The sequence below is a fragment of the Ambystoma mexicanum genome, chromosome 6p (assembly GCF_040938575.1).
Source record: "Ambystoma mexicanum isolate Mex_15411 chromosome 6p, UKY_AmexF1_1, whole genome shotgun sequence".
NCBI lineage: Eukaryota > Metazoa > Chordata > Amphibia > Caudata > Ambystomatidae > Ambystoma > Ambystoma mexicanum.
This window is the reverse complement of record NC_090935.1, coordinates 229,547,968-230,596,780: the sequence shown is the minus strand read 5'-3', so window position 1 is coordinate 230,596,780 and position 1,048,813 is coordinate 229,547,968. Positions and strand designations below refer to the sequence as shown.

The window sequence follows — 1,048,813 nt, the reverse complement described above, 5'->3', positions numbered from 1 at the left end:
CACTCAAACTTGCCTTTTAAAATGAATTGTGCCATTTGTATGTTCGCATATCTAACTACATTTTCACACAAACACTACTCGCTTGAACAGTTCAGAAACCATAGCAACAAAAGCTTACAATGATTTGTGTATTTCTGAAGCAATTAAACAAAGTCGCCATTTTCAAAATAATATTTTTAACATTTCCTTTCTTCGAAGTTCAATTGGGACCTACGCTCCTTCAGAATTCTGCCTCGTCTGAACGCCGCCCCCCTCCTCCAAACCCTGCCCCCGCACTAGCCATTGTGGAATCCCACTCCACATTTCTTCCATTTCCACCACTTCCTCTACCTACTTCACAGTGCTCACCTTTTATGCAAATCGTGCTCTGAAATACTCCCCCATGTTCGCATTCATATGTTCAATGTCTGTGGTTTGTGTTTATAATTACGTTTCATCCAATTATCAGTTATACAATAACTTGCTGGCTGCACTACCACTTTTCTGCTTTTATTAGTTGTTTTATTTATTTATTATTTATTTATTTGTATTGTTTTGCATAGCACTTTACACTTCTCCCCATCCCCCATGCACTTTCACCCTTTTCCTCTCTCATGCACTCCCACATTATCAATATCACTGGGCCTAGTAAGATTGTTGTTTAGTTCTCCCCTATTCCCCTCCCTTCGCTCGTGCACTCTAAAACACTTCTGTATGAGGGCAATACAAATAAAATATCAATATCATTTGTTATATTCCATTACAAAACTTTTATTGTCTTATCTCGACAGATATCTTCTACCATACTGCATATGCCACAGTTTCCAGCTACCATCTGACGGATTGTTTAATCTGCATTGGAAAATAATCATCCACAGAATTTTCTCCATCTCCATGATATGGGACAACCAACATGGGCCAATCTGTCCTTTTGCTGTACTAGTAACAAGAAGCAACCTGTCAGCCTTCCAAATGTAGCAACGTGCAGAATCAAAAACATTCTGCTTCAAATCGCAAAGAAAATTACTTCTTCTCCCACAAAAACCACCATGTGCGTCATCCCAATCCTTGACTGCTGCAACATGAAGACACATAAGAAATATGTGATATTCCTTAGCTGTAACTTCCATGGGAAAAAAATATTGTTAATTTCGTGGACTTAATAATGTCTTGCAAACGTTCTTTGTTAAATAAAAGCACTTGTTACATTGAAAACGGTTACTTCTTCCTTACAAAATTCTATATGTAAATACCATTTTTAGCAAGAAAGAAAACGTACCCTGTGTATGACGATATCTGTGTTTATATTCCTGGTTCTGCGTTAAGTAACGCTTTGGCATAAATGATAACGAGGCACGTTTGAGTACGATGACCACAAAGGTAATAAAAACAGGTAGAGCAGATCATTGGGACTATGTATATCACCTTCAGGAGCGGCCCATCTCTATTATTACCTCAAAGGAATTTTAATTTAGGGCAATACATCAACTGTTAACATTAGCATGACATCACTGCACCCAATATGTTGTTTTCCCATGTATGAAAGTGAGTAAAAGTAAGGTAAGATGCATAGAAAAACTTTTATAATTGATCACAGTATGCTTAACAGGAGATGCCCGAACGATCAGAACAATAACATTTTTGAACGCACTTCCCCGTTTGTTTCACACAAAATGTTCCACCGTGGTGTACTTCACAATCTTATAAAAACAACACAGAGATCACGCTCAACCCTTAAAAAATAACCGCAGAAAACAAATCCAGGAAGCTCTCATTGACAGTGTAATGCTCCTCAAAAGGGAATTGTTTATATTAATTTTAACCAGAATAAAACCACTAACAAAATTAAGCAGCAGACTACAAAAAGTAGTTTGAAACATGCCAATGTCAACAAGGATACCTTGCAAACTTCTCTGCAGATGACTTCATTCACACAACCAACACAGGACCATATTTCAATAAAAACGCATACACACAAGAGCATAAAAACCCAATTGCCATACATAACAGTGGTCGAGGATATTACATTTATAGACATCACCAATATGTCTCAAGAAACCCTCATTCAAAGAAATATGCCAAACAAACTTACGATATGCTATCCAATGCACCCAACCAATCCGTCCACTCTACAAATGCCCCTGCACCTCAATGTATAATATATGAAAAAAATACCAGTTCCACTTCAATGGTATTGTCCTACTGTGTTCCAAAAAGTGTACACTGCCTATACAGTATGTATAATCACTATACACATATTATTGCAATACTTCTTTCCAATAGCCAAATTCCATTGCTGCACACATATTATTACAATAATACAATAATACTACGGCCATACACCCAAGAGTCTAGGGACTGGCCACAACCACCAGAGCATCATACCGCCATGCACCCATGAATCTAACCAGTGGCCACAATCCATACACATAACCCAGGCACCTGGATACATTATTGCTGGTATGGCTATATGACACTGCAGTAGTTGTGCCACTGCCTAGATTCTTCTGTGCAGAGCATATCTGTAACCTAAGCAAACATCTTCATATCACCTACATTCCACTCACCTACCCTTATGAAGCCTCCCTGCAATCACCAGACAATCCGCCCAGTAGTCCTGTGTGCGGACTACCGCTGTTTCCGCCAACTGCTGTGCCCCACACGGTCTTCTTCCAACTAAGCAAATACATCATATCTACCATCTTTCACTCCCCCACACTTCCTACCCCTACTTCAAACACCAAATGCACCAAAACATGTTTCCCAGCCCTTTCCCCCACTGCGCTATCCGAGGATATATGCAAATACAACATGGTGGCATTTTGGGACAATTTGACACATATCACGCTTTCCTCCAGCCAATCAGTGGGCACGTCGTCTGTCCGCGAACATCAAGCGGTCCTACGGGCCAATTAGAGTCCTGTTCGCAGAGCGAACAGGGAAGTGGGTCCGCGAACCCGAGCCAGATATCACACATTTTTTGGCACCTACGTTTTGCCTGTTTTAAAAGAAACTACTGGACACATTTCCAACAAATTTACGAAGGAATCCTTTCAGGATAAAGCCACGCTCCTGGTGCACATTTAGTGAAAATCCGTCCAGCGGTTTGGGCTGTAGCCGTGAGCAACATTTGTTTCCATTATGTCTATGGAAAAACAAATATTTTTGGGACCCCCCCTGTAACTTTGCCCCCCCTTGACGAAACCTCACCAAACTTGCCAGAAAAATTCAGAGCGGGAGTGATGAATCCATGCGGAAAAGCACAGATCACCTGTCAGGCACCGGCTCTGGTGATACCAGCAGGAGTAGGCTAAGCAGTGCAACAAGGGGTTGAGGATTCATGTCAACCAGGGTGAATGGATTGACAGTATGTGTGACCAATCACAGCCGAAGTTCAAGTGTTGACTATTTTCTTTTTTCTCTCTGTCATTGCTAGGAGACAGGGGAAGGAGAGCTGGAAAGTGACAGTTATGAATGGGCGTATTGAAAAGCCCAGCTGAGGCGGAACACAAACAAGATAATTTTTCTTTTGTTTTGAAGTTGAATGAAGTGAAGCGCCGTTGCGCTTTCTTATCGTTTATGGTGGCGGACTTGAAGCTAGCCGACTTCAGCAGTGAGTGAGAGAAATCGGAGTTGGTGATCGGAGCGGAGCGTAGAGGAGCTGTCATCCCGGGGAGAACGAGGGCAGTCGGCCCGACTTTGAAGAAGAAATCACCACCCCTATGATGGTAAGGCGGTAGCTGAAGAGGCTACTTAGATTCTTGATTCCGGGGATCGCACAGTGGGGAAGCCACAACGTGAAGCTGACTCAGAGTCGCCGGGTCGGAGGAGCCAGCTGAGGAGGGGGCGGAAAAACCCGAGAGCCACGGAAAGGAGGTGGAGAAAGAGGGTTCCGACGACGACATCGCATAACAGTAAACAGCTGTTTAGAGGGACGAAAAGGCTTTCATACGGAAGGGAGGCAGGAGGGGAGAACTGTACGACGGCAAGAAGCACTGAACGTTGTGGGCTCTCTCAGGCTGGGTAGAGTTTTACTCTCAAGAGACTTGTTTATTTTCACTGAACACTGACATTTGTAAAAGGGTCGTGTGAAACGTATAAGAGAGTGAAAGTATGTGCACTGAAGCTGCGGGGCAAAAGTGAATGAAAGCCTGAGAAGGGGAATGTAAAGACAAATCAGACACAGCCAAGTGCAGAAGTGATTTAAGACGGCAATAAGAAAGTATTGATACTGTGAGTGGGAATTTGTGCGCCATATAAAAGAAACAACAGAGCCAAAAACCAAAAACGCTGAGGGAAAAGAGCTGAGAATACACAAAGACAATAAAGAGAGGAAGTCCGAAAAGAGACAGACTCAGAGGAGTCCAAATAGGAAGTCCTAAGATAGTTTGGACTGTGATAAAAAGAACTTTAGCGTTAAGGAGAGGAACACCTGAAAGACTTACCTGAAGAACCTCACCAAATCGCCTGAAGTTACTTCTTGTCAAGGCGGCCAAGAGAATTCAAGACGTATCCTTTACCTATAAAAAAAAAGAAAGTTAAAGTTAATAAAAGTGGTTTTACCTGAAACAGAATACCCTACTTACAGTCTCAGAGTAATCTTTTCATAAGACAGAGAACACAGGTTTACAAATTTGGTGTCAGAAGTGGGATCGTAAAACGCCATGGAAGAACTGATCAAAACACTGAGTGAGGGACAGCAACTTCTCCAGCAAGCTTTGCAACTACAGAATCAGCAAGCGCAAGCAGATAGAGAGGCGTTCCAGCAGGCCATACAAGTACAACAAGCCCAATTATTGGAGGCTACTGCAGTACGTAGACATGCTCAGGTACCCGCTTCAGTACTTCAAAAATATACCACTGGAGAAGATACCGCTCATTTTTTTGTCAATTTCGAACGAGTGGCAAGGAATGCTCAATGGCCTAATGAAAGCTGGTGCCATTATATTGCACCACTCATGACAGGCGAGATGCAGAATGCATATCAGGCGGCCAATCCAACGGGGGAGACGACTTATATGGACATGAAGAGAGTGGTCCTGGAGCGTTTGGGACACGATGAGGAGGCCTATAGGCTAAAATTCGGTGAGATCAGTTACAACCGGAAGAGACACCCCGACAACTCTTTTATAGGGTGAACGAGTTGGGAGGTAAATGGTTGCAAACAACGAATACCACCGTTAAAGAAATGAATGAGAAGATTGTAATGGAACAATTCATTGTGGCCCTACCTATCCCTATGCAGCGCTGGGTCCGTCAACATCATCGGCCCAGTCTTGTGGAGGCCGTTAACATCGCCTCCGCTTATCAAAAGGCCGGTCAGGGGCGCTCAATGGTATACTTGTCGAACACCAAACCAAGTACCAACTTCAATGGCCCTCCTGCCAAGAACCTAGGAGCTGCAAGATGGCCTAACTCTATGCTCAGGAAAACAGATTGGGAACCTACTAGAGTAAGACCCGGCAGTGAAGGTCCCGCAGGAATGCGAACACCAAGTGTGATACCTAAAGGAATACAGTGCTTCGAGTGTGGAGAATGGGGGCATTTGGCCAGAATGTGCCCTAAAAGAACCAAGTCAGAGCCAATGGACGTGGGGAACATGGAGGTTCACAAGGAAGGAGAACCGTCTGAAACCGCAGGAGTGACAAAGTCGCCCTATGCCTACACCTGTGAGACGGAGGTCGATGGGAAACCAACGAGAGCCATGTTAGACACCGGTAGCCTACAAACCGTAGTAAGTACTGAATTAGTAGGAGATGTGAAGTTTACTAACAAAACGATCCCTATACGCTCTGTCCACAGGGATGTAAAATCTTACCCTACCAAGGAAATAAATTTAAAGGTGGCTGGGGAACAAATGGAGATCAGGGCCGCTGTGATGCCGGTATTGCCAGAGCCACTCCTGATTGGGTCAGATGTGCCGAACTTTGCCAGAATAGTGAAGAAAGTTGAGGGGAGTTGGTTGCAAGACGCTCCTTTTGCTCACCATGAGATTCCTGTATCCCCAACTAAAGAAAAGAAAACCAAAGCCACAATAAGAAAGTTGAAGAAAGACTGGGAGGAAAAGAATGTCTGTCCAATAGTGGTCGACTGGAAAATGGATGAGGGTGGCGATAGTTTTCGCATGGCCCAGGACCTGGACCCGTTATTAGCAAATGCTAGGGCAAGTGTGCAAGATGACATATCAGGAAAAGGTCCCTTTTTCTTCAAAGAAAAGGGATGGTACTATCGGTACAACGAGGATGAGAATGGAACTATCACTAAACAATTATTGATCCCCAGAAAATACTACCAAACAGTCATGGAAGTGGCACATATGTAGTTGGGCGAAGGGCATTTGGGAACAGAGAAAACCATACGTAAAATTCTAGGGAGGTTTTACTGGCCCGGGATATATGCACAGGTAGCTCGATTTTGCCAGACTTGCCCAGAATGTCAGAAGAAAAATCGAGCCAATGTAAAAAAGGCGCCACTTCAATCCATGCCAATCGTGTTGGAACCCTTTAGTAGAATTGGGTTGGATATTGTTGGCCCTTTAGAACCATCCTCCAGAGGACATAAATACATCTTAGTGGTCGTTGACTACACCACTAGGTATCCCAAGGTTTTCCCTCTCAGAGCAACCAGCGCTCCAAGCAATTGCGACGTATTGATACCCTTTTTCAGTCGAGTAGGTATACCAAAAGAATTCATCACTGACCGTGGGACCAATTTTATGTCAGCAGTCATGGAACAAGTTTGTGGGATATTAAAGATAAAACATCTGAAAACGGCTGTGTACCACCCCCAAACTGATGGTCTTGTGGAGAGATACAATCAGACAATCAAACAGATGTTGCGCAAATCTATGGAACCTGGAGAAAGAAGTTGGGACCGGATTTTACCATGGATATTACTCACACTACGCAACACACCCCAGTCCTCCACCGGATTTTCTCCATTCTAATTGATGTTTGGGAGACCCGTGAGAACGCTGCTCGACATTTTAAAAGAAAGTTGGGAAGAGAATCCAGGTCAGGAGATCTCTTTAACAGAGTATGCCTTCCAGCTTAAAGAGAGGGTGGAGTTCTTACAGAAAATTGCACGAGAACATTTAGTGAAGAATCAAATCAAGCAAGAATATTATTACAATCGGATCTCTCAGTTGAGAACCTTCCAGAAAGGAGATAAGGTGTTGGTACTATTACCAACTTTTGAAAACAAAATGTTGGCTACCTGGAGAGGACCATATGTAATCGAAGAAGTCCTGGGGCCTTTGACATATAGAGTAAGACAAAACGATTGAAGATATCCAACTCAAATGTATCATGTGAACCTGCTTAAGAAATGGTCCGAGCCAGCGACGGCTATAGCAATGATAAATACTAAGGAAATACCTATGGAGCAGTTCCCACAATTAAAAGGAAACCTGGGATTGGAGGCATTGAATATAAATGAAAGTTTGTCAGAGAAACAGAAGATGGAACTCTTAGAGCTTAACAAGAAATATGCAGAAACCTTCTCCAGTTTACCAGGAAGGACGAAGTTGGCCTTCCATCGCATTGAGACTCATCCTGGAGAGGTAGTCAGGCTCCGACCTTACAGAATTCCGGAGGCAAAGCTAGATTCAATCAATAAAGAGTTCCAAGAGATGTTGGAATTAGGGGTCATAGAGCCCTCCAGGAGTGAGTGGTCGTCACCCATCGTTTTAGTCCCTAAAGCAGATGGATCTACTCGATTTTGTCTAGACTTCAGGAAGTTGAATCAGATCTCAAAATTCAACGCCTATCCTATGCCTAGGATTGAGGATTTACTGGATAAACTCGGAAAGGCCAAATTTTTAACGACCATAGATTTAACAAAAGGATATTGGCAAATACCGCTTCATCCTAATGATAAAGAAAAGACCGCTTTTGCCACTCCCTTGGGTTTATTTCAATTTACGGTCTTGCCTTTTGGGTTACATGGAGCCCCTGCAACGTTCTTAAGACTGATGAACTCAATCATAAGGGGGCACGAAGCTTATGTTGGAGCATATCTGGATGATATTATCATCTTTAGCCAAACCTGGAATGATCACCTTGTTCATCTGGAAACAGTTCTGCGACTGTTACGAAGTTCAGGACTTCATGTGAATCCTAAGAAGTCCTTTATGGATAATTTTCATACAAAGTATTTGGGCTATTTTGTTGGGCAAGGCATCATAAAACCCCAAGAGGAAAAATTAGTGGCTATAAAAGACCTACAATTTTCCGAGAGTCCTAGGCAAGTGAGAGCCTTCCTAGGGTTTATAGGCTACTACAGGAGGTTCATATCCCATTTTCCCACGTTGGCAACACCTCTGACCAATCTTTTGAAGACCTCAGCGCCGCCAGGAAAAGAATGGCGGACATCGGAAACGGAGAGAGCTTTTAGCAACCTGAAGGAGGCTCTTTCCGAGAAGGCAATTCTTCACTGTCCAGATTTCACAGCACCATTTTATCTACATACGGATGCATCGGGTACCGGCCTTGGGGCAGTGCTCTACCAAAACCAAGGGGAGGCGGAAAGACCGGTGGTGTTTATAAGTAGGAAGTTACTTCCCCACGAGATGCATTACGCCACAATAGAAAAGGAATGCCTGGCAGTAAAATGGGCTATAGAGGCACTACGATATTATCTGTTGGGGCCGAGAATTCACTTTGGTGACTGACCATGTTCCACTGGTGTGGTTATCTCGTAATAAGGACACGAATCCCAGAGTGCTTAGGTGGTTTCTTGCCCTTCAACCTTTCACCTTCAAAACGGTACACCTACCCGGAAAACTATTGGCACAGGCTGACTTTCTATCCCGTAACACCACCCTTCCCAAGCGTAAGGGTATAGAAGAGGGGGTGTGTGATGAATCCATTCGGAATGGCACAGATCACCTGTCAGGCACCGGCTCTGGTGATACCAGCAGGAGTAGGCTAAGCAGTGCAACAAGGGGTTAAGGATTCATGTCAACCAGGGTGAATGGATTGACAGTATGTGTGACTGTGAGGATGTGAGGGTGGACACCGGAGAGCGGGACGCCCGGCCAGTGGAGCCCGCTGTACCGCGGGCGTGTGCGGCGCTGAGGGCGGGCGCCGGGGAGGCGTCCCTGTTAAAGGGAGAGCCTTGTCGGCATCCCGCGACAGTGCCGGCGTTGCAGCCGCAGCACCGCGTGTGCCCACAGCCGCAGCCAGGGGTCTATGGGGAGGTGGCGAAATTCTGTAAGGAATGCAAAATCTGCCAGTTGACGAGTGGGGAAAAGCCAGCCAAGGCGCCTCTTCAGCGGATGCCCTTGATCACCATACACTTTCAAAGGATAGGTATAGATCTGGTAGGCCCGCTCGAGCCAGTCAGTCGTGGATATCGATACCTGCTGGTCATTGTGGATTATGCCACCCAGTACCCCGAGGCCTTCCCCCTAAAGGGGACGTCGGCTAAACAGATATGTGACCAACTCATCCCCTATTTCGCACGGGTAGGCCTACCCACCGAAATCCTCACCGATCAGGGTACACACTTCATGTCGGCTGTCATGCGACAAGTCTGTGAAAGACTACAGATCAGACGGCTGCGTACCTCAGTCTACCAACCCTAAACGGATGGGTTGGTGGAGAGGTACAACCAAACGATAAAGAAAATGATGAAGAGGGTAACAGGCCTGGAGGGGAAGGACTGGGATAGAGTCATACCCCTGATCCTAATGGTATTAAGGGACACCCCCCAGTCCTCGACAGGATTCTCCCCGTTCGAGCTGCTGTTTGGAAGACAGCCCAGAACAATCCTAGATCTGGTCAAGGAGGAATGGGAAAACACTAAGGAAACGTCCCTCACCGAGTACGCTGAGGACCTTAAGAAACATCTGTCTACTTTGAGGGGACTAGCAGAATCCCATCTAAGTATAGCCCAAGACCGGCAGGAGAAGACATACAAAAAGGGCTGTCGCCTAAGAAAGCTAGAACCAGGGGATAAGGTACTGGTGTTACTACCCACCAGTACGAACAAAATGTTGGCTCGGTAGATGGTCCTTATGTGGTGAAGGACGTGGTGGGACCAGTGAATTACCGGATATACCAACCTGACCGAAGCCCATCACATAAGGTCTACCATATAAACCTGCTGAAGAAATGGACCGAGCCTGCCCCGGTCGATATTCTGGCCACCCAGGATACGGGGGTGTTCCACGCAACCAGCCAATTGGATGCAGTGCAGTGGGGTGAAACACTCACTGAACACATGAAAAACGAGATCCTGGAGACGCTCAAACCCCACCGCAACACCTTCTCCCATTTACCTGGAAGGACCAGCCTAATGGAGCATCGTATCGAAACCCTAAACGGACACATAGTCCGGCTGAGACCCGACAGGATCCCAGAGGCCTGAAGGTTGATCATTAAGAAGGTGATCGAAGAAATGATTAGGTTGGATATTATTGAACCATCAACCAGTGCGTGGTGTTCTCCAATCGTACTCGTACCCAAGCCAGACGGGGCTGTACGATTTTGTATGGACTTTAGGCAACTCAACATGATATACCACTACGAAGCCTATCCCATGGCCAGGATGGATGAACTGCTGGAAAGGCTGGGTGCTGCCCGTTACCTCAGTACCTTGGACCTCACCAAGGGATACTGGCGGATCCCACTATGGGAATCTGACAAAGAAAAAACGGCATTTGCTACACCCCAGGGGCTCTTTCAGTATAAAGTACTGCCATTCGGGTTGCATGGGGCTCCGGCCACCTTTCAGAGGGTGATGGACGTCCTCCTACAGCCCCACGACCAGTACGCTGCAGCCTACCTGGACGACATCGTGATATACAGCGCATCATGGAATGACCACCTAACCCATCTACGCGAGGTGGTCGGCACCCTGACCCAGGCCGGACTCCAAATCAACCCAGCGAAATCGGTCCTAGGGACCCAGGAAACCAAGTACCTCGGACATATAGTCGGTGGCGGCGTGATTCGGCCACAGGTGTCCAAAATCGAGGCTATTCAGGGGATCCCAGTACCAACTAACAGAAAACAAATTAGGGCCTTCTTGGGGTTTATAGGGTACTATAGGCGCTTTATTCCCGGTTTTTCTTCCCTGACTGCGCCACTGACCGAGGCGTTGAAAATCGGGAGTTCCGCGGACCTGTCAACCAATCACACAGCCATACTGGCCGTCGAGGGGCTGAAGCGCAGTATATCATCCCACCCGGTGTTGGTATGCCCGGACTTCCGGAAGCATTTCTTCCTGCAGACGGATGCCTCTGGCATGGGGTTGGGGGCGGTCCTGACGCAGGAGGTAGACGGGTTCCTACGACCAATCTGTTTTGTGAGCCGGAAGCTCCTTCCACATGAGTTAGCGTATTCCACTATCGAAAAGGAATGTCTCGCCATTAAATGGGCGGTGGACTCTTTGCGATACTACCTACTGGGGAGGAAGTTTACGTTATATACCGACCATGCACCGCTGCAGTGGTTGGTGAGACACAAGGACACCAACCAACGAGTTCTGCGATGGTTCCTGTCCCTCCAGCCCTTCGACTTCGTTACCTTACATAGACCTGCCAGCTTTCAGCTGGTGGCGGATTACTTGTCCAGGAGTTCGATCCGGCCCGACCGGCCTGGATCTGTGGTGGGGGTATGTGAGGATGTGAGGGTGGACGCCGGAGAGCGGGACGCCCGGCCAGAGGAGCCCGCTGTACTGCGGGCGTGTGCGGCGCTGAGGGCGGGCGCTGGGGAGGCGTCCCTGTTAAAGGGAGAGCCTTGTCGGTGTCCCGCGACAGTGCCGGCGTTGCAGCCGCAGCGCCGCGTGTGCCCACAGCCGCAGCGCCGCGTGTGCCCACGAGGACCCGGGCCACTAGCGCTGCGGCTGGGAGAACCGCGAACACGGCGTACCTCGGCGGCCTCGGGCGGCGAGCGGCGGTGAGGCTCGGGAATTAGAGAGCCCGGCTCGTGCCGACCGCTCGGCGTCGGAGGTGCGCCAGACAGCTGGTCAGGAACCAGACAGGGGGGACAAAACAGAACCCCCTCCTTACCTCAAGCAGGGCAGACCCCTAGCAGCAGCATGGGGCCTCGAGCAGGACGGGCCTCCGGGAAGTATACCTCAAGGGAGACACCATGTTGGGGGGGCGGGGCCGATGGAGAGGGCGTGGCTGACAACAGGGAGGGGGAGCCGGAACCAGGCAGCCAGGGTAAAGGAGGAGGAGGAGAGGGGGCAGCTCTATTCATAGAGGGTGGGTGCCTAGAGTCCCCACCAATCGGAAAGGGGGGAGGGAAGTTGTCCCTGATTGGCCCTTTTTCCCTCCAAGCACCAGGTATAAAAGGGACTGGCCTAATGGCATTTTTGTTGCTTTTTGCAGGGAGAAGGAGAGGAGAGTGAGAGCAACTGGTGGGCCTATCCGGGTCTGTGAGAGTAGGAGACACTTCAAGGGAAGAGGAACTCCTGGGGCCTTTTACTCACAGTGAAGTAACTGTGGGGTCAACCTGGAGTCCAACTACCGTGGTTAAGACATTACATTTAACCAGTGTGTAATAAAGGTCTACAAAAACTCCACATCGGTTACTGTCCTGATTTCTACAGTGACCAATCACAGCCGAAGTTCAAGTGTTGACTATTTTCTTTTTTCTCTCTGTCGTTGCTAGGAGACAGGGGAAGGAGAGCTGGAAAGTGACAGTTATGAATGGGCGTATTGAAAAGCCCAGCTGAGGAGGAACACAAACAAGATTATTTTTCTTTTGTTTTGAAGTTGAATGAAGCGAAGCGCCGTTGCGCTTTCTTATCGTTTATGGTGGCGGACTTGAAGCTAGCCGACTTCAGCTGTGAGTGAGAGAAATCGGAGTCGGTGATCGGAGCGGAGCGTAGAGGAGCTGTCATCCCGGGGAGAACGAGGGCAGTCGGCTCCGACTTTGAAGAAGAAATCACCACCCCTATGAAGGTATGGCGGTAGCTGAAGAGGCTACTTAGATTCTTGATTACGGGGATCACACGGCGGGGAAGCCACAACGTGAAGCTGACTCGGAGTCACCGGGTCGGAGGAGCCAGCTGAGTAGGGGGCGGAGAAACCCGAGAGCCACGGAAAGGAGGCGGAGAAAGAGGGTTCCGACGACGACATCGAATAACAGTAAACAGCTGTTTAGAGGGACGAAAAGGCTTTCATACGGAAGGGAGGCAGGAGGGGAGAACTGTATGACGGCAAGAAGCACTGAACGTGGTGGGCTCTCTCAGGCTGGGTGGAGTTTTACTCTCAAGAGACTTGTATATTTTCACTGAGCACTGACATTTGTAAAAGGGTCGTGTGAAACCCATAAGAGAGTGAAAGTATGTGCACTGAAGCTGCGGGGCAAAAGTGAATGAAAGCCTGAGAAGGGGAATGTAAAGACAAATCAGACACAGCCAAGTGCAGAAGTGATTTAAGACGGCGATAAGAAAGTATTGATACTGTGAGTGGGAATTTGTGCGCCATATAAAAGAAACAACAGAGCCAAAAACCAAAAACACTGAGGGAAAAGAGCTGAGAATACACAAAGACAGTAAAGAGAGGAAGTCCGAAAAGAGACAGACCCAGAGGAGTCCACATAGGAAGTCCTAAGATAGTTTGGACTGTGATAAAAAGAACTTTAGCGTTAAGGAGAGGAACACCTGAAAGACTTACCTGAAGAACCTCACCAAATCGCCTGAAGTTACTTCTTGTCAAGGCGGCCAAGAGAATTCAAGACGTATCCTTTACCTATAAAAAAAAGAAAGTTAAAGTTAATAAAAGTGGTTTTACCTAAAACAGAATACCCTACTTACAGTCTCAGAGTAATCTTTTCATAAGACAGAGAACACAGGTTTACAGCGGGCCATATACTTCTTTTGCAAAGTTTGGTAAAGATTCATCTAGGGGGAGCGAAGTTATAAACCGCCCAAAAAGTGCTCTTCCTATGAGATGAGCAACTTAACCATAACTACACGGCCGCTACCGCAGGCCGTGTAATATATATACATGTTAGTGCTGGCAACACCGTAGCACTGTAATGTACACCTTCTAAATCTGGGAGTACCTCGTTTCTGGTGATGTTGATGCACAGTGTGCGTATGTGCTGGACCCTACTGCTTCTTGAGGGTTCTTCTGGGTCAGGACAGCCCCCAGGCCATGACGGCTGGTGTCTACTAACAACTGTGTGGGTTTTGACAGATAAAGGTACACTTTTGTCGTGATGGTGGCTAGTGCATTTTGGTTGCATGAAAGGCTTATTGCTTTGGAGGACTTATTGACCATGGTTTGGTGACTCTCATTGAAATTAGCAGTGGGTCAGCGCAGATGGCAAGATCCTGTTTCAACCTGCTGCAATAATTTACCCTTCCAAGGAAACGGCTTGCCTCAGATTGAGTTTGCAGAAGGGCAACAGATTTAATGCCTGCTACTTTGTGCGGGCCCGCTGAGATGCTTTGACGGCTAAGGACATAACCAAAGAACTCCAGTTATTGTTTATCAAATTTACACTTCTACCAGCTCAGATTGAGTCCATGCATCAGCAGGTGCTAAGCACTTGAAGAAACCTTGAGTGGTGTTCTGAGATTGAATTTGCAAAGATAAGGATGTCATTGCTGACATTTATGACCCAGAGGTTCCCAGCCTGGAACCCACAGATAGTGTTCTGAAAGACCACTGCCCTTGAAACTCTGGAGCTGAACTTTTTCTGTCAGTGTAAGCCGTAGATGATGAAAAGGCAGTGATTTAATGAGAGTCTTGGTGCAAGGGAATCTGGTGAAGTGTTTGCCATTTTGAATATAGGCAATGAGGTTTCTGATTGTTGGTGTTGAATGGCTTTACTGTTTAAATGCTTTGTTGGGCAGGCTCATATTAAAGCAGACTGTGACCTCAGTAGTGGGGTGGAATACCTTTTTCTCTGATGTTAAATTTCACAGCCGCTCGTCCATTTTCATACCCACTGAACCCCTATAAATGTTTTTGTACCCCAATAGTTGTTATATAAAATGTATTGACCCCCAAAATTGTTGATTCAAATTTGATAAGAGCCCCAATATGGGCTATAAATAGATGATATATTGAACCGCTATGAATTTAATGGACCCCCCAAAATTTTATTTGAACCCCAACATTTTTAATATACATTGTATATAAATTTTATATAAATGGTATATACAATTTTATATAAAGTGGACATGGCTATACATAGATCTAGTTCTGGGGCAGTTCTAAGGTATGATACTGTTGGGTGCGGGTCTTATAACGTGTATATAAAGCTGCTATTGAAGGCCCTGAAAACATTTGCGCTCTTACGACTTCCAAGGGGCTATCCCACATGGCGTCGGGAAAACTGCAATTATGGACCGCTAGAGTTACGATGAGGGGAAAACAACCCCCGGAAGTTCCGGAGATTCCAGTAATAGTTATACACCTTAATGTCTTATGAGTCTTGATTCAACGGAGGACTCCCAGGATTTGATGGTGGACCATGAAGCGTGAGCTCTGCGAGAATATGGCTACACTATCTATCAGCAATGAACCGCCGATCCTCGTCACTGTCACTGGGCGTTCTGTTGGAGATTTCATTCAAAACATTAAGGAGGAAACAGCAGCAGCCACGGCTAATTTGGAAATGGCTACCTGTGGTGATAATGTGGTTCTGGAGAAACCTCTGAGTGCAGATCCCGAGCGATCGTGTACAGACTAGGTGGAGTCTGAAGACAGCGGATACGAGTCCATGGTCAGGAGGATACAGTTAAGATAACGGAGAGTGACACCAAACCCCGGGGGGTTTGTTAAAATCATGGGCTCATGTGGACTGGATATTTTCAGCCAGTGGGTATATTTTTAAAGCAAGCATTTGTATTTTGTAGGGGTGTGAACACTATACCGGCATTAAAACGATGCTTTGTGTCTACAGACTCTAACTGACAAAATGAATGGCAGTGGGGAGAGCCAAGCTCTAATAGAGACTATCAATATTTATTGTGTTTGCTGTTCAAACCAAATTGAAAACACATGGATCGCAATAATAACATGTGTAAGAAATGCATTTTGCTAATGGACACCAAAATTGTTAAAGACGATGCAGACACATCAGCTCGGAACTTGGTCGATGTCCTAACCATTCAGGGGTTCACAGCAATAGTGGAATAAACGTGCTTAAAACAGCACTTTTACAGATGGTACTCCGGGCATAAAATTGATGATCCCCAACAGGATGCTCATGAATGTTTGGATATATCTTACACAGATAATTTGCTACGTAAAATAGGTCACATGTTGAGCCCTAAACGTCCGGTTGATATGATGTGCTTAATACCGCCGTTAACACGGCTTGCGAAAGGGGCTGAACGATGTATGTCTAAAACATTGTAGGCTATACAATTGGCGGATAAACCTCTCTTGAAAATTAAGCAGTTTAGACAGGGGTGTCCGATGTGTGTTAGAAGTATCATTGAAAAACGGTTCACAAGTGGGGGGATAAAGTATATATGCGGCAGAGCAACGTGCATGGTGCCCCGTAAACTGACTTGTGAAGATTGAGAATGTACATAATGGGGCTCATTATGAGTCAGCTGGTCCGGAAAGAACGGTGGTAGTAAATCCGCCACCACCGTTCTTTCCGGACTGGCTGATTTCGAGTCCTGCGGGCGGGCCTCTGTGCCACCCTACATTCACTTAGCTGGAACCACTCCAAAAGTAGACTCACCAAATGGTTATCGCTCTGCGTTACCCTGTAAGTCAGATTACAGAAATTGGCTCTGTGTTCATACCATACTGTTCCAAAACTATGCCACCCAACATGCAGGTTAATTGGTATCCAACAACAACTTAAACTCACCAAATGTTTTTTTTTCTTCAATTTATCCTGTAGGTCAAATGGCAGAGGTTATCTCTACATTTATTTTCATACTATTCCAAACAGCCATAGTCATTATGAGATGTTCCCAAACATGCGCTCCTGTGTACTTACAATAAGTAGATTGGAGCGTTCCTTTGAAGTAAGTATTAAATGATATGGATAATGCTAAAGCCAGCTGTCCCCCTTGTTGGAGTCTTGTAAAATGTTATCACAAATGCTAGTCATCTGTAAGTCCCTTATATAATATTAATCACACCTAGTGTATTGTCTCAAAACATAAAATGCACATACTCACAAAGATTTGGTGAGCTCTCCTGTATGGAGTCACTTCATGGGTGCTCCGCGTGCTTGCCTCACGCGGGAGCTCCAAGATTTGTTGTAATTACATTTTTGCGGATGCCGCGCACAGGCTTGATGACGTCATCATGTTTTTCAATGCATGGCCTACTGGGAGATGTAGTTCAATTATTATTATTATTTGTTTTTATTTCTTTTATTTATTTATTTATTTATTTCCTCCCTATTGTGTCATCAAAAAATATAATGAAAATCCATTCATATATGTATATCACAGTACCTATTCAAATATTGTTGATGAAAGTTATATAGAATGTGCCCAAAGTAAGTACTTGTAAGTGCTCCATTAAATTCTACAGGCAGTTTGAAATAAATGTTGCTTGGTTCTATGCGAAACCGTGCTCCCCTAAAGATGAGAGACTTTATCTCCGGGTGCACCTGTTGCATCCAAATGGTTAACATCAATTGGTAGGCCACCGAAGAAAAGTCCTCAGCACTACACGTTATTTGGCAAGGATAAGTGTCATTCCCTTTAGTAGTGTGCCGGTGGAAAGTTATCACACAGCCAGAATAGCGCCCAATTGAGTGACAGACCAGCCTGTTCGAGTGCCAGAAAGTTTTATAATGTAAAGTACAGTAAGTTACCCCTTCCCAATAATAGTGACCTGCTAGTTGGCCAGTACAGTAACAGTACGGAAGTCTGTTCCATTATTTATAGATTTTGTCAATTCGTAAGCATCCCATTTGATGGTAAAATGTCACAAGTGACGAATATTAAACATATAAGACCCCTGTACCCCAAAACCTGTGTGAAGTGAGCATCCATTAAAATGCCTATGCGTTTAAAGGTCTCATTGCATGAGCATGTACCCTCTTATGTCATCATAGCCATAATAGCAACTGGTAAATGTTTGCGCTCTTTGTTGAGCCCCTCTGTTGTGCAACTGAAACGACATATACATTTCGTTTCCATTTTGCGAAGTTTCAATGTCAAATCAACCCCTCGTTTGCCACATCTGGCTTTCATCAGCCCAATAAATCTAATATTCTGTTTATTGCCCATTTGATGCTCAGTTTGCCAATGTTCTGCTAGAGGTAGCCTAGAGTCATTCTACTGGCCCTCCAATGTCAGGTGGCTGGCCTGGTCCATCCCCATGTCATTATCTAGAACAATGTTGCAGTGTGAGGGTCTTACCATTGGTTCTTACCTGTTTCTACCCACCCCTAGGATACTAAACTGTGATTGGCTAGAGCTGATATCCACAGGCCTGGGATCCACAAAGGTTCTCTTCTCTTGGTGTACCTTTTCAAGGTAACAAAATCACTATGTGTCTGCATTGTAACTTGTGTGTACCACCTTAGACTATGAGAGTGCGTGTTCATCTCGTGAAACACTTGTCTCACATTGTAGCATCTTTGTTACGAGCGTCTGTTTGGTAGCGTGAGATTGGCTCCCTTTCTCAGGGCTGGTTGTTGTCCATTGTCTGTGCCGGCTGGGTAACGTGTTCTGAGATCATGATTTGGAGCTGTGCAGCTCTGAATTATGAATAATTATTCACATTTGCTGCAGCTGGGGCTACTGTCTTTCAGGGAATGGAATGTCATCCGTATCTGGTGGCCTTGGCAGCGGGTCTGGTTTCACACATTCTGCTCTCTGTACAGCCTGAATTCAGCTCTGCTCGGTTCTTGCTGAGAGGCTTGCGGCCTGCTGTAATTTTCCTAAAGCACAATGCAGCTTTAACAATGTTCGTGCTATTCTATATTCTCCATAGGTTAGTCACGCTTGGTTCTGTCAGGTCCCATAGGTGTCCCTGCAGTTCCATAAGGTTATTCCCATGTAAGCATCTGCAAGCTTTGTTCAGAATCTCTTGCTTCTTGCAGTTTCTGTGTTGCGACGTCGAGCTAATGACAAAATAATAAATGCAAGGACAGCATGCATATGTATCTGTCCTCTTAACTATAGAACAACACACTTGTGTTCTTTGTGTATTCAAGTGCATGTTTGTGTCCTGAAGTGCGGATGGCACGTGTGCTTCAATTCTAACGCTGCTAAGTCGTGGTGTCTCTATCGACGTCAGCAACATGGTTTCTTGGTGCTTTGATTGATACTGTCAATTGAGGTGTCTTTTGTTGTAGCCTGGGGCTCCTTGTCCACTCTTGGGTAGATTTGTACCACCCCTGGCCTGTAGGGCCGGCTGAGGGGGTATCTAGCAACATAGTTGTCCACCATAGGAGCACTGGGAATTGGTCCGAAATAATATGGGTGATCGCGGTATCTTCTGGCCTTCTTCTGCATCATGTATCTTGTAGGAGGGGGAAGGAGGGGTAAGCTTCCTCATTCCTCTTCTGTCCCCCCTCTGGTCGACCTATTGACCACATCCTTATATGACAGGCCTTTTGTTCTTGGCTGCCATATCTTCGTTATACCTCAAAGGTGTCCATAATAGTTTGTGTGGTCGTCGAATGATCAGTGCATGTAGCAGCACACTCCTTCGGTTACAACAAACCCATTTCCCTTCATAAAACTTTGGGTCATGAAGATTGTCCAGCTTCAGGGATCCTGCTGGAAATAGTTAACACTGCGCAATCTTCGCTCTGAGCTTGTCTCATTCTGCAACAACCTTGTCCTTTGTCCCTCCTATGTTCACATCCATTAGGATCTGCATTGCGATAGCTTCTTCTGCTGTTTATTTGTATCTTGCCATGCAGAGCTTGATCCCACACACTGATGCTGCTCCCAGCACGAGGGATCCTGCTATCACCTTCAGTCCCTCTGACAGCCATGATGGCATCCAGGACCATATATACGCTAGCCAGCTCTTGTCCTTCCCTGTTCCTTGTGCTTCATCTTCCATTTTGGCATGCATCTGTGCCAGCTGTGCTACTGCATCTGAGAGAGTTCCGTAATCTTCATCGTTACCAGATATCAATGTGCGACAGGAACACCTTATCTTTGTGCAAACTCCTCCTTCCATAGCTGTATGGAGATCCAGAACATACCTATTCTGGTGCTCCAGCAAACTGATTGCTTGGAGCGTTAAACCTATTTACTGTAGAGTTAATCGTTACCATCAGCTCCCAACGAGTGATCTGTAACCACTTGGCATTTGTGTATGTCTGTATCCCTGGTATTATTGATGCAAAGAACATCTGTGTCCTACTGAACAATCAGTGTTCTGCTGGAATCGCATCCAGTGCCATATCTGCTGCCTCAGAGAAGTAATTCCCAACCCCTCTTCGCTCTGCTCAGTCCTCCCCAGTTCTCTGTCTTCTCTGTTGGTGTCACATCGACCGATCTCTTCCTTCTTTTATTGTTGTCTATGTTCGGGAATTCATCGAGCTTTACATCTTTCTTGGGTACGACCAATGAGGGCATATTAATGTGTACCAATGAGCCAACTCCTCCCCATTTGGGTGGCAGCCTCTCATATGCTTTCGACCCACATGTCCAGTAATGATCCTTCAGTACTGCCATTCCTGCCCTCATAGCTGTGAGTTGTTCAACTGTCTTGCACCCAAGGTTCTCGCCAATTTCAACCTCTCCACTGTTCTTGTAGCACAGGGCTGGTGTCTTCAGGGGGATTATTGGCAATGGTACAGCCTCGTTCGCCACTCTTGTCAGTAACTTTGCGCTCATGTCCCACTCCTTCAGGCACTTGTCATTTTCCTCCTGCAGCTTGTTCACTGACGATTAGGCTAGTGTCAGTGCCTTGCTTCCCACCACTCTTTCTTGCCATCCATTGTTAGTGTACACTCGTCCATGAACAAATATCTGTGGTCTTTCCCGGCATGCAGACTCTCCTCCTATCTCCTTCACTCTTGTCCAGGGAAATGTCAGTTCCTTCAATGTGGTAGTCTTTGTTTCTCCCTTCTCAGGTCCATCAGGTATGTACGGTATGGCTTCATCTAGCTGCTAGTAATTGTTCATCATGTCCAATGACTTTATGTATTTATCTTCATATGGGAATGTTCCTTTGGACATCCATCTCAGTGTTGCTGTCTTCCCTTGGAATCTTCCTTGAGTTTGCACCATTGCTTTTGCTGCGGGTATTTCTGTTGCTATGAACGTTCTAGAGGCACTCATGGGATAGGGGATTAAAAAGCAGACACAACAGCTCTCCCCAGTGGTTTCCTTACCTACTTTGGTCATATGTTTGTACCACATGTTATTAGATACTCGAGCTGTGTCAGTGAGATACATGTCTACTCCCTTCATGTCTGTGTCAACACTGCACTTACCTCTCCTTACCTTATAAGCAGTGCCTTCTCGTCCACCTGACATGGTTGTCCCACCTGCTTGGGTTGGGGGAATGTTAGTAGAGGGTATAGCGGTAGCAGTAACAATATATGATTGCCAGAATATAAATCCCATCAAGCCACTGGGAATTAACAGACATGACGATAATGTTCTTTATTGTTCCTTTCATATCCACTTATGCTGCTTGATCCTTGCAGCCTGGTGATACAGTAGCCCGCCTGAAATGCGCAGAAAAGGTGTTAGTATTTGTCAGTACCCTCAAGCCCTGCGAACCAAATAATCACCAATTACAAAGGCAAATACCTCCCCCAAGACCTTCCTTACTTGGGGGTCTCTTAATGCAGCCAACACTGGGAGTTCACCATGTTGAAGTTGTGGGTATGTTTAGGCCAAGTACTCTACAAAAACAAGATAATATACTGCAAGGGATCGTGCTCTAAATCGTCTGGGTCTTATCACGTAATGGACAAATTGATCAGAGAAAGTTTCTGGGTGATGGGTGGAAAGTAACATCAGTGAAACGAACAATACAATCCCCGCAACATTCACGAAGGCCCTGCATGTGCGGAAAGGGAAAATAACAAACGGACAGTGTATCTTTAGTCAATTTGAACAAGTATTCTAGTTGCTACTTCTGCTGCTTGGGATCGTCTGACCATGGGATGTCCGGGTCTCCCTAATTGGGTAAGATATGCACACACTTGTAGTTCATCTAGGTCCCGAACGTTGGCCCTGTCGGTCACAGAGACTCTGTTGCCAGGTGAGGCCACTGTTTTGTAGGGCTTGACATCTTGTAGGTGATTCCATACAGATTTACTTACTAGCTTAACAGCGCAGTCTGCCACTGCCTCCACCACATGGGGTCAGTGAACCTAGGTGCATTCCAGCGCCTGACAAAATTCTGCAGGAGGACAATATCTCCCACTTTCACAGAATGTTTCAGTTTACAGTCTTGTGGTGCATCGTCAATCTCTTTGCCGTCTTCTGGGACCCACTGGATTCGCTGTATCTGGCAAGAGATACAAGAAGCGCTAGCCACCAAAGAAGTAATGTAATCATACATCTCGTGTCCTAGCACAACTGCACTTTTCGCACAGTATTTCAGTGCTCTTGTGGGAGGAGCCAGGGGACGAAGCATGTGCCGTCCTGTCCTCACGTTATGGGGCGCTAAATGGTGGTCGGACCCTGGTTTATTGCGCAATTCTAACAAGGCAAGGGGTAAACAGTGCAACCAATTTTTCTTGGGCGCTTTGCTGAGTTTTTGCTATGCACTTCTTTAGGAATCCATTCAGGCATTCACACATCCCATTTGCTTGCAGGTGGTACACACAGTATGCTTAATGCCTAGCAGGGTTGTGATGTGTTGGAACAGCTCATTGGCAAAGTGAGGGCAAAGTGAGGGCCGTTGTCAGACCGCAGGACCGCACACATGCCCCATCTTGGGAAAACATCTCTGGGCAAAAATGTGGCTACCCTAAGGGCATCAGCATGCGAACAGGGACTGGCCTCAATCCACCTGGAGAATGGACAAACAACCACTACCATGTAGCGGTATCCTTGGCAAACTAGGATCAAATCCACATAGTCCACGTGGAGGTGCAGAAAAGGGCCTAAAGGCTTTGGTATAGCTCCTCTCACAACTGTCAAAGTATGCCCTGCTGTAAACTGTTGGCATGTCAAGCAGATACTGACAAAATCAGCTACTTGTTCATTCACATTTTGGCAAAACCATGATTCTCCAATGCATGTAGCAATGACCTCCTTACCTGTGTGTGTTGGATAGTGCAATTGTGCTAATGCTGTCTTCAACAATGCTAGTGGCATGACCACTTTCCCAGTGTTGTTCTGTCACCATAAGGCATCTGTCGGAGACATGGAGCACCCTCTCCTTACCCATAGCTCCTTCTCCTCCTGGGGCGCAGCTCCATAATCTGTGTCTCTGGTAGTTGGTAGTACATTGTAACCTTCCTTCATCACCATGCTCCTCACTCCTTCCTGAACCTTTTGTCTCTCTTTCAGTTCCCACAATTGCCCAAAGTATGCAGCGCATTTTGCCTCATGATCTGCTGCTTCATTCCCTCTTTAGATAGGGTCTTCCCCTTTTTTGTGGGCTTGGCACTACACTAGTGCTACCGTTTATGGATATGCAATCACCTCACTCAATCTGTCCAATAATAGTGTATGCTGTACTGGGGTCCCGTCTGCTCTCCTGAACCCTCTCCTGAGCCATCGCGCCAGTCATGAGTGTACTGTTGACATCACGTTGGCGGAATCAGAATAAATTGTCACCTCTTTCTCTACACTGTTTTCTACTGCAAATATGAGATCCACTAGTTCTGCTGCTTGTGCTGATTAATGGGATGGTAGCCACGCACTTGCAACCACCTCACTTGTCCCGTACTCCTTCACTCTTACCACTGCAGTCCCAGGATGTCCTAATCCCACAAGTTTGATCAATTGTCGATGAACTGTCAATGTACAGCATATCTCCCCACTCAAGTGCGTCTTCCTCCACTTTGCGTGTCTCACTGAGCATCTCTATGTTTTTGTGCAGTTGTGTGCATAGTCAACATATGCCATGAATGTTGCTGGGTTTACAGTCTTGCATCTTACTATCTTCAATTTTACATTCTATAGTATCACCTCATATCCTGATGCTCTCTATGTGGTCAGTGTGCTCTTTGGTTTGTGTAGTATCGCAAAGAGGGCGTGCTCCACATACATAGTGGCGGTGCACTCCATTGTTATTGCTGATGACTTCTCCACTGCTAAAGCTGCAGTTGCCAAACATTGCTCGCACAGATAATGTCTTCTCATCACTGGGTCAAGTTGTCTACTGTGGTAAGCAATTGGCTTATGGCCCATGCTTGTCTTCTGTGCACCTTAATGACCCTGAAGGATAATTTTTTACACCGGGACATCTGGTACAGTCACCGCAAAAGTAGTCAGTCTTTGGGCCATTTCATATACAACATGCACAAGAGTGCGTAGTTAAAATAATATAAGAATGCATAGACACTTGAACTAACAAATTTGTAATGCTTATATTTATTTTTATTCTATGTCACAAAACTTTAAGTATTGCATATGTTTGCAACACCAGTATTCATGTTTTTGATAACTTTGAATGTTCTAAGCACAATTATTTGTGAAATTTAGCACTATATCTGTTGTTTGGTCAAATTTGTATTATGTTTATTAGTGAATTGTCCATAATTGAAGAATTAAACATTTTCTTTTACAACACTAAGAAGTGGGTGTTCTGTAACAGAACCATGCACCACTGACTCTTTAAATCTTGGAGCTATGGTGGTAATTTGTTCCTTACATACTTCAATTGAATGCAACAGGGATACACTCATTTTGTTTAATTATGGCCCATGCTTGTCTTCTGTGTCAGAACCACCTTCATCACAACACAGTCAGTGTGCGAGAATAAGAAGAATTCATTTTTGTAGTCTGGGGTCCCTAACAATGGGGCAGTGCTTATGGCTTCCTTCAGTTCTTCAAAGGCCTCGGTCATGTCTGTGGTCCATGTCAACATCTTGGTTCCCCTCTGTGCCTCTTTCAGGGCATACAGTAGAGGCCTGGTGCATGTGCTGTAGTCAAATACCCATGCTCTGCAGTAATTACACAACCCCAAAAACTGTTGCATCTCCCTCACTGTTGTGGGCTGGGGTGTCTTGCGTATTGTCTCTGCTCTTCGTGGGGCAATCTGTCGGCCGTCCTTGGATATTCCCTGTCCAATGTACAGCATCTCCTTCTGGCAAAACTGTAATTTGGCCTTGTCCACTTTGTACCCTTTGTCAGCTAGTACTGTCAGCATGTGCACTGAGTCCCTTCTGCACTGATCTTCTGTCTCACTGCAAATCAAATTGTCATCTACATACTGTAAAACTGCACTCTCTGTCTGTATGTTGCTTCAATCCATCTGTATCACTCTGTTAAAGATATATGGTGACTCACAGTACCCTTGTCGCAAACAAGCATGTTTCCACTTCTGGTTTTGGTAAATAAAGCTGGCCAGGTCTTGTAAATCTGGGTGTAGTGGCACTGAGAAGAATGTGTTCTTCAAATCAATGACCATGAAACAGGCAGCTTCCGCTGGAATCCTGCACAAAATTGTCACTGGGTTTGCTGCTAGAGGATACTCTGCCTCTACAATATGGTTAAGAGGTCTTAAATCCTGAATAAAATACCATGATCCCCCATTTGCCTTGTGCACAGGTTACACTGCTGTGTTACAAGGGGATTCTGATGGTACCAAAATGCCTCTGTCAATCTGTTATGAATCGCCGCCGCGTTCCCCATCTCCAAACATCTCCAGTTTGGCAATGCTGGAGACTGGCTTTTCCGCTGCCCGTGTTTCGGGTAGTCATATGACATGGCGATTACGTGCATTACGTGTAAGGTAACGCCTCCTCATTTAAATACGATTGCCAAAGGTTCAACGCTGCTTCTAAATAGCGTTTGTCATTTCATTACTTTGATCCAGATTTCTTCCACTTTTTGAACTCGGAACGTTTCTCAACCTGTCTATCGGATTACCCTTGTATATCAAGTTGGACCGTGGCTAGCCGTCCCGTCAGCTTGCCGCACTTGCACGGCTCCTCGGCAGTAGTCCCGGCTGCTTGCCGAGGCCCCACGCTGTCTTTGTTCTTTCAAGCCAGCCATCCTGCCAGCACGCCGCACCTTGCAGCAGCTTCCTCAGCAGCGATTCTGCCTACCTGCTGAGCCCCCACGCTGCCTTTGTTCTTTCAAGCCAGCCATCCTGCCAGCGTGCCGCACCTTGCAGCGGCTTCCTCCGCAGCAATTCCGCCTACCTGCTGAGCCCCCACGCTGCCTTCGTTCTTTCAAGCCAGCCATCCTGCCAGCGCGCAGCACCGTGCAGCGGCTTCCTCAGCAGCGATTCCGCCTACCTGCTGAGCCCCCACACTGCCTTTGTTCCTTAAGGTAAGCCTGCCTGCCTACCCGCCTCTCCGGCTGTCAAGTCTCTGTGCTGCTCAAGTCTCTGTGCTGCTCAACAAACTCATACCGAAGCCCGTTATAGACGGATTCGAACATTCCTGTGTTTGGAAGTTACCAGAACTACCCGGGGAACTATCGTGTGAACAACTGTGTTTGGAACACTTTTCACCAGCAACTGTGCACTTTCTGAACGCTCTCCTGTAGTGCACCATCCCGGACCTAGGTTGCGACCCTCGTTCCGTTCGGGCTAAACTTCCCATACTAACCTTCCTGTTTGTTATTTTTTCCTACCGTTGATTAGTACATTCCTTCCTGAAAACACCTATTGGGTAAGCCTGGGGTCATTGGTGTTTGTTTTCCTGGGAATCAATAGGTTATCATTCTTACCTATCCTTTCTTTGTTTCCAGTATTCTTGGTCCCAGTCTAACCACCCGTAGTTGCCATAGAGCCCTATCAAACCCTTCCTTCAGGTACTGTTGTTTGGTCTGATCTTGAATTAATGAGTGATGTCCAACGTCAGTGATGTATAATTGTGCTTTTGTTTATTTCTTACAGCCTGGGTTTGGCGGTGTGAATTTCCCCGCTCTTTTGGGTAATTGATTCCTCTGACTGTTTTTGTTATGCAGCAAAGGGGTATCTTGCCTTAAAGAGGTCCTCGAGTTGAGGAGGTCTGGTTCTGGATCGTACCATTGTACACTCCAGCTTAGAATGAATAGTTACCGGAGCTGCTCCCTCTTCGGTTTATCCCAAGGTTGAGCAACGCCCGACCAGTCCAGCAACTGGTGAGTAACACAATCAGGGATGTAATGGCTCATAAATGCCCTCATCTGCCTCCTTGGTTAGGTGGTATTGTTTTACTCTTGGTAAAATCGCTCCTGGTTTCAGTTTAATCTTCACCTCTCCTATGCTCTTTCTGCATCCCACGTCATAAGGACTTGTGGTCCATAAACAGCTGGGTACTTTGGCCATGTCCTTCTCCCGGAATGAGGGTGGTACCTCCAGCGCCATTGGCATTTTCTGTGGCACCTCGCTGTAGTGTATTTGTAACCAGTAGGTTACACTCATTTCAAACACCATCTCAAATTCCTGTCTTTCTTCTTTGAATAGTTCCTCATCTGTCACTGTGGTCAGTCTGCTTCCTTCTGCAACTGCAATTATTGCTCTCCATGCCCTCCCTGTGTCATCCAACCTGTGTACTGCAATCCAATGCTCTCTTACCAACATGCCAACACTTTTTCTACTTCTATGGACACTATTGTTCCTTCTGGCTCATCCAGTGGTGTTTCTGGCCTGAATAGGTATTTGTTTAGAACTCGCCACACCTTAGCTGCAATGCCTGGCATCCATGCAATGGCAATGTCACCCATATTGAAACATCTCTGGTTCCCCTGGCACCCCCCTCTGTACCGTACGTCAACAATATGCTTGAACAATCTGCCTTACATTTAACATGTGTATGCCTGGTGTTGAGCACACTATGCCCATAACTGTGAATGAGTGGTCATGTTCAGTCTGCTCATGATGTCTCCTCCCAATAACTTTACATGTGTCTGTCGAGAGTAAAGTAGAGGTAGTGTTAAGTCGTGATCTCCTATAGATAGTGAGAGGTGTCACTTTGCGAGCCCCAGAAAATCCTTGAGTGTTCATGGCATTGCCTGACAACGTAAATGTTCCTTCCCTAATGCATGAACTGGTCACCCCAGTGTCAAAAAGAATGGGAAACATTGTGTCACCTATCGCCACCCCCATGCGAGGTTCCTCCCTGGGGTTGGGTGTGGTTGACAGGATGGGACACATCAAGTGCGTCTGTGGGCTGTCATATTGAGGGTACACAGATAACCCATTTGCTGTAAAGGGGTTGTTCCCCACCATGTTAACTCCTCCCAGTCGTCGGATGCGTACTGTTGCCACTGTATCCTGTATCTATGGTAGTTGTTGTGTGCTCCCTCTAATCTGTGGTGCTTGTAAATACTGTGGTAGTAGTGCTGTCATCTGTGGTACCTGCATCTGTGCTGGTGGTGCTTGTGATTGTGCTTGTGGCATCTGGTGATATTCACCCTGTATCTGCCCTTGTGGCTGTTGGTCCTGTGCATAATAATCTTCTTGCCCCCCTTGATATGGCATCGGGCCCTGCTCTCACCAATTCTGTTGCATCTCTCTAAATCAACATACCCTTGAGATGTGCCCTAGCTGCCTGCATGTCCAGCACTGTGGTGGCTCCCTCTCTTGTCCCTGAAAACCCGCCGAAAAGTCTCCTTGGTTCAGCTGCATCTGTTGTCCATACCCCCAAAATATTCCCGGAAACCCCCCTTGTTTGTGATGCATCTGTGGCCCAAAGCCACACCCCCTTTGTAGGCCTCCCCTTCCTCGGAACCCCTGCTGTGGGCTGCCCATCCCATGTATCCTCCCCCCCATGGGCGGTGCAAACTGTTGCGGCTGCAGATGCTGCAGTTGCTGCTGCGTGTGTGGGCTGGGGCTGGTTATAACTGCCCCTTCCATTACATACTTTGATAGCTTTTTCTATACTCATTTCGCTTCATCTGCCTTTCTGTCTTCTGCCTTTTGCTTTACCTTCTCCTGCCATAGTCAATAATGATGCACTATCATAAGCTATATCTCTGGCCATCCTTTCGCTTCCATCCCTACCAATTGCTTCAAACTATTCTGAACTGGCTCTGGTTGTCCCTGCACTAATATATGATAACATATTGCTCTTGTTTTGTCCCAAGCCTCTTGAGTTTTGAGGCGCCAAAACTCTTGAATCTCCTGAATGTACTGCACAGGATCTTTGTCCTCTCTCATCTTCTGTGACGTAATCGCCTCAATGTCTGATGTGTCTGGGTATTGTGTCCTTAATACTTGCCAAACTGCTGCCCTGCAGTTTGCAAATGGCACCCCGTTGTGTGCTGTTGTAACGCTCACCTGATTCCCGTAGAGGCACCGGTCTTGACTGGGCGTATACCGTATCTGCAAAGGTGATGTGTAACACACGGCTGGCTCTTTGGGCTGGACCTCTGTGCACTGTATGTCTGACTTGAAGGGTAAGATGTCTGCAGATAGAAAATATGGGATTAAGGAACTGGGTTCTTGAATGTCTCTCTCTTCTTCCCTTTCTCTTCTCCTGTAGAACCCCAAAGGTTAACGCTCTCACCTTAGGTAAGTGAACGCCGTGCTCTCCATCTGCCTCGGGGCAGGGTGCTGTAACCAGTTCCTTCACTGGATAAGGGGAGCAGGCCTCTTGACTTCAGAGGACTGCTGTCCGTCGTTTACTGCACGAACGGTAAGTTTCGAGTAATTCTAATGTCTTTAAAGTCTTTAGTAATGATGTTTCTTGTTTTGCAGGGTTCCGGCGATGGCGGATGACGGGCTGAAGTGGGTTGAAGATGGAGCCCGTGTGATGAATAGAAGCGCCTGGAAGCACGTAAGTAAGCGCTTGTTGCCTGCTTCACAATGCGCTCTAAGTGTCTTTTTATTTTGCAGGTACAAGTTCGGAGCGGCTGCAGGGTGCCGGAATACCCACTGGGTTAGATGTGGAAAGGAGTAATGGCACGTGAGTATTAAAGTTCCCCAATGTCTTTAAACGCACCTTGTTTTGTCTTTCAGATGCGGGATGCAGCGCCGAAGGCCTCCGGAGCGTGCGAAGAGTTGGTAAGCTTTTGTCTTTCAGATGCCGGAATGCAGTGTGAAGACCTCCGGAGCGCACGAAGAGTAGGTAAGCCTTTGTCTTTCAGATGCCGGAATGCAGAGCGAGGCGTTGGTGACAGCCGATGGACCAGGTAAGTGAAGAGCTGTCACTGAAGACCGTAATGCTAACCTGTTCTTTCTTGTCTTTATAGGTGTTGCTGAAGACTGGATTCAGGATGGTAAGCCTTTTTCCTTAGGCCCAGGATCAGATGCAGAAGACACGATGAACGTTCTGCTGCAGAGGATGCAGAATAACGCAAAGCAAGATTCATCCATCGGGTGTGGTTTAAATAGCCTCCTGTAGTGCTTAGGTGTCTCCTTCCACAGCCACGCCTAGGTAAGAAAAGAGTTCCTGCTTTCCAGAAGAGTTCCAGTGTTCTGAATCTAGGGAGTGGCTCCTGCCCCACCCAACAGGAAAAGTAGTTCCAAACAGAAGAGGATCAGAGGCTCAACTGGCAGGCAAGTAAGCAGCATGGTCTGCTGCAGGTAAGTCCACCCAAGCATTATGAGCCCGGCACTTCCAGCGCTGGGACTGGGCATATTTATGAGCCTGGTGCCACTGGCGCCAGGACTGGGTCCAAAAGGTCCCAATTGGGACTGGTTGGCACTCGGAACCTGGGTTATGGATCTGCTTCCAAGGGAGTTGGGAAAACCCTGACCTTTTGGAAGCAGAGATCATTACAGCTGTGTTCTGTGTCGCCACCCCTGGGAACCCTGTCCTTTTCCATACACCATCAGATGTGTCTCCTAATATCGATACTAATATTCTTTTTACGTCACCCACTGCTAACCTGTGGCAAGCGATCATTTTCTCCATCTCATAAATACATTTCCCAGGTCCTGCGCTGAACTATGGTAACCTACACTTCACATTTTCCTTGTCTGTGTGCTTTCATGGCACCTACTGGGCTCTCACCACTCCTCTCTCTAAGAGGCATCTCGGAGTATGCCATCACCTGTTCATGTGTCCTTCTCGTCAGTCTGATTTGTCGAGGCCCTCTCTTGTTCTCAATGTCTGTGCATGCATCTACTGTTTCTAATATAGGCACCCTCCTGTTATCGTCAAAAGCTCTAGACAATCTTCCTCTTGATCAAACTATGGCTATCTCCCTCTCCTTCCTCCTGGAGGATCCCTTAGTATATTAACATATGTGTTGTGTGTGGTGCAAAGGTCGTTCGTCTGTCTTAAGTAACTTTGGGTCTCACCCTAAGTTACTAGGGGAATCCAGACGTGGACCCCTTGCTCACTATTCTTAGAGAGGCACAGATCCACCCTACTGATGAGGTCCAACCAGACCGAAACACGTGTCTGTGGTTTCTGTTGGTACTCTTGTTCAGAAGAGAATTGCCTAGCATTTCGGTGCTGGACTGCCCCAGGGCCGGACAAAGACTGATATGTTTGGGATATTTCTTCTCTGTGAAAGATAGTGAGCTAAAGACTCTGGGTAAGTCTCTCGTAACCAGGACTAATGTCTGGCAGAGGGACTCCCAGGACCCCCCTTGTTAATTTGCATATTTAAGTAACTTTGGGTCTCACCCTAAGTTACTAGGGGAATCCAGACGTGGACCCCTTGCTCACTATTCTTAGAGAGGCACAGATCCACCCTACTGATGAGGTCCAACCAGACCGAAACACGTGTCTGGGGTTTCTGTTGGTACTCTTGTTCAGAGGAGAATTGCCTAGCATTTCGGTGCTGGACTGCCCCAGGGCAGGACAAAGACTGATATGTTTGGGATATTTCTTCTCTGTGAAAGATAGTGAGCTAAAGACTCTGGGTAAGTCTCTCGTAACCAGGACTAATGTCTGGCAGAGGGACTCCCAGGACCCCCCTTGTTAATTTGCGTTCGTCTGCTGAGCCTGATCCCATGAATAGGCTCCGCCTTCTCCTTGTCTGTGGGTCCTGGATTCCCATGACGCCCACTTGTCTGTCCCCGTGGACTGTGATCCGCCTTGCTCCCCCCTCTCGTCCCGCTGTATTTGTCGTCATTGTTGAATCCTGTGTTCATGTTGCTACAGAAATCATCGGCAATACGTAGTCTCCTCTATGTCGTCCGTGTTCGGTTTCATGCTAAGATCGATGTCTATTAAATCATACTTGCTACCTCCTGCCCAGGCCCCTAGGCCTGCTCCTCCTCCCTCAGTTACGCTGCTGCGTCATGAGTTTGTGCTATCGGGCTCAGCTCGTCTGTCCTCCTCGCATCTATTCTTTTCCCTATCCAGCACTGCCTGTGTCCTCACTGCCCTTAGAGCTTGCTCGTCCTCTTCCCTGCACGCTCGTTCCCTTGCCATTCTGTCCAACTGCAATTTCCTCTGTTCCCTCTCTGTTAACTCATGTTTTTCTTGCTCTGCTATCTCTCGCCGTCTCTCTGCCTTCTCCTTTTTCTCCCTCATCTCCCTTTCTTCCCATTCCCTTTCTAAGAGTTCCCTCTCTTCCTCCTGTCTTCGTTCCCTATCTTCCCGTTCCAGTTTCTCCTCTCTCCTTCTCTCTCTGTCTTTGCGCTCTAATCTAATCTAATCTAATCTAATCTAATCTAATCTAATCTAATCTAAGCAAAACCCGTTTTGGCCTATTTGAGTATCCAGTGATGCCTTTCGGTCTCTGAAATGCCCCGGCCACTTTTCAGGCGTTTATGAATGACGTGTTTCATGACATCCAAGACCGTTTCGTTGTAGTTTACCTCAACGACATACTCATTTACTCTGCTTCAATGACAGAGCATGTTCAACACGTTTCAATTGTCCTACAGAGACTAAGAGAAACTCACCTATATGCCAAGGCCGAAAAGTGTGTCTTTCACTCCTCGGAGGTGGAGTTCTTGGGCTTTAATATCACCAACCAAGGCATCAAGATGAGCCAGTCCAAGGTCAAAGCGGTCTTAGAATGGCCTATCCCGAAGACAGTCAAAGAACTGCAATAATTTCTTGGCTTCACCAATTTTTATCGGCGTTTTATTCATTCATTCTCGGCTATTTCAGCTCCACTTTCAACCTTGACCAGTTCAAAGGTCCGTTATACCTGGAACGATGATTCTCAGTCAGACTTTGATACCCTGAAGGAGGCCTTCACCTCGGCTCCTCTGTTACAACATCCTAATCAGGACATATCTTTCTTTGTTGAAGCAGATGCCTCAGGGTATGCCATAGGCGCCATACTCTCACAACCCTGTTCGCTAACAGGGGAAATGCATCTGGTTGCTTTCTTTTCCAGAAAACTAACGGCTTATGAAAGGAATTATCCAATCACGGAACGAGAACTGCTCGCCATTAAAGAAGCCTTCATGGAATGGCGGCACCATCTCTTGGGTGCCAGACATGTGGTTAATGTCTATTCAGACCACAGGAGTTTACTGGCATTTAAGACCATGAAGTGTCTCACCGTCCGACAAGCTCGTTGGCACTTGTTTTTCTCGCAATTCCAGTTCATCATCACTTATCGACCAGCACGCCTGCACGTTCCTGCGGATGCCTTGTCAAGACAGTGGGCCGATGATAAAACTATTCCCAAAAATCCGGTGACTGTATTGGGGGGAAAAGGTAATATGCGGGTGCACTGTCCAACCCTCTCTACGTTCCATCATTGAGGATTGGGTGATTTCCAAACTATCCGAAAAAACGTTGCTTAACTTAGACATTCAAGGGGGTCTTCCATTCATTCAAGGACGCGTTTACATACCTCCTGGCCCGACCCGGGTTCACACCTTGCGCTGGGCTCATGACTCTGTAGTGGCAGCACATCCTGGTCATCAAAAAACGGTAGAGTCCCTCCGCCGGTGGGCTTGGTGGTCATCAATGTCCAGAGACGTCATGGATTACATTTCTACCTGCGCCATTTGTGTTCAGTGCAAAAAAAATCTAGAACCAAACCCATGGGTCTTCTACAGCCATTACCGGTACCATTCAAACCATGGCAAATGATATCTATGGATTTCGTGGCGGAACTTCCAACCGTTAAAGGAATGAACATTATCCTAGTAGTAATTGACTACTTTACCAAGTATGCAGTCTTCATCCCTTGTGCTAGTCTACTTAATGCCCCTACTCTGGCTGAGTTGGTGTGTTTGCACATATTTCAACATTTTGGTTTGCCTTCTATTATTGTATGTGACAGGGGGACGCAGTTCACCTCGCGATTTTGGAGGGCTCTTACTTCTTCTCTCCTTATAGATGACCGGTACTCCTGGGCCTTCCATCCTCAAACGGATGGGCAAACAGAACGCCTCAATGCTACTATGGAGCAATATCTGAGGTATCTTTGTCTCCAGTTTCAGTTCTCTTGGCTGTCAGCCTTACCTCTGGCTCAGTTTGCACACAACAATTCACTACATACCGCTACAGGGGTGTCTCCTTTCTTTGCTCTGTATGGTTTCCATCCACGTTCCTTACCCTTGGACCCTTCATTACCCATGGACAACCCTGCGGCTTTGACGAGCATTAGAGATATGGATCAGCTACATCGAGATGTCCGGTTGCACTTGCTACGATCCCAGGTTAGTGCTAAAAAGTGCGCTGATGCACACCAAAACCCCGCCCCGGTCTATACCCCGGGCATGAAGGTGTGGTTGTCAATTCGAAACTTGAAGATTCCAGGAAAGAAATCTCTCTTGCCTAAATATGTTGGCCCATATGAAATCTCGGTGTCATCAACCCTGTGGCGGTACGGTTGCCCCTTCCATCCGCATGGCGGATCCATCCGGTGTTTCATGTGGCATTGGTTAAACCCTGCCTCCTGGCTACTTGTCTTTCTCGCCGCCCGGCGCCCGTTCTGGTTGACGGGCAAGAAGAATTCGAGGTTTCTGCCATTCTTGATGTCAAGGCATCCAGAGGTTCCCTTTACTATTTGGTGGATTGGAAGGGATATGGTCCGGAGGACCGCACATGGGAACCCTTGTCTAATATACACTCACCTGCTTTGTTACGCGCCTTCCATGCTGCCAGGGGGTTGCCGTGGCCTTTGCGGGTGGATACTGTTATGAATCGCCGCCACGTTCCGGGTCTCCAAGCATCTCCAGTTTGGCAACGCTGGAGGTTACCATGGAGACATGACTTTTCCCCTGCCCGTGTTTCGGGTAGTCACATGACATGACGATTACGTGCATTACGCGTAAGATAACGCCTCCTCCTTTAAATATGATTGCCAAAGGTTTAACGCTGCTTCTAATTAGCGTTTGTCATACCATTACTTTGATCCAGATTTCTTCCACTTTTTGAACTCGGAACGTTTCTCGACCTGTCAATCGGATTACCCTTGGATATCAAGTTGGACCGTGGCTAGCCGTCCCGTCGGCTTGCCGCACTTGCAGCGGCTCCTCGGCAGTAGTCCCGGCTGCTTGCCGAGCCCCCACGCTGCCTTTGTTCTTTCAAGTCAGCCATCCTGCCAGCGCGCCGCACCTTGCAGCGGCTTCCTCAGCAGCGATTCCACCTACCTGCTGAGCCCCCACGCTGCCTTCGTTCCTTAAGGTAAGCCTGCCTGCCTACCCGCCTCTCCGGCTGTCAAGTCTCTGTGCTGCTCAAGTCTCTGTGCTGCTCAACAAACTCATACCGAAGCCCGTTATAGACGGATTTGAACACTCATGTGTTTGGAAGTTACCAGAACTACCAGGGGAACTATCGTGTGAACAACTGTGTTTGGAACACTTTTCACCAGCAACTGTGCACTTTCTGAACGCTCTCCTGTAGTGCACCATCCTGGACCTAGGTTGCGACCCTCGTTCCGTTCGGGCTAGTCTTCCCATACTAACCTTCCTGTTTGTTATTTTTTCCTACCGTTAATTAGTACATTCCTTCATGAAAACACCTATTTGGTAAGCCTGGGGTCATTGGTGTTTGTTTTCCTGGGAATCAATAGGTTATCATTCTTACCTATCCTTTCTTTGTTTCCAGTATTCTTGGTCCCAGTCTAACCACCCGTAGTTGCCATAGAGCCCTATCAAACCCTTCCTTCAGGTACTGTTGTTTGGTCTGATCTTGAATTAATGCAGTGATGTCCAACGTCAGTGACGTATAATTGTGATTTTGTTTATTTCTTAAAGCCTGGGTTTGGCGGTGTGGATTTCCCCGCTCTTTTGGGTAATTGATTCCTCTGACTGTTTTTGTTATGCAGCAAAGGGGTATGTTGCCTTAAAGAGGTCCTCGAGTTGAGGTCTGGTTTTGGATCGTACCATTGTACACTCCAGCTTAGACTGAATAATTACCGGAGCTGCTCCCTCTTCGGTTTATCCCAAGGTTGAGCAACGCCCGACCAGTCCAGCAACTGGTGAGTAACACAATCAGGGATGTAATGGCTCATAAATGCCCTCATCTGCCTCCTTGGTTAGGTGGTATTGTTTTACTCTTGGTAAAATCGCTCCTGGTTTCAGTTTAATCTTCACCTCTCCTATGCTCTTTCTGCATCCCACGTCATAAGGACTTGTGGTCCATAAACAGCTGGGTACTTTGGCCATGTCCTTCTCCCGGAATGAGGGTGCTACCTCCAGCGCCATTGGCATTTTCTGTGGCACCTCGCTGTAGTGTATTTGTAACCAGTAGGTTACACTCATTTCGAACACCATCTCAAATTCCTGTCTTTCTTCTTTGAATAGTTCCTCATCTGTCACTGTGGTCGGCCTGCACCCTTCTGCAACTGCAATTATTTCTCTCCATGCCCTCCCTGTGTCATCCAACCTGTGTACTGCAATCCAATGCTCTCTTACCAACATGCCAACACTTTTTCTATTTCTATGGACACTATTGTTCCTTCTGGCTCATCCAGTGGTGTTTCTGGCCTGAATAGGTATTTGTTTAGAAATCGCCACACCTTAGCTGCAATGCCTGGCATCCATGCAATGGCAATGTCACCCATATTGAAACATCTCTGGTTCCACTGGCACCCCCCCTCTGTACCGTACGTCCACAATATGCTTGGACAATCTGCCTTACATTTAACATGTGTATGCCTGGTGATGAGCACACTAGGCCCATAACTGTGAATGAGTGGTCATGTTCAGTCTGCTCATGATGTCTCCTCCCAATAAGTTTACATGTGTCTGTCGAGAGTAAAGTAGAGGTAGTGATAAGTCGTGATCTCCTATAGATAGTGAGAGGAATCACTTTGCGAGCCCCAGAAAATCCTTGAGTGTTCATGGCATTGCCTGACAACGTAAATGTTCCTTCCCTAATGCATGAACTGGTCAACCCAGTGTCAAAAAGAATGGGAAACATTGTGTCACCTATCGCCACCCCCATGCGAGGTTCCTCCCTGGGGTTGGGTGTGGTCGACAGGATGGGACACATCAAGTGCGTCTGTGGGCTGTCATATTGAGGATACAAAGATAACCCATTTGCTGTAAAGGGGTTGTTCCCCACCATGTTAACTCCTCCCAGTCGTCGGATGGGTACTGTTGCCACTGTATCCTGTATCTATGGTAGTTGTTGTGTGCTCCCTCTAATCTGTGGTGCTTGTAAATACTGTGGTAGTAGTGCTGTCATCTGTGGTACCTGCATCTGTGCTGGTGGTGCTTGTGATTGTGCTTGTGGCATCTGGTGATATTCACCCTGTATCTGCCCTTGTGGCTGTTGGTCCTGTGCATAATAATCTTCTTGTCCCCCTTGATATGGCATCGGGCCCTGCTCTCACCAATGCTGTTGCATCTCTCTAAATCAACATACCCTTGAGATGTGCCCTAGGTGCCTGCATGTCCAGCACTGTGGTGGCTCCCTCTCTTGTCCCTGAAAACCCGCCGAAAAGTCTCCTTGGTTCAGCTGCATCTGTTGTCCATACCCCCAAAATATTCCCGGAAACCCCCCTTGTTTGTGATGCATCTGTGGCCCAAAGCCACACCTCCTTTGTAGGCCTCCCCTTCCTCGGAACCCCTGCTGTGGGCTGCCCATCTCATGTATCCTCCCCCCCATGGGCGGTGCAAACTGTTGCGGCTGCAGATGCTGCAGTTGCTGCTGCGTGCGTGGGCTGGGGCTGGTTAAAACTGCCCCTTCCATTGCATACTTTGATAGCTTTTTCTGTACTCATTTCGCTTCATCTGCCTTTCTGTCTTCCGCCTTTTGCTTTACCTTCTCCTGCCATAGTCAATAATGATGAGTTACGCTGCTGCGTCATGAGTTTGTGCTATCTGGCTCAGCTCGTCTGTCCTCCTCGCATCTATTCTTTTCCCTATCCAGCACTGCCTGTGTCCTCACTGCCCTTAGAGCTTGCTCGTCCTCTTCCCTGCACGCTCGTTCCCTTGCCATTCTGTCCAACTGCAACTTCCTCTGTTCCCTCTCTGCTAACTCATGTTTTTCTTGCTCTGCTATCTCTCGCCGTCTCTCTGCCTTCTCCAGCTCCCGCTCCTTTTTCTCCCTCATCTCCCTTTCTTCCCGTTCCCTTTCTAAGTGTTCCCTCTCTTCTTCCTGTCTCCGTTCCTTATCTTCCTGTTCCAGTTTCTCCTCTGTCCTTCTCTCTCTGTCTTTGCGCTCTAATCTCACCTCCCTGTCAATCTCTCTTCTATCCTTCTTGACCATTAGTTCTGCCCAGTCTGTCATGTCGCTGTCCCTTTTCAGGCCTTCTGTCCCTTGTGGCTGTTGGTCCTGTGCATAATAATCTTCTTGTCCCCCTTGATATGGCATCGGGCCTTGTTCTCCCCAATTCTGTTGCATCTCTCTAAATCAACATACCCTTGAGATGTGCCCTAGCTGCATGCATGTCCAGCACTGTGGTGGCTCCCTCTCTTGTCCCTGAAAACCCGCCGAAAAGTCTCCTTGGTTCAGCTGCATCTGTTGTCCATACCCCCAAAATATTCCCGGAAACCCCCCTTGTTTGTGATGCATCTGTGGCCCAAAGCCACACCCCCTTTGTAGGCCTCCCCTTCCTCGGAACCCCTGCTGTGGGCTGCCCATCCCATGTATCCTCCCCCCCATGGGCGGTGCAAACTGTTGCGGCTGCAGATGCTGCAGTTGCTGCTGCGTGTGGTGGCTGGGGCTGGTTATAGCTGCCCCTTCCACTGCATACTTTGATAGCTTTTTCTGTACTCATTTCGCTTCATCTGCCTTCCTGTCTTCCGCCTTTTGCTTTACCTTCTCCTGCCATAGTCAATAATGATGCACTATCATAAGCTATATCTCTGGCCATCCTTTCGCTTCCATCCCTACCAATTGCTTCAAACTCTTCTGAACTGGCTCTGGTTGTCCCTGCACTAATATATGATAACATATTTCTCTTGTTTTGTCCCAAGCCTCTTGAGTTTTGAGGCGCCAAAACTCTTGAATCTCCTGAATGTACTGCACAGGATCTTCGTCCTCGCTCATCTTCTGTGACGTAATCGCCTCAATGTCTAATGTGTCTGGGTATTGTGTCCTTAATACTTGCCAAACTGCTGCCCTGCAGTTTGCAAATGGCACCCCGTTGTGTGCTGTGTTCTGTGTCGCCACCCCTGGGAACCCTGTCCTTTTCCATACACCATCAGCTGTGTCTCCTAATATCGATACTAACAGTCTTTTTACGTCACCCACTGCTAACCTGTGGCAAGCGATCATTTTCTCCATCTCATAAATACATTTCCCAGGTCCTGCGCTGAGCTATGGTAACCTACACTTCACATTTTCCTTGTCTGTGTGCTTTCATGGCACCTACTGGGGTCTCACCACTCCTCTCTCTAAGAGGCATCTCGGAGTATGCCATCACCTGTTCATGTGTCCTTCTCGTCAGTCTGATTTGTCAAGGCCCTCTCTTGTTCTCAATGTCTGTGCATGCATCTACTGTTTCTAATATAGGCACCCTCCTGTTATCATCAAAAGCTCTAGACAATCTTCCTCTTGATCAAGCTATGGCTATCTCCCTCTCCTTCCTCCTGGAGGATCCCTTAGTCTATTAACATATGTGTTGTGTGTGGTGCAAAGGTCGTTCGTCTGTCTTAAGTAACTTTGGGTCTCACCCTAAGTTACTAGGGGAATCCAGACGTGGACCCCTTGCTCACTATTCTTAGAGAGGCACAGATCCACCCTACTGATGAGGTCCAACCAGACCGAAACACGTGTCTGGGGTTTCTGTTGGTACTCTTGTTCAGAGGAGAATTCCCTAGCATTTCGGGGCTGGACTGCCCCAGGGCAGGACAAAGACTGATATGTTTGGGATATTTCTTCTCTGTGAAAGATAGTGAGCTAAAGACTCTGGGTAAGTCTCTCGTAACCAGGACTAATGTCTGGCAGAGGGACTCCCAGGACCCCCCTTGTTAATTTGCGTTCGTCTGCTGAGCCTGATCCCATGAATAGGCTCCTCCTTCTACTTGTCTGTGGGTCCTGGATTCCCATGACGCCCACTTGTCTGTCCCCGTGGACTGTGATCCGCCTTGCTCCCCTCTCTCGTCCCGCTGTATTTGTCGTCATTGTTGAATCCTGTGTTCATGTTGCTACAGAAATCATCGGCAATACGTAGTCTCCTCTATGTCGTCCGTGTTCGGTTTCATGCTAAGATCGATGTCTATTAAATCATACTTGCTACCTCCTGCCCAGGCCCATAGGCCTGCTCCACCTCCCTCAGTTATGCTGCTGCGTCATGAGTTTGTGCTATCGGGCTCAGCTCGTCTGTCCTCCTCGCATCTATTCTTTTCCCTATCCAGCACTGCCTGTGTCCTCACTGCCCTTAGAGCTTGCTCGTCCTCTTCCCTGCACGCTTGTTCCCCTGCCATTCTGTCCAACTGCAACTTCCTCTGTTCCCTCTCTGCTAACTCATGTTTTTCTTGCTCTGCTATCTCTCGCCGTCTCTTTGCCTTCTCCAGCTCCCGCTCCTTTTTCTCCCTCATCTCCCTTTCTTCCCGTTCCCTTTCTAAGTGTTCCCTCTCTTCTTCCTGTCTCCATTCCTTATCTTCCCGTTCCAGTTTCTCCTCTGTCCTTCTCTCTCTGTCTTTGCGCTCTAATCTCACCTCCCTGTCAATCTCTCTTCTATCCTTCTTGACCATTAGTTCTGCCCAGTCTGTCGTGTCGCTGTCCCTTTTCAGGCCTTCTGTCCCTTGTGGCTGTTGGTCCTGTGCATAATAATCTTCTTGTCCCCCTTGATATGGCATCGGGCCCTGCTCTCCCCAATTCTGTTGCATCTCTCTAAATCAACATACCCTTGAGATGTGCCCTAGCTGCATGCATGTCCAGCACTGTGGTGGCTCCCTCTCTTGTCCCTGAAAACCCGCCGAAAAGTCTCCTTGGTTCAGCTGCCTCTGTTGTCCATACCCCCAAAATATTCCCGGAAACCCCCCTTGTTTGTGATGCATCTGTGGCCCAAAGCCACACCCCCTTTGTAGGCCTCCCCTTCCTCGGAACCCCTGCTGTGGGCTGCACATCCCATGTATCCTCCCCCCCATGGGCGGTGCAAACTGTTGCGGCTGCAGATGCTGCAGTTGCTGCTGCGTTTGGTGGCTGGGGCTGGTTATAGCTGCCCCTTCCATTGCATACTTTGATAGCTTTTTCTGTACTCATTTCGCTTCATCTGCCTTCCTGTCTTCCGCCTTTTGCTTTACCTTCTCCTGCCATAGTCAATAATGATGCACTATCATAAGCTTTATCTCTGGCCATCCTTTCGCTTCCATCCCTACCAATTGCTTCAAACTCTTCTGAACTGGCTCTGGTTGTCCCTGCACTAATATATGATAACATATTGCTCTTGTTTTGTCCCAAGCCTCTTGAGTTTAGAGGCGCCAAAACTCTTGAATCTCCTGAATGTACTGCACAGGATCTTCGTCCTCTCTCATCTTCTGTGACATAATCGCCTCAATGTCTGATGTGTCTGGGTATTGTTTCCTTAATACTTGCCATACTGCTGCCCTGCAGTTTGCAAATGGCACCCCGCTGTGTGCTGTGTTCTGTGTCGCCACCCCTGGGAACCCTGTCCTTTTCCATATGTCATCAGCTGTGTCTCCTAATATCGATACTAACAGTCTTTTTACGTCACCCACTGCTAACCTGTGGCAAGCGATCATTTTCTCCATCTCATAAATACATTTCCCAGGTCATGCGCTGAACTATGGTAACCTACACTTTACATTTTCCTTGTCTGTGTGCTTTCATGGCACCTACTGGGGTCTCACCACTCCTCTCTCTAAGAGGCATCTCGGAGTATGCCATCACCTGTTCATGTGTCCTTCTCGTCAGTCTGATTTATCGAGGCCCTCTCTTGTTCTCAATGTCTGTGCATGCATCTACTGTTTCTAATATAGGCACCCTCCTGTTATCGTCAAAAGCTCTAGACAATCTTCCTCTTGATCAAGCTATGGCTATCTCCCTCTCCTTCCTCCTGGAGGATCCCTTAGTCTATTAACATATGTGTTGTGTGTGGTGCAAAGGTCGTTCGTCTGTCTTAAGTAACTTTGGGTCTCACCCTAAGTTACTAGGGGAATCCAGACGTGGACCCCTTGCTCACTATTCTTAGAGAGGCACAGATCCACCCTACTGATGAGGTCCAACCAGACCGAAACACGTGTCTGGGGTTTCTGTTGGTACTCTTGTTCAGAAGAGAATTGCCTAGCATTTCGGTGCTGGACTGCCCCAGGGCAGGACAAAGACTGATATGTTTGGGATATTTCTTCTCTGTGAAAGATAGTGAGCTAAAGACTCTGGGTAAGTCTCTCGTAACCAGGACTAATGTCTGGCAGAGGGACTCCCAGGACCCCCCTTGTTACTTTGCGTTCATCTGCTGAGCCTGATCCCATGAATAGGCTCCTCCTTCTCCTTGTCTGTGGGTCCTAGATTCCCATGACGCCCACTTGTCTGTCCCCGTGGACTGTGATCCGCCTTGCTCCACCCTCTCGTCCCGCTGTATTTGTTGTCATTGTTGAATCCTGTGTTCATGTTGCTACAGAAATCATCAGCAATACGTAGTCTCCTCGATGTCGTCCATGTTCGGTTTCATGCTAAGATCGATGTCTATTAAATCATACTTGCTACCTCCTGCCCAGGCCCCTAGGCCTGCTCCTCCTCCCTCAGTTACGCTGCTGCGTCATGAGTTTGTGCTATCTGGCTCAGCTCGTCTGTCCTCCTCGCATCTATTCTTTTCCCTATCCAGCACTGCATGTGTCCTCACTGCCCTTAGAGCTTGCTCATCCTCTTCACTGCACGCTTGTTCCCTTGCCATTCTGTCCAACTGCAACTTCCTCTGTTCCCTCTCTGCTAACTCATGTTTTCTTGCTCTGCTATCTCTCGCCGTCTCCTGCTCCTTTTTCTCCCTCATCTCCCTTTTTTCCCGTTCCCTTTCTAATTGTTCCCTCTCTTCCTCCTGTCTCCGTTCCCTATCTTCCCGTTCCAGTTTCTCCTCTCTCCTTCTCTCTCTGTCTTTGCGCTCTAATCTCACCTCCCTGTCAATCTCTCTTCTATCCTCCTTGACCATTAGTTCTGCCCAGTCTGTTGTGTCGCTGTCCCTTTCAGGCCTTCTATCACCTCGGTTGGCCCTTCTGCCTCTCCATTTGTCTTCTTTTGGAGCTTCAAAAGTACTTGAGTTGCTATCCATTAGTTCACGCTTATGCCCTCAAGCTCCTCTTTTACGTGCTTTTACTGCTCACTATTTGCCCCTGAATCACCAGCCGGTTGCCCTGCGCCTTTTGGCTTCTCCTACTTTGTATATGTTGGTGGCTTATATGTCGGATTTAAGTACCCTTCTGCTTCTCTAAATTCCCTCATGGGATACATTCCCTGCTACTCGTCTGTATCATCAGATACTACACTCGGAGGGGCAGAGGGGGTGCAGAGAGATGGGTGCCTTGGTCCTTCACGTCATGCTGGCTTAGGATCCACTGACGCCTTGAGGCATCCCCCTCTCCTTCCTGAAACATGCACCACAACTCGAATATGGCCATGGGTTCGGTCTATTTCTTCCCCTTATAGGTACCTTGTATGTGTGTCAGTAGTGATTGCAGCATGTCTTCGGAGAAACTCCCACAAGGTGGCCATGGTTTGGTTAATTTTCCCTCAGTACTTTTGGACCATTCTATGCTATATTTACAGATTGTTCCCTTGTAAGGTGGAAGCGCCTTACACAAGTGCTGAAGGGGCATATCCCTCCCACATTTACCTTGGTACATCTCATTACATTTTACCTGACATCCAGTCGAGGGTTTTGATAATCTGCTGTTTATGGATAAAAAGTCACAATGCAATGATAATACTTTTCAGCTTCCACAAGCCACTCTGGCTCCACAACTTTTCAGGCGTGTTCCGCGCACTGCCCCGCGTTTACAACCACTGACTCCTCAGGCACACCCACAATCTTGTACATGCGCCTTCCGCGCACCGCCGCTCGTTCACCTCGTCTACCAATCTCAAGTTTCCAATACTAGCTCCTCACCGTTTTAAGATCTCTGTGTCCTATGTGCAAACCTAAAGGTGATGTCACCAAGCTACCAGAACGTCCCAGGAAAATCAAATATCACACTGTAATAGCCCATTACTCCCAACCCACACAAAATCCCCACAGCTGTCTTCCTGCACACAGACAGAGTATACCAGTATTCTCTTGTGATCGAACTGCACCCTCTGCCTCGCCTAACGTGTCAAATGCCTCACTCCAGGAGCCTTACCCAGTCAACTCACCTTCTGCAATCTAGGCCAGCTCCCTTGCTAACCCTCACAGGGATACCGTCATCTATGGCCCGAGCTAAAATGCCCAACCCACACGAATACCTTATTTACATAACTTTTGTCATCCAAGCCCATAAGTCAATAGTCTAGATTATTCACCAGAACCTTTTACCTCTAAGACCGAATGTGCCCTAAACATAAAAAAGGGACTTCTACCTCTGTTCCCATCCCTACTCAAAATAATACTACTGAACAATACTTGACAATACACAATGATACTAAACAATACTCCACAATACTGGGCTGCCCTCCCTCACACCCACAGTTGCCATTAGACTGGGTCATTTTTTAGCTCGCCTCCCCATCCTGGTCTGCCTGGACAACTCGCTGACTTCGGGCAGGAGATTTCCAAGGGGCTCCTGACGACCTGTAAACGGGAGTACTTTTTCTTGTCTTCTCGAAATATGTGAGGGTCCTGCCGCCTCTCCGGTTCGGTGGTGGAGGAGTCGACCTGGTGCCAGGCTGGCACAGACAACCATCCTCTGCTACCAACTTGGTGGAACAAACTCCCAGGTATGCCAGAGGGCCACTAGGAGTTTGCGGATCCTAGGAAGGCCCAACACCCTCCACAGGACAAACTGAGGACTCAGTCAACGGCAAGTTCAAACTTCGGTTTATTACAAATAAAACCAACAAGGATCAGCACCAGGATAGAAGAAACCCATGGACATCTCAGCTTCTGCTGGCTCGCTGGCCAATTCTGTACCCCAATTGCGTCAGAGTGATGTCACAACCTGGGCCGTACTCCAGAAAACCTACCCCCCTCTGGGATTGGTCATCAGGAGCCTAATAGCCTATATGATTGCCTATATGTGTTATTCTACTGGCTCTCCCATGGCAGGTGGCTGGCCTGGTCCATCCACAAGTCATTAGCTATTACAGTGTTGCAGTGTGAGGGTCTAAACATTGGTTCTTACCTGTTGCTACCCACCCCTAGGATACTAAACTGTGATTGGCTAGAGCTGACAACCCCAGGCCTGGGATCCGCAAAGGTTCTCAGCTCTTGGTGTACCGTGTCAAGGTAACAAAAATGACTATGTGTCTGCATTGTAACTTGTGTGTACAACCTTAGATTATGAGAGTGCTCGTTCATCTCGTGAAACACTTGTCTCACATTGAAGCATCTTTGTTGCGAGCGTCTGTCTGGTAGCATGAGATCGGCTCCCTTTCTCAGCGCTGGTTGCTGTCAATTGTCTTTCCCTTGGCCGGGTCACGTGTTCCGAGACCATGATTTGGAGCTGTGCAGCTCTGAATTATGAAGAATCATTCGCAATTACTGCAGCTGGGGCTACTGTCATTCAGGGAATGGAATGTCATCTGTATCTGGTGGCCTTGGCAGCGGGTCAGGTCTCACACGTTCTGCTCTCTGTCCAGGCAGAATTCAGCTCTGCTCGGTTCTTGCTGAGAGGCTTGTGGCCTGCTGTAATTCTCCTAAAGCACAATGCAGCTTTTACAATGTTCGTTCTATTCTATATTCTCCATAGGTTAGTCACGTCGGTTCTGTAAGGTCCCATAGGTGTTCCTGCAGTTCCGTAAGGTTATTTGCATGTAAGCATCTGCAAACTTTGTTCAGAATCTCTTGCTTGTTGCGGTTTCTGCATTGCTACATCCATCTAATGGCAAAATAATAAAAGCAATGACAGCTTTTATATGTATCTGTCCTCTAACTATAGAACGGCACACTTGTGTTCTTCGTGCATTCGAGTGCATGTTTGTATCCCGAAGTGCGAATGGCACGTGTGCTTCATGTGCTTCATGTCTAACGCTGCTTAGACGTGGTGTCACTATTGATGTCAACATCATGGCTTCTTGGAGCTTTAATCGTTAGTGTCAATTGAGGTGTCTTTAGTTGCAGCCTGGTGCTCCTCGTCCATTCTGGGGTAGATTTGTACCGCCCCTATCCTGTAGGGCTGGCTGAGGGGGTATCTCTCAATATACTTGTCCACCATAGGAGAACTGGGAATTGGTCAGAAATAGTATGGGCGAAAGCAGTATCTCCTGGCCTTCTTCTGCGTCATGTATCTAATACGAGGTGGAGGAGGGGGAGAAGGGGGTAAACTTCCGCATCCCTCTTCAAGACTACGAATTTGGCAATTTCAGCCTCTTATTTACTGCTATTTGATTTAATTATATTGAGTGTCATTGCTCTTCTTGTCCGTTTTTCATGTTTCGCTGCTACAACCCTATCAGCAAAAGAGTCCCTCACATTCAAATCTTCCTCGCCCACCACTGGTAGTTGTGGAATCAGAAGAAGAATACGAAGTCTCACAAATCATTGATTGCAGGTGGCGAAGGAATATATTGTATTACTTGTTAGAAAGGAATGGATATGATCCCGAAGACAGTACCTGGGAACCCTCTTCGTTTATACATGCACCAAATCTCCTTAGAGATTACCATCTGCACAAACCCCACAAACCAGGCCCTGAGAAAAGGTCTAGAGGGGGACCTACTGTTAGAAACTCACCGGTGTAGCGGCATACCCACTCATCTGTGGGATCGGCTCTGGAGACTGTGACTCCTCACCTCCCGAAAGGAGGGTGCCAGCAGCGGACCCGCTCCCCATGACACGGGAGACTCCCCCAGCCCGTGACTCCTTATCACCCATAAAGTGGCGCCAGTAACAGATTCGCTGCCCACAGTAAAGGAGACTCCTGCAAGTTGGGAAACTTCCCAGACCTTGGTGCCTGTACCCATGATGGCAGACAGGGCCGGGATGCAAGCACAAGGGATGCAAGTCCAATCATACCTAGAAGTGGGTATGAGTATGAAGGAAGCCCTCACTACCCTCTTGCATCCGATCAACTGACCAGGTGCTAGTATCCAGTGATGACATTTCTGAAATCAAGTAAGTTTATTTAGATAAGGGAAAGCCAGACAGACCTTCTGTAAAGGTTCCTTAGAGAGTATCCTTGTTTCCACTGTCCAGTTCACCTGTAATACCAAGACTCTTCAAAGCTAGGTACACACTACTTTTTGTAAGTAGAATACCTTGGGGTTATCCGACCAATGGGAGAGTGGGAGAGGCTAGCTGAAATGCACCACATATATACCTGTTTTTGTTATTTTATATCCTGATCAGATGCTACTGTTAGACAGAATCCTGTGCAGTTCCCTTGGGGAACACTGCAAGAAGATTAAGACTACAGGAGTAAGCAGTAAACCCAATTGGTAGCAGTCTGCACCACCCAGATTTACCTGGTAGCTGTGGCTGAGCAGTCAGACTTCTCTCAAGATGTGTAGGGCAGTATACAGAGGATACACAATAGGGCTAATAACACAGTAGAGCAAGCAAACACTGACCAGAGCTTGGTATCAAAAGTGTATAATTATTTATTTAAAACACACTTTAGGAAATACACTAAACACTATAAATCAAAGCAAGTTCAAACACAGTCAGATAAAGTATACACACCTCCCTTAATAATTATTAGACAAGTCTAAGTCAAAACACCACTATTTGTGAAAACAGATGTGAGCGCGTAACTTAGATGGCACTCCAATAATTAAGTTAAAGGGAGAGAAAAAGGCAGGTCATAAAAATAAAACAGTTCCCAACACTTTTATAAGACCACAGCAAGTTAGTGAAGGCAGAGTCTACTGTAGAGCCAAGGTTCATAGGCCAGGCCCACTTTAAATGGATCAAGGCGAAATGTGCCCAAGATCACACAGTTTAAAAAGCACTCAAGTCTTTTCAGAAATGTTCAAAGGAGGTTGGTTTGACGCGAAATGGTAAAGTTAGAAGGTCTGGGGGCCAACCCAGTTGGAAAGCCAAGGAATTAAGGGTCACCTTTAGCAATCCGCAGAAAGGGAGGCCAGGTGGAACACAGTACCTTAAAGAGTGAGGAAGCTCCAGCGGTGGCAGTTGTTCCTGGCAGCAGGTGCAGTTCATGGTTTCGACCAGGGGAACAGAAGATCTCGTCGAGGAGGAAACTTGGAGTTTTTGCACTGCCCAGGGAAGAGACCAGCCACGTAGTTCGTTCGGTTAAAAAGGTGCATTCCTTTTATTCGCGGTCACAGTGGTGAAGCTTGGCTATCCGGCCGCCGGGGGGCTTTGCACTGGCGATTCGACCAAGAGACGTCCTGGAAGGTGAAGGGCGAACTGGTTGTCCCCACCAGCTCAAAGGGAGAAGACGCTTTCAGCAGAAGATCTTCTCTTGTCATCGGGAAAGTGGTGAGGTCGTTGCAGCAGGGCTCCACCGGTGGTGTCGTCATTGCAGATGGCTCAGCTTCTCCCCTCTTCGGATTTCTTAGGTCCTGTGGCAACTTCTGAAGTTCCAGTCCCCAAAGCCCTGCTTTTATGCAGAAAAACCCCCATTCAACAGCCTCGCTATCACTCATACATGCTAAGTGGTGAGCCGGGCGGCTCACCACTGGGCCAATCAGAACAGAGTGCGACTTGGGTTGCTAAGGCAATGCAGTCCAGGGTGCCAATTCCCCCACCCACACATCCTGTGGAACCCAGACAGAGTGGCACCAGTTGGAGGGCTTCTGAGGAGAAGCTCGCCAAAAAGTGGAACAAAGGGCCCGACCTTGGTTGGAGTTACAGAGACGGACACAAACACCATTTTAGAAAAGAGTTCTGGCAAAAAGACCCAACCAGTGATTTTATATTAAATAAATAAACCAGCGGTATCTTTAACATTGCACCAAAAAGTGGTGCGTTTAAAATCAATGGGAAAATCCCATAGGAAATATTCCGGTGGAATATTTTGCGTGGTAACCACTGCCACCAGCCAGAAACTCGACAAGGGGGGACTGGACAGTGCCCCCTTGGAAACAGACCCAGGGGCAATTGAATTAACCCCTTCCAGTACTTCCACAATATCACGGTTTGTACTAGTTCTGTTCACAATTTTGGACTAGTAAAGCCAATGGTGACTTTACATGCCCTGGGAGAAAGTAGTCAGTCCCAGGGTATGGAGTCTATGTTTGGGGGTCACTATGACACCCCTGTGTTACTGCACTGAGGGTGCTGTGTAACACATACACTAAAACAGATGATACCCTATGGAGTAACAAGACCCCATAGCCCATAAGCACACAATAAGTCAAAGGCATACCTCAAATCATGCCTAAGAGTGGGAGGAAAAGAGTCTCACTCTTAGCAGGAGAAAAAAAACAAACCCCATAAATCCAGCAAAGCTACTAGGGGACTCAGTAGGTTTGGGAAATTAGCCTTATAAGAGAATTCTCCCTAACAGCTACTGACCCAGAACACCTGAAATCACTAGACCCATTACGTAGTTGTGGACCGTACGAGAGAGGGAGATTCTGATTCTACTCATTAAGAGTTTCAAATACTCTGTCTCCGGTTTGGTTTATAACATTTGCCCCTGCTGTGGAGGACCCAATCTTGCCAGGACTACCCGGTACTGACAATTATGTAAAGTTGCAGGAGCTTACTGTGTTATGTGATAAGAAGAGAGCCTACATCCAACCCCGCGACTCGGCCAAACTTTTCAGAATCTGCAAGGAGCTGGTCAATCCTGCTACAGTCTCTACCTCTCCTGTTCCCTCCTCTTCCTCTACCTTTTCAGGCCCCTATCCGGCCGTTTTGCCTCTTCCTTTCTCCTCCTTCCCCCTGTTCACCCCTGACGATGTTGCTCGACAAGTCTGATTCATGAAAGTCTTGTCAAAGAAGGTGCTCCCCTGCTCCTCCAGAACCATCAAGGACCACATCGACATCGACACCCTTGCTCCAGCCTTGGCTGATTTCTGCAATCACTCTTTTGCCACTAGAAACCTCCCCTCCCCGTTAAGCACTCCCTTGTGCACCCCCTTCTTAAGAAGCCTTCTGCCGATCCTTCTTTTCCGGCAAACTCTTGCCCGATTTCCATCACTCCTTTCCTGGCCAAACTCCTGTAAAGGCAGGCCATCTCCCAGCTTAATCTACATACTGAATCTATTGGTAGTCTCCATGACCACCAGTCTGGCTTCAGAGCTGCTGCTGGTCCCTCTACCTGGACAGTGCCCCTGCTGGGCAATGCAGTCCCTGATGGCCACCCTATGTTAGCCGGGCAACTCAGCACCTATATGTCTGTGCCCCTGCTGGGCAACTCTGGCGCCGTCTGTGGTGATGGCCTGGGTGACCTCAGGCCATTGAAGCACCCGTGTGATCACGGGGCACAGGGTGCTCCCTGTCACTGGATGTCGGCTGGGTGCTCCCAACAGTGGTTTGCCTGGCCTGTGTGACCGCAAAATTTGTGGTGGTGTGGAAGAAACGGCCCCCTGGTGTCACCCCGGGCACGGCAGCAGTGTGTGTTGTCTGGCTCTGGGACAGGAGAGGTGAGTGCCGGGACCCCTGAGGGAAGTTGGGCCCCAGCATTGAATGCCCCGTGCTCCTATCATCGGCACTCGTGGGGAAGAAGCTGAGGGAGAGCTTGCTGCTGCATACTTGCCAACCCTACAGATTTAGGCAGTAGGCTGCTGCTTTTTAAGCAGTCCTACCGCCTACAGATTTGAGTGACTGATCCAACTGGTTTTTACAGGGGCAGGTAATTTATGTGACTCTAAGGCAGGCTGCTTGAGACCGGCCCAGGACAAAGCATGCAGCACATTAGTCTGTCTGTGCGTGAGCGGGTACGTGATTACTTTGAGTGATGGGCTCAGACCAATCCAATGACCTGACAGCTACATGACTTTGCCCTGCACTCTGGCCGGGAAAGGCCTTAAGTGAACCACCACTGAAGGCAAGTGGCAGAGCATACCACCATCACACAGCATCTGCATATCAGACTGAGGAGGGAATCAGTCTCCATGTTGTTCAGTTATTATTCATGCACTGCAGGAATACATATGTATTGCCCAGGCTGCTGCTACAGAGCAGTAGCAAATGTTGCCTACCAGCTCTGTTTGATTACCTTCTGTGAAGTTAGGTAATTGAATTCAGTGTTAAAGGAATGGTTCGGTCAGAAATATTATTGTCCCTATGGTTCGGCCATGTGTTTTTAACCATAAGTCGATCGATCGTACAAAAATTTCCTATGCACCTTACCAGAGTTTTTGTCTTTTGAACACAAGCGAAATCAGGCAGAAGGGTGCGGCCATCTTGTGATAATCTTATCACTTGCCGCATCGCCCTGGGTGACCTGCCTTTGCAGCACTAAATCATATCCTCCGCCCCTGAGCCTGACATCACCAAATCATTGATATTCTCCGCCTCTCTCTGTGACGTTATTGGGCAGTGTAGCCAAACGCACCCACTCATCACCTACGCGACTTGATGCATAACCCGGAAAACAACACACATCGTCTCACAGCACAGCGCGTCACTATTAGAAATATGAAACTGTACTTTAAAAGGAAACAGCAAGACTGTACAATTGGTAAAGTACATTTACTTCACATTAAATGTTTCGATAACATTCGGTGTCTGACATATTCAATCAAAATAGAACTTTTTTTCTTTGCTCTCGATCTGCAAATCCGCAAATGTTTATCGTGAGTCACGCACTGTTCCTTTTTGGTACACAGGGTGTTCGTTTTGGATAAATGAAGCACTTTGGTCGCACAGTGAATTGCAAGGCTGGTGCATCAACTTGGCACTAGACCACCGTAAAGGTTGTTATGTTGCTCCTAATCGCTGGTACAGCGTAAGGGCATATTGGCCCTTGTTGATCGTCCCAAAGAATAGTCAAATAAATCCAGTGATTGACATTTAGCCGCAGCTGGCGTTTGAAGAATCCATCGGTTGGGGTCTGGAATAGATGACAATCGCAGAATGGCACGATGTACCTGTTTGCAAAACATAAAAATAGAAATGTGTCTCAGTAGCCGAACTTTATTACAATTATTAATTTTCTTTATTAGCACAGAGGTGACACAATGTGAACCGAGAGAATACAACGTGGAATATCAAAGTACCGCTATTTGCTTCCGAGAATAGTGCAATGGAGTATGTTGAGCTCTAAACGTAATGTGTAAACTGAGGCAACAAGTCGAGGTGCACAAACAATGTAATGATTTATTAGCGTAGAACCAGGGGGAAACCAGCGGTGGTCTACATGCGTGTCGATGCTGGACTGCCCATGTGCCCGGTAGATAGCCCAGCACATAAAGGTTGTACTAGCACTTCATTGCAAAATGCCACACAGAACAAACAAGTGCAATGTAACCCAGCAATAACGGTCAGGTATTCATATTTCGACTAGTTCTAGTATAAAATCGTCTAAAGAGAAACTTACATTATATTCTGCATTTCCATTCTCTTGGTGTAATGCAGACTCCTCAGTTCGTGTCAATGGTTTTTCATAAACTGAACTTACATGTAACTAGGTCCAGTTTCAGAATGGACAACCTTATCATATCATACGTTATTACACCCCTCCTTCAATTCAATCCCTTTCGGAATGGTCCCTGTCTCTCAAGGTCAAAAAACAATAGAACCTTATACTGTGTGCGCGCGGGATGTTGGATGAAATATGCGACGCGTGGGCCTCCCAGCTCCCAAGCAAAAATTCAAAGCTGGTGACCTTCACTCACAATGAACATAAATTCTTACTTTGCAACATCCGGTGTCAACGCATCCATGAGAACATGAATTTTGAAGCACAGGCCCCTGAGGGTTCGTAGCGCTTTATAATGCCAAATTATTATTATTATTATTATTGATATCTTTGTCTAGTTCGTTGGTCAATAGTGTTGATGCTTCAGTCTCTGTCATTTCAACATCTGTTACTTGACCATGGATAGGAGAAAATATCAATGTCGACTGTTTTTTGGGGGGCATTTTTTGGGCGGGTGTCGATTGTGTCAAGTGCTCTGCGAGTAATGTAAAACTATCTTCTATACATTCAGTTTCATCTTCATCTGGCGGAGCAGTCGCATTGTAGCAATTGTCCAAAAACACTTTGCTGGATTCGCCGGTCACATTAAATTCATTTTCTGGCCACTGGACAAAGGCATCTCGAGTGTGAGCACGCCGCGCCTCAATTAATAGTTCCCACATACTTCCCTCTCACTGAATCCACACATTTCAGCATCTTTATAATCTCCATCAAGCTGCTGTCGAATACTATGTATTTGGCCTCTTTTATTAGACTGTCATCCTGCATCACTGTTGTTTCGGACTGAACTGTTGTGGACATATCAGCCAAACTGGACATACCAAACTGGACAGCCGGTCAAGTGGCACAGCGAGTAGAGCGCTCTCTTTGACACCCGTGCAGAAGGCCAAACTCGGCCTTTCATCCATCCGAGGTCGATAAATGAACACCACACACCATGGGTAATAATAAGCAGTGCTCAGATACCTGAGGGTTCGTAGCGCTTTATAAATGCCAAATTCTTATTATTATTTTTATTATTCTCATTATTATTGATATCTTTGTCTAGTTCGTTGGTCAATAGTGTTGATGCTATAGTCCCTGTCATTTCAACATCTGTTACTTGACCATGGATAGGAGAAAATATCAATGTCGACTGTTTTTTGGGGGGCATTTTTGTCGATTGTGTCAAGTGCTCTGCGAGTAATGTAAAACTATCTTCTATACATTCAGTTTCATCTTCATCTGGCGGAGCAGTGGCATTGTAGCAATTGTCCAAAAATACTTTGCTGGATTCGCCGGTCACATTAAATTCATTTTCTGGCCATTGGACAAAGGCATCTCGAGTGCGAACATGCCGCGCCTCAATTAATAGTTCCTCCATGGTGAAAACAGTTTGTCAAGCAGCATCTCTCATTTGTATCGCTGTCTGCATAGTCCGTACTCCATTGGGCAACTACAGGACAGATAGGAAAAGGGATGTTCAGTGTAAACCCAACATACAGTGTCGTACAATTTACATTAAAAAAAAGCATATAATGAAGGCCTCAGCACAAAAGAATTGCTAAAAATATAAACTGTTTATAACTAACCTTATTTTTCTTTCTTTTCTTTGAAACCTTCTTTACTCTAGCATCACCATCAGCAAGCTGGTGCACCGGCTCAGATCCACGTGCCTCCCGATCCAATGTACGGGTCTTGTATACATCCCTAGAAAAGAGTATCCATTTAAAATAAGTAATTTGCATTACACATAAAATTAGACCGACTTTCTTTCATTTGTAAGTGGTTTCAACCCAGCACTCCACCTAAGTCAATGCCTAGTATGGGATGGCCAATGGAAACCCTTATTTATATATTTTTATGTCAAAAGTTCTTTTATTTCTGGATGATGTACCCTTATATAATGCCCCTCTCTTTGAATCCCCCCGGTCTCACTGAACCAAGAAGGAGGTTGTTTTGCAAACTTAAAAGATTTATTTGAAGAATTTAACAATATGTATTTCACACTTTCATGAATATGAATAATATTTAAATATCACACTATTATGAATATGAACAATGTTCAGCAATGGGTAGTATTACAATATCAACAATCTCTTTAATCAATTAGGAGTAGGAATAAGAAGAAGAATGTAGCAGAGAATAACTTTGTATGGGTTCACGAAATTGCAATGATAGGAAAGAATGCAACACAGAAATAAAACTTGATATGAATTCAGTCAAAGACAAGGTGATCACTCTTTCTCCCTGTTATTTCTTACTCCCCCAATATGGAATATGAAGAGATGGAAGGAGGGCACACAGGTTTCAGGAATAACAATCGACAATTGCAGTTTCAATCCCGATTCCCCCCCCAGCAAGCTTAGAGAGAACAGGATGATTTTAAACAGTTCAAATGCTTTTGAATGTAATATGAAGTGATGGGAAAAATGCTAAAAATGATTTTAATTCGCTAAACAGGATTCACAACTAGTGAGAGTTGCTTTGGATTGGGTCAGGTAAACACTAGCAATGATTGTAGAATGATTATCAGATGGAAAACGAAATTCAGAAGTTGAAAGCAAGAAATAGCTGTTTTTACATGTGGTGAAATTGAGCCAATGCGAAATAGCGGCAAACTTCTCAGCGCACAAAAAAAAAAACACGAGTACAGCAATTTAAATATCTTTCCTAGCATGTACGGTTCAGAAGTTACAGAGGTTTTAGTCAAGGTCAATTTTTCTCAAAAGAGTCAAGATTTCAAAATGAAAGATGCGCTGTTGAAGATTTGAAACAAAGATTTCTTAACACTAGAGAGTCTATGGAGCCGCACACTACATGGATAGCACAGCCACCTATCCAGAGGCGCCTCCGGATGTTTTCTATCTGCCTGAGACGATTGCCTTTCTCCAGAAAGGCAATTCCCCACTGAGGCTGCAAACATGGGAGGAGTGCTGCAGCAGTGTCCTCCACCTTGAGGGCATCCATGGGATCGGGGATGCTGAGGCAGGAGTGATCCTGCAGATGCTGGTAAGTGCGCAAATATGAATGCCATATGAGTACATGTTGAGGCCAGGAGTGGCCCAAAGGACCCATTAACAACCCCCCCAGCCAGTGCATGAGTGGGCCAAAGGACCCATTAACAACCCCCCCAGCCAGTGTATGAGTGGGCCAAAGGATCCATTAACAACCCCCCAAGCCAGTACATGAGTGGGCCAAAGGACCCATTAACCCCCACTTCCAGCCAGTGCATGAGCGGGCCAAAGGACCCATTAACAACCCCCCCAGCCAGTGCATGAGTGGCCCAAAGGACCCAATCATGATCCAGATGATGATCCACATCACTACAATACATGTCCGTCGACAAGCACTTGCATATAAATGCTACTGTTAACTGATCAACCTGTCTGATGCATGTGATGCACCCATCAGGCACCACCACACAACTAATTGCATGCCCTCTGTGTCCCCACAGCCATATCAAGTGACAGTGACACCGCACAACAGCCCAGGCAATCAGCTCCTGCACGTGTGCAAGCCAGCAACCATGTCCAGGAGGATGCTGCCAGCAGTTCTGCATCTCTGCCCCCAGTAGCATCTGCTACACATGTGCCGGCCACCATCACCAACATCTCCCCATCTCTACGCTACCTGATGCAACACAGGTGCCACGGGCACCCATCATGCCTATACATCCCACCACAGAAAGTATCTGCACTGCAGAGGAGGCAGCATGTAGCAACAACAGTGCCCCGGCACTGCAGTCTGATACAGGGCCACAGGGGGGGTGCCCACCCTGGATGACTTGGCATCGTTCCATGAGCTGGAGTTCAGACCCACATCACTCCACAGTCCGATGAGGTCACCTACCCCCTCAATGGCTGAGCTCAATTCCCACATGCAGCGGATGGAGGAGCAGCAGGCTACCCTCACCCAGCTGGTGGAAAGGCAGCTTGAGTAATCCAGGCTGCAGAGGGAGTGCTACAGCACATCTGTACGTCGCCTCTCAAGGTCCAGTGGACGCTTCGCCAGCACAAAAGTGACCCTGGCACGCCATGTGCGGGAGAGCAATGACAACACTTTGAGGATTGTTGAGTCCATGTGAGTCCATGTTGATTGGCCAACAGGCACATCTTGCACATTTGCCACCAATCCCAGCTTCAGTGCCATCCACTACTACCACCCCATCCAGCTCCACCTCTGCCAGTCCATGGAGGCGCTCGAGTTGGCTAACAGGGCCCTCGGGCAAGGATGCACAAGCGCCGAAGCGCACACGGAAATGATGGCATGTGTGTCAGGCACTGCAGGACACATGGGGACTAGAAGGGTGTGAGGGGGTGGGAACGTTTGGGTGTTGGGGAAGGTCCATTAGGGGGTTTGTGTATTGGGGCCTGGTTGGGGGTGGGAACGTTTGGGTGGTGGGGGAGGTCCATTAGGGGGTTTGTGTATTGGGGCGGCCTGGTTGGGGGTGGGAATGTTTGGGTGGTGGGGGAGGTCCATTAGGGGGTTTGTGTATTGGGGCCTGGTTGGGGTGGGTACGTTTGGGTGGTGGGCGGTCACGGGTGTACAGCTTCCCTAACCATTGCACCTCCTTCCCTGTTGTAATGTCATGAATATATCATCATTTGAAAAAACACATTCATGAGTGGACATCCATCATTTAATTTGCAGTACAACAATTTATTTACTGGCATCACCATATCCATGCAATGCTGTGAAAGTGCAGTCTCTCAAAAGTAAATGCGAATCAGTACATCCCGTGCTCGTTGGTCATCTAGTGGACCCCCAGGAGGAGGTTGAGCCATCCCATCCCCAACCCCATCACCATCCCCGTCTCCATCTTCATCTCCATCTCCATCTCCATCCCCATCTTCATCCTCTGTGTCTGGGGGCATCGGAATGTTCCTGCGCAGGCACAGATTGTGCAGCATGGCACAAACAAGCGTAATTTTACCCGTCTTCACTGGGCTGTACAGCAGTGATCCGCCAGATCTGCTCAAACGGCGGAACCGGGTCTTCAGTAGTCCAAATGTCCTCTCAAGCATGCCACGTGTGCAGACGTGTGCCCTGTTGTACGCCTCTTCATGCCTGTTCCTTGGCCTCCGTACAGGCGTCATCAGCCATGGCGTGAGTGCATATCCAGCATCACCTACATGGGATGTAGATGTGGGGGACATGTCAGTGTTTGTTGTATCATGTCTTCATCAGATGCAGTGCAATCTTGTGTCATTGTTCATTCATGCAAATGTGGCATGCAGTGGTTGGACTGGTGGGTGATTTCCATCCTTTGGTCATTGTAGTGGACGGTGGCAACTGGGCATTGACCAACACATTGGTGTGCATGTGTACTTTGCCCTGCGGGTGACATTGGCTGGTAAGTATGGTGTTGTGCAGTGATGTGCACACATGGCAGAGTCAATCAGTCGACTGTGATGATGTAGTCGATGCAGGATGTCTCATGTGCAGGCATCATGTGCATTGGGAGGGCAGTGCTGCATATTGTGTGTGGGGGTAAACATTGGCTCCAGGTGTATGTGCCAGCAGCAGTATAGGCTGTGTGTGTCATGTGGCAGGGTGGGTATGGGCACACTGTGGCAACCTGTCATGTGTTGCTTTGTGATATTTGGGTTGTGTTGTCTATTCAGTTAATGGGCCGGGGGTGATGCATGTGCAGTCGCAGCAGCCCACTCACATTGCTCATTGCCCTGGACACACACACACACCACTTCCACAGGGCCAGTGCATTGGCAGCTGTACTCACCCAATAGCCATGTGCTTTGTCCAGCATAGCGTACCGTGGCAATGTGGAATTCCGCAGTACCATTGAGTCATGTGTTGAGCCCGGGAAACGTGCACAGCAATGTGTTATCAGTTGTGTGGCATCACATACCATCTGTACATTCAGTGAGTGGTACTGTTTTCTATTGCGGAACACCATCTCTATTGCACGTGGTACTATCAGCTCGATGTGGGTGCAGTCGACTGCACCTATGCAATTTGGCATGCCTGCAATGGCATGGAAGGCCAACTTGGTGGCAATGACCTGGGGAAGGGTACGGGGTAGGGCAATCTGTTCAAACACATGGCGCAACAGGGCATCCAGTGCCTTTACCAGGATTTTAGAGAAACAGGGTTGTGATAGGCCGTGCAGCTCACCAACTGTGTGTTGATAGGTACCAGTGCCAAGAAAATGCAGTACAGAAACAACCTTCAGGAGGGGGAGGGTGGCGGTGGCGGTATCTATGTGGCTGCTGATGTCGTCCTCTATCATGGTGGTGATGTACAGGATTGTTGGACGGTCCAGCCGGTATAATGTGTGGATCTGTCCTGGGGTAAGGTTCCAGGGTGAGGCCCTGATGCGTGGTATTGCAGGCTGCCTGCATGGTGGTGCCGGCTGGACAATGGGGTTTGCCATGGGTACAGGGTTAGCTGGTTGCCGCCTGCGCCTCCTACGCCTCCTCCTCTGCACCATTACTGCCATCATGTGCAGTGCTGCCTGTTGGTTGAGTAGGCCCAGTCCCAATGCTACTAGAGCTGCTGCCTGCATGGTTCTGTTTTGAGTTGGCCTGGGTGTGTCCCTTTTGTAGGCTCCCAGTGGCCTGCTGGGTCCAGCTGGTCTGATTTGGTACACCTGTGCCCTGATTCAGGTCTCCAGGCACTGTTTAACGTCATGTTCGCGGTGGCGGCGGTACCGCCACCGTGGTCACGGTTTTAGCGTCATTTTTGTGGTGGTGTTTCCATGTCCGTGCTACTTGTGATGCTCGCTGTGTTTAGTATGGCCAGTAACGGAGGGTTTCCGTGCAGGCGAAGTTTACGGGTGCTTGCACTCCGCAGTGGTGGTTTATGGTGGTGCTATTTCCGGGTCTGCAGGTCATGATTTGGCGGTCGCAGAAACGGTGCCGGTATGGTTATACCGGCAGCGTTAAGTCCGGACCGGTGTACTTGTAATGAGGCCCATGGATGATGAATCTTGTTGCTTCATATTCGGTGGATAGTCATGGAGTTGTAAAGGGAAAGTATTATTTGATTTAGAAATGCCAACATTAAAAACTGGCATGTAAGAAGACTGAATACGAGAAAATTATGCTTATGTAAATGTATAATATAGCACAGTTATCTGTGCCCATAAATCAATTTTCTATGAAGGTTCTAAAAACAAGGACTGATGTTTAGCAAAATGGTCATTATTTAAAAAGCTATTCAATCATATAAATATCGAAAGTATTATAAGTGACATTTACACCTAAAATACAGGCCTGAAGCTAAATCCGGAAGCGTGACTCACCTGTGGCGGCATGTGAACGAATAAAGTCGGAATACGTTTGGGAGCAATTTTTGAGTTGTTCTCAGTTGATTCTTCTTTTTGTACAAGGATGTGTCATACCTATTCAGGGTTACGTGCAGGCTGCAGATGCGGTATCGATCACCCCTCTTGTCCTCCAAGACTTTTGTAACTCTACTTTCAAGCTCTTCCGGTGGATATCCGCAATATCTGACCCATTTTCTTATTCGATCAACAGTTTTAGGGAATACATGCATTGTAATGCCTTCAGATTTGTCATGGGTCTTCAAAGGGCAACCGAAAATAGAACATGCAGGCATTGTTGTAAATTCGGCAAAATAAAGGTCAACATTACTCGAAATTTATTTTGCACAAAAATGTGAGAAAGAAGGAATTAGACCATACATTGTTCAATGCACACTTTCTTTTGGGCACCACAGCAAAACCAGTGCAGCGTGGGCGGCTGTATTATAGGATAACTTTTACAAACAATTAATTGATGTGTTGAAAATCAGAACATGTTACTCGTCCCTTGAATGTACTATCGTGCATGAAAAGGAAACATGCTTATGTTATAGACACGGTCTGCGATGGATGCAATTCGATGCCAATTGACACTGATAAAAATTGATATATCGATAACATAACAAATGAAACTCAAGTCAATAGCAATGAGACAAATGAACATAGCACTACTGAGTATGTTACTTCGAAATAGATAGAAATTTACAAATGAAGGAGATATGATTAGGATACATGCCCTTACCATGACCAACAAACAGATTCAGCAAGCAGAGTAGTTAGTGGCAGGAGAACAGGGAGATGTTCACAGGTAGCACACTGACGAGTTCACTCGAAACGGTCACAGAAGTTCACAGATAACACGACGAAGAGCAGATTAGCATCGGTCACCGGGCTTCTCAAGTAGCACGTTCACGAGTTGACTTGCAGTGCTCAAAGATGTTCTCATGATAAATATCAAGTGGTTTATAAAGAATTACAAAAAGGGGTGTGTTTGTGAATGAATGACGTGTATATGTCGTGGTATTATGTGGATTGCAGGGGCGCGGCCTGCTTCAAGGGGAGCCTGCCTGGAGACACAGGGTCTGAGGAGGCCTTGTGAACAATGACCCCTGCGCGAAAGATAGCTTTCAAGTGTACATGGTCTTTGGCACCTTGGCCGTTCGTGCCCCTGACTGGTGCGAACTGCCTTTGATAGTGGAGGGGGGATGGATGGGCCTGGGGCGTGCAGACAAGGCACCGGAACACTGCTGAACGGAGACACAGCAGGGGCGCGGCCTGCTTGAAGGGGAGCCTGCCTGGAGACACAGGGTCTGAGGAGGCCTTGTGAACAATGACCCCTGCCCGAAAGATAGCTTTGAAGTGTACATGGTGTTTGGCACATTGGCCGTTTGCACCCCTGACAGCACCCCTTGGCAGCACACATCCACTGGTGCGAACTGCCTTTGATAGTGGAGGGGGGATGGATGGGCCTGGGGAGTGCAGACAAGGCACCAGAACACTGCTGAATGGAAACACACTTGATTCACTTCAAAACGGAAACAACCATTGATAAAAAATATGTTGTGTTTTATTTTGTTTTTTATTTTGATGGCACAAAACTACTACACATTGTAAAGTTCTGGTTGCAGCACAGCGAGAGAAAACCCCTGTACTGACCACTGTCACTGGGGAAAGTTTCTCTAATGGCACCAACGACACTGGCGGTATTACTCATCGAACGCGGTGTCCAAGCCTCCCATGAAGCCACCATGTAAACGAACGATAGGCCACCAGCCTGTACCACCTGTGAAAAAGAAAGATAGAAACTGTTTTAAATGACCAACATAAGTGTATTAAAGCTTAGTTGTCAATGACAATTCTTGTATCCAATGGCATTTTTGCCAGGACAAATGCTAACTAGACACTGCACAATACTTACTGAACAACATTTATGCGGCTATTACTAGAGAATTGCAAGACTAAACTGATATGACAATGATATATTGAAGTTACGAGAATATAGGCGACAACCATGAAATAGTAGTGGCCTATCTGACATCACAACCAGAGTATACGTACTTGTTACTTGGATTACGAGGGCAAACTGTTGTGTGAAGTTTGTGCATAAGCACCATCAAAATCCTCAACACGGACCGTGTGAGGCAGGCTGCCCTGAAGTCTGGCAGCTCGGTAACACATTGCGGCCGTGGTTAGCCTTGCGATATGTAGGACAAGCATCCAGAGTTTTCTCGGCAGCAGCAGTTCTCCTCCTCGGTTGGCATTAGCACGCACAGATTGCAGGTACACCCGGTAGAAACACCGTCCATGCGACTAGGCCCAGGCTCTTCATCTGTTGAATCGTCCTCCCAACTGTCGTCCGAAGCTCCATTGTTTCCGCATCTTTCTCGTTCCAGTAATTCCTCCTCGGAATACTCGGGCTCATACTGGTAGGGCATTATTGTTGCCATTGTGTGGTAAACAAACGGAAATAATTTATAGCGATGGTACTTGTATCTGTTCACACGGGCTACAAGCAATGAAGGTAGCTGACCAGAGCACAGAAACGAGTCACAGAATACTCAAAGAAATACAGTGAGAGGAATGGAATAGAAAATCTGCTGTTGTGTGTTGTCAAATGGTCTGTTTATACTTATTGAGGAAAGAGGTATCCTGCCATTTCCATGGCGACACGTCATTAGCTGAGGCACAGAAAATGTTGACACGAGACGTGCTTTGGCGTTGTGAAATGGGCGGTACGCATCTAGTGTTGTCAGGCTCAAGGGCGGGGTATATGATTTAGTGCCACAAAGGTAGGCCACCCAGGGCGATGCTGCAAGTGATAAGATTATCACAAGATGGCCGCGCCCTGCTGCCTGATTTTGCTTGTGTTCAAGAGACGAAAACTCTGGTAAGGTGCATAGGAAATTTTTGTACGATCGATCGACTTATGGTTCAAAACACATGGCCGAACCATAGGGACAATATTTCTGACCGAACCATTCCTTTAACTTAGTATTCAGAATCATACATTTTAAACATTTGAACATCGTTCCATGTTTTTCTGTATGATGGCTTGTGTATTTTAGAATGCTCCAGTGGTGCCAACAATGTATGTTTTGTATTTTCCTGTGATGGAATTGTTATGCGAAGTATTATTTTTGAAACTTGAATGTTGGCAAGTATGCTACTGCAACGCTGCACCCGCTCCACATTACTATGTTTGCCTCCCGCCCGTGGTGGGAAGGGGGAGAGAAGAAGTATTGCGGCTCTCTGCGCACTTCCACGTGTACCTGGTGCGCAGGCGGTGAAGTTTCATAAGTTCCAGGTTGGAGCATGTAATAAAATGTGCAGGGCCCTCCATAATGAGGTTCCCAGGCCTGTCAGCAGGGATTAATGAATAGGCCGCAGGAAGATGTAGCGCCACGCGCCAGCGCAAGGGAAAGGAATGGGCCCATTCAACAACCCAGGCCCATCAGCGGTGATTTGACCGCATTCCATGCTGGAGGCACAAAAACAAAAGAAAATGCGGCACCCCAATGTGATTCCCGGGTCAAACCGGCGAGGTAGATGAAGATGCTTCGTGGCAGGAGAGGCTGTGGAAAGATGAAAAGTGAAAGCGTGTGGCCGCCCACATTTTTCTAGTATGTGCAAACAAATGTAAAGAAAGGGAAGGAATGTGGCCGCCCACACTTTTCTGCAGAAAAGGGCCAGACAATTCAAGGAAGTCCACGCCTCAACGTGCCATGCAGGCACTACAACTGTGCTCCAGGGCTTAGTGGCAGTGACGTTTGGAAAACACAATAGGAGAAGGTTAGGCAAAAAGGAATAAAAGAGGGTTACAGCTCTTAAGAGTGCTTGTGCGCCCTCCTATGACAATGGTACCTCACCTGGAAGGGGGTGTGAAATGAGTGATCTGTCACCCAGCCACCGAGGACCAGGCCGATGTGGCCCCTGAGGCCCCCAGGTGCGGCATTGTTGCCCCGAACTGTGGACTGAACTGTCCTGAACCAATACCATTGTATGTTGGGCTGGTCTCCTGCAGCCGGCAAGTGCTCAAAATGGACTCAATAGCCATCCATAGAAATGCTGGGAGCCTGCAGACCCTGAACATGCTTAAAGGGGCCCCAGCTAAAATGTGGTTGTTAAGATGGATTTCTGAACTCGGACCTGGAGGGGCAGAGGTTCAGAAGGCCAGCCTAGTTTCTTGGAACAGGGTAACCTCTGGACAAGCCAGACCAATCAGGGTAGCGATGTCAGCGGTCAAGACTAAGGGCCTGATCACGACTTTGGTGGTAACGCCGGCGGTATTACTGCCGGCGGTATTAGCCCTACCGCCGAACTCCCCGGCGCTAATAGCGCCGGATCACGAGTTTGGCAGTAATGTAATTCCCCAATCCCCATTGAGCCCATCTGGGAATGCCCCATTCCCCATTGGGCTCAATGGGGAAATTTCGCGCTCTTACCGCCGGCGGATTTCCCGCCGGCGGTAATAGCACAAATTTTCAGCGGATTTCCCCCCAGCTCAGAGCTCGGGCGAAATCCGCCGAAGTCCTGATTTGGCAGACCCTTAAATCTGGTGGTAATAGCGCTACCGCCGGATATAAGGGTTACCGCCAAAGTCGTGATCAGGCCCTAAGTCTCAAGAGGGGTGAGGGTGACTGAAAGCCCGCAATGAGCACACAAAGCAAGGACACTTACAAATTACTCCAGACAGGTGTTATATTAAAAATATAGACACATTTATTACAAGGCCTTTGTAACATCGACCATAGCAAAGAATCACAATAATACTAAAGTAAACCAACACATCACAGCCAATACAATATATATATATAAGACCGAGGGGTCTAAGGAGTTAGGAGCACATAATATGTAAACCACCTAGATGGGGAGGAAAACAGGCAGTGCAAGTAATCATTAGACCCAGTTCGACATCCGAAATACACCTAACTAGGAGGAAGTCCGAGCCCTACGAAGAGAGGAGCCTTATGCTCAAGAGTACCTGCACGTGCTGGTGCCAATGGACAAAAGAGGGCCTCTTCAAGGATATCAGGCAGTTCAGGAAGGTGAATGAAGCGATACAGAACAAGTCCCCACTACTCAAGCAAGGCCTCCACTTCTGGGCTGAGGCAGGGTGAGAGTGCGGGATAGAGTTGCCATTTCGCAACAGCGGTAGAAAAAAAACGGGCTCCTGCGCGAGGGGCCACCGGTTGGGGTATGGACTGGGGTATGGCTACTCACCGGTCCCCGACGCAGGCAGACCCAGACTTCTCCAGTTCAGTTCACGTTGCTGGCAGGTCCAGCTGCGATGATCAGGATGTCTCGACACCGTGTAGATTCTACGTAGCAGGATGCAGGGTAGAGGGTGTCCCAAATGCAGCGGACGTGCACAGGTTGTTACCACATGGCAACATGGCCACCGCGTTTACTCCGGGCGCATTCGTCTCACTTCAGACCTGGGAATGCCAAGTGTACAAAATTCGGTGTGAGGGTGCCGTGGATGCAGAGCAAGCAGTAGACCACGTTTCGAGGGCTTCCCCGAAACGGCGGCGGTGACAGAGCAAAGCGTCCTGCGTAAGCTGGTCAGCCCACTGTTTGGCCCAGGGACACTTCCGAAGAGGCTTACTTGCAGGGTTTGATGAAGGTGCCGGGAATAGTTGATCCGACTATTCCAATGGGTCGAAGCGCCTTCGCAGACCTTCTAGGACGATCAGATGCAGAGGGGTCTCGCAGGACGACAGCAGTTCAGGGTGCCAAACCTTCAGCAGGTCACCAGCGGTTCCTCAACTCAGCTTCTTCTTGCAGGATACTTGGCTCCTTATCCCTTGTTCAGTGTGAACTCAGGAGATCAACATGGTAGTGGTGTTTTCAGCCTCCTCTTATCCAAAGTTCCCTTTGCGCCAAAACGGAGAGGATCCAGTGGGAGATCTGCTCACAAACACTCACACCATACGTGGACCTATCACGGACCACGGTGGTCCCAGGCATTCAGGACACTCCAGACTCTCTGGCACCCAGGATGTGTATTGGGAACAGACATCCCAGCCCACATCCTGGAGGCACACCCAAGGCATGCAGAAGCCTACGAAAGCTTTGGGGTTTCGCAGGAAAGTGCATGACCAAATAAGGACTGCCCCGGGTCGGCTTGACCTGGGGGAAGGTGAAGGGGCAAGACGGTCAGCAGACAGGACAAAGAACCTTGTGGCATGGCCATTTTGGAAGCCATGCCACTTCCTCATGCCAAACGCGGTAAGCGCGGAAAACATGGCAAAAAAGGGTTCAAAACACAAAATAAACAATAGCTGCCACCAGTCCTGTCCGTGACACACTTGCACAGTTCATAATAAGTCCAGCGAGAGGTTTCTAGGGCCTTTGGAATGACTAGAGACCCAAGAGTGTGTTAATTTAGGTTACAGTGCCCTCTTGTGTTATGTTGCACACAAAAGCTGCAACATGAGAAAAGGACTAAGGGAAACAAAGTCTCCCCGTACTGACTGTCTTAAGGGCATGTCAGTTTCCCCATAAGAATTGTGCAAAAGCCCAGAGGAGTGCAGCGGAAGGCTGCGCTTCTCTGGCAAAGTCTAGATCAGGGTGCAAAACAGCAGCAAAACGTTTGGGGGTTGCCACATAGAGGGAAAATTACATACAATATGAAATCTTTCCTAACACTTGCCCCTCCCAGACTAAGGACAGGGGGAACTAATCCACCCATGGATGAGTTTCTTGTTCAGGTCGGTTAAACATTCTGGACAACCCATCAGCATTGCTATGTTGGACACTTGGCCTATGCTCAATAGTGAAGTCAAAGCCTTGTAGACTTATGGACCACCTAAGCAACTTTGGATTCTCTCCCTTCATGTTCATCAGCCACTTTAAGGGCTTATGGTCAGTTTGCACCTTGAAGCGGGTCCCATAAAGGTAGGGCCTCAGCTTCCGTAGGGCCCACACAACAGAAAAACATTCTTTCTCTACTGTGGACCATCTGAGCTCTCTGTCCTTAAACTGGCGACTAATGAAACCAATAGGGTGTTCCTTACCCTTCTCATCTGCTTGTGATAGTACAGCTCCTATCCCAGTGTCAGAGGCATCTGTCTGCACAATAAAAGGTCTTTGGTAATCAGGGGCCCTGAGGACAGGGGCCTGGCACAAGGAGTCTTTTAAGCCATTGAAGGCCTTCTCACACTCTTCAGTCCAAGTTACCTTCTTGGGTTTCTTCGGAGTGGTGAGAGTAGTCAGAGGGGCAGCTATGGTGCCATAGTCTGCCATGAAATTTCTGTAATAACCCGTGAGTCCTAAGAAGGCTCTCACTTGGGTCTGTGTAGTGGGTGTAGGCCAGTTTTGTACTGCTTGTACTTTACTGGGTAGAGGCTGTATCCTCCCTCCACCTACTTCATGTCCAAGGTAAACGACTGAGCCTTGTCCAATCTGGCATTTACTGGCCTTTATGGTCAAGTGGGCTTTCTGAAGAGCCTGTAACACAATCCCAAGGTGTTTCACATGGTCTTCCCAGGTGGCACTGAAAACTGCTATATCATCCAGATATGCAAGACAGAATTCATCCAACCCATTCAACACATGATTCACAAGCCTCTGGAAAGTGGCAGGTGCATTCTTCAACCCAAAAGGCATTACCCTGAACTGGTAAAGACTTTCTGGAGTTGAGAACGCTGTCTTCTCCTTGGCATGTTCTGCGACGGGAATTTGCCAATAGCCTGCAGTGAGGTCAAACATGCTGAGGTACTTGGAGGCACCCAAGGTATCTACCAGCTCATCTGTTCGAGGCAAGGGGTGGGTGTCTGTCTTGGTGACAGCATTCAGAGCCCTGTAATCCACGCAGAACCTCAATTCGGAAGTACCTGCTTTTGGAACCAAAACCACAGGTCTGGACCAAGGACGACTAGAGGGTTCAATCACCCCAAGATCTAATATTTTGTTGACTTCTGTCTTAATGTGAGACCGCACTTTATCTGACATCCTGTATCCCCTACTTTTGGTATGTACACTGTCTCCTGTGTCTATGTTATGTTTGCACCAAGGTGTCAAACCAGGGGACTGTGAAAACAGGGGGTGAAATTGCCTAAGCAAACTTTTCACCTCAGCCTGCTGATCAGAAGTCAGGTGAGGGGCCACTCAGACACCCTCAAAGGAGCTATCTGAAGGACTGCTTTGAAACAGGTCAGGGAGAGGTTCAGACTCCTCTTCCTCAACATCTGAAGCCAATAGCAGTGCTGTGATTTCAACTCTTGGGATGAAAGCCTTCAGCCTATTTACGTGGAACACTTTTGGAGCCTGTCCAGGCCTTCCAAGGTCCACTAAATAGTTGACCTCACCGAGGGGCTCCACCACTGTGTAAGGGCCTGACCACTTATCCTGTAAAGCTCTAGACCTTATGGGATTCATGATCAGAACTTGCTGACCAGGTGTGAAGTTGATGAGGGAAGCTTTCTGGTCATACCAATGTTTCACCAGGGCTTGTCCTGCCTTCAACTTGTCACTAGCCAGACCCATCAGGAGTACCATCCTTTTTCGGAGCCCTAACACATAGTCTACTACATTGGTAGTGATAGGGGGAGTGGGCATCTCCCATCCCTCCTTGACTATGGCTAAGGGTCCCCGCACAGGGTGACCAAACAGAGGTTTGAAGGGGCTGAAGCCAACACCCTCCTGTGGTACCTCTTTGTAGGCAAACACTAAGCATGGTAAAAGAAGATCCCATTTTCTTCTCTGTGGTTCTTCCAGAGCCCCAATCATACTTTTTAAGGTCCTGTTAAACTGTTCCACCAGACCATTGGTCTGGGGGTGGTATGCGGAGGAGAACTTGTAGGTGACCCCACATTCTTTCCACATAGCCTGCATATACTTCGACATAAAGTTGCTGCCTCTGTCAGACACAACTTCCTTAGGGAAGCCAACCCTAGTAAAGATGCTGAGTAAAGCTTTGCGACTGACTTGGCAGTCACAGTCTTCAATGGGACGGCCTCAGGATATCTGGTGGCATGGTCGACCAATACCAGGATAAACCTATTGCCTGAGGATGTTTGGGGGTCAAGGGGACCAAAAATGTTGATCCCTATCCTCTCGAATGGTACTCCCACAACTGGGAGTGGTACCAATGGAGCTTGGATTGTTGAACCACTCTTACCAGATAATTGGCAGGAGGCACAACTCCTGCAGTGACTTTCTACTTGCACCCCCATCTTGGGCCAGTAGAAGTGCATGGATAACCTTTGCTTGGTCATCTTAATACCAAGGTGACCAGCAAGGGGCACTTCATGCGCCAGCTGCAGGAGGACGGGTCTTACAGCAAGGGGAACCACAAACCTCCTATGGTCACCTTCTGTAGACTCTGTGGGCTCACTATACAGGAGTCCACCTTCCCAGTAAATCTGATGCTTCCCAGGAGGTTCACCCTCAAGCTGGGAGCAGGCCTGTCTCCTTAGGCCTTCCAGAGATGGGCACTCACATTGGCCTTTACTGAATTCTTCCCTGTCAGGCCCACCTTCTACTAACAAATCGTTTAGTTCAGGATGGTCAATAGGGTCAAATACTTCAGGCATCACCACCTCCTCGTCAGGTCCGGGTGATTGACCAACTACCTCCACCGCAGTGGTAGGCGAGTTAGGGGGAATATTTTCTTTCCCTCTTTTTGGTTTCTTGACTCCTTTAGCCTTGGGTTTCCCCTTTGGCTGGGGCAGGGCATTGGTCTTGGTCAATGCTGCCCTCGTTTGAGACCTTGTGCAGGGTCTGTCAGCAGTATCTCCCACAAGCCCTAAAGCTCTGAGATCATTGCCCAACAAGACCTTTCCTGGGACACTCCTCTGAATGCTCACTGGAATCTTGACTGCTGTACCATTGATAGCAAGATTTACAGGTATTACTGGGAACATGAGAGGTGGGCCGTCAGCCAACTTAGTGGGCATCAGAGTAGCTCTGGCAACTTTCTCTGAGTCTACTAAGTTAGAATCCACTACAGTTCGACTGCACCCACTATCCCTAAGAGCTGGAGTATCTACTCCATTGATCAGCACACTGTCCTTAAAGTAGTGCTTGGTGTTATCTGGAATCCTAGCATAAGCCTCTGCGACTTTAGGCTCCCAGGAACCCAGGGAAACTAAAACTACCTCAGCTTCTATCCCACTCGGGAAGGAGTCGAAGGATAAGAATGCTCCAGTAATCTCTTCTTCCTCGTAGGAGGAGAAGGCCAGATTAGCAGAGTGGACCCCCAAGGTTTGACCTTACATCTGGGATCCCCCTTCACGTGGCCAGTTGCTCCACAAGCAAAACAAGATACATTAGGTCTGTTTACATCGGGAGGTTTATTATAACCAGAGTTCTGTTTTCGAGGCTGACCTCCACTACCCTATGAGTTCTCTTGTGTCTTAGCCTTATTTTTCTTTTTGTGGCCCTTTTGGGAAGAAGATTTATCAGTTTCCCCACCCTCCTTATCTCTGGACTTTTTCCCTTCCTCCTGCTTACCAGGATGAATCTTGTTTTTATGGGACACTTGATGTGACACCCATAAATCTGCTGCAATGGCAAGTTTCTTAGGATCTATCGCCTTTGAATCTGCCAAATGCTGCTTAGGCTCAGGGGAAGAAGATGCAAAAATATGTTCCAGCATGACAAGACCTATCATACCTTCAAAGGTAGAAACTTTATAACCTTCGACCCAGCCAGTCAAGTTTCTTAAGGATTCAGTTACATAAGATACCCAAGTACCACCTTCTTTTTTCTTATACTCTCTGAAACTTTTTAAGTATTGGGCAGGAGTCTTTCCAAACTTTAAAATGAGAGTCTGCTTCAACATTGCTAAATCTGCTCTCTCAGCCTTCGACATTTCCATAATGGCACTGCAGCCAGAATGGGGCAGTCTGCTAAGTAACCAGGACATTTTATCAGCATTGTCAACTTTTTGAACTTCACATGCATACTCAAATGTATCCAGCCAGTCCATAATGTCATTCTCAGACACACTGAGCAGATCTTTTGGAAACCTTGGATGAGAGGAGGCCCCAGACCCATGTCCAGGACCCTTGGATCCATTGGCAACTTGAAGCTTGGCCAGTTCCAACTGGTGATCCCTGTCTTTCTGTTTTTCTGCCTGTTCGATTTTTAGTTTGGCCATATTGAAATCAAGCTCCTTCTGCCTAAACAGCAGCTCTTGCTTCTTGAATTCAAGTATGGCCTCCCCATCAGTACTGGCAGAGGAAACATTGGACATTTCATCCTCCCTGTCCTCATGGTCCCTGTGGACCAGTGCAGCGGCAGAACTGTAAATCTTACCAGTGAGAGCAGCCCCACCTCCTTCTGCAATGTCCTCTGAAGCTATAGCGCTAAGCCGAGCTTCTTGCCACGCCATGATTCTTTGGATAATTTCCATTTTGCTGCCTTGAGAGGAGACACCTCTCTCAGCGCATATCTTTTTCAATGTTTCGGATTTAGAAGCATTTAAAGTTAACAAGGTACTTGTTTCCATACTGTTAAATAGGACTATGGCCTTTAAAAAGTTATACTACGACAATTCACTACGTGTCCCGTTAGAAATAACTTGAAATGCCTTCTCTCATGCACAACACTGGATACCTTCGGTCGTATCCCACCGCTGTACACCAATTTGTTAAGATGGATTTCTGAACTCAGACTTGGAGGGGCAGAGGTTCAGAAGGCCAGCCTAGTTTCCTGGAACAGGGTAACCTCTGGACAAGCCAGACCAATCAGGGTAGCGATGGCGGCAGTCAAGACTAAGTCTCAAGAGGGGTGAGGGTGACCGAAAGCCCGCAATGAGCACTCAAAGTGAGGACACTTACAAATTACTCCAGACAGGTGTTATATTAAAAATATAGACGCATTTATTACAAGGCCTTTGTAACATCGACCATAGAAAAGAATCACAATAATGCTAAAGTAAACCAACACATCACAATCAATACAATATATATATAAAACCGAGGGGTCTAAGGAGTTAGGAGCACGTAATATGTAGACCACCTAGATGGGGAGGAAAACAGGCAGCGCAAGTAATCATTAGACCCAGTTCGACATCCAAAATACACCTAACTAGGAGGAAGTCCGAGCCCTACGAAGAGAGGAGCCTTATGCTCAAAAGTACCTGCATGCGCTGGTGCCAATTGACAAAAGAGGGCCTCTTCAAGGATATCAGGCAGTTCAGGAAGGTGAATGAAGCGATGCAGAACAAGTCCCCACTATTCAAGCAAGGCCTCCACTTGTGGGCAGAGGCAGGGTGAGAGTGCGGGATAGAGTTGCCATTTCGCAACAGCGGTAGAAAAGAGACGGGCTCCTGCGCGAGGGGCCACTGGTTGGGGTATGGACTACTCACCGGTCCCCGACGCAGGCAGACCCAGACTTCTCCAGTTCAGTTCACGTTGCTGGCAGGTTCAGCTGCGATGATCAGGACGTCTCGACACCATGTAGATTCTGCATAGCAGGATGCAGCGGACGTGGACAGGTTGTTACCACAGCAGGGCAACAAGGCCACCGCGTTTACTCTGGTCCGGGCGCACTCGTCTCACTTCTGACCTGGGAATGCCAAGTGTACAAAATTCGGTGTGAAGGTGCCGTGGATGCAGAGCAAGCAGTAGACCACGTTTTGAGGGTTTCCCCGAAACAGCGGCGGTGACAGAGCAAAGCGTCCTGCGTAAACTGGTCAGCCCACTGGTGGGCCCAGGGACACTTCCGAAGAGGCTTACTTGCAGGGTTTGATGAAGGTGCCGGGAATAGTTGATCCCACTATTCCAATGGGTCGAAGTGCCTTTGCAGACCTTCTAGGACGATCAGATGCAGAGGGGTCTTGCAGGACGACAGCAGTTCAGGGTGCCAAACCTTCAGCGGGCCACCAGCGGTTCCTCGACTCAGCTTCTTGTTGCAGGATACTTGGCTCCTTATCCCTTGTTCGGTGTGAACTCAGGAGATCGACATGGTAGTGCTGTTTTCAGCCTCCTCTTATCCAAAGTTCCCTTCGTCCCAAAAGTGAGAGGACCCAATGGGAGATCTGCTCACAAACACTCACACCATACGTGGACCTATCACGGACCACGGTGGTCCCAGGCATTCAGGACACTCCAGACTCTCTGGAACCCAGGATGTGTATTGGGAACAGACATCCCAGCCCACATCCTGGAGGCACACCCAAGACATGCGAAAGCCTGCGAAAGCTTTGGGGTTTCGCGAGAAAGTGCATGACCAAATAAGGACTGCCCAGGGTCGTCTCGATCTGGGGAAAGGTGAAGGGGCAAGACGGTCAGCGGACAGGACAAAGAACCTTGTGGCATGGCCATTTTGGAAGCCAGGCCACTTGTGCCAAATGCGGTAAGCGCGGATAACATGGCAAAAAAGGGTTCAAAACACAAAAGAAACGATAGCTGCCACCAGTCCTGTCCGTGACACACTTGCACAGTTCATAATAAGTCCAGCGAGAGGTTTCAGGGCCTTTGGAATGACTAGAGACCCAAAAGTGTGATAATTTAGGTTACAGTGCCCTCTTGTGTTATGGTGCACAAAAGCTGCAACATGAGAAAAGGACTAAGGGAAACAAAGTCTCCCCGTACTGACTGTCTTGAGGGCATGTCAGTTTCCCCATAAGAATTAAGCGGAAGCCTAGAGGAGTGCGTCGGAAGGCTGCGCTTCTCTGGCAAAGTCTTGATCAGGGTGTAAAACAGCAGCAAAATGTTTGGGGGTTGCCACATGGAGGGAAAATTACATACAATATGAAATCTTTCCTAACAGTGGTGTGAAGCTGTGCTCCTACATGTTGCGGGAATGTTTTAAAGGGTGCCAGGAGCCAACAATGGTGTCATTCAGTGGGCTAAGTTCCACTCACCCAGTTGAATAAAGGGTCTTTTGTAATGTGGAATTTCCACCGTGTCACCAGTAGTCCACCAACCCTGACTGTTACCCTAAATGTGTACCCAAGCGCAGTATATGTATTATGTTTGAAACTACCAAAATAAGCTTGGAGGTAGTGATTGTCCCAACCTGAGTTCCAATGTACGTGACTATTATTTGCACCTGGATTCCAAGCATTACTTTTTGTGACTGTTAATTGATTTGATGTCCAGTGGTGTTTGCCATTTGTTTTTTCGTTATGGAAAAGGAGGAGTGTGGTGTGCCACCCCATTTGAGGGAACGAGTCACTCCCAGGGCTCGTGCTAATTTCACATGTCTGTGACCATGTGACTTAAGGAATAAAAGGGACGAGCCATTTCCGGCTCGTCAGTGGATGTTAACTGACTCCTGCCTGTGACATTTTTGCTGCAGCGCAATGATGGCCCTGCGTAGCAGGCAGAGGGCCTGCTGCTGCAGGGCCCTCTACTCGGACAGTGCCCCTGCTGGGCAATACTGTCCTTGATGGCCCCCCCTATGTTAGCAGAGCCCGTCAGTCAACTCTGTACCCACATGTCAGCAGAGGCCCTACCGTGCAACTCTGCACCTATATGTCAGTGCCCCTGCTGGGCAACACCGGCTCCGTCTGTGGTGATGGCCTCGGTGCCCCCAGGTCATAGGTCTCAACTCACCCGCTTTTTGCCGGTGTCACCCCCCTTGCAGGCAGAGAATCAGAGAATCACATGCCAAGTCCCACCTACCCGCCAAAAAGAAAATCGGGTGTTTTCACCCGCCTTGGTGACACAACAGGTTGGTGTTGTGTATTGAATACGCTTGTATACGCATGCGCGAGCAACATCGAGGCTCGCGCATGCGCAATGATTATTAAAGGTGGTCACATGGCAGTTCGCGCCGGGGACTGGAGCAGACGCACGTCTCCGGCGTACTCTCTGTGTGTGCCTGATTGCATGCCTGCACGGATGCGAGCGTGTGGCCCCCGCTAGCCCCCACGCCCACAACAGTTGGGAGCTATGCCCCTCGCCATTGAAGCCCCCGTGTGATCACGGGCGGACAGGGTGCTCCCTGTCACTGGATGTTGGCTGGGTGCTACCAGCAGTGGTGTGCCTGGCCTGCATGAGCGCAGGTCCTATGCTAATTAACCATTTTTAAACTTGAAGACACATATACCTTTTTGGTCACAGAAAGTTGGCATGTATAGTCTAGTGGTCTGGCATCCTAAGTGCCAAGGCATAATACGGCAAGGATTGTGATATAGTCCTTTTTTAATAAACTTTGAAAACGTTTGCTTCCATTTCACCGGGTGTAAACTTAACTTTTCCTGTCCGACAAAAAGTGCCTATGTGCCTTCAAGAACGGCCAATAATAGTTCAAAAGCACGTCTATAAATTATAACTGATAAAACGCGGACTTATTTGTGGTATGAGACCATATGCTAAATGCGTTTTTGTTCCAGCAGTAACTGCCATTGTTCGGGAAACACGTGACACGTGCCACAGCACGCGCCAGTCAACATTGCGTGCCGTACATCTGGGGGCGTGTGTCCGCAGCTGTCACACAGCAGGTGCTGCTGCGAGGGGGGAAGCTGCAGCTGATCCTGTACTCTAGCGTGCTGCTCCGAGGTCACATGACTACGGTGGCCTCAGAGAGCCATGGTGTTTGCGGGTAGAAAATGGCTGACTTCTCAGAGCTGCGGGTGAGCGATGTGTGTCAGTAGGTCTGTAGACTGCTGCGGGGGAGACGCGGCTGGGACTGGAGGGAGCGGGCGGGTCACGCTTCGGGGGTGGGAACGGAAGGTAGATGCAACTGCTTTCAAAGACGTAGAGGTACTCCCCAACCGGGTGAGCAGACATAACATAGACACAGATAATGCTGTTTACGATGTGTAGTCTTTCTTCTTTAGGTGTCTTTGCAACCCTATCTATTTACGAGTTCCCACTTATGCGCCTTTTCTACTAGTCTTCCTGACTTTCTCGCTCTGTGGGACTTTGACTTACCCTTGCTGAGAGATGTTGCACTTTATTTTTTTCTTTTTGTGTGTTTTCTATGAGACTCCTTTTCACCTCTGTTTCCTTCACTTTTTTTTGCTCTTATGCGTTCTTTCGCCCTCCTTTTATTGAGGCTGTGGTACATCATTTAACTCTGATAGTGTATTTCCATTTTTGTTTTTTTTTCCGTTAATCTTTCACTGTTTTATTTTCTATTGTATCTCAAAATATTTCACCCATCTTTTGCTTCTCTTCCTGCTATTCGTTCCCTTCTTGTTGACTAGTGCTTTTTGAAGGGGCACTGATTTTCACTCACCTGGCCCTTTTTTCTTTTTCCTTCCTAGTTTCTATTTAAAACTGACAACTTTTCACTGTTTTTTTATTTTATTGATTGATATTTTATTTCTATCGCGCTCGTACACAAGTGTTTAAGAGCGCGACAAGGCAAGGGAGGGGAACAGGGGAGAACAAAACAGCGATCTTACTAGGCCCAGCGACATTGAGAACGCGCAATGCATCGGAGAGGGGGGAGGGGAAAAGTGCATGGAAGGGGGAGAGGTGGAAAGTGCGAAGCAGAGGAGAAACAGATAAATAACAATAAATAAATAATAAAGGCAACAAACAGTGGTAATGCAGCCAGCAATTTGCAAGTGCTAGGTTTAAGGCAACAGACAGGGTAGGTCTGATAAGTGCAGAAAGAAAAAAGGGGAGCTGTATGGGTACAGATACAGACCGCAGTACGGGAGGGTGGCAGGATGAGAAGGTACCTGGGCCCAAAGGACAGAGGGTGGTCCGGTGCATGGTGCCAAGAGAGAACAGATCAGCAGGGCAGAGGGCGAGTGAAGGCAGAAGAAAAGAGGAAGGTCTTGAGGTGCTTCCGGAACCCGAGATCATTCTCAAGTTTTAGAGTGGCAGGGAGGGTGTTCCAGAGGGAGGCCCCAGCCGAAGACCGAGATCTACCCCCAGCTCGTTTCTTAGAAAAACGACTGACCCTGAGGGAGTTGGAGGTAGAGGAGTGAAGTGCTAGAGAGGGAAGGTATTTGCGGAGGGATAGCTGAAGGTATTTTGGACCCATGCCCCAGAAAGCCTTGTGGACAATGCAGAGGGTTTTGAATTTAATCCTTGCATCCACTGGGAGCCAGTGGGGAGATTTCAGAGCTGGAGAGATACGATCCCAGGGCTTGAGGCCAAGGACAAATCTTGCAGTCCTGTTCTGGATTAGTTGCAGAGGGCAGAGAGTAGAGGCAGGTAGATTTAGAAAGAGGCTGTTAAAATAGTCCAAGCTAGAGAGAACCAGAGCTTGGGATACCATGAGCTTCTGGGGGAAGGAGAGGAAAGGCAGAGTACCTCTGAGGAGGTGCAGTCGGAAATGTGACTTTTTAGAGACCTCAGATGTGGGCGGAGAAGGAGAGGGAGGAATCAAAGATGACCCAGAAGTTCTTAGCCTCGCAGGTGGGGGTAGGAGGAGGGTCAAAGGAGGCCGGCCAGAGAGTGAGGGGAAAGGATGGTGAAGGTGTGCCGATGAGGAGGATCTCCGTCTTGCTGGCCTTCAGACAAAGATCATTGGCGGCACACCAATCTTGAATGGCAGTTAGGCAATCAGAGATGAGAGAGGGAGAGGAGGTGGCAGAGGGCAGCCTGAAAATGAGTTGAGTGTCGTCAGCTTAGCACTGGAAATTTGAGCAGGAAATGGCAATGCAGTGGGCGGAGTTGCCAGGTATTGGTTGAAAAGCCAGGGCGAAAGGTTAGACCCCTGGGGAACACCACAGGTAGAGAGGAAGATAGATGAAAGGAAGGACCCAAGTTGGACCTGGGAGGGTCGAACTGAGAGGAAAGAGGTCAGCCAGGCCAGAGCCTGATCAGTAATACCCAGGTTTTCACAGAAACGGTTTAGCAGGATGGTATGGTTGACTGTGTCAAAGGCAGAAGAGGGATCGAGGAGGATGAGGGCAGAGGGAATGTTAGAGTCAAGGTTGGAGAGCAGATCTTCACGGATGTTCAGGAGAGCAGATTCTGTGCTTCTGGCAGCTCTGAAGCCAGACTAGTGGTCATGGAGACAGCCAACAGAATTGGAATGAAGGTTAAGCTGAGAGATGGCCAACTTTTCCAGGAGTTTGCCAAGAAAGGGAGTAATGGAAATTGGGCGATAGTTAGCTGGACAAGAAGGATCAGCTGTGGGTTTCTTGAGAAGAGGATGCACAAAGGAGTGCTTCAGAGGGGAGGGGAAGGATCCAGAGGCAAAGGAGTGGTTGCAAAAATCAGCAAGGGCTGGAGCGAGGGTGTCAATGTGGTCCTTCATGGTTTTAGAGGAACAGGGATGAACCTGACTTGTCTAGCAACTTCGTCAGGGGTGAAAAGAGGAAAGGACGAGAAGGATGGTGGGAGGGTGGCTAAAGGAGGGTCAGCAAGCACAGATGGAGAGGGAAGAGGAGGGGTGTGGGTGGAGAGGGTGGACAGGATGTCCAGGGTTTTTGAAATGAAGTGAGAGGCAAGGGCATTGCAAAGCGCCTGGGAGGCAACAGGAGGGGTAGAGACTGCAGCAGTGCTGGCCAGCTCCTTGCAGATTTTAAAGGGTTCGGCCGAGTTGTTAGATGCTGTAGAGACACAAGTTTGAATGTGGACTCTCTTCTTGGTGAGGACAGAGAGTCGGTATTGCCTTTGTAGCAGGCGACGGGCCAGTTTGTCAGAGGATGAACAGGAAGTCCTCCATTTCCTCTCAGCTGCCCTACACTTACATTTAAGTGTAGCTAGGGCAGAGTCATACCAGGAATTGCACTTGGCTTTGGACTTCAAACGGATCCTCGTGACAGGGGCAAGAGCATCAAGCGTATCAGAAATTTAAGAGTAGAGTGGGGACAGGGCTGTGTGAGGATGTGAGACAGCCAAAGGTGGAGGGAGGGGAGAGAAAGTGGCGGCAAAAGCCTCAACTGACACATGCTTCATGGGCCGGATGTCCCAGAAGGTAGGTGGCGGTGATGGGGTAGGCTTGGCTTGGGGGGAAGAGAGGGAGGGATGAGATGAGAGGAGGGAGTGATCACTCCAGGAGAGAGGAGTGGTCAGAGGGATGGAAAGGGGGAGGTCAGAGGAGATCAAGACATCCAGTGTGTGCCCTGCAGAGTGAGTCGGGCCAGAGGGGCGGATGGACCGGGAGAGGGAGTTGCAGAGGTCACAGAAGAGTACAGAGGAGGAGCAAGCAGAGTCTAAATGTATATTTAGGTCACTGAGGAGGAGGAGGAGTTGAGTGGTAGAGGCCAGGAGGGAGGAGGAGAGGTCTGCCCACTCAGAGAGAAATGAGGTGATTTGACCAGGCGGCCGGTAGATGGTAACCACAGTAAGAGAATGGGTAGACGAGAGAGAAAGCCTACAGACAAGGCGTTCAAAAGAGGAGTAGGTCTGAGTGGGAATGATGGAGGCAGGAATCCACTCAGGAAAGATAAGGGCTACCCCCCCACTGGACCGGGAGGATCTGGGTGCTGAGAGGATCTTGTAGCCATCAGGCAGGAGAGTGTCAAAGCTCGTGACAGAGCAGGCCGTGAACCATGTCTCAGTAAGACCAAGGACATCAAGGTCTAGTTCTTCAAGGAGGTGGCAGATGTCAGAGTGGCAGAGCGAGAGTTGAGAGTGGCAATATGAACAAAGTTGCCAGCCTTAAAGACCTTTCGGGGAGGGGTACAGATCAGAGGTACGCCCTGCGGAGGAGAAAGAGCCCCAGGAGGGGCAGAGGAGGAGGAGGAGGAGGAGGAGAAGGAGGAGAAGGAGGAGGAGGAGGGGGAGGAGGAGGAGGAGGAGGAGGAGGAGGAGAGAGAGGGCAAGGTAGCCAAGGGGGGAGAGAAGGGGACAGCAGGAGATGAGAGGAAATTGACGAGGCGATGGAAGCACCTATTAAAGAGGAGGAGATTGGCATGAGGGCCTTGACCATGACAGTGCCATTTAGGTTGACATTAATGATGACTTTAGAGGAGTCGAAGGAAGCCATGAGAAATTTCCCGCGAGTGCCACCATTAATGGGAGAGGAGGAGATAGGGCAGAGCACAGAGACCATATGAGGAGTCCATAGATCAGGCGAAGGAACGACAAAGAGGATGCCGGTAAGGGTCTGTCTGGCGGAAGCATTGGAGTAGGTGTCGGCGATAGGAAGACCAGGATTAGAGGCCAAGATATCCTTTTTGAACTTCTTCCTCCCAGACTTAGTGAGAAGGGAAGGATAGTCAATGGAGAAGCAGTTGGAGAAGTTAGGAGAAACAGAAAGCGCCATTGGGGTGGAAGTAAGGAGAGGATGGGGATACTGAGGGGCCAAGGCAGATAGGTGTGAGACAAGAGAGTGGTGAGGTCACTGGGCTGGCAAGTTACAGAGAAGAAACAGTATACAAGCAAAATGCAGAGAATTTCGCAATGGGCAGCAAGATTTGACTTTTTAGCACAAAGCAAAAACTTCAAGATTTGACTTTTTAGCACAAAGCAAAAACAGCAAGATCTGTCTCTTGCTTGATCTTTTATTCTTTCCGGGTCATTTCTCTGCTACACACACACTTGCTTTTTCTCTCTTGGTGACTGAATTCCTTCTCCCTTCAACCATCACACGGTCTTCCTCTTACTCAACACAACTTGCCCCCATTTACTCCTGTATTTCCCTTGGTTCTCTCAACCTCTGTCCTCTCACCTATGTAATTCTCTTTCTCACACTATTCTTTTGCATACTTTCCTCCCCTTCACTCAGCGGATCACCTTTGAACCCTCTCTTCCCTTAGTGTTGGTATGTCTTTCTACCTCTGTTTTTAGAAGTGCAGCACACTATACAATCCAGATGTATTGCAGTGAGAGAGCAACTTTGGCCTCAAGCCCAGGGACCATATCTCTCTAGCCCTAAAATCTGCACTGGCTGCCTGTGGTTGCAAGGATCAAATTCAAAACCCTCTACATCATCCACAAGGCTTTCTTGGGCCGGGGACCTTGCTACATGCAACTCTCTCTCCCTAAATACCTCCCTGCTAGAGCGGTCCTCTAGCTCCAACTCTCTGCAGATCAGATGATTCTCCAAGCTGGTGGTGGGGGGTACATCTCTTTCTTCGGTAGGAGCCTCCCTCTGGAATGGTCTCCCTGCCCCTCTACATCTTGAGCCGGATATTCTTTAAGTTCCCGCAAAGTTCTTTCCCCCTCCCTTGCTAGCACTACCTGCTGTTGCGACTGGTTGCCTGTGACCCTTATGAGTCTTCCGGGGTCAGGCCTTCCTTCAACATTCTTCCCTTGCACCCCTTTACAAGCACTTGCCCTCGTGCTCCCTTCCCTGACTAGCCACCCTCAGTCTGGTCCACCCTTATCCTTGTACTATTCACCCCACCCCTCCCTCCTACAGTTCTCCCTGAACCCCTTCCCTCTCCTTTCCCTTGCTCTGTTCCTCCTCCTGCACTTCATGTTAATGCACTTGCACAATCCAAATGTCACAAGGCCTAGTATGACCGTTACCATAGTTTTTCTTCTCCTTATCTGTCCGCCCCACCCCCTTTTTTGCTTGATGCACCTGGAAACATTTCCTGCGGTATAGGCGCCATACAACTGTTCAATAAATACAATAAAAAATAAACCCAATATGTGTAGGCTTACAAACCCAGCTGTCTCTTAATTGGCTTAATTGAACATAATTTATTGTTTGGAACAAAATGTGACCAGCTGCAGAACGTGTGTGTGTGTGTTGCTAGAATTGCTCATTTATATCCTCTAAAATAGGCATTGGCAAGGTCGGCACAGTGCCTGCATGAGGGTATCTTTTAGGTGCAGATCTAGTTTCTGCGCCATTGCTTTGAAGCAGGAGAAAAAATCCACAAAGTGGTCCTGGATCAAAAAAGAGCACAACAAGGTGCATCCTCCTGCAGTGATGGACGAAGCAACTTTTTCACCATTTCAGGCTGGTCATTCTGCAAATGGAATCCTCTACACATGTGCTTGCTCCACATTTGATGTCTGCCTTCCTCCAATTTTCCTCCATCTAAAGGTTACTTAGCAGCATTATACCTGCTCTTCCTAGTCAGTCTTAAACATGAGGTGGCTGTAGTATCTTGGTATTGAAGCAGCAGGTATGAACCAGGAAAGACACCACATAATACAAAAGGTAAGGCTTTACTGTACATACAGGTTACAAACAGGCAAGAGGTTCTCTGAAAGGTAACCATGATTCCATCCTCTGTGATCCCAACCGTCAACCCTCACTCTCTTATGCATACACACATTCTACATCCGACTCTAAGCATTCAGCAAGCACCATGCATGTCGGCCCCTTAGAACAGAACATTTTAGGTACACAAAGTAAAATACCACACACCACCCTTCCAAAAGCAACCAAATCAAGGCTAGCACTCAAGCCATGACGCATCCAGCCAATAGAGGACCCTTCCTGAGCCAACAATACGTGGAGGTTGTCACCAAACTCGTAATATGTGTGCACCACCATGCATAGTGTGCGCTAAAGGAACATAAAAGATGCAGGGTTACAGAGGCTATTGAAAACGCACAACCATCTGAACCGTAGAGACAGCCAAGTGTCTGCAGTACAGGGGCTGCGTTTAAGATTTTCACTCCAGTTCCCAAAAGGACGTAACTATGAGAATGGCACATTAAACTGTGAAAATAAGCAATGCCTGAGTTTGCGGCATGGTGGCTAGTATTTCTCCTAATTATCCAAGCCACATCAATTTGGTATCACATTTGTCAGCCCAAATCAGCTGTGGAAGGGTTATTGTATCCCCCATGCCCCTGCCAGGCTGTCTTCATTGCGCCTAGTAAGACTGTATCTCTGGGAATTGCCTCTTTGTTCCTTTGTGAGGGCACCCTCTTCAGAGAGATAGACTCCACAGGAAGCTGTCCTGGGCACACCTATTCACAAAAGGAGTAGCCTCACATCAGGGTGCTGCATACAAAAGGGCCCTTAATTCTTTTGAGAAGGGAACAGGTGGGTTAGTGCAGACAGTGTACACGTTTTTAATCAGGCAACATCTAATTCGGGGGAAGGTTCCACCCACCCCAAACCAGATGTGCACAATTTTAGTTTGGGCTATTAGGTGGCGCTGAAAGGGGTACCTTTTAAGACAAAACTATTGTCATTAATATAAGAGCGTTGAATGAGGGTCTTTCCTCTCAGATCGACCCTCCCAGGTCCAACTTGGGTCCTTCCTATCATCTATCTTCCTCTCTACCTGTGGTGATCCCCAGGGATCTAACCTCTCGCCCTGGCTTTTCAACCAATACCTGGCAACTCCGCCCACTGCATTGCCATTTCCTGCTCAAATTTCCAGTGCTATGCTGACGACGCTCAACTCATTTTCAGGCTGCCCTCTGCCACCTCTGTTAGGCGGAAACCTGTGCAGTTCCCTCTGGGACCACTGCAAAAGATTTAGGACTACAGGTGTTTGGCGGTGAACCCACTTGGTAGCAGTCTGTACCACACAGATTCACTTGGTAGCTGTGACTGAGCAGTCAGACTTCCCTCAAGAAGAGTTGAGCAGTATGTGGAGTATACAAGATAGGGCAATTCTTCCCAGCAAGACAAGCAAACGCGCAACGAGGCTTAGTGTAAAGATATTAAGGTATTTATTTATAACGAAACATCTATGAAAAACACTATGGCACTTTCACGGCAAACAAATCAAACACAATTACTCTACGAAGAAGAAACTATCAATCCCCCTAGCAATATTTCGACAAGTCTAGGTTCTACTGGCACCACTTATTTACAGACAGAGGTGTATACCTCAACCTAGATGGCACTCGAATATTAGTTAGGACGGGAGAGAAAAAGATAGGCAGGTTACGAAATCAACACAGTTCAATACTTCACGGGCAAAAATGTACGGTAAGAAGGCAAGAACCACAATAGATCATAAAGTTCAGAGGCCAGGCCCACTCGGAGAGAGGCAAGGCGCTATGTCCCGAAAAAGTCTCTAGTGGAGATGCATTCAAGTCTTTGTAGCAAATTGTTATCGGCAGATTGAACCAGTTCAGAACAATAAATGAGAAAAGCTTGGAGGCGACCCAACGGAAAGGGGAGGATTAAGACACCTCACTCGAACCGATCGAAAGGGAAGCCAGGCGGACACAGTACTTTGTTGTGGAGGGCAGCTCCGGCGGGGGCAGTTGTTCCTGGTGGTGGATGCACGTCGGGTCTTTGCCAAGAGTAGAGAGGTTCTCGTCGTCGAAGAAAAGTGAAGTCCGGTGCACCACCAGGGAAGAGACCAGCCGCGGAGTGCTCCGTCACAAGGCACCACCTTTTGGTCGCGGTACAGGGGTAGTGGCTATCCGGTTGCCGAGGGGCGCTGCACGGGCAATTCGACCACTGCGTCCTGAGGCGAATAAAAAGCAAAGGGGACTGGTTGTTCCCACCAGTCAGGGGAAGAGACTCTCCGGCAGGGAGATCTCCTCTGTCGTCGGGAAGTGGTGAGTCGGCTCAGCAGGGCTCCACCGGAGGTGTCGTCGTTGCAGGTCGGCTCAGCGTTACCCTCGTCGGATTCTTAGGTCCTGTGGCGACTTCTGAAGATCCAGTCCCAAAAGCCCTGCTTTTATGCAGAAAACCCTCATTCATTCAGCCTAGCTGTCAATCAACACATGCTAAGTGGTGAGCGGGAAGGCTCACCACTTGGGCCAATCACTCCAGAGTGCGACCGGAGTTGGCAAGGCAACTCGGTCTAGGGTGCCTAAACCCCCTTCCACACCCCTGTGGTAACCCAGACAGAATGGCACCACTTTAGAGGGTCTCTGTACAGAGCCTGCCAAAAGTGGAACAAAGAGCTCAACCTTTGGTTTAGGAGTCACAGAGACGAACACAGACGCCATTTTACAAACCGAGTTCTGGCAGAAAATACCATCCGATAAACCTATTTAAGATAAGTAGATCGGTGGTACGTTAGAGATTAACGAGAAAAAGTATCAATCGCCAACAATGGGACGAATCCCATAGGGTTAGGTTCGGGGTCGAACATAACAAGTAGTTTCCACTGCCACCAGCTAAAACTCGACGAGGGGGGATGGGACAGTGCCCCCTCGAGTAACAGATCCAGGAGTAATCGAATTACCCCTACTAGTACGTCCACAATAAGATGGTTTGTACTAGTCCTGTTAGTAAATTTAGGTCTAGTAAAGCCAATGGTGACTTTACATGCCCGGGGAGACAGTAGTCAGTCGCCGGGTATGGAGTCTATGGTGGGGGTCCGCTAGGACGCCCCAGTGCTACGGCACATAGGGTGCGGTGTAACACACATAGAAAAACATATGAGACCCTATGGAGTAAAAGACCCCATAGCCCATAGAACACATTGACATTCAAAGGAATTACACACATACATGTCCAAGATCTTTGTCTGAATGCAAGCAAGACGGAGATCCTCCTCATCGGCACACCTTGAGGTCTCTAAAAATTAAAATTTCCTACTGCACCTCCTCAGAGGTACTCTGCCTTTCCTCTCCTTCCCCCAGAAGCTCATGGTAACCCAAGCTCTGGTTCTCTCTAGGTTGGACTATTGTAACAGTCTCTTTCTAAATCTACCTGCCTCTATTCTCCGCCCTCTGCAACTAATCCAGATCAGGACTGCGAGACTTGTCCTTGGCCTCAAGCCCTGGGATTGTATCTCTCCAGCTCTGAAATCTTTCCATTGGCTCCCAGTGGATGCAAGGATTAAGTTCAAAACCCTCTGGATTGTCCACAAGGCTTTCTGGGGACTGGGTCCAAAATACCTTCAGCTATCCCTCCGCAAATACCTCCCCTCTCGAGCTCTTCGCTCCTCTTCCTCCCTCAGGGTCTGTCGTTTTTCAAAGAAACAAGCTGGAGGTAGATCTCTGTCTTCGGCTGGGACCTCCCTCTGGAACAGCCGCCCTGCCACTCTAAAACTTGAGGAGAACCATCTCCTGTTCCGGAAGCACCTCAAGACCTTCCTATTTTCTTCTGCCTTCACTCCCCCTATCCTGCTGATCTGTTCTCTTGGCACTGTTGCCCTGGCCACCCTCTGTCCTCCGTGCCCAGGTACCTGCCCACCCTGCCACTCTCCTGCACTGCCTCCGGGCCACCCCTTGCACTGGGGTCTGTATCTGTACCCATACCCGTTTTTCTTCCTGCACTTATCAGACCTACCCTGTCTGTTGCCTTAAACCTAGCACTTGCAAATTGCTGGCTGCACTACCTCTGTTTGTTGCCTTTATTTATTTGTTATTTATCTGTTTCTCCTCTTCTTCACACTTTCCACTTCTCCCCCTTCCATGCACTTTTCCCCTCCCCCTCTCCCATGCACTTGCGCGTTCTCAATGTCACTGGGCCTAGTAAGATCGCAGTTTTGGTCTCTCCTGCTCCCCTTCCTTGCCGCGCTCTGAAACACTTGTAGACGAGCGCGATAGAAATAAAATATCAATGCTTTTTCAATGGAGGTGACATTTGAGAACGGAAACACAGTTGTAATCCCTCCAATTCCCTGCGACTAGCTAATGTAATCCCTATGGCTAATCCCACCCATTCCTGCCCATCTCAGAACTCTTTCAGTTTCTGAGCTCGACCATAGACGCAGCCATCTTGGATGACTGTCTCTAAGGAAGCTCTCTGGAAACAAGGCAAAGCTAGTGGCCATCTTTGAATGGGAACAATCTCATGCATATTTAAAAAAAATTGTACATTTTTTACAGTTCAAAGAGTTTTATTGAGTTTTTAACAGGTAAAAAAATGTAAATAGCTAAAGTGGACCTGCCCATGTATGCTTCTATATCTATCTCTTTGTTACATTAATTGTGCATCATCCTATGTTCACCGCATATTTGTTACAAAATATTTAAAAGACAACCTGTTGGTTTGAAAAGCAGCAAATTACTACAGCAGCTTGGCGTCCACAGAATCATGACCCACAGCAGAAATGAGTAACAGCACAAGAAACTCCCAGCTGTGCTTTTAACAATGGGCAGGAAATGAGGTCATTGGGCGGGGTCTAAAGCCAGACATCGTGGGGGCGGGCTGCGGCTTTGCTACCGTTCTGACATGGTGATGCCACACTTGTGCAGCCGATTGAGGCACAGCTCTTGTTCTGGAAGAGATGGCCAGCAGCACAGCTGCTTCTTGCAGCACCCCCTCAACCTTTCCACTGCCTCCCCCACCCATGGTGCCTGCTGAGGAGTAGCAGTTGAACACTGTCTGCGCACCTCGGTGCGAGACAGTCAGGGTTTCTGACCGTGGGCTCGGGTGGCTTTAGAACACGCGATCAGGGGCTCGGGCTCCAGTTCTCATTTAGTGATGGTGAAGAATTTTCTGTCCGCACTGAAGGACCAAAGGGTGTACCAGAGGATATTGGCTGCCTGTCGAGACAAAAATAGGGAGCTGCTGGGGTGCCATATTCTATTTCATTGATTTCAGCTGTGCTGGGAGACAAGAACTCAAATGGAAAAGGGCGAGAGCGTTTGCAACACACTGGCTGCTCAACCTGGTGGGCGTCAGGCAGAGCCATCTCTGGCTGCTCGGTTGCAACTGCACTTTCCTGCTGGCTGGGTTAGATGAGCCGCGCCCGCTGGTGACCCATCAGTGCAGGGGTGATTGCAGGGGCAGCCGTGCTACCCGGTGTGGGCATGGTGTCCCTGTCCCCATGATTACAGCACGGTGAAATGACCGAAGATTGGGCGAACATCCGGAAAATGTGCACTGCGGCCACAGCGCTGCTTCCTCTGTCCACCCCCCACAGCTGTCTCAACCGGACCAAGGTTTTTTTCCCCTCACACCTGCATTCCTCTTTTTCCTGAAACCTTGGCATGACCATTGGCTCTGAGGGCGGTTTTGGGCAGCAGGCCGCTGACTGTCGGAGCTGCTGGCAGTTGTTGCTTTCTGGCTGTGCCCTGTCGGACGGGTATCAGCGGATATATACCGCAGCTCTCAGTGACCGGGCCCAAGGCGGCCACACGTGCAGTTAATGTGGAGTGATAGCTGGCTGAAGATACTGGTTTGCCCCATCAGAGGAGGAGCCTTGTGTGTTGCCTGGAGTCAAGTGCTGAAGGTAGACCTAGACGGCAATGCACTGTCAGGGGTTACCCGCATGAGAGGTGTGCACATTTGATTTGCTGGCAGCGCCTCAAATATCTAACTGTGTTCAGGTTGTGTCAATATTCCAAAAACACGTGCCCCTTCTCAGTAGACACGTGGGCGGTGTTCCCCTCTCCATACTATCAACCTGAAATGACAACCCATTTACACATCAACACGTTCTGCCTAGTCACCAGAAACTGCCGGGCCTCCACATCTTTGCTTTTTCGGCAGTGCAGAGGGCATTACAGGAAAGTACTTGTAGGGGCGGTGACTCCCTATGCTGCTTTTGTTCTCACAGCACCTAAGCAAGCCCACAACAGACACCCGTGGGGAGGTGAGGGTGTTTGCTTTAGAGTCTGCAAAAAGAAGTCGCTGTGTAGGTCTGGGTGTCACAGTACATGTGTAGATACTGTCCTAACAAGGCTTCAATGTACTGCAACGCCAATCCTGAACTCCGCTATCACACGCTAGTATTATGTATTCACTTAATTGCCTGTGGTGAAGCTTGATTTTTGCCCCCTTCCCAGTGCTCCAGATAAGATTTTGAGGTGGGAGTATTTTACGCATGCTTTTTGAAATTAGAGAGTAAATGCAATTTTAAGAGAGTAAACATGAGTTTTCTCCTCTGCAAGAGAGTAAAACGCATCCAACACATACACAGCTGTGGTGTGCCCACCCCCAAGTAGGGTGTCCAGACGTCCCGGAATTGGGCCATATGCCCCACAAGCTCGTTTTCATTATTGTTTTAAAGCCCTATACTGGTTTTGGTGGGGTTGACCACTGGCAGCCTCCAAGCTGTCACTGCTGGAAGAGTAAATCTTCACATCTCGATGCACAATGCTCATTTACCAAAAAGTCCACATAACAGTTCAAAATAAAATAAACATTAGAATAGCTTGGTAGTTTTACATTAAAATGAACACTTAAACTAGGTCTCTTACGTCCCATGGTGAGCTCGAACACCTGTCACATGAATTAACTGATTGTGCCACAGAGGCTGCTTGAGAATTGGCTTTATAACAATCAAAGCAAAAGTTCCTTTGTTTTTAACATGCTTACAGTCATATCAGCGCAGTTTACATTCAGGGGAATGTGTTGTATTCCTCACCCAACTGCTAAAGTTCTGTCATGACAGCCACTGTCAAATTACAGCGCTACTTTTATGTTGGTGGCCTGCCCTGGGTTTTATATCTTGAAAATGTTGTCACCCTACCACCGAATCATAAAATCAATTTGCGGAACCGTAGCCATCTAACACAAACATAAAGGATAGTAAACATATTCTAAGAAGTCTACGAAGTTTGATTTTCAATTCAAGCCGCAAATTTAGGAAATGTCAACAATTTCAAAATCAATTTAAGGACAGTTTTGCTGCTGCTTGATCAGAACTGAAGCATGGCTTGGACACTGTGGAATGAACCAATGACGAGGGCAGGTGAGATTTAGTTGCGGGGAGGTACAGCCAACGAGAATCGATGGGTACCTTGAATTATTTGTCGTCAGCAACAATAGAACTACTGCATCACATCAGTGGTCAAACAAAACATTCACCCTTTACATTCGGAATTCCACAAAAAAGTGTCTGCTCATTTTCTAGCACTGTGGGAGAACTGGAGGGGGGGGTCACACTCCCCAGGAATTGTCCCTCCCCGTCGAACAACTGGCATTGATTTTATTCCGGGGTTTTAGGATTCAGCCACAACCACAAGCTGCATGTACTGTGTGTTTAATCGGCAGCCACTCGATGTGCCTTAGTATGTGCAGGGTGTGATTGCGTGCTGGAGGCTAAATCCCATGTATGTTCTGATGGCGTGTCTCAGAGGGTTCACACATATTCACAAGAGGTGAGTCTCAGGAGGGTTCACACATATTCACAAGAGCAAAGAAAACACTGAATGCAAGCACTAGTATTAAAAGACTTCTATAGCCCACCAGTCAACTGAATCGCATCTAGGCACTTTGGACAGGTCTCCGACGGTGGACATTGCCAAATACAGGTTACTGGTTCACATGTGGGATAGTTTAGATGCTTCAAGCCAATTAACCTACATTTTTTATAAAATATACTTTGCTGCATTGAAAGCAATTGACGCAGAGCCTGAAGGAAAGTGCCATTAGATGCCTCTAAAGAGCAAAGGGACAATTTACACTATAATGTGCACTGTATAAATGGTTCCACTCGCTCCTTCAATCACGTCTTATTTAAAAAAAAGTGTCCTGCTCCACGCTTGCTATGCTGCTGATGACAAAAGAAACACTACAGTGCCATACTTGCCAACCTTTACCGATTTAGGCGGTTGGCTACTGCTTTTTAAGCAGTCCTACTACCTACAGATTTCAGCCACAGATCCTATTGCTATTTATAGAGACTGTCAGGCTCAGCAGCATATTTATGGGGCTCGGACCAGCCTGGCTATTTGTTGGCCTGGGCCCAAGACAGACAGCTGACCTGCAACCAAGACAGCCAGCTGAACTGCAATCGTAATCACTCTGTTTTTTACAGGGGGCGGCCTAATCTACCTGCCTAAACCCTTCTCTCCACGCGTTGCAAATGTGATTCCTTTCTGCTGACACAGAGCAGTGTCAAAAGCTCGTTTATTCTGCCATGTCTCGGTGATTCGTCTGCAAAGTTAGTCAGATAATTTTGGAGTGAAACTTGAGTAACTTACTTTTAATGTTACTTCAGAGGGCTAGTGCTTCCCTGCTTGCATTCTTTGGCATGATAGTCTGGGAAATTCTAATTATTGCTTGTGGCAGTAACTGTACATGATTTCAAAGATTGAGTCAGAGTGTAGAAGAAAAACTGAACCTTCCCTGGCAGTTTGTTCTTTGTGCTATAACTCTTCTGATTGGGATGCCAAGTAGGTAATTTGGTGTTAACTTTGAATTGCAGAATGTATTTCAAATTTGACATGGAAAGTAATCTGCGCAATATCAGAATTGTAAAGTTCACCCAAGCTAGAAATACAGATAAGCAGCCACTGCACACTTATTTCACCTTAGATCACTACTTCATTCACACATTGGACATTAGTAATCTACAGAACAGCTCTAAAACCACTTTCTGTAAACCCTGGCAGGTCATTGTGCATACCTGTTCCGATTAAACATGTTGTACTATAAGTACCACAATGCAACATGATAGTAGCATAAAAGCTATGAATTCATTATAATTTTACACGGGGCATTGGACAATTTGATATTGCCTTAAATAGTTTTAAAGGTCGTACTAAGTTGGAGCATAGTTACAAAACATGAGCTATTCCAATCTATGGTTGTTTATCCAGTTCTGTTTTTTCTTTGCATTCTGGGACTTTTAATCTGAGTTTTATAATGAGAAAAGCAGAACTACAAATCCCAGAATGCAAAGACAAAAACAGGACTGGCTAAGCACCATTTGACAAAGCATGCATCTTATTGTTATATATAACATACAGATAATTTGCCCAACACATTATCCCTTACAAAGGGCAGAAACCTTTGATAGGGCATAAACCGCTGCTCAATAATGGAAAGTTAATGAAAATATAATTGTTACTGGTTTTTTGATTAAAATGTTGTTAGTATGGTAAGAGCTGGGCACAGTTCTCAGAGGTCACCCGCACATGACTAGACTGACCTACACAGGTGCAGCTGGTCTGGGAATGTTTTCTAATTTTATCACGGCATTTTCACATGCAAAACCAACATGACAACCCTTCCTACTTGGGGATAGCGGCATATAGTGGTCCAGTCAGAATGGACATGCAAGAGCAGAAATATATTGTGGGAAAAGCATCATGAAATTGCTCCTGTGCACGCTTGGTGACCGAATGCAAACTGTGTGGTTCCATTTTTCAGAATGTGTGCTCTATAATGCACCTTTTTAACCCATTATTTTAAAAATGTTTGGGGGGATCAACATGGCCTCCCACAACCCCAACGCCTGACCCCCAAACAACCCTTTCCTTGATGTGGCTCCCTTGCTAGGCTCAGACACCTCTGTATAATTGTGTGAAACATTTACACTCCTCTAATTAAAGAATTCACAAGCCGTCACTGCTCATTTCAGTAATCTTATTGCTTATGTTATGATGCTCAGAGGATCTGGGATAGACCATGCCAGACAGTCATTTACTGTAATCTGTTCTGGACGATATGTGACATGATGTTATTTCTGGTGATGGCATCATGGTAGAGGTTATGTGATGTAATTTCCTATGATCTTATTAAGCTACTTACTATTTTTGAAACTACAAGAATCGTACAGCTTTTTGATCACATAATGTTGGCAAGTATGCAGTGCCATCTAGTGGTGGAAAATGTTTTTTATGAATTAAAGTGTACTCAGTACGCAGTAGGAAATGAAATAATTTGTATTGGCCATAAATGAATGCGTAAAAAGGAAGGATACACAGCTCATCTAGAGGGCTGCACCTTCCCTCAACCATGTTTCAGGCTGTGGGGAGTGGACATGGAATCAGAAGTCATGTTTCATGATAATAGGTACCCCAGGAGTTGACATAGTGCTTGGGACAACCTTCCTGAGTGTCTGCACCTATTGTCACAATTTGACAATACACAAGCCAGGAAATGTTGTGAAGTTCTTTTGGACTCAGAGAGACACCATTATGAAGCATTACTCAGAAAAATGCAATTGACAATGAGGATAATGGGTTCATATATTTTTAATCACATCTGTTGCCTACAAGCTCTGATTTGCATTGCACATGCTATAACAACAGCCACTATAGCATAGCACATTATCATACATATGAAAAGAGCTGTTATGTAAGCAAAGAGCAAGGTTTACATTAATAGAAAAAAGAACAAGTAATCATTTTAGTTTTAGCAGCTTGAGTGACCAGGGATATATACTATGTTCAGCTATGCTATGCTATGGAGTGGTGTAACATATCAAACGCCTTTTAGTCTGTAGATGTGCACAGTCAGACCCCACGTTCAACTCGCGCTTCAGAGCAAGAGGTGCAGCATATGAACCGACCACAGCTTTCTCTGCGGGATCTGCGATGGCTATATCCCCAGCCCCCACGACTTGAGTTCTGCTGATTGCGTTGCAAACCTTCGTTCCCTGCCCCGTCAGTTTGTGCTTTATATCTTAAGACGGGTCTTGGTCTGTCTAGAATGTGTGCGTCATTTCCACCACCTGGAAGGTTAAAGCCTAGCGCTTAAGATTGTTGCTTTGCTTTGCTTTGAACATATGAGATGCATATGTGCAAACTCCCCTGGTTTTCTCTACCATAGTAATTGGGCTTCCCTTCATTGAACAGGCAAAGCATGTCAACTGCTTCCACACCGCCTCAAAATCCATTATATTAAGTGGGCTTCTGAAGGGGTAAATCATATCACTCGTCCCCACACACATTTAACTGTACGCATGTATTTTGGTGTCATGCTTCCTGTCCTTTGGCTGCTTATCAGATCTGGATGGTGCGAAAAGCATCTCTTGAATTTGCTTCGAGCCGTTTAAGACATGAAGTTGCGACTTGTGGTTAGGATTCTCTGCTGGAAAGGGGAATCTACAATTTACTGCTCATCGCTTTTCGCTAAAGCCAAACAGCAAGTTATGTGTGTCTTTTGCTAGGACCACGCACGCTATTTATTCAAGGAACTTATATTATCTAAGGAAAATGTCTGTTTTTGTCCCTTGTAAAAAGGCTGTACCTTGCTGGACAGTATGTGTGTTATTATCACGGAGCATGTGTAGCACTCGGTTTCCCAAATTGTCTGCTCAGCCTCATTATCCTTGACAATATATAGTGAGCCAGTGATGCCATTTTGCACCAGGCTCTGTGTATTGTGCGATACCAAAGATAGTAGTTTGCACACTTTCTCTTTTAGGTGACTTTGGTAGTTGTTACTCCTGGGCCCCAGTCTTTCCATGCTGTTTAATTATTTCCACAATACTGCCTCCTTTTGGTGGTTTTAACCTTCTTTGTGCCATAATCCTGAAAGTGGTTTTCAGTTATCCATAAAAACCGAAACTAACACAACGAGGTACTGGGATTCGTTTGCAAGTAAATATATGCAGTGTCAGTCGTGTTGCTATTGGGGGGGAAATACCGCCTGAGAAGGATGAACATTCGCATAAGAAGGGCTTCCATAGCTTAGGCATATTTTTTAAGTGTAATTTATTTAACTCTTGTACTCAAAGAGCCCAATGTGTAACTTGTATACAATTCTTAACTACTCAAATTTGACAGCGTGTGTTGCGTTGATTCTGTTGCCTTATGAGTCGTGATTGGCATGGTGGAGGTGCAATTTATCTACCACAAACTGGAAGTCACTGCTTGCACACGTATGTTTTGCGTTCTGGAGCATGGGCAAGGCCTTTTCGACCCTTGTCTTAATGAACTGACAGGGTGGTGGTGCTGGGCCAGTACATATATAGATTTGGAATCTTCATGATATCCATTAGTTCATACGTACATCTGCTTATGAGGTATTCACTTTTAGCTAGCCTTCTAAAAGTACTGTGTGTCCTGGCTGAAGGTTGACATCAGTCGCTGCAAATGGATGCTCTTGGAGTAGAAATCCGAGGACGGGCTATACAAGAAATGCAGGGCTGTGTGTAATAAAGGCTGCGGTAGTAGTGGGTCTCTAATGCACTGCATGCACTTGTACGATGACATCATAGGCTTATTTCCAGAGACTGACACAGCCCCTGCTGCTTATTTCATCTTCCGTGCAATACACCTGCATCTTTTTTTGCGGATGCTGACTGGTCGTTTCCTTTGCTCACAACGTGACCACTTTTCGCAATGTTCCTCTCTTCTGGTTTCTGCTATTCTTTGGTCTGTTCTCTGTAGTTGTCATCCATTGGCACACACAAGACGTTGGGCTGGTGAATGCTTAGTTTGACGAACTTCTGAGATTCTTGACAGCAGATCGTGCAGTGAGTCTTGGAGAGATGCAACTATCACCAGTTTGGAGATAAAGTGCTGGAAGTGGATGTTAACATGCCGCTGCTGTGCATAGATATTACAGAGCAGCAGACTGTAACCGGAAGGTTTTCAGTACAACTTCCTGATTAAGACAATAACATTCAACGCGCCGTCTGTAACACCGTTTTCGGCTGTTGCAAATCGATGTGCTGAGGCTCACTGGGCCTGCACTCACATTTGACACCAACTCTTGCTCGTTAAGTGAGTGTATTCTGCAGAACGCGGGTGAGCAGCAGCAGCGGCAGTAACCGCAGCCCATGGGAAGCAAGGTGGTAATCTCAAATGCTCTAGAAAGGATGCAGTAACATCACATGCAATCCGACCAGTGGTTCCTAGCTTGAACCGAGACCTCATCATGCATAGCCGAACCTGCTAAAGTGATGGATAGAATGCCAGCCTTGAAAATGGTAAGGCTGCATGCCTATCGGGTTGCCTTTCTGAGTATGGTATTTGGAAGAACAGCAGCGTGTGATCTATTCTTGTATGAGTATTCTGTCTTGCCAGATGATTAAATTTTGTATATAGAGGAGCAGTTTGGTTAAGACATTTTGATTACACAAATGTTCTTTCAGCCACTATTACTTAATTTTGCTAGCTAGGATAGATGGCTGGGTTGAGCGAATGCTGCTGATTGCATTCTGTGCTCAATCTATAGGTCACATGTTTGAATCCTATTGAGCTAGAATCAGGATTTCATCCATCTGCGATTCACCAGAATTAGGACAATCGCATTTCAGAAAATTGTTTTTCTTTTTAGTAGTGCAGAGCTGAAACCTATGCTTTTCTTGTAGACACAGCGGCAAACACTCTTTTGGTTGCTACCTTATCTTTCAGCCAAGCAGCACACACAATTGATTACTTGAAGTTGTGGGGTCTTACTTGCATTTTGTTGCATCTCTTTGGATTGTGCGAGTACTGTATGTTGGAGACGACTCAAAGCTTGTAGGTATTTGTTTATTTGCCCACCCATTGATTTACCATGTGTATAAGTATTAGACATTTCGGAGGCACTGCTATTAGATGCCCACAAAAGCCCAAACTGTTGGCATTGCCGATGTTTGGTCTTTATTTACTACAGTTCTTTTTATATCCCAGGTGACCCCATTTAATAATATCGATTCCTCGGGATAAGAAACATGCAGGGTTGCGTTGCACAGAAGATCTATTTATTAAAAAATACAAATACATTGAATCAATTTTTATACACAAATTCTGCATCTATGACATTCCATACATCAGTGGTCAAAACGGCATTATTATGAAAGTGAACTTTCAAAACACACGCCTCAGAATGTGTACATTTGAATTATCCTGAGTATCCATCCACCATGCGTTGAACAGTGTATGAGGACTCGGGATAACATTGTCATTTTATAGAAACCCAAATTAAATCTGAGCATCCCTGTCCATCTAAATCTCTCTACTTCTTACTCATTGCAAATAAACAGCCCCCCCAATCAGTGGACATGTCTGAATCTTAAACAGTGCTCTCGAAAAACTCAGTTGAAACCAGCTACTCAACACTCACACATGTAAATTACTTGTAAAAGGAAAACTTATGTTTAGCCTCTGTTTCCTAGATTACCTTCAATGGTGTTCCTATTTGGAAAGGTGTACTTTTCTCATTTTCAATGGGCAACTTAAAGGTGGGAAAATAGGTGATAGTTAATTACCGTTTTCTGGATCTGCACGAGTAACAGAACTCTTGTTGGTGAAGTAACCATGAAATGGATTAACTTACTTTATTCTTCTAGATATGCACAGATTGAGACGTCCTTTGGTCTTCTTTGCTTCTACATTGCACACAAAATGGGTCTAAGAATTTTCCAGTAGACCCACCATAGGATCTATTTAATCAAATCTATAATTGCAAAAGCACATACACTTCTAAAATATTTAATTATTTATTGAGTTGTTTTGTTTGGCTGTCTCACAAGCTGGTGGGCACCCGCTTAAGGACTGGTTCAATTCTCCCTTGTGTAGGAACAGTTGGGCATGTGCAACACAGGTTCAAATCCCAATCCCATGCTTAGAAACCACTCGTTGGTATTAAGCGCATTATAAATGAACAATAAAATATATGTGTGTTTTTTTTCAACATATGTATTTTATTGTGTTTTTAAACATGGTAAAACAACAGACATTAGCATTTGCGAGACATACTACAGCACAACTCATTATCGACGTAGGCGCTCGGATTGTTCGGAGCCTGGGGAATATATGTTTTAAGTTTTGGGGACCAGTCTGCTTTCTCTTCCCCTTAACAAGACCTGGGTCTTTACATCTAGGTAGTCCTCTCTTAGAGTGCTCTGTTAGCAATCCGATAAAATTGGTCCAAAAAGGAAGGCCATTTATTTAATTCCCCTTTCTGGTATTATCAATTCTCCTTTGTCTCCATCAGTCCGTGAGTGAGTGTCTATTCCCCAGAATCTATGGGTCAGAAACTATACCCCTTTAAAGGTGTGTATCATTTCTCTAATCCAATTGGTCCGTGTATGTGATTGGACAGTGTTCCAAAAGTGACATCACACTAAACCAACCCTTCTATCGTCATTGGGCATATTAACCCTTGAAGTGCCATGGGTTTTTTTCCCCAGTCCTAAGGCCTTTTTTGGTGATTTCGGTATGTCGCCATTCAATGCCTGTTAACTTTTTTGTTATCTGAGATATCTCGGCCAAATTTGGCTCCCTTTCTTCCCACATGTAGGCGGTAGGAATCCTAGGTTGCTGTAGGGGGGTGAGAGAAAATAACCAAAAACAAAGAAGCCTGTGGTTTTTTTCCTTGTAAGAGCTAGGAACAAATGGTTTGTGCTGTGCTGAATTCCTCAATTTCCTGGCTTTCAAGAACAGGTTGAGTGGAAACGAAAAAACATTATTTTGATGTGGTTATCAACCGTTTTGTGAGAGGTAGGCAATTTTGGACATTTTTGCCAATTGGACATGCATGGACAGAATGGAGGAAAAGGGTAGGGAAGCCGAATTGGAGAGCAGAAAGGCATATATTTCTGAAAAGTAGACAAGATTTCAAGTTTAGAAAGGGGTAATTTGCGTAGATCGGGCAACAACTAGGTTGGGAAAATGCCATAGATTGGGGGAAAAGCGGGAAAATGACCAGAAAAAAAGATGTGTTGGACTTGGGTGGCTTGGTGCGGCAATGGCTTCTATGAATTTTGAGATAAGCAATGCTCCGCTACATTCCCCCGACTCTTTCAGTTAGGAAAGCGCACATTTTTTGTAGTGTTTTACAAAACAAGCAATACCACAAGCCAAACACTGAGCCATGGTACACAGGAGTTTTATGCTCACGGCCTGAACAGATGCACTTAGCATGTGTAAATCGGGAAAACCAATGTGGTGAGGAACGGCAAGCATGCATTTTTTTGAAAGAGCACAGGCAGACCTTTTCAAGGGTAGGTGACTTGTGCAGGTTACAAAAGTGTATGGTGCTAAAGTAGCGACTAAATGTAGGTCACATTTGGGAAATAAAAGGGTTGCGTGACAAAGGGCACCAGCAAATGGGTCAAAACGTTATGAAAACCACACAAATACAACAAATGTTATACCTTGCTTTGTTCCCACAGGTGTCCCGATGAGAACGGTACCTCACATGTGTGGGTGCACCTACCTGGGCGCCAATGGGAAAGCCTAAAACACAAGTAACCCCAAGTCTGTTTTCACACCTGACTTTCACACTCTCTGCAGACAGGCACATCATACAGATATGGGGCTCGGGTGTCCAAGCCACCAAGGAAAACAGGGAAACCCATGCATTTTCGAAAAGGGGACACCCGTGGGAATCCGCAGAGGTATGATTTGCGGAAATCGGCCCAGAATGTATTACCCAGAAGGCCCGGCAAGTCTGAAATGTGCTGAAAAACCCCACATTTTTCACTTTTTCGGGGGTTCTTGGTAAAACATTCTGGTCCGCTTCGCGCAAGTTGGACCTCTGTGGATTCCTACTGGTGCCCTCTTTTTAGAAATGCATGGGGTTCCCAGTTTTCCTTGGTGGCTTGGACACCCTATGCCCAAATCTGTAGGTTATCTCCCTAAACCCTTTTGTGGTTACCAGTGGGTTAGCCTTTTCTCTTTGCGGCTAGATTGGTGAACCCACACATGTGAGGTACCGTTTTCGTTGGGACACCTGTGGGAACGCGGGAAGGTATGACATCTGTTGTTGGCTGCGTGTTTCGGTGTTTGAGCATAGTGAAATGTCTGGAAATTGTGTTTATACCCCCAAATTTGGAATTTGCTGGGGGTTCTGGGTAGTAGATTCTGGGCCGATTTGCACAAGTCAGACCTCTGTGGATTCCCATGGGTGTCCTCTTCAGAAATGCATGGGGTTCCACTGTTTTCCTTCCTGGCTTCGACACCCTAAGCCCAAATCTGTAGGTTGCCCACATGAACAAAATGGGCAGTGGCGAAAGGCTTGGGGTTACCAGTGGGTTACCCTTTTCACCCTCGGTAGGTGCACCCACACATGTGAGGTACCGTTTTCATCGGGACACGTTTTGGGACGCAGGAAGGTATGACATGTGTTGTTGGCGGTGTGTTTCGGTGGGTGGCCAGAGCGAAATGTCTGAGAATTTTCTTCATTTCCAGCCAATTTCAGAGACACTTCCCTATGTCCACTCACTGAAAAACGTTGCCAACAAGAGATGTCGTACCTTCTCACGTTCCCACAGGTGTCCCGACGAAAACGGTACCTCACATGTGTAGGTGCACCTACCGGGCAAATGGGTAACCTGCTGGCAACCTCAAGCCTTTCGCCACAGCACATTTTGTTCATGTAGGCAACCTACAGATTTGAGCCTAGGATGTTGAAGTCAGCAAGGAAAACGGGGAACCCCATAAATTTCCCAAAAGAGGACACCAGTGGGAATGCACAGAGGTCTGACTTGGGCGAAGCGGGCCAGAATTTATTACCCAGAACCCCAGACAAAGTGAACATTGTGTTTTTTTTCCCCCACCAAATATCACACTTTGTCGGGGGATGTGGCTAATAAAAACTGGGGCAATTTGCGCAAGGCAGACCTCTGTGGATTGCCATGGGTGTCCTCTTTCAGGAAATGCATGGGGTTCCCGGTTTCCTTTCTGGCTTCGACACCCTAGGGCCCTAACCATAGAATAATAAAAAAACAGTACTCACATAATGTTGTACAGCCCCCCCCCTGAAATGCGTTCCACCATTTTCCCTTTCTTTCCTTTGGTAACCCAACTCCCCATGGCGCAGAGGGGCACATTGGTCACCAAAAATGTGTGGGACAGGCCCCCGGTGGGTGGGGCAGTAAGGTTTGGGCACCCTGGGGCCAGATTGGCACACCAATGTGCCCCTCTGCGCCAAGGCAAGTTTCGTAAACAAAGAAAAAAATGGAAAATGGTACACTACACTTTAGGGCGGGCTTAGGGGCACCCTAAACCGCCAGGTCATTTTCTAATTTAATGGGGGGTGTTACCCCCCCACACCAAATGCAGGGGGCATCTCATTCAGCCCTCCCTGGGGGCAGATGCCCCTTCCTAAGAGCAGATATCTGCCCCCAGGGAGGGCTTCAAGGGGGGGGGGGCATTTCCCCTGGGGGATAGGGCCACCCCCCTTTTCTGTAAAATATATCCCTGGTGGCTAGTGGCCCCCCACTCCCACCCAAAATTCCTTTTTTCTTTTTGGGGATTTTTTATTTTTTTATTTTGCCCCCTTCCCTGGGGGCAGATGATCAGCCATCTGCCCCCAGGGGGGCACTAACCTGCAGGCCCCATCCTTTGGGGGGCCTGCACACTTCTTCCTGGTGGCCCTCCCCCCAAATGGATGGGGGGCCATCTCATGTACTCCTTCCTGGGGGCATAAATCTGCCCTCAGGGAGGGCTACAAGGGGTGCCCCCCCTTTCCACTTGATGTGGGAGGGGGAGGCCCACCACCATTTCAGTGGGCAAAAAGGTGAACACTCACCTTACATTTTCACTACAGCAGCCCGAAATGGCTGCTGCGGTGAAAATTACTTTCAATTTCACACCGAAGTGTATTACGCACGCCGACGTGAAACTGAAGGTAATCCAGCCCCCTGGCAGTGAGGGGGGGACCTCCCCCTCACATAGCCCGGGGGTTGGATTACAGTATTGTGTGATCCCTGCTTTGCAGGGATCACACAAAACAAGGTGCCAAAAAGAACAAGCTATCTCGTCCTTGGCACTGTGTATGCAATTCCAAGGACGAGATACCTCGCCCTTGGCACTGAAGGGGTTAATGAAGGAGTCTGTCTGATGGGAGTAACTTCTAAACCCAGTGTCTCTCCCATTTGATGTGCTGTCATCTTGGAACTTTTAATATTAAACATTAGTAACGTTCTAACAGCACATTCCACATATGTGATCATATTAACAATGGGTTCATCAGATTGCTCACACTTAGGCAAATCAAATAAAGCATTTTTTATCTCAGTATGACATATGGTACATGATGTGTTTTTTTTGCTCTAATACTTTTATACACATTGTTTTTCCATTTAACATTAATAGGCTCAATGGCACAGATGCTAGGATATATGATTCACTTATGTATGCCGTGTCGGCCCAAATATACCCACATTCACCTAATGTGCATCTTTTATTCTAATGTTTTAAGCAATAACGCAAATGCGATGTAATTTCAGTGGTCCACTTAACATCCTGTTAATTTAGGACTGGGGAATTGTAGGACTCCTGTGACTGCTGTTGTTATGGTAAAACCTCTTTGTTGTTAAGCTAAAAGGAGACCCACCCCCTTTGAATGTTTCCAGTATCTGTCTGCCCCTTCCTATAATTTAATGCAGACTTTCAGTCTTTGATGGTGTGAAGTTTCTTTCATGGCAGATTGAAATATCAGATTAGTTGAGAAGGGGCCAATGGTCGGGATGAATTCAGTGTATATTTAATAATATTAGCCCAAGCTCAGAAACAGATGGCAGTCGTAATGGGGCATATGTTTTCATCTATGAGGCATGGCATCCTGACAAACCACTCCAGGCACTATTGTAATGTGTTATGGTTCTTTCTGAAAAGCAAGTGCTCACACTTCTTTCATGGGAAATTCAGTCCCATGTCCTTGTTGCCGGTTGGGAGACGGAAGGCCATTTTACCATCTAGCCCCTAAAGGTGCAATTTGATTCAGAAGTGTATAATTTAAAAGTCCTTAACCCTAGCAACTCTCCCACGTTATTTATGAAAATTCCCAAATACATATTGTAGGATACAATTTTTACGTTTCAGACTGATCCTGATTCCCACAGGCGAGATTCTTTGCTTGCACACCACATGCCAGCAAATTATTTCTCTTGTAAACAATTAGACTGCATCCAATCTTTAAGTTGCTTGCTGATAGCAGTGTCCCAGATAGGATTTTGAGGTGGGAGTATTTTACTTCCCATTTTTTAAACTTTGAGAGTAAATGTGATTTCAAGAGAGTAAAAATGAATTTTCGCCTTTGCAAGAGAGTAAAATGTATGTGACATCCAGCCGATGTGTGCAAAAACCATATGGAAATCATTACTATGCAGTAGCTTTCTGCATTGTGACAGAATACACCTTAGGTCTGGCCATTTGATCTCTCCTGTATATATTTAAATGTTGAAAACACAAAAACCTAGCCAATTACATAGTAAAGCAAGCATGAATTGCATTGTGTGTTTTGAGGTTCGATAGCAGAATTGTCTTTTCATGTTTAATGATAGTTCTCATTTCCTGGAGCTATTACTACCTAATTGTATGTCAATATTATGATACAACAGTGCAGAGAGGCAAGGACCCAATGCTAAATTCTAGATCTAATCTCATGGGCAAATGGTTATTTATATATATATATAGCGCTTTTGGCAAAGCGATGTACATAGAACATATTTATCACAGTTATCACCAAACCTAAGTCAGTATTCCTTTATCGACCATGAAAGGATAAAAGGCTGAGTTGTCCTTGCCGGGATTCAAACCTGCAACCTACAGATCACTCACAGATCGCAGCAACAAGCTCTCAACCGGCTGAGCTATCTTATTGGCTTACATCCTTCAGAGGTCGGTAAACTTGAGTATCGACTGAGGTATAATAATCACAGTGCCTAGATGTTGGACGAACCATGTATGAAGCGCTACATAAAGTTAAATACCTGTCTGGATTATCACAGGGCCAGGTTTTGCTGTGTTACTATATCAATCACAAATGATACTTTCATTTGTTTGTTTTTGAACAGTGCTTGCACTTCCTGGAGAGTCAGGTTTTGGATGTTTTAAGTGTAGTCTTGAAGATCTTAAAGGTATAACACCTGTGATTGTAATGACAATCACCCTTGAGCAACGACTCTGCTGCCACTGACCTATTATAGTAATGTACCCCATTGACTGCAAGGTTGAATGGATGTAAACTAGACCATGCATACTTGTAATTTTACACAGTTTTTATAGCTAGATTGTAAATTAAATTATAAGTGTAAAAGTTATCTGCCCCCGCATGATTATGCACACAGCACAAGAACTCTGCAAAATATAATTGTGCAATACTGGTTTTCTTTCACTGGGGAAAAAAGCATAATTGTTACATCATGTATTAACAATTGCAACTTAGTTTTCCATCGTATTAGTTATACAATCCTAAAATGTTAGTAAAAAAAATATGCACAGTGCTTCTGTTTGCTCCATGAGCATCAACACAGCAGAAGCTGAATGGAAAGAAACAATTCCTTTTATCACAGTGTGCAGTTTCTTTTTTTGAAAGGCTTCAGAGAAATACATTCTATTTCAGTGGCTTTTATCCATTGCATGCAATTACTTCCATGTAGATAAAAATTAAAAGAAGCCTTCTGGTTTCTGTCGAGTAACCTGACCTTTGCACGGCCCTCGGTTCTGAACTTGTGTGTAAATGTACAAAGGAAAATAATAAAGCTGTCATATTTACAAGATTTTTATGCGTAAAAAGGCTTGGTACGCACCTTATCTGGAGGCCTGGCTGATACAATGCCCTATATTGCACAAATTCTTGTTAAGATTGTCCAGTGGTACCAGAGTCACATTAACAATTGCCGTTCTAAAATGTTTGTACCATTTTGTTCTGATTTTTATTAGATGGTAATAGGAGTGTAACAGGATACCGGTATAAATACTGTGAACAATTTTAATGACTTTTTTAATCACTGATACTTGGTTCACACCTGTTTACCGAGTGGCCGACACTGAAACCTTATCCTGCTTTTGGAATTTGGTGCATGTGCAATGTTAAGACTCAGAACCGCCTAGAGAATGCACAGACTGCTTGACTTGCATGTAGGGCTCTAGAGAAAACAACCCACTTCACTGCTGCTGTGTCCATGCTCAACTGCCGAAGCTCATTGGAGCTACCAGTCCAACTCCGGACCACCAGCTAACTCTGTGACTGGCTCACTGAGCTGAGAGCACCCAAACATCCAGCACTGTTAACTGAATGGCATTGTGCCCCGAGACTCTGCTCCAATGAAGATCACATTTGGAGCTGTGTGCCACACCTGCATTGCCTGCTACCAAGGGTGACACAGTAAGGTATTTTTGTTTTACTTTTACATATTATTTATGATTCCTTGACAGTCGCACATGGCACTGACCTTACTTAAACAGAGATTCACAAAGGCAGCACCCAAAGTGCCATGTGCTGCCTCCTAACGACGTGCTGTGTGTAGTGTTGAAGAAGAAAACATTCTCACGTTCAACTTTTCCCTGAAACAAAACACGGGGCTTGCTTTGCAGTCCTCTCCAGACCCTGTGATCCCTTGTATTAAAATATGCACTTGCTTACTAGGCCTCCGGGCTGTCGTGAAGAGGGATCACAAAAGTACTGGAGGCATCTGCTGCAAGGCAAGATATGTGTTTTATTCAATGAAAAGGTGCTCCAAATTGAACATGAGCTCTGTTTTTGTGTGTTTTACTCAAATTCCCATTGGGTGATTTGCATCTGCAGTCAAACAGCCAGGCCCGTTGCTTAGCAATCTTCCACTCCACCGAGCAGATCCATGTAATTGTTTTACTCACCTCCAGAATGTGCCTCTAGTGAGAAAACCTTGCTTTTGCAGCGCAGCACACTTTGATAAAGCTCAAGTGGCACGTGCTAGGGCCCAGGGCATAGCTGCTTGGGCTGTGCTGGTCTGGCTGGGAAAAGGCCAGTTCAGTGGTCTCCTTTAAACAGAGTACTGTGGACTGGCTGGTACACGACTGCCTGGTAGCCAATGCCCGGTGATTCTAGCGTGCATCCTTAATGCAGTTTTGGTCCGCTAACCATAGCAGACACAGGAGTTGTTCCCCTCAGCACACCAAACAAACTGGACTGGTGTGACTGGTACTGGACTTGTAGACCGATGGTGTGAGGAGACTGGGGTGGGCTGGGAGGAGGCTGTGCTAAATAGGGCTATGCCGAAAAGCATATTTAGTATACGGCCGAATGCCGACTGGTTCGTCATTCGCCTGAAGCCGAATAGTTGCTTTATTTAGTAAATCATGTCCAAACTTGAAAAAAACACACTTTTTTAAAAAGAAAATAAAGCACCATTTTAAATGCATTCTATACTTTAATGTCTCTTCATTGTAATCAATGCAGCATCTTTCTTTAAAATATAAAAGCCAGAAAAAAAACAGATTTAACCAAAATGAAGGGACCAAATGTACAGAGGTTTGTTGCATATTCGGAACCATTGCCAGTCGAAGTAGGAGGCTTCACAAATGCAAAAGGACTAGGTTGCAATGAACAAAATGGATATTGCAATTGCCTTTGTGAATCAGACCCATTGCAGCCTCTATAGAGTTGCAAAGTCGCTGTTGTGGATTTCCAAAACTTATTTGCAGCTCATATAGAAATGTATAAAATGGTTCATGTCGGCTCATGAAGGACACAAGTCAAGAGGAAATCTGAAATGCGTGAACTCCATCCCACAACTATTCATCCCACCCCCTCATAGGCCAAACAAAGGAGAGGACTCTCCCAGAGAGGCTGTTGGTGTTTGGTGAATGGGTAAGCATCCGTTCATTTATTACAATTGATTTTCACATCAGGTCTAAGTATTCATTGCATTAAAAAATACAAAAATTAGAACAATTCTGGGTTTTACATAGGGGAAGTTTGTTTATGCAACTCTGATGGCCACCAAAACAATTAAACAAATTATAGCAGCACTAAAATATGCTTTAACGTTTACTTCATACTTGATCGAAATATAATCCTTTTCTAACCAACATATTTGCTGTTTTGTCAACTTTGTCTTTTTGCCTGTGTAGTGCTGTTTTTGTTTTGTTTTGATTTCTTTGGTCAATAAAGAAAGCTGCTTGGATAGTCTGTTGTGTTAAAGCAGCAGCAACCCTGAATAAATCTGAGTGGCTTGCAGATCTCACACGATTCAGCCTTTTATTCTTCAAAGGGTAATTTCACAAGCATCACATTTTTACTACAAAGCAATATATATAAAACATATATGAAACCTAGATAGGTGTACAAACGTACAAGGAAATCTGCCCCATATGTGCAGCCCTGTGGGGTTTAGAGAGAGGGCTTTGCAAGATGTCCTGTTTCCACTCCCTTGTCCAGTTGTGTTCTTGCTGAAGGCTCCCCTGTAGCGTTTACAGCCATTTCTTTTTAAAAAGGGTAGTCTGACCTGGCCCCTTCTCCCAAGCGCTGCCAGTATTCCTATTGCCCCTGCATTCAAATGCTGCTAAAAGTGATTAAACAGCAATTCTAACCTTCACCCATTTCTGAGTAAACAATGGTCCGTAATCACTCGTGCTGATGGAAAGGTGTTGTGTCTCAGCCTGGTCTGTTCCTTTGCCACCTTGGCAGTACGTAGACCAGCTGTTAATATGTTTGTCAAAAGAGCAAAATGCTCATTTTGAGAAACAAGTGTGTGAAGGGGCTTAACATTTAAGAGAGCCAAAGCACATGTCCAGGCCCTAAATGCACATTCTCATTGGAGAATTGCTGTATGTCAGTGTTGAACCCACTCCACTAGCCAAACCAAATTAAAAACACTTTAAATGAAACATTTCAGAGGAATAGTCCTATGTTTTGCAGAACAAAAAGTCAATTTAATCACTACTACCTGTTTATTCCTCATTAAAGCAGAATCATTTTCTGGCCCTGGGTGCCTTCATTGTCTGTTTGCTCCAAGTAGGTGTAGGGTGTTGTCGCTCTGCATGGTCTGGGGAGGTGGGAGGCCAGGCAGGGATCTATGTTTAGTAGGGATGACCAAGCAGAATTCCTGGTAGGGGATTTTTGTTGTTGGGGTGGGAGGTGGATTGCCATGTATGGTAATTGTGTTGGGCAATGGCAGGTCACAAGTAGGAAGGTTGTGGGGTTGTTGGGGAGGCCACTGTATGCCGGCAGAGTGTCTGCAATGGTGTCTTTGGTCTCAAGACTTACATGCTCATTTTTCTGGTTCAGCACACGTTTGCCACTTGGAGCCAAGCCGGACTCTAAGACTCGACCCTGACTTTGTCCATCCCGGGAATTCTTTAGATCTCCAAACTCTCCATTCTACAAATTCCACCAACAGAGCATTGCTCTCTGGCTGTCTTATACATAGTCCTCACACCTATCTTTACCCGCTGTCACAAACTGGCCCACTTTGGAGCTGGAGAGATTACCCAAAATAGATTACTCTGAGAGGCCTGTTAGGTAGGGGCATATACTCTGCCTGACATAATTGAGCCCTGCTAGGCTCCGATACCTATTGTGAATTCTTAGTGTTTCTCAATGGGCATTGCCCATAGGAACAAATGCTGCTCATTTTTCACTTATACTCGTTGCTCCTTCTCGCCAATACACAAACCTATGCACCTTATCCCTTCAGAGAAAATATCAGATAATGTTAAACTCACGACTCAAGTCCTTAAAAAAAGAAAAGGGTGGACTATGGTGTACGCAATGGGAAGTGACATGACAGGAACTGAATGTATCCTCAATTGAAATTCTTTCAGTTTGTCTTTTCCAACTTAAGAAAGTGCACATTGCATATAAACATTTGCCAAAAGAAAAGATTTTCCTGTATTTTTGCTGGCTGAGTATAAAAGGTGAACACCTTTTTACATATAAGAATCTGTAACAAAACATGCCCTAAAGAGCAGATTACAATATAAGGTATTTTACAGCGGTGTCATGTCTAGTCTTTTGGCTAAGTGTCTGATCTAATTCTTTTCAGTTTTGCAAACTAAAGTGTATGGGCCTCATTACGAGTCCGGCGGTAACCATGCCGGGAAAAACTGGCAGGTAGCCGCCGCACCTGTAATGATTTACTGGCACCTGACTTGCCGAAATAACCGGGGCATTACAGCCCTGGCGGTCCGGTAAGTCAGGCGCCGGTAAAATGTTGCTCCCCATTTCCATAGAGTCCCTTAGGACTCCATTGGAATGGGGGTCCACGGAAGCACCGGCACGTTAACAATTGTGCCGGTGCTTCCGTGAAAGTCTGCTGGCAGGTGCCGTTCCGCCTGCTTTGGTCAGACCTGGCGGGTGGTGTTCCACCTGCCTGGGTCAGACCTGGCGGGCCAAGCGGCACCCGCCAGCAGACTCGTTGTTTGGCCGTCCGGAAACAACGGTGCCGGTAAGCTTACCGGCACCGTTGTTTCCGGGCCGCCAAACTTGTAATGAGGCCCTATATTTGCCTTTTTGAGTTCTTGTTGGATTGTATTCAACAAGAGCCTAATAGCAAGAAACTATTCGGCCAGAGCTGAAAAGCAATTTTTCGGCCGAATACTTACTCAAAGCCGAAGTTCGGTACACCCCTAGTGCTAAATGATTTTTCTTGTGTTTGACATGTAAACCTAATGGTGTGACTAGTGTATGCCCATATGAGTGCCCTTTCCTTGGCATGTTTCTTCAGTTTTTTACTTCCAAAGTGCACTCGTGCAGCCGGCTGACTAAGGCAACGTTTTTGTGGAGCAAACATCAAAAGACTGAAACTAGGAACTGGCGAAGTCCACCACTGCCAGTGTGAGGTGAGGTCACAGAATAGCTTGAAGTCGGTGTTATTAGATTGCATTGTAATGCAAAGGCACACAGCAGCAGTACATGTAGAGATTAGAATGCCTTCGGACTGCGGCGGAGGATCAATGAAGTGCCCACTAATAATTACTAGACTGTCACTACAGAGGAACGTGACAACTTGAGAGAAACGTTATTTCAGAAAATAATTTCATAATTCTGTACTTCGCTACCAATTCAAAACCTATTTTATTAGCTCTAAGGCAAGCTTTTAACAAAGGAGTGATGGGGCCAAGTGTTTCTCCCTCCCAGGTCATTTTAGTTAACCAATAGGCATCAAGTACATGGCCAACCTCACTTTGCTACCGACCTATTAATAAATGTTCAGTTTATGGCTGTACATCCTTTCTGTGTGCAGTGTCCGTCTACTTGTATCAGGGATCCACAAGAGTGTTGAGTGTGACGAGTGTAAACCAGATAGCTAAAAAGGTAGAACAGCAGGTTGTGAAACTGTTGCTGAGATATATGTTCAGTTTTTTTATGGAGATTCTTGGGCATTTAGTTGAGGGTTCAGGGCAGGCCAGGTGTCTCTTTACCCTAGTGATGATAAGAGTGTGAGTTGGGTGGGGCGTGGGTGAGGGGAGACAGGTAATGTGCGCAGTTTACATATACACAAATAAATAAAGCTTAGTGTGCCTAAATACGTTTTGTTGCCTTTATGGATAGTCAGCCTGATGATAACCACGAATGAATAGATAGATCTTCAGTCGGAGCCCTGTGTGGGACCGTAGTATTAAAAGAACTTGTAGTAATTTACTGCTAAACTTCTGAGAGCATTTAAAGAAAGGAAATGTAATCGAATCAGTTTCTTAGGAATGACTAAACACGTCTCGTAACTCCATTAAGTGCACTCGCTGCAAGTATTGTGAGTATATAAGCCATTTAGTTAATCTTTGTTAAAAACGCCAAAGAAAAACACTGCACAAGCACTTGAATATGGTACACACAACAAACGTGTAGCAGTAAATTACATAAGCACTAGAGCATGCTGCACCTGACACCCTTAGATGGTGACAATGCTCATGATGTTTGCTAATGTATTGTCTACAATAATTTATTTCACTCTTTTTGGACTATACATGTATTTTCATAAGGTATTCATAGCTCACAATGTATTAAGCATTTTACTGCACTTTACATCACATATTTTACTATAAGATCTTTTAAACATTGCTAAATGTATAGGGAATTTATATTCATTTTGTGCATAAGTATTATATGTTTTCTATTCACTTATGTGTTTGATGTATTGTGTAAGGTTTACTTTGCCAGAGCAATTCACAAATAAATAAAATCCTTTTATTTTTCGCCTGCAATTGTCACTTTAAAACAGAACTTTATAACATTGCTTATCATCATTCTGTCCGAACACATCTTCGATACCTCTGTAGAATACTGAATACTGATTCTTAATCGTGTAAAGGAAAATATACACCATGCAAGGCCCAAATTCGGGTTCAGCCTTTCGTTTTGATAAAGGTTTGTTTGATACTTTCTGGTAACTGGAAGGACTTATTTTCTTGGCTTTATCAGTTTCTCTGGGGATATACACTTATTATAGATGTGCTGAAAACATTGCACGTCATTTTTCAGATGCTGTGCGCAGGCTGCAGCTCACAGGTTTGTTTTTAAACTGGTGCATTTCATTCTTAGCACACTTTTCTTTGGTATAGATTTCCTTACAAGAGGGATCTCCTTACAGCTGGAGGAATGTTAAACCATCTTGTTTCTCTCTGCCTCTATCTTGCTCTCGGCCACTTTCCTTCCTGCCCATCCACTTCCTGTGGACCTTTGCAGTTAAAAGAAGTGGGGTCCTACCTTCTTCTTTGACTCATCTCTAGACTTCAGCCTTGAAAAAGATTCTGTTTGGACCTTATTAAGAGTGCACTCCTTTCCTTTCAGTTGTTAGGTGAAGATGGGTAGTCCAAGGCAGAGGCAAGCTGTGTCCCCTAGCCATTCCCAGAGCACATTGGGGGTAACCTGCTCCTAGAACAAAATTTGCCTCCCTGCCAGCCACACTGGTACACCCAGGACCTTACCGTGCTGAATGACCACTGCTGGTGTGTGCCAGGCTCCCCCTTGTTTGGGAGCCCGGGAACAAGGACTGCTCTTGCCCTTGAGACTGGAGTAAGACTGGTAGCACCTGAGAGCCAAGACAGCCAGGATTCCTGCAGTTTCATCATTTAACCACTGTGAATCGTGATTCAAGCCTGTTTTACCCTGTTCAAACCAACAGGGCCCTTCAGGAGCTGCTTGTGGCAATCTCTGTTCTTCAAACCCCTGTCTTGCACGTGCAAATCTGTTCTCTGCTGCACCACACCAGCTAAAGTGTCATGTTGCCTTGGCTCGAACGGTCTCCCATTATTTCCACGAAGTAAATTACTTTGTGGTAATTTACTTCATGAAAATGACTTTGAAAATACTTAGAAATGTATATGGGTTTGTGGGTTAAGGGGGGAAAAAAGAGGGATGTTGAGGGGTTTGGGATAGGAGTTGCAATGAATGGGGAAGAGGGGTATTGGAGGAGACCCCATGAAAAAGCAAAGTAATTTCCACAAAGTAAATTACCACAAAGTAACTTACTTTGTGGAAATGACATGGAACCACTCGACACACTGCAGCTGCATCCGCATGCGCCGATGTTCAAACCTCCAGCTTTTCCATCGCTGATAATTGACGATTGAACCAACCCTGTTCTTCTTCCCAAAATGTGTCCTTCAGCACCTTCTAGAACCGACTCGCCATCATGCATCATGACCACAGCCAGTCCACTGTCGAGCCTCGACTGCCGAGCCAACCCTGATATTCTGCACAATCCAAATCTCTTGAGTAACGCTTCAAACGGCAGCATCTTTTTGTTTGACACTGTACTCGACATCAGCTTGCTGCAGGACTACTACGACTATCAGATTTTGAACCGCCGAATCACTGCATCTTGCTATCTTGCATATTTTGTGTTCTTTCTACAGGGGTTGGTTTTTGTAGTAGTGTGTTCTATTTAATTATTATTGTCTACTATGTTTAATTGAGTATATTTTTTTTTATAAAAACCTGATTGGACATTCCCTTATTTTGGACTGTTTGTTCGATGTTTGGGTTGCTACTATTTCACATACACGCCCCGCTTGAGCGTATAGCCTTCCCTCTGCCTTTATCATGAGAGGTGAAGGAGATTTATCTCTTAACTGTGTCTGTTTCACCTTAATGATTGTGTCACTCTTTGTAGAAGTGTGAGGGTTGAGTAGGCACTTTAGCCTAAACTCATCCCTGTACTCCTGCAGGGCAGAGGTTAATTTGTCACACAGGAGTCCTGACCTGTCTGCCTCTGGTATTATGCAAGCTCTCTGGCCTTTTATAGAGCAGCATCCAATCATAGCCACCACTTACTTGCTCCCTAAAATACATAAGCATGTACCCCATTTTCCACATTGCGGACCAATTAACAATGGAATAGGCTTTGTGAGAACATACATGTGAATGGATTGATATATTTCTCAAGCCTCTGTTGTACAACTTAGCATCATTAATTTGAGACACCAAGAATGTAGTTTGATAACATCAGCTGGCAAGAAGACTACATATTGGCTACATTATGACCTCCTTCTACACTTGTACCTTTCATGAACTTGCTCTGTTAACAGAATATCTTCTAAAAAGCAGATCAGTGTAATTCCTAAGGTATGAACACAATACTCACGGTGCAAAATAATGTGTTGCTTCACTGCAGTGGGTCCTAAAGATGTTTGCTTGCACGCAAATTTAGTCATGGGGTATTATGAGTTAGAGTATGTTTGGAACCATGATGCCTACACTTCTACCAACATATTCTGAGTGGTCGGATCATATACAGGGAGAAACAGTCCGGTTAGTGAGCGAGAGATGGTTAACCAAAAGCCAATCAAGGGTATGCCCAGCAATATGGGTGGGTGAGGACACTATTTGTGAGAACCATATAGAATCAATAGCACACATTAGTGTGACAGTGGCAGCGTCAGGAGGGGCATCAAACCAGTGATTGAAGTCACCCATCACCAGGACTGGAGTCTGGACTTCGTGACATTATTTAGTAGATTTAGAAACTGCTTTTCAAAGGCGGGAAGAAGCCTTGGGGTCTGTAGATAACAATGATGATAAGCGAAGTATTATCAGAGATTTTCAGTTTGATCAGGAGAGATTCACGATTCATGTGAAATTGAATGAAACGGGGGTGTTTTTTAAAAATAGTGCTACTCCACCACCCCTACCGCTAATGCGGTTGGCGTGAAAAAGGAAATAGCTGTTAAGAACAGCAAGAAGTGCTTCTGACGGTATGGCTTCATCAAGCCAAGACTTGGTTATAGCAAGTAAGTTGAGACTTGTAGACCTCAATATATTTGCAATCTCCACGGCGTGCACATGCAAAGAGCGGGTATTTAAAAGTGCGGCTTGAAGAAAGGATGTACCACTAGCACGGTCTGTAAGTGAGGTGGTAGAAAGAAAGGTTTGAGAAAGTACAGCCACTTTAGCATCATGGGGTTTGCTTGGTTCGTTACAGGCAGTGCATTGGGGGTTCATAACATTGATCGTCAAGGGGGGCTGGTCAGTTGCACAAATCTGAGCTTTGTCGGAAGCCTCAGAGTTGATGTCGGAGAGCAGGTTTACAGTGCACCTGTCGTGTTCGGTGGAGTTAAGGAGCTGGGGTGCATATAAATCAGCGGCATGATGATTGTTGTACATTTGCGCCGCCAACCTGGCTTGTCTACTTCTCTGACTATTCCTCATTAAATCTGCACGAGACATTGTAAAGGCAAGAAAAATGTGAAGGCCATATACACCTACTGTTGGTAGACAAAGTGCCCAGAAAGACAGTGAGTTAGACGCATCCAACAGGCACCGGACACAAACGGTAACTAACGGGGCAGTCGCGTCTGGAGGAGGGATAAATACTGCGCAAAACTACAGTAATGCTGGGAGATGTGGTGCCAGATCAGCGTACAGCGATGGAACGCTGCCTCAAGTCCACAACATGCTAAAACTAAATGCTGCAATTACAATGATAGATAAACAAAGCGTGACTGGTCAAGGCTGTTGTCACACTCCCCTCTTTTTATATATTACACAGCCACGGTAGGAAGAGCACTTTTTGGGCAGCTTATAACTTTGCTCTCCCTGGACGGATCCTCACCAAATTGCAAAAAAAGTATATGGCCCACTCTGAATTTTTTGCAAAGTTTGGTGAGGTTTGGTCCGGGGGGGGGGGGGGCGCAAAGTTATTGGGGGGGTCCCAAAACTTCTTTTTTTCCCATAGACTGAATGGGGAAAAACGCCTACAGCCCAAACCGCTGGATGGATTTTCACCAAATTCGCGGCAGGAGCAGCGGCTGGTGAAATTTGGTGAAAATCCGTCCAGTAGTTTTTTAAAAACAACCAAAAAGTAGGTCATAAAAAATTAGTGATATCTATGTTCGGTCCTGGACACACTTCCCTGTTTGCTCCGCGGACAGTGTCCTGATTGGCTAATCGGCTTGCGTCATATCCGCGGACATGCGGCGTGTCCGCTGATTGGATGGCGGTGAGCGTGAAGTGCGTCAGATTTTTTCTGAATGCCCGCCATCTTGTATCCGCGGTCATCCGCGGACAGCACGGTGAAACTTGGTGGAAAAATATTATTTAGTCAAGTGTGTTGGCGTGTAAGACTGTTTGGGGAGGGTGGGGGAGTAAGAGATGGGTCAAATGTTGTATTTATTTAAGTTGTGGGGTTTGACAAACTGTAGACCTGTAGGCGCTGGTGGGATTGGATGGTCCGGTATTTGTTAGTATGGCAGCTTTGTCAGGTAATGGATGAGTCAGGTTTGTTAAGTGTTAAACAAGTGGTTAGTTTTATTTGTTTAGTTATTCAGCACTAATGAAATACAATTTTGGATGTAGAGGTGCCAGTTTTAACATATTGAAACTTTACACAGCCGACGCGTGTTTCAACCTTAGTCTTTTTCAAGGCCAATTTGAGTTTTTTCATGAGCTTCAAGAAAGGTGAACTGGTCCTACCCAGTAAGGTGCCAGTGGGCTGGATAGCCGTTTCTGAGCCGGTCGGCGGACATGTGTTCCGGAGTAGCGGAGGCAACGGTCTACGTCCAAGATTGTATTTCATTAGTGCTGAATAACTAAAGAAATAAAACTAACCACTTGTTAACACTAAACAAACCTGACTCATCGATTACCTGACAAAGCTGCCATACTAACAAATACCGGACCATCCAATCCCACCAGCGCCTACAGGTCTGCAGTTTGTCAAACCCCACAACTTGTCTTCACAACTAGGAACCCTGGAGTTGGTTCCTTGACAAACCAGGACTCAGGCTGCAGGTTTGACAAAGGAATTAAACTAACCAGAAGTGCGCAGGAGTGAGGGAGTTCCGCCTTTCAAAAACTCCACCCATGTTGTATTTATTTAAGTGGCAGGTACCCCTGTTGTGTTTGTTCTGACCGCGGACAGCAGCGCTGTCCTTAATGTCCGTAGTTAATGAAAATGGGGTGTCCTTAGGACACGGTACCTGTCCGTATAGTTCGCATGCAAGTTGAAACTGTTCTAAGAATACATCAAGTGTCCTGGGATGTTCGTAAATAAACAAAATGGGGGGTGTCCTGAGGACGCTATGCCTGTTCGTATTGTTCCTAGGCAAGTTGAAATTTTTCTAAGAACGCACGCGGTGTCCTGAATTGTTCGTAAATAAACAAAATAGGGGTGTCCTGAGGACACTATACCTGTCTGTACTATTTGTGGGCAAGTTGAAACTGTTCTAAGAACACTCATATTGTCTGCGGACATCAAAAGTGTCCATATGGCATAGTTAAAATGTTTGATTCTGTGGGTGTGATTTATGGTTGTGATATGCTGAGGTGGTTGTGGCCAGGGCCTAGAGTCTTGGGTGCATGGCCGTAGGCCATGCACCCAAGATTCTAGGCCCTGGCCACAGCCACCGCAGCATGTCCCACCCATAGTGGCTTATAACTTCAGAACCCAGGACCAAATTTATAAGCAACGAAGTTATAAGTTAGTATGGGTGTGATATGCTGTGGTGGTTGTGGCCAGGGCCTAAAGTCTTGGGTGCATGGCCAAGACCAAATTTATAAGCACTGAAGTTATAAGCCACTATGGGTGTGATATGCTGCGGTGGTTGTACTTATTATAATATACTTACTGTTTGATTTAGTAACTGGAGTACATATGTTCTTTGTCAATTTCTGTGCTAAAAGAAAAGATCATGTTAGTATTGGTAGTTTGTAACGACTTATAACATTGAATAATAGACATCTTTTATTTATTTTGACCCTCATATTTAGTAGATTACAAACCAGTGTACTGTGCAATTTGCTCAGTCTCTGTGTTTGTTGCTAAAATCATTGGGTCTGTGAAAAGAAAAATCCATGTTGGATTAAAAAAAAACTTTTTTTGTTATGCTAAAGTCTATTTGTTTGTTTGTTTTTAGTGTTCACTTGTTGTTTCTATATGTTGGCTTGTTGCAGATATTTGGAGCAGTTGGATACCTGTTGGCATATTCTAACAGCATATTTATTGTTATAATGTAGTGGTATTGATTCATCTGTTTGGTTATTGCTAAATCTTGGGTGCAGTTAGATACCAATTGGCGTATTCTAACTGTTTATTTTTTTTATATAATTTAGTGGTATTCATTTATCTGTTTAGTTGTTGTAGAATCTTGGGGCAGTTAGATACTTGTTGGCATATTCTAACAGTTTATAGTTTTTTAATTGAAGTTGTGTTAATGTCTAAGTACAGATTAGTTAATAAATTTTGGTTTTAAGAATATTAAATAAGCGTTTGTAAGATTTGCTGGTAATCTCTGCTTTAGAGTAATGGTACTATCATTACATTCCAACCGTCCACATTTATTTAAAATATAAATGCAGTGTAGTGACCTGCATTGGTTGTGGCTCCTGTGTGGTAGATTATACCTATTGTTGTGAAGGTTTTCTTACCAAGTGATACTTGACCATGTGTGAATCCAGTCAGCTTGCAGTTGTTTATGGTACCATCTGCATTGTAATGTAGAAGCATTAGTATTACGTATTTACTATGTGTTTGTATTAGTGAGGTGGAGCGATTATCCAAATTGCAGGTAGTACCTAATCTACCAAGGTTTGCATTTTGTACAAGTTGCTGAAATGGAACGGATTCACAATTAGGTATGGATACATACACGAAACGCTCATTGGGGATTTGTTCCTGTGTCACATTGTTACAGAGAGTGCATGTATGTTTCCACATGTATGAAATATGGACGATTTCATTTATAGGTATGTTTTTGTTTTCCAGTACTTGTAGTAAGTACATTAGAAATTCTTGTGGATCTTCCTGTGAGTTTATAGTGAATTTCACCATTACAGCACAGAAGGTCCAATTCTTGTCTTATTCCATGAACACTATACGTGTTGTCAGGATTGTTTATTGCGTTTCTATGAAGTACTAACATTTGCAAACACAATTGGTCTGTACTGTGTAAGTAAATGTTGTCAACAATTGGTGGCAATTGAAATAGAATATTCATTGCTATATTTGCGTAGCAACTTACACCTGTTATATTTGAAAATTTAAATGGACCAGATAAATACACATTTTTCGGAATGTGTATTGTTTCTTTGAAGAAGTACCCGAGTTACTTTGAGTAATAGGTTCTTCTTTGGTTGTGGTAATTGATGAAGTATTAGCTTCTTTTACTCTCTTTGGAGAATTTTCAGTGACATCCTGTTGCTTTTCTGTTTGAATTAGTTTTCTTTTACAACGTTTTACTTTTTGTGGAACAGGATATGTTTTTAGATGGGGGGTGTAGAGTGAACAAAGTCTATTGTATTCTAAAATGCAAGGAATATCAGCGTTTACTTTACTTGCATCAAAGTTGATTAGAAATAGACTGTCAACTGTACGTAAGTGTGATAGTGCTATGTAGCTCATGCCTTCTTTAAAGACTGTGTTACCAATATCTATCAATGCTTTGTCTAGGGTAAGACCTTGTGATTTATTAATGGTGACTGCGTATGCAAGAGTTAGAGAAAATTGTTCGCTACGTACATACATGTCTTTGAAGAGAAGGAATTGAGCTGTTGAGCGCCCTATCCTTTTCACTTCTGAAAGTTTGTCAAAGAGAATATTGACAAACTGAATGTTGTTGTCACGTGGGTATGTTTGAAAGCCAACAACTGTACCCAGTGCTCCATTAACTAGTCCTTGAACGACGTCAAGGTTACGTTTAAGCATTACTCTACAATTTAAGGATAATTTTTATATTTTTTCCAACCCAGCTGTGTTGGAGATTGAATTTTCTAAACGATTTAGTCTTGTTGTGGTTTTCTCACAAATGGGTAGTGTCATACCATGTACGTCTAGTTTGTCTGTGGCGCTAATTTCCATTATTGGTTGCATTTCTTTATTTAACATTGTTTCATTGAATTTGAAACAGCTTGCAAGAGTTGGCATTAAGGCCATACAATTGACATTTTTGTGCGCTAATTGTTCCATAACATCAGTAGCACATGCATTATCGCCATAAAGTGCATGAATGTGCCGGGTTTTCAATATTGCTTGTGCTTCTTGAGATAGTATACCAACTCTAATACTTTTTAAGGTGTTGGCATAAGTGAGATCTGCAGATTGTCACATATTTTCTGTTAGTTCTATGTATTGGAAATGTTGCCAAAGGTTGACATTCCCTATGCTGCCAACAGTTTTTCGGCAGAGTTTGTGTCCTAAGGTTTTCAAAATAGGTTCACCTTTCACTGGTGTCAATTGAAGAAGATCTTCGAAAACAATAATGTGTTTTCCTCCAAAGAGCTCTTCGTAGTTTGGTTTGAGTACTTCTTGTAATCTGAGGTGATTGATCAAAGCCAACATTATGTTGGAGACCATGCTCACTTCATCTATTGGTAGCATTTTCATTTGTTTTAACACTCTGCGTAGTTCCATTGCAGCTTCTGTAGAAAGTTTGTAATTTGTTTTGGTGTTCTACTGGCAGGAGTAGTAATCGGTTTAAAGTGACACCGCCTATGTTGTAGGCAGCTAAACCTGTGGGGGGCAGTGACAACAGCTGACAGTTTGTTGTTTGTCAATTGTTGAAGGAACTTCCTGATGAATTTGATTAAGAATGTTTCGCCTGAACCAGCTTCACCACTGACGTACAGTAGTATAGGTTTGTAATTTTGGCAGGTGCAATTTATTTTGTTACTTCTTGAAAAATACTACGCTGCTCATTGCTTAGTTTTGATTATAGTATAGTTAAGTCTTCTTTATCTTCATACTGACACATGGTGTTTTCTACTTCTGTTATAGCTAATTCTGCCTCATTTGCTATTAGTGGCTGTCCCAGTGGTTCTTGGCTTCCTGTTACAGAAGGTTGACTATTGTCAGGAGTGTCCTTATCTAGTTGGGCCTGGAGTTCTTCTTCGTGTTGCTGTTCATTGTGCAACATTGTTTTGTAGTGTGTAAAGTTTACATCGGTTATAGTGCTTTCATTTGCTTTGAAAGCATCTTCGTAGGAGTCATAGTTATCTAGTATTTCTTCTTCTTTTCTCCATGGTTTAAAGAGTTGTAGCAGGGACACGTAACATAGTTCTTTATGTTGAGGAGCCTTTAATGACAATTTGATATGATTAATTAAACTTGGTTTGGTGAGTTTTTACTAAGCTGCCTTCACAATATGTCACTCTGTATCTACCTTTTTTTTTCATCGGGTTTTATTTTGTATGTGAAGTTTTGGGCTATGTGGTATAGACACATGGTTTCCAAAGTGGTTCTTCTGTTTGGGTAGTATGTGTCCAGCAAATTGTTTTTCCAAATGTCTTGGCTGTTGGGATCATTTTTGGCTATTGTTTCAATGTCGTTGTATGATTTGAGAACTCTTTTTCTAGATTTAGCAGGACCAAGATTTAGCCATACTATATTTTGAGATTTTCCATACAAAGCAGTACTGGTTAAACGACATGCTGCTTCATAGGAGCCACATTCTCTATGGGAAAGCATTTTTATGCCCAAGAGAATGTACAATTTCTGAGACAGTGTTTTGTCTGATGACAGGTCATTCCAGAGGTCTTGAAGCTCTGTTTTTTCTTCTTTGGTTAAGTATGCTGTAACATATCGTGCAACTGCAGTGGAATTGTCTGCAATGTACTGCACATCTAAGTTTGCATTCCATAAGAGGGCAATGATTGCATTGTAATCATTGATATATTTTTCTTCTTCTGTTCTTTTTTTTTTTAAATGTGTTTATTTTAAACAGACAGGTTATAACAATACAAAGCTTGATCAATCGTGACATGTGGCATGAAAACAATACAGTTGGTCGCCCTTCCCTCCCTTCCCCCGGGTCTTAAGGTCCCTCTTCCCGTCCCCGCTTGGGATCACCATCTTGTAGAGTTCTCCTGGCTAGTTGGTGCTTGTATGTCGGGGCCGGAAAGTTCTGGTCAAAGTCTAAGACCGGGCCCCAAATGTTGTTAAAGCGGTGTAGGTGGCATGCCCCGGCAGCCGTCACCCTCTCAGCGATCAGGATGTCCCAGACTTTTACCCACCAGAAAGGCATAAAAGGGCATTCTGCCATTTTCCAAGTGTGGGCTATCACATTTCTGCCCGGCAGTAAGCAATGGGATAGTAGTTTGGCTTTGGGTCCGGACCTTGGGTAGGTTCCAGGGATCGGAGCACCAAGAAGAATGGGTTTGGGGTCTAGGGGCAGCCGCACCTGAGTAATGTCTGCAATTGTCGCTATGCATTGTTTCCAAAAGGTTTGGGCCTTCGGGCAGGACCACCACATGTGAAAGAAGGACCCTATTTGGCCGCATTGTCTCCAGCATTTCGGGTCAAGTGTGGGATTCATATGGTGAAGTCTTAGGGGAGGGTAATACCAGCGGAGGAGGATCTTGAAGGAGCATTCTCTGTTTGTGATGCAGGATGAGGAGGTGTGGGCCCGGGACCAAATGTCAACCCATAGCTGTTCCTCGATTGGGTGGCCCAGGTCTGCTTCCCATTGGGCCATATACCGGGTCTTGGAGATTAAAAAGTCATTTTGGAGGCATTTGTATAGAGTAGAGATTCTCCCTCGGACTGCAAGCTCATTGAGGGTCAGTTCAATAGCTGTGGGGGGGCGGGTAGCTGCCTGGCGGGTCTGTGGGTGAGAGCACCAGTGGCGCAAATGGATGTATGTTCCCGAAGTTGAAAGAGTTCTTTACATCACTGAAAGGTACAGGGTTGTCCCCCTTCGAAGAGTTGTCCCAAGGTCTCCAGGCCTTGCGCGATCCAGGACCCAAAATTCCGGGTGGACAGACCAGGTGAGAAAGTTGGGTTCATAAACACCGAGGAGGAGGGGCTGAGTCCCACCAGGGTCTTCTTTTGTTTCATCGCTTTGTCCCAGACTGAGATGGTATGTTTGGTGGTCGCCAGGAGTTCCCGCCACCGTCAGCGTTCCGGAGGAGGGATGTGTGGGAGAAAGCATAGCGGGCGAGATAGCTGCGGCTGTTCGAGATCCACCCATCTGGGGCTGTTGGTGAGTATCTGCCATGATTGAATGCAGGCCAGCTGGGCCGCCATCTGGTATTTCTGTAAATCTGGGATTCCGAGGCCACCGAGCTTTGCATTGCCTAGCATCATGGTCCTAGGGATTCTGGCTTTCTTCCCCCTCCAAATAAACTGCAGCATTTTCTTCTGTAGGTTTTGAAGGGCTGGCGCCGGGATTGGTACCGGGAGCAAGGAACAAGCGTACAGGAATCTCGGTAGCAAGTTAATTTTACAGGCCGTAATGCGGCCCATTAGTGACATCTCTTGTGTTGCCCAACGCTTTAAGGTCTTGTAGATCACACCACACTCACCAGTCACCTAACGCATGCAGCACACTTCTCCAAGGACGCAGCGTCTTGGGTAACCTCCTTCCTACAGGGCAGAGCTATGAAAGTGTTCTCTAACACAGCTCATGCAGCACCTTCCATCATTCACTGTGGGGTCCCACAAGGCTCCTGTACGGCCCCCACACTATATAACCTTTTTACCAAGCCTCTCTTTGATAAACTAGACGCTCTGGAGATCACTTGGACAAATTACGCTGACTACACACAGGTACTCTTTCCCCTGATGGGGAATTATCATCAAGACGCCACTACCTTACAGCAAATCTACTCCACCATACAATCATGGATGGCTACTAACAGCCTTTGCTTGAATAGGGACAAGACTAAAATCCTCATCCTAGTTCAGAAAACCACACTCCCCAACCTCAACCCACTGTACATCAACTTCACCATAGATAACTGTATCATCCCAGTCTTATCCTCAGTCAAAACACTGGGGGTTCACTTAGATGCTGCCCTATCTATGTACAAACAAGTCAGCGCCATAGTTTCGGCCCCTGCACCAAGTACCAAACTCATCAATGCAATAAAACCATTCCTAACTAAAGGCAACTGCCTGTCCATCGCCAGAGCTACCATAGGAGCCAAACTAGACTACTGTAATGCGCTCCTAGCCGGCACCTCCAAAAAAACCTATCTAGGCTCCAAACTACTCAAAACAACGCTCTCGGAGCAGCCCTCAGCATACCGAAAAGAGACCACATCACAAAAGCTAGGAAGTCAGCTCACTGGCTCCCAGTCAAGGACCGTATCGCATTAAAAATTCTCACAACCACCCATAAATGCATCAACCGTACAGCACCCTCTTACCTATCCGACACATTGTATAGATCTCAATCCACCAGACCGATCAGATCACTATACACCAATCTACTTACAATACCGCGCATCAATAGAACCAAGGCTGGAGGTATAGGCTTCCCCTTCCTCGCACCAAAGCTTTGGAACGCTCTGCCCACTGACCTCAGAGCTGAAACATCCCTCTTCTCCTTCTGCAAACAACTCAAAACCACCCTCTTCAACTAACCCTGCTCATTTGATCTCCCACTGCTCAATACATGTATGTAATGAAAGTATAGCGGCGTCCAATGTATGTAACACCTACAGACCTTAATTGTATGCAAATAAGTATAAACTACACTGTAACAAGCGCCACGATGCCTTCGGTCTGCTGTGCGCTCAACAAATGTGAATAAATAAGTCCGCCTCCAGGTCTTTGAATAGTGGAGGAAAGTTTGCTCGATCAACATCTTTAGGGTTAGCTGGGATCTGGACTCTTAAGTAGCTGATTCCCCTGGTCATCCATTGTATTGGGCATAGCGGGGTTAGGGCTTCCCGGTCCTCCAGGGACAGACCCACTCCCATGGCAGCTGATTTCCGGAAGTTGATGGCAAAACCTGTGACCTTTCCATAGCTTTCTATCTCAGCCAGGGCCTGTGGGAGGGAAGTACCTGTTCCGTGATGGTCAGAAGGATGTCATCCACATAGAGGGCCGTTTATGGTGCGCTGCGCCCGACTGGAAGCCTTTGATCGCAGGGTTCAGCCTGATCCGTTGGGCGAACGGTTCCATAATAAGTGTGAAAAGGAGTGGTGACAGTAGACATCCTTGCCTGGTTCCACAGGTTAAGCTGATAGGGGAGGAGAGGGTGCCATTAACTCTGAGAAGGGTTTTGGGCGCTTTATAGTTAGGCAGAGTCATGGTGCAAAATTCCGGGCCAAATCCAAAGGCCTCGAGGGTGAGCCTCATGAAGGTCCAGTTCACCTTGTCGAATGCCTTAATTGCATCCAGGGCCAGAAGCACCAACCCCCGGGAGTCTTGGGAGGCAAGTTCCACCAGGTCCAAGGCTCTACGGATGTTGTCAGCTGTTGAGCGCTGTTTGAAGAAACTACTCTGGTCAGCGCCGATTATTTCCGGCAAAATCTGGGACAGGCGTTTGGCTAGAATTTTAGAGTGTATGTTGGCATCTATATTGAGTAGGGCGATGGGTCTATATGATGCAGGGTTCTTCGGGTCGCCTCCGGGTTTGGGCAGCAAGACTGTGATCGACTCTTGCACATACGGGGTTATAGTGCCCGTGGTCCTGAATGAATTAAACAGCTGTACCAGAGGTGCTAATAGTTGAGGTTTGAAAATCTTATAGAACCTGGTTGTGTATCCATCCGGGCCAGGAGCCCGGGATTTAAGAGCTTGTATCGCCTCGTCCAGTTCCTCGTCAGTAATCGGCGCCTCCAAAGAGTCACGAGCTGTGTTTTTCAGTCGGGGGAGCGCTGCCCTCCGCAGGTACTCCCTCTGTTCCTTTATGTCTCGTATCGGGGCGGTTATAACCTGAGTTAGGTGGGCCGTTGCGAGCCGTAGCTTCTCTTGGTCAGTGTATTGGGTTTTACCATGCTGGTCCCACAGGCCCACAATCGTGTTATTCCTTTTTGCCTGGCAAGTTTGGCCACCAGTAGTTTGTTCGCTTTGTTGTTTTTAGCATAGTAAAACTGTTTAGCTTTTGCCATTTGATGGGCAGTATGCTCGGCGTAGTGAGCCTCGATTTTCTTTTGTGCTATCCGGATAGCTCATTGTGTTTTAGGGGTCCAGCCCTTCTCCTTATGGATCCTTTCTGCTTTCTCAAGATCTTCCTCAAGGCTCTGACGAATTTGTCACTTGTGCCTGTGATAGGCCACCCCTTGGGCAATCAGTTCCTACGCACCACTGCCTTCATTGCGTCCCAGTTGTTGGCGAAGGAGGTGTCCCCGCTAGAGTTTTCCTTAAAGAAGTTGTTAATCGTAGTTGCAATCGCATCTCTGACTGGCATCTCATTAAGGATTGGGTCATATAGTGTCCATCTGCGCTGTTGGGGATCGGGTGGTCCCTGCGCTCGGATTTCCAGGGTCACCGGGGCGTGGTCGGACAGGATCCTGGAGCCTATAGTCACATCGTTGGTGAAGGTGAAGATTTGCGGAGATACTAGAAGATCTATCCTGGAGAACGTCCTGTGAACATAAGAATAGAAAGAAAAGTCTTTTTCAGATGGGTGTAGTACCCTCCATGAGCCCACTACCCCTAAAGTTCTAAATAATTGCAGGAGAGCTAGGGCTGTAGCGAGGTCCCCGGCAGAGGATGGATGCGACTTGTCTTTCACGGGGTCTGGGACCCCATTGAAGTCACCGCCAATCACTATCTGGCCCGCCAACCACAGTCTGGCCATCCAAGAAGGGAGAGAGAGTTGTACTCAGCAACTCATAGAAAGGCGCCTGGCCTGAGTTTGGCGCGTATACTGAGACTATGGAGTATAATTGTCCCAACAGCAGACACTTCACCGTTATGTACTGCCCCTCTGGGCAGCTTATGGAGTCCAGTATCTGAGGGTTCAGCCCCTTCCTGAATAGGATTTCCGTGCCACCCCTCTTGGAGTTCCCAGACACGAAGAATTGCTTCGGGAAGTTTCGGGAGCTTAGGTGTCCGAGGTCCACCAGCAGTAGGTGAGTTTCCTGTAACATAGCTACTGCAGCAGTGTCCTTCTGGAGTTTTTGTAAGATTGACTTGCGTTTAGCTGGTGAATTCAGTCCCTTGACATTCAGGGAGACAAACTTTAGAGTCTGATGTTCCGGTGCAAGATCTGGAGTCGCCAACAAGTTCTGAGAAAGGGGGGGAGCTGCAGAAGGGTCAGCCATCATGTCGTGGGATATGTGACCATTTATTAACCTGCCTTTGGGGTTTTTGCTCGGACCGCCAACGGGAAGTCCAAGATTTAACTTGGGACGGCGGACCCTTTACGGGTTCAAAACCTCCCCTGGCCAACGGGGCCATAGAACAATGTGTAGCCAACATGGCTAGGATTACAAACCTTCTTGGTGGATCGCTCCAAGGACTCGTAGGTGGACTATGCCTCGGAGCTGGGCATGGACCGTGGGGTGAGGCCCGCTGCATTAGAGATGGGGCTCGTCTGTGTTCCAGCAGGTGATGGTCGGCTCCAGGGCGCCGGGCCCGCGAGTCGGGTCATAGAGTACAAGGGACTCCATTATGGGACCGCGCCTGGTCATCTCCTCCTGAATCTCGGGACCCTTGACCACAAGTTTTGTTTGGACTTAGGAGAGGCCAGTGGGTCCGAGTCAGCTGTCGCCTCAGTGGCAGGTGGAGGGGAGGGCCCGGAGGAAAATGTTTTCAGCGTCATCTAGGTGGCTAATTTTCCTCAGTGTGCCCTTGTAGGAAAATTGCAAAGCTGTGGGAAAAAGCCATCTGTAGCAAATTTTGTGAGCTTGAAGGAGAGTGGTTAGCGGGCGCAGGGCTCGCCTCTTCTGGAGAGTAAGAGGAGATAGATCTTGGTAAATCTGGAGGGTGGCCCCTTGGAAAGTGATTTCATCTCTGGAGCGGCTTATTGCCGAAATGGCTTCCTTCGTGGTAACGAAATGCACCCTGGTGATAACATCGGGCGGGCGTCCGACTCCACTCCGCGGCGGGGGCTCAACTTGTGGGTGTGGTCTAGAAGAAGTTGTGTCTCCTCCAGGTCAGGGAGGAGAGTTTGGAAAAAGAGGCCCACATATTCAGCCAACCCCTTGTCCGGGATCGATGTAGGAACCCCCTGAATTCGGAGGTTGTTGCGCCGGGGCCTATTTTCCAGGTCCTCCTGCTTGTATTCTAAGATTTCGCACTTGTCTTGCAAAAGTCTAATAGAGCGTTGGATCTCGGTTAGGGCGGAGGTCTGGTCTTGGGTGCGATCCTCAATCTCTCCCAGCCTCTGTTCCACCTCCGAGACCCTTTTGTCGGTGCTCTCTAGCTTGGTAGAAAGCTCTGTCATACAGGACCGGAATTCTGTTTTAATGTCAGCCATAAATTCACGGATATCCCCTTTGGTCACCAAAGGTCCCTTGTTGTCTAGGGATTCCCGTGAAGCGGAGGGGTAGGGGTATTGTTTCTTCGCTTTGTCGGATGAGATTAGCATTGTTGCTATGTCCGAGGTCTTGGTGGTTTTCGGTTGCTTGGACATTGTGCGGGCTGACGGCGGCGGGTCAATGGCCGCAGGGAGCACTGTAGCAGTAGTGGTCAGTTGCTTCGGAAGTCGCCCGGGGCCCCTCAGAGTACCTCAGGAGGTCACGGTGTGCCACCCGTGTGGGTTATAGGCTCTATCTTCGGGAAGCAGGGCTGTGTCCCGGGGCACCCCAGGAAGAGTTCAGGGAGAAGAAGGGAGGAGAGGGGTCAGGCGATTCGTATGCGAAGCAGGCATACCTCCATCTCAAGTCTGAGTTCCTTTAGGCACTGAGTTTCCAGGTGGGCGTTGGTCTCTCATTCAGAGAGGCTGCGAAGCGTGATGAAATGTCCTCCAGGGGCTCCTGAGGAAGACCCCCGTCGTCACCCGTTGCGTGGGGGGTGGGTCTCCTGCCCCCAACCCAAGTGTGGCCTCTTGACACCTCCCCGGCACCTCTCACCAGGCGAGGGGTTCCTGAGTCAGCAGGGGTTATGTTACTTTTGGGGGCTGTCTGTGTAGCCCATGGATTGGTAAGGTTGCCCCTCCAAGAGGCCAGGGGAGCCACCAACGCGGCCCGCGAAGGTCTGTAGCTGTTAGAGGGGAATTACCCCTCAATCTGGAGGTGTGCTGCCGCAGGATGATGTGGGTCGGGGCGCCCCAGGAAGAAGGAGAGAGGTGCCGGGCAGATCAGGGAGCGCGGGAAGCGGCCTCAGTGCCTCCCGGGTCTGCCCGAGGAGAGGGAGAGTAGGCCCCCTCCTCCAGCGCGTCCCGTCTGCCAGAGCGGGGGGACACCCGATCAGGGCATGGGCGGTGAAGTGCTCCTGTCCTCCAGGCAGCCACAGCAGTGGTTCGGAGGGGAGGGGGAGCTATGGGGAGAGAGAGTCAAGGCTGACTGAGTGGCGATGGAACTCCACGGGCTGGCCGCCGACTGAAGCAGGAAAGGAGGGGAGGTGTCGAGGCTCATAAGTGAGCGGTGCCCAGTGGTCCGCTGCCACTGAAGGTTTCACGGCAGGCGGGTCTTATTCTGCGCTCCGTCCGACCCCGAGCCAATCGGGTCCGTCCGCCATCTTGAAGATTCCGCACCGCAGGGACAAACCTTCGCTCGTGCAGACTGCTGCCGACTCGGAGATGTGTAGGGCGTGGGCAGCCGGCTCTCCGAGCCTTCATGGACCACCCCAGTCGTTCACGCAGTGCAGCAGCGCATTATTGCCGCATTTTAAGCCATATGCAGCGGGCGTCCCATGGAGGCCATCAAAGGAGCGTCATATTTTTAGGCGATTTACCTTTAACACTATGTCTAACTGAAGACATGAAGTTGTTCACTTGACCTGTTTTTGTAACTGGTCTAGGGAAACCAAAGCAGCATTTGGTGTAGTATTTCGTATTTCCCTTTGTTTTTGTATTTGCGACAACAATATTTGCCACATTTGTGTCTTTGAAATTGTAAAATGTATGCATGAAGATCACTATTTGAAGCTTCCGATGGAATTTCACAAGTGACATATTTTTCGATAAACTGTAACACAGTGGCATCATTGTCTTGACCAAATTCAGGAGCATCTTTAATCCAAAAAAGCATGTGGATATGTGGTACTCCTCTGGATTGGTATTCTTTTCTCCAAAAGAAGTGTTGCACTTCTCCGAGGGGAGGAACAGTTTTATTACAAATAAAGTGTAGCATAGCAATGCAGCGATGATGAAAATATCTTGAAACATTAACAGGATCTAGAGAACAAAGTTCTCCAGGTGTTAGTATATCTGTTTGTTTTGTTTTGGTTTGATATGCGTAGGAAATCATGTAAATCCTCCCATGCATATTCAGCACAACTTAATCTAACAAACCATGTGGGTGGGCCAAGGTTTCTTATACAACGTACATCTCCATGACGTCGGAACCAGTACCCTTTAGTACCACGCATGTTTGCTAATAGATTTGTAATACTTGATTGTAAAACCTCATCTTTTTATTGCACTTTTTGTAATAATTGCATAGCTGACATATTTTGAAAGTGGGTTCCTGATTTTAATGTGTGCAACTCCATAACATAGAGTTGGTAGTTCACTTTCAAAGAGTAGGTGGAATATGTATTCCACATTTTGTCTAAATCTGGGATCTTCAGAATACATCCGTAGCGAGCGGTATTCTGATGCTGTTATTTGAATAGGTCTATCATCGTACCTTCCTCCTTTGCCACTAGGAAAGAGTAGAGGAAAAGCATATGGTTCTATACTTTTTTCCCATATGCCGATTGGTGATCCTTTGGTTTGTCGCATTTGGCACGTTTATAGTGCATCATCTATGGTGTCATTAGAGTGTAGTGGATGAATTGTATAATGGTCTAAAATATTGGTTACTGTAGCAGGATCTAGAAGCTCAAATTGACCAGTTTCTGGTGACTCTTGAATTATTTCAGTGGTTTCCTTCAGGTTTTCTTCAATATTCATTTCTTTGTAGTATTCATTATTGTCTTTTAGATATTGCAAGGCTTGTCTACCAGTTGTTGCCAAATTGTTTTGTCTTTTGTAGGTACACCATTTACTAATATAATTAAAGATTGCTCTATTGGACTTTGCACTCCCAGAGTGTGCACATTTTGTTTTAGAACTAATGGTAAATACACTACTTTGCCACGAATGCCTTTTACCAATTCAGAGGCAGGTAATTTTGCTGTTTTTGGTTGAAGGCGTATTATTGCTTGAAAGGGGTGCACTGTTTGAATTATGATGCTCTCATATAAATTGAGTTGTTGTAGGGGTTTTGGTAGTGGGAATAATTCCAAATTATTTGTGATAGCACGTGAAGGAGTTTGGTTGTTGTCAAGTTTTATAGTGCAGTAACTGTAAAGTATTAAGGGGTCAGTTATTTCATATTTGTTTTCTGCTATAAGGTAGAGAGCTAATTCAAACCATTTAGAATCTTCATTGTCTTCTATTTTGTATGTTAGGTCTACAGTTTTTGTGTTACTTTTATAAAAAGTTCTGCGGCAACACACACACGCATGGTTTTGTACTTCAGCAGATGTACTTTGAAATTTCAGTATTTCTTTTTTGTATGGGTGTAGTAGAAGGTTGCCCTGCGTAGAATTGTTGCTAGTCTGTTGTAAGGCTATTGCATTTTGTAAGTGTCTTTCACTTCCAAAATATTTTTTCAGGATATAGTCGATTTCTTCGAGTAGGTCTTTGGCTGTACCATGTAGAAGAATGTTATTTAAATTGGCTAGTGCTAAAGCAGGACTTTTAGCATAGTACAGTTTATAGACTAGATTTCTTATAGTTGAATGATGTGTTGATATCATTTTGATATGATGGAAGGAGGTTTTGCAAATAGGTCCTGAAATGCAGGCTATTGAATGTCCTTGTAGTCCTGTGTACTTGCGCACTGGACAGGTGTCCATATTTTGCAGTAGTTTCATTTTGATTTTGTCTTTGCCTTTCACATACTTATTGAGGAATTGGTGTAAAAACTTGAAAGATTTTCTGGGAATGTTATACATTGACGTGCATGGCCATTTGTATACTAAGACGTTCTGGTTCAGTCGAATGGAGAGGTAATTCTGAGTTTTCTGGGGTTATTTTTGTAAGCAGTATTTCTTGTTCCATTATGGTATTATTAACATTTTCATAACCTCTTCCACTGCTATGTATGGCAGTTATATTTGCTTTTGTTTGAATGCTTCTTCATTGAAATATGGTTCTGTGCTTGTGGTGTGACTCCACTCGCCTCCACAGATATTTAAGAAGTTATTTTTGTTGACATTTCGTTTATTGAGAAGTCTTTTTTTTTGTAATTTAGTCATTAGTTTTGTTAGTGGTTTCATTTTGTTTAACACTAAAATAAAGAACTTTCTTTTGAGAAGGATTGCACTGTCTATCAAAGCTTCTAAGTTTCATTTTCTGCGGTAGGTTTTAAGGGCTGTGCATGATTTCTCTCCTGTTTTTATAAGATTTTGAAGGACACTGGCGGAACATTTTTGCTAAAATACTTTTTGGGTATACTTACTTGGCACTATATCAAGTTTTATAGGAGCAGTTCTAGCAGTAGTGGTAGCTGAATTCTTGTTAATCATTTTCTGTTTCGTTTTACATTTTGATAGAGGAGGCAAAGTTTCTGTACTTGAAGCTTGTTTTGTTTCGCTAAATGACTGTATTAGCTGTTTTGTTTGAACTTCTTGTACAAATTCTGCTAGAGATGGATGCTTATTTTGGACACTTCTATTTTCATTTGCTCTACTTCTGCGTTGCTTTCTACGGACTTGCTTTTTGGTAGGCATTCTTTGGGGTCCGTTGAAAAAAATAAAGAAGGTATGGGTTGGGCTGTTCTGCAATGTATGTGTGATGTGTGCATGAGTGTCTGAGTGTGATGGTAAAGATGTATGTGATGGTGTGTGATTGTGCATTGGGCAACTACAACTAGTTGGGATGGGTATTCTTGAATTTGTGTGTTACTATACTGGGGTTCAGATGACAGTAGAAAGTAAGCTAGTGGTGAGGAGAAACGCAAATAGTAAATCTAATGGTATAGAATTAAAACAGTTCTTTGTTCTACAATACTAACATTCTAGGGGCTGAGTTATGTCATTTGTGCGCTGAAAAACAGGGATTTGGGCGCCATTCTGCCCGCAAATCCCTGTTTAACAAATGGGGATTTGTGGACAGAATGGTGTACATTTTCTGTTTTTAGGCGCAGAAATACCATGAATGAACTCCAGTGTGTTTGAGTAACAGTAAAAATATTATGGTAGTATTTAACTTATTTTTTTGTGTGGAATGAGCAGGTTTCTTCTGAGTTGTTGTTTGTACTTCAGATTCTGCTGCTGCTTTTCAGGAGAGTGGTCTTCACTGCAATTGTAAAAGAAAGAAGTTAGTCATTTTGTGTGTTTATAGCACTAATGTTAATTAAGACATTGATTTTTATGTTTTTGTAGAAGTATTCTTGTTTGATAGCTGAACATAGTGTGTGCATGCCATTTCATTTGACTATGTGCGGTCTTTATATTTTACTTTAAATATGTTAGTTCAACATGCTTTGCAAATGTGTGTGTAAAAAGAAATTAAATAGCAGATAGGTTTGGAAGTGACAGTTGATTATAGCAGATGGGAAAAATGACAGTTCATTTTATAGGTATACAGGTTAAAAGACAGTTAATCTGTTTATATGCATTTATAAGAATTGTACATGTACTATACAGAAAATATGCATACCTGTAGTTTGTGTTCATGCATATGGATATGCATGCAGCTGCAAGTAGAAATCTTGGAGACTTGTACAGTAGTTCTTGTAATAGGTGCTTTCCAATGATATGACACTTGTACTCAGAGTGATTAACAGTACATTTGAAGTGCTGATCTATGATGATGGAGTTAGATGTAGAGGTCTTGGATCTGATTGGTGGATAGTTGTGTGACTGTTTAGCTGTATCCCATCAGGGAATGGCACAGAGAGTGAAGTGGAAATGGTAGAAGGGCTGTCCATGTTACGATATGTCCGCGGACATCGCGTGTTACATACAGGGATTTTGGGGTGGGGAGGCTTGCAAATGAGAATGAGCAGAGCAAGGGATTGGTCAGTAAAGTTTAGTGGGTGTGTTGTGTCAGGAGAGAGTTTGTCAGAAAGTCTTTTTCCTGAGAGAAGAACGGATAGCTATGGCTTTGTGTTTCAGAAAACAGATTGTCTGGATTTTGGGAGACTCGTGGATAAATTCATTGAAGGTGCATGCAGAAAGCTGTGGAGTAGCTGTAGATCTTGGATTCCCACATGTGGAAGTGCACTGGCATGGAGTGCGTGGAATGAAGTGGCTGTACTTGCTACCTCTCTGCTACTTTGGAGACAGAGCATCATCCAGACATAATGAGAGGAGGAGAAAGGAGGGTAAAGGGGGGGACACCAACCACGGGGATAAGAAAGGGTGGGTGGAGAGAGGAAGATGTAGGGTAGGCCTAACTTAGGTAGTTGGCAGGTCTTCTCGTGCTCTGAGACCGTAGTCTCGAAAGCACTACAAAGTCTCCCCCCCCTCCAGAGTACTGTGTCACAGTACATACACACAACTGTGACCCTCGAAAGGTAAGGGTCATCAGCATTGCGAATGGCCTGTGAGGCAGCTGGAGGAATACGTTGTCCCACAGGAGTGTTCCTTGTGGTGACAGGATCGGAAACGGAGGATGTAGTAGAGGAAGTCAACCTACTACGCTCCTCGCAAGGTACAACCTTGCAAATGGCCCCACCGTGGAATGACCTTAGGTGTCGCTTCATAGTTGTCGTACCAAAGCGGTACGAACCAAGCCGCCCGCGACTGACCACCATTTTGCACTCTTTGCAGGTGACTTTGTCCGCACGTGCCTTGGATACGTTACCATGAATGGTAAATAACCGCCACACCCAAGAGTCATGGCAAGTGCTGGTAGTAGGGACTTCCACTACATCATCCTCTTCATCCTCCTCTACATCCTCACTCCTGTTTCCCTCTTCAGGCCCTTGAGGAGGTGGTGGTGGTGGTGGTGCTGAGCCAGATGTAGCACCAGGTGGAAGCAGAGGATCCATGGTTGCCATCAGGTTTCTGAAAAATCAGGAAGATTGGCAGCCAAAGTACAGTGTTCTGTCAGATAGCCAGAAACACCATGAGAATGAGCCCTGGGGTGTGGCCTTGTCTAGGGGAGCTGGTGCGCGCTTCGCGGACACCCGCGCTGTCCGCAGACAGATTGAACACCAAAAAAAGGCTCAAAAAGTCCAAAAAAGTATGTAGAAAGTCAGGATCATTGTCTGGGACATGTGCTATGGTGATTTATTATTATAAAATATTGTGGATTGCATGAAAAGGTACTTTTAAATTGTTTGGGGACACGAACAGTGTCCGCAATCAGAACATACGCTTAGCGTTGGCGCGGTCACATGATGGCGTCGCGAACATGTCCGCGAATGGAAATCTTTTCCTTAAAAACAACACATATACATATAGTACATTTATGCACATTCATTGGCCACACATGGGGCCTTCACATGATATTTTGTACATTTGTACCAACATATAACGTTTCTTAAGCACCTAAATGAGACACTGATATTTTGCAGTATCTTGTTTTCAATTCTCTTGCTTTGTTGTGCGTGCCATTGTTTAAGCAGTGCTGACAGTTGTTGTATAATCAGGTCGACACTGTGTTGCGGCCAGCTCGTCACCAGTTATAGTGTCCTAAATAAGCGCCCTTCATCAGGTCAGAAGTTGATTTTAAAAGTACACAAGCATATGTGTAATATGTCTGCAGAGGGAGTAAACGGAACGGGGAGGTGACGTATTCCTTTATTCAAAGACGTGAAACTGCGCCTGAAAAACATTTATTTAAAAGGCCAATCAATGGTCAGGCTCCTTACTTGAATCAGTAGTAGCCCAGTCCAAACTTCATAGGGGAGAAGCCTCTATGTTGGAGGTGATCCCCTTAATGGATGTGTTCAGCGCCACCAATCTGTAAGACAAAGCCGCGCTTGGAAACCAGGTCCTGTTGGAAATATCCACAGTATTACAATGGTTTGGAATTGTCTAACCAATCCTACCTATCAGAGGAGAGGTATGCCAGAAAAGCGGGCCGGAATCAAATGCCAGGTGGTGAGCTGCTTGTAGCTATTCCGGTCCACGTCACTACAAATGTGATCGGAACCTAGAAACGGAGATGAGAGGAGTGGTAACTATCACAGAGCATCTCTTCAATATCTAAATGAACACCATACGTCACTTCCACTCAGTGTTGTATCATTCGAGTGTGAACCCGAACGGAATATGGCATACCCGAAACAAATATGGAATAGCTAAACAAGCAGGCTGTGACCCCAGTCATGAATAAAATCAAACTACCATCGTGACCTCCCTATACCACACCGTGAAATCTATTAAGGGGCAACCAGGCAAACATACCTCTTACTCCGCATGTACGGACTGCTCTTAATACATGACCTCAGTGGGTGCCAACTATGCGAGTCACCGGGTACCTGACAGGCAAAGTTGTGAAAAGTCGAACTGTGGGCACCACCGTGAAATCTATCACAGGACAAGCAGAACATGATCCCTCACTCTCTGTGTGTTAGGGCGGCTTCAACAAAAAGGTCTCCGCGCATGCTCAATGTGCGAGTGGCCAGGGCCCTGACAGCTCAAGTTTTAAGGGGGCCGATTCAGCTATGAGGAGCGATGCCCGTGTTAGTTATATTTATCGGCGTGTACATGAATAACATGCCAGTGTGATGTCTAGTATCCACTGCTAACTTACGGTTCTTATGCGGTCTGAGATCCAGGTTGCTAAGCAACCCGACCAAACAATCCTGTGGCTATTTAAAGAGCCTGAAAATTTGGCGCCCATTTTGTACATGCTAGAAAATAGCTGAATTTACACATTTATAAATGTTCGAAACATGCATTTGTAACAAAACACTCATTTCTTGAGTTCCTACGTGCATCTTGCTAAATGCACACCTCCCTATAGTTGCATACTCAAGAGATAAGTAACTATGCAATATTGTATACATGCAATCATAAATGTTTGAAATAAACCCACAGCAGGTCCAAAAAACTTGGCTACATCATTTCTGCAATCAGTATTAGTCTGACGAGGACCCATGTCAAGGGAGCCTACTATCAGTCAGATCTCCAAACATATTGTATAGTTCGAAGGCCGTCAAATGTTTACATATTAGCAAAGGGTTAAAAAAACATTTTATGTCAGTACCAGTTTCCTTGGCATCCGTGCATCTATGTACATATATGAGCTAGCAAGATAAAACACTTTTATACAATATTCTTTTTGTAGCAAGTCAATGTAGGATTAGTATTAGTAGAACCGCAGGGTGAATCGGTCCAAGGGAAGTAACGGTACGTTCAATAAGTCACTAACCCCCCAAGCAGGTGCGAGTAATACTATATCATTTCATATGAAGTAGTCCTTGTAGAGCCAACTTCTTTAGGAAAAAATAAAGGTGTTCCGTTCCACCGAGATGTTCAATCCATTCACAGTATTCAAATTATAAATCCAGCGTTGTTCTAGTTTATAGAGCTGTGTTTTCATATCACCGCCTCTGAGGTGGGCTGTTATTGTCTGTACCACAAACCAGATGAGAGCTCTGTCATAATGTCCCAGGCATTTGTAGTGTTCAACGAGTGGCCAATCAGGTGTTTGGTTTCTTACACATGAGCGATGCTCTGATATCCTCTGCCTCACTTCGCGAATAGTTTTTCCCACGTACAAAAATGTACACAGACATTCAATTTTGTAAATCACGAATTTGCTCCTGCAATTTGTATGTTCTCTCAGCTCCCATCTGAAGGCTCCATGTTCAAACCATTTTTATGTAAACGTAAAATTGCAGGCTGCGCACCCGCCGCATTTGCGATGACCTTTCACAGCTGGTTGGCCCCATAGTGGCAGCATTCCTTCATTTTCCTGTGTCATTTTATATGTTTGTACTAGTGTTTGTCTTAGGTTGGCATTTTTCTTAAATGCAAATAGGATTTTTAGGGTCCTGTTTGTTTTATCAAGTGCCAGTTCTTTTGCATTATTCTTTTCATCTGGTCAATTGCCGGTCCAAACGCTGTGACTTATACAAGTCTCTGTTGTTTGTCTCTGTTCTGTATAGTGAGTGCCACTATTCTGTTGGTGTTCGCCACCCTCTTTAGATTGTGTCTTATTTTTCTTGGGTAGCCCCTAAAAATCTCTTTTTTTTTAGATGTTCTGCGTGTTGTACAAAATCTACTTGAGTACTACAGTTACGCCGTATTCTAAGGAACTGGCTGTATGGTACATTGAGTTTTTAGCCCCGCCGGGTGAAAGCTGGTGTAGTACGGTGTCTGTTTCAGTCAGAGGTTTCCTGCATAGGGTGCTGGCATATCCCTCTTCACGTTTATAGATTGAAAGGCCAAGGAAACTCACTTTCTGAGGATCTAGTTCCATAGTAAAATTGAGATGATCGTCGCAGCAATTGAGCCATTTGAAGAAAAGAAGTAAATCAGTCTCAGTGCCCGACCAAATGCAAAACAAGTCATCTATATAACGTTTCCATACACCGATACTGCTTCCCTCGGATTTTAAATTGAGAAAATGTACTGTGATTCAAAAAGGGCCATATGCAGGTTTGCCATATCGGGGAGCAAAGGTGATACCCATACTGACCCCTTTCTTTTGCAGGTAAGTTTCTTGAAAATTATTTTTTTTTTTTGTCAGCCTAGCACATTCCACTATAAATCTGCTTGGTGGTTTCGATGGATTCACACATCCCTCTTGTATACTGTACAGGATATCCAAGCATTCCCATTGTGGAATTGAGGGGTACAAAGATTCCACATACAATGTAACTAGAATGTCCTCTTGGGATTGTGGTAAGTGTGTTAATCATATCTGTAGAGTCCTTGACATGTCTTCATGGTACTCACAAAGGGTTTTAGAAAATATTCAGTGTATATGGATAAGGGTTCCAGGATAGAGTCAATGGCTGCCACGATGGGCCTCCACGGAGGGTCTGCCATGTTCTTGTGTACATTAGGTACCAATTTCAGTTCGTATTAACTATCGAAGATTTTCTAATGTGCACAGGGTTTAGCTTGACCGCTTGCAGGACCACTTCGATCTCACAATTCCTTTTTACATTTGCCACCTCTCAGTTGGATACCTCAGAGACTTTCCAGTGAGCACACACGTGGCACCGGACCACTGTCTGTATACGGTATCTACCCTGGTTTCAAAAGTTCAGTCACTCTTTTGCTATTCAGTTATATTTGCGTTGCTCACCACATATGCTTCACACACTGTTTTCTGTAGATCTCTCCATAAAATGTTGCTGCTTGCAACCTTGGTTCTAACTCAGAACGTCTGCTATCAGTCTCTCCGACTCACCGGCTGTGCTGACTTTACTTGCTCTGCTTTGTTGTAGGAGCCAATAACCGTACCACAGTGGCAAACGCTCCTCCCCGCCTTGGCTATCGATACGGGAGAGCCCTGGGTATCTCCGACACACGATGCAGGGTTCTTCAGCTTTAATTCCAGGTTTTATGTTTCTTTTTCGCTAAGGCTTGTGAAAGTAATTTTTTTTTCTATGAAAAGTTCAAGGGCACGTCCCCTCATGCCCCCTTCCCTTGCAACCCTCTCTGGTCTTACCGTCTTTCTCCTCGGATTAAACTGCCATCTTGGAACTGCTGCTTCTTTGTGTGCTTTGCCTTGCTCAGAATGTGCTTTCGTGCTGTGCATTTTATCTGTGTGTGGAAGTGTGGTGGAAGTCAGGTGTGTGTAATGATCAGTAATTGCCTGACTCTGCCTGACCATTGTTTTGGGACATGTCAGGTATACGGCTTGGGTGTTAGTCCGTTTTCTCTCACAGGGAGTTGTCTATGAGAAAGTGTTTGTGTCGGGAAAGGAGGTTGGGTTGAGTTCCTAAGTATCCTATTCCCACTCCCCTAAGACACCTCATCCAGGTAATCCTCCGGCACTGGTCCACCACCAGGAACTGGATCCAAAAAACGATGGCCATGTCCTGGCCACCTGCTTGACAGATCCCTGAGGACTAGCGGGTGAGACACCTTCAGGTTTCTCACACTACCAATAGTCTTAAATCTGCCTCTCTTTCTGATGCTATTTCTCGCTCAGTACTGAAGTCTGTTATGCCTGCTAACACATCTGCTGCTGTTTCTGCGGTTAACTATTCCTTCTCTGCTGGTTCTATTCCTTCTGTTGTTAAACCCACTGGTGATTTTTTTTCTTCCTTCTAACTTTTGTCCAATCTCTCTTCTCCCTTTTCTCATGAAACCTCTTGAATCTCTGGTCCTCCTCTACTCAGTTCTTTTCTTGAGAACTCAAATTTCTTTGATCCATTTCAATCCAGTTTTCGTACCCAACCTGTTTTGGTTTCTGCTGAGGATGACCTGTTGTGGCTCGTGGGTCAACATGGTGTTAGAGCGCTGATTCTTCTTTTAGATGTCTGCTGCCTTGACACCATCGATCACTCTATTCTGATTAGCAGGTTATCCTCAGCTGATATCTAAGGCATGGTCCTGGCCTTGTTTCACTCTTTTCTATCTGATTGCGCCCAATCTCTCTCTCTCTCTCTCTTCTTCCCTATCTGTTTCCTCCTGTCCCTATTCCTTGTGGGGTTCCCCAGGGGTCTGCCTTATCTCCCCGGTTGTTTAATGTGTATATCCAACCTCTGACTGCACTTATTCATTCTTTTGGATTTTCCTGTTATTCACACGATGATCATACTCGAATCATCTTGCATCTTGACCTTGCACACTAGGATACAACCAAGCGCTGCCGCCCTTGCTTACAAGCTATTAACACCTGGATGGGTGATAATTGGTTATGCCTTAATGACCGCAAAACAGAGGTGCTGGTGGTTAGTCCCTCCTCTGCTTGTGCACTTTGGACCCCAGCCTTCTGGTCTTCCTCTCTTGGGCTTTTGCACAAGCCTGCCACTGTGGTTACAAATCTTGGCTTCAAGCTCTCCTCTTCTCTATCTTTTGAAGCACAGGTGAGTGTGGTCTGCCAAGCCGGGCATTCTTTATGTTGAAGCTTTTGCACAACATTTTTTGCTTTTCTGCCCACTCACTAATCTGCCGTTGCAGTGTCTTTCTTTCTTTTTGGGACTTTTGATTACTGTAATTCTCTTTATCTTGCTCAACCTCTCTATCTTCTACACCGTTTCCAAGTGCTTCAAAACTCTGCTGCTGGAGCCGCCACCTCTACTCCTTTATGTTCTCACATTACCCCGGTTCTTCGTTCCCTCAACTGGCTTCCTGTGTCCAAGCGCATTGATTTTAAAGCACTTTGTATTGTGCATCATGCTTTTTATGGCACTGGCCCTGAACTTTTGCAGGCTAAGTTTCGGCCCTATGTGCCTTCTCATGCACTTTGTTGCAGATGCACTTTAATTTTGGTGCTGTGGTTTAAGCTGGCCAGAAGGCGGAGTCAGCTTTTGCCGTAGCTGCCGATGTGCTATGGAATAAGCTTCCTCTTGCTCTTTCGGCTACAGTTAATCATTTTGTCTTTTCGTCAGCTGTTAAAAATAGTTCTGTTTTAGGTTTCTGTTTTTTATTTTGTTCTTTCTGCCCCTGCTCTTCAGTTCTTAGCACCATGATGCCCTTGCTGGTGATAGTTGTGCTTAATAAATGTAGTTATCCTAACATAAGCATAAAGTTGGCTTCCAGAGGGGGCCATCCAATCACGGGGCGGTGGGAAGAGGGCAGGAGGAGGACAGGGGAGAGGTCTGAGAGGGAAACGGGTACAAGGAGCAGGCCGGGAGGAGGAAAACAAAAAAGTGGAAAGACCATGAAAAAGGCAGGTGCAGGGGGCACTTGCCTGAGCCAGGGCAGAACAACAGGATTCACTTTCACAGGCCCGCTGCTGCTGGAAGACCATCCTGGTCCCGAGCAAGCAAGAATGTTTGCCTTCCAGAGGAGGACCCACACCATTCTTCATTTATGAGTTTATAAAGCGCCGGAACCCACCCGCATCAGGGCACACAGATACACGAGTGAAACAACAGAAAGACAGGACGATTGGCACAGAGGCATAAAGATGCCAGAAGGTTACTCAAAGAGAAGCGTCTTCAGTGGCTTCCTGAAGAGGTAGATGTTAGCTTCATGTCGAAGAGATAAAGGCAGCGTGTTCCATGGTTTGGCCGAGCATACGGGAAAGGATGCCCAAACTCTTTGTTCCTTGTTAGGTTTTTCAGGTAGACAGGCTCTTTGCCATAAAGACACTTATGCACTATGGTGGCTGCTTTAAATTGAACTTGCGCTTTAACAGGAAACCAATGTAACGCCTGTCTGTGGTGAGATATATATTTTTTTCTTGACATTTCTTTGATAATGCGTACAGAATTATTCTGAATGACCAGTAGTTTCTGCAGGCTCTTCTTGTCGGCACCAATGAGAAGGGCGTTGCAGTAGTCCACCCTTGACAAAATGATGGAAAGTGCTATGATCGCAGTTGTTTTCAGCTGGCTAAGGGTGAATATTTTTCAGAAGCCTTAGATAGTAGGTGCAGTTTTTTTTAGGTCTGGTTGACCTTGGTTTCTGCCCCCAAAGATGAGTCGATGTGTATGCCAAGGGTTTTAAACATGCTCACGACTGTAATATTGCATTCGTGAATGGCAAACGGTTTGCAGTTTGATGTTCGTTTAGCCCTAGCTTGAGGAGATCCAAAGATTAGGAGTTCCGCTTTCCCACCATTGACACGTCCAGTTTTCTGTCATCCAGGACCCGATCAAACCATAGATGTGGTTTTAGGTTCGCTGGGTCGAGGTCATAGTCACCTGTACTCTCTATGACAAGCTGAGTGTTGTCTGCGTAGTTGGTAAGGAAGACCCCAGTCTGTTCCGGGAGTTGCAAAGCGGTTGGATGTATAGATTAAAAATCACAGGTGACAAACACTTCCCCTGAGGCATTTCTCCAGCAAATGCCGAACATTCAGCCGGACAGGAAAGATTGGATCAATTTCGATGTTCCACGTGAGTATCAAGCAGTATTTCCCAGTATGTAAAGTAGGCGCTCATGGTCTCGGAGATCAAAAGCTGCCGACAAGTCGCGTAGGACCAGCAGTCCTACATTTCCCTGGTCCACAATTCACAAAGTATGTGACGGAAGAACGACAAGGGTGGTCTCGGTACTGTGGGAGGGTCGGAAACCTGATTGTCTGGGGTGTAGGGTGCCGGAGGTTTCTATAAAAGTCTGGAGTTGCAACTCCAGACTTTATCCATAATCTTTAATAGAAAGTTGCATGTCGTTTTCGGTCGGGTCTAGCCTAGTTTTTTTTAGAAGAGGGGTCACCGTGACATTTTTGAGGTTTTCAGGGACATTGCCAGTGCAGAAGGAAGTGTTAATAATTCTTACCAATAAGGGTACAAAAATGTCTTTGTTGTCTAAGGTAATTTTTGGTGCTAAGATGTTCACTGGGCAGGCTGAACCCATAATCTTTGTCAGGTCTGGGATTGATACTGGGTAGAGATTAAAGGCACAGGGGTTTATCTCTGATGGTGAAATTGGGGGGTTTGGCTGAGTTTTAGTCTGGTTCATTTGCACTTTCTTTACTTTGTCTCTTGCCTCAAAAGCAGATTGAGCTCTGGTACAGTCCAGGTGTGTAGGTGTAAACATCACCGATTGGGCTTTTGGTTTACCAGCAGTGTGAGAATTCCGAATAGTTTCTTGGATTTATTGTCAGCATTGTCTATTTGTTTGTTTGTTAAAGTGGCTGTATTCTCAGTGCAGGGCATTTCAGCCATCGTCTCTCTGCTTTCCTTTTATCTACTTTCATGGCTTTGAGCTCACGTGAGAACCACTTTTTGTGACCTGTATTATCATGAACAGTTTTAGTCTTTAGTGGGGCTAGTTTATATAATAGATTTCCAAACTCAAGATTGTAGGTATTGACTATTAAATCAGGGTGGTCAGACTGACTCTGTGGTACTCATCATCATTTTGGTGATGCATGTTTGGAGGACTGTTCCGAGGACTTTTTTGAAATTCTGAAGAGAAGTTTTCTTTATCGGGTTATTCGCTTTTGCTGGGAGTGCTTTGAGGTGGATGCAGAAGTTGATCATATAATGATCAGTCCATATACACTGCATGGTACTGTCCATATTGACATCTCGGTTCCTAGACACAATCCAGTCTAGGATATTGCCTTTGGCTGTTGTCGGGTCATTCTTGATTACAAGGTTGTCAATGATGTTAAGGGCTGATTCAAGAGTGATGACTTCTGTAGCAACCGGGTTGCCTCGCCATCTATTAAGATCACCCAGGAAAAGAATTGAGCTATTAGTCCCGTTCTGGTCAGATAGAAGTTGAATAATGTCATTAAAAGAGGGCATCTCTACAGGCGGTCGTTATATATAAGTATAAAGTTAACGCTACTACATGGTGTGGGAGTTATTTCTAGGTGTAGGGTCTCGCAACCATTGCCGCCTCCAATCCCCTGCTCTCTATTTTGCCAAAAGATAGAGTAACCCTCTGGGGTGACTAGAGTGATCATTGGACCGCTAGTGTCCGTAATCCAGGTTTCCATCAGGAATAACTTGTCAAGATCATGGTTAGTAATATAGTCCTGGATTTTTTTTTTTCCTTTTCAACTCTTTATTTCTCATTTTCAACAATATTCAACAAGCAGTATCATCATCATAAGTCATTGAACTGCAAAATATAAAATAGCAGGAAGCAATACAGCAGAATTTCATACCATAACCCCATATCCCACCATATCAAAATGTAAAATTAACTTAAAACCAAAACAGATATATCAAACAAATAACAACAGACAAACAAGACTACACAAAACAACCACATAAATAACACAATTCCCCCCCCTATATGTAAAGTACCTGAAAGTAAACCATTTCACTCCACTCTATAATTCAACCTAGCATTATCCATAAAGGTCATTAAAACTCTCCCACATTTCATCATAAAGTTCTGCCTTGTTTTGTTTACTAAACATAGTTTTTTCAAATCTTGATAAAGCTCTAACATCCAAAATCCACTCCTCCACTGTCGGCTTTTTTCGTGTCTTCCAGACCTTCAACACTTGTTTAACCGCCACCAACAAAACTTTACGCACCCCGCACAATATCACCCAACATACATTACGCCCACCACCATACGACAGGAATATAACTGCTAAGGGATTGCGTGGGTAAACAATGTCCCAGACCTGATCAATCCTGTCAATAACCTCCCTCCAAAATCTTACCACTCTTTCACAATGCCACAACATATGTAACAGAGTACCCTGTTCTTTTCCACAACCCCAACACAAATCATCATCAACTAAACCTAAATAGTCCTGGATTTGACTGTCTGTTAAGCGATCTCGTGTTTTAAAGGGCTAGCTTGAGATTTTGTATAGGCCCTGGATTTGCTATTTTTTTTTTTTGTTGGAATTTTAAAGGTTGGGGTGTGAGATCTGCGCTGGAGGTTTTGTTAGCATGTATGCCTGGATCGTGGAGGGTGAGGGTATGGGTAATGAAGCGCTCCGGGCATTCACTTAATGAGGAATCTAAAGTGTTTCTTGCAGCGGGTGGTGTAAATATGTTACCTTGAGTGGGGTCCTTTTGGGCTGTTGGAATGTATCTATCTGCTGTCACATTACCCTGCGAGGGTAGGGAGCAAAGGAGGGTCTTCAGTGGCTCAGTCAGCTTGTTGAGATTCAACCTCCTGACATGGTCGGACTGCAAGCTGGGCACCAAGTGCATGGATAGGCGCTCTGATGGTGCGTCTGTGTATTTAATTCGGCTTGTATTATTTCCAGACCAAGGGCTACTATAGCCTTGTGCTTCGCTTTCTGGCTGGCTAGTAGGAGGTTTAGCTCCATGGAGTAATCCATGGTGCTTTATGATCCCGGGCTTCGTGGGGGCTGGTTCAAGTTTTGCATTGCAGGTGGGTAGTTAGTTAAGGTTTGCTGCGTGAGATCTAGTAGGGTAGTGTGTGGCTAACTATGACAAAGGTCTAACTGTATCAACTTACTTTTGATCCGATCGTAATTCCTCTAGAGCCGGTTTGCTGATTTCCAACAAGGACCGTCGAAGACCGGGCTAGTCTCAGGTGCACCTGCAATAGTGCGCTCGTTCACCCAATTTGTAAAACGCTGGGTCTGCTGGGGAATGTTTTTCCCACTCCAGCGTGATTTGACTACATCTGGATTTCTAAACTTAGTAGCTGCTTTAAAAGCGAGTTTCCAGCCACTCGCATGCAGCGACGGGGGACAGAGGACAAAATCCACACTAATATTTCAAAATAAAGAACAAAACAGTTCTGCTCAAAACAGTAACTATGGCTGCATGGGGAGGGAAAGTTGGAGGAGGACAGGAGACGAGTCTGGGTGGGAAACCGGTATGGAGAGCACGTTGGGGGAAACAAAACGAAAATGGGAAAAGGAATCGAAACAGTGTGGGGGGAGAGTGGCGCAGGGCTGACATTCCTGGGGCAGCAGGACCCGCTTTCACAGGCCTGCTGCTGCTGGAAAGACCGTCCTGGTCCCGAGCAAGCAAGGAAGTTTGGCTTCCAGAGGGGACCAGCCAATCACAGGGAGGGAAGAGGGTGGGAGGGGAGCAGAGGGGACTGGGAGGGAAACCGGTACAGGGAGCGGGTCAGGAGGAGGAAACGAAAATGGGGAATGAAAACAAAAAAGCAAGAGTGCAGGGGGGCAACTACCTAGGTCTGTGCCAGGACGTAGCAACAGGACCCGCTTTAACTGGCCGGCTGCCCATCTGCTCTCCCACCATCTCTCCCTCATCTCTTCACACCTGACGGTAACTGGAAAAAGTAGCACTAGTAAGCACTTTGCAGGAGATTAATATCTTCACCAAACAGCCAGTGAAACCCACAAATTAAATGTACTTTTATAAAGGTAGAAAATGAAATAAAGGCATCCCAAACCATAGCACACATTTCAGTAAACATGTCACAATAAAGAAACACTATAGCCATTATTATTTTGCCCAAAAGCTAACGACGATGTTGGTTGGCAGTTCTGAATCTGTACTATTTGACAGCTGGAGGGATTATTTTAAACCACCCCATGGTGTCATGTAACATTGAGAGCATTGGTTCAGTTAGTAAGTCAGTGCATAGAACCCCTCAGACAGCCAAGCCTGGAAGGGTCAGCTGCCTCAAGTTCACATGAGCAAAGGTACAATACTGTAGCCGTGGACTAGTTTTGTACATTTTGTATTTTAACCGCTTGAAGACTTCAAAACAACAAAAGCATCAACATAGAGTTTAAAAAAATGTCCTGGAGGGGTTAGATTTGAACAGCATCTGAAGGCCTCCTGCCACCACAGGCGAATGCTCACTGCTTCACCACCATCATGAAAATGAACCATGGAGAGGTGTAGAAGAGCATCAATAAATCCTCATGCACCCCAATGCTTCAGCTAAAAAAATCACAATCACATTGCAACAGCATGCACTGCTCATGGGCATTCTAGTGTGTCTGTTTCTGTTGTAGTTTACACTGTTTCAAAACCAACAGAAACAAGCATTGGCATTGCTAGTTTGGCTTTTGTATGCAAGTCTGTAACCTGCAAAAATGCTGTGCTGTAGTATGTAATTGACCAACCTTTTAATAGATGTTGCCTTGGCTGCACCCCGACCACCTACTTAATCCCTATACCTGCACAATCTGTGACCACAGATGCAACTGTATGTAGTTGGGAATTGCTATGAAACACTCATTGGTAATTTGATTGGCAACTGCAATGTCTTTACATTACAAAAGGGGCACATTAATGTAGGTTACTGGGCTGCCTTGCAGAGGCGAGACAGAAGTCAAGGGTGTGGCTGGTGGGTTATTCTGGGATGACAATGGGAAAGAGATGGTGTGTACCAACTTCTCAGATATGCTGTAAGTAATTAATTTGAAGGCAAAAGAATGGTGATTAACACCTTGTTTTGTGGTCCCAAGATACATGAATAGTGGGCATTTGTATTGTCAATTATGAGTACCTGCACATTTGAGGGCAATATCTGGTAATGGTGTGAGTTCCCGGACGCTTAGTGATGTAGAAACATACATGGACTCGTATTGCCCATCCCCCACCTCCACAACTACATCTTTCACTACAGCTGCTGGATGGGAACTGCTGCCATACACGCATTAGGGCGTACATCCTCCCAAATGTTAACGATTGCTTTCATGGACAGTGGTGTCGCGCAATTACAATACGAAAATAATAGTTTTATTAATGCTGCATGGTAGCAACTGCTCGGGCAAGGGAATCAAGGGGAAGATCACATTTGAGCAAGACACTGAAGTGTACTGGAGTGGGCGGTGGGGAGGGGATTCCTCAAGAAGTGTACTGCATGGTCAATCATTTTCTGTTTTGTAACCCAGAAACGAAATCCTAAACACACAGTTAGTAAATTCTGAAAGTGTAACTGTTATGAAGTGAGTTGTGATGAGTGTGTCTGATAAGGAAGGGAGGTATGTTGTGAAGTGCTTTGCTGGATGGATAAATGCAAGCTGACCTGGAATGCATGAGGTCTGTAGTAATGTTTTTATTTTTATTTTACATGTTTATTGTTTTTTAAATATAATACATCTCAAAATATATAACCAATAAATGAACATAAAACAGAAAAGTCAGGATCATCACATTAATGAATACACATTCCCTAAAAAAGAGGAAAACTACAGATTTGATTTAAACCAGGAAGACAACAGTCTTATAAATCCAGAAATCTGCCCCAAATTTGATCAAACAAATTCATTTTCTTATCCCTGTATAAAATCAATCTTTCCATTCTGGATACTTGTTTCAGATCATCCATCCATTCTGAAATTTTCGGTCTGTCATCACCTTTCCATTTCCTCAATATAATTTTTTGGCGGAATGTGACGCCCTGAAAAACCAACACCTCTGTGGAAAGGAGAGATCATCCACCATGTCATCCTCACCCAAAATTACAGTTGTATAATCAAAGTCCAGATACATCAGAAGAACTTCATTCATCTTCGTAGTGACCTCACTCCAGAAAGACCTTAGTTCATAACTATCCCAAATCATATGCTCAAAAGAACCAGTAGCATGTTTGCACCTCCAACATGCACTCGAATCCGTCAAACCTCTAGCATGCAATCTTTCTGGCGTCCAGAAAACTCTGTTTAGAATTTTGATCTGTCTACACCTTTCTCCTAGATTCAAGGATGTTAGAGCCACATTCCTGCACAGATTCCTCCATCTGCCCTCCGACATCTCTGAGTCCAATATGTCCGACCATTTTGATAGTAATTCATAGTTTGGTTCTTTATACTGATCAAGATTCTTGTACACTTTCGAAGCCATGCCACCTTCTGATTTATAGTCTTTCAGCCAATCATGCCATCTCTTGTACCCATCCGGAATCGTGTTCCCCAGAGCTTTTTTGAGTTTCCTATACTCCCCCATTGTGCAATCTCTAAGATCTTTAACTAGCTTCAGTCTTGTAAAGCCGATCCATTTACCTTCTTCAACAAGATCTTCTAGCCACTGCACACCACCCACTAGCCAGTTTGACCAGAAAAGTGGTTTCCCCTTCAACGTAATGGCTGGATTCAACCAGAGTGAAGTTAATCCATCCTCTGAAAAATCCTTTCCGCTCTTGTTCCAAAGACTCTTCCAGCATGATCTCACATAAGATGTTGGTGGAGATGATTTATAACCAGTTCCATCCACTGTTGATAGAATTGCCCTGGGGGAAAGAGGCGAAGATCTACTTGATTCCGCCATTGTCCAGACATCCAATGAATCTTCTATGAAAGGCACCAAGTGGCGAGCCCCAAATGCTAAATGATGATTTTCAAAATCCGGGACCCCCAAACCACCACATTCTTGTGAGAGTTGAAGTTTCCAAAGTTTCAGACGCGGTTGTTTTCCCTCCCACAGGAAGGACTGGATCAAGCTCTCCATTTTCTTCAAATAACATTTTTTAAGCTGCAAGGGAATCATGCTTAAGACATAGTTAACTCTCGGAGTTGTCGTCATTTTGATTGCGTGCACTCTTCCCCATAGACTTAATCTCAACTCACTCCATCTTTTAAAGTCTGATTCCATAATATGGATAACGTGTGTAATGTTCACTTCCATCATTTTAGCTATATCTTTAGTCAGCCAAATTCCAAGGTAGCACATCTTGTTCAGACACCAATTAAAGGCAACATTTTTCAATGTCAAGGTTGAGCATGAAATCGATGCTGGCAGTGCCTCGGATTTCGACCAATTAATTTTATAACCTGAAACTTTATGAAAAATGTCTATTTGGTTAATTAGCGCCGGGATGGAGGACTCCACATTGCGGACAACAAACGACACATAATCTGCATAAAGCCAGATTTTTTGACATGCTTCTCCAAAAGAAATACCTTCAATTGCCCTGTCTTCTCGTATCTTTACAGCCAATAATTCCATTGCGATGACAAATAAAATGGGCGACAGTGGACAGCCCTGTCTTGTCCCTCTTTCAAGCTCAAATTTTACCGATACCAGACCATTAGTGTTCACACTGGCTGTAGGCATTGAATATAATAGTCTTATCGAATCTATCACCTTTTTCCCAAATCCAAAACCTTCCAAGGCTGCCAGAAGATATTTCCACTGTATCCGGTCGAAAGCCTTTTCCGCATCCAGTGACAACATCACCACATCTTCCATATGATCCTTACTCTCAAACAAGGTCAACAAAAGTCTTTTCATATTATCCGAGGCATGCCTCCCTTTTACAAAGCCAGTCTGACTTCTGTCAATTATATCCGATAGAGATGCCTCCATTCTCATGGCCAATGCTTTTGCAAAGATTTTATTATCTGTGTTCAACAAACTTATTGGCCGATAGTTACTTGTTTTGACTGGAGATTTCCCCTCTTTCAGAAAAACAGATATCAATGCATGTCTCATAGATTCTGGAAGACGACCATCTATTAAAGATGAGTGTAACATGGCCAACATTAGATGAAAAACCTCTTCCGGGAAACTTTTGTACAGTTCAGCTGGTAAACCATTCGGACCCAGACATTTCCCTGAATTTAAAGTGCCAGCAGCAGTTCTGAGCTCCTCTACATCCAAGTCTTTCTCAAGGGAATCTTTGTATTTTGAGTTAATACTTTCCAAATGACAATCAGTAACAAAATCTCTTACTTCCCCCTGGGACTTATGAACCTCTGAAGAATACAGGTTAGAGTAATATTCCTTGAAAGTATCATTAATTTCAGCCGGTTCAAAGGTCACAATCCCATTCGTCTTTCTTATAGCATTAATCGTTCTCTCATTCTCCAAAGTCCTTAAGCGATAAGCAAGAAGTCTATCACATTTCACGCCCTTTTCATAGTACTTGCATTTTGTTTTAAATAGGAGACTTTCAGCCTTTGACGCAAGCAAATCTTCTAGCTTATCTTTTTTCTTTTGCATGGAATCAAATGAACATATAGAGAATTTCTGCATGTTTTCTTTTTCAAGAATCTCAATTTCCTCATTCAGCTTCTTAATTTCAGTGTCTTTCTCTTTTTTCTTTTTGCTTGACATACCATTCAACATTCCTCTCATGTATGTTTGAAGGCTTCCCACACAAATTCTACTTTCACCTCACCAGTCCAATTTTGAGCCACAAAGAATCTTGCTTCTTTTACTATTTTATCCACCATATCATTGTCATCAAGGAGTGTAACATTCATCCTCCAAGAGTTTGACTTAGGCAGGGGAAAAGTAAGTTTCATTTCAAAACTGATCGGTGCATGGTCAGAGAGCAGGATGGCATTAATGTCTCCCCCTATGATTGACTGTGTGCACAAGCCCGAAGTCAAAAGGAGGTCAATCCGTGTCCACACTTTGTGTCTTGGAGAAAAGAAGGTATGTTGCTTTACCAAAGGATTCTTTAGTCTTCACACATCTGAAAGATTCCATTCATTCATACATTTAATCAAGGCTTCTCTCTTTAAATTATTTGCATTGTCCGTTGTATCTCCACTTTTATCCATCTGTGGATCTAGAGTAACATTAAAGTCCCCCCCCACTATAACATTTCTCACATTCACATTTACATTGTGCAAGAATTGTGTAAGGGAAGTAAAAAAAACTCCTGTCCCCACCATTAGGAGCATATACATTACACACACAATAGGCAACATTTTGAATGTTCATATTTACACAGATAATTCTACCATTCTGATCCTTTTCACAATTCTGTAACCGGAAGATTCTTCCTTATCAAAATGCAAACCCCTCTAGAACTAGACGTGAATGATGAACAATAGACAGAACCAACCCAATCTCTTTTCCACTTATCTACATCCACTTCCAACAAATGTGTCTCCTGGAGCATTGCAATATCCGCCCCCCAATTCTTCTAATCGTTGTAAAATAAGTTTCCTCTTATTTGTACAATTAGCTCCATTAACATTCCACGAAACCACTTTTAAACTCCTCTTGAAAGAGGAAGCCATAATGGAACTAAATTGCACCCCTCCTGTGATGAAACCTAACAACTCAAAGTAACCAAAACCTACAACTAATAAATAACAAGAAAAGAAAAAAAAACAGAAATAACTTATTGGATTTACACAACCCAAACCTCCTGAAATCTCCCTTCCACAATCATGTTGAAAAGGACTGACCCGCTCCCTCCCATTTATTCATAAAAAAGAATATATATGCATATACACATACACATAGGTCTGTAGGAATGTTAATGGATGAGAGTGTTGATGTATGAGTGAGGGAATGCTGGTGTGCTGGCGTTCCAACCCAGGGTGTTGGAGCTTATGTAGCCTGGGTGGTGGGAGCCAGTGGGTTCCTGTCCTGCAATTTAAGGACTTAAGACTAACCATAATTAGGGACTTTACTGTAATGTACCTGTGCTGGCTGCGGATCATCCTTATTAAAGTACATTTGCAAATAAATGAACACCATTTTTCAAAAGGTTGTTTGGTGCTTTTGCTTCAATGCCATCGCTCACATGTCAGTACAATAAAAATTATGATAATAAAATAGGAAAAAACATGGGTTTGGGGCAAACTAGAAAACATCATACAATACATACTTAATGCTGTAGGTGTAAAATGAATGAACTACTGAACGCAATAAAATGTAGCAGCAGTTAGCAAATCTAATCCAGGCACCCAGTTGATTGATGGGTCACCCAGTGGACGAGGCATTTGTTGAAGTGTTCACAATGGAAGCCACAAAAAAGCTTCATGCATTTTAAAAATGCATTTTCTTCTTTCTATTACAAAAGCACAAGAAGTTGATTAAGCAAAAAACCTCTCCCTTTTAAACCTTGTCTCATTTGCACATTATTTTACAAAATCTTTGCTTTGCTTTAATGAGCCCATGATTACATTATAAGTATTGTTAGTAAGCTGTAGCAGAAATGCGAGTAGCAACTTTGCCTGCATAATTCTTTTGAAAATAGCAGAGAGCGCAAAAATTGAAAAACATAGGTAATATTTTGTTTAAAAAAAAAAAAAAAAGATTTTGGAAAGATTGAATTTCAAACGTAATGGCCAAACATTTTATAGATAAAGTATTGTAGTCTTAACATTTGGCAAAAGCCAATCTACAAAAATGCTACTTCTTACGTGACAGATACCAAGACTGGCTTCAGTTAAAATGTAAACAAAGAAGATGGTCTGTTCAGTTGTTCCTACTGATTGCATGAATTACATCATTATCTGTTACAAATTGATTGACTAGAGGAAACAGGGGTAGGACTTAGCCCTTATAAGCCAGCTGTTCAGACAGTAGGGGGCTGCAATACTGTGAATCCTGAAGGAGCTGGGCCTGGAGGACACTGCCGACCACATTGGGCCTCATTCTGACCCTGGCGTTAACCAAGGTGCTATTAGCGCCTTGGTTGACGCCGTTATCTTTCCGACTCCGCCATGGTGAATGGCGTAATTACCGCCCCATTCCAAGGTTGGCGGGGGCGGTAATTCCCCATTCACCATGGGCCCTTCACCATTCCCATATTTGGCCCATAGGGCTCAATGGGAATGGGGAAGGCGCTAATTACGGCACCGTAAATTACGGTGCCGTAATTAGCTCCTAGGTCCCTTTGCGGGTTGGTTTTTTAACGCCTGCAAAAAGCAGGCGTTAAGTACCAACCCGCAAAGGGAACTCGGAATAGGGCGGTAAGGATTTAGCGGCACCGGTCTCGTTACCGGTGACCGTTAACCCTTACCGCCCTACTCGGAATGACCCCCATTATCTTTACCTGCCTGGATAAGGAAGTCAGCAGATACTTGAGTCTGTAATTCTACTCTTTGGGGCTAAAGATTGCCACTTTGCTAAGTGTTTCAAATTGTCTTTTTTAATACGTGCTTCAGTAATTTGAAGATGTAGCTAAATAACAAATTCAAATTGCCTTGGAAGCAAACAGCTTTCCGATGCCTTCACGTGAAACAGTAAACTGCTAATTGAACTACAAATCAGCACTTTTGCTATTTTTCCAAATTCTAATTTTTTTACTGTTGCAATATTTTGGGAACTGAAATGAGCCTTATTATCTGCAAATTTTTATTTTGCATGGCTGGACCATAAGACACGATGATATTGTTGTTAGGTTTGTCTTTCAACTTTCCATGTGCTGGTGAACACTGAGTTTTATTGTAGTTCGTTTGGCAGAGGGTCCAACCAGTAACCTGAGTTACCCCTCGTACTTGTTTGGGCTGGATAAGTGGCTCCATTAAAGCACAGAGGCAGGGCGAGAGGAGTCAGTTGCAGAGGATTTAAATTGCTTTACCTGCCCTTTTTTAAGCCATGGCTTTAGATTGCTTTTACATTGTTCTGAGTTAACTGCCTCTAGACTATGGGGACCGTTTTAGTTTTTAACCCTTTCTACTCAATGGAGTATCTAGCGGTTGGTCGGTATAATTCAGCTGTCTCCTGGCCTGCCAATCCACAGCATCACGGTTGTGAGTATGATTTTTAGTTTTACTGAGCAAAATATCTACACACATGTTGTATATTGGTATTTGTTAGTTGTAAAATTTAGAAGTTAATAAAAGGGTAGAATGCAGGGCATATGCTCCACTTTTTTCTTTAAACTTTCTTTGTTTTTAATACAATAGACCTTTACAAATAATTCTTAAGTAAAATACAATGAAAAATGAAGACACAACCTATAAAATCAATTGTTAGATTATAACAGCAATATAAAATTTCAATTTAAAATAATCCTGACACATGATCAACTAATAAGAACCATTTTTTTTCCCTCCCCTCTAAGTAACTTTTTGGATTTCACTTGCAATAACATTTGCCAACCTGGTTGTTTTGATTATAGAGGCATTTGTGGCTCCCCACATGCATGTTAGCCAGATCCACTCTCTAGCTAAGATCGTATTTGCATGCACAAATGAATTCATGATTTTACACCGATCGTTTTCAAAATAAGGGCAATAAATAAAGGGATGTTTTAAAGATTCCTTTGATAGATTACAGAATCTGCATATTTCTGTGTTATTATCAAATGTACTTTTATGCCAATATTTCGTTCTGACCCTTGTGTGAAATAAGTCAAATTGGAATAACATGAAAGTTCTACGTACATTAGCGCAAGGACACAATGTTAGATAAGACAAACGTGGTAATTGCTTATGTAGAAATTTAGAGTATTCAGCAAATGATGAATAACTTTGCATCTTTGAACAATTATCAGCCCAATCACATTCAAATAGTTTTTTCTTAATTTTCACTTGAAACAACTCTAGATCTTCAACAGAAATATTAATTTTCTCAAGTAACGAAAACATTCTTGCTTTATATAGAGCCATATATGGTGGATTATTATTAATTAGCATCTTCTTTAACCCAATATAATAATAATAATAATCAAAATATACAAAGAGTTTTTAGGTGGAACCATCATTTTGGCAAAGTTCAAAAGTAAACGGCAGTTATATCTAGCTGATAAAGAGGTGAGGTCTAGTTCATGTCTAACAATAGCATTAGGCATTGAAGCTGGCAAGCCCAAAGTATATTTCCACATGACTCCTTGCAAATGATCCAAGAGGGGCCCCAAATCCTAAAGGAATAATTCCACACCATATAACATGATTGCCTCAACTTTTTTTTAGATAGAATTCAAAAAGTGGAATTAATGAAAATGTGCAGATTTTATGCAATAACATTTTCATTTGGCACTTTAAAGGGAGGACCTTCACCATTAGGAGTTCTTTCATTCTTTTGAATGACATTTGATTTGTCAAGGTGAGTCCTAAATAAGGTAAATTATTAGAAATTGCAATGGGAGAGGCACCAATCTTCCAAGTAAAGTGCCGTACTTTTTTTTCTTAGAAAATATGCTTATGTTGGATTTTTGAGGATTTATGGTTAAGTTGTTAATATTGCAGTATTGCAGAAAGCTTTCTAACTTCATTTGAAGTCCTTATTGCGTACAATCAAACATCAGAATATCATCTGCGTACGCTAGCCATGATAGCCAGAAGGCTACAATGCGAAGTGCAAAAGATTTGTCAATATTCCATATTTCCTCAATGTCGGCCAGATAGAGGTTAAAAAGGATGGCTGCAAGATTGCATCCCTGTTTAACCCCCGTCCAACTTGGAATGGCCTCAGTGAGGGAACATTCCCGATTAATTCTTACCTTAAAGTTCGTTTTGCAGTGCAGAATTTCTATTAAAGTAATCAGGTATTGTGAAAAATTAGCTTTATGCAGTTTTTCCTATGGCTTACCTCTTATCACACAATCAAAGGCTGCTTTTAAGTCAAGGGAGGCAACAAAGATAGGGCTATTGGCAGGACAATTAGCATGCGCAATGATGTGTCCAAGAATGCAAGCATTAAGAGGGGTCCCCATACCTTTGCGAAACCCTACTTGGGCTTGGCATAGACAATTATTTTTTCGGCAAAAAATGTCAAGTTCTTGTAAAATAAGAGACGCAAAGATTTTTGCTGCAACGTCAATAATAGCCACAGGTATGTAGTTGTTGGGATCTGAGGTAGACCTTTTTTGTGGAGTGGAATAATAGACGTAAGCCAAGAGTTTGGAGTCATTTTTGATCTAAAGATTTCTTGGAAGATGGTCTCAAAAATAGGTGTCCAGAAGAGCGGATCGTCTTTAATCAGACAAGGCGGTAGACCAGCCGGACCTGCGCATTTGGATCCCTTCAATTTTAATATTGCATTGAGTATATCCATCCGTCCCCAAGGACAGCTATTCGGAATTAGTTGATATTCGGGTGCGAGTTCAAACGATCTAAATTTGTCAGGAAGAGCAAACTTTGCAAGAAAGAAAGAGGTCCAAGTTGAGTCATCAATTCCTGAGTCAAATTCATGTGTTTCTTCTTGTCCTATCGATCTTATGATTTTCCAGATGTCTTTGGATTTACGCTTACATAGATCAATCATCATTTGATTTTGCTTTATATTGTTCGATACACGCATCTGTCTTAATGCGCCTTTATAAGTAGCTATCATTTTCTTTTTTCTTAGTGTATACTCATAATTGATGAAACTCAACCTTGACCACCTTGCCTCACGAAGATCAGCATTTTTCTTCCTCTTAAGTAGGTTTACCTCCGCACTGAAATGTGCTCCCTGATTATTACTTATGTTATGAGAAACCTTCGTCTGAGAGATTTTCAACAGATGGGATGCTATCATCCTTAAATTCCATTTTAGAATTCCAGCGTTCTCAAGACGATGATTCCCATGACCTTTTCAGAGATCTCGATTTACTAAAGCAGTACATTTCCTACAGGTAACTGGGGACCAGTTGATTGACATACATGGTCTATCACACCGAATTAGCGCTAGGTGGGAATGGGGAGGGCAGAGTTTAAAATATTGTAATATCGATAATGTTATCATTACGTGATCTCCCAAAAAGGTCTCACTGGTAGTGACAGTAGAAACCCACCCAGATAAGCACTTGGATGAAAACATGTGATCGATCCATGATTTTGCACCTCCACGTTTCCACGTGAAATTCATGTGATTACTTGCAGGTGTTACCAAATACAGGTCCCAACACTTGAGAACATTTCTCCAAACATTGCCCTTTTAAAGTGATGACTGGAAATACAATGATTTTTTAACCAAACTACTATTATTGGTCCAAAATGATGCGTTAAAATCACCTCCCATGATAACTTCCGCCAGAGGTTCCTTGACAAAAGCTTCATTGAGAGCGTCATTCAGGATTTTACAAGCTCTTTAAATAGTGTATTGATAAGGGTTCCAATACAAAGAAATTAAGAACAAATTTCCGTTCGATCTTACATCAAATGTGAGATCCACCAAAATAAAAAGATCCGATTCATATACGTTGTTGATAATGAACTTCAACTTGGTATCAATCAAAACAGCTAAGCCACCTGAAGGTCTACCTTCTAGCCCTTTGGTCGCGGGATGAAAATAGGAAGCAAAGCCATCAAGTTCAAGCTTATTAATAGCCATAGTCTCCTGTACCAGCAGAATGTGTGGGAGGGACTCTGCCTTTGTCTCTCCCCATTTTAGCAGATTCAGGAAGCCACAGCAATTCCGCAACGCAATTCTAAGGTCCTGGATTTATGACGAAGCAGATTGTAAAGTTGTATTAGCGACTGTTTTGATCAAGGGCTCGAGCCATTTGAGTCCATTTAGTGCATTTGTAAGTGCAGAGAGTTGTTCCATCATATTTCTGTTGGAATCATTAGAGCAGGTTGAGATTTCATTAGTGTTTGTAACAGGTTTTACTGGAGGAGGTTGGAATTCTAAGAAGTCCATAGCTTCTTTAATTTGCGGGAATCCCAACATGTCCATCACTCTGGTGTTCCCAAATCAATTTTGCTATTATAGGGGATAGCATCTTGGACAGCATTCGGTTATTGTTTTCGTTAGGAAGTCTGATCCATTCGATATCGTTAGTTACTAGACTTCTGAGCGATGGGATCTTGAAGAGCGAATTCATTAGCAAGGAGTGATTAATGCGCACAGCTCCATTTATCTTGATGTCGCTCTTCCATCCAATGATATTTTTCATTTCATTCGGAATCTTTTGTTAAAGCAAGAGAGGTTGACAATAGGCATCTCCGAACGGTGTCTCACACTTGTTTTCTTCCATTGAATACTCTTTCTTTGGAACAAATGAATTCCCAAGGGATTTGTGTAAAACTTTTCTTTGATCATCCTCTTCGTAATTCTTCTTTGTAACTTGTGATTTCTCTGCCATTCCCATGCCGTCAATCGTAACTGTGGGCACTGATGGAGGCTGGATTCGGGAGGATTCAATCAAGTTCTCGTTGTGAGCAGTAGACTGTGCTTGCTTTACGTGAGGCTCTATGTTGTCTTCATCACAATTCGAGCTTACTTCCATATGCTCCACTACTTTATTGCTAATACAAGAGAATAAATATATCTAAATGCTAAACAGGAGAAGGAGGGCATTATTGATGTGTTTTTATTAATGAACATAAAAGGCACTGTATTGCAGGTCCAAACACTTATTAGGTTAGTTATAAAGCTGTATAACGAAGATATTGATATCATCTAATTTTCATCATACACACAGGGGTAATTAGCATTCATATATAAATGCTCCCAGAAGGTAGACTGACAACAATATTGTTGTCCAATAGTAAGCCTGTTATATGCTCAGGGCAGTTGTTTCCCTCGCACTAAAGTGAACAAACCCAACTTTCTCCAGAACATTGCTTTAGGTACAGCAATATTCTCTGTCGCAAAACCTTCCAATGCACCTGGTGGGAATTTAGACAGCCGTTCTGGTGGATTTTAGGCTCTGGCATGCAGAGTATGATGTAATTCATGACAATTGTTTGTATGGGCAGTCTTTTATTCAAATTAATTATGTGTTCCCTTGAATTCTTGCCTACTCTTTTCCCTTCTTGAGAGCTGGCCTTGATTGCTTGACCACAGTTACCACCGGAGGAGCAAAGGAATGCAAGGGACAACATGTTTGCCTATATTTAGGATGTTAACACCAGCTTCAAGGCCTGGGACTGTGGGATTCCTCCTACACCTAACAGCAGTAATGGCGATCCAGTGATGGACATCGGGCAACACCATTAAATGGAGTAAAATCCTACAGGATTTCAATGCAGTAAAGCCAGAGAGTTGCATCCACTGGCCTTCATTCTACATGGACTAACATTCTAAACTGTCATACGTTCAACACTTGACATTACATATACTATGACATCACCCACTCCGCCATTCTGTAGTACACGAAGGACACTGATAAAACTGAATTGTAATTGTGTATATTAATATGTGTTTGTTTATCAAGATGCAGAGGTGCTGCAAATCATATGCAAACACAGCCTCCACATACATTCATATGTCATAATATCATTGAATTCCAGGAAATGTCCCTTATGCATAGTCCCTTATGCATAGTATCAACACAACTTAAATGGTCAGCCTTGCATGTCCAGTTGCTGCCCTCATATGCCAAGTGCAGCCTCAAATGCCCCAATAATGAGGTGATATTCCCTGAGGTGGTGGGCCCGCTGTGCAAGTTAAAGGCCCAAGCGAAGCTAGGGTCCCTTAACGAGGGTGGCGAGCTGTTACACACAGGGTGGGCCCAGTCACAGGACTCGCTGCCGCAGCTAACAGGTAAATGAAATTGGGGTGAGGGATTAAAAAAAAAAACTGGTTCGGTGGTCGGAAGAAAACTGGCGGGGAGCCGGATGTCAGGCAGTAAAAAACACAGGCTTTCACTGGTAGTGTCAGCCCGCGTTCCTAGCCACCTGATTTGCTGGCTCCCCCGCCCAGGGTGCTAATGGCTGTTAATACCAAATGTACAGTGCATCCCTCCCATGTCCAGTTGATATGTTCATATTGGGCTCAAACGATCTGTTGTGTGCTGAGTTTTGTAAAATGTGCTACGCTACAAGTGGGCACTTGGCACTATTGCTGGTGAGACTCTGGGGTCCCGTTAGACTGAGTAAAGGGTCTAACCATCGTAATAAGTTCCTTTTAAACATTCGAAATTGGGATGTTTCTTTCCAATGTCACCAAATGGCAGTTAATACCTCATATCTATGATACTGATTCAATTTCCATTCAATGTAGACAGGATGACGCACTGCTCAGGTTCTCAAAACAAAGCAGTTCAAAACGTGGATCGAGGCCGTCTGGACTTCCACATTAGTCACTTTTCCAACGTTCCAAAAGTTCTTTTCACAGTTCAACAAAAGGTTCACAGTTCAACAAAAGTTCACGTAGGCCTCTCACAGCACTTGTAGGGATTCCCTTTCCCAACCTTTATTCACCTTTGTTAGGGGTTCCCTTCACCTAAGTTATGACACTTCAATTCTGATCTCCCTCAGTTGGGCTCAGACCTTTTTTCTGATGTCGAAGACTTTCAAATGTGTGAGGCTTTTACTACTATAGACCTCTGCAGGACCACTGTGACTTTCCCTTCTACTCACACTCTTGTGTTATTTCTGTCAGTAGCGCCATGGTGACGGTAAACCTGTAATGAGGAGACTCTCAGATCACCACTGGTAGTAATCCTCAAGAAAATGAATCTGTAATGAGGCCCATGAAGTGGTATTTAAATGTCATGTTCTATCAATATTACTGGCTCAATGTTCTTTTAATAATAACTGATTCTCATTAAAAACAAAGGTATTCATTTTTGGGGGGACTAGGAGTATTAGGCAGTGGCCAGTAATTGATGTGGCCCACGGACAAAGACCAAGCCAAATGTTCTGGACCCCTAGAATATGTTTGTAAGTAACCCTGGTTCATGTTATCAAATGTTGAGCCAAAACATGTTTGCTTATAAGGTTATACTGTGTTTCTTGTTGTCTGATTTGTTTGCCAAGATTAAAGAGTAAAGATTCCTATCCTTATGATGGAGCGAAAATGGTCTGTAAAATGTACAATTACAAAGATCTTTGTCTGGTTTAGCTATCAACATAATATGGGCCTGCTGCTAAAATGTCGTAATAAGTTTGTCATAACAAGCCAATGAGTGACTTTCTTTGAGCTTATTGATTGATGAACGTTTACTGGAATGCTTTTTGGACAGGCTTCTCTATTTTTCTGATTATTTTTTTTTAACACTTCTCTAATCATAGTATGTGAAAATGATCATGTGAATGCTAAAAATACAAAGTTTGTGCTACCCCTAGCTCTCTGCAAAGCCCCAAAGGGAAAAGGTATGTGGAAATGTTTTGAATGAACTAAAATACATTTCTCCTTGCTGCTGGAAAAAAGCATAATCTTGGAGTCAGTGTTTGGTGCACATTAATGTATGTTTGTGAAACTCTACTTCTCAATGACCCCAACTAAAAATAGTTGTATTTACAACATTGCAATCTACCGAACCCCGTCACTACAATCTGACTTCAATGACGAATTGCACAACTGCTAAATAACCTAAAAGGGCCCAATACAGGCAGGTAGTCCTAGGCGACTTAAATAGATGGAGTTCAAACGTCAAAGACTCCATATCTCTTGAGAAAGATCTAAAATCAATTGACTTTATCGTGAACAACTCAGAACCTACGTCAAATAAGTGAAACCAACTTGATTGGATAGTTTCCAACAGCGTGTGAACTACTATGCTAGGAACAAATCCATGCATATGGTCTGATCACCATAAAATCGAACTGGTACTGATACCTAAAGAGAATATCAGGAACTTGAACAATGCACCTAACAAAGTCTATGGAAGAAACTTTAAAAAGATCAGGCTGCTTATTCTGGCACAAGGCATTGAAAACATTATGAAGACGACAGTAGATGAGGACTCTTGTGAGAAAATAGTTTGAACATTTAATAACCAATTCCAAAAGATTATCGACCAACATTCTCCCATCAAAAGTCAACAGGTTAGACCCAACCCTAATCACCAGAATTGGTTTAACGCTGAAGCCAGTACACTTAAAAAGGAAATGGGAGAGAAAGTGGCAAAACAAAAACAGACAAAAACAAAGAGAAATGGAAGGAACTGGATAAATTACATAGAGAAAAACTGACAGAAGGAAAGAAAAACTACTTCAATGAACAAATCCACTACTGCTTCCAGCTCGACGGGCAAATTGTTCCAGATTCTGAAATTGGTCGAAAAACCTCCGACACTGTCCCCTCCATTTCAGCCATCACAAGTAGAGTGTGAGAAGGTCCAAACAGCCTTTTACAATAAAATCAAAAAGCTTGTGAAGTCATAAAATCCTGTAAATTGGACGTCCAACCACACCATCTCCTGGATAACTTGGAGTATACCCCCTACGAGAGGAGTAAATTCAAGTTCTCCCCCATCTCTCTAGAGGACATGACCTCTATACTCTCTACCATTAGATGCACAGCTTGCTCCAATAACATACTACCCCCAAGCTTATACTGGGCAACGCCGGGACTTTTGCCCCCTATCTTCGTAGAATGGTGAATGCTTCGTTTAGAGACGACAAAGTCCCTACCGCAATTAAAACAGTTACTGTTACACCCATAGTCAAAACACCTGGATTAGACCTACACGACTCTTCCAATCTCCGTCCAATAACGAACTGTAACTTTCTCCTAAAAATCTTGGACAAAGTCGCTACCATCCAACTCCAAGATTATGTCGACAGGAACAGCCTCCTACACACTCAACAATCGGGCTTTAGAGGAGCACATGGTACAGAGACGGCCCTGCTCGACCTTCAGACTAAAATGCTTAGTATACTAGACGAGGGAAAAACAGGGATGCTGATATTATTAGACCTCTCAGCAGCATTTGATTTGCTCGACCATCAAAAGCCTGACTAGGCTTTAGACCAATCAGACCAATGTTCTTGAGGAGCCATAGACTGGGTAACATCCTTCCTCAAAGAGCAGAGCTCCAAGATCCACTGGGGTGACCCCTTCTCCATACCCTGACCTATAAATCATGGCATACCCCAGGGGGCCAGCCTATCACCCCTTTTGTTCAATCTCTATCTGCAGTGTCTATGTACCCTATTAACCATCTTGGGGGTCTTCTTTACAAATTTCAATGACAGCAAGACTGAGCTCATGATCTTTGGATCACACCAGGCAAGAGCTAAGCTAGACACAGAATACACCACCTTTTAAGATCAAAGACACAAATGTAAGGGTCTCTGATAAGGTCAAGACACTAGTTGTCTACCTGCAAGCATCCTTAGGAGCGGAAAACAGTAAAAAAATATTTATTTAGCAAAGAAATAGGTATGTAAATAATACATGAACAACTAGACATAAAGCAATGCAACAAACATATAAATGCATTTGTTTGATAGTTAGAAGGTTAATAGTTGAAAAAACTACGATTGAAAAAACAAGCAAGAACCTGTCAACAAATCCTAGGACATAGAACAATTTAAATTCTGCCAATTCTTTGAAAATAACTTATGCAGTGGCTAAATACAAGCCATAAATAAGAATGTTGACTTAGTTTTAGGTCACCATTCAGCATTGGTAGTCTGTTGTCCTGTTCTTTTTAGGATTTTCTTCTGTTTATTCTGTTTAAAAGTTTGAAGAAAAACTTATATTTGGGTTCTTGTTTGTTTTTTCAATCATAGCTTTTTTAACTATTAACCTTCTAACTATCAAAAAAATGCATTTATATGTTTGTTGCATTGCTTTATGTCTAGTTGTTCATGTATTATTTACATACATTTACAACATCCCCACTTACGCTAATGTTAGCATACGGGCAATGGAGGCGTCCCCCGCTGTTGTACGAGCAAGTGGTGCACATCGTGCTGAATGTGTGAGGGGCGCCTAAACGGCCCCTCGCTCCCACACACCACCCTCACTGCACCGTTTTGGATGACCTGTTATCTATTCCCCTCTGATGTACTAAGGCCAGCTAATACGCTGCAAAAATCTATTTTCGCTCCAACAATAGCTCTGGCAATTGTCTATGCTTTGGCCTGTGTGATGAAGGGTCTGAGGTGAGCTAAGAGCTTAATATAATAGGCCACCGAGGAGACAATAATCCCTACATGTGCCTTCATAGAAAGCTGTTTGTGAAAGAAAACTCCCAAGGTTTTAACCTTCTTAAGGGGTGTTATATTGACCTAACTAAGCTGGAAGGTCTTGTATGCTGGACCCAGTTTGGATAGAATGGGCTGCGTACAACAGCTCTGTCTTACCCTTATCCAGGGGAAAGTTATTACAAACCTTCCAGTTGTCGATGGAGGTATAGATGCTATTTAGTTCTGCTTCATCCCTCGCATGAGTACCAACCATGAGGACGACACACTGCGTGTCGTCGCATAGTTGGTAAACGTGATCCCCTCCTGATCCAACAGTGCAAAGAAGGGTGCCATAAATAGGTTATAAAGACAGGGAGAAATACAGGCACCCTGTAGAACACCAAATTCAATGTTAAGAGGACGGGCTTCTGCCTCCTCGGCGATCCAGCGTACTGCTTCTGGGGAGAAGTTGGTCACTGCCTCCAACCTGGCGACCAGTATAGAATGGTTGACCAGGACGAAGGCAGCCGAGAGATCCAAGAGCATCAACATAGAAGTGAAAGCCTTGTCCACCCGCTCCAACAGCCTGGACTTCAGTTCCAATAACGCTGTTTCAGCTCTGTATCCCACCCTGAAACCTGATTGGCGAGGATTCAAAATGGGAAAGTTATTAAAATGTTGGACAATCTGCCCATACGCGACCCTATCTAAAATGTTCAGTAAAAATGGCGTATTAGTAATGGGCTTGTAATTGAGTGGCACTTCCGTGGGTAAACCGTTTTCCTTTTAAGATTAGGGGTGACCCAGGCTTGTTTGATTATCGCAGCCTACACGACTAGACATATTAATGCATGTAGACCATTCATCACTAATGATAATTGTGTGACAATTGCCAGAGCCCTCAACATCTCCAGACTGGACTATATAACACCCTTTTTGCATGCACCAGCGTTGGGAAAATCAAAAAACTGCAAGTGATTCAAAACAATGCTCTATAGCAGCCCTGAACATTCTGAAAAAGGACCATATCTTGCAAACCAGAAGAAGCGTGCACTGGTTGCTCATTCGTGAACACGTCCTATTTAAAACTCTGACACTAACGCACAAATGCCTTTCGAATACCACATCTAGATATCTTTTTCGAAAATTCGATAAATCCCAATCTAACAGACCCACGCCGGTCTCACAATCACATCTCCTTTCTATCCCTAGATTTTAACTACAAAGAGCAGGGGGCAGTAGCTTCCCTGTAATAGCTGCAAAACATTGGAATGCCCTACCACTACGCCTAATAATTGAACCCTCCTTTTAGTCTTTCCACAAACTGAACCCTCCTTTTAGTCTTTCCGCAAAGGCCTCAAAACCTGGCTCATCTCACTCGACGTATGATCTCCACTATCTGTCCCTGACAATCAATTAGACTTGCAAGACCCAGTAGTACTTGATCTACACAAAAATGTATATTCCCTTTCTTATGTTGCACCCAGTGCACATTCTGTAACCAGCGTCCAATGCACCTGTTTTTATCTTACAAAGATGAGAGATATTGTAACTGTATCCAAGGCCCAATGTCTGCCTAGTCTTAATGTATGACAAAGATATCTGTAACCAGTGCCTGGAGGCCTCTGTGTTTCGAGCGCTATACAAATGACTAAATAAATCAGGCTCAACATTTCCTACTGTTTTCAAATGTTCTTGTTATCTATTTAGTATATCCTTCTCTCATACCAGACTGTCTGGCCGCAATGGTGTGCAGCCACTGATCTCTGCCTTAATGCCACAAAGGCTGAGACCCTCCTCATTGGGACACCTGCTGCCTCCTTTCCTCTCTCTCTCTGGCCGCCCACTCTGGGTCCTCTTCCTGCGCCTTCCTGTTAGGCTAAGAACCTTGGTGTCATCTTATCACCCTCTCCTCATATCTCTGATGTCTCTAAGAAGTCAAACAATCAGCTGCACCTCCTAAGAGGTATTCTTCCTTTTCTCACTTTCCCCCAGAAGCTCACTATCTCCAGAGTTCTGGTCCTTTCCAGGCTAGACTATAGCAACAGCCTCTTTTGAAATCTTCCTGCCTCTCCTCTTTGATCTTTACAACTTATCCAGAACAGGACTGCAAGACTTGTCCTTGGCCTCAAGCCCAGGGATCGTATTTCTCCAGCTCTTCATTGGCCCCCTGCGGCTGCAAGGATCAACTTCAAGATCCTCTGTATTGTCCACAAGGCTTTCTGGGGCCTGGGTCCGCTCTACCTCCAACTTTCTGTTCCAAAACATCTTCCTTCTTAATCTCTCCGCTCATCCACCTCGAAGCCTCTGAGGGTCAGAAGCAACTCAAGACCTTCCTTTTCACTTCCGCTTTCTCTTCCTCTCCCCTGCTGATGCACCAGACTGCTCTGCGCACTGGTCACTTGGTCACCCTCTGAACTCAGGCCCAGGCTCCTGCATGTCCAGTTGCCCACGCACTGCCTCCGGGCTCCCCCGCACTTAAGGGTCTGTATCTGAAACCCTACAGTCCCTTCTATCTGCACTTATGAGCTACCCGCTGTCTGCACTTGTCGGTTAACAACACTTCCCGTTTCCACCCCCCCCCCCCCCCCGGCACTTCTCCCCTTCCCCGCACTTGCATGATCTGAACTACACAAGCCCTAGTAAGATTATTTTGTCCTCCCCCGTTTTCCATTCCTTGTCTTGTCGCGCCTAGAAATACTTGTGTACACGTGCGTTATAAATGCCACATCATATCATATCCAAGGATTCACACCTATTTTTTTATTTTGTCTACTCCCCCATTACCTTCTTCTATCTAAACAGTCCAACCACCTTGTATTGTTTCTTTTAGCCTCGAACCACATTTTCAGTCCCTTCAATATACAAAAATTGCAATAAACAAAATCCCTCTTCTCAAGGAGAGACATATATTCATAATCAATACCATTAACTTGTGCTGGTTGTATTGTTTCTATAGCCTCGTCCATTGTTTTTGATTTGAAGAGTCAGTCAACGGCATCTAATATTACACATAGTGCTGCACCGGTCGTGTGTGAAGATTTTATCTGCCACGTCGGTTCCCCTGACAAAGTTGTGCACATTTTCTCACAACAAAGTATAAGAACGAAACCTGTTGGGAAATGTTATAACCACTGTAATTTTCAACAGTGTAGTAATACTAATGTTTTTAATTGTATAAGGACCTAATTATAGGTATCCGCCAACTATAGGTTTATGCTACGAAGTTGAATATACTTGTGAGCTAAAGGGTTTTACGAGTACTGACCAATGCTGTTACTCTTTTTATATCTTCTTTTTATGTTTTTTACTAGATGTATGTACTTTGAGATTTTGATGTTTTGCACAGCACATGTCAATTTGATGTTTTTTGGAGGTGTGATCAATTGCACTTTTTGTGTTTTTAACCATTTTGGGTCAATATTAATGAAGACACAAATGTATTGATTATGAATATATGTCTCTCCTTGAGAAGGGGGATTTTGTTTATTGCAATTTTTGTATATTGAAGGGACCGATAATGTGATTCGAGGCTTAAAGAAACGATGCAAGTTGGTTGGGATCTACTTTTTTATTTCCGATAGGTGTGTCAGGGAATGGTCCCAACGTCGTAACATTTTCCTTTTGTCTTCCTTCACTTGGTATTATCTAAACATGTCCAACACTTGTTTCCACAACTTAATCCCTTTGCCTAATTGGTTAATCCTGTCTTTGGTCTGTTTTCTTTTTAGATTCCTCATTTAAGTAAACCATTTCCTTTATAGCAGGTGTTGCACACATTCTAAGAGTTGCCAACCAGACCTTTAACGGTATAGGGGGGCAGCCAAGAGGGGGCTGGCACTCCCAAGGGGCATGAAAAGGTAGCCCTCCTTCAAGGGACATCTTTTTTCTCACGTTTCATTGTGGAGCTGGTGATTGCCCAGGAGTATCAAGAAGGGCCGGTCATCCTCCCTCCCACCTTACAAGGAATGATTTATGGTGCTATCCTGGCAGTCGCAGGGCGGTATGAAAGCGACCAGCTGGACTTAAAATACTGTGTAGTGAGCATGGTAAGAATCGGGAGGGGTTTTCTCTACTCCCCTGGTCAGCCTCCCTCGGAGGTTCAGCGAGGGCAGGCTGATCGAGGACACTTTCGTTTGAAGGATCTTTGGCCTAACAAATAAAGTTGGAGATGGTTGAAAAGAAAAGGGGAGAAGCAAGGATTTTGTGATTTAGGCTGCTGGTCACAACAAAAGAATAATAATGTAGACATAGTGTGTTGGGCAGTGTTGACAATCGGGAAGTAGAATGTAATTAGTGTGATTGCTCTGTTTATGTAATAAGCCTGCAGCTTTTTATGCCAAAAAGAATAAGTGGACTCTGGGCATTGGAGTATGGGGTAACGCCCAGGTCATGTCGTATGGTGCACAGCTGAGTTTACAAGAGAAACAACATGAACACTCCATGCAATATCACATACAGTTATTCCTTACCCTCGTCCCCTCTAGGTACATAAGAAAGCTCAGGGAGCACTAGAAACTTAAATAACTAGCTCAAGTTCCTCTTGGTCTTCCATCTTCCAGTCAGGGCCAGGAACAAAGATCTCAAGCAGACGAGATGCAGAACAGGCAGTAAAAGACGGCACTTCACTCGGGAATGAGCTGGGGGTTGAGAAGCTGCACTCTAGCGTCACGGCGCCATTGGCGGTCACGGCGCTAGCAGGGTCTGACCTCATGATGCCATTGTGTCGTGCCGAGGCTGTGAAATGTAGACTCCAGACCTGCCATGGAACCATCTGGCACCGTAGACTCCAGAGCTGCCATGGAACCATATGACACCAGCGCTGCGCTGATAGTCATTGGGATTAGAGAACCTGCCCTGCTACTATTCATCATGTTAGACTCCCTTTCTCTGCTTTAGCTTAATAGTTTTATCTGAGCTGTCAATCAAGTCGTGTCTTCAGCCGTGACTAACCGTAGAGTCATCTCTGCCACAAACTGTCATTTTTTTCTGAAAGTGTTTCCTTTTCACTTCATACCCATATATTGTCTGACGCAACACATTGTATTGATTCGATTACTAATTTTGTATTTAGTTTATTTCGTTATTGTATTGCACGTATTTGAATCACCCCCAGGCACGTTAACACGCTAAAGAGTTACCAAACCTGACTTTGCAGTGCAAAACTACTGTTTCATGGGAACACACAACATGGCATTATGCTCATCGGTCGAGGCATGTACTCCTTATGGGCCATGCATGTGCACAGTGCTTCTAATATATATATATACTATGCAGTAAACAATTGAACACGCAAAGCTCTCTTGATGCTACTGAATTAAATGTCTTTTTCTCTGAATGTTTGCACCCTCTTTAGAATATGGTGTTAAGTTTTCGGGTTTCCGAACTGCAAGTCTTGCTCGGCTATGCTGGACGTAACAAAAGTGGCCGGAAGCATGAACTGCTGGTCAGGGCACTGCATCTATTGAAAAGCGGCTGCAGCCCCGCAGTGCAGATTAAAATCAAGGAACTCTATCGCCGCCGCTACCCGAGGACACTGGAAGCTCTCGCAAATTTGACAGACATAAAGTCCTCTGTATTCAACTTGGACAAGAAATCTTCAGTACCAACGGACTTGTCTGGGGTGCTCTCGCCCCCTTCCACTTCAGCACCTCATCCCGCTTCCTCACCCACTGGATCGGTGCTCTTTCAAGACACAAAACCCCATTTTGATTTGCAACAACTGACCCAGATTCCGCCTGTGCATCCGGATGTTCAGATGAAAAACCTCCCGTTTTACGACGTCCTTGATGTCCTCTTAAAGCCCACAAGTTTGGGTGAGTACTTATACATTATTCTGGGTTAAAGTTTCTTTTTAAATGGCGCTGCTTGTATTAGAAATCGTGTCATGTGTTTGTACCATTCCTAGCGGTTCATTAGCATTTCCAAGTGGTATAATATCACACTGATAATGTCTGCAGTGCTACACAATGGCCATTGGAAAAATCAATGTCAACCCAGTATCAAAAATTCAGGGTGTGATGTTTTTCCTCCTTCAATTGGAATGCTTTGGCACAGCCCAGCCTTCTCATGAAAGAATTAGCTACTCAACAAGACACTGCATCACGGCCAGTAAGCTGTGACCAAGTTTCCCAAACATTCACAAAGAGTTAATTGAATTGCTTGTTTTATTTTCATAGTGGACATGATCACATCCTAGTCAAATCAAGAAAGTCATGTTATCAATTCTTGGTTATCTCCAAATACTTGTTTTGAATTGATTCTGTCCTCCCATGTATTCCTCATCTTTAAATACATGTCCAGCTTCATCTGCTTTGGAAAAAACATGTCGGCAGCGGGTGCTGTGCGTCAATGGCATCGACTCGATGTCCCTCAAAGGCCTCAGTTGAGGATGATGTCATCAAAGCCATATATAGCACGCACAGCGCCCGTTGGCTTCAGTTCCATTTTTCCACGATAGCTTCAAAGAAATATGGCGCGCTTCTTCACATCTTGTGACGTCTTTGTTAAACTTCTACATCGAGGTGTTTTAAAAAGTGTCGTGATTGTGGATAGAAAATGATCTGCACCAAATCTGTTTGTGGTGCCTTGGAGCGGACCATGACACCTCTGACTGCTCCAAGTGCCAGCCTAGGACTGGAAAGGCCTTGAGGGAACGGAAGGGGAAGCTGAAGGTAGGTAAAATTCCGAAATCCCCTACCCGATCCATGAAACCTTCGACTGACAAGTCGAGAGGCGGCTCTCCTCGGAGGAAGAAGGCCAAGCGGTCCAGGTCTAGGAGTGGCTCACACCACTCTTCTTCGTCCTCGGAAGAAGTCGAAGAGAAGGCACCATAGGTCGCCTTCGTCGACGGACGCTATCCCAGAAAGAGTTGCTTGGCCAACCAAGAAATCTACTCCGGCCGAGTGGGAGTCCTTCAGAGCTGAAATGCTTAACATCAACATCATTGGTCAAAAACCAAGCCATGCTTCTACCGTGCCTTAGAAAAAAGCCAGAAAGGAACGGGCTCGGCAAGGAAAGGTCTCGGCCTAAGTCTTGCGCGCCCTCGAGCCCGGGGACAAAGGCCCGATCCGCATCGTGAGCCTTCAAGGCCTCGATCCGATGTAACATGGAAGGATCCTTTGAGCCATAAACACAAGTTGATGTCGCGGTTCCTTTGACGCCTGCCAAACCCTTAACAATAATGCCGAAGACATTGATGCCAGTGGCGTCTGCTTTACCAGCTGTACCGTCGACGTTGTGCGCCCCTCTTAAATCAATTCTGTCCCCTAGGACGAAAAGGCGGAGGTAAACGCACTGCGGCGCTTAAAGATTTCCCCGCAGCTTTTGAGGTCTGCAACCTCTCAAGGCTCTCGTCAGCCTTGCTGCCAAACAATTGCGCGCCATCAAAGGGCATGTTCAGAAGACGGGCCTGCACATCTGGAGCAAACCCCGACTTCCACAACCACGCAAATCTGCGTATAACAGTGCTCGCAGCCATGGATCGGCTACATAATTCCTGACACAACCTATGATCCACTACGTAGGAAAGACTTTTTTTAAGTCCGTTTCTTCAATTTATGAAGAAGCGGAGCAGTCTGATGAAGAGTGCCCATTTGGCCTACAATATGGTACACCCAATGTACCAGAGAGTTTGATTGCGGAAGAGTCCAGGATGTGGGAATTTATGATAATCTGCAGACTGCTAGTGGGTTGGATACCTCACCTGTTCTAGAGTTTGTGGAAACTAGAGGCTGGGGAGCATGCAGATGCATCATACAGGCAACTCATGACAAAGGTAGTGGATTACATGGGTTGAAGTAGACCTCCATTACCATATGATCAGGACGACCTTACTGACATTATCGACAACAGTCCGATCCCATCTTACCTTTCCACATGGCCTTGAAGAAAAGGGTGGCTAGGAACTGGAAGACACGGAGACCAATCTGGCAGTTGATAAAAACTTGACTAAGAAGTACTGCCCTCCCTGTAGTGACCCCGACTACCTGTCAAAACACCCCATTCCGGAGAGTCTGGTGGTGCAGGCAGCTACTGCAACATCAAAACAAGCAGCGTATCCTACCATCCCTCCTGAAAGGAACAACAAACGTGTAGATGGATGGGCAAGAAAGATATTCTCTGCAGGGAGCATGGCACAAAAATCTGCCAACTCACCTTGTGCCTTCGCAAAGTTTACGTTCACTCTATGGGACAGAGCTCTTTCCCAAAGGGGATGAAAGAGACGGCTACTTAGCCATAGTTTGGGATAGCAAAAAGGCCATGTAAGAGTCTCTTCAGTCAGGTTTGGATTCTGCTGATAGTATCAGAAGAGCCATGGCTACCAACACCGGTATGCACAGGGTTGCATGGTTGCGGAAGTCTGGATTTGCACCAGATGTGAAATCCAGACTCCTCAACATGCCTTTTGATGAGCCTCACCTTTTTGGCAACAAGGCTGATGAGTCTTGAGAAGTTACAGACCTCGAAGGCGGCAGCCAATCTTTAGGTGCCGCTATTAGGCACCCTCAGCCTTTTCGACCTAGTGGACAACCTTGGAGGGGTAGATCTTTTTGCTATTACTCCTCAGTTGGAAGGGCGAGAGGAATGGCCAGTCAAAGGGGCCAAAGAAATGTCCCTCATGGTGGATGAGAAGGGGTGAAAAGCCAGCTCAAGCAGCAGCTTCTTTACCATTGGCTGCTGCATTAGCCGCCTTAAAACCTCTCTGAGGAGACACAGTTCACCAATGGGGGGCAGACTGTTTTAGTATCTAGAAGAATGGCGACACATTTCTTCGGATGCTTGTGCTCTAGAAACTGTAGCCCACGGTTACTGCATTCCGTTTATAAGGAGACCTCCGAACAGGTTTATAGTCATAATCCCGAATTTAGAAATCCCGAAAAAAAAAATCTCGAATAAAAAAGGCCGAAAAAAAATCGAATTTTTTTTTATGACGTTTTTTGTTCAAAATGGGGGGTTCCCCCCCAACCCCCCTTCTTTTTTTTTTTTTTTTTTATGAAAATTCGATATTTTTTTTTTCGGCCTTTTATATTTGAGATTTTTTTTTCGGGATTCTGAATCCGGGATTATGACTGACCACCCTCAGAACAATCGACCGGGGAACCACTCTTTAAGATTTCCGGATCCGGTCCTTGTGCAGGAGATTTTAACCCTGCTAGAGACAGGCACTATAGAACTAGTGCCTGTAGCGGAGAGGAACAAGGGATGGGAGTCCCCTTATTTTCTAATACCCAAAAAGGACAGAGGACTGAGACCCATCTTGAAATTGAGATACTTGAACAAGTTCCTCAGGAAGGACATGTTCAAGATTGGCACACTTTCTCAGATCATTCAGGCCCTCCAACCCCAGGATTGTCTGGTGTCATTGGACCTTCAGGATGCTTATTTGCATGTGCCAATCCATCTCAAGCACAGAAAATACCTGAGGTTCGTGGTTGGCGGTTCTCATTATCAATTTTGAGTTCTTCCATTCGGGCTGACCTCCGCCCTGAGAGTTTTCACCAAACTGATGGTGGTGGTGGCAGCGAGTCTCAGGAGAGGGGGGGATTCACGTCTACCCCTACCTGGACGATTGGCTGATCAGGGCGGTTCTCTCTAACAAGCCTGGGATCACCTCAACATCACCGGCCACACTCTCCACAGACTGGGCTTTTCCCTCAATTGAGCAAAACCAAAGCCTGGCTCCTTAGCTCAAACGACTCCTGAGCATGACTCCATCCTGGAGAATGCACACACGTTATGTGGATCTACTGCCTTGTATCTGGAACTATACATTTTCCACTTCCTTTGTAAATGTATGCATAAATGATACATCTGGCCTGCTTACTCACTTGTTCGCTCAACCGTTTGTTTGTGTGCCTTGGTGATCTTTTGCTCACTGCCTCATTCTATTAGGTGATTTGTAACACACCTCCAGTATCTTTTATTTATAAGCAGGCTGATCTGTAACACACTTCCTCCCTGCTTTGTGGGCTCTGTGTATTATATTTGTAACCATTTATCCTTGAAGCTAAGAAAAAGCGCCCAAATACCCTTGGGTGGGGTGCGCTATACAAGTAAATAAACTAAACTAAACAAGAAGTCCCATATGACGCCATCTCAGAAACTCCAATTCATCAGAGCTGTTCTGGATACTTCCTTGGGAAAGAGCTCGCCACCCGAGATGAGGGCTCAAGACATTTTTCAGATGGTTATCAAGTTTCAGAATGCCCACAGTCTACCGACCTTCGATTATTAATAATTTTTTATTTCTTTTTTTGAGGTTGCTTGGCCTCATGGCATCCTGCATTTTTCTGGTGCCAGATGCCCGCATGAGAATGAGATCCCTTCAATGGGCTCTAAGAACTTAATGGTCCCAGTTCTCCGGAAAAATGTCAGACCTACTTCAGGTTCCAATCGGTGTCGCACAGGATCTTCTGTGGTGGGCCTGCGAGGACAATATTCTGAAGGGAGAACCATTTTTGCAACCATAGCCAGAGACAAAAGTAGTGACAGATGCCTCACTCATGGGGTGGTGAGTCCATACCAACGATCTAACAGTCGGTGGCCATTGGTCTCCATCAGCATCCAAACTACACATCTATCTTTTGGAGCTGAGGGCAATCAGACTAGCACTGAAGGCCTTTCTGCCCACTGTATGGGGAAATAATGGCATGATAATGACGGACAACACAGTGGCCATGTACTACCTCAACAAAAGAGGTGGTGTAGGGTCACTACCACTGTGCTGAGAGGCAATGGAGCTCTGGTACTGGGCAATACAAGAAGGAATATCTCTATCGGCAGTTCACCTAGCCGGAGAGGAGAACACAGCGGCGGATGCTCTGAGCAGGCAGAGCACAGTCTCCCACGAGTGGGGACTAGCTCAGGAAGTCCTTCAAGAGATATTCACCCTTTGGGGAACCCCTCAAGTGGATCTGTTTGCGACTGGGGTTAACCGGAAGTGCGAACTGTATTGCTCCAGGGAATTTCCCCCAAGAGGAGCTCTAGGTGACGCGTTCGTAGTAGACTGGGAATTTCCATTTCTATATGTATTTCCTCCAGTCCCTGTCAATCCTCATGTGATCAGGAGGTTGAGAAAGTTCGGGAAACACATGATCCTAATTGCCCCGGATTGGGCCAGGAGGACGTTGTACCCAGACCTTCTGGACATGTCCATCTGTCCTCCGATATGTCTTCCACAAAGAGAGGACCTTCTCTCTCTCTCTCTCTCTCTCTCTCTCTCTCTCTCTCTCTCTCTCTCTCTCTCTGTTTCTCTCTCGCTCTCTCTCTCTAGAGAGAGAGTCGGGTTCTCCATCCAGAGGTCAAGACACTCAACGTTCACGCTGGTGGGCTCACAAAAGTATTCCCGCCATCTCTATTTCAGGTTCCATTTTGGGACCTTAATTTGGTTCTAAAATTCCTAATGTGTGCACCTTTTGAACCTCTACACTCAACACTCATGTCCCTTAAGGCTGTTAACCTTTAAAACCATCTTATTGGTAGCTCTAACATCAGCCAGTAGAGTGAGCGAGTTGCAGGCACTTTCGTTCTGGCCACCCTTTACTATCTTCTGCAAGGAAAGGGTTGTTCTAAGGGGCAAACCTTCAGTTCTTTCAAAAATAATTTCTGATTTCCATATAGGACAGAAAATTGTTCTACTTTCTTTATATCCACCCCCATAGATCCTCGCGGAGCATCACAGTTCTATATATCTAAAATGTCAAAACTACGTATTGATGACCAACTTTTCATTGGATATACGGGTCATAAACTGGGTCAGGCTGTCTCTAAGCAGACGTTATCCAGATGGATAATTTTGGCCATTATAGAATGTTATAGGTTGGCAGGAAAGGAACCTCAGGAAGGTTTAATGGCCTATTCCATCAGGGGCATGGCAATCTCTACAGCCCTGCAAAGCGGTGTGCCAATTAAAAACATTTGTGAAGCGGCAACGTGGTCTAGTATCCACATATTCACAAAGCATTATTGCCTGGAATCTTCCCTCGGTCCGGATGGTACCGTTTGGTAAGCCAGTCCTGCACTCCGTCCATGAAAATATATGAAGTCAAATACTGCTGTGGGAGTCCGTCAAAAGATGAGGACATAATCCATTTGAAGAACAAGTTACTTACCCCTGGTAACTTTGTTTCGACTGGATGTTCCTCCCACGTATTCCTCCTCGCCCTCCCAGCCTACCCCACAGTAGAATTACCCATGCTATTACAGCTTCCGTTCCATCAAGGCTGAGTACGGTCACTCCAGTGCTTTGCAGGTTTTTCTGCTGTTAAAGGGGGAAAAACGGAACTGAAGCCAACGGGCGCTGCACATGCTATATATGCCTTTGATGACATTGTGCTTGATGGAGGCCTTTGCGGGACATCGAGTCGACGCCATCGAGACACAGTGCCCTCTGGCGAAATGTTTTTTCCGAAGCAGCTGAAGTTGGTCAGCATGTGTCAAAAGATGAGGAATACGTTGGAGGAACATTCAGTGGAAAGAAAGTTACCAGGGGTAAGTAAGTTGTTCTTCATTGGATTGGACACTGTATACAACACGAGAAATGCAATATCTGAACCTATTTGCAACTTGGACACTTAACCGGCCCAACGATAGCTTGTAATATAAAATGCCTCACAAGTCGCATCAGCCTTGACAAAGCCGAAATGTAGGCGACACACTGGCACGTGCACACGGTTAGGCATCTACATAAAAAATCCACAACTGTGAAATATTCACACAAACTATTTACACTAAGGCGTATAACAGATTCAAATTTATTCTGCCCATAGTTAACACCAAGTATTAAAAAAGCCCATTCAAAATATTACAATTAATGCAGAGGTGGTACAGCCCTCAAGTGCATGAGCTTTAGTAAAATCAATGCCTTCAACTTGTTTCAGCATGTTTTAAAAAATGTATTTTGTGTACAAATAGATTTTTTTGTTATTTAAAAAAGAAAATTCTAGGAAATATCCAAACTCAGTTTTGTTAAAATTTGGTATAATGTACTATACAGTTGCTAGGCAAAAACCAATAGGACCCACATCAATCATTCCGGTAGAATGTCATTACAGATGTCCCGTTCGTGGGGAGATATATACGAATTTACGGGTCTTGCTCATAGCTAGCCCAAAATGAAATTATTGCTAAAGGATTGGAACTTAAAGAAAATATTTGTATCAGTAAAATCAGGATGGTTGGCATTTCCCATACATGCTCCCATACAAAAGTAAAATGACTTTCTGCATAGCACCAGTCAGCCACACCATTCAAACATGAGTATAGGTCGTTTATGGCATCATGACATGAACATGTCTTTATACATATAATGTAGAGCATTCCATTAAGTATTGCAGGCTATGCAAAGAGGAAAACATATTTAAGTCCTCGTCAAACACATAACTATCCTCATACATGTAAAGCAACCTTGTACATAAAATCAGATTAACGAGGCCTGTCGAAAAATAATTATCAGACCAACCCATTTAAGATAACTAGTTTATTCAGTATGTTACAGGCCGTTTTCTAGTGGGATTCAGGATTTCGCCCCTAGAGGGAAGATGTTGGGCTGCAACTTCTCAGGAGGCTCTGTACGTGTGCAATAACATGAGGTAAAGCCAGTATTTTGAGCTCCATGATTGGCTGGGAGGGCCCATGACGTCCTCGCCTGGATGCTAATTTAGCATATGCTACCGAATCTGGCAGTATGACGTTTTACACTGATCAGAAGGGAAATAAGTAGGCTTGTTAAAGCCTGCAAGATAAGTAAAAGGTAAATGCAAAAAAGCATGAAGATATGAGTGACTATATTTATGTAAAAAAATAAAAACTAGTGTTTTTGTGTGACTTTACCTTTTGAAATGCCAAGTATATACCCGTTTTGTCTCTGATTGTTAAATGCTAGTAGTGTTTAAAGTTATTCATGTAGAAGGGAGAGGGACCGGCTGGGCTGAGATCCTCACCCGTTACCTCTCTATGGACTTTGGAGGATGCCCGCGGGTAAATAAGGTGGGCTTCTTAGAGACGCCTGACTTTCATATGGTTTTTCCCCGAGCTAAGCGCTGCACTTGATACTTGCACTACTTCACATAAGGACTCCCCTGATCTTTCCGGGCCCTCCATGATCTACCTATATCTCCCTCTTCCATTGACCCCGGCAGAAGTGCATCCATGAGTGAGTACCTAGAGTCTAGAGTGATCTCTGGTTTCTCTGCGGTTCCTGATGGCTCTATAATGAGCATCGGGTCACTGAGGGTCCTACTGTGGAGCTAGCTATTGTCCAAACAACCTTACCCTCCAAGCCCAATACTTGTGAAGTGCATGCTTGCTTTGCCTCCTTCGGCAATACTCAAGCTTGTGTGTCCCCGCCCCCCCCATCCACCTGACCCCCATCCCCTCCAAGCTGATTTGTGAGCCTTTTGGACTTTCGTTCAGCATCACTTGTCCCTGGCCCCCCGTAGGTGGCACATGAGGACCTAGAGGCTCTGAGTCTAGGCAAGAACTGCAATAGACCTCATCTGAACGTGGTCCCTTGTTCAACACGCGATTGAACAGGTGAATTACATAGTGGAGCTAGGTGTGGACATTTTAGCTGCCACTGAAACCTGGCTCCAGGATGCCGCCACACATTCAGCCTCCCTTGCAACTCCTTATGGGTTTAACATGTGTAGGGCAGACCGGACTAGCGCTAGAGGTGGGAGGGTGGCCCTCATCTATAAGGATTCGTTGAAAGTGCACTCTAGTGTTCTGACTCCAGATAACTGTCAATCTGTATTAGTTAAACTAAGTGTGGATCACAATACCTCCAGCAGCTTCCTAATTCTTCATAGGCCTCCGCACAAAAAAATACTTTTTAAGGAGTATCTGCTTGCCCTTCTTAATGACATTATGAAACCTACCTTCCATTTACTTTTGCTAGGTGACTTTAAATTGTGGGCTTATAATGACTCAGATCCTGAAGCTGTGTGACTCTTGAATGTCTTAGGGTGCTAGGCTTTCATCAGCACACCAAGGGTGCTATGCATAGAGAAGGCAACATCCTAGACCGGGTTTTATATTGCAACTCCAATATCTCTCCAATCCTGCTTGCTCCTTGCTGCTGGTCAGACCACTGCTTAATTTCTTTTGACATGTTGCTATCGAATAACGCCACAGGAGATTGATTCCAATCCTAGGATAACGAAAAGGCTAAGGAACCTAAAAAAAGTTACGCTGGAGGCTCTTGCTTGTTTGCTTCTATCTTCTGTCACCAGTTCTAACAAACTAGTGGTTCAATTTCAGCTCGTTATTCAGGTGGCAATTGAAGTGCTGGCAGCGATGAGCTCAAAAACAAACAAAAGAAACACCTGATTTCGGAAATTAAATCATTACGTGCAGGAAAGTCAGAGGTCCGGTGAAAGGGTGTGGCGAAAAGACCCCTGTCCAGAGACTTTGCTCATCTCTAGAAAGTCTGTGAAGGTCTTTAAGCAAACCATCTTCGCAGCTAAGCAGTAGACTACCACTCTCTAAAATTACCAAGGCCAAATCAAGCTCTAAGGAATTGTTCGCGATCCTACAACTAGAAGGGAAAGTGAATCAGAAGCCCGAGATTGACAAAAGCAATTCATGATGGTGTCAATCTAACCATGACGAAAATTACAAGAAAATAGCGAGTCACCAACAAGCTATTAAATCTCGACAATCCCTGCTGTAGAACGCCAATTCCCCTCTTGACGTTTGTGCAGCTTTTTCATCCTTCCCACCCTCTGCGGATTATCCTAAGTTTACCTTCCGCCAGATGACTGAGAGTGACGTGTTCACAATTGTGAATTGTATGAACCCTACCCCCTGTTTAGAAGATGTCGGCCCAACCAATATCTTGAAGGATTGCTTGGACTTCTTATTCCCTCGATTACTTAGATTGTGTATGAATCTTGCATGGATTCCTGTGTAATGGGCTGCCTCATGGCAGCCTGGATCACCCCTCTCCTGAAGAACAAAAATCTAGACCCTGCAATTGCGAGTAATTATAGGCCCATCACTAATGTTTCTTTTCTGTTGAAGATCCTCGACAGAATTACGTACTTACAGCAGCAGGAGCCTATCGAGACACATAACCTTATTTGGGTCTGCCAAACCGGCTTTCCGTGCTAAGCACAGGACGGAGACGGCTTTGCTGAACCTTAAATCGAACATGGCAGGCATTATTGATAAATGCCACCCTACCCTCCTGCTCCTTCAGGATCTTTCAGCTGCCTTCGACCTCACCCTGCTAGACAGAAGATTGGTTGAAGTTGCAATATGTTCAGGGAGTGCGGCGGCTTGAATCGAGAACTTCCTGGGGCCCTGGTCTGTGAGAGTTGCGGTGGGTGACTTCCAAGCTTACCCTGTCCAACTTACTTGTAGTGTTCTTCAGGGCTCCTACTTATCCTCAACCCTTTATAACATCTACACCCGGCCCCGCTTTGACCTCCTGGACAGTGCAGGGATCATCTACACAAACTATGCTGATGATGCTAAAATATTACTAGAATTTTCGTGTGACTATGCCTGAGACTCCATAGCCACCAATCAGATTTACACCTTGATTTTGTCTTGGATGGCACTAAATTCATTAGCACTCAAAGACAACAAGACTGAACTCCTGATTGTAGGTTCAGGGCCAAGGTTGGAAAAAAGGGACTCTTGCTACAATCGGTCTGTGATAGCTGCTTGTCCCATCACAGTGGCCCCTCATGTTAAAAACTCTGGAGTATTTTTTAACTCTCTGCTGTCATTCGATAAACGCACTACCCAGCCTCTCTCGTCCTGTGCCTATATAACCAGCTTACTGAGAGAGATTAGGCTTTACCTGTCCGAGGCGAATACTCTCACGGTCTCCACACTGATCAACTCCAGATTACACTATTGCAACAGCCTGCTGGCTGGCACTTCCATTGTTAACCTGAATAAACTTCAGACAATCCAGAATGGGGCTGTACGGGCAGGATTTTGTAGGTAAGATCATGTCACTGCAGCCAGACACTCCCTTCATTGGTTCCCGGTGAAGCATAGGATCCGGCACAAAGTCCTCACTTTCACCCATAAATTCCTTTCTGGTAATGCTCCCTGATACCTGGCTGATCGCTTGAAAGCGGTCTAATGACAGCAACATGCTCCTCCAACCTCGGTTCTAATTGAAAAAATATGGTGGGGAAGTCAGATTTTGCACTTGTAGATGGGAGCGCATTCCAATCACTAGGCGCCCATGACTGGACATTCCATGCCTGATTGGTTTAAAAAGCGCGATTAAGATGCATCTTTTTAATAAAGGCATTGACTAGCTGTCATTGTTGTAGCTCTATATGCATTTGTTTTTTCTTCTTTGTTCTGATTGTCATGTGTCTGTTTTATGTGCGCCCTGAGGCCTTCGGGTGTGTGGTGATAAGGATTAAATAAAAAGAAATGCATATGGCTGTAAAAGAAATTGGATTTGAAATGACTTTCTCAGATTAAAAACGAGACCGGCCCGTTTTACATTCTAAACTAAGCTTTCCCAGAAGGGAAGATTCTTACAAGGTTAATTTTACAGGGGCATTTTGCCACGAAGCGGATACATTCCCTAAATACATCTCTTAGAATCAGAGATGTTTCTCTACTTCATTCTTGGCGACTCCGGACGGATTCCAAATCTGCCCCAGGATTTGACATGTTTACACTAGCTATTTATAACCTACGGTGACATTGCCTTAAGTTTGGTTAGATCCTGGCGTTGTTGGCTTGCCAGAGTTCTAGTTGGTCAGTGGTGTTTCTGAAAAATCCTCCTAACAAAGCAGTGGCAGCTTTGGGATACAAGTACAAAGACTACCCCGCACAGATCAGCCAACCGGTAGACCCACAAACTTGTAGTGCATTAAATGGCTGTAAAATAAGTACATTTAGACATGGAAACCTTCACAGCAGAGGCTCTAGGCAAACGTAAGGCAGACAAACCTAAGGAATTATGCATTGCTAGGGTCTGAGTGCCACAAGCAACAAAGCAGAAATAACCAAATGTATTATGAACTTAAAAACACCTACCTATTTTGTATTTCTATTTGTATTTTTCGAAGACCCGTTTGTCATTTTGAACACAAATGACTCAACATTAGGCAATAATAGCCGTGGCAGTCCTAGTGTAAGGTGCTTTTACATAAAGCATTTCTTGTATTCTGGGTGGAGACTGGGTAAGAGTGAAGATAAATACCAGAGACTGGGAGAAGGGACTAGAGCGGATTAACACGTTTTAACATCGACAGCCTGCATTAAGTAATGAGGGTGTGAAGTGAATGTAAACATACTTCCCTATTATTCTATCTATTATCGCTTCTAGGATGAGGATCCTCCCGAGCATGGAGGAGGCGAACCTTCAAATCAGAGAAATGGAGCTTCACTTAAAGAAAATCTGAGTTGGCTGCAGACACAACGAAATGGGAAGCTGAAGCAGCTGCCGAGGGCAGAGGGCATGTCTTAAAAAAGTAGGAAACGGCCCTTTGATGTAAGGCAGCAAAAAAAGACGGAGCAAAAAAACTTGAATTTAAAAATGTTTGAGGTAGCAATAACTTCTAATCCCACTGGGTCTACATCCTTTCATCATCCCGCGTCCCCTAAAACACTGTTGAAGGCGTATGCTATAAAAGCTATATTTTTGAACCAGTTAAACTACTTTGCAACTGCTTGTTAGCAATGTTCCCTCAAATTATATTTCTTTAAGTGCGGAAATGTTTGGCTTTCGTGCATACATTTTTAAAACATTTATTTACAAGTTAAGAAAATACAGAATAATACATAGTTATGTTACTAAATGGTCAGAAAAACATCGTATGGATCAGATAAACAATACAACAATTTACATTGAAGGATACAACTACTACATAATCTTACAACTGATTCCATACCACCTCCCCAATCACCCCACCCACCTCTTTAATATACATTTCCTATTATTATACAGTTTAGTACCATGACAAAAAATGTCCTCACATTTTTTCAAATAATCCTTTTTCCCCTCCCTCTTATATAGTACCTTCTGAACAGCGCACATTATTTTCCATGTACGAAACTAGCAAGGTAAGCCCCTTTATGAGCATCTGTGAGTTTTCCCTTCCCAACACTGGAATTACTTACAAATCAGTAGAAAAGGTGCAACTTGCAGCACTTTGTTTACAAATATATAGGCTAAAATAGGCTAAAAGAAACCAAATATTTTATATAGGATTAAAAGGAGATCTTCTCAACCCATCCAAGACCTACCATAGTAACTACCCAAAGGGCTGTTGTGCAGAGAACTAAAGTGTATGCACAAAAAAAGCATTGCATGCTCCATATTAACAATAGGTTTAGTTGTGGCTATTCGTTTGTTGACCGCGCTCAGAGACCATTCAGAACGTGTTTTATGCTATTGGAAAAACACTCTTGTGTATTACAAAAAGCAAATATTGCTCTTCGCTGATGTGGCTGTAAAATAAAATTGAGACCGGATACAATATTCGCAGGTAGAATAATGGCAACTAAAACAAATGTATTGGAAAACATGCCAATAAGATTTCATGTGCCACTTTAATGAAGCAATTCAAGGGGCCAGGAGAGCATACCTCTCATAATTTGTGTAAGGATGATAACTGCACTACAGAATGTCTTGATCAGAATTCATGGGCCTCTGCTTACTACCCTAATTACGTTAAGATATGACAGCGCTTACTCAAAACCTGCTTTACAGCTAAAAGGCATATATGCCACCTATTTCTACTCCCTAAAAATAGGACAATGTGCCCAACAAAAACACAAAACAATTATCATTTAGGAGCCTACACTTTGCTTCTATTCACAAAGCTCCACTTATATTATTTCACACCAGTAACCATCAGAGCAGTGGCATAAGAAGAAATAATATTACTGACCAATTGAGGAATTTTAAGGGGAAAGAACTTTTTAATACGCATGAATACCTACTGGTAAAGAAAATTACTTACTTACCCCCTGAAAAATAGGTTGGTGAAAAATCCTATCAGACCTGCTGTGGTTGGATTCTGTTTTTGAGGGTTTTAAGCTTATGCTTGCATAGTTGGGTAAGTAAATACGTTAGACTGAAATGTAAAGACTAGTCAGTTTCGCTTTATTCTGAGAGAAAACACATGTTATGTACCTGCTGTGGCTTGTGCCTTATTAAATCTTTTTGAATAGATGGGAATTGTCTGTGCACTTCTAAACTTCTTCTGAACGGCACCCACAAGGAGGCTGGGCAAGATTACATGCGCACAGCTTAGAGGGAAAATTGATCCAGAGACCATTCCTCTGTGGATTGTGACTGTCAAGTCAGTAGCAGATGTCCTCCAGGTGGAGTTCCATAAGAAGCTGTGTGTCAGTAGGGGGCAAGCTTCCTGTCAACCAACATGAAGGCCAAATGGGGAGGAAAGTTATGCTTTTTTATGTGTCCATCCGCTTACCATGGATATACTAGTTGTTTGATTGCAGTATTTCAACAGAACCTTTAGGAGCATAATGTGTGCTTGAGAAGGAATTGGGATCTCCTTTTGCCATGTCTGTTTGCCTAAAGGGATGTTCCACAAGAGGTATAGTTTCTGACACCGCTAATTTATCCCTTTTGAGCTTCTTGTTGGTCACTCTGTCAGAAGCCTTTGACTCTGGTAAGAGAAGTATGGGAACCCTTCCCTACTTTTCCTGCCTTAAATGTGGTTTGACCAGAAGACCACTCATATGGACTTCATTTTTGGCCAGGAACGACTGGTTTTGGAGCATATAAGCGTAGATCCTTGCAGGTTAAATGGACCAAACCCGCTAGGGTTTTTTCAGAGGGCTATTACATAACTTAGGTGGTATTTTAGTATCATGGTAAAGTAGTGGTAACATAGCATATTTATAGTAATGCCCTATATGATGGGACAAGAATCCCCCTTTCCTAATATTTGTATTCTGTTTAGTGTTTACTATAAGTGCAGACTAGCAGACTTCGCACTTGCAGGGAAAAAACGGCACTATCTGTTTTTCCAGTCACTTATTTACGAAACCGGACTGCCATCTTTGACGGATCTGCTCAGCTGTCAGCATGCACAGCTGAGACATCGCACACATACAATCTGTCTATCTATGAAGTCACAGTAAAAAATGACACAACCCAGATCCCGGGAATAATGTATCAAGACGTGCAGTAACTTTTTAATATGTACATTTATAATTCAACTTACTGATTTGAAAAACAGCAACATTGAATAGCGACACAAAATATTCATGGGAATACAACTGAGCAAGAATAAAACAGCAAGAGAGAAAATTAAACCTGAGAACACAGTGTAAGCTTCACCCACTTCAACCTTGGGTCATGCACACTTGGCAAGAGCTACGTTTAGCATGAAATACAATTTCCCCAAATTACATTTAAAATGTGCTGAATTATTTTACATAAAAATAACATTTCCCTAGCTATCTCAGAGCACATTAGCACACTTGAGACAGCTGTTTGTCTAACTCGCTACATCTCTGTGTTACTTGACTCTAATTCCGAGTTGTGCCTGCTCCCTTGCCTCATCCAAACTGATCTGTATTTTATTAATTACTTCAACATCATTATCCTGTAGCCTTAAAGACCGTTTAATAGGAACCAAATCTTTGCACATAGCCTTATTAAGCAATCTTTTTCAGCATTTTTGTCTGGAGCACTAAATAGTCTCAAGAGGCAGACTTGGACAATGCTGCCCTCTTCAAAAATGTAATTTAATGCCTCTTTTTGCACGTCCCCACAAATGCGATCTTGCAATAGAACAGCATTTTCAGATGACCACATCCCATGGGCAAATAGCTTTGTCTACAGGTAGTTCACCAGCTCCGAAAATGTGGCTTCAATTTGGGACATAGTAAGACTGTGCACAGCGCCCCACTATCACCTCACAGAATTAGTTCCCTTTTAAGTGTATCAAATGGCTGTGCTAAACACACATGCCACGCCTAGTAATTGCCACACAGTCTGTTCCCACCAGGCCAGCGCACCAAATTATGCTAGGGGTTTTATCAGAGGGCTATTACATAACTTGGGTGGTATTTTATTATCGTGGTAAAGTAGTGGTAACGTGGTAGCACAGCGTATTTATAGTAATGCCCTATAATGATGGGACAAGAATCCCCCTTTCCTAATATTTGTATTGTGTTTAGGGTTGCCTGTAAGTGCAGACTAGCAGACTTCGCACTTGCAGGGACAAAACAGCACCATCTGTTTTTCCGGTCACTTATTTACGAAACCGGACTACCGTCTTTGACAGATCTACTCAGCTGTCCGCATACATAGCTGAGACATCGCACACATACAATCTGTGTATCTATGAAGTCACAGTAAACAAATGGCACAACCCAGATCCCGGGAATAATGTAGCAAGACGCGCAGTAACTTTCTAAAATGTGCATTCATAATTGAACTTACCAATTGAAAAACAGCAACATTGAATAGCGACACAAAATATTCATGGGAATACAACTCAGCAAGAATAAAACAGCAAGAGAGAAAATTAAACATGAGAACACAATGTAAGCTTCACCCACTTCGATCTTCACACTTGGCAAGAACTATGTTTAGCATGAAATACAATTTCCCCAAATTACATTTAAAATGTGCTGAATTCTTTTACATAAAAACATTTCCCTAGCTTTCTCAGAGCACATTCGCACACGTGCGCCTCACTTTACAAAAAAACGCACATTAAATATGAGCAAGATTCTTTGTTGTCCTACTGGCATGCAGCAGTATCACGACTCCCGTGCTCAGGCAACCCAAATACAAGGCCACAACCTCCCTCCAACCCGATTTCTTGGTCAGCTGCCTGGGGAATCTTGCCTCACTGCACTGCCTGGCTCTGCCCTCTCTACTCAGCTGACGGCTGCACTTCTGGTCTCCTCTGGACAGAAGACAAATGCTCTCCACCCTTCCTTTCAGCTAGATTTATACCCTATGCCTGTCAATCCTATTGAACCTGCCCTTTTCCTTGACGTCTTCCATCAACCCAGCTGATTTTTCTAGAATCATGGCATTTTTCTCTCCGACCACCACCTCCCAAATACAATTGTATCCTTTACATCCTGGAGCACAATAGCCTTCTGAATGAAAAGACAGCCAATGCATTTTGCATGCACGTTTACTTCCACTGCACAAAAACAGAATCTGCCATCTGAATCACCTTGCACTGCTCTGTTAAAGGCAAATTAATAATTACTGGGAATGTTATTTGATGGGAAAGTGTTAGTTGATTAATTTAGGTTAGCATAGGTATTCAGTGCAAACTGGATAGATGGCCCATTCACCATAAAATAGATTATTTCAAATGTGCTCAGTGCATGTCACTTTGCTGTTTGTCTTTGCATTCATTTTACTGCCTCTATTGAAAGGTGTGTAATGTACTACAACATCCAGTTTACTGCCCCACGAAAGTAATGCATTATCTTTCCCTACATACTCCCTCCTTTTTCTCATGTAGAGATCGCCTGCGACATCACTGCAGGAGAAAGAAAAGTCAACCCTTTCAAAATGCGTGCGCCACAGGACATCTCTCCCCATTGTTGTCAGAATTAGGACTAGCATCCTCTTCTTGATGGTAAGAACAACCAGCCATCCCCCCATTAACACAATTTAAACTGCCATAATCACCATACCTCTTTGCACCCAGGTCCCCCAGGTATTTCCAGAGTAACCTTTTAATTGGATTGATCACATTTATAATATCATTTAACAACTTATCATGTTAAACTACAACATTCGTGCTGTGCTGCAATATCTCAGCCTGTTCATTTAAGATAACTGTTTCATTCACATATTTGACCTGCTCATTCAGTCCGCCCCTAATCCCATCTAATGTTCGCTGTATTGTGTCCAAATCGTAGGTTAACTGCTGTGCCTTGGCACTTAATGTGCCCACAGATATAGCATTGGCCGTAGACATTGTCGTGCCCACCACAGCCGCAATAATAATCATTACACAGAGGCCACGAGCAAACCTGCCACACGCTACCCCCTCCTTGTTTTCACAACAGATGGATTTACAAACATTTTTTCCAACTGCATGGCAATATGTCTGGTTGATTTGCGAGCATCCTCTTTTCGCAGTTCTATCCACTCTCTCACCTGATCTGATACAATTACGATTTCATTCACAAATTTCCCAACAATAGGTTAATGTATTCTGATATACTAGTCTTCTATTTCCCAGGATGAATCCAGGTGCCTCCTCCACTGCAATTCCAGACACCGGTCCGGGTTCTATGACGACCTGGGCTCCTGTGGTTTTAACTCCCGAAAATCCCAACATGAGTAGCACAATGAGTACCCAGCTCTCAGGTCGGGCCATCATCTCTGAAGACTTTGTCTTCACCCCCGTTCTTCAGTCTGGGGCCTTTCCCGGAGCCTCCGATCCAGTGACATCCTCCAACGGTCCAGCGCTCCAAGGATCCGGCCCTACCGGGCAAGGAATTATTCATCTAAAGTAAATAGAAAAAAAACAGATTAAGTCCCTAGCATAGAACAATTTTCTATCCCTCTCTTGCTACAAGGCCTGAAAATAAAATTGGAATCATTGTTAATACATAGTGGCTCCATGGGGTTGCCACACTGTAAAACCTAGAAGACCTGGAAATAAGCTCATCAACATAATTCAAAACAGCATCCCACATCATGCAACCAAAATAATTCCAAAAATACACGCCCCCATTTATATTTCTTCATCTTAAAATTCCTTATCATTCCCCATCATATCCACTGAAAAGCAGGTGTATTTACCTTGATTCCTCTGTTAACTCTGTTTTTACTGCATTTATTATCTTCATTCAACTAGTCTCAACTTGCTCAAGCCTTCTCACCTCATGCTTCGGATGGCAGGGCTTATTCTGATTTACATGAAAGAATTGCTCCACTGTTACTTCACCTTCCTTTTTGACAATTTTGAACACTACAGGGGAGACCTTGTATATGATTTCAAATGGCCCTGGCCAAGCTGCCAGAAATGTAGAGTTTTTATGTTTATTTTTCCCAAAGTGGTACTTGTAAACCTGATCACCTACCTTGTATTCTCTTACAGATATCTTCCTATCATAATACGTTTTTGCACTATCAGCAGCTCTCTCCAGATTTCGCTGCACAAACGCAAATGCATGTTGTAAATGCTTCCTCAAGACGTCCACATATTCATGAATCGTGGAGGCATTCATAAGTGTTTGCTCATGCGTCCTGTACAGTAAATGTTGTGGCAACACATTTTTTCTCCCTGTCAGTATTTCCTGAGGGCTGATATGTGTTGCTTTAGAGGGGGTCGATCTAATGGCCATCAATACTAAAGGCATCCGAAGATCCCAACTAGATCCTGCCTCAGCTCCAAATTTCTTCAGTATGTCTACTATAGACCTATTGTTTCTCTCCACAGCACCTGAGGAAGAAGGCCGATACGTCGATGTGCAGCTTCCTTTTCACACTTAGTATTTGCCAAACCTTGTTCTTCAAGGCACTAGTGAAATGACTTCCACGGTCTGATTCTATCCTCTGGGGTAGCTCAAGTCTTGAAAATATATGTATATATATACGTGGCTGCTGTTTGCGCACTGCAATCCGGTGTGGGAATACATTCCACCCACTTGGACATCAGACACTCCACAGTTAATACATATTTATTTCCCCTAGCTGATCTTTTTACAGGCCCAACATAGTCGATTTGCAAATCTGACCATAGAGGGGTCAAACCTCTTTTCATTAATGGTATATAGTTCAACATATTGGGTCATATGTGGCCAGTAAGCATAATCTTTTAAAATTTCCAAAGTTTTTTGTGAACCCCTGTGTCCTGCAGTTATCGTGTCATGCGCATGATGTAGCATCAGTCCCCGAAATGACAGAGGCACTACCCATTGTATTTGACCTGTTACATATTCCCTAATCATCAAACCATCTTGTAACCTAATTCTCTTTTTGTTTTTTAACAGCACCCTCAACTCATCTTTTCCTCTTCATTCGTACATGCATTTTCAGCCTGAACTTGTTCTTCTACCATTTTTGAAAATTCGGGGAAATCCTCCAATGCAGGAACCTCTGTGCTCTCCTTTAACCGTGTGGCTGTATCTCTTTGGAGAGTAGACCCATTTAAATATCTTGGAATCTTGACTTTCATTTCAATATGCTGCTTTTCCATCTTATTATCGTTTAAATCAAATAACATGCAATTCTCTTGGTGACAGCACACTGTCTCACTTGACTCATAAGGATACACAGCCTGAATTATGAATATTCCTTTAGGTTGGGAGTCCAAAGACTCCGGTAACTCACCCTGTGCCTTCACGTATCTTTCAGGGAGGTTCCCAGTCACTGCTTTGTTAAAATCGGCAGTATATTGGGATTTTTTTCTATTGCCATTCGTAATGCTGAATTATCTTCTAAATTAATATCCTGACATCCTTTGTTATGCACCAGTATCTTAAAGGGTCCATGCCCAATCTCAACCAGTGGTGTTGAATGTAAGCATCCCCAGAAACGCACCCCCCGTAGTGAGAGGCAATAAAGGACACACCCCAGAAGGGGAATGAGGCCAGGACCAAGTGCGGGTGAGATCAAAGAGAGCTTTATATAGATCAAGGACTCTGCAAACTCCTAGAGCGCTCTGTCTAACAATAGCAAAGACAGTCAGTTATATTACAAATACACGTCATGCATGAGGTAAGCTCTAGGGGCCACAGACTCTTAGGGATTGGGTGGTGATGGCTAGGTGGTATACAATGTATACATTTGCTTCTCCAGGATTGGCGGACGTTGTTGCTGAGCCACGTGGGGCGGGAGGTCAGCTGGGCTCATCAGGGTGGAGTGCCGGGCCGGACATGCCCGGCACTCCACTGTTTAGTTATCAATCGTCGTGCCTTGTAACGACGATTGATAACTAAACTAACATTTGCCCTTTTGGCCACACATTCCCACCCATTCGTCACACTTCGTATTTTCCGTTGATTTGCAACTCTTGTAAGCGCTGACCTTAGATCAGTACATGGCCAGGAACATTGATATGCGATCTGGAGTGTCTCAATACATCAGTTTGGAGGATACCTTAGGTTCAAACAGTCCGGTCTCATGGGCATAGTCAGGGGCTTGGGCGGGGGTGCTTGACTAACCTGCCTTGGCAATTTGGGTGAGGGATGGTATTACGATCTGTTGTTACAAGTGTGGGCGCCCCCCCTTTTTAGGGTCATTAACTCGGGGTCGATGGAGGTACTACTGGCCCGTGGGAGGCATGTGACTGGTGCCTGAGAGGTGGCGGGATTTAGGACCAGGTAGCTCATAAGTCATGGAGTCAGGCTGTGGCGGCCTCTGACACGGGGGAGGTGGGCGGATGCTTGAAATGGGTACAGCAGGGTCGGGAGGGAAGGCAAAGCTGTGCTATTTGAACACCGGCTATCTCTAGAGGGCCTGGGCAGGAGGAGGGGGAAATGGCCTTGCAGCTCTGTGCGTGGCATCTTGCACAAGGCGGTTTACTGTCGTATGGGGGAGGGGCGACTAACAACACCTGGGGCTTCTAAAAGCGCTCATATGTATTTGCATTAAAATGGAATACTAGCTGGGGATCATACTCTTTTGCATAGCATTTCACATCTACAGTTGACACACGAACATGAGGTAGTGTCAGGCAGGTGTGTGTATAAAGAGAGCAACACATGTTATTGTTCACTGTTATCAGCTATCCAGTCTTTGTACATCTCTTCATTATATACAATATCGGTTGCATATTTTCTCTTTACCCATTTTCCTTTACATTAGCAGCGAATGTTAGTCAACACGGCACATATTACATAAATGGTTTCTACACATTGCAAGGGTTTTCAGGGTGTATGGGTGTGAGGCGCCACGCCGTCTATAGTTGGGGGCGCTTGGTGCAGGGTCAGGGCCTGCATGGTTTGGGCTGGTCTCAGTTACTTCCTAATGTTCCAGTTCATGGCTGGGGCAATGATGTACTGCGGAAGGTTACCAGCTACAGTGTTTTATTTTGTTGTTTGCTCGCGTCTGGTGACTCGTGAGAACGAGTCATCAGCGAATCGGCCATGCAGTGGGAGGTAGGGGAATTGTGGGCCTCTGTGAGCGCGGTCGAGTGGGGGTCACTCTGCAGCGTTCAGTGTGCATGGATGCTCTGCCTTGGGTTAGATCTGCATATTTCTAGCAAGATGGGGATGGCTTAATACAAGATGGTGTCTGTGCTCTGCCAAATAACGTGGTGGTGCAGCCTCATATGTCGGTCTGCAGCCATCCTGCCGCCTGGACCCGGGGGCCGGTGGGCTGCCGACGAGTCATGGGTCTTCACCAGATTGGGACATGCAGTGGGAGGGGGGGCCTATCGACCTACCCTACCCTACATTTCCCCACTTTCGTTACTTAAGTAACGAATACCTTAGCTCCCCCAGTCGTTTGCGCTCTTTCTCAGCCAACACTGCCTCTTCCCAGGCTGGCGTTCCTTTTATTGGCATCCAAGCTCTGCAAACTCCTGGAGGCTCTCCCCCCTTCTAGCATACTCATCTGGGGTGCAGGTCATATATATACATCCCCCATCTCCCTCCAGGTCCACCCATACCTCCGTGTACCACTTTAGTTCCCGGGGCTCCATTGTTGTGGTATGATATTACCTGTCCACTATATCGCCATCATAATATATGGGTACCATTCTATACTTTGACTCTGAAGCCTCACCAGTTTGTATGTCTGCTTCCTGTTGCGCCCGTGCCCCTCCTCCGGCGTTGCCCATTGTCACCATCATCATTGTTCCATTGGGGACAAAATTTGCGCAGCATCGAAGACCCAACTGGCACACACAAAAAATCACAAGTAAAAACACGATGAGGGGCATTAGTAGTTTCACAGCGAGACCCATCCAGGAAGATACCCAGGAAAAAAGGTTATCGAACTACGTGCTTGGGTCGGTGCCACCTTCCGTCTTCATTCGTTCCCCTAGGTTGTGCACTGCAGCGATGACGTGTGATAGTGTCCCATTATCAGCATCTTCAGAAGGTACAAAAGTGCAACAGGCACTTCGATTTTTCGGCAAACACCTCCATCCATCGCTGTCAACAGGTCTAGGACATACCTGTTTTGCATTGTCATGAGTCTCAGCGCCCTTAGCTCCACCTTGATCACGTTGAATCCTTCTTCAGTGTCGTTAGCCAGTTGAATCAGCTCCCACCGTGTAATCTGCAGCCATTTTGCATTTTCTCGGGCCTGAATGCCTGGAATGAGGGAGGCGAAGAAGCTTTCCGCTGAGCTGAATAACCTGTACCTGTCTGGGATCTGTGCCAAATGTTCTGAGGAGGCTTTTGAGATATAGACCTCCGTTTTCTGGACATGATTCCGTCGGCGTTTCCTTCTGATAGTGCGTAAAGTGGTGGCTCTTCAGTGGGTGAGGCGTTGGCTATAGCTTGTGTCGTCCTCCGGCCCGCTTGGCCGAGGTGGCTCTCCGGTATTACCATTAGGGCTGAGTGTAGTGTCGCCAGGGAACACGTGCCCCTCCATGATGGTGGAAGGTGCATGCATGCCCATTTGCCACAGACCCAGTAAGTGTCCATCAGGGCTGCTGTTCCTTTCTTCATATCTGGGATCATTAGGCTCTCGCTGCAGTTCGTGTTTCTTCCTATGTCGATTTTCCCTTCTCCCAGGAAGCAAAGTTCATTTGAGATTTCTTTCTGTAGTTTCAATGCTTTCTCTATAGCGCTCACCCAGGTCAATTTTGCCACATGTTCTGACCACACTACAGCACACGTCTTTGCAATCCATTGTAGTTTTTCGGTCGACAGCCCTTGCAGTGCTTCAGCTTTGCACGTTGCCACATCATCTTTCCAATTGTTTTCCGAAAATAGTGTTCCTTTTATTACTAAGAATGGTTCTTTTAAGCATACCACTCCTTTTGCTCTTGAGTAGCACGTGTTCTCGTTCTGCAGCATTTCAAAAGATACCGTGTGTGCCTGGAAGGTGTTCTTAATTCTGCACAGAGTGAGATGGAGGAGACACTGGGCGTCTGCAAGAGGCAATTCTTGTGGCATTAAAACTTTAGGTGTGCTTGAGGCATGGGGGATCAGGGAGCACATGTAGCAGCTTTCATTAGTTGTTTGGCTGTGGAGCTCATGTCTGCATACCATTTATTCGACTGGTGTGGGTGCCTGGAATCTTCTATCGTATCTAGTCCCAGGCCATAGTATTCATCATTTCGAGAGGACTGGGTCCTCCGACGTATTCCATATCTATGACAGGTAATGTCCACAGCTGTGCTGCTTCGGAAAATCTTCGGCGTCTGCGACGTGCGTCGATGTCGTCGATGCGCCGTCCCCGAGGACCTCCTCCGACGGCCGACGTCACCCGATGTGATAAGTAGGACGCACGACGCCCGTAGCCTCAGTTCCGTTTTTCCCGCGAACGTGTTTGCTTCGTGAATCTCGGTAAGCCTCGACTCTTTGGAGTTTGCTGTTTTCTTCTCGGTTCGTTGAACCTGTTCGGTTTTCGTGAAGACCTGTTCGTGGCGATGTCTACTTCGTCTTCAAACCCGCGTCCGGGCTTCAAGAAATGCAGGGACCAAGATGTCGGTCACGGACTCGCACGACACCTGCCTCGGGGAGGCCCACGATATGGACTGTGTCGACTGCCAGTCGCTCACGGCCAAGGCCTTGCGGGAACGCACGAAGAAGCTGTTTGTAGGACGGGTGTCTAAGCCCCGGAAGTCGAGGTCTGCGGGGCTTTCGACGGCTGACTCGAGAGGCGACTCTCCGCGTCATCGTCGGAAGTCCAGTGGGTCTCCTTCCAGGAGTCGGTCTCGCCACTCCTCCTCCTCTTTGAGGCATTCCAGGAAGCGCCGGCATCGGTCGCCTTCCCCATCCTCTTCCGAGGACTCCGCCCGTCGTCGGGTCGTTTATCCCACCATGCAAGCGACACAGGAGGAATGGGCTTCCTTCGGGAAGCAGATGTTAGCGATTCTTGAATCGCAGGGCACCGGTCCATCCGCACCTCCGAGTGGGGTCGGTCGGCACCGGTCGAGAGACACTGCTCGTACGCCTTCAGGCTCGGGTGGTCGGCACGGCTCACGGGAAAGGTCCCGCTCGGACAAGGGTAGCCGTTCTCGCCATGCCCGTTCCAGGTCCCAGTCCTCGACGCGCTCAAGACCGCGTGATCCTGTGCCGTCTTCAAAGAAGACGTCGACGCCTGTGGCGCCGAGGTCATCGACAATTTCTCTCGAGGCTCCGCTTCCGAGGGGGTCGTCGATGCTGTCGGCGTCTAGGTCGTCGAGAGACCCGCTCAGATATCCGGCTTCGAGGCCTGTGTCGACACCGTCGATGCTGACGGCGCTGCAGCTGACGTCGACGCCAATTCGCTTGACGTCGACGCTGTTTCTGTCGACGCCCACTCGTTCGGCGCCCTCGACGCCTTTCGAGGCGGTGGTGTCGGAGGGGCTCCGTGGCACCGGGTTAGCCCCTAGAAAGGCTCTGGTTAAGGTCAGGCATAGCTTTGGTCCCCAGGTGTCTTCCTCTCACTGCCTGGAGTACATTTCAGAGGGTGATGAAGGCTTGGTTCCGGTTACGGTACCAGATGAGCTTCTCTCGGGCCATAGCCAGTTTGATGACCTGAGACAGTCACTGCATGATGCCAGTGGACTGGACACCTCTCAGGAGGTGAAGTTTTGTAGGCTGGAGCCTGGCACTCATGCTGATTCTTCATACCGGCGCCTTATGTCTCGGGTCACCGAGTACTTGGGATGGTCGGCTACCCCAGGGGAGATCGTTCAGGATGATCTCACGGACATCCTTGATCTTGGTCCCCCCACTGACCCGGTACTGCCGTTTCATATGGCTCTGCAGAGAAGGGTGGCAGCGGCTTGGACTGCTCTGGAGAGTCTCCCGGCAGTGGGCAAGTCTTTGTCGCGAACATACCGTCCAGCCAGTAGCCACCCCTGCTACTTGTCCAGGCACCCCACTCCGGAGAGTTTGGTGGTGCAGGCAGCTACGGCCCCGGCAAAGCAGGCGTCGTATCCTACCATCCCTCCGGATAGGGACGACAAACGTTTTGACGGCTGGGCGAAGAACGTGTTTCCTTCAGGGGGTATGGCGCTTCAGGCGGCCAACTCCATATGTGCCTTGTCTCGTTTCACACACACTCTGTGGAACTGTGTTGCATTAGCGGCTGAACATATTCCCGAAGGGGACGAACGGGATGCTATTGTTCAGGATGGCAAGGATGCCATGTGGGAGGCCGTTCAGTCGGGTTTGGACATGGCAGATTGTGACAGCCGGTCCATGGTGGCGAGCACCGTAATACGCAGGTTTGCGTGGTTGCGGAAGTCTGGATTCGCTCCTGATGTGCAGTCCCGGCTCCTCAACATGCCCTTTGACGGTGAACATCTTTTTAGCAGCAAGGCTGACGAGAGCCTTGAGAGGTTGCAGACCTCCAAAGCTGCAGCAAAGTCGTTGGGCGCTGCAGTTTGACAACCTCCACCTTTTCGTCCTAGGGGACAACAATGGAGGGGAGGTTCCTTTCGCTATTACTCATCCTTCAGTAAAGCGAGAGCAGCTAGCAGTCAAAGAGGCCACCGTAAGAGTTCCAGAGGTGGAAAACAGGGTACTCGAGGTGCCAAGGCCGCTTGGGCAGTTGCCTCTTTGCCCTCAGGCAACGCCGCAGCCGCTACCACTCAGTCATGAGGCCAGGTCCCATGGTTCGCCGGTTGGGGCAAGGCTGGCGAAGCATCTTGTAGAGTGGCGTGCCATTACTTCAGATGTGTGGGTTCTGGAGATCATAACCCACGGCTACTGTCTTCCCTTTCGGCAGAGGCCTCACGACAATCCACCTGGGAACCCCTCTTTGAAGAGTCCGGATCCGCTCCTTGCGCAGGAAATTCAAGCGTTGCTGGAGAAAGGCGCCATAGAACTGGTGCCTTTAGCGGAGAGGAACAAGGGATGGTGTTCCCCTTATTTTTTAATTTCGAAGAAAGACGGGGGATTGAGACCCATCATGGATTTGCTCGGTTTGAACAAACTCCTCAGGAAGGACAAGTTCAAGATGGTTACTCTCAAGTCCTCCAGGACCTTCAACTTCAGTATTGGTTGGTGTCTCTCGACCTCAAGGATGCTTACTTCCATGTGCCGATCCATCCCAAGCACAAGAAGTACCTGAGGTTCGCGGTTGGCAACTCGCACTTTCAGTTTCGGGTCCTGCCGTTCGGATTGACCTCCGCCCGAGGGTTTTCACCAAGCTCATGGTGGTGGTGGCAGCGCATCTCAGGAAAGGGGGAATTCACGTCTACCCCTACCTGGACGATTAGTTGATCAGGGGGAGCTCTCCCGAGCAAGTCCTGGATCATCTGTCCGTCACCTGCCAGTCCCTTCACAAGCTGGGCTCCTCCCTCAATTTAAAGAAGTCCCATTTGACACCAACACAGCGGCTCCAGTACATCAGAGCAGTGCTCGACACATCCCTGGGGCAGTGTTTTCCTCCCCAGGTGAGGGCTCTTCACATTCAGCATTTGGTGCACAAGTTTCACCTTGCCCAGAATCTCCCAGCGTCCGAGTTCTTGAGACTGCTCGGCCTCATGGCATCCTGCATTCTTCTGGTGCCAGGGGCTCATCTGCGGATGAGATCTTTGCAGTGGGCACTCAAGCTCCAGTGGTCTCAGTCCTCCGGCAGTCTGTTGGACCCTGTTCAGGTGCCACCCTCGGTCGCCCAGGACCTTCTGTGGTGGGCCGTCGAAGGCAATCTGATGAAGGGGGCCCCATTTTGGCTGCCCTGGCCGGAGGTGACGATCGTGACGGACGCATCCCTCACGGGATGGGGAGCTCATGCCAACGAGTTGACAGTCAGCGGTCGTTGGTCTCCGTCGGAGTCCAGACTCCATATCAATCTGTTGGAGCTGAGGGCCGTCAGGCTTGCCCTGAAGGCTTTTCTGCCGACTGTGCGAGGAAAGAGTGTCCTGATTCTAACAGACAACACGGTGGCCATGCACTACCCCAACAAAAAGCTGGGGGGCAGGGTCACTTCCTCTGTGCAGGGAGGCGATGCAGCTTGAGTTCTGGGCCATCCAGCAGGAAGTTCCGATCTCGGCTGTTCATCTGGCCGGAGACGACAACGAGACGGCGGACGCTCTGAGCAGGCAGTGCATGATCTCTCACGAGTTGGAGCTGGCTCAGGAGATTCTCCTGGAGATCTTTGCCCTTTGGGGGACCCCTCAAGTGGATCTCTTTGCCTCCAGTGTCAACCGGAAGTGCAAAAGGTTCTGCTCGCGGGAATTTCCTCCAAAAGGAGCCTTAGGAGACGCGTTTGTGGTGGAGTGGTCTTTCCCACTGCTGTATGCGTTTCCTCCAGTCCCCGTCATCCTGCAAGTACTGCAGAGGTTACGGAGGTTCGATTCCCGGATGATCCTCATTGCTCCGGCGTGGGCCCTTAGGACGTGGTACCCTGACCTTCTCGACTTGTCCATCTGCTCTCCACGTCGTCTTCCCTACCGAGACAATCTGCTCTCACGGGAGGGGGGTCAGGTTCTCCATCCAGAGGTCAGATCCCTCAACCTTCACGCTTGGCTTCTGAAAGGTTGAGATATAGGGATTGGGACCTCCCTGAAGACGTGATGGAGGTGTTGCTCTCGGCCAGGCGGCCGGCAACAAAGTCTCTGTACCGTTGCCGTTGGAGAAAGTTCTGCGACTGGTGCAGAGTTAAGAATGTGGATCCTTTTGAGTGTGACATTCCCATGGTGCTGTCTTCTTTGCTTTCCTTGGCCCACAGGGGCTTGCAAGTGGGGACCATTAAAGGTTACCTGGCGGCGCTGTCCATATTTAAGCGCTCGTCTGAAGAATATTCCTTTTTTAAGATTCCTTTAATATCTCTGTTTTTGAAAGGGCTCACTAATGTGTTTCCTCCGTCACCTTTTCTGGTGCCCGGTTGGGATTTGAACCTTGTTCTTAAGTTTCTTATGGGTGCTCCGTTTGAGCCTTTGCATTCTTGCCCTTTGAGACTGTTAACTCTGAAAACTGTTTTTGGTTGCGGTTACTTCCGCTCGCAGAGTGAGTGAGTTACAGGCACTTTCAGTTAAGCCACCCTTCACTGTGTTTCATAAGGACAGGGTTGTCCTTAGAGTTCGTCCTTCGTTTCTTTCCGAAGGTGGTTTCGGAATTTCATTTGAGCCATAAGGTTGTTCTTCCGGCGTTCTATCCTCCTCCACATCCTGGTAAGGAAGAGGAGAGGCTCCATAGGCTTGATCCTAGGAGAGCGTTGAGCTTTTATATTTCGCGCATGTTCCGGGTCAGAGTGGACGATCAACTTTCCATTGGTTACGCTGGAAAGCGTTTGGGAAAAGCTGTGATGAAACAGACTTTGTCTCGTTTGATTATTTTGGCTGTCTCCGAGTGTTACCGCTTGGCGGGTAAGGTCCCTCCGGCTGGCTTGCGGGCCCTTTCTACCAGGGGTGGCTGCGTCTACTGCCCTGCAGAGGGGTGTTCCTATTCGTCACATCTGTGATGCAGCCACCTGGGCTTCAGTACATACTTTTGTACGTCACTACTCCCTCGATTCCATCAGAGGGCAGGATCTGGCCTTTGGCAAGGCAGTCCTTTAATCCTGCAATTTGATTGGGCATGCTAAATTTGTGTTCTAAATTCTTTTCCCACCTCCTTGCTTGGTACTGCTTTGGAAGTCTGTCATAGATATGGAACACGTCGGAGGACCCAAGCCCCTCGAAGAACAAGTTACTTTCTTACCTAGTAACGTTCTTGCCTTATCCATCTGTGCCCAAGGTATATAATTTGGTCTTCCCGCCCCCCGATGTATTAGTGGGAGTTGTAGTCGTCCCTTACTTCCTTTCCCAATACTCACCTTTGTTCTTTTTTCCCCACCATTTCTATCCTTCTCGTCCTGTTTCTTAACCTCCCTGTCCACTCCTGTTCCATTGTCCTCCCCAGTGGGGTTTCCCCTAACTCCACTAAACTTCCTCCTGCCGCCATTCCCAATCTCCCAGCATCCTGCTCATCTTCTTCCAGGTCATACCACAGCTCTTCTCTCCCATCACCTTCCACTTCTCCTCCCTCTACACTTACTCCTATATTGTTCGCTCCTAGTTCTACTATCTGGGTGGGCTCCTCTTGTATTCTGAATAGTATCTCCCCTTTTTTCCACCCTCCCTCGTTTGACTAATCTAAGGGGTGGGACCGGGACAATCGTTCTGACCTTGTTGTACTGGCCTCACCTTGTTCACATAGGCTTTGTATCCTTGACAACTCTTCCCTGGCTATTGAGAGCCTGGCATCTAAGTCTTCTGTCAACTTACATATGTTTACTGAGGGGGTACTCACCTGCCCATTTGATCGGGGGCACACGTATGGCGGTGGTGCGGTTGGTCTTACTGTGGGTGTGGGGGTGCTAGTGGGCATGTATGTGGGATCACTGTATCCTTCAGCGGGTGGGGCTTTATTTAGAAGTGGGTACAATCGAGTCACCTCTATTACTCCCTCTTTTCCCTCGTCCTCCTTGCTACCCTCTGCTCGCGCTGATGGGGTAGCCGTGAGGGCAGGTTGATCAAGTGTGGTGTCCATTTTCTTTGGTGGAGGTATTTCCTCGAATAATCGTCGTAGATCTAGTTTCTCTCTCCTATTATGAAATTGTTTTCCCTTGTATTTTAGGAATATGCAAGTGGCTACCATGTCCAGAACACTTTTGTCAAAGGACCCTCCTTGTGGCCAGACCTGGAGGAGACCCTCCCCCTTTAGTTGCATTACCCACTGGTCATGGTACTTAGTTATTCTTTCTGCATGTCCTGGTAAATTTTTACAGATGTGCGCTAGGGGTGTCTCCGCTCCCATGCCCAGACCGGTGTTGCTCTGTTCTCTTATATTAGTCTGTTCTGTCACTATGTGTGGGTCACTGTGTACATGGGACTTCAACCACTTTCACGTTGTAATAAACAATTCACACTTTTACTCAATGAAAAAAGGTGCTGGTTTGTCAAATCTTACCAGGCCACACTTACACAACACACCACAGACATTCTTCATACCTCGGCATACACATATAGAATTTACCCTCCCTGCCTTGCCCTTCGCCTTCTACGGCGACCTCCTCTAACCTTTACACAGCTTCTTTTATATATATATAAATTATTATTATTTTTTTAGACCTTATTTCTACCCCGGATGAGAGGAATTTAGAGAAGAATAAGAAGAAGAAAAGCTAGTCCTAGCGTATTTTTCGTGTCTCTTCACTCAGACACCCTTAATTTATCTTTTCACTGTTTTACTTATTCCCAGCACTAGTCGAGATAGCACTACGCGGCGCCGCCTTCTACCCCCTTGCAGAGTTAAGTTCCCGTCCTTTTTTTCCCTTTTCACTTTAGTATCATAATGGCCATATGCAAAGCAAGAGAAAGTATTAGAAGTAAGAAAGTTCCCCTTATATCCCCCACTCCTTTCCTCTTGTTTCCCCTTGTCCTCCAAAACATGTTCCCTTTTAATATCACTCGCACTTAATACTCACATGCCCGTCTTGATCCGAGACTCTCTCACCCGGCTCCGGCGAGCGGTACTAAGGGTTTTTTCCAACGAGACCCGTACCCTCTCGTACCAGTTGCCGTCGATGGGCGGTTCTGTTGAGCGGGTGCCCTGTGCGTCTCCGCTGCGACCGGGGCCGTCTCGTGCCCAGGGGACAGTTTAAAGTTAACAAAATAAATCGCGTCCATGGGGTCACCACTGAATGTAAGCGTCCCCTTAAACGCATCCCCCGTAGTGAGAGGCAATAAAGGACATAGAAGGGGAATGAGGCCAGGACCAAGTGCGGGTTAGATCAAAGAGAGCTTTATATGGATCAATATAGGGCATGCAAAGGACTCTGCAAACTCTGAGAGCGCTCTGTCTAACAATAGCAAAGACAGTCAGTTATATTACAAATACACGTCATGCATGAGGTAAGCTATAGGGGCCACAGACTCTTAGGGATTGGGTGGTGATGGCTAGGTGGTATACAATGTATACATTTGCTTCTCCAGGATTGGCGGACGTGGGTGCTGAGCCACGTGGGGCGGAAGGTCAGCTGGGCTCATCAGGGTGGAGTGCCGGGCCGGACATGCCTTGCAACGACGATTGATAACTAAACTAACATTTGCCCTTTTGGCCACATTCCCACCCATTCGTCACACTTCGTATTTTCCGTTGATTTGCAACTCTTGGAAGCGCTGACCTTAGATCAGTACATGGCCTGGAACATTGATATGCGATCTGGAGTGTCTCAATACATCAGTTTGGTGGATACCCTAGGTTTAAACAATCCGGTCTCATGGGCATAGTCAGGGGCATGGGTGCTTGACTAACCTGCCTTGGCAATTTAGGTAAGGGATGGTATTACGATCTGTGATACAAGTGTGGGCGCCCCCCTTTTTAGGGTTATTAACTCGGGGTCGATGGAGGTACTACTGGCCCGTGGGGGGCATGTGACTGGTGCCCGAGAGGCGGTGGGATTTAGGACCAGGTAGCTCGTAAGTCATGGAGTTAGGCTGTGGCGGCCTCTGACACGGGGGAGGCGGGCGGATGCTTGAAATAGGTCCAGCAGGGTCGCGAGGGAAGGCAAAGCTGTGCTGTTTGAACACCGACTATCTCTAGAGGGCCTGGGCAGGAGGAGGGGGGAAATGGCCTTGCAGCTCTGTGCGTGGCATCTTGCACAAGGCGGTTTACTGTCGTATGGGGGAGGGGCGACTAACACATGGCGTTTCTAAAAGCGCTCATATGTATTTGCATTAAAATGGATTACTAGCTGGAGATCATACTCTTTTGCATAGCATTTCACATCTACAGTTGACATACGAACATGAGGTAGTGTCAGGCAGGTGTGTGTATAAAGAGAGCAACACATGTTATTGTTCACTGTTATCAGCTATCCAGTCTTTGTACATCTCTTCATTATAACCAATATCGGTTGCATATTTCCTCCTTACCCATTTTCCTTTACATTAGCAGCGAACGTTAGTCAACACGGCACATATTACATAAATGGTTTCTACACATTGCAAGGGTTTTCGGGGTGGGTATGGGTGTGAGGCGCCACGCCGTCTATAGTTGGGGGCTTGGTGTAGGGTCAGGGCCTGCAGGGTTTTGGCTGGTCTCAATTACTTCCAAATGTTCCAGTTCATGGCTGGGGCAATGATGTACTGCTGAAGGTTAACAGCTACAGTGTTTTATTTTGTTGTTTGCTCGCGTCCTGTGACTCGTGAGAACGAGTCCTCAGCGGATCTGCCATGCAGTGGGAGGTGGGGGAAGTGTGGGCCTCTGTGACCGCAGTCGAGTGGGGGTCACTCTGCAGCGTTCAGTGTGCATGGTTGCTCTGCCTTGGGTTAGATCTGCACATTTCTAGCAAGATGGGGATGGCTTAATACAAGATGGCGTCTGTACTCTGCCACATAACGTGGTGGTGCAGCCTCATGTGTCGATCTGCAGCCGTCCTGCCGCCTGGGGCCGGTGGGCTGCCGACGAGTCATGGGTCTTCACCAGGGTGGGACATGCAGTGGGAGAGGGGGTCCTATCAACCTACCCTCCCCTACAGTGTATGTTCACATTCTAGCCTTTGCTGCCTCATGGATTCGTTTAGGCATACAAATACATCAGGATCCCTCATCTGCTGTCCCTTTCTGTGTTTTAACGTTATGGTAACTTGTCTGGTGAATGCAGGAATAGTAACCTCCTTCTTCACCTGTAGCTCAATTGCATATGGTACCAACTGTGCACAATGATAGGCCTGTGTTTTGTCTTCAAACTCAGGTGCAGATCCCTCTAACCTGGACCATACCTTGTGATTAAGGAAGTTCAACACCATACACATTCTGTGCATAATGTAATTTCCCAAATAAAAATCATTCTGTGTCCCACTCACTATATCCACACATTGTGACAGATTTTAATTTTTAGCATGCATCTTCCTACGCCTCCCTGAGTCCGGATCATCCAATCCAAAAACGTGTTGTTTTTTTATTCTGAATCTGGGATCTCCCCGCTGTCAATTATTCGCTGGAGTATTTTCTCATTAATGAAGCTTCTTTGCTGCTCAAGTGGCCTTTATTATTTATTATTATTATGTCAGAATGACCATTAACACGGATAGGGATCCATGGCTGCCCATCTCCCATTTGTATTTCAGAAAGGGTTGAAATGTGTTTCTCTGTGTTCATCTCTGAAATGACAGGTGGCAATGTGTTCTCATCAATTTCGGTTTGCCATTTTTTCTTGGGGTCCAAATGAATCTCTAGAGACTGTTTCTCTTCATCACCTCGCGTTTCATCCTGACACATTAGAATGACAGTTTCCCTCATTACAACACCGGCGCTAAACCATGGCGCTATTAGCACCATGGTTGGTGCTGGTGTTGTAACGGGTCTGCCATGGTTCAATGGGGAATTACCACCCCATTATCACGATGCAGCCTATCATTTTCTGGCTCAGAACACCTATTAGCATCTTGCATGGGGCCTGTGTTCTCGGTCTCTTGGAATATGTGTGGCTCAAAGTACTCTGCAGGTGACTGGCCTGCAACCCTCCTTTTGAGCCCTAATTTTTCCTGTCTTCATTTCATCCGCATTCTGACTATCAAGGGAGGATATATATATATTTCTTTTTTTTAATATTTTATATTCATTTATTTTCAAGATTTTCAAATAATCAAAAAATACATCACCAAAGGTTTTCAGGACTCCCCTTTCTCATGCCCTTTTCACTTTTTGCCAAACACGGGGGCAAGTGAAATTATATCTTTCCCTCCTTTTTGCCCATTTCATTTTGGGAATCTGTCTATTTTTCCATGTTCAGAACCCATCTAGAGTGTCGCCATCATCCGCCCCTCTGATCTGGGACTATCAGTGTTAACACTGCAGTTTTTTGACTGAACAGCCTCACAAAAATCACGATGCAGCCTATCATTTTCTGGCTCAGAACACCTATTAGCATCTTGCATGGGGCCTGTGTTCTCGGTCTCTTGGAATATGTGTGGCTCAAAGTACTCTGCAGGTGACTGGCCTGCAACCCTCCTTTTGAGCCCTAATTTTTCCTGTCTTCATTTCATCCGTATTCTGACTATCAAGGGAGGATATATATATATATATTTTTTTTTTTTTTGATATTTTATATTCATTTATTTTCAAGATTTTCAAATAATCAAAAAATACATCACCAAAAGTTCAAAAGAGTATAAAAACATAACACTCTACATTAAATAGGTAAGTAAATAAAAGTTATCCGAAGCATGTATAAATACTGAAACATCAGACATTTCAAAACTAATTACTAACCTTTCTTGAAATAAAATACCTAAACAAATTCTTACATTTTGAAAATTCCAACACAGAACAACACAAAAGACATACAGACATCTCACAGACTCACACAAAACAGAACAAAAACAAGACTGACGAAGAATCCTCAATTAAAGCACATATACATTATCAGGTAGTTGGATCCAACAGGAACAACTAATCATCAGATACACAGCCACCATATAAATCCATAAACGGCTTCCAAAGAGCTCGATATTTACTTTCCTTTCCTTGCCTCACAAACATCACCCGCTCAAAGTTCGATAATACTAACAGATCATTAATCCAATTCTCTAATCTAGGCTTCTTCCTCGTCTTCCATACCATTAGTATTTGCTTCACTGCAACCACAAGCGCTTTATCAATCCATTGTCCATATTGACGAGCAACCGCACAACGCCCCCTACCCGATAAAAGCAACACCTGCATAGGCATCCTGGGAAAACGTATAGACAAGACCGCCTCCAATCTATCTAGCATTCCCACCCAAAAATCTAACACCCGAGAACAATACCATAACACATGAATCAACGTTCCCTACTCCTTCCCACATCCCCAACACAAATCATCACCAGCCAGTCCTAAATGATACATATGCAGTGGAGTCCACTACAGATGTCCTAACACTTTCAAATGAATCAATCTCAACCTGAGATCCAACCTACTTCTATATCCTATAACCCACATAGATTCCCACTCCTTTTCCGTAATATCACATCCCAATTCCTGCTTCCACCTCTCCAATATTTTCCTTCCAGCATCAACATCCTTAGAACATACCGGCATCAAGCTAGTATAAGTGCATACCATCCGTGGCGATGACATAAGAATCTGACCACCCGCTGATACCTCCTCCAATGGCCCTGTCAACATTGCCAATCTCTCACTCAAAAGTGCTTTCAACTTCACAAACCTATTCAGTTCCCTCTTTGCTAAACGAAACGTCCTCTGCAACTCCTCGAATGACAATATATGGCCATCACTCATCACATCCCTGATACATAAAATCCCTTTTGAGACCCAACTTCTCCAACATAAGGGCTTATTGGCTATTTGCAAGCTCGGATTAAGCCAAATAGATGCGCCATAGTGCAAGTACAAATTCCCTTGAAAAAGACTCAACCACCAAACCAAGATCTCTTTAGTCACAGCAATAGTCGGCAGTCTGCTACCCCTCCCAGGCAGATGTCCCATTGAGCCAATAACATGTAATGGAAAAACATTCAATTTACATCTTTCAATTAGTACCCAATAGGGTTCCGGCCCATTCCCCGCTGAAAAATAGTATGCCGCCTTTTTCAAAATAAACCCTTTATAGTATCTGGGTACCCAAAACCTCCACATTTTGTACTACGCATCAAAATAAATTTTGGAATCTTAGGTCTCTTCTTATCCCCCCACAAAAAGTTTTGAAACACTCTATCAATACTTGTCAGCTTCTTTTTTGAAAATTTCAAAGGCAAAGATTGTACAACATAAAGTACCTTTGGCAAAAGAGTCATTTTAATGGCGTTGACTTTAGCCCAAATCCCCATCGGTAATCTTTCCCACCTTCTAATATCCTTACTCAAGGTAGCCACCAATTTTTCCACATTGAAATCCACCATATTTTTGACATCCCTAGTCAGATAAACACCTAAATACTTCACATGAGTTGTAGTCCATTTACAATGCCAATCCAGAAAATAATCACGCACACAAGTTCTAGCGATCGGAAACACCTCCGTTTTGTCCCAATTAATTTCATGTCCCGACAACTTACCCACTTTATCAAAGATACTTTTCAGAACTACACTGCCTCGCTCTGGATCCGTAAGAACCACCACCATGTCATCTGCATACGAAAGAACTTTAACTTCCATATGACCAAATTCCAGACCCCTAATACCTCGTTCTCCACGTATATATGCCAACAATGGTTCCAAAGCAAGATTGAACAAGTAGGGTGACAGCGGGCATCCCTGCCTTGTTCCTCTAGTTAACCCAAAGGCCTCAGACAAAACACCGTAAACCCAGATCCTTGCCTTGGCACCGCCCTGAAGACAACTGATTATCCCTAGAAAACCACTTCCAAATCCCATCCGCATCATCGTAAACTGTAAAAATCTCCAACTCGCTCTATCAAACTTTTTCTCAGCATCCATAAAAATCAAAGCTGCGTCCGACAGATCCTCCTGTTTTAAACTCATTATATCAATCAAAGTTCTAAAATTATCATACCCAAACCTGTTCTGCAAAAACCCCACTTGGGGATGTATGAATCAATTTCCCTATACAGTTTTCCAACCTATTAGCCATAACCTTGGCAAATATCTTCACATCCACATTAAGTAATGAAATGGGCCGATAATTGCTACAATTTTTCCGATCCTTCCCCTCTTTCGGTATCAAGGTAATCATTGCCTCACACATCGACTGACACAGATCACCTTCATGCACAAACATGTTAAACAATCTACATAAAGTAGGAGCTAAATAAGTTCCAAATTTCCTGTAAAATTCCACAGGAATACCATCCATTCCCGGAGATTTACCAACTCCAAGTTGTTCAATAGCCCGTAAAATCTCATCTACCTCAATATCCATTTCCAACTCTCTGCTTTCTTCCAACGTTAAATTCGGAAGGTCCAAATTCATAAAGAAATCCTCCAATTCCACCTGAGATGGGAATACATCCTCTGAATACAATTTCTCATAAAATCCCATAAAACATTTACATATATCAACATTCTTCACCACCACATCGCCATGTTCATTCACGAGACTTTGAACAAATGGTTTCTCCGTTATACCCTTCAATCTACTAGCTAGTAGCTTCCCACTCTTATCCCCACATTCCCAAAATGTCTGTTTTGTATAAAAAATGCCCATCTCAGTCAATAGGTCAGTCTTACTAGCCAACAACTTCTGAGCTTTTAACATCTCCGTTCTATCCTTAACCATTCCTGACTGCGCATACATTCGTTGCAAATCCGACAGCCTATCTTCCATACATTTCAACTCACTCAAGTGTTTATTTTTCAAGTGTGCAGTTTTACTTCTAAATTCCACTCGTAGTACAGCTTTAAAACCATCCCGCACCACCCTGAAGTCCGGCGACCCTTCATTCTCTTCAAAATACCTCTCCGTTAACGTCTGGATATGGTCACAAATCTCCCTATCATCCAAAACCCCAACTCTAAGACGCCACCTAATAAAAGTGGGCATCTCCGGATGCATAATCATCTGCAAGTCCATAAAGCATGGTCCGAAATCTCCCTTTCCCTAATATTCACAGCAATAGTTTTATCCAACAATGTATCAGACACCAAAATATAATCTATCCTAGAAAACGTATCGGGCACTGGAGAATAAAACGTATATTCCCTTGAAGAAGGATGAACTTCCCTCCAGACATCTACTAAACCGAACTTCTGCAAGAAGAAATCAAACTCCTTACAAATACCAAAATTAGTATATCTACATACCAAAATTAGTATATCTACATTGACTAATCCGGTCAATTTTACAATCTCTAACGCAATTAAAGTCTCCCCCCAAAATAATCGTCTCTCCATGCATTTCACTAAGTAAACGTGAAATGTCCTCAAAGAAAGACTTGCTCGGTGAACACGGTCCATATATACACCCCAACGTGATTCTCTTACCACAACACTGAATATCAACAAAAATCATCCGACCCTCCCCATCCATTACCACTTTATCAACACTGAACTGCAAACCTTTCCTAAATAGGATGCTGACCCCTCTTGATTTAGATAAATAACAATTAGAAAACTGTCTACGAAATCTCGAATTAAGTAAAAGGTTATTGTCCTCATTCACCAGATGCATCTCCTGCAAGAACACAACATCCGCTCTTGCTCTCCACAGTCTCGCCATAACTTTCCTACGTTTATGTGGACAATTCAACCCCTTGACATTCCAAGTCAGTGCTGACAGCATACCCATCTCCCTATAGTAAACTATTCAAAATATGAAACAAACCTAAACAGTATTGCATAGTGCTCCGCCATAGATTGAACAAGAAAGCGCTGAATCTAACAATGATAGATATACTTAAGAATCCAACACCCCAATCTACCATGACAATCAATTGAGGATCCCCAACAACAAACAACCCACAAAGACAAAACGAAACAAAACACATAAACATAAACCATCAAAGAAAAAACCCACGTTAGCATATGGATGCTACCTCCAGAGTTCACTTGAGTGCATGTCCCTCCCACATAAAGCACATTCCAACCCATCTCCTACAGGATCCCAGCCCACAAAATCAGTACCAACATTAAATTCCTTCTCTTCAAACAAAACCTCTACTTAAATGAACACACTGAACCCTCCAATTAATCCCTCAACAACCTCCCAATATAGTGCGTCCACAGAGAGGTGTAAGCACTACACGCAATATGTAGCATCAAAAGGACAAACAGTATTACCCTTTACTAAAACAATCAAATTAACCCTCTACACTAAGTTAGATAATGTCTAAGTCAACACCAGAACAGCTGCATACTCCCAAGTATATGTCAAACAGATCAATTCAACTTCAAACATCCAAACATCTCTCACACCATCCCAATCACAAAAGCCCATAGCCAGATCATTATATGAGACAAAAAAGATCATGACCACGCAACAAAACAGCAAGCATCCAAACATACCAAGTACTTGCATACAGGACCACCAAAACATGTCAACCACACTGACATACATCTGAAGTCCACCGCCCAAAAATAGTATCAATGAATCTCTACCACCCTCCTCTCGCCTGGGCTGGGTTCATCGCACTTAAATAATAATAACCTCTCACTCAAATCAAATCCACACCCCCATCCAAACCCTGTCTGATAATCAGAAAATCCCCTGCAGATAACCACATTGCAATCAAAGCAAAACAAACAACTTCACACTGTACCATAGAAACAGGCTACCAATAACAAGACTGCATCTATTGAGGCCCATTAACAATTAATATCAATATATCCCTACTGAACAACTACTGTCTCTGCAACATGTCAGTGCATTACACATATGTAACGAAGATGCAGATCACGAAACATCCAGCACTATATATCATATCAATTTCAAAATCTACAAATATCAGATTGCATACACTGTTTGGTTATAAACTGTACTGTAGTGCAAGAAAAAAAAAAAGGGGGGGCCACTGCAGTATGCAGACACAATAGATCAACTCCCTGTTCAGTGGTATTGTACAATAACTGTTGAGCCTGCAGGCATACCATCATTTTAAACTACGCGGCATGTAGGCAGAACACACCTCCAAACAACCATAGAAGGTCCAAAAAAATCACTAGGTAAAGAACGCCTAAGATATCTAAATCACTTCAAAGACACCGAACACTCTACTTGCATCAAAAAGATAGCAACTGTACACCAAGTGGGTCACAGATACAAGCAACTAAACTTGCAAAAAACAATCAAAGCAACAAACCAAATAAGGTCCCATTTATAGCATCTCAAACCAAGTCACAGCGTAGTAGACGAATGACAGGCTGATAGCATGCAATCGGCAGAAGTGGCGCAGCAAATATGAAGAAGTTGCAGGAATGATCCGTATCCGTTTGCTGCACAATTATAATAAAAGTGACTCGATGAGGAAGGATGCAATCACTAGCTGCCGTCTCTGCCGACTATATTGGCCTGTGTCGAGCGTTCCACAGTGCAGATTTAGTCCCCAAAGGAAGTCTACTACACTTTAGGGCGCGTGCACCAAGGAGTCAGACCACCATTAACGGGGCACCATGTGGGAACACTCGCTGAAAAAAAAAAAAGGGCCAGTCCACATGGTAGCATGGATAGTGGGACATTAGAAAAAGGTGTACGCCTGTGTACATAGCTGGGATCATTGCAGGCAGAAAGGGCATAGAGAAAGTGCCATAGAATTACATGTCCCCAGTCTCACATCACATCACTCCTCACCTCGGTGGCAGAGATGGTGCAGAGACACCCAGTCCAGCTACCGCCGTCATGTCCCCTTGCATGCAGGCCTCCCGACCCCTGCAGTGGATACTGTAGGAAGCCGCATTGGCAGCGAGGACAGAGGCAGAGAGCATGTGAGCTTGCCCGGAACACAGATCAGCGCAATCATCCCATCTGCTACTGCTGTGCCCTCGCCATTGATAATGATTGCATAGTGATCCCGGCAAGCCTCCGCTCTTTCCGCATCATGGACACCACGTACATCACGCTGGTTCACGTAGTTTCACGTTGACTAGGTTAATTCCTTTAGCATTACGTTTGAAAAGTCGTGTGTCGCAAGATACGAAATCCAAACAAAAACAAGTTCCAACGGCAGTTGTCCAAGGTAAAATTAAATGAAATCCATAAAGAATAAGTTAATAAAGTGAAGTAAATAAACAAAACAAATGCAATAATCGTAAAACACACTTCATAAGCCTCATCTTTTCTTCTTTCCATGTAATCCATTCCTCTGTGTGCTTGAATCCTCCATGGGTTCCACATCCAGATCAGAGAGAAAGGCTTCAGCGCTACGAAAGTCAGTGAATGAATGAGTTTGCCAATTTAAAACTACTCTCAACACTGCTGGATACAGCATATAGTATTTCAAGTTCTTACTTCTAGCTTTGTCCTTGGCTACATTAAATGCTCTCCTCTTCTCCACAACATCCTTACTAAGGTCTCCAAAGATCATAATTTTGTTACCTCTCCAGTTTAAGTCCTTTAATTCACGAGCTCTTCTCAGAATTAACTCTCGCACTGGAAACCTCAAAAATTTAACAATAAAGTGTCTTGGTCTTTGTCCAATGGCAGGCTTGGGTCCCAGGGATATTTTAACAACTAATCCTACCTCTTTATCAGGTGTTTTATCATAGCATATGATCTCCTTTTTGGTGGGTATTTTCATGTTTGAATCAGTAAGCAATTCAGGACCGTTAATCAACACTGCTTCATGGAATTATCATTGCAGGGGCAATTACATAGTCACTTGTCAGAACGCACAAGATCTCTCCTCTGACATTCTGCACCCTTACTTGGCTGTTGTTTTTGAACTGCACAGAGTTTTCCTATATGCTCAGACAACATTTTAACCTGGGCCTCAAGGCATTGAAATCTGTCCATTTCCCTGGATTCCTTTATTTTCGTCCTAGGCCGTTGGGGGAGAACGTGGATTGGCCATTCTTTGGCTGTGATCCACTGGTGGTGGCGACTGATTATAATGGTGCTTACCTAGTTCATGTTTTGTCTTTCCTTTTGTGGGAACTGACCCCAAAGCTGATTTCCATTTTCAATAAATGTATACACATACCGTGGTCTGTCTTGATTGCCATACACCATAGTATTGGGGTCAAATCTGCTCTGTGCCCCCAGCGGCTGGTGTGGGCCATTGTGTCATTGATTTTGATTGTTTTTCATGCCTAACATATCGGGCCAGTATCCCACCCTAGGTCTGTCGCCCAAATATCTAGGACTAATGTAATTTTCTCTATTGCTCGGGTCATGTGGTTAAAATATAACATTTTGGGGTGGCGTCCTCTGTGGTGGCACGCCCTTTTGATCAGGTGTCATATTGTTACTTGACTCATTTTGGGCTGATTCAAGTGGCATTTTGGCAGACTTTATCTCCATTACCGTTGGTGTGTAATCTTTAGATTTTGATTTTGTCTCTCTGTTACTATAGATTACTTCATATCATTTAGTCCCCTGTTCAACAATTCACTCTAGGGATTTTTCTCTTATCAAATTCGTGAATTAACTGTGATATGTCTTTTTGAAGACCATAAAAGTATGTAGTCTTAAATTCTACAGAATTACGATCAAACTACACATCAAAACAGGAAAAGGCTCTTTTTACATCTTGGAGAAACCGGCAAGGTGACAGATCTGGCTTTGCTGCCATTGTATACGCTGCTTTCTTGGTGTCTTGCATCAACCGGTATGGTGAGAAGTGATGGCTAACCTCTTTCTCAAAGTCTGCCCATGACAGATTTTCCTGTTCATTAAGACCTCTGATGATGCTAGCAGTAGCTGAATCAAGAGTTGGGTAAACGTACTGTCTAAACTGTTCCCTATGTATTTGAAGGGCTTAAAATATATCATGCTCTGATTCTAGGTGATCTTCTATACAACAATCACCTCCCTTTTCAAACGGTTTGATGAAAGCTTTGATGGATTTCATTATTTTGATAGGGTTACTTGGCACAATATTTGGGGATGCATTATTCTGTCGCTCATTCCTTTTCTCATGTGAACAGGGTTGATGGTAACCACCGGCGGGTGAATCGAACCCCCCGAATGGGCTACAATCCGGCCTAGTCACAGGTATAGGTATTGGTACATTGTTCCCTCGTGTAGAGTTGGGACTACTCTCAATCAAGGTGGTGCCTTGTTGTTTTTCCTGAGATTTCAAACTAGATATTTGCTGTACCAAATCTTTTCACCTTTTGTGAAGTCGGTCTATCTCCTGACAAAGGTTCGAGTTCTCACCACTAATCTTATTAATCACGGCTTGCATTTAATTTATTTGCATTTGCCACTGATTTAACTCTCTATCCTTCTGGTCATTTTCATCTAGCATTTTGGCCGGCTCTTGTTCAATAGTGTGAAATTTGTTTTCTCTCTCCATGTTATTCTTTTGAAGCGTTTGCAATCTCCAAAATGGTGTCATCTTTTTCCTGTCTGATCGCATCTATGACTACTTTTAATTGTTTCAGTTCCTGTTCACTCTCCTCAAACTGTCTCCTTCTCTGTGAGACAGCTGTTTGTCTAACTCGCTGCCTCTCTGTGTTACGTGACTCTAATTCCGATTTGTGCCTGCTCCCTTGCCTCATCCAAACTGATCTGTATTTTATTAATTACTTCAATATCATTATCCTGTAGCCTTAAAGACCGTTTAATAGGAACTAAATCTTTGCACATAGCCTTTTTAAGCAATCTTTTTCTGCATTTTTGTCTGGAGCTCTAAATAGTCTCAAGAGGCAGACCTGGACAATGCTGCCCTCTTCAAAAATGTAGTTTAATGCCTCTTCTTGCACGTCCCCACAAATGCCATCTTGCCATAGAACAGCATTTTCTGTTGACCACATTCCATGGGCAAATAGCTTTGCCTCCAGGTAGTTCACCAGCTCAGAAAATGTGGCTTCAATTTGGGACATAGTAAGTAAACACACATGCCACGCCAAGTAACTGCCTCACAGTCTGTTCCCACCAGTCCAGGGCACCAAATTATGTTAGGGGTTTTGTCAGTGGGCTATTACATAACTTGGGTGGTATTTTAGTATCGTGGTAAAGTAGTGGCAACGTGGTAGCACAGCATATTTATAGTAATGCCCTATATGATGGGACAAGAATCCCCCTTTCTTAATATTTGTATTGTGTTTAGGGTTGCCTGTAAGTGCAGACTTCGCACTTGCAGGGACAAAACAGCACCATCTGTTTTTCCGGTCACTTATTTACAAAACCGGACTACCGTCTTTGACGGATCTGCTCAGCTGTCAGCATACACAGCTGAGACATCGCACACATACAATCTGTCTATGAAGTCACAGTAAACAAATGACAACCCAGATCCCGGGAATAATGTAGCAAGACGCGCAGTAACTTTCTAAAATGTGCATTTATAATTGAACTTACCAATTGAAAAACAGCAACATTGAATAGTGACACAAAATATTCATGGGAATACAACTCAGCAAGAATAAAACACCAAGAGAGAAAATTAAACATCAGAACACAGTGCAAGCTTCACCAACTTCAACCTTTGGTCGGGCACACTTGGCAAGAGCTACGTTTAGCATGAAATACAATTTCCCCAAATTACATTTAAAATGTGCTGAATTCTCTTACATAAGAATAACATTTCCCTAGCTATCTCAGAGCACATTAGCACACGTGCGCCTCACTTTCCAAATATACTCACATCAAATATGAGCAAGATTCTTTGTTGTCCTGCCGGCATGCAGAAGTATCACGACTCCTGTGCTTAGGCAACCCAAATACAAGACCACAACCTCCCTCTGACCCGATTTCTTGGTCAGCTGCCTGGGGAATCTTGCCTCACCGCACTGCCTGGCTCTGTCCTCTCTGCTCAGCTGACGGCTGCACTTCTGGTCTCCTCTGGACAGAAAAACAAATGCTCTCCACCCCTCATTTCAGCTAGATTTATACCCTAGGCCTGCCAATCATACTGAACCTGCCATTTTCCTTGACGTCTTACATCACCCCAGCTGATTTTTCTAGAATCATGGCATTTTTCTCTCTGAACACCGCCTCCCAAATACAATTGTATCCATACCACCCTGGAACACAATAGCCTTCTGAATGAAAAGACAGCCAATGCATTTTGCATGCACGTTTACTTCCACTGAACACAAACTGAATCTGCAATCTGAATCATCTTTCACTGCTCTGTTAAAGGCAAATTATTAATCCTCTGAGAATGTTATTTGATGGGAAAGTGTTAGTTCATTAATTTAGGTAAGCATAGGTATTCAGTACAAACTGGATAGATGGCCCATTCACCATAAAATAGATTATTTCAAATGTGCTCAGTGCATGTAACTTTGCTGTTTGTCTTTGCATTCATTTTACTGCCTCCATTGAAAGCAATGTCATGTGCTCCAGCATCCAGTTTACTGCCCCCATAAATGTAATGTATTATCTTTCCCTACTACCTTAAGCGATTACTTAGTGGATTTGGGAATTCCCCAAGAGGTTCAAAGAGTCTTCATCATAAATAGATTAGAGGATGTAATCCCTAGGGTTGACATGGGAGCCCTGCTCTTGGTTTCAGACTGAGAGGAAGAAGAAGTTAACCTCTGTTTGATCTGCTCCAGATTTCCCATCAGATCACTCAGTTGGGGGGTAATCCTCTCTACACAGCTGAGACTACAGCAAAAGGAGTGTTGAATGTTCCACACAGTTTCCTACCTGTTTTCACTCTTCCCAAGTAATGACACCCTAGAGTGAACATGATATTGGCTATGGAGATGGTGTACCTGTCAAAAGCATGGGCTACAGGAAGTCTGATAAAGTAAGTGACCACATCATGTCTGAGATGTTGGATTATTTAGTAATAGCGCCATGCAACAGTCAGTCCGGTCTAGTGGTTCTGGTACCAAAAGCAGGATTAAAGGATCTAAGAGTCTGTGTTGGCTAGAGAGAGCTATTCATGTTGTCACAAAGCCAGATGCCCGTCCCTGGCCATGCACTGACGGGTTGTTGGACAAGTGAGGTGCTGCAGAATATCATTGCGCTTTTGACCTCCCCACCGGGTATTGGCAGATTGCGTTACTTATGGCACCAAGGAGTAGACCATATTTTCAACTACCTAAACCTTTACCAATTCAGGTTAATACCTTTTGGATTGAAAAATGCTCCTGCCACCTTTCTAAGGTTGGTGAACCTGTTCCAAAGAATGGATGACACATCTGGGTGATATTGCTGTATTGAGCACCAAGTATGAATAGCTTTCCCAACTAAGGAGACTGCTGCAGGCTCTTCAACAAACGAAACCTGACAGAAAATGCATCAAAATATCAAATTGGTCAGGACTATGTGGTTTACCTAGTACATGAGGTGATCCCCATTACTCATAATCAGAGGAGAGCCACTTTGGGCCTCATTGCATATTATAGAAACTTTATTGGGTGGGCGATCAGTCCCCCCTTACTCCAACTTATTCATTAAAACATCCTATAAAGGTAGTTTTGTCTGAGTAATATGAGAAAGCCTTTCAGCCATTAAAAGATACCTTTGTCAAACCCCTGTTCGCTGGCCTCCTGACTACAAGAGACTTGTCATAGTCCAAATGCTTCAGAAGCAGGTATAGGTGCAGACTTGCCTCAACCGGATGGGAAGGGTAGGGATTGCCCAGTGTCTTGACTCAGCAGAGAGCTTATGGGTAGAGAACTGAGTTGGCAACTGTGGACCCACAATGTTGTGCCATAGTGTGGTCATTGTGGAGGTTTAGACCTCACTAGTTAGCATCTACTGTAAAATCCAAACAGACCACATGCATCTGAAATGGATGATAAACATGAAGGGAGAGAATCAAAACTGCGCTGGTGATACCTTACTCTTCAGGGCTTTTCCTTCACCATAGATCACCGTCCAGGAACCAAACTTTTTCCAGTAACTCATCAGGAGAAATGTGTACAGTAAAATTTGTAAAATCAATGAAGGACATATATAGGTAAGTCTTCCTCAGTTCTCTGTACTAGATAATAAAAGTCCAAATATTCTGCGCGGTTCGCATTCACCTTCCTGAATGCTGATTGCAGCACCAACAAAATCTTTCTGGTAGGCCCAATCATGTTACTCCCTCAATAAAACTGAACAGAAAATCTTACTAGGGGAATCCAGCATGGCAAAAAGCCAGTTGCTGGATTTCCCCCGGTCCTACCATCCAGCAAGATTGTTTGGAAGAGATCGAATAATATCTGTGCTCACATCTGGTTGAGCACGAATAACCATATTGGATTGGCCATCTGGCCCGGCAGCTCTAGATGGCTTTAAAAAATTACGGCTCTTATAACCTCCATACTCCACTTTATATCTGCTGGAAAAGAGCGACCCTGCATGGAAGAGAAGTTGTCAAAAGGTGCTGCACTATGTCCATAAAGTTCTGCAATATAGAGCTCCCAGTCCTTATCCGATATGGGATTGAGTTCGACTGCTGAGATAAACTTATAGCCAACTGCCAGAAATGTTCACTATCGTTGGACTTTAATCCATTGAATGTAATCTGCCAACTAGTCATTCTGCAAGTATTCTTATACCTGGCACCCACGTGATTCTCCCCGTTTGTTTCTGCATCTCCTCTACCCTCCCTCCCTCGCACCTCCCAGCCCACCACCTCCCCTTATTGGCTTACCTCTGGTCTTAACTAACCTTCCCTGGGCAGCCCCTGTGGCAAAGAGCGTCTCCTACATCTGCGGCTCCTGCCAGTGTCTGTAGGTAAAAAGGAGGTGCCAGTGCCAGTGTCTGTAGGTGTCAGCAGGGAAAGCCAGTGGCAAGCCGTCAACCAGCAGCGACTATTACGGTTGGAGTGCCCTGAAAACCCGGTCACTTAGCAAACGTACCTACACCTGTATAATTCTGTGATTACTTTCCACTGCCTGCCTCTCTCCCACAATACAGGACTGTCCGACTTAGGTGTGTTTTCTCCGGTAAATAAATTGCACTTTGTAAGTAATGCTGTCCTGTGGTTTTTACCGCCTAGTAAGGCATTAATCTAGCAAACTTTCTACCTTCATCTAAGCTCCTGTCGTCTTGTCCAATTGTCTACTTGTGTCGTCTCTGTCTGTTTTGTCAGCTTGCGCCCTGCCTTGTGTCCTTCCCTAGTGGTCTCCCCACCCCTTGCCCCCACTCCTTCCCGCTTCTTCTCTCCCTACCGCCTCCATGGTGCTCTCTGTCTCGCCTATCTTTTCTAACGGCTTCTCTATCGACTATCCTGCCCTCCTCACTAAATCTGGTATTTAAGAAGTTTAAAAAGGACATCCTGGTCTCCAACACGGGCCTCCCTATCGCGGACACCTATACCAGTACTTCCTCCAGGCAAACCCTCACCGACATTCTCTTTGTCGTTCCTTCGCCAGACCTATGGTCTCTGTGCACTCTCCTTCCTCTTCTTATCCCATTAATGGTGGCAAAGGTCATCATTAATGTTTATGTGAATGGTACCGTCTTGGTCCAAGGCCCTCAAGCCAACCTCCTCCTCTTTGATAGATGCTTCCCGCGCCTCATCAATTTCCTTTCTTCTCCTGCCGTCCACGGTTCCTTGCCTCCCACCGCTGTCTCCTCCTTTCTCTTCTGTCCCCCCCCAGGTTTCTTCTACACCTCCGCAGGGCGTACCTCTGATTTGTGCCGCTCCCCGTTAGTCTTTCAAGGATGGCAACCTACCTTCTCCATATTGCCACTCTAAACTCTCGCTCAAGTGTCAAATACTCCTCTGACATGTGCCGCCTCCTGGAGGAACTTGACCTCAATGTCCTCAGTCTCACCGAGACATAGTTCATAGCCAGCTCTTTCACAAGCTATGGCTCTCTCCTCCCTGATAGCTACAAGATCCTCTCCGCGCCCAGACCCAACCGTTTTGGTGGGGGTGGAGCCCTGATCTTCCCTGAGTGGATTCCTGCCTCTGTCATTCCTACGCAGGCCTACTCGTCTTTCGAATGCCTTGTCTGCAGGCTCGCTCTCTTTCTCTCCTGGCCATTCCTTTACTGTGGCTATCATCTATCGGCCACCTGGTCAGATCTCCTCCTTCCTCTCTGAGTGGGCGGACCTCTCCTCTTCCCTCCTAGTCTCGACCACTCAACTCCTTCTTCTTGGTGACTTCAACATCCACCTGGATGCTTCCTGTCCTTCCACGGGACTCTTTCGTGACCTCTGTGACTCTCTCTCATTCTCTATTCTACCCTCTAGCCCGACTCGCTCTGCAGGGCACACTTTGGATGTTCTGTCCTCTTCAGACCTTCCCCTTTCTATCCCTTTCACCACTCCTCTCCTGGAGTGATCACTTTCTCCTTTCCTCCCAGCTCACCCAAGCCAACTCCTGCACTGCCACCTACCTTTTCGGTTATCCGACCCATGAAGCGCGTGTCAGTTGATGCTTTCACCTCCACTTTCTCGTCCCCTCCTCTCCCCTTGGCTGACTCACACCCTGACACAGCCCTCTCCATGCTCCACTCTCCTATATCTGATACTCTCGATGTTCTTGCCCCTGTCATGAGGATCCGCTTGAAGCCCAAAGCCAAGTGCCACTCTTGGTGCGACTCAGACCTCGTCAACCTTAAACGCAAGTGCAGGGTGGCTGAGAGGAAATGGCGCGCTTCAGGTACATCCTCTGACAAACTGGCATGCCGCCTGCTCCAAAGTCAATATTTGCTCTCTTTCCTCACCAAGAAGAAAGCCCACATCCAAGCCTGTGTCTCTGCCTAACAACTCAACCGAACTCTTTAAAATCTCCTGTCCCCTCCCAGGCCCTTTGCACAGCCCTGGCTTCTCATTTCATCTCTAAAACTCAGGACATCCTGTCCTCTCTCTCTTCTCCCCCCTCTACTACCTGCTCTTCCCCTGGCCCATCCTCGGCCACCTCTCCTCCCTCCTTCTCTGCCTTTCCCCTGTTCTCCCCAGACAAGGTTTCTAGACCAGTCCGATCTATGAAAGTCTCGTCAAAACAGGTTCACCCCTGTTCCTCGAAAAGCATCAAGGACCACATTGACACCCTGGCTCCTGCTCTGGCTGACTTCTGCAACTACTCATTCGCCACCCTGAAACACTCCCTTTGTGCACCCTCTTCTTAAGAAACCCTGTGCCGAGTCTTCCTGCCCAGCTAACTATCGCCCAATCTCCTTTCCTGGGCAAATTCCTGGAAAAGCTGGCCATCTCCCAGCTTAATCTCCACAATGAATCTGTTGGTTGTCTCCATGACCATCAGTCTGGCTTCAGAGCTGCCAGAAGCACAGAAACTGCTCTCCTGAACATCCGTGAAGACCTGCTCTCCAACCTTGATTCCACCACCCCCTGTGTCCTCATCTTACTTGATGTCTCTTCTGCCTTTGATACGGTCAACCATGCCATCCTGCTCAACCGTCACTGTGATAACCTAGGTATCACCGATCAGGCACTGGCTTGGCTGAATTCTTTCCTCTCCAATCGACCCTCCCAGGTCCAACTTGTGTCCTTCATCTCCTCTATCTCTATCTCTTCATGTGGTGTTCCCCAGGGGTCTTTGCTCGCTCCTTGGCTGTTCAACCAATACCTGGCACTTCTTGCCCAACACATTGCCGCTCTCTGCCTCCACTTTCAGTGCTATGCGGATGACACTCAACTCATTTACAGGCACTCTTCCACCACCTCTTGTCCTTCCCTCATATCTGAATGTCTGTCTGCTATCCAGGATTAGTGTCCAGCCAATGATCTCTGCCTTAATGCCAGTAAGACCGGGATTCTCCTCATCGGCACATCTGCTCTCCCCTTTCGGGCCGGCCTCTCTTGGTACTCTTCCTGCTCCCACCTGTGAGGCTAAAAACCTCAGGGTCATCTTCGACTCCAGACTTTCCTTCTCTCCTCACATCTCTGACGTCTCAGTAGTCACACTGCCAGCTGCATCTCCTCTGAGCTATTCTTCCTTTCCTCTCCTTTCCACAGAAGCTCACTGCCTTCAGATCTCTGGTTCTCTCTAGGTTGGACTACTGCAACAGCCTCTTTCTAAATCTGCCTGCTTCTACTCTCCGCCCTCTGCAAATCATCCAAAACAGGACTGCAAGACTTGTCCTTGGCCTCAAGCCCCGGCATCGTATCTCTCCAGGACTGAAATCTTTGCACTGGCTCCCAGTGGCGGCAAGGATTGAGTTCAAAACCTTCTGCATTGTCCACAAGGCCTTCTGGGGACTGGGGCTTCAATACCTTCAACTCTCTCTTCCTAAATATCTTCCTTCTCAAGCTCTTCGCTCATCCGCCTCCAACTCCTACAGGGACAGTCGCTTCTCCAAGCAACGAGTTGGTGGTAGATCTCTTTCTTCTGCTGGGGCCTCCCTCTGGAACAGCCTCCCTGCCTCTGAAACTTGAGGAGAACCATCTCCGGTTCCGTAAACAACCCAAGACCTTCCTCTTTGCTTCTGCTTTCTCTCCTCCTCTCCCCTGCTGATCTCCTGGCTGAAACTGAAACTACACTGGTTACCTGGCTACCCTTTAATCCCGGGCCCATGTCCCCTCCCCGCCAGTGGCACACCTGCACTGCCTTCTGGCAACCCTTGCACTCGGGAACTGTTTCTGTATCCCTACAGCCCTCTACAAGCACTTGCTACCAGCTGGCCGCACTTTTTATTTATTGTCTCTATTTATTTTACTGTTATCCTGTGTACTGCACTTCCCCCTCCCACCCTGCAGTTTTCACTTCATCCCACCCCTGCACTTGCACGATCACAATGTCACCTGGTCTACTAAGATCATTGTCTATGTCTTCCCTCTGTTCCCCCTCCCTTGCCTCGTCACGCCTTGAAACACGTGTGTATAGGCGCGTTATAAATGCCATATCGTATCACCATCCATTTTTTGTGTGGGATTCGGATATTAAACACTGCTTGGTTATAATAGGGCAGCAATTTCACTTGTGCTTGGATATTCCAGTCTACCACACGCTTCTTTGCAGCTATAATAACATCATATATCTTTCCCAGATGATTTTTTTTCGATCCAAACTAAATTTGGGAGGAATAGCTGCGATTCAATTGGCAATAGAAGACCAATCGGCTACTCGTTCCTCAATCCCTAAAGAGTGGTTCAAGGAGCCCAAGAGAATAGCATTGGCTAATCCCATAATTAATAGTACGAGCTCTATCCTGGGTCCAGATATTTCTGTTACCCTGTGAATTTATTTGATGAGAAACCGCCATATAATCCCGAGTTACGCCACCACCTTGCGTTATATCGGCTTGCCGGATTTTATGAGCACTAGACTCAATCTCAATTTGTACAAAAAAAAACAACCGATACAAAGACTCTAGCAATATATAGTCCAATCTAGATGTCATGTCGCCATTAGACCATGTCCGAAAATCCAAGGGTTGTCCCCAACAGTAGGATTTATAATCCTTTCAATGTATAATCTTCAAATCTATGAAAAGCAGAAGGATTAATGGTAAACATTTTATTTTTGGGGGTCATGCTTCCTGATGAAACAAGAAAACAAAATGGGAGATATTATTAATTGTAGTCCATCGAAGTTGGGTGGTGAGCATACACGTTGGCTCTCCTACGCTGACAAAATTGGACTATTTGATAATACGTTTGTGGGTCTGCATAGGGCAGCTACAGAATTGTATAGAATTCTGTATACAAAAAATATCAACAAGCTGGTGGTCAACATTGAAAAAACTAAATCGTTTTTTATGGGAAAGGCTGGAGAGCAGCCCCTCTGTAGGAAATGGAGAGATTGAAAGGGTAACATCATATGGGTATTTGGGTGTGGAATATGGCGATGGAAAGTATACCGAAATAAAGACTACTAGAAAGCAGAGGGCTATTGTTCTGACACTATTGATTATGAAATTTGCTACTGAAATATATGAATAAAACATATGGATATGTGACGTTTTCGAATGGCTTAAGTCAATAGAAGGGCTATTTTTTTTGGAAATCAGTGTTGGGTTTGGCAAGATCGATCTCTATGGAAATTATTCACCTGGAATTTGACTTAATGTCGTTGGAAGCAGTGGTATGGAAAAATAAGGGCATCATGTACATCAAGGATCTAAACAAACAAATGGTGTATTACTGAATTAAATGGGCAAATGAATGGGAAAACAAATGAAGGGAATGAGTCTCTGGGTAAGGCTCTTGTAACCAGAACTCATGTCTGGCAGATAGTCTCCCAGGTCCCCCCTTGTTATTTGCATATTTTAAGTAACTTTGGGTCTCACCCTAAGTTACTAGGGGAATCCAGACGTGGACCCCTTGCTCACTATTCTTAGAGAGGCACAGCTACACCCTACTGATAAGATTCAACCAGACCGAAACGTGTCTGGGGTTGCTGTTGGTACTCTTGTTCAGAAGAGAATTGCCTAGCTTTTCGGTGTTGGACTGCCCCAGGGCAGGACAAAGACTGATATGTTTGGGATATTTCTTCTCTGTGAAAGATAGTGAGCTAAAGACTATGGGTAAGGCTTTTGTAACCAGGACTCATGTCTGGCAGAGAGTCTCCCAGGACCCCCCCTTTTTATTTTCGGATGTCCAAGAGTACTTCGATTTTACCTGCTAATAAGATTTGACCATTTACCACTCATGAACCAATCAAGGTTGTTCCTCGTGCGCTATGACTATGCCGTATATGTAAAAAAAAATATCTTGCGTACAAGAAAGTGCACGACATGTCTTGACGGGGTGTGGAAAGATGTGGGGAATACAGGTGAGATTTTTGGGTCCTTTTTGTACACAACCTTACGACAATAAGCAATGATGCCTTTTGGAGTTATTGCATTAATTTGGGTAACAGTAGCTTGCTGATTGCCGTATACAATGTAAGGAAAGCTGTAATTTTAGGGGTAAACGTGACTCCTGCTTTAAATTTGTAAATATTTTATGATATCTTTTCTTGAAATAAGGCATGTGAAATAGTTCTTATGTAAAATGTGCGGGAGATGAGGTGAGCGAAACAGCCAATGCATTTGTTGATTTCCTAAGAATGGTAATAATATTTTTCCCCTAAGAATATTTGCTAACATCATAGGCAAATGGTTTATTTTAAAGCACATTCCATAAAATAGTATTTAAGAACAAGTTGGCAGGGTTTGCTCTGTGGCTCCTTAGCGAATGGCAGCAAGCTCTCTGTGTTCGCTGGTTCTTGTCTGTGCGGAGCGCGGAAGCTGGAGGCCTACAGAGAAGCTAAGAAGGCAGCATTTGGTGGGGGGTGTGTGTGTGTGTGTCAGGCATGATTTACTGCCATTTTAATGAGCGTTATTACGTGGAGAAAGGGTTGGGCTGGGTGGAGGATACTGCAATAGGGCTGGCAGCCTGGATCTCCTCATACTGTGGCATGAAATTTTGTACTCGCGTTAAGGACAAAGCCTACATGATGACTATTCTTACATGGGGGTGGGGAGGGCATGTCTTCTTACTCTGGCCTGCAATAATTTGTTACTGGTGTCAATGTCGTAGACTATTCTTACATGCGGGGTATTACTGCCATTGGTGGGCAAATACAATGTTCTTATATGGGGAGGGGCGGCACATAAGGAAAAGCCAACGGGAGTCTGCTTGTTTGGGGATGTGGCATATATTGGCAGAGTGAACATGTTTTCTTACAGTCTTATTAATTGCATTATGGGCAAAGCAAACTGTTCTTATGTGGAAATACGGGAATACTGGCGTATATTGGTGCACCATCATGGACATATATAAATATATGGGCACAATCAGCATGCAACTGTTTTGTACTGTGAGAAACCTGAGGGTATTCTCCCAAGCAGACCTCGGGAAACCCCTATTCAGGTGGCCGGAGGAGGGCTGGCGCTATCAGATCCTAACCCTGGGGTGGACGAGAGGATCACCTGGGTAGGGGAGCTCGTGGTTATGCTCAGGGAAATGTGCCAGGTGAGATGCAGTATTACATCGCGGAAGACAGAGAGGATGAATTCCCTGAGATTTTCTTTGGGTATTTCACGTCTACCTCCCTTCCACCCGGAGAAGCTCCCATAATAAAACCCAACCACCCCTACAACTCTGGTAAACCAACTATGAGTACAGGCCCCATTACCCTTAGAAATCACAACTACCAGAGTCATTGTTTTCCTCTTTTGTGCCCGAATACCCCCAACCATTCTTCTCCATGTCCCTATGAATATTCGCTCCCGAACACCCCAGCTACCTTGACAAAATCCTGCCAATCCCGCCCCTCTTATTATAATTTTCTGCATTCCCAAACTGCCCAAACAAAACACTACCGTTCCCACAAACCACCCTGTTTATTTTCCGACATTCATGGTCATTCGTGTTTGTTCCACACACCCTACAACACATCTTCCTCTCTATACCCTGTAGGATACTTGTACACTCTAACCCCCCCCCTTTTCCGAAATGCACACGTTTGCACAACACAAAAGACAAAGGACTAATACTAGAGCTAGTCTCCTGACCTGTCCCAACCCAAGGGTCAGGCAAAGTCAGGCAATTGATCAAAATCACACACGCAGCTGACAGCCCTGTCCTTTCCATACAGGGATAAAAGGTGGAGCATGAAAGCGCACGAGGAGAAAAGCAGGCCGCATGACATGAGAGCTAACTCAGCATGGCAGTTCAAGAGAAGGAGAGAGACGGCGCACACCAAGGGGATGACAAGGAGAGAAGCGGCCTTGACTTTTCCGAACTAGGCCCGTGAACCTTCCGCAGAAGGAATGGTAAGACTGCAAACCATGCCCTCCTCCGCTGATTACCAAGCTGGGGAGAGACGTCGGCCTCTATGGTACCGACCTTGACTCCAGATACTCTCAACAGCCAAGTGGTTAATCACAGCTGCTGAGTCGAGGGGAGAGCTGATGAAAACCGAACTGTTGAGTGAAAGCCGCAAAGTAGCAAGTTGTGAGAAGTTCAAAGAACTGTAAAGATTAAAGGCAAGACCTACTACAGAGGGATTCGGCACCATGTGGGTGCTCACTCGAGAGACTCTGGTCTATCGCGTGTTTAGTGAAACTGCAAATACTAGAAGGCCTTGGGAAGGCTGTAAAGGGACGGTTAAAGTGGTCATACAGGGGTCTTGCAAAATCCTCTGTACAGTCGAAAGACTTTGACCGACAGATGACTATGAAAGGCATGAAAGATAAAGGTTGGCGAGAGTGAAACTGGCGTAGAGATGCTAACGAGAAGGGGCAATTTCTAAAGTCCCATAGTGAACTGTGTCATAAAGGCAGCCAGAGTTAACCCGGCAGAGGGAGGCCGACCAACAGGGGGTGAACCCTTAGGAACTGTTTAAAAATACAACAGATATTCCCAGCCTTTAAAAAACTACAAACTCGCAAAGACAAAGAGGGCAGATTGTACACAATCATAGCAATTTACTCTCCAAATAGCCGCCAAGATGTGTTCATAATGGATCTGCTGGGCAGACTCGGCAGCTGGTGTGAGGGCCAACTGATAGTGGTTGGGGACTTCAGCTGCGTTATGGACCCAATGCTGGATAAGACTCTTCCCCCAACTACCACTGATCAGAAAAACAGACAATTAGGAGTGATTGAAACCTGGCGATTCTTCGATGGAGATCGGAGAGAGTACACCCACTACTCAGCGGTCCACCTCGGTTACTCCAGGATAGATATGATCCTAGTATCCACATCATTAGTTCCGCAAATAACGGAAGTGGAAATTGGAGTGGAATATCATTCAGACCATGCACAAGTGATGGTGGGGGTGGACTGGGGGGTGGAAGGGAACAGAGTTAAACCACCTTGGAGATTAAACTAAATTCTCCTAAAAGACATGGCACTAAGAGCCCATATGGAGACCGCCATCAACAACTACTTTAAAGAAAACGATAATGGGGAAACGACCTGGGGGGTAATATGGGACGCAGAAAAATCAGTGATCAGGGGAGAATTCATGTCACAAGCAGCGGCATAACACCGCGAAAGAGCACTAGTGACAAACCAACTAGAAAAAGAGGTGAAAGCTGCAGAATCCCAACACAAGACCCGGGGCTCAAGGAAAACCTTAAGAGCACTACGGAAAATCAGAGCTCAACTGGAGAACCACACGGCGGACCCGGTGGCCCAGTGGCTGCTAAAAACAAAACAATCCTACTACATACATGGAGGCAAGGCTAATCGATTCCTGACAGCAAAACTGAGAAAACAAAAAACCCGAAACTACATAGTGCAGCTAAATGACTCCCATGGGAAACCTCCCACAGCAGAGCTAGAAAAAAAAGAAATAATGAAACGATTTCACACGGAACTATTAAAGGGGGAAAATCTAGACTCAGAACATCAACTCAACTATATCAACTCTCTCCATCTGCCCCAAATTGCAGAGAAAGACAGAACCAATCTTGGGAAACCAATTACAGCCCAAGAAATCAGCGACACTATCACAGCACTACCAGCAAATAAGACTCCAGGTCCAGACGGTTTTGGCAATTGCTATTACAAAACATTTTGTACACAATTGCTAGGTCCGCTGTCAAAACTATTCAATACAATTAGAGAAGAGGGGAAGGTCACGCAAGATATGGGGAAGTCCATAACTATACTACCGCTAAAACCAGGCAAAGATCCCAAAACCTGTGCAAGCTATCGGCCTATGGCACTGCTGAACTCAGATGTTAAAATCTACACAAAAATTTTAGCAACTTGTCTAATGGAAATCCTTCCAAACATAATGCAGGATGACCAAGCAGGGTTCATTGCCGATAGACGCACGCAAGACAACGTCAGAAGGGCAGTAGACGTCATAGACGCTGGGCGACGTACACAACAATCATTTGCAGTAGCGGCTCTGGATGCCGCCCGGGCCTTCGACAGTATGGACTGGGGCTATCTGAGTTTGATTTTGGAGCGGTTTGGTTGCGGTCCAGAATTTACGAAAATGGTGCTCGCCAACTACCAACACCCATCGACAAGCTTCAGGATCAATGGTCAGGGCACAGAATTTGTGGAGATTGGAAGGGGCACATGACCGGGCTGCCCTCTCTTCCCCCCTAATTTTTGCAATGGCAATGGAACCATGTGCAGTGCAGATCTGCCAGGACGTCAGTATCAAGGGAGTTACAATAGGTCAGGAAACCCACAAAATAGCCCTATATGCGGATGACATCATGCTCTTCATGGGAGACCCAAAAAATACAATGCCCAGAGCCATGGCCCAGTTGGAGGAATTCAGACAGGTCTCGGGGTTCTCCATAAACTTCTCCAAATAGAAAGCTATGAACATAACGGCAAGGAGAGAGGATGTCGAGACTCTGGCAAGATCATTCCCGATGCGCTGTGTTGAAAGAAAACTGGAATATTTAGGAATTCACCTCGCCAGCGATCCACACAAACTATATCAGACAAACATGATGCCGCTGTGGAAACAATTACAGGAAGACATGCGCAGATGGGATTCCCAGGAGCTGTCATGGTTCGCCCGCATCACAGCGGTCAAAAAGACCATTCTCCCCCGCCTCCTCTATGTAGTAAGCTCACTGCCGGTGCCAATACCACCAGACAAGATCCGTGAGCTGTAGGACGCTTTATTCAAATTCATATGGCATAATAAGAAACCTAGAATCCAGAAACAAACCCTAATGCGCTCACCACATATGGGCGGTCTGGGAGTTCCAGAAATGGACAGATACATTATGGCGGCACAATTAGCGCCAATGCTGAGATGGGCGAAACCAGAAGACCATAAAGGATGGTGCAGAATCGAACAAACAGTCTCATCCGTCCCCTTAATAGCCCTTCTGAGCCTGAGCAAAGAAAACCGAAACAGAGAAGCCTTACGAGAAATGATGAAATGGTCTCTACTAAGCTGGGACAAAGCCCGGAAAAAGAAACACATTCCTGGTGGAATGGGTCCATATACGCCACTGATGGGCAACCCAGACTTCACTCCGGGTCTTCAGCGTGGATATTGGGTGGGCTGGGCAGGGGCAGAAACGACACACCTGAAAGACGTGTACAAAGACGGCGCTCCATTGCTCTTCACAGATTGCCAGTTGAAATTCAATATAGGTGAAAACGAACGCTATAGATATGCGCAAATTAGACACTGGATTACTCACCCAACGGTGAAGAAGGCAGGCATGAGAACACCATCAGGCCTAGAACTGTCGCTATACAACACAACAAGAAGGCAACACAGCAAAGGGGGTCTCTAGACTCTACAAACTCCTCCAACGACCAGCCAACCGACCATCTCGCATACAAAATGAATTGAGAAAGAGATATGCAAGAGTCACTAACGGAGGAGGAATGGTACCAAATATGGGGGCGTGCAAACAGCACCTCCAGATGCACTACATTAAAGGAATCTGCGTACAAATTGTGCCTTAGATGGTATATGACCCTGAACCGCATCCACAAAATTACAAAGTCTTACTCACCAAACTGTTGGAGGAACTGCGGGGAGAAGGGAGTCTTGTTCCACATGTGGTGGACGTGTCCTAAGGCAGTCGCCTACTGGAAGGAAATACTAAGCTACATAAAAGACATTGCAGGAGTGGACCTTCCGAGACAATTCTCCTAGGAGTCCCTATAGAAGGGAAATACGCAATGTCGGGAGCAACAGCCAAACTGTCAGGTGTCTTGACCCACGTTTGAATTACTATGCTACAACATTTGGTGCTGCGGGCTTAGAAAGTCGAAGATGGCCGAAAAGCCCACATTTGCGCCAGAATCCAGGAAAACCGCGCAGTTTTGCGCACACCAAAATGGTCACCTGACCTGCCTCCCACCATTGCGAGAGTGATGGGCCAGAGGTGCCATGAGTGAAGCATGGTGCCAAAGGAAAAACAGCAGTGCCTGTTAGCTCAAAAAAGCACTTTGAAATCACCTTTGTTTCTCTGAAATGCAAGCTCAAAATGCCTATTCCAAACACTGCAAGATATTCAAAAATCTCACTGAACACCAGCAGACATTTGGCAGAATGTAGTCCTGTGTGCATACAAAATCTGGAAAGATGAAGAGCCTAAAACAATGTTTATAACAAAACTGGCTGAGCTGTGGATGTCAGCAGCTTAAGTGAAATTGGACTTAAAGCCACTAAAATCGAAATTTTTAAAATAAATGAGTGATTTACTTTGGAGTGTCACATAGGTTGCAACTGTTTAAATGTCATAGTTTTGAACTTAGAATCAGCGTTCTAGATGCATTTGTAAACATTGTAAGTTTGATTTGAATGAAGAAAACGAACAAAAGTGACATTTAGCTGAAGCCTGGCTTGAAGAGATTGAATTCTGCCCGGCAACTACCCCCGACAGGAGTTGAAACTTGCCCAGCAACTGCATTGACAGGCCTGGCTGCCTTCTGCTGTTCCCACCAAAAGGAGATCACACCTCTCTGGTTGAATTAGGAGCAGCAAAACAGAACAATTAACTTTCCTTGGCTCAGGCAAATGCTAAATCAGGGGGGTCGTAAATGGCTTCCTCCCGGAAGGAAATGGGAGGGGTGCTGCCTCTGGGAGCCACCTGAGCTGGAGGCGGGGACAGACAGAAATTCCCTGATGTGCTTCGGAACCTAAACCACACCCATCTGGGCCAGAGCATAATTTTAAAAAGATGGATAATTCATAGTACGGAAGTGTCAAAATTATGTAAATAACATCATTATTCCTGTGATTTTTCTGTGCACATTTTAAGAGGTGTTAGGACTCTGTGGTATGTTCTGGGGAGTAGTAGCGGAAAATAGGGTGTTACTACAAGTGACTCTATGTTAAAAATCTGACACTTCATCATCTGATGCCCATATTCCTTGCGCACATTTGTGTAAATTCGGGAAAAGTTGTGTTCTGGATGAAAAGGGCAGAATTCTGTCAGAAGTGGACACGACATCTTACAAAGACAGGGATCGGATGGTTTTGTGCTACAGAAAATACGTTCAAGGGAGAGAGGAGAACTTGGCCAATGATAAGTTGTGAGGGGCAGGCTTAGTTATGCCCACGCACACACCCATTTTCAAAAGACATAAAAACACCCATTGAGACCCAGGTAGGGACATTCACTTTCCACTACAAACTGATTTCTTGCAAAGCACTTTGCCAGACCAGACAATATCCAGAAGACTCCATAACCAGAACTTAGAATCCAGACTTCAGAACTTGCAGCAGAGAGGCCAAGTCCCAAAGCTGAATCCTTCTCAGCAGGCCTCAGAATCCAGCCACCTAACCAAACTATTCGACAGCCGGGCGAGCTGTTTGATTCTGGCTAGAACCCTGTGCCAGAACCCAGAAAGCAGAGCTGTATCCAGACCGCCGTGCAGTGCCGATAGAAGACCAGACCCAGACCAGACCGCTGTGCAGTGCCAGAACTTTTGCCAAAACCAGAGACCCAGACCAGATCGCTGTGAGCAGAACTGGTACCAGAGACCGTCTGTGGCGAGTGCAGCCCAAACATGACCAGATCTTGACGGCCTATTTCAAATTTATAGTGCGAGTACCCACAGAACTGTGCAAACCAATCTCTTAGTTTAAAATACTCTAATTCAAACAATTTCAACCTCTTTAGAACTGCATAGAAAGCGTGTGTCCATTCTGTGATTTCAGACCTGTGAAAGTGTCAATTGCCATTCTGAATCATTATTTCATTTCTGAAATCTACCTCCACAAAATCGTCCGTATCTTTTGAACCGCATGTGCTAGGAACGAGATTTAACTTTCATATTAAAGCTAAGATCCTCAGCTTTCCAACAAGCCCGACTTTCTACTCCTTTTAGTATTTCCGTAATCGCGCTCGACACACTCAGAAAAAGTGCCGCGAATTGCAATTTGAATCAAATTTCTACACCTGTCAAAATCGCTGTCTTTTGCTTGCAACTGCTGAAATCCGTTTTCAACCTGATAATCCCTCATGAATCACTGATAGTGTTGACCTGAACCAATCTTAAGTAGCTATCACCTACCCTGAATCTTCTATAGGGAATTCAAATCATTTTAGCGAGATCCAAGGGTGGAAAAGTCATCATGCAAAGTTCATTGAGAAAGGAACTGTTTAGTTGAATACAACTTTTTGAGAGGTCTGCGTCTGGAAGAGGGGGCGCAGGTGTGAAGCCAAGACATCAGGCCCTCGAAAGCAAGAGACCTTTGATAAACCATGCTGGGAAGGCTCGAGCTTGTGCTGTGCTCAGGATTTCCATCTTGTCCCATGCTAAAAACATGGGGGAAGGGAGAACCCTGGCAATCACATCCTGATGTATCATTTTTGAACACTTCTTTATTGAATACCTATTCCACAGTTTCTGTATTTAGTTGTAATGATTTGCAATCGTTTTTTAATTTTTTAGTATAGGCCATTTATTTTGACAAGATGCTACCAGGACTGCCTTCTTTTTCATTTGATGGTCGACACTTGCTCCCATCTTAGATTTAGGTGTAAATTAGGCGTTTTTCCAATCTGCATACAGTTTAATAAACACCCTTCAACTGTGATCACGTGTCTGTCTTTACTGTTGCCACCATGAGTTCCTTATAGTACCCTGACATACAGTGGGAAAAGGCTTTCTGAAAATGCATTGAAAATAGCTACTATCCATTGTTGGCGACTTGGTATCTAATCGATTCTTTAAAATTTCTTACTGTACAAAACCTATTGTACATTGTGTGGCTTTTTACCTAATTTATCACAGAAAGTGTACTGTAAAAGCCACCATTTGAAGCCATTTTTAAAGTTCTTTGGGGGTGGGAGGGAACACTCTGAAACCTCTTAGGATGATTTGGGCTCCCTCGCTACGCTTGTCGCTTTTACTTATTTGGCCAGGGGCAGCACAAGCCTCCTTCCTGCTGCGGGCTCCCTTTGGGATGGGCCCAACTACATTGGTTTCAAGCCCCACCTGTTGGACAATAGCAACTATACCTCTATTGGCAGGTCTGCTAAGGCAGTGTTGTCCAACTCCTGGCCTCGAGGGTCGGAATCCTGATAGGTTTTCAGGATATTCCTCATTAATATTCATGAGAAAAATTCAGCAAATGTATTTCATGCATATTACTGAGGCATGTCCTGAAGATGCGATATTTTTCGGGCCCTCGTTGTCTGGAGTTGGACAACTCTGCACAAATGTGTAGTTCTAAACAAACCTTCCCAACATCTTTTCCTAAGTGAAGATACTCCTTTTATCTAAATGGCTAACTAAAAGTATGGGATAGATTGTGTTTGGTTTATCCGATATCTAGACACGAGTTCCTGATGAACTGTATTATCTACGTTGATATGTTCAAGATGGCCCCAGGAACGCATTCGTATTTTGTTAGTCCCCCAAATGCATGCCTGTGATAATCGTTTGAAAATATATTCCTCAAACGTGGCAGTGCTTGCAGGCCTTGCATGCCCAAAGATGCGCCCTTTACATTGCAATATCTCGATACCATGTTCTCCTATGTGTTGCGTTCAAGACGAGCGCTTCATAGCACATTATATAAAGATACTGCAAATCATTTACCCATCCCAATTTCTCATTCCCTACGAAATTGGGTCATTTTGCTAATTCAAATAAAACATTTGATGTTGGTGCCTTCGAACTAATAGTTCGTGCAAAGTAAATGGAGTGTGAGCCAATAAAACCATATCCTCTGTTTAAACCTTTGCTGGAACGGGGTTTCTTCCGGCTCGTGGTACATCAGGGGTGGTCTTCTCTAAAACCCTTTTAGTAGGGCATTTATAAACCATGAAAAAGTAAGGTGTCTAGAGATGCACACCTACACAGCTCAGTACTGTATTGGATTCTGTATTTTACCTTCAGCAATTATATAGTGTATTGAAGGGATTCATGTTGTGATGATATTATTTATAAAGCTCAGCCCACCCTTAGGCCTCAGTGTGCACACAAAGAAAACTACCATAAATCCTAAGAGGCACGTAATCAAATCCAGAAAGATCAAAAAGAAGAATTCGCTTCTTAATCATTCGAATGATAGATTTCCATACTATAAATAAAAGGGTATGGTACCCCTATCTCAACCATTGCAGCCTACATGATGTTCCTATCTGCACTATCAAAAGCACTTGATCGATTGTATAGTCTTCATCTTAGTAGCATCACATGCTTCTCATGCTAAGAAGCAAATTTAGCACATGCTATGTGGTGTCAATTCCATTTTGAAAACCATCTTGTGCTGGCAAAAGGAGATTGGTTTGCACACATTCCTCTTAAATCGAGTAGTGGTACATGTATGCACCATACAGGGCCCATCTTGTCAACTTTTATGAAACGCTCTGCCACAGCATGTCTCCAACTTAACTCTGCCCGATCCTTTCACTGCATTCATACATTGTCTTAAAATGGGTGCTTTCCGAGGCACATCTCGTTTCAAAAATGTCATGGGCATAGAATCTGGAACAGGAGCTTTATTCGGTGCTAATAGATTATTGCTCACTGGTTTATTACAAGCATTGGCAATGTCAACAGCATTTGGCCTTTTATATAGGCTTGGGAAAGGCACATATAAGAGGTTGCCCTTGTGGTTTTAACTGTCTATTGATGGTAGCAAGTGCAAAATGGTGTGCGTTCCTGGGAATCTAATAGCAGTGCCCGGCATGCTTATACATAAGCCAAACTGTTTGCTATGCCAATGCTTGTTTTTAACGGACCTCGGGGAAGGGCACGCACAGTGTGTATAAATCGAGTGGCTGAAGGTAGACCTGGTTAAGACATTTTAATTACACCAGTAGAATGTTTACAGCTCCAATTAAGTCATTACATCTCAGAAAACTGTTTTCAGAAAGCACTAGCAGGCATTTCGAGTGCCAAGTTTGAAGGTAAGGCCGTTTTGGGCAGGGAGGGGGCAGGAACTTGATGGGAATGACCATAAGGTTAGCATGACCATGGGTGGACAAATAACCAAACAACATCTACAAGCTTTGTGTCCCTGCTCATATGCCAATTCCTCCTGTCGGTACTCTAATGCAAACGTTTTGGCTTAGTAGGTGGTGCTAAAGGTGCCACCTAATAGCTAAAAACAAAAAATGGGTATACCTTACTCATATTATGTCATGTTGCATGCTCATTGCATATAGTATTCACTGCTGAAATGTAGAAATGGATTTTGGAAGTTATAACTTTTCATTTTTTGTCTCCTGGCAGCAAATAATTTTGCCATTGCTATATTCACAAGCTACGACCATGCATCAAATTTGACAGCAATTGGTACACTTGTTTCATGAATATTTTATTACTTTCACCAATATCTCTCAGTTGTACAGCAGTTGTTCAGATAAGTGTGGCAAATGAATTTGAAAATCGGAGTTTACGAAATGTGTACCCTAAACCCTCAATGGCACATACATAGTATTCACTTTTGATGTAGAAGTAAGTTTACAAGTGACTAGCATATGTAGCTTGCACACTCGCAAGTTACAGCTTCATGATTTCACTTTGGCGAATCAGGTGTTATTTGTTACAATGTCTTCAAAAGGAAAGTCGCCCATAAGCCTGGAAACATCTTTCATATATTACAAAGTGATGCTGTAGGCTACGGAAGGCAGACTTTTTTGGGGGGTCAAATTTAAAGGACTGAAAGCAAAGAGAGGTGGTCAATTAGGAGCTAAAGCAGTGCACAAAAAACTGGGGGACCGAAGCGCTGGCGAAAAGCACCCATTAGCGCGTCTATACAACTGTGAATGGCATGTATTTCCTGGGGTTTGGGGAAATACATCAGGGAAGGTGATAACCACTGCAAAGGATAAATAACCAGTTCAACAGGAAGCGCCATCACTAGGAACGGGTAACAACAACATAAACCCACCAGAAAAGTCATTGGATAAACACCCTAGAATCGGTGCATAACCCTTGTAACAGGTAACACATCCAGTGATGATTAAAGCACCCCTGTGGCAGGTGGCATATGACAGCGAATTAGTGAACACTCATCGTGATGTGTGATGGACACCCTGGGGCGGGTCAAAAGGGAAAGGCAGTGGCATCAGAAACAGGTAGATCACTGGTGAGAACATACGTAAGCGGGCAAATACCCACAGCAAGAGGGGTACACCCTCTTGATACGGAAGAGGGGTAAATACACAATGGACTCATAGCATCCTTGCAATATATACACGTCACTGGGCTATGCTGTTGTGGACCATAAGGGAATATTCCGTCATTGAGAAAATGATGGTATTATTAGTAACCGTAACAACCGCCGGGTGATAGCCTTCAAGGGAGGGATAAATCACCTGGGGTCAAGTGAAGCAGTTCTATGAAGGGTTAAAGTACTATGACAGAGGTCAAAAGCGCAAATACTCATCGGCACGTTTAGGGTTTGGAGAACGGGTAACTAGTCGAATGGGTGGTAAGGCACGGCCACCAGACCACGCAGTGATCCCTCAGCGAACGTGCAACAAAACCCCAGGGTTTAGTACACAGCAAAGTATGTGATCACGATTCGCAATTGCCCAATACACATCTGGTTGGAGATGGGCAATAGTCCCCATGAATAAGTAGTCAACCTCTGTGATAAGTAGTAGGCCAATAGCAACCAGAATAGCCACATCAACTGTACCGTATGCATAAGTAAATAACCACTCAAGTAAGCAATAAATCACTCTGGTCTGGGCAAATGAACCCGGGACCTGTAATAAGTCTCCAGTTAGGGATCAACCTTAACAGGCGAACAAAATCTCACACAACCATGGGTTATCTTTGGGTAACTATAGGATGAGACAGGTAATAGACAACTGGATCAATCAAATCACAAAATACTGTGAATTGGACATCTAGGAATGGTTAAGTAATCATGAGAATGGGTCATCACCCCTCTGGACGGGGAACCTTGGAGGACAGAGCTGGTAAATATCCCACGAAATGCAAGCAATCCCTAGGAAGGGGGAAATCTGGCAAGGAAGGCACAGGGAATCCTTGCAGGTGTCTAAATGACCAATGGACAGCAGGTAAACCTAGATGATTGGCTAATAATTACCCCCCATTAAGAAGTAGATGGTCTGCAGGAATGTAGTCAAACAAGGAACCGGGAGGGCATTCAGGGGTTTCCTCAAAAGCTGCGGGGGAAAAAAGCCAAAGATAAACACTGTTTTATTCTCTTTAGCATGCTTTCACATAGGAAGTCCCAGGAAGAGAAATGATGTGTTGGAAAGTCCTCTCCTCTAACAGGGACTTGCCGGGCCTTCAGGGTGTGTGTGACTTCGATTGAGGATCGTAGGCGCTTTCGCTTTCTCCTTCCTCATGTTTGTAAGGTCGGCAGAAAAGGAATATTAAAGAAGGATAAAAAGGGAAACGTACGAGAGGATGTATGCATGTAAAAAGAAAAGAAACCAGGAATATTTTTATAAGTTAAGATGAGGGTTAATCTGTTTTTTAACATTAATTGGTGTTCTAGTGAAATCTTATATATTTGAAATTTGCCCTACATGTACATGGAAAATATTAATGAAAAACATGTTGTAATTGAATGTATTTTTTTATTTGAAAGATGCACGGCATATTTACCATTCAAAGATGGCCTTTGAGACAGTCATCCAAGATGGATGTCGCCATGAAAGAGCTCAGAACTTAAGAGTTCCTTGTGGAGGCAGTGTGGAGGCGGGAAAGGCATGCAGGGGTGGGATTACTTTTATGGTTTAGCATGGCTATGGGCAGGGAATGGGAGGGATCAATAGCCAAACACCACCTAATGCACTGTGTATCTCTCCTCAAATGTCATTCATGTCTGCCCCTTGTCAGAAGTTCTTATCTCTATGTACACACGAATCAGTATTTGATTGCAATAGTTTAGGCTATTATAGTTGTCACAAGCGACACGTAATAGCCCAAACTAAAAAGGGTATTCTCTCATGCTTACCCCACACAGCGCTTCTATTGTTGATACTGTGTCTAATATATACATGGTTACTGAAAGATGCTCTATGATCGACCAATGTGATTCCAGTGATTTACTTATGTGACTGATTTAGTATTTAGACTTTCATAATTGGCAAACCCTTATTCATCAGTTCTTTTGTTATTAAATGGCATACCGGCTGGTAGTATTTGACCTCATTCGGATGGGATGTACTTTTCCATCACTTTTGGAGCCTGGCTTCATAATGGCGCTGCTTACTTCATGTAGCTAATCTCACAGGGGATCAGCTATCCTGAATATCATTTCTCAGGAGCCTGCATTTCTTATAATTCTTGGCAAATGTTTACCTGTGAATTCTCTACATGCAGCTGTCATTTAGAGTTTTGCTTTATCAATTCACACATTAAAAGCGCAAAGTCTTCTATCTGGTGAGCAGGCATCCATTAGCCATATTTCCTGCTCCTATAACACTGCAGCCTCAGTTTTACCAAACATTCTTACTGGGTCCTGTAAGGACCACCTAGTGACTCCCCTATTCTCGGATATTCATTCTACCTTCTCTGGCTTTAGTAACAAACACTTGTCCAGGGTTCAGTGTCATCCTCAGTTTTATCATGATGGGTGATCGAGTGAATAGCTGTTCTTTCTTTGTGAAACCTCCATGTTAATGTATCTCCAGTCGTGCAGCCTTATTAGAAAGTAAACTATCGTCCCCCCACCCCCTACTCCAGCGGAATGCGCATCGTCCGGTCCTATATTATGGTAATCTAAAGTTTACAGCCCCATGATCTGTTTGTAAAAAGCTGGTACAAAATGCAATCTGTACGCTAAAGAATTCTTGGGCCGGTTATGATGAGATGGGTTTGGTATGTTGAAAGCAGGGTCTTCGTCATCTTCTCCCACATCTTCTCCCATTCCAACGACTTTCAGCTTTCCCCTTGCCCATCCAGCCTACAATGATTGATAAAGCACTACATTATTACAAACTCAGGCTAAAATAAGCTGGTGCTTACCCTGAAAATGCTCCAATTTAAAAACACCCCCACTCTCCAGTTCGGATGGTTAGCACAAAGAATACCTTTCATGGGCTCTTAGATGGGATTTTATAAATATGCCCTATGATTACATCCTGCCTGGTGCCTTCCAACATAGTTGTTCCCTGTGTTTTGCAAACAAAAAGGATTTGAAAACAAACATCATCCACATTCATATTTCTGTAATAGCAGCTGAAGATTACTAGAAACATGACCAAACCAGGCTGCTCGTGCATACCATACACTATGGAGAGTTGGAGACACTTTCCAAGACCGCTTTTCACTTTCCTATGAAAGAAACCACAGAATGGAGAAAAAAATCCAAAACAAAAGAAAAATCGGAATGTCCTCACCAGGTGAAGTAGCAGACAGTTCCTTACCACTCTATAGAGCGAAATGATTATTGGTAGCGAAATGATTATTGGTAGAACAAGAACGGAAGTCGTGTTGCTGCAACCGGGTAGAGGACCTACTAGCTCATCCTTCACAATACCCCAAAAGAAAAAATGCAGGAGGTGCAAATCCTAATTGTTACTCACCTGGAGGCCCCCAGGAAGGAATCTTACACCAGAACTCTGCTGCCAAAGAAAGTGATGGGGATAGGACTTGCACAATGTTAAATCCTTATTGGAATATGGCGGACGTCAATAGTGGTATGCTAACTCAGCAGCCAAACTGCGTTTCAAAGAATAATAACCCAAAGGTAATTAGGGGCTGCTGGAGCCAACTAGCTATACCTTTGTTTCGATTGCAAGAGGTCCAGGGGTCTCGGGGGCAGTAGTCACGTGGAGAGCATTCAGTGACCTTCAAGTCCCACAAGGAATGCTTCTGCAGAGTCCCAAGCTTACAGGTGAGATGGTGTCCAGGCAACATCAGTTTCTCATAAGATCGTCCATGCACTGGAGCATTTCAGCAACGTTTCTGTGGTCCAGGGAGAGCAGGACGACTGTGCAGGGCCTCAGAATGTTTAGGCCTGCTAGTCCAATGGCATAAGACACACTGTGAAGGTCTCTCCTGGTTTGAAGAGTGTGCAGAGTTTCTCCAGTGGATTGCTTTGGCAATACATATCTTCAGCTGCAGTCCTATGGCATGCCTTTGTGTTGTCTTCAGTCCTTCTACTCTTGGTTCCAGTGGACAACATGCAAAATGGATCCAAACCCTCTGTTTAGATCATAAATTCAGGCTCGGAGTATCCTCAAAACTGAAATAAGGATCTGCACCATTCAAACTGTACGTGGCTGTCCATTATGGGCAGCAATCTGCCCAACATCTGCCCAGCAAGAAACTTCCCCTGGCTGGAATGTGGTTAGGGCCAGACAGCCCCAAGACCCATTACCAGCCAGAAAACGAAAATAGGTTTTGTCGCCATCCAGCTCTGTACACATCAAAAGGGTAAGCCAATGCGATCTAGAAGAAAAGCGACACAAAGTGTCCCAGCAACACCCCACCTATGGTAGGATGAGCCACATTAAAACAAAGTTGAAAATAAATGGGAAAAGCTGTCCCTGCACTGGGAGTCCTAGGGCCTGCCCATTGCACACCAAACGACATGAGTAATGCAGGTTAGTGAGGCTCAAAAGGCCCTATGGACCCTAAAATATCATGCATAGGTCCAAATCTATAATAGATATGCTCGGGCTCCAATGAGTTCAGTGGAGGGAAAGCGGCAGAAAGTGATCATTTTACGAACAGTAAAAAAGCACATAAGAACAAATACAAATTGAATGTCTGACAACTGGGCACTATGAAGGCATCTTGAAGTAGGACACAGACAACAGTTTCAGTTTTCTAAAATGAAATGTTTTATTTCTTAAATGTTAGGATAGAGAAAGGCCTAACTTGCCCTATGCTAAGGTGTGATTTGCCTACCTAAATAAACTAAGGATAGTCTGTGTCATTAAGTTCAACTCAAGTCAGTCTGTGTCCATAACCTATACTTGCCCTCACAACTAAAGATGTACAGTGTATAGGGATGTCAGCAACCAAAGAAACAGTGTTCAAAATAAAGTTCTGAGCTCCTTCCAGCTCCTGGCTTGCATTTCAGCTTCCCCTTCCCCAAGTTCAAAACAGTTCCACCAGAAGGCCTCAGGGTTCCTTTCCCCAAGTTCAACACAATGCACAAAGTCTCTGGGTTTCCTTACCCAAGAAGTCAGCAGTTCTAGCTTCAAAATCAGTCAATTCTCTTAGCTTTCCACAAGTATTTCAAACCAACTTTGTAACCTTTCAGGCATTTCAACAGTTCACATAGCCTGTTCCTTTCCTTAAGCACTTTAACACTTGTTCTGCAGATCTTGACTTTCCTTGGTTCACTCCAAGTAGGGGTTACTCGGTCTAGGCACTGTTTATTTATTTTATTTAGCAATGGACCACCGACAGGAAATATAAAGGAGTGGGAATGATAATATAACACCACTGCCTAAATAAGGATATTGCTCTCCCCCAAAAGTGTACTAAGCTTAATAACTTAGCTAGGAACCAGCCTCACCATTGTCCTAGAAACGCAGGAAAGGGAAGAGAAGAATATACTTACCCAACGGACCACCGACTGTAAATAGATAGGAAGGAGCGGGGGAATGACAATAGAACACCACTATCAAACTAGGGGATAATGCCAGCCTAACCAAGTGTACTAAGCGCAAATAATTTAGTTGGGAACCAGCCACGCCATCGCCCAGAAACTAGACAGTCAGGAAAGAAAGAGAGAGAATATACCAACCCAGTATGACAACGAGATACATAAACAAAACGACAAGGATTGAGAGACCTATAACCCACTAACCAAAACCTCAAATTTCTGCATACTTAACTCACAGAAAAACCCACACAACCACCTCTCTGGAGCAAACCTGCAGGCACCTCACAACACTGCAACAAAAAAACATTAACACATAGATGGTAACAGCAGCACACAAGGACTCGCTTCGATCCTATATTCACACCCAAGCTCAGCGCACGGTGAAAACCGAACTGAAGCTGCCAACAGAACAGCTCCTCTCACTTTCCTACGCCCTCTTCACTCATTACAGGTCACGTAACCGATAACCCATTGACACTTTGTTATATTTACTTGTTCTCATTGGACTTTCTTGCCAACACAGGCTTCCTCTCTGAACCTGTGTCATTAGTCCACTTTCAATATTATAGATCTCCTGATCACCCACTTGCTTTCACACTATATTGTGGTATTCAATAACTCAAAGTTCTTTTCAGCTTGTCCGGTATTCAGTAATGTTCTATTTGGTCTCCAGACCCATTCATTACACGGTTTCATTCGAGCAGCATCTTCATGTGCCCAAATGCAGGTCCCTGAAGCCCCCAGGCATGAGTCTTCCCTCACTCACTGTGTTGCGGCCACTCACCCGGGGGCCTTTTGGTTTCTTCTCCGGCTTTCTCTTGCTCCCCCTTCACTTGGCAAGAGCTCTGAAACCTGTTGCTGTGGTCTGCAACATCCGGGAATCTTCTGTGTCCAACAGCTCCGGCTGTAGACACGTGGCACAGAGATCTGCAGGGCTCTCAACCTGCTAGTGGCCCTTTCTGGCCTCAGCGTCCTCATTGCTATTCTGCAGCGCTCCGTGTCCTTTTCTCTGGCCCATCTCCAATCTGCTTCGCGTCGGGTTGCTGTATCCTCATTCCGAGGAGTTTTATTTTTCTCCTCCTACATGTCTCTCCTTTTATGCACCTGTAGCCTATCAAATGGCTACAGGTGCAAGTCCTTTGCCTGACCATAGTTGGCTTCATTAGTGGTACTTGCCTGACCATTGTATTGATGCTTTACAGTCCTCTTTCTCTTTCTCGTTTGAGTGGGGTGCATTACTCCCAGTCACACCAATGCAAGTGTAAATTACTCTGTCACCTCTTCCTCGTCCCAGTCTTGAAGGAATAGGAGTGTGGGACCGTGTGGGGGTGTGTGTGAAAGAGGGGCAGACTGATAATAACCTACAAAGGCAGGGGGAGGATAGGGTGCATTCTGACAAGGGAAAGGGGGGATACCATGCCTCACCTAAAGACATCCTCTCCCCGCTCCCCAAGGCCCTGCCACCCGGGTGACCCTCACTCGCATATCCACCCCCAGGGTTGGAATCCAAAAGAAATGGCCTTTCTCTGGCCACCGGAGAAGAGGATCTAAGTGGAGTTGATGGGAGGATGCCCTCAGGTTCTTCACAGCACCTAAAACAAGATTGAAAGAGCAAACTAATGGCTTCTTATTTCAGTTTGTGCTTACTAGTGGCTGACCCCTTAATTATCAAAGTGCCTATGAAACGAGACCCTCAGACACAAGGACGTGTAAGAGCCAATACTAGGTAGGCTTACAAGATTTGATTAAGCGAGTTACGTAGAACCGGAATCCCATATCACACAAAGGAAAGACATTCAAGCACGAGAAGCCAAAATAGGAAAAACACTGTCCTGTAAATCTGTGTCCAACACAGTTTGCAAAAGTGTTTGCTAATCACAATTTACACTCACAGGAAGCAAGGAAACCTCTCCTGGCCATAGTGGAGCAATCCCCTATTAAATACGTATAATGGCCAGCTTTCAGCACTTTCAGGTCACTCTGGCTATCACCCCTGGAAACACTTTGATCTATCCTGCCTGAATTTTGCACAACCTATGATGCAATGTTCTTTACTATTTGCATTTTTGATACCATTTGTTTGTCAACACTTGTTAGCAAGCTTTGTAATAGTGGTGATTCAAACAAATTAAAACTCTAAACGCAGGAGAAGTTGTAATGCATAATTAAAGATGGAACATGCTGACCATAACATACTGTTTAATGAATAACATTTAATTCTATACAGAATCATGGTACTTTAGAATTATTTCTGATATCCAAATAAAACCTTCAAAGACTGGCTATAAAAGATGGAACAAACAGTTCACCTACTGAAATGCGTCATGGAAATATTTGTTTACAAGTCAGGACAGTGTCTAAAAAAACAGCAATTACTATTTGCTGGCTGCCTCAGAACATTTGTGTTAGCCAAATAATAAATCTATTGTGAGGTACTGACAATGTCTTTAAGGTGTTACATTCTGTTCATTCTGCTTCCTATGCATCCCAGAAGAGCCACCCATTTGACTAGCAATTGGATCGCACTTTCAAACTATTTGTTTCTGTGAGATTTTGAAACAAGCCGATCCCTCTAGAAAGGCATTTAAGTCGAACACTGAATGATAGGTGGCAGAGTAATCCGGGCAGTTCCAGTCGAGTTACAGGATCCAGATGTTAGCGTGTGGGTTTAAGTGTATATATGTCTGTAGGTATGTAAACATTTTCTGGTTGGCTCATCCCGCCCAAAATAAATTAATTGGCTATCTGGATTGTAGGCTGGGGTGCTAATGGTGAAAATGTTAGGGTTCTGAGGGCCAATACAGGCCAATAGGCTGCTCCAAATCATGCATTATGGCCTCACTAAATCAATTCTGAAGATTCTTAAGAATCTGCTGTTCTGGGACACTCGTCAACATCATCAAAGGGTTTGCACCTTTTTCTACTCATCGGAACATACAGTTCTTTTTGTTTTGCTGTTAAAAAGCACTACTTCTCCAATCTCATTCTGTCATACTGACTGTCTTTCAGCTTCTGTCTTTCCCTTCTCTCTTCATCTGCCCTTGCTGATTATTTCTCTGCCAAAGTTCCTCAACTGTGTCACCCCTCAACTACTTCATCTCTTCCTGCTATCTGTCCTTCTCCTTTCCAGCTTCTATCTTCCTTTTCACTCCTATACAATTCTGATACTGATCATGTTCCTACGCATGCTCATCCCACTGCTTCCCCAGTTGCTCCTCTACTTCCTTCCCTCATTCTCAAAGATTTTCTCCTTTGCATTCCTTTGACTGCCCTCTTCAACTCTTCCCTTTCTTCTTCCATCTATGCTTCAGACTTCATACACACTACATTTCTGCCTATTCTGAAAAATGTTCAATCAATCCTTCTCTTCCTTTCAATTTTCTGCCTATTTCGTGTTTTCCCTTTATATCGAAATGTCTGGAAATGGTGGTCTTGTCTTCCTTTAGGTCCCAACTTACCTTGATCAACACTCTCTTGTTCCCCTAAACCAATCCAGGTTTCACCCTATGCACTCCACCAAAACCACTTTGCTTTAGGTCACAATTGACTCATATTAGCTCACCATGGACTCTCTTCTATTTTGATCTTAATTGACCTCTCAGCCACTTTTGATACTGTTGATCACCCTACCCTCCTTAATGCACTCTCTTCCTTGGGGTTCTCTAACTCTGTCCTATAATGGTTCGCCGCCTACCAGTCTGACCGCTCCGTCACAATCCCTTGGGCTGGAACCCGTCCTCGTTCTCATACTCTACAATTTGGCATCCCTCAAGGTACTGTCCTTGGACCCCTCCTCCTTCTCGTCCATCTGCTATAATTTTAAATTCAGTTTTATTTCAAATGTGTTTTTTCTTTCAGCTTCTACACTGATTCTCAAATCTCTGATAATATGCACTCCTCTTTTCACCTGTCATCTTGAAATTGAAATTTGGATGCACTCTCGCTACCGCTAATACCTCTAAGACTGCAGTGCTTTTCTTCCTTTCTTCTTCCATTTTCCACTACCCTCTTTACTGCCCCTCTACATCCCATCCGCTCTTCTTCCCACTACCCACAATCTTGGTGTCCTCTTCGACTCATCGTTTATCTTTTCCGCCCATATCTCTGCCACTATCTTTCCTTTACTGCACCCAAAAGACTTAATTCTTATCCTATTCTGTCTTCCTCTTCGCTCTTCTATTTCTGCTTCCTGACTCTTGTTATCCTGGCTCCCCTTTTAATCCCACCTAATGTTCTTCCTATGATCTTTAAGTGTCTTTATGGTCTAGTACCCCCTTATGTGCCCTCTCTTATCCCACTCTAGTCTCCTAATCACACTTTCTTCCTACTGTTCCCATTCCACCTTAAACCAAGTCCCACTTTCTTTTTACTTGTTGCCAGGCATTGGAATGCTCTTTCTATTTTTTCATCCACCTCACTACATCTCTTCTGTTCTTGTATAAACACATTCTTTATATCTTCTCCAGCCTAATATAAATTCCTTGTGAACATTTTCTGTTTCATTTGTATTGTACTGTTTTCCTCTGGTTGTACAACACTTTGGAGTAAATCATTCTATAAATACAATTAGTGGTCGTACCCTCTCATTTGCATCCAATAACATCATTGGCATTCCCGCAACCTGCTTGGCCACCAGCTGGGTAAAATGATTGGGGCCTAGCGTAGTCTGGCATCTTGCCGTTCTCCCTCTACTTCACTTTGGATTAATCTTTTGCAGCAATAAGAAATCTTGATCTAATGCATCCTTTCTCAATATTTCATAAGGGTTTGCCACCTCTTGCTTTATCGGTCCATCCAGGTTCCAATCTCCCAATTCTCTACCAAAGATGCCGTTACATTTCCGAACTACAATCAACCGCAGATGGGTCACAAGATCAGGCTCAGGATTACAATCGTAGCTCCCACAGGGCAGCCATACACAGGCCGCTGGCAAAGAGCAATAGCCAAATGTGACACATGTGTTCTTGTACACTGCCAAGCACACACAGCCATAACAAACCTAACACCAATCAGCTGACAAAACCCACAACAGCAAGTGGTATTCCACTACTCCTGGCTGTCACTCACAGACTGAGAGTCAGACTGTCTGTTGCATTCCATAGTCTGCTTGTTAAATGCCATATAGTGATTTTTGCATCAAATAAACTGTTTTTGGATCATGCCTCCTATGACATACTGTAACAGATGATGCTGCAAGTGAATGCATAGATTTCCAAGATTTTATTTAGTTGGAATGATGAAAAGGCATATGAAAGTATGTACATTTCAGTGATCAAAACATTTCTTATTTACTGATTCAACATGCCAGTACATAATACAGTACTTGTCCTCTACAGGTGATCTACCCTTTCCTATGATACAATACCCTAAATCCAGAGGGGCCAATCCCACAAATATATTTGTTTTGATACCACTGTTGATAAGCCTAAAGAAAACAAAATGCACCTCTCTGCAGTCTGTCGCTACATGCAATGTGCAAGGTTAGGCCATACCCAACATGTTAATGTTCTACTGTCCTGCAGTATATGCACTTAATAACTTCCCTCATTATACTGACTGATGCACCACGCTGATATGGAATCATGTGTTAACCTCCTAAGTGCACTGAGCTTGTTTGGCATCTGGCCTGTTGCAAGATAAGGCTTTGTTTTTTTTAGATGGGTGATTTTCTGTACTCAAACAAGTGCTCAATGAACAAATTAAACTCTATATCCCTTCCCACCCCTCCTCACTGAGCATTTTAAAGCACTTTATTCTTTAGTACATTGCAACCCATGAGCTCATTAACACTGATTTAAACTCTATTCTGTTACTGCAAAATGACTAAATGATCGGACCAATGGTTAGCACAAAGCTGAGGGAAAATATTACCCCACGTATACCTTTAAAGAACGCCAGCAATGGCGTTTAACAATTAGTCTCCCTCAAGCGGTCTGTTATCTATTACCACACCAATAGGAAGCGTACCCACAAAGGAGATAATGAGATAGTTAGGCAACAAGATGAGTACGTTCTGTAGGCTGCTTTACAGGAGGTGGAGCCGTACTATACTTTATTTGACAATTCAAATGTCTTGTGTGGTGCTGAGCACTAAAATTCTCTTTCACTTTGCTTTTCTGTGCTTTTTATATTCTGTATAAGAACATGAATTCCAATCAAAAATATAAAAGAAATGCATCTTCTTGCCCAGTAAAGACTCTCTTCTCTTCTGGTAGATTTTCTCTGCAATTGACTGGGAGACTGGTGAGTGGTGCTATGAGCTAAATCACTCAGCGTTTCCTCTGCCTTGCTTCTTCAGCCCCCCTTTGCGACGTTGCGGTCTCCTCCTCTCTACTGCTCCCCCAATTCATTGCAGCTCCTTGCTACTTCAGCACCCTTATTCTAACCCTTGGTGCCTTCATTATTTACAGCACTCGGTTTCTTACCGAATAGGTTTGTGCTTTAGAAATAACATATATACAGGCATACATACTGCAGCGCCGCTTGTTCTCTTTGCTACTGAAAGTGCTGCGCATATGACATCTGGGGTTTCCCTTCACTAACAGCTAAAATTGTATTTCTACTGCTTATTCCCCACTAGCGTTCTGAGCCATTACTCTAGTTTAATCTCTGAGTCTCTATTGCTCGCACCCCTTTCCCTCCGCCACTTACAGTATTACTAGCCTGCTGGACTAGCCAACTGTGGCATCATCTTTTGCTGAATATGAACTACCCCTCGATTTTGTCAACTATGGATTTATTACTTCTTGACATAGCTTGTTTTGTCAGACCACATTCACTACTCCACATTTGTCACCCAGAGACTGACTGTTACTGGACATAGATTGTCTGCTCGGTATCGACCATAACTGTGCAGCAAAAAATACAGAGGGCGAAAATGTAGAGTTCTGTACTGCAAATTTCAATGCAATTATATGTGGGGGGTAGGTTAGGGGAATATATAATGAGAGGGGAGTATGGGGGTTTGTGAGGGATCTCGCCCTGCATATAATTGCATTGAAATGTGCAAAAGGAAAACACAATTTGACATTTTCGTCTTCGGTATTTTGGATTCAAAGTAATCACATAGAGCAGATGGATCTATCAAATAAACTGCTCAGGGGCTCTTGCATGCCATAGAACGTCTGCTCCTTCATTGATGTATGCCAGAGATGTATGCATTACACACATATAGCTTATATGTAGGAGCTATTGTCTTTTGGGGCCAATTCTGGATTTGGCAGTATTTTCTTACCGCATTATTTTGGCCTTACCATTAGAGGTAGTTCAGTATTACCCTATTTTGGTGATAATATAACTTTAGCTTATATTGGCAGTAATTTTTAGTGGTATCTTATTTTGGTGGAATAGTGGTGAGCATGTCTTTTATACTACCGGCCCATCATAGAACAGAGTCTCCCTCGTTACAATTGTGACCCACCTTTGGCTGACTGCAGGTACTCTGTGGACCTAGCACATCTTTAGGGAACCCAGTGAGTTTATTCAGAATGCCACTTATTGCATGTAACTCATGTTACTGATTTATTTACATTCAGTAACCTATGTGCCTTGGGGCACCACTTTCTCTTCAACATGCATAGAAAGTGCATCCTTACACACACATAACCTAACATAACACATAACCTTCTATCTTGCTTATTTGTATATATTTACTCTTGTCCTAACCTTGACCCATGCAGTAAATGAGGTAGCAAAATTCTTTACTGCATTGGTATGACGCTAGGATCATCGACTGACTTTTCCCCTAACACAGTAATCATGAGAGACATAAAATAAAATCCCAAAAAATTGCACCAGCTTTGCTTTTTGTTATAATATTAGTATTTGTTATACACAATCCAGAATGTTACAATTACACATATGCTTAGCAACAGTGAGCACAACCTCGTCCTCTAGAAGATAAACACAGAAAAGAACACAAGTACATGACAATACGAAAAATTCTGATTAATTTCTTTTTCTTTTCTTTCAAACAATTGCACATTGAAAGGAACACAAATAAAACATTTCGTGTTATAATTAAACACCCTAGGCTAATCTGACCACAGGTCAGCCACCCACTTACTCCTCAATTACTTAACTTACAAATGTATTTGAAGTCTGCTTCTATGTTCCGTCTGCTTCTCTTGCTGCCAGGGTTTATCTTCACAACCTCACACCCCACGGACACAGCCTTCGGAATTTCTTTTACCTCGGTACCAGCAACCCGACCCCTTTCTGCATGGCTTGCAAGCTGTTTTCAAAGCTGCATTCCCAGAGCCCCAAACAGGAAGACACCCACAGCATTCGAATCCCTGGAAGGACTGCCTACTCCCACCCCCAGCTCAGCTGATTAAAAAAACTCTGGCTGTCTGTCAAACTTTAGATCAGCCTCTTCTGACCTGGTCCTGCCACCTCTTGATTCCTACCAATCATATTACAAGAATTTTCATGTATCAAGCAATTTGCTGCGAGGACAATGGAAGTTCTCAGCCTGCATATAAAAAACATTGCACAAAACAAACAGCCTTTCCGCTTTTTTTTCTATTGTGCATCTCCCCATGGAAAAACACAAACTGAAATGACTTTCAAACTGTGCCTACCGGACTGCATTATAAAGTTAATTGGGAATGTTAATTGTTTAGTGGACTTTTTATTAGTTGTTAGTTGGTTACATATTTCCAATGCAGTTCCACACAGATATAAAAGTATCAATTTGTAAATATGCATGCTTCTACATTTTAAAATGACTGCCCCCTTTACTGAATGCTTTTGAAACTAAACCCCTTTTTGCTAAATACTTTTAAAAATAATGTTTACTGGCTTGTTGCTGAGAAGCTGACCCATGCACCCATTTCAAAAGAGGTGCATCTACATACTAAAGAATGAAACCCCCCACTTTTGCTTCCCTTTGAATCTGTACACATGTGCTGTTGTTTGCACAGCTAATTCATGCATGAATATATCCCTACACTCCTGATTGTGTCACGGAGATTGACTGTTATTTGACAGAGAGAAGCCAAGCCCTTACTCAATACGGTATGCGATACAGAAGCAGAGGATTGATTGTTTGAAGGCACACACACGTGCTCTATGGTCAATCAAGGGGAGAACTGCAGTGCCACACTCCAACACTCTGTAGATGATGAGGGAGAAGCTCAGCACAATATATATGTTTTTTCTCAGTGTTGCCTCTGGGGTCCTCACTGCCCCGGGGGTATATTGCAGCTACAGTAAACGAAAAACACTGGTGATATGTTAGTCATTTTCCCTAAATATATCAGTAGGGTATAATTTACTATTCCAACTGAAATGCTCAAAAACATGGGGAACCTTTTTGATTATGGAGCCCTTATGTGGAAGGATATGAAGTTCCTGAGCGAGACTTTGGCGAGTCAGCATAGCAACAAGCACATTGCCCTTCTCTAAGGGGAGGGATATGCAAGTCCTTACTTTGCCTATACTGGCCCGTAGATATTTTATTTATTTCATTTTTTATCTCTTGATCCGGCACCCACAAAACTGATTCGTAGGTCATTAATAAGGAGCTGGGGTAGAGAAGGAAAGGGGACAATAGAAGGAGGAAAGAACAGTAGACTGGAAAGTGTTAGAGAGAGCGGTTAAGAAATTAGGGTCCATACAAAGCCGAATAGGTGAGTCTATAGTGCTGTGTGCAACTTTGACACATCAGGTTTCAGAATAGGTAGGTACGTTTTCAGAATGCTTCTGATGGACGTATCAAGAGGGAATACTCTAGCCCAGTATCCTGGTTGGAGACCATGGGTGGGTGTGTGGGCAAGGAGATGATCGTGAAAACTGTCGGATGTTTGTCAGCCAAGACAGAGGTTTCATGGTTGGAAAAATGCAGTTATTGCATTTTAGGTTACAGCGGAGTTGCAGTGCATCGTTATGTCCCTCTTACGTTTATTTCAGGACTCAGCTGGAAGGTAAATTACATGCGCAAGTGGATGGATGGAGAATTACTTTTCAGGCCTTGCAAATTCCTAAAAATCCCACCAGACCTGCAGGATAAGTTCCTTCGTTTACATACTCGACTGAAGAGAAATGCACTTGACCCATGATGACTGGTGACCAAATATTTATCAGTGCTTTCTGTAAAATGGTGCATGTCACTATAAGCACATTTATATTATTTGATGAAATGCTTCTACCCAAAGTCCAGCAATGCACAGTGAAACATTTGCCATTTACTGCAAACAAAGCTTGTTTGCAGTAAATGGTAAAAAGGTTTCAAACATCCCCATCCTCACCAGAACGTTTGAGTGCCATGCAAAGGGTACTCTCTGGCTAGCCCTTCAAAATAATCCTCTAGCCAATGCGAGTGGGCTAGCAGATTTTGCGAGAATTGCTTTTGCATGGTATATTTCTAGATATTTGTGAATATGGAGGAATCCCGGTATAGTTCTATGTGGAAAAACTGGTTTACAAGGATTCCTTTGGTGTCGGGACCTGTGTAGAACTAAGCACAACCTTTCATCCTTCTAAAGTTTTTAACCTTGTAAATAATTTCTGCTCATGAAAGCTTGACTCAGCACTGCCATGCATGGTGGCAGAATATTATTCTGAAGGTAGAGCCTCAAGCGTATTGAAAATGCTGGTATGTCATGTGTACATGCAAATGTTAATTTAGCTTCGGCTTTGTTGTTTCAGGTCCCTGTTAGCATATTTCTTCCTGAAACGTTCATCTCAGGGAATCTCCTTGGTTTTAATTTATTATCTACTAGATTAGTCCTGGCTTATTGTTTTGACATTTTCAGCTTGAAAGTTATTTAGAATGGGATGGACAACATGTCTGACATAGTTTATATTTTGAAACAATGGTATTTCAACTGTCATTCCAGTTTTCGGGACTGTTCCACATAGCTGCATTCGGGATGCATTCGGGACAGACAATATTGATGATTAAGATTGGCCACTTTGTTTATTAGCTATTGGAATCAGGCACTGGGATTGCTACTTGAGTTTACTAGACAGGTGTCTGTCTTCCCAGCCTTGTTTCCTTAATAGTTGGCCTTTTTCCTCGAGATCGAATAAAGACAGTGAGTGCAAACCTTAATCCGCAAAGGCGGAAATAGATTGTCTAATTGGCAGATGGAAATGGTTGGATCTAACGCTGTGGGGAAGAGTAAACCCTTGCCCCATCTACTATACAAACTTTGAGCAGTGCGAATAAATATCCCAAAGGCGTACTGGATGGAATTGACTAAACAGCAGACAAGACTGCTCGAGGGTGATGTATGTAGAGTAATGATGAGTCTAGGGAAAATTGGGAGAAAAAAGGGGATTCCATCTGCCAAGCATGCAAGTGTACCACTTGGCGACAACGCTTCATCAAGCGGCCATGTGGATGGGAAGTTCTTCTTAACGCCCTTCCAAGGGTGTTCATGTAGAGGTCACTGGTAGTGGTGGCATGGGACTCTTGGACATTTTACACAAGGAAAAGGATGAAGAATCACCAGGAGCAGAGAATGTTACTCTTGCACATATGTGGAGTGGAGAGATAGAGCAGCAAAGCTTGGTGAGTATCAATGGCAGCATTTGGATGCTCCGATGCTTCAAAATATCCACGTAAAGCTGAGGTGGAGCTCTCTTGCTCCACCTTTTATCCCTGTGGGCAAAGGAAAGAGCCGTCCGCTGTGTTTGATTTTGATCAATTGCCTGACCCTTAGGTTGGGACATGTCAGGTAAACAGTTTTTGCATTAATCCATTGTCTCTCATGATGTAAGCAAGTGTTCATGTCAGAAAGGGAGGGAGGGGGTTAGCATTTGGTAGGGTTTATGAAATAGACAGGGGGGATTGTGGGAACAGTAGTGTTATGTCAATGCAGATCGCGGGTTCGGGAAATAACCAGATGGATGTGAAAAAGGATGACCGGGAGTTTTATCGTGAAATGAACAGGAGGGATTGTGGGAACGGTAGTATTTTGTTAATGCCGATTGAGAGTTTGGAAAAGAATAATCAGTTGGACGTGCAGAAGAAGGATGGGGAGTATTTGGGTGGAAAATAGAAAAACAAGGATTCCGGGAGTTGTGGTTTTTGAGTGTAGTAGGGTTTGGGCTCCTAGTTTGTTTACCAGAGGTGTAAGGGTTGAAGGCGAGCGTCCCCAGATAGCACAATCCTCCCCCCAATGAGAGACAATAATGGACTCTCCCAGAGGCAATAAGGCTAAGACAAAGTCCAGGTGAGCTTAATGGGAGTTTATATAAGTCAAATTAGGGCATGCAAAGGACTCTGCAAACTCCGAGAGCGCTCTGTCTGACATTAGCAAAGACAGGCGTGTATATTTACAAAATACGTCGTAAGAACCTAAACACTATAGGGGGCACATGTTCGTGGGGATTGGGTGGCGACGACTAACTATAGGTGCATCTGTGATGTGGTGCGCCGTGGTTGGCGGATGTCACTGGTTGCCAACGTGGGCCGGGCAGGTCAGCAGGGCTCATCCGGGCGGTGCTGTTGTGCCAGGCGTGGCCAGTGTCATTGATGAACGTCTTTCTTGGCTTTTTGCCCTAAGGCCACGCACACCGCATTCATTCAAGATTGCAATATTATCTTCCCTAGTAAATCTTCCAATAGGTTATTCTACAGGTTAATGCAACACAGGAGGAATGCACCTAGAGTGGGGTCCTTTGGTAATACATCAATACATGGTTACCATCATCCTGTTGACCGGGTATCATAGGTCACGAGGTTTGGTCTCAGGGCAAGGGGCGAGCTGTCCAAGTTACCATGTCTCGTTAGAAGTCATTATGAATGTGTTCCTAATTTTACAGGCATCATTAACCTGGGGTGAGCTGGTGGGTCGTGGAGCCTAAGAAAGGGCACCTTTTGGCCTGTGTTTATGGCCGGGGTTTACTGCTGGGTTGTAAATAATTCAGGTAGCTGGCCGCGGCCCTAGGAGCTGCGGGGGAATGTGAATGCTTGAAGCGGCTCCAGCCGAATTGGGGGAGGTGAGGCAGATGAGGCAGAGCAGCACAGGCCTCTGCTTTCCGTCTGGCAGGCTTCAATGGGGAGGAAGGGGGAATGGCCTTGGATATGCCCACAATGGTATTTTCCTCGTGTGTTGCAGATTATGTGAAAGAGGCATAAACCTTCATATAATATACAATACTCATTGAATCTTTTCAAAGCTTATATTTCTCCATTGTTGGTGCCTTTACATGGCCATTTCGAATGTGTTACCTATACCCATTTTGCAATTGATAACTATATGTTAAGTATTTAACAACCACAACATTTTGTTACATTTCTATGCATGCACAGTAAACGAGGTAGTAGTAAGGTTGGTGGAGCACGCAGGAACAACTGGCCAATGAGACTGATGGCAGTGACACATGGTGAGCTTGGACATTCAAATGCATTCTGTGTATTTCCGTACACAATTTACATAAGCTTCCAATGTGGTTGCACTTGTCTACCTTTGCACTCTAGTAGCATTAGTTCAGTTATGGCATAGGACCTTTGAGTACATTCTTCTCGGCGAAACATATAACATAAAAACCCCGGGACACTTTTACCATTTGCGCATAGCTACGGGGATGTGGGTACTTCAACCAGAATGCCATATAAACACACATTCTGCCATCTTCATGGAGGTTACATGTTTTATCAAAAAGGTCATGGAGAGAAGAGTTTCATCACAGGCAGCTTGCTCATTAGTATTTGGGGGCTCTACTTTTGTCGGGAGACCATTTTACAGTTCTTTTCCACCCCGGCCCTGCTGGCCGGGTCATACTGAGGACAGTGATACACTGCGGAAGGTGAATGTTACAGTGTTTGCGTCTAGCACTAGCTCATGTCCGTCTGTTCGTGGGAACGGGCTCTCAGCGGATCTGCCAGGGAGCTGCGGCCGCGGGGACAAGTGAGAACTCTCCAAGGGTGGGGGCCGCGCTGCGGCGCACAGGGCTCATGCCATTTTGATTTCACAAAATGGTTTCCAGGGCCTAGCTTAACACAGCACGTTTGCTCAATGTTTTAAGCCAGTGGTTCACCCGCCACCTGGGTCCTTGTGGCAGGGGGGACCCCTGACGAGCCATGGACTCCAAAAGGGGGGGGGCTGCAGGGGAGGGAGGTCCCTTGGACCTATCCTCCCATACATTTCCCCCCTTTCGTTACTTAAGTAACAAATACTGTAACTCCCTCAACCTCTTGCGTTCTTATTCAGCTACAGCCTCATCCCATGCAGGGGTGCCTTTTATGGGCATCCATGCCCTACACACTCCTCGCAGGCTTTCTCCCCTTCTAGCATACTCTTCTGGGGTGCAGGTCATATATATATATACAACCTCCATCCCCTTCCAAATCCACCTCCTCATACCATTCAAGTTCATGGGGCTCTTTAATTGTAGTGTGCCATAGCCTGTCTACTACATCCCCGCTATGGTATATGGGCACCATCTGGAATCTTGATGTGTTTTCTGCTCCTGTTTGTACCTCTACTTCCTGCATATTTTGTATCGCACCGCGAGCGTTGCCCATTGTCACCATCATCATTGCACCGTTTGGTACTGCGTTTGCACAACATCGAAGACCCACCTGGCACATACAAATAATAAAAAAGACGAACACTACTGCTGGCATCAGAAATTTAACAGTCATTCCCAGCCACGATGGGACACAGGAGAAGATGTTGTCGAACCATGTGCTTGCTTCTGCTCCACCTTCCATTTTCATTCTCTCTCCTAGGTTATGTATCTTCGATCACGTGGGATAAGGAACCATTATCTGCATCTTCGGAAGGTACGAAAGTGCAGCAGGCACTTCCAATTTTTCGGCAAACACCTCCGTCCATCACTGTTAGCAGGTCTAAAACATACCTATTTTGCATGGTCATTAGCCGCAGTGCTCGCAGTTCCACTTTTATTACGTTAAATCCTTCTTCAGTGTCATTCGCCAGCTGGATCTGCTCCCAGCGTGTAATTTGGAGCCATTTTGCATTTGCCCGTGCCTGGATGCTGGGGATGAGTGAGGCGAAGAAAGTCTCTGCAGAGCTGAATAATCGATATCTGTCTGGGATCTGTGCCAGTAGCTCTGAGGATGCTTTTGATATGTAGTTCGACGATCGTCTGTTTCGTGACAGCATCTCCCCCTTATTACCGGAAGACAGGACATATACTTGTGATTCTGCAGTTGGTTGGGCCTCATTCTGCTGAGGGATCTCTCGCATTTTCTTGCTCCCATCAGTGTGGCTTTCGGTATCACCATTAGTGCAGAATGTAGGGTGGCCAGTGAGCAGCTGCCACTCCAGGATTGTGGGAGGTGCAGGTATGCCTGGTTGCCACATACCCAATAAGTGTCCATGAGGGCCGCTGTCCCTTTTCTCATATCCAGGATGGTGAGGGTCTTGTTGCACTTTTTGTTTACCCCCATGATATTTTTCCCGTCTCCCTTGAAACACAGTTCATAGTTTATTTCTTTCTGTAGCTTGAAGGGCTTTTCAATGGCAGTCACCCAGGTCAATTTTGAGATGTGCTCCTTCCATACTGGTGTGCATGTTTTCCCTATCCACTGCAGTTTCTCTGGTTTCACACCTCGCAGCGCTTCAGCTTTGCACATTATTTCTTCACCTTTCCACTTATTTTCTGAAAATAATGTCCCTTGTATTATAAAAAATGGTTCTTCCAAACATATCACTCCTTCTGCTTTCGGGTAGCAGGTCTTCTCATTCTGCAGCATTTTTAAAGTTACCTCGTGTGCCTGGAAGGTGTTCTTAATTCTGCACAACGTGAGATGAAGGAGACATTGGGCATCCACAATAGGCAACTCTTTTGGAAGCAATACTTTGGGTGTACCTGAAGCATGGGGAATGAGAGAGCAGACATAACAACTCTCATTTGTTGTTTGTTTTGCAGTTGCACTCATGTCTGCATACCATTTATTTGTCTGGTGGGGGTGTCGTGGGTCTTCCATTTTGTCGAGTCCCAACCCGTAATACTCGTATTTTCTCCTTCCCACCTCCCTTTTCCTCCTACTATTTCTAAGATATCTCCCAGCTTCATGGGCGAGGAACAGTGTAGGCCCTAGGCCACCCTTTCTCCCCTCCGCCCCCTTTTCCCATTCATCATATAATGCTGTGCATATCACTGCCATCTCTTCATTCTCTTTCTTTATTCTATCAGGTAGTGTGTTCTCTATTGTGGGGGTGGTTACATGTGTGGGCACGCTAGTGGGGGTGTTGTACATCCATGATATAACAGAGGGGTTGCAATCATTTAAACTGCGGGCATACTGGCCACCGGGGGGCGCACGGATGATCGCCTACCCCGTGTGAGCTCTGTCGTCCATGATCCGCGAAGTGACTTGAGCCCCCACGTCGCGCCCCCCCCCACGGCGACAAACCCGTGAATAAGGCATCGGAACACTTCCCCACGGAGCAGGAAAAAACCCGAACGAAATCGGGGCTGGGAAGCCCAGGAAAACCCTACCTGAAGTTTTCACCCCGTCGGAAGCTGGAAACTAAACTAAGTCGACGCAGCGCGCTAGCAGGCAGGCTTGCCTGGAGGAGAACACATGACTTCTGGACTCTCCGTCGACGTGCCTCCCCCAGACCGCAGCCCTTAGTGTTGGAGTGCCTCTGCTGACTCCCCAGCGTGGACCCCTCTCCTGGCCTGTGGAACAACAGAGGGACCTGCCAAGGAAGTAGGCCACACCCCGAGCCGAGCGCGGCCTACACATCCAGCTGAGATCAAGGATCCTCGTAGCCCCGAAGCCCGTCACTGGACCCCCCCCCCCACCTATGAGCGCCCGGCATAGACGTACATCTCCCTAGGTGGCCCCGATCCTGACTAGGCCACGGGGGGATAAAGAGGTGGCGCGGGACCCAAGGTGAAGCACCCGACTCCCTAGATAACAAATAACCGCCATCGTCCTACGCCTCATAGACTGGTCACCTAAACTTTCGATGGCTTCAATTCAACCCACACGAGATACAGAAAATAGAAGACAGCCTTGAACCTGCAATCCTGCATGTCTTCATAGAGGGTAGGGCCCCCTACTCAGGGGCGTGTGCCTCCTCTTACCCGGGTCGTACTGTATGGACCCACTTCACAAACTAGCCAGATTTGCCTACGACCCTCTCCCCCCGCCACGCAGGCCTGCAGCAAATATGTCCACGGACTCATCGGAGGAGAGTGCTGCCGCCACCAAAGGAGACATTACCACATTACTGAATGAGATAAAAAACATGGGAGCCAACCTGGGCGGTAAAATCGATAAAATTACCCAGAGGATGGACAGATTTGAGGAACGGTTGGAATGTGTGGAAAATAATCAAACGTCGATCGTTACCCTCGAAACTCAGATGGATGTACGGATTCGTAACATTGAAAAAAGAGAGGTTGAGGCGCGGCTCAAAATGGATGATTTAGAAAATAGGGAGAGGAGGAACAACCTCTGCTTTTTCGGTATCCCAGAGCACGAAGGAGAAACTTAAAAAGACCTCAGAGATACCGTATATGATATCATAAAAATACTCACCGCTGATGAGGACATTGATGAGCCCATGACCGAACGCATACATAGAGCTGGTGGACCGTCCGGGGGCCCGCGTTCCGTCCTAGCCAAATTCCATCGCTATCAAGACAAGACCAGGATTCTGGAGAAGGCCAGATCCGGAGGCCCACTCACAATGGGGGGCGCCCAAATCACGATCTTTCAAGATTTATCGTCACTAACATTGGCACTCAGACGCCTCTGCAGCCCCCTGATGAAATGGCTCAAGGACCAAGGTACACGATATAGGTGGGGATACCCTTTCTCGCTCACCTTTGAGCACGGGAGCAGGAAAATCGTGCTACGCTCTGAGGACGAAATCAAAGACTGCATCACTGACCTTCTTGGCACGGGCTCGAAGGGCAACGAAGGAGGTGACAATGAGCAGCTGGGATCACAGTGGGAACTCCAGGGCCCCAGGAGCAAGAGGGTGAAGGGATCGAGGAAATATAGATGCGCCAACAACACGCCTGACAAGGAGCAAGGGAGTTAAAATGTGTACGACCCGGACAAATGTAACCACCGGTGAAGAACGAGACATCGGCCCCCGCAGAGTTCCGAAGAAGTAATATCTGTCGTCGGGGTGCCACCGCTGGCGGGGCACCCCTCTGGACTAAGCGACGATGTAAACTCTTGCGGGAGGCCCCGGGAACGCACGTAACGTTAAACTTTTATATGCTTGTTGCCATTACTGTTGAAATGTTGAAGTTTTACAATCTTTTTGGGGGGGATCGAAAAGGGGGCTCACCCTTAAGTTGTGATGGTATATTTGACCGGGACCGTGAAGCAACGGTCCCCACTGATGGTCCGCCAACGGGCCGCACAATGTCATCCGGCCTGTACCGGACGCCGTCAACAGCTGCCCAGGCAGCACCCAAGCTCAATGGAGCTCCACCAGATACGGCGGAACAGGGGGGGAGAGGTGAAGGGTCAGAGACACTTGGGAAATGTATGCGCATCATTGGGAGCACTCCGGAATGTCACCGTTCAGATGTCACTGAGAATCAGCAAACCTATCTGGCTGCAACAGATGCGCGATCCTCAAACCCAAATCATCAATGGCATCACTTGAGAAGTCTAAGGGCAAGGGTCTCCTGAGAGTTGGGACTGTCAATGCGAAGGGACTGAACTCTCCTACTAAGAGATCACTGGTCCACAGAGAATTCCGTAGATCTAACATAGACATTCTTCTCATCCAAGAGACGAAATTTGCAAGGGGAGAGGAGCGAAGAATCCTGGGAAGACGCGGGGGTATGGAATACTGGGGCTCCGGCCCACTCAGAAAGGCAGGTGTCGGAATCCACATCAAGAAGGGAGTTGGGTTTGAATTGGAAAAGACTTGTTCGGATGTGAGTGGTCGAACCCTTCTAATAGTGGGGAGAATTGCACAAGTCCAGGTCACAATTGCTACAATATACTCACCCAACAGCGGACAGGCCGCATTCCTTAGAAAAATGATCCCCAAAATTGTGCTAGAGACCGCGGGTCAGCTCATCCTAGGTGGTGACTTTAATCAATGGGTAGACCCTGCCGTGGACTGGAGACCAGGCACGCCGGGCCTGAAGACCCAACACAAAGGGAACCGCACTGAATTTGTCGCCATGATGGATCTATACGACCTACGTGACGTGTGGAGGACTCTACACCCGGACGAAAGTGGCTTCACCTTTTACTTGCATCCCCATGGCACACTCACACGGATAGATTACATATTCCTTTCTCCTGACCTTTCGGAATCCACAAGCTACTCTGGAATCGTCCCGAAAACATGGTCTGATCATGACATGGTCTTAGCGGGCGTCAATTGGACCGACCTACCAGTCGCTGGGGGATCTTGGTGCTGCAACGAGTCCCTGTGGACTGATGCAGTGTTCAAAAATGAAATGTAGACCGAGATCGAAGAATATTTTAAGGTAAACAACAACAGGGAGGTCTCCAAACAAGTGATTTGGGAGGCTGGGAAGGCCACCTGGAGGGGAGTACTGATGCGCGAGGGCTCCTCTAAAAAAAGGGAACGTAAGATTATAGAAAATAAACTGTGTAATGAGATACACCAGCTGGAAGCGGAAGTAAGAGATAATGCAGGGGCAGACCCCACCAAACTAGACGCAGCCCACCGTAAAAGGGAGGAACTACGACTGTTAGAACATGGCCAGGTCGTGAGAAAACTACAATTTCTCAAGCAAACATATTACGAGAAAGGGGACAAGGCAGGTGCACTAGTAGCTGCCAGGCTAAGAGAACGGAGGGAAGAACGTAAGGTAAGAGAAATATCAGAGCCCACTACTCCCCCGGCCGACCCCCCACCGCTCAATATCCGAGTGCTTCGCCGACTTCTACCAAAACTTATACATCTCTGAGCTGATCTCTACCCAACCTGACATATCCTCCTATCTGTCCTCAATCAACATGCCTACAGTAACACTCGCGGAAGCCGAGTTCCTGGATACTCCAATACTCGAGCATGAGGTACGAGATGCAATCAAACGATTAACGCTAGGGAAATCCCCGGGGGAGGATGGTTTCACGGCAGGCTTTTACAAAACTTTTAGCGACCAACTCTCTCCCTTCCTCACAGAACCTTTTAATGAGATAGTGGACACTGGGGCTGCCCCAGAATCTTTCAAGAAAGCCCTCATAACAGTCATCCCCAAGGAAGGCAGAGACCCCAAATTATGCGGATCATACCGCCCCATCTCCCTCCTCAACCTCGACGCCAAGGTCTATGCTCGAGTGTTGGCCGCAAGACTGTGGAAACCTTGATGCCTAAATTGATCCACCCTGACCAGGTTGGGTTCATTCTTGGGAGACAAGGTGCCGACACCATGCGTAAAACACTGCACCTCATTCACGCAGCACATAATCTACCAGAGGACCCGGTCCTCTTATCCATTGATGCAGAGAAGGCCTTTGACAGGGTGGAGTGGGATTTCCTGAGAGCAGTCCTCCAGAAAGTATGGATAGGCCCCAAATTCTGCAATGGGATACGTGCAATATATACCTCCCCCAAAGCATCAATATTCGTGAACGGGGAGTATTCCAGGTGGTTTGCGCTACAGCGAGGAACTAGACAGGGATGCCCCCTTTCCGCGATCTTGTTTGCACTATCCATTGAACCCCTGGTCCAAAAACTTAGAGAAGATCCCCTGATAGAGGGTATACGGTTGGGAGAAACGGAATATAAGGTAGCGTTGTACGCAGATGACATCCTTCTACATGTGACCAAACCCAATGACTCTATTCCCCATGCCCTAAAACTAATAGAAGAATATGGCCAATACTCCGGCTTCAAAGTAAACAAGTCAAAGTCCACTCTCTTCCCCCTCCAAGGCACCCCTGATGAGAACAATGTCAAGTTCCTACCACTCGGGCTTAATCTGGAGCATACGAAACTGCAATACCTGGGTATTCAGATTACTAGATCCTTAAGCGACTTATATGAGGCCAACTTCCCCCTCCTCCTCCGACGATTCGAGGCAGACCTTGAGAAGTGGAGTAAATTGACTATCTCCTGGCTGGGGCGTATCAACGCCGTCAAGATGGTGTGCCTCCCCCGCTTCCTCTACCCTTTCCAGATGCTCCCAATTGAGATGCCCAAAACATTCTTCACAGAGGCCCGTAAGATTATGATGCGATTTATTTGGCAGGGGAAAAGACCAAGGATCGCATATGACACACTTATACTCCCCAAAGACAAAGGAGGAGTAGGCCTTCCCGATCTAACTACTTACTACAAAGCCGTCCAGTTATGTGTCTTGATTCCGTACCTTAGAGACCACAAACACCTGCAATGGGTACAGATGGACAATCATTACATGTCCCCCGCCACAGTAGCGGAATGGCTATGGTCTCCTTACCAGAGGAGAATCAAACACCATCCCATACTGACCACCATATGGAGCATATGGCACACTGGGAAAGAGATGCGAGAAGTCACAACCTGGCCATCCCCGCTCAGTCACTTGTGGTATCCTGGCATAAACAACCATATTCCGAATCTAGAACGGTTTCAGTCATGGTACGAGGCGGGCCTGGAGAGGGTGGGGCAACTCCAAAGAAAAGACTCATTCATAACGCTACCGGACCTAACCACAGCATTGGGGATAGGTAACTTATCGACATTCCATTTTCTCCAATTGAAGGGGGTGCTAACGAAACCTGAGTGGAGGGAGAAATTGAAGAGAGATCTTACCGCCTTCGAGAAACTACTAGACTCCAGAACGGAAATGAAACGTCTTATATCTGTGATGTATCAGACGCTAATAGCGGCGGGGGGTGGATCTACAGACCACCTCAGAGCCAGGTGGGGAAAAGACTTTGGTGAAGAGATACTCCTCGACCAATGGGACTTAATGTGCAGAGCTGCACCCAAAGCCTCCTTGTCCAATAAATACAAGCTCCATGCCATAAAGCTCTTACATAGGTGGCATTATGATCCACTTAAACTCTCTAAAATGTTCCAGTCGTTGAGCCCGAGATGCTGGAGGAACTGTGGAGCATCTGCTGACTACTGGCACATGTGGTGGAGCTGCCCGCATATCACAGTGTACTGGACCGAGGTCCTGGGATGGATTAAGGAGATCGATGGGATCCCAAGGGAGCTCGACCCACTCCTTGTGTTGTTCGGCCTTGAGAGAGACGATGAAGAGTGGCTCCGGGTAAGAGGTCTGGCCCCCCCAGCTGCTGTTGGCGGCGAGAGCCCTGATAGCGATTAAATGGAAGTCTCTCCTAACCCCAGGGAAGAACAAATGGATTAAACTGGCCACGAGCATTTACGTGATGGAAACGATCACAGCCTCTCTGCACAATAAATCAGCTAAATGTGAAACCTTATGGATGGACTTTAAGAACAAACACATCACACCTATCACAGCCTCCCAGTCAGAAGTACCCTCAGAAGCCTAACTTAACGATGTCACACTCTAAAGAACACTGCGAAGGATCAGAGACTCATTCGCAGCAGCCATAGTGACGACAGATGTTGCACTATGCCAAATTTGTGCTCCCAATGTTTGTTAAATGATTATACTTACGATGTACATTATCCCAAGTGGGGGAGGGGGGTGGGAGCGGGTTGGGGTGAACAGTGTAAGAGACATACCCAGGCAAATGGAACTGTCACGAATCTAAGCCATTCGAATATTGTTTATTTTGCATTGCTTCTCTCACATATACCCCTGGACGATGTACAATTTTCTTTGAATACTGTTTGCCCTTCTTTTGTCTTCTGTTTCTGTAAAACCAATAAAGGAAAATTTAAAAAAAAAAAAAAAACTGCAGGCATTGTAATCGGAGACATTTGGCAGGGAAGTTGTGCTATTTTGCATTTTATCCTGCATTCTTTCATTTGGCGGGGTAACAACATTGGGCGGTTTTGTGTAATATCCCCATACAAGTTTAGATCTGTCCCACCTCAAAAAATCACCTTCTTTAGTATCCGCAGCTGTAGTTTGATTTGTTACATTAATCTCGTTATTCCCTCCCCCCTCGTTCATCTCGATAGAGATGACCAATAAGTAACCAAGCAAAACAGCATTGTAAAAAATAATGTAATGCATACAGACAACCCACACTCATATGAATATCTGCACCTTTCAGCTAAAAAAGTCTCTATATCTAATCAATCTATTCGTTGCAGGCTGCCTGTTTATTGCCATGGTAGTTCCTGTTTGAGATATAAAAGTGCATTAAGTACGTGCATGTAAACATTTTTGTTAGCACTGTATGTACCAGGAGGTCATAAAAGGGAGATGGTTGGGGCGGCGAGGGGAGTTTGCACAGAGAAGGGAGCAGACAATACATATATTTTACACCGTTATTTTCACTTAAACACATTTTTTTTTCATTTATCTCGATCAATAACCTGTAATAGAATCCTTTCGTTAACAGTTTTATCTATCAGTTACACTCCTCCATTCATCTGTTCATGTTCACTCATTTTCATTATTTTGGTTTGCTGTTGTCTGTGCCTCCCCGTCCACCTCTTCCTGTACACTATTATATGCCTTTCGCACATCTGTCAAATGTATCCAATACCTGAGCCCTTTTACCTTTACAGCTGTGGGTGTACAAAATACTACTTCGTACGGCCCATGGAACCTTGGGGCATTCCACCGGCGCACAAAGCTCCGGACATAAATGAACTCTCCTGGCATTAATTGTACTTGTGGTTCAGGTTCCGCAAAGGACACCGTTGTGTTCCCTTCTTCCCTTGTGAATGGTGGTGAGAGCTGCCTTGAGATTGCACGCGCTGCCCTAGTTAGCTTCTTCAGGTACTCTGCGAATTCATCTCCTAATATTGTGGCGCTTCTGTGTGCATCTGAGTGTTGGCGCAGTGGGGAATGTGCTGTGTGCATCCGTCTCCCTGTCACAATTTCGTGCGGGGACAGATGGTGATCCTTGCTTGGCTGGTTCCTCAGCTCAAACAGTGCAAGGGGTAAGCAGTAGATCCAGTTCTTCTTCAACGAAACACACAATTTAGACAATCTCCCTTTTAACAGGCCGTTCATCTTTTCGACAACACCGTTACTCTTATTCCCAATAATGCAGTCACTTCTTTGAAGAGCTCGTTCACAAAATGAGTGCCGTTGTCTGAGCGAATTACGTCGCAAATTCCCCAGCGCAGGAACACTTCCCTTACTAGGAACTTTGCAGCGCTCTTAGCATCAGGTTGCGCACATGGACCCGCTTCCACCCACCTGGAAAATGGACATACAACCACTATCATGTAGCGTGCCCCATTACACCTCTCCCCCATATCTGCATAATCAATGTGCAGTTCTCTGAAGGGCCCTGTTGGTTTTGGAATTGTCCCCCTGAGTGTCCGTAGGGTCATCCCAGAGTTATATATTTGGCACGTCGTGCATTCCATTGTCAATCTAGATATGTGTTCCTGGAGACATGGCACGAACCAATCTTACTGTATCTCTGCTGCAATGTGTTGTTTAGTATTATGCGCTGGAAAGTGTAATTGCTGGAATGCTATCTCTAACAGTTTGATGGGCATTACTACTTTTCCTGAGTTATTTTGGCGCCACAATAAGTCTTTTGCCGATTGGCTGCACCCCCTTTTTTCCCACACCATCTTTTCGTCACAACTGGCACCTTCCTGTAGCTCTAGTATTTGTGATATAGGCATGGCATTGTATCCTTCTGGAAGCTCTTCGTTCGTCTGGCGCTGCAATAGGTACTCGCCTGTTCCATGTCTTTCAAAATACGAAGCCTCCTTGGCAGCAGCGTCTGCTGCCGCGTTCCCCAAAGACACAACGTCGGTGTTGGACGTATGTGCTTGGCATTTCACTATTGCTACCACTGTTGGATCTTTCATGGCCTCAATCAATTCCTTCAACAGTTCAGCATGTTGCACTGGGGTCCCATCCGCCCTTCGAAACCCTCTCCTCCCCCACCGTGCTAGACCTCCGCGTACGGTGGTCGTCATGTAGGCTGAATCTGTGTATATCGTTACTGCACATCCTGTAGCTGCTTGTAATGCTTCTATTAGGGCGATAAGTTCTGCTGCTTGGGCTGAGAAATGGGACGGAAGGCGATATTGTACTAATACTTCATACTCGCCTTCTTCTAGCCTCACTACTGCTAGTCCCACATGTTTCTCACCTGTGTCCATGTCAATTGACGCTGACCCATCTACAAAGTACACCTCTCCCTCGCTCAGGGCATTTTCACACACCACCGTGCCCTCCCCCGTTTCCCCTGTGTATGTTGCACAATTGTGTTCTTGCATGTCCTCTAGTGTGCACGGTTCTGTGATGAATGTTGCTGGGTTTACTGTCCTGCACCTCACTACGTGAATGTTGGCGCTGGACAGTATTATCTCATAGGCAGTTGCTCGCTGTGTAGTCAGTGTACTTTTTGATCTTTCAAGTATTGCAAATAATGAGTGTTCCACAAACAACGTGACAGGGCACCCCATTACTATTGTGGCACTTTTCTCAATGGTGAACGCGGCGGCGGCGAGAGACTGCTCGCACGTGAAGTGGCCATGCATCACTGCATCTAATGTGCCACTATAGTAGGCCAATGGTTTGTGTCCTAGGGAAGTCTTTTGTGTCAGCACAGCCGTCATAAGAGTCCCCTTGCAATGTGAGAACAGGTAAAATTTGCGCTCATAATCAAGATTGGCGAGTACCGGAGCACTCGAGATCAGCTCTTTTAGCGACCCAAACGAGTCACTCATTTCTTTTGACCACTCTATTTTCCTGTTCTCTTGCTGCGCCTCTTTGAGTGCTTGCAGTAATGGTCTGGTGTAGGCTGCATAATCTAGTATCCATGCTCTACAATAGTTACACATTCCCAAGAATTTCTGCATCTCCTTCACTGTGGTTGGTTCTCTCACTGACCTTATTGCTTCCACTCTGTTAGGTATAATTCTTTTCCCGTCCTTTGATATCAGCTGTCCCAGGTACAGCACTTCTGACTGGCAGTTTTGTAGCTTCCCTTTGTCCAGTTTGTACCCTTTATTCGCCAGCAGCATCAAGAGGGTAACTGTGTCTCTTCTGCACATCTCTTCACTCTGTGCGCAGACGAGCAAATCGTCTACGTACTGAATGATCGTGCTTTCAACTGATAAATTACCCAGGTCTTCGTGTAGTATGCAGTTGAATATGCTTGGACTTTCACAGTTCCCCTGAGGTAGACTGTTATGCTCGTATCTCTTCCCCCCTAGTGTGGATTCTATCAAGTATCTGCTTTCTTCCGCCAAGGGGATGGAGAAGAATGCATTTTTCAAATCAACCACTGTGAAATGTGATGCCGTTTTTGGGATACTGCACAGTATGGATGCAGGGTTCGGGACCAAAGGAAATTCTTTTTGTGTGATGTCATTTAGGGGGCATAAATCTTGGATCATCCTCCAAGCCCTTTGCTTTTTTGATCGGATAGATACAGGTGTTACATGGGGAGTTTGAGGGCACTATTATCCCCTGTGCTAGCAATGCATTTATTGTCTCTTTTATCCCTTCCTCTGCTTCGCGGGACAATGGTTATTGCTTCACTCGGGGCACAATTGCCCCTGGTTTGAGTTTTATTACCACTGGTGTCACTCCATGCAACAAGCCTACATCATGGGGGCCTGTTGTCCACAAATTGTTTGGCACCAGTCGCATGTCATCATCAAAAAAGGACGGTGGTGTTCCCACCACAGCCATCAGCAGGACGGGCACTTGTCTTGTCTGAATCAAAATGTCACAGGGCATTGCTATTTCCATTATTATCTCGCCATCACTCTCCGAATCAGAAAAGAGATCATCATCAGATAAGTCTCGTAGGGCAATATCAGCATTGATGCACAGTACAGTGCGCCATTCACACCCGTCTATGTCCATCCCAATTACTGCAATCCTTTTCGCTGATACCTGTACAGCATGCAGGTCTAAGGATACCGCTGAACCTGGTGCTATGTCTGGGCGTACTATTGGGCGGAAGATAAATTCTGCTGGTATCCTCCACTCTAACTTTTTTAGCTCGGGGACTACTTGGCCCAGTGTTTTTAATCCTTCGATGAACATTCTTTAGTCCACTGGCATGCCGCGTATTGCTGGTGCTGTTGCCCGAGCATGTACCACCAGCATTACGCGTAATGGGCATATTCCTGGGGTTGAGCACACTATCCCTCTTTCTGTAAATATTGTCATGTTAAGCTTGCTAAGAAGGTCCCTTCCGAGCAGGTTTATTGGCGAGTGTTCATAATACAGTAAGGGTGTCTTTACCGTTTTACCCCCCACTGTCGCATCCAAATCTTCTGTGTAAGGAACTTCAATTACAGCCCCAGAGAACCCCTGTGTCTCTAACTTCCGGTTAGATAGCGGAAACCGGCCCTCACGGATACATGATTTCTCGGCTCCCGAATCTACCATAAATATGAACTGGTTGTCTCCTGTCTGCCCCCCTACCAATGGTTCCTCCGCTGCATCGTAGGTGGTAGATGGAACAGGACACGCAAGTGTTCTCTGTGGGCTGTCCTATGCTGGTTGTCTCATTGTCTCCCCCCTGGCTGAAGACGCTTCCTGAAACTACTGACACACCACTATAGGGGGCCGGGGCTGGTGCTCCATTGGCATTCGTTGCGAAAGGGTTGCCTGGGGTATAGTGCATATTGTTGTTTTGTGGGTGATTCTGTGTTCTGTAATGGTGCGCTTGCCTTTGCTCTGCGTACCCCTGTTCTTGTCCCCTCTGTTGTCGTCCCATTGGAAGACCGTATGGGCTTCCCGGGTGGGGGTTACCATAGTGTTCCATTTCTTGAAATCCGTTGTTCGATCTACTCCTGCGCTCTCGAGAAAAGTGCCCCCACCTCCCGCAGTGCCAAAGCTTCCCTGCGCACCTCTGGGACCTTGCCATCCATTTCCCCTGTTTCCCCCGTACCCTTGTCCACCCCCTCTGCGACCCCTGTACCCACCTCGTCCCCCTCGAGGGGCCCAATCTTGCCACTGCGGACCTCCATTCTGCTCCTGCTCGTTCCACTGTAGTTGCCCTGCTCCTGCCCAATTCGTTGCCATCCTCCCCTGTATTGCTACCAGCCCCTCCTCCTCTTCTCCCTCCCTGCTGTGTGGGAGCGCAGCTACTGCTGCAGCGACCTTCACCAGCTTTGTTTGTACTAACTTTGCCTCGTCTGCCAATCTTTTTTGCGCTCTCTTTTTCCCTCTCCTTTATTCGTTTACAATGGTGAACTATTATGCTCTGTATTTCCGGCCACCCTTTTGCCTCAATACCTGCAATTTTGTCAAGTGTCTTTTGTACCTATTTTGGAAGCCCTCTCTTTATTATAAAGTAAAATAATGAGGTTGACTGATACCAGGGCGTGCCCGTTTCCGCTCTCCACATCTCCTGGACCCGAAAAATGTAATCCATAGCATCTTCCCCATCATTCATCGTACATTGCATGGCTGACTGCAAATCTGGGGTGTTTGGGAATGTCTCTCTTAATGCGTCCCACACCCTTGCACGTACTGTGTTAAAAGAGGCCCCATCATGGCGATCGTAGTCTAACGTTACTCCCGGGAAGCCAGCCTTTACCCATACTCTGTCAGCTTGATCTCCGACTGCTGATACTGGCAGACATTTCACATCACCTATTGCTAGAGGTACCCCGGCTGTGTGTTTCTCAAATGCAAATATCCACTTGCTTGCCCCTCCTGATAGCGGTGGTAATAGCTTTAACAGATTGGCCTTGTCCATCTGAGTTCAGGGTATGTAATTCGGCCTCCCTCTTCCCCTGTGTATTAGTGGGAGTTGTAACTTCCCCTTTGTTGTCTTATCTGTACTCACCTTCATTCCGTTCTTTCCTAGTGGCGCCATTTTCCCCACCCTATTCCTTAGTCGTCCTGTCCATTCTTCTTCCATTGTTCTTCCCGAATATGCGCCATCCAGCCCCTCACTTCCTCCTCCCATTGCCATGCTTAATCTTTCACTTTCCTCTAAATCCTCTTCTATATCACACAATAGTTCCTCTCTACCTCCTGTGGTCCTTATCTCATCGTCAATATGCTCCTCCCTTTCCTCTAGCTCAATTATTCGAGTTGGTTCTTCTTGTATTCTGAACAGTATCTCCCCCTTCTTCCACCCTTCCTCAATTGTTTTATCATGACTCTGTGCTCTTGATGTCAGCTCTGACCGTGCAGCATTAGCCCCAGTCTGTTCACATATGCTTTTTATCCTCGAGAGCTTGTCTTTTGCTACGGAGAGCCTAGACTCTAGGTCTTCTGTTAGTTTCTCTATGTTTACTATTGGTGTACTTACCTGGTCGCGCTCTCTATGGCTCTCATACGGTGGGGGTGCCGTCGGCCCTCGAGTCGCGGTGACTGATGTTGGGGGCATGTATGTGGGATCACTGTATCCTTCCGCGGGTACTGGTTTATTTAATATTGAGTAAAATTGAGTTACCTCTACTGGTGGTTCCCCTTCTTGCAATACCTTGTCGTCTTTTGGTATCAGCAATGGGTTGTCAGTAGTAGATGGCAAATCAGTACCTAGCTCTCTTTTTTTGGGAGGGGGTACTTCTTCAAACAATCTCCATAGATCTAATATTTCTCTCCTATTATGTAACTGCTTCCCCTTGTATTTTAAACCAATGCATGTAGTTACCATATCTAGGACACTCTTGTCAAACGATCCCCCTTCTGGCCATATTTGGGGTAACCCTTCCCCCTTTAGTTCTGTAATCCACTGATTGTGATATTTCTTAATACGCTCAGCGTACCCAGGCAGATTCTTACAAATATGGGCCAATGGTGTCTCTGCCCCCATGGTTTGTGGTTGCTCGATATAGATGTATATTAACCGCATTGCTTTGCATACCGTTATTTGTTGACCTGACTGATAATGTGGAATTTGCAGTAGTATATTCCGAATTCTCTCTTCCGAAGGGAAGGTCAACCCTTTCTGAGTATCTAGGATTGCTCCTAGGAACTGTTTTGAGGTGCTTGGCATCAGACTTGACTTCTTCTCGTTGATAGAGAAGCCTAATTTGTGGAGGAGGTCGATAGTCCTCTGAATGTTTGACCTGCAAATCCCTGGGGTTTCCCCCGTTATGAGCCAGTCGTCCAGATAAGGGTACACTGGGATTGCCTCCCTGCGTAGGTGTGCAGCTGCCACCGCCAGTACCTTGGTGAATACCCTTGGTGCTGAAGCTATCCCGAAGGGCAGTACCTTGAATTGGTAGTGGCGACTGTCCACCTTGAAACGCAAGTATTTTCTGTGCGCTGGGAGCATGGAAATATGAAAATAAGCATCTATCATATCCAATGTTGCCATGTAATCCCCCTTTTTTAGGAGGGGGATTACCTCTTGTAGCGTGGTCATACGGAATTTTTGGTGCTTGACATACTTGTTGGCTGGCCCTAAGTCCAATACTGGGTGCATTGTCAAATCTTTCTTTGGCACAAGGAAGTAAGTTGAATAGATACCCTTGTTTACCTGGTGTCCTGGGACGAGTTCTATCGCGTCCTTTTCTAGCAGAATGGCGATCTCCTCGAGAAGGATCTTCTGATGTTCTAAGGAGTGTATTCTTTGTCGTGGAGGGTGGTTCCGGGGACGCTGCAGTAATTCTATACAATATCCTGTGGACACTGTTGACAGCACCCATCTGTCTGAGGTGATCCCTTCCCAAGCCTGGGTAAAGTTGGAAATGCGTCCCCCTACTGGGGTTGCGTGAGAAGGGACCCTGAACTGAGCGTCACTGCTTTGGTGGAGGCGTGCCACCTCCCTTGTTGGGGCTGCCTCTGCCTCTTCCACGACCTCTCTTGTTACCCCTGCCGTAACTTTGGGTAGACTGCTGGTTGTTGTTCCATTGTGTACCCTGTCCTTGGGCATAGTTGCCTCTTTGTGAATTTTGCCCGCGTGGGCGACGAAAATTACTGTTCCCCCTCTGGTTAGGGGGTTTGTTGGTAAGCTGGCCAAGGGATTTGAGAGTCTCGTATTTGTCCTTGGCATTCTTAAGTGCGTCTTCGACCGCTTTCCCAAACAATAGATCGGGTTCCACCGGCTTGTCTATTAATGAAGCCTGGGTTTCTGTTTTGAACCCCGACTGCCGTAACCACGCATGTCTCTTGATAACAGTACCTTCTGCTATCAATCTTCCTGCGTTGTCCGCGGCGTCGAAAGTTGCTTTTAATATGCAACCAGACACGGCTCTCCCTTCTGCCGAGATCCGAGCCAACTGGCCCTTTAACGGTTCAGGAGCAGAGGCTATGAGCGCCGCAACCTCTTCCCATTGATGGCAGCTGTAACTTGCCAACAGGGTGGTGGAGTTTGCAATCCTTGCTTGGTAGGCGGACGTTGGAGCTACCTTCCTGCCAAACCCGTACAGTTTTTTGCTCTCCTTGTCGGGAGGAGCTTCTGACGACGATAAGGGTGTCCCAGCCCTCTTCCGAGGGTTGGTAACCACTAGGGAGTCTGGTTTAAGATGTCCTCTTATATAAAGAGGGTCAGACTGGGCTGCCCGAAAAAGTTTTTCGACTCTGGGGTTGACGGCTCTGGTGAGGTTAGGATTCACCAGGGATGGATCTATTCTACGTTGGATGGATTTAAGGATAGGGATGGTCTGAGCGACCGGCCTCCTCTCTCCCACCAACTCTTCTGCGAAGTCCCTTTCCTCCTGTACACCGTGGGTGTCGATGTGAAAATGTTCCGCTGCGCGAGCGAGAACTTCATTAAGGAGGGGCTGGTTATCAACTGGCGAGTCGGTAACTGGGGCTTCGCTCTCTACCGGGGAATCTACTCTGTAAATTTCCTGCTCATCTTCTACCTCCTCCAGGTCCTCATCATCCGCATAGTATTCAGTCCCGGTTTGTTCCTCCATAATTTCAAACTCCTGGTCCCCTTCAGGGAAAGATTGTCCTTGGTATCTGGGGTGTGGAGTAGAGTATGGAGTAGAGTAAGGCTGCACCTCGAAGGGTTCAGGTCTTTCGAACCGGGCCTTTTTACTTAGGGGGATAGGATCAGAGGAGCCTGAGGGTGTGGCCCCTTGAGGGTCATACGAAAGAAAATGTTCTGGGTTTTTGTCATAAAAATCAGCTAAGGAAGACATCCTTGACATGACCCTGTCTATGTCTTCACTGGACCATTCTTTGGAACAGGGTATGACTTTAGTAGGCAACTTAGAGGACTTATCAAGGGTACCCTTGCTGGATGTTGATGTCCCAGTAGATTTGCATTTGTCTGTCTGCTTAGGGTGGAATGGTCTTACAGGAGTGGAAGGCTGTGCTTTCCGCTGTTTCCCCCCCTCCCCGTGCGTGGAAAAATGTTTTCCCTGCCCCTTGGAGGCCCCAGAGACTTTCGACGCCTGGCGTCGAGGGTCTGGAGAGGTATCTGTGTCTTTCGAGCGTGGGGCCTCGCTGGTGTTAACTGCGGCCTCGGTCTCCTGGAGCGCGGCCTGGGGGTGGAAGTCGTCTTCGTCTTCCGACGTTCGAACTTCCGTTAATCTAGGGAGCGAGGCACTCTTGGCAAGAGTGGATGATTGCCTTGCGTCATGAGGCGATCTCGATCGAGAGCGCCCAGAGGACACCGAGTCGGACCGTTCTATCTGTGCCTCTTTCCGAGAAGTCGACGTTGTCGAGGTTCAGTTGGACTTAGTGTGCTTAGTGTGTGTAGGGTGTGTAGCGCTTGCGTCGCCGGGGGTCTTCCCCATAGCCGCCCTGTCGGACAACCTTCCGAGGTCGGGGACCTGCGCTCGGCAGTCTTTCGACGCCGTAATGCCCTCGCCGTCCGAAAGTACGGCGTCGCTGCCATCGCTGAAGGCGTCCTCCGCTGCCATGGCCGCCTGCCTGGCGTGGTGGGCCCAACGCTTTGTCGAACGGTCCTTAAGTGTCTTAGGCTTAAACCTACTACACGCTCTGCAGTTCGCTTCGGGGTGGTCCCTCGGCAAGCAGAGATTGCACGTGGCGTGCCTGTCGACCCAAGGGTATTTGCGGTTGCACTTGGGGCAGAATTGGAAAGGGGTACCCTCCATACGCACCTTGAGGCAGCGGGCTGGTAAGTGTAGGAAATATATAAGGTGTACCTATATACCAAGAGTGAAGAGTATGTAACACCCCCCACTCTCCCTACTTGCAGGGCCGAGGCCAGCGGCCTACTAGGCCCGGGCCGAGGCCAGCGGCCTTCCGAGGCCCAGATCCGTCGTGCAGCAGCCGACGGTCGATGTCTTCTCCAGCCGTCGTCGAGGGTCGACGTTGGGGTGGGGAAGGATGTTAATAAATAATTTTAAACTTCAATAATTAGCAAAAGTATGGCTAAGGCCAGGGGACTCCGCAAGATGCTTCCGACCAGTATGGCGGAAAAAAACAATCTGAGGATCCTAGACGCGTGAGGGATCTTGGGTACAGTGGACGTCACACTAGGGATAGTATTACTGGCACACCCTGTGTCGACGCCCATTTTCGAGTTTCGAAAAACAAACTGTAATACTCCGCAGCTTCCACTAGATGTGGGCCTATGCACAGCATGTGAATCTAAGCAGATACAAGCATCAGAAATACGATTACGGTGAGTAATGTATCCCATATATCACCAGATATATCTATGTATTTGTGTATCTCTGTGTGTAGGGACCTGTGTGTGTGTTTCCGCCACCTGGGCAATATGAGAATGGGCGTGCACAGCCTCTGTTCCGTATAATTTAGGGGGCACATACAAGAGCAAACCACCCTTTGTACACCACCAATATCTTCAGCACATTTATTAAAAAAATAGTCACTTTACTGCATTGGGCTCTTCCCCGTAAAATTTCTTCTGGTCACACCTGACCACACCATAATTATGCACTTTTTACCACTTTTACACATTAATTTTGACAAATTTGTTCCGACACATGTGATGGGTTCACACCAATAGACAACACTCTATTCACAACTCGATTTATAATCTCTTTCCTCCCTTGCTAGCTGTCCCTTTCTTTCTTAATCTGATATGAATGCATCATGTAGTTTTGATATAAACTCGTCTTTTTACTTAAGTCATCTTCTTTTTTTATTTTATTTTATGTTTTTATTTTTTTGTACTAACCCTGTTTTTCCCCATAAACCCAGAGAGAAGAATAGAAAGAATAGCAGTTACTAATGTATTCACTGTGTCTTCCTTTGGCAGACACCTTTATCTCATTTTCCACTTCTTCATACATTCCCAGTACTAGTCAAGATAGCACTATGCGGCGCCGCCTTCTACCCCCTCGCGGAGCTAGGTTCCCGTCTCTTTATCTCTTTTCACCTCTTGATCCTAATGGCCATATGCAAAGAAAAAGTAAAGAAAGCCTAGAGTGGTTCTTAGTAATCCCAAAGTGTCCCTTTTCAGACAACCTCATTCCCTGTCCTGTTTTCCTCCCCAACTCCCTTTATGGTCGCTCGCACTTAATACTCACATGCCCGTCTTGAACCGAGAGTCTCCGAACTGGGTCCATCCAGGCAGTGTTGCCGTACGCTCAACGGTCAGCCCCGGCTCCGGCGAGCGGTACTCAAAGGGTATTTTTCAACCGGGATCCCGTACCCTCTCTCTGTTGAGTGCGCACTTCTGAGCGTACCGGTCGCCGTTGGCAGGCAGCCTTCCGGAGCCAGCACACCTTGCGTATGCCTTTTCGACCGGAGATTTTCGTGCCAAAGGGGACGGTAGGGATATATTTAAGGAAAAACAAATCACACTGTCGGGGTCACCACTGAAGGCGAGCGTCCCCAGATAGCACGATCCTCCCCGCCAATGAGAGACAATAATGGACTCTCCCAGAGGGAATAAGGCTAAGACAAAGTGCGGGTGAGCTTAATGGGAGTTTATATAAGTCAAATCAGGGCATGCAAAGGACTCTGCAAACTCCGAGAGCACTCTGTCTGATATTAGCAAAGACAGGCATATATATTTACAAAATATGTCATAAGAACCTAAACACTATAGGGGGCACATGTTCGTGGGGATTGGGTGGCGACGACTAACTATAGGTGCATCTGTGATGTGGTGCGCCGTGGTTGGCGGACGTCACTGGTTGCCAACGTGGGCCGGGCAGGTCAGCTGGGCTCATCCGGGCGGTGCTGTTGTGCACGGCGTGGCTAGTGTCCGTGATGAACGTCTTTCTTGGCTTTCTGCCCTAAGGCCACGCACACCGCATTCATTCAATATTGCAATATTAAATCTTCCAATAGGTTATTCTACAGGTTAATGCAACACATGAGGAATGCACCTAGAGTGGGGTCCTTTGGTAATACATCAATACATGGTTACCATCATCCTGTTGACCGGGTATCATAGGTCACGAGGTTGGGTCTCAGGGCAAGGGGCGAGTTGTCCAAGTTATCATGTCTCGTTAGAAGTCATTATGAATTTGTTCCTACAGTGTTGCTATAATATTGGGTGTCCTAATTTTACAGGAGCCATTAACCTGGGGTGAGCTGGTGGGTCATGGAGCATAAGAAAGGGCACCTTTTGGCCTGTGTTTATGGCCGGGGTTTACTGCTGGGTTGTAAATAATTCAGGTGGCTGGCCGCAGCCCTGGGAGCTGCGGGGGAACGTGAATGCTTGAAGCGGCTCCAGCCGAATTGGGAGAGGTGAGGCAGAGCAGCACAGGCCTCTGCTTTCTGTCTGCCAGGCTTCAATGGGGAGGAAGGGGGAATGTCCTTGGATATGCCCACAATGGTATTTTCCTCGTGTGTTGCAGATTATGTGAAAAAGGCATAAACCTTCATATAATATACAATACTCATTGAATCTTTTCAAAGCTTATATTTCTCCATTGTTGGTGCCTTTACATGGCCATTTCGAATGTGTTACCTATACCCATTTTGCAATTGATAACTATATGTTAAGTATTTAACAACCACAACATTTTGTTACATTTCTATGCATGCACAGTAAACGAGGTAGTAGTAAGGTTGGTGGAGCACGCAGGAACAACTGGCCAATGAGACTGATGGCAGTGACACATGGTGAGCTTGGACATTCAAATGCATTCTGTGTATTTCCGTACACAAATGAGCTTCTAATGCGGTTGCACTTGTCTTCCTTTGCACTCTAGCAGCATTTGTTCAGTTATGGCATAGGACCTTTGAGTACATTCTTCTCAGCGAAACAAATAACATAAAAACCCCGGGACACTTTTACCATTTGCGCATAGCTACGGGGATGTGGGTACTTCAACCAGAATGCCATATAAACACACATTCTGCCATCTTCATGGAGGTTACATGTTTTATCAAAAAGGTAATGGAGAGAAGAGTTTCATCACAGGCAGTTTGCTCATTAGTATTTGGGGGCTCTACTTTTGTCGGGAGACCATTTTACAGTTCTTTTCCATCCTGGCCCTGCTGGCCGGGTCATACTGAGGACAGTGATACACTGCGGAAGGTGAATGTTACAGTGTTTGCGTCTAGCACTAGCTCATGTCCGTCTGTTCGTGGGAACGGGCTCTCAGCGGATCTGCCAGGGAGCTGCGGCCGCGGGGACAAGTGAGAACTCTCCAAGGGTGGGGGCTGCGCTGTGGCGCACAGGGCTCATGCCATTTTGATTTCACAAAATGGTTTCCAGGGCCTAGTTTAATACAGCATGTTTGGTCAATGTTTTCAGCCAGTGGTTCACCCGCCACCTGGGCCCTGGTGGCAGGGGGGACCCCCTGCGGAGCCATGAACTCCACAAGGGTGGGGAGGCCTGCAGGGGCAGGGGGGTCCCTTGGACCTATCCTCCCATACAGGGTGGTTGGATTTTTATTAAGGGAGCTTCTTTGAATGAAAGGGAGATAAATGTGGAATAACAAAAGAAAGGTCAGGGACTTTGTCGCTGGTAGAATACCGCGTCTCCCCTTGGGCATTCCCACAAGCATTACCCAGGCGATCCTCCCTCGCCCATCCGCAGGGTTGGGATCTGAGAGTGCCAGCCCTCCCATGACAACCTTAATACGGGATTCTCGAGGTCTACTCGGGAGAATACCCTCAGGTTTCTCACAGTACCATGTCTCATCTGCCAGTATCTGACCCGCTCACGCTAGACTACCCCAAACGTGTCTTTGCATTCCTGGAAAGATTTTATCCTTGAGCTTACCAATGAATGGGCAATACATTTGCATCCCCAGGCCTCCCATTTCTGGTAGCTTTCTTTTCTATATGCCGAAATGAACCTGGGATTCCCATGTACTGGGGTAGCTGGGCTGGGTTGGTTGTGAGCTCTATCTTGTTCACTATCTTATCCAAGACTCTCATTGTGGCCGCCATAGCTGTAAGTTCTCGAACCAATACTTCTGGGGTGAGGGAACCACAATGACTTGAAAAACGGAGTGGAAACCACCCCGTAGCACCCAGTGCTCACTGCTTGCCTCCTACATGGATGCTAAATTCAGTACTTAAAGCTGTATTCAATTGTTAGATTGGTTGGTTAGTTCTTGAAAATAGGCATAATCATTTAACTTGATTCTTTCAGAAATGCGATTTCAGCCTCTTCATTTATCAAAGCTTTTACTCAGGTAATTGTGTTCAAGTCACACAATGCATTAGGCGTTTTCCCAATTCCTCTACTAAAGATCAAAGCTCTTGCCAATGCATTTCGGTGCCTAGCGCCATCTTCAGGGATACATTTCAACATCCATCAACATATGTGCATACATTATAAATTATAAACGGTAAATGTACATACCAGCAAGAAGATTAGTTCAATCACATAAAATAAATACAAAAGAAAAAGGTGCAACGTTAACGTTAGCGCCATTATGCGTGCAGTAGTCGTTACCATTTTTCTCTAATAAACGTTCACATTCAGCCATGTGTATGCACCATTACTTTAGCTGTCTCGTATATGTGTGAACGCCTCATAAATGTGGATACATCAATGCAGTGTCTCTGTTAAGAGAGGGAGAGAGACTATGAGCTCGCTAACTTATTTGGAAACCCTAACAGATTGCGTGGAATGCCGTTAATCGGCAAAACTTCCTACCTTGACTCTGCTCTTAAGCGAACTGCTTGTAGACCGGGCTGCAGCTGCGCGTGCCCGTGCGTGGCTTAGTAACCACGTATCCAAGGAGCTAACGGCACTGCCCGTCGTCCAGGATTGGACAGAACAGGCGTGCCTCTGGTCCCACCTCCACTCGCAAGCGTGGGGGCGGGACAGTCTGTCTCCTTGGTAACTGTTTGTGACACCACCACATGAGGCAGTTTGTTAAATCTATTACGAGCTTCCCAAATGTCCGGGTTTTGAATATATGCATCTGTAACTGCAGACATCTGTTAAGGAGGATAAAATGTGTAAATTCCCACGGTGCTCCCATCACCGCCCCCACTCAAACAGGCAGAGGGAACTCCACTGTCGTCCGAGTGCGTGCGGAGAGGGGAGGAGCCGTGAACAAAAACGTATCCCTTCATGTGTCACTGTGTATCACTGTAGTCCCATTCTCCGAGTGTATCAATCATTACAGGGATGATTCTAAAAAATGCTTCAAGATATACATCTCATTACAAATCCATGCATCGGTACTTCTTGCATTCATTAAAACATTGAATGTTATCTCAATCCAATGTCAATCAACCTGTTTGTAATTTTTTAATTACTCTTCAACCACTGTGTCTATAAGACCCATCATGCCCTAAAGACCAAGCCATTATAACCTGAAGAAAAACCATATAAAAGATAAAATATGTATACAGTCTTAACCAAAAAGATTGTTCCACATTATGTGTATACATTTCATTAAATTAAAGAAAGCAAGCAAAGTTAATCTCTTCATTAAGTTCTTTCGGTGTAAGGGCTCCAAGGCAATCTATCCAGAACGATTCTCTTTGATCAAGTCTCTGTTGCAAATTCGTGTGAGGTTCTTCTTTATGAACCACCTCTAGGATTTGAAACCTTAACTGGGATAGATTATGATTTTTATGATCCCAGTGCCGCCACAGCTGAAGTCTTATTGTGTGTTCGGATACATGAGCGATGCTCGTTCTATCTGGTCTTCGCTGCTCTTGTTGACTGCCCTACATAGTATGACACGCATTGGGCATTTGATTGAGTAAATTATGTTGACAGAATTACATGTTCCAAAATGTCTCAATTTGATCTTTTCTCCAGTGTGTGGGTGATTTACTGTATTTCCTTTCAATATATATCCACAATTGGAACAACTCAAGCATGGGTACATTCCGGTTTTGGATGGTCCCTCTTTTTTCTTCGAGCTTTTCGTTTTGACCAGTTTGTCTTTCAAATTCGGACTCCTTTTGTATGCGAATGTTGGTTATTCTTTAAACAGAGGCTCCACTCTTTCATCTAGAGTGAGGGAGCTACAAGACATACTTGAGTGAGTGACCAGATCCTTCTTCCTCAATTATTTTCCATGCCAAGATAATTGAGGGACATATCCATTTGCTTAAAGTCCTGAACTGGGAGGCCTAATAGTAGTGTAGTAGGTCAGAGCATGCCGAGCCCCTGGATTTCTATGGGAGGTATAACACTCTTTGTGCAACCCTCGCCCTCTTCCCTTACCAAATAAACTGCACAATCTCCTTATATCTTGGGCAGGATGTTCATCTTTACTGAGTGCATTCTGCCAAGAGGTCACCGAGTACCTCCAAGACCTAAGGTCTTCCCTTAGTTTGGCTATAGCTGTTGGAATATTACATTTGTATATATCTATTAATTTGGTAGGAATTTGGATGACTAAGCATTTCAGACTACAGCCTGCATCTCTCAACCTGCAAGTGGACTTCAGGGTCTTCCAGCGAACCTCTGACATGTTTATGTTTAGCCTTGTGGATTTTAGATTTACTTTGAATCCTGAAGCAGCTTTAAAGTCTTTTAGCATTTGTTGTAATGTAGGCAAGGAGGTCCAGGTTAGCCAGCGTGAGTAGAATATCATTGGCAAATAGTGATATGCTATATTCATTGCATCCATAGCAAACCCCGGCAATTCCCTGGCATTCTCTTACATATTGAGCTAAGGACTCAACCACCATCACAAACAATGGGGGGGACAAGGGGCAACCCTGTCTGTTCCCTCTGTTTAAGTGGAAGGATTCTGAGATATACCCGTTAGTTCCTATTGTAGCCGAGGGAGCTGCATAGATCACCATTATGGCTTTGATTATTTGCTGGTCGGAATCCATCTTGTTTAGCACTTCCCTGAGAAAGCCCCACTCCACCCTATCAAAGGCTTTCTCAGTTTCTAGGGAGGGGATCTTACATTTATGAGTTATATCTGTAAGGTTCAGTACCTTGCACATGTTGTCTACTGCCCGACGGCCTGCTACATAACCGCACAGTCCCCCAGAACTGATTTTGGTAGTATCTTCTTTTGGCTAAAATAGTCTCATACATTTTCATATCCTTGTTTAAGAGAGCGATGAGACAATACGAAGCACTGGTCAAGCCCCTGTTTGGGATGTCCTGAGATTATTGCCAGATAGATCTGAAAGCTAAACTATCCCTACCTGTATTCCCATACTGACTAGCAAGCGCTGTTGTACTGCTTATCTAATAGAGGCAGTAAATGTAAAAGAAAAATTTAACACTTCTAGTATGCACCCATGGATCATTCAAAATGGGTTTCTCAACAGATAGGGGCACACCTAGGTACCTAGTAAGTGTGTCAAATCAAAGCAGTAGAAATTGGGCTATAACCTATAATCCAATGACATCCCTTATGTCAGTCTACTTGTGGCAACAATATATCTTTATTTGCCTGTAGAGGTTGACTAGGTGTGTGTAGGTGTTAATAGAAAATGACCCTAGTCATTGAGTTTACAAACATAGAATATGAAATGTTTTTCAACCCTTTTATATCAGAACCCTAAGAATGAATCTTCATTCTAGGAGTAGCTCGAGAGTGAGCTGAAGACAAAAAATATATAATCCCTTCCTCAATCAGATGGGATTCCAGAGGGGGTACCCACCGTGATATGGGAGGGAGAACCAATGGTTGTTGCAGGTTCTGTGTCGACTGGTTTCAGTGGTGTTTTACAAGAGTTTACCCACTTTCTTCAGGACAGTCTTCTTAAGGGGTGTTGACACAGCTTGACATGAACAGCAGAAAAGGACAACAAGGATGGATTGTTGGTTACTCAAATCCTCCTTTTGGGTACTGCTGTGTAGTTCGTGATGTGAAATGGGTGATCCTGAAAAGAGGAAATGCAATACCAGGTTCACTAGTCTGATTGCTGATACTAAATAAATTAGAACAGACACTACTTAATGTGAAGTGTGTCCTAAACACATCCAAATTAGAGCGAACAGTCACAATTTCTCCTGACCAAACATTTGTTAACACACAAATTCTGTAAATTTTTCAGTTTTGTTCTCATATTGATTACCAATGTGAATATATGATTAATACCCTCAGGGGTATTTAACTCGACATTTGTAAAAGGTTTGTCTATGTATTGTTATCATGATTACAAGACAATGCACTAAGCAATAAATCTGATGGTGTCACTATTGAACATCTTTCTTAAGATAACTAGATATAACATGAAATAAAAGACAACCTTATCCTAAGTGCAAAAGTGTCCCTACTAAGAATGCCTGCTACCCAGACTCCGAGCATGTAAGCGTTCAAGTTGTGTAGAGTTTGGAAGGCACAGGACAGAGAGCCTTGCTTGTGATGTCCAGGATACGGACGTCGTATTCCTACAATGGGCATAGAGGGTAAGAAGACCCTACTTAAAATTCTGGGTTTCTCACCTTTGGTGATCACATTTTGTCAATCTTTGTGAACACTCCGACTTGTTGTTCTGTTTTACGTGAAACTCCTTGCTGCCTATAAACAACCTTCGGTGGGGTAGATATCCAATTTTTTTGTGTTTTTAGATTGTAGAGCCACCAGTTATTTCAGTTGTTTCCTGGCCTTCTGTAATTTTCTCAGTGATTTCTTAGTATCATTGGTTTTATTTGTCCCCACTAAGTCTTGGAGCTCCCGGAGGAGCGTGCGCTCTTCTGCTGGTTTGAGTTTCTTGAGCTGTGCTGCTTTCCTGATATCAGATCTTCTGATTGCCTACTTAAAAGCATCGCAGACCAGTTCACTCCATGTTCTCATTCCTGTTTTCCCTAAAAATGTTCGATGTTTCGAGTTCCAACTCCTTGACAAATATTTGGTCATGGATTACGTGCTGACTCAGCTTGCAGGTTCAAGTTCAGAATATTTGCTCTAGCAGCTCTATCTCGCATGAAAGAGGGGCATGTATGTGGTCAATCATTAAGTATGTGTCATGTACATGAAAAAAGAAGTGGCTCGTATTAGAACTATATAATGAGGCTAGTGTAACAGATGTATTCTGTACCTTACCATCCAGTATTAGGTATCTGACCTCTTTATCTTTCACCTTGGACGTTGGCTGCAACAGACCATTCAGCGCCATGAAGATGGCCACCCCATTTGTTTTCCTTTTCCCGGATGCAAAATACTGTGTGGGAAATTGCTTGGAGGTCATCCTGCGTGTGTCCCAAGATAGCAAATGTGTCTGCTCGATTCCTGCTACTTGTGTCTTAAGGTCCTTAGTTTCAGCCTCTTTTGAGTACCATTAAGTTGGGTAACCATAAACATATGTAATCTGTCAAAAGCGCCAAGATGCCCCCCTGGGGGTTAACGTGCACTCTACAAATACAAATTATGTTGTGCCAGGAGTTGAGCAACCTTATGTTAATCATGGTGACTTTGAATCCTTCGTATATGGGTATCTGCTTGCGCTGTTGTGCTTGTGCATAGTCCTCATCAGTGCTGCAAGTAGCCCCTTCTGTCGATCCCTTATCTGGCTTCTTGACTGCTGAACTTGCCTTAAGAGTGTCATTCTATGAATGCCTGTCACTACATCATCAAGCCCCACCTGGTGGTCCTCCTGTGTGTCCCTCCACAACCCCTGTCCTCCCTCTCCTGTCCCTCCAAGTCTGACCTCCCCCGATCCCTAGAAGAGATAGTCTGCTCAGCAGACTAAGGTTGATGTGGGCGAGGTATGTGAGCCCAGCCGAGCAATGTGTCATGTAGCAGTTTAACAACCCAGTTTCTCGCCGCCCCGGACTCTCATTTTGTCAGTGCCAGTATCAAGGGCTCTAGCATCCCTGCACACAGCTGGATGTGAATGTGCCTGTATTTGTCTCTCCTCGGTCCCTTAAGACCTGCTTTCCTCCAGCCTTGGCAGATGTCCAGTTCCTCTTGGGTTGGCAACCTAGGGACCCCACCCTACAATCCACTCAACGGCTCTGTGGTGATGTCCACTCTGGCCAGGGCACTCATAGGAACTGTGTGCTCCCCCCTATCCTTGTCACGGTCTTATTGACTTCTGTCTTTCTGTCCAAACTGGGAGTACCAACCCTGAACAAGAGCATCAGAGTTCCCCATTTATGTTCTATTAGTTTCTCCCCTGATCTAGAAGCTGCACTCCTTTTGTTTGCTGGGGGATCAGATCTGACTCCTCCTCGAGCAGGCTCTTGTCTTCGTCACCCAGCTAGACAGTTGCAGGGCATCTACAGACCCTCTTCTGCCTGGCGGCCCATTATGGGGTACTTTTCCTTAGTAGTCACTCTGTGGTTCTTGTTGTTCGACATGAATACAAGGCCAAATGGGAAGGTCCATCGGTACCTGAATGTTGCTTCCCTCAGCTTCTCTGTAACCTGCCTGAACGGGATTCTCTCCTGTAGTGTCACTGGAGGTATCTTGATATAACCATAGTGTTTGTTCATGATATCCAATTGCTTCCATTTCCCTGGCACTCTTCAGGATTCTTTCTTTTGTGGCATACGAGTGGAGTTTCATCACAACGTCTATGGGACTAGTTCTACTATTTTGGCAGGCTGTTCCGATGCTGGGCACTCTGTCTAGAGTGATCCCATTTCTTTGTTCTTCATGGGCCACAAATAACAGCATCTGTTGTATGCATTCAGCTAGACCAGCGTCCTCCATACGTTTCATCAGCCCTGAAGGCCACAAATGTTCTCATCTGTGCCTATTCTCGAGATTTTCAATCCTTACACTGGATCATTCCAGTTGTCTTGTTGAACTCTTCCTTGTTAGCTGGTGTGGAGCCTTGTAGGGCCTGTATTCCATTGGCATCTACCCTAGCCCCAATAGTGTGGAGCTCGTTCTTAATCTTTGCCATAGAGGCCTAGCATGTGTGAACTGTAAACTGGAATTCTTCTGTAAACTTCCTCAAAAAATCCTCCTTCAGGGACCTCCTGCAGCTCAGCAGGTTTTGTTTCTTAATAGCTTGCAGCATTTCCTCTTGTGACATAGCTCTTGGTTGGACCGTTGGGCTATCATGGGCCTTTCCTTGCCCCATCGTTACCGAGCTGTGATTTTCGCCTGCCATTAGTTATGTTTGTTCCATGCACCAGAGGGATTCCACAGAGGTAAGCGTGGGGGGTCATCCCTTTCGTGTCTTCATCCTTTGTTTTAGTAGCATATGGTATCGGCTTTCCTGTACTGCAGTCGATCTATGGCGTCTGCGTGACTTCCAGGCATGCTCTGCGTTCCTTAGCTTGTTGACCTGTGGTTAGGCCCCCTTCTCATTGGTATGGGCAAGTTAGTGACTCCTCATGTCTTTTCTGTCCTGCCTCCCAGTTCAGGCTTGGGCCCTCCCCGGGTCTGTATTTCCCATAAATGACTGCTCACTACACCATGGGCGGTCTGTGTAGGCAGGCTGTACTATCCGGCTGCTTCTGCCTCCCTTTGGCCTTCATTTTCTCCTTACCAGGAGCCCGATGCACCTCCAGGCAGCGCCATCTTGGCGACAGGCAGCCCGATGCTGCACTTCCCTCTGCTCCTCTTCTGTGGCGTCCGTTGTTTAAAGATGAGACCCTTAGCGGGGGCAGCCTAACACCCTTCGCCTCCACCCCACCGCTCACTCACCACTCCTCCCTCCCGTCGCCCCGGTGTGGTGGTAGGCCGGCACCTCAGCCCCCCCTCCGTCCTTCCCCCCCCCCCTCCCCCTTTTCTCTCGTGCCGGCCTTCCCCCTTCCATCTTCCTTCCCAGAGCAAGCAATAATAGGCGGAGACAATTGTACGATTGGAAAAATTAATGCCACAGCAGCTTTATTTGCATAAAGTCTTGGAGTTATCTTACATGTGATCCGTAATTCGCCACACCACAGGTTCTTCTACTCCGTGTGAGGTTACCTAGGGTCACCCCCCCCCTCCCCGTCGTCCAGAGGATGCCTCCGGGGTACCCCGTCCCTGTCTATCTTCTCTCTACCCCGTGCTCCGTTGTCGCTGATTGCCCCTTGCCCCCATCTATATCGTGTCGTTCACCTCTTAACTTTGTTCCGTAGGCCCCAAATTGCCTCTCATCCCGCCCCCTCCCCTCTTTTCGTCCCCCCCAGTTCCCCTTCTATCTACCGCAGGCCGCCCCTTGGCGCCTGGCAAGTTCCTATACAGACACCACCGACAGTGTCCCAATACATCTCATACATACACCGGGCCGGCCCCGACCTCCGGTGCCGACCCACCACCACTTTCTCCCTGCCTAAAACGGTCATCATCCTGCGATGTCCCTCTGCCTATTGTCCCCTGCTAATGAGACTCACCGTCCCTCCTTCTTCTCTAGCACCGCCTCCACTGGAAGGCCCTCTTTCTCCAATTCCTCCCCCCCCCTGGAGGGCTTCCCCTTGTATACCTTAGTTGTGTTTTGACTTCATTCTTTTTGCCCCCCCCCGGCCCTCTCTTTTGGGTTTGGAATGGTTTCCAAGACCCCTATCTCCCTCCCCTTTTTCCCAGGGCCTCCCCTGAGTCTAGTACTCCTGGGGCGCCGTATGATCTAATCTGTTGGCTGTGCCTTCCCCTATGGGCCGGACAGCGCTTTGCTACAGGGATCGCATTGTAACTCCGCCGGGCGACCTGAAAAAGAAAGCAAAATAATTACAACACATTTCTTCCTAACGGGAGGGCGGGTGGGAAAAGTTTCTTCTTGTCCTCGGTCGTGGTGGGGGGGGAACAGGAACCCAGGAGAAGAGATCGCTCTGGAGACGATCCTTGCCCTTTTGTAGGGTCTTCCCCCTCTCCGGCTTCCTGTCCCCCCCCCCCCCCGAGGGCCCCCTCCCCCCATAGCGCTCCCCAGGTGCCCCCAGCCACTTCTGGGCGTCCACTTCCCCCTCGTCCCGCCCCCCCCTCCCCCCCTGCGAGTGAGTTCCCCCCCCCCCGCACACCGCCCGTGGGCGTTGACTCATGGGGGGGGGGGGGGGGTGGAAGGTCTCTGGCCCGGCAACCCCCACTAAGGGGCGGCGCCTGCCATGCTGCGTCCCGCGCGCATTCGCCCGCCATAGCGGGGGCAGCCTAACACCCTTCGCCTCCACCCCACCGCTCACTCACCACTCCTCCCTCCCGTCGCCCCGGTGTGGTGGTAGGCCGGCACCTCAGCCCCCCCTCCGTCCTTCCCCCCCCCTCCCCCTTTTCTCTCGTGCCGGCCTTCCCCCTTCCATCTTCCTTCCCAGAGCAAGCAATAATAGGCGGAGACTATTGTACGATTGGAAAAATTAATGCCACAGCAGCTTTATTTGCATAAAGTCTTGGAGTTGTCTTACATGTGATCCGTAATTCGCCACACCACAGGTTCTTCTCCTCCGTGTGAGGTTACCTAGGGTCACCCCCCCCCCTCCCCGTCGTCGTCCAGAGGATGCCTCCGGGGTACCCCGTCCCTGTCTATCTTCTCTCTACCCCGTGCTCCGTTGTCGCTGATTGCCCCTTGCCCCCATCTATATCGTGTCGTTCACCTCTTAACTTTGTTCCGTAGGCCCCAAATTGCCCCTCATCCCGCCCCCTCCCCTCTTTTCGTCCCCCCCAGTTCCCCTTCTATCTACCGCAGGCCGCCCCTTGGCGCCTGGCAAGTTCCTATACAGACACCACCGACAGTGTCCCAATACATCTCATACATACACCGGGCCGGCCCCGACCTCCGGTGCCGACCCACCACCACTTTCTCCCTGCCTAAAACGGTCATCATCCTGCGATGTCCCTCTGCCTATTGTCCCCTGCTAATGAGACTCACCGTCCCTCCTTCTTCTCTAGCACCGCCTCCACTGGAAGGCCCTCTTTCTCCAATTCCTCCCCCCCCCTGGAGGGCTTCCCCTTGTATACCTTAGTTGTGTTTTGACTTCATTCTTTTTGCCCCCCCCCCCGGCCCTCTCTTTTGGGTTTGGAATGGTTTCCAAGACCCCTATCTCCCTCCCCTTTTTCCCAGGGCCTCCCCTGAGTCTAGTACTCCTGGGGCGCCGTATGATCTAATCTGTTGGCTGTGCCTTCCCTTCTTGTCCTCGGTCGTGGTGGGGGGGGAACAGGAACCCAGGAGAAGAGATCGCTCTGGAGACGATCCTTGCCCTTTTGTAGGGTCTTCCCCCTCTCCGGCTTCCTGCCCCCCCCCCCGACAGCCCCCTCCCCCCATAGCGCTCCCCAGGTGCCCCCAGCCACTTCCGGGCGTCCACTTCCCCCTCGTCCCGCCCCCCCCCCGCACATCGCCCGTGGGCGTTGACTCATGGGGGGGGGGGGTGGAAGGTCTCTGGCCCGGCAACCCCCACTAAGGGGCGGCGCCTGCCATGCTGCGTCCCGCGCGCATTCGCCCGCCATTTCCCGTGCCTTTCGACTTTCGTCTGGCCCACGCCGGCATCTTAGGTTGCAGAGGTTTTTGGGGCAAGCCCGGGGATACTCTGCTGCGAGGCTCTGCACGCACTGGTGACATTTTCCAGGAGATTAGCAATCTCCCTGCTCACAGGACCGCAGGAGCGACCTTTTCTTAATTTCATGTCCTCTTACTGCATTTAGTAGTCTGGGATGTGCGAGCTCCACCGAAGCTCCCCGTCATTGCGCTCCTCTTCCATGGCCATTCACGCCGTCATTTTGCAACTTCAAACTGAAAACATGAGTTTGTTGCGTTCACATTAATGTATTAAATAACTTTAGTTTCTGTTTCAGGAATTTAAGTTCATCAAAAGCGAATTGGCCAGTTTTTGGGCCAGCCTTTTTTTCCAATGTAAAATTGCGAATCTTATCCTATTAAGTTTCCCCTCAGAAATCGATCGATTTGTTCAGATAAATCCATGTGTTAAAAAGCAAAACAATTAAACAACTGATTCCTCAAAAAAATCAAATCTTTTCATAGCATTCAATGTGTGCCATAAGAAACGGATTTTTTTTTTAGCAATTTTTTTTTAGCAAGAGTGAATCATCTCACAGAAAGAAGCATATTTATTAATGTCAGTCTGTCTGAAAATCGGCAACAATCTGCTTTCTTTTCTGAATGTGAATTTTTGTGATTTACCCTCTGAATATAGAGAGTAAAAATATAAACTTTATGCCATCTCTACTCCCGATATCACTTAGGTGTACTTCATCAGCTTTGCGTTACTCATATATGATCCAGGAAAGTTTCCTCTATGCAATTGCTACATGTGCTGTACGCTTTGCTGACTGTACCCTTCCCATTTATTTGTCCTGACTCTCGAGGGAAGCACTGTGCACACATAATCTAAGTCACCCATCACTACATATTATTATTTCCATCACGGTAACTGTGAATAATGATCGTAACAACTTCCATAGATGCGACTTCGACCCGCTTGTCAACTGGGTTCCAGTTACTTTTTTCAAATGGGAGTATTTTATTCCCTACGTTGGAAGTTGAGAATGAAATTATTCCCTAGAACATACTCCTCATGGGAACATTTTCAAGTAGGTTAACAGAGAAAATAAAATGTTAATTGTAAGCTATGAGTATTTATTCCAGTGCAATCCAAAGGTGTGTTTTGCCAATTCGGACCCTCTTCCGAATTGGCAAAACACACTTCTTCTTCTGACCTGTCACTGCTGAGATCTCTTATCTGAGCATAGCTCTAGAGCAGTGTGTGTGGATGATTCGGCAGATTCCTGTAGGTCGATCGCTCACTATTTTATTTTGTTGGTGGTGTTTGCGTGATCAGCAAGGGTAAAACAGGCCTGTGCCCCCACTCAGCTAGTCGGCTGCTTGTGATTTAGGCAATTGAGCTGGGCAGTCCCCAATCTTCTGGGAAATGTCTTCCCTAAAGGATAGCTCAATAATGTATCTCGGGCACAGTAGGTTACGCCCTTGATAGGAGAGTCATCGATTTCTGTCTGCCGTGTTGGAATGCATAGCCGCAAGGAAAAGAGACAGGAAAGACAAATGGCTGAGTCTGGAAATCTTTGCAATTGGGAGATGCTTTAACACCCACCCCAACCTCCCACCCACACCAGCGCTCTGAAGGAAAATATTTGTAAGGCCAAATATGGCTCACAAATTGATTTCGGGGTGAGGACTGTTCTGCGGTGGAGCACGGTTTACCTGGAAAAACATACGATTATCTAGTCCGCGGGGTTCTGCCAGTGGTGTCCCCTATCCTCAGAACGGGGTGAAGCCTCCGACAGACCAAGAAAGTCTTTTTTCCGGCCATATTCTCCCGCATCCACTGGGCTATGAATAGGTGCCGAAGTGGACGAAGTTGAAAGGTCATTTTTTCGTATCTAAATTACGAGATAATCTATCCATCATTGTGACTCCATTATCTATGGTTTGTTGGTGGTAGTCCCAGGACTTCTGCATATTCAAGTGATTGGGCCATCAAGCGATCACTGGTGTTTTGCGTTTTTTTTAATTTGCTTGTTTGTTCTTTGATTTTGTTGTAATCTGTTTTTATGATGTGCATTTATCCTTGCTTTATTTATATCTCCTCCTCTTGCTGCTCTTTATAATAAGTTGGTATTTGTTTGCGCTTTATACATCATAAACAAAACAATGAGTGATGGCTTCCCCATGTCTTACAACGAAAACTCCCCCTCAGCCAAAGTTAGAATCCGTAAATTCGTGCTCGAGAGCAGTTTGATGAGGAAGATTAAGAAACTAATATGCAATAAAATAAATTGTACACAGTAATATGGATTCCTTTTTTAAAATCCTAATGCAATCATGAATGATTTGTATGTTTTTTTTATTTCTAGTGCAAAGCAATATTCAGAGGTTTCAAGAGAAGTTTTTTATTTTTGCATTGACGCCTCATCAAGTAAGAGAGATCTGCATTTCCAGGTAAGGTAGCACCATGTGCATGTGGGTGCTAACTGGGGGACTTAGGAGTGGGTGAAAATGGGGACACTGATTAGTGTGAAGATAAAATGATGGCTGTAAAAAATAAGGATAAGTGTATTCCCATGCCTGTAAAAGAATATCATACATTACAAGTAATAGATGTCAAGAATACAGAAGGTGAAGCATGCACCATCTATCCTTATTACGGAGTGTATTTTCTGAAAATGTATGTATAATATACTTGTGCAAAAAAACTGGGGATCCCCTACAGTGTTGGTAACACCCGAGTAGTAAATACTAGAGAACATTCATTTGTAGAAAACTGATGATCGGTCTTGACTTTTTCATATCCCCAAAATGTTTCTTTATTAACAATGCTCCATCATGGCTGCGGGTGGCAGAATGCATGGCCAATAGTATTTACCATGTTTTATTGTATGCTATGCCAAATTACAGTCTTCTACAAACTCTGTAAACTGCCATGCAGTACACAGTGGTACAAAGTCATACTAGTGGCATCTTAGATCTTTATAGATGCCCAGGTAACTTTACAATACAATCCAATCTTCCACATTTATATGAATGCTTTTGTAGAGCTGCTAACATACTGTTGGTGATATTACTAATTTTCAATTAAATCTCACAACCTATTTCTTTTGCTCTCTGACATGAAGCTCCTACCTTGTGGGTTAGTTCTGTTTAATAGGAGGAGCATTCACTAATTACACTCTCGGGTAGGGCGGGGGGAGAGTCGGACTGTGGCAGCTACTTAAGCTGTCGGGCGTTCCCTGCCTCCCGATTACCTCTGACGGTTCAAATTGTCCCACGCTCACTCATAGAGCATGCCTTAAGTAAGGCTGTAAAGTGGTGTATTGATCCCGGTGAACCTGGAGGGTTTCCTCTCTGTAATATGGGTTGTATACGAATTGTTCAAATGTCAATTGTTTGAATAACAATTGACCTTCTGCACAATTGACCGAATTTAAACGGTCAATTAGGATATATATGAGGGGGGAAACCCCCCGCAGCCCCTCACCCAATCCAACCCCACCCCAACCCCCACCTCCCAATCCCCTGATATTATTATTACACTAACCCAACCCATAACATATATTAAAATGACCATACGGTCAATTGTGCAGAAGGTCAATTAGGACCCCTATTATTCGAACAATTGTGTCATTCGAACAATTGTAAACGAACAATTTGGGTAATACCGTAATATTTACTGACTCACACTGCCAAAACTGCCAAATCCACTTAAATCACCAATAGGTCTATCTCGCCAGCGGGGTCCCTGAGGGCTGTGATAGGGCTCTCCCCCAGGGCATCTGAGAGGCAAAGAAGATTTGGACCCACTTAAATAACTGGAAACATTTGCATCTGTGTTGACACCAAGGAATGATATCTCTAGTTACTTGAAGATCCATCCCAGTTCATCTAAACACAAGGTGGAAAACGCACAGGACCACCTTACGTACTACCACAGGAAGTCTTGATCTTACCTTTTGGTCTTATTTTTTTATTCTCTTTTATTGACAACATTTTTAACATCATCTTTTTAGTCTCTCCTATACACTTTTTCTTATATACTCATTAGTTCTAATTTGGTTTTAAATTGTACCAGTTTTTAGATATTACTGTTTTTTAATTTTCCATTGCTATTTGGTCTCTAAATTAAGGTTACCCTAGAGGCATATAATTACGAAGTGGAAACAAGGGGTTCTAATTATGGTGAAACGTAAAGCAACTATTAGTCTTATGGCTACTCGAGGCCAGAAGAAACCTAGAAAGATCAAGGATAAAGATAAACCCCCTGCTGGAAACAGTAGAATTAGAGGGTGCACCTAGGGTGCTGCAGGGTTCTAAGGGGAGTGTGGGGGGACCCTGGACTCCTACTTACAAAAAGTAATCCGCCTAGATGAGGAGATTTGTGTGGTTGAGTTGGCAATTGTCTCCACAGGTAGACTGGCTACCTTGCGCAAACCTGCGCCAGTAGGCATGTAAGGAACACCAAGCATAGATATGTGGGAGAGAGATACCCCAAACTTGACGGTCCCCTATTTGATGCCTTGGTTAGATGGTGCACGCTCCGCTCCATCACTGATTACTACCATGGGTGCCCAGGTCGACCAGCATAATGTTATTCATGATGGTTTGAACAATATTTCCTCCTTGGGGGCAATGGATCTACAGAGCATGCTGTGGTACTGAGGGCCTTAATGATTTAATGTTACCAGTTATGAATTTTCTGATGTCTTTCAAAACGAGTATCATGAATACCTTTTCGATTCTGGATGACCAAGTGAGGTCTATAAAAACTGAGGTTGTGGTGTTCGGTAACCAGATCAAACAAAGTCTAACTTGTAACACCCCTGGGAGATGGGGTTGATCAGGGAGAAGCCAACCCATCCCTTGGGCGGCTTAGCGTCCCGGAAAGATGTGTTGGAGCAATTGGGGAATAGGCCTGTGGCCAAAGATTTGTGGTTCCCCCTTCAGGTCACCTTCCCAACCAAGGTATGCCCTCCAGATGTTAGAGCGGTTCCAGCCTTCACCACTGTGCGTGAACCTCCAATTATCCAAGGCGGTGAACAAGCCATAATCAGAAGGGTTCCTGTGCAGGTACAGGATAAGGCAGACCCAAGGCGATACCCCTTGCAGTTGCCCCCGGAAGCATTACCATTAGTGGGCGTGATATTAAATGTACCAATTCTTGGAACCGGGTGCAGTGAAGATTGCGGGGCCCTGATTAATAAATCAGCCCAGTTGGTCAACTCACATATCGAAGGGGACTCTATAGATCCTCGTTTGATCTTAATGGCCTGTAGAACACCATGGGTGGGCACTAAGGATAAGTCAGTAGTAGCTGATTGTGTGGTGGTAACTTTAAAAAAATGCACAGGTAGCCAAGTACTTGGCCGAGTCCAACCTGGGCACTCCCAGTCACAATCGTAGGGCTTGGTTGGTGCAGTTAAATTTCTTCTACCCTCAGGATATGGAGAAGGGAGGATTAGCATTTAGGGTCAGGAGTCGTGTCCACTTAAACAGGTCTCCACCGGTTCCCGCTCCAAGTGGCTCAACCCCTATATGGTGTGCGTTGCAGTGTGACTGGCCAGTGTGACTGGCCCTGTCGGTAGAGTTCCTGACCCAGTGCTGTCTCAGAACCAATTTGCCTGTCTTATTGATATGAATGATATAGAATGATGTGAGGGGCTACTGGAAGAGGTGATAATGAGCGACACCCGAGTGTGAAGATTGTGGATGGGGGAGATAACCTGTCATTGTTGTCATGGAATGTGACTGGAATAAGAACCAGATTAGCGTGTGCAGAAACATAGGAACTATTTAGTGAGTTAGACGTTGTGTTACTCCAAGAAACATGGTCCCAGGATGAAATTAGTGTTGATGGTTTTGCACCTTCCCAGTGGGTGGCACAGAAAAATAAGAGAGGAAGACGCTATGGTGGGTTGTGTATTCTGGTCAAAACACACTTGGAGAGTGTGCAGGTGGCTTTGACAACTCCAGTGCCATTTATATTGGCAGTTAACATTTTTAGATTGGGTTAGCTGGATCTCCTAATAGTGAAGTTTTATAATGGGCCCCACAAACAATATAAGAAGGACTGTCTGTGTTCTAGCACTAGAGGAACTCTCTGCAAGGTCTCCCATGGGCAATGTGTGTTTGATACTAGGAGGCGATTTTAATGCGATTTTGGGAGGTAGGCCGATTGATAATGTATACAAGATACTGTGGCAGGGATACCCTTGCCCACTATGTTGGATACCAGGCTCTGTGCAGAAGGGTTGTGCCCTTGGAATTATTTGTATGAGTGGGGACTACGGTCAACAAATGGGCGGTTGGTTGGGGACATCCCGGGTAGAGTTACTTTTTCCTCAGCAATAGGTAACTCCAAAATAGACTATTTTAAAAGGGTTTGAGGTATTGGCTGACATTTGCAGTGATCATTTCCCCATTAAACACCGAATTAAGTCAGCCGCAGGGGTAGACATGCTGAATCAAGCGTATACTGTTGTTTTATCGTCAGGCAGTATTACGACTGACTTTTAAATGTGAATAAAATGACGAAAAATATCATCACATTTTTTGGGGGGTGGGAAAGGGTAGATGAGGGGTTTGGTGGGTCGGACATAGTTAAAAATAGGGGCAGGAGGGGAGTTTCGGGGGGGATGGAATATATCAATTGGAGGTATCTTTTAGGTGCCTCCCGGCATAGACTCAAATGGAAGGAGGACAGGAAGAATGAATTAATTTTAAGCATATTGGAGGAGTTTGGAAGTATGCTGACCAAGCTCTCTCAGGTTTTCTCCTGTGCTCCAGGTAAACGGGGAGGAAAGCGAAGGGAGGGCTGGATCGATTCTGACTGTACTAGAGCTCCGAAGAACTGATTACATGTGCTGGGCAGTACTGGCACCACCAAAACTGTCATCATAAGTGCTAGATCAAATTATAAGAAAATCTTGGCAAACCTCCTGATTAATTATGTTACAGATGAGGCTTAGACGGACCATTTCTATCTACCTTATAGTGCGGGGAGCAGGGCTGAGGGAGATAAACAAGCGGATAGGGGTAGCCTGGAATGCTGTGATTAGATGAGCATTGATAGTATTGTGTTCTCAGTGTGTGAGGTGAAGAAGGCTATTGTTAGCCAGTGATGCAATTGAGCCCCGGGTCCAAATTACATCCCAGCAGACTTATTTGTCATGGAGCCAGACCTTTGGGCACCAGTGCTTACTCAAGGATTCAATGTCATATGTGTGGGTGGAGGAGGGCTATCCCATCCTCAAGGTCTATGGCAGTAATCCAGCCTATTTACAAGAAGGGGTCCCGGGCTTCCCCGGCCTGATATAGACCCATATTGCTCCTGGACTCCCATTTTTAAAATATTGGGTCGCGCTATACTGGCCCAACTGGAGGACTGGGTTATGAGTAGTGAAGTTCTCTCGCAGGTCCAGCTAGGATTTAGACTAGGGCTGGGTACAGCAGCACAAGTACTTGATCTCTATCTAGTATTGGCTCATTCCCTTTACCTGAAGGAGGAGCCTATCTACCTAGCTTTCATGGGTCTGAGCACGGCATTTGATAAAGTTAATCGTGCCAAGCTGTGGGATATACTCAGGACCATGAATTTCCCAGGAGCACTGCTGAATCTTCTGGCCAGACTGCATGGCACTACGCAAGCATGTGTGAGGAGTGGTGTGAATGGGTGTTGTACGAGTTTCTTCAAAGTCGAACTGGGAGTGCACCAAGGATGTGTGCTTGCACCACTGCTCTTCTGTTTATTCATAAATGTTCCTTATAAACACGTACTAAAGTCCACTCCCGATGTCCGAAAACTGAGTGATAGGCCCCTACCAGTTCTGTTATATGTGGATGACACCATACTGATGACCCGTACACCAAGGTCCCTGCAGGCCCTCGTTTCGGAATATGCCACCTTTATGGAGTGCTTGGACTTGGTGGGCAATGCAGCAAAGTCAGCGTTGATGGCCTACAGAAAGAGGAGACAAAGGATTAACTTAAGGGATATGTTTTGTGGGAAGAGTGGTATCCCAAGGGTTGACCATTTTGATTACTTGGACATCAGATTTTCCGCCAGCATGGGTGCCACGGCTCATGTAAACAAACAGTCCCTGCAGTTCAAGCAGGCACTGGGTGGAGTTTCCAGGGCCATGTCCATGTTCATGTTTAAAGCAAAGCCAATAGCCCCCTTGCTACAGTTATACAAGGGAAAAGCAGCTTTGGTTGCCAAATTTGGGATGGACCTGTGGGGCTATGCCAATCTCAAGGTGGTCCAGACCCTGAAGAACCAATTTTTGAAAAAAACCTGCTTGGACTCCCAATTCCGGTTCCAAATTTCGGAGTACTTGTGGAATTGGGTTGTACACCAATTAGTGACACAATTTCTCTGCAGCTGGCACTGCACAGGCTTAGGTTGGGGAAATGGCAGGGCGTCACTCACCCACAAATTAATAACTTTTCTGATGGGTAAGTACCCGGGAGACAAGATCCCGTGGCTGGCCCATATCAGGAAACAGTTAAGGGCGATAAACTGCATGCATCTGTATCCACCTAGCTGTATGCTCTCCAGGGAAGAAATATATCAGTGGTTGGCTTGTTTTCATGATTCTGTGTACTTGGACAGAGAAAGCAGAGAAATATGAAGCCAAAGAATCGTGGGCTGATGACAATAATGTCCCTGGAGGTTCAGCATTACCCATTCTGGGCAGAACTGCCCAAAGATCACGTCCTCGTATCTAGGACAAGGTTTAACTGCATATGACTAAAGGCTGTGGTAGCAGCATGGACCAGGGCAGGTGCTGATCTTATCTTGCCCAATGTGTGAAGCTCCATACGAGGACTTGGCACACTTGATCTTTTTCTGCCCTGGGTATGCACAGGCGAGAAAACGGCTCATAAAATCACTATTAAGGGAAACGGGCATTGTGCAATATAGGCCAGCTCTAACTTACCTGTTATGGGTAAACTCGCCACAAGTGGGCTGGTCGCTACTCTCGCACCTAAAAATAGCACTCTGTCATAGTAAATGACTGCTTGATTTATTGCCATGAGAATTAGCTTTTATATACTGAATAATTAATTGTATCTGTAATCCTCCCTGTTCGCTGTCCCTGTTGTGGTTTTATAATGGTATGTGTTTCTATTGTGGTATAATGATTTTCTTTTAATGAAGTGAATTTGTAATTCTCCTTGTTTGCTGTGGTTTTAAGATGGTATGTGTTTCTGTTATATAATTGTTATATTTTATTTGGGTATTTTGTAATGGTTTTATCGATTGCTTTTTTTATACAAATCCGAATAAACTTGATGATGATGACATTTGTATACCAAAAGATCCTGTATGTGGATGTGTCTGGTAAGGCGGCTCCTCGGAAACCTGTCAACTTTGCTCATGATTAAAATGAATGTGTTCAATTAAGGAAGAAACTAATGAGATAAGTAATTAGGAACATACGTGCTGGTAATCACAATTATATGGTAAATGTTTTCATGATTAAAAAAGCGAAACAAAGTTATAAAAAAACTGGTTGCAGGCCCATAGATTCCTTATGGCACAGAAAGACTGGGAAGGTATGTTCAAGGCGATATTGCAGAATAACGGCAAAAGGTTTTGGTCTCTGGTACATAATAGGGCGTCTCTGAACACCAAAGTGTTTACTTACCCTATATCGGAACATCGGTGGAGAGAGCACTTTGAAAAATTATACAGAAACTCTACTGGGGAATTTTGCAGTTTAGTCTTTTAGAGAAAATGGAGCGTGGAGGTTTCTATTGAGAAGATACACACTACTATAGTAGCCTCATTGAATTTGCCTGCTCTTGGGCCCAACAGCCTCTGCAACATCGTCTTGAAAGGGGCCCCTGATGTCTGTACTTAAATTCTATTCATCTTGTTTGAACACTCCCTGCATTATCGAATAAATCACTCATTGTGCCAATCTTTAAGAAGGGAGATTGCCTTGATCCATTCAACTATCGCCCGATCGCCCTCCTAGATGTGGAGAGTTAAATCTTCTCTGCATGTATACTAAAAGCAATTGAACAATTGATTGAGACAAATATATTATCCAAGTTTCAAACAGGCTTTACAAGAGGGTCGGGACGGATGCAAATTAACTGGTCATTTATACTCCTAATTGAGAATGCAAGTAGGAAAGGAGCAAGATCCCTTGTAGGTGTTAAGTTGGTTTTTAAGTTTCCACTCGTTCGGCGTGTGTGCTTATTTGAAAATAGAGGTATCCTCTATCGTTTCCTTGCTCTGGTGCTTGAAGAATTTGAGGTCCACAAAGGTCATAGTTTCAAATAAAGGTTTTATTCAATTGAATTGTCCAATTGGTGGGGTATCAAGTGGTGCTGACACGTGTTTCGACCTTACAGGTCTTTTTCAAGGCTACCAGTATGGTTTAAGGATACATGGAAATGGACACGTTTGTACAATGGCGGTCGTGCACACTGCAAAGTAAGTAAGATAGCCCAGTGTGAAGTGTTTAAAAACATGATAATGTATCTGGACAGGGTGTCATTATTAAACCACATGAAGTGGGTATTGGGAACATTCAAGTGAGGTGACATTGTGTCAGAGTACACATTTTATATTATTTCATTATATGCCGTTTACAGAGTTAAGTTAAATTAAAACATATTTATTTACATTCATGAAAAATGTTGCAACAAATTTGGAATAAAGGTTATTTGGAAAATGCGGGGGAGAGAGGAAAGTTAATACGAGACTGTTAGTATTGTCCAAGGAGTGTGAGAGTTGGTCAGAAGGAGCTGTATCAGTGGGCAAGCTCACCTGATACGTGAAGGGCATGGTTGTGCCATGGTCTTTGCTAGTTGCATTGGTGTCTGGTCCTTCGAGTAAGACCTGCGTTGCTGGCGGTTGCGGGGCTGGGTCCGCCCTTGTCTTATTGGTGTTGCTGAGGTGTTTACCTAGGTAGTTAAGGATAACGGTACAGTGAGGTTCCATGCTAGATTGGTTTGGGCAGTGCAGTGGTTGTGGGCCGTGTCATGCTAATTACATTGCACATGGTGCCTGCCTTGAGGCCCTCGAAAGTTTGTACCGCGGTTGGATTGGAGTGAGTAGAGATGGGTGGGTAACCCTTATTCAGTACTGGGAACTGGTACCCTGATTCTAGAGCCCGTTGTTTGGGGTAATATTGCTGGTTGGGAATGGTGCCAGGGGTGTGGTTCCTGGCGTTCACTCAATAATCATTTATATCATCGGATGGTGCCGGGTGGCTGTTGGGCGGAGTGAGGGCTCGGGTGCCCGGTAACCCTTCTCTCAGTGGTAGCAAAGGAAGTCCGGGAGAAGGGTCAGATGCTGTGTGCTGGGAGCTGCTTCAAAGGGGGTCCAAAAGTGGCTGTAATACAGTGTGGAAGGTGGGCAGAAAGCCCAATGGCGATTGCGTGGAGTGCAGGCTGGGTGGCCGATGCCCAGTCTCACAGGGGGGGGCCAAAAGAAGAGTGGGAGCGGGGTCACGGGCCCATGTTGCCGGTGGGTTAATTCCAAAGGTTGCCCTCAGTGGGATGCTGCTAAACGCGGGGTGGGTGCCGGTTAAAAACGGGGCAGAGGAACATGTGCTCGAGGGGTCTTAGCCCAGGGGTTCCAAGAAGGAGTGGAAGGGTACCTGGGCTGGCAGTGGCGAGAGCGTGCATTAATATATGTATAAAAGTGCATTAAATCCTAACATGGTGGATGCCGTAGTCTCTAGGAGACATCTTACCTCCTATTCTGGTTGCGTCTCTGCCATCGGATCAAGCAAAAATGGAGTAGCTTGTCCATGGGAGTTAAATTGCAGAGAGCCGAATAATGCTTGGCCTAGATTCCTGAACCCAATTGGTGGATAGTTCCGGGTCCCTGATAGGTCCGTGGTTCCCGGCTGAATTCGGCTGTGGCATGCCGTCAAGACAATTTTGATCCCAGTGAGCTAAGGTATGCAAAATACAGTTTCATATTAACGTTCCTCTCTCCCCCGCTTTTTCCAAATAACCTTTATTCCAAATTTGTTGCAACATTTTTCATGAATGTAACTAAATGTATGTTTTAATTTAACTTAACTCTGTAAACTGCATATAATGAAATAATGTAAAATGTGTGCTCTAACACAATGTCACCTCACTTGAATGTTCGCAATACACACTTCATGTGGTTTAATGATGACACCCTGTCCAAATCCATTATCATGTGTTTAAACACTTCACACTGGGCTATCAAACTCAATTTGCACTGTGCATGACCGCCATTGTACAAACGCGTCCATTTCCATGTATCCTTAAACCATACTGGTAGCTTTGAAAAAGACCTGTAATGTCGAAACACGTGTCGGTACCACTTGATACCCCACCAATTGGACAATTCAATTGAATAAAACCTTAAAATGAAACTATGACCTTTGTGGACCTCAAATTCTTCAAGCACCAGAGCAAGGAAATGATGGAAGATGCCTCTATTTTCAAATAAGTTCACGCGCTGAACGAGTGGAAACTTAAAAACCAACTTCTCATACATACAACAGGCACCACGAGCACAGGCCTTTTCAAGTTTCCGCCAACTGGCTGCTAGTGCACCTTAATAACAGAGACTGTAGGCTCAGCAACCCACGGTTCCTGGTGCTCCTAACAAAACACCCTTGTAGGTGGTGTATGTTGATCTGAGACTTGCATTTAACATGGTTGATAGGATTAGACCATGGAATAAGCTACAGAGATGGAATTTTCAAATACTTGATATTTGTACGTCTGTAGCAAGACTCCAATCAAAGTTGAATTGAATAATCAGGGCCAGGTGCCCATTCAAACATCAAGAGGTCTGAGGCAGGGGTGCGTGTTGGCCCCCTGCCTCTTTAACTGTTATGTATCAGATCTTGGGGACTATTTAGAACCGGCCTCTTTTCTTGCCCGCCCCCGTTATTGGTAATGAGAAATGTTTCTGGTTACGTTATGCGGATAATGTCCTGCTTATGGACAAAACCCAGATAGGGCCGCAGCGTCTTTTGACTGGATTCTTTGATTACACAATGCATACATAATCTGCTGAAGGCCAATGCATTGAAGATGAATGTTCTATGTTTTGATGGACTGAAAGTGAGCGTCCCCAATAAGGCAGATAACCCCCCTTTATGAGAGGCAATAATGGACACACCTCTGCAGGGAATGAGACCAAGACCAAGTGCGGATGAGATATAAAAGGTTTTATCTAAATCGATATAGGGCATGCAAAGGACTCTGCAAACTCCGAGAGCGCTCTGTCTGACAATAGCAAAGACAGTCATATATATTACAAAAATACATCACGCGTGAGGTAGGCTATAGGGGGCACATAGTCTTGGGGATAGGGTGGCGACGACTAGGTACTTTTTATAATGTAGGTGCGGTGCTCCATGATTGGCGGAGATCCACGTGGTGGCATTGCGGAGTGCCTGCGTCAGCTGGGCTCATTGGGGTGGAGTGTCCGGGCACGAGCTGTCCATGTGTATTACATTGCTGCAGTGCTAACAATTTGCCCTTGTGGCCATTCGTACACATTCATCAAAAAGTTCTATGTCAAGTTACCATATAAATCCTACAACACATCAATCTAATACCAGGAAGGAGACACAGAAAAACAGTATGAAACTCGAGGCTTCCTTAATACATCATCATAAAGTTGCCATTGACAAAGGACCCACTCTCATGAGTTCAGGTGGCTTATCAGGGGGCACGGCTTAGGCTACCTTTATCATTCTATTCTGTTAGATGTAGTGAGAGATAAGTTTACGGTATGTTAGTACAGGGGTGAATAACTGTCTCCATGGCACGTTAAGCTTATGGTGAACTGAAATACCTTTGGGTCAATAGGGGCACATAGCTGGCACCTCAAAAGGCGGCGGGATTTGGCACCGGGTGGCTCATAATTCTTCTTGGCCTGGTCATGGCGGTACACAGTGATTTTATGGTGGCATCTGGTGTCGGAGGCATGAGGGGAGGTAAATACTTGGTGCCGGCCCAAGAGGAATGCGGGGAGGTGTAGCTGTAATGTTCCAGCAACAGAAAACCAGGGACCTTCAAGCCCCGCCGAGCCTTGGGCGGAGGAGGGGAGTTGGATATGCAGCTCTCTAGAAGGAGGGGGAGATGGCCTTGTAACTATTCGCGGGTCCCTATTTACTGAGCAGCATGAACACCATTATAGAGACGGATTGCTTAGACTTTGGGGCATCATGTAAATTGTACATTTCTACGACTCGCATGTGCTAATGTTTACAGGACTAATAAAGAGAAAGTTTTCATTAGCATTACATCATGCAACATTCTTCTTTTTGTTGCTGGGAAGAAAATCAACATAAAACATGAGGTAGAACCAGGTTGGTTAGTGCATCAATCTCAGTAACAAATTACAACGTTATACTTATGGTCAGACTGGTGTACATGCTCAAGAATGAGGAAACAACGAGTTCAACTAACATTTCAATCAACAGCAAGTGTGGCTCAGTACTTTAAATAGCTCACATGTGGCATAACCCTTACAATCATATCATGTACGGGCATTCAATACATTGCTTTTTTAACCATTTTACAGTAGCAGCAACTGTTGTTCAGTAAATGGCAGATTCGAGTGTACATACGTTTTACACCTTTACATGAAGATGTCCTGGGGTGGGCAAGGGTCATATCATTTTAATTTGAGCAATCAGCATTATGGGTTTTAAACCTTTTCACAAATGGCTTAGCTGCATAGATGAGACTGGGAGGCACACGGGTTTAACATTAACACTTCAACCGAGGGAACAGGGTTGGGGGTGTCATGCGCACCTTATGTCATGGATATGGGTGTCTGTGGGGGGTCAAGGTATGCTTGATAGGGACAACTTTGTTCTTTCCCAGACCCAAACTGAAAGTCCGGTCGCCGCCAGGGTAATGATGTACTGCGGAAGGTAAATGATACACGGTTTGTTCTGTTACTTGTTCGCGCCTAGCTGCTTGTGAGAACAGGCCTTCAGCTGAGCTGCCATGGGGAGGAGGCTGGGGGGAGGCGCAGGCTCGCTGTGCACAATCAAATGGGGGGTGAGCTGCAGCTTTTGCAGGCGGCCTGTTCCACAGAGGCATGGGTTTAGTGTATTACAAAATGGAGTCTGTTATGCTACAAGGTGAGCCGTGCAGCCTCATGTATCGATCCGCAGCCATTCCGCATCTCGGGCCCAGGAGCATAGGTGGCTGCCGACGAGTCATAAGCCTCATGTAGGAGAGGAATGTGGGAGAGGGGGGGTCCTAAAGACCTGTCCTCCCATACATTTCCCCCCTTTCGTTAATTAAGTAACAAATATTGTAACTCACCCAACCTCTGGCGTTCCTTTTCATCAGCTACTGCTTCGTCCCATGCTCGTGTCACTTTTATTGGCATCCAGGCTCTACATACAACCTGGAGACTCTCTCCGGCGCTAGCATACTCGTCAGGGGTGCAGGTCATGTATATGAATCCCCCATCCCCCTCCAGATCTACCCATACCTCCTTATACCACTCTCGGGCCAGGGGCTCCCTTATTGTTGTGTGATACAGTCGATCCACTATGTCCCCATCATAGTACAGTTCCACCATTCTATATTTAGGTTCAGGATCCTCACCCGTTTGTACATATGCCTCCTGCATAATTTGCGCTGTTCCTCTAGTGTTGCCCATTGTCACCATCATTACCATTAGGAACTGTGCCTGCGCAGCACCCAAGACCTAGCTGGCACACACAAAAAATCAAGAGTAAAAATAGGATGATGGGTATCAGCATTTTGACAGTCATTCCAAGCCAGGACGGTACCCATGAAAAAATGTTGTTGAACCAAGAGCTCGAGTCCACTCCACCTTCCTTCTTCATCCGCTTGTCCAAATTGTGCACTGCCGTGATAGCGTGTGACAGTGTTCCATTGTCCGCGTCCGCAGAAGACACGAACGTGCAACATACACTCCTGATTTTTCGGCAAACACCTCAATTTATCGCTGTTAACGGGTCCAGGACATACCTGTTATGCATTGTCATTAGCCATAGGGCCCTTAGAGCCACCTTGATCACGTTGAACCCTTCTTCAGTGTCATTGGCCAGTTGGATCAACTCCCAGCGAGTTATTTGCAGGCACTTTGCGTTGGCTCACGCTTGGATACTGGTGACGAGGGAGGCAAAGAATGTTTCAGCGGAGGTGAATAGCCAGAACCTTTCAGGAATTTGTGCCAAAAGTTCTGTGGAGGCTTTGGATATGTAGTTGGATGACCTCCGTTTTCTTGACATTGTGCTTTGTACGTTGTCCGCGGATAGGGCATACATTGGCGGCTCTTCTGTTGGTTGTGTGTGTTCTGGAAGGTGGATGGCTTGCATTCCTTTTCTCCCTTCGATATGACTCTCCGGAACCACCACCAGGTCATAGTGCAGCGTTGCCAAAAGAAACGTGCCCCTCCAAGATTGTGGAAGGTGCAAGTATGCCTGTTTACCTCAAACCCAGTAAGTGTCCATAAGGACAGCTGTCCCTTTCTTCATGTCTGGAATGATGAGTGTTTTGTTACAGTTCTCGTTTGTGCACATGTTGTTTTTCCCTTCACCAAGGAAGCATAGTTCATATGTAATTTCTTTTTGCAGTTTGAAGGGTTTTTCCATGGCTGTGAGCTTTGTGATGTGCTCGGCCCATACTGGTGCGCATGTTTTCCCGACCCATTGCAGTTTTTCTGCCGTCAATCCTCGTAGTGCATCTGCTTTGCATGTTACTACTTCCTATTTCCATTTCTTTTCTGAAAACAGTGTTCCTTTAATAACCAAAAACGGTTCTTTTAAACATATTACTCCTTTGGGTCTTGAGTAGCATGTATTTTCGTTTTGCAGCATTTCAAAAGATACTGTGTGTGCCTGGAAGGTGTTCTTTATTCTACATAGGGTGAGATGAAGGAGACACTGGGCATCTGCAAGAGGCAATTCTTGCGGCAGCAGTACATTAGGCGTACCTGAAGCGTGGTGTATTAGAGAGCATACGTAGCAGCTCTCAGTGGTTGTTTATTTGGCGGTGGAGCTCATATCTGCATACCATTTATTTGACTGATGTGGGTGCCTAGGGTCTTCAATGATGTCTAGCCTGAGCCCGGAGTACTCGTCATATTTTCTCCTCCCAACCTCCCTCGTTCTCCGATTGCTTTTGAGGTGCATTCTCTCATGCTTTAATGCCTGTTGTGTTGTACTTTAACCCCCCCCCCTTTCCCACTCATCATATAGGGCTAAAAACCTCTCAGTCATTTCTGCATTACCTTCCTTTTATACTTGTATGAGATTCATGCTTCATGGACGGATGAACTGTTGGTGTGACAGTGGTGGAGGTGGTATCATATAACCATGATAAAACAGAAGGATTGCGATCATTTTCCTCATAAACACTATATTCAGAGATATTGTGTGGGGAAGTAGGACGTGGGGTCATCAGTTTGTTGCCTGTATCATTTGGGTGCTGTGCATCATCGTAGTGATTGTCATGCCCCCATATAAACTGGAAGCCTTTCCATATAAGAGAGGCTCCTTCTTTAACCATGTTGGTTCCATTCCCTCCTCCCTCATTTGTATCGATAGATATAAATGTAACCGCCCAGTATAGAACCAGAACAAACATTAGTGTGAAAAATATTAGAGTGCATACAAATAGGCCACACTCATACAAATATCTCCGCAAGTCAAAATGTACATTCCCGTTTCTGTCTGCCCTGACACTATTCTTAGCGGGGGCCCCGTCCGTCCATTATAGAGAAATAGGTGGTAGCGTAATTATGAAGAGGAGTGAGTGCGAGAGAGAGAGTTATTTCTGCAGTTAATTATCAACATTATGTACATTACTGTAGTAATTCATTCAGTACTTCTCATATTTATCACTTACTACTGGTAGAAGAGACACATTTTTGCTTTTAGTTATGTCTGTTTTTCCTCCTCATCCACTCTCCCATCTTGTCCCTGTGTGACATTGTCATAGGCTTTTCGTACGTCTGTTAAATGTGTCCAATATCTCAGCCCTTTTACTTTAACTGCCGTCGGTGTGCAATACACTACCTCATATGGGCCATGAAATCTTGGAGCATTCCACCTACGGACGAAACTCCTCACATATACCATCACCCCTGGCAGTAGTTGACCTGTTGGGCTGTCTGTGGTAGGCGTTATTGTCTCACTTTGTTCCTCACTTGTGAATGGGGGTGCGAGCTGCTCTGCTATCATATGGGCTGTTTTTGTGAGCTTTGTCAGATATTCATTAAACTCTTCACCTAATACTGTAGCACTTCTGTGGGCGTCTGACTGTCTGCGGAGCGGAGGGTTTGCCATATGCATGCGCCTTCCTGTTATAATTTCATGGGGTGACAGATGGTGGTCCTTGCTGGGCTGATTCCGCAGCTCAAACAAGACCAAAGGCAATCAATACACCCATTTTTTTTTTGTGTAAAACACAGTTTCGACAACCTTCCCTTAAGGAGGCCGTTAATCTTCTCAAACACGCCGTTACTTTGTGGGTGATAAATAGTGCATAGTTTATGCTTTATACCTAGTAGAGCAGTAACTTCTTTGAAGAGGTTGTTAACAAAGTGTGTGCCATTATCGGAGCAAATCACGTCACAAATTCCCCAGCGCGGAAACACTTCCCGCACTAAGAATTTTGCAGCGCAGTTGGCATCCGGGTGGGCGCACAGTCCTGCCTCAACCCGTCTTGACTTTGGACAAACTACTACTATCGTGTAGCGCGACCCATTGCACCTTTCTCCCATGTCTGCATAATCAATATGCAGCTCTCTGAATGGGCCTGATGGTTTGGGCAATGTTCCCCGCAATGTCCTCAATGTCATTCCCGAGTTATATATCTGGTAAGTTGTACATTCCATTGCAAGTTTAGATATTTGTTCCTGCCTCCCTGGGATAAACCCATTCTCTTGTATTTCTGCAGCAATGTGCTGTTTTGCATTGTGGGCCTGAAAGTGAAGTTGTTGGAACGCTATTTCTAGTAATTTGCAGGGCATCACTACCTTACCTGTGTTTTTCTGGCGCCATAGGTCGTCTGTGGGTGACTGGCTACACCCCCTTTTCTCCCATAACTTTTTCCTCATTTGTTGCCCCATCTTGTAGCTCTAATATTTGTGATACTGGCATTGTATTGCACCCATCTGGGCGATCCTCTTCCACGTTTTTCTGTATCAAGTACTCACATGTTCTTTCTTTGGTTAAGTAAGATGCTTCCTTGGCGGCAGCGTCCGCTGCCGTGTTCCCCAAAGAGAAAGCGTCAGTATTATTTATATGGGCTTGGCATTTTACTAAAGCTACAATTGTAGGGTCTTCTAAGGCTTCTATGAATTCCTTGAGTAGTTCTGCGTGTTGCATGGGTGACCCATCTACCCTGTGAAATCATGTCCTCCCCATCTGGCCAATCCCCTGTGTACTGTAGTAGTCATGTAGGCTGAGTCTGTGTAAATTGTGACAACACACCCCTTGGCGGCATGTAGAGCTTCAATGAGTGCTACCAGTTCGGCATCTTGTGCTGAGTAATGGGCTGATAATCGCTGCTGTACTAGCACTTCGTATTCATCTTCCTCTAGTCTTACGACAGCTATTCCCACATGATTTTCTCCTGTCTCTGAATGTATTGATGCTGACCCGTCTATGAAGTATATTTCTCCTTCAGCCAGTGTGTCTTCACTTACTGTGGGCGTGTCTCCCTCCTCTCCTCTGTATATTGCACAATCATGTGCTTGTATGTCTTCCACTGTGCATGCTTCTGTGATGAATGTTGCAGGGTTAACTGTTTTGCATCTTACTATATGTATGTTAGCGCTGGACAGAATAATTTCATATGCTGTGGCTCTCTGCATTGTTAGTGTGCTTTTTGACCTTTCCAGTACGGTGAATAGGGACTGTTCCAAGAAAAGCGTCACGGAACACCCCATCACAATTGTTGCACTTTTTTCAATTGCGAATGCTGCGGCTGCGAGAGATTGTTAGCAAGCGAAGTGTCCTTGCATTACTGCATCCAGTGTTCCACTGTAATAGGCCAGTGGTTGTACCCCAAAGATGTTATTTGTGTCAGGACTGCTTTCATGAGTGTCCTGTTGCAATGTGAAAATAAATAAAACTCACACTCAGTCTGGGTTCGCAAGTACTGGTACGGTTGAAATTAGCTCCTTAAGTGTTGTGAAGGCCTCATCAATCTCTGCTGTCCATTGTATTTCTGTGTTTTCTCTTTGTGCTTCCTTTAGTCCCTGCAGTAATGGCTTTGTGTATGCTGCATATTCTAATATCCAGGTTCGGCAGTAGTTACACATGCCGAGGAATTTCTGCATCTCCTTCAAAGTTTTTGGCCTGCTCACTGCTTTGATGGCAGCCACTCTGTCTGGTATTATTCGTTTACCATCTTTTGAAATCAGGTGTCCCAAATACAGCACTTCTTGCTGGCAGTATTGTAATTTTTCTTTGTCGACTTTATAACCTTTGTGGGCCAACAATGTCAAAAGGGTAATAGAATCCTTCCTGCACTCCTCATCATTTTTTCCACAAAGCAGTAAGTCGTCCACATACTGAATAATTGTACTTTCCGTGACGACATTTCCTAGATCTTCGTGTAAAATCCTGTTGAATATACTTGGGCTTTCACAGTATCCCTGCGGTAACCTACAGTGCTCATATCTTTTTCCTCCCAATGTGAATGCTGTCAAGTATCGGGATTCTTCATCTAGTGGTACTGAGAAGAATGCATTCTTCAAGTCCACCACTGTGAAACAAGACGCATCTTTAGGTATGTTACACAGAATTAATGCAGGGTTAGGGACCAGTGGGAATTCTTTCTGTATGACGTCATTGAGGGGGCGTAAGTCTTGGATCATCCTCCAGGCACCGCCCTTTGCTTTTTTGATGGGATAAATACAAGTATTGCATGGAGAATTTGATGGTACAATTATGCCCTGTGCCAATAATGCGGGAATTGTTTCTTTTATCCCTTCCTCTGCTTCTCGGGACAGGGGGTACTGTTTTACTCTTGGCAGTAAGGCTCCATGTTTGAGTTTTATTTTAACTGGGGTCACCTTATGCAACAGTCCCACATCATGTGGGCCACTTGTCCACAGGTCGACCAGTACTGATTGTATGTCATTGTCAAAAAATGAAGGTGGTGCCCCTACCACTGTCATCAGCTGAACTGGTCCCTGTCGTGTCTGTATCAATATGTCACAGGGGATTGCTATCTCCATTATTATTTCCCCGTCACTGTCTGAATCTGTGAAGAAATCTTCGTCTGATAAATCTCGCAGCGTGATGTCGGCATTGATGCACAACACTGTGCGCCATTGGCAGCCATGTATGTCCATTCCAATGACCGCTAGTCTCTGTACGGAAACCTGTACTGCATGCAAATCTAATGACATCACTGTCCCTGGCACTATTTCTGTGCGTGCTATGGGACGGAAAACAAATTCTGCAGGTACTCTCCACTCATGACGTTTTAACTCTGGAACTACTCGTGCTAATGTTTTTAAGCCTTGAATAAACATATCTGGGTCAACTGGTATGCCGCGTATTTCTGGCGCTGTTGCTTGTGTGTGTACTACCAACATTACTCTCAATGGGCATATCCATGGGGTCGAGCAAACTATTCCCCTTTTGGTAAAAGAAATGGTCATGTTGAGCTTGCTGAGGAGGTTCCTCCACAGCAGGTTGATTGGGGATTGTACATAATACAGCAGGGGAGCTCGTACTGTTTTGCCCCCCACTGTTAAATCCAAATCTTCTGTGTAAAGAACTTCGACCACCGCCCCAGAGAACCCCTACGTCTCCAATTTACGATTAGACAGCGGAAATCTGTCCTCGCGTAGGCATGATTTTTCAGCTCTCAAATCTACCATAAAAATGAATTGTTTGTTCCCTATCTCCGCCCCCACCAATGGTTCCTCTGCTGCATCGAGGGTCGTTGATAGTACTGGACACGCAAGTGCTCTCTCTGGGCTGTCCTATGCTGGGTGGTTTGTGTTACCCCCTTGGTTGAAAACATTTCCCGACACCATGGCCACCCCGCCAAAGGGTGCAGGTGCACAGTTTGCGGTAGTGACGAAACTGTTGCCGTGTGTATGGTATATGCTCACTTCATTGTGGGTGCAGCCGAACATTGCGCATTTGCGTCCTGTGCTCCTCCTGCCCCTCTGATCTTGCTGTCATCCTCCCCCTCCACCGCCCATAGGTAACCCATGTGGGCTCCCTGGGTGGGGGCGGCCACACTGCTGTTCATTCGGGTACATATTCATTGGCCTGCTCCTACACTCCTGTGAGAAATGCCCCCACCTCCCACAGTTCCAACAATTTCCTTGTCCTTCCCACCATTCCCTCCGTACCCCGGACCATCCCCTCTGTGCCCTCTGTGCCCTTTGTACCCACCTCTTCCTCTCCGGGTGCTCCATACTTGCCACTGCGGTCCTCCGTACTGTTCTTGTCCATTCCAATGTGACTGCTCATTGCCTGCCCAGTTTGCTGCCATTCTCCCTTGTATTGCTACTGACCCCTCCTCCTCCTCTGCGTCCTCATCTGTGGGGAGTGCAGCTACAGCTGCTGCGACCTTCACCAGTTTCGTTTGTATTAATTTTGCCTCGTCTGCCAACCTTTTCTGTGCTATCTGATTCTCCCTTTCCTTGATCCTCTTGCAGTGGTGTACTATTATGCTTTGTATTTCAGGCCAGCCTTTTTCTTCAATCCCTGCTATTTTATCAAGCGCTTTTTGAACTTCGTTTGGGAGCCCTCACTTTACTATGAAGTAAAATAGAGACGTTGATTTATCCCAGGCTGTACCCGTTTCCGCTCTCCACATCTCCTGCACCCGTAAAATGAAACCCATAGCATCCTTCCCCTCATTCATTGTACATTGCATGACTGACTGCAAATCTGGTGTATCTGGAAACGTATCCCTCAAGGCATCCCATATTCTTGCGCGTACTGTATTGAAAGAGGCACCATCATGACGGTCACAATCCAATGTTATGCCTGGGAAGCCAGCTTTTGCCCAGACACTGTCTGCTTGGTCACCCACTGCGGATACCAACACACTTTTAACGTCACCTACAGCTAATGGAACCCCTGCTCTCTGTTATAACTTAGCTAAATCTCACCAAGTCACACTTACAATGACAATTTTTCACAGACACCCTGTTGCAATCAATTCAGCACTTGTCATAGCATTGAAATCACAAAAAAGAGACATGGCATATTCAATACATGACATATTCAATACAATACATGACATAAATCCAACAAACATTCCACTTACAACACATACCATATACCTCCCTTTTCTACCTCCCTTTTCTACCTTCAAAATTTTTATTCTAAAGGCCCTCTTTACTCTAACCCGTTACCCCTTCTAACCCTTACATTTAGTATAACACTCCCTCACATAGTTTCAGAAAAGATGAGAAAGAAAAAGCTTTTTCTAATTTATACTCCGTGTCTCTTACTTCTCAGACACTTTTACTTCTATTCTCCTTTATTTCACTTATTCCCAGTACTAGTCAAGATAGCACTATGCTGCGCCGCCTTCTACCCCCTCGCAGAGCTAGGTTCCCGGTTTCCTTTTCTCACCTTGTAATCTCCTTAACTTATCCTAATGGCCATATGCAACAGAAAGAGAAAAGTATGAAAGCACCAGTCAGTTTACCCCTAAAAGAACCCCTTTCGACTTAGCTTGACCTCATACACCCTTGTCTATGTCCTACTCCTTTTAATGTCACTCGCACTTAATACTCACGTGCCCATCTTGATCCGAGACTCTCTGGACCTGGTCCGTCCAGGCGGCGCTGCCTCACACTCAATGGCCGCCCCCGGCGAGCGGTACTTATGGGTTTTTTGTAGAGGGACCTGTACCCTCTCACCCTACTGCGTGTGCACATCTAAATGTACCAGTTGCCGTAGGCGGGCAGCTCTCTTGGGGGGGGCGCGCCATGCGTCTCTGCTGTGGCCGGGGACATCTCGTGCCAAAAAGGGACAAAAAGAATGTTATCGCATCGGGGTAACCACTTGAAAGTGAGCATCCCCAATAAGGCAGTTAACCCCCCTTTATGAGAGGCAATAATGGACACACCCCAGCAGGGAATGAGACCAAGACCAAGTGCGGGTGAGATATAAAAGGTTTTATCTAAATCTATATAGGGCATGCAAAGGACTCTGCAAACGCCGAGAGCGCTCTGTCTGACAATAGCAAAGACAGTCATATTTATTACAAAAATACGTCATACGTGAGGTAAGCTATAGGGGGCACATAGTCTTGGGGATTGGGTGGCGACGACTAGGTACTATGTATAATGTAGGTGCGGTGCTCCATGATTGGCGGAGATCCACGTGGTGCCATCGCGGAGTGCCTGGGTCAGCTGGGCTCATCGGGGTGGAGTGTCAGGGCGCGAGCTGTCCATGTGGATACATTGCTGCAGTGCTAACAATTTGCCCTTGTGGCCATTCGTACACATTCATCAAAAATATCTGTTAAGTTACCATATAAATCCTACAACACATCAATCTAATACCAGGAAGGAGACACAGAAAAACAGTATGCAACTCAAGGCTTCCTTAAAACATCATCATAAAGTTGCCATTGACAAAGGACCCAGTCTCATGAGTTCAGGTGGCTTATCAGGGGGCACGGGTTAGGCTACCTTTATCATTCTATTCTGTTAGATGTAGTGAGAGATAGTTTTACGGTATGTTAGGACAGGGGTGAATAACTGTCTCCATGGCCCGTTAAGCTTAGGGTTAACTGAAATACCTTTGGGTCAATAGGGGCACATAGCTGGCAACTCAAAAGGCGGCGGGATTTGGGACCGGGTGGCTCATAATTTTTCTTGGCCTGGTCATGGCGGTACACAGTGATTTTATGGTGGCATCTGGTGTCGGAGGCATGGGGAGAGGTAAATACTTGGTGCGGGCCCAAAAGGAATGCGGGGAGGTGTATCTGTAATGTTCCAGCAACAGAAAACCAGGGACCTTCAAGCCCCGCCGAGCCTTGGGGGGAGGAGAGAAGTTGGATATGCAGCTCTCTAGAAGGAGGAGGAGATGGCCTTGTAACTTTTCACGTGTCCCTATTTACTGAGCAGCATGAACACCATTATAAAGACGGATTGCTTAGACTTGGGAGCATTGTGTAAATTGTACATCCCTACGACTCGCGTGTGCTTATGTTTACAGGACTAATGAAGAGAAAGTTTTCATTAGCATTACATCATGCAACATTCTTCTTTTTGTTGCTGGGAGCCCGTGAGGAAAATCAACATAAAACATGAGGTAGAACCAGGTTGGTGAGTGCATCAATCTCGGTAACAAATTACAGCGTTATACTTAAGATCGATAGAAGGGGTGATATCGCAGAAGCATTGCACATGCCGAGCTGTGTGCCAGCAGTAATTGTACAGTGTGAAATGAGCCTAATATCTATGGCCTGTATGGTTTTATGGAAAATGTTATCACTGTACAGGAAACCTTTAATGGCCAACTCGTAAACGTTATATCATGTGCTTCGGAATTTGCGATCAATAATGTAGGGCGTCTAGCTAACTTCAAAAAAAGATGTGTTGGCGCCTTCGATCAAAGAAATATTTCTCATAAATCCCTTGTTAAAAATCCATTATTAGTAAAGGAAAATATCTTTCATCGGATTTAAAAAAGCATACAAATTGCTTACGGAGTTAAAGATGGAGAGTAAAAAGAGACACTCTCCCTGGTTCGTGCATTGTCCCGATGGTACGAGAACGTTCTTAAGGATACGATTTATTCTAATTCACACTGTGAATTTCTATTTATCAGAGTAAGTGCAAGTGATGCATGTAGATTTTGCCACAAGGCCACTGAATCACTCAAACAAATAATGGTTGTGTGCCCTAGTTTTCAGGAAAAAAAGTGGATTTATTATTTTTTTTTAAGGATTATGTATATGAGGTTGCATTTTTAAATGTAAATTCCTTTTGGTATCGAATTTTAGGGGGGAAAGCCAACCTCATTATTAATTAAGGCAGTTGCATTTCTCAAGATTTTGAAACTGTTGCGAGACAGTCATGGTATCAAGAGAGACACAGACTCGGATGTTAGTTTCAAAAACCGTAGTTCAACAAAACATAGAAAACCATGGTTGGTTTCAGGTGTACTTTTCACCAGGTGTGGTTTGGTCAATGTCAAAAAATAAAGGGCTGCTCGTAAGACCTTCTCCACAGAGCCCTTGCAATATTCTCGAATGCTTTGCGTCTTTGGTTCCGTGGGGTTCCCTTCACCAAGCTTCAATCCTTTCAACACTGCAAAACAATAAGTCTTCAACTTGACTAGGCCTCTCAGGGCTCCCTTCCCTGAGCTTAGGCCCCCTTTTTGGTTTCAAACACAAGTTCATCTTGTCAGGATGTACCTTTCCTTTTTGATAGAGATCTTTCACACACACGTCACTTGTGGGGTACAATCGGAGACTTTTGAAACTGCCTGGCTCTTTGCTCCTCCTAGGCATGACCACTCTGATCTGTAACCCCTCTCTTTATTATAAAATAACACAACAATGGGGGTGAGAGAAACAACACACTTTCATAGTTTTACCCCTACTTGCACACGAACATTGATCTCAAATGTTGTTAGGGTCAAAAAAGGAATTGGCTCCAGGCTTTTAATACACATCTGTTTGTCAAAGAACAGAACAACAACAAGGACACTTAAGTGATACGGTTTTGTACGAATACATATAATGAACCCGCCTTACTTGATTGCTGTCATGCAGCCCCAGGCTAGAGTAGAAAGATGCTGCCTTATGATAGTGTGGCCACACCATATGTGTCGTAAGCTGGTTTCCGTGGTTAATGTTTTTTTAAAAAAAGGCTCCCACTGCTGAACGACGTTGGTATGTTGAATTGGCCCTTTGTCCCCATGGATTAGCCATTATATATATAGTTGATTGCAAAAATGGAATAAAGGGACAATTTATTGTTCACAGATTCCAGAAATGCTTTCATTCTACAGTGATGTTCAGACCCTTTTCCGCTGCGTCGAGTCTATGTACCCAACGTTGTTCCAATTGTGTTAGAGCCTTGTTAATGTCTCCCCCTCTTTACTGTGGGGTAATTTGTCCATCTGATGTCTGTTTTGGGAGTGTCCCATCTTGGTGTAATAATGCTCGACTAAGGGCTTGTCTGGTACTTGGTTTTTGAGGCATGATCTGTGTTTGGAAATTCTTTGCTTAATGGATCTGATGGTTTTTCCGACGTATTTGAGGTCGCACGGACACTTGATAATGTAGATCACAAATCTACCATTGCAGTTGGTATGAGTCTTCAGATTCCTTGCTCTTCATTTTTAACCTTTCACCTTTAGGTGCTCCATGCACCCTCTTTTGATCTCCTTTTGCTTCTTCCTCGTGCATACTTGCACCTCCCCTCTGCTGTTCCTTTTTTCCACTTTGCCCCTCTTGCACCTTCCTTTGCTTTCTTATTGTGCCCCTTGCTCACCTTGCATACTTCCTTTTCCCTTAAGATGCACCCTTGCACTTGTCCGTTTCTTTCTTGTGCTTCCTGCACACTTGACACGCTGTCCTCTCTTTACTGTTCACACGTTGCACTCTTCATTCAACTTTCCTTTCTTTGCACTGAAAATGCCTTTCTTTCATTTTACATTTCTTCCACGCAGCTAGCGCAGCTTCCTTCTTTCTCTTCCACGCTGCTAGCGCAATTTCCTTTTTTCTTTTTCCTTATTCTGATTATTTCTTACACTTTCTGTCCTTTTTGTACACTTTATCTCCCTTTTCGCTCTGTGCCGCTTTAAAACTGTCTTCCTCCCGCTCCGCTTCACCCAAACGCACACTACTGAGTTTCTCTCTCTTTCACTCACTGGGCAGCGTCGTGGTGACGAGCTGTGCATCTGGATACTCTGGGTTGAGGTCAGGGTCTCACCGCCTGCCCCTCAGCCATCCTTGGGACCGCCATACTTGGAGGCACGGCTCCCTAGCCACGCTGCATCCCCTCACAAACACTGGGCCAGCATCTCGGCATGCCGTACTACTCTAGGCTTCCAGACCTCAACTCCTGCTGCTCTCTGCTACTAGGCTTCTCGGGTCTCGACAACATCCCCAGCTCGCTCTCCTCCTTATAAAACACCACACCTTTTATAGCTGATAAAACAGGCAAGTAGAGTCAAGTTGAAAATGGGGAAGGGGCAATGGAAGGGGTTTGGAGGAGAGATCTGACTCCTGCTACTCTATCAGGGAATTGACAATGGAGAAATGGAAATCCTCTAGCCTGGTTTTCCCTCAAGAGGTTGGTTGCTCCCTTCCATATTCCTGATGGTTGATTACACAAACATGAGTCTTGATGGTATTCCCTGTGATCTAGATTGGTAGAGGATTAATGGATATGAATATTAGACTTCTGTATTTGTTTTAGTTTTTTTTTCCTTTCCCACCTTGGGTCATGGATGACGGGAGTGGAATTAGGGAAAATTAGACTTGGATTGGGGTGACGGGTATCAATATATCCCATGAAGCGATCCGGCACTTCCTCCTCATTTTCTATTGACCCACCAGAGTACCTCGTCTCGCCTGGGGTATTCCCACAAAGGCAACCCTGGATTCCCCCGTCCAGGTGATCCTCCCTCGCTCGTCCACCCCCAGAGTTGGGGTCGAGAGCGTTAGCTCTCCCCTGGCCACCCGAATAGAGGACCCTTGGGGTCTTAATGGGAGAATACCCCTAGGTTTCTCACACTGGATAATGATATGTAATGCATTCAAGTATTCACTGGGTTTGATGTACTTATGAATTTTAATATTGCAAATTGAAACGTGTTTATTTTTTTATTGAAGGGTAAATGTAATTTGTAATTGAAGTTGTTTGTATACACGGTTTGTAATAAGCTGTGCACAATAATAAAAAGAAAAGAAAAAGAAAATAATCATCATATCTGCTTACACTGGAACCTAATGACATACAGTAGTGCATGTGAATATTTGACTATATAACAATTTGCCCTCAGTGTAGCCACCACATTAGAGGCCTATAAAATGGTTTGTCCACTTTGTAATGGGTCCATACTGAACCTCTGTAATTGCCTTATTGTCAGTATTGTCAAGTGAAGAACCAATGCGCCTTCTCAGTGCAAATTGTACAGTGCATTTGTCAGCAATGAGTCTACAAGTAACCAGGGGAGGAAACAGTGGGGATCTGTCTGATAATCCAGTCTCAGTTATGGTGTGGAGTGGATGATGTATCGACCTAGGTGTTATGGTGGAGCTATTTAGAGCGGCAGAAGTACACCTCATCCTATATTGCCTACCTTCTCACCTCAGTCGTACTGGAATAACAGCAGGACAGCACTGTGTGACACCAGATATCATCTTAATACTCCATTGAAGGTATGAGAGACGTTATGCACTCAGACAACCATATCAAATGTACCCTCACACTGATGTGTTGGAAGGATGTCTGCATACACCATTGAATATAGAAGATCTATAAGTGAAATCTGGCAAGTGTAAACTGGTGTCATAAAGAGAAGACACGAGGACACACTGAAACGATATGCAAATACTTAAAGAATGAAGATTTAATTGAAGTAAAAAAGTAACCATTTATGGGAATACGAAGAAATCATATACACTGAGAAGATGAGTGAGAAGAGACGCAGTAGATGTATATACGCAGAATGCAAGGTAGATGAGGCCTATAGAAGCTTGCTGCAGTAAAAAATATAACACGGGTAAAGCAGCCATGATGGGATAATGGACGTTGAATCTGTATAAATAGTAAGCTAGAAGCCTGAAGGAGAGAGACCATGGCTGCAGAGCTGACAGGTGCTGGAAAACAGCTTTGTGCAGAGAACAAAAGGGCATTTTGCTTGGCTTGGGATCAAGGATGCCACAGCAAGAAGTAACTGCAAGGCACAAGAGGAGTCGAAGAGCATAAGCTACACATGCATGACATATTTATCTTAGATTAAGTAAAGGAGTGAACATTTGCAAGTGCCAAGTATTGAACAATCGTAGCTGCAGAAAGCATATGCCAGGCGGAGCAATCATGTATCCAGAGGCCAAGAGGAGTAACAGCACCCATGATAAATAAATCAAATAGCACGAAATGGAAGGTTAAGATGACAAAATCACGGTCTCCTCACACGTGGTGCAATACCTGAAAACAAGGCCTATTCATTAAGCTCCAGATAGCGATGTACCTTCACTGCATTAAAAGTTTTGAAGAAGAGAACAGTCAACAAGGTCAACTACAACGAAGGAGCCTTGGCTTAGGGCCTAACTGATGAGAGATGGTAGGCTAATTGGCCAAGTGGGCAGTTGACTGACATTCTTACTCACACCTGGGTTTCGTTTTGCTCGCGTGCTGCTAACGAGCTGAATGTCCAAGGTTGGAATAGAATGCCAACCAATCATTAGGGTCTATGTAGTGATGTGCTATACATTGTTGCAGAAGCAAATCCGCTGCTGTTATTCTGCTATTATCTGTATTGTATGGAGTTAAGAGGTATTTTAAGGTGTGCCTACCAGATAAGGGGCAGCCAATTATGTTACAAACCCTACATGAAGTATAGGTATATATGTTCCCCTAACCAATCCCTCCTTTCGATAGCTTTTTACTGTTTGCCATGTATGACGACGACATAGCTGACGTACATCGAGGTTTAAAGCTGTGTGTTATAGAAATGTATTTGAGAGTGAGCTGCTATCTGTTTGTTCACCAGGTTTCCCTAGTTTTTTGAGCTGATAATAAGGTAGTATTTTGCTGTATTCTTTGAGTCTGTCCGTTAATTGGCATCTGAGATCATTTATTGGTAATTCCATCTGGCACTTGGATTGCTCCAGGTGCAACTGCACACTATTGCTTGATGAGGAGCTCTCCACAGCTTCAAAATATTAGCAGCCAGCCACACACTTCTGTCACAATGCTGCATCTGCTGTGAGTTGTGCACCACCATTCGATGATTCTGCAGAACCATGGTCCTCCAGTTGCAGTACTTCTCCAAGATGTTCTGCTTGTATTGCAACCCAAAACGTTACGAGTCCTCCAAGTATTAGACAGGATGTGGGCTGAGGTGCAAGACCTGCCTTTTTTTTTTTTTTTTTTTTTTACCAGGGACCAATCCTGCTGCCCAGGCCACACACCCAGGTACAGTATTGAACTTTTCAAAAGATGTTGCTTTCTTCCATTGCATTCAGTGCTTTCTTACGGGTATTTGGACTTTGCATCGAATGCCTTTCCATCGAATGCATTTGCATCGAGGGATTTGCATTGAAAAAATATATTCTGTTTATTATTTATTGTGCGCTAGCAAAAACAATATGACTTTTTACAAAATATCCAAATAGAACCATAATAAAGGAAGAAAATAAAATAAAATGTTACATTTGCATCACAACGACAGTAGAAAAAAGAAAAGCTATAGAGTAAACAGGAATAAAATCAAAAATTAAAAATAAATGTATAAAAGGCAAACTATCGAGTCAATAGACACTAAGCAAATATCAGGCTATTGACCAGATACTTGAAATTGACCCATTATCAGCCAAATTGAGCTCTTTTAAAACTGAGACCACTTCAGAGGTCAGGAACACTTCATTAGCAGATATTAATCTGTGCCAGAACATGTCTGATAAGATAAAGCTAGAGTCATGAACAAACCGGATTAATCTAGCTAACCTCAAACACCATGTCCCAGTGCAATCAATCAAAAGATGGCGAGTTGTCCGAGTTACATTCGCACTGCACTTATCACAGATATCAGTAAGGTAGAGGTCGCCATAGCGAACATGGAGGATTTCCAAAGTTGGCAACAAATTGAGTCTTAATGTTAGGAAGTCCATCCGAGTTCCCGATTCTGAAGATTTCTTTAAATAGGGAGGCAGAAAAGACGTAGGTTTGTCAATTAACTGAGGGGAAGATGAAATTTTATTACTTATCATTTTTTCAATGGTTCTGGTCCAATCCATGCGGTGTAATCTTTCCATTGTTTTTAACGGATTTTGAATAAGAGTGTCAACATCTGAATTGGACAAAACCAGTAGCTCATCACAACTAGACCTCAATGGCATTAATAACAAATTTGGTGACTTGAACATGGCAACAGCAACCTCCTCATAAAGAGATGATTTGGGGGATCTAGAATGAGTCTATAGGAGGAGATCCATTTTCATTCCAACCCGTTGTTTTGCGAAATGAGGCCCATGAGATCGGGACACAATCAGGAAGACCCAGGGACTTCTTCCAAAGTTTACTTTCGATTTTGTCCCAATCAATCTGATAAGACAACAAATTATACTCCATGCCAAAAATGATAACCGGGAACCACCTTTACAACCTAAAAGTTTATAAGAGGCAGCAACGAAAACGTACAATACTGCAGACGGATTTTCTTCATCTGCGCCACCAGATTAACCACCTTTTAGGTCGATAGATGATGAGAGATCACGCCTGGAGGGGAAAGCTGTGATTTTGGAGCCCAGATAGATGACCTCTTTGGACATAGGAATTGTGGTATTGTCTGTCAAGCAAAAGATTTTATCTTCCTTAGAGGATGTTTGAAAATGTCAATCTTAGATTTTTCGGGATTCATTTTTAGGTCATTTACTTTTGCATACTCCAGGAGGGTAGTCAGTAATCGCTGCAGACCGACCTGCGTATAATCAAAAACAGCAATGTCTTCAGCGTACGCTAACAAAGTCATTTTCAAGTTACCAAATTTTAGGGCCACCAGGCAAGCCTTCCCCAACCACTCCTTGCATCGAAAAAATATGCCTCTAATGCATTTATTTAAAGGGTTAATATTTTTTCGGTCATTTTAAAGGGTAAAAAACAGGGGGTTCGGGGAAAACTTTCTATGGAAAGGTCCCTCGATGGAAATAATTTGATGCAAAGACCATAAACCATTCTTACGATGTTCAAAGCTGCAGGCACAGACTCTTTGTACTTTGTATCAATGTTTTATGCATTCTGGACTATGGTTTCTGACTTCCAGGATAAAGGATTATTTTCCGGGACGCATATTGTGTTCTAGCAATGATGTTTTCTTTTTTGTGGCAAGGCATCGCTTGTCCCACAGAGATCGTTTGCCTTTTGAATTCAAGCTCCAACCATTTGGAATACTCTCCCCTTTTTCTCTTAGATTTTTTGCCACTCTTAAGACTGTTTGCTCTACTGAATAACTGTGTAAGCACTTTATAAGTTTAATAACGGCTGAGTTAGGCTGGAACCGGGACCAGTGAACTCGTGTGGCTCCAGCCTACACTTCCATTATTAACGTGTGTTTGTGTGTGTGCAGATTTTACTTTTTTGTTACTAATCTTGACTGAGAATCCTAATTTCACCTCATGCTGATCTAGCTATACAAGCCAGAGAAATACTGTATTTATGTATAAAAGTAAATGGTATGTTCTCACTCAGTGGAAGGACAATATATAGCAGTGGAGTTTTAGGTTTAGTTTCCCACCAAATTAGCTTGACATAAGTGGGGTGTGCAGTGTTACCAAGGCATAGCTAGTCACACATAAGCACTCAATAAAGGGAAGTCTACACAGAATACTACAACAAGTATGCTCTTTATCATAGAGTAATGTATCCAAAAACATTCACAGATTAAGTAATTCAAACATAACATTTAAATAAAACTTGATATCATAAGCCTTAAAACAGTAAAAAAAAAAAGATCCAAACACTGTTAAAATCAATAGCAAATCCCTTTTAGTAGCATCAGAATTGCATAGGCTAGTATAGCCTTTAATTAATAGGCTAGTTTAGAGACTTGAAAAATGTAAAGGCAGGTCACAAAAATGAACAAGTAATTTTAAAAATCAACTGTTAGTGATACAATTCCCCAAAATGGTAAACCACTTCTAAACATAGATACAGTTAATTTTACAATTAAGTAAAGACATTTAGTACTTATAAAGCATTTAGACATTCTGTAAATGATTTCCCTAGAGGTTTGAGGCAAGGTCTGTAGGTGGGCTTGCCGGTTATATGAAAACAAAGGCAAGTATCAGTAGTGTGTTGGAGCTTAAGAGGTGGCAACCGTTGATCTGAAGAGTTTTGTGAACCTCCTCAGAAGAGAGAAAGCCACAGTTTCAATGATTAGGGGCATGGAGACAGATGGCTGCAGAGGAGCAGCAGAATTCCATTGAAGAATGGTCGCGGTCAGGGTATGGGTTTGAAGGAGAGCTGCACGCAAAGCTTCTAAACCCTGGAGAAGAGGGCCTGGGATGGATTGTAGGCCAGAAGACTGGCAGAAGGTTCCTCAAGCTGATGGATGCTGTTAAGGAATCACAGGAGTAGCAGGTGCAGAGGCCTCTTTTGTTGGCAAATGAATTGTGTGTTGCTCCTAGTGACGATGTCCGTTTATCTACCAAGCAATTCCTTGGGAGGTGGCTGGATAAGGAAAACGGTATTGGTAACATTGCTGGTCCCCCCTCATGCAACCCATGAAAGCAGCATTGAGGAAGCACAGCAGTAGGCCTCAGTTCGATTCACAGGCACCTCTGGTGCAGATAACAGGAGTCAAGACAGGCAGCAGCATGGTCCCATCTGGAAGAGCATCTGTGGAGGTCCGAGCCAGAATGTTCTATGAGGGAGCAAGTAGGTTTAGAGGAGCAGCAAAGCTGGTTCCAGCTTAGCGGCAGGGATTTACATTACAGCTCTAGAAAGCCACAGGAGATCACCAGCAGGCCGCTGTTCCACCTGGGATTGCTGTATTGAAGATGGGACTCCACAGCATGGAGTGGCAGAGTTCCTCCTTCAGGTGACTCTAGAGTACAGCAATCCACCTGGCGAGAAGGATGCTCGTGGATGCCAAATCTCTCCTGCAACTTTCAGGTAAGTTTCCATGTTTCAGCATATGAATCTCCCAAATGGCGCTGGGTCTCCCTAGATGCATACAGGGGATAAGGGTCAGTCCTGCCCACTAATCTACATGGATTGAGAGTCCAAGACAGTGGTCTCCATACCTTTTCATGCTGAGCCCCTCCACCCCCTTAGATAATAATATTTCTGATGTTTGTTAATCTGCTTAGAATCACATGCTGTGCATAGGTCCGACATCCAGTGGTCACTGCGGAGTATTGCATTTTGTTTTTCGTAGTCGAAAAAGGGGACGTCGACAAGGGGTGTCTGTAACACTATCCCTATAGTGACGTGCGTTGTACCCACAATCCCTCACGCGTCGAGGTCCCTCAGATTGTTTTTTTCCACCCAGCTTCTGGTCGCCTTACGCGGAGCTCCTAGAGAGACATTGCAAATACTTACTACGGACCTCGGTCCTTAATTATACTTATTATATTGTTAAAGATCTCTCCCCTCGACGTTAGCTGTGAAGCTGTTTCTCCGCCGAGCAAGTTTTCGACGGAGGGGAAGAGACGGAGGAGATCCTTCGGCGCTGCCGAACACGTGGCCTGGCCTCGCCGGCCAACATACAGTAGGGAGAGTGGGGGTTCGAACTTTTATCTTCTCTTTGAGAATGTCTTTCTTTCTCCCCTATCTTTCCTTTGGGGTTGTTATCACCAGTTATTATTGCCTCAGCTATGGAGAGGACACCTTTTAAGTTTTGCCCACGCTGTAGGGGCAAATACACTTGGAAGGACAAACACAAGCTCTGTAATCGTTGCTTGCCTCTCGATCATAAGGAGGACAGCTGCGCGGCCTGTAAGCACTTGAAACCAAGAACTCTTAAAGAACGAAAAGTTAAGAGGTGGGCGGACTACGCTATGTCGAAGTCAGTTTCCTCACCCGCCGCCGCTGTTACAGAAAGTGACGAGGAGGGTGATAACTCGACATCCGTTACGGAAGTCATTAACCCCCAGAAGGAGCGCTCGCACTCCTCGACGTCCGTCCTCGGCCCTGACAGGCTTGGCTCACGCCCTGTTTATGGGGATGAACACCCCGGCGACAAGGACGCACATAGACCCCATAGGCCTAAGCACACAACCCACGGCTCTTCTTCGTCGAAGACGAAGGATCCATCAGCGCCGAAGGGGACGCAGGGCACTCCGGCGTCTACCTCAGACCGTAAGGGTCTCAAGCCCCACCCGCAAACGCAGCCGCGACCAGCGATTGGCCTTTCATTAAACACGGGCGCTACCTCAAAATCATCCGACGTAACGCTCCATAGAGCGGCCGTCGAGGAACAACGCGTAACGCAGGCAACGTCGACACCAGAGCCCTCTACTGACAAACTCGTTGTCGAGAACCTGGCGAGAATTGTTTCCGAAGACAAACGTAAGCGGACGACGAAACAAACGTCGAATACCGCACAAAAAGCTATGGAAACGCCTCAAAAGCACAAGAGTAGCCAGGAACTGCCCCCTTCATCTAAGGGCACTTCTGAACTACCGGAGGGCTTTTCAGAGGGCGACGGAAACCTTTCTTCGACGTTGTGGGAGCATTCTAAGCGTTTTGAAGGTGAAGACACCGATTTCCCCCCTCTAGACTATTCAGGGGTCCCCCATGAGACCCTTGAAAGACACCATTCTTGTATGGAGAAAATGGAAAGGTTTTTGGGAAGCCAAAACCCACCCACACCCAAAAGACCAAGAGAATGGCCCCAGGATGACCCTAGGGTCAAGATTCCTAGGCTGTTTCCCCCTTCTACAGACGTATATGACCTCACTGAAGAGGAGCAATACCTCCAGGAAGATGAGGAGTGTTTGAGTGGAGAGGAAGAACATGAGGAAGAGGGGTTTGAAGAAGATCCTTACACTAGTGCAGGAGCTTTTGAAGAAGATACAGCTACCTCGCAGCCCTGGCAATCCCCATCAGTGCAGCCTTGGCAATCCCCATCAGTGCACTCAGACCCTGATGTCTTTCACCCTTCTCCTCCCAAGGATTCACCTATTGGAAACACCTCTCCCATAGATGACCAACCTTCACTTAATGCACTGTTGCGCAAGGCAGCAGCGCATTTTGAAATAGTCACAGGGGAGACTCTTCCTGACATAGACTTTGTAGAGAAAGTTATTAAAGAAAAAGCCCCTGTTAGTCAGTCTATTCCGCTCCTGGCTTCTATAAAGAGAAGAATAACTCCTTCCCTTTCCAATCGTGCCTTAGTCAGAGGAGTCAACCCTCGGATAGAAAAGCTCTTCAGCCCTTCGTCCTCTGACCCTTTGTACATCAGAGGACATTCTATTCCGGACTCCCTCGTAGTTACTAATACAAGAAAAAGAGCGGGGGTACCACTATCCACTAGTGAGGCACCACCTGACAAAGAGGGCAAGAAGCTCTATGCACTTGGGAAGAGAATCACGACCTCCGCCGCCTTCTCAACTAGGATTGCAAATAACAATTCCCTACTAGCTAGCTACGCAGATGCACAGTGGAGCAAGCTGCGCAGCGAAGCAGAGGACGCACCAGAACCCCTGCGTTCACGCCTGTTAGCTATAATCTCAGAGGGAACTCTTGTAAACCAGGGCATCGTAAAGAACTCCTTAGATGCCGCAGAGACGGCTGGCCGTTCCCTGGTTCAGGGAATACTTCTCAAACGCCATGTCTGGCTGCGCAATTCGGGATTTAAGCCGGAAACCCAGGCTTCCCTGATAAATAAGCCCATAGAACAAACACATCTGTTTGGGAAAGCAGTTGATGAGGCCCTAGAACATGCAAAGAAAGAGTTTGATAACATCAAGACTCTTGACCAAATTTCTAGGCCCCCTAACAGACGCGGCTATGGCAATAGACGCTCCTTTCGTGGCCAACGCCAGCAGCAAAACCAACAGCAATTTTACTCTGCTACCAACTGGTCCTCTAACCAGGGTAACAACACCCAGTTCAGTCAAAGAGGCCAACGCCGTGGCAAAGGAAGAGGTCGCGGCTCCAGCCCCAAAGGTTCCACGCCCAATACCAACAAATGACCCGAAGATTCGGGTCCCCTCCCATGCATCACCGGTCGGGGGCCGGCTAACATCGTTCCTTTCAGCATGGGAGGGAATATCGTCAGACCGCTGGGTATTATCCACCATAGCCCACGGATACTGCATCGAATTCAACGGTTCCCCGAAGTACAGACCCCCACGGAACCGACGCATGACACCGGAACACCTCACCATTCTTCTTCAAGAAGTAGAAGAGCTACTGAAAAAAGAGGCTATAGAGGCTGTCCCCCTATCTCAGGTAACAGAAGGTATTTATTCAGTGTACTTCCTTGTACCCAAAAAGGACTTAACCATGCGCCCTGTATTAGATCTGCGCCCAGTGAACAAGTTTGTCAAACCCCAAAAGTTTCGTATGGTGACCTTGCAGGAAGTAATCCCACTGTTATCACAAGGGGATTACATGACAACACTAGACATGAAAGATGCATACTTTCATATTTTAATGTTGCCAGCGCACAGAAAATACCTCAGGTTCAAGATAGAGAACAAACACTACCAGTTCAGAGTACTACCCTTCGGGATAGCATCTGCACCAAGGGTATTCACGAAAGTACTGGCAGTGGCAGTGGCCCACCTGCGCAGGTTATTCATCCCGGTATACCCTTACCTCGACGACTGGCTCATAACAGGGGATTCTTACGAAACATGCTTCTCCAATACCCAAAAGACCGTAGACCTTTTGTCCAAACTGGGCTTCTCCATCAACGAAAAGAAGTCCAGCTTAGACCCCAGCCAAATCAAACAATTCCTAGGGGCTCTAATTCGAACAAAGGACGGCCTCGTCTTCCCCTCCAACGAGAGGGTCCAAAATAATGCTGTTTCAGATCCCCCATTATGTGGCAGGTCGAGAGGTGACGGTACGCAAAGCAATGCGCTTGCTAGGGATGATGGCGTCATGTATTTATTTGGTACCTCACGCGCGCCTGCGCATGCGCCCAATGCAAGAGTGGCTCTACAGCCAGTGGTGTCAGGCCAGCGGACAATGGGACGATCTAGTGGTGGTCTCGCAGGTCTTGGTTCTCTCGCTACGGTGGTGGACAAAAGAAAACCGGTTATTAGGGAAAACTTTTGCCACACCCGCAGTGGAAGCCACTCTAACCACAGACGCATCCCTTACAGGATGGGGGGCTCACCTATCCCATCAGACTGCTCACGGAGCGTGGACTCCGAGCTTAGCATCCAAGCATATAAACCTGCTGGAACTACTAGCGGTGTTCAAAGCACTGAAAGCCTTTCAGGAACACCTACAAGGAAAGACAGTGATGGTCCTCACAGACAGCACCACAGCCATGTACTACCTCAACAAGCAAGGGGGCACTCACTCTCCAGGACTGTCCAAGCTGTCCCAGAATATATGGAAGTGGGCTCTCAAACACAACATGTTCCTACTATCACAACATGTACCAGGGGAACTCAATCTGCTAGCAGACAAACTCAGCAGAGACTTCCCCCTTCCTGAAGAGTACGAATGGCAATTGCACGAAGACATCGTCTTAGACGTCTTCACGCAATGGGGGTTCCCGGAAATAGACCTGTTCGCAACTCTGGAGAACTCACAATGCCAAAGTTATGCCTCCAGGTACCCCCAGAATCAGTCCAAGGGGAACGGTCTGTCGATTTAATGGTCAGGGAAATTTGTTTACGCCTTTCCCCCGACTCCCCTTCTCAACAAAGTGGTGCACAAGATGCACCAGGAGCAGGTTACCATGATACTAGTGGCCCCAATGTGGGCCTGGCAGCCATGGTTCGCTCACTTGATGGAGATGTCCCTATCTCCCCCAGTGAAACTTCCCTGCCCGTACAACATGCTGTCACAGGACAAGGGCAGGACACTGCATCCATGCCCTCAGACCATGAACTTAGCAGCCTGGCTCCTGAGATCATAAAATTTGGACATTTACAACTCCCGCAGAGATGTATGGACATCCTCAGGGAAGCCAGAAAACCTAATACTCGCCACTGCTATTCTAGCAAGTGGAAAAGATTTGTCATCTGGTGTAGAGGTAAGAGCATCAACCCGGTTGACTGCTCTCCCACTAACATTGTTCTGTACTTGACCCATTTACTGGATTCAGATCTAGTCTTCAATTCCATTAAAGTCCACCTAGCTTAAAGTGTCGTGGTGGAAGATACCAGTTATCAAGGCCTTCATGGAGGGGGTAAAGAGAATACACCCTCCGATAGCTAACCCAGCTCCCGGATGCGACTTAAATGTGGTACTTTCTAGACTCATGGGCCCTCCTTTTCGAACCCATGCACAAGGCAACTATTAAAGACCTCACTCTTAAGACTGCTTTCCTAATAGCTATCACCTCCATTAGGAGAGTAAGTGAACTACAGGCTCTTTCTGTACTAGACCCCTTCGTAACAGTTCACAAGGATAAGGTGGTTCTACGCACACACCCAAGGTTTGCACCAAAATTCATCTCGAAATTTCATGTAAACCAGTCAATAGAACTACCAACGTTCTTTCAAAACCCTTCCAGCTTGGGAGAAAAAAGTCTGCATACACTAGATGTACGCAGAACTGTCATGTTCTACATGGAAAGAACCAGACCACTGAGAAAGACTAATCAGTTCTTTGTCTCTGTGGCAGCAGGAAGAGAAGGAGATGCAGTTTCAAAGTCCACTATATCTAGATGGATTGTTCAATACATCACTCTCTGTTTCTCTCTTGCTAAGAGAGAACTACCCTTCAAGCCAAGAGCACATTCCCCTCGAGGCACTGGGGCTTCCATAGCGTTCATTGCAAATGTTCCCCTTGAGTCCATCTGCAAAGCGGCTACCTGGAGTTCTGTGCACACCTTTACAAAACACTACTGTCTAGATGCACACTCTAGATATGACTCCCAGGTGGGACAGGCAGTATTAAGACATCTTTTCTCTACTGTTCCTTCTCATAACCCACCGCCAACTCCGGGTACTGCTCGCTAGTCTATGCACAGCATGTGATTCTAAGCAGATTAACAAACATCAGAAGACAATGCATTACTTACCGTAAAAGCATTTCTGATGGTTGCATCTGCTTAGATTCACATGCGTCCACCCTTCCTGCCCGCTCGGATGGAAGGAACATAGACATCCTTTTCTATATTTCTCTCTTTTCTGTACTCACCTCTAGAAGGCTCCCTCAGGGCAGAAAAATACAAACGGAGGGACCTCGACGCGTGAGGGATTGTAGGTACAACGCACGTCACTATAGGGATAGTGTTACAGACACGCCTTGTCGACATCCCCTTTTTCGACTACGAAAAACAAAATGCAATACTCTGCAGTGACCACTGGATGTCGGACCTATGCACAGCATGTGAATCTAAGCAGATACAACCATCAGAAATGCTTTTACGGTAAGTAATGCATTGTCATTACGCAGACCTCTCCCGTAAATGCCAGATCTGCTTATACTACCTATTAAAAGCAGACACCACCCACCCTTTTTAAAGTTCCTCCCACCCCAACAGAAGTCTTTATAGGCTCCGCAAGAAGCGTACGTAGGCAGAACCACCATTTTGCCCCATCCACATGCCCAGACAAATGAAGAAAACAAACAAAGTGGCCAGAAGTGTAGGACTTTAAAAAATGCATTGGTAGTAACTTTCCTCATGTTCATGTAGCATATGGCTACCAATGTGGAAAAAAGGCTACATAAAGGTTTAGAGAAAAGTAAATTATTTATCTGCATCCAGCAAAAAGTCACCCATGGGAAGAATGTGGTGCTCTAGTATCCCCACTGCACAGGGCACCATATGGGCTCCTCAGGAGGGCAGCATATCAGAGTGGGTTGCAGCCGTCTCGGGGACATCTCTAGATGTCTTTCCGTCAGCAACAATCTCTAGAAACCAAAGTGGCAGCACGAAGTTTAGGGGACTAGAGAATTTGGCAAAAGGAAACACAAAAGTACATTTCTGATTAATAGCCTATACAACCTGCACAAACTCCGGCTAGATCTGAGGTAGTGTACAAAAGAAAACACTCCAGAAACTGGTATAAGTCTGCCTGGGTGTGCCGAGACCCCTTCCCTGGGTACATGTGTATACAGTGGATGTCCTCCCTGTACTGAAATCCTGGCTACATTCCTGAGGGCCATGTACAGGTGCGATCAACCTGATGCGCCCTGCCTACTATAATGTAAAATGCTCCTATGCTTAATGACACCAATTGTCCTTGCATCTTGATTAAATTGGAGATTATTGCGCTTCTTATTGTAGAAATGTCATTCTTTCCATCTATAAATGTCATAATAAAACAGCTACTTTTGTCGGTGGTTGGCGATTGCTATGCCTAGATCTGTTTACGGGATAATTATTTTTTAAAAGGCTCAAAGGAATGATGTAGCAGGAAAGATGGCCACGGCGGAAAACTCTTCTAAAGCTCTGATCATATTCTTGCAGCCCAGCCCTAACCGCTTTGTTACATCCCCAGGGCGATGAGCCCCAGGCATGTTTCCGTCTTGATCAACAAGAGCAGGGGCGCCATACGCCATTTTCTTGGCAAGCAACTGGTGCCGTAAGACTGCTACAGGGGTGATGGGTGCAGCATAAATGCTTCATAACCTAACGCAGTTAGTTCACGGCACTTTTAATCAATAAACACAGCGATCATGGGACCGTCATACTGACCTACTACTGGAGACTCAACTTGGAAAATGAAAAAGTGATGGGTTGGAAATGCTTGTGCAAATGATTCCTATGATCTGCAGAGTCCTCTGGGTAGCATTTTATTCGGCCATTTTCCAGCTCTTGGCGTTCTTGCAGATGGCACCAACCATCTGCAAGTCTGTCTTTACCCCACCCTGAAAGCCTAGCCCAAACGGAGTCGCCATGGCCTGTATGCTTGGAAGCACAAATATTTCCAAACATATTAGTTGATGCCATTGGACTGTTGGATTGATTGCTGTGGCTGTATTACACACAGTTTGTTTCCCATGATAGCTCAACGGTTGTGGTGCCTCTCATGATATGATATGGCATTTATAATACGCCCATAAACAATTGCTTGAAGGCGTGACAAAGCATAACAAAAAACAAATGTCTCCCAAAATCAAAAAATCCCGGTAATTTAAGTAGGCTGGGGCTGGCTGTGGCAGCGCTCTGGCAGTCTCCAGAACTGCCCTTGAAATATGCTGCTGTTTGCTGTAGGACTCCCTCAGTCCCTCATGAGTTAACACCAGCCCGATTTTAACTGACCGCATTTCAAGAACCTGACCGCACACACAGGAGATTTGTGCTAGTTTACAACAATTGGGACGATTCGAATGATTAACATGCTAAAAAGGAATACGTGCATGGAAACCAGAAGCCATCCTCTGCTCAAACAGGGCAGCCAACACCTCCGTCCAAATGCTGAAGCTGTCGAAATTAGTACATGTGGTTGGCAGTTATTTTACTGCAAGGGTGTTCTTATAAATGAAATAAGCAGCAAGGCTACTGTGCATTAAGTGCCCAGAAGAGCTGCCGCCCTGAATCACTATTACAGACCTATTAATACAATATAAACGTTTTTGCTAATTCTCAAATTGGAATAACACTTTGATTTCATTCAAAGAAGCAAATGGCTTACAATGGTGCTATTTGCCACCCTCCACATTATCATGGGTGATTTACGTGCCGGCTGAGGCTTCATGGGCCCTCATGGGGGCCTATTTCAATAGGATGTTTCAGGGTCCCCTTAATCCGCCCACCCTCTCCGAAGCAGCTGTGTGGTGCATAGATTAGAATGGAGATGTTTCCTAATGCAAACTCCAATGGTGATTTCCCTGGTTTATCGGTGAGTGTGCACAACTTGAGCCTCATCTTAAACGTGTCTATTTCACAAGCATTGTCCTGTCGCTCATAAAACAGCTTGAGGCAGGGTAACACATGTCAGTGATAGGTTAACACTTTTTAAAACGGTCTGTCTTTGGCCAGCCAATGAACACTTTTTAGAGAATGTGCTTATGCCATCAGCCCCACCTAGGGTCATCACTCTGTAGCAGAATCCTAGCTAAAGCAATGGTTGAGGGTTTGATGGGCGCCAGATCATCATGGGACTGATGTATTTGTGTGGCGAATCAACTTCTGGGGCACACCAGTGGTCCAGGGATAAATGACAGTTTCTAAACCATCAATCAACCCCACACCACTAGTACACCAGGAGGGATCCGAACAGATTGGAATGCAAGTAAATTATAAGACCTCCTTGTCTATTTTTGGTAACCTGGACAGAACAGCAGGCTTCTCTCCGAAAGGTCGTGGATCGTTGGTTAGTTGTAATACAGCGAAAATACAATTATTATCCAATGATAAAAGTGACTCTCCAGTCAAGGTTGTATGAACATATCTACTTTATATATTACTACAACAGACCGTTCTAGCACACTACAAAATACAATTCACCCTGTAAAGGGACACAGAGGACAGACAGTTTCATGAAGGAAAGGGATGCACTCTGGATGCTGGCTGACAGGAGGGTAGTTTGTAAAGTAATCAGTCTTACAGTTCAAGGTTATTCGGGTCCAGCACCAAGGGGGCAAAAGGTTGTAACTGTCTGTAGGGGCCTTTGGGGAAGGACCAGGGCGGAGAACCATAATGTACCTGGTGCTGAAGAAGTTCTTGGTGCTCGACAGCATCGAGGCGGTTCCAGGGTGCTTCACAGTCATTGAGATAGAGTTAGTGATGGGAGACAGCTGTGGGTACCAGGCGGCAGTTAGTTCGGCAAGCGAGGCTGGACAGACGTCTGCAGGCTGTCTGGCGCAGCGCTTCGGGGCCAAGAATTGTTGTCTCTGTGCTGGTTGGCCGGTCTGGAATGCTGGCGGAGGTGGATTGGATGGCTCTTGTGACTGCAGAGTAACAGTCTGTGGTTCAGCCCGATGCGGTTTGAGGACTCGACTGTCTCAGATGTCCTTAAAAGATGGAACCTGGATGATGCTTGTGTGGCACTCCTCCTAGCTTCTTCGCAGGGCTCGTGGCCTTTCAAGGCAGACGGGCCAAAGCTCAGGAGAGTAATTGCAGGCAACAACCTTATCCTTCGTCCAGAGACTCTCTGGTACTTCCCACCTAGGAAGCTTGCTGGAAGAACCTAGCAGGGCACACGGTGTGCTGGCTGGGTCCCGGTTCTGGAGCTGCTGGATGGGTCCTTGAGTCCGGTATCTCCCTCTGTTCCCTGGGAGATGTTTAGGGGAGGGGTCTTGCTTCGCTCTTGGAACTCCTGGCCTTCCTTCACTGGCGGAAGATATAAGGTAGACTGTACCTTCAGCCTGAGTCCAAATGAGTCCTACTTCTTGCTCCTTTCGAAGTTGTCAGATCTGCTAAATGAGGGGTTCAGCCCTCTTTTAAAGCCAAATGGGCCCCACTGATTGGTGCAGACTAAGCCCACCTTAATGAACCAATCCTGGGTCCCCACCAACAATCTTCTGTTATGCATGAGGTCAGGACCAGAGTGCTCTGCAACAAGACACACAAGGGGTGACAACATATACCCAAGTCCCCCCCATCTTCGTGTCTGTTGTAGATCAAAGTGTCTCTCTGGTTAACTGAGCCCTCAGTGGCTCTTGATTAAAGCGCAAGTCTCCCTTGAAGTTTGTGATGGGAGCCGACTTCCTGTCTCTCCCAAATCACATCCTTTGACCCTCTGAAAGGGGTCTGCTCTGCAGGGACACCTGCGGCAACTGCTGGACCCAGACAGGCCCTTCACTTCCTTTCATACAGAGAGGTGGGAACTAGCTTCAAGTTAACACATTTCACACCAAAGGGTTGTTAGCCCCGCCTTTCCTGTTGTCTGTCCGACAACCAAGTCCCCTCAGCAGGCTTGCTTCAATTATCTCGTTAGTATGCACTGCCACCATCCGGATTAGAAAAAAGGACTGCAGATCCATGGAGCCTTTGATATTTAAATTAGGCTGACCATGTGCCTTTTCCCCTTCTTGAGATGCTTTGATACCAGCAGAATATGACAGGGGAAGACAGCGCCTGTAGGCTGTGTCTTCCGGAGTACACGTGACAATGCGTTTTGTGCGGGAAGCAGATGAAATGTGCATGGAATGGCCTCGCACATTTCTCGGAGGCTGATCTCCCATCATTCATTTTTATTATTCAAAAATCCAAAACGCCCAGGCGAGCGCACTCTCCCCGTGTGGATGGTCGAATTCCTCACAATTGGTATCTGCACTGCAAAACACGAAAGACCAACAAAGGCAGTCAGCAGGGAGCTGGTTCCCTAAATGAGTACTTAAGTTGGCCCTGCTGCCTGGCCTCAGAGATTTATTTACAGAATGACCGTGATTTACCCACTGGCTGAATTATTTAAATGCTGAGGGCGAAAGTGACTTCTTCACAGCCAGCCATTGATTTACAAACATAGATTTATTTGCACCATGCTGACTGGCAGCAAACACGACCAACTGAGACAATGATGATTGAACCAGAATGCATGTTCGCAGGGTATCATGATCTTTAGGCCATGCCCATTAGCCTTTAGGGCACACCCACCACTTTGAACGTACACCCCTCGTTTTTCATCCCTCTGAAAGCTCTGAACATGTCTATCTTTGCCTTATTTTCACACTGATAATGTCAAACATACATCTTTTACTTGTTTTTAGATTGGGCTACTAAAAGCCGAAACGATTGCATTAAAGTACAGATAAGGAGAAATGGCATTTGAGGAAGGACACAGAGCCTGTAGGTATTCTTTGGTGATTTGCCCACCCATTGACGGCCCATGCTCCTGCTAATCCCTATGGCCATTCCCGCTCAGTTTCCCTCCACCCCCACCGAAAACTCATCCTCATGGAAACTGTTTGAGCTCCCTTTAATTCAGCCTTACCACCATCAAACTTTGCACTAGAAGTGCTTGTCGATGTTTTTCAAAGTAGTCTTCTGAGAGTTAATGGCTCAATGAGAGCTGTAAACCCGCTAATGGTGTAATTACAATGTCTTAACCATATCTGCCTTCAGACGCTCTATTTATAAGCACTCTGTGTGTCCTTCACTGAAGTCCTGTTAAAACAAGCAGTGGCAAATCCAACAGTTTTGGCTTGTGTGTAAGTATCAGGCATCTGCCAGGCACTGCTTTTAGATGCCCATGTTCTTGCACAATATTGCACCTGCTACCATCAATGGCCAGTTAAGACAGTGCCTGGCAGGTGCCTTTTCCATGCCCACACAAAAACCCAAATTGTTGGTACTGCCAATGCTTGTTTAAACATGTATGAACATCACACAAATTGGCAATCTGACTGTTATGAGCACCCAAGGATTCAGTAGTCAGTTCAGACATGCACATTTTTCAATAGAAATTGCTGGGCTCTGCCCATTAGGAGCCACTGATATGACTTGGAGGTGTTGACGGTGTATGCTTTGCTGTCCATAACATGATCTCTGTTTCTCCCCACAGGGATTTTATGCCTGGTGGAAGAAGAGATTACACAGTGCAAGTTCAGCTAAGGTGTCTTTAGTTTTTCTATCGCCTTCTGGTAATGTTGCTCTGAAAACAATGTCTTCTGACCATGTGTGAGATGCTGTGTAAGAATGCATGCTCTCTTTACTTGTAGGCTATGTCTTGCGGAGACGAGCTGTCCTCAGGAGGATAACTATCCCAGCGGGCTATGCATTAAGGTGAACGGCAAGCTTTTTCCTTTGCCAGTAAGTATACACAATGTACTTTCTTATTTTTTTTTGCCCCATGCTTTTCACCTGCTCTTTTGGTTCCACATGTTCATTCTTCCTTTTGAAAAGTAAATGTTTTCAACGCAATTATATTGTATATTAAAAGGTGAAACCCTGGGTGGAGTAGGATAGAAAGTGAAGGGCGTAAGGTAGGAACATAATATAATAATAATTAGAATAATAGTAACAACTCCTCTCTAGATTTATATAGCGCCATGATCACTGGAAATCCAGTTTAAAGGTGCTTGGTAATGGAAATTACTTAAGTTATTACCCACAATGTGATACTCAGTTTATTATCTAAGTGGTTGAGGAGGAGGGTGGGGGCTGAAGGGCTGAGTCGACTCGACCGGGGAAACCATAATGCATGCCATCATTCTTTTTTCCAAGGTGAGCATGTTGCGGTTGAGCTATTTGTTTGTTTGTTTGTTTGTTTATGCATTTGTAAAGCGCCACGCAGCCCAGAGGCATCAGGGCGCTGTTTCAAGAAAAATAATTAGTTACAAGATGGAGTAGACATAGAGTGCTACAGAGAGATCGTGTCTACCAATAGCCTGGAAAAAGGGGGGTTGCCTTACATAGGTTATACAGTTGACAAGGTGAGCACCGTTTGAAATAACACAATTTTAAATGTAGATCATTTAAAAAAAACGTATATCCTCATTTTTTCTCAACCTCCCTTTTTTCTAGGAGACTTTTTCCCTAGAAGACATAATTATCATTTCTTGTTTTGATTTGTAACGCGCTTAAAGCTAGGGAGAACACCAAACAGAAAACTGTACCTTGGTGCAGATATTAATTCAAAGATGACAAAGAAGAAAGGAGATGTGACCACATTGTTATAGAAATTAAAGGAAAAGGTGTGGTTTTAGCTTTTTTCTGAATAAGGAAAGGGGAATTGGGTTTCCGAAGGTCGGGGGATGGGAGGCTAGAATTCCAAGCACGAGGAGTAAAGACAGAAAACACCCGACACCACGATGTACAAAACGGGAAGAGGGTACTACCAGTAGATTTTGAGCGGTTGATCAAAGAGTTCGAGCTAGGCAATAGGGGCAGCTCTTAGAAACAAGATGGGTAGGAGCCAGGCCATGAAGGCACTTAAAAACAAGACGGGGGATATTAAAACGCATCTTCTGTTGTAATGGTAACCAATGAAGGGTTCTGTGAAAGGAAGACACTGTGGCAGTATTAGACAGATCTGATGGCTGCATTTTGGGCAACCTGTAGGCGGTGTATCTGGCCTACCGGAATTCCGGCGAGAATAGCATTGCAATAGTCTGGTTGATCTCTCTCAGCATTAAGAGAGGGAATAATAGGTTGAAGGAGTCGATAATAAATCGACCTTTGTATCTTGCTAGCCTGCTAGTTACCATTCAAGTTTGACTGCCAAATGCAGCCAAGATTTTTTACTTTGGATGAAAAGGTAGTAGGCACATGAAATAAAGCTTCTTGTATCTAGTATTCAGATCATAGCCTGAGCATCGTCTTCCTGTGCTTCAAGATCTTTGCTACAGGAACCTTTCACTTTACTGCAGTGGAGATTGTGTAGAAAAGTGAGCTTGGAGTCAAAGGCAGTAAGGAAATCCTCTGTGGCGAATGTGGCGCATTGTACAAAAAGCAGAGGGGGTTTGAGCCTGTGAACAGTGACGGCAGGGTGAGGAGCAGCAATGGAGGCGTAGAGGGAGGTGAATCAGAGGGATGCCACTTCAGGAAGCTGGATCTGTGGAATAGACTTTTGAAGGAAGGTGACCCAAAACCTTTGACAACAGCTCTAGCTGGATAACATTGCATTGCTTCAGTTAGCTGTGATAAAAATGGGTAAATAACCAAGGAATTTTGATAATGGGCCTGGTGCCGTCTAATACCTACTCAATTCATTGCCGCCCCTCTTTCCAAAAAGGACCCCAGCAACACCTTTTAGAGGCTCCGCTTCACCTCACTGAGAAGGTCTAACATGACCGAAACACGTGTCTGTGTTTGCTGATGTACTCTTGTTCAGAGGAGAATATGCCTAGCACTATGGTGCTGAACTGCCCTGTGGGGTGAGACCAGACTGAAATGCAAATGGGTATTTCTCCTCTGTTAAGTGTTAAGGGTGCAGTGAGCTAAAACGTGGTTGTAGACCCTCAGCAGTGGAATACATTTGATAGAATAGGTTATTAGAGCCATGCTCATTCTCAGTAGAGGGGCTCCCACACTCTTGTTCTATTTGTGAGGAGTAGAGACCAAGTTAGATAGAATTTTTTTTTCCATCTAGCACTTGTTCACATCAAATAAAGAAATGTGAGCAAATCTCTGCAACAATTCTTGTCTTGCCACCAGCTTGTTCTGATGGCTGCCATGGAAACTGAGAAGAATCTACGAGTAGTTCCCTTTTCCAGTTTTCCTCAGTGGCCATTTGGGAGTGTTGTTTTTTAAAACTATTTTACAACTTTAAAAAAAAGCTATGAGCACCCTTAAAGCATGGTGGGTTGCTAATAGTTATAACCTCTTCGTTAGGTGGAGATTCCTTACTGCTGGGGCGCTTCTTTACTCCCTTATTCCACTTGGTCTCTATCTTCATGCCTTTAACTTGTGATCTGTAGAATTTCGTGGCAGTAAAGCCCACCCTCCTCCACCTTGGTTGTTATTAATTAAATATGTATGTAAATATGCATGTGCAGACGACTGGGGCACATGACCTGCATTTGCTTGTCACTGAGGTAGGCTTAAAAACCATCTTTGCTGTCTCCCTTTTTTGCTGCCTGCCCGTAAATAGTAGAAATGAAATTTATATATGGAAGAACTAGGGGATGCAAAATGTTTGTTATTGGGCGGTGGTATTACTTGGGTTATAGAGTTGGGGGTGAATAAGAAGTCAGCCTATTGACCTTAAGCATGACGTTGGAAATATTAGCATTGGGGGGTGGGAGGTAAAATTACTTTGCATAAGAAGGGTGACAATTTCCATTCCGCTGGCATTGAAACTCAATCCAGGTTTCAACACTGTGGCCCTCATTACAACCCCGGCGCTAAACCATGGCGCTATTAGCACCATGGTTGGTGCCGGTGTTGTAGCGAGTCCGCCATGGTGGAATGGGGAAACACCGCCCCATTCCAAGGTTGGCGGGCCGGTATTTCCCCATTCCATCATGGCCCTTCCCCATTCCCATTTTCGCCCTATAGGGCTCAATGGGACTGGGGAAGACGCTAAGTACGGTACCGCAAATTGCGGTACCATAATTAGCACTGAGATCCCTTTGTGGCATCCTACTTTAACTGCTGGTAAAACCATCCGTTACGGTCGGGTCCCGTAAAGAGAACTCGTAATCAGGCGTTAAGGGTTTAACGGCGCCGACACCTTTTTTAAAACATGTTTTTATTGATGGTCTCAACAGCTGCAATAGCACACAGTGAACACAATATACAATCGCATACATAACAATATCTTTGTTAAATGATTAACAGTTGTCATTTACATAGTCGTTTCAGTATCTGAAAGCATATCACAGAGGTACGCCCTGAGTGGGCCCCAGATGTCTTTTGGCCTACTCGTGCTCGGTTGGGTCAGTACATATTGCTCCTCGTATTCGTTTACGTAGGTTAACTCCCGTAGGAAGGCGTCCATGGTGGGGGCGGCCGGGCTCTTCCATGCCTTCAATATACATCTTTTAGCTATGACACATGACACATTAAACAGCCTTCTGAGTTTTTCGGAACATTTACCGATGTCACCGAATAAGTATTTTTGTGGGGTCAAGTGCGGGGGGATCTGTGTGACTTCGTTTAGCATATTCGCAACTCCTTCCCAGAACCGCGCCACGGCTGGACACTCCCAGTACATATGATAGGACCCCGCTGCCGGGGACCCACACTTGGGACACTTGCCTGAGTTGTCAGGCGTGAATGTAGCTATCCTAGCAGGGGTATAGTGCAGCCTGTTTAGAATTTTAAACTGTATTTGACGAAGCCCGACATTGAGGGAGACTCTTTTCGTAAGCGCACAGTATCGTGCCCACTTTTCTTCTGGTATTGGCATTTTCATGTCAGTTTCCCATTTCTCCTTCACCTGGTTTACCACAACGGAATGAGTCTGTATTGCCTTGTAAAGTTTGGAAATTCCCAACCCGCCCTGTGTAGTGGCCAGCCGCAAGCACGGGTGAGAGGGGGGCTCGTCTGGAAATTATGGCCAGCGCCTCTGATATGCAGATCTCATTCGATAATACTGCAATGTCTTGAGCTGCCCACCTCCCATGCCCCTAGTGAACACTGCAAGGGTCGCAAACTTCCCCTCTATGTACATGTCACCTATTTTCATCTCCATGCCAGGGTCCCAGGTTTCCTGAATGTCGGTATCAAACATGGGGGGAGGCCAGGGTATTTCCACAGGGGTGTATCGGGGTTATACGGGATCTCTATTTTCAATCTTTTGAATATTGCTCCCCCGGCTTTCACCGTGCAACTCACAGGGTCGAATTCGCAAGAGTCTTTATGTATAGTATTAAAAATCACTGACCTGATGTTCGTGGGCTCGATGGTGTATTCTTCTATTTGCGTGTGAGGGGAGTTTGTCACATTCATCGTACCAGTACTTTGCAAATTGTGCTTGTGACACAGTGTAATAGAGCTCAAAGTCTGGTGCGGCTATTCCCCCTTTCTCATATGGCTCTGTCATCTTCTCCAAGCCGATTCTGGCCGTCTTCCCGTTCCACAGAAAGGACACCACCATGGAGCGAAGTCTAGAGAAGAACTCTCTCCCCGGCCATATAGGGATATTTACAAATAAGTATAGTAGTTTCGGAAGTACAATCATTTTAAGAATGGCAATTCTACAGTGTAATGAAATTGGGAGACGCCGCCAGACCTGCAATTTAATGTTAAGTGTATGCAGCGCCTGGTCGTGATTATCAACGTATAATGTTTGTTTATTGCAAGAGACCAGCACCCCAAGGTATCCGATGTGGTGTTCAGACCATTTAAGGCCACACATGTGAGCTGGGCATTTTGTGGAAGGGGTGAGCGGGAACACTTCTGATTTGGAGCTGTTGACCGTGTATCCCGAGTAGTCTGCAAATTCGTTGATGTCTGTCATGATGGGAACAATGTTTTTGTCGGGTTCTCGAACATAGAGTAGCGTGTCATCCGCATAAAATGATATTATTTGGGTGGCTCCCTTCAGCGTTATGCCCCTGTTGCCATGTCTCAACCGTATCGCCGCTGCCATGGGTTCAATTGTCAAAGCAAAAAGGATAGGGGAGAAGGGGCACCCCTGTCTGGTACCTCTGCCCAGTTCAAACATTTGAGACATAGTTCTATTCGTGTATACTTTCGCACATGGAGCTGTATAAAGCAATTTAGACATATTGAATGAAATATGGGCCAACCCCAAACGCCTCCAATACCAAGAACAAATACTCCCAGGAAACCGAATCAAACGCTTTCTCCGCGTCAAGGGAGATCGCCACTGCTTGTTTGTTCGGGTTAATTTGTGACATTATGCCATTATGACATTATGCCAAATAGCCTACGCAAATTTAGGGCGGTGGACCTTTGGGGAATAAATCCGCTTTGATCTGTGTGTACTAATAATGGCGTAATGGGTAGCATACGGTTTGCCAGCACTTTCGCAAAGATTTTTGCATCCACATTTATCAGGGACAGGGGTCTATAGGATGACATGCGGCGGGCGTTGAGGTTTGGGCAACACCGTGATTATGGCCTCGCGCATTGTTTGTGGCAGTGTTTGTTTACCCAGGGCCTCCTCCCACACCTCCAGCAAAACAGGGACCAGTTCTTCCCGGAATTCCCTGTAGAATTCCACTCCCAGGCCGTCCGAGCCCGGCGCCTTACCAGACGCGAGCCCCTTGATCGCCTCAGTGAGCTCCTCTGCCGTGACAGATTGCTCCAATATCAGCCTATTTCTTCTGTGAGTTTGGGGAGCTCCAAGGCGGCCAAATAAGCTTTGATCTCATCAGGGGATTTCCTATCTTTATTCGCATATAGTGTTTTATAGAACTCTACAAATTCATTGTTTATTCCCTGTTCGCTTGTTACCGTCACGTTTTGCGCCGTGTGGATAGATGCGATCGGGGCCACATGATGTTCCTGCTTAATCAGATTGGCCAGCATTTTCCCTGCCTTATTCCCCTCCCCGTATCTCCGAGCCCTGGAAGGGGCTGCTATATAATGTACTTCCCTTACCGCCAGTTTGTCAAAATCCCTGAGAGTTTTATGTATTTCAGCAAGGGTGTCTCCTCCATGTGTCTCCTCCAGTACGTTCAGTTAACTCTCCACCTTCTCCATGTCCCGGCGTACCTCCCTTAGAAGGCCCGTTGTTTTAGATATTAGGACCCCTCTAACCCACACCTTGAATGTTTCCCAGACTGACGAGATATGGTCAACAGACCCTATGTTGTCCGCAAAGAAATTGGCGATGTCTGTGTGTAGGCCTTCCGCTACATTTGGGTCTTTTAATATACCAGCGGGCATTCTCCACCTTCTAGCCGGCCTAGGGACGTCCCCGAGGGTAATTTCCATGGTCATGGGGGAGTGATCAGATAATGTACGGGGGAGGATTTCACAACTCTGTAGGGCGTGTGTAGTATTTGAGGGGACAAACCAATAGTCTATACGTGACTCACTATCATGTACGGAGGAATAGAACGTGTAGTGCTTGCTTGTTGGGTGGAGCACTCTCCAGGCATCTAGCAGGGACAGCTGCTGTGTTATCTGCTTCAGAGCAAGTGCCGTCCTAGACGGTGGCCTAGGTGTCTTGGCGGACCTGTCCAGAGTCTGGTCTAGCACCACATTAAAGTCCCCCCCCCCCATAGTATAGTTGTCGCTTCGTGTTTAGCAAGGATTTCAAGTATGTGTAGGTAAAAGTCCGGATCCTCAAGATTAGGACCATAGGTATTTACCAGGGTTGTCTGTTCTCCAGCGATTTCCCCCCAAACAAGCACATATTTGCCCATCGAGTCTACCAGGTGGCCTTTCTCGATGAACCCTAACGATTTGTGGATCTGAATGCTTACCCCCCTAGATTGTGAGGAGTAGTTTGTGTAATAGCGCTGCTTGCCCCATTTCACCAGTATTTGATCATTAATCGAGCCCTGCGCATGCGTTTCCTGTAGCATTAAAATGTGGGGCCTGTGCCTGCTAACGTAATTGCCCACCTTTCTGGCTTTCATTGGATTGTTTAGGCCTCGGAGATTCCATGTCATTAGTTTAACCTTCAACCCATCACCCATTTCCTACGTATATGCATTGTATTGTATTGTGACAACCATAGATGCATGTGCAATCGGGACTGGAATGGTGGCTGCATCTGTGAGACCTTTTTCCAACAAACCTACAAGCTTCAACTGCGCAAACTCTCCTCCCAGACTTAAACTCGTCTGGGCGGTGATCACAACAAGAAAACTTCCCCTTTTGCCCTTTCCCGCCCGCCACCCACATCATCTGCCCCAACTTGACGATGAACCCAAGCAACTGATTGGAACGTTCCTGAGGGTGCTTCGTCGCAGAGCAATGCCCAGCCGTCTGGCCGCCCACGCGGGAGACTCTGCGGCCCGGTTACATCGGGTTTTGGTCCAGTTTAGCTGTGTCGACTGCACAGCGAAGAGAACATGTTTCAGTTAGCAGGGGGGATGCCTCATCCGTCCACCGGATCGCATCGCCTCTGCCTTCACCCGGGCAGGGTCTTGCATTTGGGTCTCTTGCGCGATCTCTAGGGGGCAGCGGAATAGAGGCCTCAATATATGCCATCGCCTCCGGGGCTTTCAAAAAAGTGGGCTCTGCCCCCATGCTGGATTCTCATTTTTGCAGGGAAAATCAAGGCATATGGTATATTATGGAGTCGTAACTGTTTTTTGACCATCTCGTAGGATCTGTGCTGTGCTTGTATACTTGCAGAAAAGTCCAGATATATATGTATCCTGCTGTCTTCATGGTGTAGTGTCCCCTTTTCTCTTGCTAGTCGAAGGATCGTGTCTCTGTCCCTATAGTTCATTAGGCGTGCAATGATGGTTCGGGGTGGAGCGCCCGGCTTGGGAGTTGGTGCCAGGGTGCGATGAGCCCTTTCAACGAGGAAGTGGTTGGACAGGGAGTTTTCCCCTAATACGGATTTCAATAATTCTTCCACACTCCTTTCCATGGAGCCCTTGCCAAACGACTCCGCCACTCCAACAATGCGGATATTATTCCTGCAGGACCTGGATTCAAGGTCCTCGCATTTATTTTGCGTCTTGCAGAGCTCCGTCTGGAGTAGCGCTATATCACGACCGTGTTGTGTAAGCACGTCTTCATTTACACCTATCCTGTTTTCTGCCTCCGAGATGCGTGCACTTTCCTTTTCCACTCGCGCTTTCAAGGAGCCAATCGTCGCCACTATGTCGTCTAGTTTCACGTTGACGGCCAGGAACCCATTTTGCACAATTGTTGCCAAGGGGTCTGTGTTTTGGCCTTCGGAAGTTTGTGTTGCACCTCCTGGTGTTTCCTGTTGTTGGGAGCTTGTGTAGGAATCCATTGGGCCGGTCTTTCTTACCCCTGCAGCTTTCTTCTCAGTGCGGCCCATTAGGCAACGTCGCAACTTCCAGGGTGGACTGTGCTTTCCCACGTATGTGCGTTGCTGGCCGTCAAAGACTGCCCGCAGCATTTATGCTGTACGTTGTTAGCGCACCACAATGCAGATGTGGGGGCAAGCACTGCCTTTCTGCGGGTGTACAATCTCGCCCCGAGGGTGTTGTGTTAGACCGCTGCCAGGATCATTTCTATCCCGCAGCTCCCGGTGTGTCGGCTCCGTTCCTCAGCCGGGGTTTGACGCAGTGCCACCTTCACCCACCTTTTCGTCTTCCGTGCAGGGGTAAGCGAGTATTAGGGAAGGAGTTTGGCGGCCCTCCGAGTTCCACTGCCGGAAGTGTGTCACAACGTGTATAGGAGCCCAAGGTCTGTATCGTCACATGGGCGTTCTACCACAGTGTCTTTGGCATTCAGTCGGGCTTTAACTACCGTCTCGCGGCACACCCCGTTTCTCCCCGAGGCCACAGTGGCAGACAGTGTTTGTTCCCGGGAGATCCAGAGAGTAGGATTTTCACTACGGGAGCGATTCCCGGCGTCGGGTTGCGCTCTCTCTTGCAGGGCTCTCACGTCCCTCGCCGATGCAGCAGCGGCAGCCTCTGTCTATAGTAGGGCCTCGCCACCAAGTCTGTACCGCTCGCCCCCACTCCCGTGGCACGGATGTATCTTGTACGGGGTGCTGGCCCCCGGTATCTCCGCCACCCCGATCAGCCCACTTACTTCATCAGCTTAGTCCTAGCTGGGCTTGGCCACGGGGGGGGACCAGGATCCGAGGGGGCAAGCGTTGTCGTCGCGGCATATCTCCGTCAGGCCTCTCCTGCAGCCTGAAGTCCGGTGTGGGGAGGTCTGCGATCCCGCCTCTGCACAGACGAAAAGGAGAAGAAGCGGAGTGTCGCCGCCCCCAGGCAGCACTTGTGTTTCAGCGGGCCGCCCCTCCCCCACCAGGCCGATCCACCGTTGCGAGCCCCGGGCTCGAGTGAGAATCGCCTGGAGCACACTGGCGGCCGAGCCACGGCACAACAGGCGCTGCAGATGCAGACGATATTTCCGCCGTTCCGGGTTCCTCGCGCACCGTCTTCACAGGGTGTCTTCCGAGGACCTTCCCCCGCGATATTCTGTAGAAGCGCGACGGCCAGCGCAAACCTGGAAGGATTTATAAGTTGAAGGATTTCGATCGAGCCGGAGCTCTTCACCTGGGCTGCCATCTTAGCTGTGCGCAACAGCGCCCCCTAAACGACCCCCTGTATTTTTTAATGCTGTTGTCAAGGCATCTGTGCCTCGCAAGTTGGCCTAGTTTCATCTTAAGCTTCAGCTCTTCTGGGGCTTTGGATGTTTGCTAGAAAGTTGGGATCTTCCTCAGTTTCCTTTTTCCTGTTTGTCTGCCTGCTTGGAGTTCAGTATGAAATCTTTCTATGATTACTTACCATTAATTTTCATTACTCCTGGTCCTAGGTTTCATCGTCACAGTACTGAACTCTGAGGCCCGTCTCCGACGCAGTAGCACTTCTTCACTTTCTTTTCATCTATAAAACCATCTCGTTACCCACAGGCCCCATTTCTTAATGACCAAGCCGAGCAAGGGACTGTTTCCGTAGGAAGGTAGAGGAGGGTATGTCAGTACTGTGTTGAGGAAGAGTAGGACCCGGAGTAATAAAGATTACCAGTAAGTTATCATAGCATTACCTCCATGTCCTTCTTCCTCATCCCGGTATATCAAAGCATAGCCAATGGAGAGAGGTACCAAAGGAAAGACAGAGAGACATAAGTGCTGCAACAGAAACACATCACACACAACCCCCAGAGAAGAAAACGTCAATAGACGACACCCCAACCCCGAAGGAGCCAACCATGGGGTGAGAAACATCCAGCCCGGAGCAGCGGGGTAAAAGTGCACTGGACCGTCAAGGCAGTAGCCCACAAAACACCAGTAGAGACAACCCAAGGGCATCCGCCCAGGAAGTCGGCAACCCCTACGCGGAACGACGCTGGACACGCGAAGGCCCAGACAAACCAGCAGAGACCAGAACTACGGAGAGGACAGACCAGATCCAAACTGCAGAAGGAAACCACCGAGACCGGCCGCCAATCTCCAGCAGCGCCAAATGAAGCAAGCAGGCAACCAGAAAAACTCAACACCGTCCCAGAAAGGAACATCCAACCAACAGGGCCTGCTAAACACGAATGGCGGGCAAAGCTACCGGGCCAGGGGACTGGGGATCTCAGAGAAAAACCTGGAAGGACCAGGGACGAGCGAAACGAGACACCAAAGGCAAAATACTGGGACACAATGCAAAACCACAGAACCAGGGAGCAGCCGCAGAAAAGGGAATGGTGACACAAGAAAGCCCACCCATCAACCCCTGAATCCAAGGCCTGCGAGGCAAAGATCAAGAGACGGAGCTGCAGAACCAACTGCAGAACACTGCAAAAACTCAATCCGACCGGCCTAGAACCTGGGACGAGGCGAACACCTCACCCCCCCAGCTGAGGTGAACTGCTAATGCCCACCCCACAGACATGAGTGAACACCAGAGGCAACTCCACCCCCCGCCCCCCACCCACAAGGCAGTAAAGCGAGAGGCCAGGATACACGGAGTGACCAGAGCCCCAAGACCTACCTGACCGCCACTGCCCGGCGCTCCTGGGTCACCCCAAAAGAACAGGGACCGGAGAGCAGTCGGAGAGCGACAAAGCACTGCAGGACCACACAACCTCAGCACCAGAGCAGGCACCCAGAGAGGGACAAGAAAAGACGCAGGAGACCATAAGCACTGCAGGTGAAACGGGGGAGCAGGAACCCACAGCAGCCGGAGAACCCTGAAGAGAACAGAACGACCAACTAAACTCCCAACCGACCTAGAGGAGAGACAAACAGGGGAACCCAACACAAGTACCCACGCGGGCACCCACCCACCTGCAAACCCACACAGTGACCATGGAGACGAAGGCCCAACATGAAGCAACTGCAGAGAGCACGTGCGCTCAGTGAGACACAGACAGCAGGGAAGCACCAGCAACCAAGCAGAACCAAAATGGAGTGGGAGCAACCGGGGTTCATCCCCGGGACACAATTCAGAACCCCGGCACACAAATGCATAGACAGTTATAAAATGAAGACGTGTTAGGCAACTTCAGTAACAAACCCCACACAGAAGTAGTTGCACAACAAGCAACAGGGAGCACCCAGCGTCAACACAACGTTACGCATGAACTTGATGACCCACGCAGACAGCAGAGCGGCAGGAGGAAGGTCACATTTCAGGGGACATCCGCAGGCAAAGCCGTTACACTGATAGAGAACTCACGCACAAACATTCGACCGAAACAACCATGTCAGGTGAACTTAAGGTGTAAGGCAACCAAAAAAAGCACATCCGCCATGGCCAGCGCATCCAATAGCCATATCAGCCAATGGGAGAAGCAGCGTGAACTGTCAAATTGGAGACACTGTGGGGAACAATCGCTGGCAAAGGGGCCCGAGTAACCAGCCTGACGTGTCCTAGGAGAACAAGAAATGAACAGGGCCCAGCACTTAAGTTACTACAAAACAAGGACACACCAACCCATCTTACACACAGACACAGGGACAATTAGCCTCGAGGCCCAACGAGAGACCGCCACAGCAGAGAAGCAACTGCCGTGAGCATGTGTGCCCCCATCAGCGAAGCAAACCCAACCGTGCAATATCAGAAGGCCAATTGCAGTGACAACGCCTGCAAAGCAAACACTGGGTTGAGACCAGCGTAAGCCACCACAACTGGACCCCAAATACAAACCAAAGTGATCGAGCATCCCACTTCCACAGCCAATGAGGTATTGTGCTCTTAAGAGCCATCTCAGATGAACTCTGCAACACATCACCATTGCCTTGATGAGCTGTAACGTTGCAGAAGTAGCGGCACTTGTGTCGTGGCATACAAGTAAAAGTCTCCCTACCAAGTGGACATACTCTGATTCGGAGGAATCAAAAAGGTGTCGGTATTCGTGGAATGGAGATCACAAATTAGGGTCTCCATTTGTGATTTATTAACACAGGTAATCTCTTGTTGCAATCCACAGCAGAGGCTGAGAAACTAGTAAACATCAATTAAGCGACCCTCCATGCAGATATTTGCTTTCTCGGCTGGTAACTCACCTGAATACACTCCTGTCTGCACACATATATGTCTTCTTTACTTTTATTCAGCGTACACTTTGAAAAAGGCAGTTATTTTTCCACAGCAGGACATGAGGTCCTTGCTTGAAAGCATAGCGTCAAGGTGAAGGGCCCCAAATAACGAGCTGGTTTTTGGGCAATCAACCTAAGCAGTGTCGAGTGACGTAGGCGTGCAACATGTATAACCAAAAAGCCACAATGCATGCCCCCAATGCATAAGTGGGCCAACACAGGCAACAGCAAATGAAGCACTGAAGCCAGAGAACAGGCATAGTACCATCAGCAGCAGTGTAGTATACACAACGACAGAAGAGAGACAGCCCCCAGGTGCAGCATAACAGCATTGAGGAATTATTACGGCGGACCAACACCCGTCAACGAAAGCACCCTCGGAGAAGCTGTGGCATCAACCTGGGAGAGGTCTGTGCTGTAGTTCAGCCGAGCACAACCCCAGCCCAGAACTCCCAAGGGAGACTGGGAGGGACAGTGGCACCGGGCACACCAGCAGTAGGGACAGACCATCCTGCCCACGGAGCAGCAGGGCGACATGCATCAACGTCTTTAAAAGCTGAGTTGGCCCTGCCAGGTTGTGAACCTGCAAAGCACACACAGAATGCAACAGCAAGAGCCATCTTGTCGACCTAAGGAGACATACACCCACAAACACAGAGCGCAGACAGAAGAAAGCGCGCCCAGTCCCGAAAAAACCTCCATGCATGTGAGCGAACCAAACATCCAGACATTTGAACTCACGGCCTGAAAACAGGAGGAAGCGAAAGGAAAGCAAGAGCGCCAGCCAAGTTACTGGAGCACTGTAACATCCCTCACAAGCAGTCAGATAATGGCAACCAACCACAAGTCCCTAGACTGCCCGAGAGGTGGGCCAGGGAGAAAGCCAGGTAGAAAGCCCAAAGCAAAGTGTGGGAACCAAGCCACCCACCACTCACCAACGCTTTAGAGGTGCGGGTGGGTAAACAAAGCCCACCACAGCCAGCAGCAATAAACTGACAAAGAGGCACTGCTAGATGGAGTGCCTGTGTAATAAAGATGCACGTTCTACGCAGCATAAAGGAACACACTTATCAGCTGCAAGTAGCACTATAAAAAGGGGAGCGGGCTCTTTCTGATAACTTTAAAATAAAATGTCAAATAAAACTAATCCATGAATACAGGAGCACAGGTCAGTATAATCAAACTTAGTTGTAGAACAAAATGTGGTAAATAGGCCGTAAAAGCTTGCTTTTACTTTAAATGTGTGTTAGCATTTTGTAAAGGCTGCTGTGGCTGGTGTTTTAGTGCAGAGTCTGCAATCCCAGGCCAGCGTTGAGAGAAGTAAATTTGTTATTTTTTGAATTCCCAGATAAGAGCTCACAGGTTCCGCCACCGAAGTCGCAGATTAGAGCTCACAGGTTCCGCCACCGAATAAGCAATTCATGACCATTTTATAATTCAAAATCATTTATGAAATACAATTTTCTAATGCAGCCGAAAAGAACCACGGCAGTTTCAAATTGCCCCGTAGAACATTTCCCCATGGAAATGAGTTAGTGTCCCCAATATGCAACATTTGGATAGGATAGCAGTATGTCCACGGTTGAAGGCTCTGGTGGTGTCATGGTGGAAAGCCATTGTTATGAGAATCAGGATGAGGCGATCAGTTGATTAAAGTTCTGCTGGTCGTCTAAAAAGTTTCAATGACTTAACTTTGTGTTTTGGGAATTGGGGGTGGATTGTGATGTCACAAGGTGTAAATGAGGACGGTGTGGGTTTGTGGACCCCATAATTGATCGATATGTATGCTTTTCTATAAGGGCTCAAAGTCCAATCAGATTTGTGTGGGGAGATGTTTTCATGTCACACAAATACTAATTACTTGCATTGTATAAAAGTTTTAACCTTGGGGGCATTTCTTTGACAGCGCCTTTTCATACAGTTCTGTTCCGCAATCGGTTTGAATTTGCTGTCCTAGCTACGACTGGGGCCCTGAATAAAACTGCCTTATTTCTTGCACTGGCGTACATTCCTTTTTGACTACTTGTGTAATTTATCGGTGAGTGTTACGAGGCAAAGCCCTCCACATCCCCCTGACACATTTTTGGAGGCCCCAGCGAGATATCTCTGCCGTTCAACCATGGCTCAGCCATACTCCTGGAGGAGTGCGGAGCAGCGTCCGTTGGCCAGTACTGATAACTCTAGCCAGAAGAGGTCTGCGGAAGGCAATTCCCAAAGGTCTGTCTGGTCCGGCGCTACCTTCACTCTGACTGAAGTGCAGCCCTTTAAGTGGGACTGTGAGGTCGAGATAAGTGAAGAATCTCCCAAAAGGATATATTGAGTGTACCCGTGCACGAAAGCACTAGTAGTGGAAGGGATTTTTTTTATGGTATATAGCATGCACCCACATTAGTGGTGGAGGGCGATTGTAGTATTATTGGATGTTAGGTCTGCCGTTGCGATAGAAAGCAGGTAGACAGTGGCCCATCTGCACTAGAGCAGAGGGTTGCTTAGTAAGTGGCAGAACTTGTTAGACAAGAATTGTGCGTAGTGCAGGTAATTGGTGAAGTTGGGTCATTTTATCTTTATTTGGGGAAAAATGATTTTGGGGTGAATGCGCGCACGTGTTTTCGTGAGTAGCAGCAGTTTGTTTTTAGTGTTGTGGAAAGTGGTCATAGTATTCGTTTTATGTGGCTGTGGAAAAAACGGAAGAGCCAGAGCCGAAAAAACTTGGAAATAGTGCAGAGCCGTAACTGTAACTGATGTAGTTGATGGAGAGGAGGAATAGCCACCTTTTCCTAACTAACATAGGGCTTCGTTTAAGGTGGTGGGCCTGTGGAGAAGGCCATTAAGTGCAAGGTGTGATAGGGCGGGGCCTGCCGAGAAGGCCCAAGTGAGTGCAACTAGGGCGATCGAGCGAAGTGGTAAGTATAAAAATTGAGCGAGTGGGACTGCTTGAAGAGGGAGTGAGTTGGAAGGTTTAAAATAAGGGGAAGGGAAAGGGAGAGAAGAATATTTCAATAGAAAGGAGTAAGGCGGAGACAATGCCGTCCTATTGGATGGATGCTCCGTTTAATCACATGTGCACAAGATTGCCACAATATCTTGATAAAATAGCAAAGTGCCATTTTGAGTGGGTACAAAACACAGTGGGGAAGTGTTATAAAGAATTGCCCGGAGAGGGCACATTCGATGAAGCTATTATAGAAAGTATGTATTGCTATTTGGCAGCTACATACAAAGGAGAAGAGCTTAAAAAGAGACAGGATATTCTGGGGCTTTGGAAGTTGTACGAAGAGAAGGAAAAAGAGACGGAGAAAGGGAAAGAGGAGGAGGAGCAGGAAAGTATACCCATTGTTGAAACCGGCTGCAGGGTATGCAAATTCTAAACGAGTGTCTCAAGAAACGGAAGGAACACATAAAAAGAAAGAGGAGAGCGACACAAGCATTGTTAGCCAAGACGAGAAAGGGAGGAGGAAATATTCAAATTACATTAAAAAGAGCGTGCAGACGCAACATGACAGTGTGTTCAAGGAAGCAGAAAAAGCAATGGAAAGGGTAATAAAGGAGAAAGAAAAGGAACACGAGAAGGAAGCCAACAAACAGGGGTGGACAGCATGATTCATAAAGTTTAAGATAGACAATTGGGGACAGGGCTCAGACCATAGTGAAACTGGTACGGCAGAGGAAGGGCACACCATATTGGACTGGAATGACCGTGTTGACAGCGATCATGGGCATGACGATACATACACACGTAATTTGAAAGACAGGAGAAGAAATAAGAGAGAAGTGGAAAGAGAGAAATCACTGGGAGACTGGAGAAAAAGGCTTTGGAGCAGGAAAACCAGAATAGAAGCAGCCAAGAGACCACAACGTGGCAATAATCGCAGAGCTTGCACACACACGCCCCTTTTACTAAAGTGAGGGGCGAGGTTCATTACATACCATGGCAGACAATGGACCGGGACAATTTGGTTTACAGTTCATTAATGGCGGGCGCGAGCAAGTGAATTTATTTTTGAAAAAGAGAAAGCGGGAATCCCATTGGCCATAGGCAAGATACAATGTTTATTGGCAGTATTGGTCTGGGACAGAAGTGACAAAATAGGTCTACAGTGTCAATAGTGGGGCTCACCTGTGATTCGGTGTCTGATTCGCAGGAAGATATTTCAGCCTCAGCAGATAGCGTCGTCCGGTCCGGAGTCTTTTTTTTAGAGAAGAGATACGGTCTGTTCCGGGAACTCGCCACAGTGGTTGTGTAGGGAGACAAACAGCAACCAATGCGGAGGACTCCCTGCACAGCCTGTTGAGGGGAAAAAGCCAGTGGCAGAAAAAACCCCTGAATTGTTTGAATGCGTACAGGGCTGGATGGAAGATCTTTCAGTTCCGGGAAGGAAACAGTCACTGAAGTGCGTTAGAGCAAGCGCCCCGAAAGAACAAGGGCAAGAAGGTCCGCAGCAGAGGATCCGGAAAGTCCCAGGTATCAGATCCAGCTTCGATCTCCGACAAGTTCCTTCATCCACCCAATAAGGATCGACAGCAGGTAGGGCGTAGTGGAACACAGGAGGAAGGCCAAAACAAACTACAAGACAGAGCCGTGAAACCAGACGTGATACAGCAAGACGCTAATGAATAGCACCGGAGAAAAAGACCATAAGTATCGAAAATAAGGAAAGGCAGAATACGGATGAATTCACCAAATGTTTGCGGAGAGAGAAAGTAAATGGAAAAGCCAGAGGCTCGAAGGAGCAGTAAACGTGGCAAGTTGAAAATAACAGAGCCGGAGGAAAGGCAGTCCGAAAATGCCGAGAAAAAGAGGCGGAGTCACCTGAAAGTGCAAAGTCGAGCGGAGGTAGAGAAACGGAGGAAGGAAACAGAAAGAAAGAAAAGATTCCGAGAGTAGTACCGCTAAAGGCTGAAAAAGAACAAGGACGCTAAGGAAGAGAGAAATCCAAACGGGAGGTTATTACACAGAGGGCACGGGAACCGAAGGCACCAGTGTAGCGAAGAACAGGAAACAGTTGCAACGCAAGGAGGGGGCGTGGCTAACCTCAATATGAAGAGCCCAGGACGTAACAGCTAGACCGCTGCACAGGGCGCCGTGAAGGGTGCCTTAATGGCGCTTCCATCGCGTCCAACACTTCCATCGCCCTGTCCCCATGACATACAGGCTGGATACGCAGGGGTAAAATTAAACTCTAATATATATGAAGGAGCACCTTTTAACAACTATCAAACATGTTTGGAAGGCTCTAAGGGAGCTTTATCCAGACACGTCAGACATGGGTTCTATAGTGACTCGTAAAATTAAGCTTGATGAGGATCCCGCAGAATACATACAATCCATACAAGAAATGTGGACGCAGGAAAATAAACAGTCATGGGACGAGAAAATGCCCTTTGTTCTACCACACAACAAAAGGGAGTGGGGTCAGGTGAACTAGACCACTAGACAGATCAAGCGGGGAAAATTGCTCTGAGTAGGAGTTCAATGAGGGGATAGGCCAGATTAAGGATAATATAAAATCAATCAATCTTTATTGTTCACATGTTAAGTTACATAATACATACTACTGAATCCATGGTAAAACAGCATAAAAACAGACAATCAATGTTAGATATCTACAATTAAAGTGCATCATTATCTAATGAAGCTCCTGCAATGCAGGATAAACCTAAAGTGCACAGTGCGAAAACAATTGGAAAACCTGGTGCACCGAAACACAATCCATTATCAAAAATATGGCAAAAATATGCAGAAAAAGAAAAAGGAAAAGAAAAGGGAAGAAAGGGGCAAAACACAGAAGGGGTAAAAGCAAAGAATACTATCCTCTGTGATGTTCTAATATTGTCCCCAGTTGCAAATTATATTTAAAATAATCTGACAAGTTAAAAGTGCAATGAAGATAAAAAACAATGCATTAGTTGTCACCAATTCGACCTAAACAGTCAACGACCAGTACATAGTGCTGCAGTCATCAATCTCATATACTGCACCGGTATCCAAGAGTAGGTAGTTTCGACAACCTAAACATTGTCTAAGGCGTCTATCTCTTTAAACACAAAAAGAGAGAGACAGCTTGATAGTCGTCTTCAACAGGACAGACATGGTTGTAATTTATTGGGAGCACAAACAGTTTTAAACAGACAATAGATGGACATCTTCATGTTGTTCCATGTGTCCTTTCATAGTCTGAATCTTCCTCTGTATGTATGTATGGATGGTTGATGCATCCCATCTTAATCCGATTCATAGCTAATTTACATAAAAAAAATATAGAGGAGAAGGAAAAAGACAAAAGAAACATACATAATAAAGTTAAAAACAGCTAATTAAAAATCCTTGACCTGACCTAGCAACCCCACAGTTACTCCTTACAAGCAATTGAAATCTTGTTCTTGACAATAGTTCAAAAACATACACAAAAAGCTCAAAAGTCATAGTGTTGAAACCTTAATAAGTAGAGGGACGTGTAAACGCATATCGTCCCTCATCCCTTGCCGTGGATATACAGTTAAATGAATCCGACAGGGAGGTAAACTGGGGGAGGAGAACCTAGGCTACTCAGGGAACTCACTACAATCCCAATGGCATAGTTGCTATCCTACAGAGTAGAACAACTCAACAGATCAACATTCAACAGAAGGGAAAGGAAAGAAGATCCATACCATCAAAATTGAAGAGAAGCACTCTTCCTGAGTGGAGCCACAGAGGAAAGAGCAAAGAGAGGAAGCCCCTCTATTCCATGGCAGTAATGTTTGAATGAGTAAAGTTCAATTATGGGTGGGCTCAGTGTGAGTACCCCCTGAGCGAAGTATGGCGCTGCAGACATGGCAAGAAAGAAAAGAAGAAAAAAAAAAAAGAGAGACCAAGGGTAAATAAATGAATTCAATCCCAACCGATAAGGGCAGACTCATCTGCCTCAAAGCGTCATAGATAGTTAAAAATGCCAGATCAGCCCATCTGTCCATGGATTTAAGAGTGGGCCTGGTTGTTCAGCAAATAGCATACCTCATATATGATTGCCCTCATCTAAGGACAGTCGCTGTGGAGTATGGCACAAAGCCCTCCCTATCACAGTGTGGCCTTGTGTTAGAAAACAACAGTAGGCTAAAATAAAAAACCCATTGTGTTCACTAGAAGGCTATCGTGAGTATACAGTGTCATGTGGCAATGGATATGCAGACACTGTTTTCCACAAGCATAAACAATGCATGAACAATGCAATGAAAAGGAAAAGAAAGCCCTGCCCTGACTCCCGTTCCTTCCACATTAATGTGGAATCAGGTTCAAGAAACCGAGCATTTCAATTCAGCGATGGCGAAAGTGTGAGAGAACATAGAGAGGGCCGCTGCGATCTTACCTGCGTGCCGGGAGCCGTGCTGCGCTGCTACTAGACGCGTAACATCCAAGCTCTCATCCTAGACTGCCAGGGTGTAGTGCGGCCCGCGAGAGAGAAAAAGAAAGACCTGCCGTGTTCGCGCGATCCTCATTTGACTCAGAGGAAAATCGGGAGACAGATCAACCGCCGCATCCGCTTCCTGAAATACCGGATCTCCTGCACATGTGACTCTGTCAAATAGTCACGTGACATTGGAGAAAAGTACAACTCTTAAAGGGGCAGCACATGCATACTAAGGATTCATAAATGGCGCGCAGAAAAATGCCAGTCCAGCGTGCACAGAAAAGCAGAGGACCAAAATATGTCTCCATGCTCAAACCGCCGATCAAATACGGTAAGGATGTATGTAATCCACATCTGTATGGATATGTGTACCTAGTTCACATAAAATCACCAATGGCCATGTCCCACTTATCAATGATTGGCTAAGCAATGACCTATTCATCAAGGGTATGTAGAACAGAAGGAGGGGAGGGAAGAGGACCGGCATTGGTCTATAATAAGATGGTGAAAATGAAAGCCGTAGTCTGACCCGGTCTGGTGAAGGGAGTGCTATATAAAATAATACGGCATAATTAAACCAAGTTCCCTATAAACAATTCACCTAAAGGTAGGCATAACAGCAGCCTATGCAGTCTGCCCAATACTTTCAAATGGCCTTCAAGTAATACAATGAAGCCATTCTTCTTGGTGGTTTAGGCCATTGTGGTAGCTGTCAGTTTGGTACATCCACCACTGTTCCCGTTGGGAGAGTCTAGCTGCCGTGTTGTCGATCTGTCCCTATCACACGTTCCAAGAGCCACCTTTTGAGGTCGTCACAATTGTGACCTAGTTCCAAAAAATGGGACACTAGCGGGGCGTTGCTGGTGTTGCTCCGAATTCTCGATTTATGTTCCGAGATCCTGATTTTAAGGGTCGAGCTGTTTTACCTATAAAGGATTTATTACATGGACAAATGATGATATAAATCACATTGGTAGAATTGCACATCATGTGTTGCTTAAGGGCCCATACTCTATCATTGATGGTAACAGTGGAACAGGCCGTGGTGGATTTACAAGCATTGCAAAAGCCACATGGAAAATGTCCCAAAATTGGTTGAAAACCCCATTGCGAATGAAGAGTAGATTGTCGGGGGGGGGGGGGCAGGTTTAGCTCGATCTGCTTGTTAGAGCCAGTTTTTAAGATTTTTACCTTTTTTGAAGGCAAACAATGGGCGTTCCAAATCAGGGTTATTAGGTTGGAAAAGATGACAATGTTTGTGGATAATTTTTTTGATCTCTTTATAATGAGAGTTAAAGGTGGTCACGCATACAATACGTTGGTTAGTAATATCGGGTCTATTCTGTCTGGTAAGTAGTATGTCACAATGTTGGTATCTGACTCTCTTACGTGCCTGTTTGAGTAAGTATGGGGGATAACCTCTAGCCGTTAGTATGGTGGAAATAATTCCAGCCTGTGTAGAGTAATCACAAATTTACGCCTTGCTCTCAAAAGTTGTCCATAGGGGATACTCTCCGTAAGGGCCTGAGGGTGAAAGCTATCAAATCGTAGAATGGTGTTACGGTCTGTTTCTTTGCGAAATAGATATACACAAATTTGGTCTTTGTCAATCTTGATGGCTAGGTACAAAAATGGAAGTGAGGTGTTGCTGGTTGCCATAGTAAATTTCAGGTGAGGATTTAAAAAATAAGAGACTTCTCAAATTGCCGCATATACAAGATTGCATAGTTGGGGGCGAAGGACGCCCCCATTGCTGTGCCCTTTACCTGTAAATAATAAGAATTCTTAAATCTGAAGTAATTCTTGGTAAGAGCCAGTTCTAATAACTGAATCAGAAATTCACTAGGTATCTGTTGGAATTAAGGGTGATTGTCCAAGAAAGTTTTGATGACCTGTAGAGACTCAGCTTTGGGTATGTTGGAGTAGAGCGACTCTACATCCAAGGTTATTAGCATCTCGTATTCCGGGCTGAAAGGTACATTTTCGAGATGTTTGATGGCATCTGTGGTGTCTGATACGTACGTGTCGGTGTTGGCTGCCAAAGTTTTCAAAAAGTAGTCTAGAAATTGGCCCAGTGCTTCTAATATGGAGCTACATGAAGCGACTATAGGCAGGCCCGGAGGGTTGATGGGATCTTTGTGTATTTTTGGTAATACTAGTGAGGGGGCTCCCTGCAGATGTGCAGGTCTCTTTAGAAACATTACTGGGTAATGAGGCACAAGTATGGCCTGTGATACAGGTAATTGTACACTATTGCAAAAGGAAGCAGGATAAGGAGATAGTGAATAATGCAACCAAAGCAGAAAACAAATTGGTTCAGAAAAAAACAGGTAAAAATACTTCTCCAGCATTGGATCTTTCATGGATTCACATGCTTAGAATATTCCCTGTCGTCAGGCTGGGAATCCCCGCTACATTATATAGACCCTTTCCCGTAGGAAAACTTTTTCGACGCTTATGCGTCCTATCCACCTCGTTTTTGTATCATGCGTGCCCGCACCGTCAGGACGTCATGATATAAATACAGGACCCGCCCCCGCGCTCCCTTGATTTCAACCGTCTTTCAAAGTAGTGGGATCCTCGTGATTACTGCTAGTGGAAACTAGGTTGTTTTTTCTGTTTCGCTTCGGCGATGTTCATATTCTGGAGAATTATGTCTGGAAAAGCGTTATTTCGCCCTTGTGCGACATGTGGCCTCAAAAAAGTTTATGAAGGAGATGCCCACATGAATTGTATCTACTGTCTCCACCCGCACCACACGGCGGATACATGTGAGATATGCCAGGGTTTCTCCCAAAAAACCCTTAAGGACCGTAAAAGAAGGCTGGTCGACTGGCTTAATGACGGAGCGGGTGCCTACCCGGCTTCGGAAGTTGGCTCCACGGCCTCCAGGAGCAAGTCGGAACCTCCATCAAAAAAGGTACGGCCAGCAGAAAACCGCGCTGAGGACAAGCATAAGGGGAAGCATGCTGGGTCTTCCTCATCACATAAAAAGCCCTCCTCCTCCTCATCATCTAAGACGGAGAAGCAGGCGCTGTCAAAATTCTCCTCAGGGGACCGTCCCAGGTCTTCCGTGAGTCGAGACGCTTCAGCCGGGAAGTCGGCATCGAAATCGGCGACGAAGTCTAAGGGCTTGACGACGACTACTTGCTCGTCGACCTCGGTGTCATTGACGATGCCTATTACCGTCCAGGCAGCAGCGGTTGGGATTCCTTCGTCGACGGAGACTCAGTCTATGGCTTGGCTGCCAGAGGTCTATGATCCGATCCCCCCTGAGGTCTTACTGCAGCCAGACACGGCCTGCTCGGTGGAAGGAGAAGGTGGCACGGTTCTGCAGCCATCGGATTTAGGCTTACGGCCTTCCACGTCGGCTACGACGACGAGTGCGAGTGGGGGTATGGTACCTATATCATCGACGTTACTGACCCCCCAGATAGTTTTGTCTCTGGATGTGCTTAATACTCTTCAGAAGCTCCTGCAGCGGCTGGATACGCAGATCCCTCAACCTGGGACTTCATCGTCACCTTTTTCGGTACCTTCCGTCGACGAACAAACTTGTGCGGCTCGATCGACGACTAAAAACCCATCGACTCCTCAGGCGGTAAAAGAGCGTCCTCGAGCGCAGGAGGTGGGTGAGTTGTTGGAGTCCGATTCTATACTGGGTGACTCAGGGTCAGACATCTCCCTGTCACCTTCGAGGGACCCAACATGGAATTCGGATGTAGAGGTAGAGTCTACGAGGAGCCAGTCACAGCCATCTCCTCCGGATGATGTGGGAGCCTTCCATGCAATGATGGGAAAAGCTTGTTCCGAGTTCGGCTTGATTCCTGAGGAGCAGAAGAAAGACTGTTTCCTTTTTGACCATATGGGTCAAAGGAGGAAATCGGTATTTGCCATCCCAATTCTGGACCACGTGTGGCAAGAAGGTCTCAAGACGATGCGCCATCCGTTCTCGGAGCCAGCTATAAAGGGGCGGATTGAGAAAAAGTTTAAAGCTCCGGAGTCCACTCCAAAATGTCTAACATCACAACCTCTGTCTGACTCGGTGGTGTCGGCGGCAGCGGCTAGGAAGGCCAGGGTACAGCAAAAATGCTCAACTCCACCAGAAAGCGAGGCTAGAAGGCAAGACGCCTTTGGAAAAAAGGTGCTCTCGGTCGGTGCGACGACAGTAAGAGCAGCCAATTCCTTAGCGATCGTGTCACGATACGATAGAGAAATGTGGCACAAACTAGCCCCTATCCTAGAACACCTGCCAGATGAACACCGGAAAGCAGCCATGTTACTGTTGCGGGATGGCGAAGAGGCCTCGAACCACGCAATTAATATTGCAGTTGACCTAGCAGAGTCTGGCTTCAAACAAATCAACCATGGCGTAGTACTTCGTCGACAAGCGTGGCTCAAATGTACTACGTTCCGTCCTGAAGTCCAGTACAAAGTCCTTGACATGCCATGTGAAGGGGAACACCTGTTTGGCGAAAAGGTTGATGAAGCGTTGAAGGGGATGAAGGAAGACACGGATACTGCTAGGTCCCTCGGCGCCCTCCAAACGGGTAGAAACTTTCGCTCTTTTTGCCCCTTTAGGGGTGCTTCTGGAAACTCCCGCTTTGGAGCCTCGAGGGACCGTGGATTTAACAGGCCCTCGTACTCTTCACAAGGGTTCAGACGAGCATCCCAGTCGGCACGTAGAAGCAGAGACTATCAAGCTTCCAGGCGGCGAGGCTCGGGTCCCTCGTCGACGAAGAACAAGCAAACCAGCAACCAATGACAGCCTTCGGAACGTCCTGGGGGGCAGAGTCTCTCATCACTTCGACCAATGGAAATGCATCACCACAGATCGATGGGTTCTGGACACGATTCGCATGGGTCATGCGCTACAATTCAAAGACAAGCCTCCACGTCTTCCTCCTGTATTTTCGACCCAGCCCCACCTCCGAATCCTACGACAAGAGGCGGCGCTTATGTTGCGAAAAGGAGCGGTAGAGAGAGTTCCTGTGGCACAGGAAGGACACGGAGTTTATTCCCGGTTCTTCGTTGTCAAGAAACCAAATGGAAAATGGAGGCCCATTCTCGACCTGAGGGTACTCAACAAATGGCTAAAGAGCCTAAAATTCAAAATGCTAAAGCTCCAGGAGGTTATCAGGTCGGTGCAACCCATGGATTATCTATCGTCACTAGACCTTCAAGACGCCTATTTTCACATCCCAATACGCCCACGACACAGGAGATATTTAAGGTTTGTCGTCGGGAGAAAGCATTTTCAGTTCAAGGTCCTCCCGTTCGGGCTCAAGTCCTCCCCCAGGACGTTCACCAAGTGCTTGGCCCCTATAGCGGCCCATTTAAGGAAGGATGGTCACCATGTCTATCCATATCTAGACCACTGGCTGGTCAGAGGTTCGTCCAGGGAACAAACACGAAACAGTCTAAGGGCCACAATGTCCCTCTTACAGGAACTGGGCTTCGCAATAAACTTCAACAAGTCCTCCGTAGAGCCTTCGAGGACCTTGGTCTTTCTAGGAGCGGAGTTTCATACACACACAAGCCTGGTGAGACCATCCAGCGAAAGAATTCAGAAACTCCAAGGCAAGGCGTCGGAATGGAGATGCGGTACCAAGGTGTCGGTGCGCAAATACATGTCCCTGCTAGGGACCATGGCGTCCTGCATTCCGTTGATAAGCAACTGCCGTCTGTTAATGAGGCCTTGCCAGGAATTTCTAGCGGACCGTTGGGCGCAGAGCCGAGGTCGCTGGTCCGACAGACTGGTCGTCGACGAACAACTACTACAAGCACTCTGCTGGTGGAGAGTGTCTACTCATCTAACGAAAGGAATGCCTCTACTGGAACCGGAGTTCCAAAAGCCGGTGGTGACAGATGCATCGCTGAGCGGATGGGGAGCTCATCTGGATACGTTACAGGTACAAGGCCAGTGGTCGTTGCAGGAGTCCTCCCTGCATATCAACCTGCTAGAACTGAGAGCAGTGCGATGGGCTCTAAAATCTTTTCTTCCTCAACTGAGGGACTCGGTGGTGCGTGTCATGACGGACAACACCACTACGATGTTCTACTTGAGGAAACAAGGAGGGACACGTTCCAGGCCCCTAACGACGGAGGCACAGAAAATCTGGCATTGGGCCCTACAACACAACATGCAAATCTTGGCGTTCCACCTGCCAGGCGTGAGAAATGTGGAAGCCGATGCCCTCAGCGAAGTTCACGAATGGGTGCTGAACGACCAACAACTACAGCAAGTATTCAAGAAATGGGGACATCCTTCCATAGATTTGTTCGCGACGAAGAACAACAGGAAATGCCATCAGTATGCAAGCAGATGGCCTCAGCAGGGCTCATTGGGGGATGCGTTCTCCTTCCCATGGTCGAACAAATTCCTGTACGCATTCCCTCCTTTTCCCCTCGTACGGAGGACGTTGCAATGGATCCTCAGGTACCCATGTCGGGTAATTCTGGTGGCCCCGTACTGGGCCAGGCAGGTGTGGTTTTCAGACCTACTACACTTGGCGGTGGCGGAACCGATGAGATTCCAGAAGACCCCCGACCTTCTGTCTCGACAGGAGGGTGTCGTTTGGCATCACGACCCGGACAGCCTCAAGTTGACGGCCTGGCTCCTGACTTCGCCGAATTCGGTCGGCTAACGATTCCGGAGGACTGTCGGCGTATCCTGCAAGCGGCAAGAGCGCCTTCCACAAACGCCTCATACACGTACAAATGGAGAAGTTTCTGTCAGTGGTGTGAGGATCAACCAGGTTTGGCCCCGCAATCGATTAAGCCGGAACAGCTCCTTCCATACTTGCTGTTCTTAGCTCAAAAGGGCCTATCGGTATCGTCAATAAAAGTACACCTGGCCGCCATTTCCAGGTTTACTCGTCGACGGCATTCGGCACCATTGTTCAGCGACCGCCTGATTAAGCACTTCCTTAAAGGCCTCTTTCGGATTTTCCCTCCAGAGAAGAAATTTCCGCCTGAGTGGAGCCTCAATCTGGTCTTAACGTCTCTTATGAAGCCTCCTTTTGAGCCAATGTCATCAGCGTCTCTAAAGTTTTTGTCGTGGAAATTGGCCTTCCTGGTGGCCATCACTTCAGCCCGACGTATTTCAGAAGTTCAGGCTCTAATGGTAGACCCACCATACTTACGATTTTTCAAGAACAAGGTAACCCTTGCTACTAACCGACAGTTCATACCGAAAGCTCCTTCGGTGTTCCATAAACACTCCTCTATTGTGTTGCCTACGTTTTTTCCGGAGCCATGCTCGGGAGCGGAGCGCATGTTACACACATTGGATGTAAAAAGGGCTCTCAAGTTTTACCTTCATCGTACGCAACCATTCAGAGAAACGAGACAACTGTTCATGGCCTATGGTTTGGGTGCTAGAGGAAAAGCCATTTCAAAGCAAGGACTGTCAAGATGGGTGTCATCTACCATTTCGTACTGCCATTCCAGGGCAGGGAAGCCTCTTCTACGACGGCCAAGAGCTCATTCAACTAGAGCAGCGGCATCGTCGACGGCGCTGTGGGCCGGAGTCCCTCTGGGGGACATCTGCATGGCGGCTACCTGGGCGGCTACACACACCTTTACCCGCCATTACTGCCTGTCGCAGCAACATGCCGAAGATACCCGGATGGGACAGGCGGTGCTCCGACACCTATTCCAATAAGGTAAGCCCCGACTGAGGGGTTGCATCCTGTGGAATTTATGACTGTATGTGGTTCGTTTTCCTATGTTAACGATTACTAATGTATACATGATCATAGGGAACGGGCTTTGCGAAGAAAGTATATGGGTTTGCATGCACGCCTCCTCTCTTGGGGGTGTACTGCTATGTAATTTCTTCTAAGCATGTGAATCCATGAAAGATCCAATGCTGGAGAAGGGAATAGTTTCTTACCTGTAACTCCATTTCTCCAGCATTGGTATCTTTCATGGATTCACATGCGCCCACCTGCCTCCCCTGAACATGCAAACTGGTTCCCCCACTACTTTGGGGGCCGAAATCTGAGGGAGCGCGGGGGCGGGTCCTGTATTTATATCATGACGTCCTGACGGTGCGGGCACGCATGATACAAAAGCGAGGTGGATAGGACGCATAAGCGTCGAAAAAGTTTTCCTACGGGAAAGGGTCTATATAATGTACCGGGGATTCCCAGCCTGACGACGGGGAATATTCTAAGCATGTGAATCCATGAAAGATACCAATGCTGGAGAAATGGAGTTACAGGTAAGAAACTATTCCCATATGGAGGGAGCAGTACTCACAGGGCCAGTGTAACGCTCACCTGATTCCCACGGAGGCGCGGGTCTTGGCAGGAAGGTGTCTGTGACTCGAAAAGTGATGTGCAGGACTCGATTGGCTTCTGGGGTCGAACCTCTTCGCACTGTGTGTCGAACTCGAAGAGTGAGGTTTCTGCAGGTGAAAGAATATGGGGGTTAATGGCCTGGGTTGTTGAATGTCTCTCTCTCTATCTCTCTCTATCTCTCTCTCTCTCTCTCTCTCTCTGTCATGATCTCTGCTTCCAAAAGGTCAGGGTTTTCCCAACTCCCTTGGAAGCAGATTCATAACCCAGGTTCCGAGTGCCAACCAGTCCCAATTGGGACCTTTTGGACCCAGTCCTGGCGCCAGTGGCACCAGGCTCATAAATATGCCCAGTCCCAGCGCTGGAAGCGCCGGGCTCATAATGCTTGGGTGTACTTACCTGCAGCAGACCATGCTGCTTACTTGCCTGCCAGTTGAGCCTCTGATCCTCTACTGTTTGGAACTACTTTTCCTGTTGGGTGGGGCAGGAGCCACTCCCTAGGTTCAGAACACTGGAACTCTTCTGGAAAGCAGGAACTCTTTTCTTACCTAGGCGTGGCTGTGGAAGGAGACACCTAAGCACTACAGGAGGCTATTTAAACCACACCCGATGGATGAATCTTGCTTTGCGTTATTCTGCATCCTCTGCAGCAGAACGCTCATCGTGTCTTCTGCATCTGATCCTGGGCCTAAGGAAAAAGGCTTACCATCCTGAATCCAGTCTTCAGCAACACCTATAAAGACAAGAAAGAACAGGTTAGCATTACGGTCTTCAGTGACAGCTCTTCACTTACCTGGGCCATCGGCTGTCACCAACGCCTCACGCTGCATTCTGAAAGACAAAGGCTTACCTACTCTTCGTGCGCTCCGGAGGTCTTCACACTGCATTCCGGCATCTGAAAGACAAAAGCTTACCAACTCTTTGCACGCTCCGGAGGCCTTCGGCGCTGCATCCCGCATCTGAAAGACAAAACAAGGTGCGTTTAAAGACATTGGGGAACTTTAATACTCACGTGCCATTACTCCTTTCCACATCTAACCCAGTGGGTATTCCGGCACCCTGCAGCCGCTCCGAACTTGTACCTGCAAAATAAAAAGACAGTTAGAGCGCATCGTGAAGCAGGCAAGCGCTTACTTACGTGCTTCCAGGCGCTTCTATTCATCACACGGGCTCCATCTTCAACTCACTTCAGCCCGTCATCCACCATCGCCGGAACCCTGCAAAACAAGAGACATCATTACTAAAGACTTTAAAGACATTAGAATTACTCGAAACTTACCGTTCGTGCAGTAAACGACGGACAGCAGTCCTCTGAAGTCAAGAGGCCTGCTCTCCTTATCCAGTGAAGAAACTGGTTACAGCACCCTGCCCCGAGGCAGATGGAGAGCACGGCGTTCACTTACCTAAGGTGAGAGCGTTAACCTTCGGGGTTCTACAGGGTAAGAGAAAGGGAAGAAGAGAGAGACATTCAATAACCCAGTTCATTAATCCCATATTTTCTATCTGCAGACATCTTACCTTCGAGTCAAACATACAGTGCACAGAGGTCCAGCCCAAAGAGCCAGCCGTGTGTTACACATCACCTTTGAAGATACGGTATACGCCCAGTCAAGACCGGCGGCTCTACGGGAATCAGGTGAGCGTTACACTCTCTCTCTCTCTTCCCAGCTTTTCTGTAGAGCCCCCCCCCACAGGTCAACGTGCTCACCTTAGATAGGTGAATGCTGGGCTCTCCATCTGCGTCTGGTGCAGGGTGCCGTTGCCAGTTCCTTCACTGGTGAAACATTGACCTCTTGAACTCAGAGGATGGTTACCGTCGTTATCTGCACGAGCGGTGAGTTTCTGGAATAGTCTTTAAATGCGTGGCACGTTAATATTGAAGACTCTGTATAATGCTTTTCCCTTATGTATTGCAGGACTCTTGGGATGGAAGATGGAGTGAAGCGCCTGGAAATTCGTAAGTATGGCAAGCGCTCCAACTGTCTCTTTCCTTGCAGCTTAGTTCGTGTTAAAGAGACGCCGGAGTATTCGCAGGCGTTTTATTGCGATGAGCGTGATGGGCGTGAGTAAATACCTGCTTAATGTCTTTTTCTTTTGTCTTTCAGATGTTGGTTTGCAGCGCCGGAGTCAGCGGAATGCTAGTAAGTTTTAACTATACTTTGTCTTCTCAGGCGGCGATGCAGAATGAAGAAATCCAGAATTCACGGCGTGCCGGTAAGTATAACAATGCTTTTGTCTTTGCAAGTGAAGGTGCAGCGTGAAGACACGGCCGCTGCTGATGAATCAGGTGAGAAAGCACCGTGTGTAGAGTTTGTCTTGCTAACCTGTTGTTTCTTGTCTTTTGCAGGTGCTGATGTTGACTGGATACAGGAATGGTAAGTATAATTCTTGCAGGTTCAGGATCGAAAGAGGAAAGGCTGGAACAGACTCGGTGAGCGTTCTGCTGCAGATGCAGAATAACGCGAAGCACGTTTCATCTATCGGGTGTGGTTTAAATAGCCTTGGAGTGATGAGGCGTCTTCTTCCACGGCCCTGCCTAGGTAAGAAAAGAGTTCCAGTTTCCAGAAGAGTTCCAGTGCTGTATCCAGGGAGTGGAGCTGCCCCACCCAGGTAAGAAAGTAGTTCCTGTTCACAGAGGGCTTCTAAGTGGCTGGTAAGTAAGCAGCATGGTCTGCTGCAGGTAAGTCCACCCAAGAACTTTCACACCAATTATGAGCCCGGCGCTTCCAGTGCCGGGACCGATGGTTTTGATGAGCCTGGTGCCACCGGCGCCAGGACAGGGTCCAAAAGGTCCCAGTAGGGACCGGCTGGTGCCTAGGATTAGAGTTAGGGGCCTGCTCCCAAGGACGTTGGGCTGGTCCTGGCTCCTTGGGAACAGTGATCATGACAGCAGTTGTCGTACCACAAGCTCAGCAATGAGGGCTACCAGTGGCCACTGTAATGCAGCCAGGAGGCTACACTCAGGTGCCACCCAACTAGCAGTGGGGAACAGTGCACTTGCAGCAGCAACCTGCATTCATAAACGTGCAGCAGCAGCCTGGGGTCATGCAGGCAGGAGGGGGAAATGGGTACATTTTGGACCAAACCCCAAGGATAGGTTTGAGGACTACTAAGAGTTTGTGGAACCGGAACTCATGGAAGGCCCAACTCCTTCCACCAAATGGAACGTAAGGTACAGACAGGCAGCAAGTTCAATCTGCCAAAACCAACATGGATCAGTACAAGGATCGATCGTGTCCTGGAACATCACAATGATTTCTGGCTCGCAGGTCAGTTTTGTAGGCCCCTCACGTCAGAGTGATGTCACAACCTGAGCCCATCTCCAGCAAACCTATCACACCTTGTGATTGGGCGTTGAGTGGTAGTCCACCTATGGCGGACCCTATATTTGTTAGTTTACTGGCTCTCCCATGTCAGTTGTTTGGCCTGGATCATCCCCGAAAAATTATACTTCTACAATGTTGCGGTGTGGTGGTCTTACCATTGGTCCTTGGCCGTTGCTACCCTCCCCTAGGGTACTAAACTGTGATTGCCTAGAGCTGACGCTCCCCAGGCCTGGGATCCAAAGTGATTCTCACCTTGTGGTGTACCTTCTCAAAGTAATAAGAATAATTATGTGTCTGCATAGTAACTTGTGTGTACCACCATAGACCTCCGAGTGCCCGTTCTTACCATGCAACTCTTGTCTCTTGATCTAACATCTTAGTTGAAAGCAGCGTGAGCCTGCTTCTCTTTCCCAGCTGCTAGTTTCGGTTCAGGGTCACGTGTTCAGAGACGTGTTTTGGGCTTCTGCAGCTCAGAATTATTCTGAATTAAAGGGATTTATTCGCATTTACTGCTGCTGGTGTTACTGTTGTTCAGGGAATGGACTAACACTGGTATCTCAGTGGCCTTGGCAGCGTTTCTTGTCCCGCACATTAATTTCTCTGCGCAGCCTGTATTTGCTGAGCGCAGCTTCTCCTCAAGGTCTGTGGCCTGCTGTAATTTTCCTAAGCCATGACATGGCTTCCACCTGTTTGTACTATTCTATACCTTCCATATGTTAGTCATACATGGCTCTGTCGGGTCCCATGGGTGCTCCTGCAGCTCCCATGAAGTTAATTGCATTTACAAGAATCTTCAAGCTTACTCAGGATCTCTTGCTTCTTGGGGTTTCTGTTTTGCTGCGGTTAAGTTAATGACAAAATAATAAAGAACAGGCAGTATGTATATGTATCGGCCCTCTAACTTATAGCACTGCGCGCTTGTGTTCTTCGTGTATTCGGGTGCGTGAGGGTGTCCCGATGTGCGGATGGCACGTGTGCTTCGTGTCCAACGCTGCTAGGTCATGGTGTCTCTAACAATGTCCCTGACTCGGCTGCTTGGCGCTTTAGTCAACACTGTCAATTGAGGTTTCCTTAGTTGTCTCCTGAGGCTGTTCATCCACTCTAGGCAGTGGTTTTACTGCTCCTGGGCTATATGGTTGGCTAAGTGGGTACCTTTCAACGTATTTGTCAATCATGGGATTGCTGGGAATTGGTCGAAGTGGTAGGGGCGATCATGCTACCTTCGGCTCTTATTCGGGGCCATGTGCCTTATGGGAGGAAGAGCAGGGGTGGGATTCGCCTATTCCTCTTCAGTTCCCCCCCGGTTGACTTGCCGACCACATTTCTAAACGTCCAGTTATTTTCCCTGGGCAGCCATATCTTCGTTACTCCTCCAAGTTTTCTGTAATAGTTTGTGATCATCGAAGGACCAGTACATGTAGAAAGCACACTCCTTCTGGGTTGCACCAAACCCACTTCCCTCTATAGTTCTTCGGATCACGGGGGTTATCCATCTTTATTGTCCCTGCCAGAAAAAGGTCACATTGGGCAATCCTCTCTCTTAGTCTGTCTATTTCTCTCACAACATAATCTGTTCCTCCTATATTCACGTCCATCAGTATCTACATCCCGATTGCTTCTTCTTGCACTTTGCATATCTTGATCCCACATACGGATGCTGCTCCTAGTATTAGTGCTCCAGCTATCACCTTTAGGCAATATGATAACCATGATGGCATCCATGACCATATATATGCTAGCCAGCTCTTGTCTTTCCCCATTCCACAAGCTTAATCTTCCATCTTCTCATGCATTCGTGCCAATTGTGCAACTGCATCTGATAGTGTCTCGTTATCTTCATCGTTAGCCGATATGAATGTGCAACATGAACCCCCTATTTTTGCGCAAACTCCTCCTTCCATTGCTGTGAGAAGATCCAGAACATATCTATTCTGGAGCGCCACCAACCGTATTGCTCTGAGCTCTTCTTTTATGGTATTGAATACATTTACTGTTGCATTAATTGTTGTCCTCCGCTCCCAACGAGTGATCTGCAACCATTTGGCATTTGTGTACTTTTGTATCTCTGGGATTACTGATGCAAAGAACATTTGTGTTCTGCTAAACAGTCTGTGTTCCCCTAGTATTTCGTCCATTGCTGCTTCTGACTTTTCTGATAAGTAATTCCCCCATCTTTTCACCCTACTCGGTCCATTTTGCTTCTCCGCTTTCTCTGTCTGGGCTATTGGTGCTAACTTGATCGACCTTTTCTTCCATCTGTTGTCCATCTTAGGGAAGTCATTGAGTCTCACACCCTTTCGGGGCACCACCAATGATGCCATGTTGATGTGCACCAAGGAGCATAGTCCTCCCCATTCAGGTGGCAATTTCTCATATGCCTTCGTTCCACATGTAGTGGTCCATCGGCACTGCCGGCTCTCATTGCTGGAAGCTGCTCAACCGTCTTGCATCCCACGTTCTCGCCAACCCCCACGTCACCACTGTTCTGGAAGCATAATGCTGGGGTTTTCAGGGGCATTATTGGCATTGGCCCAGCCTTGTTTTCCACCCATGTCAGCAGATTTGCCCCTGTATGCCATTCCTTCAAGCACTTGTCATTTTCTTCATGTACCTTGTACACTGCTGACTGGTTAATGTCAGTGCTTTACTTCCTACTACTCCATCTTCCCATCCTTCATTAGTGTATACTCTCCCATAAATTAGTATCTGTGGAATTAGTATCTGTGGTCTTTCCCAGCATCCAGGCTCGCCTCCTATTTCCTTCACTCTGATCCAAGGACATGGTAGCTCTTTATATAGTTATTTTCATATGGGAAGGTTAGCTTGGACATCCATCTCAGTGTTGCTGTCTTCCCTTGGAGTATTCCTCGTGTCTGCACCATTGCGAGATACATCAGACAGTGGGCTCTTGCTGCAGGTATTTCGGTTGCTAGGAACATTCTAGAAGCACCCATTGCATAGGGGATTAAAGAGTAGGGGATTAAAGAGCCGACATAACAGCTCTCCCTGGTGGTTTCCTTATTTACTTTAAACATGTGTTTATACAAAATGCTGTTAGTTACCTGTGTTGTGTCTGTGAGATAGGTGTCAACTCCCTTCATGTTTGTTTCAACACTGCGCTTACCTCTCCTTACCTTATCAGCAGTGACTTTTCTTCCACCTCACATGATCGTTCCTACCACTCGGGTCGTGGTAATGTTAGTAGAGGATACATCGGTAGCTCTCACCATCACATAGAGTTGCCACATATTTACTCCCATTATGGCACTGGGAATCAGTAAACATACCAGGATTGCAGCCTGATGAGATGATAAAGTTACCTGCCGGAAATTCCCAAGAAAGGCGTTAGTGTGTTAATGTGTGTCAGTACTGTCAAGCTCTGCAAACTAAGTAATCACTGATGGCAAAAATAAACATTTCCTCCCAAAAGGTGCTTACTGAGGGATCGCTCAACTTAGGTAGAACTGGGAATGCACTGTGTTCAAGTTGGGGAAATGCTTGGGCTAGGTATTTAATGAAAACACGGAAGTATACTTCAGGGGATCGTGCTCTAAATCGTCTGGGTCTTCTTATATAGTGCACAAACTGGTTAAAGAAGCTCTCAGGGTGTTCAATGGGAGGTAGCATCAGAGCAATTACCTATACAGCCCTCTCTACTTTCACGTAAACCTGCATGTGCGAAAGGAAAAATAGCAGTGTTTCAGCCGTCAATTTCTACAAGTATATCAGTTGGTGCTTCTGCTGCTTGGGATTGTCGTACCATAGGATGGCCTTGACCCCCTACCTGATTAATATTTGCACGCATTTGTAGTTCGAGATCCTCAACGTTGGCCCAGTCGGTTACTGTAACTTTGTTGCCAGGTGAGGCCACAACTTTGTAGGGCTTGACGATGTCCTGGATATGATTCCACACAGTTTTTCCAGCTATGCGCACCACATTGTCCGTAACGGCCTCAACAATATGTGGTCCTGAGAATCTAAGCGAATTCCAATGCCTAAGAATGTTTTTTAGGAGCACTAAGTCTCCCACTTTTACTAAATGTTTGTTTTCAGTATCTATCCCTGCGTGTCAGTGCACTCCTTTACAAGTCCTTTCAGGCATTTAAACATCCCATTTGCTTGCGGGTGGTACACACAGGAGAATTTGTGCTTGATGCCTAGCAAGGCTGTGATATGCTGGAAAAGGTCATTAGCGAAGTGAGGACCATTGTCAGACTGCAGGGCCTCACACACGCCCCATCTTGGGAAAACTTCCCAGAGCAGAAATGTTGCTGCTCTGAGTGCATCAGCGTGGGTGCATGGCCCAGCCTCTATCCATCTTAAAAATGGGCAGTCACTCACTATCATATGGTGGTATCCTTGGCACACTTGGATCATGTTCACGTAATCCACGTGGAGGTGTAGAAATGGGCCTACGTGTCTTGGTATAGCTCCTCTCACAACTCTCCAGGTATGACCTGCTGTGAATTGCTGACAGGTCAAAAACATACTAATGAAATCTGCTACATGTTCATTCATATTTGGGCAAAACCATGTTTCTCCAATGCGTGTAGCAATGACATCTTTACCTATATGTGTGGGATAGGGCAATTGTGCCAATGCTGTTTTCAACAATGCCAGCGGCATGACCACTTTTCCTGTGTTGTTTTGTCGCCATAAAGCGTTTGTTGGGGACATTGAACATCCTCTTTTTACCCATAGCTCCCTCTCCTCCTGTGGGGCAGCACCCTGTAATTCCATAATCTGTGCCTCTGGTAGGGCATTGTACCCTTCCCTCATTACCATGTTTCTCACCCCTCCCTGGGCCTTTTGTTTCTCGTCTAGCTCCCAAAGTTGCCCAAAATACGCTGCACATTTTTCCTCATAGTCTGTGGCCTTGTTCCCTCTCGACTTCCTCCCCCTTGGTGTGCGCCTGGCATTTCACTCTTGCCACTTCCTGTGGATAGGTGTTTACTTCAATCAATTTACTTAACAGGAGTGCGTGCTGCACTGGGTCCCCATCTACCCTTCTGAACACTCGCGCCAGTCCTGAATGACTGTTGATTTGACATAATCACTATCAGAATATATTGTCACATGCTTCTCTACACTGTGCTTTAGTGCTAAGATGAGAGCCACTAATTTTGCTGCTTGTGCTGAATATTGGGGTAGTAGTCGTGCACTCACAACCACCTCACTTGTCCCGTCCTCCTTCATTCTCACTACTGCAGTTCCAGTCCTCCTGATCCTGTCAGTTTGATCAATAGTTGATGAACCATTAATGTACAGCACATCTCCCCCCTCTAGTGCGTCCTCCTCTACTTTACGTGTGTCTGTGAACAACTCTATGCTCTTGATGCAGTCGTGTGCATATTCTGGTTGGTGGACATCTGCCAAGAAGAGAGCTGGGTTAACTGTCTTGCATCTTACTATCTGCAGTCCAACGTTTGATAGTATCACTTCATACCCTGAGGCTCTTTGTGTAGTCAGTGTGCTCTTTGACTTGTGCAATATGGCAAATAGGGCGTGTTCCACGTAGAGTGTGGTGGTGCACCCCATTGTTATCGCTGATGGCTTCTCCACTGCAAAGACTGCTGCAGCCAATGCTCGTTCGCACGGATAATGTCCTCTCATTACTGGGTCAAGCAGTCTATTGTAGTAAGCAATTGGGTTATGGCCCATGCTTGTCTTCTGAGTCAGTACTGCTTTCATTACCACACCATCAGTGTGGGAAAACAGGAAGGATTAATTTTTATAGTCTGGAGTCCCTTACACTGGAGCTGTACATATTGCCTGTTTCAGTTCCTCAAAGGCGTCATCAATTTCTGTAGTCCATGTCAGTGTCTTTGTCCCCTTCTGGGCCTCTTTCAGTGCTGTTAGTAATGCCCTTTTATGTGCTGTAATCAAAAACCCATGCTCTACAGTAATTGCAGAACCCCAAAAACCCCTCCATTTCTCTCACTGTCTTAGGCTTGGGTGTATTGAGTATAGCCTGTGCTCTCTTTGGGGCAATGTGTCTGCTGTATTTAGATATGATCTGTCCAATGTATAGTACCTTCTTCTGACAGTACTGGAGTTTGGCCTTATACCCTTTCTCTGCTAACACTGTCAACATGTGCACTGAGTGCTGTCTGCACTGATCTTCCGTCTCGCTACAAATCAAAATGTTGTCTACATACTGTAAGACTGTGCTCTGTCTCTATGTTCCCTAAATCCATCTGTATTACTCTGTTGAAAATGGATGGTGACTCACAGTACCCTTGTGGCAAACGTTTCCACTTCTGGTTTTGGTACATAAAGCTGGTCAAGTCCTGTGAGTCTGGATGTAGTGGTACTGAAAAGAATGCGTTTTTTAGATCAGTAACTGTGCAACAGGTGGCTTCCGTTGGGATGCTGCACAAACTTGTTGCTGGTTTAGCTGCAACAATGAGGTTCAGAGGTCTTAAATCCTGGATGAAACGCCACGACCCCCCGTTAGCCTTGCGCACTAGGTACACTGCTGTGTTGCATTGAGGTTCTGATGGTACCAGAATGCCTCTCTCAATGAGGGCGTTAATTGTCTCAAAAATGCCCTCATCTGCTTTTTTGGTTAAGTGATACTGCTTTACTCTTGGTAAAATGGCTCCTGGTTTCGGTTTGATCTTCACTCCCCCTATGCTCTTAATGTAGCCCACGTCATAAGGACTGGTGGTCTACAAACTGTTGGGTATCTTGGCCATGTCCTCCTCAAAGAATGAGGGTGGCACCTCTATTGCCATTCTCTGTGGTACTTCCCTGTAATGGATCTGTAACCAAAAGGTGACACTCATTTGAAACACCATTCCTATCTCTCTTCTCGGAATAGCTCATCATCTTCTTTCACTGTGGTCAACTTGTACCCTTCTTCAACTGCAATTATTGTTCTCCATGCCCTACCTGTGTCATCCATTGCATGCACGGCAATCAAATCCTCTCACGTCAACACTGACTCAATCTCAATGGACACTATGTTCCCTCTGTTCAGGCCAGAGACACCCTTGGACGAGCCAAATGTTTATTGGGTACGCGCAATGGGTACTCGCCATACCTTTCCTGCGATGCCTGGCATCCATGCAATGGCAATATCTGTCCCATATTGAAACATCTCGGGGTCCACTGGCACTCCCTTCTGTACCGTGTTCCCACAATAGGCCTGAACAATCTGCCTTACATTCAACATGCGTATATACCCAGTGTCAAGCATATTAAGCCCTTGTCTGTGAATGAAATGGTCATGTTGAGTCTGCTCATGTCGTCGTGTCCCAAAATGTTGACAGGTGTCTGGTAAAGCAAGGGTAGTGATAAGTCGTGATCTCCTATAGATGAGATGATGTTATCAGTGAAAGGAATCACTTCTTGAGCCCCAGAGAATCCTTGAGTGTTCATGGCATCACCTGACAACGCAAATGTCCCTTCCTGGATGCATGACCTAGTCGCCATAGTGTCAACAAGAAAGGAAAACGTTTTGTCACCTATAGCCACCCCTATGCGAGGTTCCTCCGCAGGGTTGGGTGTGATCGACAGGATGGGACACATCATGTTCATCTGTGGGCTGTCCTATTGAATGTACAGAGACAGTCCGTTCCCTTTGAAGGGATTGCCCCCCCACCCCCATGGTGACCCCTCCCACTTGTCGTACCGGTACAGTCCACACTGTGTCCATGCCTTCCCCCGTGTCTTCATCCCATACTTGCGCTAGCTGTTGCGTGCTTCTCCTGATCTGCGATGCTTGCAAATACTGTGGTAACGGTGCTGTCAGCTGTGGTGCCTGTGTCTGTATGCCTGTGCTGGTGTTTGTAGCATCTGCTGATATGTGCCCTGCATCTGGGCCTGTGGTTGCCTGATAGCTGTGTAATAATCATCCTGTCGCCCTTGATAATGCTGCTGGTCTTGTCCTCCCTAGTTTTGCTGTACCCCTCTAATTCGGCATGCTCGTGAGATATGCACTAGCTGTCCAGAAGTCCAGCACTGTGATGGCTCCTCCCTTGCCCTGGGATGCCCCCTGGGAAGTCTCTTGGTCCTTGCTGCATTGGTTGTTCGTATCCTCGAAACCCTGTTGGTTGTGATGCGTCTGTGGCCCGAAGCCACACCCTCTTTGAAATCCTCCCCTTCCACGGTACCCCTGTGGGGGACCGACCCGCCCCATGTGACCTCTGTCCTAGAGCAACGTAAACTGTTGTGTTTGCTGGTACTGCTGCAGTGCTGGTGATGTAGGGCTGGCTATTACCAGCCCCTCTATTGCATAGTTGGACAACTTATTCTGTACTAGTTTGGGGTTGTCTGCCTTCCACTCCTTTATCTTCTGTTTAACCTTTTCCTGCTATAATCTGCAATGGTGCACTATCGTGAGCTGTATTTCTGGCTATGCTTTCACCTCCATCCCCACCAGTTTCTTCAAGCTCTTCTGTACTGGCTCTGGTAGTCCCTGTACCAAGAGGTGATAAAAGATTGCTATCGTTTTGTCCCACGGCCCTCCCAGTTTCAAGGCGCCAGAGCTCTTGAATCCCTTGAATGTATTGAACTGGGTCCTCACCGTCCCTCATCTTGCGTGACATAATTGCCCCAATGTCTGACGTGTCTGGGTATTGTGTTCTTAGTGCCTGCCATACTGCTGCCCTGCAGTTTTCAAACGGCGCTCTGTCGTGTGCTGTATTCTGTATCATCACCTCTGGGAACCACGCCCTTTTCCACACGTCCTCAGCTGCGTCAACTAGTATTGATACCAGTAACCCCTTTACGTCACCCACTGCCAACCTATGATCAGATGTCAGTATCTTCATTTCATAAATCCATTTTTCCTGCACAGTGCTTAGTGATGGTAACCTGCATTTCACGTGTTCCTTATTTGTGTGTTTCCAAGGAACATACTGTGGCCTTGTCCCTCCTCGTTCTAGTAAGGGCATCTGTGAATATGCAGCCTCTCCTCCGGTGTCCTTCGATACTGTCTGATTTGTATTCGCCCTCTCTTGTTTTCAATATCTGCAGATATGTCTCATGGTTCTAGTCTAGGAACTGGTTTGCTTTCGTCAAAAGCTCTAGACAGTCGCCCTCTTGAGCAAGTCATAGCGGTTTTCTCCCTCCTTTGTCCTTTTAGATCTTAGTCTGTTAACATATGTCTGGTGTGTTGTGCACACATCGTCTGTCTGTTGTGCTTGGCTGCCTGGACCGACCCCCTCCTTCTTCCTGTCTGTCGGCCCTACATTCACATGACACCCCCTCGTCTTTCCCTGCGGATGGTGACCTACTTCACTCCCCTCTCTCCTCCTCACCTTGTCTGTCCTCATTGTCAGATCCTGTGTCCATGTTGCTACAAAAATCGTCAGCAAAACATAATCTCCTCGTTGTGGAGTCTGCGTTAGGCTTAGTACTAAAAGATTGATGTCAATTAAATGGTACCTACTACCTCCTGTCCATGTCTCTAAAGCTGGTCCACTCCCTTCTGCTATGCTCCTTGCTCGTGAATGCGTACTATCTGGCTCTGACCGTCTATCCTCCTCGCGTCTCTTTGCCTCTCTATCATGCTCTAGCTGTAACCTTATGGCTCATATTGCTTGTTCATCTTCGTCCCTGCGCGCTCGCTCTCTTGCCAGCCTAGTCAATTGCAACTTCCGCTGCTCCCTCTCTTCTACCTTGCGTTTTTCCTGTTCTGCTATCTCCCCTTGTCTCTCTGCCTTCTCTATTTCTTTCCCTTGTATGCACCCTGTATGTGTGTCAATAGCAATTGCTGCACGTCCTTGGAGAAACTGCTGCATGGTGGCAATGGTTGTCAATTTACCTTCTGTACCTTTGGATCATTCTATGCTATACTTGCACATTTTTGCCTTATAAGGTAGAAGTGTCTCACACAAATGCTGAAGAGGGGTAACTGTTCCCTTGATACATGTTCAATTTACTCGTTACCTGACCTCAAATCGAGGGTTTCAATAATCCGCTGTTCAGGGAATAAATAAATGTCAGGATGCAATAATAGTATGTTACAATTTCTCAGAGCCTTTTTGGCTCTGCACCTTACCAGGCGTGCTCTGCGCACAGCTCCTTCACAATCACTGCCTCCGCAAGCACACAACCACAACTCTGCACATGCGCCTTTCGCGCACCGCCACTGATTCACCTCATCTGCCAATCCCAAGTTCACAACACTAGCTCCTGACCGTTTCCACAATTCTCTGTGTCCTATGTACAACCGAAGGGTGACGTCACTCAGCTAACAAGACGACCTAGGTACATGAACTTCGCGCACACACAATAATAGCCCATTACTCCCAAACCCACACAAACTCCCCACAGCTGTCTTCCTAATCTCCAGGTGAAGTATACTACTATTCTCTTGTGATTGATCTTCACCCCTTGTGTCGCCTAACGTGTGAAAAGCCTCTCTCCAGGAGACTTAACCCGTCAGTTCACCTTCCGCAATCTAGGATAGCTCCAGCTAACCCGCAGAGATACTTTCATCTATGACCCGAGCTGAAACGCCCAATTCACAGGAATACTTTATTTACAGAACTTCTGTTATCCAAGCCCTTCAAGGCACCACTCTCACTCATCAACCCCTTTTTGCCTCGTCGACCGAATGCACCTAGACATAAACAAACAAAAAACTTCTACCTCCAACCCCTACTCACCACAATGATACTAAACAATGCTATGACCTCTCCTAGGCAATTCTCCAACAGTTCTTCACCATACCTAATAGTACTTCCACAGCACCCTCCCTTACACCCACAATTGCTGGTTGTCTGGACCAATAATTGCATCCTGTGTTGTTGACACTGCTCGGCTAGCAGCTCCCTGTCAAGACGCTCACCTTCCTGCCCTGGATTTACTGGACAACTCGCCAATCTTGGGCAGGATGATTTCCAAAACAGCTCCCGATGACCTTTACAACGGTTACGCATTTCCCGTTCTTCTCGAAATACACCCAAGGGTCCCACAGCCTCGCCGGTTCGGCGGCGAAGGAGTCGACTTAGTGCCGGGCTGGTGCAGAAACTATCTCTCTGCTGCCACCTTGTTTGGACCAAACCCCCAGGTAGGTTCGAGGACTACTAAGTGTTCACAACCTCAGAATTCATGGAAGGCCCAACTCCTTCCCCCAAGAGGAATGTAAGGTCCAGACAGGCAGCAAGTTCAATCTGCAGTTTATTTCAGCCAAAGCCAACAGGGATCAGTACAAGGATCGATCGTGTCCTGGAACATCACAATGATTTCTGGCTTGCAGGCCAGTTTTGTAGGCCCCTCATGTCAGAGTGACGTCACAACCTGGGCTCATCACCAGCAAACCTATCACACCCTGTGATTGGGCGTTGAGCGGTAGTCCACCTAAGGCAGACCCTATATGTGTTAGTTTACTGGCTCTCCCATGTCAGTTGTCTGGCCTGGATCATACCCGAAAAATGCTAATTCTACAATGTTGCAGTAGAGGGTCTTACCATTGGTTCTTGCCTGTTGCTACCCTACCCTAGGGTACTAAACTGTGATTGGCTAGAGCTGATGCTCCCCAGGCCTGGGATTCAAACTTATTCTCAGCTCGTGGTGTACCTTCTCAAGGCAATAAGAATAATTGTGTCTGCATTGTAACTTGTGTGTACCACCATATAATATGCAAGTGCCCGTTCTCACCTCATCTCTTGATGTAACATCCTTATTGTAAGACTGTCTGGCAATGTGAGACTGCTTCTGTTTCCCAGCTGCTAAATTCGGTTCATCATCGGCCCGGCCAGGTCACGTGTTCATAGACCGTGTTCTGGGCTTTGCAGCTTTGAATTATCCTGAATGAAAGGGATTGATTCGCATTTACTGCTGCTGGTGTTACTTTTGTTCAGGGAATAGAATATCGCTCGTATCTCAGTAGCTTTGGCAGCGGTTTTTGTCCCACATGTTTATTTCATCGTGCAGCTTGAATTTGCTCAGCTGAGGGTCTGTGGCCTTCTGTAATTTACCTATGCCATGGCATGGCTTCCACCTATTTGTACTATTCTATACCTTCCATATTTTAGTCGTACATGGCTCTGTCAGGTCCCATAGGTGCTCCTGCAGCTTCCATGAAGTTAATTGCATTTACAAGCATCTGCAAGCTTACTTAGGATCTCTTGCTTTTTGCGGTTTCTGCGTTGCTGCGGTTAAGCTAATGACAAAATGATAAAGAAAAGGCACTATGTATATGTATTGGTCTAACTTATAGCACTGAATGCTTGTGTTCTTTGTGTAGTCTGGTGCATGAGGGTGTCCCGATGTGCAGATGGCACGTGTGCTTCGTGTCCAACGCTGCTAGGTCATGGTGTCTCTAACGATGTCCGTGGCTCAGCTTCTTGGCGATTTAGTCAACATTGTCGATTGAGGTTTACTTGTCTCCTGAGGCTCTTCGTCCACTCTAGGCACTGGTTGTACTGCTCCTGGGCTATATGGTTGGCTGAGTGGCTACCTTTCAACGTAAGCGTCAATCAGGGGAGCGCTGGGAATTGGTCCGAAATGGTAGGGGCGATCATGGTACCTCCGGTTCTTCTTCTGGGCCATGTGCCTTATGGGAGGGGGAGCACGGATGGGATTCGCCCATCCCTCTTCAGGTACGTGGGAGAGGATATTATGCCCTTGGAAGGGGAATGGGATACAGGGGAATGACTCCACGTTTCGGAGTACAGTGCTTTGCATGTGTAAATTTCCGACAGTTTGCACGAACATGCCTACTCATTGCACAGGCAGGGCAGCAACAACAGACATACATGCAGCAGAGTTAACAGTTGCAGGTAATGCTGCAGCAACAGCAATTACAGATACAGCCTGCATAAACACAGGGTATTACTACCCAGGGACAAGTGCAGGTCCAAAGTGGGGAAATAGCAGGAACTCAAGGTACAGTGAGCGTACTTCAGGCACCAGTATAGACACAAATCCCAGAAGGGGGTAACAATATTGGGACAGAATACCATGCCCCAATAAACGGGAGTGACAGTGTTGGGTGGTAACCCATTTGTGTCATTCGCGAACACATTTTCCCAATAGGGGTGCCCACGGGGAGCACGAGTGTGCCGTGTTCTAGCAGTAACAGAAGACTCAGAGGAGGAACCGAAGGTAGCAGTTCAGATAGGAGGAGGGGAGTTTTCTTTCTTATAGATACTGGAGCAACTAGATCATGCATCAAGGAAGGATTTCCATTATCTAATAAATGTTTGGACACACAAGACAATTCGGGGGACAATTTTGAAAGTTCCTCTTACAAAAGATTTACCTTTGACAATAGGGACACAGCACACTGTAGCACCTTTGCTGTATTCAAAAGACACTCCCATCAATATTCTGGGGAGGTACCTACTCAGCAAATTGAACGCCACAATTTCATTTTCAGAGAAAGAGATGGTGTGCACCACACCCAGAAGGTATCCCTCTCGAGTGGCAGTACTGATTCCGGCATGCTTTGCAAACAGCACAATGAGCGGGATACCCACACATACATAGAGTGGGTTGTGTACGGAGTACATGTATTGTTGGGATGGTTGCCAGGGATTGAGGGTAAGGTGTTCCTCCTCAGTTAGCTCAGGCACACACACCCTACTGTACTTGGAGGAAGTAGTGGACCGAAAAGACATGATTATACTGGTTGCCACTGATGAGAACATGGAATTGCATTCAATATTATATATTGACCCCACACTGACATTGGCATGAGTAAGTGACAGAGTTGTTTGTAACAAAAGACAATGAAGGAGAGGTAGTGTTCGAACTGAGCATACATTGCCCAGTACACTTAAAAAGGGCAGTGCCCTAAATGACCCTGATAACAACAAAAAAAGCACAATATTTGCAGGAAGATCTGGAAAAGGTTTTGTGGACAACAGGACCCATGATGTAGGAATACTTACAGGGGCCAGGCGGTACACATCAAGTTAAGACTGAGACATATTGCCACGAGTGAAGCAGTGCCCCCTTTCTCGAGGAGCAGATGAGGGCAGATACGAGACACTGGATGCCTTATGGCAGCAAGGTATAATATAGGGGATCTTATCACATTGCAACAATGCCATCTATCCGATTTAGGACGCAAAGGATGGGGCGCAGCATTTTATATATGATTTGCGGCCGCTGAATGACAACATTGAGTCGGAGTATCCATTGGTTCCCAACCCAGCAACACTTTTTTGCAGCGTTTCTGCAGAGGCACACTGTTTCACAGTAGTTGACTTAAAAAATGCCTTTTTCTCCATTGCCCTACACCCAAACTCCAGGTATCTCACCACCTTTACGTATCGCGGCCCCAGTTCGAACATACTAGAATGCCTCGGGGGTACATGCGAAGGGCCTAACATCTTCAACAGAGTAATACAAATGGACTTGCACAATTTGCAGGTTGCTAGCACAGTAATACAGTATGTTGATGACTTATTGATGTGCAGCTAGACAGAAGAGCAGTGTAGAATGGACTCAGTGATTCTACTAACTTTACTAGCAGACAAAGGATACAAAGTAAACAGGGAGAAATTTCAATACTGTCAAAAACAGGTGGTGTACTTGGGTCAGATTGTGTTAGCAGACAGGAGAAAAATAACACTAGAAAGAGTAGAGGCAATATACAGTACTCCACGACCAAAAACAGTGAAAGAGATGCAGTAATTGTTTGGGCCTGTGCAACTATTGCAGAGCATGGGCTTTTGATTATTCCACATACACCAGGGCATTGTTACAAGCAATGAAAGTACAGAAAAACAAAACGCACATAAAATGGACAACTGAAATGGGCAAAAGCTTTGATGAGCTAAAACACAAGCTAGCACATGCACCAGTGTTACAAACTACCAATTACAAAGAAAAGTTTCAACCGCTCTCAAATTCATATGGAAAAGTAATGACGGCAGTACTGACACAGAAAAGGTACATATTACAGTGGGTCATTGGATGCAGCAATGCCGGGTCATTTCCCATGTGAGCAGGCACTTGCTGCTGCTGCAGCATTTGCTATTGAAAAGGCGCCCACAATAACTATGGGATGTCCAGTAGTTTTGTATGTGGAACATGCATTATTTTCCATACTGGAGAAAACAAAATCAACACTGACAAGTCTGAGATCTTCTGGGTGTGAGGTAATACTAACAAACTGGGTGATAGAAGTGGTGAGGTGCAGGACAATAAACCCAGCAGAGTACATTGCAGAGAAAATAGAGGAATGGGATTATGTACATGTTTGCATAGCATGCATAGACGGGAGTGAAGGTAACCCCCAGGTTAAGGAAGAAGTGTTCGAAGGAGGGGACATGATTTTCGTTGACGGAAGTTCCAGCACTGACCAGACCACGGCGCAAAGGCATTCATTATTCTGCACAAGCAATAATGGTTTGGTAGTTGTTTCTGTGAGTACACTATCAACTCCTCCCCTTTGTGTACTTCTCGTCCATACCCCACCACTGCGCACCCTGAATGCCATTTGCATCGCATTCTGTTTTTAAGAACATTTTAAAAGTATATATATTTTTTTTAAAACTCTTTTTATTAATTTTCACAAAATAACAAGTCAACATTCCCTTTCCCCCTCCCCCACCCCTTCCCCTGCGTCGACGAGCATGACCCCTTCATCCATCGTTCAGACGGGCTACGTTTCTACAGTCAGTGCAGATCCAACAGTTCTAATCGCTGTGGGCACCACATCACCTTGAAATCGTCTTTGAGAACGTTCAATAATTCCCCCCAATCTGCCGCGAAGCGCTGGATCTTGTCTTCCATGGCGTAAGTCGCCCATTCCAAGGCCACTATCCCCCTTATTTTTCAAAACCAGCCTTGAATCATATGGACGTCCAAGCCCTTCCACCTCTGGGATATTAACAACATTGCGGCAAGCGTCATTATAACTTTGGCCTTTTCCCTTCCTCTGGGTTCTCCTGTCTCATGACCCTTCCGGACGCCCAAGAGGATTTGCGCTGGTGTCCTCTTTTCTTCAAGCCTGAAGGCCTGCCCCTGAGCTTCCCGTACTTCCCCCCCCCAAAATGATGCAATTTTTGGGCATATCCACCAAATATGCTCCGCGGAGCCTGCCATCCCACAGCCCCTCCAGCAGACCCCAGACACTGTAGGGTACATCCTATGAAGTCGGGCAGGGGTATAGTGCCACCCAAACATAGTCTTGTACCATGCCTCTTGCAGGTGGGGAGCCTTGGCTAGTTTAGGGATCCTTCTCTACAGCTTCTCCCAATCCGTCCTACTGACCTCACACCCCATGATCCGCTCCCATTCCTGCATATAGGCCCATTGGACCTCTACCCTAGCGCCAACCAAAATCTTATAGATGTTGGAGATGAGGCCCTTCGCCCCATCGTTGGTGAGCAGGAATTTTTCAAAGGATGTCGGGTCCCTTATGGCTGCCTTCTTGACCTCTCGATGTAGTACCCACTGGCGTATTTGCGCGTACCTTAACATCTCTCCCCCCTGAACTGCAAAGTGCCTCTTACAGTCATTAAATGATAACAATTCCCCCCCAGCAAACATATCGGATAATTTCCGGCAACAGCCCTCCTGCCACTTCGTGAAGGCCCCCCTCTCCAATCCCGGCGAGCAATCCCCATTACCAAAAATGGGGGTGAAGGGAGACAGGAATGTGGTGATCCCCTCGGAGCCCGCCAGCCTGTCCCAGACGTCAGCCATTAATTTAGTTATGGAGCTCTCGTACAGGTGCCGAGGCCTATAGGGTTTCGGGAGCCACAGAACTTCCGCTAGGTTGCGATGAGCTACGGCCCTGTCTATCCGCACCCATAGTTTGTCCTGCGTCCCTCCCTCCCCCTTCAGCTATTCTCTGATAATTCGAAGCTGTGCTGCCTCGTAAAACCGCCTAAAATTTGGCAATGCAAGACCACCCTCGTCCTTTGAGGCCATCAAAAGTCTGACACCCACCCTAGGTCTTTTCCCCTCCCAAATGAATCCCCTGGTCAGTGTTCCCAACTCCCTGAAGTAGCTCGCCGGGACTGGTTGCGGGACTGCCTGAAATAGATATAAAAGCCGCGGGAGTGTGACCATTTTGACCGCTGCTATGCGCCCTATCCAGGACACCCGTAGATCTCTCGACCTTTGAAAGTCCCTCTTGATTGCTTTAAGAAGCGGTGGAAAATTTGCCGAGAACCAACCCGCCAATGTCGCCGTAATTCTCACTCCCAGATACCGAATCCCACTAGAGCTCCACAGGAAGCTTGTATTCTCTCTCAGGCTCTCCCTCTCTGCCACGTCAAGCGTTAAGTTCAACACCTCAGATTTATTAGCGTTAATTTTTAGCCCTGAAGCCGCCCCAAAGGTCTCTAAGAGGGGCATACTCGCCTGTAAAGATTCCCATGGGGCCGTGAGCATGAGCAGCATGTCATCAGCGGAAGCTGCTACCTTCTGCTGCTCTCCCCCGAACGGGACACCCCGGATCCCCCCTTCTCCCTGAAAGCCTGAAGCAGCGGCTCCAGATAGATCGCGTACAAAATCGGGGAAAGTGGGCAGCCCTGCTTTGTCCCCCTCTGCAAAAATATCTTTCTGGAGGCGACCCCGTTTACCATCACTCTAATAGAGGGTGCCTGCTAATTGGCCTTGACCATCGACAGAAAGCCCCCCCCCAAACTCATCTTTTCCATTACTCTGAAAAGAAAGGACCACTCCACGTGGTCAAAAGCCTTTTCGGCGTTCAAGGCCACCAGGACCGCAGGGGTGTGCGTTTTCTGCACTTTTTCTATTATGTGGGCTACTCTACGGATGTTGTCTGCGGTTTGTCGGCCCCAAATAAACCCGGCCTGATCGGGGTGGATCAGCTCCGGGAGGATGGAGTCGAGCCTGTTGGTTAGTATCTTAGTGTAAATCTTAGCATCAATGTTGATCAACGCTATAGGGCGGTATGAGGCTCTCTCCTCTGGATTTTTATTTGGTTTCAGTATTAGAGTGACCTTGGCCTCTTCCATGGAGGGCGAAATTCTGCCCGTGAGGCGAAAAGAGTTAAACAACGAGGTGAGAAGCGTGGTCAACTGCACACCCAAAAACTTGTAAAAGGTAGCAGTATAGCCGTCCGGGCCTGGAGCTTTGCCAGATAGAAGAGCTCTTATCACCCCCCGCACCTCCTCCTCTGTGATTTCCCAATTTAGGGATTCACTCGACTCCCGGCTAATTTCCGCTAACTGGATTTTTTAAAGGAACTCCTCCTGGCTATCGCCTGGGGGGATGTTGGGAGGAGTAGAGCGACTCGTAATACTCAGCGAAGGCCTCCCGAACCCCCTCATGATCCGTGACTCGTTCCCCAGTGGCCGACCTCAAGGCTGTTATCGCGTTCCTCGTCCTTTTACCTCTGAGCAGTCGCGCCAGTAGGGAGCCAGTTCTATTGGCCTTAGCATAATATTGCTGCCGTACAGATAATAGAGCCCCCTCCGCCCTCTTAGTACGTAGGAGTTCCAATTGCCCAACCGCCTTCCTATAGGTTCGCATTGCCCTCCGCGAGAGGGTGCCCCCACCGCCCGTCTAGCCACCTCCACTTCCGCTTCTAATTGTGATTCCAACTCCCTCCGTTGTTTCTCTCGATGGGCGGATATCGCTATCAGTTCCCCCCTCAGAGTGGCTTTGAAGGCGTCCTACCTCATGTCCTCCCCAGTGTCTCCCTTCTTATTGCTGTCGAAAAAGAACTTGATCTTCCCCTTAACCCCCTTTCTGATTAGTGGATCTCTCAGGCTGGCCCCTGGGAGTTTCCAGCCCCACATCCCCCTTCTCCTCCGGCCCACGTCGAGCTCCAGAGAGACTATTTTGTGATCTGCAATCCCTATTGGCCCCGTACACACCCTCCGGATGGCTCCAACTAAAGCAACCGAAACCCATATATAATCGATTCTTGATTGGGAGCCATGAACGCCTGACAAGAAAGTGTGCCCCTCATCGTCCCCCCTTATCTCCCTCCAGGCATCTCTTAGCCCCAACCTGTGGACTCTTTCCTTCAAGTCCGCTGACATCACGGCTCCTCCCCCTTTCCCCCTGCCTCCCGTCCTATCTTTTCTCCTATCCCAAGCAGCGTTAAGATCCCCCAAAAGGACGATATGACCCCTCGAGTGGTCTTCCAGCAGATGCAGAACCCCTTGCAGAAAAAGTTCCTGTCCCGTATTGGGAGCATACACTACTGCTATCGTCAAAGGGACCTCCTGACACGTCCCCTGTACTACAATGTACCTTCCTTCCTTATCCCTAAGGACCTTTACAGGGCTTAAAGTCTACCGTGTTCTTGATTGCCAGGGCCACCCCCCTTGCCTTACATGGGGCCGAGGCGTGGAAGATCTGATCAAAACCTCGCAATTTCAACCTGCCCTGGTCCTTATGGAGCAAGTGTGTCTCCTGTAGACCCATAATATCTGGCTTCTCCTTTTGTGGGAAGTGCTCCAGCTTCTTCCGTTTAAGAGGGGTAGTCAATCCCCTTACATTATGTGTTAGCCACTTAAGAGAACCCCCAGTAGAGTAGAATTGCCATGAAATGGGAGTACCTCCCCACCTAGCCCCTCCAGCCTTTGCTCGTCGCGGCCCCCCCAAACTCCCCCGAGTCCCCCCCCTGCCCTCACCCCACCCCCCCTGAAGGCTAAAAACTTCCCGCCCACACCCCCGCAAGCCACGGGCATCTACGCCCTTTCTTCTTCCAACATGGTTGCATCCCCTGCGACCCCTGAAAACTTAAACACCCTAAAGAGGCCCACCACCTCTATCAGTCAATGTCTGCTCAAGACTGCCCTGGGGAGCTGCTTCTGACTTCACTGGATGATCCATTACTCCACCGAGCATTTCTTCTGGGTCCCCTTTTTCTCTTCTCTCTTACCGTCGTCCAATCCCAGGGCTTGGGTCCCGAGCGACCACTTGGGCCCGGGAGGCCTGCGCCAGGGGGGGAATCCTCCAGCTCAACATGTAAGAGAGCAGCCCCTTCCTGGGGGGAAGTGATTAGTCTTTGGGATCCCTCCCATTCGAAGAGCAAGCCAAAAGGAAAGGTCCATCTGTAACGGATCGCCTTCCCGTTGAGGCCCCTCACCACTGGGCCCATTTGTCGCCTCTTTAGGCGCGTACTGCTCGCCAAGTCCTGGAAGAGAGCGATCCCCTGGCCCTCAAACGTAATGGGTTCACATAGTCTCGCTGCTCTGAGCACTGCCTCCTTCTAGGCATACCGAGTGAATGAGGCCAAAACATCCCTTGGCCTCGCCGTCTGACCCTAAGGTAACTGACCAGTTCTATGCACACGATCCAGCTCCACCACCTCTGGTCTATCCTCTTCCAAGATGTCTGCAAAGATACCCTGGAGAGTCGCTTTCAGAGCCTTATTGGGCACGGTTTCAGGCAGCATTTTAACCCGTATGTTGACCCTGCGGGATCTGTTTTCCAGGTCTTCCACTTGGAGTTCGAGATTCCTGGTAGCAACATCCAACCTCTCTATGGCCTCGCTGTTTGCTGCGTTGTCTTTATCCACTTGTTGAAGACCCTTCTCCAGGATATCGGTCCGCTCCCACAGCTGTCGCAATTCCTGCTTCAGCTCTCCCACAGCTTCATTCAGGTCGGTGCGCATTAATTGAAACTGTTCCTGAAATGTGTTAGCTAGGTTGGCCTGCAAGGTGTGTAGCTCTCCAATGAACTCGTGCCTAGGCATATTTGCCAAGTCCTCTGCCCGCCTTGGCGCAGGTTCCTCTCTTGTCGTGCCCCCCAGGTCCTTGGATCCCTCCTTTGAGTTGAGTTCTGCGCCGATCACATGGCTTGAAGGGTGCCTGTGTTGTCCCCGAGGGCCTGTGGGTGCTCCCCCCACACTTCCCCTAGGTTTGGTAGTCATGCCAGCCGCCTTCCCCCCACTGGCTCGTTCCAACCCAGCTGCGCTTCACTGACCTCTTGCTGAAGCAGGATTTGCTGGCCGTATCGGGCGTCCGCACAGGTTGAGTCCGTCCCCTAATTCTGGGGGACCTGCACAGCTATCTCGGGGGCTTTGCCAGCTTGCCTCCTCCTGTGCCTCCCAGGCCAGGTGCAGCAACCCCTTAAGGGAGGGTGAAGTCCACTACGGGCTGAGTGCGTCTCCAGTGAGCAGTCGTGGTCCTCCTGCCGCCCCACCCCCGCAGGGGAGACCGAAGCCGCCCGGGCCTCTCTCCCCACCACCGAGGGGCAGAGGGGAGCAAGTCTTCAGCTCGCACACACAGCGGAGCGAGCCGGGTGGATCGGTGTCTGAGCACTCCTCTTGGGTCAGCGACGATCAGTCTCCCGCCGCCAGCGGCCCTCCAGGCCGCGGCCAGCAAGGCAGGAAACTCCCGTAGCCTGGGCTCTTCTCCTCTCCGGGCCCGGGGACCCGGCACCGGGCCGTTCGCCTCTGCTACGCGGCTCACAGCCCCACAGTCCCAGCAGCCCAGGGATCCGCCAGCGCCAGAGGACGTCCCCGGCTGCGGCTCCCCACACTGCCGAACGCCGGGAGTTCTCCTCATCTCCTCACACTCCGCAGACCCGCTCTCCACAGGTCGGGGCAGCGGCCACTCCCGTCAGAGCCGTGAGGCACCTCACAAACTCGCTCCTCCCGGCACTCAGCTCATCGCTCCCGGGTGGGCCCTCTGCCTGAGGCTCAGCAGCTCCACTCTGCCTCACAGGTCCCGCCGCTGCTTTCCCAACGCAGCCACTACGAGGCAGTGCTCACCGCCAGGCTTCTCCTCCCTTCCTACGGTCCACGGGAATCCCTTTGAGGCGCGAATGAAGTCCGTGAAGTGGGTGGTGGGCACTGAACACACGGATGGGTCCAGGGAGCGCCATCGGCACAGCTACTCAGTGCCGGCGGCCATCTTGGAATCTTTAAAAGTATATTTTAACAAACGAAAAGGACATTTGATGTTAACCTTGAGTGTTGACAAAAAATGGTTTTGAAATGAAGAGTAGAAAATAAATAATGGGGAAAGATGAAGCGGAGGATCCTGATGGATGGATTTTTACACAGCCTGCAGATGTTGAAAATTACAAAGAGTTCTGGATTCAATGTCTAAAGGATGAGACAGGGTGTGGGAAGATGTAAACTGTTGGGACGAGTCCACTTGGGGAGACATGACATGATTGGAAAAAATGTGGATACATAAAGATGAAGTAACTAAAAAGGAACGTGAGGCCCAAAAAGATTTAGTTATTAATAAATTAATAAAAGGGGGGAATAATGTAATAAAGATGGAAGCTCAACGTGGTATAAAGGAATGCACTTATCAGCTGTGAGAGTAGCACTGTAAAAGGGCAGGGGGGGCTCTTTCTGATATATGTAAAATAAAATCCTTTATAAAAATGAATCCATAAATACCGGAGAACAGGTAAGTATAATCAAACTTAGTGGTAGAACAAAACTCAGTAAATATGCCTTAAAAGCTTGCTTTTACTTTAAATGTGTGTTAGGATTTTGTGCACGGCAAAGGCCGCTGTGGTTGGTGATTTTGTGTGGTCTGCAATCCCAAGCCAACGTTGAGAGAAGTACACAGTGGTTGTTATTTTTTGAGGTCACAGATTAGAACTAACCGTTCCGCCAACGAATAAGTAATGCATGACCGACCATTTTATAATTCAAAATCATTTATGAAATACAATTTTCTAATGGAGCCGAAAAGTTTCAAATTGCCCCATAGAACATATCCCCTGGGTAAACAAGTTACAGTGTACCCGATATGCAACATTTTTGTATAGCATTATGTCTGTGGTTCAAGGCTTTGGTGGTGCATTGGTGGAAAGCATTCTCATGAGAATGAGGCGACCAGGGAAGTTGATTAAAGTTCTGCTGGTCGTCTCAAAGGTTTCAATGACTTAACTTTGTGTTGTGGGAATTGGGGGTGGATTGTGATGTCACAGGGTGTAAATGAGGGCTGTGTGTGAAGATTCGTGGATCCAATTATTCATCGCAGTGTATGCTATTCTATAATGGTTCAAAGTGTGAAGTCCAATCAGATTTGTGTGGGGAGATATTTTCATATTGCACGACCTTGAATTCTTATTACTTGCATTGTATACAAGTTCTAATCTTAGGGGCATTTCTTTGACAGTGCCTGTTCATGCAGTTCTGTTCCGTGATCTGTTTGAAGTTGTTGTCATAGCTGCGTTTGGGGCTCTAAATAAAACTGCGTTACTTCTTGTACAGGTGTACACTCCTTTTTGACTACTGTTTTTGGCTAGGTGACCCCCCGACACACCTGCATCCCCAACAGCACCACACAGCATGGCAGGCAGAAGCCATTTTAACTCACCTGCACACCCCAGGCCCGATAACCCGGGGCTGATGGCAAAACCACGATGCACCGTCACCCGGAAGCCCTCACGCCCTGCAAGGAGCCCGGGTTCTGCCTCAGCGCTCAAGTAGCCCACAAGGAAACTAGGAATGCACCCCCCAGGGGAAACCAGGAGCGCGCCCCACTGGAGGGGCCCTGAAGCCCTGCAAAAAGGAACCTCCTGGGGGCCAGAAAATGTAGTCCTCCAGTGCACTACACTGAAAACAGTCCTGGCCGAAAGACAGGAAAATGTGAACTGGGGCTTGTGGTTAAGGAGGTGGTATTAATGATGAAAAGAAATAAAAGTGAAGAAGGGTTTGTGGGTCGGAGGGCGGGCCGCTATAGAGGTAGGTACTGGGACGAGGAAGAGGGACGTGGATACTCACTGTCTTTCTTAATGAGTTTTGGGAACTTGGATTTCATATGGAACTAGACTGCGCTCCCTTGGGACCATCAAGCCAACCCTCTTAAGAAAGCCAATGGATTTCCTGACAGAAACGATGTTGAACGGTAAAGCAGCAACGAATCACAAGACTGACGTCCTAACAGAGCAAATCAAGAGCCCTAACACAACTAAAACCACAAACTAATTTGTCTAATGGAAATTCGAGTCCTTAACAAATGCGTGAGCAGAAAGAAGGTGCTGAGCTCGTCTCCAATAACCTTGTGCTTCAGAACCTTAGTCATGTTCATCTAATTTGATTTAGAGAGAAGAATAAGGAAAGGAAAACATGGTAAATGCCCACGCACCGCCAGCAGATGGCAGAGTTGTCACAAATTTCAATGTTGAAAAGGCTCTTCATTTTGAACATGTCGATGAGGTAGTGTTTGTGCAGTTTTCTACTGTATAACACGTCAGACGAGCTACAGAACTTTTTCTTTTTACACATAAAACTTGTAATTGAAAGTCAAATCCAAATGATTGTACTTTGCTTTTGCCAATGCATAACACATATTAATGTTACTTTGTAAAGATATATCCATATACATTCACATTGAGAAACGTTCAGAGTTGCTATTTCTTCATATATTTAAAATGTGTCGAAGGGTCTGCTATTTAGATTTCTTCTGCCAGAATAATTAAACCTAAAATATTGCATAGCAATGATCCTAAATGATTCCCTTCATCATGTTTGAAGCCTGGCCTGCTACACTGCCTCAGTTGAAAAATGTGCTGTCCGAGTGCTGAACCATGACCTCATACTAGTGGGAAATGTTGGCTGTTACTTGGTTTTCCCCGTAACAGGCGTATTTGTAAAGCGCACGTTCACCCCCGTAGGGCATTTTAGCAGATATGTATTGTTACCCAACTTAATGGTACTCAATTTATCGACCTCGGAAGAATGACGGGCTGAGTGGACCTGCCGGTATTCGAGCATGTACACAGGTCCCTGTAGTTTATTTATTTATTGCATATGTATCACGCACCTAACCCTCGGGCATCTGGGCGCTTGTCTGAAGGTGGTTACAGTTCATGCTTAGTTGTACAGTTCATGCTTAGCTGTACAGGTCAAATAGGTCGTTATACAATACAGTAAAAAAAACAAGTGCAGGGTAATGTCTTCATAACATAATGAATAGCGACTACTAGCCGGTTCGCAGGGATGAGTAAAGATAGGCAGAAAATACATCCGCTAGGCGTGTCGAGGAACTTATGAGTAGGAAAGATGCAGCTTAGTGTCCTGTGCAAAGAGCCACGTTTTTAGCTTTTTACGGAAGGACCATAATGAGGGATCCAACCTTAGTTCTGTAGGAATGGCGTTCCAGTAATTAGCTGCCATGACCGGGAAGTTGGAGCCACCTGCTCTTTGTCTTTTATACCTTGGTGTGGACAGTTGCCTTAGGTAAGCTGAACGAGTAAGTCTGGCTGGTTGGGTTTTGGCGATCAAGCTAGACAGGTAGCGTGGAGCCGAGTTAGAGAGGCATTTGTGCGTGAGTACTTTGAATTTAATGTAGTCTCTAACTGGTAGTGTAATCATAAAACGAGAAATCAAAACAGGATTTGAAAAATAGAGGTTATCCATCACACATTATAAGAAGAGCCTATAAAAAGGCTAAAAATATACAGAGAGGAGAATGCCTTCAAAAACAAACAAAAACTGCCCTTGACAAAATCACATGTGTCCCGTCTTTCACCCCCATCAGTAACGACTTGAGGAAGTCTATTCTAAAAAATTGGAAGACGATCAACACCAAATCTTTCAATATACTTCCTCCTCGCTTCGCCTTCAAGATTACCAAACCTTGGTGACAAACTGTTTCACACATACCTGCAAAAACGGGATGTGATGAACACACAATCCATGTTATGGGATCTCCCACCAGTCACAGGTCACTTTAGATGTGGTAAATGTGTAATGTGCAAATTTACAAAAGATCTAAAATCAATTGACCTCAAGGGCAAAATATGGCAGCTAAAATACTTTACTAATTGTGCTACCAAATGGGTGATCTATTGTATTATTTGCCCATGTGGCCTCTGGTATATTGGAAAAACTAAAAGAGCTATCCGAACCAGGATAGGAGAACACCGATCCTGTATTAAAAATGGCACTGCAGATAAACCCTTGGTGGAACATTACACAGCCATGATGACCTTTTTTGATGTGTGCTACAAACTTTGGGTCCACATCCCCGTGGCGGTGATAGAGACTTGAAGCTTCGTAGACTAGAACAAAAATGGATTTATAATATGGATTCAGTAAATAAGGGTCTCAATCTGTACATCGAATGGAACCTGTTCTTACGTAAATAAAGTCCTGACTTCTCAGACCTATCATCTGCTTAGAGACTATGCACTCATCATATTGGTAGATAACTCAATTTAATCCTGGTCAGCATCAGACCATAGGCAATCATCAAAATCATTGCCTATCTTTAGAATGCAAAAAAACACTCCTACATATGGCTATTCTGGTATATGTATTCTCCTTCTGTACACCTTTATCAGGTTATTTAGTCTAGAGTGATATGTTTTTCTCAGGTCATTCTTAATACCAATTGTTACCAAAATGTTGTACTGACATGCCAGCGACCCCCTTAATGTCAAGATAGGGTGGCCGCCCCCTTTAAATTTAGGATAGTCTTTAGCGGCGATCCCAGCCCCCTGAACAACTGGAACGTAACCACGCAGTATGCGTACACGCGACCAGCATCTGAAAACTAAATCATGTGACGTCAGTGCCGACGTACGCTTAATCACTTGCGACATAGACGCCGAAAAATAAACGGCTTTCTCCTGTGACTACCGCTTTTTGACTACCCAAGTAAGTCCTGAAACTGGTACTTGCGCTACACGTGCTTAGACAGCTGCTCATCTTTGGTCTCTTTCCCGCGAGCAAGATGTCCCAATAGGATTTTTTAAATTTGTTTTTCCCTAGGGCTACTGAGAAACCTCTTTACACCTCGGCAGTGCACGCGGCTCTATCTCCCGCAATAAACTATCTCTCCACCTTTGGTTCCGAATTATCAAGGACTCAAGCCCTGGGAATGCTGTTACATCCCATTTGAAATACAGCATTGTCCTGCCTGTCTTTATTATAGGTAGGCCTCTTAACCATTGAATAAACAGAATCATAAGATAAAAGCAAATTGAGGCCAAAAATTGTAAAAGGGCTATTTCTGCTTTGTAATTCTAGCCAAACGCACAGAAGACCTAGGTGTTTGGTACTGGCCGGTACATATGACCTTTATAAGCAAAAGAAATGTGATTGCTGACAAGAGGTAGCAAGCACGGAGAGGTACAGTCTCATTCTGTAAATACCTACACAGATCTGACATACATAGGAGTTTTGAAGTCACTCAATTCCTTTTTCTCTTTCTGGGTGTCAGCGGCATAGTTTGTGGATGTGACACCCAAATATTCTAATTTATCAAAGAGAGGTTTTGTGAATGCATTGTACATGGTAGGGGATACGCAAGATCCCTGAGGCACTTCGCAGGTGACTGGGGTAGCGCCAGCTGCTGCGGTTGATGAGAAGCCTCTCATCGAGCGGTTCAAGAGGAACAATTTGATCCATGCTATGGCGTTGTTTGAAAAGTGGGCATCACTCGCAAGGTGGCGGCATAAGAATTTTTTTTTAAACAGTTTTTATTCTTATTCAAACAACGACCAACAAAACCAAATCAACAGTGCATGTCACAGTTATCAAGCATCAAACACATTATCACAAAGTGGCCACTGTTTTCCCATTACCCTCCCCCTTTAACTCAAGCTTATTCACCCCCACTTTCCACCTCGGTTTCTCCTAAGGGTTCTTACTCATCTGTATTTCTAGAGGAGTCTTGATCGTCCGGCCGACCTTGGGTAGATCCATATAGAGTGGCTGCTAGGTGCCTCCAGGCCCTTAGGGTTTCCGTTTCCTCCTCATCTCCCCTATTTGCTGCCTCATACCATGCCAATGTTTTGGTATCTGACCATTTCTGGAGATCATGCCAGCACACCTCTATTCTGGGTCTGTGTCTCGCCTTCCAACCCATAGCAATTCTACGCTTGGCAAGTATGTAGGCAAGGGCTTTCAGCTTATTTGCGTGTCTCAGGGTGCAAGGTCTTACAAAGCCCCCCACCATACAAGCCCATACAGATTCCACGTCTAACTGAATTCCCTTCTCGGCTAGCCGGTGAGTGATTTCGCTCCAGAATTTCCCAATCTCCGGCCATGCCCAGAACATATGTACCAAACCCCCACGTTCACTTCCCCACATTTAGGGCATGCTTGTGCTCCTGTGTGATCTGCTACAACCTCGCATTTCTGGACACAGGTGGCGGCATAAGATGTTGTGATTAACTAGATCAAATGCTGCCGAGAGGTCCAAAGGAGAAGGATGGCTAGGTCACCTCTGTCTCTTACCTGATCCATTTGGGATTTTTAGTCTACCAGGGCCGTTTCCGTACCATGACCTGGACGGAAGCCTGATTGGCGAAGGTCCAGCAGATGATGAGTTTCTTGGTATTTTTGAATTTGTACATATGCAACCCAATCCACATTTTCTAACAGGAACAGCACTGTTGTAATGGGACGGTAGTTAGTGGGTATGTTTGGGTCTAAGGTTGGTTTTTTCAGAAGGGGCAATACCCAGACTTCCTTGAGGTTGTCAGGAATTTTGTTAGAGGCAAATGAGCTGTATATAAGAGAGGTAATGAATGGTGCCTGATTGTCCGCGCAATCTTTGATTAACGTTGCTGGACAGATGTCGCCTTGGCATTGCAATGGTTTAAGGCCTTTTATACTTTTTGTGGTCTCGTCTAGCGTAATAGGAGAGAACTCAAACTTAGGGAATAGTCGTAGGGTGCTTAGAAGTGTTGTTTCATTTTTTTTTTCATTGACTTTGAGTTGGAGTGATGAGATTTTGTCCATAAGGGCCTTTTGTATATTTTCGCACCAGACTTGATGCTTGATGCAGAGGTCTGCGGCCTGAGATAGTGATTTTAACTCCCTCAAAACTGAGAAAAGCTCTTTAGAGCTAGTATTGGCATTCTCAGTACGCAAGTTGCATGCGTTGCTTTTTGCTTGATGGGTGGCTTTTCTATATTCAGATGCTAGTGCCGCAAATTGTCCTTTATTGGAGATTGAGGGTTTTTTCACCAGTTGCTTTCTGCGTTTTTTTTTATTGCGTAAGTCTTTGAGTTCTGAGGTGAACCAGTGATTGAGATGTGCTTTAAGTTTGGCTTTACGGTAGCCCAAGGGTGGTACCAAGTCCTGCCTCCATTGTTTGGTTGTAGATAGTTACCAGGGAGGAAGGGTCGGTTAGGTATTCAGTATGTGTGGTAAGTTGTGAAAGCAGAGGACGCATGTTGTCAGGTGTGATGTTGCGAAGGTTACACGATTGCGTTGCCGGTGCCATGGGAGTAGGTGTGCTAACTAGTTTATTGGTGCTTAATGAGAATAGTATAGTGTTATGGTGAGACCAGGGGCAAGGATTATTGTTAGATATATGTGTAGTGCAATTATGGTCAGCGAGCCAGTCAAGCGGGCAACCTTTCATACGAGTTGGGCCAGCAGAAGGCAAGGTGAAGGCTTGAGTTTCAATGGTATTGGCTAAAATGGATGCTTGGGTGTCAGAGTTGTCTTGAGTCCTACGTTGAAGTCTCCAAGGATAATAACTTTAGAAGTAGGTTTTATATACGGTGTTAATAAGGCGGCTATGACCTCATCAAAGGAGGAGATGGGTCCTGCAGGCCTGTAGATAAGATGTAGTGTTAGTGAAGCAGTGGAAGAGATGGTAATTTTGGTGGACAGAATTTCTCCTGATATGAAAGGAGCGTTAGGAATTTTCCTAATGTTGAGTTTGGATTTGGGGATAAAGGCAGTGCCTCCTCCTTTCACTGTGGTTGGTTCTGTCCTTTCTGATGATCAAGTAGCCATCTGGTAAAGCAAGGGCTAAGGATGGGTGCAGCTTAGTTTCAGTTATGGCGATAAAGTCTATATAATTAGTGGTGATGAGGTCCGATATGTCCAGGGCATGTGCTGGGATCGATCTAGCGTTGATTAATGCGCCCTTAATTTGTGCAGGTGTCTTGCTTTGTTAGGTTTTGTCTTGGTTCTAGTTAGGGTGGGTTTACACATGGGTCTAGCTGGGGTATTTTTGTTAGTCTGATTCGGCTGTGTAGTAGTCCTGACGTCGGGTAGGTTATTACTAAAGGTGCTAGAATGGACTTGGTTACCTGCCGGATAGGAAGCTGGCCTGTGGTTTTGGTTAACAGGATCATTTTTTGTCCTATCTCTGAGTCTTTCATTTCTCTGACCCGTGGCGAAGACTGAGGTTTCAGTATCAGTATTATCGTACCTGTGTTTTGGATAGGCAAATGGGTACATTGTGGTAAGGGTTGGTGAGTACTTTCGTGATGGTGTTAGAAGAAGCGGAGTTGCAATTAATCGGGTGCAGTGTTTGTGGGAGAAATAGCGAAGGCCGAATGGTGTTAGGATTAGGTAGTACTTTGGTCATGGTTAAGGTAAGGCTGTGGAGATCAGATGGAGATGATTTGGGTTTTTTTGCCCTGGCATGGCACTGCTATGCAGTTGGCTAGCGCTAGTGGGCAATGTGTTAGGATGGAGTGTGGGTTCACTAGTAGCGAGGGCTAGGTGCAGCACCTGACTGGTTTGCAGATGGGTTCAAGTACTTTGCAGGGTCTGTTCACAAAGGTGGGCTACTTGCAGCACGGAGTCATTTGCGGTGCAGGGCTAGGTGCAGCACTAAGTTGGTTAGCAATGTGGAACTAGGTGCAAAGTGTAAGATACAAGATCAGGTTACAATGAGTGGTTAAGTGTAGCTCATAATCTTTTTGTGATACCAGGCTAGGTACAGCATAGAGTTAATAGAGTTGATTGGCAATGCAGACTAGGTGCAGCATATAGTCGGTTTTCAATACAAGCCTAGGTGCAGCAAGAAAATCACTTTTCAGTGCAGGCTCAGTGCAACATAGAGGCAGTTTGGCAATGCAGGATATGTATAGCCTAGAATCAACATGCAATGGAGTACAGCATGTGGTCAGTTTTCAATACAAGGCTAGGTGCAGCCAGAGAATCCCTTTTCAGAGCAGGCTCAGTGCAGCATAGTAGCAATTTGGCAATGCGAGCTATAGACAGCATATAGTCGGATAGCAATGCGGGCTAGGTGCGAGATAAGATAGATTAGCAAAGAGTGGTTGAATGTGCCTTGTAATCAATTTATAATGCGAGGCAAGGTGCAGCTTAAAATCATTTGTAGTCTCTGTGAGGGGCTAGATAGGACATGTAGTGAGAGAAAGATAAACTTTGGAGGGGTAAAAGTGGCGCAAAGTCAGATTACAGTTGTGAACTGAATGCCTCACAAAGTTCGCTTACGTTGTAAGTCTAGGCGGTGGGCTTATGATGCCCAAAGGAGCAAGACTGACCAGGGCTGGCAAGTCGTCCGACGCATTTCCATATGAACGAGTTGCTCAAGCCGTGGGGTTAGCTGGTGAACAAAGGAGGCTTATGGGGTAACTTTTAGGTTGTGCTAGGCGGGTGCAAACGCTGTGTGTATGCTTCGTGCGTACAGCAGGCCACGCGCTTACCTTGGATACGTAGGTGAAGGTTGCGCAGCCTCATCGGCACAAACTGGGATAAATAGGGCCTTGAGTATGGGCCTTTAGTGGCAGGCCGGCGTTCGCCTGCTGGCTCCCTTTTGGTCCTTTTTAGAGTATGGAAGACAAATGAGAGCAGCAGCCTGAATAGACAACACATTCAGGTGGGCAGTCCAGTGTCGGGTGATGCAGCAGCCATCTTTGGCCAAATTGCGTTCAGCTGCATAGCGTGTGCTACTGATGCCACGAGGCCAGTGCAGCTTTAAGGGGCCCACTAAAAATATGGGCAGAAACATGCAGCTACGAGCGTCTCATATTATGAATTCTGGATGTAGCTGATGTCAAGAAGGGATTCTTCTTTAACTATTCCTTTCCGCTTCGGTTAATGTGATGTGTGCATTCGTCCACTGAGCCACAGACCCTTAAAGCTTGTGTTGCATCAGAGAAATTGTTTATCAGACAGATTGGGAGTGCAGGGGGGGGGGTTGGAAGATCTGACTCAGCTGGAAATTGGATTGAAAAAGATGGAAGCGACCAAGGAAAAAGGGGCCTCTGCTTGGTTTGCATAGGGGATTGTAGGGAACTAGCCACCAGTCCAAGATGTCCTCAAGATTAGACATTGGAAATAAAATAGAGCAGTGTTATGACCTCAGCACGACACCAAAAGGGTGTGTGCTGAGTCACATGATGAATGGTCACGTGCTGTGACCAGGTTAATAAAAAGACCGAGCAGTTTCCCACTTGGCAGTTGCAGTAACACTAATCACTGGTGTCTGTGTGGTTATTGCAGCCCCGGTGCTGCTGGCTGCGTCATGACCCAGATGGGCTGCCCTGCATCCTAGGGCACAACCACCATCATTTGGTCGGGTTGGCTGACCCCATAACAAGAACTAGCCTTACAGGGAGGAACTGGACTCGACGATAAATAACCAGATAAAAGCAAACACACTATATTTCTTTTGTTACATCTTTGCCGATGTATTGAAGTTAGATCCAGAAAAGCTGCAAGTAGTCATCGGCGTGCATGCCCTCAACATCTGTTGGCTTTTCGCTCATTTCTATGCATGGAAATATATTACCCATGTACATTCAAGCCTTTACGTCCATTGCTGTTTCCTCACTAAACAAGAATTGATTTCAACAAAAGAACGCCACAATGCTTTCAACAAAATCAAATAACGCCATGCCCGTGCAGTCTGCATGGCGCTTTTTGATTCTGACTGAGTACTGAATTGTGGTGCACAGTGGCGGCGTAGGCCTAGGTGCCATTCTAGCCCAGTACCAAGCAGTCTCGAATTTCCCTTGCAAAATACTTTTTATCTTATGCCAGCAGAAGTCTAAGTGACACATAAAAGGCTTTCTCTCAAGAGGGAAAAGAGAGCCTAGCAGTTGTCGGGGCTTGTGAATATTATCGCTTGTTCTGATATGAAAAAGCATTTACAGTCCTCACGATCTTATGACAACATAGACATTCTAAAGCAAAGATGACTCCTAGGATTGCTTAATGGAACCTGTGCCTACAGGAGCATAAGATTGACATCCTATATAAGCTAGGAGAGGTACACAATTCTGCTGATTACTTTTCCAGACACCCATTGCCAACCCATGATGTTGGAACGTCTCCTGCAGAACAATGATTGAATTACGTAATACAGAATGCACATCTATGGTCGTTGGAATTGGCATTGTGCTTGAAATGACCAAATAGGAACCCCACATTGCTATTAACAATTCACTGTCTCCAATAAGGCAAATTGCACAATGCCAAGCAGGTGTCTCCATCATCCGCAATTGCTAACCAAGATACCCAGAAAACGTTTATAGTTATTATGAGGAATTATCCAAGTCAAAAGAGGGGCATACTTCCTAAATACAATAGAATTATTCCCCTTGAATCTTTACATCAGAGGATTTTTGAACAAACATGTAAAAGGACACTGAAGTGTGGTATCAACAAAAAGACTCCTGTGACAAAATGTGTGCTTCCCAAAATGGGTACTTGGGTGGAAACAACTAAAGAAGGGCAACATATGCCCGAGCAGTGTGTCTCGCATGATTCCTGAATCATTACTCATGACACAATTTCTGGCAGCTATCTGAGAAGAAGCTGCCATTCATATATTTTGTCCCTTCCACACATGTTATTATGTTATAGTAGTTATAGATGATTTCTTCAGATCCCCCTGACTACAGGTGAACCCATCAAGGGGTCATTTTCTGATATTTTTGCACTCAGTATGATTTTCTCAGCTAATGGTATTGTTCCTGCGTCATCAGAACTGATGATGTATCACCGTCCAGGTCGCAAGATTTCAAATTGTTTCCAGAATATTTAGGCTTTGACCATCGAGTGGCCGCAGCGTAGTCTCTAGCTAATGGGTCTGTGGAATGCTTTATAGGAAACTTTCAACCAAGCATTCAAATTAGTCATTTAACCAGAGGATCAATAGCATAGAATGTATGCCATTTTTTAAGAGATGTCTAAATACCCCACAGAGCTCAAGAGATGCCCTTCAGAATTGATGTTCAGCTGACTGAGAATGCAAATTCCTTGCATTCCACTTGATTCTAACATGTCAGGTAAGACACACGCTCTTAAAAAGAAAGATGCCGATAAAAAGACTGCATTAAGACCTATGCCAATAACTATTGAAAATCTAAACATATGCCTTTTGATGGTGGTGATGAGGTGATAAGGCAAACAACAACACAAAAGACCATGGGTTTCATTACAAGTTTGCCGGTCCAGAAATAAGGGTGCTGGTAAGCTCACTGGCACTATTATAATATAATACCAACTAATATACCAACTGTATATTGTTTAAACATATAACTGTAAATTGTATTCCTTATACAATTTATGTATGTAACAAAAGTATGGATGTATGTATTAAGTATGTAACACAAATACTTCACATTTATGTAACCGTCTTCTTAAGCACCCTTCTACCTCTGGGTTTGGAGCGCTATACAAACAAAATAAACAAACAAACAAACACTCTTGTTTCCAGTCTGGCAAACTATGGGTTTGCCTGCAAGGGCCGCTGTGCCCGACAGGTCTGACCCTGCCGGGCACAGCGGTTACTGTAGGCAAAGCCGTCGGTGAGACACCGGCACCGTTCTTAATAGCCCGGAATAGCCCGGTTGTTAACGGTGCCGGTGCTTCCGTTTCCCCACTGCCATATGGGACTATGGGAATCGGGGTTAACAAAATTACCGGCGCCTAACTTCCTGGCTGCCGAACTTGGAACAGCCCGTTGACACCGGGAAGTCAGGCGCTGATCATTTTTTACGGGTCCGGTAGCAACCCGCGGTAGCACCAGCCGAGTTACCGCCGGATCCGTAATGAGGCACCATGTCTCATTTTGACCCTCGACCACTCACAAGGACGCAAGTGAAGGACCCCAGCATCACTGCTTTAAAGAAATGCGATTTGTATTCTCGGTATTTCATCTTACTTTGGAAAGGCAATTGAACTTACTCATATCTCACCTGGAAGTTCAGCTAATTACATGGTGACCTTTAAGGACCGTTAACTCACTGAAGATTATTACAATCCTGAAACACCCGAAGAATCAAGGGCAAATACGACTGATCCACAGCCTGTTCAAACACCCAACTGGCTGGGCTGTAGAAATGGAGTGAGGTATTGTTATCTGTATATTCTAAGGGTGATGTCGCTGACTGCTCAGTTCGCCATCATTATGTGGGAGTGAGCTGGATTATGCAAAGAAGCAGGTAGTGGAAACGATTCTATGTGATATTTTCGAATGTTTAAGGCTGCACACCAAAAACCTTATTTAAAAAAAAAAAGATATATTTATTTTTCGGACGATTTGTTGTGTTCTTCAGCATACGAAAACATCACTTGAAAGCAATCCCCACCTTTTAAACCATGTGGTTTCACCCACCAAGCCCTTGCTGCTCTCGCGCCATAAACATTGCCCTCACAGACATGCACAGAAGCGCAGACAGTTGCCCACTTGCTCTTCCCTTCCGTGCAACAAACACTGCTACTCGACCCACACATGTTGTAAGGGTGTCGAATAAGGATGCTAACACATCGGTGGCATTTTGGTTGCCAAAAACATTTATTTCTTAAGAAAAGCATCTCCTAAGAGGGGTTTCTCTGCCTCAAACTAATACTAAAGGATATGTCAGACTGTCAGTCGAAATAAAACTCCACCATCCTGTGTCCAACCTACTTCTATCCCTTAAACTACAACTAAAGAATAAGTCAATAGAAAGGTTCCTTCTACAGGAGAATGACTCCCTTCTCCTGGTATGTGGGTGGTATTCCCAGAAATGTTCTTTGGAAAAAAGGATGTCACGGGGATTGACTCCCTTGCCCTAGCTTGTGGTTCCAACAAACCTTTGCAGCAGTTAACTTTCAGAACCAGGAGAATGAGTCCCTCCTCCTGGTATTGGTTCACACACTCCAATATAGTTCACACCAAAGTCGAGGGAATGACTCTTACCCTGTTGTCTCTTGGTCAAAAGGACTTTCAGCTTCAACTTTCAGAAGCAGAAGAATGACTCTTTCTCCTGGCTTTGGCAAAGTCCCAAGTCCTTCTCGGAGCCTCAGTGGTGCTTTCCCTGCCACTGTGACGAGTATGCTTTCCTCAGATACTTAATATACTTATGTCGGGGTCCCAGCCCTTTCTCTGGTGGTCTGTGGGCTTGTTGCTGCCTCTACAACTTGGAAGTTCTCCTCAGGTGCTTGATATGCATGTGTTGGGGTCCCAGACCCTTCTTTGTTGGTCAGTAGGGTTGTTGCTGCCATTGTGACGAAGGTCTCTTCTGGTGTTCAATATGCTTGTGTTCGGGTTCCAGACCCTTCTTGGGTGGTCAGTGGGCTTATTGCGGCCATTGCTACGAGGAAGTTCTGCCAGACGCCAAGCCCTACAGATAAGGTGTGTATTGGCCACTTTTACTACCTAAAAATGGCCAAATACTCCCCCAAAATTTAAATGGGGGAGTACAAATACTCTCAACTAAAAATAGGAAGCAGACACGAAGGAACTTGTGGTCCCTGCTTTCACCCAAATGGCTCCATAGATATGTGTGAACCAGTAGTGCATGTAGTATCACAGGAAGTAACTACTATTATTATTGCCTGATTGTAAGAAGTAAACGTGCATGAATAAATAGGTGGAAATAAATAATGATTACAAGAACATTTCCGTTTTCAATGTAAAACCTCTTTTTACACGTTTATAAAATAATCCCATTGTGAAATGCACTTACATTTTTCCACCCAAAAACCTTTACCCCCACTTCAAAATCCTATACGGAGCACTGCAGACACCCTTTCCAATAGTTTGACTGTTACTACAGGGTTGGTCAAGAGCCTCTCAAGACTGCTTCTATTCCACCCTTGTGTCACTTCTGGGTCTCTCATACCCCCCCCGTTACCTTCCTTGGGACGTCGGTACGCCACCTGGGTTTCCTGGCACTGGGGTGTGCCTTTCCGGTTTTTTCGGGCCTCTCTCCTCTGCTTCTGCAGCACCATGGCGGCTACACGCTCTACTGGTCTGTTCAGCTTTCTCTTCCTCCTTCATGTTCAGGTCTGCTCCAGCTGGACCTACAGACAATTCCCTCAGTACTTGGCTGGCATCCTCTGCTCTTCGGCATCTCCGGACAGCTGACAGGATTTGAAACTCCAGCTCTCGATGGTTTCCACACTGCTGCTTTTCCCAGCTGGGCTTGACCAAGTCTTCAGTTCTTCTTCTCTTGTCATACAATATGGCCAGTCCTGACCTGGCGGATTGTCACAGTCCTTTGTTGTTCTTGATGGATTGATCTTCATGCATCAGCGGGGCCTCCTCGTACCAGTACCAGCACAGTTAGTAATCTTTGTCTTCTGTGCTCTTCTTATTCCTGGTACCCTCTGTTGTGGCTGTCTTCTCCTACACTACAGAAATATATGGATCTACTCTCAAGGAAGTGGATTGGCATGTGGGGGATGTTTGGGGTGTAACATTGGCCAAGGGGCTAGACCCTAGGTGATCGTCCTTATGCCTAGAGGGGGGGGGAGTCCCTCCACATGAGGTCCTCATGCATCATACCACCCCGAGGGGGACTATTGGGTAGCAGCCGCACCTCTCTGGCCTCAAAGGAATGGGTTCCCCCATGGCGAGAAGTGACAATACTTTGCAAATCATCACAATGTAAACGTACCTTCTCATCCGCCCCCTCCTCGTCACATTACAAACATCCCCCTCAAACCACACTTACCTCTCACCCCCACGACCTCTGTCTTCTCTTACCCAGCCAGGCCGTACCGGACAGCCTCAGCATGCTCTGTGTGGTTAAAAAAAAAAAAGAAATTTTCACATAGGACCGGGGAAACAAGTCACAACTGTGGAGAAAAGAAAATTCAGTTCTGTATTCGAAGGAAGAGACGTTCCTATACGCCAGTGTCATCATTAGAAGTGACATAACCGCTCACACAAGAAGTTTTCCACATGATTAAACTTTTCGATACCACACAAATGAGGACTCTGGGATGCATTCACTCACATGGCTTTTGGAAAGTGACACTGATCTGCTAAAGGTAACCCGTAAATGCCCCCATATACCCTGAATTCATAAATGAATTCATAATCAAAGCTAAGCTTAGGTGGGTGCTGGTCGCACTACAGGGCATCTCGGAGTGGCTAAATAAAAAGGAAACCACTGAAGTGCCGCATTTTGTAGCAATGGATCGGGTTCAGTAAGTGAAACAATGCTTGCAGCGCACAGTTTGTGGCAGAACTATCTTGAGCTTTGAGCCTTGCTTCCATTGTCACCAGACTATCACCAGCATGCACCAGCATATCCCTCCGCCCAGGGGCACCAGTGCTCAATGGTACTACATCAAGCCTAAGCAGACTGAGCAGGTTACCTGGGATCCCAGATGTGATGTGGGGGGCAATTTTGACGGGGTGGAATGACTGTCTACAGCAACAACTGCAAGCATAAACCCCCCAGTCCAGGATTCCTCTAAGTCAGTAGGGTATCGGCATGAAGAAGATTTTAAGTTGTTGTCATGAAATGTGACAGGGGTCAATAGACTACTGGATGAGCTGGACTGGGCTAGATGTATTCATAGATTTGAAACTTGGACACTGGATTCAGTTGTATTATCTTGTTTCAGCTTGTTTTGTACAAATGCAACTAAGGGCCCCAGAGGTAGACCAAAGGGAGGGCTGGCAATCTTGATCAATCCAGCTAAGGACTTCAAAGCGAAAGTCGTCCCATCAGGCTCTCTTGGCCTTTTATGCCATGAGGTATTTACAACATCGTGGGTGGGAGGGTGCATTGATATTCATCATCTATAATAGTTTGGGTGGGCGTGCCCCATCAGAAAGCCTCAAGGTGATGCATAACATAATTAACCTGTGGAAGCACTTGATGGTTTATGGGATGACCAGGATGTGGCCTATGGCATCCCTGTGCTGGAGTTAGTTAAACCTGTCAGGACACACCCAGGGGCAATTGAGGTTGCAAAGTTGATGCATGAGGCAGGCCTGCACTCTTGTAATGGGAGGATTTCCCCGGACAATCCCACACAAGTTACTTTTGTTGGACATCAGGGGAGTTCAAAAATAGATTGTGTCGATCAGCTTGGCTGACTGGAATCTGGTAACAAGGGTGGAGGTAATAAAACATAGTGACAGTGACCATTACACAGTAAGTTGCATTCTGTGCTCATTTGAGGTGGGGACAACTGTAAAATGGAAGCTCAGAGTGTTGGAAGTTTGATTACTACCTCGGGCCAATCTAAACGGCGATAAAATGGTTGTCCTTAAACGTGAATGTGATCAAGCCGAGCATATACGAAAGTATCGCCCATCATATAGCAGGTATTTGTCTGGCCGATAGTTTCCCTACAAGTACAGGTTATCTATATGATAACATGGTGAACGCCTTTTTTCTCCAAATCTGTGGGAAAAAAAAAATCAGAAGGTTTAACCTGGAGAATAGGGGTTGGTTTGATGCTGAAAGCCAACAGACTAAGTTGGAATTACTAACGTACCTTAAAAACATTTCCCCGATTGACAAGACCTACTTGAGGAGTCTGCGTGTAAAATATAAGGCAATTTTAGCATACAAAAAGGGTCAGTATGAAGAAAGTAGATGGGAAGAACTGCTAAGATGCAGTATAAACGGTGATCAAGTAAGCGGGTGGAAGCTCGTTGTTGGTTGTACCCTAGACACAGTAGGACGATTCTCCACTCTTATTTCCATGGAAGAATGGTACCAACATTATAGTAAACTATACCTACTGGGAGAGAGTAAGTCACATGCACAGGCCCAGCAAAATAACAACATGGACTGTGACTTGGCCTTCCTAACATTTTCAATCCTAGAGGGGAAAGAGGCCATTGCAGGGCTTGTTTGCGGCAAGTCTCCAGGGCCCGATGGTGTCCCCATAGACCTATTTATGGATGAGCTGAGCATCTGGGCCCCACTGTTGGCGCATGTATTCAACTCAGTGGCCAGGTCTGGGGTCGTAACCCATTCTTGGCGTGACACAATAATTATACCCCTATATAAGAAGGGAGACGATAAGATCCCGGGCAACTATGGGCCTATCTCACCTTTGGTTGCAGTGGCAAGAAATATGCTAAGGTGTTGCTATCTCGCTTTCATTGTTGGTAAATTGAGGGGAATCAATCCATCATCTCCAGGCCGGGTTTCAGCCCGGCATCATTACAGTGGACCTATGTTCCAGGTTGAGTGCAGTTCTGGCCAAATAAGTCACCTTACAGCACACCAGAATCTACGTAGTATTCGTGGACCTGAGAACATCATTTGATAGTGTCTCATGAAGTAATGTATGGTCTGTGCTGAGAAACAAGGGAGCCCTGGGCCCCCATTTGGCCAATAACCAGTCACTGTATAGTTATAATAGGGGCTCATTGAGAGGGGAGTTGTGTGGGGAGACCACAGAGCCCTTTACAGTAGAGAGGGGGGTTCGCCAGGGGTGTGTACTGGCCCCCCTCCTATTTTGTTTATACATCGACATAATAATTGAGGAACTGCCAGACCGCGGTCTAGATTCACCGAGATTAGGGGTAGACAAACTCCCTGCTCTTTTCTACGCAGATGATGCTGTTTTGTTATCTACTACTCCCGTGTGCATGAGATATCATTTGCAGGTTTTTTATTAGGAAGAACTCTCAATGGTGAGCGATTCAGAAAAAATGAAGGTGATGGTATTCAGTGGAAAACGAAGCAAGAACATTAAGTTGAATATCCTAATTGAAGGTTGTCCCTTAGAGCAAGTGCGTTTTTATGATTATTTAGGGATACAGTTTACAGAAGATTTGTCATGGGCGTCCCAATATATTAAGGCTGTGGCATCATTCGAAAAGTTCAGCGGCGGAATATGCAGATTATACAAAAGTCTTGGGAGGGGGGAGCACTCTCCACTGCCCTTAAATTGTATAAGGCTCAGGCATAAGCAGCAAGTACGTGAAGTATGGGGTCACTGTGCATATGCCAACCTTAATGTGGCTGACGTTTTGAGGGCCCTACTCATGCAGCCAAAGTGCGCTCCCACGGCCTGTCTTTGTTGGGAATGCAATCTCAAACCTATTACGGACGTTTCAACAAATAAGCCCCTGACATATTGGTTTAGATTGGAGAGCGCCCCAGGTCTTGCAAAACACAGAGAAGCGTTAACAGGTTTACAGAAGGTTTCTGACTCTGGTTCCCTTCCCTGGTTTAGGTTCATTCACAAACGGTTGGATGCCCTGGAATTGACTATCTGGTTTAGCACTGAAGGGTTATTACCCAGTTCTAGAGATCTGTAAAAACAAAGTTTAATGAAACGTCAACCAGGAATATGAAAAGGGCTTGTGAAGTGCTGTCCACGGGCTCTCTGTATTTACTGTCGTAGCAGGAGGAGGTATTTGGGCCCTATTTAGATTGTGTGGCACCAGGCTACGCCTGTGCCTTATACCTACAACTGTGTACAAACACTCTGAAGGCGGCTGTTTTTACGGCAAGATAGTCTAATCCCCCGGACACCCAATGCAAAGTCTGTGGTAACCCAGAGGAATCTGGCAATCGCTTTTCATTTTATTTGTCCTGGATACACAGGTTTGAGAGAATGCTATCTGTTGCTAATTTTGCACCGGAGGGAGTTTAGACAGATTGCTGCTGCTGTGGCATTCTGTAAGAACACCTGTATTTTATTTCAAAGTTTATACATGGGGCTTGGTTAAGAAGAACAAAGTTTGTAAATTAGCCTTGAAAAAGCCACCTGGGAACATTTTCTGCATTTGTAGTACCCATTGTTGTATTCTAATCTCTGTATTTTAATCATTACAAACTTGTACTGGTTATATCTTGGATGTATATGGATTTTGGGTTTTTGGGCTGTCCATTTATGGAATTTACTGCTGTTTTGGGATTTTCTGTATTATTGTACATTATGATGTAATGTTGCTTTCATGGTTTTAAAGCCAAATAAAGCTATGTTTGAACACGCTATCATTGGAGCTGAACAGGGACCCTGTTCTGCAACAAGTGAGTTTCAATAGTTGGCAGAATCTAGTAATTACTGTGATGAATCCAGGGAATTTGTCCCATCTTCTCTTTGGGACTAAGCAGGTGAGCCTGCTAAACTGAACACCCCCAAAGGGAAAGGGCAAGCGGGATCCAAATCTGGGTGACTCCCCCCTGCCCCTTAGAGGACAGACAGTCCCTAAATAGGGATATGTGTTATCCTCCCTTGTTTCAATAATCCAATAAGTTTGTTGGTTACATGGGAATGCACTTGTATAATAACTTACAAGTTCATAGACCCCCGGCACCGTCCTGAACCTGAACCTGAATCGGAGAATAGAAGACAAGCCCATCTCCTCGTTGTGGAAAAGGAGGAGAGCCCATCAGCATTTTCGGAAGGCAAGAGAGAAGCCCACAGGGCTACATGGGAGGAACCTTCTCCTGTGAGGGGTGGGCAAGAGAGGCCAGCCTGTATCCGGTGTGCTGTTTTGACCCGCAGTGGAGTGCCCTGGCGAACTGGTGAATCCCAGACCAGAGAGGTCCGGTGAGTATGCCACAACTGGAAAGTCGTGGTGAGATGCGGTAATGCTGTCAAAGCGACAGCAGGAAGAGAGCAGTAGCTCCAGCAGGTGTGAAGGAAGCCAACTAGAGGAGACTGCATCAGCCCACCAAAATATTCCGAACAGAGGTGCACCGCTGAAGGTACACATTCGGTCTAGGAGGTCAGGAGGAGGGAAAGTCCAAGACAGACCGACCCCAAGGTGGCATAAAAACAAACCGACCCCAAGGCGGTATAAGAGTAAGCAGGCCGTAGGGCAGGGTGAGAACAAGCCGAGCCCCTAGCAAACCACAGAGAAAGAGTGAAAGCAAATTGACTAGCTTGTTACCTTTTTTCGTGCACGAAAAAATTATGCAAGCACACAATTTCAGTGTATTACTTCATTATCCGGTCCGATAGCACAGCGAGTAGAGCGCTCGCTTTTACATCTGTGCAGAGCCTGCTGACACAGGTTCGAATCCCAGCAGGGCCAAACTCAGCCTTTCATCCTTCCGAGGTAGATAAATGGGCACCACACACCGTGGGTAATAATTATTAGGTTTAACCCCAGGTTTAGCCCCTGCTATCCCCTTTTTTGTTTTGGACTCCCTGCCACACTTGGCTTGGTATCTTGTACGCATTCATGTGATATATGTATGCCCCTCCACACTGAAATGTATGCCATTTATGTGCAAATCGATGCAGTTTTGTTCCAGAGCAACGTGAAGCAGCTTGCTTTACATACTGCTGTATTGCAAATGGCCTTTACATTCTGCTAATCAAACAAATGCGCTTGCCATATTGCTGCCGGTATTATTACACTCTAGGTTAGCATCATAAGAGGAATTGCCATAAAAACCTTTAATTCTTTAAGAGAAGCAAGCTGCTTATAGTTAATGCCTGTGGTGGTCAGATGAAGTGCACACGGAGTGTAGAAAAGGCAATGAAATTAAAGAAATGTTGCCAAACCTAACAGCAGTAGGATTCAGTGCCGTTACTGGCACCAGTACGCAATGTATCCTTATACACAAGGGCACAAACAGAATTCATGGCAGAGTGTCTAAGATTTCTTGGAGGAAGAATGAAGGGATTACAAAAGTGGAGAGCAGGTCAGAAGCACGGGCCAATAGGCCAAAATCCAGGAGTACACAAAGGATGTCAAGATAACACAAGTGACATGGAAAGCCAAAAAAGGTCAGCAGAGAGAAAACGGCAATGGTCGGTTACCAGATTCTTCCAAAGTCCAAACAGCAAGACGTTGCACCAATGAGTAGGAACCTTGTTGTGGAGCAAAGGGGAAGGTTCTACTTTGATTTATATTCGATACTCAATCAAATATGGCCACTGCACATGCCACATGTATCCCAATTTGTATGGCAAATTTAGTTTGCATGGTGCCCTGCTGCAGGTATGTGGCATGCATCGTTGGCCACCACTTAGCTTTGTGGGATCAGAGGCCAGTTAACTGGTGCTGCTGAGACCACTGCACGATCTCCCTGCTCCCTCCCTGTAATGAGAGTAAGCACTGCAGGACTTATCTGAGTCTTGCGAGGGGGTGGGATGTCAATCAGTGGGGCGTGCCCATCGCATTGGTTTGTGAGGTCAGAGCTGCTCCACGCACGTCTTGTCAATGTTGAAGACTCGAGCACAAACCCTGTGTTTCTCTTTGCACGCATGTATGCCACTCTCAGACACTGGTGGGGTGGTGACAAGTTGCAGTTCAATAGGTTTAACTACAGACTCCATACCCCCTCACTAGCCCACTCCTCACCTGAGGTCTCAGAGATGTCTTCCTCAGATTCTGACGATGAAATATCCTTTCTTCTCTCTCCAAGCTCCACTGGCGTTCTTCTTTCCTTTCCTTTCTCTATGCATTCTCTATGTCAGAGCAACACGAAGAGAGTTGCAACGCGCTGAGCACTGACACAGGTGGAAGGATATAGTCCACAGCAGCCACCATGTTGAAAGACTAGACTGTTACCCCAGATGCCTGGATTACGTGATGGAACGGCTAAAGCACTCCAACGATCCCAAACCCTCCAGGGTCAGATTGTGACAGCCACACCCAAACGGCTTTGCAGCAGTTATGGGCCCAGGTGCTGCTGGAAAATGCAGTTTTGTAGGCGTTCACTCTGCAGAAAGGACAGACAAGCCTTTTATATGGCTTGATTGTCCATTTCACTTTACATCTTTGTTTTTGTTTCTGCTGCCCCTTTGGCCTACCTCCAACATAACTGATGCCGTGCATTGTCTGTCCCTGGCCCCCTAGTGCCCCCTTTGTACATGCTGGATGGTGCTTTTGACCCTTAGCCCTGACAATTACTGTCTTCAGTTTTTGCTTGCACTGTAAACCTAAATTTAAATGCGGTTTTGCCTATGCTAGTTTCAGCAGGAAGTAAATTGTTTGAAGTTTTGTTAAATTAATCCTCACCACTGCTTTGGCCAGGCCCTCCGTGGAAAGCCATTTTTGGCACAGCAACCTGTTGCAGTTTTGAGTAAACTTTCTTTGCCATTGTTTCTGTTAACTTTTTGAACTATAGCGGCCAGCAAGATTTAACTTGGTTGCTTATTAAAAGTTGCTAGCCTTTTGTTTGTGTAATGGAAACGGCATACCCGCTGTGTCAAAGAACTATCAATTGTGTAGTGCGGTCAGAGCAGCTTGCAGTAAAGCGCTGATGGGCACTAAACCCCCAAAAAAATCTAGGCAAAAACAAAAGCTACAAACTAACAAAAGGCACTGCAATAGGTACCGTAATCGTGGTTTGGGATAAGAGAGGGAGGGCATCCTGTGGTGGGGCAAGGGAAAATGACCTCGTCCTTAAAACTAATGGCAGCGCAATGTGAATTAACATTGAGAATAACAGAAGATAATTTACTGATTTCTGGATCTCTGGTTCCGGTGGAAACATCTGACTTTGACACAATTGATAACAATTCCCTTCTGAATTCATGTTTGGGACTTTAAACACATGTGACTAGCTCCCTTGTAAATGAGAGCACTGACTTGCCTTTTTATGCCAATGATATAGCAAACACTGAGTTGCCGCCTACGGATCTGGCAAGCTCACCGATCCAGCAAAGATAGTGGCAAGCGTCTATGCATCATCACATGTAAATAGCTCAAGGTGCTCTACTTCGGATTCCTCTGAAGATGAGGAACAGAATGAACCCGAGTACGTGAGAATTTTAAAAGCCCTCTGTAATGCTATGTTCAGAGACAAGCAAATTATTAAAGAGTGCCTGACAATATTAGTTGACGTTAATCAACGCTTGCTTAATCTATAAAAAAGTTGGGATGCATGGCAAATGGGGGTAAAAGGCAGTGATGGGATCTCAAAGGCTAAATAAAGTGGATTGCTCCACTTTGACAATCTATGTGCACAATGCATATTTGCATGCAGATGCCAGTCCGTCTCTGTTGGAATGAAGAAACCCTTAAAAAGAGCTCTAACGTTTCTCAATCTTTAGTAGTGATATCGCAAAAACAAGTTGTTTTCAAAGAAAGGTTCAAACAATTTAAACTTGTTAGTAAACCTGCTTGCAAACAGAAAAAAGAACAGAAACAGGGCTTTTTGGAAAATTGTTTAGCTAACCAACCGAGGATGTCAAAAGACCAATACCATTCATGGGCAAACCAAAGGACTTCTCCCGACCATGAAGAAATTATTGCTGCGGAAGATGATAGGATTTCTATAATTAATCTGACAGAGCATTCTATACTTCAGCAGGGGATGATCCATTTGTAAGATTTCCAATTGGAAGTAGGGCTCCGTTCTGAGGGACATCCAACAGGCCTCGGACAGAATCAAAACTATGGCCAGAAAACGAATTAGAATAACTGACCCATACGCTACTCAGAGCAGCCAGTTTTTAATAGGGCGAACGTCTTGGAACTCATACATCAGTCTCCTAATTTTTTATTTTTATTTATTTGTACATTTATAGCTGTTTTCCAGTTGAATCACTGTGCACCTATCTTAGGAACTTATGCAACGGTAAGGTGAGAAGATTTATTATCCAACTAAGATCAGAACTTCTCCCTACGTTTGCAAAGATAGGGACATGGACAGATATCCCATATCAGGCTAGACAGTGCCACATTTGCAATAAAAAAGTGGAAACAGACACATATTTACAGATTGAGTTGGGTTCAGTTAGATGATCTTTAAAACAAAGCCTATTTTAATTTAACATATAAATTTAAACATTATAAATAAGATTATCCTTAGGGACTATTATGCTGGGGTTATAGTACAATATAGTACAATATTAAATTCTGGGTGTGTGAAACAATCTTGTCTGAATTAAATATCTTATGGATTTTTATACGAGGATTATGCTCTTTTTATCCTGTTTACTAGATAATCAGGTTTTATAAGCAAAAATAAAAATGAATTTGATATGTTTTATATTGGATGATTGATATGAATCATATTTTTGATGGATTGTATTCCTTTTGTGAATGTTTGATGAATGCGTCTATAATTTGAAAAATATTTTATCTGTAGTGTTAAAAGGTTACATTTACTATAGAGCATTTTAAAACAATGTTTAAAAAATAAATTAGCACTCTCCATCTGATTTGAATGGAAAGGCGATGGGATTGACAACCAGTTTAGAGACAGATATATTTTAAAAGCTTTAAAAAGGATTCCAAACATATCCCTCTGCATTTATCAGTCTGTATGTAACTTGCAGATGTCTATATCATAATCAACGCATGCTGCAATCAGAGTAGTTCAGCTCATTAGGTCAAGCAACTGTTGAAACTATATGTAACATCGATGTAGATTTGTATACCACCTCCTTGTTGCAGTTTGCCTTCCCATTAAAGTAGTTCAGTGGTGTAGCACCTACTGCAGAACTCTCTGCCTAACCTGCAGGTCACAAATGCAAAGTGCATTAAGAGACCATATTAGATATAGCAACCATTGTACAATTCTGAAAAAATAAATTATTTATGACAAGATGCTGCAAAGATCTTTAACACACATACAATTATATTCTACCTCTGTATATGAACTACACACAGGGTAAAAGCCTAATTGTCCTGAAGCAAAATTCCTTGTTTTGTTTGGGGCACACATTACAGTAAATAAATCAAGTAGAACCATCGGTATCAGTACTGAAAGGAAGCAGAAGTATTGAACAACTATTGAATTCTCACCTGCATTACTTTATACTAAAAGATCTCCCTTGGGACAGCCTTCTATATAAGGGTTTGACGTCATTGATGCAGCGTATGATTGCCTGTCTGTTTTCAGTCATCTAACAGGAACAAGTCTTCTTCCATGCTGTGCCCCCCACTAACTGCAGTGAGTGAAATGTTTGCTGATGGCTAAAGTGCTTATTTTAATCAAACTGGTCTAAAATGTCTCTTTGACAAATTGTCTACCAGCTTATTTTTTTTAATAAACCATTTTATTAAGTTTTTGCATTGTAAAAAAAATCATAACATAACTCCAGTACACAATTAAGTAGACAATACACTTCCAATCAGTTGAAGATATTATACCCTTCCTCCTGATTCCCTCCTCTTCTCCCCCAGACCGATGTTCCTCCCCCCCCTTTTGAATAATGCTTCTATCACAATCCTATGCTTTGGCTTCCTTCAATTTCCCCTATGTATTTCCAGTATTTCTCAGCTGACCTCTGTTCCTGTAAGTGATCTCTTCTATGCTACGGCTGTATTCCATACCCACCTTCCAGATCCCGTACGTGGGCATCTCCTGGAATCCCATTTCACAGCCAAATACATTTTTATGACAAATCACCATATTGCAATATGGATCAGCTTTTCCTCCCATCGTTTCCCCTCAATTTCCCCCCTGATAGGCAATATAAATATTTTGGGGATCATGTGGCCTATTAGCCTTGTGAGCTTATCCAGTACCTTATCCCATAGGTCTCAGACCTTCGGGGACTCCCATAGCAGGTATAAGAATGTATCTGTTTCCTCCCTGCATTTGAGAAACCTCTCGCTCAATGCTCTGCCCATCTTGTGTAGCCTGTCTCTGGCATAGTATACTCTGTGTAAGATTATAAATTGTGTCAGTCTCATCCGCAAAGATATATCTACCTCTCTTGCTGCCACCAATGCCTTCATCCATTCTTCTTCCTCTAATGTCCCTGCGTCCATGTCCCATTTATCTTTTAATGTTGTCATGGGGCCAGTGTTGTTATTGTTGATGACCTGGTATAGTGTGGATATCCCCTTCTCCACCTGCTTCTGAGAGAATAGGTTAACCTCTAGGGGATGTCTACCATCTTATTAGATGCATTCAATCCAGCATACTTTTTCACATGGCAGCTCATGGGTGGCTCGGTGTTCTTGTAACTGACCCCATCCATTTGGAATTCAATCCCTATGGAACACGAAGAATTTCAATCCTGACTAATTGCACAGGGTGGAACTGTTAATAGGCAAATTTTTACGGGGACATATCAATATAAATATGCAGTCTTTAATCATGGAGAACCAGTTTTGTCACAGTATTGGTTTTATAGTAGGTGACACTAAAGATTAACCATACCGAGCCACAGCTAAAAAAATGTTTAGACCCTTAAATATCTCTCGCCCATCTTGAAATAGCCCAATCTCCAGCTGAAGGCCCAAGAGACTCTCTGGGAAGAAATTGCCTCATCTAAGCAACACGAGGGACAAAGTCAGACAAACCAACCACTTGTGGACTAGGGATCAGGTGATGAAATCGTGTGTCATCCCTTCTGAACTCCTTAGGAGCATCCAGCCAGGGGCGTCCCAGTTAAAGGCGGCACACTGAAGGGTGCAAACCAGTCGTTGACCAACCTCTTTGCTACTTAACCTATGAGCCTTTGCTTTTGCTGTGTGCTGCTACTTGTACTCTGTAAGTACCCATTATTATCTCACCATGCAGTTGCCAGGTCGTCTCTCCCTCTCCCTTTCCCTTCTACTTCTCACTTCACTCTCCTCCGCTAAGAACCATCTCAACTCTCTTCCCATCCATATCATCTCTTCGAGGGGATTGGGTCCTCTGACGTATTCCATATCTATGACAGTAATCACCACAGCTGTGCTGCCTCGGAAAATCTTTCTGCGTCCTGTGTCGAGGATCTCGATACGCCGCCCTCGAGTACCTCCTCGGACGGCCGACGTCACTGGATGTTATAAGTAGGATGCACGATGCCCGTAGCCTCAGTTCTGTTTTTTCCGCGAACGTGTTCGCTTCGGAGATCTCGGCGCGCCTCGGCTCTTTGGAGTTTCTGTTCTTTCGGTTCTTCGCACCTGTTCGGTTGTAAGAAGTTTTCGAGATGTCTTCGTCTTCCACCCCGCGTCCGGGCTTCAAGAAATGCGGGGACTGCGGATCCAAGATGTCGGTGACAGACTCGCACAACGCCTGCCTCTGGTGCCTCGGGGAGGCCCACGACACGGATGATAGTGTCGACTGCCAGTCGCTTATGTCCAAAGCCTTGCGGGAGCGCAAAAAGAAACTGTCGGTCGCTAAGGTGTCCAAGCCCCAGAAGTCGGGCATTCGACGGACGATTCGAGGGGCGACTCTCCGCATCGTCGTCGTAAGTCTAGGGGGTCTCGGTCCCGGAGTGGGGTCCCGCCACTTCTCTGCCTCTTTGAGGCACTCACGGAAGCACCAGTCATCGGTCGCCTTCCCCGTCCTCGTCCGACGACTCCGCCCGTCGGCGGGTAGTTTATCCCACCAAGCATGCGACTCCGGAGGAATGGGCTTCCTTCAGTAAGAAAATGCTGGCGATTCTTGAATCGCAGGGCACCGGTCCATCCGCGCCTCCGAGTGGGGTCGGTTGTGACCGTACTAGAGACATGCCTTCGGGCTCGGGTGGTTGGCACGATTCGCTGGAAAGGTCCCATTCGGACAAGGGGAATCGTTTTAGTCCTGCCCGCTCGAGGTCCCGGTCCTCGACGCGCTCGAGACTGTGTGCACCTGCGATGTCTTCGAAGAAGTCATCGAGGGACTCTCGCAGGCTCTGCCTCCGAGGAAGTCGTCGACGCCATCGGCGCCCAGGCTGTCGAAGGACACGCTCGGGGCTCCGCCCTCGAGGCCTGTGTCGACGCTGTCGGCGCCGCATTCGGCGTCGACGCTGATTCACTCGATGCCCTTGACGCTTTTCGAGGCTGTTTCGACGGGGGTACCCGGGGTATGGTGGAACCCCCTAGAAAGGCTTTGGCCAAGGCCAAGCATGGCTTTGTTCCCCATTCTGTGCCCACTTTCCACCATCTTGATCACATTTCGGAGGTGGAGGAGGGCTCTGATGATGGCATGGTTCCTGATACAGTGCCAGATGAGATTATCTCGGGACATAGTCAGATTGAGGACATGCGTCAGTCACTGCACGACGCCAGTGGTCTGGAAACCTCTCCGGAGGTGGAGTTTTGTAGGCCTGAGCCTGGCACCCATGCCGACTCCTCGTACCAGCGCCTTATGTCAAGGGTCACCGAGTACTTGGGGTGGTCTGCTCCCCCAGGAGATTTTCTAAAGGATGACCTCATGGATATCCTCGACCAAGGTCCACCATCTGACCCGGTACTGCCGTTCCATATGGCTCTAAGAGGAGGGTGGCGACGGCTTGGACTGCTCCGGAGAGTCTCCCATTAGTGGGCAAGTCTTTGCCGCGAAAATACCGCCCAGCCAGTAGCGACCCCTGCTACTTGACCAAGCACCCCACTCCAGAGAGTTTGGTGGTGCAGACGGCTACGGCCCCAGCAAAGCAGGCGTTGTATCCTACCATCCCTCCTGATAGGGACGACAAGCGTTTTGATGGTTGGGCGAAGAAAGTGTTTTCTTCAGGGGGTATGGCTCTTCAGGCTGCCAACTCCGTATGTGCCTTGTCACGTTTCACGCACACTCTGTGGAACTGTGTTTCCTTAGCGGCTGAACGTATTCCCGAAGGGGACGAACGGGATGGTTTTCTTGCTATGGTCCAGGATGGCAAGGATGCCATGTGTGAGGCCGTTCAGTCGGGTTTGAACATGGTAGATTGCGTCAGCCGGTCCATGGCGGCGAGCACCGTAATACACAGGGTTGCGTGGTTGCGGAAGTCAGGGTTTGCTCCTGATGTGCAAGCCCGGCTCCTCAACATGCCCTTTGATGGTGTCCATCTTTTTGACAGCAAGGCTGACGAGAGCCTTGAGAGGTTGCAGACCTCAAAAGCTGCAGCGAAGTCGTTGGGCGCTGCAGTTCGCCAACCTTCGCCTTTTCGTCCTAGGGGACAGCAATGGAGGGGAGGTTCCTTTTCGTTATTACTCATCCTTTGGTAAAGCGAAAGGAGCTGCTAGTCAAAGGTGCCACCGTAGGAGTGCCAGAGGTGGAAAACAAGGTACTCGAGGTGCCAAGGCCGCTCGGGCTGTTGCCTCTTTGCCCTCAGGCAATGCCGCAGCCGCTTCAGCTCAGTCATGAGGCCTTGTCCCATGGTTCGCCGGTTGGGGGAAGGCTGGCGCAGCATCTTGTTGAATGGCATGCCATTACTTCAGATGTGTGGGTTCTGGAGATCATAACCCACGGCTAGTTCTTCCTTTCCGGCAGAGGCCTCACGACAATCCACCAGGGAACCTCTCTTTGAAGAGCCCGGATCCGCTCCTTGTGCAGGAAATTCAATCCTTGCTGGAGAAAGGCGCCATAGAACTGGTGCCTGTAGCGGAGAGGAACAAGGGATGGTATTCCCCTTATTTTTTTTTATTTCAAAGAAAGACTGGTGATTGAGACCCATCATGGACTTGCGCGGTTCGAACAAACTCCTCAGGAAGGACAAGTTCAAGATGGTTACTCTTTCTCAAGTCCTCCAGGCCCTTCAACTTCAGGACTGGTTGGTGGCGATTCGCACTTTCAGTTTCGGGACCTGCCGTTCAGATTGACCTCCGCCCCGAGGGTCTTCACCAAGCTCATGGTAGTGGTGGAAGTGCATCTCAGGAAAGTGGGTATTCACGTCTACCCCTACCTGGACGATTGGTTGATCAAGGCGCACTCTCCCGAGCAAGTCCTGGATCATCTGTCCGTCACCTGCCACTCCCTCCACAAGCTGGGCTTCTCCCTCAACTTCAATAAGTCCCACTTGAAGCCAACTCAGAGGCTCCAGTACATCGGAGCAGTGCTTGACACGTCCCTTGGGCAGTGTTTTCCTCCACAGGTGAAGGCTCATCATATTCAGCAGATGGTGCAAAAGTTCCAACATGCCCAGAGTCTCCCTGTGTTTGAGTTCTTGAGATTGCTCGGCCTCGTGGCATCCTGCATTCTTCTGGTGCCAGAGGCCAGGTTGAGGATGAGATCTTTGCAATGGGCGCTCAAGCTCCAGTGGTCTCAGTCCTCCGGCAGGTTGTCTGACCCCGTTCAGGCGCCGCCCTCGGTCGCCCAGGACCTTCTGTAGTGGGCCGTCGAAGGCAATCTGATGAAGGGGGCACTATTTTGGCTACCCTGGCCGGAGGTGACGATCGTGACGGACGCATCCCTCACGGGATGGGGAGCTCATGCCAACGATTTGACAGTCCGTGGTCGTTGGTCTCCGTCGGAGTCCAGACTCCATATCAATCTGTTGGAGCTGAGGGCCGTCGGGCTTGCTCTGAAGGCTTTTCTGCCGACTGTGCGAGGAAAGGGTGTCCTGATTCTGACGGACAACACAGTGGCCATGCACTACCTCAACAAAAAGGGGGGAGCAGGGTCACTTCCTCTGTGCAGGGAGGCGATGCAGCTCTGGTTCTGGGCAATCCAGCAGGAAAGTTCGGTCTCGGCAGTTCATCTGGCCGGAGAAGAAAACGAGACGACAGACGCTCTGAGCAGGCAGAGCACGATCTCTCACGAGTGGGAGTTGGCTCAGGAGATTCTCCTGGAGATCTTCGCCCTTTGGGAGACCCCTCAAAGGGATCTCTTTGCCTCCAGTGTCAACCGGAAGTGCGAAAGGTTCTGCTTGTGGGAATTTCCTCCAAGAGGAGCCTTAGGAGACGCGTTGGTGGTGCAGTGGTCATTCCCACTGCTGTATGCGTTTCCTCCAGTCCCCGTCATTCCGCAAGTGCCTCGGAGGTTACGGAGGTTCGGCTCCCGGATGATCCTCATTGCTCTGGCATGGGCCTGGAGGACGTGGTACCTGGACCTTCTCGACTTGTCCATCTGCCCTGCACGTCGTCTTCCCTACCGAGACGATCTGCTCTTACAGGAGGGGGTTCAGGTTCTCCATCCAGAGGTCCGATCCCTCAACCTTCACGCTTGGCTTCTGAAAGGTTGAGGTATAAGGATTGGGACCTCCCTGAAGACGTGATGGAGGTGTTGCTTTCGGCCAGACGGCCGGCAACAAAGTCCCTGTACCGTTGCCGTTGGAGAAAGTTCTGCAACTGGTGCAGGGTTAAGAATGTGGATCCTTTTTCATGTGACATTCCTGTGGTTCTGTCTTTTTTGCTTTCTTTGGCCCACAAGGGCCTGCAAGTGGGTACTGTTAAAGGTTACCTGGCGGCGCTGTCCATATTTTAGCGCTCATCTGAAGAGTGTTCTTATTTTAAAATTCCTTTAATTTCTCAGTTTCTAAAAAGGGCTCACTAATGTGTTCCCTCCGTCACCTTTCCAGGTGTCCGATTGGGATTTGAACCTTGTTCTCAAGTTTCTAATGGGTGCTCCGTTTGAGCCTTTGCATTCCTGCCCTTTGAGACTGTTAACTCTTAAAACTGTATTTTTAGTTGCGGTCACTTCCGCTCGCAGAGTGAGCGAGTTACAGGCACTTTCAGTTAAGCCACCCTTCACTGTGTTTGACAAGGACAGGGTTGTCCTTAGAGTTCGTCCTTCCTTTCTTCGAAGGTGGTGTCGGAATTTCATTTAAGCCAGAAGGTTATTCTTCCGGCATTTTATCCTCCTCCGATCCTGGTAAGGAAGAGGAAAGGCTCCATAGGCTGGATCCGACGAGAGCTTTGAGCTTTTATAATTCACGCGTGTCCTGGGTCAGAGTGGATGATCAGCTCTTTATTGGTTACGCTGGAAGGCGTTTGGGACAAGCTGTTACTAAGCAGACTTTGTCTCGATGGATTATCCTGGCAATTTCTGAATGTTACCGCTTGGCGGGTAAGGACCATCCGATAGGCTTGCGGGCCCATTCTACCAGGGGTATGGCTGCCTCTACTGCCCTGCAGAGGGGTGTTCCTATTCGTAACATCTGTGATGCAGCCACCTAGGCTTCGGTCCATACATTTGTATGTCACTACTCCCTCGATTGTATCCGTGGGCAGGATCTGGCCTTCGGCAAGGCGGTCCTTTACTCTGCAATTTGATTGGGCATTCTAAATTTCTATTTTCTAAATTCTTTTTCCCACCGCCTTACGTTTGTACTGCTTTGGGAGTCTGTCATAGATATGGAATACGTCGGAGGACCCAATCCCCTCGAAGAACAAGTTACTCTCTTAGCTGGTAGCGTTCTTTCGATGGGATGGTCCGACGATGTATTCCATATCGCTCCCTCCCTGCTTTCCCACTACAGAATTTCTTAAGCGATTGCAGCTTACGTTTCCGCAAGGCTTTGTGTGGTCAGACTGGCAGAAGACTGGTGCCACACGTTCTGGGAAAATACTACAACTGAGGCTACGGGCGTCGTGCGTCCTACTTATAACATACAGTGTTGCCGGCCGTCGGAGGAGGTCCTCGAGGGCGGCGTATCGACGTCATCGACGCAGGACGCAGAAAGATTTTCCGAGGCAGCGCAGCTGTGGTGATTACTGTCATAGATATGGAATACGTCATCGGACCATCCCATCGAAAGAACGTTACCAGGTAAGAGAGTAACTTGTTCTTCTCCTCGAAGCCACCTCTCTTCGCACTCCACCACTCTCTATTCACAAAACCTACTCCAACCCTAACTTCCATTACACTTCCTCTTCTCTCATATACCCTCAGCGCCTCTCTATTTCTCAGACTCAGTTGCCAAGCTTCTGCATCTCACTCTTTCTTTTGTTCTTTGGAATGCACAGTCTATCTGTAATGATACCGCCTTTATCTGCAATGTCTTCCTTTTCTCCTTCCTTTGCCCTCATTACCCCTACTGAAACCTGGATATCTCCCTCTGGCTCAGCAACACTTGCTGACCTTCATGACCATGCCTACACCTTCACCCACTCTACCTGCTGCACTGCAGGGGTGGTGGTGTAGGACTGTTTTCATCCTCCATACTTCCTATCTCTCCTACTCCCCAATTTCCAGCTAATTCTCCCACATTCGAATACAATACCCCCCCAATCACTGCCCCCTATGGCATACATATTATCTCTCTCTACCGGCCACCTGGTCCGGTAGGTCAATTCTCTGACCGCATCGCCCAACTAATTGACTCTCTACCTCCCAATTACCACCTCATTGTCATTGGTGACTTCAACAACCCCCTCTCTCTGCTGCTCCTTCCACAGGCTTTAACTCTCTTCTCCTTAACTACTCAATCTCTTTTGACCACTCTCTGCTCACCCATTCAAATGGAAACTACCTTGACCTTATTGTCATCTCCTCTCAACTCTCTGGCTCTAATAGCTCCACCGCTCCTACTCCCCCGGTCACTCTATCGTCTTTCCCTTCACTCCTGCTTTTTCTTTACTCTTCAACTTTACTCTCTCCATCTACTACAACTATCACAAAGTGCCACTTTCCTCCTCGCTTTACTCGCCTCTCGATCCACCAAAGAAACATTCGCTAACTTTAATACTGCTCTTTAACTCTCTTCTCCTGTCACTACCCTCTTATTACACTCATTCCTAAATCCTCCGCTCCATGGCAAATGTCAAAACACTCCCCTGATCTCCACCTCTATCTCACTCCATGGCCCTGGATTACACCTCTCATCCACACACTGAAAACAATGCAGAAAAAGCGTTGCAATTGGCAAATGTCAAAACATTCCCCTGATCTCCACCTCTATCTCACTGCTCTTCAAAAGTACTCCTCTACTCTTTACTCTCTCTTTCTCATTTCATCTCAATCCTCCCAACATAGACACCTCCACAATCTCCCAACTCAATTCCCTCGCCTCCTAAACCCACTTACAGCTCCTCCACGCTTCCTGCAAATGATTTTGCTCTTTACTTTGCTGTCTACCATTTACAATGACCTTACTACCCATCTTCTATCCCCTCCTCTTGCTCACTTTTCTCCAACACTCCTACACTCCTCTCCTTCTATGTCTTATTTCGCCCACACCAACCACAATGAGATCCTGATGTGATTCTTGCCCTACTCCTCAAGGATAAGCATTCCTGTGCACCCATTGACCCCACACATTGTAATGCACATAGCTTCCAGTGTTGCTACACATCTTGCTTCCCTCTTCAACTCCTCTTGACCGGCCACTTTTTCCTTATTCTATAAGACAGCTACTGCCATCCTTCTCCTTGAGAAACCTGGACTAGATCCTAACTGTCCTGCCAACTTTTTCCCTGTCTCTCTTCTACCACATTATTTCAAAATCCTAGCGTTTGTAGTATTCAATAGTTTCAAAATTCAAGAGTTCATTGATACTCGCAACCTCCGTGACCCTCTTCAATCTGGCATCCGACCTCTGCATTTTACATCGACAGCTCTCCTAAATGTCAGCATCTTCATCTCGTCTGCACGTCACGTGAACCATTCATCTATTCTTATTCTTCTTGACCTCTCTGCTGCATTAGATACTGTTAACTATTCTGATATTCTCTCTATATGATCTCTTCTTGTCATCAGACATGAGGACCACACTTGGTTTGCTTCATACCTTGACTCCAGACACTTTTTTTAAACATTTTTTATTGATTTAGTTGATGTTTACAACTTTTCAATATACATGTCAACCAACTCATTATATGTCATAAAGCACCAAAGTATTGACTGAAAAGGATACGGTACTCAAAAGGATACAGATTGTAGGGTCTTTCGGATCCCTGTTCACACGATTTGATAGTTGTGAAGTCAAGTTTAGACCTTCCAAATGATACGACTCTCTGACTGATGAAACAGGCAGAGAGATGGATCACTGGAAAGGGCGTGGGTAAAGTATAGGAAGTCAGCCTAGAACAAAATAAAGTATCATAAGAAACTGCCCCAAATCGACTCTCTATGATAGAACAGTATTTGGCATTAATTCACACACTGACCTTATGACTGGTGTAGAAGAATCCAGCAGAAGTCTCTTGAGGAAAATCCGGAATTGGAACAAACGACAAGGAAGGGAAGATTAGTAAGGGAGACTTATCCCGAACGGCACGAGGCTCACGCTAGATACCGGGTTGCTGCACCACAGGATAGCGTCCAAAGTACTGTTCACTGTCACCTTCCAACAGTCCTTGAAAAGCTTCCTTCCCATGTAGAGAAAAGTATAGAAATGAATAAATCCACCTGTTAATATCACAGATGCAGGAATCGGAAATATTGCCCTTTTGTGGAATAAACAAAGTACACGTGGTTCTGAACAGCCGCAAAGAAAATAGTGTGCGTGTGTGGAATTACACGCGAATAGGATTCACGCAATCCAGGCCAGCCGTGCTTGAAGACAGCGTGCGCTTGTGGATTTGCACGCAAACAGGATACACGCAGTCCTGAACAACCGCGCCTGAAGACAGCGTGCGCGTGTGGAATTACACGCGAACAGGATTCACGCAGCCCAGGTCCGCCGCGCTTGAAGACAACGTGCGCTTGTGGATTTGCACGCTGACAGGATTCACGCAGTCCAGGTCCGCCGCTCTTGAAGACAACGTGCGCTTGTGGATTTGCACGTTAACAGGATACACGCAGCCCCGGACATTAGCGTTTGAAGACAACGTGCGCGTGTGGTATTACACGCGAACAGGATTCACGCAGCCCAGGCCAGCCGCACTTGAAGACAATGTGCGCTTGTGGATTTGCACGCTAACAGCATACATGCAGCCCAGGACAGCCGCGTTTGAAGACAACGTGCGCGTGTGGAATTACACGCGAACAGGATTCATGCAGCCCAGGCGAGACGCGCTTGAAGACCACGTGCGCTTGTGGATTTGCACGCTAACAGGATACACGCAGCCCAGGACAGCCGCGTTTGAAGACAACGTGCGCGTGTGGAATTACACGCGAACAAACAGCTCCAGGAATCAGCGTGTGGCGGAAAACACACTATAGAAGGCCCAAGAAGCAGCTGAGGAAAACTGCAAGGACGCAGATCGGAGGTTCAGCTACACAACGCCAAATGATTCGATCAGAAGCAGCGAGTGAAGTTTCCACCCTACTTATATACGTAATGCCGTAGCTCACGTGACGAAGTAGAATTCACGTGAATTTAGCGACGTGAAAAGTGCAGACGTCGCTTTCCCGGCAATGAACCGAACAACCGCCATTTGGAATAGAACGGTCTAGCTGTTCTATGAGCGTAAGAGGTAGAACCACGTCCAGCATGCATGACATTATAAAACATATCATATAAAGGAGACTTAAAACATGAGAACAACCAAGAATTTAACATTCATAAAATCATATACAGAAGCTATCAATTTAAACGAGCAGTTTCACAGCAAACATTATTCATGAAGCCAGTACATGCTTAGTGCACTAACATGCTTATAAACTGTGACTCAAAGAGTTTCTGCTTGATCTAATTTTAGTGAGGTTAAAAAATGTATGGTAGCTACTTGGACTCCCAGGGTGGTCGAGCCAAAAATGCGATTCCAGCAAACATTTGCTTCAAGCATAGCAAAACCCGAACAATACTTGTGGAAATATGATTGTCTTAGACAATTTAGTTTGATACATTGTGTGACCAAGTGAGCCAAAGTTTCAGGAGACTCAATTGATTGACAAAACCGACAAATGTTTTGAGTGGGAAGAATTAGTTTACGCGTACATAGGAAATCTCTGGTTTCCCATATATGCAACCGAAACCGCAAAATTAAGTTTCTGTACTTAGATGAAGGCGCTTTCGAAAGATACCTTTGTGGGGAACCTCTTTTATGAGGAGGAAAGCGATAACTAGTAGCATGTTTATATGCAAGGCATTTCTGATGGTTCAAGATCCATGAGGACTGATGGAGCTTTAATTTAGTCTTATCAGGATTTTGTATTAAAATTTCAATTGGAATTTCAGCCTGTGCCAAGATCTTGTGGACTGACAATAGCCATCTTTGAACGAATGAATGGTCTGTGGTAAATATGTAGTTCGAGAGTACCTTGAGTAGATTGTCTGACCGCGAGGAGATCAGGCATTTTCTAAGAAAAAAGCATTGCTTCCAATCAAGGAACCATGACAATGGTGTAAGGCCCAATTCGTAACGTAGCCACGAAATGAGGATACACTGAGGTAAATGCAGCACACTTCTCCAGAATTTAGCCTCCCATTTATCAAGAGGGATTGATGACAGAGGAGGACCTGCTTCCAACCCATATAAGATAGTAGGAATGACTGTCATCTGCCAGAACGTTATTGCCGGGACTATGGAAAATGTTCCAAATTTAGTGAGGAGGATGCGCGCCTGGGAAATGGCAGTGAGAAGTTTAACGTCAATCAGAGCCATTTGTTTCATTGACTTTAAGGAAGCTTCAAAGATAACTCCCAAATAAGTGTACGAGGATACCATAGACAATTCAACGTTATGTCCAATAGACCAATGTTTTAGAGTATGAACACCTTGGTAGGGATTAAACATCAAGACTTGAGTCTTTGTAGTGTTGATTCTTAGTTCATTCTCTGCCACATAACAATCAAGGGCGGCCAGTAATTTCTGTAGGCCACTAGGCGTTTTTGAAATAAGAACAATATCATCAGCGTAAAACAGTGCTTTTATAGGGGAGCCATTGATTTTCAGTGAGTCAGATTGAATAGATTCAAAAATGAATTTAATGTCGTGTATGTAATAATTGAAGATGGCTGAAGCCAGTAGACAGCCTTGTTTGAGGCCACGTGTAGTTGGATTAGGCTGCGAGAGTAAGCCATTCAGAGTTAATCTGACTTGTATGGAAGTAGAAGAATGGAAAATGATAAATAAGATCACTGATTGTGGGTGGGCAGTGGTCATTTATGAGTTTAGTCATGAGTTTAACTCTTGAAATTGAATGAAAGGCAGAATGCAAGTCCACAAATGCAAAATAAACCTGCTGTTTTTGCACATGACACTGTGATTTGATGGCATTTAGCAGAAACAGATTAACTGCAGTACCCATACCGGCTACAAACCCTGTTTGAAAAGGATTGCGATGGAAGTGAGTGAGCGTCCATGCAGAAAATTCAAGCAGTAGAAATTTCGCAAATATTTTGCTCGGTGAATCAAGAAGCACTATGGGTCGGTAGTTCTCAGGTAAAGAGCGATCCCCCTTTTTAAAAATGGGGACCAAGATGGAAGAGTGCCAAGACGATGGTAACTTTTTCGTATGCAAAATGTTTTGAAACAAAAGAAATAGAATATGGGCCTAATGGTGTAGATTATTCTTTAGCATTATGTTGCTAATGCCATCGGGACCTGCAGCTCTGGAGTTTTTAGCCGATGTGATGTACTGAGTAATAGAATCTAGGTCACAGTTGAGGGACCACTTAGAGACTGATTGCATTCGATATTCAAACTGGACAAATGCTGAATCATTGTATAGATTAGAGAAGTGGAGTACCCATTGTGCTTCTTGTACACCGTTAGCTTGTGCATCCAGTTGATGATTGCAGTTTTTATGTTTTAGCAATTTCCAGATGCTCGCTGAATTTTTGGTGGCCAAGGTGTTGAGCATAAGCTCGCTATCTTTCTGAAATAGATATGCTCGGTGGGCATGTATCCAGTTGGTATAATGAGTTTTTGCCTGCTTGGCTACTTCAAACCTTGAAGGGGAAGATGAAGAAAGCAAGGTTTTTCGCTCTTTCCTATAACAGATCCTTCTATGGTGTAGTTCTTTGTCAAAGGAATGTAAGTGAGTCAAAGGCTTCTGTTTAGAAATTATGATGTTATTATGGAACTGTTGTAGCATATCTGTATATTCAATGTTAGAGTTGTTCAACAAAGATGGAATAAGTGACTGTTCTAATGACCAAAGCTTACTCGGAGACCAAGAAAGACGATTACAGGATTGATTTATAGTCAGTTGACAATACAACCTTTTAGTATAGGAAGGTACATTGACACATGGTCTTGAAAAATGAAGAGATAGAAACTTGTGATCACTGTATGTCTGAGAAGTGATTACCAAAGCGGTGATATTATGGAATAAAAGTAATTCCCATAGATGTAATCAATTGTGCTGACACTTGAGTCGCGTCGCCAGGTGGTAGTGGCGGGGAGATCGCCAGGCACAGCCCCGTTAACCATGTTGAAATTGTCAGACATAAAGATAGACCAAATGGTGGCTTCCTGTGCAGCAGCCTCAGATTTAGGATTGAGACAGTCAAGGTTGATGTCGCCAACTAGAAGCGTGGCAGTGATATCAGGCGATTGTGAGACTAGTTCAAACATATAAGACAATTCTCTAAGGAACATATTCATATTGAGTTTTGCCGGGTTCCGATATATATTGAAGATGGCCATATTGCCACCACAACCAATGACTTTGACTAGTTGTATAAAGATGTCAAAAGCTCACCATAATTGAATTTGTAGATGCGCAGACTGCTGGACTGCTACCAGAAGTCCGGACATTGGACGACCTTTTTCGCCTCTTACAGCAGGAATCAAGGCAGTTGAATAATTATCCCAAACAGGTGGTGCTAAAAGCCAGGTTTCCTGAAAAGCCAAGATATCATATGAATGGGTACATACATCAATAGAGTGTTGTAAATGGGCATGTCCTTGAGTGTTCCAGCATCCTAGCAGAAACAGTTGGCGATCTTGAAGGTCTGATGGTTATAGGTTGTGGCATGCGCTTTTGTTAGATTGGTAAACTCGTGTGGTAGAGTAAGATTGCCCAGAGGTACCAGATGATACATTTGTCGGGGTGAATAGAGATTGTGTTCGGTCGGGGTCCTGAGTAATGAGAAAACCCATGTCAAACAATATAAGTTTGGCGTTCCATAGCATCTTTGCAACTGTGGCTGATGGTATCCATAGATGCACAATAGTGAAATCGGCGTCAGCAATAAACTCTACCAAGTCGATGTCAGTTGACGAAACATGTTCAAGGGTATCAACATCGTTCAACATGTTTAACACACACTGTCTATTAAGGTCATAGAGTGGACGATTACCACCTCTGCATTTCATGACAAGTGAGTGTCCCGTTGGGGGACGAATATTGGCAAACTGAGGTGATGTTTTCATAGGAGGTTTGCTCAAATTCATATTTTGGGTGGACGTGGGTATTGTGGGACGCGAGAAGGAGTGGTTATTCTGCCTGGGCAATGCAGGGGTGGTAGTAGACCAACTCAGACATGTAGGAATGATCCGCTGAGGAGCTTGAAGTGAATGAGAATGAGCTGATGAATTCACAGCACTTTGAACACTTGTACTGGCTATACCACTACTGTCATGGGTAGGCAAGTACGATGTTAGTTGAGTATCAAGAAAAGCGTCCACTAGGGATTTAAGCTGTAAAGTCATCAGATCAGACTGATTTGCAGCATTGGAAAGTAAGTTGTTATTTTGAACATTAGCTTGAGAAGGATGTGTCGTGCCGATTAGATCTTTTCTGAACGGATTGTTTAATGAGGTCGAAGGAGTGGGGACATTGGCAATGATCGAGTCAGAGGGGGAAAGAGTGGGCTGACTTTGCAAACTAAGAAATCTGTCAATAGCTGATTTGATAAGGGTTACGTTTGTAGTTGAGAGAGAAGAATTATCATGGGAACTCATAGGAGCAGGGATAATGGACACGGTCGAGGGAAGTGAACTGTGTGTTGAAGAGCCAACAACCTTCGAACTTAAAGGAGTCACAAATGTTTCCAAAGGCTTAACCAAGTTGTGTAGAGGAGAATGATGAAGAATATTAGGTGCCGTTGAGCTACCAATCAGGTCAGTGTTATCGAGAATTGGTAACTTAGGTAAATCATTATTTGATAACTGTAAGGGGACTGTAGAAACAATTTAAAAAAGGAGGCAATAGAGTTTTTCGGAAGCTTTGGTGCAAGCATGTTTTTGGATTTCTTAATTAGTGTTTGCCGAGCTGGTAACTTATTCTTTTTTTTTTTTACATTTACCTTGTGAAGGCAGTAGTGCAGGGACAGAACAAGGTGGAATCAGATCATGGGAAGAAGGCATAGGAGCTGGAGCATGAGTTGTCACCGGTTCAGGGATGGGGGCAGGAATGTGAGTTATCACCAGTTCAGGGATCACTTGGGGCACTTCTTGAGCACTAGAGATATTTTCCCATGAAAATTTTGCCCTCAATTGGGCGGATGATTTCAGGAATAGAAGGAACTTTAGGAAAAACAGTTGCCTGAAAGGGGGCTGGATGAGAGAACGATTGGAAAGTTGGACCTTGAGCAGTGGATGCCTTGTTTGAAGACAAAATCCAATCATACATCATATCAATTTGGTGAGTCTGATTGGAAATACTTTCATCCAAGCGTTCAAATAATTTATAAAGGCTTAGAACTGTAGTGTTTAAAGCCGCAAGAGTGATTTCCAGCATGGGGGGTAAATTAATGGTCTCCGAAATCAGAGAAGGTTGTTGAGGAAGAGCATGCGGGGTAGGATGAGGATACAAGGAAGAGTCACTCGGAGCGTTACTGATAGAAGAGAATTTGTGTGGTACAACATCATCATGAGTGCTAGACACCGATATTGGGGAGTTGGCCAGATCCGCATGCAGGGAAATAGCATCGTTATTTGGTGGAGTGAGACATTCATAAATCGTCTCTGGTAGAGAGACTGACGAAGATACGTGTTTTTTAAAACGATAGCCATCCACTGCAAGTAAGGTTGAGTCAGAGATTGATTGCTGCATCGGGGCTACCAGAGGGCCTGCCGGCCATTGACAATGTCTAGCAACATGACCTGGAACATGTGACATGCAAGAGAGAGGGACAGACATGTTACGTGCTGGAAGCGGAGTTTGCTCAAAACTGCTAAAATGAGTGCAGTCGAGATTTAATGAAGGCATAAAAGCCATAGTTCTACGTTGCGATTTTAAGGGTAGGTAACGCAAGGAGTGAGCCTTGCGCAAAGAACTGAAATTGTTCACAACTGTGTTGTCCAGATTGTTAACAATACGGGTCATCCGGCATACCTTGTTCAAGTGAATGTAGATGAGCAAACATACTGAAGCACAATAAGCAACTGACAAGTAAACAGTAGAAACAAACAACAGATTAAACAAAATACATTGATTTCAAGAAAGCAAAATATGTGCTCAAATAGTATCAAAATGGAGACCAAATGAAAGCCCCCTCACGCCCGGCGAAGCGGGCAAAGCGGTACTTAGATCAGGTACTTCGCTCAGTGTGTGGGCGGGCGAGCACGTTTTTGAGCGTGTAACGAGAAGTCCAGCCCACAAAAGGGGCGTTGCAGTCCAGCACGAAAAAAACACGAACAAAGCAAAGACAAAAGCAGGTCCGTGTGCACACGTATCGATAACAGCCTCAGCAGGAGCAGCGGGTAAAGCGGTACTTAGATCCGGTACTTCGCTCAATGTGACCAGATTGAGGGGTCTGGCGGGCTTAGCATCTGCTCCTTCAGGAAGACTACATTAGGATCCTGATAGCGTCAGGCTGGGGATCCTCGGTAAAAGAAAAAAGTTTCACTTTCACTTTCACTTAAAAACAGTATTTTTCCTCTGAACCAATCACTGTCCTCTGGATCATACTGCCCCCATCCAATGACAGTCCTCGCCCTGAGCCCCTCCTCTGGCAGCAATCTTCAGATTTTTACCGCATACTTCAGTGTTGGGAGTCCTCGAGTTTTCTCTCTGGGCTATTTGCATGTTTTTCGTGTTTTTGACAGAAAAAGTTCTATTTTTGCCAAGAGCCGCAAGTCAAAGTCCACTGGGTTCGCTGCAGAAGCTGGCCCCAAAGTGGATAGGGCACGATCACAGCGCGATACCGACGCAGTGACTTTGGCAAAGTCTGTAGGCACACCAGAAGGGGTGAAACCGGCTCAGGCCCCCGGTTCAAGACTCGCAGGGGGGAGAAAAGGTGGACGGGGGATAGAAGAGGCCTTGAAAAAACCCTCCCAGGTCGTCGCCCAAACCACGGAGGTCTCATCTACGGATGACGAAGAGCAGGAGTCCTTGCATACGGTCTATGAGGACGTTGAAGAGGAGGATGACGGCGCCGGGCCTAGTTTCCCTGTTCTGCCTTCTCAGTCAAGGGACACTTTGTTGAATATTCTATCAACTCTACACACCTTGGTTTCAGAGATCCAGATGAGGATGCCTCTGGCTCTGGTACCTGTGGTCCTCCAGGTCCCCAATCAGCCTCCAGCGGAGAAAAGGAAGCGTCATCCGACGCCTCTGTTTCAACCTCCTCCGTCGAGTCCCATCTCCCCAGCAGACCCAGACACGGGAACGGATACTGCCACGACGACGGATGATAACAAAGACATTGTCGCTGCAGACAATGAATCGCCACATTTGGGTGCTCTACACACGGGGTCCCCACCGGATGAGGTGGGATCATTCCACTCCATGATCGCCAGGGCCTCAGAGCTATTCCAGCTGGTGTCCGAGGAAACCAAAAATGAGGGCTTCTTGTATCAAAGGTGCAAGGCCAAGAAGAAGACTGTCACGGCGGTGCCATTTCTGGACGATGTTTTGGAAGAGCGCCTGGCTCTCATGAAGAACCCTTGCACGGCTCCAGCCAAGAGGGATAGGCTAGAGAAGAAATATAGGTTGTCAGACTCTGCGCACAAGTGCCTCAGGTCGCAGCCATCCCTGGATTTGGTGGCATCGACGGAGGAAACGGTCATCTTCGGTCCCTCCGGACAGCGAGGATGGACGTCATGCGAAAGAAGGTGATCTACACCACTGCACCCACTATCAAGGAGGCCAACGCATTGGCAATCCTGGCCAGGTAGGACCGGGAGTTGTGGTACAAGCTGGGGCCGATCCTTGAGTTCCTCCCTGATAAGAAGATGAAGGCAATCGCGCTCTTCCAGGAAGGGGAAGTGGCTTCGGATCATGCATCACAGTGGCATCGGACATCGCAGACAAAGGGTTCCGGCAGATGCGGAACAGTGTCTGCCTTTGTCGCCAAGGTTGGATGACATCCATGAATTTCCATCAGGAGGTCCAAGCTGGACATGCCCTTCGACTGAGAGAATCTGTTTGGGAAGATCGTCGATGAGTCCCACCAGGCCATCTGTCCGGTCCCGAATCCTTGTCCATAGGAGCTGCTGAGCCCCGCAGTCCCTCCAAGGTGTGTAGTCAGCTACTGATAGGTAACAGCAGAAGTCTCTACACCCCAGAGGGAAAGGGGAAGTGGATAAAATAAAAAATGACACGGGTCACTCTCCAAGTGGCAGAGTACCCATCACAGGATGAGAAATTAAGAAGTGTTATTTCCTTTCAACAAAAAGAAACCCCTCCTGAATCCCCTTGTAATTATAATACCTGTTTAGCCTCCCTGGATTGCGGGAAGGCAAGATTCAGAAGTTTCCTTATTAATTCCTTTTCTCAAAATTTGATGAAGAAGAAACTTCCTTTAAATTATTACAACTGCAGTCATGTATCTTGTCTTTTTCCAAATAAATGCAGTTCTTGAAAGTTCTGAAGTGTTACTGAGTTAAGTTCTCTTAGCAAGAAATCTGGTTCTTATTCTGAAGAAAGTTAGTCTTTTAAAATGTGAGCAAGTGCAGAATAAAAAATATTCTAATTGACTGGCCCCCTTAAATGTTTCTTACTTTTAAAAAGTTGAAAGCTCCTTAAATAATTGGGTCCTTCAAACAGTTCCATAAGTAAAGTCACTTAGATTTTTAAAAGGAAATTCCAGATTACTCTCTGTGCTGCAAAGAGACTTCACTTATTATTTCCTGATGCATAGCGTTTTCAAGTTGCTTGTTGCCTGCTTGTAGAAGAAACAGTTAACTCTGCATGTATTGAATTAACACTAATTTCTTCGTGTGCTGGTGACTGGTGTAACATGAAAAGAACACAAGCCTTTGCGCATGCTCCTTAAACTGAACGTTCCTTCTGAGCGAGTGCACAAGCAGCTTGAATAAACCACCTCTGCTACCGCGCGAATGCCAAATCTTATTTAATTTTATCATGCATGCTGGCAGCGCATAACTTTGCACGCTTGCTGGGGGGCGTGGCTTGATGGCTACATGAGGGGACGTTCCTTGGAGGAGCTCCCGATGATCCGATTTTGATCCTGGGAAGAAGTGATGGTTTTCGGCGGACTTTCGAGTCCACGGTGCATCCAAGGGCGCATGAAAGTGGGGGGCACATGGTGAGTGCCCTCCCCACCAGTGAGACTGCATATCCACAGAACTGGACTTCGAAGAAGGTGGCGGTCGCGCAGTGGAAGTCCAGCACCCAAGATGGACGCTCGTGGACAAAGGGCCATAAATGGTCCATGGAGCTGAGGAAGACAGAGCCGGCCAGAGCGGGGCGAGCCCAACTAGAGGGACGCATCGCATGCGTCTCTGGCTGGTGGCAAGAACATAAGTGCGGGCCCCCACTGAGGAGGCCCTGGATTGTGGCGTGCCAGCAGAGCGAACCCGAGTTCAGCGGAGCCTTGCTGAGGAGGGGCCGGCGAGTGGGACCCCGCAAGGCACTCTGCAGCGTCGGAGACACAGCTGGGCGCGTGTGCCCCAACGACGCAGCAGGATGTCTTCCAAGGTGGTGCGACCCCGGTTCAAGCAGCCCACGATGGAGGCCTACACCAGGTCGCCCCCGGGCGCGGAATGGGGCAAGAGTAAAGAGGCCCCTGCGGCGGCGACGGACCTACCGGGTACTATCCAGGAGGTGCTGGCAGCAATTGCCGACTTGAAGGTGGCATGGGAAACGAAGTTGGGCCTGGCCATGAAAGAGCTGCAGGAGGGCCTAGACCTTAAGATCGGAGCGGTCCAAGAAGAGGTGAACCTGTTGCGACAGGACGTGCGAACGATCGCGGAGAGCACTGGGGAACTGGAGAAAGAGTTGGCCCCGACCATGGAGGCGTACAATGCACATGTTAAGGAGCTTCATGCCCTTGTGCAACGAGTGGGCAATCTGGAGGACAGAGCAGAGCAGGCATAGGGGCGCGCCAGGCGCAACAACATTCGCATAGTGGGTGTTCCGGAAATAATGGAAGGACCGAACCCCACGGAATACGTTGAAACCATGCTCTTGCAGGAGATTAAAAGCGGGGAGCTGACCCAGGGGTTCACGGTTGAAAGGGCGCATAGGGCCCTGACCAGGAGACCGGCCCCAGGAGCCCCCCCGCGGCCGTTGATCGCGAAGATCTTGAACTATCGTGACCGCGATAAGATTCTCGAATTTTTACGGAAAGGAGGTACGATAGAAAGGGGGTCAGCGAAAATAACGGCGTATCCGGACTATACTCTGCTTGTACAGCATAGTCGAATGAACTTTGGATCAGTGAAAAGGCGGCTTAGAGAAGCAGGCCATTGTTACATGTTGCTCTACCCCGCTAGGTTAAAGGTGTTTTATAAGAATAGATCCCTCTTCCTTGAGACGCCGACTGAAGCGATGGAGTGGCTGGATATGCAGGGTCGACCTCAGGAACCGGATGCCCAGACAGAAGCGGCTGGAGATAAGTAGCACGTTGCTGAGGCACCCGTGAGGCCATAGTTATGACATTGGGACTGGAATATAGAACGATATTGTGCTTGTGGGGAGGAAGTCATGGTATCTGCCGGCGGGTCCCGTTGAATGCACTTCTCCTAAATAGATGACTGGGAGCACCTAGGAAGCACCCTCTGAACCCAATAGTAGTACACTTAGTTAGGTCACTGTTAGATAGGTGACGCCCCGCGGGGTCCTTGTCCTCGGATACGAGACAGGTCCAGACGTGGGTAGGCCTGAGATCCAGGATGGAGCTGGGCTATTGTTGGGAGTTGGTTGGTAGGGAGGGGTGAGGGGGAGAGTTGTGTGCAGTGGAGTGAAGTTGGGGGGGGGGGTATTGTTTGTGAATAGAAGGGAGAGAGCCAGAAAACAAACTAGTACGGGGAGCATTATGGGAAAGGATGGGATGGGGATAGTCCGACCAGATGGCATCGGGTAATCTCAGAATTGTGACCTGGAATGTACGGGGCCTTAACAGCTACCTGAAACGTAATAAAGTGATGCTGTACTTAAAGAGGATGAGTGTAGACATAGCCCTGCTGCAGGAGACTCACCTTACTAGGGAAAGGCTGGAGGTGGTCAGGAGAAAATGGAAGGGCAATGTTGTGGGTGCGGTGTACTCGGCGTACGCTAGAGGGGTTATTACTTGGGTGGCGCTGCATGTGCCGTTTCGGGTGCTTGACTCTACGGTGGACCCGGAGGGTAGAATGGTGGTGGTAACGGGTCTCCTGGAAAACAGGGAAGTGCATATCATAAATTTGTACACCCCCAATAATGACACAGCGGCTTACTTTAGGACCCTCTACAGTAGACTTGGCCCCCTGGCAGGGGGTACGGTAGTGTGGGGGGGGGGGGACTTTAACTGTACCATGAATCCCAGAATGGATAGGTCCAAGGACAAGGCAGGGAAAACGGCACCGGCGGCCAAAGCGCTGGGTACCTTACTGAAAGACCTAGGCCTAGACGATGTGTGGAGAAGGCTGCATCCCACGGATAGGCAGTATTCACACTTCCCAGCGCCACATGATTTGCACACAAGGCTAGATTACATGTTTGTAACAGCCGAGATAGTGAGAGACATAGAGGGAGCGGAATACAAGGCCCGAGTACTATCTGATCACTCGCCCTTGGTGGTAGACTGGAGACACCAGCCCCCAAGACCGCGGATCCCTACATGGAGACTCAGGACCGAGGCTCCGCAAGACGAGGGGTTCCGGGAGAGTCTGAGGGATGCCATCAAAGAATACTTCGATATGAATACGGGAAGCGTACGCTCTGTGGGCACACTGTGGGAAGCATTTAAGGTGGTGGTGCATGGGGTAGCCATCTCCAAAGCTAAGGGGCTACAGGGGGGTATCGAAAGGGAACTCCAAAAAGCGGAAAGGGAGCTAGAGGATCTCACATGTTGTGAGCACACCACTCATGATAACAGAACCAAAGTAAAGGAGCTACAGTTGTCCTGCAGTGCACTCTGTGATAGGCTATGCAGACTCAATTACCGGAAATATACGGAGAGGATACACGCAGGGGGCGACAAGTTGGGCAGACTGCTGGCCTGGCTGTATAAGAGTGAGACCCCCCGCTCGGTGATCAGTGAGATTAAGGATGAGCGAGGTTGCATCTGCAACACCCAGGAAGGGGTAAATGAGGAGTTCCTTAAGTTTTACAGACACTTGTATGAGGACACGGGGGAGGATATGTGTCAAGACATACTGGACACATTGGAGGACATAGAGCTGCCCACCCTGGATGACCTAGAACGCGCGGAGTTAGACGCACCTGTCACCTCGGATGAGCTGGAGGTGGTGATTCAGAATCTGCCCACTTGCAAGGCGCCTGGTTCGGATGGGCTGCCTAGTGAGTTCTACAAAACATACAAGCAAGAGCTGCTTCAGCCACTGCTTGCCACTTTCAACGAGGCCTATGAGCAGGGGGAACTCCCATTGTCCCTCCGCGAGGCTGTGATCATCCCACTCTTGAAACCAGGCAAGCCGGCCGTGGAGTGCGGGTCTTACAGACCGTTGTCCATGCTTAACCAGGACAGCAAAATACTTACGGCAGTGCTGGCTAATAGACTGAAGAAGGTGATTGGGAAACTGATACACCCAGATCAGACGGGATATGTTCCAGGCAGGAACATCACCGATAACCACAGGAGGCTCCACCATATCATCGACCAAACTGAGGAGGACACGGACGAGTTGGCCATAGTGTCGTTAGACGCGGTCAAGGCCTTCGACTCGGTACGATGACCCTGGCTGAAAGCAGTCCTGAAGGGGTACGGAATGGGACCTGGATACCTCAGATGGGTCCAGTTGTTTTACAGCACCTCGATGGCAAGAGTCACAACGGGGTCCACAGTCTCAGATACCTGGCAACTTTGCAGGGGGACCAGACAGGGATGCCCCTGGTCACCCATGCTATATATACTGGCATTAGAGCGGCTGGCAATATGCCTGCGACAACAATATGGGGAGGTGGGCATAAGCACTGTCAGTGGAGCGCACCTGATATCACTATATGCGGATGATATGCTCCTTTATTTGCGTTATCCAGAAGAAAATCTGCAGTATGTGCTGGAGGTAATAGAACGGTACGCCACCCTTTCGGGCATATCGGTGAACCCTAGAAAGTCCAGACTGTTTCCTTTGGGCAGATATAGGAATGTCCCGGTACAGAGGCTGCCTGTCCTGCCAATAGCATGGCAGCCTGTGACATTTAGGTATTTGGGAATAAATATTTACCACAGGGTCGAGGCAGAATACAAGCATAACACAGAAAAAGCGATAGAGGGGATCAAGAACAGCATGATATTTTGGTCTAGAATGCCCCTGACCATGATGGGGAGGGCGGCCTTGCTCAAGATGGTGGTCCTGCCTAGACTCTTGCACTTTTTCTTGAATGTCCCGTTTTTGATACCTAGGAGCCTATTCGCGAAACTTCACAGCGTGTGTAGGGGTTTCGTGTGGGGCAGCTCTAGGAATAGGGTTGCTCTGTGGAAGCTCCAGAACCCATGTGACAAGGGGGGGATAGGCCTGCCTAATTTTGAACTCTATTACCTGGAGGGGCAGCTGCTGCATGTGGCCAGGTGGCTTTCGGCTGAAGACTCGGCTGAAGCTAGGCTTCTGCGTGGAGACTCAGCCCCATACTTTCTGATGGAAGTGTTGTGGTTACGCAGAGACAAACTGGTGGGTAGGGGGCGGCTACTGAGGCTGGGCTGGGAGATCTGGCACAGGACATGGAAGATTGGGTGGGATTCGGAGCCGTACTCCCAGCAGGCCCCTTTGGCGCCGCTGTGCGGGAGCGACTCTCAACTACTTGAATCGGTCCGTAGATACTGGGAACAGGTAGGCCTGGCCACCTTCGGGGACATATGGCAGGAAGGGGGACATTGGACTTTCAGAGGTTGCAGGAAGAGACGGGGGTGCATGGTGGCCAATATATAACCTACGCTAGGCTTGTGAAAAAGACTAGAGAAAGATGGCCCGAGACAGTGCTAGCGGAAGACCCTGATGCCTCCCTGGAAACTATGTATGATGTATTGGAGGGCGGGCACGAAATATCGAGGATATACGAGCTCCTGCGAGTAAGGGCAGGGAAGGAGTTGCTTCAATTGAGACAAGATTGGGAAGAGGAGGTGGGAGGACCCATGACAGACGGGCAATGGGATTGGGCCCAGAGGTACTATAAAAAGGTGTCCCGGAATGCGAGATTCCAACAACTTCAATTGTACGTTACCCACAGGGCTTATCTGACTCCCGGGAAGATTGCAAAGTTTGGGGGACCAGCTACGCAGCAATGCCCCAGGTGTGGGGAGGTGAATGCGGGACTGCTACACATGTTTTGGGCTTGCCCGGCAGTGCACAGATTTTGGGTTGAGGTTAAGACGAAACTGGCTGGTGGGGGGGGGTGCTGGATGTGGAATCGGCCTGGTCATGCATGCTTGGGTTTTTTCCTAGACCCCGACATTCAAAACACATAAGCAAGATGAAGGACTTGGCTTGTGTTTTGGCCAAGCACAGGATTGCCATGGGCTGGAAGGCGGCCCACAGACCTAGGGTGGAGCTATGGTGGGCGGACCTCTTGAGGTGGGCGGAAGCTGAATCTGTAGTCTGGTTTGAAGCGGTCACTAGGGGGGCGAGGAGGAAGTAGGGCCCTTGCTGGCCTGGCGGCAATTGGTGGCCTCTATGGCAAACCCTCACCAGGGTAACAACGGAACAGAGGACTCGGATGATGACTGCTTAAGTATTGTGCTACCCGATGATGCTCCTGTAAATGACATGTGAGAACCGGCTCTAGTTCAAGAGGGGGGGGGAGTTGGGGAGTTCTAATGAAAATGTGTTGGTCTAATGATGCTTTTTATGTATTGAAACAGTAGTAGTGTGTTTGTTTGGCTTCAAAATAAAAGAAAAATATAAAAAAAAAGAAAAACTTAGCACGCTTGCTGACGCGCATAAACTGAAAGTCCTCCTCTGTCACTGGAGCATGCGTGCAGGTGATTTTGGGAACTACTTGAATGCTGCTGCGTGCCTGCTCGGAAACTATTCTGTGAATGAAACCTGTGCATGGGCAGAAAATACATGTAATTTCGCTCGCCGCTCCGCATGTACCATGAGAGTACACTATGGTTTACTTCCCAGCAGGATTGGACGTCTCATGAAGTAAAACGTAGTTTAGTGCTCGCGCGAAGAAGAAACCCACAAGCGCAAGAGCAACGTTACACTGGTAACAGTGGAAATAATGAATAAACAATGCATAGATCTTCTGCTTGCCTTTGAATAACATTAAATGATATTAACAGCTTCCTTAAATGAACATTAAGCCTAACTAACTAAATACCTAAGGTATCTGAAACATAAAATTGAATGTCTTTATAGAATTATTTCCTGGTCAGAACTGTAACTGAAAAGCTGACTTAAAAGGTCTCTCTGCCTTTGAAAATAGAGCACAGCGCTCCCACCAAATTGTCAGCTTGTCTTGTCCCACAAAGGTCTCAGTCCAAACCTGCTCTCCAAACAGCTTGACAAAATTACAAGGGTAACTCAATTCAGCGTTAACTTAGAAAACTCTAGAAACAGCACCTTCCTTTTAGGATAGGACCGTGAAAGGCAGTTTAGAACCTTCCAACCGTTTCCATGTATCCTTGTCCTCCAATCATCTTGCAACTTCTTCATAACCAATCAATGTCCAGCTTCCTCAGCACCGTGCTGGATTGGGACACTCTCCCTCTAATACAATGAAAGTCAAGGACAGATCAACCTAGGATGTGGTAAAAAATATAAAAAAGGAATAATTACAGTTTAAAACCTGACCAGAGGAAATGAGAAACCTGACACCATCAAAACAGATACAGAGATGGCCCGTTCCCTGGGCACTCTCGCGCAGCACTGCTCGTCTTTTTGCTCCTCCAGGGGAAAGTCAAGCAGGTCTTCCAAAGTTTTCTCCACATCGTACCGACAGCTTCCAGATCCTGTACTCAGGAAGCCTACAGAGGCCGTTCCCAAGGAAAAGGGTAGCAGATGATAGCGTTGCCGCGCAGGCTTGACCTGCCCGGGTTGTGGTGCCCCCATTCGTGCACCCCGGTGGGAGGCCGGCTGACGAGGTTTGTCAGCGAGTGGAGAAAGATCACCACGACAGATGGGTGCTGGATGCTTTCGCCCAAGGACACACCCTGGAGTTTCAATGCAGGTGTCCGCGGATCCCTCCGGTTACCTGTCAGGAGCAGCGCATCCCTCAGCTCCTGGAAGAGGTATGGGCCATACTGCAAAAAAGGGGCGATAGAGCTAGTTTCCCAATGGCTCTGGGGCTCCAGAGTCTATTTTAGAAACGTTCTAGTCAGAAAAAGACAGGGGGCTGGAGGCCCATGTTAGGGAGAATTCTCTCTTTAGGCTGAATTTCCTAACCTAGTGAGTCCCCCAGCAGCTTTGCTGGATTTCTGGAGTTTGTGTTTTTCTCCTGCCAAGAGTGAGACTCTTTTTTTTTCTCCCACTCTTGGACATGATTTATGGTGTTCCTTTGACTGTTAATGTGTTTTATGGGCTTTGGGGTCCTTTACTCCATAGGGTCTCATGTGTTTTTACTATGTGTGTTACACCGCACCCTCCGTGCAGTTACACAGGGGTGTCATAGTGACACCCCACCATAGACTCCATACCCTGGTACTGACTACTGTCTCCCAGTCACCATTGGCTTTACTAGTCCCAAATTATTAACAGAAACCAGTACAAACCATCATATTGTGGACGTACTGGTCGGGGCAATTCGATTGCCCTGGGGTCTGTTAGTCGAGGGGGCACGTCTCCGTCCCCCCTAATCGCGTTTTGGCTGGTGGCAGTGGATACTACTTTTTATATTCGACCGCGAATATATCCCTATGGGATTTTCCCATTGTTCGAGCCTACCAACTTTAATTATTTAATTCTCATAGCCTCGAACATACCGCCGGTTTATTTATTTAATATTAATTCGCCGGTTCGTATTTTTTGCCAGGACTCGATTCTAAAATGGCGTTTGTGTTCTCTTCTGTGACTCCAACCCAAGTCGAGCCCTTTGTTCCACTTTTTGGTGGGCTTCTCCACAGAAGCCTCCAAAAGGGATGCCACTCTGTCTGGGTACCACATGGGGTGTGGGAGGGCGTTTAGGCACCCTGGACTGAGTTACCTTGGTAACTCAAGTCGCACTCTTGTGTGATTGGCCCAAGTGGTGAGCCGGCCGGCTCACCACTTAGCATGTTTGATTGACAGCTAGGCTGAGTGAATGGGGGTGTGCTGCATAAAAGCAGGGCTTTGGGGACTGGAACTTCAGAAGTCGCCACAGGACCTGAGAATCCGACGAGTGAGAAGCTGAGCCGACCTACCACAATGACACCACCAGTGGAGCCCTGCGGAACCGACTCACCACTTCCCGACGACAGAGAAGATCTCCCGGCTGGAGAGGCTTCTTCCCCTTACTGGTGGGCACAACCAGTTTATCTTCTTCTCTTCAAACCCCAGACCGGCTTGTGGTCGAATTGCCGTGCCAAGCACCCAGGCAACCGGATAGCCACTTACCACTGGACCGCAAATCAAAGGACCGCTCCTTTTACCTGGGAAACTCCGCGGCTGGTTTCTTCCCTGGCAGTGCAACAGACTCCTGTCTTCCTCCCCGACGAGATCCTCTCTTCCCCCGGACGAAGCACCGACTTACATCCGCTGCCAGGAGCAACTGCCCCCGCTGGAGTATTCTCACCACTTTAAGGTACCGTGTCCGCCAGGCCTCCCTTTCTAAAGATTGCTACAAGGTAATAATAACCCCTTAACCTTCTGGACTGGGCTGGCCGACTTGACCTTCTAACTGGTCCCTTTCTTTGGTCCAACTCTTTTTGAACCTTTTCAAGACTTTTGTGCACTGCAGCCGTGTGACCTTGGACACACTTCGTTTGATCCTCTTAAAGTGGATTTGGCCTACTGAACTCTAACTTCACGGTTTTACTTTGCCTTCCTCTCTTGTTGTGTTCTTGTAAAAGTGTAGGCACCTGTTTCAATGTATTCTCTGCTCTTCTCTCCCTTTTAAAACAAATTATTAGAGTGCCATCTGCGTTAAGCGCTCACCGCTGTCTGAAAATAAGTGGGGCTTTACTTAAGACTTGTCTAATATGCTTCTAAGGGAGTGAAAATCTTTTAGTGACCGTGTTTTTGAATTGCTTACTATTAGTGCCTGTGTGTTTTTCTAGATGTGGTTTTAAATAAATAATTATATCTCTTTTACACCAAGCCCTGGTCAGTGTTTACTTGTTGGACTGTGTTCTTTCTTTTGACCTATTGTGAATACTCTGTATACTGCCTAACTCTTCTTGAGGGAAGTCTGACTGCTCAGCCACAGCTACCATATGAATCTGTGTGGTGCAGACTGCTACCAAGCGGGTTTACTGCCAAACACCTGTAGTCTTAAATCTTTTGCCGTGGTCCCAAAGGGAACTGCACAGGTTTCTGCCTAACTGCCCATCCTAGAACACCTACGTCTGAACAAATACCTAAAGTCCTAAAAATTCTGGAAGATCACGCTGCAACACGTGCTCGACCAACTGGAAAAAGGAGACTTCTTGACATCATTGGACCGAGAGGACGCCTACTTCCACGTCCCCATTCACAAGAAACATCAGAAGTTTCTACATTTCGTGGTGTAGGGACAGCACTACCAATTCAAGGCTCTGACTTTCGGCTTGAAGTCAGCCCCCAGAGTGTTCACTAAATGCATGGCACCAGTGGCGGCCCATCTACGTCTACAGGGCATACATGTGTACACATACCTGGATGACTGACTGATTCACACCTGCTTGCGGGAGCTGGCCGTCAGACATACAGAGACAACCGTCCGGCTACTGACAGATCTGGGATTCTCTGTCAACTATCCAAAGTCCTGCTTAAAACCATCACTGAACACCCTGTTCCTAGGCGCAAGACTCAGTACAGTGTCTTGCCTGGCTTTGCCCTCGGAGGAGAAGGTAGCAGCCATTCAAGAAAAGGTGCAACGGCTGTCGTCGACAAAGACAGCTGCGGTGCGGGCCATCAAATCGTTATTGGGCATGATGTCATCCTGCATCTACCTCGTCCGTCTCTGCAGGTTTCAGATGCGACCCCTTCAGGAATTCCTGGACGCCCGCTGGATACAGGTGGATGCCTGCTGGAAGCTTCATGGACAAGAGCTCTCTCAACGAAGAGTTCATTTGGGCGATAGGATGCTGGGGTGTCCGTTCCAACATCGCCCAAGGCACAGGGTTTCAAAACCCCTGATACCAGGAGACGGTCATCACGGACACCTCCCTGGAGGGTTAGGAACATACTCCGGACGTCCGCATGCCATAGGCCTGTGGCTGCCAGAGGAGAAGGATCTCAATATGAACATCCTGGAGCTACGAGCAGTTTTCTGGGCCCTCAAGTCGTTCCTCTCTTCTCTGAAAAGCAAGGTGGTGAGGATCTTCATGGACAACACCACCACCATGTTTTTCATCAGGAAGCAGGGGGGCACTCGATCCCCGGCACTCTCCAAGGAAGCGCAGGACTTGAGGACTTGTGGTGCTGCATTGTCAGACAGGGGATGCTCCTCATCCCTTTCCACCTGGCGGGAGTCAAGAACACCATTGCAGACTCCCGCAGCAGGGAACTGCACTCCTACCACGAGTGGGTGCTTCGTCAGGATCAGGTGGACCACCTTTTCGTCTGATGGGACAGGCCCGATCATTCGGTTTGCGATGGCGGTGAACTCCAAAAGCCGGAAGATTCCACCAGCTGAGAAGCCTGGGGGACGCATTCTCCTTCCTATGGGAAGGGCTGTTCCTGTACGTGTTTCCTCCGTTCCCGCTCCTGCTACGAGTCATCAACACACTCAGACCGTGTCCATGCGGGATGACACTCATCGCTCTGGCGTGGCCGAGGCAAGTTTGGTATCCAGACCTACTCAGCCTGTCGGCGTCACCTCCTGTCAAGCTGCCAGGGGTTCCGGATCTTCTCAGTAGAGAAGGAGGCGCAATCCTTCATCACGACCCAGAATTGCTGAACGTGAGGGCTTGGCTCCTGCAGCCCTAGAGTTTGGAGGATATGAGTTGCCTGCAGACTGCAGGGAGGTTTTCGCTAAGGTCCGGGCATCGTCAACTTTGAAGTGCTACGGTTACCAGTGGAAGTGTTTTGCTACGTGGTGCTGGTCTCAGAACATCACCCCTTTGAGGGTCACAGCCCAGCAGATCCTTCCATACGTGCTATCCTTAGCCAACGCCGGACTGGCGGACGCCTCTATCAAGGTTCCTCTGGCGGCTATCTCCCGCTACGTCACGTCTCCAGGAAAATATTCACTTTGGTCCCACTGACTCATCAAGGAATTTCTTAAAGGACTTTTGCGATCGTTCCCGCCTGTGAAGGCTCCTGCCCCAGTGTGGGAACTCAACAGGGTTCTTACTAGGCACATGGGGGCCCCTTTCGAGCCTATGCATCGGGCCCCACTCAAGTTCCTCTTGTGGAAAATGGCTTTCCTTGTGGCCACCACCTCTGCCAGAAGGGTAGGTGAGATCCAGATCCTATCCTGCAAGCAACCATACCTGACGAATCGAGGTTGGTACTGCGTACGGACCCCTCTTTCATGCTGAAGGTTCTGTCGAAATTCCACCTCAACAAGCCTTTGGTGTTACCTGTTTTTTTCCTGAAATCATCGTCACCAGGGAAAGGGCCTTGCACTCACTAGACGTTGCTCGTGACACGCACAGAGTTTTCGGAAGACTTCAAAACTGTTTGTGAACTTTGGTCCAGTGAACCATGATAAGACCTTGTCTAAGGCTTCCATTTCAAGGTGGCTCTCCGGCTGCATCACACATTGTCATCGGTTGGCGAACCAGCCTTCAGAGAGCCAACTCCACCAGAGCGAGCACTGCGACAACGGCGGTCCTGTCTGGTGTCCCCCTGCTGGACATCTTCAGGGCTGCTACTGGAAGGTTCATGCACACCTTCAAAAAGTACTACAGCGTCGACAGATTCCAGGGAGGAGTCCAAAGTTGGCCAAGCAGTGCTACACAATCTGTTCGTTTGAGGTGAGCCTATTCCAGAGGTAAGAATTAATTGCTTCTGTTGAGCCTTGCCACCTCCCGTGGTTGTGTAATGTTGTACTTCTATGTATTTGTTATTAATGAGCATGTGAATCCATGCCTGACCCTATGCTGGAGAACAATAGTTCCAGGTAAGTAACGTATACCTTATCCAACAAGCTCTTGTCAATAATACAAACTGTCTCTCTGCCATCAGATATTGGATGGCGCCTCGTTCGCTCATGTTCAACTCCACTAAACTAAAGAGCTCTACTTCCCAGCCAAACAGGCTATCTCTTCCTCTCCCCCTCTTCTTCTTTTTTCTCCCGACTACCTTCCATACTCTGCTTCCGCTTGTACCCGTGGTGTCATCTTTGACCCATGACATATCTTCTCGCTGTTCATCTCCAAATCTTCCACTGCAGCCAGATTCAACCTCCTCAATATCAGAAAAATCTTTCATCTTCCTTTCAATACTGCTGAACAGCTAATCTCCTTCTTAGTCCTTTCTAGATTGGACTACTGGGCCAGTCGCCTCTATGGCCTTCGAAAACTTTGCTTTTTCACCTCTGGACAAAGTCCTCAACTTCGTGGTTGCACACTTTTCATCCTTTCTCGTTTACCTCTACTTCCTCTGCCCGTCACCATATTGGCTGGCTATCTCTGAAACAAAGAGCTAAATATAAACTTCTTCTCATCATCTTCAAAACTATTGTGGGACTCACCCACCCTACCTATCTGTTCATCTCACTCCCTACTCTCCTCCTCACGATCATCCTCGGCTCAACTGTTTGCCACGACTTGAGCTCCGATGTTCTCCCTCTCGTTTCTGCTCTTTCTCACTCCCCTACTCTGGACTGCTCTTCCTCTCCCTCTCTATACTACTCCAACTCTACCACTATTTAAATCCAACCTAAAAGCCCTCCTCCTACCTGATGAACCTGTTCCCTAGCACTCTACGCTCTTGCATCACTTTGTTTTCCTCTCTACCTAGCCTTAACGGATACACTACAGCACTTTTGTGTCACCCCTCCATCCTTAATTTAGCTCTTTCTCCACCATCACATTTTTATTTCATAGTCAAGATCTGGTCTTCAAGTCACATTCTCTCACTCCATTGTAAAGGGCCCATGTCTTCTCCTTTATGTAATCAAAGGTACATTTTATATGCTTTTTTGTGCCAAAAATGTATTGCATGCCCTGTGATTTTTATGAATGAATAAATAAACATAGGTTGTCCGGGACTGCGTGTGGCTGTTCACTTCTTATTGGCCTTTGAGATTCGTCTTATGATCCAAGGCCAAAACCAATTGTATCACTTCACACGCACACTGGCCAAGTCTGCAAAGTGCTATCTCCTCCTCTCCCATTAGTGATGGCACTCGCTGCGAAGTTCTTATGGCTTCCTTCGACTCCTCTAAAGTCATCATTAATGTCTAGCTAAATGGCACTGTCATGGTCCCAGGCCCTCAGGCCAATTTCCTCCTCTTTGATAGTCGCTTCCCTCGCCTCATCAATTTCCTCATCTCCTGCTGTCCCCTTCTCTCCCCCCTTGGCTACCTTGCCCTCTCTCTTCTCCTCCTCTGCCCCTCCTAGGGCTCTTTCTCCTCTGCAGTGCGTACCTCTGATCTGTACCCCTTCCCAGAAGGTCATTAAAGATGGAAACCTTCTTCATGTTGCCACTCTCAACTCTCGCTCTGCTGTCAAACACTCCTCTGACATCTGCCACCTCCTTGAAGTACTAGCCCTTGATGTCCTTGGTCTTACTGAGACATTGTTCACGACCAGCTCTGTCACGAACTTTGACACTCTCCTCCCTTATGGCTACAAGATCCTCTCTGCACCCAGATCCTCCCGGTCCGGTGGGGGGGTAGCCATGATCTTTCCTGAGTGGATTCCTGCCTCTATCATTTCCACTCAGATCTACTCCTCTTTTGAATGCCTTGTCTGTCGGCTTTCTCTCTCGCCTACCCATTCTTACTGTGGCTACCATCTACCGGCCTCCTGGTCAAATCACCTCATTTCTCTGAGTGGGCGGACCTCTCCTCCTCCCTTCTGGCCTCTACCACTCAACTCCTCCTCCTCTGTGACCTCAATATACATTTAGATTCTCCTTGTTCCTTCTCTGCACTCTTCCGTGACCTCTGCGACTCACTCTCCCTGTCCATCCTACCCTCTGGCCCGACTCACTCTGCAGGGCACACACTCGATGTCTTGATCTCCTCTGACCTCCCCCTCTCCATCACTCTGACCACTCCTCTCTCCTGGAGCGATCACTCCCACCTCTCCTCTCATCTCTCCCCCCCCCCTCCACCTCTGGCTGTCTCACATCCTGGCACAGCCCCGTCTCTGCTCTACTCTTCAATGTCTGACCCTCTTGATGCTCTTGCCCCTGTCATGAGGATCCGTTTGAAGTCCAAAGCCAAGTGCAATTCCTGGTATGACTCTGACCTAGCTACACCTAAACGTAAGTGCAGGGCGGCTGAGAGGAAATGGAGGGCTTCTTGTTCATCCTCTGATCCTCTGACAAACTGGCCTGTCGCCTGCTACAAAGGCAATACTGACTCTCTGTCCTCCCCAAGAAGAGAGTCCACATTCAAGCTTGTGTCTCTGCGGCATCTAACAATTCGGCCGAACTCTTTAAAATCTGCAAGGAGCTGGGCAACCCTGCTGCAGTCTCTACCCCTCCTGTTGCCTCCCAGGCTCTTTGCAATGCCCTTGCCTCTCACTTCATTTCAAAAACCCAGGACATCCTGTCCACCCTCTCCACACCCGCCCTCCTCTCCCCTCTCCATCTGTGCTTGCTGACCCACCTTTAGCCACCCCACCACCATCCTTCTTGTCCTTTCCTCTTTTCTCCCCTGACGAGGTCGCTAGACAAGTCTGATCTATGAAAGCCTTGTCAAAACAGGTTCATCCCTGTTCCTCTAAAGCAATCAAGGACCACATTGACACCCTCGCTTCGGCATTCGCTGATTTTTGCAACCACTCCTTTGCCTCAGGATCCTTCCCCTCCGCTCCCCTCTGAAGCACTCCTTTGTGCATCCTCTTCTCAAGAAACCCACAGCTGATCCTTCTTGTCCAGCTAACAATCACCCAATTTCCATTACTCCCTTTCTGGGCAAACTCCTGGAGAAGTTGGCCATCTCTCACCTTAACCTTCATTCCAATGCTGTTGGCTGTCTCCAGGACCACCAGTCTGGCTTCAGAGCTGCCAGAAGCACGGAAACTGCTCTCCTGAACATCCGTGAAGATCTGCTCTCCAACCTTGACTCTAACATTCCCTCTGTCCTCATCCTCCTCAATCTCTCTTCTGCCTTCGACACAGTCGACCATACCATCCTGCTCAACAGTCTCTGTGAAAACCTGGGTATCACTGATCAGGCTCTGGCCTGGCTGACCTTTTTCCACTCTGATCGACCCTCCCTGGTCCAACTTGGGTCCTTCCTATCATCTATCTTCCTCTCTACCTGTGGTGTTCCCCAGGAGTCTAACCTCTCAACCTCGGCTTTTCAACCAATACCTAGCAACTCTCGCCCACTGAATTGCCATTTTCTGCTCAAATTTCCAGTGCTACGCTGATGACACTCGACTCGTTTTCAGGCTGCCCTCGGCCACCTCCTCTCCCTCTCTCATCTCTGATTGCCTGCCATTCAAGATTGGTATGCCACCAATGATCTTTGTCTGAATGCCAACAAGAAGGAGATCCTCCTCATCGGCACACCTTCACCATCCCTTCCCCTCACTCTCTCCTCACTCTCTGGCCGGCTTTACTTGGCCCTCCTGCTACCCCCACCTGCGAGGCTAAGAATCTCAGGGTCATCTTTGACTCCACCCTTTCCTTCTCAGCCCACATCTCTGAGGTCTCTAAAAAGTCAAACTTCCTACTGCACCTCCTCAGAGGTACTCTGCCTCTCTGCCTTTCCTCTCCTTCCCCCAGAAGCTCATGGTATCCTACACTTTGGTTCTCTCTAGGCTAGACTATTGTAACAGCCTCTTTCTAAATCTACCTGCCTCTACTCTCCACCCTCTCCAACTAATCCAGAACAGGACTGAAAGACTTGTCCTTGGCCTCAAGCCCTGGGATCATATCTCTCCACCTCTTAAATCTCTCCATTGGCTCCCAATGGATGAAAGGATTAAATTCAAAACCCTCTCCATTGATCACAAGGCTTTGAGGCCTGGGTCCAAAATACCTTCAGGTATCCCTCTGCAAATACCTCCCCTCTCGAGCTCTTCCCTCCTCTACCTTTCACTTCCTCAGGGTCAGTCGTTTTTCAAAGAAACGGGCTGGGGGTAAATCTGTCTTCGGCTGGAGCCTCCCTCTGGAACAGCCTCCCTGCCACTCTAAAACCTGAGGAGAACCATCTCCTGTTCTGGAAGCATCTCAAGACCTTTCTCTTTTCTTCTGTCTTCGCTCACCCTTCCCTGCTGATCTGTTCTCTCTTGGCACTGTGCACCTGGCCACCCTCTGTCCTCTGGGCCCAGGTACCTGCTCACCCTGACTCCGGGCCACCCCTTGCACTGGAGTCTGTATCTGTACCCATACAGCCCCCTTTTTCTTCCTGCACTTATAAGACCTACCCTGTCTGCTGCCTTAAACCTAGCACTTGCAAATTGCTGGCTGCATTACCACTGTTTGTTGCCTATATTATTTATTATTATTTACATGTTTCTCCTTTGCTTCACTTTCCACTTCTCCCCCCTTCCATGTACTTTTCCCCTCCCCTCTCTCATGCACTTGCGCGTTCTCAGTGTCACTGGGCCTAATAAGATCGTTGTTGTGTTCTCCCCTGTTCCCCTCCCCTCCCCTCCCTTATCGTGCTCTGAAACACTTGTGTACGAGCTCGATAGAAATAAAATATCAATATCAATATCAATGATAAAAAATCATGGGCATGTCGTTCATAACATCTGAACAACCACAGGTTGCAGACTCCTGCTCTACAAGCACACATCCAGTGCAAGCCCTAATACATCATTTACAGGGCAATCACTGCAAAGAAGCCAGTGGTGTAAAGGTTAACAATGTCTGGCCAAATCTGCATGATTCATAGCCATGCCCCGACAGACAGTGCTCGAGATCCGTAAGCTCCCCAAAGGAATGGCTTTTAAACAAGGCCTCTCCAGTACTCTTCCCCTCATTCCTCCAGATCCGAAGGAGCTTGACATCCACTTATTGGAACAATCTCGGCTCCAAACCAACGGGCCACTTACTTGCCCCTCCACTCCCTGGAACTGCATAGCTTAAGTCCTAAACCATTCCCCTTTCAAAGTCCCAGTTGTCCTATATATCATGCGTTTTACCATGTCCATGTATAGTGCTATTAATTCGATCCATCCCGTTTCGCCGAGTTGGATGCTTTACTGCAGCCCTTCTGTGGGAGGCCAGCCCCCATATCCCCTGTATTTACCGCCCGTTTATCCCGCACCTTCCTATAAGCCCCGTTTATGCCACCCCTTGGCCTTTCGGCGGCATAATACGATGAGTTTTGCGTTGGGGAGGGACTCTATTAACCTATGTTCTGTCGGTTAGGTCTGCATTATTTAAATGAAATATTATTAAAACACTCATGTGCTTATTTATGACGAGAAAGACTATTATTTTGTGGAAGTGGCCTTTTTCTACAGGTGGCCCTGTGCTGTCCGCTCTTTTGGGTGGTGATAAATAATGCACCAGGAGCATATATATGTAGTGTGCATGACGTCCCTTACAGATCCCTGTGTTTAACACATTCTAATGAATTATACTTTCCAAATGCAGTGCCTGTTTGGTCCGATTATTTCCTGTGCATAGAGGAAATCCATGTTATTTCACAGCGGGCATGTGGTCTGTGGGTTAGTTAGCCTGCCAGATGTTGAACTAAGCAACCTGAGCTCTAATCGCAGCCTCCTTGTTTGACCTAATTGTTTGGCCAATCACTTTGCTTCTCCAGAGCCATTGTTTTCTTAACTTCAACATTTGGGTGCAACTACAAAGAGGACAACCTCTCTGTATAACACATTTATAAAAACGGGACATCTGCATTTTAAATGTGTTCTTAGTTATGTTGCAAATTGCTTTTTAAACACCTTTTTTTTTGCTCTTTGTCAAGGGATATGCGCCACCTCCCAAAAATGGCATTGAGCAGAAAAGGCAAGGGCGGCCCCTCAACATTACATCTTTAGTGCGGATGTCGTCAGCAGTGCCAAACCAGATTTCAATTTCTTGGGCCTCTGAAATAGCTAAGGTAAAGCTCTATGTTTTAATGTATTTGGTTTTTTAAAGAATCCACGTCCTCGTTTGTTCTGTTCCTTCTGATATTCCTTTGTCTTTGTCTATTGAGGAAAATCTCATCTCGGACCCACCCTCTTTCTGCGATGCTTCGCTACAATAGCTCCTATCAGCAAGTTGGCTCCACTCCGATTAGTGCCAGACAGTTCAAATTAATCATGACCTGGGAAGGCATTCTAAATCTTGTGGCCCTGACATAGGACTGTTGATTGAACCTGAGTAGAAAACCTTAACTGTTATGAGAAAAAATTATCACTATTGTATAGGCGTATTTGTTTTACTAGTTCCCCTACAGTACCAAAAAGCTATAATTCTTGTTCTACCGGCTTAATTCACGCCCCGGAATTTAGGGAACAACACTGGATTTAGAAGTCCAAATGAGAATTGGTTTTCTTTTAGCGTGTCCGTTTTCTTTGAAAATAAATAGTTTTATTTATTTAAATAGTTTTGCGGACGTCGCTGTCAGAAGATGGGAAGCTTGTACAAACCATCCCATGTTATGAGGTGTCTAACTGTATTTTAGAAGGTTCAGCCCACTCTAGATGTACTGATGATCTCCATATCATGGTTAAAACAAGAATAATAAAAAATGCGTTTCCACATCTTTTTATTCTGGTTACCATTAATTTAGTTTACCTTTAGTGCTCTTCTGTGAAACTGTATATAGATGAACGCTTAAAAATGTTATTTCCACAAAGAAATAAGACAGGTATCAGCTTTTCGCTAATACAGATAATTTAAAAATCAGTCAAAACATGCTTTTCCAAGAATGACACTGAACTACATTTCATTGTGCTACAGCCAAACATGCACCCCCTTTCCAGAGTGTCCTCTGCAGTTACGCGTACACACACTGCTTTTTCCAAGGCACATCTTGGGTGTGACTCTGGACTCACTTCCTTCTTGTACTACGGTCTAGAGGCTAACATCAAGGATTACTGTGATGAGGGTGCGCATGTGCGAGCCACGCATGAAGGTGTAAAAGAACTAGCTCCCAGCGGCCGCCGAAATTCTCCTGCAATATCCTGACTCCCCGCACTCGCCCTCATAAGGGAAACAAGCGATTCCACAGCAGAGCAGCCCCCAGCTCAAGTCCCGAGCGGAATCGGGGTCGGATTACTGGTAAACAAACTGCAAGCCCGACAGTGGTCCAGGAGAGGCCATCTTGGTGCCGTACCGAACGCGGCTGGCACTGCAGCTCTCTACACGCTCTAAATGCCACCGGGGCCGACATGCACGGCCTGGTACGCTACACCACGGACCAGGCAGGCAACGATCGTGAGGATTGAAAGAGGTCGTGGCCTGGTGGACGGTACTCGGCCGGGGAGCCGCCCGCACACTGTATCTCTGCGGCACTTCACCCCGCCCACACTCCCTGCTGCCGCCTGTATGGGACACGAGACTGTCTGTGCCCCTCCCCCCCGCGGCCCGCGACGTGCCCGTCGCCCAGCCTGCACCTGGCGGGGGGCTGCATCTGAGGTGCGGCCCTTTCTCCCTGACGCCTCCAACCCTGAAAGGGGCCTGCAGTGACATACGCTGAGCCATATAGGCCCCTCCCCCTACGCCTTGCCTGCAATGCGCTGCTGCGACTCCCGGGCCCCCGGCCACTGGGCTCAAGAATACGACACTGCACGGGCAAAGAGTGGGAGGGACCACCCTTTGACGGCCGGGATCGGGGCCTTGGAGCACACCCTGTTGACCTAGCCACTGCCCTGCAACCTGTGCCCCGGCCCAACACGCTTGGAGTCTGTACGTTGACGTACCAGTGGCTGAGTGAGGCGGGGACACCGGTGTGCACAATTTATCCACTCCCGGACGCCCTGCAGAAGTAAAAGAAGGAACAGGAGCTGCATATTCTGGCGCTGCTACGCCCCAGTACAAAGAAATCTCTCAGGGAAAGACAGGGGTGAGCCACTTCGGGAGGAAGCTGTGAAGGACCAGTGGGATATCCTGTCTCCTCTCCCAATCGCACCTGCTCACCCATTAAGAGGCATTCCACGCTATGACACCATCTCCTGGGCCCCCGCCCTACCAAAGCAGGAAACGCCTTGTTTTCCGGACTCGTGGCAACACACTCACCGCCCAGTCACACTGTGGCGAAGCGCATTCAAATGCAGTAAGAGTCCTGCGGCTACAATTGTGGGCCTCCCAAACTCCCCCGCCCCCAAAACATGGCAACACCGATGCCACAGGTGCCACCACTGCAGCTAAGCCTGCATAAACTGATGTATGCCCATGGTCACCAACACGGACAACCCCATAATTAAGTAAGATTACTGTACACAGACAAGGCTCCAGGGGTAACGTATATGCTCTGAGGGCCAGCATCGCTGCCAGGGAAGCGGACACAACCACAAGGGTGGCCAAGTGAACAGACCTGCACCCGCTTATTACTAGGGGTGTGAGACATTGACACAGCGGACCTCTGCCCTGCCCTGGGATTGAGCCATCCGGGAGTTGGGCGTGAAGCCTACTGCAGGAACTAATGGCTGCCTTAGCCATTAGTTCATGCAGTAGGCTTCAGTGCAACATATCCAGGATTCGGGCACCCCTGCTGGAGCATTTCCCCCCTCCTAAGAGGCAGGCCAAGCGCAAGAAGAAAAAACAGCAACAGCGCCTCAGCAACGGCCTACAGCACAGTGAGAAGAGGGAATAACCCTAGCCATCAAGGGAAGGACCAAATAAGGCACGGACTGCAGATAGGGCTTACTTCCAACCCCTCCCAGCCCCCTCAGCTAGCACAAAGTAAACTGGCCTGCACAGCAGTCGGCCCAGAGACAAACTCTTATCCCCAACCACGCCACGCTTCCGCTGATGGGGGCAACCCAGACCCTGCACTACACGACTATTGAGACATTGTTCCCAACTGGGGCAAGGTATTGATGCCAGTATTAAGATCCCCCACTGCCGGAGCACGTAGATAACCACAATGGTCAAAGACAAATTGTGCTGCAGAGTCTTTTGGTTGCGGTTGCGAGAGGACTCTACAGCTTTTTCTCCTGAACCCTGTGAGGACCTGCTTCTTGTCCTTTTTTTGTTTCACCTGCTTTCACCTGGTGCCTTTAAAATACCCAGAAGACCGCGGAGCGGCCGCGGAGTCTGCTGCAGAGTCTTTTGGTTGCGGTTGCGAGAGGACTCTACAGCTTTTTCTCCTGAACCCTGTGAGGACCTGCTTCTTGTCCTTTTTTTGTTTCACCTGCTTTCACCTGGTGCCTTTAAAATACCCAGAAGACCGCGGAGCGGCCGCGGAGTCTGCTGCAGAGTCTTTTGGTCTTTAGGCTCTGCAGGCTCCGCGGCGCCCCCCCAGAAAAATCCGCCCACCGAGTCACTCGAAGACATTCAAAACCTTGCAAGTGACCTGCCTCTCGCCGCTGACAGCTGCGCTGTCCCCTCGTGTGTCCGTATCGGCTGGCCCGGAGCTGAACGACCCCTCTGAACGATTCCCCTCTGACTCTCCTCTGACACCGGAGCCTGCCTGTGCCTGGCGTACTCGTGCTCCATCCACCTAACACCGAACAGGGTCCTCTGCCGCGTGTGCCTTCGCAGCCCCGCCCCGGCCACTCAACGCGCTGACTCCCGACACCCGCAACTGTACAGCAGCCCCCTCAACGCCCTATACCAGACCTGTCAGGACTCCGACTCCAACATCTGCTTATCTTCGCTGATCAGGAGACCGAAAGGGTTCGTCCCTTGGATCCCGAAAACTTAGCTCTAACCGCCCCACAGGAACAAAACAATCGCACAACCCCGTACCATTGACCGATCAGGAAACTGAAAGGGTCCCCCCATTGGATCCTGAAAGCGCAACTTGATCCTCTACAGAAAAGCGGAACGAAGATAAACCTGCGCAGCCTCACTGATCAGGAGACCGAAAGGGTTCGACCCTTGGATCCTGAAAGCGCAACTTGACCCTCTACAGAAAAGCAGAACGAAGACAAACCTGCGCAGCCCCGCTGACCAGGAGACCGAAAGGGTTCGACCCTTGGATCCTGACCTCATCAAATAGACAACAGTAGCAAGCCGCAACCAGGGGGCCAGTATTCTAAGAAACCAAATAGGAACCCCCCAAAACCTAAACTTTGCAATCTACAAACTGGAAACAATGACAATAATTCGCACCAACAAACAACACCCAACTCAACGTCCAAAAACAAGACAAACAGCCAAGACCGTGAGCGCTAACACAACGGACGAAAATTTACTGCAGCTAACACTGGAGCAATCCTTCAAGAAAGTGACATTGTATAAAGAAATTCCAAAGTCCCTGACACAGAATTCAAACTCTAAACAGAACTCAGAAGACTTCAAAGAAAGAAACCTTGAATCTGCTAATCCCATTGTGATATCCCCTCGACTATTAGCGGAATCACACAGCACAGTTGAAAATCAGCAACTTACCTCAACCGAGATGAAGAGTCCGGACATTAAAACTCAAGCTCAGAATCCAATCACAACAACTGGACAAACCACCATGTCCGTATCATCATCACCGGCTCTTCAACTCGAACCTGAACAGCAACTGATCGATCCTCCAATTGCTCTGAACACAGCCCACCAGTCCACAAAACAAGACCCTCCAAACAACAGGACACAAGACACCCTGACAAATCTTATAATCAGCAATAAAGAACCCATGGACCTTACAAACAAACAGTTGCAGACACCGACAAAACAGGATCTAACACCGGACAAACAAATCCGAAATCAACAATCCATGGAACTGAAGAAACCGCACAAAATAGTCAGCAATTCTCAGGAAATTGCTAACAACCAAGAACCAAAACGCACAGCTCAACATATCGGCTTCAAGCCTACCTCAAACTGCCAACAAATTGAACGAACACAAGACCAAATTACAAAACCAGCAGTCCCAACACCAGAACAACAGAAGCAAAAAGAAAAAGCAAGATTAGCACGACTTGCGTGGCTTAAAACCCACAACTCCGTCAAATCCACCAGCCCAGTGGAACCAACAACATCAAAAACAAGAAACAGACCGGAAAAATTATCACTGGACATCACCGAAATTGAGTCAATCATGACTACTGCAGAAAAAGGAAAAGAAGTATTTGGAGACTTAACGGAAGCAAACCCAATGCAACTAACATCAACACCATGTATCCCCCAGGGCAACCAAAACAAGCTGATGAAAAAAGAACGTCAACCAGAATTGGATGAACGTAAAACTGCCCCATCCCGATTCAACTATGACACAGATGAATCTTACTATACTCCAGATCCAGTAATCAAGAATCAAAAATCAAAAGACCCCCAACAGAAAAACGACAACCACGAACAAGCCGAAGAAGACCCACACCCAAGAATCCCAACAACAATGCTAGATTTGCAAAACATGCTCATCGCAACACTTTCCCAGTCAATGATCCCCTTCTTGAAATTACATGAAGATATGAAAGATGCAATAAAAGATCAGGCGACCCTTCTAGCGCTAATTCACTCAAAACAGATACACATCGAACACTTTGTCTCGACAGTGGAATCAAGACTCACAATAGAAGCAGAGGAGACACACCGGTGGCAACAAAGACTAGCCGAGATTGCGAGAGGAGACCGACAAGAGAAAACAAAACTTACAGGAGAACTAGTACAGATGCTCAAAGAACACCATCACCAGCAAGCAACCAGACCAAACGATCAACGACTACAAACCCCGCCGTCTCTAAAAGCGTCACAATGTCCAATTCAGACACAACAACTATCTGAAACCACCTCGGACCTCGCCCAACAAGTACCAAAAGAACCGAGTCAAAATATTATTAACAAAAAAACAAAAACCATCACCCCAAGTAACATAACAAAGAACCCAAATGAAAACTTTCAGATTTTCGAAAAAGAAAAAATAACAAATGAAACAAAACCCACCCAACAGAAAAATAACAAAAAACGACAAACGGGCTCTCGAGCATTTCTACGAAATATAAACCAGAACGCCCAAACTGTTCAACAACCAAAGAAGAAAATATCAGCTGCCAACACACAAAGCATTCAAGTTCATCTAGCCCAGACCAAACCCAAATTAGCGGGACTTATCCTGCCACACTCGCCGATCGATGAGGAACTGCTCAACATGACCACCCACGAAGAACAACCATCAGAAAACAATCAACAGGCTTCGCAATCAATAATCCAGACGAGTTACATAATAATCGATGAATATACCACAATCCTTGATCAACATGCGAAACAAAATCAAGACAATTCTACTGAACTCTCCCTAGAAGAAATTTCGATGCTATCAATGGAAAACATCTCAATATCCACAACCAGAGACGAAGCTTACGACCCCATCTCGTCGATCTCGATAACAACAACACCACAAGACTCCAGTCAACAAACCCAGATGCGACCAACATTTGTTAATCCACTACGACAAAATGAAATATATGAAATCCACATTGAAAATGCAAATAAAAACCTGGAACCGGTAATCCTAAATAGAACAAATCTACTACGCCTTTTTGGCGTAATACCTTGCTTGAAAAAACTCACAACAAAAGACCTTGATCTGATAACCTTTAAAGACGATCGAAACTTGGATAAAATCGTCATAGAGCTTTCGGACCCCAATAACCAAGAACTCATCATATCAACACGAAGACAATTGCACAATTTGGGCTTCTCATGCTGGGCCTCAACATCCACAAGAATGCCAAGCAAACCAAAATATAAAACAACAGCAAGATACGAAAGAAAAAACAACGACCAAAGGAAACAAAAACAGGCAACTGACGACAGAAACTCAAATCGTGCCTCAGAAGAAGCATACCTAAACAGAAATAACAAATCTAACAGAACAAGCTTTGAAACTCCTTCATCAGACATTGAATCTATAGAAGACTCAATAAGAAGCCAACAACCAGACAAAGATGCCCATGCAATTAGAAGAATCTATGACTTCGAAACCACCTTCTCAGAAACAGAATCTACAGAATACTCAATGAACTCTAACTCATAACAATTAACGAACAATGGATTTACGTGGTCACTGTGCTCATGGAACACCAGAGGAAATCTCCATCTATTTACGGACTCAGCTGCTGAGCTAGAGCAATACCAATTCATATGCCTCCAAGAAACCTGGCTCAGCGACCCACCAGCATGTGATGGTTTTATCACACTCCTAAACCCAGCTATCGTACAAAAACAAGGAAGACCCGCTTCAGGCTTACTCACCCTAATCAAGATAAACCCTCACAGCACAGTAATACTCTCCGAAAACATAAACCCCTGGATTCAACTGACCACAATAATATATACAAAAAACCAGCAAAAACGAGAAGAGAAAGACAACTCAACAATCCTAATCCTAAATCTCTATTGGAACCCATTAGCAATATCAACAGATATGTTCCTAGATGGAGTTTTCATCTCAGTCGATGAGGCCACAACTAAACATCCGTCATCGGAAGTAATAATATGTGGCGATCTGAACATCAAACTATACGATAAGAACGGTGGCCTCTTAAAGCACTCAGACCTATCGGCAAACGCAAAGAGATGGATGAAAGAAACCACCATACGCAACCTACTCCTTCTGAGTCAAGGGAACACTTCGAAACCCTATACACCAACATGGAGCAGAGGTTCATCCCATGCGATCATCGATTATATATTCCTATCTGAAAAACTTCACCGATCAGTCACAAACGTGCAGACGATACTAACAGATAGGAGCGACCATAATCAACTTACCGCCCACTCTGAAGCGGCACTGGAAAAAATAGAGACGGGGCTACCATCTCCTCTATTAGAACTAAACGGAACAACAACAAGACTGAGAATCCCACAAGCATCCTTAGCCTCATTACCGGAAACATTCCTACAGACAAGTCTGACAAATGCTCTAAAAATTGACTACGAATGGATCCTAATTCCGTTCCGACAAACCAGTAAAAATCGCCCGCAGAAAGACCATAGACATTTCTACAACCAAGAAATTGCCGAAAGGAAAAAAGCCTTAAATCGGACAATAAGACAGATAAAGAAAACCCCAGCACTCGATATCCCAAACCAGATCAAAACTCTGAAAAACAACCATCGAAACTGGACTAAATCACAAAAAAGCCTCATTCAGCAGGCAGATGCAGAGAACATATTGAAAATCCACAAATCCCACAATACAAAAGAACTCTGGAACTTACTCAATGACAATCAACAAAAACAGCAGAAGCTTACAGCTAACGTAACCCAAGAAAAATGGATAACGCACTTCACTACCATCTATGCATCACGAGAAACGGTTCAACAGAACACACAACCCATAACAGACCCAACATGGAAAGTACACGCAGAATTTGAAGATTACATCCTCCTGATCAACAAACTCAACACTTCCAGAGCCCCAGGCCCTGACGGACTATCCAATGCCATAATCAAAGAAGATCCTAACGCTTGGGCAACCCTCCTGTGTCACATCACAAAACTGATCAATAAACTGCACAGAATACCAAACTCCTGGAGAACAGCAGTAATCGTACCAATCCACAAACAAGGCCCTAGAGAAGACCCCCAAAACTTCCGACCGATCGCCTTGCTCGATCCGCTAGGAAAATTATTTGCAGCAGTACTTCTAAACCAACTCACCGCGTGGGCCATAAAAAACAATAAATTCTCGACCAGACAAACAGGATTCACGGCCAATGTTGGAACAAACCTCAACCTGATATTACTACAAGCAATCAAACATGAAGCCATCAACTCCAACTCGACAATCTACGCAGCATTCATTGACCTAAAAATGGCTTTTGACGCAATCTCACGCGAAAAACTATGGTCGAAACTTAGAACATGGAACTGTCCATCTGATATCCTAGAACCAATTATCCTGCTGTATTCAAAAACCACGATAAAAGTCAGACTATCGAGACAAGGAGCTACAACATCTGCCATACCAACAGAAAACGGACTTAAACAAGGCTGTCCTCTTGCAGCGACACTCTACAACTTGTTCACTGCCGATATTGAAGAACATCTAAAATCACATAAAACCAATCCCCCCAAAATCAACTCGATCCCAGTCCCAATCATCGCATACGCTGATGACATTGTGCTACTAGACAAAACACCGACTGGGCTACAAACGACACTAGCAGATCTAAGCCATTACATGAAAAAAAACGAACTAACGATCAATACGGAAAAAACAAAGACAATGACCCTCACCAAACCATCAAAAAAAAGAACAAACCAATATATCTTCACGATCGACAACTCAGAAATAGAAAATGTTACATCGTTCAAATACCTAGGGATCACAATAAACCAGTCAAAATCAGAAGAGCAGTGGATAGACAAAATCGAACAAACATCTCAAACTCTATCAAGACAAGGCTGCCTCCTTCACAGAAAATACGGCAAGTTCTCCTTTAAGCCAATTATCTCCTACTACAGACACAAGTATATTCCGATTCTCACCTACGGTACCGAAGCAATGTTGAACGCTCAGAGAGTCAACTGGACAAAATATGAAGCGACTTTCTGGCGCAAAGTCCTTCGACTCCCGCAAACATTTCCAATGCCAAGTATACGCTACGAACTGGCAACTCAATCAATCGAATCAGTCGTACAATGGAAAAGACTAGTCATTTTTCGGAAAATATTGACAGATGGGAAAACTCCAGCAATTCAAATACTTCGACACAAAGAAAACACCTTCAACACGACAATATTGGAAAAATGGAAAGATACAATGAGAAAAGAAATGGATAGTGAAAATATCACAGAAGAACTGCTCACACTTCGTCCACAACACGCAAAAACAAAACTGCTGCACAACGACTGGATAAAGACCATCCAACAAAAAAATACCTACAAACAGAACCTACAATGCACAAAAGATAATAGGAGAATCCACCAACCACCGGCGTACCTGCAAACCTTCCCAGACCAAACCATTCGAGCAACATTCCTAAAAATTCGCCTAAACATTCTTCCTACAAAAGCATACCTATACACAAAAAGACAGATCAAGCCCGAAGACAACTACTGCAGGTTCTGTAAAGACCAAAAAATCGAGGAAACCATTTTTCACCTCGTAATGGAATGCAACGAACTCGCCACACAACGCAAAGAATTCGGTGCATTCTTTCAACTCTCATCGACACAAATGTGTACGCAAGAAAGATGGACCGCTCTCCTAAGCGGCCACAACAACAAGTACACCTACACAATTGCTCTCTTCCTATCTTCTATACTCGAACTAAACAAACAAAAGTTAAAAACCGATTCTAAATCAAGTAAATGATGAAAAAGTTTTCAAATAAACTGCAGCATCAAAAAAAAAAAAAAAAAAAAAAAAAAAAAAAAAAACCAAACGGCAGGCCCTCCAAAGTAGAATGGACCTCTTTGCAGTCGCTGCCTCCCCCAGATTCACGGCACAAGCCCCAGGCGGCGAAGAACCGAGCGAGGTATCCCAGGACCCAGCTATCTCTCTCACGGATGTTATGAAGTTGATCAGGGATTAGTGAGCATCTCTGGAACTGAAGATGGGCGGCCTGTCTGCAGAGGTGTCCTTTATCCATCAGAACCTCCACAATCTGGCGTCTAGAGTGGGGGAGTCTGAGCAAAGAATTTCTAACACCGAGGACATGGTTCGACATATGGAGATGCAACTGGCCGCAATCTCAAAGAAGGTTGACCAACTCAAATACTGTGCTGAAGACAGTGAGGGAAGGGCGCGACGAAACAACCTAAGGATTCTCAGGATCCCGGAAAAGGAAGAGAGCCCCGATGTTGAACTTTTCCTCGAGGACTGGCTGGCACATCTCTTCGCTCCTAAAAAACTCTCAATTCTTTTCTATAGAATGTACGCATAGGGTCCCAACAGGACATCCTGTTTCAGGAGCCCTGCCACAGACAATTATCTCACGTCTGCTAAATTTCAGAGACAGGGATACTATCCTCCAGATGGCCCGCGCCTCTGGTCCTGCCACTTATAATGGCTACTGCATTGGCTTCTTCCCGGACTACACCAAAGAGGTACAGAAAGTCAGACAATCTTTTGACTCTGTGAAGAAGTTGTTGCACTTGCTGTCGATCAAATATGCGCTCTTCCTGGCGCTGCTGAAAGTCCACAACGGTGGGGTCACCAACCTGTTCTATACTATACTCCTAGGATGCATGGGAGTGGCAGGAAACTCAAATCCTCAATGAAACCTAGGTCTTGTCGATCACCACAAGGGTCAACTGGATGGAGGCCAAGGTCGGAACCATCCCGACTGCACTCAGTTCCTGCAGACCCTGAACCAGAGGCAGCAATACATCCGGGGGAGAGAACCATGGAGAATGGGTGAACACAAGTATTCCACGACCCGTATGCTGCGACTGACCTACTAACCAACGGGGATTGACTATGGCGGCCGCCGGCCACAGGAGTTGAAATTCAACCCTACAGTCGAGGAATAGCCCCATAATGGTTTGTTTGTGTTTGCGCCCAGTTGGCGCTTTGTTCAAGTTACAGTTGCTTCTGGTTGTGGGGGGGAGTGCGGGGAGTACAGGGTGCGGGGGATGGGGATGTGTTTCCTCAAAGGTTTTCGAAGAGAACACTCTCGCCACTCAGGATTATGGTTGGACCCGACCTATGGGCTGTCATGTCTGGATACTTTAAAGCCGGATGGAGATCGAAGCGGGTGGATACCGCCCTTCAGAGCAACCAGGGTATTCGACCACGACAAAAGCGAGAACTCCACCCCCAAAGTAAACGCAACCATTGCACACATACCCATGGCACAGAGTAGCCAAGTAAAGCTACTCATGTGGAACTTAAATGGCCTGGGCTCTGGGCTGAAGAGGCGACTTGTCCTCCATCAACTGATAAGACACTCAACTGACATTGCTCTCGTGACCAAGACGCACCTCATGGGCACGGAGTGTACATTTTTCAAGAAGTCCAACTATGCAACCACATTTCATACAGGTTTCTCCAGCGGGTCTCGGGGCACCATGACCCTCTTGCACAAGCGGGTCCCATTCCAACCCAATCCAACTGAAGGGGCTCCATACATACCGGAGAGGGCGCTTTGTGGTTGTCACCGGTGATATCGGGAGGGTTTCCTGGGGTATTGTGGCTGCTTTCGCTCCCCCACCCCACTAACCCTCAAACTCCTCAACCACCTATAGGAGGTAATGCTGGGTGAACACGCAGACAATTGGATACTGGGCAGAGACTTCAATGAACTGATTGATATGCGTAAGGATAGAACACACTTGGGCAACAGGAACCCCGACACACAAACCAAACTCCACTCCTTTGCATCCGCACTCGGGTGGGTGGATGCATGGTGCTTGCTTCACCCCACAGACGCAGGATATTCCTTATTTTCCAACACCCACAACTCCATGTCCCGGATAGACTACTTCTTCGTCCCACAAGATATGTCACACTTAATGAAAACGGCCACCTATCTAGCTAGAGGTATCTTGGACCACTCCCCCCCCCCCCCCCCCCTTCTACCTACCACCAAACAGACTCGAACCAAACCCAAGTCTTTCTGGAGACTCAACACATACTATCTAGGTGTCCCCAAGGTCTGTGAGGGCCTCGCGCAGAAAACCACAGAATACTTTTCTATGAATGAAGGGTCCGTAGCCAGCCCCACAACACTCTGGGAGGGATACAAGGCAGTGCTCCAGAGCGAGGCCCTTTCTCTGGTCACAGCACACCGTCGGCAACAAGTTCTAGAGATCACTGAAAAAGGACGCCGCAGCAAGGGCAAAGGAAGAGTTTCACACCACTGGGACACCTGAGTCTAGGGAGGCGATGATTATGGGCCAAGAAATATTTCAGAACCTGGGACTAGACAATGCCAGGACCACGCACTGGACCATGTGTAGTCAGATCTATGCCACTGGGGACAAAACCGGCAAGACCCTGGCCTGGCTGGAGAGGAGGGGAAACACCAGAGTACACGTCGGGCCATCCGAGGGACTGGAGGGGATCTGCTCCGAGAGGATGCAGACAGAGCAGAGGCCTTCGCCTCTTTCTATGAGGGTCTCTATGCCTCCACAGAAGCCACACCCGGGGAGTCGGTCCCACACTACCTGGTCTCCATTGAACTCCCCAGACTCTCTGAGGCCCAGACTGGAAAACTGGAGCCTGACGTCACCGAAGAGGATGTGGCCGCGCCTCTGTCCCAGCTCCAGTCCGGCAAGGCCCCGGGCCCAAATGGCTTCCCAGTGGAAACCTGGAGGCGAATGGGCGACACTGTGGTGGGACAGATGCACAGCATGCTCCTACGCTCTCGGGAAGATGGGGTGCTCCCACACGACGTTAGACAGGCTACCATTGTCGTAATTCCCAAATCTGGGATGCCCCCGGAACTCTGTGCCTCGTACAGGCCTATCTCGCTCATCAACGGAGAGGCCAAAGTCCTGGCCCGGGTCCTGGCCAACAGAATGCTGGGGGTCATCCGTTCTTTAGTCCACCCGGACCAATGCAGGTTTGTGCCAGCGAAGTCCACTAGGATGAACCTGCAGAGGGTCCACTTTGCAATTAGCCAAGCCTCAACGATCAAGGATCCACTTGCCCTGCTTGCAGTGGACTTCGAAAAAGCTTTCAACTCTGTTGGGTGGTCCGCCTATGGGATATCAAGGACCATATGGGTTTTGGGCCCAACTTTCTGTCGTGGGTTAAGATATTATACAGCGCCCTCGAAAGTAGTAGTGCGGGTGAACGGGACCTCCTCCAGGCCCTTCCCACTGGGCAGGGGAACCAGGCAGGGATGCCCTTTCTCCCCACTCCTGTTCATACTGGCCATAGAGCCCCTCGTGATTCGGCTTTGGACTCCTCGCGGATGGTCCGGCTTTGTGTGGCCTTGTAGGGGGTGGAGGGGGGAGAAGGGGGTCTCACTATATGCGGACGACCTGCTCATCTACATGAGTAACCCTAGAACCTCGTGCCCTGAAATCATTGGAATTCTTACCGAATACCAGGAGTTCTGTGGGCTTAAATGTGGGCTTAAAGTCAATAAGCACAAGAGCATTTTCGTTCCACTCCAAGTTGGAGATGATGCGATCCCGCAGCACTGTCCCTACCCGGTCTCCATCCAGAGCTTTTGTCTACCTTGGCTTTCGAGTTGCCCCCAACTCTGTTGATTTCCTCCGGCTTAACCTCAACCCTGTGGTGAGCAGATTTGAAGCGGATGTCCCAATCCCTCCCGCTAGGCTTGTTTGGGATGACCGCCTTCTTCAAAATGTTCTCACCCCCGAGGTTCCTTTATGTGCTCCAGAATGCCCCTATCCCCATTCCCCGCACGGCCTTCTTGACCATAGACTCCTCCCTCTGGAAACTCCTGTTGCGGGGGGGGGGCAGCAACCCCGTATTGCTCTGACCACACCACAGCGGTCCGTCGGGGAAGGGGGTCTGGGCATACCCTGTCTCAGAGCATATTATTGGGCAGCTCACCTGGGGGTCTTTAATGACTGGCTCCACGCGGACTTGGCGCTCCCACATATCAGGAACGGGACCAGATGCATGGGCGAGAGAACACCCCTTTGTGTACTATACGGACCAGACATGACCGTTGCTGACCTCCCAGGGATGATACAACAGATACGAAGGTGTGGGAGGAGACGCTCCAACACATTGAGTGATCCTGACAATGGGCCGCTTTGCTAGCTGGGAGGAGCGGGGGATACAGACCCTAACGAAGGTCCTACAGGGTGGACACCTGAAGCCGTTTGAGGCATTACGAGAGGAGTTTGGTCTCCATCCCGGCGACATATATAGATACATACAATTGACACATGTCCTATGGGCCCAATTCCTGGTGGTCTCAGACGTCCCGGAAAGCTCCCCCCTCGAGCTGAATGTCCTTCATGCGAGGATTCTGGTAAACCCACGTCAACACTGTACCAAGTGATTACTGCATTTGGGGCCCGGGACTTAGTCCGCCTGCGGGAGAGATGGGAGAGGATGGTGGGACCCTTGGAATCGGAGGAATCGGTGGAGGGGGTGGGAGCACTAATGTTTCCACGCGACTTATTCAATACAAAATACTTCATCGGGCCTATCATTCCCAAGATGCGATGGCTAGGTGGGGGTTTGTGGAGGATGCGGACTGTCTAAAATGCCAGAAGGTCGCAGGCACCTTTTTCATATGATGTGGGAGTTGGAGGTCATACAGGAATTCTGGCGTAAGTGCATTCACGAAATCAACACAGTCCTGGATGCTCCAGTTCAGTTGGAACCTAAGGCCGCTCTGCTGGGAATCTGGGGGGACGGGGACCACAAACGAGCCGAATAATCATTCTTGGCTGTTGCATTGTGCCTAACCGAGAGACTTGTGGCCACCATGTGGGGGGTGCCTGAAGGTCATGTCCTGAGTAGATGGACCAATGAGATGGACAGATGTGCGTCCCTGGAAAAACCTATACACACTGCTAGGGGCTGCCCCCAGAAATTTGTCAAGGTATGGGGTAAATGGACAGGCAATACATAGTCGAAGCAACCACAAGTAGCAGACTAGATACACCCGCTGCCATCCTGAACCCTATCGCTTATCAGTGCTCCTTGCGCCTTCTTCCTGCCATGGACTACTGAAGCCCACAAGATCTGTGAGGTAATGCACTTCACCTGACTTTGCTTGTTTGTATGTACTAATTTGATAACTGCTCCTTGTTTGGCTCTGATCCACTGTACAACATTCAACTGCTAATGTGTGTGGAACGTTGGGTATGCCCGTCTATTGTTAAAATCAACAAAAAGAATTTAGTTTAAAAAAAAAGGATTACTGTGATGAGTTTGAACGTGACGTTTAAAAACGAGAATGCATCAACTACAGTCTACAGCTCTTATTGGAACCCATTGGTTTAAGCTTTTGTCTTTACCCCATCTTTCTGAGATTAGTCACTGTTCCATCGGGTGGAACCACTAAGGAATGTGGTAGCGCAATTCTCCATTTAGATATTCATTTTCACTTAAGCTTTTATATCCCCTATGTACAGGACCTCTGAAACCGTTCTAAATAAAGGGGCAAGAACTCTTTCTGAAATAACATTAACATGTTTTGTCATTAATATTTATATATGTAGACTAAGCCATTTCAGCTAAAGTCACGCATGCCACAGCTCCACCCAGTAGCCATTGCTGGAAGGCTAACTCCATTTCTGAGCCGTTTAAGCAGTGCATTATGGGTATGCAAATTTGCTGAAATACAAGCATTTTGCTCCAGAGACTTGTCTTATATGTATGGCAGTGTTATTTTATTCATAACTTTTCTACCCAAGACAGCCAGGTCTTAAGGATGCAGGCGACTTTATTATGGATCATCCTTGCAGTCTAGAAGGACATCCTTGTTGTGGGAGCATTGGATTCATTTAGCAAACACCAAAAAAGTGTGACGGGTTTATAAAAGCTACAACCACGTAAGACTATGCTGCACTGTAGGTCCTTAATATGGGGGAGATGAGTCTGAAGTTGTTGGCATCATTTCAAGGATTTTGTTTTAGGAAACCACCATACCATTGCTTGCGTTTGCTGGAAACGCATACACTGGGAAGGAAACACCTTTTAAAAAAGAGTTATGGTTACTACCTATAGAAAGGTAATGTGTACACTCTGCCAGATGTCTGCAACCTTTGGCACTTCAGATAATTTCAACTACAGCCTGCATGAACCCTAGCCACTAGTGGAAATGGTGAGGGATCATGGGAGTTGTAGTACAAACGTCTGAAGAGCCAAAGGTGGTAGATCCCTGCACTATACAAACTATGGGAATACCACTCTTTTTTTTCTTTCTTTTTGCTAATTCAAGGGTATTTATTGTAGCTTAGTGGCACCAAGGACTGTCACTCTCTTTTTATTTAAAAAAGTGTTTTTATTATCAGTTTATAATAACTCCCTGTGTCACTATAAGAATTAACGGTTACAAACATAATGCAACCCATCAAAAATAACAATAATGGTTGGGTGCTCCATCTCCCTTCATATAGCCTTTAGTTTTTATGCAGTCCTAATAATCATCTTGTTCCAATCCAGACTGTCTGTATGCATGGTATTAATCAACATTGGTCAGCGGTTCAATGCAGGTCTCTCTCCGACAGTCAGTTGCACCTCTTGACTCCCGGACACCCACCCCTAGCCCCCCTGTGGGTTCTATCTATGTAAATGTTATATTCAGTCATCTCCTGAATTGTGGGCTTGTGTGATGAGGTATTGTACATATGGTCCCCAGATATCTCTAGGCCCAACCTGGGGATCTGTCAATCTGCCAAACTCTGTCCATTTCATTGCAATACAGTATGTCTTCCCACCATTGCACCGTGCTTGGGGACTGTGTTCCTTCCCACATCATTGCTACCCTTCGTTTGGCCACCAGCAGTAATAGCCCAGCTAGTTTCCTCTTTTGCCCTGGTATGTGTTTAGTATAACCCAACAACGCCGTCATTGGTGTCGGTTCAATCGTTTCCCCCACTATTGCACTTAATAATTCAAACACTTGTCCCTAGAATTGTTGTATCACTGGGCATACCCACGCTACATGCAAGAAATCCACTGGTGAGGCAACGCATCTTGTACACTTATCCAAAGTGTCCGGGAAGAATTTATGCAGTCTTACCAATGAGTAGTAGAATTGATGCAGATACTTATTGAATCAACATAAATCTGGTATTAATAGCCCCTCTTCCCGTCTCCCCACAGCAGTAGGCCCACATCTCGTCTGAGATTATGCACCCCAATGATTCTTCCCATTTCGTCCGAGACGAGTCATCTCGTCCTACTCTAGTATCTAGACTCATACTGTTCAATGCAGATACCACCCTACTATTGTCATCATGTTTAAGCATTGTGTCCAGTACAGGGGACACATCCGGTTCTTTAGGGAAGGTGGGAAAAATCTTTTCAGATATTCCCTTAGCCAGTAGTACAGAAACGGGTCTAAAGACGTGAGATCACCCTTGCATCTTATTTCATCTATCGTTGGGAACCCTTCCGGGAATAGATCTCTAAAGCAGGTTATGTTCAAGCATTTAATTCCAAACACATAGCCCCTTCCGTTGTTTAATGGTACTCCCAGGATGTATATAACTAAGATTGGCGGCGAGTAAATAACTTCCCCATTCGCTTTGTGTTCGATACGATCCCATGGCTTACAAGTCAATTCTTGATCGCTGGTGATCGCTTTTGAGTTTCTGTCAGGTGCAGTCTGAAAGACCACTCTAAGAACGTATGGGTCAGGATGGACCCTCTCTACATCCATGTGTCTTCTGTTGGCCTGGTCCCTGAACCAGTAGAGAAGGAAGCAGCCTGAGCAGCTTCGTAATATTTTTCAAAGTCTGGCATCGCCAGTCCCCCTTCATCTAATGGGGCCATCCATTTCTCCCAGGACACTTGCGCCTGTTTGCCCGCCCAAATAAACTGCAGTTTCCAATCGGAGCTCTCAGAAGTGCGCCTTAGAAAGTGGCAGTGGTACATTGAGAAATACGTATAAGAAGCACGGCAATAGCACCATTTTGACCAACAATATTCTCCCATAGAGGTTAAGCGGCATGTCTACCCATCTGTCCACTGATGTCCTGACCTATTCCAGCACCTGTCGACAGTTACGATTATATAGTTCCTCCAGGGATCTGTCAATATTTATGCCCAAATACTGAGTCTAGGTCTCATGCCACTGGAATCCACACTCATCATTAAATCGTATTGTGCCTGCTGTGAGCCGGAATAACCCTGATTTTGTGACATTGATTTTAAACCCGGAGAACTCTCCAAAAGTCCTTACTTCACCCATAATTGGACCTAGGTTATTTCTCGGATCTGTGACCTAGAGAACTTCCTGTACTTCTTCCAAAATATCCACTACTACATACCGGCCTCCTTCTTCCAGCAGCTGGGCTCATTACTGGAGGACCTGGTGTGGGGACCCTCCAGACACAAGCTCTCCCTAGACACACTGATGCTACCATATAAGGCAGGCGGAGTTCGGCTCCCAGATCTAAAGAGATACTTCCTGGCTGCCCAGCTCACTTTTGTGGCCAAATGGCTCGCAGATGAATCCACCTCGGAGACTGACCTCTTAAGCCAGTTAATAGCTCCGGTGCGATGGAAACACTCAGCGAAGATTCCAACTGAGCTGCAAAGTATGGGACAGGGCACTGAAGTTGCTGAATGAGCATCCATACTCCCCAGAAACACCACTGACAGCCGACTCCTGCTCTAACAGAGATGAACTGGCGCTCATAAGACTATGGGAAAGGTACTACAGCTATACCTGGGGAGACCTGCATGAATGGAAACTCCTTCCGAGAGTTCGAATCCCTGGAAATGAACAAAGGTCTCCCAAAAGGCCAATACCTTCGTTATCAAAGTCAGAGAAGTGGCAAAACAGATATGGAGCCAGCGGCCGGGACCCGACCCTAACCCTAATGCACAACCTGAGAGACAGTTGGAAACCAACTTCCAGGATATATGCCCAGCTCACAGATAGGCCTAACCCCAAAAGTGACACCCTAAAGAACTCATGGGAAATAGACTTGGGAACAAGCATAACTGAACAGGAATGGGAAAGAATCCTACATTACCCCAGAGAAGTATCAAGAAACGCGAGATTCAGACTAATCCAACTAAATGTTCTCCATAGAACATACATGAACCCCAGCAGAATCGCTAATTTCAGCAGACCCCGACCCCACTATGTCCCCGGTGCAATTCAGAGGATGCAGGAATGGCACATATGTTCTGGAGTTGCTCTAAGATACAGCACTTCTGGGCCAAAATAAAACAAGCTTGCTAAAGAGCAGGTTTGACCCGTTACGAATGGACACCGAAGGAATGCCTGCTGGGGTCCTATCCGAGGATAAGCAAAATCAGGCACAACGTCAAATTCATGGACATGGCCTATATACTGGCCAAAAAAGCTATCGCTATGACGAGGAAAACTCCGACCGGACCCTGCTAATCCAAATTGCTTAAGGAACTAGAACACTGGTCAGAGGCGGAAACTAGAATATGGGGAGAAGGATTAGCCAAGACTGGGGAAGGCCCGACCTTGGCCTATGAAGCTGGAAATCTCTGATATGGGACATGTTCCATCCGTCTGACGACAAACCCCCGTGAACAATGTCTACTTACCCACAAGGTTTGGACATATGTTTGGTACTAAACCCCATGATAGATCGATTTGTCTCACCCAGAAATCTCAACATTCCTCTGATGCTGACCGCACACCTGCTGCTGAACTAACCCCAGAAGAAGGCATGGGACTGCGATGACCTTCGTTGTTTGTTTAAAGTTAATTTATTAGTTAAATGTTTTTTTACTGATAAATGTTAATTATAATTCAACTATTCTTAGTGTATTCTTGAAATGCAATAAAAACACTTAAAATAAATGGGTGTATCCCTCTGAGGAGGTGCCGCTCCATGATCGCCTCTGCCAAGGGTTCGATAGCCAGTGCAAATAGTAACGGTGAGAGAGGGCACCCCTGTCTCGTGTCTCTCTCCAGGTTAATTACAGTTGTGAGCTGACCATTCACCCTTATGCTGATGCTGGGTGAGGTATAAAACATCTTTACCAGGGTAATGAATCCCGCCTCCATCCACATCCTGCTCAGTACTGTGAATAGAAAGGGCCATTCCACTGAGTAGAGTGCTTTTGTGACATCTAATAGCTCTGCTACTATCGACTCGTCTTGTGGAGCTGCCGACATCAGCCCATATATCCTACGTAACCCGTAAAAACTGGAGCGCCCCGGTATGAATCCTGACTGCTTAACCTTCACACATCGGTCCATTAGTGGGGCCAGTCTGGACTCCAGAATTTTGCCCAGGATCTTATGGTCTATGTTGAGTTGAGATATAGGGCGATGGGAGGAGCAGTCATCTGCCGCCTTATCTGGTTTCAACAGCAACAGCACCACCATCATCGCCTCCCTCAGTGACTCTGGTAATCGGCCATCCCTCAAACTTTGTTAATAAATCTCCAGCAAATATGGAGCCAATTTCCCAGCTAAGTATTTATAGAATTCGGCTGTATAATCGTCCGGGCCGGGGCTTTCCCTGATAACGACGATTTGATCGCTGACTGGACCTCCTCTAGTTATATGGGGCGGCCCAACCATTCCCTTTCCTCCGCTCTGCACCAATACAACGCCACCTGATCCAAGTAGCTATTTAGCTCATGTTGTGACATGTGAGTTTGCGAGGAATACAGGCATCTGTAAAATGCACAGAATTCATAGACAATATCTGCATCCCTGGATTTCTCCTCCCCTTGTTCATTTCTAATAGCTGAGACTTGTCCCATAGTTGTGTCGGATCTCGTGACCCTCGCAAGCAACCTATCGGGTTGCTGCTCCTCCCCGTATTGTTGCACAGCCGCTTTCCCATGTTGGAACTTCACTTCTCTACGTCCTAACTCTCCCAATGACTTGAATAGATTTTAATTTCTGCCTGCGTGGCTGGCGTGGGTCTTGGCGCCTGTGCCTGTAGCTGTCCTATTCGAGCCTCACTGTCTTAATTGTTGTCGGATCTGTTTCAATATCCCAGACTCCTTCTAGACCCCCCCCCGATAACACATTTGAAACTCTCCCACTGTGTTGCATGGGATTCCACCGACCCCACATTTTGCTAAAACAAAACATTGATAGCCTTCGATATCCCTTCCCGTAATACTCCATCTGACAACCCTTCGCTCTTGAACACCCAGGATGTTCTCACCCCCCAGTCTCCCAGGTACTGCCAGGGCCATCACTACTGGAGCGTGATCTGATAGTGGGTGCGGCAGTATAACTACGTTGGATACCCAGCCTACAATTGTGTTAAATAACAAATAGTCCAATTGCAAGGCGGAGTTATGAACCGTTGAGTGAAATGTGTATCCCGCTCCCCTTGGGTGCCTGGTCCTCTACACGTCATCTACTTCCCATGTCCAACACATATCCCTTAGCTTAAGTGTCATTTTCGGCATTGGCCCATGGGTACCCCCTGTCCCGGTCAGGTTGCATTACCGCATTGAAGTCCCCTGCCCATATGATCTCCCTGGGTGGAGTCCCCTCCAGTTGGCGTGTTATCTACTCCAAGGTTTCAAGTGATTCCTGATTGGGACCATAGTAGTTAATCAGGGTAAATACTCAGCCATGTATAGTCATGTGTACCATCAAGGCTCGCCCCCCCTAATCCTTAATATGCGAGAATAAGCGGAACCAGTGTTTCACACCAGGATGCACACCCCGATTGGAGTAAGTGGAGTAGGAGGAGAAATAGCGGTGACAGCCCCAGCTTCGCCCAAATTTCGTTTCTCCCCCTTGGTAAAATGGGTCTCCTGTAGAAACATTACGTCCACATGATGATGCTACATATATAATATTGCCCTGCAACATTTAGATGGGCAGTTTAGGCCCCTAACATTCCATGTCATACTCTTAATTATCCAAGCCATCTTGTCGCTGCAACTCCCCTGCTTTCCCGACATTTACCCTCTGTGTAAACCATAATGTAGCATCACCCCCCTAACCAATAAGGAATAACAACCACGGAAACCACCATTTTCTCCCAACTCCCCTCACAGTCACATCCCCCTGTGCCCCACCAGCAACCCCAACCTGCCAGTTGTGCCTCTCCCCCTCCCACAAACAAAGAGATGCTCACGAATGAGGCTATACCGGGGCCCAGTCGCTCTTGCAACCCCTATTAATGATTGTAGCTCCGTCTGCAGTTCCATAAATAATCTTTATGAACAATAGTCACTGGTAACCCATGCTTCACGTTGTACAGGGAGTTCTCCTCTTATTCATTGTTTCCCCTGGTACATGGTGCTCTGGGCAGTGATTCCAAAAATGTGTTCACTTCATTCGGGATGTGGACAAATGTTACTCGACCATCATACTCTACCCAATGCATTAAGCATTGCATATTTAATGTCTTGCTCCCGAAGTCTTTTCTTGACATCTATAAAAAATCTTTCTGGACAACTGCACTTTGTCGGAGAAGTCCAGGAAGAGACTGACGGGGTTGCTCTGATAAGTCAACGATCCTTTCTCCCTGGCTTTTCGCAGGGGCGAGATCTCTATCCCGGTAGTTCAGTTGTCAAGTAATAATCGGTATGGATGTGCGCTCTCCACTATGAATTCCGCAGAAAAATCTTCACCTCCAAGGATTTCTCTCAGCAGGTCCTCCATCGATTCCAAATTGCGTTGGTCCGCCGCCTCTTGCACGCCTATTATTCTCAAGTTCTTCCTACGGGAACGGGATTCGAGATCATCCTGCTTGTCTGTTAGTTCTTTCAGTGCCCTCTTGGCCAATGTCAGTTCTCTCATAGAGGTGCAGGATTCGTCCTCGACGGTAGATACCCGGTTCTCGACCTCATCCAGGTGCTCCCCGTGTTTGTCCAGACGTACCTGCATGTGATCCACCTTGCATGTCAGGGTATCCATTTTCCCATCTAATGATTGTATGCTCGCCTGCACCTGACTCAGCATCTTTTTTTATATCACAGAGTGCTCCTTCTGGGTCCAAGATGGTGGGTTGAGCAGCACCACCCGGGGAGTCCTCCCCCGTGGCTAGGTGTTTTTCTGGCGTGGGAGCTTCAAACTGTAGCTTCTACTGCTGTTTGCCAGTTTTCTGCAATTTAGACATGGTGTCACTATCGGTCTGTGGTGCTCTCCTGCTTTAGCCGCGACTTTGATGCATCCTTCTGGTCTCCCAACAAGCGAGCGTAAGTGTAGCCTCCTCATTCCTTACTACTTTTGCCCTGCCTTCCTCCTTGCTGTCCACCTTTCTCAGGGTCCCCATGAAACCGGAGCCAGTCCCTCGCTGCCCCTCTGTAGTCTTAACCGCACCAAGCGCCGAGCTGCACAGCATGAGGTATCCGCCACTCCTTGACTCTTATCCCTAGCGATGTGGAGGGAGTATGAGCAAGAACTGAGCTCCTACTAACTCACGATTTCTAGAGTGCCCACGTTGCCTCCCGTCCTGCAGTCACAGTTGGGGCATGTGTTGGGTGCGGTTAAAATGTCTCTTTCATGTATGGGTTCCACATGACTGCAGGCACTCGCCTAAACGTTGTCCGGAATTCTCCTCTTGAGTTGTCTGGATGTATGCAGGCTTGCGCCCCCAGCCCGGGCCTCAGTTGCACTTTCTAGTCTGTTATGGGATCTGGGTTCCTCCGTCTGTAACCCCTGACCCCCGCTTCTTGCTGGTTTGGTCCACAATATGGGAGTGAGAGACAGGGGTGGGCCTCACCGGAGCAGCCTCGCCCCCAGGTGGGCCACTGTGGTCCACGCAGATTGTTCCATAGTGGATCCTCCCCCGTTGTCAGCTGGCGCCAGGGCCTCTGCCGCTGTTCGCCCCCTTGGAGCGCACCCAGCAGTCTCTACACACTCACCAAAAGCTGTCCCTCAGCACTCAGGATACAGGCGCCCGCAGCGGGTTGCCTCTGTACTCGGCTCTGGCCTTCAAGCCACTCTGGGTCACGTCTTTTGATGCCGCTCAGTCAGGAGCCGCGTTCACTGCTGCGCCCTTAGATAGTTCTCTAAGTGTTATGGGACACTCTCCCTCACTTCCTCACCGGATCTCGCACTCATCGCGCCCACGTCGGCAACACCATGTCTCTTCTACCGCAATGCGTAGATGTTACAAGCGCTACGTTCTCCACCAGTTGGACTTGCTGGTCCCTCAAACTTTCTGTTGGTGTCCCCCACTTGATCATGCACCACTTCAGGCACCAGTTATTTGTACTGCTGAATGGATTATGGCAGGATTTCTTCTGGAGAGTCGGGGGTGCTCGGGAACTCAGAGGCCTGCGTCCAAGGAGGATTTCTACTCTTAAGGTAACAGGGCTCATTCCAAATGTACTACTTCCCTAATCCAAAGTCCAACACACTACAAAGGGAAGGTTAGCTTAACTATACCACTACTTGACAACACACTAAAGCATTGATGTAAGCTACCTAATATTTTATTTGAGTTTTGTAAATCAATGTGTAGTGCTCATGCCGTCTCTGCATAGTAAGTCCCCTGGGAAATTGGGCCTTCCATTTCATATTTGCAGTTCCTAGGCTATATTATTTTTTTGTATTGTCAATCAAATTAAATATAAACTTACTCTACACAGTTTATGGTTCTCGTTTTTTAAAATCTGTTTCTGTGCCATTGTACGTGACCTTACGTTTTTGTTGTTTGTGTTATGTCACATGAGCAGTGCATGGTGGTGGTTATGGTGCTTTGACTATAGCAGATTAAGCATTTAAGTTTCCTTTAGAAAACATAACTAGTGAATTTCTAAACTTTTTTTGTCATTGTAATCATGATATCCCTTTTTAGAAAGTATTTTTTCTGAATTTGTGTGGCTTTTTCAAGGGAGAGTTATTTTTCTGTGAATTCCCTTAATGGTATACAGCATCATACTGTCAGTGCCCAGTGTGTATGGCCTGCACTCATGCCTGGCGGGTACTTGCTCAGGGCATGACCTTTGGTGGTCTTCCGGGGCACCCCTAAACCACCCAATGGGCCCATTGGGCATGGCATGCTTTCATGCCAATTCTCTACTTTGGCTGAGCTTTAGAACCCCCAAACCACCGATGGGCCTGCTAAGCATGACCTACCACAATCTCAGGGGCTACTTAACTGGGGGGTGGGGGCTCCTGTCCTATCCAGGAAAACCCCAAAGCGCCCAATGGGCCCATTGGCTACTATGATGACACTACAGTCAATCAACCGATGGCTTACCTGTTGGGCACAGTGGATGTAGTCAGCAGCCATGCCCATTGGGAACTACCACAGGATCCTCCAAGCCACTCGATGGGACAACTGGTCATGGTCAGCAGCCATACACAGTAGGTGTTTTGCTACAGATTCCCAAAATGGCACCTACTGCCAGTGGCACACTAACCAACAAAGTGGCTCGTGACCATGGACGATGGGCCCAGTTCATGGTCTTCGCTCAAGCCTTCAACCAACTTCCGTCTCTAAGTGGCAATGGGCCATGGGTATGGCCCTCTTTAAGAGATCCAAAATGGTTTGCCCTACCACGTCCTCAGACTTGGGTCTAGAGAGGCCCCCAGAAAAAGACCTGTAACTTGGACTAAAGGGGCTAATCAGGTGGGAAAAAATGATATGTTAATGGATAGCTTGTACTGTGCAAGCCTCAGTATCACCAATCAAGTTTTTACAGCTTTTGGGCATATTTTATAGAACAGCTTGACGTATTTGCACCAAATCCATGAAATGATTATACGTCAGACAATATGCAAGGTCCTCATTAAGTTTTGGCTCAAATCCGTCCAGCGGTTTAGGCTGTAGGTGAGAAAAATAAATGTAAAGATAATGAAATTAAATGAATGGGAAAGATGTATTTTTTCATGATCTCAGTTATAACCCATTAAAGCTGTAAAAAAGAGTTGATTTTTCCCCCTATGATGAAGCCACACAAAACGTTCCAAGTTGAGCGTTTTCTAAAGATTCATCAAAAAGCGCTAGATTTATATGCCACCCAAAATGTATTCTGCCTATGTGGCGGCAGCTTGCCATCCATCTTCGCTGGTTGACCTTTAATGCATATTTTGTTTGTCATGAAATTGTGTTTTTTACGATCACTCATTGGTTTTAATGATGATTGTGATAGGCATTATATTGTCTTTCCAGACCGATTTATTTATTGGCGTGCCACTGTTGTGTGGCACGATGAACTCTCCTGTAAAACAAGCTGTGGCTGCAGCCTCAATATTTTCCCAAATAAAATTGTGTAACATTGTGACCAACCAGCCAGGTAATGATTTTGAACAAAAAGCAGCACGTTTGGAAACCTGATCCAAAGAGAACTTGCTAAGTTTAACATGAGCCAACGAGAACTTGCTAAGTGTATTAGAACTCACTGTGTTGATTGGCTCTCAAAAGGGTTGAGAGTTTCTATTTACATTATATGAAGATTGTGACAGTCAGGGGCACCCCACGTCCGTTTTTCATACTTAATAAACACATTGCTCGCCAACCATCAGTTCAGTTACCAACTGCTGCTGTGGCCTACCCTTGTGTTGTTACATAGGTTGACACTATGGTTGGCTTAGAAAATCTATCATGCACTTTAGAGTCCATCATGATTCTGAGTAACTTGCACAACTCAATAGACATTGCGCCCAGTTGCTCTATGAATAACAGCCTGAGTAACAAATCCGAACATATTGCAACAGTGGGGTACTTTAGTCATATAGCAGCATTTTAGAAGTGAGTGTGTAACTCTAAATCACGCCGCAAATCTCAGACCTGCTCAGTTGAATTTAATATAATTAAGAGCAGCTTTTGGCTTTGTGTTGTCTGATAAAAACGTGGCCATCAAGGAAGCAGACAAAGGGAATGTATCGTCATTTTTATTATGGATTGGAGTTGGAATTGAAGAGGTAATTGATTGACCATGATGTAATGTGTCATGATGGCAAGTGTGCCCCTGCAAAGAACAGCACACCAGAAATCTAATAAACCAAGTTGTATTCATGATATGTACAAGGTGGTGTCTAATAGTAAACAGTAGTCGGATGGCACAGTTTTTCTTTGTCTCAAAACGAAAAGGTCTCCCAAGTAAATGTTGCTAGTAGTCTTTCATGGAAAAGGTTCATGGCAAATGGTCTCTCAAAGAAAGATTCTTGGGTTTTTCGGATCTCTCCAAAGGGTCACTCACAATATACAATGCACCTTGTCTACGGGGCAAAGGCTCAGTACGTCATTGTCTTGCCCTAAATAAATGAGTCAGGCTCCTCTGCCTCAACAGGAGGCCTCAAAGGAGGTGGGACTATGTAGATGGTTTAACAATGCGTAAACCGTCTGCCAGAGAGAGTTCATCACTGAGGCTTTCAGGCTGTTGTCTAGGCTTTGGTCTTCCTGCCAGCCACACAGTCCATAGCTTGTCACTTTCCAGACTCATCTGTCTCTCCTCTCCAACTTTAGAAGCGGAGGAGAGACAGATCCTTTTAGGGATAAGCACATAGTGTGGTCATTTCTAAGGAACCCCCACCTATTCTTGTCCAGACTGCATCACTGTTTGATGACTGCTTTCTGTCTTTCTTGATGCTCTGCCATATAGGAGTTTCTCCTTCCTCTCACACGCCTTAGTGTGTGTTACTCCCTTTCCTGTTTTGCTCCCATCACCACCTCCTCCCAAGTTCTTACCTCCATCCCCTCAGCCCTCCATCTACATCCTTACCACCTCCTCCTTAACTCCTAGCCCCACCTCCTCCTCAGCTCTTCCTTTCACCTTGTTAACTCCTCTCACCACCTTCTCAGATCTCCAAACTGTTTTCCTGCACATTGGTGTAGCCAGGATTGCTTGACAGGGTGGGCCTGCACATTAGGGTGGGAGGGTGGCTAAAGGAGGGTCAGCAAGCACAGATGGAAAGGGGAGATGCGGGGTGGGGATGGAGAGGGTGGACAGGATGTCCTGGGTTTTTTAAATGAAGTGAGAGGCAAGGGCATTGCAAAGAGCCTGGGATGGTTAACCAAGATTTATTTATTTTATTTCTGTATACAGGTATTAACAATACTCTCTTTTAGCAACTTTAGCTTGCGTTGCATCTAGATAGAAATGTGATTGTTAGCATGTGCCACACTCAGGATTCTTGGCTCTGGCTTGCGTCGCATCTAGATGGAGGTGTGGTGTTAGCATGCGCCACACTCAGGATTTTTGACTTTAGCTTGCGTCGCATCTAGATAGAAATGTGAATGCCAGCATGTACCGCAACTAGATGAATCCCATAATTGCAAGGACAGCAATGCCAACTAACCAACCTACTAACAATTTCCTCCCTCTGCATAAACCTCTCAAACTCTAACCAAACACAACCACAAGCCTAAAACGCAGCAATCTGCACAAACTTCACAACACTGCAACAACAACAAAAAAAACACACATAGACCTGCACAACAGCACACGGCGACTACCAACCGTTAAACACCCCAAGCCCAGCCAACGGACCCACCGGGCTGAGGCTGCCAACAGCACATCACTGCTCTCTTGCACTTTTCCAGCTTATTCCCACTAACCCACCCCCGGCCTACCTTTTTCAGAGCCGCCAGAGCGCCAGGGGACCACTCCGGTGGTAATAGTGCGTGGTACAAATATCCTTTAACATTAACATTAGAAGTGGGCTCTGTACAAGGGCCCACAAATGAAAGGAAATATTTTTATATTTTTGCATGCTCAGATGGACTAGGCCACATGGTGAACCATTCTAGGCTATTGTATATTCTGAACTAGTTAATAGACAAAATTGAACCAAAATACATTTCTGTTGTATGAGAAAATAGTGATGTTCGGTACAAAATGACACGTCTCTGAAGATTATTACTTTGCCCTCGGAGCACACTACAAAATAAACTTTGTGAAAAGGCCATGTGCTTGTAGCCATTGTTTGACAAGCACAGGTATTTTGTTGTTGTGTACAATGTAATAAAAGATAAATACTATAATTGAAAGATACCACTTGTCTTTCTAGCATGCAGACATTATGGAAATAAATGAAGATCTGTACAAAGGATGTGGTTTAATATGTTTTATTTTTAGTTTTGAAAGTTAACATTGCTTACTGGAATGTATGTGCCCTTGTGACCACATGGACACATTGCAGCATTAATCACTCAAATGTTCATGCTTACTAAAAATGCATTGTCACAGGCACAGGAATGGTGGTGAGGCTATGCCTAGGCTTTTATCAACTGTTTAAAGAAAAAAAGGAAGGCTTGGCCTAACAGAATTTAAGCGTTGGCATGTTTGACTTCCTGATGCACAGCCACACATTTCATGCAAAGTAACTGTTGAATTTGGCATTTCTGTAGCTTGCTGAACGTAGTAATGCAGAAAAAAACATGATCACATTTTCTCACACTTCTTAAAAATATGGCAATACCAAATCAAGCCCTATAGGTCCTGGCGTTTGTATCGCATACCATTTTGTATTACTGTACCTTTTATAAATGCAGGGTAACATGTTCCCTAATGCATTGTGGTGTGAACCTAAAAGCCATAACTGATTTGGCACTACTTGGAGATTTCTGCAAACTACCCTGCGCATGGCTTGTTCGTTTTCATACTTGCACACAACTGAGAAGTGCCTGCATGATAGTCACCAGATTGTAGTCTGTGGCGGGTCAGAAAAAGGACAGGGACACTGTGATGACATTTCCAATATGTGTTTTTTAAATAATTGGAATAAAGCCTATCTTTCTCTAATATACCTATATGAGTAACTAAGTCGCTTGTCATTCTTGAGGAAATGCCCAAATGAAAAAGTCTGTTGCCCAAAACTCTAATAGAAACTGACTCTACCACTAATCTACTAAACTAAGGCCAGGAGAATGACTCCCTTCTCCTGATGGTAAACTGGTCTTCTTTATAGAGTTTCTCCAATTTTCAGCTAGTCTCCAATCACCTTCTGGATCAAATCTCTCACAATAGTTTTGGCTTTTTCCTTATCTTTTTGGTCTGTCCTCCGCTATTCCTTTCTTGAACTTTGTTTGGTCCTTTGATCCAGACTATTATTTCTGTTTATTTGAATCTTTGCGAGAACATACAGAGTCTGATTCATGGATTATTTGCGCCGAAAAAAACAGGTTTTGTGCGCCATTTTGCCCTTAAATCCCTGTTAGACAAATGGGGATTTGCGGGCAGAATGGTGCACAAATCCTGTTTTTTTCAGCGCAAATAATCCATGAATCAGGGCCATAATTTTTCAAAACAAGAAATCGAGGGGGATACCCTCACAATGTAATAATTAGACGTGTCTTGGTTTCTCCCTGACTTAACCCACCCTCCTCCTTTCCTCCGATATGGGTGATGATGCATATTGGACACTAGTGTTTGAGACATATTCTTTGATAAATTTGGGTCGGGTGGGCCATGATTGCGCCACGTATGCTTTGATTATGATTACAACGCTCCTCAGCCAAGTTCCACCTATGCTGGCCGGGCAGGTTCATTCTCAACTGTGCTGGTCCCTCATCACACATTATGAAATTGTACCCATTCCGTTTCCACTTGGGTGCTACTCCCATGGAGTGCAATGGAAATCTTTTCCAACAGATAAATGTCTCTGGCCGTAGTTAACCATTCTTGCATCATCAGGAGATGCTCCGTTTCCAGTGTCTGGCACTGCGGGCCCGCGCCGCCTGCAAGAGGAAGTGGGTCAGGGAGGAAGGCACCTCCCAGTCCTCTCCCCGTCTTTCTAGCCCAAACAACACGAGCAGGGGATCCAGCGCGTGTGTTCCTCCCCCTGCGTCTCTGATCCAGCCCAGGACGTCCGACCAAAAGATCTGAACCTTGGGGCAATCCCACCACATGTGCCAATAATCTGTCCTTGATCCACAACCATGCCAGGATCGGGTGTCCACTACTGGGAACATCTTGGAGAAGCGCACCGGGTCATAGTGCCATTGGTGAAATCATTTTATTGCGTGCAGCTTATATTTGCATGAGATGGAGGTCTTAAAAGTACACCTACACATTTTCTGCCAGAGGCTATTCCCCTGTTCAATGCCCAGATCCCTTTCTCAACATGAGAGGAGAGCCCCAGTGGCCCCTACTTTAGGTTCGAGCAATGCCCCGTAGAGGCGTGATATAAGGCCTCTCATTTCTGTGTGGCCATCGAGTACCTTTTCCACTCAGGTAAGTTCCCTTTGAATGTGCTTCTTCAACTTGGCAAACATAAATATCCCCTTTAGCCGCAGGTATAATAAAACTGACAGGGTCCCTATTCCCAGGGCTTCCTCTAGCTCATGAATGCCCAAGAATTCTTCCTTTTTAACCAGTTGACCCACCCTCGCCTGACCTGCCTCAAACCATGACTGATATTGTTCGATTTCTGGGATCTCATCTCTAACTGGTGGTGCCCATATGTGGCTCATCGGTGAGGGCCACATAGTGATCCTAGAATCCCCATTCCCCATAGCCAAGACCTCCCAATGTACCCCAAGGATCGGGTGTTCCTTAATGTGTTTTGGGAGGTGGCTCCTCTGGACCCATAGCCACTCTCTCACCGTTGCCGGGAGCAGGTGCTGATTCTCTAAAAAGATCCACTGTTTGTCCGAGTCTTCCCTTAGATGTGGGACCAGTGATCTGAGTTGCACCGCCTTATAATAGGTCATTAAGTCTGGCAGACCCACTCCCCCATGTCCTTGGATAAGATCAGTGTGTCGTAGCCCACCCTTAGTTTCCGCCACTGCGAAAGGAACTGTATGATGCATCTCCTAGCTTCTTTCAGATGTTCTGTCGGTGCATTAAGTGGGAGCATCTGGAACGGGTATAGAACCCTCTGGAGGAGGTTCATCTTTATTGCGTTTAAGCACCCCATCCATGACAGCTGGACCTTACCCCCATGTCACCATATCCGTGTATAGTCTTTCAAAAAGGAGGGTAGTTGGCCCGGCCCAGATCTTGGTCTGGGCGAACTATATTAATTTTCAGATATTTCAATCCGTCCAGCTGAATCTGCATTCCCAGGGGCACCAACTCCTCCGTGTTCCTGGCTATATCTGGGGAGAATGGGAAAACCACTTACTTGGTCGTGTTTACTTTGAACTCCGAATACCCTCCATATGTCCTAATTACCTCCAGGGCAGCTGGGATAGAACGGTTGGGATGCCTCAGGTGGAGCATTACGTCATCAGCATAGAGGCCCAGCTTGAATTCCCTGTCCCCAACCATGATACCCTCGACCCGTGGGTCCCCCCTCAAGTATTCGGCCAAGTTTTCCATGGTCAGGGCAAAGAGTAGGTGCGACAATGGGCACCCCTGTCTTGTACCTCTCTGTAGTGGGAAGGATCTGGATAGGCACCCGTTGACTGTGACTCTAGCTGCGTGGCCCTTGTATAGAGCCTGGATGCCCCTTTGGAGCCCCCTCCCAAAACCGAACTTCATAAGTACCCCATTGAGGAATTCCCAGTCCACCCGGTCGATGGCCATCAGTACTGGGTTACCTCCCTTCCCTGCTGCTGTTCTCATGAGGTGAAGAGTGTTGCGGAGGGTATCTGCCCCCTTTATCCCTCAGATCAACCCCACCTGGTCTGAGTGGATAAGTTTAGGCGTAAGGCCCTCCATTCTCATGGCCAAAACCCTTGTGAACAGTTTTGCGTCCATGTTGAACAGGGAAATTGGCCAATACGATTTACAATCTGTGGGGTCTTTTCCCTCCTTTGAGATGACGGTGATCAATGCCCTCCCAAATGATTGAGGGGCTTTCCCTGTGACCGTTATGTCAGTGAATAAGGCAGCCAAGTGCTGGAAAATGTTTTATAAAACCCTGCCGTATATCTGTCTTCCCCAGGTGCCTTCCCTAATTTAAGACCCGATATCGCTTTGAGGACTTCTCCTATATGATTGGACTATCTAGGATCTGGCTCTTCCCCTCCCCGAGTTTTGGGAGTGAAACACCTGCCAAGTAATTGCTCAATTAGGCCGCGTCCGGGGTTCCCTCCTTCACAAAGTCTTTCATAGAACGCTGCGAAACTCCCCGCCAGAAATCCTGCGTCAGTGAGCCTCTGCTCACCGTCTCCCTGGATCGCCGTCACCCACCTCTCCGCTCTCTGGCCTCTGAGTCTGGCGGCTAGCATGGCGTCTGCTTTGTCCCCCTTTTCATAGTACTTTTGCCTCGGGTACTGAAGGCTGGCGAGGGCCCTCCCCATCTCTGCCTTTCAGTTCTTAATGCTTACCTCTAGCCACTTTAAGATATTACTCCCTCTGACCTGCCTGCTTTCCCTCTGCCATCTCCAAAAGGCGGATTTCTCCCCTAAGATTACTGGCCAGCAGGGATCTGATCCTCTTCTTTTCTGCTCCATCCCTAATCAGGAGGCCCCTCCAGGTTGCCTTTGCAGCATCCAAGACCATTCTCCTTTCAACCTCCCCTGTGTCATTCATTTGGAAAAATTCCTCGATGGACATCCTCATTTCATCCACAAAGATGGTGTCCTTTAGGAGAAGGTCATTACAGCGCCAGAGGGACTCCCCTGGCTTCAGGCTCGAGAGGGTCACCCTGAGCTCCACTAGGTCATGGTCCGACCACATGTATGCAGGAATTCACTCTACTGAGGTGCCTCTGTTCTAGAAAGAAGTAATTGATCTTTGCTCTTGAACCGTGGACCGGAGAATAAAAGGTGTAGCCCTCCACTGTCGGGTTAATATCCCTCCAGACATCTACGAGACCATGGTTCCACATGTCGATAAAACCGTTACTTGGGGTCCCACCTCCACTACCCACTGGGGTGTGCCCACCACTATGGGACACCGAAACCACTAGTACCCTCCCATCCTCCTGGCCCCAGGCCACCAGGTCTCTGAGTCTGAACCTACGGCTCAAAATAATCACTACTCCCCACTTTTTAGTTGGTCCCGAGGCCCAGAACGTTTGCCCGGTGTGCATCCCTGGGATGTGTCTCTCCTCCCCCCGGACTGTACGGGTCTCCTGCACCAGGAGTGCATCAAGGGTACCATTTGTCAGGTCCCTCCCCAGTAGAGAGCGTTTTGTGGGGGAGTTGAGTCCCTTCACATTTAAGGAGCCAACTTAAGGACCTTTACCCGGCCTATCAAGTTAGGGTGTGCCATTTCGAGCCGATATGTCCCTCCACAACCCTTTGAGATTACAAATCACTGAGACTCCCATTGGTATTTTGTGTTTGTGCATCCATGAATAAGACCTCATATCTAACCTTTCAACCCCCTCCCAGCTCCCCCCTTGAACTGTACATGTTTGGAGACGCCCACCATACGGTGTGCTGCTAAGGTTGAGGACATCACTCCTCCGTTGGTTCCCATAACACCTCACCTCCTCCCGATAGGAGTAATATACTTCTGGTTTTTGTCACTATAAGCAGACCAGATTGCCCCAGTCCAACAGCAGTGGGAACATTGGGGAACATTAAGGGCCCTGACTGGATCAAGCCTCAAAGGAGGGCCACCTAGGACCAGTCCTTGTGCCTTTGGCACCAGGCTCATGGAGCTAACCCCAAGGAAAACACAGGTGTAGTCGGTCTGCCACTGAATGATTAACTTATGTGCCAATAGCAGTTAAGGGCGTGGCTCTGAGCCATTAGCCTGCAATCATGGGTGTGGCAGAGAACTTCTGAAACTCATTAAACCTTGGGAGTGGCAGGGCGTGGATGGCTGTATAAGCCCCACCCAAGCCCTAAGGCATGCTTTGCATTATTCTGCAGTTAGCGTAACACTCTCCAAGGAACTCCTGCCAGCAATCTTCCACAAACCTGCAAAGAAAAGCCAGAGACCACTTACCTGTGCCTCCAGCAACGTCCCGGTTGTTCGACAAGGACTTCAGCTTTCATCGGTCACCAGGACCTGCAGAAGCAAGAGAAGGAAAACAAGGTGAATCGCTGAGCTCATTCATTACGCTCTGTCACCTCCACGCATCACTCACCGATTCCATCGCCATCGATGGGATTCATTCATTACGCCGGCTCACAGGTACCTGGAAAAGAGAACGAAAGAACAGGTTAGATCACGCAAACTGCACCCGAGCTCGTGCTGGCCCCTGGCTCAACCGGTCAAACGCATTGCACCAAACCAACGCACACCAAGGTGGGCTTAGTGCCACAACAGCGATACGAGCCACAACAGTGAAAAGGGCACGGACTGCGGCACACAGCAAAGGACAACACAGATAACTGGACACGGACAACATACAATACAAAGGATTACATGGACAATAACAAGCAAAGCAACACAAGCAACACAATCAAGGGTCAGAGAAGTAACTGGATCCTACAGGACATTGCACCCCTGCGAAGACTAAGCAGGAAGGAGAGCCCACCAACCAAATACACAAGGTGAGAGCACCCTGGAGTGGGGAACACGTGTGGAAGGAACATGGTGGGGGTCACAGGTGGCAGGCACAGACAGTCTCACTCACCACCCTTTCCCCTATAGTAGGAGCTGACCCAAGGCCAGTCCAGAGAACAAAGGACGCGCAGCGCCTCAAACCACGGAAGCAGACACACCACGCACCAGCGCCCGACGTCCCCGCGGAGACAAGGTTGAGGGTAATAGTTTCCCTCCCTCCTTCGTTCCGGGGACCCGTGCACATCCCTTTTCTTCCCCCTTTTCCTCACTGGGAGGGGTATTCAACTTCTGAAACTTTCTTTGACCTTGCATCTTCTTCTTTGTGGCCCGTGAACCTAGAGGCTTGCATTGCTCATCTCGAGGTGTCGCCTCTATCTCCATCATGCTCCAGCTCTCCTCCTTGCCATTAATGACTTGTAGTACGCGGAGAGCTTCTGTACCCCCAGGCACTCTGTAGTCCACCTCGCTGAGCTCGAATGTTAGCGCAAAGGGAGGGGACCGGCGGTACCTGATGTCCTTGTCGGAGAGCCACTGGGTGAAGGGGTGACACTCCCTGCAACAGGCCAGTGTCAGAGCGGACAGATCCTGGAATATCTTGATTGTGTCTCCTTCGTAGGTAAAGCTCCCCAGGCACTTTGCTTTGTCGAGAACCTCAATTTTCTCTGTATACCTAAGGAAGCGTGCCACTATGGACCTTGGGCCCCTGCCGCCACCTCTTCCACCTCTGTGTGCTCTTTCCAGCTGCACTTCTTTCCCTCCTTCCAATGTGAACAGCTAGTTAATCCGGCCCTGCACTTCCCGTTCAACTTCCGCCGCCGATTCACCTTTCTATTCACTCACACCAAGGATTCTCAGGTTATTATGTCTCTCCCTGTTTTCCAGATCGTCGACCTTCAAGAGCATCTCTTCTTCCCTGAGCTCCAGATCAGTCAGGCGTGATTCGTATTTCAAGTGAAGGATGTCCATTTGCAATTGGTTGTGTTCAAGCCCTTCCATTTTGTCCTCGATTTTATCCACTCTGCCTTTGAGATCAGATATGGAGGCTTGTATGTCCGTTGTGATGACTCTGATCTACTGAAATATGTCTTTGAGATCCTCTCTGATGAGAGGCGGAGCTGGGGTAGCCATATGTTCGCCTGACGCCATCTTGTGGGGGGCGGTGGAGGGTGTCCTTTGGGGCTTGTGCGGGGGCCTTCTAAATGTTTTCAGTGATTGAATCCCAGAGTAAACCCTCTTCCCCTTTGTGTCCTGACCTTGCGCCTTCTCCAGTGTGGCACCCAAGAGTGGCACTCGACTCCTTGCCTGTGGCCCTCGGGTTGTAGGGACGACGCTCTCCTATGCTTCGTGTGGCGGCGGGATTTGAGAGGCAGGGCCCGAGTTCTAACGTCTGTCTTTCTCTGTGTCGTCGGTTCTATGTAGGCGCGGGGGGGCTCCTGCCCACCAGCTGCCTAAAATATGAGGGGGAGCTTCCCCCTTTGGGTTCTATTCTCCTTGTGGCGCACCAGGAAATGTTTCGAGTGGGGGGCTATCTCCAGTGCTTATTACCCCTTTTGTGTGTACCCAGCACCAGCTGCAGGTCTCTCGCACTCGCCCTCTGATTTGTGATTTTAGCGCATCTCCGGGGGAGGATTATACTCTGTGCCAAGGTTGGCTCTGTGTTTTTCGGTCAGTAGAGTTCCCTGGTTTGTCCTGGCCAGTGCCTGGGGGAGGTGGATATTCCTGCCTTTGGTGGCCTCCCTCTTCCCCTCCTATGATCTCCCTCTGTGGGTGGTGCCTGCCCGATGCACTTGTCCAGATGTCCGACTAAATGGCCTATGTCAAAGTCCAGGCCCCTATCTATGAGTGTGGTATGCTTTTTAATCCTTTTCTGCCATCAGAGTACCTCCCTGCGATGAGTCGTGTGCCCGACCTGCAGTCCAGACCCACGGGCCCTGTGGGTGCCTTTTAAGGAGGGTACTGCCTCCAGTTGAAATGCTAGGGCCCCAGGCCCTCTGTGTAAGTTATAGGCCAGTGCGCGTGGGGGCAGATGCCTGGTCCTCGCCCCCGCTTCTGAAGGCCCTAGGCCTTGACCAGCCTAATTGACGTGCTTCCAAACAGATCCCAGCCCGGGCTTTTCATCACTGTACCTTCAGCATGTGTGCCCTGCTCCTGCTGTTTCTGGGTCCAGTCTGTGGGCGGCACACACCTGTTTCACCCCACGGCCCGGGGTTTGTATTCTCTTCTACCACTCTAACGGCCCCCTGGCCCATCTCCAGCGGACAGGCTGGGGGCCCAGTTCATGCTTGCATGCTGTCACATTCCACGCTCCCCCCTCCTATTCCGCTCCTCAACTCTTCATAGGTCTCAGCCAGGGGGGGGGTGGTGTCCCGCTATGGTCGCCGGCTCAAGTCCCCCAGGCCTGCGGTTTGCCCGGACCAAGTATGGAATGTCTGTGGTGTGCGGAGGTCTGGGGCCTCGCAGCCCGCACTGCTGTCTGTTCGCTACCTGCTGTTCGTGGGCTGGTGTGGGTGCGGGGCTCTCTCCAAGTGAAGCCCTGAGACAAGGGTTTTATTTTCCGGCTGCTCCCTCGGTATCCCTTGTCCGGTGAGCGTGTGCTGATCCTCCTCTCCACCACGTGTAGAGTGTCTGTGGTGTGCGCAGGGCCCCCGGCCCTGCCCTCTGCTTGACCCCTGATGCTTGCTGGCTAGTGCGGACGCGGGTGGGGGGCTCCCTCCAAGCGGGAGCCCAGACACGAGGAGGGCGCCTTCGAGCTGTTCCCTCCTTGACTCATGTCGGGTGAGCAAGCACTGCTTCTCCTTTCTACAGCCGTTGGCGGGCAGGTGCCCGGCTCCTGTCTGTCTCCGGTGTTGTGTTCTCCTGCGGGGTGACTCGAGCCGGTGGGGGGTTGGGAGGGGTTTGCTTCTGGGGGCAAAGCTCCCTGGGTGCTGGTCCAACCCTGGGGGGGCGGTACTCCAGCCCACCCCCTCCATCGCCCCGCCGGGTGTGCCTCGCTTCACCCCTCTGCTGGGATCGGATCGACTGTCCGGATCCCTTGTCTTCCTCTGGTGCAGCTAGGCCTCCTCTCAAGGGTGGGGTGTCCTCTCATGACAGCAGAGGGGGCCCTCTCCCAGTGGTCTCCGCCGTGGTCACAGGGTGCTTGGGGGCACCGTGCGGCCTATGCTCCGTTAAGGGGAGGAACAAGCTCTATAGGCCCAATGGGAGTTGGCGGAGCTGCAGCCTCACGCGCTTAATCGGGTACGCACCCCCTAGCGGTCTCCGGCTTTGGGCATTCTTGAAAGTTATACTCTCTTGGATGGGATATCTCTTTGGGATATCCAATGTTTCCCCTTCTCAGCAGTGATATGTGTACCTTTTTATCACCGACTTCACTTGCCTTCACTTCGTGGTATTTTCTCTCTTCCCCTGGTAGTGTTACTCCAGAGCTAATGCGCTTATTCCCTGGTGTGTTTGGGGTTCTCCTTCTCAGATTATTTTAGTTCAAGTTCATCAGTTTTATATTCATTTTCACTGGGATGAGTTTCTCTCATTTTATATTCAGGCTTCGTCAATTTCAATGGGAAGAGTTTCTCTGAATTTTTATCACTTTACTTTCTATTGTATATAGGTCGCAACCAGGTGGCTCGGGCGCCAAAACGTATCAGGTGGGCAATCATAATGTAATATGTCAGGTAGCGGCCAAAGCACTATTTAAATAAGTGGGGTTTTAAGTTTACTCTTAAATATCTCCATTGTAGGGCAGTTTCTTAAGGCCTAGGGGAGAGCATTCCATTTGATTGGGACTGCCACTCAAAAGGCACCCCTTTTCACTAATTGCAAGGAGGTTTTAGGTATGTGCAATTCTTTGTCATTATTGGACCGCAAACTGCTTACCACATGATTGGTTTTGAGTCTTTTGGCTATATATGCCGGGAAGAGATCTATCAATGATCTACAGGTAATGACAAGTAGTAAGTCAATTCTCTCTGCAATCAGCAGCCAGTGACATTTTCTCCTTAACTCTGACATGTGCGCAGACTTACGTAAACCCATAATTGCTCTAATGATGCTGTTCTGCACCACTTGGAGTTTTGCTAGCTCAGTTTTTCCGACTCCAATAAGGAGGGAACCACAATAGTCCATATTAGCACAAATGATGGCTCTGGCAATGGTTTCACAAATCTTTTGGGATAGGAAAGGACAGATGTATGCAAGCAGCCTAATATACTAGGCTGATGCTGACACCAGGCTATTAACATGATCAAACATATTCAGAGTCTGATCGAATGTTACACCTAAAATTTTTATTTTGTCTTTTGTTGGAATGTTGCAATCCGCAATAAGAGGATTTATATTCCGTCATGAGTTTGCCTAATCTAGGTATAGTTCCAATCTGCATAAGTTAACTTCTGTTTTACCATGGCTCAGTACCATGCCATTCCTGTCCATCCTGTCATGAATGAGATTATATATCTCTGAGAATGTCTTGGCGTCTTTAGCGTAATCATCAGTGAGAGGGATGAGACATTGTGAATCGTCTGCAAGTTTGAAAAGCAGATCTTCTTTTCCTCCAGCAGATGGAAAAAGGGGGCTGTAAAAAGATTATACCGGTCTGGGTAAAGTGCCGCACCCTGGGGAACCCTGTCATGATCTCTGCTTCCAAAAGATCAGGACTTGCCCGACTCCCTTGGAATCAGACCCATAACCCCGGTTCCGAGTGCCAGCCAGTCCCAATTGGGACCTTTTGGACCCTGTCCTGGCGCCAGTGGCACCAGGCTCATAAAGATGCCCAGTCCCAGCGCTGGAAGCGCCGGGCTCATAATGCTTGGGTGGACTTACCTGCAGCAGACCATGCTGCTTACTTACCTGCCAGTTGAACCCCTGATCCTGTTCTGTTTGGGACTACTTTTCCTGTTGGGTGGGGCAGGAGCCACTCCCTAGGTTCAGAACACTGGAACTCTTCTGGAAAGCAGGAACTCTTTTCTTACCTAGGCGTGGCTGTGGAAGGAGACACCTAAGCACTACAGGAGGCTATTTAAACCACACCCGATGGATGAATCTTGCTTTGCGTTATTCTGCATTCTCTGCAGCAGAACGCTCATCGTGTCTTCTGCTCCTGATCCTGGGCCTAAGGGAACAAAGGCTTACCATCCTGGAATCCAGTCTTCAGCAGCACCTGTACAGACAAAGAAAGAACAGGTTAGCACTGCGGCCTTCAGTGGCAGCGCATCTCTTACCTGGTCCATCGGCTGTCACCAACGCCTCGCGCTGCATTCCGGCATCTGAAAGACAAAGGCTTACCTACTCTTCGCATACTCCGGAGGTCTTCGCACTGCATTCCGCATCTGAAAGACAAAAGAAGGTGCGTTTAAAGACATTGGGCAACTTTATTACTCACGTGCCATTACTCCTTCCCACGCCGAATCCAGTGGGTATTCCAGCACCCTTCAGCTTCTCTAAAGCTCCGAACTTGTACCTGCAAGATAAAAGGGACAGTTAGTGCGCATCGTGAAGCAGGCTACAAGCGCTTACTTACGTGCTTCCAGGCGCTTCTATTCCTCACGCGGGTTCGATCCTCAACTCTCATCAGCCCGCCATCCGCCATCGCCGGAACCCTGCAAAACAAGAGATATCATTACAAAAGACTTTTAAGACATTTGAAGTGCCCAGAACTTACCGTTCATGCAGTTAACGACGGACAGCAGTCCTCTGAGGTCAAGAGGCCTGCACCCTTATCCAGTGAAGAAACTGGTTACGGCACCCTGCCCCGAGGCAGATGGAGAGCTCGGCGTTCACTTACCTAAGGTGAGGGCGTTAACCTTTGGGGTTCTACAGGAGAAGAGAAAGGGAAGAGGAGAGAGGCACCCAATAACCCCAGTTCATTAATCCCATATTTCGTATCTGCAGACATCTTACTCTTCAAGTCAGACATACAGTGCACAGAGGTCCAGCCCAAAGAGCCAACCGTGTGTTACACATCACCTTTGAAGATACGGCATTCACCCAGTCAAGACCGGCGCCTCTGCGGGAATCAGGTGAGCGTTACAGAACGCAAAGCCTACCGCAAAACTCCCACCCAGGCGCTATGGAAACCTCGGATACCGACCAGCTAGCCCAGTTACTTGGGGAACTAAGAGCAGAAGTGCATGCAGCCCTTCAGGAAACGAATGCTCGAAGAAGGGAACTGATTCTTTCCAAGGAGCGAACAGACGATCTCGCTAGACAATTGCTACAGTAACAAGCCGGACAAACTCCGTTACCCGCATCAGGGGCAAATCTTCCTTCAACATCCTCTACGAACCCAGTGCAGATCAACGTACCTGGGAATGTACCTCTGGCTCCGCCCGAACGATTTTCTGGTGACCCAAAGAGGTTTGCAGTATTTATTAATCAGTGCCGGTTGCACTTCTTATGCCGGCCAGCAGCCTTTCCAACTGATCAAGCTAAGGTAGCTTTCGTGCTTTCGTACCTTAGTGGCAATGCGGCAGACTGGTCGATCCCTCTAGTTAATCAAGATGATCCGGTTCTCCATGATTTTCAAGCTTTTCAGCTCAGTATGGAAAAACTGTTTGCAAGACATTCACAGGGGCAGGCCTTGGACAATGAGCTCCTTTCATTGCGACAGGGTAATCAAGACCTTTTGGCTTATATTGCGTCTTTCAACAGACTGATAGTGGAAATCCGATGGCCTGAGGACAAAAGGATTACGCTGTTTTATAGAGGTCTACGTGGAGAGCTCAAAGATGTGTTAGCCCAAGTAGTGAATCCCCCGCAAGACTGTTCGGACTATATTGACTTAGTCGTTCAAATTGACCACAGACTGCAGAACAGGAAGGCCGATCGTTCCAAGTTTGATGCTCGAGTATTTTCCAAACCACCAACTCCTACCAAAGGAGTAGACTCTGGGGAACCCATGCAAATAGGGGGCCTGAAAGGACCACTAACACAAAAGGAGCGGGAAAGGAGAAAACAGCTGCAATTATGCCTCTATTGCGGAAACTCGGGGCACTTTCTTCGAGACTGTCCAGTGAAACCAGCCAAGAAGGCAGTAGGAGCTGCAGTTACCAGGGTCACAAACTCTGAGCAGGGAAACGACCTCGCCCGACAAGAATAGAGGTCCTCTTGCCGAGCGTTAAAACCAGTTCTGTGACCTCGCATTTCGTGATACCTATGGTCCTCATTAGCCCTGAACATCCGGATCGATTACATGCGATTGAAGCTTACGTCGACAGCGGTGCCATCGGCAATTATGTGGATCATGAAATGGTTTTGAGGATGAATCTGACTCTTTGTCCAAAGGCTGTAAAAGACGTCATTACTACGGTGGATGGTACGGAGATAGCCTCCGGACCAGTAACGCATACCACCCAAGAAGTGACGCTAGTAAGTCAAGATGGACACCATGAGAAGATCGTGTTCGATGTGATCAAGGCCCCTCAGTTCCAGATTATTCTAGGAATTCCTTGGTTAGAGAAGCACAATCCTCAGATCGATTGGCGAGCAAGAACGGTTCAGTTTCCAGAATGTGTCTCTACTTGTCACCCTCGACCTGGTGTTGCACTGGCAGCAATTTCCTCGGAGGCTCCCCAGTTACCTCCTGAATACCTAGAATTCCAAGATGTTTTCCAGAAGGATCAGGCTAACTCTCTATCTCCTCATAGGTCTTATGACTGCCAGATAGACCTGATACCTGGATCTACTCCTCCTTGTAGTAGAATTTATGCCCTCACCGAGCCTGAGAATCTTCACCTCCGACAATACCTGGATCAATACCTAGCGAATGGGTTTATTCGTCCTTCCAAGTCCCCTGCTTCCTCAGCTTTGTTCTTCGTTCCAAAAAAAGAAGGGGACATTAGAACTTGTATAGATTATCGCGCCCTGAACCAGATCACCGTTAAGAATAGATATCCGTTACCTTTGATCCCTGAACTCCTGGACCAAGTCAGAAAAGCATGCATATATACAAAGCTGGATCTTAGAGGAGCCTACCACTTGGTACGAGTAAAAGAGGGCGATGAATGGAAGACGGCCTTCCGCACCAAGTATGGGCTATTTGAATATCAGGTCATGCCCTTCGGACTTTGCAATGCCCCGGCCGCCTTTCAATATTTTATGAACGATGTCCTCAGAGAGCTCATAGATGTGTGTGTTGTTGTTTACATTGACGACATCCTCGTTTATTCTTCATCGGAAACTGAACATCGGAAACACGTGAAAATGGTCCTCGAGAGATTGCGTCAACACAAACTTTTCGCTAAGTTGGAAAAATGTGTTTTCAACGTGACTGAAGTTGAATTCTTGGGATTCATATTATCACCTAGCGGAGTGCGTATGGATTCAAAGAAGGTCGATGCAATTCTCAAATGGCCATCGCCATCCTCCGTAAAAGGTGTTCAAAGCATGTTAGGCTTCGCTAACTTTTACTGCAGGTTTATCCCCGAATTCTCTCGAATAGTCCAGCCCATCACCGCCTTGTTAAAGAAAAACAAACGTTTTGAATGGTCTACCGAGGCGGAACAAGCTTTCCAGAATTTGAAGACTAGATTTCTGATGTTTGTTAATCTGCTTAGAATCACATGCTGTGCATAGGTCCGACATCCAGTGGTCACTGCGGAGTATTGCATTTTGTTTTTCGTAGTCGAAAAGGGGACGTCGACAAGGCGTGTCTGTAACACTATCCCTATAGTGACGTGTGTTGTACCCACAATCCCTCACGCGTCGAGGTCCCTCAGATAGTTTTTTTCCGCCCAGATACTGGTCGCCTTTATGCGGAGCTCCTCGAGAGACATTGCAGATTTCATCTCCTCGACCTTTGGTCGTTTTCCTATATTAATATAGAACATATCGATCCTCCCCTCGACGCTGTTGTGAAGCTTCTCCGCCGAGCAAGATCTTCGACGGAGGGGACGAGCGGAGGAGATCCTTCGGCGTTGCCGAACACGTGGCCTGGCCTCGCAGGCCAAATACAGTAGGGAGAGTGGGGGTCGTGGGACATCTCTAATTCTTTTCTGAGAATGCCTTTCCTTTTCCCCTTCCTTTCCCTTGGGGTGGTTATCACGTTTTATTGCCTCAGCTATGGAGAGGACACCCTTTAGGTTTTGCCCGCTTTGCAAGGGCAAGTTTACTTGGAAGGACAAGCATTCACGGTGTAACCGCTGCTTGCCCCTCGATCACAAGGAGGAAGGTTGCACGGCTTGTCGGCTTCTTAAGCCGAAGACTCTAAAAGACCGTAGGGTCAAAAGGTGGGCGGCCTACGCTATGTCAAAGGCCGACGCTCCACCCACCGTCGCTACCTCCGACAGTGACGAGGAACGTGATACCACGACCTCCGCTACGGAAGTCGTAAACCCCCCTAGAGAGCGCACACGCGCTTTGTCGTCTGTCCCCGGCCCCGACGGGCTCGGCTCACGCCCTGCTTATGGGGATGAACACCCCGGCGACACTGACGCACACAAGACCACACATAAGCACACAACCCATGGTTCTTCTTTGCCGAAGGCAAAGAGAGCATCAGCGCCCAAGGAGACGCAGGGTTCACCGGCGGCCTCCTCGGACCGTTCGGGTTCGAAGCCCCTCTCGCAACCGCAGCCGCGACCAGCGACTGGGCTTTCGGCAAATAAGGGCGCCGCCCCCAAATCATCGGCCGGAGCGCATCAGCAGAAAGCGCATGCCGCCGTAGAGCGTTCGACACCCATAACGTCGAAACCACAGCTCCCCGCTGACAAACGAGTCGCTGAGAGCTTGGCGAGGATCGTGGTAGCCGACGCCCACAAGCGTACGCCGAAAGAAACGTCGAGCGCTACGCAAAGGTCGAAAGACACACCTGAAGGCTTTTCGGAAGGCGACGGGACACTTTCCTCGACGTTATGGGAGAGGTCGAGCCGTGTTCAGCTACAAGACACCAATTTTCCCCCGCTAGACCGCTCAGGGGTACCCCATGAAACCATGGAAAGGCTCCATCTCTGCATGGAAAGGATGGAGAGGTTTATGAATGCCCAAAACCCTCCCACTCCAAAGAGAATAAGAGAAGGGCCTCAGGAGGACCCCAGGGCCAAAATTCCAAGATTAGTCAATCCCCACCAGGACACAGCCTCAGACTTCCACAGTGTGTATGACCTCACTGGGGAAGAACATTATTTTGAGGAAGAGGATGATTTTATGGACGAGGAAGACGGACGGAACCAGGAGGAAGGTCTGGAGGACAGCCCAGACTCGGTAGGAGAAGGCTTCGGAGAAAATCCAGAAGAAGGACCTTCTCACCCCTGGCAATCACCATCAATATATTCCGACACTGATGTCCTGAACCTAAATCCTCCTGACATTTCACCGGTTAGAAACACGTCTCCCATTGACGATCAACCCACATTTAATGCCCTGTTGCGCAGAGCAGCAGCACACTTCGAACTAGACACTGGGGAGCTCTCTCCTGAATTAGACTTTGTAGAAAGGGTAATTAAGGAGAAACCCCCGGTCAGTCAGACAATTCCCCTCCTCGCTTCGGTGAGGAGAAGAATCATCCCTTCGCTGTCCACACCCGCACTAATCAGGGGGGGTCAATCCTAGAATTGAAAAACTTTTCACTCCTTCACCCTCAGACCCGCTGTACATCAGGGGACATTCCATTCCGGATTCCCTGGTAGTAACCAACACAAGAAAGAGGGCAGGGGTACCACCTTCCACCAGTGAGGCACCACCTGACAAGGAGGGCAAGCGGTTATATGCCCTTGCTAAAAGAATTACATCCTCGGCCGCCTTTTCGGCAAGAATTGCCAACAACAATTCTTTGCTCGCTAGCTATGCGGACGCGCAGTGGGCCAAACTGCGCAAAGACGCCGAAGAAGCGCCGGAACCATTACGTACACGCCTGCTTTCAACTATTGGCGAAGGAACCCAGGTCAACCAGAGTATTGTGAAGAGCTCTCTGGATGCGGCAGAAACTGCGGGACGTTCCCTAGTTCAGGGAATAGTCCTAAAACGACACGTATGGCTGCGCAACTCAGGGTTCAAACCGGAGACACAGGCGTCTTTAATAAATAAACCTGTTGAAGACTCCAACCTCTTCGGGAAGGCGGTGGATGAGGCTCTGGAGATGGCTAAAAAAGAGTTCGATACAATCAAAACTCTTGACCAAATCTCTAAGCCCGCTACCAGGCGCGGATATGGCAATAAACGCTTTTTTCGTGGCCAACGCCAACAACAAAACCAGCAGCAACAGTACCCTGCCACCAATTTCCAGACCAGTAGTGGCCAGTACAGTCAAAGAGGACAGCGTCGGGGCAAAGGAAGAGGGCGAGGGTCCACCCCCAGAGGTTCCCAAGCCCCTAACAACATCAAGTGACGCGAAGATTCGCGTCCCCTCCCATGCAACACCGGTCGGGGGCCGGATAACATCCTTTCTTCCAGCATGGGAGGGTATAACGTCAGACCGCTGGGTACTTTCCACCGTAGCCCACGGATACTGCATCGAATTCAACAGTTCCCCAACATACAAACCCCCGAGGGGATGACGCATGTCACCGGAACATCTTGCCATCCTTCTACAAGAAGTACAGCAACTGCTGGAAAAGGGAGCCATAGAGGTCGTGCCTCTATCTCAGGTAACGGAAGGTATTTATTCAGTGTACTTCCTTGTACCCAAAAAGGATCTAACCATGCGCCCTGTATTAGATCTGCGCCCAGCGAACAAGTTTATCAAACCCCAAAAGTTTCGTATGGTGACCCTACAGGAAGTGATCCCACTGCTATCACAGGGAGATTACATGACAACATTGGACATGAGAGATGCATACTTTCATATTTTAATGTTGCCAGCGCACAGAAAATACCTCCGGTTCATGATAGAGGACAAACACTACCAGTTCAGAGTGCTACCCTTCGGCATAGCATCAGCACCGAGGGTATTCACGAAGGTACTGGCAGTGGCAGCGGCCCACCTGCGCAGGTTGTCCATCCCAGTTTACCCTTACCTCGACGACTGGCTCATAACAGGGGATTCTTACGAAACATGCTTCTCCAATACCCAAAAGACTGTAGACCTTTTGTTCCAGTTGGGCTTCTCCATCAACGAAAAGAAGTCCAGCCTAGACCCCAGCCAAATCAAACAATTCCTAGGGACTCTAATTCAAACAAAGGACGGCCTAGTCTTCGCCTCCAAAGAGAGGGTTCAAAACATGTTGTTTCAGATCCCTCAATATGTGTCCGGTCGAGAGGTGACGGTACGCAAAGCAATGCGCTTGCTAGGCATGATGGCGTCGTGTATTTATTTGGTACCTCACGCGCGCCTGCGGATGCGCCCTATGCAAGAGTGGCTCAACAGCCAGTGGTGTCAGGCCAGCGGACTATGGGACGATCTAGTAGTGGTCTCGCAGGCCTTAGTTCTCTCACTACGGTGGTGGACAAGAGAAAACCTAGAAAAAGGGAAACCCTTTGCCACACCCGCGGCGGAAGCCACTCTAACCACAGACGCATCCCTCACAGGATGGGGGGCTCACCTATCCCATCAGACTGCTCACGGAGAGTGGACTCCGAGCGTAGCATCCAAACACATCAATCTTCTGGAGCTACTAGCGGTGTTCAAGGCGCTAAAAGCCTTCCAGGAACACCTACAAGGCAGGACAGTGATGGTCCTTACAGACAGCACCACAGCCATGTATTACATCAACAAGCAGGGGGGAACCCACTCTCCAGGTCTGTCCAAACTGGCCCAAAACATATGGAAGTGGGCTCTCAAACAGAATATGTTCCTCCTGTCACAACATGTACCAGGGGAACTCAATCTGCTGGCAGACAAACTCAGCAGAGATTTCCCCCTGCCCGAAGAGTACGAATGGCGACTGCACGAAGACATCGTCTTCGACGTCTTCACGCAATGGGGATTCCCAGAAATAGACCTGTTCGCAACCCTGGAGAACTCACAATGCCAAAGTTACGCCTCCAGGTACCCCCAAAACCAATCCAAGGGGAACGGTCTGTCGATTCGATGGTCAGGGAAATTTGTTTACGCTTTTCCCCCGACTCCCCTTCTCAACAAGGTGGTGCACAAGATGCACCAGGAACAAGTAACCATGATACTGGTGGCCCCAATGTGGGCCCGACAGCCATGGTTCGCTCACTTGATGGAGATGTCTCTATCTCCCCCAGTGAAACTCCCCTGCCCGTACAACATGCTGTCACAAGACAGGGGCAGGACGCTGCATCCATGCCCCCAGAACATGAATTTAGCAGCCTGGCTCCTGAGGTCGTAGAATTTGGACACCTACAGCTCCCGCAGAGATGCATGGACATCCTCAGGGAAGCCAGAAAACCTAACACTCGCCACTGCTATTCTAGCAAATGGAAGAGATTTGTCATCTGGTGCAGAGGAAAGAGCATCAACCCAATTGACTGCTCTCCCACACATATTGTTCTATACCTGACCTATTTATTGGATTCAGGTCTAGTGTTCAATTCCATTAAAGTCCACCTAGCGGCACTTTCTGCATACACCACTTCCCAACTCAAAGTGTCGTGGTGGAAGATCCCTGTTATAAAGGCCTTCATGGAGGGAGTAAAGAGAATACACCCCCCGATAGCTGACCCAGCTCCCGGATGGGACCTTAACGTGGTACTTACAAAACTCATGGGATCACCTTTTGAACCCATGCACAAAGCAACTCTTAAAGACCTCACACTTAAGACTGCTTTCCTAATAGCTATCACCTCCATCAGGAGAGTAAGTGAACTACAGGCTCTTTCTGTTCTAGACCCCTTTGTTACAGTTCACAAAGATAAAGTGGTTCTACGCACTCACCCAAGGTTTGCTCCAAAATTCATCTCAAAATTCCATGTAAACCAGTCTATAGAACTACCAGCGTTCTTTCAAAATCCTTCCAACTTGGGAGAAAGGACTCTGCACACACTAGATGTGCGCAGAGCGGTCATGTTCTACATGGAAAGAACCAGATCACTGAGGAAGAATAATCAGTTGTTCGTCTCGGTGGCAGCAGGAAGAGAAGGGGATGCAGTTTCAAAGTCCACTATTTCTAGATGGATTGTCCAATGCATCACTCTCTGCTATACTCTTGCTAAGAGAGAACTGCCCTTTAGGCCAAGAGCACATTCTACTCGAGGCACGGGGGCGTCCATAGCATTCATTGCAAATGTTCCCCTTGAGTCCATCTGCAAAGCGGCTACCTGGAGTTCTGTGCACACCTTTACAAAACACTACTGTCTAGATGCACACTCTAGATCTGACTCCCAGGTGGGACAGGCAGTATTAAGACATCTTTTCTCTACTGTTCCTTCTCATAACCCACCGCCAACTCCGGGTACTGCTCGCTAGTCTATGCACAGCATGTGATTCTAAGCAGTAACCAATCAGTTGCATCCCGTGGCATTTTGGTCCCGCAAATTCTCACCTCCTGAAATCAATTACACTATTACTGATAAGGAACTTCTAGCTATCAAGTCCGCCTTTAAGGCTTGGCGGCATTATCTTCTGGGGGCCCGACACACCGTTACTGTGATTACAGATCACCGAAACCTGCAATATTTGAAAACTGCAAAAGCTCAATCCTCTAGGCAACTCGGTTGGGCACTATTCTTTGCCGAGTTTGACTTCATAATTACCTATCGACCTGGTACAAAAAACGGTAAAGCTGTTGCCCTTTCTCGGATGGGAGTGGAAGAACATTTGATCAATCCTAAACCTGTACCTATCATTCCCAAACAAAGAATTCTAGGTGTAATCGCCACACAATCCATAGAGGAAGTTAAGGATAAAGCCAGGCTACTGGTAACTCCAGCAGACATACAGAATTGGCATCTGCAGGGAAAGGACTTTACGGTGAAGGACAACCTATTATATTTCAAAGAACGGTTATACCTGCCCAGCACAGATTTACAGAAAAAGGTAATCTCTTGTTATCACGATTCTTTAATGGAAGGACATCCCGGTATGACCAAGACCTCGGAAAAGATCAAGCGCTACTTCTGGTGGCCGTCTTGGAAAAAAGATATCAGAGACTTTATAATGTCCTGTGGAGTATGCGCCCAAAACAAGAGTCAAAAGGAAAAACCAGCCGGCCTCTTATGCCCTATTGACATCCCGCCTCGCCCTTGGCATACGCTTTCTATGGACTTCATCACCGATCTACCCCCATGCTCCGGATACAATACGATCCTAGTAATCGTGGACCTATTCTCCAAGATGGCGCATTTCATTCCACTCAAAGGCTTACCAACAGCAGCAACTCTGGCCCGAGAATTTCTCGAAAACATCGTCCGACTGCACGGTTTTCCTTCAGTTCTAATTTCGGATCGAGGTAGTCAATTTATTTCTCATTTTTGGCGAAGTTGCTGTCGGTCGGCTCAAATTGATGTGAGACTTTCGACCAGCCACCACCCTCAAACCGACGGACAAACCGAGAGGACCAATCAAACTCTGGAACAGTATTTGCGCTGCATGCTACAACAAACAGAAAAAACTTGGAAAGATATCCTTTGGATAGCCGAATATGCCTACAATAACTCTGTCCACTCGGGAACTGGGAAGACCCCGTTTTTTCTTTTATACGGTAGTCACCCTCGAACCTCGGAGTTGGATCCACTCCAAGATCTTGGAACACCAGCAGTAGACCACCTGCATTCTACAATCACCCAAGCCTTTAAGGAAGCCGCTTCTCACCTTAGAAGGGCTAAAGAACAATACAAGAAAGGAGCAGACCAACATCGGAAGGAACCCCCCCAATATCAAGTAGGAGATCAAGTCTGGTTATCCACCAAATATCTACCTCTAAAAGGACCACGCACATTTAACCCAAGATACCTTGGTCCCTATTCCATCACTACCATAGTAAATCCAGTAGCGGTCAAGTTGGACTTGCCCCCTCACATGAAGATACATCTTCATACATCTCTCTATTAAAACCCGTGCAACCTCAAACCCGACTAACTACATCTCCAAAACCTATTCTAGTTGATGGAGAACTCGAGTTTGAAGTCAAAAGCATCCTGGATTCCAAGATCTCCAAATCTAAACTATTTTACCTGATTGACTGGAAAGGCTACGGTCCCCAAGAAAGGTCCTGGGAACCTGCAGAATATGTCCACGCGCCTCGTCTAATCAAAAGATTTCATCGAACATTTCCTAACAAGCCAAAACCCCCGGAGAAGCCCGGTTTGGGAGGGGCCTTGAGGGGGGGGTGCTGTCATGATCTCTGCTTCCAAAAAATCAGGACTTGCCCGACTCCCTTGGAAGCAGACCCATAACCCCGGTTCCGAGTGCCAGCCAGTCCCAATTGGGACCTTTTGGACCCTGTCCTGGCGCCAGTGGCACCAGGCTCATAAAGATGCCCAGTCCCAGCGCTGGAAGCGCCGGGCTCATAATGCTTGGGTGGACTTACCTGCAGCAGACCATGCTGCTTACTTACCTGCCAGTTGAACCCCTGATCCTCTTCTGTTTGGGACTACTTTTCCTGTTGGGTGGGGCAGGAGCCACTCCCTAGGTTCAGAACACTGGAACTCTTCTGGAAAGCAGGAACACTTTTCTTACCTAGGCGTGGCTGTGGAAGGAGACACCTAAGCACTACAGGAGGCTATTTAAACCACACCCGATGGATGAATCTTGCTTTGCGTTATTCTGCATTCTCTGCAGCAGAATGCTCATCGTGTCTTCTGCTCCTGATCCTGGGCCTAAGGGAACAAAGGCTTACCATCCTGGAATCCAGTCTTCAGCAGCACCTGTACAGACCAAGAAAGAACAGGTTAGCACTACGGTCTTCAGTGGCAGCGCATCTCTTACCTGGTCCATCGGCTGTCACCAACGCCTCGCGCTGCATTCCAGCATCTGAAAGACAAAGGCTTACCTACTCTTCGCATGCTCCGGAGGTCTTCGCACTGCATTCCGGCATCTGAAAGACAAAAGCTTACCAGCTCTTAGCACGCTCCGGAGGCCTTCGGCGCTGCATCCCGCATCTGAAAGACAAAAGAAGGTGCGTTTAAAGACATTGGGCAACTTTATTACTCACGTGCCATTACTCCTTCCCACGGAGAATCCAGTGGGTATTCCAGCACCCTTCAGCTTCTCTAAAGCTCCGAACTTGTACCTGCAAGATAAAAGGGACAGTTAGTGTGCATCATGAAGCAGGCTACAAGCGCTTACTTACGTGCTTCCAGGCGCTTCTATTCCTCACGCGGGTTCGATCCTCAACTCTCATCAGCCCGCCATCGCCGGAACCCTGCAAAACAAGAGATATCATTACAAAAGACTTTTAAGACATTTGAAGTGCCCAGAACTTACCGTTCGTGCAGTTAACCCATATTTTCTATCTGCAGACATCTTACTCTTCGAGTCAGACATACAGTGCACAGAGGTTCAGCCCAAAGAGCCAACCGTGTGTTACACATCACCTTTGAAGATACGGTATTCACCCAGTCAAGACCGGCGCCTCTGCGGGAACATAGCTGACTAAAATGGGCTTCGGCTTCTGCTTCATTACTGCAGACACGCATAGCCCTTAAACCCAAAAGGACTACGTCCAGTCTTTAGCCAGGGTACTAAAATTAGCTAGACTCTGCAGTCTGTCCAGAAGAAGAGGATGGTCCACTAAATTGAACGCCGATGATAAATCCAGGAACATCAATAACATTGTTTTCCCCTCATTAATGTTGGTCATCATGTTAATGGAAGATCTGTTTGAAAGTTGATCATGACCGATGTGTAGTTATGATGTTTCAGAAGACCACATTTATGAATACCGCTCCCCCAATCTGCTATTGAGGCTAGAACATGGGGGGTGATGATTAGGGAAAGTATACATTTCATACAGGTCGATACATTAAAATAAGTAACCAAAGAAATAGCCATCAATTTCAGGGCAAAGGGATACAGAGACCAGATTGTAAATGGTGATTGGTTTATACCAGAATTCCCTCCAATAGGACAAGAAGAAACGGGTGATGACTAAGAATATGCTTGTGTCTGAGGAGCCCCAATACGATAGTCATAATCAAATAATCAGTCATGTTGTAGTGTTACATCATCTCCCTCGGATTTTCTAAGACCAGTGAGAGCTCACCGGATTACACAGAACATCAAAGCTTTCCAAGGCTTGGCACCCTCTCTCAGGGCAAACCCATTCCAGGGTGTTCTGCCTTTCACAAAGAAAAGAGAACTCTCCCTTTTGGCTACTGCCAGTTTCTCCTGGATCGTTTGCATTACTGCACTGAACGGTGACCGTCTCCGCCACTCCGGGTTCGGGGATCTGAACCCGACTCCCTTTTTGATTGGCTCAGCACAACCGAGGCCATTGCCCGTCCATCCCGAATGGAACTCGCCCATCTCTTAGGACCGACTGACCCATGTTCAACTTCTGTCCACAGCGAACCCTTTTCCACTTCAGACCTCAAAGTTCTCATTTGAATATTTGCTTATACCACCAAACTATGCACCTGGGCCGTCTCCCGGACTTTCATTCACACAGCAGTGGCTCGCCTATCATTCGTGGCCTATCCCCCACAGCTCTCAGTGCCGTCCATTTTTAGGGCTAGTTGATTAGGCCGGTGCGTTGTTACACACTTAGCGGATTCTGACTTCCATAGCCACTGTCCTGCTGTGTATATAAACCAAGTCCTTTTCTGAGGTCTGATGAGCATTGGCATCAGGCACCTTAACCCAGTGTTTGGTTTGTCCCACAGTGCCAGTTCTTCTTACCAAAAGCAGGCCACTGGGCACTCGCATTCGATGCTCGGCTCCACACCAGCGAGCCGGACTTCTTACCCATTTAAAGGTCGAGAAAATTTGAGATCGCTTCGGCCCCAAAACATCTAATTCAATTTCCCCAAAAGAACTGGGGCTTGTGAGCACCAGCTATTCTGATGGAAGTTTTGGAGGGAACCACCTACTGGAAGCTTTGATTAGTCTTTCACCCCACGTCGGACAACTGATTTGCATGTCAGGCTGCTACGGACTTCCACCAGGGTTTCCTCTGGCTTCGCCCTGACTAGGCATAGTTCACCATCTTTCGGGTCCTATTCCACACGCTCATGCTCCACCTCCCTGAAAAGCAGCCCACATCAGTCGACAGTCGCACTGGCCAACACATACAGTATTTCTTATGGAATTCTTGGTTTTCTTTTCACTAATCTGGAAAATAGGATTAAGTGTAGTGTAAACAAATACATAGCAGAAAATGCTCATTCAGTGACAAATGTAAAAAGAATACATTTTTTTTCCAAACACATTTTGGATAAAGGGCTCTCTGTTGCAAAACACGCACTGCAGGGAACCTGCTGTATGCAAAAAATAGTGACCAGAATTATTATGGTGACAAAGCGTGATGATTTGATGTCTGGGAGTGGACATTCCAGTGGAGTCGGGTTAGTACAGAAAACGAGCAAAGATGGGAGAAGACAACAGGGGGTGCGGGTGTCTGATAGTTGTGAAGAGATGAGCAGTGAGGCATTAGAGGGGTAGGGTACAGTGAGATGGGGGAAACACCATTGATGGATTTATAGACTGTCAGGGCAGGCTTGCCGAAATCTGCAGGAGCTGAAGCTGGTCCTACAGACCCTCACCAGGAGATCCCTGCTCAACTCTTTTTACTGCTGAGTCGAGAACCCCAGGAAAGGGAAAGGGGTAGTGGATAAAATAAGAAATGAGATACAGCTGACTCTCCACCCTCTGGCTCGTCACTGGTATGTATCTGTAGTGAAAGTGAAACAAATGCACCTGGTTAAATATACTCCAGAAAGGACATCTGTACATGAATAACAACTGTAATTCTTAGTCCCATTACCTGCTCGGCCTCTGTAACCGGATTAGAGGCGTAAGGTAATCACATTAAATTATATTCTGAAGAAGATGCTTTACTTTAGTGCACCCAGTAATTCAGTTCTAGGAGTACAAATTCTATTAATAGTCTCTTCCTCTAATCTCACTGGGTGACTGACTACTGCACACTTTAGTTTTAGGCAAATATATGTGAATGTATTTCTTCCTAAAGGACTTGCAGTAGTTTGCTGTAGTTCATATTCTACAAATGCTTGCAAAACTGACTGGCAATATGATTTGCTAATATAATAACCTTGGTCAATGCTGCTTGACCAAGGTTCCTTTCTGATGGCTTTTGTGGCTCCTGACTTTTGTTTCAGAAGTATCTTTACAAGGAATTATACTAAGAAGTCTCCTTATAGGAAACGTAGTCCCCTTTGTGTGTTTGTTTATTCACCTTTTGTGCGCACCAGACCCGTAGGTAACAGGTCGCAGCAATAAGAAAATGCAAGGCTTACATGGTTACAAATTATACAATATACAAGTATAACATGGTTACAAAATATGTAATATACAAGTATAGGCTTGTATGGTTACAAATATACAATATGCAAATATACAAGTTACAAAGTATTACACTGAGTGTTGTGCTGAGTCTCAAAGTAGATTAAATTGCACATAGTCTTATAAGCAGTGACACAGAGTTCAAATGGTAATATGGGGCGAGTAGGGGTATACTGAGCCAGATGCGGAAACATCCTGAAGGATAGGAGATTAGGGGTCAGTAGAGATGAGATGTTTGATAGCATTTTTTAAGAAGTGTAGGTAGGGTTGGTCAGCTCTCAGGTCTTGTGGCAGTAGGTTCCATATTTTAGCAGCCTTCACTGGGAACCTATTGCCACCAATCGTGGTAAACCTGAATTTAGGTATTGTCAGGCAATTAGCATTGTCATCTCTGGTTGGTCTGAGAGAGATTCTTCTCCGAAGTTTATCTGTAAGGTAACTAGGGGCAGCGTTATGTAAACTTTATAGGTCAGCGATAACGTCTTTAGCTGTATTTTGTTATCAGTTATGTTGATGCCTAATGGAGGACATATGGGTTCTTTTATTTATGCCAAGTACTGCTCTCAAGGCATTATTTTGTAATCTTTGTAGCCTCCGGAAGGTGATTTTATTAGCACCACTGTATAGGGCATGACAGTAGTAAATTCTGGAGAGTATTAAGGCTTTGGCCAGGATCATGCAGCTGTCATTGGAGAGGAATGGCTTGCCAGCTCTTATCAGCTTACAAGTATAGGCCGTCGTGGAGCCCAGGGTTTTTACCGGTTTGTCAAAGGACAAAGTGGAATCAAGGTAGAAACCAAGGGTTTTTACTTCCTTGGAGACTTTGATGATATTCCCGTCGATGTTGAATGAGGAAAATTCTTGGCCGTAATTATCAACTCAGTCTTATCATCGTTCAGGCATAGGTCATGAGTGGCCACCCATGCCTGCATGATAAGATATACACTATTCACCAACTCTGTGTCCTTATTATGATCCCCAGAAAGCGGGAGGAGAATCTGTGTATCATCTGCATAGTTGGTGTAGGTGATACCCAGATGGTTCAGATCATCAAACAAGGGTTTGGTGAAGATGTTGTATAGAGTTGGAGAGACACAAGAGCCTTGAGGCACACCGCACAGGATGGGCGTAGGGTCTGCGGCTGCCGATGGAGAGAATACTCTCATAGTTCTCTCGCTCAGGGATGACTCAATCCATCTGATAGCCTCAGAGGAGAAGTGAGCGGCAGAATCCAGGTGTCTACAGAGGACCTTATGTTCTACTAGATGAAATGCAGCTGAGAGATCAAGTAGGAGTAGAAGTACTGTCTTCCCTTTGTCTCTCAGCACGTCAATTTGGGATTTTAAATCGATTAAGACGTTTTCCGTTCTGTGTAGTGGGCGGAAGCCAGATTGTCTGTCTCCTAGGAGTTTATGCAATTCTAGGTGTTAAGCGGCTTTATCCAGTATTTTAAGTAAAAATGGTACTGTGGTGATAAGACGGTAGTTGGTAAGGATCTAATGTCTGTTTCTTGAGGAGAGGGTGCACCCAAGACTATTTTAGGTTAGCAGGGATGGTGCCTGAAACAAAGGAGGCATTAATCAATTTGGCGATGAAAGGAGATAGTTCTCTGGCAGCATCTTGTGTTGTGCTGGGCAGATGTCGCCTTTGCAATTAGAGGGTTTAAGCGAAAGGATGATTTTTTTCTACTTCCAGGGTAGATATTTTAGTGAAGTGAAATATATTGTTGTGTAACGTAGGTGGGTCGCTAGGCAGAGGGGATTTGGGGCACGTGCTGTAGATTCAGCGTTTCTTTTTTTTGTTGTATTTTATTTTGGAGCATGCTGATTTTATTTGCTAGTGCATGTTGGATGTCAGCGCACCAATACTTATCCTTAGTACAAATATCGGGTATGACTATTGGTGACTCTAGTTCTTTTAGTTTGGAGAAGAGTTACTTCATGCTAGAGTTGGATTTGGGTATATGTTCGTCGTAGGAGTTACGTTTTGCCAGGCAGACTTCATTCTAATAATGCGATGAGAGAGAGGTTAATTTGGCTTTATTATCATTGGAGGGGCATAGTCTCCAGTTGGTTTCACTTTTTCTTTTCAGGAGGCGTAAGTCTCTAAGTTGTGGCGTAAACCATTTATTTAAGTGGGCTTTGGGTTTGCTTGATCCAAGTTTAAGAGGGGCAATTTTGTCCAATTTAGTGAGCATGATATTGTTAAATTCATGGACTAGGATGCTAGGATCTAGATTATCTGGCACTGCATTTAGAGTGGGAAAGATAGCAGGGATTACTTTATCTACTGTGATGCTCTTTCTGTTTCTGGTTAGACATGGTGGTGCCAGTAGAGGGGCCATGGGAGTGGGTCTGGTGGTGGATAAGTTAAAGGACACCAGTGAGTGGTCTGTCCAGGGTCGTGGCATGATGGATGAGATAGCTATGCAATTATGATATAATGTTATCCCCTTCAAGTGGGTAGGTTTATTAACTCTTTGAGACAAACCTAGTGCATTGATCGCGTTAGCTATATCTGTAGTGTTTTTGTCCATCAGGTCATTAAAGCCCATGTTGAAGTCCCCTAATAGGAGTAGTTGAGAGGATGGTTTGAGGTTGTTGGAGAGTATGTTCTGCAGATCCTCCTTGAAGGTACCAAGAGGACCAAGGGGTCTGTATGTTAGATAAGTGGTGAGTGATTGTGAGTTGTTTATCTGGAATTTAGCAGATAGAATTTCACAAGATTGTGACAATTGGGTAGGGGCTAGTCTGAGGGAGAGACACATTTTAGAGATGATGGCGATACCACCTGCTCCCGCGCCATTTCGGTCTTGTCTAACTATTGTATAGCCATCTGGGATGGTTAACATAAGCGATGGTCCTGCCACGTTATGTAGCCATGTCTCAGTAATCGCAAGGAAATCCAGGTTACCTTCTGTGATTAGGTCAGCTATGTCGAGGGCGTGGGCGACGAGCGATCTCGCATTGAGAAGTGCTCCTTTCAGGGAAGGGGCCTCAATTACAGCTTTGACCTGGATAGGCTAGGCTGTATTAGTATCAGTTAGCTTGGGCTTGTGACATTTGGTTTGGAGGGCATTTATATTAGAAATTGAATGTGAAGGTGACAAGTTGGTGTGACTAGGTTTCGTAATATGCTGATAGTTTTCAGGTTGGTGGGTCATAGAGATCATCTCAGTGGTTCATGTAATTTTGTTAGTCTGGCACAGAGTCTATGGTTTCTCTTGGACATGGCACATGGTAGAGAGGCATAGGTTGCTGTACCTGAGGCACTATAGTATTTAGATTGGAGGAAGGTGGCATTATTCATAGCTGTTTTGGTCAGTTTAGGCAGTCTGGGGGAGAAGCAAGGTGGCGGCCATTATGCAGAACATAGTTATTAGACTTAACTTCTTTCCCAAATAAGCAGCAAAAGTAAGGCAATGCACGTAAAGGCACCTTGGCCAGATCACAATTAAACAGCAAGAATAAGGCAATGCACGTGAGGCACCTGGGTCAAATCACAATTAAACAACCATAGTAAGGTAATGCAGGTAAGGCATCTAGGCCGGATCACAATTAGACAGCAAAAGTAAGGCAGTACATATGAGGCAACTGGGCACCTAGGCCAGATCACAATTAGACATCAAAAGTAAGGCAGTACATATGAGGCAACTGGGCACCTAGGCCATATCACAATTAGACAGCAAAAGTGAGGCAATGCATATGCAGCGCAGCACAATTTAAGCAACAAAAGTGGGGCAGAGCGTGTGAAGCAGTGAAATATGATGGGTGAACCAGTGTAACGTGTGTACCAGAGTATAGTATGTCACAGGTGGGTGTGGAATACACATTATTAAGTACACGTGTGCAGGAATAAGGCAAAATACGGTGCCGCAATGGTAAAAACAGATCAATGTTTGTGCTTGGCTACAGGTTAGTTGTAGAGTCGAGCGTCGTGCAATGCGGGGTGTGCAAGTCGGTGAGCACTATTGTGATACAAGACACATTTAGAGAGGACGCCTGTGGCACAAACAGGCTTGAAATAGAGAGTACCGCAGTTCAGTTTTCGACACAACGTGCATACGAGGGCGGGAGCAATAGTAGTGGGATCTGCTCGTAGTAATAGGGCGCTAGGAGCAGAAACAAAGCAGTCAGATGTTCCATTGCCACAAGGGCTGTGGTGTTACCTTGGAGATGCACGGGAGGGTGATGGGCTCATGCAGGGGTTCCGACAGACGGCATGCCGGCTGGTGACAGGCTGAGGACAGGTGTTGGCCTTGTCTCCTTGGGCCTTGCTGACGTGGGCCGGCTTCCGCCTGCCGGCCTACGGAATAGGCTGGTTAAAAACCGCCTGGAAACCAATCTGAGCCGCGTAAGGAGGCCTGGGGCTGAGGTTAGGTGGATGATGGCTGTGTAGCCCAGCAGGCGGCCATCTTGGAAGGTGCTTCCTTCCTCGTGCTCAACAATGGAATCCTCTGAGCACACTATGAGAGCCTGCACCAGTGCAGCGCATCTGGACCTTGGACAAGGTGGCAGAGTGCAGTAAGTCATAATAGGGCAATTATGGTGGCAATTAAGGTGCCAATTCGTGGCAAATCCGGTGCACGTAGTTGTGAGTGCTATTTTTGATTTTGCAAGCTCGATTTTTAATGCGCTTACCGCAGCTTCTGGGAGAAAGCAACTGGGACATCAAAGGTTGCCCACTGCTCCTTCAGTGGACCCTTTCTTGTTATATTAATGGAGTTTCCTTATCGGTTATATAGTCCTCTTTTCTTTTCTTTGATTTCACACTGGAAGAAAAAAGGCTTCCACTTCAGAACACTCTCACGCTGCTGCTGCGATTAAAAGGGTACTGAGTGCGTAGTAGTTTCTTGTTTCTATAAACACGCGCGTTGTTAGTGCACCGTGCAATGAAATGTTTGCCTCGTGCTTCTTTGCTGCGCGGTTAGTAAATTAATTGTTTGACGCACGCCACATCACCACGCATTGAGATAAGTCGGTCTCGTGCCACTTCAACACGCACTCAAAATAAAATATAAGACTCGCGCCACTTGACCGCGCTGCTCAAATTACTATGTTGACACGCGCCACTTGACAGTGCACTTGAAAGGGTACTTGAAACACGTGCCACTTCACTGCGCAGTTTGAATTTTAATATTGACATGCGCCACTTGACCGCACACTCGAAAGGGTACCTGAAACACGCGCCTCTTCACCGCACAGTTTAAATTTCAAAATTGACACGCGCCAATTGCCCACGGGATAACACTGAAATGTAATCAACTTGCGCTACAATGTTACACGTGCCAGAAACACGCCACTGATTATTTACTGTGCACTTGTCAAGTGTCCAGGCCATTGTCCTCCCAGCCAATCAAACAAACCCCGCATTCCACCATCTTGGCTTGGGAAACATGCAATGTCTGGTCTTAAGGAAACACCCTCCTATTCTGTGAATTACCACCGGCCTACACCACCTCCCAGCCCACCTACCCCTACCAGCCCCGACATAGACTAATAGCAGGAAATTATAGAGAGAATGAGTTTGCCTAGAGAGCCATCCTGTGTCGTCATGGTAGGTTGACGTGGAGGAGGATCTGAAAATGTTGAAAAGGGTGTGTGTTGTAAAGTTGTGGACTATTGAGGGCAGCACTAACTAAAATCAGGCCCTTACTCCAGCAAAGAAAATAAGGGAGCAACAGATATGCACGTATCTGTCCCTTTTAGTTCTTTGGTTTGTTGGAGATATTTATGCAGCAAGAATCGATACACGGAATTTCCCTTCCCAATCAAGAGCGCCACACCAACATTCCTTTTATGTTCAATCTAGTTCTGTCTGTAACTCATATAGAACCATATAGATCCCTCACCCCTGTGCCATAGATAAGCCAAGAATCAGGCTGGTGTGTAGAAAGAATATATATTTATTACTGAATAGGAAAATTAATATTTACACAACCTCATTCGATATGCCACATTCTCTGTGGTACCAAAACAAAGCCTCAAAGCTGAGATTCCAAGCTTTCAGAGGAAAGTTAAATTTCGTTCCTAGCCCAAACGGTTCCAGAGATACGGACGATTAAATAAAGGTAGTTTTTCAGATTTAAAGTAATCACAATATAAATTTGAAATAGGCCTTGCCACGGATCTGGTCAGGTTTTGGACTGGACTCCGGTTCTGGTCTCGGCACTTCACAGTGATCTGGGTCAGCTCTCTGGTACTGCTCACAGCGGTCTGGGTCACTCTGGTCTGGTCTGTCCGGATACAGCGGTCTCTGCACGGCTCCTGGATCTCTGCACTGGTCCTGGCAAAAGTTCTTGGCAAGGGATTCAAGCAGCTCGCCCGGCTGTGAGTAGCTTGCAATGATTTGAGGCATGCTGCAGAGAACTCAGCTTGTGGTTTTAGGCCTCTGATTTATGTTCTAAAGTATAAGTTCTAGGTTCTGGAGTATGTAGCTGGAGTCAGTCTGGAACTGGTATCTTCTGGATGTTGTGTGGTCCGGCAAAACGCTCCGCAGCAACTGGATTTGAATCTTTCTACCTGTCCCAGCAGTCTCTTTTTATGTGTTTTGAAAATGGGTGTGTGCCTGGGCCTAGCTAAGCCTGCCCCTCTCTACTTGTCATTGGCCCAATTCTCCCCTCTCCCATGATTGGGGGAAGGAAATGTGAGTCAGAGTGATGCTGTAGGTTTTATGATACAAATCTATATTTGATTCAAATACATCCTTCCCAGATATACAATTTGTTGAAATTACATGTGCACATTATATATTCCTTATGGTCCATGCTTGTCCGCCTCTGATCTTCCTGGGGGCTTGCATTCAAAAATGACACCATTTTGCGCTTTTTAACTGGTTTTGCAATATTGGACATTTACCCAAATTTACACACATGTGCGCAAGGAGTATGGACATTAATTGATGAAGTGTCAGATTTTTAACATGCAGACATTTGGAGTGAGACCCTATTTTCCGCTAGCAACCCCCCAGAATACACCACAGGGTCCTAACGCATCTCAAAATGTTCACAGAAAAATCACAAAAATAATGATATTACTTATATAATTCTGACAAGTCCGCACTTTGAGTTATCTATCTTTTTAAAATTATGCCCTGGTCAAAAAGGGATGTGGCTTCCCACATCACAGGCCTCTGTTGTCCACTTCCCCCAAGCTCAGCTGCTAGCAGAGGCACTGCCCCTCCCAGTTGCCCCTAAGAGGAAGCCACTTTTACGACGCCCCCAATATAACATTTGCCTGAGTCCAGGACAGGCCTTTGTTCAACTCCCTGTAGTCCCCAGCTGCTCCACCCCTAATCTAATCAACAGGGCCATGTGACCTCAGGATGCAGCCAGGCCTGGCAGCCAGGCCTGGGAACACAGCTGTTGATCCAGTATCAACTCATGTCGGGGGTAGTTGTCAGGCAGAATTCAGTTTCATTAAGCCAGGTTTCCGCTAAATGTCACTTTTTGTTCCCAGTTTAAATCTCTTACAATGTTTACATATACATTAAATAATTACTTCCTTCAAGTCATTTCAGAATATAGTTTTACATTGTATCCACCTCTTAGCAAGTCTTTCCTTGGTCTGGCTTTGTTTCATTTGTTCAGTTTTACACAAAAGTGGTGGTTTTAAAACGCCGGCTTTCTGATAGTGGTGAGTACTGGTAATGCAACCATTTTTGGGATTAAGAAAATGAATTCCCCACAAGAAGGTTGTATCTTTGGAGTGGTCTCGTGCCAACTGCCAGTTCTCCTATTCTGGCGTGAATGTGGGCGGCGATAGCTCATCCCCACATCCACCCAGTCTATTGATTTAGTTTGTTCTGGGATAGAATAATGGGCGGCGACAGCTCATCCCCACATCTACCCAGTCTATTGATTCAACATGGGTCAAAACCCCCCGCCCGACTGCGCTTTGATTCAAGTCGAGGGGAAGTCGGTGCAAAGGAGGTTTTGAGCCCTTGCGCTGGTATGTCCCCATTATCTTCTTCCAATCCTGTAGGTGCCACAGTTCAGCATCTTTTCCTCCCTCCAGTCGATCAATCAGTTCTCCTTGCTGGTCATGATGGGAGGATTGGGCGGTAGCCCGGGCCCCTTGGGTCTCTGCTCCCGGTCTCCGGATTGTCCTCCTTGGCCAGTCTCCAGGTTTTCTTTCTCCTAGGACGACAAAGGGAAAGCGGCAATACCTATTCGTAGACATTTTTCCATCACTACTAATGGTGTGGCAGACATATGCATTTTATACTTTAACATACCTAACATTTTACTTTTGAGATACAAGTTATCATTCAAAGACAGTGGCTTACAAGAGTATAATATTTTAGAGACTAATGTGGGATATTTTAGGGTTGGAACTGAATTACTCTGGAGCGGCCCCCTCTGGGATGCCAGTGGATTCCTCCAGTTGTTGCAGAGTGTGCCTGGGATGGCAACACTTATGCTGATTTATATGTACCCACTTGTCTTCCCCCTCTGCCAAACCGCCTTTGGGGATGCAGATCTTATACGCAACAGGGGAGATCTTGTCTATAATTTCAAACGGTCCCTTCCATGTAGGCAAGAATATTCGCTGTTTGGCCTGGTTCCTTTGGAAATTGTATAAATAGACCCGATCACCCACCTTATATTCCTTTTGGGTAGTTTTTAAATCATAGTGGGTCTTCATGCTCTCGGCTGATCTTTCTAGATTCCGCTGAGCATAGGCAAAAGCATGCTGAAGGTGTTTCCTTAAATTCTCCACATACTCATGAGTTGTGGAGGCATTTATCAACGGTTGCTCTTGGGTCCTGTAGAACAAATGCTGGGGAAGCACCATCTTGCGTCCAGTCATCAACTCAAATGGTGACATTTTGGTTGCAGATGAAGGGGTAGATCTGATGGCCATTAGGACCAGAGGTAATCGGATATCCCAACTTGGCCCAGAATCTGCCACAAACTTTTTTAAGATGCTCAAAATGGTTTGGTTGTATCTCTCTACTGCTCCAGAAGAAGCTGGCCTGTAAGCAATGTGTAGCTTCCTTTTAACCCCCAGTATCTCCCACATCTTTGTCATTACTTCACTGGTGAAGTGGCTACCCCTGTCTGACTCAATCCTTTGAAGTAGACCAAAACGGGAAAAGATGTGGTTAATCATCAGGGCAGCTGCTGTTTCTGCCTTGCAGTTTGGGGCTGGGAGACATTCCACCCACTTGGTAAACAAGCATGTAACGGTCAACATGTACTTGTTTCCTCTAGACGAGCGAATAACAGGGCCTACAAAGTCGATTTGCAAATCTGACCATGGCAGTGTCATCCCCCTCTTTTGGAGAGGTGCACGGTGCGTGAGGGATGATGGCTGAAATTGTGCACACACAAGACACCCCTTCAAGTATTGGTCAAGGTCCTGCCCCATGTGTGGCCAGTATGCAACCTCTCTTAAGGTTTCCAGTGTTGTGTGAAACACCCTATGACCGGCGGTGGCCGCATCATGGGCGTGACTTAACATCAGGCTTCAGAATGAGGTAGGAACCACCCACTGATCGTGGCCAGCTTTGGATTTCCTTACCAGCAAACTGTCTTGGATTCGGAACATTTTTGGACATTTCATCAATACTCTTAGGTCCTCTTTCCCAATGTAATCGGTATCCGTCAAGGGAAAGTTCTCAGGGTCCTCAAGGTGTTGGTAAAACTTACCAATAATTGGATCCCCCATCTGAGCTGTAATTAAATCAGCATCAGGGGTCTCCTTACTCCATTGTGCAGTTGAAAGATCATTGTGAACATTTGTCTGGGACCTAGTGATAACAGTGACCTGGATTTCCCCCAACAGGGACTCTATTTCGATTAGATCCCCTTGGATGGCCCCGGTTTTGGCCAGCTGATCAGCTAAGTCATTTCCAGTTTTGTCTGGTCCCTCTACTTTGGAATGACCCTTGATCTTCTTCCAGTAGAAGGTCATCCCATTCGAGGTGACCAGATCATCAATGTTTTGGAGTAACTTCCCGTGTTTCAGGGGTTTGTTATTAGCGCATAAAATGCCTCTGGTTTTCCAGTTGACCAGGTGATCCACGAGACCGTTCCGTACATAATCCGAATCTGTGATTATGACCAGTTCGTGGAGTTGATGCTGGACAGCAGTGAGGATGGCCTGATGCACAGCCATCAATTCTGCCACCTGACTACTTCGGGGACCAATTTTGTATCCAGCGGAGGGTTCTGGAAACTCCTTCACCCATGCATTCCCTACACCGGCCACCAGTTCTTTCTCCCCGTTGTTGTCAACATGGTAAGAGCATCCATCCACATAGACAGTGGGCATTCCCTCACACTTGTCTTCTTCAAAGACTTTGTGTGGGTAATTAAGGTATGCCTCCATGTTGTCCTTGATTTTTAGACTTTCGTCCTCGAGACAGTTTTCTCTGGTACAATCATGCAAGTCAGCCAGACCTTGCGCGAGGGGACTCATCTTGTTTTGGCCATATCTGACCTCCACAGGAAAGCCTTGCATTGACAGAATCCAGGAAGTAATTCGGGAATTACTCACATTTCCGGCCCGGATTCTGTCACTTTGGAGATATTGCAGAGGCTGGTGTGGAGTCTCCACTATGATGTGTTCCTCCTGGATAAACGGGCGGTAATTCTTCAATGCCCACACCGTTGCCAGGAGTGCCTTCTCACAATCGTTGAATTTTTCCTCCACAGAGGATAAAATTTGCTCGCATAGGAGATTACTTTATTGACCTTGTCATGCTTTTGGTATAATACTGCCGTCAAGCACGTATTAGAGAACCCCGTCTCCAGGAAGAACTCCTTGTTTCTGACAGGGTAAGCTAGGCAAGGCGCTTGTGAGAGGCTTCTTTTGAGTTGTCTTACTGCCTCGGCTTGTTCTGGACCCCATACCCACTTGACCCCCCCCTTCAGGAGATGGATCGGGGGTCTGGTGATCTCTGCGTAGCCCTCAATGAACTTTCTGCTGTAATTAGTCAGTCCAAGGAGGCTCCTTAGTTCCCGCAGAGTTGTGGGGTCTTTCAGTTTCTGAAGTGCTTCCACTTTCTTTTCCTGGGGACAGAGACCCTGAGGAGTAATCTCATGCCCCAAGAAATTAACACGGGTTCTACACCACTGTGCTTTCTGAAAGGAAAGTTTTGCTCCGGCGGCCCTCAACTGGGTCAGAACATAACGGATCTCCGCTATGTGTTCCTCCACAGATTAACTTTTGATGAGGACATCATCTACATAAGCCAGGTTACCCCTTGCACCCAGGTCGGGCATGGCCTTGTGTAGGAAAATGTTGAATTCATTGCCGGAGTTGAGGTATCTGAAGGGAGTCAGGGTCCATGTGTACTGCTGGCCCCCAAAGGTAAAAGCCAGCTTGTATTGGTCCTCCCTACTGACAGGCACAGTCCAGTATCCATTGATCAGGTCTATTGCAGTGAATACCTGTGACCCCTGGATCTGGGCCAGCCCTTGGTCAATTTAGGGCAGAGACCATCGGGAAGTATGGACCCGTTTGTTGAGCTCCCTGAGGTCGGCGCAGAGTCTCCACTGGCTGTTTGGCTTCAATATTCCCAGCACCGGGTTATTGAAGGTGCTGTGAACTGGACGGATTATTCCCCGGGACTCCAGGTTCTTAATTATTTAAGTAAGGGACTCCATTGATGCGAGAGGCAAGCGATATTGCTTCACAAACACTGGAGTCATGCCAGGGTCCGTGGGGATTGTTGTTGTGTGGATGTCGGTGCGGCCACAGTCATATGAGTCTACCGCCAAGAGATCTTGGAAATCCAAGAAAACTTGTTTCACTTTTGCTTTTGTTCCAGAGTCGCACAGGCATCAGCTAGGTTGACTCTCTCTTCCACCATCTGCCGGAAGCCTGGAAAGACTTCTGGTTTGGCTATCTCAGCGGCCTCCTCCAGCTGGGTGGAGAAGTCCCTGGTCAGAGTGCTGATTTGGACTGGAGGCTTCAGGTGGGAAAGGCAGCCCTCATTGACCTGGAAAATCACCTCATCCCTCCTGAAGTCACAAGTCACATCTTCCTTACCATAAGGGCAAGAAGTGTACACCAGGAAGTTCCCCCCCATGCCGGGTGAAGGTCCTGTCTGGTGTTGTTTTGTCATCACTGTCACTGTCAAAACAGTCCTTGGGGATTGGTCCTAACAGTTCATTTCCTAAATCAATGGAAAAATGTCGGTCATCAACCGCCATTCCAATAATGGTGCCTGCGGCTAGAGTAATACTCTTTAAGTCGCTGTTATCCACCTCTGTTAGAATGGTGTCATGTTCTATGTTGACTAATGGAGTTAGGTTTACCCCCAACCCTTGCTGTTGGAGAGAAGCGTTTAGATGTATGTAAGCATCAGGGTTTTGCAATTTTTGTCCTCTTTTAACTTTCACTTCCAGGGAGAAATGTCGGGTCCTTTCTGGGATGGTGACTTCCTCTTTGATCTGAATTTCAACTGCATAAGGTAGCAATTGAGCTGACCTAAATGCTTTTTCTGGATCATCAAAGCCCATGGGATTATCCGCTAATCAGGACCAAGCTTTGAAGTTTATTAGGTCCAAACTAATGGCAAAGCGATTGAGAATGTCACTGCCTAAGTAAAAGGCGGCAGTGACGTCTCACACGACCCAACAATTATGGACTATGCTCTTGTTGCCAATGGAGATTTTGAGCATACACCTGCTTGGCAGGAAATGTTTGGAATTAGGTGCTTCCAGGTCCATTTCCCATTTGTCTATCAGTTTGAATGTGGGAATGGCTGGATCTTTTGGGAGTTGGCGGAACATGGCTTCGCTGATGAAGCTCTTACCGTTGTTCACACACACTCAAGCGAGAACAGAGTCCTTCCCATCATTTAACTGAACAGGGATGAACAACTGCTCTCCAATTTGCTGAATATCAGCCAGGCTCTGAGCTGATTTCACATCTTTCTGGACTATAGGAGTGGGAGTTTCTGATTGTGGATTAGTAAAGAATTTCAGGGTGTTTCCTTCCAGTGTGGAATACCACCTTAAAAAGGAAGGAAGGTTGATTTTCAGAAATAGAGAGGACCCCCCCATCACCAGTCTGTTGTCCTACTGCTATTACTGTCACGTCTGGAATCTGGTTGTTCTGGAAGTGAAATTCTACTTGGTCAGATTTTTGTTCAACCATGTGGCAGGTGCCGTTTAAACTAACATGGTTGACACTCTGTTTTAATTTTATTGGTCGGCTAGTCTGGGTCCAGAGGACCTTGTTTACGCAATCTATTAGGGGTGACAACCTTCTCAGGAGGTCATTCCCTAGTAAACAAGGGATGCCCTCTGGAGTCACTACTATGACCGGGTGTTTCACCTTGTGTCGCCCAATTTTAATGTCCAAGTTTGCAGTCCTCTCAACGGGAATTTCCTTCCCGTCAAAGTTCTGCAGTTGTCCAGGAAGAGAGGTGAGAGGAATTCGGTAATTCTCCCCCCTTCCTGCATTTAGTTCCTCAAAGGCCCTTTTGGACAGAAGGGTAGCTTGGGATCCAGTGTCCACCAGTGCCAAAATTGTACCCTGCTTTGTACTTGTACCGGGGCATAGTATCTTCCCTCCTTCTCCTCAAGGGGGCACTGATAATGCACATTTTTGGACAACTAGTGGGCTAACTTTCTGGTTTTGGACATTGCTAGAGAAGAGATTTGGGCAGAATTCTGTGGAGAGTCTTGGGAATCTGAAAGAAAAAGTTGGCAACTGGAGATCAGAGCCATTGTGGTTCCGGTTCTGGGCCACCCCCCCCTTTTTGGAGGCAGTCACCAGGATGGGTTTGAACCAGGGGATTTCGGTATTGTGGGTTCTGGGATGAGATGATGGGCGGCGGTAGCTCAGTCTCCACATCTCCCCAGTCTGAATTGGCGTCTCTTGGGACCCATTTTTCCTTGGGAGGAGTTCCCCCATCTCTACAGGAGAAGATCCTTTCCCCAGGATCCTCTGAGGATCCCTCTCCCTCAAATTGTAAGATCTGTACCTCCTCCACAAACTGGGTCTGTTTGGGTCCTTTGTTTCTCCTACCTCCTCTCTGCTCCTTGGGTGGCAGACTTTCAGGGGTAGGAGATTTTGTTTCCGGTTCCTGGTTTTCCAGGGGCTGTTTACAAGTTGGGAAGGAAGCTTCTCCAAGGCTTTACACCCCCTTTCCCCTTGTGCCTCCTCCCTGGGAACCGGTGGGTTATCGGGGTGCTGCCCCCGTCATTGTTCTGGAGCACCAGGTCCATAGTTTGGGGCATTCTGCAGTGGCATGCTCATCTGAGGGTTCTGTTGAGCCCTCAGTATGTGACCCAGATCCCGTGCCATATTTTGGACCTGGCGCTCAAGTTGTGAAACCCGCTCAGGCTGATACAGGGCTCTATTTTCTCCCCTGGGCTGATCCCGGGAAGGGTAGCTATCCCTTCTCTGGTAGTACCCCTGGTTGGGAAGATTTTGGTACCCCTCCACCCTTGGCCTCCCCTCTCCCAGATTAGGTTGTCTGGGCTCAGGGAATTGGGGAAAGAAGGATGGATGATTTTGGGGCTGGAAGTTGGGCGGATAACTGGGGAAAAAGTTCTGCCCAGGATTTGGAGAATTTCTGCCCTCCTGTGGGAAGTTGGGAGGGAAGTTACCTAGGTTAGGTGCTTGGCTGGAATCCCCCCCCTTGGGATGGAGGAGTCCACACATAACCCAGGATTGGTCTGTTTCCCTTGTAGCGGGGACTTACATAGTCAGGGAGGCGGGGGACCCCATTTGTGGGACTACCTCCTCGACTCCCTGTCTGTGACTGGCCCGAGGGCCTTCTGGGCTGTGAATTATTTGGTGCAGGCAGGTTTTTAGGTCCCCCCATCTCCAAATCTAAAACAGGGGCAACCTTTACCTCTGCCACCTTGGCAGCAGCAGGGGTGCTGTTGGTTTTGGGGTTTTTCGGCGCATTATTTTTATTTTCGATGGGCTTCTGCACCTCATAGATCCGGGTAGCCTGTTCAATGACCCAGTCTAAAGACCTTTTCTCATGAAAATCTCTCACGAGCTGGGTCATTATGTATTTGGGTAAGGCATGGAAAAACGTATTGATAAATTCTCTGCTATCCGTGCGCACCCTTCTGGTGGTCTGCGCAAAAGCACGCTTTAATTCTTGCACAAACCCTTGTAGGGCCTGATCCTCCCCACATTGCAAATTGTAGGCTGCCTTGCGAGCCTCTTGAGGATTTCTGTGAACAGAAAAATGTTTCAAGATGGCCGCCTTATAGGTGCACCATCTTAAATGATTTTGGTCCTCCAGCCCCGCAAAGAAACTGGAGTATTCTGGGGAGAATGTCCATTTGACGTACTGGATGCAGCTACTGCTGTCCTTCAAATGGAAAGTCTCCATCATTTGCTCATAGAGCTCCAGGTGTTCCCAAATCGAATACTTGGCGTTCTGATGATAAGGAGTGATGACACTCCTGATTGCCTTTATTTGTTTCAATGGGTCCTTAAGCAAGGCCTTTTTGCCTTATTGGCCTTTTTGGTTCGGGTAACCCTGGTCCATTCATCCTCTGACTCAGAAGCACTGCTCCCAGAGGTGCCCGTCTGATCTTCCAGGTTTTCCCGGATTCTGCGAGCCTGGGAATGGCTGGCAGAATGTGGGGACCTGGTCTCCTGTGTCCTGTAATGCTCAGAGGAGTCTTCAGACCCCTCCTTGCTGCCAGGATTTGATGGGTACCCCCCCCCCCACTGACCTAACTGGGCCGAGGTTTTCAGGATGCCCTTAATGGGCCTACTCTCCTGGGGTTCCCCACTAAATTGCACTGTGCTTGGGTGCCCATACCCGGATGCCCGCCCATCCATTCCTGGGAGGTACTGGCCTATGAGCCCCATACTTCTAGCTGGATAGTAATCTGCCATCCCCGTGGCCCTGGGCTCATGTGCTGCGAGGGGACATGGGGGTGGCAGAGTCCAGGGCCTGGGAGAGATGAAGGCCTCTGGTACTAGGGCTCCTGAGGTTATGCTCAGGAGTTTCTCTTTCCCAGCGAACCTCATCTCTCTCCGCCCCTGCTTCCTGTTGCAATGCAAGAGCCTGCGCTTTCAGTTCCTCAGTTAAGGCCTTACTAGACTCTATCAGTCTCTCCTGCATGGCTACCTGTTGCTGGAGCCTATCATTGTGCTGGCAGAGAACCTCATTTTCTCTCTGTGCCTCCTGATTGGTCCTGGAGTACTGGGCCAGTCTCTGCTGCAGGAGTCCTCCTCAGTCCCATTCCTACTGGCCTGCTCCTTTCTTGCCAGAGCCTCCTCCACCCTCCTGGTGTGCTCTAACAAGTTCTGGTGTTCTTTCTGGAGGTCACCCAGTCTCTTGAGTGCCAGGTGATTTTCTTCCATTTTCCTTTTTAAGTGGCAGACTCCCTGGCCTAAGGTATCCCTTTCCTGACTAAGAGCCTGCATCTGTGCCGCCAGGTCGTCCCTTTGCCTTTGGAAGGCACCAGCTTTCAGGCGCTCCTGGTCAAACTCTGCCTGGGTATCCAGGTCTTTCAAAATCAGTTTATTGCTCTCTGCCTTCTTCCTATCTAGGTGGCATAGCAGGGTGACTACCTGCTCGGCACATACCCTATTGAAATCTAATTATTGCTCCAGCTTTTTCTGGCTCTGCAGTAGGGAGTCAAAACCTTCTTGGTACTCCTTCTGCAAGGCCAGAAATCTGGTATCCTGGTCAGCCTTTTCCTGTTGCAGCACATCCATATCCTCCTTTATTTTAGTGATGTACTGTCTGCTGTCCTTTTCTGACACCTGGCTCCTGAGCAGCCTCTGCTCAGAAGAGTCCAGATCAGATTGGGCCTTCTCTAACGCCATCTGTTGCCTATTTGCCAGATCTTGGCCTTCAGCACATTTGTCCTGCATGGCTCCCATATATAGATACAAATATGCCGCTATCCTGGCAATCTAATTATGTTCATCTTTGGCTTTAGGGGCCATATATAGTTCACTCAGGGCCACATGTAGGGGACTCTGATCTCCCCATATATCTGACCCTTTTTCAGTGACCTGTTGCGCGATTGCCTGCAACCAGACCGTTTGGTCCTGATGAGTCCACTCACCTCTCACAAATAGCTTATGTAAGAAGTGCTCTTTGGCTATTTTGATGTCTACCAGTCTCATCATTCTGGAATTTGAGTTCCTTCCTGACTTACAGAAGTTTGTATTTTATTTTTGCAAAACAGACCGTTTCCTTAGAGCGTTCCTTTGAGGAGTGCTTTACAGCGTAACACAGCGTGGTGATCCGACCGGATGTATGTATCTTGTCAGTTAGCACACTGTATTAATCTGCACAAGTGATAGATCTAATCCAGAATCCCCGGCTACGAGCCCCCAATTTGTAAGAGGATTCAATTGAACACTACAGCTAAGTCAATGCCTAGTCTGGGATACTGAATGGAAACCCTTATTGATATATCTTTATGTCCAGTTCATGAGTTCTGGATGACTACCCCTATATAATACCCCTCTCTTAGAATCCCCCTGAACCCACAGAGCCAAGAAGTAGTTCTGTTTTGCAAGTTTAAAAGGTTTATTTGAGAAATAAAACAAAATATAGATACCACGCTTTTTTAATAAATTAATAATCGATATCGCCCTTATAAATATAATGTTAATCAACAATGGGTAATCTGACACTAGCACACTTCTTTATAATCAATGAGGAGTTAGTATAGGATGGATAAAGTAGCAAAAATACTTTTATGATTTCAAGGGAAAAGCAATGAGGAATAAAATGCAGTACAGAAATACTTGATATGATTTTAGCAAAAGATAAGATAATCACTTTTTCTCTGGCAATTCACCCCTCTCCCCTATGCAATGTAAGAAATGGAAGGAGATGGAAAGAGGAGCACACAGTTCTCAGGAATGCAATCAAATACAATAGGAAATTCAGTTCCCCTCCAGCAAGCTTAGAGAAAACCGGTATGAGTTTTAAAACACAGGCCCAAGTGCTTTGAATGTGGTGGCAATGAAGTGAGAAATATGCTGAAAATGCTTTTAATTCCCTTTAGGAGGTTCAGGGTGAGTGAGAGATACCTGGGATGAGTGCAGGCTCACTTTAGCAATGATTCAGAGATGGTGATTAAGAGGCAAACAAATTTTTAGCAAGGAAAGAAATGACTGCTGATGGTTACACTTGGCTGGATTTTTAACCAAATCGCAAATCGCGGTAAAATTCGCGAGTGCGTGAATCGTGATTACGGCAAAAGTATAAGGAGTAGCAAGTCGGTTCTAAGTTCGTTGGAAAGCCGAGATTCTAAGCTTTCGGAGGAAAGTTAAATGTCGTTCCTAGCCCAAACGGTTCGAGAGATACGGACGATTAAATAAAGGTAGTTTTTCGGATTTAAAGTAAACTCAAAATGACAGGTGACATCTTGCAGCTTGAGAATTGACAGGTGACAGTTGTGCAGCTTTACAAATGACAGATGACACGATTTCTAGGAGGCTGTTCTACTTGCCACGGATCTGGTCAGGTTTTGGACTGGACTCCGGTTCTGGTCTCGGCACTTCACAGTGATCTGGGTCAGCTCTCTGGTTCTGCTCACAGCGGTCTAGGTCACTCTTGATCTCTGGTCTGGTCTGTCCGGATACAGCGGTCTCTGCACGGCTCCCGGATCTCTGCACTGGTCCTGGCAAAAGTTCTTGGCAAGGGATTCAAGCAGCTCGCCCGGCTGTGAGTAGCTTGCAATGATTTGAGGCCTGCTGCAGAGAACTCAGCTTGTGGTTTTAGGCCTCTAATTTAGGTTCCAAAGTATAAGTTCTAGGTTCTGGAGTATGTAGCTGGAGTCAGTCTGGAACTGGTATCTTCTGGATGTTGTGTGGTCCGGCAAAACGCTCCGCAGCAACTGGATTTGAATCTTTCTACCTGTCCCAGCAGTCTCTTTTTATGTGTTTTGAAAATGGGTGTGTGCCTGGGCCTAGCTAAGCCTGCCCCTCTCTACTTGTCATTGGCCCAATTCTCCCCTCTCCCATGATTGGGGGAAGGAAATGTGAGTCAGAGTGATGCTGTAGGTTTTATGGTCAGAGGAACCTCCCCTTGTCAGTTTGCCCACAAATCTATATTTGATTCAAATACATCCTTCCCAGATATACAATTTGTTGAAATTACATGTGCACATTATATATTCCTTATGGTCCATGCTTGTCCGCCTCTGATCTTCCTGGGGGCTTGCATTCAAAAATGACAACATTTTGCGCTTTTTAACTGGTTTTGCAATATCGGACATTTACCCAAATGTACACACATGTGCGCAAGGAGTATGGACATTAATTGATGGAAGTGTCAGATTTTTAACATGCAGACATTTGGAGTGAGACCCTATTTTCCGTTAGCAACCCCCCAGAATACACCACAGGGTCCTAACGCATCTCAAAATGTTCACAGAAAAATCACAAAAATAATGATATTACTTATATAATTCTGACAAGTCCGCACTTTGAGTTATCTATCTTTTTAAAATTATGCCCTGGTCAAAAAGGGGTGTGGCTTCCCACATCACAGGGTGAAATAACTGGTTTATCAACTTCCCCCAAGCTCAGCTGCTAGCAGAGGCACTGCCCCTCCCAGTTTCCCTTAAGAGGAAGCCACTTTTACAACGCCCCCAATATAACATTTGCCTGAGTCCAGGACAGGCCTTTGTTCAACTCCCTGTAGTCCCCAGCTGCTCCACCCCTAATCTAATCAACAGGGCCATGTGACCTCAGGATGCAGCGAGGCCTGGCAGCCAGGCCTGGGAACACAGCTGTTGATCCAGTATCAACTCCTGTCGGGGGTAGTTGTCAGGCAGAATTCAGTTTCATTAAGCCAGGTTTCCGCTAAATGTCACTTTTTGTTCCCTGTTAAATCACTTACAATTTTTAAATAATTACTTCCTTCAAGTCATTTCAGAATATAGTTTTACATTGTATGTACCTCTTAGCAAGTCTTTCCTTGGTCTGGTTTTGTTTCATTTGTTCAGTTTTACACAAAAGTCTGGTGGTTTTAAAACACCGGCTTTCTGATAGTGGTGAGTACTGGTAATGCAACCATTTTTGGGATTAAGAAAATTAATTCCCCACAAGAAGGTTGTATCTTTGGAGTGGTCTCGTGCCAACTGCACAGTTCTCCTATTCTGGCGTGAATGTGGGCGGCGATAGCTCATCCCCACATCCACCCAGTCTATTGATTTAGTTTGTTCTGGGATAGAATAATGGGCGGCGACAGCTCATCCCCACATCTACCCAGTCTATTGATTCAACATGGCTCAAAACCCATGACACTACCTACCCAATTGATGAGGGAAGTTATTAAATCAAACAGATCCTCACAAGACATGGTTTGCCTGGACAAGTTTACTTACATAGAATATCTCTGAGTTTCATCTCATTGGGAAAGGACAGGTATTTGGTCAAATGGCCTCACCAGGTTCAGTCATTGATACCTCCAGCATCAGTCCCCGTTGATTTGCCTCTCCTGGTAGGGGTCCCAGCCAGCTTGTACTCTCTCTCTGGTTTTCTCCTGCAATTTGGTCAGCAGTTCCTACTTGGATGATTTCAGACAGCTCTCCTTTTTCCTTTGTCCCCTATTTTCATTGTACGTCTCCTTTCAGGTGCCAGTTTATTGGCTCTTGATTTGGATTGGACTTCTAGTGTGACTCCCATTGCAAGGATTGGTTCCTGAAGTTACTAGGCATCATCCCTTTGAATGAGAACCCCACCCTTTTGAAATCGCATTTTTTTTCCACTTCAGTTATGACCTAAAAACAACTATGTGGCGAAATTCTTGACTTTATAAATACGAGTCACAACCATATGTATCCAAAATGGCCTTTTAGATTTTTGTGATTTATTAAAAAATTATACAGATCTCTAATTTAATAAGCTATCATCTCCCTGGATCTCTGCTTTGTGACATTTTCTGAGAAGCTATCATCATATATCAGCTTATAACTTCAGTTCACACGGTCTAATTAAATGGCCCTATTCATAGGGGTTTCAATTATATTTGACCCATATGTGTCATGATTACAAAGATAATCAACAATCATGATTTCCCCATAGCACCTATGGTAATTTTAAGTCATCTGCATAATATTTAACTTCAATTACACATTATTTTTCATTAAGAACTTCACATATAATTCAGTCCATTTGCTTCTTTGTTAGTTTGGCCTGGTGTAAATCACTTAACATTCTTGCAAAGTCAAATGTCTGCAGAAGTGATCTTATTTGCCTGACCAGATGCTATAGCGCAACCCATTAGCATCATGTGTCAGTCTCTGTATCATGTCACTTGTCAGCCAGGTCCTGAACTACACCATGAATCGAATTTTAATCCATGTATTTTATACGGTTTTACTTCCATTAGCTGGATCTTCTGTTTCCATAGGGTTCAGCTGTTGACCTCATCAACCCTTTAGCCCGGCACAAACCCCATCCCCTATCTTGTCTACATGAGCTTCAAAAATATGTTTTAGATAGATAAAAGAGCAGAGCCTTAGCCTGGCCTCTGATGGAGGGCGGGGGGTGAGGTGAGCAGTCCTGGGTCTGAGAATCTCATGAGTCAATGTCATTTTGGGCGAGCACAGCTTTTCTTCATACACCGGAAACTGGTATTTTTGGATATTGAAACGCTGAGGCGAAGCCTCAAATGTATTTGTATTATTTATTTATGAAGCACTTTTGCCAAAGCCCTTTGGCCTTCTTCCTGCCATGTCAGGTCAGGAAATTCCTTATATGAATATCCCTTGGCCGGGGATAGCTGTGGCATTCGTGGGCTAAGGGGCATTGTGTGTTTGTGCCAAAGAAGGGGGCTGTGACTGTCTGTTTCAAAACCACATTTTGTTTGCCTGAAAGTCTGTTGCTAGGCACATGTGTGACCAGTGGCTATCCATGATTGGATATCCACCAGCTGGTTAATGGTGCAGATCCTTACCATACTATTGGTGGGCTTGCTCACAGCCTGAAAAGGATGGTTCCTGCAACTGTTCATGTGATCACTGTTGGAGCCAGGACTTCTACAAAGAACAGCCCACTGACTGCCCGAAAACGACACGTGCAGCTGCCCAGCATTGAATCCAGTGCAAGTGAAGCCTTGCTCCTTTGTGCTTATCTTAAGAAGGCCTTTGTTGGTTCCATCGAACCCTGGATTGCTGGGAACAACCAATCATCAGCCCAGCTCGAGGATCATGCTTGCTGAGCTTTCAGAAGTGTTCCTAGACCAACCGGGGGACTGATCAGCTCTCTCCTGGACTACCTCGCTGCAGTCATCGCTGTTCCGAACAGTGCCTTGAAACTTTGCAGATCTTTGGCTTATGCCACAAGTCACCTGCTCCTGTATTTTTAGCTATTTCACTCCAAGGGAAGCTTGCTGGGACTGCAACTTTCACTGCTGGACTATCACCTGTTACTGCCAGACCTTGGCGATCTTCGTTGGATCTTGACGTTGTGCCCCTGAGGTGTCCTGTGGGAGGCTTTCGCACAGAAGTTTTTGCCTGTTTTAATTTGGGTATTCAACTGAAATGAAATCCTGCGAAACAAAGTATTGCTTCTCTCTAGGCGATCCTTGCGAAAGTTACTAAAACAGAAGAATAAGCCTGCAACAAAGCCTGGAACCTCCACAAGTTGTATCTGGAGACCTCTGATCCAGTGGGGGCAAGTCTACATACCTGTTGCTTCCCCCCTTGTCTCCCATAGGGTAACATGGCCGTAAGGTCCTGACCCTAACTCACTCTTACCTGACCTTTGGTGGTGGAACCTGGGTTAAGGATCGCACCCTTGGACCATTCTACTGTTTTGGATTGAGTTGAGTCCTAATCTGAAGTTTACTTATCCAGCATGGGGTCTGGCATGGATTCACATGCTCATGAATATTCCCCGTCGTCAGGCTGGGAATCCTCGGTAAAGGAAAAATCCGTATCAGTTTTGTTTCTGATCTGTCTTTCTTAGTAGTAACCAATCACTGATCTCTGGGTCATACTGCCCAGAGTCAATGACTGCCCTCTCCCTAAGCCCCGCCTCTGGCAGCCATCCTCAGATTTTTACCGCACGCTCAAGTGTTGGGAGTCCTCGTGTTTAGCTCTCGAGTTTTTTGCTGCGTTTTCTTGCTTTTTCAGGAGATTTCTCATTTTTTCGGTTTAATCGAGCCTCAAGCTCCACCGTTTCTACTTCTGACAACGGGGACCCGTTTTGGAATTCTTCTACGCCCCTCAAGGGTGAAGTTTTCGTCGAGTTTACACTTCTTGGAGGATTCCGGAAGATCTGCGGCCTACCTCAACGGACATGGCCCAGGACAAGGGAAGCTCGACGCCCGGATCCAAGCTGTTCAGGTGCTGCCCAGGATGCGGATTACAGAACGTTTCCAAGGAGGACGAGCATTTGCGATGTCTCTACTGCCTTCACGAGGACAAGACGCACGTGGAGAAAGACTGCGTTCTGCAAGAACCTTTCGGAACGGACCAAACAAGATCATCGTCCCCGCCTCGCCGCCTGGCTGGAGAAGGGCACAGCAGGTGAGAAGGCGAAGAAGTCTGAGCGAGCTTCTAAGTCCTGTGAGGGCGCCCCGGCGACGGGGGCCCAACAGAATCCAAGCACCGCGAGTCCGCGGGCACCGGTAGTGCCGAAAGGTCCGGCTCTTCGGCTGCCAAGCAGGGCGCTGCTTCCCCGGCACGTTCGACCACGAGCCAGCGCTCTGGTTCGGGGAAGAGGAAGTCCGAGAACCCGGGTAGGCTGCTGGAGCGGACCTGGTAGATCTCGAAGGGGGAGCGAGGCGTTGACCCTTCCCCCAAGGCGAAGGCCCAGGACGCACCTAAGGTGGTGAGGGCTTTGATCCACCCGGCAAAGGCCTCTAACGAAGTAGTCGCTGCGACCCTGGGGAAGCCGGCTGAGACTACGCTTGTGGAAACGCCCTCTGGGCCCAGAGTATCCCTGCCACCGCAGAGGGAATCCTCTTTCCAGCCCATCGTTAAGACCCCCGTGAAGTCCCTGGCGGAAAAAGAGGGGGGGGGGGCGGTGGCCATTGCAGACTCGGAATCAGTATCTGAGGAGGAACTGGTGGAAACCGAGAAGGGCCTCAACGAAAGGTCCATAGGCCTCAACGAGAGGTTCATAGGCCTCAATGAGAGGTTCGAGAAGATTCGATCCCAGGGGACGGTCCCTGCTGATGTGATCGAAGATAGCGACGATGACGACGAACAGGGCCCAGTGGAGCGGCCATCCCGTCCGTCGCAGCCATTGTCCGAGCCCCAGGATAGCTCGGCAGCCATTTTGTTGGCAATCCAATCCTTTCGCACCGAGATAAGGACGAGATTACCACGGACCGCGACGGAGGATCCACAACCAGGCCCATCGGGATGCCCTCCGAACAAGCGGAGGAGAGTCCAGCCCTTTGTGCCTGCGAGACCGGTGGACCCCTCATCCCCCTCGCCGGACCCTCTGAAGAACAGAAAAAGGAGGGGTTTCTGTACCAATGACGAGAAGCCAAGAGGAAGACAGTCCTCGCGATGCCTATACTCGACGACATCTGGGACGAGGGGCTTGCTGTCCTCAAGAACCCTTCCACGACACCAGCCAAGAGGGACAGGTACAAGAAGAAGTACCGAGTCCCCGATGCCGCCCCCTTGTGCCTCAGGGCCCAGCCCATGCCGGACTCTGTCGTCTCGGCAGCGGCTAACAAGAAGGCAGAGGGTGCGGCGGCTTCAACTTCCACTTCCCCGCCGGACAGCGAGGGCAAGAAGTTGGACTCTAGGGGACGTCGAGTCATCTCGTCGGAGGCGACGACGATTAAGGCGGCCAATGCCTTAGCGATCGTGGCCCGCTATGACAGGGAGCTCTGGTTCAAGATAGCTCCCCTGCTAGACTTCCTACCTGATGACAAAAGGACGGAGGCCCTAGAAATTTTGCAGGAAGGCTAGGTGGTGTCGGATCACGCCATAACGGTGGCAACGGACATTGCTGATACCGGATTTCGCCAACTGGGCAACGGAGTTTGCCTCTGACGACGAGGATGGCTCAAGGCGACAGACTTTCGCCAGGACGTCCAGACCAGAGTGTTGGACATGCCGTTCGACGGCAACAACCTTTTTGGTAAGGCGGTGGACGAGTCCCTACAGGCCATCAAGACCGACTCGGAGACGGCCCGGGCCCTTGGGGTGCTTCAACAGCGACGGCCCTTTCGGAGCTCCAGAGGCAGACAGGGTGCCTCCAAAGGATCCAGCGGTGGCTCCTCCACTTACCTCCAGGCGGCCCGCTCCTCTTCCCCGGAGGACTACAGAGGTCGCGCCAAGCAAGGGGGATCCCGCCACCTCCAAGCAAGACTGACCCAGCCGGGTTGTAGGGCCCCACCAAAGCAACCCAGTGGGAGGCCGGCTGACGAAGTTCGTCAGCGTGTGGGAGTCCATCTACACTGATCGTTGGGTGTTGGACACCATGGCCAACGGGCACTCGCTGGAATTCCAAAAGAAGTGCCCTCGCATTCCTCCCGTGGCCAGGAAGGAGAATCACGTCCCTCAACTGCTGTTGGAGGTAAAGGCGATGCTCAAGAAAGGTGCCATCGAGCTTGTCCCCAGGAGGCTCCAAGGCTCCGGAGTGAACTCAAGGTACTTCCTCGTCAGAAAGAAGACAGGCGGTTGGCGCCCCATCCGGGACCTGCGTCGGTTAAACAAGTTCATCAAGGCGCAGAAATTTAGGATGGTCACCCTCCAGCACGTGCTGGGACAGCTGGATGAAGGCGACTTCCTATCGTCGTTGGACCTGGAGGATGCTTACTTCCACATCCCCATTCTAAAAAGGCACAGGAAGTTCTTCAGGTTCGTGGTTCAGGGACCTCACTACCAATTCAGAACCCTACCGTTCGGATTAAAGTCGACACCCAGGGTTTTCACCAAGTGCCTGGCACCAGTGGCGGCGCGGCTGCGCCTGCAGGGGATCCACGTCTACCCCTACCTGGACGACTGGCTAATCCGGGCAAGGACAAGGGAACTCGCCGTCGAACATATGGAGAGAACCGTCCGGCTACTCATGGAGCTGGGGTTCGCCATCAACTACCCCAAAGCCCACCTGGTTCCATCGCAAGTAGCACTGTTTCTGGGAGCAAAGCTAGATACAGTGGGGCAATTGGCCTCCCCTTCAGAAGAGAGAACCAAGACCATCCTGGGCAAGGTGCGGCGTCTGTTGGCCACGGACGTGGCCAGGGTGAGGTCCATGAAGTCCCTTCTCGAGATGATGTCCTCATGCATCTACCTTGTACCTCTTTGCAGACTTCGGATGCGTCCAATGCAGGAGTTGCTCGACGCCCGCTGGTTTCAGGCGACGGGCTGCTTCGAGGACAGGATCCCTCTCGACGAGGAGTTCCGTCGGGCGATCCTATGGTGGGGCACCCAGGCTCACCTCACTACAGGCATGGACTTTCAAACCCCGGCGTTTCAGGAGACGGTGACGACGGATGCCTCTCTGGAGGGTTGGGGGGTCCACATCAACATTCTGGAGCTCCGAACAGTGTTCTGGGCGCTCAAGTCGTTCCTTCCGTCCCTCAAGGACAAAGTGGTGAGGATCTTCACCGACAACACCACCACAATGTTCTACATACGGAAGCAGGGGGGCACCAGGATCTATGGTACTGGGACGTCGTCCAGGGGATGTTTCTGGTTCCCTTCCACTTGGCAGGAATAAAAAACACCATCGACGACTCGCTCAGCAGGGAGCTGCGCGCGTGCCACGAGTGGGAACTGCGACAGGATCAAGTGGATCGGCTCTTCCAACGTTGGGGCAAACCCCAGATCGACCTGTTTGCGACGGCGGCTAACTCCAAGTGCCAGAGGTTCGCCAGCAGGTTCCCACACCTGAGGAGCATGGGCAATGCTTTCTCGCTCCCCTGGGACTGCCTGTTTCTCTACGCGTTCCCTCCGTTGCTGTTGCTGCTCCGCCTCATCAACCAGCTCAAGGGGTCCAGGTGCAGGATGATCCTCATTGCACCGGCATGGCCGCGGCAGATCTGGTTCCCGGACCTTCTGGACTTGTCAACGTCCCCGCCAGTCAAGCTGCCGGCGGACGCGGATCTTCTCTCCAGAGAAGGAGGCGCCATTCTCCATCACGACCCACAGTCGCTGAACTTGCAGGCCTGGCTCCTGCGGTACTAGAGTTTGGAGGGTACGATATACTGGCTGATTACAGAGAGGTTCTTGCAAAAGCCAGGGCGTCCTCAACTCTCAAGTGTTAATGGAGGAGGTTCTCTGTCTGGTGCCGTGCACAGAAGATTAACCCTCTGCGGATTACGGCCCTTCAAGTACTGCCGTACCTACTGTCACTGGCCAAAGCTGGACTGGCTCACGCCTCCATCAAAATACATCTGGCTGCTATCTCCCGATATACCAGGACTACGGGATGGGCGTCCTTGTGGTCTCATCACCTGGTGAAGGAATTCATGAAGGGACTATTCCATCATTACCGCCGTTGAAGGCTCCGGCCCCGGCGTGGGATCTTAATGTGGTGCTGACCAGGCTCATGGGGGCCCCATTCGAGCCTATACATTCGGCGCATTTGAAATTCCTGTCATGGAAGACAGCGTTCCTCGTGGACAACACCTCCGCACGACGAGTGGGAGAGATCCAGGCCCTATCTTGCAAGCCTCCATACTTGACTTTCCATGACACGAAGGTGGTGCTGAGGACGCACCCCTCCTTTATGCCCAAGGTGCCGTCGGACTTCCACCTCAACGAGCCCTCGGTGTTACCAGTTTTCTTCCCGTCACCTTAGACGCCGGCCGAGAGGACTTTGCACTCGCTGGATGTAGCTAGAGCGCTGAAGTTCTACGTGGACCGCACGAAGAGTTTTCGGAAGACATCACAGCTGTTTGTGAACTTTGGACCTGTGAATCAAGGGAAGGCTCTCTCGAAGACTTCCATTTCCAGATGGCTCTCCGGCTGCATTATGCACCGGTTGGCAAACCGACCACTGCCCGGCCGTCTGAGAGCCTATTCGAGCAGAGCGATCGCTGGTACCACGGCATTCCCGACTGGTGTGCCCCTACTGGACATCTGCAAGGCTGCTACGTGGAGGTCGACACACACCTTCACAAGATTCTACTGCATCGATCGGGACTCCAGGGAGGAGTCCAGGGTCGGCCAAGCAGTGCTGCGCAACCTGTTCTCCTAAGGTGAGCCTGGTGAGGAGGTAAGAAGTGCTTAATGTTGAGTTTTGATGTAATGCTTAATGTTGAGCCTTTGCCACCTCCCGCGGTTGTGCATGTGTATACTGCTATGTATTTTTTATTCATGAGCATGTGAATCCATGCCAGACCCCATGCTGGAGAAGGAACAAGTTACTTACCTGTAACTGTTGTTCTCCAGCACGGGTCTGGCATGGATTCACATGCGAACCCTCCCACCTACCCCTCTGCGGCTCTTCACTTGGTCATACTGCCACTTGGCGTGCTACCAAATCTGAGGATGGCTGCCAGAGGCGGGGCTTAGGGAGAGGGCAGTCATTGGCTGGGGGCAGCATGACCCAGAGATCAGTGATTGGTTACTACTAAGAAAGACAGATCAGAAACGAAACTGATACTGGTTTTTTCTTTACCGAGGATTAGCAGCCTGACGACGGGGAATATTCATGAGCATGTGAATCCATGCCAGACCCATGTTGGAGAACAACAGTTACAGGTAAGTAACTTTTTCCTTAAAATGTTTCTAACTTTGTGACTCTTCATTAACCATTCCACTGGCATTTTTTTGGGTACAAGCCCTCACACCATCTTAGGGTTGGACTTTAGAAGATTTAGGGAAGCTGTTCTGTGGTTAGTCTGAACAGTGTTGTCTGTTTTTATGCATCTGACTACTGACCTGTTTTGCACTAGTCATTGATTCAAATGTTAATCTATCTCTTCTCAGGGTGATTGTATCTATCTGTTTTATGTGACAATCGTTGTCTAGTATTTTTATCTACTTAATGTGTAAACTAAAGGCTTAATAAATATTTGTATTTTTATACTTCACCTTGATTGTGTTTGGCTAACCGCTCAGTATCTTCCCTGTTCACCATAATAGGGTGGACCCGCAAATTCATCCCACCAGGGCTGATTTCGTAAATTCATCTTAACAAAAAGGAAAGGCCTATGAGTAGGGGATAGAATAAAGAGACATAAGTAATTTGATGGCATTCAAAGGAAGAAAGGGATGGATTTTATGCATGATATAAAGGTGAAAATGACAGATGCCTGAGACATTAAAGCTGTGCGAGGTGAAAGAGACTGGTCAAAGAGGACACCAAGATTGCAAACAGAAGAAGAAATTGAAAGAAGAGCAGAGAGAAAGAATAGAGGCAAGGAGTGGGGGAGGGGATATAGATGAGGAATGGGAAAAAGAACTTCTGTTTCAGGGGCGTTAAGGGGGATAAAGGGAGAGTGGATCAATGGTTGTATTTCAAGCAGGCAGAAGAAGAGTGTCATAAAAAGCAGAGGGTGGGACAAATAGAGAATCAGCGGCATAGAAGTTGAATAAGAAGGCGAATGATGCAATGTCGGAAGGGAGGGGTCAGTTGTAGTGAGAGCGGTAGGGACCCAAGGACAGATCTTTTCAGAACACCAAATTCAGGAGTTAGCGAGGGAGAGCCTTAGCCAGCCCAGGAAATCAAATGTTATGATTAAACACATAATTCATATACATATATATATATATATATATATATATATATATATATATATATATATATATATATATATATATATATATATATATATATATATATATATATATATATATATTGGACCCTGTACAGAAGTGCAGGGAAAGCAGAAGGCACTCCAGGAAGAGGTCTTGCATACAGGAATCACGGCAAAACACTGAGGCAGCAAACCATTCTAGTCAGCCAAAAAAATGTACTTTAATTCAGTAAATGTCCAGGAAAGAAAAGGAAAACAACACGAAAACGACGCGTTTCGCGGTAACAAACCGCTTGCTCACGTTAAGGGCGAAAGACTATTTATACAGATTTGAACTTTATGATTTTAGTATAGTCGCGCACATTTCCTATGAGTCTGTTACACAAGTCTGCCATCTTTGAATGGGTTCAAGAGCTGAGCTACACGTAATGGCATAACAAAGCCAAACTAAGCATGCTGTGAAGTCAAACATTCTAAGTGGTAGGCAAAGACATATTACAAAGTAAAAATCACTGCGTATCAGGTATCTATTAATATGAACAATACAGTATTTCAAATTTAGTGCAAAGTGCACTATAGACTTTTCATTTTGAGACTCGTGTGTATTTCAATTAATTATTCTGGTACAAATGTCTGTTTAGACTAACTGTGCAAAATATGCTGTATACAAAATGTTGTTAAAGTGCTATGTGCAATCAGCAGCCACGGAGTACAACTCCTAATTAGTAAAGTGCAATGTGCATTTAGCAGCCTCTCAGTATTACTCTCTAAATGAGAATAAGATAAAGTGCGTAGTGCATAAGAGGTTTTTTTTGGATTATAAAAATACACATGTTTCATTAATTACCGCAATGATTAAAAGTTCGCATCAGTCCTAAAATCAATTGCCTATACACAATAAAACCTCACTTGCAAAGTAGATCATAAGTGGTGTTGCCAACCCAAAGGTTGTATCAACCAGAGATGGAGAGAGACAGACAAGGAAAAATTGTGCATGCGGGTAGTTCTGTTCCTGTGTTAATAAATACTGCAACAAAAAGATAGGTTGCTCGCCCTGACAAGAGAAAAGAAGTGAAAGAAATAAGAATAAAGGAGAAGAAAGGTCTAAAATATGTCCAATCCTTCAATAGAAAAGATATTGATTTAGAAGACCTTCTAACCTTTATGCTAGTGAGAAGCCTATTTTCTGTCTCTGCTGCAAACAAACTTATAATCTACAGAGGGTATTTGCATTTACATTGACACAAGGCTAAACATCAAGTTCATCATGAAAAGAGTCATAAAAACACGTTATTTGAGGGGACAGGAACTAAACAGGCCATGCTGGAATCTGGAATCCTCTTCAGCAATTCATACTTCTAATTACATCACAAGTTGCTATAAAAAGTTAGGTGCCTAAAATTGAATTATATACAATTTTAGGCACCTAACTCTTGTATATAATTATTTATCTAAGTTATGGCCCTTTGGTTTCTTGGTCTCATAGTCTAGAATGTATCTAGTTTCCATTTGTCTCAGTAAGAGTTCCCTATTGCCACCCCTTGCTGATTTTTGGATGGCATGTATTCCAAAGTACCCAAAACCTTCCAGTTTCCCTCTGTGTTTCTCTTGGAAATGTAGGGCCATGGGGTATGTTGGATCGACATTTTTGATAGCTCTTATTGGTTGTAAAATTCTGAGTTTTAACTTGCCGATCGTACTCCCGACATACCACTGATTGCACGGGCAGATAAGGACATACACAACATACTCGGTCTCACATGTGATCCTAGATTTTATGATCACTTTGTTTTTCAGTATTGGATGTTGGTAGTTTTTGATGTTTGTTGCAAATTTGCAAGCCTTACACTTTGTACATTTATGGAAACCTTCTGGATTGGCACCTAGCCAGCTCGGGACCACTGATGTAGTTCTGGGACTCATGTAGCTGGACACTAGGCTGTCTTTCAAAGAGGTGGAGCGTCTATAGGTGATATTGATGTTTGCTCCCAAGGTTCGCCCCAGAAGCTCATCTTGCTTAAGTACATGCCAATCTTTATGTATTATATGGCGAATGTACTTTGAGGCTTTGCTAAAAGTCAAGATGAGTCGTGTGTCTGTTTCTTCTATTGCATTTTCAATTTGAACCTTATGCATCAGTATATATGTATACATACACAGTGATCTACATTTTTGAATTATGTTTTACTGTTCCTATACTTTTATTTAAAAAAGAAAATGTTCCAGGATGGTTTCGTTTTAAAATAAATATGTAGGAAGAAGTTGAAACTTGCACTTCAGTGTGCACTGCAGTGAACGTTCCCTGAAACAGCAGGCACATTTGTTAAGGGGTTTGTATGGCACATGGAGGGAGCGTGGCGATGGGGTTTGTTGGGGGTGGGAACAGGCAAGCAGGAACATAGTTCCACTACTTGTTTTCGTACACTTAGACCACTGATTAGACAACTAATAAAGAAACCATAAAAAACTGAAATGAAAGTGTATTTAGAAATGGAGGGCAGCCAGCCGTGTCAAAGGCAGCAGAGATATCAAGGAGGATTAGAATAGAGTATAGTTTAATAGGACTGAGTTTGTGACATAGGGCTAAGTGGTTTCAGTAGAATGCCTGGGATAAATGCCGGTTTGGTAAAGGGAAGAAGAGAGTGGTGATCAAGATAAGTAGAGACTTGAGAGTAGATGAATCACTTCAGAACTCTGGAGTGAAATGGGGAAGATAAATATGACATAAACTGGAGGGGAGAGAAGGGTCTAATGAAGTTTTTTCATCAGAATGGGAAGTATGACAGTATGTTATGAGACTCTCATCTCGCCAGTGAAGCCGAGAGGGCGGGAGCCCTTTCTCTCCCTCCCGATGAAGCAGGAAGACTGTGCTTCATCTTCTTCGACGTCCGCCGCATGCTGCTCCTCCTAGAATCCATAAGGGCCATTCACCCTTATCACACAGTGAGCCAGTGCTCTCGAAATTATATGCACCATTTACCTTAACAACCTTCAAGTTTACCGCTCTTACGACATACCCTAAAGTGTTCTGCAAACTTTTATTTGTATCAAGCTTGCATCTGCGTGCTGATCTGAGCACGAACTGCATGCCTTACTTTGTCTCCTGTAGCTTCCTGATTAATTCATGGCCGGAGTATTTTCGGGCCCATAACGAGGCTGTTGACGCGTTGCATAGCAACGGATTGCCTACATTTAACCAATCCAGGCCACCGCCAGGTGGAAGCCGGCCTCCCGGAGAAGGCAGTGAAAAAGGCCCTGTCTGCGCTCTCAATGCAGATTCTCATCTCGCCCGTGAAGCCGAGAAGGCAGGAGCCCTTTCACCCCCTCCCCATGAAGCAGGAAGACTGCGTTTCATCTGCTTCGACGTCCGCCGCATTCCGTTCTTCCTAGACTCCACGAGGATCATTGACCCTTATCACACGGTGAGCCAGTGCTCTCGAAATCATATACACTGTTTACCTTAACAACCTTCAAGGATACCGCACCTTCGACATACCCTGAAGTGTTCTGCAACCTTTTATTTGCATCAAGCTTGCATCTACATGCTGATCTGGGCACAAACTGCACGCCTTCCTTTGTCTCCTGCAGCCGCCTGATTCATTCATGGCTGGCGTATTTCCAGGCCCATAACGAGGTTTGTGATGCGTTGCATAGCAACAGATGGCCTACATTTGACCAAACCAACCCGCCGGCAGGTGGAAGCCGGCCTTACCAAGAAGGCAGTGAAAAAGGCCCTGTCTGCGCTCTGTCCGCGCTATAGCCGCGTGAGCCGGACCATATATCTGTTGGAACTGATTATCTTCCTGTACAACGCCACCTGGACCTAGGTAAGCTGTACCAACCCCTTACCGTGCCGTATTAGCCTATCATCTAAACCTATTCTCCACGGCTTCTTTACCGCCCAGTTACTCCAGGCACCCTCAACTTATACGATTCCCAAGCGACCTCTGGCGGCAATCACTGATCAGTACGATTTACTTACTTGTTGCCGCCATATCCACATCTCAGCAAGCCTTGTATATTACTATCCATATACGTAAGAGTCACCCTATTGCTATTGCTCTCGTAGTCGAACCGAGCACCTCGATTGTGGCTGACGAGCATTCAGACCATTTGTACTTTCTATCCTATCTCTCATTGCCTGCATTATCACCTGCATGAGTTACTCACCATTGCCATAATCACCTTGCAGCACAAAGATCTATGCCTATCTTTGTTATTGCCACTCTAAATGACTGTATATTGCCTGCCTCTACCTATCAACACTATCTGCATCTAAGTTTGCTTTAACGGCTCGAGATTTCTATGGGCCTCTCATTGACACTACCTTTGTGTTCTAATGTTCCAATGTTCCACTTCGACCCGTTACCTCCAATGCACCTTATGATTGTATGCCTTACACAGTGAGCTTTAAGCATGACTGTCACTGCATTTCTATGTCTAATGTAACATGCTCTTGGCAATCTCCTCCGCCGTTGCTTTTAGCTTGCCCTTTTGAAATTACATACCTCGATCATTAGAATCCGCCATTGTCATGTGAGACCCTGCAATACTGTCGTTCTGCCCTGCCTTAGCCTACCTAGAGTTGCCTACACCTAATACGGCGCATGTGCCACGAAACCAGCACAGAATGAACACCTAATGGATTCACCACACCTTACTACCGCACTATTAGACATGCAACAACCAATCATGCCCTCTGACCACACCAACCGCCTCCTAGCAGCACAACCGCTCCTTAGTATAAGCTTACTAGCCACCTTGCTTACTCAAGTCACAGTATGTAATACCGGCACAATGATAGACTCTCCTAATACCCTTACAAAAGACCGGTACTGTATGCCCAGTGTATCACTCTCCATGTCCACCACACTACCTAGCCATGACTCTATAACACCATCACTGTTCTTGCCACCATTAACTTATCAACTTCACAATGCCCTTTTACCCAAGAACGGTAACAAAACCATCTCATCTGCCTTATGGATTCTACGATACGCCTCTAAAGCAACTCCAAATCAACCTTGTACTTTAGCCTCCAGAAATCTAAGATTAGACTCTAGGCTAAACCTTCTACAACATACAACTACCAAACCCCAATACAAACCAAAAACCAAAACCACTTCCATCAATACTGTTAAACCTCACCAAGCAGTAAATGGACGCCCGAGGCCTAGATCTAGCACCCCCCTGCTCACTGGATTTAGCCACTTGTGGATTCAAGTGATGGCACCCCCACAGTCCTCCCAACTAATCACCTCTGTGCCCTCTCAGCAATCTCACCTTATATTCTTGAAGGATGAGCCCTCCATCCTGCGAAGCACGCAGGGGCGCATTGATAACCAGTTACTTCACTGGCCTGAAGATATTGGAAGAGTTGTAGACGAATCCTGACTCCAAAAGGTCCTGGCGAAGAGCCGTAAGTATATAGTTCGTAAGAGTTCAAAATGTCTGGAATTCACTCCTGCCCAATTCCTCTTTTATCTTGCAACTTTGACAGATTGACTGCTGAAAGCACTCCGGTAAAAGTCTGTGTTACCCAACACTGTCCGGTAAATAATGCAAAGGGTTAAACTTGCTGCTTTCTCCTCTTCTTACAGGTGCGGCATAAGAAGATGTGGCGTGCTGATGAATAATACCTCTGGCGGTAAAATCAGGTAAGCATATGGCGGCTAAAGAGATTGTCTCTGTCTGTTCTCTCTGCTCACCTTGTTGTTTCTTGTCCTCCTGAAGTGCCGGGATTCGGCGATGTAAAGATGGAGATAGCGCCGGATCGAAGAAATGCTGCGTGGAACGGTGAGTATGGCGCGGCGCTGCTGCTGAGATGTGACGCGTTTAAAAACAAAGTCTTTCCTCTGGTTTGAAGATGCGATGAATCCAGAATCAGGTAAGAAATCAGGTAATACTCTTGTTCTATCCTTTGCTTCTTTCCTTCTTTCTAGGTGCTCCAGGTTCGAGGTGGGCGTGGCAGAAGGCTGGATGCTGCTGCTGGCACAGTGAACGTTACGCTGCTGGATGCAGAATAACGCAAAGCGTGTGCTGCTCTTTGGGTGTGGTTTAAATAGCCTCCAAAGACCCAGGTAGGTATTTCTCCCCGACCACACCCGAGTAACAAAATAGTCCCTAAGGTAAAGTAGTCCCTTCCAGGCCTCACATGGGTTTGGATCTTCTTGCAGCATGGTCTGCATCAGGTAAGTGTGCACCTAAGAGCCTGGCGCTATGGCGCCAGGACTGATGTCCCATATGAGCCTGGCGCCATAGGCGACAGGACTGAATCCAGACAGCCCCTAACAGGGGTTGCTGGGTTTTCTCAAGGCAACATGCCGCCTGCTCCCGGGGCTGATGGACGTGGTCTGGATGCCCGGGGGTATGCATTATGACATTTGTGCAAAATACGCAAGATGTTTAGCAAAGTGAATTCTCCTCAAATTTGTGAATTCTGGGCACTCAATAATTACATGTTGCAATGTTTCAACAACTGTTTCATTTTTACAAAAACATTTAGCATTCGAGTCAATCTGTTTTCTTCTAGCTTTAACCTCTCGAGTGGGCCAGCTATTAAATCGTAACCGCAATATTGCATTTCTTGTTGCAGCAGATGGTGCTCAGTTTAAATACGACGCTGTTTCTCTATAGCGTTTGGGAGCAAATACTGAAGTGTCAAAATCTTAGTATTGTAAACAACTGGCCCTCGTATCAATCCAATCCATTAAATAGTGTTTTTCTTTAGCCCGCGCATGATTAAATATGAGGGTCTCAAGCGAAATGTCAGCATTCAGCATAATAACAAGAATAATTCTAGACCATTGTTTCGGAAACGATTCAGAGGATTTGAGTAGATAGCTGGAAACTGTAGCTAATGTAGTGTTGGGTGTATGGCAGTGGATAGCTTTTGTTCTATTTTACGCAGTTGCGAGAGATGGGAGGGACAACCATCAAAAATAAGACCTAAATAAATATAATTAGGTACTACTTGTAAAACAGTATTTTCTATTTGCCACACCAGTCTGTGTCTCCTCAAGCCCTTAGGTACATATGTGATGATTTGGGTTTTATTGCTATTTACAACCAATTAATTATCTCGAAAATAAGAACAATGAGAGGTGAGCAGATTCCGCAATCCGCTTGGAGTTTTCGAGACTAGAACTAGATTGTCAGTGTACCATAGGGCATTAATTTTCACACCATTCAATTTTGGCGCATCTGCCACCACCTTAGTAAAAATCCATTGAACATCATTAATAAAATATTTCAAAAGTGCTGACGCTAAAATGCATCCCTGTTTCAATCCTCTATTTGTTACAACAGCATTTGAAAGCAACCCCTCCACATTTAGTCTTATAAAAACCTTTGTTTGAGAGTGAAGTGAAAAAATAATGTCAGTTAGGGTTGAGGGACAATTCGCTTGGATCAATTTATCCATGAGTTTTGGTCTTGATACAGAGTCAAATGCGTAATGTAAATCTACAAATGCAAAGTAGACAGGCTGTCTCTTGATTTGAGCTTGGTGCCTGATAGCGTTTAAAGTGATCAGGTTCACAGCGGTCCCCAAGCCTGCAACAAACCCAGTTTGTGCTGGATCACGCTGCCCCACTTTCACCGTCCAGTCATTGAATTCTCTTAAAACCATCCTATAAAAAAAATTTCCCGGCGCATCCAACAACACTATCGGCCAATAGCTTCTGGGGTCCTTACGGTCACCCTTTTTGTATATTGGTACTATTAAGGAAGAGCGCCATGAATTAGGAATGATTTTTGTTTGCATGATATGATGAAAGGTATTATTTAGAATACTCGCCCACTCAGTTGGGTTTTGTTTAAACATATAATTTGAGAGGCCATCAGGGCCCGCTGCCCTCGACGAGGATGATTTCTTAAAGTCCTCGACTATTGATACTGAGCACTTCAAACGCCAACAGCTGACCAAGCTAGTATTGTAGTTGTAGCTATTCATCTCGTCATCAGCATACAATTTAGTAAAATGGTTAACCCATTGAACTTCTGTTACCCCATTCAGTTCAGAGTTCACTTGTGAGGTAGCATTACATTTGTTTAATAACTCCCAGACCTGAGCAGAGTTCTTATTGTAGCATGCTGTTAAAAAATGTTCACTATCAATTTGAAATAAGGTCGCTTTTCTCGAGCATACCCAGTTGCGATAACGACAATTGGCTTTTTTGATGGCTTTGGTCCGGTCAATCATAGGTAGTTTACATAGACACCTAATCTCTTTCCTATATGCTTTTTTCCGCTCATGAAGGGCCAAGCCAAAACCATGAACATGATTTCTAGAGGTCCTATTATGCACTGGACAACCATTTTTAAAGGTGTTTAAAATATCAACATAGTATTCGTTATTATTCAACCTATGACTGTTCGAGATAGCACAATTGCTTTAAAGCAAAACTGCTATGATTTCTAATGGTCCAGAATAAAGACAGTAGGTGATGATCGCTTTGTGTCTGCTTGACAACAACAAATTTACTGGTATTCATAAAAACACTATAACTCATTAAAATATAATCAATAGTGGATTTAGAGTTTCCTCTCTCCCAGGTATTCATCGGGGGGGGGGGATATCACCAAAAATAGCACCATTAGCCATCATTAAGTTAAGGTCTTTCATAAACAGGTTCCATCTCAAACTGTCAAAGTTTACACCCTTTTTGTTTGTCTCAAAAAATGAGAGATTCAAATCGCCTACTACTAAAATATCAGAAATTTCTTTGTCAGTAGCAATTGTTTCAAACAGAGTTGACAAAGCACCATAAGATGTGTCCTCAAGAATACCAACTGGATTTCGATAAAGGTTGATAAGTGCATATGTTTCTAGGCCAGCTGTGATCTTAACTAATTGCATGAACTTATTAGGTGATTTCCACACAGATATTCTATGCCCCCTACTGGATTTCACTGCCACTAGCAAGCCAGAAGTTGGCCTGCCTTTACTAGAGGATTCTGCTGGCAGTAAAACAAGGTCATGGTCATCCCATACGGGAGAATGCAACATCGAGGTTTCTTGTAAGGCTACAATATCATAATTATTCAAATTATCATTTTGGGCCCATTGAAGATGAGAGGACCCTCACGTATTCCAACTGGCCAGCGAAATTTCAATGTTTTTATCTCCTGTTTGTGGTTATGAATGAATATTTGACGTAGAGGATGATGTTAAATTTTGAGAATTTCCTTTGACACAAAAATCACATGTACAGGCTGGTTCATCTGTCAGGCCAGTTGTTAACCCCATATTATCAGACTCCTGAAGATTCTGACGTGCTGGGTCTTTGGCCAATAAAAAGCCCAGATTAAATAAATCCATTCTCGCATTCCATAATGAGTTACAAACTATTCCCGATGTAATCCATAATCTAACTACAGATAGATTTCTATCACAGAGAAATTCAATTTGATCTATATCGTTAGAGGATATGGCTTCCAATCCCTCAACGTCACCGAAAATATTAAACACACTTGCACGGCATAGGTCATATTTTGGAAATGCCCCATCACGACATTTCAGGATCAATGTATGGAATGTTTTAAATCTCTGTGTGTTAGAATCTCACTTACCGTTCGTGTGAGCTTTAGAAGCTATCTTCTGGGTATCAGGGTTTTTTTGAGTGTTTTGTGGGGCCTTATTTTGAGAGCAACCACCAGACAATAAGGCTACTGTGGTTTTAGAATTACTTGTTTGTGGGTCTTTAAATGAAAAATATGTCTGTTCATTACTAAAATGTACTGTATTGGTTCAAAGAGACTAGATTAGCAGGGGTCGCTTCACCTCATCTACAGACCTGGTTCCACTTCATCCTTTGAGGATGATGTACAACAACACCTGACCACCGATACCAAAGCAGGATCTCAAATCCTACTCCTTGGCGACTTCAGTTTAGGGTTCCTGGACCCTAAAGACAACTTAGCCTCATCTCTAGCTACCTCCATAACCGATCTAGGATTCGGCCACCCTATTAAGAAACCTACCCACAACAAAGGCAGAATCCTCGACTGGATGGCGGACCTTAATTGTGAAACTAACACCCTTGACAATGTACCTTGCGCTTGGTCCGATCACAACAAGATCACTTTCACGACACAGTCCTGCCTCCCGGCCTCCTCCAACAACCCCATCGCTCCCCCTGCCTTAACCAGGAACAACAGAAACATTACCCCTGAAAAACTAATACCACTATTACAACCTCTCCTAAACTGTTCCAATACTAACACTAACCCTTCCACCTTTGTGGACCTTTACAACAACACGATGCTCCAGGCCATAGATACCTTAGCTCCCCTGAAACTACGTAAAGCTAAAGCCCGGGATCACCTCAACAGCTGGTTCACCGCTGACCTTAAAATTCTACGTGATAACAAAAGGAAAGCAGAACCGGCTTGGAAAAGCCAACCATCCACAACCTTGAAAAATACCTTCCTAAAACAGCTAAGGCTTATAAGATAGCCATCCTTGAAACAAAAAGGGAAATATACAACAATAGAATCTACAACTCTAAATCGAGTTCGAAAGAACTCTTTAAGGTACTCCACGAACTTGAATCACCTATTCCCCCGGTTAAGTCTTGCACACAAAACAAGGAATGGTGAACCAAAATTCAAGGAGCCTTACTTAATAAAATCTGTAAACTACAATCTAAGATTGAACTGAAAAAACTCTCTATCAATACTGTTCCTAGACCTCCTAAAACCTTGAGCCACACACCTGACCACCCTTTCAAATTCTCACCACTATCCATTGCGGAAGTGGAAAATATTATCACTAGCCTAAAACCTTCTTGATGCAAAGGTGATGTCTGCCTGGCGACTGTCATTAAAGACTCCGCTCAAGACTTGGCCCCGGCCATCACAGCCTTTATCAACTCCTCCTTTAAAACGAATACTGTCCCTAACAATCTGAAAGGCGCCTGGCTACTCCCACTCCTAAAATAAAAACAGCCTCGACCCCAACGTGCCTACAAATTACAGGCCTATCACCACAGTGCCTTACGTCCTGAAAATTCTCGATAGGGTAGCCTATCTCCAAATTCAGACCTATTTAGAAGCAAACTACCTCCTAGGACTACGGCAGTCTGGTTTCCGGCCTAGACATGGCACGGCAACAGCCCTAATAGACCTAAAGACACAAATCGATGAGCAAATAGAAAAAGGAAACATAACTCTACTCCTCCTACTCGATCTATCGGCTGCCTTCGATTTGGTTCGCCATGTAGTACTCTGCAACCATCTGACCTCCGCAGCCTACGTCTCAAAAGAAGCCATTGAGTGGACCCAATCCTTCTTAAAGAACAGAACGATGAGTCTTCTCGCATCTCTCCTCCGCAGTCTGGCCCCAGTGACCTGCGGAGTACCGCAAGGCCCGTGCGTATCACCCACTCCCTATAACATATTTACTAAGCATTTATTTGACGATCTGGACCTTTTGGGTGTCACTTACACTAATTATGCAGATGATACCCAAATCCTCATCCCAATCTCTGGCAATCATGAATCTGACTCCAAACATCTGAATAAAATGTATCTCATCATTCAGGCATGGATGGCTACACATGGCTTCTGATGAGAAGACAGAACTTCTATTAACTGGCTCACAAATTAAACTCAACAAACTTGACACTTCCTTTAATTCCTTCTGCATTGACATCCCTGTCTCCAAAGTATTCAAAACTCTTGGTGTCTCTCTTGACTCATCATTAACACTTACCAAACAAGTGAACGCTGTAGCCTCTGCTACAGTTTACACCTGCAAATTAATAAATGCCTGCAGACCCTTCCTCTCTACATCTAGTTGCTCCACTATAGCCAGGGCACTGGTACTCTCCAAATTGGATTACTGCAACACCCTTTATCTCGGAACCAGCAACAAAAAAAACTAAAACTCCAGGTCATCAATATATCTCGCTCACACCACATATCGGAAACAAGAAATAACGCCGGCTGGCTGTCCATCGAGAACAGAATCTCTTACGCTAACACTCACCTACAAATGCCTCACAAGCTCTGTACCAAAGTTTTTGGTTTGCAGATTTAACAAAAAAAAAGCCACAAGGACCACTAGATTGGCCCAAATGCACTGCCTTCAAGTACCCTGTTATTAACCTCCAAACTTTGGAACTCGATACCTATTGCCATCAGAACTGTTCCTACCCTGCACCAATTCAGGTATATAGCCAAATAATGGTGTGCCTCCAACGATACCAACATGTCATAAGTACCTACGGCATTGCCCTATCTATAGCGTGCATATATGCTGCAGGACTATCATATTGCCTCTTGCATACATTTTGCTAGATTACTGTATTATATTCTTGTCTTAAAATAGACTACTTTGTATAAATTGTATTCCCCCATGTGTGTAAATTATGTCGTATATCTACCAACTTTTTTGCCTGCTCAAATTACATTGTCTAACTATTTCAAATGTAACTGTAACAATGCGCCCAGATCCGAGTGTTTGGCGCGCTATACAAACAAAATACAAATGTTTGCAATCAGTAGGAAAGGTGGACGTGGAAAGAGACAAATTGACAAGGGCAGGCAGGAAAGGTATTATAAAGGGAAATACTCTCTAGGAATGAGAGGTAATGAATGGGGTGAGACAGATAAGCAGTAGGGTGAGCACAGGTAAGAAAAGGAGCAGTGTCAGAATCAGATGGGAGAAGGCGGCGAAGTGGAAGGGCGTGATGGGAAATGTTAGACGAGGAAGCAAGATGCATGCATAGTTGGAGAATTTTGATCGAGAACATGTTAGCAAGATAGAAGGGATATTGAGGGGAGGAAGAAGCAGTCTCAGTTGTCTGGGAGATAGAAAATGATTAAATAGCTGAAAAAAGATGACTGGGTAGAAAGAAAGGACACGATTAGGAAAGTTTATTTTAGCAACATGAGAAATCAGAAGACAGATGCAGAGAAGAAGGGTCAGAAGGAGAACAATATTTTTTCCAGTGTCATTTAGTGCAGCAGAAAGAAGAACTTGGTGGACACAGGTGAATGGTAAGCCAAGGTTGGGAGCATTTATGAGAGGGCAAAAATGGTAAGCGGTAAAAGCCATGCTAGACTGGCATAGGAACAAACAGCCTAAAATAACAAGGGGGAGCAAATGCCCTGCCACACTAGAAAGAGAAACAAACTCAAAGTATGTACCACTAGAAATCTTATGCCATACCACAAAAGAAGTGGAGTGACTCTGTTTTCATCGGATAGAAACTACATTCTCACAACAAAAAAATTGACGAGTGGCAGCATTGGCAGAGTAGCATAGTCCGGTTCCCACCATAACTAAAGGTTTGCAAAAGCCCTATCACACCAGCTGAGGAGCGACAACCCTACAAACATGTTCTATCTTGAAAGAGCCTATTCTATCATCAAAGAGCCAAGAACGAAGCACACAAGCAATAGATGGACTGTTTTTTCACAGCAGGAGAGAAGCAACATTCCTACCAGAAAGAGTTGTCACATCCAACCACACTTTGAAAGGAGTCGAATGCCTACCATACTAAAAGAGCTATGTGAAACCTGAGATTATCTACATAGCTGCCACCATTAAAACACAGTGACATTATTGCAACAGGAGTATGATTAGAAAGGTAAATGCCTTAATGTAAAGTACTGTGAAAACCCATGCACTCCCCCCAGCTGTTACCTATTTGTAAAAATGAAAGCAATCCTCTAGATAGGTTTATCCAGACTCTCCCACCACCCAAATAATCTAGGTAGTGGCATGCTGGAGTGTTTTGTGCAAAGGTAGGTGCTATGCACAACCAGAAGATAGATGGAGTGGTGGCTCTTACAGGATACACTGGTGGTGGGTCTTTCATGGGATTAGGGATGGTACTCTCATAGGATAAAACTGTTGATTCCTCAATGGCATATTTTGGTGGTGGTCATTCTATAGGATATGTGGCAGTGCTCGTATGAGATGCTGTTGGAGCGTTAATAGAGCATAGTGATGCTCTCATAGGATAAAATAGTGATGGCTCTTTCATGTGATAAAATGCCTGTGTTTTTTTTAAATTAAGATGGTAGCTTCATAGCATAAAGTAGTGTTGGTGCTCTCATTGAAAAAAGTGATAGTGGTTCTCTTGACAGTTAGACTAAAAAAAGACAAATTGCTTTTTGACAAGTTGAAAGGAAGAGAAAATGTAAGAAACCGGCAGTGGATGGGGAATGGTTGGTTTGAGCCAGATTATGAACCCCTCATTATATATAAAATAATTCGAAGTAAACAAGTAGGCTTATCAGAAGGCATTCCTCTTGGGAATTAGTCGAAAAGACTGTTGTCATGTTCCCTGAAAATTCACTATTGGACGGCCTACTTTTCTGAGTATTGTTGGTGCTCTCATAGGATAAAGTAGTGTTTGACTTTCACTGTAGAAAGTTGTGGCGGTATCCAGCCCCACAGACAAGGGGTGCATCTTTTACTACCGAAAAATCAACAAATACTCCCCAAAAATATGAAGTACATATACTTCAAACAAAAAAAATGAAAACGACACACAGGAGCCTGTCCCTCTGCTTTTACCCAAACGTCTCCATGGATGGGTTTGGGCCAGTAGTACACGTGATGCCACAGGAAGAAACTCCACTATTACGGTTTGATTTGAAGAGGTAGAACCAGATCTTTTAACATGCATGAATAGATAGGTGCAAAGAATTAATTATTACAAAAAAAAATTGTTTTGTAGTTCAAACATATTTTTACTGCCAGGGTCTGTTTCAATGTTACACTTTCCTCCTCCTTTATGATAGACAGGGGTACAGGTCAGGGATGTCCCTTGCCCCCCTGCTGTTTGCAATAGTTATCGAGCCGCTGGAAGACCTGATTCGACGGCGGCACAGACATAGGGGTATCAGACTGTCCGGGGAGCCACAAATCATATCCCTTTATGCCGACAATGGGATTCTGTATATCATGGAACCACAAGCACTTAGCTCTGATCGTGCAGGATGTCCTTTGTGGGATATATTGACCCACTCAACAGCATTTCCCCACATCACTGTTCCAAATATCTTCTGCTTAGCAGTTGTACGATAAACCTTTCTAGAGGTGACAAAAGCATAGAACACAATTGTTGGGTCGTGCGAGGTGTTCCTTCCGCCTTTTACATGGGCAGTCACATCCTCAACCGACTTGCGATTAATTTGGAACCTAGTTATTGCCAAGCCCGTGCCCAACTGGAGAGTAAATCTCAGGGTCCTGCCAGTCCTAAAGAAAGCCTTCCGGTCAGCCCCAGTGCTACCATAGGAAATTCAAGTTAAAAAATGGAGAAGAGGTCACCATCCCAGGCCTAGCCTACAGAATCCACATCCCCAAAGGTGAATTGACAGAAGAGAAATGGGTCCATATTAATCAGCTAAAGATTTGTCACCCGAGGCACACTTTGCAGCAAATTGAGTAGCCAAGAGAGAATCAAATAGAGGAGACATCTGATACATGAGAATAAGAAAAACAAGAACCAGAAGGGAACAGATAGTTTTGGTATAATTATGTAACAGGGAGTATTTTTCCTCATGGTCCATTAACATTTGTGAATGCCTGCGTATCCCACAGCTGTCAAACCAATTGGTGGGCAGTTAGTGGGAAATTGTAGTAACCGGTTTGTGTTCCTTCATAGATTTGCACTGGTTGCACCGTCACTACCAAGGAGGACCTCCTCGGGGACCTGGGAAGAAGAAATCCAAGGAAATCTGGGGTTGTTGCTCAACACTATAAAGGAAGATCCAAGAGAAATCTGGGGGTGTCGTTCCACGTTCCAACCAGAGGCAGCGAGAGGAGCGTGACGCACCACTCTCTGATGGAAGGACGACTCATATCTGACTGATCTCGCTTTGACCCATGAAGAAATCCCTCTTGCCCGACTCTACCACCAGGAACTCAAAACTGGGTTTTTTCAGAAACAAAAAGATGGTTGCACAGTCCTGCCAAGCACACTTCAGGCAGAATGGAACAAGGGGACACACTGAGGAGTGTGCCAGTGTGGTCTGAAACATATAAATGGAAAAAAGTGAAAAGGAAGCACTGCTTTGCTGGAAACCCAAAATTCCCCTTCAAAATTTAACTTTTCCACCCTTTAAAAATGCTGTTTTTGATGCTAATTACATCTGTTCTGTCTTAGACCACTGTGATTAAAAAGGCCCTGCCATGCCCAGGATATTTCATTGTGCTTCAGCAAAACCAGGCATAATTCCTGAATGACAGGCCAGTCAAACCAACCCTGAGAGAAATCAACCAGGAACTGTACTTTTACTCGCATGGGAACAAGCGTTTATTTATTTACAAAAGTATCCAAGGCCCAGTAGTTCAAAGAGAATCTAACTCAGGTCAGTTTCAATATATCTGTGCTTCAGACAAAACTCCTGATTTCAAGAAAATGACTATGGCTGTAAAGACAGTGTGGGAATCTGATGTAGCTGCCAAGCTGAATTTAAAGAAAGAAATGCTAGCAGTTTTCAACACATGTGGAAAAATGGGCTTTTGCTGACTGAAGAAAAAAAAATGCCTGTTTAAGAAGTAAACTCTTGAATGAAAGCCTGCAATGTAAAGGGGTTATTTTGTTGGTGATAGTACACACATAGGCTATTTTCTGTCACGCGCCGCCGCCTTCCATGGACCCTGTGGTCCAGATTGCGGCTTGCAGGCTGCCATTGAATTGACCGTCACGTTTCTCCGACGTGGACGGCAGCGGTCTAGCGTTGCGGCAACAGCGGACAGGGAGGCTTATTAGCCACGCCCGCCCTGTTCACTGTGTGTTGCAACCCTCTTCGGTCAGCCTCCCTGCGGCTGCTCTCTCTCGGTTGCTACAACTCTAGTTCATCTCTTTTCCTGTGCTTTCTCTCTGGGTACCGCCTCCTCTAGGCACCGCTACGAAATACTTTCTCTCTCCGGGGTCTCTACCCTGCCTCTTTCCCTCGCTCTGTTGCCGTACTTCCGCGCTTGGTTTCCATACCTCTTTCCCCGTTTGCTCTCCAGAGCTATTGGTTGGTTCCCTTACCTGGTGTCAACACTCCGCTGGCTCCTGGCCCTGTCCACGGCATCCTTGGAGTCCGCATGCCGCTCTGCATCCTCCAGAACGGACATCAGCTACTGCTTACCTACAGTTGGGGTTTTTTGTGCCCTGCTGGCTTTTTCCCCTTCTCGTCCCTTTCGGGAGAGGGGCCACAGGCGGTGCTAGTTAACAGCATAACACTGTGGCTTCCTTCCGGGAGAGAGACTCTTACTCAGAAAAAAAAGAGAAGAAGAAGAAGCAGGATTATCGAGCCCGCCGACCGCAGATTTCTTCAGTTCTGGACTATTTGTCAGGTGAGGAGGAGGAGGAAGAGGGAAAGTCGGAGTTGTGGGAGGTTCAGCCCCAGGGGGCTGACAGTCACAGGTTTGTTTTAATTCAGGACCCAAAGAGTTTAAAACACATGGGCTGAATTTGCAAGCTCTCAAAAACCAGTTATTCCAGTTGTCATACCTGAAACTTCCCACCTGAGAAAGGGAATCACACCATACACTCTCAGCAGAGACTAACAACCCACTGATAATTACAGGGTGGGAAGGAATCTAGTCTAGAGTAACCAACTGACAATGGGACTCCCAGGGCAAGGAATCTGGACATGTAAAACCTGCAATCAAGATGAGAAACCCCCACCTTGCTTTGAAGGAAATGATAGTTGGTTGCAGTTGAAGGAAGGAAAACAAATGATCTAGTGACAATGGACTGCCTTTTGGTTCCAAAGACTGTTTCATAAATACACTTTAAAGACTTTTATCTCAGCAGCAAGACTTTGTAAAAATGTAGAATTTTGCAGTGTAAAAGTGAATTTTTGGGCTTTCTTTTAAGACTTGGTAGAATTCACTGACACCTTGGGGACAGAGAAGGGAGAATATGGCGCATTACACAAAAAGCATCCATCCAAAATGCAAATGTTAGTTCATACATCCCTGATGATCCTCCACATCCATGTATAAAGTTATAGAATTTTGAGTAATATAAATCCCATGGAAAAGCGCAAAAAACTGGTAGAAGGCGAAACAAGGTCTCACGGACTGGAGGATTGGACTGCAATGTGCTGCACAAAATACGTAATCTGTGTATATAATTTGCTAAGAGGTTGCAATTGTATAAATGTATGTTTGTGGCAAAATCAGATGTTAATTAAAGTAACTGTGGGAGGTTTTTGGACATTGTAAAACTTGCACCATAAATCAGACATCATTTTCTGAAATCCAAACACCTGAGAGCGAGGCGGAGACTATCACCTTTGTCCAGTCCCGTTGCTAGAGGTGTGTTTAATTACGCCTGCCCCAGTCATATACTTGGATGATGTCACTAGGCATTATAAATAAGAGTCCCTGACAAGACTCTGGAGACACACAGACAGAAAGACAGACACACTCTTCCTGATTTTCCTGCGTCGGGGTCCTGTTCCTGTTCCATCCATCCAGACTCCAGATCCCATCTACAAGGCCAAAACAGTGCTGACCCTACTCCAGGGCCCACTGCAAAACCCAAGCATTGATGATCCTTGTCCAGCAAGGCCTAAATTCTGAAAACCACTAAAATCCCCAAATAACCAAGGGGGAAAGCTGTGGTGTTCTTGGGAAGCGTCCTGATCGCACTAACTGCATGAATCCTGCCATCCAGCTGATCTGCAATATCCAGTGACCAGAATTGCCAGTCCAGAAGTGCTACCCGGCGATCAGAACTGCCCAGCTGTTTGCCAGGCTCCCTGCTGTGTAGTGACAGAACCGTTGACTGTCCAAAATCCCAAAACTAAAAAGTGGACTGTGAGTATCAATTGCCACACCATCTAAGCCCATAACCTATCTTGTCTTTGTCCTCATCCCACTCTCTAAGTCACCCTATCCTTATCCTGATACCTTGTTCAAACTTACACAATCATTTCTGCAACTCTCCCCTTGATTTATAGTGTCAGCACCACGTTTCTCTTCATTTGTCTTGCATAGATCCTAAGTCATTAGCAGTATTGTGTTTAAATAAATTAATTTTCCCTTAAGAAAAGGGGTACACTGCGTGAAGGGTTACAACTGCAGCGTAACTTTTATATTTACGGGTGACGTTCCTCTTTCTTGGCCATAAATCTAGTTTAAGTAAGATTTGCCTTTCAATTTTAAAACAAATTCCTCTTTGCACTGCTCTATTTTCCTAAAAATGAACCATAACTCATCCAATTTATCAGCTGGTGACCTAATTTCACTTCCATAGTGAACCTGTGATCTATAGCTATACCCAAACCAAAAAACCGCACTCCAAATCAGTGTATTTCACCTGTTTTTATTAAAAACAGTGTGGGTAATTTCAGGCGGGAATCTCAAAATGTCCAACTTGTCATTTTGCTACAATCTCTTTTAACACTGCCACTCATTTTCAAACTGTATGCTTTTGTAATCCATTCTTTGTGATTGTTAGTGTATTTGCATTGTTGCTTTAGTGAGGAATTATATTTGCTTCAGGGTTTTTCACGCACATTCAGTATCTATTTGTCCATTTCCAAGTGTCATTTTATAACATTGCAAGTGGTTTAAAATCCGTTTTTCTCTCTTACTTGGGGAGGGAAGGTTAGATTTGAATTCTGTTTCCTATTTGTCATTCCTGATTACCTGCATTGCAGGCGGAAATTCTAATTTCAGTGCTATCTTACCTAAACCAAAAGTGCTCCTATTCTGCTGTGCTTTGTATATGTTCTACTAGTAAGTTAAACCCAGTGCATTGCTCACGTTCTCATTGTTATCACCCCACTGGTGATTGCTGCCCCATATTAAAAAGTGTATGATTTCTTTTAATTTTCAAATAAATAATATTGTATTTTACCAACCAGCCTGGCTCATGGTCCATTGTGACCCGGGGTATTTGAAAAGGGGGTGTGATGTGAGTGGTGTACCATCTCAATATTGAATCAAGACATAAAAATAAGCATTTCAGTTGTGCGCTGCATACTAGGCCGAGACCAAGGTGTGTGTCGCCTGATTGAAATCCTTAACACCTTGCTTTCGGAAAGTTATCTGGACTCTGTGTCAACTGCGCAAAGTCTGATATTTTTCCCCTGACCGATGCAGTGACAGAGCCTGAGGACCTCCTTGGTTTCACCTGGTCCCCCCAGGAGATAAAATACCTGGGCATCATGGTGACCAGGCAACACACTTCCCTACCTGATCACAACTATGCCACATATTTGTGTCAATTCACGACTAAGATTAAGTCCTGGTCGCAAGGAAATGTGCCTTCCTTAAAATGGTGATTCTTCCCAATCTTAGCTATTACTTTCAAAATATCCCATTATGGCCTGGTGCAGGGTTATTTAGGGATCTAGAAGTCCGTATTAATGCTTATCTGTGGCACTCTGGGGCAGTACTACTTAAATGGGAAACATTAACGAGGCCTTATGCACAAGGGGAATTTGCCACAGCCAACTTTAAATTGTATTGGATAGCAGCTCAAGTACAATATGCAGCATTTTGGTTCACGCAGGACACCCCTGCTCAGCATGTTAAACTCAAAGTACTCGGCGGTGGAGCGAGATGTTAGATCGCTGATGATGCCGCCGCTGGTAACTGATCCTTGCCCATTTGACCCTGCTATTGTGACCGCACTGGCTTGGGGAAAACTTTGAAAGGCTCCTGAGAGTAACTCATCCTTTCCATGGAGGCTTCCCCTTATGGAATTGCATCCCAGCCCTCCTAGTGTATATGCTGCTAAAGAGCAGAAGTGGGTGTGTAATGGATTCGATACGCTAGGGTTCATGGATGTGGCTGCAAATTTAATCGCAGCGGATGATATACCTGGCTTAACGCACTGCAGGTCATCACAATGGCTGCAGTACATGGGGATCCATGGGGTGTTTAAATGCTTGTGGGTGGAGTTCCCTGTTAGGCTCCCTGACTACCCTGCGCTGGACTTCATGAGTGCGGACAAATCTCCAAGTAAGACCTGTTTTAAATGGGCACGAGACATGAACCTTGATGTTACGGACTAGACCTGGAGGGAGATGTGCGTGCAGACCTGATATGTCTCTTACAACTCCAGGTTCCTTCTTCTACAGCTCAATGTTCTTCAAAGATACCATTACACCCCGGACAGACTCAAACTTATCTCCCAAACCCACACGGGCTCTTGTCCTAGATGTAGGGCGCGTGATGCCGGGTACTATCATATGTAATGGCATTGTCCTGAACTCTGGGTCTTTTGGAAATATGTCATCACTGTTAAGTTGATGATAGTTGCTCCCTGCCCTTTGTAACTGTATGCTGTAATGCAGTTCTGCTTGTTGCGCCTGCTGTAAAACGCCAAGATATTTTTTGATTCTATGCTTTATTTGGTTGTATGCTGTTTACTTCCGAAACTGTGTTCTGATGCTTGTTAATCTGCTTAGAATCACATGCTGTGCATATGGTCCGACATCCAGTGGTAACCGCGGAGTATTGCATTGTGTCTTTCGGGGACCGAAAGGGGACGTCGGCATAGGCATGCCTTTAACACTATCCCTATCGTGACGTGTAGTGTACCCAAAATCCCTCACGCGCCAAGGTCCCTCAGATTGTTTTTTTCCACCCAGATAACTGGTCGCCCTGTAGCGGAGCTCTTACATAAGAGACCTTGGGCCTGCCGGTCCGGAAAGAACGGTGGTGGTAAATTCGCCACCACTGTTCTTTCCGGACCGGCGGATTAAGAGTCCTGCAGGCGGGAGGTGTCATTCCCGCCAGGTCTGACCTGACGGGTTTAACACCACCCGCCTGCAGGTGGACATGGAAACACTGGCACCATTACAGCATGGTGCCGGTGTTTCCACTTCCCCATTCCCATAGAGTCCTGTCAGACTGCATGGGAATAGGGATTAACTGAATTCCGCCTCTGGAATTACTGTGTCACCGGGGTTGTAATGCCCCAGTGATTCCGGCAATCACGGAGGCGGAATGGTAGTACGAGTCCGGCGGTAACCGGCCGGAATTACCGGCACGGTTACCGCCGGACTCGTAATGAGGCTCCTTGTTTATCTTATACCGACTTTGTCAGTTATTGCCCCTTTGAGTCACTTCGGCAGCGATTAAGAACTTTGACGAAGATTACAGGAAGTTTCTACAGCGGTGGATTTTGGCGCGTAAGATCCGGCGGCTGAGGTATCAACGTGGCCGGGCCCTCTGGCCGGCCTACACAGTAGGGAAAGTGGGGTCGGGGTGGCCATATCTTTTGCTATGTCTTTCCTCTTTCCCTTTCTTTGCCCTCTAGGTCTGGTCATCTTTGTTTATACCTTTCGCTATGGAAAGGACTCCATTTAGGTTCTGCCCTAAGTGTAGGAAAGACCAGCACAGAACATGTAATTCTTGTCTCCCCTTGGATCACGACGAGAAGCGGTATGTGGCTTGTAAGCTCTTTGGGCCTAAGACCCTTAAGGAGCGCTGTGTAAAGTGGTGGGCCGCGTATGGTATGTCGTGGGCTGAACCCTCTTCCCCCACCGCCACACCCGCTGAAAGTGACGGGGGCACCTCCGATGACCAAACATCCGTATCGGATGTTATAGACCTGGAAGCGGACACTTCTAGGTCCACCACGCCCATCCCCGACCCCTTAAGGCCTGATGCAAGTCTCACTTCAGGGACAACACCTGGCGACAGGGGCGTACAAAAACCACAAAACACTAAGCACACAACCCCACCACCGATTTCAACGGTTCAGTTAAAAACCTCTGATCGGGTAGATCAGAAGCCTTCCCCGCATCCGCAGCAGCGTCTTGCGACTGGGCACTCCAAAAACAAGGGCACTACCCCTAAACACGTCAAAGCGCAGTCATTCAACGCTCCGACGGTCCCTAAAGGCGCGATAGGCCCAAAACCTACTAGTCCTCCAGGTGAAAAATCTACCGCTAGGCCCTCTAACGCTGCGGGAGGCAGTAAATCTGATGATAGGCCTTCAAACCCGTTAATTCACGCTGATTCGGCAGAGATCGAAGACCGTATTGTGAGAATTACTTCGGCAGTTGGGCTGGTACCTACACCTTCTAAACGAATGGGGCAGGTCACGGACAAGCCAAAGGGCGGAAAACAACATTTTTCCACCTTTAGGCCCTTCTGGTTCCTCTAAGCGGTCAAGGGAGAAATTTGAAGAGTGCATGGATCATCTTGAAAAGATTGTCTCGCTTTCTGAGCAGCCTTCCCCTAAGAGATCGCTTGAAGACCCTCCTTTAAGATGAGCTTCATGTTTCCAAGAAAATCTTGACTCTCAGCCCTCGGCTTCTGTCCACCATGAAGATTTGGTCCAGATGGACACTTACCAGGACATCTACACCGAGGAAGAAGACCCTTCCTTCCTGTAGGACTACCCTGACGACCAGGCGGATGCCATGGACAACTCGGAGGAAACCCAGCAAGTGGAAACGGAGCTATGGACGCTCCCCACACAAGATCAGGACACTGATTTGCTATGCCTGGATTCTCCGCCATCCACACCGGCGCGCCAAGCTTCGCCTGTAGATGACCAAATGGCCTTCAATGCCATCTTAAGGAAAGCAGTAGATCACTTTCAGATCACTACTCAGGAGGCGGTACCGGAACACTTTGTGGATGACATTCTCAAGGAGAAACCCCCCTCAAGCCAAGCCATTCATCTCCTAAATTCTGTGTAAAGAAGATTGCCCCCCTCCCTGGTCACGCCAGCTCAGACCAGTGAACCCAAGAGTTGAAAAACTATTTCAGCCAGCTCCCTCGGACCCTCAATATATTAAAGGCCACACCACCCCCGACTCCTTGGTAGTCACTACCACCTGGAAATGGGCAGGGCTACACCACACGCATAGCGAATAACACCACGCTGCTGGCTAGTTATGCAGACACACAATGGAACATTGTACAAGAAGGTCTCCAAGAAGTTCCCGAACCCGCTAGGTTCAGGCCTCTCACCATCGTGGCCGAGAGCAGGCAGGTAAATCAGAATATAATCAAGAACACTCTAGATACTGCTGAGAAAGCAGGCAGGTCTCTGGCCCAGGGCACCCTACTCAACACAGGCCGCTTTTATAAACAAACCAATAGAAGAGACCAATCTCTTCGGGAAAGCGGTCGACGATGACTTGGTGACGGCCAAGAAAGAGCATCAAACTCTTAAGTCCTTGCAACAAATAACTCAGAAACCTTCCCCCCCCCAAGGGGAGGTGGTTCTCGTCGGTCCTTTCGAGGGCAGTCCCGGGCAAGTCAGAACAACTACCGCACGGGAAACTATAACTCTGGACAAACATCAGGAAGCCCTGAGACGCGGCCAAGGCAGAGGTAGAGGCCCCAATCCCAGAGGAGCCGCAGCCTCTGGTCAGAAATGACCAACAGATCCAGGTCGCCTCCCATGTTACCCCGGTCGAGGGGCGTTCAACATCTTTCCTCACAGCATGGGAGGGGATAACCTCAGACCAGTTGGTTGTAAAGACGGTTGACCACGGATACTGCATGGAATTTGCCCGACCACCACAGTTCAGACCACCACATCCACGGCGCCTCTCACCGGACAATCTGCAGACCCTGAATCAAGAGGTGGAAGCACTGCTGGGAAAGGACGCCATAGAAGTCGTCCCTATTCTTCAGGTAAACAAGGGTATTTATCAGTGTACTTCCTTGTGCCCAAAAAGGACCTCATCATGCGCCCTGTTCTAGACCTGCGCCCAGCGAACAAGTTTATAAAACCTCAAAAGTTTCGTATTGGTAACGTTACAGGAGGTTATCCCACTGTTAAAACAGGGGTACCACATGGCAACATTGGACATGAAAGATGCATACTTTCATATTTCAATGTTGCCAGAGCACAGGAAATATCTAAGGTTCATGATAGAGGACAGGCATTACTAATTCAAAGTGCTCCCCTTTGGCATCGCCTCGGCGCCAAGGGTGTTTACAAAGGTCCTGGCAGTAGCGGCGGCACATCTTTGCAGACTGCCCGTCCCGGTTTACCCTTACCTCGACGACTGGCTCATAACGGGGGACTCTTATGACACATGTTTTTTGAACACCCAGAAGACCGTAGACCTTCTGTTCAGTCTAGGATTCTCCATTAACGAGAAAAAATCCAGTCTAGTCCCCAGTCAAGTAAAACAATTTCTGGGGGCTCTAACCCGGGTGAACGATGGCCTCGTCTTCCCCTCCAACGAGAGGGTTCAGAACATGACTTTTCAGATCCCTCAATATGTAGCCAGTCGGCAGGTGACGGTACACAAAGCCATGCGGTTGCTAGGTATGATGGCGTCATTTATAAACTTGGTTCCCCACGCACGACTGCGCGTGTGTCCCATGCAAGAGTGGCTCAACAGCCATTGGTGTCAGGCCAGCGGACAATGGGAAGATCTGGTAGTTGTCTCACCAGGCCTCGTTCTCTCTCTGCAGTGGTGGTCGAGGGAAAACCTATTGAAGGGGAAAACCTTCACCACCCCTGCAGTGGAAGCCACTCTCACGACAGACACATCTCTCACGGGGTGGAGGGCTCACTTGCTTCAGCAGACGGCGCATGGAGTGTGGTCCCCACAAGTAGCATCCAACCATATAAATCTACTAGAGCTATTAGCAGTGTTTAAGGCTTTGAAAGCCTTTCCAACGCAACTACAAGGGAAGACAATGCTGGTTCGGACAGACCGCACCACAGCCATGTATTACCGGAACAAACAAGGGGGCACACTCTGCAGGGCTATCCAAGCTGTCCCAAAACATTTGGATATGGGCTCTCAAACACAAGATGTTTCTGTTGTCCCAGCACGTTCCAGGAGAACTCAATCTTCTGGCAGACGTGCTGAGCAGAGATTTCCCAGTGCCCATAGAATACGAATGGCGGCTGCACGAAGACCTCATGTCCAACGTCTTTGCAGAATTGGGCTTCCCAGAGATTGACCTGTTCACAACTCAGGAGAACGCCCAATGCCAAGACTACGCCTCCAGGTACCCCCAGAACCGCTGCAAGGGGAACAGTCTCTGGATAACATGGTCAGGGAAATTTGTCTACGCTTTTTTCCCTCGACTCACCTACTCAACAAGATAGTGCACAAGATGCACCAGGAACCAGTCACCATGATATTGGTACCGCCCATGTGGGCCCGCCAACCCTGGTTCGCTCATCTAATGGAAATATCCCTCTCCCCACCAGTAAAACTACCCTGCCCGTACAACATGTCTCAGGACAGGGGGGAGACCCTACACCCATGCCCACAAACTCTGAACTTAGCAGCCTGGCTCCTGAAGTCAGAGTTTGGATACCTTCAGCTCCCTCAGAGGTGCATGGACATTCTCAGGGAAGTTAGGAAACCTAACATCTTCTATTGCTATTCCAGCAAATGGAAATGGTTTGTCATCTGGTGTAATACCAAGGGCGTCAATTGCATCGATTGCTCACCCACACACATCGTGCTGTACCTAATCCTTTTGTTAGACTCAGGGTTGGTCTTCAATTCCCTAAAAGTTCATCTTGCTGCTCTCTCAGCCTACACCACATCACAACAAAAGATGTCGTGGTAGAAAATACCGGTGATTAAAGCTTTTATGGAAGGGGTTAAGAGGATTCATCCCCCCCCCCCATTTCTAACCCAGCTCGTGGATGGGATCTAAATGTCGTTTTAACCAGACTCATGGGTTCTCCATTTGAGCCAATGAATAAAGCAAGTCTAAAAGACCTTACTTACAAGACAGCCTTCCTAGTGGCCATCACTTCTATTGAAAGGGTTAGCGAACTACAGGCCCTTTCTGTTCTAGACCCTTTTGTTACAGTCCACATGAATAAGGTGGTTCTGCGCACTCATCCAAGATTTGCGCCTAAATTAATCTCGAAGTTCCAGGTGCACCAATCGATCGAACTACCTACCTTTTTTCAGAATCCCACGAACATGGCCAAAAGATGCCTACACCCACTAGATGTGCGCAGGGAAGTCATGTCCTATCTGGAAAGAACAAAACCACTGAGAAAAAAAACAATTTTTCGTTTCGGTGGCAGCTGATAGAGAAGGGATGCTGTCTCTAAATCAGCTATCTCAAGGTGGATTGTCAAATGCATCACACTATGTTACGCTCTTGCTAAGAGAGAACTGCCCTTACACTCTACTCGGGGGCACTGGGGCTTCCATAGCATTCATTGCAAATGTTCATTTGCAAACTGGTAACCTGGAGTTCTGTACACACCTTTACAAAACACTATTGCCTAGACACCCATTCTAGGTCTGATTCTCAGGTGGGACAAGCAGTACTAAGACACCTTTTCTCTACTGTTCCTTCTCACAACCCACCTCCACCTCTTTGTACTGCTCGCTAGTCTATGCATTACTCACCGTAATAGCATTTCTGATGATTGTATCTGCTTAGATTCACATGCGTCCTCCCTGCCTCCCCGCTCGGGGTGGAAGGAACATAGACGTCATACTACATTCTCTCTTCATGTACCCAGTCACAATAGCCTTGGGCTCCCTCATGACAGAAAAAATACAATCGGAGGGACCTCTGTGCGTGAGTTATTTTTGGTACACTACACGTCACGATAGGGATAGTGTTACAGACACGCCCATGCCAACGTCCCCTTTTGTTCCCCGAAAGAGGAGATGCAATACTCTGCGGTTACCACTGGATGTCAGACCATCTGCACAGCATGTGAATCTAAGCAGATACAATACAAATGCTATTACGGTGAGTAATGCATGTCTTACCAAGTGTATTAATAAAGAAATGTTTTTTTTTAAAAACACATTTTTACTCACTCCGTTTGGAGGTGGGACTTTTTTAACTCCCCAAAAAATTATTTTACACCAACCTTTTAAAAGCGTAAAATACTCCGACGTCAAATATTACTGGAAGACTGGCACTAAAGGGGCCTGAAGGTCCTGATTTAGAAACTCTGACACTCGTGAAAAGAAATAAAGGTGTGTTGTACAGAATTATATAGAAATATTGGCAACCTTCTTTCTTCTTTTTTTCCTTAGAACTATTCCATGTCTGTGTACCTTGTAAGGCAGCTCACATCGGCTGTATTGCTTCAGAAGCTGAAAATGAGAGGTATCAGGAATGCGGTTCATTCAAGGGCATTGAGTGAGTATGTTACCAAACTGTAAGGAGTTGTACAAGTTTGATAGTGTTATTCATGATTCTTATTTTATTTAATTTGGGTAGTCATTAAAATACATGAGACCTGTTATCAGGAGGGCATTTATTAATTAAATTACATAGAGCTATGTCCAACAGTAATTAATGATTGTGATTATTTTGCATGCAACTGAATTTCATTCTCACGGAAACTGTATATATGTTGATTAAAATCAATATATACCAATTTTAAAGCAATAGTGAATTTTATTTTTTCATTACATCCATTTTGTCATGTTTTTTTGTCAATCCGTAACATAGACAATTTTTCATTCCATCAATTTTGTATTTAATTCTCATATCTCATATTTCCATCTTTTTCATTTCTCATATTTCCATCTCTCTGCACGTGTTTCTCCACAGTTTTATTGTGGATCATCCGGGGAGAATCTATAACCCAAAAAACATGAAACAACCACCAATAAAAGATTTTTAAATACAACATAGAAAAGGCCAGTTAACACTTGTGTTGATAACCCATCATAGATTTTTTTAGGCAAGAGCAAGTTTGTATTTGGTTTTACTCACCCTAATGTGTTGTTGTATCCATCAGATTTTGTTTTGTATCTTCTTTTTGCATTTAAGTGTTTAGTTCATTAGTAGTTTCCACTAAATTCCGGTGAACACAAATAAAACTTAAAAGATCAAAAGTATAAAGTATATATTTGTTTGTGTGGCTTAGTATTTGCCCAGTAATATTCATTTTTTAACCACAAACACCTAACTTAATCTTCAAATTTACACAGTGGTAGAGTGGTCAGTAAATGAACAAAAGAAAAAAATATAGGTGGGTTGAGTTTATAAGGTTTTGATGGGATGCTGCTCTCTATGTTGCACACAAGGATCAAAATCTGCTTCTCTTACCGTTCCTTCTTTTGGGATCCGCTTGTCCTAGTCAATGCCGCCATTCCGCGATGCAGAACTGACTGAAGATCGCGGCTTTTGTAACCCTGCCTCGCGTAATGACGTAATCACGTTGTTCAGGAATTGGCGCAATTGCGTCTTTCTACGCAATGACGCAATGCGTTTGAATGTGTGGCAGTCATTTTCGGATATGGCTTTTGTTTAATAAATAAGTTATATGATTACTGATTTATCGCCGTTTACAACCCATCTCACTTCTAGATTTTCATTATTTAATTTTCGATTGCATTCTTTATTATCTCTTCTGCATAGAATATTGTTTTAGGTTTTTTTTCGATATATAAATTTAGATTATAAATTTAATTCAGTTCTCATATTGTATTTTGTGTAATACTACAACCCCCTATATAAGGTTTTTAAAAAATATATATTTTTATTAGTTTCCATAACCAATAAACAAAAAACAAACCTTGCAGTACACGTTACAATATTTCAACATTTTACTTATGCCACTCAGTGACTACTGCCTACACCATTCCCACCCTCCAACTCGAGCCTACTCCATTCCGTCCCTCTTGCAACAGTCAATTTGAGTTCTCTTCCGCTGAGTCCTGGTCTGTAGACCAGTCCCGAGCGGGCTCATACAGGGTGGCTAACAGGTGTTTACAGGCCATAAGGGATTCCGCTTCCTCTTCCCCTCCTTTGTCTCTCGCCTCCTGCCAAACTGTTGTTTCAGCCTCAGTCCATTTCTGCTGATCTCCCCACCAGACTTCTACTCTTGGTCTATTACATGCCTTCCATCCCATAGGTATTCTGTGGTTGGCAAGGATATGCCAGGTCCTTCAATTTGCTCACGTGCTTCATTTGGCGTGGTCTGGGGAACCCTCCTAACATGCATGCCCACACCGATACCATGTTTAAATTGACCCCTTTCTCTTCTAGCCGTTGCGCTATTTATGCCCAGAACTTCCCAATTTTCAGGCATGCCCAGAACATGTGTGTCATCCCAGCATTTTCCTGTCCACATTTGGGGCATTTTTGTTCGTTCTTTTTTTGTCAAACTGTTTTTATTCAAATTACACATAAACAAGCTGGACATAAACAATCTGCAATAACCCCACCCCAACCTTAACCCCCCCACCCCGATCCCAAACTAAACCTCAAGTTACACAAATACTTCATGCTGAATGGTACATACAGCAAAACAGAGAGATCAAAATGTCGTAACAAAATGGGAAGGATTCCCCACAAGTCTGTAGACCAACCTTCAAACTATGCAATCCTACATTCAAATCAAATACAATACCATCAGGCTCAACAAGATTTAAAATACATTGTCAAGCCATTTGATCATAAAGCTAAGAATCTGAGGGCCTATCAAGCTCCGATTGGTAATGTCTAAACCGAGTCCAATAGTCCGTTGGTCTGCTATTCGGTGGCAATGTTTGTATATACAGTGATTCTTGTCTCTCGAACCTAGACATGGAGGAAATCCATTCTGCGAAAGACGGAGCTCTTGAAGACCCCCAGGCCCTAGCAATTTACGATCTTGCAACAATCGTGGCCATGCCCAAGAGCTGCCTCTCACTCCTAGTACCCGACTCTACTAGGGTCAGCAGCCACACAGCAGGCGTATCTGGTATTGGAATGTCAAGAATAGTAGCCGTAGTCTGCTGGATCCTGGACCAAAAGGATTGTAACTGGGGGCAAACCCATACAACATGGAGAAAATCTGCCGGTGACCTACCACACTGCTTGCAGCTGGGGGACCTATCTGGGTAAAACTCACTTAGGCGGGCAGGAGAGTAGTACGCTTGATGAATAAACTTAAAGTGAATCAGATGTAGCCTACTATTCATAGCGATTTGCTTAGTTTGCGTGCACACTACGCCCCATCGAGCCTCTGACAGTGAAAAACCCAAACACTCCTCCCATCTACATTTATACTGGTGGCCGAGGAGGGGGGTGTTAGCTCATACAATTTTATACAGCGTGGAGACCACTTTACTCTTGCACTGCGTAGAGGTAATATAAGACAATACTGGGGAAATCGGCGGAGCTACCGGGAAGGTAGGCCAGATAGAACGCAGTGTCTCCCTGAGCCTAAAGTAGAGAAACATTGTTACAGGAATCCAAACACTGCTCTCCTTTAGTACTTCCCAGGAGACAAATCTACCCTCCACCACAAGGTCACCCACAGTCGGAACACCTAAAGCCCTGAACTGTCTACAGAAGGCAACCTCCTGAGTAAGCGGTACAGCTCGCACAAAATAAACAGCCATCTCTTGGGAATACCAGCAATCCAGACCCAGCCTGTCAGCCAGGCTGTCTAGCGCCCTAAGCGTGGATATTATCGGCTGCACCTCCAGCCTGGGACCTGGGGATCGCACTCCTCCCAATAACCCAGTCAAACTGTCTGGGTACGTTATAACCTTCTCCAACTGCATATGAGGGAGATCCAGGGAAGGAGCCCACCACCAAACCGCATACTGGGCCTGGAGCACCTCGGCCACCGTATGATAAAGGGGAAGGTCAGGAACGTCAAATCCACACTGGGTATACGGGCGACACAATATATCTAACAAAATCCTAGGGTGCCCCCCAGCCCATATCCATCTGTTCAGCAATCTCCTGATACGCCTCCAGAATCTCGAGGGAGGCCAGATCGGTACATTATTAAAGATGTACAGAAATTTGGGTAGAATCACCATCTTGATGAGCGCAACTCTGGCTGCCTGAGAGATCAGAAGGTGCATCCAAGTGTCCACCTTATGTTCCATCATTTCTAGTGTCGACAAATAGTTATCCTCGTACAACTTAATGGGAGAAGTTGAAACTGAGACTCCTAAATACCGGATCCCCTGTGGGCACCAGGCAAACTCTTCCCCTATATCCTCCCGTGAGACCATAGCCGTAAGAGGAAGTATTTCTGACTTGGACCAGTTGATCCGTAGACCCGATAGGGTCCCAAACTCCACGATCTCCCTCATTATTGGGTCCAAGGGTATTACCCAAATGGTTCGTTTACAATTGTTCGAATGAACAGTTGACCGAATTTAAAGGGTCACAATTGACCTTTTCACAATTGACCATATATATATATATATATATATAGGGGTTTTGGGGGTTTGGCGTTAGGTGGGGGGTTTCCCCCCACATATATGTTACAATTGACCTTCACAATTCGGTCAATTGTGAAAAGGTCAATTGTAATTCGAACAGTTGTAAAACTAACAATTCGTATGCAACCGGTCTAAGTTATCCCTGGGGTGCTTCATATATATATATCAACATGTCGTCCGCATATAACGACACAATAGACGTGCACAAATATATGCTAATACCCCTATGCGAATGGAATTCGCGCAGAGCACAGGCCACAGGCTCAATAGCCAGAGCAAAGACGATGGGCGAGAGGGGGCACCCCTGCCGGGTTCCACGGGTAGGAATTATTACTGCTGATTGCGTTTGATTCATATAAACCACTGCCCGAGGGGCTGTATACAACAGGTGAATCCACTGCCGAAAGGTGTTACCCAGACCAGCCCTACGGAGCACCTCGAACAGGAAAGGCCACTCGACAGAGTCGAAGGCCTTCTCCGCATTGAGGGCCGCGACGGCCATGGGAATGTCATTGTTAATATAATGCATCAATGAGAATAATCTCCTCAAGTTGTTCTGTGTGGATCGCCCCGGAAATAAACCCGGCCTGATCCGGCAAAACCAGGGCCAGCATATGGGGAAGAAGCCTATCTGCCAGAATTTTGGCCAGGATCTTATTATCAGTATTCATAAGTGACAGAGGCCTATATGAGGAGCATTTACGCAGATCCTTATCAGGTTTTAAGAGCACCGTAACCAAAACTGTCTTGGTAGTCTCTGCGAGAGAACCAGCGACTCTGGCGTGCTCAAACATACTCCGAAGTGGCGAGATTAGCAATTCGGCATACGCTTTGTACAACTCGGCAGTGATGCCATCAATGCCCGGAGCCTTACCATTTGGGAGGGAGTGTATCGCCCTAAGAATCTCCTGATCAGTGGGAGGAGCATTCAATAGTGCACCCTGCTCCGGGTCCAGCCACTCAAACGACACCCTATCCAGATATTGAGTGATACTATCATGACCCACCTCCAGGTGCGAGGAATACAGCTACTCATAAAATACACGGAAGGTTTCATTTATGGCTATATTATCCCTGACCAAATCCCCACTTTCAGTTTCTACCTCCAGGCTAGCGTCATGACGCCGTTCCTGTTTAATCACCCAAGCAAGAGACCTACTGGGGCGGTCCCCCTCTTCATATCTTGTTGCTGCTATAGGGTCCCCTAAAAACCACACTTCGCTGTCCATTAGCGTACGAACCTCCGCCCTCTTCATCCTCAAATGATCTTGTAGGTCTTGGGAATCTCCCTAAACTTGTTCCTTTTCCAAATCCCTAATCTCACTCTCAAGGGACGCTATAGACCTGCGCAAAGACCTCAGGACCCCCCTCCCCCGTGGACATACAACACCCTTGAATATAGACCATAAGGCTTCCCAGACCACCCTGAGATCATCCACCGAATCCGTGTTGAAGAGGAAAAATTCAGCTATGTCCCGACGGACATCTCCCCTGAAGACATTATCCTCCAACACCCGTGCTCTAAATCTCCATCTAAGCTGACTCTTAAGAACTTGAGGTTTATTGAATTGGACTACAACAGGAGAATGGTCCGACAATGTAATGGGAAGGATTTGAGCGATATGGGTTGATCTGGCCAACTCCGAGGACAACTGGATGTAGTCTATCCTGGACGATTGTTCTGCATTCTTAAATCTTTGGGGCCTCATATATGCCCTATGGGTGACATATAATTGTATTTGCTGTAGCCTTGCATTTCTGGACACTTATTATAGCCCTGAGCCCGTTCCCATATCCCATCACTCATGGGTTCTCCTACTTTTTCTTCCCAATCTTGTCTTAATTGGACCATTTCCTTCCCCACCCTGGACATCAGAAGTTCATGCAGTCTGGAGGTCTTGTGCCCTTCCTCCGCTATATCATATGTTGTTTCAATAGCTATATCAGGTTCCTCCCCAAGTCTTATTTCGGACCATGTCTCTTTGATCCTGTGTAATTCGATTATATGTGATATATATCTTCCTGCCTCTAGCCCAGTTTCCTCCACCAGGGTCCCAAATTCCTTTATTTTGCCCTCTTGCCATATATCTCGCAACGTTGTTATTCCCACTGGTTCCCAGTACTTATGGATTGTCTGCATTAGTTGCCCATCTCCTCCAATAAGCACCACTAACGGCACCTGCAGGGAACACAGGGTTGGGTTCCCCATGACCTGGCACGCCTTACGCCATATTTTCCAAACCAATATCATTATATCTGAGCGCTTTTTCAATTGTGGTTTAGGGAGCCATATTATTTCCTTCAGGAAAAATGGGGTACTCTCTTCTCTCAGCAATCTCAATTCTGAGGTTGGGTCCTCCGACAGCCACCTTGCTACATATTGCAGTTGGCTGGCCAGGTAGTAGACCTCATAATTAGGTAATTTAATGCCCCCTTTATCATACATATTTTGCAGCTTCCAGAGGGTCATTTTGTTCCTGGTTCCATGTCACAGGAATTCCCTGCATATACTCTGTAGTTTAGTAAAGAACTGCTTTGGTATCAGGTATGGTATGTTCCCAAAGAAATGTAATATTCTCTGTAGTACCACCATCTTCAACAGTACCCACCTTCCCATCATTGCCAAGGGGAGCTTGGCCCAGAACCTCATGCTATTGCTAATGTTTACTACCGCCTTCTCCGTATTGTGTTGATGTTCTGCCTCCACCTTGTTATAAATCTCTATTCCTAGATATCTAAACAAATCTGTCTCCCATGGTATTGGCAGGACTGGAAATCGTTCACGGGGGACCCCAACGCACCTGCCCAAAGAGAATATACATGCTTTTTTAGGGTTCACTGCAATGCCTGATAGTGCTGCACAGTGTTCCATCACTTCTAGTATATATTGGAGGTTTTCTTCTGGGTATCTTAAGTATAGCAGCATACAGCGAAATTAGATGTGGTACCCCTTTCACGCTGATCCCTATTTCCTCATATTACTGTCTCATATATATATATATATATCGCTAGCAGTTCAAGTGCTAATATGTATAGCATCGGTGACCAAGGGCATCCCTGTCTGGTGCCCCTGCCTATTTGCCATCTCTCCGAAATGATCGCTCCTGTCTTGACTCTGGCTAGCGGCGCGCTATACAGTATTTTGACCCATTTGCGGTACCCGGTCCTATCCCATAGCTCGTCAAAGCTGCGCTTAGCCAAGGCTACTTGACCAAATGCTTTTATGGCATTGAGTGATAAAATTGCAGTCTCGCTCGAGGCCCCCTCTGTGTGCTCTATAAGCCTATGTAGCCTTGTAAGGTTGTCAGAGATATTCCTGCACAGAACATATCCGGTCTGGTCCGGGTGTATCAATTTGCTTATGACCCATTTCATTCTGTTCGCCAGCACTGCCGGGAGTATCTTACTATCTTGGTTCAACATCGATAGCGGTCGGTATGATCTACAGTCCTTGCCAGGCTTATTGGGTTTGGGGAGTGGGAGAATAATAGCTTCTCTAGGGTTTCGGGCAGTCTCCCTATTTCAAATGCCTCGTTTATCATTGCTAGCAGCGGAGGGAGCACCTCGTTTTTATACATTTTATAAAACTCACTGGGGAGTCCATCAACCCCTGGGGTCTTACTGGTGGGCAGTTGCACCACCACCGCTTCCACCTTTTCTAATGTGATTGGGGCCTCTAGATCCGCCCGCTCCTCTGCGCTTATTTTTGGCATGCCTATATCTTCCAGCATGTGTTACGCTCACCTGGACACCACAGGGGTGTCGATATGACCCGAACAGCTGCGGTCTCCGTCAACGTGATGCGTAGTGCAGAGATGACTGTCTGGACTGGACTGGACCGCCTAGTCTTGTCTGCTGGACCCCTAGAAGTATTTTCCTGCAAGTGGAGACAGGGATTAGCCACCTGTGGGTTTTAGTGATGGCCTCCCAACTGTTCTCGCTCTCCCCCACTAATACCCTCCGATATCCCCTTAATAACCTCACCTTATGTTTGTAAAAGATGAGCTCTCCATCCTGCGTGTCTTGCAGGGGCGCGTAGATACCAGTTACTTCACTGGTTTGAAGGCGTTGGGAGAGTTCCGGTAAGAATTGACTCTAAAGTCCCAGGCGGATTGGTAAGTATCAAGTTCAAAGAGTTCAATGTGCCCGATGTTCACTCTTGTCCCCTTCCTTCCTTAAATTGCAACTGAGTTTGTGAGAAGAAGGTCTCCTAGCTGCTGCTGGCGTTCAGGTAAGAGTCTGTGTTACCAAACGCTGTCCGGTAACTGTTACATGCGTTAACGTGTTGTTTTTCTCCCTCTTTACAGATGCCGCATATGAAGATATGGAGAATAATACCGCCGGTGGTAAATCAGGTAAGTCTATGGTGGTAAGAGGTATTTGTTGATTCCCTTGGCTCACCTTGTTATTCTTGTGCCCCTAGGTGCCGGAGTACGACGAAGAAATGATAGAGACAGTGCCGGATCGAAAGATGCTGTGAGAACTGGTGAGTATGGCGCCATGCTGGAGCTGGCGAAGCGACGCGTGCTGGACTGATGTGCTTCCAGGTCAGGAGATGAAATGGATCCGGAATCAGGTGATGAATTTGAAATAAGTTTGTTTTCTAACCTTGTCCTTTTCTTCCTCTTTATTCTAGGAGCTCCGGATTCGAGGCGGGCGTGGCAGAAGACTGGATGCTGGCTGCAGGCACGGTGAGAGTCACGCTGCTGGATGCAGAATAACATGAAGCATGTGCTGCTGTTCGGGCGTGGTTTAAATAGCCTCCAAAGTAGTCCCAGGAAAGAAGTTCCCCAGGACCACACCCGAGTAAAAAATAGTCCCTGTAGTAAAATAGTCCCATCCAGGCCTCACGTTGGCTTGGATGTATTTGCAGCATGGTCTGCATGAGGTAAGTAATGTCTATTATGAGCCTGGTCCCTATGGCGCCAGGACTGAACCCAGACAGCCCCTAGCTGGGGCTACTGGGGTTTTTGTAAATGTCTGGATGCCTGCTCCCGGGGCTGATGGGCTTGATCCGGATGCCCGGGGTAGGCATCATGACAGCATGTCAATCATCTCCTTGTTGTCGCTCTCTCCCTTGTCCTTGTACAAGTGTTTATAATATTCCAGGAATTCCAAGTTTACTCCTTCCTGAGTGGCCACTGTTTGCCCATTCCTCCCCGTTATTTCTCTGATCGGTGATCTGGGAGTCTCGTTGTTTTACAGCCAGGCCAGCATTCTCCCCCGTTTGTCTCCTCCGGCATGCTGTCTTTCTATGTATTTTTTATAGTTTAAGTTGCATAGTCTTTCCCAGTGTCCCATGCATTCCTGTTGCAGTTGGCTTATGGCTTCTGCTTCTTCCTTTGTGCCTCTGCCTTTACACATCATTATCTCTAACTCACTCTCTGCTTTCTGTAGTTCTTTAATTATCCCTCCCTGCAGCCCCTTTGATTTAGCTATAACTGCTCCTCTCACCACCACTTTGAATTCTGACCCCCTATATAAGGTTGTTCTGATATTTCAGAGTGTCATTATAATTTTACACATTTCTTATTTGAAAACGCACCTTTTCTGCAGTTGAGCAAATTGTTTTATTGCCAGTTATACATCTACCTGTCAAATTTAAGACCTGTCAGACATGTATCCATAAGACAGATCCATTTTGCCTCCTTCTGTCTTAGAATGAGTTCTCTGTTTCCTCCCCTTGATAATTCCTTAATCTTCTCTAGAACCAAAAATGTAAATTTGTTTACATCCGTTTCCAAATGTCCTTTACAAAAGTGAATCGCCAATGGATATTTCAGGTATTTGTTCCTTATTGCTCGCATGTGTTCCAGCATTCTCACTTTCAGGTTTTGTATTGTGCTCCCAATATAGTGTTTTCTACATATACAAATGATTCCATAGATGACATATTTAGAAATACAGTTTATAAACTGTGTAATGGATTTAGTTTTACTATTTGGTAGTTTTATTTCTTGCACTCCATTCAAAATGTGGGGACACATCTTACAATTCCCACATTTATGGTTTCCTAGTACAGCTTTCCTATTGAGCATACTGCATAGGTCTTTGGGTTGCTGCGGTTTCAAAAAACTTGGAGCTTTACGGTAGCAGATTTTAGGTTTTTTTCACATTTTCAGGAATTTTCAGTATGTTCCAAGTATTCCTCTGGTGATCTTAGCATCTGTGCTGAAGGTGGTAATGAAGTTTCCATTGGTCATCCTTTTAGTCTTTTCTTGCTTTGTCTGATAGCAGGTATTCTCTAGAGATTGTGGCTGCTTTATCAACTGCCTCTATGCCACGATGGCTGAATTTGTCCATTATTTCTTTAATATTAGCGTGAAAGACTTCTTCTTTGCTACAGTTTCTTTTGAGTCTCAAAATTTCACCATAAGGTATGTTATTGATCACATGTCGTGGGTGATTACTGAGATCATGTAATATGCTATTCACTGCTGTTGGTTTTGTGAATACGTTTGTCTGTATTTTACCTTCTTCTGTGTAAAGCTCTCATGGCTCTCATTCATCGTAAATTTCAAATTGTAATCATTTACGTTTAAATAGTTCAAATATTCAATAATTGTGAGCTTTCTAATGCATTCTAAGATATTCTAACTCACACTTAGAACTAATTCCAGGACAGAAGGAAGCTAAATGGATCTGTTTTATGGTTACATGTCTAACAGGTCTTAATTTTGACAATGAGATGTATATCTGGCTATAAAACAACAACTCAACTGTAGAAAAGGGCCAATATTTGATGTTAATATCGTATCAAATGACAAAGTAGATGCGAAGAAATAATGATATTAACTAATAGATATGAGGTTACTCACATTATATCATGGGCCTTTGTATATATCACTTGACCTGAGGACTTTGGAAGTATATAGGAGTTACTTCCGACTCATTGTGACTGATATGGCTTAAGAAACCAACTGCAACGATATGACAATTGTTCTCCCGGACTAATTGAGACTGATATATTTCTTTCATTTTTCTTCTTGAAATGTGTTTTAAATGACTTTCATTTTGACTTGCATGTCCATTACATCATGGGTCTCTGTTTATGTCATGTGACATCAGTATCTTGGAAGTATTTTAGGATAATTTTAGAGTTATTGTGGCTGATAGAGCTCAAGAATTCAATTGCATTGATTTGATAATTGTTTACGTGGAGCAATTGACACTGATACATTTCCTGTATTTCCTTTATTTTTCTTTCTGAAATCTGTTATAGATTACTTTTACTTTGATTCACATGTTATGAATATATCGTAAAAAGATATTAATTTGTTGCAAGTTTTAAAATCATATGTACATTTTGTATTTTAAATTTGTAAATCAATATTGAAAAGTTGACTATTTCAGCTAAATCAATAAAAAACATAAGAAATGTGTTAAATTATAATGACGCTCTATGAAATATCAAAACACACATACGATTTGGACTGTTTTAGGGTTTTGTACCTTGAGACTTCCCTATTCAGACTTTCACACAACAAAACTCCAGGTTACTTTACTTACAGAATTTGACTAGTGACTTCAAATTTAATCCTAAATTACCTTATTACTAGACCCATTGTGTCAGGGATAGGCTCCATCTTGGAACCCCTGTCACAGTTTGTCGACTTTTTTCTGAAAACTGAAGTAGGAAAAATGAGATCACATCTAAAGAACACCACAGCCGTTTTGACCTAACAATTGGACTTTCTCCAGTGGAAGGTCAAATGGAAGCAGCGCAAGCAACTCAGGCTCGAACGGATCATTAAGTAATGCGTCGAATAAGAACGTAAGCTTGCCAACCAGCAACCGTCTTTTTTCCAACGGGGACAAGGCAAGGCCAAAAACAAGAGCGTAGGACAATGGCAAACACAAGCTCCTTGGTAGAATCTATCACCAAGAGTCACACGAAGCAGAGGACAAGGACAGAGATGGACAGCACCTCCACCCTAGGTACGACAACAAGACAAGGCACGACGGCACAGGAGGGACAAATACCACGCAATGAACCAACCAACTTGAATCACACGCTTGTGATGAACCTCTCTAAATGCGAACTAAACCAAGACCAATACTCTGTCCTAGAAAAGGGACTCTCGTTTGTCCCCACAGCTGACCATGATCCCTTCCAAACACAAATCGAGATAGCATAACTGGTCCAGAAGATTTGTCTGAAACAATTTTTTGGTACCATCAGCCCTGCAGAAGAGAAATGTGCAACCAACCTTAAAGGAAAATCAACATACTACCCACCTCCTAACGGGATAACACCGGAATCTATAACCTTTTGAAAAAGCTCTCCTTAAACGACTTGGACAATTGGAAGAAAATCAGAGTGAAAGATACAAGAACTTCTCGAAAAGAGACAAAATGGCTTTGAAATCACTAACTGAGAATAAACAAATTGTTATTAAACCTGTAGACAAAGGGGGGAGCGACTGATAATGGTCTCAGCAGAATACAAGAAGATAGTCCTGGATCTTCTTTTTTTAAAACCTTTATATATATGTCTTGACAACACAACAAACAACCGGAGGTAGTCACAGCACAACAGCAGGGCACGTTCAATACATTCCATATTCTGACAGTACACTGTTGGGATCTCGGACCAAACCCAGGGATCGGATTCGGGATGATTTGTTGGTATCTGGATCAACAAAAACACAGTTCACAAAGCACACAGTTGTGGGGAGCGAGCGGGGGAGGTGGATTCGGAGCACGAGGGTGAAGTCATGGTGGACATGTAGTCGCGGAACTTTCGTCACATATCTCTTGGCCTCGAGTTTGGATGTTGCAATGCCCTCCAGGCCTCTTCCGTGTCATGTGCCCAAGTGACTGCCCTGAGCCACTGTGCATAGGTGGGCCCCTGGGGCGAAGCCAACACATCAATATACAGCGTACAACCAATAGCATGAAAAGACCTGCAAGTCTCTTCGAGTCATGCCCTAACTGAGGAAAGTCGTGAAAGAGACCACGCAGTGGGGTGGGGATGATAGTGTGATCTAGTATGTCTGATAATGTGGAACAAATTTAGGACCAAAAATGGGTCCGGTGCGGGCAATCCCAAATCATATGAATATAACATGCTTGATCGGTACCATACCTGGGGCAATTGGGAGAAACTTCACGGAACATATGATGTAGTCTCTTTGGTGTGTGATGATATCTGTGTAGCACCTTTAATTGTATTAACTTGAATTTAGAGTTATAGGACACATCATGGCTACGAGCGCACATTCGGGACCACCGTTCATCGGTAATCTCAACCTCTAGATCCTCCTCCCACCTGCGTTTCAGTTTAATGAAGGAGGGTGCAGCTCTAGCTTGCAATAATGAATAAAAACTTGACACCTTCCCCTTGAAGGAGTCAAAGGAACAGAGTTCCATAACTTCGGGTTCATCAGGTGGTAGCATGGGGAAATAAGGGTATCTGGCTTTGAGATTCTTACGGAGAGAGGAGTATTGTAGCCAAGCTGAGGACCTCTGCTAGAGGGAGAGAGGGAGATCAGCCCGCTCAAGGAAGCTGCCCTGTTCATAGGCATCACGGAGTGTCCGGAAGCCAGCATCAGCCCAGCGGGATACAATGGATTGTGGAATGTGTGGAACATCCGGAAAGAAGTTCCAGGGTGGAAGGTCCCCGTGAAATGGTTGAAGTGTATCGACCATGGCCCAGAATTTGGCAAGTGCCAAGGATGTGCTAACCACAGGGTCTGTTGAGTCTGGGTCAGGTGGAACAGGTTTGATGATAAGGGAGCCAATCACTTGGTCGCAGACAGTTAGTGTCTCTAACCGGACATGAGGGGTGGGGGATCTACAGTGTTAAACCAGTGGGAGGCGAATTGAGATTGGGCAACCACCCAGTACCTGATGAAATCTGGGGCGCCGAACCCACCTAACTCTTTAGGGGTGGTCAGGGTAGTCCGTTTGAGACTGACCGCACCAGAATGCCAAAGGAAGGTGTTGCTTATGCGGCGCAGCGACTTGAAGAATTCGTCACCTGGCCATATAGGAAGATTGGCGAATCGATAGAGGAGTTGGGGTAACACTGCCATTTTAAGTATTCCAATCCTACCTGCCAGGGAGATGAGGAGTCTAGTCCAGCTGGCAGTTTTGATAGCCAAGTTTGTTAGGCATTTCTGGTAGTTGTCCTCACGCAGGTTCGCTATGTGTCGGGAGACTACCACCCCCAGGTAAATGCTAGATTGTGCCCAGGTGAATCCCCTTAAATCAGAGGGGGGCTGTGTGGAGTCTATAAGTGGGAATAGGGCAGATTTGGAACAATTTACTTTCAACCCAGATATGTCTCCGGGCCACATCGACTAGAATGGGGGCAAGATTGGTTTCTGGTGAGCGGATGTACAGGAGAGTGTACAGGGTAACTATGTCGGATTGGCCCGCCATGCATAAGCCTCTATGAGAGTGTAACTGGCGAATCATGTCGGCAAAGGGTTCCATGGCTATGGCAAAAATTAACTGGGAAAACGGGCATCCCTGTCGTGTCCCTCTGCTATCTGGAAGGGGGTGGAGCACCTATCTTCGGTGCGAACTCTGGCTGACGGGGCGGTATAGAGCAGCCTAACCCAGGTCCGGAAGTTAGGACCAAAATTACATTTCTCGAGAACTCGCCATAGATATTCCCACGAGACCGAGTTGAATGCCTTCTGCATATCCAAGGTGGCTGCCACCGCCTGCGTGGTCTGGGTTGATCCTGCTGATCACATTAAAAAACCTTCTTAGATTCAGTGACGTGGATCTTCCCGGGACAAATCCCGCCTGGTCGGGGTGGATGATGTGGGGCATGTAAGAAGCTAATCGATTGGCCAGTAGTTTAGCGTATATTTTAACATCACAGTTAATCAATGAGAGGGGTCGGTATGAACCGCACTGGGTGGGGGGTTTGCCAAGTTTGAGGAGGACTGTTATCATCGCCTCCCGGAGAGAGGGGGGAGGTATGCCCTTCTCTCAAGACTCCTCCCACAGAACCAGTAAATGTGGGACCAGAAGAGATTTGTATTGCTTATAAAAGTCCATGGGGAGACCATCCGGGCCAGGGGCCTTCCCCGATGGCAACGACACGATGGCATCAGTGAGTTCCTCGGGAGTAAAGGGCCTCTCTAGGGAGATGTTGATGTCCTGTGGAGAGGTGGCCAGCGAGCCATCGGGCTTCTCTATAGCCGGTATGTTAGGGGCTCCGAATTCTCGCTGTAGCAGCCTGGCTAGTAAACGGCCTTGCTGCTCTCCCTCACCATATTTCCTCACCGACTGGGGGCTGTCCAGGAATTTGGCCTGTCGTTCTGCGAGGCTGCGGAACCTGTCCAGTTCCTACCCCAATGCAGCTAGTGTGGCAGGAGATTGATCTGTAGCGTATTGGGTCTCAAGGTTAGCCAGGGCTGATTCGCTATCGGCGATATCAGCTCGGATACCCCTCAGAATCTCACACCCCTTAGAGATGGCCACGCCTCTCGTGTATGCTTTAAAGGATTCCCAGAGGGTGGTTTGTGTTGTCACGGAGTTTGTGTTAACCTCAAAGAATTCCTCGATGGAGGATTCAAGTTCAGCGGCAAAGACCTGATCAAGAAGCGCGTGGGGTCTCCTCCTCCACTGTTTTGCTTTATCAACGTCTTGACCCCAGTTCAGTGAGATGAGTACAGGTGAATGGTCTGATAGTGTTCTGGAGAGGATAGCCTGATGGGACAGGCATCTGACCAGTATGTCGGATATGAGCCATCTATCTATTCTAGAATGTGAATCGTGGACCGAGGAATAATATGAGTATGTGCGAGAGTCGGGGTTCATTAGTCGCCATGCATCAACTACCGCCAGTCGAGGGAGCGTTGTAAGAATGGTGTAGACCGCTCAGGAGAGTTGGCGAGGTCGAGAGCCCGACCTGTCTAGGGTGACATCCAGTATCGTATTGAAATCGCCTCCGCATATAATCGGGACCAGAGGGTAACTCTTCAAGACAGAGGCAAGGTGTAGGTAGAAGTCGGGATTGTCGAGGTTCGGGCCATATATGTTCAAGATGGCCACCTCCTGGTCCTGCAGTTTGCCGATGATTAATACGTATCTACCAAGTGGGTCAATTTGCGAGTGGGTACATGCAAATTTTAGATTCTTGTGTATTAAAGTAGGGGTGCCTCGGCTTTGGGTAGAATAGTTAGTGTAATACTTCTGAGATCCCCACTGTTTGGCAAATCTTTCACATTGTTCAGAGCGGGCATGGGTCTCTTGTATGCAGAGGATTTTAGCACCATGGCGTGCAGCATACAATTGTATCTGCTGCATCTTTTTGTGATTACCCAACCCCCGGACGTTCCAGCTCAGAAAGGTCAAATTGCTATCCGTCATCTGTGTAGGGGTATTGATTGAGTTTCTGTGCAAGGGTTGGTCGAGGGATGATACCCAAGCAAAACCATAACAACAACAAACTTCTAGGCATCTGCGCCTGGGGGCCTGTTAGCAAGCCTGACAATGGTGTGTCGGACTGGGGAGAGAGTGAGGAGTTATTACAGTACAGCAGTATTAACCTGAGTGTTCAGCATAGGCACGAAGGTGCAGAAGGGCCGTGGTCTAAGGGAGATAAAACAACTGCATATAAGGGAGGTAATCTCGGACCTTCAATGCACTCCCACAGGGACATGATGGTAACCCAGTGTGACTGTGGGCATAGGAAGGACCCCGGCATCCACCGACCGGAGGCCTGTATTTAGGTATAGGATCATTGTTTCAGACTAGGGACTTATTAAGACATCAATTGTTCTTAGTCACAATGAGTCTGTGTGGCGGGTGAGGACCACATCATGGAGGATCAATGGAGCAACATGGAAACAAAACTAACAATTAATGCACTTCCTATGAAGTGTGGCCGTCACCAAGAGCACTGCAGGTGATGGGCCCATTAATGGTATAGGCACGATCAATACAAACAAGTCAGCGTGGACATCATTGCAGCGATGAGGATTCAGCCAGGGAAGTGTTTGTCAATAAATTTCGAAGCCTCTTCTGGAATAGTGAAGAAGAATGTTTGGTTGGAGTGTTCGATCCTTAACTTTGCAGGAAAGAGCATGGAGTATTTGACTCCTAAGTCTCGGAGTCTCTTTTTTTACAGCCAAAAAGGTTTTGCGCTCCTGCTGCACGGCAACAGAGAAATCCGGATAGAGATGGATCCTTGCCGCCCCAAGAAGCAACTCCCCCTTAATCCTGGGTGCCCGCAGAAGGGCATCACGGTCCCGATAATGTAAGATCCTGGCTATAATGGGGCGCGGGGGTGCACCCAGTCTGGGCTTTGCATTAAGGGAGTGTTGTGCCCTTCCAACTGCGAATTGCAAAGAAAGTTTTGGTGTGTCCAGGAGTGTTAAGAGACTGCGTTCCACGTAGTCCTCCATGGGTTCCTTGATAATGTCCTCGGGTACACCGACAATACGCAGATTATTCCGTCGAACGAGATTCGAGGTCATCATTTTTCTTTTCAACTGCCGACACTCGGCTGGTGAGTGTGGAAACTGCGGCGCGAAGGGAGCCCAGGCCATCCTCCTCAGCCCCGACCCTTGTTTCAATTTCGGCTACCCGGCCGTCTGTTTTTTCGATATTGGCTTTTATGGAAGAGATGGTGCCATTCATGTCGTCCAATTTAGTATGCAGTGTTGTGAAACCTTCACGCATATACTCGAGCATCTTCTGCAAGTCATCCGGGGCTGAAGACGTCGAGGTGGTAGGTGCTTCCTCCGGGGACTCCACCGCCGGTTAGGACGGTGTCTTAGTGAACATATTCAGCGAACTTTGCTTTTTTCTCGCACCAGCTCCCTTGGTCATGACAGAAACAACACAGTTCCAGAAACCAGAGAGAGTGTGAGTGATCAGAGGCACCAGATCTCCTGGGTAATGGTTGCCTAAACAGGGGCAGCCAAAAAGGTGGTGATGAAGTCATGTTGGACGCTGAGATTATGCAGCCACCCCTGGCCAAGCGACGCCCTTAGAGTCCTCCTGCGCCTGTGGTGGTGTATCGCTGTAATGGCGCTTCAGGCCCGCTTCTCCACAGGATCAGTGCAGGCGGGGGGTGTCCCCAGAGGGGCCCAGTCTATATTTGCCAGTATTGGTGGAGGCCTTCTAGGGTAGGTGTAATGAGAATAAAGATTGCAGACAACGTGATCACCGAGGTCCGTTGTGTGTGGAATAAGCTCAGATAATCAGGGTCTAACCCTGTACACAGCTGGGGCTGTGCAGATCGTCCAGCGAGTATGGCGCTATAAAAGGATTGTAAGGCTGACCCTGTGGAGTCCAGTCCCCAGCCCAGCACGGCCACAAATATCACCTGGGATCCTACATCCACCGATCATTTGATTGCTGGTGATAGTGGCAGGGGCTCCACAGGGGAGTCCCATTTACATTAGGAGTCCGTGGTGGCATCCAGGGGTGGCCAAAGGTGTACAGTCTCGGTGAGGAGGCGTACAGAGGTGATGTGCACAGGTCGGCCACACAGCACTGGTCCAGGGAGTCTACATAAATCACAGAGTGTCTAGGATGGAAGGGCAGCAGGCCCTGGGGACCTTAGTGCAGGGCCGCCTGAATGGAACTGCAGCAGGTATCTTTTACAACTCCCGGGGGGGGGGACAGTGTTCAGGCCATCTGACGCGGCCAGGCCCAGCACCAGCCCCCGCCTGTCAAATCGGGTCAATGGCGCCCCACGGATATAGTGGTGGACGGCCCGCAAGGCGAGCCCGCGGCCGTCGGGACCGGCAGCACAGCGCCGCAGGATCGACCCACTCCCACCCCCTCCGCGCCCCCTACCTTGCCATGTGTCGCTTCAGGAGATCCTCAAGGAGGGGGCAGCAGGCGACCAGGACAAGGGAGTGCAGGGGCCTGCCGCGTGGGCTCTGTCCCCCGTGGCGTGAGGCCCAGTCAGCGGGGGGACCCAGCGTCCCTGGATGCCGTTCAAATAGCTGTGGGACCCAGCTGTAGTTTCTGGGTGCGGTGTCCGGATCCCCAAGGCACGTCGTCGGCTCGTGGCAGGGGGAGCACAGGGTGATCTCGTCGGAATCACTGCAGTCCTGCATGCTCTAAGGGCTCAGGCGCCCCTCCCCCACGAAGGCCGCTCACGCCACGCCGTCTAGTGGCAAGGAGATCCGCAGTCACTGGAGCCACGACTCGGGGCGAGCAAGGCACCTTTAGCCCCAGCTCACTCGGCAGCCGCAGCTCAGTCTTCAGGGGCTCGCCAGGTCCAGAAATCAGCGGAGAAGCGGCAGAGAGGTTCACACGACTGTCGCACCAGTATGGTATGGGTTGCCTGTAGCTGAGGGAATTTATAAGAGTTTATGCGCTCTCCCCATCCGGAGCCCAGCACTTAGGCGGCCATCTTGCTTTGGCGCAACAGTGACCCCCCCCCCCACCTCCACCCCGGTCCTGGATCTTCTGAGTGATCAGAAGAACTATAGACGACTGGGGAGTGACCCCCGCTGAAGAGATACGCCAACTCATCAAACCAATCCTGGAGGAAGCCAGTGCTGAAGATCTCATTAGTGCCAAGGAATACGACTTCTTGAACCCGAAAACACCAAGAAAACCAGCATTTTATGCACTACCTAAGGTGCACAAGGGGAAGGCACCCCCACCGGGTAGACCTATTGTGTCAGGGATAGGCTCCATCTTGGAACCCCTGTCACAGTTCGTCAACTTTTTTCTGAAACCTGAAGTAGGAAAAATGAGATCATATCTCAAGGACACCACAGCAGTTTTGAATTTACTCAAGAACCGCCTTGTCGACCCTACACTACATCTACTGGTAACATTGGACATAGAATCACTAAACACCAGGATACCACAGATGGCGATGTTGAAAGTGGTGGAAAAGATAATCAGGCATACTGATCCACCTATACAAACACTGGTTACACTAATTATGCAACTGGCAGAAGTAGCCCTTAACAAAATGGATTTCCGATACGAGGACTCTTTTTATGAACAAGCATCGGGAACTGCGATGGCCGCAACATTTGGTCTGGCTAATTTATATGTTGCTGAGTTTGAAGAGAAGATGATCTATGATAAAACCAACCCTTGGACTGATGAGATCGAATTATGGTCCAGATATGTAGACGACGTTCGAATGGTATTCAAGGGCAACAAAGAAGATCTGGCATTGTTTATGGTGTGGCTGAATGTACAGAGTACATTTCTAACCTTCACAGAAACATACAGTCGCACCTCAATCAACTTCCTGGATTTAAACTTGGAAATATGGAACAGAGAGATTGCGAGCACCGTATTTAACAAACCAACTGTCATGATTCCAGCCCCTCATGTCCCTAGCCCTCCAAGATGTCAGGCTGGAGCCAGGCCACGATCACCTACATGGTCCTCGAGGGCCTCTCCATCCCTCCAAAGACCCACTTGGAGTCAGACTTGGCGCTTGTGGCACAAGACTCACTCACTCCCATAGGATAACAATGGGGATTGGACTTGTAGTGCACTATTTAAGCCACGCCCAGGCTGAGAAACATGCTTTGTGTTTTCTGCATCTGCAGCATGACACTCACTGTGTTCGGATCGGTCTCCAGTAGGCCTGCATCTATCTTCTGCGCTCAGCTCCTGCAAGAACAAGAACAGCCTTACCTTGCGGCGCTTCTGCCCATCATTCGTCGCTCCTTCAGTTCTGCGGGCATCTTTGGCGGTGTCATTCCCATCCCGGCACGCCGCTTTCTAAGGAAAAGCGAAAAGAACAGAAAATAGGCATTAGTAAGCATTCAGCAAATCTTCGCTTATTTTTAAAGAATGTACGAGCTTCAAACGGTTGCCTGAATCCCAGCCGCTTTGGGGGAACTCTGTCTCCGGAACTTCTCATCCATCTGCAAGAAGGAAAAGACACTCCAGGTTAGCGTGGAAACATCTAGAGGCGCTGCATAGCGCGCTTACTCACCGCATTTCTCCTTCATAACCAGCATCCACGCTGAAAACGTTGCGGCACCCAAAAGACACAGAAAAAGAACTCAGTTTAATACAAATATGAAAGGGTCGCATGGCGCTCTCACACACCTTCAGCGCTACTCATCTCAGCAGCACGTCGCCATTCCCGATCGCCGGCCATCATCTAAGGAAGGAAAGGAATGAAGTTAGAGAACTGTTCAAAAGACTCATTATACTTAACTGTCGGACTCTTGCCAGTGAAGTAACTAGGCAGCAACAAGCCCGCATCAATCAACGCACCCCTGCGCTGAAAGCAGGACGGAGAGCACACTTTCCAAGAAAGCAAGGTGAGCTGTGGATCAAAGGGAAGGGTTGGACCCCGGCGAAGAAGGGGTTCAAGCTGACAGAGACAATAGGGAGTTAAACTCTACCAATCCTGTGTTTCAGGCCCAGTCTCCAGTCGAGTAGACTCCAGGGAAGGGTTCGAGGTCGTAAGCGGTCAGAACAGGCTGAATGACGTCCCCGTGGATACCAGGTGAACGTTACAGAACACAAAGCCTCACATCAAAATCCACCTGGGCGTCGTGGAAACGTCAGAAACCGACCAGTTAGCCCACATGTTGGGGCAGCTATGTTCCGAAGTACATGCTGCTAGGCAGGGGACCAACACCCTGAGGAGAGAGCTGATAGCCAAAGAACGCACTGATGATTTAAGCCGGCAACTTCTCCAGTCACAAGCAAGGCATGCACCATTGCCGGGAAGCGTGCCCTCGATGCCAGCACCATCAGCCAATCCCGTTGAGATAACCCTTCCTGGGGCAGTTCCCTTGGCCCCGCCCGAACGATTTGCGGGGGATCCCAAGAGGTTTGCAACGTTCATGAACCAGTGCCACCTGCACTTCCTTTGTAGACCAGGGGCCTTTCCGGATGACCAATCACGGGTCGCTTTTGTGCTATCCTACCTGAGTGGTAGCGCCGCGGACTGGTCTGTACCCTTTGTGGCCCAAGACGATCCTTTGCTGCATGACTTCAGGGGCTTTCAGCAGGCGATGGAAAATCTGTTCACCCGTCATACTCATGGGCAGGCATTAGACAAAGAACATCTGTCCTACGCCTAGGGAATCAAGACCTATTAACATACATAGCCACGTTCAATAGACTCGTAGTTGAAGCAGAATGGCCAGTGGAGAAGAGAACCATGTTATTTCATCAGGGGTTGCGGGGGGGAGCTCAAGGATGTTCTCGCACAAGTAGTGAACCCCCCCGAAAGACTGCTCAGAATTCATTGACCTTGTTGTTCAACTGGATCATAGGTTGCAGGACCGAAGAGCAGATCGAACCATACCGGACCCTCGCCCTATGTATGTGCATACAAAGGACAATACTGCCCGAACAACAAAAGGTTCAGGAGAGCCAATGCAAATTGGGGGGGTGTCAGATCCTCCTTGACTAAAGCGGAAAGGGATAAAAGGAGACAGCAGCAGTTATGTCTGTACTGTGGAAGGTCAGGACATTTCCTTAAAGAGTGCCCTGTGAAGCCACCGAGGAGGATGGTAGGGGCCACGGACAAGGAAGATACCATCAAGGAATCGGAAAACTCCCCAGCCTGGCAAGTGTAGGGGTCCACTTGTCGAGCGAAGAAAGTTAACTACAGACGTCCCATTTTGCACTATCTGTGGTCTTGATCAATCACCAAAAACCATCTCGGATGCACACAGTAAGAGCGTACATAGACAGTGGAGCCGTTGGGAATTACAACGACCAGGCTCTTGCGGCAAAGATGGGGCTTCCGTTACGGCCTAAATCAACCACCGACACTGTTACCACTGTCAACGGCACGGAAATAGCTTCTGGTCCAGTATCCCAATGCACTGCAGCTTTAACCCTTCTGTGCCAGGATGGACACCAGGAATCTTATCGTTTTCGACGTCATTAAGGCACCACAGTTCCGGTTGTTTTTGGGAATGCCATGGTTGGTAGCTCACAATCCTCGAATCGATTGGCGAGCAAAAGAATTGGCCTTTCCCGAGACTTGCGCCCACACATGTTATCGCCAAGAGAAACAACCAATAGACACCAGAACCTCCACGCTTGCGACTGTGGCAATCGGCACCCTACCAAGTGAATACCAGGACTTTCAAGATGTCTTTCAGAAAGAGCAGGCTAATACCCTGCCACCGCATAGACCATACGATTGCCAAATCGACCTGATACCCGGCGCACAAATCCCTTGTGGGCGAATTTACGCACTCACAGAACCAGAAAACCAGCACCTGAAGGCCTATCCTGACCAATACCTGGCGAACGGGTTCATCCGTCCCTCGAAGTCTTCAGCAGCCAGTCCTCTATTCTTCGTACCGAAAAAGGAGGGGGACTTCAGAGGGGGACTATCGAGCACTGATCCAGATTACCGTAAAAAACCGCTACCCCCTGCCACTCATCCCTGAATTGCTTGATCAAGTCAAAGATGCCCAAATCTACACAAAACTAGACCTGAGGGGGGCATATCACATTGTTCGCGTAAAACAGGGGGACGAATGGAAAACCGCTTTTCGCACCAAATACGGCTTGTACGAATATCTAATAATGTCCTTTGGCCTTTGCAACGCACCTGCAGTATTTCAATACTTCATGAACGATGTCCTACGGGAATTCATTGATGTCTGTGCTCTACTGTACATCGACGATATTCTAGTATAATCTGCATCAAAGCAGGACTATGTTAAACACGTCTGATCCGTATTGGAGAAACTCCAATACCAGCACCACCAGCTCTACGCCAAGCTTGAAAAGTGCTCATTCCACGTCTCCGTCGTGGAATTCCTGGGCTTTATTCTCAGCCCGAATGGAATCCGAATGGATGTACACAAGGTAGATGCTATCCTGAATTGGCCATCCCCAAATTCATTCAAGGGGGTTCAAAGCATGCTGGGTTTTGCAAACTTGCGCGATCTGAATGACACCTGGCCTAGTAGGATCGTTGTCTTTCTTCCCTTTGTTCCCCCTCCCTTGCCTCTTCGCGCCTTGAAACACTTGTGTATAGGCGCGTTTTAAATACCATATCATATCATATATCATTTCAAGTTTCCGAAGTGGAATTCCTGGGCTTCATCCTCAGTCCGAATGGAATCCGAAAGGATGTACACAAGGTAGATGCAATCCTGAACTGGCCATCCCCAACTTCATTCAAGGGGGGCCAAAGCATGTTAGGTTTCGCAAATTTCTACCACCGGTTCATCCCGTGATTTTCGCAAATTGTGCACCCCATCACGTCATTGCTAAGGAAAAGCAACAAAAAGTTCCAGTGGACAACAGAAGCCGAGGAAGCTTTCCAGGAACTCAAAGCAAGATTCACATCTGCCCCAATCTCACGCCACCCTCGCCCTGATCTCCCATACCTAGTGGAAACGGGCGCCTCAAGCATAGCTATGGGAGCCATTCTCTCACAGAAGTCCCCGAAACGGGCCAGTTACACCCTGTTGCCTTCTGGTCGCGTAAATTCACACCCCCCCGAACTCATTTACGCTATTACAGACAAAGAACTCCTGGCCATTAAGTCAGCCTTTAAGGCATGGCGGCACTACCTCTTGGGCGCCAGACACACAATCACTGTAATGACTGACCACCGGAAACTCCAGTACCTAAAAACGGCAAAGGCCCAATCCTCACGACAACTACGTTGGGCTCTTTTTTTTGCTGAATATGACTATGTGATTACATTTCAACCAGGGGTGAAAAACAGGAAGGCCGATGCCCTTTCCCGTATGGGGGTGGAAGAGCAAGGGTATCAAACCCCTGACCCAATAGCAATCATCCCGAGTGACAAGCTCCTAGGAATCACAGCAACCATAACTCAGAAAGAATTACATGAAGAAATCCAGAACCTGATGAGTCTGGAGCAATTACAAGCGTGGAGTGCACCTGGAGAACATTACATGATGAAAGATCAGTTGCCCTACTTCGTTTATTTTTACCAAACCAAGAACTATGAGAACGAGTCATGTCCGGTTATCATGATTCCTTGATCGAGAGCCACCCCGGAATCGCTAAAACCCTAGCCAAGGTAAAACGAAATTATTGGTGGCCCACGTGGCGTAAAGACAATATCCAATTCATCCTATCTTGTGGAGTGTGTGCTCAAAACAAGTCATCCAAGCAGAAACCGGCTGGGCTATTACAACCATTGGAAATCCCACCAGCACCCTGGCACACGTTGTCCCTCGATTTTATTACTGACTTACCTCCCAGTAAAGGGTTTAACACTATTCTTGTGGTCGTGGACCTATTTTCAAAAATGGCACATTTCATTCCTCTTAAGGGGCTCCCAAATGCTTCCACTCTGGCAAAGGTATTTCTTGAAGGCATTGTACAGCTCCATGGGTTTCCTTCAGTTTTAGTCTCAGACCGAGGTGCTCAATTCGTATCTAACTTCTGGAGAAAGTGCTGCTCTATGGCCCAGATCGACATCCGGCTATTTACCAGTCACCATCCCCAAACGATTGGTCAAACTGAGAGGACAAATCAGACGCTCGAGCAGTATCTGCGTTGCATGTTACACCAAGCTGAAGGAAGCTGTTTCGACCTATTATGGATAGCTGAATATGCTTATAATAATTCCCTACACACCAGCACTGAGCAGACACCGTTTTATACCATGTATGGCAGGCACCCACGTACTTCTGAGTTGGACGTTCCTACAACCCTGGAAATGCCAGCAGTCAAAACCTTGCACAGGACCATTTCTCAAACCTTTTAAAGGGCAGATGAACACCTACTTCAAGCTAAGAATCGCCAAAAGAAGTTTGCTGATCAAAACCGAGCAAAGGCCCCCAACTACCAAGTGGGAGACAAAGTCTGGCTGGCGTCTAAATACGTGTCCATTAAAGGAACACAAATTTTTCGTCCAAGATACCTGGGTCCATTCACCGTCGCCTCCGTGATAAATCCTGTGGCGGTCAGACTAGCTTTGCCGTCAAACATGCAGATTCACCCTGTGTTCCACGTGTCTCTCCTTAAACCTGTTCAACCTGGGACCCGGGTAGCAACGCCACCGCAGCCAGTAGTAGTCGCCGGGGAGCCAGAATTCGAAGTCAAGGACATCCTTGATTCAAAGTACGTCAGATCCAAATTATACTACTTAGTAGACTGGAAGGGGTATGGTCCACAAGACAGGACATGGGAGCCTTGTGAGTACATCCATGCACCTCGCTTGCTTAGACAATTTCTTTAAAACCATCCATTCAAACTAGGACCAGACAGAAGAGCCACCTTGAGAGGGGCCTTGGGGGGTGGGGGGGGGAGTGCTGTCATGATTCCTGCCCCTCATGTCCCCAGCCCTCCAAGAAGTCAAGCTGGAGCCAGGCCACGATCACCTACATGGCCCTCAAGGGCCTCTCCATCCCTCCAAAGATCCACTTGGAGTCAGACTTGGCGCTTGTGGCACCAGACTCGCTCACTCCCATAGGATAACATTGGGGTTTGGACTTGTAGTGCATTGATGGGGACAAGATGGATGCCCCCACATATTTCGGTTCCCAGAACTGCATGTGCAGTCAAGTCTTTTGGGTGTGGTTCAGCCCAGAGACACGTAGGATACCCAGAGACTATTTAAGCCACGGCAAGGCTGAGAAACGCGCTTTGTTTACTGCACCTACAGCGTGACACTCACCGTGTTCGCCTTGCGGCGCTTCTACCCATCATTCATCGCTCCTTCTGTTCTGCTGGCATCTTCGGCGGTGACATTCCCATCCTGGCACGCCGCTTCCTAAGGAAAAGGGAAAAGAACAGAAAAAAGGCATTAGTAATCATTCAGCAAATCGTTGCTTATTTTTAAATACTATACGAGCTTCAAACTCTTACCTGAATCCCAGCCGCTCTGGGAGAACTCTGTCTCCGGAACTTCTCATCCATCTGCAAGTGGGAAAAGACACTCCAGGTTAGCGTGGAAACATCTAGAGGCGACGCATACCGTGCTTATTCACTGCATTTCTTCATAAACGGCATCCACGCTGAAAACGTTGCAGTACCTAAAAGACACAGAAAAAGAACTCAATACAAATACGAAATGGTCGCATCGCGCTCTCACTCACCTTCAGCGCTACTCATCTTGGCAGCACGTTTCCATCCCCGGACGCCGGCCATCATCTAAGGAAGGAAACGAAAGGAACGAAGTTAGAGAACTGTTCAAAAGACTCATTATACTTACCTGTCAGACTCTTGCCAGTGAAGTAACTAGGAGTAACGAGCCTGCATCAATCAACGCGCCCCTGCGCTGAAAGCAGAACAGAGAGCACACTTTCCAAGAAAACAAGGTGAGCTGTGGATCAAAGGGAAGGGTTGGACCCCGGGGAAGAAGGGGTTCAAGCACACAGAGACAATAGGGAGTTAAACTCTACCAATCCTGTGTTTCAGGCCCAGTCTCCAGTCGAGTAGACTCCAGGGAAGGGTTTGAGGTCGTAAGAGGTCAGAACAGGCTGAGTGACGCCCCCGTGGATACCAGTTGAGCGTTACACCAAAGGATAGGAACTCGCTCCTAACCTTTGATAGCTACCATCCGGCCAGTCTCAGGAATAACCTACTGTTCGAACAGTTTTTGAGATAAAGGAGAAACTGCTTGACTCTTGGGGACTATGAGAGACATCTGGCAGCCAAGCTACTTAACCAAGGTTATCCCAAACGTCTAATTAAGCAAGCACGCAAACGAGCGAAGAACATCCCGCGAGATATCACTTTAGAACATCATGGCAAACGGAATGACCTGAATGAGACGATCACAGCAGTATTTAGCTCCTCACCACTGACAAATCAAATAAAAAAATAAATCATCAAGCTCTCGCTGATCCTCAATGTAGGAGACGTCATCCTAGAAACACCAAGGTTTGCTATGAAAAGAAGACGGAACCTAAGGGACGCCCTCATCCATACATACAAGGAACCGGAATCTATGCCCAACACGCTGTGGAACCAGACACCACCAATGGGGCACACACCGTGTCGGGGATGCAGTGCATGTGCCACAACCAAAAGATCAGTAACCATCGACCTAGGATGGTGCTATCCATGGACCCAAAAATGCCTCACCAATTGCAATAGTAACAACGTGATTTATTTGATTACCTGTCCCTGCAAAAGAAAGTATGTAGGCATGACTACATGACCTGTCAGACAAGAATGGCAGAACACAGATCTTGCATCAGAGCCAAGAAGATGACAGCACCAATGATTGAACATTTTGTGACCAAACAGCATGGACCGAATGACTTCACCTGGACGATCATAGAGAGGATTAGAGAGGATTATGATCCCAAGTAGAGGTGGTAACCTCCAACCTACTGTATAGGAGAGAACAACTCTGTATTTTACGTCTTAAACCAGACATTCTAGGACTAAATGAACCAACTAGCTGGCAAACACTGGCAACATTATGAATCATATGAATAGAACAGAATATACCAGGTTACCTCAACAGTGATATCACTCCGCCCAGTACCCCAGTAACTCTATGGAGAGAGCGACTAGCATGTCTCAACACACTGAGGTTGTCACTTCAATTCCAAAATAGCGGGTTTCCTAATTTCCTTAGGACCCCCTGACTAAAACACAAAGAACAGATAGACAACACCTATAGGTAGTAACATCCTGGGATCATGTGATGTTTTTTAGATAAAGACATATGCACACATTTGTCTGATCTTACACTCGAGAGGATAACCATACATTGTGAGACAGCCACTGTCAAGATACATCACTGATTTGACCACCATCATAACACTATGAGACACAGAGACTAACAATATGTCACAATATACGGCCACACACCAGCCCATTATTCAGTTTCTATAGTCATCACATAGTCTGTGTCACACTACAAGATGGTGCACAGAAAAAGAACCAAAATCGGCTCACATTGTAAGCCGCGATCCAGCGCATGCGCACAGGATACGACAAACGAGAGAACAGATAAACAATGAGATAGAACGGTCGCGTCTGAATTCCAGACCGCTCCGTATAGGACACACAAACAGGGGACCCTGAGGAAATTAGACAAGGTAAGAAGGCATTTTTTAACCTAAAGCCATTTCAGTACCCGTATACTCGTACTCGAACGTAGACACAAGTACGGGACGTTAAGAACTTTTGCCGGATGTGAAACCAATGCATCCATTTAGATCACTAGAAATGTATCATTAAGCCCTGTAAGTGGACACATGCATATGTGAAATGGCTGAGAACCGTGCTCCAACAAACACGGAGTCTCAGCTACAACAAAAAAGCAACATTGGATACAATAATGTTACGAATGAACAAAAATGCTTTTACTTGTCAAACAACCTTGGAGTTCACAATGATTGTTTGAAACTCTTTAAGTATCACGGAATGCTGTTAAAAAAGGCATCCTACAGATGAATAGACCTGACCTGCTCTGATAGCAGCTAAAAGAAATTGGACTCGAAAATTTGCATGAGCAGGGTAAGCAACCTGGACCCAATGCTGTTTTATATACATATATGTGGTAAAAACAATAGAGAGACAGTGGCAGCAACATTAAATGATGTCATATATCTCTCTCCATACCCCGTGCCCCATTATATCTCCTCTGCATGTGGGGTACTATATGGAAAACTCATTGTTGCATGCAAACAACATAGAAACAGCATAGCAATACATGCTGTAGATAGCTCTGAAGAAAGTGGTGTACTGAGATCAGACCACTGAAACCGGTAGGCTTTAACCGACCTTAAAAAACAACTGACCACTGACATGCAAAAGGTCAGCAATAACCAAAGTTTCTTCCATCATTACGAGAGACAGGGATACGAAACTGCAATTTTTAGTCAGTTCTGCATCGCGGAACAGCAGCATTGACTGAGACAAGCGGATCCCAAGAGAAGGAACGGTAAGAGAAGCAGATTTTGATCCTTGTGCACACATAGAGAGCAGCATCCCCTCAAAACCCTTTAAACTCAACTCACCTATATTTCTTTCTTTTGTAAATTTACTGACCAGTCTGCCACTGTGTAAACTTAAAGATTAAGTTAGGAGTTTGTTGTTAATGCGTGACTATTACTAGGCAAATACTAAGCTACACAAAGAAATACATACTTTATACTTTTTATCTTTCAAGGTTTATTTGTGTCCTCCGGAAATGTAGTGGAAACTACAAATGAACTAAACACTTATTGGTTAAATGCAAAAGGAAGATACAAAACAAAGGCTGATGGATAGAGCAAAATAATAGGGTGAGTGAAACCAAATTCAAACTTGCTCTTGCCTAAAAATTCTATGATGGGTTATGAACACAAGTGATGACTCACATTAACTATGTTGTATTTAAAAATATTTTATTGGTGGTTGTTTATGGGTTATAGATTCTCTCCTGATGATCCACAATAAAACTGTGGAGAAACACATGCAGAGAGATGGAAATATGAGAGATGAGAAAGATGGAAATATGAGAAATGAGATATGAGAATGAAATAACAAATTGATGGAATGAAAAATTGTCTATTACGGATTGACAAAAAAAATGACAGAATGGGTATAATGAAAAAATAAAATTCATTCTATTGCTTTACTGAAGACAAATTTATAGTTTGGCGCAGTAAGGTATATACCTCAATAAGGAAAACTGAACACTGGAGGTGTTGGACGGTCACAATACCAGGTATATGCTTTGCTGACAACAAATACTAAGGAAAAAATTATAAAACAAATTTGCCGTTTGGAGTGCTTATTGACTGTAGACTTCATGAAAAATATACCAATTGTAATCAGTTTTAACTTGACTCTTAAGTGTTCCTTTTACAAACAGAAAACGTGTAATCCACTATCCATTTTGTCCACTGCTTAGGAACCTCCTTCAGTAGCCTCTTTATCATATTGTTTCTTGCTGCCTGCTGTCCTTAACTCATGCTTATTTACCTTTTGTTAGGGAGATTTGTGAGGGCAGCAGAATCTAACTCAATGTTCGAACAGCCATCTAAAAGGAAAACCCAAACCCTCCAATAGTAACTGTAGCAGAGCAGTTAGGCTTGGGGTTCAGGAGGGATGTAGGCTGGCAGAGAGGTACAATTAATTCTAGTAGACAAAACAAAAGAATACACCAGACTGGTATACTGAAAATATATACACGTTATTATGAGATCAAATGTAAAATATTTATGATGGGAAAAATAAGTACTCCGGTTACATGGAACACATTGCGGAGCATAATGTAAGTAAAAACAGCACATGGCCAGTGAGGACCCATCACACTCTTTACAGTAAAATGTCTGCCCTTACCTTGTGACGAACGCAGTACATATAGACTTCCAGATGTAACTTAACCAGTAGACCCCTAAACAATATTTCACACAGTAATTTCTATCATGTTCAGGATCCAACGGTACTGTGATGAATCCTATGGATTCCTCACTAATTCCCTGCCTAAGGTCTCCTCCCAGGGAAAGAAAGATACTTTCTGATCCAGACCTTCGGGGTGGTGTTTTGCGGGAGTATCACCTGCGAGGAGAAAACGGCCAGGGGAATGCGAGAAATCCTTGGGATGAGACAGTCTTTATCTTCCTCAAGGGAGGATAGCTCCACACTGCCAAAGTATGTAATGACTTGTTGTAATAACCATCTTGCGGTTCCAGTTGGTGCACATATAAATAGGAGTGAAAACGATCACAAACCCCTAGGTCTTCAGAGAAATCAAAACCTTTCTAAAATGTGGGAGACTTATAAAGCTAAAGACCTCTCTGATGCCCAAAGGTACAGTGTACGAAGTCTATGAATAATATCTTAAAAGAATTTCCTATCCCTTGTCAACCAGGTTTGGTTACTAATTCTTAAGAAATTTCCTTAAAGATTATTGCAAGGAACAAACGTGTGCTTAACAATGAAAACTCAAGCTCAGAAACTTAACTTTGTCATTAGGGACTTCAAGTCCCATAATTCCCTAAGTACTGGGACGAGGAAGAGGGCTAAAGACGTGTAAGGTTGCAGAAGGAGTCAAATCATTAATCCCAATGACCCACACCTGAGGGAAACTGAGAGGCTTAAAAAGCCTGCTACGGTGTAGGCCCATAGAAAGCAGGAGAGGAGCAGTAGTACTGGCAGTACAAACAGTCATTTGAACTGCCATGCATTTCCTTATTTGTTGTATGTACAGGTGTGAGGGACAGATATCCTTGTCCATAGTGTTTTCTTTCGTTTATTTTAGGCAGGGAAATCATCATCAGGGTAGGGATAGTGAGGCATTCCTCCAACCTTTGAATATAATAAAATGGCATTGGTTGAGAAAAATGTACAACGTGTTCCACCTCACATGTCTGACCCATCACAGTACGAAACAGAATTTAGCACAGGTTTCTTTTTCGATTCTAAATAAAGTATTGTTCATAATACATTTGTATATAGCACAGTTCCAGCACTTAGATGTAGAGCACAGGGGAACACAATGTTCATCACTGCCAGGATATATTTTAGGAAGACAGTCCCCAGACCAGAAGGGCATATTACACACCAAGGAGGGAAACGGTAGCACCACAGTTCAACAATGTATAACCTAGGCAGGAGTGTAATTCAAAGATTTAGAAATCCCCAATACTCCAAGGAAAGTCTCTAAAATTGTAGGGCTTGTTTGAGTACTTTAGGGGCCCTATGGGGACCCTAGCACAATTCTACAGTCCAGGTATGTACCTTGCAGTGTCACTTGTAGGGGCTCTATTGTTGAGAACAGTGCCCTATAGGAAGCTATAGAAAAAGGGTATCATGAATAACCTGCCAGCCCAGGACCCAGGCAGCCCAGGGCCCAGAGGTAACTCCTTACAGTGTTTGCTTACAGAAAGTCATTACCCAGAAAGCAAAACAACTGGTAAGTTAAGGCTTCTTTTTAAAGGGGGAAATAAAGGATGCGGTCAACCATGCTCTTTCACCCTGAGCCAACGATGGCATTGACAGCCGAAAAGAACAATCTTCTTTCACAGGAGTGGGGTACACCATCCTGAAGTGGAATACACTACAGGGATGTCTACAGGAGTCCAGAGGAACCTGCACAGGGCAGACCCCAGTGGCTCAACAGGCAAATGCGGATGTCACACTAGCAAAAATATCCCCTGCAGCAAGACCATGTTGGTGGCGACCAGGGACAGCCCGAACAGGTGGATTTGGAAGGGTGGGTCGCAACAACCTTTCAGGCTGCAGCAGCTTTCAAAAGCAAGACAGCACACCCTGGCGGGAAACAGCAGTAAAAGGCGGTGAAACAACACAGAACATGGCACCAGGTTGGAAGGCCTGGCACCAGCAGATGAGAAGGACCAGTAGCAGGACGAGTGGAACTAGAAAATGACAACTACTATAGAAAACCGTAAACCAGAGCCATGCCCTGACTACTGCATCCAACCAGTATGGACAGGAGAGCTATTTATCATGTGCAAATGCAAGGCATATTCTATAGGAATCCACTGGTTGAACGCCTGCATGTAAAAGTGGCAAGAAAATCGTAAATGCAAACTCTGCTTTGTGCCCCTCTTACTTCATGGAGAGCACAAAAATCCCCTGGACTGTAAAGGTAAGTCGCAAATTGCTAACGCCTTTCTTTTATGCCTTAATTTTGCACCTTAAAGCATTGAAAATGACCCATCCATGTTTGATTGGACAGTGAAAGTATGCGAACTGTGGGTCTGGTAACCCGGTGTAGGGTGATTCTGTGTCAGTATGATTGACAGCATTGCAGTTTATGCCTTATTTTCCCCCAAGAAGTGGAAGGGGAATCTCTGAACAAGGAAAAGCTATATGTTGGTGACAATTTCAGTCTAAAAAGGCAAGCGGTATAGAAACAGAGTCAGCAAAGTTTGGCCAGCAATTCTGTCTTTAAGTGAAACTGGCTGAATGACTGCAAAAGCCATGCCGTCACACTGGGTGCTTGACTCAACCACGAAGTTTTAACTGCCCTGTCCTTTAGTGGCTTGACCCCTCACTCAAGTGGATGCTGAAAATAGCACAGTCCGGTTTAAGGAAGTGGGTGTTTTTACATGCTTCAGCCCAAAGGTAGGCATCCCCTACGTTTTTGGAACAGGCACTGGGGATTGCGTAATGCATAAATGGGGCATTTCTATGCATTTCAATTTATTAGTGACTTCCGCTGTATGAAGTTGGCTAGAGATTTTCTTCAGCATTCCTCAATGCCGTAAAAGTGATCTTCCTAGTGAAATGCACTCCCATAGCCCATTGGAGGGCTGTGAAACTTTGACACATGTCTAGAAAGGAGCCGTGCAACATGTTATTTGTGCTGCTGCATGCCCCAGATAAATGAGTAGGCCACCTTTTTGACTATAGTGGCCTGGGCAGTGTTAGGAGTCAAGCAACTCAAAAACTCGCATCTTTTGCACATTTTTTGACTCGCGCGATTCTTTGTGAATAAGTCACTGTGATGAATCGGAGGTGGTCATCCCAAAAACCCTGATCTGTACCTCTACTTAAAAAAAAAAAGATTTTTATTCATATAAACAATCCATCAACATTTACTATACCGGTACACAAGTTTGCTCCTATATTAGTTGGCGTAACATCAAGTCCAAACCAATGTAAATTTCGAGAGTTTATGGGGCAGTGTCCTCTTTTGGTGCATTGAATTTTCTCTTATTTGTACTAACAAACCGCGAGTCCAACAGTGGCTCACCAATTATTATCAACATAATTTTTAAAGAAAATAGAACAACCCCTAGCCCACCCTCCACTCCCCCTTTGGACATGACTAACTAGCGAGCATAATTCAAGTCATTTCTTGTCTGACGTCTCAAGTTCCTTTGTCCATGTTATATAGGACACTTCACCATGAATTGAGATTACATTTATATTTCTAAGCATTTGCGGTTTGTGAAAATAATGGTCCCTATCCCTGACATATTGATGGAAAGGAAGCCAGGCCTTTAGGAATTTCTGATATGTCCCAACCTTAAGGGCGCACACTTTCTACATTGCCAGTACCCCCCAGATCTTGACTCACCAGCAAGCAACTATAGGGCCTTCTGATATTTTACAGCTTTTGGCTAGGGTCATGCGAGCTGCTGTAAGTAGGTGAGTGATAAGTGCTGCATTTCCTCCTGTCACTGCATATACCCCTTCCACCTCTGCCCCCAGGAGTATTACTACTGGCAAATCAGGTAACTGTGCCCCTGTAATCTTTTTGATGTGAGCTAGGATTTCTTTCCAGAATATTTTGTCTTTGGGGGCATGCCCACCACATGTGTCCTAAGGTTCCTATTTCCCCACATTAGTTCCAACACAAGGGCGATTGGTCTTTATTTATTGCATGCAGCCTTTGTGGTGTGATGTACCATTTGTGGCAAATTTTATAGACTGACTTTTATTGCTGTACATTTAGACGATTTTTGAGCCCTCCTTCGTGATGTCAACTCCTAAATCTTTACCCCTGTCTGGTCATGTATGGTAGGTCGTCTGTGTATTGCGTTTTATCTAGTAGCCTGTATATCCTCGAGATCCCTTGTGTGGTTACCCCTTCGCGCATATTCAGTGCCAGTCTTATCGGTGTTAGTGTACCCACTTTCTTCACCTCCCTCTGAGAGATCCAGTGTCTGATCTGGGTATATTTGTACCTTTCTCCAGCATGGGGTCTGGCATGGATTCACATGCTCATGAATATTCCCCGCCGTCAGGCTGGGAATCCTCGGTAAAGAAAAAAATCAATTTAATTTTCATTTCTGATCTGTCTTTCTTAGTAGTAACCAATCACTGGTCTCTGGTTCATACTGCCCCCAGCCAATGACTGCTGTCTACCTAAGCCCCTCCTCTGGCAGCCATCTTCAGATTTTTACCGCATGTTCAGGTTTTGGGAGTCCTTGTGCTGTAGCTCCTGAGTTTTACTGCGTTTTGCATTTTTCCGAAGAGTTTACTCTTCTATTTTCGGTCAATTGAGCCTCAGGCGTCACCGATTCTACTTCTGATCAACCGGGACCCGTTTTTGGAATTTTCAACGCCCTAAGGGCATTTTTTCGTCGAGTTTCCACTTATCGGAGGATTCCAGAAGACCTTTGAGGCCTACCCCGCGTGGACATGGCCCAGGACACCTGTTGGATCCAAGCTGTTCAGAAGCTGCCCTGGATGTGGACTACAGAATGTCTTTAAGGAGGATGAGCACTGTCGGTGCCTCTACTGCCTTCACGCGACAAATCGCACGTGGAGAAGGACTGTGCGTTTTGTAAGAACATGTCCGAACGGACAATGAAGGATCGTCCTACTCGGCTCACACACTGGCTGGAGGGGAAGATCCCAGCAGCAGGTGAGAAGAGGAAGAAGTCCGAGCGGTCTTCTAAGACCTTTGAGGGCGCTCCGGCGCAAAGGACCGCAAGTCTGCGGGCACTGGGAGCGCCGATCGTCGGGCTTCTCGGCTGCCAGGCAGGGTGCATTGTCACTGACACCATCAACCACGAGCCAACGCTCTGGCTCGGTGAAGAGGAAGTCGGAGAACCCGGCTAAGCTTCGGGAGAAGGTGAAGAGGAAGTCAGAGAACCCGGGTAAGTTTCGGGAGAAGCCCCGGTCGATCCCGACAGAGACAGCGGAGGGCGAGCGAGGCATTGACCCTCCCCCAAGGTGAAGGCCTCAGGCACGGCCAAGGTCGTGAAGGCCCTGATTCACTCGGCTAAGGCCTTGATTGAAGGAGTAGTGACGGCCCTGGCGAAACCTACGGAGGCTTCCCCAGTGGAGATGGCTCCAGAGGCTAGAGTTTCCATGCCAACCCGGAGGGAATCTTCTTTTCTGCCTATCGGGAAGACCCCCGTGAAACCCCAGCAGGCGAAAGAGGAGGAGGAGGGGCACGGCAGCCATAACGGACATGGATACCACCTCTGAGGATGAGTTGGCTAGCGTCCAAAGGATCCTGAACAGGAAGTCTGACGAATCCAGGGCCCACGGGATGGATCCCGACAAGGCCGACGAAGAGAGCAATGGGGAAGCCGACGAGGAAGATAGGGCCGCGGAGGGCCCCACGCCCCAGCCGTCGGCCCTGTTGCGGCTGGTACCCATAACAGGGGACAATTCAGGAGCTATCTTGATGGCTATACAGGTCCTGTGTACGGAGATAAGGACAAGGATGCCCTTACCCCCCACCGACGATCCAGCAGAGCCTGGACCGTCGGGGAGCCCACCTAACAAGGGGAGACAAGTCCATCCTGCTCCCCCTTCCAGCCTTCACCCCTATCCCATTCTCCGAGGGTTGAGACGGGGACGGACAATGATGACGACGGGATGGACCTCCCTTCACCACCTCCCTGGGTCCCCCACCCCGACAAAATTGGCTCCTTCCACGCCATTATCGCCAGGGCATCTGAGCTCTTCTAGCTCTGCCCCGAAGAACAGAAGAAGGAGGGCTTCCTCTACCAACAACGGGAGGCCAAGAGGAAGACTGTCCCCTTACTGGACGACATCTGGGACGAGGGGCTGGCACTTCTGAAGAACCCGGCCATGGCTCCCGCTAAGAGAGACCGGTACGAGAAGAAGTCCCGGGTCCATGACTCTGCCCCTATGTGCCTCAGAGCAGAGCCGTCCCCGGATTCAGTGGTCTCCGCGGCGGTGAAGAAGAAATCGGCGGGAGCGACGGCCTCAACTTCTACATCCCCCCTGGGCGACGAGGGGAAAAAGCTAACCACCATCGGATGACGGGTCATCACATCGGCGACAACAACGATTTAATCGGCCAATGCCCTCGCGATCTTGGCACGCTACGACAGGATCGCTCTGCTCCTGGACTTCCTCCCGGACGATAAGAGGGCTGAGGCCCTGGAAATCCTGCAGGAAGGCGAGGTGGCTTCGGACCATGCCATGCCATAACGGTGGCCACGGACATCGCCGACACTGGGTTTTGCCAGATGGGCAACAGCGTTTGCCTTCGCCGGCGCGGTTGGCTCAAGGCCACCGATTTCCGCCAGGATGCACAGACCAGGGTTCTGGACATGCCCTTTGACGGGAACAACCTGTTCGGTGAGACGGTGGGCGAGTCACTGCAGGCCATCAAGGCAGACCCCGGGACGGCTCGGGCCTTGGGCGTTCAACAACGACGGCCGTCCCTTCGGAACTCCGGAGGCAAGCAAGGCGCCTCCAAAGGATTCGGCGGTGGTTCCTTGTCGTACTGCCAAGCGGCCCTCTCCTCATCGCAGGAAGCCTACAAAGGACGCTGCAAGACCGGAGGATCCCGTCGTCGCCAAGGAGGCCAAGGCGGCAACGAAACAGGATTGAACTGGCCGTGGCATTGGGCCCCCACCCCAGCACTCCAGTGGGAGGCTGGCTGGAGAAATTCGTCAGCGTGTGGGAGTCCAGCTCCATTGGGCATTGGGTGCTGGATGCCCTGGCCCGCGGGCAACTCTGGAATTTCAAAAAAGGTGTCCCTGTATTCCACCCGTGGCCAGGAAGGAAAACTGCGTCCCTCAACTGCTGCTGGAGGTACGAGTGATGCTAAGAAAGGAAGCCATCAAACTCGTCCCAAAGAGGCTTTGGGCTCTGGAGTGTACTCACGGTACTTCCTCATCCGGAAGAAGACCGGCGGTTGGCGACCCATCCTGGACCTTCGTCGTCTAAACAAGTACATCAAGTCCCAGAAATTCCAGATGGTCACCCTCCAACACGTCCTGGGACAGCTGGACTTCCTATCATCGCTGGACTTGGAGGATGCCTACTTGCATATCCCCATTCTAAAAGGACATTGAAAATTCCTACAATTTGTGGTCCAAGACCAACACTATCAGTTCAAGGTCCTTCCCTTCTGATTGAAGTCGGCGCCCAAGGTGTTCACCAAGTGCCTAGCACCAGTGGCTGCGAGGCTGCGCCTGCAGGGGATCCACGTCGACCCCTACCTGGACGATTGGCTCATCCGTGCAAAGTCAAGGGAACTTGCCGTCGATCACCCAATGAAGATCGTCCAACTGCTCACGGATCTGGGATTCTCGATCAACTTCGCGAAATCCCACTTGGTACCGTCGCAAGACGGCCCTGTTCCTGGGAGCCAGACTAGACACAGTGGCGCGACTGGCTTTGCCGTTGGGAGGAAAGGACAAAGGCCATCCTGGGCAAGGTACAATGGCTGTTGAACATGGACGTGGCCAGGGTGAGATCCATCAAGTCCCTACTCGGAATGATGTCCTCGTGCGCCTATGCAGGCTACAGATGCGACCACTGCAGGAGTTCCTCAACTCCCGTTGGATGCAAGCGGCGGGCAGCTTTGAAGACAGGATCTCATGCAATGAGACCTTCCGGCAAGCGATCCGGTGGTGGGGCACCCAAGCGCATCTAGCTGGAGGGATGGGGACACACACCGGAGATCTCCACGCAAGAGGCCTTTGGCTCCTGGAGGAGAGGTCACTACACATCAATGTCCTGAAGCTCCGAGCAGTGTTCTGGGCCCTTAGGTTGTTCCTTCCTTCCCTCACAGGCAAAGTGGTGAGGATCTTTACCGACAACACCACCACGATGTTCTACATCCAGAAGCAGGGAGGCACCAGATCCCCAGCCCTATCCAAGGAGGCCCAGGATCTGTGGCACTGGGCCGTCGCCCAGGGGATGTTTCTGTTTCCCTTACACCTGGCAGGAATAAAAAACACCATCGCCGACTCACTCAGCAGGGAGCTGCGCTCGTTGCCACGAGTGGGAACTACGCCAGGACCAGGTGGATCGGCTCTTTCAACGGTGGGGCAAACCATAGATCGACCTGTTCGCGACGGCGACGAACTCACAAGTGCCAGAGGTTCGCACAACCGAGGAGCATGGGCGATGCTTTCTCGTTCCCTTGGGACGGCCTGTTCCTGTACGCGTTCCCGCAGTTGCCATTGCTGCTCAGCCTCATCAACCAGCTCAAGAGGTCCAGGTGCACGATGATCCTCGTCGCACCGGTGTCGCCGAGACAGATCTGGTTCCCGGACCTTCTGGACTTGTCAGCGTCCCCACCTATCAAGCTGGCGACGGACGCGGATCTTCTCTCCAGAGAAGGAGGCGCCATTCTTCATCACGATCCGGAGTCGCTGAACTTGCAGGCTTGGCTCCTGCAGCACTAGAGTTTGGAGGGTACGATATCCCGGCTGACTGCAGAGAGGTTCTTGCAAAGGCCAGGGCGCCCTCAACTCTCAAATGCTATGGACATAAATGGAAGAGGTTCTCTATCTGGTGCCGTGCACAGAAGATTAACCCTCTGCGGATTACGGCCCCTCAAGTATTGCCATACCTACTGTCGCTGGCCAAATCTGGACTGGCTCACGCCTCCATCAAGATACATCTGGCTGCCATTTCCCGATACAACAGAACTACAGGACGGGCGTCCTTGTGGTCTCATCGTCTGGTGAAGGAATTCATGAAGGGACTATTCCGATCATTCCCGCCGGTGAGGGCCCCTGCCCCGGTGTGGGAGCTCAATGTGGTGCTGACCAGGCTCATGGGTGCCCCATTCGAGCCTATGCATTTGGCGCCGTTGAAGTTCCTGTCTTGGAAGACAGCGGGCGTCATTACGAATCCGGTGGTAACCGTGGCGGTAAAACCACCTGGTTACCGCCGGTCTCGTATTACCATTCCGCCTCCGTGATTCCCGGAATTACCGGGGCATTACAACCCCAGTTTTCCGGGAATCACGGAGGCAGAATGGTGTTAATCCCCATTCCCATCGAGTCCCATGGGACTCGATGGGAATGGGGATCATGCAAACACCGGCAGCATCTCGTAATGCTGCCGGTGTTTCCTCTGCTGCCTGCAGGCGGGCGGTGTTAACCCCACCAGGTCAGACCTGGCGGGAACATCACCTCCCACCTGCAGGAGTAGGGATCAGGCGGTCCGGAAACAACGGTGGCGGCGGGTTTACCGCCACCGTTATTTCCGGACCTCCTGAGTTACAATGAGGCCCAGCATTTCTTGTGGCCATCACCTCCGCACGACGAGTGGGAGAGATCCAGACCCTATCTTGCAAGCCTCCATACTTGACTTTTCACGACACGAGGGTGGTGCTGAGGACGCACCCCTCCTTTATGCCCAAGGTGCCATCGGACTTACACCTCAATGAGCCCTTGGTGTTGCCAGTTTTCTTCCTGTCGCCTTTGTCGCCGGCCGAGAGGACTTTGCACTCGCTGGATGTGGCTAGAGCGCTGAAGTTCTACGTGGACCGCACAAAGAGTTTTCGGAAGACATCACAGCTGTTTGTGAACTTTGGACCTGTGAATCAGGGGAAAGCTCTCTCGAAGGCTTCCATTTCCAGATGGCTCTCCGGCTGCATCATGCACTGTCACCGGTTGGCAAACCGACCGCTGACGGCCGTCCGAGAGCCCATTCGACCAGAGCGATCGCTGCTACCACGGTGTTCCTGTCTGGTGTGCCCCTGCTGGACATCTGCAGGGCTGCTACGTGGTGGTCGACGCACACCTTCACAAGATTCTACTGCGTCGTTCGGAACTCCAGGGAGGAGTCCAGGGTCGGACAAGCAGTGCTGCGCAACCTGTTCGCTTAAGGTGAGCCTGGTGAGGAGGTAAGAGATGCTTAATGAGTTTTATGTAATGCTTAATGTTGAGCCTTGCCACCTCCCATGGTTGTGCATGTGTGTACTTCTATGTATTCTTATATTCATGAGCATGTGAATCCTTGCCAGACCCCATGCTGGAGAAGGCCCAAGTTAATTACCTGTAACTGTTGTTCTCCAGCATGGGTCTGGCATGGATTCACATGCAAACCCTCTCTTCTTCCCCTCTGCGGCTCTTCACTTGGTCATACTGCCACTTCACATGCTACCAAATCTGAGGATGGCTGCCAGGGGAGGGGCCTAGGTAGAGGGCAGTCATTGGCTGGGGGCAGTATGACCCAGAGATCAGTGATTGCTTACTATTAAGAAAGACAGATCAGAAACGAAACTGATAATGATTTTTTCTTTACCGAGGATTCCCGGCCTGACGACGGGGAATATTCATGAGCATGTGAATCCATGCCAGACCCATGCTGGAGAACAACAGTTGCAGGTAAGTAACTTGTTCCTTCTCTTACAATGGGGTTGCTTGTGTAGCCTTCAAGATTCTTTGGAGGTAATGATCGTTCATTGGGACGCCCAAGGTCTCTCCACTCCTTGATTCTACTTCTCACCCTACCGTCGTGCTCCAGCTACTTCGCTGCTGCCAGGAAGAACTGCTCCTTCTCTTGCCTTGATCTGCCCTGCCTTGCTCCCAGTGTTCCATCTTTTATCCGTGTGGGGAAAGTCTATAGGTATCAGGTGTATGCAATTGTGGTTAATTGCCTGACTGTGTATGACTGTATTAACGGGACATATCCGGTGTAATGTTTGAGTGTTAGTCTTTTTTTGCTCAAACCTCCACTTCCTCAGCACAATGTTTGTGCAAAAAGAGGGCCAGGGGGAGTTGGAAAAACGGAATATCCAGTTGAAAAGGGAGGGATACCTCGTCTCAGTGGTCTGGTTTACTAATAGAGGGATTGGATTTCTAGAGTGGAAGTATGAACTGTGGAAGTTGTCGTTTTTTTGAGATATCAGGGAAAAAATGCTGGGTTTTTGTCAGGGAGTAGGGGGTAAGTGTATAATGGTGGATGAATGGGTTTTGTATAGGGTTCTTGTGTTTTTATAGATGGTTTTAATTTCCCTGGATGTTTTCTCCCACTCTTTACAGAAAGGTACTGGGGTATGATGGGACTTTGCTGAGAATATCCCATAACAACTGAGGGGATGTCGGGTACGGGTGTATCAGAAGGGGAGGAATACTGCGTCAGACCAGAGGGCGCTCCTTTTCGCAGACCACAAGGAACCCCTGCCTAGGGGATCCTCCCTTGCTCTTTCGCCCCAGGATTGGGATCCAAACGCAATGGCCCTACCCTAGCCACCTTCAGGATGGCCTCGCTTTAAGGATCCCGGGGAATTTCTAGTGGGAATACCCTCATGTTTCTCACAAGGAGAATATTGTAAACAGGTATGCCAAAGCCAAAAAGGGGCAAAAGTAAATCAAAGGGGACAAAACTTTCCTAAAGTGTAAATTCCAATTAAGGGAAATTATAACCCTCATTGCCAAAGAAAGCTGAAAGTGACACCAAGGCAATTTGAATCTAAAAGTTCCAGAGAAAGATACCCTGTGGGAGAAAGTTGTAAATTAAATTGCCAGCAGACAAGAAGTTGTATAAATAGATCAAGGGTAGAGAACTGTAAACTGCAGTGCCTGTGGCAAACACATCAATGTGAGAATCATTGCCCTTTTGTGCAGTATAGTTGTTCCAGAAGCTGTGAGCCAATTGTGTTATTGAAAGTCAAGAGACTAACCTCAGAAGCAGTTGTTGGTTACACTCTCTCCTTTGTGGTAAGGTTTTCTCCAAAATCTCCACACTTAAATGCTCAGAGTGCAAGTTGTAGTAGTAGTTTTATCCTGGCATGCAAGTAAACCAGGAAAGGGACAAATAGTAGTTAGTCCTGGTAGGCGCGTGTACCAGGAAGAAGACAACTTGAAGTACTGTGAATGTGGTTTAAGATTGTGGCAGAAAAGAAGAGGCAATTCTGATATCATGTTTTGATAAACTATTGAGGCAGAAAAGAAGTTTGAAACATCCTGAATTGATCCAGGGGAAGGGTATCCAACCCAGGCCACAAGGATTTCTAGTTATAATCTTTGTTTGAATTTATGTGTTATTTTGTTAAGTTTAAACAGACAAGTAATTCCTGTATGATTTTGTTGTATATATTAGTATGAGGGACAGATACTTTTGGACATTAGGTAAATTTACTTTAGCCTTAGTTTGTCAGGTAGGGAACTCCTTGTTAGGCTAGGGAAAGATAGGTGTTTGTCTCGCGCCTTATCAGTTAATATAATGATGACTTGTGACAAAACCATACCCAAGTGTCTGTCTCGCCTTTCTGACCCCTCACATCACATAGTAAGAAGTGCATGTTCCAATCACTACTTACACCAATCATTTTGATACACTAGACAACAGAGTATAGTAAACTCAGATATTGCAAGGCTAGGATGACTAATGTTTTTCTGCACCTTTTAAATGTTGTAATAGCCCAATATGAATTCAGCAACAATCCCTCAATGGCATGAAGCAACTCAACTTTATTTATAGCGAGGTGTAATATTTGAATAAATGTTTAAAATGAATTTCATTTTAGTTGATATTTTCAAAAAGGCCCTATGAAAGGCTAATCCTGGACCACAAGGCATAAAATAATTCTTAAAATGACTTGTTTACAAACTATAATCTACTCTGTTTCCGAGACAGTCAGTATATTGAAACATTAAAACATTACAAGTCTAACAAAAAGATACTAATCAGCACAGAATAAAGTTTTCAGTTGCTAATGAAATATCAACAAAGACGAATAGGTATTTAGCGCGGCAGGTAGAGCGCTTGAGGTAGTGGCAGTCTATACAGTAAATGGTTTCTTTAACGTAATGTTAGTATATTTACTGTAAAAGAATTAGAAGAAGTAGGTGATGTTAAAATGTGCTTGTAGTTTGAACAAAAGAGCTCATTTTCTATAGTGACGTTAAGTGCATGGAAGGCATAAAATCCTTGGTAAGTAGTATGCATGTCGGGCAGGGTTTAATTGTAATTGTGAGCGCCTCTTGCCAAGCCATGCAGGTTATTCATCCTACTTCATCATATTGTCTTGATGCGATAATGCGAGGCAGCATTTACTCAGTTTGCACTGCAGAGTGCAAAAGGGAAGGGCAAAAGGCAGTGAATGTGTATTTGCTGCCTTTTGCACTGCACTTTTGCACTCTGCCGTGCAAATGACTAATCTCTGGCAGCGGGGAGCCGTTTATGTTGCATTGAAAACATAACATCTCCCCGAGTCAAATTACACTTGAGAGCAAAATAAGCCTCAAAGTATAATTTAAAAACTCAAATTTACATAAGTCAATAGTATTACATAAGTCAATACTATATACTATATTACGTATCAAACTGCACACACTTTATATAATTTGTTAGGCTGTAAAACACTGATATATTCTCCGAAACAAAACTATCAAATCATATGGGAAAAGAAAATGGAGGGCACTAAGCTTTAAATAGAAGTATTTCTTGTACTAGGAATTCAATCACAGATCTTCAACAATTAAGCAAATACTAACATTTTCTCGGCATACCTTACATTTTATCCTGACATATGGTCATATGGTCCGACTTGCGGAAAATCGTTAAAGTTAAGTGTATGCTCTCCACTGCTTATTTGAACCTCAACAAAAATAACATCTCCATGAACGTAATGAAATAGCAATTCTTGACCTCGTTTTAAAATGTATCACTTATTGCCAACAATTCCATTGACTGTATCCACACATTTGTTTTCTAATATTGTACTTTCATGTTCGTCCTTTTGCATCATTTTTCTTTGTTAACAAATAATATGAATGGGTATTTTTGACTGTTTTTCAGTTAAAGAAAAGCTTACAGCAGACCCCGATAGTGAAATTGCCACAACAAGTCTGCGGGTATCGTTGCTGTGCCCTGTAAGTAAAGCATTGTTGTGAGTAACCCTTATTCTATCTAGTTATTTGCATGCTCTGTTAAAGACATAAGTAAGCTGCTGCTCAACGTAGCCAGTGATGAAATTGTTCCACACAACGCTGTTCACAGAAACAGAGACAACAAAATAATGCAGGAATGTAATAAGGGTGGCACATAATATCGTTCTACGTTATGTTTAAAAAAATAATATCATGGCCAAGAGGTGTTGGGGAGAATTAGAAGGGAGGGTGAAGGTTCAGGGGATGTCCCTCTGAAAGGGTATGTAGACCAACTGCTTCCTTCCTTTCTGTGAGTGTATGTATTCCATTCCGTTTTCTTCTATCTTGGAATCTGCATTCCATGTTAAAGAATGACTTCACATTTTCAAGCACAATGCTGCACGTTTTATTTCAGGTGCATGAATCTCAGTATTTCATGTAAGCTAACCACCTCTTACCCTTGGAAAGGTGGCTGTAAGGTGACGGGCTTTTCTGATCATAAATCTCACTTCCTAGGGCAGACTTGCCTCAGGCTCAGTGGTGCTATTCTCATCCCTCCCGTGTAAGCAGTCTCACATTTCCACATACTTTTCAGCTGCACTTCTTGGTTAATCACTGTATGGCATTTCTCTGCTCCTTTCGCTTAAGGGCTTAAAACAAGAACCAATATTTGATTCCCCCATCTCCAGCACAGAAGATTTTCAACCATGTTTTAAATGACATTATTTTTATCAGAGCACATTATTTAAGCACTCTTTATTTTTTCAATGCTATTTTAACAACACAATATTTTAAAATTGATAATATCACCAACCACCCATTTAAAGCTTAATTTCATGTTTTGTATTCTTCTCCATTTGTTACTGGTAAACAATACCCTGAAACATCACCATAGCAACAGTGATAATTTTAAACGTGCCAGTATTGTAACAAAGCATATAAAATTTTTGTAGGACTCATATTCATGATAAATATTTGTTTTCATTTGGCTCCTGGCTAATATATGAACTTTTCAAAGTACCAAGGAAACAGAAAAGTCGTACAGGAAAGCTGTGAATATTTATCAAGGAGTAAAATGTACTGAAACCAGTGTGCAAGAGACAGATTTTCCATACTAGGCAACATACAATTCTATTAAAGACACTCGGGTGAAGTACAGTGTACTAACTTAGAGCAGCAAACAAACAAAAACGTACACTAAACAACATTTACCATTGGGCGCCTGGAGATGTGTAGTTCAATTCCTTTGTTTGTCATATGCCACTGATTCCATTCTCAAGGTAAAATGTCCCGGAATCTATACGCTGTAACAATCTAATTCTCTGAAACAGCTTAACTATGTTGATCTTCTGCTTATTCAACCGACTTCCTCGTGTTGTGTTGATATCTGTTCCTGAAAGAACCAGTGACCCGGACCCTTTAGAATCTGGAGCAAAATCCTAAACACGGATCATGTTACCATCACTGTTGCAGCCGATAGATTAACAGACAACTCAGCACTCAGAATGTAGTTCAGAGACTTCTTTTACAACAAATACATGCAAAGGGTTTAGAGCAGGCTGACATTAAGAATGGGGAATATTCAATAGAACTAACAATGAGAAATTACAACTTGTTTAATGACTGTAGGCTATCCCTTGCCTCTCTTCCTTTGGGCACTGCCTCCTGGCAGTCGAGTAAAAGGTTGTTCACAGTCTTTGGTCTACAGTCTTTGGTCTATCATGTGTCCCCAGCATTTCTTTCTTGGCTTGGCTGAGTGGACACTCCTCTGTGACCTATGACTTGGTCAGGATTGGGGTCTCCTAGGTCTCTGGTTTCCCCTATGATGACCCTTGAGTCCTCTATCAGGACTTAAAGCTTGGATGATGCTCTGCCATATAACTGTAGGCCTTGGAATGGTGAGGCACAAGTATCACATGCACATGATAGATTCTGACTCAATCTCCACATGCACTAGACTTGTAGGCATCGCACCAAGCGGGTTTCTCTTTGTTCCCTCTACTCTACTATTGTCCATTCTCATGACAACTCCTCATTGCCAGCAACAATCAGGGCTTCTTCACCTATCCCCTCCTGACTTCTATCCTGCTCATTCTTCTTCTTCCTCTTCTTTCCCTTTTAACTTCATTCTTCTCTAGATGTTTCTGCTTCACCAACTCTGTACCAACCACTTCCACTCTCACTACTTTGTTCTTTCTCTTCTACTCCTTCCGCTCTTCTCTTCGAAACTCTTCTTTATATGCTAATATCAATTTTTCACCCTTTTCTGATCTGTCTGTCTCTCTTTTCTCTCTATTTTCTTTTAGCTCTAGCACTTCTTGTTGCGAAGTGACTTGCAGGCTTAACTTGGGTTAAATCTTAGGTTTATTCAAGGTACTTAAGTTACAGTTACATGAAGGTAAATACAGGAGTATGGAGTATTGTCAGCACTGGCCCCTTCACCGAGGCAGGGGAGCTCTAACTGCCTGCCTCAGTATGGAACCCTCCAATCAGCGTTCCATCATTCACCCAACAACATTCCACGTGACATCACACACTCACATATGGCAGACTAACACAGACAGTCACTATATAATACTTCTCTCCTCACATCTTTCTCTCGGATCGATGTGATCACTGCGCCACCTGTAACTACAATGGCCAAAATGCCGACGCCAGTTACAGCACGGCACAGTGACCCCTTCCCCTGGCCTGCATTACCCCTCCCAACGCCCCCACTCCACTTAGGGCGGCACACGCAGAAGTGTGCTGCCTATACTCTGCGATACCTGCAGTGTGAGCTCCTCCTACTAACGTGGGTTGGAGCTGACGCCGCAGGGGGCTTTTCTTTTTTTTTTTTTCTTACTTGTCCCCTGCTTTCCAAAATGGTAAGCGGGGGACACCCCAGCAAACCCTGATCCCCATTACTGTGCCCAGGAAGAGCGAGGGACACCGCAGCAAAGCCCGCTATGCTTGGGTGCATTAAATGTCACCCTCATTTTGTGCGCCTCCAAAGTCGCAGTGACTGTGGGGGCGCACAAATGAGGGCCACATTTTTGTACAATACCCTTTCTCTCCAGTAACTACTTTCTAGCTTTCCTCAGCTCACTCTAGCATACATTTTTCTCCCTCCTACTTGTGCTCAAATACTTCTCTTTTAACCCCCTCCATTTCATGTGTTATTACTTTTTCTCTTCTCCACTTCCTTGGTCTCTCCTCATTCCGTATCTGCCTCCACAGACCTTTCCAATCTTCGGTACATACTCACACCTCCTCTCCCCTTCTACAGCTCTGCTTTTCCTCCCATCATGCTCACCCGATTCTCTATCTCTGTCAACACCTCCTCATTGCCCTAAACAACTATTTACGTCTGCCTCCATCTACTATCAACTCATTAAGCATAACACACTGAGCCTTTTAATTACTGTGCAGGTTGGTTCCTGGGGACTGTTAATGTGAAACTGCACTCGGCTGTGTAGCTCAATGAGCTGAGGGTGGGGATTCCTTCTCCCAATTAAACATTTCCGCTCATCCCTTTTGATATATGTGGCTATGCAAGCACCAAATCCTCTTAAGGGCCATCCACCACTGCCAGGGTGGTTCACTAGATTCCACCCCTTTCAGCCAGATCCCATAATCCATTAACATGGTGCATTGCTCACCAAGAGTGCACAGACAGTTATTTATCACTAGTACATTTGCAGAGCAGAGCAAATACTTTGAACGCAGGTAGACGGAACAATAACTCACAGCCAGACACACAGTTAGCGGATAATGAGCACTTATACGGCTATTTATTCATAGTTAAGAAGCAACAAGTGATAACACAGAAATAAATCACAGAAAAGATAGAGAATTAAAGAGAAAATACATCACCATGGGCCAAACTGAATCCCTCATCTCGCCAGAAGCGGCTGGATGACCCCGTTAATAGCCAGACAGAGAGCACAACAGCCCACAGGAAGGTTGGAACAAGGCGTCCACCCACCGACTGAGGTCTTTGTGTTTTTTCCACCTGACCTTTCCAGAACTCTGCATATATGCCCTCCTCAAAAAGGGGTGGCAAATTTCTCGAACCTTCTGCCATTATCGCTTGCGCATTGCTGAGTGACCGTTGGTTGCCGGCCGGGTCAACCGACAGTAACCCCAAGGAGCAAAGCTTCCCTCTTCTAAAGCACCACGGAGAACAATTCCATAACTCATCCTGAGACCTTGACGCAAGTATAGCAAGACGTAACAAAACCCTTTTTTTTATATCTGGTGCCAGCCGGCACCTGTGAATTCTCGCTTTCCCAGCGCTGTGTCCTTGGCTGAGGCCTGCACCTGCATACCAGGCTCAACAACGAATAACATTGAAAGCATGTTTTTTAGCAAAGCAAGTAGTTTTCACAGAGTCATGGAATAAATATCCATTATAGCTCTGAGTGCTCCCAGAATGCACTGCACATCAGCGCTATGTTTTAGCTCAAGCATCACAATCCACCTTTGGATATTTACCTTCTATAGCCCAGTGGTAGAGGAGCCGGTCTCTCAAACCGACGAAACATCAACTAAGTTGGGAATACATTGAATACAACAACAACCAATTATTATAATAGCCAAAATAATACAAATGCAAGCAAAGGCGTAACGCAGTGTACCCTCAATGTCAGGAATCCATGAAAATAACCAATCCCACCAATTCCCAGTATGATCTTGAGACAGTTGGGAAATGAGGTCCCTTAAACCTCTAATATGACTTTCAATGGATCGTGAATGGTTACTTAGATTGAAACAACACATACCTTCGTTATAGCCCAAATTATGTTTCAGCAAGAGATAATCAACGGCAGCCCTATTTTGCAAAGTTGCTTTTCTAATAACTTTGCTATCAAGGAGCAACTTTTCTAATGCTTGAGAAGTATGATTAAGTCCATTTACCACTAAACATGCTAGTTTAATTAAAGATTTGTAACCCCCAGCATTCAGCAAACCCCGAACTCCCACTAGTGAAAGGGCTAATGCTAAAACCTCAGTCTCTGATAACAAATGCACATGTGAATCACAATCTGGGGATAAACCCACAGATTCAAAAGTTGACCTTTTGCTTCGAGACATTGCTGGGTGTAAAGAGAACATCTTTAGCCCTAATCGAGTTAAGGCACATGGACCTCTGGAAATGTTAGCTGGAATGTAAGTGTATGTGATGTTGCCACGTGAGAAGACCCATCCTGTTGGAAGTTTCACGTGATTTAGATGACTGGCAGCTATCACTGTATGATTGCAAGACATAGTATTATTCACACTGGTACATGTGTTTGGAACTCGTGAACACAACCGTTTCTCAAACGCAGTTTGATTTTTCTGTTTGGTTAAATTCAGCTGTTGGCATTTGCCAATTTCTATTACATTGCTGGTCATAAAGTAACACACATCGCCTTGAGTTATATTCTATGTTGTAATACATGTCAAGTTTCTCCACTTGCGATCTGTTTCCTGGCAAAACCTGCACTACTCACAGACTGAAAAGGATTGTCTGATATCGGAATCTTGAAATGCAAAATCATTGTACATGACGCCGTTAATATGCTTCAAGATTGGAGCCGACGTCGGCACCGCTACTAAACGGGTAGTCAGCAAAGCTTCAGCATGTTGCACGTCAGTAAGGCAAAGTGCGTAATGTTGAGTACTTGCTGTGCCAAATATGTCCACATATTCTCCGTTTGCACAATTATCAGGGAATATCTTTGCCATCCTAAAGATATCTCCTGCATAGCTGGCATCAACGTTGTTTGCGCTTGACCCTGACGTGTTTTTTGCATTCCACAAATCAATTTCTTTGGTCTAGCTGGCTTTTCCGCATAGGCATAGGGCTGCTTTCGGACATCATTGCTCATCATCATCAGTTTCCCATGGATTGCTGGCACAGATGTGACACTTTTGATGGGAAGCAGCATGCCGTTTGACTCTCCCAAACGGAGTCCATTTAGTCCCACAATTACACCAGCCAGACACAGGATCTAAAAGGCAAACCCAGAAAAGAGATATCAGTGTTGAAAATCACTCTTAGGTAACATTTGTCTGCGGGCACATACTGCCATTTTTCTTTACCAGGTTCCATTACTAAAACTACCTGGTATTTGCCTGATGCAATAACATCTGCGGGCACTGGTGGGCCACTTGGTCTTTCAACCCACACCTTCGCACCGGGTACCATACTGTTTGAGGAGCCAAAACCACGATCCCCATGGATAGTTAACACTGTGGGAGGCTCCCCCTTTTTAATCATGGACAACTTAACAGGAACAATAATCAACTGGGCCACCTGATGCCTTTATGGATTGGTAACACTTGGTCCCCACTATTCATCAAGATGACTTTGATCTCGCCTTGGTAATCGGCGTCAATGACCCCTCCCAGCACTTCAACTCCCTTCAATGCTAGGCCAAATCTAGGGGCAATCCATCCCATATGCTCTGGAGGAATTTGTACCCCAATCCTGTTTCAATCACAACAATCCCTCTCTGGTCTAATCTGATTTCGTCATGAGAATGCAAGTCTACCCCTGCTGACTCTGGAGTCGCCCGATAGGGAGCTAAAGAACACGGGGTAATTTCCCAGTACAAATGAGTCTCTCTAACTGAGTTAGGATGAATCTGTAAAGCAGGAGTCATTAGCCGCATCAAAGGAGTTTCATGATTATTCACAGGCCTATTGTTTAACACTTGCACTGCATCAAACACACTATCACACCAGCCTGCTAAACAGCCATCTCCAGATTTGCGCAGCTGTTCTTTCAACAAACTATTGATCCGTTCAATTAATCCTGAAGCTGCAGGGTAATAGGGCACGTGGTAGAGCCATTCGATACTCTTTTCCTGACAATATTCCTGAATGAATTTGCCTTTGAAGTGTGACCTATTGTCACTTTGAATGTGCAAAAGCACCCCGTAATGCAACGTGATCTGATCCAACAACTTAATGGTGTTCAGTTGTGTGGCACGTTTTCACGGCAAAACCATCATATATCCCGAGTATGTATCCACAATAGTGCATGCATACTGACAGCCTTTACTGATTGGCAGGAGACCGATGTAATCAATCTGCCAAATTTGACCTGGTAATTTTCTTCTTTGCAACGTACCCTGACAATCTGAGGGATAGGCCTATGCTGCTGGTGTTAGCACACTGGACATTGCAAAATCATTGTTTTCACGACCTCTAAAGGAATACTGATTCCTCGAGCTTGTGCCCACCTGGTAGTAGCCTTTTCTCCAAGGTGCCCACATTTCTGGTGAGCCCACTTGGCCAAACTCTCCAAATCATCTACCTCAGCCACCGCATCCACAGATGAAATCTTGGTGTGTTCATCTGCAACAGAATTAAACCAACGTTCTAATGAATCTGCAGTACAATGCACATCCACATGATACACAGTGACTTCACTTTGTGATAACATTTCTGCAATATCTTGCCACAGTTCTTTTCCCCTACAACTCTTTTGAATGAATCATTCACCCATTCTTTTGCCAGGTTGGCAGCCACACGGCCAATCCATTCGCCACTGACCATGAATCTGTGTACAATTGACATCGACCAGGGGTCTCTTGTTTCAATGCTAGGTAAACTGCGTAAAGTTCTGCAGACTGACTGCTCTTCACTTTCCCTGACGTTGTCAAAATCTTTTTAGTCTTGGGATTGTATGACACCACTTTCCAGTATCACTCGGTTCCCACATATTGGGCCGAGCCATCTGTAAACCAGGAATGCTCTGTCTGCTCTACGGTTACATCGTCATAAGGTACTCCACATTTCACAGGAGACTCGCGTTTTTCAGACACTTCCGGTGGAATGTAATCTGAGGGTGGTAGGTTGCCCACTTGCTCATGTAATTTGGCAACCCCACCCTTCCCTGATTTAGCTCTGTCCTGAATGTACCATTTGATTATGCTGGCTTCTTGAGCGTGTCCTATTCTGTGTGTTTTAGGAGAGCTCAGCACCCATTGCATAATGGGGATTTCAGGCCTCAACGCATCATGCCCCACTGTCATTTGCTCAATATCGACCAGGACCCAATAACATGCCAGCTACTGCTTCTCGAACGGAGTGTATGAGTTACCAGCATCGGGCAACTTACGACTCCAAAACCCCAATGGCACACGTTTCCTGTCCTGTTTCTGCCACACACTCGTTAGCGTAATTGTCTTGCACAGACACATTCAATTCTACTTCGCCTTCCTTCAATGGCCATAGATCAAGCACCTGCTGCACAGTATATTTCGCCAAATCAAATGTTTTTTGCTGCTCCTCCCCCAACTGAAACTCATATTTCTTTCGTGTCACTTTGTAGAGGGGAGCCAGTATCTGCCCTAAATGGGGAATATGCTGTCCCCAAAACCCAAACAGCCCTATGAACTGCTGAGCTTGCTTTTTGTTCATTGGAGTGGTGAACTCAAGAATTTTCTGTCAGGCCTTCGGCACCATCTCTCGATGCCCATTATGCCACTGAATCCCTAGGAATATCACTGTCTCAGCTGGCCCTTGAATTTTGTTCGGCTTAACCTCCCACCCTTCCTTCTTCAATGCTTCCATAATGACTTCTAACTGGTTTCGCACACTGCGCTCATCCTTACCCTGAATCAAAATATCCTCAATGTAGTGAGAGATCTGTATGTCAGATTTACACGGTATCTTGTCTAAGTACTCTTCCACCAGCCGGTGACAGATAGTCTGGCTGTGTATGTACCCCATAGGTAACTTTGTGATGGTGTACTGACGCCCGCTCCAAGAGAACGCAAACTGCTCTTGGCACTCTTCAGCAATTGGCACAGAGAAAAATGCATTGGCTAAATCTGCCACTGCATACCAGGTCCCCTCAAACTTTTGGACATTCTCAATCAAGGTAATGGCATCTAGGACTGCGGGCACCAAGGGAGGAGTGTGTTTATTTAACTCGCGGTAATCCAATGTCATCCTTCAAGACCCGTCCACTTTTTTGACAGGCCAGAGTGGGTTGTTCCACGCGGTAGTAATAGGGCGTAACACACCCGTCTCTACGTACTCTTTGATGGTGTCTGAAATTTCCTTGTGCCTCCCGGGAATGCGGTATTGCTTCATCGCTACCCGCTTGGTCGCCAGAGGCACCTGCACTGAGGGCATCTTCAATTTGGCTACAGTAATGGGTATGCAGGTCAATGCACTCACCCCAAACTGATACGTTTTACCTCCTAGTCCCAAAGTCAATCCTTCTAGAATGTCAAAGCCAATTATGTACTTGGGTATCGGGACAATCAACACTTGGTATTTCTGCCTAGTCAAATTGCCTATTTTCATATCCACTTCTGTTTGTACTGCGGGGGTCTCCTTCCCCCCTAGACCGGTAATGGTAAAGTGTCTGCCTTTGAATCGTGTTGGATTTCCATGAATCAGAGAGGCCTCAATGCGTATTTCCCGGCCCCCAAAAAATCTTAACATTAACATGGGGCCGTCTATAAACTTTTATCCGAGCGGACGCTGCTGGAGCTTGGCTGTAACCCCAGTCACATTTTTTATGAGTGTAACTTGACTCTGCCTCTAACATTGCACTCACCACCTTCCTCAAATCAGCGTATGTTGGCTGATACGGGGAAGGTGTCACCATACACCCTTCTTCCTGTTCTTCCTCAGGAGGGGTGGAAGGTGAGGTGTCCCACTGTGGCTTAGTCACCACCTGTTTCTTAACCTGTTTATAGCGCTCTTTGGCTGCAAGCCCTCTCTTTTTGTATAGTTCATACATTACCCTGGTTTCAATGCCATCAATTTCTTCTCGTGGCTCACCATCTTTTAACAAAGCCAAAAACATGTCCTTTCTGGACACTCGTGAGTCTGTACTATCTTGCCTCCTGCCTTCAGTTCTTCTCTCACTACGCCCCTCTCTCTCGCGGCTTGTCATCACTCTTGTCCCACTCCCCTAAGTCTGCCAATTGCCGGATGGCATCCACTACTTCATCATTGGGTTTGCACGTCATACCTACGAGCAAAGTCATAATGACACTTTTGTATGCGGGCGGTGCAGTTCTGATAACTATATTCCTGGTTCAAACTGAGAGCGGCACAACCCCATGTGTCCTGGAGCATCTACATGAATCGCATCCTTCATAGCATGCTCTCTGACCTTTGAATCGCCTCTTTCAAAGTGTACCACTTATTTTCCTTGTTGGGCCAGTCTGTGGTAATAGTATACTTACGGTTACATGCCTGGGCTGCTAGGTGCAACAAAGACACCTGTGAATCTTGCCCATTGTCAGCAAGAGGCGGCCTTGCCCTTAAGACCGCCTGTACATTGGTGTCAGTTGACGAAGGCAAAAAGCGTGGTGAGTCTGTGGAATCTACCAACAACCCTGCCGTGCCCCCATCTAGCAATCTCACCATCCATGTCAGTAAAGGTTCTCCTGACTTTTGCCTCAAACGAATAATGATTTCCCCAACCTCCTGCTGGGTGTAATCTTCCAGCGTGGTTAAATCCACAAACTTGCCTGCTGGATTCTGCGGGTGGGGTCCGGCACGCCTTCTCCTAACCGGCTTCACTGCCACTGTCTTTTGCTTCAATTCGGCATTAGAATCTGACTCATTTGCCAAGCTACTCTCTGGGCTTGTTGAGTCAAAAATGTCTCCATCCCGCTTATCAGGGTCCCAATCCACACCTGCAGTAGCGATTACAGTTGCCACTTTCCTTTGGTTGACCCCCCTTGTCTCTTTTTATACTTGTAGCAAGCTACCCTAACCACGGCCTGCTCTGCCACAGCCTGATATTTATCAGCCTTGTCTTTAAAAAGTTTAATCTGAATTTCCTGCATCAAAGCTATTTGCTGCATGGCAGCTAACTCTTTTTCTAATTGAAAAATATGCTCTTTCATTTCTACATTTTCCTATAAGCATGCAGGAGGACCCACCCCCGCCTGCCCAACGCAATGCATTCCCTTCCCCTCTCTGCTGAAATCTGCTGTAAACAAAGCATTACTTCTGACAGAGCAGCTTCTCCCAAACTACTGTCCCATGTTTCACTCAGACCAGCTCCGCACGCCCACACCTGGGCTAACTTATCATATGGGCTTTTAGCCCACCTTGGAATCATAACCTCGGGGCATTCACCGCCAGTGGGGACACCCTTTTTCCTGAACAAACTATTTATCATTACAGTAATTTGCTAAACCTATTTTTTTCTCCTTTTCTCACTGCAGTCACTTGCTCAAGCACGCACGCAAAAAAAAATATTAACACAGTGCAACACTCACTGCCAAATGAAAACAAACTTTTGCTTGCAATGTAAGCAAAGCCTATCTGCGTTCAAACAGATTCTTTAATATTTGGAGCAATTCATCACAAATATCCCATCCCCGTCGCCAAAATGTATTGCTCGCCAAGAGTGCACAGACAGTTATTTATCACCAGTACATTTGCAGAGCAGAGCAAATACTTTGAACGCAGGTAGACGGAACAATAACTCACAGCCAGACACGCAGTTAGCAGATAATGAGCACTTACACAGCTATTTATTCATAGTTAAGAAGCAATAAGTGATAACACAGAAATAAATCACAGAAAAGATAGATTATTAAAGAGAAAATACATCACCATGGGCCAAACTGAATCCCTCATCTCGCCAGAAGCGGCTGAATGACCCCGGTAACAGCCAGGCAGAGAGCACAACCGCCCATAGGAAGGTCAGAACAAGGCGTTCCCCCCTCCGACTGAGGTCTTTGTGTTTTTTCCACCTGACCTTTCCAGAGCTCCGCATATATGCCCTCCTCAAAAAGGGGTGGCAATTTCTTGAACCTTCTGGCATTAGCGCTTGTGCATTGCTGAGTGACCGTTGGTTGCCGGCCGGGTCAACCGACAGTAACCCCAAGGAGCAAAGCTTCCCTCTTCTAAAGCACCACGGAAAACAATTCCATAACTCATCCTGAGACCTTGACACAAGTATAGCAAGACGTAACAAAACCCTTTTTTTTAAATATCTGGTGCCAGCTGGCACCTGTGGATTCGCGCTTTCCCAGCTCTGTGTCCTTGGCTGAGGCCTACATACCAGGCTCAGCAACAAATAACATTGAAAGCATGTTTTTTAGCAAAGCAAGTGCAGTTTTCACTGAGGCATGGAATAAATATTCATTATAGCTCTGAGTGCCCCCAGAATGCACTGCGCATCAGCGCCATGTTTTAGCTCAAGCATCACACCTGGTCTCTGGAAATTCATTATTCCGAGACCCCTACCTCTTGCAGGGTTCTATACTCCCCTAGGGCTTAGTGACAGGGTGATCTCCCTAAGGCTGGTGATTGATTGGGTAGTCTGCCATCTACCGCCTCCATGCCCTAACTCACAGAGTGGGTGGTGCCACCCAGATCCCATGATCACCCCAATTTCCTCACGCGCCTATATGTGGGACTTCATCACAAGAGAGAAATGCCAACGTTAGCAATTTATTAGATTAACAATCCAGAGGAGAATTTGAAACCTAACCCACCAACTCCAGAGTATATTTAATTAGATACATTAAAAAATCTCTTTGGGGTCCTTTATTTTCTTTATACTCTTTAGAAACGTAAACCACAGTTTGAGTATTAGCTTGGCATACATTGACTCTCTGAGATAGAATCACAATTTCTCTGAACACTGCAATGGCAATTCTGTATTCTATATCATGCCTGGAAATTATGCTTTCTCAAACCTAACCTAATGCCAATAATGCCACCTGGTCCTACAGCTTGAAATAAAAGTTACTAAAAATTATTCTCCATGACTAGACTGCTGGCTTCATAACATCTTCTAGACTACCCCTACTATGAAGGTTTTATAAGCTATTGGCCCTCTTACTTATTGTACACTGAACCATGTTGAAACTATTCCTAGCTGCTCCATGATCCATCTTTTCCACCTCGCAAGCAGAGGTGAAGAAACCGCACTGTGGCATTTCCTGAGAAGCTGCTTTCCTATTTGACACCTAAGCTCTGCTGTGCCTGCCTCACCAACTGTGGGCACCTGACAACACATAGGTTAAACTGCCCCTTAAAGGCAGAATAGGATGCTAGCTTCTCTAATTTGGCTCTTCTTGAAATGCGAAACAACTCGCTCCAGGGATAAACTCCTCATACGTAAATTTAAGAACAGAAGCATTGTAATCTTCACTGACAGTTCTTTCCGATACAGGTTCTTATTGTTCAGCCAGCTTAGAAATAATTGCAGGACTCTAAAAATATCCCGTAATGACCACTGCTTTGATGCCGCCAATCTCATGCATTATTTTGAAGGCTTGTAAAAGGAATAAGAAGGATGTTTCTCTGCTGGCGATCTATCCTCTAAGTCATGTTCCACCAAGATAGCTGATATATAGGAATGTATACTTCTATACGCCCTCTCTTCTGATGCTAAGGATGATAGAAGATTAACTTTGAGGCCCACATCTCCCAAACACCAGCTGTGCTATTTTTCTTAAGCTGATTTAAAACTCTTGGAGATTCCTTGGGCTATTTGTGATAAAATATTGTCCTTTTGACAAATTTGCCAAAATAGCTGGTTCTGTTAGGATTCTAGATTTTGTGCCTGCCATGTGCTTGATGACTACACCTCAAGGTCACTGAGTTGTCCATCCTGAGAAAAACACAGCATTTAACTTCATCTGGTACTAGGTATTTGTAAAGGAGCCTGACAGAAGCCCTAGACAATTTATACAAACCTTCAACTGTTCCTGTAATTATTTGCCACTGTGTTGGGTCAAAAAAAGGACGCGGACACAGTGATGACATTTCTAATGAGTGTTTTATTAAATGATAAGAGAAAGTCAATTTCTTTCCCTATTTTTATGTGGGTGTTCCCAGCCTTTCTAAAAGAGACTCTAAAGTAATTGTGAAAGAAAGCCAAGTAAAATTGAACGTATTGGGAAAAGGGACAAAGGCCCCTTGTATGAAAGAGTGTTCAAATATCATTTTATGTATAAAAGGGAAAGCTCATTGTGTAAAAGCCCTGGCAGGAGAGTATACCAGGTAAAGATAAACAGAAGGAAGAATATCTCAAGGAGGACCCATGCCCTTGAGGTTATAAAGTGTCATAAAACTCAGTGTGTGGAAATCCTGGCAGGAGAGTATACCAGGCAAAGGCAAGAGTGTGTAATAAGTTACAGGAAGAGAAGTATATGAAGGAAGACCCATGCCTTGAGATTGGGAAGTGCTACAAGAGTGAAGACAGTAAAAGGAGAATTCCTAGGAAGTCCCATGCCCTTAGGCTTCTTAATTATTTGAAACGTGAAGAGAACCATGGGGAAAGAAGCTATTTCCCCCAGAACTGTGAATGTGCTAAGAGGATGGAACTATCCTCTTGGGGGTCTAAAGAATTTGGTTGTTCTATGCTTGTACTTTTCATATTGGTAAAGGAAACCAGGGGAAGGGAGCCATTCCCTTGAACTGTGAATATTAACCACTTGAAATGCTTTCATTGGTTTTACATCTTGTGTTGAAGTCGAATATTTATTTTGAATAAAAGTATATAACCAAAACCATGAGTCCCCTGTGTCTGTGTCTCATGCTTGGCTCCTCAGAAGACCCTCACAGCAAGCCTAACACAGGCCAAGCATCATAGGGATATGTAAGTCCAGAGTCTGTCAGGTAGTGTATGTTTGGAGTAGTAACTGGTGGTGAGACTTTTTCGGAGGCCAGAGAATAGGGCAGGAGTTTGTAGGCAGTTTAAAAGCAAGGAAAGAGCTTGAGGAGGTTGCAGGGCAAGTAAGTGTGGAGATTTGAAATGAGAGGGGACGATAAGCCAGCTGGAGGGGGTTGGAATGAGAGAGGAGGGAGTACGGCTGAGGAAGAGGCAGGAGGGAGTACAGCTGAGGAAGAACTAGGTTGGGCTGAAACATGTGAAGATTGTATTAAGTCAACCAGATAAGTTTAGGCTTCGACAGAAGGGGGAGGTGGGCAAAGGCTATGGATAGTGTATCTATCAAGATCAGGACTGTACGAGAGGTCACACTTTGTCCAAAGCAGTGGTTAGTGGTGAGACCCTGATATAAAGGGGTCAGGGTGGGAGGAGGAGCGAGCATATGGTGTGGTGGCAATGCAGAGAAGGACCAGAATAAAAAGAGCCATGGTGAAGGAAGTAGGAGTCAGGACCCTAAGGCTGGGTGGTGACAGTAGCAATCTTGAAGCCTGCCTCTATGAAAACCCAAGGGTACACCTATTGTCTTTCAAGTTAAAAGACCAAGGTGGAGGGACCACAATAAGACTAAAGAATGAGAGTGCAGATACCCTTTAAACCCATAACTGAGGAACAAAGGAGATGAGACCAAGAAGGATGTGGAAACTCTTTTTAACATAGCACAACAAAATCAAAACTGGAGAAGAACCCAAAAAGCATGGAGAAGAAGGGTGTGGAAATCCTTGTAGCTTGAACTTGTCTGCCTGCTTGTCAACCCAAAGGGACCCCAGGACAGCTGATGCCTTAGTCACTTTTATTTGGTTTACAAATACAGTCCCCTTTTTAGTTTCTGCGCCCTGCACAATATCCCCAAAATTTAGAATAGCTTACAATCCGTTTCAGTCTTGGTCTTACCATGAAGTCCATTACTTTCATTGCACTTTCCATGGAATCGCTTCAGATTTATGACAGGCTGTAGGCCTTGCTTTCTTTTGATCACAAACATATTGCTAACAAAACTGTCAGGTTGTAGCAAAGAGGACACCAGAGGCGTTGTTAGGTGGGGGCTTAGGGGGTTATAGCCCCTGGTCTTTTGGTTGTAGCCCCGGATAGAATCTCAGGATCTACAACCAAAAGGCTAGCTAGCCCAGAGTCCTGGCAGTCCCGACATTAGCATAGCGGATCTTTTCCAGACCTAGCAACACCCCTGGAGAGCTCTACATCATATTTACAGGCCTACTAATGTTCCTTGTCCACCAGAGTCCTCTCATCCTGAGAAAAATAGGCCGGCGTTTCTCCTGCCTTAGAGTGCTGTAAAACTCCAGGAGAAAAGCTTGAAGTGTGTGGAATATGTAGTGCTCTCCTGTGATTGCGTTCCACTCGTCCAAGAACACCTCAGTCCCTTCTCCCCCCTTTGCAACATGCTACCTTTTTTGCAGTCTTTCCCTGCTGTAATACCGGACTGCTGTCTATCCTCGAGGAAGAAAAATAATTTTGTTTGTTTCTGTTTTGCCACATGCTGAAAGCTCTTGAAATGTTTGGAACATGTGGTACTGTCTCTGAAAGCAGCGGGACGAATAACTCCGTTGGCGACAAAGTTTGCCGGAAACACGTGAGGCAAACACTTTTCTTGTAGCAACTGCTAACCCTGGCTTCCACTTAGGGTTTCCTCTGGCTCTGTTATCGCTACCCCAAGGGCTGTCTGAGGTCACAAGAGAAAGCAAAACATGGCTTTTGAGAGACATATTTACTTCCCGGAAAGCAGCCACATGTCAAAATGATTGTTTTGCACTGTGAAGGGACAAATGGCCTTAACTTCTGCAATTTGATAACAAGGTGGTTGCTTGTTTCAGTAATGAGCGTTTGTTTGGCTAAAAAGTTGCTCAAATCCCAAGATTACAATTATTAATCTTTATTGAAAGCCACATAAATTCACTTTTGTCCTTACCTATGCCCCATCATTTACTCAATGTCAAGACATGTTTTTCTGATTTGGTTAAATAAGCAATTATCTTCAGATTCAGCATTTACTTTAAATATAAATAACTTTGATCAGAAAACTTGTTGCCTCGCTGAACGATGCACAAAGAACAGATTGAGGGTATGGATGTTCTTTTTTTTGATTTAGTAACTATTTGCTGCTGTATACATATGAAAATACCAGTGTCATTCGTGGGATGCTTATCCATTGCTGATTTGTTTCTTTGCATTCTGGGATGCAAAGGCAAATTGGCAAGTTACTTTACTGTACTTTTAAAATCTGTAGTGGTATATATAAAATTGCTTGTTGGGCTGTTTACCTAGATACTGCTACAGGTGCAAAAAGAAGGTTCAAAAACACCTTTTTTTGGTGATTTCTATAACAGCTTGTACATAGGTTGTAAGATTCCCTTTGAAGGGGGACAGTGATGACAAGGGTAGAGAGGTCCTGATGTTGGTACCTGAACATGTAAGGATCTACCTTACACATGACGACTATATAATCCATAGGAAGCCCTATATGATATTATATGGTAGTATTGGGGCATTTGAGGGTGCTTTTAACATGTGGCTGGATCACCTGGACATGTGAGGCTGTAACTTACATATAGTGACTATGCCTGGCATTTGAGACATTACCTGGCATAAAATGATAGTCAGTGAAAATTGGGACATGATTTAGCATATGATAGGATCACCTGAATATTTGAAATATCTAGCATGTCAGGCTATACCGTGCATTTATTTTATGTATTTATTTATGCATTTGATGGCATTGCACACATGTAGAAGAGTTTACTCAGAATATTATCGCAGAACCTGGCAATTAGTGGCTCTTTTTATCATATGATGACAGGATTGTTAGACTATAACCAACATAAAATGATAGGAACCATTCATATAAAGCTGTTCTGGTATGTGAAGGCAGAGTCCATAGTATAAACTGCTCCTGCTGCGTGCGTTCCTGGCTTATGAACCCACTCATGGCATATCAAAGTAGAACCCTAATTAAAATATGGTTGGAAACTGAAATAATCTTTTTTGTTTTGTTTTTTAATAGTTTGTAATTTAATCAAATCATGCCTATTTTTAGCATCTAAGTGAGTCACTTTCTATGATGTCCTCAAGATCAAAGGTTTTGTGATGTTACTTCCTGTGGTGTCATCAGGTGAATTATGTGATGTCCGCTACTCCTGTCATTTTCGTGCTGTGGCGTCTCTGTGCTTAACCCGGCACTGAATATTTTGTGACAAATGTGTTGCCCGCTTCCATTAAATTGGGCGACTCCATGGTCCACTGTCTTCAAAGAGAAGCCCCTCCACTTTCACTCATGTCTCTCATGTGGCCAGCTTCCCTAGCATCATGTCAATTTTATCAAGATATTGCTGCTTCTCTCTACAAAATATGCACACTTACTCCTCCAACCCAAACAAATTATGTGTATTAATGAGGGCACCACTCCTTGATTACTTTTCCTTTTTTCAAAGATCATCACCTGGAGCCCTGTTAATTTGAGGAATTATCTTGGCATGCTTTCTAGAAGGTTCTCGCTATAGTCCGGACTATGGCTTTTCACTGTCCCCCTATTTGTTGCTCTCTTTCTGTCTCTATTGGGGTGTTTAAGCTTTGTTCCAACTACCATTTTGCCCCAGATCAGCATTGCTCTTCATCTTTCTAAGACTTGAACCTTTAGTATGCCCCTGCTCAGGCCGCACTGGTTTCACCACCTTCCTCTCAAAACCCCCAGTTTATCACTCTTGGCTTTCCTCATTGCTGTTCTCTGACCTCTTCCTGCCTCCAATGTTCTCTATCTTCTTGTGGTGTTACCTTTCCTTCTTCTTCCTGCTCTATCACACACAAAATGCCAAACTCACCTTGTCTCCGATGTTGTTGTTCTTCCACTTTCCACCACTCTTCTCCTTGCTACTCTGAAATTACAATGTCGTATCCTTCGTCTTAACATGTCTTTGCAAAAGCTCCAACCTCTAATCTAAATCTCCTCCTTCCGCCTCCTTTATTCTTTCCATCCTCCAGTATCAACCTTTCCCATGCAATATTTCTATCTTCCTAGTCAATCCTGCCCTTTCCGTGCCCTTCCCCTATACCTTACTTTCCCTCTTCTTGCCTCTTTCCTCCAGTATCTTGCTCACTGTCGCTGCCCACTTGTGCACTGCCTCTTCATTTCCAAACTCCCACTCTTAAATTATTTCTGCCATGGATCTCTGTTTTTCATGTTTCTGGCTGTAACACTTTGAGCTTGTCTTTGCCAGTGTTAGCGGCAACTGGAGCCTTCTCTGTACTCCCGTATACTGGGTAAGTGGGAGCCACAACAGCTTGCAGAGGTCTACCTTTTCTGGAATGGCCTCCTGGTCAGGAGCTAATGGAGAATGACGTTCAGAAGAGGCTGGGAATTAGGACAGACTCTGGGGAATCTTGCATGTACACATCTAGTCATCATCACTGAATGGGTGGCCTCCCTGGGCCATCGGGTCCCCCTTACATCCTATTCTGTGTCCTCCTCAATATCCTATTATCCGCCAGCTCTAACTTCACATTTTATACATTGTAATATTCCCAGGGATCGGTGCACAGGTGTGGCCACCTAATCAAAGCTCCAAGCAGCTGGGCACTCGTGCATAGGATTTTGCTGGCACAGAAAAGCACACGCCCCACCCTTGCCTCTGCTCTGATAAGTTCTCTGTGCAGGCCTCCAAAGCAGCTCAACAAATCATGCATGTCGAGACCCGCACCATGACCTCTGAACAGTGTCTTCTGGAGTGTCTTAGCACCGCACTTCCAGCCCTCAATTGGGCAGTACAAGATGAGATTAAATTATTTTACTGCTGCACTGGAGCGCAAGCCATATGCAGCCATCTTGGTTTGGTCCAGCTAGCACCCTTAAAATACCACCTACAGGGCTTTAAGTCTAAAATGCCCTAGCAAGAACTTTATTGAAACTTTCTAGGAGAGCACCTACCTCAGAGGAGTAAGCAAGTACACTTGGTGCCCACAGATACTCGTATCAAAATCAAGGTATTCTATGTAGTTTACAGCGCCACCCTGTCATTCTCTGTAATGGGTTGGGATATGCATCCATAATCGATTTCTTCTCTCATACGATAAGAATCTCTTGTCAGGAATTGGGCATGTCTTTTTACAGATTACTGGCTCCCAGGCCCCCTTTATCTCTGGAGGTATTGCAAGTTTCATCCCAATTGCTGTCTTCAGCCATGTTCATCTGGTTTCACAACAATCCTGCCTGCTAGCCCTCATTTGTTTTGCCAGTTTTTTCTCTTCAGAACCGTATTAACTTGGTGAGTCTGGGAGAGGGCCCGCCAAACCCGAGTGGTGGGAGAACGCAAGGCAAGCCAAAATACTGATTGTTCTTTATCTCTCCCCTGACCCACTGGTTTTCTTCTAGGCAGCGCCCTTCCTGCCACTATGCTTCATTCTTGTGGGAATATGCCCACTCATGTCCTGTCCCTCTCTGATGGACCCTGCCCACTTTCTGATGCACCTCGTTATATCTTGGGGTGTATGTGTTCTTGTGATGCGTTGGTGAACCAAAGCTCGACAGTTTGCGATCCTGAACTGATTGATCATTCTGTTGTTTTAACAAGAATTAGCAGCCCAGTTGGGCCAAATATTTAGGATGTTTTAATCGGGCGACATCTGATCCAATTCTCTTCTTCCACTTTATTGCAAATAGATACCACCCCCTTTCTCTATAGATATGTCAGAATTTCTACAGCATTCTAAAAACTCAATTTCAACAAACTGTTGGACCTTCATTTATGTGAATGGCTTGTAGATAAGAAAATGTGTGCCAACATGTTTGTAGGCTAGATTCCCTTCAGTGATGTTTTTATTTAATTACTTTGTAAAAGCGTACATTTCTCACTTTCAGTGAGCAACTTAAAAATGTGAAAATTGGTAGTGATGAATCACCCTTCCCCTTTTTCTGGAACAACCTAGCATTAACAACAATATTCTGCTTAATGGTATATCTAGGAATTACTTCAATCAATTATATTCTTGTTCTAGGTATTGTGACAAACTATGCAATGTCGTCACTAGTTTCCCAGGGAAAACCTCCCCCATGTAGCCAAGGAGAGGCAGCTGCTACCTGATCCTGACCCTGGCGTTGGTATTATGATGGAGGATCACATGGGAGGAGATGGCTGTTGGGGAGATGTGGTGACTCCATCAGGAGAGGCACGGTATTCTTCCCTTTCATGTGAAAAAGACCCTTTAATTCCAGAGTTCCTGATGGCATTTAGTCATTATTCCAATCCCTCCAGTTGTAAAACCCTGAAACCCCTTCTTGTCAAACATCCTAGAGCGAATACCATTCACACTTCATATATGCATAACACCCATAAAAACACATTTAACATCTCCTGTTCCTGATGGTTATTTAAACAAAGATGTAAAGCAATGTAACTTTAAAAGGTTTAAAACGCTTTTGGACTCCAACTCATACCCATAAAGCCTCAAGTACTGAGATGAGGAAGAGGAGCAAGAAGTCAATGTGGAATGAAAGGAACATTAAGTTAAACATGCTGACTAGTTGTCATACTATTAGTCAGCTGCTGTGGACATTTAAACCTGGGGAACCCCTGCAATTAAGGAGTGGAGAGGAGAGATGCAGAGCAAGCGAAGCAGGACATGGAACCAAAAGCAGAAGCAGACACAGAGATGAGCCATGCTCGGAGAGCCAGATGCTTACAGGCAACTGCCTGGAAGCATACTTTACCGGAGGAATGGGAGTCCGGTGAAAGTGCAGCGGGTAGGCAGACAGCAGCCGCAAGGCTGTAGGAGAGGCGGCCCTGTGGGCTGCCTCTGTTCCATCGGCAAGTAATTGTGAAGCCAATGTGGGAACCAAAGAAGGGTCTGCTTGACTGGGGAAGCCTTCCCAGAGCTCGAACTTTGTCGCAGCTACAAGTTACACCAGTGAGTCAGCCCAGAGAAGTCGGGGGTCCTGGCACGTGGTAGCAAACTTACATACAATTGAATAACTATTTTGTATACCGACCAAATATAGTTAAAGGGCAAAACTTGTACAAATCTCCTTATATGAAATGTCAATTTGTGGACAATTGGAACACGCATTGCCAAAAGCCTAGAAATACTAATGAAGAAGTTGACCGACAGAACTTGGACAAATCTCCATATATGGGATGCCAATATGGTGGAGGTTTGATTGCGTAGTACGTGAAGTCAATGAGGTGCACACAGTAAAGGAGTGCAACTGTGTTGTACTTGGAAAGAAAGTGAACATTGTAGGAAGACCTGGTGAAAGCGACATATCAGGCAGTGAACCCTTTTAAGAGACTGATACCCGACAGGAGAGTACACCAGGGAATCTGCAAGATCCAGAACGAGGGATTCCTGGTAGGGGATTTACCAGGTAATCCATAAAGCATATGAAAGAAAGAGACATAGTGAATGATACATGGCAGGGAGTACCCAAGGAGATCTAAAGAATCAATTGAATAATTCCTGGTAAGGGAATATACCTTTCAACTACTCTTAAAAAATCGGGCTTTAAGAAGGACACTTTTGTTATTCTACCTGACATAATCCAGGGCAAGTGAACCCCCTCCTGGATTCAAGAATTATTTGTTGAATTTCCGTACTCGATTTACATACACTTTTTATGAAGTAAAAATCCGAAACATTTACTTTGTACCTTTACTTGTTTTTGTAAGTGTGAGGGTCAGATATGTTTTGGACACAAAGACTGTTTACATAATTTCAACGACAAGACACAGACTGATCTGTGGCTTAAGTTTCCTAGCTAGGAAAACTCTCTTTAGGATAGGGACAGAAAGTCCTTTATCCAACCCCTTTAATAAAATATCTAATGTTGAAAATGTTACAACTTTGTTTCCGCCTCTCATTTCTGAACCCTCACAATTCCCATTTAGTTTCACCTCCTTTTGCTCCCTCTTCGCTTATGACCAAGAATCCTCCTTCTTCCATTCCTATACTTTTTCTCCAACCTTCCCCTTCCTCCTCTCTAAAAAGTACAGGCACAAGAAAGAAGACAACCTGCCCTCATGAAAATTACCTTGCAAGTACTGGCATGAGGGAGAAATACTGAGGAATGAAGATTACCTCCAGGAACTACTCTAAGCATTCTAGTAGTTGCCGGTTTCCTATTGGTTCCCTCCCAGTTGAAATAGAGGAAGGTATCCAGGAAGTGTGGTCATTCACACCCTGGAGGAGTCTGGAGCCAGGAGGCCATGTTGCTGATGCTGTAAGGGTGGACCTGAACCAGAAAGGAGGAGGAACCTTGAAGGACCAACAGGGGTCCTGAACCTACTTGGGAGCTCCAGGATTGACTGCACCATCACCCAGCTAGGAAGGTAAGCTGGGACCCAGGGTCCAATACACACGGCAGGCCCAGGGAGAGTCGGGCCCTCCCTGGAGTAATTACAAGGAAGCTGCGGATCAGGGACGCCCACGATGAGCGGTGGCGTGGTCCCTTAGTGCCCTGCAGGTGGCAGGACACCAACAAGGCAGAGACCGGCTGGGCCGCGTGGAAGACTTCTGCTTCCTACAGTGGAGACAGAAGGATCTGTCCGCCAAGCCAGAGGCTGCTGCAACAAGGAGAGAAGCGAGGTGTAGTACTGCCACCAGGGGTCTGGGACCCACCATTACCCAGGGGAAGCCAGGTGGACTCCTGCCACCAAGAGTCTGGGACCCACCACTACCCAGGGAAAGCCTAGAAGCAAGAGAAGCCGGGTGGAGCACCACCACCACCAAGGGTCTGGGACCCAACATTGCCCAGGGAAAAGCCTGGGAGCAAGGGAAGCCGGCGGGAGTACCGCCAATGAGGATCTGGTACTCGCCATTAGCCTGGGACTGAGGAAATCAGGGCAGAGGCCACCATCAACTCGGGGAAGACCGGGACAGATGAAACAAAGGGTCTGGGACCCACAACTATGCCAGGAAGGCCTGTGCGACTAGAATTGAACAAACTGAGAAAGGGAACCCCAGGGTAAGAGACTCCAACCCAGTAGAGTGCGCCCTGGGAGATAGAGTGAGACTGGTGCAGAGGAACATACTAGGGGAAGGGAGACCCCAGTGTGTGTGAACAAACAAGTAGGAATACAAACCCTTGTGGAGCTTCTGCTGGAATACACCAAGGGAAAGGGGTCACCTTAGGTGACCATAAGGTAACACTTTGTTTTGCCAAGTTTTCTTTCAAACTGCAGTTAAACATTCTAGGGGAAGGGAGAACCCTAGACTCCTACAAATGTGTAGAACTGTGCCAACTATTCTTTTGAACAGTCTACAAACTTTCTAGAGGAAGGGAAGACCCCCTGGGAATATACAAGCCAGTTGAACTATAACCTATTGTGGGAACTTTGTTGACATCCTGTAACCTTTTCTTCCTGTGAGGAGGACCCAGGAAGAACTTGCACTTTTGGAACTTTTGTTGGAACACTGTTTGGAACCTCCTGTTTGTTTAACATTGCAACTGTCGGCTAAAGAAGACAAAACCCTATGCACCTTTTTGTTTTTTCTTTTGAGTGTAAGGCACAGCAACAGGTTAGCCGAGATGGTGGACTGACATTTGACCATCTTTTGTTTTAGTTTTTGAGGTAGGGCAAAGCCTTTTAGTGGTTAGGGACAGTCAGGCCTTTCTCCAACTCCTGTTCCTTTCTTTGTCTAATTAAAAGTCTGTATCCCAAACAAATATGCCACCTGTGTCTCGTCTCTCTCTCCTTCTGCTCCCTTACATTATGGACAGCGTGAGATGTCCATTTAACTCCGAGAATGTGGATCTCAATATAGACATACCATGGGACGTCGGCTGTAAAATATATATTTTCCCAGAAGCACATACACTTCTGAAATATTCCCTAACTTCTCAGGATGCACAATCAATTTACATAATCCCGCCCCTCAGTACATAAAACTAACAGGCCAATGATTTGATCTAATTCTCTTTACAGTATTGCTCCCTTCAAGATTATTTCAGGATTATTTCCCTTTATATTATACTCACATATGAATTTCTTTTGGCTGTCTCACAAACAGGCGGGCACCCTCTTATGAACTGGTTTAATTCTCCCACTCTAGGAACAGCTGGGCATCAGTAAGCAAGATATTATCAGCATTCCTCCACAGCCTGTCTGCTGTCTCTCCCTCTGAAGATGGCCTGGGACGTTAACTCATAATATCCCTCACTTACAGGGCCCTGGCAATAATTCAAAATGGGTCCCAAATGAGATCAGTCTATTCCTTCTTCCTGTTATCAATTCTTCATCCTCTCCATCAGTTAGTGAGTGACATAGTAAGTCTCCCCAGTGAGTGTGTGTTGAATATTTTATAGAACAAAAACCCCACCTTTGAGGTAGGTACAATTTCCCCAAACCAATTGGTCAATCTACGTGATTGGACAGTGTTCCAAAAGTCATATCACGGTGGATCTACACCTCTACAATTATTGGGCATATTAATGAAGGGGGCAGTCGAATGGGAGTAACTTCTACAGCCTGTTTCCATCCCATTTGATGTCATCTCAGAGACGTCTTGCATTAAACATTGTAACATTGTGACATAGTAAATTCCACACATATACCCACTTTGCTGATCAGCTCACCAGATTTCTCTCTGGCAAAAATCAAACCATACAATTTAATTCATTATAGCAGAAATGGGTACTGACATACAGATGTTTTCATTTAACGTACTACTTTTATTTACAAATTATTTTCCCATCTCAAGTAATGGGCTTGTCACTCCTGACACTTGGACATCTATATGGCGTGCGTTGTTTCTCTGCGACAAAATGCAAATTCACTTAATTTGCATATTGAAAATTACTTGACACACATTTTTTTTTTATACCACCAAACGGAGCATCCCAAACTGAACATTTGAAAAGAAAAGTTACTTTCTACGACATCCCGGTAAGAATTATGTGCGAAATAGTAAATTCCAATGTATCATTTAGAAGACTTCTTTTTCTCCCTTTTCACATATAACATGCAGTCATTTGTTTTTCTGCCTGATACAAAATGTCTGATATTTTTGCTGTTGATCCAGAGATGAGCTGAAAGTATGACCCAGAGACCTGGCGGTGGTGAAGTCCCTTGTAGCTTATGTTTCTGGGAGTTTTATGACTCTCATTCCTGCCTGTTCTCCTTGTAGTTTCCAGGGCCTGGCAGATATAGATAACATTTCTTTTTTTTTTGTTTTTCTCAATGGTGAGTTCCTTCCTCCAGGATCAGCCTGGGAGATTGAAATAGCAGATTGGACAAAAGAGTCCACTGGTCAAGTTGCACTATTATTATTCTCATTATTTTAAGCCCAACACACACAGATGCAGCCCATAAAAACGCCCTTTTAGAATTAATTTCAATTTCGGCCTCCCTTTTGTTGAAAGTATTCCACTTGCCTATTTTCAGGTAGGGAATTGCTGGTAAATGTATTTCTAGTATGCATGGGTTTAACTGAGCGGATTCCATTGTTTAATCTGCAATCTGTATCCTCCATTGTTTAATCTGCAATGGGTTAAACACTGTCAAGAGACATTGCACAAAGGTAGTTAAAGCACTTATATAGAACTGCAAGAACTAAGCAGCAAAACCAGAACTTGTAAGATTTTCCAGAGCCAAAGACTTATTCAATCATATTAAACTTCAAAATGTGTTGACAGTCTCTCATTGGAAGGTATTTAATCCCAGTGGAGTCGCAAAGACTGTTACATTCACTTGACTCTTTTATCACTGTCCAATCTGAATTTTCGAATTTTGTCGATTACATCCACAGCCAGCTCTCATTCTGCTTATGTTTTGTTGTGTAGAAAACTTGTAGCTTTAGTCATAGATCATGGTAGTTGCTTTGTTACGCTCTGTATTCATCAACCAAGACAGGATTCAACACCCAAACCTGTGACTGCTTTTTAAGTAACTTTCCAGTGATCAAGTTTCCCTGAAGATGGATTGTGTTCAACTGTCTTACAAATGCAGACATCCAGAACCTCTGAGGCCCCCTACAAGCAGGTTTCGGCTCCTGTCACTCCACGGAAACTGTTTTAATGAATGTCTCCAACTTCATTGCTTCTGCTAAGCACTCCAACCTATCCTCTATCCTAATTTTCCTTGATGTTTTCACTGCCTTTCACAATGTCGATCACTCTCATCCCTTTAATACTCTTTCTTTTGAGTCGTGATCGACCATTTGCCTGGATTGTATCCTACCTGGCACCTCACTAATTCTCTGTCTCCTGGAACAACACCACCTCTCCCTCCTCCAACTGTTGGTGTTCCACAAGACTCTGTCTTGGGCCCTCTCCTCTTTATACTCTAAACCTCTGCTGTTAGGACAGTTATCTCTTCCTTTGGGTTCTTGTACCAACTCTTCGCGGATCGCATTACCCAAATTGTTCAAATAAATTTGAACGCATGGTAGATTGGGCGAAACCTACCATTAGTTCGAATGTTTTCGAAATTTTGAAAAATGTGGGTCTGAAAATACCGAACATGACGAGCGGGGGTTGCAGAGGTGTCCCCCGCTCCTCATGTTCGGTATCCGTTTCCTCGCGGGTCGCAGGGGCGTCTCCTGCATCCTCAACAATGGAGGTGGGGGAAAATGATGCTCGGGCCCACGTTTTCAATGAACGGTCAAAACGGGGGCCCGATTAGTTTTACTGCGGGCAGTCTGCCCACAAACAAAATGTTTGCAGGCAGAACTCTCAGATCCTACCCCGATGACACCCAAATCATCTTCTCTTTTCCTGAACTCTCCTCTGATCCCTCTATCAACATTTCCAACTGTTAATCTGCCATTAAATATTGTATAGCGTTGCCTTCTTTGATGTTAAACTCTACCAAAATAGAGGTGCTCTTCTTCCCTGCCAAATACTCTCTCTCATCTCTTCCCCTGCCTATGCAGTTCCCTCCTGGCACTCTCCTTTGCTCTTTTTCATCTAGAAACATTGGCGTTGTCTATGATCATTCTCACACCTTCTCTACTTTCATCTCCAAAACTGCAACAGCGGCTCACCTCATCCTCCTAAATATTATGAAAATCAGGCACTGCCGTTCTTTTAACACTGCCAAGCATCTTGTAACCACTCTTGTCTTCTCTAAACTGTACTACTGTGCCAGCTTCCTTTTTGATCTCCGCAACTATGCTTTCTGACCTCTTGACAAGATCATTAACTTTGCGACCTGGATTCTCTTTAAACTCCATCACTTTGCACCTACTTTCTCATACCAACACAAGGCAGGATGGCTGAAACATGACCAAATTCAAATGTCTTCTCCTGGTCCACAAATCTATCCATGGTAAGGCACGCCCATATCTATCCTCCTCTATCCAACTTTACAAGCCTTCTCGTAATCTCTGCTCTACCTCGTCTTTCCTGTGCTTCCTCTCGCTTCCGCTCTTTCTATCATCTTGTTCCATTTGCATGGAATTCTCTTCCCCCTCAAATATCCCAAAAGCAGTCCACACCGGTTTGTTTGAAACCAAACTCAAAGCCTACCTCTCCACCTCTGAGTTACCCTCTTAGCTTGCCTTTCATCTGCCTTCTAGCTAACATTTTCCCCTTGCCTCTAACCTTCCTCACCCCCTCACTTTCTCCGCCTCCACTCTAGCACTTCATCCATCATGATCACATCCCTAACACAGCCGTACCGCCTACCTGCACTTAAAATTGTTGATTGTCCTTAATCTATACATGTCCACCCATGTATTGTCCACGGTGACTGTTCTTTTACTGCTCCACACAACCTGGTCAGAATGTCACTCGAACTTGCCTCATTGTAATAAGCTCACTGCTTCCCATCAAATCTGATGTATTACCTATTGTACATTCTTTTGTGATTAATAGAGCATTGTTCCTCCTGTAAATGAATACATGTAAAGTGCCCTCCTGCTACTTTTGGGGACCTCGCAGTGTTTGGCTCTGTAAAAAAAAGGTGAGGTTGCTCTGAGAAACCTGAAGGCGTATCCATAGCTGGTCCCCGGGGATCTGCCATCCAGGTGACCGGGACACAGCCATCGCTATTGGATCCAGTTCCTGGGGGTGGGACAGTGAGGGAGGATCACCTGGATGAGGGGTCCTTGGGGAGTGGGACACCAATGGGTGAGACGCGGTATCCCCCTTCCTTTACCACCTTTTTCCCATCCTCTCATGTAGGATATTCCAAACCAGTGCCCCCCGGCCCCCATTCCAACACGAACACTTTTGCACAACACAAAGGACAACAGACTAACACCAGAGCAGTTTACCTGACATCTCCCAATACAAGGGTCAGGCAAAGTCAGGCAGCTGATCATAATCACACACACTGGCAAACCTTTCCCTTCCCAAAATCTCCAAAAAACAAAGTGACTCCACTTTGTTATGAAAGGCGCTTCACAGTTAGCCCCAATTAGGTTGCTAATATTAAATCCACTGTAGAGTATATCAAAAATGTTAATCAAAATAATTCAGAAAGTAGTAGGTTTCATAGCAGGAAATGTTTAATGCACATTCCTGAAGTATCTGCTGTTACAGTATATCTTTGTTAATCACACAATGAGTGTTCATCTGAGATTGCCCATAATACTCTGGTGCCAATGCATTTCGGTTAAAACCTTCATCAGGGCGGTATTATAGCAAAACCGATATCACATGACTTTTATAGTAACATCATTAACAGAATGTATCACAATACACACATAGCAATCAAATGGGAAAAATGTTTACAAAAGCACATACCGATCCGTGTACCACATCCGCGTATATAGATAATGGGGAGAATAAAACAAAAAAGGCATACTAATTAGTTTACTGTTATGATTATGCCTGTTCTATTTATATTTCAGCCTTAAAGGCAAGTCATACATTAGTCATGCCAAGAAACGCTTGGATCGTGAAGTTGTACAGTTGCACAACGGGTAAATCTACGAGAAAAGAATAGATGTAACTCTAAGATTAAGTTTATAACTGGATGGACAAATACGGTCCTCCACTAAGGAAACCTAAGCCCACAAATTCAAGTGAAACTTCTAGCTCGGGGACAGATACAGAAGGAGAACCCCGGAACCGAGAAGAAGCTAACACGGCAAGCACTTCAGGCTCCTCGAGAGCAACAGAAGACACACCACCTAGGAGTACAGCGACTTCTTTTTTAGAAAAAGGAAGAAGAGAACAATACGGGGGAGGAGAAAGACCAAAAGGGAAACCCAACACGAGACTTCAACAAAAGAGAACATAGTAATGAACTTATCTACTAGATTATTGACCAGCAAAGAAACAGCAACATTACAGAAAGGCCTAAGCTCTGTTCCAACACATGACAGCACACTATTTCAGTCCAAAATAGAACTTTATAAACTTATCAGAAAGATGAAGCTGAAGGTATTCTTTAATGAGCTGGAAGATCAACAAGCTAAGGAAGAAGCAGAACTAAAGGAATTCAGAAGTAAAAGTACCTTTATTCCTCCAATAAGTATACCGCCCATTGAAATCTTCCAAAAACAGGTCACAAGAGACTTTGAAAAACTTAAGTTTAAAGACCATTCCCCACGAAATATGAAACCCCATGAACTGAAATTGATACGCGATCTATACGGAGATCCATCGATCACAATAAGGGCTGAGGACAAAGGAGGAGGTCTAGTACTGCTTAATACAAGAGAATATGAAGAAGAACGTGAAAGACAATTGAGTGATGCAAATACATATGCCAAATTGACACATGACCCTACACCTGAGATAAAAGAAAACTTGAAGTCTGTGCTAGATAAGGCGGAAGAGCTGGAGTGGATCAATCATCATACCAAGAAATTTTTGACCAATCCACACCCCAGAATACCACACTTCTACACGCTCCCTAAGGTGCATAAAGATCTGGTGAAACCCCCTGGGAGACCCATTGTAGCAGGGATGAACAGTATACTAGAACCTTTAGGCAAATACGTGGATTATTTTTTACAACCGCTTATTCAAAAAACCAATACATACATTAAGGACTCTACCCATTTCTTACAACTTTTGAATTCTGCTCCATTTAACTGCAACAATATCTGTTTTACAATCGACGTCAAGAGTCTTTACACATCGATCCCCCACAACTTAGGGATTGAGGCGGTGGAGTGGATGTTACTTAATTCGGAAGAGATACCAGCCCAAAAGGAGTTCATAATGGCTCTCCTCCAGTTCATTAGTGATAACTCTTACTTCCGATATAAAGATGATTACTACCTCCAAGTAGCTGGGACAGCCATGGGAGCTACCATGGCTCCCTCCTATGCTAATTCTTTCATGCACAAATTTGAATCTGAAAATATACTACGGATTGAACACTGGCATTCCAAATTGGACCTTTGGATTAGGTATATTGACAATATATTTGGAATATGGAAAGACACAGAAGAAGAACTGCTCAATTTCTTTACATATCTCAACAGCATAGATGCCGTATTCAATTTACTCAAGAATTATTATCACGAATATCCATTTTTTGGATGTAGACATTAAAATCACCACCATGGGATATCAAACCACCATATTTCGGAAACCAACAGATCGGAACAACCTATTACAATGCCTTAGCTTCCATCAACCTAGCATCATAAAAAACCTTCCATACAGCCAAATGTTGAGGGTGAAAAGATTGGTAAGTGACCCAGAAGACTACAAGATGGCTAACCAAGAAATGGGCAAGAAATTCTAAGACAGAGGATATTCAGAAGAAGAGATAAGCACAGCTCAAACTCGTGTAGCCACCCAGAAAAGAGAAGACTTACTGAAGGTCAAGACAAAGCAGGATCAAGCTCGACCACTCGTCTTTGTTTCCAAATATTCACGTCAAAGTAATTGCATCAAATGCATTATCAAAAAACATTGGAACACACTACTTTGTGATCATCGAGTGGAACACTTGTTTAAGGAAGCTCCCACATTCGCTTACCAGCGGAGTCAAAACTTAAAAGACAGATTAGTCGAAATGAAACCAGCGCTGAAGAAGAAACTCACAGAAAAAATTGGGAAATTCCCTTGTTTGAATTGTAGCAATTGTGGCTATGTAACTCAAGGAGAAACAATTAAACATCCCCATACAGGGGAGACAATCACACTCAAGAATTTTGCTACATGTGATTCTCACTATGTAATTTATGCCATTAAATGTCCTTGTGGACTGTACTATGTGGGTCAGACACTAAGAGTAGCCAAAACTAGATGGAATGAACACAGATCATGCATAAGGAACCCCAATCCGAACTCAGCGGTATCAAGACATTGGGATGAGAGGAAACATAACCTAGCCCAGATCCGTTTTGTAATTTTAGAAGTGGTTTCTAGAAGAGATACGCATGAGAATTTCCAAAGGAAGATGGACCAGAGAGACACCTTCTGGATTGACCGTCTTGGCTCCCTCACTCCAAAGGGACTCGATGAAGAAATAAACTACATGTGCTTTCTGTAGAACCATTCGGAGTAATTGAATTAACAGTTTTAGCCATAGTGTTGACATTCTTTCATGCAAATGTGGGCCCTCTGTTCCTTGCTTCTATGGCTCCCTTTCACATGCCTGTTGTGTATTCACTTTAATTGCGTTGCAATTTTTGAACCTTCTGATTCAGCCTAGCTGCCTCCGTTACAATGGAGGCACACATTGTATACATCATAGACTTAACTTCCACAGATTTTGATCCACTTGTTGGCCCATTTCAGACCTATGTTAAACAAATTAGCTTTATGTAATATTGGTAATATCTATCTGCTTTTCCAGATAGAATTTGCATTTACTTAACATGCTTTAAATGTGGCAGACTTAGTTTAAGTCGTTGCACCCAGTGTACACAATGTTATAGCAACATGTCTCCCTTTCAGAGTACAGCGCACTCACCCCAGGTACCCTCATTGGTTCCTACCGGGCCCAGTATATTAATAACGCGATCATTGTTACTGCAATGATACCAGATAGCACCATTTGAATTACCCTGATGCATGTATCCCTTGGAAAATGCATTTAGAACAATTCGCGTACGCGTTTCTTTCTGAACATGCATTAGTTCCTAATAGTCCCCGCAGGCATGAGAACATTTTTTCACGTAGGCTTCATCCAAACGCCAGTTACCATGGAGACATCCCCGCCCCAGGGCTTGCGCCAAGGGAGTGGGGCTCGAGTCGTACATGCTCCTATCGGACCGCACTGTCTCCATAGAAACGTTTAAAACGAAAGTAATCGCGAGCGCGTTTGATGCAGCTCTCTCGGCACACATGTCTTGGAAGCTGCTCGGTAAGCACTGCTATTTTCAGCGTCAAATATGATTTATCCTCTGATGTTCGCGAGGGCGACTTAGAGTTACATCTATTCTTTTCTTGTAGATTTCTGGTAGATTTACCCGTTGTGTGATTTACAAAGATATACTGTAACAGCAGATACTTCACGAATGTGCATTTAACATTTCCTGCTATGAAACTTACTACTTTCTGAATTTTTTTGATTAACATTTTTGATATACTCTACAGTGGATTTAATATTAGCAACCTAATTGGGGCTAACTGTGAAGCGCCTTTCCTAACAAAGTGGTGTCACAGGACCTTTTATGGACTGGCTGCTCCAGGCAAAAACGTTTTTGAATATACTTAAGCATATTTTTTCATCATCTAATGCAATCACTAAAAGACTGAATTAATAAGTGGTGCCCTCCTCTCTCACTTCATTTTTTAAACCTTTCCCTTCCCCACAGGGGTGAAAGGTGGAGCCAGAGAGCACAGTGCGAGCGAGGCGAGCACGGTAGACAACGCAACAAGATGGCTAACACGATGAGGCAGTTCAAGCGAAGGAGAAAGGCGGCAGGAATCAAGAGGGTGGCGAGGAGAGAAGTGACCTTGCCCTTTTCATCCCAGGCCCACAGAACCTTCGAGGAAGAAAGACTAAGACCGCAAACAATAGCAGAAGTGTCTTGCAGCAGTTGTTAACGGTACACAGGGCAAGCCTATGGTACCGGCCCTGACTCCATAAAAGCCAAAAGACCAAGTAGTTCATCACAGCCGGTAAGTCAAGGGGAGAGTTGATGAGAACCGGGCTTTGTTGAGTGCGAGAATCGCAAAGTGGCAAGTATGAAGCACGTTCAAGGAACTGTGAATGAAATGTAAAAGTGTTAAGGGGAGACCAGCTGTAGAGGGAAACTGGCACCACGTGGGTGCTAACTCAAACCCTGGTTGATCCCCATCTGAGTGAAACTACAATTATCAAAAGGCCATGGCAGGGCCAGTGAAATAGTTCAGTGAAATAGTTCAAAGTGCTCATACAGAGGGGCGAACAAAATCTGAGTACAATCGAAAGACTTTGATATACAAGCACTGTGAAAGAAAGGGAAAAGAATCCCGCAAACATTTGAACTGTGTAAAAAGAGGGGTCAGCACCCAGAAGAGGGGGAACTTGGGCTGAGCCACTATCACCCTGATCGAGAGCCACAGTAAGCCCGATGAAGGGAGGCTAAGAATAGAGAGGGGTCGTCGCCCGGACGAAGGGTGAAAAGTTGTTATCCCAAGATTGAGAAAAGTGAAAGCAAAGTTAAAAGACAGCAAGAGTGAACCCAAAGGAGGGATGCCAGAGATGCCAGAGAAGAATGGTCCGAGCCCGTCAGAGGGAGATCCAGGGGTGAGGCCATCACCCTATACCGCCAGTCAAGAGGGGTCCGAGCCCGACAGAGGAAGATCCAGGGGTGAAGCTCTCATCCAAACTTCAAGTAAGAAAAGAACTGACATATAAATTGAGGAATATGATACGGAAAGTGTCAATGCCCAGAAGAGAGGGACCCAGGATTGAAACCAGCACCCAACTTGAAGGGTGGATTACAATTGAGAAGGGTCAGCGCCCAGAAGAGGGAGAGTCAGGGGAGAAGCATTATCACCCTAACAAACTTTCATTTGGTTAAAGGAACTTTTGTTTTGTTATCGGAACACATCAGGTCCTGAAGGCAAGAGACTTTCAAAGGAAACAAGACTTTGCCATTGACGGTCCTGAGAACTGCCATTGCAACTGTCGTCTTGTACTGGAGAAGCCTGAGACTGTACTCTGCTCCAAACTCCCATCTTACCCCGTGCACAAAACGTGGGGAAGGGAATCGCAGGCTACCGCATCCTGACATATTATCTGGGAAAATGTCTTTCTGTTCTTGAAAGCTATCCCACACTCTTTTTTGTATTAGTTGTAAGGTTCGACAATAGGTTTGTTAGGAACAGCCCTTTTTCTTTTTGACACAACACCACCAGGACTGCCTTTAATGTCATTTGATGGTTGACGCTTGCTCCCGTCCTAGGGTTAGGTTTAGATTAGGCGTTTTTCTAACCTGCATACAGCATTCAATGTTCAATAAACATCCTTGAACTGTGATCACTTGTGTCTGTCTTGATCGTTGCTACCATGAGTTGTTCACAATTGGCGCAGACGTTCCACCCATCACTTTTGTGCTTACTGTTTGTCTCACTATGTGAGAGAGGGTATGCCCAGACGTGGGTCCCTTGCTCGCTGCGCCATAGGGAACCAAGCTGAACCTCACTGAGGAAGCCCAACGAGCCCGAAACATGTCTGGGGTTGCTTGTGTTTTCGTGCAGAGGGGACCTGGCCTAGCAGTTCGGGCTGGGCTGCTACCATTGGCTGCAGTACCTGACTGATTTGCATATGGCTGGACCCCTTTTGCAATGGCGCAGACGGGCTAAAAAACGGTGGTGTGGAAGGTTGCCCAGAGCAATGCCAGTGGTTCAGATTCATTCAAAACCTTCCACCCATTACTTTTGTGCTTAGACATTGGTTAGTGGGACAGTGGTGTGGCAGATGTGAAACCTGTGGTATTGATGGATACAGGTGGGAAGTACCTGGAGCATGAGCACCAATTAGCTTTTTATAGTTTTGGTGGATAACCTTGGGACTATGTTATCGATAGGTGTTCAGATGGATTTCCATAATCAACCCTCGGAGTGGATTGGAGAGGCCAACCTATGAACATGAAGGACACAGAAATCTAGCCAAACCTATTTAAGGAAGGTTTGCTCATTGAGGGCAAGGCTCTTGAGGCAGGAGCCAGAATCCCTACCCAATTCAACCAGAGGTATACTCTGATGTCTCCCACAAGGCCCCAAACTCTTCTCACACATTCCAAAATGAAATCTCAACCCCCCAACTACCAACAGCCACAACTCGCCAGGTTTTGTTGACACGGCACGAGGCCTTCGGTATCAGAGTGATAACTGCATGGGATTGTTCACAGTGAAATGATGAGCAGAAAAGATGCAAGGTGGAGTGTGGATTCCTCAGAAAATGTGCAACACCTAGGGTGTAAAAAGGGGTTGGTGTAGGGGGTGCGACGACTGCAGGATGGTGAAGAGCAGTATGTTGGTAGTGACAGACAGGAGTATTGGGGGAGAGTTAGCAGTTTCTTTGGCCCCTTGCTAGCTAAGTGTCTGAGGGTAATTTCCTTACTTATGTCAGAGCTAAATGATGGGAAAATGGCAAAACAGCCATGCTTTATTCATCCAGATTTTAAGGGCGGTTGTACCAAGTGTAGGGAGAGGCTGCCAGGGATTAACATATGTATATGGTGTGAGCTTTTCCCGACAGGGGATCTACTGAAGCCAGGGAAGGGTCTGCCTCACCCATTAACAGCTATTCATACTACAGAAGAGAGGAAGGATGGCAGAGGCTGTCTTGGTGTCTCTCTGAAGTATGCAGGGTATTGACTGAAGTGTGCTCTTGCATTAACAACTTACACATGTTGGCAAGATGTCTGAGGAAAAATCTCAGAGGGGGCAGCACACGTACTCCACACTCGCCCCTAAATTGTGTAGCTACTGCGTGTGCCCTCTGTGACCACAAAAGCTGTGGTACATTCCCATCCCTCCATCTCATGCTAAACTATCTAAGAAATGTAAACAGGGAATGTGCAGCACAAATCATTTTTTCCCCAGAAAATTCATCAAAGCTGCACCTGTCACAATAGGACAGCCATTTTGTAAATGCCTGGGCTACTGTGTAAACTGGGCTTAGGGTAGCAGAATGATTCCTATAAGCTCTCCTTTAGCCTACTGCGAGGGGTCAGAAATGAGAGGCGGACACAAAGCGGTCGTATTCTAATTGTCATACATTTTTATTTGAAGAAAATGGGTTGGAAAACGCCTCTCTAGCCCTATCCTAAGAAAGGAGGTTCCCTGCCTAAGAAATCAAAACGAAGAATCAGTCTGGGTCAATTAGTCAGTAATTTAGAAACCGTTCTTGTGGCCAAAACCTTCTAAACTGGCCCTCACACTAGAAACAAACAACCAAGAGTGCAAGGAAATCTGATATATATACCTATTTTCCAAGGAGAAATCCTTGAACACCAGAGGATAGTTCCCTTCCCCTGGATTTGTAGTAGGATGGCCAGTGTCTCTTTTAAACAACCGTTCCTTGAGGTCACCAAAAATCCTCTTTAAACAATAGTTACTTGCGACTTATTATCTTGTATTTAGAAAGTTATTGTTCTGTAAACGTAAAGTTTTGATTAACACCACTTAAATGGATAGTCTCTTACACTTCCCTGCCAGGAATCCTCGTCCCAATATCAGTCTTTTTACAACTTCTAATGGATTGCCTGGGCAACGTAGATAGCTCAGGGGCAACGTGCTCGCCTTGGAAGCAAGACAACACGGAGCACCACAGGTTCGATCCCCGAGTCCGCGCTTAGAAACCTCTGGGTATTAAGCGCGTTATAAATAACCTATCATATCATATCATATACTCCACTGCCAGGAATCCTTGCCACAGTGTCAGTCTTTTCACTGGAGGTATTACAGATCCCCTGGTATACTCCCCTGGCAGGTATCTTTACCCCAATTGTCAACTGCCTGGTATCTTTTCTCACCAGGACTTCTCGGTTATCTTTACAGTTACTTTTAGTATGTTACATTAGTATCTGCTTTTGTTCTGTCCAATATATTAGTTTCGGGTAACACTTGCTTCAGCTCTCCCCCACATTGTCATTTCACACATATGTAATTATTCAGATTTCGTTGTTGCACTTTTTCCTGTCGGTATTCAAATATTCTTCTTAAACCTTGTTCTAATGTTAGGTTTTACTTGTATTTGTTCAAAAAAGAAGGACTGAGGCGCGCACTCCAATTTCTGGCCAATATATTACCTGAACAAGTGTCCAAAAACAATCACAGGGTTAAATCCCAAAGTGTCCACAATATTCACAGGGTTAAATCCCAATCTGCTACCCAATAGGTCACAGGGTTGATTCCCTTCTTGCACTGTTGTACTCCTCCAAGCGGTTTTTGTATCTGCAATACTCATCAGGGTGGCTGAGTTGCCATTTAATTCAGGTGAAACCAATTTAAATGCAGTTGCAGTCTCTAGGAATTATGGTCAATGTAGTGAACCCATTTAAACAATTCAGGTGACCAGTGAAAGACTCCCAACTAACACACACATCATACCCTTAGCAGGGGGTTGGGGGAAAACCATGATTATGGCTCTCCAGTGTAGGGCAAAATAACCCTGGTGTTGCAGCCTCTGGAGTCCGGATCTCCACAAGTTCAATGTTCAAAAAAGCAGGGGCGAGGCGAGCACTCCAATTCCTGCCCAATATATTACCTGAACAAGTATCCAAAAACAATCACAGGGTTAAATCCCAAAGTGTCCAAAAAATTCACAGGGTTAAATCCCAATTTGCTGCCCAATAGTTCACAGGGTTGATTCCCTTCTTGCACTGTTGTACTCCTCCATGCGCTTTCGTATCTGCAGTACTCATCAGGGAGGCTGAGTTGCCATTCAATTCAGGTGAAACCAATATAAATGCAGTTGCAGTCTCTAGGAATTATGGTCAATGTAGTGAACCCATTTAAACAATTCAGGTGACCAGTGAAAGACTCCCCTACATCACACACATCATACCCTTAGCAGGGGGAGGGGGAAAAACCATAATTATGGCTCTCTAGTGTAGGGCAAGATAACCCTGGTGCTGCAGCCTCTTGAGCCCGGATCTCCACAAGTTAAATCTTTTGGACTCTTTGGGATTTAACACTGTGATTGTTTTTGGATACTAGTTCAGGTAACATATTGGCCATGAATTAGAGTGCGCGCCTCGCCCCTGCTTTTTTGAACAATTAACTTGTGGAGATCCGGACTCCAGAGGCTGCAGCACCAGGGTTATTTTGCCTTACACTGGAGAGCCATAATCCTGCCCCCCCCCGGCTAAGGTTGTGATGTGTGTGTTGGAGGGGAGTCTTTCACTGGTCACCTGAAATGTTTAAATGGGTTCGCTCCATTGACCATAATTCGTAGAGACTGCAACTGCATTTATATTGGTTTCACCTGAATTGAATGGCAACTCAGCCTCCCTGATGAGTATTGCAGATACGAAAGCGCTTGGAGGAGTACAACAGTGCAAGAAGGGAATTGTGAACTTTATTGGGATTTAACCCTGTGAATATTTTGGACACTTTGGGATTTCACCTTGTGATTGTTACTGGATACTTGTTCAGGTAATATATTGGCCAGGAATTGGAGTGCGCGCCTCACACCTGTTTTTTTTAACAATTTGCCTGTATTTGAATCAGTTTTGAAGACTGTCCAAATTGCCAATCTTATATACTTCATTCAATTGGTTTCTGGTTTGTTGGTACGCCCAGGGTCTCCAATGGCCCTGGGTCGACTCACCAGTGGTTTGTGGCACCCCAACTCACAGCGGGCATCTCTTCAGCATTCCCTGCAGCTCCCCGACTACTCGCCAGCCTTCCTCTAATTCCAGGACCGTAGAGCGCTGACTCAACCGCACTTCCAGGAGCTTTGCCGTACTTCTTGCCGCTCCCACTGTCCTTCAGGTAAGCCGGTGGCACCTCTCCTGCCAAGCTGGTGTCTGTAGCTTGCGTTCATGAGCCGCTGCAGCCAGGTGCCCGTCTTCTCCTCTGCAGTTCTCTCCCCTACTGTGTCGGTGAATGCCACGGTTGCCATTTTTAAATGTCCCGGACAATCTAAGATGAATAGAACTAGTCCACACATTGGTCTTTGGACTTTGCTTGATCTGCATTAACTTTTCCCTACTCTTCTTCGTCTCAGTACATGAGGCTTTCTGGGAAATGAAGTCCATAGATGTAATTGGATTTCCAACATGCAGCTGTTCAAAAAATGTCACATGCAGAAATGTCAGAAACGAGAGTTATTTTCTGTGTGTTGTGAATGCTGGAAGTATACATGGAGTGACAGTATGGCATTAGTAGTTTGGGAACCTTGGAGTTCTCTTCAGGGGAAAGGGGGGAATACCACATCTCATCCAATCGAATCACCATTCCTCCCGGGTGGCTATCCCCTCCCATGTGATCCTCACTCATGTAGGATCAGGTGGCTGTTGCCGTCCCCCGGCCACATGGGAGAAGGGCACAACCGGGAAATCAGTGATGACTCCATTGGATTCATCACACTACACTGCCCAAAGTATAGACCTATATACATATACACAAATGCAACACAAAAAAGACACTTGTAAGTCCCTGAAAATTGATCAGGCAGCATTGGTGTGGATTGGAACAGCCATTTTGTAAATGCCTTGGCTAGTGTGTAAGATGGTTGTAGAATTCTGCCTGTAAGAGCTCCTTTAGTCTACTGTACACATACATATATATTTTTCTTTCTGTGTGTGAGAAACCTGAAGGTGTCTTCCTAGCTAGTCCCCGGGTATCTGCCATCCAGGTGGCCAGGGCACAGCCATCGCTATTGAATCCAGTTCCAGGGGGTGGACCAGTGAGGGAGGATCACCTGGATGGGGGTTCCTCGGGGAGTGGGACTGGAACACCGACAGGTGAGACGCGGAATCCCCTTTCCTTCAAAACCTCTTCCCCATCCTACCACATAGGACATTCGAAAACGCCCCCCATCCCCTTTCCTACCACAAACACTTTTGCACAATAGACTAACAACATGTCCCAATACAAGGTCAGGCAAAGTCAGGCAATTGACGAGCATCATGCACACCTGACTGTCCTTTCCCTTCCACACAGGGATAAAAGGTGGAGCAAGAGAGCACAGTACGATCAAGGCAAACCTCACAACGAGACGGCTATCCAGACCCGGCAGTTCCAGAGGACGAGAAAGGTGGCTAATATTGAGATGCCGACGAAGAGGGAAACGATCTTGCCCTTTTCAACAAAACCCTGCAAACCCTTTGCTGAAAGAAACGAAGACCGAGGACAATAGCCCAAGTGTGCTGCAACAGATGTCAACGGTACACAGAGCGTATCGACGCTGATAAGCCGGAGCGAGGGAGAGTCCAGTTTCCGTGCTACCAGACTTGACTCCAGTAAAAAGGAACGCCAAGCAGTTCATCACAGCTTGTGATTCGAGGGGAAAGCTGATAAGAAACTGGCTGTGTTTAATGAAAGTCACAAAGTGGTGAAGTTTAAAAGAACTGTAACATTGTGAAAGGGAGTCCAGCTGCAAAAGGGGACCAGTACCATGTAGATGCTGCTCTAAGAAACCCTGGTCGATCCCTGTCTGAGTGAAACTACAGATACCAGAAGGCCATAGGAGAAGCCGCCAAGATAGGTGAAAGTGGTCATACAGGAGGTCGGGCCAAATCCCCATATAGTCGAAAGCCTTTGACCAAAGACCTATAAAGAAAGTAAGGGAAGTGAATCCCGTGAACATTGAATGTATAAGTGAATGTGAAATTGGTAAGAGTGAACCAGGAAGTCTAAAGTCCCAAGAAACCGTGTGTTGACAAGAATGAACCCGGTCGAGGCATGTCCACTGGAACTGTTTAAAAAGACATTTAGATTTGTGAGTGAAAGAAAAGCCTTTGTGAACCCAGTGGTGGGTGGCTGAAAGCAAAGATGGGTCTGCGCCCGGAAGAGGGGGGACTCTGGGTTGAATTCATCACCCGAGAAATACATAGAACAGAACTTTGTGTTTGTTTATTGTTGTGTTATTTGAAAACCTATCAGGCCCTCGAAACCAGGAGACACAACCACTGAGGCCCTGATATCGGTATGAACTGTTTTAGGTCCCAAGCCTGGAAGAGGGAGACCCAGGGGGTGAAAAGCTATCACCCAATACCATGAGTAACAGGGGCAGCGCTTGGAAGAGGGGGACCCAAGAGTGAACAACCCTCACCCTAAGTGAAACCAAGAAACAAACTTTCATTTTGTTGAAGGAACCTTTGTTTTGTTATTTGAACACATCAGGCCATCGAAGGCAAGAGACTGTCAAGGGAAGCGAGACTTGTCCATCAAGGCTCCTGATAAAAACTGGAACAGAACTGTCGACTTGTGCTGAGGAAGCTTAAGTGTGTGCTGTGCTCCAAGATCCCACGCTACCACATCCTGACATATTATTTGTGAACACTTCTTTCTTTTCTTGCGAACTATCCCACAGCTCTTTTTGTATTGGTTGTAAGGTTTGGCAATAGGTTTCTTAGATTAGGCCCTTTTTATTTGACACAACACCACTAGGACTGCCTTATTTTCATTTGATGGTCGACGCTTGCTCCCATCGTAGATTTAGGTTTAGTTTGAGGTTTTCCCCCTGCAAACATTGTTCAATAAACACCCTTGAACTGTGATCACTTGTCTGTCTTTACTCTTGCCACCATGAGTTCCTTACATGTGCCAGTCACCACTGAAGTGAAGTGAAAGTGTCTAGGCTATGTGCCTTATGGCATAGAATCCATGGGCAGAAAGACAGTGCAAACAAAGTACTGGTACACCCTCCATTGTCTCACAGTGTATCACTATCTGCACTTAGAGCATGTAATAGTATACCCATGTTGAGGCTCTTAAAGCTCACAGTGCACCTCTACCACGCTTATAGCATGTACTAGTATGCCCACACAGTATTGAAACACCTCCTAGAGCTATTACAGTACATCTCTATACACACTTGCACCATGTTTTCGTAAAGCGAACAGTACCAAGACACTCTCAAGGCTCTAACAGTGCACCTGTAACTACATTTACATTAACGCTCCATTAACCCTAGCTTCTGCAGTTGCTACTAAAATGGGCGCCTCTACGCAGGAAAATGTGTTCGCTGGTCTGAAACCTGAGTCGGTTTTACCATTGCCCCACTTCAAAGGATTCCGGTCAATCCTTCTGTTTCTGTTCAGATTCAGAAAATCCCTTCCTGTACTTTTCTGTAGTTTTCATCCAGTGGTCATAACTGTTGCAAAGTCTAGAAGAAGTGCACAATTAAATCATATATATGTATTTCTGAGGCTTGTGGAATCTGCCTAGATCACATGCCATGTATAGGCCAACATCTAGTGGAAGCTGCTGAGTATTACAGTTGTTTTCGAAACTCGAAAAAAAAGGGAAATTGACAGGGCGTGCCAGTAATACTATTCTAGTGTGACGTCCATTGTACCTATGGTCCTACACGCGTCGAGGTCCCTCAGATTGGTTTTTTCCACCATCATTGTGGGACGTTGAAAGCAGAGTTCCTTTCCGGCTAATGCCATTTATTATAAAAAATTAGATCTAGTTGCTCTTTCTGTCCTGTTATAGCTGTTCTTTGACAACAACTTCTACAACGGCTTGGAGGACAAACTTTGTTGGCTGCAGAACCTGCCTTGACGAACTTCCACACGGCCTCGGAAGGCTGCTCTGGGCCTCAGCCCACACAGTGGGAGAGTGGGGGGGTGGTACATATCTTTGCTAACTAAGAGAATGCATATTTCCTCTTCTCCCCTTTCGATTCCCCAAGCTGTCTTTCCGATTAGAAATGGAAAATTCTCCTACTTGTAATCAAAAAAATTCCTTGGAAGGACTTGAACCGGGTGTGCAACCCTCTGTCTTCCGAGGGAAAACAACGAGGGCCACTGTAAAGCTTGCAAGATTTTTAAGCCAAAAACTTTGAAGGACTGCAAAACAAAGCGCTGGGCCCTGTCAAGCTGAGAAGTTCGTGAAGACTGCGTACCTGTTTTCCTTGATGTGGATCTTGTTGGGGCCGCCAGACTGCAGTCAGCTGAATGATGAGTGTGTGATTCGGGGAACCCGCCTCTCCACCACCCAAATGGTACAGGGTGGAGGATGGACAGACTCCCAGCGTCACGGAAGGCACTCTCCTGATTAACGTGACGGTGGGACTGTGCAAGCACAGACAGGAGAGGCAACAGTCAGTTTGAAGAGTAGAAACAAGGCGAAGTCCAAGGTGAAGGTCGATGCACCAAGCTGCAGGCGAACTTCGGATAGCTGGTTGAAGATGGAACACCAAGCACCAGGCGGAATCAGACTGAAAAAAGGGGAACCAGATTGGAAGGGAACAAACTGGAAAGGGCCCAATAGGTCCCAGGGAAATCAGCGGGGAACCCTTGAACCAGGGAAACACAGGGCAAGAACAAGGAACCAGGGAGACTGAACTCAGAACAAGAGTGACCCAAAAGACCCTGAGCTAACTAGACTCCCAAGCAGACAAAAGGGTAAGCAGGCAACAGGACCCTAGGTAGAACAGGGGACCCCGGTAGACTGAAGGCAGGGTAAGTAGAACAGGATACCCAGGCAGGCTGAAGGCAGGGCAAGTAGAACAGGATACCCAGGCAGGCTGAAGGCAGGGCAAGTAGAACAAGGGACCCAAGGTAGGGAAGGGTGCCCAGGCAGGCAGAGGACAAGGCAGGGTAATAGGAAGCTGGAATCTCAGGAAACCAGGAGCGAGCAACACGAACGAAGCTTCCGCGTTGAGACGCGATTAGCTTCTGTTACGGTTTCCTTTTATGGGCCGCCGGCACCCGCGAGGCCTGAAACGCAAGCCGTTTCATCTCCGAGCGCCGGCGGACCCAAAACGAGGCTTGGAAGGCAAGCCCTTCCCAGTGTACAGGCCCAATCTACGGCGCATGCGCGGAACCGAGACAGCGGTCTCCCGCGCATGCGCCGCAGCCCACCAACAGCGGTTCCCGAAGCTCTCCTCCTGGCGGCTCCCCAGACGCGAAAGCGTGGGTAGATCCGCCAGGAAGGAGAAGGGAGAGCGATCGCACTGGACCTCGGTCTCTCCAGAAGTGGCGTGACACTATGTCCCCTCCCAGGAAGACCCGGAGCCCCGGGTTTCCAAGGAAACCGATCATAGAACTTCCGCACCAAACGGGGGGCATGCACATGCTGATGTGGTTCCCAAGTACGATCACAAGCCGGATACCCTTTCCAATCCACCAAAAAATGGAGCACCCCCCTACGATAGCGAGCATCGCAAATCTCTTGTACCTCAAATTCTGGGACCCCTTGGACTAGGACAGAGGCAGGGCGAGGACAGGACCGACCATAGGGATCTGCCACATAGGGTTTCAAAAGGGAGACATGGAAAACAGGGTGTACATGCCAAGAGGGAGGCAACTGGAGACGAAAGGCCACAGAGGATAGCCGTTCGGTTATCGTGAACGGACCAAAGTACCGGGGAGCCAGTTTAACCGGTAAATTGCGCAGTGGCAGATTTTTGGAGGACAGCCACACCTTATGCCCTACTTGAAAATCTGGTTCCAAACTCCTTTTCCTGTCAGCCTGGGCCTTCATCCGTTCCTTAGCTCTCTTCAGGATATTACATGCCAATTCTTGTTGTCGTTGAATATTAGAGACCAGGGCATCAGCAGATGGAACGGTACTGGTGGGCACAGGATGGAACGGCACCAATTTGGGATGTTGACCAGTAGAGCAAAAAAATGGACTGATTCCAATGGAAGCATGAATAGTGTTGTTGTAGGATACTTCAGCGAGATCTAAGCATGCCTTCCAGTTGGACTGGGTGGCGTTGGAAAAACAACGGAGGTACTCCTCCAAGGTCTGATTGGTCCTTTCAGTAAGTCCGTTGGTCTGCGGATGATAACCAGAACTCAACGCTCTACGTATACCCAGATGATTACACACCTTGTTCCAAAAGGCAGAAAGATATTGAGAACCACGATCCGAGATTATCTTTTCTGGAAGACCATGTAATCGATAGATTTCGTGGAGAAAGACGGAAGCCATCTGAGCAGCTGTAGGGATCTTGTGGAATGGAATGAAGTGAGCATATTTAGTGAAACTGTCGACCACAACCATGATGCAAGTGTACCCGTCAGAGGGAGGTAGATCAACCACAAAATCAGTGGCGATAGTATGCCACGGGTATGGTGCCAATTCAGTAGGTACCAGTAATCCCAGAGGTCGTCTCCTTGGGACTTTACATTGAGCACAGACGGGACAGCTCTCGATGAATCTCTGAACATCGGTAGCCCACCTAGGCCACCAGAATTGTCGAGATATCAGTTCACGTGTAGCTCTCATCCCTCGATGACCACCAATGGGTGAATCATGAAACCCATGCAATATGCCTTCACGAATCTTACCCTCGGGAATGTAAAGCCTCTTCCGGAAAAACAGGAGTCCATCATGTTCCGATACGGACTTGCGCCGAAGAAAGCCCGGTCTTTCGGGATCCGTCCAGGTGACGTCAGCAATTGATTGTAGATGAGAAGACAAAGTCAATAAGAAATGTTGGGGGGAAATCAGAGGCTGATCCAAACTAGGTGTTTCTTCCCCTTTCTCCAGGGATCGAGAGAGAGCATCCGCTTTCGAGTTAGCTGTTCCCGGAATGTATGTGACGTGAAATACAAAAGGGGAGAAAAAGAAGGCCCACCTAGCCTGTCGGGGTGTTCGGCATTGCAAGGAGCGTAGGTACTGCAAGTTGCGATGATCGGTACGTACTTCCACCGAAAAACGGGCTCCAAGTAGATGATGCCTCCATTCCTCAAACGCAGTTTTTATAGCCAACAGTTCCAACTCGATAACGGCATAATTTCTTTCACTGGGACTCAGCTTGCGCGAGAAGTAGGCCACCGGATGTTGAACGGAAGTTTCTGGATCTTTCTGCAGAAGTACTGCACCCACAGCAAAGCTCGATGCGTCCGCTTCTACGATATAAGGTAGATCATCCTGAGGATGGCGCAGAATTGGGGCGGCCATAAAGGCCGACTTCAAGGTGTCAAATGCCTGGGAAGCGAGAGAATCCCACCTGACAGTGATCTTACTGCTGGTCAGACGGGTAAGGGGCGCTGAGATTTGAGAGAACAGTGGAATAAAGCGCCTGTAAAAATTTGCGAATCCCAAAAAGCGTTGTAGAGATTTTACATCATGGGGTTGTTTCCACTCCTGAATGGCTTGTACCTTCTTGGGGTCCATCTCTATCCCATCCTGATTGATCACAAATCCCAAGAACTCAATACTGGATAAGTGAAATCTGCATTTCTCAGCCTTTGCGAATAGGTGATTGGAAGATAAACGTCGAAGGACCTCACGAACATGTTCTACATGTTCTTCGATGGATCTGGAAAAAACCAAGATATCGTCCAAATATATCCAGACTGACAAACCAATGAGATCACTAAAGATGTTGTCCATAAATCGTTGAAAGATGGCTGGGGCGTTGCACAGACCGAATGGCATGACTTTATACTCAAAATGCCCAAATGATGTCTTGAAAGCCGTTTTCCATTCGTCCCCGTTCTTGATGCGTACCAGATGATATGCTCCACGTAAATCCAGTTTAGTGAAGATCCGGGCAGTATGTAAAGTATCCAGGATAGTGCGAATCAAAGGAAGTGGATATCGGTCTTTAGCTGTTATTTCATTAAGTTCGCGATAATCTACACAAGGTCTCAAGGTGCCTTCTTTTTTCTTCACAAAAAATAAGGGAAACCCTGCGGGAGACTTAGACGGAACGATGTAACCTTTCTGTAAACAATCCGACAAGTAATCCTGTAGCACTTGTTTCTCATCCCGTGTTAAAGCGTATAGTTTCCCATGAGGTATCACGCAGTCAGGTAACAACTCGATTGAACAATCAAACGGGCGATGTGGTGGTAGAGGTATATCACCCGGTTCAGAGAACACGTGCTCAAACTCGGCATACTCCTGAGGAACATGAGAGATAGAACACACACGGACCCCACTTCCATTAGGATTCAAGGGGGTAGATGGCGCCCAAGTTGGCAAAGAAACACAGCACTTCTGATCACAAACTGCAGAGGAAAAGGTCAGGGTGTGCATTCTCCAATCTATTACTGGATTATGGTGTTGCAGCCAAGGTAAGCCCAAAACCACCTTGTAGGTGGGGGATTTAATGACGTCCAAAGTGAGTTCTTCAAGATGGTTGGCGATCTGAAGAGATAGACCCACTGTAGATTGTCGGACAGGCCCAGAGGACAAAGGATTTCCGTCGATGACTTGCACGGGCAGAGTAGTTGCTCTGGACAGGAGTGGAATCCGATGTATAGAGGCAAATGTTTCATCAATATAATTGCCGGAAGCCCCGCTATCCAACAGAGCAAACACCTCCAAACTTCTGCCAGGTAGCTTGATTCGAATCTTCAGAGTCTGTAGTACCGCAGGTTGCATGGGATGTAGAACTGAACAGAACGTGGAAAGGACTGAAGAAAGAGGGGGACCTGTCGCTGCCTTCCCAATACACGACAGGTCCACTAGTTTTCCGCCTTCTTCTTCTGAGATCGTAGAGGGCACGTACTCAGGAAATGCCCAGCAGCTCCACAATAGAGACATAGGCGTAACGTTCTTCTCCGTCTTCTCTCTTCCTCTGATAAAGGACCCCTCATAGCTCCTAGTTGCATAGGTTCTGGTCCGGATTCAGTAGACCCGAAAGATCCGGCAGGTAAACTGGTTGTTCTGGAACTGCCCCTCTCGAACCGACGTCTCTCAGCCTTCCGTTCTGCCAGTCTCTGATCAATTCGGAGCACCTGCTCAATTAGGAGTTGAAGAGTCTCTGGTTCGGGTATATGGAGTAACTCATCCTTAAACTCCTCTCTTAGCCCACGACGAAACAGAGTCTTTTGTGTGATTTCAGGCCATTGGGAATCGGTTGCCAGTAGACGGAATCGACTAATGTATGTTATTATGTCGACGTTCCCCTGTCTTAAATCCATCAACTGGTTCTGCGCGGCGGAGGCCAGGTTGGGGGTCTGAAAAACCTCAAGGAATGCTTTTTCAAAAGCTGCAAAGTCGTTCAAAATTGGGCTATTGGTAACCACAAACGGAGTTGCCCAGGCCAGAGCATTGCCCGTCAAATTTCCCAAAATATAACCAATCTTGGCCTTGTCGTTATTGAAATGTGTCGATCTGAAAAGAAAATGGATTCGACAATGATTACAGAATTCTGCTACCCGTCGTGGATCTCCATCAAACTTGATTGGCGTTGTGTGTGCCAAAGATCCTTCCACCTGTGAGGTACTCGGAACCCCTTGGGTTATCATTTGGCGTAGAGTTTGGTTCTCCTGACGTAAGGCGATCATCTCTGCCCTGAGTGCTTGTAACTCATTCCGCACTTCTTGCGAATCCTCCATCTCAAGGTCTGAAGGCAGGCGTCTCAATCTGTCAAGCTGAGAAGTTCGTGAAGACTGCGTACCTGTTTTCCTTGATGTGGATCTTGTTGGGGCCGCCAGACTGCAGTCAGCTGAATGATGAGTGTGTGATTCGGGGAACCCGCCTCTCCACCACCCAAATGGTACAGGGTGGAGGATGGACAGACTCCCAGCGTCACGGAAGGCACTCTCCTGATTAACGTGACGGTGGGACTGTGCAAGCACAGACAGGAGAGGCAACAGTCAGTTTGAAGAGTAGAAACAAGGCGAAGTCCAAGGTGAAGGTCGATGCACCAAGCTGCAGGCGAACTTCGGATAGCTGGTTGAAGATGGAACACCAAGCACCAGGCGGAATCAGACTGAAAAAAGGGGAACCAGATTGGAAGGGAACAAACTGGAAAGGGCCCAATAGGTCCCAGGGAAATCAGCGGGGAACCCTTGAACCAGGGAAACACAGGGCAAGAACAAGGAACCAGGGAGACTGAACTCAGAACAAGAGTGACCCAAAAGACCCTGAGATAACTAGACTCCCAAGCAGACAAAAGGGTAAGCAGGCAACAGGACCCTAGGTAGAACAGGGGACCCCGGTAGACTGAAGGCAGGGTAAGTAGAACAGGATACCCAGGCAGGCTGAAGGCAGGGCAAGTAGAACAGGATACCCAGGCAGGCTGAAGGCAGGGCAAGTAGAACAAGGGACCCAAGGTAGGGAAGGGTGCCCAGGCAGGCAGAGGACAAGGCAGGGTAATAGGAAGCTGGAATCTCAGGAAACCAGGAGCAAGCAACACGAACGAAGCTTCCGCGTTGAGACGCGATTTGCTTCTGTTGCGGTTTCCTTTTATGGGCCGCCGGCACCCGCGAGGCCTGAAACGCAAGCCGTTTTATCTCCGAGCGCCGGCGGACCCAAAACGAGGCTTTGAAGGCAAGCCCTTCCCAGTGTACAGGCCCAATCTACGGCGCATGCGCGGAACCGAGACAGCGGTCTCCCGCGCATGCGCCGCAGCCCACTAACAGCGGTTCCCGAAGCTCTCCTCCTGGCGGCTCCCCAGACGTGAAAGCGTGGGTAGATCCGCCAGGAAGGAGAAGGGAGAGCGATCGCACTGGACCTCGGTCTCCCCAGAAGTGGCGTGACAGGCCCTCCACGACCGCAAAAGGGAACCCTCCAATTCCCACGTGCAAGCCCCAGACCCCACCAGATAGGCCGGCGGCACTATTACGTGGACGACACCCAGTGTCACCAGCACTGACAAGACACCCCACGCAAAACACACAACCCAAGGCCATAAGTCGATGTCAGCACCGACTACATGGCCACACACAGCATCGAGGAGAAGGTCCACCAGTTCCCTGTTCTCTGGGGATTCGCGTTCGCCACACAGCAGGCCCCCGAAGTCGATGGATAAATCCGACTTGGACGCCATGTCCAAAACTACAGCCAAAAACCAAACGTCGAAAGACGTGGCTCCGGCAAGTCCATCTGCCGAAAAACGACAGTCGACAGACACGCCAAAATCGGCTAAATCCCTGCAGACTTCCAAATTATCTAATCTTGTCAAAAACATCTCCCAGGAACACTGCTGAAAGGGCAGTCTTCGAAACACCACACATCGAAGACCCACAAATCCCATAAGGAGAAGGAGAGTGTTACCCAAGGGGCAGGAACTATGTCCCAAACTATGAAGCACAAGAGGCAGCCTACACCTGAGCTACCTTCCACTCCTTCAACTACCCCAGGTTTGTCACAGTGGTCTGCTGAAGATATAGACCGGGTCATGAGGCGCATGTCCTTCATGGCCAATTTTTTCAAGAGTCACCCTCCAGTTCTGGAAAACCTCCAGAACACCCACCAGCTAGTGTGGCGACACTGTCACAACCCCCGCCAAAAAAAGCCAGACCAGACACCCTTCAAGCAGACACCCCTGAACAGGACCCAGATCAGTTTGAACGCTATGACCCCAACCAAAGCTTCCAGGAGACTGGAGCATATATGGATTCCGAGGATCAGGGGGACATAGGGGAGGTGGATCATTATTATGATGACGACGAAGAAGACGTTTGTCATACCGTCTCCAGACCATGTAGACCCGCCAGTGGCGGAAGTCCAATTCAATGATGTGCTCCTAAAAGCAGCTGGTCACTTACAAATTCAGACACAAGAAACACAAAGATTTTGTTGAAGACGTATTGGGTAACAAGAAAGCAGGAACCCAATTTATCCCCTTACTACAATCCCTGGAAAGGAGAATACAACCCTCTCTGGTAACCCCTAACCTAACGCGGGCAGTAAACCCCTGCATTGAAAAAATATTCCGTCCAATGCCTTCTGACCCCCTCTACATCAGGGATCAATTAAAGCCGGACTCATTAGTCGTTACTACCACGAGGAAAAGGGCGGGAACAACTCTTGCATCATCAGAGGCACCCCCGAATTAAGAGAGCAAAGAAAATATATACTTTTGGTAGGAAAGTTGCCACCTCTGCAGCATATCGCGCATGAATTGCCAACAACACCATTCTGCTGACCAGCTACAACTGCCACAAGTGGGAAGAAATGGCGACAATAATGGCCTCAGCCCCAGAGCCATTAAAATCCCAACTCTCCCTTGCAATATCAGAAGGGAAGGCTGTGTCAAACTGCATTTTGAAAAATAATTTAGATGCAGCGGATAATGCTGGAAGAATTATCGCAGCGGGTACACTTATAAACTGCCACACATGGCTACATCAGTCCGGTTTTAAATTAGAGATACAAGCAACCCTCCTCAATATGCCGATCGAGCCTAATGTTCTGTTCGGCAAAGCAGTAGAGGATGCACTCAAAACTGCAAAAGAAGAGTACGACACTCTAAAGTCACTGTGTCAACTTACAAACAAACCCTCAGGTCAAAGTGGAGGCCATAATTTTCGTCGTTTCAGGGGACAACATTTGCAAAGAGGTTCTGGATACAACCAGGGTCAGGGTTCGTCCTGGGGTTCAACACAAGGCCAATCTTCGTAGGGCTTTCAGAGAGACCAAAAGAGATCCGCCACAGGGGCAGATACTCCTCTTACAGAGGTGGATCCACTCCCCCAAAGCAATGACCACCCGCTTCAGGTACCCTCCCATGTCACTTCTGTAGGAGGACGTATAACACACTTCACCCAGACATGGGAGGGAATCACCTCAGACAAGTGGGTGCTTTCAACCGTCGTGGGTGGATATTTTGTAGAGCTGCTACAACGACCCTCCCACCATCCTCTGATGCAAAGGAAGATCACAAAGGAAGTACAACTCATACTGCTGGAGGAGGTAAAAGCGCTGCTGTTAAAGGACGCCGTCAAAATCGTCCCGGCGAACCATGTAAACAAGGGTATCTATTCAACGTACTTCCTTGTGCCCAAAAAAGATCTGACAATGCTCCCTATATTACATCTGCGCCCTGCAAACACCTATGTCAAGCCACAAAAATTCTGCATGACAACGCTACAGTGAGGGGACTACATGGCAACCTTCGATACAAAAGAAGCCTATTTTCGTATTTCAATGTTCCCAGTGCACAGAAGATTCTTGTGTTTCAAGATAGCTCAGCAGCACTTCAAATTCAAGGTGCTACCCTTCGGCATAGCATCCGCTCCAAGGGTATTCACCAATGTACTGGCGGTGGTGGCAGCGGACACCTGCCATGGTAGGCAATCCCAGTGTACCCTTACGTGGATGACTGGCTGATCACCCCAAGTTTGCAAGCAAAATACCCAAAGAACGATCAACCTTCTTTTCCAATTGGGTTTCTCGATCAATAAGAAAAAGTCAAGCCTTGTACCAAACAAGACCAACCAGTTCTTAGGAGCTGTCATAAAGATAGAAGAAGGCTTAGTCTTTCCATCAAAGGAAAGAATACAAAACATACTGCTGCAAATTCCACAGTATCAACCCGGTCACCAGATAAGCGTGCGCAAAGCTATGCGTTTGCTCAGCATGATGGCATCTTGCATTTACCTGGTCCCACATGCGCGATTGCGCATGCGCCCAATGCAGGAGTGGTTTGCGAAACAATGGTCTCAGGCAAGCCGTCAGTGGGACGATCTAGTGGTCGTTTCGCCAACACTAGTACAAGCTCAATGCTGGTGGGCGAAGGAGAATCTGGTGAAGGGGACCCCTTCCACAACCCAGCAGTGCAAGCAATCGTTACAACAGGTGTGGGGGACCATCACCTTCATCTCACAACGCATGGTCTGTGGACTCAAATCACAGCACAGAGCCGCATAAACCTGCTGGAACTTCTAGCAGTACTCAAGCGTTTCAAGCCTTAGAAGCACATCTGACAAATCAGTCGGTACAAATTCTCACACACCGCACCACTGCAATGTTCTACATCAACAAGCAGAGGGGCACACATTCTCCAAATTTGTTCAAGCTAGCACAGAAAATAAGGAAATGGGCCCGCAAACGGGGGATGTTTCTGACTTCCCAACATGTGCAAGGGGAACTCAACACTGTAATGAGCTGAGCAGAGATCCCCTATCAGAAGCCCACGAGTGGCAACTTGACAAAAATGTCATAGATCGCATTTTCTCACAATGGGGCTACCCCATGCTAGACTTGTTCGCTACAAGAGAATACAAGCAATGCCCAGACTTTGCGTCCAGGTTTCCCCAACCAGACTCCAATTGGAATGCCCTATGGATGAGTTGGTCAGGGAAATTTGCCTACGCTTTTCCCGCTACTCAGTCAGCTCAGTCTAGTCAGCACGGTGGTGAAATAGATGCACAGGGAACAGATTTGAATCCTAGTTGCTCCCATGTGGGTGAGACAACCTTGGTATCCACATCCGTGCAAACTGGCGATCTGTGCAATCCGATCAAGCTCCCATGCCCGTCCAACTTGCTTTCCCAGCACAAAGGGACAACACTACACCCTCAACCTCACTCACTGAACTTGGCAGCATGGCTCCTGAGGTCATAGAGTTTAGACATCTTAATTTACCTCAAGATGTATGGATATCTTCCAGGAGGCACATAAACAAAACACCAGACACTGTTATTTCGACAAGTGGAGGAGATTTGTAATTTGGTGCCAGTCAAAACAAATAAACCCTATAGAATGTACTCCAACTTCATTATTCATTACATGCTCCACTTATTAGACTCAGGGTTAGTCTTTAACTCTAAAAAGGTTTACCTGGCGGCTTTATCTGCATACACCACCTCTCACAGTAAAATATCATGGTGGTAGGTTCCTGTCATTAAGGCATTCATGGAGAGAGTAAAAAGACTACACCCTCCTATATCAAACCCACCACCAGTTTGGGACCTCAATGTATTTGTATTTATTTTGTTTATATAGCGCTTTTCTCCAAAACGCTGTAGTACTTGCAAAACTCATGGGACCCCCCCTTTGAGCCTATGATATATATGATATGGCATTTACAACGCGCCTATACACAAGTGTTTAAAGGCGCAACGAGGCAAGTGAGCGGAACAGAGGGAAGACGGAAACAACGATCTTACTAGGCCAGGTGACCTTGAGGTCCCACAAGTGCAGGGGAGGGGGTGAAGGATGAAGGAAGGGATGTGCAGTACATATGATAAACAGTATATAAGAACAATAAATAAGAAGTGCAGCCAGCTGGTGGCAAGTGCAAGGGTAAGTGCAGACATCAGGTGTCAAGTGCTGGTAGGGGGCTCTAGGGATACAGAAACAGCCTCAGAGTGCAAGAGTTGCCAGGGGGGCAGTGCAGGTGTGCAACTGGTGGGGAGGGGACCTGGGCCCGAGAACAGAAGGTAGCCAGGTGACCAGTGCAGTTTCAGTTTCAACCTGGAGTTCAGCAGGGGAGAGAAGGAGATAAAGCAGAAGCAAAGATGATGGTCTTGAGGTGCTTCTGGAACCGGAGATGGTTCTCCTCAATTTTCAGAGAGGCAGTGAGGCTGTTCCAGATGGAAGCCCCAGCCGAAGAAAGGGATCTACCACCAACTCGTTGCTTGGGGAAGTGACTGACCCTGAAGGAGTTGGAGGTGGATGAGGGAAAAGCTCGAGAAGGAAGATATTTAGGAAGAGAGAGTTGAAGGTATTGAGACCCCAGGAATAAGTCAAGCCTTAAACACCTCACATAAAACGGCTTTCTTGGTGGCAATCACCTCCATCAGGAGAATCGGTGAACTTCAACCATTGTCAGTGAGAAGACCCTTTCTTTGTTATCCACAAGGACAAATTGGTATTAAGAACGCACCCTAGGTTTTCACCTAAGTTCATTTCACAATTCCACGTCAACCAATCCATCGAGCTACCAGCCTTCTTTCACAACCCAACAAGCTCAGCTGAGAAAAAACTCCATAGACTAGATGTAAGGAGGGCGGTCTTTTACTATGTAAAGAAGACCAGACCGCTCAGAAAAACAGACCATCTGTTGTCTCCGTAGCACCAGACAGAGAAGGAGACCGCATTTCCAAGAATGCCATCTCCAGATGGATAGTCAAATGGATACAGCTCTGCTACTCTTTATCAAGCAAAACACTGCCTTTCTTTTTTTTAATTTGTTTATAGTTAAAATAAACCTTTACAAAAAAATGAAGACAGTTACCCTATATACACTTTTACAGTAGACACATATAAAACATTCAAATTTAAAATACATTTTCATAAAAACAAGTTAATATTTCTGTTCATTGTTGTTTAGTAAATGAACATCTTGTCCTAGACACAACATAATTATTATTAAGCCTAATGACAGTTGAGTCTCATCTCCAATGGCTAGAAAGGGCGTCCCTCTCTATTGCATTACTGGATGCCCTGCTTCATACGATATCCAACAACTTACTATAGGACCACATCAATAGGTGGGGACTATAACGTTTTACAAGAAGCAAAGTCTGCACCCTTGCTAATAGCAATTGGAGCATTTTATTGACATGTTAAAAGTAAATGACGCATCACAGTTGGTAAAGACGTGATAAAAAGGTGAATTTGTATTGCACTTAATGTGCTCCAGAATATGCAATTCGATAGGCAAGTGATTACTTAACCATGATAGTCCCACAACTTTCACCTTACCACTTCACAACGGATTACAAGATCATCGCTAAATTGACTTCAATCATTTTTAATAGCTGTATCAAGGCAAAAGTTTACGGATTATGGTTCCCTATCATCATCCTATCCCATAGAAATTCAAGACAACCTTCATAATCCATGTTAGTACATTTTAGCAAGACATGTGTATGGGCTACTCTAAAGTGGGGACATTCCAACACTAAATGCTTAAGGGTTTCTATTGGTTCAGGACAAGTTGGAAAACTACAATTCACCTGCTGCACACTTTTTAACACGTCCCCAGTGCCTGCATCGTTCCCGCATGTAAAATTGGTTGAGTTTTAAACGAATATAGTACATACGAGTGTACGTACAAGGAAAGGTACTTATATAAGTACAACATGCCATTCTTTTACGAATATACTTTGCATATTCAGTGTAAGTACTGTAATCCTTAAGTTGATTCAAAGTACGATTCCAATCCCTCTCAAACAATTCTTTTTTCACCAGGGCTGGTCTTGTACATAGATCACTATTTGTTACTGAAAGTTCGTCTAGGAGACCTTGCATGCGCCCCCGGTTGGTCAATAAAATCAGCTCCTTTGGACTGCATAACTTCTTGCAAGTCCTGATGAAGGGAGCTTTCGAGGGGATTGGGTCCTCCGACGTATTCCATATCTATGACAGGTAATGTCCACAGCTGTGCTGCTTCGGAAAATCTTCGGCGTCTGCGTCCTGCGTCGATGACGTCGATGCACCGTCCCTGAGGACCTCCTCCGACGGCCGACGTCACCCAATGCGATAAGTAGGACGCACGACGCCCGTAGCCTCAGTTCCGTTTTTTCTGCGAACGTGTTCACTTCATGAATCTCGGTATGCCTCGACTCTTTGGAGTTTGTTGTATTCTTCTTGGTTCTTGGAACCTGTTCGGTTTTTGTGAAAACCTGTTTGTGACGATGTCTACCTCGTCTTCAACCCCGCGTCCGGGCTTCAAGAAATGCGGGGACTGTGGGTCCAAGATGTCGGTCACGGACTCGCACAACGCCTGCCTCTGGTGCCTCGGGGAGGCCCACGATACGGACGACTGTGTCGACTGCCAGTCGCTCACGGCCAAGGCCTTGCGAGAGCACAAGAAGAAGCTGCCGGTAGGTCGGATGTCTAAGCCCCAGAAGTCAAGGTCTACGGGGCTTTCGACGGATGACTCGAGAGGCGACTCTCTGCGTCATCGTCGGAAGTCCAGTGGGTCTCCTTACAGGAGTCGGTCTCGCCACTCCTCTGCCTCTTCGATACATTCCCGGAAGTGCCGGCATCGGTCGCCTTCCCCGTCCTCTTCCGAGGACTCCGCTCGTTGGCGGGTCGCTTATCCCACCATGCAAGCGACACCAGAGGAATGGGCTTCCTTCGGGAAGCCGATGTTAGCGATTCTTGAATCGCAGGGCACCGGTCCGTCTGCGCCTCCGAGTGGGGTCGGTCGGCACCGGTCGGGAGACACCACTCGTACACCTTCGGGCTCGGGTGGTCGGCACAGCTCGCGGGAAAGGTCCGGCTCGGACAAGGGTAGCCAATCTCGCCATGCCCGTTCCAGGTCCCGGTCCTCGACGCGCTCGAGACCGCGTGATCCTGTGCCGTCTTCGAGGAAGACATCGACGCCTGTGGCGCCGAGGTCGTCGACGATTTCTCTCGAGGCTCTGCCTCCGAGGGGGTCGTGGACGCTGTCGGCACCTAGGTCGTCGAGAGACACGCTCGGAGCTCTGTCTTCGAGGCCTGTGTCGACGCCGTCGATGCTGGCAGCGCTGCAGCTGACGTCGACGCCGATTCGCTCGACGTCAACGCCGATTCTCTCGACCCGGCGCCGACTCGTTCGCCGCCCTCGACGACTTTCGAGGCGGTGGTGTCGGAGGGGCACTGTGGCACGGGCTTAGCCCCTAGAAAGGCTCTGGCTAAGGTCAGGCATAGCTTTGGTCCCCAGGTGTTTTCCTCTCACCACTTGGAGTACATTTCAGAGGGTGATGAAGGCTCTGATGAAGGCTTGGTTCCGGTTACGGTACCAAATGAGCTTCTCTCGGGCCATAGCCAGTTTGATGACCTGAGGAAGTCACTGCATGATGCCAGTGGACTGGACACCTCTCCTGAGGTGGAGTTTTGTAGGCCGGGGCCTGGCACTCATGCCGATTCTTCATACCGGCGCCTTATGTCTCGGATCACCGAGTACTTGGGATGGTCGGCTCCCCCAGGGGAGTTCGTTCAGGATGATCTCACGGACATCCTTGATCTTAGTCCCCCCTCTGACCCGGTACTGCCGTTTCATATGGCTGTGCAGAGAAGGGTGGCGGCGGCGGCTTAGACTGCTCCGGAGAGTCTCCCGGCAGTGGGCAAGTCTTTGTTGCGAAAATACCATCCAGCCAGTAGCGACCCCTGCTACTTGTCCAGGCACCCCACTCCGGAGAGTTTGGTGATGCAGGCGGCTACGGCCCCGGCAAAGCAGGCGTTGTATCCTACCATCCCTCCGGATAGGGACGATAAACTTTTCGACGGCTGGGCGAAGAAAATGTTTTCTTCATGGGGTATGGCGCTTCATATGTGCCTTGTCTCGTTTCACACACACTCTGTGGAACTGTGTTGCATTAGCGGCTGAACAAATTCCCGAAGGGGACGCATGGGATGGTTTCCTTGCTATGGTTCAGGATGGCAAGGATGCCATGTGTGAGGCCGTTCAGTCAGGTTTGGACATGGCAGATTATGTCAGCCGGTCCATGGCGGCGAGCACCGTAATACGCAGGTTTGCGTGGTTGTGGAAGTCTAGGTTCGCTCCTGATGTGCAGTCCCGGCTCCTCAACATGCTCTTTGACAGTGACCATCTTCTTGGCAGCAAAGCTGATGAGAGCCTTGAGAGGTTGCAGACCTCCAAAGCTGCAGCAAAGTCGTTGGGCGCTGCAGTTCGACAACCTCTGCCTTTTCGTCCTAGGGGACAACAATGGAGGGGAGGTTCCTTTCGCTATTACTCATCCTTCAGTAAAGCAAAAGGAGCTGTCAGTCAAAGAGGCCACCGTAAGAGTGCCAGAGGTGGAAAACAAGGTACTCGAGGTGCCAAAGCCGTTCGGTCAGTTGCCTCTCTGCCCTCAGGCAACGCCGCAGCCGCTACCACTCAGTCATGAGGCCAGGTCCCATGGTTCGCCGGTTGGGGGAAGGCTGGCGCAGCATCTTGTAGAGTGGCGTGCCAGTACTTCAGATGTGTGGGTTCTGAAGATCATAACCCACGGCTACTGTCTTCCTTTTCGGCAGAGGCCTCACGACAATCCACCTGGGAACCTCTCTTTGAAGAGTCTGGATCCGCTCCTTGCGCAGGAAATTCAAGCCCTGCTGGAGAAAGGCACCATATAACTGGTGCCTGTAGCTGAGAGGAACAAGGGATGGTATTCCCCTTATTTTTTGATTTCGAAGAAAGACGGGGGATTGAGACCCATCATGGACTTGTGCGGTTTGAACAAACTCCTCAGGAAGGACAAGTTCAAGATGGTTACTCTCTCTCAAGTCCTCCAGGCCCTTCAACTTCAGGATTGGTTGGTGTCTCTCGACCTCAAGGACACTTACTTCCATGTGCCGATCCATCCCAAGCACAAGAAGTACCTGAGGTACGCGGTTGGCGACTCGCACTTTCAGTTTTAGGTCCTGCCGTTCGGATTGACCTCCGCCCTGAGGGTTTTCACCAAGCTCATGGTGGTGGTGGCAGCGCATCTCAGGAAAGGGGGGATTCACGTCTACCCCTACCTGGACGATTGGTTGATCAGGGGGAGCAAGTCCTGGATCATCTGTCCGTCGCCTGCCACTCCCTTCACAGGCTGGGCTTCTCCCTCAATTTAAAGAAGTCCCACTTGACGCCAACACAGCGCTCCAGTAAATCAGAGCAGTGCTCAACACATCCCTGCGGCTGTGTTTTCCTACCCAGGTGAGGGCTCTTCACATTCAGCACAAGTTTCAGCTTGCCCAGACTCTCCCAGCGTCCGAGTTCTTGAGACTGCTCGGCCTCATGGCATCCTGCATTCTTCTGGTGCCAGAGTCCAGGTTGCGGATGAGATCTATGCAATGGGCACTCAAGCTCCAGTGGTCTCAGTCCTCCGGCAGGTTGTCGGACCCTGTTCAGGTGCCGCCCTCAGTCGCCCAGGACCTTCTGTGGTGGGCCGTCGAAGGCAATCTGATGAAGGGGGTCCCATTTTGGCTGCCCTGGCCGGAGGTGACCATCGTGACGGACGCATCCCTCACGGGATGGGGAGTTCATGCCAACGAGTTGACAGTCAGCGGTCGTTGGTCTCTGTCGGAGTCCAGACTCCATATCAATCTGTTGGAGCTGAGGGCCGTCAGGCTAGCCCTGAAGGCTTTACTGCCGACTGTGCGAGGAAAGAGTGTCCTGATTCTAACGGACAACACGGTGGCCATGCACTACCTCAACAAAAAGGGGGGGCAGGGTCACTTCCTCTGTGCAGGGAGGCGATGCAGCTTGAGTTCTGGGCCATACAGCAGGAAGTTTCGATCTCGGCTGTTCATCTGGCCCGAGACGACAACGAGACGGCGGACGCTCTGAGCAGGCAGAGCACGATCTCTCACGAGTGGGAGCTAGCTCAGGAGATTCTCCTGGAGATCTTCACTCTTTGGGGGACCTTTGAGGGACCCCTCAAGTGGATCTCTTCACCTCCAGTGTCAACCGGAAGTGCGAGAGGTTCTGCTCGCGGGAATTTCCTCCAAAAGGAGCCTTAGTGGACACGTCGATGGTGGAGTGGTCATTCCGACTGCTGTACGCGTTTCCTCCAGTCCCCGTCATCCCGCAAGTACTGCGGAAGTTACGGAGGTTCGGTTCCTGGATGATCCTCATTGCTCTGGCGTGGGCCCGGAGGACGTGGTACCCGGACCTTCTCGACTTGTCCATCTGCCCTCCACGTCGTCTTCCCTACCGAGATGATCTGCTCTCACGGGAGGGGGGTCAGGTTCTCCATCCAGAGGTCAGATCCCTCAACCTTCACGCTTGGCTTCTGAAAGGTTGAGGTATAAGGTTTGGGACCTCCCTGAAGACGTGATGGAGGTGTTGTTCTCGGCCAGGCGGCCGGCAACAAAGTCTCTGTACCGTTGCCGTTGGAGAATGTTCTGCGACTGGTGCAGAGTTAAGAATGTGGATCCTTTTGAGTGTGACATTCCCATGGTTCTGTCTTTTTTGCTTTCCTTGGCCCACAGTGGCTTGCAAGTGGGGACCATTAAAGGTTAACTGGCAGTGCTGTCCATATTTAAGCGCTCGTCTGAAGAATGTTCCTATTTTAAGATTTCTTTAATTTCTCAGTTTTTGAAAGGGCTCACTAATGTGTTCCCTCCGTCACCTTTTCTGGTGCCCAGTTGGGATTTGAACCTTGTTCTTAAGTTCCTTATGGGTGCTCCGTTTGAGCCTTTGCATTCTTGCCCTTTGAGACTGTTAACTCTGAAAACTGTGTTTTTGGTTGCGGTTACTTCCGCTCGCAGAGTGAATGAGTTACAGGCACTTTCAGTTAAGCCACCCTTCACTGTGTTTCATAAGGACAGGGTTGTCCTTAGAGTTCGTCCTTCCTTCCTTCCGAAGGTGGTTTTGGAATTTTATTTGAGCCAGAAGGTTGTTCTTCCGGCATTCTATCCTCCTCCACATCCTGGTGAGGAAGAGGAGAGGCTCCATAGGCTTGATACTAGGAGAGCGTTGAGCTTTTATATCTCGCGCAGACAATCAACTTTTCATTGGTTACGCTGGAAAGCGTTTGGGACAAGCTGTGACGAAACACACTTTGTCTCGTTGGATTATTTTAGCTATCTCTGAGTGTTACCGCTTGGCGGGTAAGGACCCTCTGGCTGGCTTGCGGGCCCATTCTACCAGGGGAGTGGCTGCGTCTACTGCCCTGCAGAGGGGTGTTCCTATTCGTCACATCTGTGGTGCAGCCACCTGGGCTTCAGGTCATACTTTTGTACGTCACTACTCCCTCGATTCCATCCGAGGGCAGGATCTGGCCTTTGGCAAGGCAATCCTTTATTCCGCAATTTGATTGGGCATGATAAATCTGTGTTCTAAATTCTTTTGCCACCTCCTTGCTTGGTACTGCTTTGGGAGTCTGTCATAGAAATGGAATACGTCGGAGGACCCAATCCCCTCGAAGAACAAGTTACTTTCTTACCTGGTAACGTTCTTTCGATGGGATGGTCCGACGACGTATTCCATATTGCTCCCTCCCTACCTTCCCCGCTGCAGAATTTCTTTTGCGATTGCAGCTTGCGTTCCGCAAGGCCTTGTGTGTCTGACTGGCAGAAAACTGGTGTCACACGTTCTGGGGGGAAAAAACTACTACTGAGGCTACAGGTGTCGTGCGTCCTACTTATCACATCGGGTGATGTCGGCCGTCGGAGGAGGTCCTCGGGTACGGCGCATCGACGTCATCGACGCAGACGATTTTCCAGAGAAGCACAGCTGTGGACATTACCTGTCATAGATATGAAATACGTCGTCGGACCATCCCATCGAAATAACGTTAGCAGGTAAAAAAGTAACTTGTTCTTTGGTGGATCTAACATTTTTGAGTAGTTTGACAATGCTCGCCATTCTGCTCTGCATGATAAGGAAACTAGGCCTAATTCATGGCGGATTACGCCGTTGGGAATCGACAGGCTAGATGTAAAGCTCCCTTTATTAAGCGCTCCTGTATAGTGTCAAGTTGTTGGCTAAGATCAAACAAGCACATATCGAGTGTGTAAAGAAGCACAGCTTCAACTTTAAGAAGAAGAAAATCGCGCAAGGGAATTAAAGAACATTTCTAATATTTTGCAAATATCAACTTTAGTTGAGATGACAAAGAGCAGGCTTTCAGATTCAACCTGTCACTCCACAATTTGACAGAGGATGTGTTGCTCATGCAATATCCACGATAGATTATCTCAGACATTTGAGAAATACCAACTCCCTCAATCTTCCATTTATATTGCTGTAGCTTTCTCCCTGCGTTAAATACAATCACGCTGGTCTTCGCAGCATTGGGAGTGAGATTGTGGGAGTGAGAACATTCCTCAAATAATTGTAGCTTAGTTTGAAGTCCCACTGGAGTGGGGTCAAGCAAGATGATATCGTCCGCGAATGCTAGCCAATGCGGACTCAGGCTACCTACTCTCACGGCAAACATTCCAGCCTCTTTACACTGCTTATCAAGGTTGCACAAGTAAAGATTAAAAAGCGTTGCCGCCAAGTTGCAACCTTGTTTCAGGCCCAGCAACATCCTAACGGGTTTGGTAAGCGCGCCTTCCCTGGTTACCCTAACCTTATTGAAAGGGGCCCCTAGGGGTCCCTAACGTCTATGGAAACAAGGCGAGTCACCACACACGATAGATACGCCAGACACGAGGTTGTATTCCCAAAGCTAGGGGTTATTGCAAAGCAAAAGTCTCAGTTGGCCAACTCGGTCTCACGCCCCGCAACGTGTATCTCTAGACCTCGTGGGATGCAAGAGAGTGAATTACGTACATCAGTTACATATATACAAAATGCATATCAAACAATCAGTTATGACATGTTGAACACCCCCCTTTTATTGAATTTGGTGTGATGATGGACATCTCCGACAACTATGACACCTTCAAACATCTATTCTAGTAACAATTTGCAATTTGTGAGTGCGGAGGCATCTTTCAGTTGTTGAATAAAACACAGCTCTTCTGTTCTTAGAAGCGAGCTACATACGGGGCGAAGAGTTGCATTCCAGACCTTGCTATCTATTAGGTGCTATTCGTGTCTTGGGAGCCGACACGCTCTAGCGGTGCTCAGCAAAGGGGGGCCGTAAGAAAAGCATAATTCAAGCGTTTTGCTGTATTATTCTACCATATTCTACCATATAACGAGACTGGCTGGCAGCTGCGAAATGATTAAATTCCCTGCAGCTCTGCTTCAAGGCTACATTCGGGAGGGAGCCGGGCATTCTCCCTGGCGCTGCCTACGTTGCGTTTCAACAAACTCTTGTTATCCTCACAGCCCTGCGGCCTTGTACTTTATACGTGCAGACAACAATGTTTTACAGTCGAGCAGTGTAAGCAGAAAATATACTGCGAAGCAATAGGAACAGAAAGCAATGAGCAATGGTTAGAAAACAAAATGGCGATTCTTGTTACATCAAAATGGCCGTTCATTGGCAAACTCGAAAACCTATATTCTGTCATATTGTGCATGAGACGGTTGGCCCACGGCCACCATAATAAGTTTGTGGTCACAAAGTAGAGGTATCCATTTTTCTAGACTGACAAACCCTCCTTTGGCCGTATGCCAAACGTCTCATCTATTTATTGAAACCTCCTCTAGTGATGATGAGTCTGAAGTACTTATGTCTGAATTTTGCATGCTATCGTAAACCTCATCGTCTTCATCAATATCTATTGCCATCAACTCTTTTACTGTTCTCATCTCATATGGGTCTTGGTCAGCTCGACCATGAGGTTGTTTTTTCTTCGTCATCATATGCATACATCCTTCCGTACATCCCTCATTTACCTCAGCGCAAACTATTGGTAGGCAATGTATGCAACAACAACATGTTAGGAATATTCCAAATACCACTACTAATATTGAAATCAACTTCCATCCCCAAGAACGTAGTATTCCCCAAAACCAAGATCCTATTCCCCAGACTCCTCCTTCAGTAGGCAGTTCAGAGTTTAGGACATGCATTTTCTTTATCGCTTCAAAGATCGGTGGGGAATAGTCATCGACATAAATGCAACACGCTGATCCCACTATTTTGCAAATTCCCCCACGATCAACCAGGATCACATTGAGAGCCATTCTATTTTGCAGCGTCATTAACCCGATTCCTCTTTCTTCCAACGTCATGTTAAATAGTATATCTGTTGTTGTGTTTGTGGTATTTTTTAGAATTCTGGACAGCTGCCTTATATTATAGGAGTTCACTATCTGCCCTAAGAATGGAATGAATGATTTCGCTACATCAGTTGCTATTAAAACACCCTTGTCAGTCCTTTTGACTCTAGTTCTGGATAGTCTGACCATGTCTGCTGTTTCTAAGAGGAATACTCCTGGGAACAGTAGACCTAGTTAACATGTACCTCCCCAGTTTCTGGGCAACCAAGGATATGCTTTCTCTCCACATATAAAAGTAACTGGATCACCTCCATATACTGGTTCTATTTCCCATTTTAATACCACTGTATTCATGCATCCAGTATATGTTCCAACTGAAAAAGAGCCTTTACTTTGTAGACAAAAAGGGACAGTTCTTGGGCTATAATGCACCGTGTAAGATGGGGGGATTGCATCTTTGTCCCCTTCTGTTCTTACACGAAACGTCATTACAAATGTCTTTTCTGGTGGGGACAATCTATCTCGTCTATTTTGTCGTGTTATCTTTCGTGTACTTTTCCTCGTGGGCGCTGGGGCTATTACTTGTGCTTTATGGAAAATGGAACAACCCACAGGCTTCATTATTATCTCCTCAAACTCATTCATGTTGGTTCTGTCTAATTGACCCATGCTTTTCTCATTCCATTTCCCATAAAACATTGCACCTAAAGATGCACTACATGCAGAACTTAATGGTAATGGCTGTACATACCACCCTATTCCTTTCCCAGTATGCTGTGGTAAATGGGCGCATACCCAGCAATTTGTTTTCTTCAGAATTGCATGTGTCATGTTCATGATTAATAACAACGTATTATTGCCAAAACCTTCCCTGTGTCTTTCTTCCATTGGGGGCAGGGTATAGGTAATCACCTGAACCGGGCTTTCAGTAGTGGATATATTAATTATTGGTAAAAACATTTCTAATGGGTGTATTGCTTCCACATACCATAATATTAGGACTATCGATATTGATGCTACCACGCTCATAAAGCACATTATTATTGTCAGTGCCAGCATACAATTTGTTTTACCATGCGTTTTTCTTAAGCTTACAGTCTTTTATTATTGACTCATTCTCAGCAGTGGTGGTGCAGGAGGGGTCTGGAACCGGTCCCAGCATGTTTCTCGTCGTCCTTCTTCCTTATCACAGTTCGTCGTGGATATCTCTCTTCGTCGCGCTTGCTCTGATGTCAATAAGTTCAACGGAATTGTCACAGTTCAGTTCTGCCAGTCCTTAATAGCCTGGATTTGTTTATTAGTTTTTAGGCAAGATCACTTGTCCTTTCTCATACTGCTCAGAGGACCTTTGATCAGTTATCTTATTGCCTTAGTACCATGTGCGCCCATCTTGTGCGCTCTGGTTCCTGACACACTTACTTTTATGATCGCACAGAGGAGCCGCAAGTCTTGAATTGTCTGACTTGCACAATTCTCACGCTTCTCTCCTGGACACCTCTAGTTCCTTCTCCAGAGGTTGACATAAACACCAAAAAAGAACTGCGGATCACTTTGTCTTTCGAGGCCGCAAGTTGTATCGCCTTACTCCTGGTATTGTGTGATCCGTGAACAGTGCCGGTGCACTTCCAGATTCAGGCTCAAAGTCAGCCTGTGGCGCTATTTCAGGTGCTGGTGTGCGCCGCGCCAATGATGCAGATCTGTTCTTTGGCGTGCTGGCAAGTGCTGGTGGGCCCCAAAGGGGTACACGATTTGTTTCTGCTGGTATTTGCAAGGCAGATTTCGTGTCGGCCAGCAGTGATGTTGATTTTGCTGGGCATCGTTGGGGCACTCTTTGCCCTTCACCCTCTTTGGCAATCGTCTCAGGCTTTGTTTCGAGTTTCACTTCTCGTTTTGGCAGATTTGGTGGCTGCTTACTGGCAACAGTTTCTTCCGTTCCTGAGACCGCTGTCTCTTTCCGGTCATCAGGGTCAGGCAAGTCTTTCAGTGAAGATGGAATCTTCTTGGCATGGATGGCATGGATCCACGACTTCCTTCCATCCATCCGTATTGCCATCTGCGTTGCCAAGAGTACGTGATAGGGCCCGCGCCACCTGGGTGCTAACAATGACTTTCTTTCAAAATTCTTTAGCAGCACCCAGTCTCCTGGCTCCAGCGCGTGCCCCGGACCGGTGCATCTCACTGGTAATGCCTCCTGCACCTGCTGATGAATCAAACGCAATTTCTGCATTAAAAGGCCACAATAAGTACTAAGCGCAGGATGTTCTACCTCACTAAGTCGTTTTGGCTGTGGTGTGCACCATACATTTGCCGGCCTCCCCATTACGATCTCATACGGGGAGGGCCCAGTTTTAGCCTGCACAGACGTACGCATGCATAATAGTGCTATTGGTAATGCATCCACCCAACTCAACTTGCTTCCCGCAATCTGCACATATCTGTAGCACCACTGCACCCACAAAATGTGGTCCATTATCGGAACATAGGACACGGGGCAAGCCAAATCTGGAAAAGTATTCCTTAAGCATTACTTTTGCCGTGCTCATTGCTGTGCAGTCCTTCAAGGGATATGCCTCCACCCACTTACTGAATGCACAGATCACCACTAAGACGTACTTTAAGGTTTGGCATCTCTCCATCTCTATGAAATCAAAATGGATCACCTCAAATGGCATAGAGGGTGGGCCAAAACTGCCTATTGGAGTCACTGTCCCCTTTCCTACATTGTGTTGCAAACACGTGATACAGTTATGCACCAACCTCTCTGCATTCTTTTTTATGTTCACATTCTGCCAAACTGTAGAAAGGTGCTGTATTATCTTTTTCGCACAATTGTGAGTAGGGCTGTGGGCCATTGTGATCATTGCATTGCATTATGGTATTGCTTCACATACGAATTTGGCAACATCCAGTTTCTAGTTCCCTTCTCCACCCAACAACCTTCCAGATCTAGCTCAGCAGAGCCCTCTGCCCACCCCTGTATTTCATCCGCCGTAGCTTCGGCCTGCATTTCTTTGACAGTGGCAACTCCATTTTCTATCATACAGGGTACTTCCTCAGTCTGAACTGTCATCATTTTGGTATTTAAATCAGTGGCAGTTTGTTTCGCAATTCTGTCTGCAAACGCGTTTCCCTCTCCTACGTTGCATGTTACTTTTTCATGTGCCTCGCATTTCACTATTGCTAGGCGTTTTGGGAGTCGACCAAAGTTATGAACCACCCCAAAAACATATATATACTGGCTATCAGTATATATATTCACATTCAAATTTTCAGAAATCTCGCAGGCTCTGGTTAATCCTATTATCTCTGCGGCTTGTGCCGAACTGTAGGGAATTCTTTTGCTTTCTACAACGCTCTCTAGGGTAGTGATAGCATATGCGGCAGTTGTCGTGCCATCTGGTAATTTAAAACATGAGCCATCACAGAATAACTTTCCATCTGGCTCTTTCTGTGGGGTATCACTTAAATCAACTCTCCCCTTGGTTTCTTCCTCAGTGACCATTAAGCAGTCGTGGGGGGGGTGATTCATCCTCCCCAATTTCTTTTATGGGTAGTGGCACTAATTCTGCTGGATTCAAAGTGCTACACCTCATAATTTGGATATGGGGCGCGAACAAGATAATCTCATATCTTGTCAATCTAGCAGAGGTGAGGTGTTGCGTCTGCGTCATATTTAATAGAACGTCTATGGCATGTGGCACCATCAAAATTAAAGTGTGCCCCAATACCATCCCTTCCGTTTGTTTCACTGACGCAGCAGCCGCCGTGACAGATCGCAAACATCGTGGTAGTGCGCGCGCTACAGGGTCCAGCGCAAAAGAAAAATAGCCGCATGGCCTATTTCTTCCACCTTGTTCCTGTGTCAAAACCGCCAATGCACATCCTTCACTTTCACACAGTCTAAAAATCTTCTCATAATTCGGCGTACCCAAAACTGGAGCCGAGCATAATGCAGTTTTCAATTCATCAAATGCTTTCTGACATTCCTCATCCCACTGTAACGGCATAACCGCATCTTCTTTAGTCAAATTCACCATCAACTTTACAATTAACGCAAAATTACCAATCCATTGTCGGCAATATGAAGCCATGCCTATTATGGCTCTGACTCCTTTTTGTGTCTTTGGAATAGGCATACAAGAAATACTTTCTATGCGTTCTGGCGTTAGCCTTCTCCCTTCTTTCGAAAGTAGGTAGCCCAAATAGGCCACCTCCTTTCGATTATATTGACATTTCTTCAAACTAGCTTTATGGCCATGTGCCGCTAGGTGTGACAGTAGTAGTACAGTGCTTTCTTTACAAATCTCCTCTGTCTGCAGCTAACAATAGATCGTCTATGTATTGCAAGAGTACACAACCCACTGGTAATTCTAGCATGTCTAGCTGCTCTTTTAATGCTCTACTGTAAATACTTGGGCTTTCCGTGTAACCTTGCGGAATCCGCGTAAATGTAAATGATCGTCCTCCTGATGTGAACGCGGACTGCTGTCCTTGTCCACTGGAATACTGAAGAGCGTGTTTTTCAAATCCACTTCACTAAAATATTCTGCTGAAACAGGTACCATTGTCAATATTGTAGTGACATCTGGCACTAGAGGAAATTGTGGATTTACTGCCTTATTCAATGCGCGCAAATCAATTGTAAAACGGTATGTACTTCATTGCCTCCTTTTTTATAAACTGGAAGAATCAGGCTGTTGCATGTACTGCCTGTAATTTCCTTGATTACCCCTAGTTTCACCAAATCTGTAACAATACTCTTCAATCCTTTCTCACCTTCAGCCGAAATTCTGTATTGGGGAATTCGAGGTAGGGTAACACCTTCTTTCAAAATGATTTTTACTGGCTCTATCTTTAAGCATCCTACATCATTGTCATGCATTGCCCATATACAGGTTGGCACTTTACTTAGTTCCCCTGGTAAAGTTTCGGACATGAATTCTGACACAGGGGCATTGTGTGGCTAAATCGTTAGGAACACTCCGCCTGCCGTGCAATGTATAACGGAACCTAATTTTTTCAACAAATTTAATCCCAACAAGTTCTCCCCACAATTTTCTGTTAAAAGGAAAGGACAATGTTCAGTAAATGGTCCTATTGTAACTGGGACTGGTTTGGACACTGGATTTATGACTGGTGTACTTGCGAACCCTACGGAAACATTCTTTTGCCCTGACCGTGGTATATCCGGAACCAAGTGGTGGTCTATTGAACACTTCTGCGCTCCTGTTTCTACAATCTACAAGAAAGCGGTGCTCCTCATTCCCGACTCTCATTTCTACGTAGGGTCCTCTCTGATTCACGGGAATAGACACTGGTTCCGACCCCTGTCCTGGGCTATCCTGTTGGGGAAATAACACATCGTCCGATGTGTAATCATTGCTGTTACAGTAATACGTGTTTGGCTGTGTATCGAAAACGTTCCCACTCTTTCCTCCATTTCCCCCACTCTGGTTTCCATACTGTTGGTTTTGCTGTCCCTGACTCTGGTTTGGGGCATTTTGGTTTTGGCCTTGGTTTTGATTACCTCCGTTATTGTGATGCTGCTGCATACTATTCCTATTTGGTCCATTCGCTCCTTGTTGTCCTCTATGCTGTCTCCTCTGACCAGACCCATTTCTATTCTGCAGATGCGTACATTGTGCTCGCCAATGTCCTTCCTCCTTACAATACGCACACTGATTTGGTCCCACTGTACCCCCATGCATATTCGAATTACTCCTTCCTTGTGCGTTCCCTCGCCCTCTATTATGTCCTACTACTTGCTGCGTACCTGTGTTCTCAATAGACATTCTTTCAAGTCTGTCCCCATCTGTTTTAGCAACGATATTTCGTCCACCATCTCCTTCTGCCTCGGTGATGGTAACTGTTGCCGTTCATTATGTGACCCCTGCATTCCCTTCCGATGTCTCCCAATATCCTTACCCCTGTACCTAGGTGTAGCAAACATTTCGGCATAATCATTATCTAATTCATTTTTAAGTTCAAAAAGTCCATATACATGTTCTCTTCTTCATCCCTCTCCCTACAGCGTGCTAATGCATTCAAATCTAACAATCGCTGCAGTGGTAATTTCCCAATTAACTGTTTCCATTTCTCCACCAAATATTCACCCATGCATTCCAACACTACCTGTCTTTCGTTGCTTCTTCGAAAGTCATACATCGAAGCCAATGCTGCCATCCCATCATTCCTGTCTATATACATCCCTGCCTGTTGCTGCAATTCCACCTTCCTTTCATTGCTAATCTCACTGCGAGTTACCCTTGTGCATCGCCGTTGGTCAGGCCCGCCTCTTGCCCCCGCGGTTTCAACTTCAACCCCGGAAGGAACGGATGGTACCGAGTCTGTGTCTGAGGCGGGAGGTGCGGATGGGACAATGGGAACAGGGAGTGTCTGTTGTGGGCCTGGTTGGCTAATAGGAAGTGCTACGCGCGCGGTCTGTGGCTGTGGGAGGGCTTGAGCTACAGGAGGGAGAGCTTGGACTGCGGGTGGGGTTTGGGCAATAGTTACTGACGTGTCTGGCCTCCCTTCTGATCTTGGGCCTTGTTTGGTATGGGTCAATATGTTTTCTATCAATTCATCTGCTATGTGTAATTCTCTTTGTGGATATATCTTTTCTATATTCAACTGGTAACGCCTACCTGCCCTTCTTAGACTCTCAGTCCACTCCTCCTCTTCTTTCTCTTCCGCTACTTCACCTTTCGATTTATGCCTGCACGCATGCTTCGCTCTGCTTTTAAATGGGAGCATTGCTTCCCTTCTCCAGTCTTTAATAGTCTCAAATGCTGCAGGACGTGCTTTCTTTCTTATCAACATCTCAAAACTACCATTAATCGCCACTGATGATCTTGTTGCTTTCTGGTTTGCCTATGCCAAGACACAGAATATTATCACACCCACTCCATACTTCACATACTTCACATACATCTCATACGTCGGCGTTCCCCCAGGTGGTACAATTTGGCCATCTTCCAAAGATTGTCTACCACAGCGGAAAAACCCCGCTAAGGTGGACAATACCCCAGGCATGTTTCAACCTTCCCCCTGGTTAATCAACCTTACCTAGGGCGTTTGATTTTGCAAAGTCAACTCTCAACCAATATCAGGATTACTTTGAATCGGGCAATGACTCACCTGATAGATCAAGTCGTCTGTATACTGACGCACCAAATGATGTTGTGTCTGCGTTTCTTGGCTTCCGCCTCGTTTCGGGACCCTCGCCTCCTTGTTCTCTAGCCAGGCACGTCGATCAGGGATCAGATGTGTTCATATCTGCAAAGGAGTCTCTCGTCACTTCTACAGGGCGCCCCGAACACCTCTTGATCCAGGCTCGATCGTCCCGTCCTCGCCGTTCTCCGCAATACTCAATTACGTTATGCGATGGAACAAGTGGGGGAGGGTCCCTATTCGGGCGCCATCTTGAAAGGAGCCCCTAAGGGTCCTTAACGTCTATGGAAACAAGGTGAGTCACCACACACGATAGATACGACAAACTCGAGGTTGTATTCCCAAAGCTAGGGTTTATTGCAAAGCAAAAGTCTCAGTTGGCCAACTCTGTCTGACGCCCCGCGACGTGCACCTGCAATTTGTGAGTTCGGGGGAATCTTTCAGTTGTTGAATAGAACACAGCGCTTCTGTTCTTGGAAGCGAGCTACATACGGGGGGAAGAGTTGCATTCCAGACCTTGCTATCTATTAGGTGCTATTCGTGTTCTGGGAGCCGACACGCTCTAGCGGGGCTCGGCAAAGGGGGGGCTGTAAGAAAAGCATAATTCAAGCCTTTTGCTGTATTATTCTACCATATAACGAGACTGGCTGGCAGCTGCGAAATTATTAAATGCCCTGCAGCTCTGCTTCAAGGCTACATTCGGGAGGGAGCCGGGCATTCTTCCTGGCGCTGGCACAGCGCTGCTACGTTGTGTTTCAACAAACTCTTGTTATCCTCACGGCCCTGCGGCCTTATCCTTTTTACGTGCAGACAACAATGTTTTACAGTCGAGCAGTGTAAGCAGAAAATATACTGCGAAGTAATAGGAACAGAAAGCAATGAGCATTGGTTAAAAAAAAAATGGCGATTCTTGTTACATCAAAATGGCCGTTCATTGGCAAACTCGAAAACCTATATTCCGTCATATCGTGCATGAGACGGTTGGCCCACGGCCACCATAATACGTTTGTGGTCACAAAGTAGAGGTATCCATTTTTCTAGACTGACATTATAGGCTGTCCGATATTCCCACGCTCAACTTCAGATAATTGTAGCAACTCATCCACATGTACTCCTGAGTGTAATATTCCCATGGATAACTGAATCGGAGCATGATCGCCATAAGAGATTGCATGAATACACACAGGGTCTACTCGCTGGGCCAGTGATTGTGAGATGGCAAAATAATCAATTATGGAATACGCTGAACCCCGCCTTCAGGTGTTTTTGGTGCTGGACTCTGTGCAATTTACAAACCCCACATCCCAATCATCAAAATATGCCACCCATCTCACCCATCTCAGCCCTCTCAGCCTAGCTCTATTCGCACCCTCAGATTGTTCATTTCCTATGTCCTAATTGTTTACAAGACCCATTGAATTGAAATCACCCCCAATGATGATTTGATAAGTAGAATCCTGTTCCAATGCACTCTCCAGACAATAATCTATCTCATCAAACATGTCATCAATAGCCAGTTTAAGTGGATTCCAATATAATGTTAACAGCAATATTGGATTAGATCTATTTACATTAAGCTTCACCCCAACTTCTAAGATGTTATCAGATGCATACATGAGTTTGGAGGTAACGTTCATGTTATTCTTAACAGCAATTGCTAATCCACCAGAAGGGCGCCCTTCCTTCACTTTAGTTGTGTTAGAACAAAAGGTACACCAATTGCTCAATTTTCACCGTTTCTTGAAAAAGAATGACATTCAACGGTTGCAGGGGAGAAGAGAAGCCATCCACTGAGGTTGTGGTAGCCACATGAATTCCATGGAATAATCACCAGGTCCTGCTTCTTAGATTGCTAATTAGGGAGATTATCTGCTTTGATGGGAAAGATGGATCTCAATAAGGGTTCAACCCACGCAAGCACTTTCTTGCCCCCAGCAATAGATAATGATTGAGAAATACAAAATTCCTTATCAGCGGTGCTATCAGGGCCTCCCCGGGATGGGTCCTCTTCCCTACCCTGCAAAGGTCTTGGGAGTGCTAAAAACGCGTTAGCTAACAGCTCAACGTTAAAGGTGTGTAACCGAAAGCCTAGCTCCAACAGCTCAGCTCAGTATGACCAAATGAATTTGAGAACGTTTGAGGATGGAACATAATACAAATCATTCTATGATTATTGTGCCGTGCTAACGAGATTCTCTCAAAGTCTTTGTTTGTTAACATTCTTAAAGATATAATACGTGATATGAGCTCCAACCAATATCTGCGGTTAATTCTTGCATCACCAAGATGTCAGCATTACCCTCCAGGCCAATAATGTTAAGTGCATTACGCATATCCTCTCTCTTGTGTTGTTACAGCAGAGGTTTCGGCTTCATCTGGGAAAGTCATTCCATTAGCCTGCCTATGCCTAAGATCTTGAGTGGGCAGAGTGGCAGGCAAACCAACCATCCCATGACAAGGTTGAGGTACAAAACCTGTCCAAACCGAACCAACATCTAATCCAGATTCATATCCCGGAGCGCCCCTGACATCCACCGTGGGTTGTGCAGTTACCCAAGATGGATTTAAATCCTACAGTAGCGCTCCTGCGTTCAACACACCACATTGCAGCGCTGCTTTCAAAGTCGTCATTATATGCGCATGTGATTCTGTGTTAGTTAAATTGTGTACCTGAGAGCAAGACGTGGATTGCTCTGCACAAATCCTCTGTGCTCCTATGCATAAGTTTGGCTGGTAGGCCCCTCCACCATTCGTGTTCACTATTAGAGAGGGTGGTATCACACAATTAGGAATACTTGTCGAAGAGTTGCACTTATTATTGATTATACCGGAATTGCATGTTTGATCGACTATATTCTGTGCGGTAGGAGAAAGCAAAGGTCGGGCAGGGAGTTCCCTTGATTTCCCAGAACCACTAATTATTATATATCCCTTTTCTGCAATTGTGCCATTCCCTTTTAGGTGTGTGTTCGAAGAGCTACAAACTTTGGCATACGAGGAACATTGATTACCAGCTACACTAGCAGGGTTATGGTTGAGCTGAGTCACCTCCCAAATAACTTTACTTGATATCGCTCCACATCCAAGATGGGGGAGTATTTGTATGCTTCGTTCCCTCTATTGGAAAATAGTTATTCAAGTTCTTTTGTTTTTTTCCATTAACAGTGCTCACAGGAGAGATTATTTCGATCGCTTTCACACTAAGCTCCTCATTCAACATTGTGCCCACCCGAGCTCCGCCACTGGGCAGGGTGACACTCTTAGCGCCTTTCTCCCCACTTCTTAATACTGCTACAGAATGTGCCAAGTCCACACCTCCCCCAGTCGCTTTTGCGGGAAGAAGCAGCGCCCGACTCTCCTCGGTTAGCTTGTTTACATCAATTATGTCATCTTCACAGTTGTTGTCGCAGGTTATCTTTTATGGGCTTTTTGTGTTTTTATTTAAGGCCGGTGGTGAATTTTTCCTTTTTTTGTTTTTTTATTTAAATCTATATCAGCCTTCCTGCGTTTGCCCTCCCTTTTCACTGCTCTTAAGTGCAGTTTCTTAGTGCGTCTTGATAAAAAAAAAAACTACTTTTTCCGCAAGGGGCCACCGTGTCTCCATTGTCGTTTGCCATTTGCTCAGAGATTTTTGTGAGAGCAGGACGACTGTGAGGACTCTGTTCTACCTGCAGCGGTAACGGGACAGCGGTAGTAGTTTTGAGCAGAGAGATATTCAGTTTAATGTCTGACATATCAGTGAGTATGGCATTGATGTTTGTTGTTTTAAACTGGAGGATATTCTCTTTAATGTCTGATATGTCGATTTCTATGGCATTAATATCTGCTGCTAACCCATCCATACTCTGACTTAGGGTGGATATGATATGTGTGTGAGATGGGATTTGTAAATGTCCACACGCCCCTGAATCCGAATCAATGCTGTGAGTTTCACAGTGCAATGTGCCCTTCTCATGGAAATTAATCTTTTCTTTGGCACTAAATTATTTTCACGGATCTGATCCTTGATAAGGTGACTAAAACTCTCCCTTGCCATGATAAACCCCTCTAATAGATTTTGTTTCATTACAATGTCATTAGTGGAGAGTTTTAGTTCGCGAATCTCAAGGTGTGTAAAATCGTGCCCCTTATCCAGGATGTCCAATATGCATATAATTATGGGGAAGGTATACGGGTTGTCTGAGTCAGATGCCACCAACATGTTGGCATTTTATCCCGCACAATACAAGTGACTATCTATGCGCTGTTCACATGTTGGGATTGTTTACTATGTGGTACAGGGGCAATCCCTATTGCAGGGATGCTATTCATGTCCGACTCAATGTCCCCAATATCATTATTCCCCTGAGTGAGGCTAATCTGGTTAGGGGATCATGAAGCAAACCCTAGATGGCACATGGGGCTTTTTACAAGTACTCTCCTTACGCCAAGAGCGTTGCACCAACGGTGTCAAAATGCCAATAGATTGTCTGATCCGTTTGTTAAGCTCCCATTGCATCCACTCCAGTCTTTGTCGACTCATTTGTAGGCTTGTTACCCATCATCAGTGGATTGTGTGAGCTTGTATCAGACGAGAGACCCTCATCCAATTGAATTTGCTCATAGCAATCGTTTGCCTCCTTCATTAAAGTTCCATTGTGGGATGTCACAAGTGTATCTTGATTCAGTCGATTGGCTTCCGAGGAGTGCACCTGTACGCTATGAGCAATTTGGTTGTACGTGCAGCCTGCTGTTAGGCATCCACTTTTCATCGTGGAAAACAAGCTAGGAGAAGTGGAATTCGTGACAGCGGGCCTTTGGCGTTCACAGCACCGAGGACCACCGGTGGAAACCACTTCAAGCTCAGAATTATTGATGTCAGAGTAAGTACTATTACCAAGACATACCAGTGAATCTATATTATTAGTACCAGAGAGCGAAGTCTCATAAATCTGCTACTACGCAGACCGGTAGCCATGCTTGCTATAGACCAATTTCATCAGCTATCACTCGATGAGTAAATCTTCACTGAGTATTCCTTAGACTCACCTACCAATGGGATTCAGCCCCTTGCAGCAGGGATCACACCACCAAATCCCCCACAGCACTGCAAACGCCCTCCCACCCTAACAGCACACTTGGGCACACTTAGAATGCGTGCAGGGAATGCACGTGCACCCAATGTTATGTGGTGCTTCCAGGGGGGCGGGACATCAACATGCATAGGGTTTGAGGGATAAGGAAAAACATAGCGTGATTACCATATGTAACATGAGTAATAGTCACTATTCAATTGTTATCGCTAGAAACCCAGCCCACACCTCAGCACAAGTGAGTCCAGCCCACACCTTGGTCAAAAACCATAGCGTCCCCAATGTTCATTCACAGTATTTACTTTGGATACTGTAGTCCTTCAAACGTTACGATGTTTCGCCTATGCTCCAAATGCACGGCTTCCTCTTGTCCATACATGCGCACCAAATGAAAGAAAAAGTCCACCAACACAGTCCGTAGTCCAAGCAGAGCCTTAGCCTAAAAGCACACTTGGGCACACTTAGAATGCGCGTGAGAAATGCGCGTACACCCGATGTTATGTGGTGCTTCCGGGGACGGGGCTTCAACACGCAGAGGGTTTTGGATAACGTAGTCCTTCACACGTTACAATGTTTTGCCTATGCTCCAAGTACATGGCTTCCTCGTGTCCATACAGGCGCACCAATTGAAAGAAAAAGTCCACCAACTCAGTCCGTAGTCCGAGCAGAGCCTTAGCCCAACAGCACACTTGGGGACACTTAGAATGCGCTGCCTTTCACACAAAGAGCTCACTCCGCAAGGGGACAGGAGCTTCTCTGGCTTTTATCGCAAATGTCCCGCTGGACGCCATTTGCAATGCAGTTACATGGAGCTCAGTACACACTTTCACTCAGCACTAATGCATTGACACACCCAGATACCCAGGTGGGGCAAGCGGTTCTAAAACATCAATTTGCTGCTGTTCCTTCTCACAACCCACCACCTTCTCCAAAATGGACGTCACACTAGAGATAGTATTACTGGCACGCCCTGTCGACGTCCCTTTTCAAGTTTCAAAAACGACAACTGTAATACTCTGCAGCTTCCACTAGATGTCAGCCTATGCTTAGCATGTGAATCTAAGCTGATACAAGCATCAGAAATACGATTATGGTGAGTAATGTATCATATATATATATATATACATATCATCTTAGTTTTCCGTGGGGACTCTTGTGTGCTGTATTACACACGATTAATCTTTGAAAATGTTGTTTGCCCTTGCCCTCGAGCAGGTAAAAGGTAAACAACGCGTGAATCAATTATCTACATTACCTAGTGCAAAGTTTGAAAAAGTCATCCAATCAACTACAGAAGTCTTATGAGTTTCGAATATACACAAGCCAGTAATGTAGCTGAAGGTTTAGGATAGGTTATGGTTCCAAGTGTACATAGAGTGACTGACATATGCATGACCTGAAGATTCTTCCACAAAAGGTTGTTGCTGTCCTTTACCTAGCACCGTGGCACACAGGCTACTAACCAGATATTTTGCTCCTTGCATCATTTCAAAGTTCTTTCCCAAGAGGAAGAAAACTGGCTTGTAGGTTTGTAGCCTGTATAGCTTTACTGCTGAGTTACTGAATTGTTCTGCAAATGTAGTATTAGATGGCCTGGGAGCGGTTTGGTATTTGGTGGGTTCTTTGAAGGAATCCAACACACATTTTGGGGTGCTTAAAGTAACCAGCATGTAGTTTTGTGTGCAACATCCTATCTGAAGCACATTAGCAGAGATCGAAATAAGGATTGGTTGATCAGGAGTTAAAGGCAGCGCCTGGGTGTACAGCATCATTCAGTAAGCAGGAGCTACCACTGGTGAACAAGGAGCTAGTACATGGCATGTTTCTACATGAAAGGCAAACTATAAATGGGGCAATTTAAATAGGCCCTGTTAAGACAGCCCAAAAAAGTCTGAAATAGTCCAGAGGACCTGGAGTCAATCCAAACTGGACTCGAAGATGAAGCAGACAAGGTGCAAGGCCAAATCAAGCTTTCTTATCAGTCAAATAAAGCAGGGACAGCATACAAGCAATCTCTGTGCATCCATTAAAAACAACAATTTAAGTAGTACAACTTTGTCATAAATGATGCATTACATTTTATTAGTCTACAGAAACCTAGGGGGATTGGTTAGTGGCTACATATACGCTCTATAGGGTTCAGACCTGAACTAGGTTTGGTATTACTAAGCAGTCAGGTGTTGAGCAGGAGGGTGGCTTCGTACATTAAATCTAAATCGGAACTGAATTCTGATTGGAAGTGGCTATGCGTCTGAGCCAGACGAAAGAGGGAAGGGATGTAACTATGCAGAGTTAGATATTGACAGTTTAATGAGGATAGACTGGTTCCCTGATTTTGAAAGGGGCGCGGTCTATGAAATTTTAAAAGGTCTATATAAGAATAAAGTGCATCAATGGGATCGGATAAACTATTGCACACATTTGCCCACATTGCATAATTATAAGTACGTAGCCAATGTTAAGCATAGTTGCCTTAAACCACAGTCATATTTACTTTAGAGCTCAAGTACAGCGGTGCAACAGTTGATGTTTAGACTGCAGATAAACCAGCTTCCATTGCTGGTGACACATGGTGTGTACTACAAACTCCTGATTGAAAGAAGATTCTTTCGCATATGTGGCCTGACTAGCCAACTGGAAACGGCTAGGTACGTTTTCACTCAATGCGTGAGCCTTGGTACTATGGACACGTGTACTTTGGCAACTTATGTGGGTAGGTATGATGCCATCAAAACCCCAGAATTATTGTATAAACACGGACTCCGAAACCTTGCACATTGCACTTTATGGGCTATGGTGCCAATATGAGAAGATTTTAATAAGTAAGGATCCAAGATGTATATGAAGATTGTCAAGGCGCTCTCCTTTTCATCTTTTAGTGTTATATATGTATTCTATTTAAGCTTGTATGTTTATGTGTTTTGTGTATATGTAAAAGTTCTATGAACTAATAAACTATAGGGTTCAGACATCTAATTGGGTTATACTTGTCTGATGGCTCCTCCTGAGACCACCCCGCTATTGAAAAATGTTAAACAAGAGGTTGGTTAGCACATAACTTGGTGGGCATAAAATGCTACAAGAGGTTGGTTAGCACATAACTTGGTGGGCAGCATAAAACCAGGGACTGATAGGTTGGCTTTCTGCCAACCAACCTTGGACAATTGACAGGTCGTCTAGACAGGAGCCCAGATGGAGGGTAGGGAGAGAGGTCCACAGATTGCTTTTCTTTCAATTAAAAAAGTTAGCATCTTTTATTCCTAGGCCATGAGCAGGGTGATCCAATTGTACTCTGTATTGTGCTGCGTCTCGTGTATGTGTAGGGAGTATTGCAGGTGTCCTATCTGTGTTCGCTGCTGATGAATAGGCAACGTTTTCCAATTGAGACCATGTTTGGGATAGATTTATCCTGTATTTATTGAGAATTTAGCTAATATTAATTAAGTATTGCATTTTCTGTTGCCACTGGAGACACTTTTTAGTTCATCTTCATGGAGTCTTTTGGCTTATAGTTTGACTGCACCTGGATAACAAAAGTCTGTTGTGCTTTTTATAAACTTTAATCTGGGAGTATACTGCGTGTGTCTTGGGAATTACTATCTCGTGCCTTTGCTCCACCGTTCCTATCCTCCCTTATTTCACTGTAACATTGGCTCGGGTTGTTAACTACGATCTGAGCTCTGCATGGATCTGTATTTCTGTGTATTTAGTATTTTGAATTTGCTAGAAGTTTTGGGGCCTTTGTTTATTTAAAAGTGTGCTGCAGCTTCCATTCTGGAGAAGATGGTTGCCCCATTATACTTGTTTTTCTATGTTAGTGAGCAGTATTGGCAAGTCTTTCATGTTGCATTCAGCTTATATATTGATTCTGTTAGTGTTCTTCATGTCTAGTGGATGCTATGTTAGTATTCTTGTATAAATGCATATATTAACTTTTGTACATGTTCTTCATGTTGAGTGCACATTTGCTGCGTGTCGAATGCATGCATATATATTGTTATAATGTTAGTTTGACTAGTTTTATCATCTTCAGCTTAGGTTGTTTCCATATACTGCTATACCTGCCTGGGATAAGGGTTGTACGGTTGTCTTAGTGAGTAATGTTTCTCACCTGTGCGCTATTTTACCAGGGGGAGGGGTAGAAGCTATGGACGACGTATTCAGCTGCCTCCCAACAGACCCATTATGATTTAAATGTCTTCCAGATGCATTTTAAGACCCCTTTAGAGATGTTCCAACTCATAGAGACCCAGTCACTTAAGTAGTGGATTGTGTCCTCCAACGTATTCCTCATCTTAGATGTATTCCATCCAGCTTTGCTGCTCTTCGGAAATTTTTGCGGCAGAGGGCGCCGTGCGTCGATGTCATTGAGTCGATGGTCCCTCGAAGGCCTCCGTCGAGGGTGACGTCATCGGGTGTATAAGTAACACGCGCGGCGCCTGTTGGCCTCCGTTCCGTTTTTCCGCAGTTACTTTGCTTCAGACATTCGGCGCGCCTCAAGTTCTGTGAAGAATATATATATAAACAAGAAGAAATATGTCCTCGTCATCGACACCGACCACGACCCCGAGATTGAGTTTCAAGAAATGCAAGTCGTGCGGCTCAAAAATGTCGATCACAGACCCGCACCGCAAGTGTTTGTGGTGCCTCGAAGAAGGCCACGACATGGAAGTGTCAGGCGATGACGGGGAAGGCCTTGCGAGAAAGGAGAGGAAAGCTACAGGTAGGTCGGAAGGATCGAAAAGCGTGTAGCGTCGAGTCAAGACCCCATGAGGAGAAATCTCCTAGACGCGAAAGGCATCGATCTAGATCCCGAAGCGATTCTCATCGCTCTTCGTCAAAAAAATCGAAGAAACAACGCCACAGGTCTCCCTCCACCTTGTCGTCAGACGAGTCTCCAAAAAAAATGAAATGCCCCACGAAACATTCGTCCTCCGAAGAGTGGGAAGCATTCAGGGTCAAAATGATGGAGGTGTTTGAGAAGGCGAAGCCTCGGTCCGCGCCTTCTTCGGAAGCTGACCGGGAGCGTCATCGCTCCAACATTCGCGCGCCCTCGAGCCGGGGTGATCGTAAAAGGAAGGATAGGGAACCTTCCAGGACGTCGAGCAATAAACGCTCGAGTCGAGTCCACCGCTCGAGGTCACCGACGCCGTCCAAGACCTGTCACACCTCGAAGGGAAAATCATCGAAGACTGCTTCGACGCCCTCGAAGCAAACCCTGTCGACGACCACTATGCCGTTGACGCCTTTATCGACGTCGACGCCGAAACCCTCAGCGCCAAAGGCTCCAACCAAGCCAGGGCAGCCAGAAAAAGAGAAGGAGAAAGTTACAAAACATGTAATTTCTTCAGAGCCTGGTACTACACCTCTTCCTCCTCCTCTCCCAGAGAAGGTTTTCAAGCCTCTCCCTAGGAAGGAGTTTTTCAAATCCTTGAACTCCATTTTTGAGCAACAGGAGAGATCCGAGGAGGAAAATGTACCTTTTGGATTGGAATATGGCACCCCAAATGTCCCAGAATGTTTGATCTCAGAGGAAAGCAGAATGTGGGATTTGGTGGAGTCTTTACATAATGTAAGTGGCATTGACACTTCTCCTGCGAATGACTTTGGTAGACCAGATCCAGGAGAGCATGCCAGTCCATCTTACCGTCAGTTAATGACCAAGGTGGTAGATCACTTGGGATGGGCAAGACCACCAGCCCAATTCGTCCAAGACGATTTAACAGACATATTGGACCATGGTCCCACTGAAGACCCAGTACTACCTTTTCATGTAGCCTTACAAAACAGGGTGGCCAAGAATTGGGGAAACTCCGGATTCTATTCCTCCGGTAAATAAGACCCTTGCATCAAAATACCGCCCAGCCAGTAGCGACCCTGGCTATCTGTCAAAACATCCAACTCCCGAGAGTCTGGTCATACAGGCAGCCACAGCTTCCAACAAACTTGCGTACCCGTCTATCCCTCCAGACAGGGACGATAAGCGTGTAGGTGGTTGGGCACGGAAGGTATTTTCAGCAGGGAGCATGGCATTGAAATCTGCCAACTCCACATGTGCCTTGGCAACATTTTCGTACACTCTGTGGAAGTGCATCACAATGGCGGCGGAGCACATACCAGAAGGGGAAGAAAGGGAAGGTTTTCTAGCCATCGTTAGAGATGGAAAGGAGGCCATGCAGGAATCCCTTCAATCTGGATTGGACACTGCGGATAGTGTAAGCAGGTCCATGGGCACTAGCACGGTAATGCGCAGGTTTGCGTGGTTACGGAAGTCGGGTTTTGCACCGGACGTAAAGAACCGCCTTCTGAACATGCCTTTTGACGGGCCTCACCTTTTTGGCAACTAGGCTGACGAGATCCTTGAGAGGTTGCAGACCTCAAAAGCAGCATACAAATCTTTAGGCAACTTCAGCCTTTTCGTGCGCAAGGGCAATCATGGAGGGGAAGATCCTATCGTTATTACACCTCATATGGAAAGACGAGAGGAATGGCCAGTCAAAGGGGCCAAAGAAAGGCCACTCGTGGTGGACGAGGAAAACGTGATAAGCCAGCTGCAGCCTCTTTGCCATCAGCGGCTGCAACATCCGCCACAAAACCACTTTGAGGACTTGCACCACAAAACACCTGTAGGAGGCAAGCTGTCGCAGCATCTGCAAGAATGGCGAGCCATTACTTCAGATGTTTGGGCTCTAGAAATAATAGCCCAAGGCTACTGCCTTCCTTTTCTAAAGCAACCTCAAAGCAATCCACCAGGGAGACACCCGTTGAAGTTTTCAAACCCGCTCCTACAGCAGGAAGTTCTAACCCTGGTGGAGAAAGGTGCTATAGAACCAGTACCTGCATCGGAGAGGAACAAGGGATGGTACTCCCCGTATTTTTTGATCCCCAAAAAGGACAGAGGACTGAGACCCATCCTGGACTTAAGAAACTTGAACAAGTTCCTCAGGAAAGACAAATTCAAGATGGTTACCCTTTCTCAGATCCTTCAGGCCCTTCAACTCCAGGACTGGTTGGTGTCATTGGACCTCCAGGATGCTTATTTTCATGTGCCGATTCATCTCAAACACAGAAAATACCTGAGGTTCGTAGTTGGCGACTCACACCATCAGTTTCGAGTCCTGCTATTCGGGTTAACCTCCGCCCGAGGGTCTTCACCAAGTTAATAGTAGTGGTGGCAGCGCACCTCAGGAGAGGGTGGATTCATGTCTACCCCTACCTGGACGATTGGTTGATCAGAGCGCGTTCTGAATTTCAAGAAGTCTCAAATGACACCTTCCCAACAGGTTCAGTACATAGGAGCTGTACTAGACACATCCTTGGGAAAGAGCTTGCCTCCCAAGACGAGGGCTCAAGACATTCTTCAGATGGTTTACAAATTCCAAAATGCCCAAAATCTCCAGGCTTATGACTTTTTAAGGTTGCTCGGCCTCATGGCATCCTGCATCTTTCTGGTGTCAAAGGCACGCTTGAGGATGAGATCCCTTCAATGGGCCCTAAAGACTCAGTGGTCCCAGTTCTCGGGTCAAATGACGGATCTTCTTCAGATTCCGAACAAGGTCAGACAAGACCTTCTATGGTGGACCTGTACAGAGAACATCCTAAAAGGAGAACCTTTTTGGCAACCATGGCCGGAGAGCACAGTAGTGACGGATGCCTCACTCCTGCGGTGGGGAGCTCATGCCAACGATTTGACAATCAACGGTTGTGGGTCTCCATCGGAGTCCAAACTACATATTAACCTTTTAGAGCTGAGGGCAATCAGACTAGCGCTGAAGGCCTTCCTGCCAGGGGAAAGAATGTCCTGATAATGACGGACAACACAGTGGCCATGCACTACCTAAACAAAAGAGGAGGTGTGGGGTCACTACCCCTGTGCATTGAGGCAATGCAGCTCTGTTATTGGGCAATTCAGGAGGGAATCTCTTTAACAGCAATTCATCGAGCCGGGGAAGAGAATATGACGGCAGATGCTCTGAGCAGGCAGAGCACGGTGTCCCACGAATGGGAACTGGCTCAGGAAGTCATTCAAGAGATCTTCGCCCTTTGGGGAACCCCTCAGGTAGACCTATTTGCAACCAGTACCAACCGAAAATGCGAAAGGTATTGCTCAAGGGAATTTCCCCTGAGAGGAGCCCTGGGGGACGCGTTTGTGGTGGATTGGAATTTCCCACTATTGTACGCGTTCCCTGCAATTCCCGTCATTCCTCAAGTCATCAGGAGGCTGAGACGCTTCGGGAACCGCATGATCCTAATTGCCCCGGATTGGGCCAGGAGAACGTGGTATCCGGACCTTCTAGATATGTCCATCTGTCCTCCAGTACGTCTTCCTCAGAGAGAACCGTCTCTCTCAAATGGAAGGTGAGGTTCTCCACCCAGAGGTCAGAACACTCAACCTTCATGCTTGGTATCTGAAAGGGTGAGATACAGGGATTGGAATCTTCCAGATGATGTTATGGAGGTGTTGCTTTCGGCAAGAAGGCCAGCAACAAAGTCTGTATACAATTGCCGTTGGAAAAAGTTTTGCAACTGGTGCAGGGAAAAGAATGTCGATCCTTTTCTATGTTCTATTCCGGAAGTACTATCTTTCCTTCTGACCCTAGCACATAGAGGTCTGAATATCGGAACAATAAAAGGTTACCTTGCAGCGCTTTCCATTTTCAAGCGCTCATCGGAAGAATGCTCCTACTTCAAAATTCCTTTGATAACACAATTCTTAAAAGGTCTCACTAATGTGTTTCCTCCTCACCCATTTCAAGTACCGATTTGGGATCTAAATTTAGTCCTAAAATTCTTAATGTGTGCCCCTTTTGAGCCTATGCACACGTGTCCATTAAGATTACTAACATGGAAAACTACCTATTTGGTTGCTCTAACATCGGCAAGAAGAGTGAGCGAATTGCAGGCACTGTCTTCTGGGCCACCCTATACTGTGTTCCATAAGGACAGGGTTGTATTGAGGGTTAAACCATCATTTTAACCAAAAGTAATATCTGATTTTCATTTAAGTTAGAAAATTGTTTTACCCTCATTCTATCCTCCACCTCATCCTTCTAAGGAGGAAGAAAGATTACACACATTGGATCCAAAAAGAGCTTTAAGCTTTTACATCTCTAGACTTTCTAGGCTTAGAGTGGACAACCAGTTGTTTATAGGCTACACAGGAAGGAAACTGGGTCAATCAGTAACAAAAAAGACAATTTCACGCTTGATTGTACTTTGCATTTCAGAATGCTACAGACTGGCACAAAAAGACCCACCAGAAGGGTTGAGGGCTCATTCCACCAGAGGCATCGCCTCTTCCACGGTCCTTCAAAGAGGTGTCCCAATAAGGTCCATTTGCGAAGCAGCAACTTGGTCTTCACTTCACACCTTCTCAAAATTCTATAGCCTGGATGCTTCCTAGTATAGGGAGCTGACTTTTGGAAAAGCAGTGCTTTATTCCGCCATCTAAAAGCATTAAAAAAAATAATAATTATCTGACGCCTCCTCCAGAGAAAGTAACAAAATACTGCTTTGGGAGTCTATCTAAGATGAGGAATACGTTGGAGGACACAATCCACTCGAAGAACAAGTTACTTACCAACTGGTAACGTTCTTTCGATTGGATGTTCCTCCAACGTATTCCTCATCGCCCTCCTAACCTACCCCTCTGTAGATTTTTCCGGATTATTGCCATCTCAAATCTCGCAAGGCTGATACCTGTCTGCCGGCACAATCTACACAGTACAAGATCACAGGCAAAAAAAGGGGGAAAAAAGAACTGAGGCCAACGGGCGCCGCACGTGCTACTTATACACCCGATGAAGTCACCCTCGACAGAGGCCTTCGAGGGACCATCGACTCGACGACATCGACGCACGGCGCCCTCTGCCGAAAAAATTTCCGAAGAGCAGCAAAGCTGGATGGAATACATCTAAGATGAGGAATACGTTGGAGGAACATCCAATCGAAAGAACATTACCAGTTGGTAAGTGACTTGTTCTTCTATAGCACCACATGGCCTGGTGAGTCAAAAGTAACTTTTGGTTCCTGTTGTGTGATGCTAACCAGGTGCTACTAAGATACACACACAAGCTAAATCGCTCCCAGGGATTTTGAACCATGCATAGCACATCAGAATTGTTTGCAAACCATCTAAATAAGCTTGTTTAATTTGTTTCTTGTGAGACAAGAACATGTGAATTTTGTGTCCTGCAGTTGGGGAAAATGAGGCTGTCCATCCCATGCCGTGCAGTCACCTGCACGCATTTGCAGTGCTTTGATGCTGCACTTTATTTACAAATGAATGAAAAGAAACCCACGTGGATCTGCCCTGTGTGTGACAAAAAGGCTGTGTATGAAAGTCTCATCTTAGATGGGTGAGTAAAAAGACGCTTTTTTGGCTTTATTCTAGTGACTATATTTGTTTTATTCTATATAAATGTATTTTCTAAGTATGTGTTAAGTCTATTCCTTTTAAAAATAAAATTGTTCTACTTGTACACAGCTTTCTTTCAAAGGAGTCCAAAAGAAAATGATTTATTTTATAAGTAACTTGTATTTTATGATGCATCAGATTGATTAAATTTGTGAATGCAAATTTTATGCAACAGAAATCCAGAAGGTTATTTTAATATGAGATGTTTGTCAAATGCACAGGGATGACTGACTTTTCCTTTTTTAATGGTTTCTAAAAAAGGGACTGAAAACAAAACTAAGACCATTGATTGATAAGTCTGTGACCCTCATTACAAGTTTGCCGGTCTGGAAAAAAGCGCTGGTAACAACGGTTGGCCAATTTCCAGGTCACACAGGATTTCCGAGCCATACCAGCTCTTATGGCCCTGAATTTACCCAATGGAAGAGTGCCACGTTACTCCCAGGAATATAATTTACAGTATAAAAGACATGTGAGGATCTTGCATAAGCTCTAGGTGTTTTTGTTTCACTTTATCAGTTCGGATCAGTCAGTCCTCACATGTCTTTTATGCTGTAAATTATATTCCAGGGAGTAACGTGGCACTCTTCCATTGGGTAAATTCAGGGCCATAAGAGCTGGTATGGCTCTGAAATCCTATGTGACCTGGAAATTGGCTAATGAGAGGGAATCCCTGTCATTGTCCAGGTGCCTATGTGCTGGTAGCAGGGCCCTCAGTGCGTTCCTCCCCCTAATCACAGGAGCACCGCGCTGAGAGTCCTCACCCAGTCTTCACCTGATAGCCGTGGCCAAGCCTTGGTGAATCCCCTGACCCCACCCCCCCTTTCCCTCCTTTACCTTTTTGAGGCGAGGGCAGACCCTTACCTGATGCAATTGTTCAGGCTGCTCCTGGCAGATGCGTGCCAGCCTCTCCCCCTGACCGCCACTTACTTGCACCTTACTGTGCCCAGCTGGAATCTAAGTCCCGCAACTCCCTCTTCTTTAGGTTGTATGTGGTTGCTGGGACCTAGCTAGTTCCCAGCAACCACTCCAGGCAGATTGCCTTTTTAAATGTTTATTTTTGTATTTTGTGTCCCCCTTCATCCCCAAGACAAGATATCATATATTTTTTTACCACGCCCTTGGGCCGTACCTGGAGTTATGGGCCTGTAAACCTTGTTATGCAGCCTTGCTATGCCCAGGCTACTAACTCTGTCTTCAGCGCCCACACCTCCGGGTATGGCACTTGGGCTGGGTCTATAAAGCTTAATTAATGAAATACCTAGAAACTCTCACTACCAACTCCACCTCACCAAAGCTTTAGTCCTAGCTAACCTTGATTATCATAATGACATTACCAATGTTTGACGAAAAGCCAATGATACATCAACTACAAATTCAGAACCTCAGACCCCGGGACCCCATTTACCCAGGCCTGATTCCACTACACTGGCTAGCAACAGAATCCAGGATTTTTTTCAAAAAGCTTTGTATGGTCTATCAACATTTATTCTGCATTTGTCCAAAATATCTATCTCCTTCCCATAGGTCTTATCTACCACAAATAATGCTCAGATGACAGGTGAACATATAAACATATAATCTGGATTGAGTCCTTCCTGAGTGACAGAACCATGAGGGTCTTCTCGCCCTCAGCGGCAGCAGACCCTATCCCCATCACATGCGGTGTTCCCCAAGGATCTTGTGTTTCCCCTACCCTGTACAACATATTCACCAAGCCCCTCTTTGATGATCTTGATTCTCTTGGTATCACCTACACTAACTATACAGATGATACTCAGATTCTCCTCCCACTTTCCGGGGATTACGAAGAGGATTTGGCCTTGGTGAATAGGGTGTATCTCATCATCCAGGCATGGATGACTATTCATGGTTTATGCCTGAATGATAAAAAAAACGGAACTCATCATACTGTGCACTTATGCTAACATAAAAAAACTAGGACCGAATTATTCATCATTCATCATCAATGGTAATCTTATTAGGGTGGCCAAAGAGGTGAAAACACTTGGGTTCTACATTGACTCCACCTTATCTTTTACTAAACAAGTTAACACCTTGGCCTCAGCCACAGCCTACACATGTAAAATGATTAGAACGGGCAAACCCTTTCTATCAGATGATAATTGCATTACCCGAGCCAGAGCCTTGATTTTATCTAGGCTCGACTACTGCAATGCACCAAATGTTGGCGCCAACAAATCCATCACCCAAAAAATCCAGATCCTTCAAAACAATGCTCTTAGAGCGGCAGTAGGTGTGTCTAAAAGGTCTCACATCTCTGCCATACGGAGCCAAAACAATTGGCTTTCCACTCTCAACAAAATCAACTTAAGAATAGCCTCCTTGACACATAAGGCATTGAACAATGTTGCCCCCAGTTACCTTGTAAACAGAGTCCAAAGAAAAATCTCCAATAGACCCACCAGACTTACCAATGCCAACTGCATTAACATTCAACGATTTAGACTAACCAAGATCGGGGGGGGAACAGCTTCCAGGTCAAGGCGGCTCAACTTTGGAACTCCCTACCACACCATCTCAGGGCGGATCAATCCTACCCCAGGTTCAGACTCAGTTATATCAACTGGCTCAAAGCAAATGATAACTAATTAAGAACATACCCTTGTATATTTTTCTTCTTTGTATATTTGCCATTTCTGCCTATTTTTGTATAGCACACCTATGTACCCAGTTATGCCTATTCCATGCACTACTATGTAATTATATTCTCTGTGTATAACTATGTAACCTGTTAATTAAGCTTTGCATTGTCTGTACTGCTTGCGCCCTGATACCCCCGGGTCTGGTGCACATCATATAAATGAATAAACTAAACTAAAGTATAGTGCTAAATACGCTCTGATGACAAGTGGACATATATTGCTAAATACAAATTAGGGTTCTTTTGTTTTGATTCATCAGCAATGATAGGCCCCAATCTCTGGAATAATCCAAAAGTCCTAAAGCAGGAAAATATGTATTTATTTATTTAGCTTAAAGTGTGGATCTAGCTCGAGAGCAGCAGAGCTTTGTACCAGAGTGTGGGTAGCTTGCATTTGGACTGGCGTCTTTCAACAGTAACGCTGTACTGTGAGGTCTGTGCTTGGTATGTGCATCCATTGGAATTAATCCTTGGTCAGATATGTTGAAATACTTCAAGTTCAAGAAAATTCTTGAGACCTTAATCTACTCGATAGCTATCCCTGAGAAGTGTGACAGAGAAGGATGAAAAGCACCAAAATCTGACTGACCTCCTCAAGAAAGATGATGCAGCAAGATGCTGATAAGCTTTTAGAAATCCTTTATAACTAAAATGCAGAATCTGCTGCCTCCCTGCAAAATAGAGTTGAGTGAACTGGTTTCAGGAAGGTACAAGCCCACCAGCATCTATCTGGTCAAAGAAATAATGTGTCTCTACATACCCTATCCTAGCATATGTAGATATGGAATGTACTACACTGAGCTGTGGATTTATGCCCCTCTAAGCGTTTTCTTTTTTTTTTTTGCATTGAAAAGGTCGACCGTCTTTAGCCATTTTGCTAAAGTTGAATCTGGGTGTTTTGCAATGCTGCTGTTTCACCCACCAGCCCCCCCCCCCCAAACCCTCAGTGGGTTCCCATCTGACTGGATTCAGGCACAGCTGGGCGGCACCTACCACTCTTCTGTGTGCTCCCTCATGCCTGACCCTCCCATACCGCTCCTGCGCTCTTGGCTGTGCATCACACTTTCTCTCCCCTTCCTCCCCTACTATGCTCCCTGCACCCCATATGGTGCTTTCCCTCTCTCCCATCTTCTCTAACTGCTACTCTATCTCCTACCCTATCCCTTTTACTAAGTCTGGGAGGATGAAGTTCAAGAGGGACATCCTGGTATCCAGCCCAGGCCTCTCTATCACTGATACCTACACCAGTGCTTCCTCTAGACAGACTCTTAACAACATCCTCTTTGTCGTTCCCTCTCCAGACTTATGAACCCCTCATATGGTCTCTGTTCTCTCTGCTTTATCCTCCTCTCCCATTAATGGTGGCACTTGGTGGGACAACCTCCTGCCCCACTTCCACTCCTCCAAGACCATCATTAATGTCTATCTGAATGGCACAGTCTTGGTCTTGGCTCCTCAGCCCAATCTCCTCCTTTTCGATAGACGCTTCCCACGTCTTATCAACTTCCTTCTCCTGCTACTCTTACCTACACCTCTCTGGCTCCTCCGCCACCATATTTTGCCACCTCTCTGGCACCCTCTTCTTCCTCTCTGAATACTCTGCCTTCTTCTTCCGCCTCTGCGCACTCTTGGGCCCTTCTAACCCCTCGACAGGGCGTACCTCATGCATGTACCCCTCCACAGAATTTATTTTAAAATTTGTTTATTGGCATTTTTAGTAATATCCCTTACAAGTTTTGCAAAACGCGTCTTGTGCATAATCTTTTACAGTGCTTTTCGGTTTAGCCTTAACATTATAACAAACAACAAATAACGGGTAACAGTAACTGTCTCCTTGCCATGTCCGTGTGTTTCCGCTTCTTTCGTTTCAGGGAGGAGGGGATGTAGGGGAGTTGGGTAGCATACTCAGGGAGGGTGCAGGGGGGACACCTTCCCAGGACCATCCTCATTTCCAGTCACACGTCTGGGCTTGCCCTTTCTTGTCTTGTGGGCGGGTTCGTTTCGGGTCATGGGTTCATGGGGGCTTGTCGTCCGAGGGGAGGAACATATGCCTAGTGAGTTCTTTCCATGCCTCGAGAGCTCTGCTGGACTCATCCGTAGATCTAGTGACACTTTCAACCCAGGCCTTGGTCTCGGCCGACACCCATCGCTCTGCTTCACTATGCCATGCTTTGTATTGCGGACCTGCGGGTCTCTTCCAGGACATGGCTATGGTTCTTTTGGCCAGGATGCACGCTATGTCCATGAGTCTGACTGTGTGTTTCAGTTTGGCTAGCCTAGGATAGGTTCCGAGTAGGCATTCCTCAGGTGCCCATTTGTAGTTGGTCATGCCTGCTTTCTCACATGTCTGTTTTACCCTTTCCCACAGTGTCCTGGACTTGGGGCATTCCCACATCATGTGGATTAGATCCGCTTCCTCCCTCATGCACCAGGTGCAGTGTGACTGCGATTGTTTGTTAAATTTGGCTATTCGTTTCGGGGTTAGGTAGGTTCGGTGCAGCACATTAATTTGTATTTGTCTGAATCTATGATTCCTGGACACCTCCTTGGGGAATGCAAGTGCCCTATTCCATTCCCCCTCTGTCATTTCTCTGCCTACGTCTGTTTCCCATTTACCTTTCATTTCCGCGCTCCGGGGGTTGGGTATGTCGCTCAAGTGTCTATATATTTGAGATATTGGTCTGCTGCCCTCCCCCATATTATATAACAGCGTGAGTAGTGGTTCCGGATCCGGTTCCTCCGGCCACGCTTCCCATTTGCTTCGTGCTGTGGAGCGGACCTTCTGGTACCAGAGGAACTGGCCCGTGTGGATGCCCTCCCTTTCCTGTAATATGGCGAATTCTTTAAAGGTGCCCTCTTCATAAAGATCTCCCCAGGTGTAAACCCCTCCGCTTTCCCACAATCTAATTTGTTTTAGATCAGTGACCGTTGTGTACAGGTCTGCGAGTAGGGGTATTTCAGGTGCGTAAGCGTTCTGTGTGCGGGTGAGTGTCCTTGTTCTGCGCCAGATCTCCCTCCCCAAGGTGACTATGTGGGGTGCCGTACCTAGCAGTTTCGTGGGTACCCAGACCAGTTCCTTCAGGGTGAATGGGAGGATCATGGTCTGTAGCAGGGGTGCTTCATCTGTGGGCTCATCGGATAACCATTTGAGTACAAAGCTAAGCTGTGCTGCTAGGTAGTACTTTTCTAGGTTTGGGAGTTGGATGCCACCTTGTGTGTATGGCAGGGTCAGTGTCGACAGCGCTATCTTATGTCTGTTTTCCCCCCAGATGAACTCTCTTATTAGCATCTCGAGCAGCCGGAAGAGGGGTTTATTAATATAGTAGTGTACATTCTGGAACCCATATAGGAATCGCGGTAAAACAATCATCTTAATTATGGATGCCCTTCCCATCATAGACAAGGGGAGTCTCGACCAAAAGTTCATGGATCTGCGCAGGGCCGGGATCGCTGCTTTTGTGTTATGTTCGTGCATCAGTGCTGGGGTGTGCATTATTTGGATTCCTAGGTATCGGAATGTGGTGGTTTGCCATCTTATCCCTACCTCCGGGAGTGTTTCTACGTCCTCATTTTTTAGGGCCGCTAGTGGGAACAAGCAGGATTTTGTCTTACTAAATTGGATCCCAGAGACTCTGGAATAGTTGTCCAGGACTTCTAGTATGGTTGGCACGTTGATGTGTGGGTCCCTGACATATATAAGAACGTCATCTGCATAAAGCGAAATGATGTGGTCCACCCCTCCCAGTCTTATGCCGGCATCAAAAAACTGTTTCCGGAAATAAATAGCTATGGGTTCCAGCCCCAATACGTACAACATTGGGGATAATGGGCAGCCTTGTCTAGTCCCTCTTTGTATGTTCCAGGCGTCTGACACATGTTTCCCTGACTTTACTCTTGCGCTTGGTTTGGTGTATAGTATCTCGACCCATCTGATAAATCCGGGTCCGAAGCCAAATTCCTTGAGTACCGCCACAAGCCACTCCCAGTAAATGGAGTCGAAAGCTTTTATGGCATCGAGGGATAGTAATGCACTGGGGCTCTCGTCTTCACTAGTTTGCGCTATAATGTGTTGAGGCCTGCGCAGGTTCATTGACGTATTGCGCCCTGGTATAAAACCATTCTGATCGGGATGTATTATGTCGCCTATTATTTTAGATAGGCGCTTGGCCAGTATGGTGGTTAGAATTTTTACATCATAATTTAGCATTGCCAGCGGGCGATATGAGTCGCACAGGTCTGCCGGTTTGTTTGGCTTCAGGATCGGGACCACAAGTGTTTCTCTCATGCTTTCTGGTAATATCCCCCTCTCATATGCCTCTTGGTATACTTTATGTAGCAGGGGTGTGAGGGAGGATTCATAGGCTTTATAAAACTCTGAGGGCAGCCCATCAGTGCCAGGTGCCTTACACGTGGCTAGGGACCTAATTGCTTCGGTTATGTCCTCAGGTGTTATTTCTGTATCTAGTGCCATGGCCTGTTCAGTTGACATTCTATTGAGTCCAATCTCATCCAGCGTGCCCATGATCAGTTCCTGAGGGACCTCCTCCGCGTGTGAGTATAGGCATGTATAGTATTCTTTGAAGACTTCGTTGACGCCCTGCTGCGTGTGATGTATGTTCCCTGCTTCGTCTCGCAGTGATGTGGTGGGGTGTCTGGGGTGTTCCCTGCTGCATAGCCAGGCCAGTAGCCTGCCCGGTCTATCCGCTTCCGTATGTGATCTGTTCGTTTTGGCCGTGTGGTCAAACTTTTCTAGTCTGTGCCACGCTGTTTCATTCTCCCCCCTTAGCCTTCGAAGTTCTGGTTCCCTTTCCCGGGTGTCTATGGGGGCCGCTTCCAGTTCTCCGATCTCCCTTTCTAGTTGGTCTAAGTCCTTCCTGAGCAGTTTCCTGATTCCACCAGCCTTTGCAATGGTCTCCCCCCTTATCACCGTTTTTAGGGCATCCCACACCGTGCTACTGTGTTCCACGCTTCCCACGTTGATTTCTATGTAACTATCTATGGATTCTTGCAGTTCTTCTCTGAAGGCAGGGTCTTTAAGAGCCTCTGCCGGCATTTTCCACATGGGAATTGGGGGTCTGGGACCTTTGTGGTTCCATGTTACTAGGAGCGGGGAGTGGTCAGAGATGGTCCTTCCTAGGTACTGCGCTCCCTCCACCTGAGGTAAGTGTTCCCTGCCGATGAGGATGTGATCTAACCTCGTGTATAGGTTGTGCGGGGATGAATAGTATGAGTATCCTCTTACGGCTGGGTGCATTTCTCGCCATATGTCTGCCAGGTCCAGTCTATCTATCATTGCAGTCAGAGCGGTTGTTGCTGCTGACGGGCCTTTCGGGAGGGGGATGGATCTATCTAGGTTTGGGTCGCATATGCATTTGAGGTCGCCCCCCCAGATAAACAGACCGTCTCTGCGCTGTGCAATTTTGGGGTATAGCGAGTTCAAGTGGGCCGGTATGTTGCTATTAGGAAAGTAGGAGTTCAGGATGCACACCTCCGTCTGCTCTATGTGTCCCCATAGCATTACATATCTGCCTTCCGGGTCTATTTCTGATTTGGTCAAGCGGAAGGGGAGCTGTGGGTGTATCCAGGTATATACTCCCCTAGCATATTTGGAATAAGCTGTGCCGAATCCCTGCCCTCCCCAGTGTGTTTGGAGTTTGGCCATTGATTCCGCGGAGCAGTGGGTCTCCTGTAAGAGTGCTATCATCACCCCCTTCCTGTGCAGGTAGGTCTTGACTCTGTTTCTGCGGATGTATGTCCCCAGGCCCCTCACGTTCCATGTCAGTATTTTAATTGCCGTAGTGGTCATGGTGGTCTAAAGTGGGTATGGTAATCATTCTGCTTCATCCTCTTAAATGCCCGTGGTTGCGGGTCTGTTGTGGGAGGTTCCCTCCCTGTGTGGGCCAAGGCGCTGGTTTCCCTTTCCCTTCGGTCGGCCCCTCCTCCCCCTCTCTTCTTTCCCTTTGGAGACTTACCAACAGTAGTAACGTTCATTCTGGTGAATGTGAACAGTAAACAGTGGAACTTTGAACTGCCCCCAGCAGTTGCTTCCAACTTGCAGCGCTCAGGGGCTCCCGAGCCTTCTGGGCCTTTCCAGGCCTCCCGGTGCGGGTGTTGTGTCGGCGGTATGCCTACACGTGCCTTGAGGGGGTGTGTTGATGTCTTGTCGTGTAGGTTGGTGTGCTCCTGCCCTTTGTTGCTTCTTTGATGCTGTAGTTTGTCGTGCCGGTCTTTGGTTTGTCCATCAACCTGTTATCGGTCTTTCCCACCCGGTTCTACGGGCGTTCAACGTCCTGCGGTTCCTCTTGCCATTCCTTCCTTGCCGTCTGCAAGGTTGTTGTGTTCAAGCCACATATTTGCCGCCTCCGGGGTGTCCAGGAAGACCGCTTTACCTTTGTGTATCACTTTAAGGCGCGATGGGTACATCAGCATATACTTCAAGTTGAGCTCACGTAGTCTTGCTTTCACCGGGATAAAGGAATTTCTCGTGCGTTGTACAGTGGGGGTGTAGTCCGGGTACACCACTATTTTGGCATCTTGTCTCCTAATTTCCCCTCCTTCTCTGGAGAATCTTAGTATAGTCTCTCTGTCTCTAAAGTTTAGGACTTTGGCAATCATTGGGCGTGGATGTGAGCCCGGCGGAGGTCTTTTTTGTAGGGACCTGTGGGCTCGCTCTATAGAGAATCCCTGGGACAGATTGCCGGCGCCGATTTCCTGTTGCAGCATCGTCTCTATAAATTCGGTTGGGTCCGGGCCTTCCATGCCCTCCGGGACTCCGAGGATTCGGACGTTGTTGCGGCGGGCCCTTCCCTCCGCATCCTCCGACCTTGCCTCCAGCCTTGCCACCTTCAGCTCGAGGTCCTGTACCCTGGATTTGAGTTCCGTTGTGTTGTCTACGTTGTCCTGTAGTGTGGCTTCCACCGAGGTCACGGGCATCTTGTCTGATCAATTGTATGTCCGTTTTGACCTCATCGATTCTGGTTTCGAGCGATGTTCGTAGCGCTGTTATTGCCTGTAGTAGCTGCATGTTTGTTGGGTCTCCCTCTTGGGTCGTTTGCGCTGCTGCTGCCCCTGTTTCTTGTTGCCGCTTGGGCATAACTGTTGTAAAGGAGTCCATTGTTGCTGCTTTCGATTTTCCTTTGGGAGGTGACATCCCCCGCTCTCGGGTACCCGGTCCTGCACTCCTCCTCAGGACTCGCTCGCTTGTTCTCAGACCGTGGGGTCAGTGGCTTTCTTCGTTGGAGTCCACGGCGGCGCAGCCCCTCCAGGCAGTCTTATTCTCCTGCGCCGCTGGCGCCGGGCCTCCAGCGGCCCCTATTGTTTGGTAGTTGTGCAGTCGCGGCGACTCCTGGGCGCTCAGTTGTCGTTGTGCCTTACGCTCCGCAGCGTCTCTTTTCCTGGACCTCTATTAGTCCGGATTGCAGGGTGTCCTCGCCTATCCTTGGGCTGTTCAGGCTGTTTTATGTGGAGGGGTGTAGGGCGTTAGTGCTTTTCGGGTGTCGCCTTCCTGCTTGCAGCAGGGACCTCGCGCTGCTCACCCCGTTCTCGTGGTGTGTTGATGCGGTGCTTCCAGGGGGCTGTGTCTGAGGTCGGGGGTCAGCTCCCCCTCCCAGCGCTGCAGGACTTATGGTGCTGTGCTGTCTGTCCCCCCCGTAGGCAGGAGGTGGGGAGATGTCGCGTGCTTGTTTCAGGTCACCCGGACCGGGTCGCCGCGGACCGAATCATCCGCCGAGGATGTACGCCGCCGCCGGGCTCCAGGTAGGGTCTCAATGTCTCCGGAGTGCTCGATGTGCCGCTCCGGGGGCCCACAACAGCCCAGGCCCCCAGTCCCCGCCCGCTCCCCCTCGCCACTCAGCAGTGGGGCACCCCCGGCGCCCGTCGGGGGTCGGAGGCGGTCCGGGTCTCCCAAGTCAGGTCACCGCGGACCGAAATGTCCGCCGAGGATGGAGGTAGGGCCCCCGACGCCCCTAGGAGCACACCGCAGCCCAGGTCCTCTGTTCCAGCCCGCTCCCCCCCACCGCTCGATGGCGGTGTTTCCCGGTCACCGTACGATGGTCTCCGCGCGTGGGGTGGGGGGCCTCAGGTGTCTGGGGGCTCCGCTTTCTCCGGGGGCGCGGGCGCCGCCTCCCACAGTTCTCAGCCGCCTCTCACCTCGAAACTCCAGGCGAGGCCGCCATCTTTGATTCCGGGGGGTTCGGGCGCGGAGGTCGCGTTAGTGCGCTGCCGGTTTCCGTTTTGTCCAGATATCACCCGCGGGCAATGCAGGATCGCTTGGGGCAGCTGGGCATATGTTTGTATGCCTCGGCAGGTCAGGCTGAGTGTATTTTCGGAGGATCTACTTCAGGATCGGGGCAGGAGCTCAGGGCAAGCACGTCTTTAGTCCATGGACTTAGGCCACGCCCCGTACCCCTCCACAGAAGTCTTTCAAATGTGGCAATAAGCTCCACGTCGCTACTCTCAACTCTCGCTCTGCTGTCAAACACGCCTCTGACATCTGCCAACTCCTCGAAGAACTTGATCTGGATGTCCTCGGTCTCACCGAGACATGGTTCATGGCCAGATATGTCACAAGTTTTGACACTCTCCTCCCTGAGGGCTACTAGATCCTCTCCGAACCCAGGACCAACCGTCCAGGAGGTGGAGTAGCCCTGATCTTCCCGGAGTTGTTCCCTGCTTCTGTCATTCCTACACAGGCCTACTCCTCCTTTGAATGCCTGGTCTGCAGGCTTTCTATCTCTCCTGGCCGCTTTCTTACTGTGGCCACCATCTACAGGCCACCTGGCCTGGTCGCCCTTGTCCTCTCCGAGTGGGACGACCTCTCCTCCTCCATCTTTGCCTCTGCCTCTCATCTTCTCCTCAGAGACTCAACATCCACTTGGATGCTTCTACCCCCTCCTGTGTGCTCTTTTGCAATCTCTGCATATCTCTCTCTCTCTCTCTCTCTCTCTCTCTCTCTCTCTCTCTCTCTCTCTCTCTATGTCTCTCTCTATCTCTCTCTTCTCCCCCCCCCCCCTGGACCAACACACTGCCCGGCCCACCCTGTTTTTTTTTTATCTCGTCAGACATCCCCCTCTCCAACCCTCTCTCCTTGACTGACCACGTTCTTCTCTCCTCTCACCTGTCGCTCTCTGTCCCCCAGGTAAAGCCAACCCCAGCACTGCCACCCACCTTCTCGATCATCTGGCCCATGAAGCGTGTCAGTGGAGGCTTTTGCTGGTACTTTCTCTCCTCCTCCTGAGGCTGACTCACACTCTGAAACAGCCCTCTCCAACTTGCATCTCTCAATCTCTAACACTCTTGATGTCCTTGCCCCTGTCATAAGGATCCGTCTGAAGCCCACATCCAAGTGCACCTCTTGGTATGATTCCGACCTTGCCACCCTTAAACGCAAGTGTAAGGTGACTGAGAGGAAGTGGAGGGCATCAGGCTCATCCTCCGACAAACTGGCCTCTAATAACTCGCCAAACTTTTCAAAATTCACAAGAGCTGGCCAATCCTGCTGCAGTCTCCACCTCTCCTGTTCCTTCCCAGGCCCTTTGCTCGGCACTGGCTTTTCACTTCACCACTAATATTCAGGACATCCTGTCCACTCTCTCCTCTTCCTCCCCCTCTACCACACTTGGTCTCTCTCCGGCCATTTCTCCTCCTCCTTTCTCCTCTTTCCCCTTGTTCACTCACAACAATGTTTCTAGACAAGTCCGATCTATGAAAGTTTCCTCAAAGCAGGTGCTCCCCTGCTCCTCCAGAACCATCAAGGACCACATCGACAACCGATTTCTGCAATCACCCTTTTGCCACTGAAATCTTCCCTTCGCCCCTAAAGGACTTCCCCTCCTCAAGAAGCTCTCTGCCGGACCTTCCTCTCTGGCAAATTACCACCCAATCTTTATCACTCCTTTCCTGGGCAAACTCCTGGAAAACCTGGCCATCTTCCATCTTACTCTCCATACTGAATCTGTTGGTTGTCTCCATGACCACCAGTCTTGCGTTAGAAGCACAGAAACTGCTCTCCTGAACACCTGTGAAGACATGCTCTCTAATCTCGATGCTAACCTTCCCTCTGTCCTCTTTCGATATGGTCAACCACGCCATCCTAATCAGTCATCTCCATGACAACTTGGGCATCATGAGTCAGGCCCGAGCCTGGTTGACCTCCTTTCTATCCGATCAACCTTCCCAGGTCCAACAAGGGTCCTTTTTCTCTACCACCTCTCTCTACCTGTGGTGTTCCCCCCCCCCCCCCAGGGCTCTAACCTCTCACCCTGGCCCTTGAACCATTACTTGGCACTTTTGGCACACCTCATCTCTACCTTCTTTTCTAACTTTCAGTGTTGTACGGATGACACTCAGCTCTCCTTCAGGCTCCCATCAGCGTCCTCTGCTCTCTCGCTCATACCGGATTGTCCATCTGCAATTCAGGAATGGTGTGCCCCCAACGATCTCTGCCTTAATGCCACTAAGACTGATATCCTTCTCACTGGGACCCCTGCTCCCGCCTTCCCTCTTTCACTCTTCCGCCCACCCTGGGCCCTCTACCCTTACTCTCCTATGCGGCAAAGAACCATGGAGTCCACCCTCAACTTCTCTTCTCACATCTTTGACATCTCTAAGAAGTCACACTACCAGCTGCACCTCCTCAGAGGTATTCTTCCTTTTTCTCACTTTCCCCGAGAGGCTCACTGTCCCCAGAGCCCTGGTGCTCTCTAGGCTAGACTACTGCAACAGCCTCTTTCTAAATCTACCTGCCTCTACTCTTCACCCTTTGCAACTAATGCAGAACAGGCGTGCCAGACTTGTCCTTGGCCTTAAGCCCAGGGATGGTATCTCTCCAGCCCGGACATCTCTCCACTGGCTCCCGGTGGCTGCAAGGATCAGGTTCAAGACACTCTGCATCATCCACAAGGCTTACTGGGGCCGGGGACCACACTACATCCAACTCTCCCTTCCTAAGCATCTTCCTTCTCGAGCTCTCCGCTCATCCACCTCCAGCTCTCCGAAGGTTAGATGCTTCTCTAGGCAGAGATTGGGGGGTAGATCTCTGTCCTCGGCTGGGGCTTCCCTCTGGAACAACCTCCCTGCCTCTCTCAAACTTGAGCAGGACCACCTAAGGTTCCGGAACCAACTCAAGACATTTCTCTTCGCTTCCGCTTTCTCTCCCTCTCTTCCCTGCTGATGCTCCTGTCTGCTGTGCTAACTGGTGACCTGGCCACCCACTGAATAAGATGGGCATCAGGCTCCTGCACAACCAGTAGACCCTTGCACAGCGTCCGGGCCTCACACCCACTTAGGGACTGTATCTGCAACCGTACAGTCCCCTGCATCCCTGGACTTACTTGAGCCACCCCCTGGAAGCACTTAACAGTGTTTTTGCCACTGCACTCTCCCCCCCCCCCTCACCCACTCTCCCTGGCACTTCTCCTCTTCCCTCCCCCTCGCACTTGCACAATCTGAATGACACAAGGCCTTGTAAGATTGTTTGTTTTGTCCTCCCTCTGTCTACCCTTCCTTGTCTTGTCGCGCCTAGAAACACTTGTGTACAGGTGCCTTATAAATTACTTATCATATCATATCCCCCAGCAATCCTCCCCCTTCAATTTTCTGATTGGTGCTTTGAAGTGACTGTGTTGCAATGTACTGCCAATTAAAACAATAATAAAATACAAATACAAATTAAAAAAATAAAATGTGATCTTTTCGCATACTGAAATGAGCAGATCCAAAATCAATGAATGTACAAATGCATCTATCCTCACAATTAATACTTTAATCTATTTTACAGCCATGTCTTCTCTTAAATATCTGAAGATTCATTGTATGTGTATTTGTGTCCTGTGATGAATCAAAGGTATTTGTCTCTTCTCCCCAAAGGGGAGCCACCCCCTTTGAGATTAGTGAGATGAGCCTGCTCTGCAAGACCCTCCGTAGAGGTCTGGGCAAGTGGCACCACACTGTGACTCTCTCTCTTAGGGGACACGTTCTCATGGTCCCATGAGAAATCCCTAGACCAAGCACCATTTCGGCCAATATATGACTGCCTGCTTTGAAGAATGTGTCCTCCTTGCTTTTGGCTGCAGGCAGTGCTGTAGCGAACCAGTCATCAAAAGGAAAAGAAGATGTCTCTTTAAGAAGAGACTTGTATTTAACTGGGACAAGTGGATTATGAGGAGAGAGAGTATATGCTGCGCAGGCGGAGTCCCCGGTCATAAGTGCGCCTTGGAGAGGCAGAGCAGAAGCAAGTCGAGGAGCCCTCAAATTTCGGAAAGGTGAAGAATGCCAAATTGAGACGCAAGAGGGTCGACGAGGCCAACAACGGGGAAGCCGAAGGAGAAGAAGAATCCTGTGCAAGGTGTATCGTGGTGGACGAGATGCCCGGCTAATGATGCCGAAACCATCATAACCGGGAGCACTAGCAGCTCCCTACCACCAGCGTACTTAGCAGCAGCCTGCAAAGAAGGGAACACCGGCGAGCCCAAAGACCGCAAAGCAGACAACAAAATCGATTACCCGAGCGAGTGCCGAGTGCTGCAAATCACTCAGGCATACACAAATGTACCGGGGAGAAGCGCAAGGCTGCCGGGGCAATGATGTATGAGTAGAGAAACTCACCCCAGTCATGAGGACGATATACGTACAATAAACCAGCCTAGCTGGAGTTGTGAGAAGCCAATAAAGAACATAACAACTCTGTAAGCGAAGTAAAGCGACTGAAAACGAATAACCTGGGAAGAAGGGGAAAGGCCCCATGAGTACAGGGTGGAAGGGTGCAGAGAACACGCCACAAAAATGTGTAATATGTTGTGTGAGATAAGACTGTCAAGTAAACAGCATAAGAGAAGTAATACACCATTACAGATAACCCAGGAGAAAGGGGAGACTAAAAGTGGATAATGTCATATCAAACCTAGTAGCTGTTGAATTTGAAGACTGTGAGAGATATACAACCAAAGACAAGAAGGTGAGCGTGTGTCTCAAGGAAAGTGGTCATAAGTTGATCACTAAAGAGATTACACAATTCAGGAATGTTTTGGAAGAGCTACAAGAACTCATAAATGAGATACCGAGGGAATATCCAAGAAGATTGTTTTAAAAACATCATTTTGTCCTATTTTGAGCTCTTCATATTAGTGGTAGGGTCAGGTAGAGTTTGTTTTGGATTGAGGATATTTGATTTGGACTTCCTGATAACATGCAAGCACCTTTAGTTATTTAGATAGGCAGGGTAATCCTTTTATCAATATATAGTTATAGTTAATGTTATCTTCCAATATAACAAAGTATTACTCCTTAGATTTTAGTTGTTCCAACTTTCCCCGTATTGACATCTCATATATGGAGACCTGTGCAAGTTCTATCAGTTACATTCTTCACTGGTTTTTATATGCTTGTGGCAATGCTTGTTCCAGTTTTCCCCAATTGACATCTCATATATGGAGACGTGTAAATTCTGTGTTTCTATATTACTTGGATGATATTCAGTCAGGTCTGATTCAGGCATAGAGTAGGTTGTACACAGTCTTTCTAAATAACTATCACTATGTTCATGATACTTGAATTATCCTAGGTTGTTAATAATTTACATTTCATTCTGGATAATGGGAACAGGTTGGTTTGGCATTAATGTTACTTTTTTACAGAAGGAAAAGTTCCCAATCCATCATGGGGAAAATGGTGCTGAGAGCGGATTGGTCAAAGAGTGCTCTCCAAGACTTTACAGGCATTCTAAACTGCCTTTATTGTCCAAGTTCAAGCAGGAGGGTCCTGTGTGAGTGAAGTTACAGGTATAGGCCCAAGAGCAGAGTTTAACAGGAATACAGGAGAAGAAACATTTGAATTTAAGACTCACAGTGAATTCAGAACTGCGTTTAAAATGTTCTATTAGGTATTTAGTTAGGTTTGTAGGTTTTAGAAACTGTTTATTGGATTTCTTCGTTCCATTCCTCAGTTGAAAAGGAATCCTTTGAAGTAATGTGACGAGTACTGTAAATCCAGCATGCGTGATCAGACGTTCTTTTCTCTGGTATTGAAAAGTCTAAAACTCAGCTCGCATGAACAAACGTTCATTCCTCTGAAAAAGATATTTGGCAGTGTTTGTTATATGTGTGTAGTTTGCGCATAAGAAGTCTGCTACTGAACTTCAGAAGCAAGGTTCTGATAATCTAGTCAATATTGTTTCCAGTCGATGCGCTGAGTGCCAGCTTAGAGAGCAACGTCTCCACGTTCAATTAATGCCTGACGGAGAGTAGCATTTTCTGGCTGATCACTCCTGTGCGCAGCTGTAGGGGAGTAGCGTCTTCCCATTACGCGCATGTGTCAAGGAGCAGTGTCATTCAATTGAAATAATCTGAGAACCCTGGGCGGAGGTTAAGCATTTGAGTGCGCGTCAGCAGAGAAGTTACATCTCTACTATTACACGCATGCGGCAAGGTGCAGTGGCTTTTTGTTCTTTTATTTATAGTTGATTAAAGACTTTAGTACAGTGTGTACAGTGAGCAACGTTTAGAGCAGTGGCTCTTGTGTTTTCAATTAGTCAAAAGGCTCTAAGTAAACATCAAATTTAGCATACAAGATAAAACAAACCATAAGAAATACTTATTCAGCAAGATTATTCTATTGGGTACAAAGGTTTAAGTTTCCTGGAAGCTCCGTAGAAGTATTGAAACTTTAATTTACCAAGGAAAACTCTAACATTTCTTCAGTTAAGTTCAGAAGTGTCTAAAAAGATTTAAGTACTCAAGTCAAGGTTTGTGTGAAGATTCTGTTAGCAGTCATAACTACATTCTGATTTGAAAATCCTCCCAGCTTTCTGAGGAGTACAGGTATAGATTTTAATGAGGTAATAGTGCTGGGAGAATCAGGGATTTAGAGTGAATTTTAACCTGCTTGTATTCTTTATTTTTCTTTCCCTCTGCAGATTTCCGCATAGCCATGAAATGAGTCAGTTGTTTGTTATTTTATCCACTTCCCCTTCCCGTGAGTGAGGATGTTTGGTTTTCAACTGTTAATGCAAACAGTTGTTGATCAGACGTCTTGAGCGGTTTGTGAGGTGCGACAGCTCCCACGAGCAAGAACATTTCCTGACCGGACATGTTCAAAACTATTTTCCAGTTATTTGTACGCCAGTCAGTACGCCCCAGGGCTCCCAATACTGCAGACCCTTTTTCAGTTCTCCTGTCGGCTTCTCACTCACCCACCGGTTCAACTGTTGATCTTCAATGCGACTGCGTCCCTGACAGCCTCTCCACTGCTGCTGGCTCTCCATCGGTCCTCTGTTGTGCTTCTCCCGCTCTCTCGCCTTTCCGGTAGGAAGTGCCTGCCTCCTTCAGCACAGTCTGCTCTCGGGTGTCTGCCTTCGGTTCTGATTCCTGCTTCTCCTGCTCTGCATCTCTCTCCTCCACCTTCACTTTTAACTTGAATAAGGTACACCATTTTGGGGAGGGGCACTGCTGAGAAGCCTGTAAAATGGATACGCTTCTTTAGACCTCTGTTCCTGCCTGGAAGTATCCAGCCTATTTGAGAATACGCCTGATCGATTGCCTGGGAGAAAGTAGACCGGGAGCTGGTAAATACCTGCGGCACACTTTGACAGACCCTGAAGGTTGTAGGTGACTCTGTATGGTAGTATCAGACTCCCTTTCAGCATACTGTTGAGTGGGCCTACGGCTGGGGGAGGAGATACGCTGGTGACCGATGCTGGGATAGAAGTGCTGCTGCCTGGGGCTTAACTGGCCCCTGTACTGCCCGGTGATCGGAGCTGCATGTAAAGCAACTTGAGAGGTATCAATTGCTAGTGCTTCGCAGGAGCCGCACTCCGTGCCCTGTAGGAGCTGCGGCCGGGGATTGGACCGTTCCTCAGGAGTGCCCCGAAGGGAGGAAGTGGTCGAGCAGCTCGCTTTAACCCTGTGCTTGGAGCCCGGTGAGTGTACTATCCTTATGCTGCTGGCACTTGGTCTGTTGCTGGCTGGGCACTCGGCGGCCCAATTCACATCTAAAACTACATCTGTGCAGGATATGTCCTGTTAAATCTGAGTGGATGCACATCAGCTTGTTGCCCTGTTTACCTACTACTCTGCTTCATAGCTCATGGATCCCTGCTGCACAGCTGATTTCTTTTAATGGACTCCAAAAGGAATTTGCAGTAGGCCTGCAGCGAGTGGGGGGAGAAGTATGAAGTAAGGACGGCAGAAAGCGGGTCAGGCTGTCACTGGCTACCAGCACTGGGAGGTGGTTGCTACAGCTCCAGGGGGCAGCGGTGCAGGAGTCTTTCATTATCGGCCAGTCAACCAGTGGAGTGCTAACAGCAGTCTGAGGACTATAGTGCAGGCAAGCTGGTTACTATAACAAAATGCATCACGCAGCTCACACCTGGCTGACGCTGAATACGGCTGCAAAGCCATTGTTGTCTGGAGGAGAGCAGTGGATGTGGAACTCTTGGGGTGGTACTGGGTGGCGGGGTTGATCATGCTGCTCAGTCAGTGAGTACCTTGCTATGCAACTCTTCATGAATTTCATACGTTTGGGCGGCAGGAGTGGGGCGCTGCCCCTTTCCACCATGACAAAAGGTGGAAGCCATCAGAAGAAGCAGAGTAGCTTGGAGGTGTTTACGCACCAGCCCAGCAGACCTCGAGCCAATCCGCCTTCCGAGTTGGGCGAGCAAGTGGGGCATGGAGAGCAAGAAACCCCAAACCTCAATCAGCTCATGGAAAGTATGCAGTCTGGCTTTGCTGCCATGATGGATAAGCTGGATGGCTTTCCCACCAATATCAGTACCCTTAACAGGAAGATGGAATGAGTATGCTCCAAGGAAATGGAAGCTGAGACGTGCATCGGAGTGGCGCAGGATGATAGCAGGATCCTCAAAACCCATGTGGCTGGGATGGCCAGAGATTTAAAAAGAGCCCAGGCCAAATATGATGTGTTGGAATCCAGGTCTAGGAGGAACAACATCCGTATTGTGGGAGTCCCGGAGGGCTTTGGTCAGGGCCCCATGGAAGAGGCGGTTGAGGCTCTGCTCAGAGATGTGCTTGGACAAGAGGCCAAATCATCAACATTTGTTATTGAATGAGCACATAGAACATTGTTGCTGAGACCAAGACCGGGTGCTCTGCCCAGAACCATCATTGTGAGACTCCTGAACTACCTTGATAGATACACCGTTCTGAGACTGGCAAGAGAAATATGTCCATTGCTATATTAGGACACCACAATGCACATTTACCCATTTTTACTACAGCCCTGCAACCGGAGCACAGATTCTTCTTGGGTGCCAAAAGGCTGCCTAGGAAAAGGGCTGTTCCATATGCAATGCTTTTTCCGGCGCAGCTACGGATACAACACAGGGGAAAAGTCCTCTTTTTAACGATACCAAAGGCGGCAGCGGCATTCATTGAGGCCAATATACCCATTCCGGTCCCGCAGAATGCGAACAATGAATCAGAGATGGCTGCCTCTTTCACATGTTTACGGTACTGTGTGATGGGGCAGATCTGGATGCGCTGGCTGTGGCCGGTGCTGGCTGTGACGATTTGGAATCGGCCCCTGGGGTTGCTTGTCCCCTAACTGTGGTATAGATTTGATGGCAGTGGCACGCAGTAACATGTAACAGGCAAATTGACTGGTTGGTCACATATCCTTATGTTATGGCGGGATAGTAATGGAGGCTAAAAGGAGTAGAAGCAGTAGACCCCTATGCAAGATTGCGGGTGTGGTGATGGCATTCAGGTTGGGGTTAGTGAGGGAGGGGATGGGGGGGTGTTGACATGACCCTGGTCGAGGGAAGTGGGATGCGGGGGGTTTGTTGAGGGAAAATATTTCAAATGTGTTTTGGCAAGCACATAACACACATCATTGATGTTCATACGCTCCCACTGTTGGGATGCGTAACATCCGGAGAAAGCAGCATTATGCCCTATGCCCTAGACCTCTATGGGGACGATTAATGTCTTAAGTTTGAATGTGTGTGGGTTAGGGAACTATTCCGAGGCCCGTAAGAAAGCAGCCCATGTGAACCAGCATAATATTCATGTGTTATTCTTGCAGGAAACTCATGCACGGGGCACTGGGAATTTTCTCTTTGCCAGGGGATGGGGCACCAATAGGCTTTATACAAATTATTTGACACAATCCAGGGGGGGTCCTGACCCTGATGCACAAGTGCATTAAGCTTGATCTAGAGCGCTTGCATGTAGTTCCTGACAGTCTCTATATGGGGATGTACTTTTAGATGCAGGGAAGGGAGGTGCTTCTGGTGAACTCTTATGGCCCTAACTTGAATTACCTGACATTTTATGGTATCAAGTTACAATTTCGAATGAACAATTTCAAATGCTTTTTTGTCGGAAAAAAATGTTGAATATATATTTTTTTATTTTATGTTTTTTTTTGGGTTTAGTTTGTAAGAAAAAGGGTCAATAAAAAAAACAGGGGGTTAGGGTGGAACCCCCCCATTAAAAAAAAAATAAAACAAAATGTAAAAAAAAATTGACATTTTTTTTCCGGCATTTTTCATTCGAGAAAAAGGCATTCGAAATGGTGCCATTCGAAAATGTCACTATAAACCCATTTTACATACGGCTTGTGTATATTCTTCTGGCCTACCCTCCATTTTACATAGGGTTTGTGGATATTCTTCTGGCCTACCCTCTGAGTCCCATTGTATGTGGAGGGGATATGAATAATGTCTCAACCTGGACATGGATTTCACAGGTAAAACGCCCCGGTCCCTATCCAAAGCGGCAGGCTGTATTGTGAGTAGTATGGACACCCTTCTGGCTGTGTGACATATGGCAGACTTTGCACCCGACAACACAGGAATTCTCCTATTATTCAACGGTACATGACATGTGATCCAGGATAGACCTTTCTTTAGTCTTGTAATGTCTGGTGGAGCAGACTGTGATGGCTGGCATACTCTACCCGCACATACTCTGATCACTTCTCAATAGTACTTATTCTGAGGTGGAGGGCAAGCATTTAAGCTTCATGCTGAGCGGGACGTGAAATATTTCGCTAAGCGAACTACGGCCAGGAGATATGGGGAAGGGGAAAGACCTGGCAGAATGCTCTGGAATTTGGTTACGGTAGAACGGAGCTCAAATTATATTATCAGGGTGCGCGATGAGCGCCATCGGATGCAATACCCTGACCAGGGTATCAGCAATGTTTTCACGCTATTCTATGAAACATTATATACGGCGCAATGTGCTACTGATGAGGAGGGATTGCAGGCCCTTTTGAAAACCATTCTGATGTCTGTTCTTTCGGATGGTGCCATGGAACTGGTAAACACCCCTTCACAATAGAGGAAATACTACGCATAATCAGGGACTTGCCGAGAAATAAATCACCTCGGCCTGTTGGACTAACTGTTGAATTTTATATTGAATACAGCACTTTCCTGGCCCCCTACCTGTTGAAAGTGTGGGAGGAATTGGGGAAGCTCCTGGAGAGGCTTCGGGAAGCTACAATTATAGTGCTGTTAAAACCTGGTAAACCTGGGGATCAATGTTGCTCATACCGGCCATCGACGCATATGAATGTCGACACTAAAGTGTATGATAAAATCATTGCCACTGTCTGCTACCTTTAATGCCCTCATTAATGCATCTCGATCAGGCTGCTTTTATCCTGGAAAGTCCACGTCCCTTAACCTTAGACGCCTTTTTAACATTATGGCCCAGAGCTCACCTGATGCTCGTACAGTGGTGGTAGCCATAGACGCACAAAAAGCGTTTGGCATGATTTCCTACTCTTATCTATTTGCTGTACTGTGCAAATGTAATTTGGGCCAACAACTTATTTGTTACATTGAATTGTAATATCAAACCCAACGGCTACTGTGCAGGTTCATACAGTGCAGTCCAAACCATTTCAGCTGGGTAAGAGCATGCGACAGGGCTGCCCACTGTCACCCATTCTTTTCGCCCTGGCGATTGAGCCTATGGCAGATTTAAACTTACACTGACACAGGAGGCGGGGCATCCGGATAGGTGGACAAACGGAGATCATCAAGCTGTATGGAGAGGATGTTTTATTATATGTTATAGTTGACCTATTCCCCATTATGGATGATATTACCCACATTGGCTACTCTTCTTAGTTCACAGTGAACTATGGCAAATCCAAGTCTTTCCCCAGCAGGTGGTAAGTGCAAGGGTAAGTGCAGACATCGGGTGTTAAGTGCTGGTAGTGGGACTGTAGGGGTACAGTGCGAGGGTTACCAGGAAAGCAGTGCAGGTAAGCAACTGGCGGGGGAGGGGTCCTGGACCCGAGATCAGAGGGTTGCCAGGTAACCAGTGCAGTTTTGGTATCAGCCAGGAAGTCCGCATGGGAGAGGAGGAGAGAAAGCGGAAGCAAAGAGAAAGGTTTTGAGGTGCTTCCGGAACCGGAGACGGTTCTCCTCAAGTTTCCAGGACGCAAGGAAGCTGTTCCAGAAGGAGTCCCCAGCCGAAGAAAGAGATCTACCACCACCACCTTGCTTGGAGAAGTGACTGAACCTCAGGGAGTTGGAGGCGGATGAGCTCGAGAAGGAAGATATTTAGGAAGAGAGAGTTGAAGGTATAGAGGCCCAGGCCCCAAAAGGCCTTATGGACAATGTGAAGGGTTTTGAACTTAATCCTCGCAGCCACTGGGAGCCAGTGCAAAGATTTAAGTCCTGGAGAGATACGATCCCTGGGCTTGACGCCAAGGACAAATCTCACAGTCCTGTTCTGCATGAGTTGAAGAGGGTGGAGGGTAGAAGCAGGCAGATTTAGAAAGAGGCTGTTGCAATAGTCAAGCCTACAGAAAACCAGAACTGTGTGGGAAGGAGAGGAAAGGAAGAATACCTCTGAGAAGGTTTAGCTGGTGGTGTGACTTCTTACAGACATCAGAGATGTGGGGAGAGGAGAGTGGGGAGTCGAAGACGACCCAGAGGTTTTTTGTCTCACAGGTGGGAGCAGGAGGAGAGCCAAAAGAGGCCGGCCAGAGTGACAGGAAAGTAGGGAGCGGGTGTGCCGATGAGGAGACTCTCGGTCTTACTGGCATTAAGGCAGAGATCATTGGCAGCACACCACTCCTGGATGGCAGACAGACAGACAGTCAGAGATGAGAGATGGAGAAGAGGTGGCTGAGGGCAGCCTGAAAATGAGCTGTAACCGCATAGCACTGGAAGTTGGGGCAGAGCGCTTCAATGCGGTGGGATACTATCTGCCCTATACAAGGTGATTCTAGACGGTTGATGAAGCCCAGAAGAAGTGTGCAGAGGAATTTGAGGCGGATATCACTGATGGGCAGTGGAGGTCCATGTGTCTGTTTACCAAGACAGTGGCGATGAGTATGAGGCTGTAATTAATCCTGTTTAAAATTCTGCACATGCTGCACTACACACCGCGTAAATTGGGGAGACTATACGGTGAACATGACGGCTACTGTCCAAGATCTGGTGGTGTGGACGCAGGCTATGTGCATATGCTATGGTCAAGCCCAGATCCTGAGTGGTTCTGGAAACATGCCTTTTTGATTCTATCTATTGTTGTGGGGAAACAGTTGGAGAAGGTACCCAAGAGTGTGTTATTTGGGGTGTGGATGAGATTCCTGAATGACGCATGAGACCCTTCTTGAACATTGAGTGTATGGTAGGGAAGCACTGTATTTTACTAAAGTTGAAACCTCCACAGACTCCCAATGAGCGGAACTAGTTGAGTGAAATAACATGGATCAGTGACTGTGAGGATCTGTATATAATGATGCAGCCAACCTCGTCCCGCCTGAAGGACATATGGGATGAATTCCAGACATTTGTAGCCAAAGATTTGTAAAATATGTGGGTTTAAACTGCTGAACAAACTGACCAGTAGCATGGTGACCGTGTCATATTGTTTATGCTGCAATGTCTGTATCTAAGGTTAATGCTTTAATAATGTGTTCCTTTCTATCTGTGCTTAGAAAATGTATATAAAGGTATCAACAAAAAAGCACACCATTTTTAAAGGTTCCGCACAGCTGATTCCCATCACAACTTGCCTGCATATTTAGCTTGGTGTTTCTTTTAATCCACATCAACTCCTTCCTTTTCCTTGTCTCAGTATTTGAGGTTTTATGGAAGATGGAGTACATAGGATTATTGTGCTTCTTAAAATTGTATTGCTTTGGATTTTTGTTTAATCAAAACCATCAGAAACCGGATGTTTTATACATGTGTTTAGTACATATGAGGTGTGAACGGTATCCTGTCTAGGGTGTTTGACAAGAAGGGTTTTGGGGGTTTTATAACTGGAAGGATTTGTATAATGACAACATGCCATCAGGAACTACAGGCTCTTCTTCATTTGGAAGGGAAGACTTCCGTGTCTCCCCGACAATCATCTCCTCCCATGTGATCCTACCTCATAATACCACCCACAGGGTCGGGATCAGGTAGCGGCTGCCTTCCCCTGGCCACATGGGTGGAGATCATAGGCCGGGGATCAGTGACATGACATGATATGTCATTTATAATGCAGGATTCATCACAATGGTAGAAATATTCAATCAGAAGTTAAAAAGAATATTGCAGAAGTTGGTTGAAACTGACAGGAGAAATTTGGACATCATGATACCTTGAGCTTTATTCGCAGACCGGAAGACCCCCCAGGCATCTTTGGGATATTCTCCTTTTTAGTTGCTCTGTGGGAGGGAGCCTCAGGATGTTTTAGACATGCGTAAGGGAACTGTAGGATATTTTGTGTAAATTTGGGGTTTGGCGGTATTTTTCTTACCGCCAAGATATGAATGGTAGTTGGTGATAACTTATCCTTGCATTTAGATTGGGTTTGGCCTCATATCATTCTAGTGACCATATGTTGTTATATTATATTGGAGAATCTAGTAATATGTATTGTAGTATTTTGCAATAATAGGTTATTTGTGGTATTTAGTTGTGAGCATAGTTTCCTTCCCTACATTATAACCCCATCATAACAAACCTTCCTTTCTATTAGAATACCTCCTAGTGATGTATAGATGGCCTTGGACCTATACCCATAAGAGAACCCAACACTTTTATATAGAGTGCCACCTACAGCCTGTGGCCGGTATCACAGGCTTATCTACACGAGTGATCTATGCCCCCGTAGGCATCATTACATGCGTTATATTAGAATCCCTCAAACAACATGCAAGAGACGCACAAGCACATCTTATTCTGTTTGTTATTGTATCTGCAAGGGCAAATTGACAAATGTATTACCAAACAGAATGAATCTCCCCTGTGTTCACATCTAAAATCCCAAATACAATAAAAAACTCTAAACAGTTTGTTTTTATATACTGGTTATATTGGAAATAAGTACAATTCAAATCTTACCATGTACATTTCACATTATCTCTAACAAAAGAAGAAGAGAAAAAAAACAGAAACGGAGCAAACAAGCCTTTTTAAAAGTATGATTCAATTTTACCATTATAAACATGACAAATTAAATTGCACTCTGCCTACATGGCATTTTTAGATCGGTCATTCATCAAACAGCACACAGTGACCTCACTTAAACTGTGTCTGCTTACCAGAGGTATTTGTTTGAATACGTCCCACACAACCTTGTCTTTGCTCCCCTCAGAAAAGCAGTCCCAGCCAACAAACTTGCTCCTGTAATCTTGGATGCTTGGAATGCGCGGCGAGAACGAGGGGTTCTACAGCCAGCGCTGAGTGACCAGGCACTTCTTTCTTCAAAGCCCAGTCAGCACGAACTAAACTTCCCTCTGTCATTTTTCCATTACAAAAACTCAGAGCCATCCCACATGCGACGTAACATATCTGCATACCCTTTCTTCCAATCATATTAGCAGAAAATGTATTCTGTTACCACCCTCATGTCCCAAACAATGAGGGTTTCAGATTATAATAACTGTATCTTTTTCCGTTTCCTGCTATGCATACTTTCTGCTTTCTGCAAACTGAACACAGAAGAGAGAGAAAAAAAATACCAGTGCACGTTTTAAAAAACGAATTTCAAAATATGTATTTTCACCTAATTTTGTACATGGGACTACATTATAATGTTAAGAAGTTAGCATTAGTGATTAGTAATTGTTAATTAAGTCAGTCAGTTATAAAAATAATGTATTCTTCTATGCATGAGGTATTCAAGAGAAAAAAACATGGTGCACTTTTACTCTCTGCAGTTTCACATTGGGCTTTTGCTGCATTATCCTGTACCTTGCATGCCACCAGCCACATATTCACATGTTATACTGGCAACATAATAATGACTGTGTGTGCCACATTATTGCTGGCAACAAAATGCCATCACATTTAGTGAAGCGCTATAAATATTCGAAAGCGCTATAAATATTCTAAAGCGCTATATATTACTACAGAACCTGGAGGACAGAGGTTGCCATTTTAGCAATTTCCCAAACTGCACAAACATTGAAAACCCATATGGCAGCAGTAAGAGAAATTGTGAAACAACTCCTAGGACAAGTCCAAGAACAGCAAAAGACTCTGTCTATAATATACACGGTGTGACCAGATACTTTCATCCGAGAACAAGATGATTTCCAAGTGGTACGGACACTACGAAGTATTAGGAAAAAAAGGTCCCCAGAATTATCTGATATTCCAGCCTGAAAGACGTCAGAAAACACAAATCTGCCATATTAACCTACTTGAGGATTTGAACATAGTCCGAGCAAGACAACCACGGTCATATGGCTGCTATTCTTTCCAATTCAGAAATTCGAAACCAGTTAATTTCCCCCGCATTGCCCCTTTCCCAACAAGCAGATCATAGTGACTTGCTACCTCAATTCCCCGAAGTATTTTCAGAGCAACCAGGTAGATTGTCTAATTTCTTTCATTATAGCCGGACATCGGCAGGGAATTCTATCAATCTAAAACATTATAGGATCCCCGAGGCCAGAAGAAAAATCATTGAAAAGGAACTAGAGGAAATGCTGAAGGCTGATATCATCGAGCCCTTTGATAATCCCTTGTCCTCCCCTATTGTGCTGGTTGCCAAACCTGATCAGTGCTGGCGGTTCTGTATAGTTTTCAGGAAATTCATTAGATTCCCATCCTCGATAATTATCCAATGCCACAGATTGATGACTTATTAGAAACGCTGGGTTTGGCCAAGTACATTTCTACACTCAACTTGACTAAAGGATACTGGCAAATTCCATTATATCTAGCGGACAGACAAAAGACCACCTTTTCAACATTACAAGGCCTGTTTCAATTCAAAGTCCTACCCTTTGGGTTACATGGAGCTCCAGCCACTTTTCAACAGCTCATGAAAAAAGTGTTAAAACCATACACTTCTTTCTGTGGGACTATCTGGATGACATAGTAGTCCACAGTAACAGCTGGCCAAAGCACGTACACCACCTTTATTAGATCGCCCATGCTCTTAGGAAAGCAGGCTTAAGAGCGAACCTCCGGAAGTGTCATTTAGCCCAGTCGGCTGTAAAATATCTGGGATATTATGTTAGAAATGGTCTCATCCAACCCTAGGCTAAGAAAGTGAAGGTGGCGCAGCAAACACCACCCCCAAGTCAAAAAGAGATATTCAAGCCTCCCTGTGACTAAACCGATACTATAGAAGGTTTATCCCAAAATATTCTACCCTGGTCGCCAATCTCACCGACAAACTAAATAACTCTCAACCCCAGAAACTGACTTGGGATAGGAAAGACCAAACTAGATTAGATGGCCTGAAAAAGATCTTCTTTCAGGAACCGATGCTGGATTTTAACAAAGAATTCCTTGTACAGACTAATACCTCTTAAGACGATGTGGGGGCAGTGCTCTCTCAAGAATATGATGGTATTGAGCATCCAGTCCTCTACAATGCAGGAACCTCTTACCCCGGGAGCAGACATATTCCACTGTAGAACTTGAGGCCTTGGCCATGAACTGGGCCATCGTACACCTCTGATATTTCTTAACGGGGAGTCAGTTCAGGCTGATCACCAACCACTCACCGTTCACCTGGATGAGTCTTGGGAAAGACATTAACCCGAGAGTAATGAGATGGTTCTTGGATCTACAACCTTTTTGTTTCACCATGGAACATCAAAAAGGTTAGGGAGGTGAGGCCGCTCCGCAAGACCCTCCCTAGGGGTCTGAGCAAGTGGGATCTCACTGGGAATGATTCCCCCTTACTCCACCTTAGGGGACAAGGACTCTCGTTCCCATGAGGAACTCCCTAGACCAAGCACCATATCAGCCTATATGGGACTGCCTGCTATGAAGAATGTGTCCTCCTTACATTTGACTGCATGCAACCAGTCATCAAAAGGAAAATATGTCTCTTTAAAAAGAGACGTTGTGGGATATATTGACCCACTCAGCTGTGCTTCCCCACATCACAAAGCTGCATCTGCGCAGAAACTGCCAAATATCCGCGCTGGTTCCTGTGAGCGCCATGGTCCCAAAACTGCGTTTTACAATAACAAAAATATGGCTGCACCATTTAGCCAAGCACATATGGGGCAGGATTGAGCCAGGGGGCACACTGAAGGAGCTTGCCAGTGTGTTCTACGCATACAAAAGGAATAAAGAGAAAACGCAGTGTTGCTTTGCTGCAAAGCCAATATCCCCATTCAAAATGAAACTTTTTCACCTTTAAAGATGCTGCTCTGCACTATTTCTATCTGCCATTCCTCAAGCCACTGTGATTAATAAGGCCTTGCATATCCCCACGGTCCCTCAGCAAAACCAAGCCTTATTCCAGAATGACAGGCTGTGCCAGCCAAAACCTGAAAACCAACCAAAGTTGTACTGCACCAAACACGGAAAACTAAAAAGCGTCAACATCATTGTTTGAAAAGGAATCAGAGCTGTATGTACACATGTCAATTTTATGGAGACCTTTGCCTTATACAGACTGTTGTGTAAACCATATTGGAAAGACAGATGCAAAACCGAAATTAAAGAAAGCACTAGTTTTCACCACACATGTAAAATGGGCTTGTGCAAGCTAAAGAAAAAAAATGCCTGTTTAAGAAGTAAACTGTGGAATGAAAGCCTGTCTTATTTAGCAATGTGAAGAGATTTTGTTGCTGGGGAAAGTACACCCCAGAGCTATTTTTATTCCTTAGGTTTGTTTAATTCAGAACCCAAAAATTAAGAAATTAAAGATTTTAAACCAACTATGATGAATTTGCCAGCTAAAAAGAAATGTTATTCCAGATGGCAGGCTAAAACTTCCCCCAAGGGGAAGGGGACTATCATAAAAACTCTCAGCAGAGAATAACAACCCCAGGATAATTACAGGGTGGGGAAGAATCTTGTCTGGTGAGCTCACTGACAATGAGATTTCTGGGACAAGGAGATGTGAACAGAATGTTGCACGTGATTGTGAATTCTGCAAGGAGCTCCAAGGAAGATCTCCATGGCGACTCTGCTTTTCAGGGGGTTTGCTTGCCAGCTAAAACCATACATGGCTTACAAAGGATTGCCATTCGGTGCTAAGGACTATGTATGAATACAAATGTAAAGACTTTTTTCTCTGCAGCAGGACTCTGGAAAAATGTAAATATCTCACTGTTTAGAAGTAAATCTATGGCCTTTCTTTTAAGACGTCATAGGTTTCATTGCTGCATAGGGAACCGAAGTAACCAAATATTGCAGATTACCAGAAAAGTATACATGTCCCAAATGTAAAATGTTACACTTACCTTATGATCAACCCCACATATGTATAAGGTTATGGAATTTTAGGCCAAACTTTTCATACTTAAAATGATCAAAAAGTAGTAACCGTCCAAACTAATGTCTCACAGATTGCAGGATTGGACAGCTGTCCTTTACATAAAATATGTGACCTTATTATGCAATTTATTAAGGTGCCACCATTGTATAAAAGTATAAATATTGATATGACAGATTTTTGGCAAAGAGGTCTGTGGGAAGTCTTTTTCCATCATATAATACAACCTCATAAACTGGGTACAACCCAGGGGAGGAAACCAACATTGATTGTCCAATCCAGTTGTTTAAAGGTGTGCTTAGCTAAGCCGGCCCAGCAATATAGTCAATGATGCCACTATGCTCTATATAAAGGGTCCCTGACAGGACTCTAGACAGACACACTCTTCCTGATTTCCTGCGCGGCGTCCTGTTCCTGTTTCCTTCATCTTGCACTGATCCAGATTCCAGATCCAACTGCCAGGCCAAGCATTGGTGGCCCTTCCAGCAAGGCCTCAATTCTAAAATCCCAATACCCAAAGGGAGAAGTGGTGGTATTTTTATGGGAAGCCTGCTGACACCAGCCTGGCTTGCGTCCCACCATTTGCTGCCCAATAACTGCATCCAGAGGTACCTGTGCCATCCTATGACCAGAACTATCATTTGGTATCCAGTCCCTGCCCAGCTGATCCTGTCCTGCTGATTTAGTCCGGCTGTCCTTTGTTAGACCAGATCCGTGTGGTGACCAGAAAGCTGACTGTCCCAAAATCCTAAACTAAGGTGGACTGTATCAATAGGAACCCATAGAAATCCATATTATACCTTGCCTTGCTTTGTCCTTAGTTACCCTCTCTAAGCCATCCTATTCTGACCCTGATATCCTGTTAAAATTGTTGGCATTATTGTTACGCTCACCTGGTCTCTGCGGGGACGTTGGGGCACGGTTGCAGCCCTCCCAGGAAGTTGGACCCTCCGATTTGCTTTCTCCCGCTGCAAATAGGCTGTGGGCTGCTGCAATGTATTGGAACACTGCTCCTGCGTAGATATAAGAGATGTAAGTTTGCTGGCCTGTGAGTGAATTCCCTCTCAGCCACTTCCTCCCATAGCGAGGTGAGCATGCATTATCCCATAAAGGTTCACCTGTATATTATTAATGGTGAACTCTCCGTCCTGCTACTTCTGGCAGGGGCGCATGTAGAATGAGGACCGAGTTCCTTCACTGGTCCTTTATACGTGGTGTCCGGTCCAGCTGCGATGATTCCATGTCTTTCTGGTAAGTGTCTTTCTGTTTTCTCTTTGTCTTGAAGTATTGGCATTGTCTTTTTCACAGCCTGTTGTCAGCTCTGTAATAATGTCTATCTCCCAAATCGGTGTGATTGCGGTCCAGCAGAGCAACAGAGACCGAGCTGGCTCCAGGTGAGGAGCGGAGGATCCCACGGCGGTCCGGCAACAGGTAAGTGAGGTTGTAAGGACAAGCGCAAAGAATTTTGCAAGCGCGACCCTAAACTGCAGGTTCCTATGTCTAACCTTGCCTTTTGTCCATTTACAGGGTCCGCCTTCGTGGAGAAGATGATGTCGTGCTGCGGAGGCCCGAGCTGAAGTTCTGCATGCCGAAGGATGAAGAAGATGTCCTGACCAGAGCTGAAGTATTGCGTTCCGGAAGATGGAGAATGGATGACAGGCTCAGCAGTGAAGAATACGGGTGAAAGCTGACTCCAGGAGGTAAGCGTATGGACAGGAGACTGGATTCCCAAGGCAAGTGCTGCTTATCCCTGCCGGCGGTGAGCGTTACGCTGCATGCGAATGCAGATTAACGCGAAGCGTGCGCCTTCGGGTTGGGCTGGCTTTTATAGCGGAGCTCTTAAAGCCACGCCCACTAGTTCAGTTCTGCTTGCCACACCTTGAAGTTGCACGTGCAGCTTAAGATGGAAAGCCACACCCGGACTCATTGCACACAAGTGGAAAGTTCTTGAAAGCACTCCTGCCTGCCCATAATAAGAGTCTTGCTTATATTTTTCCATGGTCCTGGTACCAAAGGCACCAGGACTGAGTCCAACCGGGCCCCCTGCGTATAAACATCACAAAGGGACGTGCGTGAACCATGGTGCCCCTTGCTCCCTCAACCTGATGGTGCAGCGCCTGTGATCCTGGGCAAGTGGCCATGACAATTATCTGTGAAACTCTGCCTTTGATTCCTAGTGTTCGCGCCGATTTTCTCTTCATTTTTGTTTTGCATAGAACATAAGCCATTAGCAATTTTGATTCAAAAAATTAATTTTCCCTGAAGGAAACTGGGTACACTACGTGAAGGGTTACAAGTGCAGTGTAACTTTAGAGATTCACGAGTGGCTTCCTCTTTTTCTTAGCCATTAAATCTAGTTTACGTAAAATTTGCAATCCATTTTAAAGCCGCTTTTCCTGTTTTTCACTGCCTGATTTTTCCAAAAATGCACCTCATTTTATCTGGCCTATCTTATTCAGTTTAACAGATACAGAACTAATGTCACCTCCATAATATACCTGTGATATATATATATCTCCCTACATAACAACCGCACTGCGATTTGCAATATGTCACCCTTTTTTCAAAGAAACCGTTTTAGTAAATTTACACAGAAAACATATTTGTAAAGTTTCCAACGTGTCATTTTGATACCAACTGTTTTAAATCTTCCACTCACTTTTCGAACGATATGCTCTTGCTAATCCATTGCTTGTGATTGTTTGTACCTTTACATTGTTGCTTTAGTGAAGAATTGTATCTGCTTCAAGGTTTTTACACACATTAATTATTTTATTCATCCATTTCCGAGTGTCATTTTTAACATTGCCAGAGTTTCAAATCCGTTTTTCACTCTTATTTGAAGAGGGAAGGTCTGATTTGAATTCCGTTTTCAGCTTCTTATCCCTGATTACCTGCTGTTTCTTCATATCAATTTAGAATTGATTATTTGTGGGTTGAGGGAACATTTCATTGGGAAATTCTAACTTGAGTGCTATTTTTCCTAAAACCAAAAAGTGCTCCTATTCCCTGGTGTTTTTAAACCCAGTGCATGCTCACATTCTCATTGTTATTATCACCCCATTGGTGATTGCTGCCGCATATTTAAAAGTGTATGATTTCTTTTTAATTTTCAAATAAATAAATATTGTATTTTACCAACCAGCCTGGTTCATGGTCCATTGTGACCTGGGGTATTTGAAAAGGGGCTGTGATATGAGTGGTGTACCATCTCAATATTGAATCTAATATTTAAAAAAAAAAACATTTCAGTTGTGCGCTGCATACTAGGCCGAGACTAAGGTGTGCGTCGCCCGATTGAAATCCTTAACAACATGTATTTAACTGGGACGAGTGGATTACGAGGAGAGAGAGTGTTTGGTGCGCAGGGCAAATCCCCTGACCTAAGCAGACCTTGGAGGTAGACCAGGAGTAAGCCGTGGAGCCAGTGACTTTCTGAAAGGTGAAGAACGCCAACTTAAGAAGTCAGAGGGTCGGCGATTCCACAACGTTCAGAAGGAGAAGAAGAATCATGTGCAAGGTGGTGGTGTGACCACAACCGCATCATGGTGGGTGAGATACCCGGCTAATAACACCGAGACCATCATAACCGGGAGCTTTAGCTTCCTACAGCCAGCCTGCAGGAAACCCAAGAACAGAATGCTGGCGTACGCAAAGATGGAGAAACCAGACAACTAAGTCGATTACCTGAGTGAGGGATGAGCTCTGCAAGGCTCCCCTGTATACACAAAGGTTCTGGGGAGAACGGAAGAAGCTTGAGGCCGCCGGGGCAACAGTATATGAGTGAAGAAACTCGTCCCAGTCATAAGGACGATATATGATCAATAAACCAGCCTAATTGGAGTTCTGAGGTGCCAATAAACAACATAACATAACCCTGTATGGGAAGTAAAGAGATACTGGAAGCAAATACCCAAGGAAGAAGGGGGACTGGCTCCATGAGTACAGGGTGGAAGAGTGCAGAGAACGTGCCACAGAAACGTGTAATTAGTGTTGTATAAGACTGTCAAGTTAATAGTATAAGACTCCAATACATAGAACCCAGGAGAGGGGGAGACTAATATTGGATAAAGTAATATCAAACCTTGGATAGGGTGAATTAAAAAACTGTGAGAAGTATGCGACCAAAGACAAGAATGTGAGTGTCTCAAGGAAAGTGGTCATAAGCTTATCACTAAAGAGATTTCAGCATTCAGGAATGTTTTGGAAGAGCTAAAAGAGCTCGTAAAGGAGAATCCAGAGAATATCCAAGAAGATTGTCTTAAACGTATATTTGAAAGTGAGACATTTCTATAAAGAGAAAATGAGGAGACAAGAAAAGACCAGGAGAAGAGAAACATATTTTTTGCCTACTTTGAGTTCTTCTTATTAGTGGTAGGGTCAGGTAGAGTTAGGTTTGGACAGAGGGCATTTGTTTTTTTGACTTGCTGGCGACAGATGAGCACCCTTAGTTATTTAGTTAGGGGGTATGGAAAGATGAGCCTTTTTCTTAGTTTAAACAAAATAAATCTTAAAATGTCCTTAAAGTGTCTGTCTCCTTCCGACCCGCTACAGTCCACATTCCTTCACTTACTGAAGGATATAAAACAATATTAGAATCTCATTGGTACTATTCCTATCACAAGATGCACTAGCACCTTTAATCAAGGTGTTTTATCTCATTCCTTGAATTTCCTTACCAAAATTAATAAAACCAAAGAAACACTTAAGCTCTGCAGCTAGATATCTCGAATCCTTTTAAAAGACTTAAGTTACTCAGCTAAACAGGCTCTTATGTTGTGTACTAGTCTAACATATACTTTTAATTTTCTCTGACCAATTAAAAATCTCACAGCAGCTGGCCTCACTGTGTGAGAGGCAGATGTAAGCTGCAGAACAGACAGATGCTTTCCTTTGGACCTCATAGTGCCTGAGTAATAAAGAAGACGAAGGTCTGAGTGGGCATATATGCGAGTGAGGGAGAAGGGTAATGGTTGTAACTAAGATGCTAAGTGGCACCCGGGCAAGGGTAATGCAGCAAATATGGGTGTTTATGTGCTTCAAGTGAAGAGGAGGTTTAAGTATCCCAATTCCTTACCCACTGTCATCATAGAGTAAGGAGTATGGAATGTACAGATTTGTTTACAAGCCATCCATTGTTAATATGTTGGTTCTGGCAGGTTAACATACTACTGACATGTAAATATGTTGCAAATGTGCAATGTACCAGCACAGAAGGCATCAGTCAAGATGAATAGGAGATCAGACGTGTTATGGCTGTTCTCTCTTTAAACCAAAATGGGACAGCAAGAACCATTATTAACGGAAATTTTAACAAAATACTTCAACAATACTAGGGCAACAGCTCTGATGAACAATGTTCCCTCTTGACTCATCATTCATCTTGCCCCCACTAACCAAATCTCATGTCATTTCTTTGAGAACTGGAAAAGGGGGTTTACTGTATATAGTTTCTAGCCAACTAAAAACTGTTGAATTCCAGGTATGAAAATTATAACAAATTTATGGAGTCATGCTTACAGACCACAGCATAAACTCATTAAAAACATGCATCTTGCTCTGGTTTCACCGATACAGCAGTTGTTTTCTACACTTCATATGAGAGAAAGCCGATTTTGACTTTACATTTCCTCCAATCAAACTGAAATCTGCTTTTACATGTGCCTCCCAGTATCGTTAATACTTTTGTGACCATAAATCATACAAACGTGCTGAATGGAAAGCTATGATTTAATCGGAACGACTCATCATTTTATAATCTGTGCCAGGCATATGCAAATCAGTCTGAACGGTCTCCAGTGGGAACACTGCAGACCGAAGCATCATTTGCAGATTTATTTTTCCCTTTCAGTAATGGCAGGATGAAAAGCGTTTTTTTGGGGGGTTGCTGAGCAGCGCTGGCCCTAGTCCCTCCAGCGTCCTGTGCAAGATATTTGGCTGCGCCCCCACACCGTTCTGTCCCGCGTGTACATAGCAGGCCCATAATAAAATACCATGCCTGTCATGATTCCTGCCCCTCATGTCTCCAGCCCTCCAAAAAGCCAGGCTAGAATCAGGCCAGGTTCATCTACATCTACATCTACATGGCCCTTAAGGGCCTCTCCATCCCTCCAAAGACCCACTTGGAGTCGGACTTGGCGCCTGTGGCACCGGACACACACACACACTACCGTAGGATGGCAGTGAGCATTGGACTTGTAGTGCATAGGTGGGACAAGATGGATGCCCCCACTTGTTCCGGTTCCTAGAACTGCATATGCAGTCTAGCTCTTTTGGTGTGGTTCAGCCCAGAGCCACCAGGGAGACCCAGAGACAATTTAAGCCACGCTCAGGTCGAGAAGCACGCTTTGTGTTTCTCTGCACCTGCAGCATGACACTCACTGTGTTCAGCTCGGTCTCCAGCAGGCCTGCATCTTTCATCTGCGCTCAGCAACTGCAAAAACAAGAACACCATTAGGAATTGCCTTACCTTGCGGAACATCCGCCCATCTTCAGTAGCTCCTTCAGTTCTGCAGGCTCCTTCGGCGGTGTCATTTTCTTCCCGGCACGCTGCTTCCTAAGAAAAAAGGAAAAGGCAGAAAGAAGACATTAATAAGCATTCTGCAAACTTTCGCTTACTTTAAGACTGTACTAGATTCAAACGCTTACCTGAATCTAAGCCGTTCTGGGGAAACTTCATCTCCGGAGCTTTTCATCCATCTGCAAGTGGGAAAAGAAACACCAGAAGCGCTACAAATTGCGCTACTCACCACGTTTCTTCTTAACTGGTGCCCACGCTGAAAACATTGCGGCACCTAAAGACACAGAACGAACTCTGTTCAATACAAGTACGAAGAGGTCGCATCGCACCCTCACTAACCTTCAGTGTTACTCACCTCAAGCAGCACGCCGTCATCCCCGGACGCCGGCCATCACCTGGGGAAGGAAAGGAACGAGAATTAGAGAACTGTTCATAGAGACTCTTAATACTTACCCATCGCACTCTCGCCAGTGAAGTAACTAGGCAGCAAAGAGCCCGCATCCACCAACGCACCTCTGCGCAGAAAGCAGGACGGAGAGCACACTATACAAGAAAACAAGGTGAGGTGTGGACCAAGGGTAAGGGTTGGACCCCGGGGAAGAAGAGGTTCGAGCAAGGAGAGACAATAGTGTGTTAAACCCTACCAATCCTGTGTTTCATGCCCAGTCTCCGGTCGAGTAGACTCCAGGGAAGGGTTCGAGGTCGTAGAGGTCAGAACAGGCTGAGTGACGTCCCCGTGGATACCAGGTGAGCGTTACAGAACGCAAAGCCTCACACGAAAATCCACCTGGGCGTCATGAAAACATCAGATACTGATCAGTCAGCCCACATATTGGGGCAGCTACGTACCAAAGTACATGCAGCCAGGCAGGAGACCAACACCCTGAGGAGGGAGTTGATAATGGCCAAAGAATGCACTGATGATCTAAGTCGGCAACTTCTCCAGTCACAAGCGGGGCATGCACCATTGCTGGGAAACTCCCGTTCAGATAACCCTTCCTGGGGCAGTTCCCTTGGTCTGCCCGAACGATTTACGGGGGATCCCAAGAGATTTGCAACGTTCATGAATCAGTGCCACCTGCACTTCCTGTGTAGACCAGGGGCTTTTCCGAATGACCAATCCCGGGTCGCTTTTGTGCTATCCTATCTGAGCGTAAGCGCCGCAGACTTTGTGGCCCAAAACGATCCTTTGCTGCAGGAGTTCAGAGGCTTTCAGCAGGAGAGGGAAAAGCTGTTCGCTCGTCGTACTCATGGGCATGCATTAGACAACGAACTTCTGTCCCTACGACAAGGGAATCAAGACTTATTGACATACATAGCCACGTTCAATAGACTCGTAGTTGAAGCAGAATGACCTGAGGAGAAGAGAACCACGTTATTTCATCAGGGGATGCGGGGGGAGCTCAAGGATGTTCTTGCACAAGTAGTTAACCCCCCGAATGACTGCTCTGAATTCATTGACCTTGTTGTTCAACTGGATCATTGGTTGCAAGATCGGAGAGCAGATCGAACCAGACCGGACCCACCCCCTATGTATGTGCATTCAAAAGACAATGGCCTCATTACACGATAGGCGGTAAGGGTTTACCGGTAACGGTAAATCCTTACCGCCTTACTACGATGTCCCTTTGCGGGTTGGGGTATTTAACGCCGCCTTTTTGGAGGCGTTAAAAACCAACCCGCAAAGGGACCCAGGGAGCTAATTACGGTACCGCAATTTGCGGTACCATAATTAGTGCCTTCCCATTCCCATTATGCCCTATGGGGCAAAAATGGGAATGGGGAAGGGCAATGGTGGAAGGGGGAATTACCGCCCCGCCAACCTTGGAATGGGGCGGTAATTCCCCTTTCCACCAAGGCGGTGCCAGTATTTTACTGGCATGAACCATGGCGCTAATAGCGCCATGGTTCTCTGCCTACCGTGTAATGAGGCCCAATGTTTCCCGAACAGCAGAAGGCTCAGGTGAATGCAAATCGGGGGTCGTCTGATCCTCCCTGACTAAAGCGGAAAGGGATAAAAGGAGACAGCAGCAGTTATGTCTATAGTGTGGAAAGTCGGGTCATTTCCTTAAAGAGTGCCCTGTGAAGCTGCTGAGGAAGACAGTAGGGGCCACGGACAAGGAAGATACCACTAAGGAATCGGAAACATTCCAAGCACGGTAAGTGTAGGGGTCCACTTGTTGAGCGAAGAAAGTGAACTACAGACCTCCCATTTTTCTGTGGTCTTGATCAACCACCAACAACCATCTCAGATGCACGCAGTAAGAGCGTACATAGACAGTGGAGCCGTTGGGAATTACATCGACCAGGATCTTGCACAAAGATGGTGCTTCCGTTACGCCCCAAGTCAACCACCGACACTGTTACCACTGTTGATGGCACGGAAATAGCTTCTGGTCCAGTATCCCAATGCACTGCAGCTTTAACCCTTCTGTGCCAGGATGGACACCACAAATCTATTGTTTTCGACCGCATTAAGGCACCCCAGTTCCGGTAGATATTAGGAATGCCATGGTTGGTAGCTCATAATCCTCGAATCGATTGGCGAGCAAAGGAATTGACCTTTTCCGAGAATTGCGCCCACACGTTATCGCCAAGGGAAACAAACGTAGACACCAGAACCTCCACGCTTGCGACAGTGGCAATTGGCACTCTACCAAGCGAGTACCAGGACTTTCAAGATGTCTTTCAAAAAGAACAGGCTAATACCCTACCACCGCACAGACCATATGATTGCCAAATCAACCCGATACCCGGCACTCAAATTCTTGTGGATGAATCTACGCACTCACGAAACCAGAAAACCAGCACCTGAAGGCCTATCTGACCAATACCTGGCCAACGGGTTCATTCATCCCTCGAAGTCTCCAGCAGCTAGTACTTTATTCTTCGTACCGAAGAAGGAGGGGGACTTGAGAACGTGCATCGACTATCGTGCACTGAATCAGATTACTGTAAAAAACCGCTACCCTCTGCCGCTAATCCCTGAATTGCTTGATCAAGTCAAAGATGCCCAAATCTACACAAAACTAGACCTGAGAGGTGCATATCATCTCGTTCGTGTGAAAAAGGGGGACGAATGGAAAACCGCTTTTCGCACCAAATATGGCTTGTACGAATATCAAGTAATGCCCTTTGGCCTTTGCAATGCGCCTGCTGCATTTCAATACTTCATGAACAATGTCCTACGAGAATTGATTGATGTATGTGCTCTAGTGTACATTGATGATATCCTAGTATATTCCGCATCAAAGCAGGACCACGTTAAACACGTCCGATCCGTGTTGGAAAAACTCTGTCAACACCAGCTCTACGCCAAGCTCAAAGTGCTCATTTGTTGGCAGAGCGGAGATAGCAGCGGACCGCTGTCCTTTCCTGCCTTTTCACCTTGCAGGAGGACGACTCGCCTGCCTTTGGCCTTTCAGGTGATTTTGTTTTTTAATTGTGTACCTTGCGCTCGGAGCGCGGTGCCCTCCCTCCCCCACCCCCTCAGCCACTTCCGTGTTTCCCTCTTCCCTCCCGCCTCCCAGCCTGCCCCCTCCCCACCCTGATTGGTTGCCTGGCGCTCTTAGCTGACCGTCCCTGGGCAGCCCCTTTCGGCTAAGGGCCCCTAGGCAAAGGGCAGCTCCCTGACTGGCGACTCCTTGTGGTGTCTGCAGGTGTCCGCAGGGGACGCCTGTTGCCAGTTGCCACCCGTGAGCTACGGTTGGGGTTCCCCTGCCCACTGTGTCCACCCAGTTGACCCGCTAACCTTGCTGTGATCTCACTCGTTGCATTATGCACCAGTACCGTATTTAAAAATTGTTTTGTGAAACCTAGGCCTTTCTCCCTCTATTCAGGATTCCTCCCTCTCCCTCTATTCCAGGATTCTTCTAACCTGTGCATGATGTTAGCTCCGCAAGTCTGAGTGCTGGCATCTTGGCACCCTGCTTAACACCTCCACCTCTCTCTCCTTCCCACCTACTCTTTGGTGCTCGCTGTCTCTCCTATCTTCTCTAACTGCTTCTCTATTGACTATCCTGCCCTCCTCACCAAATCTGGGAGGAAGAAGTTTAAAAAGGACTTCCTGGTCTCCAACCCAGGCCTCCCTATCACCGACACCTACACCAGTGCCTCCTCTAAGGAAACTCTCACCGACATCCTCTTTGTCGTTCCTTCGCCAGAACAATGGACCCTTCACATGGTCTCTGTGCTCTCCCCTTTCTCTTCTTCTCCCATTAATGGTGGAACCCGTTGGGACACCGTTCTGGCCCCCTTCCATTCCTCTAAGGTCATCATTAATGTTTACTTGAATGGGACCATCTTGGTCCAAGGCCCTCAGGCCAACCTTCACCTCTTTGACCAAAGCTTTCTGCGCCTCATCAATTTCCTTTCTTCTCCTGCTGTCTCCTCCTGCCTTTCTCTGGCTACCTTGCCTCCCTCTTCTGCCTCCAGCTTGGCTACCTTGCCTTCACCTTCTCTCTCTGCCCCATCTCGGGCTCCTTCTACACCTCCGAAGGATGTACCTCTGAGCTGTACCCCTCCTCGGAAGTCCTTCAAGGATGGCAACCTACTCCATATTGCCACTCTAAACTCTAGCTCTGCTGTCAAACACTCCTCTGATATCTGCGCCTCCTGGAAGAACTTGACCTCGATGTCCTCGGTCTCACCGAGACATGGTTTACCGCCAGTTCTGTAGCTTTGACACGCTCCTACCTAACGGCTACAAGATCCTCTCCGCGCCTAGGCCCAACCGCTCTGGAGGGGGTGTAGCCCTGATCTTCCCCGAGTGGATTCCTGCCTCTGTCACTCCCACGCAGGCCTATTCCTCCTTTGAATGCCTCGTCTGCAGGCTCTCTCTCTCCCATAGCCATTCCCTTACTGTGGCTACTATCTATCGGCCACCTGGTCAGATCTCCTCCTTCCTCTCTGAGTGGGCAGACTTCTTCTCCTCACTCCTGGCCTCAACCACTCAACTTCTCCTTCTTGGAGACTTCAACATCCACCTGGATGCCTCCTATCCTCCCCCTGGACTCTTTTGCGACCTGTGCGATTCTCTCTCACTCCCTATTCTCCCCTCTGGCCCAACTTATTCTGCAGGACACACTCTGGATGTCCTGATCTCCTCAGACCTTCCCCTCTCTGTCCCTCTCTCCACTCCTCTCTCCTGGAGTGATCACTTTCTCCTCCCACCTCACCCACCCTACCCCCCAGGCCAAGCCACCTCCAGCACTGCCACCCACCTTCTCGGTCATCCGACCCATGAAGCGCGTATCAGTTGAGGCTTTCGCCGCCACCTTCTCACCTCCTCCTCCCCTATGGCTGACTCTCACCCTGACACAGCCCTCACCATGCTCCACTCTGCTATATCTGATACTCTTGATATCCTTGCCCCTGTCATGAGAATCCGCCTGAAGTCCAAAGCCAAGCGCAACTCATGGTACGACTCGGACCTTGTCACCCTAAAACGCAAGTGCAGGGTGGCCGAGAGGAAATTGCATGCTTCGTGTACATCCTCTGACAAACTGGCCTGCCGCCGTTCCAAAGACAATACCGGCTCTCTGTCCTAACCAAAAAGAGAGCCCATATCCAAGCCCGCGGCTCTCCAGCATCAAAGAACTCGGCCGAACTCTTTAAAATCTGCAAGGAACTGGACAATCCTACTGCAGTCTCTACCTCCTGTATCCCCTCCCATGCCCTCTGTACGGCACTGGCTTCTCACTTCATCTCTAAAACTCAGCACATCCTGTCCCCTCTCTCCTCCTATCTCCCACTTCCCCCCACTCCCTTCTCCTCCTCCTGGTCTCTCTGCAGCCACTTCACTTCTCTGCCTTTTCCCTGTTCTCCGCAGACAAGGTTTCTAGACAAGTCCGATCTATGAAAGTCTCGTCAAAACAGGTTGAACCCTGTTCCTCCAAAACTATCAAGGAACACATTGACTCCCTTGCTCCTGTCCTGGCTGATTTCTGCAATCACTCCTTCGCCACTGGAGTCTTCCCATCCCCCTTGAAGCACTCCCTTGTGCATCCTCTTCTTAAGAAACACTCTGCCGACCCCTCCTGCCCGGCTAACTATCGCCCAATCTCCATCCCCCCCTTTCTGGGCAAGCTCCTGGAGAAACTAGCCATCTCCCAGCTCAATCTCCACACTGAAACTGTCGGTTGTCTTCATGGCCATCAGTCTGGCTTCAGAACTGCCAGAAGCACGGAAACTGCTCTCCTGAACATCTGTGAAGACCTGCTCTCCAACCTTGACTCCAACACCTCGTGTGTTCTCATATTACTTGATCTCTCCTCTGCCTTTGACACTGTCAACCATGACATCCTGTTCAACCGTCTCCGTGATAACCTGGGTATCACTGGTCAGGCTCTGGCGTGGCTGACTTCTTTCCTCTCCGACCAACCCTCTCAGGTCAAACCTGGGTCTTTCCGCTCCGATATCTTTGTCTCTACCTGTGGTGTCCCCCAGGGATCTAACCTCTCTCCCTGGCTGTTCAACCAATACCTGGCACTCCTTGCCCGCCGCATTGCCGCTCTCTGCCCCAACTTTCAGTGCTATGCGGACGATACTCAGCTCATTTTCAGGCTACCCTCGGCCTCCGCCTTTCCTTTCCTCATCTCTGACTGTCTGTCGGCCATCCAGGAGTGATGTGCCGCCAATGACCTCTGCCTTAATGCCAGTAAGACTGAGATTCTACTCATTGGCACACCCACTCCCTCCTTCCCTGCAGCTCTCTCGCCGGCCTCTCTTGACCCACTTCCCGCTCCCACCTGCATGGCTAAAAACCTCGGGGTCATCTTCGACTACACACTCTCCTTCTCTCCTCACATTTCTGATGTCTGTAAAAAGTCACAGTACCAGCTGCACCTCCTCAGAGGTATTCTTCCTTTCCTCTCCTTCCCCCAGAAGCTCACTGTCTCCAGGGCCCTGGTTCTCTCTAAGCTGGACTATTGTAACAGCCTCTATCTAAATCTGCCTGCCTCTACTCTCCGCCCTCTGCAACTTATCCAGAACAGGACTGCAAGACTTGTCCTTGGCCTCAAGCCCAGGGATCATATCTCTCCAGGACTGAAATCTCTGCACTGGCTCCCAGTGGCTGCGAGGATTAAGTTCAAAACCCTCTGCATTGTCCACAAGGCCTTCTGAGGCCTGGGGCCGAAATACCTTCAACTCTCTTGTCCTAAATATCTTCCTTCTCGACTTCTCCGCTCTTCCGGCTCCAACTCCCTCAGGGTCAGTCACTTCTCCAAGCAACGAGTTGGTGGTAGATCTCTCTCTTCGGCAGGGGCTTCCCTCTGGAAAAGCCTTCCTGCCTCCCTGAAAATTGAGGAGAACCATCTCCGGTTCCAGAAGCACCTCAAAACCTTCCTCTTTGCTTCTGCTTTCACTCCCCATCTCCCCTGTTGATTTTCCTGACAGATACTGCACTGGATACCTGGCCTCTCTTCTGATCTTGCGCCCAGGCCCGCCAGTTGCCCACCTGCACTGCCTCCCTGACAACCCCTGCACCTGGGGACTGTTTTCTGTATCCTTACAGTCCCCCTACCAGCACTTATGTTCTGCACTTACCATACACTTCCCACCCGCTGGCCGTTTTATTGATCTTTTTTTATTGTACTATCCCTTTTACTGCACTTCCTCCCCTATCCGTTCCCCCCCGCACTTTTCCCTTTCCCCTTCCCATCCACTTGCGCGATCTGAATGACACCTGGCCTAGTAGGATCGTTGTCTTTCTTCCCTTTGTTCCCCCTCCCTTGCCTTGTCGCGCCTCGAAACACTTGTGTATAGGCGCGTTAAAAATACCATATCATATCCTATCATTTCACGTTTCCGAAGTGGAATTCCTGGGCTTCATCCTCAGTCCGAATGGAATCCGAATGGATGTACACAAGGTAGATGCAATCCTGAACTGGCCATCCCCAACTTCATTCAAGGGGGTCCAAAGCATGTTAGGTTTCATAAATTTCTACCGCCGGTTCATGCCGGGATTTTTGCAAATTGTGCATCCCATCACATCATTGCTAAGGAAATGCAATAAAAGGTTCCAGTGGACAACAGAAGCAGAAGAGGCTTTCCAGGAACTCAAGACAAGATTCACTTCTGCCCCGATTCTATGCCACCCTCGCTCTGATCTCCCTTACCTAGTGGAAACGGATGCCTCGAGTATGGCTATGGGAGCCGTCCTCCCACAAAAGGACCCCAAAACGGGCCAGTTACACCCGGTTGCCTTCTGGTCCTGTAAATTCACACACCCCAAACTCAATTACGCTATCACCGACAAAGAACTCCTGGCCATTAAGTCAGCCTTTAAGGCATGGCGGCACTACCTCTTGGGCACCAGACAAACGATCACTGTAATTACTGACCACCGGAACCTCCAGTACCTAAAAACTGCAAAGGCTCAATCTTCACGACAACTTCGCTGGCCTCTTTTTTTTGCCGAGTATGACGATGTGATCACATTCCGACCAGGGGTAAAAAATGGGAAAGCCGATGCCCTTTCCCGTATGGGTGTGGATGAGCAAGGGTATCAAACCCCTGACCCAATTGCAATTATCCTGAGTGACAAACTCCTCTGAATCACAGCAACCATAACTCAGAAGGAATTACATGAAGAAATCTAAAACTTAATGAATCTGGAGCAACTACAAGCATGGAGTGCACAAGCAGAACATTACAAGATAAAAGACCAGTTGCCCTGCATCAGGAACCTTTTATTCTTACCAAACCAAGAACAAGTTATGTCCGGTTATCATGATTCCTTGATCGAGGGCCATCCCGGAATCGCTAAAATCCTAGTCAAGGTGAAACGAAATTATTGGTGGCCCACGTGGCGTAAAGACATTATCCAATTTATCCTATCTTGTGGAGTGTGTGCTCAAAACAAGTCTTCCAAGCAGAAACTGGCTGGGCTCTTACAACCATTGGAAATTCCACCAGCACCTTGGCACACATTGTCCCTCGATTTTAAATCCTTGACCACCCAGTCAAGGATTTAACACTATTCTAGTGGTTGTGGACCTGTTTTCTAAAATGGCACACTTCCTTCCACTTAAGGGACTCCCAAACGCTTCCACTGTGGCAAAGGTATTTCTTGAAGGCATTGTACAGCTCCATGGGTTTCCTTCAATATTGGTCTCATACCGAGGCACTCAATTCGTATCTAACTTCTGGAGAAAGTGCTGCTCTATTGCCCAAATCGACATCCAGCTATCCACCAGTCACCATCCCCAAACGGATGGTCCAACTGAGAGGACAAATCAAACACTCGAGCAGTACCTGCGCTGCATGTTGCACCAAACTGAAGGGAGCTGGTCTGACCTATTATGGATAGCTGAATATGCTTATAATAATTCCTTACACACCAGCACTGGGCAGACACCCTTTTATACCATGTATGGCAGGCATCCACGTACTTCTGAGTTAGACGTTCCTACAACCTTGGAAATGCCAGCAATCAAGACCTTACATACCACCATTTCTCAAACCTTTAAAAGAGCAGCTGAACACCTACTTCAAGCTAAGGAGCGCCAAAAGAAGTTTGCTGATCCCCACCGAATAAGGGCCCCCAATTACCAAGTTGGAGACAAAGTCTGGCTGGCATCTAAACACGTGCCCATCAAAGGAACTGAAACCTTCCATCCAAGATACCTGGGTCCATTCACCGTCACCTCTGTGATAAATGCTGTGGCAGTCGGACTAGCCTTACCATCAAACATGCAGATTCATCCTGTGTTCCACGTGTCTCTCCTTAAACCTGTTCAACCTGGGACCCACGTAGCAATGCCACCACAGCCAGTGGTAGTCGCAGGGGAGCCAGAATTCGAAGTCAAGGACATCCTGGATTATAAGTACGTCAAATCCAATCTTTACTACTTAGTAAACTGGAAGGGGTATGGTCCACCAGACGGGACATGGGAACCTTGTGAGTACATCCATGCACCTTGTTTGCTTAAAAGATTTCATCAAAACCATCCAACCAAACCAGGACCCGACAAAAGAGCCACCTTGAGGAGGGAATTGAGGGGGAGTGCTGTTATGATTCCTGCCCCTCATGTCTCCAGCCCTCCAAAAAGCCAGGCTAAAATCAGGCCAGTGTCATCTACATGGCCCTTAAGGGCCTCTCCATCCCTCCATAAAACCCACTTGGAGTCAGACTTGGCGCCTGTAGCACCGGACACACACAATACCGTAGGATGGCAGTGAGCATTGGACTTGTACTGCATAGGTGGGACAAGATAGATGCCCCCACTTGTTCCGGTTCCTAGAACTGCATATGCAGTCTAGCTTTTTGGGTGTGGTTCAGCCCAGAGACACCTGGTAGACCCAGAGACTATTTAAGCCACGCCCAGGCCGAGATGCACGCTTTGCGTTTCTCTGCACCTGCAGCGTGATGCTCACCGTGTTCAGCTCGGTCTCCAGCAGGCCTGCATCTTTCATCTGCGCTCAGCACCTGCAAGAACAAGAACGCCATTAGGAATTGCCTTACCTTGCGGAGCATCCGCCCATCTTCAGTAGCTCCTTCAGTTCTGCAGGCTCCTTCGGCGGTGTCATTTTCTGCCCGGCACGCCGCTTCCTAAGAAAAAGGGAAAAGGACAGAAAGAAGACATTTGTAAGCATTCTGCAAACGTTCGCTTACTTTAAGACTACTAGATTCAAACGCTTACCTGAATCTAAGCCGTTCTGGAGAAACTTCATCTCCAAAGCTTCTCATCCATCTGCAATTGGGAAAAGAAACGCCAGGTTAGCGTGGGAAAGCATTCAGAAGTGCCACAAATTGCGCTACTCACTGCGTTTCTTCTTCTTAACTGGCGCCCATGCTGAAAACATTGCGGCACCTAAAGACACAGAAAGAACAAACTCTGTTCAATAAAAGTACGAAGAGGTCGCATCGCGCCCTGTCTAACCTTCAGTGTTACTCATCCCAAATAGCACGTAGTCATCCCCGGACACCGGCGATCACCTGGGGAAGGAAAGGAACGAGAATTAGAGAACTGTTCATAGAGACTCTTAATACTGACCCATCGGACTCTCGCTGAAGTAACTAGGCAGCAACAAGCCTGCATCAATCAATGCACCCCTGCGCAGAAAGCAGGATGGAGAGCACACTATACAAGAAAAGAAGGTGAGGTCTGGACCATGGGTAAGGGTTGGACCCCGGGGAAGAAGGGGTTCGAGCACGCAGAGACAATAGTGTTAAACCCTACCAATCCTGTGTTTCATGCCCAGTCTCCGGTCGAGTAGACTCCAGGGAATGGTTTGAGGTCATAGAGGTCAGAACAGGCTGAGTGACGTCCCCATAGATACCAGGATAGCGTTACAATGCCACAATAATAGCATATACCAAGCATGATCTTTCTGTCCCCTGTGCCCTCACCTGTGGTGTTCCCCAGGGATCCTCTCTTTCCCCTATTCTATTCAATATCTACATATGGGCTCTGGTCTGCCTTATCCGTTCGTATGGACTTAATTGCTATTCCTACGCGGATGACACTCAAATCCTGATCCGTTTGGATCAGGATCATATCAAGGCTTCAGCCTCTCTTCATGACTGTTTGACATCAGTCGGCATTTGGATGGACCAAAACTGGCTCAAGCTTAACGGCGACAAAACTGAGGTGATGTTGGTGGGCTGTCCCCCCCGCCCATCACTTTGGACCCCTGCTTTCTGGCCCACCTCACTGGGCTCCCTGCCCTGTCCAGTGGACAAAGTAAAGAACCTAGGAGTTATTCTCTCCACTTCCTTGTCCATGTCAAACCAGGTCTCTACGGTCTGCCAATCTGCCCATCACCAGATCAGGATACTCAAGAGGGTCCTCCCTATGATCCCAGAGGCTATGCGTCCTCCTGTGGTAGCCGCATTAGTCCTCTCACGGTTGGACTATTGCAACTCCTTATACCTTGCCCAGCCAATGGGCCTTCTCCAACGTCTCCAGCGCATACAGAACCTGGCAGCCAGACTGGCCACAGGTTCCCCCTATGGAGCTCACATCTCGCCAGTGCTTCGCCAACTTCACTGGCTCCCGGTGGCCCAGCGAGTTAAGTTCAAGTCACTATGCATTGTCCACCGGGCAATCCAGGGCCTAGGTGCTGAGTTTCTCCAAACTAAATTCGTCCGTTATATACCAGAACGCAACCTTCGCTCCCTGAACACCAACCTTTTGGTGGTTCCTAAGTACAATCGGGAAAGACTCGGCGGCAGAGCCTTTTCCATTGCTGCGGCAAGGCTGTGGAACGCCCTCCCACTGCCACTCAAGTCTATCTCCAACCATCTGGCTTTCAGGAAAGCCCTGAAAACTACCTTATTCTAGCCCCCCGACTATTACTGCTCTTCCTGTGTGACAGTTTCCTCATCAGCGCCATGATGCCCCTGGGCGACCGTGCGCTCTACAAATTCAGGTAACATAACATAACATAACATAACATGATCTATCATGGATGCCCAGAAAACAAGTCAAAGTAAGAAAGGGGTAGCTACCCCAAAATGCCAGTCTAGCCAAGTAATAACATGTACAATAGTTGTTTTCTGGGCAGCTGTGATAAATCCAGCATGGTACATGTTATTACTTGGCTTGACTGGCATGTTTACCAAAATGCCAGTCTAGCCAAGTAATAACATACCATGCTTGATTTATCATAAATGCCCAGAATAAAATTCATATGACTATGGTGGTTTTCCATTTTTGACGATACTTGATTCACATCAATGAGGACACCTGTATTTAAGATTTTGTCATCAGGATTTTCAAACAGTGGGGATCCATATGCCTATCCTTAACCCGACTTCTCTCTCCAGGTACCCCCGATCCTTCAATCGCCTTTCCCCTCTCTGCTTCTGATCTTGCCATCTTCTTCTCTAACGAAGTCCTCGATCTCCACCAAACTATCCTTTCCTCCCCTTCTTACTCTCCTCCTGCACCCTCTTCATGTCCTCATTTACTCCTGTCACTCAATCTGAAGTTAACCTCCTCCTATCAAAAACCCATCCTACTGCTTCTGCCACCGACCCCATTCCTACCCCCCTCATTCCTAAAATCTACCCCCTCTTCATACCCTATCTCACCTCCTTTTTTAACACCTGTCTTTTCGACTTCCACTTTTCCTACTCCTTTTAAGCATGCGACTATCATCCCCATTCTCAAAATACCTTCTGCTAATCCCCACCTTGCATCCAATTATCGCCCAATATCTCTCCTAGCATTCCTCTCTAAACTTCTCGGATGTATTGTCTATTCACAACTTTCTTCCTCCATCGCCAACCACTCTCTCCTCCCCCCCCCTAACAAATCCGGTTTCTGCCCTCAACACTCCACTGAAACTTCCCTCATCTCTGTTCTCTACTCTCTTCCTTCTGCATGCTACTCAAAGCACTCCTCTATTCTTATTCTCCTTGACCTCTCTGCTGCTTTTGATACTGTCGACCATCCTCTTCTCCTTAATTTTCTCTCCTCGTTTGGCCTCAAAGACTCTGTCCTTAACTGGTTCTCCTCTTATCTTTCTAACCGAACCGTTGCTTTCTCTTAGGGTGGCTGCACCTCTCCCATCCATTCTCTCAACCACGGTGTCCCCCAAGGTTCTGTCCTTGGCCCCTTTCTCTTCTCACTTTATACTTCCTTCTTAGATCCCATCATCTCCTTTGGCGTCTCACACCATTTCTACGCTGATGATACCCAGCTCTTCCTCTCCTTCTCCTCTTGCTCTCCCGACATCCACCATAAGTTTTCTTCTTGCCTCTCTGCTATTAAGTCCTGGATGTCCTCTCATTTCCTTACTCTTAATGCTGACAAAACCAAAGTCCTATTCTTCCCTGACAACACACTTTCTCCTCCCGTCCATCCTCTTTCATTCTCTTTCCCCCCCTCTCAACTCTCCTTCTCTCCTCATGCCCGTAACCTTGGTCTTCACATTGACCCCCACCTCTCTCTATCTCACCACATTTCTCTTACTGCCAGATCTAGCCGCTTTCACCTTTACAACATCTGTAAAATTCGACCCTTCCTAACCTTTCACGTGACTAAACTCTTAATCACCTCCCTCATCTTCTCTAGACTTTTCTACTGCTCTTCTCTTTTCTTTGGACTTCCCTCCACTCACCTCTCTCCACTCAAATCTGTCTACCACTCTGCCATCCGCTCCCTCTGCCATCTCTCACCTCATGAGTCCATCACCTCTTCTATCACCTCTCTAGGTTGGCTCTCATTTCACTTTCAGCTCAAATTCAAGTTCCTCTGTCTAGTCTTCAAATCCCTCTATAGTCTTGCCCCCTCCTACCTATACTCCCTTCTCTCTTTCCTTCTCGTTCTCTCCGCTCTGCCGATCTCTTCCTACTCTCTCCTCCACCACCACCCTGCGCCACCTCCTGCTTCCGCTCTTTCCAACTACTTGCCCCTTTCCACTGGAACCACCTCCCCATCTCCATCCGCTCTACTCCCTCCTACCCTACCTTCCTCACTTCTCCAAAAACTTCTCTTCCATTCACCTCCCTAACACCTTTTGCTTCCTATCTTACTTCTGCTACTTCCTCTACCCACACCTCCTACTCCCTCTCCTACTTCAGTACTGTTAAGGTGGGAGTCGCAGGAAAGTTGTGTACCTGAATACCTGGTTGATCTCGACGGGGCAGCCAGACTGACGAGAAGAATTGGTGACACAAGAAACCAGCCTCTCCTCCACCCAGAATGGGTACTGGGTAAAAGATGGACCGATTCCCAACGCCACAAGCTGCTCTCTTCTGGTTTCTGTGACGTCGGGACTGTGCGAGCACAGACAGGAGAGGTTAAAGGAACGAGTCCTTGAGGTGGCGAGGCTCCAGATTCCAAAGAAGTCAGGGACGAACTCCCGGAGAATGACACTGGATGCTGTGGTGATTGAGAGTCCAAAGAAGAAGGAGCGTACTCCAGAAGCTGACACTGGATGCTGTGGTGCTTGAGAGTCCAAAGGAGCCGTACTCCAGAAGCTGACACAGAATGCTGTGGTGATTGAGAGTCCAAAGAAGAGGGAGCCGTATTCCAGAAGCTGACACTGGATGCTGTGGTGCTTGAGAGTCCAAAGGAGCCGTACTCCAGAAGCTGACACAGAATGCTGTGGTGATTGAGAGTCCAAAGAAGAGAGAGCCGTACTCCCGAAGCTGACACTGGATGCTGTGGTGCTTGAGAGTCCAAAGAAGATGGAAGCAAGCACCAAGAAAGGCACTGGCAGGATACCACAGGGCACAGGCTGGCGCCAGGGAGGAGAGAAGAGGCTAAGGCAGGCAGGGAGCACTGGTCAGGCAAAGGGAGAGGAAACCCGGAAAAGGATGGGGAACCAGACAGGGACCAGGCTGGGAAAGGAGAACTACCAGGCAGGGAACCACAACTAAACCCAAAGAAACCAAGGGAGATCCAGGAGAACCCAAAGGGAGAAAACTGGAGGCAAGCTGGGGAGGAAAGGGAAGGGAATCCCCAGGCAGAAGAAAAGGGCTAGGCAGGCGCTGGAACACAAGGGAGAGCGAGTTACACATCCGGAACACAACGCGTTGAGACGCGATCTGCTCTGCTCCCAATCCTCACTCTCCCTTTATGGGCCGCCGGCGCCCGCGAGGCCTGGAACGCAAGCCTGATTGTAGCCAGGCGCCGGCGGACCCAGAGCGAGGCTTGGGCAGCAAGCCGCTCCAATCCCGGGCAACCGCTCCACGGCGCACGCGCGGACCCGTGACCGAGGTCTCCCGCGCATGCGCCGAGGAGCTGCAGCCCAGGTCCCCGAAGCTCTCCCTCTGGCGCCTCCCCAAGCGCGAAAGCGCGAATAGAGGCGCCAGGAAGGAAGAGCGTGAGTGGCGAACCCCGATCTCCCGGTAAGCGTAACAAGTACCTCCTCACCCTCTCCTTCCACTCTAGTCCCTCCTACCCTACTTGCCGCACTTCTCTAATTCTTAACTCTTCCATTCATCTCCCTAACACCTTTTTGCTTCCTCTCCTACTTCTGCTTCTACTGATACTCATACCTCCCACTCCCTCTCACTCCTTGGTCCCTCTACTCGCGCCTAAACTCATCAATAATGTAAATTGTTCCTTGTACTGTTTTCTGGTTTTGATTCAATTGTTATTTAATGCTTGTTGTATTTTGTTAGTTCCTCTTGTAATACGCTTTGGCGTAAAGTGCTATGTAAATTTAATAAATACTAAATATGTATTAGTATTGCACGGAATGTACTCCATAACACATATGCAGGGTCGGATTGTGGTGTGCTACATTAGTTGTATTTTGCACTTTTCACATTGCACTTTATGATATTATATATGTATGTACATTGTGATGCATTTGAAATGATGGAATTGTTTGTGTATTTATTTTGTAACATATATGTCCAACAAATTAATTAGCCAGCTATGGCGTTTTTATGATACAATGGGCCTTATTTCGACCTTGCCTGTCCGGAAAGAAGAGTGCCGGTAAGCTTACAGGCACCTTTGTTTCCGGACTGGCATATTACAGGTCTGCCTGCCGCAGCTGCTGTGCCCAACAGGTCTGGCCCTGCCAGGCACAGTGGCCACAGTAGGCAGACCGGTCACGGAAGCACCGTTAGCATGAGTGCCGGTGCTACCGTGTCCCCAATTCCATAGTGTTCTCTCGGACTCTATGGAAATGGGGACTTACATTTTACCTGAGCCTGACTTTCCGGGCCACAGGGGTTGTAATCTGCCGGTGGCACCGGGAAGTCAGGCGCGTGGGTAGATGTATACGGGTCCGGCGGCAATCTGCCGGTAGCACTGGCAGGGTTACCACCAGACTCTTAATGAGGCCCAATGACTAAGCGAATAAAGAATTGTTGTGTGATCAAATATATCCTCATTTGATCTTTTCAGTGTAGCACATAATAAAATTCATGCCACAGTAAGAAAGGGCTAGACTACTGGCTACCCAAAAATGCTGGTCTAGACAAGTACACAGCAGACCGAGGCATAAAATAGATACAAAAACCCTAAATTTAATATATCATGTAAGGCGTATTTGCGCAACCATAACAAGTTCATACAAATTAAAAATGAAATCTGCATAATTGAAATTAGTAATATACTGGTATATTTATAATGTACCCAATTGCCTCCCCAAACCGCCTAATGTAATTCGAGATAAAATGATAAAATGCAGTTTCAGCAAATACTTCTGCAAGTTATCAAAACAGGTATAGATCAGTAAGAAATGTCCCTGATCCTCCAGGGCACCCGTTTCACAAAAAGCAAACATTAGTCATTTCTCCCCCTCCCCGTTTAATACGTGCATTTAGAGCGAGCACATTTAGACGTGACATCAGAACTACTCTTCTACAATCAGGCGACATAATATTACACACTTACCATCATACGACTGGGTTTGCCCGCAGAGCAGCATACAACCTTGGGAATCTTAAATTGCTTGCCATTTTCCTATCTGCTTACAAATCAGCAGGGCTCTTTGTTTTAGAATCAATCTTAAGGGACCATAGGTGATTTCCTTCTATATATATATATATATATATATATATATATATGCATATACAAGCCCCACTTCACGAATAGTTTACAACCCACATTATACCAGGTGTATCTTTTTATTCCCAGCAGAGTCTACAATTTCTGCTAAAGCTTTGTGAATATTTGGGTTCTCAATAGGTCCCATGTGTGTCTTCATAAAAAAAGACCCACATCTAATACTTGCTGTATTTCAAATTTTGAGACCCCTAATTCAAGAATTCTAAGCGTAGAGCACTATTTGGAGTGCAGAATGGGACTTCAGATTAAAAAAAATTACAATTGTCTTCGGTATGATAGCAAGTTTGCCCCTCATATCCTCTCCCCTGATCTCACTTCCACCATATAACAGCGCTGTCCCAAATTCCGTTTTGTAAAGATTTTAACACTTGCTTAAAATGCATCCTCCAAACATCTTAATAGGCCACCCATCCTTATCGGAGATACTTCAGCAACCAAATCTACATATTTTGACCATTTAATGCTTTTTGCAAACAATAGTTCTAAATAGCAAAAGGTGTGCACTACCTCAATTATTCACCCCATTTACATACCATGATTTTTGTTTTATTCAGGTTCAGCTTTAGATTGAGTTCTAAAATAGTTATCTGCATATTTGAGGCTTTGCTGCAATCCACTGAGTGTTAAATATAATAGGGCTGAGTCATGCACATACAAGAGGGATCCGAAGGATATATTTCCCAATAATGGGGGGCATACTTTAATAGCTGGGTTCAACTCTGTTAAAGAATAGTATAAGTAAGAGGGGCTGGAAGCATCCTTGCTTAACCCCCTTATTTATATTTGTAGTAAAATTACCCCAAAAAAACCTGGCTTTCGAACACTTGACCACTGTGTGAGTGTTCATGTCTATAAAGACTGGTAGGGGGTGGTCTGTACTTCTGCTCTCTATATGGTAGAGGGGGAGGCACAGAGGACCCCAGCCTAGATTCTCTATTCAGTAGCTATGGTCGAGCAATCAAGGCCTAGATTCTCAGGAGGTGATGCAGGCTGGTTCTTAAGTACAGTGTCGTCCCCAAGCCCCCACAAAGGAATGTCCAATCACTGTATTGGTTAGAACACAGTCTTTATATAATCAATATTCAAGGTTATGTACACTTATCATAATAACTCACTTTGTACTTAGGAAAATCAACAATGGCAAATATATACAATTCTAAAGTGGTACCACCCTTTGTATTAGATCTCATTAAAGTGCATCAACAATACTCTAACAATGTCACACAGATCAATAGAGTGAAACCAGCAATAAAGAGAGGAGAGAAAATAAGATGGTTGAGCAATAGGCAGAATACTGGCCCCTACCACTAGACACAGTTCTGTGTGGAGATCCCCCCCACCTGGGCAACCTGTAAAATAAAGATATAGCACAAGCCCAGTCCATATATTGTTCTGCAAGTCTTATTCCCTCCTATAATGTTTTAACCCCCCCCAATGTACCTGGTGGAGTCGAGTTCTTTGAAGAGGCGTCGACAGATCCTTCTTGAGCGACCCCCTTTCAAGCGGGAGTCATGGATCGTCGAGAGGCGTCGAGAAGCATCGAGGAACTCGGCGTTCGACGGCGGGGAATCGACGGCCCTTCTTGAATGCCTTCCCTTTCAAGCGGGAGACACGGGACGTCGAACGTCCGTCGAGGAACTCGGCGTTCGGCGTCGGGGAATCGACGGCCCTTCTTGAATGCCTTCCCTTTCAAGCGGGAGACACGGGGCGTCGAACGTCCGACAACAAACAGGGTAGAACGGCGTCGATGAGGCGGCAGCTTCGATCCAAGCGGTGCTCGTCGACGACGGAGCGTTGGCGTCCTGCAAGGCAGAGGCGTGCGGGGTACCTCGATGACAATTGTTCTGGACTGCAAAGATTGTGAAGACGGGGGCCCAGCAAGGGCGTCGAGTCGTTCGAGTCTTTGTGGTCTTCGGGTGGTGGGAAACCCACCGGCAGGTTTCTCGTCGGCGCGTTGGTCGTCCTTGACTTTCTCCAGCAGGATAAAGCGGTCGACGGTGCGGACGAGGCAGTCCTTCGATTCAAATGTTCTTAGGCAAGGAGCGGACGGCTCCGGTCGTCGGCGGCACGGCGTCAAGTGGTTCTCACGGCTGGGCAACACAACTTCAATGGGCCTCCAGCGGTTACACAGACCTGCGAACCCTGGTCGACGGCAATGGACTTCGACGGCGGCGATGTCCGGGTGCTTCACTTCGATCTCCTCAGCGGTCCCGTCTCGGGTCGGCAGTCTTTCGAGGGTCTGACTTCCAGGGCGCTTCGGCGAAGATGTAGCGGTGCTCGAAGATCCCTCGGAGCACGGGAAGAGGGCGCCTTACCAGGTCCTCTCTCGGGTCAGTCCTCGACGAATTCGGCAGCTTTCAGATCGGTCGAAGCAAGTGCAACAGCAAGTCTTCTTCTTCCAGCTGGGCGTCGAGGATCAGCAGTTCCAGTTACTCTTAGAGTGGAGACTCAGCTTCTGAACGCTTCTGAACAATTACCAGTGGTGAGAGGTCCCCAGATATACTATTCTGTCTCTCATCCACACTGCTGGCACACGCTCAGCAGCCAATCATACAGAAGGGCATTCATGCAGTCAGTCAGCCAATCAGGCACACAGTGCATTCAGGCCACACTCCTCCCTTTCAGACACTCACAACAAGGAATGTGGATTGGGACAAGTACCCAGCCATTCAACACTACACACTGCATTCAGGCCAGTTTCGAGCAGGGCTGTCTCAGTCTTTGTCTCTCATGCCAGAAACCAGACAACCACAACAAGGAGTGTATATTGGTCACACACTCCATTCACCCAGGTCCCACCCACAGGAGGTACCCACAACATACAGTCACTGGGAAGGCTCCAGTCAGTCTAGCTGGGCCTTCACAACAACACCATATATGGAACTTCCACCCAACAGCCAGTCAGGGGGAAGGGATAGAGTCAGGGCTTCCCAGGACTTTGGGAAAACAAGGTAACAGGCAATAGAAAGCAAGAGGCCACAGGGGCCATCTTGTTTCCTATCAGGAATCAACTGATCCCAATGGCAGGGCCTGGGTATCCCAAAATGGAGGACACCCAGAGCACCTGTCAAATTCAGCATGGAGCTGCCACCAGCCCATACCCTGCTCTGTGGGCCACCCACACGTGCCCAAAACCATACACTAGGGGCACAGGGTTGTACCCCTACCCATGGGTGCCATAAGGGTATCCCATGGGTCTGTTCACCAAACCAAAAGGGAGAGCTGCACTGCCAGGAGTCCCACATGGACTCCTTGGCAGAAAACACGACAGAACACACGATAAAAAACAGTAAAGGACAAGGATTCAGAGGCCCTGTCCCTCTGATGCATTTCCAGCATCACAATGTCACACGTTTTTGTTAGTTCCATTAAGGCCACAGGGACCTTCAAGGCTGCCATCTTCTGCCACACGGCCTTCCTGTTGACTGAACCTAATGTTTTCTCAAGGTCCAAAAAGGCTACATACAACCTACCCCCTCTAACATCGCAGTATTTCTCAATTAGTGCATTTAGGATATAACAGTGATCAAAACCCCTTCCTGAACCCCGCTTGTGAGTCTTGCAGAATATTATTTGAGAATGCCCACTCCTCCAGTCTATTTGTCAGGCATTTGTTAAAAATCTTGCTCGATACATCTAAAATAGAAAGAGTGTGGATCGTTAAAATGGCCCTTTTTATAAATTGGAATTCTAATAGCACATTTCCAGGAGCCTGTATTTGCTCCTGACTGGCTAATGGCTTTAAAATATTTTTCTAAAATTAGCACCCATGAGTCCACAAACCATTTTTAAAATTCCAGACTTTCTTGGTGGAGAGAGCCTTGATGCAAGCAAATATTTTCTCCTTTGAGAAAACTATCAGTTTCGATAGTCTGCCCCCAAAGCCATTTCTACCCTATCTGGGGAAATAACTCCCTCATCCTGCTCATTATGAGGTTCAAATCCCTTTGCTACAAGCCTCCAAAAAAGCTGTCTTTCTGCAACACAGCCTTCTCCATCTGATCCCATTTCTTCATAATAAATGTGTCCTATTTCCTGCATAGCTTTTTTTATAAGCTAACTTAAGTGCATATAAATAACCTGGGTTTAGTCCCTCTTCCTTGACTGCTTTATATATTGCATCCCTTCACTTCAAGAATTCGCCTCTAACCAGTGTGACAAGTGCCAGAGCCCAAACTATCTTGGCTCACTAATGCCGGCCCCGGCCCGGCTCAGTGGTAGATCAGCCCACCACCAGCCCATTACAATGGTGCTGCTCTATGTCACATGTTTAGTGCTGCAGTAACTACTGGCACGGGCTAGTAGTGGGATGGATGGGGAAGGAGCACACATGGGTTGAGAAACAATCTTGATATGCAAAACAATAATGTTGCTTTAAGTCATTAATCAAATGTTTTCAACATCATGAATAACAACGTGCTGGAAGTTTGTGACAAAGAATCTGCATATCTATCTTGGTTTATTACACAACTTCTTTATATTTCTTAAATCACAGAAAGTACTATGGGGTTAACTAGCTTTTTCAGGTTGGCATTATCTTGCATTCGGGGACTTATATTTTAGCATTCAGGATGTGCAAATTAAAGCCACAATGATATTCATTTGGCTTAACACGTTGCTATAAGAATTTACATGATGTCACATGGCTTCATTATGCTATTTGTGTTTTTTGTAAGTAAACTCTATAAGACATTATTACTGTAGACCTTGAAATCAAACTATTTGAGCCAAATTTTGTATCCTGGTCAGACCTTCCTTCCCTAGGCCATCTGTCCAAATATCCTACTCACTCCCTCCTTTTTGGATGCAGCCAGGCGCCGTACTACTAGTTCCCTTTTTCCATTTCAACCCTTGTGTTGGGCACAGTGAGATTGAGTGAGTTGCCTGGGATGATAGCATCAGTCATTTTGCTCTCCTTGAGCCATGCTGGGTGTGGGAGCTGGATAAATTAGAGTGGAGCCGGAGGAGAGGACTACTGAACCGGTCCTGCTTCATAGGACCACAAATTGGCTCATTTGGCATCTTGCCACTGACCGTCTGCCTCTGCGGATTCCTGTGCCACTGCCTGTCCGTGCGCACCTGCCAGGCTGTTCCTAAGACTCAATCTGCGCACCCGTGCCTGCCTGGCTGGCACGCATGGATGGTCACGCACTGCAGAAGCACACACCATCTTCAAAAAACAGGCGACCTGCTAACCCGTGTGACACACACCAAGCTTCGGCAGGAACAAAAATAAAAGAAATAAGCTTGTCCGCCGCTCAGAGCATGATTGCTTACTGGGCGGCGCAGCATCAGTTTTAAATTGCAGGCTGCAGGCAGCAACTTACTTAAGCAATTATTGTTCCTGTTTGGTAAGTAGTGTAGGACGGGTCGGATCCTCCAGGCCAATTGACTAACTTGTCAGTCAACTGGCCTGGATGAGGGCCCGGCCTGCTTGCAGCATGGACAAGTCTGGGCCCCGACGGCAACAGCAAACATTGTTGCATATTCCCGGCCTGATGGCAATGAGCATTTCATTGCTGCGCCGCCAGGCTGAATGCCGGTGCGTGCAGTGTAGTAGCAATGTAGCGGAGGCTGGAGTACCCTGTTAATGGTGATCTCCAGATCCCCCCCCAAAAAGCCAAGCGGTCGCTCAGTGCACCAAGGCCTCTCTGCAGCTGTTCTGCTAGTGCTACCGAGTGCTTAAGTAGGCCAGCTGCAGACGCCTTGGTGCACTGCACTGTGCGGCCACCTCGTTGTTGGCATTTTCTTTTTTTAAAGAAGAAGGTCGCAATGTCTGCTTTGCAGTGCAGCACTGGGAGCATTGACAGTCAGATTTAAAAAAAAATGAAAAAGGCCAACGAGGGCCGGCTGGCCTGAGCGGGACTCTGCAGATACAGTATTCAGACTCAGAGTGCCGGTGCTTAAAAAAGAGTCTGTGTTGGCCACCGGCAAACATGGTACAAAGTAAGCACTGCCTCTAACACTTAGTTTGCATATTGGCCTCCCAGTCCTTGAGTGCACTATTTCTGCCTTCTCCTACAGTGATTTTCCCACTTTCATTGTCCAGGCGCTACTGCAATGTGTCAACTTTAGGACCAAGGTTGTCCAACTTTACAGAATTAAACCTTGCCTTCATTTGTAAAAGCTTAAGTGCCATGTCGGGGATGGAAGGTGGCTGGTTGGCACCTATGGCACCAAGGAGGGATTTAGAAGGGGATCTGGCTACACCACACACATGCATTTGAGGGGCCATAACATCTGGGGCTTCCACCAAGCATGCTACAGGAGTACTAGAAGTCACTGTGGGGCGGTTTCATGGTAAAGTTCAATCGAGCCTGCCGGTCACCACCTTGCCAAGAAGAGTGAAGACCCTGTGAACTTTATGCCAGTGATCTGGGTGGCTGAGAACAGCAGGTGCTACCAAGGTGCAGACAAAAGGGAAATATTAGTAAATGATATAAAGCCACTTGGTTCTGATAGGAATCATTGCGTCTTAAGTGTACAGAGTGTAGTTGCTGGGCAGAGCCCACAGTCAGCAATAGGCAAGGACTCCTCGTACCCTAGACCAAGCCTTGTTGACAGCAGAAACATTGTCTATTAACAAGGTTCCAGTCCAATAACTAGGCGGGGGACAACTGATCTCAAGATGCAGCTTTCCAGCAGCACAGGTTGACAGAAAGGCTACTGGCCAGGCCACAGAAATCCAAAGAGGTAGGGCCAGAACTGATAAAACACCTATGCTATGCCCTCATGTAGTTCAGAGGATACCTTAAGCAAAACTAGAAGGTCATTGCTGGAAGGTTTTGAATCAATCATTAACTCAGATGTACCTATCGGTCCATTGTTGTTCAGCCTGCCAGGTGTGAAGGCATTGTGAAGTAGACACAGACAACAGATTGTACTCAAAAGTTTTATTTAAATTAAAATGTAAGGCCTTACTTGCCCTATGCTAAGGTGGGATTTCCCTACCTAAAGAAAACCAAGGATAGTCTGTGTCAGAATGTCCAAATCAAATAACACTCTGTGCCCAAATGTCAGCATCTAAAGAAATAGTGTATGAAATAAATTTCTTCGTCCAGCTCTTGGCTTGTAATCATCTTTTCCTTCCCCAAGTTCCAAACAGCTCACAAATTATTGGGGGTTCCCTTCCCCAAGAGTTCAAATCTTCCAGCTTTTCAAAACAATACCTTTCCTTGGGACACTTCCCAGCTTCTTATCATTACCTTTCACTGGTTCACAAAGATAAGTCTGTTTCTTGACTTCAAAATCACACAAGTGGATGTTGCAAAATGCAAGTGGATGTTGCAAAATGCAAACTTCTTTATGGATACTTTTCCAAAAGGGGGACACTGGATCTAGGTGCAGTTGTCGGACCACACAATCTACCCATTATAGGTCACGCAACCAATACCCCTTCTTGTCTGCTTTACATCAACAACTGTCCACTGCTTTCCTTTGTCAGTGAATCCTGTCTCTCATCAGTATCACACTTTGTCCAAAACTGTACCATGGCTTGGTTTTCCACCGTGTACTTTGTTTACCTTCAAATGAATTGTGTCCTCCCACCTATTCCTCATCTTTAGATATCTTCCGTTCCAGCTTTAGCCTCTTCGTAAAATAAAAATTGAGGCATAGGGCTCTGTGCGTCGATTAGGTCAACTCGATGTCACTGAAGGGCCTCCATCTTGAGGTTGACATTGTTAGCTTCAGTTCTGTTTTTTCGTGATAGCTGACGCTTCGAGAATTACGGCACGCTTCGGTTTCCTTGGAAACTCCGACATATCGATAAATGGCCTTGTCATCGGCTCCATCGACCCCAAAGACTGGGTTTAAGAAGTGCCATGACTGCGGCGCCAAGAGTTCTATTACAGATGACCATAGGGTGTGATTGTGGTTCCTCTGTGTCGAGCACAGGACGGCAGATTGTGGGTGTTGCCAGTCCATGACAGGTAATGCATTGAACGAGCGTGAGGGGAAGTTAGCAGCGGGAAGGCCCCCTGCGAAATCCTTCTCAACGACACCATCGAAAAGGTGCTCTTTAGACAAGTAGAGAGGCGACTCTCCTTGGAGGAAAAGGTCCTAGAAACGCTCCCGTTTAAGGAGTGGATCACACCAATCCTCATCTTCGAGAAAGATGATGAAAAGGTGCCATAGGTCTGCTCCCACTTCCTCTGATTTCTCGCCTCAGGGAAAAATAGCCTGCCCAAGTAAGTTGGTGACTCCAGCCGAATGGGAGGTATTCAGGCAGAAAATGCTGGAAATCTGTCACAAGTTTCTCCCCTTCTCACCGGTTTCTCCTTATTTGCGACCTTCTTGGAAGTGGCTTCCTTCTTTCGTACTGTCCGAGACTTGTATAGGCCTGGGCGCGGGTCTTCGGATTCCAGCGTGAGTTCTTGTTGCCTTCCACTAGGAAGCGTTCAGTATCCAGGGCGTGGAACCAGAAGGGGGATAGTCCAGTCTCGGAAGGAACCGAAGCGCCGTAGGACCGAGCACAAGATTAATCCAGGAATGAACCACAGAAGGGGAAAAGGAAGGGGCCGAACGAGCACCAGGAATAGGAAGGAGGAAAACAAATGAATCAAAAGGGAGCACGGAGCGTACTTCGATAACACACGGCTAACTACTCCAAGCAGTAGCGTTGAGACGCGCGGCGCTGCAGGGGCGTGGCTCTTTTCAAGGAAGTCGCGCGTAACGGCTGGTGTGCAGTGTTTCAGAACTGTCAGCTATGTTGGTACAATCAGAGTTCATACCGCGGTGCATCATGGACAATGAAGTCCAGAATGACGAATCCGGCTGTTCATGACAGTATGCCTCCTCCTAAGCCCTGCACCTCCGGGTTTGCCTGGGCGGATCCGATGATATCTTTGTATTAAACGGGGGGCATTCATATTTTAAACAGGTTCCCAGGTGCGCTTGCTGGGAGGATATCCTTTCCATTCAACCAGATACTGAAGTTGACCTCGTCTGGATCTGGAATCACATATCCTGGAGACCTCGAATTCAAGTTGATTATTGATGATTACTGGAGTGGGTCTTGGAGCAGTTTGGGTGGATTGTACAAATGGTTTTAACAAGGAAGTGTGGAAGACTGGATGAATCCTTTTCCACGACTCTGGAAGTTGGAGTCGGTAGGCCACTGGATTAATGATTTCCTTTATGGAGAGGGCCCATAATACTTGGGGGCCAGTTTATTTGGTCGCAGATGTCGAGGAAGAGGTTTCGACCGCAGAATGAAATCCCTGGCTACAAAAGAACGGACTGGTCTTGATAGCTGAATGATCCGAATTGTTGTAAGCGAATTCAGCTACAGGAATCAAAAGTGACCAATCATCCTGGACTTTGGTGGCGAAACAGCGAAGGTACTGCTCCAGGGTCTGGTTGACTCGTTCAGTTTCTCCATTGGTTTGTGGATGATATCCTGAGGACAACGTGCGCTGGATTCCCAATATTTGACATAGTTGTTTCCAAAACTGGGATATGTATTGGGGTCCTCTGTCGGAGATGATTTTGGAAGGTAGTCCATGAAGCCTAAATAGATGTTCCAGGAAAATCCCAGCCAATTCAGATGTGGATGGTAGCTTGAACAAGGGTGTAAAGTGAGCCATATGTGTAAACAAATCAATGGTAACCATTATGGTTGTGTATCCTCTGGATGGGGGTAATTCCACGATAAAATCTGTGGCGATGATTTCCCGGGGTCGTGTTGGCATTGCTGGTTGGTGTAAGAGACCTGCTGGTCTTCTGTTATCATGTTTATTCTGGTTGCAAACTGCACAGGATTGGACATAGGTTCTTATGTTGTCTTTCATCCTTGGCCACCAGAACTGCCTCTGTAAAAGATGGAGGGTGGTGGTAATGCCTCCATGTCCTGAATGGAGGATATCATGGCATAGATTCGTAATCTTATGTCTCAGTTCTTGTGTGGGTATTGCCAGCCCTGTTTCCTTGAGGAGATATATGTCCTTCAGCAGGAGGTTCCTTGGATTGTTCCCCTTGTATTCCTTCCAGAGTTCGGAAGAAGGTGTCTTTGCACGAATGTCCTCCAGGAGAGAAATAGCTTGAGCTACAAACACGGTGTTAGGAAACATCTTGGGAAAGGTCCGTGATTCGAGGGGCTCATAATCAGGACGTCTGGACAAGGCATCAGCTATGATGTTATGTGTTCCAGGAAAGTGGAGAATTTGAAATTGATATTGGGCAAAAAAGAAGGCCCAATGGGCCTGACGGCTGTTACTGCACTCCAGGGATTGCAGCACTTGTAAATTTTGATGGTCCGTACTGGGCGTTTGGCACCCAAAAGAAGATGACGCCAGTCGGTAAAGGCTTGTCGGATGGCTAACAATTCCTTCTCCAGGACGGAATAATGTGCCTCACTGGGAGTCAAGGTGCGGGATAAATATGCAATAGGATGCTCCATCTTGTCCTCAAGTTCTTGTTTTAAGACTGCTCCATTGGCATGCGTCTGTCTCTACCAAGAAGGATCGATCTATATCAGGTTGAGCTAGGATTGGAGCTCGAGTGAATTCCTGTTTCATTTGTTGAAAGGCCATCTCTTGAGCCGAGGACCATTGAAACGGAGTCTCCCTCTTTAGGAGTGTTACAATGTGATGTACAATGTCAGAAAACGTGGGTGTACATTTTCTGTAGAAATTAGCAAGTCCCAGGAAGGATTGAATCTGTTTCACAGTAGTGGGAGCAGGCCAGGACAGGATGGAATCAACCTTGGAAGGATCCATGGAACTAAGTATGAATCCAAGATAATGAATGGTTGATGCATGGAAAAGGCATTTTTCAGGTTTGGCCAGGAGCTTGTGTTCACGTAGGCGTTGTAAAACTGCTTTTACATGTTCTTGATGGGCCTGAGGTTCCTTGGAGTAAATTAGTATATCGTCCAGATATACAATGACAAAAAGGAACAACAGGTCAGAAAAAACCCGATCCATGAAGCGCTGAAATACTGCAGGGGCATTGGCGAGACCAAAGGGCATTACCAGATACTCAGTGGCCAAAGGGAGTTCTGAAGGCTGTTTTCCACTCATCACCTTCCCTTATGCAAATGAGATGGTAAGCACCCCTGAGATCAAGTTTAGTGAAAATGACAGCACCCCTCACTGTCTCCAGAATGTCCAAAGTGGTAATGGATAGCGGTCCTTGAGTGTGCATTGGTTGAGACCACGATAATCCAGACAAGGTCGAAGTTCCTTGGTATCTTTTTTAGGAACGAAGAAGAGGGAAGCACCGGCTGGGGATTTGGAAGGTCGAATAGTACCGTTTGTCAAGTTGGTATCCAGATATTCTCGGAGAGCTTTCTTTTCTGGTTCAGATAAAATGGACATTCTTCCAAAGGGAATCACCGCAGATGGTTTTGTATCAATGGCACAATCCTCGGGTCTATGAGGTGGAAGAGCTTGAACAATGGCTGTTGAAAACACATCTGAGTATGTTTGGTATGCCTGAGGAATTTGGATAATGTTGGAGACGGTTACGGATGGTTGCTTGAGTTCCTGGAAGTCTGCTGAAGGACTTGGCAATGTGGCAAGAGATAAACAATGGGACATGCAATGTTCTGAACCGAGAAACAAGGACCCAGCTGCCCAATTGATGTAGGGATTGTGTTTCTATAGCCAAGGCATGCCTAAAACCATGGGGTAGTGAGCAGATATAATAATGTCAAATTTAAGTATTTCCTGACGGTTGTTTATTGGAAGTAGTAAGTTCTTGGTTTGGTGAGTTATGGGTCCAGAAGACAAGGGTCTGCCATCAATGGCTTCAACAGGTTGTACTATCTCTTTGGTTTCTCGAGGAATGTGATGTTGGACAACCTAATCATGGTCTATGAAAATGCCCATGGCACCGCAGTTCCCTAAGGCCAGGATGGTGTAGGATTCTCTCTTGGAAGGGGACACGAATGGCTGTAGAATCACGAGAGTGTTCTGTCCTGGAGATTTCAAGGAAGGAATAGATGAGGAGCAGACATCTTTCTCCCGAAGCTATGCTCCGCTTAGGATCGGGAGCTGGCGTTTCCCGAACGCCGAGGTGGCGCTATAGAACATTCTCTTACAAGGTGTTTATCAGAGGCACAATACATGCACAGTCATGTATTAATCCGACGGATCCTTTCTTGTGGGGGAAATAGGTCCTCGGAAGGCGCCTAGTTGCATGGGTTCTGGATTCTGGATTCATGGGTTCTGGATCTGAGGCTTGCGAAGCAGTTGTTTCTTTTGGGCAGGGATAACCTGTGGCTGTCTTTGGGGATGTTGACTTAGACTTCTTTTTCTCTGCCTTTCTTTCCTGGTTCCGGAAATCAATCTGTAGGGAAAGGTCCATGAGAGCTTGGAAGGAACTTGGGCAAGCTACTCTAGCTAATTCATCCTTTATCTCATCATTTAAACCTCTTCGAAAGAGGGTAAAGCTGGCTTCTTTTGCTAGCTGTTTAAAGCGAGTCACATAAGTGAGCATATCCTGAGTTCCTTGTTCGAATTCAAGCAGTCTTTCCTGTGCACTATAAACGAGTTCTGGGCGATCAAACATGGCCTTAAGGGCTTCCACAAACCCATCGTAATCATCCAGGAGAGCATCACCCGCATTGACTAAGGGAGTTGCACAGGTTAAGGCATTGACCGTGAGATGAGATATCATGAATCCAACCTTTGCTCGTGGGGTGGAAAAATAGTACGGTTTCAAGGTGAAATGTACTAAACAAGAATCAAGGAAGGCACGTAGGGTTTTTGATGATCCATCGTATTTGTCCACTACTCCCCCTAACAGGACACTTTCCTTAGCTGCAGAGTCAAGAACTAAGACTAACTGCTTTATTGCCGCATTCTCAGCCCTGAGGTTTTGGACTTCAGTGGTTAATTCCTGCATACCTCTCATGAGGTCCTGAACTGCTGCTTCCATATCTGCCCTTGTATCAGGTTTGAGGCGTCTCAATCTATCACAAGTTTCTCCCCTTCTCACCTGTTTCTTCTTACTTGCGACCTTCTTGGAAGTGGCTTCCTTCTTTCATACTGTCCGAGACTTGTATAGGCCTGGGCGCGGGTCTTCGGATTCCAGCATGATTTCTTGTTACCTTCCACTAGGAAGCGTTCGGTATCCAGGGCGTGGAACCAGGAGGGGGATAGTTTAGGCTCGGAAGGAACCGAAGCGCCGTAGGTTCAAGCACAAGATTAATCCAGGAATTAACCACGGAAGGGGAAAAGGGAAGGGGACGCCTCTATGGTCCGCCTACTCTCAGCGGCTAGGTAGTTTATCGCTCCGGTCCGCCCCATCTATTATTATCATGTATTATTTACGTGCACCCTCAGCTCAGTTAAGTGTCTCAATGGGGAGGTTGGGTGCCCTCTTGCACTCCTAGTTATACCGGCCCAATGCTCATGCCTCGCTCTACTTACCGTGGACAGTTGGCTCGATGCATGGTGTACAAACAATCGACCAGGGGCAGCTGATGTTTCGTTGTCCCTCAGCCATCGGCCGGCAACCTGGGCCTTCCTTTAGGGAGCGGTTCACATCCCGGATTGCACAGATATCTGGATCTCGATATCCTTCCCCACTAGCTTCTATAGCCGCGGTCTCCGCCACGGGCCATGCCACTTCAGTCACTTTTGCTTCACTTCTCTCCGGTCTTAGGGCATATCCCTTCCAGGCACTAGCACTGATTCTTTTGCAGTGGCGAGCCGTCGGTCGTCCTGCTCAATTGTTTGCCACTTATAAGCAGGACTCAGCCTCGCGCCTCTGCCATCTTGAATTTGTCGTCCCGTGCCAGGTCAACAACTTCAACGGGTTCTTGTAGCACAATCTCGGAGCAGTTTTCTTTTTATGCTGCACGCATCTGTGCACAGCACCTTCATGTACCCTTTGATCTTAATGCAGACTCTTCATGCGTAAGTTTGCCTTTCTTGGTCCGGATCATTACGGATCAGCAGGAGCCACCGGATTCACGTCCTCGCTGCATGGCTGCCTAGCCACGCCCCACGTCTGTCTCACTCAAATGAGGATGTGTCCTCCTAGTTGGTTTCTTCCTCTTCCCAGTGTTGAAGTGGTGTTTTTGGGGGATATTGTGGTGGGAAGAAAGGGTAAATGGCTGACAGTAGCCTACAAAGGTTTGTGGGATAGAAGGTTCATTCTGAAATGGGAATGGGGGATACCATGTCTCACCTAAGGATGTCCTCTCCCTAAGTTCCCTTCAACCAGGTGATCCTCCCTCGCATATCCGCCCCGAGGGTCAGGATCCAAAAGCAATAGCTACCTGAGAGGAGGATCCCGGGGAAAAGGATCCCGGGGGGGGGGGGAAATGAAGATGGCCTCAAGTTCCTCACACAGGCTGTTACTAAAGAGGAGGAATACATAAGTGTAAAGACAATACGAAAATCGGGCTTAGTCACACCCCAAAATGTGTGGTCCCAACCAAGCTGGTAGGTCACATCCCCTCTGCCCGAGACTGTAAGTAACCCTAGACATGTTTCGGCCTCATTGGGAGTCATCAGTGAGATGTAATTTGGATGCCACTTGACACTGGTTTGGCTGAGTATATCTTTGATATTGAGCCCAGTCTTTCGAGATGCAGTTTACCACTAGGTGCGTCCTTGCCATTCACTGGGGTGTGAGCACTGCTCCTTCATGTGCTTTCCCTACCCACATGTAAGCTGCAAGTGGGAGAAAAGTGTGACATAGGTATCCTTCAAACATTGCTCTTGGTCCCCGCTGGGGTTAAAACCCTACCTGTTGTACTTGCGATAGACTAGAGACAAGGGCTCGAGCCTGCTAGGAGCCTTATTAATTGGAGCAAATGCTCACCAATTTTATGACCTCGAATCAACTTTGTTCCTAGGAATCGATCTGCCCACAGTTGCTCCTTTTAATGCATTTATCAATTTGTGCATTTTACACCTGCAAGAATTATGGAGTATGTATTTATGATTTTCCTTTTTGATTTACATACAAAAACAATCTACTGTGCATTACACTTCTTGATGAACCCCCCTTTCTCCTAAACACTACTTTAGTCATTGCATTGCTCACCCCCCAGCCCTTGATATCTTGCAGCATTATTTCCTTATTGTTTTTGCATTTTAATTGCTTGAGGACATCAAAACAAAATCACCAGAATAGACAAACATTGGGAAAGACAATAGTTTTAGCGTATGTAGTTGTACATTGTGTTATATTTAGCTTGGGGGAAGGAATGAGGAGTGACTGTGCAAGGGTAGAAGGAATGACAGCGCAAGGGGGAAGAATAACTGCGCAATGGGGAAGAATGACAGCACAAAGGGGAAAACATGGCAGTTTGAAAGCATTTTCATATGCTTAGATGATTATCATGTCCACTGATAATAAGCTGGTATTTCATTTGTCATCTCCTTATGAAATTGAATTTGTTTTAGTTATATTTTCCAGTGCCCTATGTTTTGTTACTTGTTCATTTCACTATATTCTTTGATTTCATTTATGTTCCATGATCGCTTAATTTCAACACATTTGCATAGTTACTTAAGCCATCAATGTTTACACTATCTGCTTTTTGTAATAAATACAGTTAATAAAGTATACCCATAGATGTAGATTGGAAAATACAAAATGATACCTACATGACATAAATCCTGATCCTTCGACTATCTTTAGGTATTTTCTCTTTCAAGAGCCAACCAGTGCAAAAGAGTAATACAAGTAAATAACATATATGCAGTATAAGCACACTTTCACATGCGTCGTATCTAGATAGAAATGTGAATGTTAGCATGTGCCACACTTAGATGGAATCGTGATCACTGGCCTGCCACACATTTAGATAGGATATTGAAGATTAGCAAGTGCCACACTCAGATGGAATAGTGAATGATAGCAAGCATCACACCCAGACATAATTGCAAGGACAGCAATGCCAAATTAACCAATTCACTAACAATTTCACCCTTCTGCATACACCCCTCAAACTCGAACCAAACACAACCACAAGCCTACAACACAACAATCCGCACAAACTTCACTGCACTGCAACAACAAATCAAAACCCACATAGACTCGCACAACAACATACAACGACTACCGACCTTAAAACACCCTAAGCCCAGCCAACGGACCCACCGGGCTGAGGCTGCCAACAGCACATTACTGCTCTCTTGCACTTTTCCAGTTTATTCCCACTAACTCACCCCCGTTCCCTTTTTCAGAGCCGCCAGAGCACCAGCGGACCACTCCGGTGGTGATAGTGTGCGGTACAAGTATCCTTTAACATTAACTTAACATTAATAATATAAAGTATAGCATCTTAAATACCATGAATACCGTAAATAGTTCTAAATAACCAATCATAAGCGGAGTGTATCTAATATGTAATCAACGTTTGGTCTCAACATTTGCCAAGAGTAACCAAATGTTTCTAGGATGACAATTCATCGGCGATAGCTAACGCTATGTGTCTTGGGGATTTAGTAATGGAAGTTAATTGTGCTTTCAATTCTGCCCCTTCATATATAGATTTATAAAGGCATGATTACCCAGTTCACTGTCCATTTCTTGAAAATGTATCATGGTAATAAACTCTCCATTTTGATGCACATTGTCTAGCATCACTATACTGAGTGTGCATGATTCTTTATCCTGAGACAGCTCATAGAGCAAGGCAGCTCAGTGACCCTGTCCAGGTAAATAGGAGGACTGTACAGTGGAGCTGTAGAAATTTAGTTTGCAATCTAGCACAGGCCTGAACTGTTGCAGCAGGAGGTTTCACCTTGACTCTCTGATATGTTGGTGTATTCAATAGTATTGCTTCAAACTTTTCTGGAGCAACAGCTACTCTTTATCTTAAACATGTTGAATGCCTGTCGATGGAAAGTAGTGTTGAATAGTATGGTCAATTTAGAAAATAAGGTAATGTTTCCATGTCAAGCATTCCTAAGACAACTAAGTTTAATGGCTGCTTGAGTGTTTTCCATTCGTTGAGTTGAGGATGTTCTCCCACCCAAATCAGTCTTCTAAGAGGAGAAACCATAAGCTTGAGAAAGAGAAAAATGCTCACAGTAATTTCAACTGAATGTTTGTAAAGATGTACATATGTTTTGGAAGAATAATCATTTTATCAGTGATGTTCTGTCGTCAAGAGATATTGGGAGTTTAATCCTTCTATTCACTTTTAGCGAATTATTTGGAACGTGAATACCTAAACAAAGATCTGACATTGTGCACCATTCAAATTCCATCTACTCCCCAGTTCTAATTACGGACAGTGTAAGCAGATAGAACTCATATTTATTCCAGTTTATGTGGAACCCTGAGAGGTCACCAAAACACTTCACTTCCTGGATAACGACCTCAAAAATATTTATCAGGTGAATAGACCTAAACTAGAAGATAGTATGTGTACAGAGATGTTCAAACATTTTCAATTTAGAATGAAGGTTTACTGTCTGAGTATCTTTCACAGTGCAAACAAAACAGGGTTTGATAATTAACACAAACAGCAATATTGACATGGCACAGACCTGCCTGATACTTCAGGATAGATGAAAAGGTTTTACAACTCCATTAGTCAGTTCCCAGGCTAATGGAGCTTGGAAAGCAATCTCGCTGAAGAGGAAATCCTCACTAACTTCCATCTTCCACTGAACTGAGAATAGAAAGGGCCACTTGACTGAATAAAATAGTTTTTTATCAGCATCTAGTATCCTAGTGACTGCCAGGGTCTGAGGATTCAAGAGGACCACAACATCAATGAACCAATGGAGGTTAGCCTGTGAGGAACGTCGCTATATAAAACTGGACTAGTCCAGAAGAACCATATGGGGCAGGAGAAAGTGGTTTGCCTGAAGTTTGGCCAGGATTTTATTTTTCAGGCTTAGTAAAGAGAGAGGTCTGTAAGATTGCCACTTTGCTCTCGCCTTTCCTGGTTTTGGGAGCAATGTTAATAGGGCCTCTCTTATTGACTGGTGGTAAACGGACTCATGGTAAAGGCATGTGAGATTTGAAGTGAGAAGATCTGAGAATTCTTTTTAAATCTGAGCCACAATACCATCAGATTGCACAAGCAATTCCACCTCCTTTATTGGGAGCCCCTAATAGTTCTTTATGTAAGTTCTTCATCCACTCCTGAGTAACTCGGTTTAAAGTCTTATTCTCCAACATATCTCTACCCATCACCTTCTGTCATAGTGTCCAGGACAATAACTTCCCTGGGTTGTCACGGGCCCCATACTTTGAAGCCATGCATAATCCTGCGTGACATCGGTTTGATGTCTCGCGATTGTCCCTGTCCTAAAACTTCTATTCTGAAAGTTTGCCTTAGAAAATGCAGATATTATCCACTACACCCTGTGTATCATGCTGTCATGACCACTGTGAGGGGGCACAAGTTGTGCCACAAGCAGGCTCCCACCAGAACCCTCAGGGCCTTAAAACAACTGCAAAAGGGCTCCTGGAGCCAGTCCTTTCGCCTTTGGCACCAGGAACTTATGTAGGAAGGAAGGGCTGTTCAAACTAGTCCCATTCATGTACATGGGCCTTTAAATCCAACATGGAAGCACCCACACAGCCTAGTTCTAAGAACCAAGCCATGCGTACTAGTGTTTTGGGTGTGGCAGGCCAGAAACTACTTTCCCTGGTACTACTTTACCTGGGCCATATAAACCACACCGTGACTGCAGAACACGCTTCGTGTTATTCTGCAACCCGCAGCGTGACACTCACCGTGTTCAGCTCCTGGTCTTCAGCATCTTCTTGTAACCCTGCAAGAACAAGATTATTCTGTCCTGCCTGTTAGAACACCATCCAGCACTCAGCATCTCAACTGCGCTGCAATCTGTGGAAACCGAGAGAAGAAGAAACATCACTCACCTATGAGTACTAGCTTAAGGACTTCTGGCGAACCGCTACCACAGCTGCTGTTCGAACATTGCGACCTGCAATAACGAGAAAGGGAAAAACAATATTTGAACGTGCGCTTCCAAAACATCAAATTCCGACAGTCTTACCTGAATTCCATCACGCTACGCCAGGCTTACATCCAGAGCACCGCAGCAACATCTGATAAGGAAAAGAGACATATATTCAGGTTCGCTTTCATGATTTAACAACCGCACAGCGCTGTACTTACCTTAACGGATTCTGGGGGCCTATTTTTCATCGCGCTCTCATCCACTCGCAGCACCACAGCGGCCTGTGAGGAGAAGAAGAAGAAAACACAGGTTAGCTTTAAAAGACAATAAAGGCGCTGCACTTTGTGCTTTCTCTTGCCTAGAAAACGTGCCTCTCCATCCGGCACGCCGGCATCAAGACCTTGAAAAGAAGGAGATAAAGACATTAACAAATTCCCACCATAAACGGAACAAAGACTTAAAATTAACAAACCTACCTGCCTACCGGCAGATTCGGGGGTCACAGCAGGCCTGGGCCCAAGGAAGGCGTACTGCACCAGTGAAGCAACCCGGGCAGCTCGCCAACAAACGTCAAGCGCCCCTGCACAAGAATTGCAGGATGGGATAGCTCACCCAACAAATAACTAAGATTCATTATTCAGCACTGGGCAACTACGCATCCAGGGTTCCAGATCTCAGAGCCTTCCAGACACCCCCGGGGATATCAGGTGAGCGTAACACATACTCAAGTTCTAAACTACAGAGTGTGTTTTTAAGTGTTTCCAAGGCTTTATTGTCCCAATATAGACCGCAAACTCTCTGGAAACGAATGGCCGGGAATATATACCTTGAGGTTTTCCCGTATTACACCAAAATGCGAGACCTAAGGTTTAAATTGCCACGACTGGGCCTTTCAGCCTATCATACTTAATGAAGTCCAGCCATAGGCAGAGAGTGATCACAGAGGGCTAGTAATGTGAAATTGCACAAAGTATTCACGTTGGGGACAACCATACATCAGTCCACGAGGATGATTATGTGTTGTCCCTTATAATAAATAATGTGTGATCTATGCCAAACACCATCACACATCTCTCAATTCAAAGTCTTTTGTTTTGCACTAAAGTTGTGGCAGACTGTGAGAGAGTGTGCAGAATTGGTTCTATGTGTTGTGGAATCTGTGTGTCCTTCCACACTTTTATTTTGTCGTTTAGCTCAACATAGAACTTTTCACATCAATTTCATCACTTCATAATTAAAAATACTCATTTCAAAAATACACTTCCATAATTGATACTATAATACAATATTTTCTATAACATCCTACAAATGAAAACAATTATTAAAAAATGTAAACATCCTTCTATGAGAAACTAAAGGGTGTCTCACCTACTAGTCCCCGGGATCTCTCTCTCAGGGCACGGCCATCGCCTTTGGATCCAGACCATGGGGGTGGACCAGTGTGGAAGGATCACCAGGGTGAGTGGTCTTTGGGAGTAGAGGTGAGACGACCAATGGTAAGACGCGGTATTCACCCCTTTCCCATACACCTGACCCATCTGATTTTTTAGGATTCTCTGATGTCCCAACCCCCCCTCTTTTCACACAAACACTGGGCTGAGGAAGAGGGCGACTAAGAGCAATGAGTCTAACCCTTGCATACCCATCGGACATCTCCCACTAATCGGGTCAGACAAAGTCATGCACTTGACTCAGTGCATACATCTGATACAAATTAGTTCTCCTCACCTAGAGAAAAGGCGGAACATAGACACACACTATGAGCAAGGCGGAACACAAGCAAGAGCAGAAATTCCAGGGCGAAGGCGAACCTACTGGAGCAGAGCAACGGAGCGAGGGACGAGAGCAGAGGGTAGAGAGCACCAGGAGTTCCCTACCGGAGGTTGTTGCCTCCAAAAGGCTGCGAAAGACACATGGAGAAGGCCAAGCCCCAAACAAGAAGGCTGCATTGTGTTTCAAGGACACCAGCGACCCTCCCGGGTGAACGGCAGGTTTGGGCAGGCGAGTTCAAGCCTGTGGTTCTAACCTTGACTTCTGAATTGTAAAACTGTAAAGACAAGAAAGAAACACACACAGCCGGTGAGTTGGCAAGCGACATGAAAGACCAGTGTGCGTGAAGATTGAAGTTGTAGCATTATATCGCACAATTGAAGGCTGCACATGTGTGGATGAGACACGAAGAAAGACAGACCTGTGAATGAACTTTGGAGTACGATAGCTTTGCAACCAGCAATACTGAGTAACGGAGTGGTCCGGTGAAAGGAAGTAGCCCACTCGAAAGTCTCTGTGAAAGGTGAAATGTTTGTACCGATAAAGTGAATGAACTGTAAAAGCAAAGTGGACAAAAATAACCCTGAGCAAAGGGGAGAGTATAAAGGTGAACTTTGAACTTTGGTGCTTACGACATTGAACTACCCAGACCAAGAAGCACTGGGGCAAGTAGCACACGAGTGTGAGCTAAAAGGGCAAGTCGAAGTGGTCCTAGGGAGGTCTGTAAGTAAAAGCCACGCACTTTTTAAAGTCTTCGACATCAGGAAACGGTCCGAGCACGACTGAGGGAGACTAGAAGTGTAATACGTTAGGCGAAGAGAAACCCCTAAAGGATGTGAATAAAGCATGTAGAAGGGAAACCCTGCAAGTGTTTTTGAACTTTTGTTTTGAGAGGTCTGAGCCCGACACAGGGAGACCTAGTGTGAACCTTTGCTTTGAGAGGCCTGAGCCCAACAGAGGGAGACCTATTGTGAACTTTAGCTTTGAAAGAGGGAGACCGATGTGAACTTTTTGTTGAACTGTGTTTTGAAAGCTGGAAAGAGAGACTTTAACATGGAAGGTCAGGTGGGCCTTGATCCACGTTTTGAACTGTTTTTGTGTCAGGAACATGAGCCAGAGTGTGTCATCCTGCCTACGGGGACCTCCTTATTTAGTGCTGTCTAACCTGGGCAGGAGAGCTGACTCAGCAACATTTATTCTTTGTTTGAACCCTGACTTTCCTTTGCATACATATTCTCCTTTACACACTTTTTGTACAAGAGATAGGGCAAGCATGAGGTTTTGTTAGTATAGGCCATTTTAATTTGACTGATTCAACTAGGACTGTTTTATTTATTATTTGATGGTCAAGACTATTCCCATCCTAGCTATAGGGCAGAATAGGAGTTTTTCCAAAGCCAAAAAATCGAACAAAGGTTTTACAAATTGTACCTTTTGTGTCAGTGTCATACTTGTGATACCATGCCTCCCTTACAATTTTTACTAAAATCATATTAAGTGTTTAACAAACGGGTTACCCTGAGAGTTTAACAATTGCTACTTTCTGTCGTGTTCTACCTGTTTATCAAATGTATTGCATTTCCCGACTCCAAATTCCTTTTAAACCCTCTTCTGATTATTCAGGATAGTTGTATCATTTCCTAATTATTCGTTCAAAAGTGTTACGTCAGCTACTCCCCACCATGTTAACAAACTTATGTTTCATTATCACTACCACCAGAATCATGCTATTTCAAAAATCTTTTTCTACTACAGGTCCGTTAGCCATAACCATGTCTACATTGATTCATTGGTAGATAGCCAGGGATGTATTTAATTTACTTAATTTTGGCAACACTAATTGCCAAATGTTAAATAGGGCAATATTTAATAAGATCCATCTTCCATTCAAACATCGCTCCCAGACATAGCTCTTTTTATTCCAGGTCAGTGACAAATTTCCCAAGATAGTACTTGGTAATATTCCCTAATTTACTGCAACAAGTTAACACATGTCTATTTGTTTCAAGCATATGTTCTATTTTGCACAGTCTGCATATCCTCTTGTGACCTGGAACTCCCATTCCGGCTTGCGTAACAGATAAAGTTGGCAACAGATTTAGTTTAATTAGTAGTTTAAATCTTCTGAGTTTAGCAGATGGATTCATCGTAAAATATTGCTGCAGCTTTTTAAATGCACATATATATTCCTGGAGTAAACTACATTTGATTTAAATATATTTAAATGTGTAATTTCTAATCTCGTTTTACAGGGCAAGTTTATATACAAACTGTGCTTGTAAATTATGAAAATCTAGTGTCCAATCCGGTATCCAGCTAATCTCCTCAAAATCCTCCAGATTAAACCATTCAAAGTATTTCAGCGAGTGGAACTGTGAGTAATGCATATTCCGACCAGTAAATTTTTAATAGTGGGCAACTGAAATTGTTAAACACCTTAATGTACAGTATTCTTCGCCTTTGCTTTAGCATTACTACCAATGACATTAGCTTGGTTCTTATCGCCTCGATCAGCACGCTTTGCACAAGGCCCAAAGTACAACACAATAATTTGGCGTCCAATATGTCCAACCACTTTAATTTGTTTAAATCACTCACTTCCATACCATAAAGCACGGCGAGCACCACAGCTTGCTTGTATACTATAATTACTCCTTTTAGGGCATAGCCACCAGTTCGCTCTGCAAAGGTTTTTGTAATTTTCAGAAGCACCTTTTCATAAGCACCTTTGCATGCAACTGTTTTTCCAATGTACGTGCTTTATTCTTAATGCCTGTTTCTTCAATTAAATAACAAATAACTCAGATATTTATATGTAGATAACCTTTCAATACCTCCTATGTCCAGGTTCATATTTCTTCACATACCTCTATGTGTGCCAAAAGACATGCATTTATTTTTTTCTAAATGTAACTCTAATCCATTTCCCTGGCATAAACACACAGTTCCTTTGTCACCCTCTTAAGCGTGATATATGTCCAATCTATCAACACCACATCAACGGCATATGAGAGCTGTTTTACCATTTGTTTATTAATTCTAGGTGGTGAGCAGTTTACTGCCTCCAATCATCCTGGAAAATCAGCCAGGTACAGATCGAAAAGAGCAGGAGCCAGCAGACATCCCTGCTTAAGGCCTTTGAGGGTTTTTATATAATTTGTACTGGACCCCTTACTGCTCAATCTAACTCCGCTAGTATTCTCATGCAGCTGAATGATGAAATCTAACAGGTTCCTCTTAATTTAGCCCACAACAGGCTCCTCTCTTTACTGAATCAAATGTGGCCTGGAAGTCCACAAAATAATATGTTTACCAGTAGATTTCCTTTTTCTAATGCCCCTCTGATCAATTAGTTCAGGGCCCGAATATTGTGTTGCGGCGGATCCCTTTCAAAATCCTGTTTGGAATGTACATAGAATATTATTTCCATGCAACCATTTCCTGCTTCACAAGGATGAATTCCCACCTTTAAAATTATAGGCATGTTTCTACCACAGCATCTCACAATGCGATGCACGGGCAATGACCGGTTCTGATGGGGAGAAGTAGAGCGAGTGGTAGGTCCCCTGCACTGTACCGCGAGAAGCGTTGCAAGTGGAACAAGATGCTTATATACAGCGTCTCTGATCATGGATCCTGCTGCTGTAGGTGTGGGCTAAACAGATTAGAGTAGAGTCAAAGAGGTGGGAGCTCCCCTGCTTTCTCAAGATGGCTGGGCTCTGAAGGGTCAGAAACGTGAGACGGACACCCAGGTATAGTTTTCTCACAAGTTGCCATTTTTATGAAATGAAAACTGGTGAGACAAATGCCTATCTTTCCCTAACCTAACAAGGATGTTCCTGCCTGGCTAACTAAGGCTAAAGGAAAATGACCTAGTATCCAAAATGTATTTGGCCCTCACACTAGCATACACAACAAAATTATACACCGTTTGTTTGGCGGTCTTTAATCGTACAAAATAACATATCAATTCGAACTCAAAAGTTGTGACCAGTAATCCTTGTGACCATGGTTGGGCTCCCTTTCCCTGTAAAATTCAGGAATATTTGGAAATATTTTTAGTGTTAAAGTTTTGTGCAATAACAAATATCCCATGATTATCTCTCTTCCAAAGGCTTGTTCACAAATCAAGGCAATTTTCAATGTTTCAACAACTTCCTGTTTAGAAAAACAAAAATCTTTTTGTTCCAAATACCTCCTGCTTGGTAAAACAAAGTCTTCTCCTCCAAACATAAATTGACAAATCAAATGCAAGCGTTCTTTTCTCAAAAGGCTAAGCACTTGTTAGTACGTCATACTTCTTCAAAAGAAACACTTTTGTCAGGATGGTTCAACAATCACTTTCTGAAATGCAACAGTGTATCAAGACAAGGTGATGGGTCATTTCCACCACAACCTTTTACCACAACCACAGTACTTTAACTCAGCTTCTACTTCTTGGTATACTCTCCTGCCAGGAGTGACTACAATTGGTTCCTTTCCTGGTTTACTCGCCTGCCAGGAATTCCTACTACTACAATGTGTACTTTTTGTTAATGCCTGTTCCAAACTCCCCACACTTGAACCATAAATGGGGAGATTTGAACCAACAACTGTTTCTCTTGATAGTCTTTTTACTCTTAACAGAATGTTTTATAATTTTTCCCTAATTGATATTCCACAAAAGGATAAAGGTTCTCCTGCTTGTCTTTTGACTTTAGGCAAAGCAGGTTACAGTTCACTCCCTCTTGGTCTCATACAAGGTGGGCTTCACTCCTGCAGCCCTGATTCTGTGGCTATGTAACCTCTTGGCTGCTGGCAATGATGGTTACAATTGTCTTCCACCCACTTGACATCTCTTGCTGGGAGAGCTGTACCCAATTTGACTTTGCATCATTCTTCTGCTGACTTGACAATGAGGGTTACAATAGCCTTCTAATTGGTATGCCTGGTTAGGGGATGTGTGCCCAATTTCTCTACATATCAGTCTTCTCTGGCTTTGACAATGCAGTTTACAATGTTCCCCTATTTGGAATCCCTCAATTGGAGAGTTGCGCTCAGTTTACCTTAATTCAATAGTTCGGCCTATTCCCACCAAGCGGTCTCCTTCGGAGCGCCCCAGGGTCACCTGCTTCAGGCCAACTCACTGGTATACCTTGGTGACTCGCTGTTGTTGCTGCTGGTTTCTTCAAACCCTCTTCTGTTTTTGACAGCTCCTGTTGGTTTGCTGCCATGAGCACTGACCTTCAATGGAGCCTTCACAGCTCTGCACACTTTCTGGTGCAAATTAAATGCTGGTGTATTTCACAGCATGTCAAGAGCTTCTTTCCCACACAGTGTGGCTTGCTTCAGCACTACTTCCTGATGTGTGTCCTCTGCATGGCTCCGTTTTCCTGGCCTCTGCCACATCTCCTACACAGCATCCTGCTGCCGCTACAATGCCGACAACAGCTTCAACTTTTCCCTGCTGTTGCTGCTACACCTGAAAGGTTTATAGGTCAAAGGTTCGAATCAAAAGGTTCGAATTACAATTGGTTCGAATCATAAGGACCGAAAACAAATGGTTCGAAAAAATATATATTTTTAAAAAAAATAATAATTTGGGGAGGGGGGGTCCTCCCCACCCCCGTTTTTGTGGTAAAAACCACTTTTTTACCTACACGGAAACCACCCAAAAGAAATATAATTTAAAAAAAATGTGAACCTTTTGGTTTTCCATCCTATTGACTCTCAGTTTTTGCATTTGAACCTTTTGTAATAAATCCTTTACCTGGACACCACCTGAAAGTCCTTTAAGATTCTAAAGGTCCCACTTAGGTGTTTTCCAATTAAACAACTAGACCGCCTATAACACTTCATTGCCTCTGAGCCCCTCTTCCTCGTCTCATTAACATGAGCATTTTTGGACTTGGAGTCCATGATGTTCTTGTTTGTTTATTAGTCAGCCGAATCAGATTGGGTAGAGTGTTCAGACTCAGGGAAGATTTTTAAAGAAGTTGGTGTTTCTCCTTGGAGTTTAGGACCTTGATATAACGCCTAATCATAACATCTAGAAGTTTGTAATATTCACTTCCTGATCCCCCTAGTGTACCATTTTCATGCTTGTCAAAAACATTTTCATGGTTGGGTAATTCTGGGAGAGGAAACCATACAATGACAGCATGCCATTAGATATTTAGGCATTAGGGGAATCTCATCCTCTGAAGAGGAGGAGTACCGTGTCTCAGCTAACAGAGTCGCCACTTCTCCTTGACAACCGTCTCCTCCTATGTGATTCTTCCTCATGATACCAACCCCAGAGTTAGGATCAGGTAGCACCTGCGTTCCGCTGGCCACATGGGAGAAGACTTTAGGCTGGGGTTTTGTGATGACGCTGTTTCAAGGTATTCTACATAGGACAATGACGGGTAAAGAGGGAGAAGAGTCTACTGGAGGGTGTGGGCCACAGTATGGGAGCAATTACAAAACATTAAAATGAAAGACGTGTGCAGGAGATGGTAAGGGACAGAATTTGCTGATCAGAGGGAGAGATCAAGGGGTTTCGTCGTGGCTGCATGGGTACGCGAGTAGTATGCAAAGTTCAGGGCCGGTAGAACTTCCAGACAAAGACAAACAAAGGGAATTAAGTGGGATTATGGGAGGACATGCAATGAGGAAAAGTCTTTGTTCTATAAAGTGTGACGTTTGGATCCGGCATTTGGGATGTAGCATTTGACACAGGCGGAATGTCTCACATCATGCCATAGAACTTGATTCAGGGTTTTTACAAGCTGTACAAGCTGCTGAAATTCATCTGGTTACTTGGAGCCCAAAGTTAGAGGCCTACCTGGTTACCCTGACTTTGTCTCACAGAATGAACAAACTATTGATACTTTCTTCTGGGGAGCCCAGTACCGTTTTTCACCAAATAAAAAAGTTGTGTTGTGAATCCATCCTTACTTTTTACCAAAGGGGCCACTAGAGATTCAATTTGTCTGACCAGTTGAAGGTCCCTGACACATTTATTTATTTAATCATATTATTAACCTCTTAAGTGCCATTGAGGTTCCCCCCCAGTGCCAATGGTTTTTTTTTAAAATCGCGGTATTCACCGCCCAAACCCGCCAACATTTCCCCCCCCCTCATTAACCCCTTAAGTGCCACCGACGAGCCGGCTCGTCGGTGGCAACCTGGAGCGGTTTTTACCGACGAGCTGGCTCGTCGCTGGCATTTAAAGGGTTAAAGCGCACATCAGCCCTAGGGCATTGTGCCGCTGTTACAGATATACATTGCTGGTTGCAAAGGAAGGCTAAAAAATTACATTGAAATTTGCATGAACAGAACTGAATCTTTCAGATATCTGTAAAATTGAACACTTTCAACCGATTATTTTAAACAAAGTTCTGTGGGTAGCTTCCCCCATGGACCCTCCACGAGCACTCCTACACTACTAAGGACTCCCTCGCTATACTTGTTTGGTCTTCCTGATTTGGGGGGGAGGTTATTTCCTCTTCACTGAAAATATATCCCAGCTTCCACTGATCTTTAATAATTTACAATATGGTGCCACATTCAGGAGCCATCCCACGCCATAACCGGGCACCAAATGCTGCTTCCACCACTGATCAGAAAGTTATCTACCTGTTCATCAACATCCTACTTCCATAAACCCTACTCTATGGATGCCAGTTCTCTGAGCGATGGTCCGTTTAGACAATTAGCACTCTGTAACATTTTTGGTTCATTTAGATTTCAAACCAATCATACAAGTAAAAATGTTTTGGTAATCTCACAAAATGGAGGTATGGGATAAGACCTACAGAGTATTTCAGTTACCCAGTACAATAACTACGGTACTGCTGGTCCCCTTTCCTTCATACACCATCCCAGTGGCCCCACTAAATCCTGCCTGCCAGCTGATCTCTGGGTATTTGGGTGGAAAATGACTGCTAGATCGGTATGGAGGGAGGAGAAATCAGGGATACAGTTGGGTGTGCAGTGCTCTCCATTGAAAACAATTGCTTGCTCTGGAATTTTGGCTCGTGACCTATCCTTGCTGGGTAGGGTTCCCAACAGAATGGAAGAAAAGGTTATATGGACTAGTGATACAGTGGTCACTATGGTGAGTAGATTTTACGGTTTTAGACTTGATTCCGTCATGTTAACCTTTTCCGTTAAATACCCTTTTTGCTGACTGGACAATTAAGCAAAATTATGTATTTTACAGGCTTTTTATGGAAATACTTAATCAATGCTCAGATGCTGAGGAGATAAAATTCCAGGAGGATGGATCCTGGTTTCCTATGCGTCAGAAGAAGGAAACGCTGAATGTATCAAGCGCACAGTGCACAAAAGTAGAAAGTAGGTTCAAATTGGCTTAGGATAACAATTGTGATGTAATGTTAACAGCTGAAGTTCTTTCATTCAATACGTTCAGTATGTGTTGTTTTACTTGATTCTGCCAATTTCTTTCTGCATTGCTTTTTATGTCTGGAAAATATTATTTGCAAATATGTTCTTGCTTTCAAAAACACAATAAATGGCAGACAGCCTCAGGGCAAATATCTAAAAGAAAAGATTCAGCATGGTACACAAATCTAAGAAAACAATGTTCCTTGGCAATATTCACCTGCCGGGCATAGAGTGTTGCACTTTCCTCGAACATACACGAGGGAATATCTGAAGCAAACTGTTCAGGCAGCTTACTTAAGGGATTTCCAATTTTTAAACTGGACTCTACAAGTACTCACATCTACAAATCTGTAAAGACAGCCCTACCTGTGTAGCCCAAATAAGTCCCAGGTGGCCTCAAAGAGAACAGCCAAATAAACCTTAACTCCGTAACCAGTCACAGACCCTCACTGGGAATCCCTCCCAAGCGGTGTCCTGGATGAAGAAGATTTAAAAGTACCCAGTTGCTCAGTGTAGGTTGTGAGAGCAGGAGCCTTGTGTTTCGAAAAGGCTGAAGACTGGAGAGCGGTGGAAAAACTAGAGGCTGGAGAGGTGGCAACATCTGGGCCAACAGCAGGTGGTAAGAGCTAAGCAGGTCAAAAAGGAGTTGATAGCATTAAAGGGCAAGAGTGAGAAGAATGACGCGGTGGGAACTGTGAAAGAGAAAGAGGAGGTGATTACATCTGGGGTTGAGAACGAACCGAAGGAGATGGTCGGCGTTAGGATTTTCAGAATCAACCCTGAGGGTGGTTTCGGAGAGACCACCCTATTCTGTTTGACAGGAAAAGGCACTAATATCTAGACAAACCTTACTGCTCAATCGCAGTAGTGTGACTGAGCAGTAAGGCTTAAACCTAGGAAAGTAAATACAGTTATGTTTATTAGGCCTTGGAGCAAACTCTTTGCAGTGAAATTAAAAGGTAAATAAAATTACTAAATGCACACTATGAGCATATATACATTCACCATGGGCCAACACTTTACTTTTTATACATTTAAATCGGATTCAAGTAAGAGCAAAGTATTGTGAAACCAGTTGGAAACAAATAAGTGATAACAAAACTGTTAAAACATGAGTACACTTTCCTTATATCATAAGATCTTAGCACTTAAGGGTCCTTGCCTACTAAAGAACATGGGACCTGGCGCCCGAAGAGTCAGTAACACGTCCCAAAGTTAGTCCTTTGTCGAGAGATAGGAGTCTTTAAGAAGAGCAGAACAATTGTTGACAAAGCCAACATATAGGTGTTTAAAAAATCTAAGAACAGAGGAAGCAATGTTTTTCCCTTATGTGTCCTTTCCCAATCCCAACACCTTAGGAGAAGCCAGGGGGTGGGGAAGAGGTCATTGTGTCAGAACAGCACTTATTGTGACCAGGTAAGGGAGAGGTAGGCTTAAGACTTTATACCCTTTTAACCATATGGTTAGATGGAGGGTTGGTACAGGTATGTAAAAGTTATATAGTTCTTGGGATGGATGCATGAGGCTGGTGATGCAAGAGTGAATGTTGTGATATGAGTGAGAAAATGTTCTGTGTAAAGTTTCCACACTCAGGCAGTTAGAGAGAGCTTGCCTGTGTGATGGTTGCCAGTGGTTTTGCTATGTATCATCTTATGTTACTTATTGTAACTGAATATAGCTACTTACTGGTAACCTGCCTGAGGATCCTGCATTACATCAATGGCAACAATCTGGTCTCTGTAAGAAGCCTGGAAACAAACCAATGTGAAAGAGGATTAAGCTGACAGAGTGAAGAGGGTGCGGCCCCAGCAGAAGGCCCAGGCTGAAGCTGTGCCCCATTAAATGATCCGGGGCAAGGAAGTAGGAGTGCTGGGTGCTGTATTATCCTGTGAGAAGACCCCAGGACGAAGTGAGGGGTGGTGAGTTACCCTATGAATTACCCTGTTGAAGATCCAGAGCAAGGCAGCAACGAGAAGCATATTTCGTACGAAGTGCCTGGGCAAACGTAATAATTATCACCCAGGGCTAAAAGAAGTCAAAGAAAAGGAGATAGAGGGAAGGAGCGACCAAGGGAGATGTGCTGAATCCAGGGCAAGGTGGGCAAGGAGACTGACAAAAGAAAGAGAATCAGAATTTGTCCAGCACAAGGGAGAGGAGAGAGCATATGCATAATTACATGAGGAGAAGTGGTGCTGTGGATCAAGGTGCTACTGGCAGAACTTTACAGGCTGAATGCAATACAAGAAGTCAGGGAAATGAAGTGAAGTGTCAGATGACATGGACCAGAAAGATGACTGAGTTATCGGAGTATATCGGCTCTACGAACTCACATGGAAACAACGCTAACGGTGGCGTTGTGCAGTGAAAAAAAAAATTGTGATGCCGTGCCGGAAGGGAGAAGTGCATTAAAGGTGATAAGTATGCCAGAGATGGCCCGAGGATGGTCTTGTGGTGACATCAAAACGGGAACCAGGCAATCCGAGGTACTGTGGTGACATTGATGCGGGAGGAACTCGTCTGGGTTTATGGGAGTACTAAAGCTGTAGCACAGAAAGGAAGAACATTGTTTTAATGGCTGAATGCACATTATGAAAGCAGCTCAATCTAAATCTGGCATATCGAGATTGAGCTGATGAGGAATTTCAAAAGAAGCGCTTGTTAATGTTTAAGCAAGCAAGTGCAGAATATCGTATGATAAAAGAGCAAGAAGTAATGTGCTGTACATGGTGCACTTTGTAACTAACTATGATGTACATGTTACCATTGAATGGAGAAGTGTAGGTGAAGCAAGTGAGTAATAGTTATTACTACGAAGTATGCTGTATTATTGCTGCAGGAGTATCAGAGTAATTGGCGCTATGAGGAAATGTAGTGTATCGTCTTAACATTGCAGGAGGTTCAATGTTGTTTGGTTTGCTATGTTGGTAATACATTGCAGGAGGTTCAATCTTGTTTGGTTTGCTATGGTGGTAATACATTGCAGGAGGTTCTAACTTTACTAGCAATTTCAGGTTAAAGCTGCGAGCCAGCTATGGACTTTTATGCTATGATAATGCTTCATTGCTCTGAAGGTAATAATGGACTCTGAAGCTAAAACATGCAGAGCCTTAAGTGTCATGTGAGGAAAACCTGGGAATATGAGCTATAATGAACCTTTTTAAGGATTTACAGGTTAAAGGTGCAAGTCAACTAGGGACTCTTGGCCAAATAGGTTTTAAAACATGTTAAATTGTTGTATCTGTTTAGTGAGAATATTTAACATTTTGTGTGGAGAATATTGAATGTTGAAATCTGTGGAAGAAGTGCTCAGATGTGTTCTAGTCCTGGCATGTTTGGGAGCGTGTGTGTGCACCAGACATATCAGTGTCGTATGGTTGTAAGGCCCCACACTAGTAGAAAAGGGGGTACGCCCTCTGCTATGTCTAGAGTTACACCTCTCGTTAAAAGGGTGCTGTGGTGAATTGTAGTGTGTGTGTGCTGGTGTTTAGCACCACGTGATATTCTTGAAGGAGTGTTTGTTGGTGGGAGGTACTTTCTGTCTCTGCATGGAGTAAGGACAAATGGCGCCATGTCTTTGGTTTCTGCAGAGAGGCCTGTTTTGCACCATATATATTCACGAGATCGCTGTGTCGTCAGCGTGTGGCTGGGGCCTGTTTGCATGCGAGTGAGTGATGTGTGGATACCTGTTGTGTGATGGATGGTTTGGTCTATGTGAGGAAAGGAGATGTTTGTGAAGTGCTTGGCTGAGATTTGGTGAGATCTGGAAGGAAGGGAGATGTGTTGTATAATGCTTGGGATGGATGCAAGAGGCTGGTGATGTAAGAGAGAATGTTGTGGTATGAGTGAGAGAATGTTCTGTGTAAAGGTTCCACATTCTGGCAGTTGGAGAGAGCTTGCCTGGGTGATGGGTGCCAGCGGTTTTCCTGTGCGTCATCTGATGTAACTTATTGTAACTGAATAAAGCTACTTACTGGTAACCTACCTGAAGAATCTGAGGATCCTGCATTAAATCAGTCAACTCTCTGCTTTTACTCAGATTTTGGCAGAAACCAACTGTGAATAATCTGCTGGTATCATCCCTCCTTTTCCTTTGGTAGTCTCTCCGAATGTGGCCAGGGTGACGGCAGACTCTACCTGATCCTGACCCTGGGGGCGGCTATATGAGGGAGGACCACATGGAGGAAAGTGATCCTCCGGGGCTTAACATGGCATCATCGGATGAAGGCACATACCCACTTTCCCTTTTAGGGATGTTTCTTCTGTGTCTCCAGCATCTATGTCTTATTGTATAAGTTCCCTCCCACTGCCCACAAAGCCTGCTAACAACCTCTTCCAGCATCATTTAGAAAGAAAACCTAAGAGAGCCTAACATTTACATATGCATAAGAATACTGAGACAAGGCTGAAGGGAGTAATGCAGATCCAAGATGCCCAGACCTACAGAACATGCTTTGGTAGTTACGAGCGCTTGACAGGTGCCGGGAGATTTAAAATGGGGAACCTGAATGAACACAGTGAGAGCTACCTTGGGAAGCTGCGTCCGCTCAAGTTCGATCGAGGGACTGCTGAGCTGCTGTGGAGGAGTCCATGGAATCAGTCAGCTCAAGACAGAAGGAGGAAGGCTGCATCAAATGTTGTGCTGTGCTGGAACCGCACCAGAGGAAGAAGGCAAGTCTGGTTGACGGTGTCAGGAACCGGACAGTAGGACACAGCCACAGGAACACAGAGAGAGGTTGAACCACCAGGCGGGATCCACAATGGACTTGGAAGCCAGCAAGTGCGGATGGTGGAGCCATGAACTGGAGGCAGAGCACCGAGACACGTGTGGGGACGCGGGAAGGTAGGCCACATGTTGTCGGCGGCGTGTTTCGGTGGGTGGACAGAGCGAAATGTCTGAGAATTGTCTGCATTTCCAGCCAATTTCAGAGACATTTCCCTGTGTCCACTCATCGAAACACGTCGCCAACAACAGATATCGTACCTTCTCGCGTTCCCACAGGTGTCCCGACGAAAAAGGTACCTCACATGTGTGAGAGCACCTACCGGGGGCGCAAAAGGAAAAGGGTAACCCGCTGGTAACCCCAAGCCTTTCGCCACAGTACAATTTGTTTATGTGGGCAACCTAAGGATTTGGGCCTAGGGTGTCGAAGCCAGCAAGGAAAACGGGGAACCCCATGCATTTCCCAAAAGAGGACACCCGTGCGGATGCACTGAGGTCTGACTTGCGCGAAGCGGCCCAGAATTTATTACCCAGAACCCCAGACAAAGTGAATATTGTGTTTTTTCCCCACCAAATATCACACTTTGTTGGGGATTGTGGCTAATAAAAACTGGAGCACAGTGTGCACTGTGGATTCCCACGGGTGTCCTCTTTTGGGAAATGCATGGGGTTCCCTGTTTCCCTTGCTGGCTTCGACACCCTAGGCCCAAATCTGTAGGTTGCCCACATGAACAAAATGGGCAGTGGCGAAAGGTTTGGGGTTCCCAGTGGGTTATCCTTTTCCTTTTGCACCCCCGGTAAGTGCACCCACACATGTGAGGTACTGTTTTCATCGGGACACCTGTGGGAACGCGGGACAGTAGGCCATGTGTTGTTGCGGGCGTATTTCGATGGGTAAGCCGAGCGAAATGTGCGGAAAATGCGTTTTTTTCCCACATTTCGGATTTTGCGGGGTGTCTGGGTAATACATTCTGGGGCGATTTGGGTAAATCATACCTCTGCGAATTCCCACAGGTGTCCTGTTTTCGGAAATGCATGGGGTTTCTTGTTTTCCCTGGTGGCTTGCACACCCGAGGCCCATATCTGTATGTTGTGCCGGTCGGCAGAGTGTCTCAAATTCCAGTCTGAAAACAGACTTGGGGTTACTTGTGTTTTAGGCTTTCCTCTTGGTGGCCAGGTAGGTGCACCCACACATGTGAGGTACCGTTTTCATCGGGACACCTGCGGGAACGCGGGGCGGTAGACAGTGTGTTGTATTTGTGTGGTTTTCATAACGTTTTGACCCATTTGCTGGTGCCATTTGTCACACAACCCTTTCATTTCCCAAATGTGCCCTACATTTAGTCGCTGCTTTAGGCACCATACACTTTTGTAACCTGCACAAGTCACCTACCCTTGAAAAGGTCTGCCTGTGCTCTTTCAAAAAATGTATGCTTGCCATTCCTCACCACATTGGTTTTGCCGATTTACACATGCGTCTGTTCAGGCCGTGAGCGTAAAACTCCTGTGTACCATGGCTCAGTGTTTGGCTTGTGGTATTGCTTGTTTTGTAAAACACTACAAAAAATGTGTGCTTTCCTTACTGCAAGAGTCGGGGGAATCTAGCGGAGCATTGCTTTTCTCAAAATGCAGAGAAGCCATTGCCGTACCAAGCCAATCATGTCCAACACATACCTTTTTTTTCGGTCATTTTCCCACTTTTCCCCCAATCTATGGCATTTTCCCCTACCTAGTGTTTGCCTGACCTACGCAAATCACCCCTTCCTAAATTTGGAATTTTGTCTACTTTTCAGAAATATATGCCTTTCCGTCCTCCAATTCGGCTTTCCTACCCTTTTCTACCATTCCGTCCATGCATGTCCAATTGGCAAAAATGGCCGAAATCGCCTACCTCTCACAAAACGGTTGATAACCACATCAAAATATTTTTTTTCCGTTTCCACTCAACCTGTTCTTGAAAGCCAGGAAATTGGGGAACTCGGCACAGCAAACCATTTGTTCCTAGCTCTTACAAGGAAAAAACCACAGGCTTCTTTGTACATCATTTTGTTGCCATTTTTTTAAAAAACCCAAAACATTCGCCCTTTTTGCTTATTTTCTCTCAACCCCCTACAGCAACCTAGGATTCCTGGATGGCGTTACGACCGCCTACATGTGGGGAAAAAAAGGAGCCAAATTTGGCCGACATCTCATGTAGCAAAAATGTTACAAGCCATTGAATGGACACATACCGAAATCACCAAAAAAGGCCCTGGCACTGGGGAGAAATACCCATGGCACTTAAAGGGCTAATAGAGTTTTATCAAACACGATCTTCTCAAGAGCTTTGTGTGGAGGTGAAGATAGAACCAACCACTTGTTCTCGCGTTCCTGCTCCTCCGACAAAGGTCAATGTGCACATTGGTGAAAATGTAGGTTTTCTGTCCACGAGTGAACGTTGGAACAGTGATGCATTAGTGAGTGCAATTTTTCAAGTATTTTTCAAGTAGAATTTCCACAGAGCCACCACAAGCTTTGGAGCTCCACCAAAGATGGTTACTGAAAGACTGGGACCACTGTAAAATATTTTCAGAACCTTTTTTTTTCTTTTCCAGCAGCTGAGATTGTTTTGATTGATTTGGCAACGTGCCATACATCAAAGTGATGTTGAATATTTGGAAACTGCTCTCTCATGGTCTTGGCTATTGAAACATGTCTGTCGGCGGCTATGAGGTCTATTTGCATTCCCCTCAATTTCAGATCTTCCAGGGATTTGATAAAACCATGTTTCTCCATGGCCACTGAGGATTTACATTCGGAAATCTGCACGACCACACAACTCACAATTATTTTAGTTTCCATGTCCTAAAAGTGGTATGTGCAGTACTTTGCTGAAAATCCGGGGCTGTCGCACTGTCCATTGCCAGCTAGCCTGAACCATTTGACATGTGTTCAATTTTCCAATCTTCACTAATAGCAGGGAATAAATATTCACATTGATATTTGTAGTACTGCGTTTTAGAAAGGAACTGGAGTCCCACAAATTGACAGAAACTGGACAACTTACTAAAAGTAGAGCCACTGAAAAATAAAGCTGCTGCACACAGTAGATTTCCAGCTGGCACTTTCCCCAGCATCGGTTGAGCGGACCATGAACATTTTGCATGGAGCAGATCACAGGTGGCTTGTATTTTCAGGTTAGTGCCTTGTGATACACGAGTCACATTCAACAAGGGCTTCCCGCATACTTCCCCCTTCACTGGATGGATACATTTCAGCATCGTTATAATCTCTACCAGGCAGCTGTCGAATACAATGTATTTGGACTCCTTTATTAGACTATCGTCAAGCATGAATGTTGTTTGTGACTCAACTGTGGTGTACATATCGGCCGAACAGGACACACTGAAGTTGAGATCTTTGGATAGTTCCTTGGTCATTTGCGTTGAGGATTTAGTATCTGTTATTTCAGCTTGTGTTATTGGAACACAAATTTGAGAAATCATCAATGTCGATTGTTAGTTGGGTGGCCCTTTTTTGGCGGGTGTAGATTGTGTGAAGTGGTCACTGAGTAATTCGATAGCATCGTCCTTGTATTCAGTTTCTTCTTCATCTTGTCGAATTCTCATAGTATAGCAATGGTCCAAAGACACTTTGCTTGCTTCGCCGGTCACATTCAATTTATTTTCTGGCCATTGGGCATAAGCATCTCACTTGAGTCTGCTTATTGACTGGACTATGCAGTACCTCAAATAATAGTTGCTCCATGGTGAAATCTGTTTGGCAAGCAGCATCTCTTGTTTCATTTGCTGTCTGTGTCTTCATACTTCGTTTACTTCTGAGCCTCTAGGAGATGGGTTTTAAAAACATGATCAATGTAAATCCAACATACAGTGTATAGCACTTTACATTTTTATAAAAGCATGTTAGGAAGACACCATCCCTAAAAACTTTTTTGTAATCAAAATTGTTTGTTAGTTACCCTCGCTTTCTTGAGTTTCTGTGACCGCCACCTCGGATCCACATGCCTCCTCTTCTATTTCCCGATCTTGTATACATCCCTTGAATAGAATATTCATTAAAAAAATGTCAATCGTGTTTGAAATCTTATTTTCTCCTCGCACACATGGCCTACATATATACCCAGTGTACGTCATTTAGTCAAAATATACATTTCGAATTTCACCTGATTGATGGCTAGTGTACTCGATCAGAAACCAACTGATTGTAATGTTGCACTCAAGCATTTTGCATTGTATTCGGCATTAGGTTAGAAATTGTAACATTAGAAGTGAAATGGTAAAAGTTTGAAAAGATGCTTGTTTATAATAATGTCACTGTCTAATAGTATCAGATGTAGGATATACTTTCATTCAAGGGAGAACTGTAAGTAAGCATACCTCATGCTCTGGACCAGCTCCAAAGGATGATGTAATTGTAGTTGAAGTACCAGCATCACCCTGTAACACAGTACTTGTTTTAGTATGGATGAAAAAAGTGAAATTGAACACACACAATGGGATGCAGACAATGGTACATATCAATAAAAACCCATAAATGAAACATTATGTGAACAAACGACAGGATACGTAAACTATTTCATATTATCTAAAATTCCATGCATAATACATTTCCTGAATTGAATAGCGAAATAAAACTACCTGATAGGCGCTGAAAGTTGTTGTTGACTCCAGGAAAGAAATGGATGCAGAATCTTGCTCCTTCAGTTTCAGTGCATTGTCATGGAGTTGTAAAGGGAAAATGAGATTTGAATTAGCAATGTGGGAAGATCAACTCTAAACAATAAGAACTTAAAGAAAGTCTGCATGGCTCACCATTGGTTTACTGGACGTGTTGGTGATGGCGTCACTACCGATAGTCTGTGCTTCAGTCAACATGCTAACCTAAAATAATTGAAATGTAAAGCAACCAATTACAAAAACATTATGCTTATTACAAAGGTTTTCTGTGTCCATAAATAGTTTTCTATGATGCTCCTAAAACCAGGGACAGATGTATAGCAAAATGGGTGTGGTTATAAAGCAATACAATCTGGTCAGTATGCAAAGTATTGTATCAAACATTTAAACCAAAAACACCATTCCATCCATGTAGTTTCCTGTTCAGTACCCCAAGGCCTACAGCTAATTCATGTACCGTGACTCACCTGAGGCAGCATGTGCATTAATATAGCTGAAAACAATTTACGAGACGTTCTGAGTCTATGCTTCTTTGTGCACTGCGATTCGTTGTACATATTCGTGGTAAAGTGCAGGCTGCAGAATCGATCTCCCCTCATGTCCCCAAGACTTCCTGGATTGACTTTCAAGCTCGTCTGGCGCAAATCCGCAATATCTGACCCATTTTCTTATCAGATCTATATTTCTCAGGAATATATGCATTATTGTGCCCTTAGGTTTGTTATGGTTCTTAGAACGGCAACCGAAAACCATACAAGCAGGCATTGTTGAACAATCTGTAAAAGAAAAGTCCACATCGTTAAAAAATGATGTTGCATGAATGCGTGAGAAAGATGGAATTATATCATACATTTTTCTATGCAATGTTTCTTTTGGTCACAGAGGCAAAACCTGTGTTGCGTAGTCAAATATACACTGGGATATTTTTCTTACAGAATTGTTTGATGCAACGAAAATCATAACGTGTTACTCGTCGGTTGAATGTACTTTAATGCATCAAAAGGAAGTATGCTTATAGACATGGTCCGCGAAGGATGCAATTCTATCCCAATTGACACTGATGACAATTGCTATATATCGAGAACAGAACAAATTAAATAGAAGTCAATGGTAATGGCAATGAGATGAATGAACATTATTCTACTGGGTACAGTCTTTCAAAATACATAGAAATTTAGAGAGAAGGAAGAGATGATTAGGTGACCTGCCCTTACCTTGACCAACAAACAGTTAGATTCAGTAAGCACGGTAGTTAGTAGCAGGAGAACAGGCGATCACAAGTTGACTTCCACTGCTCAGAGATGTTCACAGGTAGCACGATGACAAGTTGATTTTCAGTGGTCAGAGATGTTCACAGGTAACACGATCACGAGTTGACTTGCAGTGCTCAATGATGTTTTCATGATAAATATCAAGGGGGTTTAAGAATTTAAGAATTTGAAAAGTGAGTGTTTGTGAATGAGTGAAGTGTATATGGCGTGGTCTTCTGTGGATAGCATGGGCGCGGCCTGCTTCAAGGGGAGCCTGCCTGGAGACACTTGGTCTGGCTAAGCCATGTGTACAATGTCTGCTCTGCAGAAGATACCTTTGAAGTGTACATGGTATTTGGCACCTTGGCCATTCCCACCCTGCCAGCCCCCTTGGGAGGGCACTGCCAGAGGTGCTAACAGTAATTGATTCTGGAGGGGGGATAGAGGGGAATGAGGCATGCAGAAAAGGGCCGAGACACTGCTGAATGGAGACATACTTGATTCACTGAAAAATTGAAACAACCATTCATAATAGTTCAGTTGTATTTTATTTTGTTGCTGATGTTGATGGCACAAATGTACTACACTTTATATACTTCGGGTTCAACACAGTGTGGGAAAATCCCCTGTACTGACCGCTGTCACTGGGGAATGTGTCTCTAATGGCACCAACGACACAGGCGGGTATTACGCGGTCTCCAAGCCTCCCATGAAGCCACCATGTAAACGAAAGATAGGGCACCAGCCTGTACCACCTGTGGAAGAGAAGGATACAAACTGTATTTAAATGAACAAGATAAGTGTATTAAACCTTAGTTGAAAATGCAATCTCTTATCCTATGGCATTGTTGCCAGTACAAATGTTACTTCACGGATAAATCCACTTGGGTTTTAAAGTGTAGACACATTACAAAAGTGAGATCTCATCATTCAGAAACACATATTGCTGTTCAAATTGATGCATAAATATATTAGGAACAGAGGGAGCAAAGCTTGACCCCATAGCAATCCCAATAAGCTGTTGATAATATGTGTCATTACATTACTTTGAGGCGGAAAAAGCCTTTATACATGATCAATTCGTAACACGAGGGTACCAGCCCTCTCTGTTGATCAAAGCTGAAAGAGAAGTGTCTAGTATGAAGAGAGCTGCATTGCTTAAACCCAAGACCAAATCAATCTCTGCTAACGAGCCACAAAATAAAATCAGACTGATTACAAGGTATAACAGGGACAGCAAGTGTGTTTATGCTATTCTCAAACGCCATTGGCACCTTTTAAATCTGGACAATGACCTGACTAAATGGCTTGAACCAAATCCCTCCAGAACCTGTAGTAGAGCACCCACCCTTAAAAATATTATTTGCCCATCTTTTATGGCTCATGCACCGATTGCTAAGACATGGCTTGCCCAAGGTCTAGCTAATGGTTTTCATAAATGCAGCAGTTGTAATATGTGCTCTCATGCTTGGGAGTCTGAAGCCTTTGATTTTGGTATAACGGGCAAACATATAATGAATTATTTTATTAATTGAAACACCAAGTTTGTAGTGTACTGTATTATCTGTGTGTGTGGTTTACTGTACATAGGGAGCACTATTAGGCCTCTTAAGATCCGTATCCGTGAACATTTAGCTACATTTAGCTACAAACAGGAATCTAAATATTCATTAGCGTTGCACTGGCAGACGTCACATCAACTTGAGAATGTTAAGGATTTGCGGTTTATTGGTTTATTACAGATTTGCCCTTCGAAGAGAGGTGGCAATATGGAACTTAAACTCAGGCAAGCAGAGGCAAGACTCATTTGCAAACATAGATTGGTTTTGCGAGGTTTCATTCCATGTATTTTGATGACCGAATCTGTAACTTAGCGCAATATATATATTGATGAAGCATCAATTTAATTACCATCATGCACGTTGATCTTAATTAGTATTTGTGCTTCAAATGACACTATTTTGCTACTTAATGTCATAAAATTGCTTCAAATTTGAACAGATTTACACATGTAGAAAGAATCGCACACGCATATATATTCATTCTCTATGTATCGGCCACATATGATTCAATGTGTGGCAAAGTGTGTCTTCATAATCATTTGGTATATACAATACCTTGAATTCATTTGTATTATTGTTCTTATTCAAATGCCACTGGCTATGTGGATGCAGGCACATTGCTTCCGTGTTAACTTTGGGGAGTCACTTTCCCTGTGTAATTTGACTGTCGTCCATAATATTAAGTGGAATAGTGCTGCGGGTGGATAAACAACCATGGCTTTCTCAATTATGATGTGTGCTCATCATAATTTTATTGCAGCAACAGCTAGCTACAATGCACCATAAACGGCATAATTATGTAAGTGAAATTTTGCATCTTTTATAATTTCTTTTTTGATTTCGTGTTAATTTACGTGGCTAACTACATATAAATTTTGTTCTTGCCCAGTCAGGTTTTTGTTAATGGTTATTGTGCACCTAATTATTGTCTATCCGGGCAGATGTTAGCCATCCTGGCTTTAGCCCACTGTGGTCCGTGTTAATTTTTCTTACCCAATATGGCGGTCGCTATCAGACGTGCGCGTCTTGGCGAGCTCGCGGGTATAGATTTCCTTTATTTAACTCGTTAATGTGCGCATGCTCTCTCAAGGATCATTGTGCTGCCAGCAGGCTGGTAAGTAGGACGCCGTATAGTTTGACACGGCACCTACTTTCTATGCAATTGATAATTACCTAATTTCGACTTTCTGTGCTTTACCTCATCGCCAATGTCTGTTACTAATTGCCGGTTGGATGGATTGCGTTCTACGGACCCGCGCTCCTCGATTACATTTATTACGGCGGTATCTTTTCTGGAACTAATGCAGTTATATATAATTAAACAATTGCAATTGCAACTGGAACTCAGGTAGATATTTTTTCTTTATAATTATGGAATCTTGGAAATTGCTCATTTGATATAGAGTTATATAACTGCCTGTTCGAGGGGATTGGGTCCTCCGACGTATTCCATATCTATGACATGTAATCACCACAGCTGTGCTGCTTCGGAAACTTTTTCGGCGTCTGCGTCCTGCGTCAATGACGTCGATGCGCCGTCGTCGAGGACCTCCTCCGACGTCCGACGTCATCCGATGTGATAAGTAGGACGCACGACGCCCATAGCCTCAGTTGTTCCGTTTTTTCTGAGAACGTGTTGCTTCGTGTTTCTCGGTTTAAACGCCTCGACTCTTTGGAGTTCTGTTCTTCTCGGTTCTTCGAACCTGTTCGTTTGTGGAAATCCTTCTGAAGATGTCTACTTCGTCTTCGACCCCGCGTCCGGGTTTCAAGAAGTGCGGGGAGTGTGGGTCCAAGATGTCGGTGACGGACTCGCACGACGCCTGCCTCTGGTGCCTCGGGGAGGCCCACGACACGGATGTCTGTATCGACTGCCAGTCGCTCACGTCCAGAGCCTTACGCGAACGTAAGAAGTTGTCGGTAGGTCGGGTGTCCAAGCCCCGGAAGTCGAAGTCTGCGGGGCTTTCGACGGATGATTCGAGGGGTGACTCTCCGTGTCATCGTCGGAAGTCTCGTGGGTCTCCTTCTAGGAGTCGGTCTCGCCACTCCTCTGCCTCTTCGAGGCATTCTCGGAAGCGCCGACATCGGTCGTCTTCCAGGTCCTCTTCGGAGGGCTCTGCCCGGCACGTCGCTTACCCCTCGGGCCGTGCGATGCCAGAGGTATGGGCTTCCTTCGGGAAGCAGATGTTGGCGATTCTTGAGTCGCAGGGTACTCAGCCGTCCGCGCCCCCGAGTGGGGTCGGTCGTGTGAGGTCGAGAGACACCGCTCGCAGGAGTGGTCGGCACGAGTCACGGGAGAGGTCCCGTTCGGACAAGGGGACTCGTTCTCGACGTACCCGTTCAAGGTCCCGGTCCTCGACGCGTTCGAGACCGTGTGCACCGGTGAGGTCTTCGAAGAAGGCTTCGACGTCTGTGGCGTCGAGGGCGTCGACAGGCTTTCTCGAGGCTCTGGCTCCGAGGTAGTCGTCGATGCCATCGACGCTCAGGTCGTCGAGGGACACGCTCGGGGCTCCGGCCTCGAGGGCTGTGTCGACGCCGCCGATTCTGGAGGCGCTGCATCTGACGTCGACGCCGATTTCCTCGACGTCGACGCCGATCCTCTCGGCGCCGATGCCGGTTCTCTCGACGCTGGCGCCGATTCGCTCGATGCCATCGACGCCTTTCGTGTCAGAGGTACCCCCGGGCACGGGTGGACCCCCTAGGAAGGCTCTGGTTAAGAGCAAGCACTCTAGAGTGCCTTCTTTTCGCCACCTGGACTATATTTCAGAGGCGGATGAGGATTCTGATGGCCTGGTTCCTAGTCAGGTTCCGGATGACATTGTCTCGGGCCATAGTCAGTTTGACGAGTTGAGACAGTCACTGCATGATGCCAGTGGACTGGACACCTCTCCGGAGGTGGAGTTTTGTAGGCCTGAGCCTGGCTCTCATGCTGATTCCTCGTACCTGCGCCTTTTGGCTAGGGTTTCTGAGTACTTGGGATGGTCTGCTCCCCCAGGGGAGTTTTTGCAGGATGATCTGACAGACATCCTTGATGTTGGTCCCCCAACTGACCCGGTTCTGCCGTTCCATATGGCTTTACAGAGAAGGGTGGCGGCGGCTTGGACTGCTCCGGAGAGTCTCCCGACGGTGGGCAGATCCTTGTCGCGAAAATACCGTCCAGCCAGTGGCGACCCCTGCTACTTGACCAGGCACCCCACTCCGGAGAGTTTGGTGGTGCAGGCGGCCACGGCCCCGGCGAAGCAGGCGTCGTACCCTACCATCCCTCCTGATAGGGACGACAAACGTTTTGATGGCTTGGCGAAGAAAGTGTTTTCTTCTGGTGGTATGGCCCTTCAGGCGGCCAACTCCATTTGTGCCTTGTCACGTTTCACGCACACTCTGTGGAACTGTGTTGCGTTAGCGGCTGAACATGTTCCCGAAGGGGATGAACGGGATGGTTTCCTTGCTATGGTCCAGGATGGTAAGGATGCCATGTGTGAGTCCGTTCAGTTGGGTTTGGACTTAGCTGAATGCGTCAGTAGGTCCATGGCGGCGAGCACCGTGATACGCAGGTTTGCGTGGTTGCGGAAGTCGGGGTTTGCGCCTGATGTGCAGTCCCGGCTCCTCAACATGCCCTTTGATGGTGAACACCTTTTTGGCAGCAAGGCTGACGAGAGCCTTGAGAGGTTGCAGACCTCAAAAGCTGCAGCAAAGTCGTTGGGCGCTGCAGTTCGCCAACCTCCGCCTTTTCGTCCTAGGGGACAGCAGTGGAGGGGTGGTTCCTTTCGCTATTACTCCTCCTTCAGTAAAGCGAGAGGAGCTGGCAGTCAAAGAGGCCAACGCAGGGGTACCAGAGGTGGACGACAGGGTACCCGTGGTGCCAAGGCCGCTCGGGCAGTTGCCTCTTTGCCCTCAGGTAACGCCGCAGCCGCTCCCACTCAGTCGTGAGGCCATGTCCCATGGTTCGCCGTTTGGGGGAAGGCTGGCGCAGCATCTTGTAGAGTGGCAAGCCATTACTTCAGATGTGTAGGTTCTGGAGATCATAACCCACGGCTACTGTCTTCCTTTTCGGCACAGGCCTCGCGACAATCCACCGGGGAACCTCTCTTTGCAGAGTCCGGATCTGCTCCTTGCGCAGGACATTCAAGCCCTGCTGGAGAAAGGCGCCATAGAACTGGTGCCTGTAGCGGAGAGGAACAAGGGATGGTATTCCCCTTATTTTTTGGTTTCGAAGAAAGACGGGGGATTGAGACCCATCATGGACTTGCGCGGTTTGAACAAACTCCTCAGGAAGGACAAGTTCAAGATGGTTACTCTCTCTCAAGTCCTCCAGGCCCTTCAGCTTCAGGACTGGTTGGTGTCACTCGACCTCAAGGATGCTTACTTCCATGTGCCGATCCATCCCAAGCACAAGAAGTACCTGAGGTTCGCGGTTGGCGACTCGCACTTTCAGTTTCGGGTCCTGCCGTTCGGATTGACCTCCGCCCCGAGGGTTTTCACCAAGCTCATGGTGGTGGTGGCAGCGCATCTCAGGCAAGGGGGGATTCACGTCTACCCCTACCTGGACGATTGGTTGATCAGGGGGAGCTCTCCCGAGCAAGTCCTGGATCATCTATCGATCACCTGTCGCTCCCTTCACAGGCTGGGCTTCTCCCTCAATTTAAAGAAGTCCCATTTGACGCCAACACAGCGGCTCCAGTACATCGGAGCAGTGCTCGACACTTCCCTGGGTCAGTGTTTTCCTCCCCAGGTGAGGGCTCTTCACATTCAGCAGATGGTGCACAAGTTTCAGCATGCCCAGACGCTCCCAGCGTTCGAGTTCTTGAGGTTGCTCGGCCTCATGGAATCCTGTATTCTTCTGGTGCCAGTGGCTCGCCTGCGGGTGAGATCTTTGCAGTGGGCACTCAAGACGCAATGGTCGCAGTCCTCCGGCAGGATGTCGGACTCGATTCAGGTGCCGTCCTCCGTCGCCCGGGACCTTCTGTGGTGGGCCGTCGAAGGCAACTTGATGAAGGGGGCTCCATTTTGGCTTCCCTGGCCGGAGGTGACGATCGTGACGGATGCATCCCTCACGGGATGGGGAGCTCATGCCAACGGGCTGACAGTCAGCGGTCGTTGGTCTCCGTCGGAGTCCAGACTCCATATCAATCTGTTGGAGCTGAGGGCCGTCAGGCTAGCCCTGAAGGCTTTTCTGCCGTCTGTGCGAGGGAAGAATGTCCTGATCCTGACGGACAACACAGTGGCCATGCACTACCTCAACAAAAAGGGGGGGGGCAGGGTCACTTCCTCTGTGCAGAGAGGCGATGCAGCTCGAGTTCTGGGCCATCCAGCAGGAAGTTTCGATCTCGGCAGTTCATCTGGCCGGAGCCGAAAACGTGACGGCGGACGCTCTGAGCAGGCAGAGCGCGATCTCTCACGAGTGGGAGTTGGCTCAGGAGATTCTCCTGGAGATCTTCGCCCTTTGGGGGGGACCCCTCAAGTGGATCTCTTCGCCTCCAGTGTCAACCGGAAGTGCGAAAGGTTTTGCTCGCGGGAATTTCCTCCAGAAGGAGCCTTAGGAGACGCGTTCGTGGTGGAGTGGTCATTCCCGCTGCTGTACGCGTTTCCTCCAGTCCCCGTCATCCCGCAAGTGCTGCGGAGGTTACGGAAGTTCGGTTCCCGGATGATCCTCATTGCCCCGGCGTGGGCTCGGAGGATGTGGTACCCGGACCTTCTCGACTTATCCATCTGCCCTCCACGTCGTCTTCCCTACCGAGACGATCTGCTCTCACGGGAGGGGGGTCAGGTTCTCCATCCAGAGGTCAGATCCCTCAACCTTCACGCTTGGCTTCTGAAAGGTTGAGGTATAAGGATTGGGACCTCCCTGAGGACGTGATGGAGGTGTTGCTTTCGGCCCGAAGACCGGCAACAAAGTCTCTGTACCGTTGCCGTTGGCGTAAGTTCTGCGACTGGTGCAGGGTTCAGAATGTGGATCCTTTTACATGCGACATCCCCATGGTTCTGTCCTTTTTACTTTCTTTGGCCCACAGGGGCTTGCAAGTGGGTACCGTTAAAGGTTACCTGGCGGCGCTGTCCATCTTTAAGCGCTCGTCTGAAGAGTGTTCTTACTTTAAAATCCCTTTGATTTCACAGTTCCTGAAAGGGCTCACTAATGTGTTCCCTCCGTCACCTTTCCTGGTGCCCGGTTGGGATTTAAACCTGGTTCTTAAGTTTCTTATGGGTGCTCCGTTTGAGCCTTTACATTCTTGCCCTTTGAGGCTGGTAACTCTGAAAACTGTGTTTTTAGTTGCGGTTACTTCCGCTCGCAGAGTGAGTGAGTTACAGGCACTTTCAGTTAAGCCTCCCTTCACTGTATTTCACAAGGACAGGGTTGTCCTTAGAGTTCGTCCTTCTTTTCTTCCGAAGGTAGTGACGGAATTTCATTTGGCCCACAAGGTTGTTCTTCCGGCATTCTATCCTCCTCCGCATCCTGGTAAGGAAGAGGAGAGGCTCCATAGGCTTGATCCTAGGAGAGCTTTAAGCTTTTATGTTTCACGCATGTCCCGGGTCAGAGTGGATGATCAACTCTTTATTGGTTACGCTGGAAAGCGTTTGGGGCAAGCTGTGACGAAACAGACTTTGTCTCGCTGGATTATTTTGGCCATCTCGGAGTGCTACCGTTTGGCGGGTAAGGACCCACCGGCTGGCTTGCAGGCCCATTCTACCAGGGGTATGGCTGCGTCTACTGCCCTGCAGAGGGGTGTTCCTATTCGCAACATCTGTGATGCAGCCACCTGGGCTTCAGTACATACATTTGTACGTCACTATTCCCTTGATTCCATCCGAGCACAGGATCTGGCCTTTGGCAAGGCGGTCCTTTGCTCTGCTATTTGATTGGCTATTCTACATTTTGATTCTAAATTCTTTCCCTCCTCCTTGCTTTGGTACTGCTTTGGGAGTCTGTCATAGATATGGAATACCTCGGAGGACCCAATCCCCTCGAAGAACAAGTTACTTTCTTACCTGGTAACGTTCTTTCGATGGGATGGTCCGACGACGTATTCCATATCGCTCCCGCCCTGCCTTCCCCGCTACAGAATTTCTTTTGCGATTGCAGCTTACGTTCCGCAAGGCTTTGTGTCTGACTGGCATTTGACTTAGGTCACACGTTCTGGGGGAAAAAACTACAACTGAGGCTATGGGCGTCGTGCGTCCTACTTATCACATCGGATGACGTCGGACGTCGGAGGAGGTCCTCGACGACGGCGCATCGACGTCATCGACGCAGGACGCAGACGCTGAAAAAGTTTCCGAAGCAGCACAACTGTGGTGATTACATGTCATAGATATGGAATACGTCGTCGGACCATCCCATCGAAAGAACGTTACCAGGTAAGAAAGTAACTTGTTCTTTTTGATTTAGATTTGCTAGATACATCCAATTTTTATCAAGGCATTGGTAAGTGTTCTTCTTTTATGTTTCTGGTTCAGGCACCAGCGTGTAATTTGATTCGGCTCCAAATTACTGTTTATAATTACTGTGGTTATTTATTTGCACAGAGTACCCAATTGGACATTTATTTCTGGGTAAATATTACAATCATTACTATCATGTTGTCTGGTCAAATAAGTTAACTTTTTATCCATGGTTGTCTACCCACCTCACACTACTAATTGGTGTTGTTGTATTGTGTTTCCTTTTTTTTTTGTTCTTCTCCTGGATACTGGGACTAATCCGTTCTGACCACTGATATGGTAACTTCCTATATACACTTTTTAATTAATTGTCTATATGATATATTGATGCCAACATGCATTCACCCAATTAATGTTGTCATGCATCATGCTCATACATTTGGCACCTACACTTCGCCCCCCTTTTTTGCCCCCTCTTTTCTGTTCCCTTGATTTGGATGGAATTATGTGGATATAATAGATGTCATATGGAACTTTCCACGTAATTGACTATGTATCTACAGCCTCAGAGGAAGAGCTTTGCTCGAAACACGTGTCAGGCTGTGGAACAGAATTAAAATACACCACAAGTGTTCCGTTGTAATTCTTGTTTTGTGGCGCAGTTCATTGTTTAACTTTATTCTACAATACAAAAGTGAACAACTATGCATTCCATTACATTTGGGATACAAAGAAATATTGTTTCTTGGTTGTACGTGAAATAAATATAAGAGGACCACTATGATTTCCCCAAATCGCAAGTGATGTATAGAATTGCAAGACTACATTTGTTTGGTAGTGATAGATCAAAGTTACGACAATATAGGAGACAAACATGAAATGTTAGTGGCCTAAGTGACATCACATCTAGAGTACACTTACTCATTACTTGGATTGCGAGGGCGAACTGTTGCGCGAAGTTCGTGCATAAGCACCATCATAATCCTGAACACGGACCGTGTGAGGCAGGCTGCCCTGAAGTCATGCAGCTTGGTATCTCATTGCGGCCGTGTATCGTCTTCCCATATGTAGGACCAGCATCGAGTTTTCTCGGCAGCAGCAGTTCTCCTCCCCGGTTGGCATTACCGCGCACCGATTGCAGGTACACCAGGTGGAAACGTCGTTATGCGACTAGGCTCAGGCTCTTGATCTGGTGATTCGTCCTCCCAACTGTCGTCCGAAGCCCCATCGTTTCTGCATCTTTCTCTTTCGAGTAATTCCGCCTCGAAATACTCTGGCTCATACTGGTAGGGCTGTATTTTTGCCATTATTCAACAAAATCAAAATAGATAGTAATGATAGTACTAGTATCTGTTCGCACGGGCTACAAGCAAGCAACGAAGATAGCTGAACAGAGCAGAAACGAGGCAAAGGAAACACAAAAAAAGACAGTGAAACGATTGAAAAAGCAAATCTGATGTTATCTGATGAGAAGCGGTCTATTTGTACTTATTGAGGAAAGAGGCGTCCTGCCATTTCCATGGAGACGCGTCGTTAGCTGGAGCGCAGAGAATGTAGACACGAGACGTACATTGGTGTTGTGAACTGGGCCGTACGCATCTAGCGATGTCGGCCTCAGGGGCGAGGGATATGATTTATTGCCACCAGGGCAGTTCACCTTGGGGGCGATGCACCAACGGATAGGATTAGCACAAGATGCCGCGACAACTTGCCTTATTTCGCATGTGTAAAAGTGAGGAAAGTACGGTAAGGTGCATAGGAAATGTTTGTACGATCGAACAACGTATATTTAAAAACACATGCCCAAACCCTGAGGACAATAATATTTTTGAGCACACAATTCCTTTAAGAACAGCGTTAGACAAGCCATTTGGCCCTGTCGCCCACGATCCCGTTAGCTTCACAATTTTCATGTATTTCTTCAACCGTAGCACCCAAAGGCAAGTGATCCTGTGCTGCATACTCAAACCCCCCTGCGTCTGTATATTTCGACATAATGTACTCTGTCCATTTCATAGCCGGTACAGGGTTTACTAAGTCCTGCATGCCGTCACTTCTTAATTTCGCCAGCTGTTTCCAAATACCTCTGGAATTTTTGCTACATAATACTGTTAGCATTTGCTGCCACTGAATATTCTTTTTATGTACTCGCCTTCTCAGAAGGAGAGGCTCAAAGATTCAGCAGCCACCGAAAACGTTTGACATCACAGCAACATCTTGGGCTGCCCAGGTGTTCAGTTTCCATATTAGCAAGATCCAGAGGCATCCGCTTTATGCGATGATTCCAACTGAAATATGAGCATGTGATTTCTCACCCTAATACCATCTCTGGGACACGTTACACCTTTCCCCCTACATTCTCTCATGGCGCGTTCATCTCTCCTAATTTGGCATTGTTGATTATTGGCCTGTTTGGCTACACTTGAGGCTTCCGACATCTTGAGGATTTGCCACTTTGCTTCTTAATTGCAAGTATATATGTTTTTTTTCCTGATGAAGATGCTGTTCAAGTGACCTTCATACGTCGAAACCGGTCGAAAAATTGGGGAGGTGATCATATTGTACATCTAATTGATCCACTCCAGTAGTAGATCACACGTTAGAACTCCAGAGGTCTTGTACATTGAATGCAATTTATAAAATTAATTTCTTAATTGGGACCATCAGTAGGTCCTACCACATATTTATTGTATTTGGGTAGTATTTTATAAAATGTTGAGTGAATGGCGGCTGACTGTGGACGAATGGGCGAATAATTTATTGTCAACTGTATGAAGTGGTATGTTCTTAATGGTTAGTTCTCCTGCAATGCAAATAATTTAAGTGCTGATTAAATCACGATTAACTTGTCTGTTCAAATGATGTATCAGGTGTAATAAAATTCTTTTTGATACTTTGTTTATAAATCAAGTTCCTTTGGACTATTTTTTCTGCAGCAACTTGCCTCCGTAGCCATTTCTTGTAAGCATGTTTGTGTTTCTTTGAAGGCCTCCTTGTTTCCGGCTATCCCACCAGTCTTCTGTATTTGTCTGTTAGAGCCACGAAGTCTGCGTTTTTTCCTCTTGCACTTCTTTGTTTTACAGGTTTTTATGCTTATGAGTGTGCAACCACTCTCCTGGTACCCATGAATCCAGACTCTAAGGCCAAAGCACTCAGACGTTCACACATTTTGGACACACTGTACTGCGAGAAAGCAAATAGCTGATATCTATAGATCTGTAATGCAGCCCTTGTGGCTCTGACAATATTCCTGTGCGACCATCCTATCCGGTTTTTGCCATGATTTACATTTACCCCGCCACCCCTGGTTTGCCTTGTTTCACTTACACCCATGTTTATAGTCCAAGCCAGAATATAATGATCACTATGTGGTGTACTTTTAATCTGCAGAGACTCCACTCTCTCTGCACACTCATTGCTTATGAAAAAACAGTCCACTGCAATGTTTTATTTTTCATAAACCAGGTGCAATTTCCCATGCAGTCCCCTTCAGTTCTGCCATTCAACATAGTAAGTCGATTTAAACGCTCTACTCCTGTCTGGGATCCTACAGCACGCATTTAAATCCCCTCCAATGATTACTAATTTGTTCCCCTTTGTGGAGAGCTAGTCGACACATATAGAGTCAATTATTTCAAACAGAAGTTACAGGTTTACTCTTACAGGAGACACATATTAAACAAGAGCATGGTAGAACATATTTTCCCTTTTCCCACCCCAGCCTCTATGGCCAGTATATTTTCTGAATTGGCAAGCAGATTTATGCTCTCTACTAGGAGATTTGGAACAGCATGTACCCCTCTAACTATATGGGCTGTGTTAGCCACGTATCCTGCAAGAATATAGCATACTCGCACAGTAGGGTTAGCAAGTCATTTTTTCCCCGGAATTAATTGTCCCTTCAAGTATTCCAAGATGCCAATTTCACAGCTCATTTAGTCTCCATCAGGTTTTTCATCAGAAAACGTTTGAACCACTCCCAGCCCTGTGCGTCCTCTGTTATGGCTGGTTTCGGCTGTTCGCCGCCTTCATCGGGGAGTGCACCGACCATGCGACTTTTTAGGACCCCTGCAAAGAACTGTGTGGCTACTTGTTTCCTGAGGGGACATGCAATGGACTATCCACTTTGTAGCCCACCCTCAGGATAGATTCCTGATGTAATCTGATTAAGGCGACACTTCTGGTGACACATAGCGTACTCGTACGTAATTTCCACCCTCAGATGCCACTGGTTCCACAAAACTGAAGTCAGCAGCTGATAATACTCGTAATGCCAAAACCTGATTACAGATTAATAAAAGGTCTGACCTGTTTGTTCTTTTTTTTTGTAAAGATCGAGGGTCCCCGACCCAGGGTGAATATCGTTTCCTCCAGGTTCATAGGCTTTCATAGGGGAGTGCACCCATCATGCGACTTTTTAGGACCTCCGCAAAGAACTGTGTGGCTACTTGTTTCCTGAGGGGACATGCAATGGACTATCCACTTTGTAGCCCACCCTCAGGATAGATTCCTGATGTAATCTGATTAGGGTGACACTTCTGGTGACACATAGCGTACTCGTACGTAATTTCCACCCTCAGATGCCACTGGTTCCACAAAACTGAAGTCAGCATCTGATAATACTCGTAATGCCAAAACCTGATTACAGATTAATATTACAGATTAATAAAAGGTCTGACCTATTTGTTCTTTTTTTTTGTAAAGATCGAGGGTCCCCGACCCAAGGTGAATATTGTTTCCTCCAGGTTCATAGGCTTTCCACCCCCCGCCTGCCTCTTCAATTTCTGGGGCCAGCATCGGGGCACTTGCACGTTGAATCGGTAGGGACTGTGGGTGGTTTACTTCATTCGTAGTTGGTTGTATCAGCACCAGTGTGCTAATGTTGTGAGGCGTTGGTACAATCTTTGGATCCTTACTTCCACTGGGTCCTACGTTGTTTTGCCCATCACCCACTAACCAACTTGTTAATGTCCCTGCTGACCTCCTGAGCCGCTTTTGTTTCCGGCGCTTTCCTCTTTACTTTCCTTCTGTTCCTTAGATCAGTGTAGGGGTGCCAGAGATATTGTTTTAACTAATACTGGAGAGATGGCATTTCGGCTCACCACATTCCGGGCTTTTGCACGTTTAGCCCACCTTTGTTCCTTCCATGTCATGTAAATGGAGGCTTTTGGCAAGACCTTGCCATTAAGATCGAGGCCACGGACCGCCCCTGGTTCCGCTGTCTGTTTGGGGTATGAACAACAGGCAAGCAGGATTCCGACTGTTCCTACTCTCTGCGAACTGGTGGAGGATTTACATGTCCCCATGTTTTTATCCTCTCATCAAGTGTCTAATGTCCTGCCCTGTTTTTGCATGCCTTCAAGTATTATACCACACAGCTTCAGCAGCATTTTTTATTGCAAAATACACCACGTGCGTGGAGGTTTTGTTAATATTCATGTGGCCGTCACAACCGCTATGTGTACTCTGGTCTGCTTCCTTCTGTGCCAAAACAGGGAATGGTACTGAAGATACCGAAAGCTGCTGGCTCTCTTGTTGCAGGGCTGGTAAACCAGTGGGAGGGAATATTTGACCCGTTTCTGTTGTTGGTTCGGCGGGGCGGGGGGGGTTTCATCCCCCCAGCTATGAGTTATTATCGATATCTCCAAAATCGGAATGAGACCGTTTAAGATGGCACCTCCCACTGCATTTACTGTGGGTAATTATACCCACAGTAAATGCAGTCTCTTCACTCCTTTTTCAGGTTGATAGTGTTAAGTAACTTTACCTTCCATACCCATCGATATGTTACTTTCACTTTGCGCCACCTATCCTGCCCTCGTCGGGAAATCTTCATTTACAACCGTTGGGTTGTTTCCCATACGGGACGCTGCACGTGTGACTGTTTTCACGTAGGTCTTAACCTTTCTGGGATTTTTGATGCTTGATTTTGTTTCAGCTTTACCTGGTATCTCGTTAAAGCAGTAGAATCTCGCTTTGTCGTCAGAGTCTGCGTCCTTTGGCACCTTAGACACCACAACACTGTAACATTGTGCTGACTGCACTCCACGAAATGCGCGTCACGCTGTCTCTTGGGTAATAGTGTTGAGTACTCCAAGTTCTTTCCAATGTTTTATTGCAAATTCAGAGCAAATTCAAAGGACCAATAGAGAAACGCTGCACAGTCCACCGTAACAATCTGCTGACTGCACTCCGAGTTACATTAGAATGTGAGGGCAAGGATAGGATTTTAGACACAGGACAGTTTTTCTTTGGACATATTGACATTGGACAGATACTTGGTTTTGGTTGAGGTAGGTAAATATCTTTTAGAAGTAGTGACAATGAGGCATTTTCCAATCCATTATCATTTGATAAAAGTGTGTAACTACAAATATGACTTCTGTGTCCGCCTCTCATTCCTGGCTCCTCACACACCGCAGATTTTTCTGAATCAGCTTGGCCTACTTACTTCATATGTTGGATCTGTTGGAGGAGGTCTAGGGGTCGGTGGTGCGGAGGTCACTTTCAGCGTCGGGATTGGGTCTATCTAATCAATGGTTCTGCTCTCTGTTGAGACAGTTCCTGAGATTAAACAGCTGGATGAACCTCTCTTAATAAGCAGATCACTACTAGGCTGGTGACCTCAGGGTCCCCTAGGCCACAATGCATGCGGTAGACAGCGATGAACACTGTGACCAGGCAGCAGAAGGCGACCCTCTTGGCTGAGACGAAGATGATCTTGCAAGGCCCCACTTCGTGCTGGAGAGCTGCAACTGCAGGGACGGACCTCTTGTCTCACAGGTTGAGTCTGCAGAATCCCAAGTCCGAACTCTGGACGGTGATTGCCTCAATGAAGAAGCCAAAAATGAGCTTGTCAGTCCACACTGTGCTCCAGGGACACCTCAGACTGCTTCCTAGAGCAGGATCTGCCACCAAGTTGTTCCTGCCAGTCCAGAGGGTGAAGCACTGATGAAGGCCTTCGGGAGATCAAAGGATCAAGACTTTGCCGGGACATTGCCAAAGGCAATGCCTGCTGGCTGTAGTGACGATCCATGGGTCTTCAGCAGGATACTTGTCTTGGAAGTGATTTTGTTTCCAACGACGATCTGAAGAATGGCTGCATGAATCCTCTTCTTATCCCAAATTCGAGCTGGTGTCACTCCAAAGCCCATCCATAGCAAGGATCTGCACCATTTAAACTGCTAGTCATTGTCAGCCGATGACCAACAGATCTGACTAGCAGTAGAGACACTCTGATGAGAATTTGAATGGGGACCAGATAGTCCTGACACCCATATCTGGCCACAAACACATATCAATGCCATTAATAAATGGGCTTACGTTATATGGATTATCCGGCCCTGAGATGATAGAAAGAAGGCCAAAGTAGAAGATGGACAAAGGATGGGGTGAAAATCTAAATGGCATGTGTAAAATAGAAAATTGTATGCGATAAAAATAAAATCACGGTAGAAAATATCTGCTGCCTCCATCCAGCCTGTCTTGGACACAACCATGAAAGTAACAGAAGTTTTACTTAAAACAAACCCAAAACAAAATCAAAATTTATACAAAGCATTTCATTGGAAAGTGATGTGGTTGTTATGCATCTTTATTGTTGTATACCTCTGTATAGTGCTCCATTTTATTCTTGATGCTAGGTCTACGCTCTATAAATACAATAATAATGATGTGTGCGTGCAGCTTGAAAACAACAAGGAATTTGTAATGGGGACAGAGTCCTCCTGCACTGATACCCATAGGGACTATCGGTGCCCAAAAATGGATGAGCTAAACAAGGCAAGTAAAGTAAAAAGGCTTTACTTATCTTCTAAAAGTCAGGACAGGCTCAAAACAAAAACATTGCTTGGAGGTTTCATAGATGTATATGGAGGAAATGCAGCAAAATGAAAACATTTCCTAACAGTAGGGATTGGAAAAATGTGACCTCAGAGAATGAAAGCAGACAGAAGGAGGGGAAAAAAGTGAAAGAGGAGGTGAGAATTAAAGGGAGAAGTAAACCATATTGTTGGGATGTTTACAGGCGAAGAGAATAATATCAGGACAGGGAATGGACATCTCTGAGCAGGGGTAGAAGAGGATGTAGGAAGACCTGTCACAGATGGCATCAAGGACACACCAACTCACGAAGATGGTTTTGATCAAATATTTGAGTGGGGTCTCGTTAAGGGCTGTCCCTCTCTCTCTTGTCTCATGTGGGATTTTCCATCTCTAGCCTATGCATCCCTAATTCCCAAGGTGGTGACTAGAAATCGGCAAACCCTACTATCTAAAGTCTGCCGGGCTGTAGGTGAGGGCCTAAACACAACTGGCTCATCTTTCTTACTCGCTCTGGAGGTTAGTTTGTGGTTCCTAAACTGAGGTGCTGCAAAAAGAAGCATCTTAACAAGTGGCAACTTCCAGTCACCCAGGTTTCACTCTCTTTAGCTCTCATGCTGTCATGCATCTTACCATGATGGTCTTTCCTTCCTTTCCCTTGCTTCCACTCTTCCTTCTCTCCTTCTCTCTTTCTCTGTGTTCCTCCCATGTTCCTCTGTCTACTGTTACTATCCACACTCCTCTCTACCACTCTCCACTCCCCTCTCTACTACCCTTCACACCACTCTCTACTACTCTACATTCCACCCCTCCTCTCCCACAGTCACCCACCTTTCACTCTCTCATTCATCGTATTCACTCACTTCCAATAACTTCCTTCCTTACACTCTTAACTTAGTCTCACTCACCATACACAAGCTCTTACCCTTAGCACCACTTTCTCTCAACCAATACTACACCTTGCACACGCTTTCTGGAATTCTCCACCCTCTGCTACACCATTCTTCCTCCACTGGTCTCTCGGTCCACAATCTCCTCCCTTGACTCACTCGAACAACCCACATTTGTTCCCTTGTTCCCCTTTATTCTTCTCCTCACCCTCTCATTGGGTCTGGCCCCCACGACTAATCTACGACTTGCTTTCCCCCATGGGTTGTGTCATACAAGTGTGGGATAAGTGCTTATCGAGACTCACCCCTTTCTCAATTGCAGATCTGTAGATGTTTCGGATTGGTGGTCCATTATTAAAATAGCTGGTGTCCTCTGTGTTTATCGCTTCTTCAGACACGGGTGGGATGCTTATTTCTTCCTCTGCTGCAGGTTCTTATGGACTCTGCAGTCCTGGAAGAGAAGAGAAATGGCACGGGCAATCATTTTGTACGGCAGGTCTGAGGCAATTAAAAAGTGGGCAGGCATGTGTTGATGGGACAGAGTTTGGGGTCTCCCCCCAGTTCTCTTGCCTCTAGGGCAGTACTAGTTCTGGCAAGCACCCTGGTAGTGCCTGCCCCAGGTTGAGGGGGATCCCTCATCCCTCCTTGACCGGGTTAGATCCTGTTACGGACACCAGGAGAAGTAGGTGGTAATACCAAAAACTGATAGAGACTGAGGTAGTTAAAACAGGTTGAGAGACCAATCGTGAAAAGATAGAGGAGAGAACTCTCAAGGAGTAAGTGGTAAATGTACACAAGTTAGAATAGAGGAAACGGTTGCGTAACACAAAATGTGGGAGCCTCCTGCAACCATGCTGAGGTCCCCTTCCAAGGTGGGCAACAAAGCATGGGCCGCCACACTCATTCGACCACTACATAGGTGCATTACACTTGATGATCATGTTGATGAAGGGCGCGCCGTGCTCTGCATAAGTTGAAGGATGTAAGTATGTGCTTTAATCAAACTTTAAATCTTTCACTTAGCGCAGAAATCAGGGCCTTGTGCCTGGCTACAGGCACCCGAATGTTCATGTTCCAGCCAACCATGTGCATGGCCAGTAATATTTAGCACAACAGTTGTTTATTAAGAAACATGTTCATGCTGACTCTGTCAGTATATGATATGTTATTTATAACGGCTTAATACCCAGAGGTTTCTAAGCGCGGACCCGGGGATCGAACCTCTGTTGCTTCGTGTCGTCTTGCTTCCAAGGCGAGCACGTTGCCCCTGGGCTATCCTCCGGAGACCGTATCAGTATATGGCAATATCCCCATGTACGAACATTCTCTTGTTGGCTTTGCCCTTAATGCCAGTAAAAATCTCCTGCCACAAGAAGAAAATCTGTGATTACTGGCTGCAAAAATGCTTGGCCATCTCCCACACCACCATGTGAGAATGCTCTTCTAATAAATCCTTTCTGGTGCCGGGACGATCATATTGGCTGGAAGGTAATGATACTGGATGGTGTGCAGACGCTGGAGGCGGAGTCCTTGATAGCTCAATTGCTCCGTTGGCTCTGATGCGGCATTGAGGCGAGAGGCAGTAGGGAGGAGCGACTGCGCCTGTCGGACTCCGAGGAGTGAAGAGAGCAGCTTGCCAGGGCGCTGCTTTTGAGGTCTGCCCATGGTAAACTGTGGGTGGTTGGCCTGGAGCCAACAACAAAACAGTGCGGGGGGACGCTGAAGGACTACAGGGCTGGAGCACTGCAACGTTACGGGATCTGCTGGGTCCTGACTGGCAGTGGCTCTGCCTGTTGCCGTGTTCTGAGTGGTGCTGGGCTCGGTCCTGCAGCAATGCTAAAGCTTGCAGGCCGCAGCACAGTGTGGCACATGGTCGCACCAGCACTTTCACGCTGATTTCACCCATAGTGCCAAAGGCTACATAACGTGACGTATGCTACTGAGATTGTAACTTGGACACTTTGCTGCTGCCCGAACCTTGCAGGCTCCTGCTGCACTTGCTGTGCATGGATGGCTTACAGTAACAAGGTCCTCACCACTTACATAGACATTACTTGATGAAGCCGTGTCCTCAGAGGTGCTGGAGTGCCTGAATGCTGCATTTTCACCATACGTAGAAGGTGGCTCGCCTGCTGGCACACTGCTGGACAGCAGACAGCAGGGGGACCTGCGCAGGAGGAGCGGAACGTAGTGGGGCACCCCCCACTAGTAGTGTCAGAGGTGGGTGGCTGTGTTTCTACTATACTGTGTGGAAGACAATCCTGTTCAGATTGCTTATTGTGATAGACGGAGTTGTGGGCTGACATACCCCTTGTGGGTTGCTTGTTCAGACTTGCCTCACTTCTCCTTGACAAACTGCCCCCTGGATTGAGGCCACTGGAGTAGCTGCCCCTGTTCATCTGGAGCCCAGATGGAGCATCATCCTGGACGCAGGTATGGTTGCTCAATGCTACATAAAGAAAAAGGGCCCTATGGATTCCTACATGAGTTCCCCGGCAAGGGGCCCTAGGATGGACGAGCCTGAGAGTGAAGGGTCTAGTGCGTGGTGGATGGGGCATCCCGGGAGGACCAATTGTTGTTGGCAATGCAGAGCAGATTTATGTTTTACGTCAAATTAGATGACAAAGCTCGACAGGGAGAGTGGTCTTATTATGGAAGCAGAGACAAGAATAGGAGAAGTCTAAGATAAGGTGAGACAGCACGATCAAGACATATCCGAATTGAAGGCCGAGCAAGCAGCAGTTCGGGTCAAGTGTAACCTCGAATCGCGCTCTCGGCGCAATAATATACAGATAGTGGGGGTGCCAGAGAAAGCTATTAAAGGCACCATTTGTCGAGTTGCTCTTGAAACAGCTCTTTGGGACAACCCAGTTCTCAGTGCAGTTCTTAGTGGAACGTGTCCATTGAGCCCTTGCACCCCTCCTGAGGCCGGGGACTCCCCTGCGCACAATTATTGCTAAGTTGCTTATACAGATCTTGTTTTAAGAGTGTCCCGCGAATAGGGAACTCTCCGTTATGAAGTCAGCAACATCCATATCTACCATGATTTCAGGCTGGGGTGCAGGTGATGCAGAGATACTATGATCCAGTGAAGCTCTTGCTGCAAGCCTGACAAATTCCATGTGCTCTCATGTTTCCTGCCAAACTGCAAATCCAACATGGGGGACGAGCACATTTTTTTGAGTCGCCGGCTGACACTATTGCCTACATAGAGGCATCTATTTATTTATTTTTATTTTTATAATGTGCCTGTAACCTGCAGACATCCGGGCGCAAAAGACAGAGGGGGGACCGTCCAGGAGACCAAGAAGAAAAGTTATTCAAAGAGAACTGTTTTCAGTCGCTTCCTGAATGATATGTGATTCCTTTCAGCGGATAAATCTTTTGGGAGATTATTCTACATATGTGCCGCCTGTGCTCGGATGAGCCAGTCGTCCAGGTAGGGGTAGACGTGGATCCCCTCCAGGCGCAGCCGCGCCGCCACCGGTGCGAGGCACTTGAACACCCTGGGTGCCGACCTCAATCCACATATATACAATCCCTATACACACAGTGCCTACTCTTCATTCACTTCATTCACTGATTCTACCCATGCCCATTCACTGTTTCAACCCATGCACCGCCCTCCTCACCCATATCTTCCTCAAATTGACGATGTACCCCTCAATAACTGTGGAAAACTCCTTGGGTGTGTTGCGAGCCACAATGCCAACCACGGGCGACTATGTGCACCGGCCGTGTTGCCGACGAGGGTGCGCATGAGCGGCAGAAGCCCTAGTCCGGCCGCGGCAGCCGGGACTTGCGGACGGATAACAGAAACATGATGGTGATGCACATCCGGATATGATGCAAATAAGTACCGGCACACAGATTTGAATCCAAACATGGCCGGGGCACATAGTCGCCCGCGGTTGCCTCTGTGGCTCGCAACACACCCAAGGAGTTTTCCACAGTTATTGAGGGGTACATCGTCAAGTTGGGGAAGATAAGGGTTTGGAGGGCAGGGCATGGGTAGAAAAGGTTTGTTGGGGAACGAGGGGTTTTAAGTTTGAAAAGATGGCAGACATGTTGCTCGACAGGGATCATGGAAGAACAGCACACATAGATGGGAATGATACAGTGTGGGCAACCTATGAGTCGGATGACTACCGCTGGGTGAAAGTGTAACATTGTTTACGTGGAAAATTTGAGGCCCTCAATTCTGTTGAGGCATGGAAGGTCCTTGCATATTTAGACCGCCACCGACCTAAGATTGATATGCTACAGGAAACGCAGAGGTCCATTACGTAGGAGGTTTGCACCCAAGTGGGGCCAGCAGCATTTTATACAGAGTATTTGTCACAAGCAACGGGTGCGCATCTTCTGTTGCACCGGTCATTGTGTTTTCAAGTAGACAAAAGCTGCATAGACCCTCTGGGGCGATATGTGATTGTATGGGGGAGATGTTTGGTACCAGGGTGCGGTTGGTCATATATATGGCCCTGATATCGATGACCCTGGATTCTACAGTGATTTATCCAGGATACTTAGGAGCTGCCACCCCTGTAATGCAGGGAGGAGATTTTAATACTGTACTGGATTGTGCACTGGACTGATAGAGAACCATTCAGTGCAGTCTGTCTGGTACGGCACCAATGATCAGACCGCTTATGTCCTAGTTGGGACTAATAGATGTCTGGAGAGATCGGACTCCAGGTGTGGCAGAATACACATTATACTCGTCGGTCCATGCTGAACAGTCTAGGATAGATTATTGGTTAATATCGGCTGGATGGATGTCACGGGTGCAGGCATGTTCTACTTCCGAGGACCCTATCTGCTCACTCACTTGTTGAGATGTCTGTTATGTGGGAATGGCCCACTACACCTTGCCTACTATGGAAGATGTCTCCCACAATACTAATATATGCTGGTGCATGGTCATCTTTAGAGGAAAAATTGAAGGTTTTAAAAAAAAGAAATTGGGGTTTGGACCCAAGGTTCGCCACAGTGTGGGAAGAATTCAAGGTATGGTTACGGGGAGAAATGAGCTCCATGACCACAGGGATGTTGAAGGAGATTTGCCAAGAATTACAGGAGGTTGAAACTCAGTTGAGGCGACTCGAGAATGACTACGGTGCTTCCAATGACAGGGCATTACTGGGGTTAATTAAAGGGAACCTGTTGAAATTTAGGGAACTGACAGATAAGAAAGTCAGGTACATGGCAAGACCAGCCCAGGCATGCAAATACGGGGAAGCAGATAGGCGGGACCGCCTCCTTGCTGGAGTGGTGCAGAGTGAGAGGAGGATGCAACACATCACTGGAATCAGAGGTTCACGGGGGTAACGGTAGTAACTGCTAGTGGGAATTTGAATGAGGAGTTCCACCATTATTATGCAGCACTCTATGCCAATTCCGATATGTGTACGGATGTGGAGCTGGACAACTACATAGGGAACGTTGGTTTCCCAGTCCTGCCTGATAAAACGTGCTTTTCTCTGGATCAGCCGATCATGGTGGAGGAGGTAACTGCTGCGATTGTGTCGCTGGCGTCAGGGAAGGCCCCGGGATCTGATGTGTTTGTTATTGAATTGTATAAAGAGCTCCGGCTGGCACTGGCACCGCGATTGCTGCGGCTGTGGGAGGAAACGCAGACCCTAAACAAGGTAGTCCTTTCCTTTCCCTTGATCCTGTACCCTTGTCATATTTGGGTCTGTGCCAGCTGTTGTCATACTGTGTGAGGAAACTTGGATATTGGATATGTATGATAAATATATAAGGTTAGTGCCTAGCTGGGTCTTCCTTATGTATATGTAGGACATGCATGACATACACACGGGCAAGGACAATGTCTCCCAGAGTACTGTTTATATGTAAGTTGTTAGGAGGGTTTTTTAAAGTTCCTACCTGTGGTAGGACTTGGAAAAGTCAATTTAGGATTAGCAAGGCTTTCACAACGCCAGTAGAGCTAAACCACTCAAAGTAGCAAAGACCAAGCAGTAAGGCTGAACTAACAAGGACGGGGGCACGGTTGTGTAGAAATAGTAAATAAAAAGACCCTCAAAGGTAAGTACAAAAGTAACTCCTAATTTATTGCAGTAATAAACTCAGGCACACTTTAAATATTCAAAGGTAAATACAAAAGAATCAAATACATATAGTGTGTGTGGCTAACCCACTATAGGTTACACACTACTGTGGTGCACAAGCACTTATTACAAATAAAATGCATGGGCTAAATCATAGAAATAGTTGTTAAAACAGATCAGAGAATAGGCTTTACATTTCTAAGGCACTCAATGCCATATACTGAATTTAAGAAGTCCATCCCAAAATAGCAATGTCTCTGGATGTCTTTTAGGTGACCCACAAAAGGGTCCTGAGTGTCACAGGTGAGTAGTCTAGTAGACGCCACCCAGCCTGGGAGTTGAAGACAAATAAGGCTGTCAGTGTAGAGCAAAACGTAGCTGTTGAAATGTGACTTAATTTCATTTGCATCACAAATCCCGAGCTGTGTAGCTGGTCACCATTCCATTTCCTGAAGGTGAGCTTAGCAGTGCATCTCTGGAAATGAGCACTTTATCCCAGGGATTGAGGATTTAAGAAGGGAGCTGGGAGCTATATCCCTGAGTTTATCCTTGCTGTCAATGTGCTTGATTGGCACTGTGATAAGTCCCTTGCTGGCTCTGGGGACAAGCAAGTGAGTGATTCGGGGCTGGTTGCCACCCCAAGCTAGTGGATGTTGGGCCCAGGGCAGTATGAGTAGGATTGTCTATCTTGCACCCCATCACGTGGCACAGAAGACTGAACATAGAAAAGATTGCCCACGGTACTTTATTAACACTAGTTAACAAAACAGGACAAAGTAAAATCTAGAACCAAGTCCTTCATACTGCTCTCCCTCAACCAAGGGGTCTCTATCTCTTTTGGTCGTGGCGTCCCTCCCCTCTGCTATGAGTCTTTCTTTTTTGTCCTGCTCACGCCTTCTTAGCCTGCCTTGGGCCAACCTGCCCCCTTATACCTTCCTGCTCTTTTTACCTATTGGTTGCTCCCCTTTTTCTTCTTAGCAGCTGGTACTTCCACTCTGTCCACTTCCTCCCCTCTGATATCACATGCTCGGCTGCTGTTTCTAACATCTCCTACACTGAGGTCACAGCCATCTACCCCAAGAGGAAGCAAGGAAGGAAGGAGGGATGGATTTCTAAGGAAAGGGTTACAGTGGAGGGCGTAAATCAGTCCCATGAATATGTACATGCTGTGAGTTTTTTGGTGTTGGTACTATGGATCCGGAATGACTTATTTTAACTGTGGGTTAATGTCTAGTTCCCAATTCTCCCCAACCCTTGCCTCCTATATGTTGTTTGCCTATCACCATATAGTGGACCTACAATATAGTAAGGATTGTGTTGTGTCTTTTTTGACAGTGTACTGTTTTTATACAGGCATTAGGTAGTTTACCTGTATGTTTTAATGTCTGCTTTTCCCCCTCCCCCTTGTCACTTTATGTTGTGGTATGGAGGGTCTTGTTATGATGATGTTTCTCTCTGGGAGCAGAGAGAGCTTGTGCTTATGTTACATAACAAGAGCAGGATGTCTCTATGATGTCACTGGAATGTTCGCTTTCATGTCATGTTTACGTTCTAAGTTGGTGAGTTGATGGAGGATTTGATGGGGAAGGATCTCGTATGCTCGGGGGGTCTTTTTGCCTTCATTTATCTTGAATAAATGTATATTCAACTTACCGGCGTCTGTATGCTGCTTCACAACAATGGCGACGAGGATGAGATCGTGAAGTAAGAAGCATCTGTTGCCCGGCAGGTGAAGTGAAGGCCTAGACGCAGACCTCCGTGAAGATTAAAGCACCGACCGCCAGCACCTGCGCCGAGCGGCAACCGCATCAACTGCAGCTGTGTCCCGGATCGAGAGACTCGCTAGGCCACGTTGTTGCTGCTCACAGCCCTCACGGCCCACACCCTTCCTATCCAGGACTTGTTCGGGTTGTCCGGGCCGCTCCGCAGACGCGTTGAGCAGCCCACGGGGAGCCCGCCTCCGTTCCTACCTGTGCATGCCGCTGTGGAGGAAAAGCCGTTCTTTCTCCTGGAGCCCGCCTGGCAAAGCGGGGACTGCTCCGCCCAGCTGCGGCGTCGAGCGGGGAAAGGGAAGCCGCGAATCTGCGCAGGAGAGATCGAAGCTGATCTCAGAGACTCCTCTGCCCAGCTGCGGCGTCGAGCGGCTCCTCTGAGTAGTGTCTGAGTCTGCATGACGACGTTCATCGCCTTTATCCGGCGAAGTTAAGTAGTGTTGTTTATCCTTCGTCTTTACTGACTGTGATCCCACTAAAGAGCCCCGGCGGATTGATCCAAACGCAACTACCGTATTATGTATAATAGGTAGTGAGGCTGATCAACCGAGACTCTGTATCCAAGGTACCGTATATCGTATAGTAAAAGGGCAGTCGATAGTATGGTTTAAAACACGTGCGACTTTGGTTTCAAAGCAGTGCCACACAGCGTCCAAGAGGGACAGACAATTATCACATTGACTAGGAAGGAGTTGTACCCCTATATATATATTCATCCACAACATTTTTTGGAAGAAGAGAATTGCTGAGAGTTATTGCAAGTAAACTGAGTTACTTGGGGATATAGAGCCACCCAGAAACCACACCAACAGTACATATCACCATCCAGACAGTCATGGCAGGTCTTCCAGGCATATCAGGTCCTCCCATTTTTATGCCGACCCCAGGAATGGCAAAGATTGCTTGGCAGCAATGGCGCAAAGGTTTCATGCACTATATGAGGGCAGCTGGTGGTAAGTCTTATTCTGGTGAGAGGAAGCTGGCCTTATTGTTGCATTTTTTGGGCTTTGAAGGCCAGAGAATTTTTGACACACTACCACAACTAGAAGGAGACGGTAGTGGGGATAATTTGAATGAATTTGAAATTGCAATTGCATTATTGAAACTCGACAAGCATTTCAATCCAAAAAGGAGCACAATTTTGGAACGTTACAACTTTCGCATGCGTGTTCAAGCACAGGGGGAGTCTGTTGAAGATTACGTCACTGCTTTGCGGCATCTGGCCATAGCCTGTAAATTTCAAGGTAGTTTTGTTGAACATATTCGAGATCAATTCATGACACATTGTCGATCTAACAAAATACGGGAAGAATTATGGCTAAAAGATGAACCAAATTTAGATGAAGTATTGGATTTGGCTAAAAGAGTAAAGCAGTCGTTAGCATGTGTGGCCAAGTTGTCCAGAAATGAAGGAGAAGATACTAAGGAAGCAAAACCAGAGGTACTGAACATAGCGGAAGGAAAGCACAAAAGAAGAGGAAGAACTAGACAGTCAAGCAGGACCATTCCGGAGGAAAGAAGGAGTCAAAATACTTGTCAGAAAGATGAGAAAAGAGAGGAGAGGAAAGATGATAGACTTTGTTATCGTTGCGCTAGTGCAACTCATTTTGCATCCTCTGTAGTTTGCCCAGGACGAAGGACTGTTTGCACCAAATGCAGAAGGAGAGGAAATTTTATGTCATGTTGCAAGAATTTCCAATTTGGACAAGATAACCAAAGAAAAGTCTTTTATGTGAATGAAGAGGAGGATAGGAAATCGTCAGATGACGAAGTTGTTGTTGTCCCTTCTCAGAATGTTATTGTCAATACGGTTAATGTTGTTGGTGATGATGTGGATGACTGTGAGCGTCCATATGCCACTGTGAGTGTGAATGGTTTCAAGCTGTCGTTAATGGCTGACTCCGGGTCAAAAATAACGCTTATTTCTAGGAGTATATTTGAAGCAGAGTTGAGAGGGAATGTATCACCACTGTCAAAACCGGACATAAGTCCAGGAAGTTACAATCAAGATCGAATCGAGTTGTTAGGGTACGTGTGGAGTAAGTTCGAGTTTAAAGGTCGATGTTGTGATGGGAAGGTGTATATCACTAAGAAGGGACAATCTTTACTAGGATGGAGAGAACAAAAGAATTTGGGAATTAGGCTTGATCCCAACCATCCAGACCAAGTGTTACAAGTTTCCGAAGAACCTGTGATTCATGGGAAATATATGTCAGAGTATAGGAAAGTGTTTGATGAGTCTCTGGGAAAAATAAAAGGGTTTCAACACCAGATAATTTTGAAGAAGGACAGCGTGCCTGTAGTGGCTAAGCTCAGCCCTGTACCGTTTGCTTTACGAGGCAGTGTGAAGAGGAAATTACAAAAATTGTTGGCGTCAGGTGTAATTGAGAGAGCTGGGGGAGTAGAGTGGGTTTCCCCAGTGGTGATAGTGAAGAAGAGTTCAGGGGATTTGAGGCTGTGCGTTGATATGCGTGAGTTAAACAAATGTGTGTTGGTGGACAGGTATCCCCTGCCCAACATGGGAGAGTTATTGACCAGGGTGGGCAGGGGAAAATATTTTTCCAAACTGGATATGGCATCAGCCTATCATCAAGTGGAGTTGGAGGAGGCCTGTAGGAAAATCACTGCATTTGTAACACATGAGGGTGTGTTCCAATTTAGGAGGATGCCATTTGGGTTGGCATCCGCCTCTTCAGTTTTCCAGAAGATCATGGATCGTTTGTTGAGAGGGATGAAGGGCGTTTTTTGTTTTCAGGATGATGTATTGGTGAGCGGAGAGACTTTAGAGGAACATGACAAAAATCTGTGCAAGGTGTTTAAGATGTTTGAGGAGAGAGGTATCACGGTGAAAGGGGAGAAATGTAAGTTTGCTGTGACGAGAGTGGAATATCTGGGTCATCAAGTGTCGGGAGATGGGATAAGACCCAAAGAAGATATGGTGAATTCTATAAGAAATATAGAAACGCCTAGGAATAAAAGTGAACTTCGTTCATTTCTAGGAATGACAGAATTTTACCAGAAATTTGTTACGAACTATGCCGATAAAGTTCAGGAATTAAGGAAAATATTGAGAAAGGGTGCTGACTTCGTGTGGAATAATCGGTGTGAGGAAGAGTTCAATAGTATCAAAGAAGATATAGATATGGCTCGTCCGTTACGATGTTTTGACACTAGGAAGCCTACCATTATTACTGTTGACGCCAGTGAGGGTGGTTTGGGAGCCGTATTGTCTCAGAAACAAGTTGATGGTTCTGAAAGCATTATAGCTCATGCATCAAGGGGTCTCAGAGGAGCAGTGATGAGATATTCGGTCATCGAGAAAGAGGCTTTAGCTTGTTTCTGGGCTGTTGAACATTTCAAGAGTTTTGTGTGGGGTGTTGAATTTACAATACGCATTGATCATAAGCCCCTAAAAACGATATTTGAGAATAAGGGCCTTGACAAAGTTTCACGCCGGGTGGCAGGTTGGGTCACCAGGATGCAGACGCACTGTTTTAAAATAGAAATCATTCCTGGGAAGGGAAATATTTTGGCGGACAGCCTGTCCAGGATTGGAGTTGCAAACCCTGAGAATGTGGAGAATGAAGATTTAGAATTAGTATTTGTTAATACTGATGGCATAGTCTCCAAACGAGAGTGGTTAGAGGGTATGAAAGGAGACCATGGGCCTCATTAGGACCCTGGCGGAGAGGGTTTTACGCCAGCGTAGTGCATGGCGTACCTCTCCGCCATACTACGAGTTCCCGTAGCGCCATGGCGGCCTTTTCCGGCTGGTTTTACCAGGCGGAGAAAACCATGGCGCTACGGGACCTCGTTGTTAATTACGCCACCGTATTTTACGGTGGCGTAATTAACTCCTTCCCCACTCCCATTATACCCTATGGGGCAAAAATGGGAATGGGGAAGGGTAAAATGGGGAATGGGGATTCACCGCTCCGCCAAGGTCGGAATGGGGCGGTGAATCCGCCAACCCCCATGGCGCTATCGGCGGCTTTCCGCCATGCTTCGCGGTGCATTTAGCACCGCGAAATCCGCCTGGGTCCTAATGAGGCCCCATGTAATCAACAGAGTAATTCCATATGTTGTGTCTGGATCATGGCCAAATAAGCAGGCATTGGAGGAAGATACCAAGCCATATTGGGAAGTGAAGGACGAGTTGTCTGTAAATGAGGATATTTTGTTCAGATGGGGTAGGACCATTGTCCCCATTGGGTTGAGGAAGAAGGTTATAGAATTGGCACACAGCGGTCACATTGGAGTTACTAAGACAAAGGGTGTTTTGAGAGAAGACTATTGGTGGCCAGGATTTGACAAGGAAATAGAGGCAGTCCTGGCAAATTGTCATTTTTGTATCAGGAGTGGTAAGGGCATTGTAGCCAGGAAACAGCCATTGGTGGATGTAGGTCTCCCATCCAGGATATGGAGTGATATTGCCATGGACATTCTGGGCCCCGTGGAATTAGGTTATGGTCGCGGAAAATATGTTGTGTTGGTTGTGGATTTATTTTCCAGGTGGACAAACTTTAAAATTGTCAGAGATATCACGGGGGAGAGCATGATAAGAGTTTTGCAAGAGATTTTTGCTAATGAAGGTTTACCAGAAACTGTCTTGACAGACAATGGTCCCCAATTTATAGGAGAAGATTTCACCAGTTATTTTAGAAGATGTGGAGTGGGACATAAGAGGACTTTGTTATATCCCCCTGAATCAAATGGTGTTGTTGAGAGGATGAATAGATGTGTGATGGAGAGTGTAAGGATGGGAGAGGACTGTGGTTTGGACAAGTTAGCCATGATACAAAACAGGATGTGGGCTCTTAGAATGGCGCCACATTCTGTAACCGGATTATGCCCATTTGAGCTTATGAGGGGCAGGAAGCCGTTTTCTATAACGTGCCCACCTTGGCTTGGTAGGCGTAGGGAGTCCGACCTGGTGGTGGATCAAGTAAGGAAGTCACTGGTAAAAAAAAAAAACAGAATGGGTCATGCGTGAAAATATGAGAAGAGGAAAGAAAGAATTGCGTGTGGAATGTGGAGATTGGGTCAGGATAAGGAAAGGGTTTCTCAAAAAGAAAGGGGATTCCCTTTATTCGGATCCGGTCAGAGTGGTGGCAGTCATGAAGGGTGCGGTACGTGTGACCGGTGGACAGGTGTGGAACAAGAATAGGATAGCTACTGTGAAGAGGGGTCATGTGTGAAAGGAGAACTCTATTGTATAACTGACAGTTGGGTTAAAATTTTATTGTAGTTGTTTAAGTGTGTTAATGAATTCTCAAAAAAAAAATGGAGGGAGATGTGTTATGATGATGTTTCTCTCTGGGAGCAGAGAGAGCTTGTGCTTATGTTACATAACAAGAGCAGGATGTCTCTATGATGTCACTGGAATGTTCGCTTTAATGTCATGTTTACGTTCTAAGCTGGTCAGTTGATGGAGGATTTGATGGGGTAGGATCTCGTATGCTTGGGGGTCTTTTTGCCTTCATTTATCTTGAATAAATGTAAATTCAACTTACCGACGTCTGTATGCTGCTTCACAACAGGTCTTAACTGACATTTACTGTTTTTATAATACAGAAGGTATTTTTATACTTTGCACTTTGTTGCGATTGTACTTTTTATCTAAAATTGGTCTCTACATGGCTTACATAAGTATGTATATTTTTCAGTACACTATTATGGTGAATTTCCTATTGATAAGTGTATATGGGCTAATGCTACCTTTGTGTCAGCCTACAACGCCCTCCTAGAGTTCAGCCATATTACCATTTTAAGGTAGGCACATACACAGCCCAAAGGGAAGCTAAACCTACCTTAAGGTTAGTCATTGCATAGCCCTAAACAGAGGTCTCTGCAGAAACTGCATCAGGACGGTTCAAACAAAACTTCTGATTCCAACCCTGCTGCATAAAGGAATGAGGATGGGAACACCTGTGAGTACCTCAACTGGAACATCTTCAACACACTAAAATTGCTGCAACCCCCTTAAGAATCAGAAATCCTAAACCAGGTCAAAGCTATCAACATGTGGTGAAAGTGAGAGCTGGACCAACGAAGAACAAGATGGAAATTGGAACATGTGTTTATTTTTGAAGATTTTTAATGACCCTCGTGAACCTTAATGAGGCATGATCTTAAGCATGAATCTGGTGTCCAACCCAGAATACTTTACCCACTCCTTTGTGACCCGACAACACTGCAAACCTTTTATGATGTTCCTTGGGCAACACAAAGCATTCTGTGCACCGTGGATGTTACCATATAAATGAACATTAAATAAATAAATCATCAGCATATACTCTCAGCCTACAGACATCTTTTTGTTCATTCAAACATATGGCAGTCGAGCAGTTGTGATGACCCTGCCTGAAACGGAATCTAGCATTTCCATCAAAAAGGTTTCCAACAAAACCTTTTTTCGATGAAAAAACTTTAGTTGGAAATTTTAAGATGGAAAGACCATAAACCGCCTGAAACCATGCGCAGCAAAGGAATTGTCCTGGCCTCTAGAAACATGCATACTTCATGTGCCGACTGAATAGTACCACCCTTATGGGCCAACTACTGACTAATCTCATATCTCAATGAAGCCATTATGCCACTTTCACCAGAATGTACTTGGTGATCATGGTTCGCCGCCCCAAGTTAATGTGTCAGTTCAAACAGTCTCCTTATCAGGAGAGAGGTTCTTGCAGTGCGGTCAACTCTGCCCAAAGTGTTTTTATTATATACAAAATCTTGCTAAATTGCAGAACCTCTTTAAAGGAGATCAAAAGGAGAAATGTCAGAATCAGAAATCAGTGAGAATGTTTTTTGTGGAAAGTTACCTAGTTGTCTGATAGCTTTGTTTAGTGGGGAACTCAGTGAAAAACTTGGAGGATTCTCTAAAATGACTGTACAACATAATCTAACTTCATATTAAACAGTCACTAGCTCTCTCACTGCATTTCTCAAAATAAAGACCAGAGCAACCTAGAATTCACCATGTGTTCTTAAAATATCTAATGCAGGGTTGTCCAACTCCTGGTCTCGAAGGCCAGAAACATGTCAGATTGTCAGGATATCCCTCCTTAATATCAATGAGATAAATGTGCATACACTGATTCTAAATGTATGCCAATTCATCTTCTGAATATTAATGAGGGTTGTCCTGAAAACACGTCAGGTTTGCAGGCATGGAGGCCTGGTGCTAGTCACCCCTAATCTAACGTATATGTCCCTATAGCATGCACTCTGAGGCGTGTAGCATCTTCTCCCTAGCCCCCTAAAATATGTTGGTATTCAAAGATAGTGCCTAAGGCATATTTCATGTTTTGCTTGCCTGTGTGTCACACAGTAGAGGGATCCATTTTACCCTTTCGGGACACACACGCTTGAAATTCAACAGAAAAATAGAGTAATTGCCTTATTTGGCAGACACCTTTTCCCTTCTTCCCAAAGCAGAGAAGGATTGGAAGGAAACCAAATAACGGGCATACACAGTTTCCAAAATGGCTGGCACTGTATAAGTTATGCTATGGTATGTTAATTTGTATAGCGCCTACTGCCATTGGTATGGCCTCAAAGTGCGGTGGGGATGAACGCCCTTTGGCAAACCATAGTCAGAGATGTGAGAGGTGAAGAAAGGATTTCTAAAATCCGAGTGCTCTGGATCAGCCGGTCATGGTGGAGGAGGTAACTGCTGCAATTGCGTCGCTCGCATAAGGGAAGGCCCCGGGTTCTGATATGTTCGGTATCGAATTGTATAAAGAGCTCCGGCTGGCACTGGCACCGCGATTGCTGCGGCTGAGAGAGGAAACGCAGACCCTAAACAAGGTAGACCTTTCCTTTCCCTTCATCCTGTACCCTTGTCACATTTGGGTCTGTGCCAGCTGTTGTCATACTGTGTGAGGAAACTTGGATATGTATGATAAATATATACGGTTAGTGCCTAGCTGGGTCTTCCTTATGTATATGTAGGATATCATACGCCTGAAATACAAACGGGCAAGGACAATGTCTCCCAGAGTTCTGTTTATATCTAAGTTGTTAGGAGGGTATTTTAAAGTTCCTACCTGTGGTAGGACTTGGAAAAGTCAATTTAGGGTTAGCAAGGCTTTCACAGCCCCAGTTGAGCTGAACCACTAAAAAAGTAGCAAAGACCAAGCAGTAAGGCTGAACTAACAATGACGGGGGCACTGTTGTGTAGAAATAGTAAATAAAAAGACCCTCACAGGTAAGTACAAAAGTAACTCCTAATTTATTACAGTAAAACGCAGGCACACTTTAAATATTCAAAGGTAAGTACAAAAGAATCAAAGTGTATGTGTGCGTGTGTGTCTCTCTAACCCACTATAGGTTACACACTACTGTAGATCACAAGCACTTATTACAAATAAAATGCATGGGCTAAATCATAGAAATAGTTGTTAAAACAGATCAGCATAGGCTTTACATTTCTAAGGCACTCAATGCCATATACTGAATTTAAGAAGTCCACCACAAAATAGCAGTATCTCTGGATGTCTTTTAGGTGACCCACAAAGGGTCCTGAGTGTCACAGGTGAGTAGTCTAGTATACGCCACCCAGCCTGGGCATCCAGGACAAATAAGGCAGTCAGTGTAGAGCAAAACGTAGTTGTTGAAATGTGACTTAATTTCATTTGCATCACAAATCCCGAGCTGTGGAGCTGGTCACCATTTCCTGAAGGTGAGTTTAGCCGTGCATCTGTGAAAATTAGCACTTTATCCCAGGGATTGAGGATTTAAGAAGGGAGCTGGGAGCTATATCCCTGAGATTATCCTTGCTGTCAAGGTGCTTGATTGGCATACACAGTGTTACCAAAATGGCTGCCACTGTATAAGTTATGCTATGGTATGTTAATTTGTATAGTTCCTACTGCCATTGGTATGGCCTCGAAGTGCGGTGGGGATGAACGCCCTTCGGCAAAACATAGTCAGAGATGTGAGAGGTGAAGAAAGGATTTCTAAAATGTGTGTGTGCGTTTTCAGCCAGCACGAGGAGGGTAGGGTGTGGCTAGTTTCCTTAGCAGCAACTCATAGTTATCAGGTGAGAGAATGGGTGCCATGACAACTTGTCAAGGGAGCGGGTGAGTCAGAGGGGATTATGTAAACGACTGGCCTGAATTTAGCGTGGGTTTCAGCTGTATTTCATTGGACGACATGATGCGTGTTTTGGGTGTGTGTAATATAGTAGTGTTTATTGAGAAGTATGAAGGTGGGTGGGCAGTGCCGGGCGAGCTCCCGTTATGTTTCGTTGTGATGCCGTGCTAGACATTCCAGTGAAGAAAGACTGAAACCTGGTCATAAAGTTCTTGCACAGTTTATCATAGATGCTTGTCTGAGATGCAGTCGATGGGGCTCGGGGGGGGTGATATGTGCCCATTTTCCGACCCCACGGGTGCCCTAGCATTCCCTTCAGGGGGTGAGAAATAATTCATCCAGGAGATGGGCTGAGTCTGTCAGGCTGTCAAAGGGTAGAGCCAGGATTTGAGAGCCTTCCTGAAGGCGAGGTAATCTTCTATGCAGCGTCTGGTTAATGTGATCGAGTTCCAGATGGTGGGTGCATGGATTGAGAAAGAGGAGTCCCCTATTCTAGTTGATTTTTGTCACTCAAATGACAATTAGAAGTGATCTCCCCTTTATGCCTGGAGACTCGTAGTCCCTGTGAAGAGAGAATGAGCATAATTAGTCTTTCAAGTAGATACTTGCAAGAAAAAGCTGGATCCAATAAGGAAGGATACACCTTTATGTGGAGATGAGACATGAAATACACAGTCCTGAGAACAAAGCAAGAGAACCCCTAGAACTGAGAAGAGATACTAGGTTTTAATAAGCTGATGAAAGGTTCATATGCAGAAAGCTGACTCGCTGAGGGCGGACTTGTGAATTGTTGTACCTGAAAAGTTGATGCATGCTGAGTCCCTGACAACTTTGAGAAAGCAGTGAGCCAGTGAACCATAGGAGGTTTTTGCCGTCTAGATATGTAACTTGAGTACCCATCGCGAAACTTGATTAAGAAAACTGATGCATGTTGGGACACATTTTCTAAAATGCTATATAAGTAGACCTAAACTGTTATATGCTGGCAAAAAAGCCAGAGGCCGAATACAAATCTTATAATGGAGGAAAGACTGATGCATGTTGTGGCATGTCATCCAAGACACCACATAAAGGGACTTTAATATTTGTACCTGGGAACAGGGGCCAAGGGCCCAAATCAAGTATGATAAACACAGAGAATAGACAACTGATACATGTTGGGAGATGTAATACTAAGGAAAGGTCATTTAACACATCTAATGCTGGGATAAAGGCACCCGACATGTTTGACAAAAGTAAAGACGAAGGAAATGATAACACTTATGGAAGGAATACAAAGTTATATTAGTTGTGAAGTAAAATCTATTTTAATTCTAAAAGCAACTGAAAGAATACCAGTTGATACTTGTTGTGAAAGAAAATCTGTTTGAAGACACCATCTTTGGATAAATATAAACGTATTGACAATGGGAGTAAAATGTCAAGTGAAACATTGAAAGAGCAGGAAATGTTGAATGTTAAAGGATGAAGTCTTAAGTCTTCTATAACGCAAGATACCAAAACAATGTATCATCAAGTCAAGGGCCTTGACCCCATTACTGATAGCGAGCAACGTTTGGTTATAGGGAGGCAACTGTCAATCTGTAATGTGATTCTGAAGACTCAAAATTATAAACAAAATCAGAAGTCGGCAATGGACTGAGGAAAAGACAAAGGGACAATGATAACAAAGTGGAGCAGGTTGTTGCCAAGTGTAATGGGAGACGGGGAAGCACAGAATTCGCTTGGGTTCCGTGACAGAAATACTGTTCAGTTCCTGGGTAAAGACTTAACCTAGAGTTTCAGTACCATAATTATAGTGCTTCCCATGTTATTGTATAATTATAGTGCTTCCCATTATATTTTATAACTTAGTCCATCTTTTCTTTTGGTAGGGGAAAATATAACATTTTAAATAGATTGTCTTGTGGCTATATTGCAGACCTTTAGACCAGGAGGCCTGGGTTCTAAATACACCATCAGCATTTAATATGACTAGAATTGGAGGTTTTTTTTTTACACTGATTAACTTTCTTGTTGGCAAAAGAAATAATTTTTTGAATGTGTATGTTTCTAGAAATCATTTCTACCAATGATAAAGTGTAAATGAATTGTGCTAGACCATTAATTATTGCAGTATCTTTATGTATGAGGGCTCGTATGTCATTTTGTAACATTCATGTACCATCACAAGTTCTGCAGGCAAGTTTGTCTAGTGAATTATATCATTAGACCAATATTTCTTTTGCTTTTTTGCAGGTTCCAGTGCATTCAGCAAAGCTTGTTCGATGACAAATACCAATGAGACCAACAGGAAAAAGTCAGATGTTATTGACTTGACGATAGAAAGTTCGGAAGAAGAGGAGGATCCTCCTCCAAAAAAGAAATGCATACTTGAATCGGAAACAAAGGAGAGCCCAGCCAAAGGGTCAGTTGTGTTAAAGTTACTTCAGATATTATTCAGTTTTATAAAGACCCTTCAGTACACCAGTCACAAATATGGTTTACTTTTGCTAAACATATCAACATTTAGGTTTACGTTCGATCCATTACTGCATGTTTTCATACTTGCATTTCTATTTTCTATGTGTATGCATTTGTAAAGAGAACTATCACTTCTGCCTTTTGTACGTTTGAAGGGGCTTTATTGCTTTTTTTGTTAGTCCTGCATAAACAAGCGGGAAGCGAAGGCAAAAAATAAACTGCTACCCTGAATGAAGTTACTTGAATGGGAAACCGAAGTATATGAACTTTAGTACACCAGTAGTGCCAATCGTGAGCTTTAAACATGCCAAGTAGGCGAAGGAAAGAAAGGATAATTCCAAGGAACTACAAGTCCCAAGAAGCATTGGTGTTAGGAGTTGATGAAGATTGTTCATTTGGTTAAAAAGAGGTCGAAGTGGTCATGCAGAGGTCTATGTAAAATCCTTGCAGTTTCGAAAGTCTTCGACATTGAAAGTAAAGTAACATAAAAGTTGTATGAATTGTCTTGGGGAAGGGAACCCCCACAAAGAGAAAAGAAAGACAGGCTCGAGCCCAGCAGAGAGAAGCCTGTGGTGAACTGTGGTAAAGTACAAGTTAAGAATTACATTTGTGGCAAAATGGACGAAGCCTAAAGAACTTGTTGAACTGTCAAAAGCTTGAAGCCCAAGCCTAAACTGTTGAATTGTACCAGTAGAACTGTGCCAACCACTTATGCTTTTAAGAAACTCTCGAGACCCTGTGCTTCACAAAGTGGGGTAGGGATTTGTTACCTAAGCCATTCTGACATTTCTTTTGAGATACTATTTTTCCTTTCCTTTATATATTTCTTTTATACATTTGTCATTTAAGAAGGAGGGAAAGGTTTGTTTTATTTTATGATGAAGGTAGGATGGTCCTAATATCCGGGATGCGCGAGGTTTGTATAGTTAATACAAATGCGCCAAACTCCGATGCCACGTTTGTTTTCTGATACACAAGACTAGGCCATTATAGGGATGGCCATCATCAAGAAAAAGTTCCAAAAAAGCTACCCTTTTGTGTTGCACAACTAGCTGGAGAAAATTATTGACACAAACAGTGATGGTACCATCTTTCTAAGCATATATAAAGGATGGTAATAGTCAGTCTGACAATATACAATGGAATGTATTAATACACATATAATAAAAAGAACATTGACCACTTTTTTTTTATCGCACTGACCCACATACATATCAGTGATTGTGACATTTTTTAGGGAGCCTTATTACCTTATTCACGCATACTTCGGTGTTGTCCAAAGAGTATTCATTCATTCGTTTTCAACGACTGAGTGGAATGCTCCAATACAGGAAGTCTGAAAGGAAGCCATAATCAAAAAGGCGGGTTACAGACTTGGTCATTCAAACAAAGCAATAAACTGGAATAGTAAGTGACGAGTAGCCGATGAGGAGATGAGCCTTTTTTAACTAAATCACTGCTTTATAAGTAGTTAAGAACATAGACCCTCATCGGGGCGCGATGAGGGCCATTGAAAAGAAAAACTTGCCGGCTCTGCCCCTGCCATGGTACACCGACTCGTTCAGATACCTTGGGGTGAATATACACCATGACCCCAAGATAGAGCACGCTCTAAACACGACGCGAGCTAGAGAGAGGTTGGAGAAATCGTTGGAGTTTTGGGGTAGGCTGCCGTTGTCCATAGCAGGGAGAGCCACACTCCTAAAAATGATTGCACTATCTAGGCTTATGCATTGCTTAAGCAACATCCCGTTCAATATGCCGAGGCAATTCTTTTGGGACCTTAAGAAACTGTGTAGACGGTTCCTATGGCAAGAGGGGAGACACAGGGTAGCACTAAATGTTCTACAGAGGCCCTACGAACAAGGGGGATTGAAAATACCAAACTTCGAATTATACTTCCTGACATGTCAATTGCGGCATGTGGTACAATGGATGGTAGATGAGATCACGAAAGAAACGATACTCCTTCAAATGGCCGTCAAAAATATGTACCTCAGATACCTGCTTTGGCCTCGTGGAAAAGAAGTGAAAGGTCACCCATATTTGGTGAGGTTGAGTGTTCAAATGTGGAAGAGAACCTGTAAGATTATTGGATGGGAATATCTGATTTCTCCACAGATCCCCATTGCAGCGACTATGGTGGGCAGGGCATGGGGCAGTACAATGGTGCGGACCAAATGGGAACCCTGCGGTATTGCCACATTGGGGGGATGGCCCTGTATCACTGATGATGAGGACGTTGAGAGCCTGCTCGGTGTTGCTGAGGGTGGACATGAAATCTCTAGAATTTAAAAAAGTATTTCTTGGGAGCACCTCGAGAGACGAGCTAAAGTATCAGGAGAGGTGGTAAGCTGAATTGGGTAAAGGTTTTGAAGATAAAGAATGGGGTGCCATAGCTATATATCATAAAAAGGTCTCCAGAAACGCCAGATTGCAATTGATACAACTCCATATTACAAACAGAGCATACCTTACAGCTGCGGTAATTTCCAAATTTAGAGTCGCAAGTACACAAGAATACCCCAAATGCTTGGAAGTGGCGGATGGGATGACTCACATGCTCTGGGGATGCCGGGCGATACAGGCGCTCTGGGAGCAGGTGGCTCATAAAGCTGTCCAAGGCAGTGTAAGTTTGGATATACAAGCGCCCGAGGCATGCATACTGGGCAGGTAGAAGAGTTGCTCACACAACAAACTATTGAATAAACTTAAAGATTTAATGTACATACTGGCCAAACTATGTATAGTCATGAAGTGGAAAGATAGTAATGGATCGAGCGTTGTCAGATTGTGGGAGCACTTAAAGAAATGGGTGGCGGATGAAACTGGGGTGTGGGAGAACGCACTACGTGAACAGAAATTGGATATGAGCACGGACATACAGCAGTGGATTGCCTTCACCGTGACTTTGTTCAGCCCAGACACGGAGGAGGTTGCTGCATCAGAGGATGCAGGTTAAACAAACGGCGAGACTATGGACTCAATGGATAACACTAAAAAATGTATAAACAGGGTGGAATGGGAGTTGGTAAGTTTGGGGGAGGGAATATATGATAATGGTGAATTGATGCATATGTAACATCGTTGTGACGTGCTGTTTATTATAAATAAAACATACATTTTAAAAAAAGGTTTGTTTTATTTTAGTATAGGCCTTTTTATTTTGACTAGACTGACTTTATGGATTTATGGATTTAATAGTCAAGGCTACTCCCATTTTAGAGTTGGGGCCAGTTAGGAATTCTATCAAGCTTTTCAAACACAAAATAAAGGTTTGTGTCTGTGTCTGCTGTTGATAACCTGCCTTCCTCACAATACTCATCAAAAAGTCCCACCCAAAGCGGTTTCAGAATCTTCAAGAAATCCTTCTGCTTCAGTACTAAGAATGATTCACACTTTAGAAATAAACATAGCTTTACATTACTGTGTTGCCAGAACCAAATCCTTCAGACAAACTTCACAACTGCGTATTGCTTACTGTACTCTGAAAAAAGGACGGGCAGTTTCAAAATCTACCATAGTCAGGCGGTTAGTGAACTGTGCAAAGTGACCTGTGAAAAGTTTAGCTGGGCACTCTACTAGTGGAAAGTCTACAAAAGCAGTGTTCTTATCAAACACACTGCTGAAAAACATTAGGATCTCTGCCACATGGATGTCTCTGAGATAGTTTTTCAAGTATTTCTTCTTGGACAAGGATGCAAGAACAGAGAGCCGAGTAATATCAGCAGTCCTGAAATGTCTCTCAGGCAGCTAATACTGTATGTTCTATTTATATGTGTAGATAATTCTGAACAAAATTCAGTGCAGTCGAAAATAAAGCTAGTTGTCTATATAGTTTGCCACCATTTTTACCTTTCATAGATTCGCATATGAACCCTCATCCTCACCGTAAAATGACTAGATAATGCTATCATACTTGGAATCTTAGAGGGGTGGAGTTTTCATTACAGCATAACTAAGGAATTTGGGAAAACAAGCCCCAATGGCCTAAAAATAAATCCTAAAACATAAGGATATGTTCAAAGGCCACTTTGCCTTATGGATTTGAATTTACATTTACTAGCTTACCAAGCATATAATATGCTGATCAAATGCTCTCTCTACCATCTTTCTCCGCCTACTTCACACTAGGTCTGTCTCAGTCACGTTGTCTGGTGTGTGCTTGGTAAAGCCCCACTCCCAGCCACTGCTGATGGCAGCACAACCAGAGAAAAAAACAGACATCTTGAAAGGAGGAGTGGTGGTGTAATATCTTTTTAAATGGTTAAAGGGAAACAACGACAGAGGGATCCCCCCAAAGTGGGGACCGTCTGGTTATTTGGAGATGCACATTGTCATTGCATGTGTCCTGCAGGAATCTTGCCAGCACCATGATAGCTCATTGTCCATACGGGGGGATGTGAGGGGTATATAGATAGCCTCTGCGTGTATGGTAGGATTCTGACAGACCGTGTAATGGTCCAGAGGAACAGGCTGCAGGGTCTATAGTTAATATTGTTACTTTCTATTTTTTGTTAATTATTAGTGTTTGAGCATATTGTAACAAATGTGTGGTTTCAGCAGCACAACCATGCAAAATGATGTATTTTCTCTGCAAAAGAAGCAACGCAAAAGAAATATTGTATTGTATTAACATTGTAAACGGTCTTTATTATTTTACAATGTTAATTTCAAATCACTTGGAATCATGATATGAATGTTGCACTTGCCTTACTGAGGAAAGCACATTGTCAAAGCTGAAAACAACCATATGAAATGTTTTCTAAGAGTCTTTATCATTCCAGAATTAACAGTCTAGTATATTCCTATTGCATTCTTTTGAAATACCCATATACGAGAATGGGAAAGAGGACGAGGGGTTATATTACTCAGCATTTATACTGTGCCAGTCACCATTTTAATGGTCTTTCAGCACTGAGACTCAGATGTATTGCATATTGTACCTCTGATGCGGGTCTCCAGATCTTAGTCTGCAAACAGTGGAAAAGAGAATAGGAGGAAATGAAGTGTGACGAGTGCAGATTTTTTGACAAACATGAGAGATGTGAAACTTCCAGAGTGGGATGAAAAGAAAGAATGGGGTTTGAATGTGTGTATTATCAGTGCATAAATATATGGGCAATGTGGTGGGTCAGAAATCAGAAGTAGGACGCAGACACGGGTAACATTTTCAGTCGTTATTTATTAAATAATAAGAGAAGCCTAACTTTCCCTATTGCTTTGTAGGTGTTCACTGTCTAGCTAAATAACGAAGGTGCTTGTCCGTCGTCCGGAAATTGTTAAATGAAAAGGTCTGTTGTGCAAAAACGAATTCTAACTATCCCTACCAATATTCTAACAAAATAATTAATTGGCTAATTTTAAATAGTTTCTTGTCACCTTCTGTACAAGTTCTTTCCCTCCGGTTTAGGGGTTTTCTTCCAGGAATCACGTTTAACTCCGGTTTTATCCTTTGTTCCACACTGATATGCTTTTGGTACTCGTGTAACACATACCTTTGTAGACTGGATATACCTTCTTGTTAGTTAATGTTCCCCCTCTCCTGGATTGGGTTGTCTTTTATGTCTCTTCCCTTATGTACTTCACTTGCTGTCACTTCATAGAGTTCTCTTTATAGAGTATTCCTTATCTGGGGTTTGACCCCGTCTTCAGTTCTTAATGTATTTGGTACGCCACATCTTCCCAGGGTATTTGTGCCCCACTCTTAATACTCTCTTTTCCAGCTCTTATGGTGATTCTCTTTCTCACTTTATTATAGTTTTGCTTCACTATTCTGCCTCGTCAATTTCACTGGGAGGAGTTTCTCAGGTAAGGGAGTTTTCCTCTAGGAGTTATTTGTGTTTTGGTAAATGATAAAGGAGGGTTTCTCTTAGGGATTTCTTCCTTCCTTAGATATTCTCAGGGAAGAGTTCTCTTAGGTCTTTGATCTTTGTCTGGTTGTCAGGAACTGAAGTAGTGGGATCCTGCAGGAGTGAAGCTGGCCCACCTAGACCCTAAGGCTGCCTGCTCAACAATCCAGCTTCTTTAAAACTATTGGCCAGGCAAACCCAAGGGGAAAGGGGAATGGAGAAAACAACAAAAGACAAGAACTCCCACTGCAGGTACTTCAGACTGTCTCTTCGGAAAGTTTTTGACTCAGATGGGATGTTCCTAAAAAGGAAATACAACTTTTAATAATCAATCTTCTGATCATTACTGATTACTCTCTATATTATATTTTCTCCATTTACATTTACCTGTTGCCTATGCTTGATTTGCCAATAGGCTGCTTCTGAAAGATTTATGTTGACTGTAGATACTCTAGCGATATCCCTTCTCTTTGTCTTTCTGCTCTCTTGCTCTCTTTAGTATCTGGTAATCTTTTTTCTTAAAAATAAAATATATCCCAAAAAATATTGTTGTTATTATTGTCTATTATACCTTTTTGCCCGATGCTCTAGGAATCATATACTCTCTATAAATATGTGCAAGTAATTACCTTCTGTATTCTGAAGAACCTTTGTAAAATATTCTTCTGTAAACTTTTATACTCCAATTTCACATACAGAGTGCTTTTTCAATAATGTCTCTTGTTACTCATGTTTTTCTTCTGAATTCTTTCTTTATCAAGGAGAAAAACTATTGCTCACAAAAACGCTGCGTAATCGGGATACTACGCTGTCCTTAAATCGTTTTTCTATTCCGTCACGAACAACGAATAAAAACGAGGAAAACATTGAAAATCCAAAATGGCCGCGACGCATGAGTGACGTCGTTAGGTCCTTTCCTCTAAACCGCGCTTACGAATCCAAGGAAATACGCGGCGCAGGCTCGAAAACAAACGAACCTGAAGTTAGTTAAATATATGTTAGATGTTAGGTTAAAGGTTTTAAAAACACGACGATTCGAACCGCGCGCCTTCTTAGTATTAAAAATAAGATAAAATGTACACAAAAATGAATTACTGAATCTTCTTTATATATTGTTCATTAAAAATTCCTTGCCCAATTTCTTATAATACTATTAGGATTCATTGTTCCAAACTAAAATGAAAAGCTCAATATAAAGTCTTTGAATTATTAACATTTCAAAAATATTGAATCTACACTTACAAATTCAGAAGTCTACTTGGCTTATCAATGTTCATGAAACTGGACTCTTCTCTGGCTCAGCAACTGAATCTCACTGGAATTCTTCTTCTGCAGACTTCTTCTCTTAACTAATATTACTACTATATTTTTTAGAACTCTTAAAAGGATATAACTCTCTTTTAAAATTGAAACTTTAAATGAATTTAACTGGAGCTAACTAATATATGACCTACTCTGATGAATACTTCAATGAAAGGCAGTTGAGAATTGTTATTAACATTCTAATGACATCACAATGCTGCATGCTGAGAACTGAACCAATCATTGTTGTGAAAAAGTTCCACCATCTTGGCTTGGGGGCATTTCATCTTTCTAATTGAAAGTTAGTTAAGGGAAATTGAACAAACTAAAAGAAATGCTCTATTCACTAAATGGAAGTTATTTAATATTTCAACCACCTTCCCTTTCTAACTTTCCTGGAATGGTATTTGACATACCATATTCTCCTAAGAACCTTGTCCAATTGAGGTACAAAATGTGAGAATCTGACACTGGTGATACGAACTTGGCATAGCCCCTTAGCTCCCTCTTCCACTGGGATGGGTTTCTCTTGTTACATAATGATTCCCGGGCAGCCTCACAGGTCTCCCGTTCTCCCGGTTACCTCGGAATGAATGGAAACGTCTCTAAGGCCCAAACTTTGCTCGGGTTCTCTTCGGCTGTTCCAATTCTACGCTTTCGTGTTTTCTCCGGCGTCCTGCTATCGGTCCTCTCCCTCGGTGTGGAAAAGTAACACTGCAGGTAAGTAGTCAATTCACTGATTTTACAGCATAGGGGTTTCAGCGTTATTGGATGGGCACCCTGCCCACCACAAAGTCATCGTAGTCATGTCTCCCCTGGGAGTTAGACTCCCTTCTCCTCGGCTTCTCTCTCTCCATACCAACGCTGGGCTAACAGTATTTTGCTCTTTTTCCCAGAACAGTTCTGAAAGTCGTGGGCTCCCTGGCTCTGCCTCTTAGGTGTGATGCTGTCGGGGGGTATCCCTCTGCTGACCACCGTGTCTCTGCTTTACCTCGTCTCGGCGTGGGCTCTCCTAGCTTCCTCATCTCAGTTAAATGCAGGTCTCCTTTTAAAGATACAGATCTTCTTTTATATTTACAACAGCATGTTGTAGTCTGGTCTTTAGCCAAGCCTCCTAATTTTGTACTGTTCTTGCCATCAGATAGGCCCATGTATGCCACCATGGGGAATGAGTTGGGGAGTTTTTCACAGGAACGCAAGTCCATGTCCCCTAAGGGGGAGTATCTCCCAGTGAGGTCAGACTTGCCCAGACCCCTAAGGAGGGTCTTGTGAATCACCCTCATCTCCCTAGCCTCAAAAGGGGCTGCTCCCCTTTGGGGATAAGGGGAGAATTCCCTCGATTCGTCACAGCACATCGATTGTCAAGAAAGGGCTCACTCATAATGCTTCTGAGAGCATGAGTGCAATGCATGAGCACGTTTTCTTGTACTATCAAGGACATTTAGTCAGTTAATGGTGGTATGATGGGTTACAATTGCTCTCCAGGTACCCTTGAAATATCTTTGAAGTATGTAGGCTTGTTTGTCTTTTTTTTTTAAAACGTTTATTTTTGGTTTGCATATCACATCACAGCTGTTCCACATTTCAACTGATTTCAAGGTACACAGTATAGTAATAGATAACCCCCACATCTCATTCATCTAGACAGCAATCATGTATATTTACACATTTTCCGCGTTTTCAGTTACAAAAGAATTTCGGGTTATCGGGTCTTAGGCAGAGTCTGTTCACTATTAGTTCTCTACATCGGATAGAGTTCTACCCAGGTATGTTCTGAACAGAGTCCAAATATCTTTCGGTCTACTTGTAGGCGTCATAACTATATAGGTTTCTTCGCATTCATTAACATATGTTAGTCCTTTAAGGAAATGTTCTGTGCGTGGCGTGTGACTGCTTTTCCATGCTTGAAGAATATATTTATTTGCCTCCGCGCATGCGACATTGAACAGTCTTCTAGTTTTCTCTGGAGTTTTACCTATATCCCTGAACAGTTATAGAATTTCGCCATTTTAACTGGGGTGTAGTGGAGCCTATTCAGTATTTTAAATTGTATCAGCCTGAGGCCGGAATTTAGTGAGACTTATTTTAGACAGAAGGCAGTATCTTTTTTTTTTTTTTCCAATACATTTTTATTTGCATTTAAATGAACCAAGAACAGAAATCACTCTTAACCCTCTATAGCTCCCTCCCCCCCACCTCCCCTCCTGACCACCCCCCCCCCCACCCGAAAACGTACAGGTTGGACGTCAGAGCAGGTTAAAGAAGTAAATCAGGGACATTGTTCTCATGAATACAGCCCAGTAGCCCCGCATCCCCAGCAAAGTGATCTTGAGGAGAATTAGAATGTAAGCCTTCACATGTCCAGTTCGTCATGAGGTTGTACAATGCCCAATAGTTCCATGGCCTTGGGGCACCATGCAAGGCGGGCTCTGGCCTTTAAAAATGTCAACAAGTTGGCCCAGTCTGAATAAAATCGCCTGTGAGACCCCTGGACCGAGTAGGTAAGCCATTCCAATGCCACCAGAGCCCACAGCTTCACTACCCACTCGTGCTCCTGTGGAGGGTCCTTTGACTTCCACTTCCTGTCCAGGACCAATGCTGCTGACATCATCATAATCATGTACAATTTGCGATCAGCCCTGAATGGCATCGTTGTGAGCACAATATTAAGACCCAGCAAGTCCTGCGCCCTGTTGCCTCCCTGTGGAATCTCCACCACCTGGGCGATTGCTCGCTGAACTAAAGACCAGAAGGGACCAATTTTTGGGCATTCCCACCAAATGTGAGCCCAAGAGCCCGCTGCGCCACATTCCCTCCAACAATAAACAGAAACCTTGGGGTACATTTTATTTAACCTGAGAGGGGTTAAATGCCATCTCATTACCAGGTTCAGCCAAATCTCATGAATTTGGAGAGATCTTGTTAGTTTCGGGATTTGGGACCACAGTTTAATCCATTGCTGTACTTCTATGCCCTCGTTTCGATCCTGCTCCCATTTGCTCTTATATGTTCCAGAATGTATGATTTCCTCCCGTTGTATAAGTTTATAAATGGACGTGACCACCCCTCTATCACCTGTGTCCGTATCTAGATACTTCTCGAACTGGGTAAGAGATCGTGTCCCCGCTTGTCTTACTGTAGGATGGGAGAGCCAATGTCTAATCTGAAGATATGAGAACCTCTGTTTCTCCCCCACCCCAAAGTCCTTCTTGCACTGTTCAAAATCTTTCACCTCCCCCCCCCCGTTAACATATCGCGTATCATCCTACAGCCACCATGAAACCAAGGATCAAAGTTCGGCTCATTTGCTGCCGCCGGCGTAAATTGTGGGTTACCGTTTAGGGGCGAGAACGGTGAGGGGAAAGAGGTGATTTGTGCCCTCTCAATTGCTTGGTCCCAGGCGTCCCCTGTAGACGCCGTTATTATACTACAATACATTCTAACCGGCTTATCACCCTTCGGTATCCACAAAACCCCTTCCAGGTCCTTTCCTATCACCGCTCTGTCCATTTGCCTCCACACCTTGTCCCTGTCATTCCTCTGCCAGTCTCTAATCACTCTAATCTGTGCCGCTAAATAATACACCCGGAAGTCTGGCTGCCCCACTCCCCCTCGATCCGGCAAGGCTTTCATAATGGATGCCGCCACCCTCGGGCGTTTTCGGTTCCATATGAACCTGGCGACTATTCTGTGCAACGCCCTTAAAAAGGACGGCGGAACACCGACCGGCAGAACTGAAAAGTGGTAGAGGAGCAGCGGCAGGATTGCCATCTTCAGCGTGTTAATCCTACCCAACCGCGAGATCTCCAGGGGTCCCCAATCCACCAACTTCGACTTAACTTTCTGAAGGAGCGGAGGGTAGTTTGCCACATACAATTGCTCCACCGACTTGGTCAGATTAATCCCCAGGTACCTCAAGGAGGTATCGACCTATCTGTATTCGTAGGCCTTCCTTGGATCTCGGACGTCGGTGGGTGACACCGTCAGGGGAAGGGCCTCCGATTTGTGAGGATTAATTTTCAGGCCAGCAACTTGACCAAATCTAGTCAACTCTCTCGTCACTGCTCGTAGAGAGTTGATCGGATGGGTCAAAACCACGATCATATCGTCTGCGAAAGCTGCGATCTTGTGGATCTCGCCCCAAACGAAATTCCCCTGATATCCTCAGTTGCTCGCACCACCTCCAGGAACGGCTCCAAGTGGAGAGCATAAAGAAGCAGTGACATCGGGCAACCCTGCTTAGTGCCCCTTCCCACCCGAATTGGGGTGGATACCTGGCCATTCATGGCTAACCGTATAACTGGATTCTGATAGCATGCCCGTACCCGTGAAATAAATCCCGGGCCAAACCCCATTTTACCTAGGACCGCAAATGGGAACCCCCACTCAACCTGATCGAAAGCCTTCTCTGCATCAATTGCCAGAAGAAGGGCCGGTATATCCTTTTTCCAGACCTTTTCAATCAGGTGGGCCAGTCTCCTGACGTTATCAGAAGTTTGTCGGCCTTTTATAAATCCTGATTGGGCTCTATGGATGAGTTTGGGTAAGACGCTCTCGAGGCGATTCGCCAAAACCTTAGCATATATCTTAGCGTCTACGTTCATTAACGCAATTGGACGGTAGGATGCGCAATCCGTTGGATCCTTACCCTGTTTATATAGCAAAATAACTTTAGCTTCGTTCATGGAATCGGGAAGGAGCCCTGGGGACCATATGAAATTAAATAATTTGGTGAGGATGGGAATCAACACTTCTTTGTGGGTTTTTATAGAATTCAGCGACAAACCGGTCAGGGCCCGAGGCTTTACTAGTCGAAAGGTTGTTAATAACCCTCCGCACTTCGTCAACAGAGATCTCGACGTCCAGCACATCTCCATCGTCATGCGAAACGCACCGAACGCTAACCCCCTGTAAATATGCTTCCTGGTCAGCTCTATCTGGGTAACTGGAACTTTACAGGGCCGCGTAAAATTTAGTGAATTCCCCCTCAATACCTGTGCTCGATGTGAGCATGACCCCTCGCGCCCCCTTTACTTTTAATATAGTTTTGTCACCTGCCTCCTTGCGCAATTTCCTGGCCAGCAATCGGTCTGCTTTATTGCCCTTGATGTAGAACCGTTGACGTAACCGAAGGAGAACACGCTCAGTCGCCCTTGTTTGTATGAGGTTCAATTGGCCTCTCACTGCCCTATATTCCTTTTTGACAGCTGCCGACATCTTAGGGCCCTTCCAGCCCATGACCTCCTTAAGTCTAGCTTCTAATTGTTGCTCCTCCAACCTTAGTTCCCGTTCCCTTATAGCCTTGACTGCAATGATCCTGCCCCGCACCGTGGCCTCAAGCGCATCCCACCAAACCTGCTCCATTTCCCTAACCAAGAGCGGGTCCCTAAACAATGATACCGGGTATCTCCATTTCCAAATACCTAGGGGTCCGCTGGGCTTAGCGAGGAGCAGAGTAAGCGGCGCATGATCGCCGAGGGCGATCGCGCCCACCTCCAATGACATTGCCCTTCCCAATAATGGTTTTGAGATCCAAATATAGTCGATTCTTGAGTGAGACCTGTGGGCATGGGAATAAAAGGTGTAGCCAACCGCCTGTCCATATAACTCCCGCCATGTATCTACCAAGGCTAAGTCTCGCGTTTTCTTCACCAGGTCTCCAGACGGTCCCCCCTGAGTCTCCCAAGTGGAAGAACACCTGTCGATGGAAGGGTTCCAGGCAATGTTGAAGTCCCCCATCAAGAGGATGTTCGCCTGCGCAAACTTTCCTAGGCGAGTGAGAGAATTTTGTATAAAGGCGTCTTGCGCCTGATTTGGAGCATAAATAGTTGCTACTCTGAAAGATTCTCCTCTACCCTCAATTTACACCGCTAGGTACCTTCCCTGGTTGTCCTTCTGCAGATCGCCAATAGTCAGACCCGACTCGTCCCACAAAGCTATCAAGATTCCTCCCTTTTTGCTTGCCTGGGTAGCCTGAACCACTTAGGAATAGCCCCAAAACCGAATCCTGTGGACATCTTTAGTGTGTAGATGGGTCTCCTGCAGTGCCACCAGTACGGGCTGTTCCCTCCTAAGAAACCTCTCCACCTTCCTCCTCTTCACCTAGGAGTTGAGACCGTTCACATTTAGGGAAAGAAACTTTAACGCTTCCGGACTACCCATGGGACATTTCCAAGGGAAGTTTCACCAGCCACCCTGGGGTCACTGAGCTCATCCCCGTTTCTCCTATGTAAAGAGCCCTTTCCCCTTACTTCGCTGTTTGAGCAGTGCCAACCTGTACCCTGAAACCATTTGCCCCCTCCACCGTTCCCCCTCCCCTCCTTCCCCCCGTCTAGGCGAGATCGACTGGCCCTCGGCCCCCCTCGCGAGTCCACCACGAGAGCCGATCTCAATACCAAACCCAGAAACACCCCACGCGGGAAAACAGATTCCCATCCCAAGACCTCCCCGTCCCCGAACACCCATAGAACTCTAAGCAAAAGAATACTGCCCCTCAGCAAGATCTGAACGAACCTCATTAGCGCCCTCCCCGGACTACAGTTGGGACACTTCCTGACCATTGACACTCTTATGGGGCGGCCCAGGGCTCCCCCGACCAGTCACGGGTTCCCGGGCTTCACCATTGGGCACTTCCCTAGATATCAAATCCATAGCTCTCTTCCTTCCTTTCCTGTGCTTGGCAGTGGACCATTCCCATGGCTTGCGTCGCGCCGGGGGAGCCTCCTTCTCCTTCGGTGGGGGGGAGGCCAATTCCTCCAACCCCAGCAGGGTCATCCCCTGCTCACACGTCGTGATCTTATGATGGGCCCCTTGCCAGGCGAACATCAATCCGAAGGGATGGGCCCACCTGTACCAAATTTGTTGCGATCTAAGGAAGGACACAACCGGGCCCATCTGTCTCCGTTTAATTAGTGTAATCATTGCCAAATCTTGGTAAAGGGAGATATCATGGCCTTTATAAGTAACGGGGCCTGGCCTTCTCGCCTTTTCAATAATTCGCTCTTTGACCGCATAGTTATGAAAGGCTACCAACACATTGTGCGGTCTGGATCCGGGCTCCAGCCGACTGGGTCCCACCGATGGATTCTGTCAAACTGCATATCCAAGTCCGAGCCCGAGTCTAGCATACCCTCAAATATTTCTTTCAACTCTGGGGCCAGCTCCTGGTTTTGAACATCTTCCGGCAGCGACTTGATTCTAATGTGCGCCCTTCTCGATCTGTTTTCCAAATCTTCCGCCTGTAGCTCTAAATTTTGCGTGGCCACCGCCAAAGTCTCCAGCAAATTGTCCACTTTCCTTGCATCTTCCGTGAGCTCCTGGATGGCTCGCTCGTTGATGTCCACTTTCTCCTCCACCTTATTTACATCTCTTTTGATTTCCCCTAGATCTTCAGCCAAATCTTCATGCAGCTTGTCCATTTGCTGTTGTCCCGCCGCCGTGACCTTCTCCACCAGTTCACCCATGAACTGTGTCAGCATCGCTTAGGTTACCGGCTTGTCTTGGGTTGTCGCTAGGGGAGTGTCGTCCGGGACCTGGGTCGACTCTTGTGCTCCAGCCATCTCAGAGTCCCTAGTCCAAAGCTTTGGAATCGTGCCGTCTGAGTTCTTTTTGGGGGTCTTCCCCTGGGATGGGCAGTCCTTTACCCTGTTCCGAGACATTTCTTGACAGGACCCCCCCCCCCCCCCCCCCCCCCACCCTCCTAAACACCTGAAACCAAGCTGCTGGCGGTATCGCTGTTCGAGGGGCAGATTGTGTGCGGGGAGATCTCGGCCTTCCCAGAGCCAAGCAACAGTCCTCTCTGCGTGCTTCAATCGGGCCTCACTCCCTGGAGGGACCTGGGGCCCCCTACACCATCCATTTTCTCTAATCAGGAGCCCCCCCCCCAGGACAACGCACCTCCAGCCCAGCGCCGAAGTACAGGCTGTAACGCTGCTTCAGAAGTTGTTGTACTGTCCCGTGAGGGGGCCCCTCCTCAACGGTAATCAGGCTGTCCTCCTCAGATTCAGGGGCAGGGCCCTCCAACAGTCCGGGCCCAGGCACCACGCCGGGGCCAGGCACCACGCCGTTCGCACCGCTCCACACTCCCCACAAGCAGTAGCGCCTCTCCCTCTGGGTCCCAGGGGCCCCACCGGGCCCACCAGTCAAGGCGCCCCGCTCCCGGATGGGATCTCCAAATATGCAAGCCCAGGCTCACCATGCCCGTGGCACATCAAAACGAGCGCACCTCCTCCTCCTCTGTCCCCCAAGGGGAACACTGATGTCCAGCGCGAGACCCAATGTCCAGTGGAGGGCCCTCTCCGGTGACCACCAGGCTATCCTCCTCAATCCTGAGGACTGTGGCCTCCAATAGTCCAGTCCGGTGCCGCACCGGGCGGGCCGCTCCACCCGCCTCCCCAGCGGCCGCGCCACACACTCCAGGACCCAGGGGGTGCTCTAGGCCCTCCGGCCACGACGCGCTGGTCCCATATGGGATCGCCAAGTGCGCGAGCCCAGGTACCTCGGGCTCCGCGCACCCCACCGGGCTCTCCCCTCACCTGCAGTCCTGGAGGGAGCCTCACTTCTCCCGCTGCTCCGCAATTCATGGCAGGCGCGCCTGCTCTTCTCCGGTCCCCGAAACGGACCGCTTCCCTCGGGCTTGCCTGCGATCGGCACTCTTCCAGGCTGCTCCGCGCTCCGTTCACTCCCCTCGCCAGCGGCCCGGAGCGGCCCAACTTCTTTCTTGGGGGGGCGGCGTGCGAGGCGACCACTGCACCACAAGTCCCCGGCCGGAGCCCCCCCCGAACGACCTCAGGTGTTTCTTCCTCTCTCGCGGCAGCCACAGCGCCGGGCCCGGGACTCCCGACCACCGACGCCCCAGCTCCGCTGGGCTCACCACCCTCGGGGCCGCACACCGTGTCCGCTGTCGTCCCCCACACCAAGGAACCCCCGCTGCCAAGTCCAAACGCTGGGGAGGGCTGCTGTCAGTGTTGGCGGGCAGGCTGTCACAGGTTGGACGGCAGCGCGGGGAACCGCAACCTTCCCTCCACACGGCCATCTTGGAATCCGACAGAAGGCAGTATCTTGACCATTTCCCCTCTTCTATAGTTATGCCCATGTTCTTCTCCCATGAGACTTTGATATTATTCGACAATTGTGAGTGTGTTTGGATTATGTTGTATAACTTGGACACCTCTGTACCCGTCTGTGAATATAGTGACTGGAAGCATGCATGTTCAGGTGGTTCTTCTGGGTATGTTGGCCATCGCTTCTTGAATGCTGCTTTCATGCGGTGGAATTGTAGAGTGACCAATTGGTTTCTCCCCAATGTGTCTGCGAAGTCCTCTGGTGTCACGAATCTCCCATTTGGGAACATGTCTCTCATTTTAATCTCATATTCTGGGATCCAAGTTTTATGTATGCTGGTGTTGTATGTGGGTTTGATGCCTCGGAAATTCCATAGCGGGGCCTGCGAGTCATAGGGTGTGTCTATTTGTAGTCTTTTACTGGTTGCGGCCCAGGCAGCAGTCATGGAGGTTGCCGGGTCGAATTTACATTCATCCCTGTGGGTTTTCGTGAATATTATGGAGTGCAGGTCGGTTGGTCGAACCGAGTGTCGTCTGATGGGGACATGTGGTGCTCTGTCTGTTGGATCCTGCCAGTATTTAGCGTATTGTGCTTGTGCCACCAGGTAATACAGCTCGAAATCGGGTGCAGCAATGCCCCCCCTATCATAGGGTTCTACCAGTTTCTCCCATTTCAATCTGTTAGTTCCGCCATTCCGTATGACTGTTGTTGCTATGGATCTCAGGTTTTCAAAGAAAGGCCTGCCTGGCCATATTGGAACATTGCTGAACACGTACAGGAGCTTGGGGAGCACCACCATTTTGAGTACTGCGATGCGGCCAATGAGTGATGTGGGAAGTCTAGCCCATACTTGTAGTTTAGTATGGATTGTCTGCAACAGGGATTCATAATTGTCCACATATAAGGACATTCTGTCTCTGGAGACAAGAATTCCTAGTCATCTAATATAGTTGGGGGACCATCTAAGACAATGTGTATGTGTAGGGCAGGTAGTGGCTGGTGTTAATGGGAAAATCGCAGATTTTTCAGTATTTATTTTGTAGCCTGAATGTATAGTGAATTCTTCTATCACTGCTAGTATGGGGGCAAGATTGTTCTCTGGTTCGCATATATACAATAGTGTGTCATCTGCATATAACAATATGGATTGGAGAATACCGGCCATCCTTATGCGCCTCTGCTCTTGCTCTAGTCTGACTGCTGCCGCCACTGTTTCTATCGTGAGAGCAAAAAAGATGGGATGGAAGGGGCATCCTTGCCCGATTCCCCTATTTAGTCTGAGGATCCTAGCTTTGGAGGGAAGTGTAAAGCAATCGGACACATTGTACAAAGTATGGGCCAAACCCAAATTTATTTAAGACCTCTAACAGGTATGTCCATGAGACCGAGTCGAGCGCTTTCTCGGCATCTAGTGATATAGCCACCGCCTGTGCCTCTGGTTTAATCTGTGCCATGATTCTGAATAATCTACGCAGGTTTAGGGCTGCGGATCTTGTTGGAATGAAGCCGCATTGGTCAGGGTGTATTAGGGTGGTCATTTTGGGTAATAATCTGGTTGCGAGCACTTTTGCATAGATCTTAGCGTCTGTGTTGATCAATGAGAGGGGCCGATAGGAGGAAAGTTCATGGGAGGGGCGCCTGGGTTTTAACAACACTGTGATGATGGCGTCCGTCATTGTGTCTGGGAGTAAGCCAGTTCTCATGGCATCCTCCCATACAAGGGTTAGTATTGGGGAGTACTCTTTGTACAATTCTGAGCTCAGACCGTCTGGGCCCGGGGCTTTTCCGGCTGCCAATGATTTGATTGCTTATGCGATCTCTTCACTAGTTATCTGTTGTTCAAGAGCCCAGTTGTCTGGCGAGAGCCTAGGGAGAGTGATCTTGTTTAGGTATCTCCTGAGGTCTTCCTGAGTACATGTATCGTGGTTTGCATATAGGTAATTATAGAATTTGGTGAATTCGGAATGTATTTCTTCTCCATTTACAGCCACCCCAGTTCCCGTTACAGTGCTTGTGATAGGGGTGTGGTTGTTCTCACTCCTTAGTAAGCGCGCTAATAGGTGTCCCGCCTTATTGCCCTCTCCATACCTGCGTGCCCTGGCTTGTATAGCCATATATTTCTGTTCTTTTGTTGCCAGTTCGTTAAATTTCTGAAGGTGTGCGTTGATTTCAGCGAATGTTTTTTTGTTATGCGTTGTGCTATAGTCAGTTTCAAGTGTTTTCAGGTGCGTTTCCATTTCGGTTAACTCGGTTCTGACGGCCTTAAGAAGTCCAGTTGTTTTAGACATTATGTTACCTCTTATCCATACCTTGAATGTTTCCCATATGGTTGACCATTTGTCTACTGACCCTTTGTTTAGTTTTTAAATTCCTCCATTTCAATGTATAGTGACTCTACTGTAAGCTTACCGGCACCCTTGTTTCCAGATTGCCACACTACGAGTCTGCCTGCAGGGGCCGTAGTGCCCGGCAGGTCTGACCCTGCCGGGTGCATCTGCCCCGGTAGGCAGAGTTGTCATGGAAGCACCGGCGCCATTAGCAACGGTGTCAGTGCTTCCGTCTCCCCACTCCCATGGAGTCCTATTGGACTCCATGGGAATGGGGAGTTACCGAATCTGCCACCTGACTTCCCGCTCTAGTGGGATTGTAATGTCCCGGTGGCACTGGGAAGTCAGGCAGCGAATTTGGTGTGTCGGGGTCGGCGTGTTCCCGCCGACCTCATAATGAGGCCCATTTTCTCAGATGACCATCTTTGCATAGTCCTTCAATCTAGTTTTGCATAAACAATTCACTGAATGTCCAACTGACACAAATTAACTATAGTGAGGCATTTAGTAGGTTATGTATACTCTCCTTAAAATGTACCATTTCACTTATCTTAAATCCACATACATTTCAGAAAATATTGAAAATGAGAACACCTTGTGCTAGGAAGTGTTTGAGCACTATAGTTCCAGGTAAGTGGGCTTTACACTCTGATCTGGCATGACACGGAACACGTTTGAAATACATTTTAAAGTGCTTTTCCAGGTAAGAAAACATCCATATTGATAGGTTTGGGCATGCAAATCTCTGCAGGATACAACAAAGAGGTTTTGACCAGTATCTCAAGCAAATCTTGAAAGTCAGATCTGTGTGCCTTTGCATATCATTTGCCCCTAAAGAAAGAGGTTACTGAATTATATTGCAACTCATTTTAAAGTCCATTTTGATTTGAAAAGTGCCACACGCTATGGCCACAGATTGGTGTAAGACAGAGCAAATACAGAAATGAAAGAAGCAAAGATGCTCCGTTGTGAAGAAAAGGGAATCTATGGAGACAGCGAAGAACACACAAAATTGATTTCTCTTACCTAGTGGACAGGGTTGGGAAGATCATCACTGGATGATCTGAGAATGAGGTACGCACATTGAGAGGATTACATTGGCTCATACACAGTTAACTTGGGTACAGCCTGTAATGTATTTTGTTTCCTTATGAGTTCTGTGTTTTTGTACCTTGTCCATTCTCACATTGGAAAGAAAAGGCTCTTAAGCGGTTTGTGGGAGAATGGCACGGGGCCTGGAGTTGATAGATGAGCCATTTACTGATCAGAATTATTACTGGGGACTATCGTGTTTAAATACAGAACATGATCCAATGGTGTATGTGTCGCTTTGAGTTCCTTGCTGATACTACATTAATTCCTAGGAAAGTATTTTCTTAAATTACATGCGGCTACAAAATGCTGAGAACCTTGAGTATTTTGTATCAGGAACATATGCCATACACCAGTACAGGCTAGTTAGATTGTGGGTGAATTCACTTAAATTGCTTATTTGCGCCTTATCACATATGTGCAAACAATCTTTACTTAAAAAATATTAAGTGCTATGAAGTTGCTTACTAGTTTGCATGCTTTCACATAGGGAATGTGGATAGTTCTAAACTTTAGCCAAAGCAGTGAAATATTCCCCTCTTTAACATGCAATTAACTTCTCTATACCTCTTCTTCTGCTGAATAAACAGGGTTTTTACATATCAGCCAACTACCAGAATACCAGGCTTGACAACGATCGACTCTTCTACTCTTTCAACACCATTATCAGACTACTCCATGGTTCCCTTTCATCGGTCATCCATGTCGAGTATCCCTGCAGATTTGCCAGGTAAGCAATGAGATACTTCATTCAAATGTTTGAACTTGATTATAGGAATGTTCATTACTCTGCAACATTTGTTTTTATTTGTATCTAGTCCCCCATCCTCTGTTTGTCCCTCTGCTATTGGGGGGCATAGTCTGGATTTTGGAGGAATTTTCATTTTCTGTGATGAAAATGCACATACAGGATTCCGAATGGCAGTGAATATGCAGAATCCATGTTCTATACCAGAATAGTATCCGTCTATCGTTTAGTGGAGGAGGTGAATCCAACAGTCCTAACATTTTCCGAACTCTGCATGAGGGTTGCTGCTCCAAATACCTTTAGACTTGCATCTACTTAAAAGATCTACCTGACCGCTTCTTCATCCTTAATCACAGTTTGCAGACAATTGCTCTTCAGCCAAGGATCAAGAATAAGGAAGTACTTGCACTCTCTGATTGGTTTTCTGTGTCACCCTCCTACCAGTCCTGGACTGTGCCCCCTCAAAGCATTTAATGTCTTAATCTAGACGGTCAAAATGCCATCAGGTTGGATACTTTTCCTGAAGTAATGGCAGATCCAACAGTTCTGTGCATTGAGAAAAAAATGCATTAATTAGTTAACTGTAATTTTGAATGCAGACATAGAAAAGGAATCAATCCTGAATATGACTGATTATGACCCTATTCTGGCCCTCCGAGAGAATCCACCTACTACCACAGCTAGTGTAAAAGAAGCTGGTGTGAAAGCGTAGACCCAATGTGGGTGATGCTGCATTTCTTGTGCTAACACTACACGAGGAAGTCTGGTGATTCATGCTTCTAATGCAGGCAAGAAGAAAAATTGGTTTCAGAATCGTCCACCAAACTAGGGAGAAGGATCAGTCCACCCCGCAGTCTGGACCGAAGAGCTATCTGTGCCAGGAATGGAACGTATGCACTAATGGGTGACAGCTAAGGAAGCACAGAAATGTATTTGTAATCCACAGAGAAACTGGGCCAAATAAAATGCATCTGGGCACAGATGTTAATATTGAAACATAGAACTGTAGAGGAGTATGTGTCAAGATGTGCGTCCCTAGGGCGCTGCGTACCTGTGTTTCCTGTAGGCTTGCGTGCCGGGGTCGCCAGGACGTTGCTTGTAGAACGAAAGATGAGAGGGTAACGCCAGGAACCGGCCCAGGTCCCGTCCTGATTGCAGGATTGAAAATGGGTCTGATTCCTGACGCCACGGGTGAACACTTCCCTGGATTTACGTGGCACCAGAACAGTGCAAGCACTGAACAGGGAAGGCCGGTAGATGAAGACTGCGAGCTTGAGTGCGTTGCTGTGATTCTGCAGAATCCTTCTTGAAGATGTTGAGAGAAGCCAGCCGGGACTGTAGTATGGCAGAAAAGGCAGACAGCAAGTAGGACCGAACAAAGGCACCGGAGGCACTGGCACCCAGCACAAGGCAGAGGAGTATTCAGGTAAGGAAGGTGGTCAGGCAGGAGAGGGAAGGGAGGTAAGGAGGAATAATGAAGGGACCGGAGGAACTAGGCCAGGACCAGACAATACCCAACCCAAGAGAGCAGACCCCCAACCAAGGAACCTAACCACCAGGGTAAGGGAAGGCCGGGCAAACTGGAAGGAAACAAGGGAGGCAAGCGAGGAGACCAAGGAAGCGCAAGAATTTCCAGAAGCGAGTGGGAGGTCAGGACCAAACCGCGTTGAGACGCAGCGAGTTCAGATCCGGAAGCCCCTTTATAGTGATTCGGCACGGAAGCAAGGCTTGACCCACAATCCGAATCGGCGCATGCGCGGGATCACGGTATTCGTGGGAACGAGGCTTGGACCACAAGCCCGTTCCCTGCCGCTTCCGCGTATGCACGCATGCACCCCAACTCGCCCGTGACCAAGGCGAAACCGCGGGTACAGCCGCCAGGCATCACCCCGCCCACGAGGACACGGCCGATCCCGATCCCGGGTGAGTGTCCTAACACCATGTAGAAAAAGAGCCCAATAGAAAACATCAATTGAAGAGGTAGGTATTAAGGAATATGCAGAAAGGAAGAAGAGCATCAGTGGCATGCAGATTAATCCAAAATCACAGGACTGAGAAACACCTGTCGCCACGATACACAAAGCAAGCTCTTGGGACAACCAGCAAAGCTCTGCAGAACAGAGTATGTGATGGACGATTCTCGTGAATCAATTTTGAGAGTTAAGGTGGTGCTTGGCCATGCAGGCATTGAAAGACTAAGCACAACATTTTCAATTCTATCCTTTGCTACACTGTCAACCGATGCAAAGATGTACGCAACTGAGAAATCAAAGCATATTTAGTTATGTGAAAGACCATTCTGACCGCTTTTTTGTGTACCCGGCAGACAAGACGGCTGCTGCTTTGGAATACCAGCTAATCGCATAGTCCAACTTTGAGTTAGCCAGTGCCTCAACTAGAATTGGGTAATCATTTGTAGGAATATAAGGCAAAACAGATCGTAAAAGATGAAGTCTGTAGAAGACCCACTTAACCATCCTTACATGCACTTCACAACCCAGATTTGATTTCAAGTAGCAGCCGAGGTTCTTAACCTTCAGAGTGAAATGTGTTGGTAGTCCAAAAAGAATAGGCAGCAATGGTAGTCTAGATTGATCATTGAGTACATGCCTAGGTCTGAACAAAATAATCTGTTTTTTATCCACCGTTTAACTTAATTCATACAATCCAAAAACATTTGTAAGGAATATGTGGCATTCATGACACAAGTAAATCTGTGCGTTGTCAGCGTATGAATAATTGTGATGAACATGATTAGGGAAAAAAGGACTTCAGAGTCTTGATGTGAATGTTAAAAAGCAGCAGTAACGAGGAGGAATCCTGGGGTATGTCACAATTAACAGGGAGAGGTTCCGAAAGACAGCCGCCAATAATAAGCTATTTGGTACAATCTGTTAGGAATGAATGGAACCAAGCCAATGCCTGCTGGGATACACCTGATATTACAGACAGCCTTAGCAGTAAGATGCCATGGTCTTCAGTATCCAACGCGCTGCACGGGCCAGCATAGCAAGCAGTATGCAGGTGCCCTCATCAGCACATTTTAAAATGTCATTCCATACTGCCATTAAGACTGTGTATGTCACATGTGTTTGGCGAAAGCCAGATTGAAAAAGGTCTGGTAAATGGTGATCCTCAACATGGTTCTGTCGTTGAAATGTAAGCAACTTATCTAGGACTTTTGCATGCTGGGGTAAACCCGTTCTCCAGCATGGGGTCTGGCATGGATTCACATGCTCATGAATATTCCCCGTCGTCAGGCTAGGAATCCTCGGTAAAGAAAAAACCAGTATCAGTTTCGTTTCTGATCTGTCTTTCGTAGTAACATTCAATCACTGGTCTCTGCGTCATACTGACCACAGCCAATGACTGCCCTCTACCTAAGCACCGCCTCTGGCAGCCATCTTCAGATTTTTACCGCACGTTCATGTGTTGGGATCCTCGTGCTATTGCTCTCGAGCGTTAGTGCTATTTTTTCACGTTTTTTTCTCAAAAACTTCGTTTTTTCGGTCAAAAGAGCCTCAAGCTCCACCGACTCTCCATCCGATCAACGGGGACCCGTGTCGGATTCGTCTGCGCCCCTCAAGGGTGAAGATTTCGTCGAGATTTTGGAGGACTCCAGAAGTTTCTCAGGCCCGGACATGGCCCAGGAGAAGGGAAGCTCGACGCCCGGAAAGCTGTTCAGGATCTGCCCTGGATGCCAGCTGCAGAACGTCTTTAAGGAGGACAAACACTCCTGTTGTCTCTACTGTTTACATGAGGACAAGACGCACGTGGAGAAGGACTGTGCGTTTTGCGGCAATATGTCGGAATGGACCATGAAGGACCGCCACCAACGTCTCGCCAACTGGCTGGAAGGGAAGAGCCCGTCAGGCGAGAAGAAGAGGAAGAAATCCGAGCGGTCTTCTAAGACCTTTGAGGACGCCCCGGCGACGGGGGTCCAACATAAGGCCAAGCACCGCGAGTCCGCTGGCACCGGGAGCGCCGAACGGTCGGGCTCTACGGGTGCCAGGCAGGGCGCACCCTCCCCGGCACCTTCAGCCACGAGCCAACGCTCTGGGTCGGGTAAGAGGAAGGCCGAGCACCCGGCGAAGCTCCTGGAGAGACCCCGGTCGAGCTCGAAGGCCCCATCGGAGGGGGAGCGTGGCAGTGTCCCCCCCTCAAGGATAAGGCGCTGAGCGCACCTAAGGTGGTGAAGGCCTTAATCCATCCGGCCAAGCCCTCTATCGATACTGTCGCGGCGGCCCTGGCTCAGCCTGTGGAGGCTACACCAGTGGTGACGACCTCGGGGCTCAGAGTCTCCCTGCCACCTCGGAGGGAGTCCTCTTTTGTGCCCATCGATAGGACCCCCGTGAAACCCCCGGCGGGGAAGAAAAAGGGGGGGCAGGGCGTCGTAGATTCGGCCTCAACCTCAGAGGAAGAGCTGATTGAGGTCTTAAGCCACGGCCTTGGCGTGGAAGAAGACCGGCCCGTCGGGATGGTTTCCGACGCAGGTGACAACGACATCGTCGAGGGTGGTGACGGGGCTCCTGATCGCCCGTCGGATTCCCCTCTGCCAGTGCCGCAAGACAACTCGGCGGCCATTTTGTTGGCTATACAGTCCTCATGTTCAGAGATAAGGATGAGACTACCGTTGCCGACGGAGGATCCTCTCCGGTCGGGGGATCCTGAACCGGGACCTTCTGGTGCTCCCCCGCCCAAGAAAAGAAGGATTCACCCTCCACCTCCTTTTCAGCCGTCGCGCCCCGTCCAGTCCTCCTCCCCGTCCACCCGAGGGGATGATACGGGGACTGACACGGCAGCGATGGGTACGGACGACGAGGTATACGACGAGGATCTACCGTCGTCACCTCCCACCAGGGTTTCTCCGCCCGACGAGATTGGATCGTTCCACTCCATGATCGCCAGGGCATCCGAGCTTTTCCAACTCTGCCCTGAGGAGAAGAAAAAGGAAGGATTCCTTTATCAACGGCGCGAGGCCAAGAGGAAGACGGTCCTCGCGGTGCCTCTACTGGACGACATTTGGGATGAGGGCCCCGCCCTCCTCAAGAACCCTTCCACGACGCCAGAGACCGGTACGAGAAAAAGTACCGGGTCCCGGACACGGCCCCCCTGTGCCTCCGGGCGCAGCCTACCCCGGACTCTGTCGTCTCCACGGCGGCCAGGAAAAAAGCGGGGGGGGGGGTGCGGCCTCCACATCGACTTCCCCACCGGACGGCGAGGGAAAGAAATTGGACGCTATGGGACGCAGGGTCATCTCGTCTGCAGCGACGACGATTAAAGCGGCCAACGCCTTGGCTATCGTGGCCCGCTACGACAGGGAGCTATGGTACAAACTGGCTCCCTTGCTGGACTTCCTACCGGACGACAAGAGGGCGGAGGCCCTGGAGATCCTACAGGAAGGCGAGGTGGCGTCGGACCACGCCATCACTATTGCGACGGACATCGCCGACACTGGGTTTCGCCAGTTGGGCAACGGCGTGTGTCTTAGGCGGCGTGGATGGCTCAAGGCTACGGACTTCCGTCAAGACGTACAGACCAGAGTCCTGGACATGCCGTTCGATGGGAACAACCTGTTTGGGAAAACAGTGGACGATTCCCTTCAGGCCATTAAAGCGGACACTGAGACGGTCCGGGCCCTTGGGGTTCTGCAGCAACGACGGACGCCCTTTCGGAGCAGCGGAGGCAAGGGCGCCTCCAAAGGTTCCGGCGGCGGTTTCTCCACCTACCGTCAAGCGGCCCGCTCGTCGTCTCAGGAGGCCTACAGAGGACGAGGCAAGTCTGGCGGACCCCGCCGTCGTCGCCAAGGAGGTCAAGGCGGCAAAGCCTCGTCGAAACAGGATTGAACCGGCCGTGGGGTCGGGCCCCCACCGAAGCACCCCGCTTCGTCAGCGTGTGGGAGTCCATCTCCACCGACCGTTGGGTGCTGGACGCCTTAGCCCGGGGCCACGCGCTCGAGTTTCAAAGGAGGTGCCCGCGCGTCCCCCCCGTGGCCAGGAAAGAGCTTCACGTCCCTCAGCTTCTCCTGGAGGTAAAGGCGATGCTCAGGAAGGGCGTCATCGAACTCGTCCCAAAGAGGCTTCGGGGCTCCGGAGTTTACTCGAGATACTTCCTCGTGAAGAAGAAGACGGGAGGATGGCGCCCCATCCTAGACCTGCGACGTCTGAACAAGTTCATCAAGGCGCAAAAGTTCCGGATGGTCACCCTCCAGCACGTCCTGGGGCAGCTGGAGGAAGGAGACTTCCTGTCGTCGTTGGATTTGGAGGATGCCTACTTCCACATTCCCATCCTAAAGGGGCACCGAAAATTCCTCAGGTTTGTGGTCCAAGGGCATTACTACCAGTTCAAAGCCCTCCCCTTCGGACTACGGTCGGCACCCAGGGTATTTACCAAGTGCCTTGCACTGGTGGCGGCGCATCTGCGCCGCAAGGGGATCCACCCTGCAAGGCCCCGTACTTGACTTTTCACGACACGAGGGTAGTGCTCAGGACGCACCCCTCCTTCATGCCCAAGGTACCGTCGGACTTCCATCTCAACGAACCCTTGGTGTTGCCTGTGTTCTTCCCGTCGCCTTCGTCGCCGGCTGAGAGGACTTTGCACTCGCTGGATGTGGCTAGAGCGCTGAAGTTCTACGTGGACCGCACAAAGTGTTTTCGGAAGACGTCACAACTCTTTGTGAACTTTGGACCTGTCAATCAGGGGAAGGCTCTCTCGAAGGCTTCCATTTCCAGATGGCTCTCCGGCTGTATCATGTACTGTCATCGGTTGGCAAACCGACCGCTGCCTGGCCGTCCGAGAGCCCATTCCACCAGAGCGATCGCAGCTACCATGGCGTTCCTTTCTGGTGTGCCCCTGCTGGACATATGCAGGGCTGCTACGTGGAGGTCGACGCACACCTTCACGAAATTCTACTGCGTCGATCGGGATTCCAGGGAGGAGTCCAGGGTCGGCCAAGCAGTGCTGCGTAACCTGTTCGCCTGAGGTGAGCCTGGTGAGGAGGTAAGATGCTTAATGTTGAGTTTGATGTAATGCTTAATGTTGAGCCTTTGCCACCTCCCGTGGTTGTGCATGTGTGTACTGCTATGTATTCTTTATTCATGAGCATGTGAATCCATGCCAGACCCCATGCTGGAGAAGGAACAAGTTACTTACCTGTAACTGTTGTTCTCCAGCATGGGTCTGTCATGGATTCACATGCGAACCCTCCCGCCTACCCCTCTGCGGCTCTTCACTTGGTCATACTGCCACTTCACGTGCTTCCAAATCTGAAGATGGCTGCCAGAGGCGGTGCTTAGGTAGAGGGCAGTCATTGGCTGTGGTCAGTATGACGCAGAGACCAGTGATTGGTTGTTACTACGAAAGACAGATCAGAAACGAAACTGATACTGGTTTTTTCTTTACCGAGGATTCCCAGCCTGACGACGGGGAATATTCATGAGCATGTGAATCCATGCCAGACCCATGCTGGAGAACAACAGTTACAGGTAAGTAACTTGTTCCTTATCGGTCGATAGTTTGCAGGAGCCTACGGTTTCTTAGCAAAGGGGTCACAGTAAAGAACTTCAGTCCCCCAAGGGCAACCCATTGGGAAAGGAGAAGTCCACAAAGACTAACAAAATCAACCAAATAGGAAGCATGCCTGCAAACTAGGTATGATGGTATGGAGTTGATGGAGCCGTTAGTTCCTTACTAGTTTAGAACCTTGAGAAATGATTAAATATTGTGACGAAACGAGGGAATTTGACCTTTCCCTTTAAGGGGGAGGCCCTTCCTGTCCGGCTAGGGAGGTGGACCTGCTCCACAATGCCCTGCCTAGGGGTAGAGGCAAGTTATACCTCACCCGGAGAGACTACCCCCTTAGGGGACAAGGACTCCCGTCCCCATTGAGAAGTGCCTCAGGTGGTACATACCATGGCCTACATCCTGGGAAATACCAAGACTGGGATGAAAAAGCCGTAATACCAGGAACTTATCACTATTGGGACAAAGAGATTGATAATGAATATTGTTATCTGAGGGGAAAAAGGACATGTTACTTTAAAACCCAAGATCCAATCCATGGAGAGCTGGACAAACGTAACTCCAGTAGGAGACCAAAGAGAATGAGATGGAGAGAGAAAAACCCACACATGTCAGCTGGGGAAGGCCCAGCACTACGTGACTCAAGATTCACTCTAGAGAGAGATTCCAAAGCCTGCAAGTTTCAAACTCGGGTAACCTTGCAAAGCTTTACACCAAAGCCAGGGCAAACTGAAAGCAGGAGAAAGCAGACAGGCAAGAGCCCAAACCAAAGGTGGTGACGAGACCAGGGACAGGAATCCTTGGTGGAGCGGGCATCCAGGCAATATAGACGATATCACTAGCATCAGGGGATCACATCTTTCCTTTCACCCACTTGATATTTGCTGGCAGCTGAGATATCCAAGATCTGTGATGAGCCCCCAGTGACACCGACTAGGTTTCCTTAAGTTCTCACACACTGTGGGTAGAGGCTTACTGTCTGTTAGGTACCTTTATGCTATGCTAGAGGTGGATGTCCTTCATTCTGGCGATACTATTCAGTGCTATGATGAAGGGTGCTGAAAAGAAGCGTGGCCCCATGGACTCCTACACTAGCACACCCACAAAAAGTTCCTCCTGAGATAGTCGGCATGCAGCAGCGCGGGAAGTACCACAATGGCCACTAGTCAGCTGGATCCAATCATGGCGGCAATGCAAAGTGGGTTTCTGGCTGTACATTCCAAATTGGATGACATATTGGCTAATGTTATCTCCTTGCAGTCTAAGCTTGATTAAATTTTTTTTTTTTAAAAAGCGGACGCATTACACAATTGGAAACAAGAATCTGCAGCCTGGAAGACGACATGGAACTTCATGATACCGATATTGGGGTGCTTGAGAGGGAGCTGAAGGTGATTCGACTGAAATGTGACAACCTTGACTCGAGGTCTCTACGGAATATAACATCTGTATTGAGTACCCAAGAATGCCTCTAAATGTCCTATGGAGCAGTTTGTGAAGGAGTTATTGAGGTCAATAATTGGTGATGCTCAGTTCTCCCCACAATGCCTAATTGAGAGAGCCCATCGAGCACAAATGCCCGATCCTAAACCGGGGACACTGCCCCACACAATTATTTATTTTTATTTATTTATTGGATATTTATAAAGCGCCTGTACACCAAATCGTGTTTTAAGGCACCACAAGACAAAAAATGTGGGCTGGGGGGGCAGGGGAGAAAAATAAAAATAACGGTCCTACTAGTCAATGTCATTCGGATTGTGCAAGTGCAGTAACGAGAAGTGCAGGGGGAAGTAGAGTTGTGCTTGAGGGGGGCAGGGATAAGGCTATGGTGGGAGGGAGGAGCGGCAGAGGCAAACAGTGCAGGGGCGAGGAGGAGGGGAAGAGGAGGGCCACTGGGGCTAGGAAAGTGCTAAGGGGAGGCCAGATGGGCAAGTACCAGGTGATGCAAGGGAGGCATGGGGTGAGGACCACATGCTAAGTACGATGTGGACCAGGCTGAGAAGGGAGGCACACCCTGCCAGGCTGGGCAAGGGAAGCGGGCCTGGAAGGGCAAGGGCAAGTGCAGGTTTAGAGGGGGTGAGGGGTCAGGGAGATGGGGGAGCAAGGATAGAGAGGGCGAAGGTGGGCCTGGTGCCCTGTAGGACTCAGAAGGGACCAGGCAGCCAGTCAAAGCGGGAGAGGGGGCATTAAATGGGAAGAGGGGGCGAGGGAAGGAAGAAGAGAAAAGGAGGGTCTTGGGGAGCTTCTGGAACTTCAGGAGATCTGGTTCACGCCTGAGAGGGGCAGGGAGGCCCTTCCAGAGTGAGGCTCCTGTGGAAGAGAGAGATCTAACCCCCAAATATCTGCTTAGAAAAGTGTCTGATCTGCAGAGAGTTAGAGCTATAAGACCGAAGGACTGTAGCAGGGCGTTATTTAAGGAGAGAGGGTTGGATGTAGTGCAGTCCCAGGCCCAGACAGGTCCCAGGCCCAGACTACTTTAGTCCTTATTGAAAGACTACTGAACTGGAACACTGAAATTCGAAGCCAGCAGAGTGTCGGTTTATCCACATTTCTCAGCAGGGGTTCAAGCAGTCTGCAAGACCTTCAACCATATCAAGCTCCTACTGCGAGCACCTAGTGTCTCATATGCCATGCTATGCTATTTTCCACTAAGCTCTGCATGCAACATGGTGGTCGGGTGCATTTCTTTGAAGCACATATTAAGGTGCGTTGCTGTATTGAAACATCTATCACACTGAAATTTCATGTTTTGGGTTTTTGGGATTGTCACTGTCAAGTTGGGGTGGATGGTGTGGGCAGGGGGATTTGCTTGTTGAAATGTTTTCTTAAAATGTTGGCAGAAATGTTGATTCACGAAATGTGCACAGTCATTATATAGGTTGAAAGCCGGGTCAGGCAAGTGACCATCTGTGTTTTGTTTGAAGTCGGAAATCATTGGTGAGGCAATTGTATTTCTTATGTGGAATGTTCGAGGTCTGAATAACCCGGTTGGAGCTAGTAAATTGCTGCCATACATTGAGCGCCACTCTCCTATGGTACTCCTGTTGCAAGAGACTCACACTCTTGGGGAAGTACATAGGGCCTGTGCTAGGAAATAGGGCAATCATAGAGATTACACAGAATATTCATTACAGGCTCGAGGGGCGGGGGGTGGTGAGGCAGAGTAAGGAATCTCGCTAGTGGGTGTCATGATTTGGGCTATAGACTTAGTCATACCAAAAGACAAACCTATCTTTCCTTATGTCTAGAGGGGTTTCCATGCCACAACCCAGCTGTCTCTTGCGGATCCGCTAGGCGGCGCAGCGCAAGATGGCCGCAGGCTAGCCGAGCTCCTGCCAAACGGAGACGGAACCAATCAAAGATGCACTAAATAGGAACATTAAGTCCACAAATATGCCAGATAACTGAAAAGAACCAGTCCAGGATCCATAGGACACCAAGCGCAGGTAATTTGGGCCACGGAAAGCAGAGATACCAGGCAGCCGTTATTCCCAGACCAGCGGCGCCGCCAAAAGCCAGCCAGCCTGTACAACTGTCAGGGGGACCGCCGGCGTTGAACCCCGAGGGAGGCTGCACTCGCAGACCAGGCCGGAGACTGATCAAGGCCCCCACCTGCCCCTGCTAAGCAGCAGAGAGTACGCCAGGGCATGGACGATGCTTCCCAACAAGAAGAACACATCGGTGTGGGGAAGAGGCGACCGTCAGCAGAATCAGAAACCCTCCCCCCAAGCGGAGGCGGGGGCGCAGCACCTCCTGGACGGACAACTTCACTGCCCGAGTCTCTCCAAAACAGCTGCCAGTCAGACCTGCGGAGGGACGGAAGCCCGCAGAGCAAGACTTGCACCCAGCTAACCCTAGGCACCAAGTAAACCAATAGACGCCATCTCAGAGGCCTCACAGCCTACAAGAGCGTGCCCCCCAGACACTCACCACCGAGGGGTGGCCCGATTTCACCCCCCCAAGCAACACAAGCCCTGCAGGCCACGGAAAGCAGGGATACCAGGCAACCGTTACCCCCAGACCTGCAGCGCCGACAAAACCTGCCAATTTCGGCCTGCAGGTACAACGGTCAGACCGTGCCGGAGACAGAGCAAGGCCCCCATCAAGAGAGCTGCCAGCCAGACCAGTGGAGGGACGACAGCCCGCACAACAAGACTGCCACCCAGCTGACCCTCAGCACCAAGTAAGCGGGCACAAGCGAGGGAAGGGGGGCCGGTGTGGGACAGAAGCGACAGAACCACGATCGCTCCCCAGGACCCTCCTCCCCCTGTGGCGAAAGTTAGGCATTCTCGCGCCGCCTGCTCACCTCCCCCAGAACTGCACCAGGCGCACCATTAGACGCCATCCCAGAGGCCCCATAGCCTGAAGCAGCGCGCCTTCCAGTCATTCGCAACCGAGGGGTGGCCCGCCACCCCTCCCGAGCAACACAAGCCCTGCGGGCCTCCAAATAGCCCCGGACAATTTGAAGAGGTGACACAGAGGACCCCGGCCTCCGGGAGCCACCAGGGTCACAGACCTCACCTACTCCCCCTTGATCCAGATCCACCTCATCAGCTACCACTCCAAACGAACACCGCCCACCAGGCACCCGTGACTGAGGGGCGGTCCGCCCCCCACCCCTAGCACACCAAGCCCTGTAGGCCCCCAAACAGTCCGGACAACCAAAGAGGTGACACGGCGGACCCCTGGCCAAACAGGCGTCCCCGGGGGCTGCCAGGGTCTACCTCCCCACCAGAGGCCACTGGCCACAAAAGCTGCACCAACCCTTGAACCACCTCACCAGTCACCAGTCCAAACAAACACAGCCCGGACATCACTCCCAGACGACACTGCCACAGGCCATACACAGCCTGAAAACAAGTAGTCAGGCCTAAGCAAGGAAACACTGAAGCATCTGGGCCAGACGGTCGCAGACCGGGGAGAAGGCGGAACAAAAGCCCGAAACTACCTTCCTCTGCATCAACTAGTGGAACACAGACCTCTCCAGCGGCACATATTAATGTTTGGAGGAAAAGGGGGTCCATAAGAAAAGAAAGGAAGCACCAACTAAGCAACTGACCAGCATACACACGCAATCCGCCTCGACATGCTTGGGCCGCCCCCGTGGGCAACGAAGGTGAACCGAGGGAGGCAAACCCATGATTAAAACCGCTCCAAGACGCAACCTAAGGCGGCAGTACCCTACAACCACCGAGGGCCGGGAAGCACACGAAGCAGACAGAGAGCTCCGATACTCACCAAAAAGAAGACCTTCATCTGAAAGTAAACAGGATCAGGGCAGAACAAGACGAGGCAACACCAGAACCCGTGAGGTTAAACCCTGCCAACCTCCTGCCTAGGACCGGAGCCCACAGGGGCATGCAAAGGGAAAGTCACACCTCACAACCAGGGAAACCAACAATCCCCGCCTCACCCAGCCTGCCAAGGAGATCCAGCAGAAATAAGACTGAAATGGACGTGCAAGCACAACTCCAAACTATAATTGCAGGAATGCGAATCATTGGCCAGCGCACCCAGGAAACGCATACCACGGTGCAAGACATAAAGCGTGATTTGCAAGATGTACAAGCCCGCCTAACCGCACAAGCTGAACGTATCACAGACAATGAACAACGGATTAGTGTGGTGGAAGACAATCAATCTACTACAGGCAATGAACTGGACAGAGTCATCAGAGGTTCAAAGACTGGACGAAAAACTCGACAACCAGGAAAATCGTTCCAGGTGTAACAACCTGCAAGTGTTGGGCCTGCCAGAGAACGTGGAGGGAGAGAATCTGGACAACTACATGTATGACCTCCTCCGAGACACTCAAAATGGAGAACTCCTGGGGACTCACCATAGAACGGGTGCACAGGGCCCCATTCCCGAAACCATCAACTGAGCAGAGACCCAGGGCCATAACTATGCGGCGACTGCACAACTTCCAGCACAAAATGGCGATTCTCAAAGCCTACATAGCAGCGGCACCGATCAGAGTAGGAACAGCAAACATCCAACTCTTTAACGATTACTCGCTGGAGGTATCGAGGAGACCCAAAAAATTCAACTTGATATTTGAGACCATGAAGGCTACGGACTACCTCCACTAACTCAAATTCCCCGCAACATGGTGTGTGCACATCGACAGACAATGGCAGTCCTTCGAGGACCCAGAGACGGCATGGCGCTTTCTCCGGCAACTTGACATAATCACCTTGGACCTCAACCAGCCGCTGCACGCGACCCAGGGCTTGGCCAATCGATCTCCCCCCAACCCCGATGGAGCACAGGGAAACGGCAAGTGGCAAAAGAATAGCCGGAAACCGAGGGATGGGGGCCAAAGAGATGAGACCGACGAACCACTCAACGACCGAGACACCCAACTCCATAGGACCAACCGGGCCCAGGCAGGCGCGACCCACAAGTAACGATTTGTGGATTACCTCTGGATCCTTGCATCGGCCGCACTATGTACATCTTCAATAGAAACTCAAACGACCAGACCGAGACACTGCAAAAGCAGACCCCGGACGGCAGTGGCATGCTGCCACCCCGACAGCAACAAATAGCAGGGATAAGCACTTGCAGCTGGGTGCAACATGAGAGTAGGAGGGCCTCCCCCGGTGAGGTTCCCCCAACGCCTCGTGTAAGGGTAATAATACCCGGTATCGGGGCAGGGCTATGGGTTACGCCCACCCAATGTTTGTTTCAAGTTTGTTGGTTATACCAAGTTACTACAGGTGAAGCCACACCAACACCCCTACAATCGTAAAGATGGCCCATCAGCACAAAATCACCTTCGACTAACCAGCAGTGCATACGCAGTAAACCCTTTGCATAGACCATGGCCCTAGGCGTCACCTTTATAACATTAAACATCCAAGGCCTGAGCAACCCCATCAAGCACAGGAGAATGGTCACTAACATGCGGGACCTCCAAGGGGGATGTAGTTTTCCTCCAAGAAACACATCTGAACGCCACAGAGTCAGGGGAAACTTCAGCAGGGGTGGGTTGGCTCGGCATTCCACTCTCCCCATCACGGGAAAAGGGCGATCTCCATCCTCAACAAACAAATCCCCTTCCAGGTACAAAACACAATAATGGACAAAGAAGGTAGATACTTCCTGGCGCAGGGGATCTTGCACCAACACCACATCACTCTCCTAAACGTATACGGCCCCACCTCAGATACCCCATAGTTTTTCACTGAGATGTTCGCAACATGCGTGCAACATATGGGCACCCTCACAATCATTGGAGGCGACTTCAATGTCACCCTAGACCCCTCACAATACCGTCAAGGCGCGGCCCACGGGAATCCCACCACAACGAAGAAATGAGCAGCCCTCTAGGCCTTAATGGAAAGCCTCCGCTTAGTCCATATCTGGAGGGCCTGTCACAGCCAAAGCCAGGACCTAATTAAACAAAGGTAGCAGGCGCCCCTCTCTCCGAAGAACAAGGCATGATAACCTGTTCAGTGGTTGTTAACCACATTGAGAGTTCGCAGCCATCTGCTTTTAGCTCACTGTACCTTTCACAGATGGGAAATATCTATTTGCATATCAGTCTTTGTCCCGCCCACATGGGCAGTCCAGCACCGAAATGCTATGGCAATTCCTCTCTGAACAAGAGTACCAACAGCAACCCCATACATGTGTTTCAGCCTTGTTGGGCATCATCAGTGAGGTGAAGCTGAGCCTCTCTAAGCACAGTGAGCAGGGAGTCCACGTCTGGTTGCCCCCAGGTAACCTAGGGTGACCAACCCCAAGTTCCTTCAAAGAATTAAACAAACGTAGCAGGCGCCCCTCTCTCGGAGGAACAAGGCATGATAACCTGTTCAGTGGTTGTTAACCACATTGAGAGTTCGCAGCCATCTGCTTTTTGCTCACTGTACCTTTATCAGTCTTTGTCCCGCCCACATGGGCAGTCCAGCACCGAAATGCTATGGCAATTCCTCTCTGAACAAGAGTACCGACAGCAACCCCAAACACGTGTTTCAGCCTTTGTGCCAGGACTTAACATACTACTCTCACCCCCATGACAGTTACTCCTGCCTTGATTACTGGCTGCCCCCTGCTGGCACCAATCACTTAGTATCCGAATGCACCATTCTACCGACCGTCCTGTCAGACCCCGCCCCAGTTCTCCTGCGCATATCCCTCCCAGAGACCCCACTTCACCAAGCCCCATGGAGACTGAACTTACCCATGCTCCAATACCCAGATCTACTAGAACACCTCGAAACAGACTCTGAACAGTTCTGGGAATCCAACCTGGTCCAGGGATACACAACCCACAAGTGCTGGGATGCTTTCAAGGCATACATATGGGGCCATTTCATATCACATTGGGCCCACAAACGCAAGTCCTGGGGGGGAGGAAATAACCTGCCTTACTGCAGGACTGGAAAAAACAGAGAGGAAACACAAGCGCTCTCTTGGCAAACGCCTCAAACCCAAGCTGAACAAGCTCCTTGCAGAAATCGGGGGGGTGGGGCTCGCCGCCAGCAAAGCCCAAAAGTCCTATGATTGATGGTCCCAATCCTACTACTCAGAAAGCGATAAGCCCTATAGAATGATGGCCCTAGCCCTGAAGCAGCGCCATGCTGCACAAACCATAACTACGGTTTGGGACAAAGAGGGAAATCGGCTCACAGGAGACACCCCAATAAACGCACGGTTTGCAGAATTTTATAAAGAATTATACAGAGCCGCAAACCCAAGACGTAGACTGCTTTCTTGATTCCGTACAGATCCGAAAAATCTCATCTGACCACATTCCCGCGCTAGAAGCATGCATCTCAACTGAAGAAATAAATAACGCAATAACTGCGCTTTTCACGGGCAAAGCGGCTGGGCCTGACGGGATCCCTATAGACTTTTATAAAGAGTTATGTGGGGAGATTGCATCCAGGTTAGAAAGTTATCAACGAGGCAACCAGTACTGGCTGCCTTCCCCAATCCATGCTCGCTGCTAATATAGTGGTCTTCCACAATGAGGGGAGAGATCCCGAATTGTGCGGTTCCTATAGGCCCATATGGCTCATAAACACAGATGCCAAGATATTGGTTAAATGCCTAGCTAAACGCATAGAAAACAGCCTCCCTCACATCGTCCATAAAGACCAGACAGGATTCATACGCAAGAGGCACTCCAGCGAAAACGTCAGAAGATTACTCCACCTAACAGCGGTAGAGCGAGATCCGGAGGACTTGGTCACAGCCTTCGATGCCGAAAAAGCATTTGACAAAGTACAATGGGAGTTCATCTTTCAAGTACTACTGCGTTACGGCTTCCCCCGCACCTGGCCCAACTCATCAAGCTGCTTTACACGGGCCCCACGGCAGCAGTTGTGACCAATGGAACTACGTCCCCCGCCTTTGCGCTACAATCCGGAACGCGCCAGTGCTGCCCGCTATCACCACTTTTATACAAGCTGTCGAACACATAGCTATCAATCTCTGGGCAGATAAGGGATGGTCAAGCATCAAACAGGAAGGGGAGGAACACTGCCTATCTCTATGAAGACGATATGCTGCTATACATAAGCAAAGGCCCCACATCCCTTACTTACATTTGCTCCCTCCTCCTGGAAGTGGGACCAATGGCGGGATACATAATCAACTAGAGCAAATCCGAAGTCATGCCACTGCGCCCAGACATACCTTGGGACCTGGGGTAGTTGCCCCGTTCTCCCTGCAACTGCACCACATCAAATACCTCGGCATTAATATTAGTGCTTCCCTAGACAACATCAGTGACCTCAACTATCCCAAGAAAATAATAGGTATATGCCAAGGTCTCAAGAGATGGGACACTCTAGCCCTTTTCCCTGACGGGCAGAATAAACGCCATGAAAATTAATTCTTTCCCCAAGCTCACATAGATAGCCGCAATGAACCTTGCGTGCCCGCCCCCTGCCTCAATAAAAGAGCTAAACCGGGCAATAGCTAAATTCATATGGAGAGGAAAGAAGGCGAGAATCCGCCTCCCAGTCCTATAAGCCACCAAAGCAAACGGCAGCTTGGCAGCACCCTCCCTAAAGACCTACTATCAAGCTGCACAGATTTGCTGGGTCAAACAGTGGCTAGACTCTGCTGGCGACTCCAGTTGGAGGCACATGGAGGTTGAGCTAATGAAACCACGAGACCCAATCGAGGTTATGGCCATCCCCCCAGGCAAGCTCCCCACACATCTCAAGAAACACCCAATACTTGGGCCCACGGTTACCCAATGGCGCAAGCTCAGGGCAGCACAATGATTCAAACCAGACATTCACCACCTTGGTCTATCATCAGGCGGTTCTATCCTATGGACACAGCCATAAAATCCACCACAAGCAAGACACAGATTGGTCCAACACTTGCATAATGGACGAAGGACGGATACAACTGTTTCAAGAAGCACATATCAAACTGGGTCTCAACAAAGGAGACTGGCTTACATACCACACCAATCGCACCACTATCCAGCTCCACACGGCACAAAGCCTACAGCCACCAGCCCTGGCCCCATGTGAGGCGGAGATGGAGAGACATCTAGATGCACCACCAAACCTGCACACCTTCTACTGAATGGCGATACTGGGAAACCAAGGGTGAAACCTTTCATTAGCACACTCCTGGTCGGAAGACCTAGGCCTCCAAATCGATGTTAGGGACATCCCAGAATACTTTGCAGCCATCCCCCAGATATCCACAAACTCCAAAAACAGAGAGATACAAAACAAAGGCTATACTTAACCCCTGCGTCACTCCATCAGATGGGGATTGCTCAATATTGCTCAATACACAGATGCTGGTGGGAATGCGACTCCCTAGGAACAATGGGCCACATACACTAGCATTGTCCCAGGATCGCTCTATACTGGCAGGAGGGCCGTGAACAGATCGGTGACATAGAGGGGACCAGGGTCATACTCACTCCTGAAAGGATGCTAATGGGGGCAGACAACGGCGAATAGCATGCAGACCCTCTAACCCGCAAATTAATTGGCATAATGCTCTTCACGGCAAGAAAACTGTTGGTCATACATTGGAAGGCAAAGGCCCCTCCCCCGACCGCTGAGCGGATATTACTCCTAGCAAAAACATGTAGATAGGAGCTGGTGGAGATGGTGAGAAGGCAGACACAAGGCTATGCCAAAGCAGCACATTTCCACAAACTAATAGACAAACATATACAATAGGACAGAAAAACTGAAGGGCCAAAACCGAGCACCTCCAGGCAAGACAAGCATGCCGGCACATGGGCTAAGGCCAACTGGGGACACGGATATTAGCGCATCTTACTTAGGAGGGGGGATTACGGTTATGGGTAATTTGCCGGTACGGGCCAGGCTACCATAAACCAAGCCTACGAGAACGTGGATGCACCGGGCCACAGGCCCAGTGAGGGTGTAGGGGGTTCAGGCCTAAGGTGGGGCAATGCTCTGATGGAACACAGGCAGAAGGCTAAAAGAATTGGGACACCATGCACCTAATGAAATATTGAACTGTTGAAATATGGGGGAAATGTGGCTGAAACCGACTGATATTTTTTACACCGTAACCTGTTTATGAAATGCCAATAAAAGATGTTTAAAAAAAAAAAAGAAAAAAAAACGGTCTCTTGCTTTAGGGTCTGATTTACCAATTTCTTAAGACCAAGACAATGACTCCCTTCTCATGATCAACATGGAAGAGGTCTTCAAACTGAATTTTGGTGATTCCTTCTTTAATCCTCGCAAGGTCTTTTCAGTTCTTCCCACAAACTTCTCAATGTAAATGTCCAGCTTGTATTCCCCTTTTTGGTAGGCTCTAATTCTTCTTGAGGCAATCTAGCTTCCACCAATTCTCTGTGAGTTTCACTACTGTAACAAAGGAGATGGTTTCTGAGTCTGAGATGAAGGGGACTACTCCTGATGCAGTCTTGCTTGTTATAACTTTCTTTGTCACCACTGTGACAACAAAGATTGCTTCTGATTCCCTCCCCTTCTGTGCCACTGTCAGGACTGGCGCGCTGAAATCCGGAGGAGCTGATGCTGATCCCACAGCCCCTCACAAGTAGTTCTCTACTCAACCCAATAGTTACAGCTAGTTAAGAACTGCAAGAAAGGGAAAGGGGTAGTGGAGAAAATAATAAATGAGAAACAGCTGACTTTCAACCTTCTGGGCCGTCACTGGTATCTGTGGAAAAACGAACAAATCTGGTTACAACTACCCTGTGTGGAGAAAGTGCAACATGAGAACAACAATAACTGTTAATCTGTTACCTGCCTTACCTCTGCTATAGGTTTAGAGGTGTGGTATTGACACATAGAATATGCTCTAAATAATTTACTCAGGAGTACTCAGCTTTAAATGGTTCCAGGATCCTAGAGTTCTATTTTTAGTCTTTTCCTTTCTCTCTACTGAGTCATCACCCCCAGCTCCTTCTGTCTCTGCCCATAAGAAGTAGTACTGATTCCTCTGTTGCCTTTAAACTAAAAGTAAGCAACGCTTCTGGCACCTGCAATGATAATTTTCCAAAATGTATTTTTTCTTTTTGCAGGCACTTAGTGGTAGAGTATCTAGCCTTAAAGCAACTTGCATTAAAATGACTGAGAGTTTTTGTCTCCAAGTATTTGCATTTGAGCTAGCGACTGAAAATAATGTATTTTTCAGTTACTTCCAATGACTAGATAGATATTGTTCTGCTCATTATGGTTCTGGTCTTTTAAAGAACTGAAAACTAAACTAAGAACTATAAACAGTGCGTTCTTCCGATGAAAAACGCAGGCCACTTTCTGCATCCATGAATTTTCTCTCACGAAAGTTTCCTTCGCGAGAGTCAGGAAAAGAATGAAGCTCGCTGCGGTTTCCTTTGGAAATAAACGTTGCTGTTGTGATGTCAGAGGTACGCGAGGAGTAGAATGTCTTTTAGGTTAACTTTGTTACACACGCGTTGCTGGTGCTTCTTGCCTAAAAAGCTCTCCGCTCTCTGAATCACAACAAAGCCACATGCTCTGTGATGCCGCAGGCAGTGCTCTATGATGCCGCGAGCAAGATTAAAACAATGCGCCCGAAAAAACCGCTATACGGATGACGCCTGTAATGTAATGTTACCCGCGCTTGGTTGTACAAACACGTCGCACAAAAGATTAGCAGCCTCGCACCGGGAGTAGCTGTACTGAAGAATAGGAGCATGCTCTCCCTAAACACAATGCTTGCTTCACACTGTATGCTGTCTCACACTCGGCACACTCTTAAAATATCTCATCAACCTTGCCTCTCCCTACTGTTTCAGCAGTCTTTCTACGTGTTGTACTGCACACACTTGCAGAAGCCTTTTAAATAGCGTTCTCATGACTCTTAGCTCTGACTCCAAATGTTTCCTTTTAAGAGCAGCTAAGAAGGTTACAGTTCTTCAATTCAGCAATTACATTTACTTCACTTGCTCCATAAATGTTCTGAACAATTATAGTGGTCTTTCCTTCATGGATTTACTGAAAGTATAATTAAACTCTGTTCTTCAGATTTCTAACATTAAATTTCAAATTGAAACCCTCCCACCTGATGTTATTCAAGATAGTGATTATCTCTGCTGCTGAAGTCTTCTTTACTTCTGTGGAGAAGTTCCTGAACTCTGGATTGGGCCTAAAATTAAGGATTACTATAACACACAACCTGTCTCCGAGTTTCTAGGGATGAAAGGCAGTTATAAAACCCTGCACACCAGCCAAGTACCCAGGCCGTTGTCCTCCCAGCCAATCAGATAAGCCCAGCATTCCTCCATCTTAACTTGGGAAACCTACAATATTTATTCTTAAAGAAACAGCCTCCAACCCTATGAACCACTACAGGCCTATTCCACCTACCAGCCCTGACAGTCACTACTGTGATGAAGGAGATTACTGAGAACCTCTTGCTTGTTATGGCTTTCTTTCTCACCACTGTGATGGAGATTACTCTTGATGTACTCTTGTTTGATACTGTTTGGAAACTATCCCTGATCCCACCCGTCTTCCCGCCGTTCCCGTTACCTACTTCTGCTTGGGGATACGGCTCCGGTTATTACCAGGGCCGTGGGCGCTCTGTTTGGCGGTTCTGGGTTTCTGCGGCTGTGTGGCAGATTTCGGCTGGCAGTCTCTACGTTGTTTCTGGACCAAACGATCCACCTCTGTGCGAGTGCTACCACCACGACTATAGCAGTCTTGGTTTGAGTCGGCTCCTTGCTGGCACACTGCATCCTTCAGCGACATCTCACCTTCCGCGTCTTCCCTTCTGAGGGACAGCTTCAGCGTGCCTCTAAGACTCGCAGTTTGAATCTAGAGGGCTTGGCTAGTGTTCTGCTGCTTTCCAGGGTCTCTCTCTGTCTCTCTTAGTCAGTCTTTGCTTTCCATTTTATATAGTTGACTCTGCCCTTGCTTAACATCAACTGTAGGTTGTAATGTTTCGGTGGCAATCTTCATGCCTCTCAAAGGTCACTTCATCACAGTATTTAGTGAAGTCTGCTTATTGTTAATCCACATGTTTCTTCCACTGTTCCTCGTCACAGTATTCTCCACACCTGTGACAGTCGTGACTTTAGCATTACACATGGTATTCCGGTCAATTGTGGAGGAGGGAGAAGACAAGGGTAAGGTATTTTGGGATAGGGTATCAGGGAGGCTTTTCCCCAGATGGATGTCCTTGTCCCCAGGAGGGGAGTCCCTCCCTATGTGGTCCGTCTGCATATTACCACCCCTAAGGGGTCTATGGGGTAGCAGCCTCGCCTCCCTAGCCTCATAGGGAAGGGCTCAGCTCCGGGGAGGGAGAAGTAACAGACACTAGTGAATAGTCACAGGGGGTTAATTACCCGTATTCACCATTCAGTTTCATTTCAATTCATAAAGTCTTGTATCCTCTCACAGGGAAGGTATATTATTGTATGGTGAGGGTAAGCAGGGAAGGATATAGTGTTAGTTAATACATATGAGCCACATCTGGATGACCCTGACTTCTACGGGCAATATTAGCTAGATCTGTGGACGTCCATGTTGTGTGCGGGGGAGTTCAACACAATTCTGGACGTTACCTTGGATCGTTCCACGAAGAGATCCCTGTGCTCTCATAAGCGGTTTCGATTATATTACAGGCTATGTCCCAACTGCAGTTGTTAGATGAGTGGAGGTGCATGCATCCAAAGGGTCCCAAGGGCTGCAGACAATTGTTGGGATTATGACGGCGGCAGGTATGATTACCGAAAGCGATAGTAATTTGTAGCTTACTATACTATTTTATATGCAAATATAGACACCTTCTCATGTTCCCACTGGGCATGTTTGTTTGTCTAGTGTACTACTCAAGCAAATTAGGTAATACTGCCATTCGACACTCAGATATTTTTGTTTGAGCGCTACAATCAGGAAGAAATGGCCGTCATTCTGCCCCCCACCCCCCAGGAGCTAGAGTCGCATCCATGTATTGAGGCTATAGTTGCATGCCAGAAGGATGATCTCCGGATTATATTGCCTATTCCAGGAACATCATGTTACCATGAATCGTGCATGCCCCAAATGGGAAAGGGATGTAGGACAAGAACTCAGACGAACAGTGGAGGAGGTGCTGCCTTCTTATTAAAGAGCTATCTCTGTGCGCTAGATATAGGCTGGTCCAATTTAAGGTCTTGAATATACTTCATTATATCCCAGCAAGGATTACAAAATGTATGCCTGATACAAATGACGCTTGTCTTAAGTGTGGCTCTTCCCTTTGCAGACTTCTTACATGTGTTTTGGGCGTGGCGCCCCATTGCTAGGTTTTAGCAGATAGTGGCTGGACTACTTGTTGACATTGTATTCATCCATCCCTTATTGGCCCTGTTGAAGTATTCACTGGGTGATATTGGAAAAGTCTCCATCATTACTCAGATGTTTTAATATAGCATGCATCGTAAACCAAAAAATATATATTGAGACATTGGCACATTGTAAATCTAATACTTGTGCATTTGAGGCCGAGTGGTTGAGGGATCTAGTATATACAAATGAGAGTGAGGGTACTGTGAGGTTGGCATCATGGAAGGAGACCCAGACAACCGATTCAATGTAACAAAAATGCCTTTAATAACTTAAATGTCAGTATGGTGCAAGGTCTAACCTGCCCTATGTGAAGGTGGGATTTGCCTACCTAAATAAACTAAGCATAGTCTGTGTCAGTTAGTTCAACTTAAGTCTATCTGTGTCCAAAACCTATGCTTGCTCTGACAACTAACATCAAAACAATGTGTAGGGATGTCATCCATATATTAAAATGTGTTCCAAAAGTAAAATTCTGAGCTATTTCCAGCTCATGCCTATTCTTCAGTTTCTCCTCCTCAATTATCAACAGGTTCACCACAATATTCAAGTTACTTTCTCTTGGATTTAAGGTTATATAGTTCCACACCTTTTAAATGTCAGGATACTCTTTCCCAAGTTCAATGCAGTTTCATGGCAGCAAATCTCAGGGTTCCCTTCCCCAAGTTCAATATCAAAAGATGTCACAAAAGGTAGTAGCTTTGAACTTTGGGTTTAAGCTAAGTTCCAACAATTCTTTACAGCCGAGGGTCTCCTTCCCCCAGCCATATATGCATCACTAGTAGGTTTCCTTGTTAGCTGTAGGGGTTCTCTGGCCTTGGCACCGTTGTTGGACCACACAATCCACCCATTACAGGCCACTCAACTGGGAACCTTTAGTTCTCCTTGTAGCCATTTGATTAGGGGTTCACTGGTATTGGCGCAGTTGTCAGATCCCACAATCCACCCATTACAGGTCGCACAACCAGGAAACTTTAGCAGTCCAATATTTAACAGATGGAGGCAGACTGATGAAAAGGCATAATGCTCTTAAAATGGGAAACAAAATTGAACTTTAAACGTGCAGGCTGAATCTGTGCTGTGTGGTAAGCTGAAAAATGTGAAGATCCATTCTACTAATAACATGGCATTGTTTTGGAGCAGGAAGTGCAACAGAAATGTTTCATTTTTCTCTTCACCAATGCAGTTAGCACAGTGAGAAAGGCAGATTGCGTGATGTTCTAGTGGGATGAGCTGGACATGGGATGGTGCTTGTGATTGACGAGGGGTTTCAAGAAAACAGTTTTAAGGCAAAGTAGAGAGGCATTCCTCTTCCGGCACTGACTGACAAAGGGCAGAGGGCTGGTGGTGCTGGGCTAAAACTGAAGCTGTTTTTCTCCTGGGTTGGCATCTTCTGGGTTAGAAGGGCTGCGAAAAAACTCGAGTAGTCTTAGCTGTGGATGACCCTGGAACACTGCCAAGCTGAGTCAGAGAAGATCATCAGCTTTATCCAAGGTCATTATGAGTTAATTGAGGGACGAGTGGAGTGAATGGTAGCATAGATTAAATAGTTCCGTTCATTTTAGGTGCTTTATTAGAGATTCGAATTTAAATGTACATGTCCTTCTGTGCTCATACTTCTCAAAGTCTAGCTGTTTTTTTCAAAGGGTATTTTTCTTGCAAAGTTCTACGAAGCCAAGGTTCATTTAGCAGTACGTGGCACAGATAGAGCATTGAAAGCCACTGCAGAAAATGTTGATCACTTTGTGAATTATAACATGGGTGTACCTGCCATTCTGTGTGCTCACTCCCCACAATACCAATAAAATTCAGAATAAAGGCCACATCCCAGTAGGGAATGAGACCACGAGAGATGATTGCGAGTTATCAAAGATTGTAACGCTCACCTGGTATCCACGGGGACGTCACTCAGCCTGTTCTGACCTCTTACGACCTCAAACCCTTCCCTGGAGTCTACTCGACTGGAGACTGGGCCTGAAACACAGGATTGGTAGAGTTTAACTCCCTATTGTCTCTGTGTGCTTGAACCCCTTCTTCCCCGGTGTCCAACCCTTCCCTTTGATCCACAGCTCACCTTGTTTTCTTGGAAAGTGTGCTCTCCGTCCTGCTTTCAGCGCAGGGGCGCGTTGATTGATGCAGGCTCGTTGCTGCCTCCTTACTTCACTGGCAAGAGACCGACAGGTAAGTATAATGAGTCTTTTGAACAGTTCTCTAACTTCATTCCTTTCCTTCCTTAGATGATGGCCGGCATCCGGAAATGGCGACGTGCTGCTGAGATGAGTAGCGCTGAAGGCGAGTGAGAGCGCGATGCCACCCTTTTGTATTTGTATTGAACTGAGTTCTTTTTCTGTGTCTTTTAGGTACTCGCTGCATTTCTTATTCATAACCGGCATCCACATTTTCAGCGTGGATGCCGGTTATGAAGAAGAAATGCGGTGAGTAAGCGCGGTATGCGGCGCCTCTAGATGTTTCCACGCTAACCTGGAGTGTCTTTTCCCTCTTGCAGATGGATGAGAAGTTCCGGGGACAGAGTTCCCCCAGAGCGGCTGGGATTCAGGTAAGCGTTTGAAGCTCGTACAGTCTTTAAAAATAAGCGAAGATTTGCTGAATGCTTACTAATGCCTTTTTTTCTGTTCTTTTCCATTTTCCTTACGAAGCGGCGTGCCGGGATGGGAATGACACCGCCGAAGATGCCTGCAGAACAGAAGAAGCGATGAATGATGGGCAGAAGCACTGCAGGGGAAGGCTGTTCCTAACAGTGTTCTTGCAGGAGCTGAGCGCAGAAGAAAGATGCAGGCCTACTGGAGACCGATCAGAACACATTGAGTGTCACTCTGCAGGTGCAAAAAACACAAAGCATGTTTCTCAGCCTGGGCGTGGCTTAAATAGTCTCTGGGTATCCCAGGTGTCTCTGGGCTGAACCACACCCAAAAGACTAGACTGCACATGCAGTTCTGGGAACCGAAATATGTGGGGGCATCCATCTTGTTCCCATCAATGCACTACAAGTCCAATCCCCAATGTTATCCTATGGGAGTGAGTGAGTCTGGAGGGATGGAGAGGCCCTTGAGGGCCATGTAGGTGATCGTGGCCTGGCTCCAGCCTGACATCTTGGAGGGCTGGGGACATGAGGGGCAGGAATCGTGACAAAATGTATATGAAATTCACCATCCAGAGAACTCTGCTGCCTCGAGAGCGCTCTGGCAAACAATACAATACAATGTGTTTTTAAAAGGTTTCAGCGTCATCAGTGATGATTTCTATACAGCCAGAAAGTTAGAATATCATTGGTTAGAAGCGAGGTGCACATATAGTTCTTTATGGGCCGGCTCCACAGGATTGGCCGATGACTTGGCGGGAGGTTGGACATCATGTGATTCAGCTGGACAGGTCCGTGCGAGGTGAAGGTTAGGCCAGGTCGGAGAGGCGGCTGGACCTCACTAGCTAATCAATAAATCTTAGAGGCTTATAAGTTGTACATACATAACTGTATCATCTCACATTGGGTCATTCATAAGGTGAAGGGTGTGGGGGTCTTGCCTTTCTGTGATAACCTGGGGACTGGGCTGGTCTGGCACATCAGGGTGAAGTGGGGAGTGAAAGTGACACGTTAGTTTAGGACAGAATATACTGTGACAGGGGTCTGGGTTTATTGGAAGCACTCTGGGATGGTCAACACAGTGGGGGCACACTTCTGTTATATCAAGAGAATACCTTAGGAGGGCACAGGGTTACACAAGCTTTAATTCCCCAACAGAGAGGGTGAGGGGTGCAGGAGCAGGTTTGTGGAGATGGATGAGCTACAAGTCATAGTTCAGGCCAGTTCACACACAGGGCAGTGATCTCAGAGGAAGAGTGATACGATACATAGTTTAGGTGAAGCCCGGTGCAGTCAAGGGCGGTGCTTCATTTTGTATCAACGCTGTTTTTGCTGCTGTGGCTCAGGTCAGGATTATAGACCATTTGAGCGTGAGCCACAGCATTTCCTCTATTTGTGTTTATTTGTGCCCTGCTCTCTGCAAGAAGAGCTGCCTGTTTTGCCTTGGATGAACTTGGTGAATTGTAGTATCGAAGCATATCAATCATATTGGAGCCTTTTCCCTTTAAGGCTTCCTGAGCAGCAGGCCACGCCCCCTGGAGCCAGGAAGTAAAACGAAGAGCACTGAGCCCTTGCGGTGTGAAGCCCGGTGCAGTCAAGGGCGGTGCTTCGTTTTGTATCAATGCTGTTTTTGCTGCTGTTTGGCTCTGGAGGGCGGTGGAGGGTGTTTCATCGTTCCTGGTCCAGGAAAGGGAAGGAGCGCACACAGAAGGTAACCAGTGGTGGTTTTTACTATGCACTTAATGTTATACAGTTGTTTGTCGGACTACCTTTGCAGTCGATGCACTCTTTGACTGGCAATAAGTAAAGTAAAACAAAACACTGCGAGACAAACCTGCATTACTCTTTGGACGCTTTGCCATTGTTTATTCCCACTGCTGGGCTTATTGAACGTTTTGGTCGTTGGTGTTACAACGAGACATTTGCAGCACTTGCAGCTCATTAAGCTAACTAGAACTTTACTGGTGCACTTACTTAGTACTTGGGATTTGATTATATGTCGACTCGACTGTTCACTAAAGGAGTCTGCTTTGTGTGCAGGGGTTTGAGCAGGGTCCAGTGGGAGTTCTGGTCGGCAACTGTGGGCCGTTCCGCCTTTGAGCCGCTTGGCCTCTCCGCTGTTGTCGAACCCGTGTGCAGGAAATAATCACAAGCTCACTCTCGCAAACGGGTGATCAGTTAAAAAAAAAAAGTGCATTGTCTGCGGGCTCATAGCCTTTGAGCCGTACGGATCCTACGCCCTAGAAAGAGTGTGCCACTTTATAACTGGTTTAAAGTAAGACACTAACAGGCTAATGAAGCTACGGAGCAACTCGCTCCAGGATGACCCCAGAACCCCGGAATCGGAGGAGCCTAAAACGGTAAGCAGCCCCCTAACACACTGCCTGAGGGGGCCGCTGGAAGTAAGCAGGAAGGACCAGCCCTCTGGGTAGGGGGTCCACTGGATCCAGGTGCAAGTGCATGCAAACTCCCTTTCCCCCCGTCTCCACACCAGTGAGATGTTTGGGGGTACAAGAAGTCGAATCCACTCTGGTAGAAAATTGGAAAAAGGGCTTGGAATATACAACTACTACTAAAATCCCCAAAAAAATTGAGGAGCATTTTGGAGAAAAAAAACTGCCACATGAAAGAGCAACTCATAGAGATAATGCCATGTCCTCAAGCCCAACTAGAAGCTACAAAGGACCAAATGAGCCTGTCAAGCCCCCCTTGATCCTGGATATAAGTTCTCCTACGTTGAGGAAACTGAATTTGTCTGGTATAGATATCAATCTAGAACCTGCTGGTCTAGTGCTGGAAGAACTGCCAGCAGAAGGATTATTGGCCGTTGAATCAAGAGAAATCAAGGAGGAAATTGTAGAAGAGGGGGACCAGCCTAACGAAAATACATTGAGTGCACTTAACTATGTGTTAAACTCGCTAGTCTCCGTCTTTGAACTTCTGAAAGCTGAAGTACAACTTCAATCTGGCTCCATAATGGAACTGACAAAGGAGGTGGCGGCAATGGCTGGCTCAGTAGTGGGCTGCTGCAATGTTGTCAACTTAAGTGTGCTGCCAAGACTGCAGGAGATGCAGCTTGAGTCTGTTAAACAAGGGCTGGATATTACAGCACTACAGAGGTCTATGGTAGCCTTAAACAAATTGGAAGAGACTGACAGATCATTAAATCAAGCCGTATTGAACCAACTTCAACTGTTCAATCAGAATCAACCAGAGCGGGCTGTGCTAGAGCAAAAAGAGGTAGATACCCAACAAATGGATGACACACCTCTCTCGGAGTCGACTCTGGAATAGTTCATGAGACTGGCCAATGTGGAAGAGGGATTCTTAGATGAGGACCCAGTGGGAAAACCACTCCTAGAAAAGCAGAGTGATCAGCCGGACCCCCAAGACGTGGAGATTAAGGAAGCTCGTCCTCAAAGCACAAACCCAAGGGGGAAAAAATTCCGAAAAAGGGAAGTAAGAAGGCTGAAAAGACTCAAAGAAAAAGAAGTCCAAAAAAATGGGAGAAAAAAATCAAAGAAACAATCAAAAGCAAAATATAAGAACTCAGAAACGAACTCATTTTTAAAGAAAGTTGGAACCTCTCATCCTTCGGTGGCAGAGGATGATCAAGAAATTATTGAACTAGAGTCACTGAATAGTCCTCAGAAAAAAAAGGGGGGGGGGCTCAAAGAGGGAAAACCACCAGGAAAGATCTTCTCAAGATGTCCAGGAAGCTGTTATGAAAACACGCTCTAATACAACTAAGGCTAAGCATAGTGTGTCTTCAAGAGGCTCCCAAACAATTAATATTCTGGATAAACAGGAAGTGGCCCTAGGACCATCAAACTTGAAGAAGGGTATCAAATTAGCTCCCATCTTCCTTAAAGCTAGACCAAAACTGGGGCCTAAATCATCCCCAGTCAAGGACGGGCAAGCTGCAGAACCAAAAATCAATGTGAAAATTGCTCCAATCTTCTTAAAAAAAAACCTCCAGCTTCAACAGAAATGAAACCTAAACCTCCAATGGTGGTAATAAAATTGGGTGACACAGGAAAAGGACAAAACCAACACGGGTTCACCTTATGCGATGACGATTATCTGGTTATCCCTAACTGCAAAGAATTATGCAACATTTTTAAATCGAGGGACCATACTCACACTCCTGAAAAAAATACCAAGCCTGTTCTTAATTAACAGCCAAGACATAGAATCAGTAAGTTTCCCAGATCCAAATAACCCATTACTGGCAAAAGTTGGCTGTGCCTCCAGGGAGGTGTTCGAGGCAATTGAAGATGCAAAATTAGAACTAAAGAACTTGGACATACTGGTACTAAGAAGACAACCGAAACCCCTACAGCTCTTGAACATGGCAGGAAGAAAGAACGATTATTGCAATGAAGGGGTTAACAATCTGCCAATAAAAACCACGAGGCCCATGGGCACAGTTGAACCGACAAATGTCATCAGCAAGGACAATACTCTAGCCCTACTTCCGAGTATTTTAACTGAGGTTTTTCAGAAGCTGGGTCTAGGCACACAACATCTTTGAAAATGATGGGCTGAGAGTTATCTGTTGGAATACTCGGGGCCGAATAACTGTACATCAAGGGCAATAAAGAATTATCTGTTTGATGTGGGAGATGTTATAATGCTACAGGATACTTGGCTGGTAAACCCAATAGCAGTTGAAGGGTACCACATAGATACTCAGGGGGCACTACAAAAAGCTAGAGGGAGGCCTAATGGAGGGCTGCTTATTGCCTTCAAAAACTCGAAATTTAAGGATGTTGTCTCCCTTGAAGTGAACATCCAAGGGATACAACTGTGTGAAGCTACGCTCAGAAATGGGGTATGTGATAGGGAAATGATATTTTGTAATATCTATTAGAATCCCTCAAGTATGATGCTTAGCTCATTTCTAGATGCATTAGCTAAGGCACTAGGAGACATGAAGCTAGCTTTTCCTGTGGCAGACATAATTCTTGGGGGTGACCTAAACACTCAATGCATTGATCTCCCAAGAAATCAAAAAACCTCAATGGGGAAAAGAATCACGAGAAATGGCCACCAGTGGGTAGAGTGGTTAAATGTTTGGGGTTTGAAAATGGCAAATGGAGGTCTTCCAGGAGATATACCGGCCAAACCGACTAGGATTCAGGGTCCATCTGCCTCAATATTGGACTACCTCTTCCTTTCTGGTGGCCTATTTGAACAGAGAGTACATCTAAACATAAAAGAAGGGGGGGTAGTGATCACTTGAGGTTGGAACTTTTCTTTGCAGAGATTTCATCAGAAATGTTGCCACGCATTACACAGGGGCTAGCGGCCTGGAAAGGTAAAGTGCGTCTACATAAATATAAAGCAGGAGGAGTTCTCCTGAATGAAAGGTTGTTAGCACTATCAGAAGACGTGCAAAAGGTGAATTGTTCTCTGTCAGGTTTTATTAAATTCATCTGGCACATCTGTCCCCCGAAATGAAATGGGTGGAGGGCCGAAACAGGTTCATCGGCACGTTTATGACGAAGAGACGATGACAAAGAAAAAAGATCTGAATAGTAGGTTAAAGTTCATAAAAAAGATCCATCTATTGGTAAAATGGAACAAGGGCTGCAAATTAGAATACTCAAAAACAGGTATAAACAATGGTCTGTGGCACGTAATGCAAAAAGGTTCCAACTGGATGGGGAGCACATTTTGGAGGTCCTAGGGAAAAGGGATGCAAAAGGGTTTCGGGATATCATGCGAGACATGGAAGGGGAGAAAACAACCCAACTGTGTAACTTAGTCCCTGAGGATGACTGGATCAAATATCTAAACTCAGTATTCGGTCAACCGGTTAGAACAGTATGTAATTATAACATTGAGGCAGAATGGAGGCTTGAATTTAACACCTCGGATATTGAAGATATCATCAAGAAGGCCTGGTCTTCGAAGGCAGCAGGTCCAAATGGCCTTACATATCAAGTCCTGAAGAGCAACCCCGCCTTATGGGCAAAATTGCTAAATTGGCATTTTGGGGAAATTCTGTCCCTGAAACAACTCCCGTCTTCCTGGCGTACCGCCACAATTATCCCATTATTCAAGGGGGGCGATAGGGAACTGGCGAAAAACTACCGTCCCATCGCCCTGTTGGATATTGACAGCAAGATCTTTATGAAAATCTTGCTGGGGGAATTGGAATCATGGGGAAAAAAAGTCACAATGCTCTCAGAATGTCAACAGGTTTCAGGAGGGGACTTTCAACGGCAGTGAATGGTATGATACTAAATTTACTGAGTGAAAAAACACAGGTCAAAGGAGGAGAACAACTATATGGTGCCTGGGTAGACTTCTCAAGGGCCTTTGACCAAGTGGACAGAGGAAGGCTCTGGATGAAATTAAGAGCGAAAGGCATTCCAGAGGGGCTCCTGGCAATGCTCATCGAATTCCACAAGGGAAATGACATCAGGATGAGATTAGATGCGGAGGGCCATCTATCTGACCCAGTGAGAGTAAACTGGGGGGTTAGACAGGGCTGTCTTGGGGCCCCGTTATTCTTTAACCTCTACACATCTGATAAGGGGGATTTTCTAGCATCCTCGGCGTTTGGCCAGCCCTACCATATGATATGATATGGCATTTGTAACGCGCCTATGCACAAGTGTTTGAAGGCGCGACGAGGCAGGGAGGGGGGAACAAGGGAAAGACAGACAGCGATCCTACTAGGCCAGGTGCCATTCAGACCGCGCAAGTGCAGGGGTAGGGGGAAGGGAAAAGTGCAAGGGGAAGGGGAGGGGGAAAGTGCAATACAAGTAAGTAGAGTAAGTAAATAAATAGGGCCAGCTGGTGGCAAGTGCAAGGTAAGTGCAGACAAGTGCTGGGAAAGGGCGGGCTGTAGGGATACAGAGAGAGTCCCTCAGTGCAGGGGTTGCCAGGGAGCCAGTGCAAGTGGAGAGTGGCTGGGCCAGGGACCGAGGTCGGTGAGAGTGGTTCTCCTCAAGTTTCAGGGAGGCAGGAAGGCTGTTCCAGAGGGAGGCCCTGCCAGGGCGAGAGATCGACCCCCAACTCGTTGCTTCGAGAAGCGGCTGACCCTGAGGGAGTTGGAGTTGGATGAGCGAAGGTCTCGGGAAGGAAGATATTTAGGAAGAGAGTGTTGAAGGTATTTAGGCCCCAGAAGGCCTTGTGGACAATGCAGAGGGTTTTGAACTTAATCCTCGCAGCCACTGGGAGCCAGTGTAGAGATACGGTCCCTGGGTTTGAGGCCAAGGACAAGTCTCGCAGTTCTGTTCTGGATGAGTTGCAGGGGGCGGAGAGTGGAGGCAGGCAGATTAAGATATAGGCTGAGAAAGTGTACTTTCTTACCATAAATGGTAAGAAAGTACACTGGCTGGCCTACGCAGACGATGTGGTGGTTCTTGATAAAACAGCCATCGGTCTGCAACGATTATTAAATGGCATCCAAAAATATGCAGTCAAAAATGGGCTTTCATTGAATCCAACTAAATCTAAGGTGTTGGTCTTTAGGCAAAAGAACAAAAAAATCTCTTTTCCAAGGTGGTCAATGGGGGGGGGAGTCAATTACTAGAGTGGAAGACCTGGTTTATCTGGGCTATATAATTTACGCCACCCCAGCAGTATGCAAGGCAGAGTCAGATCTTGAGACAAAAATAAAACGCCTTGCGGCCCAGATGAAAAGAATTCTTTTGAAATTTGGTAAATTCTTGTTTACACCAGTGCTCAAGTTTTACCAGGCCAAAGTGATCCCCATTCTTCTATATGGGTTAGAAGCGAAACCCCAGTTATGGAATACATCCTGGCAAAAATGGGAAGGCCTCGTCTGGAAGCATGCCTTGGGATTACCCATGAGTCTCTCTATGGAGAATGTTAGATTTGAACTGGGCCTCAGATCGTTACAATCACAAGCAGGGTGGAAATTGATGATACTATATCATCGCATCATGTTATCACAAGATCAATCCCTGTACACAGACATGAAACGACATCTGGAGGCAGGTAATTCTCAGCATCTGGGCAGGCTTGAGTCGCTTGTGCAAGAGTGGCAAGTGAACGCGGATATTGATCCCAAATTGTTAGAGGTAAATCCATTAAAATCTAAAAAGAAATGGGAGGAAATGGATTGGATTAGGACCCTTGAGAAAGTAAGATCAGGGCCACACCCAAACCCTCTCCAAATGACGGAAAGAAAACTGGGCTTCCTGAGCAAATATTTAACCACATTCCCAGACTTTAGGTCAAGGAATAAATTCTTGAGATTAAGATTGAATATACTTCACACAGGTGAAGTCCTGGCGAGAAGAGGTTTGGGGGCCTTAGCTGTGAACCTATGTCAATTTTGTACCAAGCCAGAAAATCAATCAATCAAGCATCTGATGATGGAATGCGTGGGCACAAGAGTCCCCAGACAACAGTTTCTTGGGAGGTTCATGTCTGATTCGACATATTGGGTAAATGACAACTTCTGGGAAAGCCTGATTGATGGTCAATCCAACCAAAAAACGATTGCTGTTATTAAGATGCTTGAAGCTTGTAACCTAGCACTGTAAAATGTATATAAACACTGTTGGCAGCTCTGGGGTGTAAGGGGCAGTGCAAAACAGATAAGGGAAGAGAATGGGAAAGGTTGCCCTTTTAGGCCCCTTTGTCTATGGTCAAGTTGATTTCCACGGCTGTTTTCTCCGCTTTTCTCTTCTAATTGGCTTGGATGTGAAACTGCTTTTTTTTTTTAGATGAAATTAATTTTTCATTTTCTTAACTTTTGTATATGTACTGTTTTTAGATGAAACCAAATTTTCTTCTTTTTTGTGTATGTATTTGTGAAAGGTTATATTTATGTAACCATATACAATAAAAAAACTTTGAAAAAAATAGTTTTAATTGTATTAGTTAGCTTCAGCGCATCCGTGAGAAAGGGACTTGGGCCGTGCAGAAAAGGTGGGGGTGGTTGGTGCTCGCTGGCCACGACGCTGCAGAGGGGAGAGGAGACTTTGTATTGCAGAATTGCGACCTAGTCCAAAGATGGAGTCGAGGGCATACAAAATGGAGTCCAAGTGTGTCTTGCAATAGCCCCACCTCTGTTCCAGCAGAGGCCTATTCCTCATGGCAGCAGAAGGGCGATGGAGGCGTCCCCCACTAGTGCAAGAGCAAGAGGTTCATTTCGCGTAGAATGTATGGGGGGCTAATTCACCCCTTCCTTCCTTACATTCCCCCCTTTCGTTACATCTAAAGTAACAAATTACTTTTTGTTATTGTTTGCATTTTGGTAATACTCTGCCTCCATTATCGCCTCATCCCACGCCAGTGTCCCAGTTATTGGCATCCATGCTCTGCATACCCCTTGTAAACTCAGGCCTCTTCTAGCATATTCATCAGGGGTGCAGGTCATGTATATTCCCCCCATCCCCATCCAGATCCACCCATACTTCCTTGTACCACTGTAATTCCCTTGGTTCCTTTATTGTAGTATGATACAGATTGTCCATTCTGTCCCCGGGATAACGATACACTGCTGTCATACGATATTTGGAGGGACCAGACTCTCCTGTCTGTATCTGTGCATTTTCATTGTTTGTACCCTTTTCGGTTGCCCCATTGTAACCATCATCATAGCAGAGCTAGGCATTGATTTTGCACAACATCGAACCCCTACCTGACACACACAAACAATTTGTAACGGGAAAACGATGAGTGGGACAAACATTTTTATCATCATGCTGAACCAGGATGGTATCCAGTTGAAGTCATCGAACCAGTTGCTGGAGGTGATGCCTCCTTCTTTTTTCATTCTTTCACTGAGGTTATGCACCGCCGAGATCACGTGTGACAAGGTCCCATTGTCCGCATCTGCAGAAGGTATGAATGTACAGCAGACACTCCCGATTTTTCGGCAAACACCGCCGCCCATTGCTGTGAGTAGGTCTAGGACGTACCGGTTTTGCAAGGTCATAAACTGCAGGGCGCGACGTTCCACTTTTATCACATTGAAGCCTTCTTCTGTGTCGTTGGCCAGCTGCATCAATTCCCAGCGAACGATCTGCAGTCATTTTACATTTGTTCGCGCCTGGAGTCCCGGCAGTAGGAGTGAAGCAAAGAACGTCTCTGCAGAATTAAAGAGGTTGTACTGATCCGGAATCTCTGCCAGGAGGTTTGAGGATTCGCTGAAAGATGTAACTTGATGATCTTTGGTTGCGGGGAACTCTGTCCTGTAACTCATCTTCAGACAGGATGTTCTTGTGCTGGCTGGGATACCGGTGATATTTCAGTTGGCACCCTCCCCCCTTGGACATAGCTCTTCGGGATCACCATCAAGGTAGAGTGTAGCGTTGCCATGGCACAGGTACCTCTCCATGATGGTGGGAGGTGCAGGTACGCTTGATTGCCACACACCCATTAAGTGTCCATTGGGGCTGCTGTTCCTTTTTTCATGTCTGGAAGGATGATTGTCTTGTTGCAGTGTTTGTTGGAGCCCATTCGTACTTTCCCTTCTCCGTGAAAACAAAGTTCTTGCTGGATCTATTTTTGTATCTTGATCGGCTTTTCAAGTGCTGCCACACACGTTAGTTTGGCAATGTGTTGGGACCATGTTGCAGTGCATGTTCGTTTGACCCATTGAAAGTTCTCTTCTGTCAGTCCTCGCAATGCTTCAGCTTTACATGTGATTGTCACGTCTTGCCATTTATTTTCTGTGAACACTGTCCCTTTGATGATAAAAAATTGTTCTTTCAAGCATATCACCCCTTGAGGTTTGCTTGTGCATGTTTTTTTTATTTTGCAGCATTTGGACTGTTACTGTCTGTGCCTGGAAGGTAGTTCGAATTCTGCACAATGCTAGGTGAATTAGACACTGGACATCCGACATGGGTGTTTTTTGGGGTATAAGAACTTTGGGTGTGCCAGAGGCATGGGGTGTATGAGAGCAAACGTAACAGCTCTCATTTGTTGCTTGTTTAGCTGTGGAACCCATGTCTGAGTACCATTTATTGGACTGATCCGGGTGGCGGGGGTCTTCAATTTCATCTAATCCCAGACCATGGTATGCATCATAACCCTTTCTTTCCACCCCCCTTTTTCACCTCTTATTCCCCCTTTGATCATTGTGTAACTTTTTCACCTTTTGATGTCTTATAGGAAAAATGTTTGTCCATGTTTCATTATTCTGTTCGCCCCCACTCTGCAAGGATTATGACACAGGATACATTTGGGTAGTTGGGACATAGGGTGTAAAGTGCATTTTATCGCCATCTGAGGTAGGTTCTTCAGTTGTGTGCATATTTACATATGGTGATTCTGAAATACCGAACATAGAATAATCATCATTGTACTCATTGGATACGTTATCAATATCATAACCCATGCAGCATATGTAAAAATGGGGGTTTTGACAGTTCCGTTTTTGAGCAGAGTCGTTAGGTTAGCATTCACAGAAGCATTGTGGCTCCAAATAACTATAAAGCCATCCCAAATGAGGATTGACCGTTCTTGTATTAACTGTACCCCGTTCCCCCTCCTTTTATATCCCACAATATAAATGATATGCTCCAATACAGGCCAAGGCAAAACATCACAGAAAAAAACCATTGCTACTACTAATTTCTTCCCTATCACTATCTACATTTGTGGAATTGTTGGTGAGGGCCCTCCTTTCCGTCATATTTCCACCTGAAGGGGCGATATAAATGGGTTAAGTACACAAAATAATCCACTTATTTCTTCTTTCTCTTCATAACATATCATTATATTCATTTATATCGTTACCATACACATTTTTGATGCAAAATAGGTGATGACAGAAAATTTAAGAGAAGAGTGCAGGAGAGAACTGCCTTTGAAGAAAACGTGCTAGGTGGGGAGAGGTAGAGAGATACTGAGAGAGTGAGAGACAGAGAAAAAGACAGAGAGCTATAGAGAGGTTATTTCATATATATATATATATATATATATATATATCTCATTCAAACTGTATTCATTGTTCATTACTTTTCTCTTTGTGTTACAGCCCTAATTTTCATTATGCCCTTTATTTCTTTAATCACACTTTTCTTTAGGGAATAGCAACCTCTTGTTCCTATGTTTGTTCGCTTTTGGGTGCGGTGCTCTCATTTGCCTTTCTCACATCTGAGAGATGCACCCAGTACTTTAATCACTTTATCTTTACAGCTGAGGGCGTACAGTAAATCACTTCATAGGGGCCATGAAATTGTGGGGAGTTCCATCTCCGCACGAAACTGCGCACGTATACGTGTTCACCAGGCATTAGTGGGACTGCTGGGCTGTCTTGTGCGGGTGTATTTGTATCAGTTTGGTTTTCTTGGGTGAATGGAGGCGCTACTTGTTTTGCTGTACTCCTCACTGCTTCTGTCAGATGGGTGAGATATTCCTTAAATTCATCCCCTAGCACTGTGGCAGCTCTGTGAGCGTCTGATACTCTCCTTACTGGAGATAGTGGCGTTTGATTGCCTCTTCCTGTCACTATTTCGTGCGGGCTTAAATGGTGGCCCTTACTTGGCTGCATTCTGAGTTGGAACAGTGCTAGAGGCAAGCAATATAACCAGTTTTTCTTAAGAGTGTGACATAATTTAGACAGTCTGCTCTTGAGGAGGCAGTTTATCTTTTCTACCACCCCGTTAGCTTGCGGTGATAAATCAAACAGTTTGTTTTACCCCCAACAATGAGGTAACTTCCTTGAAAAGGTCATTTACAAAGTGCGTGCCATTGTCTTAACGGATCACATCACATATCCCCCACCTGGGGAATACCTCCCTTACCAAACATTTGGCCGCGCACTTGGCATCTGGTTGCACACACGGCCCTGCTTCAACCCAACGTGAAAAGGGGCACACTACAACTATGAGGTACCTTGCTCCGTTGCATCTCCCCCCCATCTCAGCATAATCTATGTATAGTTCTCGAAAATGGTCCAGATGGGCGTGGCAGTGATCCTCTCAATGTTCTGAGTGTCATCCCTGAGCTGTATGTCCGACAGGTGATGCATTCTATTATTAATTTCATTAAGTGTTCCTGCAGATTAGGTATGAACCATTCTTCTTGGATGTCTGCTGCATTGTGCTGCTTTGTTACATGTGCTGGAAAGTGAAGTTGTTGGAATGCTATCTGTAGTAACGCTACTGGCATCACCACTTTCCCTGTCATTTCCTGGCACCATAGTAGGTCTGTGGACAATGTTTGCACCCTTGTTTATCCCATAACTCTTGCTCATCGTGTGGGGCGCGTCTCTGCAACTCTATTATCTACGGGTGTAGAACTGCACCCCTCTTCCTTGTTGTCAGGTGTTGTTGCTTTTACTATACATTCTGCAAAGTGCGTTGCTTCTTTTGCCGCAGCCTTTTCTGCCGTGTTTCCGAGCGAGATTGCATCTGTGTTGTTTGTATGTGCCTGGCATTTCACTAAGGCCACTGCTGATGGGGCTGCTAATGAGTCTATGAGGTCATTCAATAGCGCTGCATGTTGTACAGGGGAGCCATCCGCTTTCCTGAAACCTCTTTGTCGCCATTGTGACAAGCCCGAGTGTACCATTGTTGTCACGTATGCCGAGTCAGAGTATATCGACACTGCACACCCCTTGGCTGTATGCAATGCTTCAATTAATGCGATGAGTTCTGCTTGTGCTGAAAAATGTGAGGGGAGGCGCTTCTGCACTTTCACTTCGTATTCTTCCCCTTCAATTCTTACCACAGCTGCCCCTACATGCTTTTCTCCTGTTTCGCAATCAATAGACGCTGACCCATCTACAAAGTATATTTCACCTCCTTCTAGGGCATTCTCACTTGCTTTAGGGATGTCTTCTTGTTCCCCTTCATATGTAGTGCAGTGATGTGCTTGCATATCCTCCACTGTGCAGGGCTCTGTAATGAATGTGGCTGGGTTTACAGTTTTGCACCGTACAACATTTCATATGCTGGTTCTCTCTGTGTGGCAATTGTGGATTTTGACCTTTCTAGTATGGTGAATAGAGAGTTTTCAACAAACAGTGTGACCGAGCAGCCCATCACTATGGTGGCACTTTTCTCGATGTCCAAAGTGGCGGCTGCGAGGTCCTTTTCGCATGCAAAGTGTCCCTGTATTACAGAATCTAAGGTGCCACTGTAGTATGCTAATGGCTTGTGACCTAGTGATGTTTTCTGTGTGAGCACTGCTGTCATTAGTGTTCCATCGCATCGTAATGTGACAATAGATAAAACTCCCAATCATAATCTGGAGTTGCTAAAACTGGTGTGTTTGTAATTAGATCTTGTAGTTTAAAGTATTGCGTGATCATGTCTTGTGGCTATTTTATGGGTGCGCTGTTCTTTTGTGCTTCTCTCAGTGCTTGAAGAAGGGGGCGTGTGTATGCATCATAGTCTAGTATCCATGCACGGCAATAGTTGCATATACCAAGGAACATTTGCATTTCCTTGACAGTTTTGGGCATCACTGTATGGCGTATAGCTGCTGCTCTGCCTGGTATGATCCTTTTACCATCCTTCAAAATTAACTGCCCTAGATACAGTACTTCTGCTAGGCAGTATTGCAGTTTTCCCTTGTCCACCTTGTATCCTTTTGCCGCTAGCAGGTTCAGTAATGTTTTTGAATCTGCTCTACATTGTTCTTCACTTTCACTGCAGACAAGGAAATCGTCTACGTACTGAATTATTGTGCTTTTCACATCAATATTGCTGAGGTCTTCGTGCAAAATTCTGTTAAATATGCTGGGACTTTCAAGTACCCTTGAGGTAGTTGCAATTTTCATACCTTTTTCCCCCTAAGGTGAATGCTGTCAAGTATTGGCAACCGGGGTCGACTGGGGTCGAGTGTTACTGAGAAAAATGCATTCTTCAAATCTACAACTGTGAAATACCTGGCATTTTTTGGGACGCTGCACAAAATGGGTGCAGGCTTTGGCACTAAAGGGAACTCTTTCTGTATGATGTCATTAAGTGGGCGGCGATCCTGTATCATTCTCCACGCCCCGCCCCTTGCCTTTTTTATAGGGGAAATTGCAGTATTGCATTGTGAATTTGATGGCACAATTATACCTTGTTGTAGTAATGCACTTATTGTTGCTTTTATTCCCTCTTCCGCTTCTCAGGACAGTAGATATTGTTTTCCTCTAGGCGGAACCGCGCCTGGTTTTAGTTTAATTTTTATAGGCGTTACCCCTCGCAAGAGTCCTACATCATGTGGCCCTGTTGTCCATAATTCTGGTGGTATCTCTCTCATATCTTGATCAAAAATGTAAGGCGGTGTACTGACACTGGCCATGAGGGGGTTATATATCTCTCTGTGTTGGATCATTATGTCACATGGCACGCATATCTCCATTATTATTTCCCCGTCAGTATCATTGTCAGTAAATAGCTCTTCATCTGTCAGCTCTCAGCGCTATGTTTGGGTATATGCATAATACTGTTCTCCACTCTCATCCATGCGTGTCCAGTCCTATTGCCACAATACGTCTGCCTGATACTTGCACCCCCTGCAGGTCAATTGAAAGGATGGTGCCGAGCACAATCTTGGGACTTATCACAGAGCGGAAAGTAAAATCAGATGGCACCCTCCATTTTTTTCCGGGTGATCTCTGGTACTATGCTAGCCAGAACCTGCATCCCGTAGATATACATGTCAACATCCATGGGCTCGCCTCTTACTGCAACCTCGTTTGTCATGGTACTGATCATTAGCATTGCTCGCACTGGGCACACCCCTGGAGTGGAGCACACTATTCCCCTTTCTGTAAAGGAGATGGTCATATTAAGCTGACTGAGGTGGTCCCGTCCCAGCAAATTTATGGGTGAATCTTCGTGATACAGCAGGGGCGCCCAAACCGTTTTCCCTCCCACTGTTATATCCAACTCTTTTATGTAATGAACTTTTAAAATGACTCCAGAAAACACCTACGTTTCCAAATTTTTCCCCGAAAGGGGAAACCGGCCCTCCATGAGGCACTATTTTTCTGCTCCCGAATCCACCATAAAGATGAACTGTTTGTTTCTTCCTATCTCCGCCCCCACTAGTGGTTCCTCTTCTGCACGTAGGGTAGTCAATAGGAATGGACACGCAAGTGCTTTCTGTGAGCTGTCCTAATCAGGGTATGTGTTTGTTCCTGGGTTGTAGAAAACGCTGTCTCCAACTACTGCTGTACCACGAAACGGTGCTGGTGCACCATTGGCGGCGGTAGCAAAAATGTTAGGATGGGTGTTCCCGATTGTATTCTGACGTGCCGGTTGGGGCTGCATGCCTTGCGGTTGTGCTTGTTGTCTGTGTTGAATATGTTGTGTTGCTTGTGGGTAGTCATTATAATTTTGCTCTTGTTGTCCATTACCTCCCATTGGCAATCCATAGGGGCTGCCTGGGTGAGGGTGGCCGAATTGTTGTTCGTTTCACATTGGAGGGGGATCCTTGATAATATCCCATAGGCCGTACTTGACATTCCTGTGAAAAGTGTCCCCACCTTCCACAATTCCAGCAGGACCCTTGGCCCCCCCTCCTCGCATCCCTTGTCCTCCAAAACCTCTATTCCCCTGACCTCCAAACCCCCCTCTCTGTCCCCTGTACCCACCTCGTCCTCTTGTGGGCCTTCCCTGCCATTGGGGTCCCACATACTGCTCCTCTCCAGCCCATTGCTCCTGTCCATTTGCAGACCATGTGGCTGCCATCCTTGCCAGTGTACTCCCTGACCCCTCCTCCCCATCTCCCCGTCTCCCTGTCTCCCAGCGGATAGGGCTGCGTTAATCGCGGCAACCTTCACCAATTTATTCTGTACAAGTTTTGCCTCATCAGCCAACCTCCTCTGTGCAATTTCTTTCTCTCTTTCTTTGATCCTCCTACACTGAAGTACTATAATGCTCTGAATCTTAGGCCAGCCTTTAGCTTCTATCCCAGCTATTTTATCCAAGGCCTTCTGTACCTCCTTTGGGAGGCCTCTTTCATGATAAAGTAAAAAAGGCAGGTGGACTGGTCCCAATCCGTGCCAGTTTCTGATCTCCACAAGTCCTGCACCCGAAGAATGAATTGCGCACCCTCCTCCTCCTCACCCATGGTGCATTGCATCACCAAATGTAAATCAGGTGTATCAGGAAAAGTTCTCTGCAATACATCCCACACCTGTGCTCTCACATTGTTAAAGGCTGACCCATCATGGCGGTCGCAATTTATAGTTACTCCCGGGAAACCTGCCTTCACCCACACCCCGTCCGCTTGGTCTCCCACTGCGGACACTAATAAGCTTTTTACATCCCCTATGGCCAAAGGCACTCCTCCTGTGGTCTTTTCGAATGCATGTATCCACTTTCCTGCCCCTACCGAAAGTGGGAGGAAGGCCCTTCAACAAATTATTTTTGTTCATTTGTGCTCACGGTATGTAATGGGTCTCCTTGCTCCTTTGTTGGATGAGAGGCATTTGCAGTCTTGCTCTACTTCCTTTTTTTACTTACCTTTACTCCTTTGGCTTTGGCCAATGACATATTTCCCAACCTGCTCCTCAACCTTCCCTGCCACCTTTCCCTTACTACCCCATCCTCTGGGTCATCTCACAGTGGTAGGGATAATCCTGCGCCTGCCGCTCCCTCTTCGTACTCGTCTAAATCACTCCACACCTAGTCTATTTCCCTGTCTGAATCCCCTCTTCCTTGTTGCTCCCCTGCTTGGCTGCCTCCTCGTTCTGTCCGCACAATTTTTATGGGGCTATCATTAAGGTGAAAGAAAAACTCTCCTGACCTCCACTCATGTTCTGGCCCTGTTGGTAAATTCCCCTGTGGTAGCGGCGAAGGTGTTGGCCCACCCGATGCGCTTGATGGTGCCTCCCCTCCCCCAGGCAACATTTGTCCCCGGTCACATAATGTTCACAATCGTGTTAACTCCATTTGTATGGAGGCAAGTTATCTTTCCAAATCCCCAGTGAGACGTGCTAGGTTTACTGGAGGGACGCTCGTAGGTTCGTACAGCCCTCTAGGATCATAAGGAGGCGGGACTGTGGCTGCGGGGGTTGGCGGGGAACTTGGTTCAGGAAAATTAGATGGATCACTATACCCTGCAGCGGGCCTAGTTCGTAGTGGGTATAGTCTAGTGAGGTCATTGTCCCCCGTTTTTACCACCTTTTCTTCTGCTGTTACTCCCCCCTCCCCTGTTGGGGCTGGTGCCACCTCTAGCGTTGCCTCTTTTATTACATCATTACCAGGTGATGCATCTTCAAGCATCCTCCAGAGATCCAATATTTCACGTCTATTTTGAAGCTGATTACCTCTGTACTTTGCTAGCAGGTTTTTAACACACTTTTATCAAATGACGCCCACTTCCGGCCATACTTGGGATGCTCCTTCTCCCTTTATTTACGTGAGCCACTGTTCATGGTATTTTTGTATCTTTTCGCTATATAGGGGGAGGTGCTGGCAGACATGAGCTAAAGGTGTATCTCCCCCCCCCATGGCTCTCCTGGTTACCTTTTGTGGTTACTCGTGTGTAGTGTGTTACAAATACACTTGAAAAAATACGTGTTTACTCTGACAATACTTCAACACTCACTGTATATTTATCATAAGAAGCTTTGTTACTTACACCTCCTTGCATCTATATAAACAACACAGGACGCACTTTCAATACTTCTTACATCGATGACACACTTACATATACCTTTTGAACGTACCAACAAATTTGGCGTTGACGACAGTTAACAAAAAACATGTGTTTTGCTTTGGTTCTAATTCTACTCCTGCCCTATCCTAGTCACACTTATCCATATTCTGTTCTCCCATTCAGTCTTCTTGCCACCCCCCTTCCCTGGGCGACTTCTAAGAGAGTCATGCTTACCAGAAAAATGATTTACAAAATTTACTAATATCACCCGAGTCTCCTCAATATATAAGACGTTTTCTATCTCCACTTATTTCCCGCACTGGTCGAGACAATGCTACGCTGCGCCGCCTTCTACCCCCCCTTCGGAGCTAGGTTCCCATACTCTTCCCGTATTCTGTTACCTCTAAATTCACAACCTAATGGCCATATAAAGAAAAGATGAGAGAAAAGCCTATCAATTACACTCACACAGTCCCGAAACCCAAAATCTGACCCCCTACTATGTTACTTATTGCTATCCTTAAACCACTTATATTTCCGTTCTTTGAGGTTCTCGCAACCAGTACTCACGTGTCCAAGGTGATCCGAGAGCCTCCGTGCACTGTCTCTCCACAAACAGGGCCGCACCCCAACCAAGCCATGACCCGCCCTGGCGAGCAGTCGGATATTTGCAATGCGGGGACCCTTGGAACCTCTTCTTTTGTGTGCACACTGGTTAGCTGCATGAGGCAATGGCTTTGCTGGGGACGTCCCGGATATCGCCGCATGGCACAGGGGTTTCTCTCGGTGCACCCTCGATCATGTCCCAGGGGTCACCAAGTGAAAGTACTCATTCCCCACAATACCAATAAAATTCAGAATAACGGACACATCGCAGTAGGGAATGAGACCACGAGAAATGATTGCGAGTTGTCAAAGATTTATATGAAATTCAGAGAACTCTGCTGCCTCTGGCAAAGAATACAATACAATGTGTTTTTAAAAGGTTACAGCGTCCTCAGTGATGTCCATACAGCCAGCAAGTTACAATATCATTGGTTAGAAGAGAGGTGCACATATAGTTCTTTATGGGCAGGCTCCACGGGGTTGGCCGATGACTTGGTGGGAGGTTGGATATTGCGTGATTCAGCTGGGCCGGTCCGTGCGAGGTGAAGGTTAGGCCAGGTCGGAGAGACGGCTGGACCTCACTAGCTAATCTATACACTTATTCTAGACATGCAATAAACAATGAGCATCAGTATACCTTTAATAAATCTTAGAGGCTTATAAGTTGTACATACATAACTGCATCATCTCACATTGGGTCATTCATAAGGTGAAGGGTGTGGGGGTATTGCCTTTCGTGATAACCTGGGGACTGGGCTGGTCTGGCACCTCAGGGCGAGGTGGGGAGTGTTACTCTAGGACAGGATATACTGTGACAGGGGTCTGGGTTTATTGGGGGCACTCTGGCGTGGTCAGCACAGTGGGGGCACACTTCTGTTATATCAAGAGAATACCTTAGGAGGGCACAGGGTTACACAAGCAGTAATTTTCCAACAGAGAGGGTGAGGGGTGCAGGAGCAGGTTCGTGGAGATGGACGAGCTGCAAGTCATAGTTAAAGCCAGTTCACACATAGGGCAGTGATCTCAGAGGAAGAGTGATACGATACATAGTTTTAATTGTATCAGTTAGCTTCAGCGCATCTGTGAGAAAGGGACTTGGGCCGCCCAGAAAAGGTGGGGGTGGTTGGTGCTCGCTGGGCGTGGCGCTGCAGAGGGGAGAGGAGACTTCATATTGCAGAATTGCGGACTAGTCCAAAGATGGAGTCGAGGGCACACAAAATGGGGTCCAAGTGTGTCTTGCAATAGCCCCACCTCTGCTCCAGCCGAGGTCTTATTCCTCATGGCAGCAGAAGGGGGATGGAGGCGTCCTCCACTAGTGCAAGAGGTTCATTTTGCGTAGAATGTATGGGGGGGGCTAATTCGCCCCCTTCCTTCTTTACATTTGTATAGTTCTATTTTATGATAAAGAACATGTTCAAAAAGTAAAACGAATTTTGACAGAGACAGAGAGAGAAAGAAAGAGAGAGAGACAGAGAGAGAATGAGGATATATATATTTGCATGATTCTCATAGTTTGAAATACAACCAAAAGCGCATAATGTGGTATTGTACATAAGATACCACAGGTGGGCATGAGCCATCTTTTCAGAGTGTATTAAGTCCACTATTTATTTATTGTTAGTGACCCAGGTGAAACAATTATTAGGCGGTATTCTGAAATTAGTCTGCCCACTATAAAAATAATTAGTAAAAATACCATGGAGTACTAGGTATGACCCCAAAATATATCTTACAGGAGACAGATTGAGAAAATGGGCCATCATGACATTAATCAAATCTTTCTAGATGGATTTAATTTTATCTATGAAAAAAAGTTATTAAAATCATCGGCCAATGTGTTTGTGGGTACCCCAGTCGCTGTTCATTTACTAATAACATTGACCAGCTCTTGTGGTTCGTTGCTAGCATTATTAATCAATTTTTTCAGATCTATGTGATTATTGTGATGGCCGAAAATGCAGACTTTTTACACCACTTATATATGCGGAGGAGAGCCCCCGTAGCCCTCCCCATATTAATATTATATTCTCTACTCCCCCACATATGTGGTGTAAGGGAGGTACAAAAACAAAGTCGGCATTTTTAGCCGTCGTAATTGTGAGGGTGTCATTTTGGTACGGTTCTGTTTTTTCAAGAAAGCAGATTTTGCTTTTTTATAGCTATTCAATGCTCAGTTTTCTGCCCATTCAGTTTGAGCCTTTTTTCCGTCATCCACTTCCCTATTTCCCTATATCTAAAAGGCATGTTTCAATGTTTTGCTTTTCTCCCGCAGATCCCTCATCATGATAGATATCCATCATCCAGCTCTGCTGTTCAGAAACCTTTTGACAGGGGGCGTAGTGGACCTAGACTCGGCCGTCAAAACGTGACGTCAGGCGTTGTATATATACCACGTCACTACGCCCCATGACTCAGTTCCTTTTTTCTGCATGCTTGCACGCTGCATCGGGAACACAAGTTTACTTGACGTTCTTTTTTTAAAGATTTTATTCAATTTTACAAACAATCAAAAAATATAAACCAAACAAACAGTGCATGTTCCAACAGTTTCATTACACTTTTCTTAATTCCTAACCACTACTCCCTCTAACCCACCCCCCTTGCGAGTCTATTGCATTAAACCTTCAGTTTCCGCATCCTGTGGTTCGGTCTCCTCCTCTACAGACCCAGCAGGATCAGCTAATGACCCAAACAGTTCGGCTATCAGTGATTTCCAGGCCATCAGGGACTCATTCTCCTCCTCCCCCCCCCAGTGCTACACGCTTCTTGCCATGCCATGGTTTCGGCTTCTGCCCATTTTTCAAGTCTTTCCACCACACCTCTGTCTTCGGCACATGGCATGACTTCCATCCCATGGCAATCCTTCTTTTTGCGAGCAAATAAGCCAGGTCCCTCAACTTACTTACATGCATGAGCTTCTGTGGTCTGGGGAACCCCCCCCAGCAGACAGGCCCACATCGTATCCACTACTATCTTGACCCCTCTTTCTTCTAGTTTCTCTTTCACTCCCCTCCAGAATCTCTCTATGATCAGGCATGACCAGAACATATGCACCATGCCCGCGTTCTCCTCATCACACTTGGGTCATACCTGCCGTCCTGCATTTTCAAACCTCGATATCCTCCAAGGCGTAATATAGGCCCTGTGTGTTATGTACAGCTGTATCTGTTTCAGCCTTGCGTTTCTGGACACCTTCTTATGATACCCTTGCACCCGTTCCCTCATCCGATCTCCCATTGGGGCCCCGACCTCCATTTCCCAGTCTAGTCTCAACTGCGTGACCTCCTTCCCTACTTTAGACATCAACATCTCATACAGTCTGGAAATCTCGTGACCCCCCCTCAGCTATATCATATATCACGTCTATGGTGGCCTATAATTCTTCCTCCAGCACAGTTTCAGGCCATGTTCTCTTAATCCTCTGTACCACTCTGTGATACGTGATGACCTGGCCTTCGTGCAACCCAGCTTCCTCCCGCAGCCCCTCAAAAGTAATACTTGAGCCCTCCTGCCAAATATCGCTCATCGTTGCCACCCCAGCAGGTTCCCAGTGGGTCCGGAGTATCATTCGCAGCTGAGCGTCTGCCCCCATCAATACAACCAATGGTATCTGCGGTGAGCATGGGGACAGGTCCTCCATCATTTGACATGCCTTGCGCCACACCTTCCACCCCAGTAGCATCATTTTAGGGCGCCCCACCATTTCCGCCCTGGGTACCCACATCATTTCTTTCAAATAAAAAGGTGCACAATCACACCCAAACAGCCTAAGTTCAGAGGTCTCTTCATCAGAGAGCCATTTGGCAACATACTGCAACTGGCTTGCCACATAGTACGCCTCATAGTTGGGCAGCTTTATTCCTCCTTTGTCATGGAAGTTCAGAAGCTTCCATAACGCCACTCTGTTTCGCGTGCCATGCCACAAAAAGTCCCTACACATGCTATTTAGTTTGGTGAAGAACACCTTAGGAATCAGGTACGGTATATTCCCGAAGTAATGTAGGAGCCTCGGCAGGACCACCATCTTTAGCATCGCTCCCCGCCCCATCATCGCCAAAGGCAGCTTTGCCCAAAACTGCATGCACTTCTCAATTTTCTTGATGGCTAGTTCTGTATTAAACATATGCTCCTCCTCCACGGTGTGATATATGTCTTTCGAAGGGATTGTGTCCTCCGACGTATTCCTCATCTTAGATATATATCCTTCCAGCTCTGCTGGCCTCGGAAAATTTTTTCTCCAGAGGGCGCTGCGCGTCGACGTCCCTCGAGTCGATGTCCTTCGACAGCCGCCGTATCGACGCTCGACGTCATCCTGCCTATAAAGGCCGCGCGCAGCGTCCGTTGCTCAGTTCCGTTTTTCCGCGCTACTCGGTGCCTCGGAATACCGTTGCTCAGTTCTTAGTCAGATAATCCTATTTACCTCGAGTTATTCGATCCGTACTCGATGGCTTCCTCGTCGGAACCGACAACTCCTCGATCCGGCTTCAAAAAATGTCGAGATTGTGGGAAAAAGATGTCGTTGACCGATCCTCACAGAAATTGTCTGTGGTGCTTGGGAGCCGAACACCATTGTTCGGAGTGCGAGGACTGTATGTCCATGACAGCTAAGGCCCTGAAGGAGCGTAGGGGGAAGCTGGAGAAAGGTAAGACTTTTAAAGCTTCTTCTTCGTCGACGAAGTCGAGACATTCGTCTCCTCGTCACCATTCGCGCTCCAGGTCTCGGAGTGGGTCTCATCACTCCTCGAGATCGAAGCACTCGAAGAGGAGACGTCGAAGATCCCCTTCTCCGACTTCCTCTTCCTCTGTTTCGCCAAAAAGAATCCCTTGCCCCACGAAACATAGTTCCCGGGCTGAATGGGAGGAATTCAGAAAAAATATGATGAGCGTCTTCGAGAAAGCGGCCTCGACCCCCTCGAAGACTGCCGAGAGCGATGCTCTGGTCGAAAGACCCGAAGGTCAAAAATGCAGCGAGTCGCAGTACCCGGCGAAAGAAACCTCTCGAGCGCGTCTCGAACCCTTGAGTAGGACTATGACCTCCAAACCTTCCTCGAAGGTTCCGTCGACGCCGTCGACGAAGGTTCCGTCGGCGTCGAGGTCGATGTCTTCGACGCCGTTGTCGAAGGGACCTTCGACACACGGGTCTGTCGACTCGACGCCGGCCTCGACACCGGCGTCGACGCCGAGAAAAGTCACGGTGACCACACATCCAGTGACGATCCCCAGGCCCTCGACGTCGATGGCGTCGATATTGTCGAGTAAAATTCCAATTCTGTCGAGGTCCTCGAGGCCTCCACCTCTGTTTTCGACGCCGCGCTCGAAGCCTTCGACGTCGGCGTCGACGACATTGACGTTTTCGAGGCCAATAATGACAAGTTCGGCACCCTCTGCCTTGGAAATGGGATTTACTCCCTTTATGAGTTCAGAACAATTGAGAACTATATCCTCAATTTTAGAAGAGGGTGATTTGTCTGAACAAGACACATTTGAGTTACAGGGACCTGTAACCCCAGTTAGAGAGGAATTTTCCTCTGAAGAGCGCAGATTAAAGGATCTTCATGATTCTTTACATGAGGCAAGTGGGTTAGACACTTCCCCTGAGGTGGATTTTGCTAAGCCAGACCCGGGGGAGCATGCTGAAACCTCCTACAGAGCCTTAATGGCCAGGATTACAGAGTTCATGGGGTGGTCTACACCTTCACAATCTTTCCAGCAAGATGACCTCACGGATATTCTTGACAAAGGCCCACAAGAGGATCCAGTGGTGCCCTTTCATAAAGCTCTTCAGAGAAAGATCATGACAAACTGGGAAACCCCAGATGTAATACCAGCAGTAAATAAAAAACTGTCTGCAAAGTACAGGGTATCTTCCACAGACCCAGAGTTCTTGTCTAAACATCCATCCCCAGAAAGTCTGGTGGTACAAGCAGCATCCTCTACCGATGTCAAGACGGCTTATCTTACAGTCCCACAGGACAGGGACGATAAAAAATATGATGCTATGGCAAAGAAAGTCTTTTCAGCATGTAGCATGGCGTTAAAGTCTGTTAATGCTACTTGCACCCTTGCTAGGTTCAGCCATACACGTTGGGAGTGTGCTTCTACAGCGGCTGACTTGATCCCGGAGGGAGAAGAAAGGGATGCGTTCCTGAATATTATACAGGACGGTAAAGACGCTATGTGCGAATCCCTCCAGACGGGCATTGATTCGGCTGACAGTTTCAGCAGAGCAATGGCGGCAAGTACATCAACCAGGAGGTTCGCTTGGTTGAGAAAGTCGGGTTTTGCCCCAGATGTGCAAGCCAGGCTCTTGAACATGCCATTTGATGGCTCTTCTTTGTTCGGGAAAAAGGCGGATGACAGTTTAGAGAAACTGCAAACTTCAAAAGCAGCAGCAAAATCCCTACGAGCTGCAATCTGTCAGACTCCTTTTCGTCCCACAGGAACCTCTGCGAGGGGCAAGTCCTTTCGCTTCTACTCCGCATTCGGAAGAGGTAGAGGACGTCCGGCTCAAAGGGGTCAAAGAAGAACTACCCGAGGTGGACGGGGTAGATATTCTAAAGCCGCAGCAACAGCAGGTGCCTCTTTACCATCGGCATCTGCATCAGCCGCCCCAAAACCACTCTGAGGACTCCCCTCATAGGACACCTGTAGGAGGCAGGTTGACTCAACATCTGACGGTATGGCAGGCTATCACGTCAGATGCTTGGGCATTGGAAACAGTCGCCCAAGGTTACTGCCTGCCTTTCCTACGTATACCTTAGAGTCATCCACCGGGGATCAGCTCTCAGAAATCTCCAGATCCGCTCCTCTTGCAGGAAATTTTGGACCTGCTAGAGAAAGGTGCCATAGAACCGGTACCTGTAGCGGAGAGGAACAAGGGCTGGTACTCCCCTTACTTTCTCATTCCGAAGAAAGACGGAGGACTGAGACCCATCTTGGACTTGCGAGAATTGAACAAATTCCTCAGGAAAGACAAATTCAAGATGGTGACTCTTTCTCAGATCCTCCAGGCCCTTCAGTTTCAGGACTGGTTGGTATCTCTGGACCTTCAGGACGCTTATTTGCATGTGCCTATCCATCTCAAACACAGGAAATACCTGAGGTTCGCAATTGGCAACTCTCACTATCAATTTCGAGTACTGCCATTTGGGCTGAACTCCGCCCCGAGGGTCTTCACCAAGTTAATGTCGGTAGTGGCTGCAAGTCTAAGGAGGGAAGGGATTCACGTCTACCCCTACCTGGACGATTGGCTGATCAGGGCTGTTTCTCCAGAGCAAGCTCAGATCCAGCTAAATCACGTGTGCTACTCCCTTCACAAACTGGGCTTCTCCCTCAATTTAAAGAAGTCTCAAATGATACCATCGCAGAGACTCCAGTTCATAGGAGCGATCCTGGATACTTCCCTGGGAAAAGCCTCGCCACCAGAGGTGAGGGCTCAAGATATTCTACAGATGGTTACCAAGTTCCAACATGCCCAACGTCTCCCAGCCTTCGACTTTTTGAGGTTGCTAGGCCTCATGGCATCCTGCATTTTCCTAGTGCCAGAGGCTCGCCTGAGAATGAGATCCCTCCAGTGGGCACTGAGGACTCAGTGGTCACAATTCTCAGGGAGAATGACAGATCTTCTTCAGGTTCCCGGCAGGGTGGCTCGAGACCTTCAGTGGTGGGCCTGTCAGGAGAACATTCTGAAAGGAGAACAGTTTTGGCAACCCTGGCCGGAGATAACAGTAGTCACGGATGCCTCACTCACGGGGTGGGGAGCCCACGCCAACGACTTGACCATCAGCGGTCGTTGGTCTCCATCGGAGTCCAGACTACACATCAACCTGTTAGAGCTGAGAGCCATCAGACTTGCGTTGAAGGCTTTCCTGCCAGCTGTACAAGGGAAGAATGTCCTGATAATGACGGACAACACGGTGGCCATGCATTACCTCAACAAAAGAGGAGGCGTAGGATCACTACCCCTGTGCAGAGAGGCGATGCAGGTCTGGTTTTGGGCAATCCAAGAAGGAATCTCTCTATCGGCAGTTCACCTAGCCGGAGAGAAGAACTTGACAGCGGACGCTCTGAGCAGGCAGAACACAGTCTCCCACGAGTGGGAGCTAGCTCGGGAAGTCCTTCAAGAGATCTTCGCCCTTTGGGGAACCCCTCAGGTAGATCTGTTCGCCACCAGCCTAAACAGGAAATGCGACCTGTTCTGCTCAAGGGAATTTCCTCCGAGAGGAGCTCTGGGAGACGCGTTCATAGTGGACTGGGAGTTTCCGCTTCTGTACGCGTTCCCACCGGTCCCTGTCATTCCTCAAATGATCAGGAGGTTGAGAAGATTCCGGCGAACCATGATCCTAATTGCCCCGGATTGGGCCAGGAGAACGTGGTACCCGGACCTTCTAGACTTGTCCATCTGCCCTCCAATTCGACTTCCGCTCAGAGAGAACCTACTCTCACAGAAGGGAGGTCAGGTTCTCCATCCAGACATCAAAACCCTCAACCTTCACGCTTGGCTTCTGAACGGCTGAGGTACAAGGATTGGGACCTCCCTGATGATGTTATGGAGGTGTTGCTTTCGGCAAGGAGGCCTGCAACAAAGTCTTTATACCGCTGCCGTTGGAACAGATTTTGCAGCTGGTGTAGAGAACAGAATATCGACCCATTTTCATGTGGTACACCAATGGTTTTGTCCTTCCTACTATATTTGGCAAATTCAGGCCTTCAAGTTGGCACCATTAAGGGCTATCTCGCAGCGCTATCTATCTTTAAGCGTACTGCGGAGGAACCATCCTATTTCAAATTACCCTTGGTAATACAGTTTCTAAAGGGGTTAACCAATGTTTATCCCCCAAGACCATTCCAAGTTCCCCTATGGGATTTAAACTTAGTACTAACTTTCCTGATGGGTACACCTTTCGAACCTCTCCATTCTTGTTCGTTAAGATTCCTTACCCTTAAGACTGTTTTATTAATAGCACTTACATCTGCTAGAAGGGTGAGCGAATTACAAGCTCTTTCTTGTAAACCCCCTCATACAATCTTTCACAAAGACAAAGTTGTCCTGCAAGTGAAGCCTAATTTCCTCCCAAAGGTAGTTTCTGAATTCCATATCTCTCAGAAGATTACCCTACCATCTTTCTATCCTCCTCCTCACCCGGGGAAAGAGGAAGAGAGGTTACACAGACTAGACCCTAGGAGGGTTTTAAGTTTTTACATTAGTAGACTAGCCAGGATAAGACAGGCAGACCAGCTGTTTGTAGGTTACGCAGGTCACAAGCTGGGGTTACCAATAACTAAGCAGACCATTTCCAGATGGATCATTCTAGCCATTCTGGAATGTTATAAACTGGCAGGGAAAGAGCCCCCTCAAAACCTTAGGGCTCATTCGACCAGAGGTATTGCAGCTTCATCGGCCCTCAAAAGAGGCGTGCCGATTAAAGACATATGTGCGGCCGCTACATGGTCGTCTGTCCATACCTTTACACGTTTTTACAATCTGGATTCCTCCTCTAGTCAAGAGACTAGGTTTGGAAGGGCTGTACTGCATTCTATTCATCAATAGAAGACAGCGTGAAGTCAGTACTCCCTCCTCCGAATATAGAATACTGCTATGGGAGCCTATCTAAGATGAGGAATACGTCGGAGGACACAATCCCTTCGAAGAACAAGTTACTTCTTACCTTGTAACGTTCTTTCGACGGGATGTTCCTCCGACGTATTCCTCATCGACCCTCCCATCCATCCCCGCAGGTCTACTTCCCTTGTTGTTGCAGCTTACGCTCCTTCAGGGTGATTAGTCTAGTCCAGACAGTAATACTGTGGGCTACAAAACGGAACTGAGCAACGGACGCTGCGCGCGGCCTTTATAGGCAGGATGACGTCGAGCGTCGATACGGCGGCTGTCGAAGGACATCGACTCGAGGGACGTCGACGCGCAGTGCCCTCTGGAGAAAAAATTTTCAGAGGCCAGCAGAGCTGGAAGGATATATATCTAAGATGAGGAATACGTCGGAGGAACATCCCGTCGAAAGAACGTTACAAGGTAAGAAGTAACTTGTTCATCCCCAGGTACCGAAAAGTACTAACCGCCCACGGTACCTGCAATACCGGTAACCTCTCCGCTGGAATCCCTATGTACCCCCAATGGGAACAAGCTAGACTTCTGGGGGTTCACCGCTATGCCGGACAGCACAGCGTATCTCCCGAGCACTTCCAAAATGTACTGGAGGTTTTCCTTTGGGAATCGCACGTACAGCAGCATGTCATCTGCATATAGGGAGATCAAATGCCGCTCCCCTTTCACCTCGATGCCTATGGTGTCATATTGCTGCCTCAGATAAATCGCCAGAGGTTCCAGGGCCAGTATGTAGAGCATAGGAGACCACGGGCATCCTTGTCTAGTACCCCTGCTGAGCTGCCACCTCTCTGATATCACAGATCCTGTTTTAACTCTAGCCAGCAGTTTGTTATACAAAATTTTCGCCCACCTTACATATCCAGGCCCTAACCCGTAGTGCTTCAGGGCCGCCAACAGCCATGGCCACTTGACGGAGTCGAAGGCCTTGATTGCAACCAAGGACACGATTGCCATTTCCTCATCACTTTCTCTGCCAAACTCAATGATTCTCTGGAGTCGCCTATGATTATTGGTAATGTTTCTATGGGGGACATAGCCCGTTTGATCCGGATGTATTAATTTGCTAATGACCCTCTTCAGTCTATTCGCTAAGACAGCAGTTAATATCTTGCCGTCTTGATTCAGCATTGACATGGGTCTAAAGGAACCACAGCTGCGCCCAGGTTTATTAGGTTTAGGGAGAGGTACTATGACAGCTTCTCTCAGTGACTCCGGTAAGCGTCCCATCTCGAACGCTTCGTTTATCATCTCTAGCAGCGGGGGGAGGACCTTTGTAAAATTCGCTTGGGAGCCCATCTGTCCCTGGGGTTTTACTAGTAGGCAGCTGCTTCACCACCTCCCCCAATTCTTCCAGGGTAACCGGGGTGTCCAATTCCTCTCTCTCCTCCTCGCTTATCTTGGGCAGCCCCATATCCTCAAGCGTTTCTTCCATCATTGCACGGCTACTTTCCCCATCTTCTCCGTATAATACTTTATAATAATCCACAAACGCTTGATTCACTCCCTCCTGGGTGTCCTCTACGCTACCGTCTTCTCTCTCTCTATAGTTCTGATTGTGGCTCTAGGGGTCTCACTCTTATATAACCACGCCAAAAGTCTCCCCGGTTTATCACCTCCCGCATGCTGTCTCTCTATGTATTTTTTATAATTAAGGTTACACAACCTCTCCCAATATTCTGCACATTTTTGCTGTAGCCTAAGTATCAATTCCAGCTTCTCCGCTGTATCGTCTCCGGCCTTTAAGGCCTCTTCTAATTTTACTTCCGTCTCCCGCAGTTCAGCCGAAACCCCACCTTGTAATGGCCGCACCCCTCTTGACAACTTTGAAGGCCTCCCATAGTGTTCCTGCCGAGTCCACACTCCCAGTATTTGTTTCAAAATAGTTTACGATCTCCTCCCTCAAATCCTCTCTAAAGAAGGGGTCCCGCAACGCCTCCGCTCGTAGGCGCCATGGTGGGATCCTCCCTCTTGGGGGGCAGTATTGCCACGCAAGAATCAGGGGCGAGTGTTCCGAGAGGACCCTGGCCCTATACTCTGTGTGCAATCTCTGCTATCATTTCAGGTGATGCAAAGACATAATCCAGCCTCGTTGATAACTGCTGTGGGGCAGAATAATGTGAATGTTGCCTTTCCTGGGGGTGCCACACTCTCCATGCATCTTCCAACCCAAAGTCATCAAGCAATGTCTGTAGCGCCCTGGCTGCAGGGGCCGGTCTATCCAATTTCCCATCCGATCTGTCCACCCTCGGGTTCAATACGCAGTTGAAGTCCCCTCCCCAGATCACTGCGCTTCCTACACATGCGCTCAGGTTCGCACTCAATGTCCTAATGTACATGATGGCACCAAACTGTCAGCTACCTCAGTCATGGCATTGATCAGGGCAGTACCTGGATCCTGTCCTTCATTTGCCATTAATTGGCTCGTGCTGGCCAACAAGCCATTTGCCAATACGGAGGGATGAACCCTACCCCATAAATGTCTCAGTTGCTCAGCCTTGCGAAATGCCTCATCTCCTCCCTCCCACACACATCACAGTGCTCTCTATTCCCCCCCCCCATCTTCTCCAATTGTTTCTCTATTGCCTATCTTTCTCCTCTCACTAAGTCTGTGTATTGCTCTCCCAGAGTGCACGGAAAATCATAAATCACCAATGCAATTACAGAGCCAATACTTTGAACGCAGAAAGACGCAATAACTTGCAACCACACACTCTTAGATAATAATGAGCACTTATACGGCTATTTATTCAAAGCTTAGAAGCAACCAGTGATAACATAGAAATAAATCACAGACGAAACATAGACATAAATCACAGAAGAAGCAAAGAATTCAAAAGGAAATACATCACCGTGAGCGTAACTGGATTCCTCATCTCGCCAGAAGCGGCTGGAAGACCCCAATAACAGCCAGGCCGAGAGCACAACAGCTCACAGGAATGCCAGACGAAAGCGTCCCCCTCCGGCTGAAGTCTCACCTGACCACCCCTGGGGTTCCGCATATATGCACACTCCGAAAAGGGGTGCGATTTCTCGAACCTTCTGGCAACGCACTTGCGCATTGATGAGCAGCCGTTGGTTGCCAGCTGGGTCAACCAACAGTACCCTCAAGGAGCAGAGTGCCTCCCTCCTCTAAAAACAAGCACCACGAAAAACAGTCCCATAGCTCATAACAAGACATAACAAAGTTAGCTTTCCCAGCAGAAATGTCCTTGACTGCATACCAGGTTTGGAAAGCATGTTTTCTTCAGCACTGTGAATCTAACTCTCAGCAAAATGCGTGCAGCTTTTCACTGTGGCATGAAGTAAATATCCATCATGGCTCCGAGCGCTCCCAGAATGCACTGTGCACCAGTGCCATTTTAGTTCAAGCATAACAGTCTGGTAGGAAGAAGCTTAAGAAGGACACACTGGTCTACAACCCATGCCTTCCTATTGCTGATACCTATATGTCAGTTCTTCCGCCAGAGAAACTCTCACTGACATCCTCTTTGTCGTTCCTTCACCCGACCTATGGACCCTTCATATGGTTGCTCTGCTCTCTCCGTACACCACCTCGCCCATTAATGGTGTCACATGTTGGGAGATCCTCTTAGCCTCCTTCTATTCCCCCAGAGTCTTCATTAATGTCTAGCTCAATGGTACCATCCTGGTACAAGGGCCTCAGCCCAACCATCTACTTTTCGATAGGCGCCTCCCTCACCTCATCAACATTCTTCCTTCTGCCACCCCAGCTACCTCTGTGCAGGCCCCTCGACCACCTTCAGCCACCACCCTAGCTCCCTTACCATCTTCCTCCATGGCTCCCTTACTGTCCCCCTCCCCCTGATACTATGGCTCCCTTGCCAGCTATCTCCATGGCACCCTTGCCACCCCTCCCTCCGCTACTCTGGCTCCCTTGCCAGCTACCTCAATGGCACCCTTGCCACCCCTCCCTCTGCTACTCTGGCTCCCTTGCCACCTACCTCCATTGCACCCTTGCCACCCTCTCCCTCTGCTACTCTGGCTCCCTTTTCAGCTTTGGCTCTCCTGGCGCCCTTGCCTCCCTCTTCATCTATCTCTCTGGCTCCCTTGCCAGATGCCTCTCTCCTGGCTGAATCACCTCCCTTGGCGGCCACCTCTCTGGCCCCTCTGCCAGTCATGTCTTCCTTGGCTCCTCTGCCTCCTCCTCTCTCTACCTCCCAGGCTCCTCTGCAACTTTCGGTGGGGATCAGTGCCCCTGCCCGGAAGTCTTTCTGCTGACAAACACTCCTTTGACATCTGGCACCTCCTGGAACTGCTATTTTTCTCGCTCTTACTGAGACATGGTTTAAGGCCGGCTCTGTCACAAGTTTTGACACACTTCTCCTTGTGGGATAAAGATCCTCTCCGAGCCCAGGCCCAACAGGCCTGGAGGCAGTGCGGCCCTGATCTTTCCTGAGTGGATTCCTGTCTCCATCATTCCCACTCAAGCCTACTATTCCTTTGAATGCCTGATCTGCAGACTATCTGTTTCTCTTGCCTCCTCTCTGACCATGGTCACCTTCTACAGGCCACCTGGCCAGGCCATCCTCTTCCTCTCTGAATGGGCAGACCTCACTTCTTCTTTCCTCCCCTCTACCTCACATCATCTTCTCTAGGGGATCTCAACATCCACCTGGACTCTCCCTACCTTTGCAACTCTTTCCCTTTCCATTCTACCCTCTGGTCCGACCCACTCTGCCAGACTCACCTTTAATGCTCTCATCTCCTCTGATGTCCCTCTCTCTAACTCTCTCACTACTCCTCTCTTCTGGACTGACCACTTTCTTCTCTCTTCTCACTTGAAGCTTCCTGTTCCCCTGGCAATGACCCACCCAGCACTGCCACCCTCCTTCACGGTCATCCGACCCATGAAGAGAGTGTCAGTGGCATCCTTTGCCTCCACCTACTCTCCTCCGCCTACTTGTGCGGTTGGCTCCCATCCTGACACATCCCTTTCCAACTTTCACCTTTCCATCTCTAACACTCTTGACATCCTTGCCCCTGTCATGAGGATCTGCATGTAGTCTGCCAAAAAGTGCAATTCTTGGTACGAAATTGGCTATCTCCAAGCCAACCCTCCACACTGAATCCGTTGGCTGTCTCCATGACCATCAGTTTGGCTTCAGAGCAGCCAGAGCGACGGAAACTGCTCTCCTGAACACCCGTGAACATTTGCTCTCTAACCTTGACTCTAACTCTCCCTCGGTCCTCATCCTCCTCGACCTTCTGCTTTTGACATCGTGAACCACAACATCCTGAGCACCCGTTGTTCGGGAGAGTTCTCAGAAATGTGCTAATTCTCTCCACATTAGAGACCCCCAGCAACTTTGCTGGATATTGGGGATTTGATGTTTTTACCTGGAAAGAGTAAGACCCCTTTTTCCCACTCTTTCATCTATTTTAATGTGATTTTGAACACTGTGTTTCTTTTGGTTGTGAAGTCTGACAAACTCCATAGGCATCATCTTTTACATTGTGTCACACAGCACCTTCAGTGCAGTGGCACAGGGAAGTCTTTCAGATTTCCCCAAGGTTTAAATACCTTCTCTGGGATAAACTACTGTTTCCCAGAGCAGTAAAGTTAAATTGACTTTACTTATATTTGTAACTTTCTAGACCCAGCACACACTATCTTACAGTAGGGTGCTGGAGGGGTTACTTAGTATCCCCTTTGTCTAGCTTCTCATGTAACACTTTTCTGTTAACCTTTCCTCACTGAATGGCTGGTGGCAGTGGTTTACTTTTAACTACCGTGGTGTGCATTTACCGCCGGCTGCGTTCGCAGCAGCAGTAAAGCACCCAAGGGTACCATTTTTGTCAAAATGGCCACGGTCTTCTTTTTTCCCCATTTCTTTGTGGAAAGGTCCTTCTTGAGATTTACGCTGCACGCCAAACCAGGATTCGTCCCTTTGTTCACTTTGCTTTTGGCAGGATTCACGAGTGAAGCCCGCATCTGGCTCCTCGGTGTCTGGTGGGGACAGGAAGTGAGGGAGGTGCCCGAAACTCCCTGTGCTTAGTCTCCTAGGAGACCCAAATGCACTCTGTGGTGATTGGTCGGCTGACTGTCCGGCAAGGACAGCCACCCTACTGGGTGACTGACTGCTAGGCTGGATTGAATGGGAGAGAACTGAATAAAAGGCAAGGCTTTTGGCTTGGAAGGCAGAGTCGACCACTGGACTAAGGAACCAAAGAAGAACTTGTAGAGGACGACTGCTGCAACTCCTGGACCGTTGGTTTTCCCGGTGAAGCCCTGCTGCTGTGCTGAAACTCCAAATTCGTATCGTCAGAGAAGCTCCTGTAAGGACGACTTCTCCCTTTGAGTAGTGGGACCAATCAACTCGAAAGTAAGCCAACTGAACATTCTCTCGGAGCTGGTTGTATTTCCACAGAGTTGCTGCTGGAAACCAAAACACCAGGGAGAGGAACACCAGATTGTGTGTGTTGCTTTTAAGTTGGCCAAGAACTCCAGGAAGATCCTCCGGACTATCAGAAAGCAGGACTGACCGAGCCTGAGCCCCCTCAACAGAGTGCCGGACCCCAGAAGCAGCATATGGTTGCTCTGCTCTCTCCGTACACCACCTCGCCCATTAATGGTGTCACATGTTCGGAGATCCTCTTAGCCTCCTTCTATTCCCCCAGATTCATCATTAATGTCTAGCTCAATGGTACCATCCTGGTACAAGGGCCTCAGCCCAACCATCTACTTTTCGATAGGCGTCTCCCTCACCTCATCAACATTCTTCCTTCTGCCACCCCAGCTACCTCTGTGCTGGCCCCTTGACCACCTTCAGCCACCACCCTGGCTCCCTTACCATCTTCCTCCATGGCTCCCTTACTGTCTCCCTCCCCCTGATACTATGGCTCCCTTGCCAGCTATCTCCATGGCACCCTTGCCACCCCTCCCTCCGCTACTCTGGCTCCCTTCTTGCCAGCTACCTCAATCCTCTCCAAAACTCCAAATTCGTAACGTCAGAGAAGCTCCTGTAAGGACGACTTCTCCCTTTGAGTTGGTGGGACCAATCAACTCGAAAGTAAGCCAACTGAACATTCTCTCGGAGCTGGTTGCATTTCCACAGAGTTGCTGCTGGAAACCGAAACACCAGGGAGAGGAACACCAGATTGTGTGTGTTGCTTTTAAGTTGGCCAAGAACTCCAGGACGATCCTCCGGACTACCAGAAAGCAGGACTGACCGAGCCTGAGCCCCCTCAACAGAGTGCCGGACCCCAGAAGCAAGGAGAGTCCATCTTGACAGCCAGAAACTGCTGTGTTGCTATTTGCGGTAGTCGCAAGGAGCTGAAACACAGAGTGCCACTTGTTTGAAGATTGCCGGTTGCGAGTGGAGACCATCCCATTGCAGTGCAGGAGTCCCCAGAAATCCTCCCTTTTGTCCCCACGACTGAGGCCCAGGAACAGTGAAAGCTGCACAGGAACAGGATTCATCTGCTTCACTTTTTCTTCAGTCCAAAGGTACTGTAAAGTCTGAGAGAACTTACCTCTTATTGTAGAGTTGCTTGCATCTTCTACCACTCACAAGCCTAAACAGCTTGTGGCCCTACATTGATTCTTATTTTCTTCAAAGACTTCTAAAACATTGTGCAAAGACTATTTCTACTTACCTACCAGAAGTGCTTCAGCTCATATAAACTTTTGCCCATTCACTTTGGCTTAACCTGTTATACTGAATGATTCTGCTTAGGGGATCCAAAAGTATTTGCCTGCTTAAGAATATTTGTGGTCTCTTGTTTGTTCTGATAACGTTTTCCTTTGACCAAGTTCTAAGAGTATTCTAAATGCAAACGGTAAGATATTAATGTCCCAGACCCCTAGCTATTGAAGTCACCTGAGGGTGTCGGTTGTGACTGTGGGCCATCCCAAAAGGGTCTTTACTGATTTAGAAACTAAGTGTCATGCCCGCTGTGAGGGGCACAGGTTGTGCCACAAGCAGGCTCCCACCAGAACCCTGAGGGCCTTAAAACCACTGCAAAAGGGCTCCTAGAGCCAGTCCTGGTGCTTTTGGCACCAGGCTCATATGTAGCAAGGAAGGGCTGTTCAATCTAGGTTCCATTTATTTACATGGGCCTTTAAATCCAACATGGAAGCACCCACGCAGTTTAGTTCTAAGAACCAAGCCATGCGGTCTAGTGTTTTGTGTGTGGCAGGCCTGGAACTACTTTCCCTGGTACTACTTTACCTGGGCTATATAAACCACACCCTGACTGCAGAACACGCTCTGAGTTATTCTGCAACCGCAGCGTGACACTCACCGTGTCCAGCTCCTGGTCTTCAGCATCTTCCTGTAATCCTGCAAGAACAAGATTATTCTGTTTTACCTGAGAAAACACCATCCAGCACTCAGCATCTCAAATGGGCTGCAATCTGTGGAAATCGAGAGAAGAAGAAACATCACTCACCTGTGAGTACTAGCTTAAGGAATTCCGGCGAACCGCTACCACAGCTGCTGTTCGACCATTGCGACCTGCAATAACGAGAAAGGGAAAAAGAATATTAGAACGCGAACTTCCAAAACATCAAATTCCATCAGTCTTACCTGAATTCCATCACGCTACGCTGCGCTTCCATCCAGAGCACCACAGCAACATCTGCAAAGGAAAAGAGACCTATTCAGGTTCGCTTTCAATATTAAACAACCGCACAGCTCTGTACTTACCTTTAGGGGATCCCAGGGGCCTGTTTTACATTGTGCTCTCATCCACTCGCACCACCACAGCGGCCTGTGAGGAGAAGAAGAAAACAGTGGTTAGCTTTAAAAGACAATAAAGGCGCTGCGCTTCGTGCTTTCTCTTACCTAGATAACATACCTCTCCATCTGGCACGCCAGCATCAAGACCTTCGGACCTGAAAAGGAGGAGACAAAGACATTAACGAATTACCACCATAAACAGAACAAAGACTTACAATTAACAAACCTACTTGCCTACCAGCAGATTCGGGGTCACAGCAGGCCTGGGCCCAAAGAAGGCGTACTGCACCAGTGAAGCAACTCGGGCAGCTCGCCAACAAACGTCAAGCGCCCCTGCACAAGAAACGCAGGACGGATAGCTCACCCTACAAATAACTAAGATTCATTATTCAGCACTGGGCAACTATGCATCCAGGGTTCCAGATATCAGAGCCTTGCAGACGCCCCCGGGGATATCAGGTGAGCGTATCACTAAGAGTGTGTAGTTTTGAAGTGTATTTGTGTGTTGCCTTTATATTGCTCCCTTCTGAAGAAGGCTTATTCTAACTGACTAACGAATAAATTAATAATAGTTTATTCAAGCAACCTTGTGTGTAAGTGTTTATTTGAATACTAGTCACTGTGAATCTCTGTGTAACTCGCCTACAGCTCACATTGATCCCTCTTAAGATCAGTATGGCTGCTCAACACCCTACCAACCTGTGTAGTACAGACTTATACCAAAGGTTGGGTTCCTATTGCCAGGAGTTCAGGGTTGTTGTAGTGCACCCAAAGGGTACTGCATACAATCTTGCCTAACACACGTCTCCGAAATACCCCGGGCATCACGGATTAGGCTCTGGCGTGGCTATCCTCTTTCCTCTTGGACTTTGCTTCCCAGGTTGAACTTGGGTCCTTCCTCTCCTCCATCACACTCTCAACCATTGGTGTTCCCTAGGGATCTATCCTCTCGCTCTGGTTCTTCAATGTCTATCTGGCCCCCATCGCCCCCCTGATCCCTACCTTTTCCTCTAACTTTCAATGTTATGCGGATGACACACATCTCTCTTTCAGGCTACCCTCGGCCGCCTTCTAGCTCATGCCTGACTGTCTTTCCGCTATTCAGGCATGATGCACCTCTAATAATCTCTGCCTTAATGACATTAAGACAGAGATCCTTCTCATTGGGATGCCTGCTCCCGCTTTTCCCCTTGCACTCTGGCTGGCCTCCCATGGCCCTATCCCCTCACCCTCTTGTGAGGTAAAAAACCTCAGGTTCATCTTCAACTCCACTCTCTCCTTTTCTCCATACATCATGGATATCCCCAAAAAGTCCAATTTCCAACTGCACCTCCTCAGAGGTATTCCACCTTTTCTCACCTTCCCCCAGAAGCTCACGGTCTCCAGAGCCCTGGTTCTATATAGGTTTCACTATTGCAACAGCCTCTTTCTCAATCTACCCTCTGCAACTCATCCAAAACAGGACTGTGAGACTTATCCTTGGCCTCAAGCCCAAGGCCTGCATCTCACCGGCTCTGAAATACCTCCAATGGCTTCTGGTGACTGCAAGTATCAAATTCAAGACCCTCTGCATCATCCACAAGGCTTTCTGGGTCCGGGCCCATATTATCTCCAATGCTTTCTTACTAGGTACCTTCCTTCCAGAGCCCTCTGCTCGTCTACTTCCAATTCTCTGTGGGTGAGTCGCTTCTCCAAGCAGAGACTGAGTGTTCATCCCTTTCCTCTGCAGGTGCCTCCCTCTGGAATGGCCTCCCTGCCACTGTACACCTTGAGCCGGACCTGCTTAAGTTCAAGATCTTCCCTTTCGCCTCTTCCTTCTCTCTACCTCTTCCCTGCGAACCTTTCCCCTCTTCCTTTCTATCTGCCTTCACTCTACTATCCTTCCCTTCCTCCTGCTCAGTTATGTTGACTGGCTTTCTGGTGCTCCTCTGAGTCATATAGGACACCTGACCCCCTCCCCTTTCCAGTACCTCGCACTTGCCTTTGGGCCCTACTGCAGTGCGCCCTGGCCTTCCTTGCACTTTCGGGACTTTTCCGCTTGGAGGCCCTGCCTACCTTGCACATGACCCAGGGCACTGCGCATTTGCACAATCTAAATTATACTAGGCCTAGTAAGATTGTTTATCTTGTTCGCCCCTGTTTTCAGTATGCATCCTTTTCTTAGGCCATTGGCTGTGTGGATAGGTCTAGTAAATCAACCCTCGGAATTTAGCCTCACCTGAAAATCAGCATGCAGATTAATCGGAATGCTTAACAGACAATCCACACAGTCAAATGCCATGGATAAATCCATGGCTGCCACAAAGGTTGGTTTGGAGTTGGTTTCCCAGGCCAATTTCTGCAGGCTGCACTTCAGACGCCCACCACAATCTGTCACCATGGACTGGCTGAATACAATTTGGTGATAATCCAAGATTTTATTCTCAGTACACAAAACTTCAATAGGTTCCAGTAATATTGACGCAAAGATCTTGAAATTAGCATCCGTAATTGCAATCAGTCTGTAATTTACTGGGTTAGTTCTTGACCCTTTTTTATAGATTAGTATCACATAAGAGGTCTTCGACTTTTAGGCATATCCCTTGAGACCAAAATATCTGTGAGTAGTACATGTAAAGCTTTGGACCATAGGTCAACATTTTGTTTTAGGAGAGCATTTGTTAGTTGATTGGAGCCCTCTGCTCTAGAGGAGCTTGCTTTCTGAATAAGCCTACCAATGGTTGCAATGGGGACCATTAATTTTCAGTCTTAATTTCCTTCAAATTATATCTAAAAATCCATTCACAGGACAGAATATTAAAGTGATTTGTCCAAATCTGCTCAGGGATTGGGTTTGTTTGAATAGAACATTGGTTATTTTCTAATTGGTTAATCCTAGTCCAGAAAGTAATTGAGCTCTTATCCCTTAGGGCAGCCATCATAGCCTTGTCATCCTTTTGATGTAACTAATGGCGGAATAATATTAGCCAATTTTTGGGATATTTTTTTAGTTTAATCATCTTATCTGCCGACACTCCACACTTATACTTTTTCTTAATTACTCAAATCTTTTTATGAATGGCTTTCTTTTTCTCTCGAACCTGATAATCAAATGCATGTGTATGAAGAATCTTTTTTTGTGTCCGTTACAGATATCTTACTACTCAACATAAGTTTGGACATCATTACCTTCATATGCTCTTGGAAATGGGAAATTTAGTATTTACTTACTTTTGTTTCCAAGGATGAATCATCAGTCATTCAGCATAAGCATGTTAAATTGGTCTGTTTTACCTTTATTCCAGATGAGACGAATACCCCTTAGATTAGTATCTACAACCAATTTAATTGTGTTGTGCGTTTTCATTTTTCTCCCAAAATAAAATTGCGTGATCGCTATGATCATTAAACTGTACATTGACCCCCTAGCAATCCTGTCAAGTAAGCTTTTACTTACAAATATATAATCAATAGTAGAGGAGCCCTCCTCCCCCTCACTGACCATCTAGCGGAACCCAACCATACTTTAAATTGGCACCAACTTTCAAGGACATTATGCCATTTAGCTCCCTGCTGCCTCTTCTGTTGGTTATGCGGGACATTTGGGGCCATTACATTCTGTACACTTGATTTTCCAAGGGCAAAATATCGATATCAGTCATAGCCTTAGTGTTGCAGTCTGCATTAAAATCTCCAGCTACAATAATAATCCCCCCGGATAGGCAAAAAGCCACCCTTCCACATTGTATCAAGACATCATCCAGATTTTCAATAGGATTCCAATTGATATTGATCAATAACAAGGGTCCCTTATATGCAGAGGACTCTAACTCCAAGGCTACAGCCAAAAAACATCTAGAGATCTATACACTATAGATCTATACATTGGTCTTACAATGGCCCATTCCATTTTGTGTGGCGATGACAAGACCGCCCACCGGCCTACCTAGAATATCTTGTACTGCTGGCATACTTGGCATGTCGTAGACATGAAGTGTCAATTTATCCACATGCCAGGTTTCTTGAAAAATAAATATGGAAAAGGACTGCATGAGATCTTACAGCTTCTGATCTAAAGATAATCTAGAGAAGCAACAGACATTCCAGGACATAAAGGTGAGGCTGCAGTCAAGACTAAAGGTGTTGTTTAATGTCCTTTAATTGTAGAATGGAGTCCTTCAGCATTAAAGCCAACCACCGCCAATTAATATCTTCTTGGTCGCTATTAGTTTGAGCTGATTTCAATATTTCATTAGATTCCCCTCTAACATATGCATTAGTTGGTAACTTTCTTTCCTTATTCATGTAACCCGTATCCTTGGTTATTACGTTGTTGTAGGGTGTCAGATCATACCCACATTTGTGAAGGTTCTCCGTCTCTAACAAGTCATAAACAGGCCTAGATGGAATAACCAGCATCACAAAATCATACCGTAATGGATGTATAAAGTGAGCAAGCTTAATATCTTTGGATGAAATTAATCTTAGACCTGATACCTCGTTAAACAATTCCAGGATTCTTATTCGATTGAAAGACATAGGGTCACCATAGTCAAACATGAAACTTGGGATCAGGCTCAGTTCCTCAGGGAAGATGGGCTTCCTCAAATTGTTTCATTCCCTCTTTCAGGGGTAATCTTAGGTCTGGTCCTTAAATCTGTGTATGTTACTACTGGGGCATTCTCCTGTGTCAAAAGTTTCTCAGTGACATTCGAGGATAAACAAGGGGGGGGCGAGTGGGGTGATGGCCTTGCATTTCAATGAATCTTACGATAAACAATGCACCTTTTCTGATAGTGTGATGAACCTCTCTCACTAACGCGCCAGAGGCGGGACTTCTAAGACACGTTCTCGTCCCTTTGCATGGTTTTGCTCACCGACTTTATCAATAATGCTAGAGAGATAAGAATCATAATTATCTTGTGCCAGCTTTGATCGTCCACCAGGTTCCCCATGAGCATGCTCTTGCTCGATTAGGCTCCTCCTCGCCGCCTCCATTTTCCCACTTTCCAGATAATCGTGTTGAATAATATTCCTAACCAGATTACTAAACTCCTATTTTGTAATATTAAGTATGTTCGACTGTTCATTGCTTTCAATAATATTTTTGCCCAAGGGCAAATATGAGCAAGTTACTTACATCTCTGTGCAATGCCATTGAGCCCCCACTCGCCCTTACCACCTGTTATTCCCTCTGATACTCTTTTCTTTTATTCATTTGTGCATTGTTTGTTGACTCTTGAATAGAGGTTTTCAGTTTGAAAATGTCATATAGGTCATTATCCACCTGACTGGTGGTCTTATTCTTATTTTTTTTGTGACGAATATTTTGCTTCAGGGAATCAACTAACTTACTATTGGACTCAACTTAATTATCGCCATTGCTCGTAACATCAATCACTTCACATATAGCCACACTTACATCTCTTACTGAGTCACATACAGTTTGCTGGTCCACTTCATTAATATCCTCAACCAAATTAGCTGCTTCGTTATATTCTTTGCTTGTACAAGAAGACCTAGCTTCCTTTTCTGTCTGAAAATCTTGTAAATCATGGAGAGCCAGAAAAAGAACTTGCGCAAAGTGTTTTTTGAGATTCTAACTTCAGGTAATGATTTATGATTAATTTTATTTTTTTATGTATTCATTCCTGAATCAAGAACCACTTCTTGCTCGATTGAACCCAAGCTCCCATCCCCTCACGCAGCAAAGTTGTGTAGTGGTTCAAATAGCTCCTCGGCATTCTTATTAACACTCGCATTGTTCAATGTATTGTCATGTTTCTCTTTCAACATAGCTTTATCAATCGAGCTCAGAGAGGTGGAAATCTCTCTTAAGTAAATCGTATGTGTTTTTAATTCATTATATAAATGTTCCTTAAAGTGTTGCTTGCAGAAATCAATACTTGTAGAGTACCCTCTGTCACCTCATGCATGCACCCCTGTTTTTGAGCCAAGATGAAACAAATGTCGACTTCCTCCACAGCATAAGGATGTTCCGACATAGCAAGCATAGTAATTTCACGCGCTGTAAGAATTGGGGGTGTCTAAAAAAATAACGATTTAGATGTTCACTACCGTTAATGTTATTATCATCACTCTTATGCAAAATCTGATTTTTGGATGTCCTGAGTCAAGTTGTCAGACTCTTCATAGAATAAGGATTGAGAATAATTTGTATTCTCTCGAACACTATTCTTCCCTTCGTTCCCTTCCTCCACGGTCTCTCCCTCGCCGTCCTCAACCAAAAACTGCGAGGGTGGAAGAGGACGTGCTAGCGCACTTTTAGTGAAAACTAAGGGTCCTATGAGAGTCTTTTCTAAGGGCCATGGTCCTTTCTTTTTTTCATATTTGGGGCCAACAAATTAGTTAGACAAGGTTGGGTTTAATATTTATACTGCACAATACAGTCCGCACGTAAACAGTTAACTGTACTTAGCACAACAATAATGAGCAGAAAACGGTTACCTTTAGTTATTCAGCTGGTTAAAAATTTCATATGATACTTGGGTTATTGTGTGTTGCCCCTCAACCCACTGTGCCGCCGAGCCAGCGAACATCCAACAGCACTCGGTAAGCACACCGGAATGCACGCAGACCAGAAGTTAAATTCTGGATCACAGCTCCTTGGGGGCAGAGCTTGATTCAGGGGCAACATTTCCCAGATTGTATCTCCAGGTATAACATAGTGGCTTGTAGAAGAGGGCAAGTCTTTCAGCGTTTCACCATTTCACCGTCGCAGCCAACAGCATTAGCTAAACACTCCGGCATGTGCGCCGGGTGCTATAGTTTTCTCTGATCTAGAGAGGAAATGCACTGATTAGCCAGTCTTTCTTTTTTTGGCACTACCTAGTCATACATGGTCATACTGCCGGCACACCGGCAGCGCGCTCTCCAAGGATGGTAATTAAATACTGATCAAGTGACTACAAATAGTGAAAAGACTTCCATCCACTGACAGAATGAATCCATATAAAAATTATGTTGATGTGAACTAGGACAAGAGGAGGAATGTAACAAGTTCAGAAGTTACATCAAAATGGCTTTTTCTAAAAATAGTTTGACGCTTAATATAAAACCGTCACTCACTCATGTGCTGGATCTGTGGTAATGGCCCAGGCCCCAAGTTATAGGCACCAGCACAGCTAGGGCCTTAACGATGAGCCCCAGTGCCATTACCACGCTCAATATAAACAGTCACTAGAATGTAAGTTACAAAATGTGTGACCATACCATAGTAAGCACTTTTAAGCAATGGCCATCTAACAGACACAAGTAGGGTTTGTTTGAGCTCGGCAACCCTTTCCCGGTGGTCATGCATAGAAGACCTGTTGGTGAGGCATCTTTTTAAGCTACCTTGAAAGGAAGGTACACTTGTAAAATATGGCCCCCCAATGTGGGGACCTGCTATCAGTGCTCACAGGTCTTCCAAGGAGCACTGACCTGTTACAAATATCCTAGAGCTTAGCGCCAACAAGCATGTTCTTCTGGCCTGCTCCAGAGAGTGAAAGCCAAGATGGTTGGATTATGCAACATCAGTGCAATACTTCATCAAGAGAGGGTGCTTGCTTCTTATTTGGAAGAAATTAACATTTGATACTGGGCCTTCTTTCACTGTGTGAGCCTGCCAAATACTCATTTTGTGGACAGGGACGAGTTGGCAGGAAACATGCAGTGTTTCCTACCTGGGAGTACAAGAAGTAGGTCCTGACTCATGTTTTGAAGCAGTGAGGATTTCTAGAATATTACATTTTTTCCTAACATAAAGAACAGAAGCGTGTGTTGTCCTTCTATAGGGAGTGGCTACGTGCGTGAGAGTAAATGAAAGTATCTAGCAGATGCCCTTTTCTTGAAATGGGGTCAGAGGTGTTAAATGAACTCTCCCTCGCCCTCCTAATTCATCTTGTTATAAGGGAACTGAAAATGTGACTGGGCAAGATGAGCTTGTTTTATGGAACAGTTGAACATGGTCTATCGCCGCCTCTGAAACTTTCACTTTGAAGAGGTCTGCTTTTGCAAGGTGTGGAAATTATTGTTCACCGGGAACCAGAAAGCTTATGCCTTCATACTTGCAAGCTGATGTACTAAGAATGGAACGTATCAGAGGAGCTTAAAATAAGCTCTTCTCCATACCATGAGTCACTTCAAAGGGACTTAATATAGAGGGTGGAGTATGTTGGTCGGTGGCAATCTGAACAAGTTTGAATGCGTTCCCCAGTTCTTAAATTATGTATTAGCTTGGCAAGTGAAAGTCTTAATGTTGAGATTATGTTTTTTCAATACCTTACACATCAATTGAGTTGAGAGTCTTTAATCACTGAATTACATGTGTGTATGCTTCATACGGAAAAACATATTCTGACTTGTGGTACATATTGGTGATATCCCTTATTCCAAAAGAAACATTGTGTGGCGTGTGGTTCACGATATTAGAAAAAAAATATCTTTTTTAATATGTTTGGCTAGTCATGTTATTTAAGCACAGCTTTTTGTGCATCCAAGCAGCAACAAGCATCACAGCCCCAATAAGAACAGATTTCCATTCTAGGCTTCATTGGTGTAATGGCCTACTCCTATACAGAGTTTCAGAACCTACTGCTGCACTACCTAGTACCTCAGAGTGTGGTCTCTACAACAGGATGCAGCTCCTACAATAAGCGATTTCTCAAAAACATCAGTAAAGTCTTGTCACCAGTTCAGCTCCCTCCAATGGTAATGCCCCCTCATGATATATTGCCTATTTCTTCAGTAATACTTTCACAGCCACCAGAGTCTATTGCTCCGGCGGAGGACTCTTAGCCTGTGAGAGACAATCTTAAGGATGAGGACAAATTTAAACATCAGTGAAATGTCAGGATGGTGAAGGCCTGAGTTGTTCTATGCTAAGGTGGGATTTCCCTACCAGAACAAAACTAAGGAAAGTCTGAGTCATAGAGTTCAACTTAAAAGTCTGTCTGTGTCCAAAACCTATCCTTGCCCTCACAGCTACAATGGAGCAATGTGTAGGGATGTCAAAGTCAAAAGAAACAGTGTTAAGCTCAAAGTTCTGAGCTACATTTAGCTCACAACTTCCGTTCAGCTCCCTTTCCCCAAGCATAAGAATGTTCCATGAAAAAGGCTCAGTGTACCTTTTCCCCAGATCAGTGATGTAGTTCAGCACCAATCCTTGGGGTTCCCTTCCCCAAGGTTCACACCGCAATCCAAAATAAAGGGGTCTTGAGACTCCGGTCCCAAGACACAAAGTATAGTTCTGTAGGTCTCGGGGTCCCCTTCCCCAGGACTTTAAATATCTTTGAGGACAGTTGTCTTAGTCTCTTCAAAAATTCTTTAACAAAGAAACCACCAGGTCAACTTGACCCCTTTTCTGGCTTGCCCTGTCAGCTCCTTTGCAGTGATTTCAGTTGACTTTTCCCACAGCGTGTTTAGCTCTCACCATCCAAGGCTGTCTGATCTAGGCACAGTTGTCAGACCACACGGTCCACCCATCAAAGGTCACGCAACCAGAACCCCTGAGCTCCTCGGCACTCAACAACAGGTTACTTAGTGCTGATTCCTGAGCACTACTTTTAGTAGGCATGTGGCTGTGGGGTATTCCTGTGCTCCTCTAGCTTCTCGGTTGCCTCGTGGCTCTGCCACCATGCCTCACACACCGCTTTCCAACCTGTAGCCTTGCCACACTACATTCACTCTTTAAAATTAATTGTTTGGCTTTCTTCAGCCTTCACTTTGTTACTTAAAGTTCACTTTTAACTCCGAGGTCAATGCACTTGTGTGTGGTTTAATTAAGTTCAGTGTTCAGTGCATGCCTGTTTGCTTTAGTGTTAAATGGCGCTTTAATTTGATCTTCAATATGCGCTGGTTGTAGCTCAATGTAGAGTGCGCTATTGAGTTCACTGTTTAATATGCTTTGACTTTTAAATGTTAACTTTGTCTTTACTTCGGTTTTCAATAGTTAACTTTTCATGTAGTTTGTTATTCAATATGCACTTTTTCATTCATTCGCATGGACCATCACTCACTTCTGGTCCTTTCGCAACTCTCCGGTGCTGACACGCCTCTCTGCCACTCGCCTGTCTTCACCCTATGGTTCCCACAACTTCTTTCACCTCCTGAAGCCGGGACTGGCCACAATACGTTACGCTCACTGTGTGTTCCTTGTTTTACACCTGCCCTTTTGCTGCTGCATTTCAGACGTGCACTCCATCTTCTGCATTGCGGGTTCCTTGGCAGCTCCTGCTGCACACACTAATGATCAGAGGCTCTGCAGCTTTTGGGGATTACGAGGCCCACTTACATTGGGTCCCACAAGTCCTCTGGAACTTCTGCCGGCATCCTGATCCCTCTTCCTGGACCACCACAGCTGCCTGTGTCAAGGGTCTCCTGCTGCTCTACTAGTTGCTTCACCCGCCGCTCTCTCCCCGGCTGGGCCGGTCTCCCTTTATACACCTGCAGCCCCTTGACAGGCAGCAGGTGTGGAACTATGATTAGTTCTACCTGACCCTCACAGTTCCTTGCAGGCATCTTCTTCATCCCAGTACCAAAGTGGTGTAAAGGGGTAATCTTCATTCCTCTTAGTTGCATCTTCTTCGTCTCAGTACTGTCAACTGTTAAATAGGAAGAGTTGAGGGGGATTGGCTTCCAAAAGCCTATAACAGTTGGGGAAGGGTTAGGGTGTTTCTCAGTAGGGAAAGGGGAAAAGGGGATACCATATCTCACCCAAGGGCACTCCACTCCCATTTCCCTCCACCCAGGTGATCCTCCCTCGCTTATCCACCCCCAGGGGCAGGATCCAAAAGCAATGGCCTTTCCCTGGCCACCTGTGCAGAGGGCCCAATGCGGAATAGGAGTGAGAAAACCCTCAGCTTTCTCACAGAAGGCCTTTCATGAACACATGCTAGGGCTGATGGAGTTTCTCATTTGTAAACCCTAGTACGAGAGCTGGTGGAGACATGCATATTGACGGCAATCCTCCCAAAGAGGCAGAATAAAACCTGCATACCTCTTTAGCTTGAATCAAGCAACGAGGCGAAGAAAATATGGGATGGACCCCCATTAGGCAACTCCAATTAACAGGAGATTTGAGGAAATATGTCCTTTTCCTGGGAAGTAATCTGCTTTCTCATTCTGCAGCAGCATTGACTCAAGGAAGGGACACATTTTCCGCCACTCAGATAGGGATAAAACAGCACTGAAGGCAGTTGGCAAGAAGGTATATGCAAACAGCGGATTACAGTGATGCAGGTGATATCCTTGGAGGCTGTAGTTTAAAGGGGATAATGAATACGCTGGAAACATCAGCAGTACACACCTATGCAGGGGTTTGTGACTTGGCCTTGATTCAGTGTCAAATGCATGGTTGAAGAGTATGACAATAATATCATTCGCTTGGGGGCTCAGGTGAAATTAAGATCTCACCAAAAGCGTGGACATTTTTCTTTCAGCCACAAACAGTTAACAGCAGTAAAAATGATATGTTGACAATGAAACAAATGTCAGCCATAACATCAAATCAGCCCATTAAGAACAACCTGACCATTAGTCAGCAGAGAGATCACAGCAGAGCTTTTCACAACTTCAAATGTTTCCTTCCAAGAGTTCAGGACTGCAGGGTCAGTGTGATTCTTCTATCTCAGCCAATGAAAAGACAGCACACAGCCAGGAGATTCTTCCCCTCCACTGAACCCTCATCTGAATAGCCAAACAATTGACATGAAAACACCCAATGAGCATATATTAGAAGTTCAGGGTCAGATACCTTTTTTTTCCATCAAACCTGGAGGACAATCACTCAAGACTCTTGGATTTATTTCAGTGGTGAGCAAGGGAATGTGATTTACATTTAGTTCAGCTTCACTCTCCTCTCAAAAACGTTCATCAAATCTCATCTTGAAAAGTAACAAATTATCAGATGAATGCAATAGAGGTGGTACCTCCAAAAGTTATTTTCCTTTTACAATTTCCTATTTTCTCAAACCAATTATATCATTAGAAGGCAAGACCTAATCCCAAAATCGAAATTGAACAGTACTGCGGTTGATTTTGATAGTTGTAATACCCTTCTGTTCGTTTTTCCTTTCAGCTTTTCAAGCCAAGATATGTTACTATAGGCCCAAAGGTCAGCTCTAAATAAAATTGTGGCCATTAATTGAGCTTTAATGAGTTCTGAAATGGGAACAGGGTGACCCTCTTGCTTCTTATCAAACAGTAACATGACAACATATAATACTTCCACTTTTGATTCTAAATTCTTCTTTAGTATTGGTCATCACATCCGCTTATTATAATATAATAATATAATGCCAAGATATGCATAGTCCCTAACTTTTTCCATACATGTGAAAAGCAATAAACATTTAAAACTACTTTTCTTAATGCCTGGAGAGGGATGGATTATCGTCAGATCATTTTGCAAAGAGAATGCCAATGGTCTGTCCAGGGCTCTCTGTACACCTTTTGGAGTAGTATATAGTGATATTAAATCGCAGCTTAGGCCAGACATTGAACATGGTCTCCCCCAACTTTGGTGGGCAGCTTGAGATAATAACGGAGGATCAGCCAAATGTAAATTAAACCGTGTTGGCGCAAGGACACACCCCTGTTTAAGGCTACTTGTAGTTGGATTCTATTCTGATAGGGTACCGTGAGGATTCAAACACACTAGTATTGATGTTGTGTCATAAAATTCCTCAAGTAAATGTAACATAGATGTATCTATTTTCCATTGACACAATGTATGCCAGATAGACCAGTTTAATCTGCCAAATGTAACTGTAAACTCTATAAAAGCCATACACATAAGAGAAGAGGTCTTACCCATAAAACCTTTTTTTGCCAAAGGGAACATAACCGTAGAATAAAAACTTGTGGATATTCCCTCTCTGAATCCCATTTGGCCTTAAATAACGGTTGCTTTGTATTATTAAAATTCTCTAAGCCCTTAGGAAAATGATATCGGAACATTTCCTGAACTATGCAGTAAGGCGAATAACCTATACTCTTTAGGGTCACTTCATGGCCCAGTTTTATAAAAATACGGCTTTTTCTGGGATCCGCCCACCCTACAAGCTGACAAAACAGCCATTATAGGTAAACTTACCAAACTTCGGAATGGTCTTTGAAAACTGTTACATAATTGAACTGGTCTGGCTGCCCTAGATAGTTTTAGGCTTACAATCATTTTATCATTTAGTGGCTAGAGAAATGTGTCTACCAATGTACGAATGTATGAACATCATATCATGTACCCTGCTCTACAAACAGGTAAAATTGATTTTTTTTTAATAAATGTAACCAAACGTTTTTCTGATACTTGGTTCCCTTTGTTAGTGAAAATATTATTAACCGTTGTATTGATACAATTGGAATTTTATTCCAATACAATTTTCAACACAGAATTTTCGTTTATCACTATATCTTATTGCAAAATTCCAAATATTCTTGGTAGCATTGTTAACCTTCAAACGGCTATATTGCAACATCAGGGTAAAGGTTTGCAAACCTCACAAAACATCTTTTTGCTTCCCTTACCGTATTGTCCCCCTCTGTTCCAACCATTAGAACAGCTTCTTATCAAGTAATTTTATAGTCCACCTCAGCTCTACTTTGGGGGTTATTATTAGTTACCATGTTTTCCCCTCCACCTTATTATCTCTGATTCCCCTGCTGCAAGGAATTTCTTTTTGTTAGTACCCCCCACATTCCTGGTAATGTTAGCACTTTATACTTATTCCTGTTTTCATTTTTGTGTGTGATGTTCTAGAACCTGCAGCAGGACTTTTTATCCTGAATTCATAGAACCTACACCTTTATCAATGCTGTCTTTCCCTATTTTATTTTATTTGGGGACCCTTCCCCCTCTTAACATGTACTCAAATGTCTTTGCACTTCATTCCTACTTTTAGTCGGAATCTACATCTAATTATTTCACTGAGAAGTCAGTACCCTTCTTTCTTGAAGTCAAAACATTACTTTTTCATACCCAGGCCACATGCAGGCCATCTCCTTGAAAAATAATCTTCACTGTAATGTTACTAGCTACATCATGATCATCTTTAATTGGCACTAGCATCCTATGGCTCTCAGGATATGACTGTTTAATTTGCTTGCCAAGAAATCAAAGTATCATGATTAGATGTTATTGTCAATTCTGTTTTTATTATTGTTTTATTTATTATTGTTTTGGTTAGTCAATCTAACTCTTAAAGTAACAAAATACATCCAATACAATTTATAAGAATAAATAGAATTCCTCATCCAAACCTATAAGGTGAAAAATGTATAACAAACAACTTAATCAGTCCTGAGCTTAATAATGTCAACCAGTTATAAATAAAAAAAACAAATTCAATTTTTCCACCATACAAATCTGTTTATAGCGGCACAACTACAGCTTCAATATGCTTCCACACCTGAAATGCTGCATTGAAAAGCACCCTTGAGTTAGTGGCTATATATTAGACCAAAATGTATCAAAAGATATGTATTTAACGCCTTCCACATGATTGAGATCATTCATCTTACATGAAGTGTCTAGTGCTGAACATTGAGTTAGTTTAGTAAATGTCTGGTGGTTTCGGGCACAATCTACAACAATCAGAACGCAGAATATTATTTATAGGGCCAATAACCATTAGCAAGGGAAGTATATTAAATATCTGCTTCATAATAAAAGTTTGTAATACCCTATCCGTAGTATATATCAAATCATTGAATGAAGGCATGTAAGGAAATCCCTGACTAGCATATTAAGCAAGCGGTTATTTTTGTTGATGGGGATTCTGTGTTAAGTATGCGATCTGTGAGGGGTCAGAAATACATTGTTCAAATGCATTCGTCCCATTTTAATATAGTCTTCTGTATTTAGAAGCACTATTTCACCACCTTTGTCTGCATGTTTTACTGTAATTGCATCAGAACTCAATTGCTTAATTGCTTTTCTCTCCAAGTACGTTAAATTCTGTTTGATTGATGTTGGTTTAATTGTTGCCAGATATTTTTTCCTCAGATCTTGCGAAACATTTTTTTGAAAGATGTCCACCACATTCTCCAGCATGGGGTCTGGCATGGATTCACATGCTCATGAATATTCCCCGTCGTCAGGCCGGGAATCCTCGGTAAAGAAAACTATCAGTATCAGTTTCGTTTCTGATCTGTCTTTCTTAGTAGTAACCAATCACTGATCTCTGGGTCATACTGCCCCCAGCCAATGACTGCCCTCTACCTAAGCCCCTCCCCTGGCAGCCATCCTCAGATTTTTACCGCACGTTCAAGTGTTGGGAGTCCTCGTGTTTTAGCTATTGAGCTTTTACTGCGTTTTTGTGTTTTTCAGGAGATTCTTCTCTTTTTTTCGGTTGATCGAGCCTCAAGCACCACCGTTTTTACTTCCGATAACAGGGACCCGTTTCGGAATTCTTCTATGCCCCTCAAGGGTGACGTTTTCGTCGAGTTACGCATCTTGGAAGATTCCAGAAGATCTGTAGCCTACCTCAACAGACATGGCCCAGGACAAGGGAAGCTCGGCGCCCGGATCCAAGCTGTTCTGGAGCTGCCAAGGATGCGGATTGCAAAATGTTTTCAAGGAGGACGAGCATTCGAGATGTCTCTACTGCCTTCATGAGGACAAGACGCACGTGGAGAAGGACTGTGAGTTCTGCAAGAACCTGTCGGGATGGACCAAGCAAGATCGTCATTCCCGCCTCGCCGCCTGGCTGGAGAAGGGCACAGCAGGTGAGAAGGCGAAGAAGAAGTCTGAGCGGTCTTCTAAGTCCTGTGAGGGCACCCCGGTGATGGGGGCCCAACAGAAGGCCAAGCACCGCGAGTCCGCGGACACCGGGAGCACCGAAAGGTCGAACTCCTCGGCTGCCAGGCAGGGTGTGACTTCCCCGGCACGATCAACCACGAGCCAGCGCTCTGGTTCGGGGAAGAGGAAGTCCGAGAACCTGGGTAAGCTTCTGGAGAGGCCCCGGTCGAACTCAAAGGGAGCCGAGGGGGAGCGAGGCGATGACCCTCCCCCAAAAGCCAAGGCCCAGGACGCACCTAAGGTGGTGAGGCCTTGATCCACCCGGCAAAGGCCTCTATCGAGGTTGTCGCAGCGGCCCTGGCGAAGCCGGCAGAGGCTACGCCAGTGGAGGCGGCCTCGGGGCCCAGAGATTCCCTGCCGCCGCGCAGGGAATCCTCTTTCCAGACCATCGTTAAGACCCCTGTGAAGACCCCGGCGGAAAAAGAGGGGGGGCCGTGGCCATTACGGACTCGGATTCAGCCTCCGAGGAGGATCCGGTGGAAACCGTGAAAGGCCTCAACGAGAGGTTCATAGGCCTCACCGAGAGGTTGGAGAAGGTTCGATCCCAGGGGAAGGTTCCCGCAGATGTGATTGAAGATAGCGATGATGGCGACGACGAGGGCCCAGTGGAGCAGCCAACCCGTCCGTCACAGCCATTACCCGAGCCCCAGGATAGCTCGGCGGCCATTTTGTTGGCAATCCAATCCATATGTACTGAGATAAGGACGAGGTTACCACGGACCCCGACGGAGGATCCAGAACCAGGCCCGTCGGGAAGCCCTCCGAACAAGTGGAGGAGAGTCCACCCCGCTCTGCCCTTCGCAGCGACGGGGACGGACGACGACGGCGGCGATGAGACAACGGACATCCCGCCATCACCCCGCCCTCGGGCCTCTCCGCCCGACGAAATTGCCTCTTTTCACGCCATGAGAGCCAGGGCATCCGAGCTCTTCCAGCTCTGCCCTGAGGAACAGAAAAAGGAAGGTTACGACGCCCGCCAAGAGGGACAGGTACGAGAAGTACCGGGTCCCCGATGCCGCCCCCTTGTGCCTCAGGGCCCAGCCTACGCCGGACTCTGTCATCTCGGCAGCGGCCAAGAAGAAAGCAGCGGGTGCGGCGGCTTCAACTTCCACTTCCCCGCCAGACAGCGAGGGCAAGAAGTTGGACTCCATGGGACGACGAGTCATCTCGAAGGCGGCCAATGCCTTAGTGATTGTGGCCCGTTACAACAGGGAGCTTTGGTTCAAGATAGCTCCTCTGCTAGACTTCCTACCGGACGACAAGAGGGCGGAGGCCCTACAGATTCTGCAGGAAGGAGAGGTGGCGTCAGATCACGCCATAACGGTGGCAACGGACATTGCCGATACCGGAATTCGCCAACTGGGCAACAGGGTTTGCCTCCGACGACGAGGATGGCTCAAGGTGACAGACTTTCGCCAGGACGTCCAGACCAGAGTGTTGGACATGCCGTTCGACGGCAACAACCTGTTTGGAAAGACGGTGGATGAGTCCCTCCAGGCCATCAAGACAGACACAGAAACAGCCCGAGCCCTAGGAGTCCTTTACCAACGGCGGCCCTTTCGGAGCTCTGGAGGCAGACAGGGAGCCTCCAAGGGATCCAGCGGCGGCTCTTCTACTTACCGCCAGGCGGCCCGCTCCTCGTCCCAGGAGGCCTACAGAGGCCGCGGCAAGCTAGGAGGGTCTCGCCGCCGTCGGGAAGGAGGCCAAGGCGACAAGGCCTGTTCCAAACAGACTGAACCGGCCGTAGCGTCGGGCCCCCACCGAAGCACCCCGGTGGGAGGCCAGCTGACGAAGTTTGTCAGCGTGTGGGAGTCCACATCTCCACCGACCGTTGGGTGCTGGACACCCTGGCCCGCGGACACTCGCTGGAATTTCAAAAGAAGTGTCCTCGTATTCCTCCTGTGGCCAGGAAGGAGAATCATGTCCCTCAACTGCTGTTGGAGGTAAGGGCGTTGCTCAAGAAGGGTGCCATCGAGCTTGTTCCCAAGAGGCTCCGGGGCTCCGGAGTATACTCAAGATACTTCCTTGTCTCGTAGTCCAGGGGCGTCACTACCAATTCAGAGCCCTGCCGTTCGGATTAAAGTCGGCACCCAGGGTGTTCACCAAGTGCCTCGCACCTGTGACGGCGTGGCTGCGCCTGCAAGGGATCCACGTCTACCCCTACCTGGACGACTGGCTAATCCGTTCAAGGTCAAGAGAACTTGCCGTCGAACACACAGCGAGGACCTTCCGCCTGCTCAGGGAGCTGGGATTCGCCTTCAACTACCCCAAATCCCATCTGGTCCCGTCGTAGGTGACACTGTTTCTGGGAGCGAAGCTCGATACAGTGAAGCAATGGCAATTTTGGGCAAGGTGCAGCGCCTGTTAGCCACAGATGTGGCCAGAGTGAGGTCCCTCCTCGGGATGATGTCCTCATGCATCTACCTTGTGCCTCTTTGCAGACTTCGGATGCGTCCGCTACAAGAGTTCCTCGACGCCCGCTGGATTCAAGTGGCGGACAGCTTCAAAGACAGGATCCCGCTCGACGAGGAGTTCCGTCGGGCGATTCTATGGTGGGGTGCCCGTGCGCACCTCTCGGCAGGCATGGACTTTCAGGCCCCAGCGTATCAGGAGACGGTAACGACGGACGCCTCCCTGGAGGGATGGGGGGCCCACACCGGAGATCTCCACGCAAGAGGCCTCTGGCTCCCGGAGGAGAGGTCTTTTCACATCAACATCCTGGAGCTACGAGCCGTGTTCTGGGCGCTCAAATCGTTCGTTCGTCCCTCAAGGACAAAGTGGTGAGGATCTTCACCAACAACACCACCACAATGTTCTACATCCGGAAGCAGGGAGGCACCAGATCCCCAGCCCTATCCAAGGAGGCCCCAGATCTGTGGCATTGGGCCGTCGCCATGGGGATGTTTCTGGTTCCCTTCCACCTGGCAGGAATAAAAAACACCATAGCTGACTCACTCAGCAGGGAGCTGCGCTCGTGCCACGAGTGGGAACTACACCAGGACCAGGTGGATCGGCTCTTTCAACGGTGGGGCAAACCCAAGATCGACCTGTTCACGATGGCGATGAACTCCAAGTGCCAGAGGTTCGCCCAGCCGAGGAGCATGGGCGATGCTTTCTCGTTCCCTTGGGACGGCCTGTTCCTGTACGCGTTCCCTCCGTTGCCGTTGTTGCTCCGTCTCATCACCCAGCTCAAGAGGTCCAGGTGCAGGATGATCTTTGTCGCACCGGCGTGGCCGAGACGGATCTGGTTCCCGGACTTTCTGGACTTGTCAGCATCCCCACCTAACAAGCTGGCGACGGACGCGAATCTTCTCTCCAGAGAAGGAGGCGCCATTCTCCATCACGACCCGGAGTCGCTGAACTTGCAAGCTTGGCTCCTGCAGCACTAGAGTTTGGAGGATATGATATCCCGGCTGACTGCTGAGAGGTTCTTGCAAAAGCCAGGGCGTCCTCAACTCTCAAATGCTATGGTCATAAGTGGAAGAGGTTCTCTGTCTGGTGCCGTGCGCAGAAGATTAACCCTCTGCGGATTACGGCCTCTCAAGTATTGCCGTACCTACTGTCGCTGGCCAAAGCTGGACTGGCTCACGCCTCCATCAAGATACATCTGGCTGCCATTTCCCGATACACCAGAACTTGTGGTCTCATCGCCTGGTGAAGGAATTTATGAAGGGACTATTCCGATCGTTCCTGCCGGTGAAGGCCCCTGCCCCGGCGTAGGAGCTCAACGTGGTGCTGACCAGGCTCATGGGGGCCCCATTCGAGCCTATGCATTCGGCGCTGTTGAAGTTCCTGTCGTGGAAGACAGCATTTCTGATGGCCATCACCTCCGCACGATGAGTGGGAGAGATCCAGGCCCTATCTTACAAGCCTCCATACTTGACTTTTCACGACACGAGGGTGGTGCTGAGGACGCACCCCTCCTTTATGCCCAAGGTGCCGTTGGACTTCCACCTCAACGAGCCCTTGGTGTTGCCAGTTTTCTTCCCGTCGCCTTCGTCTCCGGCTGAGAGGACTTTACACTCGCTGGATGGGGCTAGAGCACTGAAGTTCTACGTGGACCACACAAAGAGTTTTCGGAAGACATCACAGCTGTTTGTGAACTTTGGACCTATGAATCAAGGGAAGGCTCTCTCGAAGGCTTCCATTTCCAGATGACTCTCCGGCTGCATCATGCACTGTCACCGGTTGGCAAATCGACCGCTGCCTGGCCGTCCGAGAGCCCATTCGACCAGAGGGATCGCTGCTACGACGGCGTTCCTGTCTGGTGTGCCCCTGCTGGACATCTGCAAGGCTGCTACGTGGAGGTCGACACACACCTTCACGAGATTCTACTGCGTCGATCGGGACTCCAGGGAGGAGTCCAGGGTCAGCCAAGCAGTGCTGTGCAACCTGTTCGCTTAAGGTGAGCCTGGTGAGGAGGTAAGAGATGCTTAATGTTGAGTTGTTGGATTGCTTAATGTTGAGCCTGTTGCCACCTCTCGTGGTTGTGCATGTGTATACTGCTATGTATCCTTATATTCATGAGCATGTGAATCCATGCCAGACCCCATGCTGGAGAAGGAACAAGTTACTTAACTGTAACTGTTGTTCTCCGGCATGGGTCTGGCATGGATTCACATGCGAACCCTCCCTCCTTCCCCTCTGCGGCTCTTCACTTGGTCATACTGCCACTTTACGTGCTACCAAATCTGAGGATGGCTGCCAGGGGAGGGGCTTAGATAGAGGGCAGTCATTGTCTGGGGGCAGTATGACCCAGAGATCAGTGATTGGTTACTACTAAGAAAGACAGATCAGAAACGAAACTGATACTGATTTTTTTCTTTACCGAGGTTTCCTGGCCTGACGGGGAATATTCATGAGCATGTGAATCCATGCCAGACAATAACAGTTACAGGTAAGTAACTTGTTCCTTATCTGTTGGTAGTTGAGGATAAAATTTCGATTTAGGTTTCAATTTTGTTGGTTCTGAAAATCCTGTGTTTAAATTAAGATCCGATGCAAATGTTTCCAGTGTATGTATTTCTTCCATTTCTTGAATATTAAGTAGATCAACTGTATCTGCTGAGTGTGAAATTTCATCGGTTGTGTTTTTGCAGGTTGCCGATGCAAAGAATTTGTAAGGTTTTAGACTCCTTCTAAATTTATACACATCAAGGTTTGTTTGAAAATAATCCATATAGTTTGAAGGGCTGAAGGTTAAACCTTTGTTGAGGGCAGATGTTCATTCCAGAGTCAATTCCTTATCTGATAAGTTTAATACTAGGTTTTCTTTTGTTGTTCCTTTTTGGATCTTGTCAGCACGCCTTGATTTGTGACATTGTCTGATGATGCTGCCCCTCCCCCTGCAGCCCCTTTTGGTGGGCCACCATTTGTGGTGGGATTTTGTGAGGTTGAGCTTCTTAAATTTTGAGATGGTTGGTATGAGGGATATGTTTTCGATTGTCTGAATTTCTGGTATTCTTCTAAAAAAGAATAGGTGGATACTTATTCTGGCGTGGTCTCATTTGTTTCTCCTTCACTCGCTGATTCTACTTTCGATGATGGGGGTGATACTCCTAGTGGTGAGCATTTTTTTAGGTGCCGGTTTATTAGATGGCCTACTTTGTCTATTAGGTAGCTTTCATTGGAATGTATAAACTCTCTTAAATTTATAATCCATTTAATCTCTATGAAATGTTTGTTGTTTCTTGATTTTTAATTCATGTTAATATTTTGCCAAATAATCATCCAGAATATGATAATTCTTGAATGACTCTTCCGGTAAGTTAAGTTGTTCTATTGCTTTTTTGATTGTGTTGATTTCTTTAATCAAAGTATCACATGCTTTTTTGTATTCATAATAATTCGGTTAATCATTTCTTTGGATGTTGTAACTAGCAAATCTTCCCAATCTTTCAAGTCTTCAATTTCATCTTCCTCAAATGAGGGGAATACGCAGATCCTTGGACCTCTAGGTATTCTGCCGAATTGTAAATATTTTTCTAAAGTGGTGACTTCCCACCATCAGGATAATTCTTTCTTTGAGAGATATTCTAGTTGTTCAAACAATTTTGTGTTGCTGTCAAATTGTAGTTTGTGTCTGAATTCCTGAAAATAGTTGTGCTGCCTATTTTTCTCTTGATTTGAACTGTTGCTCCATTTAGAGAATCTTTTGTTATTTATTAGTTGGGTTTTTGTACTTGTATCTTTTGTATGCTATTATTTATATCATGAACTAAGACTCTGCCTCGGTTGCGTTAGGTTTAGAATGATACTGTTGATGCAGCCTTTAAACAACTGATGGAGAGTTACCTTAGAGATTTGGCTTTATGTTGTAATGGTGCTGCACAGGTTTGATACTTGTTTGCATTGAGGCTGCCCAATGACTCAATACTAAATGAAGACAAATACCAAGTATCCTTCAGGAGGGATTTCCAAATTCTCTGTGGTCTATACATATTGGAACAAGAGATATTACATAATTAAATTGTTATGCCTGATAGCAATGAATAATCCATGTTATTGCATACACTATTATCAAAATAACTTAATAGTTACATAAGTTGTGCATAGTAATGCGAAAAACACTCACTTGTTAGGCTCCTCGTACTGTATTTATTTCTACACTGCAGTGTTACATATAAATTAGATTTTTCAATTTCGGGTTATTTATTCAATTTGTACCTGTTATGAAGTAAAAAAAATATATATGTTCTGAAAATCTATTCTGAATTGGATTCCTTTAGTCTAATATAACTAAAATATAACAATAGTTTCTTAACTTTCCTTCTCTCTAATTCAATATTTGCATCCTGTATAGACACAAAGAATTTGGAAATCCCTCCTGAAGAACCATTATAACTAATTGGGAAACAAGTGTGAGAGAGAACAAATAAATAATGAATTGCTCACGTGAATGAATGCACGATAACGATATGTGAATTGCAAACAAAGGAATATAAATACATGAATGAAGCATTATAAAATTGAAAAGAATTGAAAACTTCAAATAAATTAAGATTGGAGCGCAATATCTAGGATACTTGGTATTTGTCTTCATTTCATATTTGTCAGGATGTCTTCAGAGTGCTGCTGCTTCTACTTCAACAACTTCACTTCCACTAGAGTTTACCATGAGGGCATTCTTCTTTGCCTCATAGTATTCAATTTCACCTGTAGCACTGAAGTCTTGCATCCACTGACAACCAGATATACCACCACAACTTCAGTACTTTGTGACTCAAGACGGGTTCTGACAAGATTCACTTTAAGGTACTTCAACACCTTCAAATGGGCAAGGAACTCTTCCTCTGAATCTCTCTCTTCAAAAGGGGCAGCCTCTTTGCCTCGCCTGTCTGTCTGACACAATAACATCCTAAGTTTGCCTTCATGACCCACTTTTCTTTCTAATTTAGTCTTTGGCAAAATAGGTTGTCTATTTCAAATCTTTATAAGCAGCAAGGTTTCCCCTCCCCAACTTTGCCTTCACCTCTCTGCCAACTGTTAGCTAAAATAATTACCCAGAAGCTTTGGTGCCGCTCTCTTGGCTTCAGGAAATGCCTGCACACTTGTATCTTAGGCAAGGTCGAACTTCTATTGGTCTCACAGTATTGGTTAGATTGTTTCTGACTTTGAGAAAGGCTACTTTGAGTCTCAATAGGGGTACACTTGGCTTGGGCAATCCTTGCTCTCTCAACAACTGCAGATACAATATTTAAACACTTTTTATGAGTAATGGTTGTTTGTGTGAATAGAGATGCAAAGTTCACTCCTCCCTTGGGAAGCGAAATTAGGCACACGTGACTACTTCTGCATAAGGTTTTACCAGGTTGAAATGGTCGACATTGACTTTCTGTAACCTTTGTTCTGCGTAATGAGACACACAACCACTTCTTCATAAGGTTTTACAGAATGTAAGGTATTAACTGTGGCTTTCAGCAGCGTTTACTTTTCACGTGAGTGAAAGAGAAATTACCCGATCACACGTGAATGCTACTTTTCTTTTGTCCCATTATTAAGAATTCAACAAACTACTCTTGCTCGCTTCTGCTTATACACAAGTGAATATTAAGTTGGATACTATTGCTGGCAGTGCTTGCGCAAGGAATCAGAATGCCGGGTTTGATTCAACAGCTTCTGTGAACCTCTTTCCACGTATTGCACAACTTCTACTGCTTATAGCTTCACTTGGGACCCACACCCTTCCTTGCTGAAGATGTCTCCAGTCGGTTAAGGAGCCCCTATCATTCCTGAGACACACAATAGCTCCTAGCCTTGGTCCACGGCACGCTTCTTGCACAACTACCTCTTCAATTAGGCTCACATGGGGGAAAGGCAGTCTTACTGCACGCCGTCCGCTGTGCAGCCTCTGCACTTCAGAGTTTGAGGGAACAGGACCCTCACAGAACAAGCAAGTGAAATCGGCTGCATCAATGTTCTGGTGTCCCTCCAGTTCTCCCACTTCTGCCTGGATTGCCAACACTGTGCCTTCTTCCTTCTGTCTCTGCTACTACTGCAAGCACTCCAGTCACAGTTCCAACTCCTTCCTTTTGCCTGCACCTTCGGGGGCCTTTTATGCCTCTCAGGTTCCTTCAGGTGTGGGTTGTTATGCTGTCAAAGTAGTCAAGCAATTAAGCCTATCTCATCTTAACCTGTGTAGGCGCTAGAGACCTCTGCTCAAAATGGCTGACTAAGCATTTTAGCAAATATACAACCCTTTCCGATGAGGAATGGTGGGGTAGACTGATGTTGAGCACTCAAAACTCACTAACTTTAGCTTTGCTGGCCTTTGTGAACGAACTTTTTGAACTACTGTTGATGAAGTAGCCCAAACAGAGGCCGACCTCTAAAAGCGGAACTGATAGAATCTATAGCAGTTATGTCCAGGTTGACTTGCTCTTTGTGTATGGAACTGTTTCATTCTTGGGATCTGGAGAAGGCAGGACTTTGGCCTTTTTTTAAAAACTTTGCACTACTTCTGTATCCCTTTTTCATCCTTATCTTTTTCTTCTATCTTTCTTTTGTTGTTGTTTCCCTCTATTTCTTTAGTTCAAAGTTTTTATGAAAGAATTGATTGTTTAAATGTTGTATGTAGCTAAGGTTTAAGATTAAAACCAATGGCTAAAAAAAAAAAAGTGTCAGTCCTCTCCCTCGTCCCAGTACTTATGGGATTATGGAATTTGTAGTGCTCAACAACAAAGTTAGATTTTCTAGCTTCTGTTGTTTGGCAACAGCCACCAAAAGTGTGGGATTATGGGGAAAGTTAAACTGGGGGGATCCCCAGTCTTCCTGGCCTGCCACCCCCCCAAACGCCGCTTGTGATCCTACCACAGTACACCACCCCCAGGGTCCGGATCAGGAAGCGTCTGCTTTTCCCTGGCCACATGACAAGGGCCCCAGGACAGATTTCTGGGAGGAATCACTACCGATCCCAAGTATGTGCATTTTCAATGAGCTGCTTCCTAAGATCTACGAAATTCATTGAAGGATAATTGTCCAACCTATAGGCTCATGAAAGTGTTAACAGGAAGTCAAGAATTCTTTCAAAACCAAGTTACATTTAGGAAGGGTCCTGCTTATATCAGCAGAGAAACTCAATAACGAACTCCCATTATCTGCCAACATCTTAAAATATAATAAACTATGTTTAAATTTAAGTTTGATTGTCAAGGAGGCTAAACCCAACTCCATTCTAACAGCTACAACCGAAAGCGTTTGCGGTAGGCCAAGTGCACCCCTCCTATAGACTTCAATCAAACCCTCTAAGGAAAAACACCCTTTGATGCGAATAAGTTTTTTTAACTAGTGTAGGGGAGGACTGGCCGCGAGGCCCTCCTCACCTACAGCTTTCTCCCCAGGTGAGGACCATGACTCGGTGGACGCCCCCTCATGCCACCCGGGCCCAGGTGGAGGAGGATTCGCCCGCCGACGACATTGCCCACACGCACCTCGTCTTTGCATTTACCAAAAATCGAGTCAGGCCTAGATGCCATCTTGTCTAGCAAACACGGCGTGAGTTTAGCACACTGTAACGAGGCCCCCACCTTTGGAGGGCCTTTCATGCATCTCTGCCGCCTCAGCAGCCCTGGCAGATCCGCTGCGAGCGCGTTCCCATGAGAAAGTCGGAGATGAGCTAAACCCGAGATGCCAACACGGCAACATTATATTAGTAACAATGTGATATTGCACCCCGTATGACCCAGACCGCAAGGCCGGGGCAACGGGGAAAAAAGCTGAAGCATCACTATCTGAAGAAGGTAGAAAATAGTTCAAGTATTGGTGTTAATGAACTACCTCTGTTTAAAATGTGAACGAACCATAAAAATGTAACGTTATATGATATCCCTCCAGGTCTGGACTAATGCTGCTATAACCACGGAGAAAGATGTTGACCAAACGTGTAACCTCTATTTGTAAAAGTGTTTTTCAATAGTATGTAGAAACTTGAACTCATATATGTTTTGAATCACCCAAAGCGGCGAGCATCAATCTCTGTAGGCCATAACCTAGATATCCCTCGTATAACGTCTAATGTACATACAATACGCACACAATGTAGTGAACATAATGTTAGGTAATGAAAAGGTACTGGAACCGACTGTATTAAAGAAATGTGTAACGAAAATGAAATATATATATATATATATATGTGTGTCTGAATAACGTTAAAATGAGGCAGAACAGTATAAAACTTCTGCATTCACTGATCAGCAACGCACGAGGAAAATACCTTTGTGAGTATATGCAAGGTCATTCCCTCTCCCACCCCACCAAGCCTGCCAGATAAAAAAGCTAAGACTTGTGCTGCGCTCCCTCACCTCCCCCAACCAAGCTGGCGTTACTTCAGAGAGTCAGAGGCCCCGGCGCCGCAACCAAGGCCACAGCCCGCCACCTGTGTTATTTACAGCACGGTAATAAACCCACGGATGAACCCACTGATCTACCAGCACCCTCTCATAAATCCCCACGAACCCCCCCAAGAATCCTGACCCCGTGTAAGGACGACCCCCATCATTGGGACAAGACACAGAGACCCATCTATATAATAACTTCTAACGCAGCAGACAGACATGTATCACTCGGCCCAGGTCCCAGAGCCCCGTCCCGTGACCTAAAATACCGGTCAATAAGACTCAGGTAAATCTCACCCCAACCAACAACCACCAGACCTCTCACGAGGTGCATTCCTCATGTGTTGCGTTTATTTTATAAGATAAGCTACGGAACAATTTATTAGTGAACGTAAATGTCATTTTCTGAATAACTGCAGTGTGCATGGCCTAGGGCAACTAAGACAGGAAAGGTATTCATCATTGTCACAGGCTGCCCCAGCGCACCAACACCGCACGGATGACCTCAAGCCGGCCTGCCAGGCCCAACCCAACCCACGAGGCTGACCAGTGACGTCGTCTTGCCAAGACCAACCATGCTGCAGCAACACCTATAGTTAGTCGACGATACCCAATCCCAATTAACTTGTGCCCCCTATAGTGTTTAGGTGTTGATGACGTTTTCTGTATTAGAAATACGCCTGTCTTTGCTATTGTCAGACAGAGCGCTCTCGTAGGTTGCAGAGTTCTTTGCATGCCTTATCCTTGGATAAACTCCCACTTACGCTCACCCGCACTCTGTCTTGGTCTTATTCCCACTACGGGAGAGTCCCTTATTGTCTCTCATTGCGGGGAGGATCGTGCTGAATTGGGGGCGCTTCCTTTCACTAGTCAACATTTGTTAATAGCCTTAGGAACTATATGATTGTTTGTTATGTTAAACAATTTGTAACGCGCGCCTGGTACCGTAGGCTGATGGGCGCAGACTCACAAACGGAGACAGGACAAAAAACAATCACAGATAAGATGAGATAGCAAATTAACCCAAGATTTTAGGCAAAGAGCAATGTCTTCAACAGTTTCTTGAAGTGTTCTGTTGATGCCATTGTCACCAGGGGCGAAGTAGAGTCAGTCAGGAGGGTACCCAAGTAGACATATTGATGAACCATCAATAGGGTTAGAATACATTGTCCACACAAAGTTCATATAAAGGTTACTTCGAATGGATTGTGTGCTCCCACATATTCCTTATCTTTGATAAATCCACTTCCAGCTTGCTGGCCTCGAAAAAATGTTTCACAGTAGAGGGTGCTGCGCGTCGTCGTCCCTCGAGTTGGTGTCCCTCGAAGGCCTTTGTATCAGCTCCGACGTCACCATAGGTATAAATAGACTCGCGCAGCGTCCGTTGCTCAGTTCCATTTTTCTACGCTTTGTAAGCCTCGGAGACGCAACGCTCGGTTCCTCAGTAATTCTTCTTAATCTTTGATTTTCTTGAAGTAATCTTCGAATCTACGATGGCATCTTCGTCCGCTTCGACGCCACTATCCGGCTTCAAAAAATGTCGGGATTGTGGAAAAAAAGATGTAGTTAACCGATCCTCACAGGATCTGTCTGTGGTGCCTGGGCTCAGAGCACCAGTGTTCGGAGTGTATGTCCATGATGGCGAAATCCTTGAGGGAGCGTAGGGGGAAGCTGGAGAAAGGTAAAACCGTTAAATCCTCTACCCCTTTGAAATTGTCCTTGGCCGAGTCGAGACATTAGTCTCCTCGCCATCGAAGAAAACATTCCCGCTCGAGATCTCGAAGTGGTTATCACCACTCATCCAGATCGAGACATACCAAGAAGAGGCGTCACAGATCACCTTCCTCTTCTTCTAACTCACAGAAAGGGTCACCTGCCCCACTAAATACAGCTCTCCAGCTAAGTGGGAGGAATTTCGCAAAACAATGCTAAAGGTCTTCAAGAACGTGGCCTTGTTCCCCTCAGAGATGCCTAGAGGTGATAACCCGGGTGAAAGACCCAAAAAAGGAAAACGCTGTGAGTCGTCGACCTCGGCAAATAAAAACCCTTGAGAGCGTCATGAACCCTCGAGTAGAGACAAAGGCCCTTCGCATAAAACTGCGTCATCGTCAAAGGCGCATTCAGCACATCGACTCAGTCGTCGACCCCAATGAAGGAGATGCCATTGAAGCCTCATGCCCCAACCGCACCATCGGTACCCGGGGCGTCGAAGGATCCTTCTAAGGCATCAAAAAGGGCCTCGGCCTCATCAACGACATCGAGTAAAATTACGATTATCCCGACGCCATCGCGTATATCGACGCTGTTTGTAGTTTCGTCGAGACCTATGATGTCTACATCGACGACTACTACCCTATCTCAAGGAGTGTCGACCAATCTGGCTCCCTCATCGCTTGAATTGGGTTTCACCCCTTACCCACGCTCTGATTACTTCAGAGCTTTATCCTCTATCTATGAAGAAGGAGAAGCCTCTGATAATGAAAGGTCGTTTGACTTACAGACTACAAGAGTTCCTATTCCAGAGGAGCTAATATCAGAGGAAGTCAGATTAAGAGGTCTTCAGGAGTCTCTAAAAGATGCCAGTGGCATAGATACTTCTCCAGAGGCTGACTTCGGCAGACCAGAATCTGGGGAGCATGCAGAAATGTCTTACAGATCTCTTATGGCGAGAATTATGGAATTTATGGGGTGGTCAGCACCTGCACCCTCTTTCCAACAAGATGATTTAACTGACATCTTAGATAAAGGGCCTCAAGAAGACCCTATAGTTCCTTTTCATGCAGCTTTACAGAGGAAAATAGCTGCAAATTGGGAAACACCGGAGGTTATCCCTGCAGTAAACAAAAAGCTCACTGCGAAGTACAGAATGTCGGCCTCAGATCCTCAGACCCCAGAGAGCTTGGTAGTGCAGGCTGCGACTTCATCAAGCAGTAAATCGGCATACCCCTCTATACCACAAGATAGAGACGACACAAAATGTGATGCCATGTTCCGAAAAGATCTTTTCGGCATGCAGCCATGGCACTTAAGTCTGTTAACGCCACTTGCACGCTAGCAAGATTCAGCCACACACTTTGGAGGTGCGCTTCATTGGCGGCTGACCATCTCCCAGAAGGGGAGGAATGAGACACATTCTTGAATATCATCAAGAATGGGAAGGATGCGAAGTTTGAGTCCCTCCAAACAGGTCTCAACTCGGCTGACAGCATCAGCAGTAGTGGTCGAAGTGTACAAAAAGAATTAGTGGAACTATGTTCCCTACTGGCCCGCAATGCTCCCCACAGACTCCATCGCTGCACCCCCTCCCATGCACAATAAACCCCCCAAAACACATGTGCCTGCTATTTAAGGAAACGTTCTGTGCAGTGCACTGAAAGTGCAAGTTTCAACTTCTTCCTAGACTTTTTCCTAGTTCCAGAACGGTTTCTTTTCAAAATAAAAGTATAGGAATGGTAATACTTAATTAAAAGAAGTAGAGAAGCACCGCTTCCGACCGCTCCCGCCCACTTTGGCGTCGAGTACCACAATCCGCAGATTTGCATGGTTGCGGAAATCTGGTTTTGCTCCTGATGTACAAGCCAGACTTCTGAATATGCCCTTTGACGGCACCTTTCTATTTGGCAAAAAAGCTGATGACAGTTAGGAGAAATTTCAAACCTCTAAGGCGGCAGCCAAATTCCTTGGGGCTTCAATTCATCAAACTCCAAACCGCCCCACAGGTACGTCCTGGAGGGGGGAAGCCCTTTCGTTTTGACTCCGCATTCGGAAAAGGCAGAGGGCATCCAGCTGAAAGGGGCCAGAGACGATTCACCTGTGGTCGATGGGTCAAAGGTACCAAGTCCGCATCAGCAGGTGCTGCTTTGCCCTCAGCATCTGCGTCAGCCGCTCCTAAAGCCCTCTGAGGTCTCTCCATACAAAACACCAGTAGGAGACAGGTTAACTCAACATCTGACAGAATGGCAGGCTATTACGTCAGATGCTTGGGCATTGGAGACAATTGCCCAAGGTTACTGCCTGCCCTTCCTACACACTCCTCAGTCATCCACCCGGGAGCAACTCTTTGAAGTTTCCAGACCTGCTCCATATGCAACAGATTTTAGACCTTCTAGAGAAAGGTGCCATAGAACCGGTGCCAGTAGCAGAGAGGAACAAGGAATGGTACTCCCCTTACATCCTAATACCAAAAAAAGACGGAGGATTAAGACCCATCTTGGACTTGCGAGAATTGAACAAATTCCTCAGGAAGGACAAGATCAAGATGGTCCTCCAGTTTCAGGATTGGTTGGTATCTATGGACCTTCAAGATGCTTACTTTCATGTGCCAATCCATCACAAGCACAAAAAGTACCTGAGGTTCGCCATTGGCAGTTCTCACTATCAATTTTGGGTTCTGCCATTTGGGCTGACGTCCGCCCGAGCGTCTTCAGTTAATGGCGGTCGTGGCAGCAAGTCTAAGAAGGCAAGGGTTTCATGTCTACCCCTACCTGGACGACTGGTTGATCAGAGCAGTGTTCCCGGAACAAGTTCAGGTCCATCTAGATCAGGCTTGTCCAACCTTTTTGAATGTGGGGCCGAAGCATTAACTTTTTGTCACCCAGTAGGCCGGCGAGCCAAATGTCAACAACCTCACCCAAAGCAGTATATTAAAAAGTGATATTGTGTGACCTTTGACACAATAGCATCACAGGCAGTGATAGCCATGCAGTCCCAAAGATAGCTTTTGTGTCATGGGCAGTGATCAAAGTTAAGTTGCTTGTGATTTTTCTTCAAATATGGGGTTGAAATGGTGCATTTTACAGCAGAAAAGGTGACCAAAAAGCCATAAGTTTACAATCGGTTCTAAAGGGGAAGATGAAAATTCCATGTCACCAACAGCAGAAAAGAACATTTTACAACACAACGTGCCTCATTTCGACCCAGGCGTTAAGGGGTTAACGGCGCCGTAAAATGTGGCGGCACCGTTAACCCCTTACCACCTAATTGCGAGGTCCCTTTGCGGGTCCCTACCTTAACGGCTGGTGTTACCAGCCGTTAAGGAACGGGCCTGCAAAGGGACCTTGGAGGCAATTACGGTACCGCTATTTGCGGTACCGTAATTATCGCCTTCCCCATTCCCATTGAGCCCTATGGGGCAAAAATGGGAATGGGGAAGGGCCAATGATGAATGGGAAATTACAGCCACGCCAATGTTGTGATGGGGGCGGTAATTCCGCCATTCACCATGGCGGATTCCGGCGTCAACCATGGCGCTAATAGCGCCATGGTTAACGCCTGGGTCGTAATGACCCCCAACACATTTTAATGATCAATGTGTACACAGTGTCAGACAGCAGTGTCACTGATGTAACACATTGTCATGCTGGTTGTACCCAAAATATGCCCCTGTAGCAACATGTCTATGCTGGTTGTTCCCAATTTAGACCAGCATTGTCCTGTACAAAGCAATATTGATGCTACCTGAGCATGTGCAGTGTGCCCAATACATATGGCAGCTTATCTCTGTAATACACATTACTTCTGTGGTGATGAAAGAAGCATAATTCAATTCAACAGATAAAAGATGGAAAAACTATCACCCAAAGGTGAACCTAATTGAAGAAACGCAATGTGTGCACAATCTTACAGGATGCAACCTAGCAGGCCTAGTGCACACTTTACCTTTTCTTTCACCAATAAATCAGGGGGGGAGCGCGAACGCAGTCCCCCACTACCAGAAATAATGCAGTCGTGTATCCCGCATTTGGGAACATAGCAGGGGTCAGCAAATCTATTGTGCAATGGGTAAGCCTCACCCTGGGAGATCTGCCCTTGAGATCAGATTCTCCCCTGCCAGCGAAGTATGAGCTGCATGCAAGAGGGCAGGGGTCGGGTCAGTTCTGGGAAGCCCCGCTAAGCGAGGGTGAGAAGGCAGGCCCTGACCCAGCCCCAACCCCCAGTCCCTGGAAGCTCTGAGCATCTGCAGAGCTGCCTGTCCCGTGTGTAGGGGAAGCTCTAGCAGGCAGAGCCCAGCAGAAGAGCAGATTGTAGCACAGTTCCTTTCTCCCATCAGGCCCTGCTCGGCCCGAGATTTGTATAAATAGCAGGATGGCTCGAGCAGGCCTGTTGCAGTCTGCCCATTGGCCTGTCGGCCCCACACGGGCCCATGGCCCTCCTGAGCTGACCTGCTCAGCGCTGGCCTCATTGACACCATCATAATCATCCTGGACCTCGATGCTCCACCACCCCTGAATCTCAGAGATCTGCTCAATGACAATGCTGAAGCTTTGACATCTTTGCCGTCAGGGCTCACACCTCTCCTGAAGGGTATAGGCTGCCCTCAGACTGCGCTACCAAAAGAGTGAAAATAAGTTATACCTGTTGGGCTTGCCTGTTTCACTTTTATGATTGGGATCACTGCTGCATGGGTATTAAGCGTGTTATAAATTGTTCATAGTTTGTGGGAGTACTGGGCAATTGTATGGACCCACACTCACTGAAAATGAATGGTATTCCCGAGGTAACCCTCACTATGCCGTGATACAAATTTGTCTCTCCTTCCTCCATCAAGTCCCAAGATCTTCTTGACAAATGTATTTATTTCTGCAATGTTTGTTGGATATCCGACAAACATTGCATAAATAAATGAACGCTTTGTGGCTGAGGACTATAACTGAGGACTATAAATACCTCTTTTGACCCCATGGGGTCACCAATAGAAGTTAAAGTTTTGCGCACACGCACATTTAAAATAAATGTTTTTTTTACCCAAGAGTTGTCCAACATAAGGCCTTGCGGGCCACATAAAATGGCTTGGCGGGCCACATTGTGGCCCGCGGGCCGTATGTTGGACAACCTTGATCTAGATTATGTTCGCCACTTCCTCCACAAACTGGACTTCTCCCTCAACTTAAAGAAGTCACAGGTGATACCATCACAGAGACTCCAGTTCATTGGAGCAGTCCTGGTCACATCCCTGGGAAAAGCCTCCCCACCAGAGGTGAGGGCTCAAGTTTTTCTTCAGATGGTGACCAGATTTCAAAATGCCCAGCGTCTATCAGCCTTCGACTGTTTGAGGTTGCTCGACCTCATGTCATCCTGCATTTTCCTAATTCCTGTGGCTCGCCTGATAATGAGATCTCTCCAGTGGGCGCTAAGGACCCAGTGGTCGCAATTCTCAGGAAGAATGTCAGATCTCCTACAAATCCCGAACAGAGTAGCACAGGACCTTCAGTGGTGGGCCTGTCGGGAGAATATCTTGAAAGGAGAACAGTATTGGCAACCATGGCCAGAGATAACAGTTACGGACGCCTCACTTATGGGGTGTGGGGAGCCTATGCCAACGACTTAACCATCAGCGGTCGTTGGTCTCCATCGGAGTCCAGACTACACATCAACCTGTTAGAGCTGCGAGCAATCCGGCTAGCACTGAAAGCTTTCCTGCCATCAGTACAGGCAAAATCTTTGCCCTTTGGGGAACCCCTCAGGTAGATCTGTTTGCAACAAGTGTCAACAGGAAATGCGAACAATATTGTTCAAGGGAATTTCCCCCGAGAGGAGCTCTAGGAGATGCGTTTGTGGTGGACTGGGAGTTTCCACTTCTGTATGCGTTTTCTCAAGTCCCTGTCATTCCTCAAGTGATAAGGAGGTTGAGGAGATTCCGGAAACCCATGATTCTAATTGCCCCGGATTGGGCCAGCAGACCGTGGTACCCAGATCGTCTAGACGTGTCCATCTGTCCTCCGATTCGTCTTCCACAAAGAGGATCTTCTCTCGCAAGAGGAAGGTCAGGTTCTCCATCCAGATATCAGGACATCTCAACCTTCACGCTTGGTTTCTGAAAGGTTGAGATACAAAGATAGGGACCTCCCGGATGATGTAATGGAGGTGTTGCTTTTGGCCAGAAGGCCAGCAACTAAATCTTTATACCACTGCTGTTGGAACAAATTCTGCAGCTAGTGTAGAGATAAGGATATTGACCCTTTTTCATGTATTGGACTGATGGTGTTATCTTTCCTACTATATTTGACAAATTCAGGCCTTAAAGTTGGCACAATCAAGGGTAACCTCGCCAAGCTATCAATCTTTAAACGCATGGCTGAGGAACCTTCATATTTCAAGTTGCCTCTAGTCAATCAGTTTCTGAAATGTTGACTAATGTCTTTCCCTTTCAAGTTCCCCTGTGGGATTTAAATCTAGTCTTAAAATTTCTAATGGGTACTCCATTTGAACCTCTTCATTCCTGTCCATTAAGGTTTCTCACTCTGAAAACAGTCTTCCTAGTGGCTTTAACTTCTGCCAGAAGAGTGAGCGAACTACAAGCTTTATCTTGCAAACCTCCACATACCATCTTTCACAAAGATAAGGAAGTTCTTCAAGTGAAGCCAAATTTCCTCCCAAAGGTTGTCTCAGAATTTTATATCACACAAAAAATAACCTTGCCTTCATTTTACCCGCCTCCTCACCCAGGGAAATTGGAAGAGAGATTGCACATGCTGGATCATACATTAACAGACTTGCAAGGATTAGACAAGCAGATCAATTGTTTGTGGGGTATGCAGGACATAAACTAGATTTACCTTTCACGAAACAGACCATCTCAAGATGGATAATACTGACTATCACAGAGTGCTATAAATTGGCAGGAAAAGATCCTTCAACACCTCCGGGCTCATTCAACCAGGGGTATCACAGCCTTGTCAGCTCTCCAAAGAGGAGTACCAATTAAAGACATATGCGCGGCTGCAACATGCTCATCTGCACATACTTTCACCAAATTATACAGTCTAGATTCCTCCACTAGCCAGGAGACTACATTTGGGAAAGCTGTGTTGCACTCTGTGTATCTTTAAAAGGATCATTACATTTTTACTCCCGCCTCCTATACATATTACTGCTTTGGGAGTCAGATAAGGAATACGTGGGAGGACACAATCCATTCGACGAACAAGTTACTTACGAACTGTAACTTTTTTTGACCGGATGTTCCTCCTGCGAATTCCTTATCGCCCCTCCATCCTTCCCCGCAGTAAAACTTCCCTTGTAGTTGCAGCCTATGCTCCTTCAAGGGTACTAACCATCTCATACCGGGCAAACACAGCACCTCAAAACAGAACTGAGCAACGGACGCTGCGCAAGACTATTTATAACTATGGTGACGTCGGCGCCGATATGGAGGCCTTCGAGGTACATCGACTCGAGGGACGTCAACGCACCGCGCCCTCTACTGTGAAAAAAAGTTCTGAGGCCAGCAAGCTGGAAGTGGATTTATCAAAGATAAGGAATACGTGGGAGGAACATCCAGTCGAAAGAACGTTACAGTTGGTAAGTAACTTGTTCTTCTAGTGATAACTAAGATCTTTGTTTTGGCCTGGTTTATTTTTTAATTATTTTGTGGCAAAAAAAAAATACCCCAAGCGGTTAATGAAAGCTGGAGCTTGATGGGAGTTTTTTCCAAAATTACTTTATCATCGGCATAACAATATCCAACGTAATTGGGTGCTCCTCTTCCTTAGGAGGATAGATTTTAAATGTCTCCAACGCCAAGTGCATGTTAGCTACATAATCGAGAAGGGGAGCTAAAACGTATCCCTGCTTTAGACTATTACAGGTAGGAATGTTAGCTAATAGCAGTCCTGAGTCATCTAGTCTTACTGCTCCTGATGTCTCGGTATAGAGCTGGGAAATTAGACTTAATAGGATCAACGTCCCATTTGTCAAGTTTTCCCCCATATCCTATTGCGATCCGCACAATCGAAAGTACTAGACTAATCGATAAAGGCCAAGTACAACGGAGAAACCATAGTGGCAAATGCATTGCGTATACGGTATTGTATAGTCCAAACATTATATAGGGTGCCCATTCCTCTGAGAAACCCTATTTGTTGCGGGAGATTAGTTGGAATTTATTCACCCATGTTCGTTATTCGTCCAGTAATGTACTGGATGCGTCTATCATAGCCAAACGTCTATATTTCGCCAGATCATCACTGTGACTTTTTTTTTTTATGTACGGGAATTAACAAAGATTTCCACCATGAATTGGGTGTCACCCTCTCCTTAGCCACATTCTTGGATAATGTGTGCAAGATACGAGCCCATAGTTGTGGTTCTTTTTTAAATACAGCATTAGAAAGCCCGTCTGGGCAAGGGGCTTTAGAAGGCCTGAGTCGCATGATAAGCGATAAATATTCTCCTCCTGAAGGAGCTAATCATATGCTATATTTCTCCCAACTAATGAGAATATGGGCGTTTCCATAGATGTCAAGTTACAATAAAGTGACGAAATGTGAGTCATCCAAGAATGTTCTGAAATGGGAATGATTTCCATTTTTATAAGAAATGTAGTTACATTTTTTAAACAATTGCCAAAATATTTTACTATCATTCCCTCTCAAAACATTATACATGAGTTGCCAATGTTCTGTCCTAGTGCAGTTATTATTAGAACGTAACTCATTTTTATATTTGGTACGCACGTTCATCTCGCATGTAAGGAATTCAGAGAAATGGCCTGTTTTTTAAATAATTGTATATTGCGCTGCAGTGCCATTTTTTTGGCTGCTATGGCTTCTTCATATATTTTAGGAACGTGCATAGTTTTATTTAATTTGCACCTATTGGTACTAGTTTAAAATTGGTAAGCGAACCTGGACAAGATCCTAATAAAGGGTTCAACGGCGGTATAGGCTAATGTAATGATCATATCGGGGTCCGAATTCAGTCTATAGTTTATCGATGTTACCTGAGGTCCATATGTTAGGGAGAATTCTTTTATAAGGCTAATTTCCCAAACCTAGTGAGTCCCCCAGCAGCTTTGCTGGATTTTTGGGGGTTGTTTTTTTCTCCTGCTAAGAGTGAGACTCTTTTACTCCCACTCTTAGGCATGATTTGAGGTATGTCTCTGACTATTTGTGTGCTTGAGCTATGGGGTCCTTTACTCCATAGGGTATCATCTATTTTTTCTGTATGTTACATAGCACCCTCAGTGCAGTAACACAGGGGTGTCATAGTGATCCCCAAAGATAGACTCCATACCCTGGGACTGACTACGGTCTCCGAGGGCATGTAAAGTCACCATTGACTTACTAGTCCTAAATTGTGAACAAAACCAGTACAAACCATCATATTGTGGAAGTACTGGAAGGGGTTAATTATATTGCCCCTGGGTCTGTTTTCAAGGGGGCACGTCTCCAGTGCCCCCTTGTCGAGTTTCTGGCTGGTGGCAGTAGTTACCACGCAAAATATTCCACCGAAATATTTCCTGTGGGATTTTCCCATTGATTTTAAACGCACCACTTTTTGGTGCAATATTAAAGATACCGCCGGTTTATTTATTTAATATTAAATCAACGGTTGGGTCGTTTTGCCAGAACTCTTTTCTAAAATGGCATTCGTGTCCATCTCTGTAACTCCAACCAAGGTCGAGCTCTCTTTGTTCCACTTTTTGGCGGGCTTCTCCACAGAAGCCCTCCAAATGGTGCCACTCTGTCTGGGTTCCACAGGATGTGTGGGGAGGGGAATTGGCACCCTGGACTGCGTTGCCTTAGCAACTCAAGTCGCACTCTATTCTGATTGGCCCCATTCAGCTGGAAGAGTCTTCTCCCTCTGAGCTGGTGGGATCAACCAGTTTGCCACTTCGCCTTCCAAAGACGTCTCTTGGTCGACTTGGCCATGCCAAGCACCCCGGCGACCGGATAGCCAAGCTTCACTACTTTGACCGCGAATAAAAGGAATGCACCTTTTACTGACGAACTCCGCGACTGGTCTCTTCCCTGAGCAGTGCAATGACTACAAGGTTCCTCCTCGACAAGATCTTCTCTTCCCCTGGTAACCACGAGTTGCATCCACTGCCAGGAACAACTGCCGCAGCTGGAGCTTCCTCTCTCTTTAAGGTACTGTGTTCCACCTGGCCTCCTTTTCTTCGGATTGCTAAAGGTGACCCTTAAATCCTTGGCTTTCCAACTGGGTTGGCTCCAGACCTTCTAACTTTACTTTTCGAATCACCCCAACCTCTTTTGAACACTCTGCAAAGACTTTTAGTGCATTTTAAACCGTGTGATCCTGGGCACATTTCGCTTTGCTCCATTTAAAGTGGGCCTGGCCTATGAACTTTGGCTCTACATTGTATACTGCCTTCACTGACTTGCTTTGGACTTAGAAAAGTGTTGGGAATTGTTTTATGCTCTGCATTTTTCTCTCCCTTTAGCTTAACTATTGGAGTGGTATCTAGGTTACGCACTCGCATCTGTTTTAACAAATAATGTTGTTTTAACTCTGACTTGTCTAATAGTTATCAAGGGAGGTGTTTATACTTTATCTGACTGTGTTTTAACTTGCTTTTAATTTAGAGTGCTAGTGTATTACCTAAAGTGTGTTTTAAATAAATAATTATATACTTTTGATACAAAGCTCTGGTCAGTGTTTGCTTGTCCCACTGTGTTTTTGGCCTTATTGTGTATACTCTATGTACTGCCTTACTCTTCTTGAGAGAAGTCTGACTGCTCAGCCACAGCTACCAGGTAAATCTGGGTGGTACAGACTGCTACCAATTGGGTTTACTGCTTACTCCTGTAGTCTTAATCTTTTTGCAGTGTTCTCCAGGGGAACTGCACAGGATTCTGCCTACCACCATATGATCCTATTCCCTTGAGCATTGATATCAAATATCCCCACTCATGTACGTTTTCTTATTGGATAATAGCAGTGGGCGAAGTATACGAAAAGAAGTAGTGGCACTACATTGCCTGCTGACCAGCCCCCGCTCCCCACAAACCCTATCGCCACGCCCCCTCCCATGTGCAATCCAAACCCCCAAACAAACACACCTGCTGTTTATGTTCAGTGCAGTGCAAGTTTCATCTTCTTCCTACACTTTTAATTTAAAAGGAAACCATTCTGGAATGGTTTTTGTTTTTAAAATAAAAGTATAGGAACAGTAAAACATTTTTTACAAAGTAGAGGAGCACTGCTCCTGACCACTTCGACCACTGGATTATGTGTTTGATCTTTAAATTTAGGACTGAGTGATCGCTCATAGAAGTAGGAATGAGATTAAATGTGGGCTCACCCAATTTAAATGTCTTGGAAACAAAGAGAAAGTAAATTCTACTGCTTGTAGAGCTATTAGTCCAGGTGTGATTAATATGGGTAGGGTTACACTCTACAGGATCCAAATGATATAGGCTGTGTGAAAGCATATAGTTGAGCCATTGCTCTCCCACCTTACTTGTTTTGATTTGTACATTTTACTATAGGGCACCTTATCATGAGCTCTAGTACACTAAGGTTTTTTTTATCCGAACAAATCACAATATGCATTGAAGTTCCCCCAAATGATGATTAGACTTATTCCAATTCCATTCTAGCAGCACTGCAGTGATATAAAACAACCATACTTTCTGTAATCATCTTCCCACCTGGGGGTGCATAAACATTAACAATCAGTAAGGAAGTATCCTGTGGGCTATTATATTACCAAGCTCACAATGATGCATAACACATGGGTTGAAATTTCTCCTCCTGTAAATTCTCTCATCGACATATGGGCCTTAACGCCAATAACTAGGCCTCCACAAGGCCTACCAGCCATATCCCTGTAAGCCTATCTATTGAAAATGTCATAACCAGCCATCACTAACTTTGTGGTGAGCCACGTTACCTGGAGTACAAACACATCAAAGTTAGTGAGAATTGCTAAGACATAATTTCCATGCGTAAAATAGGAGTGGCCTTGTGTATTGCAAGAGAACAGATTAAAAACAGTATCATTAGAGTCTATATACATTAATTTGCGTGACCATGAATATTCCTCTGTTCTCCTAGTAACAGAGTAACAGGAATTTGATAACTCCTCCATCATTTGAAATATACCTACTATTGGGGTTGGCTGTAATTTTAAAATGTGATCGTTGTCTTTCTTCAATTTATTGGAGCATGAATAGCTCCACATTAAATTAAAAAACCTAACTTTAAAAAGTGTGGAGCAAAAATCCACTAAGAGTTAATTCAGGAAGTCCAAGCACGACCAATTTGCATCATTAGCCGAACGGGGTAACTCCGCCAACTCCGCGTCTTTTGTGGTAATAACCCATAACCGGTGGAACGAGTTGAGTACACTCAATAACCTTGTCCGGTTTAAGAAAGCACTTTTCGCCGTGGTGAATAACTCCGTAATAGTCACTTCATGTTGGTTCATTTGATCATTGCTAATGGTGCTTTTCTGTTTAGTCAGATGTCTCTCAGTCCTGGTAGCATCCCGAGTCTCCACCGTCTCCCAATTGATCAAAGCCTCTTGAAAATTTGTGTTAGCCTTCACCTTTCCCTCTGTGGTGTTGTCTTCCATAGATGATCTAGTGGAGAGCACAATAGATTGGTCAAGACTTGCTATCAGCACTTCTTCTCTTTCCTCTTTATTCGTCGCCAGCACCCAATTATCTAGTGTGTCTTTTTTAGATGTGTTCTTATTTTTCATGCTTTTTTCTTCCTTTCAACTGCTTATTTTTATTTTTGGTAACTACGTATTACTACTAGGTCATTTTTCTGAATAGAGGGCAGTCTGCTTCTTCTGTTTTTTTGTTTTTTTTGTTTAGATGGAAGACAAGTTTGATTTATATTTTTTCTTCTGGTGCGTTTTTTCCTTTTAGGATTATGCTTGACCGCCACAGAGTTCTTTTCCTGCTCAATGTCCTTCCCAATCACTACTGTAGGTGAAACGGCGGGGATGGAATTCTCCACCACCTCCTCGGTGGAAGGAGGGGGAGGACAAAGGATTTTGTGCTTTCATCCATGTGATGAACTGACTGATCATTCTCAAAGTGATCTTCCTCCAATAAACTCCCCATCGGGGTCAAGGAATGTACTGCGGTAGGGATAATCGCTGCATCTGTAGATTTCAAAATTGTCTGATTGCTCTTGAGTTCTTTTAAATATTTCCGTACATAATGCTAGAACCGCCTTCAACAAAGGGACTTCATTATTGAGTGTACTGCACGTATTCCTAAGGGAGACATCACTTTCTAATTAGCAGTCACTTTCAAGGCTGCTGATAGGATCAAACAATTTCTCTCTAACTGGTGTTTCAGCAAGATTAAAACCTATGATGTTAGACATAGGTGCGCTCCGGTCCTCCATAGCTTTGCAGACTGTAACAAAGGTTTTCTTGTGATGGACAACCTTCCACAAGAACAGCTTCTAACCCAAGGTTACAGCTTCTTAAGCGTCATTGTTGTGAGCTATTGGAAACAAAGTTGTAATTTTACTGCGGGGCAAGGGCAATTTCAGGATTCTCCTTTATATGGTATGGGGGTGATAATACCCGTGGCGGCAGCGCTGTCAATGCTGGATTTTTGGTGTTTTTATTACTGTTCTTTGCAGTGGGGTGCACCACAACTTTGTCTGCCCTTCTTAAGTTACAAGGTCTACCTCTCTTAGTCATGAGAGAAGGCAATGGCATCTGAGGTGGGAGGAGCAAATTCAGACAGATAGTAGAAAGTCAGCATAATTCTCAAATGCTTTGTCCGGTAAAGATATGAATCTTACCAGCTACATTACTCACCACCGACCGCTAATGGCCCTGACTTGCACGGGCACTACACGTGCCACTTAGGGTTTTAAACTGCGCTAGCGGGAGGAGTCCAATGCGCTGCAGATGCTTGCCAGTAATCCACAGGGAAAAAGTCTCTAGGTATGCCTCCCAAGTGTCGACTGCACTCAGTTTGCACTCACACTGTAAAATGTCTAGAAATGGCTGCAGTCTTTCTAGTCTCCAGCCATGTATTTACTTGACTAGTTTCTTTCACTGTTTACTTTTACCAGGTACTAGGTTCACCATTTATAATTCCATTATGGCGTGTACTTGCAGCTCCCATGTTAGGAACCATGAAAGTGACTATACAAGACAATATAATATAATAATATAATGTCTACAGTTCTGTTATTTGTTCTCTCCTTCCTGGAGATCTATTCTTCCAGAACTGGATTGAGAGTATCATATAAAATTCCATTATCCTGTGTTTGATGAAGTGTAGATCAATTTGGCCTTTTCTGGTCCTTTTATTAGAGTGACTAGGCTCCCCAAGAAGTCAGAATGTTGTATTGTCTCATTTAGTATATTGTCACAACATTTAGCAATAGAGGTTAAACGGAAATTGTAATCCTTAATTTGAGAACATTTCAGCAAATTGATTTGATGGTCAAGGATGTTTGGGTTATTAATGACATCCTAAGGTCTTCCCTCTGATTAGCAATATAAAATCTTATCCTCCAACTGACCTAAAGAATCTTCCCGAATTAGCTGTCCTTTTCCATATTGAAATGCTGAGCTTTGGGACTCTGGGTGTTTGAGGATGATGGAGCCATACCTGAATTTGTGCTAACAGATGGAAAAACGTACCTTGTATGATGAATAGATATAGGAGATGTTGGATTTAAGTCAATCAGATCTTGAGCAGAGATTAAAGAGAGCTCTAAGTGCTCATCTACTGCTGGTAAGTCATTCTATGTGCTTCTAGTTTCTGAATACAATGAAGAGGAAAGAGTGTTTCCACCCCAGCTAGGCCATTGTTGTAAAAGGGCCCCAGACCCTGCCTTTTCACAGGTGTATTTAATGTATTGTTACAATACTTCCCAAACTGGGGCTAAAACATTTACCTGCATCTTCCTACCTGGGTTCCAAACAAGCTAACTTAATTCGGGAGGGAGGGGGTGTTATGGGGTGGGGGTGCTTGCCGACTTTTGCCTTTTCTTGCGGCAAAGTTATCCATAATTTTCTCAGACAAAACAGTATTTTTCTGATTCATAATTGCAATTGGTTCTGCATGTATAGTCTGAGATTACAAAAGTAAAACCCTCATGTTCAAAATATTCTTTGGCCTAGCTGAATGACTGACTATTCGTGTTTCTTAAGTTAATACTAGTGGTTCAAATTCCTCTATTGATGCAGGTTACAGCCAATGGCTAGCCACAGGCTAAGGGGAGCACTGGACTAGTCTGACTTACCGGGCTGCCTTACTCCATCTCCTGGTCCCCTTGAATCTTTTAAAGTTGCATTAAAATAGTTCTATAAGCAATTAACTATACTAAACTAGTTAATGTATAACTCACTCACTACTCCCAACATGCTGTATAGACCTTGGGACAGCCAGTAAATCGAATTACTCTCTCAGAAACTCTTTCTTAGGGCACATACATTATTAATCGAAAGTTATAATAGTCGACCAGAGTTAGGAATAAATGCCTAACGGGGAATCAAATAATAGCAGATGAAGGGATCTAACATCAAATGACTGCTGAATGGGCTGGACTACTCACCAAGCTTTGGTAAAAAGAAACAAAGGTAAGTGACTCTTTTCACAGCCGACCCAACTGGCGCTTTTACCCGCTCTTAATACAGAGCTGCAGTAGTTGTACTTCCTTGTTACGCATCAGCGTCTTCAAGTTTCGCTGGTTCCTCCTTCCTGAAAAAAATTCAGTCTGTGCCCTATTTTATGTAACATAATACTTTTCGGTATTGTAAGATTCTTGAGTCAATCATCTGTTTCAATGCCAATTAATTTGTCTTTTTCAGAAACTGCTCGCACATAAAAATATTGCTTTTTTCTTGCCTTGTGGTCCCAAATGTATCCAGCAATCAGGGTTATATTAGGTAATGGGGAACGAGGTGATTGCCAGTTCTTTGAAATTGTGTGGTCAATTGCAGGCCTGTGGTGATGCTGCTATTCATATTTTTATAAAAAGGAGTTAACCGGGACCTTTTCCCGAATCCACTTGGAAAACTGCTGAAATGACTGTGCCCCCCAAATTCCAGGAGGAAACAGTTGCCAATAAGATGTAGTAGAATACCCTCCTCTTAAAGCAACTCATCAAGCCACCATCCTCAAAAGATATTGATGAGGGATTCTATTTCCGGGACAGAACATACCATCCGTGCTCGGTCGTTTTTTTACTCCTTTCTTCTGAGAAAGCGATTCAAGATGGTCTTTTTAGCAGAGATACTAACAGCATTGTTCAACCTCAACACAGTGCTAACAGTCTAAAGTGCTTCCCTTTTGGCCCCAGTTCAGCCCCCATGTCATGTACCAAGGTAATTGCAGTGGCAACAACTTTCCTTTGCCAAGTGAGTATCCATATTTATCCAGACTTGATGACTGACTGATTAGAGCCTGCAATCCTGTGAGAACTTCTAACTTGCTCCATACAACGCTGGATCTAGTATTCTTGTGACGTTATAAGTGCTAAACAGTGTCTCTATCAACAGACCTTTGGGATTTTTGTATTTTCCATCATGGTTCGTAATCTCAGGCCTCATTGGGGATGCAAATGTTATTGATGTGCCCCTGAGAGACTCTAAACATACACCAAGCACCCAGTTGTGTCTTTTGAATTCACACATGACTGGCTGAGTGCTCTACTGGGTGTTGAGAAAGCCCTCTATTAAAATCCATTATGGTGTATCAGTCAGTCCTGGTTAGGCCTACAAGTGGGTGAATGGAAAAGGTATGATGACATGCAGGGGGCTGGCCACAACTGGCTTGATTATTGGGTAGGCAAGGAAGCCGGCCATTCATGGACAAAATGGACAACAGAAATATAGTGTTATACAGGCATTACCTGACTGAGCCGTGTTGCTAGAACAGTCCAGAAACTGCCTGCAGGGGACTAATGTGAAAGAGTCTCTTGGGCTTTGACTGGGAATATGCATCCCAAGGCCTCTGTATAGACCAGCAAAGTTTGAATGTGGAAGCACCCACTGATTGGGTGTCTGCCAAATGTTTGAATGGATGCATCCCCGGAATTTGAGGCCGAGTTTCCTCTTCACCCCCAATTTCCCATAAAAAGAGAAAGTTTGCACCATTTCATTGTTCGATGCATAGGCGAGTCCTGAAGCATGAGGAAGCCAGCTTATCTTAACAAGGACTTTTTCAGAAACTGTTCCATTTGCAGCTCATCCAAAACCATCCATGGAGCCCTGCTGATGTATGCTGATTGCAGAGCCTCTGGACCAGACCAGGACACCCCTTCAGTGCCTTGTTTTGTTGATTTGTTGGAACCAGAATTCATCCGGTGTTTGTGTCCTAGTGTGGAAACGGAGATATTGAGGCTTGGAAATTGAGGCACAAGAGTACAGCTAACCAGTGTCAGACTTTGTGTTTACGTTGTCCGTAGAACTCCAAATACTCCTCTCTTCCTCCCCCTCCTCCTCACCTGTGTGGTAGTGATCACTGTGTTCTGGGCTGATGGACCTCCGGGTTCTGTAGTCTTTTTCCTTTTTTATTGGACGTCCGCGTCTCCCACGAGAGGAAGCCACAGTGGAGGCCAAGTAAAAGCACCCCGCTGAGACCCCATTCCCAGGAGGAACAATTAGAGGAAAAAGCCGTGTGTGGCAGAAAAAACCCCTGCTGATGGCACCGTAGTCGTCCTGGAAACTGGGCTCCGCAGGAAGATGTAAATGCTGAAGACAGGGAGCAGCGTTATGGGAAAGTGAGCTGGTATTGTAACAGAGAGGAACAGTGAAGCTGGACAAGAGAGGGGGAGAGAGAGAGAGACTGAGCGGGAAGCCATGGAAGGACACGGCAGAGCAGAGGCAATAGAAGCCGGGAACAGGCAAAAGGCAGAAGCAGCTGGGAAACCAAGCGAAGAGAGCAAGCCAAAGCGGTGGGAAGAGGAAAGAAAAAAGAGCGTTTCGCAACAGGCGGCAGCGAAGAGCGGCTGACTGCGAGGTTGCAACGTGAGATGCTGCAGAGGAGGTGGGGCTAAATAGGAGCCGCGGAACCCAGCAGAAAGACTAGACAGCGCGAAAGTGCGCTGGAGTGTACGCGTAGGGCTTTCCTGCATTCAGTCGGAACCTTGGCCACACACTCCAGGAAGGGACGCGGCGTGTGACAGTATCCCCCCCCCCCTAACCTGGGAACCCCCGGGTTTTCCTGGATGCGCGCTATAAAATCTCCTAAGAAGAATGGGGGCATGGATATGGGAAAAAGGCTCCCAGGAATCCTCTGCACTGGAGTATCCCTTCCAATGGACCAGGTATTCTAGGCGACCCCTGCAGTATCTGGAATCGCGAATACATGAGATCTCGTATTCGTCATCATTAGTCACGGATGCAGGGATGGAGATAGATCGAGTAATCCGTGACTGATCCGCACTCCTCAGTAATGAGGCATGAAAAACGGGGTGAACCCGCTTTAAGGAGGGAGGCAAGTTGAGGCGAAATGTCACAGGGTTTATTTTGGCTGCGATGGAGAAAGGGAAAATAAAAAGGGGGAGACAATTCGGAGGGACGAGACCAGCGTGGGAGGAATTTGGTGAAAAGCCACACTTTGGAGCCCACTTTCCAACCAGGAACATCCTGGCGGTGCCTATCAGCTTGTAGCTTGTACCCTCGAAGGCTCTCCGATAAGCTTAGCTGTTTTTTGAGCTTCCTTTAGCCGGAACAACACGTCCTCTACAAGTGGCAGGGAGGAGTGAACTGGAGAGCGGGGGAGTATAGACCGAGGGTGATAACCATAGGAACAGAAAAAAGGTGACATCTTGATGGCAGAATGTCTGGAATTATTATATGAAAACTCTGCCGTGGGTAACAGCGAGACCCAATTGTCTTGTTCAGCATTGACATAAGCCCGCAGATATTGTTCTAGAGTTGAGTTTAATCTCTCTGTTTGCCCATTGGTTTGGGGGTGATACCCTGAGGACAGGACCCTCTCAATGCCAAGTTTTTGGCACAGAGATTTCCAGAACCGGGACACAAACTGACTCCCACTGTCTGACAGAATCTTGTCCGGGAGGCCATGAAGTCGGAAAATGTCTTTGATGAAAACCTGAGCCATTACTTCAGCTGTGGGCAATCCAGGTAGCGGAGAAAAATGAGCCAGCTTGGTAAGAGAGTCAATAGTTACAAGGATGCAGGAGCAGCCTTGTGAGACTGGTACGTCGCAATAAAGTCTGTTGTAACATGACTCCATGGATGAGTGGGAATGTCATCTTGTTGCAAGAAGCCCGTCAGTTTTTGAGTTTTATATTTACTTTGCTTGCAAACAGCACAGGTTTGTACATAGTCTTTGACATCCTTAGAAAGATGGGGCCAATAGAATGTCCTTTGGACTAGTTCTAACGTACCAGTCAGTCCTCTGTGACCTACTGTCTCGTGATCATGACACCATGACAGGACTTTGTTTTGTAGTTTCTTAGAAGGCACCTGTTAGTGAAAATTCTCTCTTTAGACTGAATTGCCTAACCTAGTGAGTCCCCCAGCAGCTTTGCTGGATTTCTGGAGTTTGTTTTTTTTCTCCTGCCAAGAGTAAGACTCTTTTTTCTCCCACTCTTGGACCTGATTTATGGTGTTCCTTTGACTGTTAATGTGTTTTATGGGCTATGGGGTCCTTTACTCCATAGGGTCTCGTGTGTTTTTACTATTTGTGTTACACAGCACCCTCCGTGCAGTGACACAGGGGTGTCATAGTGACACCCCACCATAGACTCCATACCCTGGTACTGACTACTGTCTCCCAGGGCATGTAAAGTCATCATTGGCTTTACTAGTCCCAAATTATTAACAGAAACCGGTACAAACCATCATATTGTGGACGTACTGGTTGGGGCTATTCGATTGCCCCAGTGTCTGTTAGTGGAGGGGGCACGTCTCCGTCCCCCCTGATAGAGTTTTGGCTGGTGGCAGTGGATACTACTTTTTATATTCGACCGCGAATATATCCCTATGGGATTTTTCCATTGTTCGAGGCTATCAACTTTAATTATTTAATTCTCATAGCCTCGATCATACCGCCGGTTTATTTAATTAATATTAATTTGCCGGTTGGTATTTTTTGCCAGGACTCGATTCTAAAATGGCGTTCGTGTTCTCTTCTGTGACTCCAACCCAAGTCGAGCCCTTTGTTCCACTTTTTGGCGGGCTTCTCCACAGAAGCCTCCAAAAGTGGTGCCACTCTGTCTGGGTACCACAGAAGGTGTGGGAGGGGGTTTAGGCACCCTGGACTGAGTTACCTTGGTAACTCAAGTCACACTCTTGTGTGATTGGCCCAAGTGGTGAGTCGGCCGGCTCACCACTTAGCATGTTTGATTGACAGCTAGGCTGAGTGAATGGGGGTGTGCTGCATAAAAGCAGGGCTTTGGGGACTGGAACTTCAGACGTCGCCACAGGACCTGAGAATCCGACGAGGGAGAAGCTGAGCCGACCTACCACGATGACACAACCGGTGGAGCCCTGCGGAACCGAATCACCACTTCCCGACGACAGAGAAGATCTCCCGGCTGGAGAGGCTTCTTCGCCTGACTGGTGGGCACAACCAGTTTACCTTCTTTTCCTCGCATCCCAGGACTTCTTGTGGTTGAATTGCCCGTGCCAAGCACCCCGGCAACCGGATAGCCACTTATCACTGGACCGCGAATAAAAGGACCGCTCCTTTTACCTGAGAACTCTTTCTGGTTACTTTATTCAGACCTCTATAGTCTATGCAGGGTCATAGATCTGTGGAATCTCTCTTAGGGATGAAAAACAGCAGAGCTCCTGCAGGCGATTTGGATGGCCGGATGAGACCGTTGCATAGATTGTCGTCCAAAGATTTCACATATCACATAGTCAGTCACTCTGACTGGCTTGGGGGAAGGAGCACTCTCCAACCCCTCCTTGATCAGGGCCAATGGACCTCTGACCGGATGACCATAAAGAAGTTCAAAGGGAGAATAACCTACTCCCTCCTGAGGGACTTCTCTATAAGCAAAGAGAAGGCATGGCAGTAGAAGGTCCCACTTTCTTTTAAGGGGGTCCTCTAAAGCACCTATCATGCTCTTCATGGTTCTGTTGAACCTTTCAACCAGTCCATTTGTCTGAGGGTGGTATGCGGTTGAGAACTTGTAAGTAACTCTGCAGATTTTCCACATGGCTTTCATGTAGTGGGACATAAAATTCGACCCCCTGTCAGAGATTACTTCCTTAGGAAACCCAACCCTGGTAAAAATACCAAGGAGGGCCTTAGCCACAGCCGGAGCTGTAACAGTCCTCATAGGAATTGCCCCAGGGTATCTAGTAGCATGGTCTACTACAACAAGTATAAACCTGTTGCCTGAGGAAGTTGGAGGATCAAGGGGACCAACAATGTCAATCCCTACTCTCTCAAATGGGACTCCCACTACAGGGAGAGGCACTAAAGGTGCCACATTCTTGGAGCCAACCTTACCAGAAGTCTGGCAGGTGTGGCAGCTCCTGCAGTATTTATCTACTTCAGTCCCCCATCTTTGGCCAATAAAAGTAGAGTGAGAGCCTTTCCCTAGTCTTCTTGAAACTCAAGTGACCAGCCAAAGGAATCTCATGGGCTTACTGCAAGAACTGTGGTCTGTTCTCTTGGGGTACTACAAGTCGTTTGTTGTCCCCAGGTGCAGACTCTGTTGGTTCACTGTAGAAGAGGCCATCTTCCCAGTGTAACCTAGATTTCCCAGGCTCTTGCCCTTCAGCCTGAGCATCTGCCTGGTGGCGAAGACCTTCCAGAGTTGGACATTCTCTCTGTCCTTTACTGAAGTCTGCCCTGTTGGGTCCACCTTCTGCCAGTAAAGACTGCAGCTCCGGATGGTCGACAGGATCCAGATCTCCAATGAGTTCCTGGCCTTCCACTAGCTCTTCTTCAGAGTCTAGTTCAACCACACAGAGTTGTACCTCCCTCTCAGCCTCAGCTGGAGGGGGAGCTACTGGTGTAACTTTGGACAACCTAGGGGAAGTCCTTGTTGGCTGCACTAGAGTGCTGGCTGTGAGGTTCTTTTTAGAAGTTTTAGGTTTCCTTTTTTTTTCTCATGAGACAGTAGCTGACATCTCCAGTGGAGCAGGAGTGATCTCTTTCTTCATCATCTCCTTGGGATTACCTCTCATGGTTCTCTCCCTTGCAGGTCTGGTGAGCTCCTGTAACCTTTTACTAGGAGGTCTGGGGGTATGTGACACTACTCCAAGAGTTTTCAAGTCATTACCCAGCAGAACCCTTCCTGGCACCTCACTTTGTATGCTGATAGGTATCTTCACAGTCATGTCATTACACTGGATGAGAACTGGTAATTGGGGAAGCATCTGCACAGGCCCTCCAGCTAACTTGGTGAGGCGTTTGGGTGCCTTAGCAACATCCTCAGCCTGAAAAAACGATTTGTCCACCACAGTTATGCTGGCCCCAGTGTCCCTAATGGCAGGAGACTCCTGACCATTCACCTGGACACTGTCCTTATAATACTCTTTAGTATTATCTGGGATAGAATTATAAACATCTAAGTTCGTTCCCACAAACCCAGAGACACTAAAGAAACACTGGTTGAGACGCCAATGGGTTCATCAGCCAGTAATAGAAAGTTTCCACTTGCCATTTGTACTTCCTCCTCTGGAGCGAAGGCTAAGGAGACATACTGGACCCCTGAAGGTTTACCCTTACATCTGGGATCTCCTTTCACATGGTCAGTAGAGCCACAAACAAAGCATTTACCAAATGCTTTCTGGAATGGTGGCTTGTTCTGACCTCCTTCTGGTTTGGCACCAGGAGGTACACTAGCCTGATTTGGTTTCCCTTTGGCTTACCCTTTTGGTTTTGTTTGGGGCCCTCTTTGGAATTGGAATTATTAGAATTCTCTTTGGAGACCTTTTTTGGCTGTTTTCCCTCATTCTTTTTCTGAGTAGCCCCAGAATCCTTCTGAGTGGCCCTGTTGGCAACCCACAAGTCAGCAGCCTTAGCTAACTTCCTGCAATCTAATTCCTTTGAATCAGCCAAGTGCTGTCAGAGCTCAGGAGAGCAGGAATCATAAATTGACTCCAACATTACAAGATTTTTGATTCCTTCATAAGTGTTAACTCTGTAACCCTTGATCCATCCCTCTAAGTTTTTCAAACTTTCATTCACCCAGGTAGCCGAAGGGGTGCCATCATGCTTTTTGAGGGTCCTAAACCTCTTAAGCTACTGGGAAGGGGTCTTCCCAAATCTAGCTATCAAAGCTGGTTTCACACATTCATAATCCTTCTTATCCACCTCCCCCAACTCCATTACCACAACACTTGCAACAGGGGGAAGCCTAGAGAACAACCAGGGAAGTAACTCATTCCCTGTGATGTCCTGGAGCCCATGATTATACTCAAACATTTTTAACCAATCCAACACATCCAACTTAGGTTCATACATACCCACTAATTCCTTAGGCATCTGGGGTCTTTTGGGACTGGAACTCCTAGAGGAACCAGAGGAGAGAGAAGCATTTTCCACAGACAACTTTTTCATTTCTAGTTCATGATTAAGCTCTATTTCTCTGAGTCTTAACTCAGCTTGCTTCTGCTCAGCCTGGGCATTCATTCTCCTGAACTCTAGCTCTTGGTTTCTTTCAGATTGAGCCAAAAAACGTTTGTACTCTAATTCAAGCTTCATTTTTTCAAGTTCAAAATAAGCAGGGTTACATGTAGGACCTGGTATAGGCCCAGTAGGTACAGTAGGTAAGGCAGACAGAGGCTCAGAGTGGCTAATTTCATTAGGTTCACTTTCCTCTTCTGACCCATTATCAAGACTTTGATTCAGATCAATACCATCACTGGTTTCTACAATTGCTGGGGGGGTACATTCCTCTGTACCACGCAGACTTTGGTTTTCTAACAATCTTTCTATAAGTTCCATTTTCTTGCGCTTCTCAGAGAGATTCTTATGTCTACACAATACTTTTAAGCAATCAGCAGTTTTGGCAACAATGATTCTAGGGTATAACTCTCCATAGCAGACATAGTTAGAAAATCAGCTTTTTAGTGCTAAGCTCTGTGGTTAGTTGTCCTAAAGTGTTCAAAAAGCACTCTAAAGTGTATACTCAATACAAATCCCACCGCTGTACACCAGTGTTAGGCAGAAACCTGTGCAGTTCCCTGTGGGACCACTGCAAAAGATTTAAGACTACAGGTGGTTGGCAGTAAACCCACTTGGTAGCAGTCTGTACCACACAGATTCACTTGGTAGCTGTGGCTGAGCAGACTTCCCTCAAGAAGAGTTAGGCAGTATACAGAGTATTCACAATAGGTCAAAAGAACACAGTAGAACAAGTAAACACTGACCAGGGCTTGGTGTAAAAGAGATATAATTATTTATTTAAAACCACATCTAGAAAAACACACAGGCACTAATAGTAAGCAATTCAAAAACACGGTCACTAAAAGATATACACTCCCTTAAAAGAATATTAGACAATTCTTTAGTAAAGCCCCACTTATTTTCAGACAGCGGTGAGCGCTTAACGCAGATGGCACTCTAATAATTCGTTTAAAAAGGGAGAGAAAAGCAGAGTATAATATGAAACAGATCCCAACACTTTCCTAAGATCAAAACAAGAGAGGAAGGCAAGTACAACCGTGAAGTTAGAGTTCAGTAGGCCGGATCCACTTTAAGAGGATCAGAACGAAATGTGTCCAAGGTCACACGGTTGAAGTGCACAAGAGTCTGCAAAGGTTCAAAAAGAGTTGGACCAAAAGAAAGGGACCAGTTAGAGGGTCAAGGCGGCCCGCCCAGTCCAGTCCAGAAGGTTAAGGGGTTATTATTACCTTGTAGCAATCTTTAGAAAGGGAGGCCTGGCGGACACGGTACCTTAAAGTGGTGAGAATACTCCAGCAGGGGCAGTTGTTCATGGCAGCGGATGCAAGTCGGTGCTTCATCTGGGGGAAGAGAGGATCTCGTCGGGGAGGAAGACAGGAGTCCGTTGCACCGCCAGGGAAGAAACCAGCCGCGGAGTTCTCAGGTAAAAGGAGCGGTCCTTTTATTCGCGGCCCAGTGGTGAGTGGCTATCCGGTTCCCGGGGTGCTCGGCACGGGCAATTCGACCACAAGACGGCCTGGGATGCGAAGAGAAGAAGGTAAATTGGTTGTGCCCACCAGTCAGGGGAACAAGCCTCTGCAGCCTGGAGATCTTCTCTGTCGTCGGGAAGTGGTGAGTCGGTTCCGCAGGGCTCCACCGGTGGTGTCGTCGTGGTAGGTCGGTTCAGCTTCTCCCTCGTCGGATTCTCAGGTCATGTGGCGACTTCTGAAGTTCCAGTCCCCGAAGCCCTGCTTTTATGCAGCACACCCCCATTCACTCAGCCTAGCTGTCAATCAAACATGCTAAGTGGTGAGCCGGCCGGCTCACCACTTGGGCCAATCACACTGTTAAGCAGAAACCTGTGCAGTTCCCTCTGGGACCACTGCAAAAGATTTAAGACTACAGGTGTTGGCAGTAAACCCACTTGGTAGCAGTCTGTACCACACAGATTCACTGTGGTAGCTATGGCTGAGCAGTCAGACTTCCCTCAAGAAGAGTTAGGCAGTATATAGAGGATACAGGATAGGTACAGAGGCACAGTAGTACAAGCATACACTGACCAGAGCTAGGTGTAAAAGTATATACTTATTTATTTTAAAGGCACGCTCATAAATTACACTAGCACAGAAAAAGGTAAGTAAGTCAAAACACAGTCACTATTACTTATATGTACATCCCAAGTCATTTGTTGGACAAGTCTAAGTTAACACCACTTATTTCCAAACAGAGGTGAGCGCTTAACGTCAGATGGCACTCCAACAGGTTATTAGAAAAGGGAGGGAAAAGGCAGAAGTAATGAAAGCAGCAAGGTAAAACACTTTTCACATAAGGTTAGAAAAGGCAGTCAATTGTGGAACAAGGAGAATTGGTTCGTGGCCCGCTTTAGAGAGAACCAGGCGAAAATATGCCCAAGATCACACAATGTCACAAGTCTTTGCAGGTGAGTAGAAAAGGTTTTACTGAATTTAGAAAAAGTTTAGTTAGGGTGTCCCAGGCTTACCCAGGTTCGAGAGCCGAGGGCTAAATCTACCCTGTACAATCGGTGGTAAGGGAAGCCGGGCGGAACACAGTACCTTTAAAAGTGGAAAGGATCCTCGAGCGGTGGTAGTTGTTCCTGGTAGTGGGTGCAAGTCGCGGCGTCGTCCAGAGGAAGAGGTGATCTCGATGTGGAGGAAAGCTGAAGGTCGTTGCACTACCAGGGATGAGACCAGCCGTGGAGTTTTCCGGTCACAAAGGATTTTACCCCTCTTTCGCGGTTGAGGTAAAAAGTGGTATCCCGGTTGCCGGGGTGCTTGGCACAGGCAAAGTGGCCACGAGATGCTTCGGGACGGCGAAAAGAAGGAAGCAACTGGTTGTCCCCACCAGTTAAGGGAAGGAGACTCTCCGGCGGGAGATCTCCTCTGTCGTCGGAAAAAGTGGTGAGACGGTTCCGCAGGGCTCCACCGGTGGTGTCGTCTTGGCAGGTCGGCTCGGCTTCTCCCTCTTTGGCTTCTTAGGTCCTGTGGCGACTTCTGAAGAACCAGTCCCAAAAACCCTGCTTTTATGCAGCAAACCCCCATTCATACAGCCTAGCTGTCACTCAAACATGCTAAGTGGTGAGCGGGGTGGCTCACCACTTGGGCCAATCACACCAGAGTGCGACATGAGTTGGCAAGGCAACTCAGTCCAGGGTGCCTAAACCCCCTCCAACACCCCCTGTGGTACCCAGACAGAATGGCACCACTGTGGAGGGCTTCTGTGCAGAAGCCCGCCAAAAGTGGAACAAAGGCTCGACTCGGGTTCAGGGTTACTGAAGTGAACCTAGATGCCATTTTGGCGGCGAGTTCTGGCAAAAAATCCCAACCGGTGAATTTATATTAAATAAATAAACCGGCGGTATCTTTAACATTGCACCAAAAAGTGGTGCATTAAAAACAATGGGAAATCCCATTGGGAAATATTCTGGTGGAATATTTCCGTGATATCCACTGCCACCAGCCAGAACTCGGCGAGGGGGGACGGGACAGTACCCCCTCGACAACAGACCCAGGGGCAATCTAATTGCCCCTACCAGTACTTCCACAGTAAGATGGTTTGTACTGGTTAAGTTCCTAAGTTAAGACTAGTAAAGTCAATGGTGACTTTACAGACCCAGGGAGACAGTAGTCAGTCCCAGGGTGTGGAGTCTATGTTCGGGGGTCTCTATGACACCCCTGTGTTACTGCACTGAGGGTGCTGTGTAACACACATTCAAAAACCAATAATATCCTATGGGGAAAAAATACCCCCTAGCCCATAAGCACATAGCAAGTCACAGAAACACTCTCAAGTCATGTCCAAGAGTGAGGGTAAAAGAGTCTCACTCTTGGCAGGAGAAAAAATAAACCCCAAAAATCCAGCAAAGCTGCTGGGGGACGCACTAGGTTAGGAAATTCAGCCTAAACAGAGAATTCTCCCTAACACTATCCCCCCAGACTAAGGGACAGGAGGATTTAATCCACTCCTGGATGAACCTCATACCTCTAGTCGATGACATACATCCTAGAGAGTCCATCAGCATTTTGATGGCGACACCCTGACCTGTGCTCAATGGTGAAATCAAACCCTTGGAGGCAGATTGACCATCTCAATAGTTTTGGATTTTCCCCTTTCATTTGCATTAACCATCTCAAGGGTTGGTGGTCAGTCTGAATGACAAAAGTAGAACCATACAAGTATGACCTAAACTTCTTCAGTGCCCACACAATAGCAAAGCATTCTCTTTCGATTGTTGCCCACCTTGTTTCAGGATCCTTCAGTTTTCTACTGATGAAGCAAATGGGGTGTTCGCTACCCTTCTCATCCAGTTGGCTAAGAACTGCACCTATACCTACATTGGAAGCATCAGTTTGTACAATGAAAGTTTGGTGGTAGTCAGGAGCTCTGAGTACTGGAGCTTGGCAAAGAGCTTTCTTCAGGTTTTCAAAGGCCTGATTGCATTCCTCATTCCATTTGACCTGTTTAGGGAATTTTGGAGAGGAGATCACATTCAGAGGAGAAGCTATGGTCCCATAGTTCTCAATGAAATTCCTGTAGTACCCAGTGAGGCCTAAGAAGGCTCTCACCTGGGTCTGAGTAGTAGGTGTTGTCCAATGTTGCACAGCTTCAATCTTGCTGAGCAAAGGCCTTATTTCTCCACCTCCTACCTCATGTCCAAGGTAGACCACTTTACTCTGTCCAATTTGGCATTTGCTTGCCTTTATGGTCAGATTGGCCTGCTCAAGAGCCTGCAAAACAAGTCCTACGTGGGTCACATGTTCCTCCCAGGAGTGGCTGAAGACTGCAATGTCATCCAAGTAGGCCATGCAGAAGTCTTCCATCCCAGCCAGAACTTGGTTCACCATCCTTTGGAATGTTGCAGGTGCATTTTTCAGTCCAAAAGGCATAACCTTGAATTGGTATAGGCCAACTGGGGTAGAAAATGCAGTTTTCTCCTTGGCATGGTCTGTCAGGGCTATTTGCCAATAGCCTGACGTAAGGTCCAGTGTGCTGAGGTACTTGGCTGCACCAAGTTTATCCACCAACTCATATGTCCTTGGCAAAGGGTGGGCATCAGTCTTGGTGACTGCATTAAGAGCTCTATAGTCCACACAGAATCTCAACTCTTTGGATCCTGCCTTTGGTACTAACACCACTGGGCTAGACCATGGACTAGTAGAGGGCTCTATTACCCCGAGATCAAGCATCTTCTTGACCTCACCTTTGATGTGGGTTCTGACATGTTCCGACATTCTATATCCTCTGCTTTTGACTGGCAGACAGTCACCAGTGAGTATATCATGCTGTCCCCAAGGGGTCAAGCCTGGTGAAAGTGAGAACAGGGGGGCAAACTGATTTAACATCGCTTTGCACTCCTCCTGTTGCTCAGGGGTCAGATCTGAAGAGAGATTAACTCCTTCAACCTTTTCGTCGAAAGGTAAGCCTCTCAGGAGGTCAGGTAGAGCTTCACTCTCCTCCTCCTCTTCTGATGAAGCTAGAAGCAAGGCTCCTACTTCTGGTCTAGAGACATAGGCTTTGAGGCGGTTGGTGTGGAAGACTCGGGGAGCTTCCCTGGGTTTGCCCAGATCCACCAGATAGTTGACCTCTCCAAGTTTTCCCACAACCTTGAAGGGTCCCATCCATTTGTCTTGCAAGGCCCTCTGCCTTGTTGGAAGCATAACTAGAACTAGCTGGTCTTGAGTAAACTCAACCATGTTAGCCTTCTGATCATGCCAATGTTTGATCAGAGCTTGGCCAGCTTTCAAGTTGTCACTTGCTTCTGCCATCATGTGTGACATTCTCCTTCGGAGACCTATCACATAGTCAGTCACTCTGACTGGCTTGGGGGAAGGAGCACTCTCCAACCCCTCCTTAATCAGGGCCAAGGGGCCTCTGACTGGATGGCCATAGAGAAGTTCAAAGGGAGAATAACCTACTCCCTCCTGAGGGACTTCCCTATAAGCAAACAGAAGGCATGGCAGTAGAAGGTCCCACTTCTTCTTAAGGGGTTCTTCTAAAGCACCTATCATGCTCTTCATAGTTCTGTTAAACCTTTCTACCAACCCGTTTGTCTGAGGGTGGTATGCGGTTGAGAACTTGTAGGTGACTGCAGGTTTTCCACATGGCTTTCATGTAGTTGGACATAAAATTTGACCCCCTGTCAGAGATCACCTCCTTAGGAAACCCAACCCTGGTAAAGATACCAAGGAGTGCCTTAGCCACAGCCTGAGCTGTAACAGTCCTCATAGGAATTGCCTCAGGGTACCTAGTAGCATGGTCTACTACAACAAGGATAAATCTGTTGCCTGAGGAGGTTGGAGGATCAAGGGAACCAACAATGTCAATCCCTACCCTCTCAAATGGGACTCCCACAACTGGGAGAGGCACTAAAGGTGCCACATTCTTGGAACCAACCTTACCAGAAGTCTGGCAGGTATGGCAGCTCCTGCAATATCTATCTACTTCAGCCCCCATCTTTGGCCAATAAAAGTAGAGGGAGAGCCTTTCCTTGGTCTTCTTGAAACTCAAGTGACCAGCCAAAGGAATCTCGTGGGCTAGTTGCAAGAACTGTTGTCTATTCTCTTGGGGCACTACCAGGCGTTGGTAGGCTCCAGGTTCAGATTCAGTGGGTTCACTGTAGAAGAGGCCATCTTCCCAGTGTAACCTATACTTCCCAGGCTCTTGCCCATCAGCCTGAGAAGCAGCCTGTTGGCGGAGACCCTCCAGAGTTGGACATTCTCTTTGTCCCTTACGAAAAGCTGTCCTGCTGGGTCCACCTTCTGCCAGTAAAGACTGCAGCTCAGGATGGTCAGCCGGGTCCAGGTCTCCAATAAGTTCTGGGCCTCCTACTAGCTCTTCTTCAGAGTCTAGTTCAACCAGACAGGGTTGTACCTCCATCTCAGCCTCAGCTGGAGGTGGAGTTACAGGTGTAACTTTGGACAACCTCGGGGAAGTCCTTGTTGGAAGCACTGGAGTGCTTGCTGTAGGCTTTTTCCTAGGAGTCTTGGGTTGCCCCTTTGCTCCTGATCTGGTAGTTACTGCAGCAAGTTGCTCTAGTGGGAGAGGAGTGATTTCTGTCATCATCTCCTGAGATAAAACTCGCAGGGTTTTCTCTCTTGCAGGTTTAGTGAGCTCCTGTAACCTTTTACTAGGAGGTCTGGGGGTATGTGACACAACTCCAAGAGCTTTCAGGTCATTTCCCAACAGAACCCTTCCTGGCACTTCACATTGTATACTGACAGGTATCTTCACAGCCATATCATTACACTAGATGAGAACTGGTAACTGGGGACACATCTGCACAGGCCCTCCAGCTAACTTGGTGAGGCATTTGGGTGCCTTAGCAACATCCTCTGCCTTGAAAAATGATTCATCCACCACGGTTATGCTGGCCCCAGTGTCCCTGATGGCATGAGTCTCCTGACCATTCACATGGACACTGTCCTTATAATACTCTTTAGTATTATCTGTGATAGAATTATACACATCTAAATTCTGTTGTTCCCACAACCCCAGAGAGACTAAAGAAACACTGGCTGAGACTCCAGTGGGTTCATCAGCCAGTAGTAGAAAGTTTCCACTTGCCATAGTGACTTCCTCCTCTGGAGCGAAGGCTAAGGAGACAAGCTGGACCCCTGAAGGTTTACCCTTACATCTGGGATCTCCTTTCACATGGTCAGTAGTCTTACAAACATAACAGGCCCCAAAGGTCCTTTGGAATGGAGGCTTATTCTGACCTCCTTCTGGTTTAGCACCAGAAGGTATACTACTCTGCTGTGGTTTCCCGGGTGGCTTACCCTTATGGTTTGGTTTGGGGCCCTCTTTGGAATTAGAATTATTAGAATTCTCTTTGGAGTCTTTCTTAGGCTGTCTTCCCTCATCCTTCTTCTGAGTTACCCCAGAATCCTTGTGAGTAGCCCGGTTGGCAACCCACAAGTCAGCAGCCTTAGCTAGTTTCCTAGGATCTAATTCCCGTGAATCAGCCAAGTGCTGTCTGAGCTCAGGAGAGCAGGCATCATAAATTGACTCCATCATTACAAGATTCCTCATTCCTTCATAAGTGTTCACTTTGTAACCCTTAATCCATCCCTCTACGTTTTTCAACCCTTCACACACCCAGGTAGCCCAAGGGGTACCATCATGCTTTTTGAGGCTCCTAAACCTCTTAAGATACTGGGAAGGGGTCTTCCCAAACCTAGCTATCAAAGCTAGTTTCACACATTCATACTCTTTCCTATCCTCCTCCCCCAACTCCATTACCGCATCAGTTGCAACAGGGGGAAGCCTAGAGAACAACCAGGTGAGTAACTCATTACCTGTGATGTTCTGGAGCCCATGATTATACTCAAACATAGACAACCAATCCAACACATCCAACTTAGGCTCATACATACCAATCAATTCCTTAGGCACCTGGGGTCTTTTAGGACTGGAACTTCTAGAGGAGCCAGAGAGAGAAGCATTCTCAACAGACAATTTTTTAATTTCTAGCTCATACTTGAGCTCCATTTCCCTTAGCCTTAGTTCTTTGTCAGTTTGAGCATTACGTTTCTTGTACTCTAATTCAAGTTTCATTTTCTCCAGTTTAAACTATTGAGGGTTAAATGTGGGACCTGGCAAAGGTCCAGTAGGTACAGCTGGTAGAGCAGACAGAGGCCTAGAGGGAACATCTACAACAGTTTCATCCTCCTCTTCTGGTTCTGACCCAAGATCATCAATACTTTGTTCAATATCATTGCTGTTCTCTACATTTGCTGGAGTGATAGTTTCCTCTGAACCATCATCCAGACTTTGGTTTTCTAACAACCTTTCTATTAGCTCCATTTTCTTTCCTTTAGTCATGAGATTCTTATGCTTACAGAGAAGTCTTAGACAATCAGCAGTTTTTGTAGCAAGGGATTCTTGACTATAACTTTCCATAGTAGACAGGTTAGAAAGTGACTTTTTCTTTCTTGTGCTTAAGCTTTGTGGTTAGTTGTACTAAGGTATCTCAAAAGTACACTAAAGTGTATACTCAATACAAATCCCACCACTGTACACCAGTGTTAAGCAGAAACCTGTGCAGTTCCCTCTGGGACCACTGCAAAAGATTTAAGACTACAGGTGTTGGGTGTAAACCCACTTGGTAGCAGTCTGTACCACACAGATTCACTGTGGTAGCTGTGGCTGAGCAGTCAGACTTCCCTCAAGAAGAGTTAGGCAGTATATAGAGGATACAGGATAGGTACAGAGGCACAGTAGTACAAGCAAACACTGACCAGAGCTAGGTGTAAAAGTATATACTTATTTATTTTAAAGGCACACTCATAAATTACACTAGCACAGAAAAAGGTAAGTAAGTCAAAACACAGTCACTATTACTTAGTCATTTGTTGGACAAGTCTAAGTTAACACCACTTATTTCCAAACAGAGATAAGCGCTTAACGTCAGATGGCACTCCAACAAGTTATTAGAAAAGGGAGGGAAAAGGCAGAAGTAATCAAAGCAGCAAGGTAAAACACTTTTCACATAAGGTTAGAAAAGGCAGTCAATTGTGGAACAAGGAGAATTGGTTCGTGGCCCGCATTAGAGAGAGCCAGGCGAAAATATTCCAAGATCACACAATGTCACAAGTCTTTGCAGGTGAGTAGAAAAGGTTTTACTGAATTTAGAAAAAGTTTAGTTAGGGTGTCTCAGGCTTACCCAGGTTCGAGAGCCGAGGGCTAAATCTACCCCGTACAATCGGTGGCAAGGGAAGCCGGGCGGAACACAGTACCTTTAAAAGTGGAAAGGATCCTCCAGCGGTGGTAGTTGTTCCTGGTAGTGGTTGCAAGTCGCGGCGTCGTCCAGAGGAAGAGGTGATCTCGACGTGGAGGAAAGCTGAAGGTCGTTGCACTACCAGGGATGAGACCAGCCGTGGAGTTTTCCGGTCACAAAGGATTTTACCCCTCTTTCGCGGTTGAGGTAAAAAGTGGTATCCCGGTTGCCGGGGTGCTTGGCACAGGCAAGGCGGCCACGAGATGCTTCGGGACGGCGAAAAGAAGGCAGCAACTGGTTGTCCCCACCAGTTAAGGGAAGGAGACTCTCTGGCGGGAGATCTCCTCTGTCGTCGGGAAAAGTGGTGAGACGGTTCATCAGGGCTCCACCGGTGGTGTCGTCTTGGCAGGTCGGCTCGGCTTCTCCCTCTTCGGCTTCTTAGGTCCTGTGGCGACTTCTGAAGAACCAGTCCCAAAAACCCTGCTTTTATGCAGCAAAGCCCCATTCAGACAGCCTAGCTGTCACTCAAACATGCTAAGTGGTGAGCGGGGTGGCTCACCACTTGGGCCAATCACACCAGAGTGCGACATGAGTTGGCAAGGCAACTCAGTCCAGGGTGCCTAAACCCCCTCTCACACCCCCTGTGGTACCCAGACAGAATGGCACCACTGTGGAGGGCTTCTGTGCAGAAGCCCGCCAAAAGTGGAACAAAGGCTCGACTCGGGTTCAGGGTTACTGAAGTGAACCTAGACGCCATTTTGGCGGCGAGTTCTGGCAAAAAATCCCAACCGGTGAATTTATATTAAATAAATAAACCGGCGGTATCTTTAACATTGCACCAAAAAGTGGTGCATTAAAAACAATGGGAAATCCCATTGGGAAATATTCCGGTGGATTATTTCCGTGGTATCCACTGCCACCAGCCAGAACTCGGCGAGGGGAGACGGGACAGTACCCCCTCGACAACAGACCCAGGGGCAATCTAATTGCCCCTACCAGTACTTCCACAGTAAGATGGTTTGTACTGGTTAAGTTCCTAAGTTAAGACTAGTAAAGTCAATGGTGACTTTACAGACCCAGGGAGACAGTAGTCAGTCCCAGGGTGTGGAGTCTATGTTTGGGGGTCTCTATGACACCCCTGTGTTACTGCACTGAGGGTGCTGTGTAACACACATTCAAAAACCAATGATAGCCTATGGGGAAAAAATACCCCCTAGCCCATAAGCACATAGCAAGTCACAGAAACACTCTCAAGTCATGTCCAAGAGTGAGGGTAAAAGAGTCTCACTCTTGGCAGGAGAAAAAATAAACCCCAAAAATCCAGCAAAGCTGCTGGGGGACTCACTAGGTTAGGAAATTCAGCCTAAACAGAGAATTCTCCCTAACACACACAAGAGTGCGACTTGAGTTACCAAGGTAACTCAGTCCAGGGTGCCTAAACCCCCTCCCACGCCCCCTGTGGTACCCAGACAGAGTGGCACCACTTTCGGAGGCTTCTGTGGAGAAGCCCGCCAAAAAGTGGAACCAAGGGCTCGACTTGGGTTGGAGTGACAGAAGAGAACACAAACGCCATTTTAGAATCGAGTCCTGGCAAAAATACCAACCGGCGAATTAATATTAAATAAATAAACCGGCGGTATGTTCGAGGCTATGAGAATTAAATAATTAAAGTTGGTAGCCTCGAACAATGGGAAAATCCCATAGGGATATATTTGCGGTCGAATATAAAAAGTAGTTTCCACTGCCACCAGCCAAAACTCGATCAGGGGGGACGGAGACGTGCCCCCTCGACTAACAGACCCCGGGGCAATCGAATTGCCCCGACCACTACGTCCACAATATGATGGTTTGTACTGGTTTCTGTTAATAATTTGGGACTAGTAAAGCCAATGGTGACTTTACATGCCCTGGGAGACAGTAGTCAGTCCCAGGTAAGGAGTCTATGGTGGGGTGTCACTATGACACCCTGTTTTACTGCACAGAGGGTGCTGTGTAACACACATAGTAAAAACACATGAGACCCTATGGAGTAAAGGACCCCATAGCCCATAAAACACATTAACAGTCAAAGGAACACCATAAATCATGTCCAAGAGTGGGAGAAAAAGAGTCTCACTCTTGACAGGAGAAAAAAACAAACTCCAGAAATCCAGCAAAGCTGCTGGGGGACTCACTAGGTTAGGAAATTCAGCCTAAAGAGAGAATTCTCCCTAACAGCAAGTGCAAGGAAAGTGCAGTACATCGTTAGTAGAATACAAGATAAATAATAGGGCCAGCTGTTGGCAAGTGCAAGTTAAGTGCCGGGAGAATGGGCTGTAGGATACAGAGACAGTCCCGTAGTGCAGGTAGGCAGTGCAGGGAAGAGTGGCTGGGCCAACGACCGAGATCGGTGAGTGGCCCAGTAGCAGATTCAGTGCAGGTTCAGTGATTTTAGCAGGGGAGAGAGGGAGAGAAAGCAGAGGCAAAGAGGAAGGTTTTGAGGTGCTTCCGGAACCGGAGATGGTTCTACTCAAGTTTCAGGGAGGCAGGAAGGCTGTTCCAGAGGGAGGCCCCTGCTGCGGAGAGAGATCTACCCCCAGCTCGTTGCTTGGAGAAGCGGCTGACCTTGAGGTAGTTGGAGGTGGATGAGCGAAGAGCTCGAGAAGGAAGATATTTAGGAAGAGAGAGTTGAAGGTATTTTGGCCCAAGGCCCCAGAAGGCCTTGTGGACAATGCAGAGGGTTTTGAACTTAATCCTCGCAGCCACTGGGAGCCAGTGTAGTGTTTTCAGTCCTAGAGAGATACGGTCCCTGGGCTTGAGGCCAAGGACAAGTCTCGCAGTCCTGTTCTGGATGAGTTGCAAAGGGCGGAGAGTAGAGGCAGGAAGATATAGATAGTCTGTTACAGTAGTCCAGCTTCGAGAGAACCAGGGCTCTGGAGACAGTGAACTTCTGGGGGAAGGAGAGGAAAGGAAGGATACCTCTGAGGAGGTGTAGCTGGTAGTGTGACTTCTTAGAGACGTCAGATATGTGCGGAGAGAAAGAGAATGTGGAGTCGAAGACGACCCCGAGGTTTTTTGCCTTGCAGGTAGGAGCAGGAAGAGGGCCAAGGGACGCTGGCCAGAGAGCTGCAGGGAAGGAGGGAGTGGGTGTGCCGATAAGTAGAATCTCAGTCTTACTGGCGTTAAGGCAGAGGCCGTTGGGGGCACACCATTCCTGGATAGCAGAAAGACAGTCCGAGATGAGGGAAGGGGAAGAGGAGGCCGAGGGTAGCCTGAAAATGAAGAGAGGGAGAGAGAGAGACTGAGCGGGAAGCCGTGGAAGGACATGGCAGAGCAGAGGCAATAGAAGCCGTGAACAGGCGAAAGGCAGAAGCAGCTGGGAAACCAAGCGAAGAGAGCAAGCCGAAACGGCGGGAAGAGGAAAGAAAACAGAGCGTTTCGCAATGGGCGGCAGCGAAGAGCGGCTGACTGCGAGTTTGGAAGGCGAGACGCTGTAGAGGATGCGGGGCTAAATAGGAGCCGCGGAACCCAGCAGAAAGACTAGACAGCGCGAACGTGCGCTGCAGTGTACGTGTAGCGCTTTCCTGCATTCAGTCGGAACCTTGGCCACACACGCCAGGAAGGGACGCGGCGTGTGACAACCAGACAGTTAAACTGGTCTTGGGTGACTGGACAATTGGATTACAATCCTGTTATGAATTGTATCAAAAGAGGAATGTTGGTACATGTTTAAGTACTTTTACTTCCCTGCTAGACCTCTGTTGTACCGTTCTATCACCAATGTTTTCTTTAGATTGAAGTGTCTCAACATTTCCAACTCCACCAAACCTCATGTTTCCCTTTTGCTCATCCTTTTTTGGCGCCCGTCCTACTTACGGCAGCATCTATGCACCCTCACTGTTGCTGGAGTCGCCACCTGAATCCCAGGGAGCCAAAGCAGTTGCCTCTTGGACAATGGAGACCTCCAGATTGCCAGAAGCTGATGGAACTCAATAGAAAGAGGCAGAACATTCTGATTGTGAAGTTATATAGACTAACTTTGGCCTGTGTGGAATACTGTTACGATGACAGCGGGAGCACCAGTATCCCGCACAACAAATCAGCTGTCGTCTTTATTTTTCGTTTTAAAAAGCAGTCGTTTGAGAGAAAATAGGTCCTGCCTGAGGTTTGCCTGAGCCAATAAGATGTAATTGGGGACATTCTAGCTCTGTTGGGATATACACCAGTGGCCCTACAAACAACAGAAACTGCTCTATCACCTCAACAGATTTTTGTAAATGTTATACATACCTGCTATAATTTCTGCCCTGCAATTGTAGATAAAAAGCATATAGAGGCGTATATTCCTTTATTTGAATCAATAGCATGTTATACTTTATTTCTGCTTAATTCTGTTTGAAAAGTGTGCCTGGGCTGCTTGACCATGGCTACCCTACGTGAGCAAAGGGCATTTGGAAACTATCGCGAGCTTGCGTCAGGGTGATGACCTTGGGGCATGTGCATTGACCTCAGGAGAGTTATCTTAACAGGTCCCTTTGGTCCTTTCGGCAGTTTTAAGGACATCTATCTTTGTCCTCACAAAGACTCTGTGATACATTGGACTCACTTGAGACACTCCACAGTCTGGAGCTTTCCCACCAGGAGAAATGATTGAAGCCCTTCATTTGACTGCACCTAAATGTAGGAGACATTCACGCTTTTCGCTATATGGAGGCGAAGGGACTAGGAGTACAGTAGTCCCTATGGTGTATAACTTCTTTAAGTGTATTTTGCAGCCACTCCTTAATCCAAAAGGCACTAACATAACTTTCCTAAATTCAACTGGTCACATCTTTCAAACACGTAAGTGATGTTGTCGTTTATATTGTGCAAGAATTGTAAACCCCTTGCTCATTTATGAGTGACTCTTAAAAGATTCGGGTGGCAGGCTAGATTTGATGTTTCTCATGAGTGTTCAGCCTTCGCCTTTGAAAACACTTCAGTTGCGGGGCTTTAACAGCTCGCGTCTGATTCATAAATGTCCCTGTTGGGCGGTTCCTTCATTTAAAGAGCGAAAAGACACCCTGTAATCAAGGCAGGGCAGTCTGCGTTTCTGACTCACACTCCCTGGCAATGTTTTACACTAAACCCATTAGCGAGAAAATGAATCTCTGGCATGAGTGGTCTTCTCTGTTAATCCGTTTGACTGATTTGTCTCAATTCTTTTTTATTTTTTATTTAAAGAAATGGGCATGATGACCTTTATTTAATGTCCTGTTAGCAGCCCTGGGTATGCCTCATTTTAAGTTGGTATTCTCAACGCGGTAGTTTTATTGTTTAACGGTCACACAGACAAATCGATTGAATAATTTCATCCGCTCGAGACACAGCAAAGCATTTTGCACGTAAAAGGCCTCCTAGTTAACATGATTGGTGAGGGGAAAGTGGTTGTTCAAAATACAGATTGTCCATACTACTATATGGCAAAGTGCATTCAAGTCAGAGAGGTTCATAATCTGTATTAAATTTTACAGCTTTTTAATATGGTGAAACTTTAACAACTAAACAATACTTTTCTCAGGGAAAAGTTTAAAAAGTGACATTTTATAGTCATCCTATCAGCACCCAATCTTGCCCAAACTCCCATACAGTGCATTGTGTTCCTCTTCTTTGCTGCCAGTGAAGTAAATAAGTAGCGTCTGTGTTAGATTCTTAAGTTTCCTTTCTATTTGTAAGTAATTCGGTTATTAGGTTGGGATCTTCATTTCTCCCATGCTCCGCCACGCCCTCTTCCCCTATCCAGATACTTGCAAAAGCGTTTGTAAGGCATTTGGATTCTTGCATGACCTGCAGGTTCACTGTGTAGGTCTCCCTATTGTGCACCTGGTTTGCTCTGTATCTGCAAACAGACATACTTGCATCCCACATATAGATGACCAACATAACCAATGTCGTATTTCCTGCAGTTTCCTAGGTAAAATAGTACTCTCTTGAAACCTACCCTCCTTCTGACAAAGGAAACTTGTAGGTAAAAAAGTCCCAAACACAAGCCTAATCAAAGTTGAGCTGTACCCAAATGACCCGTAGTGCCTCAGCTAGTTTGCTAACCACCAGTAGGTAACGTCTTAACATAACTGATGGATTCAATAAAATGTTCATCTAGAAAGAGAAAGGTGTTTATCCACTTGAAGCCTTTTGTGGTATTGATCTAGACAGTACTCTGTACCCACACCAAGGACTAACATTGTGAGATAGTTAACTTATGGGAAAACACTCGTTATGTCTCTCCTGCGTCAAGCTCTCTTGTTCACCTCACTATAGCACCACTCTATGAGGTACCTCATTTTATCACCTACCAAGACAGGAGGGTTGTCTCTTTGTTCATACCAGCGTTGATGGATTTACTAGAATAAAGATGGGTCTTATCTACAGGTCCTTCTCTCCATTAGCCTCTTGAAGCATGATTGTCCCTTTCATAATAGTTCCACCTCTTTCTCATCAATGTACCCAGTGTCCGTGGTTCTCTTCATTTGTTGTATATTTTTTATTAATGCGACTCTTCCGATGCCTTGGCTCCTGCGGCAGGAACTTACAAATACCCTGCTGACATGTTGTAATCAGGTGCTTTAACATGATAGCTTGTAGACCTGAAGCTCATCTTCTCTCCACACAGGTGAGTTTCTCTTCTCTCTGCCGAATATATTATTTTGTTGTCCGCAGTATAGATTCTTACTGGCTTTAGTTCAGGATCCAGGCTGGAGTTTGCACTCTTGGCGTACACCAATCATTCACTTCCGCTTCACGCCTGGACCTGTAATTGAGCGCCAAATGATATGCAAAAAATAGCTCACTGATGCAGGGCTTGTAAAGCACTGATTGTGGGGTCGATTTTCTCTGAGTTTTCTCCCTAGCGCCATAGGGCTAGGCTGTTGAACAAAAGAAGTAAGCCTCGTCCTAACCATTAAGTATATTCTCCCTGAATTGGTTTCACTACGTTACATATTGACTTTATCACTGAATCACTCATTGAACAGTGGGGTGATCCCCAACCCTCAGAGATACTCAGCCTTCCTCTATGGGTAATGAACAGGTCAGGTGACCGTGTTGCAGGAGACGGGATAATTATATGAGAATCCGTGGGAGGAATGCACAGTATTCTTCAAAACCAGATAGGTTCCCATTTTTCCATTTGCATATCAATTTGACTCTGCCAAAAGAAGCAGAGTTAGTGACTCCTCCACTAAACCGTTTGGATACCAATCATTGTACCGATGTGAGATTAGCAGAGCAGTCCTTTGTTTGTAGCCACCTGGTTGGAGTTAATTGAATGCCTAAAGGGAAGGGTAATTTCACAGAACTTAAAAGGGGGGGTGTCCGATGTAACTATTAAACATAGAAGACTAGAGAGAATAACTGGCGATGTCATTATTTCCGGTCTTAACTCGCACCCCTTTCTGCTTCACCTTCTGAACTCACACTCTCAGGTAATGGGGTGACCACTTGAGGAGTCTGGGGTTCTTATTACAAATCAAAGAAGAACTATTTTTCAAAACGTGACCGGGTGGAGAACCGATCTGGTGAAGGGGGCCTAACAGTGCTCTTTCTGGGCCTGTTTTCCGTAATCTACAACACATAGTCTCAGCGATGTAGCACTCAGCATGCTTATGGTCTCACTCCTATTCTGGAGAAAAAAAACTTCCAGCACGCTTCTTGACTTCCTCTGGTCTGGAAACACCTCCTTGGCTCAGATATTGTCATCCTCTGGCTGACTTCTCAGGGTCCTCGATGTGATGCATATACACACCTACCAGCAAGGACTTCTTACTTCTTGCTTGCTGTTGTGGATTACCTTACCCTCAAGTATTTCCTCCCTCTTGCTAGAGTGTTTCCGTTAACATTACCAGGAAGTATTTGCCAAGCTGCAATTATAAACAAAAAATTGGGAAAATTCTCCATAAACCCCATGATCAACTTTTACAGACAAAATGCCATACCAGCTCTCATCTACGGTGCCGAAAACATGTTCGGTTGTTCACACGAGTTGTGGAGTACACTCTAAAACAATTTCTGGACTAGAGCACTAAACCTACCGAAAGGTTGTCCAACATGTAATATAAGATTTGAATTGGGCTTGACATCTGTACAAGCGAGTGTGCTGTAACGCTCTAACTCTATACAGAAAGACCCAGCTCCTAAATCCAGCACCACAATTTAAAATCTTACATAAGCCGGACACCGACCCAGAATACACAGTTCTCTCCAAATGGAACCAATCATGCACAAAAATCCTTGAGGCAAACAATATAAAAATTACAACTTTACTGGAAACCCCAGACAAGGTGAAATCAAAATTATGGAGTTCGGATTGGCACCAAACTTGCGTTGACAGAACATGCTCTTGCCTTATAAAAGATGCACCACCTGAAGCAAGAAAGCTGGACAAATTACAATCTTACTTGATACAATCTCCAGACCAGAACTCAAGACTAATATATTTACACTTTCGTCCAAATCTTTTTTTGACCAAAGATCGAACAAGCAACTGGGCATCCAAGGAAACTTCCGACCTTACCTGTCGTTTTTTGCGAGCACCCCATAGATACCTTAAAACATTTGATTTTGTCCTGCCCAAAGATCCGCTGATTACGAACAAAACTGTTCCGACCTCTTTTTGAGGCCCGTCGAACTTAGTCAGCTAACGATTGGTGGAAAGCCATGTTTGATGGCTCTGACCGTAAAGTCTTGTTTGGTCTGGTTCTGTTTTTGAAGGACCTGAAAACTTACTTGGCTGAATCGAATCCCACATCCACAAGGAATTCTTGAGAAGTGTACCAATGACAAGTGGTGTGGGTTCGTACGAAGTGACGTAACTGCAAATGTTTTTCTCTTTTTCTTTTTAAAGGTTTTCCTTTGTAAACCGTATAAAAATAAAATAAACAAAACAAAACAAAGTATTTATTCACCCAGGGAATCTTTGTCATGCTGAGGTTATCACCCACCAGCCACAGGTTTCCCTCTTAGGCTTCAGCTCTCAATATGATCACATGTTTTCAGTCTATACTCTGGCTCTTCCCAGTACCTGAGAAAACCCTCAGTAGGCAAGCACTGAAAGTCCTTCATTTGCCCTTGGTATTTACAAGCAGCTCAGTTGCAACCCTTTGCAGATGTAGGGCTTTTTTCCGTTGCTCTATGGCTTCACCACACGTCTCCTTGATTACTGTCCTAATTGCACCATTCCCTATTTTGACTTGAGCCCTTTTAAATAGCCCCAATGTTTGGGATTGGTCATTGCCTTCCTTGCTTTTCAGTCTTTCAAAATTTGCCTTGCTCCGATTTCTCCTCCCACCCAGGTGATTCATCCTTGGAGATTCTGGGTATTGATAATCTCTCATTTGTATCTCTCTGTTCCCAACTTTGCCTGGTCTGTCAACTTTCCACTATGGTTGGGACCAAGATGTCTGTGTGTGTTTGTCCTTTCGGTTCTTGAGAGGTGCCATGCTCAGTCATTGAGAACCATGCAAATTTGTGTTCTTTTTTGCTTATCATAGGAAGGAATACTCCACTGTGGTTAAGTAAAACAATGCTCTATTGCCTTCCTTCAGTTGGGCGGTGTTATTGAGTGCTTGGTTCAGCCCCTGTCGAATGCATCCAACACCTTATTTACTGCTTCTCTACACTACATAGGAGGTTGTTCAAGGGAGTGATACTAAAGGTTATGCCCCATACACCTTACTGCAGTAGGACATAAAGGTAATTGTGACAATAACCCTGTGTTTTGTTCCTGATGGATCTCGTCAGTAGACTGTAGTTGCACCAAAACACGTAGGCATATAGCTAATTTAATTCAAAATGTTTAGGGAATCCACACTAAATATGTTTGAAAAACATTTATCTTTATGCATTTCAGTGAAAATGATTTGAATACATTTTTGCAAGTCTGAATACCTTACTAGATTTTACTCTTTGGTGGTGTTTGGGGGACCAGACATAATTCTAACCGCTGATATGATAATGAAGCTTCCAGATTCACATACATTTTTGGGAAAGCAGATTGTCTTTAAACTGTGTTATGGACATAGCTGAAAAGAATTCAGATACAAATTGAATAATTATATTTGCATTGGTATTTTAATAAGCTCTGGGGTTACCATTTAAAACTGAAATGCAAAGTTTGTATATTTTGTATATACAGTCAGTATTGTTGGTACATTGTTGCTATTAATAAAAGCATATTAATTATCCCTTTATATTTTTAGGTCTTGATTTTCTTTCATTATTGTCTATGGACCCTCAGGTAAGATATTTCTATTAATTATCAATAACGTTACGTATTTGTAAATTTCCAACATATTGTTAAGGATGTTCCTAACATAACAGTAAAGAATTTGATTAGGCAAGAAGCCTCTTCAGATAACTTTGTGTTTGGGATACTAGCAAATCGTGCTCTCTATTTGAGACTGTTAAAATTGCATTTTTTAAAGTTCTTCTTTGAAGCAGTATATTTCGGGTCCTAGGTGTTTTTGTTTAAATTCACTTCCCATGTTCTTTTGTAAGTAATTTATAGGAAAGTGTTGGAGATTATGCATGCTTCTTTGAAAACCTCCAGTACCACCGGGCTCTTTCCAGTAACATGTTAAAATATAGGATTAAAAAATAACTTTGGGAAAATAAGAAGTACAAAAATAACTTTTTTGAAGATAATTCCCTGAATAAGATACTTTTGGAAATTAAATGCATTGAAAGACACAAAAAGCAAATAACAATAAACAGAGATACAAAATGAGAGCATGATGAAAGGAAAACGTATTTCAAAACGATTACCAGGAGGCAGTTTTTAATAGTCACATTAAGGTAAATTGAGGGGATGTATATAGAAAGGAAGTAAAAGGGTATGTGGCAGCTTCCCCCATAAAAAAAGATAGGAAACATGCATGGCGTGGGTAAAGCCCAGCCATTACAAATCAAAGGGATAAAACATGCAACATGTCAGAAAACCACCAGAAATTACAAAGGTCATTTTTTAAATGTGATTTTTAAAGTCTTTTTAAAAAATAAAAAAACAAGTGATGCGGATAGTGGGCCAAAGTTTTTCCAATGGTAAAATGTTCACCCACTTTAATACATTCTTCAAGCCTTTGCCGTCCCCACAAACACGATTGTATATAATTGTGTCCTGGTATTTGGACCTCCGTATCAAGAACAACATAGTTTGTGTTTTGCCAAACGTTGAATCTCTGATAAAGCCACTCTGCCCAAATGCTAATAAAAACACGCACATCCGTCTTCATAGAGAGAGAACATTTATAATTAATATATACCTAGTGAAATACAATTATTTTCCACAGATCTGGACTATCAGTCCTCTAGTGTTCAATGCACAGGTTCTCATGCTCAACATGAACATGGGGGTATTTATTCATCCTTACATAGTTTATAATCGCATACAGAAATATATCACATTAGTTAAAAAATCATCCTGCATGTCCTCTCCAGAAAGTGCTCAGAAATAAAGTGCTCAAGTGCCAAAACGTGCTACAGTAAACATTTATGTGGTTACAATGGCTGGATGAGTTTGTGCTATCTCACTGGATGCGCCCTCTTGCCAGCTATTGCGTGTAGCATTACATTTAATTGTATTTTTGCACTTTGAGAGTTGTGAAAGGTTTACATATTGTAGCACTTTTTAGCACTTGAGCACTTTATTTCTGATCACTTTTTGTTTGCAGATGATATGCAGAATGCATTTTTAACTAATGTGATGTAATTTTGTATGTGGTTATCAACTATGTAGTGAAATTTAAAGATGAATAGATACCCCTACATGCATGTTCAACGTGAGAACCTGTGTATTGAACATTAGGGACCGATAGTCCCGATCAGTGGAAACTACTCGTATTTCACTAGTAATGTGTTTTAGTATTACTTTTTTCTCTATGAAGACGTGTGCGTTTTTATTGCTGTTTTTTATGGATGTCAAAGGCGTAACACGACCCCTGTTGTTATACAGTACTCTGCCCAAATGCAGCACTGTTTCAACCAAGAACCTTATGAGTGCATAATACAGCCTGTTTATGGTGACTGTTAAAAAGAATAAGAGAGGTGACTATATAAAGACAAATTAATTATATTAAAGGTCCTATAACTATCATCAATCATACTTTTTCAAGTGTATTTTTATTAATAGCACCATATATCACCCCATTATTCTGTTATTTACGTTCCATCTTCCCTACATCGACTGTACAATATCTTTTTCTCCAGCATAGTTTCATATCTTACAAACCCTATTCTTCGCCCATCCTTTGACCACTATTTACTCATGCTCCACTGATCTTCTCTTTTCTTTGACCATTTTAAAGTCTGCAGTCTTTCACATTCTCTTTTGCCGCCACCCAATGTCCCTGCAGCCCATTTAAAATTGGCCATTACCTACTGTGATGGGATGCCATCCCCCAGGGTGTGAAAGCCGTCACTTTTTTGATTTTTTAGGAATACAATTATGCAGGTAATTCTTTTGAAAGGGAAGCCTGCTAATCAGACCTCCTTTCATAAAGCTCCATGTCAAAAGCATAGTACAACCATGTGTCTGTGCTGTTAGTCTCCTGACATTTACAGCAAGTGCTCTACAGCAGGTTCAAAGGTCACATGTGCATTTCTGACATTGAGAGCAGGCAAAGGTGGCTTTTTAGTCATCTGCACCTTTGATTAAAAACATAGTAATTGTGTAGATTGATCAGCCTGTTGGCACATTAATCTTCAAACATAAGCTATGCCTGGTTGTGGCATGGTGGGTACTAAGGGTACACAATTATAAAGCCACAGCAATTTGATATCATACAAGTGTCCACTGTGTGAGCAGGGTTTTGGCTATGAAAGGGGTAATATGTATTAGCCATCTGGCCTAGATGTCTCCACAACTGCCATGTGGGACAGTGGCCAGGAACCTGTCTCTCTGATCCTCCTGCAGGAAGGGGAACACATTCCTATAGGGCACAGGAAGTCTCCCCATGAGATCTCCTAGGAGGCAGTGATTCAAAGTCAACACTGATATATCAAATCCACACACACACCATGGTGACTACTGGAGTCCCTTTGAAATCAGCAAACATGGGAAGGGGGCTGTTGCAGTAGCCTGATGGGAGAGGAAGGCTGAGAGAGGGGGGAGGAAGGCTGAGAGAGGGGTTCCACCATCTTGATTTCTGCCATGGATCTCTAAAACATATCTTGCCCCACTCCTCTGCAGGTCCAGGTAATCCAGAATGTTGTAAAAAGTGTCCTTTGTCTTGTGACATCTTTGTCAGATGGCAAAGAGCACTTGTAACAACGTTCTGGATTGAACCCCTTACAGCAGGCTTACTTTGGGCCAGTCCCATGTGATATTTTGCCTTTATAAGGAAGAAGGAACCCCCTAGTTTGGGGATTTGTCATTTGACTCTCAAAACAAGAAGGATTCAGTGGAGCTCTGTTGGGGATACAGCCTATCCCAAAGTGCTCTGCAGGAGAGGTCAAGGCAGAAGGCATCCACAACAAAGGAATGCTCTTCTCCCTAACCATGCCCAGGGAACAGTGTGGATTAACTACTGCAGACCATGACATTTCTGCTGGCTGTTGTGCACTGCAACCAGGGACCAGCACTGGAGATGAAGGGAACCCTTGTAGGTGCCAGCCAATGTCCTAGAGTAGAATATCAGAACTGAAGGTCTCATTGTGACCAGTAGACGCTGGATTAGACTTCCCAGCAATCCAGGAGTCCAGAAGCAGCTTGAAATCTGATTTATCGCCTTGAGATGTTAGTGAGCTGGCTTGACTATGCTCAACGCACTACGAGTTGTCACATAATCTGGGGCCATTGTTGGCTCTTTAGACAACTTCATAGCACTTGCCTGCACATAAAAGGCATGCAGATGCCGGCTCGACCCATTCAAGCGTACCGACTCTTCTCAACCCAATCGTGGACTTGATACTGTGGGAGCAACTGACTGAAGCGCTGATCTGATGCTGGACGGCATTGACTCTCATGTCCTGGATGCCTACTTGATCGAGCAGAGCGATAGTCTTACCGCCCACTCGACCACCATTGGAAGCCATTGTCTTAGTTGTCTCCAACGTTGGCTTGTCCCAAAAGAAGCCCACATCTTCGAACAGACTCAAAGCCAACCACCAATGGGATCTCATCAACCCAAGTGTCTTGACAGAGGCTCAACTGCAGTAAAAGTGCCTAGAGCACGCCTCGATGCTGTATAGCACTAAAGACAAGACTTAAAAGTACTGTGAAGAGGCCTTGTATCCCTGGTCCTCTTTTTTGGACATTAGTAACTTTTAAGACCCCTTCTATGCAAGAACATATCTTTGAACATTGGCAGTTGCAGAAATGATTGCCTGAACTCCCCCTCCTTATCAACCCACCATGCCTTTTCACATCCGGTTCAGCATTCTCTGTATGTCTTTTTACAGGATTGGCTGTGTAGTCTTTTTTTATTCGTTTGTTTGCATTGATTGTTTTATTGAAGTCCCCATATTTGTATACAATATTGATTGGACATGCTCTTATTTTGGAATCTTTCACACACCTCCTGAAACGTATCATCTGTCCTTGGCCCACGTTACCTAAAGAGGCCAAGGAAGTATATCTGTCGGGCTGTCCATATCTCACCTTTATGATTGGGATCACTGCTGTGTGAGGGTGGGTAGGCAGGTGGTCAGTCAAAATGTCGAAAATAAAATGTAGAATGACAATAATGTCAAAACAAAAAAATGTAGAAAAAAAATGTCGAATTCCCTTTTTTTAAATTATATATTTATTTAGGGGTCCAGGAATAAAAACAAATAGGTAAAACCAAGAAAATAAGAAAAAAAGGGGGGTTGGGGGGGAACTCCCCCATTTCGAATAAAAAACGTCATAAAATAAAATTCAACATTTTTTTTTCTACATTTATTTTTCGACATTTTGACTTTCTACATTTTGTCTTTCTACATTATCACTATAAACCGGGGTAGGCAGTTCAGCTACTACTAATCCCTGTACTCCTGCAGAGCAGCCATCATTTTGTCACAACTACTTAGACTTGAATTCACTCTTTGACCACGATAGGTCACAGTAAAAATATCTGCAAACCTACTAACAAAGAAATGCAGTTACATCACACCGTCAGCAATCCCCTCAAGATTCATGGCCTGTCGGAATCTGCTTCTTGACTGTTGTTTGACCAAACAGGGAACACCAGGTTTTTCTGTGATCTGCTTTTTAAAGAAACTTTTCGGGTGTTTTTATACAAATATTCAATATTTGTGGGGCAGCATGGTCACCATTACCTTCCCAATTAACCCTGGTCTTGATGTCATTACCCTCCGTTTAGGAGTATCGGTGCAGAAGATGGCTATTTCTTCTGCTCAGATGCCGTTGGAAAGTTCACAGTAAATTTCCCTTTGCATCAGTTGTCAGTCACACGCCTTCATATCACATGAACCAATAGCCTTGAATGCAGTACCATTTCTCCAGCATGGGGTCTGGCATGGATTCACATGCTCATGAATATTCCCCGTCGTCAGGCTGGGAATCCTCGGTAAAGAAAAAAACAGTATCAGTTTCGTTTCTGATCTGTCTTTCGTAGTAGTAACCAATCACTGGTCTCTGCGTCATACTGACCACAGCCAATGACTGCCCTCTACCTAAGCACCGCCTCTGGCAGCCATCTTCAGATTTTTACCGCACGTTCATGTGTTGGGATCCTCGTGCTATTGCTCTCGAGCGTTAGTGCTATTTTTTCACGTTTTTTCTCAAAAACTTCGTTTTTTTCGGTCAAAAGAGCCTCAAGCTCCACCGACTCTCCATCCGATCAACGGGGACCGGTGTCGGATTCGTCTACGCCCCTCAAGGGTGAAGATTCGTCGAGCTATGCTTTTGGAGGACTCCAGAAGTTTCTCAGGCCCGGTCATGGCCCAGGAGAAGGGAAGCTCGACGCCCGGAAAGCTGTTCAGGGTCTGCCCTGGATGCCAGCTGCAAAACGTCTTCAAGGAGGACGAACATTCTTTTTGTCTTTACTGCCTACATGAGGACAAGACGCACGTGGAGAAGGACTGTGCGTTTTGCGGCAACATGTCGGAGCGGACCATGAAGGACCGCCATCAACGTCTCGCCAACTGGCTGGAAGGGAAGAGCCCATCCGGCGAGAAGAAGAGGAAGAAATCCGAGCGGTCTTCTAAGACCTTTGAGGACGCCCCGGCGACGGGGGTCCAACATAAGGCCAAGCACCGCGAGTCCGCTGGCACCGGGAGCGCCGAACGGTCGGGCTCTACGGGCGCCAGGCTGGGCGCACCCTCCCCGGCACCATCAACCACGAGCCAACGCTCCGGGTCGGGTAAGAGGAAGGCCGAGCACCCGGCGAGGCTCATAGAGAGGCCCCGGTTGAGCTCGAAGGCGGAGGGGGAGCGAGGCACTGTCCCCCCCCTCAAGGATAAGGCGGTGAGCGCACCTAAGGTGGTGAAGGCCTTAATCCATCCGGCCAAGCCCTCTATCGAGTCTGTCGCGGCGGCCCTGGCTCAGCCTATGGAGGCTACGCCAGTGGTGGTGACCTCAGGGCTCGGAGTCTCCCTGCCGCCTCGGAGGGAGTCCTCTTTTGTGCCCATCGATAGGACCCCCGTGAAATCCCCCGTGGGGAAGAAAAAGGGGGGGCAGGGCGTTGTCGTAGATTCGGCCTCAACCTCGGAGGAGGAGCTGGTCGAAGTCTTAAGCCACGGCCTCGGCGTGGAAGAAGACCGGCCCGTCGGGATGGATCCCGACGCAGGTGACGACGACATCGTCGAGGGTACCGACGGGGCCCCTGATCGCCCGTCGGATTCCCCTCTGCCAGCGCCGCGAGACAGCTCGGCGGCCATTTTGTTGGCTATACAGTCCTTATGCTCAGAGATAAGGACGAGACTACCGTTGCCGACGGAACCTCTCCCGTCGGGAGACCCAGAACCGGGACCTTCTGGGGTTCCCCCTACCAAGAAAAGAAGGATCCACCCTCCTCCTCCTTTTCAGCCGTCGCGCCCCTTCCAGCCCTCCTCCCCGTCCACCCGAGGGGATGATACGGGGACTGACACGGCAGCGACGGGTACGGACGACGAGGTATACGACGAGGATGTACCGTCGTCGCCTCCCACCAGGGCTTCTCCGCCCGACGAGATTGGGTCGTTCCACTCCATGATCGCCAGGGCATCCGAGCTTTTCCAACTCTGCCCTGAGGAGAAGAAGAAGGAAGGTTTCCTTTATCAGCGGCGCGAGGCCAAGAGGAAGACGGTCCTCGCAGTGCCTCTATTGGACGACATTTGGGATGAGGGCCTCACCCTCAAGAACCCTTCCACGACGCCAGCTAGAAGAGACCGGTACGAGAAAAAGTACCGGGTCCCGGACACGGCCCCCCTGTGCCTCCGGGCGCAGCCTACCCCGGACTCCGTCGTCTCCGCGGCGGCCAGGAAAAAAGCGGGGGGGGGGTGCGGCCTCCACATCGACTTCCCCACCGGACGGCGAGGGAAAGAAATTGGACGCTGTGGGACGCAGAGTCATCTCGTCTGCAGCAACGACGATTAAAGCTGCCAACGCCTTGGCTATCGTGGCCCGATACGACAGGGAGCTCTGGTACAAACTGGCTCCCCTGCTGGACTTCTTGCCGGACGACAAGAGGGCAGAGGCCCTGGAGATCCTGCAGGAAGGTGAGGTGGCTTCGGACCATGCCATTACCGTTGCGACGGACATCGCCGACACTGGGTTCCGCCAGTTGGGCAACGGCGTTTGCCTTAGGCGGCGTGGATGGCTCAAGGCTACGGACTTCCGTCAAGACGTTCAGACCAGAGTCCTGGACATGCCCTTCGATGGGAACAACCTGTTTGGGAAAACAGTGGACGATTCCCTTCAGGCCATTAAAGCGGACACCGAGACGGCCCGGGCCCTTGGAGTTCTGCAACGACGACGGACGCCCTTTCGGAGCAGCGGAGGCAAGGGCGCCTCCAAAGGTTCCGGCGTGGTTTCTCCTCCTACCGTCAAGCGGCCCACTCGTCGTCTCAGGAGGCCTACAGAGGACGAGGCAAGTCTGGCGGACCCCGCCGTCGTCACCAAGGACAAGGCGGCAAAGCCTCGTCGAAGCAGGATTGAACCGGCCGTGGGGTCGGGCCCCCACCGAAGCACCCCGGTGGGAGGCCGGCTGGCGAGCTTCGTCAGCGTGTGGGAGTCCATCTCCCCCGACCGTTGGGTGCTGGACGCCTTGGCCCGGGGCCACGCGCTCGAGTTTCAAAGAAAGTGTCCGCGCGTCCCCCCCGTGGCCAGGAAAGAACTTCACGTCCCTCAACTTCTCCTGGAGGTAAAGGCGATGCTCAGGAAGGGCGCCATCGAACTCGTCCCAAAGAGGCTTCGGGGCTCCGGAGTTTACTCGAGATACTTCCTCGTGAAGAAGAAGACAGGGGGATGGCGCCCCATCCTGGACCTGCGACGTCTGAACAAGTTCATCAAGGCGCAAAAGTTCCGGATGGTCACCCTCCAGCACGTCCTGGGTCAGCTGGAGGAAGGAGACTTCCTGTCGTCGTTGGATTTGGAGGATGCCTACTTCCATATTCCCATCCTGAAGGGGCACCGAAAATTCCTCAGGTTTGTGGTCCAATGGCGTCATTACCAGTTCAAAGCCCTCCCCTTCGGACTACGGTCGGCACCCAGGGTGTTCACCAAGTGCCTCGCACCGCGAAGGGATCCACGTCTACCCCTACCTGGACGACTGGCTCATCCGAGCCAAGACAAGGGAGCTCGCCGTGGTTCACACGGCAAGGACCGTCCAACTTCTCACGGACCTGGGATTCTCCGTGAACTACGCCAAATCCAACCTGGTACCCGCGCAAGACGCTCTGTTTCTGGGAGCGAGGCTCAACACAGTGTCCCTTCTGGCCTCCCCGTCGGAGGAGAGGACCAGGACCATCCTGGGCAAGGTGCAGCGGATGTTGGTGGCCGACGCGGCCAAGGTGAGGTCCATCAAGTCCCTCCTCGGAATGATGTCTTCCTGCATCTACCTCATTCCCATGTGCAGGCTCCGGATGCGCCCGTTGCAGGAGTTCCTGGACGCGCGCTGGATCCAAACGACGGGCAGCTTCGAGGAAAGGATCACACTCGACGAGAGTTTCCGATGAGCGATCCGGTGGTGGGGCACCCGCGCGCATCTGACGGCGGGCATGGACTTCCAGACCCCAGCCCACCAGGAGACAGTGACCACGGATGCCCCCCTGGAAGGGTGGGGAGCGCACACCGAAAATCTGCACGCAAGAGGCCTTTGGCTCCCGACGGAGAAATCCTTACATATCAACGTCCTGGAGCTCCGTGCAGTGTTTTGGGCCCTCAGGTCCTTCCTTCCGTCCCTCAAGGGCAAGGTGGTGAGGATCTTCACCGACAACACCACCACCATGTTTTACATCAGGAAACAGGGCGGAACCAGGTCCCCAGCACTGTCCAAGGAGGCGCAGGACCTGTGGCATTGGGCAGTCGACCAAGGTATGTTTCTGGTGCCGTTTCATCTGGCAGGGATAAAAAACACCATCGCCGACTCACTCAGCAGGGAGCTGCGCTCGTGCCACGAGTGGGAACTACGGCAGGATCTAGTGGATCGCCTCTTCCGACGGTGGGGCACACCCCAGATCGACCTGTTCGCGACGGCGACGAACTCCAAGTGCAGGAGGTTCGCCAGCAGGTTTCCCCAGGCGAGGAGCATGGGCGATGCTTTCTCGTTCCCCTGGGAGGGCCTGTTCCTCTACGCGTTCCCTCCTTTGCCACTGCTAATCCGGCTCGTCAACCAGCTCAAGAGGTCACGGTGCAGGATGATCCTCGTCGCACCTGCGTGGCCGAGGCAGATATGGTTCCCGGACCTTCTGGACTTGTCAGCGTCCCCACCAATCTAGCTGCCGGTGGACGCGGATCTGCTCTCCAGGGAAGGAGGCGCCATCCTCCACCACGACCCGAAATCGCTGAACTTGCAGGCCTGGCTCCTGCAGCGCTAGAGTTTGGAGGATACGACATATCGGCCGACTGCAGAGAGGTTCTTGCAAAGGCCAGGGCGTCCTCGACTCTTAAATGCTACGGACACAAATGGAAGAGGTTTTCTGTCTGGTGCCACGCACAGAAGATTAACCCTCTACGGATTACGGCTCCCCAGGTACTGCCGTACCTGCTGACGCTGGCCAAAGCTGGGCTGGCACACGCGTCCATCAAGATTCATCTTGCTGCGATCTCCCGATACACCAGAACCACGGGCCGGTCGTCCCTGTGGTCTCATCGTCTGGTGAAAGAGTTCATGAAGGGACTGTTCAGATTGTTCCCGCCGGTGAAGGCGCCGGCCCCGGCGTGGGAGCTCAACGTGGTGCTGACCAAGCTCATGGGACCTCCGTTCGAGCCTCTGCACTCGGCCCCGTTGAAGTTTCTGTCGTGGAAAACAGCGTTTCTTGTGGCCATCACCTCCGCACGACGGGTGGGAGAGATCCAGGCCCTTTCCTGCAAGGCCCCGTACTTGACTTTTCACGACACGAGGGTAGTGCTCAGGACGCACCCCTCCTTCATGCCCAAGGTACCGTCGGACTTCCATCTCAACGAACCCTTGGTGTTGCCTGTGTTCTTCCCGTCGCCTTCGTCGCCGGCTGAGAGGACTTTGCACTCGCTGGATGTGGCTAGAGCGCTGAAGTTCTACGTGGACCGCACGAAGTGTTTTCGGAAGACGTCACAACTCTTTGTGAACTTTGGACCTGTCAATCAGGGGAAGGCTCTCTCGAAGGCTTCCGTTTCCAGATGGCTCTCCGGCTGTATCATGTACTGTCATCGGTTGGCAAACCGACCGCTGCCTGGCCGTCCGAGAGCCCATTCCACCAGAGCGATCGCAGCTACCACGGCGTTCCTTTCTGGTGTGCCCCTGCTGGACATATGCAGGGCTGCTACGTGGAGGTCGACGCACACCTTCACGAAATTCTACTGCGTCGATCGGGATTCCAGGGAGGAGTCCAGGGTCGGCCAAGCAGTGCTGCGCAACCTGTTCGCCTGAGGTGAGCCTGGTGAGGAGGTAAGATGCTTAATGTTGAGTTTGATGTAATGCTTAATGTTGAGCCTTTGCCACCTCCCGTGGTTGTGCATGCGTGTACTGCTATGTATTCTTTATTCATGAGCATGTGAATCCATGCCAGACCCCATGCTGGAGAAGGAACAAGTTACTTACCTGTAACTGTTGTTCTCCAGCTGGGTCTGGCATGGATTCACATGCGAACCCTCCCGCCTACCCCTCTGCGGCTCTTCACTTGGTCATACTGCCACTTCACGTGCTCCCAAATCTGAAGATGGCTGCCAGAGGCGGTGCTTAGGTAGAGGGCAGTCATTGGCTGTGGTCAGTATGACGCAGAGACCAGTGATTGGTTACTACTACGAAAGACAGATCAGAAACGAAACTGATACTGGTTTTTTCTTTACCGAGGATTCCCAGCCTGACGACGGGGAATATTCATGAGCATGTGAATCCATGCCAGACCCATGCTGGAGAACAACAGTTACAGGTAAGTAACTTGTTCCTTCCTTTTCTATTGGAGATCACCTTTCGTCTCTGTCCTGCTGGGTGAGGAGACAGAACCCCTGACATAAATGTATTCTGCGGCACCAAGAGAAACGTTGGGATCTCTAGGCTTGGATTCCTCTCAGAAGTGCCAAGTGTCCACTATTTTCAGGTCACTGGCATATTAGGACACATTTTTTGAACGGCATGCCATGTCTCAGGCACGTATTGGGCTGTAGCACCGCTAAACCAGTAACCTCTGTCAACAAATTAGTACATTGTTGAGCTGGTGGCCTAATAGGCATCAAAAGGCTGTGGTGACAACTTTACTGGAGAAGCCTGGTTGGATTTATTTCGTGTAAGAAAATGATTCTCCTTTACCTGCCTGTCTTGGTCACTGCTTATGGTTATTTCATGATGCAGAAAAATACTCTCAAATATACTCTTAGCTCTCATTTTGGTAGCATATCCATGGTGAAGGATTACTACGGCAAGAGGGGGATGGGCTAGACAACAAATATTATACTTTAGTGAAAACATTTAAGAGTTAGGAAAAGTAACACTTTATTAATAAGACTCCACTAACACTTCCAGCAAGTAAAAAATACATTTACAAATAGCCTTACCAAGACAAAACTAATTCTTTTTTTTTTAAACTTTATTTTTGGTATTTAAGACAAAACAGTAAAACAAAATCATAACATAAACAAACATCGAAGTAACTCGTGCTTCTTCTTCCCGTCTCCATTTCCCGCTGTCCATCACCTCTCGGTCACACCCTAGCTTGAGTTAATAGCAGTTCTCGGTTATTTGCATTGTTGGTGATGGGGCCTGTGTCTGTAGTCTTCTGTGGGGGTGCTGGAGTTGTATCTCAAGGGGAGTCTCTGTCTTTGGTAGATAATAAGTAGGCAATGTAAGGGCCACAGATGTCGGGGGGTCTTGCGTGTAGAGGTAGTAGCTTTATGAAGTTTGTTTCAGTGTCTTGACTGTACGTTACGTCTTTCATCCACTGTTGTATGATCAGGGTGGGACCTTTTCCCCAAGACATTGCGATTCTTCTGCGAGCCAGCAGCAGTAGCAGCCCTCCCAGTTTGCGAGTCACAGGGGGAAAGTGTTTGGTGTATCCCAGTAACGTCATCTTGGGGTCGGGTTCGATAGGTGTGTCCGTTATTGCGGCTGTCTTTTCCAGTACCAATGTCCAAAAAAGTTGTATTGTTGGACAGGCCAATGCGAGGTGTAGGAAGTCAGCTTGTGGTGCATTACAACGCTGCATTGTGGGGGGGTTGAGGGGTGGTAATGGTGAATTCTGGCGGGAGTGTGATATGTCTGGTGTATGAATTTCAGGTGTATTAGTTTATATCTTGTATTTAGTAATATATTTTGTGTTTGTGCTAGGGCATAGTCTCATTCTTCATCTGGGATTGTGATCCGGAGAGCCCTCTCCCACCTCGCCTTAGGTGCTGGCGGATTTGGGGCTGTGTCCGTTAGTAGAGATTTGTATAACATCGAGACCAGTTTGCCCTCTCCTTGTGATTGGATGACCCCATGGAGTAACTGCCATGTCTCAGGATTTCGCGGGAATCCTGGAAGAAGCGTTTGTAGGGCGCCTCTGAGGCGGAAATATAGGAATGTATCTAGTGCGGTGGAGGCTCCGCGGTCTTTGGCTTGTTGGGGGGTAAGGAAGTGCCCCTCGATAAAAAGGTCCCCCATATTTTTAATTTTTAGTTTGTCAACCCAATTCAGATACACTCTCTCGGCAGTTACTGGGACACCAGGTATGAATTTTACAGGCAGTAAGGGGGAGAACCTGGTCTGTATCTCGCATTTTAGCGCTATTTTTTTCCATATTGCTATGGTGGAGAGAACAGGATTCAGGGTTTGGTGCGGGGTGTGTGTCAGGCCTAAGATGGCTGCCCTAAGTAGATTGGGAGATGCCAGGGCTCGCTCCAGTTGGACATGGGGGCGGATGAATAGTGTGGCGTACCAATGTCCCAGGAACTGGGCTTGTGTAGCCCAGTAGTACCGTTCTACGTCGGGGAGGGCCATTCCGCCTTTGTTTACTAGTTGGATCAGTGAGTTATAGGCTATTCTAGCTGGCTTGCCTGCCCAGAGGAGTTCCAGGATCATGCTTCTCAGCTGTTGGAGCTGTATTTGGGGTACTAGAAGGGGGAGGTTTACAAATAAATACAGGAGTTTGGGGAGTATTACCATTTTTACCAATGATACGCGACCCCACAGGGTAAGTGGAAGTGATTTCCATCTTTCTACTTACTCTTGTAGTGATTGGATTACCTTCCCATAGTTGTCGTGGAATAGTGTTTGGTGGTCACGGGCTAGTTGGATGCCTAGGTATCGCACGTTGGAATGTTCCCATTTGAACCCATAGTCATCTTGGAATTTTGGGGTCTCCGGAGTGAGTGGGAATATGATGGACTTACTGTGATTGATCTTCAGGCCGGAGAAGTTGCCAAATTTTATTATGTCACAAATTACTGGGTTTAGGTTGGATGTCGGGTCTCAATGTAAAGGGCGATGTCATCTGCGGATAGGGATATTATTAGTTTATGGGGACCGAAGGACAGACCTCTTCGTATATGTTTAGCTTGGATGTCTGAGGCGAGGGGTTCCATCACTAGTGCAAAGAGTAGGACGGAAAGCGGACACCCTTGCCTTGTTCCTCTCTAGAGATCGATTGCTGTCGATCTGGTTTTTCCTAATGTAATGTGGGAACGGGGATGGTCGTACAGTAGGGCTATTAATTGAAGGAATCTCTTGCCGAGGCCCATTCTCTGAAGGATTTCAAAGAGAAAAGGCCATTCAATGGAGTCGAACGCCTTTTCGGCGTCCAATAGGACTGCTACTGCTTGCTGGGAGGGGTCTAGTGCTTCCATGACCCCAAACATGCGTCTTATGCCGAATGTGGTGTTACGGCCAGGTACAAATCCGGCTTGGTCTGCCAGCACCAGCGCAGGCTTCAAGGGGATGAGTCTAGTGGCGAGAATCTTGGCTAGTATTTTATTATCTAGGTTGATAAGCGAAATTGGCCTATACGAGCCGCATTCTTCCGGGGGTTCGTTGGCTTTGTGTAGCAATACCATATTTGCTTCTCAGAGTGTCGGGGGTAGTGAACCGACCTCTAGTGCCTTTCCGTATACCTGCAGTTACAATGGGGCAAGGATGGGTGCAAACTTTTTGTAAAATTCGCCCATCAGTCCGTCGTGGCCTGGGGCTTTGGTGCACGGTAGATCTTTGATGGCCTGGTGGATTTCGTCTGTCGAGATTGGCGCGTTGAGGGGTTCTCTTAATGTGGCGTCTACCCAGTATAATTCTATGTCTTCTAGGTAGCGAGACATTGTTTCCTGGGTGGCATGAAATTTGGTGCTATATACGTTTTGGTAAAAAATGCGAAAGGTCTCTGCTATTACTTTATCGGTGTGTACTAGGGTGCCCTGATGGTTCCGGATCTGTTCGACCTGTGTAGGTTTGCGGTCCGCTGCTATCAGCCTCGCAAGCAGTGCTCCTGGATTTTGGCCCTCACCATATTGGCAGATACGATGACCATGTGATAGGAATTTCAATTCTCTGTTCGCGGCTGTTCTGAATTTGTCGAGCTCTGTCTTCAGTGATGCCAGTACCTGTGGTCCTGGGGAGATTGTAGTTGTTCTAGTTCTTTTAGATGTGTCTCGCTTTTTGATAGTTCTCGTCGAATGAGCTTCAGGATACCTTGCTCTTTGGCTAAGCATACTCCTCTGACGTAGCATTTCAAGGATTCCCACAGGGTCCCGGCTGAAGATACTGAGCCCTGGTTGATTTCAAGAAACGTCATGATTTCTGTACGTAGTTCATCTGCGAATACCTGATCCTGCAGGGACCCTGGTTTGAGCCTCCAGTGTCTCCTCCCTTCTGATGGGTCTGGTGGGGTGTCTTCGGCCATGACCGCTGAGTGGTCGGACATGGATCTAGGCTGAATTTGGCAGTTCGCCTATTGGGCTTGGCTGTGAGCGGACACCAGGATGTAGTCCAGGCGGGAGCTAGTTTGGTGGACCCAAGAGTGGAATGTGTAGTCTCGGAATTCTCCATGTTGGTGTCTCCAGATGTCGACGAGACTAAATGCTGTGCAGATTTCTAGGACCTGGAGAGCGGCTTTGGGGGTGACCGTGGTGGTCGGGTGTGATTTGTCCTTTTGTGGGTCGAGGGTGGTGTTCAAGTCTCCCGCCCAGATAATTGTTGCAGACCTTCTTTCTTCCAGGTGTGTCGGGACCCAGTCAAAATTATTATGTCCGTCGGTGTTTGGTCTGTAGGCGTTTATGAGAATAACTTGTTGTGTTTTCCACGGTTCCGTGGATCAGTAGCGATCTCCCTTTGTCATCGCTTTTAACTGAGTGCAGTTTGAATTTCAGGGTTTTGTTTATTAGGATTGCCACTCCTCTGGCGTATGTGTAGTATGACGCAAAGTATCTGTGGCAGCCCCAGTCTCTGGCCCATCTGTTCTCTGTTCCCGGGAGGAGGTGGGTTTCTTGGATCAGGGCGATGTCCACTCTGTGTCTCCGGAGGTACTGTGTCATCTTTCTTGTTTTGGTCGGGTTATTGCCCCCTTTAATGTTCTAAGTGGCTAGCTTGAATGTTGTGGATAGTTGAATTTTGAGCAGGTTGTTGGCCCGAATGGCGGACTGTCATGTCGTGTGGTGCGCTGGTTACGCTTTTCTGGGCACTTGTATTTTCGGATGAAGGCTGGCTTCGGTGTTTCCGCTGGGTGTCACCAGGTGTCGGCGGGTGGAGTGTGGACATCTTGCAAGCACACTTCCGTAACATAAAACTGTTTCCCTCCCAAACATGGGCAACCCCCAACTTGCCCATTGACTTTTCCCTCCCTGAAATCCCCAACATAACTTCGCAGTGCTTGGGGCGCTAGGGAACTTCCAAGGTCCAGCACACCTTTAGCTTAACTGTGGATTTCGGGGATCGGGGCGCCGGGCAGCTTGTGATAAGGTTGTAATGGGGGTCATGGTGGGTCCCCGTTTATTCGGTCTCTCCTTTGTGGCCGTGGGTTGTTGCTGTTTTGGTGGCATCCTATCCTATCGAGAAATTGATTTGCCTCGTCGGGAGTGTTGAAGAATTGTGACTTGCCATTGTGTTGGATTCGCAGTTTGGCGGGGTAGAGCATGGAATACATTAGTTTGTTGTCCTGAAGCCAGCGTTTCACCCCGGTGAAAGTTCTCTGCAGCGCTTGGACATATTGGGAGAAGTCGTTGAAGATTTGGATTTTGTCCCCGTCATATTGTAGGTTTCCTTTCTCCCTTGCAAGGCGGAGGATTGTATCTCGATCTTGGTAATTCAGTATTTTCGCTATGATCGGACGGGAGGGGCCGGCTAGTAGGTACCCTGTGGGCTCGCTCCACCTTGAATAAGTTGGAAAGTGCAGGGACTCCGAATAATTCTTTGCACAGGTTTTCAACGAAGACCTCCATTTTTCCCGTGTTTTTCTGCTCTCTCACTCCAAGTATCCTAATGTTGTTGCGGCGTGATCTTCCTTCGAGGTCTTCGTTTTTGGCCATGATCACTTTCATCTGTGCTTCTAGTGTTGTTACCTTGGTGGCTATGGAGGATGTGTTGTCCTCTATGTCAGAGATACGTTGTTCAGCGGAGTCGAGCCTGTCTCCGTGTTTATCTAGCCGGTGTTGTAGTTGATCAACCTTGGTGGACAGGGAGTCGAGTTTGCTGTCTATGCTACCGATCCCCGCCTTTAATTCGAAGAGGATTTCTTTAATGTCTGTACTGTGAGCGGGTTCGGCGTCTCGGGGTACAGTTTCTTCGGGGTGCTCATGTCGCTCGCTTGTTTTGGGAGTCTTAACTATGGCACCAGCTTCGAATGTCAACTTCCGTTGGGCTTTGTCCGTTTTTCCCATCGTGAAGGCTCTCGGTGTGTTAAAAATTATCAGGGATGCCTTTGCACTTGCTGTTTTCTCGTGGGGGGGTGTTTGGTAGTCTTTTGTAGCGGGTTTTTTTGCTCCCGCGGTTTGCCCCGGTATTATATCAGATGTGGGTTCCTCCTGTGGCTTCTATGCTTCGGCCGGCTCGCTTTGTTTCTTGGGTATTGCGAGGTCGAGAGGGGGTTGGGGGGGGGGCCCCGCTCCCGCCCTGTATATTGTCCGGGGTGTTGTGTGCCTCGTGAGTTGCCCGGGGTTGTGAGGTTGTCGGATTTCGGGCTTATTTAGGCACAAGGGGGGGTTCCGCCGGTCGAGTTAGGGTTTCCCGAGCTCTGGGTAGTCTTCAGGGCCCGCTTTTTCTCCCGGTTCGGCGTGTGCGTGTGCCGAGTGGCTCGGGGCCTTGCAGAGTGATAGTGTGGGCGCTAGGCTTTTTTCCACGCACCCCCCGGCCTGCGGAGTTACTGCGAGTGCCCCTTCGCTTTAGTGGTCCCCTGGTACGATCCTCTCACCTCTGGGGGGCTGGATGGCCCCCGGACTTGCTGGACTCCAGAAAGGGCGGGCTGCTTCCCGGGAGCCCCGGCCTGCACTGTTAGCGCTGCCGCTGGCGGTTCGGCCCGTGGGTTGGCTGGAGCTCGCCAGCTCCGATTCCTAGGAGCGATCTACGCGGGCCGTTGCTCCGTGGCTCTCAGGGGCAGTCGCGTGTCTCGGATCTTCTCTCGCAGTCCCGTTTCCCCGTAGCGGGAGGTCACGGCTCGTTCGCCCGCGGCGCTGTGCCTTGGATGCCGTCGTGGGCTATGGGCCGGGGCTGCGCCTGGCAGGCGGTGGCGGGTGGTATTTCTCGTTGACAGGGGGGGGGTGTTCCGTCGCTGGAGAGGGGTTTGATGGCCCCCGGATCCGCTGATTTTCCACGATTAATGGGTGCGCTGTCGGACCTGACACCAGTGCGGACAACTAATTCTTAACTTTCAATTTGGATGTGGGTCCTGTAATTGAGATTTTATTCTTGGACCAATTAAAGTTTATATTGGTAGGAAAAATGTCTAGAAAATAGTTAAATGTGGATGGATGCTTAACAGGCCCAGATTGCAGGTGGATCTCGGATTGAAGACAGAACGAGTGTGTAGAAGGTTCAGCATTTTAGTAAAATGATACCCTGCAGCACCCATTGGGGAGATGGACTTACCTTTTGCCTCTTTAGAGAACAAATCATTTGACTTAATTGGCCACTACCCACTATGGAGGAGTCTCCTCTAAATCCGTTCCCTGTGGATTTAGAAAGAATATTCACCACAAGCATTTTAAAAATGAGTCTGTTTATTCTGCACCGTGTGTAGAGCCGATACATTAAGACAAATGCTGTCTGTTTCACTTCCTACTGTCTCCACGCCACATGTGCAGCACCCAGGAATGACCCTTCTTTGACTCTGCATGGGTTCGGAAATGGATTTCCTGGTGGACTGTGCTAGAAACGAAGTAGCCTCGATTACTCCCTGGTATACTGCACAATCATGGCTGGTTTGCTGTTAGTAGAATTGGTTTGATTGTGCAATTGGTGAACCTGCGTATAGAGATGCAGTGCTCACACCGCATGTGGACAAATTGGTGGTTGCGGGTGAAAACCATAGACCACTTGATTCCACTTACTCAACCTTAATAATACAGCTTCTCATCATGGTCATCTATGTGTATTTAGACTAGTGTGATGGTGACTGGCGCAGTATAAAAAAACATACTGCCTCCAGAAGTATGCCACCAAATGAAAATGACAATGATTGGTGCCAAAATGTGGCACTCTTTGTCACTCTGCCATACTCCCCTCCAAAGAATGTGCAAAGGATTTATCCCCTGCTTGTGGGGTACTGGAATGCCATTTAACTTTGAAAGCTTGACTCAAGATCTATTTTTTTAAAGTTAGCCCACTGTTAGTTCTAGACTGGCCATCCCTTTCTAATGGATACTTTACTGCCACTGATTCCCCATCTAGGATATCCCTATCACAGCTCTCATAGATGGAGAATCCGTGGCAGGAACATCCATCAGAAAGAACATTACAGAGAGGTAAGTAATGTGTTCTTTAGTTTAACAGGGAGTGGCAGCCATGCCACTGAATTTCATTCATACATGAAATACAGAAACATGTTGGGCGAATGAAAGTACATTTGACTAAATGCACTATCTTCTTTGTGAGATTTAAGTACAAAGAAAGGTTTGTCACTTGTTTTAAAAACAAAAAAGGACACGTTTTTATACCTTTTTAGAGGCACTGGAATATTATGCATAGATGGTACAGTGCACTATCAGTCCCAAAGACTTCATTAAGGTATCCCCTTAAACATCATGTATTGGTACCTATCAACGCTCATCCACCTACTGTACACTTACAGTAGTTACTGGTCTAGTCAGCCCAACCTACTCTCTAAACAATACACCTCCACTAGATCAGGCATGGCACACACCACCTCCTCCCTGAGGCCTAGCATCACGACACCCGTAAATCTATACCTGGATGACCCAGCACTCTGGATACGTCACTTTGCCTCCAAACCAACACCTAACCAACCTTGCACTATCACCATCAGAAATTCTAGACTGAACTCTAGAACTAGACCAGCCAACCACCCAGACACGTTCCACCCCAGCACACTGAAGAGAAATACTAGCCTGAACATCCGAACCAGTCCACCTACCGCCCCGTACTCTCACCACCCTAGTATCCTAGGCAGGAACTCCAGACTAAGGGCCCGCACCATGAAACACTTGCATCTTGCCCATAATCATGCTGTTCCCCCCTTTGACGTCAACAATCTAGCCTACACTCCACCGCCAACACCTGAAGAAAAAAAACCCAAACTAGATAAACTCATCAAAGCAGCACTAGTGAATGCCAGGTCCCTTCCTGCCCACGCTCTCGACATTGCTGACTTTATAACCTACGAAAACCTTGATGTCCTTGCAGTCACTGAAACCTGGCTTAATGCCGCATCAGGCCCATCTCTGGCCCTCGCAATACCTATTGATTATGCCATCATTAGATCTGACAGAAACACCACTCAAACAAAGGGAGGTGGACTTGCCTTCATATACAGAAATACTCTCGACATCAAAATCATCCAAGATGCGCAAATCCCGTCTGCCGAATCCTTGTCAATTAAGCTACCCCTCTCACCTAACAATACGGTCACCGTGCACCTCATTTATCGACCACCTGGACCTATCTCCTCTTTCTCAGAGGACATTGCTTCACTTATATCCATAAACACCAAACCTAACTCGCAAACCATCTTACTTGGGGACTTCAACCTCGGTTTCAACGATCCTAAAGACACTAACGCCCTTGACTTAGCTAATTCATTATCTGATTTGGGTCACACGCAGATCATCCACGAACCCACCCATATCAAAGGTAGAACTCTAGACTGGATCTCACAAATCAATTGCCCTACTGACCTCCTATCTAATGACCCTTGCATCTGGTCAGACCACCACAAACTAACCTTTGCTATCAATGCTTACACTACTCATTCAGCGCCTACCATCGCCCCTGCCATCCGAACGAGAAACAAGAAAGACATCACTCCCGACAAACTTCTACCTTTACTACTCCCCATACTGAATAACATTGATTCAGATACAGACCCTACAGCTCTAGTGGACACCTACAACCAGGCTATACTTAAAGCTCTGGACTCCATTGCCCCGTTAAAACTGCGGAAACCGAAACCACAGCGTCACCTTAACACTTGGTTCACACCACAGTTGAGAGAACTACGCAAAGCCAAAAGAACCGCTGAGGCACTTTGGAAAAAACACCCCACAGCTCATAACAAATCTGAACTAACCTTAGTATCCTCTACCTACAAAGAAGCCATACTCTGCGCCAAAAAAGACTCCTACAACAAAAGGATTACACAAGCGGAATCCAATACTAAAGAACTTTTCAAAATACTCAAAGAATTAGAATCCCCTGTTACCCCTATCGACAAAGGTATCACTGACGCATTATGGTGTAGCAACATCCAGAAAGCCTTACTAGATAAAATAGCTCGCCTACAATCCAAAATTAACGCAAAAAAATCTGTGCTCTCTGCAGACTCTAACTACAAGCATCTGCCTAACATACCTCCAACCTTCCACACGACCTGCAAACCCTTCAGCTTCTCTCCCCTTTCCACGTGGGAAGTAGAAAACATCATCAGGAAACTAAAACCTTCAAATTGCCAAGGTGACGCCTGCCCTGCCCCGATTGTTAAAGCAGCTGCACACGATCTGGCGCCATTCATTACCAATCTCATCAATGCCTCGTTCAAATCTGGAATAGTTCCGGACAATCTTAAGGACGCTTGGGTCATTCCACTCCTCAAAAAACCTACGCTTGACCCAGCCAACCCATCTAATTACAGACCTATAACTACGGTACCATTCCTATTAAAAATACTGGACAGAGCAGCTTACCTACAAATACAGGCCTATCTAGAAGCTAACAACCTCCTAGGGCTTAGGCAATCAGGCTTCCGACCAAGACACGGCACGGAAACTGCACTCATTGACCTTACCACCCAGATCCAAACCTTGAAAGACCATGGCAAACTTGCACTCCTTTTATTGCTTGATTTGTCAGCAGCGTTTGAATTGGTTAACCACCAAACACTCTGTCAACACCTGAAATCCGCAGCCCACTTTTCAGATGCAGCCACTGCATGGATCAGCTCATTTCTGGTGAACAGAACCATGAGGGTCTTCTCTCCCACCGATTCCGCCGAGCCGGCCCCAGTACTTTGTGGTGTCCCGCAAGGTTCATGCGTGTCCCCGACACTCTATGATATATTCACGAAACCCCTCTTCGATATCCTAGACTATCTGGGTGTTACGTACACCAATTATGCGGACGACACCCAGATACTCTTTCCTATCACGGGTGACTATGAAACAGACAGCACGACCCTCAATGAAATCTATTCCGTTATACAAGCATGGATGGCACACCATGGCTTGTGTCTCAATGACGATAAAACAGAGCTGATCATCTTGGGCACTCACGCCAAACTTAAAAATCTCAACCCTGCATTCAAAGCCTTTACCATAGATGGTAATCTCATCTCTGTCTCTAATAACACTAAAACTCTTGGTATTTACATTGATGCTACCTTATCCCTCTCTAAACAAACTAACGCAGTAGCTTCATCAGCTGCTTACACTTGCAAGCTTATCACTGCTTGTAGACCATTCATCTCTGCACCTAACTGTATCACTCTCGCGAGAGCATTAATCCTTTCCAAAATAGACTACTGCAACGCCCTCTACCTGGGCACCAGCCTCAAAAACATTAATAAATTACAAGTAGTACAAAACAATGCTATCAGAGCTGCCCTTAACATTCCCAAAAAAGCACACATATCCGAGACCAGACGTAACCTACACTGGCTCCCTGTCAAGCACCGAATATCCTTGAAAACGCTTGCCCTAACACACAAAGTCAGGGCTAACCTTGCTCCAGCATACCTCACTAACCATTTCAGACCTCACTCTGCCTCGAGACCTCTTAGAGCAGCCCAAACCAACACCTTAACCATACCAAGATTTAAACTCCACAACTCAGGTGGAGCCAGCTTCCCGGTACAAGCATCCAAACTATGGAACACCATCCCCCCACATCTTCGTGCAGAACCTTCATTTAACCGGTTCAAACAGAGCACGAAGTGTTGGCTCCATAACACGGACCTCTGACAGCCTAACTTAGCCTCTTGATCTTGAGCCACTCTCCTGGAATTATTATCTCCGCGCATGCACTTGCTTATTATGCCAGTTCCTACCTGTAACAATTTTGGAACTTGGCCGACTGTATTGTCTTGACTGCACACCTCTGTAACTGTAACCTCCATGTATCTGCAACGTAACTTTGCTTAACCGCTCACTTGTAACCAGCTTTACCTTATGCGCCCTTATGCCCCCGGGCCAGGCTGCGCTTTATAAATAAATAAAATACAAATACAAATTACATGGTATTCAGCCTGATCTATCTCGTTAGTCCAATACAATGTACAAAAGTATGCATTTGGAGAAGTTTTAAAACATTTTTAAGTCAGCAATGATTTATTATAAAAAATGTATACCAATCTGTTCTACCTTTACTCTGCTACTGCAAAATATTAAACCTTCTTACCCTGCTAGGCTACCTCACACCATGTTCCACCTTTTACTTTCAGGTACAAGTAATAAGCAATTGGTTAATATGTTTATTTATTGGGTGTTTCAAGGCGCCACAAAACAAAAAAGTGGGGAATGAACAGGGGAGTAAATAAACAAAAACGGGCCTACTAGGCCTTGTACATTCAGATCGTCAAGTGCAGTAACGGGAAGTGTTTAGTTGGGAAGGTAAGTACAAGTCGGAGTGGAGAGACGCAAGAAGTGCTGGGGATGGGGTAGAGGGCCCCTGGGCTAGGCGAGTGCTATGGAAGGCTAGGACGACGCATGCAAGGGGAATAAAGGGAATACAAAGGTCAACATGCTAAGAGCAAGGACGGGGCTGGCTGGGGCTCTGTAAGGGTGCAGGCCACACCAGTCTAATACAGGGGAGGGGGCACAGAAGGGCAAGAGCAGGAAAGGGGGGGGTCAGTGGAGAACGAGGTGAAGTGGTGGATTGGGCGCGGCAGGCCAGGTGCCCTGTAAGACTCCAAAGGAAACCAGGCAGCCAGTCAAAGTTGCAGAGGCGGACATTAGTAGGGGAGAGGGGGAAGGAAGAGGAGAAAAGGATGCTCTTTAGAAGCTTCCGGAACATAAGGAGAATCGTCTCAAGCCTGAGAGGGGCAGGGATGCCATTCCAGAGAGAGGCACCTGCGGAGGAGAGAGATCTACCCCCACACTCAGCTTGGAGAAACGTCTGATCTGCTGAGAGTTGGATCTAGACAGAGCTAGAAGATCGAAGGGCTCTAACAGGGAGGGAGCCCTATAGGAAGGTTATATGGGGTGAGTACATAAATATTCTAATATAGTAGCCACTTTTGTGCAGAAGGCATTCCAGCAAGTGAGGCAAGGGTTGAGCGTTCTGTCCATTCCCCACCGCTTGGCTTAGTGCTCCCTTAGCACAGCAGGTAGGATACTATTGACATGGGTCAGCCTTTTGGCAGTGGTGGGGGCAGCCTTTGGTGTCAGAGTGAGCAAAGAGCTCCTCATGGGGACACTAGTTAATAACAAATCACTACTTTGGCGGCATACATAGGTCACACTGAAATCGGGGGAGGAGGCTGGATGATTGCCCCCTCTACACCAACACCTCCTTAGCTCTGTCACTAGCTTATGCTGTACTTAAGCTTGGCCAGAGGCCTCACTGACGGGAGAGTTTGTGAAGTACAGCAAAGTCTGCTAGAATCCATTATAGTAATGAACCATCACATAAGCCTTATCTGAAATTGTGTAGGTACACTGGCTTTGTTATGCGCAGTGCTGCTCATTCAGAGGATCTTCATGGAGTTGACCGGTTTTCATTTAAGCTGGTGATCGGTTTAGCTGGGCGCTAGGCCACTTTCAAGATTCAAAGACTTTGCAAAGCGACTCCCCATGATAAATTACTCAGTGGCTGAGAGACGGCAGCTGTACTCTGTAAGTGACTTCAATTCAGCACTCCAACTACGTCAATGCCTAGTCTGGGATGCCCAATGGAAGCCCTTATTTATATATTTTTATGACAAGTTCATAAATCTGGATGATGAACCCTTATATAACGCCCCTCTCTTTGAATCCCCCTGACCTCACTGAGCCAAGAAGTAGGTTTGTTTTGTAAATTAAAAGATTTATTTGAAAAATTAAACAATATATACATATATGTATATATATATATCACACTTTTATGAATAGATTAATATTTGATAGCACACTTATGAAGATAACAGTGATCAACAATGGATAATATTACACTAGCACAATTCTTTAATTACTTAGGAGTTGGTATAGAAAGGATAAGGTATCAGAGAATACTATTATGGTTTCAAGGAAAAGCAATGATGGAAGAATGCAGCACAGAAATAAACTGATATGGTTTCAACAATAGATAAGATGATCACTTTTTTCTTCATGACAACTCACTCCCCCCCCCTATGCAATATGAAGAGATGGAAATGAGGGCACACAGGTTTTCAGGAATACAATCAAAAGAAGTTCAGTTCCCCCCTAGCAAGCTTAGAGCAACCGGTATGCTGTTAAACAGTCAAAAATACTTTTACATGTGATTTGCAATGAAGTGAAAAATATGAGAAAAATGATTTTAATTTCCTATAGGAGATTCAGGGTAGGTGATAGCTACTTTGAATTAGTTCAGGTCAACACTAGCAATGATTCAGGAATGATTATCAGAGTGAAAACGAATTTCAGCAGTGGAAAGCAAGAAGCAGCTATTTTTACAAGTGGTGAAATTGAGCCAGTTTGCAATTCGCGGAACTTTTTCCGACTGCGTCGATTGCGATTACGAAAAACTGTAAGGGATGTCATTGGAAAGCTTATGTTCTTAGCTTTAAAATGAAAGTTAAATCTTGCTGCTAGGCCATACGGTTCAAAAGATACGGACGTTTTTGTGGAGGTGGATTTTCAGAAATGAAGTAAAGATTCAGAATGACAAATGACACTTTCACAGCTTTGAAATCACAGAATGGACACACGATTTCTATGCAGTTCTGGACAGGTGGATACTCGCTCCTAATTTTGGACTGGAATAGGCCGCCACTGGTTCTGCTCACAGTGTCCCCTCTGGTCTGGGTCTGGCACTGCACAGCGGTCTGGTTTGGTCTGCTATCGGCACTGCACAGCGGTCTGGTCTGGTCTTGGCACAGCGGTCTGGTTTGGGTCTCTGGTTCCGGCAAAAGTTCTTGGCAAAGAAGCAGAAACAGCACAGCCCGGCTGTTTTATTCTGATGTGCCCCTTGGAAGTCTGGGGTAAAATCAGTCTGCAAGATTGGAAGGCCAGCTGAGAAGAGTTCAGCTTGCAGTAGGCCCTCTGCTTCAAAGTTCTGGAATCTAGAGTCTGGTTTTCTTGTGCAGAACGTCCCGCCAATGTTCAGGTGATGAGTGAATCTGGAAGTCTTCCCTAAGGCTTGCCATCCTTACTTATAGCAGAAATTGCATCACCAAAATGGGTGTGTGCGTGGGCATAACTAAGCCTGCCCCTCACAACTTATCATTGGCCAAATTCTCCTCTCTCCCTTGATTGGGGGAAGGAAATGGAGTGTCGTCATGATGAGGTATGCTTATGGGTCAGAGAATCCTCCCCTTGTCACTTTGCACACAAATCTATTTTTGATTCAAATGCATATTTATCTATGTACAATTTTTCTAATATTATATGTACAGTTAACATATTTTCTGTAGCGCCAAACCATCCGATCCCTGTTTTTGTAAGATGTTGTGTCCACTTCTGACAGGATTCTGCCCTTTTCATCCAGAACACCATATCTAAATTTTTCCATAATTTACACAAATGTGCGCAAGGAATATGGGCATCAGATGATGAAGTGTCAGATTTTTAACATACAGACATTTGGAGTAATACCCTATTTTCCGCTACTACCCCCCAGAACATACCACAGAGTCCTAGCACCTCTTAAAATGTGCACAGAAAAATCACAGGAATAATATTATTTATATAATTTTGACAATTTTGTACTATGAATTATCCATCTTTTTAAAATTATGCTCTGGCCCAGATGGGTGTGGTTAAGTCCCAAAGCACATGGGGGAATTTCTTGCTTGTCCCCGTCTCCAAGCTCAGCTGGCTCACAGGGGCAGTGCCCATCCCAGTTCCTTCCAAGAGGAAGCCATTTACGACCTCCTGATTTAGCAATTGCTTTGAGCCAAGGGAAGTTCATTGTTCTGTTTCCCTGCAGTCCCAGGTACCCCTCCGCTGATTCAATCAGAGAGGTGTAATCTCCTTTTGGTGGGGGCAGCAGAAGGCAGGCGAGGCCTGTTAATGCAGTTGCTGGGCAAGTTTCAACTCCTGTCGGGGGTAGTTGCCGGGCAGAATTCAATCCCTTTAAGCCAGGCTTCAGCCAAATGTCACTTTTGTTCCAATTTTTCTTCATTCAAATCAAACTTACAATTTTTACACATGCAGCTAAAACGCTGATTCTAAGTTCAAAACTATGACATTTAAACAGTTGCAACCTATGTGACACTGAAATGTAGGTCACTCATTTATTTTGAACATTTCAATTTTAGTGGCTTTAAATCCAATTTCACTTGAGCTGCTGACATCCACAGCTCAGCCAGTTTTGTTAGGAACATTATTTTAGGCTCTTAATCTTTCCATATTTTGTATGCACACAAGACTTCATTCTACCAGACGTCTGCTGGTGTTCAGTACGTTTTTTGAATATCTTGCAATGTTTGAAATAGGCATTTTGAGCTTGCATTCAGAGAAACGAAGGTGATTCCAAAGCGCTTTTTGAGCTAACAGGCACTGCTGTTTTTCCTTTGGCACCACGTTTCACTCATGGCGCTTCTGGCCCATCACGCTCGCAGTGGTGGGTGGCAGGTCAGGCAACCATTTTGGTGTGCTCAAAAACTGCGCAGTTTTCCTGGATTCTGGCGCAAATGTGGGCTTTCGGCCATCTTGGATTTTCTAAGCCCACAGTACCAAATGTTGCAGCATAATAACTCGAACATGGGTCAATACACCTGACAACTCTGGGTGTCATCCGATGCAGTCTCACTGGTGAAATTGTGAAAGGAATATGCAGACGTAGTCTTGCATCTTGTGATATTCAAAATGTGCTGACATTGCAAGGGGGGGATGCAGTATTCACAAGAAGCAGAACTTATCTTTCTGCGCCGTGTAATGCTACTGCCATAAGAAGGAGCCTTTGCATTAAATAGTTCTTAGCTTTAATATAGTGAATATAGTGTATTTGATTTGATTTGTTTATTTGTATGACGCTCCAAGCCCTAGGGCATCTGGGCGCATGTCTTACATAGCATGGTTACAGACTGTACATTGACAAAGATATAGTTTACACAATTACAAAACGAAGTTACATATTTACAGGTGTATATTTCTTACATATCATTACATTTAGAGAGCTGCCGAAGGTTAACTATGTTTTCTCTAATCAGTGATTTTGTTTGTTTCCAGCAGTACTGCTCCTCCATGTTTTTGGATAGTTTTCCCTCCGGCTTTCCAATGAAAAGCCTGCCTGGAAACCTTCGCACTTCAACCAACATCCAGGAGAGCAGCGCCCTGGTCAGTTCATCCAGCAAGAGTGACCCCGAAGTCCCAACCAGTTCTGCAAGCAGGAGCAATGCTGCAGTAATAGCTAGCTCTTCCAGTAAGAGTGATACTGACGTCATCACCAGCAGTGGTAACACTGCTGCGGACATCATTTCCTTGGACTAAAAGTTGGGCAAATGACATGCCATCCTCATGCCCGTATTCTATGCAGCACCCTTATGCCATACGCTATTTTGCTATTTATTGCTAAGAAAACAGATTGATTCTGTTGCCTTCAAAAGGTGTAAAAGCAAAAACACAAAGTAGAAGTCGGTATTACAGCGACTTAAAAAAAAATCTATTTTTGTTAATTATTAAATAAGGACTCTGGCAGAGTTCATGAAACTTGCTAAACAAACACTACTTGGTAAGTCCTGACAAACCTGGGGTTGTTTGATGTACTACTGGATGAACACATCGAGCCAGTGTTTGGAATCGTGAGATTGTTGTACTAACAGCAATAAAATATGTAAATATTGAAATGTTTTTTTTTAATGAAAAGCCAATTATATAATTTAAATTTGTGAATCATGGACAGGTGGAGGACGTTTTACCTGTACAGCAAAAACCTGTATTCCACAAATGTGTTGTTGCCTGTGCTAGCTACAGATTTGTGCCAGAACCTTATTGGAATGTGTTGTATTGTGTATCCATGTATATATGGAACTATGTTCTGTTGGTTATCCTGTTGGCGCAGGGAGCTGGGGGTCACTCTGACGGATCTTGTAAGAATAAAACAAGAAAACACTGGTGTCTAGAGTACCTAATTTCACTGCTGACGAGCTACGGACCGCTTTGGTGGCTCGTGACCTATGTTGCTGTCGCGGCTCCTGCATTTTTTGAGCGTAGCCCGCTCACTGGTGTATTGCTGCCTCTGTGGCTATAACCTTGACCCCCCTTGCAGTAGGGACCCAACCTTTGGTATAAGTCTGAACTACAAAGGTTAGTAGTGTTGTTGACAGCCAGGCTTATCTCAAGAGGAGTCAATGTGAGCAGTAAGTTTGTAACACAGAGCTTCACACACCAGTTATTCAAATAAACACACTCAGGGTTTCTTGATTAAACAATTATTTATTCATTTAACAGTCAGTTATATAAGCCTTCTTCAGAAGGGAGCAAATCACATGTAACTTAAGTATACTTCAACACACACTTGCAGTTGTTTTAAATCGGTTGATACCCATTGGGGATGGCACACAGACACTTCCTACATCCTCAGGTGACTTAAATTGTTAGGACACTGTGGACATTGATTTATCACTGGTACATTTAGATCAGTACTGTTCAGGTGTAAAGGTTATAGGAATAGAACATAGGTTAAACACAACACTCAATACACTGGGCAGTACTTTTACAACCCTCCACTGCAAAGTTAATTAGCCCTTTCCTGGGGAAAGGTAAAGCACAGAGTCAGAGATGGAAAAGTTTTTCGGGGGGACCAGGCAAGCCAATGTTATTTGAGCAAAGCCTATGGAAGCTGAATATCTTCTGATGGGCGAATAAAAGTCTTGCACAACTTTTTAAAAGAGTTTGTCGAAGTAAAGAACACTTGAAAAGGCCACAAGCTGTCAGGCTTGTGAAGGGCAAAGATGCAAGCAACTCTGCAAGGCAACCAAGACAAGTCTCAATGGAGAACAAGTAATGCTACACAAGAAGAGGTAAGTCCTCTAAGGTTTACAGTCCTTTTGAATGAAGAAAACTTGCCCCAGCTGCACTTCTGTTCCAGGGTAGGTCTGCAGATCCTTTGTTGCTGGGCTTCAGTCAAGGGGACAAGGAGGACGTCTGGGGACTCCTGCACTACAAACTGGATGGTCGGTGGCAGCAATAGGCAAACTTCGATTCGGTGGCACTTTGCAGTTTCAGCTCCTCGCATCTAAGAAAATAGCACCACTGCAGACTATTGGCTGTTGAGATAAACTTTTCTCTGGGGTCCAGCACTCTGTTGAGGCTTGGTCAGTCCTGCTTCCTGGGAGTCTGGAGGATCTTCCTGGAGCTCTTGGCCAACTTAAAAGCAACACACACAATCTGGTGTTCCTTTCCCTGACACTTCTGATCCAACAGCAGGAGCAGTGGAAGTACAGCCATCTCTGAGAGGATGTCCAGACCGGCTTACTTTGCAGTTAATTGGTCCCACCAACTCAAGGGGAGAAGTCGTCCTTGCAGGGCTTCTCTAGTCGATGCGAATTCGGAGTTGCAGCACAGCAGCAGGGCATCACCGGGCAAGCCAACCGTCCAGGGGTTGCAGCAGGCGTCTTCTTCGGGGGCCATCGTTCCAGTGGTCGACTCTGTCTTCCAAGCCAAAGGCCTCGCCTTTTATGCAGATTTCTCCCATTCATTCCAGCCTAGCTGTCAGTCACTCAGCAGGGTGGATGTCCTTGCCGGACATCCAGACAGCCAATCACCTAAGAGTGCATTCCTGTCTCCTAGGAGCCTAAGCACAGGGTGTTTTGGGCACCTCCCTCGCTTCCTGCCCCGGCCAGACACTCTGGAGCCAGAGGCGGGCTTCACTTGTAAATCCCACCAAAGACAAAATGAACAAAGGGACCAAACCTGGTTTGGCGCGCAGAGTAAATCTCAAGAAGGACCTTTCCAGCAAGAAATGGCGAAAAAAGAAGACCGGGCCATTTTGATGAAATGGGCACGCATGGGTGCTTTACCAAGGCTGCAATTGCAGCCTGTGGTAAAAACACATAATGGTAGTAAAAAGTAAACCACTGCCACCAGCCATTAATTGTAGAAAGGGTAAGATAAAAATGTAACATGAGAAACTAGATAAAGGGGACACTAGGTAACTCCTCCAAAAGATAATGTGTGCTGGGTCTAGAAAGTTACAATTTGTAAGTAAAGTAAATTTCACTTCACTGATCTTGGAAACATTAGTTTCACCAAGAGAAGGTATTTAAACCTTTGGGAAATCTAAGAGACTTCCCTGTGTGTCACAATGTAAACATGATGCCTATGGAGTTTGCCAGACTCCAAAGTTTAAAAAGAAACACAAAGAATAAATCACAGAAAACAATACATGAGAGATTGGGAAAAAGGTCTCACTCTCTCCAGGTGAGAAATTAAATTTCTAAAGTCCAGTAAAGACAACTCGGGGTAGCACATTTCTGATAAATCTTCCTAACAGTGACCCACTGTGCGTGGGCTGCAGTGGTGGCTTTTGTGCCCTGCACTCGCAGGGGTGTTGATGGGACACCGGACGAGTGGGTGGAGTGTCCCGCTCTTCCCCTGTGCATTGTTGCTGGAGACTGGGGCTGCTGAGCTGCAGACCCCACCTACAGAGCTGCTGCAGGGATCTGCGATGCTGGAAGCTCACAAGGGAACCGCTGCGTTTGACGGCCGGAGAAGGCCTGATGGCGTCAGGGCAACTGTGCGGAGTGTGCGGGCAGTACGCCTTTGAGGAGCTGTCGAATTTCAAACAATGCTTGGTTGGCTTCCCTCCTTGACCTCCCAAATACAGAAGGAAGCAGCGGAAAGGAACTAAAGGCTATATGCCAGGGGCTTAAGGAAAAGCGTACCAGGCGCTAGTGAGTGAAAAGAAGGCAATAGAGGTAAAACCAAAGCGCAAGTGGGGAGAAGTTAATCCTCTTTCTTTTACAAGTGGAGAAGAGAATTTGTTTTGAAGTTGTTAAAATATTGTGTGCTCAAAATAGCTATGCCGGGAGTGCTAGGTCTCCCATCTTCATAGCCTACCCAGGTCCACTGAAAATTAAATAAAACCAGTTGAAAAAAGTTTTCTTGCACTACATGCGGGCAGCATGTGATAAGACTATTTCAACTGACTGCAAGGTGTCGCTGTTGATGCATTTCCTTGGTTATGAAGAGGAAGGAATATATGAAACTTTGCCAGAGGTAGAACAGAGAAGAACTATGGCTAAAGGACAAGCCATGTTTGGATGAGGTTATAGCTATTGCAAAAAAGGGTGGAGCATTCAATGGCTTTTGTAGCCAAGCTGAGATTTTGAGCAGGTGAAGAAAGAAAAAATAAAAGCGTAGTATGCAGCGCCCCCTAAAAGTCAAAAGGGCTAAAACCATTTGTGTTTCCGATGTGCCAGTGCAACTAATTTCGCAGGTTCGCCAGTGTGCCCAGGTAGGAAAGTGACATGGTCAAAATAAAATAAAAAACGTGTAATTTTGCTAATTGTTGCAAAACTATTGCTGTGTGGGGAAGAACGTTTTTCATGTGACAGAGGAGGGACAACCATCGTCGGGATGATGATTAAGAGCAAGTAGAGTTGATAACTCTTAACATGGTGACATGTTTAGACAATGAGGAGTGCGAGAGCCCCTATGTGGAAGTGTGTAATGATGGGAAGGCTGTGGAAATGATGGCTAACTCAGGCGTTAACGTTTTTTTGTTATCACAAGAGGTGTTTGAGAGAGATGTTAGTGGACATGCCAAACATGTATTACCACCTGACAAAAGGCCAGGAGAATACAACCTGAGTAAGATGGATTTGCTGGGTTACTTCCAAACAGGGGGACCCTTGCCCCTCCAAAACCATCAAGGACAACATTGACTCTCTAGCTCCAGCCTTAGCAGACCTCTACAACTCTCCTGCGCCACTGGAGTTTTCCCCACTTCTCCCAAGCATTCTCTTGTACACCCTCTTCTCAAAATACCATCTGCCGACCCTTCTATTCCAGCAAACTATTGCCCGATCTCTATCACTCCTTTCCTGGGCAAAATCCTGGAGAAGTTGGCTATCTCTCAGCTTGCCCTGCACACTGAATCTGTTGGTTGTCTCCATGACCAACAGTCTGGCTTTAGAGCAGTAAGACAGAGATAGTCCTCATTGGGAACCCTACTCATGCTTTCCCACTTTTACTCTGGCCGGGCTCTCTTGGTCCTTCGCCCTCACCCACCAGTGAGGTTAAAATATGGGGGTCATCTTCGACTCTACTCTCTCCTTCTCTTCTCACATCTCGGACATCTCCAAAAAATCCCACGATCAATTGCACCTCCTCAAAGGCATTATACCTTTTCTCACCTTCCCCCAGAGGATCACCGTCTCCAGATCCCTGGTTCTCTCCAAACTGGACTTATGCAACAGTCTCTTTATCAATCTTCCTACTTCTACTCTCAGACCTATTCAACTTATCCAGAACAGAACCGCAAGACTTATCCTTAGCCTCAAGCCCAGGGACTGCATCTCTCCGGTGCTGAAATCTCTCCACTTGTTCCCCGTGACAGCAAGGATCAAGTTCAAGTCCCTCTGCATAATCCACAATCCTTTATGGGGCTGGGGCCCTTACTATCTACAACGCTCTCTTCCTAAATACTCTCCCGCTAGAGCCCTCTCCTTGGCCTCATCCAACTCTCTGCGGGTGAGCCTTTGTTTTGAACAGATTTCAGTGTAGATACTTATCCTCTGCAGGTGCCCCCTTCTGGAACAGCCTCCCTGCCTCTCTCGTCTTGATCCGGACCTCCATAAGTTCCGGAAAACTCCTCGTGACCTTCCTCTTCTCTTCATCTTTGTCACTCCCTCTCCCCTGCTTACCCTCTTTCTCTTATCTCCTGCTTCCCTCCTTCCTTCTCTTCCCAACTTGCTCAGGTCGCTGACTGCTCGCCTGGTGCACCTCCAGAGCCTCACAGATCCCAGGCTCCTCCTCCAGGCCTGCACTTGCCTCCGGGCTTCTGCACTCTGCTTGGCACTACTGCACTCGGAATATGCTCTATGAGAGGGGCAACCACTCTGCACTTAACCCATGCTTTTGCTGTCCTACGCACTTCCTATCTGCGCACTTGCACGACCATGAACATACTGGGCCTAGCAAGTTTGTCTGTCCTGTCCTCCACCTGTCTCCTCTCCCTTGCTTGTACCTGAAATACTTGTGCACAGGCATATTTAGTGACGACCAACCACCAATCAAACTAAAATGTTGCCAGGCCTAGTACAGTAGTTTATTGTTCTCTATGTCCTTTTCCCTCTCCCCCACCACTCTGTCATGCACTTGCACTAACTGACAAATCGTTAGGCATAGTACAGTAGTTTGTTTGTACGCTCTTCTCCTCCCTCCCCTCATTCTTTCCTATCATGCACTTGCACTAGTTGAAATGCCTCTGGCCTAGTATGCTAGTTTTTTGTTAAGATCATTCGGAATTTTCAAGGCCTAAGAATGATAACTGTACTCCCTTGTTTCCTTCCCTCCTTGGACCGCTTTGAAACACTTCACTTGTGTATAAGCGCTTTACAAATAAACAATTACAATTAGTTTCTGCGAGACTGGACTTGAAGAGCAGACACGCATATGGAAAAATGTATGTCATGAAGACAGGCAAAACGTTAGGGTGGAAGGAGCAAAGGAAGCTGGGAATAAGGATTGATCAAAATACTGTGGAACAAGTGCTGCATGTAAGGAGAATGCATGTTTGACAAACCATTTCCGGAGTGTTTTTGCCAACAAGATTGGGTGTGTGAAGGTGTTAAGCAAGATTGTATGCAGTAACCCTGTGGGAGACTACACAACCCTTTGTCCTCTTGGTATTAGGTAACCCACCTATTGGTATAGGTCTGTACTACACAAGTTGGTAGAGTGACAGAGCAGCCAGAATTATCTCAAGAGGTGTAAATGTGAGCGGTAGAGCCCTAGCATCCAAATCCACACATACAAGTATCCAAATTACACTTATACTCAAGGGTGTCTAGTAAAATAATTATTAAACAGTCAGTTTTAAATAAACCTTCTTTAAAAAGGGCAATATGCAACAATAAAAATACACTTCACAACACGTTCTCAGAATCAAGATAAGCAAGTAGATACTCGTTAGAGATGCGTCTCACACACTTCCTACACCCTGAGGTGACTTCAGTTACTAGAACAGTATTGGCATTTATATATCACTTTTTGGACTTAGTAAAATTCTGAGGTTGTGGAAAAGGAAAAGGTTAGGGAAGGAAAAAGGTTAACATGTTCTCAGAGCACATGAGCACTTTTCCATCTCCCAATGAAGTCTAGCAATAATTAGTTAAACCAATGTACCACCTATGAGGGATCTACGTGATCACTGCGCCGCCCTTCACTGTGACAGCCGAAATGCTGACGCTAGTTGCGGCGTGGTCCAGTGATCATATAGATCACTGTGCCCGCTTCCCAGGCCTGCTTTTCCCTTCACACCCCCCACCCCCAACTTACCTTTTACGGCGGCACACTTCTGTGTGTGCCACCTGCACCCTGCTATCCTTACGGCGTCAGCTCCTCCCACTAACGTAGGTTAGAGCTGACGCCGCAGGGTGCTTTTTGTTTTTTTCTTTCGTGTCCCCCGCTTACCAAAATGGTATGCGGGGGACACCCCTGCAACCCCCGTCTCCCGTTACGGCACCCAAGCAGAGTGGGGGACACCCCCGCTGTGCTTGGATGCAGTAAATGTCACCCTCATTTTGTGCGCCCCCAAAGTCGCAGTAACTGCGGGAGCGCACAAATGAGGGTGACATTTTTGTACGATTCTCCTATGAGGGACAGTTACAATCAAAGTCAATGGTTAGAAGAGTCTGCCGGGGGCCAGGACAGCCAAAGTCAATTTGAACAATGTCTATGGAGCTGAGGCACTTCTTAGATTGCACAAAGGTCTTGCACAAAGTTAGAGTTTGTTGAAAATCAATGTTGGGCCACAAGTTGTTAGGCGTGTGAAAGTCAGAGCTGAGATCAAGTCTGCAAAAAACAGCTACTGCACATCTCAAGTGAGATAATGCAAGCTACAGACAAAATACGTAAGTACCCCTTAGTCAGCACAGTACCTTAGGTTTGAAGAAGAGGATCCAGCTGGCTTCTGTTCTGGTTGCAGTCTTGCAGATCTTGTGCCTCAGTTGTGGGGACAAGAGGGAGGACGTCTGAAGGACTCTTGCACTGCAGTTCGAAGGTAGTCAGTGGCTACGGGCTCTTTTTGGTTCAGCAGCACTTTGCGGTATCAGCTACCGGCAAATAGCACCACCACGGATGTTGGACACTTGATGGGCTTCCTTCACTCCTTGAGGCCAGCACTCTGGTGAGATGACTCGCGCTTAGGTTGTCCTGCTTCGGGAGGGTCCTCAGGATCTTCGGTCCAGCTTAAAGAGGATGCACTCGACTATGGATTTCTCGACCCCTGGCACTCGGTTCCAGAAGCAGCAAAGAAGTGCAGCCAGTTGGTTAAGGTCTTCCAGTAAAATTTGTCTTGGGGTTAGTTGGTCTCACCAACCCAAGAGAAGAAGTCATCCTCTCCAGAGCGTCTCTAGTTGATTTGGGAAAGCAGTTTTATCACAGCAGCAGGGCTTCACCAGGCAGTTCAACTGTCAAGGAGGATGCAGTAAGCTTCTCTCCACGATTCCTTCGTTGGGTGTTTCGTCCAGTGGTCGACTCTGTCCTCAGTTCAAGAAGCCTTGCCTTTTATGCAGGTTTCTCCCATTCATGCACAGCCTAGCTGTCACTCACACAGGGCGGTGGCGGTCCTGCAAGGACAGCCAGCCAGCTAATCAGCACTGGGTGCATTCAGATAACCAAGGAGACTAAGTACAGGGAGTTTGGGCACCTCCCTCGCTTCCTACCCTGCCAGACACACTGGAGCCATAGGCGGGTTTCAGTACTGAAGCCCACCAAAGGCAAAATGAACAAAAGGGTTAAACCTGGTTTGCCGCGCCTGAGTAAAACCCAAGAAAGACCTCACTAACAAGAAATGCCAAAAAAAGCCTGGGGCCATTTTGACACAATGGTCACCCATGGGTGCTATACTGCAGCTGAGGATAAAGCATGCGGTAGAAAAGCACAATGGTAGGAAAATTATACCACTGCCACCAACCATTAAAAGCAGTGAAGGTAACATAAAAAATGTTACATGAGTAAGTAGAAAAAGGGGCTAGTAAGTAACCCCCAAGCACTCCACATAAAATGGGATGGGCTGGATCTACAGAGGAAAAAGGTAAGTAAAGTAAATTTCACTTTACTACTCTTGGGAACAGTAGTTCACCCAAGAGAATGTGTTTAAACATTATGAGAAATCCAAAGGACTTCTCTGTGACACTGCACTGAGGGTGCTGTGTGTCACCATACAAAAAGTGGTTGCCTATGGAGTTTGTCAGACTCCAAAAACAAAGGGAAAAAAGTTTGTGTTTTGAGGGCAGTTCTTTGACGGCGCCTTTTCGTGCAGTTCTGTTCCGTTTAAATTTGCTGTCCCATCTGTGCCTGGGGCACTGAATAAAACTGTTACTTCTTGCACCGGCGTACACGCCTTTTGGACTACTTTTGTAATTTTTTGGTGCGTTTGACGACGTGACCCCCAGCACAGCTATTAAAAGATGCAGGCTAGGGAACTGCATGTGTGTAGGGGGCACTCCTGCACATTCAGATGGCTTTGTGGATGGAGAGCACAGGCACATCGCGCATGTACAGGAAACGGGAAGTGCTTCCTGTCTGTGCTGTGCTTAAACCAGAGGACATTCTGTGAGGAGGAAGAATCCGGACCAGGGCTGAAGGGGGGAAAAAAACAAAACTATGAATGGTTCTGTGTGCGTACGTACGTATGTGTGAATGAGAAATTGTAAGGTATAGGGGTGTACATGCTAATGAGTCAGTGTATGGTGTTGGTGCGTGCGTGCGCGCGCGAGCGAGTGAATGGTGTGTGCGTATATATACATTGTGTGACTGTGTATTAGTATTCATCCCCTTCCAAATGTGTGGCTTGGTGAACTGTTGCACAGATCTGGTATTATTATTTGCCGCCTTTCAAACGTGTGCCTCGGTAAACGGTGTATGCATGGCTTCTCTTTCATGCTTGTTTTAAATAGCAATCTTCAATAATGTTATGCTCGGGATATCTACATTGAATAGTCACATAAAGGGGATGAGTGGTTGTAGTTCCAACTTTTTTCTTTCGATTTTGCAAGGGACCAATCGACTCCGAAAGGAACTGTAGACAACGATGCACTTGTCCATTACCTGACATCATCGCTCTCTAGTCCATTTCAGTTACACTGCGCCTAGACGCACCTCACCAACTGCATTGGTAATAGTAGTGAACACGTGGGATAGACGACGAAACACAGGGCTGAACTCTTCAACGTGAAATAATCGTGTGGTGGGCGGCGTGGGCTGATGTGTTTCCTACTTTTGAAGCTCTGAAGGATGGCCTGATGGCACTATGGATTTAAAAAAATAACTTCCAATCACTTCACAGTAAAACCGGATATTCAAGGTTAGCACACACAATTCTACATATGGGAGTATATTGGCATTTTACAAAATGGCACAAGACTGCACTGAGCATTGTAATGAGATGGATTAACAGGGCCGCCCCACTCAATAGTCAAACGTCCTTATCCCCCACTTACGTTATCAGATTGCTAGCCTTGCACAATACCTCTAAATTCAGAGATTTCCACGTATGTATTTAGTTCTGTCAGACAGCAAGTCGCCTAGAGTACCTACACCGGAATGATCACATTCCTGTTGCATGGCAAGACTGTTTTTCTTTGTGGCTCTACTCCTTTTATTGAATAGGCGGTTAGGCTTTTCCTGGTTCCTTCTACTGATATGTAGTGCCTACGTGGATAACTTGATGTTTACTCTAGTCCTTCTACGTGGCTAACTAAATATGCACTCTACCGAAAGGCTGTGCCAATGGGCATATCCTATTGCTACTTTGTCATTGGTGTGCTTGTGCTAGCCGTTATATTACCCAGTTAATGTTCAGCCAGAATACACAAGACCATAAAGTACATTGCAGGAAGCCAGAGACCAGGACACGACAGACAGCATTTGCTAGCACGCATAACTATATTCCAGGACAGCAGAGAAGCAGAGCTTCAAAATAAACGCACAGGGAGCGTGGCTACACAGAAGTAACATGTATTTAAAAACACAACATAATAAACAGCCACTCGTTATTTCTCTGGCATAAATGCTTTCTGGGGCAGCTGGGGAGCAGGTGTAAGTGGATCTAGGTCACCTGGCCTAAGCACCACCCACCTTCTTAGCCCTGCATCTTCCTTCCTGCTCTTGACTCTTAGATGAAGGGCATCTCTCGCCCGGGTGTCCAAAGTGAAGGGCAGTAAAATAAAAGGGCAATTCCTGTTTGGACCAGGAAGATCCAGGGTCCAACCCCCTGCTAAGACAGCAGGTAAGCATGCACCAACATGCGTTTACACCCTCTGTCCCCACAGGCCATCCCCACCCTCTCTGGTCCCCCAGTGTTGTTCCCTTGTGGCCCCCCTTCCCGCACACAGGTGTCTGTCCTGATGCATTCTGGTTTCACCATCACCATCTTGTGGCTAATGCTGGATTTTATTTTTATGGACTTCATTGATTCACGGTGCGTCACTCTATCTCAACTAATGCTGGCCTTCCTTTGCATCTTGTACTCGTGGTGGCCCTGAATCATGCTGTTCCCATCTTCATCTTGTATCCTGGCTTGCAACATTATCTGTTTCGACTGACTTCTGCAATTGTATTCGCTCTCTCCTCTTGCTTCTCCAATCTTTTTGACTGCTTACTCTCTGTTATCTCCTCCCCTCTCCCTTTTTCTTATCTCCTCCCCTTACTTTCTTCTATGCAATTACTCTATCAGAATTGTCCCTGGACCTAGTATGATAGCAACCTCGTCTGTCGCTCCCCCAACCCCTTACTGTCCCCCACACCCTCCCAGCACTATCTGAAAAGTTGTCAGGCCTAGTAAGATAGTAGCTTGTTTTGTTCCTCCCCTCCCTTTCTGCACCCCTCTCCTTTTGTTTTTCTCCGGCTCTACCAGAAATGTTGTCAGGCCTAGTACTGTAGTCGCCTGTCTGTTTCCATTTCCTTCCTACTCCCCCTCCCTCCCCTCCCTTCCTTATCTATGTCTTCGCTCTTGCACCATCTGAAATATCGTCAGGCCGAGTAGGACAGTTAATTTCATATCGTCACTGTTCATGGCCTGTAAGAATGTCGTATTTTCCCTTGTTCCCTCCCTTGCCTCGAAGCGCTTTGAAGCACATAGTGTATAGGCGCTATACAATTAAACTATCATATATTGGAAGTGCAGAGAACTCTGCTAGAAAACCCAGCATAACTGCACACCCTATGGTAAAAGGTTTAACACAAACGTATGCCAGCTTCCACCATAATGGATATGGCTGAGGACGGAGGTCATATTTGCCATGCTTTGCTGGAAATGGAAAACATGTACAGCAGAAACCCTCTCATCCTTGGAGGGGCGGGCCGAGGCCCCAGGTTACGTCACTCAATACAATATCTCTTCACAGAACCAAATCCCGATGTTGTCCAGAAAAGCAAAGAGCATTATGGGAACATAAAGTCCACAATTTTAAATTTGAAACATGTCTTGTTCAGTAAGAACCCCTTTTGAGCGAATGCAATTTGTATTGGTCAAACTACTCGCCCTAAGAAAAACATGTCTGTACACTGCAGGACATATTTACCAGTCTGGACAGCTGCAACAAGTATGTGAGGCTTTGTCTGTTTCTGGGTTCAGTTTCCCGTGCTGATTCTACTGAAAGTTTGTTTGTTGAAACGTGGGTTGCATGTGCCAACTAGGCTTCAGAACCGCTCTGAATCAGTTATCACACGCACAAGCAGCTTGCGAGTCAAGTAGGCTCGATGAAGCGCGGGTTGCTCGGACGCTTCCAGCAGATCTGGGTGTGTAGTGGGCAAGCCCCTGGTGGGTCTGAAGAAGCAGCGGTGCTCCGTCTTGTTCCGGCCCATTTCCTGCACTGCTCGACGTGCGAGCTCCCTGCGACGTTACGTTTCTTTACTCTCCATTGTATAGAGAGAGCTCTGTTGCTTACCAGCTTAGAGTGTGCTGTAGACAGCTTTATACATTTGCGTAACATGTGATAGCACCCGAGCTGCAGTGACCCCATGCCATTTGACAACTCTGTGTGATCAGCGATTTGCAGTTTGGAACTTTTTCTTTTGTTTTTTGCACCTTTAGACGCGGGGGCCTCGAAGTCCGACATGCACAGTACTGTAGCACTGGTTGATGGTGGCTACGATGACACGGAATAATAGGTAGTACACACTCTACATTATCTGATAGGCGTGGCTTCAGTAGCTCCCAGACATGTCTCCTTTATACGGACATTCTTGTTACCGAGTACTGTAGCATTCACTAGTTGCAAACAATGGTGTAATGTTTAAATCAGTCCCCGGTCTTTCCTTGCACTTTTCATGACTCGTCCGAGAAAAGTGACTCGTTGCCAGTAAAGGTTATTTCTGTGCCTTTACAAAGCGACCATGCTTCATTTTCAAGCCACTTTCCTTGAAGCATACATCTTTCCTCTTTGGGTGTATCACAAAAGCCGCGATTAAAATAGCATTTTAAGCCATTGAGTTGCACGTGTGGGGCTCTGCGTTATCGTCCCATGTTACAGCCCAATCGATGCAGCATCTGACCCACTCTCGCCTAAGAGGGATCACCTGCACGTATGTATCAGCACCGTTAATCTTGCTTTTCATTGCATGCAGTGGATTCTATGAGATAGATCTCTGACCTATGTAGCGCCGCATACTGGAGGCCATGTTTGCAACGGGGTATTTATTGTAAAGCAGAATATCTGGTTTATAAGCATGGTGCAAAGTACTCAGCAGATTACTTACCAGTAATATTAATTAATTTTAGCCCTACCTTTCCTTGTCTCAGTACTTACATTTGGGCTCCCACATTTAGGAACTGTGTCGAACTGTGGTGTTTTTGTTGGCCTTCTTCTAGGTAGACCTAACCTTCCTATTACCCATGAGCCTCGAGTTTCTAGTTATTCAGCCCAGCCATAGGACCCTTCCACTACTGGGGAGGGAGGTGATCGATGTCTGTACTGGGAAGAGGAAAAATAGGACCAGTAAATAATCAGATCATTACGTCCACATCCCTCTTTCTCATCCCAGTATTTACCTTTGAGATTTATTAGAGATTAATTGATGGACAAGAGGCCTATGACAAACCACCAGGCCATGGAATGTCTTGCAATGCCACCGCCACCATCTTTGTGTGCCAGATCACATCAAACTAGATTCACTGAGCCCAAGATTGTACAACCGCAACCTGATTATTGTCCCATCCAAATTTAATCTCTAGTGCACTTAATAAATGTGTTAGGACTGGCCCAACTGGCGGCCCTGCAGATCTCCTGTAAGGACCACCTGCATGTTGCCCCACAACGTAGCCAATCCTTCATAGATCTACCCATAAAGGTTCCACTAGTATTGTTGGTCTGGTTGATAGCCTTTTTGTAGGCCATGAGGATGACAGTTCTGATCCATCTACTGAACGGTCATGGAGGTATTCCTACCGGAATGGCCACCTCCAAATGTCACTATCAAATTATTGGTCTTCCTGATGAACTCATATTAATGCTCTACACAGCCTCCTTGGGCAAACTGCCTCGGCTTCCCCTTTCCGTCCTTCACCCCTACAATCTCTCCAAACATCACCATCTACCCCATAGCCATGGATGGCATTGCTCTGTCTGATGTTGAAGTCTTACAAAACGTATATTTCGAATGGATTGTGTCCTCCAACGTATTCCTCATCTTTGATATCTCATCCAGCTTTGGCTGCTTTCGGAAAAATATTTCCCGGCAGAGGGCGCTGTGCATCGATGGCATCGAGTCGATGTCCCTCAAAGTCCTCAGAGGGTGACATCATCAGGTGTATAAGTAGCATGCGCGGCGCCCGTTGGCCTCAGTTTTTCCGCAAACGTGTTTGTTTCAGAGACTCGGGGCGTCTCGTTAGTATTTACTAACTACACAGTTCTTAAATCAAAATAAAATCATCGACCTCAACAACACCTCGTTAGGGTTTCAAAAAGTGCAGAGAATGCAATTCGAAAATGTCCATCACGGATCTGCATCGCTGGTACCTACGGTGTTTTGGGAGGCCCACGACACAGATTCCTGCTCGAAATGTCAGGCAATGACGAGTAAAGCCCTGGGAGAAAGGAAGGGAAAATTGCATGTAGGTCGTAAAACTAAAACTGATCGTTCCTGGACTGTCGAGTCTGGAGATCATTCTCCTTGACGCGAAAAGGAAAATAAAAAAATCAAGATCCTGTAGGGGCTCCTGCCACTCGTCATCCTCGACGAAACGATCAAAGAGACAGCACCATCGTTCGCCATCTTCTTCATCATCATACGAATCCCCCAGAAAATTTAAATGCGCCACAAAACTTTCTTCAATCACAGAGTGGGAGGCATTTCGTATGAAAATGCTAGACATTTTCGAGAAGTGCAAGTCCCCATCCGTGCCTTCTTTGGAATCCAGACGAGAGCTGTCCCATTCCGACACTCGCGCACCCTCGAGCCCGGGTGATCAAAGAAAGACCCATCGAGAACCTTCAAGGTCTCTGATGAAAGAAAGTCACACGAGTCAGGATAGGCGCTTGAGGTAATCGACGCCATATACCTCGAAGAAATCTTCAAAAACGGCCGTTGAATCCTCAACGCCGTCTGCGCCATTTCCATCGACGCCATTAACGCCTTTGTCGACACCAAAATCAGCGGCACCAAAAATTACTGTGGCTTCAACTCAGCCTTCTGACCATGTTAAAACTGGCAAAGAGCTAACTCAAAGCCTAGACCTTTGGTGGTTCCTGACAAAGTTCATACTCCTTTGCCTAGAAAGGAGTACTTTACTGCTCTTCGATTTTTGAGGAAGAAAAGATATCTGAGGAAGAGGAGGTCCCCTTTGGCCTTGAGTTTGGAACTCCTAATGTGCCAGAATGTTTAATCTCAGAGGAGAGCAAGATGAGAGATCTGGTTGACACATCACCTGAAACTGAGTTCGGTAGACCGGAGCCAGGGGGAACACTAGGATTCCTCATATCGGCACCTGATGTCAAAGGTAGTTGAATACCTAGATTGGGTTAACCACCAGCTCAATTCATCCAGGATGACCTTACTGATATTCTGGACCACGGTCCACCTACAGACCCAGTCTTACCCTTTCATATGGCTTTACAAAATAGGGTGGCCAGAAATTGTGAATCCTCGGATTCTATCCCTGCAGTGGATAAATCCCTCACGAGAAAATACTGCCCTTCCATTAGCGACCCTGGCTATCGTTCCAAACACCCCACTCCCGAGAGTCTGGTGGTCCAGGCAGCCACAGCTACATCGAATAAAGCGGCGTACCCTACCATCCCTCCAGATAGGGACGACAAGCGTGTGGATGGATGGGCGCGCAAGGTATTTTCATGTGGGAGTATGGCCCTTAAATCGGGCAACTCCACATGTGCCTTAGCCAAATTTCCGTACACTCTGTGGGAGTGCATAATCAATGGTGGCGGAGCAGATTCCAGAATGGGAGGGTTTCCTAGCTATCATTAGCGATAGCAAAGAAGCCATGTGTGAATCCCTTCAATCTGGACTAGACACTGCAGACAGTGTCAGCAGGTGTATGGCTACAAGCATGGTTATGCATAGATTTGCATGGTTGCAGAAGTCAGGTTTTGCACCAGATGTGCAGGTGCATCTTCTAAACATGCTTTTTGACAGGTCTCGCCTTTTTGGTAACAAGGCTGACGAGAACAATGAGAGGTTGCAGACCTCAAAAGCGGCTGCCAAATCTTTAGGGGTCGCCGTTAGGCAACCTCAACCTTTTCGTTCTTCAGGACAACCATGGAGGGGGCGATCCTATCGTTACTACTCCTCTTTTGGAAAGGCGAGAGGAATGGCTAGTCAAAGAGGCCAAAGAAGAAACCCTCGTGGTGGACGAGAAAAAAAGTGCAAAGCCAGTCCCAGCTTCCTTGACATCGGCAGCAACCACTCCAAAACCACTTTGAGAGCTTGCGTCACATGTCACTGGTTGGGGGGTAGACTGTCTCAGCATTTTGAAGAATGGAGAGACACTTCAGATGCTTGGGCTCTGGAGACAATAGCCCAAGGTTACTGCCTTCCATTTATAACGCAGCCTCACAACAATCCACCGAGGACACACTCTTTGAGAATTCCAAATCCGCTCCTTGTGCAGGAAATATTAACCTTGCTAGAGGAAGGTGCTATAGAACCAGTACCTGTAGCGGAGAGGAACAAGGGTTGGTATTCCCCATATTTTTTTTATCCCCAAGAAAGACGGGGGACTTAGACCCATCCTGGACTTAAGATACTTGAACAAGTTCCTCAGGAATGACAGATTCAAGGTGGTCACGCTTTCTCACATCCTCCAGTTACAGGATTGGTTGTCGTCATTGGGCCTTCAGGATGCTTATTTTCATGTGCCAATCCAGCTCAAGCACAGAAAATACCTTGTGTGAGCCACCAACAGCGAACCTTATCAGTTGTTAGTCCTGCCATTCGGGATGATCTCTACCCTTAGGGTCTTCACCAAACTGGTGGTGTTGCGCATCTCAGGAGAGGGAGGATTCATGTCTACCCCTACCTGGACGATTGGCTGATCAGGGTGCGTTCTCCTGAACAAGCCCATGATAATTTCAGCCACCTACTTCTCCCTTCGGACTGGGCTTCTCCCTCAATTTCAAGAAAAAGAAAGAGCTTGCAACCCAAGGTGAGGACTCAAGACATTCTTCAGATGGTTACCAAATTCCAAACTGCCCAGAATCTTCTGGCGTTCTATTTCTTGAGGTTGCTCAGCCTCATGGCATGCTGCATTTTTCTGGTGCCAGAAGCCTGCATGAAAATGAGATCCCTTCAATGGGCTCTAAGAACACAATGGTCCCAGTTCTCAGGAAGGATGATGGACCTACTTCAGATTCCAAGCATGGTCGCACAGGATCTTCTGTGGTGGGCCTGCAAGGACAATATTCTGAAGGGAGGGACATTTTTGGCAGCCATGGCCGGAAATTACAGTAGTGACGGACGCCTCACTCATGGGGTGGGGAGCCCATGCCAACAATCTGTCAGTCAGTGGTCGTTGGTCTCCATCGGAGTACAAAGTACACATCAACCCTTTGGAGCTGAGGGCAATCAGACTAGCGCTAAAGGCCTTCCAGCCCTTCTTCAGGGGAAAGAATGTCCCGATAATGACGGACAACACAGTGGCTATGCATTACCTCAACAAAAGAGGTGGTCTACGGTCACTTCCACTGAGCAGAGGCAATGCAGCTCTGGTACTGGGCAATTCAAGAAGGTATCTCCTTATCGGCAGTTTACCTAGCTGGGGAGGAAAACACGATGGCGGACGCTCTTAGCAGGTAGAGCACAGTCTCCCACGAGTAGGAACTAGCTCAGGAAGTCCTTCAAGAGATTTTTACCTTTTGGGGAACCCCTTAAGTAGACCTGTTTGCGACCAGAGTCAACCGGAAGTGCGAAAGGTATTGCTCAAGGGAATTTCCTCACAGAGGAGCTCTAGGAGACGCGTTTGTGGTTGGGCCAGGAGAATGTGGAACCCAGACCTTCTACAAATGTCCATCTGTCCTCCGATTCGTCTTTCGCAGAGAGAGGATCTTCTCTCACAAAGGGAGGGACAGGTTCTCCATCCAGAGGTCAACACTCTCAACCTTCACGCGCGGTTTCTGAAAGGCTGAAATACAAGGATTCGGACCCCCCCGGATGACGTGGTAGAGGTGTTGCTTTCGGCAAGAAGACCAGCAACAAAATCTCTGTACCATTGCTGTTGGAACAAGTTTTGCGACTGGTGCAGGGAAACAAATGTTGATCCTTTTCTATATTCCACCCCAGAGGTGTTATCTTTCCTCTTATCATTGGCACACAAAGGTCTCAATGTTGGGACCATTAAAGGTTACCTGGCAGCGCTCTCTATTTTCAAGTGCTCTTTGGAAGAATGCTTCTACTTTAAACTTTTATATTTCTAGGTTCTCCAAACTCAGAGTGGATGACCAACTCTTTATTGGATCCACCGGTAGGAAATTGGGTCAAGCTGTTTCAAAGCAGATATTATCAAGGTGGATTATTCTTGGCATCTCAGAATGTTACAAATTGGCAGGCAAGGACCCGCCAGAAGGCTTGAGAGCTCATTCCACCAGAGGTATAGCCTCTTCTGCAGCCCTTCAAAGGGGCGTACCTATTAAATCTATCTGTGATGCAGCAAATTGGTCAACGCTGCATACATTCACGAAGCATTACTGTTTAGATGCTTCCCACTCTCAGGATGTTGCCTTGGCCAAATTTTGCATACTGCTGGGCGTCTAGCAAAGATGAGGAATACGTTGGCAGACACAATCCATTTGAATAACAAGTTACTTACCAACTGGTAACGTTCTTTCTACTGGATGTTCTCCAACGTATTCCTCATCGCCCTTCTAAGCCTACCCCACTGTAAAATTTCCTATGCTATTATTGCAGCTTCCGTTCTCACAATGCTAACTACTGCTTGCCTGGGCTGACAGCACAACACGAACAGGAAGGAAAAATAGAACTGAGGCCAATGGGCGCCGTGCGTGCTACTTATACACTCAGTGACATTACCTTTGACAGAGGCCTTCGAGGGACATCGACTCAATCGATGCACGGCGCCCTCTGGCAGGAATTCTTTTTCTGACAGCAGCCGAAGCTGGATGAGATATCAAAGATGAGGAATATGTTGGAGGAACATTCAGTCGAACGAACGTTACACACATATGTGTACCTTGGGCTTGGGAATTTGTCCCCATTTTATGTGCATGGGTGCACTTGATCTGCAGCACATTAACATCATCTGATTACATTTTTCCACCATTAGTTTGGATGCAAAAAGCAGAGTTCAGTTAATTCTAGACTTTGAGCGCTCAGTCTCCGTCGAAAACCATCGATAGCGATGTTCTTCGAAGCGGCACCAGAAAGAACAGCAAATTCGACATCAATAAAACAAGCTGAGAGTGTCTCAATGCTGAAAGGTGAAGGTTGGGGCATGGGCAGAATGATTAGCATAGTGGCAATTTAGAATGCCTCTATACATTATACACTCAGTTGGAAGGACACATGGCATGTCCAATACCTGTCACTCAAGAGACCCCGACAAATCTCGTTGAGTGTGGAAGTTCTTTAAGCCGAAAACTCTTAAACAATGAAAAACCAAGCAGTGGGCAGCCTACACTGTGCAGGCTGTGAAATAGTTTGGTTAATCTACCACCATTGCGGGAGCAGAGGAGCAAGCAAGGGATTTTTTTTGAAGCCAGCTTCAAGTCTTGCTGTAAGGGCTTCCCTGACATGCTTAAGGCTGCACAGGCCAAAACTTAAACCAGACAACGTCCAACCAAGGCTTACAACTGAATAATGGACTTAACGGCTCGCCAAAAGATGGCAGGCAAGCACTTAGTGCATTCATAGAAAATGTAAGATACAAGAATGGTTGAAGGCAAGCACAGAACTAAAACATACTTACAAAAAAAGACACAAAATAGTTTTAAAGGAAACTATTTCCGTAGTGAAAGATGGAGAGTGAACACTTTCTTCCACTATAAAGAAAAAAGGGCTAATTTCCATCTTTATGCATGAAGAGTACCATTTGCGTGATACTCAACCCTGCTGGCGAGTATGGGGATGTTAGCAATGTATTTTTCGTTTGCAGTAATGGCAAATACAGGTTGCACTGTGCATGCTTCACAGCAATGCAGCAAATATGAAGTGTGCTTGTGGTGACATGTACCATTTTGCAAAAAGCACTGGTAAATATTTTGTCACCAGTAGGTTGAGTATGTAAGCTAAAGACCTTGCCCTGCAGGTCTAGTGGGATTTAAATAATTTGCAAGGCCCGACCTAGCAAAAAAAGCACCTACATAGCAGAGTGAGGGACAAAGTGATAAATGTTCTAAAGTAAGGTTGTCCAACTCCAGACCTTGAGGGCTGGAATCCTGACTGGTTTTCATGATATCCCTCATTAATAATTATGAGTAAATGTATGCAAATGTTTTCTCGTGAATATTGAGGGGTATCCCGAAAACCGGTCAGGATTCCAGCCTTAGAGTTGGACAACCCTGACCTAAAGAAAGCAGTGAATGGCAGCGGAGTGCCACTACTTTTTATTTTGAACTGTTACAGTTTTACTACTTTTTACAACCATTTTTGCTATGCCGGAATGTTTCCTTTTGAAATTAAAACATACCTCTTCATTTTACCACCCCAAAGCAGTTACAGCTAAACTGAAATCTGTTCCGGAGGAGAGATTTTCATTCTTGGGATCAAAGCTTTGTAATAAATTACCAAATAGCAGCAAACATTTTTCTAGTGGCAGTCTCCTGTTGGAGCAGCTGATGTTCAGGAACATATTATGGGTTCTAGCAGAGTTAAGATTAGCGAGTAGAGGCAAATGATTACACAATACCATATATAAATGTTCCAACTGCCAGACCAATACAGAGTACCTCCTTCCTTTGCCCGTCCTACCCACTTAGTGCCAACCAAGCCCATTCACAACTACTTCAATCATGTTTTGCATCTTGCTCAACCCCACCCGAGCTACAGTTTCACTGTTTTTTGGACACACTTCTACCACTGAAAGAAAGGTCTAGAGCCATTATAAAAGAAAATGGAGTCTTTTTATGAAAATCCGCAAAAGGACCAAGATTTCAGAGGAACAAACACCAATCAAAAAGGGGAGAAATGTTGTAGAACAACATTTATTGTGCAGGCTTCAACTCTTCCTGCATTCCTGAAGACAGGCATTCTTGGGGTGTGCCCCAAGACTGCAAAACCTCTTCCCAGTCTACCTCAGATTCCATTCCTTGCAGTTCTACGAGGAGCTCAAGACTGTTCTCTTCAAGGAATGTCTCCTCCCTAACACCTAGGTCCACACACCTGCCACTTCCCACCCAACATGAGACTGGGAGATCTGCTCCCCATTGTTTCCTCCCCTGGTTGCTTGTAGATACCTTGCTGCCAAATTGCCACTAGCCACCTGTCAAACAGCGGAACACAGTTCAAATCAATGTGCATAATGCACAGAGCAATCCACGACCAAGGTGCAGAGTTCCTCCGAAGAAAACTAAATGTACATCACACTACAAGGCCACTCCGATCCAGCAGCGACATCAGGTTGGAACCCAAATCATACAAGAGAAAACTCAGAGGATCCCCTTTCTTCACCATGGCCCATAAACCTGGAACAAACCTGTAGTTCAAGCTTTTATGGAAGAAGTAAAACCAATTCACCTGCCAGAGGCTCCACCTTCTCCAGGTTGGGATATAAATACTCAACTGTTACGTTAAAGGATATACTGCACACTATCAGCACCCGAGTGGTCCCCTGGTGGATGTAAAAAGCAAGAGGGTAAAGTGTGGGTAGGTACGTTAGTAGGACTGAGCGGGGAGAAGGCACAAGAGAGCTATGATGTGCCGTTGGCAGCTCCAGTTCAGTTTTCACCATTCACTGAGCATAGTTGTGAATTTTCAGTTGGTAGTTATCAGGTGCTGTTGTGCGAGTATGTGTGGTTTGTTGTGCTGTAGAATTTTGGTTGTGTTTAGTTTAGCATTTGAGTAAGGAAGCAGAGAGATTATTTTTTTTAGTGGGTTGGGAGGTGATACTTTACCGTAACCCTCAGTTTTGGCCACCTATCTCTGCCAGTGTCATGCATTGTGGTGCGATAGGGGCATCACTCCTATTTTCTGTGCCAAGTTGTGGGTTGCTAGTAGAGCTATTGTAGTGGCGATACCGCCCCCATGTGCAGGCTAATGCAGGGTCGCCCAACATATGGCCTGCGGGCCAAATGCAGCCCTCCATCCCACGAAATTCAGGCCACCAACACTGCTTGCTTTTGTAAGAGGATATGACCTAGGTGAAGGAGTTGGCCACATTGCATAAGTAAACAGTTTGCCTGGGGCCATTGCTGGGGTCAAGCATTCACGACAAGTGTGCACCTCTATCATAGGGGCTATTGACCTCTTTTTCTCTATTATAATGTATGCCCTCCCTCCTTTGATTACAGCGGAACACAGTCCGAGGCACCCCTGGTTGGGGGGCTGGGGGGAGCAGGGCGTACATCATAATGGAGCTACAGTTAATAGATGCCAATTATCACGAGACGGCAAGTCAGCTGACTGCCACTTACAAAGGATTCATTGCTACTGAACAGGGAGCTCAATCACTGAATGTCTGCATTAAAAGTGCATGCATTCATTTTGTTTTACACCTATCAACAGGACCACAATATCTCCCAGCTCTTATCCAAAAGTATCTATCCCTTGCAGGGACTGGACTCCCCTGTAAAACCGGCATCCCGCCTACAGCTCAAGCACAAACTGTTTCCACTAAATATTCCACCCCCCCTGCATAACCGTGCAAGCATATCCTTGTTCACTTCTTTCACTACAGTGTCTCTTTCTTTGGACCAAAGAAAAGGCACACTTGAAATAGCACACCTCCTTTACTACAGCCACCTCAGACTGATTAAATCAGTCAATGGATGGCACTCAATGCCTCATGCTGTGCTCCCATCCCAAAATTAAAGTGATCTTTCTCCTGGCTTCCAAATGTCATCCCTGGTCTCCTCTCTCAGTTACAAGTTAACAATTCATCACTGCACCTGCTTTTTCAGTCCGAAAATGTGTGCATTTCTAACGACTCTACTAAACCTCTAATCTCCATCCACTTTCAAACTCTACCTACTACTCCTGCCTAATCCCCCTCTACTCTTGCTGTCCTGTTCACTCCTGCTTACTTACCCACTGCCATCACAATCAAATGGTGTTTGAATTATACCGGCCAAAGAGGGAGCTCCCAATCCCACATACATGACCCCCACCACTCAAGTGCCAGTAAAAATATAAATGTTATATATTGTACAGGGGTAACATTTCAATTTGTCAGGACAAAAAATAAACAAAGAGAAGAGCATGGTGAAGTAACCCCCAACAGGAACCCAGTGATGTATTACACAAGGCCATGTCTCTGGCACAAGTTACCTGTGCACATCATATTTGCCCTTCCATCCTACACTTTACAAAAGGGACAGAATATCCCACTTTTCTAAGAACATCTCTACAATCGCTCCACTCAGCCCAATTTCTTTGTCATCCAGGACCCCCCCCCCCCTCAATCGTTTGTCATTCAGAACTGTCCTATATCTGCCGCCACCTCAATCATTTCAGCCACCTCTTCTACCTACAACTGCCAGAGTGTGCTGTGCACCCACCCCCGTTCAACACACTAGTCTCCCAGCCAGGTTTTGGCTTTATAAAATCCCAATATACAATATTTCAACCTAAAGTTCTACAAAATTACCAATTTCTATACATTAGTAATGTGATTGGACTCCTTAGGAGAGACTAATCGTTTGACAAAGTTAACCTGATAAGGGTGTTCCACTAGGAGTCCTATAGCATTTCTCTTGGTAACTCTTCTGAAAGGGCTGCATCATGGAAAAATCTTCTGCACAAACGTTATAAAAATCGAGGTAAAGAGTTGAAGGAGGTACTGTAGAGATATTAGATTATTGCAGACAGGCGGTGGTAAGTCGCAGGAATGAGTAGGCATGTTCCCGAAAAAAGTGTGGCATGTTTTCTTTCTGACCACGTACATGGTAACCGCCCCAAAAAAAAACATTCTTTTGCCATTTATAAATAGCAGTGCTAGCGGGCGAGGTAGGATCCGATGTGCAAGTTTTGCCTCTAAATTTCGATGGTCTGCATTTGAAGCAATATAACAAAACAGCTTTCACTGCCACAATGATTTACTCAAGCAACAACAAATCTCCCTTTCTTTGCGATCACTAAATCTGGAATATAAAAAAAGCTTTGCGAAAACAATTGCAAGAAAATATATATTAATATTTGGGTACAAATCAAACCCCGCCCACCCCCAATTTAGAACATTTACCCATTCAAAAAAGATTAAATAATGATTTAGAGCAGCTTCTGTACCGTCAAAAATAAGTTCCTATATAATATTACGTAAAACATGTTCCATTCAGTCTGCAGCAAATGGGCATTTGAGACGTGTCCTCCATGTAACAATTGTGGCTCCCTTTTTTTTTTAGGAGGATACATCTGGTGCCAGTGTATTTAGGGAGGATAAAATAGGTCATCATTTTAGTGATAAGAGAACCTCCCTCCCCCCGGGGGTCCACTGTTTTCTTTCAGGCGGAGATACATACAGTACATACCCCCTATTTGTGGGGGTGGAGAAGCCTATGAGATAATTTTGCAGGAGAGCCGCAGGTCCTTTTCCTGGTGGACAATGTCCAATGCCCCCCCCCCCCCTGTCTTGGTGGGGCGGAGGGGGAAGTCCCTAGTTGCCATTGGTTTCGGTCGAGAAGTCCTTTGAATTCCTGCATTCATTGTGAAGAGTCCCCCTCTCCTGCGGGGTGTCAGAGCTGGGGGCTGAAGCGGTTCTGCATGTAGGTCTCCTCGGAGGCCGAGTAGCCGAACTTCTCGTAGAAGGGCACGTTCTGGGGCTTGCACTCCAGCGTGGTCTTGTAGCAGCCCAGGCGGCGGCTCAGCAGGGTGAGGGCGGAGAGCAGCAGCTTGCCCAGCTGCCGGCCCCGGCACTCGTCGCTCACCACCACCTCCTCGATGCGCCCGCGGGAGGCGCAGCCGCGGATGAACTTGTGCTCCACGATGAGGGTAGCCGTGGCCACCACCCTGCCCAGGTTCAAGTCCTCCACCACCACCACGTAGTAGTCGCCGGTGCGCTGCATGTGCTCGAAGGTGCTGGCGAAGCGCTCGGGCGACACGCCGCCCGCCTCCGTCAGCTGGCTCAGCACCTTGAAGAAGCCGTGCTGCAGGTCCGCCCGGCACAGCGGGCGCAGCACCAGCCCGTCCCCGGGCTCGCGGGGGGAGATGAGCGGCGAGAACGCCGCCGTGTTCTTGCTCCAGTCCAGTTCCAGCAGAAGCTGGGGGTCGAAGAGCGGCGTGTCGTCCGGCATCTCGCCCGGCTCCAGCTCACCTCTACCTGCCCGGCGGCTGCGGAGCCTCTGACGTGGCAAAGCCGGAAAAGAGGCTGCCGGGGAAGCCAGCAGGCAGTGGAGTGGCAGACTGAACTGAAGCGGCAAAGCAAGCGCAACCGCACTTTAAAAGAAATCAAAAACCAGCCCGCCCTAGGAACGTGACGTGGCGTGACGTGCGGACGCTGGGAGATTGCCGCGCGCCTTGTACTGCCAAGGAAAACAGCGCACAATCGTCATAGTGTAGCAGCACCCCTGAAAGCAGCGCAATCGCCAGCAATACAGAGTGGGAGGGGAGGGGAGGGGGGCGGGGGCGCCTTAATTAAATACTTTGGAAGCATTAGAGGGGCGGGGGAGCCTGTGTGTGCCTGCCAAACCTGTTACACCGGCCAATCAAGAAATAACTGCGATTTCTGCAGCTCACATGGCGCAGGCCTGACATAGAGCCTGTTTTAAAAAAGCACACACTGGGTCACGCAGGGTAACATTGGTTTGTGTTGCGATGTTCTGATCGCATCCCGTGATCCGGACCCTCCCCCCTGAGGCCTTCCATACACTCCCTGAAGACCTCTCACCCAGGTGATCCTCCCGCACTGGTCCACCCCCAGGGTCTGGGCCACCTGAGGGAGAGATCCACTGGGAATAGCAGATGAGACTCCTTATGGTTTCTCACAGTACCTTTCTTCAGTGCATGGCCCATAGCTCTCAACCATTTGTGTCGCAAAGGCGGGTGAAATCACCCGATTTTGTTTTTGACGGGTGTGACGCCCATTAGAATGAATGGGCGTGCAGGAGGCTTGGCGGGTGAGTCAGCACTTTACAAGGCGGGTGACACCCGCCAAATGCGTGCGAGTTGAGAGCTATGGCATGGCCTTATCAGCGGTGCAGCAAACACTGCACCCGTCCGCCATCCAATTGACTTCTTTGTCCATTCCTGGCTTCCAATAACACTCACGCATTGCTTCTATAGGAGTATCCCCCACGTGACCTTCATGTGCCATTTTTAAATAATCTTGTATGTGCATCAGCCGGAGGCACCACTCTGTGATCACGTATCAACACACCATCTTCCACAGACAACTCCTCTTGCATCTTTACTTACACTTGCATCTCTTTGTCCAAAACCCATTCTCTAGGCCACCCATTCAACACGTTATGTACTACTCGCACCAGCACTTCATCATGCTCCAACATACTCTTCCACTCATACAATTGCAGCCTGTCCATCACTAATAAACGCTACCATCTCCACATCTCCTTCTGCATCATCCTTTCACCCAACCTCCGGTAATGGCAACCGTAACAAAAAATCAGCTCTTGCATTCCTGTTTCCTTGAACATATACATACTCATGCAATTTAGAAGCTGGTTGAGCAAACCTCAGAGTTGTTTTACCCAAACCTCTAGCTTTCAAAACTTTCAACAAGGGTTTATGATTCGTTCTCAATTTAAAAACCATAGCCCACACATAGAACTTGAAATGTTGCATGACCCATACACAAGCAAGAGCTTCCCATTCAATTACAGAGTATTGTCCTTCAGCTTTCTACAAAGTGCATAAGGCAATCGCCACAGTACACTCATTCCCCTGCATCACTTGCCCTAACACAGCACCCAAACCACATACTCTCACATCCAGTTATTAAACATGCAGAACCTTTGCGGAGCACCTTCAAAACGGGCACTATACAAATACACTTTGTAATCATCGTAAAACCCTTTACTCTCTCATCGGTCCATTAATAACTCAGTCCCTTTTGGAAGGCTGCTCTTATCTTGATTCTTGATACTTTTCCGCAGCTTTTTTCGAGTGCTTGTCTTGATTTCACCTGTCCTGGAACTATTGTTCCCAGCTGGATTGTAGTACTTTCGACTACTAATTTACATACCACACGCTTGAGCAACTAGCCGGTCTGTGCCGATATTTAAGGAAGTGCTCACGCGTTTTCTGCTTTTCAAGCTGTTTTAAACTTTTCTGCTGCTTATTTGCTAATTTTGACTTTGTAGGATCAGTGGACTTAGTTTTTAGAAATTAATTTCAATTGAATAGGAAATTGTGAATTCGTTTTTTAAATTAATGTTTGAGTGTCCCATCAGTGGAAGAATCATAAATAACACTGCTCTTATATTGACTCTTGATAATTTCCTGAAGCTTTTTTCTAGTGCTTTTCTTGATTTCACCTGTACTGGAACTACTTTTCCCAGCTGGATTGTAGTCCTTTAGCCTACTCATTTGTAAACCGGCGCGTGAGAAACTGGCCGGTCTGTGCCGGTCCGTGGCGTCTGTGCTCCTGTGTATCGTTCTGCTGCCCGTGAGTTTGCACTCTTGTATTACCCTCCTTCTATAATTTTAATATTTTCGTTCATTTACATTTCTTCTACATGCATCCTTTGGAAGCTATTGCTAGGAGTCAAATTGGTAAGGATCTTTGTGAGGCCAATATGTTTCTCAAACACTTACGCACAAGGAAATCCTTACACGTTATACTACCTCTCCTTCATGCTAATCGGCTCGTTGTAATCCACCTAACGCTGATGATGTTGTTAATAATCATTACAATTATACACAAACTGTAGCTAATGCTTATACTAAGTATAACATTCCTGATTTATGCTCACCATATGCTGAACATAGCTCGACAACTTCTCTACTTCATTTAGATGGTCTGACTAATCAAGATTTCGTCACCTGAAGCCTCACCAATGCCACTGGTGATCTGTTTTACAGCATTCATTGCATGGTTCCTCCTCAATATCATTTCAAAACTGCTTTATTAAATACTCGTTCCCTTGTTAAACATGCTACAGAAATAGCAGATCTAATTGAGGGTAAAAACGTGACCTCTTATGCTTAGCAGAGACTTGGCTTCCTGATGCAACTAATCACGCTGCATCGCTGGCTTTACCACCAGGTTTTTGCATTTTTAGGACAGATCGCTCACAGGGGAGAGGCGGGGTTAATGCAATTATCTTGAAAGATACTCTTAATGCATACTCTTGTACCCTACCCACACTCGATGAGTGTCAGCACACATTTATAAAGATGAATGTAGATTGCAACACTACCATCTCCATTCTTACTCTTTATGGACCCCTTATGGATACTCATTTATTTGAAGAGCAGCTGCTGACGCTTCTTTGGGACTTTATGAAGATGTCCTCACATATCTAAATTTTAGGTGATTTTAACTACTGGGCCTATCATCAGGATGATTATGATGTAGGTTCGCTTCTCTCGTCCCAAGCAAGTGGATTCACTCAGCTTGTTCAGAATCCTACTCACACAGAAGAACGTATCTTAGATTGGGTTCTTACTTACAATCTCACTACTACTCCTTTAGATATCTCTGCTTGTACTTGGACTGATCATTCATGATTGGTTTTTCGCTTTTGCTACCTTCTAAGCCATCATATGTGAATAGTAATCTTAGAATAGACATGAAGATCAGGAATCTCCACAGGATCTCCCCTGAAGGTTTTGTAGACATGGCTCACCCCCTATTAAGTAGTCTTATTTACTCTAGTCAGACTTGTATTCTTGTGAATCAATTTCAAGAAATTACCACTTGCGTTATTGACACCATAGCCCCTGCTGTTGTTAAAAAGTTTAAAACTGAAACCTTAGATAAAACCTGTTTTTCAGACAATCTAAATGAACTTAGGAAAATAAAAAGACATTACGAGTATGCAGATCCACTAACAATGGTGCCGGTAAGCCTACCGGCACCGTTGTTACTGGACCGGCACACTCCAAGTCTGGGGAAGCACCAGCACTGTTATTAATGGTGCTGGTGCTTCCCTCATCCCCATTCCCATTGAGCCCTATTGGACTCAATGGGGATTTACCTTTTTTCGGCGTCTGACTTCCAGGAACACCGTGGTCGTAATCCCCTGGTGTTTCCGTGGAGCCAGGCGCCGGAAAAATGCACAAGTCCGGTGGCAGCTTGGCAGTTTTACCACCACGGCTACCGCCGGCCTCGTACTGAGGCCCAATGTGAATGAGTTTGGCGGAAATCCCCTTGTCAGGAGAATCTCTCTATATACCACATTGCAGCTGCTTACTATGAGAACTCCATTATTTCTGCTAAACAAGATCACTTTGAGAATATAATTCTCTCTGCTAAATCTCATCAGAGAGAACTGTTCTCTGTTCTCAAAGTATTTGAGGGAAAAAATAGTTCTCACTCTGTCATTACAAAGAGTGATTTATGGTGTACGGAAATCCAACAAGGCTTTGCTTCGAAACTTAATTCCCATCGAGCAAAGATCTGAACCTTCGTCTAACTGATAATAACGAGAATAACCCTGAAAATCAGATGTCTGTAATTTATGCTCTGACTCATAAGTTTAGCTTTAACGAAATCTCTGAGGATGAATTGATAAAGACTATTAAAGGTCTGAAACCATCATCCGGCCCTGGTGATGCCTGTCCAGGCAGCATTATTAAGGCTGTCATTCATTGGTTGCCTGGCTCCTCTCATTACAAAAATGGTCAACTCCTCATTTGCCTCATTATTTGTGCCTGATGCTCTTAAAAATGTCTGATTACCCCTATTCTGAAAAGGGAAACACTTGATCCTAAGATTGTCCGCAACTATTATCCAATCACTAAGGTACCCTTTTTGCTTAAAGTCCTGGATAGAATATTTAGCAATTTCAGATCCACATAGAAAACATCAATCTCTTAGGTACCCTACAATCTGGCTTCTATGCCATGCATGGCACAGAGACCACAATGCTCAACCTAAAAGCCAATCTGACCAGTATTGTGGATTCAGGCCGTATAGCTTTGTTGATGCTGCTTGATCTCTCTGCGTCATTCGATCCTTTTGATCATGCTTTGCTAGTCGAGAAATTGGATGAAATATCTAGCTGCTCTCCATCAGCCCTTTTGTGGTTGTCATCCTTCTTGGGGTCCAGAATTGCCAGGGTGGGTTTCAGAGGATTTTGGTCCTCGCCAGAGATACTTTCCTGTGGTGTTCCACAGGATGCCTGTCTCTCGCCAACTTTGTTTAATCTTTATACCCACCATCTGATTGACCTCCTGGATAGCATTGGCATTAAATATACCAATTATGCTGACGATACCCGGTGGTCTGCGAGTGGATGGGTGACTATGACAGGGATTCACAGACCATCTATTAGGCATACAATATAATTCATAGATGGACAAACTTGAGTTTAGAGCCCTTTGGATAGCCCACATGCAGTAGATGGGATGCAGAATAACCCCGACACCAAATAATCGCACCAACTCAGGATGATGGCCAAGTTGGCTGTTTTGTTATCAATTGTCTAAAACGGGGAGTTACAACGGACATCAATAGACTTTTGCTCGAGTCTCTCAGTACATTTCACCAAAAATCACATCTTCATACAAAAAATTAATCATATGAGACGTCATACTACGTAGCAAATAAGAAAAACCTACGAGTGGGTGTGATAGGCACAAGGGGAACATCTAAGTATACTTTCTATAAGGGGTGAGGTTGTGATTGGGTGTCTACTGTCAGGTGGACAACTTGTGCCTACCTCTACTGCAAGTCATCTTCAACACTTATACTATTGGTTCCCAGTACATGGTATACTATTGGTTCTCAAACTATAAAACCTTTCATTATATGGCCCTCTAAAATTGGTTGGCACGCTCGTGCCATGTCTGGCACCTTCGGTTCACTTTAGCAGCACGTAAGCTCATACCCAGGTGCCAGGAGGTAGACATGACTTTACCTCCCTGCCCAATTAGCCCAACGTCTCTCATCACCCATGCCTTCTGCCATGAAGATTGTCTTTGAACTTGGCCTTGCAATGTATTCTTGTCTCTTGGAATATAACGGAGGATGGGCACGCACTATCGTAGTTCTAGGACTCAATGCCCAACTCTATTTTCATCCTTGGCTCACATGACAGGAGACCACGATTCAGACCAGTTTGCAGCATTTAAATGTGCTAATTGAATAAAACTTGGCACTCTTGGTGTTCTTTCTTTGCACCTTAACAGGGGATGATTCAGCTTCTCACGTTTTACTGCCTTTGAGAATAGATAACCTTCATTGGCTTGCTTCAACTTTGGTGCCAGGCAGCCTCGCCACTCATGTCCCGATCTGAGCTAATTCTTTGCTGTGACACAGCTCTCGGCCTTTCTTCTCCATGGGTCCGGGCTTACTAATTCATGATGCCGATGTCCAGTTCCTATACAATGGCGGCTTCACCTGCATTCTGTTCATTACATATAGCTAGCTTCTATGATCACTTAGCTTACTTGCATTACAGCGTCTGTACAGTTATTGAACGGCTTACCTTTTCTGCAGTGCGTCACACATGTACAATCTTCTTTTCACATATGAAAGTTTACTCGATCTTTAACTTCGTTATCAGTTACGAGAAGCGCCATACATTCTTTCAGCCAGTCTTCTTAGTGCGTGATGTCACTTGCTCCTCTGTCGCTCTTATATTCCTTCGGGGAGTTCCTCCCTCAGATTGTCATCTCTTCGGGAATACATTTGATAGGGCTTTCTCAGAGGGTATCTTCTTTCAAATATTCGCTGTGGTATGGTCACACCTGCCTGTCTCAAGCATGGCACGATCTCAGGCTCCCAACATACCATAAGTAGGGGGCGGGACTTCCTGCAGAGGTTCCATGTCTTAAAATCGCAGCAAAAATGGCAGTGATTAGAAAATATTGTGGCAAAAATGGTGTGTTTTTTTTGCGCCACAATCATGTAAAGGATGTGGGGGACCTTATAAGAAAGTTGGATGAACACATCCAGCTAAGTCCGGTGCTCTCCGTTGGAGCTCTTCTGGAGCTCACTGTTCAGATTGTGTTTGTTTTAATGTTTAATGAGCTTAGAGTTCATCGCTCATGGATATCTAAAATCGTATTTAGAGCCACTTTAGAAAAATTTCAAGAGTATAATCCTGAATCTGAGGACCATCAACAGCTGGGTGTTTTGCTAAATGAGAAGCAGACTTGTTTCATTTTGTGTACGGTTGTTTTAATGCCAATGCATTTCGGAGCGTATCTCTTTCTTCAGGGCGTTAACCATACCACTTATTGTAAATTCTTAATCATTTTCCTGTGGTGTCTAGCACCCTTCTTTAAAGAACAAATTCTTACGTACAGCACTCCAGCCGTCTGTATTCCGTAGTGTTGTTTAAAAATCTGGATGAGCTTCTGTCTAACGCTTCACTCGCGCTCTGCCTGTGTTGCATATACGCTGGATGTGGGGGACACCTCTGCTCCCCTTAAATGGTATAATGGGGTACACCTTTACCGGGTCAAATCACAGCATTTTTGCCACGATTTTCATTTCCAGCGACATTTTTGCTGCGATTTTATTACCTGATACCCCTGCAGAGGCATTTAGATGCTCCTCTACACTTATTTTATTTATTTTATTTATTACATTTATATAGCGCATAGACAGCCCAGAGGCATTGTGGCGCTGTTAATTGTAGGAACACTTAGTTACAGTGGGGACGGAGTTTAAACATTTGATAACATGGGTATGATGCATAATATGCATTGAAAGTCATTAGTACAGTAGACTAGTTGCAGTAGTGGAATATTCGCAGTATCTCTCAGGACGGGGAAAATAATCTTATCACCAAATGGGGTTGATCAGGCAAACAAAGTAGTTTTCATAGCCTTGAGGAAGGCAATGAGTGATGGTTCGCCTCGCAGGGTAGTGGGGAGGGCGTTCCAGTGTAGTGAGACAAGGTAGGGGAAGCTGGCGCCACCTGCTCTGGCTCTTTTTACCCTGGGTACGGAGAGCATATTGGCATAGGGTGTTCTAATGGTTCTTGTGGAGGAGGCAGGGTGGATCCTTTGTGACAGATAGGCTGGTGCAGAGAGGTGGATGTATTTGTGGATGAGGGTCATGGCTTCGAAGATAATCCTCTCCTTTATGGGGAGCCAGTGGGATGCTTTTCTGGTGGCAGAGATGAGCTCTCTTTGAGAGATA

At 46.4% G+C, this 1,048,813-nt stretch overlaps 2 protein-coding genes and 1 non-coding gene across 7 annotated transcripts; 1 reads left to right on the top strand and 2 right to left on the bottom strand.

The window, feature by feature from the left end:
* The first annotated feature begins 75,496 nt into the window (after positions 1-75,496).
* Positions 75,497-1,015,860, top strand: PIAS2 (protein inhibitor of activated STAT 2). 5 transcript variants are annotated; one of them, XM_069626930.1, is made up of 15 exons: positions 75,655-75,678; positions 137,685-137,797; positions 168,519-168,978; positions 290,892-290,976; positions 335,758-335,808; positions 335,915-336,005; positions 453,295-453,429; positions 567,074-567,179; positions 612,500-612,573; positions 699,804-699,964; positions 783,169-783,302; positions 830,827-830,995; positions 851,278-851,417; positions 986,654-986,691; positions 1,014,982-1,015,860. In XM_069626930.1, exons 3-15 carry the CDS (start codon positions 168,522-168,524, stop codon positions 1,015,237-1,015,239), a joined length of 1,899 nt encoding a protein of 632 aa, XP_069483031.1. In that variant the 5' UTR covers positions 75,655-75,678; positions 137,685-137,797; positions 168,519-168,521; the 3' UTR covers positions 1,015,240-1,015,860. The 5 variants fall into 5 exon arrangements, with proteins under 5 accessions (XP_069483027.1, XP_069483028.1, XP_069483031.1 ...); XM_069626926.1 differs by lacking the exon at positions 137,685-137,797 and having other exon boundaries at positions 75,497-75,678; positions 1,014,979-1,015,860; XM_069626927.1 differs by lacking the exon at positions 137,685-137,797 and having other exon boundaries at positions 75,547-75,678.
* Positions 947,112-947,273, bottom strand: LOC138512740 (U1 spliceosomal RNA). The gene has a single exon (XR_011281516.1). It is a non-coding gene; the product is annotated as a U1 spliceosomal RNA (small nuclear RNA).
* A 23,855-nt stretch (positions 1,015,861-1,039,715) lies between the features above and the next one.
* GNPNAT1 (glucosamine-phosphate N-acetyltransferase 1) lies at positions 1,039,716-1,040,949 on the bottom strand. The gene has a single exon (XM_069626925.1). It carries the CDS (start codon positions 1,040,829-1,040,831, stop codon positions 1,040,274-1,040,276), a length of 558 nt encoding a protein of 185 aa, XP_069483026.1. The 5' UTR covers positions 1,040,832-1,040,949; the 3' UTR covers positions 1,039,716-1,040,273.
* Positions 1,040,950-1,048,813: the final 7,864 nt, after the last annotated feature.

Excerpts from the sequence above, each read along its gene's own strand:
- GNPNAT1 (XM_069626925.1), bottom strand. The coding sequence starts at position 1,040,831 with ATGCCGGACGACACGCCGCTCTTCGACCCCCAGCTTCTGCTGGAACTG.
- PIAS2 (XM_069626926.1), top strand. The coding sequence starts at position 75,655 with ATGGCTGACTTCTCAGAGCTGCGG. Across the intron at positions 335,809-335,914 it reads ACAGTGCAAGTTCAGCTAAG|GCTATGTCTTGCGGAGACGA; the intron begins GTGTCTTTAGTT and ends CTTTACTTGTAG. Across the intron at positions 453,430-567,073 it reads GGGCCTCTGAAATAGCTAAG|AACTATTCCATGTCTGTGTA; the intron begins GTAAAGCTCTAT and ends TTTTTTCCTTAG.